The following is a 1,153,433-nucleotide window of genomic DNA, read 5'->3' on the forward strand; positions in this document are numbered from 1 at the left end:
GGGAAAGACTAGAGATCTCTTCAAGAATATTAGAGATACCAAGGGAATATTTCATGCAAAGATGGGCTCAATAAAGGACAGAAATGGGATGGATTTAACAGAAGCAGCAGATATTAAGAAGAGTTAGCAAAGATACACAGAAGAACTGTACAAAAAAGATCTTCATGACCCAGATAATCATGATGGTGTGGTCACTCACACTCACCTAGAGCCAGACATCCTGAAATGTGAAGTCAAGTAGGCCTTAAGAAGCATCACTAGAAACAAAGCTAGTGGAGGTGATGGAATTCCAGTTGAGCTATTTCAAATCCTAAAAGATGATGCTGTGAAAGTGCTGCACTCAATATGTCAGCAAATCTGGAAAACTCAACAGTGGCCACAGGACTGGGAAAGGTCAGTTTTCATTCCAATCCCGAAGAAAGGCAATGCCAAAGAATGCCAATTGTACTCATCTCACACACTAGTAAAGTAATGCTCAAAATTCTCCAAGCCAGGCTTCAGCAATACATGAACCGTGAACTTCCAGATGTTCCAGCTGGTTTTAGAAAAGGCAGAGGAACCAGAGATCAAATTGCCAACATCCACTGGTTCATCAAAAAAGCAAGAGAGTTCCAAAAAAACATCTATTTCTGCTTAATGACTATGCCAAAGCCTTTGACTGTGTGGATCACGATAAACTGTGGAAAATTCTGGAAGAGATGGGAATGCCAGACCACCTGACCTGCCTCTTGAGAAACCTCTATGCAGGTCAGGAAGCAACAGTTAGAACTGGACATGGAACAACAGACTGGTTCCAAATAGGAAAAGGAGTACATCAAGGCTGTATATTGTCACCCTGCTTATTTAACCTATATGCAAAGTACATCGTGAGAATCACTGGGCTGGAGGAAGCACAAGCTGGAATCAAGATTTCTGGGAGAAATATCAATAACTTCAGATATGCAGATGACACCACACTTATGGTAGAAAGTGAAGAAGAACTAAAGAGCCTCTTGATGAAAGTGAAAGATGAGAGTGAAAAAGTTGGCTTAAAGCTCAACATTCAGAAAACTAAGATCATGGCACCTGCCCATCATTTCATGGCAAATAAATGGGAAATAGTGGTAACTGTGGCCAACTTTATTTTTTTGGGCTCCAAAGTCACTGCAGATGGATTGTGCCATGAAATTAAAAGATGCTTACTCCTTGGAAGGAAAGTTATGACCAACCTAGATAGCATATTCAAAAGCAGAGACATTACTTTGCCAACAAAGGTCCATCTAGTGAAGGCTATTATTTTTTTCCAGTGGTCACATATGGATGTGAGAGTTGGACTGTGAAGAAAGCTGAGTGCCAAAGAATTGATGCTTTGAACTGTGGTGTTGGAGAAGACACTTCAGAGTCCCTTGGACTGCAAGAAGATCTAGCCAGTCCATTAAAGGAGATCAGTCCTGGGTGTTCATTTGAAGGACTGATGTTGAGGCTGAAACTCCACTACTTTGGCCACCTGATGCAAAGAGCTGACTCATTGGAAAAGACCCTGATGCTGGGAATGATTGAGGGCAGGAGGAGAAGGGGACGGCAGAGGATAAGATGGTTGGATGGCATCACCAACTCAATGGACATGGGCTTGAGTAGACTCCGGCAGTTGGTGATGGATAGGGAGGCCTGGCATGCTGCTGTTCATGGGGTCTCAAAGAGTCGGACACGACTGAGTGACTGAACTGAACTGGTAAGAAACTAGAAGAATGGTACTAAAGAACTTATTTACATGGCAGCAATGGAGAAACGGACATAGAGAATAGACTTATGGACATTGGGACAGGGGAGGAGAGGGTTAGATATATGGAAAGGATAACATGGAAACTTGCATTCCCATATGAAAATAGATAGCCAATGGGAATTTCTATATGGCTCAGGAAACTCAAACAGGGGCTCTGTATCAACCTAGAGGGGTGGGATGGGGAGGTAGATGGGAGGGAGGTTCAAAAGGAAGTGGATATATGTATACCTATGGCTGATTAATGTTGAGGTTTGGCAGAAAACAGCAAAATTCTGTAAAGTAATTATCCTTCAATAAAAAATAAATTTTAAAAAGTCCATCTCTTGTCTTAAGGAATTTCTGCTTAATAATAACACTAATCTCCTTCATATCAGTAATTACATTAAAAATGAGGGGCTTTCTTAATTTTGTTTATTAAAATACTGCTAGATAAATGGCACTGATTTCAAATTAATGTCATGTCATTCATTACTCGCTCCTTGTTGATGGAGACATTCAGACATCTTTTTGTTTATATATTCTTGCAGGATTTTGTTTTCTTCTTACCTATTTTTTTTTGTGTAATCATCACTCAGAATTCTTCCCATCCTCAGGCAATTTTATATACACTTTAAATTTCTATAACTCAGTAATCCAAGAATTTGAACTTCCTTGTAACTGTAATATTATGTCTGCCACATTTCCCAGCAAGGAAGAAGTAAAAAATGTTCTCATTTTCTCTGTAGTAGTATAAGGAGGCTACCAAAGCAATGAAGCCTATGGGAAAGCAGGAACAAGAGGTTTCAGATCTCTCAGTCTCGTAAATGAATGTCCCACTATAGAACAGCAAACACCACATTTGGGAGACAAAAGACAGAAAGAAAGGAAACGTGGTATGTGGAAACTGCAAATTGCCACCGATGTGATAAACTATAATTTTCTAAGACGTCTTCATGGGTTATTGTGCATGAGAAATGGTTTCTGGAAGGTCTGTCCTGAGTAAAGTTCACTGCCCCAGTGCTGGATTCGCACCTGGGTTAGCTCAGCGCTTGTGGGGTCCACAGTACTTGCTAATGTGAAGTACTCTTGATGCACAGTTTGCCTGAGATAAATAAGTGTGCCGTGTGATCCGGAAGAGCCTTACAAAACTGACAGTGGCCTTTCACACTCCATCTGTCTGATGGAAGAGCTCTTTGGACGTCTCAAAGCCTCTTGCCATCTGTGTGTTTGTGGACTATGCAAGCCTGTAAGTATGTGTGAAAGAAGTTTTATAGCATGAAGCCAGCTCATGAAACAGGGACTTTAGAGTGATAACGATAGCAAGCTAATGAGCAGGCCTCATGGTAAATAATTCCCCTTTTCCTAAACCCAGACGCAAATGTGACTTTCCTGAAATTTTGCAGCCCTGCTCCTTGTGTTGTCTTCAGCAACTAATGATTTTGTTGCAAATGTCAGGGCTGCAACAGTTCAGTTTTGTTGTAGCAAGTGGGAGACTGGTAAGAAACAGTGAAGAATCACCAATAGCTTTGGCAACAAAACATGACAAGGCGCATATTACTGGAGGCAATTACACGCCTCTCAGGGGCATTCAATAGACTCTAGCACTGACTTGAATGACCCAAGAATCCACTTGCCCTTTTCGTTTTTGCTGATATCTCCAAGTAATGAAAATATTGAGAAAGTTATTGTAACTGTAAATATGCAGCAGATTTCCTTTTTTAAAAAAATAAACATTGATGTATCCTGTAACATGGAAACTGGTTCATTACTTTTCAATTCAAAGGGAAAACAGAACCAAGATAGTGCAACTAGCTCATTTTGTCTGGTTTCAGTTCAGTTCAGTTCAGTCGCTCAGTCGTGTCCGACTCTTTGCGACCCCATGAATCTTAGCACTCCAGGCCTCCCTGTCCATCACCAACTCCTCTGAGTTCACTCAGACTCATGTCCATGGAGTCAGTGATGCCATCCAGCCATCTATCCTCTGTCGTCCCCTTCTCCTCCTGCCCCCAAACCCTCCCAGCATCAGAGTCTTTTCCAATGAGTCAACTCTTCGCATGAGGTGGCCAAAGTACTGGAGTTTCAGCTTTAGCATCATTCCTTCCAAAGAAATCCCAGGGCTGATCTCCCTCAGAATGGACTGGTTGGATCTCCTTGCAGCCCAAGGGACTCCCAAGAGTCTTCTCCAACACCACAGTTCAAAAGCATCAATTCTTCAGCACTAAGTTTTATTCACAGTCCAACTCTCACATCCATACATGACCACTGGAAGAACCATAGCCTCGACTAGACGGACATTTGTTGGCAAAGTAATGCCTCTGCTTTTGAATATGCTATCTAGGTTGGTCATAACTTTCCTTCCAAGGAGTAAGCGTCTTTTAATTTCATGGCTGCAGTCACCATCTGCAGGGATTTTGGAGCCCCCAAAAATAAAGTCTGACACTGTTTCCACTGTTTCCCCATCTATTTCCCATGAAGTAAGTGATGGGACCAGATGCCATGATCTTCGTTTTCTGAATGTTGAGTTTTAAGCCAACTTTTTCACTCCCCTCTTTCACTTTCATCAAGAGGCTTTTTAGTTCCTCTTCACTTTCTGCCATAAGGGTGGTGTCATCTGCATATCTGAGGTTATTGATATTTCTCCCGGCAATCTTGATTCCAGCTTGTGTTTCTTCCAGCCCAGCGTTTCTCATGATGTACTCTGCATACAAGTTAAATAAGCAGGGTGACAATATACAGCCTTGACGTACTCCTTTTCCTATTTGGAACCAGTCTGTTGTTCCATGTCCAGTTCTAACTGTTGCTTCCTGACCTGCATAGAGGTTTCTCAAGAGGCAGGTCAGGTGGTCTGGTATTCCCATCCCTTGACGAATTTTCCACAGTTTATTGTGATCCACACAGTCAAAGGCTTTGGCGTACTCAATAAAGCAGAAATAGATGTTTTCCTGGAACTCTCCTGCTTTTCTGATGATTCAGTGGATGTTGGCAATTTGGTCTCTAGTTCCTCTGCCTTTTCTAAAACCAGCTTGAACAACTGGAAATTCACAGTTCACATATTGCTGAAGCCTGGTTTGGAGAATTTTGAGCATTGCTTTACTAGCATGTGAGATGAGTGCAATTGTGCGGTAGTTTGAGCATTCTTTGGCATTGCCTTTCTTTGGGATTGGAATGAAAACTGACCTTTTCCAGTCCTGTGGCCACTGCTGAGTTTCCCAAATTTGCTGGCATATTGAGTGCAGCACTTTCACAGCATCATCTTTCAGGATTTGAAATAGCTCCACTGGAATTCCATCGCTTCCACTAGCTTTGTTCATAGTGATGCTTTCTAAGGCCCACCTGACTTCACATTCTAAGATGTCTGGCTCTAGGTCAGTGATCATACCATTGTGATTATCTGTGTCATGAAGATCTTTTTTGTACAGTTCTTCTGTGTATTCTTGCCACTATCTTCTGCTTCTGTTAGGTCCATACCATTTCTGTCCTTTATCGAGCCCATCTTTGCATGAAATGTTCCCTTGGTATCTCTAATTTTCTTGAGGAGATCTCTAGTCTTTCCCATTCTGTTGTTTTCCTCTATTTCTTTGCACTGATTGCTGAGGAAGGCTTTCTTATCTCTTCTTGCTATTCTTTGGAACTCTGTACTCAGATGCTTACATCTTTCCTTTTCTCCTTTGCTTTTCACTTCTCTTCTTTTCACAGCTATTTGTAAGGCCTCCCCAGACAGCCATTTTGCTTTTTTGCATTTCTTTTCCATGGGGATGGTCTTGATCCCTGTCTCCTGTACAATGTCACAAACCTCAGTCCATAGTTCATCAGGCACTCTATCAGATCTAGTCCCTTAAATCTATTTCCTCTTCCACTGTATAATCGTAAGGGATTTGATTTAGGTCATATCTGAATGGTCTAGTGGTTTTCCCTACTTTCTTCAATTTAAATCTGAATTTGGCAATAAGGAGTTCATGATCTGAGCCACCGTCAGCTCCTGGTCTTGTTTTTGTTGACTGTATAGAGCTTCTCCATCTTTGGCTGCAAAGAATATAATCAATCTGATTTCAGTGTTGACCATCTGGTGATGTCCATGTGTAGAGTCTTCTCTTGTGTTGTTGGAAGTGGGTATTTGCTATGACCAGTGCATTTTCTTAGCAAAATTCTATTAGTCTATTACACATTCCAAGGCCAAATTTGCCTGTTACACCAGGTGTTTCTTTACTTCCTACTTTTGCATTCCAGTCCCCTATAATGAAAAGGACATCTTTTTTGGGTGTTAGTTCTAAAAGGTCTTTTAGGTCTTCATAGAACCATTCAACTTCAGCTTCTTCAGCATTACTGGTTGGGGCATAGACTTCGATTATCGTGATATTGAATGGCTTGCCTTGGAAACAAACAGAGATCATTCTGTCGTTCTTGAGATTGCATCCAAGTACTGCATTTCAAACTCTTTTGTTGGCCATGATGGCTACTCCATTTCTTCTGAGGGATTCCAGCCCACAGTAGTAGATATAATGGTCATCTGAGTTAAATTCACCCATTCCAGTCCATTTTAGTTTGCTGATTCCTAGAATATCGGCATTCACTCTTGCTATCTCCTGTTTGACCACTTCCAATTTGCCTTGATTCATGGACCTGACATTCCAGGTTCCTATGCACTATTGCTCTTTACAGCATTGGACCTTGCTTCTATCATCAGTCACATTCACAACTGGGTATTGTTTTTGCTTTGGCTCCATCCCTTCATTCTTTCTTGAGTTATTTCTCCACTGATCTCCAGTAGCATGTTGGGCACCTACCGACCTGGGGAGTTCCTCTTTCAGTATCCTATCATTTTGCTTTTTCGTACTGTTCATGTGGTTCTCAAGGCAAGAATACTGAAGTGTTTTGCCATTCCCTTCTCCAGTGAACCACATTCTGTCAGGTTTACTTTGCACCAAAGTCTTTGTCTGGTTTACTTTGCACCAAACCATTCCGGCATCAGCTCAGGAGCGGTGGGTTTTACTTTGCCATCTTTGAGGAGGGAGTCAGTTTCACACGCAGTTTTCGGAAGGTCTCTAAAGACCCATGAGCAACTATAATTTTATTGATGCAACTTATGAAGAAGGTCTTAGCACTAGTGGTAAAGAATCCACTTGTCAATGCAGGTAGACATAAGAGACAGCAGATTCGATCCCTGGCTTGGGAAGATCCCCTGGAGGAGGACATGGCAACCCACTCCAGTACTATTGCCTGGAGAATCCCATGGACAGAGGAGCCTTGCGGGCTGCAGTCCATAGGGTTGCAAAGAATCGGACACGACTGAGGTGACTTAGCATGCAGCACACATGTAGACTTTGGAAAAGCTTTCCTGAATTAGAAGAGAAAATATTCATAAAACATCAATGTAGTCACAAAACAATTATCCACATAAGTTGGTCCCTTGTTTTATCAAACAGCTGCTGTCTGCTGTGGTCTCTTTTGTGCCATTGCTAAGCTGTATCTCTGCCAGTGATACTGCCTTTCAGGATCATCTGTCATTTAGTCTCCGGGAAAGTGTCTCAACTGTCTTTACAAGGCAAACTTGAGCTCTCCTTCCTCTGTGAGTCTACAGCACCTTTAAACACATGCTACTGTAGGACTCATGACATTTATCTAGAGATGGCACTATGGGTATAGATTTGTTCTTTGAGGGAAAGAGAATGTAGGTAGGGAAGGCCAAATTTAACCTCTCAGTAAGTATTTAGGTGGTGGAGAAAGAAGCAAACCCAGTTAAGGAGAGCAAGAAGGAATGCTCAGAGAACAGGGGTGCAGTGAGAGGGAGGTGTGTTTCATCACTGACATTGGGAAGAGATTTTAAGCTGGTTGTTTTAGACGATTAAAGCATCCCAGGGCAGACAGGAAGGGTGCTGGTAGGGTGATCGTTTGTTCCCTCTTGTTCCTCTTAGTGTCCTTGTTGTTGTTCAGTCCCTAAGTTATTTCAGACTCTTTGTGACTCCATGGACTGCAGAGTACCAGGCTTCCCTGTCTCTCACTATCTTCTGGAGTTTGCTCAAACTCATGTCCATTGAGTCCGTAATGCCATCCAACCATCTCATCCTCTGCCACTCCTTTCTCCTCTTGCTGTCAATCTTTCCCAGCATCAGGTCTTTTCCAGTGAGTTGGTTCTGCACATTAGGTGGCCAAAGAATTGGAATTTCAGCTTCAGCATCAGTTCTAACAATGAATATTCTAACAATGAATATTCTAACAATGAATATTGACTGGCTTGATCTCCTTGCAGTCCAGGGGACTTTCAAGAGTCTTCCCCAGCACCACAATTTGAAAGTATCAATTCTTTGGCACTCAGCTTTCTTTATGATCGAACTCTTACATCTGTACATAACTACTGAAAAATTTATAGTTTTGACTATCTGGAAAAGTGTATCTCTGCTTTTTTTTTTTTTCCTTTTTACTTTATTTTTTTTTTATTGCAGGATAATTGCTTTACAGAATTTTGTTGTTTTCTGTCAAATCTCAGCATGAATCAGCCATAGGTATACATATATCCCCTTCCTTTTGAATTTCCCTCTCATCTCCCTCCCCATCCCACCCCTCTAGGTTGATACAGAGCCCCTGTTTGAGTTTCCTGAGCCAAAGAGCAAATTCCCATTGGCTATCTATTTCACATATGGCAATGTAAGTTTCCATGTTACTCTTTCCATACATCTCACCCTCTCCTCCCCTCTCTGCTTTTTTAATATGCTGTCTAGGTTTATCATAGCTTTCCTTCCAAGGAGTAAGCATCTTTAATTTCATGACTGCGGTCACTGTCTACAGTGATTTTGAAGCCCAAGAGATAAAATCTGTCACTGTTTCCAGTTTTCCCCCATCTTTTTGCCATGAAGTGATGAGATCAGATGCCATGATCTTAGTTTTTTGAAAGTTCAGTTTCAAGTCAGCTTTTTCACTCTCCTCTTTCACATCATCAGGAGACTCTTAAGTTCCTCTTCACTTTCTGCTATTAGAGTGGTATGATCTGCATATCTGAGGTTGTAGATATTTCTCCTGGCAATCTTGATTTCAGCTTCAGATTTATCCACCCAAGCATTTTGCATGATGTACTCCGCATATAAGCTTAATAAGCGGGGTGACAATATACAACCTTATGATACTCCTTTCTCAGTTTGAAACCAGTCCATTGTTCCATGTCTGATTCTAACTGTTGCGTCTTTACCTGCAAACAGGTTTCTCAGAATAAAGGTAAGTTGGTTTGGTATTCCCATCTTTTTAAAGAATTTTCCAGTTTGTTGTGATCCACACTCAAAGGCTTTTGTGTAGTCAATGAAGTAGAAGTAGATGTTTCTCTGAAATTCCCTTGCTTTCTCTGTGATCCAACGAATGTTAGCAATTTGATCTCTGGTTCAGTGTCCTACCCTTCATCTTTCTCTGATAGCTCTTGAATTTCCCTAGAAGGAAATGCTGTTGTTTACAATGGGTAGTTAAATTTCTAAGAAACAACAGACATCTTTTTTCTGAATGATTCTAAGTAAATTTATGGTTGTCTACATTGGAAATTTCTCACTGAACGCGAGTGAGTAGGGTAGTGATGTGTGTTATTCACTAGAATAGAGACTGGATGATCTGGGGCATAGTCAGGCTCACATATATTCTCTTGGGCTGATAAGAGATTATTGTGCTTGAAAAGATCACTAAGATCTTTGGATATTGACTCTTCTCATTGCTGCTTTCTCTTTCTGATCTGGCCCCTACCTGGTCCCCCTATTGTGGATCTTACCAACTTTTCTTCATTGCCTCTTTTTTCTCTACCTTCCATAGTTCAGAACTTTATTAAAGGGTGAGAAAAATAATGGCTTTCCTATTCACATAGTCTTCCAAATACCTCTGTCTTACATCTGGAACTTTGTTTTGAAACTCTAAAACAAGAATAGAACTACTTGGTCTCTAGTCTTGCTGTGATAAGGGATGAGATGTTCAGTGGTTGGGAAATGTGAATATCAGAGGAGTAAGTTTATTAATCACTATAATAATATTATTTACTCATCAAGATAACATAGAATCATAGATGATAAGGAGGGGGGAGTTTCAAGAAGGAATGTGAAATAAGTACAACAACTTTATGGATAAAGGGGAAATGAAGATAAATATTAGGTTTTACAAACTGGCGACAACTGAAATTTCTACATTATTAGACCAAAGGGGACTGAAGTCCAGTTACAGAAAATTGGAAAGAATAGGGGATGAAGAGACAAAGACAGGCTCTTGGCATTTTAGAGGCATAGATATTCCAGTAGACCTTCTCATAAAATACAACTGTGTCTTGAAAAATTGCAACAAACACTTTTCAATGCATTACTGCATTTATTACAAATCTTGGGAGTCTCCAAGAGGATGTGATAGATTAGAACAATGTGCAAGAGCTTGTGTGTGGTTGCATAAACTTTATATGCCACAGATCTGGGTGGTGACATTCATGCCACAGGTGTGTAAATGCCACCTTCTACAGTTTTCAGGGACTGTGGCAATGAGAGTAGTGAAAGAAGAATAGTGAGCTGAACATTAAGTGAGGACAAGAGTAATGTTTTCCTGAGAGCAATGCCATACTGTGACAGTAAGACTAAGTCAGGATGAGAAAAGAGACCTGAGTATAAACTCTGCATTAAGCCAAGGCTGACAAAATGGGCCAGAGTAGTATCACATGAGTAGTCTCCCCTGTGGTCTCACTAGGAGCAAATACATGTCTTCCTGGAGAAAACCATCTTTTCTTAGCCCTTAGATTAATGTTTAAGTTCTATAAATACGACCTTATTATAAAAAATTGCAGAAAAATAAAGTGTTACCTTATTAAAAATAAAGAGAAACAACAGATTTAGATCTCCCACACACTTCAGATATCAAAATTAACAGATACTAAATATGAAGCAACTACATTTGAATTATTTAAAGAAATACAAGAGGGAAATAAATAGACAACAAATCAAAAGGGGAACAATAACAAAAATTTCCAGGCAGGTTAAAAAATAATCATAGAACTTTACATATAAAAAAACAATTGACAACATTAAAAGTATAGTGAATTTTGTTAAATTGATGAAATTAGCTGAAGATGAAGAAAGAATTAATGAACTGGAAGATAGAGCTTAAAAAAATTACTCAGACTGTAACACATAGATAAAAGATGATGAAAATATGCAAGAGGAATTAAGAGACGTGAGGATGGAATGAGAAAATCTAACATTAACATAAAGATTAAATCCATCCAAATGAAATGGTCAAAGGAAGCCAAGAAAAAGCAAAGAAGTGGGAAAAAAAACCCAAAGTATGTGTTATGCTCAATTTTATGTGTTAACCTGACTAGGTTATAGTGCCTGGTTGTTTGGTTAAACACCAGTCTAGATGTTGCTTTGAATGCAGTTTTTAGATGTGATTGACATTTACAATCAGTAGACTTTAAGTGAAGTAGATTACCCTCCATAATGTGAGTTGGCTTCATCCAGTTAGTTGAAGACCTTAAGAGAAAAGGATAGGTTTCCTAAGGAAGAAGGAATTATGCTTCATGGCTGCAACACAGGGAATTTGCCTGAATTTTCAGCCTGCTTGGTCTGCCCTGAGGATTGTGGATTTACACTCTCCCATGATTGTGTGAGCCAATTCTTTAAAATCATACTCTGTCTCAAATATTGTATTGATTCTGTTTATCTTGAGAATCTTGAATTATACAGCATGGATGGTAGGATTCCAAGATATTAATAGTATCAATAAATATAAATGTACTAAAATGAAGTTAAAATATAGAAATTATGTTATAGAAAAAAACAAAATCCAGCTTAATTTCCTTATAAGAAACATTCTTAAAACTCAGGGACACAGCATAATTAAAAGAACAATAACTAAACAAATTAAGCTGGAATAGTTACTAATATTAAATAAATTTAAGACTAAATACATTAGGGATAAAGAGTTACTACACAATGATAAAGATTAAATTCACCAGGACAACTAAAAATGTCAACATTCTATAAAGTCAAAATGTCTAAAAATATTTAAAGCAAATATTGATGAAACTAAGAAGAAAATTGAAAAATTTACCATCATACTGGGAGCTTTCAGCATACACTTCTTAGTCATTGGTAGGTCCAGAGGCCTGAAAATTAATAAAGACATAAAAGAGTTAAAGATTCTCTGGCAGTCTAGTGGTTAAGATTGATTCTGCACTTTCACTCCATGGGGCATGGGTTCGATCCCTGGTCAGGGTAAGATCTCACATGCTGCATGGCCCAAAACAAACAAATAAAAAAGCAAAGCAAACAGGACATTAAAGAGTTGAATAATGCAATTTATAAGGTTTTTTTTTTTTTTTAACAAGCTTATTTTACAGGACATATAAAAATTGTGTCTGTAATTGGATCATATATCCTACCAAAGTACACATGGAACATTTATAAAAATTAGACACATAATAGATCATAAAACAAACCTCAGGGCTTCCTTGGTTGCTCAGTGGTAAAGAATCTGCCTGCCAATGCAGGCGACATGGGTACAAACTCTGGTATGGGAAGATCCCACATGCCACCAGACAACTAAGCCCAGACAATGCCAAACATGTGCCAGAAAACATGTGTCACAACTTCTGAGCCCATGCGCTGCAACTCCTGAAGCCCATGCACCTCAAGCTGGTGCTGTACAACAAGAGAAACCATTGCACTCAGAGGTCTGTGCACCACAATTAGAGAAAATCCATGTGTAGCAATGAAAAAATTCTAAAAATGGCATGTCAGATCATTACCTCAGACCATAATGCAAAATGTTATAAATCAAAACCAAAAAGATAAAAGGAAATTACAATATATTTGGAATTTTATAATCATGCTTCTAAATAGCACATTATTCAGAAAGAAATTATAATAGAATTTTAAAAATATTATTCAAAACTATACTTGAAGAATTCTGCAAATTAAACTTGTGGAATATTGAAATGCCATTTTATAGAGTTCATTACCTATAATTAAATTGCTAAAATTTAATGTTAAGTATTCAACTAGTTTTTAAAAAAATAAGATTAAACAAGCCCAAAAAATTGAAGGAAAGAGATAAGGAAGATAAGACATGAAATTTATGAAAGAGAAACAAAAATATAGTTGTAAAGAGAAACAAGCCTCAAAGTTTTTTCTTTGAAAAGATTATAAAAATGGATACTTATTTTTAGATTTTCAGTCATGTCCGACTCTTTGCAACCCCGTAGACTGTAGTCTGCCAAGCTCCTCTGTCTATGGAATTATGCAAGCATGAATACTAGAGTGGATTGCCATTTCCCTCTCCAGGGCACCTTCCACACCCAGGGATTGAATTCAAGTCTCCTCCATCTCTTGCAGTAGCAGGTAGGTTTTTTACCACTGAGCCACCTGGGAAGTCCACAAGGAAAAAGAGGGGAGCTGTAATAAGAGGAATGAAAAAGATGATGTTAAGTAGAGAAATAGCTAGAAACAAGATGATAGTTATAGAATACTATGACTAAACTTTGGAACTCTGCATTCAGATGCTTATATCTTTTCTTTTCTCCATTGCTTTTCGCTTCTCTTCTTTTCACAGCTATTTGTAAGGCCTCCCCAGACAGCCATTTTGCTTTTTTGCATTTTTCTATGGGGATGGTCTTGATCCCTGTCTCCTGTATAATGTCACAAACCTCCGTCCATAGTTCATCAGGCACTCTATCTATCAGATCTAGTCCCTTAAATCTATTTCTCTCTTCCACTGTACAATCGTAAGGGATTTGATTTAGGTCATACCTGAAAGGTCTAGTGGTTTTCCCTACTTTCTTCAATTTAAGTCTGAATTTGGCAATAAGGAGTTCATGATCTGAGCCACCATCAGCTCCTGGTCTTGTTTTTGTTGACTATATAGAGCTTCTCCATCTTTGGCTGCAAAGAATACAATCAAACTGATTTCAGCGTTGACCATCTGGTGATGTCTATGTGTAGAGCCTTCTCTTGCGTTGTTGGAAGAGGGTGTTTTTTATGACCAGTGCATTTTCTTGGCAAAACTCTATTAGTCTTTGCCCTGCTTCATTCTGCATTCCAAGGCCAAATTTGCCTGTTACTCCAGGTGTTTCTTGACTTCCTACTTTTGCATTCCAGTCCCCTATAATGAAAAGGACATCTTTTTTGGGTGATAGTTCTAAAAGGTCTTGTAGGTCTTCATAGAACCGTTCAACTTCAGCTTCTTCAGCATTACTTGTTGGGGCATAGCCTTGGATTACTGTGATATTGAGGGTTTGCCTTGGAAATGAACAGAGATCATTCTGTCGTTTTTGAGACTGCATCCAAGTACTGCATTTCGAACTCTTTTGTTGACCATGATGGCTACTCCATTTCTTCTAAGGGATTTCTGCCTGCAGTAGTAGATGTAATGGTCATCTGAGTTAAATTCACCCATTCCAGTCCATTTTAGTTTTCTGATTCCTAGAATGTCAACGTTCACTCTTGCCATCTCTTGTTTGACCACTTCCAATTTGCCTTGATTCATGGACCTGACATTCCAGGTTCCTATGCAATATTGCTCTTTACAGCATTGGACCTTACTTCTATCACCAGTGACATCCACAACTGGGTATTGTTTTTGCTTTGGCTCCATCCCTTCATTCTTTCTGGAGTTATTTCTCCACTGATCTCCAGTAGCATATTGGGCACCTACTGACCTGGGGATTTCCTCTTTCAGTATCCTATCATTTTGCCTTTTCATACTGTTCATGGGGTTCTCAAGGCAAGAATACTGAAGTGGTTTGCCATTCCCTTCTCCAGTGGACCACTTTCTGTCAGACCTCTCCACCATGACCCACCTGTCTTGGGTGGCCCCACGGGCATGGCTTAGTTTCATTGAGTTAGACAAGGCTGTGGTCCTAGTGTGATTAGATTAGCTGTGAAAAGAAGAGAAGCGAAAAGCAAAAGAGAAAAAGAAAGATATAAGCATCTGAATGCAGAGTTCCAAAGAAGAGCAAGAAGAGATAAGAAAGCCTTTCTCAGCGATCAATGCAAAGAAATAGAGGAAAACAACAGAATGGGAAAGACTAGAGATCTCCTCAAGAAAATTAGAGATACCAAGGGAACATTTCATGCAAAGATGGGCTCGATAAAGGATAGAAATGGTATGGACCTAACAGAAGCAAAAGATATTAAGAAGAGGTGGCAAGAATACACAGAAGAACTGTACAAAAAAGATCTTCATGACACAGATAATCACGATGGTGTGATCACTCACCTAGAGCCAGACATCCTGGAATGTGAAATCAAGTGGGCCTTAGAAAGCATCACTACGAACAAAGCTAGTGGAGGTGATGGAATTCCAGTTGAGCTATTTCAAATCCTGAAAGATGATACTGTGAAAGTGCTGCATTCAATGTGCCAGCACATTTGGAAAACTCAGCAGTGGCCACAGGACTGGAAAAGGTCAGTTTTTATTCCAATCCCATCAAAGGCAATGCTAAAGAATGCTCAAACTACTGCACAATTGCACTCATCTCACACGCTAGTAAAGTAATGCTCAAAATTCTCCAAGCCAGGCTTCAGTAATACTTGAACCGTGAACTTACAGTTGTTCAAGCTGGTTTTAGAAAAGGCAGAGGAACCAGAGATCAAATTGCCAACATCCACTGGATCATTGAAAAAGCAAGAGAGTTCCAGAAAAACATCTATTTCTGCTTTATTGACTATGCCAAAGCCTTTGACTGTGTGTATCACAATAAACTGTGGAAAATTCGTCAAGGGATGGGAATACCAGGTATCCTTGAGAAACCTCTATGCAGGTGAGGAAGCAACAGTTAAAACTGGACATGGAACAACAGACTGGTTCCAAATAGGAAAAGTAGTACATCAAGGCTGTATATTGTCACACTGCTTATTTAACTTACATGCAGAGTACATTATGAGAAACGCTGGGCTGGAAGAAACACAAGCTGGAATCAAGATTGCCGGGAGAAATATCAATAACCTCAGATATGCAGATGACACCACCCTTATGGCAGAAAGTGAAGAGGAACTCAAAAGCCTCTTGATGAAAGTGAAAGAGGAGAGTGAAAAAGTTGGCTTAAAGCTCAACATTCAGAAAACGAAGATCATGGCATCTGGTCCCATCACTTACTTCATGGGAAATAGATGGGGAAACAGTGGAAACAGTGTCAGACTTTATTTTGGGGGGCTCCAAAATCACTGCAGATGGTGACTGCAGCCATGAAATTAAAAGATGTTTACTCCTTGGAAGGAAAGTTATGACCAACCTAGATAGCATATTCAAAAGCAGAGACATTACTTTGCCAGCAAAGGTCCATCTAGTCAAGGCTATGGTTCTTCCAGTGGTCATGTACGTGTGAGAGTTGGACTGTGAAGAAAGCTTAGTGCTGAAGAATTGATGCTTTTGAACTGTGGTGTGGTGTTGGATAAGACTCTTGAGAGTCCCTTGTACTGCAAGGAGATCCAACCAGTCCATTCTGAAGGAGATCAGCCCTGGGATTTTTTTGGAGGGAATGATGCTGAGGCTGAAGCTCCAGTACTTTGGCCACGTCATGCGAAGAGTTGACTCATTGGAAAAGACTCTGATGCTGGGAGGCATTAGGGCAGGAGGAGAAGGGGACGACAGAGGATGAGATGGCTGGATGGCATCACTGACTCAATGGACGTGAGTCTGAGTGAGCTCCAGGAGTTGGTGATGGTCAGGGAGGCCTGGCATGCTGTGATTCATGGGGTCGCAAAGAGTCGGACACGACTGAGTGACTGAACTGAACTGAACTGATGACTAAACTTTGGGATTGGAATGAAAACTGACCTTTTCCAGACCGGTGGCCACTGCTGCGTTTTCCAAATGTGCTGGCATACTGAGTGCAGCACTTTCACAGCATCATTTTTTAGGATTTGAAATAGCTGAACTGGAATTCCATCACCTCCACTAGCTTTGTTCTTAGTGATGCTTTCTAAGGCCCACCTGACTTCACATTCCAGGATGTCTGGCTCTAGGTGAGTGATCACACCATCATGATTATCTGGGTCGTGAAGATCTTTTTTGTACAGTTCTTCTGTGTATTCTTGCCACCTCTTCTTAATATCTTCTGCTTCTGTTAGGTCCATACCATTTCTGTCCTTTATTGAGCCTATCTTTGCATGAAATGTTCCCTTGGTATCTCTGATTTTCTTGAAGAGATTTCTAGTCTTTCCCATTCTGTTGTTTTCCTCTATTTCTTTGCATTGATCGCTGAGAAAGGCTTTCTTATCTCTTCGTGCTAGTCTTTGGAACTCTGCATTCAGATGCTTATATCTTTCTTTTTCCCTTTTGCTTTTCACTTCGCTTCTTTTCGCAGCTCTTTGTAAGGCCTCCTCAGACAGCCATTTCGCTTTTTTGCATTTCTTTTCCATGGGGATGGTCTTGATCCCTGTCTCCTGTACAAAGTCACGAACCTCATTCTATAGTTCATCAGGCACTCTATCTATCAGATCTAGGCCCTTAAATCTATTTCTCACTTCCACTGTATAATCATAAGGGATTTGATTTAGGTCATACCTCAATGGTCTAGTGGTTTTTCCTACTTTCTTCAATTTAAGTCTGAATTTGGCAATAAGGAGTTCATGGTCTGACCACAGTCAGCTCCTGGTCTTGTTTTTGTTGACTGTATAGAGCTTCTCCATCTTTGGCTGCAAAGAATGTAATCAAACTGATTTTGGTGTTGACCATCTGGTGATGTCCATGTATCGAGTCTTCTCTTGCATTGTTGGAAGAGGGTGTTTGTTATGACCAGTGCATTTTCTTGGCAAAACTCTATTAGTCTTTGCCCTGCTTCATTCCGTATTGCAAGGCCAAATTTGCCTGTTACTCCAGGTGTTTCTTGACTTCCTACTTTTGCATTCCAGTCCCCTATAATGAAAAGGACATCTTTTTTGGGTGTTAGTTCTAAAAGGTCTTTTAGGTCTTCATAGAACCATTCAACTTCAGCTTCTTCAGCATTACTGGTTGGGGCATAGACTTCGATTATCGTGATATTGAATGGCTTGCCTTGGAAACAAACAGAGATCATTCTGTCGTTCTTGAGATTGCATCCAAGTACTGCATTTCAAACTCTTTTGTTGGCCATGATGGCTACTCCATTTCTTCTGAGGGATTCCAGCCCACAGTAGTAGATATAATGGTCATCTGAGTTAAATTCACCCATTCCAGTCCATTTTAGTTTGCTGATTCCTAGAATATCGGCATTCACTCTTGCTATCTCCTGTTTGACCACTTCCAATTTGCCTTGATTCATGGACCTGACATTCCAGGTTCCTATGCACTATTGCTCTTTACAGCATTGGACCTTGCTTCTATCATCAGTCACATTCACAACTGGGTATTGTTTTTGCTTTGGCTCCATCCCTTTATTCTTTCTGGAGTTATTTCTCCACTGATCTCCAGTAGCGTCTCCTTGGACTGCAAGGAGATCCAACCAGTCCATTCTGAAGGAGATCAGCCCTTGTATTTCTTTGGAAGGAATGATGCTAAAGCTGAAACTCCAGTATTTTGGCCACCTCATGCAAAGAGTTGACTTATTGGAAAAGACTGATGCTGGGAGGGATTGGGGGCAGGAGGAGAAGGGGACAACAGAGGATGAGATGGCTGGATGGCATCACTGACTCGATGGACATGAGTCTGAGTGAACTCCAGGTGTTGGTGATGGACAGGGAGGCCTGGCGTGCTGTGATTCATGGGGTCGCAAATTGTAGGACACGACTGAGCAACTGAACTGACTGACTGACTGACTGATGACTAAACTTGGGCTTCCCTGGTGGTTCAGAGGTTAAAGTGTCTGCCTGCAATGTGGGAGACCTGAGTTTGATCCCTGGGTCAGGAAGATCCACTGGAGAAGGAAATGACAATCCACTCAAGTATTCTTGCCTGGAAATCCCATGGACAGAGAGGCCTGGTGGGCTACAGTCCATGGGGTCACAAAGAGTTGGACACAACTTAGTGACTTCACTATTTACTTTATGACTAAACTTACGTCAGTGCATTTGAAAATAGAAGAAATACAGAAATCCTTTAAAAATATAACCTAAGTTTGAAAGAGAAACAAAAGCTGAAATAATTAAAGTTTTCCCAGCATTAGAACCTGACGTCCTGGTGATTATATAAGTGAGTTCTATCAATGTAATAAACAAGTTATTCCAATAGTATATAAATTCTTCCATAGAACAGAAAAAGGAAACCAATCTAATTTATCTTTTGAGGCCTGTTTAATATCAAAACCTGATATTGACATCACAAGACAGGTCAATTTCACTAAAACACAAAGATGTAAATATTTTAAACAAAATATTAGCAGATGGAATACAGCAGTGTATAAAGTAATGATACCTGACAGAGTGTGTCAGGTTGAGTTTCCATTGGGAACGCGAGAGGTTTAGTATTGGAACATATGTAAGTGAAATTTTGCTATTAGATAAAAGGCAAATAATGTGATCATCTATGTGCCTATAGGTGATAGAAAATATTCTTAGCAAATTCAGAGTGCACAGAAATGCCTTGGCATGATAAATGGTATCTATCCAAAATATAACATCAAGTATAATTCGTAGTGAGATGTTAGTGATGTTGACTTTAAAATTCTTGCTAGTGTAGTAAGATGTGAAAACAAAGTAAAATAATAAGGATCAGATTTCTAAAGCCAGTAGCAAAGAAATATGATACAAAGAGAGATGCCAATGGCAACAGATGCATGGAATCCAAGATTATATCTAACAAATGTGTGCAAGATCTGTGTGAAGTGATTGTTTGCATATGAATAAAACTTTATTGAAAGTCACTAAAAAGACCTAAGTTGAGAAATATACCATTTTTAGGCATGAAGTGAACTGCTAGTCACTCAGTTGTGTCCAACTCGTTGCAACCCCATGGACTGTAGCCCACCAGGCTTCTCTATGCATGGAATTCTCCAGGCAAGAATACTGGAGTGGGTAGCCACTCCCTTCTCCAGGAGATCTTCCTGACCCAGGTCTCCTGCATTGCAGGCAGATTGTTTACCGTCTGAGACACTATAGAATGCCTCAATATTACGAAGTTGTTACTTTTCCTTTAATTGTACTATAGATTAAGAGCAATTTTCACCAAAATCCCAATAGTGGTTTTTGAAGGAATTGGAGAAACTAATTCTAAAATTTAAACCAAAGAACAAACTCCCAAGGAGAACCGAGACTCTGCTTAAGAAGGAATCAGTGGACAGCCTTACATTACCAGATAACCATGCAAAAAGCTATTGTAATATGTAAAGTTATAATTCATGTGAATTAACACATGAAGTAAATTACATAAAGCTGTAATTCACCTGGAGTGAAAAATAGGGTGATTAGACAACTCAGCAACCAGTCTGCATAAGGAACATTATATGACAGGTGGCATTGCAGGTGATTGGGAAAGGAGGTGGTATTCAGTCGATGATGCTGAGCGAGCTGATTATCCATATGAAAAAAAAATAGTTAAACTTGAGTTCTGTTTCACACCATAAATAAAACTAATTCTGGTTTGATTAAAGCATATATATGAATACCAGAACTTCTCACAGAATGTATAGAACGCTATATATCCTGGGGTAAGGAAACATTTATTTAAATGAAAAAAGACACAGAAAGCACTAACCTTAATCTTTAAAAATTCAGCTACATTCAATTAGGAACTTGTGTTTAACAGAGACACAAAAACATGAATGAAAATACAAGGAGATAGCATTTTCCTGACATATAACTGAGATAGGATTAATTTTTGAATTATATAAAGAATTCCAGCAAATCAATTATAAGAGAGATTATCAACACAACAGAAGAAGGGAGAAAAGATGTGCTATTGAAGAGGCAATATAAATGACAAATGTGTATGAGAAAAGATGTTTAATTTCATTCATAAGCAGGGAATGTAAATTGAGACACCTTTTTATAAAGTTCAAAACCAATCAAGAATAACTAATATACTATGTATTTATAAATATATGTTAGACATCGAAAACAAACTTATGGTTACCAAGGGGGAAAGGGAGTGGAAGAGGGATAAATTTAAGTTTGGGGTTAGCGGATACAAACCGCTATATATTAAATGGATAACAAGGTCCTACTGTATAGCCCTAGGAACTATATTCAATAGTCTGTGATAAACCATAATGGAAAAGAATAGGAAAAATAACATATGTTTTGTATCAGTTCAGTTCAGTCACTTAGTCATGTCCGACTCTGTGACGCCGTGGACTGAAGCACGCCAAGTTTCCCTGTCCATCACCAACAGCTGGAACTTACTCAAACTTACGTCCATCGAGTCGGTGATGCCATCTAACCGTCTCATCCTCTGTCGTCCCCTTCTCCTCCTGCCTTCAGTCTTTCCTTGCATTAGGGTCTTTTCAAATGAGTCAGTTCTTTGCATCAAGTGTTCAAAATATTGGAGTTTCAGCTTCAGTATCAGTCCTTCCAATGAATATTTAGGACTGATTTCTTTTAGGATGGACTGGTTGGATCTCCTTGCAGTCCAAGGGACTCTCAAGAGTATTCTACAACACCACAGTTCAAAAGCATAAATTCTTTGGCACTCAGCTTTCTTTATAGTCCAACCCTCACATCCTTACATGACTACTGGAAAATACGTAGCTTTGACTAGATGGACCTTTGTTGACAAAGTAATGTCTCTGCTATTTAATGTGCTGTCTAGGTTGGTCATAGCTTTTCTTCCAAGGAGCTTTTTTTTAAAAGGAGTCTTTTAATTTCATGGCGGCAGTCACCATCTGCAGTGCTTTTGGAGCCCAAGAGAATAACATCTGTCACTGTTTCCACTGATTTCCCATCTATTTGCCATGAAGTGATAGGACCGGATGCCATGATCTTTCTTAGTTTTCTGTGTGTGTGTGTGTGTGTGTGTGTGTGTGTGTATACACTTGAATCACCTTTGTATTCTCCAGAAACTAACACAACATTGCAAGTCAACTATATTTCAATTAAACAATCCATATGTTCTAACACTAAATAGCAAATCAGTGATTAACATCAGATTAGGTGCAGAGTTTAGCTCTGGAAGGAAAAGTGTAGGGTAGGGGAGAAGCAAAGCACATAGGTGAATTCATTGCTAAGAGTAAACTCCTAGTACTACTAAATTCATGGTAGGTTCGTAATGTTCTTTTTATAATTATACAGTTGGCCCTCCATGTCTGCAGGATCCACAGCTGCTGATTCCACTAATTTTGGATCACTTTTTCATGGGGAAACCTCAGGTACAGAGTGCCTACTCAAACAACCATTTTGTATAAGGAATTTGAGCTTCTGTGGATTTTGATCTGAGGAGGGAGGTGACTGTATAATGTCCTGAGACCAATCCCCTTTGAATACTGAGGGATGACTGTGTTTTATAATTTACATATTTGCTACATACATTCTTTAGCATATATCAAATAATTTTTAAAAGTCAGTGAAAAAAAGAAAGTAAAGACAAAGACTCTGGAAATAACTTGTGCCCGCTTCTTTGCATCTCCTTTTTCATCGTGGAGGATGGGCCCTCTAAATCTGTAAGTGAACAACGTCTTCATGTGCCTTATCTATTTTAGAGCACCAGGTAGAGCAGAGCCCAACTCTCCTGGCCCCTAGTAAAGTCTCTTTGTGTAGGTTCCTGATTCTCTAGTCTGTGCTCTGTAGGTGGTAGAAGTTCACTGATTGATCATTGTTAATTGATCGAAGCAAAAACAGAGAATGAGCTGTTGCTGCAGAACCATACTTCAGAGAATAGCCCTTGTGTTTTATTGTACCCAGCACCACATGCAGATGCATGTTTAATAAATGCTTTTTGATAACAGCAATGATGAGAAAAAGAATCCCTTTGAGAGAAGTTGGCTTGTGCTGTTTAAGATAATGAAACTTACAAATGAGAAAAACTCTCTGGCATGTGAATGATCACATAGGCTTACAAAGCCTGGGCTGTGAGCTTCCTTGGTTTTTCATGTTTAAGTTTGCCTCTGATGGTTAAGCAAGAAGTTTTGCCATAAAGACCATGCCTCTGAAGGTTGTTCTCCTCTGGGGATCTTAGGGACATGGGGGAAGATCTGTGTTAGTGCCAACTGTCCCTTTCCAGAGCCCATTTGGAAACAGAATGAGTTGGTCAAAGAGAGGCTATTGACAGGGTTTTGCTTATTTCCTGGCCTTAGAGAATCCTCAGCCAAGCTTTAAGGAGAGCTTAATCTCGTTTCCCAAATGAAACTCAAGCACTCTTAGGCTAGATTATGGAAGGGAAAGGACTTTTTTGAGATGTATCTCTACAGGTAAAGCTCTCAGGGTGATAGTGTCTGAACTGTACCATCATTCCTTTACCCAGGGCATGGCAAGATCACCTGCTGTTTTACCTTTAGGATCAGTTGCTGCTAGGAGAGCAGGTTGTCAAAGGAAGAAAAGGAAGAGTAGGTATGATTTCAGTTCAACAAATACACCATAGAAACCCCTAATCCTCTGATTTAAAGCAAAAAAGAAAGGAAACTTAAGCAGTGACTTTGAAAATAATGCAGCAAGCTTGAGTTGTTTTTTATTTGTTGGTGTTTGATTTCTCTCTCCTGTCTGATCCTTATTTCATTTTCTTTCCTACTTGTATAATGTAGGAAGTCCACTCCTGCCTCTGTTCTGCTTCTCTCAGCTTTTAGTGGCCCCACTGGAATCCACTTGTCAATGTTCCTAAATCCCTCAGAGCCAGAGTGAAAGGATCTTTCCTTTTGTGACCGTTTATGGCTTTTTTTTGGTCTGAACAGTGTATTTGCCAACAAACCTTGTTCTGCCTTTAGATTTGGGTTGTTGCCGAGACCTGTTATTTAAATGCAGGGCATGATAAAACAGACACAACATGAGCTTTGGAGTCAATTTAATCCAATTTGTTTATGTAGATCCTACTTCTTTCCAAAAAAGAATGGCAAAAACATAAAAGACAGTGGCAATAAAATTAACCACTTAGAAGAAATATGCCAATCATAAAGGATAAATAGAGCTGAATACCTGGCACTGAGCCACCTGTCAGCACTGTGGAAAGAGAAACATGACACCATTAGGCTCTGAGAAAAGTATTTAGAGTTACATCTGGATTCAAATTCCAGCTCTACCGCTTAATAGATATGTATCTCAATCAGTTGCTTAAATGTCTCCAAGACTAGATTTAGTGACAAAGTAAATGGGTGTAAATACCTAATTGAGTCATTGTGAGGATTAATATTAAATAAATGTATGTAACATATCCATCAAAGGGCCAGGCACATAATGGTTAGTATATGTCAACTTATCTGTCTCTCTGTCCACATGACCATCCATCCATCCATCTATCATCCTGCCCTCTCCTCTCTCTCTTATCACTCCCTCTATCATCTAGCTATCTACCCATCTATGCATTGCATTCATCTCTGTCTTTCTCCCTCTCATTCTCCTTCTGCCGCTGCTGCTGCTAAGTCGCTTCAGTCATGTCTGACTCTGTGCGACCCTAGAGAAGGCAGCCCACCAGGCTCCCCCGTCCCTGGGATTCTCCAGGCAAGTACACTGGAGTGGGTTGCCATTTCCTTCTCCAATACATGAAAGTGAAAAGTGAAAGTGAAGTTGCTCAGTCACGTCCGACTCTTCGAGACCCCATGGACTGCAGCCCACCAGGCTCCTCCGCCCATGGGATTTTCCAGGCAAGATACTGGAGTGGGTTGCCATTGCCTTCTCCACATTCTCCTTCTATCATCTGTGTATTTTTATCTGTCTATTGCCTCTCCCATTCTCCACACTGTCCCTGACGTCATTCCCCCTACTTCATAAATCATGTATTGTTATTTCATTTTTCATAGTTTAGAAAGTTTTGTCCTATGAGATTATAACCTTTATTACAATCTCTTCAGAGGCAGGGACTGTATCTTACACTTTTTATGCCCTTTCTTTCCTGTAGAGAGCTGTTATAAAGCTGGCATCCAATAAGAACTTATTGGTTTTGTTATTCCCATGAGAAAGTCTTGGGTTCTCATTTGCTTCTGTTTCTCAGGAATACCTCTCATGTCAGTTAGGCTTCCTTTCCCCCTTGACTTTAATGATGAAGAAAACATTCCATTTGCTTGGACTGGACCCCTGGGCTAACTTCTCTCATGGTAATGAGTCTCCAGGATTTTCTGAGTTGCTTCCGTAGAATGGAGAGCACTGACAGTGGTTCTGCTGTATACATCACTGGGCTCCACTGATGACCAGTCCAACAGAAAGGGGGCACATGGCCAGAGGGTTCATCTAATCTAAATTCTAGGCAATCAGAGCTGCTGTGTGAGAGTGACCTCTCAGCAGGTGTGTGGGAATACACCTCTCTGAAAGGAAATTGGAAGCCTTTTGAATCCACAGGAGTCCCAGACTGTTATTGCACGTAAGGGTGGCCCTCTTTCATCAGTGAAGAATGTGAGAACCCCTGCCCCTGCTCCTGGAGTAACTCTGTATTGAGAGAAGGCACAGACTGGATGCACTGGTATTCAGATCTTCCCGCAGACCCAGCCAAGCCTTCATGAGATGACTCTCGCTAAACTCTGAAGTGCAGCTCTCCTTTGAATGCACCATGCATGGTCTCTCCCATCCCCTATGCCTTGGTTCCCAGAGGAGCTGCCATGGGAACTGTTAGCCAACTGGAGGGAAATAGCGGCCCTCTTGAATTATCTTAACCTGTACTTTCAAAGAAGGCTTCCTCCATATACTTCTCTGTGGCTCTAACTCAAACCCTCAGAGCTGCAATAACAGGTTACATCTCCTGTATCATTTGGTGCTCATGACAACTCCTTCAGAAAGGCACGATCTCCCAATTTTACAGAAAAGAAATTCAAAGATAGAAAATACTGACATCGACACATTATCTTTCTCACTTCAAAGCCCATAGTTTTTCATTGGGCTGGGCTGCCTTCTTTCCAGAATCTAGAAATTTAATGTTTATTTAAAAAAATCATTTAACTTTGTAGCTCCTACACTTAATTAGGACTCCTTTTTTGGGTTTGTAATTTTTTTTTTTTTTGGTTTGGTATGCCATATGACAAAAAGATCCAAAGATGTTTTGGAAAGCCAGAAGTTGGAAGCTTATTTAAAGAAGCATCATGTATTTAGAAATACAATAACTTAGCAGTGAAAATCCGAAGGAGAGTGGCAGAAGGTTTTCGTAAAGTACCAGCTGTTGGGACCTACTGACTCAAGCACACTCTCTATTCCAGATGGTCTTCTCAGATCCTAATATTGAGAATTCATTACACATGGTACTTTTATAAATAAATCTAAGGTCCTGTGTGTAAAATGAACATTGTATTATAGAAGGGAAAAAGGGAAAAAAGAATGAGAGCTTTTTCTTTTAAGCCCTAAGCATATATATTTTAAATTTATATTTAGTGAGTCAGAGATAGGGGGGAGCTATTGAGTTCCAAAAGCTTCCAGATGAAATCACTGTCTTTCCCCCTTAATTAGTTGTGTTTCTTGATAAAGCAGCTATAGTATCAGGGGAACTTCTTGACGTATGGATGTCATGATTCTCAAGTTCAAATAAAGATGAATGAATAATTTGAATTGTTGGGTAGTGCATTATACTTTGTAGATAAACACAGTTCTTAAAATGTTGCTCAGCAAAAACTACTATGAAGATGTGAATTAATCTTAAAAATAAGCACAATAGGGCTTCCCTGGTGGCTCAGTGCTGAAGAGTCCACCTGCCAGTGCAGGAGACACGGGTTTCATCTCTGACCCAGGAGAATCCCATGTGCTATGGAGGGACTGAGCCTGTGTGCCACTACTGAAGCCTGTGAACCCTAGAGTCTGTGCTCAGCGACAAGAGAAGCCATCAATGGAAGCCTATGCACTACAACCAGAGAGGAGCTCCTGCTCGTTGCAGCTAGAGAAAAGCCCGAATAGCAATAAGGACCCAGTACAACCATAAATAAATAAACACAATTTTATATATATACAAAGCACAATAAACCAGGAGCAGAATATTAAACACAAAACTGTGCTGATAAACAGAAAAGTATAAGTTTAAATAATTTTATTAGAAAAGAAAAAAAATCAGAAATGCCACAACTGAGATTTATTTTCTTAAGGAAATTTTAAAATTAGTAGTAGTCATATATTGGAATAGCTAATAAACATTATTAACATTATTAAATTTTATTACAAGTGACTGTAATGATTTCAGGGTGTGGCTTTTTTCTGGCTTGAATTGATACAAATCAGCTTTTTTCTTGGTCTCTCTTACAGTGATGTCTCTTGAGTTGCTTCTGTTCACTGCATTGTTAGGACAGTTGCTTGAATAGTGAGGCCTGCCTGTTAGGTTCCTGCTTCTCCTAAACTAGACAGGCCTTGGAAAAATGCCTCAATTGATTTTTTTTTCTAACCCTACCTGGTTGTGTAGACACAACTTTGGTCTTCAGTTGAATTTGGCAGCCGTGGAGTTTGAGGCTCTGTATAAAGTCATCCAAATTGGCAGCACCAACCACATAGTTGAGACTACTATTACAGTGAACAAACAACTCAGGGAAAAATGAATCAGGCGGAATTGCTGAAATTGTTACAATTTTCAGACATATTCTCACCTTTCTGAAAATTTAAAAACTGCTCATTAAGAAATATATTATTTATAATTAGACTTTTAGGGTCTTATTTATTTTTCCTATATATTTACATGTTCATTCTTAGGGCCATGAAAAAAAGCCAACACATCTATTCTTAGCCATTTCTTGGATTCAACTCACTGCCGTTCTTTTTGCTTTGCTCTCTTCATTCATCCTTGTAAAAAGAAAATACCAAAAAACCAACCTCTAATCTTTTCCCTCCATGAAAGAACTGCTTTTTTTTTTTTTTTTTTTTAAGTAAGTAAAGCAACAAGGAATGAAGCGATTCATTGTGTTGATTTTGGAATGAAAGTGTGATAGTAGATTTAGTGCATGCTAATTCAACTCTGAGAATGTATTGAAGTCAACCATGTAAATTAGACTGCGTATCCAGACCTAACCAGGAAACAAGAGCCAAGCCAACCTAAATTTAGCAAGCTCTGCTGCTCTCTTCAGATATTATAACTTTTATAAGATATTCACAGGAATGTTATTCTGTGGGAGTGCTTTCAGCACATCCATTTGATGCTTTTTAATAAGGAGACAGTGTAAATTCAAAGTTATATATCTGATACACGCACACATCCCATTTCCCCTGTAGACAGCTGCTCAGATATTTTCAGATGCACATGCATCAGATCTAACTTTGGGCAGTGATATCCAACCAGAACCTAGACTCCTCTTGCAGTCTGATCGCACTGCCATGGGATTATCATTTTGTTGCAGAGTTGGAACCACGGCTGGTAGAAGCCTGGTATTTTAATTTGGGCTGCTGAGAGTCAGCATATCATTGCAGACTGCATCATACCAGAATGAGGAGGTCTGAGAGTCTTAATTTGATCCAGTACCACTGTACACACATTTAAACTAGAAATATCATGGGAGAAGGTAACACTTGACATATGTAAGGGTAGATGGAACACATGGGCTTTTGGACAGGCATTTTGGTCTCTCACAGTATGACTAGTTTGTTCTTAAATTGATAGAATAGTTCATAACTGCTTTGATCATCAATATTTAATTCTTCACTTTGGATAATGGGTATATATGGTCAAAATTTAACTATTTAAGCCAATTGTTACAAAATATCCAATTAGCAATTCTGCTAAAAAAATAAAACCAATTTTAGTGATAGTTGTGCAGAGTTGACTAACTCCATTAATTGTTCTATGGTCAGGTGGACCCAAGCTGGAATCAATAGACCAGAGAGCTCAAACTCAGTCACTTAGAGTTAAGCATGTAGATAAATAAAGTAGGTTGAATTCAATACAGGCTCTATCCAATGGGAGACCCCACTCAGTTCCAGTAGTTATAGCCATATGCAGGAATTTGGGCCTGGTATTGCTAAATATTTTGATTTTCAAAGGGAGCGCCTGTTCCTCCACGTAATATGTACCTACTCATTCACATGTATGTCTCCTACTCATCCTTTTTTTTAGATTTAATTTTTTATTTTGTGTTGGGGTATGGTTGACTCCTGCTGCTGCTGCTAAGTCGCTTCAGTCATGTCTGACTCTGTGCGACCCCTAGATGGCAGCCCACCAAGCTCCTCTGTCCCTGGGATTCTCCAGGCAAGAATACTGGAGTGGGTTGCCATTTCGTTCTCCAATGCATACAAGCATGCTAAGTCGCTGCAGTCGTGTCTGACTCTGTGTGACCCTACAGACAGCAGCCCACCAGCCTCCTCTGACCACAGGATTCTCTAGGCAAGAATACTGGAGTGGGTTGTCATTTCCTTCTCCAAGAGTTTACTCCTACTTACCGTTTAAAACTTTGTTCAGATGTTAACTTCTCTGGGAAACCTTTCATTAGTCCTAAGGAGAGAATGTATTGCCCACATTCACTCTCCTGCTCATGGCATGTTGTACAAATCTCCAATATTGATTGCTCTTCACTGATGATAGCATAATTTCATGTTTCATGTTTGGTGACTGTTTCCCCAGCTATACAGTGAACTGCTCAAGGGCAGACTTCGTGTAGCACTCCTAAAGCATGGTACTACCTGAGTAGGTGCCAAATGATGCTGAATTATTAAAAGAGGGCTATGGAGGGAGAATCTGAGTGGAAATCTGTTAGGTTCTAAGAGATGACCTGGAAAATAATGGAAACAAAAAAACAAGAAGAGGGTACACCTTGTCAAACTTTGTCATTAACATTCCTTGCTACCTTCTAAAAATACTCTATTTTTCTGTGCCACCTGCTACTGCTAAGTTGTGTCAGTCGTGTCCGACTCTGTGAGATCCCATAGATGGCAGTCCACCCGGATCCTCTGTCCCTGGGATTCTCCAGGCAAGAACACTGGAGTGGGTTGCCATTTCCTCCTCCAAGGCATGAAAGTGAAAAATGAAAGTGAAGTCGCTCAGTCGTGTCCGACTCTTCAAGACCCCATGGACTGCAGCCTACCAGGCTCCTCCGTCCATGGGATTTTCCAGGCAAGAGTAGTGGCGTGGGTTGCCACTGCCTTCTCCGTCTGTGCCACCTGACATTGCTTTACTCATGGGTTAGTTGCTCAGTCATCTCTGACTCTTTGCAACCCCATGGACTATAGCCCACCAGGCTTCTCTCTCCGTAGAATTTCCCAGGCAAGAATACTGGAGCGTGTTGCCATTCCCTTCTACAGAGGATCTACCTGATCCAGGAATAAAACCTGGATCTCCTGCATTGAAGGTGGATTCTTTACTGTCTGAGCCACCAGGGAACTCATATGGCACTTCAAATCTGGTCCTGTTCCCTGCCAAGATATAACCTATTAAATGTGACATTATGTATTTTTTTTATTGGAATATTTGCTTTATTGTAGTGGTCTGGAATCAAACCTAAAATATCTTTGAGGTATGCCTGTGTTTATCCACACTGATTCTACTTTGTTGTGATTTAATTTATTTTTTAATTTTTTTTAAATTTTATTTTGTTTTTTAACTTTACAATGGTATTGGTTTTGCCATATATCAAAATGAATCCACCACAGATATACATGTGTTCACTATTCTGAACCCTCCTCCCTCCACATACCATCCCTCTGGGTCGTCCCAGTGCACCAGCCCCAAGCATCCAGTATCGTGCATCGAACCTGGACTGGCGACTCGTTTCATATATGATATTATACATGTTTCAACGCCATTCTCCCAAATCATCCCACCCTCTACCTCTCCCACAGAGTCCAAAAGACTGTTCTATACATCATTGTCTCTTTTGCTGTCTCATATACAGGGTTATTGTTACCATCTTTCTAAATTCCATATATATGCGTTAGTATACTGTATTGGTGTTTTTCTTTCTGGCTTACTTCACTTTGTATAATAGGCTCCAGTTTCATCCACCTCATTAGAACTGATTCAAATGTATTTTTTTAAATGGCTGAGTAATACTCCATTGTGTATATGTACCACAGCTTTCTTATCCATTCATCTGCTGATGGACATCTAGGTTGCTTCCATGTCCTGGCTATTATAAACAGTGCTGCGATGAACATTGGGGTACACATGTCTCTTTCAATTCTGGTTTCCTCAGTGTGTATGCCCAGCAGTGGGATTGGTGGGTCATATGGCAGTTCTATTTCCAGTTTTTTAAGGAATCTCCACACTGTTCTCCATAGTGGCTGTACTAGTTTGCATTCCCACCAACAGTGTAAGAGGGTTCCCTTTTCTCCACACCTTCTCCAGCATTTATTGCTTGTAGACTTTTGGATCGTAGCCATTCTGACTGGCGTGAAATGGTACCTCTGGTTTTGATTTGCATTTCTCTGATAATGAGTGATGTTGAGCATCTTTTCATGTGTTTGTTAGCCATCTGTATGTCTTCTTTGGAGAAATGTCTATTTAGTTCTTTGGCCCATTTTTTGATTGGGTCATTTATTTTTCTGGAGTTGAGCTGTAGGAGTTGCTTGTATATTTTTGAGATTAGTTGTTTGTCCGTTGCTTCATTTGCTATTATTTTCTCCCATTCTGAAGGCTGTCTTTTCACCTTGCTTATAATTTCCTTTGTTGTGCAGAAGCTTTTAAGTTTAATTAGGTCCCATTCGTTTATTTTTGCTTTTATTTCCAATATTCTGAGAGGTGGTCATAGAGGATCCTGCTGTGATGTATGTCAGAGAGTGTTTTGCCTATGTTTCCTCTACGAGTTTTATAGTTTCTGGTCTTACATTTAGATATTTAATCCATTTTGAGTTTATTTTTGTGTATGGTGTTAGAAAGTGTTCTAGTTTCATTCTTTTACAAGTGGTTGACCAGTTTTCCCAGCACCACTTGTTAAAGAGATTGTCTTTAATCCATTGTATATTCTTGCCTCCTTTGTCAAAGATCAGATCAGATCAGTCGCCCAGTCGTGTCCAATTCTTTGCAACCCCATGAATCGCAGCACACCAGGCCTCCCTGTCCATCACCAACTCCTGGAGTTCACTGAGACTCACGTCCATTGAGTCAGTGATGCCATCCAGCCATCTCATCCTCTGTCGTCCCCTTCTTCTCTTGCCCCCAATCCCTCCCAGCATCAGAGTCTTTTCCAATGAGTCAACTGTTCCCATGAGGTGGCCAAAGTACTGGAGTTTCAGCTTTAGCATCATTCCTTCCAAAGAAATCCTAGGACTGATCTCCTTCAGAATGGACTGGTTGGATCCCCTTGCAGTCCAAGGGACTCTCAAGAGTCTTATCCAACATCACAGTTCAAAAGCATCAATTCTTCAGTGCTCAGCTTTCTTCACAGTCCAACTCTCACATCCAAATATGACCACTGGAAAAACCATAGCCTTGACTAGACAGACCTTTGTTGGCAAAGTAATGTCTCTGCTTTTGAATATACTATCTAGGTTGGTCATAACTTTCCTTCCAAGGAGTAAGCGTCTTTTAATTTCATGGCTGCAGTCACCATCTGCAGTGATTTTGGAGCCCCAAAAAAATAAATTCTGACACTGTTTCCACTGTTTCCCCATCCATTTCCCATGAAGTGGTGGGACTGGATGCCATCATCTTCGTTTTCTGAATGTTGAGTTTTAAGCCAACTTTTTCACTCTCCTCTTTCACTTTTATCAAGAGGCTTTTGAGTTCCTCTTCACTTTCTGCCATTAGGGTGGTGTCATCTGCATATCTGAGGTTATTGATATTTCTCCTGGCAATCTTGATTCCAGCTTGTGCTTCTTCCAGCCCAGAGTTTTCATGATGTACTCTGCATATAAGTTAAACAAACAGGGTGACAATATACAGCCTTGACGTACTCCTTTTCCTATTTGGAACCAGTCTGTTGTTCTATGTCCAGTTCTAACTGTTGCTTCCTGACCTGTAGACAGGTTTCTCAAGAGGCAGGTCAGGTGGTCTGGTATTCCCATCTCTTTCAGAATTTTCCACAGTTTATTGTGATCCACACAGTCAAAGGCTTTGGCATAGTCAGTAAAGCAGAAATAGATGTTTTTCTGGAACTCTCTTGCTTTTTCCATGATCCAGCGGATGTTGGCAATTTGATCTCTGGTTCCTCTGCCTTTTCTAAAACTAGCTTGAACATCTGGAAGTTCACAGTTCACATATTGCTGAAGCCTGACTTGGAGAATTTTGAGCATCCCTTTACTAGCGTGTGAGATGAGTGCAATTGTGCGGTAGTTTGAGCATTCTTTGGCATTGCCTTTCTTTGGGACTGGAATGAAAACTGACCTTTTCCAGTCCTGTGGCCACTACTGAGTTTCCCAAATTTGCTGGCATATTGAGTGCAGCACTTTCACAGCATCATCTTTCAGGATTTGGGATAGCTCAACTGGAATTCTATCACCTCCACTAGCTTTGTTCGTAGTGATGCTTTCTAAGGCCCACTTGACTTCCCATTCCAGGATGTTTGGCTCTAGGTCAATGATTACACCATCGTGATTATCTGTGTCGTGAAGATCTTTTTTGTATAGTTCTTCTGTGTATTCTTGCCATCTCTTCTTAATATCTTCTGCTTCTGTTAGGTCCATACCATTTCTGTCCTTTATCGAGCCCATCTTTGCATGAAATGTTCCTTTGGTATCTCTGATTTTCTTGAAGAGATCTCTAGTCTTTCCCATTCTGTTGTTTTCCTCTATTTCTTTGCATTGATCGCTGAAGAAGGCTTTCTTATTTCTTCTTGCTATTCTTTGGAACTCTGCATTCAGATGTTTATATCTTTCTTTTTCTCCTTTGCTTTTCGCTTCTCTTCTTTTCACAGCTATTTGTAAGGCCTCCTCAGACATCCATTTTGCTTTTTTGCATTTCTTTTCTATGGAGATGGTCTTGATCCCTGTCTCCTGTACAATGTCATGAACCTCAGTCCATAGTTCATCAGACACTCTATCTATCAGATCTAGACCCTTAAATCTATTTCTCACTTCCATTGTATAATCATAAGGGATTTGATTTAGGTCATACCTCAAAGGTCTAGTGGTTTTCCCTACTTTCTTCAATTTAAGTCTGAATTTGGCAATAAGGAGTTCATGATCTGAGCCACAGTTAGCTCCTGGTGTTGTTTTTGTTGACTGTATAGAGCTTCTCCATCTTTGGCTGCAAAGAATATAATCAATCTGATTTCAGTGTTGACCATCTGGTGATGTCCATGTATAGAGTCTTCTCTTGTGTTGTTGGAAGAGGGTGTTTTTTATGACCAGTGCATTTTCTTGGCAAAACTCTATTAGTCTTTGCCCTGCTTCATTCCGTATTGCAAGGCCAAATTTGCCTGTTACTCCAGGTGTTTCTTGACTTCCTACTTTTGCATTCCAGTCCCCTATAATGAAAAGGACATCTTTTTTGGGTGTTAGTTCTAGAAGGTCTTGTAGGTCTTCATAGAACCGTTCAACTTCAGCTTCTTCAGCATTACTGGTTGGGACATAGCCTTGGATTACTGTGATATTGAATGGTTTGCCTTGGAAATGAACAGAGATTATTCTGTCATTTTTGAGATTGCATCCAAGTACTGCATTTCGGACTCTTTTGTTGACCATGATGGCTACTCCATTTCTTCTGAGGGATTCCAGCCCACAGTAGTAGATATAATGGTCATCTGAGTTAAATTCACCCATTCCAGTCCATTTCAGTTCGCTGATGCCTAGAATGTTGACATTCATCTTGCCATCTCTTGTTTGACCACTTCCAATTTGCCTTGATTCATGGACCTGACATTCCAGGTTCCTATGCAATATTGCTCTTTATAACATCAGACCTTGCTTCTATCACCAGTCACATCCACAACTGGGTATTGTTTTTGCTTTGGCTCCATCCCTTCATTCTTTCTGGAGTTATTTCTCCACTGATCTCCAGTAGCATATTGGGCACCTACTGACCTGGGGAGTTTCTCTTTCAGTATCCTATCATTTTGCCTTTTCATACTGTTCATGGGGTCTCAAGGCAAAAATACTGAAGTGGTTTGCCATTCCCTTCTCCAGTGGAGCACATTCTGTCAGATGTCATCACTATGACCCGCCCATCTTGGGTTGCCCCATGGGCATGGCTTAGTTTCATTGAGTTAGACAAGGATGTGGTCCTAGTGTGATTAGATTGACTAGTTTTCTGTGAGTATGGTTTCATTGTGTTTGCCCTCTGATGCCCTCTTGCAACACCTACCGTCTTACTTGGGTTTCTCTTACCTTGGGCGTGGGGTATCTCTTCACGGCTGTTCCAGCAAAGTGCAGCCATTGCTCCTTACCTTGGACAAGGAGTATCTCCTCACCGCTGCCCTTCCTGACCTTCAATGTGGGATAGCTCCTCTAGGCCCTCCTGTGCCCGGGCAGCCACAGCTCCTTGGACGTGGGGTTGTCAAGGGTAAGGTGTCCATATGTGCATGGATTTATCTCTGGGCTTTCTATTTTGTTCCATTGATCTATATTTCTGTCTTTGTGCCAGTGCCATACTGTCTTGATGACTGTGGCTTTGTAGTAGAGCCTGAAGTCAGGCAAGTTGATTCCTCCAGTTCCATTCTTCTTTCTCAAGATTGCTTTGGCTATTCGAGGTTTTTTGTATTTCCATACAAATTGTGAAATTATTTGTTCTAGCTCTGTGAAGAATACTGTTGGTAGCTTGATAGGCATTGCATTGAATCTATAAATTGCTTTGGGTAGTATACTCATTTTCACTAAATTGATTCTTCCAATCCATGAACATGGTATATTTCTCCATCTATTAGTGTCCTCTTTGGTTTCTTTCACCAGTGTTTTGTAGTTTTCTATATATAGGTCTCTAGTTTCTTTAGGTAGATATATTCCTAAGTATTTTATTCTTTTTGTTGCAATGGTGAATGGAATTGTTTCCTTAATTTCTCTTTCTATTTTCTCATTATTAGTGTATAGGAATGCAAGGGATTTCTGTGTGTTGATTTTATATCCTGCAACTTTACTATATTCATTGATTAGTTCTAGTAATTTTCTGGTGGAGTCTTTAGGGTTTTCTATGTAGAGGATCATGTCATCTGCAAACAGTGAGAGTTTTACTTCTTCTTTTCCAATTTGGATTCCTTTTACTTCTTTTTCTGCTCTGATTGCTGTGGCCAAAACTTCCAAAACTATTTTGAATAGTAATGGTCAAAGTGGGCACCCTTGTCTTATGCCTGATTAGAGGAAATGCTTTCGATGTTTCACCATTGAGGATAATGTTTGCTGTGGGTTTGTCATATATAGCTTTTATTATGTTGAGGTATGTTCCTTCTATTCCTGCTTTCTGGAGAGTTTTTATCATAAATGGATGTTCAGTTTTGTCACAGGCTTTCTCTGCATCTATTGAGATAATCATATGGTTTTTATTTTTCAATTTGTTAATGTGGTGTATTATATTGATTGATTTGCAGATATTGAAGAATCCTTGCATCCCTGGGATAAAGCCCTCTTGGTCATGGTGTATGATCTTTTTAATGTGTTGTTGGATTCTGATTGCTAGAATTTTGTTAAGGATTTTTGCATCTATGTTCATCAGTGATATTGGCCTGTAGTTTTCTTTTTTTGTGGCATCTTTGTCAGGTTTTGGTATTAGGGAGATGGTGGCCTCATAGAATGAGTTTGGAAGTTTACCTTCCTCTGCAATTTTCTGGAAGAGTTTAAGTAGGATAGGTGTTAGCTCTTCTCTAAATTTTTGGTAAAATTCAGCTGTGAAGCCGTCTGGACCTGGGCTTTTGTTTGCTGGAAGATTTCTGATTACAGTTTCAATTTCCGTGCTTGTGATGGGTCTGTTAAGATTTTCTATTTCTTCCTGGTCCAGTTTTGGAAAGTTGTACTTTTCTAAGAATTTGTCCATTTCTTCCATGTTGTCCATTTTATTGGCATATAATTGCTGATAGTAGTCTCTTATGATACTTTGTATTTCTGTGTTGTCTGTTGTGATCTCTCCAGTTTCATTTCTAATTTTATTGATTTGATTTTTCTCCCTTTGTTTCTTGATGAGTCTGGCTAATGGTTTGTCAATTTTATTTATCCTTTCAAAGAACCAGCTTTTGGCTTTGTTGATTTTTGTATGGTCTCTTTTGTTTCTTTTGCATTTATTTCTGCCCTAATTTTTAAGATTTCTTTCCTTCTACTAACCCTGGGGTTCTTCATTTCTTCCTTTTCAGGTTGCTTTAGTTGTAGAGTTAGGTTATTTATTTGAGTTTTTTCTTGTTTCTTGAGGTATGCCTGTATTGTTATGAACTTTTCCCTTAGGACTGCTTTTACAGTGTCCCACAGGTTTTGGGTTGTTGTGTTTTCATTTTCATTCGTTTCTATGCAAATTTGATTTCTTTTTTTATTTCTTCTGTGATTTGTTGGTTGTTCAGCAGTGTGTTGTTCAGCCTCCATATGTTGGAATTTTTAATAGTTTTTCTCCTGTAATTGAGATCTAATCTTACTGCATTGTGGTCAGAAAAGATGCTTGGAATGATTTCAATTTTTTTGAATTTACCAAGGCTAGATTTATGGCTCAGGATGTGATCTATCCTGGAGAAGGTTCCATGTGCACTTGAGAAAAAAGTGAAATTCATTGTTTTGGGATGAAATGTCCTATAGATATCAATTAGGTCTAACTGGTCTATTGTATCATTTAAAGTTTGTGTTTCCTTGTTAATTTTCTGTTTAGTTGATCTATCCATAGGTGTGAGTGGGGTATTAAAGTCTCCCACTATTATTGTGTTATTGTTAATTTCTCCTTTCATACTTGTTAGCATTTGTCTTACATATTGCGGTGCTCCTATGTTGGGTGCATATATATTTATAATTGTTATATCTTCTTCTTGGATTGATCCTTTGATCATTATGTAGTGACCTTCTTTGTCTCTTTTCACAGCCTTTGTTTTAAAGTCTATTTTATCTGATATGAGTATTGCTACTCCTGCTTTCTTTTGGTCTCTATTTGCATGGAAAATCTTTTTCCAGCCCTTCACTTTCAGTCTGTATGTGTCCCCTGTTTTGAGATGGGTCTCTTGCAGACAACATATGTAGGGGTCTTGTTTTTGTATCCATTCAGCCAGTCTTTGTCTTTTGGTTGGGACATTCAACCCATTTACGTTTAAGTTAATTATTGATAAGTATGATCCCATTGCCATTTACTTTATTGCTTTGGGTTCGAATTTATACACCGTTTTTGTGTTTCCTGTCTAGAGAATATTCTTTAGTATTTGTTGGAGAGCTGGTTTGGTGGTGCTGAATTCTCTCAGCTTTTGCTTGTCTGTAAAGCTTTTGATTTCTCCTTCATATTTGAATGAGATCCTTGCTGGGTACAACAATCTGGGCTGTAGGTTATTTTCTTTCATCACTTTAAGTATGTCTTGCCCCTCCCTCCTGGCTTGAAGAGTTTCTATTGAAAGATCAGCTGTTATCCTTATGGGAATTCCCTTGTGTGTTATTTGTTGTTTTTCCCTTGCTGCTTTTAATATTTGTTCTTTGTGTTTGATCTTTGTTAATTTGATTAATATGTGTCTTGGGGTATTTCGCCTTGGGTTTATCCTGTTTGGGACTCTCTGGGTTTCTTGGACTTGAGTGATTATTTCCTTCCTCATTTTAGGGAAGTTTTCAACTATTATCTCCTCAAGTATTTTCTCATGGTCTTTCTTTTTGTCTTCTTCCTCTGGGACTCCTATGATTCGAATGTTGTAGCGTTAATATTGTCCTGGAGGTCTCTGAGATTATCCTCATTTCTTTTAATTCGTCTTTCTTTTTTCGTCTCTGATTCATTTATTTCTACCATTCTATCTTCTAATTCACTAATCCTATCTTCTGCTTCTGTTATTCTACTATTTGTTGCCTCCAGAGTGTTTTTGATCTCATTTATTGCATTATTCATTATATATTGACTCTTTTTTATTTCTTCTAGGTCCTTGTTAAACCTTTCTTGCATCTTCTCAATCCTTGTCTCCAGGCTATTTATCTGTGATTCCATTTTGATTTCAAGATTTTGGATCAATTTCACTATCATTATTCAGAATTCTTTATCAGGTAGATTCCCTATCTCTTCCTCTTTTGTTTGGTTTGGTGGGCATTTATCCTGTTCCTTTATCTGCTGGGTATTCCTCTGTCTCTTCATCTTGTTTAAATTGCTGATTCTGGGGTGTCCTTTCTGTATTCTGGCAGTTTGTGAAGTTCTGTTTATTGTGGAGTTTCCTCGCTGTGTGTGGGTTTGTACAGGTGGCTTGTCAAGATTTCTTGGTTAGGGAAGCTTGTGTCGTTCTGGTGTGTGGAGCCGGATTTCTTCTCTCTGGAGTGCAATGAAGTGTCCAGTAATGAGTTATGAGATGTCTATGGTTTTGGAGTAACTTTGGGCAGCCTGTATATTGGAGCTCAGGGCGTGTTCCTGTGTTGCTGGAGAATTGGCTTGGTATGTCTTGCCCTGGAACTTGTTGGCCCTTGTGTGGTGCTTGGTTTCAGTGTAGGTATGGAAGCATTTGATGAGCTCCTGTCAATTAATATTCCCTGGAGTCAGGGTTTAGACTTAAGCCTCCTGCTTCCAGTTATCAGTCTTATTTTTACAGTAGTCTCAAAACTTCTCCTTCTAAACAGCACCATTGATAAAACATCTAGGTTAAAGGTGAAAAGTTTCTCCACCGTGAGGGTCACCCAGAGAGGTTCACAGCATTACATGGAGAAGAGAAGAGGGAGGAGGGAGTTAGAGGTGACCTGAATGAGATGAGGTGGAATCAATAGAGGAGAGAGTGGGCTAGCCAGTAATCACTTCCTTATGTGCACTCCACAACTGGACTGCTCAGAAATGTTCACAGAGTTATACAGAGAAGAGAAGAGGGAGGAAGGAGACAGAGGTGGCCAGGAGGATAAAAGGGGGGAATGAAAAGGAGAGAGACAGATCCAGCCAGTAATCAGTTCCCTGAGTGTTCTCCACCGTCTGGAACACACAGAAATTCACAGAGTTGGGTAGAGTAGAGAGGGGTTAGGGAGGAGACACAGGCGACCTGGTGGAGAAAAAGGAGAGTCCAAAGCAGGAGAGAGCAGTCAAGCCAGTAATCTCATTCCCAAGTAAAAAATGGGTACTTAAGATTGGGTTCTTAAAGGTACAAAATTGGTAACGAATACCTAAAAGAAAAAATTAAAACTAAAGTAGAGTTTGGAATTTCAAAGATACAATGTTAAAGAAAAGAAGGAAAAGAAAGAGAAAAAGAAAAAAAAAAGTCACAAAAATTATAAAGAAAATATAGGTACAAAATTGATAACAAATACCAAAAAGCAAAAGTTAAAAATCTAGAGTAGAGTTTGGAATTTCAAAAATACAATGTTAAAGAAAAGAAGAAGAAAAAGAAAGGAAAAACAAACAAACAAAAACAAACAAAGTCACAAAAATTATAAAGAAAATATAGGTACAAAATTGATAACAAATACCAAAAAGCATAAATTAAAAATCTAGGGTAGAGTTTGGAATTTCAGAAATACAATGTTAAAGAAGAAGAGAAAGAAAGAGAGAGAAAAAAGTCATAAAAATTATTTAAAAAAATATAGGTACAAAATTGATAACAAATACCAAAAAGCTAAAATTAAAAATTTAAAGTAGAGTTTGGAATTTCAAAAATACAATGTTAAATAAAAGAAGAAGAAAAAAAAAAGGTCACAAAAATTATAAAAAATATATATATGAAGTTTGCTTTAAAAAAAATAGGGTCTTTTTTTTTTTTTTGCAAAGTAATAGTAGGTTATAAAAGTGAAAATTAAAGGACTAATAGAGGACTTAAAGTTTTTTAAAAAATTAAAAAAAAAGAAATAATGATTGTAAAAATAGTAAAAATATATCTAGGACTTTCTCTGGTGTTGTTGTGGGTATTGTGGGGTCAGTTCATTTTTGGCTAGTTCCTTGGTCCGGCTTATATTTCTCAAGATCTATAGGCCCCTTCTTATGTAGTTGGTACTAAAGACAGGGTTTTAATCTATTGCCTGTCGCTTCCAAGGCGCTTCCCTCTGTTACAGCTTCTTCTGTTTGCTGGTCTCTTCAGTGTCTGATTTCTGCCCTGATACAAAGGGGGTGGTGGTGGACACTTTTTTTTTTTTTTTAGGCTCACTTGTTCAGTCGCATTGTGGGGAGGGAGGGATGCTGCCAACAAGTAACACTGGCGTGTGCTCGCAGTGCCTCAGCCACACTGGGCCTGCTCCGGCTCACAGCGCGTGTAGCCTCCCTGCCCACACTGCTCAGGCTCTAGGTTGCTCTGCCAGAAACCATTCGAGGCCGGCCCCAGGCTGCTTGCACCTCCCAGGTCTAAGCCGCTCAAGTTCAGGCACTCGGGTAGTCCTCAGAGGCCCAGACTCGGTTGGGCCTGCGTTTTGTGCCCTTCCCAGGTCTGAGCAGCTCAGGTGATGAGGTGTTTGGCGAGCACTGTTGCTGCGACTTATTGCCTCCCAGCCGCTCAGTTTTCTGGGTGTACAACCGGTGCACCTTCTCAGGCGGATGTTGACCATCCAGAACCCCAAGAAGTCTTAGCAAAGAAGCCTGCTTACAGTTTTGTAGATAATGTCTCTCTGGGGCTGCGATTGTCCCCTTCCAGCTCTGGCTGCCTATCACTGGAGGGGTATGGTCTGCAGCCAGCTATCTCTGTTCACTCCTTTGTTCTGTGCGCGGGCCTGGCGGTGTCTTAGGTTAGGGCTGGCTTTCACGTGGTAGATATCCCACAGTCTGGTTTGCTAGCCCAAATTAGTTCACTCAAATAGTGCTCGGGGCATTCAGGCAAGATCCTTACTCTAAGCAATGCAGCCCACGCCTCCCTGCCCAGCCCCCGCTTGCTAGTGGCGGGTGCAGGCGTCTGTGCTGCTTCTCCGCTGGGGGAGTTACTGTTGGGCTCGTAATCTGTGGGTTTTAATTGTTTATTTATTTTTCTTCCCTGTTATGTTGCCCTCTGTGCTTCCAAGGCTCGGCACAGACTCGACAATGAGAGTGTTTCCTGATGTTTGGGAACTTCTCTCTTTTTAAGACTCCCTTCCTGGGATGGAGCTCCATCCCTCCCTCTTTTGTCTCTTTTTTTGTCTTTTATATTTTTTCCTACCTCCTTTCGAAGACAATGGGTTGCTTTCCTGGGTGCCTGATGTCCTCTGCCGGCATTCAGAAGTTGTTTTGAGGAATTTACTCGGTGTTTAAATGTTCTTTTGATGAATTTGTAGGAGAGAAAGTGGTCTCCCCGTCCTATTTCTCCACCATCTTAGCTCCTCCTCTGACATTATGTATTTTTGATGGCATGTTACTGACGTACTAACCTTTGAATCCCGAGAGTCTAGTACGGTACTTAGAATATAGCTCAGAAAATGTTCTTATGAATGAAAAAGTGAATGAATAACTAATACATTCATCTGATTGCTTTCTGTTTGGGGCAGCTGAGAGCAAACCTTTACAAATATGTGATTCTGGGTAAGGCTAGAAAAGCAGGCCAGGGGATGAGGGTGTGGTGGAAGATCCCTAAATATGAGAGTTGCTCATGTCATAATTTCCTTAGGGGCTGGACTTAATTGGGAAGAGAACCTGACCCCCAAGGACTATAGCTAATGTATTTGTTTGCTGCTTAATTTTACAGTTAGACTCCAGGTTTCTAGAATCCTGCTGTTTATCATATAAATTACAAGTATCTGACCAAGCTGTAAGCCACCCTGCATCACTGTCCTTTAGTTGACTCATCTGTGAGATGGCACCTAGCACACTCTCACGTGGCCATTTGGAAGCTCATTTAGAGGTCTCTGGTATAGAAGGAATATCAGGCCAGCTGACGTTTCAGCTGCCTTCTCTATTTGATGATGTGGCTGTGATATTTTGCCTCAAGGCTGAGTTAATGCAACATAGAATATGTTTTCCTCTGAGGCAAAGCAGCTTTCTGTGTAGCAGATTATGCTCACTGTTTATGTTTATGAATCATAAACAGATATTTCTTAAGCCACATCACCCCCATTATAAAAGACATTATTGGATTTTTAGTCTTGGGTGGGGAGAGAAAAATAGCCTGCAACCACAGATCACAACGAAATGTGGTTGTCAATTTCTGGTGCTTGCATGATGGGTTGGTATTACTCACTGCTACTGAGAGTAGTAATTACATTATAATATTGTCCTTGTGTGCCTTAAAATGAAATCTTCTGAGTAAGGGGAGGGTGACTTAATGGTCTGCTATATTCAATCTGTCTGGTTTTCATGGTTTTTAAGTTCCAGTAAGAGGAATTTAATTAAAGTATAGTAATAAAATAATAATATTGCAGCAGTAATTGTAACAATAGAGAGTGAGTTCAATTTTCCCCAAGTTTACTATATATACAAATGTTTCTAAGATATCGTTTGTGCGAAATGTATGTCAACATCTATAGATTACCATGAAGCTCCAGTTTTAGCCACCTTTCCAGGCACAATCTTGTGAACTTGAATTTATATGCTTCTCAACACTGAAGAATCAATGATAACCCTAGGAAGAGGGTAGAGTGTCAAAAAAATACTTGCATAATTGTATAGAACTCCATGTCTATTTATCGCTATTGATTTTTTACATTGTTTTCTTATCTAAAATCTCTTTTTATTTATTCTCCCTTCAGCCTGTGAGTGGAATACAGTGTCAGTATTCTGTTTTACATATAGAGGAATTAAGCCACAAAGCATTAAGTGACTTGTCCCAGGTTACCCTGATTGCTATAGGCATAAACAGGAGGAGAACCCTGAATGGTATCTAGACTCCCATATGATAATGAATGTGGTTGAAGATTTCAAGGAGAGAGTGTATAGAGTCTTTTAAATAGCACCTTTGTATTTATATTTGGAGGTGTCCAGGGACATTGCTGCCAGGAAGCCAAAGAATAGAAACAAGACCTAGATGCCCCTTTGGATAAAAATCAAAGTCCTAGATTATTTCATGTGGTAATAACTGTGCTCACATACTAACAATTAAAAGCTGATGATACCCTTAGGTTCCCAATGAGATGTTTCCAAGAGACTATGAATGAGTATCAGTACAAGGAAACAAAGACAAAGAGAATAGGACTTTTATCCCAGCCTTGTTCCAGTGTGCACATCTGCCCAGGTTAACTGACCTACCTGGGGAAAGCCATGAGTGCTCTCACTGAGACCATAATATTTCATGTTACAAGCCAGCTGGCCACTCTGTGTTTTTCAAAAGAACCATGGGCCATTGTTGAATAAATAATTTGCTTTTGCCAGGGACTATGCTTCAGGGTGTTGCCCATTAGGTAAGTGCTTGGGGCAAATTGCTACCTGTTGCTCCTTAACTTCTGATTTAAGGTTCATACTTGAAACTTCTGTGTTTTTTTTTTTTTTTTTCTTGGTCCCTGGCATCTCTTTTCTGGTTGGCAGTACCATGATCTGGACCTGCTTTGTTGAACTTTTAAGGTCAAGTTTTGAATTTTTTCACCCCTGTTTTAGCCTATGGTCCTCTAAGTTAGTGCTTCTCAAACAGGATTCTGAGAAATGCTGGGCTGTCTAAGGACCACTTTTACAGGATCTGAGAGTTCTTTCCAATGGTTTTTAAATTGGGGGTTCATATTTTAGTAGTAACCTGAAATGTTAATATAAATATGTTCTAGATTACCGCATGAGTGCATGCGTGCTCAGTTGTGTCTGACTCTTTGTGACCCCCAAGATTGTAGCCCCCCAGGCTCCTCTGTCCCTAAGGATTATCCTGGCAAGAAAACTGGAGTGGATTTCCATTTCCTGCTCCTGGGGATCTTCCTGACTCAGGGATCAGACCTGCATCTCCTGCATTGGTAGGCAGATTCTTTACCACTGAGTCCAGATTGCTGCATAGTGGATCTTTATTGATTGTTTTTCATCACATCTATTCCCATTCTTTCTTGATAACAATACTACTGACTTCCTTTAGAAACCACTTCTCTCTTTTTCAGGTACACAGTTTGAGTGAGGGTAATCCCATCCTCAGCTCTGGCATTAGTTTTGATTGATTTCCCTGGTGGCTCAGGTGGTAAAGCGTCTGCCTGCAATGTGGGAGACCTGGGTTTGACCCCTGGGTCAGGAAGATCCCCTGGAGAAGGAAATGGCAACCCACTCTAGTACTCTTGCCTGCGAAATTCCATGGATGGAGGAGCCTGGTAGGCTACAGCCCATGGGGTTGCAAAGAGTGGGACATGACTTCACTTTCACTTTCTGATTGTGATCAGTGCATTGTATTCCATTGGCCTCAGGGATAAACATGTAACATGTCAGAGCCAATGGAGAGTGTTTGCCAAAGAGTCTTTGAGCTCTGACCCAGTTTGAATTAGATACTTCAAAAAATTTAGATCTAAAGGAAATCCTGACAGGTACATAGATCATTTGGATGAATTTAGTGCCTGTGTTTATGCTTATGTTCCTAGTATCTTTAGTGACAACTAGTAGCAGAAGGCAATGGCACCCCACTCCAGTACCCTTGCCTGGAAAATCCCACGGACGGAGGAGTCTGGTGGGCTGCAGTCCATGGGGTCACGAAGAGTCAGACACGACTGAGCGACTTCATTTTCACTTTCATGTATTGGAGAAGGAAATGGCAACCCACTCCAGTGTTCTTTCCTGGAGAATCCCAGGGAGGGGGGAGCCTGGTGGGCTGCTGTCTCTGGGGTCACACAGAATCGGACACAACTGAAGCGACTTAGCAGCAACAGCAGCAGTATTACTTCAATTATCTCAAGCTAATAAGAAAATCATAGAGGCTGATTTAATATACAAATGATGCAAATACACATTTTATAAATGAAGATTTTGCAGTAATCCAACTGAAGGAAGTGAGTCATCAAGTGGCATCTATTCTTTTTAAGCCTACCAAGCTTGAAAAGGACCACTTTCATAGATATAAGATCTGGGTTCAGACTGTAAGTAGTCTCTGCTGTACACTATCATCCTTCACATCAAATTAATATTGCTAATTAAAAGTTTACTGGCTCAAAGTTTTGTCTGGATTTAATTTTAAACATTTTTTCAGCTGTCCAATAAATATGAGCATAAGGGCTTTTATATTTGTAAGTTTAAGGCTGTATGCATTTAAGAAACATTCAAATAAAATTAAGCTAACACCAAGCAAGGGCTTAAGGAGAAACATGTTTTTTTCTTTACAGGGAATCTGTTCATTTCCTGAGTTTTAGAAGTGTTGCCATAAATGGTAAAAAGGTGCATTTATGTTAAAAAAAAATAGACAGACTTTGGGATTGGATAAACATCCTCCTGTCTGGAACATTACTGAATTGAAGCAAACTATATAAAAATCTAACTTTTAAATTCCAACCTTTAAAAAAGAGGTTCTCTCTTCTAAAGAGGACTAAATGTCTTGCAAGCCTATCTGCTCTCATTTTCACTCACTGAAGTGCAAGTTTATTCAGTAAACTCTTGGAACAGATATGAAAGTGAGCCAGAGCTCAGTGAGCTGTTCCACTGGTTGCCTCAACCTCTTTTGTAAAATGCACTTCTAGAGAAAAGCCAAGTATTGGCAGGGTTCGCTGAGGATGAAGTGGATTTGTGTAGTGGGGTGGGATCTGAGAATGACTTCTTCTGTAAGAAGCTGCTGAGGGCTTGACCTCTACTAGGTGCATCTGCAGAATTAGGAAGTCACAAGTTGTCTCATGCAACAGACTAAGCTGTGATTTCCTACCACTTGCACCCTGTCAAACAGGGAGCAACCTTTTTTTTTGGAAGGAGCTTCTGGGTGCACATGTCAGTGGTGGTCTGCTTTTACCTGTTGCAGGAATCAATTCAGGTCAATTCAGGGTGGCTCAACAAATACTTTCCAAGTTTCTGTTACATGTTCAACATTATGCTGTGTACTTAGGGGATACAAAGAGAGACTAAGACATGATCCTTTCCCTCAAGAGGTTTGTGTTATGCAAAAAAACACATATTTCAATACAGTGTGGTGATCCAATAACAAGGTAATCACTGACTACTATGGAAACCCATCAGTCAATTCATAGGAAAAAAGGTAAACTAGTTATTTTCACTGTCTTACACACATACAAATGCACACACACATGAGTTCGACTATTTTGGCTTTATCAGTGGTTGCACCACCATCGCCTTGGGTAGTGACAGATGGAAGATGGAGTGAGGACTGTGCTGCACAGTGAATGAAAATGGCTGTTGATTTTTGATTCCCATATTTTAAAGTTTGGCTGGTTTAACATTGCTGTTGAAGAAAAACATATTTGGTGAGACAACTACAGCTTTCATTTCCACACCTGTATGCAATGAAAAGTACTCTTTCTTGCCAGCAAAGCTATAATGCCATTTTCCTGATGATGCCCTGGCAGGTTGAAGGCAGACTATGCCCTGAGTGTTCACCAGACTCCAGCCTTCTGTGCTCACTGTTCTGGGTAAATTTTTTTTTTTTTTTTAATTAATTAATTTATTTTATGTTACAATATTGTATTGGTTTTGCCATACATTGACTTGCATCTGCCATGAGTGTACATGTGTTCATGTACACTGAACCCCCCTCGCACCTCCCTCCCCATCCCATCCCTTTGGGTCATCCCAGTGCACCAGGCCCGAGCACCCTGTATCATGCATCAAACCTGGACTGGCGATTTTAAGTTGTTGTTTCTTCAAGAGCTCAAACCCTCATACGGCATAATAGGATTAATATAGGCAGGTGTGGTTGTCTTTGTGGAACATTTTGGAGGAGAGAAGGGCTGGGGTGAGGGTATGGGTATGTGGTAGTTTATGGATGAACAAGGATACTACAGCGTTTAGCCATTGTATTTATTTTCTGAGCATCATAAAGAGAGTCTTGTAATTTCAGTGCTGAATTTTTCTCCGTTTTCCTTGGCTTCATAATTTGGACCAATATGTCTGGGTTGTCTAAAACCACATCCTCCTTATTTAAAGTCTTTCCATTTTTACCTTTCACTTTCTTGCCAGTCAAAAGCCTTCTTGTGCTAATTCTATTGATTCCTTCCTTTTCTTATTTGGAAAAGGCTTTGAAAGGCATGTCATGATAATGTGGGTAGCATATGTCTGAGGGGGACTCTTCTATAAAACTGAGAATTTTGAATGCAGTGGAAAGGGATATTCTTCTTTAAATTTCTTTTTGGGTCGTATCTAATACCACATTAAAAGTTGGCTGGGTACGGAATTTATTGAGAAGTCCAGAAAAAGTGCAATTTAATCTAATAAAGATTTAATTATGCTGAGAAATAATGAGATCTAAAGATCCCAGTGGAGTACTCTGAATTAACTTACTCTTATGATACATTTCTTAGCTCTGGCATAAAAAATCATGGTTGAGGGTTGGGAGACACTCTGTGTGTGTGCATTCCTTTTTGGAAGAAAATGAGAGTTTATATGATGTGCGTGTGTATGTGTGTGTTTGCATAACTGTTACCTAAAGTTGTTTATGAGACAATAGATCTGTGTTTTTACAGTCTTTTGAAAGGGGCCTCGATGATAACACTAAGAGAACAGTTATAGAAGAGGAGCTAATTCTGGTTTGTGTGAATTATTCATCTATTCCTCCACCACTTATTGAATATACTGTGGGGGTGCAGGCAGTATAGTAGCCTAAGGCAGTCCCTGCCTGTGATGCTCAATATACTCAGTTCTAAGTTTTGCAATTATAGTTGTTAGTAGACGTAACACTAAAAAATAAGGGAAAGGGAGGGTTGGTGGAATAGAGGGGACCTGTGGTCAGGTGTTAGGAAAGCACTGCTTACTTACACCCTCCTAGGAAATAGGTAGTGCATTAGTTAAATACTCTGAGATATTTTTCCATAAAATAAGTATTTGTTTTTATTTAACTTAGAGTTTCTAGTTCTTATTTGACCATGGATACCCATTTTCTTCCTGATGAATACCTTTGTATGGAACACATCCTAAGAAAAAAATTGCCATACTGGTTGTTTTCATTGTCTAAGATGGTTGGCTGATATGTCATGGTTTCATATGATTTTCAAAATGATTCTGAAAATGTGATTATGTTCAAAATAAAAGAATAAGTCCTCTTGAGTCAGAGTTTTTCCACTAGAGCTCAAGGAGCAATAGTCCAGCGTCCTGCCTCGGGGCAAACATCTGATTGGTTCTGTGTCTCTTTAGGTAAGCCCCCATTGCCTCCTTTCTTCCTATTCAAATTTAAGAATATTCCTGTGTCTTTTCATGCAAGCCACTAGAACAGTCCTCACTCTTGCTTCTCAGTGTTTCCACTTTTTTTTGTTCTGCTTCTGCCAGGACACAAAACATGTTCACTCATTGGGTTCTCCATGCACGCTCACAAAAAACTATACAAAAAACATCTTAAAGACCTAGATAACCATAATGGTGTGATCACTCACCTAGAGCAAGATATCCTGGAATGCAAAGTCAAGTGGGCCTTAGGAAGCATCATTATGAACAAAGCTAGTGGAGGTGATGGAATTCCAGTTGAGCTATTTCAAATCCTAAAAGATGATGCTGTGAAAGTGCTGCACTCAATATGCCAGCAAATTTGGAAAACCCAGCAGTGGCCACAAGACTGGAAAAGGTCAGTTTTCATTCCAATCCCAAAGAAAGGCAATGCCAAAGAATGCTCAAACTACTGCACAACTGCACTCACCTCACATGCTAGTAAAGTAATGCTCAAAATTCTCTAAGCCAGGCTTCAACAGTATGTGAACCAATACTTCCAGATGTTCAAGCTGGATTTAGAAAAGGCAGAGGAACCAGAAACCAACTTGCCAGCATTTGTTGGATCACTGAAAAAACAAGAGAGTTCAAAAAAACATCTACTTCTGCTTTATTGACTACACCAAAGACTTTGACTGTGTGGATCACCACAAACTGTGGAAAATTCTGAAAGAGATGGGCATACCATCTGACCATCTGACCTGCCTCTTGAGAAATCTGTACGCAGGTCAAGAAGCAACAGTTGGAACCGAATATGGAACAACGGACTGGTTCTAAATTGGGAAAGGAGTACATCAAGGCTGTATATTGTCACCCTGCTTATTTAACATGCATGATGCAGAGTACATCATGCAAAATACCAGGCTGGATGAAGCACAATCTGGAATCAAGATTGCCGGGAGAAATATCAATAACCTCAGATATGCAGACGACACCACCCTTATGGCAGAAAGTGAAGAAGAACTAAAGAGCCTCTTGATGAAATTGAAAGATGAGAGTGAAAATGTTGGCTTAAAATTCAACATTCAAAAAACTAAGATTATGGCATCTGGTCTCATCACTTCATGGCAAATAGATGGGGAAACAATGGAAACAGTGACAGACTTTCTTTTCTTGGGGTCCACGGTCACTGCAAATGGTGACTGCAGCCATGAAATTAAAAGACACTTACTCCTTGGAAGGAAAGTTATGGCCAACCTAGACAGCATATTAAAAAGCAGAGACATTACTTGGTCAACAACGTTGGGTCCATCTAGTCAAGGCTATGGTTTTCCCAGTAGTCATGTATGAATGTTAGAGTTGGACTATAAAGAAAGCTGAGCGCTGAAGAATTGATGCTTTTGAACTGTGGTGTTGGCAAAGACTCCTGAGGGTCCCTTGGACTGCAAGGGGATCCAACCAGTCCATCCTAAAGGAAATCAGTCCTGAATATTAATTGGAAGGACTGATGTTGAAGCTGAAACTCCAATACTTTGGTCACCTGATGTGAAGAACTGACTCATTTGAAAAGGCCCTAATGCAAGGAAAGATTGCAGGCAGGAGGAGAAGGGGATGACAGAGGATTAGATGGTTGGATGGCATCACCAACTCAATGGCCAAGAGTATGAGTAAGCTCCAGGTGTTGGTAATGCATAGGGAAGCCTGGCATGCAGCAGTCCATGGGGTTGCTAAGAGTCAGACACGACTGAGCAACTGAACTAAACTGATTTACAACTATATACAGGTACAGAAAAGTTCCACTACCCTTGAAAACTTCTGTGCTCTGCTTATTCATCCTTTATCTCCTCTCCTCCCTCTAACCCCTGGCAGCCACTGATCTTACTTTCTCCATAGTTTTACCTTTCAAGAGTATCATTTAGTTAGAATAATATAGTATGTAGCCTTTTCAGATTGGCTTCTTTTACTTAGTAATATATACTTAACTTTATGCCTTTTCATGGCTTGGTAGCTCATATATTTTTAATAATAAATAATATTACTTTTTCTGGATGTACTGCAGTTTGTTTATTCCTCCACCTATTGAAGGATGTCTTGGTTGCTTCCAAGTCTTGGCAGTTATGAAAAAAGCTGTGATAAGCATCTATGTGCAATTTTTGTGTGTGTGGGCATATTTTCAGCTCATTTTTGAAAATAACAGTGAGTGTGATTGCTGGATCATATGGTAAGAGTATATATATTTTTTAAAGAAATCACAAAAGTGTATTCCAAAGTGGCTGTACCATTTTACATTTGTACCCACCAGTAATGAATGAGAATTCTTTTGCTCCACATCCTTGCTAACATGGTTTTGTCAGTGTTCCAAAGTCTGCCATTCTAATAGGTATGCAGTGGTATTTCATTGTTGCTTTAATTTACATATTCCTGGTGACCTATGATATGGAGAACTTGTTAATATGTTTATTTGCCATATGTGTACCTTCTGTGGCCTTTTGCAATTTAGTTCATTTCTAAGTCGACTTTTACAAGTTCTTGGTATATTTAAAAAAATAGTCCTTTATCAGATGTCTTTTTTGTAAATATTTTCTCCAAGATTTTGGTTTCTCTTCTTATTGATCAATTTATTTTCTCAAACTTCCAAATATATCAAGGAGAAAGTCTCTTTTAATATTGGCACATCTTTCCTTTCAACAAATATGGAGCAGGATACAGTGTATTAGTTCCATTTCACAGATACCTACTATTGTAGTAATGTAAACTTTTCATTTTATTAATATATTTTAGTTAAAATAATGGAACAGAACATAGAGCCCAGAAATAAGCATACATACATGTGGTCATAGGTTTATTTAATTTATGATCAAAGAACCAAAATTATACAATGGAGAAAGGACATTCTTGTCTGTAAATAATGTTGGGAAACTGAATAGTCACATGTCAAAGAATGAAACTCAACCATTATCTTACACCATACATGAAAATTAACTCAGAATGCATTAAAGACTTGAACATGAGACCCAGTGCCAGGAAATTCCTAGAAGAAAACATAGGCAGTAAGCTCCTTGATGTTGGCCTTGGCAATGATTTTTTTTGGATTTGACACCAAATCCTAAGACAGCAAAAGCAAAAGTAAACAGGTGGGACTACATCAACTTTAAACACTTCTGCATAGAAAAGGAAATCATCAACAAAATGAAAAAGGAACCTACTGAATGGGAAAATATATTTGCAAGTCATACATCTAACAAGCGATTAATATCCAAAATATGTAAAGAACTCCTATAACTCAATAGCAGAAAATGAACAACTGAATAAAAAATGGGCAGAGGAGCTGAATAGACCTTCTTCTGAAGAAGATATGCAGGTGAACAACAGATACATGAAAAGATGTTCAACATCACTAATCATCAGGGGAATGCAAACCAAAACTACAGTGAAATACCACCTCACACAAGTCAGAATGGCCATCATCAAAAAGAACACAAATAGCAAATATTGAAGAGGACATGGGTAAAAGGGAACATGTGCTCACTGTTGGTGTGTATGTAAATTGGTGCAACCACTCTGGAAAACAGTCTGGAGGCTTCTGAAAAAACAATTACCCAGCAATTCTACTTCTGGGTATTTTTCTGAAGGAAATGAGGGCTAACTGGAAAACATATCTGCACCTCCATGTTCATTGCATTATTGTTTTAATAGCCAAGATATGGAAGCACCATAAGTGTCAACTCTTGGATGAATAGATAAGGCATAACACACACACACACACACACACATATACATACACACACACACTACACATATACAAAGTACAATATTATTCAGCCATAAAAAAGAAGCGATATCTTCCATTTGTGAGAACTTGGATGGACATTATAGTGAGTGAAATAAGTCAGACAGAGAAAGACATATATGCATGATCTCACTTGGAATCTAAAATAAAATAAAACAAACAGAAAGAGAGTACCAAACACATAGAAACAGAGATCAGATTCAGTTCAGTTCAGTCAATCAGTCGTGTCTGACTCTTTGCGACCCCACGAATTGCAGCACGCCAGGCCTCCCTGTCCATCACCAACTCCCGGAATTCACTCAAACTCATGTCCATCGAGTCATTGATGCCATCCAGCCATCTCATCCTCTGTTGTCCCCTTCTCCTCTTGCCCCCAATCCCTCCCAGCATCAGAGTCTTTTCCAATGAGTCAACTCTTTGCATGAGGTGGCCAAAGTATTGGAGTTTCAGCTTTAGCATCTAGTGGTTGCCATAGCGGTTGGGGAGAGCAAAATAGGTTACGGTGGTCAAAAGATACAAACTTCCAGTTATAAATAAGTCTTGAGGATGTAAAGTACAGCTTGGTGGCTACAGTTAATAGTACCATATTGCATATTTGAAAGTGGCTGAGATAGTAGGCCTTAAAAGTTCTGATCACACAAACAAAAATCTGTAATTGTACATGGTAATGGATATTAACAAAACTTACTGTAGTGGTCATTTCACAAACTATACATATATCAAATCATTGTAATTATATATGTTAATTATATCACAATAAAAATATTATATTGACCAGATAGTATATACAAATGGTACAATACTAAAAAAGTACAAAGAGGTATACCCTTATCTTTTAACCAGCCAAATTTTCTACAAAGACAACTAGAGCAAACAATTTCTTATTGGTATTTTCAGGGATATTATGTTCATATAGTGTATGTATATGTGTTAGTTTTTAAAAGCCTAATTGATAGTCTGTTATTCATGCTATTCTTTACATTGCTTTTTTTTTTTGATTAAATATTTATCTGGAGTTCTCAGATATGGCAAAAATATTGAAGCTAGATTATGCATGGTTGATCAGCTGTTTACACCATATTGTCAATTTCCTATTGCCCTCAAGTGAAAACAAGATATGTTGCTGAAAATTTTGCTCCAAAAAACAAATTAAATAAGATCTAATCATATGGCTTTTGCTCCCACATTTGTTCCTTTTGCTCTTTGTATTGTCTTTTCCTGTGTTCCCGTAGAAGTAGAGGAAGGAATCAGTTCAGTTCAGTCGCTCAGTCGTGTCTGACTCTTTGCGACCCCATGAATCGCAGCATGCCAAGTCTCCCTGTCCATTAACAACTCCCGGAGTCCACCCAAACTCATGTCCATTGAGTCAGTGATGCCATCCAACCATCTCATCATCTGTCATCCCCTTCTCCTCCCGCCTTCAATCTTTCCTTGCATTAGGGTCTTTTCAAATGAGTCAATTCTTTGCATCAGGTGGCCAAAGTATTGGAGTTTCAGCTTCAGCATCAGTCCTTCCAATGAATATTCAGGACTGATCTCCTTTAGGATGGACTGGTTGGATCTCCTTGAGGTCCAAGGGACTCTCAAGAGTCTTCTCCAACACCACACACAGTTCAAAAGCACCAATTCTTTGGTGCTCAGCTTTCTTTATAGTCCAACTCTCACATCCATACATGACTACTGGAAAAACCATAGCCTTGACTAGATGGACCTTTGTTGACCAAGTAATGTCTCTGCTTTTTAATATGCTATCTAGGTTGGCCATAACTTTTCTTCCAAGGAGTAAGCATCTTTTAATTTCATGGCTGCAGTCACCATCTGCAGTGATTTTGGAGCCCAGAAAAATAAAGTCAGACATGGTTTCCATTGTTTCCCCATCTATTTGGCATGAAGTGATGGGACAGGATGCCATAACCTTAGTTTTTTGAATGTTGAGTTTTAAGCCAACTTTTTCACTCTCATCTTTCAATTTCATCAAGAGGCTCTTTAGTTCTTCTTCACTTTCTGCCATAAGGGTGGTGTCCTCTGCATATCTGAGGTTATTGATATTTCTCCCAGCAATCTTGACTCCAGCTTGTACTTCTTCCAGCTCAGCATTTCTCACAATGTACTCTGCATATAAATTAAGTAAGCAGGGTGACAAGATACAACCTTGACGTACTCCTTTTCCTATTTGGAACCAGTCTGTTGTTCCATGTCCAGTTCTAACTGTTGCTTCCTGAGCTGGATACAGGTTTCTCAAGAAGCAGGTCAAGTGGTCTGGTATTTCCATCTCTTTCAGAATTTTCCACAGTTTATTGTGATCCACACAGTCAAAGGCTTTGGCATAGTCAATAAAGCAGAAGTAGATGTTTTTTTGGAACTCTCTTGCTTTTTCAGTGACTCAGTGGATGTTGGCAATTTCATCTCTGTTTCCTCTGCCTTTTCTAAAACCAGCTTGAACATCTGGAAGTTCATCGTTCACATATTGCTGAAGCCTGGCTTGGAGAATTTTGAGCATTACTTTACTAGTGTGTGAGATGAGTGCAATTGTGCAGTAGTTTGAGCATTCTTTGGTATTGCCTTTCTTTTGGATTGGAATGAAAACTGACCTTTTCCAGTCCTCTAGCCACTGCTGAGTTTTCCAAATTTGCTGGCATATTGAGTGTAGCATTTTCACAGCATTATCTTTCAGGATTTGAAATAGCTTAACTGGAATTCCATCACCTCCACTAGCTTTGTTCATAGTGGTGCTTTCTAAGGCCCACTTGACTTCACATTCCAGGATGTCTGGCTCTAGGTGAGTGATCACACCATTGTGACTATCTGGGTCGTGAAGATCCTTTTTGTACAGTTCTTCTGTGTATTCTTGCCATCTCTTCTTAATATCTTTTGCTTCTGTTAGGTCCCTACCATTTCTGTCCTTTATTGAACCTCACTTACTCACCAGTTTTTGTTATGGTTTATTCGCTAAGCTGTGTCTGACTCTTTATGATCCCATGGACTGTAGCCTGACAGGCTCCTCTGTCCATGGGATTTCCCAAGCAAGAATAGTGGAGTGAGGTGCCATTTCCTTCTCAGGGCAACTTTCCAACCCAGGGATCAAATCTTTGTCTCCTGCCAGAGAGATCTGCAAAGAAAAAATAGTGTTAATGGAAATTTTTATCCCTTGCTAGTTTAGAAGAGTCTGGAGCATGAATCAAGCTAACAAATGGGGAGATGGTTTTCCTTAATGGATTCCACTCTGGAAAGCTAAGGCAAATTTAACAAAAAGGTGCCACTAGTCTAATTTGATGAGGCCCAGGCAAACAAGTTTACAAATTGCAGTAACTTGGAAAAACTGTTCTATTCAAGTCATAGGTGGTCTGCCTGACACAAGTTTTGGACTCACCTGCTTACCTTATCTTAGAGACAGTGTTTTTTTCCATTGCTAGGTTTTCACCAAACATATATTTAGCCAGATTGAAAGCATTTTTCAATCAATTCAGATGCATTTTTAAAATGAATTTGAGCACATTTGGCTTCAAATGGGTATATTTTCAGGGGATCAGAAGTACCAGTTTAACAGTGGTCAAGGCTAGTTGGCTCTATTCTTTAGTGGATGTAGCCAAGATCTGGAGTTAAAGTTCTGAGAATATCTGCTCATTCACTCTAAATGATGGCATGGATCTTAGCCAGTCTTCAATCAAGTGCAGGAGGTTTTGCTATAGGATTTCAAGGCAAATTAACAGGTGGTTTGGGACAGACCCTTCTCATCACTGGGGAAAGAATCCAATCAACTCAAATCACATATGATTAATTAATTTATTAAACATCACCTTAAAGTCTATAAAATGCTCTGTTAATTCCAACAACCATCCTGAGAGAATAATCATAATTTCAAATATTATTATTATTTTGATTACCATTTTATCTAGGTCAGGAAGCTAGGGATCAGAGAAGTTTAGAAATTAGACAATGTTCATATAGTTAAAAGGTAAATCCTAACTCAAATCTGGCTCTTTCAGCTCCAAATAATGAATCAGTAGCCTCATCTTTATGAAGATAGAAAAATCCTGTTTCTTAAATCACCAACCTGCTACCTCAAATTGACTTCAGCTAGTATCTGTTCTTTAATATCATAATCCCATATAAAAACCTTAGCTGGGATACAGCTGTATGTAAATCATGATATATGTTTTTATTTATTTATTTTAAAGTGCAAGTGGTAGCACATTATTACACTGTTCTGTTCACTGCTTTTTTTTTTATTATCAGTAGAGTGGGGTTTTTTAAAAATTTATTTACATTTTATTGAAGGATAGTTGTTTTACAGAATTTTACTGTTTTCTGTCAAACCTCAACATGAATCAACCATAGGTATACATATATCCCCTCCCTTTTGAAACTCCCTGCCATCTCTCTCCCCATCCCACCCCTCTAGGTTGATACAGAGCCCCTGTTTGAGTTTCCTGAGCCATAGAGCAAATTCCCGTTTGCTATGTATTTTACATATGGTAATGTAAGTTTCCATGTTACTATTTCCATACATCTCACCCTTTCCTCCTCTCTCCCCATGTACATAAGTCTCTTCTCTATGTCTGTTTCTCCATTGTTGCCATATAAGTAAATTCTTCAGTATCATTTTTCTAGATTCTGTATATATGTGTTAGAATACAGTATTTATCTTTCTCTTTCTGACTTACTTCACTCTATAATAGGTTCTAGGTTTATCCACCTCATTAGAACTGACTCAAATGTGTTCCTTTTTATGGTCTAAGTAATATTCCATTGTGTACATTTGCCACAACTTCTTTATCCATTCATCTGTTGATGGACATCTCTAATTTGCTTCCATGTTCTGCTGCTGCTGCTAAGTCACTTCAGTCATGTCCAACTCTGTGCGACCCCATAGACAGCAGCCCACCAGGCTTCCCCATCCCTGGGATTCTCCAGGCAAGAACACTGGAGTGGGTTGCCATTTCCTTCTCCAATGCATGAAAGTGAAAAGTGAAAGTGAAGTTGCTCAGTCATGTCTGACTCTTTGCGACCCCATGGACTACAGCCTACCAGGCTCCTCCATCCATGGGATTTTCCAGGCAAGAGTACTGGAGTAGGGTGCTGTTGCCTTCTCTGGCTTCCTTGTTCTAGCTATTGTAAATAGTGCTGCAATGAACAATTGGATACATGTGTCTCTTTCAATTTTCGTTTCCTCAGGGTATATGCCCAAGAGTGGGATTGCTGGGTTATATGGTGGTTTTATTCCAAGGTTTTTAAGGAATCTCCATACTGTCTTCCATAGTGGCTATATCAGTTTACATTCCCACCAACAGTGAAAGAGTGTTCCCTTTTCTCCACACCATTTCCAGCATTTATTGTTTGTAGACTTTTTGATGAGGGCCATTCACAGATGTGAGTTGATATCTCATTGTAGTTTTGATTTGCAATTCTATAATAATGAGTGATGTTGAGCATCTTTTTATGTATTTGTTAGCCATCTATATGTTTTCTTTGGAGAAATGTCTGTTAGGTCTTTTTCCTACTTTTTGATTGGGTTGTTTATTTTTGTGGTATTGAGTTGTATGAGCTGCTTGTATATTTTGGAAATTAATCCTTTGTCAATTGTTTCATTTGCTATTATTTTCTCCCATTCTGAGGGTTGTATTTTCACCTTGCTTAGAGTTTCCTTTGTTGTGCAAAAGCTTTTCAGTTCAATCAGGTCCCACTCGTCTACTTTTCTTTTTATTTATGTTATCTAGGAGGTGGGTCATAGAGGATCTTGCTTTGATTTATGTCATTGAGTGTTCTGCCTATGTTTTCCTCTAAGAGTTTTATAGTTTCTGGTCTTATATTTAGGTCTTTAACCCATTTTGAGTTTATCTTAGTGTATGGTGTTAGCAAGTGTTCTAATTTAATTCTTTTACATGTTGCTGTCCAGTTTTGCCAGCACCATTTATTGAAGGGACTGTCTTTGCCCCATTGTATGTTCTTGCCTCCTTTGTCAAAAATAAGGTACTCATAGGTGCATGGGTTTATTTCTGGGCTTTCTATCTTGTTCCATTGCTCTATGTTTCTGTGCCAGTGCCATACTGTCTTGATGACTGTAGCTTTGTAGCATAATCTAAAGTCAGGAAGGTTGACTCCTCCAGCTCCATTCTTCTTTCTCAAGACTGCTTTGGCCTTTCGGGGTCTTTTGTGTTTCCATGTGAATTGTGAAAATTTTTGTTCTAGTTATATGAAAATGACACTGGTAATTTGATAGGGATCACACTGAATCTGTAGATTGCATCTGGTAGTATAGTCATTTAAACGACATTGATTCTTCTGACCCAGGAACATGGAATATCTCTCCACCTGTTTATGTCATCTTTGATTTCTTTCATTAGTGTCTTATAATTTTGTGGGTACTGTTCTTTTGTCTCCTTAGGTAAGTTTATTCCTAGATTAGATAAGTTTAATCTAGGATTGAAAGGATTAAACTTATCTCCTTAGATAAGTTTAATCCTTTTTGCTGCAGTGGTGAATGGGATTGATACCTTAATTTCTCTTTCTGATTTTCCATTGTTAGTATAGAGAAACGCAAGTGATTTCTGTGTATGATTTTAACAAAATCATACAACTTTGCTAAATTCACTGATTAGCTCTAGTAATTTTCTGATACTATCTTTAGGTTTTCTATGTACAGAATCATGTCACCTGCAAACAGTGAGAGCTTTACTTCTTCTTTTCCAATCTGCTGCTGCTGCTGCTAAGTCGCTTCAGTTGTGTCTGACTCTGTGAGACCCCGTAGACGGCAGCCCACCAGGTTCCCCCATCCCTGGGATTCTCCAGGCAAGAATACTGGAGTGGGTTGCCATTTCCTTCTCCAATGCATGAAAGTGAAAAGTGAAAGTGAAGTCGCTCAGTCGTGTCTGACTCTCCACAACCCCAGGGACTGTAGCCTACCAGGCTCCTCTGTCCATGGGATTTTCCAGGCAAGAGTACTGGAGTGGGGTGCCATTGTCTTCTCTGTTTCCGATCTAGATTCCTTTTATTTATTTTTCTTCTCTGATAGCTGTAGCTAGGACTTCTAGAACTATGCTGAATAATAGTGGTGAAAGTGGACACCCTTGTCTTGTTCCTGATCTTAGGGGGAATGCTTTCAGTTTTTCACCATTGAGAATAATGTTTGCTGTAGGCTTGTTCCTTATTAATCATGTATGGAGCAAGTGGGGGAAATTGGGTATAGCAAAAATGTTGGCAACTGCTACGTGAATGAATAAAGGTTGTATAAGTCATATCTCCTGAAATATTCAAATGAAGATTCTTTTTTTCCTCTGCATCATAATTATAAAAGGAAGACCAAGGGTTTTATAAGAAACACTTTTTCTAGAGAAAAGTTCCAGGGCTGTTGAGGATTTGATCCCATGATTTCATGCTCAAATACAAAACTTATATAAGGGGTGAGCAGGGATTTCATTTGTGATCAAGCTGTTTGAGCTAAACCAGCTGTTTCCAGAGCAAAGATTATAATGCATGAAGTTAATGTGCTACAAGAAAATGCCAAAGTACAACAATGAGGAATCGTTATTATATTCCCTGTAGATGATGCTTCTTAAAGTAGGGGCATAAAGATGTCTGCAGTGTGAACAAGGCCAGGGCCCTTTTCTGTGTAGCAGGTAACTCATTCCAGCTGTTTGGCCATGTCTTCTTCTGCCAAAGCCTTTCCCCTAAGGTAGCATTAGCTCCAGGAGTTTTCTAAGCTGAATACTGCAAAAGATGGCAATTTTGCAGCCTGTTTAGTAGTTTCCTCAGAGAAAAACGTGTTGCTGTCACCAAGTCTCTTCTAATATAAATTCACCTTGATGATGTACTTTATGGAAAAGAACACTTGACCCTGGATACCCAAGTGGGCTGCATTTTCTGCCACTTCACTGCTGACCACATTTTCCTCAAGACATTCTATTGCAGCAAAATATAAAGGCATTTGTCCAAAATTTTTGAGACCCACCCAAGGGCCAGATAAATGTCGTCATGTTTATTTTCTGGAATCAAGGCTTAGGGACAGGGTTAAAGGGAAAGATTTCTCCCATTTCAAATCAAATTTACTGGAAATGAAGCAGTGAAGCAACCGCATTTCACACAAAATGATGTGTTTATGGCTCTGTGAGATATGATCATCAGGCGTGCTGTAATGATTCTTCAATTGTCTCACCTTTGAATGTTGCACACTCATCTTACTTATTTTCTCGGATACAGTATTGCAGAGGACAAAATTACCAACTTAGGCGTGGTGCATTCACTTGGATCTCTGGCTGTGGGTGGCTAACACTGACAAACCTATGCTTTTAAAATCCAAAGTAAGTATATATCCAACAGTCTGAAGTTTGCATCCTTGTACAGGTTTGAGTCATTTCTATAATTCTTTGGGGATGAAAACAAACTTGGAGCAGTAAGTGCTTTGAAAAACAAACTACCAACATGTTGTGAATGTGTAAACTGGGGAAAATTATGCCAAATTCAGAGGATAAGGAGACTAGAATGTAACATAAGTCATGGTTTCACTGAGACAAGTGTTCCTTGTATGTTGAACCTAACACTTACACATGGTTGATTCAGCAGTCCCCAGCTAGTAGATGGTATTTACTCTTTTTGTGGACACACAGTGCTCTTCACCCCTTTTTGACTTTGCCCAGTGTTCCCTCTTGTGGATATTGTATCCCTCTCATTTCATTTATTAAAATATTTCTTTGGAAGAAACGTTACTTATTTCCCCTTTCTAGAAGCCACCTGCAATATCAATAGAATGTTGAACTGGACATGTGGCTCTCTAGAAATAAACATGACATTTCCCACCTTCTCTTGCATCTACATGTGACCCTGTGACTAAGTTCTGGCCAATGGCAGATAAGTAGAAATGTCAGGTAACAGCAGCAGCATTCTTCGCCCCTTTCCTCTCCACCACTGACCAGCATGGAGGCAAGGTGGCTGATGCTGGGAGAGCTGTCCCAGTGGCTTTGTGCGTGGAGTTAATGGTTGGTGAAGCATTAGGTAGAGGGAGCCTGCATCCCGGATACAGCTGCCCAGTACTGGGAGCCTGCCTTTTGACTTAGATTGTAGAGAAAAACAAACATCTATGCTCTGTGACAACCTAGAGGGGTGGGATGGGATGGGAGGTGGGGAAGTTCAAGAGGGAGGGGATGTATGTTTACTTATGGCTGATTCATACTATTGTGTGGCAGAAGCCAACACAATATTGTAAAGCAATTATTCTCCAATTAAAATTTGAGTTTGAGCAAGTTGTGGGAGATGGTGAAGGACAGGGAAGCCTAGCATGCTGCAGTCCATGGGGTTGCAAAGAGTCAGACACGACTGAGTGACTGAACAACAACAAAAATAAATTTAAAATAAATAATTTAAATCATTGTTATTTGGGGGTTTTTGTCACTCATAGTAAACTTAATTCCAGCAGGATCAACTGTCTTATGCTTTAAAGCTCTTTTTAATGCCAGTATCATGTGTAGGAATACAGGGCTCTCGGTGAAGGCCATTGATTGCCCCAAGTTTCTTGAGCACATTGAGGTCTTTTTGCCTATCTCTCTTCTCTTCCCATAGATTCCTCAAAGCCCCATCTTTTCCAACTTCTCTTTCTAGTCAGCTTTCTTACTTTCAGAGCTGGGCACGATCCCTTTTAAGCAATTTTCTGAAATACCATGTTTTCACTTTGAAACAGGATTGTAATACACATGGTGACCCATGGACCTTATCTCTAGTTCACTTGACCTCTCACCTGCAGTACTCTAGAAACTCTGTGGGATGCTGGAGGCTCATGTTCCCTAAGTCTACTGGCCCATAATCTATATCCCCATCTGTGATTCTAGGTTTCCTGATTCCGGGGCCCTTTTTGCCCCTTCATTGCTCCCCAGTCCCCTATTTCCCACTCTCTGTGGTTTCCAGGCCCCACATCAAGGCTTGGGGCCTATCCCCTATGCCTCTCTAGCATTCCTGAGCCCTCCCTGTGCCAATAATTGGTACAAGACATCTTAGCCAAATTTCAAGGCTCCAGGACTCTTTCACATTTGTAGCCCAGAGGTCTTTTTCAGTGTAAAGATCAATACTCGGCTCCATCAGTCTAGATGCTTATATGCAGTCAGGTTGTTTGCTGTTCAGTTGCCAAGTCATTCCAACCTTTTGTGACCCCCCATGAACTGCAGCACACCAGGCTTCCCTGTCCTTCACTGTCTCCCAGAATTTGCTTAAACTCATGTCCATTGAGATGATGATGCCTTCTTTTTCTTCCAAGGAACAAGCGTCTTTTAATTTCATGGCTGCAGTCACGATCCACAGTGATTTTGGAACCCAAGAAAAGAAAATCTGCGACTGTTTCCACATTTCCCCCATCTATTTGCCATGAAGTGATGGGACTGGATGCCATGATCTTAGTTTTTTGAATGTTGAGTTTTAAGCTTTTTCACTCTCCTTTTTCACCCTCAAGCAAGAAGCTCTTAAGTTCCTTTTCGCTTTCTGCCATCAGAGTGGTGTCATCTGCATATCTGAGGTTGTTGATATTTCTCCTGGCAATCTTGATGCCAGCTTATGATCTATCCAGCCTGGCATTTCTGTAGATAATGTGAAAATACAGAAGCATACAGAGGCAAAAACAATAGTCTGTCAATCTCTTAACCTAGAGGGAAGCAAATCTAACATATTTATTTCCTTATAGCCTCTCTGTGTATTTGAACATACTTAATTTTACAATGCTAACCTGATACTTCCTATGCAGTTTTGCATCTTTCTGTCTACCTACCAATTTACCTACCTATCTCTCTGTCTGGGGCTGCAAAACACTCCAGTTTGTGGATATAGTAAAATTTACTTAAACAACTTCTTATAGTTTATTTCTTATTTTTCCCCATTTTACATGGTTGTGCATAGCAATGTAATTAATATTTTTGTAGACAAAATTTTTCCCTTTTGGATTATTTCTTTAGGTTTGATTCATTGAAGTTCAAAGAATTTTAGATTCTTGAAAGGTTTCATGAACCTTGATACATACTGCACACTGTTCAAGCTGTATTAATTTCTCCCTCCCCAGTAATATCACACTATTCTCTTATTTGCCTAGAATTTTTATATTAACTTGTGGACACAGGGAAGAAGCAGAGGCTAGGACAGAGAAGGCAGTGTTGACATATATACACTACCATGGGTAAAATAAATAAAGAGAAGGAAGTTGCTGTATAACACAGGGAGCCCACCCTGGCACTCTGTGACAACCTAGAGGGGTGCAATGGAGAGGAGGAAACCTCAGGAGGGAGGGGATGTATATATAATTATGATTGATTCATGTTGATATATGGTAGAGATCACCACAACATTATAAAGCAATTATCCTAAAAAAATTGAAAAAAAATTTACTGATGTTAAGTTTAGAAAAAGTCTCATTTTTAAATATGCATTTCTTTGATTACAACTGAAGTTCAATTTTTTTGTTTATTATTAGTTTGTAATTCTTTTAGGTTTCTTTACATTCTGATGATTTATCTAGGATCATCATGTTTTCCTAAATTTGAAGAAACTATATGAAAAAGAATTTTAAGTCCTTTCTTCTCCTGTTTAATGAATATATATATTCCCCTCAGTTTTCAATTTGTCTTTTAATTTGGTTTGTCATATTAATAGATTTGAATAAAAAGCAGGTAAAAAATTATAGAATCAAATGCCCTTTTCTGGCATTTTTCATATATCTTAACTTTAGAAAACCTTTCGTCACGCCTTACCCCAAAAGATAACCAGGAGTAACTCAGAAATTCTCACTTTTCTCCACTTGTTAACATTGATACTTTTATTAAATTCTACTAAATTTTCTGTCTCCAAGAGATCTGTTTCGGGCTTTTGTTCTGTCTCATTGATCTTTTCATTCTTCAGTTCAGTTCAGTTTAGTTGCTCAGTCATGCCCAACTCTTTGCAACCCCATGAATCACAGCACGCCAGGCCTCCCTGTCCATCACCAACTCCCAGAGTTCACTCAAACTCATGTCCATCGAGTCTATTATGCCATCCAGCCATCTCATCCTCTGTCGTCCCCTTCTCCTCTTGCCCCCAATCCCTCCCAGCATCAGGGTCTTTTCCAATGAGTCAACTCTTCGCATGAGGTGGCCAAAGTATTGGAGTTTCAGCTTTAGCATCAGTCCTTCCAATGAACACCCAGGGCTAATCTCCTTTAGAATGGACTGGTTGGATCTCCTTGCAGTCCAAGGGACTCGCAAGAGTCTTCTCCAACACCACAGTTCAAAAGCATCAATCCTTCAGCGCTCAGCTTTCTTCACAGTCCAACTCTCACATCCATACATGACCACAGGAAAAACCATAGCCTTGACTAGACGGACCTTTGTTGGCAAAGTAATGTCATGCTTTTCAGTATGCTATCTAGGTTGGTTATAACTTTCCTTCCAAGGAGTAAGCGTCTTTTAATTTCATGGCTGCAGTCACCATCTGCAGAGATTTTGGAGACCAGAAAAATAAAGTCTGACACTGTTTCCACTGTTTCCCCATCTATTTCCCATTAAGTGATGGGACCAGATACCATGATCTTAGTTTTCTGAATGTTGAGCTTTAAGCCAACTTTTTCACTGTCCTCTTTCACTTTCATCAAGAGGCTTTTTAGTTCCTCTTCACTTTCTGCCATAAGGGTGGTGTCATCTGCGTATCTGAGGTTATTGATATTTCTCCTGGTAATCTTGATTCCAGATTGTGTTATTCCAGCCCAGTGTTCTCATGATGTACTCTGCTTATAAGTTAAATAAGCAGGGTGATAATATACAGACCTGGCATACTCCTTTTCCTATTTGGAACCAGTCTGTTGTTCCATGTCCAGTTCTAACTGTTGCTTCCTGACCTGCATATAGGTTTCATTCTTATATCGATATTATCACCTTCATTATTATAGGTCTACAATTAAATAATAAATTTCATCCCATAATTATTGAGTATCTACTACGTGACAGAAACTGTACTTGACCTGGGGATACAGTGATGCACTAGGTGGAGATAGTTCCTGCCCTCACATTCACGGTTTCTAGTGCAGGAAACTGGAGAGTAATTGACATTTTACGTATCAACCCAATCAAGCATGAGCAATAAGAGAGGCACAAGGTGGTGAGAAAACATGTGGTAAGGATCTACCTCAGATTTGAATTCAGTGAGAGTTTCTGGAGTACAAATGTTTAAATTAGTCCTGTGGTTTATGGTAGACAGTCAAATATATGAGAGAGAAGTTGATGATAAACAGCAACAGCTAGAATGCCCAAAGGTCAATAGAGAGCCTAATACATTTGAGAAATTGAAAATACATTTGTGTGCCTCAAACAGAGTAAAGAAGTTTGGTTCTGGACAAGAGAGTGGTTTTCAGGGGCCAAATCACATTAAGGAGTGTGGCCTTTAACCTGATGATTATGGGGAGTCACTGAAAGGGTTTAAGTAAGAGTCATTTCACCAGATTCATGTTCAAGTAGGATCTATCTGGCTGTAGTATGGAGGGTCAGTTTAAGTAGATGTAAAAGATTGAGGCAGGGAAATCTAATAAATCAGAAGAAAAATGATGCAGGTCTGAGCTAGGATATTGGTACCAGAAATATAAAGGTTTGACATTTGGAAGATATTTAAGAGGTAAAATTAACAGAAATTGGTAATTGGACATAAAATAAGGGAACTGACACCACAGGGCCACTGGGTACACAGTGGTTGCATTCACTGAGAGGGAGTGCAGGAAAGGTGAATTATGAGATGGGCAGATGTTATTTTTTTGTATATGTCAAGTCTGAGATGTATGTGGTATACCCAAAACTACATGGTCAATAGGCTTTTGAAGGCTGGGTTAGGGTGAGAAGATCTGGAGTATAGATTTGGGTGTCTTTAGTATTTAAAGAGTGGGTTAAGCTGTAAGATTGAATATGATCTCCAGACAGGATCCACAGAGTGAACAATAGCAGAGGATCTAAAGAACATGAAGATTGAAAGTGCAGGCAGAGGATGGGGAGCCACAAAATGAGACAGAATAAGCCACCAGAGGGAGAGCAGAGAAACAGAAGACTGTCTTGGAAGTAGAGGGAAGATGGTTTCTTAAAAGGGGATTGATGATATTGTTAAATACCTTCAGGAAAGATAATGACTATAAAAGTGTCATTGGCTTTAGCAACAAGTATTTGACCTTGAAGAGAATGGTTTTGATGGCCTAGAAAGAGGGCATGAGACAGATTGTAGTGAACTGGAAAGTAAATGGGAAGGAAGAGAATGCAGGTGGACAGTGCTGACAACTCTAAAAATGTTGACTATTAAGGGAAGAACAGAAGAGAGTGAAAGCTAAAAGGAGATGTGAGATCAATACAATTCAGACTGTACATATTTTATGATATTTTATGACTCTACTTTCATTTTCTCAAATCTTTTCTAGTTCTCCTGAAAGTTTGCAGGTCTATGCAATTTTGCAAATTTCTTGTTATGATTGTTCCTGGTTGACTGATATTTTTTTCTCTTATTTTAAAAGTAATTTTAAAATTCTTGCTACCTTGTGGTATTATCCAGCTATTGCTGGTATACAAGAATCATACTGATTTCTTAGATAGATGAGATTAGTAAATATAATTATCTTGTTTCCACCCACTTTATTGAAATCTCATAACTTAATTTATTATTATATTAATAACATATCATTTTAATAGTTAAAATGGATTATGTTGAGTTTTCTGCATATGTAAGTACTGATGTTTTATTTTTATTATTATAAGTATTTTATGTCATTTCCTTCCATGGTCTTTAAGGGAAGGGACTGCCGTAGAATATAAAATTAAAAGAGACCTTGGAAATCACCTAGACTAATGTTTTCATTTTTAAAGAACTAAGGTTGGGACTTCCCTGGCAGTCCAGTGGTTAAGAATTCTTGCTTCCACAGCAGAGGGCATGGCATGCCGTGTGATATTGCCAAAAAAAAAAAGAACTGAAGTTAAGAGCAGTTAAGTCTCCACAGTCACTCATATGTTGTTCCCGGCCCTGTTACAATACCATAAAATACATGTACATTCACTTTCCCCAGAAGACATCAGCTTTAGGATGGGGGAAAGAATATTAAAGGTTTATATCATATTAACTAGGGTAATAAAATATTACTAATTCAGTGGAACCTCCAGCAACATTTTCAGAAGCTAATTAAATTTTTCTCTTGCTGCTGGTGCCAAAATGTACTGCTTCGTAGCCTTGACTGGCTCACACTGCTTCTCCCATCTCAGCAAGACTACAGAGTGGATTTTGTGCCATCACCACTCTCAGGTTGCCACCTCTCACAGGAAGAAATCATTCTCTTCCTTTCTACTGGTACTTATTACACTTTTTTCACTGGATTTTTAAAAAGTATCATCCCCACTACCAACAAATGTAGTCCAGGTTCCCAGGCTCTAGGCTGGAGGCCCTTTGAAAGGCTTCATGTTGCTATGGACTGAATGTTTGTTGCCCCCAAATTCATGTTGAAGCACTAATCTGAAATGCAGTGGTCTTTGGAGATGGAGCCTGTGGGAGATAAATAGGTTTAGATGAATTCATGAAGGGTAGAGCCTCCATGATGAGGTTAGTGCCTTTATAAGAAGACACTAGAGAGCTTTTGCTCTCTCCCTCCCGGCAAGGAAGGACATATATACAGATAGATAGATAGATAGCAAGATGGCTGGCAGCTGTGTGCAAACTGGGACGATGGCCTTCGCCAGAGAGTGAGTTTGCCAGCTCCTTGATCTTGGACTTCTCTGCCACTCAAAGTGTGGGAAATAAATACTTGTTGTTTAAGGCATGCAGGGCAAGATATTTTGTTATAATAGTCCAGACAGCTATAGAAAGACACAGCTCTTACTTTAAATATTTAAAAACCAAATTTATTGAACTATAATTTATGTACAAAAAGGTGTCTAGGTATGTGACTGAATCTTGACAAACGTATGTACCTCTGTAAACATTCCAGCCTAGCTGTAGAACATTGCTGTTACCCCCAAATTCCCGTGTGTCCCTTTGCTGTCAGTGCTCCCTCTCCAAACTCCACTGCGTTTCCAGGGAACTAGTGATATGCTTTCCGTTACTATATATTAATTTTTTTCATTCTGTTGTTGTTCAGTCACTAAGTTGTGTCTGATTCTTTTCAGCCCATGAACTGCAGGACACCAAGCTTCCCTGTCTTTCCCTGTCTCCCAGATTTTGCTCAAACTCATGTCCACTGAGTCACTAATGCTATCTAACTGTCCCGTTCTCTGCCACCCGCTTCTCCTCTTGCCCTCAATGTTTCCCAGCATCAGGGTCTTTTCCAATGAGTTGGCTCTTCGCATCAGGTGGCCAAAGTATTGGAGCTTCAGCATCAGTATCAGTCCTTCCAATGAATATTCAGGGTTGATTTCCTTTAGGAGTGTTCATTCTCTAATCTCAAATAAATGAATCATAAGGTATGTGATCTTTTTTGGTTGGACTTCTTTTACTCAGAATGATGTTTTTGGTTTATTGATATGAAATAGTAGTTACCTCCTTTTCATTTGTAATTATGAATACACCACACTTCATCCACTTACCTGTTGATGGATGGACAGTGGTATTTTCTCAAATTTTTGGCTATTATTTAGCATAGTTCCTATGGATAATTATTTACAAAACATTTCTTACAAGTAAGTACTCTGGACTAAAACTTCTGGGTGCAACTGCTGGTTGCACATTTCCCTGCCCCTTTCTTCCAAATTGCTTGTGGATTTTTACTTCTTCATGTAATTATGTCACATGTCACTGTCTACAATGAATGTTGTTAGAGGGATGTAAATACAGAATTCTGAGAAATTTGGGTGGAAGTTATTTCTGCTATCATTGAATAAAACTTTCATTTTTTTCTTGCTATTTATTTTTTTTAAATTTTATTTTATTTTTAAACTTTACATAATTGTATTAGTTTTGCCAAATATCAAAATGAATCCACCACAGGTATACATGTGTTCCCCATTCTGAACCCTCCTCCCTCCTCCCTCCCCATACCATCCCTCTGGGTTGTCCCAGTGCACTAGCCCCAAGCATCCAGTAAAGTGCATCAAACTCATTTTTCTAATCATATTTTTGCCTGAAGTTCTCTTTTGCCTGATATCAGTATTGCTTTTTTTTTTGGTTAATGTTTTAGCACTGTGTTCTACTATTTCCATCATTGTAAACATTTATGTGTTTTCTTAAAAATAATATGTGACCACAATTAAAAACCCCAAATTGTGCTATAATATTTGATGAAATTCTGAAATCTTCTTTCTTACCAACCACAGTCCTTTAGAGACAAACATTTAAAAATTTCAGTCTTCTGCTCCATATTTGCCTTTATATTTTAAAATACCATATTAAAAATATAAATTTTATTGCTGTATGTCTCAGGGAACTCAAACAGGGGCTCTGTACCAACCTAGAGGGGTGAGATGGGGAGGGAGATGTGAGGGAGGTTCAAGAGGGAGGGGATATGGAGTTGGTGATGGACAGGGAGGCCTGGCGTGCTGCGATTCATGGGGTCACAAAGAGTTGGACACGACTGAGCGACTGATCTGATCTGATGGCTGATTCATGTTGATGTCTGACAGAAAGCAACGAAATTCTGTAAAGCAATTATCCTTCAATTAATACATAAACAAATTTTTTAAAATAAAATATAAAATTTAACTTTTTTTCTTTTGGGGCCATATCCATCAAGTGTGGTAGATAAGAACCTATTCACTCACAGTCTGCTCCCCCATCCTCCTACCATGGACAGTCGTGATTCTTGGTTAAATCATTATTCAGAGTTTTTATTTCATGAATATTTCATATTGTTTATGTCTGAAACATAATTGTACAGTTACATTTACCTTTATGCATAATGTTATTCTTTCCAGTATCAAGAGCTGCTTCATTTTGCTGTTTTCTTTAAAAATCTATTACAACTATTTTTTCCTCAAATTTTCAAGAGTGGTTACATGTATTAGATAATCCATCTATTCTATTTTCTTTCTTCGTGATGTGCTGTCTCTAGCCCTCTATTCTTCTACATTAATCTGGACTTTGGGGTCCAGACTGAATTGTCAGTGATCTTTGTTCTTCTTCTTTCAGCCTTGAATTTAGCTTTTTGATTCATTTGCATGCTGCTGCACCCTCCTCTTTCTTAACAGGATTTCTTTAGGCCCAATAGCCAGAGCATACCAATTCATAATCACTGAGTTAACCTCTAATTTCTGAAATAAGTACAAATCCTCCTCTTCTCCCCCATCCCCCAAACTGCAAGTGACAATGGAGAAAGGGTAAAAAAGCTGTTTAAGGATTTTAAGTATGGGAGCAGTGTGTCAAAAATTCTTCTTTAAACGATTACTGGTTGCAAAGAACAAAATGAAGGGACAGCCATGGATGCAGCTACTGCCATTGTCCAGTCATGAGATGAGGTGCTCACTCAGAGTTTGGTGATAGTAATGCGGAAAACTGGATATATTGAAAAGATGGAGAAGCAGCAGCATGCCTAGGGTATGGTGACTGATGGTGATGGGAGGGTAGGAGAGGTCAAGGATGCCTTCCAGGATTCTGCCTTATGGGCAGTGGTGCCATTTCCTGAGGTGTGGAATACTGGAGGCCATGACTGAGGAGGAGGAGGAGGACTTGGATGAAGAGACCATTTGCAGGTGATAGAGACGTGACACCTACGGTATACCAGCCATTTGTTGTGTGTATTTTCTAAAGGCGTGATAGTCTTTTTTTAGTTTCAGCTAAAAGCTAAAGGTAGTTAACAGCTAAAAGCAGACTGGTTCTGGCAGAAGCAGGATGGAAAGGCCTGTTGTCCTGCCTGCTTGGTTCCTGTGGGTGCCTATCAGTTAAACCCACTATTTCTCAAGGATCAAAATACTAGTATAATTGGTTACCTCAGTTAATTCCTTCTGTTGATTCTTTGGGATACCATTTCCCATTGAATTTTTTCTTCATACTCTTTCCTTCCAAGTAGAAAAGATTGGCCCATTCCGTGAACAGATAAGGTTGGAAACTGAGTGGAGCCATTCCAAAATTAAAATGGAAAACAAACTGTGAAGGGTGCAGAGCTTGAATTGAAAAAAAAAAGCCTAGAGAGAAAGATGTAAGAAGCCAACTTAAGGAGCCAACCAATTTCAATAGAAAATTATTGGGATAGGAATATTTTTGAAGGACATGTAAGGATATTTTACCTTCACAGAACACAGTGCCAAAAGGCTGCTGGAAAAAAAATGTGCAGGCCTGTTCGACAGGAGAAAGGAGAGGGCTATGAAAAATAGGACTGTCAGGTGGCTTAAAATCTCTCACAGTCACAGTGAAACAGAATCAATGATTCTTAAGGCTTATGTGCCTAGGTCACGTGTGCCTAGGTCATGTGATCTTACAGCATTACGTGTGCACGTGTGTGCACGTGTGTGTATAATATATATATTCTGAGTTATATCATGTGCCTTGAACCACAGGGAAGAAAACCAAGAAAGGAACTTCAGCATTGATCATAGAGGCATGATTAGTATCATTATAGAAATAGAACTGTGTAACAAAATGAGCCAATTCCCCTGTTGAACCCTCATCATTGAGGAAAGATTGTAAAATAATATTTGCTTCATTCTAAATTATATGTAGACTAAATCACACACTTACTCATAAATTCAGACTGCTTAGTGTCTGATAAATTTATAAGGCATAAGAGGCAATTTTGAAAGATGAATCTACTGCCACTGAATTTATGCTTTGCACATACATTTCTTTGCTATTGTTATTCATTTTATTATAATATTACTATTGAAACATATATTCCCTTCCCAATCCACTATATCTTAATGAAGATGATAGCCTTTTAAAGTGATAAGAGAAAGAATAAAGTGCTACTTTCTCCTTTTTTCCAGATATGATGCAAAATAGTTTGTTGACTAGTCAAGAAAATCCTTAGAAACTATTCAGATTCATTTCTAACCAGGGACCTACTTTGTTTCAGGCACTGTGCAGTTGATACCATACATATTGTCTCATCCAGTAATGTGCTTTGGAATTAGACTCTTAAAGTCTGAGCAAACCCTGAAGTTTCTCTAGAACTCTTAGGGTTTTCAAGAGTTGAAAGTTTTGACTATGCTAACAAGTTCAGTGCTCACATCGTTGAGGAAAATTGCACAACTGCAATCAAACTAAACTCTCTCTTATTAAGTCAGTCCATGATAATGGTGAAGAATAAATATACTCCATTATTCCATCCAAATGAATTATCCACATGATATTAATAACCATGGGTGCCGTTCTCAAATATCAGAATGTTCAGTATGATAGAGGCTAAATATTTGGAGGGTATGAAGGATTTTTATTTTGTTTTGGTGATAATAAGTTGTAAACAGATTGAAAAGATGAAGACATAAATTTGCTGAAATAATTCGTTTATTTATGAGTTGGCTTTGGTGTTACTGCTGCCCCAAGGAGATTGTATTAGTACGACTAGTTCTAAACCCATAAAAAGAAGCAAAAACAGCTGACAGATCATGACATTCATACTCAAACATCTGGGCTCCAAGTCAGGCCCTGTCGCTCAAAAACTCTGTGATGCTGACAAGTGTCAATTAATCTTGGCTTAAAACGGGAACAATAGTAACACCTGGCTGCTGCCTCTCATGATCACTGTGAAAGGCAAAGAATCCAGAGTGCATGCTTTGTGAATCGTACTCAGATGTGTGTTTCTTTGTCTTTTTCTCTCTTTTTTTCTCTCTCTTTTTAAGTAGAATGCTTTATCTGAATTGTGACCACAGTGGCAAACTGATTTTATTGTTGAGTTGTCCACAATGTTAATTTGGAAATGAATATTCTAATATTTTATGTTTAGTGTGAATTCATCTGAGAAGGCTCCTGGAAGGGAGGGAAGCGAAGTTGATTTTAGATTCTTAAAAAATGAAGGAAATACTGGTGATTGACGCAAGTTGTTCCATAGTTTGATACTGTATGTGTAAGTTTTGCTATAATGATTTATAGCAAAACTATAAATCCCCACAAGACGGGAAAATTTATGTTGGACACACTTGCAGCTTTATTTTCGTATTCCAAAAAGGCTCTCTGGAGTCTGAGCAATGAGATGCCGAGACTCATAAGAGAGATCATTGGTACTCCCTGATTTGTAATCTGGTTGGTTCCCTTGTGGGAATTTTCAGAAACCCTGAGCAGAGGGGCCGTAATTCTGTCTACACCTCACACCCCAGGAGCAGGGGTTAGGACTTGATCCCTGGAAGCTGTGTAGTTAAATTTGCACCATGACACAGCGCTAGAACATGTGAGCTTGGTAGGATCTGGCCTTGATACCACAAAAGCCATTGTCCTGAAGAGCTGTCAGACACAGCCAGCTGCCCAACACCCTGACTGCAGATGCCGCACCAATGATGCTCAGGGGACGGCCCAGATCTCCAGGGAAGCTGGGAGCCAAACAGTTCTTGCTAAATCACTAAACTGAAGGAGTGTTCTCAGCTCTCTCCGAACACTTGTAACATATAGTTATGTGAGGTTTTGAGTTTCTTAAAAATCTTCTACCACATGTCTGGGGAGATTGGAATGAATGAGAATTAAGATGTTGATATGACTTGGTCAGAAGGCTGTGTGTATATGGGGACTGTTCCTTGATGCATTGCTTCCACTGTCCACCCTTCTTTGCCCTGCTCCAGGCCCTGGGAGGTTGACCAGCAAGGGCTGGTATCAACTGGCTCTCTTTCTGTCTGACTTCCAGTCTGATGGTCCAGTGGGAGCCTTAGGAGGCCAGCCTTGCAGGGAGGAGATTGGGAAGAGTGTTTCTCTAGTTATCTCTCTGCAGGGTGGCCCATGGGAAGTCTCAGCTCCATTAGGGCCTGTGCCACACAGCCTTTTCAGGCTTTGATTCCAATAACCACGTTTTCCCCCACACCTTCAGGCCTGCCTGGGGGAGTGACAATACACTGTCATCACCAGTCCTGGGTTACTGACTTCTTCCTTGTAGTTTCCCTGTTTCCTGCTTATACATAGGAAATAGTCCATTTATTAAATTTTCTGCACATATCCCAGCTTCGAGGGTGCCATCTGTTTCCTGCCAAGGCCCTGATACACTAGGCAAGCCAGGATTACTGGTGGTCTACAAGTGGGGCAGGCCTAAACTTTAGGTGCTAAACAGCTATTGAATAGAATGTCATTCACTTACAATGACATCAGGGGCTCCTCTGTTTCTCTTACTTTCTTGATAAAGGTTGATTTCTCTTAGTTCTGTCTTAAAATGTCATATCAAAAAGTGCCTGATTATGTGGTGAGGTCCAAGTCATTTATTGAAAAGAGACTGCCTAACCTGTAGGGTGGTTTATTTGATATATTTATTTTGGGTGGAATAAAAAATGAGGTACTACTTTTGTTATTATGAAGAAATAAAATCCCTTTTCCCTCTCCTTTCCTTGTGTATACATTCCTTTCCTTATTAATGATCTGTTGTTCAGACCTAGCATATGGGTCTGTCATTTGGAATACCATGTATGGGTACTCTGAAAAATAAGAAGGAAAAGAAAATCTAGCTCCTTTTCAATGTTTATCAGTATGAAACAGTGTAATATTTTATATTTTTGGTGACAGCATTATGTGGATGAACTTATACATTGATGTATTGTTCTAGTCAAATGATCTATCCACTTAAGTTGCCTTATTTATGTTTATGATAATATCACATTTTAAAAGTTTAAGCACATACTTTAATTTCTTTTTAAAGTATTATTGTTGCACACTCCTGTCTTTTTAGAGATGCGTTAGTCTTGGACCTTAACTTCACTCCTCCAAATACTTCATGGGTAAAGACATTAAAATGATTATTTTATATCAGAGTTTGTTTTGAGAATATTGTGGCACTCAGCTGGTAAAGAATCTGCCTGCAATGTGGGAGACCTGGGTTTGATCCCTGGGTTGGGAAGATCCCCTGGAGAAGGAAACGGCTACCCACTCCAGTATTCTGGCCTGGAGAATTCTATAGAATGTATAGTCCATGGGGTCACAGAGAGTCGGACACGACTGGGTGACTTTCACACATTCACACATGATGGTAGATTAGTGATCCAGGTGGTCTCTTCTAGCTTGTACCCTTCTCTCCTCTATGAATAGCATTCTCCTTCTCCTGGGAATTGCTTTCCGCCCTATTATATCCATGTGATTACTCAGGGGCTGCCTCCTTTTTCCACGACTATGATGCACTTTGACTGTAAGGCCAGACAGTGGTCATGGCCAAAGCTTAGCCAAAAGGAACTCTCCCCCGGTATTTTTGTGAAAGGGAGAGAGAAAGATAGTCAGTTCCTCTCTGGAGATGTGAACCACAATTTATAAAACTCAGGCTTCCTTGGCAGCCACTTCTTTTCCATGTGAAAGAAAACAATTATTGGCTATTGGAATTATACTGAACACTCAGAGAGGGAAAAAGTGGGATCAGAGCGAGTCATTGTCACATTCAAATTCTCTGTTACAATTGTTCCAGAAACCCAGGTGCATTTCTGTTTTGCTCAAGTACTGATTGTTGAGATACCCTTCAGTTCTGTGAGATATAGTCAATATTATTCTTAAGAATTTCTGATTTGCCTGAGTTTGATAATGGTCTCTGTCAGGTACAATCAAAAGCATCTTGACCAGAACCAATGGCTATAAACATTCAATTCATTCAACAATTTTTGAGGAGTTATTTTGAGCCAGAGTCGCCAAGGAAAGCAACGCTGTGTAAAACCTTGTCCACGTTCTCTTACGTGCTTACGTCACGGTAGGAGAGACGAGAATAATAAGGATGACAATAACATTGATAGTACAACCACCACAGTATTTTGAACATTATCTATGGGTCTGCTAAGTATTTTACATGCATGATTTTATTTAATGCTCATAATAACTCTGTATGTATGTGTGATAGCACCTTAATGATGTAATTAAGGTTTAGCAAGCTTGTGCCATATAGTAATGTGCCAAGTACTGGCAGAGGCAGAATTTGAACTCAGGATCTATTGGACTCCTTGGTCCTGGCTCTTTATCACTACACCACACCTCTTATAAATAAGGAAATATATGTGTGATGTAAAGAGAAGTTCAGAAAAGACAAAGATGACATCATTTGGAAAGATCTGAGGAGTTTGATGGAGAAAGTAGCATTTATATGCGCTTCTAAAGTTAGTAATAGGATATGATGGGGGCAGAAAACATAATCCCACACAATCCTGCATCTATGCTTTAAGTGTACTTACAACTGAGACTGGAGCAAGGATAAAAATAAGAGATGGCATCAATTCAGTTCCCTCTTAGGCTACATCTTACACTTTGAGTGCTAGCTCTTTCCGCCATTCAAGCTTGCCGCCTGATGATTCTGCCAAGTGTAAGGACTTAACCTGCACTTCTGAAGATTCACAGCTGGGAGGATTTCATCTTGCAGGAACTAAACCCAAGAAAGTTAAGCAGTCTCGACTGAGCTGTTGCTGCTGCTGCTAAGTCGCTTCAGTTGTGTCCGACACTGTGCAACCCCATAGACGGTAGCCCACCAGGCTACCCCATCCCTGGGATTCTCCAGGCAAGAACACTGGAGTGGGTTGCCATTTCCTTCTCCAATGCATGAAAGTGAAAAGTGAAAGGGAAGTCGCTCAGTCACGTCCGACTCTTCGTGACCCCATGGACTGCAGCCCACCAGGCTCCCCCGTCCCTGGGATTTTCCAGGCAAGAGTACTGGAGTGGGATGCCACTGCTTTCTCCCTCGACTGAGCAGGTTCACAAAATAGTGAGCTTGGAGTGCACATGTGCTTCCTGGGCCAGTGAGGTTTACGTGACTGCTAAAGCCTGCCTTGTGTTGCTGTTAGGCACCCTGTGTATTGGGTGTCTTCTTTCCCTTTTCCAGGCTCTTTGAAAGCAGGGCCTGTTGCATTCTCTCAACTCAGCACTGTGGCTTCCTTCTGTCTCAGAAATATGAGCAGCCGTTTGATTCACAGCAAAGATAACCACTGGAAATACCTCAGGGTTGTAAACCAGGGATAAAAGTGTTTTATGTCTATGCTGCCTCTTTTTTCATAGGGTAAAACTAATGATGTGGTCATTAATAACCAGTCTAATCTCTATGAACTTTTTGGATAAAAGCGGTCTACTGAGAACTCTCAGTGAGTCTTCCTTGTAGTTATCTAGTACTCCTAGGCCAGTGAATTTCCAGTGTTTTATAGAGAACTTGGTGAAGAATACATGTTGAGTCTACAGTATGCCAGGCACTGAGTTAGTGAACCTATATATCACCTCTTAAGTCCTAAACTTCACAATACCTCTATGCAAAATCCAAAATTCAGAGAAGTTAAGTAGCTTGCTGACGGCCACACAGCCTGGAGGTAGCAGAGCTGAAATCTGAGTCATTTTTACATAATATGAAGCTGGTTACTTCACTTTAGCAAGCTGTCAGTAAGTGCTTTTAATCATTTTGGCTGAGGATATTAAAATTTGGAAATTAGCTCATTTGTAAGGTCACATTGCAAATTGGGAGTTGACTTATCTATATCCAGTCACAGTAATATGGTTGTACCAAATCAGACTTCTAAATGATGCTGAATATCAGATTCTGATCAGAAATAGAACATGCAGAGGTGAGAAAACCTACTATTTGGAAATAAACAAAGTTAAGCTTTTAGAAAAATGCCTGAGAATTCTGATTTAAAATGACTTGAAGATTGTTATTATTATTATTCTTCACAGCTGGTTATCAGTGAGCTACTTCCAAACTTGGCCATTTGTTTTGAAGGTGTTAATGTCAGGCTCAAAATAAATCAATGCTGGGAACCTTCAAAAATAATTGATTGGGCAGATGATCTGTAGGCTTGTTGCACAGATACTCTGTAAAACACTATGTCCTACTAGGAACTGGCAGAAAAGCAGCCTGCCAATGCTGCTTTTTTTGAAACTAGCCTAACGAGTTGAAGGGCAATAATCATGTGTTGTTACACCACCTAGACCTGATGATCCTTCCATTTATGACTTGTGGTTTTACTTTACATTGTTCTGTGACTGCACTTAAAAAACCGCATGTTTACATCCATTAGGTAAGGTGTCCAAGGCACACAGTTAATGGTACTTCTATTTTATATCTAATGGTAAAAGGAGAGTTCTTTGTTTAAAAGTAATGAAGAAGTAAAAATCTCCAGCTAAATAATCACCTTGGAACTGAGATACAGGTGAATATATAGTAAAAATTATAAACATCTGAATATCACAAGCCCTGTATTCCTATGAGTTTCTAACTTTACTCATGTGGGAAAATATGCTATTTAGCCTCAGACTCCCTCCTTGTCAAGAGAAATTTTATGTCTGTAGCCTTAATAACTAAGAAATCAATGTCAAATCTTATCAGACAGTGTTATGTACCTCTAGATTTAAAGCAATTCTATTGATGATCCTTTTCTAAACTGGCTGCCATAGAAGTTTCCAATGGGAACTTTAGTGAAACTGAGGCCCTTTTCACCACCTTTGTGTGAGTAATTAAGTCCTGGTAAAGCCCTGCAGATAAAATTGTAGGATTCTAAACTGTCCCTTAGGAGAAGGCAATGGCACCCCACTCCAGTACTCTTGCCTGGAAAATCCCATGGATGGAGGAGCCTGGAAGGCTGCAGTCCATGGGGTCACTGGAAGGCTGCAGTCCATGGGGTCACTGAGGGTCGGACACGACTGAGCAACTTCACTTTCACTTTTCACTTTCATGCATTGGAGAAGGAAATGGCAACCCACTCCAGTGTTCTTGCCTGGAGAGTCCCAGGGATGGGGGAGCCTGGTGGGCTGTCGTCTATGGGGTCGCACAGAGTTGGACACGACTGAAGCAACTTAGCAGCAGCAGCAGCAGACTGTCCCTTAGGAAAAATATTTACCTTTCTTTTTTCTATTAACAAGTGTAGGTTCATCAGAGCTGCGGTAACAAATGAATCCCCTAAATCTCTGTGGATTCACAAGGTAAAGTGGTTTCTTGCTGAGATCTTTTTTAATTTTATTTTTTTTAACACAAAAAACATTTTGTACTGGGATATAGCTGATTAACAACATTGTGATGATTTCAGGTGTTCATGCTCCCCGAAACCGCCTCCCATCTGGGCTGGCACATATTTCTTGCTCAGGTCTTTATTTGCATCAAGTTGGATAGCTTTTCTGGGCAGCTTTTTTCCTCAGGTGGTAATTCAGTTAATTGGGCTTCTTCCATTGAGCCTTCCTGGTGGCTCAGCGGTAAAGAATCTGCCTGCAGTGTAGGAGATGCAGGTTTGATCCCTGGGTCAGGAAGAGCCGCTGGAGAATGAAATGCACCCTACTCCAGCATCTCTGCCTAGGAAACCCCATTACCTAATGGGCTACAGTCTGCGGGGTTGCAAATGAGTTGGACACAACTTAGCAACTAAACAACAATAACAACTGTTGTATATATGTATCCTCAGGGCATGTTCTGATTGCTGTTGTATGGGTGGGGAGAGACAGAGCTTAAGATCATGTGGGAAATCTTCAAGGCCAAGCCTGAAAGTGGCATACCTCATTTCTACCCATGTTCCAGAGACTGGGCTTTATGTACAACCTAACTGCCGAAAAGCCTAGGAAATGTAAAGCCACCAACAGGGGAGGCGATTTTTCATTTTAGTGACTTTATTTTTTGAGGGTTGGGCTAAAAGAGTGAGGTTAGGGGTAGATAGGAGAAACCTTTTTCTTAGATTGGTGAAGGTTTGCAGTAGGAAAAGGAACAATGTTAAACCTACTGATACTATTGGTTTTTTCCAAACTCCTTGGCCATCCCAATACTAATATCACCACTCAGATTATAAAATTCAAGCCAGTACTTTGGCCATTGGAGCCTAGCAATGCTGTTGGCTAGATTCCAAAAATTTTTTTTAAAGCTTTCAATATTGTCATAATCAAGCTGGTCAACATAAGAAATATCTGGATAGTGTAACCATTGGGTATGTTCTTGGCCATAGCTTATCATTCTATCTATCTATTTATTGATCTACCTACCTACCTACATATCTATCTAATCCTCTAACTAGAAAATAGAAGAAAACCAAATAACAAGGACCTGTTGTATAACACAAGGAATTATATTCAATATCTTGTAATAACCTATAATGAAAAATAATCTGAAAACAAATATATGTAATTGAAACATTTTGGTGTATACATGAAACCAAACAATATTATACATAAATTATACTTCAATAAAAAATAAATGAATGGCAGGAAAAAAAGCCATTTCTATGTGAAGCTTGCTGCTGCTGCTGCTAAGTTACTTTAGTCATGTCCGACTCTATGCGACCCCATAGATGGCAGCCCACCAGGCTCCCCCTTCCCTGGGATTCTCAAGGCAAGAACACTGGAGTGGGTTGCCATTTCCTTCTTCAATGCATGAAAGTGAAAAGTGAAAGTGAAGTCTCTCAGTCGTGTCCGATCCTCAGCGATCCCATGGACTGCAGCCTTCCAGGCTCCTCCTTCCATGGGATTTTCCAGGCAAGAGTACTGGAGTGGGTTGCCATTGCCTTCTCTGATGTGAAGCTTCAGTTCAGTTCAGTTCAGTTCAGTCGTTCAGTCATGTCCGACTCTTTGTGACCCCATGAATCGAAGCACCCCAGGCCTCCCTGTCCATCACCAACTCCCGGAGTTCACTCAGACTCACATCCATTGAGTCAGTGATGCCATCCAGCCATCTCATCCTCTGTCGTCCCCTTCTCCTCCTGCCCCCAATCCCTCCCAGCATCAGAGCCTTTTCCAATGAGTCAACTCTTTGCATGAGGTGGCCAAAGTATTGGAGTTTCAGCTTTAGCATCAGTCCTTCCAAAGAAATCCCAAGGCTGATCTCCTTCAGAATGGACTGGTTGGATCTCCTTGCAGTCCAAGGGACTCTCAAGAGTCTTATCCAACACCACAGTTCAAAAGCATCAATTCTTTGGCACTCAGCTTTCTTCACAGTCCAACTCTCACATTCATACATGACCACAGGAAAAACCATAGCCTTGACTAGATGAACCTTTGTTGGCAATGTCTCTGCTTTTGAATATGCTATCTAGGTTGGTCATAACTTTCCTTCCAAGGAGTAAGTGTCTTTTAATTTCATGGCTGCAATCACCGTCTGCAGTGATTTTGGAGCCCAGAAAAATAAAGCCTGACACTGTTTCCACTGTTTCCCCATCTATTTTCCATGAGGTGATGGGACTGGATGCCATGATCTTCGTTTTCTGAATGTTGAGCTTTAAGCCAACTTTTTCACTCTCCTCTTTCACTTTCATCAAGAGGCTTTTGAGTTCCTCTTCACTTTCTGCCATAAGGGTGGTGTCATCTGCATATCTGAGGTTATTGATATTTCTCCCAGCAATCTTGATTCCAGCTTGTGCTTCTTCCAGCTCAACGTTTCTCATGATGAGAAGCTTAGTGGTGGGCTAATAAATGTATTCTAAGCTGTAAGCCTTACACATATGAATCCCACCTTTATAGTTTTGCTTGCTAAACTGATGATCCCAAGCAGCCAAACAATTCACCTTTGGCTGGAAGAAATAGAAGGCTTAGGTATACATACTGTCACAAAGATGTTCTCATTAAATGTGATTGATTGATTGAATGATAGACCAACCCACTCATTTCACAACTTTAACTGAGGGGCTACTGGTACTAAGTGATGTACCTTTGGGAGGATGGGGTAAGGATAAATATGACATGGCCTCATAACATATAAAATGTATATAAAGTTATAAAGAAAAATGTTAACAATTGTAATAAGTATTTTAAACCAAATCGGTAATATTTTTTTCCTCTGAGATAAATTCTGACGTACTTCTAAAATCCTATAGGATAACTTGAACATATCTCATCTTAACTGTACACACTTGACTGATAATCAAATCAGTTTTATTTCCAGAGTGGGCTTTATTAGAGTCCATCAATTTGTCAGGTTTTATTACCTCCCAATAGGTGTTCAGTGATTTAAAGAAATGAATTGACAAGCTTCAGACCATTTCTAAGAGCACCAACTGCCAAGACTCCCCAAACTGCAGCAGGAGTTTCAACAGAGGAAAGAGAGAGTGAAAGGTGAATTGTTTCCATTGGAACATTTTGTCTTTGCAATTCAGGGTGATGTGTTTAGGAGTAGGAAGTTATCAGCTCTTTCTGCAGGCACAGGAGCAAGGAAATCTTTGAATCCCTGGGCTTTCGCATCTGTCTTCTATGAGATGCCAAGTTATTCAGAGTGGTGTCAAATTGATCATCAGTTTATAACCATTCTTGTTTGTTATAACACATTCAGTCATTTAAAAAATGAGTTCTATTTCTTTCCCTCTTGTTCATCATTTTTTTTTCCATCATCTGTATTAGTCTACTAGGGCTGACATAACAAAATACCACAGGCTGACTTAAACAACAGAAATGTCTTTTTTTCAGAGTTCTAGAGGCTGGGAAGTCTAAGATCAAGGTGCTAGAAGGGTGGTTCTCCTTCAGTGTCTCCTCAGCTTGTAAAGAGCTGCTTTCTCACTGTGTCCTTATAGCCTTTTCTCCTTGCCAGCACATCACTGATGTCTCTCTGCTTGAAAGGACACAGCTCATATTGGATTAGGGCTCCAACCTTATGACCTCATTTAACCTTAATTACCTTCTTAAAAAGCCCTATACAGTCATATGCAGGGTTGGGGCTTCAACATGTAAATTTGCGGATGGGGGAAGACCAAACAACATTTGTCTTTGTTTCTTTCTCTCAAACACTATCCCACTTCACCTTTTAGTTGTTGCTTCTATTAATCTGAAATTCTTTGGGATAGCTTCACAAATTTTCGAAACCAAAAACAGGAATGTCTATTCCCCCCTGTTGAACATTTCAGATTAATGCTATGCCTTGGAAGGAAAGTAAACTGGACGTGAGGGATAGCATGTCAGTCGTGGTGAGAGGGTGCTAACATGGTGCCTTTTCTTTTTAACCCTTGCCTTTACTGGGGGAGGGAAAATTTCATTTTACATAAAGAGCTAAAGTAGACTAATGGGATTTACACAAAAATTGCTAATGAAATGCTTCTTATTTGGCTTTTAATAAATGTTAATTCCGTTCGCTTTGCTTTCATTAACTTTGTCGTTGAAAATAGATTTCTGAGAAGTGCAAGTATATTAGGAAAAATCATGTTTCCTAAAGCAGAAATGGGCATCATAATTGTCAATGACAAGCCAAGCACATTTCTAAACAGTCTCAGTTTTACCGTAGATGCAGCTAAGTCGCTTCAGTCATGTCTGATTCTTTGCAACCCTATGGACCAGAGCCCATCAGGCTCCTCTGTCCATGGAATTCTCCAGGCAAAAATACTGGACTGGGTTGCTATGCCCTCCTCCAGAGGATCTTCCCAACCCAGGGATCAAACCCGCATCTTTAATGTTTCCTGCTTGGCAGTGGGATACTTTACCACTAGCACCATCTGGGAATCCCCTGGAGAAAGGAATGGCTACCCACTCTAGTATTCTTGTCTGGAAAATTCTATGGACTGAGGAGCCTGGTGGGTGACAGGGGTCACAAAAGAGTCCGACACACCTGAGTGGCTAACACTTTATCATGGGTGCCGTGATCCTAACACATTCTGACATGGACAAAGCAAATATATCTCTTAATATTGCAGAGAGCCAGTGTTTGCTTCCACTCAGATTATATGATCCTATAATGATTCTGTGTGCCTTTTTTTTTTTTTTTGCATATTTCCTCAAGGCTCAAGTAAATATTTTCTCAGTCTTATCTATTAGGCTCATTGACAGCTTTCCTTTTTCCTTCCCATCTGCTGGTTAACCCAGAATTTCTGTATGTTTTTTCACCTCTGTGTTCCTCCTCCATTATCACCAGCAGGAATTCAGAGATATAAAAAAACTGGATGTATGCAACTTGGTAACAACTTCTTTTCCCTAGGTCATCAGCTGGCTGCCCTAATTCCCGAGGAGTTTCACAGTTTTCAGTGTAGATAGACTTATTTGTGTGTTTTGTTTTAACAGAAATCTAGCTTACAGCTAACTGGTTTTGCTAGATTGGAGAAATTACCCTCTGAAAAATTGGAGGACACCTAGGAAATTTATCTATTGACTGAACCTTTAAAGGAGAAGTCCACAGGGGTAATCTATATTAAGGTAAAAGCAGCGTGGCGCTGGCCTGGGATTTACAGGCACTTTTGTTAGAAAGGAAGATATCATACATCCGACCAAAATGGATTGAATGCTTCAATGCTCACAGCGTTCTTTTCATTGGTAAACAATTTGAAAAATCCAGCAAGTGAGAAATGAAACACTGATTTGGTTTAAAATTGAAACGTCTCAGATAAATTTAATACTTACCTCAAGGATTAAAGATTTTTGTGTTCAGAATATAGAGATTTGGGCTAGAGTAGCAGGGGAGCTCACTGAACTACAGACCTGGTTAGCTGACGTATCTGTGCTCATGAAGTTTGTAATTCAGTGGGAAAGGACAAGAAGTATTTGAAATACAATAACTTAGAATTTATAAAGCACATATGGCTTTGTACACACTTATTTCTCTTCAGAAAAGGCATGTTGGGTGGGGCTCACAAAGCAGAGTGGGAGCTGTCTTTCTTGGTACTGGATACTCCTAAAGCTATGGGGATAGGTATGTCTATCAAGCTCTTAAAACTAAGAGTAAACATCATTAAGAGGGAAAGTTAAGTGGAACAGAGTGAGCAATAAGTTGGTAATAGGAAAGTTGTGTTTAAAGGTTGCTTTAAAGACAATCATTTGTTTTGTTTGAAGGGTAATTAGTAGGCTTTTTGACTTCAGGAGCCTTTTCCAACTAAGGTGGTTTACAGTCAAGGGTTGTTAGCAGTTGCCTGACTCTCAATAGATTTTCAGTTCACATTAATTTTCATCCCCACTTCCCTTCCCCTTGGAGATCTTGATTTTAGAGAAGCCAGCAGGGAAGGAACATAAATAAACTGAGTTAATTTGCATTTTGACTAGTAGATCTTTTCTATTTCCCATTTAAAAAAAACATAAATCACTAGTTTCATACACACATTGTAGGTATGTGTTTATGTGTGTGTATTGTCAGTATATTAATGTGGAATTTTGATAATCTATATATTTAATTAAAATCAAAGAAATTAAAAATTTAAATAATAAACTCTATATTTTCTAAATATAGAAAAATCCTAAAGCATAGGATTGGCAGAAGGGATTATAGGATCACAGAATGTCAGTCTGAAAGGGGACCTAGAAATCATTTGTCTATGTGATTCTTCCTCATCATTTTTCGTTTGAAGAAACAGAACTGATAAGGTGAACTGATTTGCCTTAACTTGTCCATGTCAGTGTGGCAAGTCTTTATTAGAAACAATGAAAAGTCCTTTGGGGCTAGGTCTGAAGAAATAGGGGCTTCCCTGGTAAAGGCTCTGCCTGCAATGCTGGAGACCCGGGTTCGATCTCTGGGTCAGGAAGATCCCCTGGAGGAGGGCATGGCAACCCACTCTAGTACTCTTGCCTGGGGAATCCTATGGACAGAGGAGCCTGGTGGGCTGCATTCCATAGGATTGCACAGAGTTGGACATGACTGAAGTGACTAGGCAACAGCAGCAGCTGAAGAAATATTGATCAAATAGTCTTGAGGTAAAAATTTTTGTGAAGCTCATACTAGCCAATGAGCTAATCCCTGCTCTGCCTTCTCTCCTGCCCTAAAAACTCAGTTCTAGAAGAGAGTAGCAAAAACCTTTAAAGTAATAACTGACTACATCACTAGAAGAAAATGTCCCAACTTTTTAGGTTTATTTTGAAAGATGACTCTCATGTGAATGTGTAAGTTCTAGTCTGTGTGTGTGGGTTTATCTTTTGTTTGTTTTAATTAGGGACATTATTTGAATTTCATCTCATATAGGAGAATGGCTTTGAACCATGGACAAATATCGTCATTGTTTTCCACAGCAGGACCATTATGCAACCAAGAATTTATAGACTAAAGACAAACAAAGCCCTTTTCTTCTTTTGTAAAACAGTAAAGAAACAAAATGTTTTCTTTGATAATTTTAAACTATTTTAATAATATCCTTAGTAAGAAACTCCAAGTTAGAGATCTAAAGAAATGTTGAAATAATTTACTTGGCTTATTTATAATAATTAGCTTTGAAAGTCTTCTTGTATAATTTTCTAATTGTTTGCAAGTCAGAAACCTATTTATATGTAATTCAAGGAATGTATAATACCTTACTTTAACTTCATCTGGTAAAATCAATAACATTTGTATTTCTCCCTATAAAAATCAATTCCATGAGTCTATCACAGTAAATGTATTTTGTCATTTATTCAACTAAATTTACCATTTTTAACTGAGCAGAGATAGCTAATTGCTTACCCAATACCCATTTTTTTCTTCCTGGGCAATGTAGCAGCTGGAGCAAATGACGAGAAGAACAGTGATGTTTCTTCACCTGGATAATGTAATATAAGCTGAATATTTCTGGAAAATGTCTTCAAAGTTTCTTATCCTTTTCTTACAACCAGGTGCCTGGAATGTAGTCATGATAACTGGAGTTCAGCAGTTATCTTGAGACAGGAGGTAACCATTAGCGTAGACACCAGTGCTGAGTACGGTGGATCAGAAACAGAGACGGACTTGGTCCCTGGTGATAGTCCTGGAGTATCTTTCTTTGCATTTCTTTTACATGAGAGAAAAATAAACCTATGTGTCTCTAAGCCACCATTACTTTGAAGTTTCTATTCTACGCAATAAAATGTGATCTCTTCTTACATGCTAAGCTCAATTTCATGAAGTCTTTTTTTTGTTGTTGTTATCACCAGCTCAAGAGTCTTATGGGTATCTGTTACTTGCCATAAAAATATGATCACTTAATCTACTATGTAACCCAATCTCTTCTGCGGTACTTTTCGTCCATTGCTGCAACCATGCTAATCTGCTAAATCCTACCTCATCATGGCTTGTTTTCCACCTATTCGATATTTACTCTTGCAAATAATGTTTTAATTTTTGTATTGGGCATATTCAAATTTAGATATAAAGTTTGCAAGAAAAATACAATACCAGTTTATAGCTCACAAATGTAGAAGCTTCTTATTCCAAATTTTGCTCAAGGCAGAGTATGCTGAAGCCAGTGCAGCTGTGCCTGTGTTTTTTGAATGTTTGTAGTTTGTTATCTGCATAGGGAAAAATGTAGTTAAAAATTTAAAAATAAGTGAAACTAAAGTGGAAATAAGAAGGGGAAAGATGAAATTTTAGAAGGCCCTGAATATTTTCCTCTAGGAGGGCTAAGTCATTCTGTTAAAGGATGAGATAACAAGTATTTAAAAAACAATAGGAGTGAAAGAAGCTCTGAGAGAACAGTTCATGACCGTGGCAACTCGGTTTTTAAGAGTGCTTAGTCCACTGTAAATGTCTGAGTTATCAGAATTATGAAATCTCATTGTTTGGTTACTGAGAACTTGGAAATGAGGCTTTAAAGAAAAATAAATTGGGAGTAGGTGAAGGGGAGGAGAATGGGTTTCTCAGCAAGAGATGTTTCTACTACTTAAAAATGTTCTCACTATTTAAAAATTACATTTCTCATTTTACATATTTCAGTATATACAATTTGTAGACATACAATTCATGTGTTCAATAAGAATCACCTCTTCTATATCCTTGACTTTCATCAGGAATATAGTCTTATTAAATACAGAGTGAAAGTGAAAGTTATTTAGTTGTGTCCAGCTCTTTGCTACCCCGTGAACTGTAGCCCACCAGGCTCCTCTGTCCATGGAATTCTCAGGCCAGAATACTGGAGTGGGTAGTCGTTCCCTTCTCCAGGGAATCTTCCCAAACCAGGGATCAAACCCAGGTCTCCCACATTGCAGGCAGATTCTTTACCATCTGAGCCACCAGGGAAGCCCATAAGATACAGAGGGAGGTCCCCAAATCTTTTTATTTTTATTTTTTCTGCTATGCTGCACAGCTTGCGAGATCTTACTTCCCTGACCAGGGATTGAACCAGGGGCCTTGGCAGTGAAAGCACTGAGTCCTAAACCCTTGAACCACCAGGGAACTCCCAGACCCCACATTTTGGTCTTATAAGCCTGTGACCACAAAGAAGGCAATATTTCATTTAATATCCACACTTGAATGATTTGGAGAACTTATCTGCCAACTTAGCTTGGGATCCTTATCTTTTCCCTAGGTTTTCTTTCCATTTTTCAAGGAATCCTAGCGTCATTTATCAATCCTAGTTGCGTGCTTACTGCATTTGCCAAGTGTGAGACTGCAAACCAGTCATATGAGGTCAGACTCTGAAACCCTTATAACTCTGGACACCCCCTTTGCTGGTTTCTGTTTCTTCTAGAGCTGTTGCCTCCATCCTGTGGCAGAGGCAAGTGATGTTGACTGGTACACTGAATGCTGACAGGCCCCTGAAAGCATGCCTGGGCTTCCATCTTGCTGGCCAGTGAGGAAAAGATGAGGCTTGATTACATCATTGGCTCCAAGTCTGGCCTGTTCCCTCTTCTGCTGAGGTTGGTGATCTGCTTTCTGTTCCACCCAGCTGCAGACATCTGACAATTTGTTCAGCCTCAGGGACTTATCAGATCTAAGGGTAGTTACTTCTGTCTTTGGTGTTCTGCTCAATCTAGATATCCTACAGCAAAACCATGCTGAATAATTTTAAGGGGCACAGTTTCTAGAATACCAGGGAATAATGTTGGATGGAGGAATGCAATGTGGTGTCTCAGTATGGGTGTCAGCTATAACTATCAGTGTCATACTGATATTTAATCCACACAAAGAACACACCTAGAGTGCTATAAGGTCAAGAACTGAGGTCAAGAGAACATGGAAACCAAGGAGAAGACCTAAAGTTACCCAGTTGGGCTGAATAAAGAAATAGGTCCTAGGGACTTAACCAATCTACCTGCTTTCTGGGAACTCCAGGAAGTTGAACAATGCTGTGTTCAGTTGTGGAGAAGGATGAGAGCAGAACCTGAAGTGATTACAAACTTTGTTGACAACATATAGAGAAATATCTAAGCAAGAAGGGGCCCATTTTCTAGAAACCAAAATAACAGGCATTAGTAGATTATTGTTTATTTGTGATTGACTATATTATATGTTCTTTCAGCAAGGATTTAATGAATGCTTATAATTCTAGATACTGGGGATATGATGCTCAATATCCCCATGAGTTCCTTGCTGTCATGGAGCTGATGTACAAGTGAGTGAGGAAAGAAGATAAAGACGGAAACAATTAATTTTAGATAGTTTTGAAAGAAACAAAATTAGGAGTGTACACTTGAAATAGGAGGAAGTCTGCTTTTTATGGAGTGTTCAGGGAAAACTTCCTTGAAGGGTGACAACTCAAGATGAGAACTGAATGATGAGCATGAGGCAGCCATTCATAGATTTGGGAAAGTGGCGTTCCAGATTGGAGAAGCAGCTAGCGCAAAGGCCCTAAGTTAGAATAAGCTTGGCGTCTCTGAAGGACAGCAAGGACAGTGTAACTAGAGTGTCTTGAAGGGAGGAGAGAGTTTTAGGAGAAGCTGGAGAGTCAGGGAGGTGCCAGGGTTTCTAGGTCTTTATAGGGAGGCTTCAAGTTTCAGTTTTATTCAAGTAAGAAGCCACAACATATACACACTACTATATATAAAATAGATGAACAGCAAGGGTCTACTGTATAGCAAAGGAACTATATTCAATATCCTGTGATAATTCATAATGGAAAAGAATCAGAAAAAAATTGTACACATATAAAACTGAATCACTTTGCTGTATACCTGAAACTAACACAACACTGTAAATTAACTACACTTAAATTTTTTTTAATGGTAAAAAGGAAATAAGAAACCACTAGAGGGCTTAGTGCAGACAGATGATTTATATTTCAAAATGATCACCATGGCTACCATCTGAGGCATGGACCATAGTCAGGGAAATATGGAAGCAAGATCAGTTTGGAGATGTTATATCAGCCTAAGTGAGAGAAGGGAGTGGTTTGGAGTAAGGCTGCATCAGTAGAAATATGGATCCTACTTGAACATGCTTGGTGTGAGTAAAACAAAGCTGTACAAAAATGACATTTGACCATGCTAAGTGTGGTTTTTAGGTGGTGTTTACTACAGACACAACATTTGCAAAATAAAAGGACATTGAAATAGAACTCTAGGACTATAGCTTTTAAGAAGGCCCTCCAAACCTAGGAGTAGTGACATGGATGTGACGTTGAAGACTGAGAGCCAAGCATTTAATCATCCAATTAATGCTTATGGGACAAAAAGCAAATTTTTGTGTTTTTTCTTAATTTCATGAATTTAATAGTCCTAACACCTTGTTAAGAGATAGAGAAGTCCCATTAATTTGCATAGGACTGAAAAAGAAAGACAAATTAATTAAATGTGTTTTTACTTGAGGATATTCTGTAAGAGTAATTTAGTGTAGAGGGATTATTAAAGACTCACGCATCCAGAATACATGATCTGTGTCAACCCGGTCACAGACTTCTGTTTCAGCTGAGATATTTTTTCTGGTTGATTTTGCTTCACAGATTCTGTTCCACCTGTGGAGCTCTGTACGAAAGTCACAGGTGTGGAGTCTTGTACCAAGGCTACAGATTTGGAGCCCTGTACCAAGGTCATCTCAGGAACTGACCAAGCCCCATTGCAACCATTACTATGAGCCCCCTGACCCAAACCTGCCATCTTCCTGACCCCATAGTAGGTAAAAATTCCCACTCTATTACCCACCGTACAGCGTCCTAACCAATGAGCTAATGCCACTCTCCCGACAGGAATTTTCTTTGACTTGAGGCTGTAAAAACTGGCTACTAGTCCATGAAAACCCACTCAAGTGTTCTTGCCTGGAGAATCCCAGGGACGCGGGAGCCTGGTGGGCTGCCGTCTATGGGGTCGCACAGAGTTGGACACGACTGAAGCAACTTGGTGGCAGCAGCAGAAGCCCATGAAAGGGATCAGCTATCCCTGAGTCGGCCTGCTGTTCTAACAGTGTCTCCCACTCTTATAAACTCTATTTTCTTTTCATTCTGCCTTGTGTCTGGAAATTCTTTACTAATGTGCACAGACTACTACACAACCTTTCAAGAGGAAGTGATGCATCATCTTACCTGAGTCCAGATAAACTGTGTACTTAAAGAGAATAGCACTGTAAAATTTCTGTAGGGAAAGAAAGGTTATTTAGCAATTCTTCCTAGTATTTCTCAGCATATGAAGGGGAAGCTGAGTTCTAATATAGATTATGTATGTATTAGAAATGCATATTAAGCATTCTTTTGGATCAAAGTCATAGGTTGTTCTAAAGCAACATTTAATATTATTGAATCATCAGTCTATCAATCTCTACATTTTTTTGAATAATCCACTTATTCAGTCCATTTACTTAAGAAACCACAAGTTTCCTTGTTATATTTCTTCTCAAAGATTTTTAAGCTGGTAGCTACCAAGGAAACGTAGCCAGCAGAGCCATGGTTTATGCTTCAAATTCTCAAATATTTATATTCGTTTCTTTGGGAGGAAAAACTGGGATATCAAGTAATTGCTTTCCTTACCTTCTAAATTCAGAAATTTTGACAGTTATGTTTTCTCCAGTACACTCACATTTTAAAATGAACTTCAATTAATCAAATTAATTAGAGAGGAAGCAAAGAAACTGATATTTGTCGAATTCCTACTTTGTGCTAGGTATGTTTATACGTATCTTTAATTTTTTTTTTAACTTTCTACTTTAAAATAAGGTAATTTCAAGCCTAAAAAAGTTTAAAAAATAGTACAAAGGACTTCCAAATACCCTTCATCCAGATTCACCTAGCTTATCAAATTTGCTTCATTATTTTCTCTTTTACTTTAATAATTTTTAAGTCAGTTGAAAGCAAATTGCATGCCTATCATTATTTTAGCCATCCCTAGTTTAATCTTCAATAGTTAAACTTTCTTGTGGTTTTCCTAAAAACGAGGATATTCAGAAAATTTGACATTGATGCAATATTTTAATTGAATTAAAAAACTTTTAGTTTTAGAAGAATTTTATAGAAAAGATGCAAGGATAGCACAAAGAATTCCTGCATCCCTCTCACTCATTTTCCCCTGTTAAAACATCTATTACTGTGGTTCATTTGTAACATCTACAGGACCAACAACGGTACATTACTATTAACTGAACTCCACACCACCCTTATGGCAGAAAGTGAAGAACTAAAGAGCCTCCTGATGAAAGTGAAAGAGGAGAGTGAAAAAGTTGGCTTAAAGCTCAACATTAAGAAAATGAAGATCATGGCATCCGGTCCCGTCACTTCATGGCAAATAGATGGGGAAACAGTGGAAACAGTGTCAGACTTTATTTTGGGGAGGCTCCAAAATCACTGCAGATAGTGATTGCAGCCATGAAATTAAAAGACGCTTACTCCTTGGAAGGAAAGTTATGACCAACCTAGATAGTAAATTGAAAAGCAGACATTACTTTGTCAACAAAGATCCATCTAGTCAAGGCTATGGTTTTTCCAGTGGTCATGTATGGATGTGAGAGTTGGACTATAAAGAAAGCTGAGCACCAAAGAATTGATGCTTTTGAACTATGGTGTTGGAGAAGACTCTTGAGAGTCCCTTGGACTGCAAGGAGATCCAACCAGTTCATCCTAAAGGAGATCAGTCCTGGGTGTTCATTGGAAGGACTGATGTTGAAGCTGAAACTCCAATACTTTGGCTACCTGATGCAAAGAGCTGACTCATTTGAAATGACTCTGATGCTGGGAGGGATTGGGGGCAAGAGGAGAAGGGGACGACAGAGGATGGGATGGTTGGATGGCATCGCTGACTTTGTGGACATGTGTTTGGGTGGACTCTGGGAGTTGGTGGTGGACAGGGAGGCCTGGCGTGCTGCAGTCCATGGGGTCGCAAAGAGTTGGACACAACTGAGCAACTGAACTGAACACTTTATTCATATTTCACTAGCTTTTTTCCCTAATGTCCTTTTTCTATTCCAGGATCACTTTCAAAATACCACATCATGTCTCCTGAGCCTCTGATAATCAATGACAGTTTCTCAGATTTACCTTGTTTTTGATGAACGTGACAGTTTTTAAGAGTATTGTCCTGTGTCCTTTTGATATATCCAATTCTTTATTTTATTGAGTACTTTCTTGCTTTTTGGCACAAGAAGATGTTTTTGGTTCATTTTGTTACTTCCCTGGAATTTGCTATTTCTTCAAAAAGCCCTAGAAACTAACATGTGAACATTACATAGGCTTATTGATGCTATCATTGATTCTAGGCCTTTTCAGCAGAGATTTAGAAGATATAGATTAGATGTAGATTCATGTGGCTTCTTACAGATTTGATCCAGCCAAGTGGATTCTTCTTTGCCTTCCTCCATTTCATTTTGTATCTTTCTCCTTCTATGGAGATAATCTGGCAGTTCTAAGATCAGCACTACTTTCTCAATCATTTGTTCAGTTTGACAATGCACAAAAATTACTTTCAAAATTTCTATACCAATGTCACTATAAAACACACACCTACAAAAGGAGTTCAAGATCTGATTGTAATGTTATTTTCTCGCTAGGCTGAGAGCATACAGTTATATTATTAAGTTCAATAGGTACTTTAATTAGTTTTTTTCCTCTCTTGCAGTGTAGTTTCATTGCTCATTTCAAATACAGCTGTGTTCATTTGTTGCTGTTTGCATTCAGTTTTAGTGATTTTCTCCATATCTTTGTGGATTTAATTAAATCAATTAATTTACTTTTACTTTCTAGAACAGAGATCAGCAAACTTTTTCTGTAAAAGACCAGACGGTAAATATTTTGGGGTTTTTGGATCATACAGTCTTTGTTGCAGCTACTCAAATCTGCTGGTTTAGCATGAAAGCACTCATAGGCCATAAGCAAATGGGCATTGTTAAGTTCTAGTAAAATTTTATTTATAGAAATAGACAACAGGATGGATTTGGTCTGTGGGCTGTTGTTTTCCAGTTCTGTACTAGAACACTAAATGCTTTCCAAAGTTAAACTATGTTTTTTTTTTTTTTCTTTTTGGAAGTATGCTTAGAGAGATATCACTCCTTCCCCTAACTCTTCCACCCAGGGGCTTCTTATATTTTCCAAAGATGGTGACAACACTGTCTTCCATCCCACTTGGCCTTCTGCAATGCCACATTGCTATCCACTCATCAGGAAGTGGAATACACTTCTCTGTCCCCTTGAATCTAGGTTGATTCCATAATTGCTTTGACCAGTATAAGATGGTGGGATGCTTATTCTGAGGGAACCCTGTCCCGTGTAATGTATACCTTGAGACCACCCTATTGTGATGAAGCTCAGGCTAGCCAAAGAAAGAGAAAACAATCCTTCCAGTCTCCAGCTGTCCAGTCATTTAGCTGCCAGACCTGTGAGTGAAGAAGCCATCTTAGATACACCAGCTCCAGCAAATGCCGCTGGAAGAACAGTCCAGACATATTGTCTCATGGTGGTTCTCCCAGCCCTCCAGCCATTCACGCCACCCTAGGTGAGGCCACAGATATTGTGGAAGAGAGATAAACTTGTTGCTGTCAATTCCTTGTAGGAATTCTTGACTTACAAAGCAAAAAGTTGCTACTTTACCTCTCATTTGGAGGCTGTTTGTTAAGAAGTAATAAGTAACCGGGAACATACGCTATCCTACCTACACCACCACCACCATCAACTATACTAGGGCTGCCATGATACAGTCCCACAGACTGGGTGGCCCAAACAGTAAACTTATTGTCTCACAGTTGTGGAAGCTAGAAATTCAAAGTCAAGGTGTATGCAGAGTTAGTTCCTTTTGAGGACTGTAAGAGAATGATCTGTTACTGGCATCTCTCCTTGGCTTATAGATGGACATCTTCTTTTCACGTCTCTTCCTACTGTCTACTCTCCATGTGTGTCTCTATGTCTAAATTTCTCCTTTTTGTAAGCATACCAGACATACTGGATTAAGGCCCATTTTAGTGACTTCATTTTAACTTTGGCAGATTACCTCTCCAAATAGTCACATTCTGAGCTACTATAGATTAGATCTTCAGTATAAGGATTTTGGGGAAACACAGTTCGTTCATTTCATTATAATTACCACTGTAGATAACCAATTTCATTTATATCTTTTTAATCATCTTGTGTTGCTTTCTGCACAAACTAAGCATGTGTATATATTTTTTCTATTCCCTCCTCTTTAAAATACTTTCCACTTTGCTTTTTTCACTTAGTCTGGCCTGGAAAACACCCCATATAATATGTGAATATTGTCTTCATTTTTTAAAACACTGCATAGTGTATCAAGTGTGTGGATATATATCATCCATACACCTGTGTATATATATCATCATTATTCAACATATCTCCTATTTGGATATTTAGGTACTTTTGAATATTGTGCAATTATAAATAATGTTGCAATGAATAATCATGTGCATATATCTATTTCCATACTGCTTAAGGTGTATCTTCAGAGTAAATTCCAAGTAGTAGGACTTATGGGTCAAAAGCTAAATGCATATGAAGTTTCATACTTTTGGTAAATTATCTCCATAGAAATTGTGTAGTTTTTCATTTCTACTGTCAGTGCATAAAAGTAGTTATTATCTATAGCCTCTTCAATAGAATATATTGTCACTATTTAAAAATTTTGCCGATCTGATGGGTGAGGAATAATATTTAAGTATAGTTCGAATTTCTCTTATTATGAGTAAGTGTAAATATGTTTTCATATGTTAGAAAACTGTTGTATTGTCATAGTTGTATCATTTTCATATTTTTCCTCATAATTTTTATATATTTGGTGTGTCTTTTTATGATATATATTTCAAACATTTTCTCTACATTTGTCATTTTTCTTTTGACTTATTTGTAGGTTTTTTTTTTTTTTTTTTTGGCCATGCATTAGGAAATTTACGTAGTTAAGTTTGCCAATCTTTTATTATATCTGCACTTTGAGTCATGGTTAGAAAGCCTTTCCCCACACCAAATTTATAGAGGAATCCACTTGTTTTGTTCTATTATCAAGATGTTTTTTGGTTTTGTTTGTATGCTTATTTTATATTTAGATCTTCAATTGATTTGGGATTCTATTCGTGCATATGATGTGAGGGAATAGATCTATTTTAAAGTTTTATCTTTTTCAAATGACTATCGCTTTGTCCCAACATTATTTTTTAAAAGTCTATATTTTACCTAGTGGCATGAACTATCATCTTTACTATACACTAAATTTCCATATGATGCTGTCTATTTCTAGACTCACTTTTCTATTCCATCAGCCTGATCATCTTTCCTTGTCTCTTTAATTATGGTGGCTTTATAAATTTTAATATCTGGTAGTGTAGTTCTCTCTTTAGCTCTTCTTTTTTGGCACTTTGTAGTTGTATTATTGCATGTTTATTATTCAATATGAGCTTAATTATCAAGTTGTTTAATGCTGGAAGAAATCTTCTTGGTATATTAAATCAGAGAGAATGGATATCTTGATGATGTTGAGAGGCCCAAAGGAAAACAATCTGGGAGGAATGATGGTTTTTATAGTTTTCTTTACATAGCTTTGGAATATTGTATGTTAAGTTTATTTCTAGGTTTTTTGTTTATTTTTAAGTTCATTTTGTTGATACTATAAACTGAATTTCTCTTTCATTAGTTCTATCTAGATATTATTCATGTATGGCCAAGCTATTAATTTTTTATGTTAATTTTATATCTTGCTTTTACTGTTTAAATTGGTTTCATTCTTGATTTTTTAGAGCTTTCCAGGTATATTATCATGCCATCTTCAAATACAGATCATTTATTTTTCACGATGGCTCTAATTGTTTTCTCTCGTCTGATTGCATTGACACTGATACCACATTAAATAGTTACGGAGTTAGTGTGCATTCTTGCCTCTTCCCTGTCCTTAACAGAAATGCTTCTATGGTTTTCCTATTAAGTTACATCCTTGATTTAGGATGCATATGCATATATATACATGGATAAATAGGTAGATAAATAGCTTTGTGTGTGTGTGTGAATTATAAATATTTTAAGATTGAGTTTAATATTTGTCTTCAAGATGTGCATTTTCTTCAGTTGCTTCTGGAGCACTGTCTTTTCTCTCTAGCCTCACTGCCCATATTTTCTGCTTTAGCCTGTTGCTATATGTAACTGCTGTTTAATGTTTAATGTAAATTGGTTAAATTTGAAGTGGGAAATGGCTTAGATTTTTGAGTGTACACCCCCAATCACTTACCCTAACGATTGCTTTGGAATTTTCTCTGCTTTCTTGTCTCCATTTTTTTTTTTTTTCAGGTTTGGAGCACTCCCAAACCTCTTTTACCCTCATGTATATTTTCCTTCTAAGTTATTGTAAAACTTTATAAAGTATTTTTGCTTAACTTTGTATCTGATTTTTGCTATCTTTCAGGAGTTCCTTCTTCTCTCTATTTTTAGTTTTCTCAAACAGTTCTGAGTTTATTCTGTCATTTTTTTTTTAACTTTACAATATTGTATTGATTTTGCCATATATCAAAATGAATCCGCCACAGGTATATTTCCTGGGCTTCAGGTGAAGAGGGGGGATCTATCTGCCATCTTGATTTAATATCCTATTTGTATATTTGATGTAGATTAACTAATTTGTCCCTCCTCACCCAGGACTTTTTTGGGTATAACTCTGAAAGCCTTATATCATAGGAACCTTTTCATTCCCTGGAAAATAGAAACAGTTCATCTCCATATAACAACAAGACTTGGTAAAATTGCTCTAACTTTCTATGTCTAACTGACAGCTTCAACAATGTCTTCTCCCATATACTCATGAAAGGACAGTTCAGATAACTCATGGGCTAAGCATGGTAAAAAGGTTCAGAGTTTTGGTGAGGGGAGGAGGAATGGAAAAATTTAGAAAGAGTATGGCTATCCATGAAGGATAATGTATCATGAGGCTTAAAGCAGCTATGATAGAATTATTGTCACTGGACATTAAAGAAGGGCAATTTCTGTTTCCGTCCTCATCAAAATACTGAGAAAAAATAAGCTTCACCCCACCTGCACACTAATTATGCCTTTTACTTGAGTGTTTTACTGCTTGGTTGTGGGTCCACCATGTTGTGTATCAGGGCATGAATTTCTTTTGCTATTGTCAAATCAAGAGTCTTGAAACATTTTTGTACATACAATAACTACAGAACCCAGAGAAGAATCTCATATAGATAATCATTTTTGTAATCTTCAGCTCATTAAAACTATGGAAAGTTGTACTTACTCTAGGTAACATAGAGTAATTCACATAATTTTGGGTCAAAATAGACAAAAGCAAAGAGAAAATTGTCACCAACATGCAAATCGGGAATTAACTCTTCTCATCTATTACTTATTTTTCTCTACAGAATTAGGCTAATGTTCGACATGTATGACCACCAAATATTGTAGACAAATTATGCTTTAAATATTCTGTCCCATTGTCTACATACTGGGACTAACTGAAAAGCCAGAGTGGATGGAGCCTTTGGTGGTAAAATTGTGAACCATGCATAGTGTGTTGGGGCAAGTTCCTACTTCTTGGAACAAATTCTCCCTCTTAATTCCCATGTCTTCCTTCCCAGTTGTTTAACCTGAGTCACAGCCATCCTTTGTTCCTTTCCACAATGACTTCTTGCTGAACTAGGGTCAGATAGTAAGACTTAAAACCGTTCTGTAGTCCTTGCAAGGTAACAGTGGCTCTGAAAGTAAAAAGCAAAAAACAAAACATCAGGATTCTGGGTACCAAAAGAAAGGACAAGAATTATGTGGCTATTACAATATAGATATTGCATCCAGAGCTGCCATATATGGTATAGCTTTGAGATACGTCTCATAGGACAAAATAGATGTAAAATTTGTCTTTAAAATGTTGTAGCGGCTGGACAATTCTGATCAGCTGAATCAGTTTGGGGTTGTAGGGGAAGTATTTCTAGGCTGAGAAACCTAAAATGTGGTCAAGATGAAAGAATATATGAAATCAAAAAGTGAGAGTTGAGAACTGGCCTGGCTAAGGTGCAAACACAGGTTGGAGGGTGGTTCAGGGTTTAGCTTATGTAGAATGTTTAAGAGGTAAAGTGTACTGAGCTATAATGCTGTGGAATGCGATTAGATGTATACTTCTAGTCTAGGGTCACAGCTCAGATTACAATTTGTTAGCTCTTCTCATAATATGGGCACTGAAATGAAAGTGTTTATGTGCCCTTTTCTTTGTGCCACTTAATATAAAGGAAATATTTGATTCTGTGGAAATCAAAGTCTAAAAATGAAAAGATCACTTGAAATTCTTATCTTACCTGTCTATTTTGATTCATTATATACTTTGGGGTAAGCTGCTATGCTATTTTTTTTTCCCAGTTTATCCAATTGATAATACTATCTTTCTACTTTCCTCACCAAAATATAAGTGATTATTAAAGTGATATTATAATCAGAAGTATTACAGTAGCTACTATAATAAGAAGTTACAATGTTAAGTGCTTAGGATACTAAGCAAGTTAACAATTGAATTTGTGCTTACAGATCAATCCCTAAAAATATGAAAAAGTTTTTCATATTTGGAGGTGGAAACATATCTGGAGGTGGAAACATATCCAGAAAGACATGTAAGATGAAAGTTAATATAGGTGAAAAGGTAATGGAACAAACACATAATGAATTTACCATGTGCCAGGCACTACTCTAAACACTGTACATACATTAACAGGCTTTTAAAGTATCATTTATGAAAGATTAAAGATTCAATTCAAAGAATGATGGATAATAAAATCAAGTTATTCAGTAAAGTAAGACTACATAACTAAGAAGAAGAATCTCAGAGCACAGCTACATGTTGTGAGATTAGTTGTGTCCTGGGATATACTTGGGATATACTCATAAGCAGGGAATAAGAGAGAAAGGGAAATAATTCAATACAATGGGATCAATGCTGTTGCTGACTGTATACGAGAAGAAGCAGAGAGAATGACTGGTTCCACACATGGGGGCTGGGGGGAAGCCTTACAGAGAAAATTATGTCCGAGAGTAAATAAACAAGGGTCATCTTGAGCTTCCTTGAATTTGGCATAAAGAAACTAAGGAAATGGAATCTCTTGGGGACATTCCTACTTAAAAGAGAAGTATTTTGAAGCCAATTTTCCCTGAACCACATGTCCAGATAAAATTACATTTTCATTTATCTACATAAAACATACTGACTGCTGTCTGCTCAATGCTGAGGGTTCTTGACTATTTGGCCAGTCCCTGGGAGTCTGCATACTTCTGCTCCCAAAGTTGGAAGCAGTTTGAGTTGCATGCTTCTCAAAGTCAATTTACTTTCCTCTTAAACTTCCTATGGCAGTTGTACTTAGCAAATGATATAATGTGATTAAATATTTATGCCAGTTGTATTTATATAATTAGGACTTCAATTAAATATTAAATAAATCAATGAAATGTAAGTTTTAAAAAAGAAAAGTTATTGTTCCTTTCGAAACAAAACTGAATACTTTGGAGAGACTCCATAAAGGCCACTCACAAAATAAAGATATTCTAATGAATTATGTGTGGACAAGAGCTATTAAAGTTTGGAGAAGGGATTATAAAACTAGAAGGATCCTGAATTCAAATTGTGACAAAATTGACACACAGTCAGATTTTGTGTCCCTAAATATTTTCACTGAAGTGTCCTGCATCACTTTGAAGAAACAGATACAAAAGAGAGTAAGCAGTAGATTGGAAGTAGTAGTTTATGCCTCATGCATATGATTTATAGAAGAAAGAGCTGCAATTCCAATACAAATTCTATACTCAAAGGAAAGACCATGACCTTATATCAAATGATTGCCAATGAATATAAATTTATATACTTTAAGTTCAAAGTAAGAAGTCTATAGTATTTATGTATTTTTTATAATTTAAAACTTAAAAAAATTACTCAACTAAAAACTGATTCCAACTATGCTTGAAAAGAGACCCCATATGGTTCCATGAAAGCCAGTTATTTCTATTCTTTAACCACAAGTGGCACTTTTGAGTGAATCATGGTAAATAGGAATAAATTATATGAGATGATATGTGTGTGTTTGTGTCTGTGAGTGAATATTTATAATTAAGAAATTTGCTAAAAATCATGTTTCTACCACTTTTGTATTCAAGCCTTACTCTTTGTCAAATTTTATTTTTTATTGAAATATAGTAGATTTACAACGTTAAGTTCTGCTGCACAGTGAAGTGACTCAGTTATACACATACATATTCTTTATCATTATGGTTCATCCCGGGATATTGAATTTAGTTCTTGTGCTATACAGTGGAACCTCATTGTTTGTCAATCCTATTAATATATGTAATACTTTGCGTCTACGAACCCCAAATTTGCAATCCATCTTTCCCCTCTGCTTTGGCAACCACAGGTCTGGTCTCTATGTCTGTAAGTCTGTTTATTTTGTAGATAGGTTGATTTGTGTTGTATTTTAGGTCCCACATGATATAAGTGATATGATATTTGTCTTTCTCTTTCTGACTTACTTCACTTAGTACGATAATCTCTAGTTGCATCCATGTTGCTGCCCAATGGTGTTATTTTGTTCTTTTTAATGACTGAGTAGTATACCATTGTATATATACACCACATCTCCTTTATCCATTCATCTGACTATGGACATTTATGTTGCTTCCATGTCTTGGCTATCGTGAAAAGTGCTGCTATGAACATAGGGGTACACATATCTTTTTGAATTAAGTTTTGTTCAGATATATGTCCAGGAGTGGAATTGCTGAATCATATGATAGTTTTAGTTTTCTGAAGATCTTTCATATTGTTCTCCATAGTGAACTGTAGGTACTTTCATTCCCATGAACGGTGTAGGATGGTTCCCTTTTCTCTACACCCTCTCCAGCATTTATTATTTTTAGGCTTCTAGATAATGGTTATTCTGACCAGTGTGAGGTGGTACCTCATTGCAGTTTTGATTTGGATTTATCTAATAATTAGTGACATTGAGCATATTTTCATGTGTCTATTGGTCATTCATATATCTTCTTTGGAGAAATATCTATTTAGGTCTTCTGCCCATTTTTTCAATTGGATTGTTTGTTGTTTTATTGTCAAGCTATATAAGCTGTTTGTATATTTTGGAGGTTAATCTCTTGTTGATCGCATGGCTTGCAAATATTTCTTCCCATTGCATAGGTTGTCTATTTTGTTTATGGTTCCCTTTGCTATGTAAAATTGTGTAAATTTGATTAGGTCCCATTTGCAAGTCTTACTCTTTTAACACCAACTTTTTGAAAGTTAGTTTTGGTAGGTTCGTTTTTGTATTTCAGTAATGACCACCCTTTGACCCAGTGTAGTAACACCCCTGGGAAGGACTGGTGCAGGGAGACTGGTCTCAGGCTCCCTCAAAAGCAGAACTCTCTGCACACTGAGAAGCCCTTGGAAACCTCTCAAAAACATTTACATACTGCATGAGAAACGCTGCCGCAATTATTTAACCCTGCAGAAACATCTGTTCACCCTATCAGAAATCATGTGGCCTCCTTGGGCCCCTTCCCCCTGTGAAACTCCTTTCCACGTTCCTTCCTCAAGTCGCTGGAGGCCCTGCTACCTTCAGGTATCATCCTGCTTTCCAATACAGCAATCCACACCAGATTCCATTGCCTTCTCTTCAGGTTCCCTCAGCTAATTCCACTCCTACAAGACAGCCTGGATAGGGATGTATAACCAGTGCATAACAGCTTATTTGGGATTAGAAGAAATTAAAACCATGAACAACCTTAGAGGCCAGTGGCCAGTACTTTCTAGAAATTGAAAAGAAAAAGTTAGTTTTTCATTCCTGGAGTCCCCTATGCTGGGAGTCGGGCCAGCAATGAATAGCTTGGTAAATTGTTCTATGACAAATGTAAATCATCTAAAACAAGGTAGATATGAAATCGACCTATAGAGGGAAATAACCACATCCTTTCACTGGAACCCTGTGGCTGAAGAACGGCCACATCCTCTCAACTCCATGATTAGCTCCCTCCCAAACCTCTCTAACAGAAGGAAGGAACAAAGTCTGAGGCTCAGTAAAGAGGAGGGAGACAGCTGCGCTAAGTCCCCTCGGTACCCTTTGGCATTCCTAAAGAAACCCAAACCCGTTTTTGTGGCCACAGAAAATAGCACTCAGGTTTCCATGGCTAGTGGAATTTTTAGATGAAAATTCTCAAAAGTCCTGTGAACAGGTAGGAATGAAAAGATCCCGATGGTGATGGGTATGCAAAGCCCCTCTCAACTGCCCTCCATACACCTGGCCATACTTTAGAAATCGAAACAGGCACTCGAGTAAACTTGAAGCCGACACTTTCTTCTCAGAACCCAAGCCCCAGGGATAATGCAAACCTCAACCCAAATGAACACACAACAGAAGATGCCACTTTTCTGTTCGAAGAAACTAATGTAACTGAGAAGGTAAACACAGATTACAAAAACCAGAGATTATCCTCATGTGAGGATGTGCCCTTTAAACATTAATGGAGGTGCTGAAACTGGATGGAAACACTTCTTTGAATAAAATTTTCTTCCCACGAGTGGTTGGGGGAGAACTTTCTGGTTGACAATGAAACATGCATTTCCAAAGATGGTGTCTTGAGGCTCCTGCCAAGTCTCCCTAGAGGCCATTGTAGAGCGGGCAGCAAGCCATGAGAAGACTCCGCATGGGGACCCATCCCAGGTGGGTCTGTCTAACCTCTTGCCACATGGACTCTTGGGAAGCATCCAAGTTGCCTCTGGTCTCAGTATACCTTTGACCCTTGAGAATTCATTCTCTGAGTCCTTCCTTGAGTGGCTCACCCAGTCAGTTGCCTGCTTCTCAGGGCAGCCCCTAGAACCATCACTAGGTAGGGTTTAGAACCCCTTGTGATTTTTTAAACTCTTCTCCAGGCCATGCCTGAGACCCTTCCACCTGTCCTTCCTTGGGAGAATCTTTGCTGTGCCCCTCACACAGAAGCTTCCTGGGTTACTACTCAATCTCCACAAGATCCTTTTGCTCTGTCTCTTTCTTAAACTCAGACGGCTTTGAGAGTATGTGTCTAGCCTTTGGCTTAGATGTCCCTAGGTGCACTATGTCCAGGGATACTAGCATCCTATGAGCCAGGTTCCACCGTTGTTAGACATGCCTCTTTTAAAGGTGATGTTCTAGGTGCTTCCCGACCCTACTCATTGTAAAATGTCCAGAATGATGGAAACTGGCTAAATGTCTGGAAGGTAAAGCAGTACGGAGGAAGCTTGGGAGTAGGAGGACTCAAAGATTTCTGAGACTTTTGGACAAAAAGGAGTAAACTCCATGAATAATTTCTTTTGCAACAAGAACCAGTTAAGAGATTCAATATTAGTGGGAGTGATAGACATACCTCACTTAGTGTTGGATGGAAGGGTACTCCACAGGTCTTAACCAGCAAGGGAGAAGAAAAGTAGGATGAGTAAGAAAGAGGATTGGGGCTGGGCTTGGGCTGTATCTGGGGCAGAATTGGGGCGATAACTGGCAGGGTGTCAGTTGAGCTGTAGCATGACCATGGATGGGGCAGACTCCAGGCAAGGAAGGAGTGAGGATCACTTAGCTAGCATTAGGACCGAAGGCCATGAGATGATCCCGTGAGTAAGAGAGAAGGGGCTCTCATATGGAAGAACCACAAACAGTGAGGAATACCTTAGGCTCATTGTGCAGACAAGGGCACCCTAGAGACCTGGCTCCATGTCTGCCACACCGGGTGCCCATGGGTGTGGTGGGGCTGCCATGGCCTATGCACTTGCCCTCATTTGCCCTCCTACTCTTGGAGGATTGGATGGACAACTGTGGTGTCCTGCTTGTCTACAAGTCACTCTAAGGTGTTCCAAGACTTCACTTAGCAGCCTTACCTCAGGAATTATGGAAAGGGTCCCTTTCTGTTTTCGTCCCAAATCCAGAAATCCCCTCTGTTGATGTCTCTTCTCTCCAGGTGCTCTTTGACATCAAGGAAGAGGAGAGAATCCCGCAGTCTACACGTGCTGCTCATAGGACCTCCTCCAAGACAGGCCTCTGGTGAGATCAGGTCAGGGACCGAGTGAAGTTCGCATCAGAATCTAAGTATGCTTTGGAGCTAGAAAGGGCATATCTATTATTTTCTAGGTCATGTGATGCACCACACACAGTGCAAAACATGGTGGTGTTCAGTCACTAAGTCATATCCGATTCTTCTTGACCCCATGGATGTGTAGCCCACCAGGCTCCTCTGTTCATGGGATTTCCCAGGCAAGAATACTGGAGTGGGTTGTCATTTCCTTCTCCAGGGGATCTTTTCAATCCAGGGATCGAACCCATGTCTCCTGCATTGGCAGGTGGATTCTTTACCACTGAGCCACCAGGGAAGACACATAATAAGGAATGTCTAAAGAAACCAGCAAAGCAATGAGTCCTTGAACTCATAAAAATAATCTAATACTGCAAATGAATAGTAGCTTAAGATACTTTTTTGGAAGATATTACATTACTTGAGAAAAAATTCTAGGTATATATTTGTTTTCTAAATAGTACTATTAAAATTTCTAATCTAGTTATATTGTTCTTCCTCCCACTACTGCCCTTCATCTACTTAACCCTGCCCGCAGCCTCTGCCACTCCAAGTAAAAATTTTTTGTTGGGTCCTTTAGTGTTTTCCAGAGTTTTTAATGTAAAATTAGAAAATTCAAATACATTGTCTTATCCTCTCTCCTTTTCTAGAAATAACATATTCTATTTACTGTTTTGCATGCTACTTTTCCACTTGATAGCAGATATTAGAAATCTCTCCTTATTGTTTGTGCTCTCATTCTTTTTTATTTTTAACCAACTTGCATAGTATTGATGGACAGTTTTTTTCCCCATCTTTTGTATTATCAACAATGCTTCAGTGAGTAATTTTGCAAGGTTGCGAGTTTCCTTGTAGAATAAATTTTCATTAATGGCACTGCTGACTGAAAGGGTACATGCATTTATAATTTTTGTGGTTATTGCTGAAAGCCTTCCATATAGGTTATACAAAATTTATGTTCAGACCAGAAATATATATGCCCATTCCCCACAGCCTTGCCAACAGAGCATGCCATCAAACTTTTTACATTTTTGCCAGTCTGAGAGGTAATTATATATGAATGTGTGTAATTGCTTACATATCAGTATTATCCTCCCCTCCCCTCAATACACACACACACACACACACGCCCCTTTTCACTAAAGATTTCTGTTACATGAATAAGTGAAGAAGATCTATGGTCTAAGATATGTAATATCTTGCTTTTTCAAGAGAAAATAAAAGCCTAACTGTCTGAAACCCACTCTTTGGAGACAAGGGGATAAATGACATGATCCACCCAGACCTAGCACTGTGTCCTATAAATTCAGGAAGAAATAAAACACTACTGGAAAGTACCAGGTTGTAAATTGCCGAGAAAGAAAAATCTCCCATACGTAATTCTGCAACACTGTCCAGTTGCTTTGATGATAAATGTTTGATGTGAATCTGTTTCTGTCAACAGAGTTATACATTATAAAGTGAGGTGAATCAGTGTCATCAAAAAAGGTGGCATATTACAGTGATTTGAGGAAAGAGAGGCAATGCATTTAGACAAACCAGAATGGATTCGTACATTTTCTGACTGTGGGCATAATTTGCATCTGTAATTTTATTCAGTAACTCCCATATGGAGTATAAAGAGATTTCCGTTTTTGTTTATCTTGTCATAGATCATGTTCTTGGTTAAATTAGCCTACAAAAAGTTTTCTTCAGTATGTTGGTCCATCAACATGATCTGTGGTTTATAAACATGTAAGAAACTGCTGACATTTTATAAATGACACCTCCATTTAATTGCTTCCACTTCCTACTGCATCCCACCACTCTAAATGAAGGAGCATTTGTAATTTAAAATTAAATTCAGCAGCTTCCTACAGTAATCTTAGTCCCAAGTTTGCAAAGGCTTCCAACCCTATTGAAATTACTGTAATAATTAACCAGTATTGAAAGTGAAGTCGCTCAGTCATGTCTGACTCTTTGCGACCCCATGGACAGTAGCCTGCACCAGCCTCCTCCATCCATGGGATTTTCTAGGCAAGAATACTGGAGTGGGTTGCCATTTCTTTCTCCAGGGGATCTTCCCAACCCAGGGATCGAACCCAGGTCTCCCACATTGTGGGCAGACGCTTTACCATCTGAGCCACCAGGGAAGTTAAGCAAGTACAATATATCAGGCTGGGCTTCCCTGGTGGATCACACTGTGAAGATGCTACTGGCCAAAGCAGGAGACCCTGCTTTGATCCCTGGGTCTGGAAGATCCCCTGAGAAGGGAATGGCTACCCACTCTAGTATTCTTACCTGGAGAATCCAATGGACAGAGGAGCCTGGTGGACTACAATCCATGGGGCTGCAAAGAGTTGGACACAACTGAGTGACTAAGTACACACACAGAGACACTTACCAGGCTATATACTTGTATAAAATTATTAATCCTTGCAGTAATTTTATGAGATAGGTGTTGTTATTTTCCATTTTAAAATGGGAAACTGAGGACTTGATAGGGTAAATAATTTACCCAATTAAGGGTGAAGTCTGGTTTTGAATGCAGAGTTTTGCTCCAGAAAATGGAAATATATATATATATATATATAGAGAGAGAGAGAGAGAGAGAGAGAGAGTGAGCATATTTCTTAGGTCAAGTTACTGCTTGATTTCATCCAAGGCTCATTTAGCTGACTCACATCTTTCCCCCCAACTCAAAAAATTTCTAATAACTTTAGAGGCCCTAAAATAATGACGAAAAAAAATAAAAATAAAATAATAATGATGATAAAAATTTTACCTTGAACCTGACCACCACAAAAGTTTTTATCACTTTTCTATCCTGAAAGATGATACTGTGAAAGTGCTGCACTCAATATGCCAGCAAATTTGGAAAACTCAGCAGCGGCCACAGGACTGGAAAAGGTCAGTTTTCATTCCAATCCCAAAGAAAGGCAATGTCAAAGAATGCTCAAACTACTGCACAATTGCACTCATCTCACATGCTAGTAAAGTAATGCTCAAAATTCTCCAAGCCAGGCTTCAGCAATATGTGAACCGTGAACTTCCTGTTGTTCAAGCTGGTTTTAGAAAAGGCAGAAGAACCAGAGATCAAATTGCCAACATCCGCTGGATCATAGAAAAAGCAAGAGAGTTCCAGAAAAACATCTATTTCTGCTTTATTGACTATGCCAAAGCCTTTGACTGCGTGGATCACATAAACTGTGGAAAATTCTGAAAGAGATGGGAATACCAGACCACCTGATCTGCCTCTTGAAAAATTTGTTTGCAAGTCAGGAAGCAACAGTTAGAATTGGACATGGAACAACAGACTGGTTCCAAATAGGAAAAGGAGTACATCAAGGCTGTATATTGTCACCCTGCTTATTTAACTTATATGCAGAGTACATCATGAGAAATGCTGGACTGGAAGAAGCACAAACTGGAATCAAGATTGCTGGGAGAAATATGAATAACCTCAGATATGCAGATGACACCACCCTTATGGCAGAAAGTGAAGAGGAACTCAAAAGCCTCTTGATGAAAGTGAAAGAGGAGAGTGAAAAAGTTGGCTTAAAGCTCACCATTCAGAAAACAAAGAACATGGCATCCGGTCCCACCACTTCATGGGAAATAAATGGGGAAACAGTGGAAACAGTGTCAGGCTTTATTTTTCTGGGCTCCAAAATCACTGCAGATGGTGACTGCAGCCATGAAATTAAAAGACGCTTACTCCTTGGAAGGAAAGTTATGACCAACCTAGATAGCATATTCAAAAGCAGAGACATTACTTTGCCAACAAAGGTTCGTCTAGTCAAGGCTATGGTTTTTCCTGTGGTCATGTATGGATGTGAGAGTTGGACTGTGATGAAGGCTGAGTGCTGAAGAATTGATGCTTTTGAACTGTGGTGTTGGAGAAGACTCTTGAGAGTCCCTTGGACTGCAAGGAGAGCCAACCAGTCCATTCTGAAGGAGATCAGCCCTGGGATTTCTTTCGAAGGAATGATGCTAAAGCTGAAACTCCAGTACTTTGGCCACCTCATGTGAAGAGTTGACTCATTGGAAAAGACTCTGATGCTGGGAGGGATTGGAGGCAGGAGGAGAAGGGGATGACAGAGGATGAGATGGCTGGATGGCATCACTGACTCGATGGACGTGAGTCTGAGTGAATCCGGGAGTTGGTGATGGACAGGGAGGCCTGGCGTGCTGCAATTCATGGGGTCGCAAAGAGTCAGACACGACTGAGCGACTGATCTGATCTGATCTGACCTGATGTCCTCTTTTAGTCTTTGAACACATACATATTTTATGTAGTTGTAATTATAGCAATCATAGTAACTTTATATATTGCTTTTTCAATTAATAGTATATTGTATTTTCCACACTGTTACATGATATTCATAATTATTTTTGATGATTTTATAATATTCTATGCAGTTAACCCACTAGATTGATTTGACTATTTCCTTGTTGTTGGAATCACAAGTTCATTTAAATTCTTCTACAGTCATAGGTCATACAGCAATAAATCACTTTATGCCTCACTTTGAATTACTTTTATACATAAATTCCTAGGAGTGGGTAAAAATGCATATAAGACCATTTCAATTGTTGCTGCCTTGGCAGTGAATGAGCCTGCCTTTCTCCCCACAACCTCACCAGCAATGGTAATTAATTAATATTTTGAAATTGTTGAGTTAATTTAGCAGGTTCCAATAAAGGGTGAATTATTTATTTGTATTTCATTGGTAAGTTGAATGATAATTCATTTTAGAAACAATAAGAAATACATTAAACAAGTAAACAAACTAATCTTCGAATTTACATCACATGCTTTTTTTTTCTCCTACCTGAACACCAAACTAGGTCCTGAAATTACTGTGTTTGATGGGGGAGAAAACAGCTTTCTTAGTTTTCTGCTGTCATTAGAAAGTGATGCATTATGTTCTGACCTGGGTAACCTTGGTCCAATGTCCTTGAAGGACCTGCACTATGTTTTCATTGCCAAGATCTCAATGCACATTGAGCGACATCCTCTGGTGAAAGGAATTGAGGAAGTGGGTAAGAGCAGTGAAAGATGTGGATATAAGATGAAACTGGAGACTCATTCTAATAAGAAAAATGCAAACTCAACTCCAAATTGCCACCAAAGTGAAAATCTACACTTTCCTCCATGAAAGACCATCTGCATTGATTTTTTTTTTTTTCTTGTACCATTAAAGGTCAGAGTGAAAATACTTCGTCCTTTAAGATTATCCCATAAATAGGCTAGTTTTTGCTGAGAGTGAGAATTTTCTCCACACAGCTCTAATATCTTATTTATCTCCTCCCCTCTACAAACACAAACAGCTTACATGGTTATGATCGAGCCCACTACAAAGAAAAGACCATATGGGAGCTTTGGCACTATAACTCATAAGGACAAAATGGCTTGATGTACATTCCTTAGACACTGGAATTATTATATGAACCTGATAGTTTTGTCATTTTGCTCAACATGCATCACATTTCCTGAATTCCCTTCTATACCAAAAGCATAAATAAGATGCAAAATGACACCACTGAATATTGCAAGGCCTTTTTAGGGACTGCATTACACGGGAGGAAATGCACAGATGAAACCTGTATCAATTATCATTTTTCTTTCCCACACATCAAAAAAAGACAGTCTCCAGAGCAGTTATTGTGGTGTGCAGTGCCATATTTTTCTGTAATTAATGAGTAAGGTGTGAGGTCCAGAGAGAGTTCTTGGAAATCTGAGTGCTTTGAGAACACACATGTGCCTTAACTCACTGCCTTAAATTTTCATAGGCCTTATACATTTCAAAAGTAATATACATGCTAGGGTCCAGAGACTATTTTTTTTTCCTGTATGAATTCTTGTGTTTGTTGGTTGTAGTTTTAAAGAGTGGAGTTAGCCCAGAATAGCTTTTGTAGCAATAAAAAGTGATTTTATTGAAGGTCTGCTTTATTGCTACTGAACACAATGCATTTATTATCTGCTTTTATTTTCTCTGAGGAAAGTCTCAGTGAGAAAAGGAAACCTTTGCAAATCTCTGCATTCTAGAAGCTTACTTCAGTGCACTGATAGCACCATGGATAGCACATTCACATCCATGAAACACTCTGAATCTTACAGTTGCCTCATTAGGGTAAGTAATATTAACTCCCTCTTCTAAGTGAAGAGAGGATCCCTCAGGGATGCAACAGGGTCATCACAGGTCCCTGCTCTTATCCCCGCAGCAGCATGGCTCCACTGGAAATAAAACAGCATCTGAGATTTCAGACCAGATTTAGGTCAGAGGGTTAGGAGTTATCCTCTCCACATCCCACTTGTTGCCTGAAGTAGGGCATGAATCCAGTGTCAGTTCTTGTGAACTTCAGTCTGCTCCTTGATAGGCATTTCCCAATCGTTCCAAGTCTTTGTAGTTTCTCCTTCTTCCCACACTGAGACAGCACGAAGCAGATCAAGGCTGCAGACTGAGATGAGGGGCAAGTTTTAAACACTGTTTTTGCATAACTGAAGGCAAGTAGCCAAATAGGTGAAAATTACATATTTTACAATTGTTGTTTAGTCACTAAGTCATGTCCAAATTTTGCGATCCTGTGGACTGTAGCCCATCAGGCTCCACTGTCCATGGGATTTTCTAGGCAAGAATACTGGAGAGAGGTGCCATTTCTTTCTCCAGTTGCCATTTCCTTCTCTTTTTCCAGTGAAAATATGTAATTCCTCAGAAAATTTCCAAAGAGAGAAGGGCCAAGAAAGATTGGAATTTGCTCAAATCCTTGCAGCCTTAGGCCCATAAATTTGTGCAAAAAACATACTTTGGAAGCTCATTCAAATACTCTACCTACAGATAGAATTCGCCATAATCTAGACCCTTTTGGGTCTGAGTAAAGATAGGTATTTCCTAAATTGCTACATGGACTCCATTATGAGGGAACTTGCTAAAAAGTAGCCCATTTGGATCTTCCTCATCCTCTCCCACCCCTAAGTAAGATTTCTATGCATACAGGATAAGACGTTTGGGAAATTTCTCTGAGCTATTTCTATTCATTTTTCTTTGCATAAAATGTACCACAAAGGCCATGGAAAAATTGAAGTGGCTGTCATTGATTCTAGATTACCAACCTCAGTGTACAATGTTTTGCCTGTTTTCAATGGTCTCCATCTTACCTTCTTCAGTGAAAGACAAATGTGTGTCATTAGAGAAACTCGTCTTGACAACCAGCAGTGGTAGAATGTCCTTGGGAGAAGGAAACCACAATAACATTTCACAACCAGCAGCAACTTCTGGTGCTGTATAGGTTTAATTATAAACCTTTAAGGGCCTGTTTCATCTTTTGGTCTTACACAGCTTGTTCCGCTCAGGCGAAAGGAAGGGGCAAGTTAGGTAATTATATAGATGATATAAAAGCTTTCTTCTACTCCTGCTTTCTTCCTTTAGGAAAAAAAGAGAAAAGCTTGTTTGTAGGTTTTCCTTTGCACAAAGACCCATACTGCTTGAATGTCAGGTAAATGTGTGTATAAATACTCTGTATGTGCATGTGTGTATATTCTCATATTCACAGAGCATGTCTAGTCCTATTGCTGATGGAATATGTATGCATGTGTACTAAGTTGCTTCAGTGGCGTCCAACTCCTTGCGACCCCATGGAATGTAACCCACCAGTCTCATCTGGCCATGGGATTCTTCGGGCAAGAATACTGGACTGGGTTCCCATGCCCTCCTCCAGGAATATTATGTATGGATCTCTACATTTGTAATATCCCCCTCACTTTTCACACCCATTTCCCTACACATACAGGAAGAATGGAGTTAGTGATAATGCGCTCTGTCAGTAGTGCCTCCTAGAGTTGTAGCTGCAGCAATTTCGGTCCTTTCCTCCCCTAAGGCATTGTTTAAAACAACAGCACCTACTTTAGATATGGTGACTATGGAGGACTGATAAGCTATGTGAATAAAAGTCAGTTTCTTTTCCCAATTGTTTTGAATAAATAAGTATTAGCAGAATTCATAGCTACCTCATTCCTTTACTTAGGCTTTTAGAAGCTTAGCACTGTAACTGACAAATCTGGAATAGTTTGAGAAAGAAAAAAAAAACATGTTTGAATTTCAACAAAATAAGGAAGAGGGACTCCATCTTCGGGGTATATGGAAATACATACAGTATTTCGCGTAAGGAATTTTCTTCACATGATTGTGAATGTTATTTTCTTGATGAAAGTGAAAGTGGAGAGTGAAAAAGTGAAAGTGGAGAGTGAAAAAGTTGGCTTAAAGCTCAACATTCAGAAAACTGAGATCATCTGTATGTCTTCAGATGGCTAACAAACACATGAAAAGATGCTCAACATCACTCATTATCAGAGAAATGCAAATCAAAACCACTATGAGGTACCATTTCACACCAGTCAGAATGGCTGCGATCCAAAAGTCTACAAATAATAAATGCTGGAGAGGGTGTGGAGAAAAGGGAACCCTCTTACACTGTTGGTGGGAATGCAAACTAGTACAGCCACTATGGAGAACAGTGTGGAGATTCCTTAAAAAACTGGAAATAGAACTGCCTTATGATCCAGCAATCCCACTGCTGGGCATACACACTGAGGAAACCAGAAGGGAAAGAGACACGTGTACCCCAATGTTCATCACAGCACTGTTTATAATAGCCAGGACATGGAAGCAACCTAGATGTCCATCAGCAGATGAATGGATAAGCAAGCTGTGGTACATATACACAATGGAGTATTACTCAGCCATTAAAAAGAATACATTTGAATCAGTTCTAATGAGGTGGATGAAACTGGAGCCTATTATACAGAGTGAAGTAAGCCAGAAGGAAAAACACCAATACAGTATATTAACGCATATATATGGAATTTAGAAAGATGGTAACAATAACCCTGTGTACGAGACAGCAAAAGAGACACTGATGTATAGAACAGTCTTATGGACTCTGTGGGAGAGGGAGAGGGTGGGAAGATTTGGGAGAATGGCATTGAAACATGTAAAATATCATGTATGAAACGAGATGCCAGTCCAGGTTCGATGCACAATACTGGATGCTTGGGGCTAGTGCACTGGGACGACCCAGAGGGATGGTATGGGGAGGGAGGAGGGAGGAGGGTTCAGGATGGGGAACACATGTATACCTGTGGTGGATTCATTTTGATATTTGGCAAAACTAATACAATTATGTAAAGTTTAAAAATAAAATTAAAAAAAAATAAATAAAAATGAAATGAAATTAAAAAAAAAAAAAGAAAACTAAGATCATGGCATCCAGTCCCATCACATCATGGGAAATAGATGGGGAAACAGTGGAAACAGTGTCAGGCTTTATTTTTCTGGGCTCCAAAATCACTGCAGATGGTGATTGCAGCCATGAAATTAAAAGACGCTTACTCCTTGGAAGGAAAGTTATGACCAACCTAGATAGCATATTCAAAAGAAGAGACATTGCCAACAAAGGTCCGTCTAGTCAAGGCTATGGTTTTTCCTGTGGCCATGTATGGATGTGAAAGTTGGACTGTGAAGAAAGCTGAGTGCTGAAGAATTGATGCTTTTGAACTGTGGTGTTGGAGAAGACTCTTGAGAGTCCCTTGGACTGCAAGGAGATCCAACCAGTCCATTCTGAAGGAGATCAGCCTTGGGATTTCTTTGGAAGGAATGATGCTAAAGCTGAAACTCCAGTACTTTGGCCACCTCATGCAAAGAGTTGACTCATTGGAAAAGACTCTGATGCTGGGAGGGATTGGGGTCAGGAGGAAAAGGGGACGACAGAGGATGAGATGACTGGATGGCATCACTGACTCAATGGACATGAGTCTGAGTGAACTCCGGGAGTTGGTGATGGACAGGGAGGCCTGGCGCGCTGCGATTCATGGACTTGCAAAGAGTCAGACAAGACTGAGTGACTGAACTGAACTGAACTGATAGTTTGACTATTAGGCATTTGAGATGATTTTTCACGATTAACTCCTAGCATACTCTCTCTGGTGTATGGTAGATATATACTCACAGGAAGCAATATCCACATAGGAAACCTAGGTTATTGTACTAATAGCTGGAAAAGTGCTTAATGTCTTCTCATTGCCTGGCTTTTTGGCAAGATGGACTGGAGTATGTGGCCCAGGAGACTTGGTGTCTACTCTTCCAACCAGTGGCATAATCAAGGATGGAGAGTCTGTCAAGGAACAGAATCTTCTGTACTCACCTCATGAAAAACGAAAGCTTAACATTCTCAACTACCAGTCTGTTCTGGAGACTGGGAATATGTGGAATGTACATCTCTTATCCAGGCTGGGGACACAGGATGGAAGTTTCATCCACTGGTGTGCACGTTTTCCCCTAAATGTGCAACATATTAGGCTTTTTCCTGATTACCTCAATGAGATGTTTCTGAGTCTGAACATTGTGAGAATCACAGGTGTAGGAACCTGAGTCCAGGGAAAAAAGTAAGTATGAAGATGCCTTCTGGACTCAGGTTCCCACACCTGTGATTCTCAAAATGGTTCCCAAACCAGCAACAACATCACCTAGAAATCTTTTAGGCATGCAAATTCTAGCATCTACTCAGACTTATGAATCAGAAACGTGGGGCAGTCTGTTTCAACAAACCTTGCAGGTGATATTGAAGCTAAAGTTTGAGAAGCTCTGTTTTAGATGAGTACTTCTGAAAGTTAATGAGCATACAAAACTACTGGGCATTGTGTTAAAATGCAGACTGAGTCAATAAGAGGGGCCTGAGGCTCCTAGGCGATACCAGTGCTGCTGGCCTGGGCACCATACACTGAAAAACAAGGGTCCAGGTGTCATATTGCTATGGATATGTGTGCTTTGGAGAGTTTTAGCCTGGTGGTGAATGTCTTCCAGGCTTCCCAGGATTCAGTGGTAAAGAATCTGCCAGTCAAACAGGAGACGTGGGTTTGATCCCTGGGTCAGGAAGTTCCCTTGGAGAAGGAAATGGCAACCCACTCCAGTATTCTTACCTGGGAAATCCCATGGACAGAGGAGCCTGGCAGCTACAGTCCATGTGGTTGCAAAAAGTTGGACATGACTTGGCGACTGAAATGAAAGTCACTCAGTCATGTCCGACTCTTTGAGACCCCATGGACTATACAATCCATGGAATTCTCCAGGCCAGAATACTGAAGTGGGTAGCCTTTCCCTTCTCCAGGAGATCTTCTCAACCACCAATAACAATGAATGTATTTCTTCTTTAAGATGGAAGAATTAACCTTTTTTTCCTCTGGGCATGTATAGAATTTGTCATATTCTGTAATTATTTGTTTCTTTCTTTCTATTCCCCATTGGTCTATCAACTTATTGAGAGCAGGAAAAATGTCTATATTTGTAGCAACTTTAAGTGCTTGACATATGGAATACCTTGATTATGGATTATAGAGCAAAATTCTGATATCTGTAACTATGGCTGTATCCATATAGCCTAGCAATAAGAGATGTATTAAAACTTGTTGCAGATAGCTTGTGCGCTACTTATTTGGCAACCTTATTACTGTTTCCTGCCAGTTCTAGAGAGAATGGTAAAATCTATGAGCCTGAAATTCTTTAAGCACAGTCAAAATAAGGTGAACTCTTTATCTTCAGTGGCTATGTGTCCAGTGAATAGTGGGAGTTAAGTGAAGCTGATTTTGGTCTGATTCCTGGTGAACCAGGGGTTCTTTTTTTTTTTAATTTAATTTCATTTTTAAACTTTACATAATTGTATTAGTTTTGCCAAATATCAAAATGAATCCACCACAGGTATACATGTGTTCCCCATCCTGAACCCTCCTCCCTCCTCCCTCCCCATACCATCCCTCTGGGTCGTCCCAGTGCACTAGCCCCAAGCATCCAGTATCGTGCATCGAACCTGGACTGGCAACTCGTTTCTTACATGATATTTTACATGTTTCAATGCCATTCTCCCAAATCATCCCACCCTCTCCCTCTCCCACAGAGTCCATAAGACTGTTCTATACATCAGTGTCTCTTTTGCTGTCTCGTATACTGGGTTATTGTTACCATCTTTCTAAATTCCATATATATGTGTTAGTGTACTGTATTGGTGTTTTTCCTTCTGGCTTACTTCACTCTGTATAGTAGGCTCCAGTTTCATCCACCTCATTAGAACTGATTCAAATGTATTCTTTTTAATGGCTGAGTAATACTCCATTGTGTATATGTACCACAGCTTGCTTATCCATTCATCTGCTGATGGACATCTAGGTTGCTTCCATGTCCTGGCTATTATAAACAGTGCTGTGATGAACATTGGGGTACACGTGTCTCTTTCCCTTCTGGTTTCCTCAGTGTGTATGCCCAGCAGTGGGATTGATGGATCATAAGGCAGTTCTATTTCCAGTTTTTTAAGGAATCTCCACACTGTTCTCCATAGTGGCTGTACTAGTTTGCATTCCCACCAACAGTGTAAGAGGGTTCCCTTTTCTCCACACCCTCTCCAGCATTTATTATTTGTAGACTTTTGGATCGCAGCCATTCTGACTGGTGTGAAATGGTACCTCATAGTGGTTTTGATTTGCATTTCTCTGATAATGAGTGATGTTGAGCATCTTTTCATGTGTTTGTTAGCCATCTGTATGTCTTCTTTGGAGAAATGTCTATTTAGTTCTTTGGCCCATTTTTTGATTGGGTCATTTATTTTTCTGGAGTTGAGCTGTAGGAGTTGCTTGTATATTTTTGAGATTAGTTGTTTGTCCGTTGCTTCATTTGCTATTATTTTCTCCCATTCTGAAGGCTGCCTTTTCACCTTGCTTATAGTTTCCTTTGATGTGCATATGCTTTTAAGGTTAATTAGGTCCCATTTGTTTATTTTTGTTTTTATTTCCAATATTCTGGGAGGTGGGTCATAGAGGATCCTGCTGTGATGTATGTCAGAGAGTGTTTTGCCTATGTTCTCCTCTAGGAGTTTTATAATTTCTGGTCTTATGTTTAGATCTTTAATCCATTTTGAGTTTATTTTTGTGTATGGTGTTAGAAAGTGTTCTAGTTTCATTCTTTTACAAGTGGTTGACCAGATTTCCCAGCACGGGTTCTTAATGACCTTCCTCTTTGAGTTAGAGATTGTCAGACCCCAGGAGAAAAACAGGAGAGGTCGGTGTTCTATCTGGAAAAAGACTACTCTTACTTTACCATGACAGAAGCTGAAATTCTTTTCTCCCTCTGTTCAGAATAATATGGTCGATAGTGTGGATTATCTCTTTTTTAGTCTGTTTCTCTTTAGTCAGTAAGTTCCTGATAAGAATAAAAATGTTTACCTAGCCTGTGAAAATATCCAGTATTTTATTTTAAAGAACCCTGGCTAGTGAGGTCACCTCTCCTTATTGCATTTCTTTTGTGTGTTCATAGGGATATTCTCTAATAGCATGAAAATTGACATCACTGGCCCGGGGACAAGACTAGTGAAAGTGAAGTGAAAGTGTGAGTCATTCAGTCATGTCTGACTCTTTGTGACTGCATGGACTATAGCCTGCCAGTCTCCCCTGTCCTTGGAATTCTCCAGGCAAGAATACTGCAGTGGGTTGCCATTTCCTTCTCCAGGGGATCTTCCCAACCCAGGGATTGAACCCAGGTCTCCTGCATTACAGGTAGATTCTTTGCTACTGAGCCTCCAGGGAAACCCCAGACAAGACTAGGGATATCTGGTAATACCTAACTGAATTGATCATATCTTCACCCAGAAGAAATCCTACTAGAAAGATTGGACTACGTGTCTTAGTAGAAAGCAAGTCCCACATTAAAAGTGGCTATTAGGTAAGAATTCCATGAAGAATATAAGGTAAAACTAAGTGATATAAATTTGCCTGTCCTAATTTTACTGAATGTTAAAGGCTTGAAATCACATCTTTGCTGATGCAGTCTTCTATTCTATTTATCACAATTGTAGGTTTCAGTAGTGCTCAATACAGTTCTCCCAAATTAAAAGAGTTCCCAAAGTAATATTCACCCAAAAGCCTAAACACATTCTTCTTCCACAAACTACAGAAAACAGTAAGTCATATCATATTTTCATTCAGTTCAATTCAGCCGCTCAGTCGTGTCTGACTCTTTGCGACCCCATGAACTGCAGCACGCCAGGCCTCTCTGTCCATCACCAACTCCTGGAGTTCACCCAAACTCATGTCCATTGAGTTAGTGATGCCATCCAGCCATCTCATCCTCTGTCGTCCCCTTCTCCTCCTGACCCCGATCCCTCCCAGCATCAGAGTCTTTTCCAATGAGTCAACTCTTTGCATGAGGTGGCCAAAGTATTGGAGTTTCAGCTTTAGCATCATTCCTTCCAAAGAACAACCAGGACTGATCTCCTTTAGAATGGACTGGCTGGATCTCTTTGCAGTCCAAGGGACTCTCAAGAGTCTTCTCCAACACCACAGTTCAAAAGCATCAATTCTTCGGTGCTCAGCTTTCTTCACAGTCCAACTCTCACATCCATACATGACCACTGGAAAAACCATAGCCTTGACTAGATGGACCTTTGTTGGCAAAGTAATGTCTCTGCTTTTGAATATGCTATCTAGGTTGGTCATAACTTTCCTTCCAAGGAGTAAGTGTCTTTTAATTTCATGGCTACAATCACCATCTACAGTGATTTTGGAGCCCAGAAAAATAAAACCTGACACTGTTTCCACTGTTTCCCCATCTACTTCCCATGAGGTGATGGCACCAGATGCTATGATCTTAATTTTCTGAATGTTAGCTTTAAGCCAACTTTTTCACTCTCCTCTTTCACTTTCATCAAGAGGCTTTTTAGTTCCTCTTCACTTTCTGCCATAAGGGTGGGGTCATCTGCATATTGAGCTTATTGATATTTCTCCTGGCAATCTTGATTCTAGCTTATGCTTCTTCCAGCCCAGCATTTCTCATGATGTACTCTGCATATAAGTTAAATAAGCAGGGTGACAATATACAGCCTTGAACTCCTTTTCCTATTTGGAACCAGTCTGTTGTTCCATGTCCAGTTCTAACTGTTGCTTTCTGACCTGCATATAGGTTTCTCAAGAGGCAGGTCAGGTGGTCTGGTATTCCCATCTTTTTCAGAATTTTCCACAGTTTATTGTGCTTAATTATCATAGTCTTTCACAAAACATTTTATTTACAATTTCTAAATCATTTCACTTGGGATCACAGCAGTTAGTCTATTAGAAAGATTTTCAGGAGAGTCTGGTTTTAAATTAAGATCAACTGGCTTTCACAGATCAAGGAGCAGGTAGGAAAATCTATTGTGCCATCCAGACCACCAGGACTATAAATTGTTTTGGAGATCTGGCCCCAAGGAATGTTTACTCTCTGGGCAACTATCCAGAGACATCAGTAAAGAAGGCAATTCCCTTGTTTTGTAGTCATTCTCTCTCATATCATAACATTTTTGTTTCAAGTTTATGTTTTAAAATAAAAATTTTCTATTAATGTGAAAGAATCAACTGAAAAACCTTTATTACATTTGTCGAAGGATATTTTGCTCTTGGGGATATTATCAATCAAGGTATGAGCCTGAAAAAACATATCTAAAACTCATATTATCACTGGTTTCCTTTATTTATCCTTAGAGCAAGCTGCTGAGAACTGAAGAGGTAACCTTCCTTCTGAAGTTTTCAAGTAGGAAGGAGGGAAGTCTCTTATTTTCCTTTAAAAATTTGTGATAGCATCATATGTCATTAGGAAAATGCAAATTGAAACAACGATGAGCTACTACTGCCTACCTATTAGAACAGTTGAAATATGGAGCACTGACAGCACCAGACGCTGGTGAGGATGTGCAGCATCAGGAACTCTCATTCATTGCTGGTCGGAATGCAAAATGGTACCAACATTTTGGAAGGCAGTTGGTTAGATTCTAAAAAAACCTAAGCATACTCTTACCATATGATCCAGCAATCGTGCTTCTTGTTACTTATCCCAAAAGAGTTGAAAACATGTCCACACAAAAACATGCATGCAGCTGTCTATAACAGTTTTATTCATAACTGCTGAAACTTGGAAGCAACCAAGATGTCCTTCAGTAGTTGAATGGATAAATAAATGGTATAGACTAATCGGTTGTACCCCTATGGTAGGAGATGTTGATAATATGGAAAGCTATGTCTGTGTGGGGACAGAGGTATACATAGGTTGCATATAGGTAGTCTCTGTACCTCTTCTCAATTGTTCTGTGATTCTAAGAAAATCAGACAATGGACTACTATTCAGCATTAAGAAGAAATGAACTATCAAGCCATGAAGACATGGACGAAATTTAAATGTGTATTACCAAATGAAATAAGCTAAGCTGAAAAGTCTACATACTGTATGATTTCAACTGTATGACGTTCTAGGAAAGGCAAAATTATGGGTTGAAGGGGCAGGCTCAAGAGAGAGGCAATATACGTATACTTATGGTTGATTCATGTTGTTGCATGGCAGAAACCAATACAACATTGTAAAGCAATTATCTTCTAATTAAAAATTTAAAAATGTTAAGGGACCGTGAAGACAGTAAAAAAAGATCAGTGGTTGCCAAAGCGTAGGTAGGAGTGTTAGGAGGGGCAGGTGAATAGGAGGAGCACAGAGAATTTTTAAGGCAGTGAAACCATTTCCTATTATACTATAATAATGGATACATATTATTACACGTTTGTCCAGATATATTGATAGAATGTACAGCCTACAAGTGTGAACCCTAATGTAAACTATGGACTTCAAGTAACTTTGATTATGGTATAGATTAATCAGTTTTAGCCCTCTGGTGGGGTATGTTGTTAATATGGAAAGCTATGTCTGTGTGGGGACATAGGTATACATAGGGTGCATATAGGTAGTCTCTGTACCTCTTCTCAATTTTTCGGTGATTCTAAGACTCATGTAACAAAAAGTCACTTTTTCTAATATGGAAATAAACACATCAGTTATTTTTTTTAATCTATGATAGTTTAACTTATGGCCTAGAGAATGAAAAATGTATCTGATTATGAAACAAAAGGATTCTAATTACAGATACTGCATAGTCTTTGTATAATCCAAGTAGAGGGTGTTTAAGTTTTACGTCTTAAAAGTGATGGATCATGAAGAAAGATTAATAGATATCTCATTCTACCTCTTCCAGAACAGGGCCCAGGCCAGAATGCTAATTACTGGAGGGTCAAATAAACAGAGGGCACTCAGTTTTGAAAGACATCATTCATTCTTTCATACTATACCTTTTTTGCTCAATATACAAATGCAGGAACCCCATTTAGACGGCATAATGACATTCTGGTGGGTATTTAGAACCCGTCTTGAAGCAGCCTCTTCTTTTCTTTTTTGAATACTGTATTTATGTACGTGGCTGTGCTGGGTCTTACTTGTGGCACATAGGATCCTATGCTGGGGCACACAACCCCTTACTTGTGGTATGTGGGATCCAGTTCCCCAACCAGGGGTTGAACCCCGGCCCCTTGCATTGGGAGCATGGGGCCCTAGCCACCGGACCACCAGGGAAGTTCCAAGCAGCCCCTTCCATATGAGAGCACCTCTGCCAAAAGCCTATCCAGCCCACAGGGAAAACTAGGAAAGTTATCAGCTGCTTAAATTTGGGCAGGCCCTGATGATTTATTCTGATGCAATAAGCAGTAGAATCTAAACGAGGTATAGGAGGCAAAGAAAAAAAAAGGAAAGGAAGTTTGGTGACTGCTTATACAAGAGCGGTCTCTCAGCATTAATGTGAGAAAGGGAAATGGTATTTTTATTTTCATTAAGATGCAGCAAGCATCAACATCAGAAAATAGATCCTCTTTCCCCATGGCTGGAAGCATATAGAAGCAGAAGAGTAGGTGCATTCTTCTGGGTGCTGCTGGGGAGTTCACTAACCCCGATCTGTCACCCCACATGTGAGCACAGACCTGTAGGGAGGAGGAGAAGAGATTGAGGAGGCCTGGGTGGATCCCTGTTCTAGCAGGTACTTGGCTAGTTCTGGAAGGCTCTTCCTTACTTCATTCTTCAAGTCTGTGTTGAATGCCTTCTCTGTACCGAGCCATGGCAGTGCACTCAGGGTCTTCCTAATCTAATGGGAGAAACAGATAAGCAAGCAGACAACTGCAATATGGTGCTGAAGAATCACATGTAAGAGTTTTACGAGCGTGAAGAAGAGCATTTACTTCTGACTTGGGTGATTCAGGGAACGCTTTGTAGGGGAGGGTAACATCTAGGTTGATACTCAACAGATGAATAAGCCAGGTGACACCCCAGTAGTGTAGACAGGAGACGGGGGGCAGGAGCAGACAGGAGGCAGGAGATGAGGGCACTGAAAGAGTTCACAGCACATTCAGAGGCCTGGAGGAGAAGGGGAACAGAGTGTGTGTGACTAAAGCATGTTCTGGACGGAGGAGACATGGGGCTGGAGAAATGGGGCTGAAGATACAAGAAAGGGAAGACCCATATAAGTTACACTAAGAAGTTTGCATTGTATCAGAGAGTCTCAAAAGCTGTGCTCTGGACAGTTTTGTAACCTCTATAAATGTCCCAAAAGGTATAAAGTGGATTCCATGGGAGGAGAACTGTGATTTTGAGATCTTTGAATAATCATATAAAGACCATGTAGGGAAAGGAAGTAGAATATATAGCAGTAGCCCTAACAGTGTGAGAAGGATAGTTCATTTGTTCCTTCAGATATTTACAGAAACAGCACTATCCACTTGGTGATGGAAACTCAAAGACAAATCAAGGAGTGGCACTTCTTTCAGGATCTCATAGGATGGTGTGAGGTGGGGCAGGGTCATTATAACACAGCAGGGTAAGTGCTGTGATGATGACTTGTCGAAGGTCCTGGGGAAGTGCTGGGGGCAGGCAGTGAAAGCTCAGCCTGGTGGTGTGTAGTAGGTTAACTGGTAGCTCTCCCAAAAATATGTTCACTCAGAAGCTGTGAATGTGACCTTATTCGGAAAAAGGGGTTTTGTGGATGTAATTAGGGATCTCCAGATGAGATCATTTGCAATTAGGGTCTTAAATCCAAAGCAGTGTCTCTATAAGAGATAAGAGAAGGAGAAGACAAAGACACAGAAGAGAAGACCATGTGAAATTGGAGGTGGAAATTCAAGTTTTTTGCCAAAATTCAAATTTTGTTGCCAAAAGCTAAGGAATGTTTACAGCCTCCAGAAGCTGGCAGAGGCAAGACAGAACTTCCCCCTAGTGCCTTCAGAGGGAGTGTGGTTCTCCCAACACCTGGATTTCATACTTCTGATCTCTAGACCTGTGCAAGAATAAGTTTCTGTTGTTAGAAGCCACTCAGTTCTTGGTCATTTATTACAGTAGCCTATGAAACTAATACCCAGTGGAAGCTATGCAACTTCTTGAAGAAAGCATGCCTGAGTGAAGTCTTAAAGCCAGAGAGAGACAGCTGAAAGGATGTGAGTGGGACTAGGAGGAGGATGGATGAGAGGTAGGGATGCAAGCGCATGTGACATGGTGTTCAAGGAAGTGTCTTGAAAGATCAAAGGAGTGATCTTGAAAATGCACTTGTATCTAATTATCTCATGATTGATGTCACCAAGAAGAAAAGAAATCTCAGAAGAGATTTCTGTGGACAAACAGTTTTGGAAAATGATGTATAGACTGCTCGTATTTTGACACCCGAAGTTCACATAAACACATTGACACCTCAGGGAAATTCTGACTCTTTCCCCTAGAGCTTCCAACTCTGTGCTTGTGTGTCTGTGTGTGAAACATCTATTAACAGCTCAAGGAAAATAGTGCTTCCAGAGCGCACCCAGGAAACAATGGCCCGGATAATGTTTGGAGTGTGTTAGGAAGGCTCCTTTGCCCTGTGAAACCAAACTGTCAGGGCTCTTTTCCTTTTTTCTTTCGGGTAATTTTTTGGTAATTTTGTAGTTGTGGGAGGTTTTTTTTTGGTGATTGTAATAATTGTGTATTTTCTAAAATTAATAATGACAACTTTTTATTTTTAGTATTTTTTTGGTAGTTGTTGAAAGACTAATAATTTGCTTCCAGGAGGAAGCAAATACACCCTGTAGGCTAATGCCTCAGAAAGTTTGAAAAGTCGATTCTGCAAAATGGGTTTAAATCAGAACTAGTGTGAGAGGCCATGCCATGTCCTGAGAAGAGTGAAAGGCTCGATCTCAGCATAGCTGTGAGGTAGATGACGGTGAGGTTGCAGATGGAGAAAGTCTGGGCAGAGTAACAGCCAATTCTGGTGTCTCCAGGGTCAGATAGCACCGAAACTTGTGTGTTCACTCAGCCACTGACTCACTTAGACTAAGTGTGGCTTGTCTTTGTAGCTCTTTCTCCCCTGGTCTTTCATTCTGATTTCTGGCCAAGCAGGCAGCCCTCTTAAGGGTTCTGAGAGAGTGATCCCCATGACTGATCCCCATGGAGCAGGACATGTGTCAGTGTTCTGGTCATCTGTGTTAGCTTCTCCTGGGATAACACATCTTTTCCTCAGGATGGGCAGAAGAAGATGAATGACTTTCAGATGAATGACGTGCGGATAAGTTCTGTTTGACCAAAGAAAGCTGCAAATGTGCAATGAGGGAGCCAAAGATAATTGAAAATATTTTATTTAAATAATAGCAACAAAACCTCCAAACCAATCCGGGCCTGTAAACTACATTTTATGGTGGTCACTTTAAATGACAATTAAATGATGCCAAACACCTCAGAATCACTCCTGAGCACTCCTGGACCACGGTCCCCAATTTAGTTCACACTTGGGGTTTTGAAATCTTAACCAAAAGCAATTTACAGAAAGAGTTTTCTTCCGTGATAAACATTTTAAAGCTATTAAAATTTGATTTGTCTTTTTTCTCTCTCTGTTTCTTTCTCTTGGCTTAGTTTTAGCTTTGTGCTTGTTTGTTTTATAGATTAGGCCTGATTTTAAAGTATCTGTAAATCTTTCCCTAAGTAAAGGACAGCTTGCCGATCTGTATGCAAATGATATACTTGCCTGCCTTAAAAATTTAAGATTGACTTTGAATTGACCCCGTGCTTTATCCCTCAGTGGAGAAAAATGAAAGGATATTTATAATACCTGTGGACATTGTGTACGATACCAGTGGGAGTTTTCTCCAACAGTAAATGAATAGCAGAAACACGGGCAGAGTGAAATGTGGCAGATATATGCAAAAGGCAGATTGAAACTGATTTACATAGCTGGGTATTACTTTCTGTAGTTCTCTATGGTTTCTGCCTCTCAGATACCCACACTGCTATAATTTTTTGTGAAAATGAAGGATATAAAAAACTGAAAAAGGCACACATATGATCACCTACTAATTGAGTCCCCCAAAGTTTGTAATATACAAGTTTTATTTTTTCTTTCTAAATGTATCATGATTTTGGTAACAGCTAGAGCAGTTTCTTACAGTGACCTTTTTACCACCCAGGGGCAAGCCACAAAAATGTCATTTGTATTGGAAGCTCATATGCTTCAAAATACATACCCCACTGCACATCAGTTTTCACGATTAGCAAAGACAGTCTTTGTTTTATTTTTTGAATCTCTATTTTCACATTGCCTTAAAAATTAAAATAGACAGAGCAGAACATTGACCTGGGATGAAATATGGATTTTTTTACGCTTCTCTCAAACTCAAATTTTATTAAGGTTATTGAAAATAAGATCATTTCAAACCCAGAAAAACCAAAAGGATAAAATTGCATGAGATTAACATACCTATTCTTATCCTACAACAAATATATCTCAGTCCAAACCTCAGCGATGTCTTGGACCACACTGTTTCAAAGCTACATTTTTTAGTGTTTAGTTTTGATTTCCACAGTAGCACATTATCCGTCCTGTGTTCTCAAATGAGAAGGTTGAAATCCCCCAGGTCACTTGGGCAGTGGCTGGAGCCAGAGTCTTCATATCCTAAGGATCATGAGTTAAGTATCTTCCCTTAAAGTTTTGCATTCATGGGGTCACAGTGACACGACTGGAAGTGCTGCAGCTGAGCATCCCCAAAGACATGCTTGTGAAAGTAATGAAAGGCGATACTCTCCTTTCTTTGCCCCTCGTCTACCTTCATGAAAACCTCCTACCCATAACCTGTTACGTCCAGGGCTCACGGATGCTTTTCTCTTTCCTTTATTTACCAAGAAACTATCTGATACCAGTCTCCTTCACTAAGTGTCTAGCAATAGATGTTTGTTATTGAATGAATATTCCAGTTGGAGGAGATGAATTAGAAAGAAAGATTAAAGAGGATGAAATGGGTCATACATACAGTATAAATAGATTTTTCTGGCAACAAAATAAAATAAATCACACTTGTGTCTTCCAACCGCAGTCTTTTCTTCATAGGATAAATAGGAAGAAATATGGCTAAGATGAATTGACAACTATTTCAGGAGCAGAAGGAAAATGAGAGGTGGCAGGAGAGGGATAGAACCTTCTGGGAGAAATCAAATTATTCCAATACCTTCCCATGTGTCCTGGCCTGAGGTCATTGTTGAGGGCAAAGGACCGTTCAGAAGGGAAATTACTACGGCGTGATGATGTGTTCAATAGTTGGAAGGAAAGAAGTCAAAAGACCAAGTAGAAGTTAAAGAGATATGTTTATAATAGACACAGGAGTATTACAGGGCCCTAAAGTTTGTGGGAGAAAGATTCTGGGTTTGGCAGACCTGTTGCATTTCTTGCCAGCTCTGCAATGCATGTGACAAAGCATGGAACCCTATTTCCTTAAGGTGAGGGCTCAACCTCGTGGTTCCCAGATAGCTGGGTCTCAAATTACCCTTTCTCTCTGCCTTTTACCTCCTGGTGGTCCCTTGTGTGATAGGTGGGGGAGAAGAACAGGGAATCTTCAAAGAGTGTGAGGTCACCTCCCTCTGTGGGAAAGAAGAATTCAGGATTCCTCTATGAATGCTATGCCGAGTCAAGGAATGAGATTCCTTCATAGTTCCTTTTGGAGAAATCATCAAAATACTCCCTGTCTTGTATGTCACCAGTTCTTTATTGGGAGAGGTCAGAGTTAAATAATGTGTTGCCTTTACTGGAGGAATTTGAATTTTATGACATTTCTTTCCTTAGGCAGTGAAAGAGTTTGATCCTTTTTAATGGGAATTCTGTCATTATTCAGCTACAGAAAAAGCAAGGTGTTACACCAAAGCATTCTTAGCCCTCTCCAAACAAAATGAGGTGGACATCTTCCTATTCTGCTGGTGCAGGGAGTGGCTGCTGGGAACAGAAATGCCAAGTTCAAGCTAAAAGGGGTATAGACCCCCTACACTGTGACTATGCATCTCTTATCTTCCAGGAAAGAGAGAAACACCTGGGAACCAGTCTGATGCTCACAGGCAGTCCTCAGTGTTAGAAGCTGGCCTGATAACTCATAGCTAGATGAGCTGTTCTCCAGCTGTATTTAAACAATCTCACAGAATGGAAGCGTCAGGCAGGAGCACTCTTGGTCTGGAAAGATGAGAAAACTCAAGCCCACTTCATAATTTTTTCAATAAATAAAATCACTGTGCAATCCACAGAGTATCAAACATCACCTTTCTTGGCTAATATGAAGGACTACCCTTCTTTACCAACTGCATTTCACTTTAGACTGCCTTTCTTATAGATACAATTTCTTGAGATAGCCTGTCATAAAATTGTTGCTTCTTTCAGACAGCCCTCAATCCAGAAAGCTCCTACTTCCTTAGTCCCAGCCTCAAAATACTATACATCCTTTCTAATCCTCTCTTATTAAGATACCCATATTTCTTTATGATAGGTCCTCTTCTTTGCTAACAAATCCTCAATTTGTTCATCCACGGATTCGTACCTAGTGGCCTTTGGCTGGAGTGAACTGATACCTCACTCTTCCTGAAATGTGATAACCTTGTCTTCTGTTGGATCCTTCAGGACTTTGGCCACTGCTTTTCACACACCTGCTGCTAATACACAAATCGAAAGAGTGACATAGATTATAGATACATGAAAGTTAGGACTCACATTTGCAAATGAAAGAAAAACCAACCCGGAAAACACACTAAGAAAAAAAAAAAAAAGACGGGATCATTATCTCTAGTGAATAATTCCAGGAATACATTTGGCTGCAAGAATGTCTGCATGGACATCCTCCCATTTGCAATACGGATGGACCTTACCTTGAGGACATTAGGCTAAGTGAGATGTCAGACAAAAAATGACAAATACTGTATAATATCAATTACATGTGGAATCTAAAAAAGCCAAACTTGTAAAAACAGAGAAAGATGGTGGTTACCAGGGGACGGGAGGGGGGGATAGGAGAAAGATTGTTTAAGGGTATAAATTGTAGCTAGTAAATAAGCCCTAGAGATCTAATGTGCAGAAAATAAATATAGACCACAATAGTATATTACAATCATCAAACTTTCTAAGACACTAGATCATAATTATTCCAACCACTGAAAAGCAATGATAATTATGGGATGTGGTAGAGGTGGTAATTATCACTACAACGGCAATCATACTACAATATATGAATGTATTGAATCAATATGTTATATATCTTAGAGTTTTACAATGTTATATGTCAAATATATTTTGAGAAAATAGAAAGTCTGTATAGGAGATTGAAACAACATAATCAAAAATTGTTTCTCTCCATCTCTCATTCTTTTTTCTACTACATTGGAAATGTTCATCATTTTTGTTGGTTCTCATAAGCCTGTCACCATGTATCAGCAAAGTGCATTGTTTAGCTGGCCTAGCCTGGGTCATATCGTCCACCTCTGCATCTAGAAATGATCCCACCCAGGCCAGATGGAGCAAGAGCTTGAGATATGGGAGCTGTCAGGCTGAAGTTCATTGCACATTAAGAGCCTTATTGGTGGCAGGGATTTGAGAGGCAGCGACTGAAAGCTGGATCAAAGAGAGTTTGTGAAAGCATAGGTTTTGGAAGCTGTATAGATTAAAGAAATACCCAAGTCTTGCCCATGCTTGCTGGTATAGCACTGCTTTAAATAACATTTTAGAATTGGATGGATGTTGATGGGAGAAATATTTAAAAAAAAGAGTTCAGGTGATATGTAGAAGCTAGGAGCAAGATTTTAGTGATTAAAATCACTAAAATTGATCCTTTAACAACATAGAGTTAAGGGCGTCCAGCCTCCATGCAGTCCAAAAGTCCACATTTAACTTGTAGTCAACGCTCCCTGTGGATTCAACCAACTTTAGATCGTGTATTACAATAGTATTTACTATTGAAAAAAATCCACATATAAGTGGACCCATGTAGTTCAAACCTGTGTTGTTCAAGGTTGTCCAATTGTATAATTATGTGGGGCTAGTGTTTTTCATTAAGAAGTGAATACACACACAATAAAACAGGCTCCATGGAAGCAAGAATTAACCTAGTTTTCTTCTGCCTGGACAACTCTCCCTGTCACTCTTCCCTGCTTTCCTAGTCATCCTCAGGTTCCAGCTAAAGAACATGTCCTCTGAATAAGTCTTTTCTAGTCCTTTAAAGGTCAGATCCCATCTGCTATACATTTCACAGCATCATTTCCCTGAAATAACAGGAGAGCAAGGTGTTTGCACCTTGTCTTATCTGGCACATATGAGGTGTGCACTGGATTTTGACTGATTAATTTATTAGCAAACACCCCAACAGGTGTTTGCTAATTTTAAAAGTATTTATTTATTTATTTTTTATTTATTTATTTTTTTTTATTTATTTTTTTTTAAAAGTATTTAAAAGCGTACTAGAGTCTTTTAATATTGATTGTATTTTTGTCTTCTTAAGGTTAATAAAGGGTGAGCAGATACTCAGCCACATCAAAGGAGAGATCTAAAGTCTACATGGTGACCTGAGAAGAGAGCAATGCCTTTCAGCCTTATAATCTTAAGAACTGTTAACCAAATGATCACTTGAAGTTTTTGTTCTTGGCAACACCATGATGCTGCAGGAGACCTGAGTCCAAAGTTCACCTGTTTTATTTCAGGTCAGTTGAGCAAGAAGCAAGTGAGTATCATTGACCTAGCAACATACACCAATGGCTTCTCACACACACTAAAGGCTCTGGGGGTTTATTTGTTATCTCTATTTCTACTGACGTGGTCCTTTATAACAAGTGAACTAAGACATTTGTCTATGGCAATGGTTTTCAAATTATCACTGGGGAAGTATCACATTTTGAATTTCCAAATGATTGAGAAATACCTTTTTAATGTTTCAGTAAAAAACAAATTGCTAATAATAGTAAACTAAAATAAACAAAGCACTTACCTAAGTTTTTATAGGTGAAAAAATTTACTATGTCAAGTTGCTTAAAAATGTTTTAAACACTCTAAAATTTGCACTTTTCTTGTTTATCTTGGCAACCTTACCTACAGTCTACAACTGATATGTTGCTATTTGCAATTGCAGAAAAGTCTCAAGACACCAGTTCAGTTCACACATAATGTGTGTGGAGCTTCTAGCAAATTATCATCTCTCTTTCTCACCAAATGAGTCTTTAAAGGTCAGAAAGGCGGTATCAAAAGATATACTTTCTATTCATACACGACAATTTGAGAAGGTAACAGTCTTATTATAATTTGGGGTTCCACGTGAATAACATTTTTTCTATCAAATATTAAATATTAAAAATTCAGCAGAAACATGGAAGATACCTAAAAAGGAATATGAAATGAGTGAAACATTTTTTTTTATTTGGCAGTGTTTTAAAACTCATTATGTACTTCAAAGTGTATACTTCCTTAAAAATGGGGCTCCCATTTCTATTACCCTGGAATTTAAATAAAAGAAGCAGGTGGAGTAAAGCACTATACCATATTTGCCGTCTGACAACAAATTTCAGATCATAAGGATGGTAAATGTGATGGTGTTAAAATGATTTTGTTAACTTGTGACCAGTATGACAAGACTTTCGTTTCATACTGTTTAGTTTTATAGACAAAATATACTACTGGGATGAAATCAGATTTCCCTTGACAATCTGTAGGAGAAGGAAGGATCTATAGGAGAACTACATTATCATAATTGTGAGATTAAACACACACACACACAGCATCCAAGTTATTCAGCACTGGGAGATTGTAAAACTTGATTATTACAAAGGTGGATTGGCATATTAATTAAAAATAAGACTGACATTTGAAGCATATTTTAGATTTCATGGCAAACTTCATCATTCTAAATATAGTTTCAGATAATTATGACACATTGATGCTAAGCTATTTTAGAATTCAAAACATTTCCATCTTGGAATGGTTGCAGGAAATCAGGGTGTTTCATTAAGGGTGCAGAGAAAAGAGAGTGGATTTATATACCAGGTCTCTTCATATTCTGCTTTTACCTTTTGCTTTCTGTGCAGGTTAAGTTGATAGAGTTATGCAAGGTGATGGCATTTTGAGTGCAAATGGGATTTGACATTTTGAGTATAAATAAGAATGGTTTGTCTTCTTGGAATATCAGTCACTTTTCACCAGCAGTTAAAGTGAAACCCACAGAAATGTGGGGTTGTTCATTTTCTTGTAAACACACCAAGGAATTTTATATTCAGTTACATTGCCATGAACATTATCTTTACCCCTTTCTTTTTCAATTTATCGCCTCATTACAGGATTGATAATGATATTTCTTCTAAATGACTATTATAGACATATTTTTTTCAACTATGGCTAGCAGCTGGAGATATAACTTTTATCTCCCCTTTCGGGGGCTTCTGCGGTGGCACTCTTACCCTTCCTAAAGTACATAAAACTTGAGAAACTACTATTCGTCCTCACTTTTTTTTCTCCTAGTGGTTTTATTGAAGTACAGAACAAACCATGTAAAATGCAATTTAGTTTTCTCTCTAATCCCAAAATATGAGGGGAGGAGTCAGGAGCAAACTTAGAAAGGAAGAATCAGATTTCTGAGCTGGAAGGAATGATTAAATAATGCCACCCAAGATGTCCCAGCTCCTTTTACAGATAAGGAAAATGAAGGACAGAAGTAATTTGAGTAAGCTTACCAACCTAGCTAATTATAGAACTGGCCGTATAATACAGGTCAAAACAAATGACTTGGATGTGTCATTTCACCATCCTGAGCTTCATTTTCTTCATTTGTAAAACCAAGCTGTTAGACAAGATAATATCCAAAGTCCCTTCCAGTGCCAGCATTTCAAGGATTGTGTTGTCAGACATTTGGGTTTAAGTCCTGACTTTGTCTCTTTAGTCCCTGTGTGATTAAGGGGAGGCTGCTTAAACTCTCTAAACCGCAGTTTCCTTGGTTATAACATAGGGGTTAAATAATTAAGTCAACACACATTTATTGAGTTTCTCTCTAGTGCTAGGCAATGAGGACACTGATGTGGGTGTGGCAGAAATGGTCCCTGCTCTTGTAGGGCATTCATCCATCAATCAATTCATTTGTTCAAAAAGCATTCTTGAATACCTACCATTTATTGGGCAGTTGGTAGGTGCTGTAGATACCTGGGGATTAGATGATATTCCTACAGTGAAGGCAGATGGCTAAAAAGTCTCAGCAGATAGCAATAGGTACTGTGATGGAAACAAATATGAAAGTGAGAGAAGGACAAGGCAGGACCTATGTCCTTTATAAGGAAGCCTTTCTTATAAAAGTAGTATTTATGCTGAATCTTTGTTTTATTATTATATTTTTAAATTGGAGAGAAGTTGCCTTACAGTATTGTGTTGGCTTCTGCTATACATCAACATGAATCAGCTTTAGATAGACATATGTCTCCTCCCTCTTGAACCTCCCTCTCACCTCCCACCTCATCCCAACCCCTCCAGGTTGTCACAGAGCACCAGGTTTGAGCTCCCTGTGTCATACAGCAAATTCCCACTGGCTATCTATTTTACATACATAATATATATGTTTCAATGCTACTCTCTCAATTAGTCCCTTCCTCCATTGTTAAGCTGAATCTTAAAGGAGAAAAAGAAACTATGTAGCGTGAAAGAGAAGAACCTAAGTGTACCTGAGTAACAAAAAGAACATCAGTGTAGCTGGTAGTAGTAAGATTAGATGACCATTGGAGAAACATTCAAAGGCTGGACATACAAAGACTTTATTTGAGATTGCTTATAGCCCTGGGATTTCTTTGGAAGGAATGATGCTAAAGCTGAAACTCCAGTACTTTGGCCACCTCATGCAAAGAGTTGACTCATTGGAAAAGACTCTGATGCTGGGAGGGATTGGGGGCAGGAGGAGAAGGGGACGACAGAGGATGAGATGGCTGGATGTCATCACTGACTCGATGGATGTGAGTCTGGGTGAAGTCCAGGAGTTGGTGATGGACAGGGGGGCCTGGCGTGCTGCGATTCATGGGATCGCAAAGAGACTGATCTGATCTGATTCTTCAGTTCAGTTCAGTTCAGTCACTCAGTCATGTCCAACTCTTTGTGACCCCATGGACCGCAACATGCCAGGCCTCCCTGTCCATCACCAACTCCTGGAGTTTACCCAAACTCATGTCCAGAGAGTCAGTGATGCCATCCAACCATTTCATCCTCCTTTGTCCCCTTCTCCTCCTGCCCTCAATCTTTCCCAGCATCAGGGTCTTTTCAAATGAGTCAGCCCTTTGCATCAGGTGGCCAAAGTATTAGAGTTTCAGCTTCAACATCAGTCCTTCCAATGAACACCCAGGACTAATCTCCTTTAGAATGGATTGGTTGGATCTCCTTGCAGTCCAAGGGACTCTTAAGAGTCTTCTCCAACACCACAGTTCAAAAGCAGCAATTCTTCGGCGCTCAGCTTTCTTTATAGTCCAATTCTCACATTCATACATGACTACCAGAAAAACCATAGTCTTGACTAGATGGACCTTTGTTGACAAAATAATGTCTCTGCTTTTTGATATGCTGCCTAAGTTGATCATAACTTTCCTTTCAAGGAGTAAGTGTCTTTTAATTTCATGGCTGCAATCACCATCTGCAGTGATTTTGGAGCCCCCCCAAAATAGTCAGACACTATTTTCCACTGTTACCCCATCTATTTGCCATTAAGTGATGGGAGGATGCCATGATCTTAGTTTTCTGAATGTTGAGATTTAAGCCAACTTTTTCACTCTCCTCTTTCACTTTCATCAAGAGGCTCTTTAGTTCTTCTTCACTTTCTTCCATAAGGGTGATCTGCATATCTGAGATTATTGATATTTCTCCTAGCAATCTTGATTCCAGTTTGTGCTTCATCCAGCCCAGCATTTCTCTGCCTGTATTGCTTATTCTAAGTTCAGCTAAAAGCTACTGAAGACCTTTTGATAGTAATGGCAAGATAATGTACAGTCACGTCACCTAACATATTTAACATCTCTCTGTTTGATGGAGCATGGATTGATGGGTAGCAATGAAGGAGAGCGGACCAGGCAGTAGCAAGTTGCAGTAGTTCAGGCAAGAGATGATGGCATATGGCCCCAGTGGAGGCAGAGGAAGTGGGAAGATGCAACTGACAGTGGAAACAGTCTAAGATAGAGCAATCGGAATTTGCTAATGAATTTCATATGACAATTTTAACAAATGGCCAAATTAAGGATGCTCCCTAGTGTTGGGGACATAAATTTAGGGATGAGAAGCAGAAGTTCCATTTTGGACATTCTGTATTGGAATGCTGCTGAAGAAAGAAAGTAGAGCTGTCAAGTCATCAGTAAGACATGAGTCTGAAGCTCACAGAAGAGCACTGGACTGGAGAAAAATAAGTGTAGGTATCATGAGGAAAGGCCACAAGAATAGATGAGATCACTAGAGAGAAGAGAGACAAAAATGCTTTAGTTCTTAACTTTAAGGACTCGTTTATTCGTCCATCATAAAAACAGATCCCCTATGAAAAACTGTCAAAAGCAGAGAGGGAGGAGGGCATAAAGACATTATGCTGTTAGAAGCTCCCAAAGAAGAACAGTTCATGAATGAGGGGACTCAGCAGTGTTGAAAATTGCTAAAGGATAATGGAGATGAGAGAAAAACATCTACAGAAACAGGCACATAATATTTGCTGGTCAGTTTGTAAAAGGAAGGTTGAGCTTCCTACTGGAGGAGAAATCCATTCTGCTGTGGGTTGAACTGGGGTATGGGGGATGAGGGAGTGGAGACAGCACTTCTGAAAATTTGGGCTAAGAAGTGAACAAAAAATAAGTAATAACTTGAGACAAGTATGGCGCCTGGAGTGTTTATTTTCCTTTTTGAAGATGGAGGTGTTGTACAGCATTGGTCTGCAGGTAATATTGGTTTGTGGATAGTAAACAGCTGGTGGAGAAGGAGTGGGCACAGTCATGGGACAGAAGTCGATGTTATGAAACATAAAAGAGGGAACTGGAAAAAGGAAAGTCCTTGAGAAGCCGAGGCAGGTTGGAGCTTGGAGCACAAGCAGGGGAGCTTAGTTCAGTGTTGATGATGGTGGTGGCTCTCAGGGGCTTTTCCTCGCCTCTGTACTGGCTCTGCCTGAGATGAGGCTGCAGTTGGAGAGAGGAGTCCTGGGAGTGTAGAACAGCAGTGGGGTCACCACTTCTCAGTGGCTTCCTAATATAAAACAGCAAATTTAGGGGAAAACACTCTTGACAATAGAGACTTAATCACAGAGCTATCCTGGACAGGACAAAGAGGTTTGTAGGGACATTAGCAATGTACTGCCTGCTCCCCACACTTTGCCACCTAAAACTATTTCCTCTCTTGAGTGCAAAGCGGAGAAAATTTTGGCAACACCTAACATGACAGAGGAGCAGGGGAGCTCCACCAGGGACAGGGGAGCCTGGTGGGCTGCCGTCTATGGGGTCGCACAGAGTCGGACACGATTGAAGCGACTTAGCAGCAGCAGCAGCAGCAGCAACATGACTTCTCATGCATTTGCCTTTTTACAAAGCACTTCCCTACTGGAATTTTACCCAGAAGATACACTCTATAAATATGAAAAACAAAAATGAAAACACATGCAGAAGATTCACCACTGTGGCATTATTCATTTAAACCCAATATTGGAAACATAAATGTTCATTCTTAACAGACTAATTGAATAAACTATGATACAGTCACATAGTGCTGTAACTATGCAGTTTTGCAGTTGTGGAATATAATGAAGTGATAAACAGTGATTTCTAGGATATATTGATAAGTGAAATATAATATGAATTGTATATATATATACATAATTTTTTGATAAGAAATTGCACCTGGAATATAAGCCAGAAAGAAATGAAAATGATTATGGGAGATGGGTAGGCATACAGGGATAGAAATGGGATAAAAGTAGTATCTTTTTGAAAATAATTTTTATTTAGTTGACTTCTTAATTATGTAAATGTTAACAATTTTCTAAATGAAAAGCAAAATAGATTCGGATAGATAAAGTGTTTCCAATTCTAATTTTTGTCAATTTTTATTATAAATCCCTTCCTTTTATTCCTTTTATGATAAATCCTTTCCTTTTATTCCTATATTTATTCTTTTTATCCCAGTGCCTCAGCTCTGACCCTAATTTTGTCAGTTTAAGGATACTGGGTCAGTATTGTCCTGCATTGTACTGCTCCTGAGAGCAATTTGATTATGTCCAGCTTGCAGGCTGCCATTCACTGCCATATTTCACTGTAAGTTAGTGACATTGCTGTCTTAAAACACACTGTTAAGTAGCTCTTAATACTCTCTCTTAAGTGGGACTCGACCTCCTAGACCCAAAGTCAAGCAATGTCATGGTCCTTCTGCCTCAGGTTTTTGGGGCAACCTGTCAAAGTGACCCTTGGAAAAACTTTCAGCTATTAGAAGGACAGGTAGTTTTCTTAATCTGGAAGACCTGTCTCCTTTTCCTGAGCACTGGAAATAGTGTATCAATGTGACAGCCTCTTCACTCATTCCAGAAGTAATTTTATCAATTTGACACTGTGGCCTGGGGGGTTGGGGCTATGAGAGAGTAATAGGATTTAAACTCCAATTCTTTTCAGCTGCTGGCTAGGATTAGCAAATAGAGATAAATAGAACCCCTTTGCTATTTTTATGAATCACAGCTTTGATATAGGCTTAGATTTGAAACATCTGAAATTTCTCCAGAGATGACATATAAAAACTGCCAGTGGAAAGGTACAGAAAACTTATCTTTGGTTAAGGAATCTGGCTCAGTTTCTTTCCCAGACAGCATTTGGGAAAATGATCTCCATAAGGTTTTATTATTACTGATCACTCTATACTCCTTCTTGGGCATTTGTCAACAAATTGCTCCAATAAAAGCACTTGTAATAAATCCCATGTGCCCTGTGGATTCATCGCCTTGTAGGTACAATCCTTCTTGGAGATTGCTGCTTGGTGGTTCAATGACTTTGCAATTTAAACAGTAACCAGTAGAAGGAAGAAAACAGCCTCATCTTCTCAAAGTAATGATTTAAAGCTACTATGCTGAAGACGTGAGAGTTTCACAGCTCTGTTGTTTCTGTCTTGTTTCTGTGTTCATTAGAGTGTGCTCAACTGAGGAGGGCATAGTTAAGTCTGAGAACGATCTCAAATAAAGCAACTGTGTTTATTCGCATTGGAGAAAAAAAGACATAGGGGACACATGCTTAAAATAGTCAAACGTTAGAAGGAAATATCATTTAGAGGAAACAGGCTGATTGCATTTCCAACGAGGCTGAACTGTAAGCATTGATGAGAAGATACAGGGAGCAGGTTTGAATTTAATAGAAAAATAAAATTTCTAACAGTATCCAACAGTGGAACAGATTGCCCAGCACTAAAAATATCCAGGTAGAAGCTAAATAATTCTGTCAAGGTTATAATTTAATCTCCAACATCTCTGTCAATTTTAAGAGCCAATTCATTCATTCCACATTCATTTACTCATTCAAGTATTAATTATTATTGATGAACTGTCATGTAAACTAGGTTACTGCCTAGACATTGTAGAAACAATGATGCATAACAACAGATGTAGCACTTAACGTCAAAATCCGGTAGAGAGAGAGACAATGACTAAATAATCACATAAGTGCATGATGTTAAACTTGCGATGAGTGTCTTGAAGAGAAGGAATATGGTCCGATGAGGGCATAGGACAAAGGAAACTTCCTGAACTTAGTGGTGGTAGAGTGGGATTGTGAAGAAGGGCTTTCCTGCTGACATCATGTGCAAGTGGAAAGTTGGGAGATGAGTAAGAGTAATTCTGGTATGGAGGGAAGGAAGACGAAGGAAAAGATTTCCAAGGAGAACAAACAGCATTTGAAAAATCTTGTGGAAGGAGAGATCATGGTATGTTTTTACCATTATTTCCTGGTGGTAAGAATAACCTGAGGCTCTTGTTAAGTATAGCATTTCTAGCCCTTCCCCTTAAAGTATTATCTAGTGGGCTTGGAAATTAATGTATTCAATAACTTGAATGGTTCCTATCATCAGAGAAGTCTCAGACCTGATGTTAGAGGAACTTTTGAAGGCAAGTGTGGCTGAAGCCTAAAGGTTACGGGGTTGTTGGATGAGAGCAGGACATGTCCATGTATTGGGCATTATCTTAAGAACAACAGGTAGATTTGTGGAATTGGTAACTGAAAACTGAGGGAAATCTTTCTGTTAGCTTCAGTTTTCTCTGTGATGGAAGGAAGAGAGATGGTTGGCCATACCCAGTAGCGGGAAGCTATCAGGCATCATCACAGTTTTGAGGAAAATGTAGACATGAGGGGGCCAGTTAGCTTAGAGAAACTGGTGGGATCGATGGGCAGTGTTGAGGGCTCACTTGAGGTTAGTGATTATGGATTTATAGTGGTGAGTTTGCCCTGTTGTGTTTTTCTCCAGAAATTAATAAATGCCTAAGTGTTACCAGAGAGAAAACCCAACAACAGGGTTGATTCCAAGTTAAAAGTGACAAAATACAAAGATATAAAGGAATTCAGGGTATCAATGTATTTTTTTAATAATTAACTTTTATTGAAATATAATTGATTTACAGTGTTTCAGGTTCAGTCAGTTCAGTTGCTCAGTCGTGTCTGACTCTTTGTGACCCCATGAATCGCAGCACGCCAGGCCTCCCTGTCCATCACCAACTCCCAGAGTTCACTCAGACTCATGTCCTTGGAGTCTGTGATGTCATCCAGCCATCTCATCCTCTGTCATCCCCTTCTCCTCCTGCCCCCAATCCCTCCCAGCATCAGGGTCTTTTCAAATGAGTCAACTCTTCGCATGAGGTGGCCAAAGTACTGGAGCTTCAGCTTTAGCATCATTCCCTCCAAAGAACACCCAGGGCTGATCTCCTTCAGAATGAACTGGTTGGCTCTCCTTGCACTCCAAGGGACTCTCAAGAGTCTTCTCCAACACCACAGTTCAAAAGCATCAATTCTTCGGTGCTCAGCTTTCTTTACAGTCCTACTCTCACATCCATACATGACTATTGGAAAAACCATAGCCTTGACTAGATGGACCTTTGTTGGCAAAGCAATGTCTCTGCTTTTGAATATGCCATCTAGGTTGGTCATAATTTTCCTTCCAAGGAGTAAGTGTCTTTTAATTTCATGGCTACAATTACCATCTGCAGTGATTTTGGAGCCCCCCAAAATAAAGTCTGACACTGTTTCCACTGTTTCCCCATCTATTTTCCATGAAGTGATGGCACCAAATGCCATGATCTTAGTTTTCTGAATGTTGAGCATTAAGCCAACTTTTTCACTCTCCTCTTTTACTTTCATCAAGAGGCTTTTTAGTTTCTCTTCACTTTCTGCCATAAGGGTTGTGTCAGGTTACAGCCAAGTAATTTAGTTATGTTCTTTCACATTATTTTCTACTTCGGTTACTGTAAGATATTAACTATAGTTCCCTGTGCTTTGTAGTGGGTCCTTGTTGTTTATTTTATATACAATATTATGTATCTATTAATGTCAAGTTCCTAATTTATCCCTCCTATTCTCTTCCCTTTTGGTAACCATAGTTTTGTTTTCTGTGTCTGTGAAACTATTTCTATTTTGTAAGTTCATTTGTACTTTTTTTTAGATTCCACATATAAATGATGTCATATGATATTCACCTTTTTCTGTCAGGTTTACTTCCTTTTGTATGGTAATCTCAAGGTCCATCTGTGTTGCTATAAATGACATTATTTCATTCTTCACTATGCCTGAGTAATATTCCATTGCATATGTGTACCACATCTTCTTTGTCCCTTCATCTGTTGATGGATGTCTAAGTTGCTTCCATGTCTTAGCTGTTATAAACAGTGGAACAATGAACATTGGAATGTATGCTCTTTTTGAATTCAAGTGTTCTCTGGATAAATGTCCTGGAGTAGAATGACTGGATCTTATGGTAGCTCTATTTTTAGTTTTTTAAGGAACCTCCATACTGTTCTCTATAATGGCTGTACCAATTTGTATTCCTACCAGCAGTGTAGGAAGGTTCTCTTTTCTCCACACCCACTCCAGCATTTATTATTTATAGACTTTTGGATAATGGCCATTTTGGTCAGTATGAATGAGAGTAATTTTTAAATGAATGATTATGGCATATAAACTGGATAAGGAAGGAAGTGAAGAAATTAAACAGGCTGAAGGATTGCTTAGCATATAGGGGTGAATATACCAGAGGTTCTGCTGAGTCCAAAGTGGAAATAGTTGAAAGTACAATGTCATAGGCATTTAATACAGCCAGGTTCATGATTTGGAGATAAACAGTCTTGTATATTATGGATGTGTATAACAGTCTTGTGTATAACAGTATTATGGGTTTGAGATAGATTTCTTAGGATTGAGTGGGGGAAAATTTTATTGGAAAAGAAGCAGCCACATATGTGAGAGAGAAAACCCTCTCATCTCTGCTACTATGATATAGGAAAATTAAGACTGAGGATTTTATTTCAAGACATGAACTGTTTTTGCTTCCACTCTGCTAGTCAATGTCAGGGTGGCTATAGGTCAGGAAACTATTTGGATGATGATACTGTTTTAGATCATCATAAACCACAAAAACCTCAGGGATCAAGACAGCAATATCTCAGGGTTCAGAGTCAACAGAAGTCAGGAGGACATAAGTACCTGAGAACAAAACATGGCAAGTGGTCAGAAGGTGGTGGGGATGATTAGCAACTGGAAGACCTATAGGCACTGAGTAAGAAGCAAAAAGCTTGAAAAATAAACAGAAAGCCAAGCAAAATCAGAAACTGAGGTGAAGGCAAGCTAGGTGAGAAAGCAGCACACCCGTAGTGAAGAGCCACCTGTTTTGACCCATCCTGAGTGTGTCATGTCATTCCTGTGACCCTGGTGCAAACTGATCTAGGACAAGCCTGGCCTGCAGGTGGTAGTAAATGAAGACGGCCAGTGGTAACAAAATGTCTGGTTGAAGCAAATGCTTGGAACACATGGTCCTTTGTCTTTGAAGATGGTCCTATTATACTTTAGACTCAAAATTGGGATTTTCAGCCAAAAAGAATTTCTATTTTCTTTTCTCTAATGTTAGCTCATTAGCCTATTACCCTATATAGCGGAGAAGGCGATGGCACCCCACTCCAGTACTCTTGCCTGGAAAATCCCATGGACGGCGGAGCCTGGTAGGCTGCAGTCCATGGGGTCGCTAAGAGTCGGACACGACTGAGCAACTTCCCTTTCACTTTTCACTTTCACGCATTGGAGAAGGAAATGGCAACCCACTCCAGTATTCTTGCCTGGAGAATCCCAGGGACAGGGGAGCCTGGTGGGCTTCCGTCTATGGGGTCGCACAGAGTCGGACACAACTGAAGCGACTTAGCAGTAGTAGCAGTAGCAGCAGCCTATATATGCGTTGGAAAATAGGATTGTAATGCTTCACAAGTCTAGAAATAACATTTCTTCAAAAATTCATCAGGTGGAGACTGAAAAATCTAGTGAACTTATCCCACTCTTGACCCAAATCAGTACATCTGAAGCTATAATGCTGCATTTTTAGATGATTCACCTTGAGGAAAAGGTGATGACAAAGGCTGATAAACAATTCTGCATTTGACCCAGACAAGAAAGTGACTAAGCCTCAGAAGCTCTCACAGTAGATCATGTCTGCTGTGCCTCATCCTTTGTATAGGCCAAAGAGTCCCTGGAGCCAGTGGGGTGGGCCTACCCCAAGAGGCACCCCCTCTAAACCAGACTCTGATATCTGGGACTTTGGGATTCCTTTGTAAATGGCTTTGACCCAACTTTCACAGCCTGGGTGAGTCTGTTGTTTCAGTCTTTGCTCCTAAAGACAGGAAGGGCACCCCAGTGGGTACACTCTAGCCTAAGTAGTGGCCGAAGGACACTGTTTATGGAGGCTGTGGCTGGAGTTTATACAACCACCTGTGTGTCTACTTGGGAGAAAGTTTGGAAAGAAGCCAAGGATAGGAGGGAAGAAGGCCAAAAGCCACAGGCCTGGAGCCATGGACCATCTTTCCCTGCCTTGCCATGTTCTCAGACTCTGAGAATTCCAAATTCAGACCTGGCCTTTCAGGGTTTTTTTGAAGTTCTGTTTGTCACAGAAGAAGAGTAGAACATGTTCTATTTAGCAGTCTGTTAGTTTGATATATCCCTTTTAAATATTTAACTATTTAATTTAATTTAATTTAAATATTTACATATTTAAACATATGTTACATGGGCCTTCAGTTGTATTCTTCCTAAACCCCAAATAATTGGGATAGACCTGGGTTGATGTGTGCAAATCACTCTAACTTTTTATAGTTCTCCAATAAGGCATTGTCTTATGCCCATTTTTGTATTTGTCTCTCCTGGATGTTTTGCTCCTTAAATCATCTCCTATTTATCTTTAAATTTCCCAAAATATAGCTGCTCTTTGCTGGAGCAGCCTTGAAGAGATACCCCACATCCAAGGTAAGAGAAACCCCAGTAAGACAGTAGGCGCTGAGAGAGGGCATCATAGTGCAGACAGACTGAAACCACAATCACAGAAAACTAGCCAATCTGATCAGACTTAAATTGAAGAAAGTGGGGAAAACTAGACCATTCAGATATGACCTAAATCAAATCCCTTATGACTATACAGTGGAAGTGAGAAATAGATTTAAGGGACTAGATCTGATAGACAGAGTGCTTGATGAACTATGGATGGAGGTTCCTGACACTGTACAGGAGACAAGGATCAAGACCATCTCCAAGAAAAAGAAATGCAAAAAAGCAAAATGGCTGTCTGAGGAGGCCTTACAAATAGCTGTGAAAAGAAGGGAAGCGCAAAGCAAAGGAGAAAAGGAAAGGTATACCCATTTGAATGCAGAGTTCCAAAGAATAGCAAGGAGAGATAAGAAAGCCTACCTCAGCGATCAGTGCAAAGAAATGGAGGAAAATAATAGAATGGGAAAGACTAGAGATCTCTTCAGGAAAATCAGAGATACCAAAGGAACATTTCATGCAAAGATGGGCTCAATAAAGGACAGAAATGGTATGGACCTAACAAAAGCAGCAGATAAGAAAAGGTGGCAAGAATACACAGAAGAACTGTAAAAAAAAAAAAAAAAAGAAGAAGATCTTCCCGATCACCAGATAATCACAATGGTGTGATCACTCACCTAGAGCAGACATCCTGGAATGTGAAGTCAAATGGGCCTTAGGAAGCATCACTACAAACAAAGCTAGTGGAGGTGATGGAATTCCAGTTGAGCTATTTCAAATCCTAAAAGATGATGCTGTGAAAGTGCTGCACTCAATACACCAGCAGATTTGGAAAACTCAGCAGTGGCCATGGGACTGGAAAAGGTCAGTTTTCATTCCAATCCCAAAGAAAGGCAATGCCAAAGAATGTTCAAACTACTGAAAAATTGCAGTCATCTCACACACTAGCAAAGAAATGCTCAAAATTCTCAAAGCCAGGCATCAGCAATATGTGAACCGTGAACTTCCAGATGTTCAAGCTGGTTTTAGAAAAGGCAGAGGAACCAGAGATCAAATTGCCAACATCCACTGGATCATGGAACAAGCAAGAGAATTCCAGAAAAACATATATTTCTGCTTTATTGACTATGGCAAAGTCTTTGACTGTGTGGATCAAAATAAACTGTGGAAAATTCTGAAAGAAATGGGAATACCAAAGCACCTGACCTGCCTCTTGAGAAACCTATATGCAGGTCAGGAAGCAACAGTTAGAACTGGACATGGAATGATAGACTGGTTCCAAATAGGAAAAGGGGTACATCAAGGCTATACATTGTCACCCTGCTTATTTAACTTATATGCAGAGTACATCACGAGGAACCCTGGGCTGGAGGAAGCACAAGCTGGAATCAAGATTGCTGGGAGAAATATCAGTAACCTCAGAAATGCAGATGACAACACCCTTATGGCAGAAAGTGAAGAAGAACTAAAGAGCCTCTTGATAAAAGTGAAAGAGGAGGGTTAAAAAGTTGGCTTAAAGCTCAACATTCAGAAAACCAAGATCATGGCAGCTGGTGTCATCACTTCATGGAAAATAGATGGGGAAACAGTGTCTGACTTTATTTTTCTGGGCTCCAAAATCACTGCAGATGGTGATTGTAGCCATGAAATTAAAAGACACTTACTCCTTGGAAGGAAAGTTATGACCAACCTAGATAGCATATTCCAAAGCAGACTACTTTGCCAACAAAGGTTCATCTAGTCAAGGCTATGGTTTTTCCAGTCATCACATATGGATGTGAGAGTTGGACTATAAAGAAAGCTGAGCACAGAAGAATTGCTGCTTTTGAACTGTGGTGTTGGAGAAGACTTGAGAGTCCCTTGGACTGCAAGGAGATCCAACCAGTCCATTCTAGAGGAGATCAGTACTGGGTGTTCATTGGAAGGACTTACATTGAAGCTAAAACTTCAATACTTTGGCCACCTGATGTGAAGAACTGACTCATTTGAAAAGACCCTGATGCTGGGAAAGATTGAGGGCAGGAGGAGAAGGGGATGACAGAGGAATAGATGGTTGGAAGACATCACTGACTCAATGGACATGAGTTTGAGTAAACTCCAGGAGTTGGTGGTGGACAGGGAGGCCTGGAATGTTGGATTCCATGGGGTTGCAAAGAGTTGGACACGACTGAATGACTGAACTGAACTCAACACATCGCTATTGCCTCTTGACACATAGTGTTTTCAGTGTGGTTCAGTGCTCCATCCCCTTGTCCTGGAAACTGAAGATAGAGCTGCAATGTACATTGAGATTCTATGGTATAAAACAGAAATAAATGCAAAAATGCAGAACCCCAGAGATCAGGAATACTCTGAGAATAAAATGCCAGCTTTCTTGAAATTTTGTAGAACTTCCAGAGAAAGTTTTGTATTTCCATGGATTGGGGAAGGAGTAGGAGTTCAAGAGTCATATCTAGAAGGTGAGGTATATTAACCATATCTTATACTTTCTGAATTTAGATGCTTTGACATCCCTCCTCACCTTGGAGGGACTGCCCCTCTCAGAGTAGGCCAGTTCCTAAAGAGTAAACAATTCACCCATAAGTATACCTTTCAAATGCAAATCATAGTTTTCCTTGGCCCCTCTGTTTGCTGACCAACTTCCTTCTGTCTTCCTTCTGTGTCCTGCATGATGGGGTGTACTGTCTCTTCTTGGGAACTAGGAGTATACCATTCATCTTTCCTATGGTAGTGTCTCCTGATCTGTTGGCTTTACTGTATCAATAATAACAAAACATGGGGCAGCTTGAACCTCCCCATTGCAGCCCTTTCTCTGCTTTCAGTACCTCTCCTGACTTCCCTTTGATATGGTACTTGTAACAATTTGTTTTTAAGGCTGCTGCCCAGACTCCTAGTAAAAATTGCCCCTAGCTTGTAAAGAGGATTGAAGTGAAGTTTGTTTGCAGAGAATTCACCTGGTTATCTAAATTTATTTTTAATTTATTAGTGCTATTTACTTATAAAAGTAATAAACATTATAAGAAAAAATTAGTACAAAAATTTATAGAGTAAATGAGTTTAAAATATACATATAAAAACAAATGCAATATTTATTACATTATCACTGTACTTTAGGGTTCTTATTTGAAAGTAAAGAAGTCTACTCTTGCTAACTTAAAAGCAAAGCAATTTATTGGAAAAAATTCAAGATATGATATCTGTAAGTGGGGGACACAAAGAATGCCCACTTATGTCCTAAAGCATATCTCTTCCTTAAGGAAAATTGAATAAAATGTTGAAGAGCTAGGTAAAGGTATTTAGAAAGGACAGGAATCAGAGTCATTCTGTGCACTGTGGTAGCAGGAACCCCTGTTTTAAGTATGCAGCAGCTCTGTTGAGATTCAGACTCTCAGGGAAATGTCAGATTGCTTAGCTTGAGTCACAAGACTTCCTCTTGGCTGGGATACCTTGATTGACAAAGGGGAGAGATGGTCTCTAGATAAAACATTACCAGAAACTGAGGGAATGGATTTATACAAACTTCAGATGTTCACTATAATTTTTCTTATGTCAACTGAAAAAATGTAAGTTAAGTTTCATTTGGCAAAATGAGGGCCATAGCCTGGGAGACAGCATTTCGGATAGCTCTAAGAAACTGCTCCAAAGAGGGGGAAGGTTAATATATATGTGATTTTGGTAAAAGGGAATTAAATCATACAAACATACACTTTTTTCAGAAGGTTACTGCTAGTCATGAGGAGCAGATGTCACTATGAAGGATTTTAGTGCTTTTCTAGATACGAGGCGATGCAAGAATTAGGCTCATAAAATCTAAAAATGTCTATCTAAAGACCCTTGCTGCTAGTTTTCCCCAGAACAGCGTGCCTTATTCCTGACCTCCACCCTGAACTCCTTTCAGGGGTGCTGAAGGTCAGCAACTGCAGCAGTTCATGATTCAGTCTTTGTAGAGGTAGATGAGTTCAGTTCAGCCGCTCATTCAGGTCTGACTCTTTGTGACCCCATGAACCGCAGAACGCCAGGCCTCCCTGTCTATCACCAGCTCCTGGAGTTACCCAAACTCATGTCCATTGAGTCGGTGAGGCCATCTAACCATCTCATTCTCTCTCGTCCATTTCTCTTCCTGCCTTCAATCTTTCCCAACAACTTCAGGGTCTTTTCAAATGAGTCAGCTCTTCGCATCAGAGGCATGTAGAGATAGATGCCAAGTGCCAATTTGTAGTTAGCACGCACATCTGTATGTCATGGGCCTTCATTTACAGCAGCACATGTAGATCTACTTTTTAAATAAGATGCAGTGTGTTCTGAGTATGGATGAAGTATCCAGAGGACAAAACTTTTTCTGCACAAAGAAGATTATCCTTGAGCTTCCTCTTATCAGATTAGATCAGCTGATTTTAAACCATTAAGGTTTTATTTGACTCCTTATTTTCATACGCTTTGCCGACCTCAAAGTCTCTAACGTGGCCCACACTGCTTAAACAGCATTGAAAGTTGACTCCTGTCCTAAAAACTACATTTTTATTTGGAGCCAACTTCTTGAAATAAAACTAAGTTTGCATCTGGGTGCATGGAGTGTTTGCATCGCCTTCTCCGCTGCTAACCTCTAGAGACATACAATCTGAGGCTCAGCAGGTGTTAACTGTTTCCCCAAGGTCACGGAAGAGCGGAGCTGGAATTTGAAATCAGCTGCTGTGCATGGCGGAGAAGGCAATGGCACCCCACTCCAGGACTTTTGCCTGGAAAATCCCATGGACGGAGGAGCCTGGTAGGCTGTAGTCCATGGGGTCGCTAGAGTCGGACACGACTGAGCGACTTCACTTTCACTTTTCACTTTCATGCATTGGAGAAGGAAATGGCAACCCACTCCAGTGTTCTTGCTTGGAGAATCCCAGGGACGGGGAAGCCTGGTGGGCTGCCGTCTATGGGGTCGCACAGAGTCGGACATGACTGATGTGACTTAGCAGCAGCAGCAGCAGCTGTGCATGGAAACCTACACTCAGCAGTTCAGTTCAAGCCCTTTCCCCAGATTCCTCTTAGTGTCTGTGGACATATCTACCTCCAAAGTTATACAGATTATTTTTAATTCTTATTGTATATCCCACAGCAATCATCATGGTGCTTAACATAAAGTAGATACTCTTTCTCTCACTGACGTCTTCTCTATCTCTCCTTTCTCTTTACAAACACATGTGTGCATGCGCATACATACACACACAGATTATTGGGGGGAAATGAGTTTTTTAAGATGATATAGATAGCTATTGAATCTTTTCATTTTCTGATGAGCCAATTTCTAAAGTTAATTACTCAGCCATCTCTTGTAGCAACTGTCTAACTAAAAAGATTGAAAAGCTAAATAGCGCCTCTTTATAAAGCACAGGAAACCAAACTTTAAAATCTCTAAAGGAACTACAAATGCTCCTTCAATAGTTTATCCATTTTGCTCAGGCTCAGAGGGAGAATAAATGAACCTAAAAAGTCTTGAAAGACAAAAACACTTAATAAGTACAGAAAGTAGATTTCACGGAGCCAGCAAAATTGTAATCTATGCAAATACAATAGGTTTGTGCAAATTAAAAATGAGGTGAGTGACCTTCGGCAGGAAGATAAGTGCTAGTAAAAGCCAAAACTTGAAAAAAAGCTGAAATGCTCATGACTTCTCATCCTAGGATGAGAAGAAGAAAGGAAGGCACTGTCATAGGGATGGTGAGGAGCCAGGGGACAGAGGATCATTTGAGCAAAAGTATCCATAGGAAATTAGTGTACTTGAATTTACTTGTACTTGTACTTAAATATACTTGAATTCTAACTTATAATGCAACTTTTTGTCTCTCTTAAATAAATTTGTTCTTTTTTTTAAGAGCCAAAGTTTGCCTAGGGAAATGGAAAATCGGAATTGAGGAAACTTTTTTTGTTTTTTGATAACTCAGACCCCAAATTTCTGATAGTAAGATGGGATTTGAATGTGTAAGGTAGAGAAAGGGAGATTGAATTATCCAACTCTCCATCTGAATTTGTTATAAAGATGAATCAGTGATAAATCCTATAGAAGTAGGACCATTTTAGTATTTCAGGGGGCCATTGGTTGAATAGCTTTTGTTTATCTAATTTTGAGTTCATGTGTGCATTTTAAAATACATATTTTTTTAATCCTATAACTTAAATACCTGGTTTTCCTTGTTTATGGGAATTAAGATAATTTATCTTGGGTTTTTTTTTTGTTTGTTTGTTTTTTTTTGTGGTGCAATAGAAAAGAATGGCTTTATTGCTTTGCCAGGCAGAGGGCCACAGCAGGCTAATAATAATGCCGTCAGAACTGTGTGTACCAACCTGGAAGGGGTAATGAGGAGTTTTTAGTAATGGTTCAAAGAGTCTGTGATCAACTTGTGGATATTCATCTATTTGTTTGGTGGTGAAGTAAGTGGGAGTCAGCATCATCAAGCTCCTAGTTCTAGTCAGTCTGGGGTCTACATGCTTGTGAGCAGCATACAGTTAACTTCTCCTACCTGGTGGGGTTTCACTACCTGTGAACAGCACAAAGATATTGTTATGAGTTTCTCTGGAGGGGGCCCAGGACTCTGCCCCAAGGCTGCACTATTTATTGTTGTTTGATTGTTCCTTCCTTGTTTCTGCATCCCCTCACTTCTCTCTGCATCCTCTTACTTCCCTAGTCAGCAACTATTTGAACCTGCCCCTGGATCTCAGGGGAGGTCATGAAGGCAGCCTATTTCCTATAATCACGAAATGGGGGACACAGAAAGGCTTTTGTGCCTAGGAGCCCCAGAGGGTCCTGCTCAGTTTCAACCCCTCCTTTTCTTTGATACTTCTCAATCTTGAGGAGAACCGGTGTTGGACAAGAAGGGGAATAATCATTTTGAATAAAGATATTAATCATAAACTCAGCAGAGGAACTCAGTTTTAGGGGGACTCAGTTTCAATGTCCCATTTTCTTTCAACCTTCCTCAAATTTTTTGGAGAATGGGGTGACAACCTCTCTGTCTACTTCTGCTGAGATGGGGCATTGCTTGCTTGCTCATTAGTCGCTCAGTCATGTCTGACTCTTTTGAGACCCCATAGATAACCCACCAGGCTCCTCTGTCCATCGGGAATTCTCCAGGCAAGAATATTGGAATGGGTTGCCATGCCCTCCTCCAGGGGATCTTCCCTACCCAGGGATCGAACCCAGGTCTCTCTCATTGCAGACTGATTCTTTACCTTATGAGCCACCAGAGAAGCCCTGCCTCAATTTGGGAAACAGACACCTGAGTTCCAAGTCTTGGATCTGATTTTAATATGAAAGATGGCTCTCAAACTATCCTGTATGTAAAGACTCCCTGAGGAATTTCTTTAAACTGTGGATTCCCAGCCCCTCACTCCCACCTCAGTCTAAGTCACTTGGGTGGTAGTTTCATCCTGGACTCAGTGCTTTGAATATAATCCTAAGAGATTCAGATGTAGGATCCTAAAACTGTACTTAAAAAATATTGGTTTATCTAATAATGTCAATAATATGATTAATGAAACATCTAGAGGTAAAGTATCTTTAAACAATCTTCCAGGGTGACTCAGTGGTAAAGAATTTGCCTGCCAATGCAGGAACTGCAAGAGCTACAGATTTGACCCCTGGGTTGAGAAGATCCCCTGGAGGAGGAAATGGCAACCCATTCCAGTATTCTTGCCTGGGAAATCCCATGGATAGAGGAGCCTGGCGGGCTACAATCCATTGGGTCTCAAAGAGTCAGACAAATTGGTATATTTTCCAATTCATTTTTGGTCTTTATAATTTGATTGTTAGATAGCCTATATTCATGGATATGGTAAAATAAGGCAGAGGATGTTCTAATACCATTTGATTATAACTCTCAGGGAGGAGTGATGGATCTTCAAACATAGTGTTCATGTTTGAATGGATATGAAGAACAAATCAAAGTAGGGTCAGGGAGCTGTAGCCCACCTCTCCTGAAAGGGGGAAAAGGAGGGCTCCAGTTATATCCCTTTTGGTCTTTTTCACATTCTAAAGAAGGCTGAATGCCAAAGAACTGATGCTTTTGAACTGTGGTGTTGGATAAGACTCTCAAGAGTCCCTTGAACTTTCAAGGATATCAAACCAGTCAATCCTAAAGGAAATCAATCTTAAATATTCATTGGAAGGACTGATGCTGAAGCAGAAACTCCAATATATGGCCACCTAATACGAATAACTGACTCATTGGAAAAGACCCTAATGCTGGGAAAGATTGAAGGCAGGAGGAGAAGGGGATGACAGAGGATGAGATGGTTGGATGGCATCAACAACTCAGTGGACATGAGTTTGAGCAAGCTCCAGGAGATGGTGAAGGACAGGGAAGCCTGGTGTGCTATAGGTCACGGTGGGGTCTCAAAGAGTCAGACATGATTGAGTGACTGGACAACAGCAAACACTGACATGGTCAAATGATTCTCAGAGTGTTGGTAGAAATCTGGTTTTATTGGTAGACATTGCTTCAGTCTAGTAAGGAGAACATTTCTTGTCTATGTAAAGGTAGTCACAAATTTATAGGCAATGGCTGAGAAACAGTAGCATTACGTGGACAGAATTAATATTCAGAAATGGGATGTTAGGTTTATAAGATATAGTCTGAGTAGGAGGAGCAGGGTATTATGTAGCAGACTAGGGCTTCATTTGAAATCCATGACTAGAAACCCAAAATGGTTACTCTATGGCAATCCTGTTACAATCCTTTCACCAAGTATGACAAGCTTAATGAACAGACTTTCCTCCATAAGGATGAAGCAAGAAATCTCTTTACTTAGAAGAATGACCAAAATTTGCAAAGGTAAGTTCAAACCACAGAACGATTTTTATATTTTGGAAGAGAAGAAAGCCCTATGAATTCCTATAATTTTTACCATCCTTATAATGTGTTCATCCACTTAATAAAACTTTGTATTCTGTTCAGAAGGAATCTCTAGTGGGACTATTCCTCAACTTTAGTATGAATTTTTTATATGAAGTCAATGTAAATATGTCACTATAAATCAAAATTAACCTTCTAAGCCACTAATCAAAGTAAAAAATATATTTAATACTGTATAATTTAATGTAAATTATTTTATTTTGTTTTTTCATGGTGTATGACTCTTTTATTTATTTTGTTGAAGTATTGATTGTTTTCATTGTGTTCATTTTTGCTGCTGATCAAAGTGCTTCTGTTATACATATATATCCTTTTCATTATGGTTTATCACAGGATATTGAATATTGTTCCCTGTGCTATGGAGTACCCACTCCAGTGTTCTTGCCTGGAGAATCCCAGGGATGGGGGCGCCTGGTGGGCTGCTGTCTATGGGGTCACACAGAGTCAGACATGACTGAAGCGACTTAGCAGCAGTGCTATGGAGTAGGACTCTGTTGTTTATCCATTCTATATACAATAGTTGGCATCTGTTGATCTCATATTCCCAATCCACCCCTCCCGGGTACCCCTCCCACTTGGCAACCATAAGTCTGTTTTCTAGTCTGTGAATCAGTTTTGTTTAGTAGATATGTTCATTTGTGTTGTATTTTAGATTCCATATAAAAGAAGTACCATACGGTATTTGTCTTTCTCTGACTTACTTTACTCAGCATTATAATCTTTAGGTCCATCCATGTTGCAAATAGCATTATTTCATTCTTTTTATGGCTGAGTAGTATTCTACTATATATATGCACCACATCTTCTTTATCCATCCATCTATTGATGGACATTCAGGTTGCTTCCATGTTTTAGCTATTGTAAAATAGTGCTGTAACTTATGTTGGGATGCACGTATTTTTTCAAATTATAGTTTTCTCTTGATATACGCCCAGAAAGTGGGATTGTTGATCATTTGGCAACTCTATTTTTAGTTTTTGGGGGAACCTCCATACTGCTTTCCATAACAGGCACACCAATAAAATAATTTTAAATTAGGTAAAACCAGTTCACATGTAGTTCATAGTGGGTGAAATCAATGAGATATAAAATTAGAAACGGATAGATTCATTTGTTCAGCATGAATCAAACTAGTTTAAATTGAAAAAAAAAATTGGTCCAACTCATTTAAACTAACTCAAACTAGTTCTAACCAGTCTGCAAGATGATATTTTTAACCTGCTCAGTTACTTAACTACCTCATCTCTCACAAAATTTTCACTCAGTCAATCTTACCTGAAATCTTGCCCTTATCAGAAGTTGCATAAGCTCTGAAATTTCTGTTTCAAGTAATAAATCACTCTTGAATCATTGCAGTTTATTCTTCTGGTTGCTTCCTGTAGCTTCTTAACTATACCAGTTCTTGCCTCAGTGAGTTTTTGCTCCATAATTCTACTCCCTTTACACTCTTCATACTTCTGCTGTCTCTGTTTTCCTCCTCACTCAACTTGGATTCCATTCATAATCCATCATTGTAGTTGCTTCCTTGAAAATAACAATAGTTTACTTCTCACTCCCTTTTTATGTATTTGTACAGCAAAATTCTAAAATTGGTCAAATCAAATCATTCACTTCTTCTGTTCCTATTCTGGAGGAGCAGAATACATGGGGGAACTATCACAATGTAGCTGACTGGCTTCACTTGAAATCTATAATCAGTTCAGTTCAGTTCAGTCACTCAGTCGTGTCTGACTCTTTGCAACCCCATGGACTGCAACACACCAGGCCTCCCTATCCATCACCATCTTCCAGAGTCCACCCAAACCCATGTCCATTGAGTCAGTGATACCATCCAACCATCTCATCCTCTGTCGTCCCCTTCTCCTCCTGCCCTAATCTTTCCCAGCATCAGGGTCTTTTCCAATGAGTCAGCTCTTCGCATCAGGTGGCCAAAGTATTGGAGTTTCAGCTTCAACATCAGTCCTTCCAATGAATACTCAGGATGGATTGATCTCCTTTAGGATGGACTGGTTGGATCTCCTTGCAGTCCAAGGGACTCTCAAGAGTCTTCTCCAGCACCACAGTTCAAAAGCATCAATTCTTCAGCACTCAGCTTTCTTTATAGTCCAACTCTCACATCCATACATGACTACTGGAAAAACCATAGCCTTGACTAGATGTACCCCACCAGCTCCACCAATACCATGAAAAAATACGCACCAGCAGCCTTTTAAATTTAGAGTTCCTTCAACCTTAAAGACAAAAAATTCCTTGGACAAAGATGCTATAAAAATATTCATATCTGACTCCCCTCTACGGTGACTACTTGTATCCTACAATAAACAGTACATATCTTAGGTCTGCTGGATCAACACCTTGATCTGGACTCTTTTCTTGTTCTCTTATTATGATCAGGTAAAAGCAAGGATCATGTGTCTGTAGCGCTACATTTTTTTCCCTTGAGACTCCCTCTAAAGGCTCCCTTGGAGCACTACCTACCTTCTACTGTCTATGGGGAAGGCAGTAATATTATTTTGAATGAATATTATGAATGAATATTTTCATTCAAAACTCTGTCTTTCCTCAAAACTTCCTTTCAAGCAATCTTCCTCTAAGAGTTCTAGTGTGTGTATGCTTAGTCGTCTCTGACTCTTTGCGACCCCACGGACTGTGGCCCACCGGGCTCCTCTGTCTATGGGATTATCCCATCAAGAATACTGGAGTGGGTTGCTATTTCCTTCTCTATAGGGTATAGAATGTGATGATTACTAGGCCATTTTGCTATGTTTTTGTAGATCCTTCATACAACCTGTCAGCTCTTGGGCTTTAACTGAAATTCTGAAAATATCACATTCAGAATTCTTTTACATCTGTAATTTCTTTCTTTTAGTCTTTGAGATGACTGTTTTATGGCTTCTTTCTCTTCATATCTGGCACTCATTTCTTTCATTTCCTCTCAGCTGTTGACTTTGTCTCACACTTTGTGAAAGAACAAATATTGTGATAAGGAAACTAAAGAGGCAGATGTAGCTATATTCTCTATTTTCCTTTTTGATTCCAATAATAGGTATTCCTTTCAACTAGAGTTTATTGTGGTGAAATTTCTGAGGTTATCAGACTTGAGGGCAAGAACTTGGGTAAAACTTGTCTTGGAAGACAAGAATCAAAGTGGAAATAAAGGAGAGAATAACTGGGGCTTGAAACCTGGCCACCAAAATTGAGAGGACACAACTATTTAAACACAGATTTTAGAAATACTCCTCTATTGTAATAGAATGGAATTAAGTACAGCTTTATTTTATTTTCAGTTTTCATAAACATATTAACACAAGCAAATGTTTGTTTATATCCTCAAATACACAAGGACCTTTATCTGTTGTTTTTTTCCAAGAACAAATAATAGTAGCCCTTAACTCAATGAGTTGGAACAAAAAGGAAAATTTATGTCATGTACAAGACATGTTGAGATAGGGTTATTTAACTAAGAGCTCAATGATGTCAGGAAAGTTTCGGGTTCTTTCCACGTGCTGCATTCTGTGGATGTTCATTTTTTCCTCAGTTTAGCTTCTTGGTGGTTGTCTCAGTCCAAGCATCAAATTCCAAGTCAGTTTCAAAAGAAAGAAGAGGAAGGCAATCTTCCAAGAATCTCCTTTCATATCTCAATGGACAGAACTGGACCATAAGACATCCTTTAACCTAGTCACTGGCTAGAGATCATAGGATTACCATGACTCCTTAGAGTAATTAGGATTTACTCCTTGGTTGCTGCTGCTACTGCTAAGTCACTTCAGTCATGTCCGACTCTGTGCGACCCCATAGACGGCAGCCCACCAGGCTCCCCCGTCCCTGGGATTCTCCAGGCAAGAACACTGGAGTGGGTTGCCATTTCCTTCTCCAATGCATGAAAGTGAAAAGTGAAAGTGAAGTAGCTCAGTCGTGTCAGACTCCTAGCGACCCCATGAACTGCAGCCCACCAGGCTCCTCCATCCATGGGATTTTCCAGGCAAGAGTACTGGAGTGGGGTGAGAGATGGTCAAATTCCCTGTGGAGTAGAAATCTGAATTCTGTTTGTAAGGAAAGAGGGGCGGACAGAACCATTGCAGGTTTATAATGAATGTAAAAAGCAATGTCAAATTCCCTCACCTCCTCTCTCATTCCTGCACAGTATTCAACAAATTCATTCTTTCAGCCGGTATTTATTGAGCATCTACAATCAGTCAATTGCTGTTCTAGGTACTGGGGACACAGTAAGAAAGTTCTTCAATTTTTACTTCTGGTGGTTACTCCATATGTCTAAATTGTGTACTTATGATACAGTTTCTTGATATATCAAAACTAGACATTGCCCATTGAGTTCCTGTCATGAATCATGAGAATTTAGCTATCTTGTATCACTACTGACATCCTCTATGTCACTCCTACTCTCATAGTCCCTCAGTGAATCTTCAAATAGGATTTTTAAAGCTGTTTCTTATTTCATAAATCACAGACAACCTCTCCACCAACCCTCAACACTTAGCAAAAAGCACTTTAGCTACACAACTGTGAAATCTTTCTTCTATCTTTTCCTTTCTTGGAAAATATTTCAATGGCATTTTCAGTTGCTTTTATTTTCCACTTTTGGTGCCTTGGAGGTGGTTCTCTTTTTCATATTACTTCTCTCTCAGTCACAGACCTACAGAGAGTGAGACTTGATACTCAATTTCTTTGGGAATTCAGTAGCTGAGGGCAATGGCAAAATCTGAGAGAAGGCTCTCAGTTTATAGACAGTGTCTCTTGGTTCCCCAATTTGTAAGATAAGGTCACTTAGTCCTCCCTCCACGATCCTCATCCTCCTTTTACCTCTTAGTTTTTATCAGCTATTGGGTTGGCCAAAAAGTTTATTTAGGTGTTTCTGTAACACCTCACAGAAAAACTCAAACTTTTTGGCCAACCCAATATAATCTTTCTTTTAATATTGTCAATACTAAGAATATTTACATTTTATATCTTCTCCCTTGATTTACCCTTATTGACTCTAAAAGATGAAAATCAATACTATATTTTTTTAGAAGGCTTTTACATTTTTAATTTAAAAGTTTCTAAACATATTTGTTATTATAGTGCTACCAAAGTATGGTACAGCAATCTGCATTTTAAATCTTTTAATCTCATTGTCATAATTAATTTTATAAATAAACAGTCGGTGTTAAGGTTAGGAAATAAGCTATGGTATTTTGTTTTAATTTTTAATAATTTATTGCGGTTTAATTTACATGCCATAAAATTCATTAACTTCAATATGAAACAATCAATGATTTGTGGTAAATTTAGAAAGTTGTGCAACAATATCATATTATGATTATGTAAATATTTTCTGTGCAGAGTCAAATAATGTGCCCAGATTACATTTTTTCCTCCATGAATCATACCAAACAAATAAATCCTGTCAGAAGTTAGATTGGATTTTTTTCTTTCTCTCTTTTAAAAAAAAAAGACACCAATTATCTTATATATCAAGTTATTCCAAGCTTTTAACCACACTATAATTCAGAAATTCCCAACAACCTTTTGGTTTTTTATAAAGGCTTCGTGTCATGGGTATGATTGATTACATCACTGGCCTTTACAACTGGTTCAACTTCCCAGCTCCTCTTTTCTTCCCAGATTTTGGAGGTGGAGGTGGGACTGATATGATGGAGGCGGAGATGGGACGTTCAGTTGTGTCTGACTCTTTACGACCCCATGGACTGCAGCATGCCAGGCTTCCCTGTCTTTCACCATCTCCCCGAGTTTGCTCAAACTGAAAGTTCCAGCCCTCTACAAGGTTAGCTTTCCTGGACACCAGCCCCCATCCTAAAGTGGCTTCCCAAAATCAGTCCATTCACATAACAAGACACCTTTTTTGTTTTCATCACTTAGGAAGGGTTTTAGGAGCTCTGTGCTGGGAACAGGGAAGGAGGCCAAGTGTGTACTACTTTAAATCACAATATCACAAGTCTATCTTCAAATGACTTCCTAGAAATTATACTGGGAGACAAGCATTCTGAGTCCTCCATTTCTCTAAATATCTTTATTCTGCCTTCACACAGGATTGATAGTTTGGCTGAAGATAGTCTTCTCATAATTTTGACAACACTGCTTAGTTTTCTAGCATTCAGTAATTGATGAAAAACTGGTTCCACTATCCTATTTTCTGGTACATAACCTGAAAGCTTTTAGGGTCTTTGGTTTATCCTTGATCTTTTGAAATATCACAGTGGGGAGTCTGTAGAGCCATATCCATTCATTCAGTTGGGCACTCAAGGGACCTGTTCATATAAATATCCATGTTCTTCTTTAGGTCCAGAAATTTTACTTCTGTTTTTCTGAAATTTTCCCTTCTGTTTTCTCTATTCTGTCTTCCTAAATTTTAAATCAGATCGATATCAGGCCTCCTCAATAAATCTTCACTTTCATCTTTCTTTACGCTTATATTTTTCTTTTCAAGCTGTTCTTGGGGTTTAGTGAAGGACATAGTGAAGGACAGGGAAGCCTGGCGTACTGCAGTTCATGGGGTCGAAAAGAGTCGGACATGACTTAGTGAAAGAGCAACAATAATATTTTTCTGTTTCTTCATCTCTTTGTCCTATATTTTTGGAAGTTTCCTCAACTTTTACTCAAACATGGATATTTAAACCCCAGAGCAAAGTCCTCCTTACTCTGAAATTTGGGGCTGTTCAAGTATAAAACCTGGTTCCTTATTGTTCAACCTAAAGCAAAACCTTCTAATTGGCAAACCCCACTCACATACAAATAACTTCTGCTCAGCCTTTCTATCACCTATTTTTCTTGTTTGTTTTTTAGATTTTCCTGAATGGTATTTTGATTATTTTTTAATGGTACTTTGATTATTTTTTAATTGAGCTATAGTTGGTGTATATGTTACAGGTGTACAGTGTAGTGATTCACAGTTTTTAAAAGATTATATTCCATTTATAGTTATTATAAAGTATTGGCTATATTGTCTGTATTGAACAATATGTCCTTGTAGCTTATTTTATACATAATAGTTTGTACCTCTTAACTCCCTACTCAAAAATTCCCCCTACCCTATTGGTAATCACTAGTTTGTTATCTATTTCTGTGAGTCTGCTGCTTTTCTGTTATATTCACTACTTTGTGGTATTATTTAGATTACACATAGAAGTGATATTGTATAGTATTTATCTTCCACTGTCTTATTTCACTAAGCATAATACCCTTCAACTCTATCCAGGTCACTGGCAATGGCAAAATTTCATTCTTTTTTTTTTTTTTTAAGGCTGAGTAGTATCTTATTGGGAGAAGGCAATGGCACCCCACTCCAGTATCTTGCCTGGAAAATCCCAGAGGAGCCTGGCCGGCTGCAGTCCATGGGGTCGCTAAGAGTCGGACACGACTGACTGCCTTCACTTTCACTTTTCACTTTCATGCATTGGAGGAGGAAATGGCAACCCACTCCAGTGTTCTTGCCTGGAGAATCCCAGGGATGGAGGGGCCTGGTGGGCTGCCGTCTATGGGGTCGCACAGAGTCGGACACGACTGAAGCAACTTAGCAGCAGCAGTAGCAGTATTCTATTGTGGAGAAGGCAATGGCACCCCACTCCAGTATCTTGCCTGGAAAATCCCAGGCAGAGGAGCCTGGCCGGCTGCAGTCCATGAGGTCGTTAAGAGTCAGACATGACTGAGCGACTTCACTTTCTCTTTTCACCTTCATGCATTGGAGAAGGAAATGGCAACCCACTCCAGTGTTCTTGCCTGGAGAATCCCAGGGACGGGGGAACCTGGTGGGCTGCCTTCTATGGGGTCACACAGAGTCGGACACGACTGAAGTGACTTAGCAGCAGCAGCAGCAGCAGTATTCTATTGTGTGTGTGTATCTCAATACTGCATTTTCTTTTATCCATTCATCTGTGGATGGACTGTTAGGTTGTTTCCATATCTCAGCAATTGTAAATAATGCTTCTTTGAACACTGAGGTGCATGTATCTATCTGAAATAGTGGTTTTGGTTTTTTCAGCTATGTACCCAGGAGTGGAATTGCTGGGTTATATGGTAGTTCTATTTTTAGTTTTTGGTTTTTTGTTTTTTTGGCTGTGATGGGTCTTCATTGCTGTATGTGGGCTTTCTCTAGTTGTGGTGAGCAGGGGCTACTCTTTGTTGCGGTGTGCCAGCTTTTCACTGTGGTGGCTTCTCTTGTTGTGGAGCAGGGGCTGTAGGCATGCAGGCTTCAGGAGTTGTGGCATGCGGGCTCAGTAGTTGTGGCTTGTGGGCTCTAGAGCACTGGCTCAGCAGTTGTGCTACATGGGCCCAAATGCTCCATGGCATGTGGGATCTACCCAGACCAGCGACTGAACCTGTGCCCCTGTGTTCTGATGTGGACTCCTAACCACTGAACCACCAAGGAAGCTCTATTTTTAATTTTTTGAGAAACTTCCATACTGTTTTCCATAATGGCTGCACCAAGACTATAAAGAAAGCTGAGCACCGAAGAATTGATGCTTTTGAACTGTGGTGTTGGAGAAGACTACTGAGAGTCCCTTGGACTGCAAAGAGATCCAACCAGTCCATCCTAAAGGAGATCAGTCCTGGGTGTTCATTGGAAGGACTGATGTTGAAGCTGAAACTCCAATACTTTGGCCACCTGATGTGAAGAGATGACTCATTTGAAAAGACCCTGACACTGGGAAAGATTGAAGGCATGAGGAGAAGGGTACGACAGAGGATGAGATGGTTGGATGGCATCACCGACTCAATGGACATGAGTTTGGGTAAACTCCAGGAGTTGGTGATGGACAGGGAGGCCTGGCGTGCTGCAGTCCATGGGGTCACAAAAAGTCAGACACAACTGAGCAACTGAACTGAACTGAACTGAACCAACAGTATACTGGGATTCCTATTTCTTATTTGTGTTCTTTTTGATGATAGCTGTTTTGACAGATTTGAGGTGATATTACATTGTTGTTTTGATTTGCATTTCCCTAATGATTAGTGCTGTTGAGCATCTTTTCATGTGACTGTTGGGCATCTGCATTTCATCTTTGAAAAAATGTCTATTCAAGTTTTCTGCCCATTTTTGGTTTGGGCTGTTTCTTTTGATATTGCATTGTGTGAGCTGTTTGCATACGTTGGATTTTAACCCCTTGTTGATTGTATCATTTGCAAGTATTTTTACCCCCATTTGATAGGCTGTTCTTTTGTTTTGTTTTTTTTTTTTTATTTCCTTTACTCAGCAAAAGCTCACCTATTCTTGACTGAGAACAGATAATCAAGAATCATCAAGTATTCATAGAAAGCCTGTAACATGAAATGTAAATAAGCTGCTGCTGCTGCTAAGTCACTTCAGTTGTGTCCGACTCTGTGTGACCCCATAGACGGCAGCCCACCAGGCCCTGCCGTCCCTGGGATTCTCCAGGCAACACTGGAGTGGGTTGCCATTTCCTCCTCCAATGCATGAAAGTGAAAAGTGAAAGTGAAGGCGCTCAGTCGTGTCCGACTCTGAGGGACCCCGTAGACTGCAGCCTACCAGGCTCCTCCGTCCATGGGATTTTTCCAGGCAAGTGTACTGGAGTGGGGTGCCATGGCCTTCTCCGTAAATAAGCTAACTAAAGTCAAACTATGGTAAACTATCAGAAGATTTGATTCCAATGAAAAGAGAGAGTTCTGAAATAAAAAGAACACAAAAATAAAAACTAGAAAAAGTTAATTTTTTTTTGTAGGGGTTCAGAAGAGTCTTTAAGATGTGTCACTTTGGCATGTGAATTATTCTGAGAAAAAGAAAGAAAGAGAGACCCTGTGGGGTTAAGAGAAACTACTGCCCCTCCCTTAACTATCTAGAAGAATTTAAGTTGGAAATTTTTCCCAGAGAAAGAGCTATTACTAGAGGGATATTTTATCTGAGTGGTCCCATCTATATGGCAGGGTAAGCTTCTAATTACCAAACATATGCTCTTTTTATCATTCTGTTCTTGGAAGCCTCAGGCCCCTACTCCATTCCTTAGCTCAGGCTATCACAGAGACATAATTTTACCTTTCTGATTTTGAGCCTCTCATGTGTATGGACTCTCAGACCCTCTCGTGTATGTAGGGTTCACATACATACAAAATTAATTTTTATTTTCTCCTGTTAATTTGGGTCTTGTCAACTTAATTCTTAGACAAGCCAGAAGAACATAAAAGTAGAGGAAAGTTTCTTCCATTCCAGCACTTTCTTGAAGAAATACCATTTTATTTAGCTCTACCTGGAGAAAGATAACAGGTAGCAGTTCATTGCATAGATTTTCAATATAATCTCCCCTTTTGCTGCACTTTTTCACTTTTGAATCCATAGCCTCTTTGGGATTTTTGCCTGACTCCCTCTTTGGCTGAAGTTCCCACTGAAAGTATAACTTCCTCTATTTGTTTCCACTGTTTTTTTTTCTTCAGACGGTTTTAAAAACTCTCATCCATTAGTGTCGCCCCACATCTATTTCCTTTGTTATTGGGAAAAATATTTTTATGTATCTCTGCCATCATTTTAAGGGATATCTGAGAGAAGACAATATGTGTTCCATTCAAGATCTTGTACAGTGAAACAAATTTCAACTTTCAACTTTTTTGAAATATTTTTCATTTCATTTACTGGTTGAAGGTGCATATACTTCCCCAAAGAGACTGCCTAGTTATTAAGAATTGATTAAAATATTATAATATCAAATGTCCCATAAAGTTAATCATCTCCATCTGTTACATGCATCCTGAATTATGAAGTCATAAAGTTCATTTATGTTGTTAATTCTGGTCAGTGTTGCTAGTTACTACTCCAACCAGTTTTAGCATGCCAACTAAGATTAGTCTAGGTGATGAGTGACCTTATTCAGCATGTACTTTACTCTTAAGAAAATTATACCATAGAATATTCCTAAAAGGATTTTGTGAAAGAAATAAATATTTTTATATTGGGATGACTTTGCAGATTTCTGACAACGATAGACAGTGAGAAGGCTATTTCAACGATGTTAAATTTTTGTTTGTGAAACTTCTAAAAAAGAGTTGAAAACTTGTTTTTGATAAATACCTCTTTTTATATTTTAAGTGTGCAATTGTATTTGTCAAAAGAGAGAACAAGTTTATTTAGAGATACACAATGTGTAGACAGAGGGCAGACCATCTCAGAAATTGAGAGTGACCTGTTAAAAGATTAAATAACTGCAAAAAGTACAAGTATTACATGTAAAATTAAACTATTACAACACTTTAAAAATTTATCCAGTAGAATCTAAATATAATATGAATTTGTACCTATTATCATCCATTTAAAAACACACGAGCAAGCTATCTTTAGTAGTATATTTTCATTACATTTCCCCCTCTGAATTTTATCCTAATGTAATATATATTTAGGTTTAACATCCTTTTTTAAAAATAACATTTTTTTTTTTTAATTTTTGGGCACTCTGCTCAGCATGCAGATTCTTAGTTCCTTGACTAGGGATCAAACCAGTACCCTTGGCAGTGAGAGTGCAGAGTCATAACCACTGAACCACCAGGGAATTCCCTGGCTGGAAAGTCTTTGATTGTCTTTATTGATTAATTCTATGTAAAAATGTATATGAAAGTAAATTGAAATAGCAACGTATTTTCTGCAACTCGATGGCTCTAACGGTTAAATTTATTTTTATTGATTTATCATTATAATCATTAGTAACAGCCAGTTGCACTCATCTCCCATGCAAGTAAAGTAATGCTTAAAATTCTCTAAGCCAGGCTTCACTAATAGGTGAACGGTAAACTTCCAGATGTTCAAGCTGGTTTTAGAAAAGGCAAAGGAACCAGAGATCAAATGGCCAACATCCGCTGGATCATCAAAAAGCAAGAGAGTTCCAGAAAAACATCTACTTCTGCTTTATTGACTATGCCAAAGCCTTTGACTGTGTGGATTACAATAAACTGTGGAAAATTCTTCAAGAGATGGGAATACCAGACCACCTGACCTGCCTCTTGAGAAACCTCTATGCAGTTCAGGAAGCAACAGTTAGAACTGGACATGGAACAACAAACAGACTGGTTCCAAATAGGAAAAACGATACGTCAAGGCTGTATATTGTAACCCTACTTATTTAACTTATACGGAGAGTACATCATGAGAAAAACTGGGCTGGAAGAAGCACAAGCTGGAATCAAGATTACCAGGAGAAATATCAATAACCTCAGATATGCAGATGACACCACCCTTATGGCAGAAAGTGAAGGAGAACTAAAGAGCCTCTTGATGAAAGTGAAAGAGGAGAGTGAAAAAGTTGGCTTAAATCTCAACATTCAGAAAACTAAGATCATGGCATCTGGTCCCATCACTTCATGGAAAATAGATGGGGAAACAGTGGCAGACTTTATTTTGGGGGGCTCCAAAATCACTGAAGATGGTGATTGCAGCCATGAAATTAAAAGATGTTTACTCCTTGGAAGGAAAGTTATGACCAACCTAGACAGCATATTAAAAAGCAGAGACATTACTTTGTCAACAAAGGTCTGTTTAGTCAGTTCAGTTCAGTTGCTCAGTCATGTCCGACTCTTTGAGACCCCATGAACCACAGATCGCCAGGCCTTCCTGTCCATCACCAACTCCCGGAGTCCACCCAAACCCATGTCCACTGAGTCTGTGATGCCATTCAACCATCTCATCCTCTGTTGTCCCCTTCTCCTCCTGTCTTCAATCTTTCCCAGCAGCAGGGTCTTTTCAAATGAATCAGCTCTTCACATCAGGTGGCCAAAGTAATGGAGTTTCAACTTCAAAATCAGTCCTTCCAATGAACACCCAGGACTGATTTCCTTTGGATGGGCTGGTTGGATCTCCTTGCAATCCAGGGGACTCTCAAGAGTCTTCTCCAACACCACAGTTCAAAAACATCATATCTTCTGTGTTCACCTTTCTTTATAGTCCAATTCTCACATCCATATATGACTACTAGAAAAACCATAGCTTTGAGTAGACTGCATAGGGTATTGCTGAAGCCTGGCTTGGAGAATTTTGAGCATTAGTTTACTAGCGTGTGAGATGAGTTCAATTGTGCGATAGTATGAGCATTCTTTGGCATTGCTTTTCTTTGGGATTGGAATGAAAACTGACCTTTCCCAGTCCTGTGGCCATTACTGAGTTTTCCAAATTTGCTGGTTTATTGAGTGCAGCACTTTCACAGTATCATCTTCCAGGATTTGAAATAGCTCAACTGGAATTCCATCACCTCCACTAGCTTTGTTCGTAGTGATGCTTCCTAAGGCCCACTTGACTTCACATTCCAGGATGTCTGGCTCTAGGTGAGTGATCACACCATCGTGATTATCTGGGTCGTGAAGATGTTTTTTGTACAGTTCTTCTGTGTATTCTTGGCATCTCTTCTTAGCTTCCCTGGTGGCTCAGACAGTAAAGCGTCTGCCTTCAATGCGGGAGACCCAGGTTCAATTCCTGGATCGGGAAGATCCCCTGGAGAAGGAAATGGCAATCCACTCCAGCACTCTTGCCTGGAAAATCCCATGGACGGAGGAGCCTCATAGGCTACAGTCCATGGGGTCGCAAAGAGTTGGACATGGCTGAGTGACTTCACTTTCACTTTCTTTCTGTGTATTCTTGGCACCTCTTCTTAATATCTTCTGCTTCTGTTAGGTCCCTACCATTTCTGTTCTTTATTGAGCCCATGCTTGCATGAAATATTCCCTTGGTATCTCTAATTTTCTTGAAGAGATCTCAAGTCTTTCCAATTCTATTGTTTTCCTCTATTTCTTTGCATTGATCACTGAGGAAGGCTTTCTTATCTTTCCTTGCTATTCTTTGGAACTCTGCATTCAAATGGATATATCTTTCTTTTTCTTCTTTGCTTTTTGCTTCCCTTCTTTTCACAGGTTATTTGTAAGGCCTCCTTAGACAGCATTTTGCTTTTTTGCATTTCTTTTTCTTGGGGATGGTCTTGATTCCTCTCTCCTGTACAATGTAAGGAACCTCCGTCCATAGTTCATCAGGCACTCTGTCTGTCAATCTAGTCCCTTAAATCTATTTCTCATGTCCACTGTATAGTCATAAGGGATTTGAACTAGGTCATACCTGAATGGTCTAGTAGTTTTCCCTACTTTCTTCAATTTAAGTCTGAATTTGGCAATAAGGAGTTCATGATTTGAGCCACAGTCAGCTCCTAGTCTTGTTTTTGCTGACTCTATAGAGCTTCTCCATCTTTGGCTGCAAAGAATCAATCTGATTTCAGTGTTGACCATCTGGTGATGTCCATGTGTAGAGTCTTCTCTTGTGTTGTTGGAAGATGGTGTTTGCTATGACCAGTACATTCTCTTGGCACAACTCTATTAGCCTTTGCCCTGCTTCATTCTGTACTCCAAGGCCAAATTAGCCTTTTAGTCAAGGGTATGGTTTTTCCAGTGGTCATGTATGGATTGTGAAAGTTGGACTATAAAGAAAGCTGAGTGCTGAAGAATTGATGCTTTTGAACTCTGGTGTTGGAGAAGACTCTTGAGAGTCCCTTGAACTGCAAAGAGATCCAACCAGTCCATCCTAAAAGAGATCAGTCCTGGGTATTCATTGGAAGGACTGATTTTGAAACTGAAACTCCCAATACTTTGGCCACCTGATGTGAAGAGCTGATTCATTTGAAAAGGCACTGATGCTGGGAAAGATTGAGGGCAGGAGGAGAAGGGGACGACAGAGGATGAGATGATTGTATGGCATCACTGACTCAATGCACATGGGTTTGGGTGGACTCCGAGAGTTGGTGGTGGACAGGGAGGCCTGGCATGCTGCAGTTCATGGGATCGCAAAGAGTTGGACATGACTGAGTGACTGAATTGAACTGAACTGAACAGCCAGTTAACTCAAAACTGTATAAATGTATCATAAATTTTGAAATGTGTTAATTATAAAATGTGGAAGTGTATTGAAAATTAATCTTTTAATGAGATGGATAGAGCTATTATTTAAAAATTCACATTGCCATGAATAAGTATTTCTCATTTCCAGAATGAGAAAAAGTTCAGTGTATTTTTATTCTTGTTTTTACTTTTATAGATATAATCACTAATGGTTTACCTACACACACACACACACACGCCTATCACCTTTCTGTGCCGAAACAGCAGGCTTATATATTATCTGAAGATCTTGCAATCATAATAAATTACCATTGCCTTATAATAGTTTTGGAAGACTTTGAGTAAAGGTAGACTGACAGATTATTGTTTTGGGGACAGTGGCTTTTATTCCTTTTAAATACAACTTACAGTAAAACTCACAGGAAAATACAAGTTACATCTGTATAACTGAAATGAGAGTTCTGTCAAAAAAATTGTACTTACCCTTACAATGTGAGATATTCCCTGATATTTTCTCTTCTGTCCTCTATTTTTCTTGTCTACTAAATACAGTGCTGGCCAAGAATCACCAAATTTATTTCACAACCCACTAATGAATAATGATCTGTAGTCTGAAAATCATTGCTATAGCTTAGTTCAGTTCAGTTACTCAGTTGTGTCCTACTCTTTGTGACCCCATGGACTGCAGCATGCCAGGCATCCCTGTCCATCACCAACTCCCGGAGTTTATTCAAACTCACATCCATTGAGTCGGTGATGTCTTCCAACCACCTCATCCCCTGTTGTCCCCTTCTCCTCCTGCCTTCAATCTTTCCCAGCATCAGGGTCTTTTCAAATGAGTCATTTCTTCACATCAGGTGGCCAAAGTACTGGAGTTTCAGGTTCAGCCTCAGTCCTTCCAATGAATATTCAGGAATATCTGTAGTCTGAAAATCTTTGCTATAAGGTCCTCTGAAAAACAACATTATGTCTTTGTATTAAATATTTATTTTTAAGCAATCTTGTAAAGAAAAGCACTTATATTGAGTTCATCTCTGCTTAGGAAAACCACGCTGTTCGTACACAAAGGGTAAAACCAAGATTCCTTTGGTGGCAGCCAACCCCAATTGTAGGCACTGTGCCTAGAATGAAGTAGTTTCTGAAATGCTACAGAATAGCAGTAAATAAGAAAAAAAAATCAGCTTAATAGAGATTCAAAGGCCTCATAAGTCAACCTTTTAGATGATGTAAGCCTTCTGTTCGGGGATGATAGAAAGGAGGGCTGAATGGGAGTGGAGGAGGCAGGGAGGCTGGGAAGGAGCAAGATTTGAGAGAACAGATGATGTAAGTGGAAAGTTACTGGATCCTCTTCACACAAATGATCTTCCCAACAGAGTGCTAGATTATCTGTGTTCCACACATCTTGTAACTGATAACTGTCCTCATTTGCCTTTTCTCTCTAAGAGAAGAAATGTGTGGAATTAAACAAAGGCATCAACTGCCTAAGAATGTGCTATTGGAGTTGGCTCGAGTCTGAGGATAATGAGAGAACAAACACATCATTAGGGTGCAATCCAAGCAACTCAAGAAAATGAACACAATAGCAAAGAGCTGTGGGAAGACTGGTGAAGACAAGAAATGCTTTTTTTTTTTTTTTAAAGGGAAAATATAAATTTCTAATTTTCCTATTACTCTAAGGAAATATTTTAAAGGGTTATTTTTACAATAAGTTAAAAAAAGTTAAAGACAAATGAAACAAAATATCTCTGAGTTACAGTGTTATCACTTCCAAATCAAATTACAAAACAAAAAATTAAACAAGATTTATTATACAGAAATGTGTTATGATTGAAAAAATACTCAGAATACCTAGGACTCTGAACACTTCAAACACCCGAAACTATCAATAGAGAATTTATTGGTGGGATTAATTAAAAAAAAAAAAAAAAACATTGTCCTGAAATCTATCGGCAAACCAACTGAAATGACCTTCAGTGGATTCCCAAATGGAACTACCTGAGAGAGCTTTGAGAGCATCAGAAAACACAGTCCAACCCAGACCAATTAAATCAGTGTCTGGGAATGAGACCCAGGCATCAGCACTATTGAAAACTAATATGCAGCCAAAGTTGAGAACCACTGCTTTAGACCCTTCCTATTCAGTGTCTTCTGTGGACCAACAGTAAGATTATCCCCTGGGAACTTCTCAGATGTTCAGAGCCTCAAGTCTTTCACCAGACTTACTGAGTCAGAATCTGCAGTTTAACAAGATTCTCAGATGATTCTTATGCACATTAAATATTGAGAATCACAAATTTAAGATACACACTATTAAATTCTGCTATTCACTGCTTCCTTAATACTGAACTGTTTCTTGAATGATGCTGATCTACATCATGGTATTTGGAGTGAGCCATGTGGCAGCCCTTGCCTTGTTTTACTACCTCTGACTTCTCTAATTACTCAGAGTTGGTGTCCTAATTCCTAAAACCGGAAAGGCCAATTCCTGTCTTGATGCTAATTGTAAATAGCCTTGACCCTTCTCGGGTGGGATCTGAATCTTGCTAGTATCCAGTGTCTTTTGCTGAAAACCATATCCAGGGCAAAATCCTGTTTATTTATTTATTATTTAGATTAGGCATCTGAATTAACACTCAGACCTTGCTCCTGCCTTCCCCCACTCATGGTTTTCTCTTTCAGTTTCTGTTGCTAATTCTATTTAGAACCCTCCTCTGAATCCAAAAGAGTGATTGTTAGGGCAACTGGCCTTCCTTGCTTACTCTGTTTTTCAAAAACGTGTCTAGAATGCTGAATCCATATGTACAACTGGATGATGATGCTACCCAATTGGTTCTGCTGGTACTGGCTTTTCCATGTATATGAACTTTCTGTGTCTTTTTGATTTTATTGGTCCACCAGGCTTCTGGAATGGACTGATGGCCATTAAAATAATTTCCAATATGACCTGGTCCCTTTCTGTCCACCTGAAACTATCATATTGTTAATCAGCTATACTCCCATACAAAATAAAAAGTTTAAAATAAATAAAACGCAAGGGCTCATCCAACTTAGATTCACACAGACTTCTAGTCTGAAGAACTTTTAGATTACTTTCTAGACTAGTCTAATCTAGCCTAGACTATAAAAGGACATTTGGGTCCTGAGATTTAAACAAAGGCTTCTTAACAAGTTTCTGGTTAGAACGTATGTTCAAGAACAACAGTGTAAATGGATAACCAACAAGGACTTACTGTATGGAACAAGACTCTGCTCAATATTCTGTAACAGCCTAATTAGGAAAGAATTTAAAAAAGAATGAAAGTGGAAGTATAAGTCACTCAGTCTTGTCTGACTCTTTGTGATTCCGGGGACTACAGCTCCTCAGGCTCCTCTCTCCAGGGAATTCTCCAGGCAAGAATACTGGAGTGGGTTGCCATTCCCTTCTCCAGGGGATCTTCCTGATCCAGGGATCAAACCTGGGTCTCATGCATTGCAGGCAAATTCTTTACTGTCTGAGACACCAAGGAAACCTGTGCACGTATAACTGAATCATTTTGCCGTACACCTGAAACTGGCTCAACAGTGTTGATAAACTGTACTCCAATACAAAATAAAAAGTTAAGAAAAACAAAGCAGAAAACAAACCAAAGAAAAACCAAAAAGAAGTAACTTCTAGAGTAGAATTCTTCCTACATTCCTCTGAAGATAAGCCCTATACAGAAATCCTTCAGTCCCTAGCCCTGGAACTGAACTTGTATAAAGTCCCAGCTCTCGTCTTCCTTTCTTTCTACCTATATTTGGTTGTATATGAACCATAAAACTTCATGTCTCATATCCAACTGACTTCTAACATCATGTATGTGGTAGATTGTCAATATATAGTCATCTCAGGTTCCTAAGACTTATTATAAGGAAACCACAGAAGGTTTCTGTGTATAGGGACAAAGAAGGAAAAAAAATAAAAGAAGAAATGCAAAAAGGAACCTTTACTCAACCATAAAAGTCTTTTTTACTTTGTTTCTGGTGAACCTCAACTTATTCCTGGACATATTGTTGGATGGTACTTGTGTAGACATACTCTGAGATCCTGGGGAAAACGTGTCTCCAAACACTAGAAGTGAAAGCCTCAAAGGATTCTATGATGACTTACTCCTGTAGTAATAGACTGAATTTAGGGACGTGTGAAACTCTGGCTTGATGAAGAAGAACTGATTTCTGAAAAGTAAGATGTGAAATCCCTCCAAAAAAGAACATAAAGTTTTATATGGCATTCAGATCATAAGAACAAGATAAGTAGTTGGTTTAGAATCAGGAACTTTTAAACTGAACAGCTGTAACCCATTTGGGCAGTCGTGCAAAACAGAAAGTTGGCAGACCAGATAGTCTTTTCAGACATTAAACACAAGATGCTTGGGGCCAAAAATTGTGATTAAGAAATCAAATGTTTTCTTTTTCTCCTTCCAACCTGTTCTCAGACTGTGGAAAGTTATACGATTTTTCTTCTCTGACTCTCTGGTTGTAGTTATTGAGAACTCTCTATCTCTTCAGCCACTGGAGGTCAATTCACTTCAATTCGGTCCAGTCCAATGCAATCCAATCCAGTCTAATCCAGTTCAACTTCATCTGTCTTTCTTTGGGGGAGACCTGTAGAGTGAAAGAGGAGAGTGAAAAAGTTGGCTTAAAGCTCAACATTCAGAAAATGAAGACCATGGCATCTGGTCCCATCACTTCATGGGAAATAGATGGGGAAACAGTGGAAACAGTGTCAGACTTTATTTTGGAGGGCTCCAAAATCACTGCAGATGGTGATCGCAGCCATGGAATTAAAAGACACTTACTCCTTGGAAGAAAAGTTATGACCAACCTAGATACCATATTGAAAAGCAGAGACATTACTTTGCCAACAAAGGTCCGGCTAGTCAAGGCTATGGTTTTTCCTGTGGTCACGTATGGATGCGAGAGTTGAACTGTGAAGAAAGCTGAGTGCCGAAGAATTGATGCTTTTGAACTGTGGTGTTGGAGAAGACTCCTGAGAGTCCCTTGGACTGCAAGCAGATTCAACCAGTCCATTCTGAAGGAGATCAGCCTTGGGATTTCTTTGGAAGGAATGATGCTAAAGCTGAAACTCCAGTACTTTGGCCACCTCATGCAAAGAGTTGACTCATTGGAAAAGACTCTGATGCTGGGAGTGACTGGGGGCAGGAGGAAAAGGGGATGACAGAAGATGAGATGGCTGGATGGCAAACCAACTCGATGGACGTGAGTTTGAGTGAACTCCGGGAGATAGTGATGGACAGGGAGGCCTGGCGTGCTGCAATTCATAGAGTCCCAAAGAGTCAGACACGACTGAGTGACTGAACTGAACTGAACTGTATACACATAAAGAATTTAAGTGCCACGAGGGCTGATATACCAGGTGGTGTGCAGCTCAGTTCATGAAATGTCTTGACTATGGTGCAATATCTGTACTGCTCTGCTTCCACTGAGGACCTAGAAATATGGTTTCTAGACACTTTTCTGCATCTTGGATTCTGTCTCCTCTGTATTTCCCATTTGTCATTTGCTTTTGGTTTTTCTAATTATTTGGTCCTGACCTGTTGCATTTGTGCCTAACAGGCATAATTGACATTCCAACTCCCTCCCGACTCTCCCCCTCTTTTTCCTCTGCCTGTCTGTCCCTCTGTCCTTCATTCCAATCTATCAGGCTTCATTTTCTTGTCCCACAGCTTGGCCTAGCAGAGACTACTTCCTTTCAAAGGGTTCCCTTTCAAGAATACATGCAGGAATATGCATGAGCATCTGGTGTGAGCCTTTTGTTCAAATTCAGCCCCCTAGTGAAATACGGAGACAGATAGAGACCCTAAACAAAAGAGAAAGAGGCAAGATTAATGAGAACAAACATCAGAGAAATGCCTTCATGTCTAGAAAATGTTCAGAGCCTGCTTTGGCCACATTTGAACAGTTGTGTGTCTGGATTTCAGCCTCTTATTTTCTGGTGTACCTGGAATGGATCGAACTTCCAAGAGGCTTGGTGGCAGGATGTATGGGGGTATAGTGAAAAGGAGCTGCTGGTTTCTGACTCTCAGGAAAGGAGAGAAGTCAGAGCTTCTAGTGAGCACACGAACACCAACAATAGTCATATTGGTTGTTAAAATATGGGAATGCTACTCTACTAATTGGTAAACAGCCTCTGCACACATCTTCCACCTATTCCTTTCTTTGCTCTGGCGGCCTGACTGCCCTCACAAGTTCTTCTCATGCATAAAACAACAAAGAGGCTCACACTTTAATTTGTGGATCCTGGGCTCACCCTCTGATTAAATGTTGTAGAAAAGAAAAAATATTCCTGGATGATAACTCTTGACTCTGGGAGGAATTGAATGTTTGGAGCTTCTTTAGGAACCAAAAGAAAGGAAATAATTTTTTAGGATCATCCTAGGAAGTACTGTGCTTTTAACGCCTCCTGAGCCCTGAGGCTGCCTAGATTCATCCAAATCCTTTTGCTTCAACCATTCTCCTTATTGATTTGGTATTTGACTGTCTGATGACTTAGTCTTCCTTTTCCTCTGTCCCCCATCCATGGAGCAGTTTCCTTGGAGCCTGCTGTCTCCATTAAGCACTACTTGAAACTCTTTTTCTTCTTAGAATCATCTCGTCATTTTTTCTGGACAAGAACTGGTCGGTTCCAAATCTGATGAATAGTTTCTTCCCAAAAGTTCACTCCGTAACCCCATGCAGCCATGTGCCAACTTCTCTGCTGCTGCCACCAGAGGCAATCAGGTAGCAGTGAAGCCTAGAATCTCCTGCCATTATCCTCCCAGACAGCATCATGGTAGAAGAGAGAGGGAGCTATGGAATGAGATAGACCTGGGTTTGAATGCCAACTTCTCTTTACTAACCAAGTAACTTGAACAAATGACTGACTTTTATAAGGGTATATTTTCTTCTAAAAAATAAAGGTAGATATTACTTCCTAAGAATGAGAAGGAGGAATAAATGAAATGATGCTATTATTGTGATCTGTTTATTTTCTTGGTCTGCACAGCATCTCTTTAGGGAACCACCCTTTCCTATTTTTATTCTACATGGTTTGGGAATAGGAATGCTCCCACGAAACAGAGGACCAGAGTACTTGGCCACAGTGGTTGCTGCTGATATAGGAATATGACCCAAGTCTAGCCAATTAGTATCTTCCTTGAGAATTTATTGAAACAGTCTACAAAGAGGTAGGCTCCTTTCATGAGTACATTTTGAATAGGCAGTAGAAGGAAAAAAATTATCTTTTAAATTATTTGTATCCAATGTATTGTGTATTTTGAGGATAATGATTACAACAGGGTTCTTTCACTTGTCATCTAGAGTTTTCATATGCATAAAAGTTCCAACTCTACATATTTATTTCATATCTATATATGGTTTAGAGCATTAAAATAGTTCTCCATAAATGGTAGCTATTTTATTTAATCCTTAGATTAGCTTAAGAAAAAATGGAATTTTTTGGTTCATGTGTCATGGAGCTAAAATGGGGTGTTGAGGTAAAGGACTGGCCTTAGAGGCTCCAGGAAGTTTGAGAGTGTTACCTCTGCTTCCCTGATAGCCATTGGCTTTATGACCACTACTATAAATGAGTTATTAAATGGGAACAGGGACATGACCAGAGATAATTTTAGGTCTTCATAATTTCAGTTCAGTAACTCTTGAGGAAAGAGAAGACATCTTTTTCATTCAGTGTCTATGAAGTATGTTACAGTGTCTTTGAAGGCAACTTCCCCAAAGCAGAAGTTCCTAAAACTCAGGTTGGTCTGACTTGAATCACTTGACCGTTGCTGAAACCATCTCTGAGATACATATGTATATGTACGAATGGATGAGTGTGTTGTGCTATGTAATTGACATTTTCACCAAAACCATTTGGATAGGGAGATAGCAATTCCTAAAGGAAAAGGAGATATAGCTACAAAAGAATGGTGCGAAGGAATGCTGAGTAAGCTGAAACAGTAAATGTTTGCTATGATAGCATCATCATCGCCTTCATTCTCATATTACTAATCACCATCATTATTATTCTTGCAGGAAGTATATATGTAACAGTGATTCACTGTCAGACTGATATTCATAGGACCTTTGAAAGCAAAGGGAGAAGATGAGTGTAGTAAAAGGTCCTTTGACAAAATTGACCTGGCATCTCTGGCAACAGAATGTATGGATTGTATTTCCTTATTAAGAGGAAAAAGCTATAATTCCTAATTTATAGTAACAGATTGTCTATTTAAAATATTAGTGTCAGTAGGAGTTGAAAATAAGTTTTAGATATGCAGAAATTTTGTGGATCAAGTGTTCCTAGAAACAGTGTTCTCACCCAAAAGACACATCCCTGTAATACGGCTCACTCCAGTACTCCTGCCTGGAAAATCCCATGGACGGAGGAGCCTGGTAGGCTGCAATCCATGGGGTCGCTGAGGGTCAGACACGACTGAGTGACTTCACATTCACTTTTTACTTTCTTGCATTGGAGAAGGAAATGGCAACCCACTCCAGTGTTCTTGCCTGGAGAATCCCAGGGACGGGGGAGCCTGGTGGGCTGCCATCTATGGGGTCACACAGAGTCGAACACGACTGAAGTGAATTAGCAGCAGCAGTAGCAGCAGCAGTACTTTGTGGCTTTTTGATGAATATAAATTCAATGTGATTCTTGAACCAGGGGAGCAAAGGCAGTATCTTTTAATAGTTATTTCCTGCATGTCACATCTTTGGTAATAAGGTGCCAACAGGGATATTTGTTGGAAAAGGAAATGACAACCCACTCCAGTATTCTTCCTTGGAAAATCTCATGGACAGAGGAGCCTGGTGAGCTATAGTCCATGGGGTTGCAAAGAGTTGGACATGACTGAAGCGACTGAGTACACACACACACACACACACACACACACACACAGGGATATTTACGGCTAAGGTTGGTTAGTCTTATTCCATGTACATTAGAAGACATGCTAAATCTATTTCCCTATTTTCTGCATCAATGTTTATTTGACTTTATTCTGTAATTGACTTCATTAAAAATTAAGAAAAAGTAAAATATTCTCAGTATAGCATGTGAAGGTTGATGTGACAACCAGTTCTCTTAGTATATTGAGGATTTGGAAATTCGACAAATGCAGATGTATACTTAGGCAAATTCAAAAAGCACATTATAGAATTTCTACTTTATATAAATTAGAAAGTCATTTGGGGCTTTGTGGCTTTTGGTGATAAACTATATTAAATCAGCTTTGGAAGAAATAAAGTTTATGAATTCTAAATTGTATGCATTTGGGCCTTCATCATGTCATATTAACATGCTATCCTTCTTACCAGACATCTAGTACTTAGTAGCATTCATATTCCTTACTAAAAAAAATCTAATTTTTTCAAAGCAGAGTGACAACCAGTAACACTACCAGAATTATGTTCTGATTTCAGAAATGAAATAGATACTGCCCATTTGACACCCCTCTTGCCTATCTTTGTTTGACTCTGTGTTAGGATCACCAGACTTAGCAAATAAAAATCTAGGGTATCCAGTTAAATTTTAATTTCAGATAAACAATTTTAGTATAAGTATGCCCCATGCAATACTTGGGACATATTTATGATAAAAATTATTTGTAGATGTCCATCAGCAGATGAATGGATAAGAAAGCTGTGGTACATATACACAATGGAGTATTACTCAGCCATTAAAAAGAATACATTTGAATCAGTTCTAATGAGGTGGATGAAACTGGAGCCTATTATACAGAGTGAAGTAAGCCAGAAAGAAAAACATCAATACAGTATACTAACGCATATATATGGAATTTAGAAAGATGGTAACAATAACCCTGTGTACGAGACAGCAAAAGAGACACTGATGTATAGAACAGTCTTATGGACTCTGTTGGAGAGGAGAGGGTGGGAAGATTTGGGAGAATGGCATTGAAACATGTATAATATCATGTATGAAACGAGTTGCCAGTCCAGGTTCGATGCTCGATACTGGATGCTTGGGGCTGGTGCATTGGGACGACCCAGAGGGATGATATGGGGAGGGAGGAGGAAGGAGGGTTCAGGACGGGGAACACATGTATACCTGTGGCGGATTCATTTCGATATTTGGCAAAAGTAATACAATATTGTAAAGTTTAAAAATAAAATTAAATTAAAAAAAATAATCAAGTTGACATATGTTGCCTTTATATTACTGAAAGTCAAAAACTTAATTTATTTTAAAATATTTATCATTATTTTTCTTTCTACCATTTTTGTAGGTGTGCACTTATTAGCTCAGTGATTTCTGTTTTCTTTCATTTCTGTCATGTAAAAAAACAAAACGTCTTTGTAAATAGCTGCACCCATTGAATGTGTACAACTTGATGAGTTTGGGAATAAGAAAGCAAGGGAGGCATGGATAAATTGGGAGGTTGAAAATGACATGTACATACTACTATACATAAAATAAATAACTAAGAATGATCTATGATGTAGCACAGTGAACTGAACTCAATACTCTGTAGTGACCTATGTGGGGAAAGAATCTTGAAAAGAGTGGGTATATGTATGTGTATAACAGATTCACTTTGCTGTGCACCTGAAACTAACACAATATTGTAAATCAATTGTATGTCAATAAAAATTTAAAATAAAAGCAATTAAAAAAATTATTTGTTGTGTATCTGAAACTCAAATCCAACTGGACATCCTAGATTTTTTTATTTGCTAAGTCTGTCAACCTTACCCAAAAATGCATTATCTGACTCCTCCATGATTGAGTGCCCTTCTATTATTTTTTATTGTCTTCCTGCTAAAATATGCACAAGGCAAAGGATCCCAAGCTCATTTTTCTAAGATATAAACCTGTAGGCAACCCTCATGGTCCATCTTAGCTTGCTAATATACCCAATAGAAGCATTAATGTGACTCAAAATTAGCCTTTATGGGAGGCAAATCTTTCCTGGTAGTCCCTCGAGGTTATAAAGCACATCACACAATATATCGTCTTAGAGAATGTCTCCTTTCCCAGTCTTTCTCCAAAGTCTTACTATGTGAGGAATTTTTTCCCACTCTCACTTTCTTTTCTCCCCAGCTTCTTTATCAAACTCCCCTCCCTTATGTTCAGTTACTTGATCTTCCTCAGGCTTCAGCCATTTGCATTCACACTCATATCCCAGCAGATTGAAGGAGTTGTTATTCAGTCACCAAGTCGAGTCCAACTCCCTGAGACCCCACGAACTGCAGCACTCCATGCTTCCCTGTCCTTCATTATTGGAGAAAGGCAGAGGTCAAAAGAGGAAATGCCGTGGGTAAAAACTACTATAGATGAGATACTTGTAAATATCTTATTGACTTGGATTGAGTTGGATTAAATTTAATCTCCCTCTAACTTACCTTCCAAAACTAAGATGGTCTAACTTTCTTAAAATAGAACCCCCCTTAGCATTGTTTGCAATTATATTGTCCTTCAATGTTTTAAGTGATGACTTCTAGCATAAAAGATAAAATAAGAATGCCCTTTTCCTTCTTTTTTAGCTAGCAAGTTCATATCAGAAGCCCAGAAATTATTCCAGGCAGGCGGAATTCCATATTCTGCCCTCTCTCTGGATAAATTGAGCTTGTTTGCAGTAATTTCTCTGCATTTCCATACCCACACTTATTACAGCTGCCATCGTCCAGCAATATTTTTCCCCACTCATCATCATAACAGTTTATAAGTATTTGATGAGATTAAACAGAGCCAATCTAATTCTGTCACTTAAGCAGCCAAATTCATGAGCCCAGTCATCAATATATAGTGATACAATGTCCTGAAACCCATTCTTGCTGGCTATCATCTGTACAGTGTGTGGGTGGGTCAGCCTGGTTTTAAGTTTTGGGGTCAGCTAGATAACCTATACAGCAAAGCAAGTGAATTGTGATATTAATAGTTGAATCAGCTGAACCACTGAGCCACCAGGCTATACAATAGTTGAATCACTTTGCTAAAATCTTCCCTTGAATTTTTAAAGTTTTATCTAATCAGTCCTTGGGAACAGTCAAGTGCATGCTTGAAAACAACTGTTTACCTTTTAACCTGCCCAGAATAAATAATGATTATTTCTTGGTATGGATAAAAAACTATTTGTTTACTTTATCTTGCTAATACTAGGACACCCACACCCCAACAACCACCAGGGAAATGTAGCTGGAAAAACATTTCTGAGAAAGAAAAATAACAATAACAACAATAATAATAATTTAAAATTAGCAATGCGTGTTCAGTTGCTTCAGTCATGTCTGTTTGTGACCCTGTGGACTGCAGACTGCCAGGCTTCTCTGTCCATGAGATTCTCCAGGCAAGAATACTGAAGTGGGTTGCCATGCCCTCCTCCAAGGGATCTTCCCAACCCAGGGATTGAACCTTTGTTTCCTTCATCTCCTGCACTGCAGGCAGATTCTTTGCCACTGAGTCACTGGGGAAGCCCATTATTAGCAATAGTATGTTCTATATTTCAAATTATCTGCCTGATGCATTTGTACAAAGACAGTTTCAAAGTGTGATTTTAAAAACTATTGTACCGGACTTCCCTGGTACTCCAGTGGTTAAGAATCTGCTCTGCAATGCAGGGGGTGTGGGTTTGATCCCTGCTCTGGGAACAAAGACCCCACATGCTGCAGAGCAACTAAGCCTATGTGCCACAAGTACTGAAGCCCTGGAATCACAACGAGAGAGTCCATGCGCCACAAGTAAAGATCCCACATGATGCAAGGACGATCCTGTGTGCCATGACTAAGACCCAACACAGCCAAATACATAAGTAAAATAATGTTTAAAAAATTAAAAATATTGTACTACTAAAAGCTTGATCATACACACTTGGAGGATAAAAAAAAATGTTATTAACTATAACTAAAGAAGAAAGAAAGCTATCCTGCCTCTTTATATGCAGTTTCTCATTTTATAAATGATGTGCCTCTAACTTTGTAAGTGAAACAGGTAGTATGTACAGAGTGAAAAAACACCCAGTTGATAAATTGTTAATTTAGCCCAGTGATATTTAAAAATACAGTATAGGGCCAAAAAACTAATGGTTTCATATTATTTCATGGACCCGTAGCATATTCTTGATCAACTGTTTTCCGGATGACTCACAACTGGCTCTCCTATAGCTAAAAATTACCTTTTAAGCTGGAACACATATTTGCATGATGCAAAGATATTATGCGACTCTGATTTTATCTTTCTAACATGTTCTAGATTAACTGATAGAATACTGAGCCATACATGGACTGTAGTGTTGGGGCTCACGTGCATATAAAAAAAGCATTAAGTCAAACATTTAAAAGCTGGATCCAAAAGAAAATGCACATATTGATTACAACTATGTAAAAGTATTATACACATTAGCAAAGAATAAAAATAGATTTGGAGGGTAATCATCTAAAGTTCACTAGGAGTGTGTGCATAAAGTTTGATTTATAATAGTTAAGAAAATACAAAGCATCCTAGAAGGAAAAGTGCCAAGGCAACACTAGCTTTAAAATAATGTTTTGTACTATTAAAACATGCATGTGTAGCCAAGATAATTTATTACTAGGGATGGATTAGAGATATAGTATTTTAGTCTTTAAAAAAAGCAATAGCACAAGATTAATATTTTAAAAATTTACTTAGAAACAAAACACTAGTGGCCTCCAGGATACCCTGTGCCAATTTTCCCCTCTGAGCCATTTTTACAGACAACTTACAACCTCCCTAAATTATAGGTTTATGTGGAAAAATAGGGGGTTGTTGTATAATAAGGAAGCTGACAAATCTTTAACTCTAACAGTACTAGTTATTGCTACTGTAATTTATGCACAGATACTGATTCTAATTAAGTAATAGCAGAGGTTGCCTTTGAATTTATGAGGCTATAATCAGCTCCCTTGTGCTCAATAAATGCCACAGCTACAGTCTGTGGTGTTAATTTCACACTACAGTGGGAACTAGTGGTTGTTGCCAAATACACTCATAAGTCACAGGCAATTTGGATTATTACTGTAGTGTGTGCTGCATCAAGCAATGCACCACTCATAATCACTTTTTAAAGTCATTATTGAGTGTGTGTGTGTGATAAGTCTTCTGACATTGACAAGGCAGAACACAGTAGCTTTTCTTTCCCGGAAATCATTTCCAGATAAAATAAATATGCTGAGTCCTCTGGAAAAATAATACTATAAGAAGCTACCACTTCCTCAGCTCCCTAGCTATTTCTGATACATGAAAGCTGGGTACTTAGGATTTTTCCTATAAACTACCCTGTGTGTGATGTGCCCCAGAGGAGAGCACCTGATATGGGGTCACTTCCCTTTGGGAATTTCATGAATTCATGTGATAGGATTTCATTAGTGCCTGGAGCTGAACTTGCTGGCAGAACTGCATTCTGTTCTTTTCCAATTTCCTGAAGCTGGTTGTGAACTAGAGACTCTCACTGTGAGCTTTAATGCTAGTTACTTTCCTCAAAACATCATGTAAGAAACGAGTTGCCAGTCCAGGTTCGATGCACGATACTGGATGCTTGGGGCTAGTGCACTGGGATGACCAAGAGGGATGGTATGGGGAGGGAGGAGGGAGGAGGGTTCAGGATGGGGAACACATGTATACCTGTGGCGGATTCATTTTGATATTTGGCAAAACTAATGCAATTATGTAAAGTTTAAAAATAAAATAAAATTTAAAAAAAAATCACAAAGAGGATGAGAAGTAAGCAAACCAGCACACATAAACACAGGATCTCCCTCTTTCTTTGTTTTACTTTCTCCCTTCTATTTTATCAGAGTTACTCTTGACAGTTGGGATTTATGAAGTTCCACCCAGGACTGTGTCACATTCCACATCTTATGCCTAAATCCACAGCACTGGAGTGGCTCCTTATCGTCCAACAGTCAATGGGTCCAAATGCCAGCTGCCAACAGTAGGGGTCTTCTTTGTGACTGAGTACAGTTTGCATTAATCACAGGGACAGCATGTTCTGACTGGTGGCAGGGGCCAAGGTTTCTGTTTGGAATACGGTCGCATCATTTCCTGAGGAACCCAGCAGGCTTCAGCGCAATCAACAACACAACAGGAGAACCATGTTTTCCTTTAAGGGGCAAGCACAGAAGTCAGGTGGCTCCCCAGGCGACATTGTTTTAGACCTGCAAAAATCAAGATGCCAAGAGAGACTGAAAGTAGTCAAGGAGCTTCACTGTCCCATTGTATTCTTCCAAATAAAATGACACAAAATATTAAGTATTTCCAGTATGGCTTTTCATTATTTGCCAAGAGAAGATTCTTTAGACATCTGAAAGACTAGGATCCTGGAGTTGAAGCTGCTCCTTTGGTGATGGGCTATACAGAGCAGGGTGGCTTCAGCAACCTACAGCCAATATGCTGTGGAGATAATAGATAATCATTATAAAAGAATGTGTGTGTGTGTGTGTGTGTTCTGATCCTTCTTGTTAACTGACATTCCAGGGGCAGAAATTGTGGTCTCAAAGTGGCACATACTGGAGGAGGGCATGGCAACCCACTCCAGTACTCCTGCCTGGAGAAGCCCATGGACAGAGGAGGAACGTAGTCACAGAGTCAGACACGATGGAGGCGACTTAGCAGCAGTAGCGGCGGCACATAGTCACAACTTTTCTCCACTTAATTTGTGACACAGGAGGACAAGTCTCTCTTCCAGTGTTGCATGGACACATGCAACAAAAATTCAGGTCAGTTGCTTTATGAACAAAAGGCTTTGGGAAGAAAAATTTCAATTTTATATTCTCCTCATTCTGTGCAGATGTGCAACTTAGCTTTTTGGAAGGGAAATGGAGACCTTTAATAAACTCTGCTTAATAACACAGTCATAGTCTGTTTGTGGTGGCCACAGAGGTCCCTTCTAGAAGGAAGCTCTTGAGAGCATTGTCAGCACGTCTGTGTATGGGCAAATGGGGAGACTAGAGAAGGGCTGTTCCAGCCTGATACAGGACTCAGAGGAGCAGGATGTGCACAGGGGCTCCTCACCAGCCTGACTACAACTTTTCCAGAGCTGCCTTACGTCTGAGGTTCATTCTATTCAATCCGCCTTCCTTCCCTCTCCTTTTTTTCACAGTTGTCAGACCTGTATCATCATTTGAATTCTCTCTGCTGTCTAGTCCTTTTGCCATACATGTCTCCAGATACCATCAAATGTCCACTGGTTGAGAACCACTGTTAGAAAGTGAGAACACATCCGTAAGGAGAGCAAAGCACTTGCTCCCTTGGGCTCCTGGGCACTTAGGTTCACTGAGCACTGTTTATATTTAACTGTCACTGTATAGCTATCGGTTTCTCCCACAAGATTACAAGCTCCTTTTAAGGAACTGTCTTTTGTATTCATTGTATTTTTCCAGTCTTCTTTTGGTTCTGTTTAAAGGGCGCTGACTTTTGTTGACTAAGGGAAGAGAGTGAAGGTAGCAGTAAGAGAGGGGCAGAGAGGGAAGGAGGACAAAAGCAAGTAGCTAGGCAGCCAAGGAGGCAGGAGAGAATGACTGCAAGGTCCACCTTTCCTCTGTTGACCAAAGAGGACTATGATGAGTTTATATACTTAAGCCTGTTCATTCCAAGTTCATTGCTTCCCATTTGGGCCTTCGTGCATTCTTTCTTTCCATATTTTTGTTTGTTAAGGAACCACTCATTTATTATACTCCAAGTGTTGAAATTCTCTTTGATTTTTGGACCTTCTCATGGTCTCGTCTGCCCACTTTGAGGCCGTTACCAGGCAACAGCTGGCAGCTTGTGGTCCCTCTCCAGTAGTTGACAGCAGTTAGCCATCAATAACGTGATCTCACACGCCAGGGCACCACTCCAGAGGGTGAGTACTTTTTGTTTTGGATTAACAAAAAAAAAAAATTCTGAACAATGCATGGTCCCAAATGGAAAGGTAGAGAGGAATGCGATCAATTAACTTGGATGATGTCATAATCCACGAGTGGCAGAAGGTTGGAATTCCAGCCCTTTCCTTGCTCAGCTCTTCTGGGGCGATTAGCTCTGTTCCAAGACCTTCAGCAGGCCATCGTGTTGTGTTTCTCTAACAATAAAATAGGCCTTGGAGACTTGGAAACGAGTTTGCTTATTAAAATTATTTAAAACTCAGACTAGCAGGAATGAAAACGATGCTGGTAGGCAGAGCAAAATCATACTAATGCCTGTGTTGGCTCATCTTGCTCTCAAAGCCTGCGTTCTTCTATACAGCAGATGTACATGTATTCAACAGAGAGGCAAAGGATCTTTCTGTCCAGGCGTGGCCCAAGTATCACAGCCAATGCTCGAAGTCCTCTTAACCCACACACTGACTCCTTCTAAATTTGTCCTCTAGACAGAGGTTTGCCAAGCTTAAAAATTTTTTTCTTTTAACTTTTTAGAGTTCTTAGTCTTTCATATTTTTCATAGCCTTCAGAACAGCTAAAAATATCCTTTGTCATCTATCTTTGACATTAAGTAATGCTTTGCCACTGTCAGCCAAATTGGAGTTTTATGGAATCCTAAATTTGTAAGGGATGAATAAATGATTAAACTCAGTAGTTCCCAAATTTTAGTGAATAAAACATTCACCATAGGAGCTTATTAGAAATTCAGATTTTAATAAGGTCCAGGAATTTGGAAATTTGGGGATAAAATATAAGTTTCCTACAGTAAAATCCGTTCACTTAAAATGTACACTTTGATGAATTTTGGTAATTGTACACAGTTCTGTCACCTCCACTGCAATCACAGTACAAAACAGTTGCATCACTCCCACAAAGTTGTGTTGTACCCCGTTTTGCAATCCGTCTTTCTCCTCCCTTACCCACGGCCTCCAGGCAACCCTCAGTCTGCTTTCTTTTCTGTAACTTTGCCTTTACTTCAATGTCATATAAATGTAATCAAGTAGCATGGTACCTTTTGTGTTTAACTTTCTTCTTTAGTATAAAGTATCTGAGGCTCATCTGGAAAGGTTTTAAGTTTAAATCTAGAAACTCTAGATGATTCTGTGCAGGGAGTTTCATGGTCATACGTTGAGAAGCACTCGTCTCTTCTGAACTTCATTTCATTGATGAGGAAACTGAGGTGTAAATGTAAGTGCATTGTCTGAAGTGAAATATACTGATAAGCCATTGGAATTCTGTCCTTGGAGAGACCTCCTTGAGTCAATTTTCCTTGACCTCCCTGTGATGAGAGATTGGGTCCCTGAGGAAGCACCTTAACAATCATATAAAGTACTCTCCTTATTTTGGATTCACTTGACCAATGATATGAGATCCAGTGTATGAAAGTCCTTTGGATTTTCTTCTGGGTTACAGGCATGTTATTGCAGGTTGTGAAAATCCTTTGGATTTTCTTCTGGGTTACAGGCATGTTATTGCAGGTTATGAAAATCCTTTGGATTTTCTTCTGGGTTACAGGTTAGTTATTTCCAGGCCTTTCCTCAAATTAAGAAACATTTACTGAGAGACAGGTGATGTAACAAAATCTTTCACAAATGTGTGTTCAAGAATGTACTCTTTAACATTCTTGATTATAGTGTTTGCTTTTGTACATGGTAAAATGTGATGAACGAGACCCCTAACTTGACATCAAGAAGCCTTCTCAGGTTCCTCTAAAGGAACTGTGTCTGACTGGCTGAATAGACTTCTTCCTCACCTGCCTATTCCATGCTTCCAGCTGGAAGCTGGTTGCATTGATCCTGTAGATCTGGCAGAACAAGGTTTTCCCCCCACTTTTTTTACTGGATCATGGTCACTTTGGGAGTTTAATGAAAGACACAGAGCCTCCTGGGGGAAGAGGATGTTGAGGGACACACAGGCAGGTGATGTGGGAACTAAGCAGAGGATCCAGAATCAGGCAAACCACAGTCAGGGAGCAGCCTGGAAGGTCCTTGTGGGACTGGTTATAGCTCCCGAGGGCACACTAAGAATGTCACAGCTGTAAAGTCATCCCTGCTGACTGAGTCCTATGATCTTCAGGCATTCAGGTCTACCCCATGAAAACTACTGCTGCTGCTAAGTCGCTTCAGTCGTGTCCGACTCTGTGAAACCCCAGAGACGGCAGCCCAGCAGGCTCCCTCATCCCTGGGATTCTCCAGGCAAGAATACTGGAGTGGGTTGCCATTTCCTTCTCTAATGCATGAAAGTGAAAGTGAAGTCGCTCAGTCGTGTCCAACTCTTTGCGACCCCATGGACTGCAGCCCACCAGGCTCCTCCGTCCATAGGATTTTCCAGGCAAGAGTACTGGAGTGGGGTGCCACTGCCTTCTCCAATGAAAACTACACTCAAGCCTAATTTTATAGAGGAAGAAAATGAATTTCTAGAAAGACGGAAATCTGCCTGTAGCCAGTGCCTAGCTTAGTTATGCAGCCAGAATGGAACTCAGGACATTAAATCGGGTCACTATACTCTATCACCCATCCTGTGCTGTCTCTACTATTTGCTCTTAAACTGAATGTAGGAGAATGATGTTGAGAAGCACATCAGCTAGTGACCATTTATAGGCAGAGCAAAAGTCTTCAAGGCCCTCACCATCTGATCATTTATCCACAGGACCATTTTAAAGGACTAATGATAGTTTACAAGGCTATTTTCCTTTTTTATTGTTTCTCTAAAAATTGGAAGTGAAACCAATGCCATAAAAATAAAATGAGTAATCTTCCTTCAAAAATTGCAAAAGAAGGGGGAAGCAACCAGAATATATCTTTTAAAGTAAGCAGACAATTCTAAAGATAATACTCTTGATTTTCATGCATAATATTCTTATACAAATGCTCAGTACTCTTGACTGAGCATTTGTAACTTATGGATCCTGGAATAGAGTGCTCAGTCTTTGTCTTGAAGAGATCTGTGATCTCCCATCACACCCCCAGGTTTGAGGTGAGATGGATGATCCTGTAATGACTAGCTTCTGTAATCCTTTTTCAGAACTCCTGAGAGCTAAAAAATGTGAATGCCAAGAAAATAAACAAACTGAAAGTGTGAATTATCTTTATAATTAAATTATACATTCATAAATATATATTTGTACATTGCAACAAAAATAAAAAACCTTGAAAGAATTTCTAAATAACACACAACACATGCTAAATGTATTTTAAAAGTTATCAAAGTAATCAAGTTCCTCCACTGTTCTCAGTCTCTGTCTGCTGAATCTCTCTCTCAGTGATTGGCTATGATTGTGTTCTCCCTTCTACTTTGAGTTCTTTTCCTTCTGTTTTCACCTGCAAAACTCTAAATCAATTCAAGTTTAAGACTTACCTTCAGTACCTGCTACTATGACCTCCTAAGCTTGTTGTATTAAACATTAATTAAAACACATACCTTACTGTATTATAATGTTTGTTTCCCTGTTAGGTTCTGGGACTGTCTTGCTCATCTTTGTGTTCCCTGTACCTAGTGTAGTGCCTGGTAAGCAACTGATACTCAGTCCAGCTAGACAATAGAATTAGTGAATGCCAGCCACCCCTCTTCCCCATTTCCTTCTTATTGCTGGGTCTACCAACCTCTAGTTCACTTTCCTATATTCATTGACAGTTTTACCATCTTGTATCTCTTATTCACTTCACTCTACTCCCTCAACTCTTACTATGATCCTGAGAGACTTCTATGTGGTCAATATATCCATCTTTAATATTAAATCAAATGGATTTTCATTTTGATTCTGCTTCATAAATTCATTTCCATGGTTCAAGAATGATTCTTCATTTTGCCAAAGTATTTCCCTACCAAAACAATAAATTTCAATATACTGTCCTGTGATCTCAATTTTGTATCCTTCCACTTTTATTCTTTTATTCTTTCCCACTCAATGAGATTTCAAATATGTTAGGGCTTCCAGTTCATTTCTCTGATTATTTTGGGCCCACCCTGAAATATGATTCCTTGTTTGCTATGTCCAAATTTTATGATTAGTCACTTCATTTCTCACCTATAGCCTCACCTCCTTTCACCTTTCATTAATCCTATTCCAGAAATCTTTAGTCATATCAGCAGTGTAGTTACATCCTTCTCATAGTAGGACCACTGAATGTTGTTGGAGAATAATGCAACATGACTTCGTAAATTATTGCCAGTATGAATATTTGTATCCAATATGTCTTCCATGCTGCTCAAATTCTTAGGAAACCGATGATTTTTAAAGTCTTACTATTATGGGCAAGTTAACTTCCTATTTCAGGTACCTTTTCCACATAAGACCAGAGCCTCTTGGCCTTACCTTTTCCAACCATTAACTTTGCCCCAGATGCACTACAGTGATCTGCTCTACACAGGCTGTTTCCAAGTAGAGCTTCACCTACTATCTGCATGTGGGCACAGTAACTCACCTTCCGTCCTGGGGCTTCCCTGAGAAAATGCAAGGCACCCAGATATTAGAAAACTAGCAAAGTAGACTTGATGCTTTCTGGGGCAAAACTTTGACCAGTAGAGATAGGAGCTACTGGAAAAATTCTTCTCCATTCTTACTCCTTCCCTGGACTGTCCTGCAGTCTTTCACAAAGCTTTCTTCATATCTACCTCTGTTAAAAAGATCTACTTCACTTAAAAAAAAAAAAAACGCACGAGAGAATCTGGTAAGGCCATGGTTTTCAAAGTGTGGTTTGTGGTCCCCTGGGAATCCCTGAGACTCTCCCAGGGTGTCCATAAGAGCAAATATACTTTCATGATAACATTAAAGCATTATTTGTTTTTCTAACAAATTGACATTTGCACTAATGATGCAAAAGCAATAGTGGACAAACATCTTGATGCTTTAAAATGAATCAAGACAGTGACACTAAACTGGTGTTTGTTGGATTCTTCACTTCCTCCTGTTCACAGTAAAGAAAATTTCAAGATCCTTGAGAATGTCCTTTTCGAAATAATAAAAATTATTAGTTTTAAATCTCAGTCCTTCAGTGTAGGTCTTTTTAATAGTCTATGTGACCACATGAGAAGTAAACATAAAATACTGAAATATAGTTTTTATCTTCAGGAAGTTGTGTAATTATTGTGTAATTTGTCCTTTTGTATCTGTTAGGGGGCTTCTCTGGTGGCTCAGAGATAAAGAATCTGCCTGCAGTGCAGGAAACACAGGAGACATGGGTTTGTTTCCTGGGTTGGGAAGATCCTCTGGGGGAGGAAATGGCAACCCATTCCAGTATTCTTGCTGGGAAAATTCCGTGGACAGAGCAGCCTGGTGGGCTACAGTCCACAGAGTTGCAAAGAGTCAGATATGACTGAGGCAGCTTAGCACACACACACGCATGATTGTTTTAAGTGGCTGGTCTCTTAGCTTCAAACGCATTTTTAAAACCCAGCATCTGTACTCTCCTCCCATCATCATTAGTATTCTTGATGTCGTATCTTATGTCTGACTGTTTCGTGTATCTCTTAACTACTTATTGTAGATACCGGTGATTTTCCCGCTTTTGTCTTTTAGCCTCCCTACTAACTTTGTGTGTGGATGATCTCCTACCTTTACTATATGTTTGCCTTTGCCAGTGAGCTTTTTTCACTTTGTAATTGTCTTGTTTCTGGTTCTAGCCTTTTCTTTTTCATCTGAAGAATTTCAGTTAGCATTTATTGTAAATCTGGTTGGGTGTTGAATTCTTTTAGATTTTGTTTGTCTGTAAAGCTTTTGATTTCTCCATCAAAATCTGAATGAGAGCTTTGTTGGGTAGGGTATTCTTGGTTGTAGGTTTTTCCCTTTAATCACCTTAAATATATCATGCCATGCATTTCTGGCTTGCAGAGTTTCTGCTGAAAAATCAGCTGATAGCTTTATGGGAGTTCCCTTGTTTGCTACTTGTTGCTTTTCCTTTCCTGCTTTTAATATTCTCTTTTCATCTTTAATTTTTTTCATTTGGGTTCATCTTGTATGGGATTCTGTGTGCTTCCTGGACAAATATTTTCTCACCCTGACTCTTCTCCTTCTTGAACCCCTATAATGCAAATAGTAGTCCACTTGATATTGTCCCAGAGGTCTCTTAAATTGTCCTTTTTTCTTATCATTCTTTTTTCTTTCTGTTCAGCAACAGAGCTTTCCATTACTCTGTCTTCCAGCTCACTGACTCATTCTTCTGAATCATTTAGTCTACTATTGATTCCTTCTAGTGTTTTTTTCATTTCAGTTATGTTATTCTTCATCTCTATTTGGTTGCTCTTTATATTTTCTAACTCTGTTAAAAACTTCTATCTTCTTGCTCTGTGCTTCTATTCTTCTCCCAAGTTTTGTGATCATCTGAACTCCTTCTCAAATAGATTGCCTATCTTCATATCACTTAGTTCTACTGGGATTTTATCTTGTCCTTCATCTGAAATATGTTCTTCTGCAGCCTCACTTCGTCTAAGTTTCTGTTTGCATGTTTATGCATGTGGTAGGTTAGTTACATTTCTTGACCTTGGAGAAGTAGCTTTCTGCAGGAGATGCTCTGTGTCCCAGCAATGTCTTCCCTTCTCATCACCCAAGTTTTAAGGTCTAGGGTTCCCCGACCCTTAGGGTTCCCCGACCCTTAGGGTTCCCCCTAAGAAGGCTGCGTGTGTCCTTCTGTTGTGGTGGGCTAACTATGTGGGCAGTCTGGTAGGCTTGGTTTGTCCCCAAGTCTGGTACATGGTTGCCAGGCTCTGCCTTGTGTGTATGCTGCTGGCTGCTGTTTAATGGGGCCTAGTCATGAGGCAGCTGGCTGCATAACCCCAGGGGGAATCTGGGGTTACCACTGGCTCATTGGTGGATAGAGTCAGGGTCCCAAAGACTCTGGAGCTGCTGCCCACCCACTGGCAGGTGAAGTGAGGTCTTGGGGTTAGTGCTGGCCTACTGGTGGACAGATCTGGGTCCTGGAACATGGGTGCAGGGCCCAGGTTATCCTAGAGCTCATTGGGAGGCTGGTTCATGGCACAGTTGGGTATGGGGTTCAGGGTATTTTGAAGCTTGTGTTGACCTGGTAGTGGACAGGGCCAGGGCCAGGGCCAGCTGGCCCCAGGGTAGGGTCTGGCTTGCTATCTGTGGACTTGGTCTGCAGGCTGTGGGATCATAGTTTTCTTGCTTTTGGTATCTTCCCCATGTTGATTGAGGCTGGTCTAGAGATTAGTGCAGGCTTCCTGGAGGGAGAGGTCACTGCCTGCCCACTGGTGATTGAACTGGGTCTCTGCCCTGAGGTGGGCAAGATTGTGCCTTGGGGAGTGTCTAGAGGTGGCTGAGTGCTCAAGAAGTCTTTAGGTAGTCTGTCTGATGTTGGATGGACCTATGTCCCTGTCCAGTTAGTTGTTTGGCCAGAGGCATCCCAGCACTGGTGCCTACAGGCTGTTGAGTGGGGCCAGGTCTTGGTGCTAATGAACCAAGATGCTCATTGCCACCAGTATAAGTGTTGACAAAGTAGAATGTTCCCAAATATGTCTGAAACCAGTGTTTGTTTCCCCAGGCTAAGCTGCAGTTGCCCCCCATCTCTCCAGGAGACTGTCTAAGACCAGCAGGTAGGTCTGGCCCAGGCTTCTATCAGATTATTGCTTTGGCCCTGGGTCCCAGTGCATGTGAGATTTTGTGTGTGCCCTTTAAAAGTGAAGTCTCTTTTTTTCTCAGGCTTGAAACTCAACGTTGAAAAAAACTAAAATTATGGCATCCAGTCTCATTACTTCATGGCAAGTAGAAGGGGGAAAAGTTGAAGCAGTGATGGATTTTATTTGGGGGGGGGGGGGGTTCCAAAATCACTGCTGACAGTGACTGCAGCCATGAAATTAAAAGACACTTGCCCCTTGGAAGGAAAGCTATGACAAACCTAGATAGCATATTAAAAAGCAGAGACATCACTTTGCTGACAAGGCCGGTATAATCAAAGCTACAGTCTTTCCAGTAGTCATGTACGGATGTGATAGTTGGACCATAAAAAAGGCTGAGCACTGAAAAATCGATGCTTTCTAATTGTGGTTCTGGAGAAGACTCTTGAGATCTCTTGGATTGGAAAGAGATCAAACTAGTCAACTCTAAAGGAAATCGACCCTAAATATTCATTGGAAGGACTGGTGCTGAAGTTAATGCTCCAATACTTTGGCCACCTATTTCAAAGAACCTCCTCACTGGAAAAGACTCTGATGCTGGGAAAGATTGAAGGCAAAAGGAGAAGGGGATGGCAGAAGATGAGATTAGATAGCATCACTGACTCAATGGACATAAATCTGAGCAAACTCCAGGAGATGGTAGAGGACAGAGGAGCCTGGTGAGCTACAGGCCATGGGGTCACAAAGAGTCAGACATGACTTATGACTGACCAACAATAAGTTTTTTCCCATAGTCTTTTGGGGCTCCCCAAATTAAGTCCTCCTGCACTCAAAGCCACTGGGAAGTTGGGGACTCAACTTCCCAGTGTAGGACACCCAGCCTGGAGAGCCTGATAAGGGATTCAGAACTCTCACTCCTGTGGGTGAACCTCTACATTACAATTGTTCTCTAGTTTGTGGGTTACCGACCCAGAAGTATGGGATTTGATTATATCTCCAGTCTTCCCCTTTAACCCGTCTCATTGTGGTTCCGTCCTTATGGAAAGAACCTTTGGTTGTAGATCTTTTCTGGTAAGTTCTGGTCTTTTCACTGATGGTTGTTCTTCAGATAGTTGTGATTCTGGTGTTCTCATTAGTGAAGATGAGCTCAGGGTCTTTCTGCTCCACCATCATGGTCACTCTCTGTTGTGCAGTTGTTGAACTGTAAGCTAGACTAGTTGCTGTTTGTGAAATGCCATTTTACTGGAATTAATGATGAACAGGCTGCACCAAGGAAGCCAGATGTAGACTTAAGTATTTGGCAAATATTTCCTAAAAGTGAGGGAGTGAGCTTGTCACAGAAAATGAGTGTATCTGTTGCTAATGGTAAAATTCAAGTTTACAGGTGAAAATTAGGATTTTGGAAAACATATCCACCTGTAAAATTTGAAAGCTTCCTCATATTTAAGGTTTTTTTGAGATTGACTGTGATATTAGCAATGTAATTTTAAAAAATATGTATTATGGGATGTGTCAACATTTGGAAGATCTGCATGACTTCATGAACCAATGTTTTCCCAATAACCAATGCCTGATGTTAGAAAGGCATGCATAAATAAAAGATCCTTTCAAAGTGAAAGACAGATCAATGAATTTATAATTTAATAGAGTATGTAAAGCTTATTGAAGTGGTTTTAGATCCCATATTGCAACTAACCTTTAAGAAGCTACAACTTGGCAAGTTTTGATACAGTATTAATAATACACAATTATCTGAAAAGGATATTAAAATTCTCCTCCCTCTTCCAACTACATATCTCTGTGAGGTCACATTTTCTTCATATACTTCAACTAAAACAACATAAGTACAGGAGATTGAAGGTAGACATGGGAAACCAGCTGTCTTCTATTATGTCAGACATTTAAAAGATTTGTAAAAGTGCAAAACAACTCTACTTTTCTTACCAGTTTGTTATAAAAATACACTTTGTTAAAAGATAATTTTTTTTAAGTGCAAGTGAAATCATGACTTTCATACAGGCATAAAAATGAACACAGATTAAAGATTTTACTCTACTTGCTAATTGGTAAGGAAATCAGGCAGATACTATAAACAGTTTGAAAAAATAAGTTAAATTCAAATTTATATGGAGTGAAGGTATATTAGTCAATTGTAAATGAAGGCAAAATGGGTTTTACAGTCTAAAGTTTATCAGACAGGATATAATTTGCAAGTCTATTAGTCATCTATAATTATAGAGTTATAAAATGGCTCATAAAAAAGGACAAGTTTAGAGTTTGGTAACCCGGAAAGGGTGTCTTCTACACAATACGTAGTTTCACACTGAAATAAAATTTTCTCAACGAATTAATTTTTATGAAAAAAAATTAGTTGCGTTAACAAGAAACAGTATCATTCTGGATTAAAAACACTTTCCATTATCTGACTTTTTAAAGTTTAATGACTTCTACTCCATTTTCATGATCAGACCCTAAAACTTGTCATTACCAGGAACTCCTTCCCTCCATCCACATCTCACATTTCTTGACACAGTCACACGTTCCTTCTGTTCTCTCAATCTCACTATGTCTGCTTTCCAGTCTCTTTATGATCTCTGCTCCCTTTTTCCTTCAACTGTTCTCACATCTTCAGTCCCATCACGACTATAAAGCAAGTTTCCTAAGTCACCCTCTTGTCAAAGTCTTCAATTCTCTGTCTTCCTTTCATCTCCTACATCCAACAAACTCCTAATTTTATAGATCTCCAGTTGATTGCCTTTTCTGCCTCTACTCACAGGCTTCTCAGTGATACATATAAAGCTTGGTGCTCCTACAAATTCACCTTCTCTAATTCTGTGCAGTCTTCAAAGATGCCTTGAATTTATACATTTTATGAGTCATCTCTCTCCAGCTTTTTCCACACCTCGCGAGCCCACTCCGCCGCTCCTTTCTCCTCCTGTGCATCAGGAATCCATTTACCTCCTTCCTCATACACACACAATAAAAGGATGCCCTCTGGTGAGAACTCCCAACTTCCTGTCACTCCACCCCATGGCTGTATTCAAAAGTAGCTTTGCTTCCTCCTCTCAGATCACAGTGCCAGAGTCAGGAAGTGTCCTTTCTAAAGCTAATCCCTGTGCTTACAAGATGAAACAGACAGGAGCTGCGCCCCTAGTTGAAGGACGAAGCCAAATTCCAGTGACCCCACAGAGAAGGACTCAGGAAAGAAATACCTCGGTCTCACTCACTTTCTGTCTTTTTCTCTTGCTCGTGCTTCCCATTGACTGAATCCAATTGGAAGGAAGAGAGTAAGGGAGCCCACTGATACAATCCATAAAAAATTTCAACCTCCCAGGACCCAGGGTAGAGGGGATATGGTGGAGAGTAGATCTAGAAGCCAAAAGAAAATGTCCTCCTTTTTCAGAGCTGGGAACCGAGAAGGATCTTTTAGCACTTTTTTACTCCATTGGAATATGATCTCCATGGCACACCCAGAGTTCCAGCCATTTAACGTGTCTGTGTGGCCACGGGAGGAGGGGCAGGTGGAGCAGATTGGAGTGGACTCGGACCCCTCTTCTGTATTCTGCTGTACATCAGGTCCTCTAGCTGGGAAAGAACTCAGCATTCTATCAGTAATGCCCCTAAGAGGGAGGCAGCAACCTCACACCTTTCCCCTCATGTGTCTGCTCAAATAGCACCCTGTGGTGGACATTCTGTGGCTACATCATATGTCCCTTTTCCTTAACTCCATTCTCAGTTTTTGGCGACATCTCCACTCCTCCACATGAAAAAATAACCCGGAGGACATCTCTCATGGTTTAGAAGACTCAAGCCAGGAGTTAAGTTAAAAATTAATTACCTAGGGGCCCTTGTTGAGATCACCTCTTTCTGTCACCTGCAGTGGGGAGTTGGGCTGAATGCACAGCAGATGAGTTCGGAGAGAGGTATGATGACCATTTGCCATACTTTCCTATGTGGCTGACTTCATTCCTCCTAGCTCTTCCATACTTCAGATCACATTTAAACAAAGCCAACTGTTGTAGCAAGAAATTGCTTTTGATGTTAAGCATGTATTAGGCATAAAAGTTAATCTGTGTTCAGTCATTGTGTATAAGAAATTAAACCAGAAGATTTTCCTAGGTCTGAGCCTTGTCGCAAATAAATATGTGCAAGCTATGTTAATGCCATGCTTAAACACACTGCAATAGAATGAGGAAGATGAATATCTGCCCTTCTTCTTTAGATTTGAGGGCAGATTGGATGGGTCTGTGCCAGAGCTATCTGGATCAAGACAGCAAACAAATCACCTTTGCTGAGATCAAACCTGATAATGGAAATGAAGTCACCCAGCTAAAATGTGTTGAGCCTTACAATGGATTTGCTGATGCTCCTGTTTATTTAGGCAAATTACCCAACCCCATGGTTCCTACTCCACTGCACTTGCCGAGCCTCTACCTGCTATTTTTGAACCAGCGATTTATCACAATGAGAGTTTTATTTAAAAGGTACCCTCTGCTCTTCAGAGAACAAATATGAAAATCTGGTTTCTGAAGATATCAGAACCATTTATTTTTGAAGTTGGCAGCATCAGCTGTGAGCACTGCTTCAGGATGGATCTCTTCTGTGGAAGGAGGAGTTATGTATTTTTCAGAACAAGGTTTTCTCCTTTCATCCACAAGAAACAATGAAATATTAAATATGGTATAAAAAATTAAAGCATTTTGAAAGGGAAAGAGCAAGCAAATCACATACCCTTGACCGGCAACCACTGCAGGGAGCCTCCCTGACAATAGGGGAGAGAAAGTGGTTGGCACCAGGGCCCTTTGATCCTGGCCTCTGTTCCCCAGCTTCCTGCAGAGCAGGCTGCCCCATGCTGGGTGACAACACTGGCTTCTTCCTGGCCATAATGGGGACAGGAACAGATGGGGCATCTTTGAGGTGGCTGTCCAAGCCCAGCCAGGACTCACTATTGGAACACTAGAGCAAATAATTGAAAAGTGAGAAAGTCACCTGGCTGGCTCATCAACTGCTTCCTATTCACAAGTAGGAAGAGATGGCCTGGAATGAGAAAGAGTTGTTTAGGATTTGTAACTCAACCATTTACTCACTACCTGATCTTGGAAAAATCACGTATGTCCTCAGAAGTCCATTTCCTTTTCAAGGAAAAGAGAGACAATATACATCACCTACCTGGAGGAATCGATTGCAATCACCAATGTAAAGCACCTGGACTAGAGTAGGAATTTACCACAGTCGTGGTAGCTGACACTTACACAGCACTGTCCCTTGCCAGGCTCTCTCTCAAGCTCTTTATAGTTTAGCTCATTTAATCCTACAACACTGTATGATATAGATACAGAAGTTGTATAGATACAACTTTTCTTTTTAATTATTTTAATTGGAGGATAATTACTTTACAATACTGTGATGATTTTGTTATACATCAGTATAACTTAGTGATGGGTGTCCCCTCCATCCTGAACCCCCTTCCACCTCCCTCCCCACCCCATCCCTCCAGGTTGTCACAAAGCACAGACTTTGGGTGCCCTGTGTCATGCAGAAAACTCACACTGGTTATCTATTTTACATATGGTAATGTTTCAGGGCTGTTTTCTCAAATCATCCCATGCTGTCTTCTCAAATCATCCCATGCTGTCCTCCCAACAAGTCCAAAAATCTGTTCTTAGGTCTGTTTCTCCTTTGCTGCCCAGTGTGTAGGATTGTTGTTACCATATTTCTAAATTCTGTATATATGTATTAATATACAGTATTTGTCTTCCTCTTTCTGACTTACTTCACTGTGTATAATACAGAGGTTCATCCATCTCATTAGAACTAACTCAAATGTATTCATTTTTACAGTTGAGTAATATTCCATTGTGTATATGTCCCACAACTCCCTTATCCATTTATCTGCCAATGGATATCTAGGTTACTTCCATGTCTTAGCTATTAAATAGTGCTGCAATGAACACTGGGGTACATATGTCTTTTTCAATTCTGGTTTCCTCAGAGTATATGCCCAGCACTGGGATTGCTATGTTATATGGTAGCTTTATTCCTAGTTTTTAAAGTAATCTCCATACTGTTCTCCATAGTGGTTGTATTAGTTTGCATTCCCACCAACAGTGTAAGAGGGTTCCCTTTTCTCCATACCCTCTCCTGCATTTATTGTTTGTAGACTTTTTGATGATGGCCATTCTGAGTGGTGTGAGATGATATCTCATTGTGGTTTTGATCTGCATTTCTCTATTAATGAGTAATGTTGCACATCTTTTCAAATGTGTATTAGCCATCTGTATGTCTTCTTTGGAGAAATGTTTGTTTAGACCTTCTGCCCACTTTTTGATTGGGTTGTTCATTTTTTGGTATTGAACTGCATGAGCTGCTTATATATTTTGGAGATTAATTCTTTGTCAGTTGTTTCATTTGCTATTATTGTATCCCATTCTGAGGGCTGTCTTTCACTTTGCTTATAGTTTCCTTCATTGTGCAAAAGCTTTTACGTTTAATTAGGTCCCGTTTGTTTATTTTTATTTTCATTACTCTGGGAGGTGGATCATAGAGGATCTTGCTGTGATTTATGTCAGAGTGTTCTCCCTATGTTTTCCTCTAAGAGTTTTACAGTTTCTGGTCTTACATTTAGGTCTTTAATCCATTTCAGTTTATTTTTGTGCATGATTTTAGAAGGTGTTCTAGTTTCATTCTTTTATGTGTAGGTGACCATTTTACCAGCACCCCATTAAATACAACTTAATCTCCATTTTACAGGTAAAGAAATTGAGGCACAGCAACTTTAAGTAACTTGCCCTAAAACATACATTTGCTTATAAGATACAAACCCAGGCAGTCTGATCATGGTTCTTAATCTCTAGACTTGTGCTCTTCACTTTAGAAGAACCTTATATGGATTAATGTTAATGTCCCCCTACCCATAGTAATGGGCTTCCCTGATGGCTCAGTGGTAAAGAATCCACCTGCCAATACAGGAGACGTGGGTTTGATCCCTGGGTCAGGAAGATTCCTGGAGAAGGAAATGGCAACCCACTCCAGTATTCTTACCTGGGAAATCCCACAGACAGAGGAGCCTGGCAGGCTATAGTCCATGGAGTGGCAAAGAGTCAGACAAAACTTGGCAGCTCAACAACAACAACAACCATAGTAACAGTGTGGATTTTCTATCCACAGAAATAAAATGGAATTTTGTTTCTGTTATTTTTGTTTAGACATGGCTGCCATGAATTTGAGAGAGCATCATAGGACTTTGCACTTCTTTTTTGCAGTGAATGGCCTCTCTTTTCACTGTTTAAGAAATCTAGTACATGTCAGGTTGAGACTATTCAGTTTAAGTCTATGATGTTCCAAGAGAAACCTACTGATTCAGTTACAATGATGTACAACAGACAAGTGACTGGTTATTTAGGTAGTTTTAATTTTCATCAGGTTGTCAGGGAATTGTGGAGATGGTATAAAGCTGGAGAATCCAGACCATCAAGATGCAATCCTAAAGTTATGATGTTGATGATAAACATAGACATCAATCGCCAATCAGTAGGCCCAACCAGTAATGCTGAATAAGTTGAAGTTGAACAGTTCTATGAAGACCTACAAGATCTTTTAGAACTAACACCCAAAAAAGTGTCCTTTTCATTATAGGGGACTGGAATGCAAAAGTAGGAACTCAAGAAACACCTGGAGTAACAGGCAAATTTGGCCTTGGAATATGGAATAAAGCAGGGCAAAGACTAATAGAGTTTTGCCAAGAAAATGCACTGGTCATAGCAAACACCCTCTTCCAACAACACAAGAGAAGACTCTACACATGGACATCCCCAGATGGTCAACACTGAAATCAGATTGATTATATTCTTTGCAGCCAAAGATGGAGAAGCTCTATACAGTCAATAAAAACAAGACCAAGAGCTAACTGTGGCTCAGATCATGAACTCCTTATTGCCAAATTCAGACTTAAATTGAAGAAAGTAGGGAAAACCACTAGACCATTCAGGTATGACCTAAATCAAATCCCTTATGATTATACAGTGCAAGTGAAACATAGATTTAAAGGACTAGATCTGATTGATAGAGTGTCTGATGAACTGCAGTCAGAGGTTCCTGACATTGTACAGGAGACAGGGATCAAGACCATCCCCGTGGAAAAGAAATGTGAAAAAGCAAAATGGCTGTCTGGGGAGGCTTTACAAATAGCTGTGAAAAGAAGAGAAGTGAAAATCAAAGGAGAAAAGGAAAGATATAAGCATCTGAATGCAGAGTTCCAAGAATAGCAAGGAGAGATAAGAAAGCCTTTCCTCAGTGATCAATGCAAAGAAATAGAGGGAAACAACAGATTGGGAAAGACTAGAGATCTCTTCAAGAAAACTAGAGATACCAAGGGAACATTTCATGCAAAGATGGGCTCGATAAAGGACAGAAATGGTATAGACCTAACAGAAGCAGAAGATATTAAGAAGAGGTGGCAGGAATACAGAGAAGAACTGTACAAAAAAGATCTTCATGACCAATATAATCACAATGGTGTGATCACTCACCTAGAGCCAAAAATCCTGGAATGTGAAGTCAAGTGGGCCTTAGAAAGCATCACTACGAACAAAGCTAGTGGAGGTGATGGAATTCCAGTTGAGCTCATTCAAATACTGAAAGATGATGCTGTGAAAGTGCTGCACTCAATATGTCAGCAAATTTGGAAAACTCAGCAGTGGCCACAGGACTGGAAAAGGTCAGTTTTCATTCCAATCCCAAAGAAAGGCAATGCCAAAGAATGCTCAAACTACCACACAACTGCACTCATCTCACATGCTAGTAAAGTAATGCTCAAAATTCTCCAAGCCAGGCTTCAGCAATATGTGAACCGTGAACTTCCTGATGTTCAAGCTGGTTTTAGAAAAGGCAGAAGAACCAGAGATCAAATTGCCAACATCCACTGGATCATGGAAAAAGCAAGAGAGTTCCAGAAAAACATCTATTTCTGCTTTATTGACTATGCCAAAGCCTTTGACCGTGTGGATCACAATAAACTGTGGAAAATTCTGAAAGAGATGGGAATACCAGAACACCTGACCTGCCTCTTGAGAAACCTATATGCAGGTCAGGAAGCAACACTTAGAACTGGACATGGAACAACAGACTGATTCCAAATAGGAAAAGGAGTACGTCAAGGCTGTATATTGTCACCCTGCTTATTTAACTTCTATGCAGAGTACATCATGAGAAACGCTGGGCTGGGAGAAACACAAGCTGGAATCAAGATTGCCGGGAGAAATATCAATAACCTCAGATATGCAGATGACACCACCCTTATGGCAGAAAGTGAAGAGGAACTCAAAAGCCTCTTGATGAAAGTGAAAGTGGAGAGTGAAAAAGTTGGCTTAAAGCTCAACATTCAGAAAACGAAGATCATGGCATCTTGTCCCATCACTTCATGGGAAATAGATGGGGAAACAGTGGAAACAGTGTCAGACTTATTTTGGGGGGCTCCAAAATCACTGCAGATGGTGACTGCAGCTATGAAATTAAAAGACACTTACTCCTTGGAAGAAAAGTTATGACCAACCTAGATAGCATATTGAAAAGCAGAGACATTACTTTGCCAACAAAGGTCCGGCTAGTCAAGGCTATGGTTTTTCCTGTGGTCATGTATGGATGTGAGAGTTGGATTGTGAGGAAAGCTGAGCACCAAAGAATTGATGCTTTTGAACTGTGGTGTTGGAGAAGACTCTTGCGAGTCCCTTGGACTGCAAGAAGATCCAACCAGTCCCTTCTGAAGGAGATCACCCCTGGGTGTTCTTTGGAAGGAATGATGCTAAAGCTGAAACTCCAATACTTTGGCCATCTCATGCGAAGAGTTGACTCATTGGAAAAGACTCTGATGCTGGGAGGGATTAGGGGCAAGAGGAGAAGGGGGCGACAGAGGATGAGATGGCTGGATGGCATCACTGACTCGATGGACGTGAGTCTGAGTGAAGTCAGGGAGTTGGTGATGGACAGGGAGGCCTGGCATGCTTCGATTCATGGGGTCGCAAAGAGTGGGACACGACTGAGCGACTGAACTGAACTGAGGCTTTACTTAGCAAAAATGAGTCACTGTCAATTTTATATATGAAAACAAAAGGATACCATGTTAAATCAGGATCTTGGCCTGTCCTGATTTATATATTAGTCTTATTCTACATTAACTTATGTGTTTTTGTTAATGTGAGTATGAAAGTGAAGGCGCTCAGTTGTATCTGACTCTTTGCGACCCCGTGGACTGTAGCCTACCAGGCTCCTCCGTCCATGCGATTCTCCAGGCAAGAACACTGAAGTGGGTGTCATCAATAGACATTTTTATAACTGATTGAGTTTACCTCAAGTCAACTTCCCAGGTGGCCAATGCAGGAGTTGCAAGAGACATGGGTTCAATCCCTGATCAGGAAGATCCCCTGGAGTAGGAAATGGCAACCCACTCCAATATTCTTGCATGGAAAATTCCATGTCCAGAGGAGCCTGGTCAGCTACAGTCCAAGGGTTTGCAAAGAGTCAAACACAACTAAGCGACTTGGCATGCATGCACACTAGCACTGCATGTATTGTGCAGATTCTGATTTTATTAAAATAGAAAGTTGAACTGCAAGAAAAAAAAAAAGGACATGGGGAATAAATTTCTTAAACAAATTTTACATTAATAGGAAAAACCATTTAAAAACCGTTTAATGGGATGAAAGCCTCCTCTGTGATGGAAATGTTTGGGTTAATGTATGTGTTCAATAATTCAAGTTTTGGTATGGTGAGATTTCTAAATCTGAAATTATGTATGTGTGTGTAAATGTGTATATAATCAGCAACAATGACACAGAACATAACCCTGAGCCCCTAAAGGGCACTGAGGTTTGAGAATGGGGTTCCCATGGGCGCCATGTTTGGTTTTTCCTTAAGTATACACCTATAAGTTGTTGGCAGTAATCCAACAGTAATCAGACACCATCTGTGATTTCCTCTCTGTTTAATATCAAAATCTCACCCAATATAAATACCCTCCTTCTTCCCATCACCATGCCTCTCTCTGCCTGCCCCAACCCCCACCACATCCTCCCAACAGACTTCAGGGCTGCATCTAATCAATTTATTTCAGTGAAAGAGGCACACAAGTTACAAAATAATGGCAAGATGGATTTTCCAAATGTCTTAGTGTAAACCTTACAGTCATCTATCAGTAGTGATATGAGCATGAACTAAAGCATAAAAACATCAAATTCCTAAACTAGGTTTATCAGCAGTTCAGCCTGATAACAATTTTATGTTTCTAATTATAGCTGATGATGCAAACATCAGACTAACACTAAAAATACATAAGTTCAATGGTATTTGAGGGAGTATGAAGGGGATTTCTAACCACATATACTACAGCTTTCAGAAGATCTGGACTTGAGCTAATGTGATCATTCAGATAATATATGCACTGGTAGTGTCTTATTTACATAAAAGAAGGAAAGAGATGGGATGGGGCTGGGACTTTATCAAAATGACTGCAAAGTAGGAGAGACTGAAATTCATTTGTTGGACTTGAAACTAATTTGGGGTATAAGAATATGTGCATTTGGCACCCAACTCTTAGAAAATGTTTATAAATTCTTCCCTGTGACAAATATAATTTGTTTTCTTTAAATGTTGACTAGGTACACATTTTTCTGCTCAGTTGCAGTATCAACTGTGCACATCTGTGTGAAGGAAAAGATAGTGCTTGGTGTTAAGTGATGGCTCCTTTGCCTTTCTCCTGGCAATGATGCAGCCAATGTACCTATTACTGCTTTTAGTCCCCTTTATTTTCTAGGCCCAAGGTAAGCTAAAGGAGAGAATTCACTCCAAACAAAGAATAAAATAGAAAGGAAGAACAGAGAGGATTTAAGTGTTCATTACCAATGAAGAAACAGGGCAAAGAAAGGTCGAAGACTTGCGTGAAATGTTCTGGATGTGGAAAGAGCCTGCAGAACGATCGAGTGGGCCTGTACTGTTGGGAAAGAAGGTCTTCATGGGGAGGGAGGCAATAAGAATAGGGCCTGGATTGGTATAAATTAGGTAAAGGAAGACAGAGAAGTGGGAATGATCAGCAAGCACATGGAGATATGGAAAGATACTGCATATAGACTTGAGAAGTATCTCCACTGAAGGGTCACCTGATGCCTTAAAAAATGAGTTTGTTTTGGTAATATCTTTAACTATTATATTTAACATCTTATCTTGTTTTTCCTAAATAGATTAATGTACTTTGGGGAAAAAAAGGAAAGAATGTATATTCTAATTTAAGATACATTGAACATACATATTCACCTCCCCTCCTGTAGAGACTACATTGAAGTGAAGTCGCTCAGTCGTGTCCGACTCTTTGCGACACCATGGACTGTAGCCTACCAAGCTCCTCCGTCCCTGGGATTCTCCAGGCAGGAATACTGGAGTGGGTTGCCATTTCCTTCTCCAGGAGGTCTTCCCAACCCAGGGATCAAAGCCGGGTTTCCCGTATTGCAGGCAGATGCTTTACCATCTGAGCCACCAGGGAAGCTCTACATTGCAATAATAATAAAAGTTTTTAAAGGAGTGGAAAGAGTGTAGAGAGGAGGAAATGAGTAGATGAGGGACTTCAAGAAACTTGTAGACAATAGTAGTTGAAGTGGTTGAAGTATTTAGGCAGATGAAACAAGGGTAGAAAAACCATATCCTAGAATGTGCTATGATGGTCTGCAGTACAGAAGAGCACTCACCTGTCTGGATGGGCTAAAGACTTGGAGCCACAGGAATGATAAGAAAGACAGGGTAAACAACCTGTAAACAGGGGGAGGTTGTTTGAAAGTCTGTGTCTGGCAGCTCTGCTTGCTCCCTGACCACCATAGCAGAGCTGCAGGCCACCTGGCCATTGTATCCAGGATCCTTCTCCAAAGATACTAAGCCAGGAAAAGCCATGACCTCTTTTGAGAGTGTTGACTGTTCAACCAAAAACATTCTTCCTTCTGGTCTTTGGATACCACTGAACTATCAGGGAGCTCCATACCTACTTACCATAAAGTTGGTCTTTCCACCTCCCCTTACCTTCTACACAGATCTTCCAAGAAGACCCCCAAGCAAGAAAAAAAAATTTCTATTAAACAGAGAAGGAAACATACACCTTCATTATTATGTTAATAATAATGTCTTCTCAGGAGGATCAAACATGAGGAAAACAAGTAGCCTGAAAGAGAAAGACTACAATTATCTGAGAAAATAGATATAATTCAGAAAATAGAGAGGGACTTGTTCAAAATCCTCTGGTATTCTCAAAGAGATGTTAGAAACTATTGTATCCTAAAATCAAATCAAATTGTTATGAAACAGGAACACAGGATAAGTAAGAGTGCTCAGAAATGAAACATAATTGCTGTAAGATAAAGCAGACAGAAATCTATAAAACAAAGCAAAAGGACAAAGAAATTATTAGAAAATGAAAGTAAGAGACATTGCAGCTTAATTTAAAAAGTCCATCTTCTGACTCACTGAGGTTCAAGAACAGTATATTTTAATAAAAGGAAGAGGTGAAAATTCTTTTAAAAATTAATAGAAAAATGACCCACAGATAAAGATAGACATGAGTATTCAAATTGAAAAGTCATACTGAGGGGCATATGGGATGAATACAAAAAGGACTCCTATCTGGAGACATCCTCATGGAACTTCAGAAAATGAAGGTTAAAGAAAAGTTCTTAAAACTTCCAGAGAAAATAAATTTAAACTTCAAAGGAGTGAGAATCAGACTGGCACAAGACTTCTTATCATTACCTGTGGATGTTAGAAGATAATGAGGAAAAGTTTTCAAAGTACTAAAGGAAGGTGGTTTTCAACCTAGATATTTTTCTTTTTTTTAAACAGTTGAGGTATAGTACCCATGGTGAGATGCCCAGATCTTAAGTGTAGTGTGTGTGTGCTAGGTTGCTTCAGTCACGTCCGACTCTTTGTGACCCTATGGACTGCAGCCTGTCAGGCTCTCCTGTCCATTGGATTCTCCAGGCAAGGGTACTAGAATGGGTTGCTGTGCCCTCCTCCAGGGGATATTCCTGACCCATAAATCAAACCTGCATATCTTATGTCTCCTGAATTAGCAGGCAGGTTCTTTACCACTAGCGCCACCTGGGAAGTCCAGGTGTAGAGCCTGATGAATAACCACCATCCAGCTCAAGATATAGCCTATTTCCTTCACCCCAGAAAGCTCCCTCGAGTCTTCTCTCAATCCATACGCATTACCTTCTCCCTCAAATAATCGATATTTGAATTCTAACCCTGTATATTTGTTTCTGAGCTTTCTATGATTTTAGTCATAGAGTATATACAGGTATGTGTAGCTTCTTTTGACTGATATAATTGTTTTAATAACGTCCAAGTTGTTGGGTGTGGTAGTGGTCATTCTTTTCTATTCCTGAGAAGTCTTCTATTGCATTATTATGGTATGGTTTCTTTCTCCATTCTCCTTTTGGTAGGCATGGAGTTGTTTCTACTTTGAAGCTATTTTGATTACAGCTACTGCAATCATTCTTACACAAGTTTTTGTGAATTGTTTGACAATTTCTTTTGGGTGGATTTGAATTGCTGGGTTGGTAATGTGTGTTTAATTTATTAGAAACTGCTATAAAGCATTTAAAAGAGTTTTACCCTCTGATAAGCAATGTATTCTGAAATTTCTGTTTATTTATTTCTATTATTATTTAATAATAATTATTAAAATTTTATTATTTTATATATATTTATTTATTTCTATTCAATGTATTCTGTAGTTTCTCTACATCTTAGCCAGTACTTGGTATTATAAATCTTTTTAACCTAAGCCATGTTGGTCAATGCAAAGTGATATCTCACTATGAGTTTCATTTGATTTTCCCAGATAAGCATTAATACGCAGCAATTTATCACATACTTTTAGCCATTTGGTTATTTTATTTTATTTTTTTAATTGAAGGATAATTGCTTAACAGAATTTTGTTGTTTTCTGTCAAACCTCAATAAGAATCAGCCATAGGTATACATATATCCCCTCCCTTTTGAAACTCCCTCCCATCTACCTCCCCATCCCACCCCTCTAGGTTGATACAGAGTCCCTGTTTGAGTTTCCTGAGACATACAGCAAATTCCTATTGGCTATCTATTTTACATATGGCAATGTAAAGTTCCATGTTACTCTTCCATACATCTCACCCTCTGCTACCCTCTTCCCATGACCATAAGTCTATTCTCTATGTATGCTTCTCCATTGCTGCCCTGTAAATAAATTCTTCGGTACCATTTTTCTAGATTCCATATATATGTGTTAGAGTACGACATTTATCATCTCTCTCTTTGGCTCACTTCACTCTGTATGATAGTTTCTAGGTTCATCTACCTCATCAGAACAGAATCAAATACATTCCCTTTTATGGCTGAATAATAATCCATTGTGTATATGTATCACTACTTCTTTATCCATTCATCTGTCGATGGACATTGAGCTTGCTTCCATGTTCTTGCTATTCTAAATAGTGCTGCAATGAACAATGGGATACATCTGTCTTTTTCAATTTTGGTTTCCCCAGGGTATATGCCTAGGAGTGGAATTGCTGGGTCATATGGCATCTGGTCCCATCACTTCATGGGAAATAGATGGGGAAACAGTGGAAACAGTGTCAGACTTTATTTTGGGGGCTCCAAAATCACTGCAGATGGTGACTGCAGCCATGAAATTAAAAGACACTTACTCCTTGGAAGGCAAGTTATGACCAACCTAGATAGCATATTCAAAAGCAGAGACATTACTTTGCCAACCAAGTTCCATCTAGTCAAGGCTATGGTTTTTCCAGTGGTCATGTATGGATGTGAGAGTTGGACTGTGAAGAAGGCTGAGCACCGAAGAATTGATGCTTTTGAACTGTGGTGTTGGAGAAGACTCTTGAGAGTCCCTTGGACTGCAAGGAGGTCCAACAAGTCCATTCTAAAGGAGATCAGCCCTGAGATTTCTTTGGAAGGAATGATGCTGAAGCTGAAACTGCAGTACTTTGGCCACCTCATGCGAAGAGTTGACTCATTGGAAAAGACTCTGATGCTGGGAGGGATTGGGGGCAAGAGGAGAAGGGGATGACAGAGGATGAGATGGCTGGATGGCATCACTGACTCGATGGACCTGAGTCTGAGGGAACTCTGGGAGTTTGTGATGGACAGGGAGGCCTGGCGTGCTGCGATTCATGGGGTCACAAAGAGTGGGACACGACTGAGCGACTGATCTGATCTAATCTGATCTGATTTGATGTTGAATAATAGTGGTGAAAGTGGACACCCTTGTCTTGTTCCTGATCTTAGGGGGGATGCTTTCAGTTTTTTACCATTGAGAATAATGTTTGCTGTAGGCTTATCATATATGGCCTTTACTATGTTGAAGTGGGTTCCTTCTATGCCCATTTTTTGAAGAGTTTTAATCATAAATAGGTGTTGAATTTTTTCAGAGGCTTTCTCTGCATCTATTGATATGATCATTTCTTAATATGGTGTATCACATTGATTGATTTCTGTATAATTGAAGAATCCTTGCATCCCTGGAATAAACCCAACTTGATCATGGTATATGAGCTTTTTGATGTGTTGCTGAATTCTGTTTGCTAAAATTTTGTTGAGGATTTTTGCATCTATGTTCATCAGTGATATTGACCTGTAGTTTTATTTTTTGGTGTTGTCTTTGTCTGGTTTTGGTATCAGGGTGATGGTGGCCTTTTAGAATGAGTTTGGAAGTGTTCCTTCTACTGCAATTTTTTGAAAGAGTTTTAGGAGGTTAGGCATTAGTTCTTCTCTAAATGTTTGATAGAATTCTCCTGTGAAGCCATCTGGTCCTGGACTTATGTTTTGGGGGAGATTTTTGACCACAGCTTCAATTTCAGTGCTTGTAATTGGGTTGTTCATAATTTCTATTTCTTCTTGGTTCAGTCTTGGAAGATTGAACTTTTCTAAAAATCTGTCCATTTCTTCCAGGTTATTCATTTTATTGCCAGATAGTTGTTCATAATAGTCTCTTATAATCCTTTGTGTTTCTGCATTGTTTGTTGTAACCTCTCCTTTTTCATTTCCAATTTTGTTGATTTCTCTCTTATTCTTGATGGGTCTGGCCAAAGGTTTGTTAATTTTGTTTATCTTCCAAAGAACCAGTTTTTAGTTTTATTAATCTTTATATTGTTTCTTTCATTTCTCTTTCATTTATTTCTGCTTGGATCTGTATTTCTTTCCTTCTGCTAATTTAGGGGTTCTTTTGTTCTTCTTTTTCCAGTTGTTTTAGGTATAGAGTTAGGTTGTCTATTCGATTTTTCTCTTATTTCTTGAGGTAGGATTGTATTGCTATAAACTTCCCTCCTAGGACTGCTTTTGCTGCATCCCATAGGTTTTGACTTGTGTTTTCATCATCATTTGTTTCTAGAAATTTTTTGATTTCCCTTTTGATTTCTTTAGTAACCTGTTGGTTATTTAGAAACCTGTAGTTTAATCTTCATATGTTCATGTTTCTTACAGTATTTTTCTTGTAATTGATATCTAGTCTCATAACATTGAGGTAGGAGAAGATGCTTGATATGATTCCAATTTATCAAATTTACTGGGGTTTGATTTTTGACCCAAGATGTGGTCTATCCTGGAGAATGTTCCATGTGCACTTGAGAAGGTGTATTCTTCTGCATTTGGATGGAATGTCCTGAAGATATCAATGAGATCCATCCCATCTAATGTATCATTTAAGACTTGTGTTTCCTTATTAGTTTTGTTTTGATGATCTGTCCATTGGTATGAGTGGGGTCTTAAAGTCTCCTACAATTATTGTGTTACTGTCAATTTCTCTTTTTATGTCTGTTGGTGTTTCTCTTATGTATTGAGGTGCTCCTCTGTTGGGTTCATAGATATTTACAATTTTTATGTCTTCCTCTTGGATTGATCCCTTTATTATTATGTAGTGTCCTTCCTTATCTCTTGTAATTTTCTTCATTTTAAGGTCTATTTTGTGTGATATGAGGACTGCTACTCCAGCATTCTATTGCTTCCCATTTGCATTAAATATATTTTTCCATCCTCTCAGTTTCAGTATTTGTGTTTAGGTCTGAAGTGGGTTTCTTGTAGACAGCATATATATGGGTCTTGTTTTTTTTTTTTTATCCATTCAGCCAATCTGTGTCTTTTGGTTGAAGCATTTAATCCATTTACATTTAAAGTAATTATTGATATATATGTTCCTATTGCCATTTTCATAATTGTTTGGGGTTGATTTTGTAGATCTTTTTCCTTCTCTTGTATTTCTTGACTATATAAGTATTTAACATTTGTTGTAAAGCTGGTTTGGTGGTACTGAATTCTCTTAACTTTTGTTTGTCTGAAAAGCTTTTCATTTCTCCATCAATTCTGAATGAGATCCTTTCTGTGTCCAGTAATCTTGGTTGTAGATTTTTCCCTTTCAGTACTTTAAATGTATCCTGCCATTCCCTTCTGGGCTGCAGAGTTTCTGCTGAAAAATCAGCTGTTAAGCATATTGGGTTTCCTTTGTATGTTACTTGTTGCTTCTCCCTTGCTGCTTTTAATATTCTTTTTTTTTGTGTTCAGTCTTTGTTAGTTTGATTAGTATGTGTCTTGGCATGTTTCTCTTTGGGTTTATCCTGTATGGGATTCTTTGTGCCTCTTGGACTTGATTGGCTATTTCCTTTTCCATGTTGGGGAAATTTTCAACTATAATCTCTTCAAAAAATGTCTCATACCCTTTCTTTTTCTTTTCTTCTTCTGCGACACCTATAATTCAAATGTTGGTGTGTTTGATATTGTCCCAGAGGTGTCTGAGACATTCCTCAGTTCTTTTCATTCTTTTTACTTTATTCTAATCTTCAGAAGTTATTTCCACCATTTTATCTTCCAGCTCACTGATTCGTTCTTCTGCTTCAGATATTCTGCTATTGATTCCTTTAAGAGTATTTTTAATTTCACTAATTGTGTTGTTTGCCTGTATGCTTATTCTTTGATTCTTCTAGGTCTTTGCTAATTGATTTTTGCATTTACTCCATTTTGTTTTCAAGATTTTTGATCATCTTTTCTATCATTATTCTGAATTCTTTTACAGGCAGTTTGCCTATTTCCTTTTCATTTATTTGGACTTCTGTGTTTCTAGTTTGTTCCTTCATTTGTGTAGTATTTCTCTGCCTTATTATTATTATTATTTCTTACTTATTGTGTTTGAGGTCCACTTTTCCCAGGCTTCAATGTTGAATTCTTTCTTCCTTTTGATTTCTGCCCTGCTATGGTTTGTCCAGTGGTTTGTGTAAGCTTCATATAGTGTGAGATTTGTGCTGAGTTTTTGTTTGTTTGTTTTTTCTCTGATGGGCAAGGCTGAGTGAGGTGGTAATCCTGTCTGCTGCTGATTGGGTTTGTATTTTTGTTTTGTTTGTTGTTTAGATGAGGCGTCCTGCACAGGGTGCTACTAGTGGTTGGGTGATGCCAGGTCTTCTATTCTAAGGGTTTCCTTAGTGAGGTCTCACTATCTGATACTCCCTGGGTTAGTTCTCTGGTAGTCTAGGGTCTTGCAGTCAGTGCTCCGACTCCAAAGGCTCAAGGCTTGATCTCTGTTCAGGAATGAAGATTCCACAAATGGTTTGTTATGGCATTAAGTGAGATTAAAACAAATATCCAAAAATGAGAAACCAAAGATGAACCCCAGGCAAATAGCCATACAAAATCAGGCAAATAATAATCAAAATAATGGAATATGCATATATACATATACACCCATGAACAAAGTCAAAGCAGTCCAACAAAAATAAATTACAATAGGTTGGCCAGGCTAACAAAGGAAATCAAAAATTATATTTACCCATTAAGAGCAAAACTAACTAAAGCACAAACTAGAAAACAAAACTAAAGCAAAGTGCCAAGTGGGGAATAAAGCAATTAAAACATAACTAAAAAAATATGTTGAGAGGAAAGGAAAGAAAGAATAGATATGCAGAGTTAGTGAAAGTGAAATTGCTCAGTTGTGTCCAACTCTTTGAGACCCCACAGACTGTAGCCTACCAGGCTCTGCCGTCCATGGGATTTTCCAGGCAAGAATACTGGAGTGGGCTGCCATTTCCTTCTCCAGCGGACCTTCCCAACCCAGGGATCGAACCCGGGTCTCCTGCATTGCAGACAGACGCTTTACCATCTGAGCCACCAGGGAAGCCCATAATAGAGGTAAACGAAGAAGATTTATATACATTAAAGATTAACTGCAAGGGCAAAAGAGCAGTAAGAAAGGCAAAGAAAAGAATAAATGTAGAAAAAATATAATAGATTTTAAAATTAAAAGTTAAAATTTTGAAACAGAAAAAGTAGAAGAAAAAAGAAAAAAGGAACAAAAACAAAAACTCCACAGAACTGCAAAAGCCCAACACAGATGCAGAGGTTTATAACAACAATAAAAAGTGTGACTGAATATGCACATATACATATACAACCATAAGCAAAATTAAATCAGTCCAACCAAAGTAAAGTACAATAGATTGACCCTGAGAACAAAGGACACCAAAAGCTATCTACCGGTGAAAACTAACTAAAACACAAACTGGAAAACAAAACTAAAGCAAGGTGCCAATTGGGGAATAAAGCAATTAAAATAAAACTAACAAATATGTTGAGAGGAAAGGAAATAAAGGAAAGAAAGAATAAATATGCAAAGTTAAATAGAGGTAGATAAAGAAGATTTATATATATTAAAGATTAACTGCAAGGGGAAAAGAAGAGTAGGAAAAGCAAGCAAAGGAATAAATGTAGAAAAATAATAATAGGTTTAAAAAATTAAAATAAGAGAAAAAGAAAACTCCCCAGATCTGCAAAAGCCCAACATAGAGGCAGGGGTTTATAACAACAAAAAATATGACTAAGAAAAAAAAGAAAAAAAGCTCAAAAGCTTAATTAGATTTCATAGTATAAATAAAATTGACAACTAAAACAGACGGGAGAGAAAAAGAAAAAAAAAATCCAAAAGAATCTACAGAACAAGTCAAAATAAAAGAATAATTGCTTTTCTTGAGTCATTGCTGTCAAAGTCCTTTCCCTTGCTGAGATGCCACATAACACCCTGCTGATCTCTGGACCTGCTGTGGGGGCAGCTTGGATTCTAATCTGGTCCTACTCCTGTGTGTTCTTGCCTCCAATGTCCGCAGCTATCAAAGCTAGTGTGTTTTCTTTTGTGGGAGCTCTCAGTGACCTTTTATATATTCCTTAGACACAGAGTCTGCCTAGTTGATCATGTGGATTGAATCTGCTGCTTGTACAGCTGGTAGGAAGGTTTTGGGTCTTCTTCCTTAGCCACACTGCACCTGGGTTTCAATTGTGGTTTTATTTCCACCTCTGCATGTGGGTCGTCCACTGGGCTTTGCTCCTGAAGCTGCCCTAGAGAACTTGGGTTTGCCCCTGTGAGGGCCAGGTGTGGAGGTGGTGCAGCTGCTTGGGTCACAGGGCTTCTGGCAGCACCAGGTACTCAGGGGAGTAGGCAGCTAGGGCAGCAGGAAATATAGTGCTCTAGAAGGTTATGGCAACCAGTATTGGCCAATACACTCCAGTATTCTTGCCTGGAGAACCCCCTTCCCTGACAGAGAAGCCTGGCAGGCCACAGTCTACAGAGTCAGACGCTACCAAAGAGACCCTGCGCGCACAGGCATAAGACTTTTTTGCCTGTGGCAGCTCTGCCCCAGTGAGAGTTGAGCATGAAGGTGGCACAGCTGCTTGGCTTGCAGGGACCCTGGTGACACCAAGTGTGCAGGGACATGGACTGCCTCCACCGGAGGAGTTATTACCCTATCAGAGTCTCTTTTTGAGCCTCTTGTAGCTGGTGATCAGAATGCCTCTTTGGCCAGTCTTTCTCCGTAGCTCTGCCCATTCAAACACTTAGGGGGCTCCCTTGACTTGGATCCTTCTCTGTTGTTTGGTGCCTCAGGCACATAGAGGGGCTGCCCTGACTGGGGTCCTATTCTGTTGTTCAGTGCCTCAGGCGTTTGATAGGCCTATTGTTCAGCTGCCAATGCTGGCATGTGTGTGGGGGCGGGGGTGGGGGGTGGGGGGTGTGGGTGGAGAGAGGCTATGGTGATGGCTCTACACACTACGCATGACTCAGCAGTATCGCCTTGCTTCCATGGCTGCCTGGCTTTCTTCCACAGGCATTTCCCACCACAATCTCCTCCCTCACAGCCCCTCAATCTGTCTCTCCGCAGTCAACTGCAGCCCTCGCCAGGGGATTGCTCCACAATCCCTAAACTCCAGCTCTCAGCTGCTGCAGTCTGGGGTACGTATGGCTGCGGCAAGGACGTCTGAATCTCATTCTGTTTAGGCTGCCACAGATTAGCTGTTTCACTTTCATCTTTAAATGTCCTCTGATTCAGACAGTTACCCCGATGTGGTGATCAGACCCCTGCTTCAGTTCCTCCACCTGCTGAGGGCAGGTCCAGTCGTACTAACAGTCCAGTTTCCCCCCCTAGTTCCTCCTCCTACAGAGTTTTGCATGGGTCTATGTATTCTTTTCCACTGGTCAGGTACTCCTGTCTGCTCTCAGCTGGTGTTCTGCATGCACTTCTGTGTCTGAAGGTGTGTTCCTGATATATCCACGGAGAGAGATTTACTCCATGTCCACCTACTCTGCCATCTTGTTCTCTCCTCTATTTTCTTTTGCAAAGTTCCTATGCAGGTATTGGCCCATTTTTAAAAATTGGGTTGTTTAATTTTTCTTATTGACTTTTAGAAATTCTTTATAAATTCTAGATCGTGGCTTTTTTCAGGTATGTGTGTTGCAAATATTTTCTCCTAATCTGTAGCTTGCCTTTTAAATTCTTTATTTATCCTACAATTCTGCACTTGGTCAAATTGTCCACTGAATATGAGAGTAAAAATAAAGACTTTTTTTAAGGTATACATGTCCCAGGATCTCCTAATAGCCTTTCTTAGTAAGCTATTTTGGGATATCCTCTAAGAAGACAGGGGTGAAAAATAAAAAGGAATAGATAAGATCCAAGAAACAGTAGATCCAAGAAGAAATGAGAATAAAAGCTATACAATAGGCTTAAGCAGTAATACTCCTGAGTGGAGCAGGAGAATGCAGAGATGAGGGAGTTCTGGGGGAAAAGATGAACTCCATACACTGAACAGCATGACTGATAGTCTAGATAATCCTGAGGATAAGGTGAAGGTGAATTAATCTTTGCCGGGGTCCTGCCCCGGCTGATCCAGGGTATTCGAAGCGGGGACGGCGTCGGCGACCTATTTATTTAAATATTTTATAAAAGATATAAACAGTAATAGGATGAGGATAGCTCAGTAGGAAAATTCAGTGGAGAAAAGAGGCTGAGTAGCTTGGTTTACACGGGAGACCAATAAAACTTCAAGACAAGAAGTTTGCACCACTTACGTAGGCCGCAGGCGTCCTTCCATTCTCCCGAAGGAGAGGAGACACTGAGGCCTCCCCGGTCGGATCTTAGAAGCCCAGGCATAATTAGTAAGCATGGTGGGTTCCGCGCTCCAGATGGAGACTCAGCCAGAGTGAAAGAGAGAGAGACATGGGGAGACCAGTATTTCGAGAAACTGATGCCAATTCTTTATTTTCCAGAGTCTGTTTTTATACACTGAGATGTTATACAAAAGTCACGTGGGGACAGCAGTCCTGACTTTTATCAAAGTCAGGTGCTTCACACAAATGTATACAGAGGTCTTAGGGGTGTTACATCATCTTCTGGCCAGGGGGGGCCTGCTGACAATTTACGACCCTCTCCTTGTGACAATGGTCAGTCAACCAGGACACTTATTTCTCCAGGGGTGATTATTCTTAAAATAGACACCACCCAAATAAAGTTACATTCCTATAGGGTGACGGTGTAGTGGGTTTTAGTTAAGGAAAGAATTTACTTAGCCTAAGGTCTAACGTGATTAATATCAAAGGTTAATACTTATTTCTTCTATATATTCATTAATGTGTATAAGGGCAGGGGATGTGGAGACTTAGCAACAAACATTGGCTCAACAAATGAAAAACCCTTCACCAATACAATTTCTAATCAGCCCATTATACTTATACTAATAGTTTTCTAACTTTTCTAAGGAACCTGTTTTTAGAGGGTTTAAAGCATCTCGTGCCTCTCACGGTTGGGAGGCTGTGAGCAATCACATATGGCCGGACGAGTCTGTCAGGCAGGCTAGAGAACCTTCAGAGGAGTTTGTAGGTTAAAACACTCTTGTCACGCCCAAGAGTTTTTATTGAATGGAGCTCTAGGTTAACTCCTTCTCCGAAAGAGGTGGTGGGGGACAGCCCCCCGTAAAGTCAGAGGTGTAGGTGAGAGCACAAAGTAGTAAAGCAGGCAGGCTCTGGTTATGGGGGTAGACGCTCGAGGATTTCCAGGGGGACTCCTGAGGCTCGATCCCACCTTTGCGTAAGTCGAGCCTCCTTCCTCATGACCTTTGCCATGGGCGGAGTACCTCACTCTGGCCCCCAACAATTCTTCTATGAATAAGAAAAGAGAAAGCAATTACTAACTTCAGGAAAAACAAAAATCTATGTAGGAAATTCTAGGTCAGATATTATGAAATAAAATGTGTCACGATTTTTTTTGGATGTGGGATGCCATGATTTTTAGCATTTAATTGATTTGTCATAAAAGTGGGAAATTTGTTTGATTTGAGTTATTAGGATATAAATATTTTCCTTTAAATTGCTCAGGGTTATGTCATTAGACCTTTTAGAAAAAATATGTAATTCTAGCTTATTACTTGTCTTTGCAGTCATTCACATGTACATAGTTATGATAATGTAAATCTATTAATAGATTTTTGACTTTTAGAATCAACCTATTTATGTTTGAAAAACAGAATGGAAACATTAAAAATCCTGATAATGTGCAAAATATAAGTTCAGCTATAAAAGAATTGGGCACCATTAGCCTCATGTTTGGAGAAGGCAATGGCACCCTACTCCAGTACTCTTGCCTGGAAAATCCCATGGACGGAGGAGTCTGGTAGGCTGCAGACCATGGGGTCGTGAAGAGTCGGACACGACTGAGCGACTTGACTTTCACTTTTCCCTTTCATGCATTGGAGAAGGAAATGGCAACCCACTCCAGTGTTCTTGCCTGGAGAATCCCAGGGACGGGGGAGCCTGGTGGGCTTCCGTCTGTGGGGTCGCACAGAGTCGGACACGACTGAAGCAACTTAGCAGCAGCAGCAGCAGCAGCCTCATGTTAAAAATAAGGAGTTAGTTGAACAATGAAAAGCCTGTGCCCTGTATTAGAGAGTAGACCATGCTAGCCGCAACTAGAGGAAGTCCTCGAGGAGCAATGAAGACCCAGTGCAGCCAAAAATAAATAGATAATAAAATTTTTAAGAAGATAAAGAGTTAGTTGAGACACTAATTAGGTGATGGAACAGAAGTAGGAGACATAATGCAAGAATGTGAGTTCTTTGAGGACAAAGTTTTTTTTTTCAGTAGGAATATCTCTTTACTGTTGTATTTCTGGTACCTAGAACAATGCTCAACACATAATTTTCCCTTAACATAAATTTGTTGAGTAAAATGCATATTCAATGTAACAATTAGAAGAACAAAATATAAGCAGCCTGCTACTTGATTTCCACCTCTTAAGTCGTTCCTTAAGAAGGCCAATTTTGTGGTTCCTGATCTTGGCCTCACCCCTGGAAAGAATATTTCACATGTCTCTTAGTTTCTGTCACTGCAGCCCACTGTCCTTTCTATCTTAGGTTCTCGCATACAGCCCAGTTCAATTCAGGGTGGTTAGTAAGCAAAAGCTGGACAGATGTCACTGGCCTACTCCAGTTCTGTTTCCAATGAGTTCAGGGGCAGGATCCAGGGGCTGGAAATGTGCCCAGTGGCCAGCACAGGAGAATAGGGGCCTGCCATGTGTATGCAGGATGGAACATACACTTCTAAGGCACTAATACTGAAAGGGTTTATATGACTGAATGAAACAAAGAAAACATCAGTTAAACCCATATCTTTGAGGGGCCAAACTATTTGCTGTCAAGAGTTAGGAAATGTATTAAATTGGATTGCCTTCAGTTTAGTTGCTCAGTCGTGTCCGACTTTTTGTGACCCCATGGACTGCAGCATGCCAGACTTCCCTATCCATCACCAACTCCTAGAGCTTGCTCAAACTCATGTCCATCAAATTGCTGATGCTATCCAACCATCTTATCTTCTGTTATCCCCTTCTCCTGCCTTCAATCTTTCCCAATATCAGGGTTTTCCTAATGAGTCAGTTCTTCGCATCAAGTGGCCAAAGTTTCAACTTCAGCATCAGACCTTACAATGAATATTCAGGACTGACTTCCTTTAGGATTGACTAGTTTGATCTCCTTACAGTCCAAAGGACTCTCAAGAGTCTTCTCCAACACCACAGTTCAAAAGCATGAATTCAGTGCTCAGCCATCTTTATGGTCCAGCTCTCACATACATACATGACTACTAGAAAAACCATAGCTTTGACTATACAAACCTTTGTTGACAAGTAATGTCTCTGCTTTTTAATATGCTGTCTAGGTTGATCATAGCTTTTCTTCCAAGGAGCAAGCGTCTTTTAATTTCATGGCTGCAGTCACCATCTGCAGTGATTTTGGAGCACAAGAAAATAAAGTCTCTCACTGTTTCCATTGTTTCCCCATCTATTTGCCATGAAGTGATGGGAACAGATGCCATGATCTTAGTTTTTTTGAATGTTGAGTTTTAAACCAACTTTTTAACTCTCCTCGTTCATTTCATCAAGAGGCTCTTTAGTTCCTCTTTGCTTTCTGCCATAAGAGTGGTTTCATCTGCATGTTTGAGGTTATTGATGTTTCAAAATACAAATTTTTGATTTGTACACATTTTTGATTGCCTTAACAAAATACAGTAGACTGAGTGGCTTAAACAGCAGCATTCTCTGTTAAAAGAGAGCTCTTCTTTTAAGGGGTACCTGAACTGAACTGAACTGAATCCCACCTTGGGGGTCCCACACTCATGACCTCATCTAAACCTCCCAAAGGCATCAGCTCCAAATACTATCATCTTTGGAGGCTAGGACTTAAACACAGGACTTTTTAGAAGGACACAGATATTCAGGCCATAACACCTAGTAAATTCAGTTTGATTTGGTTTTTGGTGCTCTCCATTTTCATTTTAACTTGAGAAAAGGGAGTTTGTTACACTGATCAATTTGGGACTTTAAGGACTAGATACATATGGACAAAACACTGGAAAGTGTCAGATGGGAAATGTAGTGTTTTGACAGGAAATCTTTAATTGCGATTTCCCTTCATTTATAGAAGAAAAAAGAAATAGGATTTTTGAGCGGTTTTAAGACTTGATTGAGATCTGGATGATAATATGGTTAGAGAGAAAAATCAGAATCCACTTAAATCTCAACCAGTGTCTTCCTACAGTGTAACACTACTTCTCTCATTCTTGCCAGTGTTCGGCCATCTGTGGCCAGCAGTAAGGACTTTGATTTCTGTTGGCTAATTTTAAAAATCATGGCTTTTGCCATCTCTATCTAGAAAACTTTGAAAAATTATTTTTAGGAATAATTTTAAGGAATGGCTGAGATAAATGAGAATCAGTGAGAATGTTTAAAGATCATAATAAACTGGAATAAGAGGGAAACTTCCCTTGATGAGAGACACAATCCCATGAACAGTAAAAGGAACAAGAGGAAGTCTCCCACTGGAATTTATCTGGTATGAATATTGGATACATACATTGTTTCTTAAATCATTTTTAGTTTGGGGAGTCATTTAATAACATGCTACTACTTTTTAAATGTCTGGTTGAATCTAGTAAAATAACCATTTCATCAAGTTGTGTAAAAATTATTCATGTCGTCAAATGCATTATCTTTTTAAAATTTAACCTTTTTGGGTGAACCCAAAAAAAGACCATATAAGAAGCAAAATAAAAGGTTTATATAGGGTATGCTTGTATATGCCTTAGGATTCTGGAAGAGTCTACAAGAAAAAGGTAACAAGAACTGCCTCTAGGAGGGGGAGTAGACTGGAGAGAACGTGGCGAGATCTGCATTTCAGCACAAACTTTTTGCAGCTTTTGAATTTTGTACCATGTGCATAAATTACCATTTAAAAGCTTTAAGCATAAAATTTGCTTTTAAAAAATAAAGGCATTTGAGTTTTTACAAGTTAAATTTGGAGAACACAAGGAGCTGTCTTGCTGCTGCTTGGAATACAATGTCCTGAAATATCCTGGCCGAATTTCTAGAGTCATTTTGTCTGAGTAGTTCAGAAGGAGGGCCATGGCCTCCATGGTCACTGTACTGTTTTGCTTTGTTATTTACTGTAGCTGTGACGAGGTGGTGTGCAGAGCCCCAGAAGAGAAGCCTGCACCTTAGTCACTGGCAAAGTGCTGACTTGAGAAGTTTTGTTCTCTGTCATGTTTTTTCAAAAAAACTGGCAGCATACTCCACTATCTTTTTTTTTTCTAAGTCCATACAAATGTCAAAATTGCATTCACATTTCCAGCTATAAAGTTAACATGACCAGCAAAAGGGAAACTGTCCGCTTCCAGGACTTGACTTTACTAGGGATTTTTCAAGCATGAAGTTTTTAATAAGCCCTCTGCATGCAGTATTTCATTTCCTTCAGACGAGACACTACCTCACGGCCTCCACACGGCCTCCCCTTGGCTCCCAGCAGCTGCTCTCTGTGTGTAACCTGCCCAGGGGGCTGTCCAGCCTCCTCCCATGGAACATGGCATGTTTCTAAAGAATATGACAGTTAAAATTTTTTTAAAAGAGGTTTCTGTAGCTACTTCACTCTAAAATCATGAAGTTGCATGTTTATGCGGTTATGGAGAGTACTAGGGACCTGGGCAAAAGTCACCAGTGCTCCAGGGACTACAGGTTTTTTGAAGAATGCTGCTGGAGAGTTGTGAAGCTTTGGGACTTGCCACTCCTGGGATATCAAATATTTTCTCTTTCTTGATTTCCTTTTTTTGGACCCCCAGAACAACATTTTTTTTTTTTTCTTCTTGGAACAAATATGGAATTTGGAGATGAACCTATAACCCTTTGGACATTAGTTTTTTATTAAGTGTTGGGTGGAGTAAGGTCAGCATTTCCAGAGACAACTCGCCAAGAAAGGTGGTAAATCAGCATTTTTACAATCTACTATGAGAGTTTGAAAAAGCAAGAACTTAAATGACACTACTGGGAATTACAGACTCTACTATAATTGAACACCGGGGCACATGCATATGGAAGGGAAGTTTTTATTTATTCTTCTAGTCATCTTTCCTCTGGTTGGTTGGGCTGGAACTGGGCTGTGTGCTGCCTGTGTAACATCCAGGACTGATGCTCTCAAATGTATCATCCATGGAGTGAGGTCAAAGGCTACCATTTATACCCCCACTGGTACTGCTTCTCACTGTTTGTTTGATGGGGAAGTGGAGGATGAGAAGAATTTAGAAGCCATGGAGAGATGGGCTCACTTGGGTGGGAACAATGAAGAAAATGTAGAGATGGTAGGCCTAATACGCGAACTTTTATGTGTATTTTTGGCCTTTGCCAAAATATCAGGCTTGGCGTCCACTTGGGTGAGATCTAATTTTGGTTCTTTAAAATAAGCAACAAGATAGAAAGTTCAGGACATGGAGAACCTTAGCAGCGACCCTGTGACTATCCAGAGAGTTACCTACTTCTCTGTAATGGTTTATCTCTGCACTCCCAAGATTCTTTTCTTTGGTACTGTTATTTTCCTTTTATTTTTGATTGTCTAAGATGTAGGCCAACAACCTTTTTTAGAGGAAAGAGGGGATTTTATTTTTTCAGCAAACTCATGTTTGCTTCAAAGTGAGGGTGAGTAAGAACAGAGGCTTATATACTTATATTTTATATGCTTATATCTTTCTGGGGTGGGGAATGTGGAAGGCGAAATTGATTGGCAGTGCTGTCAAAAGCATATTGACTGTTTTTAATGTGGCTTCCCTGGGCAACATTAAACAATAACAAAATCTTAGTGTGAATAGAAAAACTTCTCTAGGGGAATTTGTAAGCATCATGTGTTCTGTTTATTGCAACAGTGTAAAATTTATCTTTCTGAGAAAGGTACATGAAGATCTCCATGTGCTTTTACTTTAGTAAAAGAGATAACAGTTACAATTTGCAAATCCCATTTGTTTCCCAAAAGAAGGAAAAAAATCACTAATTTTACAGCAAGTATCCCATATTTCATGGAATATAATGTCACTGACTGCAAGAACCACCGTTATTTTACAGATTGCTGAATAAAGAAAAAATACTATCAATTAAATTTACATAACATTTTTCTCTCACTTAGAGTTTTATTTCCTTCTTATTGAATGAGCTGTTTAGGAGTTATTTAGACATAGATTATTATAATATAGAACTCAGACTTTTCTTAAAAAGAAAAACAAGCAAATTAAATTGGTTGAGATATTCCAAAAACTTCTTCACATTTAGATGTTGTCTCTTCTACAAACTTTTTCACTTAAAGCAGTAGATACTGTGATTTTCCACGTACTATTGCTACTGACCCAGGTCTTAGACTCTTTAATCAATAGAAATTGATAAGAGGTCAGATGAGAGATTCAGGCAAGGCTTTATTAGGATTGGGGCTGCAACACGGTGTGAAAACAAATGACAGGTGCCCTTGCTCACCCCCTAAGCAGCGGTGAGCTTTTCCTTGAATGGGGTGAGTGTAGGGGTGAGTCTGTAGGTTGAGTGGAGGGATGGCTCAGGTTGTCTTCCCACCCCCTTGGTGATGCTGCATGCAAGGATCATGTGCAGTACTCTGTTTTGCTCCCAACATATCAGAAGTGGCAGTTAGATTCTTGGTCTTTTTGCATCATGTTGTTCATAATTTGCCCTAACTGCCCATGCGTGCATTTGTGTTTAGCCCCTGATATGTGTGTGTGTTAGTCACTCAGTCGTGTCTGACTCTTTGCAACCCCATAGACTGTAGCCCTCCAGGCTCCTCTGTCCATGAAACTCTCCAGGCAAGAATACTGGAGTGGGTTGCCATTTCCTTCTCCAGGGGATCTTCCCAACCCAGGGATCAAATCCAAGTCTTCTGCATTGCATGCAGAAATACTTTACCATCTGAGCTACAAGGGAAATCCTAGCCCTTAATAGCTTCTTTGTATTCTGTTGCTTGAGGAGATGTTTGTCCAGGTACAAGCACTGCAGCAAAAGGTTCCAGGTCCCAGGTCCCAGCCTGTCCCACTGTTATCTTCCGTTGTGTCAGGAGCGTTGGTGATGTCATATTTCTTTAAAACCATCCTTTGTCTTTTCCATGAATTCCTTCAAAACCACTGATACCCACCTCACTACTTTGGATGTGTTGTAACAACACATTGTGACAACCACATCCTGACTCTGCCCAAAGGGCCTAGGAGATGCCTCACTGTTGCAGAGAAGTAAAACATGCAGGAAAAAAATCTGTGATGTGGAACTGACACCTCGCCCTACAAATTGGAGTTTGTTGGAGGTCTTCGGAGTACACATGATACTTTGGAAAGGACATGTAATGATCTTTTACATGTATATTCCATGATACCCCAGTCCAGTTGTAGGATTCATTCATTTATTCAACCATCCACCCATCCATCCATCTAGTACTCAGTCATACAATATATTTATCGAAGGCCCAGGCATAATGCTTGATGCTGACAATACAATGATAATTAATATAGTAGGGTCCTGAACCTTAAGAAACTTGCAGAAAAATTCAGAAATAGACTTAAACACAATAGTTATAATATGATACTATTTGTGAAGCAACAGAAATATATGGCATCTGGTCCCATCAGTTCATGGCAAATAAATGGGGAGACAGTGGAAACAGTGTCGGACTTTATTTTTTGGGGCTCCAAAATCACTGCAGATGGTGACTGCAGCCATGAAATTAAAAGACGCTTACTCCTTGGAAGGAAAATTATGACCAACCTAGATAGCATATTCAAAAGCAGAGGCATTACTTTGCCAACAAAGGTCCATCTAGTCAAGGCTATGGTTTTTCCTGTGGTCATGTATGGATGTGAGAGTTGGACTGTGAAGAAAGCTGAGCACCAAAGAATTGATGCTTTTGAACTGTGGTGTTGGAGAAGACTCTTGAGAGTCCCTTGGGCTGCAAGGAGATGCAACCAGTCCATCCTAAAGGAGATCAGTCCTGGGTGTTCATTGGAGGGACTGATGTTGAAGCTGAAACTCCAATACTTTGGCCACCTCATGTGAAGAGTTGACTCATGTGAAAAGACCCTGATGGAGGAGAAGGGGCCAACAGAGGATGAGATGGCTGGATGGCATCACTAACTCGATGGACATGGGTTTGGTTAGACTCTGGGAGTTTGGTGATGGACAGGGAGGCCTGGCGTGCTGCGATTCATGAGGTCGCAAAGAGTCGGACGTGAATGAGCGACTGAACTGAACTGAACTGTTACAAAAAAAATAAACAAACTTCTTTGCTAGGGAAGGCTGAACAGACCTAGACCTGCTGTTTAGATGGAGCAGGGATATTCCTGGTCCCCAAAATAGCCTCACACATTTCTTAGCCAAACTACACTCAAGCAGAGAGTGTTGTCAAATGAAAAGCACTGCTGTCCACCTCTGACTGCTGTTGGGTTGTTTATGGTGTAAATGCCTATCACTCCATGGGCCTCTGAGGATTGGAGAGCTGTAGTCTTAGACAGGAGGTGTGCTGTAACTTCAGTAGCACCCTAGTAGAAATTGGAGAGGAGGTTGGAAACATGTGGGCCAGAGCCAACAGGGCTAACCCAGGTGTGCTACTGGCCCCAAAGAAGCTAACCCATTGTACACATGACACTAAACCAGGGCTGTGGTCAGCTTGGGGCTGACACTCAAGAGATGATCCTAACATTTCCTGGCAGGCAACACTGTTATGACTAGCCAGCTGGCAGTGTAGTCTTTGCAGTAAGATCCAATCAACTACTGCAATGGAAAAATAGGTTCTTCTGTTGAGCCAGGGAAGGAGTCACACTGCAGTTACAGAGGTCTCAACCTAGGGAAACTGGAACGTGCTTACGAGATCAGGGTAGAAGCCAGTCTTGGGAAATCACAGTAAGATTTAGAGAGAAATGTTGTTCAATGGGCCTCTGAACTCAATAGCTTACCCCAGGCACACAGACTTTATGCTGTAAGACTTATTCTACACTTTTTTCTTTGCATCCTTCCTCTTCCTTCCAGGGATAAGAGACCTCTAAGAGATTCCTTGACCTACTCAGGATTGGCCCAGAAAATTCCGTGGATAAACCAACAGGGAGAAGGCCTTTATCACAGCTAGTGGGGTATGACACCCACATTTTTCAGAGGGAATTGAGATTTCTAGGTGACAAAGAACTGCCAACATTTATCCAGCTAGAGGGTGGTGAAGGTGACAGCCTTTGCCTTGAACACAAGCTTTCTGTTTCCAAAGTCCCTGAGGGGCATGTTGATAACCTAATAGGAGTGGAGAGTCCTTCTCCCCTGGGCTTAGCCTCTGCACAAAGGAAAGCGATTCCTGCCCGTGCATCTTTTCCCCAGTTAGAGGACTCCAGAAGGAAATGTTAGTGGTTGCAACCGGATTTCCTAACCTGAGAAAAGGATTTCCTCTTTTTGTCCAAGCCTGACTTTCATTTGGTCACAGTTCACTAACGGGTGGGATCATCACATTGAGAGCAGACAAGCATCTTCTGCTCACAATGGCAGTTTTCTCAGAGCAGACCCTCAGCTCACACTTCTGCTTCCTGCATTCTTCCCTTGGGCCTTCTGTTCTCACACAGGAGGGCCACTTGGGCAGAACTCTTGACCCACCTTGCAGAGGCGGGCTCTACCAGGACCCTTTCTCCCCAGAAAGGCAAGGCCTCTTTTGTTTGCTCTCTTTCATCTCATCTAACAGCTTCCTATCAGTTTGACAGCCCAGAGAGTGGGGTCTGGGGAGCCTAGGCAGCTCAACAGTATGCATTGGTGATAACTACATGATTTTTTTTAAAACTTCTTTCTTGTTTCCTTATTACTGGCACTGGTGAGTGTGTTTTGAATTGACTTTCCAATGTGGTGGAAGTTACTAGGTGTTCAGAGACTGAGACTTACTTAAACCTTTTGGTCTTAGCCATGCTATAGAGCCTTTTCTAGAGGGGGTCTTGATTGTTGAGTATTTTCTAAGATATTTGACCTTTCTCACTTCTGTGTTCTGTGTTTAATACTTTTAGCATATAACCTGGAGAACAAAAGAAGTGAGAAACAGGATTTGAGCCCTAAAAGCCAAATTCCACCTTGAACCCACAACAACAGCTTTGATCCATGATCAGAGATAGGTACCAGTCAGTGATAGGTGCTCAGTAAATGTTTAATTTTATAGGGAAATCAAGTGCCTGTGCATCATTAGTGTGCTTCATCACAGAAAATATTTTCACATTTTCTAATCAATTAGTCCAAGGACCTTTTCTATCTTGTCCTAACAACTAAGAGCTGCCATTTAGCATATGCTAAATAAGTTTCCATATGAGGCAGTGACATTTCTAAATGAAGCCATAAACTATTATGAGTTATTTTCATTCACTAGAATTCAAGACAAACAGTGCATCTTATGCCTTTTGACAGCAATTGTTTGTTTGGAAGAATCTTTTCTAGGGTAATGCAGCATGAAAATAAAATTACTACAATCAGAAAGTTTTGCACACTAAAGAGGAGCAGACAATGTAGAATTGAAAGGAGGTAATGAGTCACACTGTAGGTTGGAAAACAATTCCTAAAACACTTGTGAAATGCCAGCTAAAGAGACATTCAGCTAAGGGATAACAGTTTCATCTAATCAGAATTTTTGGCATGATATGAAATTATTTTCTATGATTAGTGCTTCCTACATGACAGAAGTATCCTTTATATCCAAAATTATATTAAAAATGATGCAAAGAGTCAACTCATTAGAAAAGGCCCTGATGCTGGGAAAGATTGAAGGCAGGAGGAGAAGGGGATGACAGAGGATGAGATGGTTAGATGGCATCATCGACTCAGTGGACACAAGTTTGAGCAAGCTCCTGAAGGACAGGGAAGCCTGGCATGCTCCAGTCCACGGGGTCGCAAAGAGTTGGTCACAACCGAGCCACTGAACAACAAATATCAAAAATAAAAGCATTTAAAAAAAAGAAACAGAAATATTTCTTTCTGTGGCAGTGTCTTTCGAAGAGTGATAAAATATTTCTTGAACTTAAAATAATACTTTGAGTTAAAGTTTTAGAGCTAGAGAGAAAGATTTCTTCTGGTGATTTGCATTGTCTTCACAATGCAAAGTTGCTTAGCTAAATTTCTGTTTCTTAAGAATTGTGGATAGTTGAAATCTATGAAGAAATCACTTTTGGTTTTTGTCAAGGTGATAATCAGTAACTGATTCAACTCAATTCTTTTGGCCCATTATGTGATGTTGTATAAATCCAAAATTAAGAGAAAAGAGGTCGGACCTGTGAAACGGCCACTGAATATTTAACTGGTTAATCTCCTTTATGGTTTCGGATAAGTGAACTTATCCGAACTACATTTACTGAGCCTTAATTTTCTTATTTGTAGAATTAAGGGAGTAAATTAGAAGACCCTGTTGGAGGTCTCTCTGTTTTATTCCTCTTTCCTTACCTTCCTTTCACCACTTACTTTACTTGGGAAAAGAAGTCTGTATTTTATAATACTGCCAACCAGTTACAACTATTGCATTTACTCAGACATTTATTTCCAAACCTCTTATTTTATTGCTTCTATTTGTAGGAACAAAGAGGTATAGACAAAATGCTTCATGTGTATGAAATAACTTCAGCTGGAGCCTTACTCATCTCTAACATGCTGTGTGACTTTTAACAAGGAATCTGGCTTTAGCATTGTGTACAGGCTCCCCTGGTGGCTCAGTGGTAAAGAACCCACCTGCCAATGCAGGAAACACAGATTTGATCCCTAGATTGGGAAGATCCCCTCGAGAAGGAAATGACAACCCACTCTAATATTCTTGTCTGGAGAATCCCATGGACAGTAAAGCCTGGTGGACTACAGTCCATAGAGTCTCAAAGACTTTGACACGACTGAAATGACTTAGCACATACAAGGGCTGATAACATGCCATTTGCACTACACCGTGGAGTAGAAAAAAGAAACCATGTATTATGGAAAATCCTGTTAATTTTATCAGACAATGTTGTGCCAACAAGAAAACAATACAAAACTGAGTTCTCAGACTGTTTGGCTGGGTTTGCTTACCTGAATGTATATACTTTGAAATATCATTTCCAGGTTTATAGTTACTGCTGGAAAGCCTTCTAAGATGTATTTCTAGTTTACACTAGAAATGTAGCCATCCTCTACATGGTCCCCCAGTGATCCTCGCCCACTCTGTTAAATAGGGTTGACCACTTATAACTAATAAGGTATTGTGTAAATGATGGCATGTGACTTCTGAGGGTAAATAATGAAAGACATATGGCTCCCACCTTGTATTCTTTGGAATTATATTCTTGGAAGGAAGTCAGCCACTGTGTCATGAAAACACTCCAGCAGCTTTATATGAAATTACACGTGGTGAGGAATTGCTGCTTCCTGCCAATAGCCAGCTCCAACTTGCCAGTGATTGAATGAGCCATCTTGGAATCAGATCCTCCAATTTCAGTCCATCCTTCAGATGATTGCTCTTCCAATCATCATATTTACAGCAGCCATGAGACATCCTGATCCAGAACCACCCAGGGCCAGCTAAGCCACTCTGGAATTCTTGAACCACAAGAACTATGTTAACTAAATATTTAGAGTTGTTTTAAGCTGTACCTTTTGGGGGCTTCCCTGGTGGCCTAGATGGTAAAGCTGCTTTATGAGGGTCAATTGTTACTCAGCAATAAATAACTAATATACAAATCAAAAGAAAAGTGTAATGGCTTCTTACTCATGTGTAGGGAAGAAAATGTTATTTATTTTCTGTAACTCAATGTAATCTCCATTTTAAACTTCATGATATCTGATTATGGGAAAAAATAAACAACCCATTCTGAAGTAATTTAGTAACTTCAGATTTTAACACAGGTAATTCAGGATTTTTCCTCACTCCCCATCTGGCTAGGAATAGCACCTATGATCAGTGGAAAATAACTTACCTGGTGTCATAGTATTAGAAGTACGGATGGAGCTCTTATCCCTTGTCTTTGCAAATGTCCTCAGTGCTCTCCATTAGAATATTAATGGCCAAACAGGTGATATATTATAAAAGTGGACTTTTCAGTATTCTTTCTAGGTCAAATGCTTTTCCCTGTTTTATCATCTCTGATATTTCATTACAATCCAAGGGAATTGTATAAGATACAGAAAAAAATGATAATGTCTCACCTTAAAACTCTATGGCTTATTGTGGCAGTAGAAGGCCAAAGTTAACTTGAATGTGTGAAAGTGAAAGTCGCTCAGTCGTGTCCAACTCTTTGCAACCCCATGGACTATACAGTCCATGGAATTCTCCAGGCCAGAATACTGGAGTGGGTAGAATTTCCCTTCTCCAGGAGATCTTCCCAACCTAGGGATCGAACCCAAGTCTCCCACATTGCAAGCAGATTCTTTACCAGCTGAGCCACAAGTGAAGTCCAAGAATAACTGGAGTGGGTAGCCTAGCCTTTCTGCAAGGAATCTTCCTGACCCAGGAATCGAACTGGGGTCTCCTGCATTGCAAGTGGATTCTTTACCAGCTGAGCTACCAGAGGAAGTCCTTTGAAAGTCCTTTCCTTTTCTCTGTGTCATGAGTTATCCATGTAGTTTTAATACTTGAAAGCTCTCCTGGAAGGGCAGAAAGTGAAAGAAGCTACTTCAACATTGCTTGATTCTTTAAAGTGAATGATCATTTGGGGAGCTTTATACTGGATGCCTCAAACTGTCTTCAATATTTTAAGATAATTTTTTTTTTAACCTGCAACTCTTTGGAATAGCTGTCATGTCTCTCTCCTCCAGTCAGATAGAAGTGAGTGTGTTGAATAAATAACTAATAAAACATGTCAGTGATAGAATGTGGATTATTAGCCTTCTGGACTGGAGTTGCCATCTAGTGAATCACATACTTAGGGGCAAGATTCTTTAAAAGAAATTACCTATGACAGTCCATCAGGACAGATGCTGCAAGGTGGCATGTCCCGTCACATGGTATGCCTCAGAAATGAACAAAATCGACCCTTATGTTACCTCTCATTTGGTGTTTTTCCCTTTGTTTCTTAGCCTTTGTTTCAGTACTAGAATTTAAATGACTTTCCCCATGTTCCGTGTTCAGTGGTATCTCCAGGTTTAGGCTACCTCATCTAAGTAACAGCCTAAGACACGTTCCTGCCATACAACTCTCCTTCTATTTTTATCATAGCAAAAGCAATCCTCTTGTTAGCCTCTATAATTCTCATATAAGCTGAAGGATAAAAATAGTACATTGGGAGGCCACTAGTAAGAGAAATTCTCTCCTTTTAGGAGATACAATTTCAAGACCCAATTGTTCTTTTGATTTTTCTTGCCATTTCTTAATCCCAGTGTCAGCGTTGCTTGTGAAATAACCTGAGTCCTTAGAATATATTACCATGCCGTCAGTAGATGTGTATTTATTTTTCTACCTTACATATTTTATTTGTTTTTTGGTTGCTTATCTATTTTGGAGTTGCTTTATCATTTTATAGTATTGATTTTTGATTCATTGCATGTCTTTTGGTATATGAAAGCAAGTCATAAAGGAATATCATAACACAGTACAAAAACTGATAACAGAACAATAATATGGAGTTCTGAAATAATGATTAAATCAAAGAAAGAAGAAGAAAGACTGGTGTGATAGTAAGCACTATAACCAAGGTCTTAAAATGAGATGATTCCTGTTGTAGTTCATGTATAAAATCAATTTGAGAAGCAAACATAAATTCTGATGTTTGAAGCAAGGTGAAAGGCAAGGTATATAAAGAGGACAGTGAGTGTAATTATTATAGTAACAAGTGACACACTGAATTGTAGGAACAGTCAATTACCTTGTCCCTTTGAATTTCCATTGCAGCATTAGGGACTCTCAGTGAAATGTATTCTTGGAGAGACAGGCTAGTCTATTTAAAGTCAAGAAATTCTACGTTGTGAATAAAAACATCTCATTCTCCAAAATAATTTTCACTTTTATACTTCAGAAGCTTAGAAATATTATCCTGCTTTGAAAATATTTTTATTCTCTGTTGGCCATTTCAGTATTATTTGGAGATCTGTGGATTTGCTGTGTTAGTGTCTATGATGGACTCTGTAATCAGAGACTTTCTTTATCTTCTAAACTATAGTCTTAAATGGACATTTTCCTAACATAGAAATGCACTTTGTTAACTCTCAGACAGGCAGTTTCTTAACATAGAAATGCACTCTGTCAACTCTTGTATGTTCATCATCAATATCAAAAGGATCTGCTAAGTGGCTATTAAGTATTTGTCATTACCATTGCGGTAGTGAACCAACAATACATTCTAACTGAAAAATACAGCCTGGTAAATTGTTGATAATCATATTACTTTTCTGTGTGAATATAGAAATAAAAAGCCTATGCAAAATACTATCAATCCAAAATCAGCAGCATATACATAAGCAATTGCATCATAGATATAACTAAGTTTATCTCAGGGATGCCAAGAGTGGTTTCACATTGGAAAATTATAAATGTAATTCATTATATTAATGAATTTTTTAAAAACCATATACCAATTCCATTTAAACAGAAAAATCACTTGATAAAATACAACACCCATTCAAATTAAAAATAATTTAGTAATCTATGAGTAGAAGAAAATATTTTATCTTGATAAATATTATTTTAAAATATCTAGAGAAAACTTTATTCTTAATGGAAAACCATTGAAAGTATTCTCTTTAATGATAAAATTAAGATAAGGTGCTCACTGTACTGCATACAGTCAACTTTTATTGAAGTTGTCTTTTCCATAAGACACACACACACACACACACACACACACATAAACTAAAGGCATGGAGATTAGCAAGGGAGTAATAAAATGGTCATTATTTGAAGATTGCTGATTTATGTTATTTATTAGAATAAATAAGAGAATAAAGCAAATTGAATTGTCAATTCCATAAGACACACACACACACACACACACACACACACACACACATAAACTAAAGGCATGGAGATTAGCAAGGGAGTAATAAAATGGTCATTATTTGAAGATTGCTGATTTATGTTATTTATTAGAATAAATAAGAGAATAAAGCAAATTGAACATAGATTAAATCAATATACCAACATTAATTTCATTTTAAAATACTAGCTAAACTTTGTTATTTTTAAAACTGCATAATATTTAAAATGACAATGAAAATATAACAGCCTTAGAAGTAAATCTAACAAAAATTGTGCAGAATCTGTTTGGAGATATTATAAAACTTTATGGAGAAACATTAAAGAATACTTAAATTGTGAAATTTATCAGGTATACATATAGGAAGATCCACTATCATGAAGATTTTAATTCTTCCCAATATGATCTATAAATTTAATGCATTCCAGTAAAAAAACAGAACAGCCTTGATAGAATTTTTAGAGACATTCGAAAAGTTGCTTCTGAAACATATCAAAGAACAAAATGCTAAGAATAGACAATGGGATAGTAGGATATGTTCTGCCCACATCAATGTTTTTTAAAAAGCTTTACTCACTGTAACAGTGTGGTGTTGGTATGGTCTCTGTTAAAAACAGAAGAGGAAAGTCAATAAAATAGGCACATACATTTATCAATACATGATATATTACAGAGTTACTGTCTTATAATGTTGCTCAGACAATTAGTTATCTATGTGGGAAAAAATTAAATTATGTGCCTACCTCTTGCAATAATCCTGGATTAAAGGCTTATATGTGAAAGGCAAAACTTTAGAGCATTTACAAGAAATGACAGAAGAATATCTTTTTGACAGTGAAATAAGGAAAAAATTTCTTCAATCAAGAGGCACTAAACATCAAAGAAAAGATTAATGTTCGCTTATATTAAAATTAAGAACTTCTGTGTTTCATATAGTACAATATAAAAAGTGAAAAAATTAACCACCCCTTCCCAAAAAAAAGGTGAGAAAATATTTGCAACAAATATAACAAGTATATAAGATCCATGTATTAAAAAATAAAGAAAAAGAACCAAATAGATAAAAGGATAAATGGTATGAATAGGTATTTCCAAGAAGAAACCTGGGGCTTCCCTGGTAGCTCAGCTGGTAAAGAATCCGCCTGCAATACGGGAGACCTGGGTTTGATCCCTGGGTTGGGAAGATTGCCTGGAGGAGGTTGAACAACCCACTCTAGTATTCTTGCCTTGAGAATCCCCATGGACAGAGGAGCCTGGTGGGCTACAGTCCATGGGGTTGCAAAGAGTCGGACATGACTGAGTGACTAAGCACGCGCACACACACACAGAAGAAATCTGAATGGCCAATAAACATTTGAGAAGGTACCCAGCCTCATTAACAACCAGGAAAATGTGAGTTGAGACCCCAGTCAAGTATTATTTTCCATCTATTAACTATCAAAAAGAAGTCCGAAATACCACGTGTTGACAAGAATATGGCTAAACAGATACTTTATGTACTACTTCTTATGCATGTGTGCTCAGTCGTTCCAGCTCTTTGCAGCCCCTGGGCTGTAGGTCACCAGGCTCCTCTATCCATAGGATTTCCCCAGCTAGAATACTGGAGTGGGTTTCTATTTCCTTCTCCAAAGGATCTTCCCGGCCCAGGAATCCAACCCACTTCTCCTGAGTCTCCTGCATTGCAGGAGGATTCTTTATCAGAAAGACACCAGGAAAGCCCCTTATGTATGCTAATAGAATATAAACAAGCAAAAATTCTTTACAAAACAATGTGTCATTATCTGATAAAATAAATGTTTACAGGACCTGAAATCCAACAATTCTACTTCTAGTTATATTCTCAGAGAAACTCTTGCATGTGTGCACCATAATAGAATTAAAAGTGTGCTCATCGCAGCACAGTCTGTATTAGGATAAACTGGAACCATCCCAAGTGCCTGTCTATGGGACAATGAAATTAGGTCATATTCACACAATGAAATGTTATGCAACAAAATGGATGAATCTTAAAAACCCAATAGTAAAAAGACAGGATGTATCTTTATGAACATTGGGGTACAAGTATCTCTCCAAATAGTTTTTGTTCTTTTCAGACATATACCTAGGAGTGGAATTGCTGGATCATATGGCAGTTTATCGGGGCTTCCCTGGTGACTCAGATGGTAAAAAATCTGCCTGAAATATGGGAGACCCAGGTTCAATCCCAGGGTTGGGAAGATCCCCTGGAGAAATGAATGGCTACCCACTCCAGTATTCTTGCCTGGAGAATTCCATGGACAGAGGATCCTGGTGGGTATAGTCCATGGGGTTGCAAAGAGTTGGACACAACTGAGCAACTGAACACTTGAACAACACACACACATAGCAATTCTCTTTTTAGTTCTTTTGGGAAACCTCCATACTGTTCTCCATAGTGGTTGCACCAATTTACATTCCCACCAACAGTGTACAGAGGTTCCCTTTTCTCCATGCCCTTTCGAAAACTTGTTATTTGTGTTCATTTTGATGCTAGCCATTCTGGCAGGTATCAGGTAATATCACATTGTTGTTTTGATTTGCATTTCCCTGATGACTAGTGATGTTGAGCACCTTTTCATGTGCTTATTACATCTGTATTTCCTCTTCAGAAAAATATCTGTTCAGGTCTTCTGCCCATTTTTTAATCAGGTTTTTGTTCTTGTAATGTTGAGTAGTATGAGCTGTCCTGTATGTTTGATATTAACCCCATATTGGCCACATTATTTGCAAATATTTTCTCCGATTCAGTAGGTTGTTTTTTTATTTTGTCAATCCTTCCTTTTGCTGTACAAAAGCTTTTAAGTTTCAGTAGGTCCCATTCATTTATTTTTGTTTTTATTTCCTTTATTTTAGGAGATAAATCCAAAAAAATATTGCTATGAGACATTGGTGACCTAAAGGAGCAAGGAATGTGGCTATTTTGGCAGGGATCCTTCTAGACAAAGGTTGATCAAGAACAGGGTACATAGATTGATCATAGGTGTTGGCCTAAGCAACAGAATGAATGGAGGTGACATTTAATAAGATGAAGACAGGTTTGGCCGGATGAGTGGGACAGGGGTCTATGGGAAATTAACAGTTTGATTTTAGTTGTGTTTAGCTTGAGATGTTCTTTAAGCCTCCAAACTGAAGGGCTGAGTAAACAATTGGGTAGATGAGTCTAGAAGCCAAAGTGCATGTTGAGTTATATGGGACTGCAGGTCAAAGCACATATGCAATTATATTAAAAATAGGTAGCAATACAGGTTAAAATAATACTAAATATTCCTTCCTAACATAGTCCACTGATTTTGAAATGTAAAATAAATCACAAGAATAGTTTTATTCCTGAGCAATTTACTCTTTCAATTTGTGTCCAAGAAGAAAAGCTTCTGATTCAGAGCTGTGGTCTATCATCTTTCTACTGGCCATTTGAAACAGCAAAGCAGGGTCTCGTCAATAAGGCTCAGCTGAGCAGAGGCAAGGTCCTTTGTCTCATTAGTCTGGTGCTTGCTGGCCTGGTTGTGCACAGCATCATGCTGCACCCAGCATTTTTCAGGCATGAAGGCCATGCAGGTTGAAGATCCACAGCTCCATTGAAGCCAGTGCTTTGACAAGCAGGTTTGCTCCTTCAGTGGGTTTTCAATGGAGGCAGTATAACAAGGAGGACATTCTACCAATTAGTGAATGACGATGGGCTGCAGGGCAAGCCATGCCAAGACTCAGCAGCAATTGTACCTAGAGACCAGAACATCCCATTTCCTCTTCCCCTTTGCCTCACATTCCTCAGATACCAATGTTTCATGTGGTTATAATTCCCCAGCAGCTCTCCCACAGCCCAGCAAGGCCTTCCTTCTTCTTCCTGTCTCTTGTGTCAACCATAGCTAACACTATGGTTGTGGGAGGGATCCACGGGTTTCAATTAGGCTCAGCATTGTGGTCTCTAGCCCAAATCTGCCCCCAAACAACAGTCAAAACTTGAGATCTTGGGACTCACTTAATTCAGAATATGGGATAGTCTAGTTCTTTGTATCTAGAAAGTGAGCATTATTTCTTCATGCCTCTTAAAGATCCAAAGATATATGTCTCAAATATTTGTAATCACAAGGATGTTTAAATATATGAGATCAATGATAAGTATGCATGACTCTTTTGGAATCAAGAAGCTATACATTCTGTCCAGTGTGCAGAATTTATAAATAAAACTCAGATGTAAACTGAGGTTTCCATGACCCTGGAAGATCTCAGAGTTGACTCAAACTCAAATCCTCCCCTTCTATGACCAGTGACAGTCCAAAGCCTTCCTTCGTGATTTCAGTTAGTCCTAAAAAATTAAAATGCTTCTTGATCCCCTCTATCCTTTATGGTGTCATTCAGTTGCTAAGTCGTGTCTGACTCTTTGTGACCCCATGGACTGCAGCACGCCATGCTTCCCTGTACTTCAATGTCCCCAGAGTTTGCTCAAACTCGTGTCCATTGAGGCAATGATGCCATCCAACCATCTTGTTACTCCCTTCTCCTCTTGCCCTCAGTCTTTCCCAACATCAAGTTCTTTTCTAATAAGTCAGCTCATCACATCAGGTGGCCAAAGTATTGGAGCTTCAGATTCAGCATCAGTCCTTCTGGTGAATACTCAAGGTTGGTTTCCTTTAGGATTGACTGGTTTGATCTCCTTATAGTCCAAGGGCCTCTCAAGAGTCTTCTCCAGCATCACAGTTTGAAAGCATCAATTCTTTCATTCTCTGCCTTCTTTATTGTTCAACTCTCACATCCATACATGACTATTATAACCCTTATATCTGTACCCGTCTATGCTGTGTCTCCCTTCTCCCATATCCATCTATACTCCAAACTAAAACCTTATACTGATTTTCACACACAAAAAGACTCACTCCTGCATCTAGTGGGTTTGGTAACTTTCCTAGGAGTTTGAATGGGAACATGGAGGGGGTCCATGGTGCACTGTAGGACTTTGGTCGTCACTACAGCTTTATCCCTCTTCTCTTCTTCTTCACCTCCAAGGTCACAGGCAGTCTTTGCTATGTTCATAGCAAATTCTGGTTCTGACAAAAAGTATGGCCTCTCTGGACTCTCAGCACCTCCATTTACACAGTCCTTAATATAAATGCCTACCTTTTACTGACTTTGAGTCTCACTGAACTCATTCATGATAGGTTCCCCAGAATGCTATGTTGATATGTAATCCTCAAATACAAACAGAGACCCAAGGAACACAGACACACATGTGTACATATCTCCTCTGCTCACACGTGCTCCCTGTTTCATCGGACTTTACTTACAAAACACAAGTTCAAAGATAACAAGTTATATAAGAATATCAAGATGGCAACAGCAGCGCATTAAATAAAGTATGTGAAACCCTTCTGAGTATGGTGCTTGTAAGCCTGCACAAACTATATGCCCCCAAAGCAGACCTGAAAGTGGATCTTCCTGTTCAAGTCAAGTCTTCACATTTCTGCAGCCCTGACTGATATCTAATATAACGTTATGTAATAACAAACCAGAAATGCTCAACTAAGCTTCTCCTGAATATCTGACCTGCAAGAACTGTGAGAGAGAATAAATATTTGTTACACAGGAGCAGATAATGGATATACAAGTCTCCGTAAAATGCATACTCATTGATTCTAATTCAGGGTCAGGTCATAAGCCAGGAATATGTATTTTAATAATAATCCCAACCATCAGGGAAGTACAAATCAAAACCACAATGAGATACCAATTCACAGCCACTAAGCTGGCTGTATTCAAAAAGATAGATAAAAACAAGTGTTGGCAAGGATGCGTAGGAATTAGAATCTTCACACACTGCTGGTGGGATGGAAATGGTGTAGCCACTTTGGGAACAGTCTGGAAGTTCCTCAAGTGTTGACATAGACTTGCCAGATGAACCAGCAATTCCATTCCTAGATGTGTACCAAGAGAACTGAAAACACATGTCTATAAAAAACATTGTGCACAAATGTTTATGGCAGCATTATTCATAATAGTCCCAACGTGAAAACAACCCAAATGTCTGTCAACTGATAAATGGATTTTTTTTTTAATGTGAAGCACAGTTCAGTTGTAGAAAGAAATGCAGTGCTTATACATGCTACAATGAAGATAAACCTTGAAAACATCTTGATAAATGAAAGAACTGAGTCACAAAAGGCCACATATTTTATAATACCATTTATATAAAATACACCAAATAAGCAAATCCATAGAGACAAAAAGTAGATTCGTTGTCGCCTAGAGATGAGGAGGCTGGAGGGAAAAGGAGAGTAACTCCTAATGGGTGTATGGTTTGCTCTGGAAATGATGGAAATCTCCACAGTTGATTGTGTTGATGGTTGTGTAACTGTGAATATGGTAAGAATCATTGAATTGCACACTTTAAGCACGTGAAAATTGAATTATTTCTCAATAAAGCTGTTATACAAAATAATAATCCCCAGATGATTCTAATGCCAGCAGTCCAATTTTCATACTTTTGAAATGTAAGTCTAGTCTTTTAAAGTTGATATTCATTTAAAATAAAAGCCTAACTATAATAATTCTTATTCTTTTTTGTTGTGTTCACCACTTACACCTTCTTAGAGAGAAAATAGGACACAAGTGTAGAAAAACTGGGAATAAGACAGATCTTTAACTTCAGTCTGAAATTACTTTTAAACTACCTAGCTTTCTTGGCAAAGAACAAAAAGGATGACAGTAGCTGTAAGGATTGAAATGAACTCTTGAAAAGAGAACAAGTGTGTCAGTAAGACAAAAAGCATTAATAGTTCCTCTTTATAGGGTGTAAAGAGGAGCTTTAATTTCTCCACCAAGTGGCTTCTTTGCTTGTTCTCAAGACACTCTGGCTAGGCCTGGCCACCATGAGTGTCATTCATTTGGCTTTTTCTCTGAGGTTAGTTAGGGTCTCTTCTCTCAGCTGGGATGAGATGACAAGAAACAGGATGAACCTTATAATTTCAGTGAAAGCAGTTTTTAATTCTGATTTGGTGTCTATTGATGCCTAGCATTTTGCCTTTTCTCTATAGAGCTTACAGACACAGTAATTATTTAATTGCTCCAGCTCTATCTGTCATAGGCAGGGTTTGAGCTCTGCTGAAGCCGGGGTTGAACTTGCAGAAAGGAAAGGAAGAGGCTTTCTGTGCCCCCAGAGCTTCTGTCTGGCAGTGTGCACAGTCCTCTAGTTCTCTTACAAAATGGGAAAGGTCAAAAACTCCCTGATTTCCACCCTCTATTCCTTAACCATAAAATCTGAACTCTTTAAAAAAGTATGATCTTTTAAAAAATTTTGGCTTCTATATAATGTATAGAAACACTTACGTGATAATAGATAGTAGATAAGTAGGTAAATTTCTCATATAACTCATTAACTGAGAGTCATTTGTTAGGAATTCTAAATATCTAAGATGACCAATATCATTTGAAAGACTATGAAGTAGAGCAGTAACTAGGGAGAAAAGCTGATTCTCATGATTGTACTAGTTATATCAAAGATTGATTATGGATTTTCTAAGTTTATAATAAATGCTACTGTATTCATGATTGAAATTTCATCTGAGAAGAAAACAAAAAAAAACAACAGAAAAAAACTTTGATTTCAGTCCTGAGCACTTCCCAGGGAGGGACTGTGCATTGTTTGTGTGTGTACGAAAGTTGCTCAGTTGTATCCAACTCTTTGAGACTCCATGGACTATACAGTCCATGGAAGTCTCCAGGCCAGAATACTGGAGTGAGTAGCCTTTCCCCTTTCCAGGGCATCCTCCCAAACCAGGGATCGAACCCCGGTCTCCCACATTGCAAGCAGATTCTTTACCAGCTGAGCCACCAGGGAATTGTTTATGCTTCCACTAAGCCCAAAGTTCAGCACAATGCCTGGAATATAGCTGGTGCTCAGTAAATGCTGGAGTTTAGATTTACCTTGATAGCTTCCCTACTTCCCTCTGGGCACCTCCCTCTTGCTTCCATCCATCCCAAATCAGGATTCTCCAAGTGTTGCAAGTCTTGCCTTGTGTGGCCTTGTCTCTGCATAACCTCCTCCATGTCAGGATACCTTATAACAGGGCCTCACTGCATTTCATTGAGCACTGTGTGCTATGAATCATGAGGCAGCAAAATCACTTTTTAGGAATGGCTAGAATTTACCAGTTTTTCAAACTCTCTTGCTGGGAGAGGGGTTATACCCATCCCCAAAGGGTTAAATCAGTTCCATCTAGCTGTAGAGCCGTTAATTTGAGGAGAATTCTTCAGTCTTCCTAGTTCTGCTTCAGGAAGCAAACTCTAGAGCTCATGAAATAGTCTAGTGGGTTGAGGAGGGGAGGAATAGTGGGGCTACAGAAAGTAAAGAGCCCCCACAAGCAGCACACAAAACCCTGGAACATATCCTGTTCATTGGTAAGATCTGAGCCAAGAGCAATGCAGAGGACTATGGGATTACATATAGCCCAATATGGTGGACCTCCCAGTCAATCTATTAATTTTAGTTGCCTGCAAGCCTGCAGGATAAATTTTCTTCTTAAAGACCTCTTGTCCCTCATGAGGAGGATTCCACAAGTAGGCTTGTAATAGTTGAAAATTTACAAAGGTAATGGAGAGCGAGTAACAGTTAGAGGCTGAAATAGAATTTGTCAGCTGCCACCTTTTCTCTCTGCATCAGTTTATTAATGAGATCCTCATTAGTCCTCATCAAATGGGAGAGACCTGGAGAGTGGCTGATTTTCTGGGATTCTCCTAAGTCTCTAAAACTGGAAAAATAAGTCACCACTTCCTTACTAGGGGAATCAAGTGGACTGATTGGAATGTTTAAAGTCATTTTTTTTTCTTTTCAGGAAAACATAGGGCAAATTTGCCACATAGTTCTAGAGATATACTATTTAAATGAAGAGGAAGAAATCAGCAGAGTTTAATAAAAAAAAGAACAGCTTTGGTTTTAAAAAACTTTTCAAAGAAAGCAAAAACCACAACAAAATATGTTTTTAGTACCATTAGTTCCTACAGGTAAAAGATAATGCAGTCTTTGTACAGATTTCCAAGTCATGCTTTGCACTGCATGAGGCTGGCTTCAGTGTATTCTTTGTTTATTTTCTCAGAAGCCCTTGTCTGTAGTCTTTTACCTGGACACTTGAAGAATTTACCTGATGTTGACTGTGGGAGTGATTCTTATGAAGCAAAACTGGAAATTTTAGACACAAAATGAATCTTGAAGGGCCAAGCTTCCCCTCCCTGAAGCTCGGCCTCCTCATTTATGAGACTGAAGAGCCATGCAGTATTACTAGGTGACCTTTATATTCTAAGCCTAATGATGATGATAGAACTACGCCTATTAGTTTAACTTTCCCAATTCACCTTTAACTTCCATTTTATTCTTTCACTGGAGTACGTTGTAGAGAATGTGGACTTCGAAGTCAGTAAACCTATGTTTAAATCCTCAGTTGGTTCTTTGCTAGCTGTATGACCACTAATGAGTTATATAATCTTTCTGAGATTCAAATCGCCTCTTCTGCAAAATAGCAATACTAATAGGGGGTGATGATTGAACAAAATGAGCTATATATGGTCATCTTGTAGCATCCTCAGGGGATTAGTTCCAGACCTGCCTCGGATACCAAATTCCATGATGTTCAATTAACATATTTGTGATTCTGCATCCATGGATTCAACAAACCTTTACTGGTGTAGTTGCATGGTACTTATTGAAGAATATCTGTGCATAAGTGGACCCGAGAGCTCAAACTCATGTTTTTAAGAGTCAAGTATACTGTGTTGTGAACTGAATTCAACCTAAAATTCATATGTGAAAGTTCTAACCCCCTGTACCTCAGAGTGTAACCATGTTTGGAGATAAAAAGAGGTTAATAAGTTCAAATAGGGCTCTTGTGGTGGGACCTTAATCTGATATGACTAGTGTCCTTATACGAAGAGGAAGAGACACCAAGGAAAGGGCCATGAGGACACAGCAAGAAAACAGCCATCTGTCAGCCAAGGAGAGAGGCCCCAGAATGAAACAAATCTGCTAACACCTTGATCCTGGACTTCGAGCTCCAGAACTGTGAGGAAATAGGTTTCTGTTGTCAGAGCCACCCAGTCTGTGCTATTCTGTTATGGCAGCCATTGCAAACTAATACAGCTTTTTTTACAGTAGCTGTGCCACAGTCCACTTTAAAACAAATAGTAGCAATTATTACCGTCCAACAAACCTCAGTTGAGTGCCCCTAAGAGTGGAGAGCTAGAGAAGTAATGAAAAAAAGGGCAGACTTTCAAGAAGCTCATAGTCTACAGAAAGATCATACATTAGCAATTCATACATGATAGTACGATTAATACTATAATGAAAGAATGTTTTTGCTTTCCAATTTTCCTCCTTTACTGTGAAACTTCAATGTCATCCTTAATTTTATTAGAATATCCAGCCAGTCCTAATTACTTTTTTCTCATTTCTTCTTTTCCTATTCAACTCTACATGTGCCTGAAGGGATTTTCTTGTTTTCTGCTTGGGACCACCTGAATTCTCTATTCCGTACCTCCATCATTCCAATCTCTATTTGTCATTTTTAGACCCATCACTAACTCATTTACTGGTTTCTGAGAGTTATCTTCTCAGTCAATTCCAATTGTTCTAAATAGTATCTGTACCTTTCAGTGTGATATAGCTAAGCAGTGGCTTTCCTGGCTCCTCAATTACATTAGGTTTCCATGACAACCTTAGCTTCCATTGATAGTTTTAACTTCTTTAGCTCTGAATTCCAAGTTGTTCCCTGCCCTGCTTTCCTCATTACTGTACTTGAGCACAATATTTTACTGTGCGTTGTTGTGTAATTCTTTTCTGCATGGTTTTCAGCCAAAGGTGTTTTGAATATGCAGGTGAGGTTGTTTTTGGACACAAAATTAATTTTATCTAGTGTGGGTCATTTAGATCCTTGACAACTGTTGACAGATGTGCAGGGATGTGCTGACTGAAATTGCCTACTCTTCAGCTTTTTTACCCTCACATGGTCACATTCACATTCAAAGATAATTGATGGGTGTGTCACAATGTTCATTAAAATTATGACCCATCTTGTCACTTAGAAAGGGCCTGACACATATCTAGGAACAAACCTCTGTTTTGAGTACTTTATGACGTTTCTATAAAGGAATTATTGTGGATTGAGAAGCCCAGAATGTCTCTCATTTCAGAAACATTTTTTCCCACTCTCTTTCTAAACTGTAGTATCAATTTTTAATTATTTCTCCTTCTGGGAAGTTGAGAATGATCTTTATTTAATGGTTTATTCAATAAGTCACATATGGATTCTGTAGCATTTTTGCCTCTTTGGAGTTTTCACATGTACTTTGTAGAATTAGTACCTGAAGATGTGGTGCAAATTGAAAAATCAAAAGAGCAACTGTGTCAATTTTAAGGATGAGTGGAGGAAAGCAACAACTGAAAAAACAACCAAGGGTCTTGAAGCATGTGCACGTTGTCAAGAAATGCAAAAGGCTCAGATGAATTCCATCCAACAGTCACACAAAAGGTGTGAACGGCTAGAGGGGAGAGGGAGCTGAAGAACTAAATCAAGGTTGACAAGAAAGGGGAATTGTCCGTGGAAAGTTCTCTTACAACTGCTGTTCATCACTTTTCATCTTAATAGAGGAACCATATGCTCTAGCCTTCTGGTGTCAACTACTGTGACCCTTTTCTCTCATTTGTCCTCATTCCAAGTGTCTACCATATTTCTCCATCTCTCTCTGTAGCCACCATGATACTCAGGCTTCTTATCTTTCCGTGGCTGCCTTCCTCCCTTTGCCTCTCAGCTTTCCTTGCACTTCCTCTGTAGTATCATTAACTGAGATAATGCTTAGTGCACTTAGAACAGTGCCTGGTACATAGCAAGTGTCATTAAAGTTACTGTTAGTCATCATCTCCAGCCTAACCATCAAAAACATTTCTTCTTTTATATTTTCCACATGATTGTGAATCTCGGTTAGTCCATACTCCAAACCCAAACTCTTGAGCTGAATATCTGAGGCTTACTGTTAATAGGCCTCATTGCACATTTAGAAATGTTTTACACATTTTGTAATTGTCACTACACATTTTGTCACAAAAAGTCAGACACGACTGGGTGACTGAACTGAACTGAACACATTTTTAAGATCATCTTTCAGAGTTGTATCCCTTAATCCCATTAGATTAACATGTGGCTTCTGTTTAGGTATTAATTACCCCTGCTCTGGTAACATTTATGTTATCCTAGCTTTCATGCATTGGAGAAGGAAATGGCAACCCACTCCAGTGTTCTTGCCTGGAGAATCCCAGGGACGGGGGAGCCTGGTGGACTGCCGTCTATGGGGTTGCACAGAGTCAGACACGACTGAAGCAACTTAGCAGCAGCTAACATTTATGCATCATCATTTTATTCCTCTATTTTATTGCTCTGTGCACACTATGCAGTAGGTATAATCACCCTAATTTTAAGAAATTTAGCCTTAGAGAAGTTAAGCAATGTATTAAAAATGACATACCTAAGACATGGTCTAACCAAAACTTGGACCCAGATCTACACAAACTGTTTAAACTTCCCCAGGTTTTCTTGACTAGTCTCAGTCTTCCTCTCTGCTAATCCTTTGAAGCCATAGTCTTATGTTGTCTTTTTTTTTTCCATGTTGGATGGTTTGCTATTCTTATTATAACCTCCTCAATCATGTAGTCCCTTATGTGGTGGAGACTGGTGTATCTTTCTTTTAATTGTCATAGTTATCTGGATTAGCACTTGGGGTGGAGGGACATGACCCAATGATTAGTATTAGGCTTTCAGCTCTTTTTTTTCTGAACACTCAGCAAAAAGACTCCTACTAAACTCAGTGACTAAGTGTGGGGTGAAAATGCTTAAGTGCTGAACCAAATTTTCTGTCTGGTGGAAATCACCAGTCATAGCTAAGTATGTTGCATTTTTTACAGAGCATATAAAAATATGCTATAATTCATCTAGCTTCCCTGAATTATAGAACAACATGGGACTGGAGACCAGAAGGAAGGTCTTTATAATGCATTACCTTCCCATGACTGTTACAGGGAGCAGTCAACTTCTTTGCAGATCTTGGTGAGAATGCAACTGAGGCTTCAATACTAACTGGAGACTGTGAATTAAACAGCAGACCACTCAGGCATGGGCTTTGTTTCCTGCCATAAATTGAGCTTCTCCAAAATCTTACTTCTATGTAAATGTCACTAATCTAGGATATGCCAAAAATGTAACCTATAAGATGGGATATTCTATGTAGAGTTTGACTTGCTGTATTGTCAGCACAAGAAAGCAAATGCAAACTTGTGGGGTGAAGGTAATACATGCACGTGAATGTACTAAAGAGATTTTAGTTTCACACAAGGCTAAAGGGCAAACTTCACCCCTGCCACCTGAGCAAGGATTTCTAGCTTTGGTGATTTTGGTCCCCCCAGTATCCTATAGCAGGTCAGGAAAGACTGGCTGTGAGCTACTGGGAACAAGGCTCATTGCTCTGCTTCCTCCTCAAGGGACAGAAAGAATTCTCACCAGCTTTGCATCTACCAGGTATGTCCTTTAAAAGGAAGAAAGAAGAGGTCAAGAATAAGCATTAAATCATATTAAAGTCACACCCCTTTCAAAGTGCAGGTTCTGACTTGTGATGATTAACTCCACTGACGATCAATTTAAATGGACTCAACCAGACAGGAAAAGAGAATTTAGATGGAATCATTTAAACAGTAAAAATTTCAGGAGCTGCCATATGAATTTTAAAGGGAACTTGAATGCTTAATATCCTCAGAGCATTGCTTTGCTTTCTGCTGTTGTTGTCTTGGTCCTTTGGAAGATAAAGTGAATGCTTTGGTCATGTGTTCTAGTCCCTTAAAAGTTGGGTTTTATCTTTGTATTGCATACTGCTGTGAATGAAAATAAGGAAATCTATCTTGCTTTTGTGACTACAAATCAAGAAAAATTTTGGACTATGCATCTCATCAAGAAATATATATAATATATATTTATTATGCCAGCTGCTTCTAACCAGCTACCCTGGGTGCTTACATTACCGTTCTCTTATAATGCTTTCTGTTCTCAGCTTTTAATTTTTTCCTTTTGTAGGCTTATGTGGGATCTCTTGTGTTATTGGAATGTTTCTTTTTGTGTTTATTTCTAAAGGATTCATAAGTAGTGTGTGAAGTAAAATCAGAATACTAATGCTACTTATTCTATTTTTACTCACTCATAATTTTCTTTTGGGCTGAGCCTTTGTATTTTGATCAATTTTTGCTTTCAAATTCTCAGCTAAATCTATTCATCTCTTTTGTGCATGAATAGCTCTCTAGTGGGAGATGTAGCTACATACTTGAGAAGGACGAAAGCTTTTAAACTTTCGGTACTTCATGGTTTCGTGATTATGAGTAGTCCTAGTGGATTTGTCAAATCCTAAGGAACTCTTGTAGGTTGTATATTGCATGGACTGTAGCTCACCACACTCCTCTGTCCATGGAATTCTCCAGGCAAAAATACTGGAGTGAATAGTCATTCCCTTCTCCAGGGAATCACCCCAACCCAGTGATTAAACCTGGGTCTCCCACACTGCAGGCAGATTCTTCACCATCTCAGCCGCCAGAGAAGCCCCATATTGTTTTTAGGACACTGATTTCAAGTGAAGATATACTTGATCATTTTAACTCACTGGCTTCAAACGGCACTATAAAAATTTCATCATGACCCACTTATGTTTGTAAAAGACTGTGACACACCACATTTGGGCTCTTAAATTGGCATCCTTATGACATTTTATATCACTATTGCCATCCTCCTAATTATTCTCCACAACTAGTGTCTGTCGTTATTTGTTCTTTATTAAAGAAATACAGCAGAAAGTGAAGGAATTTTTATCAAACATCCCTTTTTTATTCAGCCAGCTTTTCCAAGGGTCATTTTCTCCCCCTGTGCTTTTGGTTGCTCTTCACTTCAACTCTGAACAGCACCAAACTGAAACAAGGTTTTCCAGGCTAAGAACCCATAACTCACAACCAGTTGTACACATCTCCTAGTCGGGAGACAAATCTGTGAGAGATGAATGGTCCAGCAGAAGGACAATTACCATTGAACAAAGGGAAGAGGGAACTAAAGAGTCGCTATTATGGTGGCATTACATATATTAAATGAAGCGAGCTGTCCTAGAAGCATAGATCTTCCCTGGCATTTCTCTTTGATGATTTATGATATGGTTACATTGAGTGTCCTTGTGGCCTCATATGCAGCAGGCTTGACTTTGATTTTCTTTTTTTTGAGCTTCATTTCATTCCACAGAGCACAATCAAAGAAAGCCAGAGAGGCATCTGTTCAATGCACTGTACTCCATTTAAGCTAGCTCCCTTCCTGTTGACAGAGAAGAGGGAATTGGACTGGCAAATTTTATCTGGTAGAACAATGATAAACAACACTAGACAGTTATTGCCTTTACTGGAATACTCCTTAACTCCCAATATCACATGATACTTTTTCTTTCACATGCTTTTTATCCACACTTACAGAAATCAGACAACTATAATTTTTTTTTAAAATTTCTTTCTCTCTTCAACTGAGCTAGATATTTTCAAATACATCATTCAGTTCAGCTCAGTTCAATCGCTCAGTCGTGTCCGACTCTGCAACCCCATGAATCGCAGCACACCAGGCCTCCCTGTCCATCACCAACTCCTGGAGTTCACTCAGACTCACATCCATCAAGTCAGTGATCCCATCCAGCCATCTCATCCTCTGTCGTCCCCTTCTCCTCCTGCCCCCAATCCCTCCCAGCATCAGGGTCTTTTCCAATGAGTCAACTCTTCGCATGAGGTGGCCAAAGTATTGGAGTTTCAGCTTCAGCAATCAGTCCTTCCAATGAACACCCAGGACTGATCTCCTTTAGGATGGACTGGTTGGATCTCCTTGCAATCCAAGGGACTCTCAAGGGTCTTCTCCAACACCACAGTTCAAAAGCATCAATTCTTCAGCACTCAGCCTTCTTCACAGTCCAACTCTCACATCCATATGTGACCACTGGAAAAACCATAGCCTTGACTAGATGGACTTTTGTTGGCAAAGTAATGTCTCTGCTTTTCAATATGCTATCTAGGTTGGTCATAACTTTCCTTCCAAGGAGTAAGTGTCTTTTAATTAGGGTTATTTAAATTTCAATATTTCTAAGAGATAAATATAATCACTAAATTCACTACAGAAACTTACATATATCATATATGTAGTAACTGGTAAGATTAGAATTCAAGCCGGAGCTGTCAGGAATGAAACTCAAAAGTTATATACTTTCATTGCTGCTGCTAAGTCACTTCAGTCGTGTCCGACTCTGTTCGACCCCATAGACGGCAGCCCAGCAGGCTCCCCTGTCCCTGGGATTCTCCAGGAAAGAACACTGGAGTGGGTTGCCATTTCCTTCTCCAACGCATGAAAGTGAAAAGTGAAAGTGAAGTCGCTTAGTCGTGTCTGACTCTTAGCGACCCCATGGACTGCAGTCTACTAGGCTCCTCCATCCATGGGATTTTCCAGGCAAGAGTACTGGAGTGGGGTGCCATTGCATGATGCTAAAATCTTGCTGAGTTTTCCTATTTCATATACACCATTAATGAAAAAGAAGATATTTTCTATACCAATAACTCATCTGGGGCACTCTACTTTTAAAAGCTCAAATCCAAATTATATTTTTGCATTCTGGTCCTTACACTCATTCTGTTCCCAACTGTAGGATTGTATTCAAGCACTAGGATAAAGGAGGTCATCTTAGGACAAAAAGAAAGGGACTGTGTTTATTTTAACTGATGTAGAAACATTTCATGTCCAATTATAAGCCACTATTGAAGCCAAAGGGGAAAAATAGTTATTGTTTTGATGGCTTACTGTGACATTATGAAGGAAATCATCAAATCACATGACTCACAAAGAAAATGGCATTCTTTTACCAGATGGACGGTAGCAGCATATAATCAGAATTCTGAAATCAGATTTTTCTCTACTTTGGAATGAAATTATGGGTCTGAGTCACATTTGTTTTTAGTTTCATCTTACAACTTCAAAGATTCTAGTCAGCAGTTTAACATCTAAAGTTTATGAGTTTCTTTTTCACTGAGTAAAAGAGAACATTTTAATTTGTTTATTGACAGTACTAACCCCTCCAATTAGTGTTGTATTTGATACTTTAGTTGGATTTCCTTGTGTCTTAGACTGGACTCTTCCAGAAGCAGACTGGAGGAAGCATTTGAGCTCAGGTAGTTTATTTGGGAGGTGATCCCAAAACACACCAGTGGAGAGGTAGAGAAGTAAGACAGGGAAGGAAATAAAGCCAGTAAAGTGTATGCTTAGGAAACAGTTATTACAGTGAGCAACCTGCAGAACCCTTCATGAACTATTTGTTACCAGTTAACAATGAGATAAATCCAAAAGATGATATCAAACATTTATATACACTTAAGCAAGTTGACATTGTCATGAAATACACATTAGTTTTTTATGATATGTTACCAAAATATTGGCGAGAGACAAACAAAAACTGGTACCTCACAAATCTAAGAGAATTCATTGCCAACAGAACTTCAAGATAAGATGCTAAGAGAATTTCTTTAGTCTGAAGGGCAATGATATAAGAAAATGTGTATCTTTGAGAAGGAGTAAAGAATATTAGAGGGCTTCCCAGGTAGCTCAGTGGTAAAGAATTCGCCTTCCAATACAGGAGATGCAGGATCAATCCCTGAGTCAGGAAAATCCGCTGAAGAAAGAAATGGCAACAGACTCCAATATTATTGCCTGGGAAATTCCCATAGACAAAGGAGCCTGGCAGGCTATGGCCCACGGGGTCACAAAGAGTCAGACCTGACTTAGGCACTGAACAACATCAGTAAAGAAATGGTAAATATCTTGGTAAATGTAAAATATTGTTTGTATTTAATTTTAAAAAACAAATGGACGATTAAAAACAAAATAGAGCATTATCCTGTAATTTCAAAATGCATTTAATTTTAATATATATATCAATTATAGCACCAAGTTTGCCAAAATTGCCTATGTGATTTCAAAGTTTCTATGTATTAAGTAAAGTATTACAATGTTAACTTTATGTAGACTGTGAGAAGTTAAGGATGTATACTATTATTGCTGTAAAGACTACTAAAAAATACAGAGTTGCAACTCTGATAATAAGTACAATTTAAAGGATTTATTAATAATCTCATTTACTAATGTCCCCAAGGTCCATTCATGTTGTCACAAATAGAAGAATTTCCTTCTGTCTCATGGCTGATTTCCTCCTTTTTCATAAACCAGCTGTTGGTTTTAAAAGGAAAATTCGTGTTGAAACTTTCTAAAAATTGAGAGCAGTATAGTAAAATGCCTAGAAAACCAGAGAAAAATATTCATTTAGTAATAATTTTGAAAGTTTCTTTAATAGCAGGATACATGTAATTCTATTTTGTTTTAGATATTTGTTTTGTTTTAGATATTTAGATATTTGCCCCAGATCTATAAAGTTTATTTATGAAGTCTTGTGAAGTATCCCCCAGAGCAGAATTTTTTAGACATGGGACTAAAAGAATTTCATGTTATCTATACATTTTTAATTTTATTTGAGGAAAATGGAGTTGAATAAATAGCTAATATTTTGAGGTGATAAAGTGGTTTCGAAAGAGTTTTCCTGTCTTTGCATTCTGATTTAAAAGGTTCTAAATATAAATCTTAACAACACTCCTGGACATCAGCATAAGAAAGATAAAGTGAGTGTCTTTATTTAGTAACTGCGGACCCACACTTTGAGTTAGAAAAACATCCTGATATACTGTAATTTATTTTGTAATTTTAAATTTAATATTAGATGCAAAATTAAAACCACATGTGCATAACATTCTGTTGTTCAGTTGCTCAGTTGTGTCTGACTCTTTGCAACCCCATGGACTGCAGCACGCCAGGCTTCCCCATCTTTCACCATCTCCCAGAGCTTGCTCGAACTCGTGTCCATTGAATTAGTGATGCCATCCAACCATCTCATTCTCTGTTGTCCCCTTCTCCTCCTGCCTTCAATCTTTCCCAACATCAGGGTCTTTTCTAATGAGTCAACTCTTTGCATCAGGTGGCCAAAGTATTGGAGCTTCAGCTTCAACATCAGTCCTTCTGATGAAAATTCAGGGTTGATTTCCTTTAGGGCTGACTGGTTTGATCTCCTCACAGTCCAATGGATTCTCAACAGTCTTCTCCAACACCACAGTTCAAAAGCATCAATTCTTCAGTGCTCAGCCATCTTTATGGTCCAACTCTCACATGCATATGACTACTGGAAAAACCATAGCTTTGACTAGATGGACCTTTGTTGGCAAAATAATGTCTCCGCTTTTTAATATGCTGTCTAGGTTGGTCACAGCTTTTCTTCCAAGGAGCAAGCGTCTTTTAATTTCATGGCTGCAGTGACTTTGGAGCCCCCAAAAATAAAGTCTGTCACTGTTTCCATTGTTTTCCCATCTATTTGCCATGAAGTGATGGAACTGGATGCCAGGATCTTAGTTTTTGAATGTTGAGTTTTAAGCCAGCTTTTTAACCACATGTGCATCGTATTATGTATGTTTACACAATGGAAGCATAAGAAAGAACTTTCTTACGATATGAGGTGTCCAAATGTGGACATTGTTACAATTTACCAGCTGTTTAAGGGTATGAGAGAAGGTTGTAGGATTTTAGACCTCAGTATTTCTGGGGGCTCACTCAAATTATAAAATTAAAAAACTAAATGACTATTAATTCCAAGTTTGCCTGACTCCAACATGGACATTTTCACCATTACATTGTGAATGTTTATTTCTCTGCTGCCTTCTATGTCCTCTGCCCCCAACACCTCTGTTCTTTATGTCTGGTTGTCTTTGTGGCTGGGAATATTTGATCACCTGTCCCTTGCTCTCCCTTTCATGTCTAGTGCTTTAAGTCTCCTGCTCAAGCCCCATGATGGACAAACAAATCCAGAAATGACCAGCAGAAGCAGCAGGAAGTAAGGGACGTAGGAGGGGAGCAGTAAATAGAAGTAGCCTCTTTTAACTTTAAAGGGTATTGGACTAATCAAAATGAGATTAGACAGGCTCTGGATGGAGCCCCAGGATCTCGTAACTACATATCGGTAGTTAGTGAAAAGGGAGGAGTCTGTCTCCCGCATGAAAGTAGTTGACTTCTGCAAGGTTTCTTCTGACCTTCCATTTGCCACCTTTGTACAGACACTGACAGCTCCCGTGCTGCTTCCTGGTTGTCCAGCCTTATTCACTGACAAAGTTTACACATCCTGTGTCCTGTTCCTTTATAATCCTTATGTCACATGTTAGCTATTTTGACAAACTGTCTTAGCAATGCATATGTATAGTTACCGTAGCATACTTTCTCCAGAAACATGTTGGCCTCCCAGAAACAGGTCTTATTCTCCTCTCTGCTCTTTGGAGGTCAGGCCATTGAGGGAGGCATTTGGAAGCCCTCCGAGGAGCCTTGATTGCATTGCATAGGTAGTTGCTGCTCCTGCCTACTTTTAGGTACCAATTTGAGGAGTGTACACCTTCTCTGCCCACCGCTGCTTCTTTTGAACTGTCCCAAATAACAGTGCTGCCCAGTGGATGGGTGAGGGAAGGATCTGACTTGCCAAGGATGCCCTTTTCTAAGTGGTATTGACAGTGGGTGTGGTGGCGGAGAGGACCCATGAAGTATGTGTGCTTCCTAAGAACCGCAAAACACGGCTCTAACATCAGAGCACAGGCTCTAAAGCTGGTAAAGGCAAAGCCTAGATTGCAAACCAGACTTATCCACCTGGAGGTAGCAGCACATCTGGTTGCCCATACTATTGATTTATTTTCTCTATAACATTGGAAAAGCAGTAAGAGAAGGGTAGGAGGAGAGCAAAAGAGAATGAGTCTGGGAAGGGTCTTGGGAAAGCAAGAAAGGGTCATAAAAGTAGGAGAGAGAAGCTCTTGGATATTCAGATTTTTCAACAGATCAGTAACAAGCATTGTTTTAGACAGCAAATCTTGGGAACTAAATATCCTGCTAGTAAGTAATATTGATTTTCAGCTTTACCAAAGAAACAGCATGCCCTCCAGTCCTCATCAGTGGTAAAGCCAGGAGCAGGTGAAGACCTCTGTCATCTTATCTACATGTGTGGGAGGTGGCAAAGCCACCAATGCAGGGCAGCAGTCCCCAGGACTTTGCAAGCATAGCTCCTCTGGTGTAAACAGGTTGGCTGTTTTCCCCTTATGTGCTAAGACAAAAATAAAACTACCTAACTCCCTCCTAGAGCCCCATGTCCAGCTGCCTGCCATTTATTAGTGGGAAAGACTGGGTAAGAAAAATGACTTGTGCTTCCTGTGTTTTGATCAAAATGGCCTGAATTTAGATTTTCAAGTTCAGTACTGTATAGTTACTTCCCTACAGAGAACTCTACTCCAGGCTCACTTCTCCCTCCCCTCCTGTCTGTCTTCTCTGTGTTTCAAATGAGGAGATAACACAGAAGCACCAGGAATGGATTTATGGGACTGACTATCACTATGACTTCAAGATGCAATTAATTTCTTGAAGCCCTGTGGTCACCTGGGAGCAGGAAAGGCTGGTCAGTGCTGAAGAACCATAACAACCTTGTTTCCTTTTTTTTTTTTTTTTTTTATGGGACTGATGGAAACCTATTTCCTTAGCTTGGCCGAGGAGGATGTTGTTAATAACTAGGTTTCCCAATATGGATTCTGTCTGTATCAGGTCTATATTGTCCAAATATTGTTAAGGCCTCCAAACCTACTGATGGCCTTCAGTCTGACGATGACACTGCTGGCAGAGTCAGCTTGTGACTTTCAACCAGTTCACGAGTTGTGTGGAATCTGATTTCTACCTGTTTTCCTGCCTTCTCTCCTAATCCCATCACCAACCCTCTTCTCCACTAATCTGTTCACCAACCCTCAGACATGTTGGAGGCAGTCCTGGCAGCAAACAGTTGTTCACTGCTATCTAGGCTGCCTTTTTTATTCTCTTCTGTCTGTCTTTCTGCTTCTCTGTCTCTGATGCTGTCTCTCTCCCCCTCCTCCCTTCTCTCTGTGTGTCCTCTGCTTCTTTCTGTTGTGTTTACTCTTTAGGTCTTAGCTTGATTCTGTCTTTCCCTGTGAAGCCTTTCTTTCCCTCCCCCTCTTTACCTCTGTTTCCTCAGATGAGGTTCACATGCTCATAGCATCACTATGGAAGCTTTGTTAGAAGGGCAGATTCTCTGGCCCCGCTCCAGATCTGTGGAATCATATGCTGCAGTCTGATAGAACCCCAGGAAATTTGTATGAACATTAATTTTAAGAAACACTTATTGCCTAGTTCCAGTGGCATTTTATCAGCTGTTTCCCCAAATGGATCCCTAGGTCTTGAAGAGATGTGGGTTCTAGCAATTTGCCATGCTCACAATGGCTAATGGTTCGCTGTCATACAGTCACTCAACAAACATGCAGTGAGGCACTGAGCTTGGCTTCAAGGATATTAATATAACAGGACAACATTCTTTTAAGTTTCCAGGTATATTTGTCCACCCAAGTTAAATTGACCTGGGGTTTCTACATCAGTTAAAATGGTCAGCTTTAGTGATGTATAAGAAAAGTGGATTCCTCTTTTGCTAGAAAATTAGAATATTTTCTGTGAGCATTGCAAGATGACCAGTTGGATTTTTACATAAATTCCTTTATGTTCTCATTAGCACCTGAGGCTGGCTTAATCATGGAGCCCTTTTATAAGCTATGTGCTTAGTCACTCAGTCATATTCGACTCTTTGCGGCCCTATGGACTGTAGCTTGCCAGGCTCCTCTGTCCATGGGGATTCTCCAAGCAAGAATACTGGAGTGGGTCGCCATGTCCTCCTCCAGGGGATCTTCCCAACCCAGGGATCAAACCCAGAAAATTCCAGGTATAAGGTAAGGTAAAAGGACACTTCTAGTTCCTACCAGTCTCAATGAATTATGGGAAGAAAAAGTTGGAGGTAGCGAAACAGGTTGTGAGACGTGTTGGCCTTAGTTCTATAGCAGGGAGGTGGTATAGATAAACCCAGGGGAAATCCAAGATCAGAGAGGCTTTTGTTCACTTCTCACTTGTGACCATGTAAGCAGGAGGGACCACAGTGTCACTTTGCCCTGCAGGATCAGGAACAAAATAGGAATCTTAGCCTTCCTTTAGGGAATCTGCCACTTCAGAGCTAAGGAGGGTTGCACTGAGCAAGTGGACATGAGGTCTAAAGGAAACAGGCCTTGAGGTACGTGAGCAGTGCACACAAAGAGGACACCCAAGGATAGGACTGAGGGATAAAAACCAATGAAAGATTTTAGTAGTCAAGAGTTGGTATATGTCTTAAAGTTAGACTAACTCTTTACCTAAAGTAGGAAGAATCCACAGGAAGTTTATAGGAGGAAACTCCCTGCTTTGTTGCTGGAGATTTTTATTCTGCACTTTGCCATCCTTGAGGAATAGAAACTGGTATTTCCAAATCCCTCCATTCGGGGTCATTGGTTTGGGCACTTGTCAATCACCTGAGGTGCTGGAATGGAAATTCAGTTACTATAATACCTCTCTAAGACCTTCCAGTGAAGGTCTGATCTAGTAAGAACTTAACAAGCATGAAAAATATATTTGGTCATTTGATGAAATATTTTTCTTTGTCCTTTTTAAAGATACAGTTAGTAGACAGTAAGGTTTAACAATTAATATTATGTTAAATTAAGAATGTCATAAACCAGAATAAATCTTATTTTAAAATGGATTATGCATGCATATAGAAAAAAATGAAATGAGTAGATGTGGAATAAGAAAGAATGACATATTTTAAATGCAGCCCAAAATTTTGGTTTGTGGACAAAAATTCAGATGTCTGAAATGTTTTATACAAACTTGGCTTAGTTCCTAAGAGACACAGAAAATTCAGATAACTCATGTTTAGCTTCTGTAATGTTTGGGGAGGAACAAAGTCAACAGCAGATGCCTCGATGGTGTGCATGTGATGAAAGCTGAGTTACAATTTCACAAGATGACAATCTGTATACCTGAAATTAAACTGCTGAACCACATCAAAGTCAAAAACCAATAATCCTACAAAACTGAAAATAAATTGCTGATCCTTTATTATTTTCTCCTGAGAGACCCTATAACAAACCATTATTTTTTCCACCCATCTTCCCAATTTTTGCTCCTCTTATTTTCATAAATTAATAGAGGAACATCTCATTGGTGTCTAAACTAATTTGGTTTTGTGGTTGCATAGAAGATTAAATAGTCAACTAATATAAGAGTGATTTGAAGGCCATCCCATCCCCTTTTGTTTTCCTTGGTGAATCATTTGACAAGATGTCACCAAGGCAGCTCAGTTTAAAGAACAATATTAGTGTGGACACAAAACCAAGAAGCCCAGAGACCACTATCAGCCAAAGTGTGTCTGCTTTTCAAACAGCGAACACATCCATTTCTAACAGTTCCTAATTGTGTGTGACATGCTGATATGAGGTTTATTAATGGAAAAGGTGAATTTGACTGGCCTCCTAATATAATACACATAACCAATTATATAGAAATGTATTCAAACAACACTCCTGTTTTGTTGAGAATAGAAAAGGAAGAATGAAAATTAAAACTGGGGGATAAAGTACAGTGGGATAGTGAATAAGACAATGTCCTGAAACTAAAGAAAAGCATATGCAAATAAAGCAGTGACCGCCCCCCTTCCCCTCTCCTGCACTCCAAGCCATCAGGAGAGAATAGAGAAGATGGATAAGGGCTATTTCCACTCCAAGCCATCAAGAGAGAATAGAGAAGACAGATAAGGGCCATTTCCAATATCAGGATCTACTTGATGATTAAAAAAAATAACAACAACCAATAATTATATTAAAAGAAAAGAAAATCACAGAATGACACCAGTTAACAAATTAAAGATCGATACTCTGACCCACTATCTTATGGGATGTGTTAAATTTCAAAAAAGTACCTGACAATCTCTAATGTGGGTGGGGAGTGGATGTTCTTGCCAATAGACCTCAAGCATTTCAATGTGATGATTTAAACACCCTCAGTTTTGTTTATTTTATTCAGTTGGAATATCAGAAACTCCAGCTCATCAATGCTGAAAATACAACTGGGTGTAGTGATGCTGAGTCACACAAACTAAACTCAAGGAGGCTTTTATAACATGTGCTGTGTTTTAGTCACTCAGTTATGTCATACTCTTTGCAACTCCATGGACTGTAGCCCACTAGGCTCCTCTGTCCATGGGTTTTTGCAGGCAAGAACACTGGAATGGGTTGCCATGCCCTCCTCCAGGGAATCTTCCCAACCCAGGGATCAAACCCAGATCTCCTGCATTGCAGGCAGATTCTTTACCATCTGAGCCACCAGGGAAGTCCTATTTATAACATAATGACAACTTAATATTTTACAAGGAACAACATAACTCGCACGAGGAGTAGATTATTCATCTTAACCTGGAGAGTCTATTTTCTTCCCATAGAAAAGTCATACAAAGAAGCAAATAAGATTCAAAAAATTGCTTCACAAATATGGAATGAAAAAGTTTAATGTCACTAGAAATTTAGAGCCCAGTACATCTATATTCACAACAGGGATTAATTGCAAAGTAGATCTCTTCTTGCCAAGATGCTGTACTTCTTTAGACATTGCTATTCTGACTTTTTTCTTTTCTGAGTCTCTTTTGTCTCTATATTATTCCTGCTGACTTTCCTCCCTATCCTTCTGATTGATATATTCTTTCTTTAGATATGATAATAACATCAATGGGGATGTTACTTTTGTTGTCATCATTGTTAGTCTGTTCTTTAGACTATTATTATTTTTTGAAGTATGCTGAAGCAACTCACCACTCAAGTATGGTTTAGGGACCAGCAGCATGGGTGTCGCCTGGAAGCTTGTTCAGTTCAGTTCAGTTCAGTCGCTCAGTCGTATCTAGCTCTTTGCAACCCCATGGATGGTAGCATGCCAGGCTTCCCTGTCTATTACCAACTCCCTGAGCTTGCTCAAACTCATTTCCATCGAATCAGTGATGCCATCCAACCATCTCATCCTCTGTCGTCCCCTTCTCCTTCTGCCCTCAATCTTTCCTAGCATCATGGTTTTTTCAAATGAGTCAGTTCTTTGCATCAGGTGGCCGAAGTATTGGAGCTTCAGCTTCAATATCTGTCCTTCCAATGAATATTCAGAACTGATTTCCTTTACACTTGTCTGGTTGGATCTCCTTACAGTCCAAGGGACTCTCAACAGTCTTCTCCAACACCAATTCTTCAGTTCTCAGCTTTCTTTATGGTCCAACTCTCGCATCCATACATGACTACCAGAAAAATCATAGCTTTGACTAGACAGACCTTTGTCAACAAACTATTGTCTCTGCTTTTTAATATGCTGTCTAGGTTGGTCATAGCTTTTCTTCCAAGGAACAAGCATCTTTTAATTTCATGGCTGCGTTCATCATCTGCAGTGATTTTGGAGCCCAAGAAAATAAAGTCTGTCACTGTTTCCATTGTTCCCCTTCTATTTGCCATGAAGTGATGGGACTGGATGCCATGATCTTAGTTTTTTGAATGTTCAGTTTTAAGTCAGCTTTTTCACTTTCCTCTTTCATCTTCATCAGGAGGCTTTTTAGTTCCTCTTTGCTCTCTGCCATAAGGGTGGTGTCATCTGCATATCTGAGGTTATTGATATTTCTCCCAGAAATCTTGAATCCAGCTTGTGCCTCATTCAGCCCAGGATTTTGTATGATGTACTCTGCATATGGGAGAAGGCAATGGCTACCCACTCTAGTACTCTTGCCTGGAAAATCCCATGGACGGAGGAGCCTGGTAGGCTGCAGTCCAGGGGTCACTAGGAGTCAGACACGACTGAGCAACTTCACTTTCACTTTCTTGCATTGGAGAAGGAAATGGCAACCCACTCCAGTATTCTTTCCTGGAGAATCCCAGGGTCGGAGGAGCCTGGTGGGCTACCGTCTATGGGGTCGCACAGTCAGACACGACTGAGGCAACTTAGCAGCAGCAGTAGCAGCAGCAATTCTGCATATAAGTTAAATAAGCTGGGTGACAGTATACAGCCTTGACATACTCCTTTCTCAGTTTGGAACCAGTCTGTTGTTACATGTCCATTTCTAACTGATGCTTCTTGACCTGCATACAAATTTCTCAGGAGGCAGGTAAGGTGGTCTGGTATTCCCATCTCTTTAAGAATTTTCCACAGTTTGTTGTGATCCACACAGTCAAAGGCTTTGGTATAGTCAATAAAGCAGAAGTAGATGTTTTTCTGGAACTCTTTGGCTTTTTCTATGATCCAATGGATGTTGGCAAATTGCCTTTTCTAAATCCAGATTGAACATCTGGAAGTTTTTGGTTCATGTACTGTTGAAGCCTGGTTTGGAAAATGTTGAGCATTACTTTGCTAGCCTGTGAGATGAGTACAATTGTGTGGTAGTTTGAACATTCTTGGCATTGCCTTTCTTTGGGATTGGAATGAAAACTGACCTTTTCAGTCCTATGGCTACTGCTGAGTTTTCCAAATTTGCTGGCATATTGAGTGCAGCACTTTCACAGCATCATCTTTTAGGTTTTGAAATAGCTCAGCTGGAATTTTATCATCTCCACTAGCTTTGTTTGTAGTGATGCTTCCTAAGGCCCACTTGACTTCACAGGATGTCTGGCTTTAGGTGAGTGATCACACCATCATGATTATCTGGGTCGTGAAGATCTTTTTTGTACAGTTCTTCTGTGTATTCTTGCTAATTTTTCTTAATATCTTCTGCTTCTGTTAGGTCCATACCATTTCTGTCCTTTGTTAGAGGCTTGTTAGAAATGCAAAATCTTGGGCCCTAACCCATACCCACTGAATCAGATTGTGTATTTTAATAAGATCATCAGGGATTTTGATGCACATTAAATTTTAGAATTAACTTCCCATCCCTACCTCTGCTTCCATCTCTGTCTTTCTGCTTTTGCCTTTACAGTTGGGTTAACTCCAATTCAATATGGAAAATAATCTCAAATATAAACTCTTTTCTATGCTGGCCCAGTGTGTTTTGAGTTTATATCTTAGTCTCAAGGAATACCTTCATGTCAGACTTTGGGGACTACTTTACTATTGTACCCATAGAAAAAAGCTCTCTGAAAACAGGGCCTGACATTGAACCCAATAGCCTCAATGGTGTACTTGGAAGAAGCAAGCGTACTTGAGACATAGCTCTACCATTGAGTGAATAAGCTAATTTCCAACTAAAATCTCCTTTGAGATAGTCAGGATTCTACCACTTGGAAGTTACAGAAAAGTGACAACAATGGCTTAGGTCAATAGGAGAATTGTTAGCTCTCAAAATGTCCAGGGTTGGGATTTGTGTCATCAATGATGCAGGAACCCAGAGCATCATGTTGCCAGGCTCTCGCTCCCCACCACTCATGCCAGTCTTCCTCCCTCTGAGGATGGTTGTCAGCACTTAGAGATTCAGCCCCAGAGTAGCTTACAGACTGATTTGCAGGATATTGCAAGACAACTTCTGTTCCTGCTACTTGAAAGGCTAGGGTTCGGATATATTCCTGCTCAAAATTAGGATGGGGAACACATGTATACCGGTGGTGGATTCATTTTGATATTTGGCAAAACTAATACAATTATGTAAAGTTTAAAAATAAAATAAAATTTAAAAAAAAATTAACGAATTCATTTACTGCTAAAGCACTATGGAAAGCTGGGGAAGGCAATTATTAAGAAGCTTAAGAAGGAGAAGCAGCAGAAGGTAGGCAGGCTCAGTGGATTTGGGCTCCTTCCTCATCCTGTATTACCTCCAGGAACTGGAGGACCCGCCCGGTACTATCACAAGATTAGTGGCCGCCCAGAGAGACTGTCTCTTTTTCAATTAAGTGTTATCATCTTTACCTACTTCAGTTTATAATCTGTTCATTATTTAGGTTTCTTTTTCCAGTGAGAGTCAAAATGCATATAAGCTAATCTGGCGCTTCTAAATTGCTTACAGTATATTTAAGATTGAAAGCAAAAAAGAATCCTTAACTTTATTCTAATCATCACATCATGGAACTTGCTCTATTGATGTTTGTGTGCGATTCCCAAAACATAATTTTTACATCTGTATGAAAACAAGAACAAACCACTTTGGGGGAGAAGCTTGTCAGAGAAAAAAACAACAACCTTGATTTGGGAAGATTGAACATTCCTTAATTTGCTGAACTGATGCTGTGCTTAGTCATTTTTATGATTGTCTGTCCTACAATAGGATATGAATTCTTCAAGATAGAACTTAGAGACAATACAAGCATCAGCCTTTCATGAAGGACAGCAGTAGTGCATCTCAGTTGATCAAGACAGATGCTGGGAAAGGTCATCATTTGAATAGCACTTTTAAAAAATGATAGGAACACAGGGCCATTCGTGGGAGCAGATTGTCCCATCAAAATAATACTGAAGATGATTTATTTCCATAGGTGTGGGCAGAATGTCAGGGAAATGAGAGAAAGCACGGTGCCTTGAAGCTGATGACACTGGAGCACCTTAACTACTGCTAGATACAAAAAGATGGGGATCTAGAGACAGAGCTAAGTATGGCCAGAATGAGGGTGGGCCAAGTGAGATGCTTAAGGTGCAAAATTGAAAGAGAAACCCTCAGGGTCCCTTCTCTGGCTCTGCCCCTTCACCCCTGCCACACTCCCATCCCAGTGAGCAAACATTAACCCTGAGGTTTAATTTCCCTATAATTCTGGTTCTCTTACATCATTGCATATAGCCTTGAGGCAGAAAGTGGGAAGACTAGCATAGGAAGCTTGTCATTTGTCACAGGATGCCACCACTGTAAGATGAGTCTGTGCCTGCTCACTAGAACAGCTCCTGCAGGCAAAGGTTAGCTGCAGGGACCTGACCCCAGGCCCCAAGGCTACACAGGACAAGTCCTAGGTGGAGGAGCACTGAGACACAGTCCCCAGTATCCTACTCATTTGCTTTGCTTTTGACTCTCCCACCCCCATCCCATCAAGTCCAGACCTTTATCACCTTGGAGACAGGATTAGACACAATATTATGTCATGCATTTGAATATCTACTTTTCTAGTGGCAAAGATTAAAACCTTTTCTTTTAAGCTAATGTCTCTATCACAATTTATAACCTATATTTTGAAGCTCAAAAGCTGAGCATTGTATATTTATTTCTCCTTGTATTTCTGCTAAGACAACTCTAGCCTGAACTGGGGAATGTGGGGAAAAAAGAATTAGGGTAGCAGAATATGGCAGCAAAAAGTATAGATTAAAATTTCAAAACATAATCTGCCTGCCACCTCCCCCAACAACCTAGTATTGACTGGTAAAAATTATTCATTTTTGGATATCCCAGTCTTACCACAAGGCATTGCTTACTCAAGAGGATGATGGCTTGACCTTCTCAATCTGTTCGCTTCCCAATAGCACCCTCCACCTCCTACCCCAGTGAAGGTCCTGATGTGATAAACTGATTCTGAAATTGTCCTAGTTGAGAATCTGGAGAAAGGAGAAAAGAGGAGCATGGAAAGAGGCATAGAAATAGAAGAATAGGAAGGGCTTGGGAGGAATCTCAAGTGAGGAAAGCAACCGTGGCATGTGAAGGCAGTGTTTAGAGCAGGAAAAAAAACACAGGAGCTTTAAACAAGTATTACAGGTGTTATATATATTTATCTGTTGGTGTTCAAGAGATATATAATAGACGAGTTATTTTTAAATTGCTTCTGATTACAAGGACCATCTTCTTTTAACTGTTGGCTTTTCTCTGGGACTGAAGCATGTGACTCACATTAAATATCATTCATATCGTTCCCTGAAAACACATCCCTGCCACTCTCTCCTTTCTCCATTCTTTCTCCTCCTAACCTCTCCCCTTCTTTCTCTCTCCTTATCAGCTGTATAAAGTGGGTTTATAGATTTATGGGCTATAAGGGCTGAGATATTATCCTACCCACAAGTTTAGACCACCGTGGTGATAAAAAGAAAATCATGATCTCAGATACTTGATCTTCAGTTTTGGGCTTTTGAATAATATTATATGTCATTTATTCTGTGCTGTATGTTACAGTCCTGATGTGCTCAGTTGCTCAGTCATGTCCAAGTCTTTGTGACCTCATGGATTGTATCCTGCCTGGCTTTTCTGTCTATGGAATTTTCCAGGCAAGAATACTGGAGTGGGTTGCCATTTCCCACTCCAGGGGATCTTCCTGACCCAGAGATTGAACCCACGTCTCTTGCATCTCCTGCATTGGCAGACGGATTCTTTCTCACTGCACCACCTGGGAATCCCACAGTCCTAATGAGTGTTGCTAAATCTTTCTTGATTCTACCTCATTCTCTCTGTCATGAGCCCATAAGCTCTAAGGGCCTGATTTTGTCCTGAACTTGTCTCCAGCCCAGTATTGCAACCCTTCTCTTTTAGACTGCAGCCTTCATTTCTATCTGTATTCATTTCCTAGGTTGGCCTTAAAAGTCATTAAAAACTTGGTGATTTCAACAATAGAAACTTTTTATCCCAAAGTTCTGGAGGCTAGAAATCTAAAATCAAGGTGCTAGCAGGGCCGTGCTCCCTCCGAAGGCTTTGGGGAAGAAACCTTCCTACCTCTTCCCAGCTTCTGGTCGGTGCCCGCAATCCTTGGTGTTCCCTGGCTTGTGGCTGCGTCACTCCGTGCCTCCACCCACACATGGCCTTCCCTCCTCTGTTGTGTCTCCTTTGTATGTATGTCTGTGTCTCTCCTGTTATAAGAACACCACTACAGTTGACCCTTGAACAATGTGGGAGCTAGGAGCACAGCCCTGTGCAGGTGAAAATCCACATATAACTTTACAGTCAACCTCTATATCCATGATTCTGCATTGATTCAACTTACAACAGATTGTGTAGTATTGTAGTATGTGTTTAGTGAAAAAAATCCATGTATAAAGGAACTCACAAAGTTCAAACCTGTGTTGTTCATCAACTGTCATTGGATTTAGCATCCACCACAATCCAGTATGAGCTTCCCAGGTAGTAGGGTAGTAAAGAATCCGCCTGCCAATGAGGAGATTCAGGAGACTCAGGTTCGATCTCTGGGCCAGGAAGATTCTCAGAGAAGGAAATGGCAACCCACTCCAATATTCTTGTCTGGAGAATCCCGTGGACTGAGGAGCCTTCTGGGCTATAGTCTATGGGGTTGCAAAGAGTCAGACATGACTGAACAACTGAACATGCACACATGCACACACATAAATCCAGTATGACTTCATTTTAACTTTACTCATTACATCCAGGTTTCCAGGTGGATGTGAATTTGGGAGGGCACTATTCAAGCCAGCACACAATTGAAGGCAGTGCAACAGCATTTCCTCTCCACTTCACCCAAGGCATCACGCCAACCCAAGATTGCCAGTCGAGTCTGTGGCCAGGGCTAGACACTGGACTTGGATTTGCATCCCAACCCTGTGGGTTGCAGCTATGAAAATGCAACCCTGGGCATTCAGCTTGCTCTGACACTTCAGCTGTCCATTTTTCAGAAAGAAATTCACCCCATAGGCTGTGGGGACATGTTTTGGCATGGGAACAATTTGATTTGGTTGCAATGATGGGGTTTGAAGCTCACTGAGTGTAGGTAGCTATCCAGACAAGGCACATCAACTCGAATGCACAATCCAGTTTATCCTTTCACAAAACACTTCAGAGAACAGGGACAGATATTACTTTTACAATGTTTAAACATTTCTCTAGTGCCAATAAAGGCAGAGCCTAGTTCTTGAGAGTCACTTTGACTTATTGGCATCTTTCTGTTTTATGGGCTGCCTTGTAATGCAGATTTACGGAACTAGAATGAACTCCAAGTCAAAGCCACAAAGAGGAGGCCAGCAAAGGGCACAAGAAATTACCTCTTGCAATATGAATTCCTGAATTGGGCAGTGCAAGTAAAATCCAAGTTTTGAAAATTAATTTAAAAATTGAAAAAATAGGACAATACACTTAGCATTTATTTATTAATATATATAAAGACTCACATCCTGTATCTATGGACTGTGGTCAGAGAGGACTTTAGTTGCTGTGAGACTCCTTGACCACTGAATATTATTACGGCCTGGTGTGGGGCCTGAATTATTGATACTCTGTGTCTATGGCTGCCTTGCAAAACCACTGGAAGGTTGAGATGCCCAGTATAATCTGTGCTGGGTGATAACTAAAACCAATCATTAGGAAGTAATTTTATAAAATTTAAGACATATATACACGTACTTGCATGCAAAGTTACTTCAATCATATCTGACCCTTTGTGACCCTATGGGCTGAAGCTCACCAGTTCCTCTGTCCATGGGATCTCCAGGCAAGAATACTGGAGTGGATTGGCATTTCTTACTCCAGGGGATCTTCCTGACCCAGGGATCAAATCCACATCTCCTCCATTGGCAGGTGGATTCTTTACCAGGTGGGCTTACCACTTGGGAAGCCCATATATATAATTTCCTAAAGGCCAAGAAGGTAATATAAATAAAAGAGGTTAGCTGGGCGAGGGCTGCAACCACTTAAGAGTGAGGTCTCTGCTACTAGAAGAAGCAGATACTTCAGTGACTGTTGCTCCCTTAGAAGGTGAATTTTAGTAACAATACAGCCAGACATTATAAAATTCTTTAAGGAAAACAAAACATCCCAACTTTAATGTAAATTCCTACTTTAAAAAAAATGTAGATGACTGGTTAAATTGTTTTGAAAACCCAATTCAAGTAAAATCATTGTTATCATCATCATCATCATCATGGTTGAAGAAGCCTGGTTTCTGCAAGTATCCACTGATTTAAAGTTTCCACCACAAGATTAAAGAGAAAATACCTTTTTTTTTTAGGGGAAAAAGAGATGAGGAAATTTCTATCCTCAGCCATATTTTTAACAATAGGTCTGCATTTTTACATAAGGAGACTTGGGTTGTATTCACAACCCTGCTACCAGTAACTCAAAACCCTCCAGTAAGTTATTTTCTGGACATCAATTTCCTAATGTGAGGCCAGATGACTTCTGAGTATTTCTGTTGCTCTCGTTTATTCTTTGATTTTTGTGATGAAGCACCTTGAAGGCAAACATTGTATTCGTTTTGTCCAGGGCACAGTGGCTGGCATGTGGTCAGCACTTAGTGAGTATTGTTCAGTGCAGGACTAAATGCACGAGTGAGTGAATCAGTGTTATCCCCATTTTCAAGATGAGTAAACTGAGTCCCAAAGAGGTTAATAAACTGGAAAATTCTGAAAGAGATGGGAATACCAGACCACCTGACCTGCCTCCTGAGAAATCTCTATGCAGGTCAGGAAGCAACAGTTAGAACTGGACATGGAACAACAGACAGGTTCCAATTAGGAAAAGGAGTATGTCAAGGCTGTATATTGTCACCCTGCTTATTTAACTTATATGCAGAGTACATCCTGAGAAACACTGGGCTGAAAGAAGCACAAGCTAGAATCAAGATTGCCGGGAGAAATATCAATAGCCTCAGATATGCAGATGACACCACCCTTATGGTAGAAAGTGAAGAAGAGCTAAAGAGCCTCTTGATGAAAGTGAAAGAGGAGAGTAAAAAAGTTGGCTTAAAACTCAACATTCAGAAAACGAAGATCCTGGCATCTAGTCCCATCACTTCATGGCAAATAGATGGGGAAACAGTGGAAACAGTGTCAGACTTTATTTTTCTGGGCTCCAAAATCACTGCAGATGGTGACTGCAGCCATGAAATTAAAAGACGCTTACTCCTTGGAAGGAAAGTTATAACCAACCTAGATAGCATATTCAAAAGCAGAGACATTACTTTGCCAACCAAGTTCCGTCTAGTCAAGGCTATGGTTTTTCCAGTGGTCATGTATGGATGTGAGAGTTGGACTGTGAACAAAGCCAAGCACCGAAGAATTGATGCTTTTGAACCGTGGTGTTGGAGAAGACTCTTGAGAGTCCCTTGGACTACAAGGAGATCCAACCAGTCCATCCTAAAGGAGATCCGTCCGGAGTGTTCATTGGAAGGACTGATGCTGAAGCTGAAACTCCAGTACTTTGGCCACCTAATGTGAAGAGCTGACCCGTTTGAAAAGAGCCTGATGCTGGGAAAGATTGAAGGCCAGTTGAGAAGGGGACGACAGAGGATGAGATGGTTGGATTGCATCACTGACTCAATGGACATGAGTTTGGATAAACTCTGGGAATTGGTGATGGACAGGGATGCCCGGCGTCCTGCAGTCCATGGGGTCGCAAAAAGTCGGACATGACTGAGCAACTGATCTGAACTGAAAGAGGTTAAGTGATAGATACATCACTTTGTACTGTTAAAACAGGCAGAGACAGTATAGGGAACTTTGGTCTTTCTGCCCTTGAGGTAGTGACAGGTAAACACTGAACACGAATGAGGACATACCAACTTCAAACTCTCCCTAGATTATGTTGCCAGTCCAGCTGGGTCCAGTGCCCTGCTACTGGTCACTTCTCCCTGCCCGTTTTTTTTTAAATTATCATTTACATTTCATAAAGTCACCCTAATTTTAGTGTACAGTTGGAAAGTTTTGAGAACACATAAAATCATATAATCACAACCAAAATCAAGATATAGAGAAGTTCCATCAAAATTACACATGTATTGGGTATACATAAAGTTGTCCTATGAGTGGTGTTTATTATTTTTCAGACATTTTCTTCTCTGTGTTTCATTTTGGACAGTTTCTATTCCTATATCTTTAAAATCACTGATATTTTCTTCTTCAGTACCTAGTGTATTTTAATTCCATTCTATATATTTTTCATCTCAGACTTCATGTTGTTCATACCCAGAAGTTCAATCTGGGTCTTTAAAAAATATCTTCCATAACTCTCCTTACTGTGCTTATGTTTTTCTCTACTGTCTTCAACCTATAAGTAACAGTCATAATAACTATTTTAATATACTTGGTCCTAATTCCATTGTCTTTGTTATTTAGGGGTCATTTTTGATGGGCTTCCCTGGTGGCTCAGAGGTTAAAGCGTCTGCCTGCAATGCGGGAGACCTGGGTTCGATCCCTGGGTTGGAAAGATCCCCTGGAGAAGGAAATGGCAACCCACTCCAGTGGGTTGCCTGGGGAATCCTATGGACAGAGGAGCCTGGAGGGCTACAGTCCACAGGGTCGCAAAGAGTTGGACGCGACTTCACTCTTTCACTTTTCACTTTTTGATAAGTTGATTTTTCTATTCTTTGTGCATCATATTTTCCTGCTTCTTTTATGTCTGATAATTTTTGATTGGATGCCAGATGTCTTGAATTTTTCCTTGTTGGGTGCTGGCTTTTCTTTCAGTGAACTTTGTGCTGGGATCCAGGTAGGTTACTTGGAAATTCTAGGATCCTTTTAAGACCTTCTTTTTACTTTGTAAAGTGGGATTAGAGGGCCTTATTGTAGTGTTAACTTCGCCCCGTGATGAAACAGCCTGTTGAGTCCTTGGCCCAGCCCCCATGGGCCTCAGGGTTTGCCTTCTTGTGGGCAGAAATAGGAACTATCCCAGGCCTGTGTGAGCCCTGGTGCTGTCTCCGCCTGCTCCTTTTCTGGTAGTTCACTCCCTGGCCTCGGCTAGTTTCTCCACACGTTTAAGAGGCGGTTAATGTGCAGATCTCTGGAGCTCCTGCTCTGTGTACTTCTCTTCTCTCTGCTCTAGCTGCCTGGGCCTTCAAAAGCTCCCATCTCCGTCTCCCAAACTCAGGGAGACCTGGAGGACTTGCCTGGGTTTCCCTTTCCATGATGAGGCCTGGGAGCACTCTGCAAGCAGTAAGTGGGGGTGACAGCAGACGTCTTCTTATTGTGTCCCCTCTCTCAAAGGCCATTACCCTGTACTGTTTGTTGTCAACTGCCTGAAAAAAAAATTTTTATCACTTATTTTCTGGTTGCCTATTTCTTTAAGAATGTGTTTTGGGGGAATATAAGTCCAGTTCTCACTGTACCACCTTGGCAGGAAGCAAGCCATTGGTCTCTCTGATTTCCTCTTGTTCAGTCACTCGTGAGGTGGCTCTTTCAATGTCTTCTTCTTTAGTCTCTTAACAATGCCTGATTCAGGTTTCCTTCCTTGTCACGTTGTCTCTAGTTTGTAAGTAAATAGGCAATGGGAATAGTCAATAACCATGGCTAACTCACTTTTTCAATCTATCTCTGTTGCTTACAAATTGCTGCATCAGCCACTGCTTCAGTTTAGTATTGATTCCTGGCACAAACACCCCACTCCTGAGCTGCCAACCTGTCTGAGCTGTGTTCCCAGCATTTGAATTCACTCAAGACACCACCCCTAGTGTCTCCACTGTTCCATTCATCTGCAAGGTTTTTATGATGCTCATATTCATTCAAAAATTGTTGTGGAGCATCCACTAGTCTAGTCCTGTGTTGGACTGGGAGAGCAGTGGTGAACAGAGAAGCCATGGCTCCAACCTTGATGAACTGATCACCTAATGGAGGGAATATATGTCAATCAAATATTCATATTTGTGAGAATACAACTCAGGAGCTATGAAAATGATGGATAAATTTGTTTTTTAAACATTCTTTAGAAAACCATAGCTGAGTAGCAGATATAGAGGGGAAGAAGTGATTGGTTTGATATAAAAATAGTAATTGCTTCAAAATAACCTAAAATGGACATCAAGGTCCATATCCGTGGGGTCCTCAAGGCTTGTTTACAACAAGCTACGAGTGAGAGGAAGCAAGCCAGGAGCTACGGAAGACAGATCAGGTCAGAAACCCTACTGAGGGCACACCCTAGGGAGTAATCATACAGTAGTGAGGCAGCCAAACTCCATCCCACAGATGAGTTCATTTCAGTCTCACCCTCATCTCTGGGTGGAGCAGAATGAAATAAAAGGAAAACAGGCTCCTCTGAGACTCCATTACTATAGCCTTCAATCACCTGATATTGAGGCTTGAATTTAAATGTGAAGACCAAAGAGCTTGAGGCCAAAATTGTAATTTAAGGTGTTCCCAATAGTTCATAGGGAAAATTAATGCAAAGGACTATTTAGCATACAGCAAGATGATAAACTTCAGTCATAATAAAAATACACTGAGATAATACTTTGCAGCTACCAAATTGGTAAAAAAATACCAAAGTGTCTTATTTTCTATTGCTGGGAGGTTGCGGAGGAAGACATTTTCATTAACTACTAACGAGTCTTACAAAATGCTCCGACTTCCTTGGAGGAGACTAGTAAAACCACATATACATCCACCCTTGCACACATGGGTCCTGTTTCTAAGGATCTGTCCCAACTATCTGCCAAAAAAAAATCACGAGTTGATATCAGCAAGTGGCTAAAAATTGCAGCTCTATTTGTAACAGCAAAAATCTCAAAACAATGCAAATGCTCATAGAGCAGGAGATGAATAAATTACTATAATAAACTAAGAAGTTGATTATCAATAAAATACTCTGTTGTATACTGTTTGTGAGACATATTTCAGAAATAAAGGAACTTAAAATGATTGAAAGTAAAATGACAGAAAAATATATATAAAGCAAATGTAAACCACAAGAAGTGGAGAGGGGTAAAAAAGTTTATTTTAGACAAAATAGAGTTTGACAAGTTATTATAAGAGAGAAAGAAGATCAAAGCATATTAGTAAGTGGTAATTTCATCAGAAAGATATATTTCTAACTTTGTCTATACCTGTACTATAGCTTAGAAATATATAAAGCAAAACTTAACAGAACCCAAGAAGATATTGACAAATCCACTAGCTTAATAGATTTTTAAGATTTGTGATTGCTAGTCAAGGAGAGAAAAATCAAAAGGATTATAGCAGAGAGCTGCTGCTGCTGCTGTTGCTAAGTCACTTCAGTCGTGTCCAGCTCTGTGCGATCCCATAGACAGCAGCCCACCAGGCTCCCCCGTCCCTGGGATTCTCCAGGCAGGAACACTGGAGTGGGTTGCCATTTCCTTTACCAATGCATGAAAGTGAAAGTGAAGTCGCTCAGTCGTGTCCGACTCTTCGCAACCCCACAGACTGCAGCCTACCAGGCTCCTCCGTCCTTGGGATTTTCCAGGCAAGAGCTACTTTCCTCCAATATCTGGGGTTATTTCCCTTTTTTTAAAAAATGTACTTCACATCCAAAGGCTATATTTCCCAACTTCCCTGACACCCAGGTGTAGTTCTGTGACCAAGTTCTTGCTAAAGGAAAAAATATGAAAGTGACAAGTACACAGTTTGGATCATGCCTTTTAAAGAAACTGGCTAGACTGGATCTATGAAGGTAAGAGCTAGAGATGGACCAGGAGATGGAGGTCGTGTGTTGAGGAGGAAGAGCAACAGAACAAAAGGAGTGTGGGCCCTGGACACTGTAAACGCTTGCATGGGTTGTATCCTAACTGCCGTGTAAGAGGAAAGTAGACCCCTCTCTATCTTAAGCACAGTTTTTGTGGATCTTTGATACAATAGCTGCTGCTGCTAAGTCACTTCAGTCGTGTCCGACTCTGTGCGACCCCATAGATGGCAGCCCACCAAGCTCCCCTGTCCCTGGGATTCTCCAGGCAGGAACACTGGAGTGGGTTGCCATTTCCTTCTCCAGCTACATCACAACAAATACAAAGTTAGTCCCTGGAGATAGAGCTACAGGAACAGAATCTGGGTGACATTTGCTTGGAAGACACCCTACAGGCTCCGAGAATGCAGTCAGGGCAAGCTGAAAATCTGGAGGCCTGCACAAATCACTTGGTAAATCTGTCTCCTCTGATGCTTTGGCAGGTCTTTCACATGCTGACACAGCCTTCCTTCTCAACTCCTTTATTTTGAATGACTTCAAGGTAGCTGCCAATAAGTTGAAGCAGAATAGGATTGGCAGAGCATGGAGATCATTAATAAAACTCCAGAAGTGAAGAACTGCTGAGATTAGTGCTTTTCAACCTTGTTCACTCAAGCACTCAAAATATACTTTAATATTTATGTGGACCATAGGGGTACATCAGTGAGGCTACTTATAGCCGGTGGTGACCAAGCTGCAGGCTCCAGTCATCCCAAGTAGAGCCCAAAAGGAACAATATCCTGGATGTATCTGTGACCTATTTGTGGCTACATAGTATGCCCAGTGCACTGCTTGAAGAGTTTGGTTTTACATGTGGTCTTAGGCTATGGCCACTCCAGCGTGGAACCGACCAGAAGCAAGCCTAAGGAAGTTTCAAGTCTAACTTAAAAGATCTGTCCTTGTTGACCTCTCAGAGTAGTTCTCAAGCCCCCAAGTCTGGAGAGGCTGGAAATGCCTGTAATAATACCATTGCCTGACAAAAGAGGTGCACCGTCTCACAGCCTCTTCAATGTGCCACCGGACAGGAAAGGGGCAGGAAAACTCCTTCTAATGGCAAATCCAGAGGACAAAGGATTCCTGCCAGACCTGAAATGACACCGCAACATGGGCTAAGCAAGAATCTGTCCCCACTGTCAGGACAGCAAATCTTCACATGCCAGTAGCGTTGAAATCTTCCTATGAAGGCATGATTCCTAGGTGTTGCTAAAATCCCCTTTTCTCAGTGAAGAGTTTTTATTGCCAAAATTCTATTCATACTCCACAACTGTGTAGGAGGCAGACAAGGGCAAGCATATAAACAGCCTACAGTCCTCTGCAGGACCCGACCTGGCTGGGTCGGGTCCTACAGAGGCAGGCCTAATGAAGTGACTAGGGCCTCTCCCAGCAATTCTGCACTTCTGCAGGGGATTATAGGGACAGATTGTTATCTAGGGAGGAAAGGTTGCATTATGTGTAGTGAGAAGTATACATTGGCATGGTGGATAGGCATACTAATTATCATAACAGCCCAGAATTGCTTATGCTCGGACTGCTTTGGGAGAAAAATATACTTCTCCCTTAAGTCACAGACTTGTTGGGCCTGTGCTATTAATATATCTTAACCACTGGCATATAGCTTAACTACTAGAGGGACAGAGCAGATTTGAAAGCACAACCAAAAAAGCCAAAGGAAACATGCATAAGCATAGTCCTAGAAGCTACTTTTAGAATTGTTAAAAAAAAGAAAAAGAAAAACTGAAACAATTCAAATATCCATCAAGAACAGAAAGGATAAATGTAATTTGTCAGACAGTAGAATATAAAATAGTGGAGGAAAAAAACCAGGAAGAAGCATGAGTCAACCATCATAAACATGATGTTTAATGAAAGAAAATCACAGAAAAATGCAGGCAGAATGATTCCATTTATGTAAACTTTTAAATGATACAAAACTAGAGACTTATTGTTTAGGTATACATTCATAGGTGGTATATTCGACTCTTTGCTACCCCATGGACTGGGGCCCTCCGGGCTCCTCCATCTATGGGATTTTCCAGGCAAGAATACTGGAGTGGGTTGCCATTTCCTTCTCCAGTCGATCTTCCCAACCCAGGGATTGAACCTGGGTCTCCCGCATTGTAGGCAGACACTTTACGGTCTGAGCCACGAGGGAAGTTCATATTCATTATGGTGGCTAATTTTATGTGTCAGTATGACTGGGCAACAAGATGCCCAGATTTTTGTTCAAATATTATTCTGGGTGTTTCAGTGAGGGTGTTCTTGGATGAGATTAAACTTTGAATCAGTAAAGCAGATTTCTCTTCCTAATGTGTGTTCAGTTCAGTTCAGTTCAGTCACTCAGTTGTGTCTGACTCTTCGAGACCCCATGAATTGCAGCATGCCAGGCCTCCCTGTCCATCACCAACTCCCGGAGTTCACCCTGACCCATGTCCATTGAGTCAGTGATGCCATCCAGCCATCTCATCCTCTGCCGTCCCCTTCTCCTCCTGCCCCCAATCCCTCCCAGCATCAGAGTCTTATCCAGTGAGTCAGCTCTTTGCATGAGGTGGCCAAAGTACTGGAGTTTCAGCTTCAGCATCATTCCCTCCAAAGAAATCCCAGGGCTGATCTCCTTCAGAATGGACTGGTTGGATCTCCTTGCAGTCCAAGGGATTCTCAAGAGTCTTCTCCAACACCACAGTTCAAAAGCATCAATTCTTTGGTGCTCAGCTTTCTTCACAGTCCAACTCTCACATCCATACATGACCACAGGAAAAACCATAGCCTTGACTAGACGGACCTTTGTTAGCAAAGTAATGTCTTTGCTTTTGAATATGCTATCTAGGTTGATCATAACTTTCCTTCCAAGGAGTAAGCGTCTCTTAATTTCATGGCTGCAGTCACCATCTGCAGTGATTTTGGAGCCCAAAAAAATAAAGTCTGACACTGTTTCCACTGTTTCTCCATCTATTTCCCATGAAGTGATGGGACCAGGTGCCATGATCTTCATTTTCTGAATGTTGAGCTTTAGGCCAACTTTTTCACTCTCCACTTTCACTTTCATCAAGAGGCTTTTTAGTTCCTCTTCACTTTCTGCCATAAGGGTGGTGTCATCTGCATATCTGAGGTTATTGATATTTCTCCTGGCAATCTTGATTCCAGCTTGTGCTTCTTCCAGTCCAGCATTTCTCATAACGTACTCTGCATATAAGTTAAATAAGCAGGGTGACAATATACAGCCTTGACATACTCCTTTTCCTATGTGGAACCAGTCTGTTGTTCCATGTCCAGTTCTAACTGTTGCTTCCTGACCTGCATAGAGGTTTCTCAAGAGGCAGATCAAGTGGTCTGGTATTCCCATCTCTTTCAGAATTTTCCACATTTTATTGTGATCCACACAGTTAAAGGCTTTGGCATAGTCAATAAAGCAGAAATAGATGTTTTTCTGGAACTCTCTTGCTTTTTCCATGATCCAACGGATGTTGGCAATTTGATCTCTGGTTCCTCTGCCTTTTCTAAAACCAGCTTGAATATCAGGAAGTTCACGGTTCACATATTGCTGAAGCCTGGCCTGGAGAATTTTGAGCATTGCTTTACTAGCATGTGAGATGAGTGCAATTGTGCGGTAGTTTGAGCATTCTTTGGCATTGCCTTTCTTTGGGATTGGAATGAAAACTGACCTTTTCCTGTCCTGTGGCCACTGCTGAGTTTTCCAAATTTGCTGGCATGTTGAGTGCTCTATGAAGACCTACAAGACCTTTTAGAACTAACACCTAAAAAAGATGTCCTTTTCATTATAGGAAACTGGAATGCAAAAGTAGGAAGTCAAGAAACACCTGGAGTAACAGGCAAATTTGGCCTTGGAATACGGAATGAAACAGGGCAAATACTAATAGAGTGTTGCCAAGAAAATGCACTGGTCATAGCAAACACCCTTTTCCAACAACACAAGAGAAGACTCTACACATGGACATCACCATATGGTCAACACCGAAATCAGATTGATTATATTCTTTGCAGCCAAAGATGGAGAAGCTCTATACAGTCAACAAAAACAAGACCAGGAACTGACTGTGGCTCAGATCATGAACTCTTTATTACCAAATTAAGACTTAAATTGAAGAAAGTAGGGAAAACCACTAGACCATTCAGGTATGACCTAAATCAAATCCCTTATGATTATACAGTGGAAGTGAGAAATAGATTTAAGGGCCAAGATCTGATAGATAGAGTGCCTGATGAACTATGGAATGAGGTTTGTGACATTGTACAGGAGCAGGGATCAAGACCATCCCCATGGAAAAGAAACGCAAAAAAGCAAAATGGCTGTCTGAGGAGGCCTTACAAAGACCTGTGAAAAGAAGAGAAGTGAAAAGCAAAGGAGAAAAGGAAAGATATAAGTATTTGAATGCAGAGTTCCAAAGAATAGCAAGAAGAGATAAGAAAGCCTTCTTCAGCAATCAATGCAAAGAAATAGAGGAAAACAACAGAATGGGAAAGACTAGAGATCTCTTCAAGAAAATTAGTGATACCAAGGGGACATTTCATGCAAAGATGGGCTCGATAAAGGACAGAATTGGTATGGACCTAACAGAAGCAGAAGATATTAAGAAGAGATGGCAAGAATACACAGAAGAACTATACAAACAAGATCTTCATGACCCAGATAATCACAATGATGTGATCACTGACCTAGAGCCAGACATCCTGGAATGTGAAGTCAAGTGGGCCTTAGGAAGCATCACTACGAACAAAGCTGGTGGAGGTGATGGAATTCCAGTTGAGCTATTTCAAATCCTAATGTGGACCTCATCTAATCAGTTGAAGGCCTGAGTAAAACAAAAAAGACTAACTCTCCCTCAGTATGCATGCTAAGTCACTTTAGTTGTGTCCAGTTTTTTGCAACCCTATGAACTGTAGCCTTCTAGGCTTATCTGTCCATGGGATCCTCCAGGCAAGAATACTGGAGTGGGTTGCCTTGCCCTCCTCCAGGGGATCTTGACAACCCAGGGATTGAACCTATCTCTCTCTGGCTTTAGCGGGTGGGTTCTTTACCACTAGCACCACCTAGGAAGCCCCAACTCTGTCTCTAGTAAGAGGAAATTGTATCTGTGTGATGATGTTTGAACTGGGATATTTGCTTTTTTCCTGCCTTTAGACTCAAACTGGAACATTGGGTCTCAAACCTACTGGCCTTCAGGCAGGAACTACACCACTGGCCTTCAGCCTTGGACTAGAACTCCACCAAGCCTCTCCTGGGTCTTCAGGTCACCGACTCAGCCTGTGGATCTTGTGACTTGCCAGTGTCCATAATCCCATGAGCCATTTCGTTATAATAAATAATTTTCCCAGGCTTCCCTGGTGGTTCAGTGGTAAGGAATCTGTCTGCCAATGCAGGAGACACAGGTTCCATCCCTGATCTAGAAAGATCCTACATGCTGTGGAGCAACTGAGCCCATGTGCCACAATTACTGAGCCTGTGCTCTAGAGCCCAGGAACTGTAACCACTGAGCCCACGTGTCACAACTACTGAAGCCTGCTCACCCTAGAGCCTGTGCTTTACAACAAGAGAAGCCACTGCAATGAGAAGCCCACTGACCTCAACTAGAGGTAACCCCTGCTTGCCTCAACTAGAGAAAAGCCTGCACACAACAACAAAGACCCAGCACAGTCAAAAATCAATAAAAATTTTTTAATTCTTAAAATTTTTAAAAATTTAAATTTAAATGGTTTCTTATCCCTATAGAACCTAATACAACTGTTTGAAAGAACAAAGCAAGGATGATTAATAACAAATTGAAGGCAGTGGTCACATCTTTTAGGGACAGGGAGGAAAATCCATTCAGAAGGGGACACACAGGAGACTCTAGTATTCATGACGATGCTCTTTTGCTTCATCCAAAGTGGTGAACTTCATGGATGTTCACCATATTATTAGCCTTTCAAATGTATTTTTATCGTATATTCTTTTTATATGGCATGTTTCACAGAAAAAAAATGACAAATTGTTTTTTATTAAAAAAAGTTGCAACTTTGAGAGTGCTGAGAAAGAGGTGAAAATGTCCATGGGTACCCATAGAAGGCTGGTCAGGGGAGGCGTTACTGATTGTTCCTGTCAGGACTTCTGGTCTATAACTAACATTCATTTACTGATCGCATGAAGGACTTCCAAGTAAATACTTCTTTCTCAATATGCAATTGACAAAGGCAAGAAAAGGTCAGTCGCCTTTAAAAAGTGCCAGAGTCCAGAGCCCCTGGAAGCTCACTGGGATACCACTTTGTGCCCAGGCACACACTGAGATAATGTGACACCCACAAAGAGGCAGGTATTGGAAACACACCACTCCCCTAATTTGGTTCTATGCTTCATTGGTTAATTCCACTGGGATTATCTCAAAGAAGAAAACTCTTATTCCCTGAAAAACACAAATGGTCAAAAGAAAGCACACAGGAGATCGCTGAATTGAGTGTCAAGGGAAGTAAATTCAGTTCACTTGGTTTTGTTTTGTTTTTGTTTTTTTAAGTATATTAATGCAAAGAGATCCAACCATTCTGAAGGAGATCAGCCCTGGGATTTCTTTGGAAGGAATGATGCTAAAGCTGAAACTCCAGTACTTTGGCCACCTCATGTGAAGAGTTGACTCATTGGAAAAGACTCTGATGCTGGGAGGGATTGAGGGCAGGAGGAGAAGGGGACGACAGAGGATGAGATGGCTGGATGGCATCACTGACTCAATGGACGTGAGTTTGAGGGAACTCCAGGAGATGGTGATGGACAGGGAGGCCTGGCGTGCTGCGATTCTTGGGGTTGCAAGGAGTCGGACACGACTGAGCGACTAAACTGAACTGAACTGAACTGAACTGAATGACTCATTCATGGAAAAGTTTAAAATCCCAAAAGCATTTATCATGCCACTGCGGAATGTGGAGCTGGATGTTCTAGTTTTAGCTGGATGCAAATTTTTCTTATACCTTACCTTGGAGTGTGGAAACACCTACCCTTCATAGTGGAAGATGGTAGACGGTGAATTTAACATGAAGAAATGTATTATGGACCAATCTATTTAAGTGAAAAACATTTTAGTAAAACAATAAAGAAAACAAGAAAAAGGCAATTGTGCTTTATGTGGCAATTGGAGTGGTTGTGTATATATATGTTCAGGGTTTTGAGAGTTGCTGAGACAGCAAAATAAGAGTATCTACCGTTTATTAAATGCCTGCTGGGCATGTTGGACACAGTGTCTCTTTTTTGTTGAAGTATAGTTGATTTACAATGTTGTGTCAGTTTCTGATTCAGTTATACGTCTATATATTCTTTTTCATATTCTTTTCCATTATAGTTTATTATAAAACATTGAATGTAGTTCCCTGTGCTCTACAGTAAGACCTTGTTGTTACCTGTTTTATGTGTAGCAGTGTGTATATGCTGATCCCAAACTCCTAGTTTATCTCCTGCCCCTTTTCCCCTTTGATAACTGTAAGTTTGTTTTCTATGTTTGCTAGTTGTTTTTGTTTCATATATAAGTTCATTTGTATCATATTTTAGATTCCACACATAAGTGATGTCATATGGTATTTGTCTTTCTCTTTCTGCCTTTTGTCACTTAGAATGATAATCTCTAGATCCATCCATGTTACTGCAAATGGCATTATTTCATTTTTTTGTAACTGAGTAATATTCCGTTGTATATATGTACCACATCTGCTTTATCCATTCACCAGTCAGTGGACATTTAGACTGCTTTCATGCCTTATTTCTTATTATTTCTTATTAATAAGCTTATTATCCCCACTTGACAGGTTCAGCATCTCTCCTGGAGCTGAGAAACATCCTTGGATTGAAGCAGAAAGTACAGGAAGAGCTGCCAGCTCTTGCCCACCTTGGGATGGAGCACTGAAGTGATGTGATTCTGTCTTTCCTAACCTGGGTTAAAAAGGTAATGCCTGCTTATTCCTAAATAACTTGTCCAGCATCTTCAACAGTTTGAAGGGTGGGAACTCTCCCTGTTCTTCCCTACTCCTTGTCTGCAAGCCCTTTTGTTGCCTTTCCTCATACCCCTTCTTTCTGTGCTCCATCCTCCTCTGTTGGATCCTGCTTCTCCTTTGGGTCCTGATGGAGGCTTCTTGCTCTGGTTTCCACTTGTCATTTCTCTGGACCATCCTTTACCTTCCAAATGAAGTTTTCTGCAAGCCCTTATATATGACCCTGGAAAGGATGGTCTAGGGTCAAGATTTTTGCTCCTCCCTCTCATTTCCTTTGACAGTAATCTATTGAGAATAGCCCTAGAGATAAAGTTCAAACTCCTTAACATGGTTTATGTAGCACAAAAATTCACTTAGATATCACTTTATTGTCTTATGTTAAGTATACTGTAAGAGGCTCAAAGAATGAAAAACTAAACATTCTTTCCACTTGTATCCTGGAAGGACAGCCAAGCCTCTGTCTCCTGGACTCCTTGTCCTAGTAATGGGCTTGTGCTTAGTCTCTCCATCAGGTCTGACTCTTTGTGAACCTTTAGACTGTAGACTGCCAGGCTCCTCTGTCCATGAGATTTTTCAGGAAGAATACTGGAATGGGTTGGTTGCCATTTTCCTCCTCCAGCGGATCTTCCTGACCCAGGGATCGAACCTGCATCTCCTGTGTCTTCTGCTCTGCAGGTGGATTCTTTACCTGCTGAGCCACTGGGGAAGCCCCAATGGAATAGTGAGGATTAATAATTCCTTTGTTTTTCCATAATATCACTAATGAATGCCTTTGTTTAGAAGGCCTAAGAAGGATAGAAAAAGATACTTTGATAAGGAAAATCATGTGACCCAGTCCTAGAGGGAGAACCAATTCTTCATTCCTGTGAAACCAGAAATACAGGTGAGTTGTGGGTTTCATGAGTGTGGGACCAGGACTCTGCTTATATTTTTGGCTGTAGTAGGTAGCAAGACCTCAGATATACATACATTCTGGGATGCTAGGCCTTAAGGCCTACATTTTGGAATCCATGGAAAATGGATGTCTCTGCACTGTTCATCATGGATGGAATGATGCTGCTGGCTTTCAGATGGAAGGAAGTTCCAGCCAGGATACACTGGAGCAGCAGATAGGATAGAGGAAACATTACAGGTTCTCATCAGCTTTTCTGGAATATGAATACTCCATAATTCCCAGAGGAAATGATCACAAAAAGGTAACTGAGAATAGATATCCCTTAATCCTCAGCAGAAGTAAATAGCCATTTGCTAAAATTAGAGATACATAACCTCTCCAGAGACTAGCACAAATTTATTTCTCCCCAGCATTGCTTTACCCCTTTAACAAATTGTGTTTTGCCTTACTCTAGTTAAAAGTCTTTCAATTTTTAAAATACACCATTAGTTCCTTTGCATCCAAAACTTTGTATTTGTCATTATATCTGCCTGAAATACTTCCATCTCCTGTCTTCCCACCCCAACACATATACACACCGTTAGGTGAACAGAAATTTGGAGTGGGACCATGTGACCCTAGGGTTGATGGTAACCCTGCCTATTTTGATTCATTATTGTAGCTGACTGAGGATTTGTACTTGTTTAGTTTGGTCACTGCTAAATACAGTACAGAAAACTCACACAGAAAAGTGCAGTTTGTGTGTAGCCCTGATTTAGAAAGGAACACGAGTGCTAGCAGAGTTAAAAGAGTCCTGCACAGAAATATGTTTCCAATCATCGCTGAAAATACCAGGAACCTGAAGACTGTCACCTGCCTTCTATTATATATCTGATGCACTAGCAAAGGCCTTGAATTGTTGAGCTCTGGTTACAAATCCATGAAATAGTCTTCTCTAAGGAGGTGTTTACCTTTCTTTATATAACACTCATTATAAATTAATTCTCTCTGACAACTAACTAGGGAAATATTTGAATAGACAAAAATCATACTGTTCTAAGAAGTCACTGAAAGGTCTGTGTTCACTAAAAACAATTTTATTAAGGTTCAGGAGTGATTTGCAAACTAATGTTGTTTTGATGTGTCTAATACACAATATAGTGGCTGAGTTTACCTACTGAATTAGTCCCTCTTGGTACACATTACATAGGGAGCAGTCTTGAAGAATGATAGTGAAATTGAACTTAGTTTCATGTTTTGATTGTCTATTATTATTACTTCCTCCCTTGAAAGACTTAAAAAAAAACAAAATTTGGGGGGAGTAGAATGAAAGCAAATATTAGTCTGCTGTGCAGACATATAAGTGTGAAAATAACAGAAATGATTCAAAGAAACCAAAGACAACTCTGCCCAGGGGGAGGTTTGTCCTCTTGTCAGAAGCCTATAGACTAGGTTTGCTACATTAAAATCAAATAATACAAATTTCAGTCCAGGAGATATTTAAAGTAGAATTATATGTCTGTGTTCCACACATAAAACATCAGCAAATAATTCAGTGGTTGCAGAACAGTTGTTTCTTTGGGTCAGGATTTTGCCAGCATGTTTTGCAGCTTTGCAATTCTCTTGAGCACAGTGATAAAGGTGATGAATGTCTATTTTGAATTAACTCCCATTACAGCGAAGTGCCAGTGGATCCAAGCTCTTTCAGTCATGACAATTCAAATGTATCTCGTTCTTTTTATAAAAATCTGAGCAATACCTTCTTGAAAAGCAAAAACAGACAAGAAGTACACCTCCCTGGAGATAAAGGATGGATGAGAATCATTGAATGGATTTATGAAATGTCCCTGTCAGACTGCACTGGACAATCTGCTATTGCTCAATTGCATAGTTGCTCCCCAGCCTTCCTCTGTGTTCTCAACACCGATTCTGTCCAAAGCTGAGTCTTTGGAACTCACCCAAAAAGAAAAAGGCATGGCTTTTTATGTCTTCCTAAATCTATTTATGAAATAGCTGTGACCATTCTAAGTAGAATGTGAATATTACACTTTTGTGATAATACACTGAATCAGAAAATGATTCAAATGATGCCTGAAAGATCATCTTTACTGTAAGGAAATTCTGGCCATAGTAGGTGGCATAACCTGCCAGTTAGTCAGTAGAAGACCCTGAATTGCAACTTTGCATAATATATGATATAGAATAGCTATTCAATCAGTTTTAGCTGAATTTAATTGGGTTGGAATATACTCTAGCTCATAATGCAACAAAGATGACATCACTTTACAGATGCTGAAGATAGCTCACAGTCATCTCTGGTTGAGAAGGAGAACTAACATTTCTTTAATTTATACTATGTGCCAAGCTTTATGCTAAGTGCTTTACATACATGTTATTTTTACTGTTCAAACAGGTATATCTTTTGTCCTTCTTTTTGCTTCACACAAAGAAGCCAAGGATCAGGGAGATTAAGTAACCCAGCCAAAATTATCAAGCTATTGAATAAAAGAATAAGAAGTCCAACTTGGGACAATCTAACTCCACACCTTGTTTTTTTTTAAACCACTGTGCTATAACCAAGTATTTTTATTGGCCAAGAAAAAGAATTAAAGTGTCCATGGAAGGGCTCCAAGTGATGCCTGTCATGAAATACAGACTGTTGATACTAAGGGAGTTGAACAGAAAAATGCAGACAATAGTCTAATTTGATTTCTAATTCTGGTAACTTGGCAAACTAAACTATTCAGAAACTCTCATGTAACAACTACTTGGAGAGCTGGATGAATTATTTTCAAAGTTATATCTTTGAGGCACTTAGCAGGAAATCATATATACACATGTATGCTCATGCACACACATATCACACACACATACACACACATAAGAAACATACAGCTACAAGCAAAGATGAAGGATTTGTATTTGGAAAAGGAACCTTGTTGAAATTTAATTCTCATTCAAAATTACAAAACATATTTGAAAAACTCCACTTGTGTCAGTTATCAAGCACAATAAATAGCAGTTTAATGGCTCCCCAAACTTGGGATAATTGAACAATATTTTTTATACACAGACACACACACACACACACACACACACGTTGTTGTTGTTGTTTAGTTGCTAAGTTGTGTCTAACTCTTTGTGATCCCATGGACTGTAGCCTGCCCAGCTCCTCTGTCCATAGGGTTTCCTAGCCAAGAATACTGGAGTGGGTTGCCATTTCCTTCTCCAAGGGATCTTCCCAACTCAGGGATCAAACATGAGTCTCCTGTATTGTCAGGCGGATTCTTTACCACTGAGCCACCTGGGAAGCCCCATATACATACATATATACACATAAATACATATATATATATATATATATATATATATATATATACATACACACACACGTATACATGCATATATGTATAAGACATATATCTGAAATAATGTCAGAAATAGAACCCATTGGAAAATAACATGACACTGAAAAAAATAATAGGCAGATGTCAAGAAAAGAAAAATCAAACTTGAATTTATAAAAATGAAAAATATAGCAATTTAAATTGAAACCTCAATCTATAAGCTAATTAGCAGATCAGACCTGGTGGCAGAGAGAACTGGTATGATTAAAGAGAAATCTGAGCAATTTTCCAGACAGTAGCTCAGAGATCTGAAGAAATGAAACAAATAAAAGGAGAGTCTAAGCGCCATTGAGGACACGGTGAGAAGATTAAACAGTATCTAATAGGAGTTCAGAAGGAGAGAAAAGAAAACGGTTGTTGGCAGTGTTCAATATAATACAATATTCAATGATCAATGCCATTTGTAGAACAAGCAAAAGACACATCTTTTCAGGTGGAATGTGTGCAAGTCTCAGAGAGTTTATTTGGCCAAAGTTTTGACAGACTCTGTCTTCTATGCCAATATTCAAATCAATTGTAGAGTTATCTTTTGTAAGGCAATAAATAAAAAACACAGAAATCCAAGAAAAAGTCATTAATAAAATGTTTTTTCAACAAGTCCATTTACCTCTACTCAAAATAACTAATCATCAGATATTATTCTCGTTGTTTCTAAATATTACTTTTATAGTTTCATAACCTTCTGTGGTTGACATCTGTATCTTTAAATTGTTTCCTACTTTCATCCATGCAGAACTGCCATCATAGCAGTGACAGATCAAAAGAAGTTTGTCTTCAGTAAAGCTTTGTGGACATAATCCAGCTAGTGCTTTTCCCAGAAAGACCACACATTTCCGAGAAAAACTAACAAAATTCATAAACATTTACAAGCTTTCTAACCCCTCAATGAGCAGGTATAGATGGAAGGGAGGAAAACTCAAACCAAGAGAAAACAGGTAAAGAAACCTAAGAAAAAACATCATTCAAAGAAAATACAAAGTAATATGGAAGAAATAAATTCAAGTATACCATTAATCACAATAAATGCCAATGGGCTAAACTCACCAATTCAAAGACGGAGTCTCAGCTTGCTTTTTAAACAAGAACTGCTTTATTCTATTTAGAGAAGACATCTAAAAATGTAAGATGACAAAAAGAAAAAACAAAAGGATGGAAAACATAAACCAGCCAAATACTAAGCAAATGTTATTATAGTGAGTAACACCTTCCGTTGAACATGGCCTAAGGGCAAAGAGCATGTGGGCAGCAGCTAGCATACACTAAGCATCAGAATTATCACAAAAGTTTCTCTGGGATGTGAATATTTCATAATTCATGTACAACACGAGGAAGAAAAATAACCATTTTATTATTTTTTCAACTTATTTTTGAGTTGGAGCCTTATCTCATTTTTCAGCTTTCAAAATTTCTGTTTTCAAGTATACATATGTGTATCATATGCTGTAAATTTCCTACGTATTGCTACATTCCATGAATATTAATATGCAGTGTTTTCATTGTTACTTCTAAAATTTCAAATTTCCATTATGATTTCTTCTTTTGAGAAGTGAGAATTTCAATCTCCAAATATGTGAGTGTGGCTTTCTTTTCACTTTAAATCATGTTTTATGTTTAGGTATAAAGAACAGATAGTGACAACAGGGAAAAGTCCTTGTGAAAATAATAATTCTTGAGTAAAGTCTATTGGACTAGCTGAATCTTTTCTTAGATTTACTATATAAATATTTAAAAGGATATGAAAAGATGTGCAGCTAAGCAACCTAGCTGTCATTTTTATATACTTCAAAATGATTTAACCAGATGTTTATTTATAATGTTTCACTAATTGCAGTGACATTATTGATGCCCTGCCCATGTCCCCTCAAAACACAAAAATTCTAGTATGGGCCCGTAACTACAAGCAGCTAAGTGCTTTCGCTTGATCCATAGGTGAGAGGAAAGCTGGAAGTGCTAGGGATTTAAAGCCCTTGGGAGTAGCCCTTAATCACTGATGAATGAGAACCATAGTCTTCTTGCTCCCCGGGTGAAATAGCTTCTGAGTGGAAACCATGTTCTCTAGTATCTCTCAGAGTGCCCCAGTGTGACCAAGCTCCAGTAGCCCACCTGCTTTATAACACTTGAATTTCTTGACTTTCAATCTTTTCTTATCTCATTTCCCCACCCCTTGTTGCTGCTGCTGCTGCTAAGTCACTTCAGTTGTATCCAACTTTCTGTGACCCCATAGACGGTAGCTCACCAGGTTCCCCCGTCCTTGGGATTCTCCAGGCAAGAACACTGGAGTGGGTTGCCATTTCCTTCTCCACCCCTACCCCTTACTAGTGCTCCTAAGAAGCCAACCCAAGACACAAATTGACAGCTTTAAAGAATCCAGTGTTTCTGAAAGGAACAGACTTTGAGGATAGAAGCTTTGATGCATTGGGTTACCATCAGTGTCATTATTTGCTTTTATCACAGATTAGAGGAACTTTTGGAGAAGGAAATGGCAACCCACTCCAGTATTCTTGCCTGGAGAATCCCATGGACAGAGGAGCCTGGCAGGCTACAGTCTGTGGGGTCGCAAGAGTCGGACACGACTGAGTGACTAAGCACAGCACAGCAGATGACACCACCCTTATGGCAGAAAGTGAAGAGGAACTAAAAAGCCTCTTGATGAAAGTGAAAGTGGAGAGTGAAAAAGTTGGCTTAAAGCTCAACATTCAGAAAACGAAGATCATGGCATCCGGTCCCACCACTTCATGGGAAATAGATGGGGAAACAGTGGAAACAGTGGCAGACTTTATTTTTCTGGGCTCCAAACTCACTACAGATGGTGACTGCAGCCATGAAATTAAGAGACGCTTACTCCTTGGAAGGAAAGTTATAACCAACCTAGACAGCATATTCAAAAGCAGAGATATTACTTTGCCAACAAAGGTTCGTCTAGTCAAGGCTATGGTTTTTCCTGTGGTCATGTATGGATGTGAGAGTTGGACTGTGAAGAAGGCTGAATGCCAAAGAATTGATGCTTTTGAACTGTGGTGTTGGAGAAGACTCTTGAGAGTCCCTTGGACTGCAAGGAGATCCAACCAGTCCATTCTGAAGGAAATCAGCCCTGGGTGTTCTTTGGAAGGAATGATGCTAAAGCTGAAGCTCCAGTACTTTGGCCACCTCATGCGAAGAGTTGACTCTTTGGAAAAGACTCTGATGCTGGGAGGGATTGGGGGCAGGAGGAGAAGGGGAAGATAGAGGATGAGATGGCTGGATGCATCACTGACTCAATGGACATGAGTCTGAGTGAACTCCGGGAGTTGGTGATGGACAGGGAGGCCTGGCGTGCTGCGATTCATGGGGTCGCAAAGAGTCGGACACGACTGAGCGACTGATCTGATCTAATAATATACAAATACATATAACAACTATATCTTTTAAAATATAACTCTTGAAAAATATATCACATCTTTTGGAATCCTGTTGTATTTTATTTTATTTTTTTGAGAAGGGATCCAGAGGCTTAATCAGACTGCTAGGGGTTCAAGGCATAGATAAGATTAAGAACACCTAATGGGCACTACTGGGCTTCCCAGGTGGTACTAGTGGTAAAGAATCTGCCTGCCAATGCAGGAGATGCCAGAGAGGTAGGTTCAGTCCTTGAGTGGGGAAGATTCCGTGGAGGAGGAAATGGCAGACCACTCCAGTGTTCTTGCCTGGAGAATTCCATGGATAGAGCAGCCAGGTAGGCTTCAGCCAATGGGGTCACAAAGAGCTGGACACGACTGAGCACACAGCACACAACAGGCACTATTACCCATTTCATATATTGGGAGACTGAGACAAAGACATCTAAGCAATTTGCTCAAGATCAGAGTTAATAAGGCACAATTCTAGGATAGGAACCCAGGTGATCTGGCTCCAGAGTTCACGCTTCTAACCAAGACCCTGTAGCTGCCTCTCTGAGAGCCTATGAAAGCTCCTCCACTAGACTATAGGCATGCCCCAATCCCCACCACTGTCATCTCAGCCACGCATGCGCGTTTCACCTAGCCGCTGCTGCTGCTGCTGCTAACTCGCGTCAGTCGTGTCCGACTCTGCGACCCCATAGACCGCAGCCCACCAGACGGAGAATCCGGTCCCTGGGATTCTCCAGGCAAGAACACTGGAGTGGGTTGCCATTTCCTTCTCCAATGCATGAAAGTGAAAAAATAAAGTGAAGTCGCTCAGTCGTGTCCGACTCCTAGCGACCCCATGGACTGCAGCCCACCAGGCCCCTCTGTCCATGGGATTTTCCAGGCAAGAGTACTGGAGTGGGTTGCCATTGCCTTCTCCGACCTAGCCGCTAGGTGCGCTCAATTAAACCCTCAATTGGCGTCTTTTTTCTACAGTCTTGCTGGTTCTAATCTTGGTCTACCTCTTCCAGCCTGTCTCTTGTGTTTTCCAGCCACACTGCTCTTTGAATTCTCTCTTCTTGCTAGAATGCTTTTCCACCCTTCTTTTTCATCCTGTGACTTAGGCCTTCGTGTCTCTGCTGCACAGAGGGCTCCCACGGTGAATTTATCAAAGTAAGTTCTCTTCTTTGTTTACTTTGTATGTTAATCCTTTTTCAGTTCTGGATATTGCAAATATGTTCCCCAATTTGGGACTTATATTTTGGCTTCCTTAATAGAATCATTCAGTGAGGAATGTTCTTAATTTTAATAAGCCAAGTTGCACAGTCTTTGCCTAGATAGTTTGTGCTTTTTGTTTCTGAAGCAGTCAGATTCTGTACCTCCCAGGTCATTGGGATATACTTTTTTATTTCTTCCTAAAAGCTTTAAAGTTTTGCCATTCATATTTAGGCTTTTGAACATTTACAATTGACTTAGTTGAGTATTTAGTTGTTTTTTTTTTTTTTCCATATGGAGCTGAAACAATTTTTTATAATCCTTTTGTTGTAGGATATTTTAATTACAGAATACTGTATTTCCTAATGATAGAATTTGGAGTGCTTAACAAAAAGAGAAGATCCTGATGATCTCTGTGTAGAAGTTGCTAGGATTTGTGGTGTGGAGGAATGAAGAAAGCATTTTTCTAGTTTATGCTAAGTATTTTCTAAAGAAAATTAAAACTGGCCAATTTTGCTTAAGTATTCAAATTTTAAATTCCTTAAGAAGGAAGAAATGGGATTATAGAATTGTCAGTCATCTCTATGTGTTTCCAATGCTATTTCTTAAGGTAGTCCTACCTAGCACTAGGTCCAGCAACTTGGCCCTTAACATTCAGCAAGTGAAACTTCTAGAAAACATGAGATCAGGGGGAATGCTTATGCATACCTGTATGCATACTTAGGTGTCTTTGTGTGTTTGTGTTGGTATTTGCATGTTTGCATATGTATGAAGTAAGGGGAAAAGCACAGCAATGGTAGTGTGGCATTTCATCCTGAATAATGTGCCCTCCCCCAAATACAATGAAGGGTAACAGAGAGAGGAAGAGTCCTGGTAACAACACGGGCTGCAGTTGTTGCTTTTATAAACTCATTAGTTTAGCCAGTCACCTCTCTTACTCTTATCAGGTGTAGGAAAAAGAAGGGAAGCAGGAAGGAAGTGGGAAAATAGCAGAAACTTTTGCGGTGAGATTTGCGTATACAGCCTTAAAAATTTGTGAGTAATTCTTGGCACACAGCAAGACATGTCAGAGCCTGGACTGTGGACTTGGAATCCCTAAAGATGAATGAAAGGTCACAGCTGAACATCTGGAAAGATAACTGGTTCCTAAGAGTACATGATTATGACTGTAACTTCCCTACAGAAAGAGCAACAGCTTAAATTTTTTTTTCCCTCTTAATTGGGCTTTAATCTGAAGATGGCACAGCAAGACTTTATATTTCAAAGGAAACACAGAGGGAAAAAAATCCTTTTCCAGACTTTTATAGAAGGATATTATATAAAATAAAACTGGATAATTGCCACTGATTCTCTTACTAGGGCACCCTAAGTACTGTGACTAGGTCTAATTTTCAATATATTTTTAGGACATAGTTAAGAGCTCAGATCCTGGAGCGAAATACCTAATCCTCCAGCCACAATTTATCACTTGTTTTTTCTTAAGTGACTGTATTTTTATGCCTAAATTCCTTTATCTGTACAAATGAGGAGAGAAAGTAAAAAATAGTATCTGCCTCATGGATTTCTTCTAAGGGTTAGATGAATAAATATGTATTAAATGCTTGGTCAGAGCCTGCTTGATAATATTATAGAATTGATAGACCCCACTATCCCAAATTTCCTGTAGCATCTCTGGGTAACCACAGTGTGCTTGCCAACACAGCAAACTGAGTTAATAAGAAATAAAATGCTCACTGGTTTGATTTTCTCATTGCTACTTTACCTCCAGGGAAGAAACTTGACATTTTGTTTCTCTAAAATGCCCCAGAATCTAGAGTTTGGTAGTTTGTGTTATTGTTCCCAATTCTTCCATGTTTCTCCCAGTGAGTAGTTTACTTCCCTGCCCATCAGCTTGGCCATGTGATGTGTTTTGGATGATATATTTTGAGCAAAGTTGATATATGCCACTCCCAAACAGAAACCTAAGGAGCATTTCATAATATGGTCTTGCTTTCTTCCCATGAGGACAGTTATGGGCAGCTCCAACAACCTGAATCCACTAATGAAGAAGTTATGAATTAGAGTCATCTCCAGTTTGCAGCTGACATGAATATGGGCAGAAATAAACCTTTGTGTAAGGTTTAAATAAACCTTTATGAAAGTCTCTTAAGAGTTTATTTCTGCAGTATAACTTACATAAACGGATACAAGGGAGACAGAGAAGTGTTTTAGTTTGGGTAGTAGAGGCAGAAACTGTCAATCTGGGGGAGGGAGAAGTTGTCCAACACCAGAAAAGAGTATGTTTCCAGGGACCCACGCCTACTTTCCCTACCATGCTACTTTTCTGCCTAGAAGAGAGGACTAATCTGAGAAAAACAAACAGCTTAATGCATTTAAGTGAGAAGAAATGTTAGTTATATGAGCTTCTAGCCTCCTCAAAAATGCTCTTGAATACACATCTTAAAGGGTTCAACCATGTTGACTTTTCTACGTGAGCAATCATAAGGACCAGCATAAATTTAGGGGCTTCCCTGGTGACTCAGATGGTAAAGGATATGCCTCCAATGCAGGAGATCCAGCTTTGATCCCTGGGTTGGGAAGATCCTCTGGAGAAGGGAATGACTACCTACTCCAATATTCTTGCCTGGATAATTCCGTGGACAGAGGAGCCTGGTGGTCCATGGGGCCACAAAAAGTTGGACACTGAGCCACCTGAGAAACCCTCTTTTACTATTAAATAATCCCAAGTTCTTTTATTCTGTATAAAGCATTAAACTATTTGCTGTGTAGATAAAGTTATTCCTGGTAAGACAGAATGTTAATAGCAGAGTGCCAATGCAGAATAAGCCCATTGGCAAAAGCCAGTTCCCATCAGCACAGAAACACACTACAATTTTTTCCAGGCTTTACTTCTCTGATCTTATTTTAAACTATGTTTGTGACCTTGTTTTGGCTAAAAGCCATAGTACCATTTCTCTAACTTTCCTTTCATTCAAATCTCCTTTAAAATTTTGTTTATTGTTATTTCCCATTCTTGTTTCTTTCTTAATTCCACTCCCATCTGGCTTTTACCTCTCACCTGACTCCACTCAAACTGTTCTTACCAAAAGTCACTGATGGTCTCCACATCCTTTAATGTCCTAAGGCAGGGGTCCCCAAACTCTGAATCATCCTAAAACCACTACCTCCCTGATTTGTGGGAAGAGTATCTTCTACAAAACCGGTCACTGGTGCCAAAAAGGTTGGGGACCGCTGTCTAAGGGACTCTCAGTCTTCATCTAATTTGATCATTAGATACATTTGGTATCTGATCACTCCTCCTGGAAACTCTTTTACTTGACTCTTTGATAGCACATTTCCTTGGTTTTCTTTGTGTGGGTTCCTCCTCTTCATCTCTTGCTATCGGAATTCTCCAAGCTTTAATCCTTAGATCTCTTCTCTCTCCTTTTGGTGATCTTATCTATAATAATTTCACATAACTTCTTTATGTTGATGTCCAAATATGTATATTCAACCTGGATTCTCCCCTGCCTCTAGACTCATATATTTAGTCACCTTCTGAAAGTGAAAGTTGCTCAGTCATGTCTGACTCTTTGTGACCCCATGGACTATACAGTCCATGGAATTCTCCAGGCCAGAATACTGGAGTGGGTACCCTTTCCCTTCTCCAGTGGATCTTCCCGACCCAGGGATCGAATCCAGGTCTCCTGCATTGCAGGCAGATTCTTTACCAGATGAGCCACACGGGAAGCCCTCAGGATCTTCAATTAGAAGTCTTATACCATCTCACATTTATCCAAAATCAAAATTGGGGTCCTTATCCTAAAATTGCCCTCATCTGTATTCATTCTCATCTCAGAAAATGGAAACGCCCATTTTCCGTTCACTCAGACCAAATATCTTAAGGTTACTTCTGACTCCCCTCTATCTCACCCTGTGTCTAAATCATCGGGAATTCTGGCGGCTACCTTTAAAATAGATTCAAGAATACAACCACTTTCCATCACCAGGGTGAGCCAGTCTACTATCATCTTTGGCTTAGTGTGTTATTGTAGCCTAACTTGTCTCCCTGCTTTCACATTTGCTCCTTGCTATGGTTGCTATCAACAAGACAGCCAGAGTAGTCCTGCTAAACCTGGCACAGATGACTTTGAAATTTCACAGTGGCTCCTTATTTCTTTCAGGATTTAATCCATGGTCTCTCACCTCTCTGACTACATTTCCTTACCTATTTGCTATTTTTTAAACACATTAGGCACACTCTTATTCAGGGCCTTTGCACAGACTGTTCCTGATGTTCGGAATGCTTTCCCACCCAATATCTGCCTGGCTTACTCCACATGTACCTCAAGTAATTGCTTAGTTGTGTTCTCGCTGATGTCCAGTTGTTGTTCAGTCTCTCAGTCGTGTCTGATTCTTTGTGATCCGCCAGGCTTCTCTGTCCATGGGATTTCCCAGGCAAGAATACTGGAGTGGGTTGCTGTTTGCTTCTCCAGGGGATCTTCCCAACCCAGGTTCAAACCCAGGACTCTTGCGTTGGTAGGTGGATTTTGTACCACTGAACCACCTGAGAGGCCCATGTCCACGGGTCCTCATAAATACAGAAACCTCCATCTAAAACTGTAGCTCTTCCTGCCACTCCTGGTTTCCCTTATCCTTTCTCTTTTTATTTAGCCAGAGGACTTAGCCGGTTCTGACATACCATTCTTTGTCTTATTTATTATGTTTGTTTTTTGTTGTTTGTGTTCCTTTCTGAGAATGTGAGTGCAGGAAATTTTGTTACTTTTGTTTATCGAACACCAAGAGTAGTACCTGGTACATATCAGATGCTCAATAAATATTTATTGAGTGAATAAATAGATGAAAGAATGAAGTGCAGTACAAAGTGCTAGTGGTCACAGGCCAGAGCGAAAGCTCCATTCCGGTTCCACTGAGCTGTACTGAAGTGAGGTGGGTCCCTGTGGTTGTGTCAAGCATTGCATGATTCTGAAAGGGAGAACCTCCTTAAATTTTGCACCCTACCAACTTCCTTACTCATCTCACATAGCACTGGCCCTGGCCGACCCTGACAACATCTGTTTCTTTTTTTCAATTAATTCATTTATCTTGGCTGCACTGGTTCTTCACTGCTGCATGTGGCCTTTCTGTAGTTGTGGCAAGTGGAGGCTACTCTCTAGCTGCAGTGCTCAGGCTTCTCATTGCAGAGGCTTCCCTTGTTGCGGATCAGGGCTCTGGAGTGCAGGCTCAGTAGTCGCTGCTCACAGGCTTAGTTGTTCCACAGCATGTGGAATCTTCCCAGACCAGTGATCAAACCCATGTCCCCTCCATTGGCAGGCAAACTCCCAGCCACTGGACCACCAGGGAAGTCCAACATCTGTTTCCTAACTGAATATTTCTGAATAAAGAAGACAATAAGGCAACAACAAAGTATATCTGAGTGAAATTTTAAATTTTGTCCCCCATAAATCCAGGCACATTTTTTTCCTTTTTTTCATTGAGTGCCCTACAGATCACAACAGAAAAAGGGTGGGGGAGGAACCGTTTTCTTCTCAGGAATGCAGGTATCTTCAGGAAGAGAACTGTGATTACCATATATTTTAAAGGTTATTTGAGTCTACTACAAAAAAAGTTGTGAAGTCATACATTAATCTTTGAAAAAACATTGTAATATAATCATTTACTGCTACCAGTTAGACTTAATATTTAACTCTAATTCAGTTCAGTTATTAGCATTTTCCTTGTCAAATATGCAAACATGGTTTAGTTATCTGGGAAATTCTTCCTAGGCTTTAAGAGTTCATATTCAGAAGACTTGTTGAGAGGCAGGAAGCTGCTGGAATGTCATTCACACATTCAGAAACCCTATGCTGCAGCTCTAACTGGCATAAACTCTTTAGTATTCAGATCATAATATTGCTGTTTGTTTAGATTTTGATATTGAATTCACAAAAAAGCCCCCCAAAAGGATTCATTTTATAACTCAGTACCTCAAATGTATCCAAAATGCTACTCCTTACTTCTTGGTATAAAGATTTCCAAGGAGGAAAGGAACCATCCTAGATTTTTATTCATTCTTTTGCTTGTTTCCTGCTGTAATAGCAATTGCAGAGATTTAGAACCTCAAAGAGAGGGCTTGCTCCTTAGCCAAATTAGAAGTTGTTCTGACTGCTTTAATGTCGGGTTTTATCATTTTGCTTTTCTTTAAGTCACAGACTGAAATTGACATTTAAAGTGCCACAGCATTATAATTAACATTAATTATAATGGCTATAGCCCAGGAGCCAGGAGGTGGTGTGGGGGGAAGCACAGTGGTCCGTCTTCAGGACACTCTTGTTAAAAGTAACCTGTTACACTCCTTCCTCCCTTGTGGCTACAGTTCAGTTTAATTCAACACTGAGCAGAAGGGGACACCTCTAATGTGAAGAGCTGTGAGCTCCTTTTTCGAACTGCAGTCCCTCATTAATATGTAACCTAATCAGCTAAAAAATAAATCTTCCATGCTTTCTCTTGGCACTGCCTTTAACCACGCATGGAATATTTCTGTCCTTTGCAAGTGACACACCAGAGATGCAGGCTCCGAAAGAGACCGTGGGCAGTTGTTTTGAAGTGTCTTTTTGGAGCAGGCCACAAAGAAAAATCCGGCAGGAGCATATGTTTGTAGATGCTTTTTATATCTCAAATGGAAAAAAAAAGGACGAAGGCACTGTAGGGATTGCAATTTACATTTGGATTACTTATTTATATGTTAAACACAGACTCCCTGGGAGGAGTGTTGCTTTTAATGCAGGCCAAGATAGCCAACCATACCTGGTATTCCTTCCTTCTGTGCAGGCTTGGCCACTCATTCAACCAACTATCAAGCAAGGGGTTTGCCTCCTACCTAACTGAGTATTCCCAGGCTCCCCCAGACTTCTTCACTTTCTTAAGTGAGTGCTAATCTTACGCATTTTCCTAAGATACAGGGTAAAATTTGCTTGGATATAAATTGCTCTGCCTCTTGCTAACATCATAACTTCAGACACATAGTGTCATGACTCTAAATCTCATTTTTGTCATCAGTAAAACAGAGGTAATGATAGCTCTTATCTCATATAGTTTGTCTTGGGACCAGATCTGTGTAAGGCATCTGACTCAGTGCTTGGTATAGAGTACTTGTTACAAATACTACCCATTATTATTATTATTATATTTCTTATTGGCACCATAAAATAGATACCTCTCAGGTAAGTTTCATAAAGAAAAATATAAATTCGAGTACATCCTAAAGACTTCCCGGGTTCTGCCCAGTTTGAGTTCACCTGAAAGTAGACACTGAAGCCAAGATGTAGGTGGTACATGATCATAGTGATGATTTTTATTCTTCAGTGTGTTACTGTGGCGTATCACATTGATTTCTTTGTGGATGTTGAACCATTCCTGCGGCACTAGAATAAATTCCACTAGATCACAGTGTATGATCCTTTTAATGTATTGTTGAATTTGATTTGCTAATATTATGTTGAGGATGTTTATGTCTATGTTCATCAGTGAAACTAGACTATAATATTCTTTTTTAAGGTGTCCTTGTTTGGCTTTGGTATCAGAATGATGCTGGCCTTGTAGAATGAATTTGGAAGCATTCCTTTTTTAATTTTTTGAAATAGTTTGAGAAGAATAGGTGATAATTCTTCTATAAAAGTTTGGTAGAATTCACTTGTGAAGCCTTTAGTCTGGAATTTTGTTTATTGAGAGTTTTTTGATGGCTGATTCAATTGATCTGTTCATATTTTCTATTTCTTCCTGATTCAGTCTTGGGAGATTGTATGCGTTTAGAAATTTATGGATTTCTGCTAGGTTGTCCAATTTATTTGTGTTTAATTATTTGTAGTAATCTGTTATGATCCTTTGTTTTTTGTATGTGTGATGTCCGTTATAACATCTCTTTCATTTTTGGTTTTATTGTTTTAGGCCCTCTCTGTTTTTTTTTTGATGGCCCTAGCAAAAAGTTCATTGTTTTCTTTTATCTTTTCAAAGAGCTAGTTCTTAGTTTTATTGATCTTTCATATTGTTTTCTTAGTCTCTGTCCCATTTATTTCTGCTCTGATCTCTGTAATGTCTTTCCTTCTGCCAGTTTGGGGTTTTGTGTGCTCTTCTTTCACTAGTTCTGTTAGGTGTCCGTTTGGTTTGTTGCTGTTTAGTTGCTAAGTTCTGTCTGACTCTTTTTGTCACCCCATGGACTGCAGCCCGCCAAGCTCCTCTGGGATTTTCCAGGCAAGAATACTGGAGTAGGTTGCCATTTCTTTCTCCAGGGAATCTTCCTGGCCCATGGATCAAACCTGCATCACCTGCATTAGCAGCCAGATTCTTTACCACTGAGCCACCAAGGAAGCTCTATATTTGGTTATTTATTTGCAGTTTTTCTTATTTCCTGAGGTAGACTTGTACTGCTATAAAATTTCCTCTTATAATACTATTTGCTGTGTCCCATAGAGTTTTGATTGTTGTGTTTGCACTTTCATTTGTCTTCCAAGTATTTTTTGATTATTTCTTTGCTTTCTTCAGTGACTCATTGGTTGTTTAGTAGCATACTGTCTAGACTCCATATGTTTGTGGTTTTTTTTTTTTCAGTTGTTTTTTCTTGTAGTTGATTTGTAGTCTCATAGTATTGTGGTCAGAAAAGATGCTTGACATGATTTTAATTTAGGTTTACCAAGGTTTATTTTGTGATGTAGTATATGATCTATCCTGGAGAATATTCCATGTGCACTTGAAAAAAATGTGTATTCTGCTGTTTTAGAGTGGAATATTTTCTCTATCTCTGTCTCCCCCCAGTTACACACAGAGAGAGAGAGAGAGAGAGAGAGAGAAAGTTCGTCTGCTTTAATGCGTCATTTAAGACCAGCATTTTGTTATTGGTTTTCAGTCTGGATGAAGCATTCATTGATGTAAGTGGGATGTTAAAGTCTCCTACTAGTATTGTATTACTGTCAATTTCTCCCTTTTTGCTTGTTAATATTTGCTTTATATATTTAGATGCTCCTATGTTGAGTGCATATATTTGTACAATTGTACTTTTTGTCGGATCAATTCTTTCATCATTATATAATGTCCCTTTTTTGTATCTTGTTACAGTTATTGTTTTAGTCTGTTTTGTCTAAGTATTGCTATCACAGCTTTCCTTTATTCCCACTTGAATGGAGTACATTTTTCCATTTTTCATTGTCAACTTCTTAACTTTAATGTGAAGTGAATCTCTTGTGGCATCATATATACATTTTTAAATCCATTCAGCCATTCTATGTCTTTTGAGTTGAAGCATTTAGTCCTTTTTCACTGAAAATAATTACTGATGAGTATGTACCTATTTTTCAGTAATCATGTATGGATGTAAGAGTTAGACTATAAAGAAAGCTGAGCACCAAAGAATTGATGCTTTTGAACTGTGGTGTTGGAGAAGACTCTTGAGGGTCCCTTGGACTGAAGGGAGATCCAACCAGTCCATCCTAGAGGAGATCAGTCCTGAGTGTTCATTGGAAGGACTGATGCTGAGGCTGAAACTCCAATACTTTGACCACCTGATGTGAAGAGCTGACTCATTTGAAAAGACCCTGATGCTGGGAAAGATTGAAGGTGGGAGGAGAAGGGGATGACAGAGGATGAGATGGTTGGATGGCATCACTGACTCAATGGACATGAGTTTGGATAAACTCTGGGAGTTGGTGATGGACAGGGAGGCCTGGCGTGCTGTGGTTCATGGGGTTGCAAAGAGTTGGACACGACTGAGCAACTAATCTGAACTGATGTACCCATTGCCATTTTGTTAACTGTTTTCTGGTTGATTTGTAGTTCTTTTATTTTTTTCTCTTCTCTTGTAATTTGATGATTGTCTTTACTTTTCCTAACATTATACTTAGTCTCAGGAGCCTAATGCACATGTAGGCCTGTTTCATTTTTCAGCTATTAATAACCAATAATGCCATTTCAAACTCCTATGCAGCTCTTTCCCTAGAGACACACCCAGAGTGCCCTGGTAAATGGGACCAGGAGAAATCCAGACAATATACTCAGGACCAACTCTTCTTCCATCAGCATGGGCCTTGTGATTAAATCTAGCTATTCAAATGAAACTTCCCCTTTCTAGATGATGAATTAAATATGAGAGTGGGATGGCCTGTTTTTAGATGTAAAAGCTATGCTGCTACTACAGCATCTTTCATTTGATTCTGCAGTTTTTTAAAAAGATGAAACATCTCTTATTAGTTGTAGCATAGAATTCTGGTGATGTCTCTTAAATGTATGGTCCCAGCTCAGAGACTCAGATATATACATGTATATATAAAGGTACCTGTTGAATATTCTACTTGGATATAATATGAGCCCCTCAAAATCACTGTCAACTTCCTAAAATATGCTTTTCTTCTATGTTTCCTACTCAAAATGGAAATGCAATAATCACTTACTCAGTTCCTCAAGTCAGAAACTTTAACATTTTCCTTGGAGCTTCCCTTCCCCTTACTCCTGTGTGTAATCACTCACCAAGTCAGGTGTTTCTATTGAATAAACCTACCTCTCTCCATCCCCACTGCTACTGTTCTATTCTAGTCCATATCTCATTTCAACTATGAAAAAAGCTTTCTAATAAAACTCTAGACATTCCTTCTTTCAATCATTCTTCATATTATAGCCAGTATGATGCGTCTCAAACACACAAACCTAATCGTATCTCTCTATACTTCTTATAATACTTCAATGTCCAGAATGCTGATGATCTGGCGTTGCTTATCTTTTAAGCATCTTTTCAGCCCACTATCCCCCTGACAACCTGCTGTTTGTACACTAAATTTCTTTCAGTTCCATGAGTGATTCAGGCTCTGTTTCACTTATAGGATGTTGCACAAATATCTCCTCTACCTGGAGCATTCCCCCACCACTCTTCACCTGACCAACTTCTATTCATCTTTGCTTCTCAGTTTAAATGGTAGTTGAAGTCTGGCACTCAGATTTGAGTAATTTCCTTTCCTGTGTACTCATAGCTCCTTTATTTATAGTTATCACTTTACTCTTCTTCAACTCCCAATAGATTATAAATCCTGGGAGAAAAGATCCTCAGTTTGCATCACCTTGTAAAACTAGCTTCTAGCACAGTACCTACTATGTGATCAGAGTTCAACAAATATTTGTTGAATAAATGAATTGTGGAGAGTCTTTATATACAGTTCATGACTCTCCTACTTCTATCATTATCAAATAAGCATCTAGGCAGTCAACAATAGAATCAAGTCAAGAGGTGCCCAGGATGGAAACTGAGTTTCTAAGTGTAGTTCTAGAATTTACAGTTCTGTAGTTATCTTTTCTTTTTACTTTTTCTCTCTCTTGATGGTATTTAAAGATAGCTCTGTTTTTAATTATGTGCATAATCACTGTACATAAAATATTAATCCATTCACCCAAAATAATACTTGTTTTGTTTCTATACCTATTGCAGTTGTGATCACACTGTGTTGTTTTTAAAAACATTATTTGTAAACAGCATTTTAATGAATCATGAGCTGAAGTAACTCATATTTTGATTCAGTTGTTAAAATTATCTCTAGGAATATTAAAGAAATTTTAACTGCAATTAATATGAGCTTGAATTTCCAAAGAAAAGTATTTTGCAGTATATTGCTCTCAGCTAGGATTTTTCCAAATGGATAGTTTCCCAAATTTTCTTATCAGGAATGCCCTGGCACTTTTTAAGGCATCAGAGTCTCAGATCCCATCTCTGTTGCTATAGAATCCTCACAGTGAAAGTGAAAGTTGCTCAGTCGTGTCCGACTCTGCAACCCAGAGTAGCTCACCAGGCTCCCCTGTCCATGGGATAGATTCTCCAGACAAAAATACTGGAGTGGATTGCCATGCCCTCCTCCAGGGGATCTTCCTGATCCAGGGATCGAACCTGCATCTCTTATGTCTCTCCTGCTTTGGCAAACAGGTTCTTTACTACTAGCGCCACCTGGGAGCCCCTCAAGGGATATGATATCTGTAGTGCCTTTGCTTGTGTCATGAGATGCTAGAGCAGTAGAACAAACATCAGGCTAGGAGTTACTGAGACAAGAAGTTTAGTCCTCACTAACTTTTCCCAAACTCTGAGACTGTAAGAAAGCTATTTAATGTCTCCAGGCCTCAAGTTTTCTTAACATAAAATGCTGATTCTTTTTCCTATGCTATTTACTCCAGAGGAATGTTGACCAAATTCAATGCCAAGATAAATATATATAACTGCTTTGAAATTTACACAGCCCTACACTGACTTAGGCTTGATTAGTATCAGAGGAAGGGTGCAAATTTATCATTTCTATGTGTATGGTTTAATCAATAGCATCACACTTTTGCTTCTTTTCCAGTTACAAAGTTAAACCAATTCTAGGTGATTTTGAGTGAAATTTTAAATCAGACAGTGGCAAAGCTTTCTATTTAGATAAAGTCTCAGTTTTCTCTATCTTATGAAAATAACATTTTGGCTAATCACTGGAATCTGCAGGAGGAGCAACAGCTCATAAAGGCAGTGTTTAGAAGATGGTCAGAAACTGGCTTGCATGCAGTCAGGAAATTTTGTTTTTCACAGCTTTGATGTGGTTCTTTTCCCAACTCTCTCAAACAGCTTTTCCAATTTTTTGAAAGATTAACCATTTTAACTTAAAGACAGTCTTTTAAAATACTAGAATTATTTAATTATTTGATTAGTGTTTACAATTGTTTTCATATTTTTTATTTAATATACCAGCATATTGACGAATAAAGCCATTCTTATAGTTCTGTTTTACTCATGATTGTTTCTCAAGTTCTTATGCATGAAAACTTGCTCTGGGATCCTAAAACTTGACTGACTCAATATCTATTCATGGTATTGAGTAAGCAAAAAAACATTTATCAAATATATCATATTATATAACATATAGGTTGGGGCAGGGGAGAGAAAGATTGAGATAAAAATAATACCCTGATTGACTCTTAGTTCTCGTGGATACAATACATCATAGTAGAAAGAACACAGGATTGAGAGTCAGATAGACAAGGTTTTGAAAGTGGAATCTGCCATTGCTAACTGCAATGATTTTAGGCAAGATGTCACATCTGTAAGTATCAGTATTCTCATCTGTAAAATACGAATAATAGTGCCTTGCTGGTAGAGTTTGTAGAGAGAACATAGAGAAAGTACTGGCGTGAAGTAGGTGATCACCAGAAAACACCTGCTTTATTTCTCCTGTCACTGGAGCGATAGTTTATGTCTTTCATTTACCCTCCCCATTCTTTTCCTGTCATCAAGTGGCAACTTTCATTCAATTTTGCTGATGTGTTGACAAGGTAGATTTTTTTTTTTTCCTATTTCACATTTCAAACTTTTGTTTGGTATCCCAGCCCATTGCTCAGCTGTGATTGCATTGCCCTTCAGTTTATAGGAGAAAGGAGTTATAATACAGGTTAAAGAATTTTAAAAATAATAATAAAAGTGTCTGAAGCATGAGCAAGAAGCAAATATCAATTAATACGGCCCAGTAGAAGTGAAAGTGAGGCTGGTGCTGAGAAATAGTCATTACCTCACTTCACAACATCACATTTGTTGAGGGTCTGTTAGGTGTGTGGTACTGTTGCAACTGTTTTCAACACTCTATGTCATTTTTAACACTGCCCTCCTTCCATGTTCAGCACAACTGTCCCTTTAATTTTGCTTAGCTTGGTTCTTTCTATCTTCTACTTTCTTTCCTTGGTCTGAACATCCTTCTGTCTCTCCCCTCTTCCTACTCCATCTATTTAAATCCCATTCATCCTCCGAGGCTATGACTTCACTAACATCCTCAGTGAGAATGTTCTGTCTGCTTGAAACCCACCAAGGCATTCCTTCCTCTGCATGCCTCAGTTTCCATATTTGTGAAGTGGAGGTAATAATAGAACCCATCACATAGAAGTATCATGAAGACTCTACTACACTGTATATAAATTGCTTAGCAGAGTACCTGTCCTTTAAAACTGGAAGTGTTCTATTCTTGATATTTTATCATCACCTGTAGCATCATCATTGTAATCATTATTGCTTCTGAGTGCCCATAGTATTTTGCCTATGCTTTATATTTGATGTACGTTTTATTCTGCCTGATACTGGTAGAAGCTCCAGTGTGTTTCCTCCAGAGGAATGTACATTGCTTACAGAGAGCAAGGCTCTTCCCTAACTGTAACCCCAGAGCCTTGCCGAGTGCCTGGTGAAGAGTGCAAATTTATGCTTCCTGGGAAGAAGTGGACAAATCCCTTGTTTCCAGAAAGAAAAATTTTAAGACATCCTTCTCTGTGGTTTCGGTTTAGCAGTTCCCATCATGAAAGCTGTCTCAAACATGCAGTGTGATTAAAAGAGGATTTTCTTTGTTGTCTTTTCTTTATTAAATGTTTAATGGTAAATTGGCATTTCCTTTTGCAAGGTAGTCCCCTGAAGCCAAGGGTTTAAGGGAAAAAATATGATTATGCAGATTTGGAGTAATGGGGCTCTTATACCCAGGGCCTGAGCCTTGGGAGTTGGTAAGTCCCACTGGGAGGCTCAGTCAGGCATTGAGGTCCCTGGAAAGTCATGTAGCTCTGAACTGTGAGACTAGGAGCTTGATGCTGGGCTGAACAGTCTTGGAAAAAAAGGCTTGCCTCACCTCATTTCATTAAAACATCTCAGTCTTTGGAGTTTAAGTTATTTTTTAAAGCGATGGTGTTAGAGTAATATTTCATTACTAGATTGTATTTCTCTGTGAAAGCCTGGTTTACAGGGTTAGCAATTATAGTTTTATTACATTTAGGAGGAAGGGGCTGGATCATTCTATGCTGGCCACTTCTCTTAGGTTTGAAGGTTGAAGGTGGCAGAAGAATCCATCTCTAGCTACAGGGATCTTGCTTCTATAGAGGCTACCAGTGGAGGACTCGCTCCCCTAGGGGTTTGCTGTGGAAGTGGAGGCTGATCTGTCTGTGTCTTAGGACTGTGTTCTTACATTTGGGAAGCTTTCTTCTTGTAGAGACTTCTAAAGATAAGGGCATTTTAAAAAATTGTACTTTTATGAATTGGAGTTTTGAAACCTTAATAGAAAAAAATGTAATCTAAAATTTTCAAGAAGTTGGGGGCTTGGATTTGCTCTTGAGGACAAATAGTTCTTTCTGAAAAGTCTATTTCTATTGACTTTTGGTGGTAAAAAGGAAAGCAAAGAAAAAAGAAAAGAATCAAATCCATTAAAATATCAAATTTATCTTATTTGTGGTAAGTTTGATCTCTAGATAGCACTTCTTTTAGGATTATTTTTTCCAAAATTGTAGATTAAGATTTCACTGCCTCTAAAAAATTGCTTTTAAAAATGTGTGTATGTGTATAATTTTCTCATTCAAGCAGTTATCCACACACAAATAGAATTAGAAACCAGAAAATGATAGGAAGAGTTCTGGGACATGATCTCATCTCATGCTGGTGAAAGATTTGATTACTGACACCCAACAAGAACCACGTCAAGGTTGTTAGTTGCAGCCATGGACTGAATCTCCTAGATATTGATGAAAATACTCTTAGTAGTTATTTGTGACTGACATAAAATCCTGAACAAGATTGTAGGGCAAAGCCAAGAGTAACTACCAACGATAGGGAATGCTTTTTTTTTTTTTTTCAATGAAAGTATTGAGCATTGCAAAAGCCAATCATCTCAGAAGGTGAGGGATGTGGGATACAAAGTGAAGACTCTGGGAAGCAGACCTGGAACAGGTGTCTGTGGCCTGTGATGCCACGGGGAGCAGGCATGGAGTATGCCTGCCTCTCTCTCTCTCTCCACCCTCACCCCCTCTGTTCAGGGAGTATGGCAGACTTTCTCCATGTGGAAGCAGGCTCAGAACTAGACTGTGACACATCCAGGGGATCATAAGGTAAGGAGTTGGGCCCTTGTGGCTATGAGATCAGTTATATCTAGTATTTGAGCTTGAGCATCTATGAAATGTAATTCCCTTTTGCTACACCCCAGTTTTCAGTAAAGTTCGCTAAAGGTTTTGGCCTGGTTTGGGCAGCATAGTGTGGAACTAGCTGTGTCCATGCTTAGCATGTTGATGAAGACAAAGCAGTTTTCTTACCCTCACTTCCATTTCTTAATTCCATCTTTTCTGAAACCATTATTGTGGCTTCTGTTCAAGGAAAAATTGACATCTTGAAAATTCCTGAGGTGACTGGGAGCAAAATAATTGGTCTAGGGCTAAGGAGTGAACAGTGATATGGAACCAATCATTGCTATGAAAACAACCTGTTTCCTAATCAGATGACAAGAAATCGTTACCAAATGGTTAAGAGAGAGATTTGCTCAGCTCAGTTTAGTCACTGAATTATATTATCTGAGATGTTTTATCTGGCTATCAAAGGACTCTGCCTTAATGCTTTGATTAGTGATTAACCAGACAACAGAGATAATTTCTATCATATGTGTTTTATACTAAAACCACCCTCAATAATTTTGATAGATTTATCACTATGTTTCTAGGAAAATGCTAAGAATTTTGTAAAGTAGGGTGATATGGTAGTAGATGAGAAAGAACATCCGTATTGTTTTAGAAAATGACTCAGTCCTATAGCTGAAAACAAAGAGGACTGAATGCCTCATGATTATTTGAGATAATTCCTCAAGTTTTGGCAATGAGAGATCATTTCACAGGTTTTATCAGGAGATGTCATTTCGCCAGAAAGAGCACTCCCACCACAACCACAGCCAACAACCCAGTCAGTATGCAGAATGGCTGGGGAGGTAAAACAGCTTTGGGAGAAAGTACAGTATCTCCTCTCTTCTTCTTCCCACAAGATGTGCAAGAATTCTCAGCAACCACTGCTCCCCACCCCCACCCCACATACATACACCATCTTGAAGATAAGGAAAAGGACATACAGGATAACTGAGTTTGAAGTTTGATAGTTGCTTCATGGAAGGAGTACATTCTTACTCTATGATGGTGTGACTTCCTTACTAGTAAGACTGGTAACCATTCCCAGAGCAGTGCAAAGACCACTGCAGGGTGTGGAATGGTAGTATGGACAGAAAATGAGGAAGCAGTACTACCTGCCATAGTATTCTTGGGCTTCTATAACAAAATGCTGCCGACAGGTGACTTAAGCAACAAAAACATATTTTCTCACATTTTTGGAGTCCAAAAGTCCATGGACAGGGTATCAGCAAGGTTGGTTTCTCCTGAGGTCTCTCTCCGTGGCTTACAGAGGACTATCTTCTTTCTGTGTCCTCACGTGGCCTTTCCTCCATGTATTTGCATCCCTGCTGTCTCTTCCTCTTCATAAAGCCCCACTCTCATGACCTCATTTAACTTTTACTTACTTCTGTTTACTGTGCTATGGAGGTTCTGAGTACCCTGTAGCCTTCAGGCTCATGAGCCCTCTATGGCTCCAATTCTGGAAGGAAAACAGATTTATCTTTTATACTTCTCAAGAACATAATTTTGGGAGGAGTGGTATGAAGGACTCGATTGTGTTCCCCACAATTCATACATTGAATCCTTAACCCTCACTGTGGCTGCATTTGGAGATAGGACCTGCCTCAAAATTTTATACTCGTACATTACATTTGGAATTTTAAATATATTTTTCTGCAGTGAATCTTTGGATATCATTAAATGAAAGGGCTGTTTATTTTCATTAAAGAGGATCAAGTAAATGTTTCATTTGGCAAATCTTTAGCTTTCAGTTACAGGTGTCTTCTTGTAAGAGAGGAGGTTCTTGGGCCACCTGAATCTGTCATCTACTAATGATTTCATGACATTCATGCATCTGGGTTATAACTAGGGCTTGATGGAAGAAGAAGAAGGACAGGGAGCAATGAAGTCACCTCACCCAGGTGCCGATATGGAACACCTCTCTGGCTAACATCAAATGGCAGATTATAAAGGGGGGTGAAAAACACTTATTTGGATTTGTCTGACCTCTCATATTCTTAAGAATCATAACCTCTAAGAAAAGAGACATCATAATAACAAAACCATAGTTTAAACAAAGTCATAGTAATAATTAGATTTTCAAGGTCATGCTGCCAGCCAAATGAAGAATTTGAACTGGATTTCAGACATCTGCCAACGAGACTGATCATAATATCCTTGTTATTTACCTCCAAAAAATGTCCTGCTGTGATGAATGAAGAGAGTGATAGAAACATGGGACGAATCATCAGAGGTTAAAAAAAAAGGTGTGGGGGGGAACATACAAGATAAAAATCCTTCCAAATGCGACTGTGACAAAAAGACATCTCTGCAAGTCAATCTATAAAGCGTCTGTGATAATTCAGAGAAATTATTTAGCACTCAGGAAAACATTACCATGGAATGATGGAGGGGTCTGGCAGGAGAAATTGTCAGAAGATGGGCATCAATCACAGTTAAGTGTGGCATCTCTGCTGATTACGTGTACCCTGCAGTGAGCCTGCCAAAACAGATCTCTGACACGGTGATGACACACTGATAGGTGCCTGCGAGAGTGATTGATGCGGTGGCCGCTAGCATCTGGGATTAGAAGGAGCGGGTTGCCATCACTGAGTGTTTTGAATGCAGAGTAATGCTTTGTGATCCTGGCGTTACATCCTCGAAGCTCAGTGTACACAACGAGAAAGAAGTGACTCCCTGTGGATTGGCTTTCTATGTGTATGAGCCCATCCTCATTATTTGCTAGAGAAACCAAAGGTTTGAAATGGCCCAAGATTGGTCTGAAGTATCCCAAGAATCTGCAAAGAAACGCCTTTAGAATTTTTCTCATCAAAGCTTGTGTTCATTGCATTTTCCTCGTACTTTTTAATGAACCCAAGAATAACACCAACAGCAGCTACCACATTTTGAGGGTCATTTATACCCTGTATACTTTATGCCTTATTTCAGCTCTAACACTTGCCCTCAGTTCAGTTCAGTTCAGTTGCTCAGTCATGTCCGACTCTTTGTGACCCCATGAATTGCAGCACTTCAGGCCTCCCTGTCCATCACCAATTCCTGGAGTTCACTCAAACTCACGTCCATCGAGTCAGTGATGCCTTCCAGCCATCTCATCCTCTGTCGTCCCCTTCTCTTCCTGCCCCCAATCCCTCCTAGCATCAGACACTTGCCCTACCAGGTGAATATTGCAAAGCCCTCTATATAACTGTGGGACTTGAGGTCCAGAGAAGTTATGTCCTTGGACTGAAGCCACCCAGCCTGTAAGTCACAGACATCCTGCTTGAGTTCAGGAATGTCGGGCTCCAGTGACTATTCTCTGCTCATTCTGTCATATCCGTTCAGTTCAGTCGCTCAGTAGTGTCCGACTCTTTGCAACCCCATGGACTGAAGCACGACAGGCCTCCCTGTCCATCACCAACTCCCAGAGTTTACTCATACTCCTGTTCATTGAGTTGGTGATGCCATCCAACCATCCCATCCTCTGTCATCCCCTTCTCCTCCCACCTTCAATCTTTCCCATCATCAGGGTCTTTTCAAATGAGTCACCTCTTCATATCAGGTGGCCAAAGTGTTGGAGTTTCAGCTTCAACATCCTTCCTTTCAATGAACACTCAGGACTGATCTCCTTTAGTATGGACTGGTTGGATCTCCTTGCAGTCCAAGGGACTCTCAAGAGTCTTCTCCAACGCCACAGTTCAAAAGAATCAATTCTTCGGTGCTCGAGAAGGCAATGGCACCCCACTCCAGTACTCTTGCCAGGAACATCCCATGGGCGGAGGAGCCTGGTAGGCTGCAGTCCTATGGGGTCACTAAGAGTCGGACATGACTGAGCGACTTCACTTTCATTTTTCACTTTCATGCGTTGGAGAAGGAAATGGCAACCCACTCCAGTGTTCTTGCCTGGAGAATCCCAGGGACAGGGGAGCCTGGTGGGCTGCTGTCTATGGGGTCACACAGAGTCGGACATGACTGAAGTGACTTAGCAGTAGCAGCTTTCTTTATAGTCCAACTGTCACATCCATACATGACTACTGGAAAAACCATAGCCTTGACTAGACCTTTGTTGGCATCTGTCATATCACCATCTCCCAAAAAACAGCTTACATGGTACTAGACACTGGGTCTGTTAAGAGATTATATAACCACCAGATGAGCAGTGGTGCCTTAGTTTTGAACTCATTGTTTAGAACAATTAGGTTTTCCATAGATAAGAAAACTCATAAATAATAGTTCAATTATAATAGTTCAGTTATAACTTCAGCCCTTCCATCATGAGGCCAAACTTAATCAGGCCCAGTCGAAGTCCTACATGTGCAAGAAAAGTAAGTAACTGACAGCTTGCATGCCTAGTAACTACCTATCAGATTTATCATGATCTAGATCACTGCTGCTGCTACTGCTAAGTTGCTTCAGTCGTGTCTGACTCGGTGCTATCTCAGAGATGGCAGCCCACCAGGCTCCCCCAACCCACACTAGAGTGGGTTGCCATTTCCTTCTCCAATGCATGAAAGTGAAAAGTGAAAGTGGAACTGCTCAGTTGTGTCCAACTCTTAGCAACCCCATGGACTGCAGCCTACCAGGCTCCTCCATCCATGGGATTTTCCAGGCAAGAGTACTGGAGTGGGGTGCCACTGCCTTCTCCAGATCTAGATCACTACTGTCCAATAAAAATAGAATGCAAGTCACAAATGCTAGTCCCATAATATAATTTAAAATTTTCTAGTAGCCACATTTTAAGAAGAAACAGATGAAATTTAATAATAGATTTTATTTAACCCAATAATTCAGAGGTTATCATTTCAAAGTATGATCAATATATTAAGAAATGATATTATTTTTGGTACCATGTCTGAAATATGATGTATAGAATGTCTCAGTTTGGACCAGAAATGTTTCAAATGATTGATAGACACATACTGAACAGTGTAGTTTTTGACTTGGCTTAACTGACCCAATGCCTTGAATTCAGACCACATGTCTTCTTTAGCTATTGATACATCTCTCTCAACTCTCTATCAACTGATCCATTTATACAATATTCATTTATAAGAGAATGTGAGGGAGCTGACATTCCTCTTAATATCATCAACCTCACCTACTGGTCTGTAAGTTCTTATCATCTCAAACTTTGAAACCTTGACTTTGATCTGAAGTTCAGATCCCTTCCTCTTCTGTCTTCTGGAAATTCTGCATGGCCCTGAGAAAATTGTTCACTAGCTTTTCACTGAATTATCCTATTCTGGTAATGTTCACAAATCATACATAGACAGCTTAATGGATTCTCACTCAGAATTCAGATCAGAAAATCCTGCTAACATCCCCAAAGCCCTCTTTCACCTTCTTATAGTCATCACCCCCTTCAAGATAACTACTATACTAATTTCTAACACAAAGATTAATTTCACCCATATTTTTAAAAATTTATTTTAGTTTTGGCAGCACTGGGTCTGCATTGCTATGTAAAGGCTTTCTCTAGGTGTGAGGAGTAGAGGTTACTCTCTAGTTACAGTGTGTGGGCTTCTCTTTGAGGTGGCTTCTCTTGTTGCAGAGCTTAGACTCGCATGCAGGCTTCAGTAATTGTGCATGGGCTTAATTACCCCCATGGCATCTGGAATCTTCCTGGACCAGGGCTTGAGCCTGTGCCGCCTACCTTGGCAGGTAGATTCTTAACGACTGGACCACTAGGAAAGTACAGTCTTGCGCATTTTTCGCATTACATAAGTAGACTCTTCTAGGGCTTACTCTTTTCTATCTGCTTGCTTTCAGCCCCGTTATGTGTGCACGAGTCATTGTGCTGTTGCGTGTAGTGTATGTGATTTCATTCTCACTGATGTGAAGTGTTCCACTGGATGACTGTATCACTGCCTATCCACCCACTCTACCATTGATAGATATTTGGGTTGTTCTAGTTTCTGACCATTACACGCCATGCTACTATGAACTTTTTTTTTTTAACATGTCTTCTGGTAGAAAAAAAAATGAGTGTATGTGTATGTAGAATTGCTAAGTCATAGTAGATTGTGCCTGTGGTAAGTAGAATAAAGCACCACCACCCACCGCCCCCCGCCAAAGATATCAGGTCCTGCATCCTGGAACCTCTGAATTTTACCTTGTAAGAAAAAGGATCTTTGCTGATATGATTGTTAAGTATCTTGAGATGAAGGGAGGTTATCCTACAGGTCCTAAATGTAATGATATGTTTCCTTACAAGAGGGAGGCAGAAGGAGATGTCACACACACACACAGGAAAAGGAGATGCGAAAACAGAAGCAGAGAACTGGCATGACGCCACCACAAGGCAAAGAATGGGTTGGACAAGGGAAAGACTGTTCTCTCCTAGAGCCTCCAGAGGGAGCACAACCCTGCCAGCACCTTGCTCCCAGCCCAGTGGTCCTGATTTCAGACGGCTGGCCTTCAGAACTGTGAGAGAATTAATTTGTGCTGTTTTAAGTCACCCAGTTTGTGATCATTTATTACAAGACATTAATAGTGCTAATTTGTTTTCCCAATTGACAGCTGTTTAAAAGAAAAATATCTTAGTTCTCAAAGTACTAACAATATTAAAATGCAAAGTATAAACTCTAAACAGCAAGTTTCAAAAAGAAAAGTCTACTCTTGCCATTACCACGTTTAAAAGAAAACATCACCATCCAGAGGGCTCAGAAGAAAAACATACTCTAAAAATAATTTCCAGAAAGACACAGATGAAAATTTTGGTAAATTGTCTAGCATCCTTTGTAAAATACGAATAGATATAAACTCTATTAAAATAAAAATAAACTAAACTAGGTAAAGAGAATCCAAATTGCTGCATGTTAAAGAAAGTAGCACAGGGCTATGTGGGAACTCTCTGTACTATCTTCACATTTTTTCTGTAAATATAAAACTGTTCTAAAATAAAATGTTTAGGTAAAAAATCAGAAGAATAGTAAACACAGAATTCAAGATCAGGCTAACCTCCACTGAAGCCACTTTGTGGCTTCTCTTTGGCATATTTGAATGACCAGCATCACTACTCTTGCACTTTGGGACTGTTATTAAGTAAAATAAGGGTGACTTGGACACAAGCACTGAGATGCTGAGATAGTTGATCTGATAGCCAAGTCAGCCACTAAGTGACTAACACACCAGATAGGTGGAGCAAAGCAATGATTTCATGTCTTCGGCAGGATGAAGTGGGATGGCATGAGGTTTCATCACAATACTGAAAATGATGCACAAGTTAAAAGTGATGAATTGTGTATATCTGGAATTTTCCGTTTAATATTTTCAGACTGCTCTTGGCCACAGGTAACTGAAACCACAGAAAGTGAAACTGAGGGGGAAGGAAGGGCTACTGTAGAGAAATGAAGAGCGTAGAGCCTGGAATGAAGGTACTGGCAGAAAATACTCTCTTGTATTGAGGGAGCAACTATACATTGAACAAGTTCACTCTAGGCAAAACTAATTAAGAGACCTACTTCCAGATACAGACAGGAAAAGGGACACAGTGTCTTACTGGTACTCAGACCAAATAAAAGAAGCCATTTCTAACAAAGAAGCAGTAATCAATTTACCACCGAATTCTTTTCTGTAACATTACATTCCACACAAATCATGGAATAACACTTGGAGTTCTAGGAGAAATACTATGGCCCAATGATTATATAATTTAAAAATGCCATCCTTAAACAAAGGTAATAGAAAGACATTCTCAGGTATTAAAAATCCCAGGAAATAGGCTGTCCACATCCCCATCTTGGAAAATATATGTCTTACTTCAAGGAACTGAGATGAAGCAGTACTAAATACTCCAGGACTTGGAAAATCATAAAAGGGCTGAGCAATATTCATATTTAAAATATTTCAATAGTATTTTAATTCTGTTTTAAAATGGATTGGGGAAACAGAAGATAATTATGAAAAGATATATAATGTATAGAACTAATTTCACAAGTATTATCTAGATCTTAAAACTAACATATATACAAACACATATGTATCAGTGGCTGCTAGGAAGCCTCCCTTCTGCCCACCTGATACACCATTGACTAGAACCCTACTTGTCCCTCCCTGCCAGTACAGACAACCTCAGGAACATGACCTGCCCAAGAGACTGTAAGAAATGACCTTATTAAACTCCATTTTTTACCTGAGTCGCTTTGAACAGAAGCTCAACACTTGGAGGTCGTCTTTCTTTACCTTGACCCTCATCTCCACCTGCAAATTCCTTGCTCTTATCCAATTTTCTATTCTCCCCACCTTCACAAAACCTTGCACTGTCTGCCAGTCCCGATATATTCAGCTCTTTTCTGAATGATTCTTTTAGCTTTTTAGTCTGAGACCTGATTCTCTCCTCTGCACGTTGTTTCCTGTCATCTGTCCCCACAGTAACTGTCTTCTCTTCACCACCTGTCAGGGCCACTAGAGTTAGGGCAGATATCCTCGTTAGTACTCATTCCTTGAAGATGTTATAAGCTGGCTCCCTGTCACTTTTTCCAAAATTCAACCTGTCATGATCATTGGTAATATCGATATCAATATCTGTATAAATCAAGCCAATAGACTGTTCTTCAGTAAATGTTCTATCTCTGCCTTAGCTCATATGGTAACCATGAGATACAAGTGCTATTAAGCATTTGAAATATGACTAGTGCAACTGAGGAACTGAAGTTTTACTTTCATTTAATTTTAATCAGTTTAAATAACCACATGTGCTAGTGGCTACATGTGGGCAGCACAGACATCAGCGAAAAGTTCAGTAGCCAGTACTGTCAGTTTTTCGTCCTGTATTCTTCCAAGTAGCTTATCCTCGCTGCTACGCCATATTTTACTAATAAGACAAAATACTGCCCTGATTTTCCACAGTTTATTGTGATCCAACCAGTCCATTCTGAAGGAGATCAGCCCTGGGATTTCTTTGGAAGGAATGATGCTAAAGCTGAAACTCCAGTACTTTGGCCACCTCATGCGAAGAGTTGACTCATTGGAAAAGACTCTGATGCTGGGAGGGATTGGGGGCAGGAGGAGAAGGGGATGACAGAGGAGGTGATGGCTGGATGGCATCACTGACTCGATGGACGTGAGTCTGAGTGAACTCCGGGAGTTGGTGATGGACAGGGAGGCCTGGAGTGCTGTGATTCATGGGGTCGCAAAGAGTCGGACACGACCGAGCAACTGAACTGAACTGAACTGCCCTGATTAAATCAGCACTTAGGTGACTAAATGTAGCTGATGAAAAGCACACAATCATGCCAATCTGTCTCACTTTATATCTACCAGCTTCAAGAGGGCTTTTACCTCTCGCAGTTTTACTATATTTCTCTAGTCCATTCACTCTTACTCTCCTAGACAAATGTGCTATGTCCAATCAGACTCCTCTAACTCTGGACACCTCATCTCACTGTGTCTTCTCTGCCAAAGATTTGGTTCCCATTCCACTAAGAAAACAGAATTAATGAGCACAGTTTCTATAATGCTTCCCCTGATGCATCTCCCAGCCCACCTGCACCTGTCCCCAAATATTCTGCTTCTGTTTGTGTGGAAAGTGCAGTGGGTTCCAATCCCCTATAGCAATTAGGCCCCATATCTCCTGCATCATCAGTTTCTCCCTCTCTTCTACATATGCTCATAGTATGCAAACAAGCTACAATACCTCCCCATTAAAAAATAAAAGCTTTCTTTAACTTATTTGACTGATATTCCCCTTTAACTAGAATCTCATTTCTCTCTTCTCCCTTACAGCAAGACATGGTGAAAAACTCTCTTCCTCACTCAGCATGATTAATCATCAGTATTAGTATAGTTACCACTCCTTCATGCTGAACTTTTAAAAAAATCTATATTTATTGATGGCTTTCAATGTTAATGGACTGAATGTTCCAGTCAACAGACATAGGGTGGATAACTGGATTTAAAAAAAAATAAGACACAGCTATAGGTTGCTTACCAGAGACTCACTTAAGAGCTAATGACACATAAAGACTGAAAGTTAGGGGATAGAAAAGCTATTTCGTGCAAATGGAAATGACAAGAAAGTGGAAGTAATAATACATCAGACAAAATAGTTTAATATTAATACAAAGTCTATTGTTGTTCAGTCGCTAAGTCATATCCAACTCTATGTGACCCCATGGACTGCAGCATGCCAGGCTCCTCTGTCCTCCACTATCTCCCCAAGCTTGCTCAAATTCATGTTCATTGAGTCAGTGATGCTGTCTAACCATCTCATCCTCTGCTATCCCCTATTCTTTTTGCCTTCAATCTTTTCTGGCACCAGAGTCATTTCCAATGAGTTGACTCTTTGCATCAGGTGGGCACAGTATTGGAGCTTCAGCTTCAGCATGAGCCCCTCCAGTGAATATGAAGGGTTGATTTCCTTTAGGATTGACTGGTTTGATCTCCTTGAAGTCCAGGGGACTCTCAAAAGTCTTCTCCACCACCACAACTCAATGGCATCAATGTTTTGGCACTCACCTTTCTTTATGGTCCACCTCTCATAGGCGTTCATGACTACTGAAAAAACCATAGTGTTGACTCTATGGCAAAGTGATGTCTCTGCTTTTTAATATGCTATCTAGTTTTGTCATAGTTTTTCTTCCAAGGAGCAAGCATCTTTTCATTTCATGGCTGCAGTCACTAACCATTGATTTTGGAGCCCAAGAAAAGAAAATCTGTCACTGCTTCCACTTTTTCCCCTTCTGTTTGCCATAAGTGACTGGATGCCATGATCTTCGTTTTTTGAATGTTGAGCTTTAAGCTAGCTTTTTCACTCTCCTCTTTCACACTCATCAAGAGGTTCTTTAGTTTCTCTTCACTTTCAGCCATTAGAGTGATATCATCTGCATACCTGAGGTTGTAGATATTTCTCCTGCAATTTTGATTCCAGTTTGTGTTTCATCCAGCTTGGCATTTTGCATGATGTACTCTTACATACGTTAAATAAACAAGGTGACAATATATAGCTTTGTTGTACTCCTTTCCCAGTTTTGAACCAGTCCATTGTTTCAGGTCCAGTTCTACCTGTTGCTTCTTGACTGGCATACAGGTTTCTCAGGAGGCAGGTAAGGTGACCTGGTATTCTCATCTATTTAAGAATTTTCCACAGTTTGTTGTGATCCACAAAGTCAAAGACTTTAGGGTAGTCAATGAAGCAGAAGTAGATGCTTTTCTGGAACTCCCTTGCTTTCTCCATGATCCAGTAAATGTTGGCAATTTGATCTCCAGTTCCTGTGCCTCTTCAAAATCCGTGTTATTCTCTGGAAATACATCTGGAAGTTCTTGGTTTATGATCTGCTGAAGCCTAGCTTGAAGATTTTGAGCATTACCTTCTAGCAAGTGAAATGAGCACAATTGTACAGTAGTTTGAATATTCTTTGGCATTGCTCTTCTTTGTTATTGGAATGAAAACTGGCCTCTTTCAGTCCTGTGGCCACTGCTGAATTTCCCAATTAGCTGACATATCGAGTGCAACACTTTAACAGCATTATCTTTTAAGATTTGAAATAGCTCAGCTGGAATTCCATTACCTCTACTAACTTTGTTTGTACTAATGCTTCCTAAGGCCCATATAACTTCACACTCCGGGACGTCTGGCTCTAAATGAATGATCACACTATTGTGGTTATCTGTGTCATTAAGACCTTTTTTGTATAGTTCTTCTGTGTTTTCTTCTCACTTTTTAATTTCTTCTGCTTCTGTTGGGTCCTTATGGTTTCTGTCCTTTATCATGCCCATTCTTGCATGAAATGTTCCTTGATATCTCCAATTTTCTTGAAGACATTTCTAGCTTTACCCACTCTATTGTTTTCCTCTGTTTCTTTGCATTGTTTATTTAATAAGACTTTCTTATTTCTCCTTGCTATTCTCTGGAACCCTGCATTCAGTTGCGTATATCTTTCCCTTTCTCCCTTGCCTTTACTTTTCTTCTTTCCTCAGCTATTTATAAAGCCTTCTTAGACAACCACTTTGCCTTCTTGCATTTCTTTTTCTTTGGGATGGTGTGGGTCACTACCTCCTGTATAGTGTTATAAACTTTCATCCATAGTTCTTCAGGCACTCTGTCTACCAGATCTAGTCCTTTGAATCTACTTGTCACCTCCACTGTATAACCATAGGGGATTATAACAAAAGAGAGTATTATATAATGATAATGATAAAAGAATCAATATAAGAAGAGGCTATAGTACCCATTAACATAGATGCACCTAACATAGGCTGCTGCTGCTGCTAAGTCGCTTCAGTTATGTCCGACTCTGTGCGACCCCTGAGATGGCAGCCCACCAGTCTCCCCCATCCCTGGGATTCTCCAGGCAAGAACACTGGAGTGGGTTGCCATTTCCTTCTCCAATGCATGAAAGTGAAAAGTAAAAGTGAAGTCGCTCAGTCGTGTCTGACTCTGAGCGACCCCATGGACTGCAGCCTACCAGGTTCCTCCATCCGTGGGATTTTCCAGGCAAGAGTACTGGAGTGGGGTGCCATTGCCTTCTCCAATATAGGCAGACATTAATATATAAAGCAAATATTAACATACAGGAAGGGAGAAACTGATAATAATAAAATAACAGTAGGGAACTTTAACACTTCACTTATACCAATGGATAGATCATCCAGACAGAAAATCAATAAGGAAACAGTAGTCTTAAATGATATATTAGACCAGTTAGGTTAATACCTGTCTATTATATGACTTTTCTTCCAAAAACAGCAGAAAACACATCGAGTGCACAAGAAACATTCTCTGGGATAGATCACATGCTGGGCTACAAAATAAGTCTCAACAAATCTAAGAGGATAGAAATTATATGAAGCATTTTTTCTGACTACCACAGGATGAAACTAGAAATCAACTACAGGAAGAAAAATGGGGGAAAAAACAAATACATGGAGACTAAACAACATGCTACTAAAGAGCAAATGGGTTGATGAAAAATTAAAGAGGAGATCAAAAAATATGTTGAGACAAATGAAAATAAAAGCACAATTTTCCAAAAACTATGAGGCCTTTAATTAGCATAGAGAATGTAGCCAATATTTGATAATAACTTTAAATGAAGTATAATCTATAAAAAATTAATCATGGTATTGAATACCTGAAACCAATGTAACATTGTAAATCAACCATATTTCAATTTAAAAATTAAAAAGAAAGTTTATATGTGTTTATATATAGAATATTCAAAGAGAGAGAAGTAGTAGAAATTTTATGGTAAATTTTTTTACAACTAGAACGTCTATAAATGAAGAGCATGGGCTTTGAAAATTAAAAAAATAAACAAGGGGTTGAACAAAGAAGTCAGAAGAGATAAAGATATGAAAATTATGGAAAAATATAGAGTAACTAATAACAAGCTTTAATATATATATGAGTTTCCAAAAAGAAAATAACTGGAGAGGGACTAGTGAAGATATAATATTATAACAAAGAAAGCTAGCTCACAGAAGAACATAATTTTTAGATGGAAAGCTACAGCAGATCCATAGAGCCAAATCCAAATCATAACAAAAACTATAAAATATAAAAGGGAAGACTCATAATAGCTATCACAAGTAAAAGGCCCATTCTCTGAACAAATACAATAATCAGAAGAACAGCAGTCTTTCGATCAATATAAATAAAAGTCAGAAGTGCACAGAAGGTTCAGTTTCTCCATATAGTTACCAATACCTATTGTGCTTTTCTCTGTTATTAGTATAACCATTCTAGTGGATGTAAAGTGATATCTCATTGTAGTTTTGATTCACATTTCCCTAATGACATGATGTTGAATACCTTTTTCTGTGCTTATTAGGCCATTTTAATATCTTCTTTGGAAAAATATTTATTCAAATTATTGCCCACTTAAAAACATTTTTTTGGTGTGAACCATTTTCAAATCTTTATTGAATTTGTTACAACATTGCTTCTGTTTTGGCTCTGATGCATGTGGGATCTTAGCTCCCCAACCAGGGATCCAACCCATACCTCTTGCATTGGAAGTCAAAGTCAACCACTGGAAAACCACTGGAAAGCCAGGGAAGTCCCTGTTGCCCACTTTAACTAAATTATTTGTCTGTTTATTATTTACTTCTAAAAGTTACATATACAAGTCTCTCACCAGAGACATGGTTTGGTATGTGTGCTCCCATTCTGTGGGCTTTTCTTTTTACTTTCTTCTTGATATCATTTGAAGCACAAAGATTTCTAATTATAGTTTTAGTTGATTCCCTAGGATTTTCTAAATGCAGTGGGGAAAAAAAGTCATGTCACCTACAGATAGAGAGAATTTCACTCCTTCCTTTCCAATCTGAAAGTTTTTATTTCTTTTAGTTGCTTAATTGTTCTTATTAGAACTTCTAATACTATATAGTGTCGAATAAAAGTGGTAAGAATGGATGTACTTGTCTTGTTTTTCATTTTAGAGGGAACACACTCAGTTTTTCACTATTAATTGTGATATTAGTTGTAATTTTCATATATGATCTTCATGGTATTTATCAGGTTAAGGAAGTTCCTTTCTATTCCTAGTTTGGATTTTCTCAAATGCTTTTCTTGCTTCTATGTTATTTTTTCCTTTAGTCTAATAATATGGTTTATTACATTGATTAATTTTTGTACATTAAGCCAACCTTACATTCCTGGGGTAAAGCTCATGTGATAATGGTGTACGATCCTTTTTATATGTTGCTGGATTCTTACCAAGATTTAGTTGCTTTTGTTGAGTGAATATTTCCTCACTTGTTTTATGTACTAAGACAATTTCCAAGGACTTAAAATTTTTTATATATTTAAACTTTCAATAGTTAAATTGTTATTTTGCAAAGGATATGGTCCACCAAACTCTATTCTGTAATTGTGAAAGATTTCATTTCATTCTTTCCTATTGTCATATAGTATTACATTGTATAAATGATATACTAAAACATTGTTTTCTACTCTGTCTATATTTGATTTGTTTCCAGTTGTCTTAGTTATTATAAATTTTCTGTTCATTATCTATTGAAATAAATGTGTAAGAGTTCTTTTTTAAAATTAATTTATTTTTTATTGAAGGATCATTGCTTTACAGAATTTTGCTGTTTTCTGTCAAACCTCAACATGAATCAGCCATAGGTATACATATATCCCCTCCCTTTTGACCCTCCCTCCCATCTCCCTCCCCATCCCACCCCTCTAGGTTGATATAGAGCCCCTGTTTGAGTTTCCTGAGACATATAGTAAATTCCTGTTGGCTATCTATTTTACATATGGTAATGTAAGTTTCCATGTTACTCTTTCCATGCATCTCACCCTCTCCTCCCCTCTCCCCATGTCCATAAGTCTATTTTCTATGTCTGTTTCTCCATTGTTGCCCTGTAAGTGAATTCTTCAGTACCATTTTTCTAGATTCCATATATACATGTTAGAATACGATATTTATCTTTCTCTCTCTGACTCACTTCACTCTGTATAATAGATTCTAGGTTCATCCACCTCATTAGAACTGACTCAAATGTGTTCCTTTTTGTGGCTGAGTAATATTCCATTGTATATATGTATCACAACTTCTTTATCCATTCATCTGTTGATGGACATCTAGGTTGCTTCCATGTTCTATCTATTGTAAATAGTGCTGCAATGAACAATGGAGTACATGTGTCTCTTTCAATTTTGGTTACCTCAGGGTATATGCCTAGGAATGGGATTGCTGGATCATATGTTGGTTTTATTCCTAATTTTTAAGGAATCTCCATACCGTCTTCCACAGTGACTGTATCAATTTACATTCCCACAAACAATGCAAGAGTGTTCCCTTTTCTCCACACCCTTTCCAGCATTTATTGTTGTTGTTGTTGTTTTTTACTTTACAATATTGTATTGGTTTTGCCATACATCAACATGAATCCCCCAAGGGTGTACACGTGTTCCCCATCCTGAACCCCCTTCCCACCTCCCTCCCTATACCACCCCTCTGGGTCATCCCAGTGCACCAGCCCCAAGCATCCAATATCGTGCATCAAACCTAGACTGGTGATTCGTTTCACATATGACATTATACATGTTTCAATGCCATTCTCCCAAATCATCCCACCCTCGCCCTTTCCCACAGAGTCCAAAAGACTTTTCTATACATCTGTGTCTCTTTTGCTGTCTCGTATACAGGGTTATCGTTACCATCTTTATAAATTCCATATATATGCGTTAGCATACTGTATTGGTGTTTTTCTTTCTGGCTTACTTCACTCTGTATAAGAGGCTCCAGTTTCATCCACCTCATCAGAACTGATTCAAATGTATTCTTTTTAATGGCTGAGTAATACTCCATTGTGTATATGTACCACAGCTTGCTTATCCATTCATCTGCTGATGGACATCTGGGTTGTTTCCATGTCCTGGCTATTATAGACAGTGCTGTGATGAACATTGGGGTACATGTGTCTCTTTCAATTCTGGTTTCCTCTGTGTATATGCCCAGCAGTGGGATTGCTGGATCATAAGGCAGTTCTATTTCCAGTTTTTTAAGGAATCTCCACAGTGTTCTCCATAGTGGCTGTACTAGTTTGCATTCCCACCAACAGTGTAAGAGGGTTCCCTTTTCTCCACACTCTCTCCAGCATTTATCAGCATTTATTGTTTGTAGACTTTTTGATGAGGGCCATTCTGACTGATGTAAGGTGATATCGCATTGTAGTTTTGATTTGCATTTCTGTCCTGGCATGCTGCAATTCATGGGGTCACAAAGAGTTGGACATGACTGAGCGACTGAACTGAACTGAATAATGAGTGATGTTGAGCATGTTTTCACGTGTTTGTTGGCCATCTGTATGTCTTCTTTGGCGAAATGTCTGTTTAGGTCTTTTCCGCACTTTTTGATTGGATTGTTTGTTTTTCTGGTATTGAGTTGTATAAGCTGCTTATATATTTTGGAAATTAATCCTTTGTCAGTTGTTTCACTTGCTATTATTTTCTCCCATTCTAAAGGTTGTCTTTTCACCTTGCTTATAGTTTTATTTGCTGTGCAAAAGCTTTTAAGTTTAATCAAGTCCCACTTGTTTACTTTTGTTTTTATTTCCATTACTGTAGTAGATGGGTCATAGAGGATTTTGCTTTGATTTAGATCATCGAGTGTTCTGCCTATGTTTTCCTATAAGAGTTTTATAGTTTCTGGTCTTACATTTAGGTCTTTAATCCATTTTGAGTTTATCTTTATGTATGGTGTTAGGACGTGTTCTAATTTCATTCTTTTACATGTAGCTGTCCAGTTTTCCCAGTACCATTTGTTGAAGAGTCTGTCTTTGCCCCATTGTATATTCTTGCCTCCTTTGCCAAAAATAAGGTACCCATAGGTGCATGGGTTTATTTCTGGGCTTTCTATCTTTTTCCATTGGTCTATATTTCTGTTTTTGTGCCAGTACCATACTGTCTTGATGACTGTAGCTTTGTAGTATAGTCTGAAGTCAGGAAGGTTGACTCCTCCAGCTCCATTCTTTCTTCTCAAGACTGCTCTGGCTATTCAGGGTCTTTTGTGTTTCCATATGAATTATGAGATTTTTTTCTTCTAGTTATGTGAAACATGTCATTGGTAATTTGATAGGGATTGCATTGAATCTGTAGATTGCATTTGGTAGCATAGTCATTTTCACAATATTGACTCTTCCATGGACTAGCTCTCCATCTGTTCATGTGGTCTTTGATTTCTTTCATTAGTGTCCTATAATTTTCTGTGTACAGTTCTTTTGTCTCCTTAGGTAAGTTTATTCCTAGATATTTAATTCTTTTTGTTGCAATGGTGAATGGGATTGATTCCTTAATTTCTCTTTCTGACTTTTCATTTTTAGTATAGAGAAATGCAAGTGATTTCCTGCATTGATTTTGTATCCTGCAACTTTGCTAAATTCACTGATTAGCTCTAGTAATTTTCTTATACTATCTTTAGGGTTTCCGTGTACAGTATCATGTCATCTGAAAACAGTGAGAGCTTCACTTCTTTTCTGATCTTGATTCCTTTTATTTCTTTTTCTTCTCTAATAGCTGTAGCTGTGACTTCCAGAACTATGTTGAATAGTAGTGAAAGTGGACACCCTTGTCCTGTTGCTGATCTTAGGGGGAATGCTTTCAATTTTTCACCATTGAGAATAATGTTTGCTGTAGGCTTATCATATATGGCCTTTACTATGTTTAGGTAGGTTCCTTCTATGCCCATTTTTTTTTGAAGGGTTTAATCATAAATGGGTGCTGAATTTTGTCAAAGGCTTTTTCTGCATCTATTGAGATGATCATATGATTTTTATCTTTCAATTTGTTAATATGGTATATCACATTGATTGATTTGCCTATATGGAAGAATCCTTGTATTCTTGGAATAAACCCAACTCGATCATGGTATATGAACTTTTTGATGTGTTGCTGAATTCTGTTTGCTAAAATTTTGTTGAGGATTTTTACATCTATGTTCATCAGTGATGTTGACCTACAGTTTTCTTTTTTTGTGTTGTCTTTGTCTGGTTTTGTTATCAGGGTGATGGTAGCCTCATAGAATGAGTTTGGAAGTGTTCCTGTGCAGTTTTTTAAAAGAGTTTTAGAAACATAGGCATTAGCTCTTCTCCAAATGTTTGATAGAATTCTCCTGTGAGGCCATCTGGTTGGTCCTGGGCTTTTGTTTTTGAGGAGATTTTTGATCACAGTTTCAAGTTCAGTGCTTGTAATTCAGTGCTTGGGTTGTTCATAATTTCTATTTCTTCCTGGTTCAGTCTTGGTAGATAAGAATCTGTCCATTTCTTCCAGGTTATCCATTTTATTGCCATATAGCTGTGTATAATAGTCTCATAATCCTTTCTATTTCTCAATTGTCTGTTGTAACCTTGTAATCTCCTTTTTCATTTCTATTTTGTTGATTTGATTATTCTTTTATTCTTGATGAGTCTGGCTAAAGGTTTGTCAATTTTGTTTATCTTATCAAAGAACCTGCTTTTAGTTTATTCAGTTCAGTTCAATTCAGTCGCTCAGTCCTGTCCAACTATTTGAGACCCCATGAATCGCAGCACACCAGGCCTCCCTGTCCATCACCAACTCCCGGAGTTCACTCAGACTCACGTCCATCGAGTCAGTGATACCATCCAGCCATCTCATCCTCTGTCATCCCCTTCTCCTCCTGCCCCCAATCCTTCCCAGCATCAGAGTCTTTTCCAATGAGTCAACTCTTCGCAGGAGGTGGCCAAAGTACTGGAGTTTCAGCTTTAGCATCATTCCTTCCAAAGAAATCCCAGGGCTGATCTCCTTCAGAATGGACTGTTTGGATCTCCTCGCAGTCCATGGGACTCTCAAGAGTCTTCTCCAACACCACAGTTCAAAAGCATCAATTCTTCAGTGCTCAGCTTTTTTCACAGTCCAACTCTCACATCCATACATGACCACTGGAAAAACCATAGCCTTGACTAGATGGACCTTTGTTGGCAAAGTAATGTCTCTGCTTTTGAATATGCTATCTAGGTTGGTCATAACTTTTCTTCCAAGGAGTAAGCATCTTTTAATTTCATGGCTGCAATCACCATCTGCAGTGATTGTGGAGCCCCAAAAAATAAAGTCTGACACTGTTTCCACTGTTTCCCCATCTATTTCCCATGAAGTGATGGGACCGGATGCCATGATCTTCATTTTCTGAATGTTGAGTTTTAAGCCAACTTTGTCACTCTCCTCTTTCACCTTCATCAAGAGGCTTTTTAGTTCCTCTTCACTTTCTGCCATAAGGGTGGTGTCATTTGCATATCTGAGGTTATTGATATTTCTTCTTGCAATCTTGATTCCAGCTTGTGCTTCTTCCAGCCCAACGTTTTTCATGATGTACTCTGCATATAAGTTAAATAAGCAGGGTGACAATATACAGCCTTGATGTACTCCTTTTCCTATTTGGAACCAGTATGTTGTTTCATGTCCAGTTCTAACTGTTGCTTCCTGACCTGCATACACATTTCTCAAGAGGCAGATCAGGTGGTCTGGTATTCCCATCTCTTTCAGAAGTTTCCACAGTTTATTGTGATCCACACAGTCAAAGGCTTTGGCATAGTCAATAAAGCAGATATAGATGTTTTTCTGGAACTCTCTTGCTTTTTCCATGATCCAGCGGATGTTGGCAATTTGATCTCTGGTTCCTCTGCCTTTTCTAAAACCAGCTTGAACATCAGGAAGTTTATGGTTCACGTATTGCTGAAGCCTGGCTTGGAGAATTTTGAGCATTACTTTACTAGCGTGTGAGATGAGTACAATTGTGCAATAGTTTGAGCATTCTTTGGCATTGCCTTTCTTTGGGATTGGAATGAAAACTGACCTTTTCCAGTCCTGTGGCCACTGCTGAGTTTTCCAAATTTGCTGGCATATGGAGTGTAGCACTTTCACAGCATCATCTTTCAGGATTTGAAATAGCTCAACTGGAATTCCATCACCTCCACTAGCTTTGTTCGTAGTGATACTTTCTAAGGCCCACTTGACTTCACATTCCAGGATATCTGGTTCTAGTTGAGTGATCACACCATCGTGATTTTCTGGGTCATGAAGATCTTTTTTGTACAGTTCTTCTGTGTATTCTTGCCACCTCTTCTTAATATCTTCTGCTTCTGTTAGGTCCAAAGCAATTCTGTCCTTTATCGAGTCCATCTTTGCATGAAATGTTCCCTTGGTACTCTAATTTTCTTGAAGAGATCTCTAGTCTTTCCCATTCTGTTGTTTTCCTCTATTTCTTTGCATTGATCACTGAGGAAGGCTTTCTTATCTCTTCTTGCTATTCTTTGGAACTCTGCATTCAGATGCTTATATCTTTCCTTTTCTCCTTTGCTTTTTGCTTCTCTTCTTTTCACAGCTATTTGTAAGGCCTCCCCAGGCAGCCATTTTGCTTTTTTGCATTTCTTTTCCATGGGGATGGTCTTGATCCCTGTCTCCTGTACAATGTCACAAACCTCCGTCCATAGTTCATCAGGCACTCTATCTATCAGATCTAGGTCCTTAAATCTATTTCTCACTTCCACTGTATAATCATAAGGGATTTGATTTAGGTCATACCTGAATGGTCTAGTGGTTTTCCCTACTTTCTTCAATTTCAGTCTGAATTTGGCAATAAGGAGTTCATGATCTGAGCTCAGTCAGCTCCCGGTCTTGTTTTTGTTGACTGTATAGAGTTTCTCCATCTTTGGCTGCAAAGAATATAATCAATCTGGTTTTGGTATTGACCATCTGGTGATGTCCATGTGTAGAGTCTTCTCTTGTGTTGTTGGAAGCGGGTGTTTGCTATGATCAGTGGATTTTCTTGGCAAACTCTATTAGTCTTTGCCCTGCTTCATTCCATATTCCAAGGCCATATTTGCCTGTTATCCAGGTGTTTCTTGACTTCCTACTTTTGCATTCCAGTCCCCTATAATGAAAAGGACATCTTTTTTGGGTGTTAGTTCTAAAAAGTCTTGTAGGTCTTCATAGAACCGTTCAACTTCAGCTTCTTCAGCATTACTGTTTGGGGCATAGACTTGGATTACTGTGATATTGAATGGTTTGCCTTGGAAACAAACAGAGATCATTCTGTCGTTTTTGAGATTGCATCCAACTACTGCATTTCGAACTCTTTTGTTGACCATAATGGCTAGTCCATTTCTTCTGAGGGATTCCTGCCCGCAGTAGTAGATATAATGGTCATCTGAGTTAAATTCACCTGTTCCAGTCCATTTTAGTTCACTGATTCTTAGAATGTCGACATTTACTCTTGCCATCTCTTGTTTAATCACTTCCAATTTGCCTTGATTCATGGACCTGACATTCCAGGTTCCTATGCAATATTGCTCTTTACAGCATCGGACCTTGCTTCTATCACCAGTCACATCCACAGCTGGGTATCCTTTTTGCTTTGGCTCCATCCCTTCATTCTTTCTGGAGTTATTTCTCCACTGATCTTCAGTAGCATATTGGGCACCTACTGACCCAGGGAGTTCCTCTTTCAGTATCCTATCATTTTACCTTTTCATACTGTTCATGGGGTTGTCTTTACTATTGTTTCCTTATTTCTGCTCAGATCTGTATGATTTCTTTCCTTCTATTAATTTTGGGGTTCTTTTGTTCTTCTTTTTCCAGTTGTTTTAGGTGTAAAGTTAGGCTGTATTTTCGATTTTTTTTCTTGTTTCTTGAGGTAGGATTGTATTGCTATAAACTTCCCTCTTAGGACTGCTTTTGCTTCATCCCACAGGTTTTGAGTATTTTTGTTTTCATTGTCATTTGTTTCTTGAAATTTTTTGATTTCCCTTTTGATTTTTTTAGTAACCTGTTGGTTATTTAGATACCTGTAATTTAACCTCTATATGTTTGTGTTTCTTACAGTATTTTTCTTGTAATGGATATCTAGTCTGATAACATTGTAGTTGGAGAAGAAGCTTGATATGATTTCAATTTTTTAAAATTTACTGAGGTTTGATTTATGACCCAAGGTGTGGTCTATCCTGGAGAATGTTCCATATGCACTTGAGAAGGTGTATTCTTCTGCATTTGGATGGACTGTCCTGAAAATATCAATGAGATCCATCTCATCTAATGTATCATTTAAGACTTATGTTTCCTTATTAATTTACTATTTTGATGGTTTGTCCATTGGTGTGAATGGAGTGTTAAAGTCTCCTACTATTATTGTGCTACTGTCAGTTTCTCCTTTTATGTCTGCTAGTGTTTGTCTTAGGTATTGAGGTGCTCCTGTGTTGGGTGCACAGATATTTACAATTGTTATGTCTTCCTTTTGGATTGATCCTTTGATAATTATGTAGTGTCCTTCCTTATCTCTAGTAATCTTCTTTATTTTAAGGTCTATTTGTCTGATATGAGAATTGCTACTCCAGCTTTTTTTTTGCTTCCCATTTGCATGGAATATATTTTTCCATCTTCTCACTTTCAGTCTATATGTATCTTGAGGTCTGAAGTGGCTTTCTTGTAGACAGCATATATATGGATCTTGTTTTTTTAATCCATTCAGCCAGTCTGTGTCTTTTGATTGGAGAATTTAATCCATTTATATTTAAAGTAATTATTGATATATATGTTCCTATTGCAATTTTCTAATTGTTTGGGGTTGATTTTGTAGATCTTTTTTCTTATATTTCTTGAGTACATAAGTCCATTTAACATTTGTTGTAAAGCTGGTTTGGTGGTAATGAATTCTCTTAACCATTGCTTGTCTACTGCTGCTGCTGCTGCTAAGTCACTTCAGTCATGTCCAACTCTGTGCAACCCCATAGACGGCAGCCCACCAGGCTCATCTGTCTCTGGGATTCTCCAGGCAAGAACACTGGAGTGGGTTGCCATTTCCTTCTCCAGTGCATGAAAGTGAAAAGTGAAAGTGAAGGCGCTCAGTCGTGTCTGACTCTTTGAGACCCCATGGGCTGTAGCCTACCAGGCTCCTCCGTCCATGGGATTTTCCAGGCAAGAGTACTGGAGTAGGTTGCCATTGCCTTCTCCTTGTCTGAAAAGCTTTTTATTTCTCCATCAATTTTGAATGAGATCCTTCCTGGGTCCAGTAGTCTTGGTTATAGATTTTTCCCTTTCAGCACTTTAAATATATCCTGCCATTCCCTTCTGGCCTGCATAGTTTCTGCTGAAAGATCAACTGTTAAGCATATGGGGTTTCCCTTGTATGTTACTTGTTGCTTCTCCCTTGCTGCTTTTAATATTCTTTCTTTGTGTTTAGTCTTTGTTTGATTAGTATGTGTCTTAGAGTGTTTCTCCTTGGGTTTATCCTGTATGGGACTCTTTGTCCCTCTTGGACTTGATTGACTATTTCCTTTTCCATGGTGGGGAAATTTTCAACTATAATCTCTTCAAAAATTTTCTCATACTCTTTCTTTTTCTCTTCTTCTTTTGGGACCCCTATAATTCAAATGTTGATGCATTTGATATGGTCCCAGAGTTCTCTGAGACTTTCCTCAGTTCTTTTCATTCTTTTCACTTTATTCTGTTCTTCAGATTTTATCTTCCAGCTCACTGATTCATTCTTCTGCTTAAGATATTCTGCTACTGATTCCTCCAAGAGTATTTTTAATTTCAGTAATTGTGTTGTCTCTGTATGCTTTTCTTTAATTCTTCTAGGTCTTTGTTAATTGATTCTTACATTTTCTCCATTTTGTTTTCAAGGTTTTTTTTTTTTATCATCTTTACTATCATTATTCTGAATTATTTTTCAGGTAATTTTCCTATTTTCTCTTCATTTATTTGAACTTCTGTGTTTCTAGTTTGTTCCTTCATTTGTGCAGTATTTCTCTGCCTTTTCATTTTTTTTTTTTTTTTTAAGTTATTGAGTTTGAGGTCTCCTTTCCCAGGCTTCAAGGAAGGTTGAATTCTTTCCTTGAAAAAGGTTGAATTCTTTCTTCCTTTTGGTTTCCTTCCCCCTAAGGTTGGTCCAGTGGTTTGTGTGAGCTTTGTATAGTTAGATTTTTGCTGAATTTTTGTTTGTTTGTTTTTCCTCTGACGGGCAAGGTTGAGTGAGATGGTACTTCTGTCTGCTGATGATTGGGTTTGTATTTTTTGTTTTGTTTGTTGTTTAGGTGAGACATCCTACACAGGGTGCTACTGGTGGTTGAGTGATGCAGGGTCTTGTATTCAAGTGGTTTCCTTTGTGTGAGTTCTCACTATTTTATACTCCTTAGGGTTAGTTCTCTGGTAGTCTAGGGTCTTGGAGTCCGTGCTCCCACTCCAAAGGCTCAGGGTTTAATCTCTGGTCAGGAACGAAGATTCCACAAGTGGTTTATTATGGCATTAAGGGAGAGTAAAGTAAATATCCAAAGATGAGAAACAAAAGATGAACCCCAGATGAGTAGCAATTACAAAATCAGGCAAATAGTAATTAAAATAATGAAATATACACATATATGTATATACCCATGAGCAAAGTGAAAACAGTCCAAAAAAATAAAGTACAGTAGATTGATCTGGTGAACAAAGGAAATCAAAAATTTATATTTACCAGTTAAGAACAAAAGTAACTTAAGCACAAACTGGAAAACAAAACTAAAGAAAAGTGCCAACTGGGGAATAAAGCAATGAAAACTAACAAATATGTTGAGAGGAAAAGAGAAAAAGAAAAGAAAGAATATATAGGCAAAGTTAAATAGAGGTAGTTAAAGGAGATTTATATATGTTAAAGATTAACTGCAAGGTGAAAAAAACAGTAGGAAAAGCAAACAAAAGAATAAATGTAGAAAAAATAATAATAGGTTTAAAAAGTTAAAAACTAAAGTTAAAAAAAGAGAGAGAAAAAGAGGAAAACTCCACAGAACTGCAAAGGCCCAACATAGAGGCAGAGGTTTATGACAAGAATAAAAAATGTGACTGAGGAAAAAGAAAAAAGAGAGAGAGAGAGAAAGAGAGAAAAAATCCAAAAAAATCTACAGAACAAGTCAAAAAATAAGAATAATAAATGTTTTTCTTGAATCCCTGCTATCAGTGTCCTTTTGCGTGCTAGGGATCACAGTCCACCTTACCTCTCTAGGATGCCCTCAAACACTACTGATCTCTGGACCTGCTGTGGGGGCAGCTCGGATTCTAATCTGGTCCTACTCCTGTGTGTTCTTGCCTCCAGTGTCCACAGCTATCAGAGCTAGTGTGTTTTCTTTTAGGGGAGCTCTCAACGTCCTTTTATATATTCCATAGACATGGAGTCTGCTTAGTTGATCATGTGGATTTAATCTGCAGCTTGTATAACTAATGGGAGGGTTTTGGGTCTTCTTCCTTAGCCGCACTGACCCTGGGTTTCAATTGTGGTTTTATTTCCTCCTCTACATATGGGTTATCTGCTGGGGTTTAGCTCCTGAGGCTGCCCTGGAGGGTTTGGTTTGCCCCTGTGAGGGCTTGATGTGGAAGTGGTGCAGCTGCTTGGGTCGCAGGGGTTCTGGCAGCACCAAGAGTTCTTTAGGATATATACACCCTTACTAGTTCTTGGGTATGTACAATTTCATTGGGTAATGTCATAGTACTCAACTGTAGGTTGTGGTAGTAAGAGTTCTTGACATTACTGATGTTCCCTGCTGCTGCTGCTGCTGCTAAGTCACTTCAGTCGTGTCCGACTCTGTGCAGCCGTGGAGACGGCAGCCCACCAGGCTCCCCTGTCCCTGGGATTCTCCAGGCAAGAACACTGGGGTGGGTTGCCATTTCCTTCTCCAATGCATGAAAGTGAAAAGTGAAAGTGAAGTCACTCAGTCGTGTCCGACTCTTCACGACCCCATGGACTTCAGCCCACCAGGCTCCTCCATCCATGGGATTTGCCAGGCAAGAGTACTGGAGTGGGGTGCCATCTCTTTCTCTGACTGATCTTCCATATGAAATGGTATTCTGTTATAATTTTATTTTACATATATGAATACTACTGAAGTTAAGTATTTCTTTATACCTTTATTGTAATTAGCTTTCATTTCTGTTTTTATATCTACATACTCATAATTTATTTTTCTATTGGATTATTTGGGTTTATTGATTTGTGTTTTCCAGTTTGGAAGTCTCATTTAAGAAATCCTTTCCTACCCTAAAGTAACAAATATATGCTCACACATTTGCTTCTAAAATATAAGCTTTAACATTTGGCTTTCAAATTAAAATCCTTAAGCCATCCAGAAGTATTTTTTGGGCATGGTGTGAGTTAGGAATTAATTTCTTTTTTTGTTTGCTTGTTTGTTTTATGTTTCTCTTTATGGATAGTCAATTTTCTTAGTATAAGCTATTCAATATCACTCTTTTACCCACTTATCATACCCGATTGGTGTATTTGTCTATCCTTAAACCAATATAATTGGAGAAGGCAATGGCACCGCATTCCAGTACTCTTGCCTGGAAAATCCCATGGACACAGGAGCCTGGTGGGCTGCAGTCCATGGGGTTGCTAAGAGTCAGACATGACTGAGCAACTTCATTTTCACTTTTCACTTTCATGCATTGGAGAAGTAAATGGCAACCCACTCCATGTTCTTGCCTGGAGAATCCCAGGGACGGAGGAGCCTGGTGGGCTGCCGTCTATGGGGTCGCACAGAGTCAGACACGACTGAAGTGACTTAGCAGCAGTAAACCAATATAATACTATATGAATTATTATAACTTTTTAGTAAAGTCTTGATAATCTTGTAGGATAAGTTCCTCGGTCTGGTTCTTCTTTAAAATTGATTTAGCTATCCAAATGAGATTTTTATAAATTATAAAATCATGTTGTCATATTCCAAGAAAAATCCTCTTAAGTTATGATTCAAATTGCTTTGACTCTTTATATTAAAGTTTGGAATAATTGAATTTTCCTACATATGAATGTTTCTCAACTAAGATATTAAAAATATAATTTAGTAAATTTTAAAATTTTATTTGTCTGCATTTGGAAATATTTGTATTGTTTCTTCATAAACATTTTGCATTTCTATTCTTTTTCCAAGTTGTATCTTTTTTAGTCCATTTTCTAACTCTGGTAAAAGTTAAGAATGTCATTGATTTTTACACACTGATTTTTTATCTATTAGCTTTGCTAAACTCCCTTATTGAGTCTACTAATCAGTCTGTTTTGGTTTTTTCAGTAAACAATTATGCCATCTAGCCTTCAATTCACTTTTCTTTTTCAGTCCTTATACATTTTATTTCTTTTTCTCTCTCTTCTGTTGTGTTCATATGAGGTTGTGATTTTTTTCATTCTTCTTCTTATTATTGTTTTGTATTCCCTTTTTTCTTGATTATTCTTATTAGATGTTAATCAGCCTTACTGTACTTTTCCAAAAAATCTATTCTTTTCAAATATCTATTAGCTGTGTTGATCTTCTTTAGTCTGTCTTCTCTACTTCATTAATTTATGCCCTTATATTTATTATCTTCTTTATTCTACTTTTTTGATGTTAGCTTTGTTATTTCATAAGTTGAATACTTGGCTCATTAATTTTCAGCCTTTCTTATTTTCTAATGTAAGCATTTAAGACTAATAAATTTATTTTTAAGTTCTGCTGTAATAACATTCTTCAAATTGTAAGTGTTATTTTCATATTACTCACTTTTGATAATTTATTTTTATCTTCCATTGTGATTCATTTAAAAATTTTCTCATCACAACAAGGTGTTTAAAGTTGATTTGCCCTGAAAATCTTTTGCATTCAAAGAAAGCTATCTTTCTAATCACTCATCAAGGATAACCTTGTAGGAAATTAATTTCCTTTGCCCTTGAAGATCTCTGGTCTTCTCCTTCAGGGCTTCCCAGGTCATGCTAGTGGTAAAAAACCTACCTGCCAGTGCAGGAGATGTAAGAGACGTAGGTTCAATCCCTGGCTTGGGAAGATCCCTAGAGAATAGGATGGCAATGGACTCCAGTGTTCTTGCCTGGAAAATCCTATGGATAGAGGAGCCTGGTAGCTCGGTCCATGGGGTCACAAACAGTTGGACACGACTGAAGCAACTTAGCATGCATGCATGCACTTCAGTGCTGCTTTCCTTAGCTTTTTCTGTCACTCATTGACTGGATGAAATTCACACACCACTCTACTTCTGGAGAGCATCTGTAACCAAATGTCTTGAGGTCCTCACACAGTCTCTGAACTTTCCTCCACTGGCCGTATCTCCATCACAGTCAAAGGTGACAGACCAGAGCCCTGCCTATAAATCCTTGGGCTTAATCCTGATGAGTTTCAACCTTAATGGACTGTACCTCCAATCATTTTATGTTTTGAAAAGTTTTTCATACACTTGTAATTTTGTCCATTCTCCTATCATGGCTCCCTGCCTTGGGTCCTAATTAGGTCAACCTAACTTGCCCCATGCTAGTTTCATAGATTGTTTGAAGTGCCCACTCACCCCTTTGCCTCCCCACTTCTCTACCTCTCTCTTATCCCTCCACACACATATACTTTTCAGTTTAGCTGATTTTCCATGGCTGCTCACTGGCCACATGCTTTCTGTGTCTCCATCTTTAGCCTTGATCCTAAGTTTCCACACTTTGTTCCTTGTGGTTCTCCATACCCACAGTCCTTTATTCTCTTATTCTTTGCCTTCATTTCTATTCCTTTATTATAAATGGAAACTAAATGCTATAATATTTTTTTATTTTAAATTGGAGGATAGTTACTTTACAATATTGTGTTGGTTTCTGCCATACAGTAACATGAATCAGCCATAGGTATGCATATGTCCCCTCCCTCCACACTCCCACCCCATCCCAACCCTCTGGATTGTCACAGAGCACCAGATTTGGTTTCCCTGAATCATATAGTAAATGCTATTATCTTAACTTTAAAAAAAATTCTAGTTCTTATTATTAGGATATACTAAGCACTACTTCCCCACTCCAGTACTCTTGCCTGGAAAATCCCACGGACGGAGGAGCCTGGTGGGCTACAGTCCATGGGGTCGCTAAGAGTCAGACACAACTGAGCGACTTACTTTCACTTTTCACTTTCATGCATTGGAGAAGGAAATGGCAACCCACTCCTGTGTTCTTGCCTGGAGAATCCCAGGGACAAGGGACCCTGGTGGGCTGCTGTCTATGGGGTTGCACAGAGTTGGACACGACTGAAGCGACTTAGCAGCAGCAGCAAGCGCTACTTACAGAGAAGGCAATGGCAACCCACTCCAGTACTCTTGCCTGGAGAACCCCATGGATGGAGGAGCCTGGTGGGCTGCCATCTATGGGGTCGCACAGAGTCGGACACAACTGAAGCGACTTAGCAGCAGCAGCAGCAGCAGCAAACACTACTTAAGCAATTTAAAAATTGTAATTTAGCTAATATTTATTACTACTGAGGGATAGAGTCTATTATTATCACTGTCATTTTATAACTGCAGTAACAGAGGCAAAGAAACTAAATAAAGCATTCAAGAAGAAACAGCTATTAAGTGGTGGCATTGAGGTTTGGACCCAGGTAGGCTGATTCTGATAACCCTGCTCTCAAGTGCTACTCCACCATGCCCTTGCAAAGCCCTGTCTTGCCAGTACTCAGAATTGTTCTCTCCCTTCCCTAAGCTCCCACTGAACCATCTTTGTCCTGCTACCATGGCATTTAAAGGAGATTGACTTTCTTACATGTTAATTTAGTGTGTATCTCCTCCTCAAGGTTCTATGTTCCCCGGGGTAGAGAATGTTCTTGTTTTTTCCATTTGCAGAAGTGACTACCGGGTTGTTCAGAGTAACCCTTTAAAAAGTACTTATTGAATAAGGAAGGTCTTTAATCAAGAGGCCACTCAGAATGCAGCAGTATAGGAGAAAGGGCAGAGAAACTTTGATCAGGAAAACTGAGTTAAAACTCAGGCTCCGGTGTTTGATGGCTATATGATCTTAGGCAAGTTACTTTGCTTTCTTGCCCTTGATTCTCTTAATAGAAATAGGAATAAAGTCATCTAATTCATATAACTTCATTGTTTGATACAGCATACATTTTACATGAATTATTATATTCTTCATCTATTATTCCCCTTTTTTTAAACTACAGGTCCATGAGTCTCTCCATCTTTCCATCTTAATTCTATACAGCTCTGTCCTTTCACTTAGACTCACTTCTTCACCTTTTTCTCTTATAACCTCATTGTATGTATGTGCGTAAGTCCTTAAACTTTTGAGAAGTAGCAACTATTTCTGTGTTGCTCATTGTGCTATTGTCGCCTTGGTTAGGTGAGAAGCTAGATCTCTTCTGTCTTGGTAGCTGGTTAGAATTGGTCAAAGCAGGAACCTGGATGAGATTTGGGAGACAAATTGAAGCAGCAGTTATTATTCTCAATAAGTTTTTTCACATCAGACACTGTTTCGGAAGGATGCAGTGAAGCCCAGCAGTCCTAGCCTGTCTCCAGTCTACTTTGCTCCACATGCAGTCATTTCCTGCCCATGCTGGGCAGGCCGCTGGACAGAACGGCCCCAGATGCTCCATACAGAGGTGATGATGCTCCCCTTTCTCAGTGTCTCTTCAGCAACAGCATGTGCTCAGCTTCTTGGATTTCCCTGCAAGCTCCAGATTGTTCACACACGCCAATGTCCAGGTGAACTGATTAGGGAGGGACTCAGTGTCTAATATCCCAACTGCCCCTTTCCAGACCTTTGTTTCCCCAGTTCCCCTCACATTTTAACAAAGTCTAGATATACATGCACTATCTCCAGCTTCTCTTGTGTGTGAGAGAGAGAGAGAAAAAAAGACAGAGAGAGAGACAGACCTGGCATAGAATAGGTACCCAATAAATGCTTGTTAAGTTAGTAAGTGAATATAAATATATATATTTATTTAATTCCCCTATAAGATTGTTTGATCCCTAAGATTGAGGAATAGATAATGGCTAACGGCTCTTTAAATATCTTTTACAATTCTAAACTAGTATTTGTTAATTTTCTAAATAACTATGGAAGATCAGAAATAATGATGAACCCTGATAAAGAGATAGAAGGGACAGTTTGTAGACTTTTATGCCACATAGTTGAGTTGCAAGAGAATACAGCTAAATACTATAAATTTAAATAAAAGCACAGGGTGACTCAGACCTTAAAAAAATGTAAATAAAAGCACAGGGTGACTCAGACCTTACAAAACTACTGTGGATACGATTAAGCAAAACAATAATTATTATGAAAGATTTTCCTTTACATGCTTTTTCCAAATAATCTAGAAATAAAATTTATATGTGTTTCATATATAGATAGATTTCATGTCTTAAGAGTCAAATCATGTCCCCTTTTTCTTGTATCTTTCTACTTCCAGTGAATAACCAAGAAGAATGAAATCTGTAATAGGAAAATGTGGTACATTGATTGAATATTATACATGTTATAAATCTTTTGAAAATTCTACTTTAAGACTTCACTGTAGTCTTTCCTTTCCCTATTTTTTTCTTAACTGTAATCATACCCACCCAAACGTTTGATCCCTGAACAAGTGTGGTATGTTCGAGAGGTATACTTCATTAAGGGAGGATTTAACAGGGGCAGTGGTGTGTAATTTTTCTTTTTGAACTACATAGAAAAGAGAAAGCCAAAACCTATGGTAATGTGACATTTAAGTTGCAAATTCAAACTGGGAAAAAAAAAAGGAAATGCAAAAGTTATGGTTGTCATAGCAATTCTAGCTAAACCTCAGTATGCAAATGTATTTCCTGAAACTCATTTACACTATAGAATCTTTTATGTTACATATTGCAGCATATATTTTAATGGTACATGGTTCACAATTCCTACTAGCATATGCATTTATATGAACACAAAACAAGCTCTTTTTTGTTTATGTGTTTTGCTATAGTAGTTCACATAGTAAAAGCTGAATCTAAAAATTGCTCCTAAAGTCATGCTAAAATTTTAAATTCTGGGTAGAGTTTGTTGGCTATGTCTTCCTTTCTCATCACCAGAACCCAGTGTTTGGAGTAATGCATTCAACAATATATAAGATGATTTCATTTGGCTTCATCAGTATTCACATCAAAGTCCTCTTGACTTGAAAATGGAGCATTAAAAATTGTACAGAATGCTGGATTCTTTAGTCCCAGTTGACTTCTTCATCAGTTCTACGTCCTGCATTGCACATTGCATGCCAGGTGCCGTAAAGCTCTTTCAGCCTGGAAATCCTGATTTCTCCCAACTTAAAGACTTCTTTCTCAAAAAAACAAAACAAAACAAAACAAAACAAAACACCCCGTCACTTCTCCAACCACTGTTCCACTATCCCCGAATGAGCACTTTTGAAATCTCATTTATTTTTGTAAGACAAGACAAAATTGAAGGATCCCTCAGGCAACGAATAATAGCATGTATATTGTATCTTTTTTTTTCCCCACTAAAAGTTGTGTTTTACTTAGGGCAAAACTTGATAGAAAAGCCAAGATTTTTATGAATAACTTGAAGGCAAATTATTATAGCTCATACTTTTAGAGCTTCCAACCATCTCATCCAAGAAAGTATATAAATATGCAATTTTGGGTATGTTGTATCAAACAAATCTAAAAAGGAAAGGATTTTTCAACTTCCCTGTTATTTTTAAGCATCATTCCAGTTAAACATTCCCCTTTTCTAAAGGAAGACAGCAGGGCTGGGTGCTCTTAGCTTAAACCAAATCCAGCCAGCGTGTGGTTGACCTTGGCATCCTGTTTGTTCATATCACTTTTCTTTGTTACAGTGTTGTTGACTCATCTCTCTCCCAAGTAGAATTCAGGGTCCAGACCTCATCCTGTTCCTCTGTTTTGCACACCATTACATTCTACCACTTCCCAAAGTGAAGCACTGTACACAGTACATGCAGATTTGTATCTGTGGAATGAGTTAATTAATGATTTATAGCCTACTAAGCCTCTGTCTCACTGCCGGAGCAATAAAGGATGCTATTATTAAATTCAGGGTAGGCACTCAGTAAATTTTTGGTGAAGAAAAGGGGAAGGAAAGAGGGAAAGAACGCCTCTGGTAGAACTCTGAGGCAAGCTGAAAAGTTCTTTTAAGACATCGAGGAGAGGAATATTGCTCCAAAGGAAATCACAGATGTCAGCGACCACCAGCATGTTTGTTATTTTAAGAATGTAATATATTTGGCATTGGATTCTGAGTCTCTGTTGCCTTATACCAAAATATTCACAGAAACGTCTAAATAAAATGTTTGCCTGTGGAGGGTTTTGCAAATCTCAACCCATATTTGGCTGTCAGAACCCACTCAGATATTGAGAAATGTCGTTCTCTTGCATCCAGGTGTTTGGCTGCGTCAGAGCCATTCTGTTTTCATTTGCCTTGTGTTCTCACCTGGTAACACAGTCCACAGACTGAAAAAGCACACCAGACGGAGATCATGATGACTTCCCATTGTTCAAAAGAGCCTTGGGCAAAAAGTCACCATTGCATAAATGCTCTGCAAGCATTTGAAAATCAGGAGATAAGGACATATTAGAAAAATAGTTTTCACTTGGTATAGGACAGGGAGTCACGGTAGGACATGGAGATGGTGGGGAGGGGAGGGGAGTTTATTCTTCCTTTCAAAGGCATCCTTGTGTAGTTTTTGCTCCACTCCAAGTCTGTGATTAATACATTGGATACTTCCAATATTCCTCTGTGGTTCTTTGTTCTTTATAAGTATTAACTCATTTGATTCATACATTATTACAACTATCTCGTGATACTATTATTTGCTTAGATAATATCCATTTCCTTCCTTTCTTCCATGTAAATAATACCATAATTTTGTTGGGGGGACAGTGTGGCCAGTTAAATTAGTAAAATCCCCAACCTTCCTTACATGGTAAATATGATGCAGTTCTGCCCAATGAGATAGAATTTTGAAATAGACTTGCATCATCAAATAATAAGATAGAACAAACCAAGACAAGACTCTTGCTTTTTGTCTTTCTGTTTTCCCCTCTTTCACATTCTGCCTAAAACATGAATATCTGTAGGTGCGGAAACCATCCTGAGATCTTGAGAATAAAAGTTATGTATTTGTTCCATACATTAAGGATGATGACACAAAGCTAAGGAAAAAGTTTGATGGCCTCTTGGAGCCATTGTTGCAGCCCTGGACTGCCTACTCCTGACTTTTTGTTACCCTAGAAAAATAACTACTATTTGAATAAGCCATTGAACTCACCTTTGTTTTGTGCAGCTGAATCTAGTCTCCATTAATAGAGGTAGCTAAGTCACTTCAGTCGTGTCTGACTCTGTGCGACCCCATAGACGGCAGCCCACCAGGCTCTCCCATCCCTGGGATTCTCCAGGCAAGCACACTGGAGTGGGTTGCCATTTCCTTCTCCAATGCATGAAAGTGAAAAGTGAAAGGGAAGTCGCTCAGTCATGTCTGACTCTTAGCGACCCCTTGGACTGCAGCCTACCAGGCTTCTCCATCCATGGGATTTTCCAGGCAAGAGTACTGGAGTGGGGTGCCATTGCCTTCTCCGACTAATAGCGGTACGGACTATTTAAATCCCTGTGTTTCTAGTAAGGAAACAAGGCACAGAGAGATTTAGTACCTTGGCCATGTCTGCCAGGCAGGAAGTGGAGGGACTCGGATAAGTGCCCAAGCCAGTGGCTCCTGGACCTTTGCTTCCAGCATCCTGATCTGAATGTGCACCCTCTTTCCCTCCCTCTCTCTCTCAGTTTGGTTCCTACAGATCCTCAGGACCTTTGTACATTCTTCAAACCCTGGACCGGTTGTCCTACTTCCCTGATTCCAACAAAGAAAAAGACAAAGTCAGTGTCTACGACAGGCTTCCCAGGTTTCAGGCTTAACATAGAGCTAATTCTTCCAGAAAGAAATTACTCATATTTTTTTCTCTGAGCAACACATGAAAGTTTTAAACACAATCCTAAACTAATAGGCTGCAAATCTGTCTTGCAGTGGGCTCATGAGGAATAAACTGCAAACTAATGAAAACCTCTTTCATTTCCATGGGTTAAATCACTGTCTATCATTAAGACAGTAGTTCCAAGACGGCGCCTGGAGAGCTATGGCTTAGTCATCAATCTTCAGCCGTCATGCTCTCAATCTTTTCTCTCCTAGCAAAGTTTCAGTGGATGTGCATAGGCTTTGCTCTTGATATAAATTGTTTTAATTGCTTATTAAAATTGGAAATGTACAACCATGAGAAGAAAGAATACAAATGTTCTGTTAGGAGCCTCTCTTCTGGGAAATCGCCCAGCAAGTTGCGTGCCCATGAAAATCAAACTTTATCAAACAGAACACAGAGGGAGAAATGGACAGTACATCTAAGATCTGGAAATAGGATGAATCCACCCACTGACCTTACGAAATATTCCAGAGAATGGTTATTTGGCTGTAGGAACGACAGCCTTTACACTGCAAATTACTTTTCTATTCAAATAGAAATTTTCTGAGCACTAGGATTAAATTCTAGATGATTTTGTCAAAAAGACCTTAGAGCAGCATTTCCCAGAGGGTATAATGATCAAATTTAGGAAATACTATGCTTTGTGGACATTTACAATATATATTAGCATATCAAAGAATTTGAAGGTTTCTGTAATACAGTGACAGGTTGGATATCATTCAATATACTTAAATACATTTGAGGGAAATGTTAACTTATGCAGAAATTCAGAACATCACATCTTTACCTTATCAGGTTAATGCTTACATGGACACTAATAATCCTCTTCCACCACCACCCCCCACCCCAGTCATAAAGCCCTTAGCTATGTGGGAAGTTTGAATTAATTATACATAGTTGTCTCTTTTTGCAGATCTGTATTCACAAATCTGCCTATTTGCCAAAATTTACTTGTAACTCCCAAATCGATACTCATGGTGCTTTTGTGATCATTTGCAGACATATGCAGAGAGGCCAAAAAATTGTCTCTCATTGTGTGTGTTCACAACTGAGGGGAGAAAGGCAAGGCTCTGCCTTCTCGTTTCAGCTCTCATACTGGAAACAAGTGGCTTTTTCACAATACGTTTAGTTCCACATTTTTTTTTTTTTTTTGCTGATGAGTTGGCTGATTAAAATAGCCCCATGTGCAGTGCTGAAGTGTGGCCTAGTGTTCCTAAGACCAAGAAGGCTGTGATGTGCCTACAGAGAAAATGTGTGTCACATACATTCAGACATGAGTTATAGTGCTGATGGCCAATATATAAGCTTGTGTATGTGTGTGTGTGTGTATATATATACATATATATATAATATATATAATACAGTGACAATGGATTAATGCTGTTGCTGCTGCTGCTAAGTCGCTTCAGTCGTGTCCAACTCTGTGCGACCCCATAGACGGCAGCCCACCAGGCTCTCCCGTCCCTGGGATTCTCCAGGCAGACACTGGAGTGGGTTGCCATTTCCTTCTCCAATGCATGAAAGTCAAAAGTGAAAGTGAAGTCTCTCAGTTGTGTCCGACCCTCAGCGACCCCATGGACTGCAGCCTACCAGGCTCCTCCATCCATGGGATTTTCCAGGCAAGAGTACTGGAGTGGGGTGCCACTGCCTTCTCCGAATGGATCAATAATATATCTTAAATATGTGCTTGCTAAGTCACTTCAGTCATGTCCAACTCTTTGTGATTCCATGGACTATAGCTTGCCAGGCTCTTCTGTCCTTAGGATTCTCCAGGATGCCATTTCCTACTCTAGGCTATCTTCCCAACCAGGGATCGAACACTCGTCTCTTTTGTCTCCTGCATCAGAAGATGTGTTCTTTACCACTAGCACACCTGGGAAGCACATATCTTAAATAAGGTGTCCTTAAATAGCAACACATGTAAAACAAGGCTAGTGTTGATTGATTGACAAAAGTGTGATCGGAGGCTCACACAGATCTAGCGCTGCCTTTCTCCTATGAGCCGTGTTTCAGTTTCTCAGTGTTCAGGACAACTTTATAGAACCTAACTACCACAAACAACAAGAATTGATTGTATTTTGTCAAATGTAATTTAAAAAATTTCTTCAATACATAAGAACAAGTAACTGATAAGAAAACTTTATATATGACGCTTCTCATCCTCAGGACATTTTTATATAAGATGAGCAGGGATAGAAACAAAAAAATAAAATATAAAACATTGACTGAGTGTTTGCTCTGGTTCTAGGCACTGTTTTAAATCCTTTATATGAATTATTTTAAAAAATCCATAGAACAACCTGTGAAGCAGGAACAATTCCTTGTCCATATAGTACTGAGGAAACAGAGGGAAGCTTAGTGACCTGACTGCAGGCAGGCAGGACTCAGCAGAGTGGGGATTTAACCCGGGCTGCCTGCTGAGTCAGACTCGTCAACATGTGAACTCGGGCTGTGTGGAGAGGGGAAGGCAGCAAGATGCATTTTGATCCAGAACTCAGATGGAATGCATCCAGAACATTATGTCCAAAATGATACATGCCTGCTTGAGGGTGGTGAATAATACTGGAAATGTGTGAACTGAAGAGATTCCACTGGCAGCCATGGCATCGGATGCTGGAGGATACTCTGGTTAAAGGTGTGCTCGCTATGTTTGGGCTCTGAAAGTTAAAGTACTTCGATTTGGGGCAGATTTAGATCAAACTAGCTCTGAAGCAATAGCAGGCCCTGTGGATGAAGGGCCACTGGCAAATTCTTCTTAATTGCTGCTACTGCTCTCCCTCAAACACTTGGCTGCAGGGAAGCTTGGTGGGAGACTCGTGGCAATCAGAGTGAGGGCGGAGGGGTAAAGAGTTAGGAGCAGAAAGACATGTGCCTTGGAGTTGAGGGTTGGGGAGAGGTGGGTAAACATGGAGAAAGAAAAAACTTTCTGAAATACTGAAGCTTTTTATAGGTGATTTAGAATCCCTTTCTCTCCCACCCTAGCAACTTCTATCTCTTCTTCAAATTTTAACGAAAACCTATGTGCTGATTGTCTTCAGGTGTCATCAGCCGCCCAGCTCCATGGTTCTCCCTTCTCTGCTGGGCCTCTGCAGGCTGTGTTCACTTCCTGGCTGCTGCAGTTGCCCGTGACTGGGCTCAGCGAGTGCAGAGAGGGTGGGAGGAGAGAGGGCTCAGAGCAGTTCCTCTCTACCCCTAGGGTGACCAAGTCATCCCAATTTGCCTGGAACTTTACGGTTTTAGCAGAGTCCCCCATCCCGGGAAAACCTTCAGTTCCAGGCACACTGGTCCACCCAGCCACCCCACCTACTCCTCTCTGCTGGGGCACCATGTCTCTGAATGCCTGCATCCTTCCACGACCACAGCTCTTGTCAGGGGAACCTGCCTCCATGCTTCCCTGTATCATGTCTCTCTGGGTTCTAGTCATTGCATTTCCTTACTTCACCTTTTTGATCTGCAGCTGGAATCTAGGTGCCACACTCCCCTTTGTTCATTCCCTAAATCCTGCCCACACCCTCACCTTCCTTTCATGAACATTTCCATGTGAACTATCAAGAGTGAATTCTATTTCTGTCATCACAATGAATGAGGCTACTCTCATGACCCTATTCAGAAATCATATCCCATCTCCTTTCCATCCCCTCTCAGAGGCATCTCTCACACTGGATATGCCCCCTACCTTCTGCCTGGACATGGCAACACTTGTTTGCATGTTATCTCTTTGTGGGTAGAGACTGTGCCTGATACTCCTCTGTAGTCCTCCTGGCATTTAGTGCAGAGCTGGACACTATGTGCCCAGTCGCTGGTTGGGGAGTGGGTTTCTGCACTGCTGCTTTGACTCCTGCACCCCTCTTTATTTTGCAGATTTGACTTGGTTGAGATGTTTTCTTCCAAATCCCTAATGTGGCACCAAACAAAGATATGAATTAAATTTTAAAAGGCTCTACTGATTGTAGTGGAAAGAATAATGGTCCTCCAAAGGTTTCACATCCTAATCCCAACCTGTGAAAATGTTGGGCTTTGTGGCAGAGGAAAATTACGGTTGTTAATTAGGTGACCTTGAGATGGAGAGAGTATTCTGGATAACACAGGTGGGCCTAATGAGATCATATGGTCCTTCACAGTGAAAGAGAAGAGAAGCAGGAGAGGCAGTGTCGGAGGCAGAGTGAGGTTTAAAGATGCTACACTGCTGGCTTTGAAGATGGAGGAAGGGACCATGAGGCAAGAGATGTGCATGGCTTCTGGAAACTGGGAATGCTAAGGAAACAGAGTCCTCTCCTCTGGAGCCTCCAGAAAGAAACCTGACTAGCCAACACCTTGACTTCAGCCCACTGAGACCTGTTTCAGACTTCTGACCTCCAGAACTGTAAGGTAATTGCTATTATTTTAAGCCACTAAGTTTATTGTGATTTGTTACAGGATCAGTGGAAAACTAAGAGTCGGGAACCAAAAAGTAATTGTGTTCTCTTAATACAGATATTTGTTTGATTTCATAGCCAATTCTTGTAGAATTAAAAAAAAAAAACTAAACTTTGTCATTCAATTCTTGTATTCAGCTCTACAGTGTGATTTTTAGAAGTATAAATTCATAGTCTTTTTTTTTTTGGTGGGGAGGGGGGAGTTTAGGCACCTCTGATGAATGTTAGTGTTGGGTCATCACCTTTGTAGGAAGTTGTAAACTACCTGCTCCTGGTTTTTTGATCCACAGTGGCCACCTTGGATCTCTCTTGCAAACTTTTCCTCTTTGCCCTCTGTGGTTTGCCCTCCTGTAGCTCAGCCACAGTTAGTCGGTGAATTAATTCATTGGCTTACTCCATAAACCAGAGTTTCCAGACTGCGGGATGAAGTCCTCGTCATACTCAGTAAAGCTTAACAGCACACATGGTCCACTCATACTCACCTCCTCCATCCAAAGAAATTTTATCTTAGGCTTTCTGGCCAGAGATATTGCTAAACATCCTTCAAAAAACAATTATCTGCCCCAAATATCAGTGGTACTGAAGTTGAGAAACCCTGGTCTACATGGTTTACTACTTCCTGTTACCTACTTCATTCATCATTTTTTAAAAACAAACATTTGCTAAATAGCTACTGCACTCCGAACCCTATACAAGATTTGATTTTAGAGAACTTAGAGCCTTGTTGGGAAGGCATTCACATTAACTGTTGTAGTTAAGAGAGATGGTGTAATCACCAAAATATAAGCTCTATGAGGCCAGGGAGCTACTTTTTTTTGACATAGCCCTTGTGAAATATCAACAAATACTTGTTATTTGAATCAGATACTTAATACGGAGAGAGACACACAGGAGTCTAGGGAACTCAGAACAGGTTTGGGTTGTCTTGAACTAAGAGGATCAGAATAAGCATCCTGAAGAAGAGTGTCCAGACAAAAGAGTGGGATGTGGTGGAGGAGGGGTAGGGATGGTCATGAGGGATAAAGAGAGGTGATTTCAGAGAATACAGTTTGGGTGTCATGATAAGACAAGATGCAGTCTCATTGTTACTGACCTTTTCACATATGTGTTCATGGCATATCTCCCGCTCCTGTTATAAGCACATTGAGAGTTGGGATTGTGTCTAATCCTTTAGCAGAGTATCTCCCTTCTGTTCATCTCCCTACTAGGGCCAGAGCAATGTCTTTCAAATAGCGGGTGCTTAATAAGTGATTGTTTATTAACCAGTATAATTCACTACAGGAGGAGATAATAGCACCTCTGAATACATTATGGTACATGTATATTTGCATATATACACGTACCATATAGCTTATTCTATGAAATAGGTGAGTTCTGAAAAAATGTACACTAAATTTTATAAATTTTAAATTCTAAGAAATAGCCTAAAAAGTAAAGAAATCATAATTTATTGGATAATGCACAATATTTTTGTGATGGTGAAATTTTTCCCAATGTCCTGGATCTGTTTTCTGTGTGTAATTTAGCTGTCTCGTGATTCCAGGACTACAAGCTTTAAGATGGAAAAGAAGCATGAGCAAAGCCTCAGTAGGCTGTGGGACAGTATTCAGCAGCCCAATCCATACCTGTACCTTGAGTTGCAGAAGGAAAGAAGGAGGCAAAGTTGAGCAAATAATGGTTGACAGTTTCTCACATTTGAAGAAAACTAACCCACCATTCCAAGAATCTCAATGAACCTAAGCAGGATAAGCACACACATACAAAACCTACCTACTATTAAAATCAAATTGTAGAAAGCCAGTAATAAAGAGTCTTGAGTATTCTGCTTTTAGCTGCTGGTCCTCCATTTTCTTTCATTTGTAAAATGGGTATAATATCTGTCTTGACTTTTTTTTTTAAATAGCAGAGCAGGTGTGTAAAGAAAACAACATGTTTTTAAGACCCCCATGACACAGTGATTTTTTTTAAAGTATTTATTTATTTATGTATTTACCTCTGCCGGATCTTAGTTGTGGCCCACAGAATCTTCCGTCTTTGCCGCGGCATCTCTGAGTTGTGGCACATGGGCTCTGAGTTGTGGTGTGCGGGATCTAGTTCCCTGACCAGGAATCGAACCCAAGCCCCCTACATGGGGACTGCAGACTCTTAGCCACTGCACCACCTGACAAGTCTCACCATGGTGATTCTTAACAAAGGCTCAGGAAGCGCCTGTATCTTAAGCTCAGCTTGGCCACTTAGGGAACCTCTAGCAGGTTACTTAAGCTCTCTATATCTTGGTTTTCTCATTGGTAGGACAGGATTAAAACCGTCCTACCTATAGTGATGGCTCAGAGGGTAAAGCATCTGCCTGCAATGAGGGAGACCTGGGTTCGATCCCTGGGTCGGAAAGATCCCCTGGAGAAGGAAAAGGCAACCCACTCTGGTACTCTTGTCTGGAAAATCCCATGGACAGAGAAGCCTGGTAGGCTACAGTCCATAGGGTCACAGAGAATCAGACACGATTGAGCGACTTCACTTTCACTTTCACTTTCACCTATAGTGATATGAGGGCTAAATGAGGTGATGGCTATAAGATATAATAGTGCCTGAAAATGGCTTAGTGTGCTAGCACTAAAATGATGTCCTTATCCCCAAGTTACATTTGTAATTTCTCAACCTGCAAACCCTGTTCCAGGCTCCTTGGGTAGAGAAAGTGCTGTGTAAAGGATAGAATCAAGCATCTACTTGGGGAGGGAAACTGCAAAACCAGGAAGAATCTAGTTTCAGTTAGGATCTCCTAAAAAAATTATCTATTTCTGCAGAGAAGGCAATGGCACCACCCCCCCCCCACTCCAGTACTCTTGCCTGGAAAATCCCATGGATGGAGGAACCTGGTAGGCTGCAGTCCATGGGGTCTCGAAGATTCAGACACGACTGCGACTTCACTTTCACTTTTCACTTTCATGCATTGGAGAAGGAAATGGCAACCCACTCCAGTGTTCTTGCCTGGAGAATCCCAGGGATGGGAGAGCCTTGTGAGCTGCCGTATATGGGGTCACACAGAGTCGGACATGACTGATGCGACTTAGCAGCAGCAGCAACCACCATATGTTTAAAAATAGAAGAGCCTTTTAATAAAAAAGACTTCTCTTTTTCCCCTAAAGAGTAGAAAAAGTTTTTTTAAACTATAATTGTAATGCCAAAATAAAGAATAAAACACTGTCCCTGGAACTTTTATAATCACTTTTGTCCCTGCCACCTCTTGTGAGCTTCAGAATTGTAGGTTTGATTTGCGTTCTCAGTCAGTATTCATCCATTAGGGTAAAAAGTCCCACATAAACAAACACAGGGATAAAAGAGAATCAACATTGCTCTTTGCACAAGAAAAAATAATTGACAATTCACTTAAAGGAGATCTGTCCATCATTCTTTAACTAAGATCCATCTTGATTTGTTTGATTTGGCATCTTAATAAAGCCGTTTTATCTTAAAAAGACCAGGGTCTAATTCAGTAAGACCTTGGTTAGGGTGTCATTTTGAACTTGTGTCATTTCATATCGTCATGGGGCAAAGAGGTCTAGATCGACATCTTGCCTCCTGCTGATTTTACTTACAACATGGAGAAACTCTTCTTGGAGGAATGAAAGTAAGTGCATTATAGACAACATGTAAATGAGAGAGGATCAGTGCCTTTCCTGGTGAAATACAAATGACTTTACTTTCAAAAATGCCTGTTTGAAACTGACTGCTCATGACTGTATACAATTGACACTTGGAGTTATTCCATCTTCCCCTAAAGTATAGGCAAACTGTCTTAGTCAAGGTTCTTTTGGTTGCAAGTAATTGACAGCAACTGAAGTTTACTTGCGGGGGGAAAATACAATTTTTGGAACATTCCTAAGTTCCCTTACAGAATTCAGGAGGAACTGGGCTTGCCAAGTACCTGCAGCCAGAACCTGAAAGGGAATAGGGATCCAGCCATCTCTCTCCCAGCTCTTTGTCTCTGCTTCTCTGTGCATCTCTGTTCTTCTCTCTCTACTGAGAAGTTTAGGAGTTTTTTTTTTATTATACTTAATTTTTTCATTGAACTAGAGTGGATTTATAATGTTGTACTAGTTTCAGGAGTACAACATAGTGATTCAACTGTGTGTATATATATATATGTATGTATATATATATAATTTTCAGGTTCTTTTCCATTATAGTTTGCTACAAAATATTGAGTATAGTTCTCTGTGCTATACAGTAGGTCCTTGTTGGTTATCTGTTTATTATAGTAGTGTGTATCTGCTAATCCCAAACTCCTAATTTATTCCTCGTTACCTTCTGCTTTGGTAACCATAAATTTGTTTTCTATATCTGTGAATCTGTTTCTGTTTTTTAAGTAAGTTCATTTGTATCATATTTTAGATTTCATATGTAAGTAATATGATATTGAGAGCAGGAGGAGAAGGGGGCTACAGAGGATGAGATGGTTGGATGGTGTTACTGACTCAATAGACATAGATTTGAGCAAACTCTGGGAGATAGTGACAGGAAAGCCTGGCATGCTGCAGTCCATGGAGATCACAAAGAGTCAAACACGACTGAGTGACTGAACAACAAAAATATGATATTAATTTTTCTCTGACTTAATAATACACTTGGTATGATAATTTCTAAGTCCTTCTATGTTGCTGCAAATGGCATTATTTCATTCCTTTTTAAAGCTGATTAATACTCAATTGTATTTATGTACCACATTTTCTTTATCCATTCATCCATCGATGGACACTTAAGTTGCTTTCATGTCTTGGCTGCTGTAAATAGTGCTACTATGAACATTGAAGTGCATGTATCATTTCTAATTGGTTTTTGTCTTTTCTGGATATATGCCCAGGAATGGGCTTGCTGGATCACATGGTAACTCTGTTTTTAGTTTAATGAGCCTCTATACTGTTATTTACTGTGCAGTTTTTCACCGTCTCCTTTCACAGGAGAAGGTGTCCAGCCTACAGCTCCCTCAGTTACATTCATTTAGTCATGTCCACAGGCTGAAATGAGTAGGTTATCTGTGACTCTCAACTCTGAGTTCAGTTCAGTCACTCAGTTGTGTCCAACTCTTTGTGACCCCATGGACTGCAGCACGCCAGGCTTCCCTGTCCATCACCAACTCCCAGAGTTTGCTCAAACTCATGCCCATAGAGTCGGTAATGCCATCCAACCATCTCATCCTCTGTCGTCCCCTTCTCCTGCCTTCAGTCTTCCCCAGCATCAGGTCTTTTCCAATGAATGGGCTCTTTGAATCAGGTGGCTAAAGGATTGGAGCTTCAGCTTCAACATCAGTCCTTCCAATGAATATTCAGGACTGATTTCCTTTAGGATGGACTGGTTGGATCTCCCTGTAGTCCAAGGGCCTTTCGAGAGTTACTCTGAGTTACTAGGAGCCAAACTTTCTCAATGAGCTCAGATGGGATGTCCTCTGGTGGTCTAACAGTCACAGTCAGTGTGGGCACATAGTGTGGTAGATAAGACAACATGTGACACAGACACGGATATCTGCCTTCCATTTCTGTGAGGAGTTAGGGACCATTGACTGAAAAAAACAATACACAACCTAAAAGTTGAGAATTGTGTTTTATTTTGTGGACAAAACTGAGGACTTAAACCTCGGACATGGCCTGTCAGATAACTCTGAGGGACTGCTCCAAAGAGGTAAGGGAGGAGCCAGGATGCACAAGAGGTTTCACCACAAGGACCAGGTAGTTGGAACTTCAAAAGATTACTACTAAAGAAAACCAAACATCTCAAGTTAGTAAATTTAGCACTTTTCTGAGTATGGAAGACGCAAGAGTCTGGGCTCATTGAAATCATTCCCTTGATTAGCACCTTGGCTGCCTGGGGCCCATGTCCTGCTCTCTCCCATCCTGAGTCCCCTCAGGGTGCACCTCTGGGGGCAGCCGCAGTGGCCATGGCGTGGCAGCAGGCAGCTGTTTGTCTCCACCCTGAGTTCCCTCAGGGCTCACTGGGTTGGCTGCGGTGGCTTGATGGCTGCAACACCCTTTGTTTACTGATAGGGCAGCCAACATTTGTCACTCACAGGCAGTTTTCAGAGAGAAGGGGAATATTTAGCAAATATCTGCACAAACATTAAAAGACTTGCCTTTTTTTTTCTTTTACATAATAATGGCTATAAAAGATAATGTCTACTCAGTGAAGAATTTAACTCTTTTATTCTACCAAAATGTATGTAAGCAGATGGTCCCATGGTCAACACTGGTCCAGCCTGAGAGAGACCTTGGTGTGGAGAAAGGTGACTTGAAAGAGGCCAGACCTACAATCGTAAGGAAAATGCAGCTTGCTGTCTCAAGGTCTCCTGACACTCCTCTTCCATGACCTAACAACAGAGTTTTTATAGGATTCTTTCTGCAGTTAGTGGGAATTTGAGTTCAAACTTAAATATTAGCAAAGATAAAATTTTATCTAGAACTTTGCACTGTTTATTTTTTAAACCATTAAAATTTATAGCTGAGTTGAAGTTGGCTTAAAGTATAACAAAACATGGGTTATTCCCTTGAGATAATACTTTGGGAATATACAAAGCAGTTATAAAGCCTGAAAGCATGTTCCATCTTGATGTGCTGACTTGATGATGAATTTAAACCTTCACCACAGTCTTTATCAGAATGTTGTTATATATTTTTTGAAATTATGTATCATCTGCCTCCCTCCAATTTTTATCCTCAACTCATTCAGAATAAACTGCCTCTTCAATTTGTTTGTAACTTCCCAGTTTCCTATGATGGACTCCAGGTCTCACAAAGTAGCTTTTAGAAATCATTTATGTTAAAAAATAATCCATTTGTTTTAGAGACATAGGCTGAATTATATTAGGATAAAATTACATGATATGTGAGATTTGCCTTAAATCCTTCAGTAGAGAAAAACAATAAGGGTACTAATGAAGATAATGTGATAAGGTCTATGTAATCAGTGTATAAAGATGTGCTGTACTATTTTCTCTGATTTTGTGGATATTTAAAATTTTTAGCAATAGCAGCACATCTTAATAATACAAAACAACATGATCTAGTCCAACCATTCTTCCGATGTTAGAATTTTTCCTTAATACTCCTGGCCATGTGTTTGTTGTTGAGCTTCTGCTTAAAAATCATAAGATCAGAACAGGGACTTAAGGTCCACAAGACTAGAATAGTTACAGTCTGGTTAAGAAAAAGTTTGCAGACCTCCATTCTAAAGGATGCAAGATGACAGTAAATAGATCTTCTAAGGCAGTCCATTCATCTTGGGAAAATTGTTGACTGTTTCACACTGTATTAACATTTATTTACCTGAATCAACTGTTACATCACACTTCTATGACCAACACTGGCAAAAAAAAAAAAAAAAAATTGTCGTATCAACATTTTCAGAACTCTAGAAATTAGCCAAAGTATTGTAACAATCCAGGGATAGTTTGAGAGAGACAGCCACATATCAGTAAAAGCAACAAGCTTTGTGGCATTTTAACTTGCTCTATTCCCATTCCCCACTCCATGGTTTCACAGCAGCCTTGAAAACCAGCATGTCCACAATCACATGAAAACCAGCAACTCAGCAGCCTCTGGAAATGACAGAAAGGGGATGAAGATCCTCCAAAGCCCTTCTTCCAGAGAACTATCATTTGTTCTATCTAGCATTTCCCTGGAAAACCTCACTTGAATGGCTTGTCTTTATTTCAGAGCTCTACTCATTAATAGATTTTCCTCCAGTGGTATTTGCAGAAAAAAATGATATGTGTCAATAGTTTAATGATGAAACTGCCTGAGGTAGAGATAACAGTTGGGGCAAATGGTAAGCTGACAAAAATAGTTAAAAGCTGCAGGATGAGATATCTATAAAGAGGTTTTGAGAGCTCCCACATATTCTGGGGAATCTAGAAGACTACACATGTGTAGGGATGTGTGCATGCCCAGGGCTGTGTGTCTACTTAGGAAAGACCTGAGAAAGCCTTAAGTACACATATATATGGCTGACGGTGAGACCGTCTCAGTTATAAGTGAAGGAAAAGGCAGAGCGGCACCCTGAGCCCTGAAGGCACACAACACACACCCAGAACATCTCAGCAATGGCTGGAGACCTACTGGTTGCAGACATTTTAGGAAATCTCTGTCCATGCATTAGCTGACCACTAAAGCAACCCAGTAGAGATTTTGGTGGCTGCAAAGGACAATAACTAGTCTAGAAAAGTCACTAAACAGTAACATCAGCAACTACAATGGTAACAAACTCTGGGGAAGAAGAATTTCCAGAATTGCCACACTATGTTGTTAAAAATACCCATTTTCAACAACAAATTTTTAGACATACAAACTGTCAACTTAAAGGAAAAAAATGCACAATATGAGAGTGGTGGGTTTAACTTTTATTCTGGGGACCTTTCTAAGGACTACACCTTGGAAGACAACCTCTCAGTAGCTCTGAGGGAACTGCTCCCAGAGTTAGGGAGAAGGCAGTGTATGTATGATTTTTGGCTAGAGAATCCATGCTGACAAGCAAACATCTTGAATTAAAGATGGCTGCTAGTCACAAAGAATGGTTATCTCAAGTTAATGACTTTAGTTCTTGTGTATGTATATATGTATGTGCTGCGACTGCACTGGCTTCTTCTAATGGGCCACTGCTACTCTTACTATTCTGCTGTAGTCCAGGAAGTGATTCTCCCTTGTTGTATCTTCTCATATCTAGAGTCATACTCTTATAATCATTTAACTCTTATATAGAACAGTATATTTAGAGAATCTTTCAGGTCACTTAATCATCATTATTTTTGTTGAATGCTCAGTTACACATTAGGTAATATAAGAAACAACAATCTTGCAAAATAGGCAAATACAAGTAATAGTTATATTAATAAGGTCATAAGTAAGAATTTAAGTCAAGAACTTCAGAAACAAACCATATCCTTAAAGGATCACTAAGGCTAGAAAGATGATCACTTAAGGCAGAAACCTGATATTTTTAATGTGGGTCATTAAATGAATTATATTCCTTAGTATGACTTAATCATTTCCAACATAAGGGGGGCCTTTAAATTTAAATAACTGGAGCTTGGTGTTACCTGTATAAATTCATCCCATAACTGAGGGGGAGTCCCTCCTGATAATTGGGAAGTTATGATTTTTGTTTTTACCAAAATTTAGCTTATTGCTCTGAATAAGCTTCAGTAACTTTTAAAGAAAATTTATTTTTATGGCCAGGGTCAGAGAAAATATGATTGGCTGGCCAAATGAGAGAATCTCACCTAGAAATATCAATAGTGGTTTGAACAGAACTGTAACTCCCCTTTTCTAAAATAAATTTTCTAACAGTCATCTAATCAGAGGCTTGGAGAAGAGAAATCCACCAAGGTAAACCAGAAGTACCAAATGTAGGTAATTGACCACAAACTAACAAATTGAGTTAATTTAAAAAACCTGTATAGGGTCATGCCTATGATAGAAAAATATATGCTTTGTGTACAAAAGTCCAAGAAATCAAGAAAACATAAATAATCCTTCAGGTCAGGTCCAGCATCTTGGGACAGCTATCTATTAGTATTTCTGTTGTCATTTTGTTCCAGTGTGAGTGTTGTTGGTCCTCTGAGCTTTGTTTTAAAGTAAGTTTGAAGTCCACAATTCTCTCTATAGATCAGTCAGGTGCAGGGGGCCTTTTAAGTTTGTTGATCAGTTGCTCAGTCATGTCCAGCTCTTTGTAATCCCATGGACTGCAGCACGCCAGGATTTCCTGTCCTTCACTGTCTCCTGGAGTTTGCTCAAATTCATGTCCATTGAATCAGTGATGCCACCCAACCATCTCATCCTCTGTCATCCCCTTGTCTTCCTGCCTTCAGTATTTCCTGCATCAGGGTCTTTTCCAATGAGCCAGCTCTTTGTATCAGGTGGCCACAAGTATTGGAGCTTTAGCATCAGTCCTTCCAGTGAATATTCAGTGTTGATTTCCTTTCGAATTGACTGGTTTTATCTCCTTGCTGTCCTAGGGACTCTCAAGAATCTTCTCCAGCATCACATTTTGAAGGGATTAATTCTTTGGTGCTCAGCCTTCTTTATGATACAGCTCTCACATTTGTACATGACTACTGGAAAAACCATAGCTTTGACTATACAGACCTTTGCATGAGCTAGTTAGGAGTACCCAGTAAGGGCCCTTGGGGCTTCACCAATGGCTCAGCAGTAAAGAATCCACCTGCAATACAGGAAACACAGGAGACACAGGTTCAGCCCCAGCATTCTTGCCTGGAGAATCCCATGAACAGCGGAACCTGATGGGCTACAACCCACAGGATGGAAAATAGTCAGACATGACTGAATTGATGGAGCACACATGTGCAATAAGGGCCCTTCCATCTATGTAGGAGAGAATGCTTTATATGGGTCATTTTCAGCATATATAATCTGGTTGTAGGTCATGGGGCATCTAATCTTCATCCAAAGGTAGAATACTATGATAAGCTTCAGAAACAAGCTTAGAATGTCCTTTTAATAAATTAATTAAACTTTTGCAATATCAAGGCTATGGTTTTTCCTGTGGTCATATATGGATGTGAGAGTTGGACTGTGAAGAAGGCTGAGCGCCAAAGAATTGATGCTTTTCAACTGTGGTGTTGGAGAAGACTTTTGAGGGTCCCTTGGACTGCAAGGAGATCCAACCAGTCCATTCTGAAGGAGATCAGCCCTGGGATTTCTTTGGAAGGAATGATGCTGAGGCTGAAACTCCAGTACTTTGGCCACCTCATGTGAAGAGTTGACTCATTGGAAAGGACTCTGATGCTGGGAGGGATTGGGGGCAGGAGGAGAAGGGGATGACAGAGGATGAGATGGCTGGATGGCATCGCTGACTCAATGGACGTCTCAATGAACTCCGGGAGTTGGTGATGGACAGGGAGGCCTGGCATGCTGTGATTCATGGGGTCGCAAAGAGTCCAACATGACTGAGCGACTGATCTGATCTGATCTGAACATAGCAAAAAAGAGCTATCTAGGAGGTGAGTCTTAGGCAACAACTCAAAGACAATTAACAACACTAGAACTTCATATTCACAAAAGTATATTATTCAAAGATAGTTTTTCTCTAAAAATCACTTTCATTTTTAACAAAGATAGCCAAATTAAGATATTCTCAAAGCAAGTCCAAATGGTGGCCCATAAAACAAATCTTACTAAATTTTAAAGGATGGATAGCATAAAAAGCTTATTCTCCAATCACAGTAGAATAAAATTAGAAATCAAATAGAAGAATATTTGATATATTCACAAACATATGGACATTAAGCAACACACTCCCAATAATACATCAAAGAAATCACAAGGGGCATTTTTAAATATCTTGAGATGAATTAAAACTAAAACTCAACAAAACTTACAGGATACTCTAAAATAGTGTTTAGATATTGCATTGAATCTATAAATTGCTTTGGGTAGTATACTCATTTTCACTATATTGATTCTTCCAATCCATGAACATGGTATATTTCTCCATCTATTAGTGTCCTCTTTGATTTCTTTCACTAGTGTTTTATAGTTTTCTATATATAGGTCTTTAGTTTCTTTAGGTAGATATATTCCTAAGTATTTTATTCTTTCCGTTGCAATGGTGAATGGAATTGTTTCCTTAATTTCTCTTTCAGTTTTCTCATTATTAGTGTATAGTGGTCAACCACTTGTAAAAGAATGAAACTAGAACACTTTCTAACACCTTACACAAAAATAAACTCAAAATGGATTAAAGATCTAAACATAAGACCAGAAACTATAAAACTCCTAGAGGAGAACATAGGCAAAACACTCTCTGACATACATCACAGCAGGATCCTCTATGACCCACCTCCCAGAATATCGGAAATAAAAGCAAAAATAAACAAATGGGACCTAATTAAACTCAAAAGCTTCTGCACAACAAAGGAAACTATTAGCAAGGTGAAAAGGCAGCCTTCAGAATGGGAGAAAATAATAGCAAATGAATCAATGGACAAACAACTAATCTCAAAAATATACAAGCAACTCCTACAGCTCAACTCCAGAAAAATAAATGACCCAATCAAAAAATGGGCCAAAGAACTAAATAGACATTTCTCCAAAGAAGACATACAGATGGCTAACAAACACATGAAAAGATGCTCAACATCACTCATTATCAGAGAAATGCAAATCAAAACCACTATGAGATACCATTTCACGCCAGTCAGAATGGCTGCGATCCAAAAGTCTACAAGCAATAAATGCTGGAGAGGGTGTGGAGAAAAGGGAACCCTCTTACACTGTTGGTGGGAATGCAAACTAGTACAGCCACTATGGAGAACAGTGTGGAGATTCCTTTAAAACCTGGAAATAGAACTGCCTTATGATCCAGCAATCCCACTGCTGGGCATACACACTGAGGAAACCAGAAGGGAAAGAGACACATGTACCCCAATGTTCATCGCAGCACTGTTTATAATAGCCAGGACATGGAAGCAACCTAGATGCCCATTAGCAGATGAATGGATAAGCAAGCTGTGGTACATATACACAATGGAGTATTACTCAGCCATTAAAAAGAATACATTTGAATCAGTTCTAATGAGATGGATAAAACTGGAACCTATTATACAGAGTGAAGTAAGCCAGAAAGAAAAACACCAATACAGTATACTAACACATATATATGGAATTTAGAAAGATGGTAACAATAACCCGGTGTACGAGACAGCAAAAGAGACACCGATGTATAGATCAGTCTTATGGACTCTGTGGGAGAGGGAGAAGGTGGGGAGATTTGGGAGAATAGGAAAAAAAATAAAATAGTGTTTAGAGAAAATTTTATACCTGTAAACACCTATGTATTTTTAAAAGATATCAATAGCATTCTACCTGAAGAAACAAAGACTATTCTAAACACAAATTAACCAGAAGGAAGGAAATAATAGATTAGACTGGAAATTCATGAAACAGAATAGGAAAACAGTAGAGAATATTGACAAAGCAAAAATTTGTCTTCAAAAATATAAGCAAAATTAATATACCTTTAGTCTTATCAAACAAAAATTACACATTACTAAAACTAGAAGTGGAAGAAGGGACATCCCTATGACTTTACAGAAATAAGAATTATTATAAGGGAATACCAGTATGTGTGTGTGTGTGTGTCTCACACAATCAGGCTGACAAGTCCCAAGATCTGTAGTCATAATCTAGAGACCAAGAGATCGAGTGATATAATTCCGGTCCAAGTCTGAAGGCTTAAGAACCAGGAAAAGCAATGGTGTCCAAATTCTAGAACGTTCAAGACCCAGAAATAGCTATTGTTTCAGCGTGAGTCCAAAAGCAGGAAAGGATCAAAGCCATCAGGGAGGGTCAACCTTTCTGTTCTATTTTAAATTGGTTGATACTCAAAAAATGTTCTATAACAGCCTACACAATGGGAGAAAATGTTTGCAAATCATAAGGGGTTAATACTCCAAATATATAAGGAGCTCATACAACTGAATAGCAAAAAGACAAACAATCCAAATAAAAAATGGGCAGAAGAACTGAATAGACATTTCCCAAAGAAGACATGCAAATGGTCAACAGGTATTTGCAAAGGTCTTCAACATTACTAATCATCAGGGAACTGCAAATCAAAACCACTTAGATATCACCTCACACCTGTTGGAATGGCTATCATCAAAAAGATGAACGATAACAAGTGTTGGCAAGGATGTGGAGAAAAGGAGACCCTTGAGCACTGTTGGTGGGAATGTAATTTAATAAAGTCACTATGTAAAACAGTATGGCAGTTCCTCAAAAGCTTAAAATGAAACTACCGTACAGTCAATCAATTCCATTTCTGTTATTTATCTGAAGGAAATGAAAGCACTAAAGTTGGATGCATCTCCATGTTCATTGTGCAATAATACAATAGCCCCAACGTGGAAACAATCAAAGAGTCCATGCACACATACACACACACACCAGGGAATTTCACTCAGCTATGGGAAATAAGGGAACCCTGCCATTTGTGACACCATTCGATGGACCTTCAAGGCATTATGCTAAGTGAAATAAACCAAACAAAGACAAATACTACATGTTATCACCTGTATATGAATGCTTAAAAAAAAAAGTCAAACCCATCAAAACAGAATAGGAAAGTGGTTGCTTGGGGTGGAGGGGTAGGGGGAATAGGGAGAAGTTGATAAAAGAATAAAAATTTATGAATAAATTCTAAGGATCTAATGTAAAATGTGGCTATTACTGATAACACTGTTATATAATTGTAGCTTGGTAGCAGTAGAATTTAAATGTTCCCATTAAAAAAAAGTGAGACGATGGGTGTGTTAACCAACTAGATGTTGAGAATCCTTCCCCAGTATGTATCAAATCCATTTATCAAATCACCACAGTGTACAATTTAAATATCTTATAATTGTATTTGCCATTTACACACCAAAGCTGAAAAAAAAATCTCTACAAAGAGTTCAGTCCCATATGACTTCACTTGTAAATTTATGTTTGAAAAGAATGAACACTCACTTCCTCAAAAATCTAAACACAGAATTATCATATGACTGAGATTTTCCCATCCTATGTTTATACTCATAGGAATTGAAGGGAAGAGCTCAAACAAATGCTTATATGCCATTTGTTTATAGTGTTGTTTACAGTGGGCAAAAGGTAGAAATAACCCATGTCTCCATTGACAGATGAATACACAAAATGTGGTGGATGCATCCAAATGAAGCATTATTCAGCCTTTAAAGGAAATCATGTTCTGATACATGCTACAATATAAATGAATTGTGAAGATATTATCTATGTGAAATAAGCCATTCATAGTAATAAAATAATACAAGGAGGAAATATTTCCCAGCTCGTTCTACAAGGTGAGGATTACCCTGGCACCCAAGTCAAAGAAATCACAAGAAAAGTACAGATCAATATGCCTTGCAAATAAAGACATAAATCTCCTCAGAAAAACACGAGCAAACCAAATCCAGCAACACTGAAAAAGAGATAATCATATGGTTTTTATCTTTCAATTTGTTAATGTGGTGTATCACATTGATTGATTTGCAAATATTGAAGAATCCTCGCATCCCTGGGATAAAGCCCACATGGTCATGATATATGATCTTTTTAATATGTTGTTGGATTCTGTTTGCTAGAATTTTGTCAAGGATTTTTGCATCTATGTTCATCAGTGTTATTGGCTTGTAATTTTTGTGTGTGTGTGTGTGTGTGTGTGGAATCTTTGACCGGTTTTGGTATTAGGGTGATGGTGGCCTCATAGAATGAGTTTGGGTTTACCTTTCTCTGCAATTTTCTGGAAGAGTTCGAGTAGGATACGTATTAGCTCTGCTTTAAATTTTTGGTAGAATTCAGCTGTGAAGCCATCTGGTCCTGGGCTTTTGTTTGCTGGAAGATTTCTGATTACAGTTTCGATTTCTGTGCTTGTGATGGGTCTGTTAAGATTTTCTATTTCTTCCTGGTTCAGTTTTGGAAAATTATACTTTTCTAAGAATTTGTCCATTTCTTCCAAGTTGTCCATTTTATTGGCATATAGTTGCTGATAGTAGTCTCTTAGGACCCTTTGTATTTCTGTGTTGTCTGTGATTTCTCCATTTTCATTTCTTATTTTGTTGATTTGATTCTTCTTTCTTTCTTTTTTTGATGAGTCTGGCTAATGGTTTGTCTATTTTATTTACCTTCTCAAAGAACCAGCTTTTAGCTTTGTTGATTTTTGCTATAGTCTCCTTTGTTTTTTTGCATTTATTTCTGCCCTAATTTTTATGATTTCTTTCTTTCTACTAACCCTGGGGTTCTTAATTTCTTCTTTTTCTAGTTGCTTTAGGTTAGGTTATTTATTTTATTTTTCTCCTGTTTCTTGAGGTAAGCTTGTATTGCTATGAACCTTCCCCTTAGCACTACTTTTACTGAATCCCATAGGTTTTGGGTTGTTGTGTTTTCATTTTAATTCATTTCTATGCATATTTTTATTTCTTTTTCGATTTCTTCTGTGATTTGTTGGTTATTCAGAAGAGTGTTGTTTAGCCTCCATATGTTTGTATTTTTAATAGTTTTTTTCCTATAGTTGACATCTAATCTTACCTCATTGTGATCAGAAAAGATGCTCTAGATGATTTCAAGTTTTTTGAATTACCAAGGCTAGATTTATGGCCCAGGATGTGATCTATCCTGGAGAAGGTTCCATGTGCACTTGAGAAAAAGGTGAAATTCATTGTTTTGGGGTGAAATGTCGGAGGAACCTGGTAGGCTGCAGTCCATGGGGTTGCTAAGAGTAGGATACGACTGAGTGACTTTACTTTCACTTTTCACTTTCATGCATTGGAGAAGGAAATGGCAACCCACTCCAGTGTTCTTGCCTGGAGAATCCCAGGGATGGGGGAGCCTGGTGGGCTGCCGTCTCTGGGGTCGCACAGAGTCAGACATGACTGAAGCGACTTAGCAGCAGCAGCAGTCCTATAGATATCAATTAGGTCTAACTGGTCCATTTTATCATTTAAAGTTTGTGTTTCCTTGCTAATTTTCTGTTTAGTTGATCTATCCATAGGTGTGAGTGGGGTATTACAGTCTCCTACTATTATTGTGTTACTCTTAATTTCCCCTTTCATATGTGTTAGCATTTGCCTTACATATTGCTGTGCTCCTATGTTGGGTGCATATATATTTATAACTGTTATATCTTCTTCTTGGATTGATCCTTTGATCATTATGTAGTGTCTTTCTTTGTCTCTTTTCACAGCCTTTATTTCACAGTCTATTTTATCTGATATAAGTGTTGCTACTCCTGCTTTCTTTTGGTCTCCATTTGCATGAAATATCTTTTTCCAGCCCTTCACTTTCAGTCTGTATGTGTCCCTTGTTTTGAGGTGGATCTCTTGTGGATAATAATATACTATCTAGGTTTGTCATAGCTTTTCTTTCAATGACCAAGCATCTTTTAACTTCATGACTGCAGTCACTGTCTGCAGTAATTTTGGAGCCCAAGAAAATAAAGTCTGTCACTGTTTCCAATTTTTCCCCTTCTCTTTGCCATGAAATGATGAAATCAGATGCCATGGTATTTGTGTTTTGAATGTTGAGTTTTTAAGCCAGCTTTTCCACTCTCCTGTTTCACTCTTACCAAGAGGCTCTTTAGATCTTCTTTGCTTTCTGCCATTAGAGTGGTATCATCTGTGTATCTGAGGCTATAGATATTTCTCTCAGCAATCTTGATCCCAGCTTGTGATTCATCCAGCCTGGCATTTCATATGATGTATTCTGCATATAAGTTAAATAAGCAGGATAACAATATACAGACTTGATGTACTCCTTTCCTGATTTTGAAACAGTCCTTTGTTTCACGTTGGGTTCTGTTGCTTCTTGATCTGCATACAGGTTTCTCAGGAGACAGATAAGGTGATCTGGGATTCCCATCTCTTTAAGACTTTTCCACAGTTTGTTCCACACAGTCAAAGGCTTTAGCGTAGTCAATGAAGCAGAAGTAGATGCTTTTCTAGAATTACCTTGCTTTCTCTATGATCCAACTAATGTTGGCAATTTGATCTCTGGTTCCTCTATTTTTTCTAAACCCAGCCTTTACCTCTGGGATTGCTTCACATACTATTGAAGCCGGGCTTGAAGGATTTTGAGCATACCTTGCTAGCATGTGGAATGGGCACAATTGTACAGTAGTTTGAACATTCTTTGGCATTGCTCTTCTTTGGGATTGGAATGAAAATTGACCTTTCCAGTCCTCTGGTCACTGCTGAGTTTTCCAAATTTGCTGACATATTGAGTGCAGTGCTTTAACAGCATCATCTTTTAGGATTTGAAATAACTGCTGATATTCCATCACCTACACTAACTTTGTTTGTAGTAATGCTTCCTAAGGCCCGCTTGACTTCACACTCCAGGGTATCTGACGCTAGCTGAGTGGCCACACGATTATGGTTATCTGGGTCATTAAGACCTTTTGGGTATAGTTCTTCTGTATATTCTTTCCACCTCTTCTTAATATCTTCTGCTTCTGTTAGGTCTGTACTTTACATATCAGATCAGATCAGATCAGTCGCTCAGTCGTGTCCGACTCTTTGCGACCCCATGAATCGCAGCATACCAGGCCTCCCTGTCCATCACCAACTCCCGGAGTTCACCCAGACTCACGTCCATCGAGTCAGTGATGCCATCCAGCCATCTCATCCTCTGTCGTCCCCTTCTCCTCCTGCCCCCAATCCCTCCCAGCATCAGAGTCTTTTCCAATGAGTCAACTCTTCACATGAGGTGGCCAAAGTACTGGAGTTTCAGCTTTAGCATCATCCCTTCCAAAGAAATCCCAGGGCTGATCTCTGTCTGAATGGACTGGTTGGATCTCCTTGCAGTCCAAGGGACCCTCAAGAGTCTTCTCCAACACCGCAGTTCAAAAGCATCAATTCTTCAGCACTCAGCCTTCTTCACAGTCCAACTCTCACATCCATACATGACCACAGGAAAAACCATAGCCTTGACTAGACGAACCTTTAAATCAACTTTTAATACCTGATGCTAAGTTAAAAAAGGCAGATGCAAAAGGTCACATATTGTATGACTCCATTTTTATGAAAAGTCCAAAGTAACCACATTCATAGACACAAAAAGTAAGCTAAAGGGTCAGGAGAGAGGAAGTTTGGGGCAAATGAGGAGACCATATATCATTTTATTTTGGGGGTGATGCAAACATGCTAGAATTAGATGGTGCTGATGATTATACAACTTTCTGAACACACTAGAGACAAATATGCATTATTTACCATTCATTAAATTACAAACCCTGTCTCTCTACTGGGCATTTCATTCTTCTCCCAGTAGGCAACTTTGTAGTTTAAGTGGCATATTTCAGTATTGGAAATTTGAGAACTCCTGGTCTGAATATACCCTCCAAGAAAAACACATTCCATAGGAGGTAGGAAAAAAGTATATCACTCACTTGGAAAGAATATTTATACAAAGACTAAGAAATTTTCCCTTCTTTAAGTCTATGAGAACTATTACGGAACTAATTCTAAAGAGACATGTTAAGGTTCAGGGCCCCTATGTACTGAGGCACATAGACATGTGCCTTAGTACTTGAGAATTCTCATTTCCATATATAGCAAGCCTGGGAAATAAACACAGCTTTGATTGATTTTTCTAGGAAAAGAATGCAATATGGTATAAGCACATTTCTTGTTTTCCTTTTCCTGAAGAGAATGGTTCTGAGAAAACTGCAATAAGTTAGAGAGAATCCTGGGAGCTGCTTTTCAACTTCTCCTATGGGGAGCCCCAGGGCTCATTGGAATGGAGGGATTCCTGCAGCCTCCTACCTGTGCTCTTTGAGATATAAGCCATTTCTTTCAGTTTCTCCGGTAATTGCTTTTTCCACTACAAATTTAGCAGATAAGCCTTCTCCAGTGAATTGCCATGTAGCTCACTGAGATAAAAATTAAAAACTTTGGAAACAGTATTAGATCTTGAATGTAATATACCTCAAACAGAATCATTGATTTCTAACCTTTCCAAACCTGTTCTTCCCCTAGTTCTCTTCATCTCAGTAAATGGCATCACAAACCATCTAATTACTTAGACTCAAAACCCAGGAGACTTCCTTATTTCTCCCTTCTTTTCACCTTCATCATCCAACCCATCATCAAGTCTTATTGGCTCTGTAACTCAAAAACATTGCTTTAACTCATTTCCTTCTCTCTAAACCCACTGCTACTATCCAAGTCCAGCCATTATTTTCCCTAATGAGGACCACTGCATAGCCTCCTAACTGATCTTTTGTGTTCCACAGTCACCCTACCGCAAGCCACTCTCTCCTGAGCTACTAGATTGGTCTCAGCAGGAAATTCACTCTCCTATACAAACCCATCTCCTGACAAGTATCCCACTGGATGTAAAGTAAAATCCAAGCCACTTACAAAGCCCTGTTCTCTCAGACCCCTACCTCCCCTACTGACCGCCTCCTATTCTTGCTCCACTCACTAGACCACAGTCTTCTTTTCCTCTAACAGGCCAAGTTCACCCCACTTCAGACAGTTGCATGTCTGAAACATTCTGATCATTTAGGGACCCAGCTTAAGAATCACTGCTTCAGAGTATCTTGAGCGATGACTAATCTCATCTATTTCCCCTTACACCATTGTGTTTTAATCATAGTGCTTTATCTATGATTATCTAATGTGTTCTTTATTTAAAAATTTTTGTTCATATTTTTATCATTTCTGAAATATAAGCCCCACACAAGGTATATGCCCAGATGAGATTACTAAGGAGGATATTGAACATTTTGACAGTTTCTTCTGTCACCATGGAGACAGAGACTATTAATGTATTTAAAGCAGATTTGCCACTTAAAAGGTGTTGGGTCGCTAATAATAACATCCTAATATATTATTATAGTTGATATTATGATTAAGGAAATAGACTCAGCACATCCCTAAACTGCTGGCCACATGGTGAGCCTGCTATGACAAGAAAGCAGCTGGTGCCTGGCAGAAAGCCCCATTCACTTGGTTGGGCCAGTCTGTAGTAGCATTGACCCAAATGCAAAGGCTGAGTCCAGGATGAGCAACATACTACCGGAGACCAAGCATCTCAAAATTCTTGCCAGACTGGGCTATGTCGGGCAAGTGTCTGTAGCAGCTTGCAGACCATGGTGTGGAGTCAGAGCAGTTCATGAAGTGTTGGCTGAGTACCTAGAGTGCACCAGATACTGTGCTACACATGGAAATACAGACCTAGCTAAGACATAAGGCTGGTGATGCTGACTTATGGTTCATTTATTAAAACCAGTGCTCATCTCTTATCATTTTTGAAGGTTAATTTCAAAACACTTTAATAATTTTACAAACACTAATTCATTTATTCTGTATGAAATTTCTGTGGTTATTAAATATTATCATCCCCATTTTTTTTTAAATTGAGAAAGTTATGCTACAGAGGGATTAAGTGACTAGACCAAGGGGACATACTTGCGAAGTGTTAAGCCTTGCTCAATACCACCAGCATCTGCAGCTGACTCAATGCCCTGACTCTGGCCTGTGGACTCAAATTCTGTACCTCCCCATGGATCTGATCTTACTCCTCTTGAAGTTGATCTCCTTGACTTGATATACATCTAACTTCCTCCTCTGCTTGTTGCTTTTAACATCTCAACCCTCCCTTGATGAGAGTCTGAACCAACTCGTTCTCTGATTTATGAAATATCACCCCCCACACACACAACTCCCAAGTCCAAATTGTACAACAGAAGCTGCCTGTGGGCTATGAAGACTCTCCAGATGGGTTGGTTGTTTTGGATTTATCAGTTCAACAAAAAACAGGGAAACTGTGATTCCCACACAGACATCTTGGGAAATGCATTCATATAGGAAACAAAGCCTCCACAACCACAGACAAGTATCTTGAGTCTCTACAAATAAGCTGCAATATAAATGCAAGACTGTTATATTTTCCAATGACTTAATTTGCCAAAGGGACATGAACAATGAACAACAGAGGTGAGAGCAGCACTCTAAATAGACAACACACTTTAAAATGTGGGCCTCTCGTGGGGAAGTTGTAATTGTCATTTTCAATTTTTTAACGCTCTTCCATCCCATTGCCCTCTAGTCTTTTTAATAAGGCATTTCTGTGTATGCATGGGTATGCATGTGTGTTTTCTTTTTACATCTGAAGGAAATGGCTATGTACAATTGTTTTTATTATAAATAGGAGACTCCATCCACTAGTGATTATGAGCTCCACAATGAGTCATAAATATTAAATTTTGCTTGGAGCTTTTGGCACTCTGCAATGTTGTTTCTCAGACAATGTGCATATAACCTGAGTTCTTACCAGTTTATGAACCAAAGGTTAAGACCACAGTGACAGTTCATCCCTAGGTGCTTCTGGATAATAACCTCTTACTTTCCAAAGGGCAAGCACTCAGAAAACTCCCTTTGCCCTTTATTACGTTTTGCTGAGAGGCCCAAAATAGGGGGGTTATGGATTCACGTGTAATTTTCCTTGTTGTCTGTCCCTCTGCTTGTCTTCATGTTCCAGCCAGACTCTTGCCATCCCTCTCTTCTGTTTTCTGATCGCGTGACCTCAAGCACATCCTGCATTCTCCTAGGGCTCCTTATGAGGAGTCACTGACCTGACCTTTATTCCTGTGCCCTGGCATCCTGTACTGTCACTGCCACTTCTGCCACCGCCTGGAGCTCTGTAACTGTCTGACCATGAATCTCGATCACCACGTGTCACCTGCCATGATTCTCTCTGCTGCCCAGACTGTCAGACCACTCCTGTAGTGTTTCTGACTTGCTCTTCACCTCTGCACCTCATGTCTCCAGCTGACGGGTGAAACTGCTTGCTGCCTTATGTCTTGCTGTTTGGAAAGTAAGAGAAGGGGGTCTTTCAGTCATGTGAGCATCTGAATGCCAAGTTCTAGTTGTGTTATTTTTCATCCTTCTCTTACCCTAAATACTTAGGTATCCCCAAGGTGCCTCGGGGTGGTTCAAATATAGCCTCACTTCATACCTTGAACCAGTGACCTCCTCAACTCACACCATACTGTTAAGTCTGGTGCAGCCTGTAATCTGTGCCACCCAGTCATCTTCTGCAAGACATCCAACATACCCGTCTATGTCTGAACTCTAATCCAAGTTTTTTCCTCAGCCCCAAGGAAGTGTCACAGCATTTAGCACTGTGTTACTCCCATTGGCCAACTTGTGACTGAGTGAGTTGAAAGTGCACAAGGTTAAGAAATGGTTTTGATGGCAGGGACAAGGAAAGCTGGATCTGGAGTGGAGTAGCCAGTGCTGAGAGGCCAGAAAACAAGGAGACTCAGTGCTTACTCCACCAGGCCATGGAGGATATTGTAGAAACAACTAGACTGGGTATCAAACAGAAAACTGAAGGGCCAGACAACAGTAGGTCAAAAGCTTGGAAAGCCAAGAGACTATAATGGCCCAAGTGCAAAGCCAATTGGAGGTCTGAAGCCAACTCATGTGGTTGCACAGAGGATCTATCAAAAAAGGCAAGAAAATCCACACACGGGACTAGCATCAGGATAAGAACAGCAACAGCAGTATCAAGGCGGGTGTCTGGAGACAGAGGCAGTCACCTTCAGACTGAACCATCTCCAGTCCCTCGCTCAGTTGAAAGCTGATTGCAAGTCAGCATGGCCCAAAGACCTGAGGGGAATGATATCAGAAGATAGCAAAGGGCAGGAGAAAGGCAGTCATTTACTTTCTTTAGAATAACCATGACATCAAGGGGAATAGACAGTTCTGTGTGTGCATGTTACAGAAACTCCACAAGCTCATGAGCAGCTTAGGTTCTGGGAAGATCTTAAACCCCAGGGACTTCCTAAACTGTCCCAAAGTCTGCTTGTCTACACATCCAAAGACACTATGTCCATGGGACCGCTGATACCATCTGCTGGTGGTGAACAGGGTAGGTAAAATTTTTCCCTGGCTTGCCTCCTTAAAATTACAAAGTTGAAAATATATAAATAGACATGCATCTTTATAACCAAAAGCAGAGAGTAGATGGACAAAAACCTTGCATGGAAAATGAGTAATTTGGGTCTTCTGTTCCTCCTAAAGCCCTCATCTGCCCAGACCACCATCATTCAGTCCTCTGCATGCTGATTAAATTCAACAAGCATTTACCGAGGGCTCCTAGAGAGCCAGGGACAGTGTTAAGCATCAGGAGAGATAAAGAAGAATGTCAATGCCTACTTTTGAAGAGCTTTTAATTTAGTCAGGGAATCAGTCAACTAATGACAAATAATCATATCTTCCAGGTACCCCAGTAGGATATAAGAGTCTTGAAGGATGACTTGGTTTGTGAATTTGAGAAAAGGTCTGTCTGAGGAAGCAATTGAAACAATGCATGAAAAATGCAAGGACAGAGGCTTTGGATAAAGGTGGCTGATTGAGTACATGCATTTCATTTCACTCCCTTCTGAAACCCTCTAAAAGTTCACAGAGATTTTTAAGGCATATACTCACAAGAACAAAATAATATGGGAGAGGAGACAACAGTCACAAAACTCTGGAATCTGGGAAGCAAATAAGGAAAGTAAAGAATGCTAAATCCTAAGCTGGCAATGGGGAAGCCAAAAAGAAAACTGATTTATTCCACAGAATATACCAAAGTCTCCAAGACTAATTACCCCAGGTATCTCCAGCTGCTGCTGCTAAGTCGCTGCAGTCATGTCCGACTCTGTGGGACCCCATAGATGGCCACCCACCAGGCTCCTCTGTCCCTGGGATTCTCCAGGCAAGAATACCAGAATGGGTTGCCATTTCCTTCTCCAATGAATACATGCATACTAAGTCACTTATTTTGTGTCCGACTCTGTGCAACCCTATGGACAGCAGTCCACCAGGCTCCTCTGTCCATGGGATTCTCCAGGCAAGAATACTGGAGTGGGTTGCCATTTGCTTCTCCAGTATCTCCAGAAGTAGGCCTTACTGGTGGTGCTGAAAGCTAGAGATAAACCTGGTTAAGAAGGGTGAGGTCCTGACCCCTTTGCCCACTCTGTCCAGTTAAGGACTAACTCTTGCCCACCTTCTTCCTAGTAAACAGAAACCAGAGAATTTTTAACTAGAGGATACTAGAGATAGTCAAGGGTGAAAGTATGATATGTAAACAGGAGTAATGAATGAATATTATGTTGAAAAATCAAGGCTTCTTCTCTCAGTTAATATCTAAAACACTGTCAGAGCGAAGGTCACTGCAGGATAGTAGTGAGGCACTGGAGGGCTTTTCTGTGACAGCTTTCCAGTCCAAAGGAAATAAAGAGAGTGATATGGTACCTCTCTAGTCCTGTCCCCATACAGGGAGAGTCACACTGTACTAACCTCATATCCATGCTCAGAGTGCAGCCAGGCTATAGTGCTTCATTCTGAAAAAATGAGCACTCCAAGGTCTCCGCCCAAAGAAAGGAAAACACACGTCCTCACAAATATACTTGTGGGTATTCATAGCAACATTATTTACAGCAAAAGAAAAAGGGGAAACACAAATACCCATCAGTGAATGAATGGATAAATAAAATGTGGTATATGCATACAATGGAGCCGTATTCAGCAATAAACAGGAATGAAGTACTGATACATGCCAATGTGGGTGAACCTTGAAAACATTGTGCGAAGTGAGAGAAGCCAGTCACAGAAGGCCACATAATGTATAATTCCATTTATGTGAAATGTCCTGAATAGATAAATCCATAGAAACAAAGTAAATTAGAAGTTTTTAGGGACTGAGGGACATGGGAATAAGAAGTGACTGATAATGGGTACAGGGTTTCTTCCTGGGATGATATAAATGTTCTATTATTTGATAGTGGTGATGATTGTACAACTCTGTGAATAGACTCAAAACTACTAGATCATACCCTTTATAAGGGTACATTTGTAGAACATGAATTATGTCTCAAAAAAAACTGCTATAATAAACACATCTGCATATCACATACGTGCACAAAACCAAAATCACCAGACATCTGAGGAAGGATGTAATACAGAACTGTCCATTGGAAATATAATGCAAGCTACATATATACTTTTAAATTTTCTAGTAGCCACATTAAAATTAGTAAAAATTTAAAGATTAATTTTCATAATATATTTTATTTACCCCTAATATCATTTCAACATGTAACAAATATAAAAATATTAATAATATATACTAAATATATCCTTTCTTTCATTCCAATTTCTCAAAATCCAGAGTGTTTGTTATACTTACAGTACATCTTAGTTTGAACTAACCCAATTTCAGTTACCCAATAATCCATATTGAAAATGAATAATCTGGACCAAAATAAACACAAAGGAAAACAAAAACCAAGTGTTTTTTTAGAGAAAACGAACTACAGGGAGAAAAAAATTTTAGAAATAAGCTATCTGAGAATTCCTTGGTCATCCAGAGGTTAGGACTTGATCTCTCACTGCAAGGGGGCCTGGGTTCAATCCCTAAGGGGGAACCAAGATTCTGCAAGATAACCTGCACAACATAGCCAAAAAAGAGAAAGAAATAAGCTATTATTAATGTGCTCAGGGAATAAGAAAAGATTTGGACTCATTAACAAGAGCAGAATACTTTAAAAAAAAGAAAAGAACAGAGGACAAAATAAAGACTATTAGAAATTAAAAGTATGATAGCGGAAACTAAGAATTAAATAGAGGTGTTCAAAGATAAAATTAAGGAAATTTCCCTTGGAGTAGAGTGAAAGGACAGAGAACTAGAAAATGAGAAAACTAGTCACAGAGAAGTGAGAAAATAATCAAAGGAATAGTTGAGAAATATTTCCAGAACTAAAGAACTAGCTTCCTAATTGAAAAGATCCAGTGATTACCCAGAACAATAGATGAAAGGAGACTCACAATGAGACACATCAGCTGCGAAATTTTGGAACACTTGAAATTCAAAATGTTAGAGCTCTTTTTCCCTAGTGGCTCAGACAGTAAAGAATCTGCCTGAAATGCAGCAGACCTGGGTTCAATTCCTAGGTCAGAAAGATCCCCTGGCAAAGGGAATGATTATCCACTCCAGTATTCTTGCCTGAAAAATTCCATGGACAGAGGAGTCTGGCTGCTACAGAGTCAGACATGACTGAATAACTAACAACACTTTGAAATGAAAAGGAGATACTACAAGCTATCAAAAAGATAAAATAAAGGTCACAAATAAAAGACCAGGACTTCAGATGGTTTGGGGACTTCTCAACAGCAATGTTGGAAGCTAGAAGACAATGAATTGAGTTCAGTTCAGTCACTCAGTCATGTCTGACTCTTTGTGACCCCTTGAACCACAGCATGCTAGGCCTCCCTGTCTATCACCAACTCCCAGAGTTTACCCAAACTCATGAGTCAGTGATGCCATCTAACCATATCATCCTCTGTCGTCCCCTTCTCCTCTGGCCTTCAATCTTACCCAATATCAGGGTCTTTTCAAATGAGTCAGCTTTTCGCATCAGATGGCCAAAATACTGGAGTTTCAGCTTCAACATCAGTCCTTCCAATGAACGCCAAGGACCAATTTCCTTTAGGATGAACTGGTTGGACTCCTTGCAGTCCAAGGGACTCTCAAGAGTCTTCTCCAACACCACACTTCAAAAGCATCAATTCTTCTGCACCTGGCTTTCTTTATAGTCCAACTGTCACATCCACACCTGACTAGTGGAAAAACCATAGCCTTGACTAGACAGACATTTGTTGACGAAGTAATGTCTCTGCTTTTTAATATGCTATCTAGGTTGGTCATAACTTTCCTTCCAAGGAGTAAGCGTCTTTTAATTTCATGGCTGCAGTCACTATCTGCAGTGATTTGGGAGCCCAAAAAAGGATTTGGGGAATGATTTCCAACCCCGAATTCTATATATGTATATTTAATCATTCTATTTATTACTTGTGTGTGTGTGTTGTGCTCGGTTGTGTCCAACTCTTTGCAACCCCATTGACTGTAGCCCACCAGGCTCCTCTGTCCATGGAAATTTCCAGACAAGAATACTGGAGTGGGTTGCCATTTCCTCCTCCAGGGTATGTTCCCGACCCAGGGATCGAACCCACATCTCTTGAGTTCTTCTTCATTGGCAGGCAGATTCTTTACCACTGCACCACCTGGAAAGCCATTTATTGGTTGAGATTTAACCCTCAATTTATTAGTTGTCATTTAACCTTTGATTTTTTTAGGTGAGATTCGGGGTTAAATGACATTGCAAGTACACAGTGCCTCAAAAAACTTAACATACCTGCCTCTTTTTCTATCAGGCATCTGAAAGATGAGTGCTATCAAAATTAATTGGAAAATCAAATTTATGCATACTCATATATACAGTAAAAAGGAAGACTTAAAATTCAGAGAGCATGGTAAGGAGAAGTTTAAGAAAGACCCCAGAATAGCAAATGTATACCAGACAGAGAGAGAAATCTATCCAGATTAGAGCATGTGAAAAAGGTCCCATGAAAGTCATCTTTAACACGAAACTGGTAGAATAAGCAGTATATCTGAATATCTTGAGAAGGAATTTGAAGAACTAGTGGAGAGTTTGGGATGAATTAATGATAAACAATAAAAAAAATTAACAACACAATTACCAGTCCAAAACTTGCCTCCTCACCACCAAAAAAAAATATATGAAGTGGAACATAGATAAAATAAAAATGGCCATGAGATTGTGATTGTTGTAGTTGGGCACTGGGTACCTAGAAGTGTACCATGTATGTCTGAGTTTTTTTGTTTTTGATATTAGAGCAGGCAAATTTGGCCTTGGAGTACAAAATAAAGTTGGGGAAAGGCTAACAGAGTTTTGCCAAGAGAACTCACTGGTCATAGCAAACACCCTTTTCCAACAACATAAGACAAGACTCTACACATGGACATCACCAGATGGTCAGTAGTAAAATCAGATTGATTATATTCTTTGCTTCTTCTTGCAGAAGCTCTATGCAGTCAGCAAAAACAAGACCAGGAGCTGACTGTGACTCTGATCATGAACTCCTTATTGCCAAATTCAGACTTAAATTGAAGAAAGCAGGAAAACCACTAGACCATCCAGGTACAACCTAAATCAAATCCCCTATACAGTAGAAGTGACAAATAGAGTCAAAGGATTAGATCTGACAGAGTGCCTGAAGAACTATGGATGGAGGTTCTTGACATAGTACAGGAGGCAGTGATCAAGACCATTCCCAAGAAAAAGCAATGCAAAAAGGCAAAATGGTTGACTGAGGAGGCCTTACAAATAGCTGAGAAAAGAAGAGAAGTGAAAGGCAAGGAGAAAAGGAAAGATACCCATTTGAATGCAGAGTTCCAAAGAATAGCACGGAGAGATAAGAAAGGCTTCCTCAGTGGTCAATGCAAAAAAATAGAGGAAAACAATAGAATGGGAAAGACTAGAGATCTCTTCAAGAAAACTAGAGATACCAAGTTAACGTTTCAGGCAAAAATGGGCAGAATAAAGGATGGACCTAACCAAAGCTTAAGATATTAAGAAGAAGTGGCAAGAATACAAAGAACTAAACAAAAAAGGTCTTCATGACCCAGATAACCATGATGTTGTGATCATTCACCTAGAACCAGACATTCTGGAATGGGAAGTCAAGTGGGCCTTAGGAAGCGTCACTATGAACAAAGCTAGTGGAGGTGATGGAATTCCAGTTGAGCTATTTCAAATCCTAAAAGATGATGCTGAGAAAGTGCTGCACTCAATATGCCAGCAAATTTGGAAAACTCAGCAGTGGCCACAGGACTGGAAAAAGTCAGTTTTCATCCCAATCCCAAAGAAAGGCAATGCCAAAGAATGCTCAAACTACCGTACAATTGCACTCATCTCACACACTAGCAAAGTAATGCTCAAAATTCTTCAAGCCAGGTTTCAACAGTACATGAACCATGAACTTCCAGATGTTCAAGCTGGATTTAGAAAAGGCAGAGGAACCAGAGATCAAATTGCCAACATCTGTTGGATCATTGAAGAAGCAAGAGAGTTCCAGAATAACATCTACTTCTGCTTTATTCACTATACCAAAGCCTTTGACTGTGTGGATCATAGCAAATACCAGACCACATTACCCGCCTCCTGAGAAATCTGTATACAGGTCAAGAAGCAACAGTTAGAACTGGACATGGAACAACAGACTTGTTCCAAATAGGGAAAGGTTGTATATTGTCACCCTGCTTATTTAACTTATTTGCAGAGTATATCATGTGAAATGCTGGGCTGGATGAATCACAAGCTGGAATCAAGATTTCTGGGAGAAATATCAATAACTTCAGATACATAGATGACACCACCCTTATGGCAGAAGGCAAAGAGGAACTAAAAAGCTTCTTGATGAAAGTGAAAGAGGAGAGTGAAAAAGTTGACTTAAAACTCTACATTCAGAAAACTAAGATCATGACATCCATTCCCATCACTTCATGGCAAATAGATGGGGAAACAATGGAAACAGTGAAAGAGTATTTTCTTGGGCTCCAAAATCACTCCAGATGGTTACTGCTACCATGGAATTAAAAGATGCTTGCTCCTTGGAAGAAAAGCTATGACCAACCAAGACTGCATATTAAAAAGCAGAGACATTACTTTGCCAACAAAAGTCCATATAGTCAAAGCTATGGTTTTCCCAATAGTCATGTATGGATGTGAGAGTTGATCTATAAAAAAAAGCTGAGTGTTGAAAAAGTGATGCTTTTGAACTATGGTGTTGGAGAAGACTGTTGAGAGTTCCTTGGACTGCAAGGAGATCCATCCAGTCTATCCTAAGGGAAATCAGTCCTGAATATTCATTGGAAAGACTGATGCTAAAGCAGAAACTCCAATACTTTGGCCACCTGATGTCAAGAACTGACTCATTGGAAAAGACCCTGATGCTGGGAAAGATTGAAGGCAGGAGGAGAAGGGGACAACAGAGAATGAGATAGTTGGATGGCATTACTGACTCTATGGACATGAGTTTGAGCAAGCTCCGGGAGTTGGTTATGGACAGGGACGCCTGGCATGTTGCAGGCCATGGGGTCTCAAAGAGTTGGACATGACTGAGTGACTGAAATGAACTGAAGTGAACTAATACTGTGTTCAGTAAACTACATGGCTCAGGTGTAAAACATTTATTAAACATAGTAATGTTGGTGTTGACTATTGATATGATCAAAATTATATAACCTTATTGGGAAGGGAAGAAAATGAAAAGCAGAAAGAGTGACTCATAAAAAGGAGCTAATTCTTAATCTTCAGGGTGGCGGTGGGGATAGGTTTCAATCAGTTGTCTTTAAACTTTAACTTGTTTAATGTCATTTGCTTGTTGTTCAGTTGCCCAGTCACGTCCAACTCTTTGAGAACCCTGTCCCTCACCATCTCCCGAAGTTAGCCCAAGTTTATGTTCATTGCATCAGTGATGTCTTCCAGACATCTCATCCTTTGACGCCCTCTTCTCCTTCTGCCCTCAGTCTTTCCCTGCATCAGGGATTTTCCCAAAGAGTCAACTGTTCATATCAGATGACCAAAATACTAGAGTTTCATCATCAGCATCAGTCCTTCTAATGAGTATTCAGGGTTGATTTCCCTTAAGATTGACTGGTTTGATCTCTTTGCTGTCCAAAGGACTTTCAAGAATCTTTTCCAGCTTCACAGCTTTCTCTGTGATCCAATGAATGTTGGCAATTTGATCTCTGGTTCCTCTTCCTTTTCTAAAACCCAGCTTGGACATCTGGAAGTCCTTGGTTCACATAATGCTGAAAACTAACATGCCAGATTTTGCTTGTTACTCTTGATCTATTCAGTGCCATTCCCTTGCAAACTAAATTTCTCAAACTCCCTTGCCAGTTAGCTCAGGGCTAGACTCAGTCAATGAAAGGCAGCAGAATCAAGAAAGAAGCTAGGGCTTCCCTCCTCCAATTTTCCTGTGCAGCTAGAAAGATCTCTGACAATGGCTGCCTCTTCTCCATGGTTTATCTCTCCCAAGCCAGACTAACACCTCTTTCCATGGCCCTAGCTCTCATATTGAGATTCTAAATCAGTAACAAATGATTTCGCCAATCATCCTTTTTAAAAGAATACATGAAAAAGCTTTAATTTACAAACTGAAAAATTTAATCATTGCTTTCTTTCCCCTTTGGGTTTTTCAAATTTTTATTCTACTTCCTTGACATGCTTTCATATAAATGTAATGTTGAGAGTCCTTTACTAATCATTGTACCAAACAAATGTAAATCAAAATCTATACATAAAATTTTCAAATTAGTTTAATTTCCTATGACCTTAAGTCTTAATGTGATCAAATTATTTCTGGAGTAAGTTGTCATTGCAATTATTATTGGTAAATATTTGATCTTAACTATTTTATAAAATTTAAAATAAAGTAATTAAAGTAATAAGTATATAATAAAGTAATAAGTATATACTTATTATATTATACTTATATAATAAAGTAATTAAAATATAGGAAGTAGAATTTTAGTGCAAGTGCCTTTCAATGAGATAGTTTTTTTTTTTCAATTAGTACATGCATCTATGGATGAAAATGGCTTATGGGTCATCACTGATTATCCATTAATTCTATAACTGTAAGCCCTGAGAAACCATGTGCACACAGTATGGTATGAATATTATTTTTTCTTTTAAAAATAAATGTCACTTGATGTTTTAAAATTCCTTCCTGGTTATAAACTGAAATCCACATAGTGCTGTATCATCTAATTTTTTTTAAGATAATATGTATGATGTATCAGTTGACAATTTAATTGGATTCTTCTTTGATTTTGTGGAATGTGAAGAATTGGAAGACAACTTGAATCACAAAAATTTTTTATGAGTTAGACATTTGAGTCATTAACTTTTTATATTTTAGGAAATATAGAAAGCTTAGAAAGTTGTTATTAATTATACTTGCTACTGTTCAATTTAAAGGCATCATGCTTAGCATAAGAAAGAATTGAGGAAGAGCATAATATTGTGAACCATAGTATACTTTGCAGTTGTATTATTTTCTTATAAAATACTATTATTTAATCATAATTAAATATACATTCATCAAAACCCTAGACCTACAGATTTTGCTTATTCAGGTTATCAGAATTCTCTACCATATAACTTAGTTAGGAAAGCTGATCTTATTTTCTACCCATCAGCCATATAAATCTATTTTCCATCAAAAAAAGTCTGATTTGATTTTTTACTTGAAATAGCATATTATTATATACTTCAGAGAATATTTTTCTAATACATGTAAAATAATAGACCACATCTTGCAAAATACATTATTAAAAATATTCAGGATTAAATTATTATAAATTAATATAATCAATACATCCATTCTACAATATGTTTTTAAGATAATAAATCAATACCCTGTTACTCATTTTCTACCTAATGAAAATGTAAAATGTTTCTAAGATTGTGTATTTATGAAGCAAGAAGTATGATTAAAAAGAAATGAAATTTAGTAAATATATTTTGATGCTTGGCTTTTAGGAGTAATAATTACATTTTAAATATCAGAAATAACTTTACATATTCATGAAACATTACAGTCAAACTTTACTTAGGTACTTAATGAAAAAGCATATTCTGCTAAAAATTGAATATTTGGCTAGCATTTTTTGTTAATCCAAAATGAAAATACTAAATATTTTATAAAATGAAATATTTATTTTTCTTGAAATAATTATTTTGAAACATATTTTTGATAAAATAGTAATTACTCTTAAATGATACATCAGAATTTTAAAGTGATCACACACAAGTTTCATCCATGGGTTTTACCCACTGTGTCTGAAACATTCGGATAATACTGATAAATATCCTAGTTTTATTTATTTATTAAAAATTTTTTTGATCATACCACATGACATGCAGAATCTTAGTTCCCCAACCAGGGATCCAACCCATGCTCCCTGCATTGGAAACATGAGTCTTAACCACTAGACTGCCAGGCAAGGCCTTATGTTATACTTAAAAGGATCTACCACACCAGTCTATACCCAATATGCCAGCAAATTTGAAAACTCAACAGTGACCTCAGGACTGGAAAAGGTCAGTTTTCATTCCAATCCCAAAGAAGAGCAATGCCAAAGAATGTTCAAACTACAGTACAATTGCTCTCATTTCACATGCTAGCAAGGCAATGCTCAAAATCCTTCAATCTAAGCTTCAACAGTAGGTGAACTCAGGAATTCCATATATACAAGTGGGATTTAGAAAAGGCAGAGGAGCCAGAGATGAAGTTGCCACATCTGCTGGATCATAGAAAAAGCAAGAGATTTCCAGAAAAACATATACTTCTGATTCATTGATGATGCTAAAACCTTTGTGTGGATCACAACAAGCTGTGGAAAATTCTTAGAGATGGGAATACCAGATCACCTTACCTGCCTCCTGAGAAACCTGCATGCTGGTCAAGAAGCAACAGTTAGTACAGGACATGGAACAACAGACTTGTTCCAAATAGGGAAAGAAGTACATCAAGGCTGTATATTGTCACCTTGCTTATTTAACTCATATGCAGAGTATATCATGTGAAATATCGGGCTGGATGAAGCACAAGCTGGAATCTAGATTGTAGGGAGAAATATCAATAACTTCAGATATGCACATGACATCACCCTTATGGCAGAAAGCAAAGAACTAAAGAGCCTCTTGATGAAAGTGAAAGAGGAGAGTGAAAAAGCTGGCTTAAAACTCAGCATTCAAAAAACTAAGATCATGGCATCTGTCCCATCACTTCATGGCAAATAGATGGCGAAACCATGGAAACAGTGACAGAGTTTAATTTCTTGGGCTCCAAAATCACTGCAGATGGTGACTGCAGCCATGAAATTAAAAGACGCTTGCTCCTTGGAAGAAAAGCTATGACAAACCTAGACAGTGTATTAAAAATATAAAACGCAGAGACATTACTTTGCCAACAAAGATCCATATAGTCAAAACTATGGCTTTTCTAGTAGTTTTGTATGGATATGAGAGTTAGACCATAAAGAAGGCTGAGCGCTAAAGAATTAATGCTTTCCAAACTGTGGTGCTAGAGAAGACTCTTGAAAGTCCCTTGGACTGCAAGGAGATCAAACCAGTCTATCCTAAAGGGAATCAGTCCTGAATACTCATTGGAAAGACTGATGCTGAAGCTGGAGCTCCAATACTTTGGCCACCTGAAGTGAAGAGCGGACTCATTGGAAAAGACCCTGATGCTGGGAAAGATCGAGGGCAGGATGAGAAGGGGACAACAGAGGATGAGATAGTGAAATGGCACCACCAACTCAATGGACGTGAGTCTGAGCAAGCTCCAGGAAATGGTGAAGGACAGGGAAGCTGGTGTGCTGCAGTCAATGGGGTCACAAATAGAGGGGCACAACTTAGCAACTAAACAACACCACCTATTTATACTGCTTCAGTTGTTGAAAGATGCTTTTTGTTCTCAGCTAGTTATATGTGAGAATAAGTTTGCTGAGTAGCTGAAATGAATTTGTATTTTGATAATTTTTGAAACTGTTTCTGTTTTCAGTATTTTCTACTTTGCTTTGCTCTTGTGGGAACTTCTCTCAGTGTTATGAAGCCTCCATAGTCAGGGACTTAAATAAATCTGTCATTACTGACATACTGTATCACATATCTGAATTCTGAATATGCCAGCAAGAACAAACGTACCCACTTTCCAAGAATAAGCTTCACCCCAAACAGCAGTTCAGTATGTATAAGAAAGGCTGTCCTACCAGGTAATGGGGGCTCGATCCATCATTAACAAGCCTTCTCCTTTAGATGGCACTGTTGAGATTTCTACCTACCAGGAAAGATTTTTCAATGAATGAAAAGAAACACCTTTGTTTTGTCAACTGAGAGAAAAACTATTGTGACCTTAGACTCAGTTTCAACTACTAAACTTTCAGGAAGGTGCGTATATGAATGTTGAAAATCTAATTCTGTGCCTGAAAAACCCTTGGAAAATCTTTGTTTGGCCCAATTTGAGGAATGCTGCTGTTGCTGCTAAGTCGCTTCAGTCGTGTCTGACTCTGTGCAACCCCATAGATGGCAGCCCACCAGGCTCCTCCATCCGTAGGATTTTCCAGGCAAGAATACTGGAGCGGGTTGCCATTTCCTTCTCCAATGCATGCATGCTGGCCTAATCCATTTTGTCCTTGCAGTGTTTAGATTCAGCTAATGATCATCTGTGTGACTTTTGCGGTTTGTATGGGTGTGATATACTTATTAACTTGCCCAAGGATTCTTCTATGAGATCTCTATCCCAGAGGAACCTGGGAAGGTTTGAATCCAGAAATGACAGTGAATAGCTAGGTTTTCAGACTTGATCTAATCTATCTTCAAAGACCTGCTCCAGTCTCTACAGTGGTACAGGAAAGGGTGGGCCTTTTAAGCTCCTTTGGTCACAGCCACTTCCTGATTAGTGCATGAGCTGAAAAATTGACCATTGTGAAGTGCCAGGATAACACTTCCTGTGTAACACAATTAGCAAACCCTCAGGGGAGATCATTGCAATGCTTTAACCACATCTAGTTCACCAATCTGTGGATTTCATTTATATAATCAAAAAACATTATGTTTAATAGTGTTAGTGTAAGTTTTAATTATTTTGTAATCTTGATCATAATTTTCAAACAATCAGAATTTCATTAATGAAATATCCTATATTTTATGTCTTCAATATTAAAACAGGAATATTTAACATGTTTCCATTCATTCATTCAGCAAATATCTATTCAAAACTTGTGTGCCAGGCAATTATAGTAGGTAAAGTGGATGCAAAGATGAAAAAAGACAGGATTGTAGACTACAGAGGTGGAGAATAGATTAGTGGTTGCCAGGGGACACAGACAAGGGCAAGAAGGTACATGCCACTAAAAAGGGGTAACACAAGAGAGTTCCTCTGTGGTAATGGAACAGTTCTGAGTCCAAAGGTAGATGAAAAAAAGACGTTGACAAATTTTGTCTTAAAGGGCCAGAGAGTCAATATTTTAAGGAAGTTATGCTTGGAGAAACAATCAATATTAACAAGAAAAAGTGTTTGTCTTGTAGATGGTTCACTTTGAAAGACTTAAAGGACTACTTTTACAGCTATGACAGAACCTCCAGATCTGAATCTACTATTTTAGGATGAAACTGGAAGCCCTAGCAACAGAGCAAAGGGATATACAAGTTTACGGAGGAGAAAGAAAAGAAGGGAGAACAGAAAGAGGGTGATTTTCACATGCTCAGCAGAAGTGGACTCTGAAAAGACTGACACAGTAAGGAAAGCAATGATTTTACATTAGAGTTGGCAAAATATGACTCAGGGGCAAATATGACCCACTGCTTGCTTTTGTAACTAAAGTTTTTTTTGGAACACAGCTCCATCTGTTCATTTATGTATTGTCTATGCCTGTATTAGCACCACCACAGCAGAGTTAAGTACAGTTGGCTCTCAGGTATCTTAGGTATCTATAGGTTTGAATCCATATCCTTGGATTCAAACAACCTTGAATTGAAAATATCTTTTTTAAAAAATCCAGAAAGCTCTGAGAAGCAAAACTTGAATCTGCTGTGTACCAACAACTATCTGCATTGCACCTACATTTATTCAGTTCAGTTCAGTTGCTTGGTCATGTCCAACTCTTTGCAACCCCATGAGCTACAGCACGCCAGGCCTCCCTGTCCAACACCAATTCCCTGAGCCTACCCAAACTCATGTGCATTGAGTCGGTGATGCCATCCAACCATGTCATCCTCTGTCATCCCCTTTTCCTCCTGCCTTCAATCTTTCCCAGCATCAGGGTCTTTTCAAATGAGTCTGTTCTTCACATCAGGTGGCTAAAGTATTAGAGTTTCACCTTCAACATCAGACCTTCCAATGAACACCCAGGACTGATCTCCTTTAGGATGGACTGGTTGGATCTCCTTGCAGTCCAAGGGACTCTCAAGAGTCTTCAACACCACAGTTCAAAAGCATGAATTCTTCTGTGCAGCTTTCTTTATAGTCCAACTGTCACATCCATACATGACTACTGGAAAAACTGTAGCCTTGACTAGATGGACCTTTGTTGGCAAAGTAATATCTCTGCTTTTTAATATGCTGTTTAGGTTGGTCACTACTTTCCTTCCAAGGAGTAAGTGTCGTCTAATTTCATGGCTGTAGTCACCATCTGCAGTGATTTTGGAGCCCCAAAAAAATAAAATCAGCCACTGTTGCCACTGTTTCCTCATCTATTTGCCACAAAGTGATGGGACCAGATGCCATGATCTTAGTTTTCTGAATGTTGAGCTTTAAGCCAACTTTTTCACTCTCCTCTTTCACTTTCATCAAGAGGCTCTTTAGTTCTTCACTTTCTGCTATAAGGATAGTGTCATCTGCATATCTGAGGTTATTGATATTTCTCCGGGTAATCTTGATTCCAGCCTGTGCTTCTTCCAGCCCAGCGTTTCTCAAGATGTACTCTACATATAAGTTAAGTAAGCAGGGTGACAATATACAGCCTTGATGTACTCCTTTTCCTATTTGGAATAAGTCTGTTGTTCCATGTCCAGTTCTAACTGTTGCTTCCTGACCTGCATATAGGTTTCTCAAGAGGCAGGTCTGGTGGTCTGGTATTCCCATCTCTTTCAGAATTTTCCACAGTTTGTTGTGATCCACACAGTCAAAGGCTTTGGCATAGTCGATAAAGCAGAAATAGATGTTTTTCTGGAATTCTCTTGCCTTTTCCATGATCCAGCGGATGTTGGCAACTTGATCTCTGGTTCCTCTGCCTTTTCTAAAACTGGCTTGAATATCTGGATGTTCGCGGTTCATGTATTGCTGAAGCCTGGCTTGGAGAATTTTGAGCATTACTTTACTAGTGTGTGAGATGAGTACAATTGTGCAATAGTTTGAGCATTCTTTAGCATTGCCTTTCTTTGGGATTGGAATGAGAACTGACCTTTTCCAGTCCTATGGCCACTGCTGAGTTTTACAAATTTGCTGGCATATGGAGTGCAGCACTTTCACAGCATCATCTTTTAGGATTTGAAATAGCTCAACTGGAATTCCATCACCTCCACTAGCTTTGTTTGTAGTGATGCTTCCTAAGGCCCACTTGACTTCACGTTCCAGGATATCTGGCTCTGGGTCATGAAGATCTTTTGTGTACAGTTCTTCTGTGTATTCTTGTCACCTCTTCTTAATATCTTCTGCTTCTGTCAGGTCCATACCATTTCTGTCCTTTATCGAGCCCATCTTTGCATGAAATGTTCCCTTGGTATCTCTAATTTTCTTGAAGAGATCTCTAGTCTTTCCAATTCTATTGTTTTATTAGATATTATAAGTAATCCAGAGATGCTAAAGGATATGGAGGATGTGCTTAGATTGCATGCAAATACCAAACTATCATATATAAGGGACTTGAACATCCAAGAATTTTATTATCTGCACGGTGCCCTGGAACTAATCCACCTAGGATACCAAGGGACCATTAATTGTAACTGAGACAATATGGTCCACAAAGCCTAAAATATTTACTGGACTTTACAAAAGTTTCCTGATCCTTGTTTTACATTGACTTTGGACTCTGTGGCTTTCTTTCTGTCATTGTGTTAATATTCCCTCTCAGGTATCATAAGCATAACTTGGGAGTTATTAATATATTGAGTTCATCATGCAGCAGAGTTCTCTACAGATGTTAACAAAATTTTGTGTAACTTCTATATTAAATAGAGAATGAAAAAATAAATCTATGATTTGATTGAAAAAAAGTAAGTTTTGAAAGAGAAAATGTAGCCTAAAGTCAAAATATAAATACACTCACAAAATAAAATACGTATTTTTGTATACTTATAGAACAGTGGTTATGATGGTGAGGGTATAGGGCATTATCACTCTCTGATTTTCACATTTCTGTATTTATTTGGATTTGTGTAAAGGATGTTATTTAGTAATCAGAGGGGCGGAAAAGCTCCTGAGAAAATAAACAAGTAAGAACATAAAATATTGCCAGTCCAGTTAGATTCAAAAAAGAGGAGATTACTTCCAGTTAGTTGGAAGGAAGCAAACAGCATAATAAGATAATGCTAAATCCTAGAAGCAGTGTATTGGCAACAAGGCAACTGTGTGTGTTTGAATGGAAGGAGAAGGGTTGAGTGGGCAGAGATTCTATGCTGTAAGGCCAGAGGGGAAGGAATATCACTATAAAGTCACCCAAGGAAAACTAAAGAAAAATAAATTTCAAGATATGAGATTTTAAAATATTTTGAAGTATCAGGCAATTGTTATACAATATTGAACATGAGTAAAACTTGATAACTTTATTTCATTAATTTCTGAAATAAAGATGGCAGCTTGTTCATTTTAATGAACTGAACTGGCTTCCAAGACAATATGTACAACATTTAATGTAAGTGGTGACTTATTATTCTCTTGACTATATTATCCTCCTCAATACCTCTCTGAGTATAGTTTCTTACAATGCCCATAACAGATTATGATTAAAGCCAAGAGACTTATTTCTTAAACCACTATTAATTTTTGTGTATGCTGCATTCACTTTTGTTGCCAATCTTAGCAAGCATTTTTTTCTATAAGAAAAACCTGTTCTTCTCTTTTATTAACCTATGAGAGTGTCTTTGAGATCAAAATTAGTTACTAAATTACTGTCATAAATCAAAATTTCAGTTAGTTACATTGATTACAATTGTCTTCAATGGGGAACTCTCCAGGTAACAACTGTCATTCATTCAGTCAGTCAGTCAGTTCAGTCGCTCAGTCGTGTCCGACTCTTTGCGACCCCATGAATTACAGCACGCCAGGCCTCCCTGTCCATCACCAACTCTTGGAGTTCACTCAAACTCACGTCCATCAAGTCGGTGATGCCATCCAGCCATCTCGTCTTCTGTCGTCCCCTTCTCCTCCTGCCCCTAATCCCTCCCAGCATCAGGGTCTTTTCCAATGAGTCAACTCTTTGCATGAGGTGGCCAAAGTATTGGAGTTTCAGCTTTAGCATCAGTCCTTCCAATGAACACCCAGGACTGATCTCCTTTAGGATGGACTGGTTGGATCTCCTTGCAGTCCAAGGGACTCTCAAGAGTCTTCTCCAACACCACAGTTCAAAAGCATCAATTCTTCGGTGCTCAGCCTTCTTCACAGTCCAACTCTCACATCCATACGTGACTACTGGAAAAACCATAGCCTTGACTAGATGGACCTTTGTTGGCAAAGTAATATCTCTGCTTTTTCATATGCTATCTAGGTTGGTCATAACTTTCCTTCCAAGGAGTAAGCATCTTTTAATTTCATGGCTGCAGTCACCGTCTGCAGATTTGGTCGTAAAAGGTTGTAACCTTGCACATATTTCCATGGCAATAAATTAACAGATTGAAAGTACTGAACTGATTAGTAATGTATGTAGAAAGAGACTATTCTATAAAAGAAAAAGTTATTTTAATCTAGGTGAATTTCTTGATTTTAGGTAATAATGATTTTTTTTTTTTTTAATTTTTAACCACACTCCAATATAGCTTCAAGACTGGTAAGCTGTGAGCTTTGGAAATATATACAAATATATACATGTCAAACAGAATTTCTTAAGTTTAAAGCAAAACTGACTAAAATTTAATATTACACGATATATATGAGAAAAAGTAGTAGAAGAGAAAGAAAATTAATTGGCCAATAAATCAGAAAATCTCTCCTAGTTGCATAATCTTAGACAAAACACTTAATTTTTTGAACTTAAGTTTCTTACTGGAAAATGACTGAAAGATAGAGTCCTCATGCTTCCTCACATGTGTGAGGGCCAAGACAATAGTATATGTGGAAGTGCTATGCAAATGTCAAACTACTGACGTCACGTGTCAAGTTGTTTCTTTCTGTTACATTCACTGTGCTGAGTGATATTCAAAACAACTGTAGCAAAGAAAATTTCATACTATTCTGTAAAATACAGAAGCATAAGATTTCAGAGCTAGAAACCATCTTTGATATCATAGAGTTTGCTATCTTAACTATTTGAAAATATTCCCCCACTCTTTGCCTCTAAGACACCCTGTCTTGATGTTCTTCCTACTGTTCTGACCATTCTTCCTCAGGCTTCATTGCCTGCACATCCTCCAAGTTCAGGCTCTTTAATATTAGAGTTCCTCCAGGCTCATCTCTAGCCCCTCTTTTCTTATGTTATATTCTTTCCCTGAGCCCTCCCACCTACTTCCAGAGTTTCTATCTCCACCAATATGTAACTGTCCTCTAAGATTCTATTTCAAGTCACATCTCTCCCCAGTTCTACCAACTAGCCAGTTGTCTACTTGACACTTCTGTTGGAGGTTTCAATAAAATCTTTCTAAAACTGACCTCATATTCTGTTTTCTTTCCTGCCCCCTCAAACTTGGCCCTCTTCCAATGTGCTTACCTCAGCACATTTCATGCCCATGTAACCTGTTCCACAGATGAGAACCTTGGGTATCACTGTTGTCATTTCTCTTTCTGTCACTTCCCATACCCAAGGATGTACTTCAGTCCTATAGATTTTGCCTTTAAAAAATATCTTAGGTCTATCTACATCTCTCCATCTAAATAACTAAATAACTTTGGGAAATATTGAGTTCAACAAAATCTATAGACAAAAATCTCTTGTGAATGCCCCAGAGACTCTATTCAGTTAATATCTATTAAAAATCTCTTCACTTATCTGCTTTCCCCTGTTTTAGAAACTGGCATTTTGGGCCCCAAAGTGAGGGTATTTCCCTGGCATTTCCTTTAACAACCGTATGTAACTTTTAGCCTCTTACTCTGCCTATATACATAGATGACTATCTCTGGTCCAGGCCACCAACCACAGGGTCTTGGCTGGGACCCACTCAGTCCACATTGATGAGCCACCATAATTCCAAGTATCAGAGAGAAGGTAGGGGAAGGGAACCTACTATTTGTACCTTCCTCCTCAGAAGAACTTTGAACTTCTCATGTGAATTGGGCCATCTCTTCCTAGGACCAGCTTTGCGTCCCAAGGACCAAGAAGAGTGGGAGTATTGATCAAGTAAAAACAGTTTTAACACTGTAGTTTGTAAAACTGAGTGGGTACTTTGGTTCTGTTCTAAATAGTGAGGTCTGCCCCTGTGACCTGCTGTTTCTACCCTTCAACACGGGAGAGGCTGGCATTTTGTGTCTTCTTAAATCCTATTTAATCTCTGCCTTAACAGCTGTCTGGTTATTTGCCTCCAGGATTGTGAGGAGCCTTAAGTGAAGTAGAGGAGTTTGCATAGTTTGTGAAATGGAATAAGTGCTCCATAAAGAGGGACTATTATTATGACTGATTATTTTAATCTCCCTAATTACCTTTAAGCACCGTAAGGACAGGGACCAAGTCTTATGTTTCTTTGTATCCTCCTAGCAATTAGCATAGCGTCTGGCTCATAATTGGCTTAATAAATATTTATTGAAGAAATGAGGTTGCTTACTTCATAGGGTTTTTTTTGCCAATCGATGGCCTTATGTTCCTTGGATCCCATTCAGCTAAAGAAATCATTGTAATATGAAGTAAACATTTGTTATTCTTAATACAAATTCCTCTGAAAAACCACCCTAAAGGATGCAGAAGAATCAGAGTTTGAAAATTCCTCAAGGTCCGTCTAGTCAAGGCTATAGTTTTTCCAGTAGTCATGTATGGATGTGAGAGTTGGACTATGAAGAAAGCTGAGCACCAAAGAATTGATGCTTTTGAATTACGGTGTTGGAGAAGACTCTTGAGAGTTCCATGGACTGCAAGGAGATCCAACCAGTCCATTCTAAAGGAGATTAGTCCTGGGTATTCTTTGGAAGGAATGATGCTAAAGCTGAAACTCCAGTACTTTGGCCACCTCATGCGAAGAGTTGACTCATTGGAAAAGACTCTGATGCTGGGAGGGATTGGGGGCAGGAGGAGAAGGGGACGACAGAAGACAAGATGGCTGGATGGCATCACCGACTCGATGGACGTGAGTTTCAGTGAACTCTGGGAGTTGGTGATGGACAGGGAGGCCTGGCGTTCTGCAATTCGTGGGATCGTGGAGAGTCGGACGCAACTGAGCTACTGAACTGAACTGATGGCTACTATCTTGGAAGAGCAATTCCAAAACTGAATCAGACAGCTTCTTAGAAAGCAACCTATTTGTCTACATTGTAACATAAACTTGAAGTTAGTGCTGGATGGAGTTTCAGTGAAACAGTTTCAACTCCAGCATCATCCAGAACGGACTGGTACTTCTCCTTTTCCTTGCTAGTGAGTGATGCCTTGACTATAACATGTCATCTGATTGGCATGAAAATCACAGTACAACTGTGGAGCCCAGGGCAAGCCTACTGTCAGCTAGCTCAGTTGTAAAGCTGGGAGTACAGGGACTGGGATGCCACAAGAGAAGTCTGATCCTTTGAAATAGGTTAGGGCTAGGAAACTCTCCTTAACTCTTTAAACCAGCACTATCCAGTAGAATATTTTACAATGATAGAAATGCTGTACATCTATGCTGTATGATAGAGTAGCCACTATCTACATGTGACTATTACAACTGAAGAACTGAACTTTTCATTTTATTTCATATTAATTAACTTTATTTATTTAAAAAAATTTTGAAGTATAGTTGATTTGCGATATTGTGTTGATTTCTTCCAAAAAGCAAAATGATTCAGTTATACAGACATTTTTCATATTCTTTTCCATTATGGTTTATCACAGAATATTAAATATAGTTGTCTCTGATTTATCATAGGACCTTGCAGTTTATATATTCTATATGTGATAGTTTGTATCTGCTAATTCCAAACTCCCAGTCCTTCCTTTCTCACTGCCCCCAATGTGGCAACCACAAATCTGTACTCTGGATCTATGAGTCAGTTTCTGTTCTGTAGATGTGTTCATTTGTCTCATATTTTAGATTCTACATATAAGTGATACCATATGGTATTTGTCTTTCTTTCTCTGGCTTACTTTGCTTAATATAATAATCTCTAGGTCCAACCATGTTGTTACAAATGGCCTTATTTCATTATTTTTTATGGCTGAGTAATATTCCACCGGGAATATTCCATGGGACTTCCCAGGTGGTGCTATTGGTAAAGAACCTGCCTGCCAATGCAGGAGACTTAAGAGACACATGTTTGATCTCTGGGTTGGGAAGATCCCCTGGAGGAGGGCTTGGCAACCCACTCCAGTATTCTTGCCTGGAGAATTCCACAGATGGAGGAGCCTGGCAGGCTACAGTCCATTGGGTTGCAAAGAATCAGACACAATTGAAGTGGCATACAAATATTCCATTGTGCGTATATACTACATCTTTAGTCATTCATCTGTTGATGGATATTTAGGTTAGCTCAGTATCCTGGCTTAGGTACAGAGTACATCATGAGAAATGCCGGGCTAGATAAAGCATAAGCTGGAATCAAGATTGCTGGGAGAAATGTCAAAAACCTCAGATATGCAGATGACACCACCCTTATGGCAAAAAGTGAAGAGACACTAAACAGCCTCTTGATGAAGGTGAAAGAGGAGAGTAAAAAAGCTGGCTTAAAGCTCAACATTCAAAAAACTAAGATCATGGCATCCAGTCCCATCACTTCATGGCAAATAAATGGGGAAGCAATGGAAACAGTGACAGACTTTACTTTTCTTGGGCTCCAAAGTCACTGCAGATGGTGACTGCGGCCATGAAATTGAAAGATGCTTACTCCTTGGAAGAAAAGCTATGACAAACCTAGACAGCATATTAAAAAGCAGAGACCTCACTTTGCCAACAAGGTCTGTATAGTCAAGGCTATGGTTTTTCCAGTAGTCATGTTTGGATGCAAGAGTTGGACGATAAAGAAGGCTGAGCACCAAAGAATTGACACTTTTGAACTGTGATGTTGGAGAAGATGCTTGAGAGTCCCTCAGACTGCAGAGAGATCAAACCAGTCAATCCTAAAGGAAATCAATCCTGAATATTCATTGGAAGGATTGATGCTGAAGCTAAAGTTGCAATACTTTGGCCACCTGATGCAAAGAGCCAATTCATTAGAAAAGACCCTGATGCTGGGAAAGATTGAAGGCAGGAGGAGAAGGGGACAACAGAGGACAAGATGGTTGTATGGCATATATAGCTTACATTATATTTCTATTGAGTAGTATTGATTTTGAGTCAACCCAGCTGAAAGTGGTCTAAGGCTTGCCTGAACTCTTACTGTGAATATTTGCACATAGCGTTGGGTACCAATATACCTGTGAGAAGGATGAGCCCTGAAAAATGTCTGCAGCAGGAGTTGTCAAGTGGAGCCTCTCTGAGAAAGAGATTTAATAAATGCCATCAAAAGACCCACATTTCATGAAGAAGTATATTCTTGCTGCAAAAGAACCCTCTCAGTCAAGTCTTTCCAGCTTGACTGGATTCCCTATAATCTCTGAAATGGAATCTTTCCTAATATCCCTTTCCCTAAGGCTAGACAGTTTCTTTGATCCATTGAAACATATATATATATATATACACACACATACATATTATCTTTATACTTGAAATATATGTATTCACACATGCAACTCACACAGATTGCATAGCCTTAATTTATAGACTATTTGGGAAAAAGCAAGCCTTAGGGAATACTTGACACTTCTTTCTTGCTTGCTTGTTCCTGTAAGAATCTACATACAATTTTGTCTTCTCTCAGGAGGTTTCAACTCCAATGAAAGGTCTTGTGACTGGAGATTATTAGATAAAAGAAAGGATCTCTGGGACTCCTGGTTTTTGAAGACAGCTTCATGTGTTACTCTCATTTGACAACATTGTATATTCATATATGTCTATAAACTGACTGGAGATACTACTGACAATGACCATTGTGCAGGAAGCAATGATCCAAGCCTTCTTACCACCTTTACTCATGCGCTTATGGGATAGATGATTCTTTTACCAGGAGCTACTAACATAATCTTTTCTTTAACCATGGGATTCTTGAGGTCTAAAGAACTACTTCAGTGACCAAGTTAATCATTTTGGAACATAGCACTCTATGAACATCTTCACATTTATGTGTTATGTCCAAAGAAGAACATATGCATTTACAGAAGGCAGTCACCAAACCAATTTCATTTACAAAGAGAGGTTAAGCATTCACACTCCTAACATGTTGATGTTAAGTGGACAAGGGCTGTGGGTCAAGTAGTGCTGTATCTCTAAATACACTGTCTAAATACAAAGAAATATTTTCCATTTTTCATCTTTGGAGGGAAGACTTCTCAAACTCAGATGCCAGTATAAACTACATAATATTTTCCAGTCCACATTATAAACATTTCCAGAAAGAGAGGACTTTCATAGTTATTACACTTATCTGTTGCTACAAATTGAATTGTGAGCACCTACTCCTAAATTCATATGTTGAAGCCCTAACAGCAATGCAGTGGTATTTGTAGATGGGATCTTTGGAAAGTAATTAGGGTTAGATGACATCATAAGGGTGGGATTCTTCACATGGCATGAGTGTCCATTTAAGAAAAGACCCAGAGAGAGTGTCATTCCCTATATTCATAAAGACCAGGTCATGGAAACATACAGAAAGATGGCAGCCAACTACAAGCCAGGAAGAGTCCTCCCCAGGAATTGAATTGGTCAGATCCCTGATATTGGACTTCCTAGCCTTAAAAACTGGAGAAAATAAGTTTCTATTGTTTAAGCCACTCAGCCAATGGAATCTTGTTGGTCTCTCCATCCTCTTCTTCTTGTTTCTATGAGTGGGTAATTGAGAGTTGGACTGTGAAGAAAGCTGAGTGCCAAAGAGTTGATGCTTTTGAAGTGTGGTGTTGGAGAAGACTCTTGAGAGTCCCTTGGACTGCAAGGAGATCCAACCAGTCCATTCTGAAGGAGATCAGCCCTGGATGTTCATTGAAAGGACTTATGCTGAAGCTGAAACTCCAATACTTTGGCCACCTCATGCGAAGAGTTGACTCATTGGAAAAGACCCTGATGCTGGGAGGGATTGGGGGCACGGGGAGAAGGGGACGACAGAGGATGAGATGGCTGGATGGCATCACCGACTCGATGGACATGAGTTTGGGTGAACTCCGGGAGTTGGTGATGGACAGGGAGACCTGGCATGCCGTGATTCATGGGGTCACAAAGAGTCGGACACGACTGAGCGACTGAAGTGAACTGAACTGAATCATCATCTGTGTTTCCTTCTGCACTGTATCAGAAAGAGATTTCCATGACAAACCTTGCCAACCAAAGTAATTCCAAGAATATTCAGGCAAATGGCTACTTTTGCTCCTAAAGATTCTTGTCACTCTTTCTCCTGAAATCAAACTGTTAAGTAAATAAGAAAGCCTGAAAAAGAATCTATTTGTTGTTTTTTCTGCTGTAACAAACTACTACAAACTAACTACTTAAAACAACACAAATTTATTCTTACATGTCAGATGTCCAAAATTAGTTTTATAGGATTAAAATCAAGGTGCTGGCACAGTTGGTTCCTTCTGGAGTCTGTTCCTTACCTATTTCAGCTTCTAGAGGTTGCCTGCATTCCTTGGTATTACTTATCTTTCCTGGGCTTGCAGCCACGTAACTCTAACCTCTCACTGCCATCATTACACCTCCTACTTCTGTAGTCAAACCTCCTCCGCCCACCTTTTATAAGGACACTTGTGATTACCTGGATCATTCAGGACAATCTCGCCATCACAAGATTAATCACATCTGCAAAATACCGTTTGCCATATAAAGTAACATTCACAGATTCTGGGGACTAGGATCTGGATACTCTAGGCTTTCCTGGGGGCTCAGTGGTAAAAGACACACCCTCCAATGCATGAAAAATAAGGTTCAGTCCCTGGGTCAGGAATATCCCCTGGAGAAGGAAATGGCAACCCACCCTATCATCTTGTCTGGGAAAGCCCATGGATAGAGGAGCCTGGTGAGCTACAGTCTATGGGGTCACAAAAGCGTACGTCAGTCATGTTAGAAACTAAACAACAACTCTCTGGGAGCCATTTTTCAGCTTGCCACAAATAAATACCACCCCAAAAATGTCACCAATTTAATGGATATTATTACATAGCTTCTAACTTCCCATTTAATGATACAGTTGTTGATCCATTTCTCTCTGTGCTATATAGAGAAGGTGGCAATTTGACAGAATTTGAAACTAGTGGCATGGACAGTTTCCAGAGCAAATGATATTTTTTCCAGGAGTAATCTAATTTTCTCATGTACTGGGGTTTAATTTTTCAACAGCCAGGCAAGGTGGCAAAAGCTGTCATTCTTTCTCTTGCAAAATGCAACCAATTTTCCTCATTTGTGGGTGAAATGACTTTTTGTTAGTAAAAAGGTGCAAATTATCTTAATAAATTGGATAATTTTGCAGGTTGAGAAATGTCATGCCATTTGAGATGTTTTAGATATTCATATGAGAATAACATTGACTCAGGCAAACTTTAGCAGATGACTAGGAAAGAAGGCTGAGACTGCCTGAATATAAAGTATACCCATGGCTTTGAACGTAACAGGCAAGCAATAAATATTTGCTTCATATAAAATGGGAGAAGTGTGTGACTCAGAAGTTTTCTAATGAATCTAGTCCTCTCATTTTATAGATGAAAAAAACCAAAGTGCAGAAAGTAGTCTAAGATCACAGACCTATAAAGGCCCCTGGGGTATTTTTAAACTTCTGGAAATGTGATATATGGTTAGATGTGCAACTATAGGAATGAGCAGGTTATTTTGCTGTTTGGAGATTTTGCCTGTAACAACCATCCCCCTTAGGTGCCTCCAGTGTAAGCTCTCTCACACACTTCTACCGTGTTATCACCTGCACTCTCCTCCTTCACGTGTACCCTGACTCCTGTAGAGGAAAGGAGGGCAGGCAGCAGACAGACCATGGGGAGTGGAGGGAAGAGCAGCCTGGCCAAGGAGAGAGGCAGCCTGGTCAAGTCTGTCACAGGTCCTGGTCGGTACTTTCGATCAAGTGTGAACTTTGCCAATCAGCCACCTCCTTCTAAAAACAAGATCAGAGACACTTCTCTCTGTGATGGGCCCAGGTCTCATTTGCTGGTCTATAGCGTCACTAACAAAAGCAGAGCCACAGACTGCTTCCCAAACCAGTGCTTTGCAGAGGCAATCTGCATTTCTTGAAGCTCCTGGTTTACTAATAAATGAAGAGCTCTGAAAGCAGAATCACAAAAATTATAGGATATCCTATAGGCTGACATCAAAGTAACAGCTTAATATTTTTAAAAGGGTTATAATATTCTTATTTTCATGGGATAACTATGGGATATATCTTATCTATACATATGTAATTAAAATATATAAGATATAATTGTAAGATTCTTAACTTCACAAGGTAACTATAGCATATATTACATAGGATATATTACGTTACATGTAATATAATATAACGTTATAGTGAAGTTTTTGTTGACTTCAGGCAGTGTATTCTGGAAGAGAGACATTTATTTTATTTTACTTCATTTTATTGTTGTTCATTCTAAGTATTATTTTTATTTCTTTTAAAATTTTATTGGAGTATAGTTGATTTACAATGTATTAGCTTCAGGTGTACAACAAAGTGACTCAGTATATTCATTCTTTTCTAGATTCTTTTCTCATATAGGTTATCACAGAATATTGAGTAGAGTTCCCTGTACTGACAGAGGTCCTTGTTGGTTATCTATCTTATATATAGTAGTGTGTGTGCATTCATACCCAGCTCCTGATTTATCCTACTCTCCCCCCCACCCCCACATTCCCCCTTTTGTAACTGTAAGTTTGTTTTTGACATCTGTAAGTATGTTTCTGTTTTGTAAGTAAATTCATTTGTTTCTTTCTTTTCCTTTTTTTTTTTTTTTTGGATTAGACTCCATATATGAGTGATATCATATGATATTTGTCCTTCTCAGTCTGACTTATGTCACTTGGTGTTATAGTCTCCAGGTGCATCTATGTTGCTGAAAATGGCATTATTTCATTTTTTAATGGCTTAGTAATATTGTATATATGTACCACATCTTCTTTATCCATTTCTCTGGTAATGGACATTTCAGTTGCTTCCATGTCTTGGCTATTGTAAATAGTGCCTCAGTGAACACTTGGGTACATGTATCCTTTCTGATTATGGTTTTCTCCAGATATATGCCCATGGGAGTGGGTTTGCTAGATCATATGCTAGTTCTATTTTTAGTTTTTTAAGGAACCTCTGTACTCTTCCCCATAGTGGTTGTACCAATTTATATTCCCACCAACAGGGAATTCCTTTTTCTCCACACCCTCTTCAGCATTTATTGTTTGTAGACATTTTGATAATGGTCATTCTGGGTGGTATGAGGTGATATCTCATTGTAGTTTTGACTTGCACTTCTCTGATAATTAATGATGTTGAGAATCTTTTCATGTGCTTCTTGGCCATCTGTATGTCTTCTCTGAATAAATGTCTATTTAGATAATCTGCCCATTAAAAATTTTCTATTTATTTTTAATTGGAGGATAATTGCTTTACAATATTATGTTGGCTTCTTTCATACATCAACAGGAATCAATCATAGATATACTTCTGTCCCCTCCCTTCTTGAACCTACCTCCAACCTCCTAACCCTTCTGCCCATTTTTTGATTTCTTTGTTGTGTTTTTTGTTGTTTTTTTTTTTTAACATGGAGCTGCATGAACTGTTTGTATATTTTGGAGATGAATCCCTTTTTAGTCATTTGCAAATATTTCCTCCAATTCTGTGGGTTATCTTTTCATTTGTTTATAGTTTCCTTTGCTGTGCAGAAGCTTTTAAATTTAATAAGGGCCCATTTTTTTCAGTTTTGTTTTTATTTTCATTAGGAGGTGGATCAAAAACATATTGCTGTGATTTATGTCAAAGAGTGTTCTGCCAATGTCTTCCTCTGAAAGTTTTATAATGTCCAGTCTTACAGTTATGTTTTTGATCCATTTTGAGTTAATTTTTGTGTGTGGTGTTAAAGAGTATTCTAATTTCATTCTTTTGCATGTTGCTGTTCAGTTTTCCTAGCACCACTTATTGAAGAAACTGTATTTTCCATGTTGTACATTCTTGCCTCCTTTATTTTAGATTAATTGACCAGAAGTGCATGAGTTTACTTCTGGGCTTTCTGTCCTGTTCCATTGACCTATATTTCTATTTTTATGCCAGCTGTTTTGGTACCACACTGACAGAGCATTAAAAAGTAGAGACTTTACTTTGCCAACAAAGGTCTGTATAATCAAATCTATAATTCTTCCAGTAGTCATGTATGAGTGTGACAGTTGGACCATAAAGAGGTTGAGTGCAGAAGAACTGATGCTTTTGAGCTGTGGTGTTGGAGAAGACTCTTGAGAGTCCCTTGGACTGCAGAGAGATCAAAGCAGTCAATCCTAAAGGAAATCAGCCCCGAATATTCATTGGAAGGACTGATGCTGAAGCTGAAACTCCAATACTTTGGCCACCTGATGCAAAGAGCTGACTCATTGGAAAAGACCCTGATACTGGGAAAGATCAAAGGTGGAAGGAGAAGGGTATGACAGAAGATGAGATGGTTGAATGGCATTACTGACTCAATGGACATGAGTTTGAGCAAGCTCCAGGAGTTGGTGATGGACAGGGAAGCCTGGTGTGCTGCTGTCCATGAGGTCACAAAGAGTCACGACACAACTGAGTGACCCAACTGAACTGAACTGTTACTGTTTTGATGACTGTAATTTTGTAGTATAGTCTGAAGTCAGGGAACCTGATTACACCAGCTCCAGTTTTCTTTTTCAGGATTGCTTTGAGAATCCCATGGACAGAGGAGCCTGGTGGGCTGCAGTTCATGGGGTTGCAAAGAGTTGGACACAACTGAGCAACTTCACTTGGCTATTTGGGATATTTTTTGTTTCCATGTAAGATCTGGGATTTGTCTTTTTCTAGTTCTGTGAAAAGTGCCATTGGTAATTTGAGAGGGATTGCATTGAATCTGTAGATTGCTTTGGGCAGTATACTCATTTCAACAATATTGATTCTTCTAATCCAAGAACATGGTATATCCTTCCGTCTATTTATGTCATGAATTTCTTTCATCAGTATCTTATAGTTTTCAGATTAGAGATCCATAGGTAGGTTTTAATGCTCAAAATTCTCCAAGCCAGGCTTCAACAGTACATGTACTGTAAACTTTCAGATGTTCAAGCTGGTTTTAGAAAAGGCAGAGGAACCAGAGATCAAATTGCCAACATCTGTTGGATTATTGAAAAAGCAAGAGAGTTCCAAAAAAACATCTATTTCTGCTTTATTGACTATGCCAAAACCTTTCACTGTGTGGATCACCACAAACTGTGGAAAATTCTTAAAGAGAAGGGAATATCAGACCACCTGACCTGCCTCTTGAGAAATCTGTATGCAGGTCAGGAAGCAACAGTTGAAAGTGGACATGGAACAACAGATTGGTTCCAAATAGGAAACAGAGCACATCAAGGCTGTATATTGTCACCCTGATTATTTAACTTATATGCAGAGTACACCATAAGAAATGCTGGGCTGGATGAAGCACAAGCTTGTGTCAACTGCATATCTGAGGTTGTTGATATTACTCTTGGCAGTCTTGATTCCAGCTAGTCAAGGCTATGGTTTTTCCAGTAGTCATGTATGGATGTGAGAGTTGGGCTATAAAGAAGGCTGAGCACCAAAGAATTAATGCTTTTGAACTGTGGTGTTGGAGAAGACTCTTGAGAGTCCCTTGGACTGCAAGGAGATCCAATCAGTCCATTCTAAAGGAAATCAGTCCTGAATATTCATTGGAAGGACTGATGTTGAAGCTGAAACTCCAATACTTTGGCCACCTGATGCGAAGAGTTGACTTATTAGAACAAACTGTAATGTTGGGAAAGATTGAAGGCAGGAGGATAAGGGGACAACAGAGAATGAGATGGTTGGATGGCATCACCGACACAAAAAACATGAATTTTAGTAAACTCCTAGAGTTGGTGATAGACAGGGAGGCCTGTCATGCTGCAGTCCATGGGGTCATAAAGAGTCAGACACAACTGAGCAACTCAACTGAACTGAGGTAGGTTTATTCCATTCAAGAGACTGATATGTTGTGTCTACCAAAAAAGGAAATAAAAGGTCAGCATTGACCCCTACAAAATCAAAAGCAATGCAAGAACTACAACTTACCTTCTAACGTCAATGCAGTCAATTCATGTTGGAATCCAGTCAGTTTATAGTCAACTTACAGATCGTAATCATTCTAATAAGGAAAGTACGGGGGTGAGGTCAGAAAACCCGGGAGGGATGAGATGGAGGTGGAGTGAGAGATTGCTTGGCTCCACTAAGCTTTGTGAATTTAGACCAAACCAGTCTACCTCTCCTTCTTTCCTTACACATCTGTTAAAGGGAAATGAATAGGATCAAGTAGCTGAGTCACACTGCACATACTGAAGTATTCTGTAATGTGTTAAAAATGAATGTTAACCTCATTTTCCACTCACTCTAGTTGTAATTGTTTTAAATGTTTTTATTCTCTATGGAACTTTGTAACCTAAGCCTGGTATTCATATGATTTTTTTGGAATAAGATAAAGTTTAAAAATGTTTGAAGACATTATTTTTTATCCCTTAAGGTGAAGGGCCAACCATATAGGCTGCTATCCAGTGCAGTAGGAAGAGAGTGCAATTTGGGAGCTGAAAGGCTTTGGGTTCAAATCCTTGTTTTGTCTGGTTAGGTAGCTCTAGACAACTCACCTTGAATCACAGCACCCATATTAGAGTGGCATTTTAAAGATTCATGAGGCAAGAAAGTATAAAATGCAGTCAGAACCTAGAAAATGTTTCTTTCCTTCCCTGCTTAAGAATTTGATCTCACCCTCAAAAAAGCACAAATGACTTAAGGGAGCTTCTTAAAACAATCATAGGAAAGCAAACATGCGTTGCAACAGTGGCTTCAGAGCAGCATTCAGTGTGCTGAACGCAAGCTAGAATGATGAAGGATGAGAGATGTTATGGAGAACAGCATTAACAGCTTTCAAGAAGGCTTTTCCCTTTTGGACAAAGCACTCTATCTCCCTTAATTTAATTATGTGCAACTGTGACTCTCCTTTAAAATATGCAGTAAACAAATACCAGGCCCATTCTTTTAGAAGAAAAAGCTATACATCTCCAATATGGGGACTAAGAAAGATTTTTAAAGAAGTAGAAATACATTAAAAAAAAAAAAAAAAAGAATTAGGAGCTTTCCCTCTTCCCACACCAAATCATATCAAACAGTATTTGTTAAATGTAGAATGAATGAACCTAGCAGGCATTGCCAGCTAGTATGTATATTTCTTCTCAGATCTTTCAGATGATTCAAGGAAACATTGTTGTTATTGTTCAGTCGCTCATTTGTGTCTGACTCTGCGACCTCATGGACTGCAGCATGCCAGGCTTCCCTGTCCTTTACGATCTCCTGGAGCTTGCTGAAACTCATGTCTATTGAGTCGGTGATGCCATCCAACCATCTTGTGCTCTGTTGTCCCCTCTGTTGTCTCCTCCTGCCTTCAATCTTTCCCAACATCAGGGTTTTTTCTAATGAGTCACCTTTTCGAATTCAGTTCAGTTCAGTTCAGTCACTCAGTCCTATCTGACTCTTTGCAACCCCATGGACCCCAGCATGACAGGCCTCCCTATCCATCACCAACTCCTGGAGTTTACTCACTCATGTCCATTGAGTCGGTGATGCCATCCAACCACCTCATCCTCTATTTTCCCCTTTTCCTCCTACCCTCAGTCTTTCCCAGCATCAGTGTCTTTTCAAATGAATCAGCTCTTCTCATCAGGTGGCCAAAGTATTGGAGTTTCAGCTTCAATATTAGTCCTTCCAATAAACACCCAGGACTGATCTCCTTTAGGGTGGACTGGTTTGATCTCCTTGCAGTCCAAGGGACTCTCAAGAGTCTTCTCCAACACCACAGTTCAAAAGCATCAATTCTTCTGTGCAGCTTTCTTTATAGTCCAACTCTCACATCCATACATGACTACTGGAAAAACCATAGCCTTGACTAGACAGACCTTTGTTGGCAAAGTAACGTCTCTGCTTTTTAATGAGCTGTCTAGGTTAGTCATAGCTTTTCTTCCAAGGAGGAAGCATCTTTTAATTTCATGGCTGCAGTCACCATCTGCAATGATTTTGGAGCCCAAGAAAATAAAGTCTGTCACTGTTTCCATCTTTTCCCCATCTATTTGCCATGAGGTGATAGGACCAGATGCCATGATCTTAGTTTTTTGAATGTTGAGCTTTAAGTCAGCGTTTTCAGTCTCTTCTTTCACCTTCATCAAGAGGCTCTTTAATTCCTCTTGGCTTTCTGCCATAAGGGTGGTGTCATCTGCATATCTAAGGTTATTGATATTTCTCCCAGCAATCTTTAATTCCAGCTTGTGCTTCATCCAGCCTGGAATTTCACATGATGTACTCTTCATATAAGGTAAATAAGCAGGGTGACAAGATACAGCCTTTTCATACTCCTTTCCCAATTTTGAACCGGTCTGTTGTTCCATGTCCTGTTATAACAGTTGCTTCTTGACCTGCATACAGGTTTCACAGGAGACAGGTAAGGTGGTCTAGAATTCCCATCATTTTAAGAATTTCCCACAGTTTGTTGTGATCCACACAGTCAAAGGCTTTAGAGTAGTCAATTAAGGAAATGTGAAACCAGGAAATGGAGTCAGGAGACCCAGGCGGTGGACATTGACATGTTATGTTTCACTGGGCCACAATTTTCTTAACCAGCCATGACAATAAGGACTCTCCAACTTGTAGATTCAAAGATAGGTAGATCCTGTTTTCATCATTCCCTTTAAAAATTCTCTCTTTGGAGGGTCCTTCTCATATCTTGCCTTGATTACACCCAAGGAAGTCTTATTCTATGATTTAAACTTTGGCTTGGAAAGGAATTACCATCTGGGAGAACTTGGAAAATTATGTAGTCCTTCTTAGTCTGTTTTATCACCTCTAATATAGCAAGAATAATATCACCTCTAATATAGGATCATAGGGTTCACAGAGGAAGTATAAGGTTTAATAAGTTAGTTAATATAAAGCCCTACCTGTGTTGTGCTTAGTCACTTAGTCATGTCCGGTCATGATTTGCAACCCCATGGACTGTAGCCCACCAAGCTCCTCTGTCTATGAGGCTTCTCCAGGCTAGAATACCGGAGTGGGTTGCCATGCTCTCCTCCAGGGGATCTTCCCAACCCATGGATTCAACCCAGGTCTCCCACGTTGAAGGCAGACTCTTTACTGTCTGAGCCACCAGAGAAGCACAAGCCCTACCTGATGCATGGCAAATAGTAAATAAATATTAGCTATTGTTAGTCGGACATGACTAAGTGACTGACCTGATCTGATAATTAATATTGAGTTAGTTAAATCTGGCCTTGGAATACAGAATGAAACAGGGCAAAGGCTAATAGAGTTTTGCCAAGAGAATGCACTGGTCATAGCAAACACCCTCTTCCAACAACACAAGAGAAGACTCTACACATGGACGTCACCATATGGTCAATACCAAAATCAGATTGATTATATTCTTTATAGCCAAAGATGGAGAAGCTCTATACAGTCAGCAAAAACGACTGGGAGCTGACTGTGGCTCAGATCATGAACACCTGATTGCCAAATTCAGACTTAAATTGAAGAAAGTAGGGAAAACCACTAGACCATTCAGATATGACCTAAATCAAATCCCTTATGATTATACAGTGGAAGTGAGAAATAGATTTAAGGGACTAGATCTGATAGATAGAGTGCCTGATGAACTATGGACAGAGGTTCGTGACATTGTACAGGAGACAGGGATCAAGACCATCCCCATGGAAAATAAATGCTAAAAGCAAAATGGCTGTCTGGGGAGGCCTTACAAATAGCTGTGAAAAGAAGAGAAGCAAAAAGCAAAGGAGAAAAGGAAAGATATAAGCATCTGAATGCAGAGTTCCAAAGAATAGCAAGAAGAGATAAGAAAGCCTTCTTCAGCAATCAATGCAAAGAAATAGAGGAAAACAACAGAATGGGAAAGACTAGAGATCTCTTCAAGAAAATTAGAGATCACACCAGTCAGAATGGCTGCGATCCAAAAGTCTACAAATAATAAATGCTGGAGAGGGTGTGGAGAAAAGGGAACCCTCTTACACTGTTGGTGGGAATGCAAACTAGTACAGCCACTATGGAGAACAGTGTGGAGATTCCTTAAAAAACTGGAAATAGAACTGCCTTATGAGCCAGCAATCCCACTGCTGGGCATACACACTGAGGAAACCAGAAGGGAAAGAGACACGTGTACCCCAATGTTCATCGCAGCACTGTTTATAATAGCCAGGACATGGAAGCAACCTAGATGTCCATCAGCAGATGAATGGATAAGAAAGCTGTGGTACATATACACAATGGATTATTACTCAGCCATTAAAAAGAATACATTTGAATCAGTTCTAATGAGGTGGATGAAACTGGAACCTATTATACAGAGTGAAGTAAGCCAGAAAGAAAAACATAAATACAGTATACTAACACATATATATGGAATTTAGAAAGATGGTAACAATAACCCGGTGTACGAGACAGCAAAAGAGACACTGATGTATAGAACAGTCTTATGGACTCTGTGGGAGAGGGAGAGGGTGGGAAGATTTGGGAGAATGGCATTGAAACATGTAAAATATCATGTAGGAAACGAGTTGCCAGTCCAGGTTCGACGCACGATGCTGGATGCTTGGGGCTGGTGCACTGGGACAGCCCAGAGGGATGGTATGGGGAGGGAGGAGGGAGGAGGGAGGAGGGTTCGGGATGGGGAACACATGTATACCTGTGGCGGATTCATTTTGATATTTGGCAAAACTAATACAATTATGTAAAGTTTAAAAATAGAATAAAATTAGAAAAAAAAAAAGAAAAAAAAAGAAAATTAGAGATACGAAGGGAACATTTCATGCAAAGATGGGCTCGATAAAAGACAGAAATGATATGGACCTAACAGAAGCAGAAGACATTAAGAAGATGTGGCAAGAATACACAGAAGAACTGTACAAAAAGGATCTTCACGACCCAGATAATCACGATGGTGTGATCACTCACCTAGAGCCAGACATCCTGGAATGTGAAGTCAAGTGGGCCTTAGAAAGCATCTCTATGAACAAAGCTAGTGGAGGTGATGGAATTCCAGTTGAGCTATTTCAAATCCTGAAAGATGATGCTGTGAAAGTGCTGCACTCAATATGCCAGCAAATTAGGAAAACTCAGCAGTGGCTACAGGACTGGAAAAGGTCAGTTTTCATTCCAACCCCAAAGAAAGGCAATGCCAAAGAATGCTCAAACTATCTCACAATTGCTCATCTCACACGCTAGTAAAGTAATGCTCAAAATTCTCCAAGCCAGGTGTCAGCAATATGTGAACCGTGGACTTCCTCATGTTCAAGCTGGTTTTAGAAAAGGCAGAGGAACCAGAGATCAAGTTTCCAACATCTGCTGGATCATGGAAAAAGCAAGAGAGTTCCAGAAAAACACCTATTTCTGCTTTATTGACTATGCCAAAGCCTTTGACTGTATGGATCGCAATAAACTGTGGAGAATTCTGAAAGAGACGGGAATACCAGACCACCTGACCTGCCTCTTGAGAAACCTATATGCAGGTCAGGAAGCAACAGTTAGAAGTGGACATGGAACAACAGACTGGTTCCAAATAGGAAAAGGAGTACATCAAGGCTGTATATTGTCATCCTGCTTATTTAACTTATATGCAGAGTACATCATGAGAAACGTTGGGCTGGAAGAAGCACAAGCTGGAATCAAGATTGCCGGGAGAAATATCAATAACCTCAGATACGCAGATGACACCACTCTTATGGCAGAAAGTGAAGAGGAACTCAAAAGCCTCTTGATGAAAGTGAAAGTGGAGAGTGAAAAAGTTGGCTTAAAGCTCAACATTCAGAAAACGAAGATCATGGCATCTGGTCCCATCATTTCATGGGAAATAGATGGGGAAACAGTGGAAACAGTGTCAGACTTTATTTTGGGGGGCTCGAAAATCACTGCAGAAGGTGACTGCAGCCATGAAATTAAAAGACGCTTACTCCTTGGAAGGAAAGTTATGACCAACCTAGATAGCATATTCAAAAGGAGAGACATTACTTTGACAACAAAGGTTCGTCTAGTCAAGGCTATGGTTTTTCCTGTGGTCATGTATGGATGTGAGAGTTGGACTGTGAAGAAGGCTGAGCGCCAAAGAATTGATGCTTTTGAACTGTGGTGTTGGAGAAGACTCTTGAGAGTCCCTTGGACTGCAAGGAGATCCAACCTGTCCATTCTAAAGGAGACAGTCCTTTAGAATCAGTCTGGGTGTTCTTTGGAAGGAATGATGCTAAAGCTGAAACTCCAGTACTTTGGCCACCTCATGTGAAGAGTTGACTCATTGGAAAAGACTCTGATGCTGGGAACAATTAGGGGCAGGAGGAGAAGGGGACAACAGAGGATGAGATGGCCAGATGGTATTACCAACTCGATGGACTCCAGGAGTTGGTGATGGACAGGGAGGTTTGGCATGCTGCAGTTCATGGGGTTGCAAGGAGTTGGACACGACTGAGTGACTGAACTGAACTGATGATTAATATTATTTTCCAAAGTATTTCTTGTAATTTCTCTTTTCTTATGACTTTATTAATACTCTCACAGCTTGACCAATGTGTTAGGAATATGAGGTAACATTTTTGTTTCTAACTTGAAAATAAAATATTTAAGCGTGTATTTGTTGAGCAAGGTTTCAGGAAATGTGTCTGTTACTTGTCACATTTGCCACCTTGATAGTTGAATTGGACCACATAAGAATGTATTTTGTACTACAGAGCACAGATGAGTGATCAGTTCTTTAGTATGTCAAGGTTCTATTTCTAACCTTAGTTTTTTCAGTGGTATCGCAGGCATCTGAAGAAAGGCTATTGTTTCTCCCACAAAGTAATGTGGCCCAGCACTATCTGTCAATGACTTTAGCTTTCCAGCTATAAGAAATCTGCTTTTACTGTTGCTGTAATAGACTTAAGGCCATGTGAAGTTGGCTTTGTTTTGAGTCTCAAAATGGTTCAAATGGATTTTTCTTTTGTCCCCCCAAAATTGCCAAACCAGAAAGTTTTCAACAATTCCCAGATTATTCTTTGTGGGGGCGGCAAGGGAAGGTAGTTTTCAGTCTATCTTTCTTTGGGGAAATTGGCAGATCAAAAAGGAGGTACCTGGTTTCTCTCTGCTTATTGGCCAAGAACTCTGATACTAGGTGGAATTGGATGTGCTGCATGATCCATTCTGCTTCCAAACTGCCAACCTTCAGAGGAAGGTCAACCTGAGCCTTTCCCAGACCCTCGAAGTTAGTCCCTCCTCCTTGACGCAGCCTTCTCTGTCTCATACTCAGTCTAGTCCTTACGTATTGTCTTTAATATTTGGTCTGCATTGCTTTTTAATTCCAACAACTAGTAAGCTGTAGATTGTGGGCTGTGTTGATCACCATGGGTAACACGATCATGTCTCTCCCCATGGTGACCAGCACAGCCCTGAACCTATAGTAAATGCTCAAGCTGATCTATTCTGACATCTCAGCTTACTGTTCAAAACTATGCCTTTTCTCAGCCCAACCCACATGTCTCCACCTGTGGAATCTCTGCTATGGTCTAGATGACAAACACTTTGAGGGAGTCAGGAGACACAAAAGGCTCAAGTCAAGAAGATCCCCTGGAAGAGGGCATGGCAACTCACTCCAGTATTCAGTTCTTGCCTGGAGAATCCCATGGACAGAGGAGCCTGGAGGGCTACAGTCCCCAGGGTCACAAAGAGTCAGACATGACTGAAGTGATTTAGCACACAAGTGAGGGGGTTAGGGGCAGGCTTATTCAACATTACAATCCCATAGCCCAGGACAGTGGTTGCTACAGCAGACATGCAATAAATAATTGTTAATTTGAATAGAATTCCCACCATTACCTTTACTTAAAGCTTGCCTTTCTCCTTCCAAAACACCACATTGAAAGGAAGTTTCAATCAAAAGTAAAGGAACTTTACTTTTTCTTTCATTTGTTTCTGGACTTCCAAGCGTGACAGAAATTTATCAGAATGTTAAGACTCAAGCCAACACTCTAGGTGAGGAGTAGGCAGACTATAGTGTCAAATTCCACCTGCCACTGGTCTTTTTAAATAAAGTTTTACAGAAACAAAGCCATGCCCATGAGTGTGTACCTGTAGCTACTATTCTCCAGCGACTATGATGCAGTTGCAATCATATGGCCTATAAAGGAAAGGTCAAAAACCTTTCCTATCTGGCAATTCAGAGGAAAAGCTTGCCTTTTCCTTGCTTGCCTTGCTCATTTAAATTACAAAACCATAGTATCTCTTCTTGTGTATTAGTTATGAACAGGAAAAGAAGCCTTGAAAATTTCCCAGTAAAGAAAATAATAATATTTAATGATAGTTTTATGATAATGGCTATACATAACATACCTACATATATAAAACACATTTATAAATTCTTTTGTATATGTAGTCTCATTTGATTCTATTAACATTTAGAAGAGGTAGACAGGGAAATTATATCCTTGTTTTACAAATGAGGAAATAAACTACTTGCTGTGGGGGATAAATTGTTTTTAAAAATTTGATTTCCAGTTGGGTCTTTCCCTAATACCCAGTCATTGAACAAAAACAAAATAATAATAATTTCACCTTATAACCTTATTCCTCTTTTACCACTAAGCCGGTGCCTGAAAATGTCCAGCGTTGAGCTTTGAAGAACGTTGCTTCATAAAACTCCCCATGCTGGAGGCACCATGGTTCTATTACAGAGATAAGGTTTTACTGCATTTAAATTTTTCTGAGCCCCATAGTCTGAAAGAGCACTGCCTTTGCTTCAGAAAATACTTGTAGCATAAAAACAGGGTTGTGAAGACCTTTGTTTCCTGGAGTAACATCTGCATCTCAATATTCTTCTATCGGGAGAATAAGTAGTGCTGTGTTCTTTCATGCACTTCTATAAATGCACCCCAATTCAATATTTTGTTACAGAAGGTTTCTGACTTTTGGTCACTTCATAGGTTCCTGAAGGGAATCCAAAAGTCCCCATGCGTTCATCCCTGTAGACTGGGGCCAGAGCAAAGTAATGACAAGTTTCATCTCAATCTCCTCTTCAGTAAATCCTGAAAGTTTGAATGTTCCCATTTCAAGCACTGTCATTCTGCCTAACTAGTTAATGGCTCCTACTGGTACCTTAACCAGGAAATTAGTTACTTAGCAGCAATTATATAGATCTGTAGATGTGTGTGTGCACGTGTATGTGTGTGTGTGCGTGCATAATTAAGCCAACAAACAGAAGCTAAGCCATTTATTTGAGTAGGACTTTTATAAAGCACTCAGGCCAAAGGGAGGAAAACGAGAGATGGTATCTGGATAAAAAACAATGTAGACCAAGTGCAACAGTTGTAGTTACAGAGATGGAGGACTTTTGAGGGCAAAGGAGTCAGAAAGTTCAGAGCAGGGCTTCTCAAATTTCATCATGCATCCGAATCACCGGGAGGGCCTGTAATAAACAGATTGCTGGGCTCCGCCCAGTCTCTGATTTAGTTGGTGATGCGTATGCCGCTGGTCCAGTGATCACACTTGAGAACCATGCTGAACTCTGAGCCAGTATTTCTCCAACTGTGATGTGACTGTGAATCTCTTGGGGATCTTGTAAAATACAGATTCTGATTCAGCAATTCTGGAGGAAAGAGGGCTGAAGCCCTATGTATCCAACAAGCTCCCAGGGCTTGCCAGTTCAGTATATCTGGCCCGTGTACATTTGATATTGTGTACAATAAGGGATTCCAAACTGTTCTCTAGAACAGGAGACCTGTTTTGCAAATGGAAGTAAGCTTCTGAAGTTGCTGTGAAGTTACAGCTTGCTTAAAGACTTTAAGTTTGCATCAAATATTTTTTCCCTGAGTCTGATATCTATTTTTCTTGCTTTTCTTCCTCTTTCCTTTCTTTCTACCTTTCCTCTTTCAAACTCAAGTGTGCTCTCTCATCTTTACCTGTCAGCTGTGAATGTGTTACAGAGCTAAGGAGAGCTTAGTATAGTGAAGACAGGTCTAAGGTTGGGTAACTTGCATTCTAGTTTGGGGTATGGTTCTGAAAGGTGTGGGGTGTTCAGCAGGTCATAGAATCTTTCTCAGCCTCAGGTTCCTCTACTTCAAAATGATGGGACTGTTCTAGATGATCTTTAAGGTCCTTGAAGCTCACAAAGACTCTGCTGTGTTAAATGCAGTCAAAAGCACACCAAAAAGCTATAGTACATGTGCTGCCACCTTTGGGTGGAAAACATAACTTTAACTGGACCAGACAAAACTTTGAAATGAAAGATATTATACTGAGACTCATGGCCTGCAGCCCCAATACCAATAATGTTTCTTCCATATCATTGCAATTCATACTGATTTCCCTTTAACATAGAATTTCAGGCACAAACCAATATAAATTTGATTTTGATGTCTTTTGCCTTTTATATATATTGAAACTTCACAGCCTGATCATTGTTCTGTGAATTTTTTTTCATGTTATGAAATTAACATGGTTATAGAAAGTTTGAATTATGCTGGTTTATAATACATTCTAATTAAAATATTGATTATTAAGTAACTGACCAACCCCAGAAGTGCACAGTAGAGGAACAGAACAAAAATGTCAGCTTTAGAGTATAATTAACCTGGATTTAAGTTTTTGACTATTCTATTTTCTAACTCTGTTTTTTGGCAAGTCATTTAACTTCTCTGTGTTTGTTGTTGAGCGATCAAAATTTTTACCTTGTAAAGTCTATGGCAAAGTTGCTGACACTTGTGAGTGTTTAGTATACTGGAGATATTAGCAAATGACCGCTGCAAGGTAGCCTGTGATGCTGAAAACCAAATGAGCTTTAAACCAGAACAATGTTTCATTCTTATCTGTTCCACTTATCAGTTTCATGACCTGGCACAATTCACTGAACCTTTTTGAGCCAGTTTCCCCATCTGTATAATGGAAACCAAGACCTTCTGGAACTGATTAAAGATTACATGATATTGCTCTGGACCAAATTTTGTCTGCCTCCACCCACTCCCTACCTCTAGTTCCTGTGTTTAAGCCCTTACCCCTGAGGTGACTGTGCTTGGAGGTAGAGTCTTTTTAAAACAATATTTATTTATTCATTTATTTATTTGGCTGCCCTGGGTTTGAGTTGCAGCAGGCAGAATCTTTGATCTTCTTTATGATATGTGGGATCTTTAGTTGTGGGATATGGAAGCTTGTTCCCTGATCATGGATGGAACTCAGGCCTCCTGCATTGGGGGCATGGAGTCTGAGGCACTGGACCACCAGGGAACTCCCCGGCGTAAAGTTAAATTTTTAGTAGGTAAAGTTAAGTGAGGTCAGAAAGTTGGGGCCCTGACCCAATAGGATTAGTGTCATTATAAGAAAAGGTAATAGAAAGCATGCTGTCTCTCTCTTGCTCTCTCTTTCCCTCCCTTTGCTCTGTGCATTTGCACCAAGGAAAAACCCCTATGAGCAGACAGGAGGCAGCCATATGCAACCCAAGGGGAAAACTTTCACCAGACATCAACCCTGCTCATGCATTGATTTTTTTATTTCCAGTCTCCAGAACGATGAGAAAATAAACTTCTGTTGCTTAAGCTAGCCAGTCTTTGGTATTCTGTTATGGTGGCCCAACATATCAGACTAATACAATATCATAATGAAATGTGTGCCAAACCCCACTAGGGCTTTAAAAACATTCTCTTTCTCCTTTACTTTTCTCCCCTACTCAAATAAAGAGAACATTAAAATGATTAGGAATTTAGCTCACTTCTGGACTAGCTTAGAATTAGCCCAAAGTATTTTCCTCACCACTAGAAACATACTTCTGCTAGCATACTTTCTTCCAAGTGCCACAGTGACATATAACTAGGTCCATTTTTCTGGCTTTCCCATTTGGAGACAACTGTGAAAGATAACAAGATCTGTGCAAGGCAAATAAAGTTGTACATCTTCACCACTGACACCTGCAGATGGCACCCCGGAAATAGGTGACAGCTAATAACGGGGATCCTGGCACGAAAGCAAGCTATCAGTGTGAATAATAAACTGTTCTTTGTTCCTCATCCCCAGAGTCTCATGTCTTCTACCGGAATCTATACTAGAGCAGGTTAACTTGTTAGCTTGTGTGTAGGGAAAATCTCAAACCCTAACAGTTCCTTGCACTTTTTTATGCCTAAGAAACCAAGATCTTGTTTATCTTTAAGTATACTTCAAATATCTCTTCTTCATAAAGATGTCCTGGTTGGTTTTTGCTTGTATCTGTAAAATAGGAATAATAATAATAATAATCATATTTACCTATTTGGTTGTTGTGCAGCTTAAATGAGCTGATGTATATAAGCATAAGTTACTTTCTACTTTGTATGCTTCTAATTTATTTTCGTATATTGTTCCTTCTTTTTACCTGTAGCTTCATTGGAAATAAATACTCTGGTGGGTTAATTTCAATGGTCCTCAAACACCTGGCACAAAGAAGACATCAACTGTAATTCATTCATTCATGCAAAAACATATATTGATCATCTGCTTTGATCACCAAGTACTCTTCTATCATGAGTGATATATCACGAACTGTTGACACTAAATAGGAACAGGGGAAAAATACTAAACTTAAATTTATTTTTTTCTCTTTTTAGAGATATAAAAAGCAGGATTTGGGAATTAGAATTTGAGAAAAGCACTTACTTACAGAATTTGAGCCAGAATAGGAAATTGCTCTATCAGATAATGCTCAAGATTATTGCATGTAATGCTTCCTTAAAACAATCTATTTTTCACCATTGTAGAGTGTGGGTGGGGAAAAAAAGGTGATGTAATTTCAAGGGTTTTTTTCCACTGGTACACAATTTGTTGATTTAGGTGATCTCTGATTTTCTCGATTATTTGAAAATTCTATGTATTTGCATTTTCCCTTATCCAAGCCTGTCTCCTACATAGTGTCTTTAGTTCTTTGCATGTGGAGCATGAAATCAGCTTTCTCCAGAAGACAAGTCTCCCGGTTCAGTTTGGTTGGGAGACTCCACCCATTGCCAGCTTTTGGCATCTGACACTGGTAGAAAAGGTCTCAGCATTGTAAGTGTAGGAAGGGTGGGGACATCTCAATGACCTCACTCTTTCATCGAATGAATGGGTTTCTCCTGATAATAACCAGTCTGAAACATGCCAGCTGGAAGGGTAGGGCCAACTTCTAAAAATCAGTAGCCCCACTGCCATCCATTCAATCATGCCCTCAGTCCCCTGAGAAAATCATTTTCCTAAACCATGGCTCAGCTGCTCTAAAACTACTCAAAATACATTGTCATCTCCTTGAGAGATGTCTGAAAAGATAGAAACATGTCATAATTTTAATCATATTTGCCACAATAAAAATAAGCATAGATACGTGTCAGAGGAGATAGGTTTTCTTCATCCTTGACACAGCTCTGTATTAAAGAGACAACAGCAGATATTGCCTTTGCATCCTCTTGCTGGGATCCCTTTGCCAAATATAATTTTCTTCCTGTATTTATTTTTTACTGACTCAAACAGTACAAAACATAAGCAGCAGAAAACTCAACATTTTACAAGTGAAAAGTAGTAGAACAGCTACCCAGGGAGCCATGCGCCTTCTCATATCATGTGACCAAAGAAAAGCAAAGATGGCCTGAGTGTCGAGATCCTCATCTATTTTCTCATCCTGAGAATCGTGCTCACAAAAACTTCCAGGATTACGTTTCCAAACAAAGCCAACTTTTCCAACATGCCTGACGTGTAGAGATACTATTACCTGAATCAAGCTGAAATGTATTTGTTACATTTGCAGGAATAGAGTTTATTGGTATTATAGCACATCTGGTTCTGGACTTCAGACAGACTTTGGAGGTCAGAAGGTGTCACCTTTAAACTCAATAACTCTGCTCTCTTGTTAAACCAAAGAAATGCAAGGGGCCAGCAGAGTTCCCGTGTCAGCATTTTCAAGGAGTTGCATTATCTACCTCAGTGAACAGTTGGGCACACACATAAATTAGTCAGTAGCAAGGAGCTTCCCTGCAGTCACCAAGCTCTTTGTTTTCCAAAAATAAAGGGCTAACTTTCTGTAAACAAAAAGGATGTGCTCTAGTGAAACACCTTTTTATTGACAGAAACCTGACAAATGAGTGCAAAAATAACACAGCATAGGGTTGCATCCTAAAGCAAAATGATTTTTTGGTTATTAAAATCATCCCTTTATTTAGCTGGTTAATGAATATTCATCTACCGATTAACCCTTTCTGAAGGGTAATACAGGCTCTTCCAAATCTAGAAATTTCAGAATCAAATGGAAGCCCTTTTAAGGGGCCTTCCCAAGGTAAGGAAGGAGCTTCCCAAGGTAGGGAAGGAGCTTGGGGATGTAGAGTGAGAAGCCCACCTATGCATCTCTCTGGGCCACCCCACCCCTGAGAATGTACGTGGGAGTGTCCCTCTAGGCTCAGAGGCCAAGTTTGTGGCCACCCTGTCTTTACCTGCTTTTCATTCCTATAGCTCCTTTCATTGTGAGCAAAGTTCTTCTTATCAGTTTGGAAAAAATACAAATAGTTGTTTGATGGTTGCATGGGTGTTACTTTAAATGCAATCAGTTTGTCAGCCCACAAGTGATCAAGACATCTGCTTGGGTTGTCTTGGGTTAAGATTTTTCTTGGGTTAAGAGTGTTTCTAAAGCCAAACTCTAGAGTTTAATCACTAAATACCCTGGCCACATGATGTTGCATGCTCTGAACTTCGTTTTCCTTTCTACCAAAATATCTGCCCTCCCTCTAATGTAAAGAATGAAATAACGAGTGAGAGAACACTTTAGGGGCTGTCAAGTGTGCTGCACACACGGGGATGAGGACAGCGATAGTGATTACTACTAGCGTGTGGCTCCAGACGCTTTACCCCCTTGGAGCTCGGCACCCTCTTACAAGCTGTGTTTGTTTCCCCAACTCCTCACTCCATCAGAATGTAAGTTCCAGAAAAGCAAGCTCTTTATTTTGCTGTAGTATCCCCAGGTACCCAAGGAGTATTTGTTTAATAAACAGAAGAATGAATTAATGGTTCGTGTATGCTGCCAAGTATTTTGTGTGTGTTTGCTTATTATTAGATAACAATAGCATAAAGGAATTTCATTAGCCAAAATCCTAATGAATTCAGTTGAAAATTCAGTTGAAACACCTTGTGTGTGTGTGTGTGTGTGTGTGTGTGTGTGTGCGCGCTACGTCACTTCAATCATGTCCAACTCTGCAACCCTATGGATTATAGCCCGCCAGGCTCTTCTGTCGGTGGGATTCCCCAGGCAGTGTGTAACTCAATTTCTTTGAGTGCACTTTTCAAAAATTACTGTTTGTCATATTCTGTTTTTATTGGAGTAGAGATATTATGTAATAGAAACTACATAAAACTAGAAATGGTGAGCAAAGACAAATACTGTGTTCCCAGCTATGGGGGAGAAGTCAGAGGCGAGAGGTGTGAAGTTTCTTACTTCTGAGGTGCAATGGCAGCAGCCATGGGCTGACGACTGTGTGCTTTGCCTCCAGGAAACACTACCTCCCTCTTCTCTCAGCAGACAAGTTGGGTGCTGGGTGTCCTCTGCCATTCTAACTTCTGCTGGATGAGGAGGGCTGTCTCTGTCAAGCTACTTAAGTAGGTGTTGTCACATGACCAAGAATAAAGAGGAAAAGGAAATAAATGGGGGTTGGGGTCATATAGATGGGACATCAGCTAGTGAGAAGAAAGAGATCAAAATGGGAAAAACTTAAATAACCTAGGAAACTAACAGAGTGGTCATGCATTCATTTAGGATATACTGAGCCCCTAATATCTGCATAACTCTGGGGGAGCAAAGGTGATCGCCCAAGTTGATGTTTTGGTGGAGACTTCATGTTGTCAAAGGAACAAACTGAATTGAAAGATGAGAACTTACTTTAGCTTGGTTTTCTCATATCAAACAAAGTTGCAGCTCTAACCAGGTATGGAAGGTTTAAACTATTATATATATTATATAAAAAACTATTATATAATAATAATTTTATCACTATAATTAGCTATATGTATGTGTGTATGCTCAGTCCCTCAGTCATGTCTGACTCTTTGCTACCTCATGGACTGTAGCCTGCAAGGCTCCTCTGCCCATGGAATTTTTCAGGCAAAAATACTGGAGCAAGCTGCCATTCCCAACAGGGATTGAACCCGTTTATCTTGTGCTTCTTGCATTGACAGGCAGATTCTTTACCACTGAGCCACCTGGGAAGCCCAGCTACATGTATATATATACATTTTTTTGTTGTTCAGTTGCTCAGTTGTGTTCAACTCTTTCCAACCCGATGGACTGCAGCATGCCAAGCTTCCTTGTCCTCTTCGATTTCCCAGAGTTTGATCAAACTAATGTTCCTTGAGTTGATGATGCCATCCAACCATCTCATCCTCTGTTGCCCCCTTCTCTTCCTGCCTTCAATCTTTCCCAACATCAGGGTCTTTTCCAATGAGTTGGCTCTTCATGTCAGGTGGCCAAAGTATTGGAGATTCAGCTTCAGCATCAGTTCTTCCAATGAATATCCAGGGCTGATTTCTTTTAGGGTTAACTGGTTTGATCTCCTTGCTGTCATATGTGTGTGTGTGTGTGTGTGTGTGTGTGTGTGTGTATCTTTATATAGTCAACTGGATAATTCCACCTTATTTTAATGTATTTAAGACTAAATTTCCTCCCAAATCTCCACCTCTCATCTCTCGGCCTTTGGATGTCTTTCTCACTCCGTCTTCCACAATGTTGTCAGAGCAATCATTCTAAAATGCAGATATTACTACATATTACTTACTTCTCTGCTCAAAGCCCCGAGTGGCTCACCTTGAATTTTAGGTTAACTTTCAATGGTAGTAGCAAGCAGGACCTTTCATTATATGGCCCCTGACAGCCTGTTGTAACTTAAAAAAAAAAAAAAAAATTGTGGGTTGTTTTTTTTTTTATTTAATTGGGGGAAATAGGTATACAATGTGTTGGTTTCTACCATACGACACTGCAAATCAGGCATAATTATATCACCTCCTGCTTGAGCCTGCCTCGCCTTATCTGCTGTCCTTTTTTCCCCTTCCCCTCCTCCTCTTCCCCAAAGCACACACATGCTCTTTGCTCTTTGATCCTTTCAAACTGATTTAGTTTGGTTCTCTGGAGGAGTCGTGCTATCTTATATTGGTGGGACTGAGCATATGCAGTTCCTGGGCCTGAAATATTCTCTGGTCTTTTTGTGTAACTCAGGTCAACTCAGGCTTGTATTCAAGGAGTCTGTGTGGTCACAGAGTCTTTGGAAATGTCCTCCAGTTTCTGGTAGAACTGTGTCCTAGAACTTACATGGCACCCTCGTCTGTTTTCCCCACCAGATAATGAATTCCTTGAGGGAATGAACCACGTTTCAGTCAAATTTCAATCACTAAGCCTGGGAAATTAATGCATTTAGAAATGAACAAATGTACAATAAAGAAACTTTCCTCGTTTATAAAGTTACCTATTAAAATCTAAGGAAAACTGTTTTGGCAGTTTTGTATAGTTGTGTACATAATGTAATTGGGGAAGCTGCGTGAAGGGTATTTGGGAATCCTTTGTACTATTTTTGCAGCATCCTGTGAGTCTTAAACTATTTGAAATATAAAGTATTTTTTTAATCTAAGGAAAAGAACACTCCATGTAGCAATTAATTTCCTATAAATTACTCAAAAATCAACATGCTTCTAAAAAATTAAAATCAGTTGTTCTATTTTCTCCTAAAGAAGAATGGATGGAGTCTTCCAAGAATTTCTTAGGAAAACGCAGAAGGCATATTTTGGTTATGTCTCCTTCTCCTCCCCTCCTCACTACCAGTGTTTTGTTCAAAGACAGCCTGTGATACAAAAAGATTTCTCTCTCTTTTCATCTGAGAATAAGAACCAGGTTTAAAAAGTATGTGAACTCTAAACACTGATCATTGCAAAGTGCTGTGCAAACAGTTGACAGCAGCATGAATTCTGATGCTATCTAGAGGACGGGAGTATTTGCAATTTTTCTTTGTATCACTCGGTGTCTGGCCTAAGCACTGCATCAGAGTCCCTGGCCAGACTTTACTTTGGGTTTGAAAAGGTTTTCCTGGGATAACAGAGAAGGCACTCTGACTCTTTCAGGCTGGAAGCAGCAGGTCAGATTATACTTACGTAGTAATGGGCTGAAGTTCATCATCATTGTCTTAGCTTGGGCTGCTACAACAAATACCATAGAATGGGTAGTTGAAATCACAAACATTCCTTTCTCATAGTTCTGGAGGCTGGGAAATCCAAGATCAAGGTGCCTGCAGCTTCAATGTCTCGTAAAGGCCTGCTTTTTAGTTTGCAGATGGCTGCCTTCTTGCTATCAGTCCTGAATATACATTGGAAGGAATGATGCTGAAGCTGAAACTCCAATACTTTGGCCACCTGATGCAAAGAACTAACTCCTTGGAAAAGACTCTGATGCTGGGAAAGATTGAAGGTGGGAGGAGAAGGGCACGACAGAGGATGAGATGGTTGGATGGCATCACCAACTCAATAGAGATGAGTTTGGGTAAGCTCAAGGAGTTGGTGATGGACAGAGAGGCCTGGTGTGCTGCAGTCCCTGGGGTCACAAAGAGTCAGACACGACTGAGCAATTGAACTGAACTGAACTGGCTAAGCACTGGTACTTAGGTTGTTAGTATCATCCCAAAGGCTCCTACTGGCCCCCACTCTGCACATAGAGATGGGGTACATGCCTCTCCCACATGCTCCAACAGGACCAGGTACTTTCTCCTCTTATAGGATCTATAGCACATATGAATTGTGGTTACTGGCTTGCCTGTCTGTCTTCTCCACACAGCAGTGATTACATTTCTTGCGAGAAGGGCCTATACACTGTATCACTGATGCTCTCCAATTTGGAAATAAACACCTGTTGAGAAAACAAAATGTTGTGACAACAGGTAGGATTCAAGGGATCAGTCTCTTCTAAACCAATAATTCTGTGATCCTGAAATTTCCCGTTGACTTTATATTTCCCACTGAATTAAAGGAAACTATTTTTGTTGGCAGTATGAAATCCAAAGTATACGTGAAACCAACAGAATGTTTAGCTAAAACAAAAACAAAGCCCAAATCAAAATAACCTCAGAATACTACGTAAATCTGTATTCTTTCTCAAGAAGTACCCTTTGCTGTTGGCAGTGTACAATGAGTGGTCAACCAGTCTGCTTCCCTGATTGCCTTGGATAATCACTTGTCGTTTCCCCATCTAGGATGATTCCACTCTTCAATATGATGAATAATCTCTGGCACTTTTTGGAAGAGGTAATTTCCCAAGCTGAGTATACCCTGCATTGCTAGTATATTTCTTTATCTCCCTCTTGAAGACGAAAGCTGCTTATGTGACATGCATCTCCACTGAACAGATGTTCCAGTTGGCTTTACATAAATGAGTCATTCCCCCAAATCAAGACTTGTTCCCACCAGTGCAGTTAATGAATCTACCAGTTAATCAACAAATGTTTATTGAAGAGCAGGCACTGTTCCAAGCACTGAGAATACAGCAGGGAACAACACAGAGAGCCCTGCCTTCAAGGAGCTCACATAGGTCAAGTGTGATTATAGCGATTGGTGGTAAACATACAAATAAAATTATAATTTATAAAATATATCCGAGGTAATAGCAAAAGGATTTCCTGCCTAAAGGAAATAACAGGGTTTTGCTTTGTTGAGTCACTGGCTCAGGGCCAGAAAAAGCGCTATTTGTAAGGATTATTATTGGAAAGAATTTGTTGTAATTAGGTAAAGCAAGTACTATTAACTCTGAGCTACAGGGATATGGAAATAGAGAACTTCCTTTGAAATGGCATTGGCAGCTCTGGGATTTTGCCTATGGGCCATGGTGGGATTTCACATAGAACTGTATTATGTGGCACAAAAGGAATTTTCCTCTTTCTCCTGTTTGTCTCCAAGGAACAATATGAGGTATTTAACGTATGTAATAAAGTAAAAACTTGACTAGTTGCAGGAAAATTGGGGCACGTTTGTTTTTCTGTCAGCCTGACTCAAGTCACTCATTAGTGGTCAATTCCATCATAGAACCAGAGGCACAACATGTGTGAGAATTTATCACAGAATCAGAAGATAGAACTGGTGTCTATTGTCAAGTCGCTCTACTTCCTGCCACCCTCTGCAGTCTTTGACTTACCTATGTGCACCCTGTACCGTTACTTACACACTGTTCTTCTTTATGTTGATTCATTCTTTTACTTCAAAAACAAATTTGATGTCATCTGGATAGAAGAACCAGTATAATTGCCGTAAATAGAACACAGCCCTGAAAATCAATACAATAAATCAAGTAATACTATTGTATTAGAGCTAGATAATGCTGTCTGCTAAAGGCTCTGGTTTTTGAGGTCTTCTCTCTTTTTGTTAAAAAGAGAAATTGACAACTGTTAGAGGGGTTTTTGAGACATTCCAGTATGAGAACGAGGTATCTCCTTGAGACTGTGAGGAGGGATGGCCGAGAACTGAAAAGGGAATAACATTTCTCAGTGTGTGATCTAGTATTATTATCATGCCCATGCATAAGTGAAAGTCACATACTGTTCTAGGGACGGAAGACTCTCTACACTTTGGGAAACACTGGACTAGATGGCTGATACTGAATGGCACCACACTCTGAGACACACGCTTGGTCGGGACATGAGGAGAGATGCCATTTGAAGCCCACCAAGAGTCAGCTAGTGCTTCCCCTTCTCCCAGCCCTAGCCAAAATATCACGTCCCATTTTCTGCCTTCCACCTGTTGGAGGCAAGTCAAATGACTTCAGCCTGGAAATCTCTCTTTAACAACACAGCAAAATAGAGGAAAGAAAAAAAGGTAGATCAGTTACAGAACTCGGATAAGGTGATGGCACCCCACTCCAGTACTCTTGCCTGGAAAATCCCATGGATGGAGGAGCTTGGTGGGCTGCAGTCCATGGGGTCGCGAAGAGTCAGACACGACTGAGAGACTTCACTTTCACTTTTCACTTTCATGAATTGGAGAAGGAAATGGCAACCCACTCCAATGTTCTTGCCTGGAAAATCCCAGGGACAGCGGAACCTGGTGGGCTGCGGTCTATGGGGTCGCACAGAGTCGGACACAACTGAAGCGACTTAGCAGCAGCAGCAGTTACAGAACTAGGCATCCGGGTGATCCAGGAGGAATGGAGGAAACTCTTAGCTCCTCAACCAAGTGTGTACCCACATGTCACCTACTGTGCTGTGCTAAGTCACTTCAGTCATGTCCCACTCTTTGTGACCCTACGGACCATAGCCCTCCAGGCTCCTCTGTCCATGGGTTTCTCCAGGCAAGAGTACTGGAGGGGGCTGCTGTGCCCTCCTCCAGGGGATCTTCCCAACCCAGGGATCAAACCCTTGTCTCTTAGGTCTCCACTGGCAGGCAGATTCTTTACAACTAGTGCCATCTGGGAATCCCCAGATCACCTGACATCAGGGTATTTGAAAACATCTCTTAGGGAGACAGTATGTTGAATCTTGATGGAATATGTCTCTTTTCATGCAAATATTTGGAATCCTATAAACAGCTCCTCTTATCACCCTCTGTGCCAGTCTATTCCCTGCCAGAATTATTTGTTGTCATTTACACACCTTGAGTCCCGTATTTAATACACAGACACACAAAATTCTAATATAAGGTCAGGACACTCCCAAGACTTGCTGATTTGTGAAGAAGGAGAAAAGCACTAAAAGGGCCTGAAATTCTTAACAAAGCTGAGGAGGAAAGTTAGAACCATTCACCTTCATTAAATTTATAAATTCTCAATCTTTGTTTTTGTTTACTGTCCCCCATCAGTCTAACTAATCTACTTTTCTGCTTTGTTCAAGCAAGGAATTAGTCACAATTTAATCTAAGTTTTAAAATGTTCATGAGCCCTTGAACTTGTTTTAACTATTAACGAAAGACCATTTAGTTCGGGATGTTCAAATGTTATGGTTTACCCAAGTCTTTTCATTAAGACAATGCACAGAATTTCTATGATTTCAGAAAGAGAACTCCCTCTTGTGGCAAGAGCAGTTTTTGCAGCTAATTCTAGAGAATCTGAGTTTCTGATGCTAAAGAACTGGGTAAGATCTTAGAAATCCCCTTGTTTTACAGAGGAGGTAACTGAAACCCGAAGAGGACAAGAAGTAAGTTTTCAGTGTTTATATCTGGTTGGTGACTGAGCCAGATTCAGTACCCAGGGTTGCTGTCTACTAGTCAGGTGCTATTTCTCTGTATTTCAGAAATCTCACTGATGTGATTTTTTCCCCCCAAGGTCCTGCTTTATGCTGCCACTGAAAGCAGAGCTGATAGAGATGTCCTCATGCTGAATAGGCAATGTTCTTTCCCACATGAAAGCTGATTCTCGGTGAGCTTTCCCTATGACACAGTTAACCATTTCTCAACACTGGGCTGTAAGCTACATGCCTTACACCTGAGAGCAGTTTGGCCCAGAAGACAAGGATTCTGTTCATCTCTTTGGGGATAGCTGCCATATAGCATCACTTAGATGCTGCTTCCTGTCTAATTCTCTTTCATAGGTTTTGGCTTATTGGGGCAATGCTATGCTGTGCTTAGTCTCTCAGTTGTGTCTGACTCTTTGCAACCCCATGGACAGTAGCCCTCCAGGCTCCTCTGTCCATGGGAATTCTCCAGGCAAGAAAACTGGAGTGGGTTGCCATGCCCTCCTCCAGGGGATCTTCCCAACCAGGGATCGAACCCAAATGGTACCCACAGTACTGAGATATAGAAGGACACACTGACAACTGGCTTCCTATAAAGAGTAAGAGTTTTAAGTACTAGGAATGTGATGGAACTCTCTAAAGCCTTGCCCCTCAAAATGTGTTCTGTGATCCAGTAGCAGCAACAATTTCACCTTCCAGAAATACAGAATTGTGTTGTTAAAAAGCATAATCTGATTTAGTAGATCTAGGGGCTGAAATTCTGCATTTCTCACAAGCTCTCAGGTGATGTCAATACTGCTGGTTCATAAACCACACATTAACAGGCAAGAGTAAATTTAAGTTACCAAATTGCACAGTTCTATTTGTTCTGTAACTGTTTATAACTTGAAAGTTACTTATCAAAGTGAAGATAATTGCAAGCTCTTAATCTCATAAGCTTGTGAAGGGAGCGACCACTGACACAGCCTAACAAATTGTGCTTCACTCCACATCGAGTTTAATCACCAGAGAGTAGAAAGAAAGACATTCATTCTTGGATTGCCAGAACACTTAGACTGTTCAGGCTTCTTACCTCTAAGTCTATCATAGAACTTCAAATAGAGAGTTTCTGTTTAGAATATCACTCAAGTCCAGCAGATCCACATACTGAGCCTCTGCTATCTGTGAATAACTCAGTGGATTTCTATGAACCAAAAGATCTATTCCTAAAAAACTTTCCCATAGAAACATACATCTGTCTTTGGCTACTTTGACCATGAGGCAAGGAAAAGCCAGGAAGTGAGGGCATTTGGAAAAAGAACAAAGCAGCATCAGAGAGCCTTAAGGGATGCCTGGTTGGTGGGGCGGAGAGGGAGAGGGGGAGTATTAAAAAACAGAGACGTTATCTTGCCGACAAAGGTCTGTCTAGTCAAAGCTATGGTTTTTCCAGTAGTCATGTATGGATGTGAGAGTTGGACCATAAAGAAAGCTGACAGCCAAAGAATTGATGCTTGTGAACTGTGGTGTTGGAGAAGACTCTTGAGCATCCCTTGGACTGCAAGGCGATCAAACCAGTCAACCCTAAAAGAAATCCACCTGAATGTTCATTGGAAGGACTGATGCTGAAGCTGAATCTCCAATACTTTGGCCACCTGATGCAAAGAACTGACTCCTTGGAAAAGACCCTGATGCTGGGAAAGATTGAGGGCAGGAGGAGAAGGGCACAACAGAGGATGAGATGGTTGGATGGCATCATTGACTCAATGGACATGAGTTTGGGTAGACTCCAGGAGTTGGTGATGGACAGGGAGGCCTGACAGCGCTGCAGTCCCTGGGGTTGCAAACAGTCGGACACAACTGAGCAACTGAATCGAACTGAACTGAACTGGGGAACGAAGAAGCTGAACAGTCTAAAAAAATACCCCAATCGCCCAGTGATTCTGGTGACATCTGAGAACAATAACACTGATGGTTGTTCGTGATTGCTTTGACTGATTTGTAGCATATAGATAAATGTTTCTCATAGTTGTAATATTTTGGGTACATTAATTATGCATCATAGCCTCAAGTTTCTCATCTGTTACGGCTAGTAGAAATGATGAGACTTTGGGAAAAACAGCTCTAGTCCAGTTTGGAATTGATTTTATAAATAATCACTCTTAGCAAAGCAAATATGAAGATTTCATGTCCCTGCTTGATACAGATGGGTAAGTACTGAGCTCAAGCAGCATTCTAGTGAGCCTCCAATGTTAGTTTGGTCAGAAGCCCTGAGAAACAGCCTCTGAATTGGAGCTTTCCAGGAAGTTGGTTTACTGGGAAGCATGATGCAGAACCATACCTGTGAGGAAGCTGGTTTTTCCAGAAAGGATTGGCTAGAGGGAGAATTGATTTACAGTGCTCAGTAGATCCCATGGGGAACTCTGAAGGAGGGACACCATTCAGATAGGCCTCAGGTTGAAGCTGGGGGCCATGCATCTTTACCTGTGCAGTCATTGGATAGGGACAGCTCCTGGGAGGAGTGCAAGCTTGGATGAGGTGCTTCTTTGGGTTGAGGCAAGTCCCAGGCAGGAATCAGGTATGAAGGGCACCTACAGCTGTCAACAGTTTTAGAAAGAACACTCAGGGAATGAGAGCCTTTGTGTCTCCCCTCTCATAGAGGGGAACTATCTGGGTACCAAACCATAGCAGCCACTTCAGTGACCAATTGCACAATTTTCTCTTCTTGCTCCTCTATACCATTGACATCTTGGGGCTGCTGGCTTTCGGTTTGGGAGTATCTGTCTAACAAAGTAGAATCATCTGGGGCAACTTTAAAAAGTATGAACACCCAATATCTGCTCTCTGATTGAATTGATTTCAGTGTGCAGCCAGGCTTGATATCTCTCTATCTAATAGATCAGATAGTTATTCTTGAATCTGAAAGACGATAGTATCTCTTACCGTGTATGTGCAGCATCTCAGGATTCCATTTGGTGGGCATGAGCCAAGGTTCTGAGCTGAGAATTCCAGCAGCCACTGCTCCAAAGGGATTAATTAGAGATGTCAAATGCATTTAGGGGAATGAAACAGCCAACATAAACATATATACCACCACCTCAGTCATGCTGCTGCCTCCCGGGACTTTGCAGATGAGTTTTATTGGCTAGATTTTCAGTGTTTAGAGCTTATAGTTTGTTTCTTTTTCTTTTTCTGGCTTGTAGTTTGTTTCTCTTTCTTCTTATTTTTGGTTCAATGTCTGTCTTTGGGTCTTTGTATAAAAGAGACTTTATAGCTCTTACAGTCCCACCAGTTTGGGCTGAGGTACAGTAGTAGTTGCCTTTCAGAGAAGACCAAACTATCCATGAGCCTCGTTCAAATCATGTCCCCTAAAACATAATAGACATGTGATGTAAAATCAGAAGTTCCATCAAAGAGGCCCTTCTCTAAGATGCTGTCATTATAAAGTCACTCTTCTGATGCTGTGCTTTTATATGTTATGTTTTGTGTTTGTGTTGTGTGTATATATACATTTATTTGTATTATGGGAATTTTCAAATATAACAATGGAAATTTTCAAATAGAAATGTAGGAAGTATGACATATTCGATTCCTCTTTATTTATTACCTAGCTTCAATAGTTACTAGTATTGTGGCCAATTTTTCCACTAATACCTATAATTTCTGCCACCCGCTTCTCCACTCCCACTCTAATAAAACCTGATTTGTTTAAGGCAAACCCCAGATATATCATTCCATTCACAGATAATTCAGAAGAGACATACTCTTTAGTCCCTATCAATATTACTAATTTATCAGCACATCTCCTGGTATTGATGTGAGCCATCAGTCTAGATCAAAGATAGAAGACTCCGGAATTATTCATTCAACAGACAGATTAAGCACCACCCTATTACATGCTTGTTACTTGGAACAGAAAATAGTACTGGAAACGGTATTTGCCTTCAGGAGCTTTAAGTTCTTTGTGTGTGGTGCGTATGTAGAGGAGTGTGTGGTGCGTATGTAGAGGAGTGTGTGGTGGGTGCGGGTAGGCAGGTATTTGGAGGGGGAGAAAGGAAAGAAATGCATAAAGTTGGCAACAGTGCAATTTGTGATTGTTGTAGACAGAGAGGCACAAGCTTTGGGAAGAGTTCTTTGCCAATATCTTGAGTGAATCTTTGAAGATTCATCACCAAATGATGACATGAAGGTTAAAAGATGTTCTGGGCAGTGGAAAAAACCATCTGAAACTCCCCACCTCTGCTGTCTGTTAAGTGCCTATCTGCCCAGCATTGAAATTGCTCTTTCCAGTTTTCCCAGAGGAGTCATTTAGCAGCACTTAGACACTTGCTCACCTTCAGATTCTTTTTCCAGACAGAACCTCCAAAATGAATCTAGTCACTAAAAGAGAACAAGTCTATTCATCTATGACTGCTTTGACAGCTTGTACCAGCATTTTTGCCTTGGATCTCCTGTTGTTTAGTCGCTAAATCATGTCTGACTCTTTGAGACCCCATGGACTATAGCCCACTAGGCTACTCTGTCCATGGGATTCTCCAGGCAAGAATACTGTAGTGAGCTGCCATTCCCTTCTCCAGGGGATCTTCCTGACCTAGGTATCAGACCTGTATCTCCTGCATTGGCAGGTGGATTCTTTACCACTGAGCCACCAGGGAAGTCCCTGCATCCCCTGACCCACCTGGAGAAGTTCAGTCCAGCATGGAAGGAGATGTATATGGATCTGGGGGAATCAGAAGGCACCATCTACAGAGAGTGACTTTGTGCCATCCTTTCTCTGTGCTACCCACAAGGCTGTTGGATTTGAGTGTTTGCAGCATAAAATGAAAAAGTAGATAAATGATATAGCCAGGATGCTAACAAAATCAATGAAATCAACTCTGAAGGTTGAGTTGTTCTTTTCTCACATGTGTTCCATTGAAAAACTGTTAAAATGTTTGCAAGGAGAAATTGAAATACCACTTTAGAGCATTCAGAAGTATTTTGTAATACATAGTTCATAGACCGTTCATAATATTCACTGCTAGTTCTTAGTAAGAAACTACTATATGAAGTAACATATTAAATCTCTTTTCAGAAATTATTTTATTGAATCTTCACTACAGATTTATGAAGTAGGCCCTAGAATTATACCCTTTACAGATAAAGATACACGCACACACACACACACACAAAAACGGTTTAAGGAACTTTCCCAATATCCTACAAGTGCCAAGTCTGGTGATTAAACCCAGGTCATCTGTAGTATTTACACCATGTAGTATAGCTTCATTTATAGAGTTTTTGATATTTTGTGACTTCCATGTATAGTCAGGCTATATCGTATGTTATTTTGAGACTATGAACCTTGCTTTGTGAAAATCATTGAACCAAGAAAATATGCCTCTATGCAGATGTCAGTACCGTATTATCTATAATCTATAACATACTCCCCCCAAGTCGGAAATTGCTTGTATTGTCCACAGTAGAATAATGGTTATATGTGTATGGGCTTCCTTGGTGGCTCAGATGGTAAAGAATCTGCCTGCAATGTAGGAGACCCTGGTTCAATCCCTGAGTTGGGAAGATCACCCTGGAGAAGGGAATGGCTACCCACTTCAGTTTTCTTGCCTGGAAAATTCCAGGGATAGAGGAGCCTGGTGTGCTACAGTACATGGGATCACAAAGAGTTGGACACAACTGAGCACCTAACACTTTTTCACTTTCATATGTGCGTCTATACAATGTGTGTGTGTGCAGTATATTCATCTGATACACTCTTTTGCAGCCATGAAAAGACATATTTAAAAAATAAATAGGGAAATGGAGTCTATTTGGAATATATAAATGAAAATGAAACATTAAATTAGGATAAAAAGTATATATGTATATGTACATATATTACTCATATACACATGTTTAATTTGCTTGCTGCTAAGTCACTTCAGTCGTGTCCAACTCTGTGTGACCCCATAGATGGCAGCCCACTAGGCTCCCCCGTCCCTGGGATTCTCCAGGCAAGAACACTGGGGTGGGTTGCCATTTCCTTCTCCAATGCATGAAAGTGAAAAGTGAAAGTGAAGTCGCTCAGTCATGTCCAACCCTCAGCGACCCCATGGACTGCAGCCCACCAGGCTCCTCCGTCCATGGGATTTTCCAGGCAAGAGTACTGGAGTGGGGTGCCATTGCCTTAATTTGCTTAATGTATAATAAAAGAGAGAGAATGGAAGAGGAGAGAATAGAGGGGATTAAAAACAAAAGCCCAGATAATGATTAGAGGTTAAAAGTATTAGGGGAAATTATGAAATATTTTTATCTATTTTATTGTTTTCTGCAGTCATGTATACTCATCCAATCAAAAAAGAACTTTTTGTTTGTTTTTAAAGTACAGCTATCTTGAGCTTTGAGGAAATTAAACTTTTAGTTAAAGAATGCATAAGCTAACCATGCAGTTTTACAATTGTACTTGTTTCCAATGCTACTGCTATCCCATTTTATGTTGGGAGAAAGATTCAATGAAAACTATAGTTAAATACTGTGATGAATATTTCTAGTCTTATCTTTGAAAGTGAAAGTGAAAGTCGCTCAGTCATATCCAACCCTTTGTGACCCCATGGACTATACAGTCCATGGAATTCTCCAGGCCAGAATACTGGAGTGGGTAGCCATTCCCTTCTTCAGGGGATCTTCCCAACCCGGAGATCAAACCCAAGTCTCCCACATTGCAGGGGGATTCTTTACCAGATCTTTATCTCGACCCATTTCTAAATGCTTTTAACAGAAAAGAGGGATATACCTTTACTTATATCACCTTTCTTCAAGCCCCTGAAAATCTTTTTCTTCACTGGTATTTATCTGACACAGTAAGCAAAATGGTCATTTAGTCCATATTTGCAAGAGGATACATTAAGGAAAAAGATAATTAGAGTTTGCAAAATATTCTGTACTAAATAACCTACTGCAGTGTGGTGTTGCATAATTTTCTTCGATTCTACATGGAGTCATACATCTTTCATGAATACTGCATGCTCAGAGTTGTCTTTTCTTTAAATAATGAAGTAAAGAAATTAAATAATTAAAAATAAGTATTAAAACTTTAAGCCAAAAAGAGGGGAAGAATGAAAGGAAAAACATGAACGTTTTTAGAGAAAATGCTTGAACCCTTACTATATTTGATATTTAATGAGAAAATCCACATGATTGAGACCTGGAGGGAGAGGGGAAATGGCCATTCATTCTTTGTTAGAACAGGAAATTGGTGATTTTTGTTGATGGTCTCATTTGAGTAAGGCCTCTGGTGTTATTGATTAGATTGCAGAGTTTCAGGTAAATTTTAAATTACTTTATAGACCCATCAAGCATCCTTCACAATGGTTGAACTTATTGGAAACAAGCCTCTGTGCCCTGGTTACTGGAGAAGTCAAAAGCTGCATTTTGTGGATCATGTTAGCAGACTGGCAACCTTTATGGGGAAGGTTAATGATATTCCACTTTCCTGCCCCTGCCTGGTTTTCTCCATATGTTGAAGGCTAGGAGATTATTTTGAATGGATTTTAAATATCTCAGAGAACAGAGCACTTTCCCCTAATCTAATCAAGAGCTCAAATCCTCCTACTTTGCTCAGAAATTGACTTTAAATCTTAAGAGAAAACAGAGAGTCATAAAGATTTTCACTGGTTGAAGAGGAATTCCTTCATATTTTTCATCCTGAAGAGTTAGAGAACTTTGATTAAAAGCATTAAAAAACAAATTCTTAAAATTTTAAGGTCCCTAAGATTTGCACTGAGAAGTGTACCAAATATTAAAATCATATGATATTTTCATTCTATTTAAATTCAACCCCTAACTCATCTTTAAAAATTTATCCCAAGCTCTATTTTCTCCATGAAAATTGTTGCCTAGACCACATCAGCAGATCTTCATCCCCTCACCTTCTTTCTTAGTGTCATCACTTAGCATTACAATTAGACACACTAAATAACAATATAACAATTCAAGAGTTTCACCAGATGGCTTTTTAGTCATTGATCATGGCCCTTAGTCCAGGGTTAATAAATAATAATTTTAAAGAGCTTGTTGATTATTCAACAATTAATGAATTAGGAAGCATCCAATCTAGCAGATTAAAAGGAGCTTTGAGGAGCTGTACAAAATGAAAGATATTTATAGACAAAAATGAGCAAGTAAAAGAAAGTTATATTAGACCAAAAAAAAAAAAAAAAAGCAGATTGATTATTGCAGTTACTTTACAATAGGGAATGGGAGGGGCTTATCAGGTAGATTGCCTAACTGCTGTGATTAAGTGATTCCTGACTGACTGCTTTAAGAGTCCATTTCTGGGAAAGTCAAAACTGTGAAAGTAAAGTCTCAGTCTGTTGATGTGGGGCTTGGCATAAGGGACTCCATTTTGGGCCTGTTGTCTTTAATACTACTTTTGATTGACGGATGGATGGATGTAATAATACTGGTAGTCAGAGAAGTAGATTTGGGGAATGCTATCAGAGTTGAGATAAGAGCTGATTCATTTACCATATTTATTGTCCCACTTCTCTTATTTAAATTACACATACCTAATCCCTGTAAAGTCTCTCTAATTCTTGGAGTCTGAGAGATCCAAAAGGATCTAAAGAAAACACATTAATGCATCTAAGGAAAAAAATCTAAAATACATACAACTTTTATCCATGAAGATATTCTCTGTGGTATTATTTACAATGATGAAAAAATTGGAAACAATTTAAATGTCTTACAGTAGAGCTTAGTAAATTATGATACATCAACCCAATAGAATATGGTCATTAAAATGATAATTACAAAGACCACACAGACATTTTTATAGTATATATTATGTAAAAACTGCAGAATATAAAAGTATATGTGTGTTGTGTTTATAACTTAATAAATATATAGTTGATTTCATACCAGTACTAGGAGAGAGTACATAAATATGAAAATAGCTGTGTTTCAGTAGTGGACATATTATTAGATATTTTCTTTTTTTTATAAAATGTTCTAAACATATTCTCTTATTTATTAGTATTTATGAAGATCAGGGTGATGAAGGACAACATGTGATAAATAGACAAATTGACAGAAAACTTGGAACAAGGAAGAAAATGGGGATATAAGGTAAAGGAGTTAAATTTACTATAAAGGGAAGGAGATTTAGTTAATGCTGCCTCGCTCCTGATAAAGTTTACTGTGACATCTGCTACTTACCTGTATACTTTTGTGTGAAACTTTCTGTTGTTCTCAAAGTTCTACTGATAATTATGTGGAGTGTGTGTGTGTGTGTGTGTGTGTGTGTGTGTGTGTTATGGGAGAACACAGTTTTTAAAATGGCTCTATTGAGGTATAATTGATATAAGGAGAAAGTCCAACTTTAGAAACGTACCTGGGCCATCAAGTAAGAACAGCTGTGATAATTGGAGCGCCTATAAAAGACGCCTGTAACTGAGAACCTTAAAACCATTCTTTATGGAGAGTGTCCATTGTAATGAGTTTCAACGAGATTTCACAATCGCTTCTCCTAAAACTAGTGGAGTTTCATCATATGGGCACACTGCAATTAATCACATTCCGAAGTTTGCAGGACCTGGAAACTTAGCAAATGAAAAGGAAAGCTCTGAATTCAATCAGAAAGGAGAAAAAGCACTTGAGGCACAATGAATCCCACATCTGCTTTCTTCCTAGAAACTTTTGAAAGCGTGTTGATTTGGATATTCATCTGGGGACAGAGCTGAGAAATGATTGGACTTCGAGGTGAAGAAAGATGAGGGGAGGGGTAGCTGCTACTTGATGACCGACTTGGAAATCCCTGAAGGAAGGCCCTTAGCTGTGAGTGCTCCAGTCTCTCTCGTCAACCAACAACACAAAAACTTTATAGTGAGTGACTTGGTAAATGCACAGGAATAGGATGGAAGTATATATTTTAGGGGGCTTATCTTTGTAGAGACTTTGTTGCAACTCTGGTACGGTGGAATTAGCACAAACACAGAATTCAGAAAACCTGAGTTCCAGGCCAAGTCCTCTCACTCACTAGCTGTGCGCAGCTGAAAACATCATTTCAGCACTCTCTTTTCATATCTGTAAAGTAACCCTGATGGTTGTGACAGTGTTAAAGTAATGACGAAGTCTCCACTTATTTGGCTATCACTCCAAGGAGTAAATATAATAATAACCTGAAATTATGTTGAAAAGTCTAAAGAAATGCTCTCTCAGTGCTCTATCAGAAATAGTCCTCAAGAGCACGTGGGGTCATTATTTATCCAATCAAGGAGGCAGGGTTGACTTTCACCTTGGCTATAGAGATTTCAGTTTCCTCTCTTTACTTTGATCCAGATGTTTTCAGGGAATTTTACTTTGAATTTGTAGAATGGAAAAGTCCTGTTCCCACCGAGATTCCATTTGGCAGAGAGTTTATCATTAAACATACAGAAGGCATGACTAACACAGGAGAAATTGCAGCATTCCAGGCCCAATGTAAGTCAAAAGGCTATTGGATAATAGAATATTGATTAGATCATTTGTTTCAGAGTCATTAGTTTCCACACATAAATGAACCACTTCTGGAGCCTCACATCTTTCAAATCGTGAGACTCCATCTGCTCAACCTAGAGCTCACCTCCACACAACACAATTGGGCAGAAAAAGTGTTTTCCAAAATGTCCAGGGTATTAAATGCAAAATCAATTCCACGTGCATCCAATTCTGTCATCTAGTCAATGGTGTGGCCTTGAATATTTTGCTGACCTTTGGGTGATCAGCTTTATAGTTGTTAAGTTTTTCGTCTAACATCTAGCATCCAACCCCTTTGAGCCTAGAAATCTTCACTTCCACGATACCTTGGGATTTTTCCCTAATAATGCTTAGCCAAGTTTTATAGACTGTCACTAAGTTTTGCATTGCTGACATTTTCTGCAAAATTCTTTTCATTTTTCATTTCACTGCCAAAATGTCAACATGCAAATATCCTATGAGTTTGCCAACTTGTATCTGTATGGACACACGCGAAAAATGTACAACAAAGACTAGAATAAGAAATGATTAATGATACCAACTATATTGCCTATTCTTTCTGCACCAGATTTAATCTATGTTCACCTCTCATGGCTCACTATGCCACCAGATCTCAAAACAATGCTCTAATTATTTTTTAAATAAATGAAGAGCAGTACTAGAGAAGGATGTCCTTATCCATACTCTGATTACAATGCACAGTATTTTCATAAACCTTAGTCTCATCTTCACTCACAGAAGGCAGTGTTTAGCATTTATAAGCCTATTTATATTATAGCCTTATTTAGCACATCTATGAATCTGGTTCCCCTGTTCATATTTGGAGAAAATTAAAGAGAGAAGCCTTCCTCAGGGTCTCCAATGGTTTATGGAACTCTCAGTCCTTGATATTCTGGGAGAGCCAACTAAGTCATAGGACTTAAAAGGGTGGCACTGCCAGAGTTCAAATCATAGTCAGTTTTCCTTTTTTCAGTCAGTATCTGGTTTTACGCCATCACAGGAAAACTGTAAATAAAAAGCCAGGGAAATATTATACTTTTTAAAAATTGGAAAGCCCCAAAAAAGCTTCCTGGTGAATTGTATTTTCACTGCCTTTAGATAAAATTTTATCAATGAATTATTTGTAAGCATGGGATACCTTTTTGAAAACAGAACATTGCTGCCATTCTCTATACAGAACAGTAAAGAATAGTAGCTGCTTATTGTCATGTTTAAACACTTTTTCTTCCAGGCAAACTATTGCAGTGAGCTTCAGCTCTGGAGTACTTTACTGAGAAATACTGTTACCATGTGTTTAAAGTACAACAAAAGATGAACCTTTTTTTCATGCATTCCTAAAATCTGAAGCGGGTGTAGGGAAGGATGGTAGGGAGCAGAAGCTTTACAATTGTTATGTAATAACTACACCCAGAATACACTATCAGAAGAATGAAATGACATCATGCATGTGGGTGCTGAGTGATCTAGAGACACCATTTCTGGAAATGGTGAAATGTAACAAGCATAAAGGATGTACTCACACCAGGTATCTGTGAAATAATTTTGTCTTAATTTAAAATTTTTTCATTTATTTATTTATTTTTGGCTATGCTGGGTCTTCATTGCTATGTGTGGCCTTTTTCTAGCTGTGCCAAGCAGTGGCTTACTCTCTAGTTACAGTACTAAGGCTTCTTGTTGCAGTGGCTTCTTTTGTGGAACACAGGCTCTAGGTTATACGGGCTGGGCTTCAGAAGTTGTGGTGCCTGGGCTCAGTAGTTGTGGCCCATGGGCTTGCTTGCCCCACAGCATGTGGATCTTCCCAGACCAGGTATCACATTGGTGTCCCCTGCAATTGCAAGGCGGATTCTTAACCACTCTACCACCAGGGAAGCCTGTTTGTCATAATTTATCTTGCTTCAGATAAACAAGTTAGTCTTCCCAGATATATTTTGAATTACAGTGCATCATTTGGCATTACTGAATGAGATCTACACAGCCTAAACTCAAAAAATATTTTAATTTCAAGTGTCAGTTCAACTTGGTCTTTCTAAGCAAGATCAAGTTGAGTCAGTAGTTATTAAACCCCCGACTCTGAGAGGCTTAAGAGTCTTGGAGAAAGGGTGCAGTGGCATTACAAAATGTCCTGAAGAAAGGGTTCAATGCCATTACAAAAAGAGCAAGACTTGACTCCTGGGGAAGGGCTGCTGCCATTGTCATAGGATTCGTTCCTTTTGGTGGGTGAGGCTCCAAGACCCAAATTTATTGCTTTGATTTCTCCCACTTCTTCTCTACCTGCTTTTCCCTGAATTAGAGTCTAAGCTAGGGAGAGGAGAACATCGCATCCATTCACCATATCTATCCTGATGGGTATGCTGCTCTGAGATGAGGGATAGAACAGACGGTTGGTGTCACTTCTTCACTTCACGGAAGGAGGTCACCCACAACCTTTATACTTCGCTTCTGACTGGAAAGCTTTCTGAGAACTAGCCTGTCGGTGTAGGATTTGAATGTCCACAGAGGAAGGCACTATGTCAATCTAAATCAACTTTAAGCAGCTCAAAGAAGGAGCTAAAGCTTCCCGAAATCTACAAGATATAAGTCACCTGTCTGTATCCCACTATTTAAATATTATAACAATAAAAGGAATATCAAGCCTTGAATTAACTTTTTTCCTGGGCTTATATGTGTCAAAGGTCATATTTTTAAACGGTGGTGGTTAAACATCCAAAGAATCTGAAATGTTAATTCAAGTTTCCATTCTTCTGATTGAATTTAACACAAATTTGCAAATTAGATTAGTGTTAATCCTTGGTTCATAGTGCACCATGTAGCCCTTCCTTTATTTATATTATTCACCTATTTCTTAACTTATTTTTCCATGATAGGATTAATGTCTTCCAAATTAGTTTTTTAACATGAAAGCCAATGTAATTAACTTTTTTTATTTTATATTGGAGTAGAGTTGATTATCCTGGCTTCCCCGGTGGTGCAGTGATAAAGAATCTGCCTGCCAATGCAGGAGACGTGGGTTTGATTCCTAGATCAAGAAGATCCCCTGGAGTAGGAAATGGCAACACACTCCAGTATTCTTGCCTGGAAAATTCCATGAACAGAGCAGCCTGGCAGGCTACAGTCCATGGGACTGCAAAGTGTCAGACATGACTAAGCAACTGAGCAACACACAAAGACACAGTCGATTTACAGTGCTGTGTTAGTTCAGGTGTACAGCAGAGTGATTTCGTTATACATATTCATATCATCTATTCTTTTTCAGATTCTTCCCCCACATAGGGTAGAGTATTGGCCTCAGTTTTCTTCTCTATTATATAAAAAAGTTAGAGTCTACAATACCTAAGGTCTCTTTCAGTTTTGATATTCTGTGAATTAGATTAAGGCCTGAAATGTATTTGGCTCAGTGCCTGGCATATAACTAGTTCTTAATAAATGGTAGTAATAACTACCATTTATTATTATTATCATTATGAAATTTGACAAATTTTGACTGCCGATTCTGAATTTGATCGACTAGAAAAGTGATTAGAATCCCCATAAATTTACTGACTCCTCTACTGGACAGTGAAATTTCTAGGAACAGTTTTCCCTCTTGGCAGCTCCAAACTGCCCATTACCAATTTATCATTGATTCACAGAATCTCAGGTTGGAAGAGATCTTAAAGGTCATTTTCCAACAAAAGAGGTAGCAGAGGAAGAAATGAGATGTCTCAAAAGGCAGACTCCTCTCAGAATAATTCCCATTTGTAGAGTTTCAAGATGAGTCCCATGGAGTACTTTTTCACTTCTCCTTGTGCTAAAATGCCTGGGTTTCTCTTCATCTCATTTCACTGAATTTTTCTGTTAAGAGCTGTGAAGGACCTTGGCAGAGAGGCCAAACACTAGTGGGGCCTCATTATCAAGTAATATGTTGCTAAGTATCAGGCAGAGTAGAACTTAAAACTGCCAGGTTTCCTGCCATATGGCATGTTACAGAGGGAGAGAGGAGGGTCAGATAGTGAGTGCTACTCTTAGCATACAAAAAGGAAGCATTTGGGGAAGACTTGGATTTCAGCTTTTTTTCCAGTGTTAGTGCTGGTTGTACTCTGCTGCTGCTAAGTCACTTCAGTCGTGTCCGACTCTGCGCGACCCCATAGACGGCAGCCCACCAGGCTCCCCCGTCCCTGGGATTCTCCAAGCAAGAACACTGGAGTGGGTTGCCATTGCCTTCTCCGGTTGTACTCTAACCACTACTATTTCATTGGTACCTTGTTCTTTTGGCTACTGAGGCATTGAAAATAGGGCTGAGTTGGATAACGAGCAGAGCTGAAGGTCATCAGAGAAGGTGATTTTCTTTTTTTGCTGCAGCTATTGATCCTTATTTGGAAGCTTCATTCTGGCCAACTGGCTCTAATCAAGGAAGCTAATGAGTTCATTAAGGTAGACCCCAAAGCAGGAAGCGGTGTGTGCTTGTACACCAGTAGGAAAGGGGCTTCTTCGATATTATTTAGGTTTGAGAATCCTACTCTCTGAGAAAACACACATAACTGAAGTGGAACATAACCATGAAAGCCATGGACAGCAAGATGAATGAATCTACATTCATACGCTTGATTTGACAGATGAATGGGGGCTCCAAGTCTTTATTTTTTTTAAAACAGAGCTAGAGTTTTCCCTTCTAAGTATATATGCATCCAAATGGAAGAGTATACCCTATGAGTAAGCTAAATGCTGGCCCAGGGATTGGTTTACAAAGCAGAAAAGTGGTTTACCCATTTCCTACCTGCCTTTCCAATTCTCTCTCATGCTTGGTGCAGTGAATGCTGTGTGTGTGTGTGCCAGGCAGGGCACACTCACAGAAGGCAAGGGTGTTAGTGGAAAGAAAAAGAGAAACACAACATGGAGAAAAAAATGTCAATGAGTAATTTGCCCCTCTTAGGAAACACCCTCCAGGCCTCAGGAGACTTGGTGCAGAAGTGGCTCCCCATTATCTTCAGAAGGTGAAGCCCAGAGGCAACACAACTTACAAAGAGCAGCATTTGGGGGCGGCCTTTGCTGTTCTAAACAATAATGGCGCCAGAGTCCCAGAGAAACCTACAGCCCATGCTACAAACTCAAGTCCTGAAGTAGTTTATATTGTCCCCACAGTGGCCACCCTCCTCTGGGTCATCACCAGACAGGCTCTCAGTCCATCCAACAGCAAATGCCTTCCTTTCTTAAAGAAAGAAAGGCTGACTGGCATATATTGGATTTTGACTGAGGTCTTCCCATCCCATGTGAAACCCATCAGTTTTCTAGAGGAATAATCCAATGTCCTTATGAATAGATACAGGTGGTCTGGGTGGCAAATGGTATGGACCTAACAGAAGCAGAAGATATTAAGAAGAGATGGCAAGAATACACAGAAGAACTGTACAAAAAAGATCTTCACGACCCAGATAATCACAATGGTGTGATCACTGACCTAGAGCCAGACATCCTGGAATGTGAAGTCAAGTGGGCCTTAGAAAGCATCACTACGAACAAAGCTAGTGGAGGTGATGGAATTCCAGTTGAGCTATTTAAAATCCTGAAAGATGATGCTGTGAAAGTGCTGCATTCAATATGCCAGCAAATTTGGAAAACTCAGCAGTGGCCACAGGACTGGAAAAGGTCAGTTTTCATTCCAATCCCAAAGAAAGGCAATGCCAAAGAACGCTCAAACTATCGCACAATTGCACTCATCTCACACGCTAGTAAAGTAATGCTCAAAATTCTCCAAGCCAGGCTTCAGCAATATGTGAACCGTGAACTTCCAGATGTTCAAGCTGGTTTTAGAAAAGGCAGAGGAACCAGAGATCAAATTGCCAGCATCCACTGGATCATGGAAAAAGCAAGAGAGTTCCAGAAAAACATCTATTTCTGTTTTATTGACTATGCCAAAGCCTTTGACTGTGTGGATCACAATAAACTGGAAAATTCTGAGAGATGGGAATACCAGACCACCTGATCCGCCTCTTGAGAAATCTGTATGCAGGTCAGGAAGCAACAGTTAGAACTAGACATGGAACAACAGACTGGTTCCAAATAAGAAAAGGAGTATGTCAAGGCTGTATATGTCACCCTGCTTATTTAACTTATATGCAGAGTACATCATGAGAAACGCTGGGCTGGAAGAAACACAAGCTGGAATCAAAATTGCTGGGAGAAATATCAATAACCTCAGATATGCAGATGACACCACCCTTATGGCAGAAAGTGAAGAGGAACTCAAAAGCCTCTTGATGAAAGTGAAAGTGGAGAGTGAAAAAGTTGGCTTAAAGCTCAACATTCAGAAAACGAAGATCATGGCATCTGGTCCCATCACTTCATGGGAAATAGATGCGGAAACAGTGGAAACAGTGTCAGACTTTATTTTTGGGGGCTTGAAAATCACTGCAGATGGCGATTGCAGCCATGAAATTAAAAGACGCTTACTCCTTGGAAGGAAAGTTATGACCAACCTAGATAGCATATTCAAAAGCAGAGACATTTCTTTGCCAACAAAGGTTCATCTAGTCAAGGCTATGGTTTTTCCTGTGGTCATGTATGGATGTGAGAGTTGGACTGTGAAGAAGGCTGAGCACCGAAGAATTGATGCTTTTGAACTGTGGTGTTGGAGAAGACTCTTGAGAGTCCCTTGGACTGCAAGGAGATCCAACCAGTCCATTCTGAAGGAGATCAGCCCTGGGATTTCTTTGGAAGGAATGATGCTAAAGCTGAAACTCCAGTACTTTGGCCACCTCATGCAAAGAGTTGACTCATTGGAAAACACTCTGATGCTAGGAGGGATTGGGGGCAGGAGGAGAAGGGGACGACAGAGGATGAGATGGCTGGATGGCATCACTGACTCGATGGACGTGAGTCTGAGTGAACTCCGGGAGTTGGTGATGGACAGGGAGGCCTGGCGTGCTGCGATTCATGGGGTCGCAAAGAGTCGGACAGGACTGAGCGACTGAACTGAACTAACAGTTTGTAAACTTTCTAGGCTCCAGGTTGAAGAGGGAACATGCAAAGGGGCTAGCCAGTAAGGAGGCTGTATCAGAACTCTAAAGCCCAAGCATAGTACTTATGCTTTACCACCTATAAACAACAGCAACAAACCACATCTAGGCTAGAGTTAGTCAGAGTCTGAAATGCACTAGTCCTTGTTGCCCCCCCATCTTCCCCTTCCTCCTCTTTCTCCGGTATCCAGCACAATGCCTGGCACATTCTAGGTGTTGAAAAGATATGTGTCTAACCAGTAAATAACTAAAATACATGCCTTTCTGCAAATGATTTAGTTCTTCTGATCTTCCACTTCTTCAGTAGAGTGGGAATAAAGCCATTTGGTGGGTTTATTTTCAAGATTAAATATTTAATATGGCATACTTTATACGATATGTAAAATCATAAAATGATATTTTTATGATTTTAACTATGAGTTTTATAAAATTTGCATGTTTTGATTCTGCAGCTTTGGTTCCGCTGAGGGGAGGAGGAAGAAAAGTGAAGCCCTAGGCAGATAAAAGAATCATTACCCAAAGTGTGATGTGTTAATTACCTTCAAATACAGTTAAGAAAGACAATGGGGGATGGGAAGAGGAGAGAGCAAGGGCGAAGGCAGGGGTGGGGGGGGGGCGGGGAGCGGGTTAGAGGTATAGTGAATACTTCAAAGGTCAGTTGAATTATTTCATAAGGAGTATATTTTCTTTTCACAAGAAGTCGTTCTGTGCCAGAAAAGGCGGGGAGGTTCTTCAGCAGAAGCGGGTAAATCCGAGCTTCTTCCTGCCTGCTGCAGTCACAGTGCAAGATACAGTAATGAAGGAGGCGCAGCCACACATTTATTTCATTCGAAATTCCTCCGTGGTCCTGTTTATATCGAACTCAACACTGTTACAGGGCCGTTCTTGGAAAAGTTGCAAAACTTTTCCCTTGGTGGAGAAAAAGAAGTTCTCATTAGACTCAGTGGAACGAATGAATGAAGTTATTCCCTTGGCCCATCCACTTTCATACCAAATAGTCACAGAAACATCTTTCCCCAATTCCGCGACTGGAATTTTACTCTCCCGTGGTGTTGCCTAGTATAGGAAGCACGGATTTCGAAAGTCAGCAGGCAACACACTCGGCTTTGGAATTGCCAGTGATTGGCTTTTGCAAGGGTCGATGCGCCTTACCGTCCTGTGTGGTAGCTTCTCCCGGGAGCAGATTTTGTGAAATAAACAGTTGTTGAAAAGGATGAAGAATTAATGAAGTGAAAATCTCGGGCTATTTGTTCGGCAATTGACACGCAAGTGACCTCCTTAAATACTTACTTGTTTAAGGAGGTTCAGAGCTAGGATGAATGAATCTTGGGGCCGCTTGACCAGAACCAGCTTGTAAATCTCTTTAGTCTTTCGGGAAGTGGCGGTAAATTAATACAAATCCAGAAGGGAGAGGAGAGAAGAGGGTAAAACCCCCACACCGGAGCTCTGCTCTCAGCCCTTTGTAAAGACTCGCTTTTGCGGCTCTGGACCCTGTAGGTTACAGCCCGAAGAACCCAGCGGCGCTAGGACCTGGTTGGCGCCTCACCGTGGCCGCTTTCGGGCGGGCGGAGGAGGGAGAGGAGGAGGGAGATGTGGAAAAGGAGGGGTATAGAGGGGGGCGGGGGGAGTCATTTATGCAGAGCAGGCGCTGCTGCCATTGCCACTTACACTCCCAGCGCGCTGCTCGGAGCCGGAGGGAGCGCGGGGAGCGAGCTAGCGAGCGCTCGGAGCCCGGGCCAGCAGAGGGGGCGCCCAGCCGCTGCCTGCACCGCCGCCTCCGCCGCGCTCGGGGGCCCCGGGAGGAGCGAGGGCGAGTCGGAGAGTCCGGGAGCCGAGCCCGGCGAGACCCAACTGCGGGAGGGCGCCCGCCCCACTCAGCCGCCTCCTGCGCCGGAGCCGGGGAGCGCCGGCCGACCGCCCCGCGGGCCGTAGAGCTGGAAGCACAGGTCCCCGGAGCCCCAGGGATGGTCTAGGAGTGGGTGCGAGGCTCGCTGCTCAGCTCCCTGCCGGGGCTCGCCGCCTCCTGTCGATCTCCCAGGGCTGCGAGCCGCGGCGGCCGGGGGCTGCGCGCTCGGGCGGCCCAGGCCGAAGAAGTTAGTTGTGCGCTCAGCTTAGAGAGCGGAGCAAGCGAGCGATCGAAGCAGCAGCCAAGCGCCGGGGCCATGGGCTGGGGGAGCCGCTGCTGCTGCCCGGGACGGCTGGACCTGCTCTGCGTACTGGCGCTTCTCGGGGGCTGCCTGCTCCCCGTGTGCCGGACGCGCGTCTACACCAACCACTGGGCAGTCAAAATCTCCGGCGGCTTCCCGGAGGCCAACCGCATAGCCAGCAAGTACGGATTCATCAACATAGGACAGGTAACCACTAGCTGGCCGGGTTCTCGGCCCTGAAGCTGCGAGGGCGGGGGAATGGGGGGAGTCCCCCACGACCTCGCGCTTGTCCCTTCCTCGTCTGTCCCCTCCCCCTCTTCCAGATGTGTTCTTGCAGCTGTTGCCCTAACTCTTCTGCGATGCTCTCTCTCCTCTTTCTCACTCACTCACACACACACACACACACACACACACACACACTCGCTCTCCAAAGTTGCTACGATTTGTGTTTTGTTTACTTGTTTCTTGCAAATCAGGAGGGACAGGTAGGGTCTCTGGAAGGATCACGAGTGTACATAAGTAGTTTCAGACCCGACTGGACTTTTGCAGTGGAAAGTCGGGGAAGCAGTGGACTCTTTTAGGGGTTAGAGGGTAAGCACGCCCCTGGTGCCGGCTCCCCGTGGTTTCTGAGAGCCGGGATAAGAGGGGAGGCAAAGAAGGGAAAGCCTTTCCTGCTCGGACCTGAATTTAGCCCTGAAAAGAAGTTTCCTCTTTTAGGAGCGAGAGAACCTCTGGTCACTCAGTGAAGGCGCCAGAGGCGTGGAGGGCTGGAGCTAGACTCGAGAAAGGAGAGAGAGGAGGCGGCCGGACCCGGCGTGAGCGAAGACTTGTGGGGAGACCTCCTGGCTTCCCCTCTCAAACTGGATAAGCGTGGGGGCTTCTAGATGGAGAGTCGGAGTGGGAGGTGTCAAACTTCTGAGACCACTGACCTGGTTCTGCTTTGGAAAACAGTGGGTCTTCCCTCTGGGAGTTATGTGCGGGACCCGGAGGCGGCGGTGGCGCGGGGTTTTCGTGAGGTGCTTTGGAAGGAGTTGCCCCGCTGGGGACTCAGAATTGAGGGATGTTATGGGAATGATTGGAAGCACTACAGATTTGGAGGTACCTCCGGGCTTGGCTTCCTCGCTCTCTTTCCTGCAAGAAATGGGTGGAAGGGGCAGTGGAAGCAGGTCCCAGAAAGTGCTCCCGCATCCTTACACCCCTCCCACTCGCTTCCCCTGGCCTGGCCCGAGGAGTGGCGCTGGTCTGACTCTGATGAGACTCTAATGGGGGAGGGAGGCGAGGGTGATAGAGGCGCCCTTACAGCAGACGCGCTGCTGGGACTGCTGTGGCTGCACGCGCCCCGCGTGCTCTGCCTGGATGAGGGGAGAGGAAGATGCCGGCTGGGGCCACTGGAGCAGAAGAGCACAGACTGTTGGTTTCTGGTGCTATGGAACTCCATGGCCAGGAACATGTCCTCCAGCATGGGTACTCTGGGCTGCCTGGGGGACGCAACATCCAGAGCAGGCAGAGCTGCTGTTACTGCATCTAACAGGAGCATTGGGGCTTCGGAGAAGCAGGAGGGGGCCAGGTGGGGGGATCTTGCTGCTGTTTGAGGTGCCAGAGAGTGGACATATTCTGGAGAAACCAGTCTGGTGGAGGGCTGAGACCAAGGCAAGGGGCATGGTCTGTATTTCTCGTCCCCCGGTCTAACACATACGGGAAAGGAAGCCACAGCCAGCCAGATTTTTTTGTCTGAGTGCTTGTCATTTTCAGGAGAGTTTCATCCTAATGGCTTGTTGGGATTCTACCTGCTTCTTCTATCTTCTTCTTCTGGAAGAAAACATTAAGTCTATTCAAATCTTTTTTACATAAGCTTGAAGTTGGGGGGTGCTGCATGTGACCTGGGGAATTTAAAAGGAAAGGCTAATAATAAAAGTAGTCATGTTAATAATCTTTCCAGATGCATCTTTCAGGTTTAGCTAACACTGGGCATCTCCCATAAAAAAGGCATATTTGGAAGAATAGTTCTTGACCATACACTTACTTCATAATCCACAGAACAACCATTTTTGTTGGATATTACGTCACTTACAGCAACAGGGAAACCAATATTCTGGAGAAGTTACCCATACAGGTCACCTATCTAGACAGTACAAGGGTGTGAATCAGATCTAGGACTGTCTGGTCCAGGCCTACACTTGCCTGTGAGGATGAAAGGAAGCGGAAGAAAGTAAAATCCCCATTTCCCTGAATTCTGATTTAGTGACTCAGTAGACGGAAAGCAAATGTCCAGGCTTAATACACAGATACTTAATTTCAACCGACCTGGACTTCTTGAACCTAAGCAGCTTCAGGAATTATGAAGTGGAAAGATCTGTATCAAAATAAACTCATTCAGTAGAACTTACACATTTGGAACCTGGCAGAATGGGGGAGAAGAAATTGTCACAGAACTCATTTTTGAATAACCAAACATTGCAGTATCCTGCAACCTTGCCTGACTTTTTACAAAGGGCTTTATAGTGAAGATCTGTGGATTTTCATTTAAAAGGTAATACTAAGAAAATTTACATTCAAGTAACACCAAATGTGGTTTATTGTGGTTTTTACAATGCCAATGAGGAAATTGAGAGCTTACAGGGGTGACAGAGGACTCCTTGAACTGATACCCTAACCAGTGTAAAAACAATTCTTACAGTGAAAAGCATTTCCTCTGTAGATCAAAGGGCTAAGTCTTGAAGGTGGTAAATTGAGTTCACACAAGCAATATCATTGCACTGTAAGGGCCATCCTTTTGTTGTCCTTTCTTTATATCAGTAAGCCAGCTGTTGTTCAGTTGAGGGCAGTAACTAATTTGCAAATGTCTCTAGAATGTGCCCTTGTTTTTAAGCATTTGGGCTTGGGGTCCCACCTCATGTGTCACAGATTGGAACTGAGGTCTTTTATTGTTTCTATAGTCATTTAATATCCTGGTAGTATTTTTGAGGTCTTTCTGTGTAATATTTTAGGTGAATAAGGTAGTGACTTTGTACCACAGTAACAATCTGATTTTGAATATCTGTTCAGTGTCATGTTTTGTGTAACATCTTAGCATTTAAAAGCCACCATAGGTAAATTTCTGGCCTGGAGATTTCTACAGAAAACCTGGCCTGTCATCTTCAAGAAAGATAGTACGTGGAGAGTAACACAGGAGAAGTAAGCAAACAGGCAAAAAGAACATGCTTGACATCCTGGAAGGGAACAATAATGAAGCTTTTCTTGGCTTTGGTTCTAGAGATAGCAGTTGTTTGGGTACGTTTTCACATAATGTTTGTATTTTGTGAATGGTTATGTCTCGAAACTCTAAAATGATGCTGTAACTAGTGGTAGTTTTCATGTCATTATATATCATATTTTGCTTGGCATTACCATCAGCTCTAGAAAGTCCTGCATTTCTTCCCCTACAAGACCCAACGCCAAGCAGTCTCAATATTTATCATAATGAGCACTGCTAAGGTGGCTGAGGGTAGGTACATCTGTCTGTTGGCCCACACGGGGGTGGAAAAAAGAGGCCTAGTTTTTAGCTAGCAGTGTAGTGGTGAGAGGATGAAAAAGACATGAAGGAATAAGACCCAACATAATGTTAATTGTGAACCTTTGTTTGGCTGCAGTCTACAAACCTGGAGGAATTAACTTCTGGGTATTCAAACCCAGAGAGAAGGTCCTCCGTAAAGATTGTTTGCTCTGTGCACCAGCTGCATTTATCCATCTGTGAGGTGCTTTTAATCCTTGATTCCAAACTGAGATTACCAGATTACCACCCCCCCTGCCAAAAAAAAAAAAAAGTGTGACTTATGTTGAGCGAGATTCCAGAAAGATAAAGCCAGCTGAGAGTAATACTGGGGAGAATGTTTTACCTGGCAGTCCCATTGAGAGCAGAGACTTGGAAACTCTACAGATGCCATTTGCAAGGTCTAGGAAAGCAGGAAAGTCAGTGAACTTAATGGAGCCCCTGTTCCTTCATCTGTAAAAGAATAAATGAGATAATAGAGGGAGTCGGCTCTGTACTGCTCAGCACATAGTTAAGTAGCTTTGGAAGGTTTGTTGAATCTGGATCTGAAATAAGTGAGATTCAGACTTTATTTAGGTATGATAAAAGGAAGACATTTTTATAATGGAAAATGCAACACACTGAAGATCAGGAAAATATGTTTGATGACTGAGTCAAAAAAGCTAAATCAGAGCTCTATAGACACGGAAATGGGTTTTCCATTTCAACTAACAATTTGAAATAGTTTAAAATAGTTTTCTGCTGGGTTCTAAACAATTCTGGCTGATTTCCCATGGCAGTGCTCCCCTCCCTGGTTGATCTTTGCTATAATCCATTAAATAATGTAGGATAAGCTCACTGGGCATGGAAGAAAGGGACAAAAAATAATCTGAAGACTGATTATTTTATAAAGCACCTTGCCTTGGTACATTATGAGAGATCATATATGAATTCCTATTTCACTTAATTCTGAATGTGGTTTGCATGAGAAAGGTGATAAGAACCATTTTCCAAATCAGCAGGACAGGATGCTTTAGCAGGAAGAACCTTCTTCAGCAATGTCCTGAAGGTCTCTCACTTTCTTGGTTAGTTTTGACCTGTGAATAATGTGGGAGGCTAAACAGTGGAGGGTGAGTGCCCAGTGCTTATGGATGGCATCAGAAATAGGGGACAGGGATAGTCTGGTGGGTTGTATGGGAGTGCACTGTGCTCCCCTAGTTATATCCTTGCTGCTGCTGCTGCTAAGTCGCTTCAGTCGTGTCTGACTCTGTGCGACCCCATTGGTGGAAGCCCACCAGGCTCTCCTGTCCCTGGGATTCTCCAGGCAAGAACACTGGAGTGGGTTGCCATGTCCTTCTCCAATGCATGAAATGAAAAGTGAAAGGGAAGTCGCTCAGTCTTGTCCGACTCTTAGTGACCCCATGGACTACAGCCTACCAGGCTCCTCCGTCCATGGGATTTTCCAGGCAAGAGTACTGGAGTGGGGTGCCATTGCCTTCTCCGAGTTATATCCTTTAGGCCTTTGTAAATGGATGTGGGAGTCCCAGAGTGATCCCTGTGTGATGCATCTGGCTTTGCACCCGGCAAGGACCTCGGCTCTGATTTCCACACCCAAGAACCTTAGCTCTGACCTCTGCTATCCACCCTCACATGTGTCGTTCTCATGAGTGGGAGAACCTTTCAGAAGAAAAAGCAGTTCAGAGCTCTTGGCCTGCTGATGGTGGGTCTGTTGCTTTAACCTCATAGGCTAGGAATGGCTGTATGTGGCCATTGGGATTTTTGGGGTCTATTTGAAATGAAACACTGCATTTTTGTGAGCCCCAAGGCAGTTGAATTTGCCTTATGACTATCTTTAATAAGTTTATATCCAGAGGTCCTAACCTTAAAGGTCAGCCAGAGAAGCAGGGTAGTGCGCTGGGAAAGTGTCCAGCCATGTCTGACTCTTTGGTTAAGGGAGGGAGTCCTGACCCAGAAACATCCCCTGGGCAGGGAGGGGTATTTGTGTTGTCGGTTCAAGTTATGCGAAGCAGTGTCTGGGTTTTCCCCAAGGCTGAAGTATCTGCAGACATCTCTGTGCCTCGGGATTTGATCACTTGTCTAATTCAGGTTGGATTAAATGACAAAGAAGCTGACTTTGACTTCCTGGGTAGTAAAAATGAACACGTATAGATGCTCATGTTATGAATATGCTATATATATGAATTTTTATTTTTATCAGGATTAAATTTGCACGTAGTTTAGGGTTGCAAAGGGTCAGACATGACTGAGCAACTGAACTGACTAGAGTGCAGTTGCGCGTGCAACATTCTCACTAGTTCAACAGATTACATCTCTCCACCTAAGTGTACCAAGAAGGAACTATCCAGACCAATAAACTCTTCTATTTGAGTTAACCCTAGGAGGAAAAAGAGACTAGAAAGAAAACTAAACTAAGTCAGAAGGTTTGAGTGAAACTCTAGGGTTTTCCCTTTTATTTATCAACCTGACCCTCAAGTTGGGGACCTGAGCACCTGCCCCATCTACCTCTCAGGATTGCTGTGTTATCGAGTGCCCTAAGAACAAATATGAACATATAAATAAAGACAGACATAGGAAGTATTATATGATCTATAAGGGCTCCAAGGAGACGGAGGCTGCTCCAGAGGAAAAGTAAGAGAATGCAGGAGTTACTAGGAGTTTCTCTAGTGGAGCACTGGTGAATTTCCAGGTTCTCATAATTGCCCCTGGGGATCTACTGGAAACAGAAATGGGGAGGAGTCAGTGTGACATCTGACTCTCCCATTGTTGTTGTTCAGTCTCTCAGTCGTGTCCAACTCTTTGAGAGTTGACTGCAGCACGCTAGGCTTCCCTGTCCTCCACCATCTCCCGGAACTTGCTCAAACTCATGTCCAATGAGTCAGTGATGCCATCCAACCATCTCATCCTCTGTCATCCCCTTCTCCTCCTGCCCTCAATCTTTCCCAGCATCAGGGTCTTTTCTAATGAGTTGGCTCTTCGCAACAGCTGGCCAAAGTATTGGAGCTTCAGAACCAGTCCTTCCAATGAATATTCAGGATTGATTTCCTTTAGGATTGACTGGTTTGATCTCCTTGCAGTCCAGGGACTCTCAAGAGTCTTCTCTAACACCACAGTTCAAAAGCATCAATTCTTCAGTGCTCAGCCTTCTTTATGGTCCAATTCTCACATCCACAGATGACTACTGGAAAAACCACAGCTTTGACTAGACGGGGCTTTGTTGGCAGTGTCTCTGCTTTTTAATACGCTGTCTAGGTTTATCATAGCTTTTCTTCCGAGGAACAAGTGTCTTTTAATTTCATGACAGCAGTCACCATCTACAGTGATTTTGGAGCCCAAGAAAATAAAGTCACTGTTTCCATTGTTGCCCCATCTATTTGCCATGAAGTGATGGGACCATATGCCATGATCTTCATTTTTTGAATGTTGAGTTTTAAGCCACCTTTTTCACTCTCCTCTTTCACCTTCAACAAGAGGCTCTTAATTATTCTTTGCTTTCTGCCATAACGGTGGTGTTATCTGCATATCTGAGGTTATTGATATTTCTCTCGGCAATCTTGTTTCCAGCTTGTGCTTCATCCAGCCCAGCATTTTGCATGGCAAGTCTCACATTTCCCCTGAGAGCCTTGGAGGGTGGTGTAGGGCTGGGACAGCTGACCAGAGCATCAAGCAGCCAGGACTCCCCATCTCTTGGTTGAACAACTTTGGTTTATAAGGCGTATGCCATGTGGAGGTTGCATGATTTTTTATTTTTATATAGACAATCAAACATAGTCTTTTAAGATTGACTCAAATATGAGTTATGTGTAGGAGAGTAGTGGAAATAAAACTGAAATACAGAGAGGCCCATAAAGAATACAGACGGGACTCTTTTGAGTACATGTGTGAAAAACCCAACTCATAGTGCTCAAATAAAACCGATAAACAGGCAGATAAGGGAGCAGGGAATCTGTTGGTTTAAACAGATCCACATGCCTTTATGTGAAGTTCTAAAGGCAGAAGCTGAAACTTTTTGCAGCCAAGCCTCATCTTATCTGTACTTTCTTCAAGGCAAAAACCTACCCTGACCTAAACTGACATCAATTAGGACATTAATGTGTTTGATTGCAGAAATCTATGACTGAGTTTGATTTTGAGGATGTTGTCCTTGATCCACATAGAGTGTATATTACATTCCACTGTACTTTTCTCATCTGAAGAATTATGAATTTCTGAAACACATATAGATTCAAGTTTCAGAAAAGTGATTGTGAGTCTATCCAGCTGAAAAGTCAGAAGCAGTACTAACATTGGATTCTTATCTGTTTCCCTGTATTTGCTTCATTTTCAGTTGGGCCCTTTCCATGAGCAGTAGAGCTCTTTTGATTCATAGTACCTCTCTCATGCAGTCTTGAAATTAACCCCTGAAAAAGATTTCAGTTCTTCCCCAATTGGGTCATATCCCTTATTTTCAGGCCAGTCACTTTGTTTGTGGGGGTGGTGGTGTTTTGGTGAGTTAGCTTGGGTCACTTGTCCACCCTTGAAGTGAGGGAGATGTTGACATTGGGTGGGCACCCTACCAACTGAGGAAGGACAGTTTCCTAAAAGAAGAGAGGATGCCACCACTAGAATAAAGGAAAGGACATGTAGGACAAGAAAAATACCCACCACAAATCAGATTATATAAAGCCTGAAATGCCTAGGTTAGGGAGTTTCAACATGATCAAGGAAGATAAAGAATTACATTGAAGAACCCTGAGAAGGAGGCAACACCCTACTGATTCAAAACACATGAGAATCTACCATGTAATCCATACTATACTTTCTGCTGTCAGGGACCTAGGATGTTTTTATCCATAACCAGTACTAAGGAAGGCAAGTACTGATGGAGTCTCAGGCAGTGCAGTATGGTTCAGCCTTGCCTGGTGGGGAATTCGCTGGTAGCTGTGTGCATAATGAACTGGAGGAGGTAGAGAAGGTATTGTGTTGGGCAAAGTTATTGTTATAAACACAGAACTTGGGAAAACTGAAGGAATAGATTCGGAAGCTCTAGTATAGGTGGATTCAATGTGGCTCAGTAATCCAGTGGAAGGGAACGATGAGAAAGAGTGAGAAGATGAAGAGGAAAGAGTTTATAGCTTGGGACCAGGAACATGGGGGTCATCTGTGGCAAGAGGACAGCCTGCAGGAGCCTTTCGGGGAACGACTTGGGAGGTCCAGATGTAGTGTTGTCAGCAGGTAGAGAGTCATACAGATGGAAATGTACAGTAGCCAGGAGAGAATTTAGGGCAGGAGAGAAGTGAGGACTGCTGCTCGGCCATCTCAGTGTAAGTAAAGCTGTGAAAGCATGCAGGATGCTAAGATGTGAGGCAAACAAGATAGGAGGGCTGAGAATACAACCCAAAGGAATGTCTCCATGTAGAGGGCAAGGGATATAGGGAGTAGATGAAGAGGGTGGGGAGGCCCTGAAGACACAGTCATGAAGCCACGGAGGGCTACACTAGAGAGAATCTAGGTGATGAGAATTGAAACATGGTGCCCGTGCTCTTAACACCAGTGCCTGACCGAATAGTGAGGGGACGTTTCACTGCGTATCTGCCCTCCCTCCTACGTCATCTCCCTTCATCTCTTTCTCATCAGTGTCCTGGAGTATTTAGGATCATAAGTATAGAACTAAAAGAGTTTGCATCCTAATACTGCCACTTCCTAGCTGAGGCACCCTAGGCAAGCATCTTAAAGATGCTTAAAGAGGCACCCATTTGTCTTACTTTCTTCATGGTGAAAAAGATCTAATAGTATTTCCCTCCTAAAATTGCTGTGAGGATTAGTTAAAAGTAGTTAGAATGGTACCTGGCACATATTACATACCCAGTGAATCTCAATTGTTTTATCTTGTTTTTATAAGCCAAGTTATGCTCAGTTTCTATATACTTACCATTATATCGTGAGGCTTTTCCAATGTTACTGAATACTTTTACACACACTTTAATGGCTGCATGATTGAAGGTACCATACTAAGTTGCAGTTAGTGTGACCATACACCAGTCAGTCCTAAAGGAAATTGGTCCTGAATATTCATTGGAAGGACTGATGCTGAAGCTGAAACTCCAATACTTTGACCACCTGATTCAAAGATCTGACTCATTTGAAAAGACCCTGATGTTGGGAAAGATTGAGGCAGGAGCAGAAGGGGATGACAGAGGATGAGGTGGTTGGATTGCATCACCAACTCGAGGGACATGAGTTTGAGTAAGCTCCGGGAGTTGGTGATGGATAGGGAAGCCTGGCATTCTGCAGTCCATGGGGTCGCAAAGAGTTAGATATGACTGAATGACTGGACTGAACTGAACTGATACCACAGTTTGCAAGGGAGAGCACTGGTTTATGCCTGTAGTAAATCAGTTTATCTCCATTCAGTATTTTTTTTTTTTTAATATCCCCTTCACTTTCAAACATATCTGAGTTTGGCAGAGAAATGATATGGTCAGCCTGATTGAATGTGTGTGTTTGTGTGTGGGTGTGTAATTGCATATCTGTTCTTCCATTAGCTGGGAAAGCTGGGCTGTGCCTCATTCCTATTTGTGTCCCCAGCACCAAGCACAGTGGGTGGCATAGAAGCACAGTGGGCACTTGGGGCAGCAAGCGTAATGGGTATACCTAGAGAGGCGTGGATCTGGAAAGCAAGAGGAACATGAGTGCCTTGAGACTAAAGAGGAACGAGGGTGAATGGAAATACAGGGAGTTCATGTTGGGGAGGAAAGGAAGCGAGCGTGTGTGGACAATGGCCTGGATCTCATTATCAGTTCAGAGGTGAAGGCCACCGGCAGAGAGAGGGGGAACTGGGTGAAATTAGTGGCCCAGTGCTTCAGTGTTTGGGAACATTGTTAGGAAATTCTGATAAGAGATAATGACCAATGCCAGTGAGAAGAGTTGCCAAATAGCGATGGCAATAGCTGCTTTTATGTAGTTATTGCTCAGTAAGTAGTGGTTAACAGAAAGGGTGAGAAAATGAACCAGCCTCCATTGTTTTGTGCTTTTGTCACTAATACTCGGGAACCTGAGGTTGCTGCTGCTGCTAAGTCACTTCAGTCGTGTCCGACTCTGTGCGACCCCATAGACGGCAGCCCACCAGGCTCCCCCGTCCCTGGGATTCTCCAGGCAAGAACACTGGAGTGGGTTGCCATGTCCTTCTCCAATGCATGAAAGTGAAAAGTGAAAGTGAAGTTGCTCAGTCGTGTTCGACTCTTTGCGACCCCATGGACTGCAGCCTACCAGGCTCCTCCGTCCATGAGATTTTCCAGGCAAGAGTACTGGAGTGGGGTGCCAGTGCCTTCTCCGGAACCCAAGGTTAGATAAGGACAAAACAGGGAGTTAGAATGTGAGTTAGGGTGAGAGAGAAAGGAGCAAGAGACTGTGGGAAGCTGGGGGTGATGAGGATGAATGGTTCTTGAATGCAAAGGATTCCATCTTTGAAATGATAGACCACAGTGTCCAGGCAGGGCCAAAATAGGACTGGTGAACCAAAGGCATAGGGCAGTTATAAAGGCTGTAGTTCAAAATGAAAATGGAAAGCCAGTTTGGTAAGAGGAATAGAGGTGGAAAGATGGAAGTCATCCCAGAGGGTAATTTTGTTTATATAGACTAGAACTGTTCTGCATAAAGATAAGGTCCAAGGTGGGATGACCAGGTAGAGAACAGGTGAAGGTCAGTGACTTGGATGGAATCAGGAAACTGTGAGACTGATATTAGCAGGGTTATCAGCTTGGTTAAGATAAGGTTTCCAAGTATTTCGTGCTGGTGTACCCACTAGGCAGATAAACATGAAGTCTGCCCCATACTTCAGTTCTCCTTTGGTAAATTTAGGTATTATCTCTACTTTACACATCTGTGCATTACTATTTGCACTGCAGGTCCTGTGTCAACTTAAGGGATAAAGACAGACACATGAGTGATTGCTTTCAACTCTCAAATGAACCTTTCCATATTTGATTTAAAAACTGAAGATTGTGTTGAGCACTGAATATGGAGGGAAGGTTGTAGACAAAGAATGTGAAGCCAGGAATAATATTTAAGGGTGATTTTAAAATGTTTTATACGATGCCACATTTTATGCTTGCCTTTACCTTTTAGTTGTCATGTACACTACTTTCCATTATAATAAATAATTATACCTATAATTTATTCACATCATGTGGTCTGCCCTTTACATAATTATATAGTATAATGAAACTATGTATCTTTTATGTATTCTTAGTTTAACTTTACTGCCTTATAAGAATATGGATGTATTTTGAAATGTGTTTTTAAACTTATTTATAATTTGCTCTCGGTATAATGTATAATATTTTTAGATTGCTCTCTACAATCTTAGATTAATCTTGTTTGCATTTAGTGTGAATCAGATTGTTAGGTTAGGGTTAGCATCATACAAGAAGCATGAATTTCTAGTTGAATGTTCTGTGCATTATGCGTGCATGCTCAGTTGTGTCCGACTCTGTGACCCCAAGGACTGTACCCCACGAGGCTCCTCTGTCCATGGGATTGTCCCAGCAAGAATACCTGAGTGGGTTGCCATTTCTTGCTCCAGGAGATATTCCTAACCCAGGGATTGAACCCATGTCTCCTGTGGCTTTTGCATTGGCAGGCGGATTCTTTACTGCTGAGCCACTTGGGAAGCCCTGTCTGTGCATCATCTAAGGGGTTAATTCTGTCCTGGGCAAATTGCTTTGTGGATACCCTGCCATCATTGAAACTGGTTAAGATTTATTAAAAACAAGTCCTTCCCTGCTGCCTTTCCCAGTGTGCATGTATGTGTACACACACACAAATATATATCTCATATATATTTTCCCTGAGTACTTAAGGGCTGATATTTTTGTAATACGTACTTAAGGCCTGGTATTTTTCTACTCTGAGAAGCTCTTACAGCTGTAAAAATATACCAGTTCTCTCCATATCAATGTTCCCAGGCTTGTACCTTGTTTTCACTAGTTGAAGTTTCTCAACCATAATAAAACTGGGCAGTGCTCACGAGTTTGAATGCAGTGCAGGCGGGGAAGACAGTTTCAGGACCTTTAATCTTGTAAGTGTATATCCGTAACTACAAGTTTAGAAGTTTGCCACTTACTCATCCTGGGCCTATTCTAGGTGCATTTAATGTTTTTTTTTTTTTTTCCCCTGTATGTGTGTGGGACCCATTCATCAATTTCAGTTTTTCAAGAGAAAACTAAATTGTAGGCCATTTAAGATTTATTATAGCCTAGTTTCCAGCAAAACCTTTTCTCTTTATTTTTTTTTAACCTTGGGGTGTCTTTCTACTTGTTTGGTGCTCATGAGCCAGTTTACCAAATGCTGCATTGTTTGACTCACGATAGGATGATGTCATTGCTTCTGGGCTGGTTGGATGATGCTGAGAATCAGTAAACAAAACTCAGGGATGAAAACAGGTGACTTGAATTCTCCTCTAGGTCCTGCCCTGCCACAAATTTTCTACATTCTTATGAACTGGTTACAGGTTGTTGTTGATTTTTTCCTGTCTTAAAGGATTAGTTTTATTCATTGTTTTATTTTAAAAATATTTATTGAAGGATACCATCGAGAAAATCAAAAGACAACCCACAGGATGGGAGAAAATATTTGCAAATCACATCTGATGAGACTTGTATCCAGAATATATAAGGAACACCTACACTCAATACTAAAAAACAAATACCCCAGTTAAAAATGGGCACAAAAGATGTGAATAGACACGTCTCCAATAAGCACATGAGAAGATGCTCAGCATCATTAGTCATTAGGGAAATGCAAATCAAAACCACAATGAGATACTAATTCACATCATACTCAATTGGACTGCTATAATCAGAAAGACAGATAATCACAAGTGTTGGCAAGGATATGGAAAAATTGGAACTCTCATATGCTATTGGTAGAAATGCAAAGTGTTGCAACCACTGTGGGAAGACAATCTAGCAGTTTCTTAAAAGGTTACATGTATTAGTAGACGTACCATATGATCCAACAATTCCACCCTTAAGTATACATTCAGGGGAAATGAAACATTTGTTCACACAAAAACTTATAGACAAAAGTCTATGGCAGCATTATTCACTGGAGCCAGAAAAATGGAAACAACCCAAATGTCTATCAACTGATGAATGGACAAACAAAATATAGTGTTTCCTTACATGGAATATTCTGCAATAAAAATGAATGAAGTACTAATACAGCTTCCTTGTTGGCTCATTGGGTAAAGAATCCATCTGCAATATAGGAAACACAGGAGACACAGGTTCGATCCCTGGACCTGGAAGATCCCCTGTAGTTGGAAATGGCAACCCACTCCAGTATTCTTGCATGGGAAACCCCATGGACAGAGAATCCTGGTGGGCTCCAGTCCATGGATTAGCAAGGAGTCTGATATGACTGAGTGACTAAGAACGAATACAGCTACAACGTGGATGAACCTTGAAAACATTTTCCCTGGCTAAGTGAAAAGAGCCAGTCACAAAAGGCCATGCATGTAGGATTCTGTTTATACGAAATTTCCAGAGTAGACAAATCTACAGAGAAAGAAAGTAGATTAGTGGTCATCTAGGACTGGAGCAGCGAGGAATTGGTGGTGGGGGGGTACTACTAATGGGTTTGGGGTTTCTTTTGGGGTGATGAAAATGTTCTAAAATTGAATGTGGTGATTTTTATACAGCTATATAACTGTACTAAAAATCATTGAGTAGAATACTTTGATGAATGTATGGTATTTGAATTTTATCCCAATAAAGCTGCTAAAAAATAGTTATTGAGTACCTGTTGTTTAACAGCCATTTTAATAGATCCAGTCCCACTATATCTGTCTTTAGTAAGATCTGCTCACATGGGAGATGGCAGTGGCACCTCACTCCAGCACTCTTGCCTGGGAAATCCCATGGATGGAGGAGCCTGGTGGGCTATAGTCCATGGGGTCGCAAAGAGTCGGACATGGCTGAGCGACTTCACTTTGACTTTTCACTTTCATGCATTGGAGAAGGAAATGGCAACCCACTCCAGTGTTCTTGCCTGGAGAATCCCAGGGATGGGGAAGCCTGGTGGGCTGCCGTCTATGGGGTCGCACAGAGTCGGACATGACTGACGTGACTTAGCAGCAGCAGCTGCTCACATGGAGCTTATATTTAGTGGAAGGAGCCAACCTATGAGGCAGTTATGACATAAAATAATTTCAAATGATAAGTTGCTATTGGAAAGCAGAATACATTGGTAGAGTCTCAAGTGCCTGAGGATGGGAGGACTCCTTTAGATAGGCTAGTTAGGGAGCCTCATTAAGTAGGGAGCACTTGAGCAGAGATCTGAATAAGGAGCTGGCTATCTGGAGGTCTAGGGTGGGGTGAGGTCCACACAGAGGCGACAACAGTGCAAAAGTCCCTAGAGGAACAGAAACCAGCTGGTGTAAATGAAGTCTAGTTACCAAGGATGAAGGGGTTGAGCTTGCGATTGAAGAGGATGGTCTTAAAGCTTAATTTTGATGATGCCATTTACCTGTTCAGGAGTCAACAGTAGCCCCCATTGACCTTCTGCATTTAAACAGATTCTTCGTCTGGGCTTTTAAAGGCTCCTATCTACTTTTCTCAAAATACTTTTCCCGTCCCTTTTTTTTTCTTTGCTCTGTCCCTTAACAAAGCCAAACTGGACTTCCCATTATTCCCCAGATCCTATACGCAATCCTTTCCTGTTTCTGTGCCAGTCTTTCCACCTGGAATATTCACCTGACTCCTTGCTCTTCTGGAAATTCTCTTCTTCAAGGTACATCTCAGATGTCACTTACACAGTACCTCACTCTGGAAATACAGGTATAGGCATAGTCACTCTGATATTTCAGTTTGTTGACTCCAATTGTATTTTGCCCCAAATCCTAAGAGGCTGAGTGTAGTTAAGTTTTTCCTTCTTTTTTCTCCTTGTAAAAGGCTTAATTATTCTGTAGCACATAACATGGTGTTGGCTGTATATAAATAATCATTAAATATTGATCAAATCCTAAAGTATATTATGAGCCAGTAATGTATATAAGATTAAATCTGAACGCTGGAGAAAAATGACAAAAAATTCTACTACCCAGTCAAAAGGGAAGGCTAACAGTGTATAGTAAATTCTATAGGGGAGTATTTAAAGGATATAAAGAAGACATCCAGGATTGATGAGTCATATGTGTGTGTGTATTCTAAAGTCCATGGATTCCTGGGAAATAGCCTAATCCTTATCTTTGGCTATTTCAGATCTTGGCATCGTCAACAGGGTTGTTCTTCCTGGCTTTAACTTCATGAGAATTCTTAGTGGGAGAGTCAGAGTACACAGTGAGACATCTTCCACCCCGAGAGCCAAGTCCCAGATCATCCTAGCACTGGGATGGCTTTTCCAAGGATCCCAGGGAACCCTGAGGGCTCTACTGTCTGTGCTCATCTCTCTGGGGGTAACAGTGCAAGCTTTGTGTCTTTCGGACTGGGAGGAATAACAGCACAGAGGGACCCCCAGTGATGGAATTGGTCAGTAGTAAGAGGAGGTTTCAGATGGCAGGCAAATTTTAGTCTGTGTGGAATCGTGGGAGTAGCAAAAATAAGCAGATTTGGTGCATGTGACAGATCTTAAAACTCTGTATAATATAAGCCAGACAGTCTTGTGATAGTCAGAGGCCCATGGCTGGCCTACCTGGATCAGCCGTGGCGGAGCTTACCTGGATGGGCCATTTTGAAAGGCTGAAGTTCTCAAGTTAAATCTGCATGAGAGGAGGAATTAAGGCTCCAGGACAAACAGACATAAATTAAGCCCTGCAGCCAGTCCTTAAGGAGTAGCTTCAGAAATATCCTTGGAGATAGGAAATAAACTCAGGACAAATAGAGAAACTATCCATTGGGAGTTAGCTCCACTTAATTATGAATGGAATGCTCTCTTAGTTGGGTGACATGGCCAGAAGCCAGTCTCTCAATCAAGATGGGTCTCCCCATCTGACCTTTTCACTTTGATCAGATCTAAGCCTCAAATAACCAGATAGAGGAAGGTGAGTTATATTTTCTGGGTCAGATGAAAGGGAGATGGGAAAGCTGAGTGTTCTTGTGCTGTATACGGTTCTGAAGCGAGCTGTTCCTTTCTCTCCATTGCGATGGATCTGCTGTGCTTGTGTGCTAAGTCGCTTCAGTCCTGTCTGACTCTTTGTGACCTTTTGGACTGTAGCCTGCCAGGCTCCTCTGTCCATGGGATTCTTCAGGCAAGAATACTAGAGTGGGTTCCCATGCCCTCCTCCAGGGGATCTTCCTGACCCAGGGACCAAACCCATGTCTCTTATGTCTCTTGCATTGGGAGGTGGGGTCCCTACCAATAGTGCCACCTGAGAAGCCCCTGCTGTATATTAGCCCCCTGTTACTTCTTGTGTGGACTATAGTACCAGTCCTGCCCTGTCCTTATGTCTTCCTATGCAAAACATGTCACGTAAGGCAGTTTAGTTTTTTCAGCAACCACTCTGGTCAAAGAGACTTCCTCTTTCTCCTCTGCTCTTGATCCCTCTTCCCACCTCCCCTTCCCCTTCCCACTCCCCTGCCCCGCCCCCACCATCTATTCTAGATATCATTCAGCCTAAATCTTTTGCCGTTCTTTGTGCATGTACTGCCAGGCTCTGCCTTCCTTCCCCTGATCATGTGGCTCCCACTGCGTGGACAGCCTCATGTCCAGTTCTTACTTGTTCAGCAAAGCCCTTCTCAGATGTCATTTCCTCAGATGAGACTGCCTGTGGATAAAACTTTTTTTGTTTAAACTCTTATTGAACTTGTAAGCTTCTTTTTCCTGGCATTTGACGTTTTCAGTTTGTATTCCATTTATTTGTCTATCTTCTTTCCTTTAATAGATATTAATCCCCCTAAAGACAGGATTTTCTGTCTGGTTCATCTTTGTATCACAAATGGTACCTAGAAGAGTGTGCTCTGTCACTCAGAGGGCCTTGGAAAAATATTCTGAAATGGAGAAATGGTTGTGAGTAAGTGAAGGTGAAAAGGAAACAGAAACCATAGCATCATTAGTACTGGCCCCTGAATATTTTTGGTTCTCCTCCTCGCCATGTGATAGGATTGTATTTCCGCATTTGGGGTATGAGTGTGCTCCTCTAACTTCTGTGGGGCAATGAAATGTGAGCAGAAGTGACACACACCCCCTCTTTAATTGTCAGTGCTCTCCATCTGCCCCACTGTGATCTGCAAGCTCCAGGTGCTGGGTGCTCCATTGGCCTGGGTCCTTGCGGGCCATGCTGAGCAGCGCTCCCAGCCAACGCACAATGGACATGTAACATGAGCTAGAAACACGCTTTTGTTGTTTTCAGTCACTGAGATTCATGGGTTCATTTGTTTCTGCTGGGGAACCTGGCCAGTTCCCACTAATACAAAAGTACAATAGTTTTCTCCTTAGCCTTGCACAGAGTATACATGGAGATCTGTTATTGAAGAGGGAGAAAGGTTATGTGATATTCTGGATAAGAACCCCGTGACTTAATAGGAAGACCTCAGGGATCTCAGGTATGCATTTTGCTCATTATGCAAGTGATAATTATATGTGTTAAAAAAATCAGAAACCAGATATTAGGTATTTCCAAATGTGTGTATAGGATTCTATTCCTTAGAGATTTGCATTTCTTGAAAGAAACCCTGAAGATCCCAGAGCTTAATTGCACCTCATTGCCTCTCTCCAGGCTTGCCAGCCGACTGGAGATTTGTTTCGTGAGTTCAGATATACATTCAAAAGACCAGGGAAAATTGAGGGTTATTTCCTTTTCCAAGGGGACAGAAACCATGTATTACAGTTTGTCTTATTTTTTTCCCATCAAATGAAGATAAATGTTAGCTTTGTACCTCAATTAATTGTTTAATAGCGAACCTGCTTTCTGCTTGCCGACTGTACTTGTTTGTTTGTGCCTTGGCTAAGGACCACACCATACTCTCAGATTATAACACCACTGCTACAGAATCCACTTAAATTTGCCGCTGCATTCCATGGGCCATCGTGTCTTCATTGTCAGTGAACTGGCCTCCCAAACGTGTGGCTATGCATGTTCTTACTGATTTCTGTGAGGTGGACATAGTGGAGAACATCTGAGATTTAAAATGTTATGACCTGAATTTCCAACTGTTGACATGAATCCAAAGCAGCAGATTTTTCTTCTTTGGCAAGACAGAATTGAAGCAACATGCAGTGATTTGGTTCGCCAATTTGTGAGCTGTTAAAAATCGGAATAACTTAGAATGAGGAGAGTAAGCGCTGCATAATGTGAAAAATATTCTAAAGGTCACATGGCTGTGCAGCCTTAGACAAGTTAAGCACCATGAAACTAGAACTATTTTGAATAAATTTGAAACTGCATGTGAATGAACATGTGGATATTTTTTTCACTGCTAAAATATTGTTACCAAAGAAGTCAAAATCTTATTTAGTTCACCCTAAATCTGAAAATCTGAAGAGACAAAGGTTCTAATGAACCCAAGGAGGCTCTGATTCTGCCTTTTAGTCCTGCAGCAATGGAGCCATTTCTGGACTTTTTTTTTTTTTCCCCACTGTGGCTTTTTTTTTTTTTTTTCCTTTGCTATCACTCTGTCCTTCAACATACACTGCAAATATCTTAAAATATTTACCCAATACTAAGTACACTACTCAACTCTGGAAATGCAGCAGAGCACAAAAATCTCTACCTTCTTTGAACTTACAACGGTTTACAAGCTTGCTTCAAAATAAATCACCCAAAACCCCTATGGCTTAACATGATAGTCGTTAACTACTATGAGGCTGTGAGTCGACTGTTAGATTCTTCAGCCATCTGTTGGGTCAAGTAGGGCCTGGCTGGTCTGGGATGGCTTCACTCATGTTCCAGTGGTTGGTCCTGGCTGCTGGCTTAGATTATGGGGGTAACTGGCCATGGATCTCTCATCTTCCAGCAAGCTGGTTAGGCTTCTTCCCATAGTGACAAGAAGGTATCTTAGTGGCCAGAGAGAAATCCTCAATGTGCAAGCTCTTCTCAAATTTTTGCTTGTGTCCCATATATAAACCTAGACAGTGTATTAAAAGCCAGAGACATTACTTTGCCAAGGAAGGATCATCTAGTTAGAGCTGTGGTTTTTTCAGTACTCATGTATGGATATGAGAGTTGGACCATAAAGAAGGCTGAATGCTAAAGAATTGATGCTTTTGAGCTGTGGTGTTGGAGAAGACTTGAGAGTCCCTTGGACTTCAAGGAGATCAAACCAGTCAATCTTAAAGGAAATCAATCCTGAATATTCATTGGAAGGACTGATGCAGAAGCTCCAATACTTTGGCCACCTGTTGGGAAGAGATGCTGCTGCTAAGTCGCTTCAGTCGTGTCTGACTGTGCGACCCTATAGATGGCAGCCCACCAGGCTCTGGGATTCTCCAAGTAAGAATACTGGAGTGGGTTGACATTTCCTTCTCCAATGTGTGCATGCATGCTGAGTCACTTCAGTTGTGTCCAACTCTGTGCGACCCTATGTACAGCAGCCCACCAGGCTCCTCTGACCACGGGATCTCTAGGCAAGAATACTGGAGTGGGTTGCCAGTGGGAAGAGATGACTCATTAGCAAAGACCCTGATACTGGATCTTTGCACTGGTCATAGCAAACACCCACTTCCAACAACACAAGAGAAGATTCTACACACGGACATCACCAGATGGTCAACACCAAAATATATTCTTTGCAATTATATTCTTTGCAGCCAAAGATGGAGAAGCTCTATACAGTCAGCAAAAACAAGACTGGGACCTGACTATGGCTCAGATCATTAACTCCTTATTGCCAAGTTCAAACTGAAATTGAAGAAAGTAGGGAAAACCACTAGACCATTCAGGTATGACCTAAATCAAATCCCTTACAGTTATACAGTGGAAGAGAGAAATAGATTTAAGGGACTAGATCTGATAGAGAGAGTGCCTGATGAACCACGGACAGAGGTTTGTGACATTGTACAGGAGATAGGAATCAAGACCATCCCCAAGAAAAAGAAATGCAAAAAAGCAAAATGGCTGTCTAGGGAGGCCTTACAAATAGCTGTGAAAAGAAGAGAAATGAAAAGCAAAGGAGAAAAGGAAAGATATAAGCATCTGAATGCAGAGTTCCAAAGAACAGCAAGAAGAGATAAGAAAGCCTTCCTCAGTGATCAGTGCAAAGAAATAGAGGAAAACAATAGAATGGGAAAGACTAGAGATCTCTTCAAGAAAATTAGAGATATGAAGGGAACATTTCATGCAAAGATGGGTTCAATAAAGGACAGAAATGGTATGGACCTAACAGAAGCAGAAGATATTAAGAAGAGGTGGCAAGAACACACAGAAGAACTGTACAAAAAAGATCTTCACGACCCAGATAATCACAATGGTGTGATCACTCACCTAGAGCCAGACATCATGGAATATAAAGTAAAGTGGGCCTTTGAAAGTACCACTACAAACAAAGCTAGTGGAGGTGATGGAATTCCAGTTGAGCTATTTCAAATCCAGAAAGATGATGCTGTGAAAGTGCTGCACTCAATATGCCAGCAAATTTGGAAAACTCAGCAGTGGCCACAGGACTGGAAAAGGTCAGTTTTCATTCCAATCCCAAACAAAGGCAATGCCAAAGAATGCTCAGACTACCGTACAATTGCACTCATCTCACACGCTAGTAAAGTAATGCTCAAAATTCTCCAAGCCAGGCTTCAACAATACATGAATGGTGAACTTCCAAATGTTCAAGCTGATTTTAGAAAAGGCAGAGGAACCAGAGATCAAATTACCAACATCCACTGGATCATGGAAAAAGCAGGAGAGTTCCAGAAAAACGTCTGTTTCTGCTTTATTGACTACGCCGGAAGACTTTGACTGTGTGGATCACAATAGATTGTGGAAAATTCTGAAAGAGATGGGAATACCAGGCCACCTGACCTGCCTCTTGAGAAATCTGTATGCAGGTCAGGAAGCAACAGTTAGAAGTGGACATGGAACAACAGACTGGTTCCAAATTGGGAAAGGAGTACATCAACGCTGTATATTGTCACCCTGCTTATTTAACTTGTATGCAGAGTACATCATGAGAAACACTGGGCTGGATGAAGCACAAGCTGGAAACAAGATTGCCAGGAGAAATATCAATCAGATATGCAGATGACACCACCCTTATGGCAGAAAGCAAAGAAGAACTAAAGAGCCTCTTGATGAAAGTGAAAGAGGAGAGTGAAAAAGTTGGCTTAAAACTCAACATTCAGAAAACTAAGATCATGGCATCCAGTCCCATCATTTTGTGACAAATAGATGAGGAAACAGTGGAAACAGTGTCAGACTTTTATTTTTTTGCAGTCAAGAATCACTGCAGATGGTGATTGCAGCCATGAAATTAAAAGACACTTACTCCTTGGAAGGAAAGTTATGACCAACCTAGACAGCATATTAAAAAGCAGAGACATTACTTTGCCAGCCAAGGTCTGTCTAGTCAAGGCTATGGTTTTTCCAGTAGTCATATATGGATGTGAGAGTTGGAATATAAAGAAGGCTGAGCATCAATGAATTGATGCTTTTGGACTGTGGTGTTGGAGAAGACTCTTGAGAGTCCCTTGAACTGCAAGGAGATCCAACCAGTCCATCCTAAAGGAGATCAGTCCTGAGTGTTCATTGGGAGGACTGCTGTTGAAGCTGAGACTCCAATACTTTGGCCACCTGATGTGAAGAACTGACTCATTAGAAAAGACCCTGATGCTGGGAAAGACTGAAGGTGGGAGGAGAAGGGCTCGACAGAGGATGAGATGGTTGTATGACATCACTGACTCAATGGACATGAGTTTGGGTGAACTCCAGGAGTTGGTGATGGACAGGGAGGCCTGGCATGCTGCAGTCCATGGGGTCACAAAGAGTCAGACACAACTGAGCAACTGAACTGAACTGGTACTGGGGAAGATTGAAAGCAGGACGTGAAGGGGATGAGAGGAGATGGTTGGATGGCATCACTGACTCAATGGACATGAGTTTGAACAAGCTCTGCTAGATAGTGAAGGACAGGGAAGCCCGGTGTGCTGCAGTCCATGGGGTATCAAAGAGTCAGACAAGACTGAGTGACTGAGCAACAATAAAGTATATGAACATCTCCTAAGTCAAAGCAAGTCACATGACCAAGCCCAGCTTCAAGAGGCAGTGACGTAAACTTCACAGCTCTATAAGAAGAGAGGCAAAGAGTTTGTGGTCTATTTTGCAGTCTATCACAGGGAGACTGTTAATAAATAATTGAATGATGAACCAGAAGTGTGTCGACTGGTGGTAGATGCAGTGGATAGAAAGCAGGGAAGGGGAAATGTCTGGAACAGTTTTTCAGTTGTAAACAGGACGACTGGAGAAGGTTTCATGGAGGAGGTGACATGGGTAAAGATCTGAAGAAGGTGAGCTAAAGAAATGGACCTTCCAGAAATGTTGAGGAGACACATTCTAGTAGCGGAAGCAGCCAGTGTTGAGGCCCTGAACAGGAGAGAGCTTGATAGAATGGAGCAATGGTAAGATGTTAAGGGAACAAGTCAGGTAACAGAGGGGCTGGAGAGGCAGTGGGGATGGGAAAGAGAGGTGAGGGAGATTCTGTAGATCAGTGTTTCTCACATTTAAAAGAATATTTGAAGTACATTTGATTTATGGTGTTTCAGGTGTACATCAAAGTGATTCAGTTATGCATATGTATATTCTTTTTCAGATTCTTTTCACTGTAGGTTTTTACAAGGTATTGAATATACAGTTATCTGTGCTATGTAACAGTAGGACCTTGTTTATTTTATGACTTCTCACATTTTAATATGCACAGAGTCACTTGGGGAACTTTGTCAAAATGGAGATTCTGATTAGGTCAATGGGGCCAAAGTTTCTGTGGTTCTAACAAGCTCTCCAGCAACACCACTGCTACTGGTGCTGGGACCACACTTTGGCACAAGCCTTAGGTCTCTGTAGGCCATGCCCAGTAAGGACTGGACTTTCTCTGAGGGAAGAGGAAGGCCATTTGATAGTTTTGAGCAGAGGTGTGACCTGGTCTCTGTTACGTGCTGATTTATTAATTGTTTAGAATATTGACATCCACAAAGTACAGGAGGTGGAAACATCGTGCCATCTGATGTGGAGTGGAACTTGGTCTGGATTCAGCCTGCTGAGACTTCAGTCATCTGAGTGGCCTTTCCTCTACAGGGCTGTTTTCTTCTTTGTTGGTGAACATGAAAGAGACCTGTCTCTGAACATCCTCTCCCCAACCCGACTCCCATATGGGATTTGCTCTAGAGTAAACTGGCTCCATCTCCTTGCAGTCACCCAAGTCTTGGTTAATAGAGCTGGGCTGGACTCAGCCTTTTTCTTTCCCCCAGCTTCAGGGACCCTGACTAAGTGGCTGTCAGCCCCTGGCTCACATTCCAGCCACCTGGGAGCCTTTAACGATAACTTCAGTGCTTCTGATGAATGGACCTTGAGTGGGGTGTGGGCATCAGTCGTCTTAAATGTGCAGCCGGGGTTGACAGCCACCACTGTGCTCAGTTCTTCCTCAGCACCTGATGACCTGGCTGTGTCCCCAGCGCTCAGAGCTTCTCTCTCCCCGAGGAGGCCACCTGTCCTCTACTCTGGTCTCAGCCTTCTCTCTTTTCATTACCATCAAAACACTGGAATTACTAGCTTGTTTTCAACTCTGTTGCACTTTGACAATTTCAGCCTCAGTAGTCAAGTTTTGCTAAATTACAATCTGTTTGCTTTTGGAGTGGGGTGGGGGTCATCTTTGGATAGCTACACGTATATAAATGTTTGTTGATGTTGAGGTTCACAGATTTCTGCTTTTTGTGTGCAATTTCTGTTTAAAGGCCCTGGCCACATAATAAATTGTTAAGTGAACTCCAGGATCTTTACCCAGTGGATGGAATACCAGGAGCATGGGCTGAAAATCATTTGGCTCCTGGTTTCATGTTTATGAAATATCGCCCAAGTTGCTTATAGATGTAGTTTCATACCCTGAATACAATGTCTGCTTACTTTCATCTCATGTCGCATTACTACATTTCACAATTTATAATAAGAACACTAGAAATGAATATACATTGTGCATTCTGGAACACTGGTGGAGAGCAGATATATTTTTGTATTACACATAAGCACTTAAATAAATATGCTGCTTACTTAAACATTTCTTTATTTTACAATCCACCAGGCAGTGCAAAATATAGAAGGGGCCTGGAGTCTGTCTCAACCTTTGAGAAGTCCTTCTGAAAAAATTCCTTAGGAAAGTGCTTTTATCTTTTTCCTTTTCATCTAGTCTGTAAGTATATAGGTCTTATTTGAAGGTCTTATTCTTTAATGCCTTTTTGTTTTCTAATCAGAGTAGGAAGTAAAGAAAAATGAAAGGCCAGTGCAAAATATTATCTGAAACGTGTGTCACAAATTTGCTGTATCATCATCTACCCGAAATGACTTGTCTGTGCGTTATTAACTTGTAACAGATTTACACTAATTATTAACTCAACCAGATGGGTTTACTCAAGTGTTATCATAAAGGGCTTTGTGATGTGAGAGTATGATCAAGTTCCATAACATTTATTGCTTTGAGTTTTGCTGGATCCAGCATTCCATTAAGGCACCACCTTGTGCATTATCACATCAGATTTGGCTATTCCTTATTGGCAAGAAAGGTTGTGGAGGGGGGGGTGTTTTAATTAATGGTAATTTGTCTTGAAAGACAAATGCCACTTTCAACAATCTGTGGCTTTGGAAGATTCCTAATAATGTCTCCTAAAATGTAAATGCCCTATTAGGTAGCAAGACTCATCGGGTTTCAGAGTTGCTAGCAGTTGTGTCACCTAGATCTTCGTTATAAAGATGAAGAAATCTGAGGCCTCAAGAGAAGAGGTATAGTTAGAGCAATGAATGGGCATTTAGCAGACCTGAGTTATAGTATCTTTAAGCTCTGATTTTAAAAGTGTCTCCTGAGAACTGTCTTATTAATAATAGAGAGAAGTTTTTCTGGCCATCTTAATCCTTTATAGGAAGGACATATATTTCTTTAATAAGTATTGCTAATAATTTTTGTATTTATCAAGACCTATGTTACTTTAGGAGATCTGTGAGTGGGGAAAATTGATCAAAGGCATTTGCATGGATAGGTTTGTAGTGTATGAAAAAGTATCTCTATTTTGGAGGCAATATTCTTTTCCCTATTTCTGTGAAAAATCTCACATCTATACCTTTTGTTGTTGAACTACCTTGAAAAGAAATGTTAGTGTTTTTTTTTCTTCCTGATTTTGGTACATCGAAAGGTCATTTTTATGGCGGTGGCTGTTTAGTAATGAGGTAAATGATTGATCTAATGGCTGAAGCATGAACACCTTGCTTGATCTCTTGAACCAGAGAGCTGTTTTCTGGGGAAGGTCACAAGGCCCATTTTGGGAAAGGAAGGAGTAGTGGTCACTTTTACAAATAGGAATATGACCATGTTATCATGGGGGTGCTTGTTCCCATGACTGTAACCTGAACTCTGTTTTCCTTGGATTTGTTAATCTGTATGATGAGGGGTAAATTGTTGTAGCCATTACATTGAGCACATACACATTCCCTTTAAGGGTCTATGGAAGTTAGGCAGTAACTAAAATAACAAAATAGAGACATTTCAGCATATCACTGTAAGAATTCAAATTAATATGATACATTTGAGATATGGGAGTAAATGCTTGTGACTGTCCAAACCATTCTCCGCCCTGGTCTTTATCACTTTAGTTTATTGCAGCTTTAAACCTATTTCACAATTTAGCTACAAAAGGTTGGCATGTTTGAACTAAGAGGGAGGAAAACTTGTGAAGCCCTGTTTTTCTGCTAAATTGCCTGCCTCTATCTAAGTGATGCAAACATCGCAATCAGGCAATATCCAGTGTTTGGAGTATTAAAATAATTCATTGGTTAATTTTTAGTCTTGTGAACACCTCACAAAATTAATATATATTAAATTCCCTTCCTTTTTTTTTTTAAATCCAGATATGAGGTATTTGTCCAGGTAAGTCTGTGTCTTCAGTTACTGCAAAAAACTGTAAACATGGCAATGATTCTTTTGGTAAAACACTGTATTGGGTTTATCTTTTATGTCAACAGTAAGTACTTAGGACTGACAGAAGGGAAATACTTACCTCCCAAGAACATTTTCTTAAACATCACTTTTGACTTTCTATTTTATAGATACAAACATTTACTTGGTAGGCATAATGGTTTTTTAAACCCTCATTTTGGGTTTATTTGACATGTATTTAAGATCAAACAAGCTGCTGAGATAAAGGTCAATGGACTTTTTATGTTAAGAAAAAAAAATTAAAACTTCAGCTGGCTCAGGAATTGCTGAGATAAAGATATTAATCCTACAGTTAATCAGGTAGGAGTTGAAGCTTTGAAAAAATTGAAAATAGGGCTCCAAGCACAGATTATGATTTTTTTTTAAAGTCTATTTAGGATTTATATTGAATAGTGAAACTACCCCTGAGCTTAGTGTCAGAAAAATCTTGTTTCTGTTACCACTCATAGTATACAGTTGGGTAAATTGCTGGATTTAGCTGGGCTTCAGTTTTATTCTTTGGAAAACTGGGGTAATAATTCTTCACTTATTTCACAGTACTCATTCATTTATTCATTTTATAAATGCTTAATGGGCAACCACTCTGTGCCAGGTGCAGCCAATGGAGCAATATTTAAAAACAGTAAGAAAACAGTTTGATCAGATAGAGAGTAACTGAAGAAGATTAGAGAACACTTTCCGAGGCAGTGATATTTGAGTTAAGATGTACAAGATGAGAAGGAATTAGGCAATCGGAAATTGGAAAAAGGGAATGCTAATTCAAATGGGACCACAACTGCAAAGGTCCTGAGAAAGGTGGCCAGTGGGGTTGGCGCATAGTGAATGAAAGGGAAAAGTGTTACAAGATGACGATAGAAAGATATGTAGGAGCCAGATCTGGTAAGCCAGATCTCCTTGTGGGCCAGATTACCAATTTTTAATTTTATTATAAAAGTAACAGGAAGTAGTTGGCTAGTTTTACAAAAGAGCATGGTATTATCTTAATTACTCATGTAGAACAATGTAAAGATGGAAATTAATATTGCCATTTTCTGGGATAAAACAAGACAAAAACCTGATAAACTATTAATCCTGTTTACAAAAGTGCAGAATTCTTAAATTGGGCAATGGTGCTAAAACATGCAGATCATCCAAAACCCTGGCATTTAAAAAAAATTATATTGGAATGTAGCTGATTAATAATGTCGTGATAGTTTCAGGTGAAGAGCGAAGGGATTTAGCCATACATACATGCGTATCCATTCTTCCCCAGACTCCCCTCCCATCCAAGCTACCACATAACATTGAGCAGAGTTCCCTGTGGTATACAATAGGTCCTTGTTGGTTATCCATTTTAAATATAGCAGTGTGTACATATCGATCCCAAACTCCCTAACTACCTCTTTCTCCCATTCTTCCCTCGTGGCAACCATAAGTTTGTTCTCTAAGTCTGTGAACACTGGTATTTCTTGCAAGTATTTTGGGCCAAGTTTATGCATGGATATAAGGGGCAACAGATCTACCTTGTTGGTATTTTGCTTAGACTGATGTTTAGATGTTGTTGCCTCTGAGTATTTATCCACAGGAGCTTCCCTGGTGGCTCAGATGGTAAAGAATCTTCCTGTAATACAGGAGTCCTGGATTTGATCCCTGGGTTGGGAAGATCCCCTGGAGAAGGGAATTTATCCACAGAACTAGGTGTCACCTGGGAACTGGCATTGGATTAAACACGTGCCCCCCATGATTGAAAGAGTAGGTATTCCATTTGTGCTCAATCATGAAGTCCTAGCCCTTGGATATCATAGACTGATAGTATCAATAAAGAAGGACTCCAGAGGAGATATTGATAATGCAAATAAAGCCTTGTATATCTGATGGTATAATTATGATGATATTTGGGGCTACTTTATACATCTTCTCAGTGCTTGATAAACTCTCAGATGGATGAAAATAACATTTTTCTACTAAGACATCTGTTGAAATATCAAAACAGTTTACTTGAAAAGAGGAAGAAAAACATGTTCTGATCTTTACGGCTTGAGATAGTTATTGAAAATTTAGAAATCATTATTGATCCTCTACACAGAGAGCAGAAACTAAGACGATATAGTCCACATTAAGTAGAATATGGCAAGACCTAATGGTTATTGTGAGACAACTTTTAATTTTTAATAGTTTCAATTATTAGTACATATATCACTTGTGAAGTTTTAGTTCTGAAACTTTATTCACTTGGTTATGGAATGAACTGATCCATCACAGATAACTATACCTCTCTTAGTACTATGAACATTATTAATGTTTTTAATTATCTCCTAGAATTGAGTTTGCATAAAATTCTACTTGAAATCCAATTTTATTTTAAATATAGATTGGGCTCGTAGCATTTTAAAAGGGCAAAGCCTATAATTAAAACCCTAAAACTATATAGATTGTATGGGAATATGGTGGGGGTAGGTTTGTACTTCACCTTGGCTGCACAGGTGAAGATAGCAACATACTCACGTCCTTTTCTGGATGTTTTTTTCTCAGTCATTCATGATGGCCGTGTCCTCACTTCTTGAACTTAGAGTTGGCCAAGAGGGAAATGACGAGATTCCGATTCAGGTTGGGGTTGGGCACAGGAGTGTGCACTTCTGCTAAGCTCCTGGGAGCTGTCAATACTGCTGGTCTGATGCCTCTAATCCTGGGGCCATACTTTGAGAACCACCAATTTATAGATTTTTGCTTATTTTCAAGGCAGTTATGTTAGATGTCGTTAACAATATTTAGGAGACCGAGACATTTATGCTTTTTCATTTTTGTTTCAAAGTCACCAGCCATATTTTCATAGTTTACAGTAGCTTCATGTGACCCCATTTTTTAGCATAATCATGTATTTTGTTGTGACTCAGGTGGTCGTGTTCGTGGAAAATAGTCCTTTACTAAGAGATGTTGCAAGACCTCATTCTTTTGATGAAAAGAAAGCTTTACATATTGTGAATGGTTCTCAGGGTTTCTGTTTGTACTGTGTAATTCCAAATCTTGAAGTGGTTGCTATGGCTTTAGGGAAGCTCTTTAATTGAATAAAGCCAATTTGGTAATATATTTTAATCCAAACAACTCCTTAACTTTTTGCTTTTCCATTTACATCACCTTTCCAACTAATTCACTTTTATTCCCGGACCTTTCCCTATACACATTTTTGGGGATCAGGTTTATTTGAGGTATTATTTGCATATATTAAAAATCTCTGTATAGTTCTGTAGGTTTTGACAAATGCATATAGTCATGTGACCACCTTCAAAATAAAGGTACAGAACAATTCTGTCACCTGAAAAGAACTCTCTAGTGCTCCTTTGTAATCAGCCTCTTGCTGCTGCTGTGCTTAGTTGCTCAGTTCTATCAGACTCTTTGCAACCACATGGACTGCAGTCCACCAGGCTCCTCTGTCCATGGGGATTCTCCAGTCAAGAATACTGGAGTGGGTTGCCATGCCCTCCAGGGGATCTCCCCAACCCAGGGATCAAACCCAGGTCTCATGCATTGCAGGCGGATTCTTTACCATCTGAGCCACCAGGGAAGCCCAAGAATACTGGAGTGGGTATCCTGTCCCTTCTCCAGGGGATCCTTCTCCTGATCCAGGAATCGAACCAAAGTTTCCTGCATTGCAGACAGATTCTTTACCAGCTGAGCTACCAGGGAAGCCAATCAGTCTCTTGCTGCACCCCAATTCTTGGCAACCACTAATGTGTTTTCTGGTCGATATTACCTCTTCCACAATGTCATATTAGTGGAATATGCATTTTTATACAACATTTTGAACCTGGTTTCTTTGCCTTGTTATAACGCATGTGAGATTCATTCCTAATTAATTAATGAGTAAATGCATTCCTTTTAATCATTGAGTGGTATTCCATTGTGGGTACACCAGTTTGTGTATTCATTCACCAGTTGTAGGACAAAGGGTTGTTTCCAGTTGTTGGTGATTATGAGTAAAGCTGCTGTAAATACTCATGTACAGGTTTTTGTATGAACGTAAGTTCTTATTTTTCTTGGAGAACATATTTAGGAGGGGGATTTTTGGGTCATATCATACATGAATATTTATTTTTATAGGAAACTGCCAAACAATTTTCCAAATATTCCCAACGCTATGTGACCTTCCATTTACCTGCATCCTCACCATCATTTGGTTTTGCTGTTTTTCTTTTATTTAATCCATTCTAATAGGGCGTCCCTTATAGCTCAGTTGGGAAAGAATCTGCCTGCAATTCAGGAGATCCAGGTTTGATTCCTGAGTCAGGAAGATCTCCTGGAGAAGGAAACGGCAACACACTCCAGTATTCTTGCCTGGAGAATCTTATGGACAGAGAAGCCTGGCGGGCTATAATCCATGGGGTCAAAAGAGTCGGACACGACTTAGTGATTAAACCACCACCACCAATAGGTACGCATCTGTGACATCTTTAATACAAATGGCCAATAGCTGTGTCCAGTGGCAGAGCTTCAGGAGCTATAAAAATGGGACCCAACCTCACATCTGCTTAGATGGAGAACTGAACACCTGACTGGACACCTCTCCCACCTCTCATACACACAGATGCTATTGCTTATTCCCTGCTCTGGGTTCTGTGTTTAAGGTCACTTTCCTGCAAGTGTTAACACGGCCAGTCTCCAGGAAGGACCAAGATAGGGACAAAAGAACAGGGCATCTCTGAACAGCCATTAGAAAGAGACAGAGCTTCTCCTCCTAAGGTTTTTTAACTGAGGGTGATGAGACCATCAACTGTCTTAAGCACACATTGTTTCTGTCATGTGTTCTTAATGCTCACAGCTTTTCCCTCAGAGTCTTCCCTTTTACGAATAAACTGTGTCATTTAAAATTCTGTAGAGCTCAACATAGCTTCTGTTTACCAGTATGATAAAATATAGGAAATTCTGAATCTGGTTATACTAAATACATTTTTCTAAAAATATTTTTTTGGGGGAAGATGGCTTTTGAAATAATTAAAAGGATGAATAAAAGAACAAAACATACCAGTTACATTAGTGCTGAAATCAAATTGATTAGATACTTTCTCATTTAAACTTACTTTAATGAATTAGATAGGAATAATTGAGCAAGGATGATAGAATTCAGAGTAAATTGTCCTATTTCTGCAGAATTAGATGAATAGATTAGAACAGTGGTTGTTCACCTGTAGAATCATTTAGAATGCTTTTTCAAAGAAAATACTCATGCCCTGGCTTTAACTCATATCCTTACATCAGAATCTCTGGGCTGAATGTAGAGGGAAACTAATATTTAGTATTTTTTTTTTAGCCTCCATATAATTCTAATGTATAGCAAGGGTTGAAAGTCATTGAATATAAAGAGAAAATTTAGTGTTCCTGATGTAATTCTAGAAATGTGGCCACCTATCAGAATGTGTTTGTTTCCATGTAGTATGTGGAAATGCTTTCAAGTTGCAAAGGTAATCAGTAATGAAAAGAAAAATGTAGGCTGTGTGTGCTCTTTCTCTCTCAGCCTCTCTTGGACTCTCTACTTTGTGTGTGTGTGTGTGTTTATTTGTGTGATATGTGTATTACAAGCAGGTGGAATAGATTAAATATTAAACAATAATTTCTTGTAGTTTCTCCAGAAATTACTTACATATGGGTTTTTAAAAACTTTTTAAAAGAATAGCTAACTATAAACAGCAGTCATAAATGTTTTTATCTGAGGAATATAGTATGGTTCCTCAGTAATAATGTAATATATTACATTAAGGACATAATTATTCATTTTGGAAAAAAATGGATAGAAGAAAGTAAAAGCCTAACACTATTTACAGTTCATTCTTACATAACTGTTACAAACATATTATACATTGAATGTGAAATCCCATTCTTTTGTATAATAGACTAATATAAAAAATTATTTCAGTGCTCTTGGGAGAAATATTCTGATTCAATAGAGAAGATGTAAATTTCCAACTTGCAATTGACGCAATGCGGTTGTCTGAGTCAGGTCAGAATGTTACCTGCATCTTAACAGGGTCTTTGTTTTGTTCACTCTGTCTTCAGTATCTTTGGATCAGTGCTTGACCTAGAGTGTGTTCTCAGTAAAGAACCAGATGTTTAGGCATGCTGTGAATATATAGAGCAAAATATAGAAAATGACATTCTATATTCAACAGAAATGTAAATTTCTATCATTTACATTTAAGAAGTTAAAATATAGACTGGAGGAGAACCAAATAAAAAGGGCATCTGAGGATTTTTTAGTTGGCCAAGTGCATTCTGCTAAAAATATTTCAACTCTAAGCTACTTCTAGTAGCAGGACATCACCCAGGGAGGTCACAGGATCATGATTCCATTCTGGCTCCACCATACCTAGAATTGAGACGTGTTATGTTCTGGGCTCCAAGTTTTCTGGGGAGGCATAGCAGATGTTGGCATGTCTAGGGGAAGCAACTTTGCGACGGCTTGTCTCATGAGGGAAGAAATGGAAAAACTCAGATGTTCAGCCAAGAACAAGGAAGACCCAGTCGGGACGTGTTGGTTGTCTGGCACACGCAAGAAGGATGACCCTATGGGTTGCCATCACAAGCTAGAACCAGGAGTGAGGAGTGGATTTAGACTGATTATCTGGAATAACTTTGTAACAAATGTGCTGCCCCAGAAAATGCAGTGCTCTGTGTATAAAGGTTGAAGAATAGATTCCTGCACTCAGTGGAGGAAAGGCAGATCAAAATTCTGTATAAGTCTTTTCCAACTCTGTTACTCTCTGATTTGTTTTGAGGCAGATCTCCTGTCCTGTGTGAATAGTGGGGTAGATTGTAGTTTTCTCACTTGAACCTGGGAAAATCTGGTGCTTACTGTATATTCTCTGTCTTACATTTCCCTGGTGAAATTGTCATACCTGTTTCTTGCTTGCTTGGTATTTGTAGTCAAGATGTTTTTGATCACCCACTTTTATGATGAACTATAGGGATATAGATTCTGCTATGCTGAGCTGATCAGATAGCTTTAGAATAAAATAATGAGGCCTCATCTTGGTGAGGGCAAAAGGGTAGGATGAGGAGTGGATATTTGAGTGTGCACATTGAATCCAATGTGGTGATAGAAAAAACCCTTTGAATAAACTTTAAATAAAAAGCAAAGTGCTGTGACTAGAAAAAGCTTAGATTTTTTGAGATCAGACTCAGACATTTTCTCACTTGGGCTGTTTTCTTCTCCATAAAATTAGAATAATTCTCCTTCTTTTGCAGGGCTGTTGGAAAGATTGGGTATTATGTAGGAAAGCATCAGCAAGTGGTGGCTATTGTTGTTAGTAGTATTAATTACATAATGGCTTTGAACAAACAAGTGACTTACTCCTCTTTTGCTGGGCAAGTTGCTTTATCTTACTTTTCAGTTTGCTTGAAGATTAAGCAAGAGAGTGCTAACAGAGGTGCTGAGCAGAGTACAGGGCTGATACTCATCACTCTCTGGCTTCCCTGGTGGCTCAGATGGTAAAGCATCTGCCTGCAATGCAGGAGACCGGCATTCGATCCCTGGGTCGGGAAGATCTCCTTGAGAAGGAAATGGCAACCCACTCCAGTACTCTTCCCTGGAAAATTCCATGGACAGATGAGCCTGGTAGGCTATAGTCCATGGGGTTGCAAAGAGTCGGACATGGCTAAGTGACTTCACTTTCATAGCTACATAGAAATTGATAACTGAATACCCAGAGTCCTGAAAATTATGAAAAATAAACAAACTCCAAATACATAGTCTAGTTTCATTTTCTTTGCTTCTCATGCATGTCTACTGAGATACTAGTTATATATTGTATTAGTTTCTTATTGCTGCTGTATGTAACAAATGATCACAAACTTAATGGCTTAAAACAACATAAAATTATTACCTTTCAGTTCTTAAGGTCAGAGGTCCTAACCTAAAATGAGGATGTCATCAGAGTTGTCTTCCTTCTGGAGATTCTAGACAAGATGAGATTCTAGACGCATCTCCTTGTCTTTTCCTTCTAGAGGACACTTGAATTCCTTGACTCATCTGTCACCCCTTCCTTCATCATCAGAACCAGCAACATAGCATCTTCAAATCTCTAAGTCTCTCTCTTTGACCTCTTTTTCTTTCTCCCTGTCTCCCCATCTCTGATCTCTGTTTCCATCTCTCTCTCTCTGACCTGTGCTTCTGCCATAACCTCTCTGATTTTGCTACCTCCTTCTTATAAGAACCCTTGTGATCTCATTGGGCCTACCCAGATAATCCAGGATAATCTCCCCATCTCAAAACTCTTAATCACAGCTGCATTGTCCTTTTTCCCATAGAGGGTGACATAGCCACCGGTTCTAAGGATTAGGATATGAACATTTTTAGGGCACCATAATTGAGCCTGTCACATGTATGCATGTTTTAGAAAGTTTCTCTAAAATCATAGAGGTAATAGATTTTCACTTGAGTATCCTGATTTTTAAAAAATGATTGTAATGCTTTTGCTCTGATTTCATGTATTCTAATACAGTTGGTTCTCTGAAGATCTGAGTGATTGACTTGAAACTTCAAGTCTAAATAAGACATTTTTCATATCATTTTGTGGCACTTCATGGCCCAGTGAAATAGCATCCAAGGTGCTTGGTACCAGGTATTATACTAATTTAACTTAGAATGCCCCTTGAACTTCAAGGTGAAGGTGTGCCTTAAAGATACTTTCTCATCTACATGAAGACACTGTTGTAAGTGTCTTGGGGTCAGTGGTAGAATAGGAAATAGAGACCAGGCTTCCTGTCTGCATAGAGGACAGGGATGGGCTCTCATTACTCTCAGGGATGCTTTTCAACACTTTCTTTTCTGTATCTGCTCAAAGTAGACAGAAATGTCCCTAAAAACATCCCCTCTGCATACAACTCTTAGGAGCACCGTCTTATGGGTAATTGTTTTAAATTCACCCTTAGAAACCTTTTATTTTAAACATCTTTTAGAGTAGTTAACATTTGCCGTGGAGTTAGGCTATCTGGAGTCAACCTGAGCTCGGCCCTTTCCTAACTGTGTGGCTCTAGGCAAGTTCTTAAATTTTGTGAGCTTCTACTTTTGTGCATATGAAATGGAAACCGTGATATCTACCTCATGCTGTTGTGAGGATACAGGGCAGTGATGCTGGGCAGTTCATTTGTACTTCATAAATATTAGCAGTTCATCAGATTTCTGAAGTTACTTGCCTTCTAATTTAACATTTAATGAATTCAACAGCCTTGTTATACATACCACTTTGGTTCAGTAATTCTAAGAGGTCACTGATTATGATAAAATAAGAGAGGGAAATATAAAGGCAGATTTTGGTGATCATGCGGTTGTTCATAATAAATTATTAACTTTTGAACATGTTTGCATATGATAATGTCATTCATTCATTCAACATTTAATAAGAGTAAAGTCTGTGTTATGTTATGTGTTAATGTTATATCACAGAAAGGATTATAAAGAGATTTCCAGGAAGCCTTCCGTAAAGTTTAGAGACATGCTCACTGTTGCTTTGATTACCTCAAAAGCATGGGCCATTCATTCATTCAATTATTTATTGGGATACCTGACACTGCTAATAAGAGCTAGGGCTGATCCAGCAGTGAATAAAACAAAAATTCACATTCTCTGAAGCTAACATTCTGGTAGAGGAAGACCAACAATAAATGGGACAAATACAGAGAATATGTAATGTTAAGAGGTGATAAGTGTGAAGGGGAAAATTAAATCAGGGAAGGGGCAATGGAGTATGCTGAAGAGGGAGATGATAATTTCAAGTGGAGTGGTCTCAGAAATCCTCCCTGTGAAGGGGGCATTTTAGCAAACATTTGAAAGAAGAGAAGATGTGAGTCATAGAGATTTCTAGAAGAGCATTTTTTGGCAGAGGAAAAGCAGGTGTAAAGGCTCTAAATTTGGAGAGTTCTTGGTGACTTTGGAGAAAGCGATCATGGCCACCCTCTCTTTGAGTCTCCTTTGAATGTTACAAAGTCTGGAGCACAGAAGGCAAATAATAACAATGGTTTGAATACTTTCAGGGAAGTACAAAGGAGTCACCACAGTCAACATTTTAATGAAGGGAAATCAGTGTACCCTGGCACTGCTTCTGGAGCTTTCTGTCTGAATGGAATTTAGCAAGCAGGAGTTTCAAACGTTAATTGTGGGTATTAGAAAGATGTTGACCTGCAAGAAGAATAATCTTACTGACTTGGTTTCTCCCCACCTCACCTGAGAGGATGGGAGAAAATCTGGACTGAAGAGCCCCATGTCACTGGGTTCTCACATTTCCCAGTCTCTGAATCATTCTACAGATGGGAAAGAGAACCAGAAGTCATTAGAAGAGCTACAACTTTTGAATTCACCATTATTGAGGTATAATTTAAATATTCCCCAAGGCATACATTTTTAACTAAGATTAGATGAGCTTTGACAAACATACATACCCCGAGGTGTGCTGATAAACACTAAACAAGTGACTTTCAGAGAAAAAAAGAAACCTTAATTGTAACCTTTACCAATTTTTCCTGATGTGCTAAAAACTTCTGCCATTGTTGATGTCAGGTTATCCTGATGTGATGTCCCTGAAGAATGTGTTGGAAAAAGATGCATTTGGATTTTGCAAACCTTCATTGAGCTAGTTCCAGCATGCAGGAGCACTTATCACTGATGGAATTACCACCACAGTCGTGATACAGAAATTCCCCAGACTCCGAAGTTTCTCTAGGCTTTCCCCAAGGTTATCACTGATCTGTTTGTTGTTGTGATAGAGTAACTGTCCTAGAATTTCTTATCAGTAGAATCATACAGTATGTACTCTTGGTGTCAGCATGCTGTTTTGACCTTCATCCATGTTGCTGCATACATCATCAGAGGTTTGTTCCTTCTTATTGCTGGGCATTCCATTCTATAGATATACCATAGTTTATTTATCCATTCACCTGTTGATGGATATTTGCATTGTTTCCAGTTTGGGGCTGTTATTAAGAAAGCTGCTATAAACATCTGTGTGTACTATAAACAAACAAAAAAAAAAACATTTTTTTGTCTGAAAATAGGTCTTCATTTCTTTTGCGTAAATACTGTAAATGAAATAGCTGGATCAATAGGATGATATATGTTTCCTAAGAAATTACCACATGATTTTCCAAAGATGTTGAATCATTTTCTCCTCCCACTAGCAATGTATAAGAATTCTGATGCTTTGCAATCTCATTAAAAATTGATATTGTCTAAAAAAAAAAATTGATATTGTCTGCCTTTTAAATTTCAGCCATTTTGGTATGTGTATAGTGCTGCTATTATTTTAATTTTCATTTGAGCATCTTTTCACATGCTTAGTGGCCATTTGTATATCTTTTGTGAAATGTCTGTTCAAACTTTTGCTCATTAAAAAAAAAATCTAGTTGTTGACTAGTGGTAAAAAAAAAAAAAAATACTTATCAAAAAAGAGTACAGAATTTGGGGGTATATGTAAGTTGGAGAGGATGGGAAGGAAAATAAGGCAGACAAGCAGCCTTAAAGAGCTGCCAGTTCATTGAGGGGCCCGTGATCTCGGCACTTCATAACCAAGGTGACCGACTCTCCCAGTTTGCCGGGGACTGATCCAATTTAAGCACTGAAGAGTCCTGTGTCCCTAGAAACATGTCTGTACTGAGCAAACGGCATGATTGGGCACCCTATAGAACTGTCTAGAAGAAATTTGCAAACTCTATGTGTGTAATGAGTATAAGTCATTAGGCTGGTGAGGGTTTTAGCTGCCAGCACAGGTAAGTCTGTTAGTAGTGAATGAATTCTGACAGGCCACAAGCTCCTCATCAGGGGTAAAGCCAGTGCATAATATAGGTCTTCTGGCTTCCAGCTCTCTGCTCAGAAGTTAACAGCTCACCTGTGACATAGGAGTTTAGGAACACTGGAAAAGTTATCTCCTACTGACAGAACAAGAGGGGGAAAAAACCCTCTGATGATTCTTTTTTATCATTTTTTTTAATGATAAAAAAGTGATTTTTTTTAAATTGCAAGCACTATGAACTCAGTTATTTGGCTTATGTTTTAATTTTCTGATCAAATTCACTTGTCCATGGAAGAACCAGGACAGTGTCTTACTAGTCATTTACACCTTAGTAAAAAGAATTTATAAAAAGCCTTTCCTAAGAACATAATCTAGTTTGAGTAAAAGTAGTGATAGGAAAATTCTGAGTGCAAGGATGAAGGGCTGCGACTAAGGAAGAAAAAGCACAAATGCTTGACAGAATTGAGAATGAGAGATGAATTTCATCGACTTAGTGTTGTGTGTACAAGTTGTGTTGCTAGGCAAGGAAGAGAGTAGCTATATAAAAGGGGAGTTTCAGAAGATCAAATGGGAAGGAATTATTCTCGTTCCTTTACGTGGTATTAAGGAAAAGTGTGCGCTTTGATCTGCTATTGATCATATACTTCATCTACTCCTTTAGTTCTTGATTTATTTATAAGATGTCCCAGTGTTAGTTATGTATTGTTCCTTGTTTTAGCCCTTGTTGCTATTGCATAACATATAAACACAGTCATGTTTTCTTTAACATTACCCCAGAGGATCTAAATGAAATTCCTCCTTATAGATAATATTACTGCTGTGTTTTCATACACTGTCTTTCTTTTGAATCACTTCCAACATGTTATGACATTTTTCTTCTTAGTGTTTATTAAATGCCCTCCACATGCACAGGGCTGTTGAAAGAATATAAAAGACACAACTCTTGCCAATAAGAGACATATTATTAGATGAGAGGCATAATGATGCTTTTAGATGTTTTTATATATAGATATTATTTTTATATTTATCTTAAACATATAAGAAAGATATGAAAAAATTTAATACAGATTACTTTGTTTGGATGAGGTAGAATAATTGAACTAATGCACACTGTTCCTTAGCTCTTGGCTTGCCAAAAAATGTAGAGATGTCTCACCTACCACCTTCAGAACCATAATCCCAGCAGACTTGGGACTTTAGTTAGGGTAGAAATAACCCCCCCCCCTTTTTTTTTCTTTTTTGGGGGCCTTAATTTAATAGCTCTGTGATTCTCATCCTGAAGATTTTGAATCAGATATAGCTCTAACATCTGTAGCTTTAGCAATATAAGTATTCTGATTTTCACATTGTTCATTCAAGAGTCTTTTCCCTCCTGAGAACACACTGTGTGGTGAGCCATGTACCAGGAACTGGGAACAAACAGAGGCACCTCTACCTCATAGGAACTTACAGGCATGCAGGTGGGGACACAGCTATTCAAAGAATAATTGCACTAATCCAGCTATGACTAAAGGTATATAATCTTAGGACTCTGTAAGATGATGTAATTAAGAAAGCTGACCAGGTCTGGGAGTTTGCAGGCTTCCTTCTTGTGGTGAGACCTGAAGGGTAAGGAAGAGAAAGCAAGGTGGGGGCTGCTGGTAGGGAAGGGTGCAACAGGGAGAGGGTGTATATCGGCACCATATGGTCCAGGAACTGAAGGAATTGCCCGCAAATGTGACTTGACGTGAGGCAAGAGGGAGGCAGCACCCGATCCCATAGGCCCTGCAGGTCGAAGGTGGATCGTGCTCTTTACTCCATGAGTTTAGGTAAAGCACGTAGACTGCTTCCTGGTACAACATAAATGTTGATATGATATTATTTACTTTAAAAACTGTATTATTAAATAATATCAAATCTTACTATTTATTTTAAGAGCAAAGGGAAGCCATTCAGTGATTTGGAGCAGGGGTATGACGTATGACATCCAAATGTACATTTTATACCTAACTCTAGCCACTGTATAGAAAGACTGGAGAGAGGAGTTTGGTGCGAGCAGCTGTGAGAAGCCTAGAAACCAGGGTAGATCTTTAACAGACAGGATATCAGAGCAGACACTGTGGCTCATCTGTAGCCTGGAGCTTGGTTTTGCCTGTAGCCCATAACTTCAGAGGTACATAACTTGGAGGGTCTCTAAGTCACGTGAGATTGTATATGTGTAAAATTACTTTTTCAGAAGTTGTCGTCTATCCAATTTGGAATGTTCAGTGGAGCCAACTGCTGAATCCAGTGCTTGGTCTGTTTTGGAAGACATTCACTATTGACTATTAAATAGCTTGGAGAATTCATCAGGAAGGCCAAGTTTCAGAAAAGGGCCCCAAAGCCACTACAGAATGGGCCCCCACAGAACAGCTGCTTCTGCTTCAGTGAGGCAGCTGAGGAGGGAGGAAGCTACCCTATGATACCCCTGGGAAGTGAAGTGAAGTCGCTCAGTCGTGTCCAACTCTTTGTGACCCCATGGACTGTAGCCTACCAGGCTTCTCTGTCCATGGGATTTTCCAGGCACGAGTACTGGAGTGGGTTGCCATTACCTTCTCCAGGGGATCTTCCTGACCCAGGGATTGAACCCGGGTCTCCCACATTGCAGGCAGACGCTTTACCATCTGAGCCACCAGGGAAGCTCATGATACCCCTGTAGTTCTTCTCAAATCTCTTTCCCACTGACTGACAAAACAGAATGTGCAAATCAATGTCCAGAAAGCTAGCAAGCAGGTACTAAGACCTCTACCACCACTATCGTTAAGAAACATAAATGTCTCCAAGAGCATGCCTCACAATGCTATAGTCTGCCTTTTTTTTTGGTAGAACCTTAATCACATTCAGAACTCTGGTTGCATAGAATTTAGCTCTGCAGTATAGGAAGACTCACTAGAAGGATGTTGGAATGCTTCTTGTGAACCCATCCATGAAACTTAACTAAATTCACCCCGACGTGAGACAGTCAATAAAGGTATACATTTTATCACCTCACAATACCAGCTGTGTGCATTTGGACACTACTAGAGCCTCAACACTCTCCTTTATCAAATTGGAAATAATGATATTTGTCTTCAAAAGCTCTTGGGGAGATGAAGTTAAATAACATGACATGACAGGTGTTCAGTAATTGAAGCATCAGCCAATCAGTGAACACCATTCTGCAACCTATAGAGCAGTGGTCCCCAACCTTGATGGCAACAGGGCCTGTTTGGTGGAAGACAATTTTTCCATGGACTAGGGGGTGGTGATGGTTTCAGGATGATTCAAGAGCATTGTATTTACCCTGCACTTTGTTTCTATTATTACATCAGCTCCCCCTCAGATCATCAGGCATTAGATCCCAAAGGTTGGGGACCCCTGCTATGGAGGAAATGGAATCCCTTAAAGATGGATATTAAATAAAGATTACTGCTAAAAAGACTTAATGGCCCCAATAGATGTGGCCCCCTGTATCAGTTCTATGGGATTGGATGAGCATATTTTCCCCTGGAAAAGTAGATGGGATTTGGTTGTGTACTGTTTCAGATATGTGTTTGTGTTAAGTTTAAAAAAATAATGCATCCACATAAATAATGAAAAGAAAATCCTTCTTCTTCAGTTTGTCAAGTTTCCTTCTTGAAATACCCCATGCATATGAACACACATGCCCTCTACATTCTTCCTTTTTCTCCTGAAAAAATTGGGTCATAATATATGCCTCTCTGCACTTATATTTATTTATTTATCTCCTCCCTTGAAGATCAATCCATTTCAGTTCATGTAGAACTAATCACCCATTGATGGCAGCCAGTTGTTTGGCTTCTTTTGCTTTTACAAAATTTGCTCTGTCGAACACCCATTCTTGTTCATAAGTGAGTATTATATCTGTAGAATTAATTTTAAGACGTAGAAAGGCTAAGTCAAAGGTTAAGTACTGTGTATAATTTTACTGATATGACCAAATTACTCTCCAAACACTTGTACCAGAGCTTTACCGACCCTGTAGAAACTGCATTTGTGCCTACATCTTGTCAACAGTGTATCATCAACCCTTTTGATTTTTGCCAGTGAAGTAAGGGAGGTGATACCAGAGTAGATCAAGAGGAATCCTGACCAAGAGACAGAGGTGAGGGATTAATTCGAAGATAAGAGGTGAGAGAAGGTAGGATTTAAATATAAATTTAGAAAGGAAACTCATAACCTTCTGCCACTTACTGTGTGACAGGCAGTGACCCGACAAGGCAATGCACCTGCTGTTATATTCGATCTTTATAGCCATGTGAACTCATAAACACTGTCATCCCCCTTTTCACTCTGATGCCCAATTTCTGTGCACTACACTTCCTGTGTCCTTATTTCACAGTTGAGGAAACTAAGGCCCAAAGAGGTTAAGTGATGTATCCCAGATTTCAGTGAAGTTAAGTCAAGATAAGGGTTCCACTTTCCAGCTCCATGTACACACTGCATTAGGTCAGGATTCTGGCCTGTACCACTGAAGCCGCAAAGGATCTGAATATATTTTCAGGGTGTATTTCATCCATGGTTTAATAGTTGAGTTGAATTCAGTCGTTTCCTATAGTAGGAGAATTTCTGTAATAGTTGAGTGGACATGATCTTAAACACACTAATATTTTTCATGTTAGTAATAAATTCTTCCTCAGAGATTCTCTGTTCCTTTTCACAAAAACTACTGTATTTACCCAAGGAGCATTCTTGACAGAAGCTCCATGAGATGAAAGCTCTAAGCTTCTTGGGATTTTAAGATTTTCTGATAAAGGATTAAGCAGCCCCTCCTGAATTCTACCCTTAGTCCTTTGGAATTTTAAAATTGGCCTGTAAATCCTTCTTAAAACACCCTTACAGACTGGGACTGGCAGCTGTGCCCTCTTCCTTATTGTTTTCTATTACTTCAGAGTTCAGGATCACTGAGATGATAAGTTTTAGCTAGATTTCCTCATTTCCCACTTGTTTGCAGAGTCCAGGATCTCTTCTGTGTATATCTGGGCAGTTTCCACTTGAATCAGAAGTGGGAGACTGCAGACATTCATATTTAATGAAGATAAAAAACATTCATTAAAGCATGAAGTCTCAGTGAGGAGATGACTCTTAAATGGCACAGAAATTTGGTAAATCATCCCTATTGGAAGGGTGGGACGATGTTTGAGAATGTGATGAAAAGATGGGAATAAAAATAAACCCTTTATCTGAAAAAAGTAAGCTGAGCCAATGACTTCTGTTTTTTTAAATTAAGAAGGCCTAACTTTGGAATTGTCCTAATTGGAAAATATCCTGATCATAGTCATTCTTTTACAGTAGAGCAGTGCTGTTCTAGCAGTGGAGAAATAGACCCTTAATATATTTGCCCAAAAGCAAGGAAATATAAGTGTTAAAGAATGGAATCTGAGAGCTGTAGTGATCTTAGACATGAACTAGCCTGAAGTCCAATTTTATAGACAATGAAACCGAGGCATAGTAAGTATATGCAATTTATTCAAGAAGACATTTTTGGTGACTGTAAGCCAAATCTAGAACCAAGCTCTCCTGCATTAGCTCGTTGCATGATTGAATGTCCATTATGTGATCCATATTTCATGATCTACTGAAAGAATATGCTTGTTTGGGATTGTGTTTTTTTTTTTTAGAATGTACAGGGATTTATTTTTACAGCTATCCTAAACCTAATTGTTTTTAACTAAAGAAAGGGGTGCATAAATGAGAAGACTAATCTGTTAAAGAAATGGTTAAGATAAGGGCAATTAAGCTATTTTCACACAGGAAGCTTAGCTGATAAGACATACAATCTTTTGTTTTAGAAATTCTGCTTTTAGTTTTGCAACACATGAATAAAGGCTATGTATTTATACTGTCTACTGAAGTCAGGAAACAAACTAAGTAGTGTTTTCTTTGCAAATGATAAACTGCTTAGGACTTGTTTCAAATTAATGATATAAGTAATCTAACAAGGTCTTTCATTGTACATTTATCAGAGCAAACAAAATGCAATGTGTTTTTATAACCAGATAGCTATTCGATTTTTTTTTTCTTTCCCACATTTGGATATAGATTGATATAGAATTACTTAAAATGCTGCATATAAATTAAACATTAAAAAGGAGATAGGGAGAGCCTAGGCTGCCCCATTATAATCTTTAGTTCTGCAGTCACTGCCTCAAGGACACTCATTTCATATCACATGTCTTTCTTTTGAAAAGTGATCACCAAGGTTCAAGTAACATTTAAGCGTGGCCAGCAACTGCATAATTTATGGGTTTTTTGTGTGTTTTTTGGGGTTTAGTGTTCTTATTTTAATGAAAAACAAGGAAAACGAAGATTTTTCATACATTAAGTCTCTTTTGTTCCTTCCCTCCTACCTTTGCAGATCGGGGCCCTGAAGGATTACTACCACTTCTATCACAGCAGGACGATTAAAAGGTCAGTTCTCTCAAGCAGAGGAACCCACAGTTTCATTTCAATGGAACCAAAGGTAAGAAGAACCAGCTGGGTGGGGACCAAGAGATAGATCTTCTGCATTTTTCATTGGTAATCTCACACTAGGAGCTGGTACGAAGGCTTAAATTTCAAGAGCGATCGTACTATCCAGTATCATTGTTTCCTTTTCAGACCAAAAATAGGCGATGGTTTGATTTCTTATTGAAGTGCCTGTATCATCCTAGTTGTAGAACAGCCCAGGGCTATCAGAAGTAGGAGTTGTCATAGAGAAATGAAAAGGGTATATATGTGAGGGCAGATAAGGATGTATTCAGAAATAGTGAAGTGTTAAGGAGACCATACCTTCTGTGTATTTGCATATAAATCTGAAGTTCTATCTGAGCTCCATAGAGGGGTCTTTTCCAGAAGCTTCAGGTCACCGTGATCCTTGTAGTTTCAGTTGGCATTAATACAGCCAGTCCATTGGGAGCCCAAAGACCAGACCATGGCCTAGACCATGTCTGAGACAGGAGGAATTCTGAGCACAGAATGGATAGAAGCTGGCTACTTCTCTTGGGGGCTCATCAGAGACCTTTCTTACACGTTCTCTTGACCCCAATCCTTTTGGGCTGTACAGAAAGCATAATCCTAGGAGAAGCTAGGAGGACATCTGTGTCTATGTCTAGATTCTCCCAGTCCATGTTGGTGGCAGTTCAGCTTTGACATGAGAGATAGTAAGTGGTGGGGTTGTATTAGGGACAAAGAGGCTAGTTAACTGGCAACTAAAGCTCTGGGGATGAGTTAACTGTCTGTCCTTATTAAGTTGGAGGAAGGGATTGTCTCTGACAGAGAACCACTTGGCCTCTCAGATATGGTAAGTAAGGAGGAAGAGAGGACAGGGGTACCAACCTGGTCACCTGTGGGCTCATGTTTGCTGTTTACTCGTTAGGAAGCGTTGATTTTTCCTCGTTATGATTAGGGTTTACCGTATGAGCTCATTTTCAAATAAATTGGTCAGCAAGTCCCTACCAGTGAGCATAACAATTTCACCTCGAGATTCCTCGAAAATTATATTCCTTATTAAAGCAACAAGGTCCCTATTTGAATTAATATGCAAATCAGGTTTGCAGTTTGGAGTCCTGCCCTCGGTTATGTGCCACAGTTTGCCTTGTTTAATTTTTTTCTGGAATATTATCACACAGTGTTCATGATTGTAAAATTATATCTTGGTGGTTAGAAAAAACACTTTTGTCATAGGGCCCAATTTTCCATGGGTTAGAGGAACATCCCCTGATACTTAATACTCTGGCAGCCTGTGGATTATATAAATATATATATTTCCCCTTCATCTCTATTCAGAATTAAATGTTACTGGAAAAGCAATCTGTTAGGACGTTCTTGAATTAGCAAAGTTTTTGAAGTGGAGTCACGTTTTTCATCTGTTAACTTTTCCAAAGCTTTCTTGAACTTCAGTAATTTAAATGATTTTAATTTCAGACCTCATGTGCATAGCCAATGTGAATTTGAAAATCCGAGTACTAATTGGTTTGGGAGGTTAGAACAGAAGAAAACATAGAGCTGTTTCAATCCTTAATGTTTTCTTGGGGATGCTGTCTCCCCTTCCTATCTCAATGTATCAGATTGCGCGTGCCAGGACCCAACCGAGACCTCGGATGCTGAACACACAGTGCTCGATGTGTTCATCCTTCCCCACCCAGCTCAGAGAAGCAGGGCTGGTTCATGCCAGCCTCCGGGTACACACTCAGTTCCTCCTCCTCCTCCTCCTCAGCGCAAGGAACAGCCCAGGGTAGGACTGTACCTTCCTCCTCATTCTGACGCGCCTGCCCCTCTTTCCCACCCAGCTGTTTATACAAGACATGCCACTGCTCTACCAACTTTGCAAATGGAGGGCCCCAAATGGGCAATTGCCCACAGTTTTTTTTCAGATATTTCTTAAAGTCCGATCATTCCTTCAACTGGTCATTTCTTGAGCCTCTGGGATATGCCAGCCCCTGTGTTAGGCTTTGAGGATTTGTGGCTAGGGTGGTCCCCTTAGCGAGCTTGCGGCAGCCTCCCACAGTAGCTTTCAGATATAGCTTTTTTTAATTACAAGATGTTACAGTGCTTCTCAGTGTTGGGGATGGAGGAGCAAAGGAGATGGGGTCTACTATATTCTTCCTCCTTCTCAGTTTCCTCCTCAAAAAGCTCAGGCCTGCTGAGGCTGTTTCCTTTTTAATTAAAAAAAAAAAAAAAACAAAACTTTATTACAGAGAAGTTGCAAAAGCATTATGAAGAATTCCTATGTTTGCTTTCCAGATTCCCCAAATGTTAACATTCTTTACATTTTATCATGCTTACTTGATCGTTTTCTCTCTCTCCTCTCTATACACACGCAGTCCCAGGTATGTATATAAGTTTCTTTTTGAAAATATGGGTGCAAATTGCAGACACAATGCCCCTTTAAATACTTCACTGTGTATTTACTAAAACCATGGACATTTTTGACACATAACCAGATATACATTGGCTCACATTTTGGTAAAATCTGGATATTAACATCAATTCAGTATTACTATCTAATTTACAGATTTTATTCATATCTTGCCAGTTCTCCCTTTTCTGAGCCAGGAGCACATCCGTTGTCATGTTCCCCAAGCCCCCTCGGTGTAAACACTGTCATCTTCATCTTCATCTTCTTTTTGTCTTCTTTTTCCTTCCTTTCCCTTGTCTTCCCCTCTCTTTTCTTTCACGATCTAGAACTTTTGCAGAGTACTGACCAATTATTTTGGCAAATCTCTCAAGTTGGGCTTGTCTGGTTGTTTGAGATTAGATTCAGGCTTGGTAAGAACCCGAGAAGTGCTGTGTTCTTCCCAGTGTATCAGATCAGAGGTACATGACATTGATGTGTTTCATTTTCCTTGATTTTAACTTCGGTTACTTGATGAAGGTGGTGTCTGCCAGTTTTTTTTTTTTTATTTTAAAAATAAAGTTTTCCTCCCACCTAATTAATAACTGTTTTGTGGGGAAAGACTTGGAGACTATGTAAATTTCTATTGGCTGACTTTATATTTTTTCACTCCCAGCAGACCTCATGGGGAGTATAAAGTGTCAGTGTGACTTGCTTTCTAGGCAGATCTCCTTTTCTTTAATCTTGGGTGTGTGTGTGGTGGGTGCTTTGTGTGCCAGAGTTGGAAGCACTTTTATGATTAGGGGATGGACCATGTGAAATGGCTTGGTGGAAAACATTGGTGATGCATGAAGTTATTTTTGTTCATCATCGTCTCCAGAATAGGAAAACACACATGGGTGAATTGCAAGGAATACATACACTCAACAGATCCTAGCTTTTACTTGCTGGAGTAAATTGCATGGCTCCTTCTTCTCCCTGCTCTCGTTTTTACTTAGAGGGTTCTAAAGAAGGATATGCAAAAGTAGCAATGTTGTAAGAATAACCCGCTTGGTGCTAAGAAAATGCTGTGGTCAGTTGGGACACATGAGTGCAGAGAACAAGAATAGACTGGATTCCCATATGTTAACAGTATGTTATGATTAGCTTTCAAATGACAGGGATCCACAGACTTCTAAGATAGCATCACTCTACAATAATAACACAGTTCCCCGAAAAGTGTTGGTACAGTGTTACAGCAGTTGGAAGGGTGAGTCTCATAATGTTCTTGACTCATCAACTTTTCTCCAAGAGACCTAGGTTAAATTTGAGAAACAGCAGTCTTGAGTTAACATTCCCAGAAGCCTCTCATTAATCTGCTTAGAAATCTTTGCCAGCCCTTTGGCATTTTGGTCAAAGAGGGTGTTATCTACAGGAGCTCTTGGGAATAAAATTTCTTTACAGCTCTTTAGCTGCCCATGCAGATACAGGCGGGGGCAGAGGAGATACTTTTCTTTCATTCTTCTCCTCCTTCCCCAGAACAGAAAGTCAGAATCCTACATTTCCCATTAGAGCAGGCTTTTAAAAACAAAAAATATAAACTGTTAGTGAGCCCCCATGACCTCTCCATGTATAGTTAATATACAAACACAACTTCTGCCTTTGCCCATTAGATTTTATCTTGAAGATATTGGCCTTTCAATCTCTTATCTTTTCTAATCCCTTTTCTGTCTTCAGATATAAAGATCAATTTTTAATCCAAATAAATAATAGGATAGTATTACCTTCTGCTCTGGTCTCAGGGATGAGCAATTTATCCTGTCTTAGTTTTTCCTAAAGTTCATCTTATCAACCCATGGTGTTGTATGGGTGTTGTATAGCTGTGTATCTCAAATACGGAAAAACTATTCACATTGTTTTATTTACTGTGCAGTCATAGGCTCCTTGGAGAAGGCAATGGCAGCCCACTCCAGTACTCTTGTCTGGAAAATCCCGTGGATGGAGGAGCCTGGTAGGCTGTAGTCCATGGGGTCACAAAGAGTCAGACATGACTGAGCGACTTCACTTTCACTTTTCACTTTCATGCATTGGAGAAGGAAATGGCAACCCACTCCAGTGTTCTTGCCTGGAGACCCAGGGACGGGGCAGCCTGGTGGGCTGCCGTCTATGGGGTCGCACAGAGTTGGATACGACTGAAGCGACTTAGTAGCAGCAGCAGCAGCATAGGCTCCTTAGAGTAAGACTTCTCTCTTTCTTATTCAATAGCTGGCATACCCTCCATCATATTCCTATGAGGATCATTTTCAGATCTGTTAAACATGCCCAATGACAGAAAGCTGAGTAATGGACAAGGCAAACATTTCTAAAATTGAAGAGATTTAATGTGTTGAGCTAAAATCTGCTTGCCTGTAACTTCTACCTGTAGGATCTACTTTTACCTAGATTTATACATAACAGCTCTTTATATATTTGGAGTGCATCACTTAGTCATATAGAACTGCAATTGGTCCTCTGTCGGTGTGGCCCAGAATTAAGTTCAAAGCTTTAGTTTACAGAGAAATTGCTCATTTGTTACATTTACACATAAGCCATTTCCTCTGAAGGGAATTTTAGAGCAGGGCATTCAAACTTTGTACAATGAGCTAAAGGAGTGTAGGAAAAAGACCAGAAGGGAGAATGAAGTAATTAGAGATACTTGGCAAGATCAGATGAAATCAAACCTGTGAAGGAAGAAAGGTAAGTTCAAATTCCTTGCTAATCCCGGTTGGCACCCGTTATATCCAGGATTTGATTTTCAGATGATAGGAATTTTTCTTTTTGCCTCAAGGGTGAAGACCATGTGATGTCCCAGTTCATCTCACTACCCTCTTCCCCTCTTAGTGTCTATATGCTTGTTCTCTGGGTCTGTGTCTCTATTTCTGTTTTGCAGACAAGATCATCTATACCATTTTTCTAGATTCCACATATATGTATTAATATATGATATTTGTTTTGCTCTTTCTGACTTATTTCACTCTGTATGACAGTTTCTAGGTCCATCCACATCTTTGCAAATGATCCAATTTTATTCCTTCTTATGGCTGAGTAATATTCCATTGTGTGTGTGTTTGTGTATATATATGTGTGTGTGTATACACACACACACTATTGATACCATGTATAAACTAGATAGCTAATGAGAACCTACTGTATAGCTCAGGGAGCTGTACGCAGTGCTCTCTGGTGACCTAAATGGGAAGGAAATCCAGAAAAGAGGGGATGTATGTACACATGGCCTTGTGGCACTAGAGGTAAAGAACCCATTTGCCAATGCAGAAGACATAAGAGATGCAGGTTTGATCCCTGGATTGGGAAGATCCCCTAGACGAGGGCATGGCAACCCCCTCCAGCATCCTTGCCTGGAGAATCCATGGATTGTGGAGCCTGGTGGTCTACAGTCCATGGGGTTGCAGAGTTGGATGCAGTTGAGTGACTTAGCACTTTTGTACATGTATACATGTAGCTGATGCACTTTGCTGTATAGCAGAAATGAATACAACATTGTAAAGCAATTGTGCATGTGTATGTGCTATATTCCAATAAAAACTAATTTTTAAAAAGGCCATGTGATGGAGTAAAGTGAGAGTACAGGAGTACTTTGTTGTACATAGTGGTCATGTTCCTGAAAAGTTGTATACACCTATTTATCAGGCAAACCCCATTTCCCATGGATTCACTTTATAATTTCAGAATCAGTTTATCTTCACTGTAGATTGATATATCACTGATCTATGGAGACAACCAGTGCATTAGTTTACTCTTTTTCTTAACTCTGAAGCAAACCATTTATAAGTTGTTGGCACACACCTGATCTGCCCAGGGGACCTTTGAAAGTAAAGAAACCTTATTCAGTTAGAAATAGATGCTCAGGAGTGTCTGCACTGCATCTTGCCCTATTCCCAGGCATGAACCGCAGCTTTGCCTCTTCCACATTCCTTCTACCCTGAGTACAAGTGCTTCCTGTTCTGGCTGCTGCCCCACTTCCTCTCACCTCACGTGCCCTCATTGCAATTGGGGCTCCCCTGGACTGCTTTCTCTGGTAGGTTAGTTTTCTGCTCTCTGGTCTGAAATTGATGCTAACTTCATGATTTCACTTTGTTCTGTGAAGTGCAGTTTTATAACAACATTCCTGGGCTTGTGCTCAGTGACTGTGTGGGCAGATTCTGGGTATGTTCATTTGGACGAGAGGGGCTGTCTCCTCTGGGGCAGGAACCTGAGGCTGTGTGTTCTCAGCATGTGTCATAACCCTGATGACTGCACGCTTGCCTCACAGGATCTCACCAGTGAATGAAAGTAGTTACCAGATATCTTGAGAATGCCTTGTGTTCTTCTGGAAGAAGGGTAGACTTGGGTCTGATGATAAGCAGAGAGGATGTGGATGTAGTGCTCAACAGGCGTGTTGGGGGGCTCTCTTGTTCTGGATGACCTCCTTTAACCACCTTTCACCAGTTATGAAATGTGACTGCTATAGCAAAGTCCTGGCTTCAACTTTTGATAGCATTTCTGTGCCTTTGCAAATCCTATTAGACTGTGTAGACTCCTGGGAGAAGCCTTTCAGCTGTAAGTTTGCTACCTGTGATGCAGGTATAATGGCAGGATGGCTGGGAGTATAGCAGAGACAGAGGAGTGTGTGGGTACAGATGCCACTAAGTCCTCCACCTTCCCTTCTTTTCTGTCTTGTTTTCACATCTCCTAGATGTCAGAATGATCAGAAACCAGAGAGTCAGATTGTACACTGCTAGGTTCTCTGATGGGAAAGTTTGGGTCATGACCCAAATCCCTTATAGACAGGAGTGAATTCAAAAAGTAGTTTTTTAAGCTACTTTGGAAAAGTTGCCAAATCTTTATTAGAGAGCACTTGGCAGCATTTCATTTCGAAAGTTATAAACTCATATGCCCACAGTGGATTGGAGATAAGAAAAAAGTATGATGGGCCAGATGGAAAATCAGTGGGTAGGACAGAGGGGAGAGCCCCTGCCATGTGTGCGGGAGTAGCCACTGCCCAGCAGCATCGTGTTGGCGAGCTGGCCTGGGCTTGCCACTTCAGAACCGGCAAGTCTGGACTTTCATAGGACATTTCTCAATTTGAAATGTTGGCCAATGATTTAAAAGTTTAAACATATGCATGGGGCCAACAAAAAAGCATCCGAAGGGCACCCCAGGTTGTCATCCCTGAGATGGGCAAGGTGGGAAGGCAGCCACCTTCATAATTTGGCCTCGGTCTTATCCTGACCTGAACGCTGGTTTCATTGTGTCAGTCACGCTCCTCTGGGTGGATCAAGCATGATTTTTCTCTATGTCTTAGTCTCTAAACCAAAATATCAAGATTTTTAAGGATAAATAATAAGCTCAGGGCTCTTGGGTTTTGAGGAAGGGGCTGCTGCAGGTGAGGACACAGTGGTGGTGGTGTGGGGAATGTTCATTCCAGTTCTTATGTTTTTGACCAGTTTTCCACTGACAACAGTCTCAACAGGAAATGAAGCCTGGAGGAAACAGGATAAGTTGAAGAAAAGAACAAACAAGAAATAAAGTAATGACCATGTAAAAAGAGGAAGAGGAATTAGATAGGACAGGCATAGGGTAGATTATGGAGAAACCAATGGCACCCCACTCCAGTACTCTTGCCTGGAAAATCCCATGGACAGAGGAGCCTGGTAGGCTGCAGTCCATGGGGTCTTGAAGAGTCGGACACGACTGAGCGACTTCACTTTCACTTTTCACTTTCACGCATTGGAGAAGGAAATGGCAACCCACTCCAGTGTTCTTGCCTGGAGAATCCCAGGGTCGGGGGAGCCTGGTGGGCTGCCATCTATGGGGTCGCACAGAGTCGGACACGACTGAAGTGATTTAGCAGCAGCAGGGTAGATTATGGATTTTTGCCACTTCAGTCACTTGAAGGAAATGTCAGATGTAAAATCTTTATTACTTTCTTAGTTTATGTAGTATTTCTAAGGTATCAGCTTTTACAACAGGGGGTGATGAAATGAAAATGGAATGAAAACAACATTCTGAATTTCTAGATAGGTCTGGTCTTAGTTCAGGTTGCTTAGGACAAGATATCATAGACAAGGTAGCTTGTAAACAACAGAAATTTATTTCTTCTTGTCTTAGAGGCTGGGAAGTTCAAGGTGATGAACTTGATCAAGTTCAAGATCAAGGTGCTGGCAGATTTCGTGTCTGGCGAGAGCCCACTTCCTGGTTCATAGACAGTCATCCTCTTACTGTAATATCACCTGGCAGAAGAGGCAGGGGAACACTCTGGGATCTCTTTTATAACAGCACTAATCCCATTTATAGGAGCTCCACCCTCATGACCTAATTACCTTCCAAAGGCCAGACCTCTAGATGCCATCACATTGAGTATTAGGTTTCAACATATGAATTTTGCAGAAACACAAACATTTGGTCTGTAACATGTCTTAAGAAGGGAACTTTAGAGCCACAGATTCTGTTGAACTCTTGGGCAAGTTAGGATATAATAAGTAAGCAATAAGCAAAAACAGCAAAAAAACAACAAAAGCCAGCAACAACAACAAAACTCAAAGCTGTTTTATTTGTCTGACTTTGAAGAGAAACATACTGATTTATGTCTTTATTTTAATGAATGTGAGAGTAAATAAGAGATCCAACTAAACATCACCATTGAAAAGGCATGATTTGTTAAAAAGCCCTTGTGAATTTTGTTTCTGTGCTCAATTCTACCAAATGTCAATCAATTCTATGACATAAAAAAGAGACAATATGGTACAGCATAAAGAACCTTTGGATCCTTATTCTTGCTCTGATCTCTGGGGAGTGAGCACTTAGTTTCCTCTGACCATTGATTCTCCCTTCATTTGAAGACTCATCATTGTTCATGCATGTACTCAGGGAAATATTGATGTATAGTACAGTATAACGATTTGTATATATAAGAAAAGATCAAAAGCATAGGTTAAATTCTTATAATAAAATAGTAAGTTCTCCATTAAAATGGTGTTATAAATCTATACATACTGGTAAGGAAAAATCTTGAAAATAATATGTAAAGTAAAAAAAAAAACGAAATGGTATAGAAGGGCCTATCCTGTTTATGTTTTATGTTTAAAAACAAACAAACAAAAAGACCTGTGTATATGTGTGTGCAGTTATATGCAGTATAGGTTTGGAAGGAAATACAAACACATAAAAATAACTCTTGATAATTACCTTTCCACACTGTATGACTTTTAAAAAACTGTTTCTACTGACCCTGTCTTTGTTGATATCAACAATGTTTTGATATTTCATATCTGGTGAGTTAATTTCTTTTCTCATCTGCCTGTTTCTTTCACTTGATATGGGGATTGATCATTTGTTCCTTCTTGAAAAACAACTCTTTCTGGGTGGTTCTCCACCACCTCACCTATAAATTTTAGAGAGCTCAGGGCTCAGCTTTATGCTGGTGTCCTTGCTTCTAATTTGTATCTCCTTCTCTCACCTCCCTGACATCTCCAATTAGATATCTAGTAATCATCAAAACAATTATATGACATATACAATACTTTAAATTTCCATCCATCACCATGGCACTTTTCCTTTCAAGTAAATGGCACTGTAATTTATCTAGATATCCTAGCCAAAAATAGAGCAATCTATTCTTGATTCTCTCCCTTTTCCTCGTTTCCCCTCTTGGAACCAGTAAGAGATCCTGCTGGCTCCACCACTAAAATTTATCTTGAAGCTGTGAATCTGGGCTTTCCTCTCCTGCACTGCCACCAGCCTGGTTAACCCACCCTTGTCTTTGACTTGGACCACAGCAATTGCTTCCACTTCCACTCTTGTTCTTCTGCAGTCATTCTCCACAGAGAGTAAACTTCTTAAACTGTACAGAGATCAAGTCTTGTAAAGACTTTCCATGGACTTTGGAGTAAAATCCTTTTTCTTAATGATCTTTCAGGGCCATCATGATCTGGCCTCTTCCTACCTCCATGAGCTAGGCTTTGAAATGCCTCTTTCTTGTTTATCACTTGCAGTCACATTGACCTCTTTCTATAAACACCAAACTCTTTCCCTTTGGCTGGAACAAATTTCCTTTGGTCTTTGCACAAAGGTTTCTTCTCACCATTCACATATCAAAGCAAATGTCACCTACTTTGAAGGTCCTTCAGGAGTCATCCTTGCTAATATACATCCTTAAGCTCATCTGCCCAGCTCCTGTCTAGCTTTACATATTAATTTCCTCTTTGATACCTATCTGAATTTGAAATCACATTGTTTCTTTATTTGATTATTATGGGTTTTCCCTTCCAGGATAAGACTCAGTAAGAGTAGGAGCACCATCTAATTAACTGTAGTATACCCTTGACCTGGAGTAATATCTGGCACATCAGATCAGATCAGATCAGATCAGTCACTCAGTCGTGTCTGACTCTTTGCGACCCCATGAATCGCAGCACGCCAGGCCTCCCTGTCCATACCAACTCCCGGAGTTCACTCAAACTCACATCCATCGATGGCATCAATGATGCCATCCAGCCATCTCATCCTCTGTTGTCCCCTTCTCCTCCTGCTCCCAATCCCTCCCAGCATCAGAGTCTTTTCCAATGAGTCAACTCTTCGCATGAGATGGCCAAAGTACTGGAGCTTCAGCTTTAGCATCATTCCATCCAAAGAACACCCAGGGCTGATCGCCTTCAGAATGGACTGGTTGGATCTCCTTGCAGTCCAAGGGACTCTCAAGAGTCTTCTCCAACACCACAGTTCAAAAGCATCAATTCTTCGGTGCTCAACCTTCTTCACAGTCCAACTCTCACATCCATACATGACCACTGCAAAAACCATAGCTTTGACCAGACGGACCTTTGTTGGCAAAGTAATGTCTCTGCCTCTGAATATGCTGTCTAGGTTGGTCATAACTTTCCTTCCAAGGAGTAAGTGTCTTTTAATTTTATGGCTGCAGTCACCATCTGCAGTGATTTTCGAGCCCCCAAAAATAAAGTCTGACACTGTTTCCACTGTTTCTCCATCTGTTTCCCATGAAGTGGTGGGACCAGATGCCATGATCTTTGTTTTCTGAATGTTGAGCTTTAAGCCAACTTTTTCACTCTCCACTTTCACTTTCATCAAGAGGCTTTTGAGTTCCTCTTCACTTTCTGCCATAAGGGTGGTGTCATCTGCATATCTGAGGTTACTGATATTTCTCCCGGCAATCTTGATTCCAGTTTGTGTTTCTTCCAGTCCAGCGTTTCTCATGATGTACTCTGCATATAAGTTAAATAAGCAGGGTGACAATATACAGCCTTGACGTACTCCTTTTCCTATTTGGAACCAGTCTGTTGTTCCATGTCCAGTTCTAACTGTTGCTTCCTAAGCTGCATACAAATTTCTCAAGAGGCAGATCAGGTGGTCTTGTATTCCCATCTCTTTCAGAATTTTCCACAGTTTATTGTGATCCACACAGTCAAAGGCTTTGGCATAGTCAATAAAGCGGAAATGGATGTTTTTCTGGAACTCTCTTGCTTTTTCTGTGATCCAGCGGATGTTGGCAATTTGATCTCTGGTTCCTCTGCCTTTTCTAAAACCAGCTTGAACATGAGGAAGTTCATGGTTCACATATTGCTGAAGCCTGGCTTGGAGAATTTTGAGCATTACTTTACTAGCGTGTGAGATGAGTGCAGTTGTGCGGTAGTTTGAGCATTCTTTGGCATTGCCTTTCTTTGGGATTGGAATGAAAACTGACCTTTTCCAGTCCTGTGGCCACTGCTGAGTTTTCCAAATTTGCTGGCATATGGAGTGCAGCACTTTCACAGCATCATCTTTCAGGATTTGGAATAGCTCAGCTGGAATTCCATCACCTCCACTAGCTTTGTTCATAGTGATGCTTTCTAAGGCCCACTTGACTTCACATTCCAGGATGTCTGGCTCTAGGTGAGTGATCACACCATTGTGATTATCTGGGTCGTGAAGATCTTTTTTGTACAGTTCTTCTGTGTATTCTTTCCACCTCTTCTTAATATCTTCTGCTTCTGTTAGGTCCATACCATTTCTGTCCTTTATCGAGCCCATCTTTGCATGAAATGTTCCTTTGGTATCTCTGATTTTCTTGAAGAGATCCCTAGTCTTTCCCATTCTGTCGTTTTCCTCTATTTCTTTGCATCTGGCGCATAAGGACCATCAATAGGAGAATAAATGAATGAATAAATGATATTTACAAATTAACTTTTATAGGAAAATAAATGATGGAGGAAATAATAAACATAGGGGCTATAACTGTCTCTCAGTTTGCTTAGAAATCATCATTTTATGGTGACATACACAGTCCTATCTCATTTGGGGGCAGCCAGTTGGAGAGACTGTTTCATAAAATGAAAGAAGTGTTGAATAGAGTTGAGATATTTGGATTCTGGTCTTAGCAATTCTCCTAGCTCAACTTGCTATTAGCAGGTCACTCCTCACTGGGCTTATTTCATTTGTAAAATCATGGAGCAGGTGATCTATTTTCTGACTTTAATTCCGAGCCATTAATTACCATCTTGAACCAATGTCACTTGTGATTTTGCTGTTGGTCGACATTGCCCATCACATGTTCCCTTTTCATCTTCCTGTTCTAATGTCTTTCCGCACTTCCTCCTTCTCTTTCTCCCAGTACTTAGAATATTTCTTAGCACATTCAGCTCTCCCCCTGGACCCTGTTCTACCCGAAAGAGTGAATTTTGCAATTAGACTTGAGAATAATCTGGTTAGTCTTGAGACAGATGCAGACCTTACCTATTCAGCAATGCGTATGATAAATGAGGAACAGGTAACATTGCTTCTTTGTTTTCACAGTACCTGTCTCTCACTGATACAAAAGTATGATAAAAAGAATGGTAGTTATTATTACTGATGATCATGAATTCCAAAAGTCAGTTTTGTATAGCAAGACATAGTTAACACAAGTTCTTCTAGGAATTTAATATTTTATGTGGTTTTTGGAGAAATAATACCTTCTGAACAGACAACAACAAGGGAACAAATTTTTAAAAGCTTGCCTTGGAAATTAGAAATATATTGGGAGGATAGTGAGAATGATAGGTAGGAAGTAGAAATAGAAGAGGCCCAAAATAAAATCAGATTGAATAAGGGTGGGCACAATTCATGGAAACTGTTGGTGGGATATAGATTCTTCTTTAATTTGTTGACAAAGCTAAACAAGTGTTTTCAGGTTCGAATTTTCAAGCCTAGGCAGTGATGCCACACCCCAGAAATAAAAAGGGCAAAGGGCGAGCAGAGTGAGCAGATGAAGGGCAGGACTGTGTCTTAGTGCAAATTTACTTGGCCCCAGATCAGGCTGTCAGCCTTTGCTCTAGAAAGAATGTTCCAGTAATGTCCCTGAAGATATGGACAAGCTTTGCAGACTTACTCTTTGGACCAGCAGGAAGCCCCTTTTCAGATCCATCTATTCACAAGACAATATAAGAAAGATGGAGACTCCATGGAGACTTGGAGGAAAAAATGGGGTCCCAATACAGGGAAAACTGAATTCTCCCAGAAATGAGATAGCATGCGAGGACTGTCTGGGGTTCAGCCATTCTTTCATTTACTTTCTCCAGGTATAATTTTGAGAGCTTATCTTGTGCAAAATACTGGGCTAGACACCAGAGCTTTTTCCCTGTGGAGCTTACCCATGGAGCTTACCACCTAGTAAACCTAAAGTCCAGGCTGGAAGCCAGAAAACCCAGTTCTTAGCATTAGTTCCTATCCTCAAATACAATTCCAACAACACTGGAAAACTGAGACTTTTGAAAACATCAATTAATACTTCTTGGGTTTTGGTTTTGGTTTTTTTGGCCACACTATGTGGCATGTCGGGTCCTAGTTCCATGTGGGACCCTTGTTACCTGACCAGGGCTCACACCTGTGCCCCCCTACATTGGAAGCACAATGCCTTCACCACTGGACCACCAGGGAAGTCCCCCTTAATAAAGTTTTAAAAGCTTTTCATGAACACTTTCAAGTTTTTATTTATATTTAGGCTTCCAAGTAACAGAATATATTCTTAATACCAGCATGTCCCAAATATTGTATGGGCCATACTTCTATTAATATGTTTTCATCTGAAATGGAAAGTTAACTGAGTGTTCTCTGTTATTGTTTTGTATGTCTGACAATGCTAATTTATAGGCAAATTGTTTTGAGACTATAGTTATGAAAAAGCATACTGATACTGAGACATTAGTACATGTAACTACCGTAAGGCACAGCTAAGGGTAAAAATGGATCAAAATCACCTTCTACCATGACCACAGTAAGTCAGGAGATTTCCCATGTTTCCTATGTCATGAAGTGTTCGTTATCATTATATAAGAACCTGCTTAGAGTAACCATTATTTATTTACCATTTATATATGTTGGGACATTTAGATTGATTCCCTAGCTTATAGTAATGCCATTAAAGTTCCCCTGTCCCCACCCATGATAATTGCTTCTTTGTTGTTTGGTAGAAAATCTCTTTCAGCCCCTAGTAAAACATTTTACAAACTGTTCTTCTTGATTCCAAGAGACAAAGCCAATTTTCTCTGTGGCTGAGCTCTGTATACCTGACTCTGTGTGTGTGTGGCGGGGGGTCACTACAGCTAACCTGAAAGCAGCCACAACAAGGGCATTTGAAATGAAAGCATCTATTTATTAGCCTTCTGATCAGCTGTGCAGATTTGTAGGTTTTGTAGATTTTAAAGCAGTGTCATTGTAACAGTGCCCCTTCACAAGAGAAAGTTCCAACTCCTTAGACATGAGTTCTAACCAGTAGTTGTTATTAACTGATAGGAACGGGTTCAGAGAAGGCAGTGGCACCCCACTCCAGTGCTCTTGCCTGGAAAATCCCATGGACGGAGGAGCCTTGTGGGCTGCAGTCCATGGGGTCACTAAGAGTCAGACACAACTGAGCGACTTCACTTTCACTTTTTACTTTCATGCATTGGAGAAGGAAATGGCAACCCACTCCAGTGTTCTTGCCTGGAGAATCCCAGGGATGGCGGAGCCTGGTGGGCTGCCGTCTATGGGATCACACAGAGTCGGACACGACTGAAGCGACTTAGCAGCAGCAGCAGCAGTAGCAGCAGGAACAGGTTGGAAGTCCAGCCTGGAACAGAACCTGAGACTGCTAAATTACCCCTGAGAGGGCAAAGGCTCCTGTGTGGCTCTAAAGGAAGATAAAAAGATGAATCATTAGTACAGAGAGCTGGACTTTTCCATTTCCTTGACTCGCCAGCTCCACCTTTGGGGGGCATTGCGATTATCTCACTGGGAATAAAATTTAGAGTGTTTCTCCCTTTTGCATCAGTTCTAACATCCTGCATATGAGTTAATAACAGTGGTAGGGAAATTAGGAAGCCATTCTTTAAGAGTCAATTTTCTCTTATCAGAAGTGCAAGTAGAGCCCATGTTTAGCCTTATGTGTCTAATTCAAATTTATAGTTGAGCAAACTGTAAAGTGACAAGCACAGCTCTCTGCATTTGTGGCATAATTTACAAGTTTTGAATCTGATATGTTACATGACTAGAAAGAATAGTCATGGGGAAAGTGGTACCTAACAGCTTTTTAAGCTTGGATATGTTTTTATTAAATCCTTTAAAATCTTCACTGTGTTATGTATATATTTTAATTCTTTATAGTTGGTTTTCCCCATTTCATTATGATTTTCAGACATACAGCAAAATTAAAGAATTTAAAGTGATCACCATTATACTTGCTGTCTAGAGTCCACCATTAGCATTTACATGCTTTTTTATCTCCTATCTATGTACCTATCCATCTTGACTCATCTATTAGTCCATTTAATTTGCATATCTATGCACCTGTCTGTGATCATTTATCCATTTATCCGTCTGGTTTTTGATGTATTTAAAAATAAATTGCAAGCATCAGTCTATTCCCTTTCAAGTACTTCAGCATGCATGCCATTAATATATTTGCTTTCTGGTTTGTTTTTTTTTTTTTTTTAATGTAAACTTCATATACAGTGAAGCTCACAAATGTTAAATGTATAGTCTTGGAGATCTGACAAATGCATACATATGTGCAGCCTAAAACCCTTTCAGGATATAGATTGTTCCCATCACCACCCAAGCCTCTTCCCCAGTCACTAGTCTCCCCCCAAAGAAAATCACTGTTTAATTTTTTCCTACCGTAAATTGATTTTTTTAAATTAAGGTCTAATTTACAGAGTAAAATTTGTCCTTTTTAGTGTATAGTTCTGTTAATTTTGATAAATGTAGACAGCTGTGTAACCACCACCACAATATATAGATCAGTCCCATCACCATTGGAAATTCTTCTGCATCGTAGTCATCCCCCTTCCTCCACACCCAGCTTCTGGCAACCACTGATCTGTTTTCCATCCCTATAGTTTGTAGCCTTTTGAATCTGGATTCTTTCACCTAGTAGAATGCATTTGAGATTTCATGCACAAGGTTGTGTGTGTATCAGTGGTTTGTTCCTTTTTATTGCTGAAAGAAAAGTGTTAGTCACTCAGTCATGTCCAACTCTTTGGGATCCCATGGACTGTAGCCCACCAGGCTTCTCTGTCCATGTAGTTCTCAAGGCAAGAATACTGGAATGTGTTGCCATTTCCTTCCCAAGGGGATATTCTCAACGCAGGGCTCAAACCCAGGTCTCCTACATTGCAAGCAAATTCTTTACCATCTGAGCCACCAGGGAAGCTCTTTTATTGTTGAGTAGTGTTCTGTTGTGTGGCTAGACCACAGTTTATCCATTCACTGGTTGAAGGACATTTGGATCATATCAGATTTTGGCAAATATGTATAAAGCTGCTATACACCAAGTGTAATAGATTTTTAAGTCTGCTATGAGGTGGATTTGCCCTACTCAGGTTTTGGTGTTTATTTGTAAATCCCCAGTCCTCTATCAGACATGGGACAAATGCATAGTCAGGAGTTGCTAGAAGTGTGAATTATATGATCTGGAAAAAAAGTGTTTAGTTATTTCACTCATATGAAATTTGCAGCTTGTAAATCCAAGATGTCAGTATGTGTTACATGACATTTTTCATTTTGACTTTGGAAGCCTGAAAAAAAATATCATCAACTGTTTGAATTTCATAGTTTAAAGTGTCTGTCTTACGGGTGATTTTTTTCATGTGGGTTTGGAGCATTTTTCTCTCCTTGGCAGGACAAATATTTTGATTTTCTAGTCTCGTTTCATAAGCAAGTATGTATAATTCACCCTGATGTACTGAGTACCAAGGGCAAAGATTTGATCGTAAAGGAGCAAGAAAAGTGAGATTGGGAAGAAAGGATATGGGAGAGGAGAGGGCTCCACAGAGCAGTAAGAATCACCAATAAATATTTCACTGGGTTGCTATGTGGCAGCGGTTACACCAGGTCAAGTTGCCTAACAGTAAGTCTGCTTGATGCCGGTTTTTAGTGAGCTGAGCGACTGATGAAGGGATGAATTTCACCAGAAGATTGTGCTTTTGTTTTGGTCAGACATCCAGTGCCAAATGTGAGAAGCTGCCAGGTGCCTACTGGGATGAAACCTGCTTGTCTCTTCTTGCTTCTTGCATTTTCTGTGAAAGCAGAAACAATTTGGTCGTTTTACTTACATGCGTGTGTGTGTGCATTCATAATCGAGTTGGAAATAGCAAAACAAAGAGCTTGCTTTGTTCATTTGCTCAATATTCACTAGAAACGTATTAAGCAGCTATCAAATCCCCACAGTTTTGAAATTTTAAGTCAGAATAACCAGACCTTAGTAAAAGAAAAAAGATTTCTATGTAGTTTTGTCATTATTGTAAGACTTAAAGCAGAAGTGAAATTAGGCTTATTTGCCTCAGTAAAATCCTGTGGGGATGATAAGCTTCTCTCTTTTCTCTGAGCTAAGAATCAAGAAGGAAACAGTGATATAGAAAACTTTGGACTTAGCATTGCACCAAAAGGTGCCAAACGGATACACTTCAAATAGGAATAAAAGGACAGGAGGCCATCTGAATTAATAATTAATAAGATTAATAATTGGTAATTGTGTGACTAAACAGTACATGGAAACAGAGAAAACCAAGTGATTTTGAACATACTTGGAATTTTGTTTCTAGAAACAGGCATGTTCACCCCCCGCCCCTCTGCCACCTGCCGCCTGTGTAGTTTGTCCATGATTTCTGAGACTGTCATCAGGGAAGCACTTTTTCTTTGTAGGTATATTATTGTTAAGATTAAGTTCATCAGTCATTGTAACACTCAAGGAACATCAATAATCTGTCTTTGTGTCTGTAGACCTGGATGCAGCTTCTGAATTTACAAGTGTACAAGTTGGCTAATGATCCTCCCGGGAGGGAGGGGAAGGCATCCTTGTCTAGCTCCCTCTCCTTCTTCTGCTCAAGAAAGCTCATGTCTCACCAGGAAGACTCTGTGGTACTTTATCCTTATTATAATGATAGCTGTGTTACAAAGTTACTGAGTTACAGTGCCATGGCATCTTTCAAGATCAAATTTATTCATAATTGCAGCTGTTACAATGGCAATTTGTTACACTTAAAATGCTTGGCTCTCCAAACATCACTATTAAGGCGAGTGAAGAGAGAGTTTGGCTGCCTGGATCAAGTGGATTTAGACCTGAGGAAAACCAAAGGGAAATAAATACATACATATCCCATGGAAGCCTCCAACCACTCAAGTCCGCCGACAGACAGGAGCGTGGCCTGAAAAACTGCCTTACTGTTTCGCTGTAGGGCTTTCTCAACAGGAGACCAAGTCTGTGCAGCACTTGCCAGTGAGAAAGGAAAATGATACAAACGCATGCTAAGACCTTCCTTACTAGTGGTGGCATACAGGCCTCTGTAATGCTGTCTGTTGACATTCTATCTAAACTATGAAACATCTTTCTTTTCTTGAATACACATCTTTCTCAAAAACTGTTTTGGAAATGTTTTCTAATTGACACTAAATATTGACTGCATCCTAATAAAAACTCCATTTGTGTGGATCACAGTCATTCAAAGTAGATACTTTGAAAGAAAAATTAGCATTCATCAAGCCCCTACTATATGCTGAATCCCTGTGCTATGCAATTCATGAATGTTGTCATTTAATGTTTTAGACAAACTTTGGAAGAAGGGGCATTTCTTTCCAGGAGAAAGACTTAGAGAGGTTAGGTGGTTTTGTTAAAGCATGTGCTGTTTTCACTCCACCATGCTTACTCCTGCCTTTGACAAAGATAAAAAGCAGGAGGGTAAGAAATAGCAGTTAAGAAGGTTTAACATTACTTAGGCTGACAAATCAGCTTCCCTTCTCCCAACTCTTTAAATCCCTTCTCACCAACACTCTAGTCATTTCTAATGATTTAAGTAATTTTAAATAGCTTAAAACATTTGAACTTCAGTTTTAAACAGTAACTTCCAATTAATCCAGTTATACTTAACTGAAGTCAGGAAACTACTGTTATGTCTAAAAGTAAGAAAAAAAATCATCATCGTAAATACTGATAGCCTGCTTATTATGTGTCAGGCTCTGTAGTAGTAGCTCTGTATTAATATATACTAACTTGGTGCTTTGCAACTTTTTTTTCTTGTTATTGTCCTCCTCAGGGGTGAAATTCAATTAACCTTATTAATTTGAATTTGAATTAACTTCAATTTTACTATAATGAGAAACATTAAGTTTTTTTTAAACATTAAATAAGTAAGGAATAAGTTTTTGTCAGGCAGAATTGAGCTGAGAGCACCACAAACCATTCTAACGTCTAAGATCTTTTCACCCTCCAAAGATAGTCCTCTTGGTGAGAATACGTATACTAACTCCAATCATTTGATGCTAACCCAAAAGTGAGGTCAGCCCTAAGAGTGAGGTCCTGTGATTAGTCTACCCACTTTACAGATGAGAAAACAAAGACCTTGAGAGGTTAAGTAAATTGTTTAAGTAGCTAAAGTTTCCAGGCTGGACTGTCTTAACCGTTTTGTGCTGCATTGCTTCTGACTCTTTAGTCATTCATACCAGTGGATGCCTTTCTATAAATACATTTTACACTGTCTCAAACAGTAATCTTTGTTAGCAACATGGTTGAGTCTGTCTGAGTCTGTCCTGTTTGTTACCTCCTAGTTAACATACATTTGAGTTCTGGCCTTGGCATACTTTGTAAGTCTCAGCCTGAGCCCTTTACTCTGTCCCCTGTCTCAACACTTTATTATTTTATCAACTTTAATCCTTTAGATAACCTACTACTGAACTCAGCAAGCAATCCATATATTCCAAAGTGCATGCATGTCCTGAGTCACTTCCCAGATAATCTCCCATGGCAGCATAAATTCTGGGTGGGTGTTCAACATCTCATCACACTTTTGAAAATCTATTAATATCATTTAAATGTTTCTTTGAAATAATTCTAGATTCATGGACAAAACAGTGAGTCAGATGTACCACCTTCTGTGAAACCTAAGAGATTAATAGAATGATTTGTATGTAACTTAAGGTGCAAACTAGACAGAAATATTGAAATGATAGCTGGAAGGCACTGCTGCCTGAAGATCAATTAGAGATGAAGATAAAATATTTTGGAACCTGGGCAGGATTATAAAACAGATGCAGTTTTTCCTTGATGACTTGCCTCTCACTGAAGTCTTCTCTCTCCCCTGTATCTTTACATTTTTTGTTCTCAGCATCCTCAATATTCTCTTCCTCAGCAGTTCTGAGACTGACTCTCAAAGCCTTTAATTCACAAGTTATAAAAGACCAATAATTGCTTCAAGTATTATTCCTTCCCAGAGGATTTGCAATTTGGCAGAAATTGAAGCTTAGACGTTAAGGGTGACAATTTCAACTCAGGGTGAGGAAATTCACAGGAGGGCTTTACTGATGCGCTCCTGGAAGCCTCCCCAGATGGCTGTAGATTGCAGACTCACCCATAGACCTGTTTCTCAGGTTCCAAATAGAACTGAGTGTTGGTTTCATGCGATTTCCTATGTATCCACCTTTTCCAAGATGTGAACTCCTTGCTAAGTGAAGCCCACCTTCTCCTGGCTAGTGTGTCTTGTTATGAAACCATGTCTTGACTTGGTCCTGGGAGAAGGCTATGGGCCCAGTGATGAGTGAGATGGATTCGGCTCTTGGCTCCTCCCGGTGACCGTGTGGGTGGTCTTGCTTGCCTTAGTTTCTCCATCTGTTTTAGTGGAAAGGATCTTAACATTGTAGGAGATCCCAGAACGGAATGTGCTGTGTAAACACAAGGCAATGTTGTTACAATAAATAGCAAATTAGTGACTCTAGCTTAAATTTCCTACACTTGAGGACTTGTGGGTGGACCAAAGAATCAGAAATTGTCACTAGGAAAAAAAAAATTTCCTTCCTCCTATTTTCTGACAAAAACAGAATTTGAGGATTTTTGGCTACCATCTGTTGAGAGACAAAATTCTGCCTCTCCCAGTGGAAGGCTGGAACGGGGTCTGCAGTGGAGTCTGCTGCTGCTGCTAAGTTGCTTCAGTCGTGTCTGACTCTGTGCAACCCCATAGACAGCAGCCCACCAGGCTCCCCCATCCCTGGGATTCTCCAGGCAAGAACAGTGGAGTGGGTTGCCATTTCCTTCTCCAATGCATGAAAGTGAAAAGTGAAAGTGAAGATGCTCAGTCGTATCTGACTCTTAGTGACCCCATGGACTGCAGCCTACCAGGCTCATCCATCCATGGGATTTCCCAGGCAAGAGTACTGGAGTGGGTTGCCACTGCCTTCTCCAGCAGTGGAGTCTAGCATTCTCTTAATGAGCTGGCTTGTTGCGATCTGCCTCAAGTGTTCTAACCTGTGTCTCTAGCTTTTCGGTTTTCTAATTTTTACAAATCTCATTTTTTTTTAAATTTAAAATATCCTGTTGAAATATGTTGCTGTATTAAGATTGACATTTCCTGTTAGGCGCAAAGAGCTGAGAATGTCTCAGTTGTGATAGTCTAGCTTCCTTATGGAGACAATCGTGCACGTATAGAAAGTGGTGCTTGCTGGTGGTTGAATGGCATTACTGTTTTAGGTGATTCTATTCTGAGAGATTCTGTGTCCATTTCACATCCCTCCTCCACCCCTCCAAGGATCCATAAGTGGGCACACAGATCCTCCTTTCTCACCTGAGAGTGATAGTTTAAGAAACAGAGAAAAGGACAGCAGCTTTCTGCCCTGAATCCCAGATCTTAAGATGTGTCCCATGCAGTGTGCCGTCATTTACTGGGGGTAATGATATCTGTCTTGTCTATCTAACTAGTCGTCTTTAAGCTCCAGTGACATTTGAAGATGCTTTGTAAACTTGAAAAGATCTGTAAAAGTGACACATTAGCGATAGCAAGTATAAGATTGAAATTGGGGTAAAACTAGCTAACTATTTATGATGCCTGGGTGAGAACGGCCCCTGAGTTTATTGCGCCAAGAATAAACTCAGCCTTTGACCCAGTTCAGGCTCAACCATGGCCAGGACTTGACTTTTTGAGCTCCTGTCCCAGTTGGAATAGAGTGGAGTTCAGGAGTGGAGAATGAAGCAAGTTTATTAGGACATTCTGTGTATTCCACAGTGATTTGTCCAACCTGACTGTAAACAGCAGCTGGAAGACATTCTGCTGAGTCCCCATGTGTATCCATGGATTGTGCAGCTTGGAGTTCAGGGGAAAGGCTTGAACTGCAGAGGCTTAAAAAAAGCCAAAACACTGTGTGCAGGAACAAGGCCACTACCTTTGCGAGATTCATGAACTTAAAACTCTTTGGGACTCAGTTTATTCTATGTGGCAGGGTTGTTTTAGAGATTAATTGAGATAATGCACATGGAATTTTCTTTCCATGGAAGGCTGGGCCCTTGATTTGAAGTCAGAAAAAACATTTCTGTTTTTATTCGTCACTGACAGTGAATATTTGGGCAAATGATTTTTAGCTTTATGAGCAAAGGTTTCCTTCTCTATGAAATGGAAGTTATGATAAGAACTCATGTAAAGGTTACAGAGGTTGATTTATGCAGAAGACATGTTATAAAATTGAAAACAGTGTATTCATTCATTTATTCATTCAGTCAACACTACACATCTACTTTGAATTTTTGCCCATAAAGCGTTAGCAATCTAGAGGCAGACACAGAGAAACTGACAATTACAGCACAATGGAAGTGTGCCCGTGATGGAAGTGTGCCCATGACATGGAGGGCACACTGAGGAAAAAAGTGTAATTATTTGAGGAATCTGAAATATCTTCCCAGAGGAGTGGTGACCCATAAACCAAACTTTATGGAATAGAAGTTGGACTGCAGGCAAGAAAACTGACATGGGACAAGGGTTTCTAAAGGAGAAGACTGGCGAGGCTTTCTGGCCTGTGACAGGAAATGATGGTACATTGATTTTGGCTGGAGCTTAGGGGTGTATGTGGGCCAGGAGGCAGGTAAGATGGGAGGTACAGAGGAAGAGTCTGATAAGGAGGAACCCTAGGAACCGGGTCTTGATGTACTGCTTATGTCATACCCAAGCATGTAGGCTTCAGCTTGCTTATGTTGGAGTGTCATGTTCTACATGTGAGACTACAAAATAGCATGTACTTATTAAAAGAGGATGTTGCAGAGCTACCGTGAGCTGCACATGCAGTCTGATACTCCTCATCACTCCTTCCAAGATGAGAGAAGGATTTTCACTAACCCAATGAGCTTCTTACCTAAGCAGTCCATCACATCCCAGGGTGGCTGGGCTTGGGGCCAACTCTGAGGCTCTGGCAAAAGTAGAGATATTTGCCAGGTTAAGCTTAAGAAACCTTCTGAGGGTCAACTCACATTGGTCTCATCTGCAACAATAAACATCCAAGTTTAAAGAGCATTTACTGGGCACTACTGTGTACACAGCTCAGCACTGTGCTAGGTGCAAAGGAGAAATAAAGACAAGTAATGACAGTAGCTGCCTCTCATCAAGGCCTCGGTGTGGCTTTGGCATGGTTGTATGTACTCTACTTGGGTTAACTCCTTTAAACACTCCTCTGAGATGGTGGTGTAATAATCCCTTTTCCTCATAGCTCAGAATGAGCAGTGTTGCATATACACCTAGTCTGTAGAGGAGCTGGGCTCTCAGACTCAGGTGCTCAGGACCGAGAATCCATGCTCCAGTGCCTGCTTGTGGCATGTGATGGAGACAGATGTATACATGACTAAATGAATGGAAGATGGAGACTTGAGAGTAAAGGAAATTGTAGGAAATAATGTAGACTAGAATTAGGTTCCATTTTCAACTGGGAAATGAAAATAAAATGTTTATTACAGGGTATTAAATAAAACATAAAAATAAAAAAAAATCTTTCTTTTGCTTACATTTCTTGAATCATAAGTCAGAAGAATCAATCAGGGCAGATGTCAGATTCTAACAGGCTTATGAATTGAAGGAGAAATGAAAGAATGGGGAGGAATATTAGTTTGAAAGAACCAAAGATAAGGGAAACTCAACAGGCTAGACTTTGGAAGGAGTGAGAAGTCTGAGAAAGCTCTGTGGGCAGCTAATCATTGAAAGGAAGTGGGGGTGGGGGAAGCAAAGCCATAGAGAGAAACTGTCACAGAAAAAACTAATTTGTAATATTCAGGGAAGGCAAGGCAGTGATCATGGGGAAAAAGCATGATTAAGGAGAGAGCAAAAGGATATTTGAAATACTGAAGATGCAAATTCCATCTTGTAGGTCTAAAGTCGAGTTTATTCGTTTTATTTTTCACAAATTTGCCTTTGTTTGTTACTCCCCCAAATCATGTGCGTGGAAGAGAGGAAGGACAGAGTGAGCATCAGGCATCCTCAGGACTCCCGCCATGCTGTTTGCTTATATCTAACAGCTGTTTGCCAAGTGCATGCTAGCACCTCAGATCTCTGTGAGGTTCCATGATGAATTCTAATCTTTCAGAATTTTGAGAGTGAAAAGGGGTGCAGATGACGCCAGGACAACAGGCTTGAACTGCAGATGTCCTGGTCCAACGGGGACATCTGATCACTCTGTCCATGATGATTAAGGCGCTCCACAGGCTTAAGTTATTGACTGCCTTATAGATCAAACTGCAATCTGCATCCAGTCACAATGAAAAGTGGAATGGTGGCGTGCTGAAGGACTGGGTCAGGCAGCAAGTACCAGCAAGGACAGTTTCTTGCTAATCTAAGAGAAGAGCTCTGTCTTAGTCTCTGATTCCACCAGTTACTGTCACCCCAGCTGAACTGAGTCTTATGTAATTGGACTGAGCTGGAAGTTCAGGTTTCTCTTACTATGTAGCCTTATGTCCCTGGCAAGGCACAGATGGTGGGGCTGATGTACAGCTGCAGGGAAATGATTCAGGGGTGCACTGACTTGATACAAAGTGACTTAGCTCCAGAGAACATCCAAGAGATTTAGAGCTTTTTAGTCAACTAGTGGCATTTTCTTAACAGTTTAATTGAGCAATTGGTTGATATTTTAGAATTCATTCTCTCATTAAATCATTTAAATGAGTCTCCAAAATGGCAGCCACAGGTGGCCATTGTGTACTTGGCATGTAGCTAGTACAGTGGAGTGTGTGCTCAGTCCTGTCCAACTCTGCAACTCCATGGACTATAGCCTGCCAGGCTCCTCTGTTCAAGGGATTCCCTAGGCAAGAATACTGGAGTAGGTTGCCAAGCCCCTCTCCAGAAAATCTTCCCAACTCAGGGATCTAACCTACACCTCAAGTCTCTTGCATTTGCAAGCAGGTTCTTTACCACTAGCATGACCTGGGAAGCCCATAGCTACTACAGCTGTGGACCTCAATTTTTAAATGTACTCAATTAACTTTAAATTTTAAAACTTATCCTTGATCCAATTATTGGAAACTGGATTTAGGGATCTTTGATACAATTTGGATATGTGAATCTACTATTTCTACTGCCAATTTTATGGCATCTAAGTACAGACCAAGTATTACCAATGAAAATTTGATGTCCTAATTGAGATTTGTTGTAAGGGTAAAGTACATACCTGATTTTAGAGACTTAGGACCAGAAAACAGAATGTATCTCATTAGTATTTAAAATAGCTTGTTAATAATGTCTTATATTGCTTACATGATGAAATGAGAATATTTTGGAGTAGTGTTAAAAATTATTAAAATTCATTTCACCTGTTTATTTTTGCTTTTTAATGGGTGGGGCCTCTAGCAAATTTAAAACGATGCACATGGTTGCTTTCTCCTTTTAATGGGTAGCTCTGATTCAGGTGTTGATTACCTGCAGTGTCTCCAGCTCAGAGCTTCCCACAAACAGGCTTGGAAGCAGTGAGGTTCCTGCCCTGGTAGAGCCTAGGGTCCCTGTACGGAGGGTGGAAAATAAACAGATACACACAAATAAGCAGCATGATTCAGATTGTGGTGCTGCAAAGCAGTTATGCAGGATGATGCTGGACTGATTGGTGGAGGGAGGCCACGTTTAGAGAGTGTGGTCGGGGAAAGCCTCCTGGGATAAAGGGATGAATTGGCCTGAGACCTTGGAGGATGAGGAATTGCTGGGGGGATCATAGAAGGTTTCTTGGAAGAGAAGATCTTTGAGCTGAGCCCTGAAGTGTGGGTAAACTGTGCTTCTTTAGTTCATTCAGAAAGACTTCTTGGGCTACTGGGTCAAAAGGAGGATGTAGAGAAAGCGCCTGGCTTGAGACCAGGCTTGGCAACTCGGAAGGCTCAGCTCCAGCTGGGCCAGGGGCCAGGCCATCAGCCAGCACATGAGAGAGTCTGTTGGCAGATTCACCCTCCTGCAGCCAGCGGGATGTTCAAGCTAGGAATGTGACAGGGTGGCCCTTCCATAAAACTCCAGACGCTTTCAGTTTTGACAGCCGCGTATTCACAGCAGAATATGCAGTAGATTTTTTTTTAATTATTTTTTTAAATTTTATTTTATTTAACTTTACAATATTGTATTGGTTTTGCCATATATCAAAATGAATCTGCCACAGGTATACATGTGTTCCCCATCCTGAACCCACCTCCCTCCTCCCTCCCCATACCATCCTTCTGGGTTGTCCCAGTGCACCAGCCCCAAGCATCCAGTATCGTGCATCGAACCTGGACTGGCGACTTGTTTCATATATGATATTATATGCAGTAGATTTTTAAACTGTGGTTTGTGCCTGGCTTGGTTGTTCTGCCTAACCTTGGAAAGGGGTGGAACGCACTGGGATTGATAGTTATTGTGCTCTGCTCTCTGAAGTCTCAGCAGAGATTGGGAAGTGGACTGAGAATCAGCATTTGTGATGGACACACATCATAGGCCCATCTGTATAGAATGGCTCTGTCAGCAGGTGCCGTGGAACTGGTAAGACATCACCCCCAACTGGGTAGATCAGACTGAAATGGAACCAACAAAAATGATGAGTGGTGGCAGAGTCCTTAGGGCTTCTCCAGGGACTCAGCACTGGTCCTGTCTTGCTTCTTAAGAAACGGTGTGTGTAATAATCAATCGCATGGGTTCTTGAGGCAGGTCTTGTCTTAATCCTGCCTTGCCAGTTCCTAGCTGTGAGAACATGGGCAGAAAGCTAAACCTATCAGAGTCCCAGCTTCTTCTTTGTTGATCACACCCTTTACATAATGCTAACTGACCTCCTAGGACTGTTATGGGGATTAAGCAATAAGATATATACATAGAGTCTCGCTTATAGAAAGTGCTTGATAAATTATAGCTGTTATTATTATTGGTATCATTTTCATTATTCCCTTTTTTCTTTCTTTTATTCATTTTAAATACCATATAACAGCAGAGTTAAAGGATCAGCTCAGGCCCATGGCTCGCTGGTTAGTCTTTTGGGGATACTTTATCTGAAATCAAGAGATCACTACTATCACCACTCTGGGGGAAATAACATAGTCTTGGCTCTCATGGGCTGCAGGCTCTGGCAAACCTATGGAAATCACAGCTTTCCTCTGACATTATTCTCACATTTCCAGTTCTCACAATTTACAGTGAAAATCTAAGGAGCTTTTGTGTCTAAAATAAGCAACTTGGAAGTAGAATTACAGGGAGGCATCTTCACCTGAATCATTTTGTTGGCAATGATTGCCCCGCTGCATTCTGACATTTAGTGTTCGTGAGGTTCTCAGCCAATTCAGAGAGTCGTGGACTCCGTGCCAGGCAAGGAAGTACAGGTAGTATCAGAGTGTTTATTCAAGTTCATTTTAACTTTGGCTAAAGAATCACTGAATGATGGCTTACAATGTAGTGGAAAAGCACCGACAGAGCTGTGGGTTTGCATCCCAGCTCTGCGTGGTCTCATGGGTAACCTTGACCTTTGCTTAGCTCTTTGAATCTCGGTTTCTTTATCTGGGAAATGGAGAGAACATCCAACCTTTTGTTGGAGATTAGAGACGGTCTAGGTAGAGTACCCGGAACTGATAGTGTGGTTCTTGGTGAGCGGAGCTGTTGGCACTGGTGGCTGAATTGTTCTGTCTCAAGAGAGCACGTTTACGTGTGGAGGGTTGAGATGGCTCAGGCCAGGACACTGGGAAAATGTAAATTCCACGCTTAGGTAGGTCATATCGTAACGGTAAAAGTTCTTTGGCCAGAATACAAACAAGTGAGTGTTCCAAGAGTTTCTTATATCACCATTTTTTCTTTCTTCTTCTTTTTTTAATTTTTACCTCAAGACAGTGAATATTTACATTGCTTGACTAATATGTTTGGAACTTTGAGAGTACTCTCAGAACTCTCTTCCTGACATCACAATGTACTTGAATACTTTTACACACACCTTGGCTTAGAATCAATGAAACAAAACTTGTGTTTACAACACAGTTGTAAAAAATGCCAACAGTGGGATGAGCTATGGGGTGGTCAGCTCAGCCTCACCAGAGAGAGGCTGCATCCACCAAGCAAGGCTTCCTTCATGCCGGGGTTGTTTGTCCGTCGTATTTGATGGTTACTAGGTGTGTGTCGTGCGTGTTTTACATATGACTGAGGGAATAAAGTCCACAAATGCCAATGCATGAGTAATAACAGCATAATTTCAGTTTGATGAGTGTCATTATTAATTATTCATGGTTCATTTCCAATTCACATGTTAACTCCTCCCTTCATATCTGCTCTATATGTTTACAAGGCTATTTCCTTGTAGGCTCACATTTTTTCTTCAAACTTTGTGTTTTGTATTGGGTTGTAGCTGATTAACAAACAATGTTGTGATAGTTTCAGGGGAACTGTGAAGGGACTCAGCTGCATACGAACATGTATCCATTCTCAAACTCCCCTCCTATCCAGGCTTAGGCTCACATTTTATTTGCTGTTTTATTTTATTTTATTTTTCCCTAGGCTCATATTTTAAGTCAGTTTATTTTCAAAATTTAGAAAGCCAAGTTTGTCCTAAATTGCACCTTTGTCTCTTCCTGCCCGTGTAGAGGGGTCATTATCTGTATTGATTCTGTTGCACGTAAAAGCCAAGTATCAAGTACTGGACTGTGTAATGGTGGTCAAAGGGCAGGCCTCAGAGGAGGAAGAAAGACCTTCCTTATCACAAATAAACTCTAACCTCATTTAGATTCAGGTTCCTCATTTGTAAAATGAAAGGTTTGAGCTAGATGATTTCTAAGATCCCTAGCCAAAAGGCCAAGGATCCATGGCCGAACATGAGTCTGCTAACTGATCATGCCATGGGCCTGGATCCCATGTTCATTGGTGACTTTTTGTGGTGAGGGTGTGTCCCCTTTTCTTAGGTGTATGAAGCAAAGACTAATCGATGCAGAAAGCTAGCTAGCTTTTTGCTTGTTTAGTCACTGATTCCAGAATAGGAAGGGATTCTTGGGGAGAACAACATCCTGCGCTCTGCACCTGCCACCCGAGGGCCACAGGTTCCCAGTCAGGAAGGAGACTCCAGCCTGTGAGCTGTGGTGAGCACATTAGCTAAAGGCAGCAGAGCATGGATGACATGCCCAGTACAGTGTGCAGATGCACAAACAAGGAGCCCGTCCCTGCCCACAGGGGGTTTGCCCTGTAATGCCATCTTGACTGCTTTTGCCTCTCAGCCCCTGTATCAGTAAGTGCGTCTAGAAGTTAACTCCAGGGTTAATGCCTCAGATGCATATCAGCTTGTACTGAGGCAGGGCTGGAAGGGGCCCTGGAGGTAGGTCAGAGAAAGGAGAAATCTCTGCAGAAGTCCTGGCAAGAGTCAGTTTCAGTGGGCTGTTTATTGGCTAGGAACTGGCCAAAATGCCTCTCAGAGATTGCTTAGACTGGTGATTGGGAAATGAAAACTCTGACAGTTTCATCCTATTCTTGATGTAAGGTAGCTTGAGAGTGAAAAATGACTTCATGCTTGTTACCTGCAGTGCTTCCCTTGCCAATTCTTTTTTTAGTAGCCACTTACAAATAGAGTATTTATTGAATATTCCACCCCAAAAGAGACCAACTTACCACCCCAGCCTGTGGGAATGTGCTCTTGAAAAAAATCTCTCCTCTTGTTATATAGTCCTATGAACTTCAATTAAATTCAGTAACTCCATGTTTGAACCCCCAGAGTGTCCGGCTAGTATGTTAATAAACATATTTGACAGTTTGGTCTCAAGATGGTGAGGGGATTGGAAAGGTACTATTTTCTACAAATACATAACTGCTATGTGCCTTGGCTCTCTGCAAGCCAAGGTAACCTAAATTAGATAGGTCAGCTCACTTGAGCAAGAATGTATAGGAAGTGTTGCTCTCTAGAATTAAATCTAGAGCCATTTAGTTTTGGAAAACTACTTCTGCCTCTTCATGGCTTCTGGTTCTCTCCACGCAGGGCACAGCCAGCCTCAGTAAACAGAGCGTCTAGGGGGAAGGAGGTGATCCATTCCTCTGGAGCCTCGCTGCCAATACAAGGTGATAGTTTTTAGCCAGGGCCTGGAAGGAGCCGTGATGTGCTTCAGATGTTCAGTTTTCACCACTCCTTTGGGTGAGGGTTCCTATTTTCTTTGTCGTGGTCCACTTCACAAGACATAGTGTAGCAGGAAGAGTGTACTGCAGCTTTCTAAAGGTGCCAACATAGAACATTTTAGAACAAGGGACCAAGGAGAATCCTCTTTTGCTAAGACCTACACGCCTTGGTGTTGTAATAACTGCACCTCCTGGGCTGTAATCTCCTAGAGGGCAGACCAGCCTGATCCTTAATTGCCAGCAATTAACTAAATTGTCTTGCCTACTCTGGGAAGTCAAAGGCCTGTGGGTGGATTCACTGATGAAACACCAATGCCTGGCCTCTGGTAGGTGCTCAGAAAAGAGGCCTCCAACTGGGTTGATATGACAACTTATTAGCAAGGACCACCTGTGTCAAACAAACATGAGGTCAGTCTCAGGAACTAGGCCAGCTGAGTCAAGGCAAGTCTGTTAAAAGTTCTGTTTTATTCTTTCTGTGTTTACAGGCAAATTGATTCATTTAGCAATCACTTTCGGTAAGTCCTTTGTCAGCCAGGTAATCTGCTAAATGCCAAGGACACTGACATGAGAAGTACAGTCTCTTCCTTCTAGGAATGTAAGCTTTCATTGGGAAACCCAGCAAATCAATAGTTCAAAGGTTTGTAATAATGGTTGTAGTAGAGATAAACATAGGTTTCTCAGAATACACCAGAGGAGGAAAGACACCTTCACCAAGATGTTAGGATAAAAGAATTTATCCACTGGAGTCCTCTGCCAAGAGTTTGGAAGAGGAAAGAAATGAGGACCAAACGTTATAGAAATCCAACCAGGAAATTATTAGGGAGCTCAGTGAGAAAGATATGAGAGAATGAGGATCTGAGCTAGGGTGATGGCTGTGGAAATGCTGAAAAGTGGTCAGGTCTGATCCATCAATGATGAGGAACATTTGATACAGTTTGTGGAATCTTTTTGTGACCTTCTTTATCGTGAGCTTATTTAATCATTTATATTATCTTAGAAGTCATCGTATACCTTACTTCTTTTCTAAACTTTACTTTGGTAAACTCTAAGACATATGCGTTCATTAGAATTGTTCCTTGGGAGGTCTGGAAACCGTCTTGAGTGGGGAAACCTCATGACTGCCCTCAGTGGAATTCTGGCATCAGTGTAGCTTTCCTGGGTTCTAGTCTTCAATCCCAGGCTACTGCTGACTAGTCCATAAGGAAAAACCAGTTGGAAAGTTTGTGTGCACACACAGACAAAAAAAAGAAAAAAAAATCTTAATTCTCAGAGGTTAATGCAGATTGTCCTCACACTAGACAAAAAGTAGGTCTAAAAATTTTAGAGGTTCAGTGGAATTTTCCTCACCAGGTGGTATCTCGGAACCGGTGAGGGTCTCTTTTCTGGTGTGAAATAAATACTTTATTCAAGAAATGGCCTACTGGGGAGGGTGGGGAGGAAGGGATATCCACTGGCCCTACTGTTTAACCCCACCTCCTTGGCCTTTGAGGTTACTCTCTGAATCCCTAAGGCCGGCTCACTCTCCTGGCCTAACCCCTTGAGCTTGTAGAGAGAGAAATTGAAACCAAAGAGGTAAGAAGGCTGGACTACAGATCTCCTGATTTCCAGTCCAGTGTGCCTGTATAAAACTTTGGCCTTCAGTGTCACATTCTGGTCTATGGGCACTGAACTCAAGCTTGCAGCCTTTGGGCTAATGAGAGCAGTGAACTCCTTGGTGGGCATAGTTGGGCACACCAGCACATTGCCATGGCTGCGTGGTGGGTAGTCTGGTGGCAGGAACTCTGCTAAGTATCTGACATGAATCACTTCCTTTAGTCTTCAGTTTCATTTGTCTGCCCCATTTCATATTCAGAGGTTAAGTAACTTGTCTGAGGTCAGCGTGCTTTGCAGTGGACAGGCAAGCATTCTCAAACACAGGTTGCCTGGACTTCAGAAACCTCACTTTTAATTAGTGACCATCATGTTTTCTTTTGTCTCATCTTGTCCGTTCAGTGTAGTTCAGAGGAGCTGGGTAACCAGGGATTTGGTTACAGTGAGTTAGTGGGTTTTAATTTTTGTTGTTGTTTTTTAATTTGGGAAATATTTAGACATTGAACTTCATGGACTCTAAGTTACAAGTCAGAAGGTGCCCTTGAGGGGAAAAAGGATTTCTTTCATCACTGCCAGGGCTGTGCTGAGAATTCTTCTACTGATTGATATTTCTATTTTTCATTCATCAGACAATTCTCTCCTGCCATTTGCAGACTGAGTGTCTTAACTGTCTTAAAATGCTTCCAGCTGAGTAATGGAGGACCTCTGCAACATTCCTTACATTGATGATAAAAACTCCAGCATTATGCCATTTCCTGTCTTATTTTCTTCTTTCTCTCACCTTTCACCCACTAAAACTTCTAATAAAGTGATCAGATTTGACTAATCTCCAGGCATAGAAATGTTATAATGACACAAAGGGGAAGAGAAAAGTATGTTCCCTCAACCCACTCCATCATCTGAGAAGAGATTGCAGAAGGGAGCCACCGTGTTCTATAGAAAGAAACTTGGGCATAGATTTACTTGATCAGGATTCTTGTTTCAGGTGCCTTACAATTCTGTGACTTGATCAAGTCACTTAATCTCCTTGTGCCAGGTGCTCCCCACTGGGGAAAGGATGATCATGGGACAGTTTGATGGTGTTAAAGAAACAATAAGTAGATTTGATTTTGCACAAAACATGAAAAAATTCAGTTTTACTTTCAAAAGCAGTAACCAGTGAGTTCTTTACCCTTTGGAAATCCAAGTGCTAGAGAAAACCACCACTACTACCACCGCCTATGTGATTTCTTCCTTTGCCCAGCAGCAGTGACCTCATTGGTATATTTTGAGCCTAAATCCAGAGGCTCTGATCTGAAAATGACAGAAGATCATTTCCCCTCCTCTTGCCAGAGACTGAGAACTCCTATCCTACGAGAATTTGTTTTTTGGCTTTCTCTAACACACTGGGGGCTGAAAAGTGACTGACCTACCTTTTATTCCTTTACTGAAAGAGTAATTAAAACAGTCATTCATTCTGTAAATCCTTTCGGGGTGCCTGCTCCAGACAAGGCATGGAATGGCTGCTACGGGGGCTGAGAAAGCCTGAGATGCTGCTTTCGGCCCCAAACCTTCATGAATTCTAGCTGTCATCTTTAAGCCTGTTGCTTTGCTTTTCTTCCTCTGCCTTCCCTCCCTAGATTCTGTGCTACCAAGTGTTATAATGAACCAAGTCTCTAGGAAGTAGACTCAGCAGGTGCTACAGTTTTGATGGCCCTTTCTCAAGTAGCCAAGACTCAGTGGGAACTATGGTCCAGGCCAGGCTCTCACTCCATTGCTGAGAGCCCGAATGTGCCAGAGTGGGACACGTTGGAGGAGGAGAGTGGGGCATAGAATTGCTGACAGTGCTCGGGTGCAATAAGGGCCTCGCAACCCCATGAACACTGACACATCAGACTGGGTAAGCTATCCAAAAGACACAGCAGGGAAAAAGGAAGCTGGATGGGGGAGAGCTGCGGCTCCTGGGTCTTCCCACTGAACAAGTGTCAGATTTGATGACAGTGATGAGAACGTGCTTTCTCTCTCCTCCCCTGAGCCTCAGCCCCAGGGCTCCCATAATTGACTGTGGTGGGTATGAGTTACGAGTTCAGGGAGAGGGAGGCCCAGTGGAGTGACTTGGCACTCCTCCGCGGTGACACAGAAGCCGCCAGGAAGCTGGGAGCCAGGCACTGCCTGGCCTTCACGGAGGGCAGGCGGAAGCTCCGTTGGGTGCACTCACTCATCAGGCCCCGCTCCAGACTTTTATGTGCTCTGACCTGCAAGTTTGGTCAAGTACCACCTTGCTGGAAGCCTTGTCAGTGGTTTCTGAGGTGAAAGAACAGCAGTGAAATTGAGAAAACATTTGGTTTGCCTCAGGCAACTGGATTTAGGTGAGAAAATGCCAGTCCCATTCCCGTTGGCCCAGGGATTTTGGACCATATTTTTCCCGGAGGCTGAAAGGCATGCTTTTCCCCTATCCTGACCAGAGTAGCTGTTTGCTGAATATTTCAGAGGGTGATGATGGTGTTTAAGAGCTGCCGCAATTCCAGTGTTTTTGTTGCAAAACATCCCTGCCCTCCCTGCCAAATGTAAGGTTAGAGTTCAGGGAGAGAAAGGGAAAAGAGTGGAAACCCAAGTTAGACAATTTTCCCAAAGGCCTACCTTTCTCATTTCTCTCGACCTTCTGGGGACCCAGCAGTGGGGGGTCTTCATCCAGACCTCTCCTCATCAGAGATGTCCTACTGCTCGCTGACTTAACCCATTTTGAGCTCATTTTAGGTTTAAAAACGTCAGGTAGCCTCAATAGAGCATAGAACACTTGTGCAGACTTCATGCATTCACTCCTGAAGTTGTACATTTATCTTTTGGTAACAGGAGGAAGAGAAGACACTGATTTTTAGCCCAACCCCATTTGATTCATAGTGCTCAAGCTTACCAACCTAACAAGCAGCAGTTTCTTGATTTCCAGGATTTGAGACCTTGACAATAAAGAGGTTTACAGATGCTGGAAAGATTAAAAACAGAAGCTACCAAAGTATTGAGAAGACCTCAAATTGAAAAAAGAATAAAATGGATGAAATTAAAACTTTGCATACCCAATTCTGAATTTTTATGTACTCACCCCTCCCCCTCAGGTTTTTTCCACTGTGATCAACTCATAACATTAGGGTCCATGGAAATTAGAAACAAAAGCTATTGCCATTTATATTTAAATAGCTTAGAGAATAAGACAATGTGTGCAGTGGAGCTGAATAGTCACTGGAGAAGTGTTTCTTCTTGTATGACTACAACTTTCACAATCATTGCTCATGAGCTGTGGAATTAAGTGGTACATTATATAAAGAAGTAAGATGCTGACATACTTTTGATATTTAGCATATCGCCCCATGTCCTCTGCTTGGAGAAATAATGAGAATGACTGCCCTTTCCTTTGCCAGCCTTTGCCTCTTTTTATATTAATCTCAGCTGAATTGAACAATTTCTCCACTCTGTAAAAAATAATGCTCGTCTTTGTATTCACTTGATATACAACTTGAGGGCATCCAATTTTTGCAAATACAGATCTGGGAATATCTTGAATGATTTATACACAGAGTTGCAGGATTGGTCAAAGAGAATCAGAATCTATTAAGTGATTAACACTTTGTTTTAAGGTAAAATTGTCATTTTGGTAGTTATCTAAAACTTCAGCTCTATTAAGGGCAGAATGAGGTGTAATTTTAAATGCTCAATGGATTTTATTAATTATCTTGCCTTGGCTTTCAAATTGCTTAGAGGACAATTATTCAAAAGACAAATACATGTAGAATGAAGTCATGCCATGATGTTTTTAATGCTGTGATAATCTTAATCCCAGAGTGAAGCTGGAGGGAATTTTGTGCTGTCCCAATTTAATCCCTGCCTTAAGATTGCATTTAATCAAAAGTGTAAATTTAACTCCAGGTGGCATGCAGACAGTAGAATTAGTTTTAGGTACTTTAGAATTCCATTTCCTTTTAATACTTTTAAGCAATCAAAATTGTTTTCGAATTTCCTCTCATTGCTTGCACTACTTGTCCTAAAGTTTAAAATAGAAGAACCTGAAACCCAGCATAAAAAATGTAAGATTCTTTGCCATTTAAGTATCTAGTGAATGTATATCACTGGTTTTTCTTTCTACCACCTCTAGTCCATGTGCTAGGTGCATCTATGTGCTTGCATACACAAACACACACTTTTCTTCTTCTTTTTTTTTTTTTTTAAATAAAAATTGAATTCTGTTTTTATGCACTGGAAAGCAATTTGGCATGCCCAGGAATAGGGAGTTATTTTTTTCCCAAAAGGACAAATTACACTGGTCTCAAAAGACAGATATCTTATATTTGAATCAAATATAATGTGTTATGCCCTCAAGGGATTTTAAGAAAGTTTAGGAAGTGACATCTTCTGAAATTATCTTTCCTGGAAAGGTAAAGCAAAATATATATTGGGTTGGCCAAAAAGTTCATTCGAGTTTTTCTTTAACTTTTTGGCCAACAACAATATGTTTTTATTGAACATAGGGGAAAATACTATTGCTTGTGGGTATTATTACTAGTGCCTAGGATGGGTGGTCTGGAGTTTAGAAGATAAGTGTTCCTTAAAGGATTATGCCCCAGCTTGTTTTTTTCTTATCAGTTTGGCGCCTTTTCTCATTTTGCTTTGAGTCGGTTTAAATCATTTTCTTGTTCTTATATTCCCCCTCTGTAACTGCTTTTAAAACCATGCTTCTACTGTGTGCTTTGCTTGTGGACAAGTTGTTGACCATTTAAATATCGGAGATGCTCTTTATTAATCTGAGAGAATGCTTCCTTTAGCATTGTGGGAATCATTGACTTTATTTAACCCTGGGCCCTTGTAGTTTATGAAAGACTGCTAGTTTCTGCGATAATATTCCAGGTTCTTGTCCTGTGTCAACCACTACTTCATTCATGTATGTTTATCCATTTCAATTTAGACACTGTCTTTTGTTCCTTCCAAGAGTTAGACTGGTATTGTGGAAGAAATGGCCCCATCTCAGAAGATAAAAGTCTGTATAGCAAGAGATTTCAAGTCGGGGATTAAACCAAGAAGGGTTCCATGATACCTTAAAGTATGTAGAAAGAACCATCCTATTCATTGCTAGTAAAGTAAAAACTCTTGTGCTGTCATCTTCCTTTTGTTGAACTCTGAAATACCATATTACGTTTGATGGAGTTAAGCATATTCCCTTCTTAGCACTCTCTCCTGTTTAAAATTTCCTGCAATTTTTTTTGATAGCTAGACCTAAGTGAAAGTGAAGTCGCTCAGTCGTGTCTGACTCTTAGCGACCCCATGGACTGCAGCCTACCAGGCTCCTCCGTCCATGGGATTTTCCAGGCAAGAGTACTGGAGTGGGTTGCCATTGCCTGCTCCAATAAAACATACCTAATAGAAAATATATTAATTCAATGTAAAAATATTATCTACCCCTCTACACCTATTTATTGAGGGCCTATTGTCAAGCATTGCCCTTGATACTAGGAACACTAAAACTTAGTTTCTTTCTTTCAAGAAAGTGGGAAAAAAACATGCAATTCAAATTCAAGGTGTTAAATCCTGTATGAGCCTGCATGCATTTATATAGCACAATATATTTGGAGCTTCACAGCAATGTTGTCTACAGATGAGAATATAGAAAGTTAAGATGTACATGGTTTGCTCAAGGCAGCCAGGCTAGTGATTGGTGACATTCTATCAAGAACTCAGGCAGCATATGTTCCCAGTTCATTATTCTGCACTGCCTGTCTGTGACATAGTCTAGCCTAACTCTTGTCTGTTTGCTTTTATGAAGAATACATGCTAGATACTTTTACATATAGCTCCAGAAATACGCTCCTTGCTTTTTTAATATAAACTAATTTAATGTGAAATTGTTTTTCAAAATTTGTTCCAATATGCTATCCTTTTTTTCATGGAGTTGCAGAGGTGGTAATTGATACGTCCTAGATAGCTGGATTAACTATATCTGCTGTTTTCTAATACAGCGTTCCACACCTGCTGTTACACTGAATAGCGTTTTATGCCCTTTGTTGTTGTTCAGTCGCTAAGTTGTATCTGACTCTCTGCAACCCCATGGCTGCAGCATGTCAGACTTCCCTGTCCTTCACTATCTCGCAGAGTTTGCTCAGACTCATGTCCATTGATTTGGTGATGCCATCCAACCATCTCATTCTCTGTCACCTCTTCTCCTGCCGTCAATCTTTCCCAGCATCAGAGTCTTTTCAATGAGTCAGCTTTGCACATCAGGTGGCCAAAGTATTGGAGTTTCAGCATTGGACCTTCCAATGAATATTCAGAGTTAATTTCGTTTAGGATTGACTGGTTTGATCTCTTTGCAGTCCAAGGGACTCTCAAGAGTCTTCTTCAGCACCACAGTTCAAAAGCATCAATTCTTCAGTGCTCAGCCTTCTTTGTGGTCCAACACACCCGTACATGACCATGGAAAAACCGTAGCTTTGACTATATGGACCTTTCTTGGCTAAGTGATGTCTCTGCTCTTTAATATGCTGTCTAGCTTTGTCATAGCTTTTCTTCCAAGGAGCAAGTGTCTTTTATGTCATTACCCTTGTCTTATGCTTGAATGCTTCATACTTGGTTTCCTTTCTATCCTAGGAGTCATTTTATAATTTCTCCTCTATTTAGATGACATCGAACCTGTGGTTTTTATGTCAGTATAGTTGAAAGAACAGAGTCTTCCTCAAAGCTCCTTACTGGACCAGTTTATAGTGGCTAGAATCACAAGAGCATTGTCAAAATGGTGTTCTGCCCAAGGCCTCATGCTTTAGAGGGCCTTATGCTTTGGAGGCCTCGTTGAACATTTTTTTCAGCTGAGTTTTTGTCCCTATCAGCTGAGGAGTTGTTGGGGTCTAGGAAACATACCCACCCTGAACCTGTGTCTTCTTCTAGACAATTTTCCCTGGTAAGCTGGAGCCCAGAGTTAGTTGACCAGATGACTGGGAACCAGTTTGCATGATCTGTGTCAATTTCTTTCCTTATCCATCCACTGGAGGGTGAAATGCACTCCTGGTATACCCACCTCTAGGCCTCAAGGGATTGCCATGGGCATCTGTGGCCCATGGATAAGCCAAAATAGAGATGCATAGTGTTTTAGGACCTTTGCATTAGTTATTCACATTTTCCTTGAGACATTTATATGACTAACTTCTTATTCAGGATTCTGTTAAAATATCACATCTTTCAAAGACCTTTCTTGACTGTCTTACCTAAAATAGCTTCTTCCTCCATAATCACTCTGGACTACCTTATGTTATTTACTTTTTACACCATTTAACATTATGAAAATCTATTACATAATCTTTTATTTATTTCCATTATTATGGCCTAACTTCAAGGAGAATGGAAAGCGCCTGAAGGCAGGAAATTGGTTATTTTGCTCACTGCCATTCTGTAGCATTCAAAACAATGTCTGCCACATAGTAGGCACTCAATATAATATTTTTGGAGTGATTAGATGAATGAAAGAAGAGGCCTTGAAGGTGGGGAATAAATTTTGCTGCTTTAATTGGATGTAACCATTTTCCTTTTTCCCTCTCACACGTCATTTTACCAGGAATGGGGAGGGGAAAAAACAGACAACAGTCTAGGAAATTAAGTGTGCAAATAAGAGTGGAATAATTTGAGGGAATAAATATGACTCTAATTCTCTCAAAGTGAGTGATACAGTTACAAACATAATGCCATGAGTTTTTCACAAAACTAAATAAAGCATGATTAAATTAATGACACATTTAAAATTTTGGGATTCTCTTGGAGAAAGCCAGCTAATTATAGAGTTTTAGGACGGTTGAGGTTTTTTACTGTGGCCTGTGTTGTCTTCTTTTACCCTGTTCTAAACACATGTGCCGAGAAGGCAATGGCACCCCACTTCAGTACTCTTGCCTGGAAAATCTCATGGGCAGAGGAGCCTGGTAGGCTGCAGTCCATGGGGTCGAGAAGAGTCGGACACGACTGAGGGACTTCACTTTCACTTCTCACTTTCATGCATTGGAGAAGGAAATGGCAATCCACTCCAGTGTTCTTGCCTGGAGAATCCCAGGGACGGGGGAGCCTGGTGGGCTGCCGTCTATGGGGTCACACAGAGTCGGACATGACTAAAGTGACTTAGCAGTAGCAGTAAACATATGTGCAATGTTTATTTCACAACTTTCTTCTCAGTTACCTTTCAAAACTGTATGATTCCTCATAGTCCTGACCTGACGATTCTCTAATATAAGCTTCTGATGCATACAGTCATTAAATAAAATTCAATGTGCCTATCTCAAAGAAATCAAGTGAAAATTCTCCTGCAGATAAACAGTAATGCTTATTTTGTTACAAATATAGTTCTTTTAAATGGCAGAATTTGATTATGGTTTTTTCAACAAAAAGAGTGACTCACATCAAATAACAGTGTCAGTATTTAGTAACACCTTGATTATTTGTTAGTGACTAGATAGCCCTGGGTGTTCTTTGGAAGGACTGATGCTGAAGCTGAAATTCCAGTACTTTGGCCACCTCATGTGAAGAGTTGACTCATTGGAAAAGACTCTGATGCTGGGAGGGATTGGGGGGCAGGAGGAGAAGGGGATGACAGAGGATGAGATGGCTGGATGGCATCACCGACTCGATGGACGTTGAGTTTGAGTGAACTCCGGGAGATGGTGATGGGGACAGGGAGGCATGGTGTGCTGCGATTCATGGGGTCGCAAAGAGTCGGACACGACTGAGTGACTGAACTGAACTGAGATAGAGGAAGATTTAAAGACTGTAGCATCCTTACCTGAATGCAGACTTTCACTGAATTCTCTGATTCTTTTCACTAATTAACTCTGATTTCTTAATCAATATTTGAGAAAACTTTGGGGATATGTTGGCTTCAGATTTTAAGGTTTAGAAGTAGCTTGTCAGTGCTAAATCGTCTCCATCAGTCCCTTATGTCCAAAGGAAAAAAGTGCATAGCCAATATTCCCTTAAGTAGGACTTTTTGTTTGTTTTCAAAGTCAGAAGAAAACTGAGGAGAGAAATCCCTTTGTGCTCCGTTTCCCTGTTTTGTTAAAGCTAATAAATATTGTGAAATATGGAAGCACACATATTTATTTCCTGGCATCTGCTTCATCGAGTCATAGAAGTAGTAATATAATTTACTGTATTCCTTTCTAAATATTCATCTTGCATCTGCACAGAATGACTTAAGGTCATCTGTCCACAGGAGCACCTGCCTCACCTCTGTATTGCATTTAACACGAACTTTTTATTTTCAGACAAATCAGAGATAGACCACACACACAGATAAATATTTCAAAGCCAGAAGAGAGAGAGTGGAGAACGTATTTAGTCTGTCTTCTATTATTATAGATAAAAGAGGCCCATAAAGATTTTACAAGGTCACACAGGTGGCTGGTAGAGAATCTGAGATTATAAACCAAGTTCCCCAAATTCCAACCCATCTTCTCTTATTTACCCATCTTTCTCTATATTGTCTGTGTTATAACATACATTAAAACCACCTAAGGTACTTTTTATATACTATGTTTATCATTATTGCTTTTAAAATATGTTCTAATTTAGGCATTTGTCACATTTGATATTATAGGGTTATAGAATAGTAACCAATGGAACATGTTAAAGGAAATTTAAAATCATTTGTATATACAACATACTTGCATAGGTCAAAAGTAACAAGATATTGAAGGGTCAGCAGTAAAAGATTTCCCTCCTGTTCCTGGACCTCAACCCAACCACCTAGTTCAACCCCCACCCTCCAGCCCCCAAGCAGCCAAGAAAGCAGCCAGTGTTATCAGAGTTCTCTGTGTATAGCAGTGACCTCAGAGAGGTGCAAAACTTGTATCTTTTATAGTCTGTGGTACTTTTCCTTTTTTTTTTTTTTCATCTTAGGCTACATCATGGAGACTATTCTCTGTCAAGATACAAAGCCCATTTCATCATCTTTTATGGTTGCATTGTACTTCACTATGTTGGTGTGTTGTTATTTAGTTAATTAATCTCTATCAGTATATATTCAGGTTGTTTACTACTTCAGTTATTACTAGAAGTGCTTCAGTAAATAGCCTTGCATTTTGACATGTGTTAATAAAAATGGAGGAGAGCAGAAATTAATGTAACATTGTAAATGAACTATACTTAAATAAAATATTTTTTAAATGTAAGGTAAATTTCTAAAAACTGAATGACATCTTAGGATTTCTGTAGGTCATGTCCAGTTACTCTCCACAGAGTTGGATAGATTTACATTCCTGTCCCATTATGTGAGGATGACTGTTTAACATTCCTCACTGGTAAAATGTCTTCAGTATTTAGAGTGTTTATATCCAAAAGGTGAGATGTGAAAAGCTTTACCTTGGTGTGGGTTTGATTTGCTTTTTTGTATTTATATTCATGAGGTTAGGCATCTTTTTATATGTTAAAGAAACTTGATTTATATTTTCAGCTATTATTGTATCATTCCCTTTACCTGTTCTCCTACTGCTTTTTCTCTTATTGAATGTAGGAACTCTTTACATCTAAGGGAAAGAGCATTTTCTCTATGGTTGTTGGTGCTGTTGTTCAGTCAGTTGTGTCTGGCTCTTTGCGACCCCATGGACTACAGCACGTCAGGCTTCCCTGTCCTTTACCATCTCCTGGAGCTTGCTCAAACTCATGTCCATTGAGTCAGTGATGCCATTCAACCATCTCATCTTCTGTCATCCCCTTCTTTGCCTGCCTTCAATCTTTCCCAGCATCAGGATCTTTTCTAAAGAGTCAGCTCTTCCAAACAAGTGGCCAAAGTATTGGAGCTTCAGCTTCAGCATCAGTCTTTCCAATGAATATTCAGAGTTGATTTCCTTTAGGATTGGCTGGTTTGATCTCTTGCAATATCATGAGTCTTCTCCAGCACCACAGTTTAAAGGCATCAATTCTTTGATGATCAGCCTTCTTTATGGTCTAACTCTCACATCCATCCATGACTACTGAAAAACCATAGCTTTGATTAGACGGACCTTTGTCAGCAAATTAACATCTCTGCTGTTTAGTATGCTGTCTAGGTTTGTCATAGCTTTTCTTCCAAGGATCAAACATCTTTTAATTTCATGGCTGCAGTCACCATCTGCAGTGATTTTGGAGCCCAAGAAAGTAAAGTCTGTTGCTGTTTCCACTGTTTCCCCATCTATTTGCCATGAAGTGATGGGACCAGATGCCATGATCTTGGTTTTTTGAATGTGGAGTTTTTCTGTGTGTGTGTGTGTGTGTTTTAATATTTATTTTTGGCTGTGCTGGGTCTCATTGCTCTAGGTGCAGTGAACAGGGGTACTCTCTAGTTGCGATGCATGGGCTTTTACTTGTGGTGGCTTCTGCTGTTGTGGAGCACAGGCTCTAGGGCATGGGGGCTTCGGTAGTTGCAGCACATGGGCTCAGTAGTTGTGGTGATGAGCTTAGTTGCTCTTGGCAATTGGGATCTTCCCGAACAGGAATCAAACCCTCGTCTCCTGCATTGGTAGATGCAGTCTTTACCACCGAGCCACCAGGGAAGCCCAAATGTTGAGTTTTAGGTCAGCTTTTCACTCCTCTTTCACCTTCACCAAGAGGCTCTTTAGTTCCTCTTTGCTATATGTTTTTCTAATTTGTCTTTACCTTGTTTATGAAGTAATTTTTGCCATGCCATATTTATGATTTAGTTGAATTTATCAATTTTTCCAAATCACTTTTTTGATTTGTATTATACATAAACATCATTCACTCTCAGGTTATTTCTTAAAATCTCCTAAAAAAATCTGGGTTTCTTATGGTACTTTTATAGGTTTATTTGTTTACTTTTAATATGATTCATTTGGAATTGATCCTAATGATTAAGATGTGGGAATGGTTTAAATCTTATTTTTCCCCCAGTTGTTTGGTGTTTCAACATCATTTATAAAGTACTCTGTTTTTCCCCATTGATTTGTGATAGCAACCTTATGACATAGTCTAGTCTTGCATATTTTCAGTCAGTTTGTTGACTTTCCATCCCATTCAATTGATACAGATATTTATGTCGGTATTTATTTCAGTCATTAGCTTTAATATCTAAAGGGAAGATTTTTCCTCACTATGGGATGCATTTTTAAAGTGACACTACATATTTTTTCAGTTGAGGCATAATTGACTTTTAAAACTATAAAATTGTACATCATTGTGATTTGATATATTTGATCTATTGAAAGGATTTCTCCCTTCTAGTTATTTATAACTAACACATCCATCACTGCCCATATTTATCTTTTTTTTGTGAGAACATTTAAGTTCTACTCGCTATTAACAAATTTCTATTGTACAATATAGTGTTATCAGCAATGGTCACCATATTATTCCTTAGATCCTCAGACCTTATTCATCTTACAACTGAAAGTTTATATCTTTTACCAGCTTCTCCCTATTTCCCCCATTACCCCCAGCCCCTGGCAGCCACTTTTTCTATATTTTTATCAGTTTGACTTTTATTTAGATTCCACATGTAAATAATACATGCCATATTTGTCTTTCTTGTAATACCACCATTGATTTTCTGTTTCTATTTTGTGATTAGCTATATAATGGGCTTCCCAGGTGGCACTAGTGGTAAAGAATCCACCTGCCAATGCAGGAGATGCAAGAGACATGGGTGTGATCCATGGGTCAGGAATAGAACCTGGAGTAGGAAATGGTACCCCACTCCAGTATTCTTGCCTGGAAAATTCCATGGACAGAGGAGCCAGGAGGGCTACAGTCCTTGGGGTCGCAGAGTCGGACTTGACTGAGCACACACATACTGTCCATACTTAGATAATACAGATTCGTAGGATAACATCCTTTTCTCTGATAGGTGACAGATTTCCTTCCTCATGTATATAGTATCAGAAAGTTGGTAAATTCCAAAATCATGAGATATGAGTTCAGCTGAGACTGTGTAGATAGGCTTCCCATAATCATCCATTAGTGTGCTTCGTGTGGCATATCAAACTAACAAAAGCAAACATGTTTCACCAAAGATCCTGGAGTGGCAAATGTCCACTGTTCATGTGGACCACGTCAGCAGTAAGCTCTGCATAGAGGGAGGGAGTGCCTTTAACACCATGTACCGCACATGTGGTGAAATTACTGGAGGCTACACTGATCAGGACTGAAGTTTTTTTTTTTTTTTAATTCTGACTTTAATGTAGATTCATAATATATAGGAAATAGAACATTTAGAAGCTAAACCAGTGAGGGAAAGCACACTGTTTTCCTTTTTTCCTGGGCTGGCTGTAGTTTTATGAAAATAAATTTCTAAGTGGCTTTTCTTTGCGTTGGGCTTCTTGTCAAGAGGTGAAACCTGTATAACGCATTACATCTGAGTTTCTTTTTTTTTTTTTAAGGTCTCAAGGACAGACATATGGATAATGGTTTAAAAATATAAATATGGTCTTTCCAGTCATAGAAATCTTCTGCCCCAAGAGGTGCTTTTCCCGCTTTCCCAAAAATGTAGGGCTCAGGACTCATAAAGCACCAAAGCAAAATACATGGTATTTGACACTAAAAAAAAAACCCAACTGTGCTTTTCTTGAGTTTTGCAGCTCTGTGATCAGGCAGTGTGACTTATAGTCAAATGTAGAGGCCAACTTGCTGTGTTACCTTCTAGCCACTGAATCCTGTAACTAAGCGTTTTTGTTTGGTAAAATTACAGAAGAGACGGTGCTTGTGAGATATTTTGTTCTATTTTCATACCTATAGTTCATTTAGGAAAATGACTGTCACTTACTTTTCTCACATACTTATCCTATTTATCCATTTCTCTGTGTGTGTATACATAAGGAGAAATACATACAGTGTCATTGTAGAGACAGCTATTCACCCCTACTCCACTGTAGACTTGTCCTGAGCTTGAGTCATTTCATTATTGGGTCCACACGAGATTTAATGTCTGATTTCTAAATAGACATTGGCAGTTCAGAATTTATGGAGGCTCTCTTAGGAAAGACCACCACCAATATAGGGTTAGTTTGAAAACCATTCTGTCCAAATGGATCTTACCAAGTGTTCAAATATGAACTAGTTCAATCTTGTTGGGGTAAATCTTATAGACAGTTATAAGAATTTATAACTGTTAAATTAATAAATAATAATTATATTAGTATAATACATAATAATAAATGTTATATATTATAAACATTTATAATAAATGTTATAATAAATGTCTTATAGACATTTATAAGAATTATAAATATTATTGCATAGTCAAAATTTTCATGAATGATCTGTTTAGTATAGTGATAGATCCTGCATCAGATGTCATTTATGAAGATAACATGTTTATGAAGTGAAGAACTGTAGAATACTTGCTAAATATTCTTTGGTAAAATTAAGTCCTTCAGAGGCAAAGATTATTCTTAGTCATCTTTGTATTCCCAGCCCAGTGTCTGGTATTGAATAGGCACTTACTGCATATTGAATGAATAAATGAGTGAAAGAAACTCATTTCTTAGATTGTCTGAAATAGATTAAAATGTTTCCTTGAAATAGACAAAATGCCCATGCTTGCTGCTCTACTTTAAGAAGGAAGTTGATTTTGTTCTGTGGTTTTGGAAACATGGTCACTTTGGAAATTAGTCTCTTCATTAAAAAAGTTATACACATTTTTAATGACACATTAGTTTCAGTGTGATTTCTGAATAGCAGTCTCTTGAAATAAAGCAAAAACAAAATCCCTGTTAGCTTGCCTTGAAACTATTGTTCAATACTTTAAAGAAATAATTTGTAATACCTTTTATTTGGGCTTCCCTAGTGGCTCAGATTGTAAAGAATCTGTCTGCAATACAGGAGACCTGGGTTCAGTCCCTGGGTCAGGAAGATCCCCTGGAGAAGAGAACAGCAATCCACTCCAGTATTCTTGCCTGGAAAACTTCTAGGGACAGAGGAGCCTACGGGGCTACAGCTCAAGGGGTTGCAAAGAATCATACACGACTGAGCAACTAACACAACACATCTTTTTTTATTTAGTGTATACACGTGTGTCTGTGTGTATGTGCATGTGTGTAAGTGATGTAGAATGATTCAGTGCCAGAGAGTCACTTGGTATAGATTAATTAAAACAGTAACAGAAAACTTTCATTTTCCAGAATATTATTTTCGTTTATTGACTTTGTACTCATAATTTTGCTTAAATAACCTATCAGAGAAGGTACTTATATGATGTTGAGCTGTTGATCCTAATCATAAATAGATCTTATATTTATTTGGGAGGCTATGTGATTCTGTTTGCCTTGTTAGTGATATAACTAAGAATTCACTATTTAAATTCATCTTGCACACCAAATTGTTATTCAGTCACTAAGTCATGTCTGACCCTTTGCAACCCAATGGAATGTAGCCTGCCAGGCTTCTCTGTTCATGGAGTTTTTCAGGCAAGAATAATGGAGTGGGTTACTATTTCCTTCTCCAGGGGATCCTCCCAACCCAGAGATCGAACCTACATCTCCTGCATCTCCTGCATTAACAGGTGGAGTCTTTACCACTGAGCCACCAGGGAAGCCCTCCGATATTTTGTTGAATAATATTTTCCAATATGAGAATCATAGAAATTTATTAGTTGGGCTTTTGGCCCTAGTATCCCTGGGTTGGGAAGATCCCCTGGAGGAGGAAATGGCAACCAAATCCAGTGTTCTTGCCTGGAAAATCCTATGGACAGAGGCTGGTGGGCTACAGTCCATGGGGTCACAAAAGAGTCAGACACAACTTAATGACTAAACAACAACAAACCTTGTTTATAGCCGTGCATTTTGAGCGTATTCATTTCTCCTTTAATATTTCTTCTCCTCCAGTAATCTTTGAAATAGGAAGGAAGTCATTATTGAATGGTATGGGTATAGAATCACAGTAGTGGACAATAACATCTCTGTCACTCTGTTTTTAATTCCTTTATGGAGAATACAGATAAATGGTGGAAGGAAGCATTTTAGAATAGTATGATTAAATTAGCTATGGAAAGAAGAAATCAACAAAAGAGAATTTAGGAACAAATTGTAGAATGCCACCTGGGCTGATATTACATTTGAGATGCTTTGTTCAAAATGAAATATGCTTATTTTTATGTTGCCATAATGATTTCCTATTTTTAAAAATACCCCCATTCATACCCATATCATTTAGGTTACAAATCTGTATCAAACTCAGAAGTTCCCTTATGTTTAAGCATAAGTTGAGGCTAAATGTTAAGACGTTTCTCAAACGTAGAGGTTTTGAATTTTGGAGCTGGCAGAGAACCTGTGACTCAGGAAATTGAGTGACGATTCCCACTTTATTCCAGAAACAGGCCTAGTAGAGCTTTGATTTTCTGATTACCCAAATAGTGCTTTTCCCACCACTCTGTGTGGATAGACATTTTAAAAAAATTTTGTGATCCTAGAGCATTTGATCCCTGGATAGTTTGATGTGTAATCCTAGAACATTGAAAATTTTTATACAAAATTTGGCCTATGGGTCAAATCCAGCCTCCCATGTGTTTTTATTCACTGTTTTATTGGAACATCAGTTCAGTTGCTCAGTCATGTCCAACTCTTTGTGACCCCACGAACCGTAGCACGTGAGGCCTCCCTGTCTATCACCAACTCCCAGAGTCCACCCAAACCCATGTCCATTGAGTCAGTGAGGCCATCAACCATCTCATCCTCTGTCGTCCCCTTCTCCTCCTGCCCTCAATCTTTCCCAGCATCAGGGTCTTTTCAAATGAGTCAGCTCTTCGCATCAGGTGGCCAAAGTATTGGAGTTTTAGCTTCAAAATCAGTCCTACCAATGAACACCCAGGACTGATCTCCTTTAGGATGGGCTGGTTGGATCTCCTTGCAGTCCAAGGGACTCTCAAGAGTATTCTCCAACACCACAGTTCAAAAGCATCAATTCTTCAGTGCTCAGCTTTCTTTATAGTCCAACTCTCATATCCATACATGACCACTGGAAATACCATAGCCTTGACTAGACAGACCTTTGTTGACAAAGTAATGTCTCTACTTTTTAATATGCTGTCTAGGTTGGTCATAACTTGCCTTCCAAGGAGTAAGCATCTTTTAACATAGTTACACCCATTTATTTATTTACTGTCTATGGTGCTACAATGGCAGAATGAGTAGTTATAGCAGAGATTGTATGACCTGCAGAGCTGAAGATATTTATTATCTGGACCTTCAGAGAAGAAGTTTGCCAGCCCTTAGGATGAATAAATCAGTTTTTAAAACTAACACTATCGATTTAAAATAAATTGGGAGTTAAATGTTCTTTCTGAAAAAGCTTTAAGGGGTTGGCACATTGTTGAGAAATATGAATGATCTTTCATAAAAGAATGCAAAACCTATCTACCTTAAAAAATAGAACCAGGGTTTCTAGGGACTCTTGAAGCTCCTAGACTTAGGATTCTAGTCTCCAGAATGAAACCTGTGACTGACACAGGATGGGAACTGTCTCAGACTGTCATTGGATAGAACTTGAACATTCACCAAATGTCTTTCTTGGCAGGTGGAGTGGATCCAACAGCAAGTGGTAAAAAAACGGACCAAGAGGGATTATGACTTCAGCCGCGCCCAGTCCACTTACTTCAATGATCCCAAGTGGCCAAGCATGTGGTATATGGTGAGTTCTGCTGGCCAGGGCCTGTGGCATCCTGTTGTGTGTTGTTCAGCAATGTTGGGATGAGGAAGACAGAGAAACAGTGAGCAAGGACTTTTTCCTGTTTCAGGACCCGCCACTGGTGGGTTAATGGCCCGAGCTATTTTCTGGATCTTTTTTGAAGTTAACTCTCTGGTTCTAAGGACAAAGAGAGAAATTCTGATCCTGAAGGTGTTTCTACTTGAGATCTTACTCTGTGTAGTAGTTTTGTAAGTTTGGGTCAGAAGATGGGAAAATAACATAAAGGGCAGACACCCTGAGACTTAGCAATAGTTGTGTTCACCTCTGGTACACATCAACTCTACTCTGAAACCAGTCTGGTTAATGAATACTGGCTCTTGGAAATCATTGAAATGACTCTGCTGGTAGGTAACAGATTCCTAACTTGAGTTATCTAAATGTACCTTCTCACTTTGGGTAACAATTTTTTAAAAACTAGACTAGGAAAAAAATAGTTGAAAAGTGTTTGACTTGTAGCTAGTTCAGTGGTTCAAGCCCACTGCAGTATTCTTGCCTGAAAAATCCCATGGACAGAGGAACTTACCTAGTGGACTACAGTCCAAAGTATCACAAAGAATCGTATGTGACTGAGCACGCACACAGTGGTTCAAGCAAAAACTTTCAGCAAGGGAAACTTAATGTGTTGGGAAGAATGATCTAGAAATTCACTTGATGTTGCCTCCTTTGAAAACGTACTTCTCTAACCTTAGGGTTTTATGTTTGTGATCCCTAAAAAATTGACTAGAATATGATACTTTATCATGAAATTTATATGTTATCAATTTGCTCTATAATCTGCAAAAAGACCTTAACTTTTTTTAAATTTTTTTTGAAAATCTTTATGGTAAATTATTGCCAGAATTATTTCCCCCAGTCTACCTTGTTTTTTTGCAGTCCCTGACCCTGCTTCTCTATACATCCATTGCATTCCAAATACGTGGCTCATGCTTTTCTGCCTCCTTGCACTTCATTCCTTCCCAGAGTGGCCTTCTGTCCTGTCCCGCCTCCTCAGGTCAGAATTCTGCATCGCTCAGAGCCCACACCTGAGGCTGACTGTTTCATGTCTCCCATGTCCTCGTCTGTCACGGTCCTTCCTCTGCTCTCCTGGGCCCGCTGTCTCTGCCATTCGTGACATCCTCCCCTTGGCGCTTTGTTTTATAGTTTTTATTGTAGTTTTAAATATCCTCTGTTACTTTGTGTGTGGGGGTCACTTACATCCTCCCATCTGAGAATGTAGCCTAGTACCTAGCAACACTAGGAATCTGTGTTCATTTGGAGATGGGTGAATGTGGCTGGCATTTCTCCCAGTTTCCCTCCTCTTAGTCTTACCCAGAAGTGGAAGGTTGTGGAAAGATTCTGGACCCCAACCAGAGTTTTACACAGAAAACTCTTTCATGCATAAGGGGAAATAAAGGAGCCATGAAGCTAAGTTCAAAGGGAGATGAGACTCAAAGCATCATTTGAGTAGAAATCACCTGAGGGGACCCTGATGCTGGGAAAGATTGAAGGCAAAAGGAGAAGGGGGCGGCAGAAGATGAGATGGTTGGATACCATTACCGACTTAATAGACGAGTTTGAGCAAACTCTGGGAGATAGTGGAGGACAGGGGGGCCTGGCATGCTACAATCCGCGGGGTCACAAATAGTCAGACATGACTTAGTGACTAAACAACAATAAGGGGACAGTGAGACGCTTGCCAGCTTATTAGCCCCAAGACCAAGAAAGAATGAACCACAAGGGAAGGCATTAGAGGGAGTGTTAGCAGGAGCTCAGGAGCATTTGTCTATGCTGACAAGATGATAAGGATGTAATAGGATTAAGAAGTAGAATGGAAGCAACATGCCCGTAACACCTCTCTTCTTAAGGCCCAGGGGCAGTGAGACCCTCTTTGACTTGCATTTCTTTTTTGCAAGAAAGAAACACATTGCTATCTGCACATGTCCCACTCAACAGTGCAGGTGGACAGCAGCTCTCCCTGACACTCTCATCACTCGAGCAGGGCAGGTTGGGCTGTTGCAGGAGCCATGGCAAGGTGACTCCAAAGATTTCAGTGTGTATAGGGGAAGATCTCCTTACACCTGAGAACCTCTGCCATTTCTTCGGAAATTCTCTTTTTGATGTGAGGAAAGGTTAAGAGGGAAGAGCTTTTGTTTGCCTCTTTAAAATATTGGATGTTTTTCAACACATACTTGATGGTAATAATTCAAATAGATCACGTTCATTGAGCACTTAGCACGTGCTAAAGTATAAGGTGCTTATACTTTATTCTAATATTTTTCTAATATAGTTTAAATAGAGATGTGTGTTTAATATTGGCCCTGTGTTATAAGAGTTAGGAATCCAAGGCTTATAAAATTTACATCATTTGCCTAAGATCACCCAACCTGAAAGTGATGAAACAGAGATGCCAAGCCAGGTAGGTTGACGGGAGTCCACAGGATGAACATGGCATCATATCCCCACCCTTCTACTATCCACAAACAACTGTAAGCGAGACACTACAGCCCTCCAGAAACTTCTAATCTGTCCATGGACAAATGACTGAAGTTCAAGGAAGAAACATGGGTGCCATGTAGGATGAGCAAAGTGTCTTGGGAGCAGCCAAAGCACTTCAAAGCTTCCTATTAAAGGCATACTTTTTCCTTAATGAAAGCAATGGGAAATTCGTTACATACCTATGTTTATGTCAGTAGTAGTGACAGAATTGGAGTCAGAACTTCAAGTCTGCAAACATGGATTCAGTTCCCCATTACTTTGCTTATATGGCCGTGATTGAATCACTTAAACTCTTGTCAACTAGAAAATAAGAATCAGATCAGATCAGTCGCTCAGTTGTGTCCGACTCTGTGAGCCCATGAATCGCAGCACACCAGGCCTCCCTGTCCATCACCAACTCCCAGAGTTCACTGAGACTCACGTCCATCGAGTCAGTTATGCCATCCAGCCATCTCATCCTCTGTCGTCCCCTTCTCCTCTTGCCCCCAGTCCCTCCCAGCATCAGAGTCTTTTCCAGTGAGTCAACTCTTCGCATGAGGTGGCCAAAGTACTGGAGTTTCAGCTTTAGCATCATTCCTTCCAAGGAAATCCCAGGGCTGATCTCCTTTAGAATGGACTGGTTGGATCTCCTTGTAGTCCAAGGGACTCTCAAGAGTCTTCTCCAACACCACAGTTCAAAAGCATCAATTCTTTGGCGCTCAGCCTATTCCACAGTCCAACTCTCCCATCCATACATGACCACTAGAAAAATCATAGCCTTGACTAGACGGACCTTTGTTGGCAAAGTAATGTCTCTGCTTTTGAATATGCTATCTAGGTTGGTCATAACTTTCCTTCCAAGGAGTAAGCGTCTTTTAATTTCATGGCTGCAGTCACCATCTGCAGTGATTTTGGAGCCCAGAAAAATAAAGTCTGACACTGTTTCCACTGTTACCCCATCTATTTCCCATGAAGTGATGGGATCGGATGCCATGATCTTCATTTTCTGAATGTTGAGCTTAAAAGCCCACTTTTTCACTCTCCACTTTCACTTTCATCAAGAGGCTTTTTAGTTCCTCTTCACTTTCTGCCATAAGGGTGGTGTCATCTGCATATCTGAGGTTATTGATATTTCTCCCGGCAATCTTGATTCCAGTTTGTGTTTCTTCCAGTCCAGCGTTTCTCATGATGTACTCTGCATATAAGTTAAATAAGCAGGGTGACAATATACAGCCTTGACGTACTCCTTTTCCTATTTGGAACCAGTCTGTTGTTCCATGTCCAGTTCTAACTGTTGCTTCCTGACCTGCATACGAATTTCTCAAGAGGCAGAAAATAAGAGTACCTACCTCTTAAGTTGAGTTAGTGACTGCTATGTAACAAATCACAGAACTTAGTTTTTAAGACAGAGATCTCCTGAGTTCTGTGGGTCAGGCATGCAGAGAGGGCCCAGTGCTGATGACTTCTCTGTTCAGTGATGTCTAGGGCTTCAGTTGGAAGACTCAGAATTGTGACTGGAGTTGGAGGATCCACTGACGAGGTCACATGGCTGGTTCTTCTCCACCTGGGCCTCACTAGAGAGCTGCTTGAGTGGCCCCTTGACATGGCTCTGTCCTCCCCCAGGGCAAATGATTTAAGAGATTGTGTCAGAGGTGGTGATGTCTTTTTATGATCTAATCTCAGAAGTTACTTCTGTAATTTTCTGTTGACTACATGTTTGAACTCTAATTCAGTGTATGAGGGGACTACACAAGGGTGTGTGTACTAGGAGGCGAGAATGGTTAAGAAGCTGGTTACCATAATTAAATGAAATACTACGTGGGAAAGCTTTAGCACAGTGCCTGGCAGTAGAAGACTCTTTAAAGTAAATTATAATTGTTCTTCTTTTGAATTACAATACATGCTATCTTCCTTTTATCTGTTTTCATTGCTACAGTTGAAGAAGAGTATGATTATATGTGCAGTGGACATCCTTCAGAGGGCTCAGTGACATGTCATTGACACTGTTGAGACACAGTGCTGATTTCCTCCTTCCTTTTTCTGAGCCCTGGGCCCTGCTGCAGTGTTTTTTGAGGGTTACTTGGCGAACCTCCATAGGGTCCTGCCTTCAGCTCGTTAGCCTAGGCCTGATCCTGTCAGTCTATATTTATCACAGGAGAACAGAGATTAAAGAATGGCATGAAGTGTGCCTGAGTGTCTCTTTTAATTAATTTAAAAGCTTTACCCCTGTCGCTCCTCCCCTTGGAAACTGGTATGTGAAACCATTATGTCCAGCCTTGAGGCCTGGGCAGTATATTCAAGGAAAGGTGCATTTACAAGAGTTTGTTATGGAGACGATGGCTGGCTAATTACTCCTCTGACCTGGAACGCTGTGCTTGGGCTTCCAGGAGCTTGCAGGGTCCAGTCCTAGAAACAGAACTCGCTTCTCATTGTATTGACAGACTCCAGCATCTCCTGTTTGTGAGCATGGTGGCAAGTCCCGAGGATTTAGGAAAACATGATCTGTACTTCCTTCGAAGATCAGTAAGGCAGAAGAGGAATACATAAGTGCCAATGAGTTTGCTGGACCAACAGTTCTGCCCTGAAAGTGTCTCTGGGATCATGTGCATACACCCAGCTCCATGGGCTTTGGGTTCTAATTTTTGCTCATAGATTTGCTTCTTCTGTTAAAATGTCCTGAGTAGTAATGGATGCCCAAGCTTGGGTCCCCCTATAAGAGATTTTTATTTTTGGTATAGAGGAGGGCTCAGGCAGCAAGATTTCATAAGAATCCCCTGGTAAGTCTAATAGGCAGCCAGGAATCCTGAGTTATTTATTCACTGCCCACATCTGGGATAAATGCTCAATGAATGCTAATGAAATAAATAGACGAGTAAACTGAATATCAGTGATCATCTTCATAGTTGAGAAAATAATTGGCTGTGTCAAACATTTTGCCAAACTTTCATGTGTATTATATTATTGCCAGTATTCCAGTGAGTTGGGACCTATTACTATCTCATTTTAGGGCTTCCCAGGTGGCGCAAGAGGTGGAGAACCTGCCTGCCAGTGCAGGTAATGCAAGAGATGTGGGTTTGATCCCTGGGTTAAGAAGATCCCCTGGAGGAGGGCATGAAAACCCACTCCAGTATTCTTGGCTGGGAGAATCCCGTGGACAGAGGAGCCTGGAGGGCTACAGTCCACAGGGTTGCATAGAGTCAGACATAACTGAAGTGAGTTAGCACACACACATGCATTGTCTTCATTTTACACTGAAGAAATTACAGAAGAGACAAGTAACTTGTCCAGAGTCGCACTGTTTACCAGTGGGCAGATCCTGTTATTCGAACCCAGTCACTCTGACTCCAGAGGCTAGACTTCCAACTGTTGTGTCACGGGACTTCATATGAATGGCATCACAAATCACCTGAAAGGATTACTGCCCACCTCTCTCATGCCCCCCAGTGGAAATTTGGGAATTTGCATTTCTGACAAGCTAGTGCAGGTGATGGAATTTTAGTTGAGCTATAAAGCAGAGACATTACATTCTCAACAAAGGTCTGTCTAGTCAAGGCTATCGTTTTTCCAGTAGTAATGCATGGATGTGAGAGTTGGACTATAAAGAAAGCTGAGCACCGAAAAATTGATGCTTTTGAACTGTGGTGTTGGGGAAGACTCTCGAGAGTCCCTTGGACTGCAAGAAGATCCAACCAGTACATCCTAAAGGAAATCAGTCTTGGGTGTTCATTGGAAGGACTGATGTTAAAGCTGAAACTCCAATACTTTGGCCACCTAGTGCGAAGAGCTGACTCATTTGAAAAGACCCTGATGCTGGGAAAGATTGAGGGCAGGAGGAGAAGGGGACAACAGAGTACAAGATGGTTGGATGGCATCACCGACCCATGGGTCATGGGTAAACTCCGGCAGTTGGTGATGGATAAGGAGGCCTGGTGTGCTGCGGTCATGGGGTTCCAAAGAGTTGGACACGAACACGACTGAGCAACTGAACTTAACTGAAATCCTAAAAGATGATGCTGTGAAAGGGCTGCACTCAATATGCCAGTAAATCTGGAAAACTCATCAGTGGCCACAGGACTGGAAAAGGTCAGTTTTCATTCCACTCCTAAAGAAAGGCAATGCCAAGGAATGTTTAAACTACCGCACAATTGTACTCATCTCACACACTAGCAAAGTAACACTCAAAACTCTCCAAGCCAGACTTCAACAGTACATGAACTGTGAACTTCCAGATGTTCAAGCTGGATTTAGAAAAGGCAGAGGAACCAGAGATCAAATTGCCAACATCTGCTGGATCATAGAAAAAGCAAGAGAGTTCCAGAAAAACATCGAACTCTGCTTTATTGACTATGCCAAAGCCTTTGACTGTGTGGATCACAATAAACTGTGGAATATTCTGAAAGAGATGGGAAAGCAGACCACCTGACCTGCCTCCTGAGAAATCTGTATGCAGGTCAAGAAGCAACAGTTAGAACTGGACATGGAACAACAGACTTGTTCCAAATCGGGAAAGGAGTACATCAAGGCTGTATATTGTCACCCTGTTTATTTAATTTATATGCAGAGTACATCATGAGAAACACCGGGCTGGAGGAAGCACAAGCTGGAATTAAGACTGCTGGGAGAAATATCAATAACCTCAGATGTGCAGATGATACCACCCTTATGACAGAAAGCAAAGAAAAACTAAAGAGCCTCTTGATGAAAGTAAAAGAAAGTGAAAAAGTTGGCTTAAAACTCAATATCCAGAAAACTAAGATCATGACATCCAGTCTCATCACTTTATGGCAAATAGATGGGGAAACAGTGGAAACAATGAGAGACTTTGTTTTCTTGGGCTCCAAAATCACTGCAGATGGTGACTACAGCCATGAAATTAAAAGATTCTTGCTCTTTGAAAGAAATGCTATGACCAATCTAGGCAGCATATTCAAAAGCAGAGACATTACTTTACCAACAATGGTCTGTCTAGTCAAGGCTATGGTTTTTCCAGTAGTCATGTATGGATGTGAGAGTCGGACTATAAAGAAAGCTGAGTGCCAAAGAATTGATGCTTTTGAACTGTGGTGTTGGAGAAGACTCTTGAGAGTCTTTTGGACTGCAAGGAGATCCAACCAGTCCATCCTAAAGGAAATCAGCCATGAATGTTCATTGGAAGGACTGATGCTGAAGCTGAAACTCTAATACTTTGGCCACCTGATGTGAAGAACTGACTCATTAGAAAGGACCCTGATGCTGGGAAAGATTGAAGGCAGGAAGAGAAGGGGACAATAGAGTACAAGATGGTTGGATGGCTTTACCAACTCAATGGACACGAGTTTGAGTAGGCTTCAGAAGTTGGTGATGGACAGGGAAGCCTGGCGTGCTGCAGTCCATGGGGTCGCAAAGAGTTGGACATGGCTGAGCGACTGAACAAGTTCGCAATTGATGCTGATTTTATTTGACTCTCAGGACCACTTAGAGATATCCTTGCTCTAACATATTTTCACCACGGGGTTTATGTGAACACAGCTGGCCTCCACCTCCCCATTATCAGTTGGAGGAAGAAGAGCTTTCAAAAAACTTAGAGACACTTTAAAGTGCCCTTGGTCAATTTAGCTTGTTTCTCTTGATCTTATACATTTATCTTACTGACAAAATTTTCTATCTGGGAAGCCGACAGCTTTAATTAAAAAGATATTTTCACTTTACTGGCATTGATTGAGAAGTGCCCTTGCCTAAAACAGTCTTTCAAGATGTTCCACAGACAAAGGATATCTGATGGGAAAGATTGTGAAAATCTGACCAAGTGTGCGTGAACTTGGTGTAATAGACATGTTTTTAACATACAAAGCTGGTATAATGGGCCATTTTGATCCCCTGAAGAAAATTCACTTTGGCTCTAGAAAGAGCATGGCTAAGTAAGATGCCCCTTCAAGGATCTGAGAATGCCAATTGAGCAAATTCAGGGAGTTAAATATTTTTTGTTACAAAATACTTAAGACATACAGAAATTTGAAAGAGAACCATAAATGCCTGTCCACCCACCCCCAATCTGAAGAATAGAATGTTATCTATACCGTTGAAGTCCCTTGTGGGCCATGTCTTTATAGTATCTGTTGATCCCTTACACAGTTATGGCAGATGCCACATTTGAAATACAGGAGGAGATGGGAATTCTCCTTTGTTGGCAGGATGGTTCTCTTTATGGGAGAGATTATTCAATTTATAGTAGATTTTATATTTTCTGAAATCATCCTAAAGCATTTATACATGAAATTTGTACTCAGGCTATTGACAACGAGTCCCAAGAAGGCAACTTGGAAGTGAAACTTGGAGGAAGCTATAAGTTTAGCCAAATAGCTCTTTTATTCCTTTAGTCATGTAAATATTTTATTTCCTTAGAAACATGTTATAGCATTGTACAGTATTTCTTGTCTAACTGTTAAGAACTAATACTGATTTTGAAGAAGCCCATAGTGAAGTATTAAAAAAAAAAAAGTTTTTTTTCCTGCCTTTTAGAAGGCAAGCTCAATTCCAAAGGGAAAAGTAAAGAAGGCCCTGTGAAATCTTGCTATTTGACTCTCAGACTGGAGTAGTTGAGTATGACTGGCATCCTTAACACATAATTTTTTGTGATGAATATTGGGTGGCCTACTTAATATGCATTTTTAAAGCCAGGATTTAACAAATGGGCTCACTTTTTGATGCACTACCTCAAATTTCATGAAAACTCTCTGGGTGGTTTTTTTTTTTTTTTAAGGGAAAAAAATCATATTTGTCGATCAGCGGAGTGAAAATTAACTGAGTTCGGCTGTGCGTGTGAGGCATATCTGCCAGAAACTATGAACTAGCTAGGATAGTAATTGTGAAAAATGATTGTAAGCCACATGGTTCGTTCTTAGCCAACTGGATGGTATTCAGTTCTCCAAGAGTGTGAGGCATTGCTGTTTCTGTGGTTGGCACACATTTTCCTAATGACTTATACTGTCATTTGACTCTAATAAAATCTGGTGGGGTTTGTGGCATTATTGTCCTGGCAGCTTGGAGATCATCCTTTTATGGCACCCCATTTAACTGTTTTAATTGAAAATGCAACATGGTGTAAATCTGCAGCCATGTGGTCCATCTTGACGCAAGCAGGAGGCCTTCTGAGAAAGGACGGACTCCAGCCAGGCAGCAAATGATTTCCTGGTAAGAACTACTGGGGGTTGAGATGTGGTTTTGGTGCACTGATGTTTTACTTCAGACTAACTCTGTGTCCTGTGGAAAGGTATTTTAGCTCTCTCACCCTTAGCTCATCTGAACAAATGTGGAATCTAGACTAGATGCTTTCTAGAGGTCATTCCCGCTTGAACCTCCTCTAGGTCCACATGGCAAGTTGAACTAGAGATGGAATCTTAGGGAGACATATACCACCACATCCTGATTTCCAGCTCAGACCTACCCTGTTCCTGACTGCTGTACCCCATGCTTTTGTTTCATTACTGCTTCAATCTCAGCGTGTCCCCGTGTTGGGGTCCCTGAGACCACCCCCAGATTAGGTGATTCACTGGGAGGAGTCACATAATTCAGCAAAGAGTCATACAGCTATGATTTATTTCGGTGAAAGGATATAATGTGAAATCAGCAAAATTAAAAGCCACATGGGGCAAAGTCCAGGGGAAACCAGGCTGAAGCTTCCAAGAGACTTCTCTCAGTGGAGTAACACAGAAAGCACTTAACTCCTCCAGCATGAATTGTGCCATGTGTGACATGCTGGCTGCCAGGGAGCTCGTGAGGGACTTGGTGCTCAGGGTTTTTACTGGGAGTTGGTCGTGTCGGTACTCAGGGCCTTCTATGTACCCAAATTCCATTCTCTTGGAGGCATTCAGCACAACCATATTGTTTGTGTAACCAGCTTAGACACAGTGAGACAGTTTTATGAAGGAATGGTGAAAACTCTCCCCAAACCCAAATTCCCAGATGCCCGCCGAGAGTATTTGGGCAGCCAAACACATGAATGGCTGAGTTGAAATTATGCTCCTCCTTTATTAGAACTTGTGTTCACTGAATGAATAAATTAACCCCAAAGAAAAATGCTCATAAGTGATAACTCCAAGAAAAAGCAAACTTGAATCCTAAGTCCATATTTGTTTTACAGCCTGAAAAATCCCTTCATGAAGGATAATGGAATGACATGAAGTCATCATTATTATCATGAGTTAATTAGCAAGATCCAATTAGAGTTCTGCTATTGGTACCCTCAATGGACTAACCTCAACTGACTAGACAAACTGACCATGAGACGGTTGTGGTGGAAGTCAGTATATTAGACGTATTAGTCACTCAGTCATGTCTGACTCTTTGTGACCCCATGGACTGTAGCCCACCAAGCTCCTTTGTCCATGGAATTCCCCAGGCAAGAATTCTAGAGTGGGTAGCCATTCCCTTCTCCAGGGGATCTTCCCTATCCAGGGATCAAACCTGGGTCTCCTGCATTGCAGGAAGAGTCTTTACTATCTGAGTCACCAGGAAATACATTAGAGGTATTAAGTTAACCTATAATTAACTAGTCAAAGTACTTTTAGAAGAGGCTAGTGAAAAATCACTTCGGATAATATTCATTCTTGCCTGGGACAAATTATTACAACCTTTATTAATTTCCTTGAGCAAAATATAACTTATTCCATACTGGTAGTTCATCTTCTCAGCTTTACTGAAAAGAGTAAAAGTATGTCCATAGTCTGCTCCTTTGGCCCTGACTCTAATATGATGAAGGTCTGTTAACAGAGTTGTTTTTATCAAGATTTTAGTAAGATTTTTCTTTAATTAGTAACTCATTTTCTGTTGGAGAGCTGATGGGATTGACCCTTGAGCTCACTTAATCTGTCCTTGACTTCTTAACATGTTGATTCAAGTTCCTTTATCAAAGTTTCTCTGAATTCCTCATTTCTTATTTACTTCTCACCCTGTGTTGGGATTAGTTCTAGTGATCAAGACACATTTTTTGGCTTATTTTTTATACATTTCTCTGCCAATAAGTAGGGTTCTCTTAGTAAGTACTTCATAAATATTTATAGATATAAAATGAGGAGAGAGTTGGTCATTTAGACATCCTCATTTTCCAGATTCACAGAACTGAGCTGGCTCTTCCTGAAAGATGATGGTACATATTCAAATATCCTGTGTTGAGAATTCAAATTCTAAAGTTGTCTGAGACAGCGACAGCTGGAATGCTGTTTTTTCCTTAATTTTGGTTGGCAGTGAGTTGACTGGGAAATTAATGGAGTAAAAGAAATAATTCTTAGCAATCCAATGATGAGAAGAATAAGAAAGGAGAAAACATCTAATTCGTCTGGGAAGGAGAAAGAAATAGTCATCTTTTATTGAATGCACTTCGGTGTGTTTTTTTCCCCCAGTTTCTCAAATGTAAAAAAAATTCCTTTGTAGACTATCTCAGCCTTGGGTATGGGATTGTAGGCCAGTGATAGATAATCTGGTATGCAAATCACGTGGGCACCAAGAACTGCACCATACCAGATGAGATGAAATTATACTGAGGCAAGTAGGATAAAACTTTAAGTTCCAGAAACAGGATTTGATTACTTAATTGAGTAGGTCAGAATCAGATTGGGTTCACAATGCAAGAATGCTATTCTTGGTGGTAGACAATGTGGACAAAGTACAAAATACATTCACTGATTATTCTTTCCTTGATTAAAAGGAGAAGAACCTGATAAGAAACCTAATTTCTTCCCTTACGTTAAGAAAAAAAAATTAAAAACTATTCCATTTGGATGATAGCTATTCAGATATTTAGTACAACATTTACAGAATAATCTCAAAGACTGCTTGGAAGAAATGTAGCTTTGGAGGGCTTTCTTTTCTCTCTCAATTTTCTGGTGAGGTGAATTTTGTCTCTTGTAAAAGCCTCCCAGGATAGACATTCTGATCCAGACATACCAAATTAACATGTCTGAAGCAAAGAAAAGAAAATTATGCCCAGGTAACAAGACTGTGCTCTCCTAATGATCTCTTTGCATGGTTTCCTGAAGATTAGTTAAATTAGTGTCTTAAAACTTGATGTCTGGGTTTGTTACCTAGTGATAGAGAAACCATCCTTATGTTTTAGTGAACTCAAGTGCAGCAGTAGTAGGTTAAACATAGCAGGTATACGTATTTTTTTAAATCATTCCTCTTCTGCTAAAATGTTTTATTTGACCATTCTCATTTTGCTTTCATGCCTGCTCTGTAGCCCAGACCCTTCTGCTTCACATCCATGAACTATACGGAAGCACCTAGAAACAGTGCTGTGTGTGTTTCTGCAATTAGCACCTTGAATCAGGTGGTCTTTAAGAAAAAGAAATTAAAAAAAAAAAAAAAAAGAAACCCTCTCTTGTAGACCACGAGATTGGGATGGGCCTAAATAATAACTTAATTCAAGCCCTCAGTTCGTGCTCAGTCCCCACCTTGTGTATTTTCAGTTACCAGAAAAATACGCTACTTGGGCAGCCCTTTCTTTCCATAATGAACAGTTCAGTTCAAAAACACCTCCTTGCAGTTTATCAGAAACATGGGTCCTTGTCACTCCACACACACCCAATGGTTTAGATTCCAGATTAAGGATTACATCTGATCTTACTTTCACCAGCTCTCACTACAGATACTCAGTTCAGTTCAGTCGCTCAGTCGTGTCCAACTCTTTGTGACCCCATGAATTGCAGCATGCCAGGCCTCCCTGTCCATCACCAACTCCCGGAGTTCACTCAGACTCACGTCCATCGAGTCAGTGATGCCATCCAGCCATCTCATCCTCTGTCATCCCCTTCTTCTCCTGCCCCCAATCCCTTGCAGCATCAGAATCTTTTCCAATGAGTCAACTCTTCGCATGAGGTGGCCAAAGTACTGGAGTTTCAGCTTCAGCATCATTCCCTCCAAAGAAATCCCCCTTGCAGCCCAAGGGACTCTCAAGAGTCTTCTCCAACACCACAGTTCAAAAGCATCAATTCTTCAGCACTCAGCCTTCTTCACAGGCCCACTCTCACATCCATACATGACCACTGGAAAAACCATAGTCTTGACTAGACGGACCTTTGTTGGCAAAGTAATGTCTCTGCTTTTGAATGTGCTATCTAGTTTGGTCATAACTACAGATATTACAGAAACTTTTTGAAATTTTGAAACAAAGTAGAGATAAAATAGAATGAACACTCCTTTCCCATTACCAACTTCAAATAGTTACCAATTCAAGGCCAGAATTCATTCATTTATTGCCCCCCCCCCGACTCTGATTATCTCAAGACAAATCACACATTTTATTTCATTTCAGCCTAGAGTATTATAGTATTGGGTTGGTCAAAAAAGTTTGTTTCGGTTTTTCCATAACATATTACAGAAAAACCCAAATGAACATTCTAGTCAACCCAATATGTAGCTCTGTAAGGAAAAAAACTAACAAGAAAGCCATAATATAATTATCACATATAAAAAAAATTAATGATAGCTTCTTTATATTATCAAATATCCAGTACATTTTCAAATTTTCCCTATTGGCTCATAATCTTTTCTTTGTAATTTGAGTCAAGATCCAAGTAAGTCTCATATGTTGATTGGTTGTATACCTCTTCAATCTCTTTTATCCTATAAATCTTTATTTTTTCCTTTGAAAATGTTCAGTTTAAGAATCTAGGTTATTTAGAGCTTCATGTGGTCTAGATTTTACTAACTGCATTCTAGTCCCAATGTCATCAATAAATTAGTAGGTAGTGAAAACTAGAGGCATGATCAGATTCAAGTTCAATTTTCATTTTGCTGAGTGTGTGACCACTTACTATCTAGTTGTTATGTGTATGCAGATATGTTGTATCAGGAGGTACAACAAATCTGCTTGTCACTCTGTGATATTACAAAGGATCTCCCATTGTGTGAAAGTGAAAATCGCTCAGTCATGTCCAACTCTTTGTGATCCCATGGACTGTACAGTCTATGGAATTCTCTAGGCCAGAACACTGCAGTGGGTAGCTTTTCCCTCCTCCAAGGGATCTTCCCAACCCAGGTCTCCCATATTGCAGGCAGATTCTTTACCAGCTGAGCCACAAGGGAAGCCCAAGAATACTGGAGCGGGTAGCCTGTCCCTTCTCCAGTGGATCCCGACCCAGGAATCATACCAGGGTATCCTGCACTGCAGGCAGATTCTTTACCAACTGAGCTATGAGGGAAGCCCAAACTGGAGTGGGTTGCCATGCCCTTCTCCAGGGAATGTTTCCAATCCAGGAATTGAACCTAGGTCTTCTGCATTGCAGGCGGATTGTTTACCATCTGAGCCATGAGGAAAGCCCAAGAATTCTGGAGTGGGTAGTCTATCCCTTTTCCAGGAGATCTTCCCAACCCAGGAATCGAACCAGGGTCTCCTGTGTTGCAGGTGGATTCTTTACCAGCTGAACTACAAGGGAAGCCCACCATTGTATAGATCCTTTAATTATTCATTGGGATTTGCAAAGTAGTAATCTTCTCTATCTGTGATTTCTTCTTCACTTACTGGCAGAAATACTTGAAGAAACTTTGCTGTACATTACTTGGTACAGTGAGGTACAGTCCCTGCAGGAACAATGTTTACTAGGGGTTACTTCTCTAGCATTCACTGAATGCTACCAATGAGTTTTTTTTCCACTTGCTTCATTACAAGTTCATGGATTTAAATATATTTGATGTATTTTATTTCATTGAAATTATAAATCTTATTCTTAAATTGACCCATCTTTGGTCAGTGAGAAATCATTCAATTTATCTCGTAAGTCTTTTGATATGACTTCAGCATTCTATTTTTCTGGCTTGACAAGCTATTCCATACTCTTGTCTATTTTCTGTTCCAGATATGGAATCAACCATTTCCCCAAGGAATGGTTTCTCTTTCTATGAAAAGTTTAAGTGACTCTTGTGGTGATCCAGAATCTTCTCAAGGTTAACCATCCTCAGTTCCTTAAAAATAAAATCCTTATATTACATGTTATGTGGTTTCAAGTCTATTCTACCATCATAGTTGCTGTTTTATCAGCATGTTGTAGTTTATTTCACATTCTGTGCTGTTGATGACAGATAAAAGACATTACAGAGATAAGCAGTCTTCTGGCTTGTGTAGGAAGATAGAGATGCAGAGGAGCCAAATCATCTGTGCTAGGAACCTGGAAATTCATATTCTGTTTTGGAGGGATGACATTAATGCTACTAGGTCTGTGCACAATAGCATATGATCATTTCTCCTACTGTGCCAGTTTAGAAAAGAATGTGTCAAACTTGCTGTTCTTTATTGATAAAAAAGATGAGATAAAACAGGACTAGAAACATTTCTAATTGTGAAAGTTTGTCCAAGAAAATGAAATATTAAAGACATCTGTAATGATCAAACTGGATGCACTCTGGACACGTAAAAGAAATGTGCAGTGAGCAAATCATTTAAACTAGTTGTACACACTAATAAACATTGAATTAGTTCTATCCTCCCAGGACTTAAGAACTAGGAGTTACCACAGACTGCTCAATAAAAGCATTAATTCAACATGTAACAGGAGGGAAAATGTCAGAAAGCAACAGGGAATGTAATTCCCACAGAAAAAAAAGTAAATTGGTAATGATTTTATTTATTCAGCAACATGTATTGAGCTCCTCCTACGTATCAGGCATAATTCAAACTGCTGGAGATACAAATATAAAAAGATTGTGTCATAGGCAAGCTAGGAAATAGCTAGCTTTCTGTAATATCTAACAGTGTGTTTAAGAATTTTGACATTGAGTTATAATCTTTGGTTTGAGTACCTGGACTTTAAATTCCTAACATGGAAATTGAAGTGATATTGAAATTAAATGGTGATACATGACAGGATTTCTTGGCAGGCAAATGAATGATTTCCACACAGTTATTACAAAAATTATTTCCCATGGAACATTACTTCTAAGGATTGTTCATAGGCGTCTCCAAAGTCAAGTGATTTGGGACATGCTGATATGAACAGAATTTTAAAAGTTTTTTTTTTTTTTTAATTGCTGGACTTTTCAGAGCCTTTATTATCTTTGTGAGTTGATAGGGGGGCTATAAATGGAAACTCATAGTTGATCTATTTGTCCAAGAGAATATGTCTTTAAGTGAAATATCGTTTCAATTGACATTGAGTTGTAAGTGATCAGAAAATTCAGTCTGTGGAGGGAATTTATTGGCTCATGTAACTCCAGATGGGCATGCCAGACTTGATCCAGGAGGTACAGCAGGTCTCCACGAACCCAATTCTTTCCACCACTCAGGGTAGCTCTATCTCTCCAAATAGTGGTTTCATTCTCAAACAAGCTTTCCATTCATGGTTGCAAGATAACAGCCGGCAGTAGTTTCTAGTTGAAATCTAATGGGTTAAAAAAAAAATAGCCTTTCCTTTAGTATGCTGAGAAAAATCCTTGGGAGACTACACCTTTTCCATCTCTGCTCTCTTCCTTCCCTAGTCTATTCTTGTTTTCTGAACACTGAACCTCATCTGCGTGTCGAATACCTTTGGAATGAAGTGATTTCTAGGGAGAGTGCGTACTAAGAGGTAGTTGGAATCCATAGAACAGCATGAGGCTTGGGAATGGAGGTCACCCCACCCCAACAGAAATCCAGGGGTATGGCTGAGTATCCTTGTCACGCAGGTTCCTTGTCAGAGTGAGTGAAGACAGCTGTTGAGAAGCCCTCACCAGATAGCCTGAAGAAGAGGTAGTTGGCTCACTGCCTCAGCAAGGGTAACGTGCGGTGTCCAAGACCAGGGTAGTGGGTGGTCTGTAGACACTGGCTTGGCTTCCACTTGGCTCCTAGTGTGACTAGATGGCAACTGCCTCTTGCTGGATCCTCTTGAAGTCTGTCATTATGGCATGAGCTCTGTGCTGTATGCCCTTGGGAAACTAACATTTTGATTTTTTCTTTTTTAATTGTGCCAGAAATTTTTTCACCCCCAGTGTTTTGTTTTGATAAATTTGAAATCTATGGACACATGAAAAGAATAGCAGGAACACATACATTCCGTTCACCTGGATTTAGCCAAAATTAATATTTTGCCTCTTTGCACACACACAGTTTACCCCCTGAATATTGAAAGAAAATCACGGACAGTATAAAAATACACCTCTAAATATTGCAGGATGCCTCTCCTAAGAATGGTATTTTTCTATACAACCAAAGTACCATTCATACTTCTAAGAAAGTTAACAATGGTCTTATCCAGTTTACTGTCCATACTCAAACTTCCCCAGTGGTCACAAAAATATTTATAATAGATTTGTGTCTTTTGATTCAGAACCTAGAATCCTACATTGACATTTGTTCAATCTTTTTATCTCCTTTAATTTAGAAGAGTCTCCCTACTGGGTGGTGGGGTGGGGGGCAGGGGGAGAGTTGTGAGGAGTGGTTTTTCATGTTGATGATTTTGATGAGTCCAGGCTGGTAGTTTGTAAAATAACTCACTATTTTGGTTTGTTTGATGGTTTTTCAGGACTTTAGAGGGATTAAACATTTCTGGTGCAAGAACTACCCAGATGAGATTATACATTTTCAGTGATTCATATTAAGAGGTAGATTGTTAGAAGTCTCGTTTTTAGTGATGTTAATTTTTTCTCCTTGGTTGGTTGAGGTATCTACTAGATTTCTCCATTGTAAAGGAGAAATAATTAGCTTTCTAATTAATAAGAAATTTGGGATGTAATAGTTTGAGTCTCATGAATTATCTTGTTTCCTGTCAACTCTCCCCCAAGGTTTTGGCATCTATTGATGATGCTTACCTAAATTAATCATTAGATTAGTGATTACAAGACAATGATTGTCTAATTCTGCAATCCCTTCTTCACTCCTCTTATCTTTTAATACCATTATGAGCTCATGAATTCTTCTAAAATGTTATGATTCATTACTGACATTATTTGTTTTTTGATTCTTACATTGCCCCAAGTTTGGTGAGTGAGCAACTTTTCACATTGCCCCTGAGTCCTTTTGAGAAGACCGCAATCACTTTTTTAGTGCTTAGGGCCTCCTCCATGGCACAACAAAGTGTTCACCTTGTATTTTCTCTACCTCAGACCTAGAAATAATCAATTTCTCCAAGTAGATGGTTTCTTTTATTGAGGAGTGATACTTAAAAGTCAGGATTCTGGTAGCAAGGGCATCCTTGGTTGTAGGTGCTATTTCAGTGGACAGTGACAAGGGTTGTATATCTATTAGTGTTACCTCCAATTCTAATCCCATAATATGCTGCTGTTCTTGAGTCGCTAAGTCATGTCTCTTTGCAACCCCATGGACTGCAGCCTGCCAGGCTTCCCTATCCTTCACCATCTCCTGGAGTTTGCTCAGATGCATGTCCATTGACTCGGTGATGCTATCTAACCATCTCATCTCCTGCCACCCTCTTCTCCTTTGGCCTTCCATCTTTCCCAGCATCAGGGCCTTTTCCAGTAAGTTGGCTCTTTGCACCAAGTGGCCAAAGTATCAGAGCTTCAGCTTCAATATCAGTCCTTCCAATGAATATTCAGGACTGATTTCCTTTAGGATTGACTAGTTTGAGCTCCTTGCAGTCCAAGGGCATATCAACACTGTACTCCAGCACCACAGTTTGAAGACATCAATTTTTTGGCACTCAACCTTCTTTATGGTCCAACTCTCACATCCACACATGACTACTGGAAAAACTGTAGCTTTGATTATATGGACCTTGGTCAGCAAAGTGATGTCTCTGCTTTTTAATAAACTGTTTAAGGTTTGTCATAGCTTTCCTTCCAAGGAGCAGGCATCTTTTAATTTGATGGCTGCAGTCACCATCCACATTGATTTTGGAGCCCAAGAAAATAAAATCAGTCACTGTTTCTACTTTTTCACCATCCATTTGCCATGAAGTGATGGGACCAGATGCCATGATCCTAGTTTTTTGAATGTTGAGTTTTAAGTCAGCTTTTTCACTCTCTTCTTTCACCCTCATCAAAAGGCTGTTTAGTTCTCTCTTTGCTTACTGCCAATAGAGTAGTATCATCTGTTTATCTGAAGTTGTTGCTATTTCTCTGGACCATCTTGATTCCAGGTTGTGAGTCTTCCAGCCTGATATTTCACATGATGTATTCTGCTGGAATTTTTCAGTTCATGTACTGCTGAAGCCTAGCTTGAAGGATTTTGAGCATAACCTTACTAGCATGTGAAATGAGTGCAATTGTATGGTAGTTTGTACCTTCTTTGGCACTGCCCGTCTTTAGGATTTGAATGAAAACTGTCCTTTTCCAGTCCTGTGGCCACTGCTGAGTTTTCCAGATTTGCTGAACATACTGAGTGCAACACTTTAACAGTATCATCTTTAAGAATTTGAAATAGCTCAGCTGGAATTGCGTCATCTCCACTAGCCTTGTTTATAGTAATTCTTCCTAAGGTTCACTTGACTTCACACTCCAGGATGTCAGGCTTTAGGAGAGTGACCACATTATCGTGATTATCTGGGTCATTAAGACCTTTTTTATACAGTTCTGTGTATTCTTGTCATCTCTTTTTAATCTCTTCTGCTTCTAAGGACCTAAGGAATGTTAGGTCCTTACCATTTCTGTCCTATATCATGCCCATCCTTTCATGAAATGTTCCTTTGTTATCTCTAATTTTCTTGAAGAGATCTCTAATCTTTCCCATTCTATTGTTTTCCTCTACTTCTTTGCACTGTTCATTTAAGAAGACTTTCTTACCTCTTCTTGCTAGTCTCTGAAACTCTGCGTTCATTTGGCTGTATCTTTCCCTTTCTCCCTTGCCTTTTGCTTCTCTTCTTTCCTCAGCTCTTTGTAAAGCTACCTCAGACAAGCACTTTGCCCTCCTGCATTTCCTTTGCTTTAGGATGGTTTTGGTCATTGCCTCATGTACAGTGTTACGCACCTCCATCCATAGTTCTTCAGACACTGTCTACCAGAGCTCATTCCTTGACTATATTCATAGCCTCCACTGTATAATCATAAGAGAATTTACTTAGGGCATACCTGAATGGCCTAGTGGTTTTCCCTGCTTTCTTCAATTTAAGCCTGAAATTTTGCAATAAGGAGTTCATGATCTGAGCCACAGTCAGCTCCCGGTCTTGTTTTTGCTAACTGTATAGAGCTTCTCCACCTTGGGCTGCAAAGAATATAATCAGTCTGATTTTGTTATTGACCATCTGGTGATGTCCGTGTGTAGAGTTAATCTTTTGTGTTACTGAAAGAGGTGTTTGCTATGACTCGAGTGTTCTCTTGGCAAAACTCTGTTAGCCTTTGTCCTGCTTCATTTTGTATACCAAGACCAAACTTATCTGTTACTCCAGATATTGCTTGACTGCCTACTTTTGCATTCCAATCTCCTATGATGAAAAGTGCATCTTTTTTTTTTTTTTTGGGGGGGGGTGTTATTTCTAAAAGATCTTGTAGGTCTTCATAGAACTGTTTAACTTTAGTTTCTTTGGCATCAATAGTTGAGGCATAGACTGGATTATTGTGATGTTGAATGGGTTGCCTTGGAAATGAACCGAGATCATTGTGTCATTTTTGAGATTGCTCCCAAGTACTGCATTTCGGATTCTTTTGTTGGCTATGAGGGCTACTCTATTTCTTCTAAGGGATTCTTGTCCACAGTAGTAGATATAATAGTCATCTGAATTAAATTTGCCCATTCCCATCCATGTTAGTTCACTGATTCCTCCTCTTAGCCCATTTCATATTTCTCTACCCCCTCCCCCCACCAGCAGTGAGAACCATACTTCTCATCAATATCACTAATGTAGTACTGCACTTACAAAAATGTATTGGAATTACAATACCAATACCACCACCATCCACAAACGTACTCCGGTGAAATTCAATATTTCTTTTTATTTTTAAAATGTATCCCTCTGAGGCAATACAGTCAGACTACTTGAATTGAAAGTTGCCCTAATAAATGCATTTTTCTTCTATGATTATGTCATTATCAATACACAGATTAGTTTGTTTCTGTCCTGTTCAGTTTTAGAGCTCCCTCTCCCATCATTATATATTTAACTCTGTTATTTAATTTTATTTTGAAATATGTAAAACATACATATCAAAGTGAGATACATAAAATACTATAAATGCATTTTTTTATTTTTTGCCTTTATCACTTAATATACCCTGGAAATTACTCCTTGTTAGTTCATAGAGATCCTTATTCTTTGTTTACAGCTGTGTTCTGGTAGACTTACCATAATTTATTTGATTAGACATCAGTGAATGTACAGTTAGCTTGTTTTCAATGTTTTGTTTTTACAAATAACTTCTCATTGAATAACCTTGTGCTATGATTTTATGTTGTTGGAGGTGTATTTTTACAGTGAATTCCTATGTGTGGGATTGCTCAGTCACAAGGTAGATGCATATATATTTTTAATGTTAGACCCCCCTCTGTAGGGGCTAGGCCAGATATATTCCCATCAGCCACGCTCAAGAGGACCTGCCCCCTTCTCCTTGCTTGTCAGTTGCTTTATTTTTGGCTAGTTTGATATGTGAGAAATTATATTTCTGTGTGTTTTAGCTGATGTCAGAATCACAATGCCTGCTTTTGTATTATTGGCATTCAAATAACCCTTTATTCCTGGGCATTTGAATTACTGTATTTCAGGAGTTAGATTCTGCCTTGTGAGCCAGTTTTAATGCATTTTTTGGAGAGACTTAAGATCATTTACGTTTATAGATATAAAAAAGTCTCAATTTTGTCATGTTATTGTCACATTATGCTACATATATGATTTGTATTGTGTTACATTTACTGTGTTTCATTATGTGGTTGTTTTGGCTCTATTAAAATAATTTCTTCTGGCTTTTGGGAGGATTTATATCATTATTTGAGTGACCATTAAAAATAACTTAAATCCTCTCAGTTTCTGTTTTCTCACTTAGGCTTCTATATTTGATATATCAACTTTAAAACATATCCTTTAACTCTTACCTCACTATTCATTAGCTTATTCGGTTTTATCATTTCTATTTCTTTTCCCCGTCCATTTTATGTTCATTTTTCTTTGTCAGAACACATACCTTATACTTACCCTTCTTCCATCCTTGTTCCCACCTTTGCTTTTATTCTTAAACTTACAATTAAATATATATTTCATGTGCACTCTCAGTTATTTTGCAGGTCATATCTTGATTGGATAGGCTTCCCTGGTGGCTAAGTCAGTAAAGAATCTACCTGTAGTTCAGGAGACCTGGGTTCAATCTCTGGGTCAGAAAGATCCCCTGGAGAAGGAAATGGCAACTCACTCCAGTATTCTTGTCAGGGAAATCCCATGGACAGAAGAGCCTGGAGGGCTACAGCTTATGGGGTCACAAGAGTCAGACACGACCTAGTGACTAAGCCACATCTTGATTGAATAAAGCACATTCTCTACCAGACTACCTAGGAGGGGCTTGCAATAGTGGTTTTCCCTGAGATCTTCCGATGTGAAGAACTGACTCATTTGAAAAGACCCTGATGCTCAGAATGATTGAAGGCAGGAGGAGGAGGGGATGACAGAGTATAAGATAGTTTGATGGCATCACTGACTCAATGGACATGAGTAAGTTCCAGGAGTTGGTGATGGACAGGGAAGCCTGGAGTGCTGCAGTCCATGAGGTGACAAAGAGTCAGACACAACTGAACAACTGAACTGAACTCTTAATTGTATTAATGTAATTGTAAAGCCTTGATACTTGAAGAATATCTTGGTTGATTTTTCTTTCCTTGAAAGTGACTCTTCTTTTTTTTCAATCAATTTTCTTTAAAGAGTATTGTTAAAAATTAGATCTTTATGCCATTTTCTTTATTAGTTACTTGCTCTTGGGTCATTTTGACTTCTACTTTTTTGTGTCCTTTTCATGTATTTATGCCTTTTCTCAGTGTTCTTGATTATACTTTCAGTTGAATCAACTCTCTCAATTTTTAATTTCTACTTTATTTGCAAGATTAGTCAACTCTAGTTTCACATCTATGTTTTCTGTCCATGTATATTTTTAAATGTTTTATATGAGCTATAGTTTCATATCTACAGATTTTTATTTTAGTGTATTTCACTTTGCTTCAGGTGTTATGTTGCAGTTTTTTTCCTCTTGCATTTTTGAGCAGAATTTCTACAAACTGGAGTACTTAGATTCACTGTATATCATATTCTTGTAGAAATAGTGAATGAATATTTTTATACTGGTTTCCATTCACTTTGAAATGTTTTATTTTCTTAGCCCATTAGTAGCAGTTGTATATAGAAAGCTGTGGGAATTTGGATGACTTGTTAATAAGTTCCAGAGTTCAGTAGTGCTAGTATTTTGGTAAAGTTTATTTGTTTTGATCAATGTTTTTGGAAGGAGTTGAAGGAAGATGGTTTGTCTTGATTTTGTGATTTTCTTTTTATTTTGTTTCTTTACTTCTACTTTTCATCTCTTTCTTATATCCTTCTCTATCACCTCTTCAAGGAGTGTTCCTTTCAAGTTGCCCCCTCTCCCCAGAATCTCTGCTCCTTTGCACTACATGATTATTTTATCTGTTCTATCACCACTGGGATTCTGCTCTCTTTATCTCTGCTCAGTCTTCACCTGACTTTTTTTTGCCCCATGTCATCTCCAGAGCTGCTTCTGTAGGATTTGTGTGTTTTTCTCCTGCTAATGTGTAACTTGAGGTTTGTTATAATTTTTTTCTCCCAGCTAACCTGATCTGCCTCTTGAGAAATTTGTATGCAGGTCAGGAAGCAACAGTTAGAACTGGACATAGAACAACAGACTGGTTCCAAATAGGAAAAGGAGTACGTCAAGGCTGTATATTGTCACCCTGTTTATTTAAATTATATGCAGAGTACCTCATGAGAAACGCTGGACTGGAAGAAACACAAACTGGAATCAAGATTGCCAGGAGAAATATCAATAACCTCAGATATGCAGATGACACCACCCTTATGGCAGAAAGTGAAGAGGAACTCAAAGGCCTCTTGATGAAAGTGAAAGTGGAGAGTGAAAAAGTTGGCTTAAAGCTCAACATTCAGAAAATGAAGATCATGGCATCCGGTCCCACCACTTCATGGGAAATAGATGCAGAAACAGTGGAAACAGTGTCAGACTTTATTTTGGGGGGCTCCAAAATCACTGCAGATGGTGACTGCAGCTATGAAATTAGAAGACAGTTACTCCTTGGAAGGAAGCTTATGACCAACCTAGATAGCATATTCAAAAGCAGAGACATTACTTTGCCAACAAAGGTTCGTCTACTCAAGGCTGTGGGTTTTCCTGTGGTCATGTATGGATGTGAGAGTTGGACTGTGAAGAAGGCTGAGCGCCGAAGAATTGATGCTTTTGAACTGTGGTGTTGGAGGAGACTCTTGAGAGTCCCTTGGACTGCAAGGAGATCCAACCAGTCCATTCTGAAAGAGATCAGCCCTGGGATTTCTTTGGAAGGAATGATGCTAAAGCTGAAACTCCAGTACTTTGCCCACCTCATACGAAGAGTTGACTCATTGGAAAAGACTCTGATGCTGGGAGGGATTGGGGACAAGAGGAGAAGGGGACGACAGAGGGTGAGATGGCTGGATGGCATCACTGACTCGATGGATGTGAGTCTGAGTGAACTCCGGGAGTTGGTGTTGGACGGGGAGGCCTGGCGTGCTGCGATTCATGGGGTCGCAAAGAGTCGGACACGACTGAGCGACTGATCTGACCTGACCTGATGATGTAGATATATTATCAGTATTTTAATATTTTTTCCTATTTGATCTATATTTGTGTATGTGTATTTTTTTTTTTTTTTTGCAGAAATTGCGATTTAGGTGGTTTTCATTATCCTACTGGAGCCAGGATTAGATTCTTCAGAGTCTATGCTGGATATGAAGAACAGTGAACACTGCATATTTCCTTCTCTTTAAATCTCTACTATAGCAATCTTAATTCTTCCTTGAGAAACATAGATGCAGTTGGCTAAACTACAAGACAAATTATTATCATTTTATAAAGAAGTTGTTATTCTGTTGCCCAGTTGTATCCAGCTCTTTGCAACACTGCCAGGCCTCCCTGTCCCTCACCATCCCCTGGAGTTTGCTCAAGTTCATGTTCATTGCATCGGTGATGCCATCCAGCCATCTCCTCCTCTGATGCCATTTTCTCCTTCTGCCCTCAGTCTTTCTTAGCATAAGGGATTTTTCCAAGGAGTCACCTGTTCGCATCAGATGACCAAAATACTGTAACTTACGCTTCAGCATCAATCCTTCCAGTGAATATTCAGGGTTGATCTCCCTTAAGATTAACTGGCTTGATCTCCTTGCTGTCCAAGGGAATTTCAGGAGTCTTCTCCCACACCACAGTTTGAAGGTATCAATTCTTTGGCGTTCTGCCTTCTTTACAGTCCACCTCTGAGTGACCACTGGGAAGAACCATAGCCTTGACTACACGAACCTTTGTTGGCAGAGTAATGTCTCTGCTTTTCAACACACTGTCTAGGTTTGTCAATGCTTTCCTCCCAAGAAACAATAGTCTTCTAACTTCATGGCTGCAGTCATTGTCCACAGTGATTTTAGAGTCTAAGAAGAGGAAATCTGTCACTACTTCTACTTTTCCCCCTTCTATTTGCCATGCAGTAATGGGGCCGGATGCCATGATATTAGATTTTTTAATATTTAGTCTTAAGCTGGCTCTTGCACTCTCCTCCTTCACCTTCATCAAGAAGCTCTTTAGTTCCTCTTCACTTGATAAAATTACCTTTTGTTAGATTAGTGGTACTAAGGATTGCCAGAGTTAGTAAATAAAAATACAAAGTGTCCAGTTAAATTTGAATTTCAGATAAACAATAAATAACTTTTTACTGTTTGTCAAGTAAACATCTAATACTAATATCGAGAGGCTTCTTCCTCTGTGAGGAAAAGCCTTTTTGTGACTTCTTCCTTCCTTCCTTCGTTCCCAGTTGGGATACTGGTGAGGAATATACTAAGGGCAGTGGTGGCAATTATCTTGCAACCAAGAGGCACTTTCAGAGGACAGAGGTCAGCTAAGCATGGTGGCTGAGCAAATACAAAGAATCTGGTTCCTTGATGTCATTAAGCTACTGCACCAAACTGGAAATCCCTGCTTCCTGATTTCTTAAGTGATAATTAGCTTTGTGACTGTGGTTCACTGGGCTTTCTTTTTTGTAGCTAAAAACATCCCAGACTATCCCTTTCTCACTGAAAAGTAACTTTAGGATTTATAGATGAATCACATCTTTTTAAATGCAGTTCGTTTTTTGCCTGTTTGCTCTCCTTAGTCTTTTGGATACAGTGATCTGTCACTTTGTAGTTCATCCCGTGCTTTCTTCCCTTTTACTGAAAGTAAGGTGCTGCTGAATGAATGGCAAGTGCATAGGTGTTCCTGCCATGGTGGATGAGCAGCTCTTTGGATCTGTCCAACATGAAGTCTCCATCTTTCAACATCTTTCTCTACTTTTTTCTCTACTTTTTCCACTTTGGAAATTCCTATCCAAAGGTGTAAACATACCACTGTCAGATGTGGGAATGTTTTGGGCCATGATTGTCTGTGAAGTATTTATATTAGTTACTCGTAAAGAGCTTGCTAATTCGATAGGAAGGACTACAGATGCTTGGAAAACTATGTCCTAAAATGTGTATGTAGTCCTGTGAATGTGTCTGTGGAATGCTGAAACGTTAGTGTTGGATTTAATTGTGTTAACATTAGTGCTTTCATTAGCGAATGGAAAACGATGTGACTTGTGTTCCAAGAGTCCTATTCCAGTTTACCCTGAATATGCCGTTATAAGGGCTACTATAAAGTTCAGCTCTGTTTGTATAGCTCCTTTTCTGAAATTGTTGTTTTTCTTTAACAGAAGGAATTCTGTAGGATACTTTTAAAGCTAGTTGCTTGGTTAAATTCTTTAAAGGAGTCAACATTTTTTATTAATAAGGAAACGTTCGCAATTGCGCTTACTAGTGTAGGATACAAATGACTTCAAATGACTTGGTTTTCTTACTCATTATACTTTAGGCTCTGGCGAGTCTCACCAGTCGAAGAGGCAATCTTCTCTGTAGGTTCCTTTATTGAGTAGCTAATCAAATGCATTATGGAATCCTAATCTTTTCTGAAGTATCTATACTTGTTACAGGAGAAGAAGCACTAGACATATTGGTCTGTCCAAGCAAAATGTTTCATTGTCCTTTCAAGCCACTTTGTAGATTTTATACTTGTTTATGTCTTCAAGTGGGCAATGAAAGCAAAGATGTCGGGGAGATTCCGATGATGATTTTTACTTAGTCTAGAAGGACCAATATTAAAGCAGGCTTTTTAGTAGCAATCTGAATTGATTTGGCTGATTGTCAGAGGTGAGATTTTTTTTTTTTTTTGCTTTGCCGCATAGATTTATTTTTCTGTAGACGCCTCACAGTAGTAGCATGTGTCACACTCTTTATTGTTGTAGGTTTGTCTTAGAAAATGTTTTGATTTTACTTTGTCTTTGAAATGTGATAATATTTTTTGTTTTACTTTTTAAACTTTAAATGATAATAGGCCTGAAATTTCAATTTTGCTCTAACTTGCTTTTCTAAGGCTAGGGTTTATTGTCTGATACCTATTAACTGTAAAATTGTAAAGAACTTAAGGTATAAAGTTGAATAACACATTTCACTTGTTGCTATCCAAGTGCTCTTTTTTATTTTCTTTATGTTGTTCAGTTGCTCAGTTGTGTCCAACTCTTTGCAACCCCATGGACTGCAGAACACCAGGCTTCCCTAATCCTTCACCATCTCCCGGAGCTTGCTCAAACTCATGTCTACTGAGTTGGTGATGCCATCCAACTGTTGCATCCTCTGTCGTCCCCTTCTCCTCCCACCTTCAATCTTTCCCAACATCAGGGTCTTTTCTAATGAGTCGACTTCTCACATCTATTACCATAATCTCTAATTATATTGTTTATCTCATTTGTCTATTATCTGTCTACTCTAACTTGAATGTAGACTTTTTGAAGTCCACACCATGTGTTTTCTCATTCCCTGATGTAAGCTCAGCATCTAGAAATCATTTAATTAGCATTGGAAAATTAAAAACAAACTAATAAAACATAAGTGAATGAATGAAATGTTTTGACAGTTAACCAATGTAGAGAAATGTTAATGGATCTGCCATTCATCTAGCTATTATGGGACAAAATCATTATATAATAGATAATATGTCCTTCAGAAGGACTTGCAGATAACTCAACTGGGACAAGTTTGAATTAATTACTGAATCTTACACAGAAGGTTGAAAATTCTCCAGCTGTTCATGTGAATGAATGAGCCATCTTAAACTTCCATGTCAGTCAAGCCTTCAGATGCATGTAGCCTCAGTGAACATCTGACTGCAGCAACATAGAGACCCCAAGGGAGAGCCACCCAGCTGAGCCCTGCCAACCCATTGAACTATGTGCCATAATAATTTTTTCAGCCATTCAATTTTGGGATTATTGGTTTGTACTATACAGGAAAAAGAAAAAGTTAACAATATAAACCACATTTGTGGATACTAAGGAATTTCTCTCCAAGCAGTACAATTATTTTTTTATTCATTATAAATATCAGATCTCTTCTTTGATTCTATAAAAACATAAAGACTAGATTATATCTGAAGAATTAATGTCATCAGGAAAAAGGAAAGATTCATGGGTGCCCAAGTGGGCTATTGTATTGACAGGAAAGCAAAGGTGAACTCAAATTTTGTCTGTAACTAATCGTGATCATGTGAGCTTTGACCACCCTGCCTCTCGTGACATAATCACTTAATCACTTAATTTTAAGAATAAGAATTTTGACACACTGATAATATTACTCCCTCTTCTCAGTGTTTCTATACCACAATTATTATAGATTCCTTATAGAACTAATATATTTGAGATAATGACGTGTTAAACAGCATAGTGAAAATTCTTCCAAACCTTCAGGAAGTTGAGTCAGTAACCTCATATATCCAGAGAGAAGCAAACCTAAAATCTTAAGACTTTGAAATTCCATATCCATTAATTTATATATATAAGTCCAACAGACTAACATGCCTTTTTTGTCCTTTTCAAGTATCTACTTTCATCTTTCTTGAGGTGAAAATTAAGGAAACCACTATTTAAGACCAGATTTATGCTGCTCTCTATGTTAACTTTAAATACATAGAGAAACTGAAGTTTATGTTCTATTAGGAAAGTTCCAGTGGTTCTTCTGGAAAGGTATGAGCTGTCTAACAGCTCTGGACATCACTTGACTGTGCGTAGCTCCACTGTCATGCAGATTTGACCCTCTCTTCCTCTTCCATCCTTCTGTGTCCTCTCCCTTATACATATGTTTCATTTTTTGACTTGGTCTTGATTGAAAATATCCTTTCGAAGAATTGACTTAGGGGCGTGGAAGTGTTCATAAGCTCTGCAGGATCCTGGAAAGGTACACCTCCTTCAATAGAAATTTGGAAAAAAAGAACATTAAAATATAATAAGCCTTGGAAGGTAAACCTGCATATGTTGTCTGTTTCCTTCACTGTCTATCCACTCTTGTCCCTCTGTCCATTCATCTGTCCATCCACCATCTAAGAGAAAATGATTATGTGGTCAAAACCTGATGGCAGAATGCTTGAAGGTTGGGAAATTCTGGAATAGGTTTATAGTAGTTCTTCATTATTTTTCTAACTGTAAAATGGATTTTTTTCCTTGCCTGAAAAATAGCTGCCTCTACTATTATGTTTCAGAAGAATATTGCCATTTATGAAACAATATAAATGAAGAAATATGACATATTAGGGTATTTGAAGATATCCCATATTTTCAAATGATATTCAGATTTTTCCTCCTTGACCTTAAAGGTCTCTAATATTATTTTTTTTAATGTTATCTGTCATTTCTTTTCGGAACTTCTGTGAAAACTTCTATTGAAAAATAGAAATAGCGGAGCAACTGAATTCTAAAGTCAGTTGCTAACCAACTATCTGAAGTATGCTGCATCCTACTCACTGTAAAGAAAAGGCAAAGTCCTCCAATCTATTGGCTTTTCTTCCTGAGATCTTGAAAAAAGAAGAGACAGGAGTTTCTGAGTTAGATTTCTACATAAAGGAGACAAGAGAGTAAGAGAGTTCTATGCAAGCAGAATTTTGTAAACTATGTAAAGAAGTTACATTTTAGAAATGAATGAGGTTTGTTATTTGCTAATGTTTGCATAATTATTAAATAATGCTGAGTCGCTTCTCAAATTCATTTTCTTGAACTCCAGTGTAGGAATTATTTCTTGGCTTTATAGACTCTTGAGGAAAACATTTCAATTGATATTATCCCTAAGCAAAGACAAATTACTAATTTACTAATTGCACAGTTTGGACAAAGAATAGTGTATTATGAATATTTGGTGCTTGATTCATAATCAGGAAAAGTCATTTGGTAACACCAAATGTCTCCTCAACTCATGGAAGAATTTACTGCATGACGTAGAAGAAAAATAGTATTAACATTAAGCCATTGACTGGATACCAGAGAAGGGTCAAGAAGTGTTTACTTTGAAGCATCATACCCTGTACTGTTCCAGAGGAAACAGACTTGCATCCCCAAATTCTTCTCTGGCCAGGAGAATCTTCCAAACAGCCTGTAAGGGGATAATGGCTCATGTGTCACAGTGTTGCATCTCTTCTGACATCTGCCAAGAGTGTTGAACATCATTAGCGGGGCATTAGTATACTCAGTACCCCCAAATGAATGTCCTTTTTTATTGGAATGTAGTTGTTAGCTTCTGCTGTACAACAATGTGAATCAGTCATATGTATACACATGTCCCCTCCTCTTGAATCTCCCTCCCCCCACCCCTATCCCACCCTTCTAGGTCATCATAGAGCACTGTGCTGAGCTCCCTATGCTATACTGCGGCTCCCACTAGCTAGCTATTTTACGCATGGTAGTGTACGTATGTCAATGCTACCATCTCAGTTCGTCCCACTCCCTCCTTTCCCCCATCCCTGAGTCCATAAATCTGTTCCCTCCATCTGCATTTCTATTCCTGCTCTGCAAATAGGTTCATCAGTACCATTTTTCTAGATTACATATATATGTGTTAATATATATTAATTTATCCCAAGGGCTTCCCTGGTGGCTCAGATGGTAAAGAATCCACCTTCAATGCAGGAGACCTGGGTTTGATCCCTGGGTTGGGAAGATCCCCTGGAGAAGGGATTCCAGCATTCTGGCCTGGAGAATTCCATGGACTGTATAGTCCATGGGGTCACAAAGAGTCGGACATGACTGAGCGACTTTCAGTTCCATATACAATATTTGTTTTTCTCTTTCTGACTTATTTCACTCTGTATGACAGGTTCTAGGTTCAGCCACATCATGGGTGACTCAATTTTGTTGCTTTTTATGAATGAGGAAATATTTCATTGATGGTCCTTTTTTCTTGTATAATTCCTGGTGAAGGCTTTAGTCCTTGCACATTTCCTATTATTTCTTGAATCTTTTGGTATTTTTTAAATCTTTTGTTGGTAAAGTTGAATAACTAGATGCCCTATTATGGGCCATGAGCAAAAGAAAAGATTTCTAGATCTTATTTGAACCTTTTCTATTACCTCCATTTACGTGTTACCTATGTAAATTTTCTTCTGCATTTTATCTCAGAATTTACTTCTGCCTTCTCCATTGAATATCAATTTATAAATTGTTGAGCACTTTTACTAGGAACTCCAGAGGTTATTAAAATTTGTAATGACGACTTCATTACTACAAGAAGCTTGAAATTTCATTGAGAAGATAAAACCTATATAAAATTAGAAATTGCTGATATGAGGGCTGCGTGGGATGAGCAGGAAAGCACTGAGCTTCCTGTGAAGGGAATTAATCCCAGGGAACTTTGAATTTGCTTTCAAATTGTATATTTGATACATTAAGCATTCTTACTGTGCCTCCTCCTCAACTACAAAATCAATTCTTTTTTGCTTCTAGATAAGCTATCAATAGTTCACCTTGATTTGCTGATTTCTCACCCTTTCTTTCTGGCTTGGCTTAGTTTCCTCAGACTTATAACTTTATGTGTTAGTTGGTTTTTGCTGTATAAAGACCACTCCCGAAATTTTGTAGTTTAAGGCAACAGCTGTTTGTTAGATTTATGATTCTGCATGTCTGAAATTGGAGCTGAATTTGACTCACAGATGCATCTGTGAGCCATTCTAGGTCAGCTGGGGGCTAACTTGTTTGGTGTGAGTTCAGCTGGGACAGTTTTATCTGTTCCATATAGTCTCCCGGCTGCTAGCAGGCTACCTTGGCTTGTACACATGGCAGCCAGGAAGAATGTAGGAAGTATGGAAATGGAGCACTGTTACTTCTGCTACACTCTTTTGGCCAAAGCAAGTCACCAGGCCCACCCAGAATCAAAAGGTGAAGAAAAACCCTCTTGCTTCATGAGGAGTTCATGTGCTATAGGCACAGGGAATGGTGGAAATTGGGTCCGTGTTTGCTGTCAGCCACAGGTGGTGATGACCTTGAATTTGCTAAGACCGTCAAATGTATACACTATATATATATGGCCCTTAGGGAATTTGCACTCTGAGGCAACAAATGGCACTAGACAGTGTGTGCTCATTGCCAGCTTGTGAAGCAGCTCAGAGGCCAAGATGTTCGTGCTTTATGGATGTGAAATAGATTTGAGGTGGGAAATGACAGCATGATGCCAATATTTTAGGAAGAATTCACTTGTGGATCTGGGCAGAAAGAAACTTTAGATCCACATATCCAATCACTATATAGGCTACTCCTGTTGGATGTTATTTAAATTTCTGTGTCTCTAAAACTGAACTCACTATTTTCATTCTCCAGCCAAATTTTTCCCTCTTCCTGTGTTCCTTTTCTCAATAAGTGATCGTTTGCTCTGTAGTCCAAGCCAGATATTTGATCTTTCTTGATTCCTCTCTCTTCTCTCACCATATTCATTCACTGTTGTTATCAACAAATCTGTAGAATGCCTGAAAGTGAAAGTGAAGTCACTCAGTTGTATCCGACTCTTAGCGACCCCATGGACTGCAGCCTATCAGGCTCCTCCATCCATGGGGTTTTCCAGGCAAGAGTACTGGAGTGGAGTGCCATCGCCTTCTCCAGTCTTAGTGCTACCCAGCTCTTTAAGGCAGTGAGCTCTCTGGGGTTGGACAAATCAAGGTAGAAGGAGGATTACCACCGGCTGGGAATGTTGTCAAACGATTAAGAATTTGGATCACCTGATGTTTCAGGTTACTCCCCACTATTGTTTCTTTAGGCAAAACTTGCAATGGATACACATGTTGCCATGAAAACTCATGATTTTATGTAGAATGCCTGTTGTATATCAAATACTATGGTTTCTACGGTTCCACTAATCTAGACCTCTGTCATCTCTCAATCACTAGTTCTCTCTTCAGGTTTGGTCTCCATGCTTTCCTATATGTTCGGGAAGACCCATAATGACTTCTTAAAACTCAATCTGTTCTTTCGGTTGGTATATAATTATTGAACTTCTGTGTGTTAGACAATGCAAATACAGAAAAAACAAGGCAGAGTGACTGCCTTCATGGAGTTTACAATCCAGTGTGGGAGACAAACAGTAAAGATTCAAATCGATAGATAATGTGGTAGGCAGGAGTGCTATGAAGAAAGGGAAATCAGAGTCAAGGGCAGAGAGTGACACAGAATGCTATCTCAGATAGGTTTACTAGGAAGAGCCTCTCTTAGGAGGTGATATTGGGGCACAAGAGAGAGAGCCTCGCAGACTCTGAGGAAGAACATCCACATGTGGGAGAATAGTAAGTGTCAAGGCTCTGAGGTGGGAGTAGGGTTGGAGAGGGAGAGGACAGTGTGGTGGAATGGAGTGAATGGGAATGAGAGGGATGGGTCAGAAGGTCAGGGAGACAGCTCCAGATCAGGTCACGAGCACTTTATAGGCTGTAGAATAGACAGGGAGTATATTGGAAGTGTGAGGTAAAGTCACTGGGAATTATTGGAATATTTATTGAGAATAACTCTGACACAGTTTATAAAGATCACTATTACTACTGTATGCAAAATAGACCTTAGAGGAATAAGAGATGATAGTAGCTAAAGTTGGTTTGTAGCCATGAAAATAGTGGGAAGAGGTCAGGTTCTATAGCTGTTGGGAAGGATTTGCTGATGGGTGTCTATAGAGGAGAGCAGCTGTAGATGCCATGCACTGTTGTAGGGGAGGCGAGAAGCCTGGGCCTGAGCAGCTTTGGAGAGGTCAGAGAGGGTGGAGATCAAGTGTTTTTCTTGAGAATTAAGTTTAAGACGCACTTTAGGCATCCAAACCATGTCCGTCCCTATCTTACAACTCTTGAATGGTCTTTTCATCAAATTATGATAAAGTTCAAAAATTAGGGGGGGAAAAAACATGGCTTGTAGGAACGTTTGCAGTCTGGCCTCTCCAGTTTCATCTCTCTCCATTTTTCTCATCTTCCCCCCACCTCTCACATCTGTATCCTTCAGCGGTACTGAATTTTTTTCCATTTTTTGAGCATTCCAGTCTCTCTTGGATTATTCTATACCCTCATAAAAAATAAACACATCCACTTTTTAAAAATTTATTTTTAATTGGAGGATAATTGCTTTACAAAGTCGTGCTGGTTTCTGCCATACAATGTGAAGTAGCCATAAGTATATACATGTTCCCTCCCTCTTGAACCTCCCTCCCTCCCTCCTCCTCTAGATTGTCACAGAGCATCAGGTTGAGCTCTGTGAACACATTCTCCTTGTCCCTTGCTTGCCCTCTGGCTAGTCAACCCATATTTGGGGGCTTAAATGTCATTTTCTCTCAGAAGTGGTCTCAGCCTTCCCACACATTCCCCTGACTGGGTTCCATGTTCCCACAATACCCTGAGAACTCCTGTTACAATACTTGTGTTGTTTTGGGGGAAAAAAAAAAAGAAAGAAAAGTAAGCTCCTTGTTTGTCATACAAACTGGACTTCAAGGACTTGAGTGTAATAACGTTGCTTTGACCATATAGTGGCCAGAATGTAGTAGGGGATTGATAAAATTGTTTTAATGCCAGGAGGTTAGATTGAAAATCTAAACTGAGTTAAAGATTAAAAGTAGTGGATCAGAACCAATGACCTGAACTGCAAGGTGCTGTGAAAATCAAAGGAAACAGGAGAGAAGGAGGTGTGGTTTAAGATCCAGATTTCCAGATCTGAAATCTGGATCTGGTTTTTTAATCTGAGCTATTTGAGAATAGTGAGAACCATAGCACATGCAGAGGACCATATATGTAAAGGTAAGCTCAGTCTTAGTGTTGCAAAAATATCCAGTAAGTTTCAGAGACTGGTTACCCTTTATCATCATGGTCAGGTAATGTAGCTGAAACCGGGTCTCCAAACAATAAGACAAGACATGTTGAAATTCCTTAAAGAAAACAAGATTTTTTTATTGCTGTTGTTGTTGGCTTATTGTTTTTACTTTCTTAAATGTTTTTAGTACTGAAAGTTTCTAATTCAAGATGTATCAGGCTTGGAAAGATTCAAAGAGGATCACAAAATTTACAAATGAGAGAAAGCTTGTCCACTAAACTAAATTCATAGATCATCCAGTTACCCTTTGGCTGCTCTGTGAAATTCATCTTCTTTTCTTCTAAAAGACTAATTTTTAAAGAGAAGTTTTAACTTCACAACAAATGGAGAGGAAAGTCCAGAGATTTCCCATATGCCGCCTACCCTGACACATACACAGCCTCCCTCAATATCAACATCTCCCTCTAGAGCGATACATTTGTTGCAGTTGATGAACCTGCATTGACACATCTTATACCCTAGATCTGTAGTTTACATTAAGATTCACTCTTCGTGGTGTTCATTCTGTGGGTTTAGACAAATGTACAGTGACGTGTATTCATCATTATAGTTTCATACAGAGCACTTCCACTGCCCTAAAAATCTTTAGTGCTCTCCTGTTTGTCCCCTGATCCTCAGTCCCTATCAACCACTGATCTTTTTACTTCCTCCATAGTTTTGCCTTTTCCAGAATGCCATATAGTTGGAAACATACATTTTTTAGCCTTTTCAGATTGACTTCTTTTACTCAGTCATATGCATTTAAGTTTCCTCCCAGTCTTTTCATGGCTTGCTAGCTCATCTCTTTTTAAGCACCAAATAATATTTCATTTTCCATGGCACCACAGTTTATCTATCTATTCATCCTCAGACATCTTGGTTGCTGCCAAGTTTGGGCAATTATGAATAAAGCTGCTGTAGTATCCCTTTGCAGGTTTTTATGTGGAACTAAATTTTCGGCTACTTTAGGTAAATGCCAAGGAACACAGTTGCTGGATCCATATGGTTAAGAGTATATTTAGTTTTCTAAGAAACTTCCAAGCAATCTTCTGAAGTGACTATATGATTTTAATTTCTACCAGCAATGAATGAGAGAGTTCCTGTTGCTCTACGTCTTCACCAACATTTGGTGGTGTCAGTGTTCTGGATTTTAGCCATTCTAATAGGTGTTTTAATCTGCATTTGTCTGGTGACATATGATTTGGAACATCTTTTCATATGCTTATTTACTTTATGTGTATCATCTTTTTCAGTGAGGTGTCTATAAAGGTCCCTGGCTCATTTTTTAATTGACTTTTTTTTTCTTCCCGTTGAGTTTGAGAGTACTTTGTACATTTCGAACAACAGTCCTTTTGCAACTATTTTTTCCTGTCCTATGGCTTGTCCTCTCCTTCTCTTGACATTGTCTTTCATGGAGCAGAAGTTTCCATCTCTTCAGTAATTTCTTTCATGCATTATGTCCTTAGTGTTGTATCTAAAAAGTCATCAACATACACAAGATCATCTAGATTTTTCTCCTATGTTATCTTCTAGGATTTCGTTTTAGTTTTGCATTTCATATTAAAGTCTATGAGCTATTTTGAGTTAATTGTCACAAAAGATGTGATTCTTTTTTTAAATTTTATTTATTCGTTTATTTGGATGTGGTGGGTCTTCGTTACTGCTCACAGGCTTTCTGTGTCTTCTGCAACAGTGGGCTACTCATTGTGGTGCCTTCTCTTGGAGAAGGCAATGGCAAACCACTCCAGTATTCTTGCCTGGAAAATCCCATGGATGGAGGAGCCTGGTAGGCTACAGTCCATGGGGTCGCAAAGAATCGGACACGACTGAGCAACTTCACTCTCACTTTCTCTTGTTGCAGATCACCGCCTTATAGGGTGCCCAGGCTTCAGTAGTGACACATGGAATCTAGAACACGGGCTTAGTAGCACTTGGCGTGTGGGCTTAGTTGCTTCGTGGCATGTGGGATCTTCCCAGACCAGAGCTTGAACCCATGTCCCCTGCATTGGCAAGTGGATTCTTAACCCATGGACTGCCAGGGAAGTCCCCCCACTTTTGTTTTTTTGCATGTGGACATCTAGTTGTTCCATCACCATTTGTTGAAGGGACTATCTTAGGTCCATTATATTGCCTTCACTCCTTTGTCAAAGATCTACTGACTATGCTGCCTCAGTTTTTTTGATTCTCATTTATGAGTGGAGTTTTAGGAGCTAGGTTTATTTTCATTATCCTCTATTTGGCATTTTTATACAACATTTCTTCTAATTTTTTTTATTAAAAAAATTTTTTTTTGGTATTAAGTGGGACGCTCTTAAAATTTTGTGAGTGAGATATAATTTTCCACCAGTTAAATTGTGTTGGCCAAAAAGTTCATTTGGTCAACCCATATTATGTGTGCTTAGTCACTAAGTCATGTCCAGCTCTTTGCAACCCCATGGACTGTAGCCTGCCAGGCTCCTGTGTCCTTGGAATTCTCTAGGTCAGAATACTGGAGTGGGTAGCTGTTCTCTTCTCCAGGGGATCTTCCCAACCCAGGGATTGAATCCAGGTCTCCCACATTGCAGGCAGATTCTTTACTGTCTGAGCCACCAGGGAAGCCTCAACCCATATGATGGTAGATGTAATTCATGGTTCCAGCAGAGTTGGCATACTAGTATAAATATGTGAAGTAAAACATGATGATTCATAGGGGGTCATTTGACCAATGTACTAGAAAATAGTTGGACACCATTCTCTCTTCCTACACCCTGTTTGTAATCTCCAACCACCAGCTGAGGCCCCAGCCACAAATAAAAACTATTCTGATCATCTTAGCTATCCTTACAAAGATCAATTGTCCTTTCAAGTTTGCCTAACCTAAATCTCAAAATAATGAAGAGAATCATCATTTCATAGTAATCTATTTCTCCTTAGAACATAGGACTGCTTGGTTTTGAATCCTAATTCTGCTATTGACCAGCTGTTTGACCTCTAGAAGGTTAAAGGCTGATTAAGTCCTGTGTTCTTTAGCTGTTAAAAGGAGATAATAAAAGTACCTCCCTCCAGCTGTTCTGAGTCTTACATAAAGCTAGTTCATATAAAGGGATTAGTACAATGCTTGGCTATGGTAAGAATCTAGATGTCAGTTCTATGTCCACTTAAAGGAGTAACGATTCTATTTTTTTCCATTTCTTAGAACCTTAGACTCCAGATTTTACAAAGAATTCCAGGCATATTTACACCTTAATAAGTTAACTAGATATGTTTCTGAGTTTGTCTATAAAATAGATTTTTACATTTTAATTATTTTTATTGAAGTATAGTTGATTTACAATGTTGTGTTAGTTTCTGGTATTCAGAATATATATTTTCTTTTTTTCCGATTATTTTCCATTATAGATAATTATAAGACATTGAACATTGTGTCCTATGCTATCCAGTAGGACTTTGTTTTTTATCGATTTTATATAATTAGTGTGTATCTATTAATCCCAAGATCCTAATTTATCCCTCCCTTGCTTCCCCCATTTGGTAACCACAAATTTATTTCCTGGGTCTTTGAGTCTGTTTCTTAAAGCAGATATTTATATTTAATTCTACTCTTTTATTATCATTGTATAGTCAGAGATGCAGTCTTATGAACCACTGTATCAATGACAATGAACAACAGATGTTTTCAATGTTAACAGGCTATTGGCAGCATATAAATTGGCAGTTCATTAGAGACCTTAAGAACCTGGAAAAGTTTAAAAACAATGACACTGAGGGTTCCTCCCCACCCCCCAGTCTGAAGAAAATGATGGTGAGAGCATAACAAAGGTGTTTATTTTGGGTACAAACTGTTCTTTCATTGAGCAAGCACTGTGATATGTTTATAAAGACACAAGAGAAGTGGACACACCCAGAGTGGTTTATAAGCAAAATAGCTCATAGCCCTGGTATGGAAGAGGCTGTTTCTAGAACTCACAGAACAATCTCCCTAAAATTTCATTCCTGAAAAGAATAAAAGGTTTTACAGATAAGAACACTGAGAGACCATGTAGTAACCATTGTTTCTGCACATATTTGCTGCTTTGTGTCCTTTCTAAATACTTTGTCATCTACGTGTAGACCATCATTGAAACACAAGACATTTTTCAAAGCTGAAGGTACCTAAATTTACTGTGAATATTTATTGTACCTATACAGCGCAAATATGTGTTTTTCATCTGCTTCAAATAAGCTGGAAGTTTCTGACCCATCCCTTTTTTGAATACCAGTCTGGGGACTGCATATGTGGTAACAGAATTCCAGAAACTAGTTTTATTAGTTCCTCCAGTTCTCAACATGGCGGACTGAGTATGAGGAAGTCATAGTTAATATGTGCTCCTTTGGCCTTTGGGTGATGCTCTAACATAGATTGCTGTCAAATAAATAGAGTCCAATTTAAAGACCATTTTGATCAGGCAGTTAAGGAAATGATTAATTCCTTTTCACTTGGGCCATGTTGACTGGAATCGATATTCTCTTCAGTCTTTGCTCTTTGGGTATCTTGGGCATATGAAACAACATTAGAAACACGTTCAGAAGCCTGGACCACTTGAAATAGGTATTAAAAATCTAAAGGTCACATTCAGGTTAAAGGGTCCTGATTTAAGGGTCCACTAATCTTATGACTTGCAGAAACACCCCTGGCTCTCATTATCTTTTTTTCTTTGACATTTCAGCCACCTGCAATAGTAAATTATCCATATGAAAGTATCAATTGGGTATTTCCCCTCCTGCCTCTTTCTCCTGTATCATGTTGGCAGATGAAAAGAAAAAGTGGTACAAAAATATTTAATGGTGAAGTCAGATTCAACAAAAGCAGAGGTGGAAGAAAGAAGCCTAATTGCTCCACTTTGAACACACATGTTTTCCATACACGGCTGGTTTTCTTCAATTTTCATAATTGCAATTTCAGGCAGCATCCTTCCACTCCAGGACGGTCATCCCATGTGTGGGTGACCCATTTCCTGTACACTTCCTTCCTCCGGCCCACTTCTTGGCTACATTAACATTACTTCATGTCACAAATGATACCACAGGTGGCCAGAACAGGTTTTGAAAAAGGAAAAAATGAAATAGAAACCTGTCAGAGTTGCTTTCTGTTAAATTAAAATATTTGATTAGGTGCGGCCCAAACTATTGGCCAGAATGAGACTTCCGAAAAACATTGGCATTTTGGAAACCTGCACTATTTCTTTCGTGATCTATTAACCAAGCATTAGCTGGCTGGGCTATCTCTGACGAGGTCAGAGGAGCAAGTATTTGGCAGTTGTGAACTTGGATATAAAGTGAGAATATGCCCTCACTTTTGGGGTGTAATTGATCAGCTAATATTGACTGAAGTCCTAGATTAGAATTGGTTTAATGCATAGTCTTCTAGGGGCTTACAGTCAAAGGAGACAAAATTTACATACACGTTTCAACAGTCAACCATAGTGAAGCAGAATTCAGTGTGTAGGGGTTAGATTGTGTAGAACAAAATATATGTATGTGTCTGTCTGTCTTCATTCCTAAGAGAAGAGATAGCCAACTAGGCTGAAGAATGAAGGAAAGCTTTTTGGGAAGAAGTTGTTCCCAAGCTGTACTCCAAAAACTGGGGAGCAAGGGGAGAATGGAATTTGGGTCAGTGTGTGCAGGGCCTCAAGTGCCAGAAGGAATCAAGAAAGTAACAGAAAGTTGCAAATGTTCATAAAATATATAAGCCTCTATTTTCAACAAAATTGATATTATCTGTGTTGAAAGATGGGTATACCATTTGTTAGAATGAATCCATAAAACTACTCAAGTGTGCTTATAATGTTCAACAAAAGGCAATCTCCTTTGGAGAATAAATTAACAAATTCGTGTCAGGAGATACTAGAGGTGTCTGCCACTTGTTACTATGTGACATTGAGGGATGAAATTTGGAAAGAGGTAAGCTTCCATTTTGTTGTTGTTCAGTCTCTGAGTCATGTCCGGCTGTTTGTCACCCCATGGACTGCAGGCTTTCCTGTCCTTCACTGTCTCCCAGAGTTTGCTCAAACTCATGTCCATTGAGTTGATGATGCCATTTCATCCTCTGTCGCCCCCTTCTCCTCCTGCCTTCAGTCTTTACCAGCATCAGAGTCTTTTCCAATGAGTTGGCTCTTCGCCTCAGGTGGCCAAAGTATTGGAGCTTCAGCGTTAGACCTTCCAGTGAATATTCAGGGTTGATTTCCTTTAGAATTGACTGGTTTGATCTTGCTGTCTAAGGGACTCTCAAGGACTTTCATTTAGGTTGTATTTAAAATAGAAGTCAAGTCATGGCTACAAAGCTCAGGATGACCTGACTTCTGTTATCCCTTCTAACCTGCTACTTTCTGTGCCATTTCCCCTCACATCCACTAATCTTGCCTGGAAAATCCCATGGACGGAGGAGCTTGGCGAGCTGCAGTCCATGGGGTTGCAAAGAGTTGGACACGGCTGAGCTACTAAGCACAAGCACTACCAAGATGAGCTCTGAGCTCTTGGGCAAGCCAGCTCTTTCTCTTCAGACATATCTCAACTCACATTTCACTTTCTCAAAAACTGGGGTCTTTTTTTGACCATCCTTCCGAGAGAGGTGTGTACTCAGTCCCCTCAGTATTGACTGCCATATTACCCTCTTCAATTCCTTTAAAACATAAGGAGTGCTACAAATAGTCTTCTTTGTTTTCTTTAGCACCTGGGTTTCCCATTTAGAGAGGTCACGAGGACAGGGGACCTCATTGTCCTTGTTCACTGCTATTCCCCCGCGTGCAATAAGCGCTCAGCAAAGTATGTGTTAGATGAATCCGTGTCAGTGGGGTCGTCATTATTCCTCGAGCCTACAGAGCACGCGTTCTCCTCCCCTCCTGAAGTGCTGAACAGTTACAAAGCCGGAGGAAGATAGTGAATGGTGTGGACCTGGGGTGGCTTGCGTTGCCATGGCAGTAGGCTAGAGTGGCACATCCCTTTTCCTTTGTTCCTCTAACTGAGCCTTAAGAACCTGGAAAACAATACCACTCAGAGGGATATTTCACAGAGATGGACTTTGAAGGAATAATTGTGTGGGTTGGATGAATGCTAGTCAATTATATTGGGAAGAACTGCTGGTTTAATTCATCTCTTGATGTGTTTGTATGTTGTAGCCATTGTGGAATGAAATCACTACGCATAATGAGCTAAGGTTCACTGGCTCTTCAGCCTGCCCTTCAAAGCCCTCACACACATTTTCCTGTGTCTGTCCCCCGTCTGGACTGTGCACTCCTCTTCCCTCCCTTCTCAAAGTAGTGCTGAATGACTCTGTTCACCCCCTGCAAATTATGGTGCAATGCTCATTGTTAATTTACTGAAAGAAGTTTGAGGAGATTGTTATTTTTTTCTCTTTTCGGGTTTCTCACAGCAGTGGCACACCTCTGGCTGACACTGTACAGAAGCTGCTGAGGTTTTTCTCATTTGTAGCCAGGCTTTACTAGGTGCCTGGTTAAGAAATTATAATGTTCTTCTGTTATCTAGTTTGGGTTTATAAATGAAATGCTACAAGGCCTTTTTTATGTGTCATTAATAAATGCTAACAATAAAATGGTGCACTCATTGCTCTGCTGTTGAGATACCTTATCGTGTTTTCCCAAAGGATCTAAGGCAGACCTGGCAGAAGAGATTTCTGTTTCTCTTGCCTTACCCACATCTCTCCTTCCCCCCTTCCCCTGTTGTCATGTTGGAGATCTGTGCTTCTACTTGAACAGGCAATCCGCCAAATTAATGTATTGTCTTAAGTAGGTAATTCTCGCATCTCCTCTCCGTTTTTGTAATCTGCAATGTCCAATTCTCCCTCTTCCTCCTTTAGCACTGCAGTGACAACACGCATCCCTGCCAGTCAGACATGAACATCGAAGGAGCCTGGAAGAGAGGCTACACGGGAAAGAACATCGTGGTCACTATCCTGGACGACGGCATCGAGAGGACCCATCCAGATCTGATGCAAAACTATGTGAGTGTTTACTGTGGTCACAATGCCTTCCCTCCTGGGAAACAATGGAACTCACGTGAGGATGATCAAAATGGGGGAAAGGCATGGAGCTTTCCCAGGTGGCTCAGGGGTAAATATTCCACCTGCCAATGCAGGAGATGCAGGTGCCATCCCTGGGTTAGGAAGATCCCCTAGAGAAGGAAATGGTAACCAACTCCAGTATTCTTGCCTGGGAAGTCCCATGGACAGAGGAGCCTGACAGTCCACAGTCCATCTACAGTCCACGGGGTCACAAAAGAGTCAGACACAACTTAGTGACTAAACAACAACAAAAGGAGGAAAGTCACTGAAAAATAGCTGTTATGTATTGCTCCCATCTTACAGAAGATTCTCTCAGAGGACAGGAATCAGGAGATAATGCTATCCACTTTCCTGTGCCTTTGATATTGTGATGACAAAAAGCAGGTGATAAGGTAGCAGAAACCCCAGCTGCTGCTGCCAACAGCTGCTCCTCTCAACAATTCATCCATGCAGCCAGATAACACTCCTACTTTCCTTTATGGAGAAAGTGTACTTATAACTCTTCTCAAGTTGTTCTGTGAGTCTCTTTCTCTCTCTGCCTCTACCCCTATTAAAGGACAATAATGAATATTCTCCCCATAGTCCTCAGGAATCAGCCAATTCCCTTGTTTAAGAAAGAACCATGATTCCAGGACTCAGAACATATGGTAAGCCTGAGATCACAGAGCAAGTGAAAGGGCTGAGACTCAGTACTTTCACTGAAAACCACAGTCCTGATGCCCAGTGCTCAGTGGACACAGGTCGGTTTCTGTCCCTGGGGTTTCTCAGTCCGCTTTACCTCTGTGATATTTCCTGCCTGTAAATAGGTCAGTGACCCTTCTGTCCCCTACTCTCCAAACATATCCTTTCCACCAGCTTCTCCCTAAGTTTGGTTCAGTTCGGTTCAGTTCAGTTCAGTCTCTTAGTCATGTCTGACTCTTTGCGACCCTGTGAATTGCAGCACGCCAGGCCTCCCTGTCCATCACCATCTCCCGGAGTTCACTCAACTCACGTCCATCGAGTCAGTGATGCCATCCAGCCATCTCATCCTCTGTCGTCCCCTTCTCCTCTTGCCCCTAATCCCTCCCAGCATCAGAGTCTTTTCCAATGAGTCAACTCTTCGCATGAGGTGGCCAAAGTACTGGAGTTTCAGCTTTAGCATCATTCCTTCCAAAGAAATCCCAGGGCTGATCTCCTTCAGAATGGACTGGTTGGATCTCCTTGCAGTCCAAGGGACTCTCAAGAGTCTTCTCCAACACCACAGTTCAAAAGCATCAATTCTTCGGCGCTCAGCTTTCTTCACAGTCCAACTCTCACATCCGTACATGACCAATGGAAAAACCATAGCCTTGACTAGATGGACCTTTGTTGGCAAAGTAATGTCTCTGCTTTTGAATATGCTATCTAGGTTGGTCATAACTTTCCTTCCAAGGAGTAAGTGTCTTTTAATTTCATGGCTGCAGTCACCATCTGCAGTGATTTTGGAGCCCCCCCAAAATAAACTCTGACACTGTTTCCACTGTTTCCCCATCTATTTCCCATGAAGTGATGGGACCAGATGCCATGATCTTCATTTTCTGAATGTTGAGCTTTAAGCCAACTTTTTCACTCTCCTCTTTCACTTTCATCAAGAGGCTTTTTAGTTCCTCTTCACTTTCTACCATAAGGGTGGTGTCATCTGCATATCTGAGGTTATTGATATTTCTCCTGGCAATCTTGATTCCAGCTTGTGCTTCTTCCAGCCCAGCGTTTCTCATGATGTACTCTGCATAGAAGTTAAATAAGCAGGGTGACAGTATACATCCTTGACGTACTCCTTTTCCTATTTGGAACCAATCTCTTGTTCCATGTCCAGTTCTAACTGTTGCCTCCTGACCTGCATATAGGTTTCTCAAGAGGCAGTCAGGTGGTCTGGAAGTTTGGTTAGAAGTCCGTAAGTATCTCCTAATATGCCATTCTCTGCTCCAAATGTGTGTCTCCTGATACCTCAGTGTTCTCCCTAAAATATTCATTTTGTTGCTGAAGAGCCTCCAGTGACTCCCTAGTATCTGCAGATGTAACTCTCTGATTGCTGTCAGGACCCTGCAGAAACTCCTGGTGGAGCCCACTCATACCAGTGCCTTCCACATTGCCTTCTGATCTCTTTCCTGTTGACGACTATTTCCACTAGAACACTGGTATTGCTGCAAACCCATCAAGACTTCAGTCACTTTTACCCATGTCCCTCTCTATACTTCATGACTTCTTTTAATTCCAAAACTTTGGTTGTGTGAGTTTCCCTATAATGTTTTCATGTTGTTATTGAAAAAAAAAATGAAGTTGGTGATTTTCTATCAGCTTATGAATTTCCTTTCACAGCCTTGAAAAGACAAGCAGCTCTAAATCATGATGAAATCAGGACTCATATTGACCCTTAAGGAGGAAAGTCAGGGGCCAGGATTTGCCCTGTGTTTACAGAAGAGCCCCACAGAAAATTCTAAGCTATAACTCAGAGGACTACACCTCCAGATTTTTTTCTTCTCTCCTATTGGGTTGGCCAAAAGTTTCCTCAAGTTTTCATGTAATATTGTATTGAAAAACCTGGATGAACTTTTGGGTCAACCCAATATATCCAACCAGTCCATTCTGAAGGAGATCAGCCCTGGGATTTCTTTGGAAGGAATGATGCTAAAGCTGAAACTCCAGTACTTTGGCCACCTCCTGCGAAGAGTTGACTCATTGGAAAAGACTCTGATGCTGGGAGGGATTGAGGGCAGAAGGAAAAGGGGACGACAGAGGATGAGATGGCTGGCAGGCATCACTGACTCGATGGACGTGAGTCTGAGTGAACTCCGGGAGTTGGTGATGGACAGGGAGGCCTGGCGTGCTGCGATTCATGGGGTCACAAAGAGTCGGCCACGACTGAGCAACTGAACTGAACTGAACTGAATATATTCATGGTCGTTAAAGGAGCAACGTCAGCAAGGCCAGCCTATCTCACTGTGCCCTGAGCTGGTGGGAGTCCTGAGAGAGGCTTGGCCCGTAGGTTCCCTAAACACATCAGTACAGTGGATTCGCCATTCTCACAGGCCTGCTGCTTTCTCTCCTCATTGCTCTTCAGTAACTGGTGGACACAGCAGCGGCCCTGAGGAGCCTTGTAGTGGATGCACTCAGAATGGACGTGGCCTTTTCTTTAAGGCTGAGATTCCAAGAAAAGAACATAATGTCCTCTTGAAATCTGCTATCTCTCTCTCTCTCTCTCTCTCTCTCTCTTACCGTTTATCTTCAGCCTGGGAAGGCTTGGTTTCTCCTCACAGTAGAATCAGTTTGTCTCTGTTGCCATCTCTCCTCTGCCCTCTCTCTCAAATACTGCTTCAACTTCACATGAAACCATTTAGGCAGAAATGTCCATATATTTTCTCCAGTGTTTCTTTCTCATTTGCTTAATATTACTTATTGCATGACCCTTAATCTCAGATTAGTTTTCCTTTTGTCAGATAAACCTGAAAAGATTCTTTTTATCTTTGCAGATAAGACACTTCCAAGTCACTTCCTAGACACATCAGAAACTACCGCTGGCTCGCACAGCCACCCCAATTCCTAACCTATGAAGACCTTCCTTCCCTCAGGGTCACCCAATATCACCTGATACTTTATCAACTTTAGCTTTTCGTCTCAGTATTCATTCCTGTTGCCCTTTTCATTTCAAAAATTCAGCCAAGAAACCTCACAAGTCAATTTCTACAATGAAATTTTGAAACAGTTTCTCCTAAATTAGATGATTTTCCCTAAGGTTGAAAAAGAGAGAGAGAGGAGGAACTGCAAATTCATTTAGTTCTCATTTGAACCAAACATTTGAGTGGCTGCCCTCACCCTGCCTCCAAGCACACACAGGTAAGCGTGGTCTTCACAGAACAGACTTTAGAACTTACAAAGGAACTTCAGTTCAGACTCCTCATTTACAGGGTAGACACTGAGGCCTGAACACTAAAATGAGTTAGCCCAGGTCATATAAAGAACAGAACTATGGCTGTCCATGATAAGAAAGACTTCTCACCATATGCAGTGCAGTTTTTATAGAGCATTCCTATTCTCCACTGCATTGAAATGCATCTGATTAAATACAAAGAGCCTTAACCTAAATGTGATTGCATTCTTTACCTTTTTTCATTTTTTTTCCTCCCTTGAAAGAAAATTCTCTAGAATTTACCTGTGCAGTTACAGGTACCCTTTTGGTTCTCCTAAGGTTAGAGCTGGTGAAAGTAGAGAAGAGCACATTGGATTGGATGGGATGCCTGGGTTCCAGTCTTCATTCCATAGGCAATTCATTTCACGCCTGTGGCCAAGTTACGTAACCTGTCCCAGGCCTCTGTTTTCTTATGAGTAAAATTAGATGATATCACCCTTCATGCTTGAATGAACACTAAGCTGGGCTGCTTTGTGTTTCTCTGTATGGGAAGCAGGACTTACTATCTTTATATGTCATGTGTATTTTACTTACTTCCCCCAAACATTTCAAACTCCCTGTACCTATAAGTTATTTTCAGAAACAAGAGTCTTTGATAAGAAAGCAGAAAGCAAAGAGCATTTACTTTTATTAAAACTGATAACAGAAATCATAAAGCATAAGAAAATTCAAAATATCTTAAATTAGTTCTGTCTACTGTGATATAAATTTGAATGATGGAATAATCCACTAATTTTTTTTTCTTAGAAATTTGAATATTTTTCAAAATTATTTAAAAAAGCAAATAAATGCAGCTTTGGTTTCAGAGAAACCTCTGTTTCATTTGAAACCTTGACATAAAGTAAAACTATTGTTTTAGTTGGGGCAAAAGCCCATTGGGTATAAATAAGAAGTCTTGAATTGTGGACCCTTTCATAGTAGATAAAACATCTGAAACCAGACAAATATTCCCTCATAGAGGTCATAAGATAACCTGATACAGTAGATTTCTAATACTCATCTTTAATTGACTTGCCCGTTATTTGTGAATGATCTTTGTCTCCAGAAATCTCTGAATTGTGATAATGTATTTGCACACTCAAGAAATGAAGTAAGCAATAGAGGGAGAGTCTATGAAGAATAAATCACTTTGCTTCTAGGTGGTCTAGTAGTACTTTGCGGAGTAGGTGGGTATTGGGGTGAAGGGTCAATGCGAGGTATGGGGAACAGTGCTAGAAGGATGGACTGAGCACATCTTTGGTCTGTAGAGAGTATTTCTTCACCTTTATGGGACAAAATATGACACTGATCGTTATCGAACAAGGCATTCTGACGCCACTGGACCATGAGTGTTTTATTTAATCTAATTACTCTCTTGCAGAAATGTGTTTAAGGAGTCATGAGCCTTCAGGTCCATGGCTAATTAATGAACATCTGTATCCTTTCTCTCTCTCCTCTGTGGCCCAGGATGCTCTGGCAAGCTGTGACGTGAATGGGAATGACCTAGACCCTATGCCCCGTTACGACGCAAGCAATGAGAACAAGTAAGACGCCGGTGGGGTGGCTGGTGTGTGGCCCATACAGAGCTTTGTTTTCTGCTCTTGCCAAGGGAAATCTTTCCTTGGAAATCTTTGGTAACAAATTATCCCTACTTTGCTGTAAGATAAACAAGTGTCTTTCTGCTAAAGTTTCTGGATATAAAACCGGGTGGTCCCCATGGTAAGCATGGTTGCAGAAAGAATCCAGGGGAATAACTTGAGGATGTGCCTGGGGAATATTGCTCCTCATGTGGTCACTGGCCTGTGACCCACTTGTTTAAGAATAGGGATGCTCAAGGGAGAGGCAAAACAAAGTGTCCCCTGGACTTTACTCTGTCCAGTTCAACATATTGAATTGAATGTTGTACCTGAGGTCTCTGCCAGGGCTTTCTGGTTTGCTTCTTTTTTCTGTCTTCTACTCTGCAGTAATTATATTCTTTACTAACATGCCTGCGATACCTATATGGCTTTTCATGTATGGAGCACATTATCACTTTTATTCTCCAAGGTAAGAGCCCATGTAGCCACATTTACACTTTCCAGTTAGTACGGTAGTTTTTGGAAAGCAAATGAAATGCACAATCATTTCTTGCTTATGATGACCCAGGTATTTTTCAAAGATTAGTAGAATGTTTCTAATCTCTAGATCACATTAAAATTTGGGCTTTTACTTCAAAGTTTTTTCAGGATAATATTGTGATTTAGATACTATCATCTGAATTTTTACTTACCTATTTTTGTTTGGGATCACAAAAGTTATAAAGAGAGGTGTTTTGTTCATTTATTATGTACAGTTTCTACCCTGCATTTTTCCTAAGGGAAAATTTTCTCACCTGGTATTATTTGATTAAGTCGATAAATTTAGATAAAATCATGCAGCCTGGATAATTGTGACTATGCATGGGGTGTTCCCTTCCCCCTTCTTAACCATTTACAAAGAAGCCTTGAAAAAGTTACCGTGAAAAATATGCTATTTGATAATATTAGCAATTGAATCAATGTTATAAATCAGATTCGGTGGTGAAAGCATTAATATACAAATTGATGTAGATAGAATTTTCCAGAACTTTTGAAACAAAAGAAAGGGCCCTGAAGTAAACTGGATAGTTTTCCATCAAGCCTGGTCATTACTGTCTAGATTACACTGTTTAAAGTTATGATCAATAATTTGAGACAACGTGAGCTAATTTACTTAACCTAATTAGCAAACTAACATGAAACACTGAAAAAGAAACTTGAAGCTTCCATATTTAAAAGGTCACCTGTGATAAATTTCACTCTCTAGTGCAGTCTACTCTAGTGCAACATGCTGCTTCTGCTGCTTCTGCTAAGTTGCTTCAGTCATGTCTGACTCTGTGCGACCCCATAGACAGCAGCCCACCAGGCTCCCCCGTCCCTGGGATTCTCCAGGCAAGAACACTGGAGTGGGTTGCCATTTCCTTCTCCAGTGCATGAAAGTGAAAAGTGAAAGTGAAGTCGCTCAGTCGTGTCCGACTCTCTGCGACCCCATGGACTGCAGCCTACCAGGCTCCTCCATCCATGGGATTTTCCAGGCAAGAGCACTGGAGTGGGGTGCCATTGCCTTCTCCCCTAGTGCAACATATACGCTCCTAAAAATACTCGCGCTATGCAAAGTCTAAAACCACAGAGTAATAGGAAAATGTGGTTGGAGCTCACACTCAGAAACTTCATCAATGACATGCACAGAAAAATGGTAGGCACCTATTAAAAATAATAGCCCAGTTTTATTCATTTTAAGTGATTAAGAAATATATAAAACTAATCAATGTGGCACTTTATCTTATATAAAAACTCTCCCAGCAATCCTTAGATGTGAAGCAAAAAGAAAAAGGCCCAGATAGGTCAAGTGGACAAGGATTAAACAGGTAGTAAGAGATGGAGATGTTAGGAAGCAAAGAATCCAACTCAAGTGGTTTGTTTATAAGCTCTTGCTCTGTATATTATACACAAGGCTAAGTTCTTAAGGTAATGAAAAGGAAAATGATCCAAGTACCTTTCATTTCAATGAGTTGTGACTAGAGATAATTGGTTTCAATAACAGTAAGTTTGAGAGAATGAAAGATTGAATTATTGACCAAAACAGTTTGATAATACAGAGTGCTGAGCTGACCTTTGACATCTTGTCATAAAGAAGGCTAAAAAAAAAGTGTGTGCCAGTCTGGTACTTCAAAATGGAAAGAATATAATTCAGAGAGCTAGGTTGGGTTCAGAGTCCCTTTCCATCAGTTTTATACTTAATCTGTGGTCTTATCATTATGAAATTAAATTCTAACTAGTTTGTTTATAATTCTGTTGTGACACTGACTTCTTTAGCTGTGCTGTTTTATTTTCATACAATTTATAGAAGTTATACTCCATTTACAGTTATTACAAAATATTTATTATGAAGTATTTCCTGTGTTATAAAAAACATCTTTGTAGCTTATTTTACACCCAGTAGTTTGAACCTCCCACTCCCCCACCCCTATTCTGCCCCTCCTGTCACTTTATCTTGATTAAGACCTGAAATTGGCTTATAGAAGTGTGTGCCCATTGCATCTGCTTCTACTCACATGCTTGCCACTCTGTGTGCAAGAGAAAAAGAGGAAGAAAAAATGAGATAAAGATGAAAAATTTGAGGAAGAGAAAATAGGAAAATAATGAAATAGGCTGGGAGGAAGGAGTACAATTCACTAGAGTGGAGGATACCCTCCAGGATGGTCTTTGGAAGCATGGAAGCTTGCAAGTTATTATGAAGTGGAAGGAGGGTTATTCGAGGTCAGAGAGGAAACAACAGCATCAGATGTAGACACATTGTGTTCCTGAGGTGTGTAGTTCTGTGTGTTTCCTGTATTCCTACGGTGCTCATTGCAACTTGGTATGTTCTCTACATTCACCTAGAGTTTCTGATACAAAACTGTTCATAAACAAATGCAAATTTCACATTATATTCAGATCATTCTGTAATATGTCAATGTTATTGCAAATTTTTGTTTTGTTTTCAAGGCAAGCATTATAGTAGAACTGATTATGCCATATCCATTGGCTAAAGTTATCTCATCAACATTTGTGTGTATAGAGAAAAGAGAAACAGGAAAGCTCGAGGAAAGTCAAGATGCAGTTAACACCCAACGAATACTTGTACAGAGTGTGAAGGGACAGGGGTGCTGTAGAGGGGAACTGCAAGTGTGTAGTGCCCTGTAGCCAGTTCTGTCTGAATCTAGATGTAGTGAGTTTTGTATCAAAACTATTCTCCTAAGGTGTATCAGTCCTGTGACTAACGGTGCTGGCCACAAAGTGTGTATGTGAAGACAATTCTTTGAGTGTTGGCTTTGATGGCTTTTTTACTGGCTGTCTTTTAAAAACTGTATCCTTTGTGAGGACACCTTTCAAACTTGGTTGCTTGCCAAGACCTTTGCTCAAGAAGAGTAGCTATCTTCCTGGTCACACTGGTATATCCTAGTGTGTGCTGTTTTGACCCGTTCTAAGTAGTGCTCTTTCGTGTAATGTGGGTATGAGTGTTAGAGGACACAGGCATGTTCTGGATGTGTGCTTAGGTTTGTAGCCTTGACAGTGAAATATGACATTTTCCAGAGTGCAGCACCCGCACTCCTGCCTCTGTTTTATGAAAACCATCAGTCACCTGGGGCATCAGATGGCCCTATCAATCCATGCACATCCAAGACACATGTGTGCATGCTTGGTCGTGTCTGACTCTTTTGCAACCCCATGGACTGTAGCCCGTGAGGCTCCTTTGCCCATGGAATTTTCTAGGCAGCGATACTGGAATGGGTTGTCATTTCTTATTCCAGGGGATCTTCCTGATCCAGGGATCGAACCCACGTCTCTTGTGTCTCCTACATTGGCAGGCATATTCTCTATCACTGCCCACTCGGGAAGCTCGCTGCTGTTGCTGCTAAGTCACTTTAGTCATGTCCGACTCTGTGCGAGCCCATAGACAGCAGCCCACCAGGCTCCCCCGTCCCTGGGATTCTCGTGGCAAGAACACTGGAGTAGGTTGCCGTTGCTTTCTCCGGGGAAGCTCACTAGTGCTGCCCAATTTTTCTTGGCTAACCACAAGCATGTATTGGGTTGGCTAAACCCAAATGAACTTTTTGGCCAAATTTAGGCATTTTGGGTTAAAATATCATCTCTGTTCACTAGACCATAATTATAAATATAATTGATGGATCTGTCTTTTAAGAGTGGGTCCTTAGATAATTCTGTATTAGTAGAAGTCACTTGACATCAGAAAATAAAGAGTGGTTTGTAGTTCGAGACTTGACTTTTAGCTTTGGTTCACCCTAATAGCTTTATGGTCTTTCAGTTCAGTCTCTCAGCAAAGTTCAACTCTTTGTGACCTCATGAACCGCAGCACGCCAGGCCTCCCTGTCCATCACCAACTCCCGGAGTCCACCCAAACCCATGTCCATCGAGTTGGTGATGCCATCCAACCATCTCATCCTCTGCCATCCCCTTCTCCTCCTGCCCTCAATCTTTCCCAGCATCAGGGTCTTTTCAAATGAGTCAGCTCTTTGGATCAGGTGGCCAAAGTATTGGAATTTCAGCTTCAACATCAGTCCTTCCAATGACACCCAGGACTGATTTCCTTTAGGATGGACTGGTTGAATCTCCTTGCAGTCCAAGGGACTCTCAAGAGTCTTTTCTAAGACTTTAGGCTTAACTATTCTGAGCGTTAGTATTTTTAGAAATCTCTGAAATGGGCATAATAATACTTCCAAAGATTAGCAAGAAAATATGTAAAACAGCAGACGTAGGGCTGACTATATAATAGGTACTAGATAATTATAACTTATTGTAATTATTCAGTTCCTACATCCAGTTCTCAATAAATAATCAGTTAAAATTATAATTGTCTCAAAATACATGTACATATGAACATTATAAATTTCAATTAAGACTTGGAAGCCTTTGTTTATTTCCATGGTTAGAGGTTTAGATGTGCTTTATGATTCTATTGGGGCTGGGAACCATGACTCATTTGGTAGACAGTAAATCTGCTTTTTTGAAAAAATAATATTTATTTATTTGGCTGTGCCGAGTCTTTTCTTCATTGCAGCGTGTGGAATCTTTAGTTGAGGCATGTGGGATCTAGCTCTCTGACCAGTGAATGAACCTGGGCTCCCTATATTGGGAGCACAGAATCTTAGCCACTTGACCACCAGTTAGGAGGAATGTTAATCTAGGGCAGTGCTACTCAGTGTGGTCTGTGGATGGGTGCAGGACCATGAACTATTTGCTGATGGTGAGCATTAGGTAGAGAGTTTGTGTGTGCATGCTCAGTCACTAAGTCATGTGTGACTCCTTTATGACCCCATGGATTGTAACCAGCCAGGCTCCCCTGTCCATGGAATTTCCCAGGCAAGAATACTGGAGTGGGTTGCCATTTCCTTTCCAGGGGATCATCCCAACCCAGGGATTGAACCCATATCTCCTGCATCTCCTGTGTTGACAAGCAGATTCTTTACCACTGAGTCACTTGGGACCACGGAAGTCGCCAAATCTGCTTCTCTTTAATTCCATCCAATATTCCATTTCCCTTTACTCAATCATGGTGCCTTAAATTTAAAGTGAAGCTATGGTTTTTCCAGTAGTTATGTATGGATGTGAAAGTTGGACTATAAAGAAAGCTGAGTGCTGAAGAATTGATGCTTTTGAACTGTGGTGTTGGAGAAGACTCTTGAGAGTCCCTTGGACAGCAAGGAGATCAAACCAGTCCATCCTAAAGGATCCACTCAGTCCTGAATATTCATTGGAAGGACTAATGCTGAAGCTGAAACTCCAATACTTTGGCCACCTGATGCGAAGAACTGACTCATTTAAAAAGACCCTGATTCTGGAAAAGATTGAAGGTGGGAGAAGGGGACGACAGAGGATGAGATGGTTGGATGGCATCACTGACTCAATGGACATGAGTTTGAATAAACTGTGGGAGTTGATGATGGACAGGGAGGCCTCGTGTGCTGCAATCCATGGGAGTCGCAAAGAATCTGACACAACTGAGCAACTGAATTGAACTGAGTGAGGGGGAGGAATTTTTAAACATCACCTGAATGCAGTTGAAGCATATGTTGTGCAAGTACCTTCTCATTTTACAATCTGACTGGTAGGCTGCGGAGAATATTTGGAATTATTTGACACCTAGCTGTGTGTGTTCATTCATTCAGTGGATAATGATTGAAACACTACCTGTTGAATTGCTCTGTTACGTGCTTAGGGGATACAATGAGGCAGTAATCTAAGCTGCTAACTAATTAGGAAATGACTTAGAATCTGTTACCTGAAGAGTTTTAGTCCTGTCGTGGGCTCTTCCTAACTGTGCTGTGGAGCCTGAGGGTGTGGAGGACTGACTGTACTGTGTCATTTTATGTCAAGGACTTGAGCATCCTTGGAGTTTGGTATCTGCAGGGAGTCCCTGAAACCAATGTCCAGAGGATACCAAGGGACGACTGTACTAACAGACAATGTACCCTCAAAACTATATGCAAATCATCTGTCTCAGATTTACCTGATTACATTTCTAGCACTGAAGCTTTGGGGTAAAGAAAATCACCTCTGAAGTAAAAAAAGTTATCAAAGTCCTTTTCTTATCACTTTTTTCAAGTCCCCAAACAGTGGTGTGTCAAACCTAAATAACAGATACTAAAGAAATAGCATGGTTGAGAGAGACCATTAAACCTGTTCTCCCATTTCACTTTCCCTCCATTCATATTAACTTGCAGAATAAAGCTGACTGCATTGTTCTAGGTTTAAAATAGAAAATGCCTCCCTGTAAATGAAACAGCCTCCTGGCATTTCATGCCACTACTCCCATTTCTGATAAATGAATTATGGATGTCTGAGTTAGATTTTTCCTTCCCTAGGTTGCTTCTTTTTAAATGTTCCCTCTGCTGAAGAGTCATAGCAACATATTTAGTGGGAGATGAGACCACACGTTGAATCTTGAATATGTGCTTTGTGAGCCCAGAATCTAATTTCCTTTCAAAACAAACCAATGCATAGGTTAAAGACTCATTTTCCAAAAGGAATGGAGTTTTCATCTTTGTCCCTTATCTCTATTCCCAGGAAGGTTTAGCCAGGGTGGATGGAAGTACATTTCTTCTGGTTCTCTAGTGTCCTTTTCACGCATCATTTCTGGTTTTAAGAATGTCACCGTGTTGTGTGGCCTTTGCGTTCTCATCCCTGCAGATGAGGACTGTTGTCAGGAGATGGTATTCAAAAGCAGACCTGGTGAAGGTAGGCCGTGCTGTCTACCGTTACAGCAAGTATTTTATCTCGGCACTGGAGAGAAGACCACACTTGAAATCTACAATCTTAGCCTGTAGAAGCATCATTTCTTGATACCCAGGATTTAGCCACACATGTTCAGATAAAATTATCCTGTAGCTAAGTAGGTCAGACAAAAAGACCAAAAGAAGTGGGGCCATTAACAGAGGCTGATTGGTTTTTTTCCAAATATTTTTGAAAAATTTCCTCTTATCCTTTCACAGAATAACACTGTGATATACTCCTATGTAGGATTCCCTGGTAGCTCAGCTGGTAAAGAATCCACCTGCAATGCAGGAGGCCCCAGTTTGATTCCTGGATCAGGATGATCCGCTGGAGAAGGGATAAGCTACCCACTCAGTATTCTTGGGCTTTCCTGGTGGCTCAGCTGGTAAAGAATCTGCCTGCAATGCGGGAGACCTGGGTTCGATCTCTGGGCTGGGAAGATCCCTAGAGAAGGGAACAGCTACCCACTCCAGCATTCTGACCTGGAGAATTCCATGGACTGTACAGTCCATGGGGTTGCAAAGAGTCAGACATGACTAAGAAACTTTCACTTTCATACTTCTATATGGAGAAGGAAATGGCAACCCGTTCCACTATTCTTGCCTGGGAAAGCCCATGGACAGAGGAGACTGGTAGGCTACAGTCTATGGGGTCACAAAAGAGTCAGACATGACTTAGAAACTAAACAACAAAAATCACAACAATCCTACTATATACTTGATCAATGATTAGCACATGAATTTAAGTAAGTGAAGTTGCTCAGTTGTGTCCGACTGTTTGCAGCCCCATGGACTATAGCCTACCAGGCTCCTCCATCGATGGGATTTTCCAAGCAAGAATACTGAAGTGGGTTGCCACTTCCTTCTCCAGGAATTTATGTAAAGTTGACTACAAATGTACATACCAGAGTCCAAATGTGTTCAAAAGAGATGGTTGTGAAAAATAACCTTGATACTTTCCGTATACGTCTATAGATTTTTTGTCCATGAGAGAACCTAAAACAAACATTGTATAAAATTTGTTTCTATCACATAGGTTCATGATGCAGTATGTTGAAATAAGTAACATTTGGGACCATCTTCTAGATTCTGGGAAGTGGTCCATGTCTGGGGCCTCACAGAAAACTGATTAACAGTAGGAAAAGTCTGCTCTCAGGCCAGAAGCCAGCCTTCCCGTCCCTTCCCTCACCAGCCATTAGTCACAAGTCCTGACCATCCTCACCATTTAAGTCCCCCTCTTTATAGCTCTCCAAAGACCGATGCTCGTCTCCCCTGTCCGTTATCCACACTAGCCTTCTGTTAGTCTAATCCCTTCTTCTCACCTGCATCCTTGGAAAATCTCCTAGATGGTCTCCCTGTCTCCAGTCTCACCTCATCCTGCTGCTCAAGTGGTATTTTAGAACCAAAATAAGAATACTAAAAAATCTTTTAGATATTCAATCAAAGATAATATTAGTCACTCAGTCACGTCCGACTCTTTGCGACCCCATGGACTGTGGCCCACTAGGTTCCTCTGTCCGTGGAATTCTCCAAGCAAGAATACTGGAGTGGTTAGCCGTTCCTTTCTCCAGGGGATCTTCTTGACTCAGGGAATCTAACCAGGTGTCCTACTTTGCAGGCAGGTTCTTTACCATCTGAGCCGTCAGGGAGATTTAATACCTTGAAATTTTATTGAAATGCAAGATCCTTCCTGACCCGCCTCTTCCCTCATTATTAAGTCTGTTCTGCTTTGTGTGCCCACCCCTCCCCCCACTTTATCAACCCTGCAGGACTTGCACAGTTCCCTGAAGCACCACACTCTTTCAGCCTTCCACCATCTGCATCCGTGTAATTCCTCCTTTCCCTTCCATTCGCATCACTTCTCCTGGGAAGCCTTCTCTCACCTCCTGCATCCGAGTTGGATGCCCTCCAGTGAATTTTCACAGCATCTGTGAACTTACTTCTTTTAGTGAATAAAACCTTTGCTATTGTAAATGGGGTCACACATACCAAGATAGGGAATAGAGAGGCAAAAACAGATTCTGAGATGAGTTCCAGTGTTTGGGATATGAAATGTCTGTTTGGTCCTACAAAAGTTGCAAAAGTATCAACCTTGACTGGCTCATCTAGATGAATTAGCAAAATGTATCCCAAAGTAGTAACTATTAAAGGGTGTTATATATAATGAACCTTGTGTTGGATAGTTTTTACCCTCCACCCAGAAAGCTGACCTCTGAGGACTGCATTAAGGGACTCCCTGGCCCTCTGACTTTCCACTGGGTTTGGCCAGTGGAACATTCAAGCAAGACATCAGTGGGATGCAGAAGAGTAAAGAAAGGGTATTTACTTTCTGCTCCCTCCTTGCCGAGCCCTTGGGGGTTAGCTGTGTCCCAGATGATCATATTTCCCCTTAGGTGGCCCTAAGGCTGACTTCCCAGTGTTGCTAGTCTAGAATGTTGTATTCTTCCTCATTGATTTTCCCAAATCCTGTCTGCTTCTCTATATAAGTCCCTTGAATATACTTTTTAACAGTAAGATATAAGTCCCTGGAATAAATTTTTATACCCAATATTAAAGAGCTCAGATACCTCTAAGAAAGAAAATAACTACGCCTGTAAGAGTTGTCTTGGTGGCTGTTTATTTATTCTTTAATGAGAGCTGAGTAAATACAGAAAGTGGTTGTCTAACCTCAAATTCCTGTAAGCCTAACACCTGAAGTGTATTTCTTTAATAAACTACAGTATGAATGATTCCAGGGCTCATGCTGCTGCTGCTGCTAAGTCGCTTCAGTCGTGTCCGACTCTGAACGACCCCATAGATGGCCACGCACCAGGCTCCCCCATTGCTGGGATTCTCCAGGAAAGAACACTGGAGTGGGTTGCCATTTCCTTCTCCAATGCATGAAAGTGAAAAGTGAAAGTGAAGTCACTCAGTCGTGTCCGACTCTTAGCGACCCCATGGACTGCAGCCCACCAGGCTCCTCTGTCCATGGGATTTTCCAGGCAAGAGTACTGGAGTGGGGTGCCATTGCCTTCTCCAGGGCTCATAAGCATGATTAAACGGCACAGTTTTCAGGCCCTTTGTTCCCTCTGTCGGTTTCAGTGTGTTCTCTTCAAGGACTTGGGGACATAGTTTCTTGGGGCTCACAGTACCAGTTCTGATAAAGGGTCTGATTGATGCTATAGGTTACAATGAAGTTTGGGTTTAATTTATGCTAAACAGTGCACTATTGACATGAATAATTGATAGTGGCTTCCATTTAAATTTCTTATTTAAAAAACAAACTCACAAATTCCTAAAGCCTCTAAAGCAGATGGAAATTGCAGTAAGAGAAAGACATAAGTATCCTTTTTAAATAATGGATTAAGCATTTGAGCAGGGTTTCCAGACAGGTATATTTATTTATCTTTCTCTTTTCATCTTCTCCTCTAACCTCCACCTTGGCTCCTTCTATTTCTCTTGTTTCCTTATATCCAGAAATATGTACAATTGAGAGCACAGAGACCTTGAGAGGTCAGTGCTAGCACTGTGTTATTTGTATTATTATTACAGAGAGGTGGACAAGGCGTCCAGCACCATTCATGTGTGATCAGCCAGTGTCCACAGGCTAAGCAGGAAACAAACTAAAGAGAAAAGCACTGTTGTTTTGTTTATTTCACTCCATATATAGATCCCTGAAGAAGAATATGCTGAAAATATAATCAAACTGCAAACTAAGGGCTTATTTTAGTATTAAGATATTATTAATATTTAGATATTGGTTGCTTTCTTATTCAAATAAAATGCCTTGTAAGATAAGGGACTGAAGTTAGAATTTTGTTTCTACAAGCTAGAAGAGATGTTATGATGTTTTTGTTTTAGCAATTCAGTTAATTACAGTAGAAGCCTGTTGTTCCAGTGTACTGAAGATAAATAAATGTGTGTGTGTGTGTGTAATATCCATGTAGCTGTCCTTTTCCATTATAATCCTTAATAAAAGATAGAGAGGTAGAAAATATGTCTTAGATCAGGACATACATGCTGATTTCTCTTCTCATAAAATAGGTCACCAAAGAATGCAAGGTGATAGAAAGAAAACGGTCCTGATTTTGGGTGAGACCTGGTTAACAGTCTCCACCTTGCTGTTCATTTTGTGACTTTGGGGAGAAGCATTCTTGGCAAAGCCTCCCCCCGCCACATCAATATCTTTGTGACCCTGTTTGACTTAAACAAAAACAAATAATCTATATGTCTGTGGGGTTGCTACTCAGCTGCATTTGAATGCAGTGTAAACAGCTGCTAATACAGTGAGCACGTCAGTGGGTCCTCTCATCTACTGCTCACAACAACCCACTGTCGGAGACAGAGACTGGAGAGGTGAATTAAAGTGGCTATTGTCACCATGTGGCAGAATCGCAATTTGAGCTCATTTGTTCCCATGTCATCTATTCACCTGCATAGTTAATTAACCTGTGGTCAAGTAGATGAGAAATTAATTCCTATGCTGATCACATGCTTCGGTAAGTTTACTACCTTGAAAGAACTGCAATTACCAGAATGCCTTACTGCTGTATTCAGGAAAGAACCAAGAGCCTGGCTTTACCAAGTGCTGGTGCTTAGAGCCTTGCTTCTCCAGAGAGAGGAGGTTGGTCCACAAAGATTGCCCACACCTTACGTACCCATGACTTTGACCAAATAACAAAAAATCCTTTATTACAGAGAATGACTGTACAGGTCTGACCTCACAGTGGCATTTATTCTGTGGAAATCAATGAAGGCCACCCAAATGATACTCCGAAAAGCTTTATAGATTTTGGTTTTTCTTTTTAAAGGATGGCTTCAGCTATGGTCTGATCAGAGGGTGCCATGTGGAAGTTAGAGCTTGGGTCTCTGCTCTTAAATAATTCTACTAGTATATATTAATAGCTTTTAAATTTTTTGAATGATTACCAGGTTGGTCATATTGTTAATGTAAATAAATGTTTTGGTAAACTATATATAATTGCCACAGATATGGATTCTGTTAATATTATTAAGGGTGATAAAAGAGTAATAAGATAAAGTTTTAGTCTGATTCTCAGGTGGCAGGTAGTTAATTTTCTCTGTATGGATATAGGGACTGTTTGAAGTTGGAATCACAAAACCTAAGAGACACTTTCCCAATGTTTTTACACGTAATTGACAGCCCTTGAGAGTGCTCTGAAAACGTGGGTTGTGAAAGAGTCTCTTTAGGAGGAAGAAAATGAGACCAATAAGAGCCAGTGGGAATCAGAAACCTTCTCCTGCGTGGAGAAGGTTTAGGGTACAGAAGGTGTAGGGTCTTAAAGATGTGTCCTGCTTTGGAAAATTGTGAATTATCTTGCCTATAGAACACCTAAAATAACTTGAATAAATTGAGAAAAACAGTTGACTACTCGTGATTTTCCAGCAGATTTCCCTGAATTCCCACTTTCTCTGCCTCATGTTCTCATCACAAGCTGCCATCTCATGAATTTCAGAAAAGACTGACCTTTGCTAGAAGAGTTTACCTCTTCCATTTTTAGATATCCTTACACCATCTGCATATCATTTACATATGCTAGTAAATGCATTTAAATTTGCATGAATTGCAGATAAAGTACCTATGGCTAGATCCTGGGCTGAGAGTAGCTGACTACTAAAGATTTTGTATGACCTTTATGCTCTTGGTTGATTTTCCCTCTTTCTGAGGTTGAGTCTCACTCACTTACCTCCCTCATACACCTGTCCTGATGACCAAATATAGACTTTTATTTTCTCCCCAACCCTCTAGCATCTCCCCTCCTCATATCACAGATCTCTCTCTTCCTCCAACCTCCCCCACCCCGTCCCCACCCCATTCTGGTTGCTTAACCTTCCCATAGGCTCTGGCATTATATTGCCATTATGCAGAAGAATGCATTTGTCACTCACAATCTCCTGGTCTTGGCACCAGTTTATATAGTTTGTACTGGGTGAATCTGGCTAGAACTTGAGTGATTCAAGCAGTTTTAACTGTGACTTGTGTTGTTAATTTCATTGGCTGAAATTCACAATTTTCATACAATTGATACAATTTACATTCATACAACATTCATACAATTTAATTCCTTCCTAAAGGAACGACAGATCCCTTTCATGCTTCTCAAAGGAAAAAGGAATATTTGAAACAAAAACCCTTGATTATTTTTTTCTTTCTCTTATCCACCCATCTCACACATCATGTAAGTAGTGTTGTGGGAGACTGGATAATGGAGCATCTGAGAAAGAACTGGAATTTGAATGGAAAAGAATTAGAGGTCTTGATTTGATTGAAATTTAATTCAAAGGGAGCAAAAGGAGTCCCTAAGTGAAGGACAGTCTCAGAAGTAGCTCCATGAACAACCATGCATTTGCCTCATCTCATCTGCACTTTGAAGTATTACCATTTACGGGACAATAGAGGCCCCAGTATTGATGCTTTTGAACTGTGGTGTTGGAGAAGACTCTTGAGAGTCCCTTGGACTGCAAGGAGATCAGCCCTGGGATTTCTTTGGAAGGAATGATGCTAAAGCTGAAACTCCAGTACTTTGGCCACCTCATGCGAAGAGTTGACCTATTGGAAAAGACTGATGCTGGAAGGGATTGGGGGCAGGAGGAGAAGGGGACGACAGAGGATGAGATGGCTGGATGGCATCACTGACTCGATGGACGTGAGTCTGAGTGAACTCCGGGAGTTGGTGATGGACAGGGAGGCATGGTGTGCTGCGATTCATGGGATCGCAAAGAGTCGGACACGACTGAGCGACTGATCTGATCTGATCTGAGAGGCCCCAGTTATTGTGGCAGTAGTTGTCCCTAATACAGAGGTGCCATAGCAACTGTGGCTTAATTTTTCAGTGCACTGAATTTGTATCAAATTGCTCTACAGAGAGTAATGCTGGTGACATTATAATGGTAGAACCACATTCTACAACATGGAAGTATGGAGATGAGACCCATTTTGCTGGTGTTCATTCATGTTTAGGAGTGTTTATTCATATTTGTTGAAATGTTTGTAACTCAAATGCAAATCTGAGCAATTATTCAGGTATGCCATTACAAGTTATATAGATATTCTTTCTTTCAGATTTTATGATCGTATGTACTGTTCTTATATCAGTTGATGCCATTTATTATCATCCAATTTTCTAATAATGTTTCTATGAGCTTCTGTTAGAATCTCCATTGTAAAACTTATTTCAACTGGAAGGTCTACTAACCCTTGTTTAATTCATCTTGGTTGAAACAAAATACCCACAGCAACTTCATATCTGTTAATGTTCTTCCCTTGTTTCTTATTAGGGAAATGTTTTTTCTGATGCTCAGAAAATAGACTTTGTTAGAACAACGGTGCTCATCTTAAATTCACATGTTTTTAAATGCAGAAGCTTCTGAAATCTTTATGAATATAATACACATAGATTCCCCACACATGTATTTGTAGTAAGCCAGGACAATGTGAATGGAGGAGGGAGGCCCAAGTAACTGTTAGATAAGTTGCTAAATAAAATTGAATGATCCTTTTGTACACTGAGAGGATGTTTTGAGCCATACCCTCCAAAAGCTGTGCTGATACATGGACAAACACTACACGTTGTTCATACTTGAAAATTCACGGCTAAGTAATTATAATTTTTGAAGCCCAGTATATACAACCTGCTTATTTGGTTTTCCTGTGAACAGTTCTATAGCTTTGATGAGCTTGGTACATGATTTACGTGGGGGAGCAGGGAACAACTTTGTCCTGTAAAGAAACCTTGGCTGTTTTTCCCTTGGGCTATAAACTCAGCAAAGTCTAAATAGAGTTCATCAGGGTCAGTATATGTTTTCCAAGAGGGATAAGAAAAAAGAACAGATTTTCTGATTCCGTCACCTGGCATTAGTCCTTCTAAGACATTTCAGATTTCATCTTCTCAAATACAGAGGCACCATCTACCAAGGATAATAATTTATTTAGAACTTTACAGTTCACAAAGCATTTTTACATAATTCTCTGACTTGTAAAAATTCATATCAGATAGGTAGTAGGTGGTGTTTTGGGCCCCCAGTGTCTGTGTTGTTTTTTATGTGTAAGGAATGTTTTGTCTTTTGAATCTTGATGGAGAGCCAAGACTTCTCTCCAGTATAGTGGCTAGAATTGCCAGATTCAATAGTGACTTGCTCATCCTCCCCTGCTCTAGTCTTGGTCAGGGGCCATGTAGTCTAGATGCTAAAGATCAGTAGCACATGTGCAAGCTGGCGAAAGGAAAGGCCAAGTAAGCTCTCCCTCGCTTGTGTTCTTTCTGTGCAGCCCCTCTTTCTCCCAGCAGGTCCTTCCTCATAGAACAGCCAGGTGTTTTTCTTGATCCTTCGCCTCCATCTTGTTAATTCTGTGCTCCCAACCATTCTGATTCTCAGCTTCACAGTGGCTTTTGAACAAACTGCTTTTCTGCTCAACTCGGTTGCAGCAAAGAAACTGAAATGAAGTAACACTGGTGTCCCTGTTTTTCCAGGGGGGGAAAATACAATTCAAGGCAGGTTCACATAGCTTATGAAAGTGAATCTTACAAATTTGTGCTCTTTGTATCACTTCATGCACTTTAATTTGGAACATGATACTAGGTGCTATTTTTGAATACAGTGTTGATAAATAATGAGCACTTTTAGTTCGTGGCAGTAATTGTAGTTATTTTTGAGAATCTAGTGCTTATATTATGACATATAGTTTCATTCAGAAAAGACCTTCTGAATACTTACTAGGAGAATAGCACTTAAAAATCGAACTAGTGATATACTTAGAGTATGTAGAAATTTAAGATTTAATCCACCGTTTAACTAATACAGTGATCGGTTACTAAACTGATACAGTAAAAACAAGCCATTAGGCAAGATGCAGTTTGGAGACATTTTGTTTTTTGTGTTTCATGTAAGCCTGGAGTCTGTTGATCAATCTTAATAGGCTTTCTGTCAGTCAGGAGGCTGTGTGGAATGGGTGTAGTTCCTTCTTCCTCAACTAAACCACTCTCCTTTTTAAAAACCTCATTAAAATCTATTTTACTGGTAGTTTTACTCCTAAAAGGAGAAGGCAATGGAAACCCACTCCAGTACTCTTGCCTGGAAAATCCCATGGGTGGATGAACCTGGTAGGCTGCAGTCCATGGGGTCGCTAAGAGTTGGACACAACTGAGCGATTTCACTTTCACTTTTTCACTCTCATGTGTTGGAGAAGGAAATGGCAACCCACTCCAGTGTTCTTGCTTGGAGAATCCCAGGGACAGGGGAGCCTGGTGGGCTGCCATCTCTGGGGTCGCACAGAGTTGGACATGACTGAAGTGACTTAGCAGTAGCAGTTACTCCTAAAGGGCTTCCCTGGTGGCTCAGAGGTAAAGAATCCACCTGCCAATGCAGGAGACACAGGTTCGATCTACCCTGGAGAAGGAAATGGCAAGCCACTCCAGTATTCTTGCCTGGGAAATCCCATGGACAGAGGAACCTGATGAGCTGCAGTCCATGGATTGGCAAAAGAGTGGGAACAACAACATTCCTCCTAAAATCAGATTTGAAATAAAGACTTCTGTTTATACAGAACCAAATAAGCCATTGTAAATCAGTGCTACAGACCAGAGAAATAAGGTTTAGAAGAGCTGTCACTGGAGGTAGGTAGACATTATAGTGAAGTCTTCTGGAGCTGTGGCATTTGACCTGAGTCTTGAAAAATGACTGATGAGAGGGAATAATCATTACAAAGAGAATGTGTGGTGGCTGGAAGTGCCTTGGTATCAGTGAGCTCCTTGCAAGCTTTGAAATAAAAAGCATCTTCCTGTTTACCCATTTTGTTTTTTTCTTTTTTGTTAAGAGAAGTCATAAATTTCTTATTTTTCCTATAGCCTCTTATCTAAATTACAAATCTGAACATGTTTTTGCTCTTTCTTCAAGCCCTTTGTGACCAAGTCCAAACTCTTTAGATATATGCAAAGAACTCATAATGTGTCCTCTATTTTTAACTTATATTGCATTATACTCTAGTTTTGACTAAATTTTTTTACAGCTCTCTGAAAACAGCATGCTTCATTTGTGTTGGACACTGGTGAATAATAGACATGCAATAAGTGATTATCATTCTGCCATGCTTTGTAGTTGTTAACTATACGGTGTAGTCTTGATATGCATTATAATTATTACTAATTTAACACAAATGAAAGCTGAGTTTCCCTATATCTCTGCTCTGTGGCAAGATCATTGCCCTTTTTTTTCCTTGAGAAAACCAGAGGAGGAAAAAAGACCATGAAATGTGGTGAAGAATTTAAAACCAGTGTCAGAAATAAAAGATTTAAATTTATTTTAATCCGTCCTTATTCTAATATTCTAAGTTATTGAGTAAATTGCCCTAACAGCCATTTTTGTTTCTATTGGTCTTTATCGTTCAGTTGCTAAGTCCTGTCCTACTTTTTGTGACCCCATTGACCCCAAGCATGCCAGGTTTCCCTATCTTTCACTGTCTCCTTGAGTTTGCTCAGACTCATGTCCATTGAGTCAGTGATGCCATCCAACCATCTCGTCCTATGTCATCCCCTTCTCCTCCTGCCCTCAATCTTCTCCTGCCTTAAGTGACTATAAATAACTAACAGTTTCAGTAACAGGAGGAAATCTTCCCTTTATATGCATACTTGTTAGTATTTTCCTTAGATAAAATTAAGGAGCTTCATTTCAATTCTGAATAGCAGAGTAAAATTTACATGGAAAGAAAATATTGCAAGTTGTGTGGAACCATGTTCATTAATATCACTTGATCATTAATTCTTAGCCATCAGAAAAATTATAAATTAATTAAACTTTTATTTAAGTTTTTTTTTTTTCTTTCAGATATTATGTCCTGGCTTTTCTTTAAACAGGGAGTTAAATCAAGTAGTATAAGCCTAAAAAATTGTTTTCACAGAGTAATTTTAGTATGAAATGGTAAAAATAGACTGTGTACATTTATTACTGATTGATGGAACTTTTGAGGTAATTCCTTTAGAGATTTGAAATCTAGTGAAAATCTATCTTTCCATCTCATTACACTTAAATATCCTTCTTTTTATTGTGTTCTCATATATTAACTACAATGTTGATATTAAAAATTAAGGTCAAACTGCTTAAATATTTAGCATACCTTGGAAAGAAGCAAATCAGAAATAATTGGACCAACTTAAGGAACAGCTTCAGATTTAGAATTTAGCTGAAAAATTAAAAATAATAATCATACATGAGTTCTTCATACTCAAAAAATAATAATGATTGAGGTCAGACATTTCCAATTATGTTTATATTTTACTGATATGAGGAGATTAGAATTAATCTAGAGATTAGGAATTAAGACATGGTGATGTTTTTGAACTAGGAATACAAGCTGGAATTAGGGAATGGTGTCTGAGCAGTGTGACTGTGATTGTAAAAGTCTGACATGGGGAGACATGCTAAATGGTTATAGGAATAACTTGGGACAAATCTTTTTGCCACTGGGGGACTTAATTTTCTCTTATATATAAAATGGAGACAAAAATAGCTCCTTGAAGTTTGCTGTGAGAATTACAGATAATGCATTCTTAATGTTCAGAATACTATAGGCCTTACTAGCCCATGTGATAATGCAGGGTATTAGCACTGCTTTAGAGGTTTTATCATCAGGAACACTTAGCAATGTAGCTGTGAATGAAATGAATCACTGACACACTTTTCCTCCTATTTCTCCAGGGGAAATCACTTCTACCCAGTTTGGAATGTTTATATTCTAAAAGTGGAAACAGTGGGAGTGGTATATGGATTTTAGTGGGACCGGGGGAGGGTGCAAGTCAAATTCTCTTGGAAAAACTAAATGGATCCCAGAGCTTAAGGAGTTCATCTACACTCTGTAACAATTGGTTGTTTCAAGAGTCTTTTCAAAGTCAGATTTTCATAGTCAAGTGTCAATAAAATATTGAATATCACTTCTGAATCTGTTCAAGAAAACTGATCAGAGTCAAGCCATTCTATGGAAATTACCACTTTTCTTGCCTTATGCATTTGCTCAGAGGACATGGAAGAAGAGGAACATGATCATAAATTTTGAAAGGCATTCTTGAAAGTGAAAGTGAAATGTGAAAGTGAAGTTGCTCAGTCGTGTCTGACTCTTTGCGACCCCATAGACTGTAGCCTACCAGGCTCCTCTGTCCATGGGATTTTCCAGGCAATAGTACTGGAGTGGGTTGCCTTAGGTTTACTTAATTGCCATAAGTTTATTTTGATTTTTAAAAAAAACCCTTAAAAGATCATTTAATTTTGCATTTTATTAAATGATTTATTTATTGGATTTACAGCAATCTTTCCTTCAAAGAATGACCCAAAAAACTCCTATGGATACAGTCATTACTGTGATTATGAAAAGAATTATGACAAAACAGTGGTGAACACGCATCTCAGTGTGTTCCTAAGATTACAATATGCTCTCCATCCCAAGGCAAGAGAAAAGTTTTAAAACAGTGATTATTTCAACATTCTTGTTCAAAAATTTGATCTACCTTGTTTTCACCAGTTGGTGACTGGTTTCCATGGAAATGGAAATGGAATAAGCATTCCTCGTTTTAGATTCTCAGCTGCCCCATGCCAACTGAGAGCTGTAAATGCCATTTGGTTAACAGCAAGGATCCAGAATTCTTCCATTTTAAAGTGGCAGAGAGAGAGGAATAGAAAATGTTTGCCAAGTCATTTTGCTTTTCTCCCTTTGAAAAGGACACAGTTTTATGATTGTCTGAGCTATTGACTGATGGTTATCGAACACATACTATGCCCAAGAGTGCCTCTTCTGACTAATCTGTTTAAATCTCTTTTCCACCCTTCACAAAGTTTCTTACCTCATTGAGATTTAACTGGCCTGTGATTGCCTTCCTGGTTGTCCACCTGCTGTCCCAGTGATGGTCACTGAACAGAAAAATGTTGTCAGAAATGTTGGAAAGAGACAGTTTAGTGATTTCACTAAACTGAGTGATTTCACTAAACTTAGTGATTTCACTGAGTCTTGAAGGGGAAAAAAAAATCTGTTGAAGAAGGGAGTACATGGGGGCAAGTTAGAAAATGATCACTCTTGAGAGAATGTTTGTTAATTTTGCCACAAAGATTTCCTATTTCTGAGATTGTCACCTCCAGTTGCTACATTTTCTAAAACTATTATGTAGGGAAGATAATGAAGAATACTATAAATAAATGCTTTAACCCCGAATATCTTTCTCAGTATAGTTGTTTTCTTTTATCTTCGTTTTTGTTTTTTTTTTTTTTTTTTGAGTCTAAAGAGTTGAATAGATCTGAATGCTGGAAAAGAACCTAGTAGTAGCATTAACACATGCTGTTTTCTTTTATATTCTAAGATGTTTAGATACTAGACCAAGAAGTTCTTAAATATCACCCATTGGAGTTCTATGAACTCACTTCTTGTGGGACATAAAGAGTGTCACAGTGTCTAATTTTAATAAAGAAAACCAGACATAATAACATCCAGCCACAGACCTTCCCTGTGTCTGTCAGTGTGGTCTCACACCTAAGCCAAAGCAAGTAATGTGTGAACTGAGGAAATAAGAACCTCACCCCAAACTTAAGAAACTGCATGACTGCTTCAAGGGAAATCTTACTGTTGCTGATCATGCGATTTAGGGCCTGACATTTTCTATTATCACATTGTGTTCATGGGGGAGTAGCCTTCTCATGATTATTTTGGTGTAAACAGCTTGTGTATTCCAGTGACAAGAAAAAAGCACTTAGGCTATGGAAAGGGACTTGCATAGAATATAGAGTGAAGGTCAAGATAACAAGCCAATTCTGGCATGGCAGTGACTCAAACTCTGTGACTGCTTCTGCACTCTCAAGAGAGGAGAGCAAGTTCCTTACTCTCTTACTTAATCAACAGCCTTCCTGGTTTAGAGAAGCTGTGCATGAGGGACTTATTACTGAAATAAATGGGTGTTGGGAGGAGAAAACATTAAAAATGAATCCCCTTAAATTGGGGCCAGAGTCTTGTAATGAACGATACAAATGGTGTTTTATTTTAAACAATAAAACTAAAATGATGAAAATACATGTAGTTTATTATCTAGCAGAACAGGCAGCTGTAGCCATTCTTACATCAAACAAAAATGAATCATGTTTAAAGTTGTAGTTTTTATGTAATATTACGAAATTTGAATTTTAGTAGAGTAATAAACAGACTCAGTTTATAAAAATCTTTATCGGTTTTTCCAAGGGCCATTTGGAATCATTTTATTGACAAATCATTCTCATTTAAAGCCACTGTCACGTCGCCAGCCTTGTTCCAGTTTCACTAAATCTCGCTCTTCTGGATCCTCTTTCAACAAAAGCTTTCAGAGTGATTAAAGCTATTCTCGAATATTATTTTCATTGATTGTATGAAATCCTGTGTCTTTTGCAAGTTCATTAGGCAGTTGTTTGCTTGATTTGCCTTGTATTGTTTGCCTTTTATATTTACGCAGAGATAAAAATTTCTAGCACTGAAAAGGGTGGGGCTGCTTGAGTCCACAGTGATTTTGTTAGAGGTAGGATCATTTGTGAATATCATTTTTACTTGCTTAGTTAGGAATCCTAATCATTATGATACCCAATTTAAAAAGAACCTGTGGGCAGTGATCCAAATAGCTTCAAAGGTGTACTTGTGAGCGTTCCTCTCAGAAAAAGTCTCAAGTCATCATGACTTTATTGGCTCTGCTGAGTGTGTGTGCGCCTGAAGATAGATACATGTTTTTTCACAAATTGATTATGCATTTGCTGTTGTGGAAACACTAGGACTTGATGTCAGGAGATCTGGTTTCAAGTTCTTTTGCAGTAAACTGGCTGGATTACCTTGGTGAAGTCACTTAGCCCATAGCACTCTCCATTTCCTTCGCTATAAGAGAGATAAAAGTACATGCAGTGCAAGATTATCAGAGAGATCAAATTAAATTAAATTTATGAGAATTTAGGTGAGATTATCTAATAATAAATAAATGAACCTTACCGTTTGTTGATTTGATGTCTAAACTGCAAATTACATTAAGCATTCTTTCAAATGGAAATTAACCATTGGATATGAATGATGCATAATAGCTATTGAGTTGATGAATTTATATTTAAAAATATTCAGTATTAGTATCAAATCATAGGAAGGGGAGATAGAAAACATAGAAGCATGTGTTTTTGGTTACCAAAAAGACATAAATGGCTATGGCTGTATTTACCCTGCATACCTAGAAACCAGAAATTTATCAAACTGTACAATGCAGGTAAATCTGTTAATTTTCTAGCTAAAAATATTTTTTACATTTTCAAAGGGTTAAAAAAAAAAAAAAAGGATATGTGACAGAGACTTCATGTGGCCCTATAAAGCCTGAGATATTTACTATTTGGCCCATTACAGAAAATGTTTGCCAACCCCTGCTCATAAACTCATGCAAATACCATCATAACAGAGACCCATTCCTTATGTTGTTTCTAAATGAAGTATTATTTCTGTGCTAAAATGCTGAACTGATAATTAGGAATTATGATAAATTATATGTTTTGGAGGGAGGCCTTCCTTAATTGTTGGTTTCATACCTCCATAATGTTGAGAACATTCCAATATGTAAGGAAATGATTCTGATGGACTCTACAGAGACAACCAAGAATAGCTGTCAATAAACAGAAGGGCTGGCAGGTGCTTGGCGGAGCTGAGCTGAAGTGAGGATCACCCAGTGAATAGAGGTGTTTGAGTTACTCATCTATACTTTAGGACCTCTTTCTCGAGTTCAGAGGGACCCTGGGACTAAGCGCCACCCAGCTCCTTACACCTCGGGGCCACAGTTTACCTACTGTATTGCAAACAATCGGGGTTCTGTAATAGTCACCTATTTTAGATGATTATTCCCTGAAAAGTACAACTCACATCTTTAAAAGTGTTTTGACAGTTCATTCATGATATTGAAGCAGTTTCAAGCAAATTGAAGTCAAGTGTTTATAAGATCACATTTCTTCATCAGTCAATCATTAACAGATTTTTGAGCAAAACAAATATTTTTAGCCTATTTCACAATGTATGTACCACTGAATGTATCACTGAAAGATATCTTTACCTGAATATTTTAGCTAAAGCAAATAGAAGCAGAATGTTAAATAGTTTACTGCTAAATGAACAGAGACTTGTGAATTATTACCTATTATTCAGGATTTCTAAGCCAACAGAATTCATTGAAAATACATTATATCATGGCTACTTTTCCCACTATTTGAATCCTTAGTGACTAATACATTCCGTAGGATGTATTAGGTACTCAATAAATATTTGCTGAATGAATGACACAGAAAAGTTAATTAATTATGAACCAGGACATGGGAATTGTCTCAATACACACATTTAACTAGGTCATTATAATATTTATAAAATGAGAATTTACCTATATACAGAACCATGGGTAAAATTGAAGTATTCTCTGTGTAAGGTACATTCTAGCATCCTGGTCTCTTATTTTTGCTACTTTAGAAATATTTATATGAAGTGGTTTTCAGTATACATTTGTAGAAGAGAAGTATGTATGGAAAGAAATAGACCAGAAAAATCAAAATTATAATTTGATACAGGTCATTATTTCTTTCATTATCTTTATAGATCTTTTTCCAGTCTCCTGGTATACATACTCAATATATTCTTCATATTTCATGCTTTCATGAGTTCTAATTATGAAATTTTCTTATAATTATGAGGATGCAGAATTACAGGAAAAATCAGTTCAGGTGTAAGGAAGAGTTGTTTAGGCTGCATACCAAGCATTTTCATAAATACCAACCTGAAGTCAGAACTCTTGGAGCCGAAATTTCTGTAACACCTTATACATAAACCTTGATTAGTGTGTACCTCAATAATTGGTAATTATTTGCATACATCTTACAACACCCCTGTCAGTGATCTTAGTTCATTGGTTAGTTGAAATCACAGGACTCTTTAGGCCACAAGTGGTAATTAGATGGATAGAAATACGTTTTAGTAAGACAGTATCGGCTACATTTCTTCAGGAGGAGTGCTCACCAGCTCCAGGACTATTTTTTACTCTTCCCCTGTCCCCCCACCATGACCCAAGTGACACCCAAGTGACACTGCTGGTGTGCTAGAAAGAAAAGCGTGAGAGTCCCTTTGCCCTAGAAGCCTCATGCTCTTAGGAACAGTATTTCTTGCAGTTACCTATGAACAGAGCTTCCGCGGCCACACAGGGAAGGTCACACTCAGTTTCCAGTGTCCTCTCTCAGAAGCCCAAAGCCACGACTCCTCACCATGTGTTTATTGCTCTGGCCACAGACCTCCCAGCTCATGGTCACTCACTAATTAAAGTTCAGTGTTTTGTTTTTTTGTTTTTTTTTTTAACCATAAATGGTGTTGTTTGGTAGCTGACATTCCACCTTTTTCAGATACCAAGGGAAATAGAGCTAGAATCTTAAAGTGATTTTTCCATAGATAAAGAGAAAATCTTTTGTTAATCCTTTACTCAGACTTTTCCCCACCAAGACTGTGAGTGCCATAGCTTTGGATACTTCAACTCTATATGCCCCTTGTTAAGAAGATGTCTGGAACACAGGATGTAGATTATCTGGACTTGAGCAAGGGAGAAGGGACAAATGGAAGGAAGGAGGAAGGAAGAGCTTGGAGGGAGTAATATTGTTAACTAAAAGAATTCTTGGTAAGTACTTGAATAATTTTCAAAAAAATAAAAATAAAATAGCATTCCTGACAGAGTTCATTGCTTACCTAAAAAGTAACTTTACATTTCTCTGTGCTGGAACTGTAGGTAGTAATTATCCTAGTAAAGCAGACAGATGTCCAGTAGAAAAGATGGGCATCATGTTGTTCCTCCAGCTCCAGGGACGAGTTGGAGCCTCCAGATCCACATTTATGAACTTTCAAGAGAGGACACTTGACTCTCAGCTCACTAAAAACACATCTAAAAAGAATCAACAGAAATGACTAATTTCTGAATATTTGTAGTCAAGGGGTAAGGGAGATAATGTCTCAGGCCCCAATTTGTGGTGAAAAATATCAGAGTGTTCCCAAAGCTTTGACTACATGGAGTAAAATCTAGTTTGTGTAATTTTCAGAGACCGAACAGAACCCTCTGATAAGAGCTTAAGGAGCTGGAAGAGCAGTGCGATGGGCTCTTAATAGATCCAGTGGGGAAGAAATAGCATCACAGAATTACTAGGGGATATAGACAGGCATCGGAGAAGGCAATGGCACCCCACTCCAGTACTCTTGCCTGGAAAATCCCAGGGATGGGGGAGCCTGGTAGGCTGCCATCTATCAGGTCACACAGAGTCAGACACGACTGAAGTGGCTTAGCAGCAGCATAGACAGGCATGGCAATGTGAATTCATAGAAATAAGCTCAAGTAACATGTGGATATCAGTAAATCAAAATATTAATCAGTAAAGCAAAAAAAAGTTGAAAAGCATGGTTGGGTAAATTTAGAATATCAACCAGGGAGCCAAGTAAAAGGGCCTAATTTAATCATCATGATTAATGAGTTTCATCAAAGGGATCTCTCGTACCCAGTGCTTTGACATTGTCGTTGATGTATAAGATAAGGGTAGGAAGAGAGGGAGGCTGATGAAAAGCCTACCTCTTGGTCAGCCACTATATACAAAAACATGTATAAAAATGCCTACTGTAGGTTTTTTTAAAAAATTGAAGTATTGTTGTTTTTGGACTTCCCAGGTGGCTCAGTGGTAAAGATTCTGCCTGCCAAGTGGGAGATGTGGGTTTGATCCCTGGGCTGGGAAGATTCCCTAGAGAAGGAAATGGCAACCCACTCCAATATTCTTGCATGGGAAATCCCATGGATCGGGAGCCTGGCGGGCTACAGTCTGTGGGATCACAAAAAAGTCAGACATGGCTTACTAACTAAACAACAAACAAACAATGGTTGATTTACCATGTTCTGTTAGTTTCAGATATACAGCAAAGTGACTCATACATAAACACACACACATACATACATACATATGTAGTGTTGGCCCCTGAGTTGTATCCAGCTCTTTGTAATTCTCCAGGCAAGAATGCTGGAGCAGCCATTCTCTTCTCAAGGAGATCCTCCTGACCCAGGGATCAAACCTGTGTCTCCTGCATTGCAAGCAGATTCTTTACAGTCTGAGCCACCAGAAAAGCCCACATATATATACACAAACAAGTTTTTACTCCATGCAGTGTGTCTGTGTTGCAAATTCTTTCCCCTTATAGATGATTACAAAATACTGAATATCATTCCCTTTGCTATACAATAGGGTTATCTGTTATATATATAGAAGTGTGTGTGAGTTAAGCTGCTGTGGATTTTATTGTACTTCATCATTCCATACAACGTTATAGTTGGGAAAGCAACAGAAGTGAGGTAAAGAACTAGGTTTTCTAATAAACCAAGCTATTTACTCTTTCCTTTAAATGTGAGCTAGTATGTTTAACAGTTAATTTATTTAACAATGAATAAGTAATTTTCCTAGGCTGGGGAAGTTAAGGAGGAAGGAAAATGGCAGAGGTGAGAAAAAAATTCTAAAACAGTTTGACCACTTGAGATTTATTTATTTTCAGTATTTTAGGTTCTGACTGAAATCTTCTTGGATTACAGTCAATATTATAAATAACTGTACAAATTCTTCAAACCTACAATGATTTTTAAACTTCTTCAAACCTACAATGATTTTTAAACTTTAAAGTAATTATAAACTCACAGCAAGTTTAAGAAATAGTAGAGGTCCCCCATATCCTTCACCTGAATTCCCCCAGTGGTAGCAACATGTGTAATTATAGCAAAATATCAAAGCCAGGAAAATTACATTAATGCAATTTATACACATTATTCATATTTTTCAAGTTTTTAGGTGTATTCCTGTGTGTGTGTGTGTGTGTGTGAGATTGACAATAATTTTAACCATCCAAGAGAAATATTCTGTACCTTTTTAAAAAGACTTATTAGTCATTTGCATATTATATTTCTGATGCTAATTCTTAGTAGTATTCTGTTACTACGTAATGCTCTAATACAGTATTTTTTCATTTTCTTTCCTTGCCTGCAATGTATCTGTTAGGCTTTGGAGCAATTGATGAATACTTTTATTAATCTCTTCAAATATTGTATATATTACTCCTGAGAGCCAAAAGGAGGATTCATAATGTGTGTTGCTAGGTATAAAAACTGTCATAATTTAAGTTCATGTTTAAATTTCTTTGAATATTAGGCTATCAAAAGGCCTGTGAATATGATCATATCTTATGTGCCCTTCACTGTCTTAATTCAGGCTACTCTAACAGAGTAGGCTGGGTGGCTTAGACAACAAACATTTATTTTTCACAGTTCTAGAGGCTGGGAATTCTGATATTAAGGTGCCGGCAGATTTGGCTTTTGGCTTGTAGATGGCTGCCTTCTTCCATGGCAGAGGAGAGAAGTCAGCTCTCTCGTGTCTTTTCCTATACAGGCACTCTTTCCATCGTGAGACTACCATTCATCACCTAGTCGTGTCCACAAGGCCTCTGCTCCAAGTATCATCACACTGGGATTAGGGTTTCCATATGTGGCTTGGGATAGGATGGACAGAAACATTCAATCCATAGCAGTTATTGTGAATGAATTTTCTTGAATTTCTTCCTAGTATATTAAAAAAATTTAGTATTATGGAAGCCCCAGCGACTATGTTTAACTGTCATCACATCAGAAACTATTATCTTAATATTCTCACAAAAACGAATCATCAGAAAGTTGACTGTGTGGCTTTTTTCCTCCCTAAAAATTTTCATTTACCCTTCCACCCCTGCCCCCCACCTCCCTGCTGCCAACATGTTCCTTAAGCTTTTCGCTGGAGATAGAGTGAAAATCTATTTTCAGCTATTTCCCATTCTTCTGAAGTTTTCATTTTTAAGATTCTCAGCATTTGCTACTTATACCTCAAGTTGAATAATTTAGTTTGGAGATTCTATAAAATATATTGTCAAATATGTTGTCATCAATACTAATGAGGAAGTAGTTGCCTCTACCTCACAGAATAAGTAGGGTTGTGGCAAGGAAGTCAAGAAATCTTGGCCATCATTCAAATACTTAGGAATATGGGCCCCTGTGAGTCTTGCTGCAAGAGTAAAAAGCATTAATTTATCTATGCCAGGAGACCCAGATCTAGTCATTGCCCCATCACAGTTTATACCTACTAATCACTGTATGACTGACTACATTTCTCTCAATAAGAGTAGTAGTGTCTGTTTTGCTTATTTTGCAGAGTTGAAGTGAGAACCAGATGAGGTTAAAGTACTTTGAGAAGTGGAGAGGGTGATATAAACCAAGTGGTAATATTATCAAGAGCTACAAAACCAATCAGAAAGAAAAGCTCTGCGTGATATATTGGAGAATACTCAAACATATCACTATTCTTGCTCTCCTGTCCCTTTCTAAGGGGGCTTTTGAAGTAAGCTCAGATGGAAGGTTTTCACTCAGATTTAAACAAAATCAAAACATGCCAAGGAGAATGGACACATCAGATGTCAAAGGGACTAGAAACAGTGGGGGCTGGAGCCTGGAGACAGAATCCATGAACAGCTGAAGATGTTTGTCCTAAGAAAGAACAGACGTAGAAAGCAGTCTTTCTCCAACTTGCCATTGCTTGATTCCATACAAGTATAATTTCAAGCAATGTAGTGATCACTAACCGGAGACCTCTTGCGTGTGTCCTGATGTTTCTGATTCATTGCCGAGCTTGTTCACATCTTACCTTCAGATTCATGGTAAATCTCAAGTGAGTTAATATTTCCATCCCTACTAACTCATATGAAATTAAAAAACAGTTTATAAAGCAGTGTGACTAGAGTAGGAGAAAGCAAACAAAGGAGTGAAGGCAGTACTTTACTATGTAGCAAGATGTAATGGACCCCAAAATTTATATTCTACCCTCACTTCACTTGCATGAGTTCACAGTATTATAGAAAGGAGTTAACAGGCACTCTCTGATCTGATTTTCCATCTTTTCATTTCATATATGATATTATACATGTTTCAATGCCATTCTCCCAAATCATCCCACCCTCTTCCTCTCCCACAGAGTCCAAAAGACTATTTTATACATCTGTGTTTCTTTTGCTGTCTCGCATACAGGGTTATAGTTACTATCTTTCTAAATTCTATATATATGTGTTAGTATACTGTACTGGTGTTTTTCTTTCTGGCTTACTTCACTCTGTATAATCGGCTCCAGTTTCATCCACCTCATTAGAACTGATTCAAATGTATTTTTTTTTTGTAGTTTATTTTTTTTTAATTTTATTTTATTTTTAAACTTTACATAATTGTATTAGTTTTGCCAAATATCAAAATGAATCCGCCACAGGTATACACATGCTCCCCATCCTGAACCCTCCTCCCTCCTCCCTCCCCACACCATCCCTCTGGGTCGTCCCAGTGCACCAGCCCCAAGCATCCAGTATCGTACATCAAACCTGGACTGGCATGTCGTTTCATACATGATATTTTACATGTTTCAATGCCATTCTCCCAAATCTTCCCACCCTCTCCCTCTCCCACAGAGTCCATAAGACTGTTCTATACATCAGTGTCTCTTTTGCTGTCTCGTACACAGGGTTATTGTTACCATCTTTCTAAATTCCATATATATGTGTTAGTATACTGTATTGGTGTTTTTCCTTCTGGCTTACTTCACTCTGTATAATAGGCTCCAGTTTCATCCACCTCATTAGAACTGATTCAAATGTATTCTTTTTAATGGCTGAGTAATACTCCATTGTGTATATGTACCACAGCTTTCTTATCCATTCATCTGCTGGTGGGCATCTAGGTTGCTTCCATGTCCTGGCTATTATAAACAGTGCTGCAATGAACATTGGGGTACACGTGTCTCTTTCCCTTCTGGTTTCCTCAGTGTGTATGCCCAGCAGTGGGATTGCTGGATCATAAAGCAGTTCTGTTTCCAGTTTTTTAAGGAATCTCCACACTGTTCTCCATAGTGGCTGTACTAGTTTGCATTCCCACCAACAGTGTAAGAGGGTTCCCTTTTCTCCACACCCTCTCCAGCATTTATTGCTTGTAGACTTTTGGATAGCAGCCATTCTAACTGGCGTGAAATGGTACCTCATTGTGGTTTTGATTTGCATTTCTCTGATAGTGAGTGATGTTGAGCATCTTTTCATGTGTTTGTTGGCCATCCGTATGTCTTCTTTGGAGAAATGTCTATGGGGTCACACAGAGTCAGACATGACTAAAGTGACTTAGCAGCAGCAGCAGCAGGGCAGACATAACCATATCCTTAAGGGATTCAGAGAACTGATGCATTTTTAATTCCTAGTTTCTCTGGATGTACTTTATTTTAGATGCTATTCAATTTAAGTCCTTGATTTATATATCCTTATAATTTACATAATTGGGTTATCTTTTAAAGGTCTCAGAAAATATGTTTCTTAGTAATATTGTGAACATATGTAAGAAAGTTAAACAGGTGACTCATTTTCTTTCCAAAGAACATTGTATGGGACTTGGATATTAAAATTTTTATTTAGGTACCGTGTGTGTCCGAGCTTAATCTAATGAGTATGTTGTTTTCTAGACTAAAATATACTAAGTCTTTCTTCTTATGCTAAAAATACTTTAAATGCTCACACTCAATCATCTCTGAAGAAAACTACATCTGAAAAACAGTTTTGTTTGTTTTGTGACTTTCATATTTACTGACATCATGAATATACTTCTTGTTGACCACCCTTTGTTGTTTGGGAGAAGGAAGAAATTGAGTCATGATCACATACTTGAATAGGTCATGATGATATATCCATTGTTCTATGATCTATTTAAAATTCATGTCAAAACAGAGTCTAACTAAGATATAAAAATAAAAAAGATGACTAGTACTTTACTTGGAATAATGATCATTGTCATCTGAAGAGTGGGCTGTTTAAATGTAGTTGAGCTGCAATTTGGACCCTCAATTACAGTATGCTGAAATACATGATTTAACTGATATTTAAAATATATGTGTCAGCAGTAGAGTATAACTTGCCTGTCTCCTCAAAATAGTCCACATATCATGATGTAGAGCCCTGTACAGAAGAAATGTTTTTATAAGGAGAATATTCACTGTGTTCTTCACTTACAAACATTCACTGTACATGAATGATGCACATAATATGTACAGGGCTTTTAGAAATACAGAACCAAGTCACTTCTATTGTTTTAGTAATATGGTAGAACAGATATTCAGTTAAATCTTTCCTCCCACAGTATATCTAAAAATCATGGGAAAATATTAAAGAACTTCTTAGTGCATGGTTGAGCTTATGGGGTGCTAGGGTATTTCTCTGAGAAACCTCAAATCTATAAACTAGGTGGGCAACACCAGGCATTTCCCAGGATGACTAACCAATCCCAACCAGCCTGGAACTGAATTTTAAAAGTCCAGAGATAGCAGGAGACAAGGCTTTGGTCCAAAGGGCTGAGACCTGCATAAAATGGAACCCCTAAGTTACTGTCTTCAGTGCAATAAACACAGAAAAAGAAATCCTACATGGGAAGTGAAAGGATGTATTTGACTTTCTCTCCCTGGTTAATAGATGGGACAAAGGGATAAACAAATAACTACTTTTGAGAATAACTCACAGTTCTTAATGAGTTTTCCATACCATCCTCAAAGAATTCACAAAGAAAAAAGCCTAAATAGCACAATCTTCTAAATGGACAGTTCACCAACTACATGGAGTAAACATTGCCATAAAGACAAGCCAGTAAAAAACACAAATAGTAGAAATAGATTCACCTACTTAGAATTATTATTTACATATAATTTATTTGTATCAATAAATAAATATTGAAAAGCATTTTTAAGAAAAATTGACTATCCAAATTAACCAAATTTGAAAAAAGAACTTCAAAAATAAAGTGTATAGTACCTGAAAAGAATAATTCAGTGAATGGATTAAATATCAGGTTAGTCATGGCTAAAGTCAAGATAAGTGAAATATAGAACTGAGCAAGTTACAGAGAAGACAGCCAAGAGAGCAATGTATGTGGGAAGCCTGAAGATGAGATAAAGATTTGAAAAGTGTGAAAAGGTCTAATGTATGCTTAATTGGGATTCTGATAAGAAGAACCATAGAATGATATAAAGGGATACATCAAGGTACTAGCTGAGACTTCTGAAAATTTAAATGTTAAACTATAGGTTTAGGAATTCCAAGAAAGAGGTTTTTAAAATCCACACATACAATATCTTAATGAACCTGCAGAATAGAAAAGGCAAAGATCTGAAAAGTCATCCAGATGGCTGACTTCTCACCAGAAAGAAGGGAAGCTAAAAAATGGTGGAATGGCATCTTTGAAGTGCTATTAGTCTAGAATTCTATACCCATTGAAAAAATGCTTCTCTACCTTTTGGCTAAGATTGAGTATAGTATCTGTTCTTACTATTTTAACTATATCCATTGAAATTAGTTTTTAAGAAGAGCAGTAAAATAAAGTCATTTTCTGAGGCTATCAAAAGCCTCTCTGATGGGTAAATTTATAGAATGTTCTTCAGAAAGAAACCAGTGATCCCAGAAGGAAATAAGTGCTACAAAAGTAAACAAAGCAAGAAATGTAAGTCTAAACAAACATTGATTGTTCAAAGTAGAACAGTGATGGGTGATTTCTAGTGTTAAAAAAATATCCAGTGTGTACCTATAATTATGGGAGGATCAAGTCAAGAGCTGGATAATCAGACTTACAACATTCTGACACCTGTACTGTTTGGGAAAAGTTGAAAAAAATATCAGTAACTTTGTGATCTTAGGTACCCATGATCAAATATCTAGGATAAGCACTAAATAATAGAATGTATAATATCCAAACTAGTACAGGGGAAAAATACAGAAATGATTATGTGTATATGAATACTTAGATAATATAAATAGACTAACTCTTGAGTCAAAAATAAAGATTTCCAGGGTTTAAAAAAAATTATATTCTATTTATGAGGTATAAATAATATAAACAGAATATTTGAAAGTAAAAGGATCAAGTGGTTTATAATTTAAGTACTAACAAGATATCTTTAATTTTATTTAAGAAACAGAAAGTGTTATTACATATACATAAACAATTTGTTTCACTAGAAAGATTTGATAGTTCCATTCTAAAGGCAATAAAAATGGATAGAACCACAAAGAATATTAACAAATCCACAAAATAATGAACAAGCTTGACATGATGGACTTACCTAGAATAATTGGAAAATATATATCTTTTCAACCACATAGAACATTTATAAAAATAGACCACATACTTCACCATTTTGTGCACTCACCAAATTCAAATGATTGCTTCATAAAAATTATTTTATCGTAAGTTAATGAAGTTATTGATTATAAAAAATATAACAGCTGCAAACATTCAAAAAATTTAAATCCTACTTCTTAATAACCCATGGGCCTAAGAATAAACCAGGGCAGAATTAAAAACAGATGTCCTTATGCTCCTGTAGAACTGCATTAATTAATAATAGACGCAATGTAGTATAAAAACAGTAAACCCATAAAGGGAATTTGACATTTGAATAAAAATAACCTACACCAGGAAGTAATATGCAACAAGAGGCTAATAAAAAATCATAGTAAATAATTGCTATGCTCAGGGGAAAATTAGTAGTTTAGCTTGGGGCTTCCAGAAGTATTTTTTGAAAAAGAGATCATTTTTTGTAATGATTAAAGTGGTATAACCCAGTATCAGGGGGCAAGATAATTATGAGTATATTAAGATTAAATATTGTGTGTGACAACCTAAAAATTCCATAAACAAGATTTTCATGTTCCAAATAAAACATTTGGAAACATATTTATAACAGATATGATGGAAAGGCAATGAGTGATTTGGGCAAAAAGCATGAAGAGGTTATTCACAAGGCAAGACATAGAAATAGCTAATAAATATTTGAAAAGATGCATAGCAACAAATGTAATCATAAGGGATAAAGAGGGAAATGACGATGAGATAATATTTTTCAACTCAGTTTGGCAAGGATGAAAAAGATTGAAAAACTTATATATAGGGCTTTATGTACACAGAGGTTTGTCTAGATATTTTCTCCATTCTCCCTATTATCATCCAACTTGGCTTATGGCCTATCTTTTTGTTTTGTCATGCATAACAACTTGGTATTTTGTAGTAATATTTATCAGTCTTGCCATTTTTATGAGGTTTGATTAAACCGCTTTCATCTTTTATTGACATTATGACAGTATATTCTGTACTCTTTGATCCAGTAATTCCACTTCTAGAAATTTATCCCAAGATATTTAAAATGTATATACAAGCTATTATTTTTATATTTCATTAACACTAGTGAAAAATAGGTAAATTTCTAGGAATAAAATTATGATGCATGTGTGTGTATATGTACACACACATATATATAGGTATATGTATATAGGTTTATGCCATTTTATATAAATTTGAAAGATTGTAAAGAATAATTATAACCATTTAAATGATATATAGATTAATATTTACGTAGGAAGAATAGATGACATTCAGTTCAGTTCAGTTGCTCAGTCGTGTCCAACTCTTTGCGACCCCATGGACCGCAGCATGCCAGGCCTCCCTGAGTTCACTCAACTCATCACCAACTCCCAGAGTTCACTCAAACTCATGTGCATCAAGTTGGTGATGCCATGAAGCCCATCTCATCCTCTGTCGTCCCCTTCTCTTCCTGCCCCCAATCCCTCCCAGCATCAGGGTCTTTTCCAATGAGTCAACTCTTTGCATGAGATGGCCAAAGTATTGGAGTTTCAGCCTCAGCATCAGTCCTTCCAATGAACACCCAGGACTGGTCTCCTTTAGGATGGACTGGTTGGATCTCCTTGCAGTCCAAGGGACTCTCAAGAGTCTTCTCCAACACCACAGTTCAAAAGCATCAATTCTTTGGCGCTCAGCTTTCTTCACAGTCCAACTCTCACATCCATACCTGACCACTGGAAAAACCATAGCCTTGACTAGACGGACCTTTGTTGGCAAAGTAATATCTCTGCTTTTGAATATGCTATCTAGGTTGGTCATAATTTTCCTTCCAAGGAGTAAGCGTCTTTTAATTTCATAGCTGCAATCACCATCTGCAGTGATTTTGGAGCCCCTCAAAAATAAAGTCTAACACTGCTTCCACTGTTTCCCCATCTATTTACTAAGTGGTAAAAGCAGTATATCTCTTGTATAAACTGATGTGTACCTATCAGTTGTAAGCAGCAACTTGTTTATAGTTGCACAGACAGTAGTTATATCCCATGATGACAGTATAGAATATACTGTAAAATAAATAGTACTAAAACAGAATTTGGGGTCCTGAGTTTTAGTCACTGTTGAGCTATTTTTGACAGACCTCTTTATATCGCAGGGCCTCCTTAACTCATTTCTCAAAATGTAGAAAAGAAGGTGAGCTTTGGATTTCATCATCATAGAACTACACCACAATGGTTGTCACCCCCTTCCTGCACCCAGGGCAGGCATTAGTCATCAGTCTTCACCTTCTTTCTCTAGGCTCAACCATGCCTTAGAATTATTCTCAGCACACACTGTATTAGGCCACCATTTTTAAAGAGCTTGTCCTTTGCACTTGACACTTCTTTGCAATCCTTGAGTAAGATCTTAGAAGTCCTTTCAGCTAAATGACTTTTCTGATCAAAGAACTGTTATCGTGGTAAGAATTAACAGAATATCTTTCAGAAATTTTTTTTACTTTACTGTCAGTCACATCTTGAAAAAGCAGGAAAAAGGTGAAAACAAACAGGTGAAATAGGTTTTGATAATATATTGTATTGAGTATGATATTTTGACATGTAATTGATATGAAATAAGTGCTAATGCATTATTTTATGGTGTCTTTTCACTCAAGGTCTTTGAAATTCTGTGTGTATTTACAGCAGTCCCATTTTAGAAGATAAATTTTCATTGGAGATCCTTGATGTGTATCTAAATTTCCAGTCTACAAAGTACTTCTTATATTCACAATTCTTGAGTTTTCTAATAATTGAGTACTAGTTTTTAAATTTAACTAAAATTAATAAGCAGTCACACTTGCCATATTTCAGGTATCCATTAGCCTATGCGGCTAGTGGTTACCATGTTGGATGTTGAAAGTTCAAAAAATACAAAGAAACATACAATTTGATTTTAGCCTTCAAGGAGATTTTCTAGTTGAGAAAGCAAGATATCAAAAAATAAGCATATAAAAATATAACCCAAAATAGAATATAATTAAGTGCTAAAATTTGCTATGGACAGATTAAGTGCTACATGGGTAGGAAGTTCCAGAAATACCCACAGCTTGCTACATTCTTCACCACTTTGAGGTCTGAGTGGTGGCAAGGACTTGCTGAGGTTGGGAGAATGAGGTGTGTGTGTGTGTTCTCCCTACAGGCACGGGACCCGCTGTGCTGGAGAAGTGGCCGCCGCAGCAAACAACTCTCACTGTACAGTCGGCATTGCTTTCAACGCCAAGATCGGAGGTATGGGACCCAGACTCCTGTGGATGTAGAAATGAGCCAAGAGTTCTGCTAACTCGTTTTCAGAACCCTTTTTGAACTAAAGACAAGCATATGTTTGCATAACAGTGTTCAACTACTGCCAACAGCAAAATGACTGTTAACCTGTGTTATTAAAACAAAGACTTTGAAGCAGCCCCCTGAAGTGTTGCAAACACAGAAATCTTTCTTTAGATAAAAATGAAAGAAGCTTGTCCAATAGCAAAAATGGGGTCATTAGCATCTATATGTAACTGTAAAATTGATACCTAGGTCAGAAAGAACTAAAAAGATAAACACCAGGCCAGAATATCTCTACAGAAAAAAGCGTTTTGAAATTCTGTCAAACAGAAAATATTTTTTTTCTTTTCCCTTAGGATTTACAAAAAGCTTCTTTTCATTTCAGTTTAAATAGTAAGATCTCCTTTTCAAAGAGTATAGTAATACTATTACCATTAGTAATTGCAAATTATAGATAGTATATATACACACACAAATTCAAATATACCTATACTTACCACAGGGACCTAACCCAAGCAGTATACATTCAGATATTAATAGAAGCAAGCTCTCACTTTCCCATGTACAATCATCTTTGTAAGTATAGCCTGGTGCCACAGCCACACACAAATGGGAGGAAAACATTGTAAGAGATGTGTAGATCCTGTTGGCTTTGGAAGTGTTCCCCTGGGTATCACCTGAAGAATTTCTTAAGATGAAGTTCCTGGAATTAGGCTGACATCCTCATTTCCAACATAATATTTGTCTCCACTGGTGAACATGAAAGTGTTAGTTGCTCAGTCATGTCCAAACCATGTCCAACCCTATGGACTGTAGCCCACCAGGCTCCTCTGTTCATGGAATTCTCGAGGCAAATATACTGGAGTTGGTTGCTGTTCCCTTCTTCAGGGGATCTTCCCAACCCAAGGATCGAACCTGCACTACAGGCAGATTCTTTACCACCTGAGCCACCAGATCTAAAAAATAAAAATGATAGACCTTTCTAAAGTAAATGTAGACATCTTAAAACATGGAATAATTGAGGTATATGATAATGATGCTAAGAAAAGGTTTTCTGAGACTGTCTTGTATGTCAGTTGTCAGTAAATCCAACTTCTTTCTTCTCTTTATTTCACCTGGGTTTCTTAGAGTATGGCAGCTTATTAACCAGTAATTAGCTGTACTCTGAGAGCATCTGCTGTGTGTCAAGTGAAATGTTCCTAGAGGAGTTATGGAACGGAGACAGACGTCCTCTGAAGAATCGTGAGGGTGCTAGAGGCCCCTGCTCTCTCTTCAAGATAATCAGATAACTACAATGGCTGTCCAGTCAACCCTCCTTGCAGTCCAGCACACACACACTCATACATGTAGAAACATTCTCAGTATTAGTTGCTCAGTCGTGTCCAAGTTTTTGCAACCCCATGGACCGTAGCCTGCCTGGCTCCTCTGTCCATGGGATTCTCTTGGCAAAAATACTGGAGTGGGTTGCCATTTCCTCCTCCAGGGAGATACTCTCAGGTCCCTGTCATTACTCTTCAGAGCTAACCCAGCACTTCTGACCTTGAGGGAATGAAGGCATGAACTTCTGAACCTCACAGATAAGCTGCTCACCTAGCTGATAAGACCTCTAAAAAAATGAATGTATCGCAATGCCTGACAAATGTTCAGTCATCCTGAAAACAAGAAGCTTCTAAATTATAAATGTAACCCCTCCAGATCCAAGGCATGAAGTCTCGCACTTAAATGAAAAATAAGTTATCATTCATCTTTAAACTTGCAAAAATAAAATTCTTATCAATTTCTGGTCAGAAAATTAATATTACCCTGTAGATACAATTTTATCAAGCATGTTTTCATGGACTTCACATGAATTTCATGATGTAGAAACCAAATTCAGATGTGTAGACACTCCCATGTTTAGACATACTGGTTAGATTATTTCAGACCTCCCTGTAGTGGTGAAATAGTTCAGTTTTATGCTTTTAAATAGAAAGTAAGAATATGAAGTAGTTCGTCTTCCTTGGTGAAAGCCATGCAGACGAGTTTTGAATATTCATGTCAAATCAAAACAAACTGATAGTTGCTGAGGACCCAGTGTGTGCAGAGCATCCTGCTGGGTAATTTTCTCCCACAGAATAAACTGCTGAAGACCGGTAATTTTTAAAGGGGTATGTTCAAAACCTTTGTTTTTCACATCATCTATTTTTCATGCACATGTGCTCAGTTGGGTCCAACTCTTTGTGATTGGATGGTCTGTGGCCCACCAGACTCCTCTGTCCATGGGATTTTCCAGGCAACAATACTGGAATGGGTTGCCATTTCCTCTCCCAAGGGATCTTCCTGACCCAGGGATCGAACCCCTGTCTCCCGTATCTCCTGTATTGGCAGGTGATTTCATTACCACAGAGCCCTGGGAAACCTACCTGTTTATATATAATACATCTCCTTTAAAAATATGCAAGTCTAGAGGAAAAGATAGTCATGAGATATAGTAGCCAAAATCTTTAGGGATGCTTTGGGGAGATTTAAGGTTGAGTGGATGTTTATTTCTTCCCTTTTTTGGAAACAATATTAAAGGATAGTGTCAAGTCTGTCATGTAATTTTAAATGGTTTAGCTTAATATTTATATTTTTAGATGAAGAAAATGTGGCAAAATGTTAACAGTTGTTGAGCCCTGGTTATATCTGGGTTCATTGTCATTCTTTGTATTTTTCTATGTTTGTAATTTTAAGTTAAACATTTTTAAAAGCACAAAAAATATATATGTCCTTCAAGAATATTTTTATATTCCACCAGAGTTCCTCAAGCCACATTGTCTCTAAAGCTGCCTGATTTAGAGTTTTGTTATTTAATCCTCATTTATTGGTAACCAATAAAACTTGAAATCTTACTAGATAACAACATTTTCCTAAGGATTAAATTTGGGCTATAAAGATACAATTTTAAAATACTATGATGTCTCAGTGATGGTATATAGCTTCAGCTGAAGGAAAGATATGTTTACTTAACAATTAGATGTTTCATTGCTATTGTGAGTCTATAAAAGTGAAAGAAGAAAGAAAGCTCTGACATAAAATTTATTTTTAAGATTTTAGTCTATTTTAGCAAATTAAGGTTAATAATAAATTCCTATCTGTCTGGTGGGAATACTTACATGAAGATTAATGACTAAACATTGCCAAAACCCTTTGAGAATTATTTGATGTGTTACATGCACAGAGGGCATTCTCATTTATTATTTGACTTAATAAATAACTTGGCAAAGAAGTAATATATTAAGTTCACATCAGTATTTCAGATTAGGAGATAATATTAAATATGGAGGAAATTGGAGCACTCTAACTTGGCAGCTCTCCAAATTTTCGAAGACTGCTTAGGTTAGAATGTTTTATACCAATTATGAGTACTAGGAACCTCATGAAGAAAAGTTTAGGGAAGATGGATTGCTTGAGGCTCTCTTTGTCAAGTTCTCATTTAAGACAGGGATAAAGAGAAGGGAGAGAATGTGGAAACTTAGAAAAAGAGAACAATTGGTAAAGAAGTTTTGATCTTTTACATACAATGTAGTTTCCATTTAAAAATGCTGCAATTGAAATATATCTTGGTCTGTTTGGATAAAGCTTCTAATCGAGTTGCTTCTCCTTTCTGTCTTGAAGGAGTTCGAATGCTGGATGGAGATGTCACAGATATGGTTGAAGCAAAATCTGTTAGCTTCAATCCCCAGCATGTGCACATTTATAGTGCAAGCTGGGGTCCAGATGATGATGGCAAGACGGTGGATGGACCAGCGCCACTCACCCGGCAAGCCTTCGAAAATGGTGTTAGAATGGTAGGTTTTTTTCATTTTAATTTTATTGGAGTATTGTTTATTTACAATGCTGTGTTAGTTCCAGGTGTACAGCAAAGTGATTCAGCTATACATGTACATATATTCATTATTTTTTAGATTATTTTCTCATGTAAGTTATCCCAGAATACTGAGTAGAGTTCCCTGGTAACCATAGGTTGTTTTCAGTATCTATAAGTCTGTTTCTGTTTTGTCAATAAGCTCATTTGTTTCATTTTTTAAAAAATTAGATTCCACATATGAGTGAGATTATATGATATTTGTCTTTCTCTGACTTGTTTCATTTAGTATGATAATCTCCAGGTCTATCCCTGTTGTTGCAAATGGCATTATTTCATTTTTTCTGATGGTTCAGTAATATTCTATTATATATATATGTACCACATTTTCTTTATCCTTTCCTTTCTTGGTGGACATTTAACTTGTTTCTCTGTCTTGGCTCTAGTAAACAGTTCTGCAATGAATACTGGGATGCACATATCCTTTCAGATTATATTTTTCTCCAGATAGTTTTTCCCAGAAGTGGGATTGCTGGATCATACGGCAGTTCAGTATTTAGTTGTTTTGGGAACCTCCATGATCTCATCCACAGTGGTTGTGTCAATTTATATTCCCACCCACAGTGTGTGGGTTCTCTCTTTTCCACACCTTCTCCATAATTTATTGTTTGTAGATCTTTTTAAAAATTAATTTATTTTTATTGAAGGATAATTGCTTTGCAGAATTTTTTTGTTTTCTCTCAAACCTCAACATGAATCAGCCATAGGTATACATATATCCCCTCCCTTTTGAAACTCCCTCCCATCTTCCTCCCCATCCCGCCCCTCTAGGTTGATACAGAGCCCCTATTTGGTTTCCTGAGCCATTCAGCAAATTCCCATTGGCTATCTATTTTACATATGGTAATGTAAGTTTCCACTCTTTCAATACATCTCACCCTCTCCTCCCTTCTCCCGATGTCCATAAGTCTATTCTCTATGTCTGTTTCTCCATTGCTGCCCTGGAAATAAATTCTTCAGTACCATTTTTCTAGATTTTATGATATTTATCTTTCTCTTTCTGACTTCACTCTGTGTAATAGGTCCTTGGTTCATCCACCTCTTTAGAACTGACTCAAATCCATTCCTTTTTATGGCTGAGTAATATTCCATTGTGTATATGTACCACAACTTCTTTATCCATTCATCTGTCAGTGGACATCTAGGTTGCTTCCATGTTCTAGCTACTGTAAATAGTCCTGCAATGAACAATGGGATGCATGTATCTTTTTCAATTTTGGTTTCCTTAGGGTATATGCCTAGGAGTGGGATTGCTGGGTCATATGGTGGTTTATTCCTAGTTTTATTCATATGGTGAATTTCATATGGTCATATGGTGGTTTTATTCCCAGAAAAGGAAAGAAAATAGATATGCAAAGTTAAACAGAGATAGATAAAGATTTATATACATTAAAGATTAACTGCAAGGAGAAAAGAACAGTAGGAAAGGCAAACAAGGAATAAATGTAGACAAAATATAACAGGTTTAAAAAAGTTAAAATTATAAAGAAGAGAAAAGAAAAACAGGAAGAAGAAAGAAAAGAAAAAAAAAAGGGAAAACACCATAGAACTGCAAAAGCCCAACATAGAGGCAGAGGTTTATCACAAAAATAAAAAGTGTGACTGAATATACACATATACATATACACGCATAACCAAATCAAAACAGTCCAATAAAAATAAAGTACAATAGATTGACCCAGTGAACAAAGGAAACCAAAAATTATATCTACCAGTTACGAACAAAACTAACTAAAAAGCACAAAAGCACAAACTGGAAAACACAACTAAAGCAAGGTGCCAATTGGGGAATAAGGCAATGAAAATAAAACTAACAAATATGTTTAGAGGAAAGAAAGGAAGAATAGATATGCAAAGTTAAATAGAGGTAGATAAAGTACTTATATACATTAAAGATTACCTGCAAGAGGAAAAGAACAGTAGGAAAAACAAATGAAGGAATAAGTGTAGGAAAAATAATAGATTTAAAAATATTAAAATTAAAATTAAAAAAAGAGTAAAGAAAAAAAAGGGAAAACCCCACAGAACTTCAAAAACCCAATGTAGAGGCAGAGGTTTATGACAATAATTAAAAATGTGACTGATAAAAAAAAAAGCTCAAAAGCTTAATTAGATTGTATAATGCCATTAAAATTGACAACTACAACACAGGGGGAAAAAAAAGAAAAGAAAGAAAAATATCCAAAAGAATCTACAGAACAAGTGAAGACATAGGAATAATAAATGTTTTTCTTGAGTCACTGCTGTCAGAGTCCTCTCCCTCGCTGGGAGTCACAGTCCATCTCACCTCCCTAGGATGCCCTCCAACACTGTGCTGATCTCTGGACCTGTTGTGGGGGCAGCTCAGACTCCAATCTGGTCCTACTCCTGTGTGTTCTTGCCTCCAATGTCTACAGCTGTCAGAACTAGGGTGTTTTCTTTTGTGGGAGCTCTCAATGTCCTTTTATATATTCCATAGACACAGAGCCTGCCCAGTTGATCATATGGATTTAATCTGCAGCTTGTATAGCTGGTGGGAAGGTTTGGGGTCTTCTTCCTTAGCCACACTGCCCCTAGATTTCAGTTGTGGTTTTATTCTACCTTTGCATGTGGGTTGTCCACTGGGGTTTGCTCCTGAGGCTGCCTTGGAGGACTTGGGTTTGCCCCTATGAAGGCCAGGTGTGGAGGTGGTGCAGCTGCTTGGGTCACAGGGGTTCTGGCAGCACCAGGTACTCAGGGAAATTGGCGGCTAGGGAAGCAGGAAATATAGTGCTCTAGAAGGGTATGCATATTAAAAAGCAGAGACATTACTTTGCCGACAAAGGTCTGTCTAGTCAAGGCTATGGTTTTTCCAGTGGTCATGTATGGATGTGAGAGTTGGACTGTGAAGAAAGCTGAGTGCCGAAGAATTGATGCTTTTGAACTGTGGTATTGAAGACTCTTGAGAGTCCTTGGACTGCAAGGAGATCCAACCAGTCCATCCTAAAGGAAATCAGTCCTGGGTATTCATTGGAAGGACTGATGTTGAAGCTGAAACTCCAATACTTTGGCCATCTGATGCGAAGAACTGACTCATTTGAAAAGACCCTGATGCTGGGAGAGATTGGGGGCAGGAGGAGTAGGGGACGACAGAGGATGAGATGGTTGGATGGCATCACCGACTCGATGGACATGGGTTTGGGTGGACTCTGGGAATTGGTGATGGGCAGGGAGGCCTGGCGTGCTGTGGTTCATGGGGTTGCAAAGAGTTGGACATGACTGAGCGACTGAACTGAGAAGGGGATGGCAACCAGAATTGGCCAGTACGCTCCAGTATTCTTGCCTGGAGACCCCCCGACAGAGAAGACTGGCAGACCACAGTCTATGGGGATGCAAAATGTTGGACACAACTGAAGCTACCCTGCACGTATAGATGCAAGATTTTTTTGCCTGTGGCAGCTCTGCCCCAGTGAGAGTTGTGCATGAAGGTGGCGCAGCTGCTTGGCTTGCGGGAACCCTGGCAACGCAAAGTGTTCAGGGACATGGACTGCCTCCGTCCCAGGAATTATGGCCCTATCTGAGTCTTTTTCGAGCCTCTTGTACCTGGGGATCAGAAGGCCTCTTTGTCCAGTCTTCTCCGTAGCTGTGCCCATTCAGGCACTTAGAGCTCTCCCTTTCCTGGGGTCTTTCTCTGTTGTTCAGAGCCTCAGGCACATAGAGGGGCTCCCGTGGCTGGGATCCTACTCTGTAGATCGGTGCATCAGGCATTTAAAGGTGTACCCTAGGTGGGGCCCTACTCTAGTTCAGTGCATCATGCATTTGATGGGCCAGCCTCTCAATTGTTCAGCTGCGGATGCTGGTGAGTCAGGAGAGAGGCTATGGTGATGACTCCACCCCCTATATGTGACTCAGCAGTATCGCCTTGCTTCCATGGCTGCCTGGCTTTCCTCCACAGGCATTTTGCACCACAGTCTCCTCCCTCACATCTCCTCAATCTGTCTCGCCACAGTTAACAGCGGTCCTTGCCCTGGGATTGCTCCACAATCCCTAAATTCCAGCTTCTAGCCGCTGTGCCTTCCAGAGGACCCACATCCCTGTCCAGGATATGTATGGCTGCAGCAACACCTGTCTGATTCTCATTCCATTTAGGCTGCCACAGATCAGCTGTTTCACTCTCAGCCTTAAATGTTTCTCCTCTGACTCAGACTGCTGCCCCAGTGTAGGGATCAGACCCCTGCTTCAGTTCCCCCACCCGCCAAGGGCAGGTCCAGTCCTACTAACACTCCTGTTTTTCCCCCTAGTTCCTTTGTCCTACTGAGTTTTGCGTGGGTCTATATATTCTTTTCCACTGGTCAAGTACTCCTGTCTGTTCTTAACTGGTGTTCTGCATGCACTTCTGTGTCTGAAAGCATATTCCTAATGTATCTGTGGAGAGAGATGTGCTCTGCGTCTACCTATTCCTCTGCCATCTTGTTTTCCTGTTTGTAGACTTCTTAATGGTCGCATTGTGACTGGTATGAGGTGGTACCTCGTTCTCTGACAGTTAGTGATGTTGAGCATCTTTTGATATGCTTTTTGGCCATCTGTATGTCTTCTTTGGAGAAGTGTCTTTTTTAGATCTTCTGCTCATTTTTGGATTGGGTTGTTTGGGTTTTTTTGACATAGAGCTGCATGAGCTCTTTGTGTATTTTTAAAAGACCTCAGTTCAAACTGTGTTGCTTGGTGATCATGAAGCCACCTCTGAAATGGGTTTCCAGTTCTCCCAACTAGAGGAATGGATGGAGTTCTACGCTGAGTCAGTAGACAGGATTGTGTGTCATATCTGTCCTGCAAATAAGCTAAGGGTTAAAGAGTTGCCTCTGATAAGAACAGAGGTATATTTGGATGCTTAGATTTGTTCAAGGGAAACATTTATTAATATGAATATTAGCATCATCATTGTTTGTTCAGTTGCTTAAGTTGTGTATGACTCGGTGACCCCATGGATTGCAGCACACCAGGCTCCCTTGTCCTTTTTTATCTCCTGCAATTTGCTTGGGTTAATGTCCATTGAATCAGTGATGCCATCCAACTATCTCATCCTCTGTTGCCCCCTTCTACTTTTCCCCTCAATCCTTCCCAGCATCAGACTTGAGTCAGCTCTTCATATCAGGTGGCCAAAGTATTGGAGCTTCAGCTTCAGGATCAGTCCTTCCAATGAATATTCAGGGTTGATTTCCTTTAGGATTTACTGGTTTGATTTCTTTGCTGTCCAAGAGACTCTCAAGAGTCTTCTCCAGCACCACAGTTTGAAAGCCTCAATTCTTCAGCACTCAGCCTTCTTTATGGTCCAACCCTCCTATCGGTACATGATACTGCAAACACCACAGTTTTGACTATACAGACCGTTGTTGGTAAAATGATGTTTCTGCTTTTTCATACACTGTCTAGATTTGTCATAGCTTTTCTTCCAAGGAGCAAGGGTCTTGTAATACTGTGGCTGCAGTCACCATATGCAGTGATTCTGGAGCCCAAGAAAATAAAATCTGTCAGTGTTTCCACTGTTGCCCCATCTGCTTGCAATGAAGTGATGGGACAAGATGCTATAATCTTCATTTTTGAATGTTGAATTTTAAGGCAGTTTTTTTACTCTCCTCTTTGACTTTCATCAAGAGACTCTAATTTCTCTTCACTTTCTGCCATTAGAGTGGCATCATCTGAATATTTGAGGTTGATGGTATTTCTCCTGGCAATCTTGATTCCAGCTTGTGAGTCATCCAGCTTGGCATTCTGCATGGTGTACTCTGCATAAAAGTTAAATAAACACTGTGATAATATACAGTCTTGACGTACTCCTTTGCCAGTTTTGAATCAGTCCATTGTTCCATGTATGGTTCTAACTTGTTGCTTTTTGACCTGCATACACGTTTCTCAGGAGGCAGATAATTTGGGTGGTATTCCCATCTCTATAAGAATTTTTCACAGATTATTGAGATCCACACAGTCAAAGGCTTTAGCGTAGTCAATGAAGCAGAAGTAGATGTGTTTTTGGAATTCTCTTTCTTTCTCTATGATCGAGTAGATGTCAGCATCTTGATCTCTGGTTCCTCTGCCTTTTCTAAATCCATCTTGTACATCTGGTAGTTCTTGGTTCACATACTGCTGAAGCCTAGCTTGAAGGACTTTTAGCATAATATTGCTAGCATGTGAAATGAGTGCAATTGTGTGGTAGTTTGAACATTCTTTGGCATTACCTTCCTTTGGGATTAGAATGAAAACTTTTTTCCAGTCCTGTGGCCACTGCTGAGTTTTCCATATTTGTTGGCATATTGAGTGCAGCACTTTCAAAGCATCATCTTTTAAGATTTGAAATAGCTCAGCTGGAATTCCGTCACCTCTGCTAGCCTTGTTAAGTAGCAATGCTTCCTAAGGCCCAGTTGACTTCACACTCCAGGATGACTGGCTCTAGGTGAGTGACCACACCATCGTGGTTATCTGGATCATGAAGACCTTTTTTGTATAGTTCTTCTGTGTATTCTTGCCATCTCTTCTTAATATCTTCTGCTTCTGTTAGGTCCTTACCATTTCTCTTCTTTATTGTGCTTCTTTAGTCTTAGGTGTTCCCTGGTATCTCCACTTTTCTTGAAGAGATCGTTAGTCTTTCCCATTCAGTTGTTTTCCTCTCTTTGTTTACATCGTTCACTTAGAGAGCTTTTTTATCTCATCTTACTATTCTTTGGAACTCTGCATTCAGTTGGGTGTATCTTTCCCTGTCTCCTTTGCCTTTCGTTTCTCTTCTTTTCTCAGCTATTTGTTAGGCCTCCTCAGACAACCACTTTGCCTTCTTGCATTTCTTTTTCTTGTGGATGGTTTTGGTCACCACCTCCTGTACAATGTTATGAACCTCTGTCCGTAGTTCTTCAGGTACTCTGTCTATCAGATCTAATCACTTGGAATCAATTCATCACCTTCACAGTATAATCATATTGGATTTGACTTAGGTCGTACCTGAATAGCCTAGTTGTTTTCCCTACTTTCTTCAATTTAAGCCTGAATTTTGCGCTAAGGAGCCTTTGAGCCACAATCAGTATCAGGTCTTGTTTTGCTGTCTGTGTAGTAGTACTCATCAATATGTTAATTTTTAATTTGGATAAATTCTTGAAACCATGAGATTGAGAACTAGAGATGTTGAAACCCTCCAGGTGGTTTGATGGATTGTCCCACAACACCCTTCTTTGTGTTTCCTTTGTGTAGTCCTCTCCCTCTATCCCAGGACAGAGCTTTACCTCTTTCCTAGAACAAAATTATTTTTATGCTCTTCCGACATTCCCTAACTGGGCAGCTTAACTCATCATCATTTTCTTGATTTCACTAAAGAATTCACTGACCACTCCTCCCCTAATTCTAATGTAACTAGAACCATAAAATTTAATATAATATCTGTTTCAAATTATAGATCTTAAGAAATACCATCTTATTTAAATTAAATAAAGATTAAGGGATAGATACTTGTAATATTCCATCAAAAGCAACTCCTTTCTCTTTCTCACTTGTGAATGGACCATTGGGTAACTTAAAGCATACATTTTTTAATTGTATTTTTAAAAAATTATTGAAGTATAGTTGATAAATAATATTATATAAGTTGCAAGTATATAGTATAGTGGTTCACAGTTTTTAAAGGTTATACTCATTAATGGCTATTGCAAAACATTGGCTGTCTTCCCCATGTTGTGCAATATATCCTTGTGGCTTATTTTATACTTAATAGTTTGTACCTCTTAATTCCTTTCCCCTATATTGTCCCTCCCCTCTTCCCTCTCCTGACTGGTAACCACTAGTTTGTTCTCTATATGTGTGAGTTTAAAGCACACATTTTAATCATGTTCATGTAGGCCATTGTTGACCTGGGCCTGACCTCTTTTTGCTTCCTCATCTCTGTTTACTTTTTTTGGAATTTCATCATTCACCACTCTTTTATTACTATTATTGAAATATATTTGATTTACCATATTGTGTTATTCGGGTGTACACCAAACTGATTCAACTACATATATATTTTTTAGTTTAATCTTCTATTATAGATTATTACAAGATATTGAACATAGTTTCCCATCAGTTCAGTTCAGTCACTCAGTCGTGTCCAACTCTTTGCGACCCCATGAATCAATCGCAGCACGCCAGGCCTCCCTGTCCATCACCAACTCCCAGAGTTCACTCAAACTCATGTCCATTGAGTCGGTGATGCCATCCAGCCATCTCATCCTCTGTCGTCCCATTCTCCTCCTGCCCCCAATCCCTCCCAGAATCAGAGTCTTTTCCAGTGAGTCAACTCTTCGCATGAAGTGACCAGAGTATTGGAGTTTCAGCTTCAGCATCAGTCCTTCCAATGAACACCTAGGACTGATCTCCTTTAGGATGGACTGGTTGGATCTCCTCGCAGTTCAAGGGACTCTCAAGAGTCTCCTCCAACACCAGAGTTCAAAAACATCAATTCTTCGGCGCTCAGCTTTCTTCACAGTCCAACTCTCACATCCATATATGATCACTGGGAATACCATAGCCTTGACTAGACGGACCTTTGTTGGCAAAGCAATATCTCTGCTTTTCAATATACTACCTGCTGCTGCTGCTGCTGCTGCTGCTAAGTCGCTTCAGTCGTTTCCAACTCTGTGTAACCCCATAGACAGAAGCCCACCAGGCTCCCCCGTCCCTGGGATTCTCCAGGCAAGAACACTGGAGTGGGTTGCCATTTCTTTCTCCAATGCATGATAGTGAAAAGTGAAAGTGAAGTCGCTCAGTCGTGTCCGACTCCTAGCGACCCCATGGACTGCAGCCCACCAGGCCCCTCCGTCCATGGGATTTTCCAGGCAAGAGTACTGGAGTGGGTTGCCATTGCCTTCTCCAAATATACTACCTAGGTTGGTCATAACTTTCCTTCCACTGAGTAAGCGTCTTTTAATTTTATGGCTGCAATCACCATCTGCAGTGATTTTAGAGCCCCCAAAAATAAAGTCTGACACTGTTTCCACTGTTTCCCCATCTATTTCCCATGAAGTGATGGGACCAGATGCCATGATCTTCATTTTCTGAATGTTGAGCTTTAAGCCAACTTTTTCACTCTCCTCTTTGATTTTCATCAAGAGGCTTTTTAGTTCCTCTTCACTTTCTGCCATAAGGGTGGTGTCATCTGCATATCTGGTTATTGATATTTCTCCTGGCAATCTTGATTCCAGCTTGTGCTTCTTCCAGCCCAGCATTTCTCATGATGTACTCTGCATATAAGTTAAATAAGCAGCGTGACAATATACAGCCTTGATGTACTCCTTTTCCTATTTGGAACCAGTCTGTTGTTCCATGTCCAGTTCTAACTGTTGCTTCCTGACCTGCATATAGGTTTCTCAAGAGGCAGGTCAGGTAGTGCTATATAGTAAATCCTTATTGCTTACCTATTTTATGTATAGTAGTCTACTTCCCTGGTGGTAGAGTGGTAAAAAATCCACCTGCTAATGCAGAAGATGTGAGTTCAGTCCCTGGGTCAGGAAGGTCCCCTGGAGAAGGAAATGGCAACCCATTCCAGTATTGTTGCCTGGGAAATCCCATGGACAGAGTGGCTGGCGGGCTACAGTCCATGGGGTCACAGAAGAGTCAGATATGATTTAGCAACTAAACAACACCAACAAGTCTATTTATCTTGTACTCCTGATTTATCCCTGCCCCTCCCTTTCCCCTTTGGTTACCATAGGTTTGTTTTCTGTGTCCGTGAAGCTTACTCCACTCTCACTGCCCAGTAGCATATAGTGCTTTCTCTGCAGTATGTGGTCCTTCCCTCTTTCTGATGACCTACAGCTATACAGACAAATCCTATCTGACTATCGAACTGCAGCTAACCTGTTACCTCTTCCCAGAAGCCTTTTCACTGCCCAAACTAGAATTAAGAACATGTGATCTCTACTCTGTTTTCCCTGTACTTTGTATTCTTCCTGGTGGTTTGTATAGTTTTTGTCATATTTCGCTCTGTATCAGTTAGTTTTGCATGTATCTTTCTCACTAAAGAATAAGTTCTTGAAGAGCAGAGCTTGTACTCTATGTACCTTATGGGCTTTCCAAACCCATAAGAAAGAAAGTGAAGTGGCTCAGTTGTGTCCAACTCTGTGCGACCCCATGGACTGTAGCCTACCAGGTTCTCCGTCCATGGGATTTTCCAGGCAAGAATACTGGAGTGGGTTGCCATTTCCCATAAAGTACATTGAATTCTAGTGAATACTCAGCCAATGTTTGTTGAATCTAATTTAATCACTGAGAATTTTGTTAACCATAGGGTTGTTATAAATCCAGCCCTAATTTGAAGCAGTGAAGTGCATGCAGTTAATGTTGCCGCTGGAATACAAATAATTATCATTCTTTCACCTTTGTGGGATTGATGTTAGGGTTTTAATCAGAAGACTGGACTAAGCCATTTCCTGGTTATTCTGAAACAGCCTGGAGGAAAAGCTTCTGTACTTGTTCTGTACGCACTTTCTACATGTAATTCAGGTTTGGTTCAGACTTTCCTAGGTCTGTCAATTTCCAGCTACATTAGAACCCTTTGAAACAATGGGATAATGTTCTAAGTTGTTACATAGACTTTTCCTTTCAGCGTTGCCTAAACACTAAATAAATGTACTCTAAGTAATCTGGTGATATTATTACCAAAGCTCTGGACTGCACATTATCATTCTGTGTGTGTCATTAATGGAATGGTTATTCAAGTTAAATAAGTCATGTTTAGTTCATATTTCATTTTGAACTGTTTGTATCTAGCATTTAACACAATAAAGAACAATCTGAAATTTCTCCTGAAAATGGATCTACTTATGTCAGTAATGCACAAAGCCTCATGAATATGTCTATATATGGAGAGAATGTCCTGTATTCAGTAGCTATCACTGAATCACATGGTGTGGACCCATAGTTTTCAATTTTATTTTTGCTAGTGAATCTTTCATTCATTGAAAGTCTTAACTGGAAGTCTAATATAAAAAACAAACACAAATGTGGTATGTTGATTGAAGAAGAAAAGAGCTAAGATTATAAACAAGATGATCTGAGAAAACTAGCAAACATATAGGAAGATTATATTCAGAAATGAATAATTTGAAAAAAATATTCTATACTCATTACTTATAAAAGTAACCCATGCCTGTTACAATAATCATTACTGTAACAATCAAATTGAAATCGATTTCCTATCCAACTAGAACATTATTGCTAAGAGTATGGGCTGTATCTTTCCATACTCTATCCACATTCATGTGCCAAATGGGGGTCATATGTCTATACATGTTGCTGTTTTCCCCTAACAGTGCAGCATGGGTATCCATCTGGGGCATTCCATAGGGTAGGACTCATTTATTTTCATTTTTTAAAATTTTTGGAGTATGGAAATCCCATAGTTTATTCTACTTTACATAGAGGATCTTTCAAGGTTTTAATCTGGAAAAACAAGGAGTTTAGTTTTAAAACAAACCATTTATTATACTTTTAGAGTTAAGATAGTAACAAAAGAATTCTTATAAAGAAAAAATTATTCTAACTCTCAGCATTGCATATCTAATTATGGAAAGGCAGTGGTGACTCATTTAAATGTGATAAGATCATTTTTGGATCACAGCCATTCTGACTGGCGTGAAATGGTACCTCATTGTGGTTTTGATTTGCATTTCTCTGATAATGAGTGATGTTGAGCATCTTTTCATGTGTTTGTTAGCCATCTGTATGTCTTCTTTGGAGAAATGTCTATTTAGTTCTCTGGCCCATTTTTTGATGCTGGAAAGGGTATGGAGAAAAGGGAACCCTCTTACACTGTTGGTGGGAATGCAAACTAGTACAGCCACTATGGAGAACAGTGTGGAGATTCCTTAAAAAACTGGAAATAGAACTGCCTTATGATCCAGCAATCCCACTGCTGGGCATACACACTGAGGAAACCAGAAGGGAAAGAGACACGTGTACCCCAATGTTCATCGCAGCACTGTTTATAATATCCAGGACATGGAAGCAACCTAGATGTCCATCAGCAGATAAATGGATAAGAAAGCTGTGGTACATATAAATAATGGAGTATTACTCAGCCATTAAAAAGAATACATTTGAATCAGTTCTAATGAGGTGGATGAAACTGGAGCCTATTATACAGAGTGAAGTAAGCCAGAAAGAAAAACACCAATACAGTATACTAACGCATATATATGGAATTTAGAAAGATGGTAACGACAACCCTGTATGCGAGACAGCAAAAGAAACACAGATGTATTGAACAGCCTTTTGGACTCTGTGGGAGAGGGAGTGGGGGAGCTGATTTGGGAGAATGACATTAAAACATGTACAATATCATATAAGAAACGAATCACCAGTCCAGGTTCGATGCAGGGTACAGGAAGCTTGGGGCTGGTGCACTGGGACGACCCAGAGGGATGGTATGGGGAGGGAGGTGGGAGGAGGGTTCAGGATGGGGAACACGTGTACATCCGTGGCAGTATACATGTTGATGTATGGCAAAACCAACACAATATTGTAAAGTAATTAGCCTCCAATTAAAATAAATAAAGTTTTTTAAAAATTTAAAAATGTGATAGGATCAGCATGAAAGGGTTTTCATGTGTTTAATACACATGGGGTTTGGGACTTAGGCTAGAGTTGAGTCTAGGATTTGTCATTTACTGCTCTCTGACCTTATTTACATCAAAGTACCTCTCTGCTTCCATTTCCTCATCTACAGTAGGGCAATAATGGCATTTACTTACAAAGATGTTATGAGTACTAAGTGAGATGATAATGCATATAGAGCAATTGACACAATGCCTGGGACATAACAGGTGCTCAAGAAATACCATATATATGTTTTTCTTTTTTTTTCAGGAAGTAGATCTTGTCCTTCCATAAAACTTTGTATATATTCTCAATCCCTCCTTCTTCTCTCCCATACCATTTCCACACTGTGGAGTTCTAGATGATTCTATTTAGTTGCTTATAGTGGTAGATAAAATAATATGATAAAAGTCAGTATAGACTTTTTGAGGTCTGTAATGTCATTTATTTTGTTCTTCCTGTGTCTATACTCATCTTCAATTTTACTTGTCTTATAATAGCTCATCTTTAATTTCATTAAGATAGCCTACCAGTATACAGATTCATTTCAGTTATCTATGATTGTGGCTTGAATTATTTTCCAAGGGCTGTTTCTGTAAATATCTGTGACTATATAATTTATTACTTTGAAAGTCATATATTAGACAGTCTTTTCCAAGTAAAAGAACTCATTCTTTCTTCCATTATCAGGCATCAAATGAAATAGTAAAATTTATATTCTTTGAGATTATTTTAATTTGTGCTCTTTATATAACATTGTCAAATATATGGAAAATAATTGGATAATTACTTCATGTAAAATTATTAGAGAGCACAATAACAAAAGAAATAAGTGATATATTGGCTGAGTGATTTAAGGAATAAGGGAATAAATGAGTAATAAAATAATTCCTTCAAGGAACCAGTTGAAAGCCCATGTGGCAATTTAAAGTCGCTGTAACTTATTACAGTTTTACCTACATCATCTACAAAGTACAGAAATTGGAATTTCTTCTTTTTATTAAGCTTAGTGAACTTCCACACTGTAGATAAAAGAGAGAAGATGACATCTAAGTTTTTTATGTAATGCCTAAAAGTTTCCCCACACTATCAAGACTGTTGAGCTAAGGCTAAGAGTTATGAATGAAGTTAAACTGATGACTATGGGTGGGGGGCTGGGGAAGAATGTTTTAGTTAGGGAGGACAGCAAGTCATCTTTGAGGAGGAGGCAATATATGAATGGAGACCTACATGATAAGAAGCCAGTCAGGTCGATAAATATAAAAGGAATGTTCTCTGCAGAAGGGACAGCAAAAGCAAAAAAAGCACCCCGAGTGGAGAATGATTAGGGTGTATTTCCATAACAGAATGTTTATTTGGGTGGTGGGAGCAACAGGAACAGATAGTACGCAGTAGGAGGCGGCCACAGATGTAGGCAGGAGGCAGCTCAGCAGGCCCTCCTAAACCATGGAGGGCATTTGCTTTTAAACCCATAGAGAAAGCCAGTGGAGGTTTTCAGCAGAGTAGCAGCCTGATGGAATACACAATTTGAAAACATCACTGCTGTGTAGAGAATGGACTGCAGGTGGGGTAAGGGATGGGAAGGCAAGAGAGGAAGGTTGAAATGGTCCAAGAAGGAGTTGTTAATGAGGTAGACTAGAATGACAGCAATACCAAGACATCTGGAGAGCCTGGTGGCAAGAGAGAGAAGACTAAGGATCAAGAAAGATTTTTCACAAAGGAAATAAATTTTGCTCAGGGAGTCCAGGTATTGATTGCATTCTTTACTTCTGCTTGCTAATCAAAAAATATAGCAAGTATTGAATTTCAAAGTGCTCTCTGTTTGTTTACTCTAAGTATTTGACCTGGTAAAATGGAACACTGTTTTCAAAGACTTTAACAAAATCAGAATTGATTTAATTTATCACCCCTTTAGAATTAATGTGCCAGAACTGCTTAAGAGAAACCATGTCACAGGTGACAACTTACTCTTTCTCTTAAAGATGTTAATAGCACTTTATTTGATGCTAAGGGGCCATAAAATTAAATGTAAGAATTAGAATTATATAATTTGGGCTGCATGAAAATAATAATAATAGTAATATATTTAACATTTGCCAGTCTATTATACTTTACACACTCTCCTAAGCCCTAAAATAGATAGCTTTTAATCTTCACAATAATCTCATAAGATATATATTCTTCTCAATTTTGTAGAACATAGCGTAGCTAAAGAAGTCAGAATGCAGGCTTTGATGAACTAATATTTTTGCTGTAAAGTGCTGCACTCAGTATGTCAGCAAATTTGGAAAACTTAGCAATGGCCACAGGACAGAGAAAGGTCAGTTCTCATTCCAATCCCAAAGAGGGGCAAATGCCAAAGAATGTACAAACTACCATACAGTTGCACTCATTTCACATGGTAGCAAAGTTATGTTCAAAATCCATCAAGATAGGCTTCAGCAGTCTGTGAACTGAGAACTTGCAGATAAACAAGCTGGGCTTAGAAAAGGCAGAGGAACCAGAGATGAAATTACCAACTGTCTTTGGATCATAGAGAAAGCCAGGGAATTCCAGAAAACATCTACTGCTCTTTCATTGACTGCACTAAAGCCTTTGACTCTGTGGATCACAACAAACTGTGGGAAATTCCTTAAGAGATGGGAATACCAGACCACCTTACCTGTCTCCTGAGGCACTTGTATGCAGGTCAAGAAGCAACAGTTAGAACTGAACATGCAACAGTGGACTGGTTCAAGAATGAAAAAGGAGAATGTCAAGGCTATGTATTGTCACCCTGCTTTTTAACTTATATGCAGAGTATATCACGCAAAATACCAGGCTGGATAAGTCACAAGCTGGACCCAAGATTGCTAGGAGAAATATCAACAACCTCAGATATGCAGATGATATCACTGTACTGGCAGAAAGCTAAGAGGAGCTAAAGAGCCTCTTGCTGGGGGTGAAAGAGGAGAGTGAAAAAGCTGGCTTGAAACTGAACGTTCAAAAAACTAAGATCATGGCATCCAGTCCCAACAGTTCATGGCACACAGAAGGGGGAAAAGTGGAAACAATGACACATTTTATTTTCTTGGGCTCCAAAATCACTGTGGATGGTGACTGCAGCCCTGAAATTAAAAGACACTTGTTCCTTGGAAAGAAAGCTATGACAAACCTAGACAAAGTATTAAAAAGCAGAGACATGGCTTTGTTCCATGGACTCCAAGGAGATTAAACCAGTCAATCCTAAAGGAAATCAACCCTTAATGTTCATTGGAAGGATAGATGCTAAAGCTCCAATACTTTTGGCCACCTGATGCAAAGAGCTGAATCATTGGAAAAGACCCCAATGCTGGGAAAGATTGAAGGCAAAAGGAGAAGGGAGCGGCAGAGGATGAGATGGTTAGATAGCATCGTTGACTCAGACATGAATTTGAGCCAATTCTGGGAGATAGTAAAGGACAAGGAAGCCTGGCATGCTGCAGTTCATGGGGTCACAAAGAGTTAGATGCAACTTAGTGACTGAACAACAATAAAGAAGTTAGAATGTGGGCCTCAACAAACTAATATCTTTTTGTGTCATTTTTATACTGTTTGGTGCATCTAATCTTCTCCCTTCACCTGTGACCACATATTCAAGCTTTTCTCCTGTTACCACGGCAAATTAACTGCTCTTCTACCTTAGTCTGCTTCCTCTATTTCTTCACTAAACCCCATTCCTTCTCACCTCATCAGTGACATGGCTCAATTATCTTTTCTTTCATCTTCAGAACTTCTCTCTCAACTGTATTATCACCATCCACATTCATTCATACTGCTAAAAGGAAAGAGAGGAAAAGCCATCTCTGGTCTCCTTGTGCACACGTGTGTGTACAGTCACTCAGTTGTGTCCAACTCTGCAACCCATGTACTTTAGCCCATCAGACTCCTCTGTCCATGGAATTCTACAGACAATAATACTGGAGTGGGTGGCAATTCCTTTCTTCAGGGGATCTTCCCAACCCAGAGATCCAACCCATGTCTCCTGCACTGGAGGTGGATTCTTTACCGTCTAAGCCACCAGGGAAACCCTTCCAATTACTCCCTTTTTTTTCACTTTAAAGCAAAATTCCTTGAAACCCGTAGTCCATACTTGCCCTCTACAACCTCATTTTTCCTGTTATCTGGGAAGCCATGGGATCTGGACTCTGCCCTATCCTTCCACTAAAGATATTCTTGTCAAGTCAGTTCAGTCACTCAGTTGTGTCCGACTCTTTGCGACCCCATGGACTGCAGCATGCCAGGCCTCGCTGTCCATTACCAACTCCTGGAGTTTGCTCACACTCATGTCCATCGAGTCGGTGATGCCATCCAACCATCTTATCCTTTGTTGTCCCCTTCTCCACTTGCCTCCAATCTTTCCCAGCATCAGGGTCTTTTTAAATGAGTCACTTCTTCACATCAGGTGACCAAAGTATTGGAGTTTCAGCTCCAACATCAGTCCTTCCAATGAATATTCAGGACAAATTTCCTTTAGGATGGACTGGTTGGATCTCCTTGCTGTCCTAGGGACTCTCAAGAGTCTTCTCCAACACCATAGTTCAAAAGCATCAATTCTTTGGTGCTCAACTTGCTTTATGGTCCAACTGTCACATCCATATATGAATAGTGGAAAAACCATAGCTTTGACTAGATGGACCTTTGTCGACAAAGTAATGTGTCGACAAAGTAGTGTCTCTGCTTTTTAATATGCTTTCTAGGTTTGTTATAGCTTTTCTTCCAAGGAGCAAGCGTCTTTTACTTTTTTAATTTTATTTTATTTTTAAACTTTACATAATTGTATTAGTTTTGCCAAATATCAAAATGAATCCGCCACAGGTATACCCGCGTTCCCCAACCTGAACCCTCCTCCCTCCTCCCTCCCCTACCCTCCCTCTGGGTCGTCCCAGTGCACCAGCACCAAGCATCCAGTACCGTGCTTCGAACCTGGACTGGCGACTCGTTTCATACATGATTATTATACATGTTTCAATGCTATTCTCCCAAATCTCCCCACCCTCTCCCTCTCCCACAGAGTCCATAAGACTGATCTATACATCGGTGTCTCTTTTGATGTCTCGTACTCAGGGTTATTGTTACCATCTTTCTAAATTCCATATATATGCGTTAGTATACTGTATTGGTGTTTTTCTTTCTGGCTTGCTTCACTCTGTATAATAGGCTCCAGTTTCATCCACCTCATTAGAAGTGATTCAAATGTATTCTTTTTAATGGCTGAGTAATACTCCATTATTTATATGTACCACAGCTTTCTTATCCATTCATCTGCTGATGGGCATCTAGGTTGCTTCCATGTCCTGGCTATTATAAACAGTGCTGCGATGAACATTGGGGTACACATGTTTCTTTCCCTTCTGGTTTCCTCAGTGTGTATGCCCAGCAGTGGGATTGCTGGATCATAAGGCAGTTCTATTTCCAGTTTTTTAAGGAATCTCCACACTGTTCTCCATAGTGGCTGTACTAGTTTGCATTCCCACCAACAGTGTAAGAGGGTTCCCTTTTCTCCACACCCTCTCCAGCATTTATTATTTGTAGACTTTTGGATCGCAGCCATTCTGACTGGTGTGAAATGGTACCTCATAGTGGTTTTGATTTGCATTTCTCTGATAATGAGTGATGTTGAGCATCTTTTCATGTGTTTGTTAGCCATCTGTATGTCTTCTTTGGAGAAATGTCTATTTAGTTCTTTGGCCCATTTTTTGATTGGGTCATTTATTTTTCTGGAGTTGAGCTGTAGGAGTTGCTTGTATATTTTTGAGATTAGTTGTTTGTCCGTTGCTTCATTTGCTATTATTTTCTCCCATTCTGAAGGCTGCCTTTTCACCTTGCTAATAGTTTCCTTTGTTGTGCAGAAGCTTTTAAGTTTAATTAGGTCCCATTTGTTTATTTTTGCTTTTATTTCCAATATTCTGGGAGGTGGGTCATAGAGGATTTTAATTTCAAGCGTCTTTTAATTTCATGGCTGCAGTCACCATCTGCAGTGATTTTGGAGCCCAAGAAATTAAAGTCTGTCACTGTTTCCATTGTTTCTCCATCTATTTGCCATGGAGTGATGGGACAATACGCCATGATCTTTGTTTTTTTAATGTTGAGGCAGCTTTTTCACTCTCCTTGTCAAGGTCACAGTTAAACCCAGTACTCTTCCCTGAGTTCTTATCTAATGTCCTGACAAGGAGGCCTGCCTGGTTCTTTCTATCCACAGTATAACACACATGCACTCCAACCCATCAGAACCCCTTCATGGCAATTTTTATTCTTCCGTGTAATAGATTTACTTACTGTGTTGATTGTCTCTTCCATAAAGATCCAGAGTTTGACTGTTTTGTTCTGTAGTATATCTCAAGTACCCAAAACAGTGTCTTGCACTCAGTAGGTGTTTAGTGAATGAATGTATGAATGACTTCCATGCCCACTTGCTGCATATATTGAGTTAATTTGCTTAAGGATAACACTTGAATTGTTTTTGGCTAATATTTTGGAAGTGAGTTATTATACATGCTATAGTCTAGTGATTACTGGACCCAGACTCTGCATTCAGACTCTCTAGTGAGTTCTGATACCTTGCCCTTTTCAAGTCAATTAGCCACTCTGAGTATCAGTTTGTTCCTCTATACAATGGAGCTAAATGCTAGTAATTACTTTGTAGAACTATTACGAGGATTATAGGATTAATGCCTGTAAACTACTCAGCAGAGTTCTGGAACATAAGAGTCTCTAAATTATGTTATGAATCTTAATCGTTATCATTAGTAAAATGGCAAGAGTAATAAAAGTAAAATACCAGTTAATCATGTGAAATATTATAAAAAGTTTTTATTGTTCCAAATTTCTGGGTTTAATCAGTTTCATATTGCTGAATGATCCTTAGGGAAGGTAAATATATAATCCTGAGATTGTTATTAAGAAATGACCAAAATAAATGGAAGAAAATGGGAGGATATTTTCTAAAGCTTTTCCAAAAAACACTAATAAAATGCTAAAAAGGGGGACCAATAGAGGGATTTTGCTATCAAATACACTTAAGTAATACCACTTACTATATGCTTCCTTTATAAATTTAAAAGCATATTAAAAGCTTTGAGAAGTCTTCCAATAGAAAGGTTATGTTTGTTTATTTAATCAGCGTTCTAAACTCTAACCACAAGGAAGCTTTTCTTTTCATGACCTCTTTTGACTTGCTATTAAATTTCATTTTAAATTCTTTAGAACTGCTTTGTGAAAATTCAACTAATCTTATTAGATATTTAGAGTCAGAATGTTAGAATGGAAATAATTTTAGTGATTGAGTTGCTTTTACCAACATTTATGTATGTGTTTACTTTATGTTACTGCCATTCACCCAATCTCCCTTCCTGAAACTTGTCATTTCCTCTTTCCTTCATTCTAGTCATGTAATAAGTCTTTCTTTCCTGTCCTACTTCTGAAAAGTCCGTGGAATCGGGCCTCTTGTCCTTAGAACCAACATTTCTCCTACAGGCTTTGGCAATAGCATGATTTTAAAACTTCCATCCTCCCAGCTTGAGCGTCAACTTTCAATTCAGCATGAACACCGAAGCTGAAGTACTTTTACATGTACATCTTTACATTTGTCCTTTGTTTATAAAACTCATCACTTCTCCCTGTGACCAACAAGGAGCATTCTAAGCTTCTTGCTGCTGCTGCTGCTGCTAAGTCACTTCAGTCGTGTCCGACTCTGTGCGACCCCACGGACTGCAGCCCACCAGGCTCCGCCGTCCCTGGGATTCTCCAGGCAAGAACACTGGAGTGGGTTGCCATTTCCTTCTCCAGTGCATGAAAGTGGAAAGTGAAAGGGAAGTCGCTCAGTCGTGTCTGACTCTTAGCGACCCCATGGACTGCAGCCTACCAGGCTCCTCCATCCATGGGATTTTCCGGGCAAGAGTACTGGAGTGGGGTGCCATTGCCTTCTCCCTCTAAGCTTCTTAGGAGGGCACATAGGGTTCTTTCAATTTTTGCAGGAGTCCCAGAATCAAAATCTTGAGAAAAGAAATTTTTTTAAAAATTTGCTCTCATTCAAATGGATACTATTTCACTTACCATGGGATCCTTTTGGCTCCTTGGTATGACTGGCAAAGACTTCTCTCAGGGAAAACTCTTGGCTTCATCTGCCCAGACAGTTCTAAATAAGAAATGATTTTATAAAATGAATGAGTTGATTGACAGTGTTTCAGGGATAGGTGACCCAAGATTTGTGTCAGAATAAGGAGCTAATTGCCTAAAGTTGTCTTCAATTGACTATTCATTTATTTCTTACTGTATTCAGGAAACACTCACTGGTGTTTTGGCTCCAAGCACTTTGCTAGGTGCTAGTGAAAGGTGAATAACAGTCAGGACTTGTCTTTGGGGAGCTCAGCATATAATGATGAATAAAAGTTCTAAATTGAGTGCCGACAGACTCTCAGATCTATTAAACAATAAGGACAGGATAAAAACACCTAATAAAACTTACTGCCTTGCAGTCATCTTTTTTGCTCTATTTGGGTTATTAAACTATAACAATACATTTGATATTCATCAGCAGGCATCTAATGCATTGAGAGTTTTGCAATTTCCTGACAAATGTTTGTAATAATATCCTCTAGAAAACAAGCAAGAAAGCCTGGAATTAAATCTTTTTCTTTTCCCATAATCATAAAACCCTATACTGGGGTTACCAATACTTCCCTGATTATTTTACTGAAGAACTGTTTCTTCATTGTTCACTATATATCAAGCACTGATTTGATATTTAGCTTAATCTTTCATCTGGACAAACCATGTACTTCACTGTAGATATTGTAGAAGTATGACTTACAGTGTTTGCTTTGCCATTTTATCTACACAAGTATACTTTCAATACCAGGTTCTTTTTATTTGAGCTTTTTAGGCTTTGGGATTATCAATTAAAACATTGTAATGATTTCATACAGAACCAGTGTCGAGGATGAGGAACACAAGTAGGTGAAATCAGCATCAGTGGTCTGTAGCCTCCCTGTTGGACCGGTGGCCTTCATCCCGTCCTCACTCTGCTCTCAGGAGTCCAGAGGGAAACCAGGACATTTGATGAACATCTATTGGCGTATGTCAGGTTGTTGAGTCTCTTGTGACGTCTCTGATTAGTATATCTCCTTTCTATCATCAATTTTGTCTTCAATTCACCAGATTTTACAACTGATTGAATATTTGGAATACTTGCTGAAAGCACAAGCTTGCTTTATTATCACACATAGTCTCATTTACACACACGTGCACATGTGCACACACACACATTTCTTCACCCTTAAAGGAATATGTTCACCAGAACAGGAGAGAAGAGATATAATGAGCTTATACAATAAAGCAGTAATAATCGCTCAGTTGTGTCTGACTCTTTGTGACCCCATGGAGTATACAGTCCATGGAATTCTCCAGGCCAGAATACTGGAGTGGGTAGCCGTTCCCTTCTACAGGGGATCTTCCAAATGCAGGGATTGAACCCAGGTCTCCTGCATTGCAAGTGGATTCTTTAGCAGCTGAGCCACCAGGGAAGCCCAATAATCATGATAAAATTAATCAATTCCTCTTGGAAAGGATATGTTTTTATCCAATACACACCCAGCTGTAGCAAACTTGCTACCAGTTTGCATTTTAATAAATGACAGATTGCTGTGAAATTAGTTGGCAAATGATGAAAAACTTTGAAATAAAATATGGGTAGGCAAAGATAGACAGGGGAGCTTTTTTTATATCGGTTCCACTTCAGGAAAATTGACTTTAACTGGAGTTTGTTTTAAAAAATCCTCCCCTAGAATTGAACTATGTCCTGATGGAATTCTGTGTTTTTAGAACATTAACAGAGCTAAGAAGTTACTTGCCAAATGAACCCAGAAGATCATTATCCATTTTAGAAACAAAGAAATATGTTTTCATAAATACATAGGTGGTTTCGCATTCTGTAGTTGAAAATTATCTGGTATCTGAGTATCAGATTTGGATTGCTGTATCATTGTGAATTGTGCTGCATTTATATTGAAAGGAGCACATGTTTATCCTGCCTTGTATAATGCACATGTCTAGAATCTTTTGTCACCTTGTTTTTAGTTTAGAGATTTGTTATTAACACTGTGAGTAGTTTTTATTAACTTTTGCAAATTCCATTCTAATTCCCTTCATTCTTCTCGTGGATTAACCAGATATCAAGAACAGTCCTCTTTTCTTTTAGTTTGTTTTGTTCTATTTTTAGTGACTAGTGGGCCGCCTGGGGAATGAATGAAGTCCTTATCACAGAAGTCATTCTAGTATAGTCTGGATGTCTGTGTCATAGGGAAGATACAACATCATACAAGGATTAGCTTGGGTCAAGTTCAGGTTCATACCAATTCTGAGCTTCTGTGATTCTAAACATAGATTTGAGAAAGCTGATGGGGAGGACAGATACATCAGTTTCCTTCAACAAAACATGTCAGCAATCAGAAAAGACAGGCCACCATGCAACAAACAAGGATAAATTGAACTGAGTTGATAATATCAAATGATTTAGAAGTATATATGACTTCCACTGAAGACTTTTTTTTCACTTTCCCTGGGCCTGTGTTCCTCATCTTTAAGATGAAAACAACCAAATTTAATATTCAGGATTGTAAACATTATTATGATTATTACCTCTGATGGCCTCTTGAGTTAGGCATAGAGATAATCCTCATGGAACCTCCCCCAGTTTATAGATTTGGAAACTAAGTCTTGGCAAAATAGGTAACCTGGCCATTAAGAAGCACGACTGTGAGTCAGACTCAAGCCACAAATCCGGTTCTCTCGGTCCCCATGCTCTGTGTGATGTCTGCTTTTATGAAACGCGTCTCCTGGGCCTGTCTCTGCATACCCAGCTCTCGGTGAACAGTAGCTTTAATTCTGGGTGTGAAAGTGAACACTGCAACAGGGATCTCTCTCTCCTCTGAACTCCTGGCGAATTTATCATTTAGGCAACTGATTTGCCATATCCTACACTTCAGTATATTGTCTCTTCCCTTCATCCCGGGATGCAGCCCAGGATGATGTAGAAAGTATTGGCTTTAACGTCACAAAGACCAGAGTTGAAACCTCAGTTTGGTTTCTCTCTAGAGTTCTGAAAAGTTACTAAGTTATCAGAGTTTACATTTCCCTGAGGCAGAGCTATGATGACACTCACTTTATGGCGCCATCATGAAAAGTGACTGAGGTCCCACATACACACCTGTCAAACCAATTGCTGGTCTTCTCTCAAGAGGAAGGCCAACATTTGGTGCATCTTTAAGGACCCTAGAGTATCTTTCACAATCTTGTGAATAATATAGGTGTAATATCAGTCGTAATTTTTTTCAGAAGTGTGATTTGCTTTCATTTGAATCAGTATTTTATTATGGGAAGAAAATGTAAAAGACCGATGTACACCCTTTCAGAAATGTTATGAGCTGCCCCACAGAAGGTCAAAGTCATCGCTCATGGTGGGCTTCAGAGAAGGGCAGCTTTGCTCACCCCTTCAAAGCTGAACTGGGAGTTGGAACTAGCCGGCAGGAGATATTCACTTCTCCAGAGCTACCTGAGAGAAGGCGATCAGTTTTTCATTATTACCGGATCATCCTCTATCCTTCTTTCCAAATGCCTTTTCAAACATTTACAATAAATTCCTTTCATTGTTGTTGCTGAGTCGCGAAGTCATGTCCGAATCTTTGCAACTCCATGGACTGCAGCACGCCAGGCTCCCTCGTCTTCCACTATCTCCTGAAGTTTGCTCAAACTTGAGTTCATTGAGTCGATGATGCCATCCAACCATCTCATCCTCTGTCGTCCCCTTCTCCTTCTGCCCTCCATCTTCCCCAGCATCAGGGTCTTTACCAATAAGTCTGCTCTTCACATCAGGTGGCCTAAGTATTAGAGCTTCAGCTTCAGCATCAGTCCTTCCAATGAATATTCAACGTTGATTTCCTTTTAAGATTGACTGGTTTGATCTTGTATTCCAAGGGACTCTTAAGAGGCTTTTCCAGCACCACAATTCCTGTTGATAATAAATGTTCTCATTCTCTGTGAAAGGACATTTTCAAGTTCTACTCCTTCAGTATAATTGAAAGGTGATGGTATCTTTCTGGGCAGTTTCAAAATAGAGAATTAATGTTAATATTGAAAATATCCTTTTCCATTTAAGTCTGGCTCTCCGCAAAGTCTGAGCATGACACTGCATTTGCTCTGTGATGACCCAGGATGGAGAAACCTGAAACCTTTGGGAGGTGTTTCTCTTTTTCCCTCAAAAGGGGAGTGCTGGGATGGTGAATGTAATCATTCTTGTGATTATTTCTGAGGGCAGAGATTCGCATGTACTTTTTCAGTTGCTTGGAATGAGAAACTGACAAACCCAAATTGTCTCCTCCTCCCCTACGATCAGTGTTAGCCTTCCCCAGTCCCTGAGAGAACCACTGGAACAGGGCTTAGAGCTTGCCGGATTGTGGAAGTGACCAGAAGTTGATATTGGTAATAAACCTGAGTATTACTTAGGCTTCCGTGAGTCAAATGAGGAAGACAGGAGCTGAGAAAAAAAAGGGGGGGTATTGATCAGTCTGAATTGACCATAGTTAAAACATGAAAGGCAGACAATTACTTGGAGATTATTGACTTGGTAAATGAGATAAAGAAGGAAAAGAAGGATTTGGGGGTTTGTTTCTGTTTTTTTTGTTTTTGTTTTTTTTCCCTCTCCTCGAATGCACCATTGTTAAGCAGTGTTTCTCTAAACCATGTTGTTAAGCATTTTTAGCTTAACAGTGTCAGTAAGAGTCAGTGCAGGACAGCATTGGTTGAGGTGGGACTGGATTACCTGGTCCTCGCCCTGCTACTGATTGGCTCTGCTCACTTTATTCCCTTAATTTCCTTATGTAGAAATGTAAAAATTTGCTGTATGAACCTTCTGTGTCCAGTTTTAAGTAATATTCGTAGCACATTCTTGGGCTCCACGTTTTAATTATCTGGAGTTTTTAAATGTACAGAAAATCCACAGGTTAACAGGAATAGAATTCCTTGCTTGAAAGCATACTTATTTCCATTAGTGAACACACCTGGTTTTTATTTACTCCTAGATCTTCTACTATCCTTTCTCCCTGAAAGACTGATTTTCTTCTTCCAGTTAAAAATAAACAAGGTTAAATAAATCTACTCTGATGTCATACTATTCTCGGGACCCAAGGGTCACCCCATTGTGCACTTGGTGATAAAGTGCAGAAGCTGTATTGTGTGTTCAAGTCCTTGGTCAGCACTTCGAAGAAAGGGCAGCTCTGGTAACAGGATTGATTCTATACGTCTTTGGTGAGCTGATGCTTTACAGAATTTATATTCTGGCAGATATGGTGAATAAGCAATTCAGTTTGTTTTGTTTTGGTTTTTTCTTTTATATGCACTTGGTAAATATAATAGTAGCTTTTTATCAGGAACCTGAGACTGGAAGAATTCTGTATTTGCAGCATTGATTGATTATTCTTTACGCTAGTCTTTGACTATATAACTATAAGCGTCCTTTTAGAAAACTGAGCTAAAGTCCCCTTGAGGTTCCCTGAACTCAATGCATCATGCTGCTCCTTCATGTACTCGAACACAAAGAATATGGTGGAAAGACCCTAAATGTAGATACTTAAGTAGAATTTAAAGTGGTGGCATTTTACCAGAAATGCTTGCAGTTCTCGTCACCAGCATCTGATACTACAGTCATCATCATCAGGCTTTCTGTTTCTTTGAAAGGAAAGTCAGCTGCGTGTGGTATGCTCAGGAATCATATAAAATGGATTTTCTTTTGTGCATGGTAAAATGTATATGATCACTAATAATTACATCTGTTGTTTAGTCGCTAAGTCATGCCGACTCTTTTGAGACTGCTGGGCTGTCCATGGGATTTTCCAGGCAAGAATACTGGAGTGGGTTGCCATTTCCTTCCCTAGGGGATCTTCCCCACCCAGGAATTGAACCCATGGTTCCCGCTTGGTCTCCTGCACTGCAGGCGGGTTCTTTACCACTGAGCTCAGGTTCAATTCCTGGGTGGGGAAGATCCCCTGCAACAGGAAATGGCAACCCATTCCAGTATTCTTGCCTGGAAAATCCTATGAACAGCCCAAGGGTCACAAAAGAGTCGGGCATGCCTTAGCGACTAAGTGACTAAACAACAGCAACAAGAACTGTATCTGATATTTTCAGTGTGTTATTAAAGAGCCAATAGGACATTTAAAAGTGCTTAATATATATGGCTTAGTGACCTATTATGTATACAGCAAATCAGAATATGGAAAACTGATGTGGGGCAGAAAAGATGGGTGAGGTTGAGATGGAGAGGAAGAGAAGACAATGAAGTACTATCGATTGAGAAAAGGGAGAAAAGACAGAATTGCAGAGAAATAGGTTATCATTCACAAAAGCCTTCTTTAACTGCATTTGTATTTTCAGACTTTTTCTCTCATCAACCATTCTTTGATAGGCTAAGTAGCATAAAATGAGATTGGTAAAGACACTCCCACAGAGTGTTTTTTGTAAGTCAGTCTGTGAATATTTAGATGGTCCTTCCACCAAATCCAATTTCCTGCTACAGGAGCTGTTCTGAAAGTGGACACATGAAAGTGGGGATGGAAAGATTGAGAACAGCAGCAGGAGAAGGCTTTGGAGCCATGGAGGGCTGAACCCCTGCAGGTGCTGGTGGAGAACACTCTGTTGTTTGTTGGCTGCCTGGTGAAATTGTCTTTGAGAAGCTGTTGCTGTCCATTTTTAAGCTTTTTTAATCCTAGAGTTTTTGCTTGGAAACCAGTGGGTAACAGCCTGAGTCTTGCTGAGATAAATCACAATTAATGACAGTGTTATTTTGTTTTTTTGTCTGCAACTCATGGCATGTGGGATTTTAGTTCCTTGACCAGGGATCAAACCTGCACCCCTGGAGTGGAACAATACTGTCTTAGTCATTGGATCACCAGGGAAGTCTGACAGTTTTATTTTAAAATGCTTAGAGTCATTCCTCTGTTTGCCTTAATAATCCTGAGAACACGATAACTAAACATTCTGAACACAGAGCAGAATCAAGAGAAACCTGTATACTTTGTACATTGGGCGCTATACCATTATGAAGTAGTTCATAAAATCAGTCCAGTGTGCTTATTTCCCAGGGGAGGATGCTGTGGCTGGCACAGGTAGTACCTCAGCATAGGATTGTTCCCAACAAAAGCAGCACTTAATCCCTAGATTCCTCACCGTCAGAGGCCACGTCTCCTTCTTTTACTCATTTAAAAACATCTCATATATATCTGCCTCATTTACTTCCCTTGGGCATTTGTGGGGCTTGACCCACCTTATTCCCTGGGTCTTATTCCATCTCATATAATTAATTTACCCATCCTCACCTTGCCCAGATTCACTGATTGAAGAAACAAGTCTTGGGCTTTAGTCTTTCCCAAAGACATCTACTCGCGCATCTGTCCCATGACTATGTTCTCCTGGTGTCTTCCCAGAGAAGGCTTCCTCCCACCAAGTTACATCAATGTAGTCTCTGAGGCACCAGAAGTTGTGTTCTCCTGATTTGTTTTGAATTGTGGGTTAGATTTCTTTTCAGATAACATTTAAGAAAACTTCATTTTGATGTGACTCATTTGTCCTAGTGATGATCGTGACTCAAAGATTTATTAAGTATGACTTTAAAATGCAGTATGTATGTATTTTAAATTCTGAAACAAGCATCTTCTTTGTTGTTGCTACTGTGTTGCCTTTACATCATGATTCTAAACCAAACCTAATTTTTCAGTGAACCTAGCTCTGTTAAGGAACAGGATTTATTTTGGAAATGTTTGTCAGAGTACTTTTGAGCTTTCAAAAAGATGAAGTTCTCTCTTCATATCTTAGGTACTGAATAGTCATAGGCGTCCTTGTCTTTCTCCAGCCTCTTCCAACCTGAAACCCCTTCCTGGTGAATCATGGATGGAAGAGCTTCTGTAAAGGGAAGTCTTCTGCAGTCTGCTCTCACTGATGTGCAAAGATCAGAAAAGGGCAGGCAGCAGAGCACTGAGGGGCTTTGGTAAAATTGGGTATCAGGCTGTACTTGAAAGACATGGCCCTTCAATGAGAGTTCCTCCTCCTCCAGTTGTTTTATTGTGTCTATGTCTCTTCTTGTCAACACATACAGATATGGAGGTTCTGATCAGACTTGTTAGTCTCCCTTTCCTGTCTCCGTCCCACTCTCCTTACATTATAGTGTGCCCATTACTTAATGTTACTCACGTTTTTATCTGTAAAAATGCATATCTAATTGGCTTGAAATTAACTGATAGATGTGAAAGCATCCAGCACAGTGTCCTGGCACGTCTTCTGTATTGCCGGAAGGCTCTGGTCATTTAGTCATGCTCCTGAAGAATGCAGCTGACCCTTGAACAACACAGGTCCACTTTGACATGGATGTTTTTTTAATAGTAAATACTATATGGTAAAGAGACCCAGATTTGATCCAGAAACACATACGCAATTAGATACACAATGAAAGAGAATATTTAGCATTTGATCAAATGGGTCCTGCATGGATTTCACAGTATATTTTACTGTAAATTTACTATCTTTTGACTTGGCACTCATATTGGAGGGCTTTTCTTTTTTTCTCTCTCATTCAGAGTTACCAGTTGTAATCATAATACTTTACCACAGTATAAAATAATGTTATTTTCTATACTTTGGGAAAATATGTCTCAGTATATTTTTCTCTTTAAAATCTTCTGCCCACCTTCCTTTCTCCTTATATCCACATTAAGATTTAATTCTTAAATTACTCTGAATTTCGGAGAAATGTCCAGATTTCTTTTTTACCCCATATGTTTTGGTTTTCCAAATATTGCACACTAATGAAAATTCCTTGTGCATCTGTAGTAAATAAACCTTTGAATTACTAATTGTTTCAGATTAGCCCCCTAGATCTTTAGCAGCTGTCTTTATGGCATTTTCAGCCCACAAATTCAGTCTGTTTATTTCTGGGACTTTAATCATCAGCCATACACACAGGCAGAGAGGTCTGGTTGCCTGGTAGACAAAGTGAGGGCAGCGTCTGAACGTGCTGTAGCCTGGGGGTGGGGAGGGGGGTCTACGCACCCTTTATCTCCTCCTCTCACCTGTGTCATTCACTGCCAGACTGCCAGCAGAGAATGCCACAGCCTGGGGGCCTGAAACAGCACAAATGGATGTTCTCACAGTCTGGAGGCTAGAAATCTGGAAGTCCATGATCAGGGTGCTGGCAGAGTTCGGTTCTGGGAATGCCTCTCTCCTCAGCTTGCAAACAGCTGCCTTCTTGCTGTGTTGTTAGGAGGTCTTTTCTCTGTTCACACACTTTGGTTGTCTCATCTTCTTAAAAGGACACCATCCTGTCATCCTGCCGACTCTTCTGACCTCATTTAACTTTAATTACCTCTTTAAAGGCTCTTGTTTCAAATACAGTCTCCTCAGGGGTTAGAACATCAACATATGAATTTGAGAGGACACAGTCCAGACCCTAGCACAGCTTAAAGAGGAAGCTACGTCTTCCAATAGACCCTCCAGCTCTCCTCTCCCCTTCTTTCCACAAGCTTCCTGCTCTGGGATACTGATCTCTATGGGCTCCAGGTCCTCTGGCTTCTGGTGGCGTCCAGCCAATGGGTACATTAGTGGAAAATGGGGGAGAGGGAGGAAAAGACGGGGTCTTGCTCAGTGCATAGTCCCCTGGGCTCCTTCCCTGCAGGACCAACATGGGCTGGCACATCCCTTGACCAGTTTTCAGCTCCGTTTAACCCCACAGTCTCCAGTTTTTGTGACTCCCTCTCTATCTCGCTCCCTTCAGGCCCAGGGATGTGGTTGTGAGGTGACTACAGACTCCATACCCTCCTCCCCTGGAGTTTGTCTTTACCATGCTCAGCTTGATTTAAGCTTTGGGTCTGGCATTAGTGAGCATTTCTGAGTCCCAATTTGCTCATCCGTTAAAAAAAAAAAATGATACAGACTTGAATTGTGCAGAATTATTGTGTACAATAATAATAAAAAGCAGAGACATTACTCTGTCAACAAAGGTCTGTCTAGTCAAAGCTATGGTTTTTCCAGTAGTCATGTATGGGTGTGACAGTTGGACTATAAAGAAAGCTGGTGTCAAAGAACTGATGCTTTTGAACTGTGGTGTTGGAGAAGACTCTTGAGAGTCCCTTGGACAGCAAAGAGATCCAACTAGTCCATCCTAAAGGAGATCAGTCCTGGGTGTTCATTGGAAGGACTGATGCTGAAGCTGAAACTTTGGCCACCTGATGCCAAGAACTGATCATTTGAAAAGACCCTGATGCTGGGAAAGATTGAAAGCAGGAGGAGAAGGGGACAACAGAGAATGAGATGGTTGGATGGCATCACCAACTCGATGGACATGAGTTTGACTAAACTCTGGGAGTTGGTGATGAACAGGGAGCCCTGGAGTGCTGCAGTCCATGGAGTCGCAAAGTGTCGAATACGACTGAGTGACTGAACTGAACTGATTGTGTACAAACAGAAAAATGTTTGTACAGTGCTTGACGTATAGAAAGCCTCTGTAAGTGTTAGCCTCTGTGGTTTTTAGGGCACAATGAACCTTCTATGTATAAAATTCCTGTTGATCATAAAACAGAAATTATCTCTTAAGAATTAGCCCTGGATTGTCAGTCTTAATGGAGAAATAAATGTGTTTATTTCTGTTTATAAAAATCCTACGTGGTCACAGTAGGATGGTATTAATAAAATAAAATTCCTTTCCAATCTTATTGAGCAGGAGAAATTCTATTACATTGTCACCTGATGGTAGCTTTAAACATATCACTGTATTGCACATTAACTTCATGGCATACACAAGCACATACACTTCTAAACTGAGATTGTACAAAATCATTTTGTATCCTACATTTGTAATGATATTACAACACAAAAGTATCTTCCAAATATTGTCTTACAAAATAGTTTTTTTTTATTTTTTGAGTCACATAATAACAATGCTTTTTATTTTATTAGTTCTTTTAAATTGGAGTAAATCGAATATGTTTTTCAAGATGTTTTCGTTGACGTTTATACATAAGCACGCAGTCATAATTTTATATAGATATATAAATGTGATTGTGCCATATGTGCTTTTCCATCATTTTGTGGGTGTTAAGCCATCATCTGTTATGAGGCTCTTTAAACCAGGTAAGTTTTGGCATCATCTCAAGCATTCTGTTGACTGGTCAGGTAAATCTCCCACATGACCATGCTTTTTCCTGATGACAGAGCTCCTCAGTGTGTGATGGAAAGGACAGATGTTGGTGATGAAATGGGACTTTCTTCTTCTTCTCTGGCTGCAATGTAATGTATCTGAGATACAGATACGGGTCAGTCACCAGAGTTTCTCAATATTGCCATCCATATCACAGTGAGGAGTAATTCCCTCTAGAGAATTAGAAGCATTGAACAAAATCCTTCATTTATGATATCTGGGTGATTTTTGCATCTTTCTCTATGTTTCATGAATATTTGGATGGGAAATTGAAGGATGGTAAACCGGGCCCAGCTGTCTAGTGGCAGTAACATCCAGAAGTCTCTCCCCCCTCTCTTCATGAATTGTTCCCATTCCTCTGTAGTCATATTGCATTTTTCCACATTGAAGGACAGAAAGAAATCTATGCTCAGGTCAAGTCAAATCCTGTCATAAATATTCTATTCCTTGAAAATTCAAGGTCAGGGAGAGTTTATCAAAGATACTCCAGATTCTTTGTTGTCTCTCTTTCTTTGGCTCTATTTCTAGAAATTCCAGGATAACACACTAAATACTCTGAGACCAGAAGACTTGGGGCCTGGAAAGAAATTTAACCATCACTAGCTTTGTGACTTTGGTTCTCACTTCCTAATTACAAACTAGCTTCCCACGTGGCACTAGTGGTAAAGAATCTGCCTGCCAGTGCAGGAAACATAAGAGATACAGGTTTGATCCCTGGCTTGGGAAGATGCCCTGGAGGAGGAAATGGCCACCCACTCCAATATTCTTGCCTAGGAAACCCCATGGACAGAGGAAGCAGGCAGGCTACAGTTCATGGAGTCACAAAGAGTCAGGCACAACTTAGAACACACTGTTGTATTCCTAACTACAAAATGATAGGTTTGGCCTAGGTTCCTCCAGCATGCCTTGTAGATTTGATATGGTAAAATTTCTGAAGGATTGAGCTATAACTGTTCTGAGAGATCTTCAGTTTGGCTTATTTATCTCTTTTCTCTGGAAGATCTCATCTTATATAGAAAAATAATCAATACATCTATGTTCTTTGCTTGTTCTCCTTACTTACGTTATGACCCTAGGAAAGTCTTTGAGTTTATGCCAAGTTTTGTAAGAAAAACCAAAAACTTCTTGGATCTGGTTGAAGAAGATATCCACAAGCAAATATGTTTGGAAATTACAAGTCATGCCACCCTTTTAGGGCTTTGCAATGAATGGTCACTCACCTAAAGACTATGAAGTTCTGCAAAAAGGAAACCTGTTTAATTTGCTTAATTCAGTTTCCCAAAGATATTTGATCTTGAAATTCTTATATTTCTGGTAGCATCTATTAGCATCCTTCATAATTAATGTCCCTGCCATACATAGAGGAGACACAGCTCTAGAATGAAAGACATTGTCCCAAATTCTGCCCTTTATTGACAGTGTGATCTCAGAGTAAATACGTTACATTACTTCTGTACACCTCGCATTGCTAATATATCAAATGAGGGTACATAATAGCACCCACTTCATGTGGATGTAGATTTATAGGAATATCATATGACTATAAAATGTGACTAATAATATGCCACCTCTGAGGTCTGGCTGTCTGGGTTCAAATTTTGTCCTACCATTTACTGGCTTGTGACCTTAACATTATTTCTGTATCTCAATTCTTTATCTCGATGAGGGGGACAAACTTTGTACCATTCTCACAGTCACTGGAGGAATTCAGTCCAATTCATGTAAAATATTTAGAATGGTGCCTGGCCCACAGTAGGTATCTAGCAAATGTTAGCCCTTATTATTGTCATTGTTGGTGCTCTTGTTACTTCTAGGACTGTATCAGGTAAAGGGGATTATTTTTGTTTCTTTTTGTTTAGTTGGGATATAGTTGACATTAGTTTTAAGTATTCAACATTATTGATTCAATATTTGTATACAGTTGTGAAGTGATCAGCACAGTGAGTCTGGTTGACATCCATCACCATACATAGTTGCAGTATTTTTCTTTGTGATAAGAAATTTTAAGATATACTTTCTTAGCAACTTTCAAATGTGCGATATAATAGTATTAACTATAGTCATCAGGCTGTACATTGCATTTGGATTATTTTCATTAAAAGCAAGCCCTCTAACCTCAGAAAGCAGCTCAGATCCAGCATATTATTAATAGAGCATCATGTGCTGTGCTCAGTCATTTCAGTTATGTCCAACAGTTTGCAGCCTATGGACTGTAGCCAGCCAGGCTCTTCTGTCCATGGGATTCTCCAGGAAAAAATACTGGAGTGCCCACCCAGGGGATCTTCCTGACCCAGGAATTGAACCCATATCTCTGACGTCGCCTGTATTGCAGGCAGGTTCTTTATCCACTGAGCCACCTGGGAAGTATCATACCCCTCCTGCAAATGCTTGATTCTGCTGTGTTGATATTGATCTTGTCTTCATGCGGAATCTGTGACCTATTTCTGTTTGTGCGCAGGGGCGGAGAGGCCTCGGCTCAGTTTTTGTCTGGGCGTCAGGAAATGGTGGAAGGAGCAAAGACCACTGCTCCTGTGATGGCTACACCAACAGCATCTATACTATCTCCATCAGCAGCACAGCTGAAAGTGGAAAGAAGCCTTGGTACCTGGAAGAGTGTTCATCTACACTGGCCACAACCTACAGCAGTGGAGAGTCCTATGATAAGAAAATAGTATGTACCATTTGCTTCTCGGGCATGATTGGTTTATTTATCTTGAAACACAAAGGGAGAATGCATACATTTATATGCACAAGTAATATATGGAAATAGAATGTTAAATTAGCTAATTACTTCCCTGGTGGCTCAGACGGTAAAGAGTCTGCCTGCAGTGTAGGAGACCCAGGTTCAATCCCTGGGTAAGGAAGACCCCCTGGAGAAGGAAGTGGCAGCCCACTCCAGTATTCTTGCCTGGAAAATCCCATGGATGGAGGAGCCTGGCGGGCTATAGTACATGGGGTCTCAAAGAGTCAGATTCGACTGAGCGACTTCACTTTCACTTTCTTTCAACACAAGTATTTGTAAATGTAACCATTCTGTTACCAAGTCATTGAAAAGCCTTTCTGGGTCATTTACAATCCAGCATTGAATGTGGCCTTAGACATGATTAAGCCTCAGTTTTCTCAAAGTCAAATGAGTGGACCACATTCACCCTGTGAGTTAGTGGTAGAGAAGAGACTGGGTGGAATTCTCAGCCCAGTTCCCTATTACTCTGTCCCCATACTGTCTTTGAATTTCAGTTTCAGATCTTTGGTTTCAAAGTAGATACAACGAATTCAGTGTGACCTAAACCTATATCAAAAGTGTTTCTCTAACACCAGCACAAAGTTTGCCTGAACAAAAAGCACAGTAATCCTGTGTGATCTGCTTACCAAGATGCCCTCCTTATTATGCAGATGGTAAAATAGTTAAGAGTTCATGTTTGCAGAACCAGCCTGCTTAGGTTTCATTGACTGTTGAACCGTTTGCTAGCTGGTACCTTTGGACAAATTACTTAATTTTTCTGTCTCAACATCCTTAACTGTCAAATGGGGACATTTGATAATATGTAGTTCACAAGGTTTATTTCAGTGATTATGAGGAAGTAGATAAAAAGTGCTTTGTACACTGATCCATTGGTGCTCAAGAAAGATCTGACTTTGGGGATGTCCCCACTCAGTATAGCCGACTCTGAATTTCAGACACCTTTGCACTGTCTTCTTTTCCCGATCATGATTTTGCAAAATGTCTCAGGATTTGTCTTCTAAAGTGAAGCTGAGCTGCTATGTCTGAATCTTTTTAGCATTTAGCCAATACCCTGCTTTTAGATCCCAGGATTCATATAGGTTTGAGTCACTCTGTGATGCCCCCTCTTGCTTTATACAGTGCTAGAAATAGAGGTGATAGGCTACTATGTCTACATGTAATTCTTCATCCATATCCATTTGGTTCCTCTTGATTCCTGATTATTATAGGCTTCATATTTGATTTCTCAGCTACCTTTGCCTATCCTCTTATTTTATTTATTTGTTTGGTTGAGTTGGGTCTTGTTTGTGGCATGAAGGGTCTTCATTGCATCATACAGGATCTTTCCTTGTGGCACATGGACTCTTTAGTTGTGGCACACGGGCTCACTAGTTGTGGCACACAGGCTCACCAGTTGTGGCACACAGGCTTAGTTTCCCCGTGGCATATGGGATCTCAGTTCCCCAATCACGGATCAAGCCCACGTCCCCTACATTACAAGGTGGGTTCTTAACCATGGGACAACTAGGCAGTCCCCTTTTACTATCTGCTTTAGTTACATTTTCAGATTGATTTAAATAAAAGCTGCCTACCAATATGGATATAATACATTCTTTCTCTAATACCTTCATAACAACTGGATTAAACATATTCATATAAATTCCCCTGAAAGTACTTCCATTATTCATCAATAAACATATTCCACAATACAAAGTAAAATATGAAAGGAGAAAATACAGAGATGACAAGTTTTGAAATATCATGGCTTTTTTCATGGGAAATGATGCTCTATGGTATTTTACCTTCATAATGGAAATGCTTTCATCTAGGAATATTTCTTTGGCTTCCAAATTTGCTTATCTTTCAGAACTCATTGGAGAAGGCAATGGCACCCCACTCCAGTACTCTTGCCTGGAAAATCCCATGGACGGAGGAGCCTGGTGGGCTGCAGTCCATGGGGTTGCTAAGAGTCGGACATGACTGAGCAACTTCCCTTTCACTTTTCACTTTCATGCATTGGAGAAGGAAATGGCAACCCACTCCAGTGTTCTTGCCTGGAGAATCCCAGGGACGGGGGAGCCTGGTGGGCTGCCGTCTCTGGGGTCGCACAGAGTCGGACACGACTGAAGCGACTTAGCAGCAGCAGCAGCAGCAGAACTCGTGGTCAAGGCCCACTAATACTGAGTGGCATCTATCAGTTCTGCATCATGGAAATCCTGATGAAACTCTCTGGAATAAGAATTTTCTTCTCAAACTTCCAGAGTCTGAATGCATCTTAAGGTATCTCACCATTGCCTCAAAGTAAACATGCCTATCTAGTGCTATTATTTCCTGTGAGATGGTTGTGAGAAAGGTGTTTTTAAGTTCCATAAATACCTTCCTTTAGAGAAGCTTATAGTCCAGTGGGCAAAATATCCAGGAAGAAGGAAGGGTTGCCTGGATCCAGGTGGAAGAGCACAGTGCAGATAGAGGGACCTCGGAATCACTGCCCAGAGATCTACTGCTTACACTCGACCTCCTAGGGCCTTTCATCCGTGTCTCCTGTGATTGTGTGGCAGCTGCTATGTCCCCGATTGACTGGGTGGTCATTTAGGATTCTCCCACGGATGGACAAATCAATCATTCTGTGATGAAAAATAGGGCTTGAGAGAAAAAATGGACACCATGAAATAATGTCAATATCCTTGATTCGGTCATATTTCACTTTTCCCTAGTTGCTACTGATATCAAGACCTTTACTGAGTCACTCAATGTATAAAGTTATCTATGTAACTTTTACTTGGCTCTACCTTCTGTTTAACCTCTCCCATTCTCATGGCAGCCATTTGTTAGTAATTCTTCTGTAACCAATTCTCAGAATCTCTTATTTTGCCTGAATCTTCAAATTACCCTTCATTGGACAGGAGTGCTGTAGCTGTTTCAAATTAAAATCTCTAGCTGCAGACAGACCACTCAGTGGCTAAGTAACTTTCCTGGAATCTTGGTTTCCTTATCTGTAAAATGGAGGTAAAGCCAGTACCAACCTCATGGATTTTCATGAAGATAACAAGATACTGAGCATAAGATATTTGCATAGCTCCTATGGCAGCAAGCCACCTAGTAAGTGGCTGGTATCCTTGTTCCGTAAGTCAGGGTAGCTTTCTGCATCATGGGAACTGAGGCTGGTCATTATTCCAGATGTTGTTAATGGAGGTGCTTCATTTTTCCAATCTGTAGAACCATGATCTGCTCCATCCACCCCGTAAAGAAAGGCGCTTTGAAGGTGAACAATGTTGACTAACAGTTTGAACATGAGTTGGCGGCAGCATCAGCCTTTGGGGGTCCAGCTGCCCCTTTCCCTTCTAGATGTCAGAATGACAGATAATCCAGCTCTGCACTTGGGGCCTGTTCTCCACCGGGCTTTGAAAAAGCTGCCTCTGGTCCCTCAGAGATGCCCGCATCCTGTTAGTGGCATCTGTGATTGAGTGTTACAGGAACAGTGTCTCCCTTTGTTCTGGGGCTCCCCTCCCCAGGCCATCCATTTCCTTTTGTAATTTGTACCTTCTCGAGAAGAGCACAGTTGTCATTCTTCATTCATAGAGCACCTTTGTGAGTTGAACTGAGGCAGCCGCTGAGGATCCAGGAGAGAGGAAAGGTCTCACTGCTTCTGGGAAAGCACTTTTGTTAAATAAATTTTACTTGTCTTTTTAATGGTGTTCAAGCAGGAGAACCTTGCCCTGAGTTTCAGAATGTAGCCCAGTCTCCATCCCTCGTTTTCCTGCCGTCACTATCGATACAGTTGTGGACCTTAGTATTCCACTCATGCTTTAATAGATTGAGATCAGTGTTGGCCTTGAACCTTACTACAGCAAGCGAAGCATCCAGAGTGTCAAGATTACTATGATAAGAAGCTCCCCTATAAGCTAAATAGAAATCAGTGGAAATGACTGGCTATTATGAAATAATGTTTTTCTTAATAACACCATATCCATTTTATTCCATGCTGGGCATGTAGTCCTTTTGTAATTATATTGACATGTTGTAAATGTAACATTTTTTGCCCTTGTAATGTATACTTGGCAGCATGCTGTACACAGTCAATGTACCATCTCTTTGTATCCTCAGAACCCTATGGAGGAAATCAGGTATTGTACCCATTTTACTGATGAGGAAAGTAAGGATTAAAAGAAACACAGCTAGTAAGTAGTAGAGTCTGAATTCCAACCAAATTTGGGTTGAACCCCCAGCCCACCTTGTGACCAACGTGCTGTCATGTCCAGTCCAAGGATGTCCAGCATGGGGCTGTATGAAGGAATGGCATTTTTCTTGCCTGTTTGAGGTTCATTCACAGTGATCCAAAAAATGAAAACGTTTGTGGAATATATAGGCATCCATTGTTTTGTACTCCTTGGCCCAGTATTTTTTTTAATATGGAAGGTAATCTTAATTTTTAAGTATAGTACATTTACTTTCATTTATATTCTTGGAAACAGTATATTCAAGTTTTATACACTCCGAATACAATGAACAATTTGTTCCTTTGTCCTTTATATCAGCGTTGTCCAGTAGAATTTTCTGCTGTAATGGAAAGGTTCTCCACTTGTGCTGCCAAACTGGTAGTCACCAGACATATGTTATTGTGAAATGTGGCCAGTCCAATGGAGGAACTTTAATTTTAATTTGTTAAGTTTTAACTGATTTAAAATTAAATATCCACATGGGACTAGTGGTAATTACATCAAGCAGCATATTTTTATTTTTATGGCTCACTAATTTTGAATTTCATGCCTTTGACCTCTTCTTAATTGCCTCAGACAATCAGTCCTCTTGCAAAACACCTAAGCCCTTTGCCAGTCTGAGTTGCTAATTCCTATGGCCTGGCATTGAGCTCTCCAAAGTTACCACGCCTTTTGTGTGATTTCAAACCAGGACCCTCTCCTGTGAGACATGACATCTGGCAGGAATACTGTTTCTCCAGAAACCACTTTTTTTATGCCTCTTTTCAAATTTTTCTTCAGGAGGACTGTTCCTCCTCACCATCCCTTGAAAGAATGGTGTGACCCTCCCCTACACTCTCCTCTTTTATCCTGTTCAATTTTCTTTCTAGTGTCCTTAGAGCTACTTAATGTGATGTTACACATTTGCTTATTGACTATCCATTTTCCATACTAGACTGGAAACCACTTGAGGTTGAAGAGTTTATTTTGTACCTTCCCAGAACCTGAGCTCCATAAATGTTGAGGCATAACTGACTCTCAGACATTGGAAAAGGTAGAAGCATCGCAGGGGGTTCATATTGCGACAGGAGACAGGTGGGTATTCTCTCTCTTTCAGAGAATCTCCTTCTACTGGTAGAAAGGTTGGTGAAAGGCAAAGGGTATTTGACAATATATTTCACATAGGAAATTGCCTGCAGGAATCCTGCTACATAAAACTGTACATCCAACCGTTCTTAGTGTCAAGGAGCATTAAAGGTCCTGTCTTTATGTAACCCTTCACTACCTCCTGAATTTCTCCCAAGTTCTGTGTTAGAGATAAAGCTTTCCTCTTCCTCCAGTCATTCCATCATTAAATTATCTGCTTCTTTTGGAACTAGTTCAGCCTTTTACCTTTTTTTTTCTCTAGTAATTTGTCTCAGTGTTTGGAATATGGAGGCCATTGTATTCCTTCTCAGAGGGGTCTTGTGAGCCAAGGTTTAGAGAATGTATGCTCTGCTCAGCCCTCTTCTGATGTCATTTTATTCATTTGTGTTCATGTCAGACTTGCTGCCTGGGGTATCTCAGAGTTGGCCTGAAAGACCAATTCCACGTGGAGGAATTATCTTATTGCTTTTAATATTCCTAAGCAGCTACACATTTCCTTTTTGCAGAAAGTACCCTCTCTCACTACCCAATTCTTTATTCAGAAGCAGTCATGACTATCATCTTTCTGTTTCTCCTTTTGATTTGGGAAATGTCATGATTTTTCATGAGTCAAAGCTAGCAAATCCAGATGTGTTTAGTTTGTATGGACATTTGATCCATATTCTCTCAAGAATGTTAAATAGAAGGGGGGGAATTTATTCCTGAAAAGTTCTAATTTTGATTGTGGCCTGAGGGAGAATGGAGATATCCACCTGCTGACAGGGAAGGAGCCCTAGGGTGGTTCCCCTGAGATTGCCGGTGATAGTCTGAAACTGCCGCCTTTGCTCGGATTGGTGACTACACTCCATAGCTCAACTTTTTATTTTGCTGCCATTTCAGAATTTAATACTTCACCCCTTACTAGCTCTTTAGTGACTGCATGTCCTTGGGCTCATGAGTCTTTCTGAGCCTCCATTTCCTTAGTTAATAAATAGTATATCTCCCTTGTAGAGTTCTTGAGGGAATCAAAGGTAATTTTATATACACCGACGTGTGCATACACCTACACACCTGTTGTTCATTGCCCTCAGTCTCTGCACTTGCTGTGTGAGTCATTTTCAAAGCGGTGGATCTAGTGTTAGCAGTGCATCTAGTAAGAGGAAGGGTCTGCTTTAGCCCCGGAATTGTATATATACACATACACACATAATTTTTGTAGGCTGCTTATAAGTTTATATGAGTCTTATTTAGAAATCGATAAAAAAAAATAACCTTGAAGTCTTTCCTAACAAGTGGGAGAGTTTAAAATATAGAACAAAATGAGTGTAAAGTAGCTTGACGCTAGTAATTCAACGTAGCCAATACTGCACCTTTGCTCTGTACTCAGCACTGAACTGAACATTATAGAGATGCAAAAAAAAAAAAAAGATATAAGATGGCATCCTTCTTTAGTGATAGCAATCTCACATATATAAGCAAAACCTTACATTTGCACTCTACCGTTACAGATTCTCATTGCAGCATGGGAGTGGAATTTTGTGTGGCCTTGTCAGTCATGAATGAATTCTACACCAGTCTTTGTGACTTCAGTGAACACAGAAAGCTTTTAGTTGGTCTTCAGTTCCTTTTTATTTTGCTGGCTTAATAAATCAGCATCTCCTATTTTATTCATTAGCACATTTAAGACTTTGTTTCTGTCCTTGGAGCACATTTCTAATCTAAATCCAAATCGACACCAGAAATAAATTCAACCTAACAGACAGAATCATTTCATGTTTTAAAAATATCTCTTCAGCTGTTCTTTTAACAGATATGAGACAATATGGCACCTTCAAAATAAAACAGATCACAGGGTCTCAGGGAGATAGAAACTCTTAACTGTAGGGTTGCTATAAAGACTTGTCATTTATAGCCAGACTCAGTCTGAACTGAGATTCCCTGGAGAATTACATCAACAGGCTAGAATAAAAGATCCAATCAGCCCAAGTAATGAAATGTGAAATATTAGGAAATAAGAGCTTAGGATGAGAAAAAGGGATGGTTCTTCTCAGAGGGAGCCTGACTCAACCTGAACAATACCCACCCCTTCTCACCAGATCAGGACAACATCCCTAACTTTGCAGACTCCAAAAGCCATCTGCTACCCATCCTGGGACAGGCTGAAAATCTAATTTGCTGATCAAGACAGCTTTGATCTGGCATGGGGCCCGGTGTCATCTCCTGTTTCCTTCACTCTGATGGACAGAAATGATATTTTCTTGAGCAACATGAGAAGTTCTGTGGAGAAAAATTCTGTTTCTGATTTGGGTAGTGAATTTAGGGAATTTGGAGCATGCAAGATGCGCCAGCGGGACCAAACCCAAATTCTGAGACACTCTCTGAAATGGAATCGAAACTTAAAGTGCTTTGTTGTTCCTTTTTCACGTATCAAATCTCTGAACTCCCAGCCCCATGATGTGGGCTGACCCTTGAATGCAGCTTCTCCTTTAAATTACACTGTCAGAACTTGTATGTATGCATTGTGATTAATGGGGTTACCCCATGTGGTTCCAGTTTGGGCAACATCGTTTTTCTTCAAGATTGCTTCTTGGTGGTCTTTGCCTTTTCCTTCTAAAGATGGACATAAAAATATCCTGATACTGTGGCTTCTTTTAATGATGAAAACCCTGCCTTAGATCTTTCTGGTAATTTACACCTAAATATCTCCACCACTGACAGTAACTTCCTCTTGAAATGACCCAGCTGGAATTTTCACTTAAAGCAAGATGAGAAGGGAGTGAGGATGTTTTTGTTTCTTTTTTCTTCATTCCTTTTAACCTCCCTTCTTTCCATCACCTTCCTGTTCTAATCCCTTAACACCGCTACTCACTGCTCAAGTTTCATTTAGTGAAATTGATTGGGAGAAAAATATAAAAGCACGACAATGATGTTGTCGAATTCTACAAACCTATATTAATAGCATTTAACAGTAAATTGGTGTTTATATATAAAGGTACTGAGTAGCTTTTTATTTACATACATATCGTGTGTGTCTGTGCCTGCTGACTCTATTTTGGATGGGGTATTTGGCAAATCCAACATTATAAAACTTTTATTGTTCACGTTTGAGATTGGCTGGAGGTGGTTATTTATTAGATTCAAAAACACTACATACACACACTTGGAGTGTTTATTCTGGATTCATTTCTGTGCATTGAAAGCGGTGCATTCTGGTGCAGCTGAAGAATAAGCAAAGTGAGCCAAGTGGGAAAACATCATGAAAAATCTTGAATTCAGGCACAAGTCATTGAAAAAAAATAGAACTTGGCAAAGGAATGTGGCCATGAGGGTGAGGTAAAATGAGAAGAATGCAGGCAAGGCCATCTCTCAACAGCAGTGTATCTAGAGACCTGGAAAAAGGCTGTGCCTGTGGTGTTTATGCACTGACTTAAGGACCAGGCCTTTGGAAAATAAGGCTGCAGATTCACCCATATATTCGAATGAGATAGAAATCACTTTTGGATAGTCCATCCGTCACACTTCTGGGTATATATCCAAAAGAATTGAAAACAGGATCTGGAAGAGACATTTACACACCCATGTTTATTGCAGCATTATTCACAGTAAGCAAGAGGTGGAAGCAACACATCCATTCATCTGTCATTTGCCCATTGACAGATAACTCAGTAAAGAAAATATACTATATAACACAATGGAGTTATGGAATATTACAGTGGAATATTATACAGCCTAAAAAGAAGGAAATCCTGCCATAGTCTACAACACGGATGAGCCTTGAGGACATTACTCTAAGTGAAATAAGCTAGTCACACACACGCACTCACACAAAAAATGCTGGGTAATTCCACTGACATGAGGTACCTAGAGCAGTGACACTCATAGAAGCAGACAGTAGAATGGTGGTTGCCAGGGAGGGGGGTGGGGAGTTGATTAATGGGTAGAAGTTCAGTCCTGCAAGATGAAAATGTCACAGGGCTCTAGAATTGCACAACAGTGTGCATGTAATTAGCAATACTGTAGTGTATGTTCTTAAAAATTATTAAAATAGTAAATCTGTGGGTTTTTTTTACCCACACCCCCCACAAAAAGAAATACCTTTTTAAAGTCAACAATTGAATATCTCGGAAGTTTCTTTTTTAATTTTTAAACATTTTATTATTGGCGTATCATAGCTTTAAGGGCTTCCCAGGTGGTTCAGTGGTAAAGAATCCTCCTGACAATGCAGGAGACGCGGGTTCGATCCCTGGGTTAGTAAGATCCCCTGGAAAAGAAAATGGCAACCCACTCTAGTACTCTTTCCTGGAAAATCTCATAGACAGAGGAGCCTGGAGGGCTACAGTCCGTGGGGTCTCAAATAAGTCAGATGTAACTTGGAACTAAACAAATGACAACACAGGTGCTTTATAATGTTGTGTTGGTTTTTGCTGTACAGCAAAGTGAATCAGCTGTAAGTTACATACAACTCCTCCCTCTTCAGCCTCCCTCCCACCCTACCCCCAAACCACCCTCCTAGGTCATCACAGCACTGGACTGAGCTTCCTGTGCTATGCAGCAGCTTTCCACTAGCTATCTATTTTACACATTAGTGTATATATTTTAATGCTTCTCTCCCAATTCTCCCACCCTCCTCTCCCCACATCATGTCCCCATATCCCTTCTCTACATCACATTTCTTTTCTTGCCCTGCAAACAGGTTCATCTGTACCATGTTGCTAGATTTCATGTCTATACTTTCAGTTCAGTCACTCAGTCGTGTCTGACTCTTTGTGACCCCATGGACTGCAGCACGCCAGGCTTCCCTATCCATCACCAACTCCTGGAGCTTGCTCAAACTCATGTCCATTGAGTCGGTGATTCCATCCAACCATCTCATCCTCTGTCATCCCCTTCTCCTCCCGCCTTCGATCTTTCCCAGCATCAGGGTCTTTCTAAATAAGTCAGTTCATTGCATCAGGTGGCCAAAGTATTGGAGCTTCAGCTTCAGCATCTGTCCTTCCAATGCATATTCAGTGTTGATTTCCTTTAGGACTGACTGATTTGATCTCCTTGTAGTCCAAGAGACTCTCAAGAGTCTTCTCCAACACCATAGTTCAAAAGCATCAATTCTTCAGCACTCAGCTTACTTTATAGTCCAACTCTCACATCCATATATTAAGCATTATGCATAATGTATACAGTATTTTTAATGTGTATGCATTAGTATATAGTATTTTTTTCTCTTTTTGACTTACTTCACTGTGTATGACAGACTTTATTAGGTCCATCCACATCACTACAAATGACCCAATTTCATTCATTTTTGTGACTAAGTAGTATTCTATTGCATACATATACCACATCTTCTTGACCCATTCACCTGTCGATGAACATTTAGGTTCTTCTGTGTCCTGGCTAGTGTAAATAGCTCTGCAGTGAACATTGGTGTACATGTGTCTCTTTGAATTGTGACTTTCTCAGAGTATATGCCAAGTAGTGGGATTGCTGACTTATATGGTAGTTCTAGTTTTAGATTTTTAAGGAACCTTCATATTCTCATAGTAGCAGCATCAATTTACCTTCCCACCAACAGTGCAAGAGGGTTTCTTAATGGAGAAACAGGTAGGGCTCTTTTTACCCAGATATCTCTTGAACATTCACAGTGTGGAGGCTCCATGGATGGCCGGCTAATCAAATCCGTGAATCTAGAAACAACTCTCGCTGCTTGCCAAACACACTGTCAGCCTCTTGCCCAGCAATCAGTTAGTCCAGAGAAGAGTACAAGACTCTTCTCTTCTCTACTGCCACCATATCTATGTAGTTATCTATATTTTTGTTCTTTCTCCTACTTCTTTTGTATCAGCACCTCTCTAGGATGGCTAAGCTGGTAACATTGTGTGTGTGCGTTCTAACTCACTTCAGTCGTGTCCAACTCTGTGCGACTCTATGGACTGTAGCCCACCAAGCTTCTCTGTCCATGGAATTCTCCAGGCAAGAATACTGGAGTGGGTTGCCATTTCCTCCTCCAGGGTATCTTCCTGACCCAGGGATTGAACCTGTGTCTCTTAAGTCTCCTGTGTTGCCAGGCGGGTTCTTTACCACTATCGCCACCTTGGAAGCCCCAGCTGGTAATATTAGAGGTGTCAAAAGGCATTAGGAACAGACAGTGAGCACTGATGGTGTCGTGTGAAATGAAATCACCAAGATGTCCATCTCGTTTTATAACTGATAATTAGAGAGTCCCTTCAGACATCCTCACCCAACACCAAGGAAACTTTTAGGGGAGGATTCATTTCTAAGCAGTTATGCATTCGTTTCTTTTGGTGATGATCAAATTTCTTTCCGAATCAGCTTATCTGCATACTTCTCTTGAAGGATGCATCTTAGAAAAGCAGGGCTTTGTTTTCGCCGCCTCTGTCTCCCTGCACCTTTCTGCTGATCTTTCACCTGTTTTCCTTTCTTCTTAATTTTTCTTATAATTTTATTTGTTTATTTATGGCTGTGCTGGGTCTTCATTCTGTGTGGGCTTTTCTCTAGTTGCAGCAAGCAGGGCTATCTCTAGTTTTAGCGCCCAGGCTTCTCATTATGGTGGCTTCTCTTGTTGGGGAGCACAGGCTCTCAGGTGCATGGGCTTCAGTAGTTGTGACAGAAGGACTCAGTAGTTGCGGCTCCTGGGCTCTAGAGCACAGGCTTCGTTTCTCTGCAGCATATGGAATCTTCCCAGATCAGGGATGGAACCCATGTCTCCTGCATTGGCAGGCACATTCTTTACCACTGAGCCACCAGATATGTCCTCACTTCAGTTTTCTTATCTGTAAAATATGGGCAATGTGCTTATCTTGATGCCTGAGAAAGCTTTACCAGTGTCTTTCAATAGTGCGATGTGAGTCCTACTAAGTTCATCTCATAAGCCTTATACCTTCCCAACAGGAGGGCTGTTAGTCCCAAGGAGGGAGCGCAAAAATGGATTCTTATCAGGGAGGAAGGATTTTTAAATCTTAGCTGTTATAATGGTTTGCAAAATCTTTTACCCTGATGCTTCCTTTTGCTGGTTATGAAGAATCTGCATTTTATTTTTCTTCCTTCAGGAAATGATCATGAAACACAGGTTGAGAAATCCTGCCCTTGCTGATGGGCATGTTATTCAACCACAGCTAAAGTGAACTGGCTTCAGACCAAGAGGAGACAATGATCTGATTCTTACATTTTGGTTTTCAAAAAAATGGAAAATGGCTAATCTCCTCTAGTGTTCAAGCATGTACTTAGGGCTGTTAATTTCACATCAATTATACTGGCTTCAACCTTGTTTTCAGTGTTTGTGTTAAATGTGTCAGGATTTAAATCTTGGTTCATCCGAGTCACATTTCTGTGTATCCTAAAAATCAGTCTGTAAGCAAATGTTCCTTCTAAAACAGAACAAATCTTTTGCTTGCACCTGCAGCTTTTCCATGGTGATAGTTCTAGGAGGGCAGGAACAAGACCCTGTACTTTTATTCCTTACGCTGATCATGCTTAACTCAGTGTCTGGTGATTGGCTCAACATGTTTGATTATTTAAAATGTTGGAGTAATAAAAGTACATTGATATTAGCTAGAGCTGGGACCAGAGTGAGGCACGTGAGGTGGCTAGGTGTAGATTTTAAGGATAAACTCGCACAACCTGTGTGTTTCTGGCCAAAGGCTCACCTTAGTCTTGACCCCAGTTGTAACACAAGTGGAATCCAATTTCCAGACCCTTCCCTTTGCAAAGTTGATTTACACAGGCAATTCTCTGGAAGTGATACGGTCACAGGAGCACAGGAACCAGGAATTTAAAACAACTATTTTAACACCCCTCCATTCCAGTTTTATGAGTACATTTCTTTCTACTTGCATGTGACTCACATTGACTCCAGAGCCCTAAATTTTCCACTTTTGTCTTCTAGATCACTACGGACCTGAGGCAGCGTTGCACGGACAACCACACAGGGACATCAGCCTCAGCCCCCATGGCTGCAGGCATCATCGCACTGGCCCTGGAAGCCAAGTAAGCCTTTACCTCCATTTGTCTCCACTGGTGACAGCCCCTCAGCTCAAGGACACTTTATCCCTTCGTTAGTATATAATCCCTAGCACAAGCCAGGATATAATCTTCACAATTCCACCTTTAAAACTTCAAAGAATAGGGCTTAACAAACGGTTCCCCTATATTAAGGGAAAAGGCAACTTTTGGGGTTATCTTCTTAAAAAATCAAACAGTGTAATTACTTTATTGTGGAGTCATAGTGTAAGCTTGCCAGTTGGCTGCAACACTCTTCTTGCCTTGTTGAGGTTTTTATTCTAGTCTGGGAATGTTCTGTGAGTCTCAGAACACTTAGGTCTGCCTACTTCTGGGCCCTTTCCCTGCAGGTCAGCAATGCAGCTCAGATTCCATGACAATAGAATCATCACAGACTCACTCTGGAGAATAACGTATGTCAAGGGTCATATGATGGGAGCCCAGGAAGAAAGGCAACCCGCTTACCATAAAGCCCTGTTTAATGTAGTCAAATCTGGTGTTTCAAAGACCCCTTTGAAAGGCCCCCCTCAGGTTATTTTAGGTTCTTGGATTAAATTTGTATGGTGACAGTTTTCGTCTCTTCTTTCTCTAAGCACCAATAGTTTAGTTTGTCTTAACTCTTTGAAAACCCAGTAGAGATCGACACTTTCTTATCCTCAATTTCAAAAGCCAAAATGCCCCCCAAACTGACAGTTGTTTTTGCAGATCTGACACCAAAACTCATTTGATGGCAAAGCTTGCCCTAAACTAATTTGAGGCTATTTACAGTTTTTCTTTATTGTGAAAATTCATACATTTTCCTGCAGAAACGTTAATGTATTTGATTACGAGGTGCTGGCTTGGACCTCACTGGAAGTTTTGTGTACTACATGCTAAGGACACCATACCTGAAAAAATCTTGAATTCCAAACACCTCTGGTCCAAGAATTTTGTAGAAGGGATTGTAAACCTGCACACTGAGGCCATCGTACAAGAGGGTCATGACAAAAAAGAACTGAAGTAATGACATTAAGTGTTTTTCCAAAAATAGCTTTGCACCACTGCCCTGGGGAGGACTGGAAAGATTCTTTCATCTAAATCTGATGTAGAACAGTAGCAGGTGACAGGAAAAGAATATAAGAATCATGACGAGACTTGGGCATTAATAAGAACAGTACAGTTTCATTCTCAGTATGCAGATGACTTCCCAACATTTGCAGCTGATTCTTTGTAAGGCAAACAGCCTCTGTAAGGCAGTTGGGCCTCAATGTAATGTGGATTCAGTCAATTGCTAAGTCATGTGTAATTCCTTGGACTGAGACAGGCAGAAGAACGTAGACTTGGGGGATGGTGCTCTATTAGCACATTTGAGCTGCTGTGACAAAATACCATAAGCTGAGTAGCTTATGAACAACACTTATTTCTCACAGCTCGAGAAGCTGGAACAGCCAAGCTCAAGGTGCCAGCAGATGCAGTGTCTGGCATGGACCCACTTCCTATTTGGCCTTACGTGGTAGAAGGAGAGGGCAAGGGAGATCTCTCACATCTCTTATAAGAGCACTGGTCCCATTCAAGAGGGCTCCTACATTGTCACCTGATCCCCTCCCAAAGGCCCCACCTCCTAATCCTATCACATTAGGTGTTAGGTGTCAACATATGGCTTTTGAGGGAACACAGGTATTCAGACCACAGCAGGTACCATATCTTTAGGTGGCCTCCTGCCCCTTAGCATTGACATTGAATGTTTGGGTTTTTTGGACAGTGTTAGCTAAGTGTTAAATCATCTCAACATATTATATCTTTTAAAGTGTTTAAAGTTTAGCAAGGAACTGGCACTTATCCTGTTCTCACTTTATAACCTTTCTCTGGACTGTTGTGACAGCACATTAAGTGTATGTGTTTCTAATTTGGTGACTAAATTGGCTTTTGAAGAATATATCATCTTCATTCTGAAATCTGGGTTGTTTCTCTGGAATATTTTTCTGTCCACAAAATACTGAAAGAAAATCAGGAATCCTTCCTGCATCTCCCTGTTCCCCTATACCCCCACCAAAAAGAGATAAATAATCTCAAACATGGCAACCAAGTACTATAACTATGGCTATACAACCACATGCTACTTAGTTACTTAAAATATTACTATAACACTAATATTTTCAGCAATAATTCCTTTAACCGCTATTCAAGCTCAAATGAAAAATCCTTAATTTTATGCCTCAAAACAACACACTCAGTTGGATAAAGTTGCTTTGGGTCCAGGGAACACACTGGAAAGCTGCCTGTTTTCTTTTCCCTTGCATTTTGAGCAAATTTTGAGTATTTTTTTAAGATTGATTTTTGCCAAAACTGTGATAGGTGGAAGTTAAGTTCGTAAAATACAGTTTAGGTAGAAAATCCACTATATTTTAAGGTTTTTAATGGTCTAGTCCAATGATTTGGCCACAGTATATAGTAAACAACCTGATCATATGAGAAAGAATAAATCTTTCCATACATCTCCATCAGTTTGTTCTACAGGCCAATCTCTGCTTGTAAGTGAAGCTGAACGTTAGGGGAAAGAGGTCTGAGTACCTAAAGAGTGGGTCAAACATGGATAAACTAGCTTCAATAAGCAATAGGCCTCCACAGGAGAAAAAGGATCTGAAGCTAAGAAATTGTAGTGAGGAACTCAGTTAACAGTGTACCATGGTTGCAGTTCTAAAGCTAAGTTTAACCCTGGCAAGTGTACGTCACCCAATCACTCAGCCTCTACCACCAGTACTTCTTAGCAACACTTCAACACTGGTAATATTTTGAGATTCAGCCTTTACTATCACACGTTGAAGAGCCTGATAGTAGTTCCCCCTTATCCATGTTCCAAGACCCACAGTAGATGCCTTTAACTACAGATAGTACCAAGTCCTATAGTACTATGTTTTTCCCATAAGTACATACCTGTAACAAAGTTTAATTTATAGATTAGGCACAGTAAGAAGTGAACAACAATAAGTGAAAATAGAACAATTATAATAAAACACTGTACTAACAGTTATATGAGTGTGGTCTCTTTCAAAGTATCTTTTGGAACCGTAGAACTGTACTTACTTTTCTCGTGATGCTGTGAGATGATGAAATGCCTCCATGATGAAAGGAAGTGAAGTGAATGGCATAGACATTGTGATGTAGTGTTAGGTTACTGTTGCCCTTCTGATGGTGCATAAGAAGGAGGGTCATCCTTGGGTGATCTGGATCATCACGCCATGGTTGGGGATCCCAGGAGAGACGGAGCTGGACTGTATGAAATTTCATCACACTACTCAGAATGGTGTGCAATTTAAACTTATGAATTGTTTCTGAAATTTTCCACTTAATATTTTTGGACCAGGCTTGATGGGTAATTGAAACCACAGAAAGAGAAAACAATGATTGGGGTGGGGAGGTGGACCACTATACTCCCTTATAAAAGGAGGGAAGAGAGAGACCCAGAGCTGGGCAGAATTCTGGCCCAGAACTCTGGCCAACACTTCGGATACACACCGCCTGCTCAGGTCTGATGAGTCCCTGAATGAGGCTGAGTGTTCTGCTGAAAAACTGCAGGCATTGACTGCCAGTCCCCATTCAGCTGCATGTCTTAGCTCTTCCTGTCCAACGAGGAGAAATGCGTCATCTCTCACAGTGTCACTAGTTTCGAGTAGTATTCACTTGGGGAAAACTCTCACCTCCCAGCTTCCCTGCAGCCTGCTTCCTTTACATCCGCAAGTGCTTGCCTGCATCAGCAGATTTGCCTGGATCAGTAGGATTATGGCTCTTACTCTGGATGCTACTCCAACCATTGACCCCTTTGCCTTCTGAGTCTTCTTGTTGCCCTAAGGTTGGAGCTTTTCTGAAAAATATTCTTGGGAAACTAAGGGAAGAGAAAATAAATATAAGACATAGAGACAAATCAGTTAAAAGTGTTCTGATCTCTTATCTGAATGCAAAAAAAAAGTTTGATCATTAACTCTGCTGTAATAGGACTTGTAGGCCATCCTTATCCTATAGGGTTTGTAAGAACATGTGTTGCAACAGTCTCCACTGTAACACACTGCTGGACACTGTGGTAAAAGTGCACCATTCCCCAGACTGGAAGGATTCTCAGATCCTCCAAAAAGCTGCCTCCCTTCCTTTTTTGCTCTGAGTCTGATCCTCTTTAAGCTCTACAGCCACCTCTGACAGTCTGATCATAACTTTACCTCTCTAATTACTAGGCAACTTCCCCCTGTTCCCAAGGATGCTCCCTGGGTGAAAGAAGCTCTAAATATTTTCCCTTCTAAAAATCATGAGCGATTTCAGAAGAAGAGAAATCACTGGTATCTTAAAGGAGAGAAAACTGTTTCTGTGTTGGGGTACCCTCATCACATACGTATTGATTCAGAGACTTACAATATTTCTCTAATTTGGATTTTGTGCATTTGGGAGTAGTTTTCTGTTTGTTTTTTTTTTTTTTCCGAGTGAATAGGGAATATGTAATCAGTGACTACAAATAAATTATCATTTGGGTCATCGCTACTTAAAACGATGTCTTTTTAAATAGTATAACTGAAAACATTTAAGTAAAATGTGTCCTGGAAGCAGGTTTCTTTATTTTTTATTGAAGTGTAGTTGATTTACAATTTTCTGTTAATTGCTGCTGTACAACAAAGTGGCTCAGTTTTATATATATATACATATGTATATACACACATTATTTTTGAAATATTATATTCCATTATGGTTAATCATAGGATGCTGAACATAGTTGTTCTCTGTGCTGTACAGTAGGACCTTGTTTATCCACTCCATGTACAATGATTTAGGTTGGCTAACCCCAACCTCCCACTCATGCCTCCTCCACACCCCTCCACCTTGGCGACCACAAGTCTTTTCTCTGACTGTTGAGTCTGTCTCTGTTTCATGGATAAGTTCCTTTGTGCCATGTTTTAGATTCCGCGTGTAAGTGATATCATATGGTACTTGTCTTTCTCTTTCTGACTTGCTTCACTTAAGAATAATAATCTAGTTGTATCAATGTCACTGCAAATGACTTTATTTCGTTCTTCTTTGTGGCCGAGTAGTATTTCATTGTATATGTGTGTATACCACCTCTTCCTGATCCACTCATCTGTTAATGAATATTTAAGTTGTTTACATGTCTTAACTGTTGTGCATAATGCTGCTCTGAACATAAAGGTATGTGTATCTTTTTGGTTTAGAGTTTTGTTTGGATATATGCCCAGGACTGAGATTGCTGGATCATATGGGCATTCTGTTTTTAGTTTTCTGAGGAACCTGGGAGCAGGTTTCTTAAATGAAGAAAGTAGTGAAACATGACTAATAGTTTTGAGTGAACAACCTAGAAAAACATCAAGTCACATTTGTAAGGTGCTTTGTATCTCAGTGCTAGTATATATTACCAGTATTCCAGACAAGTAGAAAGAAAAACTATGTTGCTAGCAAATGATGTTTTATATAAAATGGTTTATAAAATAGAGTTGAAATAACTGATATTCATAAAAACATAGTGTTCACAATCATAAACTCTGTTTTACTGAAAGTTTTCCTGCCTTGAGTCTGCAACTATTAGCAGAGGAAAGCCATTTTCATAGAATGTTTTATATGTTAAATTATCAGCATTAGCTCAAGAAATTCAAAATATAAGTTCACCAAAGAAACCTTTTTGCCTTGAATTGCAAGTGGTCTCTCATTGGAAATTTGAATAATATGAACTTGGCAAACTAGAAATGTTGCACAGTGAATGGTAAATAAAAGGGACAGAGTTGGGTAGAAACATCTGAAATTATTTAGGACTGATACAAGGAATCTGCCAGGAATTCTTGTTTTAAGTGACCTAAAGCCTTTTCCTCAGATTTCATATCTCAGGGACCAGAGGGAGAGTGCCCTTTGAGAACATATAATATATCTAGATCTAAATAAATAAATTGGGGTGGTACCTACTATTCTGTTCTACTCTGTATTCTATAATATGTTTTCCATTCTATACATATATCCAATATCTGCATGTATGTATTCTGTGTATACTAAAAATAGACCCAGTACATTGAATGTTAGCTCTCCTTGGTATCTGCTAATTCACTTCTTTCCTGTCTGACTTTTTGTGACCCTATGGATCATAGCTTGCCAGGCTCCTCTGTCCATGGGATTCTCCAGGCAAGAATACTGGAGTGGGTTGCTATGCCTTCCTCCAGAGGATCTTCGCAATCCAGGGTCTCTTATGTCTCCTGCATTGGCAGGCGGGTTCTTCACTACTAGAATCGCCTGGGAAGCTTGCTGCCCTTGGTATGCCACATATATGCATGCATACATACGCACACATTCCTAGGTAGGCTCAGCTACTTTCTTTGTCTTATCTGTCTGTTCTCTCTTATTTAAATTGTCCTATGACCATTGGTTTACAGAATATACCATATAGATATATCTAGAACAAGATTGTAGAATGTATATAGGAAGAATATACTTCTCGATAACTTAGACAATTTCTATTCTTGTACAGAAGATGTTTTTGTATATATTAGCTTCCAACAAGGCTTAAATTCTTTGAGAGTAAAGATTGTGCCTTACAGTCTTTATTAATATATATGTAATCAATATCTATTGTATTTTAAAAATAATTTTTTAAAGCATCATGATAGGAGCTAAGTGAATTAGGCAGGGCATAATATAAATATTTGTAAAATATGTCATTTGTTTTCAGAGGATCTTTTAATCTCATTAGGGGTGCAAATGGACACTAACATTCATGTCTGAACAGTTTAAGAAAGTCATTGAAGTAGTTTTGGTGGAAGGGTGGTGGAGGGTGCAGGATTTGGATGAAAATCTATACCAGACTTGATCCAAATTGGAACCTTTGTGTCGTGACACCTTAAGTACAATGTTTTAAACAAGGTCAATTCTAAATAAACATTAAATATCCATGTATTTCAACCTTCTTGTTTTTTGTACAAAGGAAATGAAGTTAACGGAATTGCTCAATTTCATATATTTTTACTTTTCAGTTTCTCTCCTTGATACTGCCTAGCAACTTCTCCCATGCACTGTTCCAGTTCATCCTACCCAGTTTATTTATGATTCTTTAGAACTGGGCTTAATCTGGGTAAAATAAAGACATGATGTTATGCCCTCTTTTAGCTTCTAAAAGAAGTTCCTTTAGCTTAGATCTTCGGTGAAAGGGATAATGTGAGACATAGAAAGATCTACACGCAAAGAATTAAAGACGTGTTGGGCCACAGGATGATTCACACCATATGCTGTTGGTTTCAAAATACTATCCCCAACATTCTTTTCTTAGGTAATTAAACCTACCATCTGCATGTCTTATGAGCCCCAAATGTCCGTCTGTATAAACTGTATGCAGTTCCCATTTATCAGCCACTTCTTGTCTGTTTTACCTTTCACTGTAATCTCTCCCTTACTCATGTATACTTCCAATGCAGGAAAAATATGGGCCACTGCCAAAAAAATTTGAAATGCAATTATTTTGAAAAGTTAATACATAAGACAATTGAAAGGGAGTCTGGAGTTTTTAACAAACAAGTTAAAGTAACTCATTGAGGGGTTCAAAGTTCTCAAACCAACCGTCTTGAAGGGAGACCACATAGGAAGTATGTGATGGGCATAAACATTTCTAAATATTGGAGTGAGCATCTTAGGCCTGATACCTTGTAAACTGTTCTTATCTTCTTTGTTTTGTTTTAATTAGAACCACATTTCAGGATAAAATGTTCCATTAACAATTCTCCCAAGGGCCACATTCAGCTATATGAAATGCTGCAGTGGGTGGAGAGCATGAATGCATTTGGTTATTGAGGTAAAATAACAGTGGATATACCAGTTCTTTCCTTTTAGGAGGGTTTTATTTATTTCAACGAGAACTTAGCACATGCACAGATAGTGAGTATACAGGCCTGTATGCCCAGGATCTGTGTAATTACAGGGTAAAGAAGGAGGTATTACACATGCCCTTCCTTTCACATACTCTTAATGTTTCTCATGTAGTGTTGTAGTTCTGGCATAGAACTGAGCTGAGATTTCTGGCATGAATGGCTGGGCTATATTCTGCAACAAGGGGACAGAAAATGAAAACGTAGTCAAGGAGGAGGGCTGAAAAAAAGGGGTTTGTGAGGTAAAAACAGCACATATTTCCATATGAGGCTGAGCAGACAGAAAAGGGATGTACTGCCCTGGGTTGTTCCCTATAGTGAAATAATTGTAACCAGACCCACAGAGCAGTTACCACGGGCCTTCTGCCAGGACTGTGCTTGAAAATAGCTTTGTTATGTCTACACACACACAGACAATACACTGTCCTCTAGCACTTTTCAAGTTCAAATATTGTAGAGCCAATTTTCATTGAACTCAACTTTGTAGCTTAACTGATGGTCAGTGGTTTAAAACAATGGACCTTTCAAAGTTATCCTTTACTGCTAGAAAGGTCCTGGTCATTAGGCTTAGTCACCTTGTATTCTCTTGAGATTTAGCCAGTGTTTTCCATCTCCTTCCTAAGATAAGGAAACTAAAAAACTTGATGGATGATTGAGTTGCTCAGAGACTCAACTGAGAACAGAGAAGCTCTCAGGTTATTATTATTCACTGAAAGTATGTTGCTCTTAATACTGTAATAATAAAGATTATTTCTTATAATAAAGGTTATTTCTTAATAATAGTTCTCAGTCTTGTTGCAATCCCCAGAGTTTTTCACATATAGCTGATCAAATGTCATTTGCAAGTGTCATATATAAAAATGTCTCAAGTTCTAAATATTCAAATTCTGATTTAACATAAGCAGTAATGCTGAAAGATCGGGGGTGGGAAAGGTCTTTACAGTGTCCTCTGGGATTTGACTGATTTGATAGCACTGATACCATTATCTGTGATATGCGATCCTCTCCACCACCTTGACAGAAAACTGTCTGAAAGGACACTATATCTGAGAATTCTATAAGTAATGACACCACTCTGAAAAAATACACGTTAAGAAGTTTCTCCCAGTTTAAGTCCACACAAAAAAGAGGAGGTATAGAAGAAAGGAGTTCGGAAGGAAATTTCTCATTTTTCTTATCTCTGAAAGTTGTATAAAGGGACGATGGGTATTGGTAACTCTACACAAGGACATCACCAGATGGCTAACACCAAAAGCAGATTGATATGTTCTTTGCAGCCAAAGACAGAGAAGCTCTGTACAGTCAGCAAAAACAAGACCAGGAGCTGACTGTGGCTCAGACCATGAACTCCTTATTGCCAAATTCAGACTTAAATTGAAGAAAGTAGGGAAAACCACTAGACCATTCAGGTATGACCTAAATCAAATCCCTCATGATTATACAGTTGAAGTGAGAAATAGATATAAGGGACTAGATCTGATAGAGTGCCTGATGAACTATGGATGGAGGTTCATGACAGTGTACAGGAGACAGGGATCAAGATCATCCCCAAGAAAAAGAAATGCCAAAAAGCAAAATGGCTGTCTGAGAAGGCCTTATAAATAGCTGTGAAAAGAAGAGAAGTGAACAGTAAAGGAGAAAGGAAAGATATACCATTTGAATGCAGAGTTCCAAAGAATAGCAAGGAGAGATAAGAAAGCCTTCCTCAGCTATCAATGCAAAAAAATAAAGGAAAACAATAGAATGGGAAAGACTAGAGATCTCTTTAAGAAAATTAGAGATACCAGAGGAACTTTTCATGCAAAGATGGGCACAATAAAGGATAGAAATGATATGGACCTAAGAGAAGCAGAAGATATTAAGAAGAGGTGGCAAGAATACACAGAACTGTTCAAAAATGATCTTCATGATCCAGATAATCATGATGGTGTGATCACTCACCTAGAGCCAGACATCCTGGAATGTGAAGTCAAGTGGGCCTTAGAAAGCATCACTATGAACAAAGCTAGTGGAGGTGATGGAATTCCAGTGAGCTATTTCAAATCCTGAAAGATGATGCTGTGAAAGTGCTGCACTCAATATGCCAGCAGATCTGGAAAACTCAGCAGTGGCCACAGGACTGGAAAAGGTCAGTTTTCATTCCAAACCCAAAGAAAGGCAATGCCAAAGAATGCTCAAACTACCGCAGAACTGCACTCATCTCACACGCTAGTAAAGTAATGCTCAAAATTCTCCAAGCCAGGCTTCAGCAATACATGAACTGTGAACTTCCTCATGTTCAAGCTGGTTTTAGAAAAGGCAGAGGAACCAGAGATCAAGTTGCCAACATCTGCTGGATCATGGAAAAAGCAAGAGAGTTCCAGAAAAACATCTATTTCTGCTTTATTGACTATGCCAAAGCCTTTGTCTGTGTGGATCACAATAAACTGTGGAAAATTCTGAAAGAGATGGGAATACCAGACCACCTGACCTACCTCTTGAGATATCTGTATGCAGGTCAGGAAGCAACAGTTAGAACTGGATATGGAACAACAGACTGTTTCCAAATAAGAAAAGGAGTACATCAAGGCTGTATATTATCACCCTGCTTATTTAACTTATATGCAGACTATATCATGAGAAACACTGGGCTGGATGAAGCACAAGCTTCAAGATTGCCAGGAGAAATATCAATAACTTCAGATATGCAGATGACACCACGCTTATGGCAGAAAGTGAAGAACTAAAAAGCCTCTTGATGAAAGTGAAAAAGGAGAGTGAAAAAGTTGGCTTAAAGCTCAACATTCAGAAAACTAAGAACATGTCATCCAGTCCCATCACTTCGTGGGAAATAGATGGGGAAACAGTAGAAACAGTGTCAGACTTTATTTTGTGGGGCTCCAAAATCACTGCAGATGGTGACTGCAGCCATGAAATTAAAAGACGCTTACTCCTTGGAAGGAAAGTTATGACCAACCTATATAGCATATTCAAAAGCAGAGACATTACTTTGTTAACAAAGGTCCGTCTAGTCAAGGCTATGGTTTTTCCAGTAGTCATGTATGGATGTGAGAGTAGGACTATAGAGAAAGCTGAGCGCTGAGGAATTAATGCTTTTGAACTGTGGTGTTGGAGACTCTAGAGAGTCCCTTGGACTGCAAGGAGATCAGTCCTGGGTGTTCATTGGAAGGACTGATGTTGAAGCTGAAACTCCAACACTTTGGCCACCTGATTTGAAGAGCTGACTCATTTGAAAAGACCTTGATACTGGGAAGGATTGAAGGCGGGAGGAGAATGGGACGACAGAGGATGAGATGGTTGGATGGCATCACCGACTTAATGGACATGAGTCCGAGTAAACTCCGGGAGTTGGTGCTGGATAACTCCGGGCATGCTGCTGTCCGTGGGGTTGCAAAGAGTTGGACATGACTAAGCGGCTGAACTGAACTGAACATAGACCTTAGATGGAATCATTCATCCATTCATTCATTCAGCAAACATGTATTAATGGTCTGCTAGTTATCCGTTCCTATGCTAGGTGTTGTGAATTGATTGGTAGATTGACAGAGGTGGAACTTTCATCCTATTTGGTGAGGCAGTCTATTAAAAAAAAAAAAAAGCAAATCATAAGCACTAAGAAAAACAGAGTAGGATAACAGAGAGTAGCAGGTATTTTTGCATACAGTGGTTAAGGACAGATCTCTGGGAGGAAGCAACATTGCAGCTGATTCCTAAAACAGGAGAAGAACCCTGTCTTGTAAAGAACTGGCCTGTGCATTTCAGGGAGAGGGAGGAGCCAGCTAGGAAGACCATGTGTTTAGAACAAGGTTTCTAGTTTTGAATAGTAAGATCTATATGGCTAGTTTGAGGAGAGGGTTGGAAAAGTCCAGTTTACATATGGCATCATAGTAGGTAACCATGATAGAGATCTATGGAGTCTTCTAAGGAGGCAGACTTACTTTGATTAAATTTTTTAAAGATCATTCCAGATTCTCCTCAGAGAAGTCCTAGTGTGGGAACAAGACAGGTAAACCATTTTGGAAGTTAGAGCCATAGTTCAGGAGAGGTTAGGATAGCCTGATCTAGGTGATGGTAATGCAGACAGAGAGAAGTGGATAGATCTGCTGTACATTTTGCAGGTATAGCAAACAGGGAATTAGATCATGTGTTTGGGGAAAGGAAAAATTCAAGTCTGAGTTCTAGTTTCTCAGCTGAGCTCTTGGGTGGATTACATACCGTTTATTGAAATAAATACCCTTTATTCCTCAAATAGGATCCTGAGAATTAGAAGAAGCAGAAATGCCCAATGGAATAAAATACCTAGGTTTACAGGTCTTGTGACAAGACCTGTAGCAAATTTCTCCTGCAATTACTGACTGTGTATCAGCTCCCTCAAAGTGTATTAATTAATCCTCAGGAAATACTTCACTGAGACCATGATGGCTATAAATGTCTAAGAAAATTTACATTTTAAAAAAGAGAAAGAAAATAAAGAGAATAGATTAATTTATATTATAAATTGCTCATCTGCTGCCATATTCTTTAATATAAGTAGAGTCTTAATAACAAATTAATTTTTATGCATTTACACCATAAAATTGCTTAGCAAATCTACTGATGTATTATTGGGTTTATAAGAAGTATGTAAAATTCAGTATTTATATTTAGTCTCATGAGGGTTTGTGGATTATATTCATTGCCAGGAAATTTTTGTTCTTGATAGTGTCTATGGTAACACTCCAAATACTAGCAAATATAATTTAACTTGCTAGGAATAAAAGGAGCTGACTTTTTTCCAGGGTTCATTATAGTTTCACATCATAATCTGGTACTTAATCACTTTAATCACAGCATATTTCAGTACATTCTGCAAAATGACTTATTGTCATTATGGCTTCCTCAAATACCACTTTGTATTTGAAGTTTCTTAGCTCTATATTGAAACCCAGTTAAAATTCAAATCTGTTTTTATACCAATTGTTCTTGGGCTGCATTTTGAATCAGTCTTGCCTATGCCCACATTGTCTTGACCTACAGCTTTTACTTCTCAGACATTTTGTGTCATTTTTTTCAGAAGAGCATACTTGTTCCTAGTGACACTAGCATCTAGTTTTTGTATTTAAGTGATAACTGCAGATGGTGACTGCAGCCATGAAATTAAAAGACGCTTACTCCTTGGAAGGAAAGTTATGACCAACCTAGACAGCATATTAAAAAGCAGAGACATTACTTTGTCAACAAAGGTCCGTCTAGTCAAGGCTATGGTTTTTCCAGTGGTCATGTATGGATGTGAGAGTCGGACTATAAAGAAATCTGAGCGCCGAAGAATTGATGCTTTTGAACTGTGGAGAAGACTCTTGAGAGTCCCTTGGACTGGAAGGAGATCCAACCAGTCCATCCTAAAGGAGATCAGCCCAGGGTGTTCACTGGAAGGACTGATGTTGAAGCTGAAACTCCAGCACTTTGGCTACCTGATGCAGAGAGCTGACTCATTGAAAAGACTCTGATGCTGGGAAAGACTGAGGGCAGGAGGAGAAGGGGACGACAGAGGATGAGATGGTTGGATGGCATCACCGACTCGATTGACATGGGTTTGGGTGGACTCCGGGAGTTGGTGATGGACAGGGAGGCCTGGCGTGCTGCAGTCCATGGGGTCGCAAAGAGTCAGACACAGTTGAGCGACTGAACTGAACTGGTTTCAGCAGACTTTCTCTCTTTGTAAAGAATTTTAGTTTTAATACATTTTGCCATCATCAATATGAGAGACAAATAAATAAGAGAAATACACATGACTGATTAAAAGGCATGTCATTTCACTAACATATAAGATTTATTCATCCTGACATCCACAAGTCATTTGTGCATTTGATATGTCAAAAGTTCAAAGCAACAAGTTTGTAGTGAAATAAACTATGATACCTGAAATAAAGCATGCAAGAAAACAGAAAGACATTTTGTTTTTGGAAGATTAGTTCCTTATCATCTTGGATTAAATTTTCATTTCTCTCTTCATTCTGATTCTGAATCTTATTGAGTAACCATATGTGTGAGATGAAGTAAAGTTTTATGTTCTTTGCATATTATAGGGAAAAACCCCAGTATGCCTGCAAAAGTTGGTACTGCCATCATAACCAGTAAAGGTCATAGCACATCTGCCTGTGACATACTGTGTATAGGCAAAAGATTCTTCTTGCCACTGGCCCCAACTGAGTGTGACAGTAGTGCATACAAATACAAGAAAATAAAATAAAAATAGCTGTCAGCTTTTATTGAATTCTTACTCTTTGCCAAACATTGTGCTCAGTATTGTCATTGGTCATCCCATTTAATCCTCAAAGCAGTGCTTGTAAGGTAGACAGTATCACAGTATTTCAGATGTGGAAACTGAGGCCCAGAAACTTGCACAGATAAGAAGTTGAACTCAAAGTAGTGTGACACCAGAGGCCACCATTACATTACATCATCTATCTATTTTAAGAGCCATAATAAGACATGATTTACAAATGGCTGCTTTGGAGGATAAGGGCTGAGAGTATGGAGAAGGGTGATGAAATTTTGAACAAAGATGATTTAGGAAGACTTTACAAAAGAAGAGGGACTTGATCTATACTTTGAAAAACACTTTTTTTTTGTAGTGGATTCACAGTGTTGTGTTAATTCTGCTATACAGCTGAGTAATTAAGTTATATATGCATTTTTCATATTCTTTTCTATTATGGTTTGTCACAGGATGTTAAGTATAGTTCCCAGTGCTATACAGTAGGAACCTGTTTATCTGAAGAAAGCTTTCTCAGCTTTAATGTGCATGTGAGTCATATGGAATATTGTTTAAAAATGCAGATTTTGAAGTCCTCAAAATACTTTGGGTGATTCAACTGCAAGTGACCCATGGATCATAAGAACACCCCCACCTGACTGTAAGCTCTCTTGAAACCGGGTATTCTGCTGTAGACCCAGCAAGAAAATCAGTGTCTGACACATGGTAGGCAATCAAATACTTGTATAATAAAGAAATGAAGGAAGGGAATGAAGGAAGCAGGCTAGGAGGAACCTCTCCCTTTGGTTTTTCAAAAGTATAGAAAGATACCTATTCAAGTAGCTGGAGTCAGTAGGGTGTAATGACAACAAGTTTAGCCTTAACTCTCTTTTTGTTGTTGTTTAGTCATGTCCAACTCTTTCTGACCCCATGGAGTGTAGTCCACTGAGTTCGTCTGTCCATGGGATTTCCCAGGCAAGAATACTGAATGGGTTGCCATTTCCTTCTCCAAGGGATCTTCTTGACCCAGGGATGGAACCCACATGTCCTGCATTGGCAGGTGGACTCTTTATCACTGAGCTACCTTGGAAGCCCCATTCTTAACTCTAAGTATTGATTAATTCATTTAAGAAAATTATTGTCGTTCAGTCCCTCAGTCATGTCTGATTCTGCACCCCCATGCAGTGCAACACACCAGGCTTTCCTGTCCTTCATTGTCTCCCAGAGTTTGCTCAGACATGTCCATTGAGTCAATGATGCCATCCAACCATCTCATCCTCTGTCTCCCCCTTCTCAATCTTTCCCAGTATTAGGGTCTTTTCCAGTGAGTCAGCTCTTTGCATCAGGTGGAAAAGTATTGGAGCTTTAGCTTCAGCGTCAATCCTTCCAGTGAAAATTCTGGATTGATTTCCTTTAGGATTAACTGGTTTGATCTCCTTGCTGTCCAAGGGACTCTCAAGAGTCTTCTCCAGTACCACAGTTTGAAAGCATCAATTCTTTGGTGCTCAGCTTTCTTTATGGTCCAACTCTCACATACATACATGACTACTAAAAAACCATAGCTTAGACTATACATACCTTTGTCATTAAAGTAATATCTCTGCTTTTCAATATCTAGATTTGTCATAACTTTTCTTCCAAAGAGCAAGTGTCTTTTAATTTCATGGCTGCAGTCACCATCTGCAGTGATTGTGGACCCCAAGAAAATAAAATCTGTTACTGTTTCCATTTTTTCGCCATCTATTGGCCATGAAGTAGTGTGACTGGATGCCATGGTGATAGTTTTTGGAATGTTGAGTTTTAAGCCAGCTTTTTCACTCTTCTGTTACCCTCATCAAGAGACTCTTTAGTTCCTCTTCACTTTCTGCCATAATGGTGGTATCATCTGCATATCTGAGGTTATTGATATTTCTCCCAGCAATCTTGATTCCAACTACATCCAGCCCAGCAGTTCACATGATGTACTCTGCATATAAGTTAAATAAGCAGGGTGACAATATATAGTTTTGATGTAATCCTTTCCCAATTTTGAACCAGTTTATGGTTCCATGATTGGTTCTAACTGTTGCTTCTCAGGAAGCAGGTAAGGTGGTTTAGTATTCCCATCTCTTTAAGAATTTTCCACAGTTTGTTCTGATCCACACAGTCAAAGGCTTTAGTGTAGTCAATGAAGCAGATGTTTTTGTGGAATTCCCTTGCTTTTTCTATGACCCAATGGATGTTGCAATTTGATCTCTGGTTCCTCTGCCTTTTCTAAATCCAGCTTGAACATCTTGAAGTTCTCATTTCATGTACTGTTGAAGTCTAGCCTGAAGGATTTTGAGCATTACCTTGCTAGCATGGGAAATGAGTGCAGTTGTGTAGTAGTATGAACATTCTTTGGCTTTGCCGTTCTTTGGGATTGGAATGAAAAGTGACCTTTTCCTGTCCTGTGGCCACTGCTGAGTTTTCCAAACTTGGCATATTGAGTGGAACACGTTAACAGCATCATCTCTTAGGATTTGAAATAGCTCACCTGGAAGTCTATCACTTCCACTAGCTTTGTTCGTGGTAATGCTTCCTAAGGTCCACTTGACTTCACACTCCAGGATATCTGGCTCTAAGTGAATGATTACATCATCATGGTTACCTGGTCATTAAGAACTTTTTTGTATAGTTCTTCTGTGTATTCTTGCCACCTCTTTTTAATATCTTCTGCTTCTCTGAGATCCACACCATTTCTGTCCTTTATTCTGCCCATCTTTGAATGAAGTGTTCACTGGTATCTCTAAATTACTTGAAAAAATCCCCAGTCCTTCCCATTCTATTATTTTCCTCTATTTCTTTGCATTGTTCAGTTAAGAAGGCTTTCTTATCTCTCCTTGCTATTCTTTGGAACTCTGCATTGAATTCAGTATATCTTTCCTTTTCTCCTTTGCCTTTAGCTTCTCTTCATTTCTCAGCTATTTGTAAGGCCTCCTCAGACAACCATTTTGCGTTTTTGCATTTCTTTTTCTTGGGGATGGTCTTGATTACCACCTCCTGTACAATGTCAAGAACCTCTGTCCATAGTTCTTCAGGCACTCTATCAGATCTAATCCCTTGAATCTATTTGTCACTTCCACTGTATAATCGTAAGGAATTTGATTTAGGTCAAACCTGATTGGCCTAGTGGTTTTACTTTCTTCAGTTTAAGTCTGAATTTGGTAATAAAGAGTTCATGATCTGAGCCACAGTCAGCTCCTGATGTTGTTTTTGCTGACTGTACAGAGCTTCTCCATCTTTGGCTGCCAAGAATATAATCAATCTGATTTAGTATTGACCATCTGGTGAGGTCCACATATAGAGTCATCTCTTGTGTTGTTGGAAGAGGGTGTTTGCTATGACCATTGCATTCTCTTGGCAAAATTCTGTTAGCCTTTGCCCTGCTTCATTTTGTACTCCAAGGCCAAATTTCCCTGTTACTCCAGGTATCTCTTGACTTCCTACTATTACATTCCACTTCCCTATGATGAAAAGGACATCTTTTTTTGGTGTTAATTCTGAAAGGTCTTGTAGGCTGTCATAGATCCATTTATTGACAAATTCCTTAGCTTCTTATCTTGCTCCCAACTCCTCCCTGCTCTCAGGAATTTTGCTCTATTGTTGATCTCATCTCTGTATTTAAAGTCCCTGTCTCTATCCTGAGTTTTTTCATCAGTATTTTAAATGTGTCCAAGCCTCTTCCATTTTTAAGGTCTTTCTCAACCTCTACCTTTCCCCTAATTATTATCTTGTTTTTCCTCACTTTGACAGCAAAAAAAAAAAAAAAAGAAGAAGAAATGTTTATTGAGTCATACTTGTTACCATCATTTCTTTATTTTGAAATAAGCATTTTTTTCACATTCTGAAATTGTATTTCATCTTACAGTCATAGTTATAATCTTTAGCACCATAGTCACAATATGTGCCTGGTAATATGCTTGGAACTAGAAGATACCTATAAGCAAAACATGTATGTTCCATGCCAGAGATACCAGGCATGGTGGACCAGATTGAGTACAAGTGTATGGGATCCTTTGGACCTGGCTCCAGCAAAGCATGCGTTCCATAGATTAAAGACAATTACACTAACATTAAGTGCTATGAAAGAAAAAATAAAACAACACTGTGACAGAAAATAGACTAAGAGTAGAAAAAGATCAATAATAGCAAATAAAGATAAGGCAAGGCCATCAATGACAAGGGTACTTATACCTGGGTTTTATGAGTTTTAATGAGTTACTGTTTAATTGCAAAATTAACCGGGTTTCACATTTTTCTTGCAATGGTGCTGCAGTCATGACCAAGAAGGCAACAGAAGGCCAAATAAAAGGGAGAAAAGCCTGTATGATCTATAACTTTTTAAAATTCCTACAACCAAACTTAAAAATATGCCTGTATATGAAGCTGGTGAGTATCACTTCAAAGATTACAATTGTTCATCCAGTCAGAAAGAATACAGCAAAACCTTAACATTTGTCTTTGATGTGTACCACCAGTACATCTGAAAAACTTGGTCCACAATTAAGGAATTTGGGGAAGAGAAAGGAGAATTTGAGTGAAATTTAAGATAGGCTTTCAGAAGAGGCTGCTTGTTATTTAGCTGTTGGAAACCTTTACAGCTGACTTGAAAGAATGTTGTAGAGAGCTTCCTGGAGAGAGCATGTTATGGAAGTGATCATATTAGTCACACTGAATTTTTATTCATTGCTCTGAATTTTGGTGCCATTGGAGTTGACATCTCATAGCCTTGTTTTCCATAACAGATGTATTCAATTTTATAATTTTCATTGTGCTAAAACTCTCAATTACATGTGATACCATACCTGGAACATAAAATAATTGTTATCAGTTTGTGTGAGACATCATAACATTGGAAGGTTGCCCAGAGACCATCTGGTCTGTAGAGATGCTATTTAGTGAGAGTGTTTGAAGATCACTAGGCAAAGGAGAAGACTAATAATGTAAGGTAGCTTATTTTAAAAATAAAGTTATGGGGTTTTTTATTTAAAAAATGTTTAAATGACTTATTAGGAAACTATATACTACTTTTATATAAAATTTTCTTAATTATGTGAAATAAGGCTACCTCTATTTGGGCAAAATTAGAAGTTACCAATCATCCACTGATTCCTCTGCCACTAACTTCTTTGAAGCAAATAAATATTTAATATTGAAAGATCCTAGGAAGAGCAACACCATAGCCACTAATATTATCAGCAGCAGGACCATTTTTATAACTAGATTATCACTAAAAGAATACATACTCTTCATTAAAAAAAGAATATAAATCTGCATGTTGCTTTCTTTTCAGATTTTGTTGTGTATTTTGTCATCTCTTCATAAGCTTTTTTACCATACTTTTTAACCAAGTAGTGCTTTCTCTATTGTGCAATCAAGGAAGATTAAAGAAGATTTCAAGTTTTTGTGGGTTATGTCTTTTCCTGTTGGAAACTGGGTATTAGAAATTCCTAAATTGTAAGAATTAATATTCAAATTGAATTTCAGAAATGTTTTTCATTATCACTCAGATGGGTAAGAATGCTGTGAATTCTCTATATATCACCTAATCTTTCATGTTATTAATACTTTTCTTACAGTTATCTACTCAATATATTACCCCCTGACCATAGTTATTACAAATATTTTATTGATTTGTGGTTTGCTTTCGAGGTTTCTTCATACTGTTTTGATGTAGAGAGTTTATATCTTTATTTCTTAGCTATTATTTAGTCAAATATTTGTGTTCTCTACAAGTTCTTCAGTTCATCACACCTCATCTTTTGGTACCTCCTGGAGAAGTTTCTGCATGCTGATGAAAGCTATGTGTGCTTTCCCCCTAGAATAAGCCCAAACGTACATAGCAGGGGATTTGCTGTTGCACAGGTTCATCCGTGTACCCCAGGTTAATAACTCTTAGGTTAGTCCTTTCCCATCTCAAAATCTATTAATTACCAATTTCCATTTGCATATAGTGTTTTCTTGATGCAATTCAATGTTAAAATCTAATCAATTTTTTCATTTTTCAATGTTAGTATCTAATCAACTAGAGCTTAACTTGCTGTTCAGTGTGAGCACCTAGATTGAATTTTTATAGAGTTCTCCATTGACCCAGTGTCATTGGTTAAGTAATCTACCTCCTCCCAAAACAATTTGATTTCCATTCAAATTACTGCATTTATGAAGGCCTGTTTTAGAGCTTCCTGTTCTATTATTCTGACAACTTTTTTGACATTATAGTATCACCTTACATATTTTTAAGTTTCACAAGTTCATAGCTGAATTACATCAACCTACAAAAATTTTCCAATAACCTTGTATTTTTACCCTATTTTTCAAAATTATTTATTTTTAATTAGAGGATAATATCTCTATAATATTGTGTTGATTTCTGCCACATATCAACATGAATCAGCTATAGGTATACACAGGTACCCTCCCTCTTGAACCTCCCTCCCACCTCCCATGCCATCTCTCCAGCCCTGTAGGTTCACAGAGCATCAGATTTCAGCTCTGTGCATCATGCAGCAAATTCCCACCAGCTGTCTAATTTTACACATGAGAATGCACAGGTTTCAGTACGACTCTCACAGTTCTTCGCACCCTCTCCTTCCTTCCCTGTGTCCATCAGTCCATTCTCTATATCTACATCTCCATCACTGCCTTGCAGACAGTTCACAAGTACCATCTTTCTAGATTCCATACATATGCGTTAAGACAGACAATATCTGTCTTTCTCTTTCTGACTTATTTCACTCTGTATAATAGGTTCTAGGTTCATCCACCTCTTTAGAACTGACTCAAATGTGTTTCTTTTTGTGGTTGAGTAACATTCCATTGTGTTGTCATACCACAACTTTTTTAGCCATTCATCTGTCAGTAAACATCTAGGTTGATTCCACGTCCTCAGTTCAGTTCAGTTGCTCAGTTGTATCCGACTCTTTGTGCCCCATGAACTCATGTGCCCCATGAACCGCAGCACGGCAGGCCTCCCTGTCCATCAGCAACTCCCGGAGTCCACCCAAACCCATGTCCATTGAGTTGCTCATGCCATCCAACCATCTCATCCTCTGTCGTCCCCTTCTCCTCCTGCCCTCAATCTTTCCCAGCATCAGGGTCTTTTCAAATGAGTCAGCTCTTCGCATGAGGTGGCCAAAGTATTGGAGTTTCAGCTTCAACATCAGTCCTACCAATGAACACCCAGGACTGATCTCCTTTAGGATGGACTGTTTGGATCTCCTTGCAGTCCAACGGACTCTCAAAGAGTCTTCTCTAACACCATAGTTCAAAAGCATCAATTCTTCGGTACTCAGCTTTCTTTACACTCTGACTCTCACATCCATACATGACCACTGGAAAAAACATAGCCTTGACTAGATGGACCTTTGTTGGCAAAGTAATGTCTCTGCTTTTGAATATGCTGTCTAGGTTGGTCGTGATTTTCCTTCCAAGGAGTAAGTGTCTTTTAATTTCATGGCTGCAGTCACCATCTGCAGTGATTTTGGAGCCCAAAAAAATAAAGTCTGACACTGTTTCCACTGTTTCCCCATCTATTAGCCATGAAGCAATGGGACCAGATGCCATGATCTTAGTTTTCTGAATGTTGAGCTTTAATCCAACTTTTTCGCTCTCCTCTTTCACTTTCATCAAGTGGCTCTCTAGTTCTTCTTTACTTTCTGCCATAAGAGTGGTGTCATCTAAATATCTGAGGTTATTGATATTTGTCCTGGCAATCTTATTTCCAGCTTGTGCTTCATCCAGCCCAGTGTTTCTCATGATGTACTCTGCTGCTGCTGCTGCTGCTAAGTCACTTCAGTCGTGTCCGACTCTGTGTGACCCCATAGATGGAAGCCCACCAAGCTCCCCCATCCCTGGGATTCTCCAGGCAAGAACACTGGAGTGGGTTGCCATTTCCTTCTCCAATGCGTGAAAGTGAAAAGTGAAAGGGAAGTCGCTCAGTTGTATTCGACTCTTAGCGACCCCATGGACTATAGCCTACCAGGCTCCTCCATCCATGGGATTTTCCATGCAGGAGTACTGGAGTGGGGTGCCATCACCTTCTCCAGATGTACTCTGCATATAAGTTAAATAAGTAGGGTGACAATATACAGCCTTGACGTACTCCTTTTCCTATTTGGAACCCGTCTGTTGTTCCATGTCCAGTTCTAACTGTTGCTTCCTGACCTGCATACAGGTTTCTCAAGAGGCAGGTCAGGTGGTCTGGTATTCCCGTCTCTTTCAGAATTTTCCACAGTTTATTGTGATCCACACAGTCAAAGGCTTTGGCATAGTCAATAAAGCAGAAATAGATGTTTTTCTGGAACTCTCTTGCTTTTTCCATGATCCAGCAGATGTTGGCAACTTGATCTCTGGTTCCTCTGCCTTTTCTAAAACCAGCTTGAACATCTGGAAGTTCACGGTTCACGTATTGCTGAAGCCTGGCTTGGAGAATTTTGAGCATTACTTTACTAGCATTTGAGATAAGTGCAATTGTGTGGTAGTTTGAGCATTCTTTGGCATTGCCTTTCTTTGGGATTGGAATGAAAACTGACCTTTTCCAGTCCTGTGGCCACTGCTGAGTTTTCCAAATCTGCTGGCATATGGAGTGCAGCACTTTCATAGCATCACCTTTTAGGATTTGAAATAGCTCAACTGGAATTCCATCACCTCCACTAGCTTTGTTCATAGTGATGCTTCCTAAGGCCCACTTGACTTTGCATTCCAGAATGTCTGGCTCAAGGTGAGTGATCACACCATCGTGATTATCTGGGTCGTGAAGATCTTTTTTGTACAGTTCTTCTGTGTATTCTTGCCACCTCTTCTTAATATCTTCTGCTTCTCTTAGGTCCATACCATTTCTGTCCTTTATTGAGCCCATCTTTGCATGAAATGTTCCTTTGGTATCTCTAATTTTCTTGAAGAGATCTCTAGTCTTTCCCATTCTATTGTTTTCCTCTATTTCTTTGCACTGATCACTGAGAAAGGCTTTCTTATCTTCCTTGCTATTCTTTGGAACTCTGCATTCAAATGGGTATATCTTTCCTTTTCCATGTCCTAACTACTGTAAATAGTGCTGTAATGAACATTGTGGTACATGTGTCTTTTTCAGTTATGATTTCCTTAGGGTATATGCCCAGTAGTGGAATCGTTAGGCCATATGGGAGTTTTATTCCTCATTTTTTAAGGAATCTCCATACTGGTCTCCATAGTCTGTTTGTCACCCTACTTTTTGACCACTCTTACTCTGTTCATCTTTCCAGATAAAATTTAGCATCATTTTGCTATGTTCCAAAAATAATACCAGTGATAATTTATGAAAGTTATATGAAGCCTGATCTCTTTATAGAAATTGATTTTCCAAAGTTTTAGACTTGTCTTTAGTTCCATACTTTGAGAATTAGATATTTTTGGAATAGTAAGTATTTGTTTTTGCTATTAACATAGGCTAGAGAAGGAAATGACAACCCACTCCATTATTCTTGCCTGGAAAATCATATGGATGGAGGAGCCTGGTAGGCTACAGTCCATGGGGTCACAAAGAGTCGGACACAACTGAACGACTTCACTTTCACTTTCATTATGCCTTTAATTGATTGTTGCTTACAGAGCTATTATTTTTCTATGTTTCTTATCTCTTGCCTCTCTAATTACATTACACTGTAACTGATTACCTTGAGGTTGTTTTTTTTTTTTTTCCCAATACATAGCATCTGATAGTAATACTTAGCTCTGTTCTTTTAAGTATTTTTAATGTTTGTTCTTATTGTATAAATTGGTTGCTGTAAGTTCAGTTTTGGAATCAGGTTGATTTCAGTTTCAAACCAGTCTCTACATCAGTTTTACCTGTGTAGCCTTGAACGAGTGAAAACTAAGTTTCTTAATCTACAGTTTTAGTTTCTTCATCTGAAACTTGAGTTAATAACCTAGAATCACCAGATTGTGACTGCTGCTGCTGCTAAGTCGCTTCAGTCGTGTCCAACTCTGTGCGACCCCAAAGACGGAAGCCCACCAGGCTCCCCCATCCCTGGGATTCTCCAGGCAAGAACACTGGAGTGGGTTGCCATTTCCTTCTCCAATGCATGAAAGTGAAAAGTGAAAGTGAAATCGTGTCTTACTCTTAGGGACCCCATGGATTGCAGCCCACCAGGCTCCTCCGTCCATGGGATTTTCCAGGCAAGAGTACTGGAGTGGGGTGCCATTGCTTTCTCCGAGATTGTGACTAGAATTAAATGAATTTAGGTATATGGAAGCTGATACCATGACAATATTTTTATTAACTAACCATCTAAAATGTTAAATATCAAGAATGACAGTAGGCTTTCATGTCTTGGTCCTGATTTTCACTAGATTTTGGGGGGTAATTTTAGTTACCTTTTTTTTCACTTTTTATTGATGTTTGTTTGTGATAAGTCAGAAAAAGAAAGCAAATTGTATAGCAGCACAATGTTATAAAGATTTTGTTAAGAATAGAATTTGGATTTTTTTCTCAGTATCTGTTGCGATTAATATATAGTGTCTCATCTAGAATTGTTCATGTGACTTACTAGGATAATAGATTTCTTAATATATTTTATTCTTATATTCATGAATTAAACTTAGTTCTTTAATATGCTCTTGGTTTGGCTTTACAATATTTTATGCTTTTGTGTGTATTTTTCTTTGTAGAAATTTATAATTTTCTTGTAATGAATAATGTGTGTGTGTTCTTGTTAGCAGCTTGGTAATAATAATTGTGTACTTGCAGCAGATAAACAGAATCTTTTAAAGTATTCTTTTTTTTTTTTTTTTTCATTCCTGTTGTTAAAGGTAACACAGGTAATAAATGAAGAGCCAGGCTTCCTAACCCAGATTTATTTGACCTTGAAGCTGGCCTCTGTCTCTGCCAGTTTTTGATACCAAGCAATGTAAAATTCACAAGATAAATTGTGCAATTTTGCAATTTATTTTTTCCTCTGGAGACACTTAGGACTGCTGTCCTTATAAGTTTAAAGGAAATCATCTGGCTCTAAAGCCTCTTTGAAAGGCATGTCTCTGGTAAATTTTCTCAATTTTAATTTCTTCATTTATATTCTCCAGAGTGATGTCCATTTTATATGAGTTTTTAAAAATTTTAGCCAATGATATATATATATAGATAGAGAATTATGTATATCGAGACGATCCCCTGGAGCAGGGCATGACATCCCACTCCGGCATTCTTGCCTGGAGAATCCTATAAATGGAGGAACCTGGTGGGCTACACTACAAAGGACTGCAAAGAGCTGGACACAACTGAAGGGACTGAGCGTGCATGCACACATGCTGCTGCTGCTGCTAAGTCGCTTCAGTCGTGTCCGACTCTGTGCGACCCCATAGACAGCAGCCCACCAGGCTCCCCCGGCCCTGGGATTCTCCAGGCAAGAACACTGGAGTGGGTTGCCATTTCCTTCTCCAATGCATGAAAGTGAAAAGTGAAAGTGAAGTCGCTCAGTCGTGTCCAACTCTTAGCGACCCCATGGACTGTAGCCTACCAGGCTCCTCCATCCATGGGATTTTCCAGGCAAGAGTACTGGAGTGGGGTACCATTGCCTTCTCTGATGCACACATGCACACAAACACACACACGCATATATATATATGCGTGTGTGTGTGTGTATATATATATATATAAAACTGTAATTCAATTGTATGTGATACCATTATATGTATGTATATATAGATAGATAGACAGACAGATTGTATATTGTCGACTGAAAAAGCACAGTCTAAAAGTTGAGAGTTAATGTTTTATTCAGTGGACAAAACTGAGGACATAAGCGCAGGACATAGCATCTCAGATAGCTCTGAAAGACTGCTCCAAAGAGGCAAGGTGGGGAGCCAGGATATAGGAGTTTTTGCAACAAAGACCAAGTAGTTGGAATATCAAACAATTATGACTAATTAAAGAAAATCAGATATTTCAAGTTAAGGAATTTAGTGCTTTACTATATATGAGAAGATGCAAGAGTCTGGGCTCACTGAAATCATTCCTTTGATATTCCTTTGAAATCATTCCTTAGCTACCTGGGGGCAGAAAGGGGAGGGGATCGGCTGCAGTGTCTGTTGATGATGGACATTATGTTTCTGTCCTGAATTCCTCAGGGCTCACCATGGGGGTGGCAGTAATGTGATGGCTTGATGGCTGCAATATCCTTTGATTACTGATTTGTTGTTACTTAGTCATTTAGTCCTGTATGACTCTTTTGCTGCAGTATGGACCATAGCCTCCCAGGCTCCTCTGTCCATGGATTTCCCAGGCAAGAATACTAGAGTGGATTGCCATTTCCTTCTCCAGGGAATCTTCCCAACCCAGGGATTGAACCTGCATCTCCTGCATTGACAAGTGTATTCTTTACCACTGAGCCACGAGAGAAGCCTGTGATTACTGACTGATATGGCAGGCAATATTTTTTGTTCACAACATTATTATATTTGTTGTTCAGTCACTAAGTCATGTTTGACTCTTTGTGACCACATCAACTACAGTATTCCAGGCTTCCCTGTCTTTCACTATTTCCCAAAGTTTGCTCAAACTCGTGTCAATTAAGTCAGTGATGCCATCCAACCATCTCATCCTCTGTCGCCCTTTTCTCTTGCTCTCAATCTTTCCCAGCATCAGGGTTTTTCCCACTGAGTTGCTCTTTACATCAGGTGGCCAAAGTATTGGAGCTTCAGCTTCAGTCCTTCCAATGAATATTCAGTACTGATTTCCTTTAGGATTGACTGTTTTGATATTTTTGCTGTCCAATGTCTTCTCTAGCACCACAATGCAAAAGCATCAATACTTCAGTGCTCAGCTTTCTTTATAGTCCAACTCTCACATCTGTGCGTGACTACTGGAAAAACCATAACTTTGACTAGATGGACCTTTGTCATCAAAATGATGTCTCTGCTTTTTAATACACTGTCTAGGTTTGTCATAGCTTTTCTTCCAAGGAGCAAGTGTCTTTTAATTTCATGGCTGCAGTTACTGTCCACAGTGATTTTGGAGCCCAAGAAAATAAAGTCTGTCACTGTTTCCACTTTTTCCCCATTATTTGCCATGAACTGATGGGACTGGATGCCATGATCTTAGTTTTTTGAATGTTGAGTTTCAAGCCAGCTTTTTAACTCTTCTTTCACCCTCACCAAGAGACTCTTTAGTTCCTCGTCACTTTCTGCCATTAGAGTGGTATCATCTGCATATCTGAAGTTGTTGATATTTCTTCTGGCAATCTTGAGTCCAGCTTGTGAGCCATCAAACTCAGCATTTCACATGATGTACTCTTCATATTATGTTATACTTATGTATATGCTATAGTTAAAAGTTATGACCAACCTAGACAGCATATTAAAAAGTAGAGACATTACTTTGCCAACAGAGGTCTGTCTAGTCAAAGCTATGGTTTTTCCAGTAGTCATGTATGGATATGAGAGTTGGACTATAAAGAAAGCTGAGTGCCGAAGAATTGATGCTTTTGATCTGTGGTGTTGGAGAAGACTCTTGAGAGTCCCTTAGGCTGCAAGGAGATCCAACCAGCCCATCCTAAAGGAAATCAGTCCTGAATCTTCATTGGAAGTACTGATGCTGAAGCTCAAACTTCAATACTTTTGCCACCTGATGCGAAGAACTGACTCATTTGAAAAGACCCTGATGCTGGGAAAGTTTGAAGGCAAGAGGAGAAGGGGATGACAGAGGATGAGATGGTTGGATGGCATCGCTGACTCAATGGACATGAGTTTGAGTAAACTCTGGGAGTTGGTGATGGACAGGGAGGCCTGTCATGCTGCAGTCCATAGGATCTCAAAGAGTCAGACATGACTGAGTGACTGAACTGAACTCTGCATAGAAGTTAAATAAGCAGAGTGACAGTATACAGCCTTGAGGTACTCCCTTTCCAATTTTGAACCAGTCCATTGTTCCATGTCGAATTTACCGTTGCTTCTTGTCCTGCATACAGAAAGCCATCTCCTTGCATCTTTTCCTTTGTCGTTGCATGTGGGTTATCTTTTTTGTTGTTTTCCAACATCCTCCTGTCAATGGTGTTCAGCAGCTAGTTGTGATTTTGGTGTTCTCACAATAGAAGATATTTATTATATAGTATCATTATATTAATATGCATATATATATAATTTTCTTTATTAGATGTTTGTGTTCTTGTTTTTTAAAAGGTCAGTTCTTAGATTTAGTTTTCAGTAATGCTGTTTTTCCTTTGTTCCATTTTTATTTTGTTGTTGTTTCTTGTTTTCCTTAAGATCACTCTTTGTTATTTTATGAATCTTACTGGATGAATCATGGTTCATTTATTTTTCCTTTTACATTAATACAATTTTTAGAAATGGACATTTACCTCTGAACATACTTTTAGCTGCATGTCATTATTTTCTAAGAATGTCTTCCTGTTTGACAGAATGACAGTTGAGAATAGTAGTGTTAATCGTTTAACAAACTGTTTCTGTTGAGATTTACTATTGACTGTTTTGTTTTTTTTTTTTCACTGCTTTGTGGTCAGATAATAAAGTCAGATAAGCAATGGCAGTGTTTTAAGAAGTATTGCTTTTTCATCAGGGCAGTTGTTGAGATGGCCTAGTGTATCTTCAGTTTTTCTTCCAAAACTCCTTAGGTGATCCACGAATTCTGACGTGTGTTGATATAAAATAGTGGTCACAACCTAGAAGTTGAGAGTTACATTTTATTTGGTGGGAGTCTCGGAGATACAGCTCTTAACATTTCCTGAAACATATTGTGTCCTTTTGGCTTCTCTTGGACATCTTTAATCAAGTGTGATTTTAATTCCTGATAGAGTCTGCCATAGGCCTTCAAAGATTGCAGTCTAAGAGACCTGGCTTCAAAGTCCCATTCTGGTTGTCACTGTTACGATTTTGAGAAAGATACTCAACTATTTGAAACCTCAATTCCTATAGGTTAGCCACAACATTTGGGTTTTTCAGTACCATCTGTAAAAATGGAGAGAGAAATGATACTGTCTACCTCGTGGAGTTGTTATGTATGCATTAAGTGAAGTAATGTATACAAAATACACAATAGAATATCTTTTTTTTTTTTTCTTTTTTTTTTCCTTTTTTTAATTTTTTTTTCTGCCCACTCCAGTATTCTCACTTGGAAAACCCCATGGACAGAGGAGGCTGGCAGACTACGGTCCATGGGGTCGCAAAGAGTTGGACACGACTCAGGGACTAACCCTTTCACTATGATTTGGTGTCACGGGATCCTGCCTTTATATACGCAATAGACATATAGACATAAAATACACAATAGAATATCTGATGAATAAATAGTAAAGACTAGTAGATGTCAGTCCTCAGAGGAAGACAAAGCTAGTATCCTGATGTAGGTTTCTGTTTTCTGTCTTTTGAATCTGTCATTTTTTTCTGTCCTTGTCATCTCTCCACTATTTTCCTTAAAAAAAAAAAAAAGCATTGTGGAAAATTCTTACATTCGTATACCACATCATTATTTCAGTTCTCCACATCAGCTCCCCAATATCCATACCTGTATCAAGTTGTTCCCTCCAATGCAAACACTGCTTTTGCTAATACCACTTTATACTATTTTGTAATCTTTCTCTCAGCTTCTGTTTTGACATCTCAGCTTGCTTTCTTGACTGATTGCTTTTTTCTGCACTATCTTTTCCATGGGCTCCATATTATTGTTTTTCTTCTACGACTTTCTTCTCTCTCTTCCTTTTCTTTCCTGTCCTTTGCAGTCTCCTCTTATGTTTCTTTTACCTTTAAATTTTTTCCTTCCTTACTTTCTTTGTTTCCATTCTTTGCTTAAAAAAATTTTTTTTTTCTCTATAAGAAACTCTGGCTTCAAAAAGGGTATTATGCTGAACTGCTCTGGCTAGCATCCAGGCATGGATCTAATCCAATCTGCCATTAAATTGTGGGATGAGGGACAAAATCCTCAGTCAGCTCTGAGATGCTGGCAGAGATCCATCCAAAGTAAGGATGCTGACAGAGCACAGGATCATTTCCTACCCCTGCTATCAAACTGGAGGCTTGCTAGCCAGTCTCTACAAGCATTGTTACGCTGACTCTACCCCTTGTGGCCCCTCATCCAGTACAAGACATGAAGTAGGTCAGATCTAGAGCTCTGGAGTTAGACTGCCTGTAGCCAATTTCAGCTCTTGCTAACCATGTGACCCTGAACAGGACTGTTAAACTTTTTCTATTTGGATGCCTTTATTTCAGTAATAAAAATAGTACCTGTGAGAAAGAAATGAATAATAAATATTGAGTACTTTTCACAATGTTCCTGGTGCATAGTGAGTACTCAATAAATGCTGTCTAATATTCCATAGTTTTGGAGATACATATTTTAGGAATTTTATTTAGTAGCTAAGTGTGGCTAGTACAACAGGATATCCTCAAGTCAAGATGTTAGTTCAGAAGCTCAAGGCTACCAAGGCCAAATCTGTGTTATCTCTTGACCTTCCCTTAATGACTGCTGCAGTGCCAGCCACCACGTCTGCATTCAGGTAAAAAGAGGGAGGAAAGAAAGGAGGAGGATCAGGCATTGCCTGCAGCAGGAAAGCAGAGACTATCTCAGAAATGCTCAGTTGACTCCCACCTATGTTTTATTAGTCAGAGCTCTGTCTTTCCTCACTGGAAAGATTTTGGCATCCCACCATATAGAATAGAGGAAGCAATAAAAAAGAAAGTTGAAATTTATCTTTTATTTTCTGTCATGGTTTCTGGAAATTTGAAACACTGATAATAAAGACAGGAGAGATATCAGAGTTAGTACATGGACTGCCTTAAAATTTAAAAAGGAGTACTTGTATAGTAGGGAATTACCTACCTGATTTTTCAGTCTATTAATATCTTGGTTCTTTAATTTGGGAGACAGATAGGAAGACAGGGCTGAGGTTTGGGGAATTTGTTACTTTTTGTTCATCTACTTTCCTTTAGGTGACAAGTCAGCTTTGTTTTCTTAATGTGAAATATGGGAAAGTTAAAACATTATTTTTTTCAATCCAATCATGTCTGCCATAGTGTTATTTGAAATACCTCAAAATTAGTTTAATAGATTTCTGTTCATCTTAGTTGATCTTTTCCTTGGTGTGTGTGTGTAGCATGAAATTTTTGAAAAATATTTTCTGTTCCTATTGAAGTCTAATAATTAGAAAAGTTGTTAGGAGTTGACATAATAAACCAAGAGTGTCTAAAATAGAATAACATTTACTTAAAATTCTAGAATCCAAAATGCTTAGTAATTTTAAGTTTAAAATTAAAGCTGAATGTTGAAAGCCTCCATTTAAAAACATACTTTGTCAAAAAGCATATAAAAAATGATCATTTTAATTTTGTGTTTAACAGGAAAAAATAATGAGAGAAAAATTCTATAATTTAAAATAATAGTAATAACAGAGATGCAGTAAATATTTTTGCTGCCTGTCCATGGGTGCACCTGCTGGCTTTTGAGGTGAGAACTCTGCAAATCCTTAAACTGCATAGAAAAGCTTCAAAAACACTTCAGTCTGGCAGTTCAGTTAAGCGAATAAGTATGTTCAGTCTTCATTCTAACATCGGTACTTAAAAAGCACTAGGATATCAAATCAAAGAACTTTTTTTAACATTTTCTACAATGTCACATCAGTGTCCAGCCATCAGAAGAGATCTTTCCACAAATAGGATTCATTACAATCACAAGGGGTACAAGCAGTTCTTTCCCAACCAGTCAGCTTGCTGCCTCCAACATCATTTTTTAAAACCAGAACTTTTGTCACATCTTAGCATTATTATTCAGAGAAGGCAATGGCAACCCACTCCAGTACTCTTGCCTGGAAAGTCCCATGGATGGAGGAGCCTGGAAGGGTGCAGTCCATGGGGTCACTAAGAGTCGGACACGACTGAGTAACTTCATTTTCACTTTTCACTTTCATGCATTGGAGAAGAAAATGGCAACCCACTCCAGTATTCTTGCCTGGAGAATCCCAGGGATGGGGGAGCCTGGTGGGCTGCCGTCTAGAGGGTCGCATAGAGTCGGACACGACTGAAGTGACTTAGCAGCAGCAGCATCATTATTTTGCTAAAAAGAAATATGTCAAGGTGTTGGAAATGGTATTTTGCTCAACTATTATAGCAACTAAAAACATAATATTAAAATTTAGGAGCACAGAGGAAAGTGTTAGTTGCTCAGTCATGTCCAACTCTTTGCAAACCCATGGATAGAGGAAAACAGCTTAATTGAATGGAAGTTCATCAAATGTTAGTATAAATTCAAAAAGTGGTCCTTCTAAATTTTTCTCTAACATAATAAGTTGTTCCTCTCAAATAATCATAATGACTACAGTTGTTGAGAGCCCGTTATATGCCAGGCTCTTCATATTCATTACTTCAAATTCTTGCAACCAAGAATTGAGGTGGTGAATTTGTTTCTGCATTTCGGGTGGGAAACTGAGTCCAGAAGGTTTTAGTAAATGATCTAGGGTGACATACCTATTAAGCAGTAGGTCATCATTAACTACAAGTCTTTCTGACTCCAAAACACATGTGTCAACATTGAGATTGGTATAAATCTCATGTGGTTGGTATAAACATACCAATATTCAGATTGATATAAATCACATGTGATTGAAAGCTATGTTCATATTATTTTGAGAACAAATTTAAATGAGAAATACATAATGGGAGTCATAGTGTCTTCCAATGGGACAGGATCAATTAGCTTAGAATTAATGTATTTATTTATGCCCAGCGCTAGGTAGCCTACAACATTAGCAGGTAGGTAAGAGTGAGCTGTGTCCTCCAGCTTCTGTCCCAGACTAGAGTTTCTCCTAGCTTGACCAGGAAAAACTTAGGAAGGAAGCTTTCATACTAATATATTCTGTCTACTTCAACCAATTTCAAAGTTTGGTGACAAAAATGAGAATCATATTTAAATTCCCGATTGTGGTTGCATAGAGAGGACTCCCCCCCCCCTTTTTTTTTAATTGAAGCGTAGTTGATTAACAATGTTGTATTAGTTTCAGGTGTACAGCAAAGTGATTCGGTTATAATAGTGTGTGTATGTTAATCCCAAACTCCTAATTTATGCCCCCTCCCCATCCACGCCTTTGCCCTTTGGTAACCGTAAGTTTGTTTTCTATGTCTGTGGGTCTTTTTCTGTTTTGCAAGTTCATTTGCATCATTTTTTTTTAGATTCTTGTATATGAGTGATATTATATGATATTTGTCTTTCTTTGTCTGACTTCACTTAGCATGATAATCTCTAGGTTCATCAGTATCACTGCAAAATGGCATTATTTATTTCATTTCTTTTTTATAGACATGTAATATTTCATTGTGTGTGTGTGTGTGTGTGTGTACACATATATACCTTGCCGGGGTCCAGCCCCGGTGGATCCAGGGAATTCGAAGCAGGGACGGTGTCGGCGAGGATCAGGAAACAATTGCTTAATTAAACGTTAATTAAGGATATAAAGAGTGGTTAAATAAGGATAGCTCAGTGAGGAAATTCAGTGGAGAAAAGAGGCTGAAATACAGATAGCTCAGTGAGGAAATTTAGTGGAGAAAAGAGGCTAAATAATTCAGCCAGAAGGTGAGAGAAAGAATAACAAGGGGAGACCAAGTTTTGGTGAACAAGGCCCGCACTTTATTTTCCAAAGTAGTTTTTATACCTTAAGTTATGCATAGAGGATAATGGGGGAAGGGGTAGAATCATGCAGTAAGCCAGGCTTTCCTCTTGCAAACTTATCATATGTAAAAGTTTAGGTGATTTACATCATCTTCTGGCCCAGAGGCCTGTTAACATTTTAAGACCCTTTCTTCAGAAAACTTATTTTTTTCTAAAGGTGATTGATTAGCCAGGCTCCACCCTCTCAAAACATTAGATAAAGTTGCATTCCTACAGGGCAAAGGTGTGGTGGGCTATAACAAGAAAAAGAATTAACTCAAGGGTCCAAGGTTACAAACATTAAAGCTACTACTTATACCAATTATATTAATCAATACACTGCCAGGGACACAGCAGGTGAGGGATATGGAGACTTAGCAGCAAACATTGGCCCAACAAGTGAAAAACCCTTCACCCATACAATTTCTAATCAATGGTTTAACTGCTCAAAGGAATCTGTATTCAGACAGTTTAGAACATCTCATGCCTCTCACAGTTGGGAGGCTCTGAGCAATCATATGTGGCCGAAAAAACCTATTCAGGCAGGCTAGAGGACTTCCAAAGGAGTTTGTAGGTTGAAACACTATCACACCCAGAAACTTTATTAACTGGAGCTGTAAGTTAACTCTTTTTTTCAGAGAGAGGTAGTGGGGGACAGCCCCCCCCGTAAAGTTAGAGGTGTAGGTGAGAGCACAAAGCAGAAAGTAGGCAGACTCTGGTTTTGGGGGTAGATGCTCGAGAATTTCCAGGGGGACTCCTGAGGCTCAATCCCACCTTTGCGTATGCCAAGCCTCCTTCCTAATGACCTTTGCCACAGGTGGAGCTCTTCACGCCGTCTCCTGGCATCTCCCTCTTTTTTATTTCTTAAAACAGCCAGATGCAGCTCAGTCGCGAGCCTCTGAATGTTCTGCCGAAGAATCCTGACAATACAAGGAAGAATGATTATGAGAAGCAAACTTAAAGCACCAGCAGCGACATAACAAAGGATATTAGACAGAATGTTTTTCCCTGAAATGAAGTTAGAGAAAGTGTGAAAAAAAGTCATTAGCTGCTCCAGCGGCAGTAAAATACAGTCGAGAGTGTTCCAGGGTCTGTATTTGATTATGAAGTTTCCCTAAGTCCAGGCCAATGTCAGAGCTGTTCCAAACACCTGAGATATGATTTTTGATTTTTTTTATTTATAATCTGTCTCGTTTATCTTTAAAGATGTCATGCATATCCACCAGTAATCAGCGTGGCATGACAGAGCCATTTTCACTTTTAAAGCCTGTAACTCAGTCTCAATATGCATTATTGCCTCTTCCAAGGCATTTATTCTCATCCTCCCTTGGACTGCAAGGAGATCCAACCAGTCCATTCTGAAGGAGATCAGCCCTGGGATTTCTTTGAAAGGAATGATGCTAAAGCTGAAACTCCAGTACTTTGGCCACCTCATGCGAAGAGTTGACTTATTGGAAAAGACTCTGATGCTGGGAGGGATCGGGGGCAGGAGAAGAAGGGGACGACAGAGGATGAGATGGTTAGATGGCATCACTGACTCGATGGACGTGAGTCTGAGTGAACTCTGGGAGTTGGTGATGGACAGGGAGGCCTGGCATGCTGCGATTCATGGGATCGCAAAGAGTCAGACACGACTGAGTGACTGATCTGATCTGATCTGATCTGAATTTCCTATTTATAGTTTCTTGTGTTGCTAAAGTTAAAGAGACATTTTTAGACATGGTATCAACAAATTGGGCAGTATGCACTTGTTGAGTCAATGATATTGCTGCCACAGTAACAGAAGTAATGGTGGTTATTAAAGCTGCTATTTCCAGGATAAGCAAGCCCACAAACCATTGCAATCGCATTAAATCCTGTAGTTGTTGTAATACAGCAAGACCAAAATTATCATATCAATAAGTGGTTACATCATAAGATAAGGTGGACGTTGTAACACTACAAAGGAGCAAACATTATATTGAGGGTTTAAATGAGAGCATGTATTATTCACAAGTCCCTACATTGGGTCCACCAGTGAAAGTCATATGTACATTAAGTTTTCTTGAATCATTGGTAAAGAGAAAAACTTAAGGAGAGGGTAGACAAGCCAAAACAGAATAAGTAGAATTATTTTTTGGTTGGAATTTGTGCTGCAGCAGCCTTGTCAGTCTCGCCAGGATCTCGCTGTTTATCTTGCCTCCCCTGTGGGCGGACGCCGCCCCCGCTCTCTCGCTGAACCAGCCTTGGGCTCAGCTGCAGCCAAGCGAGTGCAGACCAACGCTGGCGGGGCTACCAGCTGCGAGCGCTGTGCGCTGGGTCCTGGCAGCCAGGCTGGTCCAGCCCGCGGCTCCCAATGCGTGGCTGTTCTGTGCAGAGGAGTGCCCCTCCTCTTTTGTGATCGAAGCAGTGGGGGAACCGGGTGTCTGGGGGACTGCAACATGGCAAATCAGCCTTTCCCGGATCTAAATTGGAGAATCTGCATCCTGTGGAAAAATACAGGCACATCCTCGACCGCTAGTTAATAATGGGTCAGGACCCTTCCATTGTCTTGAGAGGAGGTCCTTCCATTTGACTAATGGTTTTGCATTCAGTTGCTCCGGGCATCAATGGCGAAGCATTGCAGTAGTTCCGGCTGAATCAGTATTTAAAATATTTATTACGGAAAGAGCATGTTGCAAGATTTGATGGGGAGAACTATATTTAAATTCTCCTTCCTTTAATTTTTTGAATTTGGATTTTTAGTAGCCTGTTCCAGGCGCCACTTGCCCGGGTCCAGCCCCGGTGGATCCAGGAAATTTGAAGCGGGGACGGCGTCCGCGAAGATCAGGAAACAATTGCTTAATTAAACGTTAATTAAGGATATAAAGAGTGGTTAAATAAGGATAGCTCAGTGAGGAAATTCAGTGGAGAAAAGAGGCTGAAATACAAATAGCTCAGTGAGGAAATTTAGGAGAGAAAAGAGGCTGAATAATTCAGCCAGAAGGTGAGAAAAAGAACGAGGAGACCAAGTTTTGGTGAACAAGGCCCACACTTTATTTTCCAAAGTAGTTTTTATACCCTAAGTTATGCATAGAGGATAATGGGGGAAGGGGTAGAATCATGCAGTAAGCCAGGCTTTCCTCTTGCAAACTTATCATATGTAAAAGTTTAGGTGATTTACATCATCTTCTGGCCCAGAGGCCTGTTAACATTTTAAGACCCTTTCTTCAGAAAACTTATTTTTTTCTAAAGGTGATTAGTCAGGCGCCACCCTCTCAAAACATTAGATAAAGTTGCATTCCTACAGGGCAAAGGTGTGGTGGGCTATAACAAGAAAAAGAATTAACTCAAGGGTCCAAGGTTACAAACATTAAAGCTACTACTTATACCAATTATATTAATCAATACACTGCCAGGGACACAGCAGGTGAGGGATATGGAGACTTAGCAGCAAACATTGGCCCAACAAGTGAAAAACCCTTCACCCATACAATTTCTAATCAATCGTTTAATTGCTCAAAGGAATCTGTATTTAGGCAGTTTAGAACATCTCATGCCTCTCACAGTTGGGAGGCTCTGAGCAATCTCATATGGCCAAAAACCTATTCAGGCAGGCTAGAGGACTTCCAAAGGAGTTTGTAAGTTAAAACACTATCACACCCAGAAACTTTATTAACTGGAACTGTAAGTTAACTCTCTTTTTCAGAGAGAGGTAGTGGGGGACAGCCCCGCATAAAGTCAGAGGTGTAGGTGGGAGCACAAAACAGAAAGTAGACAGACTCTTGTTTTGGGGGTAGATGCTCGAAAATTTCCAGGGGGACTCCTGAGGCTCGATCCCACCTTTGCGCATGCCGAGCCTCCTTCCTTATGACCTTTGCCACAGGTGGAGCTCCTCACGCCGGCTCCCGACATACCTTTTCTTTGGTCAGTGGACACTTAGGTTGCTTCCATGTTTTGGCTATTGTGACTAGTGCTGCTATGAACGTAGGGGTACATGTAGCTTTTTGAATTTGAGTTTTCTCCAGCTATATGTCCATGAGTGCACTTACTAGATCATATGGGAACTCTATTTTTAGTTTTTTAAGGAGTTTCCTTATTATTTTCCATAGTGGCTGTACCAATTTACATTCCCACCAATAGGGTAAGATGGTTCCTTTTTAGGAGAGAGGCCTTTAGAATGGCCAGAATTTGTGATCTCAGGGTAATATTTTCGGAGAAAATTGAGGGTACCACAGAGAAGGTGGGAAAGAAAGTTCCATGACTATGAATTGATTTCGGTGCATGTGATCTCAGCTTAGAGTACCTGTGCCTGACCTCTCATCAGATTTTATTCCATAAGCATTTACATAGCAAAGCACTTCAAGGAAATGATTATTGAGCTTACAAACAAAACATCATTTGTAAGGCTACAGGGAACTTAATCAATTTCTTTAAGGTGTAACGACAAATCCTACAGATAAGCCAGGACTTAAAATGGAAAGAAAGCACTTCAGTTTAAATGACAGAAATTTTCTTTGTAAATTAGGGGCTGTCTTAAATATGTTTAGACACCAAGTTTCCATACCTTTGGTTTAGACTAAATTCAGGGAATCAGTGAGTAGTTTCACAAAAGAGTAAAATAAAAATTTTACTTAGTTGATCTCACACGGGTTTTGTTGTTGTTGTTGTTGTTTTATCTTTTCTGCTTTGGTTCACGTGTGGATGGATCAGAAGCAGGGGTCCAAGTGATACCAATACAAGTCATATTTCTAAATCTGGAGGTATTATTAACTGTGTTTTCTGTTACTACAACCCAACATTAGGCCTAGAACTTTTGAATAAATTTAGAACACAAAACAAATACATGCCCTTTAGTGATATACTCCTGCTCACAGTGGGACTCACCACCTGTTGATCCCCTTGGAGCCTTCATTACCTGACAAAAGAAGATTGGTGCCCTTTGTTGAAAGTTCTGTTGAATCATTGTTGGCACACATAGGCTGCAGTCAGAGTAATGTTTTTCCCAATCTCTGCATGCTTTAAACACTTCTGCCACATCTTAGTTATTCCAACTCACAATAAATCCTTTTGCATAATTGCTGGCTTATTTAGCATCTGTACAATGACATTCATTTTTGGCTACTTATTCCCATTTTTCTTTTACACACTCTTAGGAAACATAAAAAGAGACTGCTTTGGTCTCAGATTTGGGGTTGACTATTTAGTAAGTCAGATAATTGATGATGGTGATTGCTCACGCTGTTTCCCTATAGGTCTGGTCCACGTGCTCTCTCATCATTGCAATAGATGGACTCACTCTTGAGTTTAAAGAAGATTGTCCTGTTTAGGGGCTTCCCAGGTGGTACTAGTAGTAAAGAACCTGCATGCTAATGCAGGAGACATAAGAGATGCAGGTTCGATCCCTGCATTGGAAAGATCTCCTGGAAGAGGGCATGGCAACCGGTGCCAGCATTTTTTCCTGGAGAATCCCATGGACAGAGGAGCCTGGCGGGCTACAGTCCATGGGGTCGCAAAGAGTCAGATACGACTGAAGCAACTTAGCACACACATACACGTCCTGTTTAGGAAACGGTTTTCATTATTTGCATTTGCTGTTGTTCCTCTTGTTGATCTAGTCTCTTTCTGTAATAAGATGTGCATTTGTTGTTCCTTTTATCAGTTGTCCTTAAACGGCCTCTAATGCTAGATCCATCTGGGGGTTTGAGGGAAAGGTGAGTTATTTTTTCTTTTTAATAAATGCAAGTGAATCGGTCATTCAGGATTTAAAATTCTTATTTTTAAGGACCACCAAGTACAGATTTATTCACATGTTTGCAGAATTATCTGGGAAACTCTTCAGGAGAGATTTTTTTTGTTTTAATGCTAGCAGTTGCATTTAGACCACTCCAGTGTTCTTGCCTGGAGAATCCCAGGGACGGGGGAGCCTGGTGGGCTGCCATCTATGGGATCGCACAGAGTGGGACACAACTGAAGTGACTTAGCCAAAGCAACAATTGCACTTAGACGTCCAACTAGAAGCACTAGACAGAATGTCTCTCCCAGGATTTGTCCTACTTCTTCTAAACCTGTTGTTGGGTGCACGAAATGCTTTGAACAGCTCAGAACAAAAATGCAGCACAAGCACAAGGTAGTGATAGTGTTGTTCCCGATCCTGTTTTTGCAGCTGGCCACTGGAAGTGTTTGGGACGAGGTTCAGCCGAGGCTCCCTAACTGGGGAGGCGTTACCTAATCAGGCTTTAAACCACATCAAAGTGAGTGTGTGTCAGGCAAGGCGACCAGTTCATAACAAATGCTGAGGAATGATAGGATGTTATGACATCTAGGATAAAATATTATTTTAGAAACGGAATATGGCTTTTCCTAGCTCAGTATCTTTCTGTTCACCTTTGATAGAGTGTGCCAAAGTTCAGCCTTTGGAACCTGAAAACTCAATGAAGGCTCAAGAATCTCCTGAATTCTGTGGCAAATAAAACTTAGCCAACTGGGTTGAGATTGACAGAGTGGGCACAAAGTTGTGTGGCCATGAGGACAGGGTGTGCCATCTTTGGCTTCCTTACCCAGCTGTTAGAGAACCACCTGACAAACCACTGTGTGTACTTTGGTTTCAGCTTCACGGATCTTTCTGTAGATGGTGTTAAATAGCAATTGACTGCACACTCTGCAGCCGAGTGCAGCTGGTTGGAATTGTAGCTCTACCACAACCTACCTGTATGTATGTCCTTGAGTTACTATGTGGAACTCAGTCTCACTTTTGTCATCTGTGAAATGGGAATCAAAACTTTACCTCTATCATATGCTTTTTTAAGATTACACAGTACACGTACACATACAGCATTCAGTACCTGCCCCTGGCCAAGTGTTCAGTAAATGTTGGTTACTATTTTGAAGTCATCAAGTGATGCAAAATCCCTTATGGGGAAAGACGACATGTACAGGACTCCTCAGAAAATCATGTAGTCTTGAAAGGTCATCACTAGTTAGCCACATTTTGCAGACATTTATGCATGTGACCTTTATGTGTATATTGTTGGCCAAGGGTAATTGTTAATGATTCTAAGAAGAAACCCAAGGGGTATGTGGCATAACTCCTGGTGTTGTTTCTTTTTTTTTTTTTATCCTGGTGGCTTACTATGAGATTGGTGGTCACTGGGCTCAGAGTTGAGACGTACCACTCTTTTTCTCCAGGTTGGTTAGACTTTGGGCTTTTTTGATTGTTATTTGCCCTAAAGCTTTTGAGGCTTTGGCTGTGAGAGGCATGCTGGTTGTCAGAGGCCAGTGGAGTGTGAGTCCAGGGTAATTGGCAGAATAGGGTAAGTTTCAGGGGGTCCTCTGTTACTGTCAGGTACTGTGGGTTCACTGTACAGGGCAGCCTGCTTTCACTCTGTATGTGGCTTATTCCATGTTTGATGACTTCTTCACTCCTACATCATCCCTGTGAGCATGAAACAAGTAGGTCATAAACTGTGACTCAGACTTTCTCATAAATAAGAGTTCTCTCAGGATACTAGTCACTTAACCTATGGCTATTTCCCGAGCTGATCAATTACCCTCCCAGGTAGGAACACCACTGCTTCAAAAACACATTGGTTTCCCATATTATCTTTCTCACTTCATTTTGGTGAAATTCAGGAAATTTTGAAATTAAATCATTTCTGAAGTTGTGCATTATCAAATGTCACAGTAAAATTATATGAATGCCTCCTTATTTCCACATGTAGTTTCAATTTCCTGAAGCTAATTTCTCCCTTCTAATTATGAGCACTCCAAGAAGAATTAGTTTTTGCAACTCAGCATGAGAGCAAGTAACTCTTATTTCTTCAGGCTGAGTTGAATGCAGGAGACTTCCTGAATGTGCCTGAATACAAGTGCCTAAGGTACAAGATAAGTGTTTCCTGTTCTATTATTATTATTCTATTTTTAATGCTAAGGGTCACTGGGGAAATGATTTCCCAATGGTCAGAACTGCGTGTTTGGTATTTCTAAAGGAATGTTACCCTGGTGATAGGTATCAAGAAAACTTCAGTGATTTCTTTTTTTTTTTTTTTTCCCGGAAGGGTAGCATTTACGTGAAAGTTTCAACTGTGTGTTAAATGTTATTTTAAAATTACAAGGTTGATTTAGACATATTTATCAAATCCAAGTGTACTTCTAGGTATCTGTTTGCTCATGAAAAAAATAAAAGCATACATGTTCACTTAAGTGGATTTTGCTTTCCCATAAATAAGTGACTAGAATGTCTTTCCACACTGAACTTATTGTTGTTCTTTTCGCCCCTCATCCAAGTAACTAGACTGGAAAAGGGAAAGGAAAGTAACATTGCATTTCAGGCAGAACTAAAACATCTTGAGAGTAGTGTTCAGAATTATCCACGGACTCATTCTTCTAATTTTCCTGACTGTAACGCATTGAATCTACCAAGGGTTTTTGTTGTTGTTGTTGTTGTGTTTTTGTGGATTCAGTATTAGTTAGCTAAGACAAATATGCTAATTGTTTTGGAACCGGAACTCTTCTGCTTCCTGGGATCCGTCACACAACCTCCCTCCCTTTCTTGAGAGTTGTTGTACCTTGTCTGGTTCTGAAGTTGGCTCCTAACAAATATTGTATCAAAACAAAGCAAAAATAAGTCTGCTTTCATTGTTCTCATATCTTTAAAATTCATATGCCTGGGTTTTAATTCCTTAGTGTACATTCTTTTGTTAATGCAGTTTTACAAAATAGTCAGGATCCTATCTTGTTCCCTATGGAAACCTTGGAAATGACAGTAATCTCTCTCTCTTATTTTTCATCTGAGAACATAGCAAAAAGGTATAAGAACTCTGTAGTACTTTTCTATCCCCATCTCCTTCATTTTCAGATCATAAATAGGAACTATGGCTATTAATTTTAGCAAAATGATGTACTGTCTACCACTTCTAATGCCTTATTATGCACCAGGAACTAGGTTAAATACTCGGCATGACAGCTGACTCTCGAACAACATAGATTTGAACTGCACAGTTCCGTTTATATGCAGATTTTTTTTCACTAATTGTGTACCACACAGCCTGCTGTTGGTTGGATATATGGGTGCAGAACCCTGGGTATGGAGACCCAGCTATAAGTTATATTCAGACTTTTGACTGTTCAGGGACTGGTACCCCTAACCTCCACATTGTTCAAAGGGTAACCATACTTTGATTCAGTTGGTACAACAAAGTAGAGTAGATATTAGTATCCACATTCTAAGTGGGGAAACTGACTCTTTGAAAAGTCAGTTTCACATAGATAGAAAATGAAGGAGCCAGAAAATGGTCGCTGGGCCCCCTCTCATTAGGAGGCCACCCTCAAAAACATGGATGTGGTGAGTATGATAAGAAAATGTAGTATCAAGGGAAGCAGTGTGCAGTTTCATCATTGAAAGTTAGCTATAAAGATAGCGGGTTCTCTGTCTGCATGGAGACACACCAGAGTACATACGTGCCCGTGTGAGGGGGTGCAGAGATCACCACCTGCCCCTGTCATACCTCAAGGGAGGTAGCAATCATTCTCTCTCCTCCCCCAAATGTTCTGACCCATCCTTTGCAAATATCCTTCTAAAATGAAAGTGGTAGACGAGAAGAAAAGAAAATAACCACACAAGCTTCATGATAAGTTGCCATATTTCCAAGTTAAATATAAGAAAAAAGTCATAGCTCACATTCAAGATTGAATTGAATAAGTATCCTGGTTAGAATTTCTTGCAGGCAGTGAGTCAAATGCTGTCTAGAAAATAGCATGTTCTTTGAAAGAGAATGAAAGACTGTGAATTTATACTCGGATTTGTTTTCTGTGTGTTTATTAGTTTTGCAGCTCTCTGATGAAAGTATCTTCCATTCAGTAGTGTCTGTGATCTTCAGTGCCAGCAGCTGTTAGAAATAGATATTCAATAATTTAATAACTGTTTATTGCAAATTAAGATCACTCCCATAGGTGTCTGTACCTTGGTGCCCAGTGCTGGGCTCTGTACCACATCCTCTTGCCTTCAGAACACTGAAAATGGAGACTCAGTTTCAGCTTAGACTGTTTTCATATCCCACACATCCATCCAGAATGGTTAACATTGCTAAGTTCTTTGTTAAATTACAAGTCTACTGCCTGGCTAAACAAGTGAACAAGCAATGTTCAAGAGCCCTTCGGTTTTGACTTTAGCTTGTTGTAATTTTCTACTGATGATGCAAGATTCTACACACAGGATGACAGGGCCAGAATCGGGAGCCTTTTTGAGGAAACTGAAAATCCTCACCCTTTTAAAACCTTACATCCACTAGTATCACATTATTTCTCAAATTAAAGGTTACATTTTCTGCCTCCCTAAGACTAATGTCACCTCTCCAAGTGGAAAACAAGAGCGGCATTTGGCATTCGTTTATCCCAAACCCAAATCGCTGACCCTTTGTTTTTAGTACTTTGCCCTTTTGCTTTTGCTTTTTTAACTTGCTTGTGACTCTCTGCTTCCCCCATCTTTTTTTTTGGTACAATGATTCTTACCTTGTCTTTCCCCAGTCCGTTTCTGACCTGGAGAGACGTGCAGCATGTTATTGTCAGGACTTCCCGTGCAGGACATTTGAACGCTAATGACTGGAAAACCAATGCTGCTGGTTTTAAGGGTGAGAACTTCTTTCATCTTCTGTCACAGGCAAAATATTTTTATTTTCCCCCATTTTAAATGGAGAGCAGGAAACAGAACCCGTCCACAGAAACTTTAAATTTTGTACTGACACAGGAAGAGGTTGATCTCTTAGTAAAAAAATTAAAAAATTTTAAAGGCAGATTCCTCTTTAAAAAAAATTAAAACAACATATTTATGGCAGATTTCCTTGGCTTCCCATATCATAGGTCAGATTTTTTAAAGGTAACCATCTCCCAAGTATTGTCGACCTATGAGGCTCCTTGTTAGCTTACTATTTGCTGTCCTTGATTATCTGAGTGATATTTGTAACAATGAATTTAAAAATTCCTAACCTTCTGGAGTGATTACTTCCGATTAATAACAGCTGGTATCTTTTGTTCTTTTGAGGGTAGCACTGTTAGTTGGTAGGCTATGCTTTCTATATATTTTGTTTTTGTTTTCCCCAAACTTCCGCAAATAGGAAAACAGGCCTAATTCTATGACATTACTTTACATAAACTAATAATTCTTATGAAGCTTCATAATGCAGTCTTATGCAAGTGTACACAGGCTATAATAAGTGCTAACTATTTTTCCCATGGCTGATAAGGTTTATAGTTTCCTCAAACTATCTTCCTCAAACTATCTTACTTATTTTGTTTGTTGTCATCCATAACATATGCTATAATCAAAAGAAAATAATTATATAAAGTGGATGTCCTACAGTTTAGTGTCTTTACTCAGGTTTCAGATAACCTAGATTTTAAACCATTAATTTAAGTTATAACAAAGATTACTTTTTGTCATATCTGCAGAGTTACATTTATTCCCAAATAATATTTGTATCATTATATATCCCTATAGATGAAAAACAGCATTCCATAACAGAAGGAATAACTACTTACAAATTGCAGTTCTGGTCCTCAGATCACTGGTAATAAGCTGAATAATCCTGGGCAAGTCATTTAATTTTTCCAGGCCCTAACTTCCCCAACTTAGTTTAGAAGCTGAATATTAACTACAGAGAATATCTTATGTATGGTTTCCATATATCCATAGTATATTATACTCAATGTATATGAATATTCATGGTGAAAATGTAACGTGTAATTTTAAAAATTATTTGCAAGTAGCTTACTAGAGTCTCATGCTTTGCCCAAACCTTTCAATATGCCAGTTAACCAGTGCCATATAAAAGAGTTCTTTGACTAACATCTTGCCTGAAGACTTCACTTTTAGAAAAGATAAAGACTAGCCCTCTTCTTTTGAGTATTATCAAACACCTTTCCATGCTTGTAAACTATATAATGCAGCAGTGTTCAATGAGCTTTTAATCGAAAGCATTGTAAATACCAGTTGGGGTCATATTTTCTGAAGCCCAAATCAAGACACAGTCCCAAAATAGTAAATGCTATGTGCAGCATAAAAAACATTTGAAAGTTCAGTTGTTCGAGAAAATCCAGGATGTAATTTGCCATGTGTATGCTTCCTTTTGATTAGCTTCCACATGCTTCCAACCCCTACTATAAATTCAGGCAGTCAAGGGGTTGAGTTTGGGGAGCAAGATGGGGTGGGGGAAGGGATGCAAACATAACCTTGGTTGGTTCAACACTGCAATGAACTTCTTAGTAGAAGGTTCATACACTAAGTACATTGACCTCCATGAAGTTGAGGAATCAACTTTAACCCAAATAAAAGTCTTAGTTTTACTTATTCCTTTTTGGCAACTTAAAAAGAGCAAATGGTTCTAATAAAAAACGCAACTCTTTTGAAAACCTCTGTTGATTTTGGAGAGGGGGAAGCAGAGGCTTTAGACTGAATCTCACCAGATCCAAACCTGAGTCTGAAGGGGGCTATCCACTGCTTCTGGCAGGGGGCAAAGAGCGTTTTACTATTGCACGTGGCAATATTTAGTATAATATTTCACTCTTCTCTTAGATTACTGCCAAGAGTAACAATTAAAGTTCGCTTTTTCATAGATGAATTACCCTGAATGGTCTGGACTCCCAGCGGAATTGTTTTGTAATTTTGTTGATGGCAAGCCCCATATTTCATCTAAACATGATCATAATAAGAAGAATTTTTGACGTTTTCGTCCCTTCTCTAAGCATGCCCATCCCCTCCCTAGCATCCCACAAATAAAAGCGATGAAGGCAGAGGCTAGCAGGAGAGGAGTCGTGCTCTGGCAGGCAGGGGTTGGGGAATGCAGGTCACTAGGACTGGAGAAAGATGGGCTGACTTTATGGAATAAGAACTGAATGAACAAAAAATAGGGAAGGCTTGGAAAATGTTCATGCAATGAGAGCTCATATTTTAAATTAGGTCAGCCAGCTTTTGCAGGCCTTACTTAGTGGGAACACATGGCCAAGTGTTTCTCCTTAGGCAACAGAAGTTGCCTGCAAACAGAAGCCTGCAACCCTGGGTGTGCGCCCTTACCACTGGGCTTGGTCCTAATGCTGAGTGAGATGTAGGTACGAAACGAATCTGAAAACACCTGTGCTTCCCTGGGCTTGCTCCTATGGCCTCATGTTGAGTGATTTAACTTGTATGAAGAGTGGGGTGTTGGGTTTTTGTTTTTTTTTTTTCAAATCACTAGAATTTCATAAACTGGTTGGCAGGTATTCTTCTGCAATGGGGCTGTCAGTATTAATGTCCAGATTTCCTCTTTCTCATCTGGTAAAGCAGACAGCTCAGTGTAACAACCAGTTAGGTTTGGGGGTCTCTCCATCAATAGTCTTGATAGTCTTAGTTCTCACTGATAACTTGGGAGAAGCCAGCACCCTACAGATCAGTCTTTCCCCAAACCCTGCCAAGTGCCTTTCATACAGCGTCCTTACATATCTTTGAACCTACCCACGTGTGGTCCATCTAAGTTAGAGAACAGACCTAGATGCTATCAGATCTAGACTGATGTGGGTCTCCGTTCAAGGCAGTTGATCCACTCTTACCTACATGTGTTATGGGCCTGGATTCCTGGCCCCTGGAAGGACATTCCTTCCAGAAGCAACTGCTGGCTTCCATTAACTGGCACGGACAGATTGCATTCAGGCAAGGAAGTTGCCTAGGGAGGACTGACTCCTCTGTGCATTTCTCTGAGAGCAGAGTTACAGATAAGCTGGATGCAGAGAACTTTCTTCCCCTTTCTCTGCACTCTCCTTACAGTGAGATCAATTTATAAACAGTCCTGTCATGAGATTCGTTCACAGTAAAGGCAGCCCCAAACCTGGAAGCCACTCATCAACATTTTCACGTTATGGTAGCTTAACTTTTAACAATGTTAACTGAACTAAAATGATTCTATCTTGCTCCTTCTTTATAATAATAATAATCTAATATAGATAAAATACCTTTTATAGAAGATCTGTTTTTTAAAATAAACATAATTCAATGAATACATACCTATGAAAACTAACTGGATGTTATTTTGATATGTTCATCCTGTGAATAATCCAAGCTAAGTTTCAGATAATACCTTTTGATTTTAAACCTCTTCTAAGATAGTTTAATAATAAATGGAATAAATATGATGCATCTATCAAATAATCTGAGATTATGCATGAAAATAGAAAAGTATGTGCATGCAACCACATCACCAGATGTGTTATCTGCCACTAGAGAACTAAAATCCAAATTCCAGTATTTTTGCTACTGACCAACATTTGCAATGCCTGGAGACAACTTTGGCATTCAATTGTTTGTTTGGGAGTTTCTTTAGTATTTCTTTCTCCTTTTTTCCCTTTGCTCTTATGAAATGTCTTTTCTATTTTTTTCCTTTCTTTTTAATAACCCCCTCGTGCTCCTTAAAATGTGCAAATCAACCATAGAAGTGAGGGTTTTGCCATCTGGGTGACTTTCTTCAAGGAATTTAATTTATGTAGTCTCCTGATTTACTTATTCACAAATATTTCCTGCACACTGTCAGCAGGCCAGCCCAACACATGATGAAGCACACCCAAAGAGCAGAAGCAGAAGGAAATGTCCAGGTCCTATGACTTTGCCTCCTGTGATCTTGCTGCACTGTGATTTACCTACAGAAACAGAAGTTTACGCTGTACTTTTTTCTCCCTCCAGTCAAATCCAATCAGTCTTTCAGATTCATGTTTATAAAAGTGTCAGTGACCCTTCTCTCACCATCTAAAAAGCAGCCCAGCCTGAGCAGCAGAAGGCAGCTAATGAAAGAATCTCTCCTGTGGCATGCCACATACATTTTGATGAGCTCTGTTTTTGCATAGAAGGTATATGGATCCTAGGGCCCTAGAGAGGGCCTGCTTGAGTTCTGCATTCTTCTAGAATCCATGGCTCAGAGCCTTTCAGGAAGAACCCCTCCCTCTTTCTGCTTTAATTTGAGGACCTACCTATTTCCTACCCATCTCTTCCCCCAGTCTCCTGGGCTGTGCTCACTGAATCTTTCCCCTGCATCCATAGCCTTGGTTTGCTGATGCAGCTATGAGAAGTCTAACTGAATGCATGCAACATCAATGCTATAGTTTTTTTTCAAAGTGTCTGTATTTGGATATGATAACTTGATATTATACAGTTAAACTCTCTTAAATCTAGGAACAGGAATAGACGTCAGATAATAAATTAGGAACTTCTGTCATCTTTACTAGGCGAAAGAAAGAAAAAAATGTCATTGAAAATCAAAATGACAACTAAGTGAGCGAGGTTACCACGCCTTCCATTTCACTGCCCTCCCAGACTATGTAAGTCTCTTTTTTTCTACCAGCATGTTGCTGAAACCTCCCCATCCCCCACTGACTCTTTCTTTGACCACAACTAAACTACTAGATTTTTAAAATTTTATTTCTAACTGATTTCCCACTGTGGGGAAAACAATTGACAGTCTAACATGACTTCTTAGCCTCAGAGGCCCTTAACTTTTAATAACCTTTATTACTTTTAATTGCCATCATTTTATTTCCACTGGTAGGGCTGGTAATTTTAAGATGTTCCAATATATTTTTAATACCTACTTGTCTTGCTTTCAGTTTGTAACGCTTATTTAAAAAGAATTTAGAAGTGCTGAAACCATTAAGCATGCCATGTGTTGAATTGAAACTAAAGGTTTTGAAATGTGTGAGGCTATTTTTGCGTATATAAAGTGATATCTGATGTGTTACCATTTGAAAGAGTAAAGCTATATTGTTATCATATTATTTCACTGTACAAATAATATTTTATCTTTGCCACCTAGCATGCTGATGTGATGTTGGTAGCTATGATTAAAGTCCATAATGTACCGTAATTGGAAATGTGCACGTCAAGTTTTCAAAAAAAGGTCAAAGTGAAATGTTATTCATCTGGTCAGTGTCGGAGGGGATATTTGAATCAGATGCTTGACTTTGGTCCCAATCCTGTTTGCAGAAATAAAACATTTAGTTCTTTTAAAATGCAGAGAGCTATATAAATACATTTGATCCTACCTAATAAAATTTGCTCCCTAGAAATGCTACCTGAGTTTCTTTCAAGATTCTGAGTTTTATTCCATTGTACTCTATGAACTCTATTTATTTAATATATTAATTTAAAACCTTTCATTTTGCACTTATTGATCATTGAATATATGAGCTTACCTTCTTGCTCATTTATAAAAAAAAAAGATATGAATCACACATAATTTAGGGATTTTACTTTTATTCTTTTATCTCTCGGATGATATACCTAAATATCTACCTGGAAACAGCAATATAGGACCCCTGACAGCCATCTGCCTGGTCACTGCTCAATCTGGAGTCTTGCATTCACAGTGCTCACTTGCCCCATCAGAGTGTTCTATTCATACATACTAAATATGTGAGATTTAAAAATATTTTCTGCTAATGAAAATGCAAACAAAATGTTGTTTTCTCATTGCTGGTCTTTGAATGGTAGCGTTAGGTTTGTTAGACTTTGGGGGTAATTTTGTTTTATACCCCTGCACACAGAAGTTTTAAATGTATGTGGTTTCACACTTAAAATCCATCTTCAAAATAGAATTAAAATGATGGTTGTACTATATGACTGTTACCTCTTTACCAGATATAATTAGTTAATGAAGGGAATTATGTTTAGAGTAGTTTTGTGGTTTTGCCACAGTCTTAAGAACCTTATTTAGTAGAGAGTCTGTTATTGATATTTTCTTTGGCCTTTGAAGAAACCAATTAAAGTTTTTGTATCTTGGGTTTTTAGAATGTGGGTAACAAAATACCAAACGTAATGAGAAGGCTGAGTTGAAGGAAAAGTGCTTTGAAATTGGAAAATATCAAACATAAAAAGAGTCTTGACAAAGATAAGACTCTTAAAGTGTATTTTCATATGTCACAGCTTTCTACTGAAAAATGAGGATAAAGATACAGAACTACGTTGTGAATTAGAATACTGTTTTGGGGGTGAAGTTAATTAAATTATATGAGTGAGCAAGACAAAATGCATTAAGGCTTTTGTAATGAAATTAGCACAATAGGTCTTCCTTTTTTTCCATAATTGCTTATCAATGACTATACTATAATCATATATAAACACAGCTCTACTGTCTTGCAAATTAATTTTAATGTTTAAATATCACCTTGACTTCAACCTACTAAACCTTGAAAATTTGTTTTAGCATAGGAACTAATGACAAATCTGAACAAATTGTAGTTATAAATGTCCTGTCAACTCTTTAGCCATTAATGTACAGTATAAAAGCTACAAGCATAAAATTTGATTTTTTAACAATATGCAAAATTTGTATACTTAAGAGAGAGTTGATGTCTCTCTTTGTGTTATCACCTGATGAAACTCAATTTTGCTAATTCTAATGAGACTGGACTTCCTTAGGTATTTTTAAAACTCTTCTTTCAGCAAATGAGTTTGGCTATCCTTCATGTTAACAAAGCTTAATATTTTGTGGTTACAACTGATATTTTAGAAAAAGATAAAAATCATCAAGCTGTAAACTTGGTAATTACAGGGAGTGATCAACCAGGGCCAGTGCTACTTCAGACCAAAAGTGTGCTGTTAACCATGTAGTAGGGAAATGGATTCATGTGAATCACTAATAATTGGATTCTGAATCCAGTTGTAAAATAAGATGCCTGAAAGACTTAAGCCAAGGCTGTCTTATCGGAAAACACTTACCTACATGTACATGTACATTCTCTTACAGAGATTTTTAAAATTCAACAGTGATTTTCTTATGTTATTTAAAACAGAAAAAAACTCACTTAGCATAGTAGTTTGGAGCATGGGCTCCAAAGTCAAATAACCTGGGATTGAATCCCAGCTTTATAAACAAATAAACAGTACATCTGGAAATCCACATACATTCTTAACTTTATTGGAGTGAGTTTACATATTATAAGAAGTACTATTTTAAATGTACAGATGTATACATCTATATAACCATCACCACAGCCAAGGTGTAAAACATTCCCATCACCCCAAAAAGTTCTTTTGCATTCTTTCTTATCCCCCGCCACCCCCTCAATCCTGCCCTGTGCAACCAGATATGTTTACTATTACTATAGATTAGATTGTCTTTGGTAGACTTTCATACAGATAGGATTATTTGAAACTGGCTTCTTTCTCTCCATGTATTTTTTGAGGTTCATCCATATCATTAAGTATATGAGGGGTTTATTCTATTTATTACTGACCTGTATTCTATTGTAAGACTGTACCACAATTTGTATTATCATTCACTATTTCATAGATTATTTTAATTTTAATTTTTTATTGAGGTATATTTGATCTATAATATTATGCAAATACCAGGTATATGACAGTGATTCACAACTTTTAAAAGCTGTACTCCATTTATAGTTATAAAATATTGGCTATATTCCCTGTGTTGTACAATATAGCTTTTTTATTTTGTATATAGTATCTTACCTCTTCCTGTTTCCCTCTCCCCACTGATAGCTGTGAGTTTGTTCTCTGTATCTGTGAATCTGTTTCTTTTTTGTTATATCCACTAGTTTGTTTTAGTTTTTAAGTTCTACATATATGTGGTATCATACCGTATTTGTCTTTCTCTCTAACTTATTTTACTTGCATAATAGCCTCCTGGTCCATCCATGTTGTTGCAAATGCAAACTGTTATACTTTTTTATGGCTGAGTAGTGTTCTGTTGTGTATATATACCATGTCTACTTAATCTATTCATCTGTTGATGGACCCTTAGGTTACTTCCATATCTTACCAATTATAAATAATGTCACTGTGAGCAATGGGGTGCATGTACCTTTCCAAATTAGTGCTTTGGTTTCTTTGGATAGGTACTCAAGGGTGGAATTACTGGATCATATGGTTCTAGTTTCAGTTTTTTTGAGAAACCTCCATACTCTACTCTATAGTGGCTATGCCAATTTACATTTCCACTAACAGTGCACGAAGATTCCCCTTTCCATGGATAATTTTACTGTTTCTAATTTGGGGGTGTTGTGAGTAAAGCTGGTATGAATATTCATGGACAAGCCTCTGTGTGGACAAATTACAACTTTTTAAACTTTACACACTAGGCAAAAGACCTAATTTAAGGAGAGACTTTGAGGAGTAAGGGGATGGTCCAAAAGACTAACCAGATGTAAAGAACATTTCAGGCCAGGTATATAGCACATACTAAGACTCAATCAAGGAAAAGCTGGAAGACCATTCATCCTAGCTGCAGTGTGTGGCAAAGGGAAGAAGAAGGAAAACAGTATCATATACAGAGTTGAGCACAGCTCTTCCTTCTTGGTAGACACTCAGGGAACTTGATCATCTGCATGTTATGCATCTTTCTCATATGGCATTTAATATTGAATTAATAAACGGTTAATATTGTTAGATTTTGTATGATAAAAATGGAGCATGCATTATATATATGCATACACACACACACACACACACACACACACACACAGAATGTAGCTTAGGAATGAAACTAGCTCCACTCTCCCTTGCAAATATGTCTCTCACTACTATAGTCACATATTTCTTGTAATTCTGTCCCCCTCTCTGTAGCCTATTTTATCTGATTTGGGTTCTTGTTTCCATTTGCCAAGATTTTAGTTGATGGTTCTGGATGAAGGATTAATTTCCTTATTTGTGTTCTCTGCTTTTCTGGAAGACTACTTGGATTTCAAGAAACAATAGGTAGAGTCAGAAGTTTTGAAAAAAAGCATAATCTGCTGACCATGAGTGATTTGAGTTAATGGTATGTATATAACCTAGATGAGAGGCATACATGAGCATAAAGAGACTGTTGAACTCTCAGTCTGAGAGCTACTCCTGGGAACCAAAACTTGTATGAAATAGTTTATAAAGCAGTTATTTTAAATAGATGCATTATTTTTTCTTCGTATCTCTTGGAGGATTTGGGGATTAAAACTGGAGGAAGCAGCTGTGCTAAAAGCATTGGTCAGGATAAGGGAGGAGAAAGAGAGCCCAGTATGCAAAAAGGGTAGGTATCATGTGATGAGTGAAGTAATTTAAAAGAAACTGAGAACAAAGCTACCTGAATCTTAGAGTAAAAAGTTCTTATTTGATTTGAAAAACATTTTGGAGCCACTGCAGTGATTTGAGAAAGTGAGCTGGATAACAGTAATGACTTTCAAGAAAGTCAATTCCAGTTGCTTTGATGTCAAAGTTTTCTTTTTTAAGCTGATTGTGTAAATCCATGGGTCCTATGATATGTGCTACAAAATGACACGGATAGAAGAAACTGACTTGCTAAAATGGGTGAAAATGCTCTTGCAATGATGTTTTCTCTCATCTTAGCATGCAATTGTATATTCCTCACCTCAAAGGTTGTGACATTCAGTGGAATTTTTCATCATCTCTTGGTCTCCTTCTAAGAGGAGAGTTACAGAGGTGGTATATATAATCATCTTTGCTAAATTCTTTTTTTTTAAGTGAAGACAAAGAAATGCTTTTGGAAATGGCTCTTTAATAAACCCAGGGCAAAGGGTGTGGTGAAGAGATTGCTTCTTGAAAAGTGTCAGGCCAGAACCTGTACTTTAAGAAGACTTCACAAATTTCCTTCAAACCAGTCTTTTTGTTGCTTATTATTGTTCACCATGAACTTCAGAAAGCCACTTAACTTCCAATATTTGAATTATTTGCACATACAGCTTTGGTCTTTGAATTTGCCATGTCAGTTTGCAGACATTTAAAGAAAGCGAGTGACACAATTCCGGTTAGCTTCTGGAGTCACTGTGAGTCTCTTGCAGGTAGAGTGAAAGATTCATTTACAGTTTATAAGTAACTTTTTCCCTTTCTTAAGTTTTACATCAGTATTCTTTTTCTTAGCGTGAAGCAAACTTAGAATCATCTGTAGTCCTAGGAAGCTGCATAAATTTTTTGAACCTGCCAGAGGCGACAGCATCTATGCTCTCTTAATATACTGTATGGGATGGTTTTGTCTGGAAATCCTTTGCTTCTCTTTATATGTTTTGCCCTCAGAATTGTCTTTAGAACCAAGGTAAAAGATATGTGTCCAGCTTTGTTCCAGAGTTCAGTATTGTGCATCTTACAAGCCTAAAATTTGCACTAAATTCCAATTATATATGATTAAACAATCAGAGGATATACCTAAAAATGCATGAAATGTCTATGGTTACATGTTAGGGTGTACCATAGTTTTTTGCACAGATTATTTAACTGAACTAGGGAATCAAATAAGGAAATTGAGTGGAGACAAATCTAGCCTATGATTGACTCAACAAGTCATGTGCCCCAGAGTGGGATGTTGTTGTTTACTTGCTAAGGTGTGTCTGACTCTTTTGTGATCCCAGGAGTTGTATCCCACCAGGCTCCTCTCTCCATGGGATTCTCCAGGCAAGAATACTGGAGTGGGTTTTCACTTCCTTCTCCAGGAGACCTTTCTGACCCAGGGATCAAGCCTGTGTCTCCTGCATCAACAGGTGGATCCTTTACCACTGAGCCAAGAGGAAAGCCCCCAGAGTGGGATGACGTTCCCTTAAAGCAAGAGGCATCTAATTCACATGGGTCCCATATAGGCAACCATGTCGCATGGAATTTGGTTGTAATTTCTCCCACAATTGTCAAAAAGGCCTAGGTATCTTTTAAAATGTATCTTTCCAGAGATGGTTTTGATCATTTTAACCTTCATCTATTGGTTCAAGCTTGACATTCACAGGACCTTCATTTGCAAAGTTATTGCAGTCAGATAGAGTTTTCCAGTATCTTTTTCATCATCCCCAGCTTCTAGACATAGTTTGATGTAAAATCTTAGAATTTTGAGTGAATGAGTTTAAGCACAAATCTAGTTTTCTCTTCTTATTCTTTCTCTATTCTGCCTGATTTTTTGACCAAAAATGATTGAAGCTTCATGCATTCAAATGTATGCTTATTTCACATGGAGTCAGTAGGAGATTCTTATGTGGGGTGATTAAAAATTGACATATGCAGGATACATGAGCACAGGCATAAGGCAGTGGTGAAAAAGCTATATGAGATGCTTTCATGATTATTAACAAGCTGTCTTGTGAAGGTACTCCCAACAGACCTTCTTTTCTACAAAGGAATAGAGCTTTAAATGTGAGAGAGAGAGAGAGATGTGATTGAGGTGCACAGGAGGAACTCTGTCATTGAAATTAGTCCTTGCCTATCAGTTTTGGACTCTGGCATCAGCTTTCCCAGAACAGACTACGGCACCAATTCCCTGTCCCCCGGGAGGGACAGGAGGCTCTAACTTGCTATGACCACACTGAGACCATGCCAAATGGGCAGTGCTCCAGCTGTGAAAATCGGTTCAAGATCAATGTACATGCTGTGCCATGCTAAGTTGCTTCAGTTGTGTCTGACTCTGTGAGACCCTGTGGACTTCCCCCCAGACTCTGTCCGTGGGGTTCTCCAGGCAAAAATACTGGAGTGGATTGCCATGCCCTCCTCCAGAGGATCTTCCTGACCCAAGGATTGAACCCATATCTCTTAAGTCTCCTGCATTGGCAGGCGGATTCTTTACCACTTTTGCTGCATAGGAAGCCCTCAAGATCAATAAGATAAGCCAAATGAACGAAAGGAAACATTGTTCCTCTCTTTTTAAACTTTAGTAAAGATGGTTTTGCCTATCCTTTTTTTCTACCCATGGAGATCTTTATATTCATGCTAGTGTCTACAATATAAACCAGACCCAAGGATTCAAAAAGAAATCCTGAAAATTAATCCCTCCCTAGTTTTATGCATAACTTCCTAGGGCCACTGCATCTAGGAAGGTACAGTTACGCACACCAGGCGATCACTTTGTGGAATCCATCTGAATACATCTTCTGTGATATAAATAGATCCAGACTTTTTTTTGTCTTAGAATCTCAATTCAACTCTTTACACATGTTCACATCTTGCTAGCCTTAGGCATTTGAAAGCAATTAAACTTCCATCACACATCCCAGTAATAGTTTCAACAGGCTTCATTTTATGATGTTCTACCAGAAGCCATGGTACACCCTGAAGTTTCCAGAGTCATCTTTGAAAGAGCCAAAAAAAGAGGGTATTGTGATCACTGCTGGATGTTAACAAATGGGAAGCTGCTCTTTGCCACCCAGTGCCATCTGTCCATCTGTGCATGCCTAGTTAGCTGTAATAAAAAAAATGGCCTCAGCATGAATATAAAATAAAGTAGCTTTGCCATATTAATAATATTTTCTCAGTCAGGAAAAACTCCTGATAGAAATGACTGAAGAAGGTCATTTCTCAGCAAGAATAAGGGCTCTGGGCCAGTTAACTTTTCTTCCAAACTTCACATATATCTTTTTCTGCACATACTATTTTAATGAGTTTTGAAGAAGAGAGCAGTTTTTAATGCGGTTGATTTGCAGAAAGCAGAGAGGATAAAATGTTCCAGTGTTCATTTGTGATGCATAGATAAATCCCAAAATGTCCCTCCTACCTTTGCTGTCTTATTCTGAGAATTCGATTTGAGTACTTTCATTGAAAGAAATACTATGTGTCTTTTGTATAGTGGTGATCACTGAGTATGTGTATAGTAGATGAAGATTTTGAATACTTGGGATCAAGTCCCAGTGAGTTTAAGACAGTTTTTTTTTTTTTTTTTTTAATACTAAGTTCATGAGACTTAGTATTTTCAACTATAAATTGTGAATAATACTATCTGGCTAATAGGACTATTTTAAAGATTTCATTAGCTAATGTATTAAAAAGGTGCATGTATGAGATATGTTTACCACCCATACAAAACTTCTGGACCTCTTCTTTTGGGAAGCATACTTGAAACATGCTTGATAAGTGCACTTCAGTTATAGAGGCAGTAGGGTTAAGAGATAGCTACCTCACTGCATTTACTATTTTCAACATTGTGATTGACCATGATTTTATATCTCAATCAAACAGTGATTCTATTCTAACAATGCAGAGAACTTAACTCTTCAAGTGATGTGCATCCAAAGAAGAAAATATCTACACAAACCTGTGCTTGAACAACGAGGGATCTGCATCTATAGATTAATTAGGAGAACTTTATCATCTAAAAGTAGTTTTGTAAGAGAAGCAAAAACATTTCTGGTAGGTAGCCCACATGAAAAGATATTGGCATGATCTTCTGTGTAAGCAGCTTACTTCTGGCACTTCTGGCGTGAGGGCAGGATATTTGTAAACCATGCCTGCAGAGACTCAAGCCCTATGCTGGAGATATAAGCCTAATTAACCAGGCTTTATCACTGGTAAACTAGGTTTCTAGGAAAGATACTAAGTGTAGTAGCTTCAAGAAGTGACTCTGAAAGTGGGGTCCCTGAACCAACAATATCAGCATCACCCAGGAACTTGGTAGAAATGCAAATCTGAGCCTTGCCTTGAAACTACTAATTGGTGAGGTTGCACAATGAGTGCCCTAACTAGTCCTCTGGGTGACGCACATGTAGATTTTGGAAACACCGGCCCAAGTTATCCACTGTATGTAATGAATTAATTTCTCTCCTAGTCAAATTTGAGTGTTGCTAATTGAAATAGTATCCTCAGAAGAAATGAAAAAAATTTCTCTCCAATAATTTTTTTCTGTAGCTTGGATAAAGAATCCCATGTATGAAAGATGCTCTATAAAAAATCTCATCTCTTGTCAGTCTCTTACTGCATGCGTGTACTCCCAGCTGCACGCATTCTCCTTTTGGTCAATTGGATGATCACATTTCTCTTTTCAAACTTCAGTGGGGAGGGGGAACTTTTACATTATCGTCCTGTGTTAGTTCTGTGCTTCCTTACACAATTAAAAATTCCCAACAAGTAGTCTGATTTAGGGGCTTCCCTAGTGGCTCAGATAGTCAGGAGTCCACCTGCCATGCAGGAGACCAGGATTCGATCTCTGTGTTGGGAAGATCCCTTCGAGAAGGGACTGGCAACCCACTCCAATACTCTTGCCTGGAGAATCCCATGGACATACAGTCCATGGGATCGCAAAGATCGGACACAACTGAGTGACTAACACATCAGTCTGATTTAGCTGCTTCTGTTTCCTTACTCTGCAGTCTTTTAATTCTCCTGCAGTCTTGTTTCCACTTCCACCTTTGAAGTGCAGTTACTCTTTAAGATGTTCAACCGTTTCGTGCTTGCCAGATCAGAAGGATCCTTGTTTTTCTCCAGGGTTTCATACTTTTGATCTACACAGTCCAGAACTACTTTTCCTTACCTTTCGTGCTGCAGAGATACAGCCCCGTTCTTCTCTGATATTCTCCTGAGTCCTTTCTCTCCCTTTCCCTGGGCCATTCCCTAAGGACTGTTGCTTTGAGAGCTCTAGAGGGAGAACACCTTGGCTCTCTTTCCTTCTCCACTCCTCTCTGCCTTCTTCCTTTCCTCCCTTTCACATTCTCTTAATTCCACATTCACATCCCTGCCTTCCATTCAATGACAAGGATCACCTCCTGACTAATGATTCCCAGTTCTACCATCTTCCACATTGACTTAATCCATTACCGACCTAGAATCTCTGCACAAGGCTCTCCTGTGTCATTTAAAACTCAGAACTTCCAAAATAGAACTATCAGTCATCTTTTATAAAGCAATTTCTCCCCCAAGGTTACCTCTATCCTCAGGGAATATCCTTCTCTAGATCACCCCATTCACTCTGATCCTGTTCACTCTGACTGAGCATCCTACAGTGTGAGATGTGAAATTTCTTTGCCCCTTTCTTATGTGATTTCTTATTTCATTCACCTCTTGCATAACCCTCTTTATGGTCTCCCATGCCTGCACCATTGAAATAACTAGTTCCCTGCCTCAGTCCTTCTGCTATTTCATACCCCACACATCAATGCCAGATCAGTCTTTCTAAAATATTAATTAAATAAATGATGTCATTTTTTGATTGCTGGCTACTTCATTACCTGCAGATTAAATCCATTCATGGGATTCCAGGCCCACATAGCTTTCTTGAGGAAGGTACCATTCCAAATATCCCTGTCTCATAATTTACTCCATGAATTACACCTCTATGAATCCAAATCTTAATCCAGGACATAAGAACCATCTCAAGTATTATTTCTTTTAAGAGAATATGCAGTCTTCTATAATGGCCTATTTTTGTGAGTTTTACAGAAATGTCCTTATTATTGTTCCTTATTTGAGTTTTATCTAAATGAAAAGGAATTTTCACGAGAAGCCTTACATAGCACTTGAAACTTACAAATATAAGTGTTGGCTTTCTTCCCAATCAGAAGGCGGCATTCCTAGCTGCAAGGAATAAGCTCTTCTGTGTATCACTCTTTGGGGTTTGCCACCCATCATATCAACAGTAGGTGATGGCATCATATCAGGTGAGCCATGGATGTTTGGTGTAGTTGGATAAAATAATCATATCTTTGCAACCTCTATTAACTACTGAGTATGAAAATATACTAACCAGGCCTTGGAGGTCGTGGCTGTCCCACACGAAAATATAAACATCAGTCAGATTTTCTATGCCTTTATGCAAATTTAAGGAAAAGGCAAACATAAATGAAAGGTAAATGAAGCATTATCTATAAATAACATGTGAATAATTCAAAAATATGAATTTTTGACTGCTGGCTCATTAAGATCCCAGTCTGGTAATTGTTTGTCCAGGTTATATGACAAGAAGATCTAGGCTGGGGAGCTGACATATGGTCAATCTAATCTTCAATTAGCTTTCACCCAAAAACCCTTGTGGAACATTTTTTATTTTGTTCTCATCTCTGTCTAAACAATCATAGTTTCCTAAAAACAAGCCCAGTTGTGATCTATATATGCCTAGGAATACATGGCTAAGTTTCCCCAAGGTAGTAAAATAGTTTTCCTACCTCCAGTCAAGAAATACTAGTCAAGCACCTTAAACAAATTACTTTCCTATTATAGTCACTTTGGAAGCAAACAAAGGAAGAATGGCCAGAGAAGAAGAAAAAATAATTTGACATGTTTATCTTTTCTTAAATCCCCTTAAGAGAAGGCAGGCATATCTTCTTAACTCTGTAAATTTTAAAAGATAACAGTAAATATGTATCTTCAGTTCAGTTCAGATCAGTCGCTCAATCATGTCCGACTCTTTGCGACCCCATGAATCGCAGCACGCCAGGCCCCCCTGTCCATCACCTAAAACTCCCGGGGTTCACTCAAACTCACGTCCATTGAGTCGGTGATGCCATATAGCCATCTCATCCTCTGTCGTCCCCTTCTCCTCTTGCCCCCAATCCCTCCCAGCATCAGAGTCTTTTCCAATGAGTCAACTCTTCACATGAGGTGGCCAAAGTACTGGAGTTTCAGCTTTAGCATCATTCCTTCCAAAGAAAATCCAGGGCTGATCTCCTTTAGAATGGACTGGTTGGATCTCCTTGCAGTCCAAGGGACTCTCAAGAGTCTTCTCCAACACCACAGTTCAAAAGCATCAATTCTTTGGCACTCAGCTTTCTTCACAGTCCAACTCTCTCATCCATACATGACCACTGGAAAAACCATAGCCTTGACTAGACGGAACTTAGTTGGCAAAGTAATGTCTCTGCTTTTGAATATGCTATCTAGGTTGGTCATAACTTTTCTTCCAAGGAGTAAGTGTCTTTTAATTTCATGGCTGCAGTCATCATCTGCAGTGATTTTGGAGCCCAAAAAAGTAAAGTCTGACACTGTTTCCACTGTTTCCCCATCTATTACCCATGAAGTGATGGGACCAGATGCCATGATCTTCGTTTTCTGAATGTTGAGCCTTAAGCCAACTTTTTCACTCTCCTCTTTCACTTTCATCAAGAGGCTTTTTAGTTCCTCTTCACTTTCTGCCATAAGGGTGGTGTCATCTGCATATCTGAGGTTATTGATATTTCTCCCGACAATCTTGATTCCAGCTTGTGCTTCTTCCATTCCGGCGTTTCTCATGATGTACTCTGCATAGAAGTTAAATAAGTAGGGTGACAGTATATAGCCTTGATGTACTCCTTTTCCTATTTGGAACCAGTCTGTTGTTCCATGTCCAGTTCTGAGTGTTGCTTCCTGACCTGCATATAGGTTTCTCAATAGGCAGGTCAGGTGGTCTGGTATTCCCATTTCTTTCAGAATTTTCCACAGTTTATTGTGATCCACACAGTCAAAGGCTTTGGCATAGTCAATAAAGCAGAAATAGATGTTTTTCTGGAACTCTCTTGCTTTTTCCATGATCCAGCGGATGTTGGCAATTTGATCTCTGGTTCCTCTGCCTTTTCTAAAACCAGCTTGAACATCTGGAATTTCACGGTTCACATATTGCTGAAGCCTGGCTTGGAGAATTTTGAGCATTACTTTACTAGCGTATGCATATATAATAAATTGTGTGCATATGCACCAAGTATAATGAAGTACATTGTACATGGAGGAGAAAAACTCAGCAGTGGTTTCCTAAACTCTTTTTACTTCATCTCTGTAATGATGAGCCTGCCTGACTACCTACAGCTGCTGACCAAACATATCCCAAGGGGCGCTTTGAAGTGCAGACCCCGCAGACAGCCAAGTATCAGTGTCTGGAAACCTTCCACATGCAATTCCTTGATAGTGCTGGTGATGGCTGGCATCTTTGGATCTGGCTGCAGTTGTTAGTAGAGCCTACAATTTTAGGAAAAGCAAAGGAAAACTAAAAACAAACCATGCAAAGTAAGGCAATAAGGCAGGTGCTGGATGTGGGGTTTTTCCTGCCCCCGGGGAGTCTGCATTTTGCAGGAGGAGGCAGAAGAAAGCACTGCAGTTCTAGTTCTGATTTCTCTAAGAAGCTTATGTGCTTTTCATGCTGAAATTTAAAGGATACATAATAAAGAGATAGATATCTGAGAAAGAGAGTAAGAAAAGGGAAGAAAAGGCTAATTCTGCAAGCATCCTGTTTTCATTTGTCAAGATGTTTGGGTGTAGAAATGCTGACATAGACGGAAGAGTATTACTTCTGCTTCTTCATGCTTATGAATCTTACATTTTATGTTTTCCTATTTAGCTGTTTACTTCTACTTTAAAAGAAGCAGTACTTAAGCATTTACATTATTCATGTGCAATGGGGTGTGTTTCACGCCCTCTGCCTGGTTTGATTAGTAGGTGCGGGAGGTGCAGGGTCCCTGGTGGGAGCAGTTATTTCAGAACAGGTGGTTCAGCACATTGAGGATCAAAGAACCCAAAGGTGCGAGAACTCCAGCAGCCGCAGGAGCTCTTTGATCTCAGTGGAAGTTTCAACCCCACCCTGCAGATCGGCAGCCCCCCTCAAGCCAGTAATTTGCATTTGCCTAACTATCTCTCAGCCTGGTGGCTTTCCCCTTAGGTAGAAGAACAGCAGCCTGACTGATGGCAGAAGACACCCCACAGTCATGGTTGGCATCCAGTTCCCCCACAGTCCACTCTCTCCCCCTTACTTCCGGCCACGTAGACTGCTAATGCCCATGCCCTGCCGACCACTCTCCCCACACGCCAGGGCTGCCATGTTACTCACTGCGCCAAAGAATGGTACACAGACCTGATGATTCTTTAATCAGGAGGCTCCATTCTGGCCCCAGCTTCTGGCTCCACATCGCTGAATCCGACGAGAGCTCCAAAGCCCAGTCCAGATATCACCTTCCCCTCTATGTCATCTTCCGGACTCCAAATTTCAGCTAACATTCATTGAGTACTTTCTATAGAGCAGGCTCTCTTGGAAGCTTTTTATCCATTATCTTTTTTTTTTAACTGATTTCTTTTCTTGACTTTTGAAGTCTTTTGTACACACTTACAGTGATTACACAGTTACCACTTTTGTTTCTTAGTGAAATCATAGAGCTATTCTTATCTCATCCCCTGGCAGTCTGAGAACTCACAGCATTTTCTGTTTCTTTCAGAGCCTCATTGTGTTGACTGTAGTAGGTGCTCCAAACTGCACAAGTGATATCATAATTAATGGGATAAATTCTTAGCTTATATCAGTGAAGTGTATTGAAACTGTCCCTTTCTAACAATTGAGTAATCGAACCTAATTTATCAACCACACTTTATATTTTGATGATTGAATACGTCTCAACAAATACAAAGTTCAGAATTCCTGTACAGCTGCCTCCCAGTTACTAGGCTATTGATAGGAAAAGACGTGAAAGTTCAGCGCCACTCCATGCTCCCTCAGTTCCACGTGCGGTGGCCACTCACCTGGTTTGCCCATGAGTAAGGAGTTTCTCCAGGACATAGGAATTCTGTGCTCAAACCAGGACAACGTTGGGTAAACCTAGACATTTAGTCAAACTAGTCATAAGAAATGATTTCCCCAATGGAAGAAATTGACTGTACTTTTATACTAAATGCTTAGGAATGGATAGCAGTCACTTAGTGGTATTTTTTGCAGTCACAGGCAAAATTTTAAATCTCTCATAGCCATTTTTGTTGTTGTTTGCCCTTCTGGTTGCTACATAGCATTCTCTGTATATCTGACAGCTGGTAGCAAAAAGCCTTATTACTTCAGGGAGCTCAAAAAAGTTAAAGAACAAACAAACTTGTTCCAATCAATTCCTTTACTATATTAGACAGGGCTTTACTAATAGCCATTTAGAGTTATCATGAAATAGCCAATCAGTGTGATATTTCTTTTTAAAGGGTTTAAAATAGCTGGCATCAATAAGGATATATCAAATTCCCTGGTTATAACTTCCTGTGCCCCAAAATTCCAATTTTTCTTTGCCTACTAAGTTTTCTAACTTTTCTTTAGAATTGACTTTTTTAGGTCTCATAGCTAGTACTGCTGTCTAAATCAACTGTATCTGCTTTTGAACTATGCAATTATTTACTTGTGTATTTAATGACTAGCTCCTCTTGGCACTTCTAGTCTCATCAGAAAATGAAAATATACCTCCCAGGAACATCATCTATCTTCCTCTCTTTGCTTGTCCACCCAACTGTCCAAGCAGGGAAGCCTTTGGATTACTTGGAATAAAAGCTAGTTATACTTCTGGCACAAGGCAGCTCCACTTTTTGGAACTTCTCTGCATAAACAGTCATGCCACCTAATGGAACAAATATACTAGTAAGCGAGTTTTTCAAATTCCTTTTATTAAGTTTGTTCAACCACATTCTTCAAAGAGTTAGATTTAGTTTCTGAAATACCTATCATAGCTATGCTTCAAGATATTTAGTCTTTATACATGCTTTATTCCCTCATTGTCTTTCTAAATACTGAATCCATAGAATTTTGCATTTGGCACAGTGCCTGCATGGAGAGATTCCACTTGATCATCATAAAATTATTTTCAGGCTCAGGTCATGGCATGAGAAATGTGCATAGATAAAACTATTTTAGTTACAGAATGGTCATATCACAACCAATTGTTTGCATGGCATATTATATACAGGTAATTGTAAAATTTTTGAAAGTGGGAATATTGGCTCTACACTAGGATACATTTTTAGTTATTAATGATGAGTTTATAGGAGTCTGTAACAAAATGAACAGGCCTCCTAATTCCCCCTTACAATTCTCCTGGAAACATTTTATGCCACTTGGTGAATTAAATACAGTTTCTCAGATCAGTTACATTCATTTACTTCACAAATACATTTGGAACTTCTTCTCTAAGCCAGAGGCCCTGCAGTCACTGAAGAGAAACCATACCCCGTGTGGCATGGTAACAATGGTAACAGTGTGATGAGCGAGATGTGACTCAAATGGTCACCAAAACAGAAACAAGCAAACAAAATAAAACACATGTTCTGAATTTATAAGTTAATTTTAGAATGTGAAACTTCATGTCATATAAAAAAATTATTACATGTCACTTATATCTCATAAAACTACTAGAGCTTTCAAACCATTTAATGGCTATTTTCCCTGTTAACACCATGTTTTGAAGGAGTTTATCTGCCCAACACATTTATTGTGTAATTATTTTCTCTTTAGTATTTACCAAAAACCAAACAAATAACTGCCATTCAGAAGAGAGTTGATACATTGCTGGCATTGCCCCCCTCCTCCCAAAAAAAGAAAAAATAAATTTATTTCATTTTTTTTTCCTTCAGCTGTGTATCATGATTGTGGACAGATTCTCAATTTCAGTATATTAAAATATTTTAAAATGCTGCAAGTCTCCATTAGAGATTTGGTGTCCTTCACTGATCTAGTCTAATTTCCTTGTTTATTAATATTCTAGTAATAAAAATTTTTTTTCTGTTGACTCGCCATTCTGTAGTTTAACGGGAGCTACTCAGCCTTTGTTCTGAACACCTCCTTTGAGTATTACATGAACAGACCTTGTCTCTGGAGGGTAGGAATTGAGTCGGAAAAGGAAACAATTTACAGCCTTCATAAAGACTCAAGGTGCTTTTCTACTTAACTCAAGTGGTTGTTTAACAGCCATGAAGTGTTTGTTGTATTTGACAGCTCTGCGTGTTAATTTATTCTAAAGGTTGTTAAGTTGACAATTATTGGGGGTAGGGAGGTGGGGAAGGGCAGTGTGCAAAGCGGAGCTGGGGCCAAAACACCCATTTTGCAGACTATTCAAAATCCTTACCCTCCCCAAACCCACCCCCTCACCCTCTTCCCCGCCCCCTTCATATCAATCAAATCTCTCATCTTATTTCCCTGAACTGAGATTAAATTATAAATTATACTGGTTTAAAATCACTTGACACTGGCTTGGAGATATTTGGGTACCATGAAGAGTTAGAGAGCCTCGCATTGTGTCTTCATCAATAATTTCAATTCCTCCAGGGCAAGAAAATACCTTTGAATATCCATGGTGAAATGATATAGACTGTGGTTAAGTGATAAGTGACAACATAGGATTTCAGTGAACTTTAACAAAAGAGCTCCACAATTTGGTTTCCTTAATCCCAAATTTGACATTTCTCCTCTATTATATGTGTGTTACTCTGTATCTCTTCAAATTAAGGAGGCAAGCTTGCCTCATGTAATATTATGTAACTAAATCTAAATAGACTTGTTAATAACAGTTACCAATTTGTGATGAGGTTATTGATGAGTTTTAATTATTCTTTTCTGGATGTATTTACAAGTTTTTACAATGAACATACATTATTTTTTAATTAAGAAAAATATTTATAATACAAGTTGCAAAAGTACCTGTATAAAAATTCTACATATATCTTTGCCATAGCAGAGTAAAGTAGGACTTTGTGTTTAAAGATATAAAAGAGTTTAATGCAAGGTGGAGATTTTATGTATTCAACTGGGATTTTAAAGTATTTTTAGAAAGAGTTGCAAATGTAGCTATCACTGTATCATCATTAAGTTTTCCTATATATAGGTAAAGTTTCTGAGAAAGTTAGGTCAAATTTAGCTTTAGATAAATAGATATTCTCACTGAGAACTAAAAGTTTACAACATCCGAGGATAAGAAGGTGTCAGGAAAGTTTAGAAGCCTCCAAATATTTCATGCATAAACTTTAATAAATTTTTCATATGCTAGAGGAAAGGTAATGATTTATGTCTTCTAGGATTTTCAACCAAAAAACTAGATATGTCAGAAAATTGGTATTTCTTGCATGTTAGTTTTGACTGCACTAAGAGAAGTTGTGTACACTTCTCTTTAAACCTACTAATTATTTTATCTTACAAATGGAATGGTGTTATCACTTGAATACAAGTGGTTAACAGTGGAGCCTGGTAGTAAATCTTTGTGGGTTAGAATTTGGCTCAACCACTGAACTGCTAGTCAGTCTCAGCCAAATTTCTTTCTCCTCATCCATGAGTGATAATAGTAATAGCACTAACATCTTAAGATTGTTAGGAGGATTAAATGTAAAAATATGGACTAATACTTGCAACGTAATAACAATTCATAAATGGTAGTTCTGTTACTAGTTACAATACATATTCAGTGAACAATATGCATTCATCTTATTTTCTTCTTTTGATTATTTACTTGTTTTATTTGTTTTTTAATTGTTACTAGAAGGAAAGCTTGGCTCCCATTGGGTTGTGTCTGGCTTTTCTACAGAGTGAAAGTATAAGTCAACATATATAGCATAGGTTGCTACCAACCATGGTAAAGCTGACCAACTTCTTGCCTTCTGTAGTGAGCCATCTCTATGGATTTGGACTGATGGATGCAGAAGCCATGGTGATGGAGGCGGAGAAGTGGACCACTGTTCCCCAGCAGCACGTGTGTGTGGAGAGCACAGACCGACAAATCAAGTAATGTTTGCTGCAAGCAGACAGCATGACCATTCCCTAAAAGAGAGCTGGCCTATGCAGATGTCTCGAGACAGCCCTGTGTTGCACATGAAAACTAGTAGTTTGTGTAGTTGTTTTCTAACGTGATTATAAAATTTTAATAGAATGTCTAAGACCCTAAACTGTTAAATCCGTCCTAGTATAACCTGCCATGCTCTACTCCAGAGGATCTTTTCAACCTAAGGATAGAACCCAGGTCTCCCACATTGCAGGTAGATTTTTCACCATCTGAGCCACCAGGAAAGCCCGCTAGTATAAGCCAAGAATCCTTAAAAGAAAAGCATATTTTATAAGGGGATGGGAGAATCCTTACAGGTGGATGTTCTTCAAGTTTCTACTCTGTAAGTATTTCTGTCTGATGGTAGAAGTATCTCCCATAAGTTGGTATACCCCCAAAACTCGACCTTATGTTCTGGAAATTTAGTTGCTTACCATGTAGTTCTCTGAGAGTGATGCAGGATGCACAGTAAATGAGATTGCACTTTACTCAGATTCCAGGGCCCAGTGTCCTGTTTCAGTCACACAAACCTGGAGGCTGTGCAACAGGATTTACCAAGTGATGGTGAAGTCTCTCCTAGGCACTGAATTTGAAGAATTAGGATTTATGCACCCCACTCCAGTAAAATCCCATGGATGGAGGAGCCTGGTGGGCTGCGGTCCATGGGGTCGCAAAGAGTCGGACACAACTGAGCAACTTTGCTTTCACTTTTCACTTTCACGCATTGGAGAAAGAAATGGCAACCCACTCCAGTGTTCTTGCCTGGAGAATCCCAGGGACGAGGGAGCCTGGTGGGCTGCCGTCTGTGGGGTCGCACAGAGTCGGACACAACTGAAGCGACTTAGCAGCAGCAGCAGCATAATGATTTTATTAGTATTTTGCTTTTGGCTTTCTTTTTATACAGAGTTAGCTCAGAAAAATACTTACGAACTTTGGTTTGTAATAAGAACAGAGCCATTATAATTCTTGAGGAAACTGTTAGGAAGCAGAAACAAATGGACTAAATTTTTTCTCATTCTACCCATTTGTGGCAAAGAATATGAAAAAAATAAATAAAGGAGTAAAAAGTTAACCAGTATTTATTGAGTTCTTAGCAACTTAAAGTGTGTTTTCTTCTTAAAACTTGATAACAACATGGGTTTTATTCCCTTTTGACAAATGAAGAAATGAGATCAAATGGAATAATTGTTTATTTCTACACATATTTCATTTACCAATTCAGCATCTATTTTTCTTTCATTTATTGGATAGCAAGAATGGGACTGGTGGCACATGCAGCTGGGAGGAGTCCAGATCTCCTCCTGCATGTGCTGCATCTCTGCGCCCTTTCTGCCAGATGCCCGGGACCCTCAGAGCCCAGTGAAGTAGCTCAGACACAGCTGACCAGAGGCACCCAGAGCCACGTCAGAACTTTGAGCAAGGCCTGGTGACAGTGACCAGCTGTCACCCACCAGTCTTCCCAGCCAAACTTCAAGATGCTAAGCCTGAAGCTTCTGAGGCTGTTCAGCATGGAACATATGCCCCAGAGATCAAGCCCTGAGCCTTTGGAATAGGAGCACTGACTCTAAGACTAGGGAGTATCAAATAGTGAGAACTCATACAAAGGAAACCACTGGAATACAAGACCCGGCATCACCCAACCACCAGTAGCACCCTGTGCAGGATGCCTCATCTAAACAACAAACAAAACAAAAATACAAACCCAATCATCAGCAGACAGGATTACCACCTCACTCAGCCTTGCCCATCAGAGGAAAAACAAACAAAAAAAACCACAAAAACTCTGCACAAATCTTACCCTATACAAAGCTCACACCAACCACTGGACCAATTTTAGGAGGACAGAAACCAAAAGAAAGAAAAAATTCAACCTTCATCAAGGAAAGAATTCAAATTTCCTTGAAGCCTGGGAAAGGAGACCTCAAACACAATAACTTAAAAAAAAAAATAATGGAAAGGCAGAGAAATAGTGCACAAATGAAGGAACAAACTAGAAACACAGAAGTCTAAATAAATGAAGAGGAAATAGGGAAACTACCTGAAAAAGAATTCAGAATAATGATAGTAAAGAGGATCAAAAACCTTGAAAACAAAATGGAGAAAATGCAAGAATCATTTAACAAAAACCTAGAAGAATTAAAAAATAAACATATAGAGACAACACAATTACTGAAATTAAAAATACTCTAGAAGGAATCAATAGCAGAATATCTGAAGCAGAAGAACAAATCAATGAACTGGAAGATAAATTGGTGGAAATAACTTCTGAAGAACAGAATAAAAAGAATGAAAAGATCTGAAAACAGTCTCAGAGACCTCTGGGACCATATCAAACACACCAACATTCGAATTATAGGGGTCCCAGAAGAAGAAGATAAAAAGAAAGGGCATGAGGAAATTTTAGAAGTGATTATAGTTGAAAATTTCCCCAACATAGAAAAGGAAATAGTTAATCAAGTCCAAGAGGCACAAAGAGTCCCATACAGATAAATCCAAGGAGAAACACGCCAAGACACATACTAATCAAACTGACAAAGACTAAACACACAGAAAGATTATTAAAAGCAGCAAGGAAGAAACAACAAGTAACATACAAGGGAAACTGCATATGCTTAACAGCTGATCTTTCAGCAAAAACTCTGCAGGCCAGAAGGGAATGGTAGGATATATTTAAAGTACTGAAAGGGGAAAATCTACAACCAAGATTACTGGACCCAGCAAGGATCTCATTCAAAAATGATGGAGAAATAAAAAGCTTTTCAGACAAGCAAAAGTTAAGAGAATTCAGTACCACCAAACCAGCTTTACAACAAATGTTAAATGAACTTATATGGTCAAGAAATACAACAGAAAAAAAGATCTACAAAATCCCCAAACAATTAAGAAAATGGCAATAGGAACATATATATCAATAATTACTTTAAATATAAATGGATTAAATGCTCCAACCAAAAGATACAGACGAGCTGAATGGATACAAAAACAAGACCCATATATATGCTGTCTACAAGAAAGCCACTTCAGACCTCAAGACACATATAGACGGAAAGTGAGAGGATGGAAAAATATATTCTATGCAAATGGGAAGCAAAAGAAACCTGGAGTAGCAATCCTCATATCAGACCAAATAGACCTTAAAATAAAGAAGATTACAAGAGATAAGAAAGGATACTACATAATGATCAAGGAATCAATCTAAGAGGAAGACATAACAATTGTAAATATCTGTGCACCCAACATAGGAGCACCACAATACATAAGAGAAACACTAACAGACATAAAAGGAGAAATTGACAGTAACACAATAATAGTAGGAGACTTTAACACCCCACTCACACCAATGGACAGATCATCAAAACAGAAAATTAATAAGGAAACACAAGTCTTAAATGATATATCAGATGAGATGGATATCATTGATATCTTCAGGACATTCCATCCAAATGCAGAAGAATACACTTTCTTTTCAAGTGCACATGGAACATTCTCCAGGATAGACCATATCTTGGGTCACAAATCAAACCTCAGTAAATTTAAGAAAACTGAAATTGTACCAACCATCTTCTCTGACCACAATGCTATACGACTAGATATCAATTACAAGAATAAAAGTGTATGAAACAGAAACACATGGAGATTAAACAACACGTTTCTAAATAACCAACAGGTTACTGAAGAAATCAAAAGGAAATCAAAACATTTCTAGAAACAAATGACAATGAAAAGACGACAACTCAAAACCTATGGGGTGCAGCAAAAGCAGTTCTATGAGAGACGTTTATAGCAATACAGTTCTAGAAACTCAAGAAACAAAAAAAAACATCAAGTTGACAACCTAACTTTACAACTAAAACAACTGGAAAAAGAAGAACTAAAAAACAAACAAACAAACAAACAAACAAAATTAGTAGAAGGAAAGAAATCATAAAGATCCAAGCAGAAATAAATGAAAAAGAAACAGTAGTAAAGATTAATAAAACTAAAAGCTGGTTCTTTGAGAAAATAAACAAAATTGACAAACCTTTAGCCAGACTCATCAAGAAAAAGAGAGAAGAATTAAATCCACAAAATTAGAAATGAAAAAGGAGAGGTTACAACAGACAGTGCAAAAATACAAAGGATTATAAGAGACTATTATGAACAACTATATGGCAATAAAACAGATAACCTGGAAGAAATGGACAGATTCTTAGAAAAGTTCAGTCTTCCAAGACTGAACCAGGAAGAAATAGAAATTATGAACAACCCAATTACAAGCACTGAAATTAAAGCTGTGATTTAAAAAACTCCCAAAAAACAAAAGCCCAGGACCAGATGGCTTCACAGGAGAATTCTGTCAAACATTTAGAGAAGAAATAATGCCTATCCTTCTAAAACTCTTTCAAAAATTGCAGAGGAAGGAACGCTTCCAAACTCATTCTGTGAAGCCACCATCACCCTGATACCAAAACCAGACAAAGACAACACAAAAAAAGAAAACTACAGGCCAATATCATAGTATATTGACCTGTAGCATATTGTATCTGATGAGCATAGATACAAAAATCCTCAACAAAATTTTAGCAAACAGAATTCAGCAACATATCAAAAAGCTCATACACTGTGATCAAGTTGGGTTTATTTCCAGGATGCAAGGATTCTTCAATATATGCAAATCATTCAATGTGTTACCCCATATTAACAAATTGAAAGATAAAAACCATATGATCATCTCAATAGATGCCAAAAAAGCCTTTGACAAAATTCAGCACCCATTTATGATGAAAACTCTTCAAAAAATGGGCATAGAAGGAACCTACCTCAATATAGTAAAGGTCATATATGATAAGCCTACAGCAAACATTATTCTCAATGGTGAAAAACTGAAAGCATTCCCCCTAAGATCAGGAACAAGACAAAGATGTCCACTTTCATGACTGTTATTCAACATAGTTCTGGAAGTCCTAGCTACAGCAATCAGAGAAGAAAAATAAATAAGTAGAATCCAGATTGGAAATGAAGAAGTAACACTCTCACTGTTTGCAGATGACATGATACTGTTCATAGAAAACCCTAAAGATAGTATCAGAAAATTACTAGAGCTAATCAGTGAATTTAGCAAAGTTGCAGGATACAAAATCAATACACAGAAATCACTTGCATTTCTCTATACTAACAATGAAAAGTCAGAGAAATTAAGAAATCAATCCCATTCACCATTGCAACAAAAAGAATTAAATATCTAGGAATAAACTTACCTAAGGAGACAAAAGAACTGTACACAGAAAATTATAAGACACTAATGAAAGAAATCTAAAACCACATAAACAGATGGGTAGGTATTCCATGTTCCTGGGTAGGAAGAATCAATATTGTGAAACTGACTATACTACCAAATGCAATCTCCAGATGTAATGTGACCCATATCAAATTACTGAGGGCATTTTTCACAGAACTAGAACAAAAAATTTCACAATTCATATGGAAACGCAAAAGATCCCAAATAGCCAAAGCAGTCTTGAGAAAGAAGAATGGACCTGGAGGAATCAACCTTCCTGACTTCATATTATACTACAAAGCTAGAGTCATCAAGACAGTTTGGTACTGGTACAAAAACAGAAATGTAGACCAATGTAACAAGATAGAAAGCCCAGAAATAAACCCATGCACCTATGGGTACCTTATTTTTGACAAAGGAGGCATGAATATACAAGGTGGCAAAGACAGCCTCTTCAATAAATGGTGCTGGGAAAACTAGACAATTACATGTAAAAAAATGAAATTAGAACACTTCCCAATACCATACACAAAGATAAACTCAAAATGGATTAAAGACCTAAATGTAAAACCAGAAACTATAAAACTCTTAGAGGAAAACATAGGCAGAATACTCGATGACCTAAATCAAAGCAAGATCCTCTATGACCCACCTCCTGCTGCTGCTGCTGCTGCTAAGTCGCTTCAGTCGTGTCCAACTCTGTGAGACCCCAATGACGGCAGCCCACCAGGCTCCCCCATCCCTGGGATTCTCCAGGCAAGAACACTGGAGTGGGTTGCCATTTCCTTCTCCAATGCATGAAAGTGAAAAGTGAAAGTGAAGTCACTCAGTCGTGTTCGACTCTTAGCGACCCCATGGACTGCAGCCTACCAGGCTCCTCCGTCCATGGGACTTTCTAGGCAAGAGTAGAGTAATGGAAATAAAAACAACAGTAAACAAGTGGGACCTGATTAAACTTAAAAGCTTTTGCACAGCAAAGGAAACTATAAGCAAGGTGAAAAGACAATCCTGAGAAAGGGAAGAAATAATAGCAAATGAAACAACTGACAAAGGATTAATTTCCAAAATATACAAGCAGCTCATACAACTCAATACCAGAAATACAAACAACCCAATCAAAAAGTGGAAAAAAGACCTAACAGACATTTCTCCAAAGAAGATATACAGATGGTTAACAAACACATGAAAAGATGCTCAACATCGCTCATTATTAGAGAAAAGCAAATCAAAACTACAGTGAGATATCACTTTACACCAGTCAGAATGGCCATCATCAAAAAGGCTACAGCAATAAATCCTGAAGAGGGTATGGAGAAAATGGAACTCTCTTGCACTGTTGGTGGGAATGTAAATTGATACAGCCACTATGGAAGACTGTATGGAGATTCCTTTAAAAACTAGGCATAAAACCACCATATGACCCAGAAATCCCACTCCTAGGCATATACCCTGGGGAAACCAAAATTGAAAGAGACACATGTATCCCATTGTTCATTGCAGCACTATTTACAATAGCTAGAACATGGAAGCAACCTAGATGTCCATTGACAGATGAATGGATAAAGAAGTTCTGGTACATATACACGATGGAATATTACTCAGCCATAAAAAGGAATGTATTTGAGTCAGTTCTAATGAAGTGGATGAACCTAGAACCTATTATACAGAGTGAAGTGAGTCAGAAAGAGAAAGATAGATACTGTATTCTAATGCATATATACAGAATCTAGAAAAATGGTACTGAAGAATTTATTTACAGGGAAACATTGGAGAAAAAGACATAGAGAATAGTCATATGGACATGGGGAGAGGGGAGGAGAGGGTGAGATGTATGGAAAGAGTAACATGGAAACTTATATTACCATGTGTAAAATTGATAGCCAATGGGAATTTGCTGTATGGCTCAGGAAATCAAACACGGACTCTGTATCAACCTAGAGGGGTGGAATGGTGAGGGAGATGGAAGGGAGTTTCAAAAGGGAGGGGTCATGTATGGATGTGAGAGTTGGACTGTGAAGAAGGCTGAGCATCGAAGAATTGATGCTTTTGAACTGTGGTGTTGGAGAAGACTCTTGAGAGTCCCTTGGACTGCAAGGAGATCCAACGAGTCCATTCTGAAGGAGATTAGCCCTGTGATTTCTTTAGAAGGAATGATGCTAAAACTGAAACTCCAGTACTTTGGCCACCTCATGCGAAGAGTTGACTCATTGGAAAAGACTCTGATGCTGGGAGGGATTGGGGGCAGGAAGAGAAGGGGACGACAGAGGATGAGATGGCTGGATGGCATCACTGACTCGATGGACGTGAGTCTCAGTGAACTCCGGGAGTTGGTGATGGACAGGGAGGCCTGGCATGCTGCGATTCATGGGGTTGCAAAGAGTCGGACACGACTGAGCAACTGATCTGATCTGATGGTTGATTCATGTTGAGGTTTGACAGAAAACAGCAAAATTCTTTAAAGCAATTATCCTTCAATACAATATAAATTTAAAAAAAAGAATGGGGCTAGATATTAGGGATAGAAACAGGAATAAGAAATTCTTCCACATTTATGGAGCTTACAGTCTATTGGGGAAGTCAAACCAAAACAATACAATAAATAGATAATTACAAGTTATAATAAGTGAAATAAAAAGGGTAGAAAATGAAAGGTAGGGAACATGATTTTCCTATGGTTCAATGATGTGCTTAGAGAGTGAAATTTAAGCTTTGATCATGAAAGAAGAGTCAGCCATAGGAACAGCAATAAAAAGGCACTAGAGGCAGAGTAGCATATGTAATGTCCCTGAGCTGGGAAACTTGAATTATTCCAGAACTCAAACCAGTGCTGGTGTGGCTGGAACCCAGTATTCAGAGGGCAGAGAGGTATAGGAGGGAGTTTGGGAAGAAGACAGGACCTTGTAGGCAAGAAGAAGAGTGGGCTCTTCTTAGTTTATAGAGCAAGAAAATGGTAGACCAGTGATTTGAACCAAGGTCATAGTAGTCCCCAAGTCCCCTATACTGGTGGTACACAAAGTGGATTCCATAGATCAGCAACATCACTGTCACTGGAGAACTTGCTGGAAATGCTCATTCGTGACCCACCCCAGGAACTCCAGTTCCAGAGCCTAGGAATCTGTTTTAACAAGATCGATATCCACTACCTTCATGAAGATCAGAGACACCTTAAATTCCCTATTCCTCTCATTTAACATCTTTCTCACAGTCCAAGCAGGATTACTCCTTTAAGCAACCTAACCATTTGCGTGAGGGGCTGGTCCTTTAGTAAGCAGCACCCACTGCTTATCTTACATAATGTAGTCCTGCCAGGCCTGCAGGTTCACTCAATTGAGCTCTGCTGTGCACTTTGCTCAAACTTCTTCTCTCTGTTGCAGGACGATTCGCCCCAACAGTGCAGTGCGCTCCATCTACAAAGCTTCGGGCTGCTCCGACAACCCCAACCATCACGTCAACTACCTGGAGCATGTAGTTGTGCGTATCACCATCACCCACCCCAGGAGGGGAGACCTGGCCATCTACCTGACCTCGCCCTCAGGAACCAGGTCCCAGCTTTTGGCCAACAGGTACGGTCATGGCCCCTGACCAGCAGTGTGCACTCAGCTACTCATTAAGCTGGAAAAAGAATGAAGAATCAGCAGTTCTTTTTTTTTCACTTTTTATGAAGTTGAAGATTGTGCATGTACAAATATTATAAAATCATGATTTTTATACAATTTTTAAATATTATTTTCCATTAACAGTTTTTACAAAATATGGACTATATTCCCTGTGTGGTACAATACATCCATGAGCCTGTCTTATACCCAATAATTTGTACCTCCCACTCCCCAACCTATATATTACCACTCCCAACCCCATCCACTAATTTTTTCTCTATATCTGTCTGCTACTTTTTTGTTATATTCACTAGTTTATTGTAGTTTTAAATTCCACATGTAAGATATACAGTGTTTGTCTTTCTCTGACTTATTTCACTTAGTATAATGCTCTCCAAGTTCATCCATGTTGCTGCAAATGACAAAAATTGTTTTTATGCCTGAGTAGTATTCCATGTATATATGTATGTATGTGTGTATCTATATAGAGATGTATGTATATATACACATATGTGCTCAATTGTAGCTTACTCTTTGCAACCCCATGAACTGTAGCCCACCAAACTCCTCTGTCCATACAATTCTCCAGGCAAGAATATTGGAGGGGGTTGCCATTTCCTTCTCCAATATACACACACACACACACACACACACACACACACACACACACTTATACCACAGTTTCTTTATTCATTCATCTTGCAACGGACACTTAGGTTGCTTCCATATCTCAGCTGTTGTAAATAATTTGCTATGCACATTGGGGTCTACTTATCTTCTTGAATAACAACATGATTAAAAAATAGGCAGAAGAACTGAATAGACATTTTTCCAAAGAGGAAATGTAGATGGCCAACAGGTACGTGAAAAGATGCTCAACATCACTAATCATCAGGAGAAATGCAAATCGAAACCACAATGAGTTATCACCTCACACCTGTCAGAATTGCTATCATCAAAAAGAATACAAACAAAATGTTGGGAAGGATGTGGGGTAAAAGAAATTCTTGTACACTGTTGGTGGGAATCTCAATTGGTGCCCCAACTGGAAAACAATAGGGAAGGTCTTCAAAAAACTAAAAATAGAACTACCATATGACCTAGCAATTCCACTCCTGGGTGTAGATTTAAAAAAAAAGGAAAATTAAAAATACAGCTGTTCTTTAATTTCTTACTACCCTAAGAACTTCAGTGAGGGGTGCCACTTAGATGTCATGATGAGATGGTCATAGCTCTCACTGCCCACACATAAACAGAGTAATGAGCTGCCTAGAATCTATTGGCATGAAACAGTGTAACACTTAAGATGTGTGTAATATTAAAAGGATGCCACAGAAAAGTTAAAGGCCACCTGTTGTTCTTTATCCTATAAAAGAAATGGAGAACACTGACTCTTCAGGCCTCTGAGATGGTCTTCCTGGCCCCTAAATGTCTGCTGGCATTTGTTGCAGGTAAACTGAATGCTTTTGCCTGAGCACTTTCCAAAGTTAAAGGAAATTCTATTTGTTTTAAAAAAGATTTTGGCATATGTTTTTCTACAAAGATTCAGTTAGTAAATGTTTCAAGCTTTGCAGGTCATGTGTCTGTTACCACTCCTCAACTCTGCCATTAGAGTGCAAAAGTCATTGTAAACAACATAGATGAATGTGCATGGCTGTGTTCCAATAAAACTTTATTTATACAAACAGGCCAAGGACCGGATTTAGTTTGAGGGCTGGCAATAGTTTCCTAACCACTATTTAAAGGTTGGCCCTTTAGTCTTTATTGGCCAAGGGAACACTCACTTTCTCTTTGTAGCCTCTTCCATTCTCTCTGCTGCTAAGTCACTTCAGTCGTGTCCGACTCTGTGCGACCCCATAGATGTCAGCCCACCAGGCTCCTCCGTCCCTGGGATTCTCCGGGCAAGAACATTGGAGTGGGTTGCCATTTCCTTCTCCATTGCATGAAAGTGAAAAGTGAAAGTGAAGTCGCTCAGTTGTGTCCAACTCTTAGTGACCCCATGGACCGAAGCCTACCAGACTCCTCCATCCATGGAATTTTCCAGGCAAGAGTACTGGAGTGGGGTGCCATTGCCTTCTCTGCCATTCTCTCTACTCCCTTCAAACATTTCTCCAGCAGATAATTATATTTCCAGGACCCTGCTGAAAGGCCAGAATGTTCTAGCACAAGTCTTCTTTTGCTCCATTGGCTTTTTGAGTGGTTGGGATCATGGGTGGGGGATACTTGTCAGCAAGTGGGACCAGATGGGGAAAGGCCAGGTTTTCTTATACACCCCATTCCCATTATGGTTCCAAACTCCAAGCCACAGTGAGAAGCCTAAAAGTTTCTTTAATTTGATGTTTTTCTCCAAGAGGAACATTTAATAGGAGCAAAAACCTTACTGTCAAAGGCCTATACAGTCCAAATGAAAGTCAAACTTTTATGTCGACAGGGCCGCCTGTCCACACGCCAGGTGTCCGCGGCCGTGGTGATCTCTGGTAGGACACTGACAACAGCCCAGACAAGCTGAGGGGCCAAGTCCAATGCAGGCCTGCAGGGCCGAAAGTGAGACTGAGGAGCTCTCAGTGGCTTTTCAAAATCTTCAAATTCATCTGTTGTAGGACAGTTAGAAAGAGAGAAAACAAGAGCATTTCTAGAGTCTCTCATTGCATTTTATTTCTGTTCTTGGAAGTCTTCTTGTGTTCGTCCCTAAAACCTAACATCTTTCATTAGAGCATGAGGTAACCTGGGCTTCATATTCTATTAAGTGAAACTTTGCCAGGATCAGTATATGCAGCTGTGAGAAACTGAAGGATGCTTTGGCATCCAGTCGCTGCACACGCCCTCCTCCCTGTGCAGTCAGGGATCTCAGCTGCTGCCAGGTCTTGCTACTACCTGCCTGAAGCTTCTCTTCAGCAAGCAAGGCCTTCAGATGCACAATTCTATGATTAAAGGACATCATGCCAGCTGTTGTTACCGAAGCCAGGGAAGACCTTGTTCTTGATTTCTTTTCTTTTCTTGACTGCTGTTCATGTGCATTGCATTTGGAGTACCCAGGTGACCCCAGTGAAGTACAAAGGTTGGCTTCACACATGTGTAACTCTTCTCCCTGGAGCCCCCTCCATGTAGAAAAATGGTCCACCCACAGTTGTTTGCTTGGAAAACTCAGTCCCTTCAGCCTTTCTGGGATCTTCTGCATATTTCAATATTTCTTGTTGGCTTCCCTGGAAATGACGTCAGTGAGGAAACTTGTGAGCAGAGGAGCAAAAGATTCCAAGACAGGCATTTGGTGAATTACAGTGTCACTGGCTCCAGTTCCTCGTGAATTCTTCAACAGCAGGCATCCGCTTTGCTCTTTGCAAAGTGCTGAACCCCAAAGTGCTGCCTGACTTGTGTCAAAGAAAAGTAACAGGCATTTCCAATGCGCGGTGACCCATCTTATGGTTCACTTTAGTCTGTCCCATAGGGACCCCCTGGGAATAAGGTCTGCATGCAGAGTACATCTTCTTGGTCCGGAGCATTTCTTAAAGTGCTGCTCTTTTGTCGATCTTCCATCTCAGCGCTGAAAATAAGTAGCCACCCCCCAAAAAAATGGCAGACAAAATGGAGTGGAGAGAGGGGACTGGAGATAAGGGATGTAAAAGGATGTTATGAATTCATTGGCCCACAGTTCCCCAAAACACTGCTATGAACGTCTGACCTTTTAAATGTAAAACAGCCGCACTTGGTCCCCAAACCAGTCTGGCCACCTTCCAGGGCCTGGCTCCCCCGTCCTTGTTGTACTTGACGCTAGTAGAATCCCTCCTACTGAGGTAGCTAAGGCAAGATGGTTTCTTTAGGTATTGTTTTCCTTCTGGCATATTCCAAAACTTTATTTTTATGAGGAAATCTCTCTTCAGAACTTCCCAGTCTCTGACCTCCTGGCAAAGAGGAATCTGTGTCCTCTCTCCTTGGCCCTGTTTCAAAGCACACTCCCAGGATTGGGATCTGAGGGCAAGAAGCATCAACACGGGATGGGCAGGTGGTGAGGGGAAGGTCTGCTTTGCTCCTGGTGGCCTTCAAGTTGGCCTGCTGGCCTGGGCACTATACCTGTCCTCAAGGAAAAGGTGACCAGGTCAGAGTTTAGAAGGAATTTGTATGTCAGAGATTTTTTTAATTTTTGTAAATTGAAGTATAGTTGATTCACAATGTTGTGTTAATTTCTGCTGTACAGAACAGTGATTCAGTTATATATATACACACACACATATGTACACATTCTTCTTTATATCCTTTTCCATTATGTTTTAGCATAGGATATTGCATATAGTTCCTTATGCTACACAGTAGGACTTCGTTGTTTATCCATTCCATATGTAATAGTTTGCGTCTGCTAATCCCAACTCCCCAGTCCCCCTCTCCACTGGGCAGTCTATGTCTGTTTCTGTTTCGTAGATAGGTTCATTTATGACATATTTTAGACTCTACATATAAGTGATATCATACGGTATTTGCCTTTCTTGTTGTGACTTGACTTCACTTAGTATGATAATCTCTAGGTCCATCCATGTTGTTGCAAATGATAGTATTTTGTTCTGGAGTGGACTGCCATTTCCTTCTCCAGGGGATCTTCCCAAGCCAGGGATTGAACCTGGGTCTCCCGCATTGTAGACAGACGCTTTACCATCTGAGCCACCAGGGAAGTCATTTTTGTGACTTGACTTCACTTAGTATGATCATCTCTAGGTCCATCCACGTTGCTGCAAATGACATCATTTTGTTCTTCTTCATGGCTGACTAGGGTTCCACTGTGTATATGTACCACATCTTCTTGATTCATTCATCTGTCAGTGGACATACAGGTTTTTTCCATGACTTGGCAACTGTGGGTAGTGGTGCTACAAATATAGGGATGTGCATGATCTTTCTGAATTATAGTTTTTTTCTGGATATAATTATAGTTTTTTCCAGGCATGGAATTGCTAGATCATATGGTAATTGTATTTTTAGTTTCAGGAACCTCCATACTGTTTTCCACAGTGGCTGCACCAACTTGCATTCCCAGCAATAGTGTAGAAGGGTTCCCTTTCCTCCACACACTGTAGCATTTGTTATTCTAGACTTTTTAATGATGGCCATTCTGAGTGATGTGAGGTGATACCTCATTGTTGTTTTGCTTTGCATTTCTCTGTTAGTGATGTTAAGCATCTTTTCATCTGCCTTTGTAGATGCCATTGGCCATCTGTATGTCTTCTTTGGAGGAATGTCTATTTAGGTCTTCTACCCATTTTTTAGTTGGGTTGTTTTTTGTTGTTGTTGTCGTCGTTGAATTTATGAGCTGTTAACATATTTTGGAAATTAAGCCCTTTTGGTCACATGATTCACAAATATTTTCTCCCATTCTGTAGGTTGTCTTTTCATTTTGTTTATGGTTTCCTTTGCTGTGCAAAAGCTTGTAAATTTGATTAGGTCCCATGGCTCCCACTGCTGCCATGGGAGACTGACCTAAGAAAACATTGGTATGGTTTATGTCAGAGAATGTTTTGCCTATGTTCTCTTCTAGGAATTTTATGACGTCACATCTTATGTGTAAGTCTTTAGGCCATTTTGAGTTTATTTTTGTGTATGATGAGACGGTGTGTTATAACTTCATTGATTTTTATATGCAGTTGTCCAGCTTTCCCAGCCCCACTTGCTGAAGAGATTTTTTCCATTGTATATTTTTGCCTCTTTTGTCAAAGATTAATTGACTGTAGATGTGTGGGCTTATTTTTGGGCTCTCTAGTCTGTTGATACATATGTCTGTTTTTGTGCCCATACTACACTGTTTTGATTACTGTAGCTTTGTAGTATTGTCTGAAGTCTGGAAGGGTTATGCCTTCTGCCTTGTTCTTTTTCCTTAGGACTGCTTTGGCATTTCAGGGCCTTTTATGGTTCCATATAAATTTTAGGATTATTTGTTCTGGTTCTGTGAAAAAAATGTCATGGGTAGTTTGATAGAAAGTGTTAGTCATTCAGTTGTGTCTGAGTCTTTGCAGACCCATGGACTGTAGCCCGCCAGGCTCCTCTGTCCATGGAGTTCTCCAAGCAAGAATACTGGAGAGGGTAGCCATTCCATTCTCTAGGGGAATCTTCCCGACTCAGGGTTCAAACCCAGGTACTGGAGAGGGTAGCCATTCCATTCTCTAGGGGAATCTTCCCGACTCAGGGTTCAAACCCAGGTCTCCTGCATTGCAGGCAGATTCTTTACTGTCTGAGCCACCATTTGATTGGGACCATATAAAACCTGTAGATTGCTTTGGGGAATATGGTCATTTTAACAATATTAATTCTTCTAATCCAAAAGGTGGGATATCTTTCTATTTCTTTGACTCATCTTCAATTTCCTTTATTAATGTTTTATAATTTTCAGTATTTAAGTCTTTTACCTTCTTGGTCAAGTTTATTCCTAGTATTTTATTTGTGTGTCAGAGATTATTATTGAGGACAATAAATAGTGCCCCTATTAGACACTCATCTTTCTTTCAGGAAAGTCAGTATTTCTGAGGAGGACCATGTAAAACAAAGAACACTGTGCAGTTAAAAGACAGGAATTCTGCAAGGCTTAAAACACAAAGCTTTCCTCGTGGGTCATCTGAGATGAAGAGTTAGAGCTCTGGTGGCAGAGTCATCCCTATTTGACCTCTCCTGTTTCTCCATGAGGCATGACCCTTGACAGTGGACTGGGCATTGGCCTCTGTGAGAAGGAAGGATACTGAGGTCCAGCTCAGACTCAGAATCCATGGCTCACTCCGTGTCATCTCCCCTTAATGATGACACGCATCTCCCCTTAACTAGACATGCAGAACAGGAGAATGAGCTAGGAAGGAAGCTGAGGGGACAGCAACCCTCCCCCCCATATTACCTTCATTTTGGTATTGACAAAACCTGTGTTCTAGTCTTAGGACCAGAAAATGCTATCCTTAACGGTCAATTCCAAAAACAAAGGGGCCACAGTTAGCATTCTGAAAGTCCTTATTTTCCTCGACATTTCAGGAAGGAGTGTCTTCAGTGTTGCTCAGCCCTTCACCATGGGAATTCCTCAGGAACAGATTTTTTTGCAGTCGCTGAACATGTTGCCCATGTGGGCCGTCTGGAGCCCCTCAGTGCCTCCCCATGCTGGCTGCTGGGCACTTGCTAGAGCTCCTGTGGAGAACATCTGTTCCAGGAAGCAGGGTTTACCCGAGCATCTGCAGGTGCTGAGCCCTGGAAGGCACTCGGCAGCCTTCACAGCTAGTCCAACTCGAGCTGCGTGCCCCATCAGCCCAGCAGGCAAGCCCCGGCACCACCCTTAGCAGGTCAGGTGGAGGATTTAGTGAGTAAACAGAGCCATCCTTGAGTGGACAGTTAGTGCTTTCTCTCCCCTTTGTTTTCTCCTGCCCTCCCACCCTTCCACTCCTCCTCCTGGCCTGTCTACCCAGCCTAACAAAGAATCAAACCAAATAATAAGCACAAATGCTTTACTTCTGGGGAGACCGTGGGGATCTGGCATAGGTAGGGGACCTAGGTGGGCTTAGATCCCTTTATGATAGATACAAGAGCAACTATATTTCATCATTGTTGCAGTGAGCGTCTTTTTATTTTTTAAATTTATTTTTAATTGGAGGATAATTGCTTTACAATGTTGTGTTGATCTGTGCTGTACAACAGTGTGAGTCAGCCATGTGCATACATATATGCCCTCCTTCCTGAGCCTCCTTCCCAGCACCCCCATCCCACCGCTCTAGGTCATCACAGAGCACTGAGCTGGGCTCCCTGTGCTGCACAGCTGCTTCCCACTAGCCATCTCTTTCACACATGGTAGCGTATGTATGTCAGTGCTCCTCTCTCAATTCATCCCACTTCCCACCCTCCCCTTCCCCCACTGTGTCCACAGTCCATTCCTAAAGCAACTTTGGATGTTACCCCTTATATGACCACATGTTCAACTTCTGCCTACAAATTTTCCAACAGAAAGCCTGTCCCATCACATTCTTCCTTCAACTGCATTTGTCAGAATTATAAAAACCTTGCTTTTTTTCTTCCCTAAATACCCGCATACTGTCTTCAACTCATTGAGTTTTAGACTTAGTTTAGCTTTATTGGCTCTCTGTTCTAGATTTTGGCCTCTGACTGAAAGCTGAAACTTTGCCTCTCTTTCTAAATTTGACTACAGATGTGTATCTCTGGTTCTAATTATGGTCTTAAGTGGAAAGAAGGTATACTTTCTCATCTGTACAACCTATAGTTTCTGTAATTAACTGTGTTTAACTGTCGTGTTTCTACCTGAATATTTTTGTCACTGCCCAAGTGTTCAATGACAGACTACTGACATTTTGCAAAGTCATGCTATATAAATGCAGGTATGACTTGCCAAAATTACACTTTTGCTGTGGAAGTTTCACGTTATACAAGGCCTCACCATGGGAAAAAGCTTCTTTCTTTATTCAAAAGACAGTATAGCCTTTGGAGTTATAGCTGGGGTGGTCTTGATGTCACCCGTTTTTATGTTCAACTTCGGAAAAGTGATTTTTTTCATCTAGAAAACAGACGTAGTTGTATCTGCCTCGCAAGTGTGTTACAAGTAGTAAATAAGGTAATACAGTAAGCTCCTAGTATAGTAAGCACTTGGAAGTGCTAACCCTTACTCACACGGTGCTTTTCAAAACACCTTGCAAATGACTATCACACAGAGAAGACTGGCTCCTTCTCCCACAGAGGCTGATTCTAAAGGTCTGGGAGAGGCCCACGGATCTGCATTTCTCATAAGCTCACAGGTGACGCTGAAGCTTCCTGGCCTGCCGCAGAGCACATTTTTAAATAGCACCGATTTAAAAGATCACCCAACTTTTTCAAACACATTCTTCTTATTTTCATGTCACTAAAAGACTTGTGAGCAATATGCTGCTGGGTGCTGTGAAAGTCACTTACAAAGGCATTTATAATGTAAACCAGATATTTAGATAAAGCCTACTATTAAAGAATAAATCTTCAAGACGATTAAGTGAGTACTTATTTACAGGTACTTATCATGTACCCACAAGGATCAATGCCTTTGGGGGTTGGTAAGTTAGTGATAGTGAACATGTTGAAAGTTCATTTTGAAACTCGTGTTTTCAGGTATTCCAAACTTCTAGAACCAGTACCTTTCTCTCAACATTTCTTAAAGAAACGATTTAGGAGAGAGCAAAAAACTTAATAGTGTGTTTTAAATACCCTATTTCATAAGCAAATAATTTAAAACTTACAAAAGACAAACATCTAAAGAAAATCAAAAGTTCAGTTTCAACTGAGCCAAATGAGTGCTTTACGCATTCTATCAGCTTTATGTTAAATTGTGATGAAGCACTAAATAAAGAAAACAAAAAGAAAAAAGGGAACCTCCCAAAATATTCGATTAATGTCTGATTCTGTAGTGAACACAAATACCGTCTAGGAAGTTGTGGATAATTCTGAAATTAATATCCATTTACATTTGGGAAATAATAATATGATAACACATAGCTGTCAATAGCTATAAAATGTCTTATTATTTAGTTGCCATAACATCATAGAAGCACGTGGTAGCCCTGACACTTTGACTGACTCTTTAAGTGAAAGGGGAGGAAAAAAGCTTACAGTAATTATATGAGTTATTTCCTGAGTTAAGTAACCCTCAAAAGGATGTACTACATTTAATGGCAGTCCTTTCTACCGGGTTTTATCCAAGCAATTTATTTGAAAACCGCTCACAGGGATAGGGCTGTGGGGCACCCTTTTAATAACGGGCTACATAATTTGTGCCACCGCATGCATATATCATTTCAGTGAGCACACGATTATGAAGTCAATTGACAGAACAAGGTTTCACTGCAATAGGAGATATGGACACGGGCATGGAGTTAATCTACTCCAGCTTTCAGCACACTGGCCTTGCTTTATTAACATCTGATCCACACTAATAATGCTGACATGTGCCTGTTTTCTTCACTGTTGGCAGAGCACAGACATTCAGACAGAGCACTGGACCTCTTAGCTGATAAACAACCACACAATTAGAATCTCTATAGTGGTGTCCAATGGTTTGACACTTGGTTTGAGCAAGTATATACTTTGCAACATGAATCTCATCTGCTAACTACGTTACCTTTTGTTATATGCAGACAACACAAGGTTTTTAAACAGTACAGTACTAAAGATAGGGAATAGATTAAGTATTGAATTGGAATAAAAATAAAAGTGTGGGATTAGAAAAGTCAATGCCCAGCTAGTTGAAACAACAACAATCAGTGTCTATTTCTCTCCTCATCAACTCTTTTAGCAAAATGCAGTGATCGTGTTTGGCTGCATTTTAATTCCTCTCCTCAACTTGTATGTCCACATGAAATTAATGAGCATTCCAGCCCTGCATAAAATGAAGAGACCAGGGTGGGAACCATTTAGCCAGAGAGACAAAGCCCGTTTATATTTGAGCTTTAAGACACTTTTGTGAGTAGTGAATTATGGATAGTTCTTCTGGGTACTAGTTTACATTTAATTTTCATTCCAAATGTGATTTTAAAATGATTGATCGCAGTGGAATGATTTTCAAAGTTGGAGAGGAAAGGGTGTAAGGGAAAAAACATAGGGTCTGCTAATCCAGCAGTCAAATAACTGACCCGTGAGTAATTAAGAGTTGGCTGAGGTTGTGGAAACAAGACTGCCCCTCATGTGATGGCAGCCTCAAGTCTCCTTTGTAGTTTCTGGACCTGAGGCAGTGAGCCAAGTGTTCTGTCTAAACTGTTTGGGAATTGCTTTTAAGTTCAGCACTCTTGGAAAGGTATTCCGTGACAAGTTGTTGTTTCAGTGCCCTCAAATGGCACAACAGCCTCAATGAACTGGAACCTAAATTAGAACTGAAAAGGGCTGAGAAGTGGTTCTAGACCAATTTTCTGCCTCCATCCATTTCTGTGTCAACATGTTCGCTTCAGTAATGTCTCTCTGGCAGGAGGGGTTATTGGAAAACATTCCTTCTTCTCTACCTCTGTGTCTCCATTGCAGCCAACACACACTTTCTGGGTTTTGCATGAAGGACTCAATATGTAAGTCAGTTGTTTAATGGCCCAGCAATTTCTTCCTGGCCAAGTCCAGTTTCAAGCGTTAACTTGTGAAACAAGCCCTGCAATGATAGTGCATGCACTGTAGGATCTCCTGGATGTGTGTACCACCCATGATCTATTGAAGATCATTTACAATGGAAAGACACTCATGTAAGGAGCCACCATTTCCATCTCTGTTAGCATGAGGGAAAGCTGCCCAATCCAACATGGTCCTCATTGAAATGCCACACCCCTCTGTTCAGAAGTAGCCTTTTACAGATAGTGTACAGATATTCTACAAAAAAAAGAAAAGGCCTCCTTCATTATGAATGGAGGCAGTGATTTTCAAAACTTATATGAAAAAGTCACAAAACATGTATGAATACTCCAAAGATCTGTAATGTTCTCTATTAAAGAGATCTGTTCAACTTTAACTCAGCCTTCTCAATTTTCTGGACATGGGACACTGAGAATGCTGCTAAAATACTTTTTTCTTCTTTCAAGAGCTCAGGAACCTGTAACAGGTGATTTTCCTGTTTATTGTTCTTCTCCAAGTATCAGCCACTTACCTTACACAGTCCCTATTTACACCATCCAACCCTTCTGTTTGAGAAGCCAGCTGGTATTTTAGAGGGAGCCTCAAACACATTTATATAACACACATACAAAAAAAAATCAGAGTCATTATGTATTAGTTACAATGAGATTAAAGTGGTTTTGTTTTTAGAACAGCATATTTTTCCCCCAATGGGAATAGCCACACAGAAGTTCACATTAGAGCCACCAGTTTCCTTGGTGAACATGAAATTAAAGCAAGGAGAGTTGACTGAATGTCATAAATAGCTATCAACATCCAGTTGTCATGACCTGTGTATTTATCTGCTCTGAAGGATAGATAATATCCTAGTAACTGGATATGGTTCGAGCAGAAAAAGATTTCATACAGGGAATTAGGAACTTAGAAAATTATTGGACAGACTGGAAGGACAGAATCTAGGCTGCAGTTCCAGGCATGACTTCCTGAACTGGATAATATTAATGGGCATGGTCTTTTCATTTAGGGGTAATTTCCATATAATTCACTTTCAATGTAAATAATTGAGGAAGTTTTGATAAATATATACTTGCATAACTATACATTAGTTTCAAGATATAAAACTGTTCTTCCACTCCCAAAACTTCCATCATGCCCCTGCCTCCTCCCTCCTGGCCCATGGCAACCACTGATCTGTTTCTGTTTAAGTAGTGTTTTCTATAATGTCATATGAAATTGAATCAGATAGTACATAATCTTTTGTGTCTGACTTTTTCCACTTAGCTTATTGCCTTTGAAATTCATTCATGTTGTTGCAGTTATTAATCATTCAAATTGGTATTACTAGGTAGTGTTTCCTTGTATGAATATAGCATAATTTATTTACCCATTCACCACATGATGGACATCTGAGTTGCTGATAGTTTTTGACCATTATGAATGATGCTGCTGTGAACATTCATGTGGAGTTCTTTATGTGGACACATGTCTTTACTCCTCTTGGGGGGATAGCTTAGTCATATGGTAAGAACTATCTAACTGTTGTTAAGAGCAGCTGCACCATTTTACATATCTATCAGCAGTGTAAGCAAGCTTCAGTTGCTCCCCATCTCCAACTCATGGTACTACCAGGCTTGTGGGTAGAGTTTTAGCCTTGGTTCCCTGATACCCACGTCATTATCCCTCCCAGATTTGTTACTGCTTGGCAAGTCCCATGCCTGTTTCCCAATAATTATGTGTGTGTATGTACTTGTGTGTGTGTATTTGGATCTACTAATCAGTGATGCCTAGGATGAAGACAATCTCCAGTGCTGAACTGAACATGTGATGGATACAGAGAGGTCATTGATCACGGTCTTGACTGGATCCTCGCTAAATTTTAAACAACACACAAAAGCAATGTTTTATGGCTCTCTCTCAGGCTTTTTGATCATTCCATGGAAGGATTTAAAAATTGGGAATTCATGACCATTCATTGCTGGGGAGAACGAGCTGCTGGTGACTGGATCCTGGAAGTTTATGACACTCCCTCTCAGCTGAGGAACTTCAAGACTCCAGGTAAGAACTCTCTTTCTATAATTTGATTTATTGTACAGAAAAACGGTGTATATTCTGGCCAATAAATGTGTTTCCCATTCATATATCAACCTTATCCTTTATCATGTAATTCTACGCCTCGAGTTGTCCTCCTGTACTCCAATTCTTGAGATTACCATTAGAAAAGTAATAATTTAGGATAAGAATTCAAGAAAAGACCTTTAAATATAAAGACAAGATAAAACATGACAGCTATTGATTGATATTTCAGAATTATGAGCCATGTCTCTAACCACCTTCCATTACTTTATCAAAAAACAAGCCAGCCTTGTCCACGTGCAATGGGTTAAATCACATAGTTATAAGAGCAGACAGGTTTCCTTCGATATCTTTTTTCTGAGTTTGCTTTAAATTTAATTTTCAGCGCAGACAAGACCTTGAGCTTGGCCTATGCCAGCTAAACTGGTTGCCACCTAAAAAAATGAGTGATAGCACTCTGCCCTGCATGAGACCAAGAGCTAAGTAAAGAGAAAGCTTTCCTGATATGTAAAACACGGTAATGATGTCAACAGAATTCTTTTCAGGTCATCTCAGGCTGTGTTGCCACACATGGCCTGTTTCCCTCTTCCTGCTAATGTATGAACCTTATTTGTAACATAAAATAAGGAAAAGTACAAATGCAGCGTGAGATGGGAGACTGAACAGTTTTTTGCAGCACCCTGTGTTCAGTATCAGTAATCCAAGTCTATGCCCCAACCAGTAATGCTGAAGAAGCTGAAGTTGAATATTTCTATGAAGACCTACAATACCTTCTAGAACTAACACCCAAAAAAGATGTCCTTTTCATTACAGGGACTGGAATGCAAAAGTAGGAAGTCAAGAGATACCTGGAGTAACAGGCAAATTTGGCCTTGCAGTACAAAACGAAGCAGGGCAAAGGCTAACAGAGTTGTGCTAAGAGAACACACTGGTCATAGCAAACACCCTTTTCCAACAACACAAGAGAAGACTCTACACATGGGCCTCACCAGATGGTCAATACCAAATCAGATTGATTATATTCTTTGCAGCCAAAGATAGAGAAGCTCTATACAGTCAGCAAAAACACCACCAGGAGCTGACTGTGGCTCAGACCAGGAACTCCTTATTGCAAAATTCAAACTTAAATTGAAGAAAGTAGGGAAAACCACTAGGCCATTCAGGTATGACCTAAATCAAATCCCTTATGATTATATGATGGAAGTGACAAATAGATTCAAGGCATTAGATCTGATAGACAGAGTGCCTGAAGAACTATGGATTAAGGTTTGTGACATTGCACAGGAGGCAGTGTTCAAGACCATCCCCAAGAAAAAGAAATGCAAAAAGGCAAAATGGTCTGAGGAGGCCTTACAAATAGCTGAGAAAAGAAAAGAAGCAAAAGGCAAAGGAGAAAAGGAAAGATACACCCATTTGAATGCAGAGTTCCAAAGAAGAGCAAGGAGAGATAAGAAAGCCTTCCTCAGTGATCAACACAAAGAAATAGAGGAAAACAATAGACTGGAAAAGACTAGAGATCTCTTCAAGAAAATTAGAGATACCAAGGGAACATTTCATGCAAAGATGGGCACAATAAAGGACAGAAATGGTATGGACCTAACAGAAGCAGAAGATATTAAGAGGTGGTAAGAATACACAGAAGAACTATACAAAAAAGATCTTCATGACCCAGATAATCACAATAGTGTGATTACTCACCTTGAGCCAGACATCCTGTAATGCGAAGTCAAGTGGGCCTTAGGAAGCATCACTACAAACAAAGCTAGTGAGGTGATGGAATCCCAGGTGAGCTATTTCAAATCCTAAAAGATGATGCTGTGAAAGTGCTGCACTCCATATGCCAGCAAATTTGGAAAACTCAGCAGTGGCCACAGGACTGGAAAAGGTCAGTTTTCATTCCAATCCCAAAGAAAGGCAATGCCAAAGAATGCTCAAATTACCGCACAATTGCACTCATCTCACATGCTAGTAAAGTAATGCTCAAAATTCTCCAAGCCAGGCTTCAGCAATACATGAACTGTGAACTTCCAGATGTTCAAGCTGGTTTTAGAAAAGGCAGAGGAACCAGAGAACAAGTTGCCAACATCTGCTGGATCATGGAAAAAGCAAGCAAGTTCCAGAAAAACATCAAATTCTGTTTTATTGACTGCACCAAAGCCTTTGACTGTGTGGACACAACAAACTGTGGAAAATTCTTAAAGAGATGGGAATACCAGACCACCTGACCTGCCTCCTGCAAAACCTGTAAGCAGGTCAAGAGGCAACAGTTAGAACTGGACATGGAACAACAGACTGGTTCCAAATCAGGAAGGAGTACGTCAAGGCTGTATATTGTCACCCTGCTTATTTAACTTACATGCAGAGTACATCATGAGAAATACCAGGCTGGATGAAGCACAAACTGGGCTCAAGATTGCCAGAAGAAATATCAATAACCTCAGATATGCAGATGATACCACCCTTATGGCAGAAAGCAAAGAAATAAAGAGCTTCTTGATAAAAGTGAAAGAAGAGAGTGAAAAAGATGGCTTAAAACTCAACATTCAGAAAGCTAAGATCATGGCATCTGGTCTCATCACTTCATGGCAAATAGATGGGAAACAATAGAAACAGTGAGAGACTTTATTTTCTTGGGCTCCAAAATCACTGCAGATGATGACTGCAGCCATGAAATTAAAAGACGCTTCTTGCTTCTTGGAAGAAAAGCTATGACCAACCAAGACAACATACTAAAAAGCAGAGACATTACTTTACCAACAAAGGTCCATGTAGTCAACGCTATGGTTTTTCCAGTAGTCATGTGTGGATGTGAGAGTTAGACTATAAAGAAAGCTGAACACCAAAGAATTGATGCTTTTGAATTGTGGTATTGGAGAAGACTCTAGAGAGTCCCCTGGACTGCAAAGAGATCCAACCAGTCTATCCTAAAGGAAATCAGTCCTGAATATTCATTGGAAGGACTGATGCTGAAGCTGAAACTCTAATACTTTGGCTACCTGATACTAAGAACTGACTTATTTGAAAAGACCCTGATGCTGGGAAAGATTGAAGGTGGGAGGAGAAGGGGACGACAGAGGATGAGATGGTTGGATAGCATCACCAACTCAATGGACGTGAGTTTGTGTAACCTCTGGGAATTGGTGATAGACAGGCAAGCCTGGCGTGTGCAGTCCATGGGATCATAGAGTCAGACATGACTGAGTGACTGAACTTTTTGCCTGTGGCGGAGCCCTGAGTAGTACTTGCCTAGTAACAAATGCTCTCTTTGTTTGATAACTACCCCAGTTCCCACCCAGCTGTGGCCACATCTTCCATCATCTAATAAGTTGTTGCCTCTTAATCCTTTGTCTAGTCCATCTGCAGAAGAACAAGGCTTGAGGGCCGTTATAGGACTGGTGTACAATTCTAAGTCCTCTTTTGATCGGAATAGATTAACCCAAACATTCTGTAGTTAACTGTAATGGTATGTATCATTTGGATACTGTGGGTTGTATTGGGCAAAAGAAACAAACAGTAAAGTGAAAAGTGAAGCATACATTTTTTTTAATTGTTTTTAATTTCTTATTTATTTTACTGTGTTGGATCTTAGTGGAGTATGCAGGATCTTTAGTTGCAGCACGTGGAATCAAATCCAGCCCCCCTGCATTGAGAGCACAGAGTCAGCCACTGGACCCCCAAGGAAGTCCCCCTGCTGCATACATTTGCCACACTTTTGCCCACCAGTCAGGGGAAGTCGCTCATTCTGAGAGGTCCATTTTTAGGGCACACGGTGTAGCCATCTCTTTCCCTTTATTCCATGATGTGGTTCATCTGTGTTGTCACAGTGGTCCCAGACTCAGGGGAATCAAAACCATCATGGTAGCAAGGTCACAATGAATCAGGGTAAAAGTTTTGTGAAAGCATATCAGCCCCGCACACCTCCAGCAGCCACCATATATGTAATAATTGCCAAGGTCTTACTCAGAAACCAGATTTTTGTCAACAAGGCAGGGTTGACAGAAAACATCTGAATAAACTAGATCCTAGTTACTGGAAAGCTTTCACTTGTTCCTAATCTCAGTTCCCAGGACCTTCCCCTCTCCTTCCCTCTTCTCTTCAAACCATGCTTCTTGCTCATGCCATGGAGATGCACTGTGCCAAGGCACTCAGGGGCAATAGCAGGCATGGTAGCTGGACTGGGCTGCCCTGACCAAAGGGCAGCTCCCACTAGATCCATCAGCATGTGTCACTCTTACGTCTCAGGAGACCTAAGCGAAATAAACACTGTCTAGATGTGGCAGTTGTGTGCCAAGAAAGGTGCAGCCTACAGACATAAGGGGTGCACTATCTACTGAGGATTTGAGACAGTTATATATAAAAGTAACTCTTTAATATCCCCATTCTAATGCATCTCAGTGATAAAATGCTCCTCCCCACAAGCAGACTGCCCCTAGGGGCACACTGATGACAGACCTGGGGTTTGCATTCATGGGTGTGAGGCTATTAATCTCTCTCTCTGCCCTCAAGGAGTTCAGAGTCTATCCAGAGTTTACTGTGATTGTCGTGTTGTGAAGTCGCTCAGTCGTGTCCGACTCTTTGCGACCTCAGGGACTGTAGCCTACCAGGCTCCTCCCTCCATGGGATTCTCCAGGCAAGAGTACTGGAGTGGGTTGCCATTTCCTTCTCCAGGGAATCTTCCCAACCCAGGGATTGAACCCAGGTCTCCTGCATTCCAGGCAGACGCTTTAACCTCTGAGCCACCAGGGAAGCCCCCTACTGTGATTATCTGTGTTAAAAGGTCTCTGCAGTAGCTCTGATCATCTAGAGTTGTCTATTTCGTATCATTGACTTCTCCTTATACTGTTTAAATGTTCAACCACAGTCACCTCCAGTCATCTTAAGAGATGTTCCTTTGTGCCAGAAGAGATACCCTAATGCTGTATAACCTGGGGTCAGAAGGCTTTAATAGAAACACATGGTCTTCAGGTATCCTTCTTCAACTAACCTTTCAGGTCAGGATTAGACACAGTTTTGAAAAGGGAGTTTCACTTTTTTCTGTTTCTGTCATTGTTACTATGGCATACAGTCCTCCAATTAATGTGGGATTTCTTTAGTAATTCAATTGCAGATGTAGAATCTTCTAGCCCAATTAAATAGTTGAATCATTTCCAAAATATATGTACATATATATATGTATATATATGTATATGTATATATATTTATATTTATATATATATATATGGCTCCAAACTTGAGTTTATTTATTATTTCTTCCCACTTGTTAATTATTAAAACATAATAAGGTTTTTGGAGGATTTTTTTCTTATTCTTGTTCCATTGCATATTAAATCTATCTTTGATTTTTACCTTGGGCAGATTGCATTTGAGTGTTAGCAAACAGAATGGATTTTCTCTTATTCTGCATGTATACTGCTATTTCTTCACAAGATATTGCCATTTACACTGCAAAACCTCTAGAGATTTACCATCATTGCTTTTTCTTTAATAAAGTTGGGAAGGCGGAAAAAAAAAAAAAGAAATTAGCAAATGGAAAAAGTAGTAGGGGAGGAAAAAATTGACAGCCCAAATATGGCAGCATTTGATGTGAATTGTGGCAGAGATCCTAAGGAAATAAAATTACATAATAAGTGAAAAATAAAAAGATAAATTGCCCGGCAAGGGTGTCCCCAGAGGGCTTATGATGTACTTCAGAAATGGCACCAGGGGAAATAATCAGTTATGAGTCAGCACTCTCTAAACACTTACAAGGGTAAATTTTTAGATCCAAGATGATCTTAAGTTAAATGGACCAGGTTTTAGAGTGACTGATGGATTGGGTTTCCCATACTGTCTTTATATCATGTTCTCCAGTTATGCACTTGAGAGATGCCATAAGGAAAAGAGGTTCTCTTTTTGCATTGCCACCTAAAGGCAGTCAGATAGGTCATTAATTTCAGGTAGTCATTCATTTCTTGACGGCACTTAATGTCTATGACTTGAAATCCTGAGACTGAATAACACCCTAATTATGATTAGCATAGTTATTAACAAGTGAGTCCAAAGAAAAGCTGGCAGAGGGCAAACCAAATATAAACCAGCCTGCTGGCCCAGTGCACATGTCAGAAAATAATGAATGTGGCCCAGAATACATTTTTAAACTTCATATGCTTATACTCCTAGAAACGACCAGGAAGACAGAATTATATAACAGTTTAAGAATGTAAGATTTGGATACAGAATTTTTTTTTAATTGAGGGGTAATTGACATATTAGTTTTAGTTGTACAATTGTACAATTTTATATTTGTATATACTACAAAACAATAACCACAATAAGTCTAGTGAACATCCATCACCTCACATAATTTTTTTCTTGTGATGAGACCTTTTAAGATACACTGTTTAACTACTGTGTTGTATACAATACACTATTATTAAACATACTCACCAATCTGTACGTTATACCCCCAGGACTTAATAATGTTTTACTGGATGTTTGTACCATTTGATCCCCTTCATCTATTACATCCACTCATACACACCTCCTGCCTCTAGCAACCACCAATCTGTTCTGTGTATCTATGTGTTCAATCTTCTACTTTTTAAAATTTTTTAAGACTCCACATATCAGAGATCATATAGTATCTGTCATTTTCTATCTGACTTCACTTAGCAAGGTCCATCCATGTTTTCCCAAGTGGAAAGATTCCCTTTTATGGCCAAATATTATCTATATACATTTATATGTGTATGTGTCTATATGTGTGTGTGTATCCATTCATCCATCATTGGACATGTGGGCTGCCTTCTTTTTTAGGCTATCTAAATAATGCTGCAGTGAACATGTGGGTACATATAACTTTTAAGAGTGTTTTTTTTTTCCAGAAGTGGAATTTCTGGACCACATGGTAGATCTATTTTTAATTTTTTGAGGAAATCCCATAATTTTTCCAGAATGGCTGAAAATTCACATTCCCACCAACAGTGCATAAAGATTCCCTTTTCTCCACTTCCTCACCAATATTTGCTATTTCTTGTCTTTTTGATAATAGCCATTCTAACAGGTGTAAAATAATAGCTCATTGTGGTTTTAATTTGCATTTCTTGGATGATTAGTGATGTTGAGCACCTCTTCATGCTGGCCATCTGTATGTACTCTTGAAAAATGTTTATTTAGATCCTCTTCCCATGTTTTAATCAGATTGCTTTTCTGCTGCTGAGTTGTATGACATCTTTATATGTTTTGGATATTTGCCGCTTATCAGATATATGATTTGCAAATGTTTTCCACAAGTTACATTCTCATTTAATTGATGATTTCCTTTGCTGTGCAGAAGCTCTATAGTTTGATATCGTTCCATGTGTTTATTTTTGTATTTGTTCCCTTTGCTTTTGTTGTCAAATACAAAAACCATTCCCAAGATCAGTGTCAAGGAGTGTGCCACTGGTTTTCTTCTAGAAGTGTTATGGTTTCAGGTCTTACATTCAGATCTTTAAGCCATTACAAGTTAGTTTTTGTGCGTGGTGTTAGCGGTCCAGTTTTTCTAACACCGTTTGTTGAAGACTGCCTTTTCTCTATTGCATCAATATATTCTTGGCTAGTCTGTCATAAATTGACTATATACATGCGCATCTCTGTTTCATTCATTTATCTGTTTTTATGTCAATACCATTACTATTTGATTATTTGTAATATGGTTTGAAATCAGAGAGCATGATAACTCCAGCTGTGTTCTTTCTCAAGATTGCTTTGGCTATTTTGGGTCTTTGGGGTCCATAAAAATTTTAGGATTCTTTGTTCTATTTCTGTGAAAAATGCCTTTGGAATTTTCCTAAGGATTACATTGAATCTGTAGATTGCTTTAGGTAGTAGGGACATTTTTATAATATTCCTATAATTCATGAACATGGAATATCTTTCCATTTATTCATGTCAATTTATTTCATCAATTTCTTACAGTTTCCAATGTACACATATCTCACCTTCTTGGTTATATTTATTCCTAGGTATTGTGTTCTTTTGATGCAATTGTAAATAGGATTGCTTTCTCTGATAATCTGTCATTTGTATAAAGAAATGCAACAGATTTTTGTACATTAATTTTGTATCTTGAAACTTCTTTGACTTTGTTACTTAGTTCTAAGTTTTTTGGTAGCGTCTTTAGGGGTTTCTATATGTAATATGTTATCTACAAATGTTTTACTTCTTCCTTTATAACTTATATGCCTTTTCTTTCTTTTTCTTGCCTACATCCTTGTTCCTGATCTTTACTACATTGACAAATGTTCCCTCTATAACCACTTTGTTGAAAGTCTTTTTCATAAATGGATGTTGAATTCTGTCAATGCTTTTTTGCGTCCATTGAGCTAATTATGAGTTTTAAGCCTTCATTTTGTTACTGTGGAAAATGAGAGTGATTGATTCTCAGATGTTGAAACAAGCTTTCATCCCTGAAATACCATTTGATTATGATGTATTATCCTTCTAATGTATTGATGTATTCAGTTTGCTAATATTTTGTTAAGGATTTTTGCATCTATGTTTACATCTGGTTTTGATATCAGAGTAACATGTATGCTCAATTCAGTCACATCCTATTCTTTGTGACCACATGGACTATAGCCCTTCAGGCTCCTCTGGCCATAGAATTTTTCAGGCAAGAATATTGGAGTGGATTGCCATTTTCTACTCCAGGGAATCTTCCCAACCCAATGATCAAACCCTTGGCAGGCAGATTCTTTACCACTGTGCCCCCTGGAAACCCATCAGAGTAATAATACTGACTTCATAAAATGAGTTTTGAAGTATTCCTTCCTCTCCTATTTTTTGGAAGAATTTGAGAAGGATCGGGCTCCCCAGGTGGTGCTAGTGGTAAGAACTTGCCTGCCAATGCAGGAGACCTAAGAGACACAGGTTCGATCCCTGAGTTGGGAAGATCCATGGGAGGAGAGCATGGCAACCCACAACAGTATTCTTGCCTGGTGAATCCCATGGATAGAGGAGATTGGCAGGCTACAGTCCATAGGGTCACACAGAGTTAGACATGATTAAAGCAACTTTGCATGCACGCACAAGAAGGATTGGTAATAATTTTTATTTAACTGTTTGGTAGAATCCACTAGTGAAGTGTCTAATCCTGGACATACCTTTGTTAGGAAGTTCTTGATTACTGATTCAATCTCCTTACAATAAGTGGTCTATTCAGATTTCAGTTTCTTCATGATTCAGTCTTAGTAGAATATATATTTCTAGGAATTCATTCATTTCTTGTAGGTCTTCCAGTTTGTTAGTATATAATTGCTGATAGTAGTCTTATGAGCCCTTATTTTGTATTAATTAAGATGTCTCCTTTTTAATTTCTGGTTTGAGGCTTTCTCTCTTCTTCTTGGTGAATCTGCCAATTGATAAATTGGTTTATCAATTTTATTCATAGTCTAAGGGAATGTGTGAACCTAAGCCCCACTAACCAGCAGAGCCAGCAAACTAGAGGTGTCCCCTGGGTGCCAGCTGAGGGTACAAGCCCTTTCTTTTGGTACCAACAAGATGGAGAGGCCAAGGGAGAACATACAGATGGCTCCCATGAGCCTCCATCTTTGGAGAGTATTCAGTAGGTCCTCATCTGTATGTTAAATTACATGTCTGCCCCTCAGCCAGTGCTTTAAGATAAGCAAATAAGCCTATTTCCCAGAAAGTCTGGGTGCTATGCAGTCAACCGCCTTTGTTCAATACCCAAGGATGAGAGCCCACGCTGGTGAACTCTTTAGTGTACCCAAGCCCCACTGGCTTTCAGAGCTACATGCTTTGGGGGCTCGAGTGCAGGTCTTAAAAGTTGTGATACCCAATGTAGGGATCAAACTTTTCACTCCTTGGGGGAGAAGCTGGGGCCACTCAGCTGCCTTTTTTTCTGGAGGAAACTGTCCCATGTGTGGCTGTAGAGTCACTGAGTGTATGAGAAGCAGTGAGTTCAGGACCTTCCTATATTACTCTTAAATCAGAACCCCCAAATGGGTTTTAATATCAGTCTGTCCTCTTACTGCTTTGGGGAACTTTATCAGCCTCTGTGCCTCTGTCTTCTCATCTTTATAGTGAAAATATCTATTTCTCACTTGTGACCACTGAATAGAATAAAATGTACTTAGCATAAAGTAAGTACTTATAAAAAATAAGCATCAATTTGATGGGGATAATAGATGCTAACAGATAAATTACCAGATATCTGAAGTTCATCACTCTCTGGACTGTGACAGAGCCCAACCCCAACCTTACCTAGATTCTCTGTATTATGCCAAGATAAGAAGGAGATCTAAGGTGTGTGGGCATGGGGGGGAAGTATCCTGCCTTCCTGCCAGCATATTTCCATGTTTTTAATGAGTCTGTCTTAATCACTTTTACTTAAGATTCATATTAAAAAGAACTACAGTAAGTCAGGGAAACATGTTTTCTGTTTGCTTTTTGCATTAAAGATTTTAGTTTTATAAAGCTGAGAAATGAATGACTAAATAAGGATTAGGCAAATGTTCCTTGAGAGCCTGCCATCCAAAGGAGGAAAAGCACTTCCCTCGTGCCCCAAGGTGCCCGTGGCAGGGAAATGCTCCGACAGTACCACCCAGTAGAACATGCTGCCAGCAGTGGAAATGTTTCCTATAGCTGTGCTGTCCACCATAGTGCCACTAGTCATATATGGTTACTGAGCACTTGAAATGTGGTCTGACTGAAGAACTGAGGTTTAAATTGTAGTTACACAGAAACAGCCAAATGCGTCGAGTGACTGTCACTGGACAGCACAGGTCTATCAGTTAATATAGTGATATATTCTTAAGACTGACAGAGCCCTTGAATTGGGTGAAACAAAGTAGTTGTTATAATCTTTTTATTTTTGATAAACAAGTCAGAGAATGTCGATCCTGCTTTTAATGTAAATAAGACTTTTATACCTAGAAAAAGAAAGCCTTCTGTAAGATTCTAGGATTCTCTTAAATACTCATAATTTGACATTCAGCCCTTGATCCAGCAATCTGAGATGGTTGTTTCTTACCAAAAACAGAGCTGATTAAATTAGGATGTATGCTGCAATTGTTACTCAGGAAATACATGGTATGTGACTTATTCAATAGTTAATTCTGCAAGCAGTGGAAAATGCATTTCTAGCCCTGTATGTGATGCAGTGATTCATATGAATCTGTTTCCCGCAGTTCTATTTTTCTACCGCTTTTTCTTCAGTTAGAAGGAATGAAAGAAATTGTAAAGCTCAAGAGAGAATGTTTGCTCATGACATACTTTTATTATTGTTTCCCAAGGTAAATTGAAAGAATGGTCTCTGGTCCTCTACGGCACCTCTGTGCAGCCATACTCTCCCACCAATGAGTTCCCTAAAGTGGAACGTGTCCGGTATAGCCGAGTCGAAGACCCGACCGACGACTACGGGACGGAGGATTATGCAGGTGAGCTGGCTTCCAGTGAGAAGGCAGGCTGAGGAAAAAAAACTCACGCGTCATTCCCCCAAGGAGACACACTTCTACTCATATTGTGATCTATTTTAATCCATCTTCCTTTCTATCCCTTAAACATATTTGTATGTGTACATTCATATATTCAAATATCAATGTTTTTTTCTTCAAAACTAAAATCACACTGTATATAGAACATTCATATCCTTTTTTCCCATTAAAGGTATTATTAAGAGCATATTTCCCTGTTGTCAAATATCCTTAGAACACATATTTAAAAGATAGCATAATCGTCCATCCTGTGATTGTATTATATTTAATCCATAATCTGAGATATGTAGTTTGCTTTACATTTTACACTATTTTAAATAAGAGCTCAATGAATATCATTATCAGTTTTTGACTATATCATCTTTGACTGTTTCTTTAGAATAGAGTTCTAAGAATTACTGCATCAAAGGGAATCGTCAGTTTTAGGGCTTGGATATGTTGCTTTCCAGACAACGTGTACCAGTCTACACCATGACCAGTGCACGATTGTTACTGCCCTCATTCCTGCCAGCCTTGAGTGGAAAGAAAAAAGCAAAAGAACAGATTTAAATTTTTATAGCTCTGACTCCTAGTAAATCTAAATATTTAGTAAAGCAAACCATTTTTTCCTTTGTAGTTCTCTGAATTGTGTCTTTTACTCACTTTTCAATTCAAAGTGGCAGCATTTTTCTTATTTATAAAAACTCTTTGTATGCTATTGACTCTCACATTGTCTCATATTTGCTGGAAACCATTTCTCTGTTATCGCCTGCTTCCAAAATGCAGTTTTTGTTTGGAGGGCAGTTTATAGTTTCATATAACATTTATAATTTCTTTTATACAGAATGTTTATTCTTTAAAAATAAATATCCATATTTTTATAATCTGGTTTTACATTTGGCCATTAACTCATCTAGAACTTACTTTCATTTATAATATACAGTGTAAAGTGAAGTTCTGTCTTTATCCTCCAAACAGACTAATGACTGAGTTGTCATCCCTACTTTTACTGTTTCCTTTATAACAGCACAGTAATTTCTTATACCAGGGTCTCTTCTGGTACCACTTTTTCTGATTTATCAATCTAATAATACTTAATCCAGTAGCACCCACGCTACATTTTAATATGCTGAATATCTACTTATTCTCATAGCAATTCTTAAGTCCCTCTTTAAAAATCTCATTGAAATTTAGTTTGAATTTACATGCAATCTCATGCGAAGAATTCTTTTTACAGTTTACAGTCTTTCCATCCAAAAAAGACTTTTTTACTGAAATCCTTTAATTTTATGAAGTGTTTTTCTTGGTAGTGTTATTTCTACATATTTTGGGTCTAGTTACTACTGTAATGGAAAATATTCCATATTTTCTAACTACTGTATTCTGGTATCAGAGATATCTATTGGCTAGTGTATGTTTATCTTACATCTGACCATTTCACTTACCTTTATTTGTGTATTTTAGAGTTGATTTTCTGGAGCAGTTAGGTACTATAGCCATATCCTCTGCAAATTATCTTGTCTCTTTCCCAGTGCGTTTCTGAGTCCTGTCTTATTGTATTGTTTACCACTTCCAGCAGCATGCAGTTCTTCTGGGATATAACACTTAACAAAAAAGGCTTTCCCTAATGAAGAACTGTTTTTAAGTAGCAGTTGATTGTACCTTTAAACTGGAACCATCTTGTCTTCCTGCAGCTAAGCTCTCTGAGATTCTTTTTCATTAATCACTTTAACAGAGTATTTGAAATATGCATTTGGTTCCTTTTATTCTGAACAGGTAGTATCCCAGTGTCAATAGAGAATTCAGACCAATTGAACTAACCAGAGCTAGATTGTGTTCAACTTTTGCTTTGCGTTTATAATATTACTGTTCATGTTACAACCAGCAAACCATTTATTTTGTCTTCTCTGATAGGAGCATAATAATAATATATTACTATGTGTCTTATGGTATGTTTCCCATTCAATTTTTGGTAATCTTAAAATTCTAAACAGTTATATACATTTTGTGGTTTTTCTCACTGCATCTCCAAAATGTCCACATTGGCACTTGTGAGAAAACAAAGACAATTATTTCATTATTACCCAGCAACCTAAAATGCTAAACTGCATCTGGGATAGTTTAGGATTATGAAAGAAACAGCACAGCATGTGACCCTGCCATACAGAGTCCTTTGGCACATATCAAGAATAAATGGTTTGGGGTTTGTTTGTTTGTTTTAATTGTAGTAATCATCTGGTGAAAATTTAGGGCCACCCAATAACTCCTTTTCTTTGGAGCTGTGATTTTCTTTTTTTTTTTTTTAACAAGTATGCAGATGTCATTTATTTGGTCCATAAGTACAGTATAGTTGTATTTGAGTTTTACAAAACATCAAATATAAATAACCTGAAACTGTAACAATACACAAAAATTGGCTTCTTACACAGACATACCAGGCAGTACAAGCTGAAAACTTGAGTAAATTAACAACTGTTTTACATTAATATACATAGTGCCAGTTAACATTTAAAAACAGGTTTCAATGCATAGCACTCGATACTTCTTTGAATCTGTTTCAGTCAGTTAAGAGTATGAAAATGGTTAGATCTAGGCTAAAAATAATTCTTCTTCTAACCAAAAATAAAGGCATAATATTTATAACCAGGTATCAACTTTACTAAACCACAATGATTTTCACTTTCATTAAGAAGTCAGCCTTTGAGAGGGTCAGATGGCATTCTCATAACCAGGTCCCTGTACTGTTTCATCAAATTCCAGGCACTGTGGGACCCACAGCTGGCTGAACTTCAACTCTTAGGCAGCAGAAGCACTCTCTCCTCATGGACTGCAGTAGTCAGCTAAAATGTTGCAAGTTGCAATAGCTGTGGAACTTAATTTCAAGATCAATTTTAAGGCTTTTGGGAAAATAGAGATAAACAGTGTCAAATGACTCTTATGATTAAGCAGAAATATACATCAAGTCTGTAGCATTTTAAAATGACTCATTTCTATTCAGAGCCAAAGGTCATGACTTACCCCTAAGTCGGAGACCTGAACTAAGAAGCAGGACCTCTGTTGACCCCAACTCTCCTAGGGAGATCAACTAGACGAGCCACTATAACTCTTGGAAAATCATTTTTATCTGTAAAATGAGGGTGTATGGCTACTAGATTTTTCTCCAGGTCATTCCTCCCCTACTTCTACCATTTTATGTTTCAATTTAGTAACTGTAGAACATAGTCCTACAGTGACTAAAGGAAAACAAATTTCAACAAAAGTAAGACCTTTTGATTAAAATAAGTGTGCCTCAAGACAATTCTGGTACCCTTGATTGACTTTTTGTGCATTTCATGTACCATGTAAATCGCTAGTTAAAATCATGAGTTTTCATTGGGAAATAGCTTGAAGATTATGAGACCAAATGTCTCAAACTACAGAAAACAAAAAGAAGGAGTCAAAGAAGTAAGTTATCTATAACTAGCCCATGTCATTAGAAAATCTCTTTTCATCAATCACAAAATAGCTCTTTTTAGCATTTTTTTTCCTGCCTGTGCATTCTTTCTAGTTCTTCACCAAAGAATATACAGCAAGAGAGATGAGGAACATTCATCCTTGGTCTGGAATTCTTTAAGCTTGCTTGCATCTTTTAAAACTTATGTATAGTTTTCTTTTGTTGAGTTGCCCATTGGCCTATGGGTAGGATGCAATTTTAAATCTATTATCTGTGCCTGAAGTACCTGCTTTGTAATCCAAGACGAGATGCTGATAAAATTGTGCCAGACCCCATAATGATGTTTCTTTCTGGCTCTAATCTCAGAGGTACTCAGTGGCTTTAATGACCTTGGATGAGAGAGGCAGTCTGGTCAGGACATTGAATAACAGCCCTCTTTTCTTTTCTGCTAACAGCATAAAATTCTCATTTTTCTATAAATCCAGCATTTTAATTATTATGCATATTTAATTGCAATCATTTTTTTTTTTTTTAGTTGCTGCAGTGGTTTTTTTTCTTTGAATTCTGGGTTGTCATTTCCCACAAAGCAACTATACATGTACTTTGAAGACAAGGTCCCTACTAGGAGTTACATGCTTGATACTTAGCTAATTGAGGTTCCCCCCCCGCCATAAAAGCAAGAATTTATCTCGGCTTATAGCCACATTAAACATTATTCCATCTTACTGCATTAGAAACTCTTAAGGAAAACTCTCACTGCATAAGGGGGAGAAAAAGCCTATTTTTATCCCAAATTCAAGTTAACACTTACGTGCTTAAAATCACTTTTTCCAAGTGTTATTCTGATTTCTTTTGGAGGCCCCTGTGACCCCGAGTGCAGTGAGGTGGGCTGTGATGGGCCAGGACCCGACCACTGCAATGACTGTTTGCACTACTACTACAAGCTGAAAAATAACACCAGGTAAGAGAGATGCCCCATCAGGATACCTGAAGCGCGCTCCCTGGTGGCAGTTCCTGGGAGCTCCCACAGTTCACCAGCGGCAGGGTGTTCCATGGTCTCCCACCAGAACCAAAGTCCAGATGCTGCTGCACAGGCCCCTACACCTCGCTGCATCATTTGAATAGTGAAACTGATACTGAATTACAAAACACCCGATTTTGATCTACAATTTTTTGATCTACAAACTGATGATACTGAATTACAAAACAACCCGATTTTGATCTAGGCTAGGAAACTGCAGAGGTCTTTTCTCACATTTCAAAGGATGATGGGGAGGGACTAGTTATGCACATGCCTGATCTGCCCTTCTAGACCTTTCCATCCCACTGATGTTTGATGCCCCACAGCTGCACTTTCCCTCCAGGAAATGGATGATTTTCTGAATTCCTCAAAGTGTAAGCTTTCCATGTGGCAAAGCTACTGGTCCCTGTGCATCCTCACTACTCTGCTCTGGACAGTAAGGTGGGCCTGCTTGAACCCATGCTTCTGAGCCCCTGGATTCTGCCTCGAGCGGATATGTATCCACAGGGAAGGCTGTGGAACACACTGCTCATCAGAAGCCATGTTCTTCCAGGCTGTTTCCCACATCCCTAACACCTCTCCCTCCTGTTTCAGAAGGAAACTCACTCTAGGAAGCCGACCTGGTATCCACACTCCAGTCACCCAGGAGGGTCCTATTCCTGTCACATCCATGCTGGAATTTCAGTTCCTTAAAGGGAATATAAAGCAAAAATTAAATTTAAAAAGAATTTTTAATTAAAAATAAATTTCTTAAAAGGAAAAGTCCTTGGCTACCCCAGCCCCTCTCATTATCTCCTAGACTGGCAAATGCCTGACATTTAATTAGTACTCAGTAAGTACTTGTTGGAGAAGGCAATGGCACCCCACTCCAGTACTCTTGCCTGGAAAATCCCACGGACCGGAGGAGCCTGGTAGGCTGCAGTCCATGGGGTCGCTAAGAGTCGGACACGACTGAGCGACTTCACTTTCACTTTTCACTTTCATGCATTGGAGAAGGCAATGGCAACCCACTCCAGTGTTCTTGCCTGGAGAATCCCAGAGACGGGGGAGCCTGGTGGGCTGCCATCTATGGGGTCGCACAGAGTCAGACACGACTGAAGCGACTTAGCAGCAGCATCAAGTACTTGTTAAATGAATAAATAAAGCCCAGATCTTCAGTTATGGGCAAACAAAGAAGTGTTTTTTTTTTTTTTTTTTTTTATCATAAACAGCATTAAATTTTCAAATACATTTTTTTTTCTTGGCTATGCCACACAGCTTGCAGGATCTCAGTACCCCAACCAGGGACTGAACCCAAGCCGCATCAGTGAAAGCCCAGAATCCTAACCACTAAGCCAGTAGGGAACTCCCTAAATATATTAATTTAGACAATAGCATACACATCCCAGAACTCATATAACAATACACAACAATAGAAACTAATCCTTTATATAGGGATTTTTGCATAAAATCATGGTTCACATGTCTTCTCTTCAACCCAACAGACAACCTTCCTGTTGAGACTCAGTTTCTAACCATCATCCCCTTTAAAGAGCTAGACCCGAACTGGAAGATGGTTTGGACCAAGACATTCCTTGCTTGGTGGACTTGGTATTATGTAACTGCAGTGCTATGTCAGCACCCTACATACGAGAAGGCTTTAACCAACAGAATTTGGCCCTTTGGATGTGGTATTACCATCAGAGTTTAAAAAGGATTTTGAGAATGAGGACAGCTGTGTGCTCAGCACCTTACTCACTCAGGACTGAATCTCTGGTGACACTGCTCTTCTTTATCATCCCACAACGCAGAATCTGTGTCTCCAGCTGCCCTCCTGGCCACTACCACGCTGATAAGAAGCGATGCAGAAAGTGTGCCCCCAACTGCGACTCCTGCTTTGGAAGCCACGGGGACCAGTGCCTGTCCTGTAAATATGGATACTTCCTGAATGAAGAAACCAACAGCTGTGTCACTCACTGCCCTGATGGATCATATCAGGACACCAGTGAGTTGATTCCCAAATTTGGTTTTTAGAGAGGAAATATAAGGTTTTCACTTGAACGACCTTGGGAGGGATAGTCCTCATGAAATCTAGGCCTTTCTTAATATCAAAAAAGAGCTAGTCAGTTTTTAGGAGAACACTAGAATATTTTGTAAAAATGAATTTTAGAAAATTTTGCAAAAAATATTTTGTGTAAAAATGCCTGTAACTAACTCCTTCAAGGGGTGCTCTGCCTCACCCTCAGGTTCACTGACTTGCTAGGAGGACCCACAAGACTCAGTATATAATTATACTCAAGAACTCATGGTTATAACTTACTATAGTAAAGAGATACAAAGTAGAATCAGCAAAGGGGAAAGGCATGCGGGACAGTCTGGAGGAAACCAGGTGCAAGTTTCCCAGAGTTTTCTTCCAATGGAGTGACACAGGATACATCCCATCCCCATCAAAAATCTGTGATTATGTGTGAATGTCAGCTACCAGGGAACCTCCCTAGAGTTTCAGCACCCAGAGGTGTAACTGGGATCTGGTCATGAAAGCTCCTCTGATGGCTCAGTGGTAAAGAATCCACTTGCCAATGCAGGAGACATGGGTCCAATCCCTGGGTTGTGAAGATCCCCTGGCAATCCACTCTAGTATTCTTACCTGGGAAATCCCATGGACAGAGTTGCCTGGCGGGCTATAGTCCATGGGGTCTCAAAAGAGTCAGACCTGACTTAATGACTGAACAAAAACATGAAGGCACCCTGTGCCTGTACCATACCAAAATTCCAGACTCTGCAAAGGAAAGCACGTATTCAATACAAACCATATTGTTTCTACGAACAGTTTAGGCACCATGAGCCACTCTAGTCAAGGTAGTGGGAAACTTCATGAAATCCAACTTTCCAAATGTCAGCCATGGGCCAACCTTACAAGGATAACAGCCAGGCCTGTTTTTTCTGCACATTAAGCAAAGGAAACAGACTTTTATGATATCAGTAAGGTGTAAATAGACACTGGAATTTATCAGAGTTATTTAACCCATCAATAAAGGAACCTAAAGGTGATAAGTGGGTTCAAAGACTATCAGGTATCACAGTCCACCAGGAAAGGCAAATGAACTCCATTTGCTGAGTTAGAGAAAAAACTGAATAAATTTCATACATGGGAATACAATTAGAATTTTGGAGGGTTATTTTTTCAAATGGGCAGAACTCACTTGCAACTTTTATCAAACAAAAATTTATAAATTAACATGTAACTTCACAGAATGTGGGCTCTAATCAAATGTCATTAGTGAACAGATAAGGCACACTCCCTAGAGAATCCAGTAATCCTCAGGCACACCTCTTTTTAGAGAGTGCTCTATTATAGCTCTGGTAAGGACTGCAGGAATTTTTTGCTTTATTTCTGAGCCCTGGATAATTTATCAGAATGAGAGTGTCACACCACAGTATGACAGTGAAATTTCTTGTTTCTACCCAACCTAAGAAAAAAGAAAACCCAACTTTAAAGGAACAAGAGTTGTTTTTTTTTTTTTCAAAAGCAGCAAAAATTTTAAAGTGGATACCCTTGCTCCTTAAGCAGTTTTTTATTCAAACACAGGCAGCACTTCTCTATGAGGGAGATGGGGCTTTTGACTTAGCCTTAGAGCAATGGGGAGGGGTTACGGCTGTAGTTTTTATTTTCCCTCAAGTTTGGAACATGATCTGCAACTTGATGGAAAAAGGAGAAAAAGAATGTGGAGCAGACCTAAGGGCTCAGAAGTAGGTAGTATTCCTTGAAGGAAAAATTCAACATTCTGTCAAGAAGGCTGAATCTTGGAAAAGACGCCCAGCCCCACGGAGTGGTTGTGAGCCAGCTCTTCTCCCATCATGTGCCCTGGGGGGGCACGTCTGAGCCGCCACCACTGCCAAGAACCCCAGGACTGGGCAGACCCTATATCAAGAGAATGACGACGAGCACACTCCAAGACCACATAGGTCATTCTTTCTCCTAAACTCACAAGGTAAGAGAAGGACAAAGAAGAAGAGAGGAACCACTCCCAGTTAAAAGACCAAGAGAACTCCCCCAGAAGAAAATGAAACGGACCTCTTCAGCCTAACAGACACCAGGTTTTGAAAGGAGATAATGAAAAAACTGAAGGAGCTAAGAAAGGCTGTTGACAGAAATGCAGAATGCTGTAAAAAGGAACTAGAAACTATACAGAAAAATTACAAAAATTCATTTACAGAGATGAAAGCTGAGCTAATGGAAATGAACAGAAGAATGAATAAGTGATCTGGAAGACTGGATTATTTCCATTATCCTATCAGGACAGCAGACAGAAAGCCAAATGGAAAAAAAAAAAAAAAACTAGAAACAATATAAGAGATATATGGGATAGTATAAAACATGCCAATGTAAACATGATAGGGATTCCAGAAGGGGAAGAAAAAGAAAAGGGGATAGAAAATGCATTTTAAGAAATTATGGCAGAAAACTTCCCAAACGTAAAGGAAACAGGTATCAAGGTACAGGAAGCACAGAGAATTCAAAATACAAAAAAACCAAACAGATCTACACCAAAACATATTATAATAAAAATGGCAAAATTTAAAGAGAGGATTCTAAAAGCAACAAGAGAAAATCAGAGTTAATGACAAGAAAACCCCCATAAGGCTATCAGCTCATTTCTCTACAGAAATGTTGCAGGCTAGGAGGGAGTGGCAAGATATAGTCAAAGTCCTGAAAGGGAAAAACCTGCAACCTAGGATACTCTACCCAGCAAGATTACCATTTAGAATAGAGAGATAAAGAATTTCTCAGATAAAAATCAAAAGAATACAACAATACTAAACCTATCCTAGGACTTCCCTGGTGGCTCAGACAATAAAGTGTCTGCCTACAATGTGGGAGACCCAGTTTCAATCCCTGGGTGGGGAATATCTTCTGGAGAAGGAAATGGCAACCCACTCCAGTATCCTTACCTGGAAAATCCCATGGATGGAGGAGCCTGGTAGGCTACAGTCCACGGGGTCGCAAAGAGTCGGACACGACTGAGCGACTTCACTTTCACTTTCAAACCTATCCTAAAGGAAATATTAAGGTCTTCTCCAAATAGAAAAGAAATAATCTATAGGTAAGAGAAAATCACAGTTGGAAAGTAAAGTGATAGTTTCTCAGTCGTGTCTGACTCTGTGATCCCATGGACTATACAGTCTATGGAATTCTCTAGGCCAGAATACTGGAGTGGGTAGCCTTTCCCTTCTCCAGGAAACCAGAAACCCAGGTCTCCTGCATTGCAGGTGGATTCTTTACCAGCTGAGCCAACAGGGAAGCCCATGAATACTGGAGTGGGTAGCCTTTCCCTTCTCCAGCAGATCTTTCCAACCCAGGAATCAAACCAGGGTATCCTGCATTGCAGGTGGATTCTTTATCAACTGAGCTATCAGGAAAAAAACCAGGGCAGCCATTTTGCACACAAACTGATAAGCCAGTACATAAATTTAAAATTAAATCAAAAAATTTCTATGAAAGTAACGATAATTACAATGAATAGCAAAAGGATGAACATGATCGTTTTGCTGAAAGTTTTACCTCATTTTCAGTTAGAAGGATTAGTTAACAAAAGCAACCACTCATTGCACACACAATGAACAATTTTAATATTTTAATAGGGGATTATTTGACTTAGTTTCAATTATATAGTCATTAAAAGAAATAGAAGCAACAGAGAAGTAACAACATACATTATCACCAAATTGGGCCAACAACCTACATCTAGACTTGAATAGTGCTTTAAAGTCCTGAATGACAGCAATCTGGAGTCCCAGTTGGGAAACGGTCCCAGGAAGTGTATACACTCCACAGGTTAAGACTTGAAATTGCAGTTTTGAGAGCTCCTGCTTATAATCCCAGGCCAAAAACTGATATATTCATCACTTTGTATGCAAAACAGCAGCCCTGGTTTTTTCCTTTAACTTTTACAATACTATTTGTTTCTCCTTGTGAGTCACAAGACTTCTTAGACCCTGGAGAGCAGAGGGGGCTGGCCAGGCCCTCAACGGCTTAAGAAAAGTTCAAGACCCACTAAACTTTCTTATGTAAAGTGCCCCTTAACTTTCCAGCAACAAGTGGTGTACTTATAGGCAGGCACATAGTCCTGGCAGGGTCAGAAGTCAGAGGCCTGCTCTCCTGCTTCTGAAGCCTGAACAAGACTACCTCTATTTTAATTTCCCTAACAATGAAGATATAAAAGAGGACATCAAAGTTATAAAATGTGGAGAAGAGTAAGAACGTATAGATTTTTCACTTCTCCTAGAATGTGTTTAAGCCTATATGACTACCAGTCTAAGGCAAGTAGATATAGGAATGGGTTAACATAATTGAAAAACAGGATAACCACAAATCAAAAACATACAATAGATTCACAGAAACCAAAGAGAAGAGAACATTAAGTATAATACAAAAGAAAATCAAACCACAACAACAACAAAAAAAGATAAAGTGACAAAGAAGAAATTTAAAATCAATGAGAAAGCAAGGTTTAAAATGGTGATAAATACATATCTATCAATAATTACCTTAAATGTCAATGGTCTAAATGCTCTAATCAAAATACACAGAGTGACAACTTGATTAAAAAAATACAAGAGCCTACAATATGCTGCTTATGAGAGACCCATTTTTAGGGCAAAGCACACACAAAGATTGAAAGTGAGGGGATGGAAAAAGATATTTCATGCAGATGCAAATGAAAAGAAAGCAGGGGTCATAATACTCTCATTAGACGAAATAAACTTTAAAACAAAGGCCACAAAGAAAAATAAAGAAGGACACTATATACACATCAACAAATTAAAGAATAAAAACCATATGATCATCTCAATAGATGCAGAAACAGCTTCTGACAAAATTCAACATCCATTTACGATAAAAATTCTCCAGAAAGTAAGCATTGAGAGAATATACGTCAACATAATAAAGGCCATATGTGACAGACCTACAGCTAACTCAACAGTGAAAAGCTGAAAGCATTTTCCCTTAGATCAGGAACAAGACAAGTAGGTCCGCTTTTATTCAACGTAGTTTTGGAAGTCCTAACCATGGCAATCGAAAAAGAAAAGGAAGTAAAAGAAGTGGAAAAGAAATAAAACTGTCACTGTTTGCAAATGACATGATACTACACATAGAAAATCCTAAAGATGCTACCAGAAAACCACTGGAACTCATCAATAAATTCAGGGAGTTGCAGGATACAGAATTAGTACACAGAGATTTGTTGCATTTCTATATATTAACAACAAAAATCAGAAAGTAAAATTAAGAAAACAATCCTATTTACCATCATATCAAAAACAATAAAATACCTAGGAGTTCTTGGACTGCAAGGAGATCCAACCAGTCCATTCTGAAGGAGATCAGGCCTGGGATTTCTTCGGAGGGAATGATGCTAAAGCTGAAACTCCAGTACTTTGGCCACCTCATGCGAAGAGTTGACTCATTGGAAAAGACTCTGATGCTGGGAGGGACTGGGGGCAGGAGGAGAAGGGGACAACAGAGGATTAGATAGACGGCTGGATGGCATCACTGACTCGATGGACGTGAGTCTGAGTGAACTCCGGGAGTTGGTGATGGACAGGGAGGCCTGGCCTGCTGCAATTTGTGGGGTCGCAAAGAGTCTGACACGACTGAGCAACTGAACTGAACTGAAACCTAAGGAAAGTACACTATAAACTATAAGACACTGATGAAAGAAATCAAAGATGACAAACAGACTGAAATATACCATGTTCTTGGATTGGAAGAATCAATATTGTCAAAATGACTGTACTACCCAAGGCAAGCTACAGATTCAGTCAAATTACCAATGGCATTTTGCACAGAACTAGAACAAAAAAAATCGTAAGATTTGTTTAGAGATACAGAAGACCCTGAATAGCCAAAGCAATCTTGAGAAAGGAAAACGGAGCTGGAGGAATCAGGCTTCTTGACTTAAGACTATATAACAAATCTATAGTCATCAAAACAGTGTAATACTGACACAAAAACAGAAATATAGATCAATGGAAGAGGATAAAAAGCCCAGAAATAAACCCACATATCTATGGCCAATTAATCTACAAAAAAGGAGGCAAGACTATACAATGGACAAAAGACTTTTCAATAAATGGTGCTGGGAATACTGGACAGCTATATGTAAAAAATAAAAACAAACCAAAAAAATGAAATCAGAACATTCTTTAACACGATGCACAAAAATAAACTCAAAATGGATTAAAGACCTTAATGTAAGACTGAGTACTATTAATATAAAACTCCTAGAGGAAAACATAGAACATTCCTGGCATAAATCACAGCAATATCTTTTCTGATCCATCTCCCAGATGAAAGTAAAAACCAACAAATGTTACCTAATTAAACTCAAAAGCGCTTGCACAGTGAAGGAAACCTAAACAAAATGAAAAGACAGCTCACAGAATGGTAAAAAAAAAAAAAAAAAAATGCAACCAGAAAGGGATTAGTCTCCAAAATTTACAAATGGGCAGGAGACCTAAATAGACACTTCTCCAAAGAAGATATACAAATGGCCAAGGAGCACATAAAAAGGTGTTTAACATCACTACTGGAGAAATACAAATCAAGACTACAAAGACATATCACCTCACACCAGTCAGAATGGCCATGATCAAAAAATCTATAGACAAAAAATGCTGCAGAGGGTGTGGAGAAAAAGGGAACTCTCCTACATTGTTGGTGGGAATGTAAATTGGTAGAGCCTCTATGGAGAACAGAATGGCGGTTCCTTAAAAAACTAAAAATACAGCTACCATATGATCCAGCAATCCTACTCTTGTGCATATATTCATAGAAAAACATGGTTTGAGAGAGTACATGCCACCCCAATGTTCACTACAATACTGTTTACAATAATCAAGATATGGAAGAAACCTAAATGTCAATCAAAAGATGAATGGATAAAGAAGATGTGCTACATATAAACAATGGAATATCCCTCAGTCATTTAAAGGAATGAGAATACGATTTGCACCAACATGGATAGACCTGGGGATTATCATACTAAGTGAAGCAAGACAAAGACAAATATCATATGATATCATTTATATGCAGAATCTAGAAGAAATGATACAAATGAACTTATTTACACAACATAAACAGACTCACAGACTTAAGAGAATGAATGTATGGTTACCAGAGGGAAGGGTGAAGGGCAGAGATAGATTGGGAGTTTGGGATTGACATGTACATACTACCGTATTTAAAATAGATAACCAACAAGCACAGGGAATTCTGCTCAATATTCTGTAATAACCTAAGTGGGAAAAGAACTTGAAAAAGAATAGATACATGTATATGTATAACTGAATCACTTTGTTGTATACCTGAAACTAACACATTATGAACCAACTTCAATATTGTGTTCCAATATAAGATAATTTTTTTAAAAAGCTTCCTTACTGTTTAAAAAAAAATCTCAAATAAACACACTTTTATCTACCACTTAACAAAATTAGAAAAAGAAGAATAGGAACTTCCCTGGTGGCACTGTGAATGGGAGTCCCCCTGCCAATGCAGAGGACACAGGTTCGATTCCTGGGCTGGATGGATTCCACAGGCCGTGGAGCAACTAGGCCCATGCACCACAACTCCTGAGCCTGTGTGCTGCAACTACTGCTGAATCCCATGTGCCTAAGTCTATGTTCTGCAACAAGAGAAGCTCCACAATGAGAAACCTGCGCACCACACTAAAGAGTAGCATCCACTTACTGCAACTAGACAAAGCCCACACAAAGCAACAAAGACCCAGCACAGACAAAAATAATATTTTTTAAAAAAGAAAGAAAAAGAACAAACAAAATCTAAAGTCAGCAAAGGAAGAAATAAAGATCAGAGAAGAAATAAAAGATTTTTTTAAAAAATAGAAAAAAGTCAATAAAACCAAGAGCTAGTTATTTGAAAGTATAAACAGGATTGACAAACCTCAGACCAGGCTCATCAAAAAGAAAAGAGAGATAATCCAAATAAAATAAATGAAAAAGGAAACATAACAACTGATAGAGAAATTCAAAAAACCATAAGGGAATGCTATAAACACTTATATGCCAACAAATTTGACAATCCAGAAGAAGTGGACAAATTTCTGGAAACAAACATCCTACTAAAATTGAATTAAAAAGAAAGATAATTTGAAAAGACCAATCACTAGAACTGAAATAGAATCTAATTTAAAAACTCTCATCAATGTATGGCTACCAATGGAAGGATGAGGGGAGTGGGATGAATTAGGAGATTGGGATTAACATATATATGCTGCTATGTATAAAATAGATAACTAATGAGTACTTACTGCATACCACGGGGAACTCTACTCAATGCTCTGTGGTGACCTAAATGGGAAGGAAATTCAAAAAGAGGGGATATATGCATACATATAGCTGATTCACTTTACTGTATAGCAGAAACTAACACTACATTGTAAAGCAACTATACTCTAATAAAAATTAATTTTAAAAAATTGAGTAACCACTGGAGTGAAAAAAAAAATACCTCTCTACAAACAAAAGTCTAGAACCAGATGACTTTACAGGTGAATTCTACCAAACATACAAAGAGGAACTTATACTGATCCTTCTCAAGCTCTTCCAGAAAACTGAAGAGGAGGGAACACTCTCAAAGCCATTCTTTGAAGCTATCACCTTGATACCAAAACCAGACAAAGATACCACCAGAAAAGAAATTTACAAACCAGTATCTTTGATGAATATAGATGCAAAAATTCTCAACAAAATATTAGCAACTGAATCTAACAACACATAAAAAAAATCATACACCACGACCAGTGGGATTCTTCTGAAGTTCACAAGGATGGTTCCACATATGCAAATCAATCAGTGTGATACACCAAATAAGCAAAAGACAAAAAACACATGATCATCTGAATAGATGCAGAAAAAGCATCTCACAAAATTCAACATCCATTCATGATAAAAACCCTTACCAAAGTAGGTACAGAGAGAACATATCTCAACACAATAAAAGCTACTTAATGACAAACCCACAGCCAATATAATACTAAAAAGCTGCAAGCCTTCCTGCTCAATTCAGAAACAAGACAAGGATGCCTACTCTTACCTTTTCTAGTCAACATACTAGGAAGTCCTAGTCACACCAATCACACAAGAAATAAAAGGCATTCAAGTTGGAAAGGAAGAAGTAAAATTGTCCTTATATGCAGATGATGATACTATATGTATATAAAACCCCAAAGACTTCACACAAAAACTACTTGAAGTGATGAATGAATTCAGCAAGGTAGCAGGATATAAGATTAACATACAGAAATCAGTTCCACTTCTTTATACCAACAATGAAATAAGAAAGGGAATGTAAAAAAAAGAACTTTTTAAAATTGCACCCCCAAAATAAAAGACTTAGGATTAAACCTGACCAAGGAGGTGAAAGACTTATTTGCTGAGAACTATAAAACGTTAATAAAGGAAACCAAAGATGATTCAAAGAAATGAAAGATACCTCATGCTCTTGGGTTGGAATAATTAATATTGTTAAAATGGCCATACTTACCAAAGCAATCTATATAGGTTTAATGTGATCCCTAAATTACCAAAGGTCCAATACTTTGACCACCTAATGTGAACAGCTGACTCATTGGAAAAGACCCTGATGCTGGGAAAGATTGAGGGCAAAAGGAGAAGGGGGCGACAAAGGATGAGATGGTTGGATGGCATCATCGACTCAATGGACATGAATTTGAGTAAACTCTGGGAGATAGTGAAGAACAGGAAAGCCTGGTGTGCTGCAGTCCATGGGGTCACACAGAGTCAGACATGACTGAGCTACTGAACAACAAATCAAGTTACCATAACATTAGGTCTCCTGCACTGCAGATAGATTCTTTACCAACTGAGCTACCAGGGAAGCCCAGAACTAGAACAGATAATCCTAAAATTCATATGGAACCATAAAAGACCCAGAATTGCCAAAACAATCCTGAAGAAAAAATCAAGAAGTATAACCCTCCAGACTTCAGACAATACTACAAAGCTACAGTAATCAAAACATTATGATATTGCCACCAAAACAGACATATGGATCAACAGAACAGAATAGAGATCCCAGAAATAAACCCACACACCTATCATCAGTTAATCTTCAGAGGAAACACATATATTCAGTGGAATGAAACAATCTCTTCAGCAAGTGGTGTTGGGAAAGTTGGACAGTCACATGTAAACCAATGAAATTAGAATACTCCATTACATCATACACAAAAATAAACTCAAAACGGCTTGAAGACTCAAACATAAGGTGTAATACCATAAAGCTCCTAGAAGAGAGCCCAGGCAAAACATTCTCTGACATAAATCATACCACTGTTTCCTTAGGCTCCCAAGACAATAGAAATAAAAACAAAAATAAACAAGACCTAATCAAATTTACAAGCTTTTGCACAGCAAAGGAAACCATAAACAAAATGAAAAAACAACATACAGAATGGGAGAAAATACCTACAAATGATCTGACCAACAAGGGATTAATTTCCAAAATATACAAACAGTTTGTACAACTCAACAACAACAACAAAAAATCCAACTGAAAAATAGGCAAAAGACCTAAATACACATTTCTCCAAAGAAGAAATACAGATAGCCAACAGACATATGAAAAGATGTTCAACACGGCTAGTTATAAGAGAAATGCAAGTCAAAACTACAGTGAGGTACACCTCACAATGGTCAGAATAACCATCATTAAAAACTTTGCAAAAGAAATGCTGGAGAGGATGTGGAGAAAAGAGAACCCTCCTACACTGTTGGTAGGAATGTGAGTTGATGAGCCACTGTGGAAAACATTATAGAGGTTCCTTATAAAACTAAAAATACAACTATCATATGATCCAGCAATCCCACTCCTGGGCATATATCCGGACAAAAGTGTAATTCAAAAAGATACATATACCCCTATGTTAATAGCACTATTCACAACAGCAAAGACATGGAAACAACCTAAATGTCCATTGACAGATGAATGGATAAAGAAGATATGGTGTGTATACACACACACACACACACATGCGCACACACACAATGGAACAGTTCTCAGCCATAGAAACAAATGAAATAATGCCATTTGTAGCAACATGAATGCAACTAAAGATTATCATACTAAGTGAAGTAAGTCAGAAAGAGAAAGATAAATACCATATTATAACACTTACATGTGGAATCTAAAATAAGACGCAAATGAACTTATTTACGAAACAAACAGAATCATGGACAAAGAGAACAGACTGGTGGTTGCCAAGGAGGAAGGGGCTGGAGAAGAGATAGACTGAGAGTTTGAGGTTAGTAGATGTAAGCTTTTATGCACAGAATGGATAAACAACAAGGTCGTACTGAATAGCACACAGAACTATATTGAATATCTTAAGATAAACCACAGTGGAAAAAGAAACTTTAAAAAGAATGTGTATAAAATGTATAATTGAATCACTATGTGTGCAGCAGTAATAAACACTGTAAATCAACTATACTTAAAAAAAGTTTTAAAGTAGTATTCCTTGAGGAAAAAAATCAAAATTCTATCAAGAAGACTGAGCCTTGGAAAAGAAATCTAGGTGGTACTGGATAGGAAAATGATAATTGAGACAATCAGTTCTTTTGCCAGAGCCTGGAAGGTTGATAATTAAAGAAGGTTATTTAAACAATTACTTCACTGATAAACCTGAAGAAGGGAAAGGCTACCCATTCCAGTATCTGGCCTAGAGAATTCCATGGACTGCATAGTCCATGGGGTTGCAGAGAGTCACAGATGATTGAGCAATTTTCAGTTCACTCACTGATACAAGTGGTCTGTGCATCTCTCTCCTTCTAGGCAATTGCCTTTTGTTTTAATTTCCTCCTTTAATAAGTCCATTTACATATAGCATAGTGATATGTATGTGACTAGCAATAATTACTGCCAACATATCTACAGTTCCCTTGAATAAGGTCATTAACTCCTCAAGAGCAGCTCAGCGGTAGTCATCATTGTAATATTTAGTTAACAAATGAACAGAGATTGTGAACTTGTCCACTAGCGATGCTAAGAGCAGAATGCCACGCTAGGTCCTCTGGCTTCAGGTCCTATGTCATGTCCAGCATTCTCGATGACCCTAAGATGGGGAGCTCATAGACGGTGAAGAACTTTGTATTTCATGCCGAGGAGCTCAGAATTCTGAAAGGAGCTAGACCTCTAGGAGGTCCTTAGAGGGATCCGGTGAAGCAGTGCTTCTCTGGATCCCTGAAGAACACCAACGTTTAAAGAGCAGACAGAGAAGCCTATGGACAAAGCCTCATTCAGTTCTATATATACCTGAAGTTAGGATCTACCAGCATCTCAGAGAAGGGATCAAAGTCTCCAGGAAAATGTCACCTGAGGTAAAAGGCCTTACTTAATATAACATCACCATTTTCCACTACAGGACAGTAACGTACTTGCCATCCCCCCACCCCTCTGCCTCAATGCTCGGTATTAAACAAGAAAGCCAGTATTCACAGTGTATTTGTTCATTCAAATGTTTCTGTTCTCCAGAAATGTAAGTGTTGTCTGAAATATAGTAACATTTATATTGATTCCACAGTTCTATAAACTTTAATAAAACAATGCAAGAAATAATCAGCCCTTACCTTGCAATCTTAAAAGCAGGTTGCCCTTTTCAGTGCAGTTCATCGGAGTAGTCATTAGAGCTGTGAGCATGAGGTCTACCATTCCGTTCTTCCGCTGCTAGTGTTGCCTCTCTGTACTTACTACTGATGTGCCCCAGCTTTATAAGTGAGATTTGCACAATTGGAAGTTAGGAAACTCTGCTTGGGAAAGAGAATAGGAAGAAGAAAAAACCAATACACTATTTAAGAATTAAGTGGGCTGTTGCTTTCTTGTCTACAAACTGGTAGATATTACTAAGGTATTTCCCAATGCTGTATATTCCTACCTGTATTTGATTTGATGAGAAGTGAGAGCAAATGTTGAGTCTGGGGCTTTTCCTACAATTTCCTACTCCAGGCCATGTATACTATAGCATACATTAGCAAACATTAGAACATATGCTTTTATGAAATCCAGCTGACCAAATGATTTATAACCTTGTTTCTTTTTTTTTTTAACAGAGAAAAGTCTTTGCCGGAAGTGCAGTGAAAACTGCAAGACATGTACTGAATCTGACAACTGTACAGAATGCAGGGAGGGATTAAGGTAAGAGAGTGAAAGATTTCACCAAGTAACATAGCCCAAGGACTTCTCAATAAATTTGAAAAAAAGTAAATAGGTAGCTCTCTTATAAGTCACCCTTGGTTTGACTCCCATTCAGACACTTGATTGCTATTTGCATTATCTCTATCATTTTATGTGAAAAATTGGATGCTACCTTGGCTTCAGAAGGTTTATAAACCAAATAAAATTCTCTTTAGAAAAGATGGCTCAACTACAAGTAAATAAATGGCCATTTGAGAGGCTTTCTTTGGGCTTTTTGACCGACAGTGTATCAGTCAAGGATTACTGCGTAGGTAACATCAATGAATTATATTTAATCCCCCTGATTCATTCCTCTGATGGTCGAAACTATTCCCTTATCTTTATTATTTCTCTCCATATAGCCAATCATTGTCTTATCTTAAGCACCTCAGGCTGGTTCCATTATGCTGTGGTATGCACATAGATTTAATACCAGGGGATGTCATCCTTGAATGGATGAGACTTGCTCATTGCTAAAGCCAGACAGTTGATAGATTCTTTGAGAGAATCAAAGTGAAGTAGATATTCTTGATATGCTTAAAGAAGGTCAGATCATCCCATGCTGAGTGAGGGGCTGGACTCTGGCTTTATTACATAAAACTAGAATTCTGCTCCATTCCATCCCTTTTAAGAGTTCCCTGATGGCTCAGAGGGTAAAGCATCTGCCTGCAATGCAGGAGACCTGGGTTCGATCCCTGGGCTGGGAAGATCCCCTGGAGAAGGAAATGGCAACCCACTTCAGTATTCTTGCTTGAGAATCCCATGGATGGAGAAGCCTGGTAGGCTACAGTCCACCGGGTCGCTAAGAGTCGGACACAACTGAGCAACTTCACTTAGTACCTCTATTTCCACTTTTGATCAAAGGCACAATAATCAGGGTTCAGGCAGTCTAGGCAGGCAATCCTTTACATTAATTAATAGGGGAACATCATTTTTATTTTGATTGATTGATTATTTCTGGCTTTCTCTCTTGCCCCATAAATGCATTCAGTGTCCATTTGTTTTGTACCTTTCATCTCAAGACTTCAGTTTTGATAAATATCAGTCCAGTCAGCATCCTACTACTTTTTGGAGAAGGAGCAGACTGTTATAATTTTTTAAAAAGGAAGATAAATGTGGGCTTAAATCTTTCTCTGCCATTTATCAGCTGTGTGATCTTGGTCAAGTCCGTTCACTCCTCTGAGCTTCAGTTTTCTTATCTATAAAAGGGTGGTACTAACCTCAAAATTGGTGGATTATGATAAAGATTAATTGTGATAACATCTATAAAGCACTTATTCCAATATCTGACACTGAATTGGCCCATGAAAAATAAACGATCAAGATTATTTTCTATATTTCTTAGGGAACATTTTATAGAGTAAAAAATGTTCTCTAATAGAAATAAGAGCCATATATATTAATTTTAAATACCTGAGTAGCCACATTAAAAGGAGTAAAAAGATACAGGTGAAATTTATTTTAATGAAATCTTTAACCAAATATATCCAAAATATTATTTCAACATGTAATCAATATAAGACAATATGAAAGATAATCAGTGAGATATTCTATATTTTGTTTGTAGTGCCCAGTCTTCGAAATCTGGTGTGTATTTCACCCTTAAAGCATATCTCAATTAAGACAGTAATTTGGGGGGAAATACTTGATCTGTATATAGGTTTTATAAAAATTTAGTTGAAGTAGATTTTAGATAGCCAAGTTGTTCTGCACTTATTTAAAAGTTTTCTGATAACTGAATCAAGTGCCACTTTGTAAGATTGAGAGGGAAATGAACGAAAATAAAATGTTAAATTCTGTGCCTTGGCCACGCTAGCCACATTTCAAGTGCTCTCGAGCCCGCAGGTGCTAGAGCATATGGGACGGCACACGTCTAACTCAGCTGGCTCACCCCAGCATGAACCCAGGACTGGGTCCGCTTACCGCGCCACCCCTGGAGTCTGGACGCGGCAGAGTGCACCAGGGCTCCCGGCGGCGCTCTGCTGCACGCCCCACTTAGTGCATTCCCTCCTCACACACGGCACCCTCTGTCTCCAGCTGCGCAAGTGCCAGCCTCAGAAGCAGTTTTCCTTTGTTAGAAAAACAAGGCAGCTTTAAAAAAACAACAACTTTGATAAGTTTATCAGAGGTCCCATTTCCTCCCACAAACAGATTCATGTGATGCACTGTCCCTTTTTCCAGCTCTACCAAAAGGAAAGGGAATTTCTTTTATTGGCTTTTTAAATGACACCTCTCTGGCCAGAAGAGAAGATCTATGAATGAAATACACTTTCTGTCTTCTTGAGGCTCCCTGTGTTTTTCTTAGGGGCTTCTATGGTTGACCATTTTGCCTCAAAAGACCTGTAAATTTTTAAATAGTGGCTAAGCAAACAGAAAAATATCTATGCATAAAATACTAGAAGGATATGAATTAAAATGTGAACAGGACTGTCTGGGATTCTTTTTCATCTACTTTGGTTTTGTTCTTTCCAAATTACTTTAAAGGGAAAAACAAATATATAAAAATACTTATATACATATATTATAAAAAATAAAGGGAAAACTAAATGTTAGTTTTTAATAGTATGATCCATATACAAAGCACAGTCAAGTAACGTGAATTGCAGCAATGTATAGAAATGCATTTTCTATAAGAACATAGAAAGCATTTGACCCTGTTGCTTAGACACCCATTTTCTAGAACTGTCTACTGGGTGACATGGGATTATGGTAACAGTCTCACTACTGAGTTATTCCATGAGTAGTGTTTGTATATTAAATGCTGTAAATTTTAGACATTTGTTTTTAAGCATCAATCTGTAGGCTATGAAAAACCTTACAGGTGTTAAAAAATTAGAAGAAAAAAATACACATTCCTCATTCGACATTCTAGCAACATATTAGGTAATGCCTAAGAGTGCTATTTAGATAAAACATAGCACAGATAACACCTAAAAATACTAAATGATAGTGTAACTAAGAAAAGTTGAGATGTTTGGTGAAGCAGCAATGTAAGTAAATAATTTTGCCAAATATTTCATTAGAGTTTAAAATTAATAAATAAAGCAATAGAAGCAAATGTATGTTAGGATTCTCTTGCTTTGGTCCAAGAGAAGAACTAAAATCAGAAACACTTAAAATTTTAAAAAGGCTATTCCTGGGATTTTGAGCTGAAGGTTGGGCAAGATAGTTGTACCCTTCTCTTCAGGTGTAATCATTTTACCACGTATTCCTACAACATATACAGTTACAGAACAACATTTAACATTTACAGTAACAACAGTTACTCCACAACATTTATTGTAGACTAGGTCTAGGAGATCTGGATTGGTAGGCATATTGTTAGGGAAGGTGATTGTTTTGGTCCATAAAATACTTTTAAAAACCTCCAGGTTATAAAATGTTGAGTAAAGAAAAAATGTGTCAGCCAGCCTAATAATTTAAGAGGAATGTCCTCCAAACTTGTAGCACATGTATAGGCTACAGACTTATTACAGGCACAGAGAAGCATTCTAGGCATCGGGAGGAGAAAAACAGAGGGTACAGGGGCTATTTCTCCTGCTCTGAAGTTCTCCCAAATCCACTGACCTCTGGGGGAAACTGTATGCGTTACATATGGCGTTGGGGAGTCATGACCTCTTTGCCTGACCACAGCCGTCTGTGTTTCCAGCCTGCAGGGGTCCCGGTGTGCCATCACCTGTGAGGACGGATGGTACTTCAACGGCCAAGACTGCCAGCCCTGCCACCGCTCCTGCGCCACCTGTGCAGGTACCTCCTCCCCCACTCCTCTTATTTATTCCTCTAGCTCTGGTTTGGCTTTCATTTGTCTTTATCCATCAGTCATGCACACCCCCTTGGTAATTTTTTTTAATTAGACTTACTTTTCTAGCTTTACTGAGGCATAACTGACAAAAATTATATACTTTAAGATGTACGTGTGATGTTTTGATATACATAATACAAGGTAATTAACATATTCATCACCTCACATAGTTTGTGTGTGATGAGAACACTTAAGATCAACTCTCTTAGTTGAGTTTTGAGTATACAATACAGTATAGTATTGTATAGTACTGTACAACAGTATATAGTATATACTATTGAATATACTATTGTATATACTGTATACAATACTATATACTATACAATACTATTGTATAGTATTGTATAGTTACCATGGCGTACGTTAGATTTCCAGAACTTATTCATCCTGCATAACTGAAACTGCACCCATGGATCCAGGTCTCATTTCCCCACCCCAGGTCCTTGACAGCTCCTCTTCTACTTCTGCTTTCATAAGTTTGACTTCTTTTTTAGATTCCACATTTATGTGAGATCATGAGGTATTTGTCTTTTCTTATCTGGGTTCGATTTTAAATGTAACAGTAGTACTCAAACTTCTGCGTTGAAGATACGTTCCAAGGAGGCCAAGGGTAGACGCAAGATGTGTGCAGGCAACCTCTTGATAATTTTAGTGTAAATGCTGGAGAAGCATGGCACTCTCCCGACAATCATCATGCGGTCTCAAAAGTCAGTAATCAGCAGCCTAACCTCACTGAAAACTTAAAACGTCCCAGTGATACCTCCTTTGCTTTCAAAAGAGGTTTGATGTTTTTTGGCAAATGGGTTCAATCTAAAACTGAAGCCTTTTCCCCAGAGAACATAAGGAAAAGTACAAATGTTACAGTTCTCAAAATTGCCACCTATTAATGCCATTTTCACCAATTATGCAAAAAGCAGCCCGCTGTGCAACCTTTTCTGAGGCTTTGTTTCTGTTTCCTGCATTTGTCTTGCTTTTAAGGAGCGGGCGCTGATGGGTGTATTAACTGCACAGGAGGCTACTTCATGGAGGAGCGGAGATGCGTGCAGAGCTGTAGTATCAGCTACTACTTTGACCCCTCTTCAGAAAATGGATACAAATCCTGCAAAAAGTAAGTGGATTCCCCTCCCCCCATTTAAGCTCCAGTGTTTGGCAACTGGGTTCCTTATTTGACTGCCTTCATTAACAATATGAAACATACAATTATTAATGAAAAATAAGGTGCAAACATTTACCTATGGACACCAACACTGCAGCTTTAAACCCAACTGATTTTTGTGTGTGTGCCTCAGGAGCACTTTAAAACCTCTAAAGTTGTATTTCTGTTTCAAGTGCATGCTCTCTCCTCTTTAAAATCGGTCTACCTGCTAGGTTTTCTTTAATGTTGTCAATTAAAGCAGTTCATTTAAGAAAATATTTTTGTGGCATCTTCAAAGGGAGAATTAAATTTAAGATGTTAAGAGATTGACAGTAAACACATCTTTTCCTTCGCCTGATGTGTGAAAGGATGATACATTGTACATTCTCCCCATAGATGTGACGCCAGCTGTTTGACATGCAATGGTCCAGGGATCAAGAACTGTACAAGCTGTCCCAGTGGGTATCTCTTAGACTTAGGAATGTGTCAGATGGGGGCCATCTGCAAGGACGGTGAGTACAACTACTTATTTTGATCTTCTGAGAACCATGTGATCCTTCCATGTTAAGGTCTAATATATATTTCCACTTGAAAATATTAACTATCAAGCATGTCTCAGATAGGACATGCTGATGTCTTGTTGGTGTTCCTTGAACTTATACCATCAATGGGTTTAGTTTTCTGGTTGTTTTAACTGCAAAAAGAACTAAAGCATCCATTTATGAAGATGGCACTAGTTAATTTTTATTAATTAGTAAACCTTGTTCTTGAAAACTTCTTAGAGCTTTGGGTTCAGAGCAAAATTCAGCAGAAAGTAAAGAAAATTCCCATTTATCCTCCGACCACACTGACCATACATACACACACACATACACACATACTCACCATCAGTATCCCTCACCAGAGTGATATGTTTGTTACAGTTGATGAGCCAACACTGACAAATCATTGTCACCAAAATCTACAGTTTACATTAGAGTCCACTTTTGGTGTTCTATGAGTTTGGACAAATGTACAAAGACAAGTATCCACCACTGTAATATCATTCAGATCACCCTTCACTACCCTGAAAATCCTCTGTGCTCTGCCTATCCCTTCCTTCTTCCCTCCCTCTGGAAACCACTAATTTTTTTTTCACTGTCATCACAGATTTGATTTTTCCAGAGTGACATATAGTTGGAATTATACAAACACTAACTAGAAAAGGCTACATATTGTATTGTTTTCCAGCTTCCCTCATATGTACTTTTTGCTAGATTTTTAAAATACCACATAGAGTTTTGTACCTTGCTTTCTGCTCTAAGCAATAGATAAATGCTACTCTGTTTTTTACAAAATCTTCAGAAACTTCACTTCTAATAACAGCTTAGCAGTCTATCTTGTGGATATGCCACAGTTTACTGCCACTCTCCTCTCATTTGGATTGTTTGTAATTGTGATATGTAAATAACAATCAAATGGCATCTGAATCTTTTATTAAGCCGTGATAGATAGGCATCTATCTAATGATAAAACAATTACAGATTGGTTCTAATGCTAATATTGGTCCATTTTTCTTTTCATTGCACCAGTAGTTCTCAACCAAAAGGCCAGGACCCCACACCTTCCCCCAATATTCATTTAAATTGCTCTTGGGGTAAGGCACCGATAGCTTTAGAAGCTTCTGAAGTGTTTTTAATGTGCAGCCATTCCCTCTGATAATTTGGCAAATGCCAAGTTCTCTCATTTTCTAGCTTCCGCCATTTCCCCATCCATAAAGTGAATGAATTTAAATTATTCCAACCCCAGTCTCTTGTGAGCTTTGACTCTAGATATAATTCATGCAGAGAGGACTCTTAAATTTGTGCCTAGACTTTATGCACATGTGCACCTCAACAATGTAGAAATAAAATGTTTGAACCATCATTGTTCTAAACATCTTGGATTGTTAGGGAAATAGGAAAATAAAAAATGACGCATTTGGAACAGTTTTCCCTGATAAAAGTCATTTCCCTGGGTTTAATCTTTGTGTTCCTTTGAATGGTTCTTCTTCTGGAAATTTCACAAGAGGCAGAAGAGTGCTATGGCTGGGAGAATGTAGATTCAGAAGTCAGAATGCATCATTCTTATCTAGACTCCAGACCTTGGACAGGTTAGGAGTTTTTTGGGCCTCACTGCCCTCATCTATGAAAATAAAAAGGATAATGCTGTTGCTGTCATATGGTTATCTGATAACTTTCCATTAGGAATCTCAAACAACAAAGATATCTGAGCATGTGATGGCACCAATAGGGAAATCATTTATGCTCTCATATCCACAGAGCATCTGAGTGACTTTGTGTCTTCATAGCTCTTCTAATGTATGGATTGACCTGGCAGGGACAGGCAGACCTGCTCAGGCTCTGCATTCAGACTTTCCATGGCCAGGGCTAATTCTTACCACACAACACTCAGGTAAGAAGACTGGGAGTGACAGCACCCCAGATACCATGTAAGTATTACTCTCTAGTTATCAGCCAGTGATCCTTACCCTCATGTTAAAAGCTGATCCCCCTCTATCTGAATATGATCAGAATTTTTGTAAGTTAGTAACTGAAAAACCAAGGAAGATTTTTAAGCCATTGACCCAAAAGATGCACTATGACTTGAGAGGTTCACCCATAGTACTTGGTAACAGGCATTTCAAGGTTTATGATCTTTAACTGCTTTCCCTAAACCATGGTAAGCATGGGATCATTTATGCCAGTGGAACTTTGGTAAAAGTGGAGTGTCAGGATTGTGGGCAAAAGTAGAAAATGAAGAATCATGATTTGTGATGAGTCCATTTTCAGGTAGGTTAAAGAATGAGATCATTGACAGCTCACTAGGCTTTTCAAATCACACGGCAATCACCATGTGCTGTTAGGGATGTGTTATTATTTTCTTCCAACTGTCATATTTCAGTGATTCTAAGACATACTTTTTTAGTATATTTTAATAGCTCTGGAATCAGATGCAACTTATAATTTGTGGCAGCTTACAACTGCTTTGATCCACAGGTTGATGTGATATAGTTGTCATCGCCTGTGACTTAGTCACAGATATATCTAGTCAACTGAGGCACATGATCACTCCTACTTATGTGGCATTTAATTGCACTTCCTAATAGCTTCAAAAAGTTAAACTATGTCTCAATATTCAAAGGAAGAGTTATTACATAAGCCCAGGAAAAAAAACAGCATGTTATGCAAATATTTTAATAAGCATAAAACTAATATGCTAATTGACAAAAGGTTATTGTGTCACCATTTAATAAGAATTTTTCTTGGCGGTACTTAAAAAAGTGGTGTATGTGAAATCCAGTGTCTTAGACTCAATGAAATATAGTGTAAATGACTGTGTATGCTCTGCTGTAGGTAATTCCAGAAAGAAAAACCCTTGCTTGTATTATTATTGATTTCTAATTTATTCTTTTTCTAATCTTTTTTCCTTTTCATAAATGGATACCAATCACATTTACCGCTGGACTGCAAAACAATGCTTCTTGAAAAACAATCCTGTTGACTGAAATCACTTTGGGTGGACCAAATTTTCCTCCTGTTGACTGCTCCCGAATGATCTCTTCCAATCCCCCCAATCTGCCTCTCTGGCCAATCACAACCTTCTTCCATGTGTGTCCATCATGCTGCTCTCGTCCTCAACTTCCCCTGTCTCTTGCTGAATTCCTGGAAAAGCAACGGAAGAGTCCTGGGCGGAAGGAGGCTTCTGTATGCTAGTGAAAAAGAACAATCTGTGCCAACGGAAGGTTCTTCAACAACTGTGCTGCAAAACATGTACATTCCAAGGCTGAGCTGCCATCCTAGATTTCTTTGTTCCTGTAGACTTATAGATTACTCCATATTATTATTAAAAAGAAAAAAACAAGCAAAAAAAAAAAAAAGCAAGCCACCTCTCTCTTTCTTGCTCTCTTTTTCTCTCTCGCTCCAATTTGTGCAGGGAGATGGTGAACTGTTTTGTCAGAACTTAAATGGAAAAAGAAATAAACCTACAACAAGCCTACCTTTTATAACTGGGTGTTTAGTGCTAAACAGCCAGAACCACAGAGACAGTATTGTATGACCAAAGCATCTGATGCCAAAATTTGACGTTAAAGTAATAATTTGATTTCCTGCCCTGTTTTTGAAGGTCCATTTTGTTTTTTTTTTTTCTTTTTCCTTTTGCATTTACTTGCTTGCTTCCCTCTTTGAGATGCCTAAAAATCCCTTTCAAAAACATCACAAGAGCAGACATAGATCAAAATGAAACAGAAAGCTCTTGCATCCATCATTTTTCATGCCTGAGTCCACTGTTGGGGGAAATGGCAGAAAACTGGACCTAAGGGCATTAAGAACATCCCACAGAGTTGTGTTCAGTGTCATTTGTCTTGGTTTTTCACAGCTGGCCATTGATACTTTCCACACATAATTTACTTCATGCATTATGTGCTGGTTTTAGCATTATGCCCACTTGATAAGTCTGCTCCACTGGTTTCATCAGATAGACTTGCTGCTACTGGCTTTTCCATGGTAGATTCGGTTATTTTACATACAGCTGGTCAAATGGGATTGCTCTGCATAGTCAAATTGGTGATGGACAGAATGCAAAGTTTCACAGAATAGCTGAGACTGATCCAGCTCCCCCCAAATCCAGAGTGTTCACTCGTAAACCCTGCACATGCTCTTGGTGCTATTCAGCCATTACCCCATAGCATTTTTTTAAGGCCATCAGAAATTCCATGTGTTGTAGTGGAAAGTGTTTTCGATATGATGAAGGAAATTTCTTCCTAAAGTCAAAAGTTTCTAAAAGGTCCTGTATTTTTTAAGAAATGGAATTTATTTAAATAATATTTAAGCCTGTGCCCAAGTTGGCGGGGTAACATTTTTCAATGGTGCTTATTAGAAGTGTTTTTCATCTTATCATTTTAAGAAAATAAAACTGGAAATGGAATATGGGCAGCATGATTGTACCCTCCTGGTTCTGTTCTTTCCCCACTCCTCTGTCTCTCTATAACCATGCTGATACACCTGTCCACTGAATGTCAATGAGACCATCTGTTTTCCTGGAAATATATTCACTGGTTTCCTATGAGTCCCCAAACACATCCTGGAATCTAGCAGACTGACTTATGTGAATACTCTTTGGATCAGTGGTCAGAAATGAGGAAGCTTGATAGACCTTATTATAACTCTTGAGTTTCTCTATTTAGGAGAGCAGAGACTAATATCAAGTTTCTTCATGTTTCATATCAAAGCTCCATTGGTGACCTCATTTGCTTTCAGAGTGACCAGCCATCTTGCAGGCTTTAGGCTTCGGACAGCCTCACTTCCAAGATAAGAGGAGGAATGATATAGGTTATCCTGGGAAATGGATGCTAACTAAGGTCCCCATCCAAGAATCAAGCTAGTAAAAAGGCCTAACTTGAAATTTTGTATTCCAAGACATCAAAGTTAACGTTTAACCCAAGGTAAATAATGAGTACAAAGTCTAATGACCCTTTTAATAGCATTGCAGTGATACTAAGTCATATAATGATTCATATATAACTAGGGGATCAACTGATTTTGTTGAGTAATTTTTCCTCTTCGTAACACTGCAGGCCCTTCTGACCTGAAGAAAGCAAGTTAGTCCTGGGTCTGGCATGTAGAGTCTTAACATTTAAAGTCGCAGTCTCTTAAGTGGACAAAAGTGAGAGCCTAAAGCAAGGTCAAGTAGATGGTGAAACCAGATCTGCCTGCAGAAGAATCCATTTAACTGAACCCGCCCATAATATTTGAGGCACAGAGTTACTATGAAGGGAAAAATAAAAATGATGTCTGTGTTCTTAGACAAATAACCATCAATCTGACAGTCAAAACCATTGGGGTCCACCAACATGTGTTCCATTTCTCACTGACCATGCAGGCGCACATTGTGGAAATACTGGTTTAACTACTAGTGGTTACTGCCTCGTTTATCTACAGAATATTATTAACTAGAACATAATGCTTTCAAAGTTTAAGTTAATGTTATATATTATGTATAAATATATATATTCATAATGAGATATATGTAATGGATAGTACAAAGTTTGGAGACTTAACAAATACTCTAACCTAGAGCCAGAAGTCCTATTTTCTGTTTTCTTTTGTCTTTTCATTAGTGATCCATTGTTAAATCCAAATTCACTTTTACTGAAAAATACTGTACATGTGTAAAATGTTCAGTTGTTTTTTTGTAAAATATAGTAGAATGGTTGTAATTGATACTGGCCAAAATCAATGTTATTCCATATTTTATTTTTTCTATTAAATTAACCTAAGTTCCTGTTTATTTGATCTGTTCGTAACCATGTGCAAACATCTCTGAAAGGGTGAGGTCATGAGAAACTTGTGTTTCCATACAGAAGCTGAATATGGAAGAAAGGGTGGAGGTGAATGGAGCATATACATAAGATTGGGAAGAAAGGGTGAACAGAGGTGGGAACTGAAAAAAGGAGACTGTAACAGCGGTAGAAGAAAGGAACCGTTTAGGTTTGGTCATGAATGACTGTTGAATTCCATTTTTAGTACGCAGCTTGTGAAAAAATCTACAGAAGCTTGGTGCAGTTGCTACTGCATTGTACAGACGCAATGTCCAGTGAAAGCCATCTGGACATGCTCTTTCCCTGGCTTCCCCCATGGCATGGACTACTGCACACCTGCCTGTGGGTGTATGAAACGGTGGGGACCATGGTGCTGGGCACAAAGAGGTGGGGAGTGTGAAAGACGTTATAGACGATGGCCTTATTCGGTTGGCTGATACCCTGTGCATCATTATCCCTGGCTGTATCATATCCCTGGGGCTGTATCCCTGGATGCCTAGAAGATGACTCTAAAACTAGTCTCTAGTACATGCTACAGGGTAGAACTATATAGTTAGCAAATAAACAACCATGGATCATAGACCTTTGTGAACCCTGCTTGTGATAGTCACTAGCCCTGAAGGTTCAATGCCCTGCCTTTTGCAAAAAAAAAGAAATGAGAAATCAACAGAAGTGACACACATATTGAGCTCTGATTAGGTTTAAAGATTTGGGGATACAAAAAGGTATAAGAGCTTCTGTTGCCATGAAGTCCCATTACGAAGATGGGGAGAAACTAATTTTATTGACCATTTACTATGTGCTGTACAATATGGGAATACAGTGTGTGTGTGTGTAGATATATTGGGTTGGCCAAAAAGTTCATTCAGGTTTCCCCTAAGATGGTACAGAAAAACCTGAAAGAGCTTTTTGGCCAACCCAATAAATATACTCTTCTAAGTCTCACAAAAATTCTAGAACAGAAGTACATGTAGTATCCTCTGTTTATAAATGAGAAAGCTGAGGCATATGGACTTGAAATAAATTGATTGGGATTGCATAACCAGACTCAGAATAATAAAAATAAAATTCAACAATAAGACCATTAATCCTAAGGAGTGACTTCTAAATCTCAGATGAGTAAGTTAAGTTCAGACAGGTAGAAATCCTTTTGAATTGGATTAGTCAGGTGTTTCTTAGAGCAGTTTAGACTTGTACTGGATCTTGGAGGATGGCTGAGGCTTAACTAAGCAGATGGAACTAAAGCAGGAGGAGCATTACCAGCAAATCTGCTGCCCAAGAGTTGTTCAGGGAAGCAAGTCGATTGTTCTAATGATTTTAACTAATTACCCCATTGCTACAAAAAACAGTAATTCAAGATGTGATGGATCAGTCAAGAAGAATCAACATTTTTACATTTTCCATAAGATGGATAGTGTGCCCATTCCTTTCATTTCCGTACCCTTGGAAGACCTTGCTATTCAGTAATATCCATCCCTGGACTGATCAGCACTCTCTCACCTTTCAGCCAGTATTAGAGCTCCATCATCATGCTACTCATCTCTTCTATCAGGCTCCTCATTTCCACACAGCAGTCTACTCTTCATTTTGAGGAAGTTGCAAACTGAGTGCTTCACAGAGAAGGAAAAGTAACTGTTGTAGTAACTGCTAAGTTAAAATTTCTCCATCAAGTGATCAACACTATAGGCACATCTGAGTATGGAAGTATTTAACATCCCCCTCATGTAGAAAAAACATCATGCAGCTGAAATGTAAGTGGTCATGCCTTCTTAACTGCTTTCATATGATCGTTCAGCTTCACACAAGGGGCAGTGACAGACAGCAATTTGACAATTAGAGAAAACTGGAGGAATTTTCTAATACAAAATGGGAGGGGAACACAAAGTCCAGCTGCAGTTCGACCTCACCTGTCCCCAGCTGGGCCTGGGCTCCAAACTCAGTATGTGTCAATGACAAAGTATAAACCATTTCTCTTCCCTGGTTGATGGCCATTTCCAAAATTATTTTTGTTAAAACCCATAAAATCTGAAATTCTTGGCGGAATATTTTGGAGCCACTGACAAATTTAGCAAGGCATAGCCAAGATGGACTTAATTTCACTATGGCTCATTGGAGCAATTTGGCAATAGCATTGGCGCTATAAACCATAAAATCATGTCTCCTCTTCATCATGAGAGGCAAGATCTGGCCCAAAGTCAATTCTTGGGCAAGAAGGATACAGCTGTACAGCATCATTGAGTCTCCTAGGGCAAGTTTGGGACCTGGGAACTCCAGCCATTCCTTCCTACCTTCTTCCTATAAGAGACTTAGAAAGATGTTTAACTGTCTTATTGCTGAAGGATTTTCTTGCAAGATTTCTTCTCTAAAGGGCCATTGTTGAGTCCCTCACCACAATAATTGTTGCAGCTCTTGGCTTTTTCCAGGTCAGATGTCAGGCAACAAAAGGTATTTTGCATCTCCACTTCTAGAAATTTACGGAAACATTCCCTGAGGTCGGAATTGTAAGACACTTTTTAGAAAAGAATATACTACAAGAATACAGTGTTTTTAAGCCGGCAGAGTTTTACTACAATGGCTTTATTTAATTTTGCCCCCACAAAGATCAGAGCGACCTACAGAAACTAACTTTCTGTTGCAAGATTCACAACTATCAAGGGTATGGATTAAAATCAAGCCCAGAACATCAACTTTCTGTACAACACTGCCTCCCTTTTATGAGTGCCAAGGAGAAAACAAGTCCATATTACATACATTGCAAGACAGGGGTAAGAGCCTTTTCCCAAGTGTGGATAGAAAGCACACTATATTCCTGGACTTGGCTTTTTCTCCTTATTAATCCAAGTGAATTGCTTCCGTAAACAATCTTTGAGTTTCTGTCTATATACCAAGCACTGAGGTCCTTCGTGCCCTCTTCAAGCTTATGGTCTAGTGGTAAACAAACCAAAATACATGGTTATAATATGAAGCTACTGAAAGGCCTTTTAAAAAGCATCACAATATTGCTGGGAGTTGAAAAGAGCAAGCACACTCACTCTACCAATTAAGGGTTAAATGTACCATGGCTCACACAATAAGCTTTCCAAGGGCATCCAAAAATAACATGAAGCATTCAAAACAGATTTGCCTTTAAAATGTGCAAAATCAAATTATATTTTAATTAAATATCTACAAAATGCAACATATCAAACTAGTCAACTGCAGCTCAACACTTAAGGAATCACATAATTAATGTGGGATAAAGGTGAATTTTAATGTTTGATATGATGTGGTACTCGCAGAGACAGGAGAACCTAGGATCTGTTGGGTTTCTAATTTAACCCTGCAGAGGAGGGACAAATTCACTCCTCATGTAGGGGGAGGATATATTTATACATAATTCTGATGTCTTCCCTCAAGATTCCCACCTGTAGATCCAAAAAGCTACCTGCCATTTCCCTTCAGATGGCTAACAGGCATCTCAAAATTAACATGTCCAAAATAGACTTTAGACTTGCTAATCCCCTAAACATTATCATAGATTGTCTCCCATCTCAGCATATGGTATTAAAATACATCTAAAAATCTATCCATCCACCAGTTGCTCAAACCTAAACCCTAGGATTTCTCTTTTTGCTACCCTCAAACCCAATCCATTGGCAAGATCCCACTGACCTCCATGATATATCTCTAAGTGACTTCTCCCCACTCCATAGCTGTAATTCTGGATCAAAACACCATCCTATCTACCCTAAACTACTGCAGAGCCTCCTAATCAGGCTTTCTGCTTCTCCCCCATCCATGCTCCACGCAGATGGCAGAGTGCCATTATAAACACAAAATCTGATTTCACCTCTCCCTATTCACTCAGAATAAAATCTGAACTCCTTACCCGAGACCTTTCTGATATCTTCTCATGCTCCCTTGTTCATATTCTAATCATACCAACCTTCTTTTTGTTCTCCAAACAAAACTAGCATATTTGTGCATCCGGAACCCTGCTCTTCACATGGCTGATATCTTCTCATCCTACAGATCTTAGTTCAAAAACAGCTTTCTCAGAAGCAGCTCCTTCATTCACCCCACACCTGCCCACCTTTTTGGTCTAGCACCATAAGCATGGCATTCTACAGTTCATTGGCTTGTTTATTGTCAGTCTCCCCCTCAGCACCACAGGAGCTGAAGTTTTTCCGTCTTGTCCACAGTGGACAAGATGTCTAACACAGTGCCTTGGAAGTGTCTAACATAGTGTCTTGCTTAGTAAATATTTGTGGAATGAATGAATAAGAAGACTTCAGTGAGAAGTTACATTAGATATGAGTCTTGAAAGATAAGCAGAAATTTGTAAGTCAAAGAAGGTGAGGATGTCTGAGAAGGATTCTTGAGAGAGAGAACTGGTACAAAGGGACAAAACCATCAAAGGGCTTGTGGACTGAGAGGCAGAGAGTGGGCAAGGTGAGCAAGTGAAGGAAGGGAATGGGAAGACCCCAGAGTTCAACTCACAAAGGGCCTAGGATGGGCTACTGCCCTCTTCAACCTCTTTATTTTTTGAATCATCAGCCTTTCTTTTCAGAGAGGCTAACTGACTTACTTAAGGACCCCATGAAGTCAACTTGTGGCCTCCTGCCAACAAATGCAGGAAGCATTCATTCAGGCAGAATGCTGAGAAGGCTGTATTTGCTTCAGTACCCAAGGGATTGATGGCTGCATTGAGCCAACTAAATCAAAGGACAGGGTACTAAGCAGAGCTCAACTATTAGATTAGCTCAAATGAGAGGAGGCAGCCTGTAGCTTCTCTTCACTGGGATGTCCATGACTAGAGCAAGAAATCTGGCAAAGCCTGTTTGCAAGACTAGGGAACAAGGACTGGCTCAGAATCCTCTTTTCCTTCTAAAAGAAAACCCTTTGTCCTCTAAACTGTCATTACCAGAGAAGACTAAAAGGAAAGAATTAATAACATGTGAGGAACTACCCTTCATAACAACAGAACAACAGAAAGAGTAACTCCCATATATGGAATGCTTCCTATGTACTAAGCACTGTGCTCAATTCTTCATATGAGCTATCTCATTCAATATTGCCAATAGCCTGATTTTATTCTCTCTACAAATGAGAATGCAGATGAGGTAAATGCTTTAAGCACCCCAGTGGTTAAATAGAAGATCTGGGAATTAATTTAAATCCAGACGATCTGATATCAAAGTCTCCAAGAAAAATATAAGAGCCAAGGAAGTTGTCTGTTGAAACAAGCTTCAGGCTGTGATCATGAAGCTTACATCAGGATTATATAGGTCACCTGACAATGTCTGGTCCAAGGTCCATGCTGTCTCTTGTGACTAGAGCAATCTCTACCCAGGACTACTGAGCATGGCCACATAGTGTTTTGTGGGATCAAGCTAGGAGTGTATTTCAATATCACTATGAGAATTAGTAGTGACCAATGGGCCATGTGGGCAAAGGAAATCAGATAGGACCTAAAGGAAATGAGGCAGTGACTAATAAGAAATGAGCACATGATGTCCCTTTCATGCTAATTTATCCTTGTCTTGGAAGTCATCATTTGCATTCTCTAGCCTCAATGACGGAGAAGGCAATGGCACCCCACTCCAGTACTCTTGCCTGGAAAATCCCATGGACGGAGGAGCCTGGTAGGCTGCAGTCCATGGGGTCGCTAAGAGTCGGACACGACTGAGCGACTTCACTTTCATTTTTCACTTTCATGTGTTGGAGAAGGAAATGGCAACCCACTCCAGTGTTCTTGCCTGGAGAATCCAGGGATGGGGGAGCCTGGTGAGATGCCGTCTATAGGGTTGCACAGAGTTGGACACGACTGAAGCAACTTAGCAGCAGCAGTAGCCTCAATGAAATGAAGAAGAAACAGAACAGAGATACAGGGAACACAGAAACATTACAGTGCTGAAAACCATCACAAAATACAAATTCCATGAGCTCCTTTGACAAATCCATTTTAAAAAAATTCTTTCCAGGTGAGATTCAACAGGATTTTCTTGACACAAATCCATAACTGTTGCAACATAATAAAATCTAAACTATCAAGAAAATGTAAGTTTTATTATGTACAGAATTGTAATCTTTAACTGACTTGTATCATTAGAAACAAGGAGAGATAAGAAAGCCTTCCTCAGTGATCAATGCAAAGAAATAGCGAACACAATAGAATGGGAAAGACTAGAGATCTCTTCAAGAAGATTAGAGATCCAAAGGGAACTTTTCATGCAAAAATGGGCAGAGTAAAGGACAGAAACAGTATGGACCTAACAGAAACAGAAGATATTAAGAAGAGGTGGAAAGAATACACAGAAGAACTATACAAAAAAGATCTTCACAACCCAGATAATCACGACGGTGTGATCACTGACCTAGAGCCAGACATCCTGGAATGTGAAGTCAAGTGGGCCTTAGGAAGCATCACTGAGAACAAAGCTAGTGGAGGTGATGGAATTCCAGTTGAGCTATTTCAAATCCTAAATGATGATGCTGTGAAAGTGCTGCACTCAATATGCCAGCAAATTTGGAAAACTCAGCAGTGGCCATAGGACTGGAAAAGGTCAGTTTTCATTCCAATCCCAAAGAAAGGCAATGCCAAAGAATGTTCAAACTACCACACAACTGCACTCATCTCATATGCTAGCAAAGTAATGCTCAAAATTCTCCAAGCCAGGCTTCAACAGTACGTGAACCATGAAATTCCAGATGTTCAAGTTGGATTTAGAAAAGGCAGAGGAACCAGAGACCAAATTGCCAACATCCACTGGATCATCGAAAAAGCAAGAGAGTTCAAGAAAAACATCTTCTGCTTTACTGACTATGCCAAAGTTTTTGACTGTGTGGATCACAACAAACTGTGGGAAATTCTTCAAGAGATGGGAATACAAGACCACCTGACCTGCCTTCTGAGAAATCTACATGCAGGTCAGGAAGCAACAGTTAGAACTGGACATGGAAAAACAGACTTGTTCCAAATTGGAAAATGAGTACATCAAGGCTGTATAGCCACCCTGCTTATTTAACTTACATGCAGAGTACACCATGAGAAACGCTGGACTGGATGAAGCACTAACTGGAATCAAGACTGCCAGGAGAAATATCAATAACCTCAGATATGCAGATGACACCACACTTATGACAGAAGTTGAAGAACTAAAGAGCCTCTTGATGAAACTGAAAGAGGAGAGTGAAAATGTTGGCTTAAAACTCAACATTCAGAAAACTAAGATCATGGCATCTGGTCCCATCACTTCATGGCAAATAGATGCAGAAAATGGTTGAAACAGTGACAGACTTTATTTTGGGGGGCTCGAAAATCACTGCAGATGGTGATTGCAGCCACGAAATTAAAAGACGCTTGCTCCTTGGAAGAAAAGTTATGACCAACCTAGATAGCACATTAAATAGCTGAAACATTACTTTGCCAACATAGGTCCATCTAGTCAAAGCTATGGTTTTTCCAGCAGTCGTGTATGGACATGAGAATTGGACTATAAAGAAAGCTGAGCACTGAAGAATTGATGTTTTTGAACTGTGGTGTTGGAGAAGACTCTTGACAGTCTCTTGGACTGCAAGGAGATCCAATTAGTCCATCCTAAAGGAAATTAGTCCTGAATATTCATTGGAAGGACTGATGCTGAAGCTGAAACTCCAATACTTTGGCCACCTGATGTGAAGAACTGACTCACTGGAAAAGACCCTGATGCTGGGAAAGATTGAAAGTGGGAGAAGGGGACAGTAGAGGATAAGATGGTTGGATGGCATCACTGACTCAATGGACATGAGTTTGAGTAAACTCCAGGAGCTGGTGATAGACAGGGAGGCCTGGCATGCTGCAGTCCATGGGGTCGCAAAGTGTCAGACATGACTGAGTGACTGAACAGAACTGAAATGAACTGAATCATCTTGATCATCTTCCCTTGAGCAGTCCCATATCTGATCCGTCAGCACATCAAGACAGTTCTACCTCCAAAACATATCTTGGATCCATTTTCTGTCCTTCACCTGCCACCATCCTTGTCAACATCACCTTGGGTCACGCTGCTTCCCATCTCCCTACTGAACGCACCCCTTATGTCCATGCTCCACATGTCCTCATCTTCTTCCCCTAATCTCTACACAGAGTAGATTAGGCCAGAGTGCTATTTCTCTAAATTCAAAGCTCACATGAGATTCAACTGTTTAAATCCCTCTGTGGCTTCCCATTTCACCTAAGATAAAGCTGAAATTCCTTTCCATGGTAATCAGGCTATGGTCAATCTGACCACTCCATGTCTCTAACCTCATCTCATGCCATTCTCTCCCTCCCTTCATATTTTGCAGCAACACTAACTTTCCCTGACTCCTCTACTCTGCCTTGACCCTATAACTTTCCCATATGACATTCCCCCTACTCTAATACTATTCCATCCCTAATTATCTACACCCAGCTAAATCTTATTATCTGGATCTCAGTTTAAATGACACTTCATTTCCTGATCCTTACAGACAAGATTAGATCTCTTTACTATGGTTTCGTGGAAGCCTCTACTTTCATATCAATTATACTATTAATATGTATTTAGTTGTAGGAATATTTGATGTATGTATTCTCAGTACAAAGTCTGTTCCATGGGGACAAAGTCTGTAAATGTCTTACATCTCACGTGTTAGTGTTAGTTGCTCAGTCATGTCCAACTCTTTGTGACTCCATGGACTGTAGCCTGCCAGGCTTCTCTGTCCATGGAATTCTCCAGGCAAGAATACTGGCGTGGGGTGCCATTTCCTTCTCCAGAGGATATTTCCTACCAAGGGATCAAACCTAGGTTTCCCAAACTGTAGGCAGATTCTTTACCACCTGAGCCATGAGGGAAGCTTACATCTCAGGACTCTAGCAAAATGTGTCTCATAGACACTTGATAACTCTTTGATCAGTAGATAAGTTAATAAATGAATAATTAAGTAAATAACTGAATAAATGACAGGGAAGAAATAGCCCTGGCCCAGACATCAGTACAACTAAATTCTAATCTTGATTCCATATAATTTGAGTATAGCCCCTTATGCATCCCCCCCAGTTTCCACTGAGATGTGTCCACCCATCTACAGCATCATACCATCATAACCTTTTAAGCCCATGTATTCAATGTAAGGGAAAATCCCAGTGATAGAGATTCTATCACTAGCCCTAAAACTCACCACACACAAAACCTTTATCACAAACTCACTAAAGCTAATGTTTTGGGATCTTCCCACTAAAAGTGTATAGCTGGTAGTTAGTGTGGTGGCAGAGTTATAAAGTGTCCCCCCAAAATTACCATCCATTCATTGCTGTGAAGACATTTTACAGATGGAATACTATCAACTGACTTTAAAATATGGAGATGATTCCTGAATTATCCATATGGGCCCAAGGTATACATCAGAGGGATGCAGTAGAAGGAGGCAGAGAAGGCATGAGGCAGAAGAGGGGATCACAGAGAGAGATTCAAGACAAGAGAAGGATTTGTCCCACAGTAACTGGCTTTGAAGAAGCAAGAAGGGGGCCATGTGCCAAGAAATGCATGCAGTCTCTAGAAACTGAGAACTGTCCCCAACTTACAGGTTGTTAAGTAAATAGAGACCTCAGTTCTGAACTTCTGTCATCAACCTGAATAAACTTGGAGCAGATTCATTCCCAGAGCCTCCAGAAAGAATGTAGCCTATGACACATTAATTCCAACCTTGTAAAAATAGGAGCAGAGAAGCAGCTGAGCCATACTGAAACCAGACTACTAACCTACAGAATGATGAGAAGATAAATGTTTTGTTGAGCCACAAAGGTAATGGTTACTTGTTACAACAGCAATGGAAAACTAATGCATATTAGCTTATTTTCATAACTGTGACCTGAAAAGCAGGCTTCTAATTAAATACATATATAAGGGCCTACTCTAATCTTCTGAAGAGATGAAAAGTGGATGCTATCTTTTCACTTTCCCTCTGCATGCTACAAACCAGTATCTCCCCAAGAGGAGCTTTTATGTCTGGTTCCCCAGTTTTTGTGGCTGCAACCCAAGGGATACTTCTTGATTACCTAGCTCTGGTGGCCAGCAAAGCTTGCATTCCTGGGTCCTATGGAATTGCAACCAACAGTTTGTGACTGACCACCATCTCAAGGGAACCTGTGCAGAGAAGACAGAAATGTACCCCTAGTCTCTTTGTGAAAGAAGTCTATCTGCTTACTTGGAGCTTTGGGCCTGATAGCAGGCTTCTGGTTTGGCACCCTCTACAGTTCTACTAAAATGCACTCCTGGGACAGAAGCCAGTGGATGACATCTTTGTATTCCCCTTCCATCTCACTTCAGGTGGTTGGTATTTCCCAGAAAGGATCTTGTACACTTGTCTAGCACACTGATTTTTGTGACTACCTTGCAGGGGACACTTCTAGATCACCTGGCTCTGGCAGCCAGCAGGATTTATACTTGTGGTCTCACAGAACTCTATGTGTTTGTACACCTTAAAAGCTGCTGCCTGTGGGTCCGGCTTCCAGTCAACCTGAATCTAGGCGCTGACTGAGATCTTCCCCTTTGGGACATTGAAAGTTTTTAGCACAGTTCAACTACTGGGACCCACTAAAATAAAATCATGAAGATTTGAGAAACAACCAAGATCTAAGACAGGGTTGAATGACAAGGTTCATCCCCTACACAAAGTTACTCCTTCAAGAATGAGAAAAGTGGCTGTTTAATCTTATACATAGAAACTAACACAAAGAGTCAAGGAAAATGAAAAAACAGAGGAAAATGTTCCAAATGAAAGAACAAGGAATAAACCTCAGAAAAAAGTCCTTAATGAGATGAAGGTAAATGATGGACCTGATAAAGAGTTCAAAATAATGGTCATAAATATGCTCACTAAACTTGGAGGAAAATGGATGCACACAGTGAGAACTTCAACAAAGAAAGAAAGCATAAGACTACCAAACACAAGTCATGGAGCTGAAGAATACAACTTAACTGAAAAATACAAAAGAGGGGGTACCACAGCAGACAAGACGGAGCAGGAGAAAAGGCCAGTGAGCTCAAAGACAGGGCAGTGGGACTCATCCAAACAAAGAATCAAAAAAAGAAAGAGTGCAAAAAGAAGTGGAGATAGCTTAAAAGACCCATGAGACACCATCAAGCTGATCACTGTTCACATTATAAGGGCCCCAGGAGAAGAAGACAAAGAGAAAAAAGAGCAGAAGATGTATTTGCAGAAATAATGACTGAAAACTCCTGTAACCTTGGGAAAGAGACATTCAGATTCAGGAAGTCCAGAGAGTTCCAATCCAGATGAATCCAAACAGACACCTACACCAAGATACATGAAAATTAAATAATCAAAAATTAAAGACAAGGAGATAAAAGCAGCTTGTTATATAAAGGGAATCCCTATAAGATCATCAGCAGCTTCTTAGCAGAAACTTTGTGGACTAGAAGGGACTGGCATGTACTAGCCAAAGTCCTGAAAGGAAAAAAAAACTTCCAATCAAAAATACTCTATCCAGAAAAGCTGTCATTCAGAATTGAAGGAGAGTTTTCCAGACAACATAAAGGAGTTGATCACCTCTAAACTGGCCTTATAAGAAGTGTTAAAAGGACTTCTTTAGGCTGAAAAGAAAGAGTACTAGTTAGTAACAGGAAAACCTAACCTCACTGGTAAAGATAAATATACAGTAAAATTTAGAATAATCAACTGTTGTAAAGATGGTGAATTAATCACTTATAAAGTTAGTAAGAAGGCTAAAAGACAAAAGTAAAAAAAAAAACTATAACTAAAACAGTAAAGGGATACACAGGATAAAAAGATGTAAATTGTGACATCAAAACAAATCGTTGGGAAGGAGTAAAAATGTAAAACTTTAGAATACATTAAAATGTAAGTTATTATCAATTTAAAATAGACAGTTATAACTTCAGGCTTCTCTGGTGGCTCAGTTGGTAAAGAATCTGCCTGCAATGCAGGAGACCCAGGTTGGATCCCTGGGTCAGGAAGATCCCCTGGAAAAGGAATGGCAACCCACTCCAGTACTCCCTTGCCTGGAGAATTCCATAAACAGAGGAGCTGGGCAGGTTATAGTCCATGCGATTGCAAAGAGTCGGACACGACTGCATGACTTTCACTTTTTCACTTTCATAAGTATAACTTATTATAGGTAAGTTTCATGGAAGCCATCATGAAAGCAAAAATCTATAGCAGGACACAAAAGATTTAAAATAAGAAACAAGGAAGGCAACCATACCACTATTGAAAATCATCAAATTACAAAGAGAGCAAATGAAGAAACAGAGAAACTACAAAAGAGCCAAAAAGCAACTAACAGAATTGCAAAAGTACATACCTATTAATAATTACTTTAAATGTATGTGGACTAAATTCTGTCAAAAGACAGAATGACTGAATGGATTTAAAAACTGAGACCCATCTATATGCTGCCTATATGAGATTCCCCTCAGTTGTAAAAGTGCACAAAGACTGAAAGTGAAGGAATTGAAAAAGATATTCTATGCAAATGGAAACCAAAGAAAGCCAGGGTAGCTACACTTGAGAATAAAGAGACTTTTTTTTTTTTTTTTTTGGCCATGCAACATGGTATTCAGGATCTTAGTTCCCTGACCAGAATTGAACCCAGGTCCAGTAATGAAACCCAAGCCCTCACCACTGGACTATGAGGGAATTCACAAGATTAAATAGACTGTAAAACAAAGAATATAATAAGAGATAAAGATGAGCATTGCATAATAATAAAGGGATTAATCCAACAAGAGGATATATCATTTTAAATATTTATGCACCCAACACAGGAATACCTAAATATACAGAGCAAATATTAAAGATCTAAAGAGAGAAAATAGACCATAACACAATAATAGTATGGGACTTTAATACCTCATTTATATCAATGTATAGGTCATCAAGACAGGAAAACAATAAGGAAACACTGGTATTAAACACCACATTAGGCCAGATGGACTTAACGGATACACAGAACATTTCATCAAAAACAAAACAAAACCCAGAATACACATTCTTCTCAAGCATACATGGAACATTCCCCAGGACAAATCATGTGGTAGGCCACAAAATTAGTCTTAAATAGTTAAGACTGAAATCATATCAAGTATCATTTTCAATCATAATGGTATAAAACTAGAAACCAATTATAAGAAGAAAACTGGAAAATTTACAAATATATAGAGATTGAACAACATGCTGCTGAAAATCAATGGGTCAAAAAAGAAAGCAAGAGAGAAATTTTTAAACATGCCTTGAGACAAATGAAAATGGAAACACAACATACCAAAACTTACGGGATGCAATAAAAGCAGTTCTTGGAAAGTTGTTCATAATGATAAATGCCTTCATCAAGAAACAGAAAAATCTCAGACGACCTAACTTTACACCTCAAAGCACTAAGAAGAACAAACAAAGCCCAAAGTTAATAGAAGAAAGAAAACAAAGATTCAAGCAGAAATAAATGAAATAGAAATTAAAAGTACAGTGAAAAGGATCAATAAGAGCTTTTTTTAAAAGAAAAAATTGACTTTTAGACTCACCAAGGAAAAGGGAGGACTCAACATCAGAAATTAAAGAAGGTCTTACAACTGATATCACAGACATACAGAGAACAATAAGAGACAATTGTAAACAATTACATGCCAACAAGGTGGACAACCTAGAAGAAATGGATAAGTTTCTGGAAACACACAACCTAGCATTACCAAATCATGAAGAAACAGAAAATACGAGATCAATTACTATTAAAGAGACTGAGTCAGTAATCAAAAACCTTCCTACCAAGAAAACTCCAGGCCCATATGACTTCACTGGTGAATTCTAACAAACATTAAAAGAAAAATTAATACAATACTTCTCAAACACTTCCAAAAAAACAGAAAAAGAGGGAACACTTCCAAATTAATTTTATGAGACCAGCATCACCCTGATACCAAAACCAGACAAGGATATCACAAGAAAAGAAAATTACAGGCTAATATTCCTAATAAAATAAATGCAAAGGTCCTCAATAAAATATTAGCAAACTGAATTCAATAATACATTGAAAGCATAATGCACCATGATCGAGAACGATTTATTCCAGGAATGCAAAGATGTGTCAACATCCACAAAGCTATCAATTTAAGTCACTACATCAACAAAGTGAAAGTTGCTCCGTCGTGTCCAACTCTTTGCGAGCCCATGGACTATACAGTCCAAGGAATTCTCTAGGCCAGATTATTGGAGTGGGTAGCCTTTAATATCATACACAATGATGAAAGCTGAAAGAATTTCCTCTAAGATTGGGATGCCCACTCTTGCCACATAGCACTGGAAATTCTAGCCAGAGAATCAGGCAAAAAAAAGGAGTAAAAAGCATTCAAATTGGAAAGGAAGAAGTAAACTGTCACTATTTGCAGATGGTGTATATAGAAAACTCTACAGACTCTATCAAAAAATGGTTAAAACTAACAAGAAAATTTAGTAAAGTTGCAAGATACAAAATCAATATTCAAAAATTTGTTCCATCTCTTTAATAAGGAACAATCAGAAAGAGAAACTGAGAAAATAATCCCATTTACAACTGCATCAAAAAGAATAAAATACTTAGTAATAAATTTAACCAAGGATATGGGAGACCTGTATACACTGAAAACTCATGGAAAAGAAATTGAAGAAGACTAGTAAATGGAAAGATATTCAGTATCATGAAAAAACTAATTATTTTTTAAATGTCCATACTAACCAAAGCAATCTACAGATTCAATGCAATCCCCAAAGTTACAATAGCAATTTTCACAGAAACAGAACAAACAATCCTAAAGTTTGTAGGAGCCACCAAAGACCCCAACTAGTAAAGGAATCTTGAGAAATAGCAACAAATCTAGATGCATATCATTCTCTCATTTCAAATTATATCACAAAACTATAATAATCAAAAGACTATGGTGGTATCACCATAAAACCAGACACACAGATCAGTGGAACAGAACGGAGAGCTTAGAACTAGACCCATTCATATATGGTCAACTATAACAAAGAAGCCAAGGATATACAACAGTCTTTTCAGGTGATGGTTTGGGTAAACTGGGCTGCACAAAAGAATGAAACTGGACCACTATCTAATACCATACACAAACCTCACTTAAAATGTATAGAAGATTTGAACATAAGGTATGAAACCATAAAACTACCAGAAGAGAGCATAGGTGGTAAGCTCCTTGTCATCTGTCTTGGTGATAATTTTTTAGTCAGGTAGCAAAAACAAGTAAAACTACATCAAACTAAATAGATCTGCAAGGCTAAGAAAACCATCAACAAAATTAAAAAGGAACCTTCTGCAAAATCATATATCTGATAAGTTAATATCCAAAATATATAAAGAACTCACACAACTGTACAGCAAAAAAAAAAAAAAAAAAACCACAATCTGATTAAAAATAAGCAGAAGATCTGAAAAAACATTTTCCCAAAGAAGACATACAGACAGTCAACAAGCACATCAAAAGGTGCTCAACATCACTAACTATCAGGGATATGAAAGTCAAAACCACAATGAGATATCACCTCACCCCTGTTAGAATGGCAATTTATATCAAAAAGACAAGAAATTATGAATGTTGGTAAGAATACAGACAATGGGGAACCCTAGTACACTGTTGGAGACAATGTAAATGAATGCAGCCATTATGAATAACAGTATCAGATCAGATCAGTCACTCAGTCGTGTCTGACTCTTTGCGACCCCATGAATCGCAGCACGCCAGCCCCCCCATCCATCACCAACTCCCGGAGTTCACTGAGACTCATGTCCATCGAGTCAGTGATGCCATCCAGCCATCTCATCCTCTGTCGTCCCCTTCTCCTCCTGCCCCCAATCCCTCCCAGCATCAGAGTCTTTTCCAATGAGTCAACTCTTCGCATGAGGTGGCCACAGTACTGGAGTTTCAGCTTTAGCATCATTCCTTCCAAAGAAATCCCAGGGCTGATCTCCTTCACAATGGACTGGTTGGATCTCCTTGCAGTCCAAGGGACTCTCAAGAGTCTTCTCCAACACCACAGTTCAAAAGCATCAATTCTTCAGCGCTCAGCCTTCTTCACAGTCCAACTCTCACATCCATACATGACCACAGGAAAAACCATAGCCTTGACTAGACGGACCTTTGTTGGCAAAGTAATGTCTCTGCTTTTGAATATGCTATCTAGGTTGGTCATAACTTTCCTTCCAAGGAGTAAGTGTCTATTAATTTCATGGCTGCAGTCACCATCTGCAGAGATTTTGGAGTCCAGAAAAATAAAGTCTGACACTGAATAACAGTATAGAGCTGTCTTAAGAAATTAAAAATAGAATTATCATAGGATCCTGTCCATGGGGTCACAAAGAGTCAGACACGACTGAATGACTAACAGTTTCACTTTCCATCATATGATCCAGCAATTCCACTTCTGGGCATATAACTGAAGGAAATGAAATCACTACCTCAAAGACATATGTGGAGCCCCGTGTTAATTGCAGCATTATTTACAGTAGTCAACATATGGAAACAACTTAAGTACCCACTGAGGGATGAAAGGATAAAAACTATGAGGTATTATTCACCCATAAAAAAGAAGAAAATCTTGCCATTTGCCAATAACATGAATGGACCTTGAGGGCACTAAGTGAAATAAGTCAGGCAAAGAAAGACAAAACTGTATGACCTCATTTATATGTAGAATCTTTATATATATATATATATATATATATATATATATATATGTATGTATACACACAGATTATATACAGAGAACAGATCAGTGATTGCCAGAAGTTGGCCGGGGACGGGGGTGGGGGGCGGAGTTGTGAAACAGGTTAACAGAGTCAAAAGGTACAAATTTCCAGTTATAAGATATATGTTACGGCAATGTCATGTACAGTGTGGCGACTATAGTTAATAATACTGTATTGCATATTTGAAAGTTGTTAAGAAAACAGATCTTAGATTACTTTTCAGTATATAGAAATATGAAATCATTATGTCATATACTTGAAACTAATGTTCAATGTCAATTATACCTCAAAAATAGAATACTTTACATTAAAAAAAAAGAAAAACTAATACAATTAGAATAAAACCATGCAACAAGAATATATATTTTTGCAAAATTCTCAGATAATCTATAAACACAGAGCTTAAAATGCACTGCCACAGATGGACACTTCTTTCCAGAGTGTGAGAACTGTACCCTTGATTTATTGAGAGTCACTTCTACAAACTTCATAGTGTTAAAGGATGCACACTGAGGAATTAGGCAGCTGGTCCTTGACTCACCATTAATCATCAGAAATGAGGCGAGTTAACAGCAGTTTAGGTTAAACAGACAACTAGATGGCAGCTAGAACCCCAGTCTGATCAGGGAGCCTGAAAGACTCAGCTATTTGAGCTGTGAATTGGAAATTTGTTTACAGGCTCCCAACACTGGGTCTCAGCAGTTGATGCAGCAACAAAGTCTGTCCATAGCTACTTTAACAATCCAGTCAGTTCACCAGTAAGCTCTGCCTTGATAGCATTTGTATTCACGGAGATAAAGGACTCTGTCCTTGTGACCATTTTCCACATCTGTCCTCTTAAATGAGTTCCATGATCAGTTACATTTTTGGCAAATAGGCAAGTGAAAGACTTATCCTTCTCTAATTCCCTTACTACAGGTTCAAAATTATCACCGGCTTACTGATAACCTACTTTAGGTCAGGCACAGCACTAGGGCCTTCTGTGTTCATTACTTGGCAACTCAGTGCAGTTGTCCCCATTTCAAGGTGAGGAATCAGAAGATTCGAGTGGCTGACTGCTCTCTCAAAGACATGTAATTAGCCAGGTCTTCTGTTCCTAGTCCAGGGCTTTTTCCAACAGCTACCCCTATCTGTTCCTCTTCTTTCCACATCCCAGCCTTCCAAAGTCCTCCTATTCAGATGGCATATCTTCTACCACCTCCACCCACTTATGCATATTTGAGTAGTTACTAGATTGAACCTTATATAGGATACTCTTAAATCCCCAAGCATCACTAAGCTATGAGCCATGCCATACAAGGGCACCCAAGACAGATGGGTCATAGTGAACAGTTCTGACACAACATGGTCCATTGGAGGAGGAAAATGGCAACTCACTCCAGTAGTCTTGTCTGGAGAGCCCCATGAACAGTATGAAAAGGCAAAAAGATATGACATTGGAAGATAAGCCCTCACAGGTCAGAAGGTGTCCAATATGCTACTGGGGAAGAGCAGAGGGCAATAACTAATAACTCCAGAAAGAATGAAGTGGCTGGGCCAAAGTAGAAACAATGCTCAGTTGTGGCTGCGTCTGGTGGTGAAAGTAAAGTCTGATGCTGTAAAGAACAATATTACATAGGAATCTGGAATGTTAGGTCCATGAATCAAGGTAAATTGGATGTGGTCAAGCAGGAGATGGCAAGACTGAACACTGACATCTTAGGAATAAGTGAATGAAAATGGACAGGAATAGGCAAATTTAATTCAGATGACCATTATATCTACTACTGTGGGCAAGAATCCCTTAGAAGAAATGGAGTAGCCCTCATAGTCAACAAAAGACTCCAAAGTGCAGTACTTGGGGCACAATCTCAAATATGACAGAATGATCTCGGCTCGTTTCCAAGGCAAATCATTCAACATCACAATAATCCAAGTTTATACCCCAACCACTGATGCTGAAGAAGCTGAAATTGACCCACACCACCTTCTAGAACTAACACCAAAAAAAAAAAAAAGAACTAACACCAAAAAAAAAAAGTCCTTTTCATCATAGGGGATTGGGATACAAAAGTAGGAGTCAAGAGATACCCTGAGTAACAGGCAAGTTTGCCCTTGGAGTACAAATGAAGCAGAGCAAAGACTAACAGAGTTTTGTCAAGAGAACACGCTAACCAAGGCAAACACCCTTTTACAACAACACAAGAGATGACTCTACATGTGGACATCACCAGATGCTCAATACCGGAATCAGACTGGTTATGTTTTTTGCAGACAAAGATGGAGCAGCTCTACACAGTCAGCAAAAACAGGACCTGGAGCTGACTGCGGCTCAGATCATCAGCTCCTTACTGCAAAATTCAGGCTTAAACTGAAGAAAGGAAGGGAAACCACTAGGCCTTTTGGGTATGATGTAAATCAAATCTCTTATGATTAAACAGTGGAGGTGATGAAGAGACTCAAGGGATTAAATTGGGAAGACAGAGTGCTTGAAGAATTAGAACAGAGGTTCAGAACATTGTACAGGAGGCAGTGATCAAGACCATCCCAAAGCAAAAGAAATGCAAGAAGGCAAAGTGGTTGTCTGAGGAGGCTTTACAAACAGCTGAGAAAAGAGAAGTGAAAGGCAAGGGACAAAGGAAAAGATATACCTAAGTGAATGCAGAGCTGCAGAGAACAGCAAGGAGAGATAAGAAGGCCTTCCTCAATGAACACTGCACAGAAATAGAGGAAAACAAAAGAATGGAAAAGACTAGAGATCTCTTCAAGAAAATTAGAGAGATGAAGGCAACATTTCATACAAGGATGGGCACAATAAAGGACAAACAGTAAGGGCCTAATAGAAGCAGAAGAGATTAAGAAGAGATGGCAAGAATACACAGAAGAACTATATGAAAAAGATCTTAATGATTCGGATACATGATGTGGTCATTCACCTATAGCCAGACATCCTAGACTGTGAAGTCAAGTGGGCCATAGGAAGCATCACTACAAACAAAGCTAGTGGAGGTGATGGAATTCCAGCTGAACTATTTCAAATCCTAAAGATGATGCTGTTAACATCCTGCACTCAATACGCCAGCAAATTTGAGAACTCAGCAATGGCCATGGAACTGGAAAAGGTCAGTTTTCATTCCAATCCCAAGGAAGGGAAATGCCAAAGAATGCTCAAACTACCATACAATTGTGCTCATTTCACATGCTAGCAAGGTAACGCTCAAAACCTTTCAAGCTAGATTTTAGCAGTACAGAAACAGAGAACTTCCAGATTTGCAAGCTGGGTTCCGAAGAGGTAGAGGAGCCAGACATCAAATTGCCAACATCTGTGGGATCACAGAAAAAGAAAGGGAATTCCAGAAAAACATCTACTTCTGCTTCATTGACTACGCTAAAGCCTTTGACTGTGTGGATCACAACAAGCTGTGGAAAATTCTTAAAGAGATGGGAATACCAGACCACCTTACCTGTCTTCTGAGAAACCTGTATGCAGGTCAAGAGGCAACAGTTAGAACTGGACATGGAACAATGGACTGGTTCAAAATTGGGAAAGGAGTGTATCAAGGCTGCATATTGTCACCCTGCTTATTTAACTTACATGCAGAGTACATCATGAGAAATGCCAAGCTGGATGAATCGCAAGCTGGAATCAAGACTGCCAGAAGAAATATCAACAACTTTATATGTGCAGATGATACCACGTTAATGGCAGAAAGTGAAAAGGAACCAAAGAGCCTCTTGATAAGGGTGAAAGAAGAGAGTGAAAAATCCTGAAACTCAACATTAAAAAAATAAGATCATGGCATCTGGTCCCAGCACTTCATGGCAAACAGAAGGGGAAAAAGTGGAAGCAATGACAGACTTTATTTTCTTGGGCACCAAAAATATCACAGTGACAGCAGCCATGAAATTAAAAAGACACTTGCTCCTTGGAAGGAAAACTATGTCAAACCTAGACAGCATATTAAAAAGCAGAGACATCACTTTGCTGACAAATGTTCATAAGTCAAAGCTATGGTTTTTCCAGTAGTCATGTACAGATGTGAGAGTCAGACCATAAAGCAGGCTGAGCGCCGAAGAATTGATGCCTTTGAACTGTGGTGCCAGAGAAGACTCTTGAGAGTCCCTTGGACTGCCAAGAGATCAAACCACTCAATCCTAAAGGAAATAAACCTTGAATAAGTCACTGGAAGAACTGATGCTGAAGCTCCAATAATTTGGCCACCTGATATGAAGACTCGACTCACTGGAAAAGACCCTGATGCTGGGAAAGACTGAGAGCAGGAGAAGGAGGTAACAGAGGATGAGATGGTTAGACAGCATCACCGACTCTATGGCATGAATCTGAGCAAACTCCGGGAGATAGTGGAGGATAGAGAAGCCTGGTGTGCTGCAGTCCATGAGGTCACAAAGAACCAGACATGACTAAGCAACTGAACAACAATCCATCTCTAAATAAGTTCCAATACATCCTTTTCAGGATACGGATAGTTTAATATCATAATTACAATCACAGAATATGAAGGAAAGATGCCGGGATTCACACCTTGGCTCTGTTACTTACTAGGTATGAGATCTTAGTAAAAACCCACTTAATCTCTTGTGTCTCTGCCTCCCCATTTATAAAAAGAGGATAATCATCATCTCTCTCCCCCTAGAGATGTTATTAGTTATTGTGAGGATTGAAACACTTAAAATGGTTAAAGCACTTGTGCTTATATATATTAGACAAAATATGTGTTGGTTGTTATTTTTGCCTGAGCCAGAAACTTGGGATACATCCTCGATACCTCTTGCCTACATCTGACCCATCTCTAACCCTAGTTAACTCACCTCCTGACTACCTCCTGAGTCTGTCCTCTTCCCTCCATTTCTACCACTACCACACGAGGTTAGCTACCAAGATCATTTGCCAAAAGCAATCTGCAGACTATTCTCCCACATCGTCTCCAGTTGTTGCTTTATAAAGAAACCTAAGTGACATTTAAAATATTCAAATCTTGCTGAAACTTTCTGATTTTTAGGTATATTAGGGGTCTTTCAAGATCCCGAAAGTTCTGCCCCCCACCCCAATTTCTTCTCTCTCTCTCTCCCTGTCTCAATGTCTCCCTGTCTCCCCCCCTTTCACTCTGGCGTCCTTTCAGCTCCTCATGCTGGCCAGTCTTCCGCTGATGTGGAATCTTTTCAGACGTGTCCCCCACTCCCCTCCTCCATGTCCACTCCCCTCCTCCATGTCCAACTACCTCCCCCGTCAGCACTGCTGCAGCCACAGTTTCCCACTTCCTTTGTGATTATTTGACTGACAGCTGTCTACCATTCCAGAACCCAGCTGCTCTCTGAAAGCAGGAAGTGCATTTACCTTTCCTCACCATTGCATCTCTGTACTTAGCACTGTTACTGGCAGATAATATTTTGCTCAATAAACTTTGTTTTAATTAGTGAACGAAAACACTGGCACAACTGTACAGGCAGGACCAGTAAGGGCTGATGTGTCTCATGGATTCACTCCTGCTTGGAGGGAAGGAGGGTGAGGATTAAATTTTGTTAGCTTCAAAACTTCAAGTCGGAGAAGGAAATGGCAACCCACTCCAGTTGTCTTGCCTGGGAAATCCCATGGACAGAGGAGCCTCGTGGGCTCCAGTCCATGGGGTCTCAAAGAGTCAGACAAAACTAAGGAAGTAGCAGGCGCTCACGAGGCCCCAGAGCTTTTGATGACAGAGCCAGAACTGTGGTTGAGAACTCCTAGCTCCCAGGCATCTTGATCCTCACTTCTCTCACCAGATATGAGTATGGGAAACTAGAATCTAAAATATGCCTGAGGGCTTTCCTAGTGGCTCAGTGGTAAAGAATCCCCACCTGCCAATGCAGGGGATGCGACTTCCATCCGTGGTCTGGGAAGATCCCACATGGCACAGAGCAGCTAAGCCTGCTCATCACAACCACTGAGCCGGTGCTCTAGAGCCTGGGAGCCGCAACTACTGAAGTCCGTGGGCACTAGAGTCCATGCTCTGGAACAAGAGAAACGACCACAGTGAGAAGACTACATACAACTAGAAAGTAGTCCCTGCTTGCCACAACTAGAGAAAAGCCCACACAGCAAGGAAGGGCCTGCACAGCCATAGCAAATAAAATCATCAAACAAACAAACAAACTTCAAGTCATTGGCTGGATAACTAGTCATTGGCTGGATAACTTGAGTAAATGCAACCTTTGCCTGCATGTCACAAACTATGTTTGACGCAGCTGAGCCAGCACAAGACGTGCAGCCAGAAATTGGTTTAGCAAAGGTATCATCTCAAAATATGCTGTGCTTAGTCACTCACTCGTGTCCGACTCTCTGTGACCCCATGGACTAGGGCCCGCCAGGCTCCTCTGTCCGTGGGAATTCTCCAGGCAAGAATACTGGAGTGGGTTGCCATGCCCTCCTCCACGGGATCTTCCTGACCCAGAAATCAAACTGGGGTTTCCTGCATTGCAGGCAGATTCTTTACCAGCTGAGCTACCAGGGAATCCCACCATCTCAAAATACACAGGTCTTAAGGGTTACATAAAAACAGAAGCTGAAAAATAGACTTTCCACATTCTCACTACTTGAAACCTATTATTTCTTTAGGGACGACTCTCTAGAAAGATCTTAACCCCACCAAAAAAAAAAAATACATGTTAGTTTGCTACTATCTCACTACTATGTGGGACCTTATTTCCTTCCCAGCTCTGTGGGAGTAAAACGCCATGATCCAGACCTGTAAAGTAAAGACCCACCCATGCTGTTCCCACAGAATACAGTGTGAGGAAGTGGCCAGACATTTGCAGACCACAGAGGGCTTCTTAGGGTCAGCAATTTTCCATTTGATATCTATGTCAGAAAGGAAGACGACTAATAGATATATCATTTGGGAAAGTTCAAGCTCACTAAACTCTTCTTTCCTTTTTCTTGCAAACATCATTTTACCTTCTTTTTATTTTTTAAATTATGAAGTATGATAACACATTTACAGGAGACTTTGCAAATACAGAACAGAATTACATATAGTCTTACTATACATTGCAATTATTTTTAAGTAGATAAATTAAGATTTTTAGCTGGAGTTTTAATACCAAACTCTCAAAAAATAATAGAATAGATAGAAAAGTAGGATACAGTAGACCTGAAAAGCGCTATGTACCAATTCAACATAATTAAGACTTATACAATTTTTACATAGTATCAGGGTACAAATTCTATTCAACTTCCCATAGAATATAAACCAGGAGACACTGGAACATATCCAGAGACATAAAACAAGGGGCAAAAATTTCACGGTCTAAAGGTATTTAAAATACAGAGCCTGTTGTCTTACTGTGGGATTATGTTAGACGTCAATATCAAAAGATATTTGAAAATAACCTACATATTTTCAAGTGCAATGTGACATTTACCAAGAGAGAACTTCGACTTAGCCATTGAAAGCCTCAATAAAGTTAAAAGACTGAAAAAGACAGAGTGTGATTGAAGAGAAGCATTTCAAAATGAGCAATTAATACCAAAATGAGAGATTAATATCAAAGACACTTTAAAAACATCAGGTATTTGGAAATTAAATGTCTATTTTTAAATGATAGGTGTATCTAAGAAGCCATAACAAGAAAAATTAGAAAACATTGGCAACAGAGTAAAATGAAGAGAATTTATCAGAATTTGTTGCATGCAGCTGAAGCTGCTAGATGCAATTAAATGCAATGCCGAATCTTGAATAAGGTATGAAAACAAATAATGGACACCAGCATAAGATTTTGTGAAATTTGAAAAAAATCTGTACTTTAGTTAATAATACTGTATCACATCTTCAATTCCTGTTTTGTTTGGTTTTTTTTTTTTTTTTTTTTTTTACAACACATGGTATTTCTTTATATTCTCAGAATTGGATTACAAGTTTCAAGCCTCATTCAAAACAAATTTTTTTAATCACTAAGCTAATAAGCTTTCTAGACTTTTAGCAGTAATACTAGATGCCAGAATAAATAGAACTATATCAAAGTTTTGAGTGAATATAAATTAGAATTCTAGTATTCTATTCATACTCAGACAAACAAGTGGAACCAAAATGTCAAAATTTTTAGCTAGGCAAAAATTCATAAGTTTTTAAAATATGTATTACATTATACACATACATATACCATTCACATATGGTGCTCAGTTATATCCAACTCTTTGCAACTCTCTGTACTGTAGTTTGCCAGGCTCCTCTGTCCATGGGATTTTTCAGGCAAGAATACTGAAGTGGGTTGCCATTTCCTCCTCTAGGGGATCTTCCCAACCCAGGGATCAAACCTATGTCTCCTGCATGACAGGCAGATTCTTTACTGCTGAGCCATTGGGGAAGCCCCCAATTTATATATATATACAAAAACTTTTCTACTACACTTGATAAAGGCCTGAGAAAGAATAAAGAGAGAGAGAGAGAAATTGGAAACATAAACTAAATGAAATAGGCAAGCTCACTAAATTCTTCATGAAACTGGGAGAATATGAAGGTCAGGCTTCCTCCAGAATCTAATTCAGGCCCTTCCCCATTCTGTGACATGTGTTCTCTGGGCTTCTGATCATTATAGTTTGGACTTTCGGTTTCATAAGCTCTAAGAACACAGGAGTCACATCTAGTGCTGAGAATTCCGGATGCAAGTAGGTGCTTTAAAAATGCTGATAATGATGTCAACAGAAGCAACATCACTCTCTTGGTGTTGTCTTAGGGTAATTATATCTGTATCTAAAGGTTACAGAGGGCTTCCCCGGTGGCTCAGATGGTAAAGAATCTGCCTGCAAAGTGGGAGACTGGGGTTCCATCCCTGGGTCAGGATAATCCCCTGGAGAAAGGAATGTCAACCGACTCCAGTATTCTTGCCTGGAGAATCCCATGGACAGAGGAGGCTGGTGGGCTATAGTCCATGCAGTCACAGAGAATTGGACATGACTGAGCAACTACACTTTCACTTTCACAACGGTTACTCTCCAGGCAGTAAACAGAATTTCTGACTCTGTGCTGGATCCCCCCTCTTCTCTCTTATATCCACTACTGAAAGACTTTACATCAATCTCTACAACAGTCTGGAATATCCTTGTACCGTGCACACTGGCCACTTTCTTCCGCTTGTGCTAAATACTAACTCAGAGTAGCAAGCAAGATGGTGATTGTCCTTCCAAAAGACTCGAAGAAGAACAGCAGGGAGCACCTGTTCTCAAACTTGAACAGATATCAGAATCACCTGAAGAGCTTGTTCAAACACAGATTACTGCTGCCCCACCCCAGGGTCTCTGATTCAGTAGCTTTAAGGTGGAAGCTGAGAATTAACATCTCTAATAATGTAATAATAATGTTTCTAATAATGTAATAACCAGGTGATGCTGATGCTGCTAGTCCCACCCTGAGAACCACTGGCACTGATGATAGTCACAGACCCAGTCATTAGACCAGAGAGATCTAGATTCAAGTCCCAGCTTGACCATTTATCGTGTAACCATGGATGCATTACTGAATCCCTCTAATCCTCACTTTCTTCATCTATTAAAAAAAAAAAAAAAGAGGAATAATAGTACCAGATAATAATAACACAAGATAATGTATGGTGATAGACAAGGGTGCATACAAACCACCCCCTTCCTCTACAGAGAAGGAACCCCTTTACCTATGCCATGCTCTGCCCTCCCTCAAGGATACAGGATGCTCTCTGTGACTGTCCCTGGCAGGGCTGCTGTGGGACATTTGGGTGGTGGGCAGGGCACAGTGAATTCAGCCTCCACCTGCCTCTGTCCAGAAGCATCCTGTCTACAAGGAGGGAGAACCAGGCAACTTCTGACACTTCTGCAAGATCAGTATCCCACATGGCTTGCTTCCCTGAGACTGACAGGTTATTAATTCATCCCCAACCACACAGCACTAATGAGGAACTCCAGAGTTTGGACAACACATCATCAGACTCTTCTACCACCGACGTGCCCTTGGAATTTTGGTTTATCCCTTTCCTATGGCTGCTATAACAAATGACCACAACTTGGTAGCTTAAAACATACACATTCATTCTTATTAGCATTTATCTAACACTAATTAATTAAACTATTCATTTGCTCACCTTTTCACTAAATATTAATACTATGTGCCAAGTACTGTCTAGACACAGGGAATATAATGAATGAGGAACCCTGCCTTTACAGCTTTTACACTGCAATGGTAGCTCAGTCAGTAAAGAATCTGCCTGCAGTACTGGAGACCAGGGTTCAATCCTGGAGTCAGGAAGATCCCCTTGGAGAAGGAAATGGCAACCCACTCCAGTATTCTTGCTTGCAAAAAATCCCATGGACAGAGGAGCCTGGTGGGCTACAGTCCATGGGTCGCAACAGTCAGACATGATTTAGTGACTAAACCACCACCAGAAACAGATAAATGCTAGAGAGAAAGTAACCTAACCTAGCAACATAGACTATGAAGAAAAAAAAATAATAATAACAGAGAGGAAATACTATCCATGCATGTAGTAGAGTGAGTTGTCAGTCCTCTGGGCAGGAGGTTAGGAGTGGAAGGACAGAGTTGGAGAAAGGGGCTCGGAAGTGCCAGGAGTTTCTCTGGCCTAGAGTCTTGGGTTCAATAAGCTGGGGAGCAGATAGAGAGACGAGCTAACGGTGCAGACCAGGGCCCAGCTGTGAATGGCCCCAAGTGCCCTGTAAAGGATCTAGACAGCATCATGTGCTCTGGAGAGCCACTGAAAAGTTTAAGCAGCCCTTCCTCAATATCCCATCCCCCAACAGCAACCAGGGCTCCAAGCAGGAAATCATGGATGCTTTGGCCGCCTTTTCCACATCTAAGCATCAAACTTGGCAGACTTCGCTGTGAAGTGGTACTGGTTTCTTTAAGCACCTCCTGCCTTTTCTTCCTCACTGAGACCCTTTGTGATTTATACTTTAAGAATTTTACTTTTAGAGCCTCCTCATATAGTGAGCCATCATCTCCCTTAGACTCCCTGTCAATTTCATTTTTAAAGTACTTTCTCTTAAAAATACTGTTAAACCCCCTGGATCACATTTAACCCCCTACTCTTTATGGTTCTTTTTATGAGGTTGTCCAAAAGATAGATCTACTGTATTAACTATTAGTGCCTTAGGTAGCTCACAGTAATTCTGAATGCTCAGGCAGTTATTCTTTTTTTCCAGCCCTGGTGGTTTCTCTGAAAAGTGGGTTGATGAAAACTGTGATGTGAATTTAGTTGGGAATACCTGATTGCCTGGATGTGGGGTCCCTGTCTGCTTCATCCCTCCACTTTACCTCCTGAAACATAACACTCCTACTTAGCATGCTTTTGTCAACCAGTATCATTCTCTCTGTGAACTTCAATAAATTGGCAGTACATTTCTGTGCTGGAAAGACATTTTGCATTAAAAATTGGACTCACAGCGGGCAATCTGCCTGGGGACCACATGTCTAGGAAAGCAGTCATTTTTAACTACGGATATCACAAGTCTAGATAGAATAGGGCTAGTGTATTCTGAAGTGCAACTGTCTAGCCTACTGGAAGCAACATTACTGTACTGCATGTTGGTAATTAACCTTGTCAACTAACTTTCGGAACAATTCCAGCTTAATGCCTACACTCACATCTTGGGTTCTATAGCTGTTGTTTCTGGATCTCATTATATTCCATTTGCAACCTGCATCCCTTGCCAGCACTCCCCAATTTGCTTGCCCTATTTGCCTTGTTTTCCCTGTAGCATTGATTAGCTTCTAATTAGACAAAGTTTACTAGCTCATTGTACTTGTGGTTTACTCTCTACCTCCTGTGTTTGAACTAGGGCAGAGACTTGTGTCTAGCCCACCACTGTGTCCCAAATCCCTGGAAGCGTGCCTGGCATGCAGTAGGTGATCAAAAATTATGTTAAATGAATGAATGCATACATTTCCAGGGAGCTATCTACTACCAGGTGACTTTGGGGCATTCCTGACTCCAAATAGATTATTTACCAAAATGTTTTGACAACTTTCATTGTTTAGTCACTGAGTCATGTTCGACTCTTTGTGACCCCATGGAGCTCTAGAATTTTAATATGTGAGCTAAGTTGAATGTCACTATCAACAGCCTTCTGGTATCAAGTCCTTTGCCAACCAAGAAAAAGCACGGCTTCTATCATCTCTGGGTATTGTTTTGCCTTTATTTCTCTCTACAGTTTTCCCAAATGATTATTTCTTTTCCCCTCAGCAGAGCTGAATATGCACACGCAACAGGCAAATTGAGTGATTTGGGGCAAACTGTGTAAACTCTCATTTTCAGCTTTTTCATCTGTAAAAACGGGATCTCCTAGATGAATATCAGCTTGCCTGATAGTTAACTGATGAAACTTTCTTGAGAAATATAGACTTTTCAAAGTGCTAGCTCTCCTGAACACAAATCATATCAAACTCATGCTCTCACCTTACCAGGCACTTAGCCAGATTGATTAGCATTGATTATAAGGACACTGCTCACTGCACCTTCCACAAGCATAGCCTCTGCCAGTGTGATGCGCCTTTAACCTACTAATGCTAGTTCACTTACCTGAGACTCATCACTGATTGAAAAGCATGTTATAGGATGGGCACGAAGCACAAGTAAGCATCTGAAATCACTATGATAAGAGCCCTTTGTAACAGCTGACCTTCCTTCCACATGGGTTTTATATTTGAATGTCTACAGATGTTTGACTTTTCTGCCAAACAGCCATCCAGCCAAGCACAGGATGGCCCCTCCACCGGAATGTAGGTGATGACATTTCTTTCACGTCTTGGCATCTAAACATGACACTCTATCTGGTAATAATGCACTGAGCGCCTGATTGCTTATGGCATGGCTCTTGGCGGAATGGGCTGTGAACGCCTGCACTATAGTTTACTCCATCAACTCTTGTTATACGTGCGTCGGATAGGGAACACAGCTGCTCACTGTTGAGCAGACCCAGAAAACAACCACTGTCAAAATCCTGCCTGGGCATCTGTATAAACACACAGCACCATCCCGGGAGCTGTGCATTTTCAAAACATGTGCCAGTTCATCCCAACCAGCTTCCCTCACATTCTCAGGCCCTATCAATGCTACCACCACTTCTTTAATCCCTAAAGCTCAAGTCCATGGATTTGATTTCTTGTTCTCAGGTCATCTCCTGTGTGCTGGAGCCATCATTTACCAACAATCAGTAATTGTATTTATTCAATGCTTATTATATGTCAGGCAGACTCCATGCTAAGTGCTTTTGAGTCGTTTATCAAATAGTTGTCACAACAACTCTATACAGTAGGGCTATTTGTATTCCATTTTGCAGCTATGGAAATGAAGTTAGAAGTAGAGCCCCAGATCACACACAGAAAGCGGTAAAGTCAGAATATGGATCCAACTTTGTCCGTCACTAAACTGTACTGTATTCCCTCCTGTGGAGCATTAATCATCATATCTTCCCCTTCTTTATAAGGCATTTTGAAGTTTCCAAAACACTGTCACAAAGCATAGCACTTGATCCTCCAAATAAACTAGAGAACCAGGCAGGATATGTTTTATCCCCACTGTCACAGAAGTAACTAAAGCTCAGCAATTACCTATTTACTCGAAGCCACATGTGCCTGAGTCTTGGACTCAAATCTGATTCTTTTCACTATTCTCATAAATATGTTTTTTCTTTTCATAGTAGTTATTTCTTCTTTGGAAATGACTGATATGTGAAATTTACTCAGAAGCCATTTTGGCCTACTAACTACAAAGACATTTCTGACAGGATTTTCCAAAAATGGAGGAGAATGAGTTCTCCCTTTTCGTTTTCATTCAAACAGTGGGCAGTCACTGGACTGGAAACCACTGAGACGATTAAGCCTGATCCATAAGGGACGGGGAGTAGTGAGAGTAGATAAGCTCCAAAATCCCCCTCTCCCTGAGAGCCTGTGACTCTGTTTCCTCAAACCACCTTATCGTCATGATTTGGGTTGCAACAGCTCCAACTCCCTCATTCCAGGATTTCTGAGGCAACTTCAGAGCTGACTTTTCAGACTGTGCCCCCCAGTTCAGTCAGTCTCCCCTGAACAGGGTGATCATCCACCAAAGTTATTCTCATCAGTGACACTATGCCTAGATCTCCCACAGCTCACTTTGGCCAACCCCACGCATCTGATACACCTCTGTCTGATGTTCCATGATCTGTATCCTCTCTCCAAACTCAGTTTTTGCTTCAGTCCATCCAAACATTTTCCTGAGTCACAGAGACATGCCTCATCCAGTCTCCCAATCCTTTGCTTTCTAAGTGTTCCCCTCCCGAAATATGCTCCATTTCCCCTATATTTTTCAGGCCCAAGTCACTGATTTCAGTACAACAAACAAATATTTATTGAATTTCTCCCCCCAAAACACAAAACAAGTCTAGGAACTATCTTCTACTGATGCGGTAAAGCCACGAGGACCCAAAACTAAACAAGAAATGGCCCTGTCTTCAGGGAGGGGTACGATGAGAACTGGATGCCCTGGGCAACCATTAAGTTTTGAACACTTGAGTCTATACAACTTAGCAACTGAACAGCAGCAGCAGCATAGCTCATTCATGCTGCTGTACAGCAGAAACGAGCACAATATTGAAAAGCTATTATACTCCAACTTAAAAATAAATGAAAAAAAAAAAAAAAAGAATAGTGCAGGTTGCACAACTGAGGTGCCTAGGATTGCGGAACTTATCCCCATACACACACACACACAAACACCCCACCAGTTATTCGAATTTCCGGTATTGTGGAAGAGGCGCATGAGAAGTGAGCAGGGCCTGGGATAAATACCATCTCCACTGTCTTCTGGGGAAAGGAGTGCTGCAAAACCAGGATTAAAGAAGCAGAGTTTGGAATCTAACCTCTTAGGTTTAAGTCCCAGCTCTGCCACCAGCTGGGTGACTGTAATAGGTCACTTCATATCTCATTGACTCAACTTTCTCAACAGAAAAATTAGGATCATTTTTAAAAAACAAAATACCAGCTGTACACAGAGTCCTCCTTTCCCCATGGGATTATTATAAGGACTGATTTAATACATGCCAAGTGCTCAGGACAATTCCAAGCATTCGGCCATTAGTGAGTAAGTGTGAGCTATTTGGATTATCACTAATTAAGTGATCTTTGACAGATTAAATTTCCTGAGCCTCAGTTTCCTCATCTTCAAAATGAGAGCAGTGCTTACATCTACAAGTTGGCTCTGAGAATTAAATGTGGAACCATCGAGAAAGCACCCAGCAGCTATCCCAGAAAAGGTCCCCTTATACCTGATCCATGACCTGGACTTCTAATCCCCAAAACACACGTGTCATCCTTCTCCTGTCCCTGTTCCTCTTAGCAGTTCTGCCTGCCCATCATTCATGCTACCGTAGTGAGCACTTGTATTTATCCCATAGAAAATGCTGGCATCTTACAAATTCATATTTAGGAAATTACAACCTAAATTACACTCGACGATTGCATAACCAAAAGTTCCCGAGCCCACAGGCAGCTCTTCCACAGCCCATCCCTGCCCATTTTGGTGAACAGTGAGTGGCAGAGAGAGAAACTGGCCCTCTCCTGCTCTGGGAGGACTAGGGGCCTCAGGCACATTGCACCGTGTAAAATCTGGTTAAGATAAATATCAAGAGCAGCCTTGAAAGGAAAAAGGAGTCAAAGCAGGTCAGACAGCCGCCAGAGGAAGTTTGAAAAGGGGAGGAGAGCCTGACTCATCAGCTCTGCCTGTGGGGATCTCAGGGAATTTATAGGGAGTGCCAGGCTTCTGGAGTCCTGGATGACGAGCCCCACCTCTCCGCCTGCTGGCTGCAGACCTGGGGCCAGGGGCTGGTCCCAGAGGGCACAGGACCCCCTACCATGGGGTCTGTTCCCCAACAGTGATGCTGAAGAGCCCCTCCCCTAGCCGGGACAATGATGTAAGTAAAGCAGGAAGATGCAGTGGCCCCTGGGGAGATGCTAAGGGTCTGCTTTGAGGTGGGCTTGGCTGTGAAGAATGGCGGTCAGGCCCAGGGGAGAAGTTCCAGCACGTGTGCAAGTTTACACAGGAGAGAGCCCTGGGATTCACAGCTAGGACAGCTGGTTCCAACATATACAAGCACTTCACCTGTTCCAGCCTCTCTCCTCTCTCAGTGAGGAAAGGCCAGTGCATGGTCATCCAGGGGCTCAATGGGAAAGAGAGGAATCCTGAAGAGTGGAGAGGGAGGCTAGGGCATTCTATGGTGGTGCCAAGTGAGCTTCTAGTCCTGGATCCCATGCTCTGGGCAGAGCCTAAAGCTCTAATCAGATACAAACCATGCAGAAGGAGGCTGGTGGGCAGGGACACACCTGAGACTCTTCCCTCTGACACCCAGGGAGTCTGAGGCCCCTTGCCTCACAACACGAACTCCCCCACCCATCCCCCTGGCCACACACGGAGCACACAACACTCATAACCTACAACACCGCCCCCACTTCCACTGTTGTCTGCTTATGTGTGCCAGCGTCACTGAGACAGAGAGGGAACACTGTAATCTGTCCCAATGACAGCCAAGGAAAGAAGCTAGGGCCTGTCCTGGGCCTCTCACCTAAAGGAGAAGCGGGCTGTCCAAGAGCAGTGCCCACCCCAGCATGCGGCGCAGAATCCCACGCTCTGTGCCTGACTTAGTGAGACTCCACTTGGAAAAAGCCTCGTGTGCCTTCCCAAACTTCTACCTCAGCAGGCTGAGAAGGGCATAGTCACGGCCTCAGAAGTTTCCACAGCTAAATTCAGGGAAAGCTGCTGCTCTGATAGAGGGAGGCTGGCTCCAAGGGGCTGCTAATTATGTATGAAGATGACCTTGCCTTCATGAGGTACGTGAGGTGTGCAAGTTGTATCTTGCAGCTGAATTGCTTTGAGAAGGGAATGTTCTAGTTATCCAGGTTGCTAATTTCAGTTGCCTCATTGCCACGGGCCTATGCAGGCAATACGTTCAAGTCCCCTCAAGGGTAGTGAAGAAGGCACAACTTGGGATCTAGTGAGACCAGGATATATGAGTGATGGTCAGAGAATTAACATTTTGATGCTTAAATTCCCAATTAAGTTGATAGCTCCTACCCTGGCTCACACAGTAAAGAATGTGCCTGCAATGCAGACTCGAGTTCAATCTCTGGGTCAAGAAGATCCCCTGGAGAAAAGAGTGGCTACCTACTCCAGTATTCTTCCCTGGAGAAGGCCATGGACAGAGGAGCCAGGCAGGCTACAGTCCATGGGGTCGCAAAGAGTCGGACACAACTGAGCGACTAACACTTTCACTTCACCCTACCTTATTAATTTGACGTTTAATGAGATAACACACCAAAGTACATGATAACTGCAGCTACCATTCTTTTATCCACTATGCAAGGCACTTTCAGGTCCGTTTTCTCATTTGATCCCCACCACATTCTGTGAGAAAGAAAATATTATCCACAATACACAGTACACAGAAGAGGAATGTCAGGGAAATATGTGACTTGATTAATGTCAGGCAGCTGGAGAAGGAAGCCAAAATCAAACCCAGGTGGTGGGGATAACTCTGAAATTTGTGCATTTACCCAAGACAATTATTCCTCCTAGGCTGGCACTCCACTGTAGGCACAAGGCAGACTTTGGTTCCCTGTCTTATTTCCATACTTGAGTCTTTTCAAAAGCACAATCTGGTTACTCTCAACAAAACATATGGCAGCCTGACTCATCAAATGCTTCCCTGGTCACTAAGGGACTGAGGTGTGCTGGGTGCCATGCTCCACTCAGACCTGTCACTAGGCAAACCAAACCATCTCTTAGAAGGCAGCATCCCCTGCCTGAGGATGGGGAGAGTTAATGATGACCCAGTGAAAGACTAAGTTGTCAATTACCAGCTCAGGTGCAGATAGAGCCCTAGGCCTTGGAAGGCAACTTCTTTCTCTTTCCAGGAGCTTCTCTTTCTCTTAATTAGCAATTAGTCTGCAACTTAGAGTTAGCAGGCAGGGCTTGCAGAAAGGCTAAGGAAGGGAGAGGAAATATTAAGGAAGGAAAAGGAAAGATTAAGGAAGGGAGAGGAAAGATTAAGAGAGGAAGAGGAAAGACAAAGACAGTACACTGGATGTGTTACTGCAGAGCAAGATTAGAAGGATAATTTGAGGATGTTCCTTCCCAGGGGCACTGGCATTGGGGAAGGGACAGTAGTGGTGCCTTGATGGGCTTAAGAGCATGGGTTTGGGCTTTTATGTTCATCTTATTTTTTAATTTTTAAAAAATTTTTATATAATTTTTAAAGGTGACTTTGCATTTACAGCTATTACAAAATATTGGCTATAGTCCCCATGTTGTAAAATACATCCTTGAGCCTATCTTGCATCCAGTAGTTTGTAACACCCACTCTCCCACCACTGTACTGCCCCTCCTGCTTCCACTGGTAACCACTAGTTTGCTCTCTGTATCCATGAGTCTGTTTCTTTTTTGTTATAGTCACTAGTTTAGATTCCACATACAAGAGATATCATACAGTACTTGTGTTTCTGACTTATTTCACTTAGTATAATAACCTCCTGGTCCATCCATGTTGTTGAAAATGGTAAAATTTTATTCTTTTTTATGGAATAGTAGTAGTGTTTTATACACACACACATATATATCCCATGTATCCAATCATTTGTTGATGGACACTTAGGTTACTTCCATATCTTGGCAATTGTAAACAATGCTGCTATGAACACTGGGCTGCATTATCTATTCACATTGGCATTTAGGGGTTTCTTTGGATAGGTACTCAGGAGTGAAATTGCAGGGTCATGTGGTAATCCTATTTTTCAGCTTTTTGAGAAACTTCCATACTGTTTTCCACAATGGCTGCACCAACTTATGTTTAAAAAAAAAAAGAAAGAGCAAGTTTTTTAACCAATAAAATAACCAACAACCAATAAAAGTGGTTATTTAGGGAGGCTCTCTGGGTCACTATAGCAAAGAAAGTGGATGATAACAAGTCTCATCTTGTGCTTGTGTTCAGGACTCCCACCATCACAGAACACATTTAGATTGTATTAGATCCTTGGGAAAGACTTTGGGTTCAACCAATTCATGGGCTAGTTTAGTTCAAAAGTGTCAGGAAGGCTCTGTGGGCCACAGCCCTGATAGTTTCACCTGCCATCTTCATCGGGTCTGAGGTGCAGGGAAATGATACAGTCCTCAAGGCCTCACAGCGCCCATGATCACTCTCGGGCTTGTAGGAAGCTCTAGTCAGCAACCTCTCCTCTCAGGTCACTGGTTGTCTCAACAAGCGTCACCCAAACGTGACCTGCAGCAGGAAATCAGCCATGTTTTCCAAAAGGTAAACAAGTCATTCTCCCAAATTATGGTCACTTACTTCCAGCGCTGGGTACTGAACCTCACATAACCCCTTACCATGAACATATCCAAATCTGTACGGTTTCTCCCATGAGCGGTCTCTCTGGTACAAACGATGGGAACACTGAACACTGGGGGATAAAATCTTACCTCCGAGGAAGAGAGGGATGGAGTGCCCAGAAGAACCTGCAGTGAGCCTAGGTTCGCTTACAAGGAGAGCAGATAGCATTACAGCAGTTTGTACCCCTCCAATGGGTGAAAAAATGGCTCCTACCCACTGAACCCTGCTTGTGGGAAAGTGCTCACAGTTTCCCTCATCCACAGATTTAACAATAGGCTCTGTACATTTATTTTGTTTAATTACAAATAATAATCACACTCATGCCTCTTGTGTTCTCTTGTTCCTGATTCTAGAATCAACTGTTCAGTGTCTTTTTAATTTCAGCTTCCCTAACTAAGACTTAACAGTGATTTTTCACTAACATAAAGGCTATGCAAAATTCTCTTAATTGAGAAAAAGATATACAGGAACCAGTCCATCTATACTAAATTTTCATATAAATTGAGGGACCAGAGAGAGGTTACTATAATTCTGATTGTAAGCTATTTCTTAGGAGGTAGTTTATTTTGGTTTTGGACAGCAGTTAGGTATAGAAAAATCCCTTTGCAGAGCTCCAATCAATTATTTTATTCATTAAAAAAAAAGTGGGGGTTTCCCTTAAAAGCTTCTATCCTAGTGGACAGAATAAGCTATCTGTGAGATCTCTATTCAATAACCAGAATTGTCTTTTAATAAATGGTGGCTATTGTATCAGAGAAAATAAATGTGGAGGGCATATTCAGTCACTGAGTAAATCTGCTTAGTGCACCATGCCTGCTCAAAGTTCATTTGTTTACACAGTGAATTCCTTTTTGATACCCTTACCTCATCAAGTGGTTTAGAGCAGGCATGTGCTCCGTTCTTTCTCTTCATAAATAGCAAAGCTACTTGGAACTCCAAAAGTGGAAATGAATTTGTACCAGGGAAATCTTGCAGAAAGAGCATGGGCACAGACACATCTGAGTCACAACCCAACACTGTGACTGACCTAGTTGAATGAATTTATGCAAATTTTTCAACTCTCTGAGCCTCAGTTTCTCATTTATAAAACAAACTATTATTTGCCTTAAACATTATTGGCTTAGAACACAATTTCTAACATGGTAGGTGTCAGTGAATGGGAGTTTGTGTGATTGCTACATCACCACTCTATTCAGGTATGTTGGCCAAGACTTCACACTGGATAAATTTTTTTTAGGTTCTCACTAGTTATCTATTTTATATAATACAAAGCAGTGTATATATGTCAATCCCAATTTCCTAATTCATCCCATCCATCCCCTTCCCCACTTGGTATCTGGATATTTGTTCTCTACATCTGTGTCTCTATTTCTGCTTTGCAAACAAGTTCATCTGTATCATTTTTCTAGATTCTACACATAAGTGATATTATATGATACTTGTTTTTCCCTTTCTGATTTCACTCTGTATGACAGTCTTTAGGTCTATCCATGTCTCTGCAAATGAAACAGTTGTCATTCCTTTTCATAGCTGAGTAATATTCCATTGTATATATGTACCACATCTTCTTTATCCATTCCTCTGTTGATGGACATTTAGGTTGCTTCAATGACCTGGAAGCAACCTAAATGTCCTGGACTATTTACCTATTGTAAGTACTGCTGCAATGAACACTGGGGTGCATACACTGGATACATTTTTTTTTAAAGAAGCCTGTGGTCAGGGTCCAAACAACAACAGTGGAAAAACTCAAAGGATCAACTCTTGATTCCTTACTCTTCATTCAGCATGCAGGTAGAGGGAAACAACATTTGCAATGTGTTAGATCCACACTTTATGATCTATCCTTTTTGCAGGAGTGCCAGGATATGTGGGGGGTGGGTGCCAGACTAGCCTTTCAGAGCATCTGCACAAACCACACAGAAGAACACTAGCGCCTGAAAATGAAAATGCAATGAGATCAGCAAAGATAAGTTTCATCAATTAGAAAAGCCTGTGGGAGAGTAAAAGTGGGAATCATTGGCAGGACAGGAGAGAGCAGCAGTAGCCCCAGACACCTCCAGGCTGTGGAAACACCTCTCCTCTGAGTCGCTTGATGTTCACTCTATCTTTGTAAATCCTAATGCAAAGGAAACAGTGTGCCAGCTGCCAGCTTTCTCCACTGTCACAAGCTTTATCCACTTCCTCACTTATCTCCATGAGTTTAAGAGGTCTCCCAAGACTCTGAAACAAACTAGCTCTCCAAGATGGCTGGTGCTTTTCAAATGCATCTCCACAGGCTGAAAATCCCGAGATTTTGGTTAAAATTAAGTATTGCCCTGCTAAGAAATAAACTCACTGTGTAGACTTCGTGTGTATGGCAAAATGTATATAATATAAAATTTACCATTTTAATAACCAACAAAGACCCACTGTATAGCACAGGGAACTCTGCTCCAGGTTATGTGGCAGCCTGGACAGGGAGGGAAGTTTCAGGGAGAATGAATACATGTATCTGTATGGCTGAGTCCCTTCACTGTCCACCTGAAACTATCACAACATTGTTAATTGCCTATGCCCCAATACAAAATGAAAAGTTTAAAAATAAAATTTACCTTTTTAACCATTATTAATGTATAGACCTACAGCATTAATTACTACACACACTGTATGCAACCCTTACCACCAAGGATACATCACAAGAACTTTTTCATATTCCCCAGCTGAAATTCTGTACCCTTTAGGGAGTTAACTCCCCCATTCTATTTCCCCAGCTCCTGGCAACCTCCCTTTTACTTTCTGTTTCTCTGAAGTTGATGACTCTAGGTACCTCGCATAAATGGAATCATATGATATTTGTCCTTTTGTGACTGATATATTTCACTTAGCATATGTCTTCAAGGTTCATCCATGTTGTAGCATGTATAAGAAATTTCCTTCTTTTTTAAGGATGAATAATTGTGTAGACTTTTAAGTGAAGATATTACAGTCTCAGTTGATGGCCTCATATTTTGAGTCTTGCTATAAAACTCCACACTTAACGAGGCCTTAAAACCTGAACTATTTCATTAGTATATAACTTACAACTAGTTGAAAGTATTACTGGGCATATTTATTTAAGGTAGTGAAACACAATAAATATATAGATTTTTTTCATGAAAACTATCTTCACACAGTGGTTTCTTAAGTTGGAAACTAGTTACTGACATCCCTGCAGAGAAATAGTAGTATTTGATTAGCACTTCTGGTTGTAGAGACATTCAGGAAGGTCACATTCTATGGTTTCTGGTATCTGAGTGCTAAGGCACTTAAACAGAGGTCTACAGATAATTCAGGTACCCCAAGAGAGAAAGCTGAGTGCAGAAGAACTGATGCTTTTGAACTGTGGGGTTGGAGAAGACTCTTGAGAGTCCGTTGGACTGCAAGGAGATCCAACCAGTCCATCCTAAAGGAGATCAGTCCTGGGTGTTCATTGGAGGGACAGATGTTGAAGCTGAAACTCCAATACTTTGGCCACCTGATGCAGAGAACTGACTCATTTGAAAAGACCCTAATGCTGGGTAAGATCGAGGGCAGAAGAAGAAGGGGACGACAGAGGATGGCATCACCAACACAATGGACATGGGTTTGGGTGGACTCCAGGAGTTGGTGATGGACAGGGAGGCCTGGCGTACTGCGGTTCATGAGGTCGCAAGGAGTCAGACACGACTGAGCAACTGAACTGAACTGAACTGAACTGAAGTTTGCTCACTGAAATAACTGGATCAAAAACCAAATGACTGATTTCTTATCCCAGTGTCCCTCCTGATTTTCTCTAATTAATCACCCTTGATAAAAAGTTGTTTTAAACTCACATTATAATCTACTTATATGTTTAATTTACTGAGTTTATATATTTGCTTAAATATTACAATAAATGTGGCTCTAATCATTAAAGAAATATTACAAGGTACAAAAGAAAGCATAGCATTTCCACAGGAGACATGAAGCTCTTCTGGCCCATGTAAGCCTAAAAGATATTATCATGTGAGTCTCGACCAAATTTAGTATCTGTGGAGGATGTAATCAATGTTCACCTATTCTGGATGATTTCATAAAGTTTATTTATAACTTAGACTTGTTGAAACAAACACATTCTGCAATGTCATCAACAGGTAGAACGGGCAGACTAAGCCTCTTTTACAAGTATTAATTTTTAAGCTGTGTCTGCAGAGACATCATTCCCAACCAGGAAACCCTACTGTCTCAGTGTCCTTTGAATTAGTAGAAGATGAGAAAGAGACTAAAAGGAGAATGAAAATTTTTCTGATGACAGAAGAAAGATAATTTGGACATGATAATAATGAATGAAGACACCAGAAGGAAGAGCCTATAGGATGAGGTGGAGAACAAAAATACTGACCCCTGAAGTCTGTGCTAAAAGTGATTTTTCCTAAGAATTTTGTATATCACGCCTGTCATAAACATTCAGCTTCATTGTGCAATGAAGACAGATGACAAGAATTTATTGTTCCAACAATCAAAAAAAAAAAAAGTACGTTGTTGGAATCTGGGGTTTTTTTTTTTTGTTTCAAATGTGCAGTGGGACTTTTGTGCCTCCAAGGGCTTGGGGTAGTAGTTTATGTAACTGATCAGACATCTACATAAATATGAGAAATGGGGCAGGTTCCTCTCTTCTCATCTGTTCCAAAGCCAGAACTTGCTCTCTAGTTAAGAGGCGTGCAGACAGGAGAGAGATGAACAGTTTAGCTGTCCTACGCTGACTCTTACATAATATGAGGTTTTCTCCATTTAGTTTCCAAATGGTAGGAGGGAAAAGGCTTAAAGAGTCACTTATTAGGGAAGAAAAATGCTTGGGAAGGTTTTAAGTTGGGGAGAACTTTTACAGATCAGAGGATGAAGAGGTGAAGAAAACATTAAAGAAAGACTGGTGGGGAAATACCCTGAGGAAAGACTAAAAGCATTAGATGGAGAGTTGACAATGGCCAGGAAAAAAAAAATTAACTTCCTCAAAGACAGGGGACAAGTGAACAGTCAATAACACAGGAATTTTGACATTGAAAAAGAAAATTAAAAAAGATGCCGGGGATACTCAGTATCTTAACAGCAAATTAGGTAGTGACGTCACATTCTGAGAAACAGTGGGGATAAAATGGGTGGGACTTGGGTCTTGGAAAGGTTGGCCTAGTCCAAATAAGGAATGCAAGAGGGAACTAGACAGATGAATGAAAAAGATGACCAAGTGGCCTAGGGCTCCACCTACGGTAAGCTAGATTCATAGTGGGGCATAAGAAGGTTGTGTTTGGAGTGTGTACTTGAAATCTCACTCGAGATGGGGCAATTCCAAGTGATGATTATATCTAAGTTGGCATTCTGTGAACACCAACAGAGGCCATAATAGGTGAGCAGATCAAGAAGTAGAAGTCCAAGCTGTCAGTGCCACCTACTGGCTTACGGAAGCCAAAGAGGAGGCAAATCAGATACAGAGTAGAATTTAAAATTTTCACAGTAATAACTGGATAACTCTTGCTTGACCTAGCCATGCATCACCTGTAATTACAAAGGAGATTCTGGGTATAGATACGGGATAACTCAGAACCAGCTAAGTAGCATTCGATTTAGCAGAGCAAGGTGTACTTAGTTTAAAATCCTACCCTAGCACTGCCTCTGATATATCATGGAGGTTAAGGTAGATGGATACTAGGAGCTGGGAGACCCACATCACTGTGTCAGTTCCTACAGGCATGGGTGCCAAGGCAAAGGGATGGTCTTTGCCTCTAGGTCTAGCAGAGTCTAGCATATGCCCTTGCTTTTTGGTTTAAGACTTTAACCTAGACTGTCCAAAAAGTCAAAGGCATGTGGCCAGCATTTGTATTATAACTATTTCTTTACAAATCATTCTACCACAAAATCTTTGCAAACCCAAGAAAAGGGCCTCTTAAGATTTGTGTATCTAAATCTCACCGAGTACCTGGCACACAGAAGTTCAAAAAATATCCATGGAATGAATGAATGAGTGAGCTGTGTTCTCCATGATCCTACATTTCTCTAGAATACACTTTCTTTGGGTTTAGGAGTCTCTGTGACTGTCTCCCATTCCTGTTGCCCTCAGCACACATCTTTTGAAAGACACATAGCTGTCATCTAACTCTAAACACAGATCATTTTCATTGGCCGTGCAGGCATGATCTGCTTCTTCCCACCTGGTCCACCCTGGGTCCTCCTCTGCTCTTTATCCTGCTGATGCCTGGGCTGAAAATCACACTGCTCAACTGACTGTGCCTCCCTCAGCAAAAATGGAAGAGATTTCAGCAAGGGTAATAACAAAGAGGTGAAATGGGGGAGTCTGAGTAAATAAAAAGAAGCCTGAAGAAATACAATGCCTGTATTGTAATTGAGTGAGACAGCCCCATCTTGAAACCACCACTCCTACTAGACAGAAATCCCAGCTTTTTCTGCCTCAAGATGCTGAAAAGTATAACTAGTCCATTCTAACACTTTTGCGTGAATTAGTAAAGGATGCTGCTCCCTACAGAGGCAGAGGCTGCCCACACCAGCGTGCCTGGCTTGGTGAGATGAACCTGGGGGGAGCAGTGGTTTTCCGCCTCAACTAGATTTGGGCTTTTAGCGCAGTGAACAACCTCTGCGTTCTTTTCCCCCTCTGGTTCCTCACTCTTTAGGGGCTAGGGCTTCTGGGAGTCACTCCTGGGCTAAGAACCACAGTCCCACTCTAAAAATTATACTTTTCTGGTCCACATTGCATCCTGGCAATGAAGAAAAGAATCCAAGATATGCAGGGTGGGCCACTGTTAGATTCTTGCTCTGCTCTGAGTATATATTCTTCCCCATTAATTAACAAAACCAATAGACTTAGTCTCTGTGAAAGGCTTTTTCTGCTATGTAAAGGCAAATTCTAGTTGCCTCTTCATTTTCACTTCTGTGCTTTAGTGCTAGCAAGTGGAAGATTTATGTAAGTAAGGTCTGCCTTACCCAATTCTGCTAGTTCAGTAAAGCTATGGGGAAAGGCAGAGGGGTAGACTTCACTCCACTCCTCATCAGTAAAGTTCAAGTTTCCAGGGCTTTTTGCAAGATAACTGCAATAAATCAGGCTGTGAACCTTGGAGTTTGAGTTAGACCATTTGACTTAACCAGGGGCAAGTCTTGCCCCATCCCTCTTCTGGCTGGCTGGATCTCAAACCAACAACGCAACAGGCTTACAGGGCTGTGAAAGTTGGAAGTGAGGTAGAGGGGCAAGAGAAGTTGTGACTCGACTGAAATCTGAAACTATATTTCCTGAGTGTAATCAGTTTCCACATCATACAAACTGGGTCTTCGGATCTGACTGAGATATTTTTCCACTTTTTTTTTTTCTTTTTAAGACAATGACAATGTAGTGTGGATAAAGGGTTGAATTCAATGAATGGAGACCCATTATTGGATTATCACCAGCAATAAAACTGGCTTCTCTTCACTGCCTTTGCCATGTGAAAAAAATTTTAAATGTCCCCAAGTTTGTTAAACTTTTATGAAACGTTCATGTGGGAAGGCCTCATATGGGTTTTTCCTTGGGAAAGATGAACTTCTCTGGCTATCTCCTTATTGTTACTCTCTCAGGGTGAGATGCAGCTCACATCTGTCTAATGTCAGCCAAGATTTAATTGGCATTTCTGACTAGTAATCACAATCAACCCCTCACCCTGGAGCAGTGGAACAAGATCTGGGCAGGTCATGCCTGTGGCTTGACCTCAACCAGGATTATACCTGGGGTCTCTGTGGGCCAGGAGCCCTCAGGTTTTAACAGGAAAGTTAGTAGGAACTCAGTAAGGGGGTCCTGTAGGACACCCCACCCCAGCCTCTTTCTACTTATATAACACATATAACACTTATATAACACATCTATAACATGTTGACTAGATTCAGAATAATGTCACTGCCTCGTAACTTTCCGACGTTCTAACTTCTGGGACCCGTGGGAAAGTAATAGTTGTAACTATAAAGGAAATCAACTCTTAATATTCATTGGAAGGACTGGTGCTGAAGTTGAAGCTCCAATACTTTGGCCACCTGATGCGAAGAGCTGACTCATTGGGAAAGACTCTGATACTGGAAAGGATAGAAGGCAGGAGGAGAAGGGGACAACAGAGGATGAGACGGTTGGATGGCATCACTGACTCAATGGACATGAGTATGAGCAAACTCAGGGAGATAGTGAAGGACAGGGAAGCCTGGCATGCTGCAGTTCACAGCGTTGCAAAGAGTCGGACGTGACTTAGCAACTGAACAACAGCAATGTAAGGTCAGGATTTAGGACTGGTTGCTGAGTCATTCAATGTCTCTTCTCTCTGAATTGTCTCCACTGTTTTTTCATAGCCACAGAGGGATCTGGCTGCTCTCATGTAGAAATAAGATAAACAACTAGATTTTGTTCCCCAGGAGAATACGTCGATGAGCATGGCCACTGCCAGATCTGCGAAGCCTCGTGTATCCAGTGCCGAGGACCAACCCAGGAAGACTGCACAGGCTGCCCTGTCACGAGGTGAGTGACCTTTCTCAGTAGCTCCTGGGGTTGCAAGCTCATGAGAGGCAGGATGGAGAGAAGAGGTACTTACCACCTGGAGGCACCCCTTGAGCATACGAAAAAAAGAATCAGATTCCTTCCCCTGACATAGAAAACCACTGTGGTCTGGCCACAGCTCACTTCTGTTGCATCCTCTTGCCATGGTACCCCATAACCACCATAAGAATAGGTTCCCTGGACACTAGATAAGCCTTCTTATCAATGAAGGTGGTGATGGCTTTGATGCCTAGAATCTCATCCCTTTCTGCACACCCATCCTGCAACCATCATCTCCGTCTGCTGATAAAATATCTACTCACATTTCTAGAGTCAATTCAAGGGCGAACTGTTCTATGAAAGCATTTGTTACCTCTTTCCAATATTAAACCTCACCTTTATGTCCCCTATACTCTGTACAAACTTCCATAATTGCACTTGTGACATTTTAAGACACTGATTCACAAATCTATTTGTTAGACTGTAAGCCCCTTAAAATACTCATCTTTGTACCTCCATTATCTATCACAGTGCTAAGAAAATAGGCACTCAGTCAATGTTTGGTAACTGAACGAATGAGGAAATAGCAAATCTCTGAATGGGACAAGCATCTTTGCTAATCACTGAGAATCTCTAGTGAAGAGAGTTGGGAGCACACTGTATTTTTTAATCAATATTCCTCTATTAATAAATTCTAGTATGTAATATTTGTTGGTCTCATCACTGCTCTGATAAATGCAAAGGAAGCAGGGTCTCTCCCAAGATCAATATAATGAGGCTGCTCCAGTGGCAAGTAAATCTCTAGCATGGACATCCCCTCTGCCATGCACAAGAGTTATTTCTTCTTCTTTTCCAATTTGGATTCCTTTTATTTCTTTTTCTGCTCTGATTGCTGTGGCCAAAATTTCCAAAACTATGTTGAATAGTAATGGTGAAAGTGGGCACCCTTGTCTTGTTCCTGACTTTAGAGGAAATGCTTTCAATTTTTCACCATTGAGGATAATGTTTGCTGTGGGTTTGTCATATATAGCTTTTATTATGTTGAGGTATGTTCCTTCTATTCCTGCTTTCTGGAGAGCTTTTATCATAAATGGATGTTAAATTTTGTCAAAGGCTTTCTCTGCATCTATTGAGATAATCATATGACTTTTATTTTTCAATTTGTTAATGTGGTGTATTACATTGATTGATTTGTGGATATTGAAGAATCCTTGCATCCCTGGGATAAAGCCCACTTGGTCATGGTGTATGATCTTTTTAATTTGTTACTGGATTCTGATTGCTAGAATTTTGTTAAGGATTTTTGCATTTATGTTCATCAGTGATATTGGCCTGTAGTTTTCTTTTTTTGTGGGATCTTTGTCAGGTTTTGGTATTAGGGTGATGTTGGCCTCATAGAATGAGTTTGGAAGTTTACATGATCCTCTACATAGAAAACCCTAAAGAATCCACCAGCAAATTCCTAGAACTAATCAATGAATATAGTAAAGTTGCAGGATATAAAATCAACACACAGAAATCCCTTGCATTCCTATACACTAATAATGAGAAAACAGAGAAATTAAGGAAACAATTCCATTCACCATTGCAACGAAAAGAATAAAATACTTAGGAATATATCTACCTAAAGAAACTAAAGACCTATATATAGAAAACTATAAAACACTGGTCAAAGAAATCAAAGAGGACACTAATAGATGGAGAAATATACCATGTTCATGGATTGGAAGAATCAATATAGTGAAAATGAGTATAATACCCAAAGCAATTTATAGATTCAATGCAATGCCTATTAAGCTACCAATGGTATTCTTCACAGAGCTAGAACAAATAATTTCACAATTTGTATGGAAATACAAAAAACCTTGAATAGGCAAAGCAATCTTGAGAAAGAAGAATGGAACTGGAGGAATCAACCTGCCTGACTTCAGGCTCTACTACAAAGCCACAGTCATCAAGACAGTATGGTACTGGCACAAAGACAGAAATATAGATCAATGAAACAAAATAGAAAGCCCAGAGATAAATCCACGCACATATGTACACCTTATCTTTGACAAAGGAGGCAAGAATATACAATGGATTAAAGACAGTCTCTTCAACAAGTGGTGCTGGGAAAACTGGTCAACCACTTGTAAAAGAATGAAACTAGAACACTTTCTAACACCATGCACAAAAATAAACTCAAAATGGATTAAAGATCTAAACGTAAGACCAGAAACTATAAAACTCCTAGAGGTGAACATAGGCAAAACACTCTCTGACATACATCACAGCAGGATCCTCTATGACCCACCTCCCAGAATATTGGAAATAAAAGCAAAAATAAACCAAATGGGACCTAATTAAACTTAAAAGCTTCTGCACAACAAAGGAAAGTATAAGCAAAGTGAAAAGATAGCCTTCAGAATGGGAGAAAATAATAGCAAATGAAGCAACTGACAAACAACTAATCTCAAAAATATACAAGCAACTCCTACAGCTCAATTCCAGAAAAATAAATGACCCAATCAAAAAATGGGCCAAAGAACTAAATAGACATTTCTCCAAAGAAGACATACAGATGGCTAACGAACACATGAAAAGATGCTCAACATCACTCATTATCAGAGAAATGCAAATCAAAACCACTATGAGGTACCATTTCACACCAGTCAGAATGGCTGCGATCCAAAAGTCTACAAGCAATGAATGCTGGAGAGGGTGTGGAGAAAAGGGAACCCTCTTACACTGTTGGTGGGAATGCAAACTAGTACAGCCACTGTGGAGAACAGTGTGGAGATTCCTTTAAAACCTGGAAATAGAACTGCCTTATGATCCAGCAATCCCACTGCTGGGCATACACACTAAGGAAACCAGAATGGAAAGAGACACGTGTACCCCAATGTTCACTGCAACACTGTTTATAATAGCCAGGACATGGAAGCAACCTAGATGTCCATCAGCAGATGAATGGATAAGAAAGCTGTGGTACATATACACAATGGAGTATTACTCAGCCATTAAAAAGAATACATTTGAATCAGTTCTAATGAGGTGGATGAAACTGGAGCCTATTATACAGAGTGAAGTAAGCCAGAAAGAAAAACACCATTACACTATACTAACGCATATATATGGAATTTAAAAAGATGGTAACAATAACCCTGTGTACGAGACAGCAAAAGAGACACTGATGTATAGAACAGTCTTTTGGACTCTGTGGGAGAGGGAGAGGGTGGGATGATTTGGAGAATGGCATTGAAACATGTATAATATCATATGTGAAACGAGTTGCCAGTCCAGGTTCAATGCATGATACTGGATGCTTGGGGCTGGTGCACTGGGATGACTCAGAGGGATGGTATGGGGAGGGAGGAGGGTTCAGGATGGGGAACACATGTATACCTGTGGTGGATTCATTTTGACATATGGCAAAACCAATACAATATTGTAAAGTTAAAAAATAAAATAAAATAAAAATTAAAATTAAAAAAAAGTTATTTCATCTAATTCTTTATCTGGACTCTAATACCCTGAGCATAAACTGTTGTGTATTTGTCTCTTTATTCTCTAGTGATCAGCACACAGTAATAAATCAATAAATATATGTTTTACCAAACCTGATAAAGTATATAACTAACATCATGAGCTTGGCTCTCCAATTAACTCCCTCAGAAAGAAGAAAAGAAAGAGGGAGGGAGGGAGGGAGGGAAAGAAGGAGAGAGGGAGGGAGGAAAAGAAAGAAAAGGGGGAGAAAGAAAGAAAGAAAGAAAGAAAGGAGGGAAGGAGGTAAAGAAGGAAACAAAAGAAGTGTCTTACTAGGAATTCTTAATGCTGTGATAACATTTTCTAAATGTCTCTTTAAGATACCTATGACTCTTGAATTTGTGTTAAGTCAGCTTTGAGGCATATTATTAGACACAGACACCATTTTGAAAATACATTCTGTTTCTCCTGTTTCTCCTTTAAGTCCTCACCATATCAACAATCAAACCCTACACCATGTTTGAACATCTTTGAACTAAGGGAACTTGTTAGTATTTGTTTAATAAGGCAGCTACCATCATCCAGTGTACACTGCAGAAGTCATGACTGTCCCAGGCTCACCAGGAGTGAAAAAAAGTTCAACTACCATCAATGGCCATTTTTAAAAGTCTAAGCTCATTGGTACAAGATCAGAGGTCTCCTGGGCCATGTGGATAGTCTGGCTTCAGCAGCCCATGGTTTAGCTTTTGAAGACAGAAAAGCAAGTGTGTAGATCTCAGAAACTATTTTGAAAAATATAGTCATTGACTTGTTTGTTCTCAAAAGGGCAGCAAGGTATTTTCTTTAGGTGTTCTCCAAAGTATTTCCTTTACTGGAATCAGGTCTATTCAAGGCAATCTTCAGCACCTGCTTTATGTCCAGTTTTGAGTTAGGTGCAAACTCCATTTTTTTTTTAATAGGTGACTTGGGGGTGGTGGGTCAAAGTCAAGGGCTGATGCACTCAGGGACCAGAACACTGGGACAGCTTTTACACCCTAGGCCTGAAGCAAAACCTGTAGCCTTAGAAGAAAAGAGGCTTGATAGAAACTGGAGCTGGAGGGGACATAACCACTCCAGAAACATGCAAGGAGGAACCTAAGCTGTGGCTCCAGAAGGAATAATTACCATAACCTCTCTCCTCCCATCCTCAGATCTCCTGCTGGTGTTTCCTTTCTTTGTCTGAAACATCTGAATCCCAAAGGAAAACACCACCTACAAGTGAGGAAAGTGAGCTTAGGAATGCAGTCTCTAGTGGGCACTAGTAGGCACAGCAGGCCAGAGACTGGCAGAAAATGGACATGGGGTAGCAGTAAGGTGGGGCAAACGGGACAAACAGGACTAAAGGGCCCTCTGGGTTTCTTTCTAATCTTACGCTTTGGGAGGATCTCTAGTACTGACAGAATAAAGGTCATCCCTAAAGGAGTTTTTATCTGGGAAAGAAATGTTAACTTAGAGGTTTTCCTAATATGAGAGAGAAGAAAATCAGTGGGAATGTAGGTGAAATAAGATTGCGCATGTGCTGATAATTGGTGAAGCTGAAAGATGAGTACCTGAGTGGTGGTGGGGGTGGTGGTTTCTGTTATGTATTGTTTATTTTACATGTTTAAGTTTTTCCATAATAAAAAATTTTTAAATCATTTAACTCTGAAGTTGTTTCACAGGAAATTGAAAAGCCCTTTCTTTATCTTCTAGTTTTCCCTTTGGTGGTGGTGGCAGTTTAGTCACTTGTTGAGTCTGACTTTTGTGACCCCAGGGACCATATACAGCCCACCAGGATCCTCTGTCCATGGGATTTCCCAGGCAAGAATACTGGACTGGGTTGCCATTACATTTTCTACAAACCTTTGGGTTTATTTTGCTCCTTCGAGATGATTTAAAACTTGGGGTACAGTCTTTGTCAGGGCTATATAACATGTATCAGGTTGGCCAAAATGTTTGTCTGGGTTTTTCCATAATATTGTATGGAAAAATCCGAATGAACTTTCTGCCCAATTCAATCGCTCTATAATGTCATGGTCCTCACTGCCCAAGATAATTTCCCAACCCAGTCCTGAGGAATTGCAGAGCCCATGAACTAATTAAAAACACGTAAAAGTTTTCTGACCCACCCTCAAATGTTTTATTTGATCTGTTTCGAGAACTCGGGGGAAAAAACCCTTTTGTCAGATTTAATTCTGTTACAACATTACCAAGAAATTACAGTAAATACTCTTGTGACGGTTTTAGTTAGGCAAACCAACAGTCAACAGGGAGGTCCAGCTAACCCTAACTTGCATCTTTTCTGTTTCAGTTCACTTCTCTCTCTCTCTCTCTCTACACACACACACACTGGGGTCTCTGGAAAATTTAGTGCCAATGTTGAGAACTTCACCTCCAGCAGCTCTTCCAGCATTTGGTTTTACACCTTCTTCCTTTCCATGAGGCCTGTGGGACTCAGAATGGTTCACTGCTAATGAAAGGGCCAAGAGCATATGTGACCTGGGGACAGTAGGGCTTCCCCAAGTACAGATAAGCTTGCTTGAGTATCTCAGAAATCCACAAACTGGATGACTGGTGTCCCAGAGATGGCTGGAGTTGGCTTTAAAGAAAATTTTCATCAGCCCCATGAAGCCCAGACTAAGATAATCTCTTTTCCTCCACTAGGGGAGATCTGTTGGTATCTGTGGGAATCTGTGTCACTTGAGATGGGACTTTTCTTCAAGTTCCTTAACAATTTTTCTTAAGGAAGTTGGGGTGGGGGAGTTTGCAGGAGATGATGTAATTCCGTCCTTCACTCAAACACAACTAGTTTCCTTATCATTCAATCTTTATAAAGAATTATGTTCTTACAAAAACTGCGTATGTCACGTGTGCTTTCTTCAAGGTAGGGATAGAGGGAGGTGGCTTAAAGCACAATTATTTGCTTAGGGCTGTCTTAAACTCAGGCTCTCAAGTAAATGCAGACAGCCCTTCCCCTACATCAACATGGCAGCACTACACACTTTGCTTCACTGCCACACCCACTCAAGTTTCTGAACGGTTTTAAAAGGTTCCAACCGTTGACAGTATTAGATCACTCTCTCAAGAGAAATAATTGCCCCCAAAACCAATCTGTCATCTCTTCCCACAACAAATAAAATGATGATGTGCTTTCCATCTTTTTCTTAATTTAGCAAGAAAATGAATCTTCACAAATAAACATGCCCCATTCTCCTTCTTAGTGAAGAACAGAGTAGTTCACTTGTTTAAAAACCTCAGAAAGCTCTTATATAGTTTTTTCATAAAGGGAGGTTTTTCTCATGTTTCTTTTTTTTTAACTAGCCACATCCAAATTATTCCTTGACAAATCCTCTAGCTCAGAGACCACAGCCAGGGTGGGGTCAGGATTTCCCAGCTAGCATTAGTGCCATCAGCTGAACGTCTGGCGTAAGAGCACAGGCTTCCCATTCCAGGTTGTGGTGCGGGAGATCTGTTCTGACGTGGACAGCCAGATGTGTGTGCGTGTCTTTTTTAGGGCTGGGACTCCACACACTGCAGTGGCCAAAAGTATTATTCACGCCATTGTGCTGGGTAGGGTGACCAGAACCTGAGGGGCTGAGGATCCAAGAACAAGGCGACCTTCTTGTGTGGTTGGCCTGAATTCCATTCTGTTTCCAAGCAGATGCAAATGACACAGACTTTCAGGGATGAGGTGGAAGATTGCAAGCAACACATACTCAGGATGCCTTGTCCCCACCCCAGTTTCCACCAAACCCAGGATTGAAATGCCAGTCCTCCATGTAGGGCTGATTCCAGCTATGGAAACAGAAGAAGTCTGACAAACCAATGCCACCCCAGGAATGAGCTGTGACATCATTCTGGGTGGAGAGAGGAAGAACCCCTAGCAGTGTTTGCAGGCCTTCAGCTCTCCCAGACATGGATACCAGCATCACGTCCCCCGGGGAGCACGTGTGTGCTACTACTCGGTCACCCTCAGGACTGACACAGTAACCACTGCTCTAAGGAAGATCTCTGAGACACTGGTTTGCACCACCTGTACGACTTAGGTAGGAGTCATTTAGCAAGTTCCACAGTAACCTAGACCACCAGTTTTTTGAGAAGTTTTCAAAGTAAATTCCCTAGACCAGCACCATGAGTACAATCCAAGAACTTGTCAAAAATGCAGATTCTTGGCTCTCTCCCCCAAGGCACGACTGAATCTGAAACTCTGGGGTTGGAGCTCCCCGGCTCACTTCATCCATTTACATTATTCATCCGACTTGCACTTAGACATTGTGTATTTTTTTCTGAGCAAAATCTTAGACACTGTGTATTTTTTTTTTTCTGAGCAAAATTCTTGGATACAATTTACTTCATCACATGGGATTACTTTGCAAGGGAAAGAAGAAAGAAAACTTTGAAAATATTAACCATGACATTATGATATATATATATACTGCATTGTATAAAACCAAAGGTTTTAGAAGCCCACATACTAACTTATCTGTGGTGCCCTTGTAGGTGATGGCAAACATGGTCAGAAAATAGAGACTGTGGTACCCTATACACCAGGAAACACTTGCAAAAATGACACCCCAAATCAGAGTTCATTGATTACTCGCCATATGTGTAGGTCAAGTTTATAAGTAGCACCTAAACTACAGGATGGTGCTTCTTCAAGAGCCCTTGGACTTGACGTTTCCTTGCAAAGTGTGGGCACACTGATAACTAAAGAAAGATACTTTCTCCAAAGCCTCTGGATTCAAAGACCACTAAAGTGCCTTGAAAGTTCAAAGACCCCCATCTCAGTGTTGACTGGGTTTGGCTAGAGCCTACCATGCAGGTTTAATCCCCAGGGCACTGGTTAATTTATTTGAAACCAGAATCAAGATTATATCCACAGCCGGTTCCTGGCATGCCTGCTGTTGGGTCCAAATCTTTGGCCAAGGATGGGTACGTGACTAATGCTCCCCATGTTCTAAGATGATCAGTCCCAGGCATCACCCTTGTTTCTGGAACAATGAAACCAAGTCTGTGCAGAAAAACACAAACACCACATGTTCTAATACTTAATGCCATCCCACAAAGCCACCCTTACAAACTAAACGTCTGCTTGCCTCTAGGGTTTTGGATGATGGCCGCTGTGTTTTGAACTGCTCCTTGGGCAAATTTGAATTCAGGAACCAATGTCATCCATGTCACTTCACCTGCCAAGAATGCCAAGGAGATGAGCCTTCCAACTGTACCTCCTGTGGAGTAGGTAAGGGGGTCTGGTTGCTCATTTCTTCCCCTTTCTTCAACTTGCTCTCCCACTGGACATTACTTTGTTTGACTCAGAAGCCTCATCTCTGGGGAAGAGGCAGGTGAGATTAGACAGCTGTTCATTAAAGAATGTGTACAACCTTGAAGTGTCTGCATATTGTCAGAACATAAGTTCACAATGCTAGAGACACAGACCTGCTTCCCCTGAGGAGGTGAGAGGGAAGCTAAGAGATGTTTTTCCAGAGAAGGAGAAAGTAAGGGCATGCAAACATGATGACAGGCACGAGCTAGACAGCAAAGCTAAGCTTCACTGAAGTGAAAGTGAAAAGCTAGGAAATTAAGACAGACACATTCAGTCTTCAGGAGAAACAGCCTAAGAGAGGCTGTGTCAGGGTCCCTGCAGCCCTGAGTGACGCCATTTAGAAGCTATCAGAGCCCTGTGGGATGGCAGGGTAATCTTTTCCAAACACAAATATGACCTTTACTGTCCCAGACCTTCACAATTCTAAAGTTTCTGCTGTCAATAAATTATATTCTATGATCACTCTGGTCCTCTGCAGTTTGACCCTTGACTACTCTCTAGCCTCCCTACATACTCTGTCCCCAAATTTGACTTCATGAGGGACTGATTTCTATTTTATATAATTAAATTTACTTATCTTTAATTGAAGGATAATTGCTTTACAATACTGTGTTGGTTTCTGCCAAACATCAGTATAAATCAGCCATAGGTATATCTATGTCCCCTCCCTCCTTGAACCTCCCTCCCAACTTCTTCCCCACTCTAGGTTGTTACAGAGCTCTGGTTCGAGTTCCCCGAGTCATACAACAAATTCCCACTGGCTATCTATTTTACATATGTTAATGAATATGTTTCCATGTTAGTCTCTCCATTCATTCCACTTTCTCCTTCCTCCCACTCCCCATATCCATAAGTCTGTTCTCTATGTCTGAGTGTCCACTGCTGTCCTTCAAATAGGTTCAGGGACTGATTTATATTTTATTTGCCCTACACTTTAAAAATTTGAATGAAATTGGGAAATTAAAAAAATTTTTTCTCTTGAAAACCTGGAAGATTTGGCAACACTGTGTCTTCTGGTCCTCAAATGGTTGACTAGAGACCTCCAGGCTGCTCTCCATTTGCCATAGTCCCCACCCCTCCCAGCTGTCTCACTGATCCTGAGGCTGTCAGTTACCATCATCACGACATTTACATGGTTTTACTGGTGGGAAAGAATTATTTAGCTTTATTCTTGCTTGTCATAAAACAAAGAAAAATGAAGAATAAATCAATAGTATCATGCATTTGCAGAAAAATGAGGGAAAACACATATCTTTGTGTAAATTAAAATGATTTCTTTGTGTTTGTAAACAAAGTATATCTGTTCAATTTTACCTCTACCCTGCTTATTCTGTTTCCTTCCTCACCTATAAGATGGTGATCGTGGCTGCCTCCTTTAGGATTATTATGAAAATGAAATGAGATAAAATAATAAAGCACTTAGAACAAGGTGAACTGCACAGGAAGCACACAAAAAATATTAATAATGATTATTATTACTACTACTGTTATTGTTTGTACCCACTTACTTCTATGGGTATTTCAGTCTCTAGCTGAGTTAGGTTTCTGTACAGCAGAAATTAAACACAACTTTTTTGTTTTTTTTAACATTTGTTAATATCACCACTGATCTCATCAGAAAAGTTTTTGAGGACTGAAGAACTGTCAGGCTCAAAAGTGCATACAATAAACCCAACATTTAAATCAACTAGACTTCAATAAAACATTTTTAAATGTATTGTGCCACTCTTGTGTATAAGTTACTCTACATCAGTGCCTTGGAAGATACAGTAAATGATAGCATGATACTCACATTCAAGTTAACAATCTAACAAACAGGTTTGTCCTCGTGTATTATAAAAAGAGAAGATATTAGATAAAGACTGAATGAATGGCAGTAACCCTACCACATGTCACTAATTTCAGCTGTAGTGAGCAAAAGAGGCTTCCTGAAGAGGGGATGGTTGGGCAGATTCTGATTAGCAAGGTTTTCTGCCTGTTAAGAGTGCTATATCCCAAGTCCATGTATTAGGGCAGCTAATCCATGATGCAGTGCTACAGAAGATAGATGATGGAATGGATGCAGTTCTGTATCAAGAGGCTTTATTCAAAGGCTGAAATTCCTCTGTCTAGGGAGCCCCATCCACACACATAAGCCTCTCCCAACTCTTTGCAGAAACTTCACCTCTTGCTGAATTGTAACTTTGTTAAAGTTAGGTCTGAATCCTTTTGGAAAGGCAGAAGGCTAGCTCTATTGGTGAAAATTCACTCTAGACTCTCACCCCAGTTTATCCTCTACTAAACTGAACCCTAAGCTAAATTCTACCAATTATACAGTAGCTGCAGTAAGCAAAATGTTGAAGTAAACTTTATAAAGTTTACTTTCAGAGTCCTCAGCCTTTCCTTCTTCCTTCCCAGCAATCCTGTTCCCATCCTGCCTGCAACCTTCAACCTTCTTTACCTCTGGCAAACATCCAATGACTTCACATTGGTCCACCCTCCCTTCTAACAGAATCAGCTGCCAAGAAATACTCTGAAAACAATTAATTACTCTTCAGTATAAATGAAAGCCAACCTGAACCTCTCTGGGAGTTCTTTGCTTTTTAACTTTTGTCTCACATTGCCACATGAAAGGATTTGGCACCTAACAAAAATATCAGCCCTTCTACTATCAGAACCAACTTCTCCTACATATCATTACAGGAACTTAAATTCTGAGATTCTGGGCAAGTAGCCAAAATTTTATGTATGATATGCAAATCACTGAGGTATCCAAATTATCACCCAAGGCTAAGTGAGCTGCCATGCTGTCAAGCTATTAGAAATATGATCAAATCTTGGCATAATCCTGACCCAAGCAGGTGGGGAAAGCCTGCCATTTTTAAGGTGCCTAAGTGACTTCCTTTTGCACAGTCCATGTATTTTAAACAAGACCCTTTAAATCTCTGTCCTTTAAGCCCAAAGTATAATACCCAAAGGGGTTCAAATAACAAAGCCATATCTGAACAACCAAAATGGAATTGAATAACATTTCTTCTAATATCTGAAATCATCATCATTCATTTTTAAGATTTTTGATCCAGTTGGATATGTTTGAAAAACAGGAATGTTGATAAATATGAATTCACTCACTCATTCATTCAATCATTCAATAAATATATATTTAAAACTCATAACCATATGCCAAGCTGTTCCCAAGCCTCTGGATCCTGAGTTGACATCAAGGGAAGGTGTAGGGGGTGGACAGGAGGGTGGAGGATAGGGTGGGCTTGCCACTGTTGGCCTTCACATCTTACTACCTATGTGTGGGAAGGCTGGCACTCTGTAAAGCAGGATCTTTTCTCAATGAGTCATGGTGGACTGAAAAGAACACAGCTTGGAAAGTTGACCTTTGTGTGGTCTCTTGAGATTCCAGGTCCCACCAGATTAGGATTCTGTGCTCCAAACCTTGATCTGTAGCTGTAGAATCACCAAAGGCATGCTGCATCCTCCCAAACACTCCCTTCCTTTAGAGGATAATGTTCTTCCAGGTCGAACTTGGAAACTGCAAACACTTTTCTTTTTTAACTACCTCTTTGGAGGCTCTCTTTATATTCCTTGACCTATAAGGACCAGCAGACTTCTGGCATGAAAATGCCATCAGATAAAAAGGGCGCTTCAGAGTTCATAATTCAACGGTGTGGTTTTTAAATTGTATTTCAAATAGGACTTTAATTAAATAAGAAAATTACGTTAAATCTTTTTAAAGTGTCTAGCTTACAGGTTAAAGAAACACCTGATTGTTGGCAAATTTATGCGGTTCAATTTAATATTATTCTGACTTTTGGGTTTTGCACTTGTAACATGAGGTCAGCACTATCTTTAGAAATCTGGCAGCCTTGCTTCTCGAAGGTCAGTGGTTCAGGATCTTCATGTGGTATATCACATGATGAGCAAGCTCTAGACCCAGTTGTTTTAGGGAACACAGGTATTTCAAAACTAGAAGCACATGGGAGACCTGATTCACGGAAGACAGATGCCCTGGGCACATGCAGCACAAGTGAAAACTCCAGGAGGCCGGGGGTGGGAGGCAGAGGATTTCAGGTGCATCTACATTAATCGTGTGCATTTAAGTGTGTGATTAGAACTGATTAGAATCCTTTTGCATTGATCATGATAGTTTGCATCCATTTCTCCAGTGGCAACATTGGATTGGCAACAGTATGAAAAGGCAAAATGATATGATACTGAAAGAGGAACTCCCCAGGCCAGTAGGTGCCTAATATGCTACTGGAGATCAGTGGAGAAATAACTCCAGAAAGAATGAAGGGATGGAGCCAAAGCAAAAACAATTCCCAGTTGTGGATGTGACTGGTGATAGAAGCAAGGTCTGATGCTGTAAAGAGCAATATTGCATAGGAACCTGGAACGTCAGGTCCATGAATCAAGGCAAATTGGAAGTGATCAAACAGGAGATGGCAAGAGTGAACGTTGACATTCTAGGAATCAGCAAACTAAAATGGACTGGAATGGGTGATTTTAACTTAGATGACCATTATATCTACTACTGCGGGCAGGAATCCCTTAGAAGAAATGGAGTAGCCATCATGGTCAACAAAAGAGTCTGAAATGCAGTACTTGGATGCAATCTCAAAAACGACAGAATGATCTCTGTTTGTTTCCAAGGCAAACCATTCAATATCACAGTAATCCAAGTCAAGGCCCCAACCAGTAATGCTGAAGAAGCTGAAGTTGAAAGGTTCTATGAAGACCTACAAGATCTTTTAGAACTAACACCCAAAAAAGATGTCCTTTTCATTATAGGGGACTGGAATGTAAAAGTAGGAAGTCAAGAAACACCTGGAGTAACAGGCAAATTTGGCCTTGGAATACAGAATGAAGCAGGGCAAAGGCTAATAGAGTTTCGCCAAGAGAACACATTGGTCATAGCAAACACCCTTTTCCAACAACACAAGAGAAGACTTTACACATGGACATCATCAGATGGTCAACAACGAAATCAGATTGATTATATTCTTTGCAGCCAAAGATGGAGAAGCTCCATACATTCAACAAAAACAAGACCAGGAGCTGACTGTGGCTCAGATCATGAACTCCTTATTGCCAAATTCAGACTGAAATTGAAGAAAGTAGAGAAAACCACTAGACCATTCAGGTATGACCTAAATCAAATCCCTTATGATTATACAGTGGAAGTGAGAAATAGATTTAAGGGACTAGATCTGATAGATAGAGTACCTGATGAACTATGGACTGAGGTTCGTGACACTGTACAGGTGACAAGTATGAAGACCATCCCCAAGAAAAAGAAATGCAAAAAAGCAAAATGGCTGTCTGGGGAGGCCTTACAAATAGCTGTGAAAAAAAGAGAAATGAAAAGCAAAGGAGAAAAGGAAAGATATAAGCATCTGAATGCAGAGTTCCAAAGAATAGCAGGAAGAGATAAGAAAGCCTTCCTCAGCTATCAATGCAAAGAAATAGAGGAAAACAATAGAATGGGAAAGACTAGAGATCTCTTCAAGAAAATTAGAGATACCAAGGGAACATTTCATGCAAAGATGGGCTTGATAAAGGACAGAAATGGTATGGACCTAACAGAAGCAGAAGATATTAGGAAGAGGTGGCAAGAATACACTGAAGAACTGTACAAAAAAGAGCTTCACAACCCAGATAATCATGATGGTGTGATCACTCACCTAGAGCCAGACATCCTGGAATGTGAAGTCAAGTGGGCCTTAGAAAGCATCACTATGATCAAAGCTAGTGGAGGTGATGGAACTCCAGTTGAGCTATTTCAAATCCTAAAAGATGATGCTGTGAAAGTGCTGCACTCCATATGCCAGCAAATTTGGAAAACTCAGCAGTGGCCACAGGACTGGAAAAGGTCAGTTTTCATTCCAATCCCAAAGAAAGGCAATGCCAAAGAATGTTCAAACTACCGCACAATTGCACTCATCTCACACGCTAGTAAAGTAATGCTCAAAATTCTCCAAGCCAGGCTTCAGCAATACGTGAACTGTGAACTTCCAGATGTTCTAGCTGGTTTTAGAAAAGGCAGAGGAACAAGAGATCAAATTGCCAACATCCGCTGGATCATCAAAAAGCAAGAGAGTTCCAGAAAAACATCTATTTCTGCTTTAATGACTATGCCAAAGCCTTTGACTGTGTGGATCACAATCAACTGTGGAAAATTCTGAAAGAGATGGGAATACCAGACCACCTGACCTGCCTCTTGAGAAAGCTGTCTACAGGTCAGGAAGCAACAGTTAGAACTGGACATGGGACAACAGACTGGTTCCAAATAGGGAAAGGAGTATGTCAAGGCTGTATATTGTCACCCTGCTTATTTAACTTCTATGCAGAGTACATCATGAGAAACGCTGGGCTGGAAGAAGCACAAGCTGGAATCAAGATTGCCAGGAGAAATATCAATAACCTCAGATATGCAGATGACACCACCCTTATGCCAGAAAATGAAGAGGAACTAAAAAGCCTCTTGATGAAAGTGAAAGAGTGAAAAAGCTGGCTTAAACTCAACATTCAGAAAATGAAGATCATGGCATCCGGTCCCACCACTTCATGGGAAATAGATGGGGAAACAGTGGAAACAGTGTCAGACTTTATTTTTCTGGGCTCCAAAATCACTGCAGATGGTTACTGCAGCCATGAAATTAAAAGACACTTACTCCTTGGAAAGAAAGTTATGACCAACCTAGACAGCATATTCAAAAGCAGAGACATTACTTTGCCAACAAAGGTCCGTCTAGTCAAGGCTATGGTTTTTCCAGTAGTCATGGATGGACGTGAGAGTGGAACTATGAAGAAAGCTGAGCACAGAAGAATTGATGCTTTTGAACTGTGGTGTTGGAGAAGACTCTTGAGAGTCCCTTGGACTGCAAGGAGATCCAACCAGTCCATTCTAAAGGAGATCAGCCCTGGGTGTTCTTTGGAAGGAATGGTGCTAAAGCTGAAACTCCAGTACTTTGGCCACCTCATGCAAAGAGTTGACTCACTGGAAAAGACCCTGATGCTGGGAGGGATTGGGGGAAGGAGGAGAAGGGGACGACAGAGGATGAGATGGCTGGATGGCATCACCAACTCAATGGGCATGAGTTGAGTGAACTCCAGGAGTTGGTGATGGACAGGGAGGCCTGGCGTGCTGCAATTAATGGGGTCGCAAAGAGTTGGACACGACTGAGCGACTGAACTGAACTGAACTGAACTGAACATTGGATTCTCCACAGGAGAAAATTCCCAGTCTCATACTGGGGGTACTGTTGATTCTTTCCTTGTAGAGTCCAATGTTGACAGGACTTCCAGAAATTCATGCAAAGGAGTCAAAGAGGGGTGTTTGTTTGAGAGCTTCAATAGGCTGTCAATACAGGAGTTGGTAGTTGTGCAAAAATTCAGTCCTTAGACAATTAAGACAAGCATGTGATTTTGATAACAGAATTCAAAATCATTCTAAAAGATTGCACTATCATAGAAATGCATCAAGCACTTGTTTATTCTCATGGGATCTTTATAGTCACCAACTCTGAGAGCTTCCACTGATACCAAAAGGAGTTCAAGGAAATCTTTTTAACTAAAAGTTCAAAGATACTGCATTTTTCATTCAATCCATTCTTATCTCCTTGATCTTCTGGGAGTAAAAGCACTTGGTCACATCATTTAAACAAAATGTCTTCAGCTATTGTTATCTTCATAGCTAATTTTGTACATTTTCCCTCTTTTCATTTTGCTCCTTTCTCTTTAGATAAGCATGGCCAAGAGCGGTTCCTGTACTGGGGGGAGTGTCGAGAGAGCTGCCCCCCAGGCTACTACCCTGAGGAGGGCCACACCTGCCAGCCCTGCCCAGACAACTGTGAGCTCTGTCACAGCACACACGTCTGCACACGATGTGTGCGCGGCTACTTCATGGTGCCCTCCAATCACACCTGCCAGAAGTTAGAATGTGGACAAGGTAAAGCTGCCTTGGAGCCAATGCAGGCAAAAGGGGCTGTACCCTGGATGCCCCAGAGACTTGAATATCTACCTGGTGCAATGGTCGCACCTGGATGATTTCTCACGACTCTACACCCCAAGTGGGGACAGTGATACCTACCCTGCTCTCTTTCCCCAAGCGTTTGCTTAGGCACAATCCAAGGACTAAGGAATGCAGCTAATCACATACATAGAAGGTGAACTCTAGTGGAGGGTATATGGGAAAGGTATAATGGAGAGAAAATCCGATTAGAATTCAAATGCCCGCCAACAATTTTCTCCTTCCCAATCACTAGTTATGAGACCCTGGGCAAAATCAATCTAATTTCTCCATGCCTTGGTTTCTTCATTTGTAAGAGGGAGAGCATAGCATGCTCTGTGCTTGCTTGCTGGCAGGAGCCAGTGAGAGTCAGCCTACTTAAAATGACCTGGAAATATAAAAATGATCTGGGGATATATGTGTTACTGTTATTGTTCAATTCCTATTTACACTGCAAGAAGGGAATTAAAAAACAGTACATTTTTTGCTCTTGTTCATGTAAAATGCTGCAGACTTTCTCTGCTGTATAAGAATTATGCCTGGTCTGGTGCTGAAGGAGTTTTAGCACATTTCTAGAATAATGAAGACCTCTTTCTTTTTCCTTCTTAATGCTTACTAAGGTTGTGTGTGTGTGCTAAGTCACTTCAGTCATGTCCAACTCTTTGCAACCCTATGGACTGTACCCCACTAGGCTCCTCTGTTCATGGGATTTTCCAAGCAAGAATACTGGAGTGGGCTGCCATGCTCTCCTCCAGATGATCTTCCCAACCCAGGGATCAAACCTGCATCTTAAGTCTACTGCATTGCAAGGCGGGTTCTCTACCACTAGTGTCATCTGGGAAGTCCTACTAAGGTAGTATAGAATTTAAAACTTTTTAAAAAGTATTTACGACAACAGACATAAGGAGACAGAGCTTCATCATTTTATATACCCAACCACATTTTCAAAACAGAACTTACTTCTTTAATAGATACAGCACACCAACTTGACTTCAAAACTAGTTGCATGGCATACAGTCTAACTCTGTTCTATTTATACCCGATCAAGCTAATCCAATCTACTAAATATTAAATTAATAGAAGGAGATAAAAAATGTGGGTGACATACTTATCTCCAAAGCATGGTTTGGGGTTTCATAACTGCTCTACAATTTGCTTGAAAATAAGCTACACACCAACATATTTTTATAGCAATTATTTGTTTTTCCACTCAGTGAAAGTGAAGTGAAATTGTGCTTTTTTATTTCTCTTTATACTGTATAGGTGAAATCCAAGACCCAGACTATGAAGAATGTGTGTCTTGTGAAGAAGGGTGTCTGGGATGCAGCCTAGGTATGTCATCTTCTCTTTTGCTTAGAGTTGAAACAACTGTGTCCTTCACACATCCTCTCCTGTCACCCCTTCAACAGGGACTCTTGTCATTGTTGTCATCATCAATATCCATTATGTAGGTTAACTCTGACACAAACGTGGTTACCGGGAGAGATACTCCCTTTTGAGGCAATGGATAGGTCCCTTGTCTTCATGAAACTCAACTTTAGGAAAGGACAATCACACAAGAAGGAAGTAGCATTTAGAGTCAAGAGATTTAAAGACAAAATAATAATTTTTTAGAAAGCAAAAACAGATCTAAACTAAGTAAGTAAAGTATTAAAATCTAAAAGATGAGCAATTCCCAGTGTTTCTTATGAAGAGACAAGAGGTGGTCTTTCTTGCAGGGAGCAAGGATAAATGTTTTGACAGTCTTGATTTCACTTTTTTGCCCATTTCAGACCATATTTGCCCATTCCCAGCTCATTTGCTCATTTTCCCAGCTAAATTTTGTGGTCTCTTTCTACACCTTTGCTAGCATGTGTTGTGTGTCCATGCTGACATCTTTATGCATCATGGGCAGAGGGGTGTGTGCCTGTGTGTGAGTATGTTTGTGTGTGTGTGTACATGCATGTGCGTGTGTGTAAAATCTCAAACCTATGATTTTGACTCTTAATGTTTAAAGGGATGGATGAATGTGTGTGGACTTATTTAGGGTCAGTGAGAATCTTGGCATGCGGGTGGGAACAGTGACAACCATGCATTGTACCCACCCCTCCCCTAGTTGATTCAGTTAAAGATGAAACTGAGCCATCTTCCCTGGGAAACAAATTCCACAGAAGACCCTAGCCATCTAGAGACTCAAAATCCAAAAGAATCAATCTGGAAAAAAAAAAAGAGATACCTTAGATAGTTTGATTCACTTTACAAAGTGCTGTTAAAAGACTACATTCACCCCTTTAAGAAACTTTAATTGTCTACTGTGTGCAGAGTGTTGGCCATGGCAGAGGGAATTCAAAGGCAGCATGACTGAGATTCTGCTGTAAGGACCCCTCTGGCTGCTGTAAGTGGCGCACCTGGAACCATGTCTTTTCCAAGTCAACCTGCCAGAGTAGAGAGAGCTACACAGTGCAGTAGGACTACAGGACAGGGAGGCATAGAGTGACGCAGAACAATCTGCTAATTTCTAATTTGAAAATTTCTCTTAATTTCTAAAATCTCTGAATGTTGGACCTTGTTTATTTTTGGACTGCCTGAGCTGAAATCAATCATCTTATTTCTGAAGCTTTCATTAATCTTTCCAATTGAATTCTTTTTTCTCATCTTTCCTTGTTTGCAGGCCAATGATCATACCTTTTACTGATGATTTGTGTAATATCTGGTGTGTACATATCTTTCTGCTCAGAGAGTAAACTATCAATACTTGCAAACAAACTCTGTGACTTATATACTCTGCTCCCACTAGAACCAGCAGCTTGTCTAAGGTATAATAAAAGCACAATAAATGTGCAAACCCTTGAGAGTTTCCCAAATTCAAAACAGAGATGCATGGCTCAGAACACAAAGGGATTTAGATATATCTTCTCTAGTCAAATTGTGTTCGTGGGCCTTTCTTCAGGCTGAAAACAGTATTTTACATAATACCATTTTATTCTAAGAGGATTTAATGCCAAATTCTTTGTTTTTCTAACCAATACCTTAAATGAAAATTTTAAATAAGATAAATCTACATAAGTGTCCTACATTATATCTCTTCATTAATTGAGAGGATGAGCAAATAGAATCATTTTTACACTTGACACTTAACTATAACCTAAGATTTGGGGCCCAAACTCACATTACCATTGACTTAATTATTGATTTTAGTCAAATTGTATAAGATCTCTTTACTTCCTTATCAGTAAAATAGAGGTTAATGTGCCTTTATCTTGGCTCAGAAATGGATGATGAAAACTGATTAATATCTGCTTACTAAAATAGTGGTAGTTCATACTCTTGGGGGGAAATATACATGAATTTGAAAATTTTTAAGTAACTGCAAAAAGAAAAAAAAAAAGACTATTTAAACTAAGTACCAATTAAGGGGATAAATATATGTACCAAGTGAATTTAGCAAAGCAGGAAACCCCCAGGCACCCAAGTGATTAAGGAAGGCTTCCAAGAAAATGGGACTTGACATAAGTCTTAAGAGTTTCCATGGAATTAAGACAGATAAAAGAACAGGGTTGCACCATGGAGGGGCTTTAGAACTAGACAACTGCAAGAAAAAAGGTTTGGAGGGAAGAATTTCTGCCATGGATTAGACACTGAGTGTACTAATTTTGCAGAAGGAACGTAAGACTATAAATACAAGGGAATAAGCAAAGAGAAGTTTAGAGAAGTGGATGAAAACCATAACTTGAATTCTGGACTCATAAGTTTAAAAGTATTCTGTGGCTAAAAGGGAATACTTGAAGGTTCTTACAGGGGAAAAAATGCTTTTTAAAGAGGTGTTTTAAGAAGATTAATTTTGTAACTACGATAATTATTAATATGTTCAGGGTAGCTGACAGGGAGTGAGGCTGTAGGCCGAGAAACCAGCTAGATGACTATTTCAGAATTCTGGGTATGAAGTAACAGGAACCAGAAAATTATGAAGAGAGAGACAGGTTTTAAAAATCACATGAAACAAATGGCCCTTAAGCATAAGAAAAGATGCTTCGGTCATTATGTGGGAAATGCAAATTAAAACTACTGTAACATACTATTTCTCCCCTATCAGATTGGCAAGATTTCAAAAGCTTATAACACTGTACATGCAAGGCTATAAGAAAGCAGTCTTACTTGTGACTGACGGTACAACTACTGTTGAAGAACAGCTGGAAGTACATAACACAATCACATATGAATTTATCCCTTGACCCCACGACACTGCTTCTAGGAATCTGTCCTGAGGATATGCATCCACAAACTCAAAACAGCATATTCGCAATGTTATTCACTGTGGTATTATTTGTGGTATAGTGTTAGTCACTCAGAAGTACCTGACTTTGAGACTCCATGAATTGTAGCCCACCAAGTTCCTCCGTTGATAGAATTCTCCAGGCAAGAATAACAGAGTGGGTTGCCATTCTTTTCTCCAGGGGATCTTCCTGACCCAAGGATCAAACCTGAGTCTCCTGCATTGCAGGCAAATTCTTTACCATTTGAGCCACCAGGGAAGCCTACATTTGTGGTATAAACATTTTATAAACTATTTTAAATGGCATAAATGCCTTTTTGTGGAAGAAATTCATTGAATCAACTAAAGGATACATACTAATGGAAACTGAATGAACTAATGGACACTGAATCAACTAAATGACATATACTCTTTTATGCACCCATAAAAGAGCAAACACTATATGAACTGATAGTGATTTTATGATATACTGTTAAGTGGAAGGCAAAGTACAAAAGAACGTACATAGCATGCCATCTTTTTGGTAAGATAAGGCGGTTAAATAAGATATTTGTGTATATATATACATTTTTTTGGAGAAGGAAATGGAAACCCACTCCAGTGTTCATGCCTGGAGAACCCCATGGATGGAGAACGTGGTGGGCTGCAGCCCATGGGCTCACACAGAGTTGGACATGACTGAGGCGACTTAGTAGTAGTAGTATACATTTTTACTTAGTTTAAAATAAGAAACACAGAAAAGATAAATCAGAAACCAATGAAAATGCTTGTGCGTGTGTATGCTCAGTCATGTCCATTTCTTTGTGATCCCATGATGGTAGCCCCCCAGGCTCCTCTGTCCATGGAATTTTCCAGGCAAGAATACTGGATTGGGTTGCCATTTCCCACGCCAGGGGATCTTCCTGACCCAGGGATCCAACCATGTCTCTTGTACCTCCTGCATTAGCAGGCAGATTCTTTACTATTCCATCACCTGAGAAGCCATGAAAATGCTTACCCATAGAGAAAAGGGTAAAGGGAATGGGAGTGAGACTTCTCTAAGTATACCTTTTTACATGCTCTTGATTTGAACCGTGTTACGTATTCATACAAATGACATAGTAATTAGTGTGAATGGGTTCCCACTGGCCAATTTGGGACAATTTGAACATAAAAAAAAATGATGATAAAGAATTTCAATTCAATTAATAAAAATCCAGGGGCTTCCCTGGTGGCTCAGTGGTAAAGAATCTGCCTGCCAATGCAGGAGACACAGGGTTCAATCCCTGGTCCAGGAAGATCCCATGTGCTGCAGAGCAAATAAGCCTGTACACCGCAACTACTGAGCCTGCGCTGACGTCCACATGCCCTGGAGCCCGTGCTCCACAACAAGAGAAGCCGCTGCAATAAGAAGCCCATGCACCACAACTAGAGAAAAGCTCAAGCAGCAACGAAGACCCAGTACAGCCAAAAATAAATAAATAAAAATCCATCCATCAAGAATGGTATTTTAAAAACAGCAATGAAGAGAAGGGAGGACAAAAATTGAATAAAGCAGAAAGCTCTTCTTTACAGTAAATTTTTACCTGGTATATATGCGAGAAAGTAATTAGAAAATTATCATTTTACACCCCCTACTGTACTGACTCAAGGGAGAACCATCAGTGGATGCTAAAGTTATTAGGTGGAAAATTGTTCTCAAACAGAATAATCACACAGATTCAAAGTACTTCCATAACTACTAGTTAATCATAATAGAGAGATTTGCTGGTTACCAACTTAACCCAGCTATTGCACTAAACATCACCATCGTTGGTTCCATGTAACCTAACACCATGTGTCTCCTGATATGATACATTAATAAGTACACAATATAACCTAGTAGACCCGATAAAAGTGTCTAGACCAACGATTCTCAGCTAGAGGTGACTGTGACCCCAGGGGACGTTTGTCAATGTTTTGAGACACTTTCAATTTTCATGACTAAGGAGCTAGGAATGAAATGCCATCATGTTTACAACTTATTTTCAAATGGTTAAGGGGAAAAAAAGGATCAAGGTGAAGCATACAAAATTGTTTTTTGTACTATTTCAGGCTTTCTGCAGACATGAAAAAATATTTTAAAGTTGGGGGGGAAAAAAGCACTTCATGCTCTGTCAGCCTAGAAGCAACATCTCAGTAGCAGCAAGCACACCTCATGCCCAGATCTTGATTCCTAACACCGTTCTTCAATAAAAGTTACCAGGGCTCCTTGGAGAATTGGCTGATTCTAGGACTGGGACAGGAAATACACAAGATGAGGGGCAGCCTCTTTTAGTGACAGAAGGTAAGAACGCACTCAAAGAAAAACCCCACCATGATGGGGTGGGATGAGGAGACACCTGAAAGAGCTCCCAGTAGCTGAAGCAGGAACATAAATAAAGTCATATTAGCTTATAGCCTAAAGCATAAAATAAGAATCCAAGGGACTTCCCTGGCGGTCCAGTGGTTAAGACACTGCGCTTCCAGTGTAGGGTGTGTGGGCTTGATTCCTGGCTGGGGAACTGAGATCCCACATGCCTCGAGGCATCAGATCAGATCAGATCAGTCACTCAGTCATGTCTGACTCTTTGCAACCCCATGAATCGCAGCACGCCAGGCCTCCCTGTCCATCACCAACTCCCGGAGTTCACTCAGACTCACGTCCATCGAGTCAGTGATGCCATCCAGCCATCTCATCCTCTGCCGTCCCCTTCTCCTCCTGCCCCGAATCCCTCCCAGCATCAGAGTCTTTTCCAATGAGTCAACTCTTCTCACAAGGTGGCCAAAGTACTGGAGTTTCAGCTTTAGCATCATTCCTTCCAAAGAAATCCCAGGGCTGATCTCCTTCACAATGGACTGGTTGGATCTCCTTGCAGTCCAAGAGACTCTCAAGAGTCTTCTCCAACACCACAGTTCAAAAGCATCAATTCTTCAGCGCTCAGCCTTCTTCACAGTCCAACTCTCACATCCATACATGACCACAGGAAAAACCATAGCCTTGACTAGATGAACCTTTGTTGGCAAAGTAATGACTCTGCTTTTGAATATGCTATCTAGATTGGTCATAACTTTCCTTCCAAGGAGTAAGTGTCTTTTAATTTCATGGCTGCAGTCACCATCTGCAGTGATTTTGGAGCCCAGAAAAATAATGTCTGACACTGTTTCCACTGTTTCCCTATCTATTTCCCATGAAGTGGTGGGACTGGATGCCATCATCTTCGTTTTCTGAATGTTGAGCTTTAAGCCAACTTTTTCACTCCCCACTTTCACTTTCATCAAGAGGCTTTTTAGTTCCTCTTCACTTTCTGCAATAAGGGTGGTGTCATCTGCATATCTGAGGTTATTGATATTTCTCCTGGCAATCTTGATTCCAGCTTGTGTTTCTTCCAGTCCAGTGTTTCTCATGATGTACTCTGTATAGACGTTAAATAAACAGGGTGACAATATACAGCCTTGACGAACTCCTTTTCCTATTTGGAACCAGTCTGTTGTCCCATGTCCAGTTCTAACTGTTGCTTCCTGACCTGCATACAAATTTCTCAAGAGACAGATCAGGTGGTCTGGTATTCCCATCTCTTTCAGAATTTTCCACAGTTTATTGTGATCCACACAGTCAAAGGCTTTGGCATAGTCATTAAAGCAGAAATAGATGTTTTTCTGGAACTCTCTTGCTTTTTCCATGATCCAGCGGATGTTGGCAATTTGATCTCTGGTTCCTCTGCCTTTCTAAAACCCGCTTGAACATCAGGAAGTTCATGGTTCACATATTGCTGAAGCCTGGCTTGGAGAATTTTGAGCATTACTTTACTAGAGTGTGAGAAGCCAAAAAAATTAAATTAAAGAAATAGGAATCCTTGAGATCGTAAGATACAAATAAATAAATGGTAGAATAAATAAGTAAATGAAAGAAAGGAGACACACCTTAAGTGCAAAAGAATTCCAAATAACTACCTAGGACTCTTCCCTCTAACCCTAACCCTAACCCTAACTCCCTACTTCTAAAGTGTAGGTCACATGTAGTGATTTCTCTCCAGGAGGGAAGCATGAAAGGGAGGAAGAGAGAAGAGCCTCACAGTGCAGGAAACTGGCAAGTTCTACCTTACCCATATGATCAAGGTCAACATCAGCAGTGGCATATCAGATTAATAGGCAGGTACCCTTGATGTAATAATATCAGAATGGCACTTTGCCTCTGCAGTTTTCCATGCGAAAACCCTTGTGTGTGTATGTGCTTAGTCATTCAGTCGTGTCCAACTCTTTGTGACCCCATGGACTGTAGCCCACCAGGCTCCTCTGTCCATGGGGATTCTCCAGGCAAGAATACTGGAGTGGGTTGCCATGCCCTCCTCCAGGGTCCCAACCCAAGGATCGAACCCAGGTCTCCCGCATTGTAGGCAGATTCTTTACCATCTGAGCCACCAGGGAAGCCCATGTATACTGGAATGAGTAGCCTATCCCTTCTCCAGAGGATCTTTCTGACCCAGGAATTGAACTGGGGTCTCCTGCATTGCAGGAGGATTCTTCACCAGCTGAGTCACCAGGGATGCCCCTTCAAAACTCATAAGGGCAGTCTAATCATGAGGAAAACATCAAACAAATCTCAATAATGGGATATTTCATGAAATACCTGATTAGTACTCCTCAACATTGTTAAGGTGGTAAAACAAAGTCTGGGAAACTGTCATAGTCAAGGGGAGCCTAAGGAAACATGAGAGCTAAATATAATATGGTATCCTAGATGGGATCCTGGGACAGAAAAAGACAATAGGTAAAAACTCGGGAAATATGAATCTATTATGGATTTCAGTTAATAATCTCATCGTCTTCATCATAAAGGGCATAAGGTACTATCCAGGGTGTTGGAAATATTCTCTGTCTTGACTGTCAGGGGTGATTACATGACTGTATGTTTGTCAAAATTCATAGAACTGCACACTTGAAAGGGGCAAATGTTACACAATAAAAATTGTATTTCAATACATGCGACTTAGAAAGAAAAGAATAACATTACAATGGGCCTACTAAGGCCCCTCTTTCCCATTTCCACATAGTAAAACCATGACAGTCAACTAATTACTAGCATTTATTGAACACTTATTTGTATTCTAAGAAGCAAGTGTAATTATCATTCTCACTCTTCAGATGAGGAGATTAAGCTCAGAACAGTTAAGCAACTTATGCAAGGTAACAGGGCTGGTGACCATAGGACCAGGACTTGATACTGGATAGCTCAAGATCAAAAGCCGTGCGCTTTACAACCACTCTCTCCGTACCATCTAACGTGCTTTCCTTCTGATTCTATAGCAAAGAGTCTTACACTTTGTGGAATTATAAAAAGATTTTTAAAAAATCCTTATATCTGCCCCTTTCCTCAGTTCTACACACAGTAGTGATTCTTTGTTTGGCTACAACTTTATGCAGATGCCATAACCAAATTTACTGAATCATGAAACTATTCATAATAGTCATGTACATTAATCTTGGATCCCAGTTCACCTGAGGCTGTTAGCCTTCAGGACCTGCATCTGGAATGTTCTGAGGTGGGGTAGAGAAGACAGTACAATCCTTCAGAGTAAGTGGCACATTTTTGTTTAGCCCTGGATTCTTCTCTGTGACTTGACATCCCTTCAGTTCATTCAGTTTCACAGTAATTCTCTTGGTTTCTGGAAAGTAGGCCCATCACAAGAGACAACCCTCTCTTCTCCATGTGAAGATGAGATGTGCTCTCTCCCCCAACCCATGTTTAATTCAAGCTTCAGATCTAGGAATTACGAGAACCAACCTCACTTCCTTCTGCTACTCTATTTTCTATTAAGGAGTGAGATCTTGTTCATAGAGGAAATAATATCAAAACATTTGAGACATGACACTCACATTTTAGTTTTCCAATGGAGCAGACATACAGGGTTTTTCAAATTAAACATCATGGTCACAGATCACTCTTTGAATTTTATCCAGATCTCCCTTTGGACCTTTTCCACAAAGTCTCAGGGGAACAAGAACAGTGTCAAACAGTTTTGGTGCCTTTCAAAGAAAAGGCTTTGCAGAATAAAATGTATACTAGGTTGGTGTCTCCTTGTGTATTTCCTCTTGTGTATTTCCTCTCCCAGTCCTAGAATCAGCCAATTCTCCAAGGAGCCCTGGTAACTTTTATTGAAGAACGGTGTTAGGAATCAAGATCTGGGCACTAGGTGTGCTTGTTGCTACTGAGATGTTGCTTCTAGGCTGACAGAGCATGAAGTGCTTTTTTTTTCCCCCCAACTTTAAAATTGGAAAGAAGTTGCTGATGGTAAAAGTGAAACAAAGGGCTTTCTAGTGACCTATTGCATTACTCTCTGTCTGACCAGCCTTATGCGTGACCCGGGTGGTGTGCTACTATCATTTTCCATGGATATGTGGGGAGGGGCAGTTCAAAACGCCTCTTTTCTTTAAAAGGCCAACACAAGCCATCTTCAGAGAAAGGACTGGAATCTAAAAGCACTGTCATCAGTTCGCTGAAGAAAAGAGAAACGAGCAAGCTCCATTAGACAGTGCAGACAGTACTGCCTTAAAGTGTGTGTGTATATATTTACCATTTATTAGAGCCTCCTTCTCCCCTCACTTTCTAAGTGCTACCTTATTTCAAAGGCGGTGGGTTAGAGGGAAAGAAACCTTAAGAAAAGAGAACCCACTGTTGAAAGAATTTGCATAAGTTTTGCAGTTTCATGGTTCCTTATTCATCTTAGCTTTCTTGATGAATTCACGTAGCAAATATTTATTGCATACTTTTGTGCTTTCCCATTATTTATTCCACAAATAATTGGACTGTTTAACCTAATATTTATCTAGCGTCATCATTCATTCACCAGGCCCTCCTCTGAACACTTAATGTAGATGATGTGTTTTCACATCTATAATCCAGTGGTTTTTACAGATAGAGAAACTGAGGATTAAAGAATTGCCAAAACTTGATCGATTTTATGCATATGGGAAGTGAAAGAGGAGTTAAGCTGTCAGTTTCAAGCAATCTTGTACATAACTTTGCTTACTCTTTTTCACAGAGGAAGCAGTTGGCTTTAAAACTGTTTGTCCTAAGTATACACTATGATAGGCAAGGTTGTGCTGTGACAACAGATGATCCCCAAATCTCAAGAACTTAAGTTAATAAACAACGAAGAGTTTATTTCTCACTCATGCTACATCTCCATCATGGGTCAGCTGAGAACTCTGCTCTTCATGGTCCTTAGTCCAGGCCCCAGGGTGATGGAGCAGTCATTAATTATCTTGTTGTGGCAGAAGCAACGTACTGGGTTGGCCAAAAAGTTTTAAGATAATATGGAAAAGCCTAAATGAACTTTGTGGCCAACCTGATACAATGGCTCTTAAAGGTTTCCCCAGGATTAACACTTGTAATTCCTGCTCACATATTTTTTGGTCAAAGCAAGTCATATGGTTCTGCCTGAGCCTGCAGACTGGGGGAGTTGCAATCTTGCCAGGTGCCCACAAAAGAGAAACTAATACTGTGAATACCCTAAGGACATTCTCACAAGATAATGACTAAGATTGTTACTGTATATGCTGAGGTCTCACCTCATATATTTGTGCATGAAACAGCCCCAAACCTGCACCCCATCTGTGTCACTGATTTTTCTCTTCTGCAGCTCTGAATCTTACCCAAGATAACTGCCCACTATCTACCTTGGCAGTGTCTGACTTTTTCCTTCTTTCAAGGAAAAACTCTTCTGAAATAGGTGCTATTTTTTTTTTAACTGATGGAGTTTTCCAAAGTATTCTACTATCTCACTTCTCTCTGATCCCTTGGCAACAGAAGAGTCAAAAAGAGGACCCATGATAAATGACATGATAGGTAAACTGTCAGCTGAAAGGACCTTGATCTTTCTCTACCTTGCACTTTTAAATCCCTGTTATGAGAATAATAAGATGCTGGTATCTCTTGCCTTCATCTGCTGCCCAAGAAATGTGCCATATGAGACCAGCCTTGGAAATCTGGACAACTTCTCTCCATTTGTTGGAATTTAGTTCAAGAAACATTTACTGAGCACCTATATTTGGCTAAGCCTGGGGATATAGTGTTACCGTTAGTCACTCAGTCATGTCCAACTCTTTGTGACCCCATGGACTGCAGCCCACCATGCACAAGTGAAAAATATGCTCTCTGCTCTCAAAGGGCTCATGTGGAAATGGAAGGCTTGGTGATTCTCGGGCCTGGGTGCTTCTGAGAATCACCCGGGGTGGTGGGGGGAGGTGGTGGGAATGGAAAAATGTGGTGCTGAGACCCATTTCCAAGGTCTCTGATTTCATTGGTCTTGAGTGAGGCTCAGACACCCACCCATATTTTTTTAATACTCTTGGACTGATACTAATGTGAAATCAGAATTAATTTAAGATTAGAATATAAAAAGATAACTTCACTATCATATTTAAAACACTTTGTTGAGGACAGAAGCTAAAGCAGAGTCGGATACATTCTATCAACTACAACTTATAGTCCATCCCATATGGGGTGCTCAGCTAGGTAGGCACTTTACAAACATGATCTCTACTCCCCAATACAATCCTCTCTGTTCAAAATCCTTATCCCCACTTTACAGATGAGAAAACCAAGGCCCAGAGAGTATGCAACTTGCCCAAATTCACATAAGTAGCAAGTTTCAGAACCAAATTTAAACTTAGGACTCTCTGGCTCCAAACCAACAGAATAATCAAATATATGCTCTTTTTCCAGAGCAGATTGCACTCATACATCATTCTCCTAAAGAATGTAAATAAAGGTTGTTAAGTCAATCTGCCATATTTGTTTCTCTCTGGGCTATATTCTCATGCTAAATTAGTTGTGTTTCCTGAAGTTTCCCCCTTCCCCTCCTACATTCATGTTCACATTCTTATGGCAATGAGGGAGAAGAAAATAGTGGGAAGGTATCCTAAGTTCAATGCTAGAGCAACTAGCTCATCATTGGCTCTTTACACTATTTTCCCCCAGAGCCGGGTATAATCAAAGTTCCTCCTACTTGTTGTGTAAGTGACCTGTGAAGTCAAGCTGCAAGCCAAGGCTGTCTGAATCACGTATGCTTGCAGAGAAGAGCTGAGCCAATTACTTCCAAAACAAACCTAGTTAAACAAAAGCACAGAGTGTGGCTGAGCACAACACACAGGCCGGAGGGGTTCAGAAGGCTGGCTGCCATTTCTGAAAGCACCATGGCGTCTGCAACATTAAACTGCCAGGAGTTAGGGGCAAAGAACACTTGGGCTGGATGGGGATGGATTTCACTTTAACAGAGCTCTCTAGAAAGCAATGAGAGGACCTCTTCTGTATTGGAAACACAAACTGGAAAAATGTTGCCACATTAATTTTTGTAGTGAAAGGTATTTCTGACTATTGATATCAGAAATCCCTCAGTAACCAAGAGGTCAGCTTACGTCTATCTGCTAATTTTAAAACAAAAGTAAAAGTGAGACCACCAGTAGTGACTGGAATCTTGGATGGTTAGATCTTACTTGATTTTGTGGGATTGTGGAAAATGGAGTCTATAATCATAGCATCTGTCTCCATCCTTCCCCTACCACAAATGAAAATCTTTGTGGTACACTTTTCATTTCCTAACTCCATCCTGTTTCGTAAAGGAAAACATACATAAGTTGCCTTCCTTCTACTTTTTAATACAGCCCTAGAGATTATAATGAAAACTAGAAAAATGATCATATCTTGGACTCCCTAAGGGAGTGAAACCAAGAGGCTCTATTATTAACACCAAAATAAAATGCTATTTGCTTTCTCTCCATTTCCATACTTTTTCTTTCCTATCATCTCTGCTATCATCAAGAGGTCTGTTGCTATACCTGAGGCCGTATGTCTAACTTGCGTGGCATCATGTCATAAGCACTTAGCATAGTGTTTATCACCAGGAAGGTACTCAGTAAATACCTGTGATTTTTGTGCCTACCAGGAGCTGTCCTCTTCTAACCCCCAGGGCTCCATCTCCCAGGACCACTGCTACAGTGCCATTTCACAGTCCTTTGCCAGATGGTAAGAAGAGCTTTAAGCTCCACTGGCAGGGGAGGAAAAAAATTAATTGAAGTCACAGAGCAGACACCAGAATCGAGAGAAGTTGAATGTGGGTGACGCAGGAGCATCTGCATGTTGATACCCAGCTGCTCCACAGGCAGATCTCCAGCTAAGACTCAGGCCAACAATGAGTGTCAGTAAATTGCCTCTGCACCTTCTGGGTCTGAAATTCCAGCCTTCCAACAGTCAACAGGAGGGTAATTTGGTAGGAGTCCAGATTCATCCTTTCCATGAAGTCTCCCTGCAACTCCCACCAGAGGAACCTTGGCTGCAGCCTGACACGCAGCCTTAGCTCAGCATCCAGCACAGTGGGCCAGCCCAGGGCACAAACAGCAGAATGGGGACAAAATGGCCAAGGAAGCCAGAGACAGCCGGGGGCGCAGGGACAGGGCCCAGGCAGCACAGACCCTCATTTCCCACCCCTTGGCCAAGTACCCAAAGTTGAAGTACTAGAAGGCAGGGGATAACCATGCCAACATCTCCAAACATTAGTCGTGTCCTCACTGGTGCTGTTACCAGGTCAATCAAACCTTTTTTCCTCCCACCAGTGCCTATAGCCATCTGTAGCTGCCAACTTGTTTTTCAAATATTTTCCATTAAGACAGTGTGTTTTGTCTATAAACTATCTACCCCTAGGTGAGACAACTAGATAATGTTTTGTTATGAACTAAGCAAGCAACCCAGGGATATTTCCCTCCCAGCCCCTTCCTTGTTCCATGTCCACCCGGAACTGGGAGGCCCATGAGAGCACTGGGAGAGGAGCATTTCTGCCTGTGAAGTCCCCATCCAATCAGCTCATCGGGATCAGAGCAAATCCTAGGATACACATGGCATTACCTCCAGACTAATGCCAAAACATGTAAACTGATCTGGAGACGCAAAAGGTGGAATATTCGACCGGAAAAGTTTCTCAATCTCTCCAACCTCTAATTTGGACCAGAAAGAACTGACAGCTTGATTTATCATCATGATGGAACTTAATGCCCTAAAATAATTGCTAGAAACCTGGATGCTCCACTAGAAAAATAAATCAACCTAAAAATGTAGTCTCCGTATGTAGTCCCCAACATTTCAGGATGACATCGAGCCATTGGGTGAGGTCTGGAGGTGAGTGTAAAAAGAGAAAAGAGGTCGTTCAGAAGGTGTGTTTATTGGAAAGCCTAGTACAAGCATGCCCACACCAATTGTAAAAGTGCAGATTTATTATGTTTAGCAGAAATGCAGTCTGTACATCTGAAATATTATCCAAATGACCTGGCTTCAACTTAAAAATCTTCTATGAATTGAAACAAGTGAATTAGGGAGGCTATTGCCTTTAGCACTGAAGGGTCTGTGGGAGGTGAGTCAAGAACCATTTATAGTAGTGATAAAATACTATATTTAAGGCTATAAAAATTTGGCATAAAAGGTCTCAGTTCAGAAGTAAAATTGTTTTATGTGTTCAGCAAAAGAGCAACTGCAAAGTTTTACAAATGGGAAGTTTGACCTACTGAGATTTCAAAACATAAAATCTGTCAATTATTTCTGGGGACTGGGTATCATAATTACCCCCCCTTGAATGTTAAAATGGAAATCAGAACCATGAAATCAGTAACTGCTTACCCTGACCACGGCACACATGGCTAATGACAATTACCCAGAGCCATTGTCTGACTGGCACATTATGTGCCCAGTGTGCATTACTGGGATGGGCCACCTGGGAACTTAGCAAGAAATCAGGAAAAAGCATTGGAACCCTGTCCAGTGAACAGAAACCTCATCTGATAGGGTGTAACACTTCTGCTCAGCCAAGAAGCCAGGGATCCTGCACTGGGGATTCTAAGCCTGATTCAAGTTAGAATTAGTAGAAAACGCTGGGCAACTGACAGATGTGTTTTTAAATCCAAAGAGCCTTACTAATTTTAGCCTCCTCCAGGACTCTGACCTCAACACTACCTCGCTCCCCTCATCCTCACTCTCCAGCTACACTGGGGGCTCCTGCTCATGATTGTTTCTGGCCTATTCTTGATCCCAGGCCCTGCCCGAGCTGTGGTTTCTTCCACTGGAATACTTTAGATATTAACCTGGCTGGTTCCTTCCTGTCATCACATCTCAGTTTAAACATCACCTCTAAGAAGCTTCCCTTCAGCACTCAACCTAAAGCCAGCCTTCCTTTCTGTCTCTCTCTCGCTCTCTTTCTCCTTCCTGCCCCCACTCCTCACCTGCATTCTCATCCTCAACAAACACACATACGCACATCAATTACCTTTTTTCAATGCTGGCAGATCACATGCAATGATCTCTTATTTCAATTTTGTATGCAGTTTTAAAACTTGTTTGCTGTATTTCTTCATTAACACGTAACTGCCAGTCAGGCAGGCAGGGACGTTATTTTCTTTGCTGTCCTTTCATCAGTTTCTGAATCCTGCCCACCCTGAGTAGATGCTCAATCCACAGTTTTAGAACAAACAGACAAGCAGATTCCTAACAAGCAAACCTATGGTACAGGTTTGAAAGGGCCCTTGTGGGGAGTGGAAGAGCCGAACTCCAGCCCCAGGGCACACTGTGCCGGCCAAGTTACTACACACTTGTCTATGGGCTTCACGTGCTTGTGTGGAAGCAGAGACTGGACTGTGAGTGGTCAGCCTCCTATTCTGTGAAGCCTTTCTCTCCCCCACTGTCCACTTCTCCCAATTTAGCCAGAGCAGCTTTGCTTTCCTCTTTTTTTATGGATTTGATTTTTCATAAGTTCCCATTTGATGAAGGATTCTGCTGCTAAAATAAAAATGTTAATCCTCCAGATTAGATAAACCCTTCGGCTTGAAATTAATCCAGGCTCAGCCTCTTAAGCAGTTGTCTGATTCTGGGAAAAGCATTTAACTTCTCTAAACTTCAGTATCATTGTACATCTGGGGGCAATTTCAGTACCTGCCTGGTGGCATTGCTGGGAGTCAATCCCTCTTTCGGGGAGTAACAGCTCCCCGAAAGATATCCACACCCTAATCCCTGAATCCCACGAATATGTTGCCTTCTGCAGCAAAAGGGACTTTGAAGATGTGATTAATGTTGAAGATTTTAAGATGGGGATATTATCCTAGATTATCCATATGGGCAAAACCTAAGCACCTGAGTCCTTAAAAGTGGAGAACCTTTCTATCAAGAGTCGGAGAGAAATGAGAGAGAAGGGGAGAGCCGTCACTGCTGGCTCTGAAGCTAGTTGAAGCCCCCCACCACCGCTCAAGCCGAGGGATGTAGGTGGTCTCTCAAAGCTGGATACAACCCTCAAAGATAGCCAGTAAGGAGATGGATCTCAGTCCTACAACTGTGAAGAACTGAATTCTGCCAACGACCCAGATGAGTAAGGAATTGGATTCTCTATGTAGAGCCCCCAGAAAGGAGCCAGCCCTGCCACAACTCTGATTTTAGCTGAGACCCATATCAGCTTTTAACCCACAGAGCAGTAAAATAATCAGTCTGTAATGTTTTCAGCTGGCTACGGTAATGTGTTACAACAGCAATAGAAACCTAATACACCATTTAAAATACATAATTAAGTACTTCGCATATGGTAAGGGCTCAATAAATGCTGGCATTTCTTATAGATATTATTAATGGCATAATTACTAATATTGTTTTATCTCTTCCTGCCTGGATGTTGACCTCTGAATTCTGAAACCCCTTGTCCTGCCTCTCTTGGAACATCATCTTTGTAGCTGTTGCAGAGGAACTGTTTACCAGTTTCAGGGGCTGAGTGGTGTGCTGGATTACAGCTCAAGGAAATTTCTTGAGATGCAAAAAAACAACAGTGCAAATTAACATCACTAAAGAGGGGCAGACGGATGGATGGATGCTGTATATTTCTGGATAGGATGGCTTGAGAGGGACACCACATGACTTATGCAACAGTTTGGCTGAGAATGTTTAACCTGAGTCTAACCAATAAGAAATATTAGGCAAAAGCAAAATGAGAAACATGCTATTAAAAAGGAACTGCTGCCTTTCAAAAATGTGTCACAAAGGACAAAGAAGACCGAGGAGTTGCTCCAGATTATGAAAGAGACAAGATAACAATGCAATATGTAATTCCAGAACAGATTCCCATTGGACATGACAGTCAACTGAAAAAAAGTGGAATATAGAGGGTAGATCAGTGTATTTATCACTGATAAAGTTCTTGAAGTTCATGACTATACTGTGGTTATATAAAAGAATGTATTTATTCTTAAAGAAATATACACTGAAATATTTAGAGATAAGGGCCACAATGTATGCATTTTATTTTCAGTAGTTCAGGGGAAAATATATGTAACCATTCCCTTCTCCAGGAGATCTTCCCAACCCAGGGACTGAACTTGGGTCTCTCACATTGTGCGCAGATTCGTAACTGTCTGAGCCACCAAGGAAACCCGTGTATACATACATGCAAACACACACATACGTTTCTAATGTATATGTATATTTGTAAGGTATATATATATACATATACATAAAACCAAGTGAGTAAATTATACAGCAGAGTGTAAACAACAGATAAATCTGAGTAAAGGATAAATGGTTTTAGTCTTGCAACTTTTTTGTAAGTTTGAAATTACAGGCATATCCTGGATATGTTGTGGGTTTAGTTCTAGATCACCACAGTAAAGCACATAGCACAAAAAAGCAACTCAACAAAATCTGTTTCTCTTCACCCAGTGCAAATGCTACGTTTACACTACACTGAAGTCTATTGAGTATACAATGGTATATCTAAAAAACAATATAAGTACCTTAATTTCAAAACACATTATAACTACAAAATGCTAACCTTCATCCGAGCTTTCAGCAAGTCATAATCTTTTGTTGGTACAGGGTCTTATTTCAACGTTAATGGAAGCTGACTGATTAGGGTGGTGATTGCTGCAAGTTGGGATGGCTTTGGCAGTTTCTTAAAATTAGACAACAGTAAAGTCTGCCACATCGATTGACTCTTCCTTTCACAAATGATTTTTCTGAAGCAGGCAATGCCATCAATGTGTTGATGGCATTTTAACACAGTAACACTTTTTGCAAAATTGGAGTCAATCCTCTAAAACCCTGCCACTGCTTTATCAACTAAGTTTATGTAATATTCTAAATGTTTTGCTGTCATTTCAACAATCTTCATAGCATCTCTATCAGGAGTAGATTCCATTTCAAGAAACTACTTTCTTTGCTCATCCATAAAAAGCAACTCTTCATGTGTTCAAATTTCATTATGAGATTGCAGCAAATCAGCCACATCTTCAGACTCTACCTTGAGATCTAGTTCTCTTGCTATTTATACCAAGTCGCTTTGGTCATGTCTGACTCTTTGCAACCCTATGGACTGTAGCCTGCCAGGCTCCTCTGTCCACAGGAGTCTCCAGGCAAGAATACTGGAGTGAGTTGCCACGCCCTCCCCCAGGCTATCTTCCTGACCCAGGGATCAAACCCACATCTCCTGCATTGAAGGAAGATTCTTAACCACTGAGCCATCTGGGAAGCCCTATCCTCCACTGAAGTCTTGAACCCCTCAAAGTCATTCATAAAGGTTGAAATCAATTTCTTCCAAACTCCTGTAAGTGCTGATATTTTGACCTCTTCCCATGAATCACAAGTGTTCTTAATGGCATCTAAAATGGTGAATCCTGTACAGAAAGTTTTCAATTGACTTTTCCAATTAATTTTACCCTGATCCTCAGAGGAATCACTATCTATGGCAGCAACAGCCTTATGAGATTTCTTAAATAGTAAGACTTGAAACTCAAAATGACTCCCTGATCAATGGGGTGCTGTAAGGATGTTGTGTTATCAAGAAAGAAAACAACATTAATCTTATTGAACATCTCCATCAGAGCTCTTTAGTGATGAGATACATTGTCTGTGAATACTAATACTCTTTTTTGTGATCAGATTTCAACAGTGGCCTTAAGACACTCAGACAGTAAAGAATTCGCCTGCATTGCTGGAGACCTGGGTTCAATTTCTGGGTTAGGAAGAACCCCTGGAGGAGGGCACGGCAACCTACTCCAGTATTCTTGCCTGGAGAATCCCCATGGAAAGAGAAGCCTGGTGGGCTACAGTCCATGGGGTCACAAAGAGTCGGACATGACTGAGCAACTAAGCACAGCAAGCCATGTTGTAAATACACGTGCTGTCATCCAGGCTTTGTTGTTCCATTTTATAGAGAACAAGCAGAATAGAGTTAGCATAATTCTTAAGGCCCCTAAAATTCTCAAAATGGTAAATGAGTATTGGCTTCAACTTCGAGTCACCAATTACATTAGATGCTCTGAAGCCAGGCAGTGACATCTCTTCTAGCTATGAACGTCCTAAATGGTACCATCCAACAGAAGTCTGGTTTGTCTACATTGAAAATCTGTTGTTTAATGAAGCCACCTTCATAAATGGTCTTAATTAAACCTGGATAACTTGCTGCCACTTCTATGTCAACACTTGCTGTTTCACTTTGCACTTTTATGTTATAAAGATGGCTTCTGAAACTTCATGAATCAACCTATGCTAGTTTCAACATTTTCTCTCTGTAGCTTCCTCACCTCTCTCAGCCTTTGTAGAACTGAAGAGACTTAGGGCCTTGTTCTGGATTAGGCTTTGGCTTAAGGGAAATTTTTGACTGGTTTTCTCTTCTATCCAGGCCACTCAATCTTTCTCCACATTAGCAATAAGGCTGTTTCACTTTATCACTTGTGTGCTCACTGGTGTAGCACTCTTTATTTCCTGCAAGGACTTTTCCTTTGCATTCACATCTTGGCTGACTAGTTGGCACAAGAAGCCTAGCTTTCAGCCTACCTCAGCTTTTGACCTGCATTCTTCACTAAGCATAATCACTTCTAACTTCTGATTTAAAGTGAAAGACATGCAACTCTTGCTTTCACTTGAACACTTAGAGGCCACTGTAGGATTATTTGTTGTGTTGTTGGTCAGTTGCTCAGTCACGTCCGACTCTTTGCAACCCCAATTGGCCTAATTTCAGTACTGTGTCTCAGGAAACAGGGAGAAACATACAATAATAAAGAAAAAGCTGGAAATAGTGTGAGAATTACCAAAATATGACACAGAGACATGAAGCGAGCAAATGCTGTTGGGACAATGATGCCAACAGTCTTGCTCAATACAGGGTTGCCACAACCTTCCATTTGTAAAATACGCAATATCTGTGAAGTGCAATGAAATGAGGTAAGCCTGTAAAATGTTAAAAGAAAAGCAATCCCAGTTTGCAAAACTGTAAAGGGAAGGAATGAGTAGCTCTTGGCATCCATTAAAGGCAAACCACATGTTTTCTACTGATTTGTCTTTCCATCAGATACCCTATCTCATCATGCCTGTCCATGTTCCAGGCATTTAGAATGTACAGCTTCCCAAACCAGCATCGAGACACAAAATTTTCTCAAACTTTCCATTATATGTATTAAACATAAGTCTTAGAGAAAACACAATTTTCAAATAATCCACTAGTTTTAGACACCATAGTTCTTAGTCCCTGAAGTGCTTGCCACCTGCTTAGAAATATCCATACAGAAGACTAAATGCACTGCCTCAAAAAGGTGGCACAGCTGTCAGCCAAAATGTTAAATGAATGAAATAATCAGTTCATCATAAAAAATAATTACATGTATTTACTGCACATAGACAGAATTATTGACAACAATGCACCTACAGAAGGGATCATGGTGGGCTGGATAAATCACAGGTGCCTCCAAATAATTCTAAATGTTTGCCCATTTAATTCTCATTGCACTATAAGCCCTTTCATCTTTGACAGTGTTGGTAAAGAAGGTCGGTGTTTGGGGTGGTGTGCTATGGAGACTGAATCCTCTTCCCTTCTATTCACACACCAAAATATATGAGGTTTTGAGCCTTCTGCGGTCAAGCCAGCCCCACTTCCCTCAGTGCCAAGTTTCTTTAGAAAACACTGGAGATTCCTAAAATGTATCAAAGCTTTGGAAAATTGCTCTCATAACTGACAAGAAACACAAATGTGCTCAGGCACCCACGTGTGCATCCATCATTTGACAACATCTTATTCAAAACTGTCTCAAGACCCAGGAATGAAAATAGCAATGGCTCTCCTACCAGGTCGTTGGCTTCTCTCAAAGTGAAGAAAGAAACGCTGAGCATCTCATCCATGTCATTTGTGACCATTAGAAAGACTGAAGGATGCTCTTCCATTTAATCCCTTTGGACTAACAACACAGCCCATCTGGAGCATAAAAACCCCAAGCCTAGAGAAAAGAGACAGCACAGATGAGCAGTTTCCACACACTTTCTCCATTCAGAGGTGCTAATAAGGAAAAATGCCGAATTACTATGATTGCCCGTGACTTGAAAATAGCTTATCACCTGCCAATATGAATGAAGGCTCCTGGAGGGCTGAGGAACAGCAGAAAGAATAATGGCCTTAGAGACAGAATCCTTATGGTTCCTGAGAGAGGAATCTCAGCTGGCTGCAAAGGGGCCTGCCTTATAAAACAGAGCTCTTTTTGAAAACTTGTCCTGGGGTGTTCCCATGCCATGGAGAAGAAAATAGAAGAGCATTCACAGAATAATCAGGCCCATAAAATACGAAATGAAGGGAAGACACTGCCAGCAATTACCTCAAAGAATCCTACAAGATAGACAGCCAATCAAAGATATTTCATGGTGGGGCCAAGCTCTCTGCAAATTCGACAGACAATTGTTAGCCTGCTCTCTACTTCATGTGTTATTGTGTAGAATTAATGACACTGTGAAATCCCTCTTGTTTTCAGACCTAAGCGCCACCGGAATTCTGTTAGAGCAGTCACATGAGATTCATTAAGAAGAGTTTGGCTTTGTAGAGATTGGGCATTCGGCTATTTCACAGAATGTTTTCTCTGTCATCACAAAGCCCCTGTGTTAGGGCTACTGTGGCTCCGCAGTCCCGCATCTCCATCCTTGCAAGGCCCCGCAAGCCGTCATATCTCAGGGTGGCTTGCCTCATTAGCAGGTGCTATGTTTTTATTTTTATTATGATAATGGATTCATTTCCCCATGGACTGTTTGGACTAAGTATAGCCATAGCCTGAGTTCTCTTTTATGGTCAACTTTTCATTTTATTTACTGCAGCACCAAAACAACTAGGATTTGTTTATTAATCTTTGTTCTCTTTGGGAATGGCTGCAAGGAGAAAGGGCTCTCAAAAACCTGAAGAGTATTACCTTTTCATTCAGTAATTCATTGCCCACCCTCACAAAACCTATATACATGCTGTGGGTACATTCATATGCACACACATGTGTGCTTGGGGAACACCCCCCCATACACCACAGACACATCAGTGTTCTAACATGTGATTGGGGGGTGCAGAGACTAACTCTGTGCTGGAAACAGGACATGTGCCCTTCACGAACAGGTGGGGAAGCAAATACATAAAAATGTTTCTGCTCTTTCACTACCTTCTCTAGATAAATCATAGTGCTGCTTCTAACTTTATTTCCACTTTTTTCTAATCCTAGTCCTCACCTCAATCCAGTACACTTAAGAAGCCCTGAAAAACTACCACTTTTGGAGAATGTGCTCAGAGGGTCTCTCCCTTCTCACCCCACCCATCCCATACATATACACATGCACACGCACAGCTCCAGTACTTTGTTCCTCTACAACCGCAAAAAAATGCCATTCTTACTCTAAATAACATGCAGAGTGTTATTCAAAAAGCTCACGCTGACAAGATTTGTTATAGCATCGCCAGTTGCAGTTGATCATGTGTGTGGATGTGTGCAGTTCTTAAAGAGCCATAGTTTCAAGTGTGTATCTCCTGTGAACTCCGTTCTACCCAAGAAACACTATAAAATGTACTTTTGATCATCAAAGAACTTGAAGCCCTGGGCTAGTGGTCAGTAAATCTACATTGAAAGCTCAAACTGACACTAATTAGCTTCTTGCTTAGGTCAAGTCCTGAAAAGTGTAGGTTTCAGTTTTTTTAATCTGTACAAAAGGGGGGGTGGGGGTGGAAACCGAACAAGATCAAGGGCCTAACTTCAAATCCCTGCAGGTGCCAGGCAGGAACCACGGTTGGGTTGGCCAGCTGGGGAGCTCAGGCCTAGGGCCAGGGGTCCAACAGTTCAGATGAGTCATTTGCTGCTCAGCTATCTGTTGTTGCAGGTAGAACCTGAGTGTAATCCAGACTGTCATGAGAAATCTTTTGATTTCTTTAGACATAATAGAGGTCAACCCTGTGCTGGTCCACCAAACATTTCTGCAAACCAGACTCCAGTTAAGCAGCTTCTGAACTACCTGCCCTCCAAGGTCCTCTGGCCCCATTTTGTATAATGTTTAGAGTCATCCAGGAACTGGCATGCAAACTGAGTATTCAGAAGAATGTATGGACATTGGGGAACCCAGTCACTGAATCCCTCAGATCACTGAACAATGATGAGCTATGGTCATCGCTCACTCAACACTGTTTCAGCAGGTCCAAGTGTTTGTGATGAAAATCAATATGGGATTGATGACTTTTGACAAGGAGGAGGGGCTTAAAAGGAACATTAAAGGAAACAAAACTCCACTTTTAACTGTACATGTACTTGTGGCTGATAGTCTACACAATGAAGAGGAAGTAGGTCTCTATATAATCTACCACACAACTCTAGAGACTCAGCAAAACCTCCCAGGGCTGTAAGAAATCAAAGCACAGAAGTACAGAAAAAAGGAGCAATCGAAACATACCCAGTACTCCACAGAAGCCATCAAATACCACGAGAGAGAAAATGTGTAGTGACGAAGAAGACCTTGAACACAGAAAAACTTGCAGATCAAGGGAAACATTTTTGAAGAAAACTATTTCCAAATTCTGTGAAGTTTTCAAAAGGTAAAGTAAGAAGCAAAGGCTCCAAACCTAGGGGGAAGGATAGATTCTCTGGCTGGTGCCACCTGATTAACGAGCAGAAAGTGATCCAGTTGCTATAGCAACTTGAAGATACACAAAAGAAAACATCACTTCTTTAAAATATTCCTGATGATGAATAGGCAGAGTCTTTCAAAATATCTTCTTAGAAATGAAAGAGGCTCCTTTTTGGTCTTTTTTTTTTAAGAGCCTATCACAGAGGATGGTGCTTAGATTTTTTTTTTCCCTCTAGATAACAGAACTTGTTTACACAAGCTCTAGTTTGCTTACACAAACGAGCAATTTGGGCAAAAAGTAATGACCAGAAAATATGTCTGTTGGAGAGTAAATTTTGTTTTTCAGCAGTTTTGTTTCTGTTTAGGCAGCAAGGGAGAACAACGTATGTTGTCTTGTTTTTTCTTTTTTTCTAACGATATATTTAGCTGGAGAATTTCCGTGGACGCTGAGGTTGTGAAGTGCACCTAAACAGAGTCAGGAAATGAAAGGTTATGCTTTCTGTAACCTTCTCTTACCTGAATAGAGAGGTAATAAAACATATGATTTAGGGGAGACTGCACACCCAGTCCCTCTGCCTTCTCCAGCTTGGCTCCCGCAGCCCTGGACACTTATTTCAGGATCCAAAGGATTGTTCTGTTTTGCTCCAGGCAGTTTAACTTTGGCACAGCATCCTGAATAGATTGGAGATTCCAAGCAAAGTCTGGACATGAAAACTGCAATGATGAAATATCCTGGGGACCCCTTCTGCAGAGGGAGGAAGGCTCTTAGTTACACGATGCGGGTAGACTTAGTGCAAAGTCCAGCTGAATGTCCCAAGGCTGTGCCTGGACAGACATTCATTAGCTGACAATGTGATGTGGGCTTTTAATAATGGATAGACGAATCAGCAGTCTTGAATAGCACAGTAAGCCTGCATATTAAGATCTTTTAGAGTGACTGTGGGAATATTTTTAAACAAGGATATGTAATCTTAAATAGAGGCAGTGTGGAAGAGATAGAAAAGTCACTTGGAATTCATAGGAACAGAAGTTTCCAAGTCTTCATTTGTTCTGTATGATCTTGAACAAGTGGCTGAGATTCCTTGGGGCTCAGTTTACTCATCCTTAAAATGAAGGGCTTGATATGTATAACTATGGCTGATTCATGTTGATGTTTGATAGAAAACAACAAAATTCTGTAAAGCAATTATCCTTCAATTAAAAGAAATAAATTTCTAAAAAATAAAAAAATTGGAAAAAAAATAGGGGCTTGGACCACCTTCAGTTTAGCCAATATATCAAGCACCTTCTATATGTCATCAGCTCCCACCTGTGTCAACGACCCCTACTCCTGAGTATATGGTTCCAAATAGAGTACCACTCAGCTGCTCAAGCCCAAATTCCCAGAAACTATTATTTCTCCTCCTCTTTCTGGGCTTTATTACAAATACTTCTCTCCACAATTCAGAACCAGGTGAGCATTAAGATTTGGTGGGGGGTGGAATACAGAAACAGATCAAAGTGGAGAATACATGTTAGATCCATAAAAAGTGAGCCTCCTAACACTCCGCCACCCCCATTAAACTTCCCATCTCAAGCATGCTGAGTCCCTTCTCCCAAACTCCTCAATCACGTAAGACAGAGCATTCCTCTTCCTCTTATAAAGAAACAGGTGAATTACCAAGAAGAACTAGTAGCAATCTTTCCAATATTTGAAAAAGGAAGGCAGAAACACAGAGGAAAAATGACGGCCACTAAACACTATTATCACTGCATTCGTTTCCAAGGGCTGCTATAACAAAGAATTACAAATTGAACTGGCTTAAAACAACAGAAATCTATGTTTCTCACAGTTTTGGAAGCTGGAAATCCAAAATCATGGAGTCAGCACAAGTGACTCCTTTTGGAGGCTCCAAGGGAGGTTCTTTCCTCACCTCTTCCTGGCTTCTGGTGGTTTCTAGTCATCCTTGCCTTCCTTGGCTTACAACTACATTACTCTAATCTCTTCCTTCATGATCTCATTAACATCTTCCTTCTGAAACTGTATGTCTGTCTTCACATGCCTTGTTATATAAATATAAATCACTGGATTTAGGGGCTACTCTAATCTAGTGTGTGACCCCTAAATCCAATGACTGGGGCCACCCTAATTTACTGTGAGGCTTCCTTGGTGGCTCAGATGGTAAAGAACCTGCCTACAAAGCAGGAGACTCAGGTTCGATCCCTGCGTTGGGAAGATCCCCCAGAGAAGGGAAGCCAACCCACTCCAGTATTCTAGACTGGAGAATTCCATGGACAGAGGAGCCTGGTGGGCTACATTCCATGGGGTTGCAAAGAGTCAGATAGGATTGAGCGACCTACAAGTAGAACCTCATCTTAATTTTGTTATATCTGCAAAGAATTTATTTCCAAGTAAGGTCACATTCACAGGCACCAGGGGTTAGCATGTGAACACATTGTTTGGGGGACATAATTCAACCCAAAGAGTCACCAAGTCATTTCTACTTTCTAAACGTTGTTCACTCTGTCCACGTCAACCCACATCCAGTACTATAGTTCAGGTCATAAACGTAGTTCATCTGGATACTGCAATAGTCTTTTTAACTGGTCTCCCTAATTCTAATCTTTTTCTATTCTTTCACTTCTGAATTTCATGCTCTATCCTGCAAAATGGCGTGCTTTCTAAAACTTAAACCTGTTGTGACAACTGCCTACAAATCTAAAATGATTTCCTACAGCTCTGTGTAAAACCTGTATTCCTGAGCATGACATAAAAACTTCATAATTTAGCCACTGGTTTCTTCCATCTTCTCTCTCCTATCTCTTCATGCTTACTTGAGTCCTAACATCTACTCTACAGGTGCTACCTCAAATTCTTTGGAAACCACTTTTGTACTTTTCCCATTCTTTAATTTAAAAACCTGTATGTTTTTAAGGTGAGGGCATCTATGCTGTATTCTAACAAGGTTTTTGCCACTCTCTCTATGGTTTCTTCAAGGAGAATCTCATGAACCCATTTACTAAAGGAATTATCTCCATAAATTCAGCTCTTATCTACCTCCAGGCTTTTCCACATTAAAAAGTTTCCACCCTCTCCCCGCCTCAAACTCACTTTTCAGATCTCATCTAAGCTTCCACTTCCTCTAGGAACCCCCCACCACACACACACACACACACACACACACACACTCTTTTTTCTTCATAAATTGTTCACAATTCTGTTAGTAACACTGATCACATAGCATTCTACAATATCTTTTTACTTGCTGCATTGATCCATAGACCATAAGCTCCATATTGTATCAGGAATTAGTCAACATTGTAGCCACAGCATATAGTAGAACCCAAAATATACTTGCAAAAGGGATAAATTAATGCTGGGCATAACACTAGGGACTAGGGTTGCAGAGATGAGTAAGATATATTCCCTGAATATGGCAGATCATTAATAATTCACAACACCCCCACTGGATAAGAGTGACAGCATAAACACAAAATTCACTGGAAACTCAGAAAAAGACTCATTCTTTTGGAAGAAGCAGAGTATTCAAAAGAAACAAACAAAAATCCCTCATATTCTTCTAACATTTAAGCTGGGCTTTGAGCCTAAGTTCTCCTCTGGCTCTTATATTTTATTATTCCAAGTCTTTCATCACAATTTCAGAGAACTTCCTGCAACTCTTTTAGTGTCTTTCTGAAATGACTGATATTCTTTCATACACCAAAATTTCACAACTGCTTCTCAAGGTATTTTCCTTCTCTTTATTAAGTCTCTTGATTCTTCTCCACAGTCTAAAAGCTGTTCATTTTCTTGATTATTCTATTTTAGTATAATAGGTCTTCTTTCAGATCAAAGATATAATTATATGTTTATGCTGTTTCTTGGGACTAATGCCTAGTTCAGTTCAGTTGCTCAGTCATGTCCGATTCTTTGCCGCCAAATGAATTGCAGCACATCAGGCCTCCCTGTCCATCACCTACTCCCAGAGTTCACTCAAACTCACATCCATCGAGTGGGTGATGCCATCCAGCCATCTCATCCTCTGTCATCCCCTTCTCCTCATGCCCCCAATCCCTCCCAGCACCAGAATCTTTTCCAATGAGTCATCTCTTCACATGAGGTGGCCAAAGTACTGGAGTTTCAGCTTTAGCATCATCCTTCCAAAGAACACCGAGGACTGATCTCCTTTAGAATGGACTGGTTGGATCTCCTTGCAGTCCAAGGGACTCTCAAGAGTGTTCTCCAACACCACAGTTCAAAAGCATCAATTCTTCAGCGCTCAGCTTTACTTTATAGTCCGACTCTCACATCCACACATGACTACTGGAAAAACCATAGCCTTGACTAGACAGACCTTTGTGGGCAAAGTAATGTCTCCACTTTTTAATATGCTGTCTAGGTTGGTCATAACTTTTCTTCCAAGGAGTAAGTGTCTTTTAATTTCATGGCTGTAATCACCATCTGCAGTGATTTTGGAGTCCCCCAAAAATAAAGTCTGACACTGTTTCCACTGTTTCCCCATCTATTTCCCATGAAGTGGTGGGACCAGATGCCATGGTCTTCGTTTTCTGAATGTTGAGCTTTAAGCCAACTTTTTCACTCTCCTCTTTCACTTTCATCAAGAGGCTTTTTAGATCCTCTTCACTTTCTGCCATAAGGGTGGTGTCATCTGCATATCTGAGGTTATTGATATTTCTCCCGGCAATCTTGATTCCAGCTTGTGTTTCTTCCAGCCCAGCCTAGTTATCTTTTAACAACTCTGGAAAATTCTTAGGTATTCTGTTCTCTTTGAACATTGCCTCTTTCACATTCTATCATCTCTTTTTGGAACTTTAACATATATTAGACCTTCTCATTTTAACCTCCACTATCTCTCATTGCTCTTTCCTGTTTGCTTTTTTGTCTATCTGGACTGAATTTTCTTTCGTTGTATTTGTGTTTGAGTTTACTAGTTTTCTTCCTCTTGTGCCTAATCTACTTAATCTATCCATTGAGTTTTAAATTTGAATTTTTATGTCTTTCACTTACAGAGTTTACATATGGTTATTTTCAACTGTTTGGTTACTTTTCTACTCTCAAAATGCTCTTTCATTTCTCTGAAATATTAAATTTTTATTTTTATGTCAGATAATTTCAAGATCTGTAGTCTCTGTGGGTCTGATTCTGCTGTCTATTATTTCTGCTGACTTGCATTCAGAGCATCTGATTTCCTTATGGCTCATGTTTTTAAACTGTGACCACTCTCCTTTAATGTCAGAATATTTCTATTTTTTTTTAACCAACTCAACATAATTGAGATTTATACCATTTTCACACAACAGTAGAGTACAAATTCTATTCAAGTTCCCATACACTATAAACCAGGAGACATGGAAACATATTCAGGGACACAAAACAAAGTGCAAAAATGTCATGGTCTAAAGGTACTGAAATCATACAGAGTCTATTCTCTTACCACTATGGAATTACATTAGAAATCAATGTCAAAAGATGTTTGAGCTATACGCCAATACAAAATGTTTTTGATATTAAAAAATTAAAATTAAAAAAGAAAACATACTACAGGTGCTGGTGGTAATAAAAATGTTATACTAAAATGTAAAAAAAAAAAAAAAAAAGGTATCTTGAAAACAACCCACATATTTTCAAGTGCAATGGGACATTTACCAAGAGAGTTCTTTGACTTAGCACTAAAAGCCTCAATAAAGTTAAAAAACTGAAAAAACACAAAGGGTAATTGCAGAAAAGAAAGAATTTAAATGAGAAATTAATATCAAAATGAGAGATTAACATCAAGGATGAATGTGAGAATACTTTGAGATCTGGGTTAAGATTACATTTCTCTAGAGAGGATTCGCATTTGCCTCTACCAATTGCTTTGGGATACTACCTACCTGGGTCTAGTTTAAGTTTTCCTTATGAGATACTTTAGAACACACAGATAACATGAATTCTGATTAAAAACCTATGTAAGAGCCAATGTAAGATGCAACATAATTAAAAACCCACGTAAGATCAAATTCCCAGAAGAGGTTTGTTGTCATCGTTGTTTTAATCTACCCAGTGCCAAATACAGGACCAGGATGGTTTGGTTCTTGTTCGGTGGTTGTTGCCCTCTTCTCCAGGCAACTTTATTTTTTAATTCAGCCTTACACTGAAACTGTAGGCCTTAGGTTCTCATTTTAGTCTTATATTTTATCTGGCAACCCTAACAATAATACTCTGAATTTTTCCATTCAAAATGAGAAAGAAAAGCCTATTTAAAGGAGAAGAGAGGAGAATCACAACTTAGTTTCTTTCAGGCCCTAAACAAATATTTCTGTGGTGCTCTAGTTTAAAGGTTTTTACATCTGTTTTACATTTTACTACATCATGATGTCTTCTCTAGCCAGCTTTGTTACTTGTTGTCCTCTCACCAGATTGCAAGCTCCCTGAGAGCAGGGGTTGCCTTTCTTATCTGCATATACTCTGTACAACATGAAAAGCAGTGCATGGGTTGCTTTCAGTTAAGTGTTTATTGCTCCTAAGTTATTTCATTGCTGAATTCTCCTCCTTTTCCATCCATCCAGGTGCTCCAGCAAGAGTCAGGGAGTCATCTGACTTTCTTATCTCTCACATCTTACATCTATTCTCAATTTTATCTTCTCAATTTCTCTTAAATCTGACTTTTCTTCATGACTGCACCTATAGTATTCAGTTCAGTTCAGTTGCTCAGTTGTGTCCGACTCTTTGCGACTCCATGAATCGTAGCACGCCAGGCCTCCCTGTCCATCACCAACTCCCGGAGTTCACTCAAACTCACGTCCATCGAGTCGGTGATGCCATCCAGCCATCTCATCTCTGTCGTCCCCTTCTCCTCCTGCCCCCAATCCCTCCAAGCATCAGAGTCTTTTCCAATGAGTCAACTCTTCGCATGAGGTGGCCAAAGTACTGGAGTTTTAGTGTATCCCTAATCATTTTTCCTCTACTATATTTCTTAAAAGGGTGTTTCTCAATGTGTTACATGCAACAGTAGTTTTGCTATCTATAATTTAATAAAGGTAATCATATCTATAGTAAAAATAAGTTATTTTTAAATACAGCACCTCATGTCTTCCCATGACTCTTAGATTAGAATGCAAACCTGTTACCTTGGTCTATAAGACTATATTTTATCTGGTCCTGCCCTGGACCCTGGCCTCATATCCCGACTCTCTCCCTTTCTCTTTATTCTCTTCAGCCCCACTGGCCTTCCTGACATTCCATAAACAGATCACACTTTCTTGGTCTCTGTCTAGAACATTCTACCCTCAGAACTACACAGGGCTAACTCTGTGTTATCATTCTAATCTCTATTCAAATGTCAGTTCTTGAAAGGCTGTTTCCCAACTAGCCTAAGTTAAAGCCTCCCTTCTCCATTATAGTCTCATCACTTCTAACCCTTTATCTGAATATATTATTTATGTTTTTCTTCTTCATTCAATGCCTATTTCTGGAGTATCTGCTATGTGTCAGGCAATGCTGTTGGTATTAAGGTACAGAAAAATAAAAACCAAACAAAACATGGAGCCTGAATTTTAGTGGCTACTTAACACATTTATTGAAAATATGTATTTTTTATTTAGATTCTAAAAATTATCTAATTTTTCTTTTATCATCTGTCTTCCCCCTAAAATGTAAGTCCTAGAATGAATGAATAAGTGAAAGAACCTACAGCTGTAGAGAGCAATCCTCACATGAACTCAGCTGTGTATATGCAGCCATCACTTTTACCTGCTAGTTGGTTTAGAGAAGGATGAAAATCCATAAACAGCTTGACTATTATGCTATTCCATTGTTGGAATCAGGAGACCTGGTAAAGACTAAAATCCAACATAGAATAGAGCCCTCTTTAGCCAACATTTGTAGACAATGATTTGGATGATTTATTCATGTCTCTTCTACTACTGTGTCCCTCCAGTGGGTTGTGCCCCACTGTCAGCTGCACTACTTGCATTACTGCCAATTCAAATATTTATTCATTGTCCTTGGACACCATTGAGGACAAAACGATTGAAAATCATCAACAGTCCCCCTAACCAAATACTTTGTATCCCAGCACCACTGAACCTTCCAGAAAAATCTTCTGCTTTGACAAAGCTGTCAGAGGGTCCATTTCATATTTGAGTGTTCACTATTTGAAGCAATTATAAGTGCAAAGTATATTTGAATTATGTACTTTCTAGTGCTATTTGGGGCTTATAATTAGTTGCACTCTTTTGGCATATAAATCCCTTAACCCAGTTCATTTTCCTGGGGTGGGGTGAGGAACGTCACTGACTTGCCTACAGATTTGTACAGCACTGTGCGGTAATGAAGTACATATTTACTCTCAGAGAATATGCATTATTGACAATGTGCTTAATTATTTCCATAAACAATTTAAGTACTGGCTGCTTATAATGCTATCTGTTTCCTCAAAGGAAGCAGCAGTGCACCTCAGTAGGAGGTGACATCCTACTGATGCTCCGAGAAGGCTGCAGCTGCTCATAAAGAGGTGGTTTTAAAATGGCTGGCCCAAGGGACAGCCCTAGTCCACTCAGGGAGTCTGAGACAGAGCCAAGAACAACCCCATTTCCTAGTCAACTACCTTCTTTACAGAGTCCTATCAGAAAAACAATTCATATTAAAAGTGAATTTTTACAAAGGAGTTTGTACAAACATCTGCCACTGTTTTAACTGCACCCCATGGAAGAACATCAGTCCTGTCCCAGTGATGTAGAATTAGAGAATGCTGAGAAGCAAAATGGAAAGATGAAAGAACAGAAGTGGGCAGGAAAGGGACAAAAAATGAAGAGCAGAACCAAAGGGCCAGCTTCCTCAGGGGAGATCTGTGGGCAGAGAGTGTTTCCAGACACATGGCCCAAAGGACGCCAGAGACTCATAACCTAAGCACTTTCTTTCTTCCCGTAATAGCATTTCTGATTCTAACAAATTCCATGACACACATTTATTAGGAAAATAGAAACATAGACAGACACACAAATGAAATCACAGATGACTACTATTAACATTTTAGCTTTTTCTTCTGATTTTTTATAAAGTTGTATCTATACATACATATAGATGGATAGATTATGCATGTACTAGATATGGATTATCATCCTATTTCACCTAGCCTATCATGAAAATGTTTTCATATCTCTAAACACTCACGAAAAACAGAATTTGAATGGTTTTGTACTAGCCCATCTTATACAAATGTGCCATATTTCTTTAACTTGTTCCCAACAGAAGAACTTTTAGGCTGTCTTTTGCAGGGATATGAGACCTGGTTATTTTCATCTAGAGAAATAAATTTGTGTACTAAATCTATAGAGGGTGGTGGAAAGGTAGAGAAAGTGGCACCCAGCCCCATCATTAAAGCATGCTCATTCATATCTGTATTTTCAACTTTTCTTTCAACCCAAAAGTGCTAGATGAACAAGTTGATTAGAATTATATAGTCTGTCTATAAATAGGGGCTGGAAGTCAAGAGCAGGCAGTCCTTAGACATATGCATACGAGTGAACCCATTGGAAAGCCATTCCTTTCAATTATAACTTTAAGGAACCAAATGTAAGACACATTTTGGGGAGTTTAATATATGAATTCATTAGCTCAGATACAGCTTTTGGTTAGGTGGGCCTGAGTGAGCAGTCTCTAAAGTATGCAAGACAATCCATTAGGGCTATATAAAAATACAGAATTTGTATTCAAAATTATGTTATCCTCTTAAATCTTCTACTTTGGCATGCCTTTCTAACATATGTAAAATATTCATGCACCAGTACATATAAATAATTTAGACAGACATATATGCATTGCAGGCACATGCTAATTTTTTTAAACATTTCAAAAAATATGGAGATTACTGCTTTTGATTTGTGTTGTTATGGAGCTTTGGAAAGTTATTGGGACTAGAAACCTATAAAATATGGGGGGAGCATCAGTTTGGTCTAATGCTCTGCCTGAATGTAGGAGGCACTGGGAAGGCAGGTAAAGCCCCAGATTTTCTCAAGCCTAGGATATAGGTGACTGGACCCAAGAAGGTGACTGAGTCCAAAAGTTGGAACCATCTGAGAAAAGCAAGCAAGCATCTGGGGTATGTTGAATTACAATGAGGTGGGCACTGTTTTATGGCATCTTTACGGACATGGTCTAAGAGGCCACAGTAGAAGGACCCTAATGAATCTAGGACACCCGAGAAGAGACTGAGGTTTAGGAGCCTCCCAAGACTGCAAGTTTAACACACCCATTAGTCTAGAATCCTATGCAGTAACCTAGTAGGTCTTTGCAGTGATGGGACAGGGGCCAGATAGGTTTCAATAGCCAGTAGAAGATAGAGGCCTGGCTAGCATAGGGTGTGGATAAAAGTCCTAGGAGCCTGAAAATGAATTTTGAGAAAAACAACCATAACTAAGTTGGGAGCACCTTGACATTAACTTTTCCCTACAGTTCTGCAGAGAGTCAATTCTGCCTAAACAATCTCTATAACTCCTGGCTAATTCTGGCATATCTAGATATTACATGATATTAATAAAAGGCTATTCTTAGGATACCAAGTTTCCTCTGCCTCCCTCAGATGAAAAATAAACACACAATAAGAAACAAGTTTAGAAAAAGCAAACTAGAATCATTTTAACTTGTATGTATTTTTAATTATGTGGCTCAAAGTTTATGTAAACCATAAAAATAAATTATTTTTCTCTGGACATTTTTAAATGTTCAGCTCCATCTCAAGTTTAAAATACCCCTTTTCCAATATAGTTGGTAATTAAGAACTACTAACTCCTGATGTGGCCTGATCCACCCAACTCAATGGTAAAGGCTATAGGTATTACTGAGAATGTAATAAAATGGCAGAGAATGTAAGCTGACCACTGAAGGTGGCGCTGACAGCAGAAGTCAATGTCTCCACAAGGACAGTGCACTCATGCTGGGCTCCAGCCCTGCTGGTCTCCAAGGAAACTATGGAAAAGGGACGCAGAGAATCACGAAGCTCTCTCCAGACAGAGTGGACACTGTAGTCCTATCCGTCCCAGCCCATCCTGTAAAAATGAGACAATAAAACAAATTTTTGCAAGAAGGGACGTCTTGACAAGGCATCTGCTCACACATTCTCCTTAGCTGGGATGTAAGCAGCTGAAAGTCAGTGGCTGTTTCTGAAGATTTTTTTCAAAAGTAGAAGGCTCTCACTGTGATCTGTCTGAATTTGCACCATCCCTTCTCAAAATATGCTCTCTCAGCTCAAGTTTGACGAGATCAAATAACCAGATCTATTTAAATACCCTACTCTGGACGACACCTTCCAAGACAGTTAACAATTCTAGCTTGTTTAGACTCTTCAACCACCACCCCAACACACACACACACACACACACACACACACACAAAGTCAGGAAAATGTCTCTTTCTTCCTTAAGCCCTCCTTACCATCCAAATGCCAACTTGATTTAGAGTCAACTTCCAGGTTTGGGATTGTTACCTTACCTTAATCCCATAGCAGCTGCCTCCCAGTGGTCAAGCTAAATCCATTTAGGTTATGTCTGACTTGTGAATCTTCTGGGGTAGAAAATTTTTTCTCAACAATTCTTATGCTTTAGAACTGGTAATAATGAGCAAGACTAATGGGCATTCATAAGCTGTTATAAGACAGAGTTCTTGTTCTATGCATTATTCATTTATGCAAACTGTTGTAAGGGTACCAAATTCACTATGCAACTGGGCTGGAAAAGTCCCTAGACTGGAGATTACATTGGTATGCACATTTCTGAGGCTTGATTCTGTTTCACATTTTCAACAGTGACCTGCTTAAGGGAGCAGAGAGCAAACTCATTAAGTTCCTAGATGGGAGGGATGGCCAGAACATTAGAGAACAGGATTAGAATTTCCTCAGCCCTTGCCAAATTAGCAAAACTGTCAGAGTCAAATATGTTCATTGAGGACAGGCAGGGAAGAGGAAAGCTGCCCAAATGCAAGCCGAGTAGTAGCAATTTCTTTAAGAGGACTAAAAAGAATGCAGATGTAAACACAGACTCATAGTGGGAAATAAACTTACCCAATATAACCATTAGTGCTCACTGGGACTTTTGCACCCTCTTAAAAAGGACTCAGATCCCCAGTCAATGGATTGTAGAAGCATAAAGCCCACTCCTGAGAATTCCACAAATTCCAGTGAGCTTTTCCTTTCCATGATGACACAATTCGCCTGGTTTATGGTTCACTTTACCGTCCTGCTCTGGTCACCCTACAGCAAACCATGCTGACCCAGACACAAAAAACTATTTCCCTCCCATTAGCAAATCATGGCCTCCTGCAGAAGGGCCTGGCTATCTCCTTGATTGTCTTGGCTCTTGTTTAATCATTCTGATTAAACTTGTATCCCAAGTGGCTTAACAAGATATTTTCCTAAATATAGACAGCTCTTTAGAGGAACTCTGGGACAAGCTGTTAAGATAATAATGTTTGCATCCATGTTATCTAACAGAGGTGAGCATGACCAAGTCATAAGCCAACAGTGCTACAGCCAAGGGCCAGCACATGTAGTGACAGACAGTAAATACTTTCTAACTCTGTTTCAACCACTCTGAGGCTATGGCATGGAAGAATTCACACACAATATGCAAACAAAAGGGGCCCGCCCGAGTAGGCCATAGATTGCCTACTCCTGCTAGACTTAGCTTCAGAATATTTGACTTTGGGGGAGGCTTAGCAACAGTCTTATCCAACGGAATCATTTTATACCTGCAGAAATCAGCACCCAGAAAGTAGAGTGATACTTATGCAAGTTCATAAAACAGTTGAGCCAGGGTGAAAACTTCAAATTAAACACAGGTAGCCCAGTTCCTAGGCCAGTGCCCTCTCCATGGTATCATCACTAGACTGTTTCCAGAAGGTTCTAGGGATCCCTGCTTACATGGTAGAACCTCTTCTAGAAATTTTTCCACTAATTTTCGGCACATGTATTAGTCACAGTATGCGTGATACACAGCAGTGTTTAGGAGGAGCCAAGATGAAAGTCTGACTCAGATGAAGTTGACTCTGCCATCAAGGAGCAGACTTCTCAAGAACCAGAATAAAGCCTAAATTAGATTAGAAAGGAAAACCAAGCAGAAAGTTCAAAGGACATAATTTTATTGGGTTGGCCCAAAAGTTTGTTTGGGTTTTTCTATAACATCTCAAATGAACTTTTGGGCCAATCCAATATTTAGTTTAAATAAAGTTAGTTCAGTTCAGTTCAGTCACTCAGTTGTGTCCAACTCTTCACGACCCCATGAATCGCAGCACACCAGGCCTCCCTGTCCATCACCAATTCCTGGAGTTTACTCAAACTCATGTCCACCAAGTCGGTGATGCCATCCGGCCATCTCATCCTCTGTCATCCCCTTCTCCTCCTGACCCCAATCTCTCCCAGCATCAGGGATTTTTCCAATGAGTCAACTCTTCACATGAGGTGGCCAAAGTATTGGAGTTTCAGCTTCAGCATCAGTCCTTCCAAAGAACACCCAGGACTGATCTCCTTTAGGATGGACTGGTTGGATCTCCTTGTAGTCCAAGGAGTCTTCTCCAACACCACAGTTCAAAAGCATCAATTCTTCGGTGCGAGCTTTCTTCACAGTCCAACTCTCACATTCATACATGACTACTGGAAAAACCACAGCCTTGACTAGATGGACATAAATCCTCATATACCAAGATGCACATTTCAGAAAGGAGCAACTGTTTTCTATCTCCTTTTAGAATGAAAAGAGCAAACTTAGAGTATAAGTTAGATCACAGAAAGAACTTACTGGAAGTAACTCTGTCACTCACAAGAACTTCAGGCCAGAGGAAGTCACCAAATTGTCTTAATAACTGGACCTTGGAGTTGGGATCTTCCAGGGAGGGACAGGTGAGAGAAACAGTCTAAGTCAGTGATTCGCAAAGTCCTTTCTTTCTCATTAAGTCACCTGAAAGTTGTAGGAAAGAGTCCTCTGAGCCAACAGGGACACAATGAATCACTGTACTTAATGCGAACAGGACAGTTTCTTTAAGAGGGCAATGAAGAGCAGAACAAAAGGATATACTGTATTAGAAAAATAAATAAATACTTACCCAGATTTCAAAGAAGCCTCCCAGATGAGATTCCCTCACATTGCCATTAAGGGGTAACTCAATTAAAATCCCCCATTCAGGTCGGAAGCTTGCAGTCCCTTCCAAATGTGTGTGTGGACACACCAGAAGCCTTTACCTAGGTTGTGGTCAGGAGCTTCTTTATGTAGATCATTCATGAGCAACAATTTGAAGACCCAGTAGCTTGGACCTATTCCTCCTTGAAAGTCAGGGCCAAGTTTTTATGAGAACTCTTATTTTACTAGCTTTAATAAAGATAAATCATAGTGTACATCTTGTTACTAATTTAAAAATGGTGCAATCTACTGAAACATTTCTAGACAGTACATTTTGTGAAACCATCCCATAAGTATGTGTTTCAAGCCACAATTTTTCTAAAACTCAGTTTTTCAAATGATGAACTCGATGATTATTATTTTGATTATTATAATTTTTTTCCAGATGATCCAGGAACCTGCACATCATGCGCTACAGGGTACTACATGTAAGTCTGTTTTTTTTTTTTTTTCCCATGGCACTAACTTTTTCTACAGTTTAAGCATTACTGACTTAATCTTAAATCCAGTGATTAAAGCAAAGAGGCCCTGCAGCCTGAAGCAACTCTCTCTTGTCAAGCTATTAATGAACAATTCTTGGATTTAGCAATAAGAGCCCAGCTGTTTTCTTGCCTCGAAAGGAGGCCCTCTCTCTCTTGGTCCTGGAAGTCACCCAGCGTGACACTGGTGTCTAGGAATCTTGCCATGGGTTACCAAGATTCAGACCTTGCTGTTTATGGACAGACTTTAATAATACACTAGACCCCAAGCAAGTTGTTTCCAAATGTCTGCGTGGAGACCTCATTCTAAAGGACAGACAGTCCAGGATGAAGCCAGGTGTTTGTTAAGCTCTTAATCCCCCTACAGGCAATGAGAGATGAAGACCACTAGGTTAAATGAAATGCAGATAACCATCACCCCCAAAGTTCTCTGATACAAATCCACAAATCAAGGATGTTATGTCTCAGTATCACCTCCCCCTCCTATTCTTGTCAGCCTTCCAGGATACATTGGTGCCTATCTTGGAAGGAAAACTAAGAAAAGAAGGGAGACAAGGCTCTTTGGGGTGGTCTATGTTTGGGTCGCCTCCACTTTGGTGGGCTGACTCCTTCTGTCACCACCTGGCCTTTCTCCTCCATCAGATTCCAAGAACTCAAAATGTGGTGGCGGGTAGAAAGAGGTTAAAAGGGGTGAGGACAATGGGAGAGAAGGGAAACCCAACAAGCTGAGACATACTAAAAATAATCTATTAACCTCAGCATTACTTAAACTTATGGTTTTAATTCAACTTTTCCAGAATTGCCTAGTATTCTCTACATTGACTATGTCTCTACATCCTCCTGACTGAATGATTTAAATTACTGTCCCATTTAAATAGGAGTCTAGACTTGATTATTGTAAGGTAGACCAGATGACACTCAATGAGCAGCCAGTCTTTTGTCAGCACATTCATAGCTGGCATGTGGTCCACCACACGAACCCGCAGCAGACATGAAGAGCAGAAATGCAAGCATTTCTTGACAAGGTCACATGGTTGAAGCTACAAAATGTTCCTCTAGGACCCAAGAAAGGAGAACTCAGACTCAAATTAAAAAAATAGCAACCATGCAGAAGCAGGTGGGTAATTCTCTTTGTCCCTATTACAGCTCTGCATCCCTCCACCTTGGGTCTTGCCTGGTGGCTCAGATGGTAAAGAATCCACCTGCGATGCAGGAGACACGGGTGTGACCCCTGGGTAGGGAAGATCCCCTGAAGCAAATAGCAACCCATTCCAGTATTCTTTCCTGGGAAGAATTTCATGGACAGAGGAGTCTAGAGGGCTTCAGTCCATGGCGTCACAAAACAGTTGGACACAACTTAGTAACTAAACAACAACCAACACCCCTCCAGCCTAGCTCTACCCTGTCTGCCTTCTTCACTTTGATACCAGAACACACCCCTTCATCTGCACCTACATCCTCTGTCACCTGAGAGCTGTTTCCTCTGTTGGACTTTGGAGCCCACCTCTCCACTTCAGCATTGCGCACTAATGAACACATTTCATAAAACCCCCTGAGAAACAAATACACTGAAAGAACATGGCCAGCATCACTAAGCATAAAACATCAGACATTTGTTTCCAGAAATACATATTATAGCCCTTTATGATATGCAGTCATACAGCTAATTAAACATTGCACAATAGATGTTGTTAAGGAAGAAATACAAAGCTTCCCTGTGATATCTTTTTGACAGTGTGAGGGCAAAGGTCAACTTCATTCCACTCCCCCTTCAAATGAACCTCAATGGAGTCTGAATTACAATGTTTTACCATAGAACAAGAATAAGAAATGATCTATATAAAACGATAAATACAGAAAAGCTTGGGTAATACCAATAATCTGGTAATAGACATCATGGACTCATGAGACTACTTGAACTCAACACTGACTTGTTTCAGACCTGGGGAGTGCCAGGCGGCAAAAGCACACAAGTTGTCTGTTCAAACAGACCTTGGGTAGAATCCCAGTCCCCCTCTTACCTATGTGATTTACCTATGTAATTTTAAGGGAATTACAGTTCCCTTATCTGGAAATTAAAGATATGTAACAGCTACCATATGGGGATTGTGCAGAGGTTTAAGTGAGCTAATACCTGACACATAATCAGTACTCCATGAATAAATATACCCTTCTCCTTCTTCCTAGGCCCCTCCCTGAAGTCCCAATAAAGGGCACTTGAAGTTTAGAGGGAGGTGATTAATGACACACACACAAACACCAGACCAAGTTTTCTCCCTTGAACCCAAATATGGACACCTGTTAAAAACAATGTGTAATGCAGATAGAGAGATAAATTAGAAGTTTGGCATTAACATACACAAATTACTGTATATAGGGGCTTCCCAGCTGGTACTAGTGGTAAAGAATCTGCCTGCCAATGCAGGAGATGCAAGAGACACAATTCTGATCCCTGGGTCGGAAGATCTCCTATAGAAGGAAGTGGCAACCCACTCCAGTATTCTTGCCTGGAGAACCCATGGACAGAGGAGCCTGGTGGGCTACAGTCCTGTGGGGCTGCAAAGAGTCAGACATGACTGAGGGACTGGACACACACACACACTACTATATATAAAAGAGAAAACAAGGACCTACTCTATAGCAAAGGGAACTCTACTCAACATCTTGTAATAACCTATAATGAAAAGGAAGCTTAAAAAGAATATAAATATAAAACTGAATCTAAAGGAGAAGATACACATGTGTGTATATATATATATATATACACACATATATATATGTATATTATGTATACGTACATTCAATATATATGTATATACACATATATGTACATATGTACATACATGTGTATATATGTGTATACATATATGTGTATATGTATGTGCATATTCAGTATATATGTGTGTACATATATATGTATATGTGTGTACATATATGTGCATATATGTGTGTATATGTATATTCAGTATATATATATATATATCACTTTGCTCTACACTGAAACACAGTATAGTAAATTAATAGACCTCAATTTAAAAATGATGCACAATATATGTAGAAAATAAATAATTTACAAGAATGCACTGTACACATGGGAAATATAGCTAATATTTTATAACTATAAATGTAATATAATCTTTAAAAATTATGAATCACTACATGATACACTTGAAATACATAATATTGTACATCAACTATTCCTCAATAAAAAATTTAATGATGTACAATATTTGAAAATTGCTAAGAAAATAGATCCTGAATGTTCCTATCATTAGAAAAATAATTCTGTAACTATGATAACAGATGTTAACTAGACTTGCTGTGGTGGTCATTTTGCAATATATACAAATACTGAATTATTATGTTGTATACCTGGAATTAATGTAATGTGTATGTCACTTATATTTTAAGTTATTAAGGGAGAAAAGATTATAACTTCAAAAGAAATGATGTGTAGACACATAAGGAGATTAAATTATGGTGATAAAGAGAAATATTAATATGTTAACATAGCTCACAGAAGAAACTACATCTTATCTCCCCAGGTTCAAAGACCACTGTTATAAAACCTGTCCTGAGAAGACCTACAGGGAAGAATTTGAATGCAAGGCGTGTGATACCAACTGTGGCAACTGTGACCAGAATGAGTGTTACTGGTGTGAAGAGGGCTTCTTCCTCTTGGGTAAGCCTGAAAATAGTTGCTCAGTCGCGTCCAACTCTTTGCGACCCTATGGATGGTAGCCTGCCATGCTCCTATGTCCATGGAATTCTCCAGGCAAAAATACTGGAGTGGGTTGCCATTCCCTTCTCCAGGGGATCTTCCCAACCCAGGAATCGAACCCCGGTCTCCTGCATTGCAGGCAGATTCTTTACCCTCTGAGCCACCAGGGAAGCCCCAAGCTTGAAAACAGGCATGGTACAAAGTGAGAACAAGGCTCCAGAACTATTCAGAAACACGAGAGCTCGTCGGATAGGTTTTACAGTCTTCTTATGCCTCTTGTCCAAGGAGGAATTTTACTTTGGTTTGAAAATAATCGTTAGTCAGGACTGCTTCCTTCTGCTTTTATTAGTGAAGCATATTTCCTACTTCACTAATTACTCTCAAGCATCTCCAAGCTGACAGAAAGCAGAGTGAGTGGAGGGGAGGGACAGACACTGAAGAGAAATAAATGCTTTGGAACTGAAGTCACCTGGAACATTCAGAACATGACTCTTTCCTTGAGACTTTATTCATGTTCTATATTCCCTGCACTGTAAAAGTTAAATAAGATCTTTTAGTCTTAGATTTAAGTCAGTTCATTGACTATGATGGAAATGAATGGTTGGGAAGGAAATACACTGTGAGTCTTCCATTGGGAGAGACAGTGGGGCAGACACAGTGACCTTCAGGGGTTCTGTATGTGTGGAGATCATTTTATCTGCAATTTTTCAAGGTCTTGAGAACATAAAAGTTTTTATGCTCCCAACCCTTGATAGCCAACTTAAATTTTCAGTTGAAAGAGGACTTAAAGTGTTGGATTTATTAAGACACGATTCTTGGGTTGGAATATGCGAATGTCATCACGGTTTCTTTAAAGATTAAAAAATGTTCCTCAGCCTCCCTTTGGCCTGTTTAGAACTTGGCCCTGCTCAGAGCACCCGGCTCAGCCAGCCAGGCTTCCACTTCAGGCTTCCTGTCTTATATTCTCACGTAGAGGGCAGCTGTGTGAGGAACTGTGGCCCTGGCTTCTACGGTGACCCAGAGATGGGAGACTGTGAGCCCTGCCACCAAGCCTGCGAAACCTGCACCGGCCTTGGCCACAATCAGTGCAGCAGCTGCCGAGAAGGCCTGCAGCTGCTGCAGGGGACATGTGTGCGTCACGACCAGACCCAGGAGGAAGGCAGCTTCTGGAATGGTATGTGCCCCCCAAGAGGGATCGCAGGTGTCCAGCTGTCTCCTCCCCCTCCCCTCACTCCAAACCCTTGCTTTCAGGATACCCAAGAGATGCAGGCTAGGCAGTGAAACAAAAGTGTGGTATCCCGGAGCCTCTGTGATACTAACCACAGGAAAGGGCAGGAGGGTGTGGCTGGCATTTGGTCAGGAGCTGCTGCTGTTTAGTCGCTCAGTCGTGTCTGATTCTTTGCGGCCCCAAGGATTGTAGCCCACAGGCTCCTCTGTGGGATTTCCCAGGCAAGAATACTGGAGTGGGTTGCCATTTCTTCCCCCAGGGGATCTTCCCCATCCAGGGATCAAACCCACGTCTCCTGAATTGCAGGCGGATTCTTTACCACTGAGTCACCTGGGAAGCCCTTGGTCAGAAGGGAAACACCAAAGGGCAACTGACAACTGATCTGGCCACTTGTGTTTCTAGCTGGGTGGAGTGGGCTGCAGAGCACACAGAGAAAGAGAAATGACTACCATTTTCTCAAAGATTTCAGAATAGCTTCGATGACATTCATATATCTCTTTATAAAAAAGAGGAAAGAAAATCACTAGTGGGACAGCCTGTCTGGTTAGACAAGGCAGTGCTTAGTCAGGAAGTCATGTCTGACTCTTTGAGACTCCATGGGCTGTATCCCACCAGGCTCCTTTGTCCACGGAATTTTCCAGGCAAGAATACTGGAGTGGGTTGCTATTTCCTACTTGAGGGAATTTTCCTGACCCAGGGGTCAAACCCAGGTCTCTTGTATCTACTGCACTGCCAGGTGGATTCCTTATCACTGTGCCACCTAAGAAGCCTCGAGACAAAAAAGAATCACTGTAAAGCATGGGAACTTCAGCTAAAATGGCTTGTCTTTCTGGCTGGATTATTAGAACTTGCCATCATTCAAGTTTACCTTTTAAAATTTACCCTCTCTAGTTGCAGATGTGGGAAGCAGGTGGGCTTGAAAGGGGGCAGGAGGGAGAAAAAGTGTGGGAGCTTGGAGTCTAACAGTAAAGACCTACATGTATTCATTCCCACCTGAGTCTTCAGAAGTGGCCGCCAGACCCTGAAGCCTTGGTCACGGGCTTCCTGGTAAGGTAATTACAACCTTGCAGTGGCCTCTCCATGTCTGAGGTGGTTAAAAAACAAAATCCTCCTCCTGCTGGAAAAATCTGACTCACACTCCATGCAGAGACGCCGATGAAAACAAGAGATGCTCTCTGTCTTGATTTCAAGGCAAGGATTTGTTTAAAAAGGTCATTTCAGTGCAGAAGCAGCAGCAGCTGAAAGCAGGTCTGCTTGGGATGAGTCTTGTAAGAGCTGGAGGGAGGGATGATCTGGGGCAGGAGAAAAGCCTCTTGCTAAGTCTCAGAGGAAGGATGTCCACAGCTGCTGTCTACAATGACAGTGTCGCCTACGTGACTTAACGCAAGAAGCAGCTCAGACACCATCACAAACCCAGCAGCCAAAGGCCACCAAGAATGCGGGCTGATTTCAGAGACAGAGCTGGAAAGAAAATCATTCATTCCAGATTGGGATATCTTCCGTGAATTATAGCTGAACCAAAATGCTGAAAACGAGTTTGTCTGGCATGCAGGCATTTAAGAGGCAGTGCAAGCCAAGAGGAAAATAGTCTGTGCTGTGTTTCTAGCTCAGAACATCTGTATTTTATCTGGCGTCCAGATGATGAAAAGGTTCAGGGAGCCAAGAGCCAGAGCAGACTCGATTCCCCAAATGATTACACATCCCTTTCAACTGGACTACGCACTCTGCAAGCAGAAATCAAGGCTTCACTGCTCCCCACTTTGCGAGGCACCATATCTACCCCTCTTCCTTTTCTACTATCAAAACGCAATATCTGTGAAGAGAGAAAGGAATTAGTCCATTTGAGGAGATAGCTCTAATGAGGGATTCACAAAGCAGATGAGACTGTTTCTCGTGGCCAAACAAGAGCAATGAAGTCAATGACATAGCAGAACTTTTCCACACCTACAATTCAGGGAATAATACATGCATGCAGACCATGAACAATGAGAAAAAAACTCTGTCTTCACTGAGCAAGGTGAGGCCACAGCTCAGCTCCCCTGGAATGGTTTAGGCACCACTGAAATGGACAGTAAATGGCAACATACTCCAATGCCTACATTTTTCCTCCTGAATTTTTTTTCCTTAAGAAACAAGGCTGAGGTTGTAATAGGAAAGTAGAGGATTCCAGAGAACAAGCACTATTAGCTGCACCTTTAAGATGATAGAAAGAAGACTGCAGTCATCCTTGGTCAACTCAGAGGGAGCCCAAACCAGAGTGCTCATGAGAGAATGGAGCCATCCAGCTGGTACCAGCGAGGTGTTGTGTTGTTTTTGTTGTTTCAAACACAGACTCAGATACACGTAGGACAGAGCAGATGGGACAAATTCAATCCCATTTCTTCACCCACACTACTGCCAGTGGAAACAATAAGATCATGCTTATATCCAAAAGCTAAAACCACCCCATTGTCTATGTCAGCATGTGTTGGAGAAACAACGCCTTGAAATAAAAATCCAACTAGAGTCCACTGGACTTCTCTTTTAATAAGGTGGCTCCTCATAATGAGAGTGCTGATGATGACAGGTCATCATCCTTTGTCAAAGCCCTTTGAGGGCTTCCCTGGTGGTCCAGTGCTTAAGAATGCACCTTGCAAAGCAAGGGATACCTGTTCGATCCCTGGTCCAGGAAGATCCCACAATCCCACATGCTGCACAACAACTAAATGCTGTGAGCCACATGCTGTGACTACTGAAGCCCATGTGCCTAGAGCCTGTGCTCGACACGAGAGAAGCCACCGCAATGAGAAGTCTGGTCACCACAACGAAGAGTAGCCCCTGCTCAGCCCAACTAGAGAATGCCCATGTGCAGCAACGAAGACCCATCACAGCCCCCACCCCAAAAAAAGTTAAATAAATAAGTCTTTAAAAAAAAATTACCAACTGAGCAGGAATGCCTCCTACCCTGGTTCAAGATGGAGATTTACCTACACATCAGACCACAGCTGGAAAATCCTAAGCAAGACTAAGTCATCTTCAAAGGTTCTTCCTACCACCAAAAAGTCCCTGCACAAAAGCACAGATCATCCCCAGATTGCCTGTCTCAGTCACTAATATATTTGTGAGGACTGTCTAGTCCAATGTCCCTGTGTGGCAATGACCAATGTCAAACAGACTGCTGCCAATGGCATCAGCAGGGCCTCAGGCACCACGCAGACCCACTGTCAGTGGAAATGCTCAGGTGTGGCAGGCCATGGGCTTTGAAAGAAAACGGTAGCTTCTGCTGGTTTCCTAAAACCATTGTTGGGAGTGGAAACAGTTTATTACTGTTAAATCATCTGGGTTTTCTTAAATGGTTTCCCCCCTGGTGGTGCTGGAAAGTCCTCAGAATAATTCCTGCACATTTCCCCTACCCACCTATTTCCATCATTGATTAAAACCATGTTTGTAGCAGGTTCCAATTACTTATTCTGATGGTAGTCTAATCTACAAAGCGCAGACATGGTAAATTAAATTTTTATCTTTGACCACATCCTAACAATTTATCACTGGTCTGTCTTTTGATTTTAATTCCTATGCTCTAAGAAAGACTGAAATCCCGGAGTCAGTTACAAACCCTGGAAGCCACACATGTGTGAAAAAAAAAATTCTCAACAGTGGGGAGATATGTTACTTCATAGTAAGTGAACTTCAGATAATTAAAAAAAAAAAAACATAAAAATCTGATTTTTTTTTTAGAAGAACTTTGTGTATAGTTGCCTCACTTACAACTGAGGACACAATATTTACTTAACTAATCAATCATAATTCAGAGTGCAGAAAATCATGGCTGGGCAGCCAAGTGAACTTCTGGCCTAGTGATATGAAGGAGCCATGTGTATCGGCTTACACTGATTATTAAACATCCAGGAATTTTATGAGTGGATTATTAAACAATTGGCAGCTTGAAATCAGCTATGGCAGGAATATTTACACCACTGAAATTGGTAAACATGACAAATCAAGTCTTTGTTGCTGTTTTGTTTTCCAAAGAACCATTTTACCAGTACATCACTGCTTTGACCTCTACCAAACTATTTTGAAACTAAATGAATTACTAAAACATCTAAGGAAGATGGAGTTTAGAATTCAGCACACCCGAATTCAATTCCCGGCTCTATTCTTTATCAGCTCTGTGACCTTGAGCAAGATATTCCTCCTCTCCGAGCCTCAAGTTTTCTCAGCGATAAAATGAGAACATGAAATGTCTCATACAATGTCATTTTGAGAATTACATGGAAGAATACATATGAAACCCCCAACACATAGTATGGCGCAAAAAACGTTAATCTATTCTCTAACCCTTTAACCTAATCCAGTTTCAACCCACGAAACCCTAGTTCACTTTAAAAACTGCCTTCTTGAGCTTATGAAATAAAGCAATTTGGAAGCCTAAGGAGTAATACATGTCTGTTTAAAAAAAAAAGAGAGAGTCCCAGAAAGAAGGGCAAATGATAGTCAGCTGGGATGCCTAATAGCCAAGTTGAGTCCTGACTTAACCAAGAATGTGTACAAAGATGTTGACAGCAGTTTTATTTATAACCTAAAAAAAAGAAGAGAGCAATCTAAAAATGTAATGAAGAAAAACATTAAGTGAATTAAGATTCATAAATATTTTTACAAAGAATTTTCATGGCAAAATAAAATTCCTATAAGCTTCATTACACTAATGAAAAATTTAAGATCAGTATATATATGTAAAAGATGTCAATGATTACATATATATACACATATGTAATTATACTCATGCATTCAATACAAAGATAGGAAATCTAAATGCCAAAGTATACACAGCAGACATTTCTGAGTGGTAAGATTAAGGGGCAAACTATCTTCTTCATCCTTTTTGCATTAAAAAAATAAAACATTTCTTTTTTTTTAATAAAAAAAGTAGCTGTGTCCACTGCAAGCCCATCTTTGGTGAAGAGCCTGCTCCAGGATCGACGAAGGCGGAAGGTTCAAATCAAAAGAGGTAATAGGGAAATAGGGAGGAGAAGATGATCAAGCATACCAGCAGAGTCTCTGTGATGTAAAAACTAACCCAAGAAATCAGGCAGTGAGGAACAAGCAGGGATGCAGAAGTTGTGAGAAAAATGGAGAGAGGATGGGACCTCCGATTAAAACATAAGTGGGTATCCAAAGGGAAAGACTGGCAGGAATTTCAGCAGTGGAGACTTCAAGAACATGTAAGGACATCCCTGAGGCACAAAGTGGTTATTCTTGAGAAAAGTTATCAAGAAAAGCCTGTGTCCTTGCAGGTCTTTAAGAAAAGCAACTTTTGCCTTCCTAGTCACTGCAGCCTTGTTTGAAATAACAAAGGTTGGAAAAAACTAAACAGCTACCAACAAGAATATAAAAATGAAAGATGACATGGCCACACAGTGGGATACTATGGAGCCACCAAAAAGAATGAGAGTCTTTATATACTGATAAACAATGGTCTCCAAAATACAGAACTACAAAAAAAAAAAAAAAAGCAACATGATAAACACTGCGAATAGTCGGTATAAAAAGGGTGGAGGGGGGTGGTAAGAGAGACTTCACAGTATATACCTTGTCTATATTGTGAACCTGTGAGTATTGCTTATTTAACCTAAAACATTTAAGAAGAACCCATACTTTATTAGTCATATTTGAAGGATATACATTATATTTTCTTGGGCAAGGTGACTTTTTTGTTTTTGCAGGGGAGGGGGTGAGGTCCTGTTCAGTCTAAAATTTCTGGAGTAGGAAAAAGAGAAACTGATCAAAGTCAAAAATTTTACTTGTTGAGATCGAATCTTTTCTGATAAAAGAGGTCTTGCTTGGGATCTTTATCCATTGCCCAAGCCTGACTGCTAACGGTGTGTGCAGAGCACCCTCTAGTTGAGATGTGAGGACATTACAGAATTTTATACCAAGTGTATTGGAGTGATACATCGAGCTACCAGAACGTGAGATATGTATGTGTAATTATAAACGTATGTATACTATGTGTAAATATTTACATTATATTTTTTAAATGTAAGAAAATTAATTAAAATGGCTAGCTTTTAAAATATAACATTTTAGCACAAAAGTGATAAAATCAAAACAAAATCAACCCACGGCCTGGATGTATAAAGATCTTCAAGGTGCTCAATATCAGATGAATATTTAGTTATTATTCCTTGAATAACTGCTCTCATCAAGTAAGCATCTTTTTCTCCCAGCTTAATTGAGATGTAACTGACATACAACATTATATAGGTTTATCATGTATAAAATGACGACTTGACACGTGTATACTGCAAAATGATTACAATAACGTTAGTTAACACACCCATCATCATCACTTTTGTGAAAATCCAGGGACTAGCATTGCTCTGCACTGGCTAGCTGAACTCTTAACAGAACTCCCCAGCAGAGTACATTTTAATCGGTCTACTAGAAAACCAGTACAAAATTTTCTTTCACAGTTGGAAAGAAATTGCCACTCAGCATGGCAGCATGGACAATCATTTATGTCCACAGACCTCTATCTCTGGCTATCTATTGCCTACTTACCTATCGAGCTTTCTCTGCAGCAAGGCTCAGCAGTGTATTGACTGGGAGTGCTATCAGAGAAATCAAGTACTGGCTCCTGGTGCCACTCCAAGTATGGAACAGAAGAAAGCGAATGGGAAATAAAACAGAAGCCTGAGAAATGGGGTGGGATGATAACAAACGAAGAAATGAAGCAGAAGGAACCACCATTTACTGAGCCACTGTGTGCACACTTTACACGTTATCTTACTCAGGTTTCACAAGAGTCCTGTAAAGAATCACTTGCTCTCATTTTAGAGATGTGGAAAGTATTGTAAGACTGGAAGAGTTTAATTACTGTATCCATGGTTACCCTACCCAGAAAAAGCACACCTGGGATCTGAAGACAGGTGTGACTAGACTCTGCCAGACTCTCAGGAAGAGAAGGAAGGAAGAGACAGGCGAGAGAGGAAGGAAGGGAGAGAGGAAGACAGGGAGGAAAGAAGGAAAACGGGGAGGAAGGAAGGGAGGGGAATGGTAAGATGCCAACAATAATCACTAACTGAACTTCAGGGCCATTTGTGTGACATATTCTGAGCTAGAACTTCTTTTTCTAAATTTCCCCTGTATGAGTCATGCTAATTCCTGAGCAATTACTGGAATTTAGTCAAGATCTCTGTGTGTACTGAGTGAGTGACGTCACTGAGGCTGTTTTCTTTGTTACACAACTGTCCCATTGAGTTGCTGCTGTCTTCCTGACAAAACCTGCCCAGCGAATGGTTGCGGGGGAAGAAAGGAGAAGCAGCTCGCATGTTTCTCAGATTAATGGCTTATTAACCTGGGATGACCTTCCTGTCACTGACCAGCCAGCAAGCTCTCTGATGGCTACTGATGTTTAATGATGATTTTGGGCAAATTTAAAAGATCAATTTAGGCTGCATCCCACAGTGGCTACTATGAAGAACAGAGAGACCCAAACACTGACCAGTTTATGAAATCTGGTCCTAAAGAACACACACACACACACAAAAAGAGGGGGCACAATGAATTCTCAGTTATCATCCTGGAGTAAAGAAAAGTGATCATCAAAGAATCTTGGAGAAATAAGTGATTACCTTTGACACAGAAACTCCAGCACACATACATACAACCACACGTTTACAAAATATAAAATAAGTAACATCTGTTAGTTCAAATATCTCCCTATATTTAAGGCTATCCTGTCACTGGAAATTTGCAAAGAAAGTCTTGACATCAATTGTCAATGAAGGAGTAAGGAAAATAAAATTAATGAAGTCCACTTGGCAGGCAATGGGTGGTGCCAACATTTAACTACTATCAAATTGAAGGGTCTATTTAGGGTGAAAAGGGAAACAAGATTACTCATGAGATTTTCCCAACAATGCTATGCACCTGTTCAAAAGAGGCAGACTTCTTGTTTCTCTCCTTATACAGACCTTTTGAGAAGACACCAGTCATGCCATTCTTCTTGTAAAACCTGCCATGGATCGGCAACCCTGTGCACTTCATGTCCAAAAGGTCAGTGTGGCATGTTACAGGAGGAAGCAGTGGCCAAGCCAATTCAGTTATTTGTCAGCATCTCATGGTATAGTCCCATCGCATGTTGCTGTCACAGTAGGAACTCTGGAGAAACACAGGGACCCAAACACTGCCCTATAATAAAAACTAGTTTTCAAGGGACCAGAACAAAAAAGAAAAGAAATGGTTCTTATCCAAAGCACGATTAAGTTAGTGATTAATTTGGCCACAGAGTTTGCTAGGGTCTCTGGCTGCCCGACATTTCTAGAGGTTCCATTGTTCTTTTAAAGTGCATTGGTGGGTGTTCATCGCAGCACTGTTTATAATAGCCAGGACATGGAAGCAACCAAATGTCCATCAGCAGATGAATGGATAAGAAAGCTGTGGTACATATACACAATGGAGTATTACTCAGCCATTAAAAAGAATACATTTGAATCAGTTCTAATGAGGTGGATGAAACTGGAGCCTATTATACAGAGTGAAGTAAGCCAGAAGGAAATACATAAATATAGTATACTAACGCATATATATGGAATTTAGAAAGATGATAACAATAACCCTGTGTACGAGACAGCAAAAGAGACACTGATGTATAGAACAGTCTTATGGACTCTGTGGGAGAGGGAGAGGGTGGGAAGATTTGGGAGAATGGCATTGAAACATGTAAAATATCATGTATGAAACAAGATGCCAGTCCAGGTTCGATGCACGATACTAGATGCTTGGGGCTGGTGCACTGGGACAACCCAGAGGGATGGTATGGGGAGGGAGGAGGGAGGAGGGTTCAGGATGGGGAGCACATGTATACCGGTGATGGATTCATTTTGATATTTGGCAAAACTAGTACAATTAAGTAAAGTTTTAAAATAAAATAAAATTTAAAAAAATAAATAAATAAAGTGCATTGGTGGGCTGCAGTCCATGGTGTCGCTAGGAGTCGGACACGACTGAGCGACTTCACTTTCTCTTTTCACTTTCATGCATTGGAGAAGGAAATGGCAACCCACTCCAGTGTTCTTGCCTGGAGAATCCCAGGGATGGGGGAGCCTGGTATGCTGCCATCTCTGGGGTCACACAGAGTCGGACACGACTGAAGGGACTTAGCATAGCATAGCATAGCTGAAAGAAAAGAACTAAGGTAGAGAATCTACAAGGGGATGAAGTGTCTATCTGGTATTTTTCTTTATTTTTGGTACTGAATTTAGGGGAGGGGAAAAAAGCACAACAGCAGCTCAACAAATTAACGGCTTCATCATCTATAAAATCAAGTCAGAAACAACTCCCCTGAATTAAGGTGACAGTTTATCAATATGGCACATTAGAAACTAAGAATATTATACTCCCATTAAAGTGATCATTATGTTAGAATGTGCTATCTGCCACAATTCTACTTCTACAATATATAAAAGTCAACAACAAAAAAAAAAACCTGACAATTTTCTTGGAATTTTGGAGTTCAGAGTGATTTCTGGGTTGTTTTAATGATGGTGCATCTTATTTTTTTCAATTAAAACTAAATAGATGGACTGTCCATTAAAGGTGCAGTTGGGTGGAAGGGTTGCTACTGTGTCAGTGACCCAACAGATATGCTTTGAGATGCAGAGCAGACTCCATTGAACTGTATATACACAACTGCCTCACACAAGGAAGACAGAGGTCTTAATAGACAGATCTCTTGGGCAAAGGGAAGCCCCATGGTAACCTGCAGCAATACCAATAGGAAAGTCAAAGAAACAAGCCAAAAGTCTTCTGTTGTCAATTTCCTTTCTAGAGTTTTAACTCATCCTAGAAGACTTCAGTTCAGTTCAGTTGCTCAGTCGTGTCCGACTCTTTGCAACCCCATGAATCACAGCACATCAGGCTTCCCTGTCCATCACCAACTCCCGGAATTTACTCAAACTCATGTCCACCGAGTTGGTGATGCCATCTATCCATCTCATCCTCTGTCGTCCCCTTCTCCTCCTGCCCCCAATCCCTCCCAGCATCAGAGTCTTTTCCAATGAGTCAACTCTTTGCATTAGGTGGCCAAAGTATTGGAGTTTCAGCATTAGTATCATTCCTTTCAAAGAAATCCCAGGGCTGATCTCCTTCACAATGTACTGGTTGGATCTCCTTGCAGTCCAAGGGACTCTCAAGAGTCTTCTCCAACACCACAGTTCAAAAGTATCAATTCTTCGGCGCTCAGCCTTCTTCACAGTCCAACTCTCACATCCATACACGACCACAGGAAAAACCATAGCCTTGACTAGATGGACCTTTGTTGGCAAACTAATATCTCTGCTTTTCAACATGCTATCTAGGTTGGTCATAACTTTCCTTCCAAGGAGTAAGCGTCTTTTAATTTCATGGCTGCAATCACCATCTGCATCACTAAAGATGTTTTGGTAATCCTGAAATAAGTGTTCCGGATACTTGGGTCTTTGTTGTTAATGTTTAGTTGCTAAATTGTATCTGACCCCATGGACTATAGCCCGCCAGGTTCATCTGTTCATGAGATTTTCCAGGCAAGATACTGGAGTGGGTTGTCATTTCCTTCTCTAGAGGATCTTCCCAACCCAGAGATCAAACCTGGATCTCCTGAGCAGTTAAAAAAGCTGTTGGGAGTGTCAATTCTCTGCTTGGGTGCGTGTACTGTTAGAGGAGACACCTGACGATCATCTGACCTGTCTTCTTCCCTGGGACTCCAGGCACCTATCTGCTGGCTCAGACCTGCGTTCCATCCTGTCCCCAAGGCACGTGGCCCTCGGTGAGGAGCGGCAGCTGCGAGAACTGCACAGAGGACTGCGCCTCTTGCTCTGAAGTCAATCTTTGCCAAAAGTGCCAAACGCGGCCAGACCGCCCCCTCTTCCTCCACCAAGGCAGGTGCTCCACCAGGTGCCCTGAGTAAGTTTTCCTCTTCCTTTCGCTTGCTACTCTGTGTTCCTTCTCCTGCAACACTGGGGGCAATTCCTCCCTATTCACCAAAGACCTCTTCTCTTGCCTAGTTAGAGCACCTATGTCCTCCTCCCTGCCTAACTGGCTGACATCACTCTCAGCCACAGCAGCCAAAGCTTACTTAAGACCAGATGCATGCTTCTCCCTTCTGACTACAAGATGTATATATTTTTACTCTTATGAAAATATGTTCTTTATTTTACCTTGTATTTATGATCAAATAGTTGTCAGGGTTTTTGTTTTTTTTTTTCCCATGACAAAAGTGAGGTTGTGATAAGCTGTGGAAGGCACGAACCTCTTCTACATGTTGAAAGAGAGGTATGAATCACAGATAATAAATAGAGAGCAATGCCTGCTTAGTTATTTATTGATTCCTCGTGGCTTCCTCTGTCCCCTGGTTTACAATTCCTTTGCTCTTCCTATCAATGGTCCTGGCTCCAAGATTTACCTAAATGGGAAGTGGGAATAGCAAGTGGAAAAGTTCATCAGGAAAATTTCAGTAACAAGAAACAAAGATGTCAAAGGGCCTGGCACAAAATATGGTGTTTATTTATGCATATGATACAAAGTTTGGAAGTGTAGCATTTATTATTTTGGTGGCCAATGCTTCATTAGAAACCCACAATCTTTCCATTGTGCTCTCGTATCTTCCATAGCTTGTCCTCCCCAGAGTTCATGTTGCCTGCCCATCCCCAACATCATCATCCCAAGCTGCAATAACCAGAGACAGAAAAGGGTGCCTTTCTTCTTGTTTATCTCTTTTTAAGAGGAAACAAAACTTCCTCAGACTTCCCTTCACATCTCATCAGCCAGAATGCATCACTAACACCTTCCTAAACTGATCCCTGGCAAGGAGAATGGAAATATAAGGACTGACGTAGGCTGAACGAGATTCGCCCCTGAAAACCCACAAAAATCACAACACTAAGAGCCAGGAAGAGTGGAGAGAGGGAGGCAAGAAATGGGTTTGAGGAAGCAGCCAACATCTAAAGGAACTAGAAATTTTATTTGCCTGCTGCAAATAAAAACAACTCCTGTTTTCTAATGACCTGTTTATATCCATTACTGAGACTGATCCTATAGCATACAAATATAAGTCAAGGAACTGACCCTCAAGAAGCATCCAATCTATCATAGAAGGCAAACATATACAATTCAATTCTACAGATACCTATTGGGTGTTAAGAATTGATACTAGAAGCTAAGATAAAGTCAAGTGAAGGGAGTCTGAGTTTGCAACAGGCTTATAATCCAGTAGGGAAGGTTTACATCAATCAATGTCATACTTCTCATGTCCTTAATACACAAACAGCTAAGAGATTCCAAGGGAAAAGAAACCATTTAAAAACAGATACTTACTGAGATCTTGCAATATCTAGGCACTGTGCTAAGAGTTTCAAATGCACCATCCCCTTTATTTTTTTTTTCAATAAATACAGTACTACACAATCCACAGTTGGCCAAACCCACAGATGCAGAACCACAGATATAAAGGGCTAACTATGGGACTTGAGCATCCATGGATTTTGGCACTCACGTCAGGTCCTGGACCAATCTCCTACAGATATGGAGGGACACTATACCATTATCTCCCTCACTTCACAGATGAAAAAAAGGGTGGCATGCCCTAAGTCACACTGCTAATACATGGCACGGTCAGGATTTCAAACCAAATCTCTCTAGCACTGAAATCCATGTGCTTAACCACTACACAATGTCACCTTCTTGTTCAACCAGGGTTTCTTTTTTCCTTGTAACAGCTTTGTTGAGATATAACTCACATGCCACACCATTTACCCACATAAAGTATACAATTCAATGATTTTTAGTATAGTGAGAGACTTGTGCAACTATCACCACAATTGATTTTAAAATCTTTCCATCACCCCCAAAAGAAAACTCTGTACCCTTTCAGCAGTTATTCCTAATTTCCCACAACCCTAAGCAACCACTAATTTACCTTGTCTCTAGAGATTTGCCTATTGAACATTTTATATAAATAATACAGATTGTGACTTTTTGTAACTTATTGTAACTTTTTGTAACTTTGTGACTTATTTTATTCAGCATAATATTTTCAAGTTGCCTCCCCAGTTGGGTATTTTAAAAGAGGCTTAATAGTGAAAGGGTCAGGGTAATAAAACCCAGCAGGGAGAAGAGATTTTTATCCTCCAAATGCACACACATGGATACATGGCAGCCTTTTTCCTTTTTTTGAGCAACAGGGATGCTATTAAACTGACCTGAAAATCTGCAGACTATGAAATCACAAGTATGTGTTCTCCTGTCTTGAGTAGGGTGGTCTGATTACCATGGGATTCCCCCATTTTTATGTTTATCAAAAAAACAGGGGAGATAAAGTCTGAGGGACATATAATACCCAGCTTGGCTTGGCAGCTTTGTTTCTCTTTGTGAAAAATTGCCTGTTTGGATGTAATCCATGGCCACACCATGAAAAGATTGCTGTACTAAAACATGGTTCTTTTTAATAAAAGCAATTAGGCCCTTCCAACACTGAAGTTTCTCTCCTTTTATCAATTGAGGGTCAGAAGAAGTAGAAGTCAAGTACAATGAGCATCCTATGACTATCTCAAGTGGTGAGAGTTTATGAATTTCAAAAGGGGTGGATATGAGATTCAGAAGTACCAATGGCAATGCTTTTGACCAAGGTATTTGGAAAGTGTCAGTTGCTCAGTTACGTCTAACTCTTTAAAACCCCAAAGACTGTAGCCCGCCAGTCTCCTCTGTCAGTGGGATTTTCCAGGCAAGAATACTGAAGTGGGTAGCCATTCCCTTCTCCATGGAATCCTCCTGGCTCAGGGATCGAATCTGGGTCTCCCGCATTGCAAGCAGATTCTTTACCATCTGAGCCACCAGGGAAGCCCTAAGGTATTGGGAGGGCCTCTACAAATTTTGCCAACTGAGTCTTAATAATGTCATTAGTGCATTAGATTAAACCAGAGGATTGAGGGTAGTTAAGCAAGTGAAAAGTTGTAAAACTGGCCATACAGTGCAGACCTAAGTACATGGCCAATAAAATAGGTTCCTCAATCACAATAAGTTCCAGGTAAAGATAATCTTTTCTAAAGGGATTAATTTTAGTCACAGAAAAGGCAGTAGCCTGCCTGCAAGGGAAGGCTTCAATCCAGTGTGAAAACATACAGACCATGGCTAAAGCTTATTTACATCCATTAGACAGAGGAAATTTTATGTAATCCATTTGCCAGACCTCAAGTGGTCTGGGCAGTTTAAAATGTCGGGGAACAGTAGGAAGAGGCTTCCCTGGGTTGTAGTTTGGATAAGCAGGACAAGTAAGGTAAATATTTTTTGTGGCCTTGTTAATGTTTCCCCATTAATACTGATTCATGAAGTTTATCATTTCGTCACAGACTGAAGGTTTAATGCATGTAACCAGCAGTGGGGAGTGGGAGTTTCAGAATCTCCAGTAGGACTGGCTTGTTATACAGTCCAAATGAGAGTTTTCTCTTTTTATCCAACTAACAACTGTTGAATTTCCAAACCTGTTTTTCTTTTTCTGAGGCCAGCTGTTGTACCTTTCTAGCCAGTTTTTCTAAATCATTTGGAAAAAGATATTATAAAATATCATTTGGCTGCAACTGGTCCCTTTAAGAGCAGGATTCCTTGCAAAAATATCAACAAGATGGTTTCCCTTAGCTTCCAGAGAGTCAAGTGAGAAGCCCCAAAACCATAATAGCTAAAGTGATGGGCAAAAAGTATATTCACTAATTCTTACACATAAGGGGCATTTTAAGTTTTATTTCCATTGCTTCCACAATATTTCAAAACCATGAGTTACTCTAAAAGCAATTTAAATAGTGGCAGTTTTGTCCTTGGCTAAAGTGCAAACCTGTAAAAGAGCATATGATTCAGCCTGTTCAGTTAAAGTAGCCATAGCTAAAGACGCTGCCTCAACAATATCAAAAGGAGTGGTACTAACATACCCGGTACACTATTTACTATTGTCACCTTGTTAAATGAGACCATCAGTAAACCATGAGAAGTCAGTGCTGCCCAGTGGAGTCTCCTGTAGATCAGTACGAGGAATCAGAAGGTGGTCATCAGCACTAAGCAGAGGTGAGCTACTTCATGGGCGACAGAAGGGAGAAGAGTAGTCGGGTTACGGTTATTCTAACGTAAAGGAATTAGGTGAGGAGCAGTTAACAAAAAGACTTCATAGAAACTGTCTGGCTGAGAAATGAATGTGATGAGAATTCAGGAGTATCTCTACTACACGAGGAACAAAAATGGCTAAAGGGGATTCCACAGCAATTTCCTCAGTGGCCTCAACTGAAAGGGTAGTGGCTATAATGACTCTAAGGCAAGAGGGGTATCCCCATTCCACAGGGTCCAGTTACTGGCTACAAGTACCCTATGGGGTCAGAGGTGGTCCCCGTGTTCTAGGTGTTAACTCCAAGGGCATTCCCCACCTTTTCATATGCAAAAACTGTATATGTCATTAAACCTTTAGAGCCTTTTAAAAATATTTTAACTGTTACATTTTAAACTGTTTTTAAATTAAAACCGTATTAAATGGGATAAAAAGCATTTTCTACTCTAACAAAAAAAAGAGAACAAAAATTAGGAGATAAAATAGAAAATCAGAAGATGACTAAACTATATACAAATTAAAAAGTTGTTTTCAAACACCCTAAATTCACAAGGATAATACCTACCTCTTTCATTTAATTTTTTTTAAACCTGATTTTTTTTTTTTTTAAGCGCCTTCCCCAGGAAATCTGATGAATTCATTTTAGTTGACAACAGCCATAGTCCTTCCATTTTCAGCCCTAATTCTTGACTGCCAGGTGTGAATCAACTCCCTAGTTGGAAAGCTTGTCTAGTGGCTCCCTCTTCTCCCCATAGGGGCTTCTACGCAGATAACGATACCTGTGAGCACTGCAGCTCTTCCTGCAGAACTTGTGAAGGAAATGCCACCAACTGTCAGTCCTGTGAAAGAGGCCTTGTCCTAGACCAGGGGGTGTGCCGGGAAACCTGCCCTGAGAGGCATGTGGCCATGGAAGGGGTGTGCAAGCGCTGCCCAGAGATGTGTCAGGACTGCATCCATGAGAAAACATGCAAAGGTACCTGGGAGCCTCACAGGGGAGAGCGTGGGGGCCCACTACCTGAGAGTGGGATGTCCAACAAGATCTGGGGAAACCATCTCCATGCCTTTACTGAAACTGACCTCTATGGGGGTCACCGAGAAAACTGAGGGTGACATAAAGCCTTTCCATGATGGATTCTGCAAATTAAGACAGACAAGAGCCCATTTTTTATAAGATTTCTCCCACACACATGTCCTGGGCAGTTAGGGTGTGACAAGCACTGTCCCAAGTGCTAGAGATACAGATAAGAACCCAAAGTTTCTGCTGCTCTGATCACAAAATTTCATAGGAGAGACTAATATTAACAAAACACAGAGGTGGCTGGAGAATTTCAACTGTTATAAAAGATACAAAAGTAAGGATCAGGCAACTGTAAGACTCGGAGAGTAGCCCTCTGGCTAGGAACTTTCCCTGAGATTATCTCCTGAGAAAGGCTGTCTAATTTCCTCTACAGAATAAGACAGATTCATTTAAATGTTCCATCTGTCCAACCCAAAGGATTTGGTGTTACCTAAGTGATTTCTGGAATTCCCCCACGAATAAGAGAATAGGCACAAAAAAACTAACAATGCATTCTTCATATGGATTAACCATGTATATTTCATTAGTTTACCCTATCAGTGAATGGAAAATTAACTATTCCACTAATTCTGAAACTGCTTTCTGTATTAAATAGAACCAGAAGTGTTCAATAGAAGTTTAAAAATCTGTTAATGCTTTCTGGGCTTTCAGAACAATACATCCAGCATCTCAGCCCTGACTCAACTTCCCTGTGGTTTTTTGCAATCCAAACGGCAGATCGCTTCAGGATTTGAACCCAGGACCATCTAACTGGGCCACCATAAGTGGTCTCCTTTCCCAAGGCAGGGCTTGTGAGATAAGAATGACATGCCCTGGGAGAGGGGGGTGGGTGGGAGGGTGGGAGGGTGGGAGGGTGGGTGTGTGTGTGTGTGTGTGTGTGTGTGTGTGTGTGTGTGGGTGTGTGTGTGTGTTCAGCCATATCTGATTTTTGAAACCCCATGGACTGTAGCCCACCAGGCTCCTCTGTCCATGGGATTCTCCAGGCAAAGATACTGGAGCAGTTTACCATTTCCTTCTCCAGGAAATCTTTCTGACCCAGATATTGAACTCATGTATCTCCTGTGTCTCCTGCATTGGCAGGCAAATTCTTGGCCACTTGCATCACCTGGGAAGCCCCTGGGAGGATGGGGGTGAGGCAAATGTACCCCGGAGTCAAATGGGTCAAAGTGGTAGGGGATGGGCTAGCCCACTGCAGAACAAATAAATTCCTTCTGCTGCTTCCCCCTCCCCCAGAGTGCATGCCTGAGTTCTTCCTGCACAAGGATGCATGCCACCAGTCCTGTCCCAGCCACTTCTACGCAGACGGGCGCCACTGTGTCTCCTGCCATGAAGACTGTCTGGAGTGCAGTGGTCCCTGGGCGGATGACTGCGACCTCTGTGCCGAGGCGTCCTTGGTTCTCTACGATGGGCAGTGTTTAGATGAGTGTCCAGAAGGAACTTACTTGGAAAAAGAGACTAAGGTCTGCAAAGGTAAAGATTTCGGGGTGTGTGGCCAAGTACCACGTCCCAGGGAACCCACGAGGATGATGGGTTTCTACTGAGAGAAAGCAGGTCTGAGGTTTGTACAGTTCCAGCCCCAGAGCTGCAATCTCAACACTATACCTGCTCTAGTTTATTATTTATTTTTAAATGAATCATTCCTTAGCTTCATGATGTAACTTATTAGCACTGAATAATGTTGACCTGATCAAAAGGGATTCTCGGGTGAAGATTTACAACAGAGATGCTGAGCCTTTGAAAGTCATCCAAATTATAGAAAATTTTTCTTAAAATGTTAATTCATTAGAGGATCATAGCAGTGTAAGGAAAGCTGTGCCACAGAGGGTTTTCTCCATGCTTTTTGTCTCCCTAAAGCCCCCTCCCCCTCATCATCACCTGCAGGCAGCCTCTACTGCCTGGGGTCCTCTATTCCACATCCCATTTGGCATTTCAACCCCTGTAGATTCAAGAAAGGATCTGTTATTAATTATGCCTCCTTATATTTTAACTAGGCATGAATTCTTTGCTTCCTATTAGTTGTCAGGAAATAGAAAAATTAATTAAATATACTGTCCACCACTAGAGGAATTCTAAAGCAAGTAAGAGAAGCATTCTGATTGAAAGGACTTTCCTTTTCCCCCCAGTTTTATTATTGAGATATAATTGACATATATATCCTTGTATAAGTTTAAGGTGTATGATGTGATGATTTGATATATGTATATATTGATAAATGGTGACCACAATAAGGTCGACCAGCTAATACAGCCATAGTTTTGTTTTTGTTTGTTTGTTTGTTTCCGGTAAGAACACTTAAGCTCTACTCTTAGCAACTTTCAAGTATACAATATACTATTGTTAACTACAATCACAGGATTCACTGCAATGAGGCAGTTAGTGGTAATTTAGTTCCTCGAAAGAAGTGAAAGTGTTAGTCGCTCAGCCCAGTCCAACTCTTTGTGACCCCACTGACCCCAGCACACTCCTCTGTCCATGGAATTCTTCAGGCAAGAATACTGGAGTGAGTTGCCATTTCCTTCTCCAGGAGAGCTTCTCAACCCAAGGATCAAATCTGGGTCCTCTGCATTGCAGGCAGATTCTCTATCATCTGAGCCACCAGGGAATCAGCTTAGCTCCTTATGTTGCCACTAAGCAAATCCAGACGCAGGCCCCCTAACCACAGTGAGAGCTAGAGGATGAACTCACGTGGCAGGAGAACCTCGTGGCCACCCACATCCTAGAACGTATTCAGGAAATGTGTCTGGTCAAACGTGAAGATACAGTACGTTCCTACAGTCTTTCTGATCTAACCTTACGATCTGGATATACCTTTCTGTGTGTTTTACGTAAAGCCCTATTTAGTGACAATGTTCCCCCCATTTGTGAAAGCACATGAAGATGAGCGGCTGTACCTGTGTAGCTAACCTTATCGTGGTCACTACTTTGCAATATATGCATATATCAAATCATCACATTGTACACCTTAAACGTACACAATGCTGTATGTTCTTTTTATCTCTATGAACCTGAAGGAAAGGGGCTGGGAGCGAGCACATGAGGAGGCTGCAAACCTATGGGTCAGTTTCCACAAGAAGGTTAAGGACTCGGCCAGAGGCCACCTGCCTGCAGGCCATCCTGCCTGCACTAGGGTAGGAACTGAGGATCGACTGGGCCTTTCCCTGGTGTTCAATAATAAAAGTAATCTGCCATATAGATAACTTTACAAGTTTTGAGTACATGTTCTTAATCTTCCTGATTTAATTTTCTTATTGAAAAAGCCCTCTGGTTCTCATCCCTGGTTGCCCATTAGAACCACCAGAGGAGCTTTAAAAAATACAGATGACTGAACTCAGGCCAGCTCAGCTATTGGGAATTAACCTGTTATATTCCAGGCTCTCTAATGGGCACTCTGGTTTTCAAAATGACTATAAAAGAGGTTTATGTCTTTTTTTAATCAAGAGGTATTTACAATACACATTGGCAATTTTTATGTTAGTAATAAGCTCAAACTACTGGGAGGTCAGCAGAGGACCACAGAGGAGGAGTTACAGTGGTGAGAAGCCCACATACTAGTGTGTGACTTTGCTAGCACAGAACTGCTGGTTATTATCATGCTGCAGTTTGTGTAATTATGGTAGCTCTTACTAACATCTCTGAGGTGGCTGCTGCAAGAAGGGACTGTCTGGGGATTGCAGAGAGAGTGAACCAGACATTTTTTTTTCTCGTCTTGCAACAAGAATGCTCCACCCTAGAGCCCAACTCCTGGCCCCACACCCTTGACACAGAGCCCTAGAAATCTCTGAGCAAGGACAGCGAGCACACTTTTCAAGGAACTGATTCCCTCGAGGGGTGACCTGACTCTCTCTCTCGTGTGCTGTCCCCATCCCACCTGCAGACTGTCAAAAGTCCTGCCGCACCTGCTCGTCCTCGGGGGCCTGCACGACGTGTCAGGAAGGCCTGAGGGTGAACAACCACGGGGGCTGTGTGCCTCACACCGAATGCGCTGCCAGGGAGTACTGGGACAAGGAGGCACAGGCATGTGAGGCCTGTCATGCCAAGTGCCTCCACTGCACGGGGCCCTCAGAGTTCCAGTGTCAGACCTGCCTGCGCGACAGCCTCCTGCTCAGTGAGTAACTTCTCCTCAGAGGAGAGCTTGTCTTCCCCTCCATCTGGGAGACTACCTTGTACAATGCCTGGTGCCCTGCAGGAATTGGTGTCTTTTTTTTTTTTTTTTCTTTTTCAATTTTTCACTCTGTATTTGGAAATTTTGACGCCTACAGAAAAGATGCAAGAGGGAGAATAGTACAAAGAGCTCTGCACACGTGCCCTGTACCAACTGACCCCCACTGGCCTTACATATGCTTCCTCTCACTCACTCACCTCCCTATAGAAAACATTTGAGGACTTCAGTCTTCCTTATCCATCTGTCTTAGCTCCTCTTTCATATATCTCAGTAAACCTTCTTCCCAGCAGTTGCTGCTTCTTGAGACCATTCCAGATCTCTTGTCTCATCCCAATGCCCAAAACTTCTTTTCTAATTATCCCCAATATAGAGTGTTACCAGAGACCACCTCAGGTGCCTTCATACAGACAGAAGCTATCTTATCACTGTATCTCTACCTAGAAATACAAATTAGACTAGGACCGAGATTTCAGTACTTGTGGTCCCCGCCAAAGCTGGATGCAGGATGTCAAAGACCTGGTCTTCTCGTATTCTCCCACCCTGCCCCTTACCGCCACCCCATCAAGGTCAGGCTACTTATAAACTAGATAACTCCTCTGGAGGCTGTGGTAGTCTGAATAAGGCTCTCCCTAAAAATGTACACGACCTAATCCTCAGACCCCGTGAATATGTTACTTTACATGGCAAAAAATATTTGCAGATGTGATTAATTAATTTAATAGGACTATTCTGTATTATCACAAGGGTCCTTTTAAGAGGGAGGCAGGACAAAACAGAGTCAGTAGTTGAAGTCTATGTGACATCAGACCATTGGAATATTGAGAAGAAACTGGAGGAGAAGGCTACAAGCCAAGGCATGCAGATGACCTTTAGAAGCTAGAAAAAGCAAAGAAACAGATCTTCCCTCAGAGTCTCTAAAAGGAACACAATCCCCTAGACCCACGTTAGACTTCTGACTTCCAGAATAATAAATTTGCACTATTCTAAGCCTACACATTTGTGGTAAGAGGAACCTAATACACAGGTGCTTCAACTTAGGGGTATTCAGGCCTCCCCCCGAGTTAATTAGATAACATTAGCTAGACAATAAACCACTGTCAACATCCATCTTTAACAGAATAGCCACTGAACCAAAACTGGCATTGTGCTGGGTGCTGGAAAAGCAGAGATGAATGACATGACCGCTGTCCCTAAGCAGCTCAGAGTCTCCCAGGACAGAGTTTGGGTGGATCGACAGCACTAACAGCAACTCTAATATCATTTAGGGGTTTTTTGTTGTTGTTCCCACCAGTGCCTGTGCAAATGCTAATTGAAGTTACAGAGACACACCGGCTTCTGGTCTAGAGGTTTGTGACCAGTGGCTCATATTAACAAGGCAGGAGAGCCTGGCTTCTGTTCTATGAGGTTAAGCAGAAGCCAGGGAAGAAGGTGCCTCTAAGACTGCATGTTAAACTGTGAAGCCAGAAAATCTCATGTTTTAACTTTATCAGGAATCCACCCTTGCCTTCCACCCCCTAAATATTGTCAAGGAAGGTGAAAAGGCAAGAATCAAGACTCCACCAGGATGGGTGGAGGAAAGACTGGGGTTATGTGGGGCTGAACAACAAAGCTCCAACTCATCTTGCTGAGCAGAGGATTCATGGTTAGAATCTAATTCTTTAAATACATGGGCAGAAAGAGTCTCACTGCCCAGAGAACTTTGTGTCTCAATGGTAATGTTGTATGTCTGTCCTCCTACCACTGAGGAAACAAAGTTTAAAATTTCATTTTAGTTCACTTGCATTTCAAGAGTCACACTGTCTGGACAGCACAGCAAAGCTGAGGGTAAAATCTCATAGTTTAGGCTAAAAATAGTTGAAATTGTAAGAACTTGTCATCGCACTGGCCCTGCACTTTGTTTTCTTAAATGGAGCCCTGATTCCTGCCATCCCAGCACCCCTGCCCCAAATGTTCTCCCTATCCTTGGAGGCCCTTAACTTCCTCCTGCACACTCTGACAGACAGTGGTTTCTGTCCTGCCCACCACAGTCCATCCACTCTGACCTCTGTTTTTCCTCAACTCCTAATGACCTTATGGTTGATACTTGGACATTCATCTTAGCTCCTTGGATACTCATCAGCCCACAGGGTCACTGTCTCATTCCTCCTGCATCCCCTCTCATCACCCCCAACCCCGGTAAACAGTGAGGAGCATATAGAGCTTTGGAAGACCCATGTCATACTTGACATCAGGTCAGACTCTTTCCTCCCTTGGCAGACACAACCTGCATGCAGGACTGCCCCGAAGGCTACTACGCTGATGAGGACAGCCACCGGTGTGCCCCCTGCCACAGCTCTTGTAGGACATGTGAAGGACGACACAGCATGCAATGCCTCTCCTGCCAGCCAGGCTGGTTCCAGCTGGGACAGGAGTGCCTGACCCAGTGCAGAGAAGGGTAAGATGCTCAACGCACTAGCCCATAATCACTCCAGATTTCACTGTTAGCAAACCCATTCTGCGAATGAGGAAGCTAAATCCTGGAACACTTAGATAGCCAGACTGAAGTCTTACTGCCAGTAAGAAACAAAGATGAGAGTCCAACCCAAATGTAATTGCTCTCTAGAGGATTTCAGCCAGTTCACAGTCATGGAAGAGTAAACAGGAAAGGCAGAGGGACCCAATGAGATAACACACAGAGTCAGACTGTCAAGTCAGACCCACATGCCAAACATCACCAATTGGAAGGACACAATAATTACAAGGCAGAGGTGATTCTTCTCTTAGAGAAGCCCATGACCATGAAAGTAGGTTCTTTCTCTTCTGGATCTGTTCTGATCATATTTAATACATGAGGTCTAAGCAATGGATGTGGAGCATTGATTTTTATAAAGGGCACAATTTCCATTAAATATCTCCACTTTTACCCCACTAATTCTCCAACTGCCATGCCCCCATTAATCCACAAATTGCAGGTTTAGCTACCATAAGCAACCTAGATACACAGATGTGTCCTTTTAAAAGCATCTCACAGATAAGAGCTCTCCATCCTATGCTTATTCTGCTAGGAAACACTGAGTGTGTTTATCAGAAGGTCTAGTAACCAGCACATTTGGAAGAGGATTTGACTGGGTCATCTCTTCTGCCACCAGGCATCCCCAGAAAAGATAAAGACTGATTACAGGTCTGTTAACTCTTCCTTCCCAGTCAGTAACCTAAAGCATTGAGAGTTTCCAGACCCAAATTAGAGGGCTATAATCTTGGACTTTCCCCAAATGCTCTTGACCAAATGTGCACATCCTTATCTTCAGTTCTTTGTCTTGTGTTTTGATTCACCTCATTCATTCAACACATGCTTAATATAGAGTTAAGGTGAGTAGTACAAAGACTTTGTAAGAGCCTATTCTTCTTATATATCTCTTTCCCAGAAAATTATAAGCTCCTGGAAGAAAAACACATCTTATTTTTCACACAAGTTTCTACAACACTCAGCACAGAGCCACACACATTAGCAGCTCTCAAAAAACACCAGTCACATAAATCAATAAAGAAAGGTTCCTGCCAGACTAGAGAGGGAATGGGGTGGCCTGGCTCAGCCCTTCATCTTTATCTTAGTAAGTGCTTGAAAAATCTGGATCCCATATAAAGAATCTCCATCTTCCTCAAATCAAATCATTAGATACTCTTATGCAGACACACACACAAAAAAAAATAATCTAAAAAGATTGCAGAACATGCAATTAAGAAAACAATTACTCCATAGTAAGTGAAGTTCCCTTTTGGAAGTGAGGCACAGGTTGCCATAAATCCCTTAAATGGGGAATAAATAGGGTATTAATTAGATATAAGTGGCCATTTTATTGATATAGTTCCTTTCGTAAAATCACTCATCCACATGCATAAACTTTGTGTGTTAAATCCCCTTGGGAAGGCAGGTGTATACTCTTCTGTACCCTGACCCCATGCACATCATTATTTTGGTATTTAACCTCAGAACATTTTTAAGGCCCAGTTACTGTTTGTACTTATGCATGAGATCCTCTTCCAGGCTATGAGGTTCAAGTGATTTCGTAGTCACCTCATGCCAAAAAAAGGGCATCCCTGATGACTCAGACAGTAAAGAATCTGCCTGCAATGCAAGAGACCCAGGTTCAGTCCCTGGATTAGGAAGATTCCCTGGAGAAGGGAATGGCAATCCACTCCAGTATTCTTGCCTGGAGAATTCCATGGATAGAGGAGCCTGGCTGATTACAGTCCATGAAGTCTCAAAGAGTCGGACTTGACTGAGCAACTGAACGACAACTTGGTGTGATCTGTGCTAGGTCCTTCCACGTGTGTCATCTAACGTAATCCCCACAGATATCAGGGAGGGATTGTAATGTTCAATTTATGGATAAGAAAATGAGACTCAAGAGATATATTAGTATAATTGGTAATGAATCTAATAAGTAGATTCTAAAAGCACTCAGTTTGTAACCATGATTTTTCCCACCACACCCAACCTCTGAGCAAGCTTAGTACTGATCCTTTGCTTCTCTCCTTGGTTCAGATATTATGCAGAAAACTCCACAGGACAGTGCAGGAGGTGCCACAGGAGCTGCAAGGCCTGCCAGGGCCCGCAGCCCACAGACTGCCTGTCCTGCGATCCATTCTTCTTTCTGCTCCGCTCCAAAGGACAGTGCCATCGCACCTGTCCAGAGCATTACTACATGGAGCCAAGCACCCAGACCTGTGAGAGATGCCACCCGACCTGTGATAAATGCAAAGGTGAGGACCCATCTAATCATGTTGCACATTACTAATCTAATCATGTTGCAAAAACTTTGCATTTTTCCAAAGTTTTTCTTTCTGCTTTTTCCTTCTCTCCTTCCATCACCTTTGGAGGTTCCTCTTGCTTGCCAACCTCATAGCCGACCCTCTCTAAGATCAGCACCCGATGCTCTCTTTCAGCTTCTGTGCATTAGCCCTCTACCCCTAACTGCTCCTGCACCACACTGCTGCCTCATCAGATCCTCCCATCCTTCAAGGCCCAGATACAGGCATCATCCCCTACAGCAAGTGTTTTCCACCTACTGCCTTCCTTCTCTGCCTGACTAACTTGGAATCTGCCAGGCAGAATTAATTTCGTTATTTCAACAATTATGTTGGCCTAAAATTGTTCCAAGCTCCATCTTATTCTCCAGAGACCTACTTGTCTGTCTCAGAGATTCTTAAAATCAACATGTCCCAGAGTAAATACAATCTGGGTTTCCTCTGATATTCACTCCTTCTGTTAATGGATCCACTGTCCAACAAATTGCCCAGGTCTGATATCTTGAAGTTATCTTTCATTTGCCTCCTGTACACTCACATACCCTCCAACAGTGGTAAACTTCAAGGCCTATTTATTCTCCCCACTAAACATTTCTCTGCTCAGATTTCTTTCTCAATTCCTACTATCCTGATTCTTTATTCTTAGCATCTTAGATAATTTTCTGAAATAGTTGGCACACCACCCCAACTCTGGTCTTGCTACTCCATACCCAGGTCATCCTGCACAATAAGTAATCCCAGAGTAATCTTTCTAAAATTCAACTTCGCTCATTTTTCTCCATAGTCTGACACACAATATTATGGTGAATTCCTCTCAAAATTTAAGAAAGAAATACCTCCTATGATGTTTTTATTCTTAAAATATATTAGATTAATATTGATAGCTGATAGGATACATTCCAATCATCTTGGCTATAACTTGCTCTTTTTCTATATAAATTTTATAATCAGTCACATATCATTTAAAGAATCCCTTGGATATTAATGCATTGCACTGAAATCCATCTTTACAATCTGGAGTCATCATGTTTATAAACATGGTATAGCAACCAGTCCATTCTGAAGGAGATCAGCCCTGGGATTTCTTTGGAAGGAATGATGCTAAAGCTGAAACTCCAGTACTTTGGCCACCTCATGCGAAGAGTTGACTCATTGGAAAAGACTCTGATGCTGGGAGGAATTGGAGACAGGAGGAGAAGGGGACGACAGAGGATGAGATGGCTGGATGGCATCACTGACTCGATGGACGTGAGGATAAGCGAACTCCGGGAGATGGTGATGGACAGGGAGGCCTGGCATGCTGCAATTCATGGGGTCGCAAAGAGTCGGACACGACTGAGCAGCTTCACTTTCACTTTCCACTTTCATACATTGGAGAAGGAAATGGCAACCCACTCCAGTGTTCTTGCCTGGAGAATCCCAGGGACGGGGGAGCCTGGTGGGCTGCTGTCTATGGGGTCGCACAGAGTCGGACACGACTGAAGCAACTTAGCAGTAGCAGGAGCAACTGAACTGACTGACTGATAGCTATCTCTCCAATCTACACACTCACTCTTTTTCCTGATACTTTAAATAAATGTTATCTATCTTTAAAAAGTAACTGAATTCTTTCCTCAGTCAGTCCTCTTAGTTTATAGTCTCAACTCTCCTTCCATATACCTTGAACCTGGAACCACCCAGAACCACTCAGCAGCCACCAAATAGATCATCACTTTCATGCCTCCATGACTTTTACCTGTGCATTTCTTCCTCCTGGAGAACAACACTATTAACTCTCAAGTTAAAGACCCAGGTTGAATGTCATCTTCTCTTGAAGCTTTACTTAATCTTCCCAGAAATCTTTCTTCTTCCTAATTTTACAGTCACAGCTGTTTTTACATTACATTTCAATTAAACATGTCCGTCTCTCTTACTAATTTTAAGACCCTCAAAGCAAGGACTGGACCACATTCATTTTGTAGCCCCTATTTCTAGTCTAGAGTATAATACATAGTAAGTTTTCATTAAGTGTTTTCCAAATGGATGAATGAATAGAAAACAAATAAATTCTAATGTCTTTTTGCAAATCAAAAAATGTCAGGCACTCTGTAACCAACCAGTCCTCTGTTAAGCTCTCAGACTTATTATTCTACCTGACTGATAGTGTAAGGACGTCTCTCTGCTAATAAGACTCTCCATTGATTTCAGGGTAGAATCTTAGTAGCTTTGCATAGGAAGTTCTTCATAATGAGACTCTGCTCATAGTCACCTCTTATCCCTCCTCCTCCTCCACCACCATCCTCTTGCTGCTGCTGCTAAGTCACTTCAGTCGTGTCCGACTCTGTGCAACCCCATGGACTGCAGCCTACCAGGGTCCCCCGTCCCTGGGATTCTCCAGGCAAAAACACAGGAGTGGGTTGCCATTTCCTTATCCAATGCATGAAAGTGAAAAGTGAAAGTGAAGTTGCTCAGTCGTGTCTGACTCTTAGCGACCCCATGGACTGCAGCCCACCAGGCTCCTCCATCCATGGGATTTTCCAGGCAAGAGTACTGGAGTGGGGTGCCATTGCCTTCTCCAACCATCCTCTTATCCAAGCACGATTATTTACTGTAAACCTGAGCCAACCATGCTGTTTCTCCTTCTGGGGTACTTCTCCAGCCTGTTTTGTCTGGCTACCTCTTTTCCACCTGTTAGAGTCAGCATTGTCTCTAGAAAGCCTCCTGTAACCTGTCTCCACTTATCTGTGTTTGATAAGTACACTACAATCATTCACCTTTTTATTTATGCAACACTTATCGAGCACTATGACCCAGATAATGCCAATACAACTGTGAACAGGAAAAACAGGTTCCCTGCGGTCAAAAGGGCATATTTTATAATTGCTTGCTTACTTTTTTGTCTCTCTTCCTCTAGACTGAGATCCTCAAATGCACACAGTAATGTGTCTTGCTTACCTTAGCTTCTCTAGCACTTGGCATGGTCACGGGAACGGGTGGCAGTGGCAGTGGGTTACTTCAAGGGCTCCTGCAGGCGATGGTGGGGACCTCAAGCCAGGGCAGCAGAGGTCTGGTTAACAGGCAGAGCCCCACACCTGCTCAAGGCCCAGGTTATGGTAGCAGCTACAAATGTCAGTTTAGTCAAGGCTATGGTTTTTCCAGTGGTCATGTATGGATGTGAAAGTTGGACTGTGAAGAAAGCTGAGCACCAAGGAATTGATGCTTTTGAACTGTGGTGTCGGAGAAGACTCTTGAGAGTCCCTTGGACTGCAAGGAAATCCAACCAGTCCATTCTAAAGGAGATCAGTCCTGGGTGTTCTTTGGAAGGAATGATGCTAAAGCTGAAACTCCAATACTTTGGCCACCTGATGGGAAGAGTTGACTCATTGGAAAAGACTGATGCTGGGAGGAGGAAAAGGGGACGACAGAGGATGAGATGGCTGGATGGCATCACCGATTCGATGGACATGAGTTTGAGTGAACTCCGGGAGTTGGTGATGGACAGGGAGGCCTGGAGTGCTGCAATTCATGGGGTCGCAAAGAGTCGGACACGACTGAGCGACTGAACTAAACTGACCGCAGTCCTCAACACACCTAACGCAGTGGAGCTCTGCGCTCTGTACAATCTCTACCTCAATCCATCATGACCATCAGCGTGCCCGCCCCCCGCAGCTAAGGCAGGCAAGAAGTCCATCTCCAACGGGGAAGTGATGGAAAAGCTAGAGGGCATGGCGCATGCACCGGCTTTCCAAGAGCACCACGTGCCTCCTCCACTTCAAGGGTGAGGTGGAGACAAGAATAGTCAGTTCTTTCCTCACCTGCCTCCAGGGCAAGACCATTCAGCTCAGCAGCTTCGCCGACGTCCTTAAGGTGAGCACTGCTGAGTTCAAAATGGATTTCACCACCCGCCATGACTGGGACTCCTTCACCTGTGATGGAAGGAGTGAATGAAACGCTGCCGCGAGAGGCTGAACACGATTCACGTGGCAGCGAGGGCAGCCCAGAAAACGGCTCCTCCTGAAGGAGTACGGCTCGGAGAAGCTGGGCGAGGAGGTTCTGCTCGAGGAGTCTAAGTCTGAGGAAACACGACAGGTGACCCAGGCTAGGAGGAGATGCCCGACCCGAACTTCCGCACATTCAATCTGGGGGACACTGGACCTTTGAGGTCCAGCACGACGGATCTTCTTCCAAGCCGCCGGCGCCTTGCGCGGGGTGACGCTCACGTACACAGGCGAGGCTTACAAAGCCCTGGTTTGCGGCCTCCAGGTTTCTTTTGATTAGACCAAACACCTGAGTGATGCCTCAATTAAGAACTGGTTCCTCAAGCGGCAGAAGTTTCTGCAGCTGAAACAGCAGACAGCAGAAGAGCACCAGAGAGGCAGAGGCACAGGAGGAGCAGAGCAAAGGAAAACAGGAAAAACTAGAGAACGAGAGGAATTGGAGAGAAAGCAGAGAAGCTTCCACATGAGGGAACTAAAGCAGAAGGGCTGGGAATTCCATCAGAATCTTTCTAGAAGCTGCAAGGAGCAAAATGCTGCGAGGAAAAAACAAAAAAAAAACACATACAGAGAAAGGAAACCACAGCAGGTCAGGAGGAATCTGCAGCCCATAATGCTAATTGCGGGGCGGCTGAGCCAGGCCAAGGTGCTGAGCCAGGCCAAGGTACTGCCCCGCGTGGCGCCCACGATCTCCATCTCCAGCGTGGGACCACCTCTTCCAGCTAAGCTAAGATGTAACCTGTGGGGGTTTTTTGAAACTCCCAGCCACAACCTTTCTCCTCCTTCGTTGGTTGCCAACGTAACACTCCACCCCCCACCCCTCAATTGTCTTAACACGAAGTGGGGGAAAACTTGGTGTGAGGGCTCAATACAGTTTTTGTATTGTTTTAAAGTAACTCTAAGTAACATAAACATTACATTACTCATAGCTGCTGCTGCTAAGTGGCTTCAGTCGTGTCCGACTCTGTGCGACCCCATAGACGGAAGCCCACCAGCCTCCCCTGTCCCTAGGATTCTCCAGGCAAGAATACTGGAGTGGGTTGCCATTTCCTTCTCCAGTGCGTGAAAGTGAAAAGTGAAAGGGAAGTCGCTCAGTCGAGTCCGACTCTTAGCGACCCCATGGACTGCAGCCTACCAGGCTCCGCCGTCCATGGGATTTTCCAGGCAAGAGTACTGGAGTGGGGTGCCATCGCCTTCTCTGTTATTCATAGCTAGAAAGTGCTTATAGGCTAGTGGACAACCTCAACTATCCTAGGAGTGGTCATGTGCTTTTCATAGTAGTCCTAGAATTTCTTTTATGTATCTCACAGCATAGTGTGTCACCTCTGATCAATAGAAAGATAATCTAAGGCAGATATATCTTAGTTTTTTTCATAGTCACATTCTTAAAAATGAACAAATAAAATTAATAATATATTAACCAACATATAAAAATATTTAACATATTGTCAATATGAAAATTATTTAGATTATACTTTCTTTTTTTGTACTGAGTCTCAAAATCTGATGTTTATTTTACATTTACGCACAACTCAAATTGGAGTAGCTACATTACAAGTGTTCAATAGTCACTGTATGACTGCTGCTGCTGCTAAGTCACTTCAGTTGTGTCCGACTCTGTGAGACCCCATGGATGGCAGCCCACCAGGCTCCTCTGTCCCTGGGAATCTCCAGGCAAGAATACTGGAGTGGGTTGCCATTTCCTTCTCCAACTGTATGGCTAGGAGCTACCATATTGGACAGCTCATTTCTAATTTAGAACAGCGGTTGCAGATTGTATTTTAGCAGCAGGCCATCTTCTTCAGATGAAACCTTTGGCTGAATCCTATTATGTAAATAATCAGGGCTGCTGCTGCTGCTCAGATTGAAGCAGAACAGGATATCAGAGCCCCATCTGATGCCCCATTTGTCCCCTCCCAAGCACTTCCAGGCAGTTCTTGAGGCAGCTCCATAAATCCATAGCATACAGTGGTACCCATTCACTCATCTACAATTGATTTTAATCTTTCAAAGAATTACCTTCCAAACAAACTGCATTTGAATAATCATTAATTTGTGTTCTTTTTTTTTTCCATTTCAGAGGCATGTATAATTGCTGCTCAGAACTTTTAATCAGGATCAGATAACAAACAAGAGATTACAGTGAATTAGGGGTGAAGTGGGAGAGTAGTGGGAACTTTGCATTGTCATTGGCCCTGTGATAGTAAATATTGACCTTCTATGAGGTTTTTTGGAAAGTTGAAGGTAGTACCTCTGATGCCACTGTTACTAGATTCGAGGGGCTTTCATTCCATCTAGGATTGCCAGATAAAATACTGTATTTTAATTTCCTACATATAAAAACACAAGTCCTAACTCCCTAGTTCAGTGCAGTGCTACTTGGGGGAGGAGAAACATTTGTTAATAGTTTCTAATCAGGATCAGGCAACCATCATTAGGTAAGTTAATGTCTCTTAACATCAGTCAATCAAAACAGGGCAGCACCAGCTTTTTAAGAATTTTGTAGGGATTGGAAAAATTTTTAGTGATGTCAGCACAGTTTGAAAAAACTATAAATTTTTTTACTTGGATTTGGGATTTCCTGAGTGAATTAATGATGATGGTTGGGAGCATTCCCAGGCTCAAAAATTCACCAATACCTTCAGATAATGGAATACTAGCCAGTATTAAAGAGAGATGAGCTATCAAGCCATAAAAAGATACAGAGGAAACTTAAATACCTATTAATGAAAGAGGCAGCTCTGAAAAAGCTTCCTACTGTATGACTTCAACTATGTGACATTGTGGAAATGGTGTGGTTTCGAGGGGGTGGGGGGGGCAGGGGGTGTGGGATAGGGAGAGATGAATAGGCAGAGCACAGAGGATTTTTCAGTTCAGTTCAGTTCACTTTAGTCAAAGCTCAGCCATGTCCGACTCTTGGCGACCCCATGAATCGCAACACGCCAGGCCTCCCTGTCCATCACCAACTCCCGGAGTTCACTGAGACTCACGTCCATCGAGTCGGTGATGCCATCCAGCCATCTCATCCTCTGTCGTCCCCTTCTCCTCCTGCCCCTAATCCCTCCCAGCATCAGAGTCTTTTCCAATGAGTCAACTCTTTGCATGAGGTGGCCACAGTACTGGAGTTTCAGCTTTAGCATCATTCCTTCCAAAGAACACCCAGGGCTGATCTCCTTTAGAATGGACTGGTTGGATCTCCTTGCGAGGATTTTTAGGGTAGTGAAAATATTCTGTATGATACTAAAATGATGGATACATGTAATTATACCCTTGTTCAAACCCATAGAATATTCAACACAAAGAGGGAACCCCAACATAAACTACAGACTTAGGGTGATTATAATATGTCAAAGAAGGTTTATCTTTGTTTAAAAAAAAAATTCAATTCTGGTGAGTTATGTTAATGGGGAAGGCTATGCATGTGTGAAGGCAGGAGGTATACAGGAAATCCTTGTACCTCTCTGTCAAAGATTTTGTTGTAAACCTAAAACTGCTCTAAATGAATAATAATAGTAAAGTCTTAAAGATAAAGTTCATCAACACAACCTCCCTAAGATTGTATTCCAGGGATGACAGGGCATAGCTGGGTGAATCGTAAAGCCACCCTGAGTGTTTGTGCCTCCCCTCCTGTATTTGACATGAACCCCGAGTATTCCTGGTCAATGCCTTCTATCTTTGATGTTCATTTCTTCTGCCATCCTTTCTTCACCTACCACACACATCCTTTGCTGGTTAATGAATCTTTGTGCTGCCTTCTGATTTTGCAATATAGAGATTAAAAAATTTGGGGACAAGTTTTCTCCTGGGTTGTAAACTGGGTGAAAAAACAAAGGATGAATTCTTTCCTTCTTAAAGTATTAGCTGTCATACTAAGAAATGAGGGTGCATAAAGGGTCCAGGGAAAATTTCCCACCCTAAATAAGTAACTTACCAAGTAGATTGTGTTTCATTCACATTTGACTGCCCAATAATATTAGGCTGTTACAAAATACTTAAAAGAACTAAAGGCATTGGGGAAGGACAACCTACTAAGGACCAGTATGTATCTTTTATGCACCAGGTTTCTTTATAATTAGCTCTTTCCTTGCCTTCATGCATTTCACTTTGTATTTATCCTCCACACAAAATTGTTTTAAATAAAAATCTAGGCTGGTTAACCAAAGCTTCCAAACTCTCTCAAGCTGCCTCTCTCTTCCAGTGTGGAATGACACCACAGACAGACCCTGGGGTGGCTCTGCATTATTGAATTCATCCCATGGGGGTCAGTCCAAGGGAGAGCAGATGGTGAGCTGTTCTGAATTTTAGGGAAATACCAAAGCTGTCTTTATAGGTCCCAAGTTTCCTACAGATCCTTCAAAGCAATGATAAATGAAAGGTGTTAAACTTGAAAAAAAAAAAAAAATAGAAAACATTCTGGAAATTAACAAACTACCTTTTGCAAAAGACACAGAGTACCCTAAGTATGCAGATTTTGTAACAAATCAGTGTAGGCGATGTAAATGGAGTCCTGGCTTGTCACCCAGAAGTGACAGGTAGTACCTTTGGGAATTTCCCAGAATCCAAACCAAATTTCTCCTGGCCTCCTGGGTAAATGTAAGCAAACTTACAACCCAAATTTTGTAATCTAACCTTTTACACCCTTTCCCCCCCTCTGTTAATTTCTCCTACCTTTAATTTCTCTTCATAAAGGAAAAAACCCCACAGTTTTGTATTTTAAAATTGGAGTAAAACACTGAAGATGTATTTTAGAAAACTGGCGAGGGGGAAGGAAAGAGGTAGGAGAAGATTGATTCTTTCATCAGAGACCACAGTTGTGTTCGGAACATGTAGGAAATTCTGTGTGAAGCTGGAGGGAATATAGAAATAGAATGGCTTTGAATTTCTATCATTATAGGCAGCCCCCAATCTAAGAAGTTTGGTAATAAAGATTTATTATCTGAGCTGTTGTTCAGAAGTCAGAATTCATTTTTTCATAGAAACATTATAAATGATAGTTCATAGATCGGATATGAAAAGTAGATTGAAATCCATAGTGAATTTAAGATGAGGACTCAAGGTTCTACTTCAAGTTCAACTAACCACCCTTTACAATATTTTTCTAATGGAAAGATCTATAGATCATGTTCCAGCTCATGGTATCAGGCACATTCCATGCCTCATCTATCTCCCTGCTCCTGCTTCTCTTTCTAACACAGTGAACTAAAGCTCAGCTCTCCTGTTCCCAAACTCTCTCCAGAAGTTATCCCTTGCTAATTACATAGAAAGAAATGCTTGGGTTAGTCATTCTTTCGGTCTCTGAATTAGGAGAGAAGTGTATTACCTCCACAGGCAGCAGACTTCCTCTACTTGGTTCACGTGTGAAGGCAAGTAGTATGATCAAAGAGCACTGCACTGTCCGTCAACAAACCTGGTCTAACCCTTGGCTCAACCATTCTCCATGTAACCTTGAGTGATGAATTCACGTGTCTGGGCATTAGTTTACATTTATTTAAAAATTAAATCAATAGGATGTCAAATTTATGAGAAGAGAGTTGACTGCTTTCTAGAGAATTTCAAAGGAACCTATCATGACAATGTTCAAAATTAAGAACTACTGGACAAAATGATCTGCTAAATTCTTTTAGCCCTAGCATTTTAAATTGCAAGTCTGGTGTTGTATCTTAATTAGGAACTGCCCATTCGTGATTTACTCATAAAGTTTTGGAGCCCTCCAAATCATTCTCATCCTCTCTACTAGTTAAACAATAAGCAGAATGATAAAAAATTATTACAAACTTTCTACATGATTTGTCATTCTCTGAAAATCTTTCCTTTTGCTGTAATAAAATATCTGTCATCTACTAACCCATAATTTTCCAAACTGAGAGTTTATGTTGATTAGACTAACTGGATAATTTTTAGGTCTTTACTTGATATCTCATAGAATTTGTTTTTCCATATCCTCAATCAATTCACCTTTCTACTTCAAGTTATTTGACATGTTCCTTGCTCCTGTTTCAGATCCAAGACAGAGGGTAAAATCTAAGGTCAGTCTCATAACTTGGAATCTTTTTTTTTTTTTTCAGGAAAAGGAGCATTGAACTGCTTATCCTGTGTGTGGAGTTACCACCTGGCGGGAGGACTCTGTACCTCGGACTGTCTTGTGGGGGAGTACAGAGTGGGAGAGGTACAGAGCTGGGTGTGGTGTGCCTTCAACCGTTGCTGCAGAGGGACGTGAGCTAGTTTCTGCTTGTCATTCTGGGCAAAGTCCAAACAAATCATAAAATTGCTACACACACTATAGCTCAGGTTTAATATTTGTAAATCTTCTACCATTGCATTGTGGAATAATGGTACTACCCATCTGTAGCCTTAATTCCAATCAAAGGAGCTGAAAAGACCTGAGAGAAATAATGGGAAGTTATTTAATGAGGACAACAATATATTGCTCACAACCCTAGAAGTTTCAGGTCTACACAGGAATATTATGCCAGAAATAAGAATTGTCTTCTCTTTTCCCCCTCTGCTGACTGACCTGAAACATCTGAAGAATGTTAGAACTACACAACCCATGTTCGTCCTTCACCTCCTCCCTTCACAGACTATCAAGAGAGAGATGTTTCATTTGCTAGCCTAGGAACCATGGATTCCGAGGCTTTTTTTTTTTTTTTTTCACTGAAGAATAATTGCTTTACAGAATTTTGCTGTCTTCTGTCAACCTCAACGTGAATCAGCCATAGGTATACCTGAGTTCACTAACTTCATGATTGTGTTTCCAAATTTTAGAAATTAAGTAAATGGTAAAACTCACATGACCCAGCATATTCACATATGCCACTCTCTTTAAATTCGGATAAGAGCCCTGAGTACACTTGGGAGAAACTGAGAATCTCAGAGGTTAAATACAGTACACTGATAAAGATTATACAACTAGTAAAAAACAAAGTTGGGATTAAACCCAGGGGTTCTGACTCCTAATCCAGGATTTGATGAAATCTCAGCTGAGAAAGCATCTTATCAACACCTGGAACTTGCCAAACAGTGGCAATTTCCATTCCTTCTTTTTCTGCATTCCAAAGTGCAGAAGTGAAATAAGAAGTTATGTTCCCTCGTCCACATTTTCAGCACCAGTGAAACGAAGCAGCCTATTGGGAGGGAAATCACTTTATCTAATCTCTCAAGAATCTTTCCACTGATATTTCACTGTGTTAGCTAAACAGTCACAATTTATATTATCCTAGGGTAGAGGCTGTGAAAAAAAAGGGAAGCGAAAAGCAAAGGAGAAAAGGAAAGATATACCCATTTGAATGCAGAGTTTCAAAGAATAGCAAGGAGAGATAAGCCTTCCTCAGCAATCAATGCAAAGAAAACAATAGAATGGGAAAGACTAGGGATCTCTTCAAGAAAATTAGAGATACCAAGGGAACATTTTATGCAAAGATGGGCTCAATAAAGGACAGAAATGGTAGGGACCTAACAGAAGCAGAAGATATTAAGAAGAGGTGGCAAGAATACAGAGAAGAACTGTACAAAAAAGATCTTCATGACCCAGATAATCACGATGGTGTGATCACTCACCTAGAGCCTGACATCCTGAAGTGTGAAATCAAGTGGGCCTTAGGAAACATCACTACAAACAAAACTAGCGGAGGTGATGGAATTCCAGTTGAGCTATTTCAAATCCTAAAAGAAGATGCTGTGAAAGTGCTGCACTCAATATGCCAGCAAATTTGGAAAACTCAGCAGTGGCCACAGGACTGGAAAAGGTCAGTTTTCATTCCAATCCCAAAGAAAGGCAATGCCAAAGAATGCTCAAACTACTGCACAATTGCACTCATCTCACACACTAGCCAAGTAATGCTTAAAATTCTCCAAGCCAGGCTTCAGCAATACATGAGCCGTGAACTTCCAGATGTTCAAGCTGGTTTTAGAAAAGTCAGAGGAACCAGAGATCAAATTGCCAACATCCACTGGATCATTGAAAAAGCAAGAGAGTTCCAGAAAAACAACTATTTCTGCTTTATTGACTATGCCAAAGCCTTTGACTGTCTGGATCACAATAAACTGTGGAAAATTCTGAAAGAGATGGCAATACCAGACCATCTGATCTGCCTCTTGAGAAACCTATATGCAGGTCAGGAAGCAACAGTTAGAACTGGACATGGAACAACAGAGTGGTTCCAAATAAGAAAAGGAGTACATCAAGGCTGTATATTGTCACCCTGCTTATTTAATTTATATGCAGAGTACATCATGAGAAACGCTGGGCTGGATCAAGCACAAGCTGGAATCAAGATTGCCAGGAGAAATATCAATAACCTCAGATATGCAGATGACACCACCCTTATGGCAGAAAGTGAAGAAGAACTAAAGAGCCTCTTGATGAAAGTGAAAGAGGAGAGTGAAAAAGTTGGCTTAAAGCTCAACATTCAGAAAACGAAGATCATGGCATCTGGTCCCATCATTTCATGGGAAATAGATGGGGAAACAGTGGAAACAGTGTCAGACTTTATTTTTCTGGGCTCCAAAATCACTGCAGATAGTGATTGCAACCATGAAATTAAAAGACGCTTACTCCTTGGAAGGAAAGTTATGACCAGCCTAGACAGCATATTAAAAAGCAGAGACATTACTTTGCCAACAAAGGTCTGTCTAGTCAAGGCTATGGTTTTTCCAGTGGTCATGTATGGATGTGAGAGTTGGACTATAAAGAAAGCTGGATGCAGAAGAATTAATGCTTTTGAACTGTGGTGTTGGAGAAGACTCTTGCAAGTCCCTTGGACTGCAAGAAGATCCAACCAGTCCATCCTAAAGGAGATGAGTCCTGGGTGTTCACTGGAAGGACTGATGTTGAAGCTGAAACTCCCATACTTTGGCCACCCGATGTGACTCATTGGAAAACACTCTGATGCTGGGAAAGACTGAAGGCAAGAGGAGAAGGGGACGACAGAGGATGAGATGGTGGGATGGCATCACCGACTCAATGGACATGGGTTTGGGTGGACTCCAGGAGTTGGTGATGGACAGGGAGGCCTGGCATGCTGCGGTTCATGGGGTCACAAAGAGTCAGACACGACTGAGTGGCTGAACTGAACTGAGGGCAGAGGCACACAAGAATCTTAATAGCCACAGATGCAGGGCAGATCATGTAAATGAGTGAAGAGTACTGGGTCAAAAAAAAAAACAACCTGCAAACTTGACCATAGGCAGAATATGACATTTCATCTATGTGTTGGTGACATCGGAGCACATTGTGAGGATTGTATCCAATAGGAGAGCATAAAAAGGGGCCACTGCCACTCAACTCCATCTGTGATATGGGAGTGATGAATCCAATGTTGATAAGTCTGATAGTTTTGAAATAGAAACTCAGAACTGACTTATGTGTGAAATATCCCAATTTTGAAATGTAGGCAATGAGTTCAAATTTTTTTAAACCATGAAATCCAATTGAGTACGGGCCAAACAAAACTTGTCCCTGACCAGGTACAGCACATGGCGGTCAGGGACCTGAGCTATTCTAGAAGCTTGTTCTGTCACTATTATTACCAGCAGATCTCAGAGGAGAAGCTCAACACTGGCTCCACCGAGTGCAGACAGCTGGTTCTGTTTTCACCCAGAGGAGTTAAAATGGACCCAGAACAAATCACCTTTCTGCTATCCCCAACCTGCTTCCTTCCTTTATCCAGAGAAGAGGGAACCCCCATCTGGGAACTCTCTGTGCCTTGTTAATTTCTCCACACTTAAAATGAATCTGATTGTTCTTAACAGGGGGAGAAATTTAACTGTGAAAAGTGCCACGAGAGCTGCATAGAATGCAAGGGACCTGGCACCAGGAACTGTACCGTGTGTCCTGCCAACCTGGTGCTGCACATGGACGACAGCCGCTGCCTGCGTTGCTGCAGTGCCTCTGATCCCACCGATGCCCAGGAGTGCTGTGACTGCCATGACACCGAAGGTGAGGGGAGGGGAAGAGTTTTGCAGAACCAGAGGAAGGACATGTCTTCAGGATGCTCACAGGAGCATGAGGGAGAGAGGGATGGGACGTTTCAGAGGATCAATAGAGCTACCTTTTTTCCTAATGACTTTTTAAGTGTATTTTTTAATTGAAGTATAGTTGATTTATAATGTTAGTTTCTGGTGTACAGCAAAGTGATTCAGTTATATATATGCGTGTCTGCATCCTCAGTTGCTTCAGTCGTGTCCAACTCTTTGTGTGAACTGTAGCCCACCAGACTCCTCTGTCCATGGGATTTTCCAGGCAAGAATACTAGAAGAGGTTACCATGCCCTCCTCCAGGAGATCATTCTGACCCAGGGATTGAACCTATGTCTCCTGCATTGCAGGCAGATTCTTTACCACTGAGCCATGGGGGAAGATACATATATATAATATATAGTCTTTCATATTTTTCTAGTATGGTTTATTATAAGATAAAGCTACCTTTTTATTGAACGCTTACTATATGTCTAATATATTTGGAACTTTCTGTCCACTATTTAAGTAGATATTATCAATCCCATTTTACTGATGAGAAGACTTGGGTTCAAAGGGTTTGATTAGTGTGCCCAAGTGTTTCCCTGGTGGCTCCGACGGTAAAGAATATGTCTGCAATGAAGGAGATCTCGGTTTGATCCCTGGGTTGAGAAGATCCCCCTGAAGGAGGGAATGGCAGCCCACTCCAGTATTCTTGCCTGGAGAATTCCGTGGGCAGAGGACTCCATACCAATGTTAAGAGGCTCATGTGAAATTAGAATATGGATCATTTGGACTCAAAGCCAGCATTCTCTCCACTCCTGTGCTGCCTCCCAGATTCAAACTCAAGCTGGTCTAAAGTTTCATCTTTATAAATTTATAAACTTTATTCCTTTTTTTTTTTTTTGGTTTTTCCTTTCTTAGGAAAAAAGGAAAAGAATCATCTATCACAGAAACTGATGCCAATATTATCTTGATTCTGTTGAAAAATCATTCTGTGGAAGTCAGTTCAAATCCAGGGCTCCCATTAGAGACTTAAGACATTTTATAAATGAATTTTTATTGAAGGCTTTCTTACAAAACCCAATTTACCAATTCCAACCCCCCAACTGTCTCCCCACCCCAACCCCACTTGTACAGATACTTGGTTATCATTGGCTACAAGGTTAGAAAGGCCCCAAATGGAGTGATATCATCTAAAAAGAAAAATATAAATTCTTATTTATTTATTTTAATTGGAGGCTAATTACTTTACAATATTGCAGTGGTTTTTGCCATACATTGACATGAATCAGCCATGGGTTTACATGTGTTCCCGATCCTGAACCACCCCCCAACCTCCCTCCCCATCCCATCCCTCTGGGTCATCCCAGTGTACCAACCCTGAGCACCCTGTCTCATGCATCAAACCTGGACTGGCGATCTGTTTCACATATGATAATATACATGTTGCAATGCTATTCTCTCAGATCATCCCACCCTCGCCTTCTCCTACAGAGTCCAAAAGACTGTTCTATACATCTGTGTCTCTTTTGCTGTCTCGCATATAGGGTTATCATTACCATCTTTCTAAATTCCATATATATGCGTTAGTGTACTCTGTTGGTGTTTTTCCTTCTGGCTTACTTCACTTTGTATAATAGGCTCCAGTTTCATCCACCTCATTAGAACTGATTCAAATTTATTCTTTTTAATGGCTGAGTAATACTCCATTGTGTATATGTACCACAGCTTTCTTATCCATTTGTCTGCCAATGGATATCTAGGTTGCTTCCATGTCCTGGCTATTGTAAACAGTGCTGCGATGAACATTAGGGTACACGTGTCTCTTTCAGTTCTGGTTTCCTTGGTGTATATGCCCAGCAGTGGGATTGCTGGGTCGTATGGCAGTTCTATTTCCAGTTTTTTAAGGAATCTCTACACTGTTCTCCATAGTGGCTGTACTAGTTTGCATTTCCAACAGTGTAAGATGGTCCCCTTTCCTCCACACCCTCTCCAGCATTTATTGTTTGTAGACTTTTGGATAGCAGCCATTCTGACCGGCGTGAGATGATACCTCATTGTAGTTTTGATTTGCATTTCTCTGATAATGAGTGATGTTGAGCATCTTTTCATATGTTTGTTATCCATCTGTATGTCATCTTTGACAAAATGTCTGTTTAGTTCTTTGGCCCATTGTTTGATTGGGTCATTTATTTTTCTGGAATTAAGCTGCAGGAGTTGCTTGTATATTTTTGAGATTAATTCTTTGTCAGTTACTTCGTTTGCTATTATTTTCTCCCATTCTGAAGGCTGTCTTTTCACTTTGCTTATACTTTCCTTCGTTATGCAAAAGCTTTTAAGTTTAATTAGGTCCCATTTGTTTATTTTTGATTTTATTTCCATTACTCTGGGAGGTAGGTCATAGAGGATCCTGCTGTGATATATGTCGGAGAGTGTTTTGCCTATGTTTTCCTCTAGGAGTTTTATAGTTTCTGGTGTTACATTTAGATCTTTAATCCATTTTAAGTTTATTTTTGTGTATGGTGTTAGAAAGTGTTCTAGTTTCATTATTTTACAAGTGGTTGACCAGTTTTCCCAGCACCACTTATTAAAGAGATTGTCTTTTCTCCATTGTATATTCTAGCCTCCTTTGTCAAAGATAAGGTGTCCATAGGTACATGGATTTATCTCTGGGCTTTCTATTTTGTTCCATTGATCTATATTTCTGTCTTTGTGCCAGTACCATACTGTCTTGATGACTGTAGCTTTACAGTATAGCCTGAAGTCAGGCAGGTTGATTCCTCCAGTTCCATTCTTCTAAAAAGAAAAATATAAATTCTAAAAACATTCTATAGTGCAAAAGCATATCATTTCTTTGGGGTTCAGCTACATCATGGCTTGACCAAAAAAAAGAGACATCATATTTATGGGAGCCTGTCCATTTATTTAAAAAGTAAATCCCAGACCCCAAAACACTACTAGCCTTTTCTGTTTTATTTTTTATCAACCTTTTCACTTACTTCTAAATATCCTCTTTCCAAAAACTAATTATTTCCTCCTTTCAGCAATCCTGCCTCCCAGAGCAGCTGGTTTCCCCAGCTATTCACACACATCCACCTTCAGGGTCTGATTGCCTAATATTCATGCTGTGTCAGCTAAGAATAATAACCCTCATTACATTGATGGCTTTAAATGAAACCAGAAGTGTGTGCATGTTGGATGTAGAGTTTCAGCAAGCCTTTTACAACTAAGAACTACTTATTCAGCTTTCCTGGGCTTTCTGTAGCTCTTGAAGATTAAATACTCAAAAGACTAAATACTCTTGATTACCTGCTCATTCTTTACTGAGACACTCTGCTCCTTCAAAGAAGAACCCATATCACAGAGGCTGACCCAACTCTCCAGACCTAAGACTGGAGGATAGTAAGACAGGATTGCATATGATACCCTATTAATTGAAAGAACCTCACAAGGTCTTTTATTGAGTCTCCTGTCTCAGACAACATTTATCACAAAGTACCACATACAGAGGGCTTCCCAGGTGGCTCCAGTGGTAAAGAATCTGCTTGCCAATGCAGGAGACACAAGAGACATGGGCTTAATCCCTAGGCCAGAAGATCCCCTGGAGGAGGGCATGGTAACCCACTCCAGGATTCTTGCCTGGAGAATGCCATGGACACAGGAGCCTGGCAGGCTATGATCCATAAGGTCACAAAGCAAAACACGACTTAGCATGCACACACCACACACAGATTGCAGTCCTTATTGCTTATTGCTTATCCTTCCCTCTAATGCTTTAATATTTCCTCCAGGGGAAAAATTCTGTTCTAGTATATTAATGACAAAAGTGGTCTTGATAGTATCATTACTGTAGGAGATGAAATTCTGTTTGATGGGCAAAATCCCACAAGGATGAAAGTTAGGATAAAATAAAATTTAAAAACTTGCTTATCACTAACAAAAAGAGAAGGAAAGAAGCACAGAGTGGTGATGAGTCACACCTAATTGGCTAATATATATTAAGCAAAAGTAATTGACCCTAAAATAACTGCCACAGTATTGTATTCATTAAGCTAGTGTACATAATGTACCTAGAATCTCATAAAACATCCTGAGGGCAGAACTAGTTGGTTCAAAAAATATTTATGGAAAATGAACTGTTGTATTTCAACTTGTACATCCAGTAAAGCCTGCTAGTTTTTCTCTCTAGTTCTTTCATACTCTCACACTCCCATTTGGTGGGTTAAAGAATAGAAAAAAATATTAGGTACATCATACCACTTGAATAAATGAGTGAAAATAAGTTCATCACTGAGTTATGAAACTGTTTTGGTTGCTCCATGTTCTCAATTAAGTCATCAAAACCAAGGATGATGAATGAGAGAGAGGCAGAGCTCTCAGCTTTGGAAATCTTAGTTATGATAGAAGAAATCTATCTCTCAATTTGGCAGTCAGAATTTAAAGATGAGGGAAAAAAAGAATTTAAAGATGGTAGTTTTCTTCCTGCCAGATAAGGTCCACAGGATGTCAGAAAGTAAAACAACAACAACAACAAAACACATTGCTGGTGTTTTGCCCTACTGTCTCCAGACAGTAGCCTGAAGTAAGGATTCCTGGGTTTGAATTCTGATCACTCCACAAACAACTTCTAAGCTCTAATGATGTGGTAATTCACTTTCTCTCTGTGGGTCTCAGTTTCCTCAATTATCAAGTAACAGAATGACCTGTGATTTCTATGGCCCCACACAGCAATAAGTCAATGGTTTTATAAAGAATCTGTTCCTGTCTTTGAATGATGGGACAATCCTGTTGAATCAGGTTTAAATGTAAACCTGATTTAAAGCTGGGGAAAAGACTCAGTCTTAGAAAAAGCTAAAGTTGAAACAGAAATAGAGCATTTAACAATAACTGAAACCTGGTCCAAAATGGAATATTTCTCTCAAGAAGGAAACAGAAGAATCAATTTGGTAACGTTGGACACTTGATAACTGACCCATGAGGTATGGGTATGACGGGGGACTCCCTTTGGTCCTCAGACTGACTTTCACCCTAAAAGAGTTTGTTGGTATCATCTGGGATAGGCTGAAACTCTCCTGGAGCACACACAGCAATTCTGTAGAGGGATATGCTCTATAAGGAAATCAAAGACAGTGGTTCTACTATTTTAGATTCAAAAGATAAAGGTGAAACCCTTTACTTCAGAAACTAATTTTCTCCATTCCATTTCTTCTCTTCCACCCTTCCCCTCTGTCCTCTTCCTTTGGGATCATCTTCCAACAGATGAGTGTATCCTTCGAGCAAGTACGGTGGAGCCTGCAGGTGAGCGTTCCAAGACAGCCCTGTTGATCACTTCCTCCATTATGCTGGTGCTTCTGCTTGGGGCAGCTGTGATTGTCTGGAGGAAATCTCGGAGCAGAGCCAAGTCAACAGGAAAAGCTGGCTATGCAAAGCTGGCTGAACCTAGCGTGTCTTACTCCTCCTATAAGAGCAGCCATCGTGAGAGCTTTGAAGAGGATCAAGTGATTGAGTACAGAGACCGGGACTATGATGAAGATGATGATGATGACATTGTCTACATGGGCCAAGATGGCACTGTCTACCGGAAATTTAAATATGGGCTGTTGGATGATGACAATGAAGATGACCTGGAATACGATGATGAGAGCTACTCCTACCAGTAAACAGAGGCCATGCCCACCCCACCACATTGCACTCATGGGCATGCATGTGAGCATTACAAAGTTGGATTTTATCCCAACATACCAGGCTGACGTGAGGGTGCTTGTCTTCTTAACCAAGAGTCCAGCTAGAGTATATGAGGATGCTGAAATATTTTGTTCTTCTTTTGGATAGTTAAACTCAATTAACCATAATTATTCAACCATGACTGAGGGACAAGGATAAAATTCAGAGTAATTGTTCTCAAAACAATATCTCAAGACACAAAACATAGGAAGTTTTAAAAAAAAAAGTGAAATTTTTGTGCAAACTGTTTCATGTGATTAAAAAAAAAGAAATAGACCTATAGAAATTCTGTTTCTCAGCTGCATTGTAGAGATATTTGCTACCTTTTCGATTTCTGATATTTCTGTAATTGATTTGGGGGGATGAGGAGACAAAAGAACTGTTTGTCTTAGGGGATTTTCCTCCCCTTTTAGTTCTCTTGGGCAGAGATTTGTTCCTTAAGGGACCACTAAAGAAAGTTCTCCTCCTCATGCCATTTATACCAATTATTCCAGCTCACCCCTGAGTAATAGAGGCCACCTCTGCTGAGGCTGATCAGGATCTATTTGTAGACAGGAGGAAAGACATGAGAGGTTGCTTCATTGCCAAGAAGCATGTGTCCTCCATGCCCTGGTTCCTCTGCAGTAGTCCATAGTCATGATGATTCTAGAGCAAGCTCAGGCAGGAGATTGGTGGCAGCAAGCCCAGGAGGAAAGACATCACTGTTTCTGAGAATGTCAGTCTTACACTCTCATGATTTTTCTAAGGGTGTTTCTGGTTAGAAACATCAGCTAAAACATCAAGTAATGAAAGAAAATTGGTAATGTTAACCTAACATAAAATGGGATAAAATGACAAAAACTTGAAATACTCTTTTTAAAAAAAGGCTTTAGTTACTAAATTAAAGAGCTTTTATGAACAGCCCATCACAGAACTGTGGGCTCTTCGCAGAAAAAGTTAGGATGGAGTCTAACATGGAAATTTCCAACATCCTGCTCACCAGCTTAATCCAGCTGCGGCTCAGCCTTCCAGCACTCTTCATGTCTATGATTTCTGTTTCTAGACATCCTAGGCATCCCTTTTTCCATCCTCCTGTCCAGTACACTCTTGGATTTGTGCACACAGGACAGTTTTTCTGCAGGCAATAGAGGGAAGAGCTCCTACTAAGTGAAATTAAGTAAGCAGGGTTTTATGGATTTCCTTGTCAAAACAGAAGTGATAGGCAGTCTTGGGAGTGAACCACCAGAAAGAGATATTTTCAGATAATGAGGACAATCACACACACACACAAAATGTATTTCACACTATGCGCTAGGTACTGAGCTAGATAATTCCTTTTAAAAACTCACCCCGTTTAATATCACTGTAACTTCTTGAGGTTGGTACCATTATTACTCTTTTTTTAAATAGGAAAGCCAAAGCTTATGAAAAGTTAAATAGCCCAAGGTCACAGAAAGCTTATCAAGATTTAATAAAAAAAGGATGACTCTAAAGTGTGTTCCTAAAAATTATGCTACACTGACACGAAGTAGAAAAAGAAGCCTCCTAAATCTAATAAAGGCCTATCTTACTTTATGATATGGCAATGCTATTATCTTTGCTGAATGTGTACATTTTCTTTTTTTAAAAAAACATATCACTGACACAGGAAATCTTTGTAAAGAAGTCTTCGGTTTACTGAAGGCCTCTGTGTTTCTTTAAGGGAAAGCTCTTAAAACAAAGATTGGCAAACTTTCTCCGAAAAGAGCCAGATCCTAAATACTCTAGGATCTTTGTGCAACTATCAGCTCTGCCATTGTGGCATGCGTGCAGCCAACCCACAACAAATGGGTGGGCTGTGCACCAAGAAAACTGTATTTATGGGCACTGAAATTTGGGTTTAAGATAATTTTCACATATCATAAAATAGTATTCTTCTTTTGATTTTTTTCCTCAATCACTTAAAAATGTGAAAAACCATTCTTGCCTCAAGGCAATACAGAAACAGGTAATGGGCCAGATTTGGTCAAGAGACTGTAATTTGTTGACAGAAATTCCTAAGAGACCATGTATATCACAGACACATATGATACGCTCCAAAAAATTTTGATCATTTAAAATCACCCCCTGAAAACCTATTTGAACCCTTTATAGATCCTTTTGCAAATCTTAGAAACAAATAGAAATACATATAAGATAGCCATCTCATCATGGAGAATGAAATGGCAATCCACTCCAGTATTCTTGCCCAGGAAATCTCATGGACAGAGGAACCTGGTGGACTATAGTCAGTGGGGTTGCAAAGAGTCAGACACGACTGAGTGACTGAGCATGCACACACCAGCCATTTTATCAATGGAAGAATTCTTCATCTCTTGTTGTGTTATTGGAGTGTAGCCTATGGAAATGTGATTTTGTTTATATTGTGTTGTGCATCTTCCCTGATAATTCAAAACTCTGATAAACTGAGTCTGACATTTCTTTGTGTAGCCTGGAAATCGTTTCCCAAGAAAATTCTGTCTTTAGGATACACAATTAAGCATTAAATGAGGTCAAGATGACCTTGAAAACTAAGAAAAATTGTGTCATTACTCCATGTGATCCGAAAAATAAGGCTCAAACTGTACATGGGTACTTTGACATCTTTCCTTCTTTGTTCACAGTTAGGCCATATTATTCTCAGATTTCTTCTGAATATTCCACTAACAACTATCTAAAGACATAAATATGTAGTTGTAAAACAAAGTCACCTTTTGGTTTTCTGTTTGCTAATAACTTGGAAATACTGAGAATCCTCATAGACTGGAAATACACCAAGAAACTGGGCAAGAGCTTGGAAAGTTCTAGTTCATGGAAAGTAATTTTAAAATTTAAAATGAAATCAAAACCAGATAATGCTATAGCAGCTAGCTGATTAATGAATTACCTCTGAGGAGATCAGTCCTGGATGTACATTGGAAGGACTGATGTTGAAGCTGAAACTCCAATACTTTGGCCACCTGATGCGAAGAGCTGACTCATTTGAAAAGACCCTGATGTTGGGAAAGATTGACGGCAGGAGGAGAAGGGGACGACAGAGGATGAGATGGCTGGATAGCATCACCAACTCAATGGACTTGGGTTTGGGTGGACTCAGGGAGTTGGAGATGGACAGGGAGGCCTGGCGTGCTGCGGTTCATGGGGTCGCAAAGAGTCAGACACGACTGAGCAACTGAACTGAACTGACTTTTTATGTGATTAGTATTATGCTTTACCAAGTAAGAGTACTTGGTACTCTTTTCCCCTCCCTTTTATCTTTCTACTTCTAATGACTGACTTAGTCATATCAATGATAAACCTTCTTAAAAATCAAATCCAATCTGTCAGTCCCATCATCACTGGCTCAATTAGGCTCTTAGTCTCTCTCATCTGGACCTTTACTATAAAACTTCTCCTGACTTATTGCTGAACTTCAGTCTCTTTCACCCAATTTATCTACCCTGCTATCAGTGATCATTTCTAAGTTCTATCAGATCATCACATTGGGCTCACCATCACCTACCTTGATTATAACATTCAAAATTTTGCAAGATGTGACAACTGCCTGTATCTCAAATCTAAACATCCAGCAGTTCTTGGCCCCTCCTCATTTCCTAGCTTCTCTGCTGCTAAGTTGCTTCAGTCATGTCCAACTCTGTGTAACACGATAGATGGCAGCCCACCAGACTCCCCCATCCCTGGGATTCTCCAGGCAAGAACACTGGAGTGGGTTGCCCTTTCCTTCTCCAATGCATGAAAGTGAAAAGTGAAAGGGAAGTCGCTCAGTCGTATCTGACTCTTAGCGACCCCATGGACTGCAGCCTACTGGGCTCCTCTGTCCATGGGATTTTCCAGGCAAGAGTACTGGAGTGGGGTGCCATTGCCTTCTCCTCCTAGCTTCTCTACTTACACTCAATAGTACTGAATTGCTTCTAAGGTCTCTAGGGTATATCTTGTTATCTCATGTCCTTGGGCATACATTGTTCACTCTCCTTGGAATATTCTACCCCTACCCCTACTTTGACCTGGGAAATTTCTAACCATTCTTTAAAAATCATATTCCCTTATAACCTCTCTTGGGAGCCCTTCCCTGACCTTCTTGAAGAAGGTTAATCAGTTTATCACTTCTCTGCTACCTAGATCGGAGAAGGCAATAGCACCCCACTCCAGTACTCTTGCAAGGAAAATCACATGGATGGAGGAGCCTGGTGGGCTACAGTCCATGGGGTCGCTAAGAGTCGGACACATCTGAGCAACTTCACTTTCACTTTTCACTTTCATGCATTGGAGAAGGAAATGGCAACCCTCTCCACTGTTCTTGCCTTGAGAATCCCAGGGACGGGGAGCCTGGTGGGCTGCCGTCTATGGGGTCGCACAGAGTCAGACATGACTGAAGCGACTTAGCAGCAGCAGCAACAGCTATGTGCAAACAGTAGTGTGCTTTCATATCATACTCTGTTATAACTGTTTCATTCACATCTATATCTACTAAGAGGCAGGGTACATCTATCTACTAAGAGACTGGGTACTTCTTGAGGCAACTACTATTTCCTTTCCAGAACCTAGCACAGTGTCCAGCATTTGATAAACAACCAAGAAATATTGATGGAATTGAATATTAAGAAGACAGGACTCATAAATATGAAGTAATCAGGCAATGATATAGGCATATATTATGCAGTCCATTCCTAGTCTTGAGTGTAAATGATAAGGCAGGTGGTGCAGGTGCTTCTGTCAGTTAAATATGAGAAGTATGAGATAAACACAAATTAGACCTTGTTAGGGATGGCTTCATGGGGAAAAGACTCATGCTTGGATTTGATTTGAAAAAGAAAAGAGGATGCAGAGTGTATTCCTCAAGGAAGGCAGTGGAGTTAGTAAGTTGCTGACCTGGCTTTTACAATAATTATAATGTTTATTCACTGTGTATTAAGAATTTACCACATTCTAGGCACTGTTTTGGAAATAACAGTGAGTGAAATCAATCAAATCTTGGACTTGAGGAATTTTCAGTCTAGTGGGGGAGAAATAAATAATAACACAACTACCATTTTTGATGCCTTCTATGTGCCAGCCACAGTCTTGGGCCCTTTTCTCATATGACCTAATTGAATCCTTACAGCACAAATGCTGTAGAGTAGGAATGTGCTCCCTCTTTACAGATGAGTGCCATCAGACAGGGTGTGAGTGGTCCAATTGGGATGTGAGCCTAAAACTTTAGTCCATCTTCCTTCTGCTGTACCACCCTACTTCTAAGGGAAGAAAGAATATGGGCTTTGTCAGTAATCCCTGGATTTCATTTGGGGATTTTTTTTTTTTTTTAGCTATATGGAATTTGAATTATCAGAAAGTGATGCCAGGGAAGCACCCATGGGATCCTATGGTTCAGGTGCCTAATTTCACCTAGAGGCATAGTGTTGAGGGGTAATGAGGAAAAGAATTTTAGGTAATTATGCACATAAACTGTGTATAAGTCAAATTATTAAAAAGTATTCATGAGAAAATAAAATACAATTTCAAAAGATAAAAGGTATTCATGAGAGATTCTACCATATAAAAGAAAAAAAAATTCAAACATTAAGAATTTCCAAACATGGAAATCAGAAGGGCATCAAGTGGGGAAAGAAGACTGCTATTTAGAGAAACTGGAGATAAAAATTTTAGGTGCTGAACACAAACACTTGACATTGGAATAGACCTTTTAAGATCTGTTCAGAGTTAAGGAGGTATACTTCAGAGCTCATGAAAAAGAAGCTGTTTAGGGTACTACCCAGTTGAAGACTGAAGTTCAGATGCCATCAACTGAAATAAAGAGTAGCCTGCAATTTACACTGAAATGTAAGAACTGTAAATAGATTGTGTTTCCAAAGGAAATATATTAATTTTATCAGTGAATGCTTGGCATACACTCTGGGTCTAATTAATCACCACACAGAAACAACATCTGATACTGAAGAAGTGAGATAAAAATTTGAGGCTGTATTTGGAATTTCACTTTTAAAGCCTCCTATGTCTACCTTGGGAGAGTGAAAAAGCTGGCTTAAAACTCAACATTCAGAAAACTAAGATCATGGCATTTGGTCCCATCACTTCATGGTAAATAGGTAGGGAAATAACAGAAACAGTGACAGGCTTTATTTTTGGGGGCTCCAAAATCACTGCAGATGGTGATTGCAGCCATGAAATTATAAGACATTCCTTGGAAGAAAAGCTATGACAAACCTAGACAACATATTAAAAACCAGAGACTACTTTGCCAACAAAGGTCCATCTAGTCAAAGCTATGGTTTTTCCAGTAGTCATGAATGGATGTGAGATAAAGAAAGCTGAGTGCCAAAGAATTGATGCTTTTGAACTGTGGTGTTGGAGAAGACTCTCAAGAGTCCCTTGGACAGCAAGATCAAATCAGTCAATCCTAAAGTAAATAAACCTGAATATTCATTGGAAGGACTGATGCTGAAGCTGAAGCTCCAATATTTTGGCCACCTGATGTGAAGAACTGACTCATTGGACAAGACCCTGATGCTGGGAAAGACTAAGGGCAGGAAGAGAAGGGGACAAAGGATGAGATGATTGGATGGCATCACAGACTCGATGGACATGAGTTTGAATGAGCTGTGGGAGTTGGTGATGGAAAAGGAAGCCTGTTTTAAAAAGTTATAAGGTAAAGAAAGAGTTGAGGATTGAAGTCTGTTTTACTCACTTATGCAGTCTTGGTTACCAACACTAGGTAGAAAGGCCATTCATTTATTTACAGGAATGAAAATCATTGCATGTGAGTGCCTTTGGAGCTAAGGGTAGAAGCTAGAACAGGGTCTGCAGCCATGCTTAACTGTAAAGAAGGCTTGAAAACAAGTTTTTGGTATAAGGATATGAGATTACCATGACGAGTTTAGTACAATCGTGACTAATCTTCTAGGGCTTTGCCACCAGAATGAAAGTTTTCCATCATCCAGAAAGAGGAGGGTAGGAGAGAGTAGCTGTTAGGTAGCCTGATAAGAAGGCCTCTCTAACAAAAGTGTTCATTGATAAGAACTGATCCTAGCCAGCAAGGGAAATGATATAAGCCTTGCTAAAATATTAAGTGAAAAAGAAATATGTTTGTACAATAGAGAATTATAACTAATACTGGAGCAGAACCAGATTGAGGTCAGGAGCATTAGCATCCCTCTGACTAAGTTATTGTTATCCAGGAAGGCTCTTTGTTGTCCAGGAGGGTGATTCTGGACTTGATAAGCTGATCCTTGAACAATCTGGGTTGGCATTGCCTGGGCTCACTTACAAGCAGATGTTTTTCAACAGTAAATACTATAGTACTGCCGTGTTTGGTTGAATCCTCGATGCGCAGGAACCACAGACCTGGAGGACCAACTGTAAATTACACCCAGATTAAACCCTAATGTTCTTTAAGGGTCAACTATCAATTCTGCCGTATCCTTTAGGCTTTTAGTTTTAAATGATAGAAAAGTCAACCCAAACTGGCCTAAAAAGGAATTTATGGGCTCATTTAATCAAAAAGGTCTAGGGCTAAGGGTGAAATCAGTACTGCTGGAAATGGGGCTTAGACAATGGCATCAGGTACAGGTTTCTTTCCATCTCTTGCCTGTCTTTTGCTATATTGGCTCCCTCCTCCTTGGAAGTCTCCCTCACATTGACAGAATGAGGGCCTGAAATATCAGACCTGGTCCACTTCCAGTAGGAAAAAGATCCTACCTCCGATCACATCTCAGGAAAACTTCTGTGCTATCTCATTGGCTCAGAAAAGGCATTTGCTAGTTTCCAGGTATAAATACTCCACCTGTGGCCAATTTCAAGCTTCAAATGTAATGTCAATTAATGTGCATTTGGAAGAAATTCTTAAAGATCAACATTCAGAAAACTAAGATCATGGCATCCAGTCCCATCACTTCATGGGAAATAGATGGGGAAACAGTGGAAACAGTGTCAGACTTTATTTTTTTGGGCTCCAAAATCACTGCAGATGGTGATTGCAGCCATGAAATTAAAAGACACTTACTCCTTAGAAGGAAAGTTATGACCAACCTAGACAGCATATTGAAAAGCAGAGACATTACTTTGCCAACAAAGGTCCATCTAGTCCAGGCTATGGTTTTTTCAGTGGTCATGTATGGATGTGAGAGTTGGACTATAAAGAAAGCTCAGCACCAAAGAATTGATGATTTTGGACTGTGGTGTTGAAGACTCTTGAGAGTCCCTTGGACTGCAAGGAGATCCAACCAGTCCTTCCTAAAGGAAATCAGTCCTGGGTGTTCATTGAAAGGACTGATGCTGAGGCTGAAACTCCAATACTTTGGCCACCTGATGTGAAGAGCTGATTCATTGGAAAAGACCCTGATGCTGGGAAAGATTGAGGGCAGGAGGAGAAGGGGATGACAGAGGATGAGATGGTTGGATGGCATCATCGACTCAATGGACATGGGTTTGGGTGGACTCTGGGAGTTGGTGATGGACAGGGAGGCCTGGCGTGCTGCAGTTCATGGGGTTGCAAAGAGTCGGACACGACTGAGTGACTGAACTGAACTGAACTGGAAGAAGTGTAAAGAGGGGAAACATTATACAGCATTTCTATTGCACAGATGCATCAGATTCAATAACCTCAAGAACACAGCTAATAGTAGAATGTAAAATAATTAGGAAGTTATCAGGTTTGCTTATTTGTTAGCTGAGTTTTTAATACAGCTTTAGTAGAAAGTCTTATGACTTAATGTTTTTAGTCATAGCTGAGTCTGAGTATTCACGAGATTCCTGACAAATTAACAACTGGGTTTCTAATCTGGGACAAGACAGCTTCAGCATTCCACTCTTCTGCTCTTTTTTAGGTAGAATCTTTTCTATGATTTTTTTTTCTTTCTCTCAATAATAAATATCTCATCAAGAATTTTCTTTTTTTTCCCACAAGTTCCCCCACTCTAATATTCTCAGAAGACAAAAAATAGTAATAATAGTGATAGTATAACTGTTACTATTATGCTCATTTCCACCAGCAATCAAAGAAGAGCAAATGTAATCAATAATGTCACAGCAAAAACTGTTTTAATTATAGCATATAATTCTGAAGTTCTGCCCACTGCCAGAGATAGTGACATGGACAATTTCATGTATTACTTGGTGTAGGGTATGCCAATATATCATTTTTTTATTCCTGAATCACAAACTGCCACAAATTTAGCATCTTAAGATAACATTCAGGACTTCCCTGGTGGTCTGGAGATTAAGAATCCACTTGCAGTGATTAAAAGCGCAGGATGCATGGGTTCAATTCCTGGTCTGGGAGGATCCCATCTGCTATGGAGCAACTAAGCCCACTCACCCTAGAGCCTGTGCTCTGTAACAAGAGAAACCTTTACAATGAGAAGCCCATGCACTGCAACTAGAGAATAGCCCCCACTGGCTGCAGCTGGAAAAAAAAAAAAACAAAAACCTGCGTGCAGCAGCGAAGACCCAGCACAGCCAAAAATAAATAAATAATTTTTTAAATTAGCATCCATTTATTATCTCATAATGTTATAAGTCAGAAGTCCAGGTGGGCTTGACTGGGTTCTCTGCCTGAGTCTAACAAGGTCAAAACCAAGGTGTCAGCCAGGCTGGCTCTTACCTGGAGGCTCTGGAAAAAAACTGTTTTCCCAGGTACTCAGATTGCTGACAGAATCCAGTTTCTTGTGGCTCTAGAATTGAGGTTCCTGCTTTCTTTTCTGGCTGTAGGCCAGAGGTCACTCGGCTCCAGAGGTAACTCTCGGGGCTCATGCATGCCCTCACAGTGTGGCCCTCTTCAAAGCCAACATCCATGCATTGAATGTTTCTCATGCTCTGAATCTGATGGTCCCTCTGATTACCAGCTGGAGAAAACCTTGCATTTAAAAGGCTCCTATGATTCCTCATGGAGAAGGCGATGGCACCCCACTCCAGTACTCTTGCCTGGAAAATCCTATGGATGGAGGAGCCTGGCTGGCTGCAGTCCATGGGGTCGCTGGGAGTCAGATACGACTGAGTGACTTCACTTTCACTTTTCACTTTCATGCATTAGAGAAGGAAATGGCAGCCCACTCCAGTGTTCTTGCCTGGAGAATCCCAGGGCCGGGGGAGCCTGATGGGCTGCCGTCTATGGGGTCGCACAGAGTCGGACACGACTGAAGCGACTTAGCAGCAGCAGCAGCAGGATTCCTCAATTGGGCCCACCTGGAGAACCTCCCTTTGGCTTTAGTGTAACATAATCACAGGCATGATAGCTCATTGTATTCACTGGGGATTAGAGCGAGAAATCTTGAGCCTTGAGGTGTTATTTTAGGACTCCTCTTACTATAACAAATAAAATTCTTTTACAAATCAATCTAACAAAATATGTTAGTCATTTCGATGTGTGTTCTATTTGAATTCACCAATTCCCTGCTAGGAAATATTATAAACAGAACCAAAGCATTAAAAAATCATCGTTGTTTATAATTTAAAACTACTTTACAGAATTGCCAACATTCGCTGGATCATAGAAAAAGCAAGAGAGTTCCAGAAAAATATCTATTTCTGCTTTATTGACTATGCCAAAGCCTTTGACTGTGTGGATCACAAGAAACTGTGGAAAATTCTGAAAGAGATGGGAATCCCAGACCACCTGACCTGCCTCTTGAGAAACCTGTATGCAGGTCAGGAAGTAACAGTTAAAACTGGACGTGGAACAACAGACTGGTTCCAAATAGGAAAAGGAAAGGAATACGTCAAGGCTGTATATTGTCACCCTGCTTATTTAACTTTTATGCAGAGTACATCATGGGAAACACTGGGCTGGATGAAGCACAAGCTGGAATCAAGATTGCTGGGAGAAATATCAATAACTTCAGATATGCAGATGACACCACCCTTATGGCAGAAAATGAAGAAAAACTAAAAAGCCTCTTGATGAAAGTGAAAGAGGAGAGTGAAAAAGTTGGCTTAAAGCTCAACATTCAGAAAACGAAGATCATGAGCATCTAATCCCATCACTTCATGGGAAATAGATGGGGAAAGAGTGGCTGACTATTTTTCTGGGCTCCAGAATCACTGCAGATGGTGACTGCAGCCATGAAATTAAAAGACCCTTACTCCTTGGAAGGAAAGTTAGGACCAACCTAGATAGAGTATTCAAAAGCAGAGACATTACTTTGCCAACAAAGGTCCGTCTAGTCAAGGCTATGTTTTTTCCAGTGGTCATGTATGGATGTGAGAGTTGGACTGTGAAGAAAGCTGAGCGCCGAAGAATTGATGCTTTTGAACTGTGGTATTGGATAAGACTCTTGAGAGTCCCTTGGACCGCAAGGAGATCCAACCAATCCATCCTAAAAGAGATCAGTCCTGGGTGTTCATTGGAAGGACTGATGCTGAAGCTGAAACTCCAATATTTTGGCCACCTGATGCGAAGAGCTGACTCATTGGAAAAGACCCTGATGCTGGGAAAGATTGAGGGCAGGAGGAGAAGGGGATGACAGAGGATGAGATGGTTAGATGGCATCACCGACTAAATGGACATGAATTTGGGTGAACTCTGGGAGTTGGTGATGGACAGGGAGGCCTGGCGCACTGAGGTTCATGGGGTCACAAAGAGTCAGACATGACTGAGTAACTGAACTGAAGTTTACAAAGACTATACAAAATACCCTATAATAGTTACATATAATAAGCAAGATATAGAAATTCATGTATACTACCATTCATGTGTATTTCTGAAATTAAAAAGCTATGTGGATTATGCAAGCTGAATTGTAAAAAGCAAAGATAAACAACATTATCTGTCCCCAAAGAGCTTAATACTGAGGTGGAAAAACAAATTCATGTACAAATAACCACAAAATGAGGGAGAATGAAAGCAGTACAATAATTCCAGGGGGAAAAAAACCACAACAAAACCATTGGAACACAGAGACTGTTAGATAAAGCAAATCAATGCACCTAAAACCTTTCTGGGGAGAAATACCGAGGAAACACTCATTCTTCGCTAAAGCGATATGTTCTGGTTAAAGGGCCATATACATATTCCATAACTGGCCAAATGCTTGACCTTAATGAAACCTGTTTCTCCTCACACAACTTATCATTATCTACAAAGCAACTAGCAGAAGAGTTTCTTAATAGAAGCCCTATTTATACTGTGACTGTCCAAGAGAAGCCGTGTTTCTACAATAAAACCCTCCTTTCTCCCCAAGTCTTAAAAACCTCAAATGTTAAGGTTTCAGCTACAAAGCCACAGGTGATCTTAGTCATGTGCTGAGAACATTGGAAAAGGAAAGACAGCAGGAATTTAGACCCTCTCTAGGTCACTTTCACTTTGAATCCATGTAGAAAAACCCTTAGATACAGGATTGGAACATGGCCTGAGAAGAAAGTCAGGAAAGCAGGCTCATCTGAACTGTGGAGGAGAAAACTCAGGAAAGCCTCCTTTGCCCCAAAGGGCTGAGCTGAGGATGAACATGTAGGTATAACACTGCTCCACTCAGCCAGTTCCCAGCGGCTGGACTTCAGACATCAGGTTGGAGGGGGAGCTGTGCAAACAGGACAGGCAGGCAGGAGATCACCAAGTCAGACAACTCAGTGGAAGTAGAACTCTCGTCTGGGTGCTGCAAGATTGTCAAAAGGTGGTGGTTGGCCTGGGTTCCAGAGTCCCCGGTCTCAGGCCGGCAGCCTTATAAAGATGGCTTCGGAAGTATTTTCTTTATGGATCTGTTCCTGAAACAAAAGAACACAGAAACCTAATCAAATTGCAAATCAAGAAGTGACTGGGCAACGATAGAATTGACAAAGGCCAGACTTTGTGATACTTATCGCTAGGCTGTAAGGGATCAGAAGGGATCTTTGTGACGGATGCTCCAGGATTATCTAAGAACAATGTCTCTCTCTCCCCTTCCCTCTGTTTTGAACTGGGATTGAAATTTTTATTCCCCATGATCCCTTTGGCCAAACTCCATGAGTCCTTTACTGCCTTTGCAACATGCTTTGCAGCACAGCTGTATAGCTGTATAACATGTGGATAATTTCTCTGTCCTGTTTTTCTGTTGATTTTCAATTTTAAACAGCTGTTTGCTGTTTCCCAATTTCATCCGTTGTAGGTGGATTTCTGTTGGCCTTAAATAGACCTGCCTGTGAACACTTGCACATGAGCATTAAAGGAGATAAGACTTGTGAATATCTATGGTAAACCCTCCGGTGCTATACCAGTGTTATTTCCCCTGTTCACCTGTAGTCCATCCTAGGCAGGCATGCCACTAAGACTGTGGAAACTGAGAAATCAAACAATATTCTTGGGGAATTCCCTGGTGGTCCAGTGGTAAAGATCGCTATTTCCATTTCAGGGTGCCATGGGTTAGATCCCTGATTGGGGAACTAAGATCCCACAAGTGCGCTTGAAAGAAAGAAACCCAAAAAAACAAAACAGAAAAACAAGTTTCTCAGGCCAACCATTTGAGTGTGCTTCCTCAGAAAAACTAAGTGGGTCAGTCAGAGGCAGCTATGTAAGTTGTGGGACCCAGAATAAAAATGGAGAATTTCAAGATGGCGGCAGCAGAACATTGAAACTAAGCCTGGGGCCCTTGCAAGCATCAGGCCCTGTTCATCTTCCCAGGTAGCACAGCCATGAAGCTAAACATGACTTCAATATAGTCAAAGCAATGTGAGGTGTGCAAAATGCATCCACTAATGCAAATGGGTCCAAGTATTTAGACACCAAAGGTGGTGACTCTGGGGAAGTGGATGAGAAGGTTGTTAAGATCTACAAAACATGTAGCTGTAAAGACAACATTAAGGAAGAGTTCAAGATATTGGAAGAGGAAGGATTTCTTTTCAGGATGAAAAGCTAAATTGAAAGACAACTGATCTTCCAGTCAGGATAACTTCATTTCCACCGTAGCTCTATGAGATGCTGAGTGAGTCTTTGGAGATGATGTCACAGGCTGTGCTTTGTATATTGTAAGCTTGTAAACTGCGAAACAAAGTGTAAACTTTTACCATTGCCATTTTTAAGGGTAGCTCTTGGTCCTTTTAGAAAAGACAGACACACATTCTGAGTTGGTTGCCACCTAGATGCAGCTGTATACTCCTTCCAAGGCAACAGATAGAGAGGATTTTGCGTGTTTGCTAAGTCACTTTAGTCGTGTCTGACTCTTTGCGACCCCATGAACTAGCCCTCCAGGCTCCACTGTCCATGGGGATTCTTCAGGCAAGAATATTGGAGTGGGTTGCCATGCCCTCCTCCAGGGCATCTTCCCAACCCAGGGATTGAACCTGTGTCTCTAATGTCTCTTGCATTGACAGGTGGGTTCTTTACCACTAGCGTCACCTAGGAAGCCCCAGGAAGGACTTTATAGTCTCCCAAATCAGCCTCTCCCTCCATCTCTCTCCCTCTTTTTTTCTAGTTTCCACTGCCTCTGAGCTAAAAAGAAAAGCAAACCACCCTATCAGTTTGTTAATTTTATGTGTAACCTGCGTGGACGTCTTTGCGCTGCTCAAAGGGCAGTCAGGGCGGGAAGAAGGGCTGGACATAGTTACCCAGCCTGACCTTCCTTGGGTTGTGACATTAGAGCTCTGTTTACCTAGTTGAAGTGCTGGGAATGTTGGAATGGAGGGAGGAGACTACATGGATGATTCAGGAGGCTACAGCAGCTCTTATTTCCTGCTGACTTGTCAGCTGTTTTGAGCGGCAAAGAGAGATGAAATTTGTAAACTTCTCTGTCATGTGGTTTCATCTGTTCCCTCTCTCATTTCTTTTCTGAAAACCTTTTCCAATAAACACAGTGAAGTAGACAACAGAGGATGTCTAGGAGAGCAAACTCATGTCTCCTCAAGGGTAGATTTTTGGCATCCACAGAAAAGTCTCCAGTGCTGCTGTTCTTTGCTCCACATCTTGAAGGTACTGGAAAAAATAAAGGGATGTGATGCTCCCTTATTTACTGCATCTGGGTGAGGTAGAAAGTTCGTGATTCCTGTCACAGAATACGTTTAACATACGGGCTTCGCAGGAGGCACTAGTGGTAAAGAACCCACCTGCCAATGCAGGAACGTAAAAGACACAGGTTCAATCCCTGGGTGGGGAAGATCCTCTGGAGGAGGGCATGGCAACCCACTCCAGTATTCTTGTTTGGAGAATCCCATGGACAGAGGAGCCTGGTGGGGCTGCGGTCCATAGGGTGACAAATAGTCGGACATGACTGAGGCAGCTTAGCGCACACACACACATATATCTACTGTGGACCAAAAATATACCAGGCACCACATGGGGCTGATGGAGATCAAGTCAAATAACGTGCAATTTCTTTGGGAAACTGTATGTTCCTCAAAAACTGTCTTATTCCACTTTGTATCCTTAATGCACAACAGAGTTCTAAAACGCAGTAATTGCTCTATAAATATTTGTGGAGGTCCTCTGTGCTCACAGAAGTTGTTGTCTTTAGTGAACAATACTAGACACTCTGCATATAATCTATAAAAGAGTTTTCAGTGTCCTTAAAGTTACCATGTTATCTTTGGCCAGAGGAGAAAATAACCACTTTACAACAATAATTAGCATTTATCAAGTAAACACTTTTTAAGGTACTGTGGGAACCACTACTCAGGGATCAACTTGTTTAATCCTTTTGTCATAATAACCTGATGAGGTAAGCGCTTTTGTTATCCTTATTTTACGGGTAAGACTCTAAACCAAAAAAAAGGTAAAATAACTTGTCCAAGTTTGAATAGAAACTGGCTCCACAGGCCTTGTTTCTAATCTCCAAAACTGCAGCTGCCTAATCCTTCCAGAACCAAGCACAAGAAGAGCAAATTAAAACAGGGGCTTTGGAATGTCTTTTGACTATGATCCACAATTTAAAAAAATTTTTTATACCAATACCTGTATAAAACTGAAGCAAAAGTTTCAAGAAAAGATACTTACACAAATTACATTTTTCCCATCATATTCTAATTTTTTTTTGAAGCTTACTACCATCAATTAATTTGATTTCACAATGCATAGCTTTAAAAACCCTGGGTGAGGGAAAAGAATTCAAGATTACCTGGCTAACTGAGCTTGCTGTACTTAAAATGGATTCTCTGAAATTTCTCTATTGGGAAATATATCCAAATATACTGCAATGTTTGTCATGCATCCAAGCCCCTTTTAGGCCCCGTGGAGCCTGAGCCTGAGGAAGGAAGGAAATCCTTCCTCTGCTCATCTTCTGTGTTACATCAGTGCTCCAGGCTGCCATCTTGGGTAGAGTCTCATTTAGATTTGGTTCCAGCCGACAAAGGTCCATATAGTCAGAGCTATGGTTTTTCCAGTAGTCATGGACAGATGTGAGAGCTGGACCATAAAGAAGGCTGAGTTATGAAGAACTGATGCTTTTGAATTGTGGTGCTGGAGAAGATTCTTGAGAGTCTGTTGGACAGCAAGGAGGTCAAACCAGTCAATCCTCAAGGGAATCAACCCTGAATATTCACTGGAAGGACTAATGCTGAAGCTGAAGCTCCAATACTTTGGCTGCCTGAGGTCAAGAGCCAACTCACTGGAAAAGAGTGGGCTGGGAAAGACTGAGGGAAGGAGGAGAAAAGGGCAACAGAGGATGAGGTGGTTGGATGGCACCACCGACTCAATGGATATGAGCTTGAGTAAGCTTGGGAGATAGTGAAGGACAGGGAAGCCTGGCGTGCTGCAGTCCCTGGGATCACAGAGTCGGACATGACGGAGCAACTGAACACAACAACCAGCCACATCTGCATTTCTGGTCCATGGGAAGCAGGCACCTTTGCCCCTTACCCTCTCCCCTCCACTGAGGAAGAAAGTGCCCCCTTCTCTCTGCCCTGTTGGCTAAGGCCAATCCAGCTACAGCTTCTCATACATACAATTTTTATGTCCCACTTCCTAACTGAGGGCCCACAGGCTCTCCATTGGATACACTTCAAGGGGCTACAGACAGAGTACACTGCTATTTATCTCCAAAGGAACATTCCCTCTTCCCCTCTTCAACTTCACTCCCCCATAAGTAGAAGACGGGTGGTGGGCAGAACAGTTTCACATTCTTTTAGCATGGCCTAGATTTCCTAGGATTTAGTATTGAAATATGGGAGATTTAGCATCATCTATTACAGAGATTTTCTGCTTGGCAAGCTCTTCTAAAAGCAAGATGAAAAGAAAGGCTTCATATTCACATCATTTTACAGATGGATGGGCTATGGGTAAGTGGAGGGAAAGGAAGAGAATTATCAGAGGCTTGGCGTCTGGGATAAGCAGAGTCTGGGGATTACTAGGGAACATGAGCTTGCCATGGAGGGTCCATATGTGATGGAATGAAGACTTATGTGTTTGTGAACTTTCTGCCTTTTTACTACCTCAACTAAAAGGTTGATCTCAGCATTGCTAGTTCTATCCTGTGTCTAAAACACTCCAGCTAGTAGAGGAAAGAGACAAGCAAAGACTAAGCTGCCATGTCGTGCGAAAACTCAAACTCACAGGGAGCTCAGCTCAGTGCTCTGTGACGACTTACAGGAGTGGGATGGGAGTGGAGGTGGGAGGGAGGCTCAAGAGGGAGGGGATAGATATATACATATAGCTGATTCAGGGGCTTCCCCAATAGCTCAGCAGTAAAGAATCTGCCAGCAATGCAGTAGACCCAGGAGATGCAGGTTGGATGCCTGAGTTGGGAAGATACCATGGAGGAGGAAATGGCAACCTACTCCAGGATTATTGCCTGAAAAACCCCATGGACAAAGGAGCCTGGTGGGCTCCAAACAGTCGCAGAGAGTCAGATAGAACTGAATGACTAAGTATGAGCATGGTAGTTGATTCATGATGTGGTACCGCAGAAACTGACATAACATTGTAAGGCAATTGTACTCCAATTTAAAAAATAACTTTTTTAAAATAAAGCTGCTAACGGATGGGCCTGGGGATTGTGCTCACCTACCACTCCACCATCCATCGCTCCCAGACTCCCATATACTCAACTCCTCCAGGACTGGGAGGCTAAGCCTGAGTCTACTAAGACTTATTCCCACCTGTAATGGGTGATGACCTGGGTTCCACACTCAGCTCTGAAATCTTCTGCCAACACAGTTCAAGTGGGTGTGAGTTTACTTTTGACTTCCAATTTCTTCATCTGAAGTGTAGTTACAGTAACACCTAGCAGGATGCCTCAGACTTCTTGTGAGGAACAATGAAGTGATGTGAGTTAAGATACATCGAAGCTCCTGGGGGTACAATCACTGTAGTTTACCACTGGGCAATAGATGAGATGGAGAGAACGTAACCACTCCCATCTGAATCTCTACAGAGGAACGTGGGGACCTTACTCTTCTTTTGAATGTTCAGTGTGTGCTTAGTTATCTATGCTTGACTTTTAAAAGTATATTCTTACAAAGAACATGATCTCCTTCGTGTAGTTAAATTGTTGCAGTGATATTTCACATTAGCCATACCTTTGCAAGACTGTTTGAAAAAAAATGAAGAAAATAAACTTTCAAAAGGGGCAGAGAATCCAAGATAACACTTCCTTCTATCTTCTAAAACTTCAAAAAAGTATTCAAACCAAAGCAATAGGAAACAACAGAGAATAGGCCTAGCTAGTTAGACGAAGAGCTAGGGGGAAATCCTGTTTTTGGAATATGGTGGAAATCTCAGAGTATTAGTATTACATTTTGTCAGATTCAGGAGATAGATGTGAGAAAAAAAAAAAAACACTTCATTTGACAGACATACTGTCATGGATGGGAAGCCTTTAATTCATTTGAAATATAAGCAAATCTGTAAGCAAAACAACTCCCTGGACAATGGTAGAAAATATTTTGAAGCTCAAAGAGGCCTAAAAGAGACCTGAGATTAACCTGGAATTCCCATGTGTGACTCCTAGTTAGAAGCAGGTATTTTGTTTACATGGAACCAAGGCAGAACCTACACCAGGGAATCCTCTCGAAGCCCCAGAAGGAGTGACTCACCTAGGATTTATATCCATCTGCTTCCAGAAAAGTGCTTGCAGTGCTGTCTTTTACACAAATGAAATTGTTGACATGGAAATCGAGGACGTGAACCCTGAGGGAGGAGGGTGTGAGTAGGTTAATCCATCCAAGCAGAAGTTAACTATTTCTTAGCAATGGAGGCCTTTAATCAACCGTAGTTTCCACCAGACAGTTGAGAGTGCTGCCTTAAAATAAGGAGAGCAGAAAGGGGCAGAGGTCCCCTGGCTTGCCCATTGCCCAGGGTACTTCCACTAGGCTCTGCAGCTCTTTGGAGAACATTTTGAAAATTAGGGTTCTAGACAATTATAGGTACTGTGATTGAACACTAGCCCTGGGCTAGCAGCCTGCAAATCAAGATAAAAAGGGAGATACTGTGGATCACTTTTTCTTCTTTCAATAAAACAAAAGTTTTCATCAGTATCTCTGAAACATTCTAATTTAATATAAAGAATGCTGTTCAGAGTGGCTGAAGGAGAGGATGGATGGCATATACTAAGATCATTTCCTTCAGAATTAGATAACAGTAGTGGATATTTGTCTTTTTTTTTTTTTTTTTAATGCCCAGTATCAGAAGCTTCCCAGGTGGCGCTGCTGGTAAAGAACCTGCCTGCCAAAGCAGGAGATGCAGGTTCAATCCCTGGGTTGGGAAGATTCCTGGAGAAGGGCAAGGCAACCCACTCCAGTATTCTTGCCTGGAGAATTCCATGGACAGAGGAGCCTGACAAGCTACAGTCCACGGGGTTGCAAAGAGTTGGACATGACTGAGCACACACAGGCACAGCATCAGAACCCCTTCTGATAAATATATATATATATATATATATGATAAATATATTAGGGAGTTTATTTCCCACTGTGAGGCTCACTAGCAAAGTTCCTCAGAGAAGCTGAAATAGCCAGTACTGTTTTCCAGCCCGTTTTGCAGCTAACACATGGGCACGCGGCCGAAGCTCGGCCTGTCTGATCCTAACATATAAACATTGGTTTCTAGGGCAACAGAGCCAGGTAGCTGTGTGGAGGGCAAGGGTCTGCTGGCGTTTGATGGGAAGTTGTGACCTCCCTACTCAGCAGCAGTGGCACTGCCCTCAGTGAACGAGCTCTTTGTGGTCATTCTGGCCCTGCTTTGAGGTTCCCTTTGCTCAGAGGTCCCCTTTTCCCACCCAGTTTCCAGCTTTCCCATCTGTTCCCTGAACTACCCATCATCCTTCCAATAAATTCCTTTCCAGCCTAAATCAGCCAGAATCCATTTGCTACTTACAAACAGATTCCCAGCTGAGATGGTAACTGTGAGGCTGTCTGCTATGGGAAATATAAAAGATGGAACAGTGCTGTGCTTAGTTGCTCACTTGTGTCCAACTCTTTGTGACCCCATGGACTGTGGCCCGCCAGGCTCTTCTGTCCTTGGGGATTCTCCAGGTAAGAATGCTGGAGTATTCTTGCCTGCAGGGGATTGCCATGCAAGGGATCTTCCCAACCCAGGTCTTTAGCAATACAGGAGAATTCTTTACCCTCTAAGCCACCAGGGCCTGTTCAAACTCAACCTCTGCTATCCCAGAGTAGAGAGTCTGTGGCCAAAATGCAGAGAGACACAAAAGAATTAAATTAGGTTTGCATTACCAAACAACTTAGGTTTTAGAAATTTAAAGATAAGTTTTCTGGGACTTCCCGATGGTCCAGTGGTTAAGATCCCACACTTCCACTGCAAATGTCGCTGGTCAGGGAACCAAGATCCTGCAAGCCATGTGGCCAAAAAATTTTTTGGGTCCTTTTGACCTCTGTATCCGCCTTTTGGCCATGCTTGCTGACTTTACAACCTAACTTCTTCCTAAGATGAGGCTCCACTCTGCACAGCAATGGTAAGCACACAAGACTCTTAAATGTACAGGGACTAGCAACAACCCCTTTCCTGCACACCCCTCGGCAGCTATGCCCTCCCCATTGTCCAGAGTAACTAGTACTGGTTTGGAGCATTAACCTTAATAACTTCTATTAAGACTAATACCCTAGGGGTCATTTCATGTGTGCGTGTGTGCTTGCTTAGTCGCTCAGTCATCTCTGACTCCTTGCAACCCCATAGACTGTAGCCCACCAGGTTCCTCTGTCCCTGCGATTCTCCAGGCATCAATACTGGAGAGGGTAGCCATTCCCTTCTCCAGGGGATCTTCCTGACCCTGGGATCAAACACTGGCCTCCTGCATTGCAGGTGGATTCTTTACAGTCTGAGCCACCAGGGAAGCCCTGGGGCATTTCATATCTAGTTCCAAACAGAAATGTTACAGATGATGCCTTTGTATCTTCTTTGCTCTCAATTCAACTGCTCGTACCTGTTTCCATTAGAGATAGAGAAAAGAGAAGAAGAGAAGGGGGAAGACAGAGGCGGGAGAGGAGGAGAGCCTGAACAAGAGGTAGAGGAAGAAGGGGAGAGGGGAGGGAAGAGGTCATCTACTTTGTTTCACATCAGGGTTTCTGGCTTAGTTTGCTCAGGCTACTCTGCAAAATATCATAGACGGGATGACTCAGGGACAACAGAAATTTATTTCTCACAGTTCTGAAGTCTGGAAGTCTGAGATCATAGAGCCAGTATGGTCCAGTCCTCCTGTGAGACCCTCTTCCAGTTTGCAGACTGTCCACTTCTCATTATATCCTCACATAGTGGAAAGACAGTGAGAGAGCTCACTGGGGTCTTTTTTCCTTTTATTTGGGGGGGGCGGTTGCAATGGGTCTTCCTTATTGCATGTGGGCTTTCTCTGTGACGAATAGGGGCTACTCTGCAGTTGCAGTGTGGAGGCTTCTCTTTGCAGTGGCTTCTCTTGTTGCAGAGCATGGATCAGCTCAAGAGCACAAGCTCAATACCTGAGGCAATGTGAAATCTTCCCAGACCACGGATTTACGTTAATCTGTGTTCTTATTTGCCCGTATAATTTAACTACAGTGATATGCAAAATTTTTTATCTAAAAAATAACATTTTGCATCACAATCCACCAAACATACACACATATATAATATATAGACATATATAAAACTGAAACAAAAGTTTTGCCAAAAACATCTACCCTGCATATTAATTTTTTGAGGCCCCTCCCTGTTTTTTAAGCAGTAGTTGGATACGACTGAGCGATTTCACTTTCACTTTTTACTTTCATGCATTGGAGAAGGAAATGGCAACCCACTCCAGTGTTCTTGCCTGGAGAATCCCAGGGATGGGGTAGCCTGATGGGCTGCCGTCTGTGGGGTCGCACAGAGTCGGACATGACTGAAATGACTTAGCACTTAGCATAGGTTTACAACAAAATTGACAGGAAGGAACAGAAATTCCCCATATACTCCCCTCCCTCACATGCGTAGCCATTATCAACAGAGTGGTACTTTTTTTTTTAAACTGAGGATGAACTACATTAACACATCAAAGCTTAGGTCATTGATCTTTCTTTTCTTTGTATTTAAAGCTGTAATATTTTGATAGCATTAGTTACATCCTATAAACTTTTGTACGTTGCATACCATCATTCAACATAGCTCTCCACTGTTATTTTTAAAATACTGATTTTTCTCCATTATGTTGTGTTGTGTTCATTCACCAATCCTTAGAAATGTTGAGATGTTTTATATATCTTGTAGAACAGCTGCAGCTGAGGTCATCACCTGACAGTCTTGATAATACAGTCACTTCCCAAGACCCATCAAGTTTCTGCACAGCCTGAACAGATGCGAACCTCTCGCCTGCGCTGGGTTTTTCACTGCGGCACGCAGGCTTCTCCAGGGGCAGTATACACACCCGGTAGTTGTGGCACTTGGGCTTAGTTGCAGTACGTGGGATCTTGGTTCACTGACCAAGGATCGGACCTGGGCCCCCTGCATGGGGATCACAGATCTTATTCACTGGACCACCAAGAAGTCCTCAGAAGATAGGAGACTTTATCTTGAATCTTTCTGTATTTTTAATGATGACACTTGGCAATTTCCCAAGATATAGCAGATGTGGTTTACTATTCCAACTTCTACTTGGCCCTTGTTATGGTCAGGGCATGAAAATGGGGATTCTTTCAGTGGTCAGGTATGTATGTCTATCCCAAATACATACTCAGGAACAGGGGAGGTAAGCAGACTGTAGGTCCAAGGGCTGAGTTACTTGTGACACAAGCTTGGGCTCAACCTCCATGTATGACTTGACCCAAAAGGAAGCCAACTTCAAAGAAATGTTAAGTCCCAGCCACATCACAAAGAGCGCGAGAGGTGAATTTGGAGTGTACATACAATATATGAGAGCAGTCAGACTCAGATCTCATAGCTCAGTATCTATGCTGTACTTAAGCTGTCTGCTGAGCTTTAAATTTCAATTATTTTTTCATCAATATAAATTGTTTTGACAACTCTTAAATCTGCCTGGTTTTTAATAGAACTTTGTTATTTCCCCATTTTTGACACTCTTCTTTAACAATGATTTCAAGTTCAGTATCTGATAATCCCTATATCCATCATCTTTGTAGAGCTTATTTTGTAACTTTGTTTTTGCAAACTCTTGCTTATGATGGCATCTCTTTCTACAAGGTAGATTTCTTTCCTAGTTCAGTCCCTGAAGGTCAGATTGCTTCTCCTCTACCAGCCCCTGTCCGTTTTTCAAGGAAGAGAACAGGAAAAGGCTAGCACTTTCACCAGGGAAAGCGGAGCTGTCCTCATAAATTCCAAGTAGACTACTGCTTACATCTCCCTGATCAGAACCATGTAAACAGCTCTAACTGCAAGCCTTTAAGCCTCCATAATTGACAGCACTGGTGATGAAGTGTTCAAAGAGCATCTGTGAATTTCTGCATATAGTAGAGATAGGCAAGAGTCCCAATTCACTGCTGTGGGGTTGATGGCAAGTCATGAGGGTTACAGAACTGTTCTGAAGCAGAAGATATGGAAAGATACTCAGACCTACTTGAGTGCGTGTGTGTTCAGTCGTGTCAGACTTTCCAACCCCACAGACTGTAGCCCACCAGACTCCTCTGTCCATGGGATTTTCTAGGCAAGAATACTGGAGTGGGTTGCCATTTCCTCTTCCAGGGGATTTTTCCAACCCAGGATCGAACTCATGTCTCCTGCACTGCAGGTAGATCCTTTACCGCTGAGCCATCAGGGAAGCATCCAGACCTACTTACAGGGCCCCTTAAAGGCAAGGCCTCTGGTTGTAGAACCGCTGCTGCTCACCAGGTTCTCCCTGTAACTGTTGCCTGTAACTCACTATTCAGGGCCTCTAACCACCTTACAGTAACCAATAACCATCAACCAACAAATCAGGAATTCACACAGACAAACCAAACTGACACAGAGAAAAAGAAGAAACATCACTTGGTCAAGATTTATTTCAAGGCCTGAAAACATTGACTAATCGAAAAAGGCCCTACTGCAATTTCTTATAATGTATAAATACTTAATATAAAACTTAAAAAAAACGTAGACACTATTAACTAACTTCTAAACCACACACTATATGATTTTCAGAAGCTAGTTATTTAACAAGACGTAAGGTGACAATATCAAACAACTTTTACACTTAATGAAGACATAACCAGCAGCAAGCTATTCAAACACAAATGTTTTTACACTTTCCATGTTGTTTTTAACTGTGTTTCAAAGAGCCACTGATAATTGAGGCTTCTTTCAAGTATAGGATTCCTAACATTAAATTACATCTCCTAAGTATTTCTATAAAGAAATGAAAAAGACACAGACTACATTGTTTGCCATAAATTCATACATCAAAATGAAAAACAACCCAACTGCTTTTACGCATGCTTCCCCCTTCTCCAACATTAGCTTTAGATGTTTCTGTAAATATTATATAAACAGCTTTGTTCCAATCAGTTCTCTCATTTATACAGATTAGGAGAAAATGATTTTATGATGAGTTATCTTTAAAATTACCATTCAGATACTCTGCCCCCAATCCCCTCCCCAAATTTGGTGTTAAAGTGGACAATATTACAATGTGCTACAAAAACCAAAACAATCTGTAGTCTCAATTTCCTAAATATCCCAAATATCTGTTTTTGTTCTGCCGATATAAACAGAAGTCTTAAATGGCTAAGAATCATTTCCTAGTAGTCAGCAAGAGGAAGAAATGCATAGCATGAACATTATTTAACTGAAACTTTATTATTTATGCCTTCCCCCCAACCACAAGCACTCTTTAGCCTTAAATTACAATGTGTGCACACAACTACAACAGTTTGTATTTGCTCAGGAACATAAAATCACATTAAAAATAAGTACTTTCTACTTCACAGTTCAGTTGGCTCTTAAGTTTTTTTCTCTGGCGGGGAGGGGGGGGGAATAAGTATCTTACATTAGGAAACTGGTATATATAAATGAACAGCTGTGTGTTCATTTAAACTTTGAGAAAACCTAAAGATGAAGTTTTGGGGTGTTTTTTTCTTAAATACAAGAGATGCAGCTTCACCACTGTTCATATAGTGAAGGGGTGGAATGGCAGATACAGATGCAGATGAAACTCTACATTTTGTAAATGGAAAAACTGATGTTGACCATTGTTTACAGGAAACAAAGGTTAAAGAAAAATGTTGAAGAATACCTACTCCTAAAAAGAGAGAAGTGCTATACAACACAAAAATGAGACCTAGAGATATGAAAAAGACCCATTTTACTGTTTTAAAAGAAAAACAAACAAATAAAAGGCAGGGAGTCTAGACCAATTAGAACTGAGGCAGCTGCAACGAAAAATGGAACACAGTACAATGATTTGAGGCCTTAAAGGAAATGACTAATTAAAATGAAATTTCACCAGTCTTCATGTCTTTAATAATACATAAATGCCCAAAATATAAAAAATATGAAGTCTGGATTTTCCCCTTAGGTTTATAATGAACTGTCAAACCTCTGCTTAATACAGTTACTTTTATAAGCTTTCTGATGAGCAGAGCATGCTATACAAGTACACGCATGCTAGAATTTTACCATGAGAATTACTGTTCTCATCTCAAACTAATGACCTGCCTGTTAACCATATTTATACATATTTCATTTCCATTATAAGATACTTAAGACCTTTCTAGTGGTATATTTTAATCAACATATTACATAAAAATCTTGATTTTTTTAAAATAAACTTTTTTAGTACTGTGACATGATGGGTTTAATTGAACAGTTGGAACATAATATGGTAACTACATTGCACTATTTAAATTAATTCACAGCTGTAGGAAAATGTTTTTTAAAATATAACCAAGATGAGACTGCAGAGTTATGAGCAGTAAAATATTAGAAAACAGTGAATGAATAAATAAGATGATTTTTCCATCAGTGGCCATTCATTATCTTGCTTTTAGGAACCTGGAAGAATTTGTCTTCTTTGAGTTTCAAATGTTCTGGTAAATCTAGTCGTTTCTTAGCTTCTTCGATATCACCTTGAATTGCTGAAATAAGTGCCTCTGCGGAGAGAATATACCAGGTAAAGACAATGAAAAACTGCTGCTGTGCTTTTTACTACTTCTTTGTTCAGCTTCTCCTTAAATCTCAGAAGCTGGCAGTGTCCCTGGCACAGGGTAGGTGCCCAGTAATGTTTGTTTCATCCTTTCTTCTAGACTTAAGTAAAAGTCAATGGTACATAAAGGATGTCCCTAATCGTCTTGCAATTACTTAGAGAAAGGCATTAGCAAAAAGGTACAAGTCACATACTAAATGAAACAAACACTATCAGTTCTCTTCAATATTTACACTTGTAAAAGAAACTCTACATTAGAATTAAAACTATCACACTACAATAAGATACTCAGCACCAATTAGTTTAAATGTTCTGATTTACTGTTTCTTACACTTCAAGTACTGCTAAGCACCCATTATTCACAATATTAATTCTTACTTGTTCTTAAAATACAAAAGGAAATATATTTCACTAACTTCATACTGTTGGAGAGAGAGAGTCAGTTTGAATCTAGGCTGCATCACTTACTGTTACCCCAGGCAAACTACTTAACCTTTCTAACAATTTCCTCACCTGCAAAATAGACTAAATAATACTTCATGCGGTCGTTGTGGGGATAAAGTGAGTTGATTCATGTAAGGCTCTTAAAACAAGGCCTGGCATATTACATGCTCAAATACAATCTGTCCTGCCGTGATTATTATTAGGAGAAGCAGTAAAAGGGGCTGCAGCAATATCTAAGAAGATCTAAAAAAGAACTTACCTAAAGAATCAAAGTTCTTTTCTGGTCTGAGGTAGCCAACAATGGCCACTTTGAGGATTTCCCCATAGAAGTCCTCTTTGAAAGTATGCATGATATGAGTTTCCTACAGTTAAAAGATGTTAAAATTGAATGTATCTTTATTTTTACGGTGGGGTCACTGAAATGAAACAATCAACCTTCCTTAAATTTTTAAAGACAGGTTAAAATATACATGCAGTTTTTTCTAAACTCTTCCATTGCTCCTGACCTTACAGGTAAACATTATAACTGAGTAAGGTAGATGCTATCTCACAAATCCGGTGTGATTTGCTGTTTTTAGAAAAAGTTAACACGCAACAAAATAAGACTCTTAAGGCAAAAAAACTGAGCAAATACATCAAAGAGGTAATGAACAAAGAAACTCTTTCTCAAAAGACACCATTCCATTAATGAAATTACAAAAAAAAAGCAACACAGTAGACATTTGTCATACATAGTTCCAACAAAAGAACTGGATCCAGAATATATTAAGAACTTCTTTCAGTCAGTAAGACAGACAATCCCATTTTTTAAAAAAGGAGTAAAGACTTCAACAGGTACATCATGTACATCTGTTATCAGCAAAGAAAAGGAAAAAGAAAAAATCTAAAATGAACCTCCTACCAATGGAAAACTAAGTTTCTCCTGACTACAGAAGGCACTCCTTAACTGGCTCTGTAATAACAGTTCTGTTATCTGAGTAGCTAAATAAGAAAAATTAGTCATGGGATAGCCTCCCCTTCCTTTCATTTCCTCCCTCACTCCACAGAAAAATATTTTGTATTCTTTCATCAATTTTTTTCTTTATCTATGCCAACACACCCTTAATCCTGAAAAATAAGAGGACCATTGAGCATAACGTTAAGTAGTCCTGGACCACTTCTACTGCTTACGCCAGTACTTTTTCAGCTAGCTTTCCAACTGTGACAGATTTCTATAAACCCTTCAAAGAGAAATTTAGATGACCAAAAGATTCAGCCATATCTAGAAGATTATGCACTAAAGCTGTGTAAATTTGATGGTAAGAACAGGAGAATATGTATAACCTCAAAGGGGGCTGAAAGATGAGAAAAAGCATCATTCTGCAATTTTATCAGAAAGCACCATTCATAGAGTGAGCAGTTCCACCTTAACAGGGTGCGTGCATGCTCAGTCGCTGAAGTCATGTCCGACTCTTTGCGACCCCATGGACTATAGCCTGCCATTCTCCTCTGTCCAAGGGATTATCCAGGCAAGAATACTGGAGTGGGTTGCCATTTCCTTCTCCAGGGAATCTTCCCAACTCAGGGATTGAACCTGGGTCTCCTGCATTGCAGGCAGATTCTTTACCACTGTGCCTCCTGGGAAGCCCTAACAGAGTGAGCAATAATTAAAGGGTAAATGACCTACATTAACTGTGGCAAACTCAACTTTATTTCACTTTTATTTCTAATAAAGGTAAATAGACAGGCAGTTATAAAATTTAATTATTGTAGTTTGGTTTGTGATTCCACTTTCTATTTTCTCTGTAATTTATAAAATTAATCTATGTTATTGGGTACACAATGACATAATCTGTGAGTTTTGGTATACTACCAATTTGGTATAAATTCAAAATGGATTTTTATAACTTTAGGATGTTAAATGCAGTCCCCATGGTATACACAAAGAAAATATCTATAGAAAATACACAGAAGGAAATAAGAAGGGATCAACACGTGTTACTACAAAAAAAAAATCAGCTAAAACAAGGCCGTAATCGAAGAACCAATGGACAAAAAAGCTGGAAGGCATATTAAAAAAAACAAGTAAAATAGCAAAAGTCCCTCCTTACTAGTAATTATTTGAAATGTAAATGGATTAAACTCTCCAACCAAAAGTCAGAGATTAGCAGCCTAGTTAAAAATATACAAAATCCAACTATACCTTATAAGAGACTCACTTTGGATCCAAAGACACAAACAGCTTGAAAGTGAAAGGATGGAAAAGTTATTCCATTCAAATAGTAACTAAATACTTCACTTTTAAACCCTTCAGATACACTGCCAAAATTCTAGAATCTGGATTACTGTTGTGATCACCACTGATGAGTTCTACCTGTGTATTATTCCAAATCATCATCTCATCCTCATTTATGGAGTGAAATACAATTCTTACCATGGATTTTTTAGTATTCTTGTAGTATGGGTTCCATCCTATGCTCACCACCATCTTATGGACATCTCCATTTCCAACACTGGCCCAACCATAATAAATGCCAGTAGATATATCAGCTGGAAGATTATCTACTACTTGTTCAGGAAAGTTAGCTAAACAATAGAAGAAAATATGCTGTTTAGAGTTTCATATTCAATATTTATAAGTCACATGAAAGCCTAGTCTAAATCATCAAACAAGATTCCTAGGACTCTAAGACTATTAATACCATCATTTCATACTCTGGCTAGGATTTCTTTCTCTTCTTCATACCAACTGGTTAGGAAAAAAGTACCATATTATAAGTGTGTAAGGTACCAGGTTATATAAGTGTATCAAAAAATGTAAAGTCTCACAGTAGGAGAAGAAAACAAATACAGGAACAGCTGGATTTTTAGCCCTGGTCTTTCTTAAAGAGGCTCAGAATCTCTTGAGAAGATTCTTATTTTTTGAAATACACATGCCTAGGCCCCAAGCTCAAAGACTACTTTAACAGGCCTAAAGGCAGCCCGGGAATGTACTTTTAAGGATGATTAAGCATACCTTCAGGTCCTAACTACGAAAACTAAGGTAGAAAGATCAAAATGATACCTGGTTCTCATTCAAGTGCCTGTGTCGTCATTTGGACACAATTTACTAACGTATTTAAAGAAAGAAAACCATACTGCTGGCTTAAGAATTTAGCCTATCTGGCCCACATTACATTTTCTAAAGGGGAAAACAGGCGCCACGCCTGGCGGCTTGATCACAGCTGGACTGGGAGGCGGGAAAGGGGGATCCTGAAACTCAGCTTCAGCTTTCTGAGGTCACCACACCACAAGCCGGGTGAGCTCTGAGCCACGAGCAAGGACGCGCTCCATCAGCCCGACCAAAGGTCTTCTGCCTCAACAAAGGGGTACCTGGGTGGAGGAAAGTGTCATCCCTGCCCGCAGTCCCACGACCCAGCTTGGAGCTCCCCCGGCTGATGTCCCAGCTCCGCTCCCAGGTGACCCAGCCAAGGGCGGTTCGGGGACTCCGCGCTCTCCTACGCTCACCTGTAGGGATGCCCAACTGCTTGGAGCCGCGGCCGAAGCCCCGCACCACTTGGCCGCGGCAGAAGTATGGCAGCTGCCTCATGACGCCGTCCGCTTCAGGTTCGGGCTGCGGCCCCGACCGCGAGTCCGGCGGGGCCGCCGTGGAGGCGGTGCCCTGACCCCCGGACCAGCCGGGAGACACGTGAGGGAGCTCGGCCGGCCCGCCGGGCGGGCGAGCGGAAGGGTGCCCAACGGCCGAGCGGTGCGGACTACACGCCGCCGCGAGAGTCTCACGCCCGCTGACCCAACAGAAGGTACCGGACGACTCAGAGGCTGCGTCTGGGCTCCGGGAAGCCGGCGACTGCGGAACTAAGTACGGGTGTGGGCGGGGAGCGCGGCAGAGGCGGGCCGGCGCCGGAGGCACCCCAGCCCACCGAGTGCCCCGGGCCTGCGCACACTGTTCCAGCAGAGCGCCCCTGCGCCCGTTCGGCTTCCGTAGCCCCGCCCCCAGCCGTAGATGGGGAATGGCTGCTTTGCCCTTCCTCGGGTGTATCCCTGGCGTTGGGATCTGAGGCAGAGACACGTTTTTTTCAGCCTCAGGGCTGTGAAAAGCACTATTCTCGGACACTCCTAAGTGTTTCTTCCCCCCTTTTCCTTTTCATTATGATTTGACGCCAAAGAGAAACTTTCTTTAGCGCCTTGACAACTGCTAGATTGCTCTTCATCAATCAGTCGCTCTTTAAACACTTTATAAACCTCAAAGATTTCAACTCGGAAATCACCTCTTCATTGGGGTTTTCACGACTACCTACCGGAAGTGATCCTCTTCTCTAGACCACTTGTCCACGATCTGAAGTTACCCTGGTGGCTCAGACGGTAAAGCGTCTGTCTACAATGCAGTTCCATCAGCATGGAGACCTGGGTTCCATCCCTGGGTCGGGAAGATAAGCTCGAGAAGGAAAAGGCAATCCACTTCAGTACTATTGCCTGGAATCTCATGGACAGAGGAGCCTGGTAGGCTACAGTCCATGGGGTCCCAAAGAGTCGGACACGACTGAGCGACTTCACTTCACTTCACTTCTTCAAGCTCCAGGGAGCGTGCCCTGATCTGTAAACCTGCAATCCCAGAGACTAGCGGAAGGTTACAGCGATGCAATTTTTTTGATAAGGACAGGGCTGTCTACCCACTCTCCCTCTTGATCTCCTGGTCTCTCTGAGGAACTTTAAAAGCTTGATAAAGACTTGATCTCTACCGAACTGCAATTTTCTGGGCCTTCAGACTCTTGGAACTATAAACATTACCTCTGGAAATAGTTTCTGGGTTGCTCACAAGACACATCCTCTTATTCTTGAGATAGAAGTTTTAATTGTTCTCTTACTTTTCTCTACAAACGTGTATGAAATTCTGTCCAAACTTTATATAGTCATCATTTTACTTTCAGTTCAGTTCAGTCGCTCAGTCGTGTCCTACTCTTTGCGACCCCATGAATCACAGCACGCCAGGCCTCCCTGTCCATCACCAACTCCCAGAGTTCACCCAGACCCACGTCCATCGAGTCAGTGATGCCATCCAGCCATCTCATCCTCTGTCATGCCCTTCTCCTCCTGCCCCCAATCCCTCCCAGCATCAGAGTCTTTTCCAATGAGTCAACTCTTCCCATGAGGTGGCCAAAGTACTGGAGTTTCAGCTTTAGCATCATTCCTTCCAAAGAAATCCCAGGGCTGATCTCCTTCAGAATGGACTGGTTGGATCTCCTTGCAGTCCAAGGGACTCTCAAGAGTCTTCTCCAACACCACAGTTTAAACTCATCAATTGTTCTGTGCTCAGCCTTCTTCACAGTCCAACTCTCACATCCATACATGACCACTGGAAAAACCATAGCCTTGACTAGACACCTTTGTTGGCAAAGTAATGTCTCTGCTTTTGAATACTCTATCTAGGTTGGTCCTAACTTTCCTTCCAAGGAGTAAGGGTCTTTTAATTTCATGGCTGCAGTCACCATCTGCAGTGATTTTGGAGTCCCAAAAAATAAAGTCTGACACTGTTTCCACTGTTTCCCCATCTGTTTCCCATGAAGTGATGGGACCGGATGCCATGATCTTCATTTTCTGAATGTTGAGCTTTAAGCCAACCTTTTCACTCTCCACTTTCACTTTGATCAAGAGGCTTTTTAGTTCCTCTTCACTTTCTGCGATAGGGTGGTGTCATCTGCATATCTGAGGTTATTGATATTTCTCCTGGCAATCTTGATTCCAACTTCTTCCAGTCCAGCGTTTCTCATCATGTACTCTGCATATAAGTTAAATAAGCAAGGTGACAATATGCTTACCCTGTGTTCCAATTATCTTCTCCCTATATTGGTACTGAGAAATGGGTTATTGCCCGCCAAATCAGTAAACAAAGTATGTCACATCATTAGAGATTATAGCCCTCCAAAGTGAGCTGGTGAGCCCTGAGGGAACTCTGGAAGGAAAGAATGCCTGCTATCTAGTAACCATCAGACTGTAGCCACTACCTACTGGTGAGCGCTGACCGAATGCAGGATGTGAAACTATAGGATATTGGCCCCAGATAGCTGAGGTGCTTATCAAAGGAATGATTTCAGTGAGCCCAGACTCTTGCATAGTCTCATACATAGAAAAGCACTGAATTTATGAACTTGAGATACCTGGTTTTCCTTAATTAACAATAATCTTTTGACCTTTGGAGTAACTGCCCTTTGTTGCAAAACTTCTGTATAACCTTGACTCCCCCACCCCTCACTTCCACAGAGCAGTTCTCTCAAGGTTACTTGAGATGCTGCCTTTTGGGCTTGAAGTCCTAAAACCTCCCACCAAACATAACATAACTCAAGTTTTAGGTTGAATATTCTTTAAGTTGACAGTACCAAAGGGGTCTTTGTTGGTATCACTGTTTTATTTACCTAACACTAGCAATACACCTGTGTTGTTGTTCAGTCACTCAGCTGTGTTTGACTCTGTGACTCTGTGGACTGCAGCATGCTAGGCTTCCCTGTCCTTCACCATGTCCCGGAGTTTGCTTAAACTCATGTCCATTGAGTCAATAATGCCATTCAAACATCTCGTCCTCTGTTGTCCCTTTCTCCTCTTCCTGCATAGCACCTGCTTTATAGCAAACATTTTGTAAGTATCTGCAGAAGGAATGAATTAATGAGCCCAGTGTTCACCAAGCACAATACAGGGTGCTTGGGGAACAAAAGTGTCTGAGACAAAGACAGCCCTCAGAAGACTCAGTTTAGTGGGGGAGACCTATTGGGAAGCCTGATAACATAGCATTCTATGCTGTAAATAGGCCAATGAAGTCCTGATAAAGTGCTTGGAAAGTAGCTAGTGGGAGAAGCCTGCACATAAAAGGCATTTTGTGCAGTTAATGGTGAAGTGTGTAGGAGCTAGAGCTAGATAAGCCAGGGTTTGAATGCAGGCTCTGCCTCATTTAATTGCTGGGTGACTTTGGGCAAAACCCTCTGTCTGAGTCTCAGTGTTCTTATCAACTAAATGGGAATATTAATAATTTTGTGGCTTTTAAGTGAGATAATGTGTGCACTGCACTTAACAAACTATGTTAACAACAACTGCCTGGCCTAACAGCAACAATGGCAGGAGCATCTTTATCAGTGATACACTAAATAAGAAAAGCCTAGATAGTTGCACAGCAGCTCGTGCAACTCAATACCAGAAAAACAAACAACCCAATCAAAAAGTGGGCAGAAGACCTAAGCAGACATTTCTCCAAAGAAGACATACAAATGGCTAATAAACACATGAAAAGATACTCAACATCACTCATTATCAGAGAAATGCAAGTCAAAGCTACAATGAAATATCACCTCATGTCTGTCAAAGTGGCCATCACCAAAACACCTGCAAACAATAAATGCAGGAGAGGGTGTGGAGAAAAGGGACTCCTCCTGCACTGTTGGTGGGAATGTAAATTGATATAGCCACTATGGAAGACAGTGTGGAGATTCCTTTAAAAACTAGAAATAAAACTACCATATACCCCAACAATTCCACTACTGGGCATGCAACCTGAGAAAACCATAATTGAAAAAGATACATGTAGCCCAATGTTCATTGCAGCACTAGTTACAATAGCTAGGACCTGGAGGCAACCTAGGTGTCCATCAACAGATGAATGGATAAATATGAATGGTACATATATACAATGCAATATTCAATTCAGTTCAGTCACTCAGTCATGTCCGACTCTTTGTGACCCCATGAACTGCAGCACGCCAGGCCTCCCTGTCCATTGCCAACTCATGGAGTTCACCCAAACCCATGTCCATTGAGTTGGTGATGCCATCCAACCGTCTCATTCTCTGTCGTCCCCTTCTCCTCCTGCCCTCAATCTTTCCCAGAATCAAGGTCTTTTCTAATGAGTCAGCTCTTCGCATCAGGTAGCCAAAATATTGGAGTTTCAGCTTCAGCATCAGTCCTTCCAATGAATATTCAGGACTCATTTCCTTTAGGATGGACTGGTTGGATCTCCTTGCAGTCCAAGGGACTCTCAAGAGTCTTCTCCAACACCACAGTTCAAAACCATCAATTCTTTTGCACTCAGCTTTCTTTATAGTCCAAATCTCACATCCATACATGGCCACTGGAAAAACCATAGCCTTGACTAGACGGACCTTTGTTGGCAAAGTAATGTCTCTGCTTTTCAATGTGCTATGTAGGTTGGTCATAACTTTCCTTTCAAGGAGTAAGTGTCTCTTAATTTCCTGGCTGCAATCACCATCTGCAGTGATTTTGGAGCCCAGAAAAATAAAGTCTGACACTGTTTCCCCATCTATTTGCCGTGAAGTGATGGGACCAGATGCCATGATCTTAGTTTTCTGAATGTTGAGCTTTAAGTCAACTTTTTCACTTTCCTCTTTCACCTTCATCAAGAGCCTCTTTAGTTCTTCTTCACTTTCTGCCATAAGGGTGGTGTCATCTGCATATCTGAGGTTATTGATATTTTTCCTCAACCATAAAAGAATACATTTGAGTCAGTTCTAATAAGGTAGATTAACCTAGAGCCTAGTATACAGAATACAGTAAGTCAGAAAGAGGAAAACAAATATGGTATATTAGCACATATATATGGAATCTAGAAAGATGGTACTGATGAACAAATCTGCAGGGCGGCAATGGAGATACAGACATAGAGAACAGATTTGTGGACACAGTCAGAGAAGGACAGGGTGGGACAAATGGAGAGAGTAGTATGGAAACAGATACATTCAGTTCAGTTCAGTCGCTCAGTCATGTCCGACTCTTTGCGACCCCATGAATCGCAGCACGCCAGACCTCCCTGTCCATCACCAACTCCTGGAGTTCACTCAAACTCACATCCATTGAGTCGGTGATGCAATACAGCTATCTCATCCTCTGTCGTCCCCTTTTCCTCCTGCCCCCAATCCCTCCCAGCATCAGGGGCTTTTACAATGAGATACATTACCATATGTAAAATAGATAGCCAGTGGGAATTTGCTGTATGACTCCGAAAACTCAAACTGGGGCTCTGTGACTACTAGAGTGATAGGATGGGATGGAACGTGGGCGAGAAGTTCAGAAGGGAGGGGACATATGTATGCCTATGGCTGGTTCTTATTGATGCATGGTAGAAACCAGCACAATGTAGTAAGGCAATTATCCTTCAGTTAAAAATAAATTAATTTAAAAAAAAAGAAAAGCCTAGAGATCAGAGCCTGGGAAAGGATATATGATGGGTCCTACTCCTTCAACATTACAAGAAGTGTGACAATTAAATGAAGTAGAATAATTAAATGAGTCGGGATAAATGAGGAGGAGTGGTCTTAATGAAATTGGTAATAAGTACTTCTGACAGTATTTCACGTAACCCTCATATCAGCTTTGGAGTAAAGCATTAACCCCAATTTAAAAAGAGGGAAAGGGAGACTTGGAGAATTTCTTTTTTTTTTTTTTTTTTTTTAGGAAAGGTGAATATTTATTATACAAATATTGAAATCTATACATTCTTAGCTGATGATATATATTTAGTTAAAAAGTCTTTTACTTTGGATATATGCATCATCTCCTTCATTGTGGTGTCTCTGCTTCTCAACTGTATTAATCCATTCTCCAAAGTAGCTTCAGTAATCAACACTGTGAAGAGGATACTCATTTCATCATATTTTGAATAAAGTTGTTCCAGTGAAGACTGCACAGTTTCCAGATAACCAGGCCACACAGAAATTCCATTCTCCAGTAATTCATTAAACAGCCCTTGACAAACCTTGTGACAACCGAAACTGTTCGCAAACTTTACCAAATGTCCGTGGTGGGGATGGGGAAGGTAATGGCGAGTGGAAGGGTCACATGAGAGCCTGTGCTTTGGAGAATTTCTAAGATGCGGCATTTGGGCTCCAGTTTTTTAAACTGTGTGTTGACATGTCAATTACTATGCCTAAATACTGTGTTATCAGCACAGGATATGAAAAGCAAAAGCCTAACTCTTTTCTACTGCTACTCAATAGCCCTCAATGGCTCCCTGGTACAACAGAATAAAATAGCCTTTCAAGGGTCCCCTTCAATTTACCATCTGGATTTTATCTCTAAGGACTCCCCTCAAGTACTTTATAGACTAGTCTAGTCAGAGACACCCCACTACACACACACACACCCCACTTCAGTGGCCAAAGAATATGCTTGAAACAATTCTGGTGATTATTCTGTAGCCTAAAGCAGTGATCCCCAACCTTTTTGGCACCAGGGACTGGTTTTGTGGAAGAAACGTTTTCCACAGACCAGGGATGGGGGATGGTTTCAGGATGATTCAAGCACATAACACTTACTGTGCACTTTATTTCTATTATCATTACATAAGCTCCACCTCAGATCATCAGGCAATAGATCACGGATGCTGGGGACCCCTGACCTAATGGATTTATTGCTTTTCCCACTCCTTTGACTATAAAAATATGCTATAGCATTTTCAGATGTAAATCTAGAGTGTGTATGTCTGTGTGTCTTTATGAAGCTCCAAACTTTTAGCCAAAGAAATGTTAGAAATATGCTTTTCGATTTGCCCTATGAGCTCCACTGGCAGCATCATTGCCTCTACAGTAGGCAAAGAGCATACTTCTCTGCTGTTGAGTTTACTTTCAACAGGAAGAGAGAGCACAGTGGGGAATCAAGCGGGAGCAGAACTAGAGAGACTTGTGAAGGAAAAAGAGAGGGCCCACCATAATTAAACAATGAACAATTAAAAAGTGAATTTAAAGAACTCTTAAAACTCAACAATAAGAAAACAACCCAGTTTTTAAAAATGGACAAATAGTCTGGACAGAACCTCACCAAAGAATCTATAAAGATGTCAAGTACATATTTGAAGACATGCAACATCATATGTCATTAATGAATTACAAATTAAAACAACAATGAGATACCACTACCTATTAGAATGGCTAAAACCCTAACACAGACAATACTAAATGCTGACAAGGTTGTGGAACTTCAGGAACTTTCATTCATTGCTGCCAGGAATGCAAAATGGTACAGCCAGTTTGGAAGACAGTTCGGCAGTTTCCTACAAAGGTGAACATAATCTTCCTGTATGATCCAACGGTTTTGGTATTTATCCAATGAGCTGAAAACTTATATCCACACAAACCCTGCACATTTATGTTTATATGTTTATAGTAGCTTCATTCAGAATTGCAAAACTTAGAAGTATAAAAAATTAAACAAAAACCTCAAATAGAGTTGGAAGACCATAAGGGGGAACTCCTTATCTCTGGGCAGATAGCAGAGCTCAACTGGAAGAAGACTCCTTCCCTGGCAAGAACTCAGCCAAAAAAAAGCCATAGACTCTTTATTTGCTATATAGGCTTCCTTGGTGGCTTGCACGGTAAAGAATCTGTCTGCAATGCAGGAGACCCAGTTGGATCCCTGAGTAGGGAAGATCCCCTGGAGAAGGGAATGGCAACCCACTCCAGTATTCTTGCCTGGAGAATTTCATGGACAGAGGAGTCTGGTAAGCTACAGTCCATGTGGTTGCAAAGAGCTGGACATGACTGAGTGACTAACACTTTCATTTTTCCAAAATTCCTTTTCCTCTCTATAAAAGCATTCTTCTTCCCTTTCTATGTAGGGGACTTGTACATGATTTACAATGGTTGCTAACACCAAATACAATTCTCTGCTAATCCCAAATAGACCCATCTTTGCTGGAGAAATATCTAGTAGTCTATTCATTTCAAGTCAACATTTTTGTGACTAGTAGGAGACCACAAAAGACTTTTGATGGGGTCTTCTCTGGTCATCCAGTGGTTAAGAATCTGCCTGCCAAATGCAGGGGACACAGGTTCAATCCCTGGTCTGGGAAGATCCCACATGCCACAGGGCAACTAACCCCAGGCATCACAACTCCTGAGTCTGTGCTATAGAGCCCTTGAACTCAGCTACTGAGCTTGTGTGCAGCAGAGCTGAAGCCTGTGTGTCCTAGAGCCTGTGCTGTGCAAAAAGAGACACCTTCACACCAAAACGAAGAGTAGCCCAGGCCACAACTAGAGAAAGCCTGCACACAGCAAGGAAGACCCAATGCAGCCAAAGAAAAAAAGACTCCTGATAGCTCTGGGGCTGGTGAGCACGCAGTTCTGATGACCACAATTGAGCCACTGCCACTCACCGCTTTCTCACAGGCCCTAGAGTTGAAGGTTTTTCTCCTGGATCTGAGTTTGTGCCCTCTTTGCTTTACTCAGGTTTTACCTCTCCAGGTTTTACTCAGAATATATTCAAAGGTTTCTCTGTTCTGGTTAGGGCCTTGTTCTATATTAGAGTATTCATTTGGCACTTTGCTCTGATTTTGCGATCAGACTGATTCACTGAAACTGGCTAGTCCTGGCCATTCATCGAAATCAGGGGTTGTTTCTCTGAAACTGTTTCTGAAGAATGGCCAGGATTTTTCAGATTTGACCTATTCCTTTGGAATGGCTGTCTTTTGGAGACGGCTGAAAAAAAGTCTCTGGCCTGGCTCCCACCAGACCAACCTGTCTTCTTAAAACTGGCTGGGGTTAGCTTACAAGCTGTTTAAATTGAGCCATTTGTGCTGTAAGTTGCTTAAGCCATTTGAGAATTGTCCTTTGTTCTAAAGGGAAAATCTCTAGGATGGGGGTTTCCAGTTATGTAAGTATTTTGAGGGCAGCCACACATAGGGACTCAGGCCAATTTTATGTTTAAAATCCATGGCCCTTCTTCATGCGTATTTCTAACTAAATGGGCCAATATGACCAAAGGCATTTTAGAGTATCAGTGACCACTATAGGGAATTTTTGAAATCTCCAAACTTAATTTTCTTAAAATTGAACTGGAGTACAATAACTCAAAAATCTCCAGAGTTCAGTGGAACGTTTATTTAAAAGCATCCCAACATCATCAGTAAACTAAAATTACTCTCTGCAAAATAAGATTTTAGGACCACTTCTGCCTTCACTTCTATGCCAGCTACCTCTCCACTCTACCCTCAAATCCCCCATACTGATTCTCTTGTCAAATTTCTCCTTTTCTCTGAAACTCTCCTACCCCTTTACCCCCAGAACTCCCATGTATACAGGAGTTATCCATGTTAGTAAACTTCTGTTTGTTTTTCTCATTTTAATCTGCCTTTTATTACAGAGGGGTCTCTGCCAAGAACCTGAATGTAAACAAAAAATTATTATTCTCCTCTATACCTGTTGATGTGCTATAGTGACTTTATTATAATCAGGTGTTGGGCTGCCTCCAACAGGCCTGCAAGCCCTGTATTTGCCCAGCTTCAAGACCAAAGAAAGAGCCTGGAATCAGCCTCAGAGACTCAATGGTTTAATGGATGGGGAAAACTTGCATGACTGAAGCAAGGTCCTGGAGTGGCCAGCACCCCAGCCTTCACTCCTATAGGGAGAGGGAGGTTACCAGTTATAGGGGAACTGATAACAGTTGGCTCATTGTTTACCAGGGAAACCAGCAGTGGGCATGCCCCTCACTGCCCCTTTGATCTCCTAGTGGAGATATTCAACCTAAAGCTATTAATAAAACAATCACTGGCCTGAGCCTGGGTGTAAAAAGGCCCGTCACGTGAGTAGGGTATATGTGAAGCAGGCACTGGTTGAGCAGGAAATGTACAGAGACCAAGAGACCAGCCATCTTGAGTGCCCTGATCATACATAAAGGGGCTGGCTGAGGTGTAAATGTCTTCAGAATGCCATTTTTGAAAACAGACGTGTAAGATCTCACATGAAACCCCAATATAAAAGAGAAATGAGGCAAAAAAAAAAATGCATTACCACCTTGTATTTTGTAGTTTAAATGTAGCAAATTCACTTTCTATAGTATCAGTTCAGTTCAGTCTCTCAGGCCTGTCCGACTCTGCGACCCCATGGACTGCAGCATGCCAAGCTTCCCTGTCCACCACTAACTTCTGGAGTTTACTCAAACTCATGTCCATTGAGTTGATGATGCCATCCAACCATCTCATTCTCTGTCGTCTGCTTCTCCCCCCACCCTCAATCTTTCCCAGCAGCCGGGTCTTTTCAAATGAATCAGCTCTTCGCATCAGTGGCCAAAGTATTTAGAGTTTCAGCTTCAACATCAGTCCTTCTAATGAATATTCAGGACTGATTTCCTTTAGGATGGATGGGTTTGATCTCCTTGCAGTCCAAGGGACTCTCAAGAGTCTTCTGCAACACCACAGTTCAAAAGCATCAATTCTTCAGTGCTCAGCTTTCTTTATAGTCCAACTCTCACATCCATACATGACTACTGGAAAAACCATAGCCTTGACTAGATGGACTTTTGTTGGCAAAGTAATGTCTCTGCTTTTGAATATGCTATCTAGCTTGGTCATAACTTGCCTACCAAGGAGTAAGTATCTTTTAATTTCATGGCTGCAATCACCATCTGCAATGATTTTGGAGCCCCCAAAAATAAAGTTTGTCACTGTTCCCACTGTTTCCCCATCTATTTGCCATGAAGTGATGGGACCGGATGCCATGATCTTAGTTTTCTGAATGTTGAGCTTTAAGCCAACTTTTTCACTCTCCTCTTTCACTTTCATCAAGTGGCTCTTTAGTTCCTCACTTTCTGCCATAAGGGTGGTGTCATCTGCATATCTGAGGTTATTGATATTTCTCCCGGCAATCTTGATTCCAGCTTGTGCTTCATCCAGCCCAGGGTTTCCCATGATGTACTCTGCATATAAGTTAAATAAGCAGGGTGACAATATACAGCCTTGACGTACTCCTTTTCCTATTTGGAACCAGTCTGTTGTTCCATGTCCAGTTCTAACTATTATTTCCTGACCTGCATAGAGATTTCTCAAGAGGCAAGTCAGGTGGTCTGGTATTCCCATTTCTTTCAGAATTTTCCACAGTTTATTATGATTCACACAGTCAAAGGCTTTGGCATAGTCAATAAAGCAGAAATAGATATTTTTCTGGAACTCTCTTGCTTTTTGATGATCCAATGGATGTTGGAAATTTGATCTCTGTTTCCTCTGCCTTTTCTAAAACCAGCTTGAACATCTGGAATTTCACGGTTCACGTATTATTGAAGCCTGGCTTGGAGAATTTTGAGGATTACTTTGCTAGCGTGTAACATGAATACAACTGTGCAGTAGTTTGAACATTGTCTTTCTTTGGGGTTGGAATGAAAACTGATTATTTTCCAGTCCCGTGGCCACTGCTGAGTTTTCCAAATTTGCTGGCTTATGGAGTGCAGCACTTTCACAGCATCGTCTTTCAGGGTTTGAAATAACTCAACTGGAATTCCATCACCTCTGCTAGCTTTGTTCGTAGTGATGCTTTCTAAGGCCTACTTGACTTCACATTCCAGGATGTCTGGCTCTAGGTCAGTGATCACACCATCGTGATATCTGGGTCGTGAAGATCTTTTTTGTACAGTTCTTCTGTGTATTCTTGCCACCGCTTCTTAATATCTCTGCTTCTGTTAGGTCCATACCATTTCTGTCCTTTATTGAGCCCATCTTTGCATGAAATGTTCCCTTGGTATCTCTAAAATTTTTTTGAAGAGATCTCTGGTCTTTCCCATTCTGTTGTTTTCCTCTATTTCTTTGCAATGATCGCTGAGGAAGGCTTTCTTTTCTCTCCTTGCTATTCTTTGGAACTCTGCATTCAATGGGTATATCTTTCCTTTTCTCCTTTGCTTTTTGCTTCTCTTTTTTTCACAGCTATTTGTAAGGCCTCCTCAGACAGCCATTTTGCTTTTTTGCATTTCTTTTTCTTGGGGATGGTCTTAATCCCTGTCTCCTGTAAAATGTCACAAACCTCTGTTCATAGTTCATCAGGCACTCTGTCTATCAGATCTAGTCCCTTAAATCTATTTATCACTTCCACTGTACAATTGTAAGGGATTTGATTTAGGTCATACCTGAATGGTCTAGTGGTTTTCCCTACTTTCTTCAATTTAAGTCAATTTGGCAATAAAGAGTTTATGATCTGTGCCACAGTCAATGCTGGGTCTTGTTTTTGCTGACTGTATAGAGCTTCTCCATCTTTGGCTGCAAAGAGTATAATCAATCTGATTTTGGTGTTGACCATCTGGTGATGTCCATGTGTAGAGTCCTCTCTTGTGTTGTTGGAAGAGGGTGTTTGCTATGTCCAGTGAGTTCTCTTGACAAAACTCTATTAGCCTTTGCCCTGCTTCATTCTATACTCCAAGGCCAAATTTGCCTGTTAATCCAGGTGTTTCTTGACTTCCTACTTTTGCATTCCAGTCCCCTATAATGAAAAGAACATCTGTTTTAGGTGTTAGTTCTAAAAGGTCTTGTGGGTTTTCATAGAACCATTCAACTTCAGCTTCTTCAGTGTTACTGGTCAGGGCATAGACTTGGATTGCTGTGATATTGAATGGTTTGCCTTGGAAATGAACAGAGAACATTCTGTCATTTTTGAGATTGCACCCAAGTACTGCATTTCACACTCTTTTGTTGACTGTGATGGCTACTCTGTTTCTTCTAAGGGATTCTTGCCCACAGTAGTAGATATAATGGTCATCTGAGTTAAATTCACCCTTTCCAGTCCATTTTAGTTCACTGATTCCTAAAATATCAACGTTCACTCTTGCCATCTCCTATTTGACCACTTTTATATTGTAAGTTTTTTCAATGAGGAAACATTAATGCATTAACAATCTCTAATATCTCCAAATTTGGTTCATATTACTCTATACATTTTTATAACATACTACTTCCAGAAAGTATCAATATATTATAAGAAAAATATTGTATGAACTAAGTTCATAAAATATATATTTATAATGAAACTAAAACACACAGCTTGAAATTTACTAATCTTGTCTAACAGTATTATTTTGCAGAAAAGGAGACAGACTGAGAGCCTGAAACTTGCTAAATCCAGAAGAACATGAAGAATCTCTAGAATTCTGGGGAGCCATCCACCTCTGATGGTTGTGGACCTAAGATCACCCTTTCTGAGTTTTCCCACGAACAATTATTGCTTATATAATTGGAAAAAGCATAAAAATACAATGTTAAATTCTCATCATGGGGAAAAAAAAAATCCTACAATCGTTCCATTCCATGTGCATCCACAAGGTGGCACATTACCACTTTGTTTTTTATTATTTCTCTGATACTTACAATTAGAAATGCCAGCAGAAAATCAAAAGTGAAGTAATCGTGTTCATTTCAGACACTACTAGTCACAGGAGAATTCTACCCTCAGCAGAAGACTTTGACTTACTCACTGTCCCCTGCACTTGGATTTGGTTCTTTGTTAAGGAAGGATCCTTGAACTCTCCTCAATCATGAGAGTATTTGAGAATCAATTGTTCTAATTTGAAAAGTTTATAAGTTTTGAAGCTCCATTTGAATTCATTAAGAAGAATAACATGGAAGAGAAGCCAGAATTATTCAACAGAAGAATACAGACTTCTTTCCCATTTAAAAAAATGTTTTAAATTATATATTTGGTGTGACTATGATATAGGAGAAAATGAAATTGTTAGTTGCTCAATCATGTCTGAGTCTTTGCAACCCACGGACTGTAGCTCACCAGGCTCCTCAGTCCATGGAATTCTTCAGGCAAGAATACTGGAGTGGGTTGCCAAGCCTTCCTCCAGGGGATCTTCTGGACCCAGGGATCGAACCCATGTCTCCTGCACTGCAGGCAGATTCTTTACCATCTGAGCCATCAGAGAAGCCCTGGGGTAAAAGAGATGCTAAAATTTCTGAAAAGAAAGGTAAGAAAAAATTTCCAGGACACTGGAATATTTTCAGAATAATTAGTAAATACTTCTCTGATTGTGGAGATAAATTTTCACTTCTTTTCAGAAAACTTCCTTTTTATTTCTGCAGCACAGATTGTGGGATCTTAGTTCTCTGTAGCCCTGGCAGTGGAAGCATGAAATCCTAATTCCACTGGACCTCCAGGGAATTCCTAGAAAACTTCCTTTTTTAAGGCAGGATTTACTCATCATAAAAATGGACATTCTCTCTTCAATGAGAGCCCCCTATCTTGATTTCTCTCAACTTCATGATACCTTCACCATGTGACAATCAAGTTAAAAATATCAATGTTATGAAACCTAATTACATATTTAATTATTTCAGTTTGTCTCTAAAATTACTAGTGTTTCCTTTTACACAATTAAGATATGAAATTCCTAAATCTGCCTATGAAATTTCTAAATCTGCCATTTTTTTCTTCCCAGTATGAAATATTTCTACACAGAAAAGTTCTCTAATTCACCATGTTGTTTTCATCATGGACAGCTATACTTTGAAGACAAAAAAAGTATACATACGCAGGGTGATTCAGATTGAAAAGTGGTCACTAGTTGAATAAAAGATAGCATGGTAGTTTTTAAATGTTCACAAATTCTTTCCCGCTCCTTCCACGGAGAGGCAGAACCCATTTCCCCTCCCTTTTAAACTGGCCTGAATCTGTAATTTTGACAAGTAGAATTAGGTAGAAGTGATGCTCTGTAACTTCACAGAACAGACCCAAAGAGATCTACAGCATTCACTTCACATGCTTTGAATGTTCTCTTAGAAGCTAACCATATCAAAAGTACAGCCACCTTGCCAGTGAGAGAGCTGTATGAAGAGAGACCTTAATATGTCATGGACATTTCAGCCACAACTGAGATCCCAGAAGAAGAAATATACAGTTGAGCCCCAGTCAACCCAAGGAATCATGGAAAGTAAAAAAATTGGGACTTGTTGATGCTTAGTGGTTGACTCTGCGCTTCCAATGCATGCGGTGTAGACTTGATTCTGGTCAGGGACCTAAGATCCCATATGTGTTGGTGTGGCCATAAACAAATAATTTTTTTAAAAGTGTTTTGTCATTAAGTTTTGGGTAATTTGTTCTGCAGGAATAGATAGCCTAACCAGCTAGTGAACTCTGTTTTGCCAGCATTTTTTTTTCTTTTAGTTAGACTTTAATTTTAAGACTTTTTTTTTTTTTGGTTTCAGTTTCATAGCAAATTTGAGCAGTTTTCATATATCCCTGATTCCCTGTGTGCACAGCTTCCCCCCAATCAACCTCCCTCACCAGAGGGGTCCAGTTCTTAAAATGGATGAACGTGCACTGACATAATTTTCACACAAAGTTCATGTTGCTTTCAGGTTCACTCTTGGTATTTTGCATTCTGTGCTTTTTCACAAATGTGTAATGATGTGTTGTCTACCATTTTACTGTCATACAGAATAGTTTCACTGCCCAAAATCCTCTGTGCTCTATCTATTCATTCCTCCCTATATTGTGCTTCCTAGCAACTGATCTTTTTAAACAACATTTTTTTAATTTATTTATTTTTGGCTGTGCTGGCTTTTTGTTTCTGTGTGCAGACTTTCTCTAGCTGCAGCAAGCAGCGGGGTGTTCTCTAGTTCATGTGCACCGGCTTCTCACTGTGGTGGCTTCTCTTGTCACAGAGCAAAGGGGCTCTAGAGTATGGGCTCAGTAGTTGGGGCACATAGGCTTAGTGGCCCCATGGTATGTGGAATCTTCCCAGAACAGGAATCGAATCCAAGTCCCCTGCATTGGCAGATAGATTCTTAACCAATGGACCACCAGGGAAGTCTGCAATTGATTTTTTTTTTTTATAATCTCCATGGCTTGCCTTTTCCAGATGTCGTATAGTTGAAATTATATAGTATGCAGTCTCTTTGCTGCTGCTGCTAAGTCGCTTCAGTCGTATCCGACTCTGTGCGACCCCATAGACAGTAGCCCACCAGGCTCCCCCGTCCCTGGGATTCTCCAGGCAAGAACACTGGAATGGGTTGCCATTTCCTTCTCCAATGCATGAAAGTGAGAAGTGAAAGTGAAGTCGCTCAGTCGTGTCTGACTCTTAGCGACCCCATGGACTGCAGCCCACCAGGCTCCTCCATCCATGGGATTTTCCAGGCAAGAGTACTGGAGTGGGGTGCCATTTTCTTCTCCGATGCAGTCTCTTTAGATTACTGTAAACTCTTTCCTCACCTGTCACTCTGCCTCTCATTGAATGCTTTCTGTGTCAAGACAGAAGAACCCATGCTCTACTGAGTCCTGAGATGTGTTCTGTGGTTCCAAAATCACATTTTCCTTTTGTTTATAGGAATACTGGACCATGAAAGGTAATTTAGGTTCTGGTCTGGCATGCAAATAGTTTAGAAGTCACCACTCCATTTGACCAACAAGTAAAAATGTGAACAAACTGAAAAATAAACAAGTCTTCTTAGATCTGTCAGAAAACTGAGTTCACAGGACAAATGACTGCTCCCCAAAATGGAAAGAGGAATTAGGGAGATACAACTCAGTGGAGCAGAAACCTCCATGGAATTATTGCCAGGGTAGGAAAATCTGAGCTGTAATTGGTGAATTGCTGGATGTTCAATGCTTAAAGGACTTCTCTGGTGGCTCAGACAGTAAAGCGTCTGTCTACAATGTGGGAGACCCGGGTTCGATCCCTGGGTTGGGAAGATCCCCTGGAGAAGGAAATGGCAATCTACTCCAGTACTATTGCCTGGAAAATCCCATGGACAGAGGAGCTTGGTAGGCTACAGTCCGTGGGATCGCAAAGAATCGGACACAACTGAGCGACTTTGCTTCTTCTTCTTCACTTCAATACTTACCAGTCTGCCTGGAGCTCTACCAGGAAGGTGCTCACAGTAAATATCAGAGAAAATATCCTTGGGCTTTCAGCAGGGTGAGGGGAAAGTAACCATTTCAAATACAACATAGCATTTCATTCTTCTGAAGAAAGTCTGCCCTTCAGAGAAACTACTTTATCAAAGGCCTAACTTACTGAGTTTTATCAGAGTCTAACTGACCTGAGTGAAAGAAAATACTCAGCTCCATCCCCCTCCAGACATCCTGTCCCACCTAAGGTTGGGAAAAAACAAGAGGCCCCTGTGTAGGTCACATGCCATTGGTACTGGCTCATCAAAAGACCAGAGACCTAAGCATAGGACTTCCCCTTCCCCGCAGTTTGCCGTCACATCAGTAAAGGCTCATTTAAGTTGCTGTTTAGCCACTAAATCATGTCTGACTCTTTTGCAACCCCATGGACTATAGCTGCCAGGCTCCTCTGACCATGGTATTTCCCAGGCAAGAAGACTGGAGTGGGTTGCCATTTACTTCTTCAGGGATTCTGCCTGACCCAGGGATCGGACCCACATCTCCTGCATTGGCAGGTGGGTTCTTTACCACTGAGCTACCTGGGAAGCCCAAAGGCTCATTTATAGCAGTTTTTAAAATTCAGTGTACCAAACTTAACTTTCAACAAAAAACTTGCAAGGTATACTAAAAGGCAAAAAACACAGTTTGAAGAACTAGACCAAGCATCAGAACCGGACCCAGATAAAGCAGAGATGTTAGAATTATCTCACTGTGAATCTATCAATAAAACAACTACCATTCATATGCTAGGGGCTCTAATATAAAAAGTAGACAGCATGCAAGAATAGGCAGGCAATGTAAGCAGACAGATGGAAATTCTGAAAATAAAAAGAAATGCTAGAGCTCAAAAAAAAAACAACAAAAAAAAGACTGTAACAGAAATAAAGAATGCCTTTGATGGGCTGAGGGAAGAATTTCTGTGCTTGAAGATATGTGGAAGCTTCAAAAACTGAGAAGTAAAGAGAAAAAAGCCTGAAAAAAATTGGAACAGAACATCCAAGACAAGTGAGACAACTAAAAAGGTGTAATATGTGCCTAATGAGGCTAACAGGAGGAGAAGAAAGAAAGGAACAGAAGAACACATGAAGCAATCATGATTGAGAATTTCCCCCCATTAATGTTAGACACCAAACCACAGACCCAGGAAGCTGAGACCATCAGGCAAAGTAAACGTCAAAAGAACTAGGTCATGTTCAAGTTGCAGAAAATCAAAGACAAAGAAGAAATTTCAAAGAAGCCAGAGGGAAAAACATCTTACCCATAGAGGAGAAAAAATAAAAATTACATCCCACTTCTCAGAGGCATACAACCTGGAAGGGAGTGAAATGAAATATTTAAAGTGCTGAGAGAAAAAGTCCACTAATCAATTAATTGAGTGATTAAACTGAGGTTGCAGGATACATGGTACATATACAAAAACAGTAGAATTTGAAACAAAAAACACATTACCCTTTATATTAGTATCACCAAAAATAAAAGACTTAGATATAGATCCAACAAAATATGTTAACTCAAAATGAGCTATAGACCTAAATGTAAGAAAGCAAAACCATAAAATTCCTGTAAGATGACGCAGGAGAAAATCTAAATGACCTTGCATATGGTGATGACTTTAACACAGCACCAAAGATGTGATTCATAAAACATACAATTGATAAGCTGCTGCTGCTACTGCTGCTAAGTCACTTCAGTCGTGTCCGACTCTGTGCGACCCTATAGACGGCAGCCCACTAGGCTCCTCTGTCCCTGGGGTTCTCCAGGCAAGAACACTGGAGTGGGTTGCCATTTCCTTCTCCAATGCATGAAAGTGAAAAGTGAAAGTAAAGTCGCTCAGTCGTGCCCGACTCTTAGCGACCTCATGGACTGCAGCCTACCAGGCTCCTCCGTCAATAGGATTTTCCAGGCAAGAGTACTGGAGTGGGTTGCCATTGCCTTCTCCAATTGATAAGCTAGACCATTAAAATTTAAAACTTCTGTTCTTTCAAAGACATTGTCAAGAGAATAAGGAGGCAAGCCACAGACTAGGAGAAAATATTTGCTAAAGATGTAACTGATAGAGGACTATTACCTAAAACAAACAAAGAGTTCAAAGTCAGCAATAAGTAAATTAACAGTGTCTTTAAAAATGGGCAAAAAATCAAAATGGATACATCATCAAAGATATATACAGGTGGCAAAGAAGCACATAAAAAGATGCTCACTTCATATGTCAGCAGGGAAATGCGGATTAAGGTAAATAATGAGATATTATCACACAACGGTTAGTATGGCCAAACTCCAAAACACTGATAACATCAAATGCTGCTGGGGATGGAGAGCAATAGGACTTTGTTTTTCATCGCTTGTGGGAATGAAAATGGTACAGCCACTTTGAAAACAGTTTGTCAGTTTCTTACAAAACTAAATACACTTCTACCATGTGATTCAGCAATCACACTCCTTGGTATTTACTCCAAAGGAGTTCAAAATTTGTTTCCATACAGAAAATAGCACATGGATGTTATAGCATCTTTATTCATAATAGCCAAAATTTGGAAGCAACCAAGGTGTCCTTCAGTAGGAAAATGGATAAATTAACTATGGTACATCCAGACAATGGAATACAGTACAGCATTAAAAAAAAAAAAAAAAAAGCTATCAAGTCATAAGAATACATGGAGGAAACTTCAATGCATATTACTAAATGAAAGAAACTGTATTAGTTTTGGATAGTTGTGAGAGATACAAGCAAGAGGGTAAGGGAATGCTGCACTGAGAGCTTAGTGGGCTACATTTTTGTAATCAAAGGAAGAGTGGGGAGGGAAGAAAGCCACCTTCTTCCTCTCTCTTGAGTAGACGCTAAGCTTCTGTCATCAGTTCTTCCTCCATGTTGGGCAGGGGAGTTTTTGACCCTATGTGGCCCAACCAGAACTGTCATGATGCTACGGAAATAAGCAAAAAGGCAGTTCAGTTCAGTTCAGTAGCTCAGTCGTGTCCGACTCTTTGCGACCCCATGAATTGCAGCACGCCAGGCCTCCCTGTCCATCACCAACTCCTGGAGTTCACTCAGACTCACGTTCATCGAGTCAGTGATGCCATCCAGCCATCTCATCCTCTGTCATCCCCTTCTCCTCCTGCCCCCAATCCCTCCCAGCATCAGAGTCTTTTCCAATGAGGCAACTCTTCGCACAAGGTGGTCAAAGTACTAGAGTTTCAGCTTTAGCATCATTCCTTCCAAAGAACACCCAGGGCTGATCTTTAGAATGGACTGGTTGGATCTCCTTGCAGTCCAAGAGACTCTCAAGAGTCTTCTCCAACACCACAGTTCAAAAGCATCAATTCTTTGGTGCTCAGCTTTCTTCACAGTCCAACCGTCACATCCATACATGACCACTGGAAAAACCATAGCCTTGACTAGACAAACCTTTGTTGGCAAAGTAATGTCTCTGCTTTTGAATATGTTATCTAGGTTGGTCCTAACTTTCCTTCCAAGGAGTAAGCGTCTTTTAATTTCATGGCTGCAATCACCATCTGCAGTGATTTTGGAGTCCCAAAAAATAAAGTCTGACACTGTTTCCACTGTTTCCCCATCAATTTCCCTTGAAGTGATGGGACCAGATGCCATGATCTTCGTTTTCTGAATGTTGAGCTTTAAGCCAACTTTTTCACTCTCCTCTTTCACTTTCATCAAGAGGCTTTTGAGTTCCTCTTCACTTTGCCATAAGGGTGGTGTCATCTGCATATCTGAGGTTACTGATATTTCTCCCGGCAATCTTGATTCCAGCTTGTGCTTCTTCCAGCCCAGCATTTCTCATGATGTACTCTGCATAAAAGTTAAATAAGCAGGGTGACAATACACAGCCTTGGTGTACTCCGTTCCCTATCTGGAACCAGTCTGTTGTTCTATGTCCAGTTCTAACTGTTGCTTCCTGACCTGCATACAGGTTTCTCAAGAGGCAGGTCAGGTGGTCTGGTATTCCCATCTCTTTCAGAATTTTTCACAGTTTATTGTGATACACATAGTCAAAGGCTTTGGCATAGCCAATAAAGCAGAAATAGATGTTTTTCTGGAACTCTCTTGCTTTTTCGATGAGGCAGTAACATACACTAGAATGTAGTAAGTCATGTCAGGTTTCAGTGTCACCTTTTCCCTATATTTCTGTTTCATACATGTGGAAAAAGCTGCTAAAGAATCACCTGATGTGAAGAACTGACTCAGTGGAAAACCCTGATGCTGTGAAAGATTGAAGGCAGGAGGAGAAGGGATCGACAGAGGATGAGGTGGTTGGATGGCATCACCAACTCAAAGGACATGAATCTGAGCAATCTCCAGGAGTTGGTGAAGAACAGGGAAGCCTGGCGTGACGCAGCCCATGGGGTCGCAAAGAGTCAAATATGACTGAATGACTGAACTGAACTGAACCGAAAGGATCACTAACTTGCTGACTCCAATGGGCAGGATATAGGTATGTATCATTTCACCACTGTTCTATGGTTTGGGGCATGTCTCATGCTACCGTTGCATGGTTTTGTTGTTAAGCAAATCTGCTTGGTTTTGTTGCTAGGCAAGCCTGTTTGGTTTTGTTGTTAAGTAAGGGTAATTTCTTGGGTGATCATTAACATACTAGGGCTCCCATATTTTTTCTCTCTGATCCCCTAGGGGGATTAACTGTTTAATCACCTACTTCCTCCCTTTCCTCTGTTCTCATCAGTTGGTGGCTAAAGTAGTGTTAATCAGATAATAAGACTGTGTTGAATACTAACATCACTGTGCAAGGCAGTGCAGGAAAGAGAGTACTAAATATACATTATAGAAAGTATCTCTTAAAGATTTCATCATCTACTTTTCCTTCACCTCTAGCCAGTATAATTGTGATGCTGATGTGAAAAAAAGTTTTATCAAAGCCTTGTCTAGTTCTTCTTGCCCCATCTTTCATTCCAAAACACAGAGTAATCTGTTGTAGTAGATGGGACCAAAGATGATCAGGTAAGAAAAATTCTACGTGGGTCTGGGAATGACAACACATGTGTTTAAAATCATGGTTTAAAAATAGAGTATAGGGAGGAGGGAGGATTTATGAGTAGGTTTATTTGAAGATGGCTATTGCAGTCCTCTAGGAAGCCACCACTTTCAAAGAGAAGCGATACACTACTGATATTATGTAAATAGATGACTCATGGGAGCATACTGCACAGTGCAGGAAACTCTCCTTAATGCACTGCGGTGCCCTAAACGGAAGAAAACAAAAGGAAGGGGATATATTTACTTGTACAGCTGATTCATTTTCCTATGCAGTAGAAGCTAACACAAGAGTGTAAAGCAACTATACCACAGTAGAAATTAATTTATAATAATAAAAATACCAAAGGGAATGGGGTGGTGGCAGTAAGAAGCCTTAAGTTAGTTCTGGAGTTTGTTAATGCATGACTGAACAAATCACTGAACTAAGAACGTGTCCTGTGTTAGCTGCTGAGTGTTCATCCAGGAACAGGAAAATAAAGCCTGTTGAATTAATGTCAAATGGACAAGAGGAAGAAAATATAAAGTTTAATCACACCCCTGTGTAACCAAGGTGTCACATACATACATAATGCTTAGGTATGTATAGAATTCCTTACTCAAGAAGCTGATTGTCCTGAGAACCTGAGGTCGGGGTGGGGAGGAGTTAATAGAGGTGGGAAAGAGAATGTTCACTCAACATGTGTTTCTTATCAAAGCTAATTTTAAAAACTACTTTAAAAATGTTATCATTAAAAATAAGCTATGTTAAGAATGTATTTAAATATATAATACATGAAAGTAAACATTCTGTAATATAAAATTTTGCCCACTGTTACAGAGTTTTGTGTGAGTTCCTCAAACTGTTTGCTCTTTATGTTACAGCTAATATCGCAGGGTAGGTTGTTATCAGGTAAACAATGAAGTGATAGCTAATTCTTTTAGTTTCTACTTTGCAGTCAATAAAAAATTTACTTGTTTTAAAAAATATCAATACTGCATTGTCCAGAAAAAATGTAACAGGTTTATTTATAATTGTTATAAAGTTGAACTGCTAAAACTTATTCACTGAAACATTTTAGAAGTTTTTCATTTGTTTTTTTAATTAATTTTTATTGGATAGTTGTTCTCTATGTTGTGTTAGTTTCGGCTGTACAGCAAAGTAAACCAGCTGTGTATATATATTTATATATATATATATATATACACACACATATATTCCCTTATTTTTGGATTTCCTTCCCATTTAGGTTACTACAGAGCACTGAGTAGAGTTGCCTGACCTATACAGGAACTTCTCGTTAATTATCTATTTAATAATTCCATGGACTGTATAGTCCATGAGGTCGCAAAGAGTTGGACATGGCTGAGCGACTTTTACTTCTTCTTCTTCTTCTATCAATAGTGTATATATATGTCAATCCCAATCTCCCAATTCACCCCAATCCCTCATATATGGATCAGGACCCACAAAATGCAGGCCACCCCAGTGGCCTGGCCCATGTTACAGATCAAAACCTAAGTCAGTCTGCACTTTATGGGAAACTCCAATCAAGGAGATCTAACATCCCCCAGTCACAATCGTCCAGCTCAGCTTATCCTAGAAAATAAGACCTGCCAGCCTTGCAAGGAAATCCTAGATCTCCTAGCCACTCATGTCCACTTCCGCATTGTCTCTATGAACGTTCTATAAAATTTGCTCTGGCTCAAAATCCATCCAGAAGCATTCTACTGTTTATGAGGCACTGTATTCCCCACAATCCATGGATTATTTTCCCTTGAATAAAATCATCAACCTCATTACTAAATTGTGCTGTTTTTGTCATTTGACAGAAGTGAGCTAAGCTTTTTGAATGAAATTGAAAGAGTGCTATATTTAGCAAAACAATATTGCACAGATCAGTGCACCAATTCCAATGTTTTTCTACTTTATAGTTAGGAAAGCTCTGATTTGAAAATACTCATTACATTATTACTAGATGTTTAGTTGAGAACTTGATCCTTCTTATCTCATTTGGTTCCATCAAGCTGTTCTCATTCCTCTCTAGGCATATAATGTGAGTCACTGGTTCCAAAATAAAAACTCTAATCCATAGGAAAATTGCATTAGCTTCCCTGTGTTACTGGAATGAATAAGAACTCCCTATTAAATCTGATATCTTAAAAAACATGCTAAATAATGATATCAAAAGGTCATTTTGATGTAAAATTTATTTATATTATAAAAAGTTTACTTCTCTGAATTTATGAAGTTTACTACAAACATGAGAAGAATGTGGTTAAATTTCTCTTATAGCCTTTGGGCTTTTCTTAGAAGGTCAAGCAGTTTTTAATGAAATGGAAATATTGGTTTTGAAAAGAAATAGTAGAAGGTAACTCTAACAGTATTTGAGTGGGGAAAATAGATATGAAAGATAATTTAATAGTTGTGCTTTAGAAAAGTATTTCTCTTCATCCTCCTCAAGACAAAGGACAAACAGAAAAAAACTTAAAAGATTTTGCATTTATCTTTTTATGTGATTTCCTATGTTCTGCCCTCAAATCAAGTTTATTCAGTGTTTTGAACTCTGTTGCCAAGCTTACCCTTTGCATCTTGGTAATTAATAGTAAGAACTGGAGCAAACAGCCACGCCCTCGCATTTAGCTGAAGCAAGCCTTGCAGGGCTTGTTTTCTGTTTGTTTGCACTCAAAGGTATAACTTTTTTTTAAGTGTTGAAGACAATGAGAATGCTTTTTTTTATGATACTTAGCAGTTTAGAAGCTATGAACCACATTTGGTCACAAATTTGTCTTTTATCTGCTTTATATCTAAACAATGATATAAGAAACAATTTTCTTTGGAATCAATTATAAAGTTATTTAGAAGTTCCTCAAATTATTTGCCTCGATAAGTACTAGTAAAATACAAGGAATCCTCCCTTGACTCCCCCTCTTCAGACTCTAAGACAAGGATCATAATTTAGGAAGACAGCACAAGAAGCATACGGATGAAAAATGTCACCTCGGCAGCAGAGAAAGAAGCATGACAGATATTTGACAAAATGCGTCATCATTTTTTTTACCCATTTCAGTGTTTTTCAGAGTGTACTTTTCTGGCAACTAATTGAATCTCAGCAAGATTATAGCAAATCTCACTCTCTCTTCACCTGTATGATGGCTTTATTAGTTCGTGTGCAGATGGTATAATCTCAGTAAACCCCCTCTCTCCATTCTCTGTGCAGAATCCCTTACGGCCCCACCGCGATCTTCATCAGCTTATTTACATGATTATTGGCAGAGTTGTTATCTACATATTTGTTGAATGAATGAAAAAAAAAAGAAATTGTTTAAAATGTAAATCAATTTTTTCTATCTGGAGCAGTGGTACATCCTATTGTTACACTCTGGCTTGCATTTATTCCAAATGTAATTGGGCCCTAACATAAAAATTACTGTTTAAAAATAACTTCAAAGAGAACTCATTTAAATATATTATACACGCACAACATATAGAATTGAAAAGGTACAAATATATGATATAGAATGAGAAGTAAATTCCCACTACTGCCACCTCTCCCGGTCTTGCCTCTAACCACAAAGTTTTCCTCTTTCCAGGTCACCACAGTAACCCATTTCAAAACCTTTATGAATAAAAGAATGGCTAGATTTGTTCCCCAAAATGACATGTCCCTTGCAGTTCTGCAACAAGAAAGAAATGGAGAATATCACAGATGCTTTTCATGCCTCCATGGGTGAGAATTCTACAACTCTTCTAAGAATGGCATACACTATAATACAGTTGAGTGAAATCCATAGAAGTGAGTCAATGTGATGCTATTGTTAACCTTTCCAGTGTGGAATGGGCAAGGAGTTTATTGAGACAGAATACTGTTTTGATTTCTGAAATAATTCAAACATTGGCTTTTGCTCAAATCGGACAGAATTGGTTCATAGTTAAATTTACCTTATTAGAACTATGTTTTTACATTTTTCTATCTACCTTGCATTCACTACTACGTGGTAGAGATTTCAAAGAGTGGTTTACCTTTGAATAAAAGGTGATAGCGTTGACTGTTTAAACATTTTCTGAACTGTGATACTTTCTAAGGAGACACCAAGGCTGGGGGAAGAATTGAAGAGTGTGTTTTCCCCTAGTGAAATGGATATTCATCCTCACTGATAGAAAAAAAAAAATCAGTCTTTATTCTCTTGTTGACTGTTATGAGAAATCTTCAGTAATTCAATACTTAGAGTTCCTTCTTTTTTTTGAAAGCTAAACCGAACCTATAAATGGAAGCATTTGTACACTGATCTCAGTAACATAGAACTAGGAGATGAACAGTAGCTAATCTCTTTGTGTACCCTGTTCAAAATGAAAAGGAAAGAAGTTATGTATTGACATCAGGGCAAACATGATTCCTTTACTCCACCTCAGGAAACAGTAAAAATGAAATCAGTCAACCTACAACTAAAATCAACAAACAGATACACTTTTCCAGAACTTCCACTGGAAAAAGCATATTGAACCACCACATAAGTTTATATGTAAAACATTACCAAAAGGCTAAGAAAAGACAGTTAAGTTCAGCTCAGTTCAGTCGCTCAGTCGTGTCCGACTCTCTGCGACCCCATGAATCGCAGAACGCCAGGCCTCCCTGTCCATCACCAACTCCCGGAGTTCACCCAGACTCACGTCCATCGAGTCAGTGATGCCATCCAGCCATCTCATCCTCTGTCATCCCCTTCTCCTCCTGCCCCAAATCCCTCCCAGCATCAGAGTCTTTTCCAATGAGTCAGCTCTTTGCATGAGGTAGCCAAAGTACTGGAGTTTCAGCTTCAGCATCATTCCCACCAAAGAAATCCCAGGGCTGATCTCCTTCAGAATGGACTGGTTGGATCTCCTTGCAGTCCAAGGGACTCTCAAGAGTCTTCTCCAACACCACAGTTCAAAACCATCAATTCTTTGGCACTCAGCTTTCTTCACAGTCCAACTCTCACATCCATACATGACCACTGGAAAAACCATAGCCTTGACTAGACAGACCTTTGCTGGCAAAGTAATGTCTCCACTTTTTAATATGCTATCTAGGTTGGTCATAACTTTTCTTCCAAGGAGTAAGCGTCTTTTAATTTCATGGCTGCAGTCACCATCTGCAGTGATTTTGGAGCCCAAAAAAATAAAGTCTGACACTGTTTCCACTGTTTCCCCATCTATTACCCATGAAGTGATGGGACCAGATGCCATGATCTTTGTTTTCTGAATGTTGAGTTTTAAGCCAACTTTTTCACTCTCCTCTTTCACCTTCATCAAGAGGCTTTTTAGTTCCTCTTCACTTTCTGCCATAAGGGTGGTGTCATCTGCATATCTGAGGTTATTGATATTTCTCCTGGCAATCTTGATTCCAGCTTGTGCTTCTTCCAGCCCAGCATTTCTCATGATGTACTCTGCATATAAGTTAAATAAGCAGGGTGACAATATACAGCCTTGATGTACTCCTTTTCCTATTTGGAACCAGCCTGTTGTTTCATGTCCAGTTCTAACTGTTGCTTCCTGACCTGCATACAAATTTCTCAAGAGGCAGATCAGGTGGTCTGGTATTCCCATCTCTTTCAGAATTTTCCACAGTTGATTGTGATCCACACAGTCAAAGGCTTTGACATAGTCAATACAGGAGAAATAGATGTTTTTCTGGAACTCTCTTGCTTTTTCCATGATCCAGCAGATGTTGGCAATTTGGTCTCTGGTTCCTCTGTCTTTTCTAAAACCAGCTTGAACATCTGGAAGTTCACGGTTCACGTATTGCTGAAGCCTGGCTTGGAGAATTTTGAGCATTACTTTACTAGCGTGTGAGATGAGTGCAATTGTACGGTAGTTTGAGCATTCTTTGGCATTGCCTTTCTTTGGGATTGGAATGAAAACTGACCTTTTCCAGTCCTGTGGCCACTGCTGAGTTTTCCAAACTTGCTGGCATATTGAGTGCAGCACTTTCACAGCATCATCTTCTAGGATTTGAAAGAGCTCAACTGGAATTCCATTACCTCCACTAGCTTTGTTCTTAGCGATGCTTTCTAAGGCCCACTTGACTTCACATTCCACGATGTCTGGCTCTAGGTCAGTGATCACACCATCATGATTATCTGGGTTGTGAAGATCTTTTTTGTACAGTTCTTCTGTGTATTCTTGCCACCTCTTCTTAATATCTTCTGCTTCTGTTAGGTCCCTACCATTTCTGTCCTTTATTGAGCCCATCTTTGCATGAAATGTTCCCTTGGTATCTCTAATTTTCTTGAAGAGATCTCTAGTCTTTCCCATTCTGTTGTTTTCCTCTATTTCTTTGCATTGATCGCTGAGAAAGGCTTTCTTAGCTCTTCTTGCTATTCTTTGGAACTCTGCATTCAGATGCTTATATCTTTCCTTTCCTCCTTTGCTTTTCACTTCTCTTCTTTTCACAGCTATCCCTTATGATTATACAGTGGAAGTGAGAAATAGATTTAAGGGACTAGATCTGATAGATAGAGTGACTGATGAATTATGGACTGAGGTTCGTGACATTGTACAAGAGACAGGGATCAAGACCATCCCCATGGAAAAGAAATGCGAAAAAGCAAAATGGCTGTCTGGGGAGGCCTTACAAATAGCTGTGAAAAGAAGAGAAGCGAAAAGAAGAGACAGTAGTTTTTTTTTTTATTTTGCTTTTAAAATACTTAATATTTACCAAAAATAAAGACTACCAAGTTTAGGCAAATGGCTATTCTAGGAAAAATTTTAGTTCTACATTTCATAATGCACCCTAAATGAATTGCATCTGGATTAAATACTTACATGTAAAAAATGCTTAAGTGTTTATATGTAAAAAACAAACCATAAAAGTAATGTAAATTATAGGTAAAATTTATCTATGAATTACAAGTAAAAGTTTTTAATGTGTGTTAAATATATAGTCTTCTCTCCATAGCTGCAGTTTCTGTATCCATGGAGTTAACTGCAGATTGAAAATATTCAGAAAAAAAAATCTTAAAATTTCTAAAAAGCAGAACTTGAACTTGCCCTTTGCTAGCAACTGTATGCTATGCATTTACATTATATTTACAACTATTTACATGTAATTTGGGCTTCCCAGGTGGTGCTAGTGGTAAAGAACCCACCTGCCAATGCGAGACATAAGACATTCAGGTTCTATCCCTAAGTTGGGAAGATTCCCTAGAGAAGGGCATAGCAGCCCACTCCAGTATTCTTGCCTGGAGAATCCTATGGACAGCAGAGGATGGTGGGCTAAGGTCCATTGGGTCGCAAAGAGTAGGACATGACTAAAGTGACTTAGCACTCATGCATATGTAATTTACATTTTGTTAGTTATTATAAGTAATTTAGAGATGATTTTAAAGATATGGGAGGATGTGCAAAGGTTATATGCAAATATTATGATATTTTACATAAAAAAGGTGAACTTCCTTAGATTTTGAGATTCCCACCACCACCACCATTCTTGAGAAATGGTATTCTAAGTGAACGCCAAGGAAAAACTGTATAAAGATGAAGCTTTTGGTACTCTTAATGCAGAAAACTATAAAAGAAAAGACTGTTTCATTTGACTACATAAAACTTCTGAATGGGAACAAAATTCTTCTACCTGGAAACAAAATCCTGTCAAATAACCGATGAAAAACTGGGAAAAAATATAGTTGAAAAAACTTTCTAGGCATGAGGTACCATGTCTGCAAGCTGAAACTTAAATAATTTTTCTGTCCTTGTAAATGTTCTGCCTGAAATGACTAGTCAACCACTCTGGTTGTTATTTATTTAGTTCCTTATTCCTTCTCAGTCCAAACTAGATTGACTGTGTGACTCCTGCCAATCAGTTATTTTCCATTTTTCCTCTTTCTTCTTAATTCTTTATACTAAAAAGGCTCCTGTCTTCTGCACTGTCTTGCAGTTCTTTAAATGGAGACCATCCACTTCAGGAAATATTAAATAAAGTTTGTTTGTATCACCTAAATTGTCTTCTCTAATCATTTTTTTAAACAACATGCAACTTTTGTGACAAGTAGTTTAATATATAATAAATTCTTATAAATGAATAAGCAAAAGTTCCTGTTCAGTTCAGTTCAGTCGCTCAGTCATGTCCGACTCTTTGCGACCCTATGAATTGCAGCACGCCAGGCCTCCTTGTCCATCACCAACTCCCGGAGTTCACTCAGATTCACGTCCATCAAGTCGGTGATGCCATCCAGCCATCTCTTCCTCTGTCGTCCCCTTTTCCTCCTGCCCCAAATCCCTCCCAGCATCAGAGACTTTTCCAATGAGTCAGCTCTTTGCATGAGGTGGCCAAAGTACTGGAGTTTCAGCTTTAGCATCATCCTTCCAAAGAACACCCAGGACTGATCTCCTTTAGAATGGACTGGTTGGATCTCCTTGCAGTCCAAGGGACTCTCAAGAGTCTTCTCCAACACCACAGTTCAAAACCATCAATTCTTTGGCACTCAGCTTTCTTCACAGTCCAACTCTCACATCCATACATGACCACTGGAAAAACCATAGCCTTGACTAGACGGATCTTTGTTGGCAAAGTAACGTCTCTGCTTTTCAATATGCTATCTAGGTTGGTCATAACTTTTCTTCCAAGGAGTAAGCGTCTTTTAATTTCATGGCTGCAGTCACCATCTGCAGTGATTTTGGAGCCCAAAAAAATAAAGTCTGACACTATTTCCACTGTTTCCCCATCTATTTCCTATGAAGTGATGGGACCAGATGCCATGATCTTCGTTTTCTGAATGTTGAGTTTTAAGCCAACTTTTTCACTCTCCACTTTCACTTTCATCAAGAGGCTTTTTAGTTCCTCTTCCCTTTCTGCCATAAGGGTGGTGTTCCTGTAAGAAGATGCAATAAAAGGACAAAGGACACAAGTATAAAAATTTTCAATAGAACAATTCAGTTGGTTACTAAATCTATGAAAAAACATTCACTATCTGTTATGGACTGAATTGTGTTATCCCCAAAGTCATGCATGGATGACCTAAGCCTCAATACCCCAGAATATGACTATTTGGAGGAAAAGTCTTTAGAAAGATAATTACGTTAAAATGATGTTGTCAGGTACTTCTCTGCTGGTCCAGCGGTTAAGAATCCACCTTGCAATGCAGGGGACATGGGTTTGGTCCCTGGTTGGGGAACTTAGATCCCACATGCCGTGGAGCAACTCAGCCCATGCACCACAGCTACTGACCTTGTATGCCCCAACTCAATACAGCCAAACAAAAAAAAAATTTTTTAAACGATGTTGTTAGAGTAAGCCTTCATCCAATGAGACTGATATCCTTATATGACAAAATTTGAACAGAGACACACATGTAAGGAAGATCACGTGAAGACACAGGGAGAAGACAGCCATCTATAAGAGGAGGGAGGCCTCAGAAGAAACCAACCACGCTAACACTTCTATCTCAGACTTCCAGCCTCCAGAATTGTGAGAAAATACATTTCTGTTGTATAAACCACCTAGTCTGTGGTACTTTGTTGTGGCAGCCCTATCATATTTTTTTTATTGGAATATAATTGCATTACACAGTTGTGTTAGTTTCCGCTACACAACATGGTGAATCAGTCACATATATACATACACCGCGCCCTCTTGAGTCCTCCCCCCACCCGTCTAGGTCATGACAGAGCGCCAAGCTGAGCTCCCTGTGCTGCGCAGCAGCTTCCGCTAGCTGTGCATACGCAGGATAGTGTGTGAATGCCCATGCTGCTCTGTCAGTTCGTCCTACCTCTCCTTCCCCCGTTGCATTCACTAGTCCATGCTCTCTGTCTGCATCTCTATTCCTGCCCTGCAAATAGTTTTGTCTGTACCATTTTTCTAGATACCAGAGGGTGTGGAGAAAAGGGAATCCCTTTACATTGCTGGTGGGAATGTAAATTGGTATAGCCACTGTGGAGAACATAACAGAGATTCCTTAAAAAACTAAACATTGAACTACCATATGACCCAGCAATCTCACTATTGGGTATATACCCTAAGAAAACCATAACTCAAAAAGACACATGTAACCCAAATTTCATTGCAGTGCTATTTCCAATGGCCAGGACATGGAAGCCACATAGATGTCCATTGACAGATGAATGGATAAAGATGTGGCACATACATACAATGGAATATTACCCAGCCACAGAGAAGAATGAAATTGAGTCTGTGTTTTAGTGATATGGATGAACCTAGAGCCTGTCATACAGAGTGAAGTAAGTCAGAAGGAGGGAAATAACTTCTCATTTAAAATATTTTGGTAAAATCCCAAACAGAACTAACACCAACTGGATGTACAACAATTTAGTTCTGACACTAACCACACAGAGTAACATCAGACTCCACAAATTAAAGACTTTGTGGTTCACAAGACAGCCATCATTTCAGATGCCAGCCCTAAGTAAGGTCCCTAAGCCACCTATACTTCTGATCTATTGTCTGTAGACTTAGGAGTTCCCATGACTCACTTAGGTTCAATAATTCACTAGACTGACTCATAAAACTCAGGAAAGTGCTATACTTATTTTTATAGTTTTATTATAAAGGGTACACACAGAGTGAGGTCTGGGAGGGAACACCAAGATCCTTGCCCTCTTCTTGGAGAAACAGGCATGTCACCCTCTCTGCACATCAATGTCCATCTATTCACCAAATACGAAGCTCCAATCACCTTCCATGTCTAGAATTTTTATTCGGATTTCAATACGGAGGTATGACTGGTTTAGTCATTGCCTACATAAGTGAACTCAATCTGCAGCCATCTATAAGCTTCAGGAGGTTGGGCCAGTATCAATACAAATCATCTCTTTAGCATAACAAAGATACCTTTTCCCTGAGAAAATTCCAAGGTTTTTAGAAGCTCTGTGCCAGAAACCTGAGATGAAGACCCAATAAATTCTTTATTATGAAACATAAAATATAGTACATCAGTCCAAAAGATATGTGAGCAATGACAATTAAAATGGTCTATTGAAAATACTGGGCTCCCCAACTGGCACAATGGTGAAGAATCCACCTGCCAATGCAGGTGGTGCACGAGACTCGGGTTCAATCCCTGGGTTGGGAAAATCCCCTGGAGAAGGAAATGGCAACCCACTCCAGTATTCTTGCCTGGGAAATCCCATGGACAGAGGAGCCTGATGAGCTACACTCCATGGGATCATGAACAGCTGGACACAATTGAGTGACTACACACATACACACACACACACACACACACACACACACACATTGAAAACACCAGCAATTGAATTTAGAAATGTTTACTATCTAGTTAGTTTAGTATTACCAGACAGGATGATTTGAGATAAATTTGGAACAACACAGGGTTCTGGTCCTTCTATATTCTAGTGGCTGTGACTATTAAGTAAGTCTTCAGTTTCCAGGCTTTCAGTAAAATTCCTTTCATCTGGAACTTCTCTGGTGGTTCAGTGGTTAAGAATCTACCTTGTAATGTAGGGGATGTGGGGAACTAAGATTCTACATGCCACAGGGCAACTAAGCCTGTGTACCACAACAAAATATCCAGCATGCCAGGACTAAGACCTGATAAAGTCAAATAAATAAATATATTTTTAAAAAACTCCTTACATCTCTCAATTGTTGTGAAGGGCCTCTGAGCTCATGTCTCTGAAAGAATCTGTAGAGTAACATCAAAACAATGATTATAATCGTGTGATTCAGAGGTTAAGACTCTACTCTTCCAATGTGGGGGACATGAGTTCAATCCATGATTGAGGAAGTTCCATATGCCAGAAATAAATTAACAAATAAAACAGCTATAATGTCAGGGGATAAGCTGGGCAAGGAGTTTTCTGAGCCATAGGTCAGGGTCATGGTCATGACGCATTGGTTTAGAGTTCAGCCTTAAGAAAAGTATATTAGCCAGCTTGGGATGCCATGGCAAGATACTACCGACTAGGTGACTTAACAGAAATTTATATCCTCACAGTTCTGGAGGCTAGGTGTCCAAGATCAAGGTCATGGAAGGGTTGGTTTCTGGTGAGATCTCTGTTTCTGGATTGTAGACAGCTATTTTGTTACTGTGTTCTCACATGATCTTTCCTCTGTGTATATACTTTCCTGGGAAAGCATATTTACTTTATGAACATAAACTGAGTAGTCTAGAGTTCCAATTAATGGATTTTCAGGAAGTTCTTAGAACAAATAATAATCTTCTTTTGCGTTTCATCTTTCTAAGAGTTTCCTGGAATAGGAACGTCAAATAAAGTTGTGTATGTGTAGACAGGAAGTTATTTCAGTGTCTCAAAAGAAACCTCTTTTAACATCTTTTAAAATGATACTGATGAATCTATTTGTAGGGCAGGAAGAGAGACACAGAGTGGAGAACAGACTTGTGGACTCAGAGCGGGAAGGAGAGGGTGAGATGAATTGGGAGAGGAGCACTGACATGCATACATTACCATGCGTGAAATAACTAGCTAGTGGGAAGCTGCCGTATAGCCCAGGGAAGTCAACTTGGTGCTCTGTGATGACCTAGAGGGGTGGGATTGTAGGGTGGGAGGAAGGCTCAGGAGGGAGGGGATGTATGTATACTTATAGCTGATTCGTGTTGTTGTACATCAGAAATGAACACAACATTGTAAAGCAATTATACTCCAAATAAAAAATAATTTAAAAAACTTCCTTCAATCCAGTGTTTCCCCAACTCAACTTTTTCACTCTCCTCTCATAAAACCCGTTAAAATGTCAAGAAACAGATCATAATAAATACTTCACTAGGAAATAAATTTCTATGAGAGCATGAGGAACCAGAGGTTCTCAAAGGGTGGTCCCCAGATCAGCAGTGTCAGCATCACCTGAGAACTTGTTAGAAATGTCCTTATCTACTAAATCAGAAACTCTGGGGGTGGAGTAGCAATCTGTGTTTTAATCCACCCTCCTTGGGACTCTGATGCATTGCTAGGGTTTGAAAACCACTGCTGTAAGCCTCCTTATAACCCTTCTTTTTATTTTTCTGCCCAGTGCAGAACGGAGACAGGTGGGTGCCTTAGCAGACTAATACCTTTGAGTCCTTCCAGGAGACAGGCTTTAAATATTTGTCTGCATGTTCTTAGTAGAGATGGGAGCAAACCACTCTTTTGTAAAAGGTGACAGCCTGTTTCTTTATATTGTGACTCATACTCTGATCTTCTCTTGTCTTTTGTGAGATCTTTGAAAACAGCATTCTCTCTGCACTAGGACTAGTGCATTAGTGAGGAAAATGAAACATACTCAAGATGTTAGAGGAGAGCCCCAGAAGAGGGGCTGAGTAGCGTGGCCTCAGGGTTTTGCTTTTGAAAAAATTAATTCTGGGGACTTCCCTGGTGCCAGTGGTTAACAATCCACCTTGCAGTGCTGGGGACCTGGGTTTGATCCCTGAGCGGGAAGCAAAGATCCCACATGCTACAAGGCGACTAAGCCCGTGCACCACAACGAAGACCCGACACAGCCAAATAAATAAAAAACATTTTTAAAAAGCTAATTCTGCCCACGTTCCCCAACACGCCTCCATCTCCTCCCGTCCCCTACTTGAGATAGCTCTTCTCCCATACCTCTCTTCTTGGCTTGGCAGCTTTTGGGCGGTCTTTCTCTTCTAGTTCCTGGCCCCATGCATTCTCTTTGACATTTTCTTCTAAGTTCAGTTCAATGCCCATAAAAGTTTCAAAAGTCTCTATCCCACACCCACCTGCAAGCTAATACTATCTTCAAGGAAACTGGAGGAACTATATTAAGACCAAAAGCTTTGTTTGCCTTGTGAACAAAGAGCTCCCTCAGCTCCCAGGCTTCACCAAAGCTGTCCTGAGCAAGGGTGACATCACTTGATGTTTCCCTACATTGGCAGAGAAAACCTGAATTAAAACCATATCATGTTTCCATGATATGGTTTGTTCCAGTCAGACTCCAGAGCCTCCTTTTACATGGCTGTTCCAACATGGGTGAGGCCCCCTTAGTGTGGATCGGGTCCTGCCCCCACTGTTCGGCCTCCCTCCTGGTTACAGGGAGCCAAGCCCAGTGAGCAGAATGAAGGTTGTATCCACAGGGTGTCACTGAGGGACTCTGTCTAACAAGTGCACATCTGAAAGAGGTCAGTTTATAGCTTCTGGGGTGCAGTGTTATCTGCTTTCAGACTTAATTGCACATTAGAATCACCTGGGGAGTATTATCACTATTGACACCCTGGCCATACTCTACATCAGTTAAATCAGAATCTTTGGTACAGACCTAGGCACCAGAAAACTCCCTGAGTAATTCCAAAATGCAGCCAGTTTGAGAGCCACTGGACCAGACTGTGTACACAATCATATACTACCCTAAGACATTATAACCATCTTGTTCAAAGCACTTCACATAGCTAAATTAGTTATACTGTCGTCACTTGCTGTTTCACAGATGGGAAATTTGATACATAAAAGGAAAATGTGACTCAAAAGGAGGGCCACAAATGAACTGTTACAGGGGTTATAGAAATGTCACTGCTCTCATCAAGGACTGAGACTTGGTAAATGCTGTATTAGTCTTTGAGGTTTCCAGAGACCAAAAAGAGTTTGGAGAATCTATCAATAAATGAAGGAGGCAGGCAATTTGAATGGAATCATCATGCATTAATTTCTGAATTAAGCTTTTCTGTGTGAGAAACCAGAACCCTGAAGAAGTAAAGTGATCATGAATTTTTAAAATTAACAGTATGGTTTTGGTTTTAATATTAAATCTGACTAAGAACTGTGGGAAATGCTCACATGTGGTCAGAATCAACATCAAAATACTTTAACTGTGTTCCATAGCAATTCATACCATGTGTTTCTGGAGATATTTCTCTTCATCAGCTCTGGCTCAAAACAAATGTCAAAAATATCAGACCAAAGGACTTGTCAGGCCATGGAATCCATGTCCTGGATGGTTACAGAATATTTAAATTACAGTGGGGGAAAAAAATGAGAGGAAAGGAGTTGATAGGGACAGAGCTTTTATTCTGAAAATTAGAGTTTTAAATTTCATTTCTTTTTTTTTTTTTTGTCCTCAGCAGGCAGATCTTAATTCCTCAACCAGGAATTGAACCCATGCCCTGCAGCAGTGGAAATGTGGAGTCTTAACTAGTGGACTGTCAGGGGAAGTCCCTAGTTTCATATTTTTAATAATCCTTTTCTCTGATTGAGTGCTGGTTATAAATTACTAATCTCATCATTAGCGTCTAGTGTGAAAGTCGTTCAGTCTGTGTCCGACTCTCTGCAACCTCATGGACTGTGGCCTGTCAGGCTCCTCTGTCCATGGGATTCTCCAGGCAAGAATACTGCAGTGGGTAGCCATTCCCTTCTCCAGGGGATCCTCCCAGCTCGACCTCATCATAACCAGTAGCTGACTCAGTCAAAAGAAGGGCCAGGATTACTCTCAGCAGAACTGCGTTTCAGCTGCTTCTGTCACTTTTCTATTTTGCTTTCCAGAAATGAACGATTTCTGCACTGGAATGAGCAGAGCAGAAAACATCACTGGAAAGGAGAAGCCCTTTGATTTTGGATTATCAGAGTGGAAAACTCCATCAACCTCCCTGAAGATTTGTCTCACCTGGAGATTATATAGAATATCCTGCAACTATGAATATGTGAATGGAAGGTCAACATTCTCCTAGAGGACTTGTTACAGAAGAGTTCCCCCACCAGCCTGCAGATGAGACCTGAAATTCTTCTACCATAAATTCAAACTTTAGAATAAAATGCCATCCCTCTCATGGAAGATCTTGAGAGTTCCACAGTGACCATTATCTTCCCCTTTTTCTTGACAGATAAAGCAGAGGATGCCCAGTTAAATCTGAATTTCAAATAAATAATGAATAATGTTTGGTATAAATATGTCCCCAATATTATATCCCTATGCTAAAAAAAAACCCACATTTTTTTCACAGAAAATAAAATTTAACAAGGCATCCTGTATATTTATTTATTAAACCTGGAACCCTTCTGCTAACCAAATGGAAATTCTCTTTCTGGCAGCAGTATGCCCATCAGCAGACATTAGGTCATGATTGGTCTAAAGTAATCATTTCCTCATTTTCCCAGACTTTCTTGCAGCTGGGGGTATAGTGCCCTGGTCATTGAGACATTAAGGGAAGTCTGTACATATGTGCAGGATATGGTTTGAAAAGACTTTTTTTTTTTTTTTTTGCAAAAGTGACTAGTGGTTCCATCTTTGCTCTGTTTCTCCTTCTTGACTTAAATGTGGATATGGTACTGAGAAGGGCTTCCCCAGTGGCTCAGTGGTAAAGAATCCACCTGCCAATGCAGGAGATGTGGGTTCAGTCCCTGGGTTGGGAAGATCCCCCGGAGAAGGAAATGGTGACCCACTTCAGTATTCTTGCCTGGGAAATTCCATGGACAGAGGAGCCTGGCGGGCTATATAGCCCATGGGGTCGTAAAAGAGCCAGACATGACTTAGCGACCAAACAACAATTCCTTTCATCTTCCCTTGCTTGGAACAGTAATGCAACTAATTGAGACATTATGCTATTGACTTGTGAAATTATCGTAATTTCCACATTGGACCTGTGTTAAATAAAACATTAAGAAAGGCAATCTCATATAACCTGCTGCCTCTCCCTGCCTGCACCCCCTCCCCCAAACAAGACAGTGAGGTCATAATAAAGGACTGTAGGGACAAAAGAGAAGAGATCTGAAGCCTGCCTTGAGGCTTCGCAGTGTTAAAAGGCCTGGAAGATGAAGGGAGATGAAAAAGAACCAGCAGGCTTAGAAGGAGTGACAGGAGGAAGAGAGCATTCAGTGCCCAGCTGAAGAAAGCTTTTCAAGGACAAAGTGATGATTTGCCTGAAATGCTGCCAAGATGACGAATAAGATGAGTTCAGATAAATGCCTGGTGGATAACGTGGAGTTGAATTTGACAAGAGTGATGTCCCTGGGGACACAGGAGGAAACCCTGGATTAGAGAGGATTTAACAGACATGAACAATCAGGTTCTTCCAGAAACTCCCTTTGCCATGCTCAAAGGGAGGTTTATGTCCCCAGCCCCTCTGTTCTGTTCTAGAACTCCCATCTAGAATCCTGCACAAGGGAAGGTATAGAATAACGACAGCTTCCTGACTGGTCACTGGGAGGATGAAATGATGGTCTGCTTTCTGTAAGGCAGGGTGGGTAAACTAATGCAAAGGGTGCCACACCCAATCATTTATGTGTTGTCTTGGGTAGAGACAAGAGAGCCCATGGTGCTTTAAATATTTACTAGCTCTCTGTCCTTTTCCAGAAAAGTTTGCCATGCTTTGTTGGAAATAGGGAGAGAGAGAGAATGAATTAAGGCAGTGAGTAAACGATGAAAGGGTTTAAGAAAAGGTTTTTGTTTTGTTTTGCTTTAAAAAAGAATGAAATAGGACTTCCCTCATGGTCTCAATTCAGTTGCTCAGTCGTGTCTGACTCTTTGCAAACCCATGGACTGCAGAACTCCAACTTTACTGTCCACCACCAACTCCCAGAACTTACTTAAAATCATGTCCATTGAGTCAGTGATGCCATCCAATCATCTCATCCTCTGTTGTCCTGTTCTCCTCCCACCTTCTATCCTTCCCAGCAGCAGGGTCTTTTCCATGCAGTCAGCTCTTCTCATCAGGTGGCCAAAGGATTGGAATTTCAGCTTCAGCATCAGTCCTTTCAATGAATATTTAGGGCTGATTTGCTTTAGGACTGGCTGGTTTGATCTCCTTGCAGTCCAAGGGACTCTCAAGAGTCTTCTCCAGCACCACATTTCAAAAGCATCAATTCTTTGGTGCTCAGCTTTCTTTATAGTCCAACTCTCATATCCATACATAACTACTAGAAAAACCATAACTTTGACTAGATGGACCTTTGTCTGCAAAGTAATGTCTCTGCTTTTTTTTTTTTTTTTGTCTCTGCTTTTTAATATGCAATCTAGGTTGGTCATAGCTTTTCTTTCAAGTAGCAAGCATCTTAATTTTATGGCTACAGTCACGAGCTGCAGTGATTTTTGGAGCCCAGAAAAATAAAGTCTGTCACTGCTTCCATTTGCCATGAAGTGATGGGACCAGAAGCCATGATATTAGTGTTTTGAATGCTGAGCTTTAAGCCAGCTTTTTTACTCTCCTCTTTCACTTTCATCAAGAGTGCTCTTTAGTTCCTTTTCACTTTCTGCCATAAGGGTGGTGTCATCTGCGTATCTGAGATTATTGATATTTTCCCCAGCAATCTTGATTCCAGCTTGTGCTTCATCCAGCCTGGCATTTCACATGATGTACTCAGCATATAAGTTAAATAATCAGGGTGACAATATACATCCTTGATGTACTCCTTTTCTGATTTGGAACCAGTCTGTTATTCCATGTCCTGTTCTAATTGTTGCTTCTTGACCTGCATTCAGATTTCTCAAGAGGCAGGTAAGGTGGTCTGGTATTCCCAGCTCTTGAAGAATTTTCCACAGTTTGTTGTGATCCACACTGTCAAAGGCTTTGGGATAGTAAGTAAAGCAGAAGTAGCTGTTTTTCTGGAATTCTCTTGCTTTTTCTATGATCCAACAGATGTTGGCAATTTGATCTCTGGTTCCTCTGCCTTTTCTAAAACCAGCTTGAACATCTGGCAGTTTATGGTTCACGTACTGCTGAAGCCTGGCTTGGAGGATTTTGAGCATTACTTTGCTAGCATGTGACATGAGTGCAATTGTGTGTTAGTTTGAACATTCTTTGGCATTGCCTTTCTTTGGGATTGGAATAAAAACTGACCTTTTCCAGTCCTGTGGCCACTGCTGAGTTTTCCAAATTTGCTGGCATAAGTGCAGCACTTTCACAGCGTCATCTTTTAAGATTTGAAATAGCTCAACTGGAATTCCATCCCCTCCACTAGCTTTGTTCATAGTGATGCTTCCTAAGGACCACTTGACTTCCCTGGTGGTCTAATGGTTAAGAATCTGCCTGCCAACTCAGGGGACATGGGTTCAGTCCCTGGTTCGGGAAGATCCCACATGCCAAGGGGCAACTAGGCCCAAGAACTACAACTACTGTGTCTGCAAGCCCTAGAACCCAAACTCTGCAACAAGAGAAGCCTCTGCAGTGAGAAGCCTGAACACCGCAACCCAAGAGTAGCCCCCGCTGGCCACAACTAGAGATAGCCCAAGTGCAGCAACGAAGACCCAGCAGAGCCAAAATAAATAAATAAAAGTTCAGTTCAGTTCAGTCATTCAGTCGTGTCCGACTCTTTGTGACCCCATGAATCTCAGCACGCCAGGCCTCCCTGTCCCGGAGTTCACCCAGACCCACGTCCATCGAGTCAGTGATGCCATCCAGCCATCTCATCCTCTGTCGTCCCCTTCTCCTCCTGCCCCCAATCCCTCCCAGCATCAGAGTCTTTTCCAATGAGTCAACTCTTCGCATGAGGTGGCCAAAGTACTGGAGTTTCAGCTTTAGCATCATTCCCTCCAAAGAAATCCCAGGGCTGATCTCCTTCAGAATGGACTGGTTGGATCTCCTTGCAGTCCAAGGGACTCTCAAGAGTCTTCTCCAACACTACAGTTGAAAAGCATCAATTCTGCAGTGCTCAGCCTTCTTCACAGTCCAACTCTCACATCCATACATGACCACAGGAAAAACCATAGCCTTGACTAGACGGATCTTTGTTGGCAAAGTAATGTCTCTGCTTTTGAATATGCTATCTATGTTGGTCATAACTTTCCTTCCAAGGAGTAAGTGTCTTTTAATTTCATGGCTGCAGAATAAATAAAAGAAGAATGAAATAACATTTGTGTATGCTGAAAAGATTCAGGAGAAAGAATAAAAATTGATGTTGCAGAAAAAAAAATTGCTGGGTGGCGTTCTCAAGTATCATGGAAGGATAGGGATCAGGTGCTCAAGCAGAAGAGTTGGGCTTGGTAGCACTAGAGACTTATATGTCTTTCATTGTTATTCTATGAAAAGATGTGCAGTCTCACACACGTGAGGAAGCATTCTCCAGGGCAATCACATGGCTCACCTGATTTGTTTCCTGTTTCGAGAGAATCACTGTCCTGTGCTGCCCAATGCCCAATTTCTTAAAACCATTATTTCAAAAATAATTTTGATATATTTTGTACGATTTCTTATTTGCTTCAGATGGGAAGTGTTAGAACACAAAACCCAACTGAGTAAGTTTTAAAACTTTTGTTGGCTTTATTCAATATTCTAGAAATAGGATTCCAATCTAGCAGATAAGAAAGGAGCTCCAAGGAGCTGTACAAAATGAGAGACTTTCATAGGAGACAGGAACAAGGAAGTTATACTAGGCAAAAAAAAAATTCAAATTGGTTATTGCAATGTTACTTTCCCTCTAGGGGATGGCAGAGACCAATGAGGCAGATTGGCTAACTAACATTGAACAGGTGATTCCTGTTTGATTAGTTGAAATTTCTGTTTCTGGGAGAGCAAAAATTATAGTTAAGCCTTGGTTTGGTGACATGGAGCTTAATATAAGTGATTCCATTTTGAGCCTATTGTCTTGTTTTTAACAGCATGTAAATTAGCTCCCTCCTTCCATTTCTAGTTGAATTATATCAAGCCCTTTATTTTAGATAAAATTAGCTAGCTGTAGTGAATTTTCCAAGTTTATTATATTCAATACACATAAAAACTGGAGTTGCTTTTCCTCATATTTCTCAACTATTTTATGTTTACACATCTGGCTTTGCATACTACCAGCAGAGGGCACTTTAGTCATATTTCAACCACTTACAAGTCAGAATTAAACAAATTTATCTTTGGCATGTTCCCGCTAATATAGAAAGAGAACTCTAGTCCTCAGCTTAAAATCCTCTGTGAGCCTACCTGGCTCTTCTGTTTCCCTTAGCATGTCAGCCCACTCTTCCTGGTGTCCAGACTGTGCTTAGTCGCTCAGTTGTGTCTGACTCTTTGCAAACCCATGGACTATACAGTCCATGGAATTCTCCAGGCCAGAATACTGGAGTGGGTAGCCTTTCCTTCTCCAGGGGATCTTCCCAACCCAGAGACAGAACCCAGTTCTCCCGCATTGCAGGTGGATTTGGATTCCTTACCAACTGAGCCACCAGGGAAACCCGAGCCACCAGGGAAGCATAATGTTAATTTGTTTTTCCTCCACTGCCTCCAACCCTTCCCCTTCCTTTGCTGCTGCTGCTGCTAAGTCACTTCAGTCGTGGTCGACTCCGTGTGACCCCACAGACGGCAGCCCACCAGGCTGCCCCGTCCCTGGGATTCTCCAGGCAAGAATACTGGAGTGGGTTGCCATTTCCTTCTCCAATGCATGAAAGGAAAAGTGAAAGTGAAGTCGCTGTCGTATCTGACTCTTAGCGACCCCATGGACTGCAGCCTACCAGGCTCCTCCGTCCAAGGGAGTTTCCAGGCAAGAGTACTGGAGTGGGTTGCCATTGCCTTCTCTGTTTGCTGTACTAACGCTTCCTAAATGTGAAACTTCCTCGCAGCTTCTCTTAAGTACTCTTGTCCCTTCCTAGGTGACTTTTAGATGGGAAACAGATGAAGTCCAGGTATATTTCTAGGAGCCTAGAGAGCTTCTGTTCTTTGAGATTCATCATCATTGCAAACGCAGTGTGTCCTGCTCAACAAATCTCTCTCTTTTCTCCTTATACCTTCTAGTTTTCTTAAACAGATTAAAAAAAAAAATCAGTATTATTGAAGTATAGTTAATATATGAAGAGGAGCTTTCACTTTTCACTCTCATGCATTGGAGAAGGAAATAGCAACCCACTCCAGTGTTCTTGCCTGGAGAATCCCAGGGACAGAGGAGCCTGGTAGGCTGCCATCTCTGGGATCGCACAGAGTTGGACAGGACTGAAGGGACTTAGCAGCAGCAGCAGCAGCAGCGGAATATGCCACCCCTAGATATACCTCTCTGGCATAAGGATTATCTTGGATTGGTTATTTTTAAGAAACAAGAGACACAGGTGAAGTTCTGAGAACAGAATAGAAGCCACCCTATTGTATGGGATATTTATAAGGGGAATCTCCATTTGAAGGGGTGTCTTCCTCACTGTACCAGGAATAGGAGGATGACTAAAGCTCTAGAAATTCTAGAAACTACTGTTCTTTAAAAATAACCAGTTTACAATAATCAATATACATAATTTGGGGTAGTATATTTTGTTTCTCATCAGTACTACTTTCAAAACTTTAAAGAAGTTTCACAGTTCAAAAGCTAAATTAATAGATTGCTCCACATCTTATTGAACCAGTCTGTCTTGATAGTAAGTCTACTCAGTTAAAGAGTTGTGTCTCATTACAGGAGGTGAATGATGCTCCTTTCAGGTCTGTATTACATGAATCAGGGTTTAATAAGAAGCATTTCTATGGAAGGCTTCCCTGGTGGCTCAGCAGTAAAAGAATCCTCATGCCAACGTAGGAGATGTAGGTTCGATCCCTGGGTCAGGAAGAAGCCCTGGAGAAGGACATGGGAACCCACTCCAGTATTCTTGTCTGGGAAATCCCATGAACAGAGGAGCATAGCAGGCTATAGTTTGTGGGGTCACCAAGAGTCAGACCATGACTGAGCAACTAAGCACACACGAATCCACAAACATGTGCTACTGAAACATAATTTTTCCCTCTAAAATCACCTAAGTTGGGCTTCTCTGCTGGCTCAGTAGTAAAGAATCTGCCTGCCAATGCAGGAGATGTGAGTTCAATCCCTGGGTTGGAAAGATCTCTGGGAGAAGGAAATGGCAACCCACTCCAGTATTCTTACCATACTAAAACCTGAAGTTCTAAAAATGTAGAGATCTTTTGGTTTCCATCTTAGTTGGAAATGCACTAATCTTTCAATTCCTCTCTAAATTTAATAGGATCTTCTGAAGGTGGAGATAAAAGGGCTTCATAAATCAGAAGATCTGCTGCTGGTCAGGATACGTGAATGCATTGCCATGGAGGTCCAGGATACATCAGCAAAGGACATTTCATAGGAAGGTCTGAAGTTGGCAGAGCCTCATAGAGCCCTGCAGAGTAGGGGGAATTTTAAGAGACAGCAAGGGAGCCCTCCTGCCTGTACCAGGTGCTTCTGCTAAATTCAATTCCTAACTTTTGGCATTTTTATGAGTAACCTGTATACTCTGGGTCTAGAGATTACCTGCCATGCTGTCCATAAATCTTATAGGGAAGAAGAAGCTAAAGCAGGTAGATGGGTCTGGATTTTTAGAAGGGGAATTTACATTGGATGTAGATATTAATTCTGTCCTTTCTTCTTGTTAAGGGACATAATTTCTGTCCCTTCTTCTTAGGGGAGTCCTTGTGGCTAGCATTATATTTCCCTGTCTTCTTTTCAATTTGGTATTTCCATAGGTATCCACTTTTCTCTGTTGCGTGCTTCCATTGTGTCTGACTCTTTGCAAGCCTAGCCTGGACCATAGACTGCCAGGCTGCTCTGCCCGTGGGAGTCTCCAGGCAAGAATACTGGAACGGGCTGCTGTGCCCTCTACCATTTTCTCTCTTAAACATAGCCAATTCAAGGGGTCCATCACGTAGCCACTGACAAGTTGCATCTAATATTAGCCTCAATAGCAACTCAAACAAATGATCCTTTTTATGGTTTAACCAAGGCTGCAAGAGGTAGTCCATAAGAAAGTACAAAAGATGCAGAAGATCCACTCCCTAAGAAAGATCTAGCTGCAGATGGGGTGCGATCCATATTTCTGTCCGGTTAAATCAGTAAAAACAGTGTTGCCTGGCATGCTGAGAATTCTCATTCTCTGCATACTTGTCTCAGAGGTCCTGGGATCCCTCAGTTGCAGCAACCCTGCAGTGGGCAGAGTCCCATCTGCATTGCCACCTGTAGAGGTAGAAAAGTTGTTCCTTCCTCCCTTCTACATTCTTTGGCTGGTCTAACAATTAAATTAATACAAGACAGGTTAATAGAAAATCAAGCAAAAGTTTAATAATGTGTATACTGACTCAGTGACTGAGCACATACCTCCTTATATACATGCCAGAAACCCAGGAAAACTGAGTAACTCTCTGAAATGGCTAAAACTGCCATCTGAAATACCATAGGCAGCTAAGACAAAAGATGATAGTGGTGTGGAGTCAGTCATGGGAGGTTACCAGGAAAAGCACAGAAAACAAGTATAAGATTGTTATGTAGATTTAAGTCCTCATCTTCTCATTGACAAGAGTTTTCTAGAAATTTGGATATCCTTCTCTTCCTGGTACAGAGAGGAAGACACCCTTTACAAATGAAGATTTCCCTTATAAATGTAAATATTTCTTATAGAAGGGCAACTGCCACTCAGTTTTCAGAGCTTCACCTGTGTCTGCTTTTATAGAAAAAATAACCAGATTAAAATAATCAATATGCCAACAAGGCATACCTTGGGGTGGTATATTTTGTATCCCTTCAGATTTAAGAAGAGTGAATATTAATCATGGCTGAGCAACCCAGAGGCAATCATGAACCTCTTCAGCAAGGCAAGACAGGGACTAAGAAATAATTTCTTGAGGTCTCTTATTGGTTTTGTTCCTGCCAAATCAGTTGAACCATGTGTAGAGAGATAGTAGCATAAGTCAGGCTCTAAAAAGAGATATACTTACAATGAAAAAAAGACATGTTAACGGTCTAAGAGATCTTTAGATTATGAAAGAACTGGTCATTGTTTCTGAAAACAAAAATGTCAGTGGCCTTAGCAGTGTTATCTATGATCTTGATTGCCTCTCACAGAAGGGCATGTATGACATGAGCATTATTTTGTCGGACTTCTGGTGGCCCAACCAGGGGCTTGTGTGGGAAGACTCCAGCCAGTGTATGCATGGTCTGTGGTGACGACGAGTCTTTCAGGGATGTATAAAGTTATTGGGTTTCAGTTCAGTTCAGTTCAGTCCCTCAGTCGTGTCCGACTCTTTGCGACCCCATGAATCGCAGCACGCCAGGCCTCCCTGTCCATCACCAACTCCCGGAGTTCACTCAAACTTACATCCATCTAGTCAGTGATGCCATCCAACCATCTCATCCTCCATCGTCCCCTTTTCCTCCTGCCCCCAATCCCTCCCAGGATCAGAGTCTTTTCCAATGAGTCAACTCTTCGCATGAGGTGGCCAAAGTATTGGAGTTTCAGCTTCAGCATCAGTCCTTCCAAAGAGCATCCAGGGCTGATCTTTAGAATGGACTGGTTGGATCTCCTTGCAGTCCAAGGGACTCTCAAGAGTCTTCTCCAATGCCACAGTTCAAAAGCATCAATTCTTTGGTGCTCAGCTTTCTTTATAGTCCAACTCTCACATCCATATATGACCACTGGAAAAACCATAACCTTGGCTAGACGGACCTTTGTTGGCAAAGTAATGTCTCTGCTTTTGAATATGCTATCTAGGTTGGTCCTAACTTTCCTTCCAAGGGGTAAGAGTCTTTTAATTTCATGGTTGCAACCACCATCTGCAGTGATTTTGGAGCCAAAAAAAATAAAGTCTGACACTGTTTCCATTGTTTCCCCATCTATTTCCCATGAAGGGATGGGACCAGGTGCCATGATCTTCGTTTTCTGAATGTTGAGCTTTAAGCCAACTTTTTCACTCTCCTCTTTCACTTTCATCAAGAGACTCTTTAGTTCCTCTTCACTTTCTGCCATAAGGGTGGTATTATCTGCATATCTGAGGTTATTGATATTTCTCCAGGCAATCTTGATTCTAGCTTGTGCTTCTTCCAGTCCAGCGTTTCTCATGATGTACTCTGCATATAAGTTAAATAAGCAGGGTGACAGTATACAGCCTTGATGTACTCCTTTTCCTGTTTGGAACCAGTCTGTTGTTCAATGTCCAGTTCTAACTGTTGCTTCCTGACCTGCATATAGGTTTCTCAAGAGGCAGGTCAGGTGATCTGATATTCCCATCTCTTTCAGAATTTTCCACAGTTTATTGTGATCCACACAGTCAAAGGTTTTGGCATAGTCATTAAGCAGAAATAGATGTTTTTCTGGAACTCTCTTGCTTTTTCCATGATCCAGCGGATGTTGGCAATTTGAACTCTGGTTCCTCTGCCTTTTCTAAATCCAGCTTAAACATCTGGAAGTTCACGGTTCACATATTGCTGAAGCCTGGCTTGGAGAATTTTAAGCACTACTTTACTAGCATGTGAGATGCACTCCAAGCCAGTGCAATTGTGCGGTAGTTTGAGCATTCTTTGGCATTGCCTTTCTTTGGGATTGGAATGAAAACTGACCTTTTCCAGTCCTGTGGCCACTGCTGAGTTTTCCAGATTTGCTGGCATGTTGAGTGCAGCACTTTCACAGCATCATCTTTCAGGATTTGAAATAGCTCAACTGGAATTCCATCACCACCACTAGCTTTGTTTGTAGTGATGCTTTCTAAGGCCCACTTGACTTCACATTCCAGGATGTCTGGCTCTAGGTCAGTGATCATACCATTGTGATTATCTGGGTCATGAAGATCTTTTTTGTACAGTTATTCTGTGTATTCTTGCCACCTTTTCCTAATATCTTCTGCTTCTGTTAGGTCCATACCATTTCTGTCCTTTATCGAGCCCATCTTTGCATGAAATGTTCCCTTGGTATCTCTAATTTTCTTGAAGAGATCTCTAGTCTTTCCCATTCTGTTGTTTTCCTCTCTTTCTTTGCATTGATCGCTGAGGAAGGCTTTCTTATCTTCAGTTCCCACCATTTCCTCAGATCCTGGAGAAAAAGTCCAGCTATGAGGCAACCCTTAGACAACCCAAAAGGTTGTTATGCAGATTTAAGTCCCCATGCTGTTAAAGTGCTGCATTCAATATGCCAGCACATTTGGAAAACTCAGCCGTGGTCACAGGACTGGAAAATGTCAGTTTTCATTCCGTTCCAAAGAAGGGCAATGCTGAAGAAAGTTCAAACTAATGCACAATTGCACTCATCTCACATGTTAGCAAAGTAATGCTCAAAATTCTCCAAGCCAGGCTTCAAGAGTATGTAAACCAAGAACTTCCAGATGTTCAAGCTGGATTTAGAAAAGGCAGATGAACCAGAGATCAAATTGCCAACATCTGTTGGATCATAGAAAAAGCAAGAGAATTCCAGAAAAACATCTACTTCTGCTTCATTGACTAGGCTAAAGCCTTTGATTGTGTGGATCACAACAAACTGGAAAATTCTTCAAGAGCTGGGAATACCAGACCACCTTACCTGCCTCCTGCAAAACCTATATGCAGGTCAAAAGGCAACAGTTAGAACCAGATATGGAACAATAGACTGGTTCAAAACTAGGAAAGGAGTACAGCAAGGTTGTATATTGTCATTACTCTGCTTATTTAACTTACATGCTGAGTACATCATGCAAAATGCTGAGCTGGATGAAGCACAACCTGGAATCAAGATTGCCGGGAGAAATATCAATAACCTCAGATATGCAGATGACACCACTCTCATGGCAGAAAGCAACAAGGAACTAGTCTCTTGATGTTGATGAAGATGAAAGAGGAGAGCAAAGATCAACATTCAAAAATCTGAGATCATGGCAGTCCCATCACTTCATGGCAAATAGATGGGGAAACAATGGAAACAGTGACAGACTATTTTCTTGGGCACCAAAATCACTGCAGATGGTGACTGCAGCCATGAAATTGAAAGACGCTTGCTCCTTGGAAGAAAAGTTATGACAAATCTAAAAAGCAGAGATACTATTTTGCCTACAAAGGTCTGTCTAGTCAAACCTATGGTTTTTCCAGTAGTCATGTATGGATGTAAGAGTTGGACTGTAAAGAAAGGTGAGCACCAAAGAATTGATGCTTTTGAACTGTGGTGTTGGAGAAGACTCTTGAGAGTCCCTTGGACTGCAAGGAGATCCAACCAGTCCATCCTAAAGGAAATCAGCCCTGAATATTCAACAGAAGGACTGATGGTGAAGCTGAAACTCCAATACTTTGGCCACCTGATGTGAAGAGCCAACTCATTAGAAAAGACCCTGCTGCTGGGAAAGATTGAAGGCAGGAGGAGAAGGGGACAACAAACGATGAGATGGTTGGATGGCATCAGCAACTCAATGGACATGAGTTTGAGCAAGCTCTAGGAGATGGTGAAGGACAGGAAAGCCTGCCATGCTGCAATCGATGGGGTTGCAAAGAGTTGCACATGACTGAGTGGCTGAAAAACAACAACAAGGCAGAGTCCTGATAACAGTCTGGGCAGTCAGGTTTTAGTTCTTGGTCAAGAGGGAGGGGAGAAAAAAGGAAACATTAGTCTGGAAGCTGTAACCAGATGTTGCATGAAACTGGAAGAATTGAAAATTTGCAAGGGCTGACAATTTTTACTAGGTGACAGGATCTAGTCCAAGTCACAGGTAAGGAATGTAATTGGCTTTTCCATAGCAATAAAGAAACAAATGAAATTCCTACCTGACAAATGAGTTTGCACATCCATCAGTGACCTGCAATTTACAAAGACATGCAAAATAGCTCAAAAGCAATGAATAGAACCAGAATTTGATCACTCCAGAGGATGTGATTTTATTTTCTATGAAACATGAAATTTCTATGTTCATTCCTCTTTTGATGAAAAATAGCCTTAAAGAAAGATTATTCTTTATCACAAAATAAGACTGGCCTCATTAAAATTAACCTGATAATTTACATGGGTGCAGCAAGAATGCTAATTTGACATATAAACCTTTTAAAGTTTGCTTTACTGGAATTTTTTCATAGGGAATTTCAGGTTGGACTTGTACAGACATCTGAAGGTTAGGAACCCAACTCATGAACTTGCCATCACATTTCACCTGCAGTATCTATGGATTTGCGTAAATCCATCTTCTCTCTATGTCCCTAGGCTTCCCTCGTTGCTCAGACAGTAAAGCGTCTGCCTACAATGCAGGAGACCTGGGTTTGATCCCTGGGTCAGGAAGATCCTCTGGAGAAGGAAATGGCAACCCACTCCAGTACTCTTGCCTGGAAAATCCCATGGACGAAGGAGCCTGGTAGGCTACATTCTATGGGGTCACAAAGAGTTGGACATGACTGAGCGACTGAGTGATTTCACTTTCTCTATGTCCTCAAATTTTTCTAAGATTCCTGGACCTCTCAAAGTGACTTTTCTTGCCCACCTGTAAGGCTGGAAACCTGTAAGGCAGGTACCAGGCCAGTTTTTCTAAAGGGGCTTAGTAAGCCTTGGCTCTAGAATAAAGTCAACATTAGCTTCTTGAAAGTGAATAAAAGTAAGTGAGCATAATTCTCAAATTTGACATTCCAGCCAAAGCCTTGGTTTTATCATATCCTATTAACAAAGAGGAGAGAGTCTTACTGAGCCTATACAAATAATTATATTGTCATGAAAATAAGAATGTTCAATAAGAGATTCTTAATTCTGAGGGAGAAAGCAGGGAAAAGAAAGATAAACTTCTTTCTTTTTCTAAATTTTATTTTTATATATTTACTTAATATTTTGGCCATGCTGCATGGCATGTGGGATTTTAGTTTCCTGACCAGGGATCAAATCCCTGTCTCCTGCCTTGGCAGTGTGTAGACTTAACCATTAGAGCACCAGAAAAGTCCCTAAATTTCATTTCTGTTTATAAAAATGTAGTCTACTAAATTGTTATGAGTTAGAGATAGCTTAAGGGAAAAGAGAAAGAGGTTCTGTATATCCAGAAAAAATAGAATATTGGGGAATCAGTAATATTTTAAATAAAACTCAGAATCATCTTTTATCAGATCTTCATTCAGTCTTAAGTAATTAATGTTCTGATTGATCTTGGTTTGCAATCTCATGAATGCATCTGCTTCTCTAGAGTTCTGGAAATCTCGACTCATTCCACTAGTATATCCTCAAAGGCACTTAAATGATACCATTGGAAGTCTGTGCACAGGATTGCTCAGTTGGCAGAGTTCTTTTCCCTGGGTCTCTGGGATAGTCCTTCTCTGCAGAAGACAAAACACTCTGACCTGTAACTGATTTGTAGGCACGTTTAAAGAAGCATCAAAGTAAAACAAAAAGAACTATCTGTAGATGATGAAACACTTAGAATGACCAGGGTTAACTTATACCTGGTAATTTTCAAAAGTGGAAGATCTGATGAGAATTCATGACAAAAATAATGCAAGAAGCAAGAAAATTTGTTTATGTGGCAATGTAAGAATGAAGTCAATCCAAAAATCAAAGGGGTTTTACCTGAAAATAGGGTTTGCCTCTTGGTGGATGTGGAGCCAAAAGACACAATCAAGCCCAAGAGCAGAAGGAAGGATTTATTACTTGCAACAAGTAAGGAGAAAACCCGAGGATGTTTCCCAAAGAAGTGTCTCCCTGAACGGTAAAAGCAGGAGGGCTTCCCTGGTGGCTCAGTGGTAAAGAATCCACCTGCCAATGCCACAGACATGGGTTCGACCTCTGATCTGGGAAGATCCCACATGCCGTGCAGTAACTAAGCCCATGCACCACAACTATTGAGCCTGTGCTGTGGAGCCCGGAAGCCTCAGCTACTGAGCCCATGTGCTTCAACTACTGAACTCCACGTGCCCTAGAGCCTGTGCTCCCCAACAAGAGGAGCCACCACAATGAGAAACCCTCACACAACAGCTAGAGGGTAGGCCCCAATCATTACATCTAGAGAAATGCCTGCCCATCAACCAAGACCCAGCACAACCAAAAATAAATTTTTAAAAAATTGGGAAAGTTTTAAGTTAAGGGTACATGCATATTCATGAAGGGTCTTGAACACAGGAGAATTCGGCATAGAGTGGGGTAAAGGTTGACAGAGTCCAGGCTCCAGTTGATTGAGATCTAGGAGAGTCAGTGAAGTCAACGATAACATTTCTTAGGTTCCAGTTAGCCCTTAGTGTTCCAGGGTGTTGGGTTCCACAGAACTCCTCAAGAATGTCTTTCAGACTAATCTTTACCTTCAAAAAAGAACTGGGAGTCTTTACAACTGATACATTATCTTCGATATGTCAAGAGAGCTATGTCTGGTTCTCTTCTTCCAGGGGACCTATATGCTATCTGCCTGCAGTAGCAATAGAAGATTTTAAAAGTAAATATAGGAGGTAACATGGCTCTAAAGAACCATGGCTCTTTCAAAAGTGAATCAACTTTGTTTTTCTTTTACATAATCAAGAACATGATAAAGTCAACCCAAGGCACAGGAAGTTACTATGATAAGATCTAAAATGTTTATCTTCTAGGCAAAATTACTATCCCTTTCTTAAAAAAAATATATCCTGTAGACCTTACATACAAAGTTGTCTCTTTCTGGTAGTATTCCTCCAAGTAGAATCTCACCCACTGTTATGGGCTGAATTCAGTTCAGTTCAGTTGCTCAGTCATGTCCGATTCTTTGCGACCCCATGAATTGCAGCATGCCAGGCCTCCCTGTCCATCACCAACTCCCGGAGTTTACCCAAACTTATGTCCATTGAGTTGGTGATGCCATCTAACCATCTCATCCTCTGTTGTCCCCTTCTCCTCCTGCCTTCAATCTTTCCCAACATCAGGGTCTTTTCAAATGAGTCAGCTCTTCATATCAGGTGGCCAAAATATTGGAGATTCAGCTTAAACATCAGTCCTTCCAGTGAACACCCAGGACTGATTTCCTTTAGGATGGACTGGTTGGATCTCCTTGCAGTCCAAGGGACTCTCAAGAGTCTTCTCCAACACCACAGTTCAAAAGCATCAATTCTTTGGTGCTCAGCTTTCTTTATAGTCCAACTCTCACATCCATACATGACTACTGGAAAAACCATAGCCTTGACTAGATGGACCTTTATTGACAAAGTAATGTCTCTGCTTTTGAATATGCTATCTAGGTTGGTCATAACTTTCCTTCCAAGGAGTAAGCGTCTTTTTATTTCATGGCTGCAGTCACCATCTGCAGTGATTTTGGAGCCCCCCAAAATATAGTCAGCCACTGTTTCCACTGTTTCCCCATCTATTTGCCATGAAGTGATGGGACCGGATGCCATGAATTATGGGCTGAATTATGTTCTTTTAAAATTCATATATTTTAGACCTAACACCTAAGTGTCCCCATATATGACTGTATTTGGAAATAGGGTCTTCAAATAGTAAGTTAAATGAGGTCATTAGAGTAGGTCCTAATCCGATACAGACAGGGTCCCTATAGGAAGACAGAGGGAGAAGACAATAATCTACAAGCTAAGGACAGAGGTTTCAGAAGATATCAACTTTGCTAACACTTTGACTTGTGTCAAGCCTAGGGGCCTCCAGCCTCCAGAACTGTAAGAAAATAAAGTGCTGTTGGTTAAGCCAGCCAGTCTCTGATACTTGGTTAGTGTAGCCTTAGAAAACTATTTAATAATACACTTACAGACAGAACTATGATGTAAAAACTGCAAACTCTTATATATTGCCATATTGTAGCTGACTAGCCAAGCTAAAGAATATACATTTCAAAACTTTTTTCTATAGCCATATGTTTCCTTTGATCCCTGGGTCAGGAATATCCTCTGGAGGAGGGCATGGCAACCCACTCCAGTATTCTTGCCTGGAGAGGAGGAGCCTGGCTGGCTACAGTCCATAGGATTGTAAAGAATTGAAAAGGACTTAGTGACTACACCACTACCACAAACATATAGTAGATATTGTTGTTTTTCAGTCCCCCAGTCACGTCTAACTCTTTGCAACCCCATGGACTACAGCAAGCCAGGCCTCCCTGTCCCTTCCCATCTTCTGAAGTTTGCCCAAGTTCACATCCATAGTGATGCCATTCAGCCATCTCATCCTCTGACGCCCTCTTATTCTTCTGCTCTCAACCTTTCCCAGCATCAGAGACTTTTCCAATAATGTTAGCTTATTAATCAGAAAATCTAGATAATTTTAGGAAGAATGTGTCCAAATAGAAGAAAAAATGTGTGCTTTTTTTATGCTTGATGATGATAATTCAGAAGACAAGTTTTTATTAAAAACTTTTATTAAGCTGACAATATCAGGCTAGTGTTATTTTCCAAATATTTACCTAAATTATGTGAACATGAATTCTTTAAATATTTGGGATAGTTTCTGCAGAAGTACCTTGAAAGTACTCTTCAGATCAGATCAGATCAGATCAGTCGCTCAGTCGTGTCCGACTCTTTCCGACCCCATGAATCGCAGCACGCCAGGCCTCCCTGTCCCTCACCAACTCCCGGAGTTCACTCAGACTCACGTCCATCGAGTCAGTGATGCCATCCAGCCATCTCAGCCTCTGTCATCCCCTTCTCCTCCTGCCCCCAATCCCTCCCAGCATCAGAGTCTTTTCCAATGAGTCAACTCTTCACATGAGGTGGCCAAAGTACTGGAGTTTCAGCTTTAGCATCATTCCTTCCAAAGAAATCCCAGGGCTGATCTCCTTCAGAATGGACGGGTTGGATCTCCTTGCAGTCCAAGGGACTCTCAAGAGTCTTCTCCAAAACCACAGTTGAAAAGCATCAATTCTGCAGCGCTCAGCCTTCTTCACAGTCCAACTCTCACATCCATACATGACCACAGGAAAAACCATAGCCTTGACTAGATGGACCTTTGTTGGCAAAGTAATGTCTCTGCTTTTGAATATGCTATCTAGGTTGGTCATAACTTTCCTTCCAAGGAGTAAGTGTCTTTTAATTTCATGGCTGCAGTCACCTGAGTATTAAAATTTCATTTTAGAAGTATTAGGGATAAATATATTAGAAGTTCAATGTCTTTAATTTCTGGGAATTTTAGGAATATTTAATTTACATAAGCACTAACTTATTTCTACGTCAGTCAGAACTGAGGACATTTAAGGGATTTTATCATCTAATTTGGTAATACCATCTGTATTTAGGAAAGTAGTATATGCATAAACATACATGGACTTTCCAGGTGGCACTATTGGTAAAGAATCTACCTACAAAGCAGGAGACACAAGAGATGCGGGTTTGATTTCTGGGTCAGGAAGATCCCCTGGAGGATGGCAGGGTAACCCACTCCAAGATTCTTTTCTAGAGAAAGCCATAGACAAGATATGGCCTTGTAGTCTATAATGGGCTACAGTCCATAGCATTGCAAAGAACTGGACATGACTAAAGCAACTGAGCACATAGCTAACACAGATAATACATATATTCTTTTATGTATGTACACATATACATGCAAATAGAGACAGGCACAAATAGAAAGTTTACAGCTTCAATGTCAACGTTTCAACTCACTGGTTCATGTAAGTGGGTGTGCAGCTCTCATCTTTTTCCCACCTCTATATTTTGACCACAGTTGTGTTTCTAGCCAAGAATTACTTGCTCAATATGAGGCTTAAGCATCACCATGCATGTTGGTAAAGCAGACCTTTAAGATTTCCTCTGCCCTGATGTGTAATCTTATGGAGTCTGTGGACTAAATTTGGGGAAAGGGACCAAGGAAAGATCAAGTGGTCATCCGTGTGCCTCCAAAGCCTATGTGAGTAGCTCAAATATCCAGTCTGTTTCCAATGACTTTTTTTCAGGCAAGTGTTACCGTTGGGCTCCCTGAGGCCCTCAAGAGCCCCTGATGGGAGGAGGGTGTACTTGAAGGCCTGACGTTCCCTGTGCTGCCTTGATACTCAAGGGCCTCACCCTGAGTTCCCCTGCTTTCGTCTCCACTCAGCTAGTTCCCCTATCAGCCAGACCAGATGCTCTGCTGACTCCTCAGGGAGGAGTCTTACCTCCCTGCCAGCCCACACAATTACTTAAATAAGATATCACATATTCCCATGGAAACCAAGGGTCACCATCACTTGTGTCTCTGCCACAGAGCCTGCCTCTCACAGGCCCTGCTGATTCACTCTGATGGTGAGTGTAACTCCCAGGAGGTCCTGAATGACATGCTGTATTCTCCTTCCCCAGCTGAGCCTACTAATAAATTTCTATCAGTCTCACCTGTCTAATACCAGGTGTCATGTCTTTGGCCGTCTGGTTCTCTTTAGGACAGGAGGTCCTTCCTTCACCAATGGAGTGAAGAGGAGGTGAGCAGAACAGAAGGGGCCCAACTCTTAAGAGGTAAGGATTTGAGGGCCTGCGATGGGTAGGGAGGGGTCCCATACGGTGGATGGGGTTGGAGGAGATATGGGCGTTGAAGGGGGACGGATCAAAGGATTCAAGGAAGCTGAAGAGAAGGTTCCAATGATAAAAGGGAATGGGGGAATGATGGGAAGGGAGAATTTGGCAAGATCCCATGTTTGCCAAAGAAGCCTCTGAAGTTCTAAATTGCTTTTGGTAAAGGTTGCCATTTTTGAAGATATTAAACTGAATTGTGACAAGCAAAGACTCTCTTTTTGTTGGAAAGAATAAAAGTAACTTTACTGTGGTTCAACCCACGGTTGATTCATGTAAATGTATGGCAAAAACCACTACAATATTGTAAAGTAATTAGCCTTCAATTAAAATTAATTAATTAAAAACAAACAAACAAACAAGAGAGGCTTCCCAGGTGGCACTAGTGGTAAAGAACCCACCTGCCAGTGCAGGAGACAAAAGAGGCATGGATTCAATCCCTGGGTCAGGAAGCTCCCCTTGGAGAAGGAAATGGCAGCCCACTCCAGCATCCTTGCATGGAGAATCCTATGGACAGAGGAGCCGGGTGGGCTACAGTATATGGGGTTGCAAAGAATTGGATGCAACTGAAGCGACTTAGCATGCACAACAAAGAAATCCAGAGCGCTGGCTCAAGACCTGAATTTACCAAGGTTTCCTGAACTCACCAAAGTTGCCTCGAATCTCTACCTTTGTAGGTAGAGGCCCATAGTTTTTGAGCCAAGTCATAGCACCAGAATACTGTCAAACAGAAACCAATTCCAGGTTTGGTAAGGGGAGACTTTACTCAAAAGGATTATTACAATTCAGAAAAGGGGTTTATTGCACTAGGGGGAGGGGAGATTATAATGGAGAGTACTCCATTTATAAGCTCTACAAGCTTTTGAAAGGTCAGGCAGCAAAGAGCCTTTCTTTCATGGGAGAGTCAACAGGGCTAGAATGAAAGAGTGAGAGGAACAGCTGTCTTGACCAGGCAACTGACCAGGAAAAGTTTTCCTTGAGGTCAGGAAAGGAAGGGGCTCCCCTTCCATCCCCCAACGTCCATCAGGTGGCATGCAGACTCTTCGCTCCCCAGCCAGGGATGTAACCCATGCCCTTCCAGTGGAAGCATGGAGCCCTAACTCCTGGACCTGTAGGGAATTCCCAGGAAGGGGCTTCTTGGTAGGGGCAATTAGGGTTTTTTCCTGCCTCTCAATGTTAGCTTAGTAGAGGGTAAATGAAAGAAAAACTGGGAAAAGAAGAATGCCTAACTAAAGTCAAGTGGGCAGGCATTTTGTCCAGATAGGTAAGTAGGAAAAACAGTTCAGCTACTGATTTTACGAAACAAAGAAGGGAATTTGGAGGATTCTGTGTCTGGTCTTATCATAGGGAGTTCTGGGTGAGTTTTATCTAAGTTACTTGAGGAAAGGTGGTGGTTCTTTGCAGTAAGCTGTTTCCTGGAACACAAAATGGTGTGGGGATGATGGTTTGTTTTTTCTTTTAAACCTCCACTGTCTTTCGAGAGCACAGGGTTTGAGTTAAGTTTAATACTGTCTCCTTATTTGAGTTGTGCTTTTAATCAGTTTTATTATATTTTAAAAAATGTATCAGAAGTGTCATCACTGTAACAGCTCTGTTTATAAGCACTTCCCTGCATCTATAATATTAGAATAGTTATAGCTTGTAATTATGAGTTTACTCCTCGTGCTGGTTATTAAGATGTGGCTCAGTCAGGAGACTTGGGTTTGATCCCTGGCTCAGGAAGATCCCCTGGAGAAGGAAATGGCAATTCACTCCAGTGTTCTTGCCTGGGAAATCCAAGGGACAGAGGAGCCTGGTGGGCTACAGTCCATGGGGTTGCAAGAGTTGGACATGACTGAGTGACTAAACCTACCTACCTACCCTGAATCTATAACATTAGGATAGTTGAAAATTGTAATTATGAGTTTACTCCTCATGCTGGTTATTAAGGTGTTATCTTGTGACTCAAGCCCACTCTTCTGTACTCTTCTGGGATGCTGTGGGTGTGACAAAGCCAACGACTTTTCCTGCAAGGTTTTGCCAATAGGGGGCGCTCGAGCAGAGCAGAGAACTGGTGGAGGGAGAAGGGATTTGCTCCTTGATATTTGGTCAGTGAGGAAAAACAATTCAGGTAATCATTCCCACCAGTGTCACCAAGCAGCGGCTCTTTTACCCGGCTGCGGCAGTTGGTTCCAATTTTCCAATTTTTAATCTACCCTCTCTTCCAGCCTCAACACTTGCCTTCAGAAGTAGCGTGCCCAGCTGGGTCCTCCCCTCCCCAACCTCAGAGGTCTGAGTGCTGCTCCTCAGGGGCATTCTCCCAGCTCTTAGTTTCTTCTTGTTTCACGTTTTGTTTTGTACTGGAGTCTAGCCGATTAACAGCGTTGTGACAGTTTCAGGTGAACAGCAAAGGCACTCAGCCATACACGCACATGTATCCATTCCTCCCCAGACTCCCCTCCCATCCAGGCTGCCACATAACGTTGTTCCAGCTCTTAGTTTCTGATAACGCCACACTTCTCGCTCCAGCTCCACCAGTGGCGGCTGCTCCCCTCAGTTATGGGCATCTCTTTGTCACTGCCCATGTTTCCCTTTCTGCTTTTTCAATCCTCCATTATATGTTTAATTCCTTAAATTCTTAAATTCTCTATAAAAATAACTGCTATAACCCCTAAGAGATCCAGAAATACTTTCTGAACTTGTATAGATTTATGATGGATTATAAATTATTGTGATAATTAAGAATAAGTGGATTATATCCATAGGATATATGCCACATCCAACTGACAAAGATATATTCTAAAAATTAATTTATAAATTCACTATCTGGATCTTGAAATGAATTTTCCTAACAAAAGAATACTACACATTAAGTCAGATGATCAATTCATCAGTGTTCACAATATAACTGAACAAACTATGCAAATTGTGTTAGGCAACAGAACTAGCGTTGCTTGGCAATATATATTCAAAGTTGCAACTGTAATGCTAGTGAAACCAAGCCCCCTAAAAATGAGTTCCCTTGTCAAATTTATGACTAACCTCTCTATTCAAAACTTTATTCTCTTTCTTGTCATGCCCCTGTTCCCCTCAAGATCGAAGAGTATCAAGCAAAGGGGGGATTGAAACTGATCACCACCCTGTGGGACCTTCCCAGGTACAAAAACCCTTCCATGTTGCTTGTTTCTCGTTTGTAGAAAAAGGCTTTAGTCCTGTATGCCAAAGAGCAGACTCAAGCAGTTATCAGTTAGGAAAGTGAGGGAATGCAGAAACAGAGGGAAAGCAGGCAAAAAGCAATAGTGCAACACTACAGCATGCAACAATAAAACAAAGTCCCAGTTCCTCCTCAAGGGATACAAAGAACCATCTGATACATATCTTTGAGTTGTCGTCAAGAACCTCTAAGACCCCCACCCACCCAGGATGCTGTCTACAAGCTGACCAGAAACAGTAGACCCCAGACTAGTGGGAACCAGAATGTTGATGATAAAGATTCTGGAAACAGCACCACTGACCAGTCAGAAAAAAGTCCATGAGCTGCAACCCTCACCCAAAATGGTTTCTTTAAAAGCCCCGCCCTGAAGGCTGTCAGGGAGTCTGAGAGTTTTGATCATGGGCTGCCAGTTTTCCTTGCTTGGCACCCTGAGAATAAATGCTGTGCATTCCTTCACCAAAACTGGTGTCAGTAAATTGATTTTGCTGCAAAATAGGTGAGTAGACTCAAGTTTGGTTCAGTAACACTAGCAACAAATTGTATTCACTCTTCCGCTCTTTTAATTAAAAATGTTTAAATACTTTTATAAACAATATATCCAAAATACTGTCATTTCAACCTATAATTAATATTTTTAATACATTTAAATGAGATACTAAATTTTTTTTTTCATATTAAGACTTCAAAATTGGCTGTGTATCTTACACTTTACTGGGAAAGGCCTGGTAAAATTGAGTAATTTTCCCAAATGGTTTAAGCCCTCACCTTAAATACCATCTTCAGCTAAAGATGAAAGAAGATGTGGGCGGGGTAGGGCATAGTCACTTTAGATAGTCATCAAAAAAAAAAAGCACAGTGAACAAAAGGAGTGTTGTGATGCTTTGATAAGAATTTTTAGAGGTTTGTCATTCTCTCTCTTCCTAGTAGGGCTTCCTTGGTGGCTCAGAGGGTAAAGAATCCTCCTGCAACACGGGAAACCTGGGTTCGGTCCCTGGGTTGGGAAGTTCTCCTGGAGACGGGAATGGCAATCCACTCCAGTATTCTGGCCTGGAGAAGCCCATTGACAGAGGAACCTGCGGGGCTACAGTCCATGGGGTTGCAAAGAGTTGGGCACGACTGAGCGACTAACACTTCCACACTACCTCTTCCTAGTACAGGGAGAGAGACACCTTTACAAAGGTGTCACATATGATTTCTCTTATATATAAAAATATCTTCACACAAGAGTAACTTTAACTTGGTTTTAGAGCTTTTCTTGTGTTTGAAGTTTCTTAAAAATAACCAGTTTAAAATGACTCTTATGACAAAGGGACGTGTTTTGGGATGGCATATTCTGCTTCCCTAAATAGGAATACTAAGTATTGATAATTAAAAAAAAACCCAAAAAACTGAAAATAGTCTTGCTGAAAGCACAGTAAGAAAAAAACTGGTCAAGTGAGGGTGGAGGAAACATGTTTAATCTAGTGGAAGTGACAGGCTTAGTTTCAAACACTGAATTAATAAAATTTATGAATTTAATTTCATAATGCAGTATTAGAGTTTTAGTATAATTGCTTTCACAATGGCTTGACTTAAGGAATTTTAAAATACCACTTTGTCTTTTAGTGAAAAACGTCATCTGGATTGGCAATAGATTGAAAAAAAGTTGCAATTACTTTTTCTCTAACTCTGACCAATATGTACATGCTGTGTATATCTGCAGAAGATATTTTGGGTTCTGATTTTTGTTTCCATGATAAAAATATAAACCATGGCTTAGAGGTTCATGAACAAGGAGCTCCCTTTCCTTGTTCTAGGTCTTGCACATAATGCATTTTAAGAAGATTCCTAAATAAAATTAAAGCAAGATGTTCCAAGATTATTGGAGGAGGAGGAATATCCTCAGGCAAGATCTATATCCCCCCAGGAATATCTCACTAGTGACTCCCCCATTGTCAGGATGGCTGGCCTGCTTGTTGCTGCTTCGCCTAGCAATGCTCTGGCACAGGGGTGGGGAGGAGGAGAGTCCATAGCAGTCCTCTCAGAATGTTCCATTGTCTAGAAGAGAAAAGGTCAGGTCTCCATAAAAGAGACAGGTGAGTTGGCTTGAAACCTGTGTGCGCTGCCGAGTGGCTAATATATGTTCCACTTACCTGGAACTGTCACCTTCTGCTCTGTGTGGATATATCTATACAAACACCCCTGTCCCGAGGGCATCTAACCCCATCAAGTCCAAAGCCCAAGAAGGTGAGCCTCAGAGAGTCAGTGGGTACCAGCCCTTCTCTTTGTGTTCATGCGTCTCCCCTGAGCAGTGACCCCCTTTGATTAGAATGATGAACACTAGGCAAACTTCCTGTTACAGGGAAACCCACCCACTCACAGCACCTCAGCTTTACCCCACAGCCCCAACAGGAACCGGTGGGTAGGGAAATGACTGTATTCAGTTAGTTCCTTCATTTATTTCAATGCATATGTGTTGGGTGAATTAGTGATAGGAAGATAAATAACCTGCACTCCAGGAGTTAAAATCCCAAAGAGTCAGACATGACTTGGCACGCGTGCACACACACTCACACACGAATGTAATGAGTTTTTAAAATACTAAATTTTTTAGTAAGTAAACCTCATGATGCCAAAAGTTCAGCTTCTCTGTACACTGTTGCCTAATTGAATCTTGGAGACAGAGTTTTGGGTGAAGTAGAAAAGGATCGCTTTATTACTTTTCCAGGCAAAAAGGGACACAGTGTATTAACTGCCCTCAAAACTGTATGTCCCAACTTGGGGAGGATAGTGAGAAGTTTTGCATTAACTATTCAAAGATGGTGTGATTAGCTCGCAAGCATTTTTCTGATGGGTTGGTGGTGAGATAAGTCAGCATCATCAACCTTCAGGTCTAACGGCACTGGGGTCTAAATGCTCCTGGGCAACATACTGTGTTTCAGTATTTGTGGAACGGTTCAAAGATATCGTGTGTGTATTTGTTGATGAGGAAAAGGGACCTTGCCCCAGGGCTGCTCTTGATTGTTTATCCTTGGTCTTAATAACTGCTTGAATCTGCTCAGTGGAACTCAGGGAAGGTCATGGAAGCTGAATGGAGGCTGTTTCCTATAATCAAAGAACTGGGGGACACAGAAAGGCCTTGTGTTCAGGAGACCCACAGAACCCTGTAGACGTCTCTCATCACGGAAAACAAACAAACCCAATGGTCACACCTAATTTTAACACAATATAAAGACCTCCGGAATTTTTTTTTTCCTTTGGTTGTAAACTCTATTTTTAAAATCAGAAAAGACAGCGCTTCCCGCGGTTCCTGCCTCCCAGGAAGGGGGTATAAAATTCTGAAGACCCCACTCAAGTGCTCAGTCCCTAAGCGGTTCTCCCATCTAAGAACCCAAGTCAACCTAAGGAAGGAGAAAAAGGAAGCACGCAGAGTCAAGCACTTCCACCAGACAACGAAATGCCCAGAGGGCGCGCTGACTTGGGCCAGAAGGCCCACGGCAGCAGAGGTCTGCGAAGCAGGGATGCGCTGGGCGGGGCCTAGCGGGGCGGGCCCAGGGGCGTGGCGCACGGGCGCGAGGGTGGGCGGCCCGAGGCCCGGCCGCGCGGTCCTCCGGCGCCAAGAGCTCAGTCAGCCTAGCGCGGAGCAGCGCCGGGCGAGAGCGTCCCCGTGCTGCCCAGCACCCTCCAGCGTCTTCCGGGCCAGGCGCTCGCTGCAGGTAACCAACGCCCCACCAGGTCTCCGGCTTGGCTGCCTGGCTGGAGGGGAGGAAATGGGAAGGATAGGCGGGAAAGAGGAAGCCGCCACTTAACCAGGGCCCGGCTGCAGCGAGTGGGTTCAGCTCCTCCGGGAAAGAGGACGCGGAGCCGGGGCAGGAGAAAGAGGATGCGCGGTGGGAATCCGCTTCCAGCTTGTGCGTCCGGGACCGGGGGTGGTGCAGAGCGCCCTGCCTCGACCCAACTCTTCCGTCCGGTTCGGGGAGCCTGGGGCTAGGACTTTGGTGCCCAGTATCACCTGGAAGCCACTTGTTTCTGCTGTCTTTCCCCCTGGTTCACGTAGCGAGTAGTAGTTCAGGAATCGGGAGTTGGCGGCTGCGGGCGTGGAGAGGCCGGGCGCGAACAGTTACTCACTGTTGTGCTTTGGGGTCCAGAGGCTTTAACTTCGAATAAGCCTAATCGTGGCCCTGCGGAGAGGTATTTATTACCCCCATTTTACTGATAAAGATAGAAGGCTGCGCCGGGATGTTAAATGACTCATCCTAGGGGCTAACCACTGGAAAAGAGACGCTACTCTAGGGGCTCCAAAGCCCTCACGCGTTTCCTCACCTTCCTGTTTGCTCTGCATGCTTCACGCCACGTCTAGAAAACGCGTGCTGCTGCTGCTGGCTCTGTGGTGAAACAGGTGATTGTTCTTGAACGCATTATATTCCCTTCCTAGGTTTCTTTTTGGTTTTGTGTTGCTAGCGCCCAATTTCTGATTCAAATGTTTCCAATTTTTGTTGATTAGCTTTTTGAGGTGGAAGAAGCTCTCCCTCACAGCTCTTTCCCTCCCTGCCTTGCAGCTCTGTTTCTGGATACCGAGCAAAACACAGGCACCCCAGCCTGCTACCCACTTCTCATCTTTCTCGGTGGATGATAGGTCGCCCGTGCATCGAGGCTGGGCCTTGCGGGCTGCCCGGTTGGAGGTGAGTCTTATAGTCACCTGGCATCCTGCACACTCGTTGGCTTTGTTATTTCTTTCTAGGGGGAAGAGAGTCTTCATTTTACAAGTAGTAGGACAGGAGGCAAATTGAGGGGATATACAGTGTTCAGAGAAAGCTTGGTGCCTGGAGATGAGAACAAGGCCACAGGTTTTTGTGGTCTGCATTTGGTGAGGGCTAGGTGAGCATCTGGCCGGACACTTACTTGTAAGCTTCTCTGGGCATCCTGCCCCCCTTTTAGAGCTGTTCTGAAGGGCGGATTTGTTTTACAGAAGGGAGGAAGAGGGCTGAATGGTTTTTAAAGATCAGCGTAAATTATCTGCTAGGAACCCAGGCAGTTCCAACCCCACTGCCCCGGATTAAGGAAAATGGCTTTCTGCTGTGGCTTAATCATTAAGCCTTCACGGATTTTTAGCAGACCTTCAAGATGGTCCTTCAGGGAAACTTTGGAGTTCTCAAACACCGTTCCATGTTTAGAAAGAAGGAAATGGCAACCCACTCCAGTGTTCTTGCCTGGAGAATCCCAGGGACAGGGGAGCCTGGTGGGCTGCCATCTATGGGGTCACATAGAGTTGGACACGACTGAAGCAACTTAGCAGCAGCAGCAACACACAGTGAATTTACTTTTACAGAGTTTTATTGGTAGATAAAAGAAGTTGATTTTTTCCCCCTTCTATCTCATGGTGAGGGTTGGAAGGTTCCAGTCAGCGCCTCTGCCTTTCCTTCAGCCTGATGTTGGAAAGGAACTTCTCAGCCTTGACCCTAAACATGTACTGGATTTCAATTATAGGACAGCTTCCAGTCACTAGTTACTTCTTCTTTATTACTGTTTGGTCATGTGGATCTTTGTTGCTGCAGGGACTTCCTCTAGTTGGCACCAGCAGGGGCTTCTCATTTTGGTGGCTTCTCTTGCTGAGAGCGTGGCTTCAGTGGTTGCGGCACGTGGGCTCAGTAGTTGTGGCGCACAGGCTCAGTTGCTCTGAGGCATGTGGGATCTTCCTGGACCAGGAGGCCGACCCGTGTCCCCTGCGTTGGCAGGTGGATTCCTAACCACTGGACCACCAGAAAAGTTCTCTAGCTCTTTTCCATTTGCAATTTTGTTGCTTAACACTAAAGAACTGTTTCTCTTGAGAATTATGAACTATCTCCTGGTGGGCTACTGTCCAAATTGTCGAATCAGAGGCGAGTTAGTGACTGAGCACAAGCAGGATCAACTATGTACAAAATGAAATTTAGGGACTTCCCTGGTGGCCCAGTGGTTAGGACTCTGTGAGCTTCCATTGCAGGGGCCACTGGTTCAATCCCTGATATGGAAACAAAGATCTCCACATGTTGTTTGGTTTGGCCAGAAAAAAAAAAAACAAAAAAACACACTACAGATCTACAGGAACTAAATAGGTAATTCATGGGGAGAACTAAATGGACTGAAATTGGTTCCACGTGACCTGCCAACACCTGGGCAGGTATCGGCCATTCTCTCCCTCTAATCGTACAGGAATTCTAGCCCAGTGTGACCAGAGCTTCCCTACCCAATAATTGAACAAACTTTATTTTAAAAAAAAAATGTAAAAAGTGATTTTAAATGTTGGCTTTTTTCCTTTCTTAAAACACAAGAAATCAAATCAAATTTGGTTTATTCATCGTGTTTTCAAATCTCTTATAAACTGCTACACCTGGTGATCACATTCTCAAGTGAATGAAAAATTCTGACCTATAATATATATGTTGTACATTTTTCTGAAATGAGGTGGCAGGAAACAAATTAATCCTATTGAAAGTGATCTCAGTCTCAATTTCTGTTTTCTGTGACATGTAGATTAGGTCACCTGCACTGACAAAAGTAGTCTTTTTATGGGCCAACCAAGGAATTGTGTTACTGTTTGTTTATAGTTCTAGTTCAGGCTGTCAGCTACCTTACTCCCTGTCTTAAAAAGGGAGTTCCCAAATGACTGTTCTTATAAGTCTGGTGTTTCTCCTGGGTCTGTCTGTATTTTTAAACACACTGGCTTTGACACAGGAGACATGGCTTGAGGTTGTCACATGTCCTTGTTGCCTATATGTGGCAAATACATGTATGCTTAGACCAGAGTTCCTTCACTATTGGCACTTCTGACATTTTGGGCCAGATGATTTCCTGTTGGGATTGTCCTGTGCATTGTGAGCTGTGTAGCAGCAGTGTTCCTGGCTCAACCCACTGGATGCCACTGGTCCCAGTTCTAACTGCCTCCGTCTAGTTATAACAACCAAAAATGTCTCCAGACGTTGTTAGATATCCCCTGGGGAGCATAGTTACCTAGTTGACAAAAAAAATGAGCGAATATTTAAAATGCTTTAGACATTTATGAACTAAAGTGTATACTGAACATAATTAACTTTAAACTTCTAATGACTAGAGAAGCTATCTAACACTTTAAGTATTTTTATAATAAAGATGACTGAATCAGGGTTCTTTCTGAATGGCCGTGTATATCTTGTAAGACTTTGCTTCCAAAGAAATTTTAAGTGTTTGATGTGGCTGTCAAATTTCTTTCTTTTTTTTTTGTGTGTGTCAAATTTCTAAAGTTTAAAATGTGGAAGCTAAAAAGGAATCCTACAACAGTTTTCATTTTTCTCATTTTAATTGCTTGATGTCTTTCAGTTGTCTTTTAAGGTGACGGGGTATCAATGAATGATGGTTGTTGATTTGAAAAAATCAACAGTCTCTCATATAAGAATGTCAAACAAAATTCTAAGCAAAAATTTAACAATGAGACCTGGTGTAAATTATGCTTAAAGTAGAATTTAGTTTTAAAAGAAATTAAAATTTTTTTGCCTAACATCAATAACTAGGAAAACTGTGTGTTTCTATAGTCTGAGAAATACTAATTTTATGGAAGAGAATTATAAGTAATATATGATTTTGCTTACCAGAAGAAAAAAATGTCCTGCAAGTATAATCCTCGTGTATAATCCTGCAAGTATAATATAGACCTTATGGAGGTTGAAAACATTGCCTTGGTTATAAAAGATGCATCCTTAGCTAGGGGACTGGCTATTCATTGGCCCCTTGCAGAAATCAGACTAATTTATAAGGCTCTAGGCTGGCTACAGAGTTTGTGGGGCCCCTTCTTTAAACATTATGAATTTTAAGATGGCAACAGATAACTGAGCATTAAGCAGAGCATAGGGTCCTGTGTGATTGCACACAGGAAACTGGTTCTGGTAGCTTAAAAGAGGATTATAATCACAAACACAAATCCAGAGAACTGCTCCTGCTACCATTAAGCACCCAGAATTTCTGATTCATTGATTGTACTAATATTTCCAATCAGGAGTCTATGTGTTATTTGATAATCAGTGCAGTAAATTTACTAAGAACGTCCTCCCATGATGAATTTTTCTTTTGCTAAAGAGGGAGCCAGATTGTTTGGGAGGGTCCTGTGAACTTGAATGACCTGTTTACTCATTGAACCACTATTTACTGAGCACCTATTCGATTCTAGGCATTGTCAGCTCTGGCCTACAGCTGTGAATGGGATAGAAGTGCTCTACCTTTACGAACCATTTAGTCTAGTGTCTCAAGGACGGGGACAGACAAGCACATAGTCATATAGGCAATTACAGTCATAAGTGGTACTTCAGAGAAGCACAAGTGTCTGGAGACCATTTAACCTGGAGACCTAACCCAGATTAGGGGAAGGGATTTCTCAGGATAGGTGTTTCTGAAAAGAAGTACTTAAAATGAGGCCTTAAAAATGAGTAGAAGTGAGGTGAATTAGGGTTTAGTGTTCAGGCTGAAATGGTTGAGACCAAAGAAGGAATGTAGCTTGGGATGAGGCCTCTTGGGCCATCTTTTGGACTTTGCACTTTAATGAAAAGGTAGAGGGAACTCACTGAAAACTTTTAAATAAGAGATAAGATGATTAGATTTGGGTTTTAAAAATGATCATCCTCACTGCTGTGTTTGGAGGGGTAGGCCCTATTGGCATATATGGTATCTGTGCAAACCAGGAAAAGACTCCCTTCTGGGTGGACCAATTAGAAAAGATGTACTGCTTGTCCCACCAGGTCAGGTCAGAGGCAGTCCCCTGAGCCAGTCACTTTGTGTGAGCACAGCCTGTCCACACACGCTGGGGAGGGGGAGAATGGGGTGTGGCCTGATAGTGCAAAGGCTTTTTGCAGCCACCCAGGGGTAGAGAGGGGAGTAGATGGAGGACGGATGGAGAGCATGAGAGAGATAATGAGTTTGTAGTTAGAAATCAGTAAGAAGGTAGTTACTGTTTGGGTATAGTTGTTGGAGAGAAGCTATCAAAAATGATTTAAAAGTTGGGCATACAGTCAGAATGGCTGCGATCCAAAAGTCTACAAGCAATAAATGCTGGAAAGGGTGTGGAGAAAAGGGAACCTCTTACACTGTTGGTGGGAATGCAAACTAGTACAGCCACTATGGAGAACAGTGTGGAGATTCCTTAAAAAACTGGAAATAGAACTGCCATACAACTCGGCAATCCCACTGCTGGGCATACACACCGAGGAAACCAGAATTGAAAGAGACACGTGTACCCCAATGTTCATCGCAGCACTGTTTATAATAGCCAGGACATGGAAGCAACCTAGATGTCCATCAGCAGACAAATGGATAAGAAAGCTGTGGTACATATACACAATGGAGTATTATTACTCAGCCATTAAAAAGAATACATTTGAATGAGTTCTAATGAGGTGGATGAAACTGGAGCCTATTATACAGAGTGAAGTAAGCCAGAAAGAAAAACACCAATACAGTATACTGCTACTGCTAAGTCACTTCAGTCGGTCCGACTCGGTGTGACCCCATAGACGTCAGCCCACCAGGCTTTCCTGCCCCTGGGATTCTCCAGGCAAGAACACTGGAGTGGGTTGCCATTTTCTTCTCCAGTGCATGAAAGTGAAAAAGTGAAAGTGAAGTCGCTCAGTCGTGTCTGACTCTTAGCGACCCCATGGACTGCAGCCTACCAGGCTCCTCCATCCATGGGATTTTCCAGGCAAGAGTACTGGAGTGGGGTGCCATTGCCTTCTCCCCAGTACAGTATACTAATGCATATATTTTGAATTTAGAAAGATGGTAACAATAACCCTGTATGCAAGACAGCAAGAGAGACATAGATGTATAGAACAGTCTTTTGGACTCTGTGGGAGAGGGAGAGGGTGGATGATTTGGGAGAATGGCATTGAAACATGTATAATATCATATAAGAAATGAAGGGATGACCCAGAGGGATGGTATGGGGAGGGAGGAGGGAGGGGGGTTCAGGATGGGGAGCATGTGTACACCCGTGGCGGATTCATGTTGATGTATGGCAAAACCAATACAATATTGTAATTAGCCTCCAATTAAATAAATTTAAATTAAAAAAAAAAAAGTTGGGCATAAATACCTGAGTGGGATAGGATGGTGAAACCATTTTCGGTTGAAGGGGACTAGGGGAGGAGTGGGTTTGGCACAGGTGGGGGAGGGAAAGTAATTCCACTTGAATCTGTTTGCTTTTGAGGCATTCCAGATGGAGTCGGGGAGTAGGCAGAGGGAACTCCTGAAAGAGATCTGGGATAGAAATACATATTTTGAGGCCGTTGCAAATAAATAGTCCTTGAATATCCCTGGTGGCTCAGGCAGTAAAGAATTTGCCTGCAGTACGGGAGACCAGGGTTCGATCCCTCCGTTGAGAAGATCCCCTGGTGGAGGGCATGGCAACCCACTCCAGTATTCTTGCCTGGAGAATCCCGTGGACAGAAGAACCTGCTGGGCTACAGTCCATGGGGTCACAAAGAGTCAGCCACGACTGAGTGACTAAGCACAGCACACACTATATGAAAAAGATCTCCAGAACACCGCTAGCTCAGTTCCTAAGAGGAAGAGGTGCTTTAAAAAGATCACCCAAAGAGGGGTGTAGAATGAGAAGGAGAGGGGGCTGGCCTTGGAGAGTTTGATCATTGTGCTCAGAGGAAGAGGAGAAGCTGGTTAAGACTGAGAAGCCAGGCCTATCTACAAGGTAGGCAGGAATTGGGGGGTCTGTGGCCTGCTCTTGTTTGTTTTTTCAAATTGAGATTGAAGAGACTTGAACACATTCTAATGCTGATGGAAAGTTTCTGGTACAGAGGGAGAGGCTAAAGATATGTGAATGAGAAAGAAATGCTAGGGCCAGGCTTCAGAGAAGGTGAAAGAAGATGGTTTTGAGAACCCAGGTGGGGAAATTGGGCTTTGATAGAAAGTGGGAGGGAGAAGATGGATGAAGTAGTCTCAGATTTGGGGATCAGAATTGTGAGGACTTTTTCTCTGAAGGAGGTGGCAGAACCATTTGCCAAGGTGGGTGTGTTTGTGTATAAAGTCAGATATTTCATCAGCGCAGTATTTACTGAGCATTTTCTAGTGCCAGACATTGTGGTAGGCTTCCTGGAAAGTATCAGGAATGATGTTGATTGGCATTAGTGTTGGCCCTTGTGATATAATAAGCAATATATTCGATGTTTGTCTCTGGTTCCTGCCACAGCTTCTAGAACCCTTGGCATGTCCAGAGAGATAGGGGTGGTAAAAACATCTTTTGTTATTCACAGTGGGGCACTATTCCACTCCTGATTTTATGCTAACGTGTGACTTAGGTGAGGGTGGGGAGGGATCCTAGGTAGCCTCAGGATGGGACTGATCACCAGAGTTAGTTCAGTCGCTCAGTTGTGTCCAACTCTTTGTGACCCCATGGGCTGCAGCATGCCAGGCTTCCCTGTCCATTGCCAGTTTCCGGAGCTTGCTCATGTCCATTGAGTGGCTGATGCCACCCAACCATCTCATCCTCTGTCTTACCCAGCATCAGGGTCTTTTCCACTGAGTCCATTCTTCACATCAGGTGGCCAAAGTATTGGAGTTTCAGCTTCAGCATCAGTCCTTCCAATGAATACCCAGGACTGATTTCCTTTAGGATAGACTGGTTGGATCTCCTTGCAGTCCAAGGGACTCTCAAGAGTCTTCTCCAGCACCACAGTTCAAAAGCATCAATTCTTTGGTGCTCAGCTTTCTTTATAGTCCAACTCTCACATCCATACATGACTACTGGAAAAACCGTAACTTTGACTAGGTGGACCTTTGTTGCCAAAGTAATGTCTCTTTAATACGCTGTCTAGATTGGTCATTGTTTTTCTTCCAAGGAGCAAGTGTCTTTTAATTTCATGGCTGCGGTCACCATCTGCAGTGATTTTGGAGCCCCCAAAAATAAAGTCAGTCATTGTTTCCATTGTTTCCTCATCTGTTTGCCATGAGATGATGGGACTGGATGCCATGATCTTAGTTTTTTGAATGTTGAGTTTTAAGCCAGCTTTTTTACTTTCCTCTTTCATCTTCATCAAAATGCTCTTTAGTTCCTTTTCACTTTCTGCCATAAGTGTGGTATTATCTGCATATCTGAGGTTATTGATAAATTTCTCCTGGCAATCTTAATTCCAGCTTGTGCTTCATCCAGCCTGGCATTTCTTATGATGTACTCTGCATATAAGTTAAATAAGCAGGGTGACAATATACAGCCTTGACGTACTCCTTTTCCTATTAGGAACCAGTCCATTGTTCCATGTCTGGTTCTAACTGTTGCTTCTTTATCTGCATACAGGTTTTGGAGGAAACAGGTAAGGTGGTCTGGTATTCCCATCTCTTTAAGAATTTTCCACAGTTGTGTTCCACACAGTCAAAGGCTTTAGCATAATCAATAAAGCAGAAGTAGATGTTTTTCTGGAATTCTCTTGCTTTTTCTGTGATCCAGTAGATGTTGGCAATTTGATCTCTGTTTCTTCTGCCTTTTCTAAAACCAGCTGGAACATCTGGGAGTTCACAGTTCATGTATTGTTGAAACCTGACTTGGAGAATTTTGAACATTACTTTGCTAGCATGTGACATGAGTGCAATTGTGCAGTAGTTTGAGCATTCTTTGGCACTGCCCTTCTTTGGGACTGGAATGAAAACTGACCTTTTCCAGTCCTGTGGCCACTGCTGAGTTTTCCTAATTTGCTGGCATTTTGAGTGCAGAACTTTCACAACATCATCTTTTAGGATTTGAAATAGCTCAACTGGAATTCCATCACCTCCACTAGCTTTGTTCATAGTGATGCTTTCTAAGGCCCACTGGACTTCGCATTTCAGGATGTCTGGCTCTAGATGAGTGATCACACCATCGTGGTATTCTGGGTCATGAAGATCTTTTTTGTATAGTTCTTTTGTGTATTCTTGCCACTTCTTAATATCTTCTGCTTCTGTTAGGTCCCTACCGTTTCTGTCCTTTATTGAGCCCATCTTTGCATGAAATGTTCCCTTGGTATCTCTAATTTTCTTGACGAGATCTCTAGTCTTTCCCATTCTGTTGTTTTCCTCTGTTTCTTCCTTTGATCACTGAGGAAGGCTTTCTTATCTCTCCTTGCTATTCTTTGAAACTCTCCATTCAAATGGGTAGATCTTTCCTTTTCTCTTTTGCCTTTCACTTCTTTTCTCAGTTATTTGTAAGGCCTCCTCAAACAACCATTTTGCCTTTTTGCATTTCTTTCTCTTGGGGATGGTCTTGATCACTGCCTCCTGTACAATGTTGTGAACCTCCGACTATAGTTTTCAGGCACTCTGTCTATCAGATCTAGTCCCTTGATCTAGTTGTCACTTCCACTGTATAATCAACGGTCACCAGAAAGACCAAGTAATTAGAAGGCTGGGACTTTTCAGCCCCACAGGCTGACCTCTTGGAAGGGAAAGAGGTGCTAGGGACTGAGTTACACAGGCACTTGAAGAAGCTGTTGGGAGACCTTCTGGGTTGATGGGCACATCAAGGTGCTAATAGAGGCAGCCTGTGCAGAGAAGAAGCCAGGAAGCTTGGCACCCCTTCCATACCTTACCCTCTGTATCTCTTCCATTTGACTGTTTGTAAGTCATATTCTTTCTAATAAACTGTAGTAGTAAGTAGAATGTTGTCTGGAATCTGAGCTGTGCAAGCAAATTTTCACACCTTGGGATTCATGAGAGGCCCTGAATTCACAGAACCCCCAAATTTATAATTTGCCTGGGCACCCCGTTTGCAGCTGATGCCTGCAGAAGGCATTCTTGTGGGACTAAGCCCTTAATATGTGGGATCTGGGCTAACTCCAGCTAGTTTATGACAGAATTGAACTGAATATTTGGGTACCCAGTTGGTGTCAGAATTGGCTTGTATCTGGAGGGAAAAAAAAACCCACGTTTGGTGTCAGAAGTGTTGTAAAAATAGCTCAACCCTATACACCTGAAATAGCCTCTCACTATCTTTTCTTGAAACCACCTTTGACCTTATACTTGATGACTGAAGGCATCACCTGAGAGCTTGCTTTTGCTGAACATCAAGGCCCCTGGGTGGGTGCCGGGAAAGCTTCTGGAGGGGAAGGGTATTCCCTAGCTCCTTTGTCAGTTTGCAGGTTCGTGTCCAGGTTCTCAGTGTTGACTGTACAGTAGGAACACCTGGCAGCTTTAAAAATTCCTGGCACTCAAGTCAAACTCCTGACTAATTCCATCGAATCTCTTGGGTTAGGGAATTGGTATTTGTTGAAAGCTCCCAGTGGTTCTAATGTGTGTACAGCCAAGGCTGAGAGCCGCTCACTGGGATACCAGACCAGTTAAAGCCATTTGCCCCATTGAGCTCCAGCCCATTGCCTGGAATTTGCCTGTTGTGTATGAACAGTTAGGTCCGGACCCTTATGAATGAAATAGGTTAGCGCCCAAAGAAGGAGGTGAATGACAATTCTATGGGATGTTGAAGGAACATATGAAACCTTCTATTTATAATTTTGTAAACATTTAAGAAAGAAGTCAAGCTATGTCATCTCCAGTCTCTGTTGTGTGGTGCCTTCTAGATTTGGTGTCTTGTATGGGGAGTGTGATTTTCTCAGGAGGAAGAGGTGAGGAATCCTCACCTGACCCCTAAGTGTATTGGGAAGTGTTGCAGTTTGCCAGTGACAGTATCATGGAGTTATGAGGTTTTATGAACACAAAGGCTTTAAATCATGGCACCTCTCAAACAGTGAATGGAGACTTACCTGTGAGTGGGTTCCAGGTTTCCTGAGATTCATTCTCTCTCATCCATCTCCCTTCAGCCAGGGGGCTGAAGTTGAGCAGTCACCTTCTTGGATATGTGTGCTAAAAGCATCGCAGCTTCAGATGGCAGATGCTTTATCATCCATTGTAATGCTGTGGGCAGGGCATCTTTCCACTGCTTATCTTCCCTGGTTCTCTTGCAGGCACACATCTAAGAGTAATTGAGTTTACCGGTGTCTGCATTTTTCTTTAGCAAAAGACAAGGTTTGCAAATGCCCTTTCCCAGTTTGGCTGTGCCTGTCGGTAGTTGCAATTGTCTTCCCAGGTGACCCAGGTGACCACCCAGGTGGTAAAGAATCTGCCTTCCAGTGCAGGAGCCGCAGGAGACTCTCTCCCTGGGTCGGAAAGATCCCCAGGACAAGGAAATGGCAACCCACTCCAGTATTCCTGCCTGGAGAATCCCATGGACAGAGGAGCCTAGTGGGCTACAGTCCGTAGAGTCACAAAAGAATGGGATGTGACTGAGCACGTGCGCGCGCACACACACACACCCCTCATGCATCAGTAGTTGTTGTTACTTTGTAGAGCAGGAACAATCCAAGATAAATGTGAAGTTCACACAAGGAGAGGGAGAGTGACCACATTTCAAAAGTAATTTAGGCTACAGAGGCATTTGGAAATAACCATTTGGAAATGTTTGCATTGAATGTGAACATGTTGCCAAGAAATATGGTAGATTTATGAGTCATTGAAACTTTGGAGTTTGGAGGAAAATGGCACGTATGACTGAGTCCGTTTGCTGTCCACCTGAAACTATCACAGTGTTGTTAATTGGCTATAATATAAAATAAAAAGTTTTTAGAAAACCAAAACTCTCCCCCTCCACAAAGAAAAAGCTTGGAAGCAAAATTGTCTACCTGTTAAAGTGTTTTAGGTGAAGAGTGTCAGTAAATTTTGAATCTATTTGTTGAATTTATAAAAATGTGATGCCTGGCTAATTTGCAAGAACAATTGATTGAAACTTACCAGCTGAATCTCATCAAGGAGCTTTGTGTAACTGGTGGATAGACAGAGAAGTAAGTATCAAGATTTAGGAAGGAGAGCTAAGAGTGTTCTTCTGTTTTTCCAGTGTATCCTTGTCACCCTAGACGGCCATTAAAGCAAAATGTTACAGGCCATTGAGCTTGGAAGCAGTCATTCAAGCACTTGATGGCAAAGTAATTAACTGGGGTTTTCAAAGATAATGAGCCATATTTAATTTATTGCTCCATTACAAATATTAGTTACAAATTTGTAGTGAGCAAGAAGTTTTTTGCCTTAATTAAGCTGAACTGAACTGAATTAACTCTGTTTCATCTTTTTATTTTGTAATGCACATCATTTAAAGATACATATGTACAGTAGTACTTGTAATTTTGAAAGAAATATGCATATATTGAATGTACTTACTGAAAGCTTTTACTCTTAGCTGTTCATAGTAAAAATTTTTGCAAGCTTATCATTAAAAGCTTTGAGCCAAACTGCTGTCTCCCCTACCCCCTGCCCCACAGTAGTCTGGAAACTTGCTTCCTTTTAAACTTTAATCTAAAACTGCCTCTTCCCCATGCTCCTGTAGTTCATTCAGTGGAAAATGAAATTGTTATAAGAGTTGAAATAAATGTTCACACTCTGGAAAGTATTGAATACTGTCTTCTCTTGAAATGTGTACATAAACTTCCTTTCAACAAACCAGTTTGAACACTTTAAGATACAAACACAAAAAGCCATGGAATTTCCAGAAATCTTGTCATCAGTTCTTTGCTCTGGGGCAGGTAAATGCTTTCAGTCATGTGGCTGTCCATCCTTTTATTCACTAACCATGTCAGTGCTGTTGTCCATGAACCCACACAGCCAGTTTGGGTAGTTTTGGCAAGCGGAGATTGGTGGAGGGCTGCAGTTCTTCAGGCAGGTAAAGGTTAAAAAGCCAGTCTCAGGTCAGCTGTGTCCTGTGTTGGGGCTCTGATTGCCCCTCCCAGGAATCTTTGACTTGAGGCACAGGGAATCAAACATTCCAGCAGGAGTCAGCTGACTGTTAGATTCAGCTGACAAACGTGTTGGAGTCAAGGAATCATGAATTTTGTGGAATCAGCAGCTGGACTCAGGAATGCGCCCTAGGCACCATCCCAGGCTACTTGACTTGTCAGGCTTATGTGTCCTTTTGGTATAAGCATAGGACATGCCTCTAGACTATCCCAATCCATCCACATAGACGGAGCACCCTGATCTCATCTGGTTAAGATTGTTAAGGTTCCAAGTTCTGATCGCAGAGGGCACAGGTTCTAGCCCCAGTGGGGGAACTAAGATGGGGCACATTGCACAGCCTGGCCAAACGAAAAACAAAAAGCCAAGATTTTCAAACACATGCACAAATCAAAATGAGTGCCTTTGAGTATTCATGAAACGAAGCAGGGTCCTGTGGGGCCCTCCAAGGACAGAGCCTTTTAGTGCCCCTTGCAGAAACCAGTACTCGAGAAACCAAGCACCCCACTTGGAGCGCTGGAGAACTCAGGTTTATTATGCCAGCGGGCCCAGAGGAGTTAACACTCCAAGCTCTGATCCCCGAACAGAGTTTTTATACATGGACAGGCATGATTAAGCAGGTTTGTGGGTTTGCAGGGGCAGGACAATTGCAAAGAGCAGGACAAGGGTGAGTGAGGTAAGCTCCAGTGCCTAGTATTGTGAGTCCCCACTTTCTAAGACCTACATGATCCAGACTTTGCAAGGAGCAAGCTGAGTTACAGAGGCAAAAGGAGCAGGAGGTTATGTAAAATTTTAACTTTTCCTCTTCATTCCCCTTTCTTGATGCTCCTATCACTCATTGTAGAAAGCATCATCTCATGTTTTGGTAAGACATTCAGAGCTCCCCATCATTTGGGGGGCTATATTGAGCTATTAGCACTTGTAACTTTATGGATTTAATATGAGAGGTTATGAACTGGGTTATCGTATTGAGACTACAAGGGCCAAACAAGAGCACTGCAAAGAGCATGAAGAGAGGACCTGTTAAAGGGAGAAGCCACGATGCCCAGCTCCAGATATTGTTCCAATTACCCCAGGAATTAGCTAGTTTCTCTCTCCTTTTTATGATTTGTTCCCTTAGCTGTTGGGCCATGTCCCTGACTATTTCTGATTGGTTTACATAAGAGCAGCACTTTTCATTCAAGAAGAGGCAGAGTCCTCTCTCTCCACCTGTCAGTAGGTCTAGCCCTCTCCTATTCTGTAAAACCACCTCAGCCAGGGAGTCTAGTTGGTCCTGTAATGAAGAGCAGCAGTAATACTGTTCAGGGATAGAGGCCAGGGTTGACAATGAAAATCCATTAATAATTCGATAGCTGGATCCTCAAGCTTCCGCCATGCGTCGACCAGTCAGCTGCCGGAGTGTGGCTGGAGCAAGGCTGAAGAATCCTCAGGCGTCTGCTGTGCATTGACTAGTCAGCTTCCGGAATGACTAGAGCAGGGCTCAGCGTCCTTCGTGGGTGAGGGTTGTTGTCTTTGGGACTGGACTTTGAGGTTTTTGGGGTCCTGAACTGCTTTCCAGGTATCATCACAGGAAGTCACTGCCTTCTTGACTCTGGTGTGGTGGATCCAAAGGATGACACCTATAACTTTAACAGCAGTAGAGGTTGTCAGGATGACCCTGTGAGGGCCTGTCCAAACTGGCTGAAGTGTTTGTTTTGTTTTTAATCTAACCCATACCTCTTCCCCTGGCTGATAGGGATGAACCCAATTGCCCAAAGGAATGGGTGTCGTTTCTAAGGTTTCTTGGATGATATGGCAGAAGGCTTTTCCAGGTGTCAGGACATCTCCAGCTGGCTAGTTGTTGGTGGTCTCCCTTGAGCTTTTTTTTATCACTGGGGGTGGTCTCCCATATAAGATCTCAAAGGGAGAGTAGCCTGAGGACCTCGGGTGCATTTACGGAGGGAGATGAATCCACAGAATGATAAGGCAGCTTGTTCCAGCATTGTCTGGGTGTTGGCTGGGGGATATTTTTGTTGTACTGCTGCTTGGAAAAACAAGCTTAAGAAAGTTAAAGATACATGGCCCAAAGATTAACAGAAGTAGGGAAAGCTGTGGTGGGGCTATCCAGGAGAACCAGGTCCAGACATTGGTTCATGACATTACTGTGTCTCTAGGTATGAGAAGATGCAAGAATTTGGACTCATAAAAAATGTCTCCCTGAAAACATTTGACTATCTGAAGGCCTGTTTTTCCGGGTTTTTCCCAGAGCACAGAGTGCCTTGTTTTTTGTCTCCACCCTGAACTCCTTTCAAGGGGGTGTTGAAGGTCAGCATCTTGTAGTGGTCATGATTTAATCTTTGTAGAGGCAGCTGGCAAGGGCCAAATTCCAGTCAGCAGGACCCCTTCATAGCCACATATTTGACCATGTTTTGGGGACATTTAATGGTCATTGTGTCCCACAGTGCTGGGAAGGCTCATTCCTGGGTCTAACAAAGATTCCACTGACAGGCCACTCAATGAGTTGTCACTAGACCAGGCCTTGTAAGTAGCCAAAGTCTCTGAACCATACCTGTCTTACTAGCCTTTTGGTCCAGGAAAATATTTCCTCTTGTTGCTTCTTCCCATATCTAGAGTTACATTATTACAGTTACTGCCTTCATATGGAACTGTACATCAGCATTTTATCACAGGCTCAGTCACACATTTGGTACCATAAGAAATAATCTTCTGAAAGAAGCTACATAGAAAATAATATAGCTAGCAGTTATTAGTAAGGTCACAAGCAAGAATTTAAGTCCAGAACTTTCATTGGGTGTAGCCTGGTATACCCCAGGTCATCTGACTCAGTTAAATGATTATCAGTTCAGTTCAGTCGCTCAGTCGTGTCCGATTCTTTGCGAACCCATGAATCGCAGCACGCCAGGCCTCCCTGTCCATCACCAACTCCCAGAGTTCACTCAGACTCATGTCCATCGAGTCGGTGATGCCATCCAGCCATCTCATCCTCTGTCGTCCCCTTCTCCTCCTGCCCCCAATACCTCCCAGCATCAGAGTCTTTTCCAATGAGTCAACTCTTCGCATGAGGTGGCCAAAGTACTGGAGTTTCAGCTTTAGCATCATTCCTAGGCAAGTGTTAATCTCCTGGTTGTGCATCATGGAGCATCTGACCTTTATCCAAAGATTGGTTACTGAGATAAGCTTTAAAAACTATCTTAGATTGTCCTTTTTAATAACTTAATTAAACCTTTTAGCAGTATAACATAACAAGGACCTATCTCAGAAGTGAGTCTTAGTAAGCATAGACCTTAATTAACAAAACTAGAACTTAATATTCAGTGAAATATAATTTTTTTTGGAGAACTCATTGTGAGGACCTTAACACTGTAGCCAGGGAAGGCTTTAACACATCAAATAAAAATGAGGTCTGTCAGGGAGCTGGGGAAAGTCAAGAGGCTGTCTTGGATTTCCCATAGCCTTGGCTCTTTGATTTTTAGCTGTTGTTTATCCATTTTTAATTTCTTGATTTAGGAGCAGACTATTGCCATGTTTTAGGGACATCAGGATAGCAAAAGTCTTACTGTGAGGGGTTATTTTTTTGTAGAAGCAGAATGAACTTTGTCTACATGTGCCATAATCTTAAATAATTTTATTTACCTTACCAAAGTAACAAAAAGATTTTAAAACAAATATAAATCACTTAAAGGCAAAGAAATTCATAATCTATTATCAAAATCTGCATTCTAAGTAAACTTTGTTCTCTAAACAGAGGACCAAATTCCAATCTGGTACCAGCTTACTGTTAATAACAAAATTTGTTTATCTGTTTAATCTTAGAAAGTCTTTTCCATATATCTTGAAGAACTAGCAGTATTCTTTTAAAGGCATGAGAGTAAAACCATAGAAGGCATGTTTAAAATCTGATTCTATTATAATTGGCAAAGAAACCTGGTCATTGTTGTGATATGTAACACTTTAATATGATAACTAGAATTATAATTGACCATATTTTATCAGGGTATGTCAGATCTATATGAATTTCATACAATTTTAGGATATCTATATTAGTAACATCAACCGTGCAGTATAACCTAAAAAGATTTTTCACTCCTTTAACAGTACTTCCCATGTAATTTAACATGTCCAATGAACCCAGGCAGCTTAATAGCTCTTTGGGATGTCTCAGGGGCCCTCTGAAGCATCTCAAACTTAGCTGGAAGTCAAGTTATTTAGGAAGTTTTGTCAATAAATATCAGAAGGGTTTATAACACTCAGTCAAACAGGATCATATAAGTCACTGTGAAATAAAAGTTATTTACTTAGCCAAATTTAACAGAAGATTTCAAAGGTAAATATAGAACAGATCAATTAAGAGGTAAAGAAAGTTAAATCTATAATTAAAAGCAGTTCATCATCTGAAGAAAGTATGTCCTCTTAACAGAGAGAAAGGCCAAATTTAAGTTTTTACACCAGCTTACTTTAAACTCATTTAGGTAAACTTAATTAAATTTATTTTAAACTTAGTTCTCAGTTCAGTTCAGTTCAGTTGCTCAGTCATGTCTGACTCTTTGCGACCCCATGAATTGCAGCACACCAGGCCTCCTTGTCCATAACCAACTCCTGGAGTTCCCTCAAACTCACGTCCATCGAGTCGGTGATGCCATCCAGCCATCTCATCCTCTGTCGTCCCCTTCTCCTCCTGCCCCCAATCTCTCCCAGCATCAGAGTCTTTTCCAATGAGTCAACTCTTCGCGTGAGGTGGCCAAAGTACTGGAGTTTCAGCTTTAGCATCATTCCTTCCAAAGAAACCCCAGGGCTGATCTCCTTCAGTATGGACTGGTTGGATCTCCTTGCAGTCCAAGGGACTCTCAAGAGTCTTCTCCAAAACCACAGTTCAAAGGCATCAATTCTTTGGCGCTCAGCTTTCTTCACAGTCCAACTCTCACATCCATACATGACTACTGGAAAAACCATAGCCTTGACTAGACGGACCTTTGTTGGCAAAGTAATGTCTCTGCTTTTGAATATGCTGTCTAGGTTGGTCCTAACTTTCCTTCCAAGGGGTAAGAGTCTTTTAATTTCATGGTTGCAATCACCATCTGCAGTGATTTTGGAGCTCCGAAAAATAAAGTCTGACACTGTTTCCATTGTTTACCCATCTATTTCCCATGAAGGGATTGGACCAGATGCCATGATCTTCATTTTCTGAATGTTGAGCTTTAAGCCAACTTTTTCACTGTCTTTCACTTTCATCAAGAGGTTTTTTAGCTCCTCTTCACTTTCTGCCATAAGGGTGGTATTATCTGCATATCTGAGGTTATTGATATTTCTCCTGGCAATTTTGATTCCAGCTTGTGCTTCTTCCAGCCCAGCGTTTCTCATGATGTACTCTGCATATAAGTTAAATAAGCAGGGTGACAATATACAGCCTTGACGTACTCCTTTTCCTGTTTGGAACCAGTCTGTTGTTCCATGTCCAGTTCTAACTGTTGCTTCCTGACCTGCATATAGGTTTCTTAGTTCTAACCATGCACAATTTTCCACAGAGTTTTTAATCACTTTCCATAACAGCCACCTATAAGTCAAACCTACTTTCTTTTCCCTTTATAAAATGTAATTTTGTTTTTTATATCTTCTTTATTAAAAACATACATCCTACTTCCTTATTAGATTAGCAAACAAACATTAATACTAGATATTTAATATTGAATGTTTCCCAGTTTACATGAACCTGAAATTTATTTAGGTTAATTTTTCTTGTATTTAGAATTGTTTGATTTCTAAGCGCTTACTTTTTTTAGGCCAATTAAATTAGAATTCATTTACAACTTCAACAATATTATTAAAAAAAAAAAAAAAGACATACCCTGAGACATACATAAATACAGACAGACAGAGATCTTATAGTTTTCTGTTTGAGATTTAAAATACCTCTTTGACCCCCCCCCCTTTTTTTTTCTTTGCTTGAGGTTCTAATTTGCCCAAGACTGATGTCTCAGGCAAAGTTGGATGTGTGTTTCAAGGACATGGAAAGGGTTAACTTCAAGGTTTTCCCTAGGCAGGCCTTTCAACGAGCCAGTTTTTAATTGCATATACAAGAAGAATTAGTTTTGCAGTTTCCAAAAAGAAAAAAAGTTTCACTCCATTCAATCAGCAGTTATGCAGTCACAATCATTTGGAGTCTATCACGCCTCCCTTCTCCCAAGTCCTCAGGTTTCCTTAACTGTTGCTCCCTTCCTGGGAGCTCCAAGGAGGTGATCAGTCTCCTCTTCTACCCACTGGGGTAGGCCTGACTGGGGACTGGCCTCGGGGCCTTAGCTGATCCTGTGGCCATTCCTGGTGAGTTGGTCCGTCCCTCCAACGAGCCCAGTCAGGGCTCGATTGTCCAGAGAGTCGGGACACCAGTCCGAAAGAGAACTCAGAATCCTGTCCGGTGGTGTCCTGCTCGTTTACCCCAGGGTTCCTTCGCTCCAGCCTAGCCAAGCCACCAGTCCAAAGGCTCAAGGGGCAGGCGTGATTGGAATCTCTCTGGGGCCTCCAGAAATGTTGCACAAACCAGTATTCCAGAAACCAAGCACCACGCTTGGAGAGTTGGAGAACTCAGGTTTATTATTCTGGCGGACCCTCCAAGCTCTGAGCCCCAAAAGAGTTTTTGTACATGGACAGGTGTGATTAAGTGGGTTTATGGGTTTGCATGGGCTAGGCAACTGCAAAGAGCAGGACAGGGGTGAGTGAGATAAGCTCCAGTTCCTAGTATTGTGAGCCCCCACTTTCTGAGAACTACATGATCCAGACTTTGCAAGGAGCAAGCTGAGTTACAGAGGCAGAAGGAATAGGAGGTTATATAAAATTCTAACTTTTCCTCTTCACCCCCACTTCTTGCTTGTAGGAAAAAGATTTTAGCCTCCTAGACCTTCCCTGTGTTCCAAAGGGCAGATTCAAATAGTTACTCATTAGAGGAGTGAAGGTAAGCAGAAACAAAGGAGAAGCAGTCAAGAGACAATGATGCGGCCATCCCCATTCCTCCTGAGGCTCTTCTTCGGTAATACGGCCTCCCACGTGGGTGAAGGGTGATAACTTCAGGCTGAGAACAGGTCTGTGGGCCCCTGACTGGTTAGAGCCAGGAGGTTGATGATTGAGATTGTTGGAACAGCACCCTGTTTCTTCCTCACCCCCAGCCAATCAGAGGAAGGTTATATACCCTGCAGCTGCTGCTAAGTCGCTTCAGTTGTGTTCGACTCTGTGCGACCCCATGGACAGCAGCCCACCAGGCTCCTCTGTCCACGGAATTCTCCAGGCAAGAGTACTGGAGTGGGTTGCCATTTCCTTCTCCACATACCCTGCAGACCTGTCCCCAAATTTTGCCTATAAAAACTGTTCCCTCCAAACCATTGAGGAGTTCAGGGTTTTTTGAGCATTGGCAGCCCCAGACTTAACAATAAAGGATGCATTTTCCTTCACCATAGCCCAGTGTCAGTAGATTGGCACAGATGCGTGGACCCGAGTTTGGTTCTGTAACATCCTTAGATGCTTCTGGTCACTTTGAGGATTGTCCTCTGGGCTAAATTGGAGCCATTAGCAAAGGGCCCAGTGTTTGATGGTAGATGTGATTTTGGACCATGGTGGAAGTCAGCCTTACACGGAAGCTTGACCGTGCTCCTTGTTAATACTGTTGAGGGTGAGGTGGGATGGGGAGGTTAAAAATAGAGTGTGATGTAAGAAACATTCACCACATCTCTTGGTGGACTCACACAAAGAGTTTTTTTTTCCTCCTGTTTTTGGTTGTGAAATTTGACCTGTATTGAAAGCAGATGGGGAAAAAAAGATGTTTAATGGCATTGACCACATAGGAATCAGATTTCCCTTCTGGACCTCTGTGGATGGCCCCTCCTATCCCCCAACTCCCCTCTCCCACCAAACAGGGTTGAGGGAAAGCAGTAGAGTGTGAAAAGGCACACTCTGACACAGTGAAGTTCAGAGCGAACACTCAGCCTTCCTCTCATTGTTGACCCTTAGAAAAGTCACTTGTTTCCCTGTGGCCCAGCTTGTTTAGTTAAGGAGGAGGGTGGGACTTGGGACTAGCTGAGTTTTTTCCTTACGGGCTGGTAGTGTGGCTCTAAAGTCTGTTCTTGGTCAAATAAGTTTGGGAAATGCTGAATACTCTTGTCCCTTGTACCTGTCTTTAAATATTCATGGTAAGCATTGCCATCTTAAGAGCTATGAGGAGGAAGAAGCCCAGGAATGCAGCATTTTGTCTAACTTTGTTTCTGACCACATTTCTCACAATTTTTTGGATCACAGAATCTACCCCACCTTCACAACATAGTAACTGCCCCCAGAGCTGGTGTTTCTAGCAGAATAGATACAATCTCAAGTTTCAGCTTTACAATGGATGCATTGTTTCCAAAATAGTTTTTTACTATATTTTTTTTGCCAAGCCTATAATTTCCCCCAGAAGGCTCAGCAAATAACCTTTGTGTGAATTCTTTGAGATTAGGGAGATGCATTTTCCTCAGAACCTATATAATAGGCTTTGTATAATAGCTTTTTGTGTAATATAGTGTTTTGTATAATAGCTCCTATGGAGTTAAATTAAGTATATTTAGGTATTTGTTAATAAACTTCAAATACAGTTTCTTATTTGGGGGCCTCTGAAAAAAGTTACAAGTTTCCCTGATGGCCCAGTGGATAAAGAATCCACTTGCAAGGTAGGAGACACAGGCAACGCAGATTCGATCCCTGGGATAGATATAAGTTAAAGATTTGAACAGTGTCCAGGTGAGGAAATATAAGCAATAATAATAAACTGCTAATGTTCATTGAAGGTTCATTATATATCAAGTATCAGTTCAGTCAGTTCAGTTCAGTCGCTCAGTTGTGTTCTACTCTTTGCAACCCCATGGACTGCAGCACGCCAGGCCTCCCTATCCATCACCAACTCCCAGAGTTTACTCAAATTTATGTCCATTGAGTCGATGATGCCATCCAACCAATTCTATTGTCCCCTTCTCCTCCCGCCTTCAATCTTTCCTAGCATCAGAGTCTTTTCAAATGAGTCAGTTCCTCACATCAGGTGGCCAAAGTATTGGAATTTCAGCTTCAACATCAGTTGTTCCAATCAGGACTGATTTCCTTTAAGATGGACTGGTTTGATCTCCTTGCAATCCAAGGGACTCTCAAGAGTCTTCTCCAACACCACAGTTCAAAAGCATCAATTCTTTGGTGCTCAGCTTTCTGTATAGTCCAACTCTCACATCCATACATGACTACTGGAAAAACCATAGATTGACTAGACAGACCTTTGTAGGCAAAATAATGTCTCTGCTTTTTAATATGCTGTCTAGGTTTGTCATAACTTTTCTTCCAAGGATTAAGTGTCTTTTAATTTCATGGCTGTAGTCACCATCTGCAGTGATTTTGGAGCTCCCCAAAATAAAGTCTGTCATTGTTTCCACTTTTTCCCCATCTATTTCCCATGAAGTGATGGTACCAGATGCCATGATTTTGTTTTCTGAATGTTGAGCTTTAAGCTAACTTTTTCCCTCTCCTCTTTCACTTTCATCAAGAGCCTTTTTAGTTCTCTTCACTTTCTGTCATAAGGGTGGTGTCATTTGCATATCTGAGGTTATTGATATTTCTGGCAATCTTGATTCCAGCTTGTGCTTCATCCAGCCCAGCGTTTCTCATGATGTACTCTGCATATAAGTTTAATAATCAGGGTGACCATATACAGCCTTGAGATACTTCTTTTCCTATTTGGAACCAGTCTGTTGTTCCATGTCCAGTTCTAACTGTTGCTTCCTGACCTGCATACAGATTTCTCAAGAGGCAGGTCAGGTGGTCTGGTATTCCCAGCTCTTGAAGAATTTTCCACAGTTTGTGGTGATCCACACAGTCAAAGGCTTTGGCATAGTCAATAAAGCAGAAATAGATGTTTTTCTTGAACTCTCTTGCTTTTTTGATGATCCAGTGGATGTTGGCAATTTGATCTCTGGTTCCTCTACCTTTTCTAAAACCAGTTTGAACACCTGGAAGTTCACGGTTCACATATTGTTGAAGCCTGGCTTGGGGAATTTTGAGCATGACTTGTATCAAGTATAGTTTAAGCATATTACCAGTTGGCTCACTTACTGTCTTTAAAAACTAATGTATGTAGGATCCTTAACCCAATTAAATTGCTTAAAATTATTATTATTTTAACCAGTGAAGGAGCTGAAACTTGGAGCAGTTAAGGGCTTAAGAAAGTCTGAGTTGGTAGATGACTGTGTCCAGTTTTTGAACTGGATAGTCTGGCTCTAGAGTAGAAATCATTGCTACCAGACTCTTTCTCTCACATGTAGACATACTCATATGGAGCCACTAGCAACAAAAGAAATACAAAATGAAGCCTCTCTGCTGTATCATTTTAAAAGTTGGTCAAATAGGTCAAAAATAATTACACAGTATATGAATATGTACTACATAATTTAGATAATTATAGAGTCAATATAGAGAAAATGATACTCAGATATTAGGGTACTCAGTTTAAGTAAATACTATAGTCTATTTGAAAGAGCATCAAGAGCCATAGAAATTGATAAATTTTGATCTAAGAGTCCTCCTGGAATTCCAAGGAAAAGCTAAGAGAAAACAAAGATATAAGTGTATTCGTACATGTCCATAGTTCATCTTTGAATCATCTCAAACACTATTTTTTCTGTCATTACATACAGAATTCCTTCACTCTTGGGCAATAATTTCAAATTCAACAACTGGACCTAAATGTCATTTGGATAAAATGATAGATAAAGGTTGCCCATCAAGTTTATGAAGCTTCTTAAAGGGAATGTTGACTCAGCTCACATATATGTATCTGAGGGTTGAAGAAGTTTTTCTGTTGTACCTTTGGCCTGAAGTCTTTAGGAGGAGATTGTGTCATAGTTACTCCTGAGGGAAGACTTGGAAGGTTCTGGGGCTCCTTGTAAGGTGAGGAGGTAGGGCAAGGTATAATTCAAAGCTGTTAGTAACTGGATCCAGTGTGGTTCTTGGCTAGAAAGTCAGACTGTTCTGCTCCCTCTCCTCTCTCCCCAGAGTCAGTTGTGGGTTGAGCCCCACCTCACCTCTTTCCTGCTGGTTAGCTGGAGCAGATCACCAGCAGATGGTCATCAGAGCAGTGAATGCCTCAGTTTCCTTAACTGTTAAAGAGAACATGTATGTAAAAAGAACTTGCCTAACATTTCCTTCAATTTTTTAAAATGTCCTTAATTCTGCAATAACTTCATTTGTATGAGCATCATCCACTTAATATCAGTCCTTAAGGAAATTACTGCAGTCCATGGGGTTGCAAAGAGTCAGACATGACTCGGTGACTGAGCAACAACAAAGGAAATTACAAAAAAGAAACCACCATAGTAATGAACACATAGTGTATAAATGCATCAAATGCCTGTCATTTTCAAAGCTGTCAATGTGGGAAGAAAAATAAGATCTCAGACTTGTGGAAATACATTCTAATTAAGATTTTGTCTTGCAGTGGGACTTCCCTACCATTCTGTGCTCTCTTGACCCTCAACTCAGTCAAAACTCAGCCTTCTCGCACCTGGTCCTGTCCATCATCCATCTGCTGAAGAACAGCAGAATGCTGTATCACTCAGGTATAGGTTCCCCTCACTGAACTCATCTGCTCTTGTGCACAGGCGAGGAGACTGAAGTGCAGAAAGGTTAAGAAAGGTAGGTCAATCCTGAAGATAGGATGGGAGCCACCCAGCATGAGGCCAGTCCTTTGGGGTTTGTTGTAGATGTTCAGTTTGTGAGATCCAACACAGAGTGCTTTGAATTCATATTACACTCACAGGCTATAATTTGGAGCATTTAAGTACTGTACTTTAGATTCTTTATCTGGAAAAGACTGAGGTAGAAGGCCCAGTTAACAAGAAGCATCCAAGATACCACCCTACCTTTTTTGGAGTGGAAGGGAGTGGATTTTGCAATATGTAGACTTGTTTTGTTCATTCTTTGAGTCCTTACTGGTTGCATTAGCCTATGCAAGGCCCATGGGGCAGTGTGAGTAGGGTGTTGGGGGGGATGGTGGTGTGGTGGTGGAGGGGTGGGAATGAAGGGTGAGGCTAGATTACTGATTACTAGGAGCTGACCAAGCAGGTGCCTGGATCAGTTCAGAGATGGGGATCTGTGGAATTAAGTGACCAAGGATGGTGATAACCCTTGTTTATTGACAAACTGATGCATACTAATTACCATGTTAGTTGCTTTATAGGTTGTTTTTGTTTTTTGAATCACCACCAACCAAATAGGGGATTATAAGCTTCATTTTTCAGATGAGGAAACTAAGGCTCAGAGAAGTTAGGTAGCTTACTGAAGCCACTCATTAGGACTTGGCATAGTTAGCATTTATTCTCAATTGTGTTTGACTTCACCCCGCTGTTTCCATCTGTGGCTTCCTATAGTGAATGATATTGGATTTCGAAGAAGGGGGCAATCACTGTGGTTCAGAGAAGGGACCGTGTGCAAGAGGTGGAGCTGGATTTTAACATGTTGAAGGAAACTGGGAAGAGAGAGCACTTCTTATTCCTGCTGATGGTTGTTTATTTTTCTGTATGGACTGAGAATATTTGCTCTGACGATTTTGCTTAGCAAGCTGAAAATCCAGACAGGTGGTATGATCTGGAAATTTGGGAATTCTTCTAAAAGCAAGACAGAATCTAGTATTTTAGAATTAGAATTTTTGGAACCCAGCAAGTGTTTAAACCTGAGAGTATTTAAAATTGAGATTTCAAAAAATTCGGGACCTGTGGGGCTTCATGATGATTGGGTGGGACAGAAACCAGAGCCACTGGTAAGATGTTTCTGCTTAAGAATTGTTCTTGCTGGGCGACCTTGCCAGGTGTGTATACTCTGTGTGCTGATTTTTTCATCTTTAAAATTATTTAGTAAGAGTGGGGAAAATGAACCTTCAGATACCTTTGAAATCTAAAATTTTGTTTCTATGAAACTATGCTCTATTCAGTGCTCTCTTCAGTATTATAAACCACCTACTATTCATTTTTTAAAAAAGGAAAGAAAAAGTTTATTACTCTTCAGTCTGGAATTTTGAAGTGAACAATGAGACCTTTTATACTTATTTTGGCATGTAGTGGTAAGGAGGTTGAAGATTCCTTCAGAAAACAAACTGTGTGTGTGTGTATGTCTGTGCATAAATAGATGTATCTCTATTTAACTCTGATGAGGTCCACCTCTGTGAACGAACTTAGTGCCTTAGAGGATAGGTTTTTTGCATTTCACATTTAGCTGTTACTTGTACTTGAAGGAAATTGGGCTAATACTCTAGCCTCGAATGCAATAGGAAACACACTGGTCTTTAAGAGACAGCCAGACAGATGATCTTTGTTCTTTATCTCCAAATTTTCGTGGCATGAGACTTGAAAAGGTCTGTCTTTGTGTGTTCAAACCACCTGGGGACACTCCTGCCTATACTCCTAACAAATTTCTCTTAATTTAAAAAGCCTCCTCTAAGTAACATTTTTGCCTAAATGTACACACCTACTGCAAAGGTGTCAAGGTACAAGGCAGTGGCATCTTTTTAAAAATCATAACAGAGCTTAAAAAAAATAACCGTCAAGTATAAAACTGTGTCACTAATGGAGTCGGGGAAAATTTGGTGGCGTTAAGTGTATTCAGAGTGTTGTACACCCATCTGCATTGTCCGTTTCTAGAACTTCTCATCATCCTAAACAGAAACTCTGTACTCACTGAACAATAACTTCTCCTTTCCCCCTCCCACTGCTGTAGTAACCTCTATTTTACTTTCCACATCTATGAATTTAATTACTCTAGGTACTCCTTCTAAGTGGAAGTATATAGTATTGTGTTTTTGTGACTGGCTTATTCACTTAACAAAGATGAATGTAGCATGTGTCAGATTTTGATTCCTTCTGAAGGGTGAAGAATATTCCACTCTCTGTGTGTGTATATATATAAATATCTATTCATTGTTGTGGTTCACTATAACTGAGAAACAGACCTCGTGTCATACTAGAATTTAAAAGGACATCCCTAGGGTTAAGGAACCTGAGTGGTAAACAGCCAGTATTTCTTACCTTCCTCCTCTTGTTAAAGCTGCTTCTGTTACACATCACTATCTCGTCTTCCTTTCCGGCTTCCTTTGCTTCAGGCTTTCACTCCGTCAGCAAAATTTTCTCTCCTTTTTCCTAGTACCTAAATCCTACCCATTTTCAGGATTCAGGTGGGTTGTAATTGAGGAAGCCTCTGTGGATCCTTTCTTTTCCTCTAGGAGGACTTAAAGCTTTCCTCTCTGAAATAGTGCAGACTGGGGTGTATTTCATGGGTCCTGCCAAGCCTGTGTGCAGAAATGGTAGGTTTTAGTTCTTATTTTAGGCCATCAGCTGCCTAGCCTCAGGGGAGAAAATGATGACAATTGAGAACAATGAATACTATTTCCAGGCATGAATGAAATGCAAGAGTTAGTTATTTAAATGACATTTTGTCCTATAGTAGTATAATGAGTAAATGGAAAAAATTTTCTGTAAAACTTTTCATGTTATTGATTCAGGCACGCGTGCTCTGTCGCTCACTCGTGTCCAACACTTTTGTGACCCTATGGGCTGTAGCCTACCAGGCTCCTCTGTCCATGTATTTCCAGGCAAGAATACTGGAGTGGGTTGCCATTTCATACTTCTAATTCAGGCATGGAGAACCTTTTATTATTTTTCTTCTGTAAATGACCACATGGATGAAACCTTCATCTCATTTAAATTAGGGACAGGTCATTGAGACTTCCATTAATTATATTTACTATGTACTTCACAATTTTATATAGTTATTAAATATGTTTTGATGTGAGATTAAACAGTTAATGAAGATGTAAAAAGGCAAAAATGTTTTAATAATTATTTTATTTACCAAGACTTGAGAATATTAATTTATACTAGTTATGTTTAAAAACTCATTGACTATCATTATAGCTCTTATTTTATCACCACCTTTAAGACTAGAAAAATGTAGCCTTTATGTTAATCAAAGTTTATAAATGCACATTGTTTGAAAAAGCAGATATATCCACAAGAGTTTAACATCAAAGCTCTTAGACCTATCAAAGGGCTTAGATTTTACCCTACTTGAAAGCTAGCAGATCTGTCAGTTTTCATGGATGCTTGCAGAAGACCTAAGATTCCTGGGCCAAACACAAGGCATAGTTTAGTACCTATAGCAATAACAGAGCAGAGTATTGGCATTTTTCATGTAGGTTCTTAAGTCCTAGTTCCCACAGGGCAGTATGAACATAGCTAGATGATAATCTGCACAGAGAGTGGGTTGCATTACAGGGAAGGAACCCTGAGCTTAGGGAACCTGCATCTTTTATGGTGGGCCATTGAACGTGCTTCCCCTTTGCTCCCAGAGGTATTGCATTTATTATCCCAACAGTAAGCAATGGCACCCCACTCCAGTACTCTTGCCTGGAGAATCCCATGGATGGAGAAGCCTGGTGGGCTGCAGTCCATGGGGTCGCGAAGAGTCGGACATGACTGAGCGACTTCCCTTTCACTTTTCACTTTCATGCATTGGAGAAGGAAATGGCAACCCACTCCAGTGTTCTTGCCTGGAGAATCCCAGGGATGGGGGAGCCTGGTGGGCTGCCGTCTATGAGGTCTCACAGAGTCAGACATGACTGAAGTTACTTAGCAGCAGCAGCAAGCACACTGGCCCTTTGCTAGTGAGGGAAGCACTGTCTGTTTTTCAAGGCTATTCACTGCACAAATAGCCTTAAAAAAAACAGTCCAGAATGAAAAGGCAGTTAGTACCTCACCTGCAAGATGTGCAGAAATATGAGGGACCCATGGATAGTTGTCTCTTAACAAAAAGTTGTAGTTATGAAAAATAATCCTTTCTCAGTGCCCCCAAAACTTCCTACTCCCTAGAATCCCTAGAATCCTAGTGTCCAATAAAAATAGGATGTGAGCCACATGTAATTTTTTCTTTCTTTCTCTCTTTTTAATACATCACTTTTTTTTTTCTTGACCTCATGGCTTGCAGGATCTTTGTTTCCCAACCAGGGATTGAACCCATGCTCCCTGCAGTGAAAGTGCAGAATCCTAAACACTGGATTGCCAGGGAATTTCCCCAAATAGTTTTGATTTGAGTTTAGTTGAATTCAAGGATGCAGAACTGACAGATACAGAGTCCATAAATGTGGAGTGCCAGCTGCATAATATAAACTTGGGGGGCTAGATTGTGTAGGTTTGAATGTTAGCTATTCCACTTACTAGCTTTGTGACTGATACTGTGATTTATAATCAATGTATATTTGTTTTTCTGGTCCATTTCTGGCACAGAGCTCCTGTAAAACCCTTGCAATGTCCTAAGTGATGAGAGCAACAAAAATTGTCTATTATGTTGTTGAGGTGACCCTTGGATCCCACCTGAAGATGGGGGCTGGTTGCAGGAGGACCAACCAAGTGATTAGAGGGTGGGAGCTTTCAGTCCCACGCCCTACATCCCTACCGCTCATCTCTGGGGAGGAGAGAGGGTCTGGAGGTTGGGTAATGGCCAGTGATTTAATCAATCACGTTCATGTAATGAGACTTCCATAGAAACCCAGGACAGCTTGGTGCGAGTGTGGAGATTTGCAGAATGGGGCTCTCAGAGCATGGAAGCTCTGCATCTTTTTCCCATTCCATGCCCTGTGCATCTCTTCCATCTGGATGTTCACCTGTATCCTTTATCATATCTTTTTATAATAAACCAGTAATCTACTTAGTAAAATGTTTCTTTGAGTTCTGTGAGATGCTCTAGCCAATTAATTGAACCTGAGGAAGGGATTATGGAAATTTCTGATTTTATAGTCTGAAGGTCAGACTTGGCGAGACTGAACTCTTAAACCATGAAATTGACACTGTCTCTGGTTAGATATTGTCAGAATTCAGCTGACTTGTAAGACACCTGGTTGGTGTCTAGAGAATTACTTGTTGGTATATTCTCCTCCAGTGGAATTTGGATAAGAACTCCTTTAGTGACCTTGGTAGTTATTGTCTTCTGTTTAGAGTTATCCTGAAGATCTTTTTTTTTTTTTAATTTTATTTTATTTTTAAACTTTACAATATTGTATTGGTTTTGCCAAATATCGAAATGAATCTGCCACAGGTATACATGTGTTCCCCATCCTGAAGCCTCCTCCCTCCTCCCTCCCCATACCATCCCTCTGGGTCGTCCCAGTGCACCAGCCCCAAGCATCCAGTATTGTGCATCGAACCTGGACTGGCGACTCATTTCATATATGATATTATACGTATATCCTGAAGATCTTAAGAGTTGTTTAGGTAAATCCTTTAGATGAGCTCCTTGCACATATTAAGCATTCCAAAATAGTGGTACTGTTTTTATAATTACTGATGGGCTTTGTCTTTTGGTGGTGTGCTTCTTGCAGTAGCCTGCTGAGAAAAGTTACATGCAACTGTATGAAAATGCCTTTATTCCCCAGCAGGTTATATAGAATTCTAGGTTGAAATTGTATTGGTTTCTGCCTTATATTAACATGAATCAGCCATAGGTATACATGTCACCTCCCTCTTGAACTTCCCTCCCACATCCCATTCCTTTTCACCCCTCTTGCCTTCATTATCTTCTTTCTCAGTGGAATGCCTGTTATTTGAATGTTGGATCTTCTGTATCAATTTTCTCATTTTCCTATTTTCCATTTATTTATCTTTCTGCTCTGTTGTCTTGGGGCTTTCCTTAACTTTAATTTCTGATTCTTCAATTTAATTTTTAATTTTAGCTATCATACTTTTGATTCTGAGAGCTCATTTTTATTCTCTGTTCCGTTTTCATAGTCTCTTGTTCTGGTTTCATGATTGTAATAGTTTGTCTTATGTCTTTGCTGATAAAAACTCTAGGATTTTTTCATCATTGCAGTTGTCATCTCTTGATCTTAATTTCTCCATGTGACAGAATAGTTAATGGGTAAAAATTCCTCCCATTGCAGTATCCGTGCCCCCTTGCAGTGTGATTTTGCATCCCTTCCCATCCAGAAGTAAACCTTATTTCCTCTGGAATCATGGCAGGCCTGGTGACTTTCTCTAATGGAATATAACAGATGTGATGTTGTGTATATTCTGCTGCTTAGCCCTTATGAGGCTTTGGAGCTGCTGGGCTCTTTTGGTATGCTGCCCTGTGGCTGCCAGATAAGGAATCTCATCCAGCCTATACATGATGAGAGGCACCCCAGCTAACATTGAGTACCGCATGCAGATGTGAACGAGCTGTATGGAACCCTCCAATCTGGACAGTCCTCTATCTGCATGCAACTGCCTAGGTGAGCCCAGGTAACACCAGAAGGATTGCCCGACCAATTCCAAAAGTAGTGAGAAATAATAAGTAGTTTTTATTTTCTGTCACTAAGGATTGTGGTTGATTATATGGAAATAGTTAACCTGATAACCTCCTCTGTTTGCTTCTGATCTCTTTTGTGTCATGAGCTTTTCTTGGATATCAAGTAGTTTTCTGTTCTCTGAGGCTGAATGAGCTATGTATACCGGCCTGCCGGTATTCTGGAAATGAGGACTTTTGACTTAATTCACTTGTTTTCCAGTTGGTACTCCTGCCCTCAGTTGTGCCTTGTGCCCTCCAGGTCAAATATTTTATTTCATGTTTTCCGAAGTTTTCTGGTGGGGTCAGGAAGGGTGTTTACTGGATTATGAAGAATAGAGGGAGGGGTCTGGGAGTCTTAAGAGTCTTTTAAGTAGATTTCCACTCAGTGGAGTTTTATTCCACTTCGTCCTGCTTCCAGAGGAGTTTGTGTTGCCAACTCTGGAGTGTTTGGAGGGGAGGAATCAGTGGCTGGTAGTGGGAGGCGAGGGCTGGGGGAACTGTGCTGTAGACTGAGTTGCTGCTCAGCTTTCTCTGCTGCCTGCTTCAAGGGGTCAGCTTTCTGATATCTCCCAAGTCAGCTGTCACTCAGTCCCTCTTGCAAAATTTTGGTGCCATTTCTTCAATTTTTTGAGGGGTTTAGTCATTTACTGGGGCTTCCCTGGTAGCTCAGATGATAAAGAATCTGCCTTAATTTTGGAGACCTGGGTTCAATGCCTGGGTTGGGAAGATCCCCTAGAATAGGAAATGGCAACCCACTCCAGTATTCTTGCCTGGAGAATTCCATGGACAGAGGAGCCTGGTGGGCTACAGACCATGGGGTCGCAAAGAGTTGGGCACTACTGAGCAACTAACACACATACACAATCATTTATCATCATTTCATCTTTAAACAGTATGTTCTTTAGGTTGTACTCTCTAAGACAGGATAGTCCTTGCAGCAAGTGTAGAGAACTGGAGACAGAACTCTTCTCTGATATTCCAAAGGGAGAAAGGATAGGTGTTTAATTTCTAGCAGAGGAACTAGTTCACTTGAGAGAGAATTTATTCATTCAACAAACATAACTTTGTGATTCTCTGTGCCACCTTCTGTGCCTGATTCTAGGACATGAGGCTCTGAAGAAGGGAGACATGGGCCCTCTTTCCGCTTCCTCACATCATCTGGTTTTAATTCGTGTAGAAAGCACCCTTTCCAAGATGCATAGGAAATGTGGTCCAGTCTTATAGAAGGTCCCCTAGTGCCCTTGTTTCCTTAGCTGGATCCTGAGAAAACTCTAGGATGGATTCTACGAGACAACAGCCTGAACTGTAGAGCTTGGAGATGAGGTCCAGGGACCCAGAGAGCTTCTCCTGGTCAATTTGGAGGGGCAGGCACTGTGGGGTCTCAGGAATTCGTTTTAACATGAACTCTCAAGAGAAGCTAGGGAGCTCACCGCAGTGAGTCACAGACAACAGCCAGATAGCGGAGACCACCCTCCAGGAAGGGCACAGCTGGCAAGAGATAGAGATCAGGTACTCCCAGGTGATTCGAGAGCATGGGGGTGCAGGGGGCAGAAAGAACTGCAGTTGGCAAACCCTCTGCCTTGGGATCTTACCTGCTTCCCTCTCCTTCCTTTGGCCATGCTTCAGGGTTGCATTTAGGCACCCTGGCTTGAGTCCCAATCCTCTGAGATCTTACATGACCTTGGCATCAATCACAGTAGTGGGTATTTTGCTCCTGTCACAGCCTCCAGAGACCACAAGAACAATGGTCCTTGGAGCATCTGCGAAATTGAGCTCCAGAGGAGTATTCAGTGGAGCTCGAGGGTGACAACCTAGACTTGAAAGCTTCCTGCTGCAGAAGGATCATGGACCTTCATGCAGAAGGATCAGGTCATGGACCCTGATGTATCCATCCAGCTATGCGTTTATGCAGACACACACATGTGTGGACACACACATGTGTGTGTACTTCTTTTGTGAAATATTTCCACTACTGAAAAAAATGGTACAATAGGCAACAGGCAGAATTATTCTTATCTATAATAGTTTTATTTGGACTTAAACCAGAATTAACTGTGGTGGAAATTGTTGAAAAAAGAGTTTACCTTTTAAAATTCTGTTCCTTTCTTTCATTATAGTTGACAGTTATGTCTGTCAGCTTTAACCTTCATAAAGGTTAACAAAGCTAACCAATGCAGAGCTCTTTTTATCTTTTTATTTTTTCTCACTTTTTTGAACTTAATATTAAAAAAAAAGTATTTGGCTGCACTGGGTCTTAGTTGTGGCACGCAGGAATCTTTGTGGCGGCATGCAGGATCTAGTTCCTGATGAGCAATTGAACCCCGGGGCACCCCACCCCCAGTGTTGAGAGCATGGAGTCATAGCCACTGAACTACCGGGGAAGTCCCTAATTTAATTTTTTTAATTGAAATATAGTTGATGCGTGATATTATATAAGTTATAGTTGTGCAATATAGTGATCCACAATTTTTAAAGGTTATGCTCTATTTAGAGTTATTATAAGATATTGGCTATATGCCCTGTGTTGTACAGTGTATCCTTGTAGCTTACTTTTTACCTAATCGTTTGTACTTCTTAATCCCTTGGGGCTTCCCAAATGGCTCAGTGATAAAAAATCTGTCAAGCAGGAGCTGCAGGAATGTGGGTTCAATCCTTAGGTTGGGAAGATACCATGGAGGAGGAAATGGCAACCCACTCCAGTATTGAGGGGAGAATCCCATGGACAGAGGAACATCGTGGGCTACAGTCCGTGGGATCACAGAGAGTCAGACATGACTGAATGAGCTTGCATGCATCTCTTAATCCTTACTCCTATAATGGCTCTCCCCTCTTCCCACTGCTGCTGCTGCTAAGTCGCTTCAGTCATGTCCGACTCCGTGCGGCCCCATAGACAGCAGCCCACCAGGCCCCCCCGTCCCTGGAAGTCTCCTGGCAAGAACACTGGAGTGGGTTGCCATTTCCTTCTCCAATGCATGAAAGTGAAGTGAAAGTGAAGTCACTCAGTCGTGGCCGACTCTTCAAGACCCCATGGACTGCAGCCTACCAGGCTCATGGGATTTTCCAGGCAAGAGTACTGGAGTGGGGTGCCATTGCCTTTCTCTACCTCTTCCCACTGGTAACCACTTATTTGTTGTCTGTATTTGTGAGTTTCTTTTTTGTTATATTCACTAGTTTGTTGCATTTTTTAGATTCCACATATAAGTGATGTCAGTATTTGTCTGTCTTCAACTTATTTCACTTGGCATGATGGCATCCAAGCCCATCCATGTTGTTGCTGATGGCAGGGTTTCATTCGTTTTTTATGGCTGAGAAATACACACACAAATGTACCCCCACATCTTTATTATCTGTTGATGGACACCATCTCTGACTAGGAGTCACAGGTGTAATTAGAGGCTGAACAAGAAGATTCTGATCATTCTTAAAGGCGTGTATGTATGTATGTGAATTGTCATGTAAATATGATAAATCCTTTTGCTTCCAAGTTCTGAATGTGTTATCATATTAATGTATAGTGAAACATTTCTTATTCCCTTTTCCCTCCCTCTTCCTGCTTTGCCTTTCTTTTTATTATTAAAAAGAAATTAAGACTATATCCTGAGCCACATTTAGCTCACTTTGTTACACATTTTTTTCATTATCTTCTCTCTTTTTTAGTTTATACATCTGAACCGTGTGTTTGTTTTCTTTTTGGCTGTTGTAGGCCTCCATTGCTGTGAGCGGGCTTTCTCTAGTTGTGGCAAGCAGAGGCTACTGTTGTGGGGTGCGGGCTTCTCATTGCAGTGGCTTCTCTGTTGTGGAGCACAGGCTTCGGTAGTTGCGGCGTGCAGGCTCAGTTGCTCCGAGGCATGTGGAATTTCCCAGACCGGGGATTGAACACCCGTGTCCCCTACATTGGCAGGCGGGTTCTTATTCATTGCACCACAAGAGAAGTCCTTGTTGTCTTATTTATATGGTGATAGTTCTCTAAATTAAACTAATGTATGATTGAGATGAATATCATCATTTAGAATTGGGTTCATTTTAAAATACAGAGGCATGTGCTAGTGATATCTAGTAGATTTTAATTTTTAAGTGCCACTCTAGCATTTCTTTTTCTTTTACATTGTGAAATCTTCTAATGTTTCTTACTTATTCCAATTATTCCAGTCTAGATTTGATGCTCAGTGAGTTGTGGACTTCTCTTACGTGCATCTCCTTATCTGTTTATCACTGTGTAAACAAGCTTGCACTGGGTGGTACCCTTTCTCTCTACTTTATGTTTTTGATTAGCTCCTTACCATTTTGACATGTTGAAGACAAAGAGCACTTGGGAGAAGAATAAAGTTAGAAGGAGGAGGCCTTTGCTTGGAACAGCAGTGTAATTCTAAACACACAGCTGTGGCCAGTTATGTAATGCTGGGCAAAGTACACAACCCCTGTGTTTCAGCACCCATCTCTCCCATTGCTCTGTGCTCCTAATATTGTTTTATTGAATCTCAAGTGAAAAACAGCATTTACATTATTAAGACTGGTGCTTTTCTGAGCCAACCCATGGACTGCATTGTGATATTTTTTTTCATCATTGTGTGATTCTAATTTCTTTGGGGTCAATAATAATTATCTCCCTAACCCCCTTTGTTTGCTTTGTTTTCAAAATAGTTATTACAGATTCACCCCCAAACTCTGCCAGTTGTTCAAATGGGCTTTCAGTATGCTTATTGCCATCAGTTATTCCATTTCCTTTTCTTTCCATTCAACATCTCTCCCACGGCCGTATGCGGGGTTTGTCTGTTGGCCTGTTACACACACAGCCTAAGGTTCCTTTACTATCATCCCGGTGGTATTTCCTTTCCTTCCTTCTGGTGTTGTGATACAGTTTCTGATTCTTATGTTGTCTTCCTTCTTGGCTTACAATGTAGTTTTGATGGAGCTCATTAAAGTTCATTGCAGCTTTCTGGAAAAGGATGCAGAAGGGTAAGTATTTTGAAGCTTTTCCTCTCTTAATATGTAAAATGTTTTTATTTTACCCTTAATTTACATGATAGTTCATCTAGTTCTAAGAATTCTCATCTAGAATTTAATTTCTTTTGGCACTTTGGAGGCATTGCTCCATTATCATCTGGCTTTTTTGTTTGGCTTTTATGAAATATGAAGACATTCTGCTTCTGAATCTTTTTCATGTGGTTTATCTCCATTCCCCCACCCCAGAAACCTACATGATACTCTTTTTCCCCAGTGTTCTGACATTTAGTGTTTAATAAGTACATCTTGAAAGTGAAAGTCGCTTAGTCATGTCTGACTCTTTGTGACCCCATGGACTATTCAGAATTCTCTAGGTCAGAATACTGGAGTGGATAGCCTATCCCTTCTCCAGTGGATCTTCCCGACCCAGGAATCGAACTGGGGTCTCCTGCATTGCAGGTGGATTCTTTACCAATGAGCTGTCAGGGAAGCCCTGAACTATGAGTTCAGTTCAGTCGCTCAGTCGTGTCTGACTCTTTGAGACCCCATGGATTGCAGCACGCCAGGCTTCCCTTTCCATCACCAACTCCTGGAGCTTACTCAGACTCATGCCCATCGAGTCAGTGATGCCATCCAACTATCTCATCCTCTGTTGTCCCCTTCTTCATCCTCTATCTTTCCCAATATCAGGGTCTTTTCCAGTGAGTCAGTTCTTCGCATCAGGTGGCCAGAGTAATGGAGCTTCAGCTTCAGCATCAGTCCTACCAATGAATATTCAGGGTTGATTTCCTTTAGGATTGACTGGTTTGATCTCCTTGCAGTACTCTTAAGAGTACTTAAGTACTTCTCCAACACCATAGTTTGAAAGCGTCAGTTCCTTGGCTCAACCTTCTTTATGGTCCAACTCTTACATGTTGGACCGTACTGTACATGGCTGCTGGAAAAACCATAGCCTTGACTAGACGGACCTTTGTTGGCAAAGTAATGTCTCTGCTTTTTAATATGCTGTCTAGGTTGGTCATAGCTTTTCTTTAACGAGCAAGTGTCTTTTAATTTCATGGCTGCAGTCACTATCTGCAGTGATTTTAGAGCCCAAGAAAATAGTCTCTCACTGTTTTCATTGTTTTCCCATCTATTTGCCATGAAGTGATAGGACTGGATGCCATGATCTTAGTTTTTTGAATGTTGTTTTAAGCCAGCTTTTTCACTGTCCTCTTTCACCTTCATCAAGAGGTTCTTCACTTCCTCTTCACGTTCTGCCATAAGGGTGGTGTCATCTGCACATCTGAGGTTATTTGGTATTTCTCTCGGCAATCTTGATTCCAGCTTGTGCTTCATCCAGCCCGGCATTTCTCATGATGTACTCTGCATAGAAGTTAACTAAGCAGGCTGACCATATACAGTCTTGACGTAGTAGTAGTAATGTCAGTTGCTCATTACTGACTGACTCTTTGCAACCCCTTGGACTGTAGCCCACCAGGCTCCTATCTCCATGGGATTCTCCAGGCAAGAATACTGGGGTAGATTGTCATTCCCTTCTCCAGAGGATCTTCCTAACCCAGGAATCAAACCCAGGTCTCCTGCATTGCAGTCAGATTCTTTACCATCTGAGGTACAGGGAAGTCAAACCAGTTGTTGTTCCATGTCCGGTTCTAACTGTTGCTTCTTGACCTGCATACAGATTTCTTAGGAGGCAGATAAGGTGGTCTGGCATTCCCATCTCTTTAAGAATTTTCCATGATTTGTTGTGATCCTCACAGTCAAAGCGTAGTTAATGAAGCAGAAGTAGATATTTTCCTGGAATTCTCTTGCTTTTTCTGTGATCCAGAAGATGTTGGCAATTTGATCTCTAGTTCCTCTGCCTTTTCTAAATCCAGCTTGAACATCTGGAAGTTCTTGGTTCATATATTATTGAAGCCTAACTTGGAGATTTTGAGCATGACCTTGATAGCATGTGAAATGAGTGCAATTGTGCAGTAGTTTGAACATTCTTTGGCATTGCCCTTTTTTGGAACTGGAATGAAAATTGACCTTTTCCAGTTCTGTGGCCATGTTGAGTTCTCCAAATTTGGTGCAGCACTTTAATAGAATCATCTTTTAGGATTTGAAATACCTCAACTAGAATTCCATCACCCCTGCTAGCTTTGTTTGTAGTGATGCTTTCTAAGGCCCACTGGACTTCGCACTCCAGGATGTCTGGCTCTAGGCAAGTGATCACACCATCATGGTTATCCAGATCATTAAGCTCTCTTTTTGTATAGTTCTTCTGTGTATTCTTGCCACATCTTCTTAACATCTTCTGCTTCTTTTAGGTCCATACCATTTCTGTCCTTTATTGTGCTCATCTTTGCGTGAAATGTTTCCTTGGTATCTCTAATTTTCTTGAAGAGATCTCTAGTCTTTCCATTCTATTGTTTTCCTTTATTTCTTTGCATTGTTCACTTAGGAAGGTTTTCTTAAGTTTCCTTACTTTGCGATTCTTTGGAACTCTGCCTTCAGATGGGTGTATCTTTCCATTTCTCCTTTGCCTTTCACTTCTCTTCTTTTCTCAGCTATTTGTAAGGTCTCCTCAGACAACTATTTTGCCTTTTTTGCATTTCTTTTTCTTGTGGATAGTTTTGATCACTACCTCCTGTACAGTGTCATGAACCTCTGTCCATAATTCTTCAGGCTTTGAGATCTAATCCCTTTATCTCTTTGTCACTTCCACTGTATAATCATAAGGGATTTGATTTAAGTCATATCTGAATGACCTAGTGGTTTTCTCTACTTTCTTCAATTTAAAGTCTGAATTTTACAATGAGTTCATGATCTGAGCCATAGTTCACTCCTGGTCTTGTTTTTGCTGACCGTTTAGAGCTTCTCCATCTTCAACTACAAAGAATATGATCAGTCTGATTTCAGTATTGACCATCAGGTGATGTCCATGTATAGAGTCTTGTGTTGTTGTAAGAGGGTGTTTGCTATGACCACTGCAATCTCTTGGTAAAATTCTCTTAGCCTTTGTCCTGCTTCATTTTGTACTCCAAGTCCAAACTTCCCTGTTACTCCAGGTATCTCTTGACTTCTTTTGCATTCCAGTCCCCTATGATGAAAAGGACATCATTTTTTGGTGTTAGTTCTAGAAGGTTTTGTAGGTCATCATAGAACTGTTTAGCTTCTTCAGCATTAGTGATTGGGGCATAATAGTTGGGGATGTCTTAATGGTTAAGATGCTTAAGTATTTTAACCGTATCTCTCAATGTTTGCTTTCCATTAAAGATTTGGAGTGGGGTAATAGACAAGACAGTTGAAAGAAGATGAGATAAGCAGCTAATTCAGCTGTAGGATTGTCTTCACTGGGCCAGTGAGCACTGGAAATTCTCACAGCAGGCATAGAGTATGTTGACTTTTCCAATCATATAGGACTATTAAGCTGTTCCTTGGCACACATTTTGGGAAATGCTACCAGAGTTTTCTTTTAAAGTTCAACCTAAATTGCAGGATGTCTTCAAACCTTTAAAATATTTATCCACAAATACAGACTTTAAAAAAAAAAAAACTGGAGAGAAGAAAATTTTAAGAGAGAGACATCAAGTAGTCATCATTTTGAAGAAAAAAGTGAATATGACCAGCCATCATTTTGAAGAAAAAAGTGAATATGTCGAATTAGTAGACCAGTATGCTTTATGAGTGTGTATGTATACTTACGTGGGCGTATGAATCTCTTCAAAAATTTTTCTTTTTGTTTCACATGTGTTTTTTTTTAAAAAGACTCACGGGACATAACACCACTGCTGGATGCCTGGTACATTTAAGAAACCTGACTGCATAAGAAGCGCTCTACATGGGCACAGGATGTTACCTGGAATCAGAACTAAATGATCCTGACTTTTCTTGATTTTAAATGGTAAAGTCTAAGTACTTTTTGTAATATTATTCTGTACTAATGATGGTCAGTTATTTTTATTTGTATTATCAATATTCACAAATTATTTCCTAAATAAGCATTTAAAAATTCTAGTGCTAATTCTGGTGTTAAAAAGTTTGCAAATCTCTATAAATCTGGTTTTGAGAGAGTTGATAGTATTTGACTTTCTTTGTTAGAACCAGTTGCCAAGTAATAAAATTGACTTTTGAAAATGAAACAGCATCTGTATGTTTGTAAACATTTTCCATAATAAAAGTGGGTTAGGCTCCTGGAATTTGAATCCAGACAAAGAGTCTTTCATAAGTTACAATTTGCATACTAGTGTTGTTTTTCAGTAAGGCTTAATTATTATAACCTGGTATAACCAGTGCAGGAAATACAAAGCTGCTTCTCTATTTTGGGTCGTGTATATTTTCTCTTCCTGTGGTGGCTGGTATGGAACTGAACAAAGTGATGTCAACCCAAAACAGTTCCAAATCTGATCTGGTTTCACCTGAACTTTTCTGTTCCACTTTGAAAATCCAGTTGACCTGCTTTTCCTTCAGAGATTCGTAGCATCCACAGTCATTTCTGAATGTCTCCTTCAGTGGACCCCACTCCTAAGTTGATGAAGAGTAGAATGGATCTGATCTCTTCAAATATTTGGGGCTGCTGATGCCAACTGATGGACACTAATGGATGTGTCTGGAGAAACCCAGATTAGTAACAATTTCAAGGCAAGGGATGCTAATTACCACTGGCCCAGGATCAAAAACTCACCAACTGAGACTTCCCTGGTGGTTCAATGGTTAAGACTTCGTGCTTCCACTCAGGGGGTGCAGTTCAATCTAAGATCCCGCATGCTGTGCAGTACAACCAAAGAAAACAAAAAGCAACAATAACCCCTCCCTCCCCTGCAAAATAAACACCAAAACTCACCCTATGGAGAATTCAATAATTACAGCCTAGGTCTTCAACTGTATTTTGCACCTCAATATACCTCAGAGGTAAAGTGTTGATTACAGGATATTCTAGCATATCCTTGTACTCAACTTTTTAAAAAAGATAATATGGCATTAATACTAGAGATTATGGGTTTCCTTTAACACTTTTCTCGGATTGACCCACTTTGTTTTTGTCTTCTGACCTCATAGCAAAGAGGACACTTTTCGAACCTGATGAGAAGATGTCGTAAAAGATTCTATTTATATATGTGTGTGTACCCTTTCTATTTTTCTCTTAGTGCTATCGTCCATTTCAAGATGCCTTTGCACTTTTGATAAATGCAAACTGACAAATCTCCAGACCACGACAGAGAGGAAATCAGTACTGCTTGAAGCCTGAAAGACTACCCTTAATAAAGCCAAGTCCCCAATTGTTGAAATGCTGAGGAAGTTGTGGAGGAGGAAACTTTTTTCTTTTCCCACTAAATACTACTTCTTATTTCTTGCTTTTTCGGTGGTCACATTCACTGTTTTAAGAATTCATCAAAAGACTGAATTTGTAAATTTTGGACATTTGGAGCTGTTTGAAGAGAATCCTAGTAGTAATATTAATTGCACCAAAATTCTACAGGGTGATGTAGATGAAATCCAAAAGGTAAAGCTTGAGAGTCTAACAGTGAAATTTAAAAAGCGCGCTCGATGGACAAACTATGACTACATAAACATGACTGGTGATTGTGCTTCTTTCATTAAGAAGCGCAAATATATTACAGAACCACTTAGTAAAGAAGAGGCGGGATTTCCAATAGCATATTCTATAGTGGTTCATCACAAAATTGAAATGCTTGACAGGCTCCTGAGGGCCATCTATATGCCTCAGAATTTCTATTGTATTCACGTGGATGCAAAATCAGAGAAATCCTTTTTGGCTGCAGCTGTTGGCATCGCATCCTGCTTCAGTAATGTCTTTGTCGCCAGTCAGCTGGAGAGCGTGGTGTATGCGTCCTGGAGCCGGGTTCAGGCTGACCTTAACTGCATGCAGGACCTCTACCAGATGAATGCAGGCTGGAAGTACCTGATAAACCTCTGCGGTATGGATTTTCCTATTAAAACCAACCTGGAAATTGTCAGGAAGCTCAAGCTATTGATGGGCGAGAACAACCTAGAAACAGAGAAAATGCCATCCCATAAGAAAGAAAGGTGGAAAAAGCATTATGAAGTCGTGAATGGAAAGCTGACAAACATGGGGACTGACAAAATACATCCACCTCTTGAAACACCTCTGTTTTCAGGCAGTGCCTATTTTGTGGTCAGTAGGGAATATGTGGAGTACGTGCTCCAGAACCAAAATATACAAAAGTTTATGGAGTGGGCAAAAGACACATACAGCCCAGACGAGTATCTCTGGGCCACTATTCAGAGGATCCCCGAAGTCCCAGGGTCATTGTCCTTAAGCTATAAGTATGACACGTCCGACATGCAAGCGATTGCCAGGTTTGTTAAATGGCAGTACTTTGAAGGAGACGTTTCCAAGGGCGCCCCCTACCCGCCGTGCAGCGGCGTCCACGTTCGCTCTGTGTGCGTTTTCGGAGCTGGTGACTTGAACTGGCTGTTGCACGTGCACCACTTGTTTGCCAACAAATTCGACACGGACATTGACCTCTTTGCCATCCAGTGTTTGGACGAGCATCTAAGGCATAAAGCCCTGGAGACGTTAAAACCCTGAATGTTGTAGGCAGTTTTAGAAATATTAATAAGGAGGCAGGAGATCTACCCCCATTTGATTCTTCCGCCTCCAGAATCCAACTGGATTCTTCAAGCCAGAGAAGCTGCATGGTTTCTGCAGAGCAGAGTCAGTTAGAAAGGCTGTATCCTTAAGCCTGGACTTAGAGTTAATGAGAGGCTCGGGCAGGTTGCAAGGCATTGTAGGGGAAGGTAGCTGGAGAAGAGGCTGAAGGCAAGCTAGCCTTTTAAAGAGCTCAGGGACTTTAAACTCAGAATTCTAAGATTTGACTTGTGCCAAAATTACTTGGAGAGCTTTAAATATGAGGGATTTTCCTGATTTGAATAGATTTATAGCAATAACTCAATCGGGATATAATTTATCTTGTAGATTATGTTTGTTGAAAAAGAAATTTGACTGTATTCTAAATGATCTTTTTAAATGATTGACTTTCTGCTGTTACTTTGAGCTATGTTGTGTATCTATATATGCCATCTCAGGGAACTTGAAAAAACGGGCTTGACTGAATGTGAATATTTCTCATTTTTGCTTTTAACAATGTATATGTGTTTTTAAAAGAAAAAGCAGTTTCTAGTTGATTCTGTGAATCAGGTTACTTAAGAAGTTAAGGTATCTTGGGTTGTTATAGTGTCTACAGAGTAACACTCAATTTTTTCAAATGTCTCTCTTCTCCTCCAGTCTCCCCACACCCTGCTATCCAGCTGTATATAAACTAGTTTTCATAGTGACCCATATTACAGCCTCAGTTCTCTTATGTTTGGTAGTAATTGGCCTGTAGAACTAAGAAAGGGTGAAGAGTCATATGTAGACAATTTCTAATGAGTGTTAAAAAGCACCAGTCTGTACTATCCCCAGAAATTAAGGATATTGCTCTTTGGATCAGCTTGTGTTCATGCTCCAGACTCTTGCATCCAGCCGCCACTCTGTCACCCTTTGAAAGGAACTGGCTTCCCCACTGCTTGTTTCTTCAAGTTACCGGCCCACTGGGTAGTCCTTAGCTTTTGCATTGTAAGTTCCCTTCTCTCTCAGAACCTATGAGGAGGGGAAAGATGTCTGTTGTACCACCTAGTGTGCTTGAAGGCCTGGGAATCCTAAAGAGGAGCATTAGGTTTGAGACAGATTGTCTCAGTGTTGATATTTTTAGCATATAGTTTTTACTCTACTTTTCACCAAAAGATAGATTTGTGGTTGCTATTGCTATCTCATTTCTAAAAGTAAATGAAGATTTTTTTAAAAGCACCAACTTGGACTTTTTCTAAGGTGATAGCATTCAGCCAAAGATCTAATAGGACATAGGAAGTTTTTATCATTACCTGAGATGTCAAAAAAGAATTAAATTCATGAACTTTATTGTTAAAACTTAGCCAACTTAAATAGTATATGGGAAGTTCATAATATCACACAGTGTTCAGGCATTCAGCTGAGAAAACATTTTGTTCCATAGAGTTAGGAAACAGTTTTATCTTACGGAGAGATTTGTTATACCAACCCTCCTGAATGAAAGTTTCACACTTTGGGAGACTATCATTTGTAAACATGCAAGTCAGTGGATTGCTATGGTTTGCATGATTTAACATGGCAGCCAGTGTTGGACCAAGAAAAATATACCCACATTGAAAATTCAAGACGTGATGTCAATGAGGGCGTTATATGCATAGCATTCTGTCTCTGTTGACTTCTAAACCATCTTGTTCTTTTAATGCATGTTGCGTGTCTCTCTCATGCTCTCTTTTAGAAGAAAAGTTTTACCTGTAAGTTAGGCCTTTAAAAAAAAACTCTACAACTCGTGATTTTCAGTGACATACTTCATGTCTCTGTCTTGTGTTTTCTTAACTTCACTCGTGGTGTCTTGACTACTATAGACCTTTTCACTTTTTATTTGGAATATTTGCAAAGTTACAGGAAAGCTAAAAGTAATGGTACAGTGAACATTATATAACCTTCACCTGGAGTCACTGGTTGTTAGCCTCGTGCCTATGTGCTTTCAATTGTATGGATTTTTTAATTTAACAAAATTGAAAATTGAAAGTTAAAGTTTATAAATATCTAAAGTTTTTATTCAGAGCAATGCTCTTATTGTAGTGTGACTAAATCTTGTTAATGTTTAAATTGGCAGCTTTGAGGGGTTTTTTCCTCCCCATAGACATAAAAACAATGATTTTAGAATCCATTTCCCCAAGCCCCACACTAAAACTTTGGACCCACCGTCTTTTATGAAACTGTGGTACCTTTTCTTTCTAGAAAGTTTACTTAAATGTGTCTGAATATTACCCTATTGCTAATAGCTTTACAGGGATTATATAGCCATTAGGACTCTTCATTTTATGCTTTTCAACATAACTTAAATGAAATTCATACTAGTGGGACAAAGAACTGGAAGAGTCAAGAAGATGGTTTCAAAAGGAAACCCATACTACATTCAGGAGGAGCAGAAATGTAAGTTCTTTGGCAAATATAAATTACTTAAACTTCTATATGTCAGTTATTAAACACTAATTTCTTTTACTGTCATTTAAGGTCTTTTATAGGGAATTATTAGAAATTGTGTTCCCAAATCCTTAAGTGTACAGAAACTGCAGTTTTTTAAATGGAAGTATTCTAGTTAATGAAGTGCTGATCAAGATTCATGTTAAGAATAAGAGTTAACAAAAATGGTTCTTCCTTGACAGGCGATTACCTAGGCTTTTCTCAGAGCATGGTAACCCACCACTCAGCCTTGAAAATCTACTACTATTGTCTCTAAACATGTGTTGATATTTGTGTCATTCAAGTACAATTTACTTAAATGAAAGAACATACATGGATTTTCCTTTGTAGTCATTTGGTGGAGGAGGAAGGCATGTTTTACTTCATTTCACCAGTAGAGTAAACTGACCTGAACTTTTTTAGTTGGCTTAGAAAAGTAAAAATCATTTCTCATTATGGTAAAAATAAATCAGTAAATGCAAGACTTTCATGACATGTGTGGTTACTGTGGGTTTTACTCTTTTGAATATGAGTATGACTGAATGCATTTGGAAGTAGTCATATCACCATTAAAATCAGCTATTCAGAAACTAGTGCCTTGTCTCCACAAGTTAGTCTTATTTTGTTAGCTACATAAGTTACTACTTTTTTGTTAGCTACAAGCACTCCAATATTAAATTTAGTAGTTGGATCTGATAGTTTGTAACCAACAAGGGTTTTGTGTGAGTAGTTATTCAAAACATAAAAATTTATTCTTTAGGCAGAAATGTCTGAGAGAGAGGGTATTGTCATGGTAAAAAGTGTAACACAGTTTATGCCAAAAGAGCTAGACAGGGAACTTTAGAAGAATGCAGTTTAATAGCCAGTGTTACTTTCTGGGCGTCACTAGCTTCAGCTTATATCTGCTGAGAAAGCTTAGGTCTGCTGAGGAACAGTGACCGTAGATACTAACAGGTTGTTACATGCGGTCTGAATGTGGAGAGCACACCAGAGGGAAAAGGGAAGTAACCCCCCTCCCCAAGTATTGAGTGCCAGCTCCAGATGTCTCCTCACCTGATCTGGTAAACCCTTCTGTGTGCTGTTCATGAATGTCCCTCAGTCATGTCTGACTCTTGGTGACCCCAGGAACTGTAGCCCACCAGGCTTCTCTGCCCATGGAATTCTCCAGGCAAGAATACTGGAGTGGGTTGTCATTCCCTTCTCCAGGGGATCTTCCTGACGCCGGAATCGAACTCTGGGTCTTCCTGCATTGTAGGCAGATTCTTTACCGTCTGAGCCACCAGGCTGACTGGGTGCTCTTTAGCCCCATTTTATTTTATTTATTTAATTGGAGTGTAATTTCTTTACAGTGGTTGTGTTAGTTTCTGCTGTACAATGAAGTGAATCAGCTATATGTATACATAATTTTTAGCCTTGTTTTAGATGAAACAGACTCTACAATGTAGCACAGTTGATTAACCTCAGCTCTTTCTTGAAAGCTTGAGAGCGTTATGTATCCTTTTTAAGTCTGCTTGTCAAGGATTTAATTTTAATATATGCTTAAAGTTCTCAGAGCTTGTCATCAGAATATTGATTTACTATTTTTCAGTGTAATAAAAGCCAAACTAGAAATGAGTTATAAGTATTGGGAAAGAAAAGGCTGTTTTCATTAGTGCAGATGATAGTCCAAGTTGAATGCTCGGGAATCTGGACTTGAAATTAATAAGACATTAGCAAATTTCGCCACACATGCAAAAACCAGTTTTTCCATATTCAAGCAAAAAAAAAAAAAAGTTGTTTTAAGATGTTAGGGGAATAGGTTATCTTTGATCATGGCAAGAAGCTCTGTAAAATGTATAGACAAACTTAAGATATGTGTGGGACCTGATGAATAAAATACTTCAGTAGATTAAAAAAATTTTTGCTCCTAGCTGGTAAATATTTTAAATATGACCCTTCTGCCCAGATTAATCCATCCTTCAAATATAAGTGCAATGTCATATTCTCAAAGGGTTGGTAAAATTGTTCTAAAGTTCATCCAGAAGGAAAAAAGTGCAAGAATAGCTAAGAATGCTTTGAAAGGGATTAATGAAGTCAACTAATACTATATATAAAGCCATATTTTAAAGATAAATGTTAAGAGAGTATTATAAGTTATAATTAAACTCTCAGACTGAAAACAGTAATAGCCCAGAAATAGATACTGGTATATATAAAACATTGAATAGCAAGCATCGGAACATGGTGAGGAAGAGGGGACAGGGATAAACTTATTCAATAAATACCTATTTGGAGAACATTAAATTATAACTTTGTAATGTGCACCAAAATCCAGATGGATTAAGGATGAAAATAAATTGGAAGAACTTGTTGGTGACTGTCTTTACATGTAAGGGAATTTTCCAGATAAAAACAATGAGATTCATTAAGGAACAGATAATAGATTTAATTCAAAGTGTGTATTTCCCAAATATCAGAAGGCAAAAAACAGACTCGGAAAATTTGCCAACAAATTTTGAAAGAGGGAAATATGGAAGTTATTTTTGCTAATATTATTTTATTTTATTTTTATTTTTTTATTTTTTTTCTCTTTGCAAATGGTTTTATTTATTTATTTTTTTTTAACTTTACAATATTGTGTTGGTTTTGCCATATATCAACATGAATCTGCCATAGGTATACACGTGTTCCCCACCTTGAACCTTCCTCCCTCCTCCATTTGCTAATATTATTTTAAAAACAGCTTTTTGAGATATAATTCATATACCATACAATTTACCCATTTAAAGTTTCCAGTTTAGTGGGTTTTAGTGTAACATCAGTCAATTTTAGAACATTTCCATCACTCCAAAAAGAAACTCTGTACCCTTTAGTTGTTACTCACCATTACCTCCCAACCCCTTATATTAATATATTTTTAAAAAGTATTAAGATGCCCAGAGTAAAATGAACGAGTGTTAGTGCTAAGTCATTTCAGTCATGTTCGACTCTTGGCAACCCCATGGACTGTAGCCCGCCAGTCTCCTCTGTCCATGGATTCGCCAGGCAAGGATACTGGAGTGGGTTGTTATTTCCTTCTCTAGTGGAACTTCCTGACCCAGGGATTGAACCCAGGTCTCCTACATTGCACACAGATTCTTTACCATCTGAGCTACAGGAAGTATTCACAGAGGGTGAAATAAGAATACAAATTGCTAATATGAAAACTCAAATTCAATAAGCTAAAACCAATTCCTGGGCATCAGTTTTGGTTTTATTTATGAGACTGTATTGAGGAACGCATGCACTTACTGCAGGAGCAGTGTTAAAACCTATCATTCAGTGTCTTTAAAAACACTCAAATTCTTTGATCAATAATTCACTTCTTGGAAAATATCCTAGGCTAATAACCAGAGATGTGGAGCCACATTTAAACCCAGTTTTTATCAGCTCTTTATTTATGGTGAAATGTAAAAATACATAAATCTCCAGTGATAGAGGAATAATTATTTTACAAAACATATGTTGGGAATATGAAATATTCTTATAGTATACCTATGCCATGGAAAATTACTGTAGTTTAAATGAAGTAAACAAACTGAACAGGACCTATAATGTGATCTCAATTATGTTAAAAAAAAATGATGCTGAACGGAAAGGAGCATTCAGAATTTCCCTGAAATATCACATCTTGATATTTTGAGAACTATTCCTTCCAGCTCTATAAAATTGATGCTTGCCAAATATTTATTTGGAGCATTTTCCACGTATGCTTTGCCTTAGGGAGTCTTAGTGAGACTCCTTACCCCTGGCCTTTACTTGCTGGATTGGGGGAAAGGAGCTCTCATTTCCTGGAGCAATCCTCTTTTACCTACAGAAATGTTTTTAGATTTAAGCTTTGGTGATTTTCAGTGTGTCCTGAGTCCTTATACTCTAGGCAACCCTGTAAGATACTCCATTTGTATATCCTGGGTGGAGAGAACTTTTTCCAGAAGAATCATTGAACCAATCTCAAAGGACTGTCAACCTGACTTCAGGATCCCAGGTGCTCTATAGATGGAATTTCATTTTCTGATCCCAGATGTTAATTGCTTACTAGGTGAGGATAGTTTGGTTCCTTTAGCTGCATACCAGTGGCAAAACAAATGTTCTTCAGCAGGAGGACAGGAAAAAATTCAGATGGGTAGCGTGGGAGTCACTTGGATGAGCAATCTTGGTACGGAAGGAGGATCTTGTTTAACTCCATAGTTTTCTTGCATTTCATGTGAAGGCTTCACTACCTTTAAGATTAGCTAAGAAACAAAACCCAATGCTTTCTTTAAAAAACACACACAATTTTTTTTTTTTAAGATTTCTGCAGAGCTAATCAAGAGCTTAAACATTACTTACTGGCTATTTACAGTTTACTTTGTCAAACTTACTAGTAAACTCTCACTGGCCCAGTCAGAGTTCCTTCATTTAACTTTATTCAAAGGAGACATGTTTTCCCTTGGGGAAATTTTCCCTACCTCTCTTTCTAAAGGAAAATGCCCCTTCAAATATGTTCCCTGAAACCCTTTGAGAGAATAATGACAACAGCTAATATTTGTTGAGCATTTCCTTTCTGCATGTTCTAAGCACTTTTTAATACTCACTTCATAACAACCTTGGGAGCTACTCTTGGCCTAATTTAGAAAGAGGGTAAAGAAGTATGTGAATCTGTAACAAATGGCACATCCTTAAAAAAAAAAAAAGATTTTCTTCTGATCTGTTCATCTCCTTTCTATCTCAACTGTCCCATCCATTCCCCAGACTCTGTGCTGCTCTGATTGTAGCACTTTAAAAAAGAAGAAATGCAAAGGATGGAAACAGAAAGAACCCTTGACTCATGCTGAAATTATTCCCAAAAGAGTGTGTGGGAGTGAGGCAGGAGGTAGATGCCCTTTCCACCCGCCCCGCCCGCCCCCCCCCCCCCCCCGACTGCCACCCAGGGTAAAGTAATTGGAGAGTCATTCCCTATGGACTGAAACTGAGTCAAGAATAGCAGGACAATTGAGGGAGGAGTTTGGGCCCTGCCAAAACCACATATTTCTTGTTCAGGAGACTGCCCCGAGCACACATGCACAGAACAGGTTCCTTGCAGGCCAGAGGGGGAGCAATGTCAACCCAGATGCCTTTGCAGTAGGTTCCATCTTGGCTAAGAGATGTGTGCGCACACATGGAAGGCTCCTGAGATATATCAAATATGGACTGTGAACCAGGCAAATCAAAATGATTGGCCAAATGAAACCCAGAAGAAATACTCCATAAAAGTAATTCAAGCTGCCACAAGGGTGTGACTCAAGGACTCTCCCTCTGCGTCGGCTCATGGGCCTGTCTACACATACTGTCCTCTTTCGTCTTAATAACTGCTTTACTACCTTCACTACTTTTCATCTTTGTGGGAATTCCTTTCTGCAAAGCTGAAGGACCAGGGCCCTTGACTGACCACTAGTCTAGTGGCTAGGATCTGGCGCTTTCACCGCTGCGACCCAGCCTAGCCTCTGGCTGGGAACCCAAACCCTGCTCCAAACGGTTGCAGACCAAGGCTACCTGAGATCAGGAGCAGAGGAGTGTGGTGAACTTCATTTTGATGAGGGCGACTGAAAGGGAGAGATGGGCCAGAAATCCTGAGGCCTTATAGTCTTAAAGGTAGAAGAAAGGGTTGGGGAGAGGAGTCTTAAAGCCGCAAAGGGGAATAGTTTTAACAAGTGCCATCAGTCTTCACACTAGAAGGTTTGGGAGGTTGGACAGGGAAATATTTGGGCATAAAATATATGACAAGTGCCAACCTCCAGTTTCCAGAGACTAGTCTTCATTTAAGTATACTTTTCCTGTAGTCAGCGTTGTTTCTCTAACTAATAAGTATACCTTCAGACAAAGAAAGAAGGGTGGCCTGGGGAAGGTGAGATAATTTTTGTTTGGCTGAGCCCTATTTGCTTGCTTTTGTGTTGCTGAGGGAATTATGTAAATGCGTGGATTTTGCTAAGGAATGTGAGCGGAGGAGTTATCAGTTGGAAAGACCAGAAAGGACTACTGGGGAGGCAGGGTAGTGGGTTAGCCTACGGAGAGGAACTTGAGGGCAGAGGGAGATTGCAAAGGGAGCCTTCACCTTTTCCTTGATGGTCAGGTGATCCATCATCCTGCTCTGCCCAGGGGTGGTAGGGGAGGAGGAGGTTCTTGGGACCTCAGACCTCCATTGCTAACACCAGGAGGAGTTGTTCACCCTTTGTCTTTCCACCCAAATCTTCAGGAAAATCTGCATCAGTGAGAATGGATTTTATGCTTTCTGAGCATTAGCAATTTAGAAATTGGCCTTTGTTGTCCAGTCGTTTAGTCGAGTCCAACTCTTTGTGATCCCATGGACTGCAGCACGCCAGGCTTACCTGTCCATCTCCAATACCTGGAGTTTGCCCAAGTTCATGTCCATTGAATTGGTGATGCCATCCAACCATCTCATCCTCTGTCACCTTCTTCTCCTTCTGACTGCAATCTTTCCCAGTCTCAGGGTCTTTTCACATCAGGTGGCCAAAGTATTAGAGCTTCAGCTTCAGCATCAGTCCTTCCAATGAATATTCAGGGTTGATTTCCTTTAAGATTGACTTTGCTGTTTGATTAGTTGATAAGTTTGATCATCTTGCTGTCCAAGGGACTCTCAAGAGTTTTCTCCAACACCAAAACTCAAAAGCATCAATTCCTCGGCGCTCTGCCTTCTTTATGGTCCAGCTCTCACGTCCACACATGAGAGAGCCTGTAGGCAGGCACAAGAAGGAACAGAGGGCCCACAAGCAGACCCAGCCGTGTACAGGTGGAGTTTCTCATTGAGGAGAGAATTCTATCCAAGTGGAGCATGGAGATGATGTTCATTTATGGAACCTGAGAAGCCTCAGCTGAACTGTTTGCATCCAGGCTTTCCCACCTCTGATGGGGTCTTTGGGGTTACATCTTGTTGAATGGGTAGAAATCAGAATAAGCCCAACAAAACTGATTCTGATAGGTGTCAGTGCACATACCAGATCATACCCACCAAACTGCAGGTTCTACTTGAGAAAATCCTTCTATGACCTACCCAGTTACTCAATTTTCATCCTGAAGTGTAAGCCTATCCCTAAGGTTTCTCAATAATGCTTCACTCAGTCGCTCCTCTCTCGTCATCATCAGTCTCTCTTCCTCTCTCACCTGCAGCATTGCTACTTGCCAGGCCGCCTGTTCTTGAATGCTGCCTTCCTGAAAATGTCACCAGCAATCTGGTCATAAGACAGAGCGGAGTCTCTTGCTGATGGCCAGTGAAGGAAGGCCCCATCTCCAGGCTCCTGGTAGCATCTGGAGGGAGGAGGGCTTAGCCCGGCTATTTCAGAGGTTTTGAATTCTGCTTGGTGGGTCTGATGATGTAGGGTCTTGGATAATGACACTGAAGAGTAGTGTAGATTGGAGGAAGCAGCGAAGGTGACGATTTTGAGGGAAAGGGTTCAAACAGTCCTGGGGTTTAAACCGTCATTTGATGCTTTTTATTTATTGCAAAATTCATTGGTCTTAGAGGATGTTCCTGCAGTTAAAAATGAAGCTATTTGCCACTTCTACCTTTCAGGACAAGCGTTTTCTGGAATAATAATGTTGTGTTGATGAAGACCACGTGGGAGCAGATGAATTTGCTTCTCACCACCTTCCCTCTGACCTCTCACTCTTCTGATAACAGCAGCAATAACAACAACAATAATAACAAAATATATTAGCACATTTAATCCTCACAACAGTCTTATGGTATGCACACAATTGTCCACATTCTACAAATGTAGGAATAAAGTCACTCAGAGAGGTCAAGTTACTTGACCAAGTCACACATCACCTTCACCATCAGAGTGATTTGTCAGAAGTGAAAATTTGGTAATTTCACATTCTTTCTTAAACCTTTCAATGACTGCCTGTTGCCTAAAAGATAAGGCCTGATTTCTTCAAATGATGCAAAGGCCCTTCCTGATCTGACCTCTGTGTACCTCTCCAGTCCTCCTGTTTGTACATGATGCTCTCTTTGGATCACCTGTGGTTTCTGAACACGCCTGTGTGCTCAGTCAGTCAGTTATGTCTGACTTTGTGACCCCATGGACTGTAGCCTGCCAGACTCCTCTCTATGGAATTTTCCAGGCAGGAATACTGGAATGAGTTGCCATTTCCTACTTCAGGGGACCTTCCTGACCCAGGGATCGAACCCGTATCTCTTGCCTCTCCTTCACTGGCAGGCAGATTCTTTACCACTGCACCGCCTGGGAAGCCCTGGTTTTCTGAACACAGGATACTATTTTATGTCTCTTCCAATAGGTCTCATCTGGGGTTTTTTGTGCCCCACCCCCCATTTCCAAGTGAAAGAAACCAATCTGAAAAGGTTATATATCCTGAATGGAGACCATAAAAAAAAATTCAGTGGTTGTTAGGGATGGGGAGGGGAGGAATAAACAGGCAGAGCACAGAGGATTGTTAGAGCAGTGAAACTATTTTCTGCATGGTCTGAAACGGTGGACACCTGTCAAAACCCACACCACGGACAATACTACAAGGGACCCTAATACAAACTATGGATTTGGGTGAAGACGATATGTCAAGGTAGGTTCATCTATTATAACAAATCAACCACTCTGGTTTGGGGTGTTGATAGTAGGGAAGGATAGGGATGTAACGAGGGGACAGGATACAGAGGAAAACTGCCCCTTCCACTCAATTTTGCTGTGAACTTACAACTTACTCTAAAAAATAGTCTATTGGGGGGCTTTTCTGGTGGCTCAGTGGTAAAGAATTTGCCTGCCAGTGCAGGAGATAGCGTTTCGATGCCTGGTCCAGGAAGATCCCATATTCATTGTGAAATAAGACCTTACTGAAAATGAAATGCTGCACCTGAGTTCAAGTATTCTGCCCTGCCCACAGATATTTCTGTTCAGGGAATACGATCTTTAATCTGTTGTTCTTTGCTCGCTGCCTGAGCATGTGACTGAGGTAGCTGGAGAGCAGGTCTGATCTCATGGGCTATCACAGAGTTTGCATCTCTGGCAGGTCAAGGTTCCCTTCATTCCCCGGAGGAAGAAGAGGGAGGTGGAGGCACAGGGCATGGTCATGGGCCCCTGGATGTACTTCCCCTCACCCCAGACCCTTTATGGAAACTCACAAACAGGGTCAGGGTACACCTGTTTCCTATGATGCTGGACTGCACTTTGTATGATATGCAAAGAAGGAAATAGGGATGGGTAATGCAGATGGGAAAGATAGATGTCTGAAGATTATGGCTTCTTGGCTTACGATGAGTAACAATAAACCAGTAAGACAGGAGAGAGAAACGCCTTCCCCAGGCACCTTTCCACACAACTACTCCATAGTGGGGACTCAGACGGTAAAGAATCTGCCTGCAGTGCAGGAGACCCAGGTTTGATCCCTGGGTTGGGAAGACCCCCTGGAGAAGGAAATAGCACCCCACTCCAGTATTCTTGCCTGGAGAATTCCATGGTCAGAGGAGCCTAGTGGGCTATAGCCCATGGCCTCACAGAGAGTCAGACCCGACTGAGTGACTAACACATACTGCATGGTAGGCATGCTGTTGGGAGGTAATGTGACTCAAAACTGCTGTGTCATTTCAACAGCAAAATATGGCAGGAGTGCAGTGTCCAAGGGTGAGAAATTGCCTACTGTGATTACTACATCCATGCTTGTAAGCAGATTTGCCTCATCCTGGGCATGATTGACATTAGGGGCCAGGTCATTCTTTATTTTGGGGGTGGAGTCTGTTCTGTGGATTGTATGATGTTTAGCAGCATCCCTGTCCCCTACGCTCTAGATGCCAGTAGCAACTGAAATGGCTCTAGATTTGCCAAATATCCCCTGGACATTTGGGAGGCAAAATCGCCATTGTTTTGAGAACCACTGATTTATAGGAAGAATTCAGTTCCCCTCACAGCTTGGAAAGAGTGACTATAATGTGAAAAATCACTGAGTGGTTATTAGAGTCACTCTAGTGGACAAATATTCATGGATGCTGCCCGTTTGATGCTTACATTTGGTGGATGAGAAGGTGGATAGGTGGGTGGAGGGTGTCTCAATAGGTACTCCACTTATAGTTATTATAAAATTGGCTCCATTTCCTGTGTTGTACAATATATCCTTGTATCTTATTTATTTTTGTAGGGTTTAGAATTTCTTGACTCTGGGTAACATGACCACAAATTTCTTTGTCTTTCACCCTCACAGTAATGCTACCCACTCTGCTTAAACAAAACAACTATCGTTGTCTCATGAACCCACAAATTTAGCTACTTCTCCATCTTTCCCATAGCTTCATTATGCACTACAGGTGTTACTCTGGCACTTTCCCGAGAGGCCTTACACAGAGATCAGCACATTTTCTCTTCCTATTTTGGATGTTGATTCTTTAATATTGAACTCATGGCCAACAGCACTTGTACCTGAACCAAGCTCCTGGCACCCATGTTCCTCTGTAAGGCACATGGCCTTCTGGTGCTAAGGGATGCTAGACAATATTTCAGCTCTGCTGGGGGGGACTGCACGGGTTGAGGGGGGGTGCTGAACAAAAAGCACAAAAATGCAAAAATCAGGCCACTAATTAGACTGCAAAAAGGACTAATTTTTCCAGAAAGTGTGTGGAAAAAGTATGAAAGCCTAAACGAGAAAACAGAGCCTTGCCTTTTTCTGCCTCAGCCAGGAAGGTGCATATGGGATGACTGAGATTTTTTACCTCTTTGTATTTGTTGGTGAGTGATCGTAAAAGTGCCGTGAGTGATGCTTTTGGGATCATTAATACATTTTAGTTAGTATAAATTTGCAAATACAGAATCCACAAATAATGAGGATTGACGCTATCTATATTTTTAACAAGTTCTCTGTGGTACTGTGGTACTGTGATACACAGCCAAATTGAGGAACCTCTGAATTATATAATTTGTGAATGTGAGGTAGTGCTTTTATTTGTGACAGTACAAAACTTATAAAAATTTCAAAATACATTTAGATTTAATGTCCTGCCCTAATTTTAAAAAAATGTTAAAAGCTATGCCTATGCCTTGTGGTGCAACTGTGGCTGTTACCATTGGTTGAACTTTCCTTGAGGAAATCATTTTTATTCTTTTAACCATAGATAAGCAGAGAGATTTTTTAAAAATCTATGTGATGCTATACCTACAGTTTACACCTTGGGCACATAAGATTTTTCTTCTCTTTCTCTCTGCTGGTTTTGTTTCCGAGTGGACCAACAGCACAACCCTCGAGGAGTTTGTTTCCCCGAGCACGGAGCTGTTGCGAGTTTGCCCCTTCGTCTTTGTGTGCTCAGCTTTTACAGACTTTAAAGGAAATCTGTTGTTTGTGAAGACCCAGCAGTCACAGCTGTGTCCCTCACTGAGAGGTGAGGGTACTCATCATGGACCCAGGGCTCCAGTTGTTGTGGAAGCCACATCATGTTAAACATTAAACCGGTTTGGGTTGAAAAGAATGTCAATAAAATAATACACATATTTTGTAGGTAAACAGCTTTTTTTTTTTTTTTAAGGTCACATTGCCTCAGGTTCAGGAAGAGGCTGGGAAATCAAATATTGAACACAATCAACTTAGATATTTTTTTAAAAAATGAGTCTGCCTCAAATGAGAAAACATGCTAGTGGTCTAGGTCGAGGAAAGAGATATATTAATATTTAATATTTAAAATTAAGATAACGTCATGAAATCAGCCAGCAGTGAAAGATAAAGCCAAGAATAAACAAGCCGTTCTCATAGTATCAAATTCTACCTGCCCATATGTTTTTGTATAACATTTGGGTGAAAGTGAGTCAGTTCCCTTTTCCAACCTGCAGAGACTATCTTTCAATACAGACTCTGCCTATTTATGCTTGTGTTTACAAACTGTATTGGGTTTTGTTTTTCTTTTATCTTTATTATTATTATTTTTTTTTAGTGGCATTTTCAGGTCACTTTGCTTCAATAACAAAGAAAATTATTTTCAAGTAATTTGTCTTCACCATTTCCTGTATTTGTACATAGTGATTCAGTATTAGAGAAAAGTGCATTGTTTCTGTCATATTTCCAATCTGTGTTGGTGCTCATTTGAGAAAATAAAATTTTCAAATATGAAAAAAAAAAAAATCTATGTGATGGAAGTATACAAAAATTTAAGTTACCACTGCAGAATTAAGATAGGAAAGTACAACTGGAATAATCTTTCAGTTTTTAAAATCAGCTGAGCCTAAAGGAGCAAAGATCAGTATATGGTGAACGTTTCTCTTTATATTTGATGCTCAGGAGAAATGAGATACTATTCTCCACCCCCCCCACCCCACCCCCGCCCCAAATTGAAAGGAATCAAAAGATTCCTGGAACATGACATCTCCCTCTACTTCTTTCAGCGTTACCATGATCACAGTTACTTTTCTTACCATTTGCTGTGTTTTGTCTCTCCTGCGGAATGTAAATATACTAGGGACTGTGTTTGTCTTATTTACAACCATGTCCCTGATACCTAGTGCATAGTAAATGTTCAAAAAAGTGTGGTTGAACGCGTGTATTTTGAATGAGAAGGGAAAGGCGAAAGTGAATACTTACTGAGACCTTACTATATGTTAAGCAAATTACTATTCCATTTGTTCTTCACAGACCTTTATCATAGATATTTTGCATCCATTCTATAGATGAGAAAATCAAGGCTCAGAGAGGCTTTGTAAGAAACCTGTGTCACTCCATCAGACATTTTTAGTTGCTAGCTTAGCTTGCATCTCCCCTTCTTCCTTGCCGGTAGAGCCTGAATTATGTTGAGTATATTGCACACCACCTTACCCCTAACCCTCACATGCTTTAGAGAAAGGCATTCCTAGCCCACATTCCAAGTGTACGTCCTGACTAATTTAAGACAATCAGGGTGAAGTTGTTCCTTTTTTAAGTGATTAATTTGGGGTTTGACATGTGACTCAGTTCAAACTAATGCTGGGGTTTGGATGTCCTGAAAAAGATGTAGAATTCCTAAGGGGACATTAAAAAATGTAGAATCTCTGGATTTGATGTTTCCAGGTATGATGCCTGGAATAAATACAGTCATCTTGTGACCTGAAATAGCAAAGTGGAGAAGCTGAAGAACCAGGGTCTATGATGATGTGAATAAGCCTTTAACTAACCTCAAGGTCACTCCACCCCTGAACTTGTCAGATTGGAAAAATCCATTTCTGTATTGTTTCATGCACTTTGAGTCAAGGTGGTATTTTCAGATGAAGACATCCAGATTGACATGAATAGGTAGCTGGGAGTGTCAGGTCCAGATTTTTTCCTGTATCTCACTCAGATGTGTGCTTTCCACTCCACTGTCTTTCAGAAAGTGAAGTTGTTTAAAACAAAGGCCAGAAACTTCTGAGTCCCAAGGGGAGCTGAATAATGGGCATTGTTGTAAACCACTCAGCTTGTCCACTCTAGCTCATTCTTCATACATTTGACAGTAGAATTATTCACTGTACAGGTATATGTGAAGTAAGTACTACGTGATGCTTAAGTATATGTATATATTTTTAATTTGTTGGCTCTGCTGGGTGTTTGTTGCTGCTTTGGCTTTTCTCTAGTTATGGTAAGCAGGGGCTACTCTCAGCTGTGCTGCGTGGGCTTCTTATTTCAGTGGATTCTCTTGTTGCGGAGCGTGGACTCCAGGGCACGTGGGCTTGAGTAGTTGCAGCATGTGGGTTCAGTATCGTGGCTCCCAGGCTCTAGAGCACAGGCTCAGTAGTTGTGGCGCATGGGTTTAGTTGCTCCGTGGCATGTGGGATCTTCCCAGGCCAGGGATTGAAGGCATATCTCCTGCATTGGCAGGTGGAATCTTTACCACTGGGCCACCGGGGAAGCCCTTCAGTATATTTTAACTTTTATTTTCTTCTGTAATTGTCCCTATTTTTTCATATGAATCCTAAGTTCTCCAAGGGCAGCATCTGTGCTTTGTGTTTCCATAAGAGTCCACTTGTCAGTTTCTTTTTCATTCTGATGGGTAGATATGCAAAGTGAATTAACTGAAACAGTAAAGGATGAAATTCTAGCTCTCATAACCAAACCTCAAGAAGGGTGGAGTGGGCCTCATGCATGAGTGAACCCCAGAGTGGTCTGTAACTCATACACAGATCCAGGCTCAAAGCCCAGAAGGCGTTGCTTGGAACTTGATGCCTCCAGGTTCCCTTCCTTGGCTTGGAACCTGGTCATCGGCCATTTCCACATCAGAGGCACACCCACGAGAAAGGTGAGACTGTTCTTTGGCTTCTAAAGAAGCACCCTGGAGAAGGTCTTGTGTCACATGCGCCTTCCTGGACCAGTCACTGTGGCTGGGTACCATGATTGGCCCACCCTGAGCTCTGTGTCCACACCTGGGTTCAGAGGGGCTGGATATCTTAAAGGAAAGTATTTAGGACAGAAAGGAAAAGAGCTACCTCATCCTCCCTGGGCTTCTTTCCAGGCTGCTAGGTTCATGTTGTGTAAATAGTGGTCAGTATAAATACCTAGGGAACTTGTGAACACAAACTTGTCTCTTACTGGTCCCAAATGAACACACAGACACACACAGTGTCCCCTTACAAGCTTTTTTCCAGTTTCAGAACTCCATGCAGACACTATGGGCAGAGTTTCTGCGCCCATATTTTAGAGTTGAGACCCATTTACTCCCAAGTCTTGATGTTGACTTTAATGATTGCCAGATAGCATGAACCTTTCTCCGTGCCCCTCCTTCCCACCACCCCCGCCCCCCACCCCTTGAAGGAATGTAGCAGAGAGAGAATTCAACTCACACACATCAGCCTTCTCAAAAGCACACAGCCTCGGCTCCAGTAACATGCCTTTACCTGCCTGCTTTGGGATTGAGGATTCTCACTTTTGAAGCATTTAGCCCCCAACCTTCCCTCTCAGCTCATGCATGCTCAGTCGCTTCAGTCGTGTCCAACTCTTTGCGACCCTATGGACTGTAGCCTGTGAGGCTCCTCTGTCCATGGGATTCTCCAGGCAAGAATACTAGAGTGGGTTGCCATTTCCTTCTCCAGGGGTCTTCCCAACCCAGGTATCGACCCTTGTCTCTTACATCTCCTGCACTGGTAGGCTGGTTCTTTACCACTAGTGCTACCTGGGAAGATTACTCCCCTCGTAGCCCACTCAAGCCTATTCAATCTCCAGCATGGAGAAGGGAGCACGGTGATCACTGAGCAACTTGGATCCCCCGGGGACGTAGGCGGAACAGGATGATTTCCCAGGGGGCATTGCTCTTCCAGCTGACCTGTTCTCATGCCAAATGCAGGTGAGCCAGGGAAGGGAAGAAACCATCCTACCTTCCTTTTCTTGTTCACTAACTATTAATACTGTGAATAGTGACATGTTGGAAACTGAAAGTGCTTAGTCCAGTTTCCATGTGGGTCTGTCAGCCCAGATAATGATGTGAGAATGCTCAGGGCAGCCCAGAAGAGTTTTGATTCTGAGCTGTTAAAGGAGAGTTTTGGTTTCTTTATCTAGTTTATGCAAGGATCACGTGGAAGTTTTATAGCTGAAAAAATGCTTAGTATTAATTTAAAATATGTTAGTGTTGATTTCTTCACTGAAATGCCTGAATCATTTAAGCAGGAGAGAATAATACCTTTATTGATATGGAAATCATCTTTGACATAAAAAATGACTCAGCAAAAGGATTTTCTGCATCTCTCAATGAAAAACAAACCAAAGTATTCAAAAGAGTAAGAGTATTTGCACCCTACCTTTTTTCTCCTCTGTATTAGCTTCCCCTTTGTATTGTATTGCTGTTGTAACAAATAATCACAAACTTAGTGGCTTAAAATAACAAAAGTGTATTCCCTTATGGTTCTGGAAGCCAAAAGTCTGCAACCAGTTTCACTGAGCTTAAGTCAAGGTGTCAACGGGGCTGTTTTCTGCGGAGCCTCAAGAGGGGAGTTTGGTTTCCATCATGTTTCTGCCTGGGCTGTGTTCCCTGCATTCTTTGGCTCCCAGCCATCTTCACAACCAGCAGAGTAGCATCCTCAGATCTGTTTCTCTGATTATTTTCTCTGCGTCCTTCTTGGAAGGGCCTTATGAGCACATCAAGCCCACCCAGGGTAATCTGAGACAATCCCCCACACCAAGGCCTTTAATTTACTCACATCTGCAGTGTCATTTGCCGTGAAGATAGCACATTTGCAGGATCTGGAGATGAGAATGAGGACATCTTTGAGAGCTGTTATTCATGATTCATCCTAGTACACCCTTTTTACTAAATTAACAGTATAAATCAAGGGAGAAATGATGAATCAAGGGGCTATTTATTTTAGATTGGTGAAAAATTACTGGAAACATGTAACATATCAGATGCTCCTTGTTGAGCTCCAAAAATTTTTCTTTTAAAAATTTTGTTGCCTCAAAACATATTAAAGAGGTAAAAACATTTTTTGAAGTATTGATAACAATGTATAATAAAATATACATACCTTCAGTATCTTTGCCTATTTGTGTGTATTTGTAAAACCATACCCAGATCAGTATATCAAACAAGTCTAGAATCTCTGAAGTCTCCCTCATACCCTTGCCAGTCAGTAACGTCCCCCCAACCTTAGTAGGCTCTGCTCTGATGGCAACCACTACAGATCTGTTTTTACCTGTTCTTCAACACACAAACGTATGAATTCTTTTGTATTTTGCTTCTTTTGCTCAGTACAGTGTCTTTGGAATATATGCATGTTGATGCAGCAGTAGTTTATTCTTTTTCAAAAAAAAATTGCTGTGAATGCCATAGTATTTGTGTATCCTTTGAATGAATACCCAACTTTTTACACTGCTGCTCTCCCTTTAATGGACATTTGGCTTGTTTCCATTTGGGCACCATAATGAATAAATCTGCTATAAGCATATTTGTAAACGTGAGAAGTTTTTAATGGTTAAAAAAAGAAACCATGTCCTCAGGCACTATGGAAGACTTTGAAATTTGGCTCATCTGTTAAGATTTGGATCAAATATGTCCCCCGAACCAAGAAGTTTTCTTCCATCCCAGTGAGTATCAGTGATTTTGACCTCTGCCCACCCATGTCCATATTTGGTATTCCCCCATCATCTCATCTGGAAAAGGAAATGGCAATGAACAATTTTGGAGGTTCCCTTTGAGAAAAAATGGTTGCATATATACTTCTCTGTAAACATATATGCTTATGTTTGTTTATGCAAAAGGAATTATACTCTACAAAGTGTTCTACGTACTTTGACTTATCGACAACTTTGTTTATAGTTGGATATCAGTATAAAGCATCGTTGTTTTTGCTTTTTAGAAGTTTCTTCCTTTATTTATTTTTGGCTGTATTGGATCTCTTGCTGCATGCGAGCTTTCTCTAGTTGTGCACATGGGGGCTCTTTGTGGCTGTGCACGGGCTTCTGTTGCGGTGGCTTCTCTTCTCATGGGGCACAGGCGCTAGGCACACAGCCTTCAGTAGCTGTAGCGTGCAGCCTCAGCAGTTGTGGCACACAGGTTTAGCTGTTCCAAGGCATGTGGAATCTTCCTGGAGCAGGGATCGAACCCATGTCCTCTGTATCGGCAGGCAGATTCCTATCCACCGTACCACTAGGGAAGGCCCAGCATTGTTGTTTTTAAAGATTATATAGCACAGATGAAGATAATTTATTTAAAGAGACCCTCCAGTTAAAGAACATTTAGATTGTTTTCAGTCTTTTTCTGTAATAGATGATGTTTCAGTGAGTATCTTTATATGTTTTCAGAAACAGTTTAAAGCATCTCCATAGGATTCCTGGCAATAATATTATAGGCTTAATAATACCTACTTTAAATGTTAAAAATGCCACATTATTTTCCAAAGATTTGTACTGTTTTGACCTCTTAACAGAAATATTTGAAAATACCTGTTTCTGATATTCTAGCCAACCTTGAGCATCATCATACTTTAAATATTTGCTATCTGCTAGAGGAGAAAATAATGATGATTTAATTTGCATTTTTGGAGGATAATAGTTAAAAATTCTTTTCTTTCAGTTTTATTGAGATATAATTGACCCAGAGCCCTGTGTAAGTGGGGCTTCCCAGGTGGTATAGTGGTAAAAAATCTGCCTGCAGTGCAGGAGACACAGGAGACATGGGTTCAATCCCTGGGTTGGGAGGGTCCCCTGGAGGAGGAAATGGCAATCCACTCCAGTGTTCTTGCCTGGGAAATTCCATAGACAGAGGAGCGTGGAGGGCTACAAACCATGGGATTGCAGAGTTGGACACTGACTGAGCAACTGAACATGCACGCACACACTGTGTAAATGTAAGGCATATAGCTTGTGATTTTGACTTACATACTTCATGGAGTGATTACTACAATAAGGAATGCTCATCATATATAGATACAAAATAAAAGAAAAATGTGATACACACATATTCATATACAAACATACACAAATAATGAAATATTACTCAGCCATAAAAAGAAAATCTTGCCCCTTATAACAACATGGATGAACCTAGAGGGTATTTATGCTAAGTGAAGTAAGTCAGAGAAAAACAAATACCATATTATTTCATTTATATGTGAAATCTAATGAACATAACAAAACAGAAATAGAATCATAGATACAGAGAACATTAAGTGGTTGCCAGAGGGGAGGGGTTGGGAGAATGAGCCAAATAAATGAGACAGATTGAGAGATACACACTTTCAGTTCTAAAATACATGAGTCATGGGATGAAATATACAACGTGGGGAATATAGTCAATAAAAGTATAATATCTTTGTATGGTGACAGGTGGTAACTACACTCATCATGGTGATCATTTTGTAATTATCAATAGTAAGAGTATAATATCTTTGTGTGGTGACAGATGGTACCTAAATTTATCTGGTAATCTTTTTGTAATATATGGAAATGCCAAATCACTGTGTTGTACACCAGAAGCTAACATCATGTTGAGTTGTATTTCTTTATGAAGTATGACTTCGGTTTCTTTTACTTTATATTACTTCTGTAAACTCCACTCATAACGTCTCATCCTTTTAAAAAATTTTTTTGGCTGTGCTGGGTCTTTGTTGCTAAGCGGGCTTTTCTCTAGTTGCGGCGAGCAGGGGCTCCTCTCTAGCTGTGGTGCGTGGGCTTCTCATTGCGGTGGCTTCTCTTGATGTGGAGCGTGGGCTCCAGGGCCCACGGGCTTCAGTAGTTGCAGTGTGTGGGCTCAGTAGTTGGGGCTCTTGGGCTCTGGAGCTCAGGTTCGGTAGTTGTGGCACATCAGTTTAGTTGTTACGAGTTTAGGTTATAAGTTTGATTGTCAGGTGGATTCTTTACCACTGAACCACTAGGGAAGTCCCGCTTCTGATCTTTTTAAAATCAGATTGCTTCATACACATTTTATTTTATTTATGAGATCTAGCTTTGAGATGTACTAAAATTCCTATTTATTGAAGCGCTGACTCATTTGAAAAGACTCTGATACTGGAAAAGATTGAGGGCAGGAGGAGAAGGGGCTTGACAGAGGATGAGATGGTTGGATGGCATCACCGACTTAATGGACATGGGTTTGGGTGAACTCTGGGAGTTGGTGATGGACAGGGAGGCCTGGCGTGCTGCGGTTCATGGGGTCGCAAAGAATCAAACAGGACTGAGTGACTGAACTGAACTGATAGAATTGAAAATTGTTCAAAATCTGAAAAGTCTCAAAGCAATGCATTTTGAGCCACTTTTCCTTTTTTTTTTTTTTTTAAGTTTTAATGTAATTGAAACCTCTCAGTCACATGAAGGTCATTAATTTTTTTGACACACACTCATTTTGTTGTAATCGCTGTCAAAATCACTTTTCATCTTTTCTTCTCTTTTCTGGCTTTTAAAATTTTTTATTCATTAACTCATGCCATCTCATATAACCATGTTCCACTTGTAACAGGGCTGTCAGGGATGGACTGAAGTTAGCCAAAGAGTTCTCTGGGCAGGTTTCTCTATCTGCAGTTTCATTAATCCTATAACCACTGTAAATTTGACCTTCTATAGTGGGCTCTAAATAATTGTAAACCAGGAGCCCTTTAATCTTTCTTCCTCTCTCACTTCATGGTAGTGAGAATTCTTCCCAGTGTTTTACCTTTGTTGGGTCTCAGTGTTAAGGAAACTGATTTTTCGTGAAAACAAGCACAGGTTTCAGTATAAGGATGTTGCTGTCAGCATCATTTGGGTTTGAAATAATGTAAATATTCAAATAAAGGGCAACAGCTAAATAAATTCATTCATCCATATAATGAAATGTTAAACAGTCATTAATGTGATGATGTAGACCACAGTCTTCAAATTGTACTTCCCAGAACAGTACCATCAGCATCAATTGTTAGAAATGCAAATTCTTGTCCCCTCTCCCCAGCTACTAAAGTGGAGACGAGGTGATTGGGTGGGTGAAGACCAAACACCTTGTATTGTATGGATCTCTTCAAGAGTATGCTCCAGTATGAGAAACACTGGATCTGTAAAGATGTCCAGATTGTAAAGTGTTGACAATGGTTCTCACTGAGTAGGGAGGTTCCAAGTGACTTGATCTTTTAAAAACATTTTATTTGTGCTTTCAAACATTTCTTCAGTGAATACAAATTACTTACATAATTTTAAGATAGAATAAAATAAATATTCTCCATTCAGATAGATTTGGCAGACAAGAGGGACCCATCTGTACCCCCGAGTTTCACTCTCCACTTGGGAAATAGGTTTATTCTTGCTGCCATCAGCAGACTGGTAACTGGAGAGCAGCGTTTCCTTCTAAATCTCTCAAGCAGACAGCAACAAAATTGCTTTGACTTCCTTAGTATGGCTGGAATTTTAAAAAACATCTTGCCAAACATACTCAAAGATAACCGAAGATGAATAAGCCAGAAAATATGAGAAACACAAACTTCAGATCCTAGCACAGTTACCTGCTCCTTTTCCTGTTTCATATTTGGCATGAGATGTTTCTGTATTCTGGGTATGAGGGCAGGTTACCCCATAAACACTTCCTCATCCAGAGTTCTTCTGAAGCTACAGACCCAGCTTCACATCTGAAGGCTACATTTCCTTCCAAGTGGCTGGTGGTACTCATGTCAGGCATGGTGGATAAGCCTGTGCCTCATGCAAGACTCTGAGTTATTATTTGTGTGTAGAGTGTGGACTCTACACACATGAATATGTAATTGCTCTGTAACAGGTATAACTTCACAGTCACATCAGTCCACAAAATTCAGAGGCACAAGAATATAACTTTAATTTGAAGTAAGTCAGCTGTATGTAGAAGATCATGGCTCCATTTTCTATCTGGAAGAAACATTTAATTTTGTTAAACTTGTGAATAAATTTCTTCATTCTATTAACAACTCAGGTTCTTAGCTTTTTGGATTCTTCAGAGTTAAACAACTATCCCATTAGGGGGAATGCCCTTTTCCCAGGGTTTTTCTTCCTCATTGCCTTCCCTCTCAATTAGTTCTAAATTCCTGGATTCTTAAGCCCCTGCCGGTAATTGAGAGTGAGGAAGGAGTCATCTTGCTTCTGAGTCTCTCTCTCTCTTGGTCCTCTGCTTTCCTTTGGCCCCCACTGTTTACTTGGCATTTGTGTGATACCCAGGGTGTCTAAGTCATGGCAGATCTGTACGTGTGGATCACAGCATTGGGGCCCATGGGGATGCCACAGCCTTACAGAGGTTATAATTTGTTTAAAAATACTCAGTATAAACATTCTGATATTTTTGTATCTGTTTTTAGGTTAAGCCCAAACCCAAGAAGTAGTACAGCATGCACAGTCAAAGAGAGTCAAAGAATGATTGGCTAGGATTAAATAAAAAGAGGCTGCAGTCCAGAAATGGTGGCTCTGTCAAAACAATACTTTGCTAATCAGCATAGTGAATGTCAGAAAGGGGATTTTATTGGAGAAACTAGTAGCTTAATTTATTAATAAACTTAATTACTTAGCATGATGATTCTTAGAAATGAAGTCTCAGTGGTGACATTAAAGGTATTCAAAATATGAAAACTGGCTAAAAATACCTTAGAGAGGCTCCACAGTCTTGTATGAATAGAGTGTAACATTTAGGGAAACGTAAAATCTGGCTTGATCCCTGCTTGGTCCTTTGCCCAGGTATTGGTGTAGGAGGATTTCTGAATGATGCCAATTAGGAGACATAGACTCCTGATTCTGAAGCATCTGCCACCTGTGAACATTTCCTGCAGTGTGGTTGGATCACTGAAAGGGTACAGAGCTAGAATATTATTGAGTTAACAGGAGAGTGTCAACTCTTTGATGACTGCTGATGACTATGCATGTAACAGACAGCTATATGGGTGGCAGAATTTGAGTTGTGGTTGCTTTCTCTGTAACCTGATGATGAGGATGTAGATAAATCTCACTTCCTCAAACTTGTAGTTATTTTCTAATAAAACAACCTAAAACATTTATGGATTCAGGAGTCTCCCTGTTCTGGGTAGACACAGCATAGCTTTAACACAGTATCAGGATAGATGGCATTATAGTACTATTGGGCACAGAACGGGTTGAGGTTTTGCAAACAGGACCTAGAAAGAAAAGCTGAAGGAGGTGCCCAATAAAGGAACATTGGTGGGGTATCTCCTGGGTGGCTTACGGCAGTGAAAGTTAATAAAGGGGCTGCACAAACACTATTCACAATAGTAGGACATGGAAGCAACCTAAATGTCCATCAGGAGAGGAGTGGATAAAGAAGATGTGGTACATATATACAATGGAATATTACTCAGCCATAAAAAGGAATGAAATATTGCCATTTGCAGCAATATGGATGGACCTAGAGAGTGTCATACTGAGTGAAGTAAGTCAAAGGCAAATATATGATATCCTTATATGTGGTTTCGAAAATAATGGTAAATATGGACTTATTTATGAAACAGAAATAGAGTCACAGATGTAGAGAACAAACTTTGGGTTACCAGGTAGGGGGCTAGGAGGAGAGGGTTAGATTGGGAGACTGGATTGACATATACACACTATATATAAAATAGGCAACAAATAAGGCCTTACTGTATAGCTCAGGGAGCTCTACTCCATACTCTGTAGTGGCCTATATGGGAAAAGAATCTAAAAATGAGTGGCTATATGTATACATATAACTGATTCATTCAGTTGTACATCTGAAACTAATATGACATTGTAAAACAACTATAATCCAAGAAAAATTTTTAAAAAAGGTGGGGAGTGGGGGAGGGCAGCACAAAAGGATCTAGCCTTTTCCCTGAGCAAGTGGAAGGGGTCTCTCGAAATAGGGAAACTTGAGTATGTGTGGCTCTGTGGATGGGGCCCACCCAGCTGGCAAAATGTGAGCATGATCAGTATTAATGCAATGGAAGACATTAGGGTTATGTTTTCTTAGGCCTTTGAGCCAACGTGTTAGTAACCGCCCGCACTGTTATTAAGACTGCCATGGCCCCTCAGCACATCTGCCTTTGTGGGTTCCTTCCTCCATGAAAAAATTTTTTAACAATTACACTTTACAGCTGCATTAGTATAAAGATGAATATGGCCCAAGCTGGGTTCATTATAATATATGTATATTTTTCTTTTGATTTTGAAATAAAAGTTAAATCACTTTTGTGGGTCTCTAAAAGTATCGTGTGCCCCGGGCACTTAGCCGACTGTGACTAATGGATACGGTGTTCCTGGTAACCACTTCCCTCTGTTTTTTTCCAGCAGTTTTCTCCTCTCCTCTCACTTACAGCCCCTTCTGACTACTTCGTTGAACTCTATCCAAATCAGACTTTTTACTGACACTGGAAAGTTGCCCTGTAAGTGGGCTATGTTTAATCATTTGCCAGCTATTTCAATTTAAAAAAAAAGCACTCATTAAGTTATTAATTTGTTGTTTTCTAAAATGGATTTGCCATTTTGGAAAAATTTTTACCAACTATACACTCAACAAGAATTTTCTTAAAAGCAGAGAGCTGTAGTTTTCTATGGGTACATGTGCCTCAACCCTAAAAACTTAGTTTTTTCCCCAAATCCCAAATCCAATTCTTTTGTGTGGGTTCAGGAACCAAGGATTGCAGTTCTGTGGGCTCTGATATCCAGAAAACACTGAATTCAACTGAGTCAGTGTACTTAACTTTCCTGCCAGCCCACCCTTAGGCAACCCCTTGTACTAATTTCTCCTTGATGGGAAGGTGCTGCCAAAAAGTTGGCTGTCAGATGAAAAATGAAACAAAATAAAACCCCACCTTGTTCCCCTAAAAGAACTATTGTATTTCCTTAGGTTTCTATATTTGTCTTCTGCTCTCCATGTTGCTTACATCACACTATGTCTGTGTGTGCTCAGTCGCTTAGTCATGTCTGACTCTTTGCGAACCCAAGAATTGTAGCCTGCCAGGCTCCTGGTCCATGGGGTTTTCCCAGGCAAAAATCCTGGAGAGTTACCATTTCCTCCTCCAAGGGATCTTCTTGACCCAGGAATCGAACTATGTCTCCTGCATTGGCAGGCAGATTCTTTACCACTGAGCCACCAGGGAAGCCCTGGAAAGAGGTTAAATGGATAAGATTGACTTCTTTAGGAGAGGGGGAATGATGACCCATCTGCAGATCTTGGGCAGATTGAATGTAAAAACCGAAAGTAGAATTATATTCTTATAATCCACTGGAATATCAAGGATGAACCAGAAAAAAAACCCAACTACTGACATAAGACGTAGGGTGGTATGTAGAAAGTTTGAACTGAGTATATATGAGCCTTCCAAGAACTTTTAAATGCATCATCATCCCTTTTCTAGTGATTGTTTGGCCCTAACTTGCCTCTGCAGTTGCATGTCTCACACGTTGTTCCCTGAGCGTTATGCTCCAGCTGCCTCAAAGTTTCCACTATTCCTTAAGCATTAGAATATGCTCGCTTTCAACTCAGCAGCATGAGTCCCTATAGGGTGCCCTGTCCCTTGACGTTTACTCCCTCATCCTACCACCTTCTCCTCTTCCTTCCAGACAGCTTGCATGACTCGCCAGCCTCTGTGATCCCATGGGAGTTGGTTCACTCTTCTATTTCGGGACCACTAAAGAAGATGGGTAGTTTATCTGTTCAGAAGTCCTGTCTCCGTTTACCTGCACAGAGGGCATACCTGGGATACAAGACTGTCAGTGTTAAAACCTGATAGTCCCAGACAAATGAGGATAGTTTGTTACTATGTACATAGCAGTTAATACTTTGGCTACCTGATCTGAAGAGCCGACTCATTGGAAAAGACCCTGATGCTGGGAAAGATTGAAGGCAGAAGGAGAAGGGGCCGACAAAGGATGAGATAGTTGGATGGCATCACTGACTCAATGGACATGAGTTTGAGCAAGCTCTGGGAGATAGTGAAGGACAGGTTAGTCTGGCATGCTGCCGTTCAAGGGGTTGCAAAGAGTCAGACGTGACTTAGCGAGTAAGCAATAACAACCACACAGCAGTCATGAACTTTTCATGAAAAAAAATAATTTGAAGATTTAAAAAAAGATTTGTTGGCAAAATCAAGCCAACAAACAATCAAAATCAAGTGGTCAGAAATATGATAGGCTTTGTAAAAGAAATGGTAATAAGCACCAATTATATTTGTGTTTAAAATGAAACCACTGTGGAGGTTATAAGCCAGCATGTCTTATAAGTTTTATAAATTTTAACAAGGTACTATAATTATGCAAATAACAAATGTTGAAAAGTAGAGAGAGAGAGGGAGTCAGGAGGTCCTGTATTGAGCTAATTTCTTTCATGATAGGAACTTGATTCTGTTTGAAATTGAAACAAGTAGGGGAAAAAAAATGACAAAGGAAAAAGCCCATGGTGACCTCTACCTTCTTAATGGCTTTACATCATTAAAGCTTTACTGAGCCTCAAAATGATCTTTGGGGAATGAACATACCTTATTGTAAGGAAACATTTATTTGAAGTTACACTTTAATTCCTTTTTCTCCTTTTACAGAAGTATTAAATTTTAAAATTTTGTCTTAAAACTAGCATTTATAGTACAGGCATACCTCATTTTATTGTGCTTCATAGATATTGCATTTTTTGAAATAGACTGAATGTTTCTTGCAACCTGGCATCAAGCATGTCTGTTGGCACCTTTTTTTTTAAAGAGCATTTGCTCACATTGTGTCTCTGTCACAGTTCGGTAATTCTCATATTTCAAACTTTTCATTATTATTATATTTGTCATAGTGATCTGTGATCAGTAATTTTTGATACTGTTGTAACTGTTTTGGGGTGAGTGAACATACCCGTATAAGATGGTGAACTTAATAAATGTTATCTGACTGCTTTATCGACTGCCCTTTCCCCATCTCTCTCCCTCTCCTCTGGCCTTTGTATTACCTGACACGCAACACTGTAATTAGGCCAATAACTTCTCAGTGGCCTCTAAGTATTCAAGTAAAAGGAACAGTCACATGTCTTTCACTTTAAAGCACAAAGCTAGAGATGATTAAGCTTAGTGAGGAAGGCATGAAAAGCCGAGATAGGCAGGCTTCCTGCACCAAACAGCCAAGCAGTGAATGCAAAGGAAACATTCTTTCAGGAAATTAAAAGTGTTACTCCAGACTTAAGAAAGTGAAATAGCCTTATTGCTAGTATGGAGAAAGTTTTGATGGTGTGGATAGAAGATCAAACCAGCCACAACATTCCTTTCAGCCAAAGCCTAATCCAGAGCAAGGCCCTAACCCTCTTCAATTCTCTAAGAGTTCAGAGAGGTGAGGAAGCTGCAGAAGAAAAGCTTGAAGTTAGCAGAGGTTGGTTTATGAGGTTAAAAAAAATAAGCCATATCCATAACATAAAAGTGCGAGGTGAAGCAGCAGGTGCCGATGTGGAAGCTATAGCAAGTTAACGAGAAGATCTAGCTAAGATAATGAAGGTGACTGAATAACAGATTTTCATTGTAGACTTCTATTGGAAGAAGATGCCATCTAGGATTTTTCATAGAGAAGAAAAGTCAGTGCCTGTCTTCAAAGGATAGACTGACTCTCTTGTTAGGAGCAAAGGGAATTGGTGAGTTGAGGTTGAAGTCAGTGCTCATTTACCATTCTGAAAATCCGAGGACCCTTCCTAATTCAGTTCAGTTGCTCAGTCATGTTCAACTCTTTGTGACCCCATGGACTACAGCACGCCAGGGCTTCCCTGTCCATCACCGACTCTCGGAGCTTATTCAAATTCATGTCCATAGAGTCGGTGATGCCATCCAACCATCTCATCCTCTGTCGTACCCTTCTCCTCCTGCCTTCAATCTTTCCCAGCATCAAGGTCTTTTCCAGTGAGGAGTCAGTTCTTTGCATCAGATGGCCGAAGCGTTGGAGCTTCAGCTTCAGCATCACTCCTTCCAATGAATATTCAGGACTGATCTCCTTTAGCATGGACAGGTTGGATCTCCTTGCTGTCCAAGGGACTCTCAAGAGTCTTCTCCAACACCACAGTTCAAAAGCATCAATTCTTTGGCGCTCAGCAGAGTCCAACTCTCACATCCATACATGACTACAGGAAAAGCCATAACTTTGACTAGACGGACCTTTGATGGCAAAGTAATGTCTCTGCTTTTCAATATGCTGTCTAGGTTGGTCATAGCTTTTCTTCCAAGGAGCAAGCATTTTTTACTTTCATGGCTACAGTCACCATCTGCAGTGATTTTGGAGCCCTCAAAATAAAGTTGTCACTGTTTCCATTGTTTTCCCATCTATTTGCCATGAAGTGATGGGACCGGATGCCATGATCTTAGTTTTCTGAATGTTGAGTTTTAAGCCAACTTTTTCACTCTCCTCTTTCACTTTCATCAAGAGGCTCTTTAGTTCCTCTTCACTTTCTGCCATAAGGGTAGTGTCATCTGCATATCTGAGGTTGATATTTCTCCTGGCAATCTTGGTTCCAGCTTGTGCTTCATCCAGCCCAGCATTTCTCATGATGTACTCTGCATATAAGTTAAATAATCAGGGTAACAATATGCAGCCTTGATGTACTCCTTTTCCTATTTGGAACCAGTCTGTTGTTCCATGTCCAGTTCTAACCTTTGCTTCCTGACCTACATACAGATTTCTCAAGAGACAGGCCAGGTGGTCTGGTATTCCCATCTCTTTCAGAATTTTCCACAGTTTATTGTGATCCACACAGTCAAAGGCTTTGGTGTAGTCAATAAAGCAGAAGTAGATGTTTTTCTTGAACTCTCTTGCTTTTTTGATGATCCAGTGGATGTTGGCAATTTGATCTCTGGTTCCTCTGCCTTTTCTAAATCCAGCTTGAACACCTGGAAGTTCATGGTTCACGTGCTGTTGAAGCCTGGTTTGGAGGATTTTGAGCATTACTTTGCTAGCGTGTGTGATGAGTGCAATTGTGTGGTAGTTTGAGCATTCTTTGGCATTTGCCTTTCTTTGGGATTGGAATGAAAGCAGAACTTTTCCAGTCCTGTGGCCACTTATGAATTATGAGGACCCTTATGAATTATGTTAAATCTGCTATGCCTGTGCTCTATAAAAGGAACAACAAAGCCTGGGTAGCAGCATATTGTTTACAGCATGGTTGACTGAATGTTTTAACCCACTGTGGACACTTACAGCTCAGAAAAAGATTTCTTTCAAAGCATTACTGCTCATTGACAAGGTATCTGGTCACCCAAGAGCTCTAATGGAGACATAAAATGAGATTAATGTTGTTCTCATGCCTGCTAAGTCAAAATCCATTCTGTAGCCCATGGAGCAAGGAGTCATTTTGATTTTCAGGTCTTACTGTTGAAGAAATATACTTCATGAGGCTATGGCTACAATAGATAATGATTCCTCTGATGTGCCTGGGCAAAGTCAGTTGAAAACCACTGGAAAGGATTCATCATTCTGCTGCTGCTGCTGCTAAGTCGCTTCAGTCGTGTCCGACTCTGTGTGACCCCATAGACGGCAGCCCACCAGGGTCCCCCATCCCTGTGGGAAGAGGTCAAAATACCAGCATTGACAGAAGTTTGGAAGAAGTTCGTTCCAACCCTCATGGGTGATTTTGAGGGGTTCAGGACTTCAGTGGAGAAAGTAATTGCGGATGTAGTGGAAATAACAAAAGAGCTAGAAGTGGAAGTGGCTCAGACAGTAAAGAATCTGCCTGCCAATGCAGGAGACCCAGGTTCAGTCCCTAGGTTGGGAAGATCCCCTGGAGAAGGGCATGGCAACCCACTGCAGTATTCTTGACTGGAGAATTCCATGGACAAAGGAGCCTGGCGGGCTATAGTCCATGGGGTCACAGAGTTGGACTTGGCTGAGCAATTAATACACACACACACACACACACACACAGAAGTAGAAGTGGAGTCTAGAGATGGGACTGAATTGCTTCAATCTCATGATAAAACTTGAGTGGATGAGGAGTTGCTTCTAATGGATAAGCAAAGAAGGTAGTTTATTGGTGAAGATGCTGTGAAGACTGTTGAAATGACAAGCATTTAGAATATTACATAAACTTAGTTGATAAAGCAACCTCAAGATTTGAAAGGGTTGATGCCAATTTTGAAAGAAGTTCTGTCATGGATAAAATGCTATCAAACAGCTTTGCCTGCTACAGAGAAATTATTCCTGAGCGGAAGAGTCAATGGTGTGGCAAACTTCATTGTCTTCTTTCAAGAAATTGCCACAGTCACCCCACCCTTTATCAGTAGCCACCCTAATCAGTCAGCAGCCATTGACATTGACCCTCCACCAGCCAAAAGATTATGACTCACTAAAAGCTTAGATTATGGTTAGCATTTTTTAGCAATACAGTATTTTTAAATTAAAAATACTATGCACATAGTCTTTTTAGATGTAATATATTACGCGCTTAGTGGACTACAATATAGAGTAAATGTGACTTTCATATGCACTAAGAACCAAAAAACTCACATGACTTACTTTATTGTGATGTTTGCTTTGTTGTAGTGGTCTGGAAACAGACCTACAATATCAGAGTGACGTCTGTATATGCTTTTAATCTTTTGTCTGTATTTCTCTCTCTAGTAGCCTAGCTGGCTATACAGAAGTTTTGAAGGTCACTGAAGAAGGCACTGGCACCCCACTCCAGTACTTTTGCCTGGGAAATCCCATGGACAGAGGAGCCTGGTAGGCTGCAGTCCATGGGGTCGCTAAGAGTCGGACACGACTGAAGTGACTTAGCAGCAGCAGCAGCAGATATGTATTGAGCTTTCTTGTTGCGAGGCATTTGGATTTGGGATGAAGAGAAATAAAAATTCTTCTTTGTGCTTTTTTAAATTTAAAAAGCGCTGTGATGGTTAATTTTGTGTGTCAGCTTGGCTGGGCTACAGTAGTCAGATATTTGGTCAACCATTATTCTAGATACCTCTGTGAAAGTATTTTTTTAGATGATCAGCTCAGTTCAGGTCAGTCGCTTAGTCGTGTCCGACTCTTTGCGACCCCATGAATCGCAGCACGCCAGGCCTCCCTGTCCATCACCAACTCCCGGAGTTCACTCAGACTTACATCCATTGAGTCAGTGATGCCATCCAGCCATCTCATCCTCTGTTGTCTCCTTCTCCTCCTGCCCCCAATCCCTCCCAGCATCAGAGTCTTTTCCAATGAGTCAATTCCTTGCATGAGGTGGCCAAAGTACTGGAGTTTCAGCTTTAGCATCAGTAGATTTTGAGTAAAGCAGATTGACCTCCATATTGTGGGTGGGCCTCATCCAATCAGTTCAAAGCCTCAATAAAAAAGACTGACCTCCCTCCCAAACGAGGGAATTATGCCAGCAGACTGACTTTGGACATGAATGCCAATTCTTCCTTGGGTCTCCAGCCTGCTGGCATAAATTTTGGATTTGCCAGTCTCCCTAGTTATGTGTGCCAATTGCTTAAAATAAGTTTCTCTCTTTCTCCCCGGCTCTGTCTATCTATACATACATCCTACTGGTCTGTTTCTCTAGAGAATCCTGACTAATCCCTGCACCTGATACACATGTATAATATCTCTAAAAATAATAATATAATTACTTCTTTTTATAAAAAGTTAAAGCTTCCATATGAGAAAATAGATCCAGAAGCATTTGGGAAAATGTCCAAGGGGACTTACATAGACTCCTTCTACATTAGTTAGTGATGGATCTGAGGTGAAGACCTATGAATGACTGACTCAGGATTCTTTCAGTGAATTATGATCATTATAATTACCTACTAAAATATAAACAAATACTTGGAGAATACAGAATGTGAGATAGATCTTGATGGGTTTTTAGAATTACCTGGAGGAAAAGAGATGATGAAGTATTTTTAAGGCAGTGAAAAGTGTTTTTTAAAGCTTTAGAGGAGAGAATGAATAAAATGCATCTCTGAGATTGGATCATTGTGGGACAGATATTAAGTGAAAAAAATCAAGGCATGAAGCAGTAGGAATGTTACTGTTTTTATATAAATGTATATGTATAAAATTCATATATATGTGTAGCAGTTATGAAAATATATGTACATGTGTATAAAAATATATGCATATCTGCTTGTGGGCATATATTCATAAGGCTATATAAGGAAAACTTACCTGCATTTCCAGGAAGAAAGAGTAGCCATCATGCTTCCAAGACCTGAGTCCCTTATTCCCAAGGAGCAAATAAATACACCTGTGTTACTAAAAAGCAATGCTCCGTTAAAATGATTCGGGACAGGTTTCATAAGAACTGTTAATTGTACTTTGTGGAAGGATAGGGAGGGAGACTTTATTTATTTATTTTTTTTCAATTTTGTTGCCTTCACATTTTAAAAATCATATGCGTGAATTACTTTTTGTAATAATTGTAAAAACTAGTTTAAAAGAAAAGGGGAAAGGTCCTTATTAATGCCACTAAACTATATACTTAAAAATGGTTAAAAAGGTAAATATTATGTTATGCAGATTTTAACATGAAAGAAAGGGAAAGAGAAAGAGGAAAGGAGGGGTAGAAAGGAGAGGGAAGGATATCTTCCATTGATAAATATAGGACTAAAAATGAATGTTTAAAATTGTTCTACTTTTACTGAAATTGTTCAGTCTTTGATGTGACATGTGCTAAAAAGAAAAAGCATGCTACTTGGGCAGCTCTAAAATTATCCCCCTAAGCGGCGGAAAGAGCAACATTCGGGCACATTTTTGATCACGTTCCCTCTTCCAGGTTGGCTGTATGCTCAGGCTAAGGGCAGCCCCGGCTGGGGCCGTCGGACCCACCTTCACACAGAACAGCTCTGGATTTGACCTTCCAGGCTGCTTCCAGGAGCTGCCCAGCCCATGGCACATGGAGCTGTGCCCACATTGTTATTTCACTCACTTTCCCATTAAAAATAGAGACAAAATAAAAACATCCCAGACCCCTGTGTTCCTTGGGTTAGAACTAGCCCAGCAAACTTCTCCTGGCCAGATGCCCACCAGTGGAGGGGAGGGGGCAGGGGGCAGGGTCCACGTTCTAGGCCATGGAGGGAAGGAACGCTGGGTGTGCTGCAGCTAGGCTAGACGGAGGTGTCTTGGGAAGCTGGGTCCCCATCCCAAGAGTCAGCTGGCTGAAACCTCTGAGGGCTTCATGTCACCCTGAGGGGGCCCCGCCTGACTGGACTCTTGCCTCCCTTCAGGCCTCCCTTCCTGGCCCGCCTGTGTCAGGCAGACAGGACACCTCCCAGCCTTGCCCCTCCCCCATGGCGGGAGGCCAAGACCTGAGGCAGACATTTTGACATAATATTTTTATAAAAATTGTAGAGTATACATAACATAAAATGTACCATTCTAATCATTTTGAAATGTACAATTCAGTGGCATTGAGTACATTCACAGTGTTCTGCTTGACACAGCCTTTTGGTGCAGGGAACATTTGAAGACAGTCCACTTGAGGCCGTTGTTTTTCCCCAGCTTTGTTTTAAACACTTCAAAAGAATAGGACAGTGAATAGCCATTCACCTAGATTTGCCATTTGTTTGTTTTTTTTTAAATCTCAAATATTTTATTTATATATAATATTGTTCTAGAGAGAATTTAAGGAAACTGAAAAGTAACATGATGTGACAAAAATAGATTCTTCATTTAACATTTTCTTTGATTTTCCTCTCTCTCTCTCAGTGTACACTAGTTTGATTTTTTGCTGAATCATCTGAGATTCAGTTACAGACATCATGATGACAAGTCACTGTTAAAATTTTCTCCATGTACCCCATAAACAAAGGTCGTTTCTTTTCAAGGCACACAAACTGTTGTGTATTATTTTTTTTTTAATTCAGGATCCAAAGATCACTTTGTATGTTATCATCATGTTTCTTAGGTATCCTTGAATCTAGAACACACACCTGTTTTTCGTGTGTGTGCGTGTGTGTGTGTCTTTCTTGGGGCTCTCTGAAGAGCCCAGGTCAGTTGTTTTACAGAGTATTTGTTGATTTGGTTTGGCTGTTTATTTCCTTGTGTTTGGATTCAAGTTGAGTCTTGCGGGTAGGAAGGTTGTTATTTCAACACCACCTAGGGTACTGCAGCTCAGATACCTAGGATACCTCTGGAGTCAGCACAGACCCCACAATCTTCTGATGTCAGCTCTAAGTTCAGGGGATTCCCAGGCTACCCATCCACTGACAAGCTGAAAATTCAGAGGTTCTAATTACACCCCGCCTTGAGTTCAGTAATTTATTAGAATGACTCACAGAATTCATAAAAATGCTGTTGCAGAGGAGGAAAAATACATTTCCCTCTACTCTTCTAGGTTCTTGGCTAAAAGACAGGTTAGCAAGAGAAAAATAAAAGTTTAATAATGTGTATACCTTCTGTATACATGAGAGAGATCCATGAAAACTAACTCCCCCAAATGGCCCAAGATACCACCTTTACCATCTCCAGCTAAAGACAAACTAGACATTTGAGGGCATGGGGACACTAGCTATGGAAGCTTACCAGGCAAAGCATAGTAAACAAGGGTATGTTGTTATTGCAGATTTAAGTCCATGCCTTCTCCACTGATAAAAATTTCTAGAGTTTTAGTCATCCTCTTCCTGGTACAGAGAGGGAGACACCCTTAACACGTGCAAGTTTCCCTCATAATTGTAAGTGTCTCTTACAAAAGGTAACATCTATTTGGTTTTCAGAGTTTCTCTCATGTCTACTGTTTTGTTTTGTTTTGTTTTGTTTTTAAGACCATCTCAACATAATTCTAATGCCAAACAAATATATTTTGGGGTGGCACTTCCCTGGTGGCTCAGCTGGTCGGGAAGATCCCCTGGAGAAGGGAATGGTAACCCACTCCAGTATTCTTGCCTGGAAAATTCCATGGACAGAGGAGCCTGGTGGGCTACAGTCCATGGGGTTGCAAAGAGTGACTAACAGCCACAGGGTTCTGCTTCCCTTCGCTATACTGATTATTTTATTATAAAGAATACAACCTAGGAACAGTCAATGAGAAGACATAGAGGGTGAGGTCTGGCAGAGCAGAGTTTCTGTGTCCTGTTCCTATGGAATGAGAACATATCACCTTCCTGGGACATTAATGTGTTCACCAACCAAGAAAGTCCACTGAGCTACAGTGTCTAGAGCTTTATGGTATTAACGTGATTGGTTGAGTCATTGGCCATATGGTTGAACTCATCTCCAGCCCCTACCCTTTCCCCAGAAACTGGGCTGGCGCAAAGACCCGACCCTCTAATCTTGTGATTGGTCTTGTGGTTGGTAACCAGCCCTCATCCTCAGGCTGAGCACCCACATGAGTCACTTTCTTAACATAAACTCAGGTGTGATCCAAGGGGCTGATGGGAAACAAAGGTTCTTCTTTCACTCAGGAAATTTCAAGAGTTTTAGAAATTCTGTACCAGGAACCAGGGATAAAGACCAGACAAATTCTTTATTATATAACAGCTATATAGGTTATTTTGTGTCCTTCTCAGTATATCATGAGACACATAATATCACTTTGCTTGGTAATATATGCCACATTTCTCCATTATAAAGATATTTTAGCTTTTGTAATTAGGTAATATTTTGTGTGAAATTCTGAATATTTAATTTCCCAAAATCTTTTCATGAAGAAGTTTTAACATTTAATGACTATTGGCTATATCAGCTATTGAAAAATGGTTATTTTCTGACAATTCTTTCAAATTAATTAATTAATATATTTGGCTGCACTGAGTCTTAGTGCATTTGGGATCCAGTTCCTTGACCAGGGATTGAGCCCTGGCCCCCTGCCTCGCAAGTGGAGAGTCCTAGCCACTGGACCACCAGGAAAGTTCCCAGATGGTTATTTTCTAATTCCATAATGTCATCTACATTTATTGTTGTTCAGTTGCTAAGTCTTGTCTGACTCTTTGTGACCCCATGGACTGCAGCACATCAGGCTTCCCTGTTCTTCACCATCTCCCAGAGTTTGCTCAGACTCAGGTCCACTGAGTCAATGATGCCATCCAACCATCTCATCCTCTGTCACCCCCTTCTCCTCCTGCCCTCAAGCTTTCCCAGCATCAGGGTCTTTTCCAGTGAGTCAGCTCTTTGCATCAGGTGGCCAAAGTATTGGAGCTTCAGCTTCAGCATCAGTCCTTTCAGTGAATATTCAGGACTAATTTCCTTTAGGACTGACTGGTTGGATCTCCTTGCTGTGCAAGGGACTCTCAAGAGTCTTCTCCAGCACCACAATTTGAAAGCATCAATTCTTCAGCCCTCAGCATTTTTTATGGCCCAAGTCTCATATCCGTACATGACTCCTGGAAAAACCATAGTTTCACTATGCAAGCCTTTGTCAGCAAAGTGATGTCTGTGCTTTTTAATATGCTGTCTAGGTTTGTCATAGCTTTTCTGCCAAGGAGCAAGGATCTTTTAATTTTGTAGCTGCAATTACCAGCCACAGTGAGTTTGGAGCCCAAGAAAATAAAATCTGTCACTGATGACACTTTTTCCCTTTCTATTTACCTTGAAGTGATTTGACCAGATGCCATGATGTTAGTTTTTGAATGTTGAGTTTTAAGCCAGCTTTTTCACTCACGTCTTCACCCACATCAAGAGACTCTTTAGTTCCTCTTTGCTTTTGGCCATTAGAGTGGTATCATCTCCATATCTGAGGTTGTTGATATTTCTCCTGGCAGTCTTGATTCCAGCTTATGATTCATCCAGCCTGGCATTTCACATGATATACTCTGCATAGAAGTTAAATAAGCAGAATATACAGCCCCACTGAACTCCTTTCTCAGTTTAGAACCAGTCCATTGTTCCATCCCTGGTTCTAACTGTTGCTTCTTGATCTGCATACAGGTTTCTCAGGAGGCAGGTAAGGTGGTCTGGTATGCCTGTCTATCTGAGAATTTTCCACAGTTTGTTGTGATTCAAACAGTCAAAGGCTTTAGTGTATGTAGTCAATGAAGCCAAAGTAGATGTTTTCCTGAAACTCCCTAGCTTTTTCTGTGATCCAGCGTTTGTTGGCAGTTTGATCTCTGGTTCCTCTGCCTTTTCAAAATCTAGCTTGTACATATGGAAGTTGATTCACGTACTATTGAAGCCTAACTTGAAGGATTTTGAGCATTACCTGCTAGCGTGAAATGAGGGCAATTGTATGGTAGTTTGCACATTCTTTGGCATTGCCTTTCTTTGGGATTGGAATGAAAACTGACCTTTTCCAGTCCTATGATCGTTGTTTTCCAAATTTGCTGGCATATTGAGTGCAGCACTTTCACAGCATCATCTTTTAGGATTTGAGATAGCTCAGCTGGAATTCTATCACCTCCACTAGCTTTGTTCATAGAAATGATTCCTCAGGCCCACTTGACTTCATACTCCAGAGTGTCTGGCTCTAAGTGAGCGATAATACAATCGTGGTTATCTGGGTCATTAAGACCTTTTTTGTATAGTTCTTCTGTGTATTCTTGCCACTTCTAGCTGGCATTTTTTTTGTCTAAAGAAGAGCTTTCACTTTCCCCTCTGGTACTCCATTTAAGTTTTTAATAAAGTATCTTAATGAACTCGTAGGTTCTATTACACACAGGTTTTTATTTTTATGCTCAAATTATCCTAGATTTGAATAATGAGAGTCTTTTCATGCTCATTCTTGTATCCTATTTTGAGTATTTACTCAGTGGTCCAAAGTGATGTTGATGAAGTTATTATGATTTTGTTATGAATTGATGCAGCCTGATAAATAAATAAAACTGCCATTAATTATCATGTAGGAGATGAGTCAGTCTTCCTCTCTCACAGGGACTTTTTCCATCACTCACCCCACCTCACATGATGTGACTGAACTGGGGTGAATGATGGGAGGGCAGTAAACACCCATGGAAAGATCACAAGTAGAGGAGAGCAGGGTCACCACACTGGCTCAGAAAAGACTGTCAAGCCCAGTGATGACTTTGAGAATTCACTTCAGCTTCATGCACTGCACATCCATTAAATAATCATATGTGTCCTTAACAATGGCAATTCACTTTCTGTTAGTATGCATGTACACATACATGTACTTTTTATTGCAGCCTTACTTATAATGCATGTCAGATGTATACTCAGCTCTGCAGAGAAATGTTTCAGGGGTAAAAAGGAGAGAAGGAAATTTTGGCTAAAAATGATAACATTCTGATAAGAAAAAAAAAGAATGTTCAACTAAATTTCTTATGATTTTCTTTTAGCTAAGTAATGTCTATTCATCAAAATTGTTTATAGGCTTTTATAAATAATTGTTTTGAGGGAAAAATAACTTACTTTAAAAAACTTTATTGGAGTATAGTTGATTTACAATATTATATTAGTTTCAGGTATATAGCAAATTGAATGAGGTATACATATATCCACTCTTTTTTTTTTTTTTTTAAGACTCTTTCCCATATAGACCATTATAGAGTATTAAGCAGAGTTCCCCATGTAATACAGCAGGTTCTTATTAGTTATCTATTTTAAATAGTATGCATATGTCAATCCCAATCTCCCAATTTGCCCCATCATGCCTTTATCCCCTGGTAAGCATAAGTTGTTTTCTACATCTGTAACTTTACTTATGTTTTGTAAATAAGTTCGTTTACCTTTTTTTTTTTTAGATTCCACATATGAGTGATATTGTATGATACCTGTTTTCTGTGTCTGACTTCCCTCAGTAAGACAATCTCTAGGTCCGTCCACATTGCTGCAAATGGCATTATTTGGTTCTTTTTTATGGCTAATATTCGATTGTATATATGTAGCATATATTTTTTGTCCATTCCTTTGTTGATGGACATTTAGGTTGCTTCCATGTCCAGGCAATTGTAAATAGTGCTCCAGTGAGCATTGAGGTACATGTATCTATTTGAATTGTGGTTTTCCACAGATATATGCCAAGGAGCAGGATTGCTGGATTACAAACAACCTACTTTTAGAAGAAGCTAATTTTAGAATCTATTAGATTAAAAAAAATTTCAAACTATTCTTTGAAAGTACTATATGTTCATTCATAAATAATTCAAACAACACAGAACATAAGAAGGTGGGAAATAATCATTTCAGTTCCTAAGAGAAAAATTATGCAGGGGAAGGCACTTAGAGACGGATTTCTCAACTTGAGCACAAATGACCTGAGACTGGATAATTTTTTGTGGTGGGGGCTGCCCACTGCATTGTGGGACAGTGAGCAGCAACCCTGGCCTCTACCACCAGATGCTGGTAGAACTCCCCACCTCCAGTTGTGACAACCAGAATGCCCCCAGATTTTGCCACCTGTCCCCTGGGGGACAAAACTCCTCACTGAGAACCAAAGAGTTAGGTAAGGATATTCTATTGGACACATACCTGGTAATAAGAAGAATGATTTTAAAATCAAGATATCTTTTTCCAAAGCTCCAGTTTCAAAATATTCCCTAAATGAAAAGAGCCATATCAAAATGTCTTTGCTTCATCCTAGTCATGGTTATTATGGGTCACTTGGATCAAAGTAGCCTTCCCTCTATTTTTCCCCTTCCCACTCTATTTACATTTTAAAATTAAGTTCATGAGTACATAAACTCCCACCCTTGGTCTTGATGACTCCTTCCTCAGATCTCAGCCTGAGTGTGCCTTCCTGGGGCATTCTTGGGATGTTCAAGGTGATTTCCATACTTTCGTTATATGTTCCCACAACGTCCTGTCCTTACTTTTGTTTATAACACTTCTCACATTTGGAATTACCCATTTAATTTCTATTTGTCCTGTCCGGCTCACTGCCAGTGTTGATGACTACAACTCATAGTGTCTGACATTAAGTATATGCCAAGGAAATATACTGAACTTTATTTTCTCTTTGGTTCCAAAATTATTCATTCTTAAATTCATATGTAACATTCTTTTTTTTTTTTTTTTTATCATGATGAATGCACTTTAACTATGGTGAAAAAGAGTTAAGGTGCTTGAGGTACTTGTGAAGAGAAATAGATGACCATGGGTCAGGGTTGACTGCCTCCTCCTAGTCTGTGGCACCAGCCAATCCCAACACATATTTCACTCACTTTTCTTTTCAGAAGTCACAGGATAGTCTTTTATACAATGCTAAATAAAGAACATGATTTAAGAATTCTTTATATAAGTTGGGGAGATATAACTGTGAAAGCTCATGTGTTTTTTTCCTTGTAGAAATGTTAATATACAAGGGTGGCTTGGCCTGCAGAAGCTTGAAGCAAGAGTTCCAGTTCCCGGTCAGGAATAGAGATCAGGCCTTGGCAGTGAGAGCATGGAATCCTAGTCAGTAGACAGCCAGGGACCAGTGGCCAGTGACAAGACTCTGCGCATCATCTGTGTAGAAATAAATTTTCACATAGAGACGGAAAGTAGAGAAATAAGTAAAGTGTTTATTAGGAGGAAAAAGAATATATATGGATAGACACACAGACAGGCTCAGAGAGAGTTGCACACTCATAGGTTGAATCACTCTTAGGGAGTATTTCTTCTAGATTTCCTTTGGCCAGTCATCTTGCTTTGCCCAGTTCTGAGTCTGTATTTTAGGTCATACCTGAATGGTCTAGTGGTTTTCCCTACTTTCTTCAATTTAAGTCTGAATTTGGCAACAAGGAGTTCATGATCTGAGCCACAGTCAGCTCCTGGTCTTGTTTTTGCTGACTTTGTAGAGCTTCTCCATCTTTGGCTGCAAAGAATATAATCAGTCTGATTTTGGTGTTGACCATCTGGTGATGTCCATGTGCAGTCTTCTCCTGTGTTGTTGGAAGAGGGTGTTTACGTGTGTTCTCTTGGCAAAACTCTATTAGCCTTGCCCTGCTTCATTCCATATTCCAAGGCCAAATTTGCCTGTTACTCCATGTGTTTCTTGACTTCCTACTTTTGCATTCCAGTCCCCTATAATGAAAAGGACATCTTTTTTGGGTGTTAGTTCTAAAAGGTCTTGTAGGTCTTCATAGAACCATTCAACTTGAGCTTTCTTCAGCGTTACTGGTTTGGGCATAGGCTTGGATCACCGTGACATTGAATGGTTTACCTTGGAAACAAACAGAGATCATTCTGTCATTTTTGAGATTGCATCCAAGTACTGCATTTCAGACTCTTTTGTTGACCATGATGGCTACTCCATTTCTTCTAAGGGATTCCTGCCCACAGTAGTAGATATAATGGTCATCTGAGTTAAATTCACCCATTCCAGTCCATTTTAGTTTGCTGATTCCTAGAATGTCGATGTTCACTCTTATTTCTTGTTTGACCACTTCCAATTTGCCTTGATTCATGGACCTAACATTCCAGGTTCCTATGCAATATTGCTCTTTACAGCATCAGGCCTTGCTTCTATCACTGGTCACATCCACAACTGAGTATTGTTTTTGCTTTGGCTCCATTCCTTCATTCTTTCTGGAGTTATTTTTCCACTGATCTCCTGTAGCATATTGGGCACCTACCGACCTGGGGAGTTCCTCTTTCAGTATCTTATCATTTTGCCTTTTCATACTGTTCATGGGGTTCTCAAGGCAGGAATACTGAGGTGGTTTACCATTCCCTTCTCCAGTGGACCACATGCTTTCAGACCTCTCCACCATGACCTGTCCGTCTTGGGTGGCCCCACACAGCATGGCTTAGTTTCAGAGTTAGACAAGGCTGTGGTCTGTGTGATCAGATTGGCTAGTTTTCTGTGATTATGGTTTCAGTGTGTTGGCCCTCTGATGACCTCTTGCAATACCTACCGTGTTACTTGGATTTCTCTTACCTTGGATGTGGGGTATCTCTTCACAGCTGCTCCAGCAAAGTGCAGCCACTGCTCCTTACCTTGGATGAGGTCATCCCTCCTGACCTTGAACATGGGGTAGCTCCTCTCAGCCCTCCTGTGCCCATGCAGCCACCACTCCTTGGATATAGGGTTGCTCGTCACAAGAGCAAAGTGGTGATTGCAGCCATGAAATTAAAAGACGCTTACTCCTTGGAAGGAAAGTTATGACCAACCTAGATAGCATATTAAAAAGCAGAGATATTACTTTGCCAACAAAGGTCCATCTAGTCAAGGCTATGGTTTTTCCAGTAGTCATGTGGATGTGAGAGTTTGACTGTGAAGAATTGATGCTTTTGAACTGTGGTGTTGGAGAAGACTCTTGAGAGTCCCTTGGACTGCAAGGAGATCCTACCAGTCCATCCTAAAGATCAGTCCTGGGTGTTCTTTGGAAGGAATGATGCTAAAGCTGAAACTTCAGTACTTTGGCCACCTCATGCAAAGAGTTGACTCATTGGAAAAGACCCTGATGCTGGGAAGGATTGGGGGCAAGAGGAGAAGGGGATGACAGAGGATGAGATGGCTGGATGGCATCTCTGACTTGATGCACATGGGTTTGGGTGAACTCTGGGAGTTGGTGATGGACAGGGAGGCCTGGCGTGCTGTGATTCACGGGGTCACAAAGAGTCGGACATGACTGAGCGACTGAACTGACTGACTGAGTCTGTATTTGGTATATCTCAAGGTCGTCCCATGTGTGTGCGCGCATCTCTTAGCCAAGATGGATTCTAGAAATACCCATTGCTAGAATGGGTATTGATACCACTTACTATGGGGTGGCACCCCCTCCCTTTTGACCTTCAAGGAGCCTTTCTGCACATGTGGAGTCAGGAATGTCTCCTTGACTTCTGGAATGAGGAATTTGTGGTCTCTCTATCTCTTATCTGGGCAGGGCCCAGATTCCTCTCTCCTGGTATTCCGTAGTTTGTTCCGTAGGAACAAATTCCAGGTGCTCAGCCTGGGGCCCATCTATCTCCTGCCTCCATCTGGAACGTAGTCTCAGATTACTCAGAACATTCAAAAGATTGCTAAATTCTATTTTTTTAATGATGGAGATGATGCAGGGTTTGAAACAAAGTTAACGAGACTTTCTGTGCAGGATACGTTTGGCTTCAAATAACAGAGAACCCAATTCAAAATGGCTTAAGCAAAGAAAATTATCATTATTTTATATAATAAGATTCAAGGTGGATTGGTTTCAGGTTTGAATAAACAGTTAGCTTGATAACATCTTTGAATACCCGACTTCTTTCATTTTTTCCATCTTCCACCTGCATGTGTCAATTTTATCTTCATTCTGGCTCAGCCATGGTAACAAAATGGCTGTCCTCCTTCTACAAGTCACATGCAGCCCTCCACTGAGCAAAAAGAAACCATGTCTTCCTTTGTGTTTCTTTCAAAATAGTTAAATTTACATAAAATTCACTATTTATCATTGCAGTTCTTTGAGTTTTGACAAACACATACTCACGTCATCACGCCCACAGTCAAGATACAGAACACTTTCATTAACCCCCACTTTTGTATGTGTGTGTGCCGTACCCATCCCTAAATCTGGCAACGATTGATATCTTCTTTGTCCTGGCCTTTCTAATACGTGTGGTGATGTATCATTATGGCTTTTATTTGCATTCCCATAAAGCATAATGATTTTAGAATTTTTCATGTGCTTATTTGCCATCTGTATATCCTCTATAGTGAAGATTCTGTTCAAATCTTTGTCCACGTTTTTGTGTTTTTATTCTTACTATTGAGTTTTGAGAGTTCTTTATATATTCTAGGTAGAAGTTCTTTCTTGTGTACGTTTTGCCGGTATATCCTCCAAAGCCTGTGGATTGTCTTTCAATTCTTCTACTGCTCTATTTTGTGAAGCAAAAGATTTTAATTGTGAGGGAGTCCAATTACCAATTTTCTCTTTCAATGATTATAGTTTTAGTGTCATATGTAACAAGTCTTTGTATAACCCAGGCTTACAAAGATATTTTTCTATGTTCTAAAAGTTCTATCAGTCAGTTCAGTCACTCAGTTGTGTCTGACTCTTTGCGACCCCATGGACTGCAGCACACCAGGCCTCCCTGTCCATCACCAACTCCCAGAGTCCACCCAAACTCATGTCCATTGAGTCAGTGATGCCATCCAACCATCTCATCTTCCATCATCCCCTTCTCCTCCTTCCCTCAATCTTTCCCACATCAGAGTCTTTTCCAGTGAGTCAGCCCTTTGCATCAGGTGGCCAAAGTTATTGGAATTTCAGCTTCAACATCAGTCTTTCCAACACTGAGGACTGAACACTCAGGACTGATTTCCCTCAGGATGGACTGGTTGAACCTCCTTGCAGTCCAAGGGACTCAAGAGTCTTCTCCAGCACCACAGTTCAAAAGCATCAATTCTTTGGCGCTCAGCTTTCTTTCTAGTCCAACTCTCATACCCATATATGACTACTGGAAAAACCATAGCCTTGACTAGATGGACCTTTGTTGGCAAACTAATGTCTCTGCTTTTCAATATGTCAAGAGGAGTAGGATTGACATGACAGCTTAGACCAGTGTTTTGAAATTTGCCTCTTGACTTATTAGTGGGTTCAGAAGTCACATTTAGTGGGTCAGAGTTATCATTTGAAAAAGAAATATAATTGAAGAAGCATATCAAAGCATAATGCACATTATAAAAATAGATATTCTATTAAGCTTTCTTTTCAATTTTCTGTAAAATCACATAGAATGCATATGTGTCCTGGGTTGCTGTCTCTGCTTTTGAATATGCTATCTAGGTTGGTCATAACTTTCCTTCCAAGGAGTAAGTGTCTTTTAATTTCATGGCTGCAGTCACCATCTGCAGTGATTTTGGAGCCCCCCAAAATAAAGTCTGACACTGTTTTCACTGTTTCCTCATCTATTTCCCATGAAGTGACAGGACCGGATGCCATGATCTTAGGAAAGGAGTACGTCAAGACTGTATATTGTCACCCTGATTATTTAACTTATATGCAGAGGACATCATGAGAAACGCTGGGCTGGATAAAGCACTAGCTGGAAGCAATATTGCCAGGAGAAATATCAATAACCTCAGATATGCAGATGACACCACCCTTATGGCAGAACGTGAAGAAGAACTAATGTGCCTCTTGATGAAAGTGAAAGAGGAGAGTGAAAAAAAATTCTATAGTTTCCCATTTATATTTGTGATCCACTTTAAGTTATTTTTTGTACCAAGTGAGAGGCACAGATTGAGGTTCTTTTTTTTTTTTTTAACATAGTGATGTCCAATTTTTTAACACCATTTGTTGAAAACACTGTCTTTTCATTTTTGAATTGCCTGTGTCCCTTGGTCAAAATTTGTTGACTTTGTTTGTTTGGGTTAGTTTCTGAACTCTCTATTCTGTTTGCCTGAGTGTCTGTTCTTTCACCAATACCAAATTTTCTTGATTACTGTAGCTTTATAATGGTAAATCTCAAAGTCAAGTAGTATGAGTCTGTTATTTTTTAGAGTCAGCTTCTCAGTCTTTACAAAAGAAGAAAAATCTTTCTTTCTGAGACTTAAGACTATGTTGAAGCTATAGATCAATTTGGAGAGAATTGACATTTTAACAATATTTAGTTCTAATCCATGGACTCAGTATAATGCATACTTTCCAAATTAATGCACTCTAATTCACACTAAGAGTGAGGAAATTTTTCAAGAAAAGTTCCTGGAAGACTTCCTCTTGTCTCATGAACTTGAGTGGGTCACTAAGCCCAAAGCCAGTCATTGTCAAGAGGAGTAGGATTGACATGACAGCTTAGACCAGTGTTTTGAAATTTGCCTCTTGACTTATTAGCGGGTTCAGAAGTCACATTTAGTGGGTCAGAGTTATCATTTGAAAAAGAAATATAATTGAAGAAGCATATCAAAGCATAATGCACATTATAAAAATAGATATTCTATTAAGCTTTCTTTTCAATTTTCTGTAAAATCACATAGAATGCATATGTGTCCTGGGTTGCTGTGTGATATTTGTTTCTTACTCTGAGTTACAGTCTAAAAAGTTTGCAGTGTCAGATTTAATCTTGAGCTAGGAATAGAGCCACCCTCTCTAATGGATAGAGATCTAAGCAAGATATGGATCTCTTAGTTAGGAATGGAGGAAGACTAAATATTATTAAATAGCAAGCAGCAGAGCTTGTTACATCTCCTGACATTTTTTTCTTTGATGATGAATTCTTTGTCTTTCCATACTTTGGGGTTCTAGTTAATGAAAACATGCCATTTTGCCCAAGTAACACAGATATTCATGTAAACATAAATGAATGAAGGAACACAGATATTCATGTAAACATAAATCTTCTGTTGCTCTCCAATTAGGAGGCACTAAAAGAAAATCTGTTGGTTTCCTTTTGGAGATAGGCAGTGGAAACAGGAACAGAAACCGCTGATAATAACTACTTGACTTAGGAAAAAGAAATCAGTTCTGTATTTCAGATGGACATTAATAGATAATTAATCTGACAAAACAAAGAGAATGCTTATAATCACCAATGTAGTATCACCACACTGACACTATTTAAAATTTTACATACTGTACTCAGCTAATTCATTATGGTCCCAGCTAATTCATTATGTCAGCCATAAACGAAAGGTCTCTAAATGTAGTTTGGTGGATTCTCAGAGTTAAAATCTTTGAAGATAAGAAAGGAATTTTGTTGCCAGATACTGTTTCTTGGCACTTGCCCTGTTTCACCAGATTCTTAAACCTCCAAAGCAATTTACAAACTCAGTTTCTGTCAACTCACAATTTATAATTTTGGTTCAGGAGTCACACTTCTAACTATCAGAAAATGAAGACATTTCACACACCTTAGAAAGAGAAATTGCATTTTAAAAGTTTACCTCAAGTAAACAGAGGTTAATGTCATCAGCTGGTCTGTGGGGTTGTGTAGTGTCTTGGCACATGAAGAGGGTCTTGCCTTCTGCCCTGTGTTGCTTTTTATGTAGGAATGTCCCGAGTGATATACTCTGCAGGTCCTCATGAAATAAGAATATACTGGATTTGACTAGACAATTCCCCAGATGAATGCAGTATCAAACTGATCTGTTTCTAACTTGGTCAGAGGTTTCTGCTGCAAAAACTTCTTTTTCCTTTGGTTGTTTTCTTTATTGAAAAATTCATGGGACTCACACAACCACCCCATTGATGTGTAGAGTAACCTATGTGTAGAGTAACCCTTTAGGTACATTCTTTACATCATACCTGCTTATTAGGAGCCAGTTACATTTTTTTTGGCTGAGGATCAGATTATTCAACTGGTAGATATAAAGGCATGTTTGTTTCACAACTACAGCAAGAATATTTGAAGAAGTAGTGAGGGGGACAGGGGTACAACCCACAACAAAAAGACCAACTCCACAATCTGTTTTTTAGCTTAGAATAAAAATTCCCCTTTTCTACGTCGAGAGTTATTTCTATGCCAGCTGACTTCTGGAAGCTTACACATAAACATTTACTTAAACTTAAGGTCATGCCACAAGTTAGTAGAAACTGGGAAATTTCAGCTTTGATGGACACAGCTGCTAAGCATTTGCTGAATTTTATAGTAAGTCTGAGAGGCATCTCATTTCAAATGACTTAAAACAGAGCATAAGAATATTATAAAAATATATAGTGTCTCTCTTCTAGATTACCCTATACGTTTGAGACATTTGAATAACTTTGTATAACTGTGGTTAAATTTCATGATGTTGAAACCAATTCCCCTAGAAACCAAGTTCCCCTACTGGGCTTCTGATGAACCTCTCTATCCAAAACTTTATTCTCTTTCTTTTCCTGCCCCTGTTGCCCTCAGGATTGAGGAGTATCAAGGAAAACAGGGCACTGAAATCAAGCAGGGTTTAAAAGGTATAAAAGCTGCTTAGTGTCCCCAGTTTCTTGTTTGTTTTTAAAAAAAAAAAAAAGGCTTTAGTCTCCTTGATCGTCCCAAGTTCCAAAGAGCAGGTTCAAGCAGTTGATGATTAGAACAATAGAGACGCATATTTTTGGTTCTTCCTGAAGGGATATAGCAATCTGATGCATATCTTGAGTTGTTCTGCAGGAGCCCAGACCCCAACCCATGGTAGAAAATGCTGACTATCTTCAGGCCACAAGCACATAGATCCCAAACTGGTTGGAACCAGAAGGTTGATGATTGAGATCCCCAAAAGATCACTGTTATCTTGCCACTCATCAATCAGAAAGTCTACAAACTAATCACCCACCCTATGAACCTCTCCCCTAACACTTAAAAAAAAATTTTTTTTATTGTATATTGGAGTGTTGATTTACAATGTTGTGTTAGTTTCATGTGTACAGCCAAGTGATTCATTTATATCTATACACATATATCTGTTCTTTTTTTCAAATTCTTTTCCCATTTAGGTTATCACAAGATATTGAGTAGAGTTCCCTGTGCTATACAATAAATCCTTGTCTTAATAATCCCTTCCCGGAAAGCCACTGGGGAGTTCAGGTCTTTTGAGCATGAGCTGCCCATTCTCCTTGCTTTGTTGTTGTTGTTCAGTCACTCACTCATGTCTGACTTTTTGCAACCCCGTGGACTGCACCACCTCAGGCTTCCCTGTCCTTCACCATCTTCCAGAGCTTGCTCAAACTCATGTCCATTGAGTCAGTGATGCCATCCAACCATCTCATCCTCTGTCATCCCCTTTTCCTTGGGCCTTTGATCTTTCCCAGCATCAGAGTCTTTTGTAATGAATTGGATCTTTGCATCAGGTGGCCAAAGTATTGAAGCTTCAGCCTCAGCATCAGTCTCTCCAGTGAATATTCAGGGTTGATTTCCTTTAGGATTGATTGGTTTGATCTCCTTGCAGTCCAAGGGACTCTCAAGAGTCTTCTCCAACACCACAGTTCTAAAGCATCAATTCTTCGGCACTCAGCTTTCTTTATGGTCCAACTCTCACATCCTTACATGTCTATTGGAAAAACCATACCTTTGACTAGATTGGCCTTTGTTGGCAAAGTAATGTCTCTGCTTTTTAATATGCTGTCTAGGTTGGTCATAGCTTTTCTTCCAAGGAGCAAGTGTCTTACTTTCATGGCTGTAGTCACCATCTGCAGTGATTTTGGAGCCCAAGAAAATAAAGTCTGTCACTTTTTCCATTGTTTCCTCATTTATTTGCCATGAAGTGATGGGACCGAATGCCATGATCTTAGTTTTTTTGAATGTTGAATTTTAAACCTTGTTTTGCACTCTCCAAATAAAGCCTTACTTTGCTGCAAACACCTGCTGTCAGAGTTGACTTTTTGCATGACAGGCACACAGGCCCCTACTTGGTAACAAAATCTTCACCCCAGACAATTTAAACTCCTTTCCAATTTCCTCTACTCCACTGTTGATTTTCTACCCTGATGGGAGATTTGAAGCATGGCCTCAGTGTACTTGGGGTTCAGATGTTAGAGAATTCTTCCAGCCTAGTTCCAGTAAGTACCTATGCCTTTAAAATCACAGGACCACAGACACTAAATCTGAAATACTATTGCTTGTTAGAGTTAAAGGCATTTTAAGAAGTGTTTGGCTTCATTGAAGGAGGAACTTGGGCACCAGGGAAATGGATTGGGGCCAGGAAATACATACCTAGTAACAGTAGCTACAATTTATCTTCTGCTACCATGTCCCCAGCACCTATTATTTCACTTTAATCTTTACCTGCGAGGTAAGTATTTTTTATCCTTCAAAGAGTTTAAGTGAATTGACCAACATCACACATCAGGTATATTCTTTATCTTAGCCTTCTCAAGAACAGGGAAATTTTGTTGTTCATTATATCTTTGAAATGTAAAACAATGCTTGGCATGTAGTAGGTGCTCAAATATTTACTGAGTGAATGAATAAACAAAAGAATGTAATAATCAAAGTGAAAAGGGTAGGATTAAAACGTGGATGTTTCAGACCTTACTGTCTATTGTCTTACTCTGTCTTTACCACATTCCGTAGCATCCTCACAGGGTAGGAATGGATGTCCTTCCAGCATGATGGGTTTTGTGCTGAAGGCTCCCTCCTATGGGCTCCTCTCCCAGTGGGTGAGGCTGTTGAGGCCAGTGGACAGTAGCTTGCGCCTGCCGACTCTGACTTTGATTTTGTCTAGGGTATCCTCTGGGTATTCTGTCCTGGAAAGCCTTGTGTTGCCACCTCTGAGTCTTCTAGTGTAGAGAAGACAGTAAATTGGGCATTGTGGCACAGGGAAACAAGCTGGGTGGTGAGAATGGATAGAAGAAAATATAAAGACTCAGCCCCAAACTGAGGGGAACCCACAGATCACACAAACTTTTGAAATGACATGAACATATAGATTTCCTTTTTCTTGTGCAACTGCTGTTTGTCAGCACTTCTCCCCACTTGCTGAGAACTAGTGGCTGGGAGGACAAGGGCAAATCATACAGAGCAAATGAAGACGTTGACTCTCAGATGGTCTGAATTACCCTTTTGTCAAAGCAGAAGATGGGAACTTCCCTGGTGGTCCAGGAGCTAGGGCTCCACAGTCCCAATGCAGGTGCTGCTGCTGCTGCTGCTAAGTCGCTTCAGTCGTGTCCGACTCTGTGCGACCCCATAGACGGCAGCCCACCAGGCTCCCCCGTCCCAGGCAAGAACACTGGAGTGGGTTGCCATTTCCTTCTGCAATGCGTGAAAGTGAAAAGTGAAAGGGAAGTCGCTCAGTCGTGTCCAACTCTTAGCGACCCCATGGACTGCGGCCTACCAGGCTCCTCCATCCATGAGATTTTCCAGGCAAGAGTACTGGAGTGGGGTGCCATTGTAGCCCAGGTTCAATTCCTGGTCAGGGAACTAGATCCCACATGCTGCAGCTAAGTCCTGGTGTGGCCAAATAAATAAAGATAAAATTAAATATATATATATATATATATTTTTTTTTTTTTTAAAAGCAGATATAATACTACTAACAGTAATCCTTGTTGTTGGAAGAGATAATATTATTTGTGTTGTTGATAGGATTGGGAAAGGCAAAGAACCATGGTGTCTACTTCCTGTTTGAGACTTCTGAACCCAGTCAGGCGACTTTTTAGTCCTTTGTGGCATGTGGGATCTTAGTTCCCTGACCAGGGATCGCACCTTGGTTCCCCTGCAATGGAAGCTTGGAGTCTTAACAGGACCACCAGTGAAGTCTCAATCCTGTGTTTAGAATTCCATGGAGCAGAATGTGCAGATTTCTTGAAATTGGCTGAGCTTTTCTTTCTTAAGGCAAAACATAAAGGTGAAGTGGAAGAGAAAGTGTGGCAGAGAAGAGAGTGTCAGAGCCCAAGGGGGCACCCCTAAACACAGTAGCTATAGAGCCTATAAGAACTACTAATTTGATGTTATGGTTTTGGGCAAAGCCATGCTCACCAATTCACTTGACACAATAGTTTCTACTAAGAGAACATTATTGTGTGCCATGTGTGAACAAACTCATATATTTTGCTTTGCATATGTGAGATGGGCAAGAAGGATGAATGGGGAGCATCTTCTTAGACTCTTCATGCCTGTTATGCATATATATTATTAGCATATGTTTCAAAGCAGTCTCTAAATTGTTTTTCCATGTTACAATCTTAAGTGCATTTGAGTGTGAGATATCTATAAGCCACAGAAGTTGAAAACAGTGTAAAAAAACACAAAACGTACATCCCAAAGGATGTTTCCCATTTACCTTCTTCTACCACCCACCATCCATTCTCAAGACTGTTTTCCTCTGTTGATGACTAGTTTACGTTTTCACTAGTTTACGTTTTATGGTTAGTCTTTATTTACTTTCAACTTATCCTCTGTTATTTAAAGTTATCTCCAATTGTTTATTTTCTGTATTTGGAAATCACTTATGTATCTTGCTTGGGTTATTTGAGCTAGAATACATCATAATTCTTCTCATTAAAATTCATGGAAATTTTTTTTTCATATAATAGCTTTGAGAGCATCAGGGTTTACAGGATGAGTTAAATTTATGAGGTGAAGAATAGATTGGAGAGTTAAGCAAAAAGATTTGTATTCTGTATTGATATGTTCTAGCAACTCTTAAGTACTGAAAGCTTTTGTAAAGGGAGAGGAGAAAAAGACCAGATAGTAGTTACTTGAGTTTTTGACAAGACATAGTATTACGTGATAATCTTGGACAAGGGCAAAAATGCTCTCTTGGTTTTCCTCCTACCTAATTCATGCTCCATTCCTTCTCAATCTCTTGTATTGTTTCTTCTTGATTTTCTTGACCTCTAAATGTGAGGGTTTCCAGATATTGATATGTTGCTGCTGCTAAGTCGCTTCAGTTGTGTCCAACTGTGTGCAACCCCATAGATGGCAGCCCACCAGGCTCCCCTGTCCCTGGGATTCTCCAGGCAAGAACACTGGAGTGGGTTGCTATTTCCTTCTCCAATGCATGAAAGTGAAAAGTGAAAGTGAAGTCGCTCAGTCGTGTCCGACCCTCAGCGACCCCATGGACTGCAGCCCACCAGGCTCCTCCATCCATGGGATTTTCCAGGCAAGGGTACTGGAGTGGGGTGCCATTGCCTTCTCCGAGTGATATGCTGGTAAATGTTTAATATCTGACTCTATGGGGGAAAAAAAAGCCCTGATGTGTGGTTTTTGCCAATTTTCATGATGCAAATGTCTCCATGATGGCTGATTTCAGGCTGTTTGCATCATGTTATGGAATGAGGATCTGGGAAGAGATGCAGTTAATCAGCTCTCACCAGCAGCTCACCCATAGCTCTAGAATTTAATCAAACTTTTTTTTTTTTTGGTAGTCATCTCCTAGGTGATCTCCTCACATTCCATGTCTTTAAATGCCACCTCCATGCTGATGAATCCTAAATTAGATCTTATGCTCAGTTTATCCATTTGCACATATTCATATCCAACTGCCAACTTAACATCTTCATTTGGATGTCTAATAGGCATGTGAAGTTTAACAAGAATAAAACAGTACATTTGATTTCATCCCCACTTCCCTTCACATCGTCTACCATCTCAGTACATGGCATCATCATTCACCTGGTCACTCAGTTCTAAACCCTCAGAATCATTCCTAACTCTATCTCTCTCTTATACCTCACATGCAACTCATTGGCAGGGCTAATTAGCTATGTTTTTAAAATTCTTTCCAGATCACACTGTTGTGCGTTCATCTCCAATCCCTGCTCTGTTACATAAGCTTGATTTCTCTCTATGGTGGCATCCTTGCCTCCACTCTATTCCTCTGCAGTCGGTTCTCTACATGCAGCCAGAGTAAGTCTTTATGATAGAAATCATATTCGGTCATTCCCTTGCTTAACCACCCCCCCCCCATTAGCTTATCATATTGGGAATAAAATTCAAACCCTGCCACCTCCCATGAGGCTTTCCTGCTTCCTCTGGCCCTTACTGCCTCTCCAATCTCAGCTCTCTTGATTCTGCCTTTTGCTTGGGCTCTCTAGCTGCACTGGTCTGCTTGCTCTTGTGAACACACCAAGTTTGTTCCAGCTCCAGATATTCTCATTTCTGTACCCTCTGTGTGGAAATCTCTCCCTGAAGCCCTATCCCATATCTTTACATAGTCAGTCCACTTCATTTAGAGTCTTACTCACATGTTACCTCATAAGTGAAGACTTCCTTGACTACCACATCACAGAGAGTCCCTTTCAATCCCGTCTACCAACCCTGTAACCTCTCTGTCTTCTTTCCATATTTGTTTTCCTTTAGGGCACTATCACTCTTATTTACATCACTTACAGATTTGTTTCCATAAAAGCTAGATTTATCTTTTGTGTGCTGTATTTCCAGCACTATGAAGGCAGCATGCACACAGTAGGTGCTTAATGAATACTAGATGAATGAATAGATGCAATGAGAAATGAAGCCATCTATTTCCACACAGCTTACTGTCTGTATCAGGGGTTGCAGACTTTTCCCGTAAATAGCCAAACAGTAACTATTCCAGACTTGATGGCCATACAATCTGCATCACAGTATTTGAACTGTGTTTGTAGTGTGAAAACAGCCAGAGGCAGTACTTAAAGAAATGAACATGGCTGTATTCCACTAAAATGTTATTTTCAAAAACAGGTCACAGACCAGGTTTGATCGAGATGACCGTGACTATAAAATTCTGCTATCTTCATTAACGTGACCTTGCAATTCCACTGTCTTCATCACCATGACTTTTCTATTCCAGGAAATTCTTGCTCAAGATAATAGCTCAAGATAATAAAAGTTGCAAATAGCTTTGGAAAGACTCAATTGAGTGAACATTCAACTGCTGAACTTTTCATTGAATAGCATCATATGCTGGTTTTCTAAGACTCTTCAAAATGTATTGCAAAACCCTCACATTGCTGTGTCTCCCAGTCCTAAACTATTATATCACAATCCTGCATTGAAAGACCTGCCTTCAGTCGGACTTCAACACCTCATAAATATTCAGTACTTTATCTTGATTCTCCCAACCCAGAGATGCTGCTAAGACTCTATCAAGGTGACAGTCTTCCTGAATACAGTAAAAAATGACTTCAGAGCTATTTGCTGGCATTTCCAAGGAGTAGTCATAATGAAAGATAATCAGAGGAGGTTATATTATTTCTGCTATCATAATTTCTTAGCCCCAAATTAAAGGACATATTCATTCATTCAGCCATTCAATAAATATGTATCAAGATCTTATTACACATCTGCCTTCATATCAGCCATTCCTGATATGAATGTATAAATACAAATCAGACAACTGTGCTCTGTGTAAATATGATAGAAAAAAGATAGTCTTTTCCTCTACTGATTTGATGCCTTTCATGCTTACATTTTTGAAATTTAGAAAGTTGTGTCACCAGGGATTTTGACAGAGAAAGAAAATTTTGCCCATTAAAAATGAGGACTTCTTGGTTTGCCCTCAGCTTTTTATGTCTCTTTTTATCCAGTCTCTTGAGTTCACTCATCCAGGAGTCTGCAACTTGCAGTGCATATGGCCAAAAGTTTTCTGGAGGGATGCCAAGCACGGCTGAAGCATCAACTTTCTGACTACTTGGGGGAAAAGTGGCCTCCATTGCCATCATCGTTCATAAAAACTCTGGAATTTATTTCACAAAGAGCTCATTGAGAGCTGACAGACCTACTTCAGCCATTCCTTTACTCCCATGGAGAAAGCATCAGAAAAACCAGCTGACAGGCTTGTGCCAATTCTGCACAGGCATTGTTGGAGAGTCTGGGCCTTGTGGGTAATTGGTGGGCCTGGCTGCCCTGATGGGCGGAGGTGTCAGAGAAGCCCGGGGAGCAGCCCAAGACTCAGAGTCAGGGTCTGACTCTGCCAACTGAGACCAGTCACTGAGCCACCCAGAGCCTCTATGTCCTCATCTTGGAAAGGCAAATGGGAAAAAAAAGTAGCACATCACAGGAAGCTGTTGTTCATCAGCTGAGAGAGTGGAGCTGAGATTGTTGTGTAAACCCGACTCTCCTCACAAATGCCCATCATTATTATTTCATTAAGGCAGTGGTTAGAGCTGGCATTTTAGTAAGTCTACAAAATCTGCCTCCCCCCATAAGTGTCTTCCTTGCAGTGCCAGAATTTCTGTGAACAGAAAAGCAATCTTTTTTTTGTTCCCTTCTTGTTTAGACTTTTTTGAAAATGCAGGCACCTTTCAGAAGGCATAATACATCAAAGCAACCCAGACTGAAACACATGGGGCTTCTCGAATGTTTTCTTTCTCTCAGGAGGGATCAGATAGCTACAGATGGATAACGAAGACAGGGATTACTAAAAAGTCGGGAAAAGTCGTTTAAAAGGAGGAATAACCCGTTAACTAACAAAATTGTAATTGCCTTGCAGATTATGAGCACCAGTGGTTTTTGAGGTGAAATGTTAGGTAGGTTCCTTTTACATAAAACAGAAAAACAAAACAAAGCTAGGGTGGGGAGTTTCACACATTATCACAGCCTCTTGCGCATGCCTCCACAACCCTCAAAGGCCCTCCGGAGTTTCAAGGCTGTGAGGAGCAGAATTGGAAAACCTCTGCTCCTTGGCCTCCACCTTGTCTAGCAGAGGCCAGTGCCTCCCAGAAGAGAGATGGACATACAGCCATCCTCCTAATGTAGGGCTCAGGGGCTGTACCTAAACACAAAATAATAATGATGAACATTTGATGTCTTACTGTATGCCAGGCTTTTACCTTAATTGTGCAATTTAATTTCTAAAACAACCTTGAGCACCAGATACTCTTTTCCTTCCAGTTTTACAGATAAGGAAATGGAGGCTTAGTATGAAACAGTAAGAACTCGGACTGAGGCATGTATGACTCTAGGGCTGATGTTCTTTTTTTTTTTTTTAGGGCTGATGTTCTGCACTACATAGAACTCCATATTTCCTCCCATCATATTGTTTCCCTGAAGAATATTTGCGTCTTTTTCTGACCCTTGTCACCACAAATGTCATCTAGAATGTCTATAGATTCTAGACGTGATTTCAATAGAGATTTGCCTGCAATACATGATGAACACATGATGTCTTCAGTCTGGATTTATGTTTTGGAAGGAGAGAGAGTTTGACTCAAAATAGAAAGTTCTTTTTTGGGTGTAACAAGTAAGTGAGTCTACAGTCTTAGGCACAAGCTGAGGTTCTATTTTCCTCACATTTTGCCAACTTTGGGTCATTATTTTCTTTCTTTTCAAGTTTAGCATAAGCTTACTGAATAAAAGAAGAGGGGAAAAGTTGACATATTGCAGCAAACAAAATACCCAACCTTAAAATCTAAAATTCAGAGGGGAGAATCACTCTGCAAAGCAAAATAACATTAGGTTCATTAAAAACAACCCCCAAACTTAGCTCATCATGGAAACTTTTAGGTGATCTCTAGCAGAGAGAAAGAGAAAGAAACCAAATGAATAAGGACATTCTTCTTTCAGTTTAAACAGCGTCAGACAGAAGTGAAAAAAATATTTGATTCTCTTACTGGCAAGAACAGATAACCATTTTCATATTAGTCACCAGCAAAGTTATCATTCACTTGGTTCTGACAGCTATGAAATTATAAAAATAATAGTATTTTAGAGCTCTGAAAATTCTGCCCAAGGATGAACCAACCTCTGTTAGAGATACGAAGATGGAAAAATGGAGCCACTGACGGCCAAGCAGTGCACTCTGGTTTTAATGGGTTATTTGTCTCATTCCTGCCCATTTGCAAGAGCTCTTTGTATGGTAGAAATCCTAATACCTGGCGTTGGCATTACTCATTTCTTTGAACTGTATTTTTTGTCAGTTGGTTTTTACCTGGCACATTTTTGAGATTTGAGTTTTTCATTTATTTATGTTTAAGTATGTCTGAGTCTTTAAAAATATGTTTTGGGATTCCAGTCCCAGTTAAGATATTGCTCATCTCTACATTGTATATGCCTTACGTTTTCTTGTAGTATTTTTTTTTTTGTTTTAAGTTTGCATTTAAGCCTTCCTTCTTTATGTAATTTATATAATTTTGTATTTAATTTTGTTGTGTTAATAAGTTTGGGGTCTCTTCCAAGGCAGTTTTTAGTCATAATGATGATGGTGAGCATCCCTATGTAGTTTCTGTTTAATTGAAATGGTTTTAGCATTTTACACATTAGGATATTATCTGTCATCAGTTTGATAAATAACCTTTGCATATTAACTAATTTCTTTAATTCTTATTTTACTCATGGGAATGGCTGCCACTTTACTAAATACATTTTAAACATCTAAAAATATTATCATATGGTTTTCCGCCTTCAAAAGACTGATATAGTAGATTGTGTTTAAACTTCCTGTTACTGAACCACCCTTGACTTCGTGGAAGAAGTCATGATCTGGTTTTTGTTTGTTTTTTGGTATATGACTTATTCTACCTGTTAATGTTTTATTTAGATTTTGCAAATCTATACTTGAAGTTTTCTTTAATTTTTAGTTTTATCTTTATCAGCTTTAAGTTTATTTTGACTTTATAAAATGAATTGGAGTCTTTGTATCCTTTTCTATGGCTCAGAGTAGTTTAAATAAAATTAATATTTACTTTAAGGATTAGATAAAATTCAGTTAGAAATTCTTGCCTGGTAAGTTTTTAAACATTTGTATTTCCCTTCTCTTTCCCACCCAACTTTAAGTACCTAGATTTTTCTGATATAATTTAGTGTTTTAATTTTATGTTGTCATTTGAATTATTCTTATGAATCTTTTAAATCTTTCAAGAGCCCTCGTTTGAACTTACCTATCTCTACTCAAAGAGTAGAGTCTTTGAGTCTTTCTATCTATTTGATATATGTGTATACATACATGTATAAAAACGCATTGCTTACCAGTTACTCTTCTTTTTTTATTAATATCTTTTCCCATATTGAGATTTATATTCTGGTTTATTTGATGTTTGTTTAGTCTTTTTCTGAGTATTTTCCTCAGAGCACCTCAGAGGTATACTGATGTGCTCTCTGAAAGCTTGCCTGTCCTTCCTCGTATATATTTCCTTTCACTCTCACAGACTGATGAGATAATGCCTGGGTATGGAATTTCTCTCAGTTCTATATAATGATACTTTACTGTTTTCTGGCTTCCAGCTTTGTGGTCTAATGTGATACCTGTTCTGATTATTTTCTGAGTGTAGGTAATGTGTTCATTCTACCTGAAAGCTTGCAAAATCTTCTCCTTATCCTTAGAATTCAAGACTTTCATTGAAATTTGGCTAAAATGTGTCTTTTCTCACAATACTGCCTTTCCTTAATGACTAATGATGTTGAACATGTCTTCATACATA

At 40.0% G+C, this 1,153,433-nt stretch overlaps 3 protein-coding genes, 2 non-coding genes and 1 pseudogene across 10 annotated transcripts; 3 read left to right on the top strand and 3 right to left on the bottom strand.

The window, feature by feature from the left end:
* The first annotated feature begins 439,021 nt into the window (after positions 1-439,021).
* Positions 439,022-958,644, top strand: PCSK5 (proprotein convertase subtilisin/kexin type 5). 4 transcript variants are annotated; one of them, XM_024996182.2, is made up of 38 exons: positions 439,022-439,713; positions 484,258-484,362; positions 534,630-534,743; positions 578,351-578,494; positions 583,926-584,002; positions 620,685-620,773; positions 624,446-624,618; positions 658,976-659,188; positions 672,461-672,561; positions 716,804-716,907; positions 740,325-740,442; positions 749,111-749,299; positions 762,321-762,457; positions 773,752-773,895; positions 778,223-778,325; positions 780,176-780,369; positions 793,518-793,602; positions 797,291-797,388; positions 798,422-798,551; positions 798,975-799,090; positions 849,456-849,558; positions 858,165-858,301; positions 866,121-866,327; positions 867,651-867,719; positions 906,093-906,135; positions 909,732-909,868; positions 910,881-911,081; positions 916,045-916,125; positions 919,092-919,175; positions 921,866-922,061; positions 926,997-927,214; positions 928,553-928,789; positions 931,194-931,424; positions 933,738-933,915; positions 936,007-936,224; positions 946,309-946,409; positions 949,994-950,180; positions 955,460-958,644. In XM_024996182.2, exons 1-38 carry the CDS (start codon positions 439,522-439,524, stop codon positions 955,858-955,860), a joined length of 5,655 nt encoding a protein of 1,884 aa, XP_024851950.1. In that variant the 5' UTR covers positions 439,022-439,521; the 3' UTR covers positions 955,861-958,644. The 4 variants fall into 4 exon arrangements, with proteins under 4 accessions (XP_024851950.1, XP_024851952.1, XP_024851953.1 ...); XM_024996184.2 differs by lacking the exon at positions 916,045-916,125 and having other exon boundaries at positions 955,460-958,643; XM_024996185.2 differs by lacking the exons at positions 849,456-849,558; positions 858,165-858,301; positions 866,121-866,327; ... (13 more) ...; positions 949,994-950,180; positions 955,460-958,644 and adding an exon at positions 802,271-804,884.
* Positions 616,658-616,787, top strand: LOC112447944 (uncharacterized; annotated as a pseudogene).
* On the bottom strand, positions 753,921-753,992 carry TRNAC-ACA (transfer RNA cysteine (anticodon ACA)). Its single transcript has one exon. It is a non-coding gene; the product is annotated as a tRNA-Cys (tRNA).
* Positions 767,150-767,221, bottom strand: TRNAS-GGA (transfer RNA serine (anticodon GGA)). Its single transcript has one exon. It is a non-coding gene; the product is annotated as a tRNA-Ser (tRNA).
* Positions 958,645-980,191: 21,547 nt separating the features above from the next.
* RFK (riboflavin kinase) lies at positions 980,192-986,723 on the bottom strand. Its single transcript, NM_001435146.1, has 4 exons — positions 986,278-986,723; positions 985,205-985,356; positions 983,051-983,153; positions 980,192-982,294 (listed from the first exon to the last, which is right to left on the bottom strand). The coding sequence occupies exons 1-4, from the start codon at positions 986,357-986,359 to the stop codon at positions 982,164-982,166; spliced, it is 468 nt and encodes a 155-aa protein (NP_001422075.1). The 5' UTR covers positions 986,360-986,723; the 3' UTR covers positions 980,192-982,163.
* A 63,413-nt stretch (positions 986,724-1,050,136) lies between these two features.
* Positions 1,050,137-1,096,099, top strand: GCNT1 (glucosaminyl (N-acetyl) transferase 1). 3 transcript variants are annotated; one of them, XM_005210036.5, is made up of 5 exons: positions 1,050,137-1,050,226; positions 1,051,070-1,051,192; positions 1,074,754-1,074,950; positions 1,090,320-1,090,455; positions 1,091,699-1,096,099. In XM_005210036.5, the coding sequence occupies exon 5, from the start codon at positions 1,091,839-1,091,841 to the stop codon at positions 1,093,123-1,093,125; it is 1,287 nt and encodes a 428-aa protein (XP_005210093.1). In that variant the 5' UTR covers positions 1,050,137-1,050,226; positions 1,051,070-1,051,192; positions 1,074,754-1,074,950; positions 1,090,320-1,090,455; positions 1,091,699-1,091,838; the 3' UTR covers positions 1,093,126-1,096,099. The 3 variants fall into 3 exon arrangements, with proteins under 3 accessions (XP_005210093.1, XP_005210092.1, NP_803476.2); XM_005210035.5 differs by having other exon boundaries at positions 1,074,754-1,074,874; NM_177510.3 differs by lacking the exon at positions 1,074,754-1,074,950.
* Positions 1,096,100-1,153,433: the final 57,334 nt, after the last annotated feature.

Source organism: Bos taurus, chromosome 8 (genome assembly GCF_002263795.3).
Source record: "Bos taurus isolate L1 Dominette 01449 registration number 42190680 breed Hereford chromosome 8, ARS-UCD2.0, whole genome shotgun sequence".
Classification (NCBI taxonomy): Eukaryota; Metazoa; Chordata; class Mammalia; order Artiodactyla; family Bovidae; genus Bos; species Bos taurus.

What these genes read in the sequence shown, in the direction of transcription:
- RFK (NM_001435146.1), bottom strand. Translation starts at nt 986,359, where the DNA reads ATGAGGCAGCTGCCATACTTCTGCCGCGGCCAAGTGGTGCGGGGCTTC. An exon ending in GCAGTTGGGCATCCCTACAG is followed by an intron (nt 985,357 to 986,277) that starts GTGAGCGTAGGA and finishes TCTATTGTTTAG; the next exon opens with CTAACTTTCCTGAACAAGTA. An exon ending in AAAGAACTTTGATTCTTTAG is followed by an intron (nt 982,295 to 983,050) that starts GTAAGTTCTTTT and finishes TTCTCTCCGCAG; the next exon opens with AGGCACTTATTTCAGCAATT.
- PCSK5 (XM_024996182.2), top strand. Translation starts at nt 439,522, where the DNA reads ATGGGCTGGGGGAGCCGCTGCTGCTGCCCGGGACGGCTGGACCTGCTC. An exon ending in AAGCTGAAAAATAACACCAG is followed by an intron (nt 778,326 to 780,175) that starts GTAAGAGAGATG and finishes CCCACAACGCAG; the next exon opens with AATCTGTGTCTCCAGCTGCC. An exon ending in CTCCTGCGCCACCTGTGCAG is followed by an intron (nt 797,389 to 798,421) that starts GTACCTCCTCCC and finishes CTTGCTTTTAAG; the next exon opens with GAGCGGGCGCTGATGGGTGT.
- GCNT1 (XM_005210036.5), top strand. Translation starts at nt 1,091,839, where the DNA reads ATGCTGAGGAAGTTGTGGAGGAGGAAACTTTTTTCTTTTCCCACTAAA.